At 31.4% G+C, this 1,112,374-nt stretch overlaps 62 protein-coding genes, 6 long non-coding RNA genes and 3 other non-coding genes across 99 annotated transcripts in view; 39 read left to right on the top strand and 32 right to left on the bottom strand.

The window, feature by feature from the left end:
• The window catches only part of LOC109597601 (multiple C2 and transmembrane domain-containing protein-like), a 62,279-nt gene extending 41,944 nt beyond the window's left edge, over positions 1 to 20,335 (top strand). For 3 of the 8 annotated variants that reach the window (XM_049962232.1, XM_020013341.2, XM_049962234.1), the window contains 10 exons: positions 2,487 to 2,656; positions 2,716 to 2,880; positions 12,336 to 12,487; positions 12,773 to 12,928; positions 13,503 to 13,689; positions 14,386 to 14,942; positions 15,031 to 15,250; positions 15,310 to 15,416; positions 15,469 to 15,676; positions 18,182 to 20,335. In XM_049962232.1, coding sequence (XP_049818189.1) covers positions 2,487 to 2,656; positions 2,716 to 2,880; positions 12,336 to 12,487; positions 12,773 to 12,928; positions 13,503 to 13,689; positions 14,386 to 14,942; positions 15,031 to 15,250; positions 15,310 to 15,416; positions 15,469 to 15,676; positions 18,182 to 18,346 — 2,087 coding nt within the window. In that variant the 3' untranslated portion in view covers positions 18,347 to 20,335. Of the gene's footprint in view, positions 1 to 2,486; positions 2,657 to 2,715; positions 2,881 to 5,275; positions 5,341 to 6,592; positions 6,730 to 8,465; positions 8,738 to 11,008; positions 11,181 to 12,335; positions 12,488 to 12,772; positions 12,929 to 13,502; positions 13,690 to 14,385; positions 14,943 to 15,030; positions 15,251 to 15,309; positions 15,417 to 15,468; positions 15,677 to 17,892; positions 18,122 to 18,181 lie in introns of those variants that run through there. The other 5 variants (XR_007547118.1, XR_007547119.1, XM_049962236.1 and 2 more) reach the window with 5 other exon arrangements.
• A 15,076-nt stretch (positions 20,336 to 35,411) lies between these two features.
• On the top strand, positions 35,412 to 46,879 carry LOC126264297 (uncharacterized). Its single transcript, XM_049961568.1, has 2 exons — positions 35,412 to 35,464; positions 41,238 to 46,879. Exons 1-2 carry the CDS (start codon positions 35,462 to 35,464, stop codon positions 46,593 to 46,595), a joined length of 5,361 nt encoding a protein of 1,786 aa, XP_049817525.1. The 5' UTR covers positions 35,412 to 35,461; the 3' UTR covers positions 46,596 to 46,879.
• Positions 46,880 to 47,300: 421 nt separating this feature from the next.
• LOC109597600 (general odorant-binding protein 83a-like) lies at positions 47,301 to 48,330 on the top strand. Its single transcript, XM_020013340.2, has 7 exons — positions 47,301 to 47,394; positions 47,610 to 47,685; positions 47,767 to 47,819; positions 47,875 to 47,910; positions 47,981 to 48,086; positions 48,150 to 48,205; positions 48,258 to 48,330. Exons 1-7 carry the CDS (start codon positions 47,329 to 47,331, stop codon positions 48,273 to 48,275), a joined length of 411 nt encoding a protein of 136 aa, XP_019868899.1. The 5' UTR covers positions 47,301 to 47,328; the 3' UTR covers positions 48,276 to 48,330.
• Positions 48,331 to 48,655: 325 nt separating this feature from the next.
• LOC109597594 (general odorant-binding protein 83a-like) lies at positions 48,656 to 49,622 on the top strand. The gene is made up of 7 exons (XM_020013333.2): positions 48,656 to 48,789; positions 48,910 to 48,985; positions 49,042 to 49,094; positions 49,155 to 49,190; positions 49,240 to 49,348; positions 49,405 to 49,469; positions 49,528 to 49,622. The coding sequence occupies exons 1-7, from the start codon at positions 48,718 to 48,720 to the stop codon at positions 49,543 to 49,545; spliced, it is 429 nt and encodes a 142-aa protein (XP_019868892.1). The 5' UTR covers positions 48,656 to 48,717; the 3' UTR covers positions 49,546 to 49,622.
• A 62-nt stretch (positions 49,623 to 49,684) lies between these two features.
• LOC109597585 (carbonyl reductase [NADPH] 1) lies at positions 49,685 to 51,007 on the top strand. The gene is made up of 4 exons (XM_049961471.1): positions 49,685 to 49,970; positions 50,043 to 50,303; positions 50,355 to 50,593; positions 50,643 to 51,007. Exons 1-4 carry the CDS (start codon positions 49,944 to 49,946, stop codon positions 50,962 to 50,964), a joined length of 849 nt encoding a protein of 282 aa, XP_049817428.1. The 5' UTR covers positions 49,685 to 49,943; the 3' UTR covers positions 50,965 to 51,007.
• A 248-nt stretch (positions 51,008 to 51,255) lies between these two features.
• LOC109597605 (calcium and integrin-binding protein 1) lies at positions 51,256 to 52,422 on the top strand. Its single transcript, XM_020013351.2, has 5 exons — positions 51,256 to 51,391; positions 51,467 to 51,560; positions 51,617 to 51,761; positions 51,892 to 52,019; positions 52,210 to 52,422. Exons 1-5 carry the CDS (start codon positions 51,306 to 51,308, stop codon positions 52,318 to 52,320), a joined length of 564 nt encoding a protein of 187 aa, XP_019868910.1. The 5' UTR covers positions 51,256 to 51,305; the 3' UTR covers positions 52,321 to 52,422.
• LOC109597606 (uncharacterized) lies at positions 52,409 to 54,112 on the bottom strand. 2 transcript variants are annotated; one of them, XM_020013352.2, is made up of 4 exons: positions 53,975 to 54,112; positions 52,866 to 53,012; positions 52,681 to 52,790; positions 52,409 to 52,624 (listed from the first exon to the last, which is right to left on the bottom strand). In XM_020013352.2, the coding sequence occupies exons 2-4, from the start codon at positions 52,989 to 52,991 to the stop codon at positions 52,471 to 52,473; spliced, it is 390 nt and encodes a 129-aa protein (XP_019868911.2). In that variant the 5' UTR covers positions 52,992 to 53,012; positions 53,975 to 54,112; the 3' UTR covers positions 52,409 to 52,470. The 2 variants fall into 2 exon arrangements, with proteins under 2 accessions (XP_019868911.2, XP_049826561.1); XM_049970604.1 differs by lacking the exon at positions 53,975 to 54,112 and adding an exon at positions 53,249 to 53,479.
• Positions 54,113 to 54,115: 3 nt separating this feature from the next.
• LOC109597604 (protein tamozhennic) lies at positions 54,116 to 57,594 on the top strand. The gene is made up of 7 exons (XM_020013349.2): positions 54,116 to 54,254; positions 54,422 to 54,594; positions 54,647 to 54,846; positions 54,901 to 55,080; positions 55,247 to 55,668; positions 55,724 to 56,043; positions 56,108 to 57,594. Exons 2-7 carry the CDS (start codon positions 54,471 to 54,473, stop codon positions 56,779 to 56,781), a joined length of 1,920 nt encoding a protein of 639 aa, XP_019868908.2. The 5' UTR covers positions 54,116 to 54,254; positions 54,422 to 54,470; the 3' UTR covers positions 56,782 to 57,594.
• Positions 57,595 to 58,477: 883 nt separating this feature from the next.
• Positions 58,478 to 60,677, top strand: LOC126265978 (ionotropic receptor 93a-like). Its single transcript, XM_049969097.1, has 2 exons — positions 58,478 to 59,595; positions 59,686 to 60,677. The coding sequence occupies exons 1-2, from the start codon at positions 59,358 to 59,360 to the stop codon at positions 60,675 to 60,677; spliced, it is 1,230 nt and encodes a 409-aa protein (XP_049825054.1). The 5' UTR covers positions 58,478 to 59,357.
• Positions 60,678 to 60,808: 131 nt separating this feature from the next.
• Positions 60,809 to 66,835, bottom strand: LOC109597584 (uncharacterized). Its single transcript, XM_020013321.2, has 5 exons — positions 65,367 to 66,835; positions 62,464 to 62,745; positions 62,128 to 62,381; positions 61,741 to 62,066; positions 60,809 to 61,660 (listed from the first exon to the last, which is right to left on the bottom strand). The coding sequence occupies exons 1-5, from the start codon at positions 66,689 to 66,691 to the stop codon at positions 61,172 to 61,174; spliced, it is 2,676 nt and encodes an 891-aa protein (XP_019868880.2). The 5' UTR covers positions 66,692 to 66,835; the 3' UTR covers positions 60,809 to 61,171.
• Positions 66,836 to 69,352: 2,517 nt separating this feature from the next.
• LOC109597602 (NF-kappa-B essential modulator) lies at positions 69,353 to 75,624 on the bottom strand. 4 transcript variants are annotated; one of them, XM_020013343.2, is made up of 9 exons: positions 75,538 to 75,624; positions 72,683 to 72,931; positions 72,517 to 72,616; positions 72,329 to 72,459; positions 72,200 to 72,274; positions 72,049 to 72,147; positions 71,716 to 71,997; positions 71,023 to 71,454; positions 69,353 to 70,106 (listed from the first exon to the last, which is right to left on the bottom strand). In XM_020013343.2, exons 2-9 carry the CDS (start codon positions 72,929 to 72,931, stop codon positions 69,945 to 69,947), a joined length of 1,530 nt encoding a protein of 509 aa, XP_019868902.2. In that variant the 5' UTR covers positions 75,538 to 75,624; the 3' UTR covers positions 69,353 to 69,944. The 4 variants fall into 4 exon arrangements, with proteins under 4 accessions (XP_019868902.2, XP_019868901.2, XP_019868903.2 ...); XM_020013342.2 differs by lacking the exon at positions 75,538 to 75,624 and adding an exon at positions 74,465 to 74,600; XM_020013344.2 differs by lacking the exon at positions 75,538 to 75,624 and adding an exon at positions 73,947 to 74,092.
• LOC109597603 (uncharacterized) lies at positions 74,171 to 75,580 on the top strand. Its single transcript, XM_020013348.2, has 3 exons — positions 74,171 to 74,322; positions 74,377 to 74,541; positions 74,790 to 75,580. Exons 1-3 carry the CDS (start codon positions 74,171 to 74,173, stop codon positions 75,502 to 75,504), a joined length of 1,032 nt encoding a protein of 343 aa, XP_019868907.2. The 3' UTR covers positions 75,505 to 75,580.
• A 183-nt stretch (positions 75,625 to 75,807) lies between the features above and the next one.
• LOC109597591 (DET1- and DDB1-associated protein 1) lies at positions 75,808 to 76,821 on the top strand. The gene is made up of 4 exons (XM_020013328.2): positions 75,808 to 75,948; positions 76,001 to 76,139; positions 76,192 to 76,259; positions 76,480 to 76,821. The coding sequence occupies exons 1-4, from the start codon at positions 75,946 to 75,948 to the stop codon at positions 76,561 to 76,563; spliced, it is 294 nt and encodes a 97-aa protein (XP_019868887.1). The 5' UTR covers positions 75,808 to 75,945; the 3' UTR covers positions 76,564 to 76,821.
• Positions 76,812 to 78,838, bottom strand: LOC109597590 (DNA methyltransferase 1-associated protein 1). The gene is made up of 8 exons (XM_020013326.2): positions 78,407 to 78,838; positions 78,185 to 78,348; positions 77,913 to 78,131; positions 77,760 to 77,855; positions 77,510 to 77,707; positions 77,245 to 77,398; positions 77,032 to 77,186; positions 76,812 to 76,978 (listed from the first exon to the last, which is right to left on the bottom strand). The coding sequence occupies exons 1-8, from the start codon at positions 78,612 to 78,614 to the stop codon at positions 76,865 to 76,867; spliced, it is 1,308 nt and encodes a 435-aa protein (XP_019868885.1). The 5' UTR covers positions 78,615 to 78,838; the 3' UTR covers positions 76,812 to 76,864.
• Positions 78,839 to 81,408: 2,570 nt separating this feature from the next.
• On the top strand, positions 81,409 to 102,905 carry LOC109597588 (hillarin). Its single transcript, XM_020013324.2, has 12 exons — positions 81,409 to 81,644; positions 87,141 to 87,573; positions 88,368 to 88,606; positions 95,067 to 95,183; positions 99,611 to 99,804; positions 100,746 to 101,069; positions 101,176 to 101,319; positions 101,388 to 101,606; positions 101,658 to 101,866; positions 101,924 to 102,054; positions 102,106 to 102,363; positions 102,423 to 102,905. Exons 2-12 carry the CDS (start codon positions 87,204 to 87,206, stop codon positions 102,717 to 102,719), a joined length of 2,502 nt encoding a protein of 833 aa, XP_019868883.2. The 5' UTR covers positions 81,409 to 81,644; positions 87,141 to 87,203; the 3' UTR covers positions 102,720 to 102,905.
• Positions 102,906 to 103,397: 492 nt separating this feature from the next.
• On the bottom strand, positions 103,398 to 107,027 carry LOC109597593 (utrophin). 3 transcript variants are annotated; one of them, XM_049966440.1, is made up of 12 exons: positions 106,912 to 107,027; positions 106,511 to 106,861; positions 106,319 to 106,455; positions 106,057 to 106,264; positions 105,755 to 105,998; positions 105,594 to 105,705; positions 105,374 to 105,540; positions 105,191 to 105,309; positions 105,018 to 105,137; positions 104,848 to 104,962; positions 104,519 to 104,783; positions 103,398 to 104,466 (listed from the first exon to the last, which is right to left on the bottom strand). In XM_049966440.1, exons 2-12 carry the CDS (start codon positions 106,558 to 106,560, stop codon positions 104,174 to 104,176), a joined length of 1,830 nt encoding a protein of 609 aa, XP_049822397.1. In that variant the 5' UTR covers positions 106,561 to 106,861; positions 106,912 to 107,027; the 3' UTR covers positions 103,398 to 104,173. The 3 variants fall into 3 exon arrangements, with proteins under 3 accessions (XP_049822397.1, XP_019868891.1, XP_049822396.1); XM_020013332.2 differs by having other exon boundaries at positions 106,511 to 106,617; positions 106,680 to 106,942; XM_049966439.1 differs by having other exon boundaries at positions 106,511 to 106,942.
• Positions 107,028 to 107,303: 276 nt separating this feature from the next.
• LOC126266584 (uncharacterized) lies at positions 107,304 to 107,610 on the bottom strand. Its single transcript, XR_007548896.1, has 2 exons — positions 107,485 to 107,610; positions 107,304 to 107,427 (listed from the first exon to the last, which is right to left on the bottom strand). It is a non-coding gene; the product is annotated as an uncharacterized LOC126266584 (long non-coding RNA).
• Positions 107,611 to 111,946: 4,336 nt separating this feature from the next.
• LOC109597596 (uncharacterized) lies at positions 111,947 to 113,202 on the bottom strand. Its single transcript, XM_020013335.2, has 3 exons — positions 113,121 to 113,202; positions 112,905 to 113,071; positions 111,947 to 112,843 (listed from the first exon to the last, which is right to left on the bottom strand). The coding sequence occupies exons 2-3, from the start codon at positions 113,059 to 113,061 to the stop codon at positions 111,990 to 111,992; spliced, it is 1,011 nt and encodes a 336-aa protein (XP_019868894.1). The 5' UTR covers positions 113,062 to 113,071; positions 113,121 to 113,202; the 3' UTR covers positions 111,947 to 111,989.
• A 207-nt stretch (positions 113,203 to 113,409) lies between these two features.
• Positions 113,410 to 116,544, bottom strand: LOC109597598 (uncharacterized). 2 transcript variants are annotated; one of them, XM_020013336.2, is made up of 5 exons: positions 116,425 to 116,544; positions 114,946 to 116,089; positions 114,682 to 114,825; positions 114,391 to 114,578; positions 113,410 to 114,336 (listed from the first exon to the last, which is right to left on the bottom strand). In XM_020013336.2, exons 3-5 carry the CDS (start codon positions 114,771 to 114,773, stop codon positions 113,504 to 113,506), a joined length of 1,113 nt encoding a protein of 370 aa, XP_019868895.1. In that variant the 5' UTR covers positions 114,774 to 114,825; positions 114,946 to 116,089; positions 116,425 to 116,544; the 3' UTR covers positions 113,410 to 113,503. The 2 variants fall into 2 exon arrangements, with proteins under 2 accessions (XP_019868895.1, XP_019868896.1); XM_020013337.2 differs by lacking the exon at positions 114,682 to 114,825 and having other exon boundaries at positions 116,425 to 116,542.
• A 70,600-nt stretch (positions 116,545 to 187,144) lies between these two features.
• On the top strand, positions 187,145 to 190,468 carry LOC109597592 (probable replication factor C subunit 1). 4 transcript variants are annotated; one of them, XM_020013331.2, is made up of 8 exons: positions 187,146 to 187,318; positions 187,369 to 188,747; positions 188,886 to 189,203; positions 189,264 to 189,371; positions 189,443 to 189,673; positions 189,796 to 189,852; positions 189,908 to 190,090; positions 190,241 to 190,468. In XM_020013331.2, the coding sequence occupies exons 2-8, from the start codon at positions 187,374 to 187,376 to the stop codon at positions 190,349 to 190,351; spliced, it is 2,382 nt and encodes a 793-aa protein (XP_019868890.2). In that variant the 5' UTR covers positions 187,146 to 187,318; positions 187,369 to 187,373; the 3' UTR covers positions 190,352 to 190,468. The 4 variants fall into 4 exon arrangements, with proteins under 4 accessions (XP_049817446.1, XP_019868888.2, XP_019868889.2 ...); XM_049961489.1 differs by having other exon boundaries at positions 187,145 to 187,322; positions 189,908 to 190,468; XM_020013329.2 differs by having other exon boundaries at positions 187,145 to 187,318; positions 189,908 to 190,468.
• A 2,066-nt stretch (positions 190,469 to 192,534) lies between these two features.
• Positions 192,535 to 193,326, bottom strand: LOC109597595 (transcription elongation factor 1 homolog). The gene is made up of 2 exons (XM_020013334.2): positions 193,029 to 193,326; positions 192,535 to 192,747 (listed from the first exon to the last, which is right to left on the bottom strand). The coding sequence occupies exons 1-2, from the start codon at positions 193,142 to 193,144 to the stop codon at positions 192,615 to 192,617; spliced, it is 249 nt and encodes an 82-aa protein (XP_019868893.1). The 5' UTR covers positions 193,145 to 193,326; the 3' UTR covers positions 192,535 to 192,614.
• Positions 193,327 to 228,376: 35,050 nt separating this feature from the next.
• Positions 228,377 to 447,521, top strand: LOC109597583 (titin). Of its 2 annotated transcripts, XM_049965919.1 has the most exons (15): positions 228,377 to 228,672; positions 344,394 to 344,535; positions 349,725 to 349,933; positions 353,426 to 353,539; positions 358,629 to 358,832; positions 411,210 to 411,361; positions 432,712 to 432,856; positions 436,454 to 436,584; positions 436,703 to 436,862; positions 439,330 to 439,623; positions 441,549 to 441,845; positions 443,323 to 443,634; positions 443,798 to 444,216; positions 444,939 to 445,241; positions 445,756 to 447,521. In XM_049965919.1, exons 1-15 carry the CDS (start codon positions 228,546 to 228,548, stop codon positions 445,837 to 445,839), a joined length of 3,093 nt encoding a protein of 1,030 aa, XP_049821876.1. In that variant the 5' UTR covers positions 228,377 to 228,545; the 3' UTR covers positions 445,840 to 447,521. The 2 variants fall into 2 exon arrangements, with proteins under 2 accessions (XP_049821876.1, XP_049821879.1); XM_049965922.1 differs by lacking the exon at positions 443,323 to 443,634.
• On the top strand, positions 303,051 to 304,738 carry LOC126265253 (gamma-tubulin complex component 3-like). The gene is made up of 2 exons (XM_049965932.1): positions 303,051 to 304,302; positions 304,363 to 304,738. The coding sequence occupies exons 1-2, from the start codon at positions 303,087 to 303,089 to the stop codon at positions 304,671 to 304,673; spliced, it is 1,527 nt and encodes a 508-aa protein (XP_049821889.1). The 5' UTR covers positions 303,051 to 303,086; the 3' UTR covers positions 304,674 to 304,738.
• On the bottom strand, positions 317,686 to 356,991 carry LOC109597589 (uncharacterized). Its single transcript, XM_020013325.2, has 4 exons — positions 356,913 to 356,991; positions 318,157 to 318,352; positions 317,944 to 318,099; positions 317,686 to 317,881 (listed from the first exon to the last, which is right to left on the bottom strand). The coding sequence occupies exons 2-4, from the start codon at positions 318,269 to 318,271 to the stop codon at positions 317,766 to 317,768; spliced, it is 387 nt and encodes a 128-aa protein (XP_019868884.1). The 5' UTR covers positions 318,272 to 318,352; positions 356,913 to 356,991; the 3' UTR covers positions 317,686 to 317,765.
• Positions 335,828 to 336,860, bottom strand: LOC126265254 (uncharacterized). Its single transcript, XM_049965944.1, has 5 exons — positions 336,630 to 336,860; positions 336,422 to 336,577; positions 336,251 to 336,370; positions 336,118 to 336,200; positions 335,828 to 336,059 (listed from the first exon to the last, which is right to left on the bottom strand). The coding sequence occupies exons 1-5, from the start codon at positions 336,652 to 336,654 to the stop codon at positions 335,889 to 335,891; spliced, it is 555 nt and encodes a 184-aa protein (XP_049821901.1). The 5' UTR covers positions 336,655 to 336,860; the 3' UTR covers positions 335,828 to 335,888.
• LOC109597599 (radial spoke head protein 9 homolog) lies at positions 372,441 to 373,369 on the top strand. The gene has a single exon (XM_020013338.2). The coding sequence runs from the start codon at positions 372,452 to 372,454 to the stop codon at positions 373,292 to 373,294; it is 843 nt and encodes a 280-aa protein (XP_019868897.1). The 5' UTR covers positions 372,441 to 372,451; the 3' UTR covers positions 373,295 to 373,369.
• Positions 447,522 to 449,772: 2,251 nt separating the features above from the next.
• LOC109595712 (tyrosine-protein kinase receptor torso) lies at positions 449,773 to 455,254 on the top strand. Its single transcript, XM_020011128.2, has 11 exons — positions 449,773 to 449,996; positions 450,995 to 451,037; positions 451,093 to 451,247; positions 451,302 to 451,776; positions 451,831 to 452,012; positions 452,072 to 452,353; positions 452,420 to 452,609; positions 453,267 to 453,468; positions 453,522 to 453,669; positions 454,475 to 454,830; positions 454,890 to 455,254. The coding sequence occupies exons 1-11, from the start codon at positions 449,895 to 449,897 to the stop codon at positions 455,011 to 455,013; spliced, it is 2,259 nt and encodes a 752-aa protein (XP_019866687.2). The 5' UTR covers positions 449,773 to 449,894; the 3' UTR covers positions 455,014 to 455,254.
• On the bottom strand, positions 453,673 to 454,444 carry LOC109595713 (acylphosphatase-1). The gene is made up of 4 exons (XM_020011130.2): positions 454,230 to 454,444; positions 454,158 to 454,174; positions 453,993 to 454,102; positions 453,673 to 453,893 (listed from the first exon to the last, which is right to left on the bottom strand). Exons 1-4 carry the CDS (start codon positions 454,360 to 454,362, stop codon positions 453,776 to 453,778), a joined length of 378 nt encoding a protein of 125 aa, XP_019866689.2. The 5' UTR covers positions 454,363 to 454,444; the 3' UTR covers positions 453,673 to 453,775.
• Positions 455,255 to 459,037: 3,783 nt separating the features above from the next.
• On the bottom strand, positions 459,038 to 462,450 carry LOC109595694 (myosin-J heavy chain-like). Its single transcript, XM_049967480.1, has 4 exons — positions 462,173 to 462,450; positions 460,191 to 460,753; positions 459,868 to 460,141; positions 459,038 to 459,812 (listed from the first exon to the last, which is right to left on the bottom strand). The coding sequence occupies exons 1-4, from the start codon at positions 462,278 to 462,280 to the stop codon at positions 459,288 to 459,290; spliced, it is 1,470 nt and encodes a 489-aa protein (XP_049823437.1). The 5' UTR covers positions 462,281 to 462,450; the 3' UTR covers positions 459,038 to 459,287.
• An 825-nt stretch (positions 462,451 to 463,275) lies between these two features.
• LOC109595711 (dnaJ homolog subfamily C member 13) lies at positions 463,276 to 472,971 on the bottom strand. Its single transcript, XM_020011127.2, has 27 exons — positions 472,698 to 472,971; positions 472,379 to 472,643; positions 472,159 to 472,321; positions 471,924 to 472,104; positions 471,554 to 471,808; positions 471,090 to 471,339; positions 470,862 to 471,034; positions 470,600 to 470,807; positions 470,393 to 470,548; positions 469,562 to 470,194; positions 469,293 to 469,504; positions 469,070 to 469,229; positions 468,667 to 468,933; positions 468,125 to 468,613; positions 467,716 to 468,072; positions 467,472 to 467,660; positions 467,281 to 467,416; positions 467,032 to 467,216; positions 466,784 to 466,975; positions 466,385 to 466,732; positions 466,108 to 466,329; positions 465,585 to 465,932; positions 465,130 to 465,491; positions 464,862 to 465,078; positions 464,613 to 464,798; positions 464,172 to 464,550; positions 463,276 to 463,697 (listed from the first exon to the last, which is right to left on the bottom strand). Exons 1-27 carry the CDS (start codon positions 472,763 to 472,765, stop codon positions 463,585 to 463,587), a joined length of 6,714 nt encoding a protein of 2,237 aa, XP_019866686.2. The 5' UTR covers positions 472,766 to 472,971; the 3' UTR covers positions 463,276 to 463,584.
• Positions 472,972 to 474,049: 1,078 nt separating this feature from the next.
• LOC109595704 (zwei Ig domain protein zig-8) lies at positions 474,050 to 744,706 on the bottom strand. Of its 3 annotated transcripts, none has more exons than XM_020011124.2 (6): positions 744,554 to 744,706; positions 527,769 to 527,920; positions 486,451 to 486,661; positions 477,415 to 477,602; positions 475,881 to 476,007; positions 474,050 to 474,488 (listed from the first exon to the last, which is right to left on the bottom strand). In XM_020011124.2, exons 2-6 carry the CDS (start codon positions 527,889 to 527,891, stop codon positions 474,376 to 474,378), a joined length of 762 nt encoding a protein of 253 aa, XP_019866683.1. In that variant the 5' UTR covers positions 527,892 to 527,920; positions 744,554 to 744,706; the 3' UTR covers positions 474,050 to 474,375. The 3 variants fall into 3 exon arrangements, with proteins under 3 accessions (XP_019866683.1, XP_019866682.1, XP_019866681.1); XM_020011123.2 differs by lacking the exon at positions 744,554 to 744,706 and adding an exon at positions 688,069 to 688,530 and having other exon boundaries at positions 477,415 to 477,599; XM_020011122.2 differs by lacking the exon at positions 744,554 to 744,706 and adding an exon at positions 688,069 to 688,530.
• On the bottom strand, positions 497,952 to 498,728 carry LOC126266426 (E3 ubiquitin-protein ligase MARCHF3-like). The gene has a single exon (XM_049970324.1). The coding sequence runs from the start codon at positions 498,681 to 498,683 to the stop codon at positions 498,015 to 498,017; it is 669 nt and encodes a 222-aa protein (XP_049826281.1). The 5' UTR covers positions 498,684 to 498,728; the 3' UTR covers positions 497,952 to 498,014.
• Positions 707,199 to 709,641, top strand: LOC109595692 (rhamnose-binding lectin). The gene is made up of 12 exons (XM_020011109.2): positions 707,199 to 707,257; positions 707,323 to 707,346; positions 707,788 to 707,962; positions 708,021 to 708,130; positions 708,186 to 708,239; positions 708,298 to 708,469; positions 708,524 to 708,633; positions 708,689 to 708,872; positions 708,937 to 709,058; positions 709,114 to 709,315; positions 709,372 to 709,475; positions 709,537 to 709,641. Exons 1-12 carry the CDS (start codon positions 707,218 to 707,220, stop codon positions 709,560 to 709,562), a joined length of 1,323 nt encoding a protein of 440 aa, XP_019866668.1. The 5' UTR covers positions 707,199 to 707,217; the 3' UTR covers positions 709,563 to 709,641.
• LOC109595705 (mucin-5AC) lies at positions 711,212 to 722,088 on the top strand. Its single transcript, XM_020011125.2, has 18 exons — positions 711,212 to 711,254; positions 711,332 to 711,358; positions 713,467 to 713,661; positions 716,508 to 716,760; positions 716,816 to 716,919; positions 717,622 to 718,054; positions 718,757 to 718,860; positions 718,915 to 719,347; positions 719,933 to 720,036; positions 720,097 to 720,415; positions 720,471 to 720,574; positions 720,638 to 720,727; positions 720,785 to 720,883; positions 720,939 to 721,116; positions 721,167 to 721,273; positions 721,328 to 721,534; positions 721,590 to 721,776; positions 721,835 to 722,088. The coding sequence occupies exons 1-18, from the start codon at positions 711,212 to 711,214 to the stop codon at positions 721,974 to 721,976; spliced, it is 3,129 nt and encodes a 1,042-aa protein (XP_019866684.2). The 3' UTR covers positions 721,977 to 722,088.
• On the top strand, positions 713,831 to 714,302 carry LOC126266428 (uncharacterized). The gene is made up of 4 exons (XR_007548804.1): positions 713,831 to 713,918; positions 713,971 to 714,077; positions 714,136 to 714,192; positions 714,248 to 714,302. It is a non-coding gene; the product is annotated as an uncharacterized LOC126266428 (long non-coding RNA).
• Positions 724,683 to 728,709, top strand: LOC109595703 (uncharacterized). Its single transcript, XM_020011121.2, has 19 exons — positions 724,683 to 724,767; positions 724,848 to 724,951; positions 725,006 to 725,137; positions 725,195 to 725,369; positions 725,431 to 725,534; positions 725,590 to 725,706; positions 725,759 to 725,927; positions 725,980 to 726,083; positions 726,140 to 726,496; positions 726,560 to 726,868; positions 726,924 to 726,977; positions 727,129 to 727,297; positions 727,355 to 727,458; positions 727,637 to 727,678; positions 727,733 to 727,889; positions 727,981 to 728,084; positions 728,147 to 728,399; positions 728,459 to 728,571; positions 728,629 to 728,709. Coding segments are annotated over exons 4-19 (2,211 nt in total). The 5' UTR covers positions 724,683 to 724,767; positions 724,848 to 724,951; positions 725,006 to 725,137; positions 725,195 to 725,316; the 3' UTR covers positions 728,631 to 728,709.
• LOC109595689 (L-rhamnose-binding lectin CSL3) lies at positions 730,764 to 731,978 on the top strand. The gene is made up of 8 exons (XM_020011107.2): positions 730,764 to 730,806; positions 730,858 to 730,884; positions 730,987 to 731,004; positions 731,067 to 731,220; positions 731,270 to 731,376; positions 731,451 to 731,495; positions 731,548 to 731,740; positions 731,797 to 731,978. The coding sequence occupies exons 1-8, from the start codon at positions 730,764 to 730,766 to the stop codon at positions 731,900 to 731,902; spliced, it is 693 nt and encodes a 230-aa protein (XP_019866666.2). The 3' UTR covers positions 731,903 to 731,978.
• LOC109595706 (L-rhamnose-binding lectin CSL3-like) lies at positions 733,553 to 734,716 on the top strand. Its single transcript, XM_020011126.2, has 7 exons — positions 733,553 to 733,592; positions 733,655 to 733,684; positions 733,738 to 733,897; positions 733,972 to 734,078; positions 734,150 to 734,263; positions 734,320 to 734,503; positions 734,559 to 734,716. The coding sequence occupies exons 1-7, from the start codon at positions 733,556 to 733,558 to the stop codon at positions 734,668 to 734,670; spliced, it is 744 nt and encodes a 247-aa protein (XP_019866685.2). The 5' UTR covers positions 733,553 to 733,555; the 3' UTR covers positions 734,671 to 734,716.
• On the top strand, positions 737,559 to 738,611 carry LOC109595688 (rhamnose-binding lectin). Its single transcript, XM_020011106.2, has 7 exons — positions 737,559 to 737,592; positions 737,652 to 737,678; positions 737,737 to 737,893; positions 737,948 to 738,054; positions 738,106 to 738,204; positions 738,260 to 738,443; positions 738,500 to 738,611. The coding sequence occupies exons 1-7, from the start codon at positions 737,559 to 737,561 to the stop codon at positions 738,609 to 738,611; spliced, it is 720 nt and encodes a 239-aa protein (XP_019866665.2).
• Positions 739,193 to 739,415, top strand: LOC109595707 (uncharacterized). The gene is made up of 3 exons (XR_002191324.2): positions 739,193 to 739,229; positions 739,290 to 739,316; positions 739,373 to 739,415. It is a non-coding gene; the product is annotated as an uncharacterized LOC109595707 (long non-coding RNA).
• LOC126266427 (L-rhamnose-binding lectin CSL1-like) lies at positions 739,762 to 740,261 on the top strand. The gene is made up of 3 exons (XM_049970325.1): positions 739,762 to 739,829; positions 739,882 to 740,065; positions 740,129 to 740,261. Exons 1-3 carry the CDS (start codon positions 739,766 to 739,768, stop codon positions 740,238 to 740,240), a joined length of 360 nt encoding a protein of 119 aa, XP_049826282.1. The 5' UTR covers positions 739,762 to 739,765; the 3' UTR covers positions 740,241 to 740,261.
• Positions 744,707 to 747,102: 2,396 nt separating the features above from the next.
• LOC109595696 (L-rhamnose-binding lectin CSL2) lies at positions 747,103 to 748,599 on the top strand. Its single transcript, XM_020011113.2, has 8 exons — positions 747,103 to 747,229; positions 747,287 to 747,316; positions 747,378 to 747,546; positions 747,606 to 747,709; positions 747,770 to 747,799; positions 747,863 to 748,031; positions 748,086 to 748,189; positions 748,250 to 748,599. Exons 1-8 carry the CDS (start codon positions 747,187 to 747,189, stop codon positions 748,507 to 748,509), a joined length of 909 nt encoding a protein of 302 aa, XP_019866672.2. The 5' UTR covers positions 747,103 to 747,186; the 3' UTR covers positions 748,510 to 748,599.
• A 367-nt stretch (positions 748,600 to 748,966) lies between these two features.
• On the top strand, positions 748,967 to 750,504 carry LOC109595687 (L-rhamnose-binding lectin ELEL-1-like). The gene is made up of 5 exons (XM_049970814.1): positions 748,967 to 749,048; positions 749,100 to 749,123; positions 749,915 to 750,080; positions 750,133 to 750,236; positions 750,311 to 750,504. Exons 1-5 carry the CDS (start codon positions 749,006 to 749,008, stop codon positions 750,391 to 750,393), a joined length of 420 nt encoding a protein of 139 aa, XP_049826771.1. The 5' UTR covers positions 748,967 to 749,005; the 3' UTR covers positions 750,394 to 750,504.
• An 8,497-nt stretch (positions 750,505 to 759,001) lies between these two features.
• On the top strand, positions 759,002 to 787,008 carry LOC109595686 (glucose dehydrogenase [FAD, quinone]-like). Its single transcript, XM_049970463.1, has 5 exons — positions 759,002 to 759,197; positions 782,340 to 782,676; positions 784,876 to 785,122; positions 785,272 to 785,835; positions 785,889 to 787,008. The coding sequence occupies exons 2-5, from the start codon at positions 782,353 to 782,355 to the stop codon at positions 786,812 to 786,814; spliced, it is 2,061 nt and encodes a 686-aa protein (XP_049826420.1). The 5' UTR covers positions 759,002 to 759,197; positions 782,340 to 782,352; the 3' UTR covers positions 786,815 to 787,008.
• Positions 770,725 to 771,433, bottom strand: LOC126266139 (uncharacterized). Its single transcript, XM_049969330.1, has 2 exons — positions 771,026 to 771,433; positions 770,725 to 770,978 (listed from the first exon to the last, which is right to left on the bottom strand). The coding sequence occupies exons 1-2, from the start codon at positions 771,431 to 771,433 to the stop codon at positions 770,796 to 770,798; spliced, it is 591 nt and encodes a 196-aa protein (XP_049825287.1). The 3' UTR covers positions 770,725 to 770,795.
• A 1,724-nt stretch (positions 787,009 to 788,732) lies between the features above and the next one.
• Positions 788,733 to 798,204, bottom strand: LOC109595695 (glucose dehydrogenase [FAD, quinone]-like). The gene is made up of 2 exons (XM_020011112.2): positions 797,686 to 798,204; positions 788,733 to 790,695 (listed from the first exon to the last, which is right to left on the bottom strand). The coding sequence occupies exons 1-2, from the start codon at positions 797,998 to 798,000 to the stop codon at positions 789,052 to 789,054; spliced, it is 1,959 nt and encodes a 652-aa protein (XP_019866671.2). The 5' UTR covers positions 798,001 to 798,204; the 3' UTR covers positions 788,733 to 789,051.
• Positions 798,205 to 808,886: 10,682 nt separating this feature from the next.
• Trnar-ccu (transfer RNA arginine (anticodon CCU)) lies at positions 808,887 to 808,959 on the bottom strand. The gene has a single exon. It is a non-coding gene; the product is annotated as a tRNA-Arg (tRNA).
• A 4,349-nt stretch (positions 808,960 to 813,308) lies between these two features.
• On the bottom strand, positions 813,309 to 840,221 carry LOC109595701 (homeobox protein orthopedia-like). Of its 3 annotated transcripts, none has more exons than XM_049962209.1 (5): positions 840,179 to 840,221; positions 838,189 to 838,481; positions 820,087 to 820,273; positions 819,864 to 820,019; positions 813,309 to 815,291 (listed from the first exon to the last, which is right to left on the bottom strand). In XM_049962209.1, exons 1-5 carry the CDS (start codon positions 840,201 to 840,203, stop codon positions 814,990 to 814,992), a joined length of 963 nt encoding a protein of 320 aa, XP_049818166.1. In that variant the 5' UTR covers positions 840,204 to 840,221; the 3' UTR covers positions 813,309 to 814,989. The 3 variants fall into 3 exon arrangements, with proteins under 3 accessions (XP_049818166.1, XP_019866679.1, XP_049818167.1); XM_020011120.2 differs by lacking the exon at positions 840,179 to 840,221 and adding an exon at positions 839,708 to 839,929 and having other exon boundaries at positions 838,189 to 838,473; XM_049962210.1 differs by lacking the exon at positions 840,179 to 840,221 and adding an exon at positions 839,708 to 839,929.
• Positions 821,275 to 896,619, top strand: LOC126264398 (uncharacterized). The gene is made up of 3 exons (XR_007547117.1): positions 821,275 to 821,370; positions 851,538 to 851,693; positions 896,033 to 896,619. It is a non-coding gene; the product is annotated as an uncharacterized LOC126264398 (long non-coding RNA).
• Positions 862,281 to 863,577, bottom strand: LOC126264397 (uncharacterized). Its single transcript, XM_049962208.1, has one exon. The coding sequence runs from the start codon at positions 863,518 to 863,520 to the stop codon at positions 862,519 to 862,521; it is 1,002 nt and encodes a 333-aa protein (XP_049818165.1). The 5' UTR covers positions 863,521 to 863,577; the 3' UTR covers positions 862,281 to 862,518.
• Trnak-cuu (transfer RNA lysine (anticodon CUU)) lies at positions 866,343 to 866,415 on the bottom strand. Its single transcript has one exon. It is a non-coding gene; the product is annotated as a tRNA-Lys (tRNA).
• Positions 867,814 to 870,361, bottom strand: LOC109595699 (kynurenine/alpha-aminoadipate aminotransferase, mitochondrial). The gene is made up of 4 exons (XM_020011117.2): positions 870,184 to 870,361; positions 869,435 to 869,793; positions 868,921 to 869,376; positions 867,814 to 868,484 (listed from the first exon to the last, which is right to left on the bottom strand). The coding sequence occupies exons 1-4, from the start codon at positions 870,269 to 870,271 to the stop codon at positions 868,074 to 868,076; spliced, it is 1,314 nt and encodes a 437-aa protein (XP_019866676.1). The 5' UTR covers positions 870,272 to 870,361; the 3' UTR covers positions 867,814 to 868,073.
• LOC109595700 (cyclin-dependent kinase-like 1) lies at positions 875,006 to 878,843 on the bottom strand. Of its 2 annotated transcripts, none has more exons than XM_020011118.2 (7): positions 878,738 to 878,843; positions 877,116 to 877,305; positions 875,937 to 876,222; positions 875,776 to 875,883; positions 875,491 to 875,720; positions 875,306 to 875,440; positions 875,006 to 875,251 (listed from the first exon to the last, which is right to left on the bottom strand). In XM_020011118.2, the coding sequence occupies exons 1-7, from the start codon at positions 878,803 to 878,805 to the stop codon at positions 875,120 to 875,122; spliced, it is 1,149 nt and encodes a 382-aa protein (XP_019866677.1). In that variant the 5' UTR covers positions 878,806 to 878,843; the 3' UTR covers positions 875,006 to 875,119. The 2 variants fall into 2 exon arrangements, with proteins under 2 accessions (XP_019866677.1, XP_019866678.1); XM_020011119.2 differs by lacking the exon at positions 878,738 to 878,843 and adding an exon at positions 877,369 to 877,832.
• LOC109595685 (ankyrin repeat domain-containing protein 12) lies at positions 879,501 to 892,234 on the bottom strand. Of its 2 annotated transcripts, none has more exons than XM_049962206.1 (9): positions 892,117 to 892,234; positions 890,912 to 891,179; positions 887,607 to 887,719; positions 884,660 to 884,978; positions 884,499 to 884,597; positions 884,200 to 884,420; positions 880,496 to 883,026; positions 880,098 to 880,438; positions 879,501 to 879,861 (listed from the first exon to the last, which is right to left on the bottom strand). In XM_049962206.1, exons 1-9 carry the CDS (start codon positions 892,171 to 892,173, stop codon positions 879,593 to 879,595), a joined length of 4,218 nt encoding a protein of 1,405 aa, XP_049818163.1. In that variant the 5' UTR covers positions 892,174 to 892,234; the 3' UTR covers positions 879,501 to 879,592. The 2 variants fall into 2 exon arrangements, 1 of the variants encoding a protein (XP_049818163.1); XR_007547114.1 differs by having other exon boundaries at positions 879,740 to 879,861; positions 879,992 to 880,438.
• Positions 895,686 to 895,767, top strand: Trnas-gcu (transfer RNA serine (anticodon GCU)). The gene has a single exon. It is a non-coding gene; the product is annotated as a tRNA-Ser (tRNA).
• Positions 896,620 to 896,763: 144 nt separating the features above from the next.
• On the top strand, positions 896,764 to 899,740 carry LOC109595698 (serine/threonine-protein kinase TBK1). Its single transcript, XM_020011115.2, has 2 exons — positions 896,764 to 897,575; positions 897,903 to 899,740. Exons 1-2 carry the CDS (start codon positions 897,149 to 897,151, stop codon positions 899,651 to 899,653), a joined length of 2,178 nt encoding a protein of 725 aa, XP_019866674.1. The 5' UTR covers positions 896,764 to 897,148; the 3' UTR covers positions 899,654 to 899,740.
• A 1,773-nt stretch (positions 899,741 to 901,513) lies between these two features.
• On the top strand, positions 901,514 to 903,184 carry LOC126266164 (serine/threonine-protein kinase TBK1-like). Its single transcript, XM_049969392.1, has one exon. It carries the CDS (start codon positions 901,514 to 901,516, stop codon positions 903,182 to 903,184), a length of 1,671 nt encoding a protein of 556 aa, XP_049825349.1.
• A 984-nt stretch (positions 903,185 to 904,168) lies between these two features.
• LOC109595697 (growth arrest and DNA damage-inducible protein GADD45 alpha) lies at positions 904,169 to 905,920 on the bottom strand. The gene is made up of 3 exons (XM_020011114.2): positions 905,719 to 905,920; positions 905,119 to 905,338; positions 904,169 to 904,809 (listed from the first exon to the last, which is right to left on the bottom strand). The coding sequence occupies exons 1-3, from the start codon at positions 905,763 to 905,765 to the stop codon at positions 904,594 to 904,596; spliced, it is 483 nt and encodes a 160-aa protein (XP_019866673.1). The 5' UTR covers positions 905,766 to 905,920; the 3' UTR covers positions 904,169 to 904,593.
• A 20,058-nt stretch (positions 905,921 to 925,978) lies between these two features.
• Positions 925,979 to 927,630, top strand: LOC109595683 (uncharacterized). The gene is made up of 3 exons (XM_020011100.2): positions 925,979 to 927,018; positions 927,068 to 927,246; positions 927,296 to 927,630. The coding sequence occupies exons 1-3, from the start codon at positions 925,994 to 925,996 to the stop codon at positions 927,529 to 927,531; spliced, it is 1,440 nt and encodes a 479-aa protein (XP_019866659.1). The 5' UTR covers positions 925,979 to 925,993; the 3' UTR covers positions 927,532 to 927,630.
• On the bottom strand, positions 927,541 to 929,932 carry LOC109596548 (uncharacterized). Of its 2 annotated transcripts, XM_049962207.1 has the most exons (3): positions 929,884 to 929,915; positions 929,506 to 929,546; positions 927,541 to 929,455 (listed from the first exon to the last, which is right to left on the bottom strand). In XM_049962207.1, exon 3 carries the CDS (start codon positions 929,448 to 929,450, stop codon positions 927,960 to 927,962), a length of 1,491 nt encoding a protein of 496 aa, XP_049818164.1. In that variant the 5' UTR covers positions 929,451 to 929,455; positions 929,506 to 929,546; positions 929,884 to 929,915; the 3' UTR covers positions 927,541 to 927,959. The 2 variants fall into 2 exon arrangements, with proteins under 2 accessions (XP_049818164.1, XP_019867674.2); XM_020012115.2 differs by lacking the exon at positions 929,506 to 929,546 and having other exon boundaries at positions 929,884 to 929,932.
• A 4,714-nt stretch (positions 929,933 to 934,646) lies between these two features.
• On the bottom strand, positions 934,647 to 935,858 carry LOC109596557 (uncharacterized). The gene is made up of 4 exons (XR_007547116.1): positions 935,772 to 935,858; positions 935,414 to 935,666; positions 935,091 to 935,188; positions 934,647 to 934,984 (listed from the first exon to the last, which is right to left on the bottom strand). It is a non-coding gene; the product is annotated as an uncharacterized LOC109596557 (long non-coding RNA).
• Positions 935,859 to 952,582: 16,724 nt separating this feature from the next.
• Positions 952,583 to 985,651, top strand: LOC109596549 (uncharacterized). 2 transcript variants are annotated; one of them, XR_007547115.1, is made up of 17 exons: positions 952,583 to 952,945; positions 978,348 to 978,418; positions 978,524 to 978,621; positions 978,677 to 978,810; positions 978,865 to 979,086; positions 979,154 to 979,523; positions 979,579 to 979,781; positions 979,846 to 979,869; positions 980,061 to 980,510; positions 980,959 to 981,390; positions 981,461 to 981,687; positions 981,740 to 982,076; positions 982,131 to 982,341; positions 982,398 to 982,591; positions 982,650 to 982,822; positions 983,732 to 983,901; positions 984,259 to 984,396. XR_007547115.1 is itself a non-coding variant. In XM_020012116.2 (16 exons), the coding sequence occupies exons 1-16, from the start codon at positions 952,792 to 952,794 to the stop codon at positions 984,664 to 984,666; spliced, it is 3,708 nt and encodes a 1,235-aa protein (XP_019867675.2). In that variant the 5' UTR covers positions 952,583 to 952,791; the 3' UTR covers positions 984,667 to 985,651. The 2 variants fall into 2 exon arrangements, 1 of the variants encoding a protein (XP_019867675.2); XM_020012116.2 differs by lacking the exon at positions 983,732 to 983,901 and having other exon boundaries at positions 984,259 to 985,651.
• On the bottom strand, positions 973,260 to 989,774 carry LOC109596553 (store-operated calcium entry regulator STIMATE). Of its 2 annotated transcripts, XM_049962211.1 has the most exons (6): positions 989,519 to 989,774; positions 989,324 to 989,468; positions 989,129 to 989,250; positions 988,872 to 989,068; positions 987,933 to 988,155; positions 973,260 to 973,468 (listed from the first exon to the last, which is right to left on the bottom strand). In XM_049962211.1, the coding sequence occupies exons 1-5, from the start codon at positions 989,655 to 989,657 to the stop codon at positions 987,934 to 987,936; spliced, it is 825 nt and encodes a 274-aa protein (XP_049818168.1). In that variant the 5' UTR covers positions 989,658 to 989,774; the 3' UTR covers positions 973,260 to 973,468; position 987,933. The 2 variants fall into 2 exon arrangements, with proteins under 2 accessions (XP_049818168.1, XP_019867678.2); XM_020012119.2 differs by lacking the exon at positions 973,260 to 973,468 and having other exon boundaries at positions 985,864 to 988,155.
• A 427-nt stretch (positions 989,775 to 990,201) lies between these two features.
• LOC109596554 (60S ribosomal protein L12) lies at positions 990,202 to 992,751 on the top strand. Its single transcript, XM_020012120.2, has 4 exons — positions 990,202 to 990,361; positions 990,447 to 990,520; positions 990,637 to 990,817; positions 992,519 to 992,751. Exons 1-4 carry the CDS (start codon positions 990,325 to 990,327, stop codon positions 992,722 to 992,724), a joined length of 498 nt encoding a protein of 165 aa, XP_019867679.1. The 5' UTR covers positions 990,202 to 990,324; the 3' UTR covers positions 992,725 to 992,751.
• LOC109596555 (nucleoredoxin-like protein 2) lies at positions 992,749 to 993,377 on the bottom strand. 2 transcript variants are annotated; one of them, XM_049962213.1, is made up of 3 exons: positions 993,158 to 993,377; positions 993,002 to 993,105; positions 992,749 to 992,921 (listed from the first exon to the last, which is right to left on the bottom strand). In XM_049962213.1, exons 1-3 carry the CDS (start codon positions 993,317 to 993,319, stop codon positions 992,783 to 992,785), a joined length of 405 nt encoding a protein of 134 aa, XP_049818170.1. In that variant the 5' UTR covers positions 993,320 to 993,377; the 3' UTR covers positions 992,749 to 992,782. The 2 variants fall into 2 exon arrangements, with proteins under 2 accessions (XP_049818170.1, XP_019867680.1); XM_020012121.2 differs by having other exon boundaries at positions 992,969 to 993,105.
• A 238-nt stretch (positions 993,378 to 993,615) lies between these two features.
• LOC109596556 (DNA-directed RNA polymerases I, II, and III subunit RPABC1) lies at positions 993,616 to 995,946 on the top strand. The gene is made up of 5 exons (XM_020012123.2): positions 993,616 to 993,761; positions 993,825 to 993,913; positions 993,966 to 994,307; positions 995,046 to 995,124; positions 995,800 to 995,946. The coding sequence occupies exons 1-5, from the start codon at positions 993,705 to 993,707 to the stop codon at positions 995,863 to 995,865; spliced, it is 633 nt and encodes a 210-aa protein (XP_019867682.1). The 5' UTR covers positions 993,616 to 993,704; the 3' UTR covers positions 995,866 to 995,946.
• Positions 995,947 to 1,006,226: 10,280 nt separating this feature from the next.
• Positions 1,006,227 to 1,094,039, top strand: LOC109596550 (zinc finger SWIM domain-containing protein 5). Its single transcript, XM_049969430.1, has 14 exons — positions 1,006,227 to 1,006,247; positions 1,007,051 to 1,007,705; positions 1,084,885 to 1,084,999; positions 1,085,632 to 1,085,759; positions 1,087,915 to 1,088,207; positions 1,088,267 to 1,088,572; positions 1,088,635 to 1,088,915; positions 1,088,977 to 1,089,113; positions 1,089,167 to 1,089,589; positions 1,089,655 to 1,089,821; positions 1,089,882 to 1,090,284; positions 1,090,344 to 1,090,774; positions 1,090,840 to 1,091,058; positions 1,091,140 to 1,094,039. The coding sequence occupies exons 1-14, from the start codon at positions 1,006,227 to 1,006,229 to the stop codon at positions 1,091,659 to 1,091,661; spliced, it is 4,101 nt and encodes a 1,366-aa protein (XP_049825387.1). The 3' UTR covers positions 1,091,662 to 1,094,039.
• LOC109596560 (uncharacterized) lies at positions 1,080,220 to 1,081,581 on the bottom strand. The gene is made up of 2 exons (XM_020012125.2): positions 1,081,097 to 1,081,581; positions 1,080,220 to 1,081,039 (listed from the first exon to the last, which is right to left on the bottom strand). The coding sequence occupies exon 2, from the start codon at positions 1,080,877 to 1,080,879 to the stop codon at positions 1,080,382 to 1,080,384; it is 498 nt and encodes a 165-aa protein (XP_019867684.1). The 5' UTR covers positions 1,080,880 to 1,081,039; positions 1,081,097 to 1,081,581; the 3' UTR covers positions 1,080,220 to 1,080,381.
• Positions 1,094,040 to 1,094,320: 281 nt separating the features above from the next.
• Positions 1,094,321 to 1,097,311, bottom strand: LOC109596562 (glutamine synthetase 2 cytoplasmic). Its single transcript, XM_020012128.2, has 7 exons — positions 1,097,172 to 1,097,311; positions 1,095,958 to 1,096,143; positions 1,095,647 to 1,095,808; positions 1,095,319 to 1,095,593; positions 1,095,063 to 1,095,262; positions 1,094,685 to 1,094,824; positions 1,094,321 to 1,094,620 (listed from the first exon to the last, which is right to left on the bottom strand). The coding sequence occupies exons 2-7, from the start codon at positions 1,096,139 to 1,096,141 to the stop codon at positions 1,094,475 to 1,094,477; spliced, it is 1,107 nt and encodes a 368-aa protein (XP_019867687.1). The 5' UTR covers positions 1,096,142 to 1,096,143; positions 1,097,172 to 1,097,311; the 3' UTR covers positions 1,094,321 to 1,094,474.
• Positions 1,097,312 to 1,098,756: 1,445 nt separating this feature from the next.
• Positions 1,098,757 to 1,102,604, top strand: LOC109596561 (Bloom syndrome protein homolog). The gene is made up of 2 exons (XM_020012127.2): positions 1,098,757 to 1,099,316; positions 1,099,381 to 1,102,604. The coding sequence occupies exons 1-2, from the start codon at positions 1,098,879 to 1,098,881 to the stop codon at positions 1,102,549 to 1,102,551; spliced, it is 3,609 nt and encodes a 1,202-aa protein (XP_019867686.1). The 5' UTR covers positions 1,098,757 to 1,098,878; the 3' UTR covers positions 1,102,552 to 1,102,604.
• A 719-nt stretch (positions 1,102,605 to 1,103,323) lies between these two features.
• LOC109596558 (uncharacterized) lies at positions 1,103,324 to 1,104,994 on the top strand. The gene is made up of 5 exons (XR_002191375.2): positions 1,103,324 to 1,103,409; positions 1,103,462 to 1,103,623; positions 1,103,904 to 1,104,039; positions 1,104,391 to 1,104,529; positions 1,104,682 to 1,104,994. It is a non-coding gene; the product is annotated as an uncharacterized LOC109596558 (long non-coding RNA).
• The last annotated feature ends 7,380 nt before the right edge of the window (positions 1,104,995 to 1,112,374 follow it).

The following is a 1,112,374-nucleotide window of genomic DNA, read 5'->3' on the forward strand; positions in this document are numbered from 1 at the left end:
TTCTATCAAATAATTAGATTATTTGTAATGTTTTGTGGTAACTTACCTTCCTCAATAAGCTTATCTGTTAGGTAACCTTCTATTCCCTGAAATAGATTTTAATAGACAAAATTACCATAAACATTTAAAAGTTAAATTAAATAAATCTAGATAGTAATTCATTCAATTTTTATTGTTGATATTATCATCTTAAATATAGTTTAAATAACATTTATGAAAAGTTCTCCAATATTAAAATCATAACAAAACATTATTAGCATTATTACATATACAACTATTTGTAAACAATAAGCACAAACATATATAAACTACTTCTTGTAGTTAATATTTCATCAAGATATTGTTTAATATTTATTTTTTTATGATTCAATAAACAATAGACTATAGTATACAATATGTATACTAAAAGTTACGAACATCGCCCTAACAATCCATCTAATATACGTTCTACTTAAATAAAATACATAAGTTAATACAGCTAATTAATCGTATAATTAGTGTTTACTTGCTTTGTACATTCTTCTCAAGTATTTATGGAAAAACTTTATATACGTTTTTATTAAAAAACTTTTAGCCGTGCACTTTTCTCTGTACTCCACATCGTATTTATAAATCAATTTTTCCCTGTGGTTTTCATTAATAAGATGCCTTATATGTTCTTCCATTTCACTTATGAACATCAAATAATCTATCTTCTCCAACGTGAACACGTGTTTAGTAATTTTCTTCAAAAAGTGTTGCACCTCTTCCAACACGTCTCTGCGATTTTTTCGAAACTTCATAATTCGCTTAAGGTTCTTTCTGACAACTTGATTAAGAACCAATGAATCGTTTAGAAGTTTAATTATGGGATGCATTTATAATATTTCTTGTACAGTTGCGACTTGCTGACAATACTGCGTATGTAAATTGTCATCGGAGGTTAAAACTTGCGTGAATTAAAAAACATATCACAGACGTGCATTTTTGAAGGGTATTTATATATCATTTATTACTGATATAAATAATAGTGAGTTTATTTAATTACTGTGCACACAAAGATTTTTTAGTGATACGTGAAGATAAATATGCAAGATTAACTTTCAGTGGCAGACTGCAAATAATCGATGGATGCCTTTCGCCGCCTCTGACTCCTAAATTCGCTTAAATCTTCAAAACCCCGCTCTGTACATGTATACAGACAGTTTTCTAAACACTGACATCATTAACAAAATTATTTAGATATAAAACTCTTCAGTAATATAATTAAATTAATAATCGTTATGTTAGGATTTGGACAAGTGGTGCTGCACCACCACCAACATCCCGTAATCTGTTAACCTGGAAACGCAACCATTAGAAATTTCACGAACGACGATTATTACGTTAGTTTTATGGTTGATCGACAACAGGTAAGACGATTGTGGCTTTTATAAACGGTCGATCTTCCAAAAATCGTCGCATTGCCATTTTAAAATGGGAATAGTCGATTATTATCTCGATCACATAACCGTCTTGGAAGTGCACATCCAGTATAAGACCGTGAGACGTTACGAATATGACATAAACCAAGAATACATATATGATTTGTTGAGGGACTACATAAATAAGTTTCACAACTACTTAAGAATAAGTCAGGAATTGGACGAGTCGGACATTTGTTTTATAATCAGACGCGACATGTATACTTATATAAACAATTTAATTCGCGAACAGTTTCGCGAAAAAATCAAAGCCAAGTTCGACGATTTCAGCAGTGACGTTGCCAGATTCAAAAGAAGTATATAGTGGACCTGATTAACATCTTCGAAAGATCACCGTTTGTTGATGGCGGTGAAGAGGAACTTTCAGAGGAACGAAGGCAGATTATCTTTTCTAAATTGTTGCCTCTGATGGCTTGATGTTTTTGAATATTTTTTATTATATTTTATCTTTGTCTAGATTGTAGGTGATAATTTTATAAAATTATCGTTCTCATGATGATTGATGTTTTTGTCTATTTTTTATATTATATTTTAACTTTGTCTAGGTCATAGGTGATAATTTTATAAAATTATCGTTCTCTTCATTTTTTAATATATTATAATCCCTCTATTGTAATGTATGTTTTTATTATTACATTTTAACTTTGCCTGATGATAGGTGATTGATGTTTTTTTATTATTTTTTATATTATCTCCTACTTTTATTATATTTTATTTGAACTTTGCCGAGGTCATAGGTGATAATTTCACAAAATTATCATTCTTTTCATTTTTTTATATATATATATATTATCATACCTGTAATGTAATGCATGTATTTGACATTACTTAATAAATATTACAAAAAATATATATATTTTTATTTATATCGCCTACTTTTGCACTGCATATTTTACATAACGTTAAGACAAACGATGAAGATGAAGATGTTTAAATGTGGTACTTGTCTAAATATATAACTTAGTTCTTCAACCCAAATCCACCGTTTGTTGTCCCGCATTATCAATTATTCAATTGTTCCAGGATTAAGCGATCCTTACGTGAAATTTAAATGTGGCGGCCGCTTGGTGTATAAATCTAGGACTGTCTACAGAGACCTGAATCCGTTATGGGATGAGAGCTTTACCGTGCCTATAGAAGATCCGTTTCTTCCAATATCCATTAAGGTCTTCGATTACGACTGGGGACTACAGGTAATTGGAGCCGCTTAATAACTGAACGGTGTTGTTTTCATGTTAATGACGTTCGACAGGATGATTTTATGGGTTCAGCCACATTAGATCTTACAACTCTCGACTTATTGCGCACAACGGACATTAACCTGCCCCTTCAAGATCCGGCACGGCCCGAAACGGCCTTAGGCGAGATTCTGCTAACCGTTACTTTGCATCCCAAAAGTCAGGAAGAGAAGGAACAGGTGAGTTTTTTATGTTGTCAAAATTATGTTGGGCTGAAGACGTTTGACGTTGCTCTAAGAAACACGAAGCTAGAAAATCTTTTGGTAATTGAATTATTGACAATTTTTTTTTTTCAAAATATTATACTCTTCGGTGCACTAAAGAGTATGTTTTGATCGAGTAAAAAAAATAATATTAGAGAAAAAGTAATTTTAAATTTGAAAAAATGCCGATTGTTCCTTGAAATTTTTGTGAAATATTTTTTTTATACTATTTGCCTATTTTTTTTTCAAAAAGTTCATCAAAAACACCATATTTTCAATATTATCGATAACGTATTTTTTAATTTTTTTATGAATTTTTTAATATTTAACAATTTTCATTGAAATAAGGTTTCACGTTTTATATCATAAAAAATGAAAAGATCAATATTTTATTTAAAAACAAATATGTTCTATTTTTAGGCGTGATGAAGAACTTATCTTGGCCCAAAATCAAAATTTCTTAGAGAAAAATTAATTTCAAATTTGAACAATACTGATTTTTGACGTTTTCAAATTTTTATGAAACATTTTTTTATACTGCATACTTATTTTTTTCAGAAAGCTCATCAAAAATAGAATATTTAAAAAAATATAATAATAATAAATAAATAGAAATCTAACCTAACGTTTTTGACATTTTTTTTTAATATTCTATTTTTGATGAGCTTTCTGAAAAAATGGGTTAGGTTAGGTTGGGTTAAATTAGGTTAGGTTAGGTTCCTATTTCTTGTTTTTTTTTTTGAAAATATGCTATTTTTAATAAACTTTTTGAAAAAAATATGCGTATAGTATTAAAAAAATTGTTTCATAAAAATAGTAATAAAAGAAAAAACCGCAAAAATCAGCATTTTTTCAAATTTAATATTAATTTTTCCTTGAGAGACCTTAATTTTTTTTACTCGATCAAAATATATTCTTAATGCACCGAAGAGTATAAATATTTTGGATAAAAACAATGAAAAAAATGTCGTTTTTTATAGACAAAAGTAGGTGGAGCCGCGATTCTAAACAATTACCAATCTTTCTTTGCAATATATCACTAAGAAATATCTCACTAGCAAAAATGCCATGTGCAAACTGTTAGTTTATACACACAAAGATTGTTGAAATTCTCCTTCTACATCAAAATAAACACCACATTGTTTATGTGACATCAAAACCTAGGAAGCATCTGCACATGATACATTTCATATTGTTGCTATAAACAGTTGATACTAAGCTAACAGTGTCTCTAATAATTGTTGTAAGTAAAAAATAGAACAACTATTGTTTTATGAGGAACTAAATAAATACAAATTGTAATTAAACAATTACACTCATACTTTCGAATATATTTAAGTTTTTCAATTAATTAAAATAAAACTTGCACAATTTACTTTGTACGTTAATCGACTTATTAACATTTACGGTAATTACCGATAACTAAGGAAATGGCGTTAAATTACTCAGAGACTTTATTTACTTTTATACCTACATTTGTATTTCTAAATAATTTTAGTTGATGTGTTATCGATGGTAATATATATTCGGATTTTTAACTCGGATTAGTATCAAAATGCAAGGTTATATGAATATGAATGCCATCAAAACAAATCAATAATGGATGTGGCGGATTCTTGTCTATCAGAGATAACTTATCTTAGGTTAAACATTGTAAATTCGTAGTATATTTGTATAAAGTTGTTCTTTTACCTACGAAACTAGTTTGTACGATTCTTCTTTCACGACTGAGCTTGAATGTTTTCCAGTGAAAGAGGGCATGAATAAGCATATGACTGTCAGTTTTTACAGATTAAGATTCTTGATTAGATCATCAGCGAAATTGGTTAACACTATGTTCTATTAGTGTTAATTAGTTAATGAAAAGTCAATTATTTTAAAACAACAAAAATATCATAAATGTTACCATCAGATATACATAACAGAATTAGTTCTTAATTGCCTTAATGTTATTGGAAATGAGCGCTTCCGTAATTTAACAACATATTTCGGTATATATGCATGAATTTCTTGCCAATTTTAATACTAAATTAAAATGGCCACGTGTTGCTCTTCATGTGACATATTCAATTATAGATTGTTTTGCAGTACCTCAAACCGACACGTAACACATGTTTTAGTGATGTTTTAAAACGAAACATAACTTTCAGACGTTGCACGTGTTTGGAAAAAAATTGACAATATCAATTGCGACATCGAATTTAAAAACCTCGTATGGGTCAAGTGCATACATAGAAATAACATATTGTTGATAATGTTATGAGTCACTCATATTAGTTTGTTTAGGGCTCGACAAAATTGTTTGTTTTGCGTAATGATGTGTATAGTGTGTAATCAGTTATGGTTTGTGCAAGTTGACTTACCTGGGCGTGTGAACGACTTGATCGCGATTTTTAAAAGGAAACGCGAGTAACTATTGCAATTTGACGGAAACAGGTAATTAATAAACTAATATCTGTGCTGGAGTTATTTGGTTTATTCTGCAATAGTGGGTCGCATTTTTTAATTTCAATTAATCCATTTGTATCTGATGGTTCAATCTCAATCGTTTTTTGAGAAAACTTTAGTTGAAATTGTATTAATTAATTTAATAATAATATTAATCTATCCTGATATAAAATTAACTTAAATCATTGAACAGTTGAGTAAATTGTCAAAGTGATTTTCTTGAGGGTTTCCGGAAAAGTAATAAACTGAAATTGCGTTCATAATTTGTACAGACATGTAAGTACCAAATTGTGGGAATTACATTGTGAGAAATTTAGTTTTACAACGTAATCATGTGGAATTATCAGTGGTTATTTAGTCACAATTTATGATATTTTTGACTGTTATTGTCCATTTAAACTTTAAAAATTTAGTACTATCGTTGTTAAAGGTAATACGAGAAATAAATTGGGTAGTAAAAATAGCCACATACTTTGACAAGCAACAAAAAATTAATTAATTCCGTAATTAGTTAAATGCATTTTCTACAATTGTTTTTTAATTAATTTCAACTGCATTTTAATAAAGTTTAAAATATATTACTTTGCAAAAAGTTCCATCGAAAGTTACAAAATTAATATTTGTTTACAAAATACACATAAAGACAATAGAAATAAGAGACGTGTACATAAAACAGTCAATAATTTTTATAAATCAGAAATAAATTTTTGATTTACTACTCTTTTTCTATCCAATATAAAGCTGCACAAGACTGATATTTCAAACAATAATATAAATTTATAGACCTGCAATTTCCTTCCACACTGTCAATGTTTACATTAAAAATATTTCTAGATGTATTGCTTCACTTCAATACCGCTAAAAATAAAATGTTTTAGAATGTCAATTTAATAAAAAAATATGGTCACCTCTACCACGGCTGCAATCCAACAATAATTCTTTTATTGCACTTGCAAAAACTTCGACTGCGAGTCGTTTGCGTGTTCGTAACCGTTGTTAAAAATTCAATGACCCGATTACATTTTTATGAAAATGAAAACAAACTTCACCTATTATGTGACGCGTATCAACAGGGAGATTTCTGTGTGTTGCCAATAAGCGGGGCCGGTTCCTTTTCGGCAAATTGGCCTCGCGACGAATGTGACGTGTGCTACACTTGAAAAATAAAGAATAGAGCTTACTTGCATATATATGAATGGTGCTTTACGCGTTCATTTCGACGTCGTCGTGCGATAAGCGGCTTGTTTCTAAAATGATTTCGCTCTCCGCTGGCCAACTCACACGGTTCAGTTGCTGAATTCATCGGTTCGAGTGATAGTTTCGATTGATATTGGTTGTATTGATATGAGTGATTCGATTTTTTTGGATTAAACCTTTGTAAGTGATTCACATTCATTCATTCCTGATTAAGAACTGTGTTGGAGCTATCGGTTTAAGTTAATTAAAAAATCTCTACATTGGGAAATTGGGACATTAAATCATTTTTTTTTAAATTAATACTAGAAAATTATTATATTTTTTAATGATCGACGTCTTTAAGTATTTACAGCTTATCACAACTGTGATAAGGAAACCTGAAGAATAAATATGCAACGAAAAATTGTATAATTAAATTAGTTTAAATAAAATTATCATTTTTAATAACTTTACGTATGGTTTTTTATTTAACTGCATATTTTCGTTTCTTATTCATTATTCAACAGGTACCAAAAAGTACATTACTAACTTTAAACTATAAATACTATTAAAAATTCATCTGAACACGGTAAAAGAATTAATATAGTAAAATGTTACGTCTAATTTAATATCTTAAAAAATTTAATTAAGTTCACATTTATATATAAAAATTTATATTAGTATAAATAGTGATGCACTTTTACAGTTTGTTATTAGTAAAACATATAATCCTGATATTATATATGATTAATCGTATAATTAAAACAGAAATAAAAATGTCGAAATAAGTAATAATTTATTTCAATATACACATAAATTAATTTCACTATATTTACAGAAAAATTTACTATCCTAAATTCCATATTTTATGAAATAATTGCTAATATAACATTATAGTTTTATTAGATTACCTCTATTATACAATAATATTTGAAGGTAAAAGATAAGTTATCTCAGTAATTTTGAATTTTGTTAGAAATACTCTTATTAATGAATAATCGAATTTACTTTTTCAAAAAAGGATAATGTAGAATATTAACAGAGCTTCAAATTAAGCTTTTGTTCTCTAAATAACTTAATGAGTGGTACGTGCATATAAGTTCTCACAGATAATAATTTATAGATGTGACGCACCACAACGATTTGATAAATATATAATAATTGCATAACCAATTAAACAACCATTATATCATATTTTATTTGTATTAAAATTTTACTATAATTAATGATGTCTTCCAATAATTGTATCACTTTGGAATGAAACATACCCAATTACTTTTTTATAACTTACCAGTAAGGAAATCTTAATTAATTACATACGTCTGAATTTATAGCTTTTTCTTATAAATCTCTATTAATATATACTCTTTTAAATTTTATAAACTAATTGTGTCAACCTATTATTGGGTTGGGTAATATGCAATATTCATTTAATTGGGTCAAATCACCAAAATATTTTTATTGTTTTTTAATTAGAATTATAGAAGAGTGCATATATTTCCTATTTATTTTATAAATAATTACCCTTGGACATATTTGTAAATATACCCAAGGGTAACTTTTCGTAATGGTTTTTACATGCACACGAATTTTAGTCTTGGCCTAGTTCAAGTTTACCAAATAAAATAATAGTTACTGATACAACGAAAGCTCATACAACAAGGAAACGGCCACGACCATTTTTTATTGTCAATATTACTCATCCACAATTACGATAATTGACTTGATCACTTATTCGCATCGTTTTGGTTCAAGATTAATTATTTCGCTTTTATAGTAATAAATAGATATGTTATTAATTGTTCATGACTACGTCAAAGATTAACAATTAATAGCCGACAATTAGCCCCACTCTATTTTGAATCAACTTCACCGTAACTTTAGCACAGTTCAAAAAATTTAACCGACAAATAAACATGTGGACACGCGATTTTCAGTGGAACATGGATGCGTGAATAAATAAACAGTGATCCGATATGTATACGTACACGTCAACTAGCCGGATTCGTCGTAAAATCAAGACGAAACTGGGCGAGTTTAAGACACGAATACAGGAGGACTTGTGCGAATCTCTTCATCAAATATCCACCGTTGACAATAAGAGACTGAATTCTCATTTGAGAAAATTAAGACTTAAGGGTGGATCGAATACCAGTTTAGATAGTTGTGGTGAATCTGACAATATTAGTTTTACAAGCACAGATACCAGGTGAGTGTCCTTTGAGGGGGATCCTTGGTTGTTTCCGTCAACTTTCAAAATCAAAACACAATAATATTGTATAATTTTAGTGTGGAATTTAACGAAAATCCGTATTATTGTGTAATTAATGAATTATTTGATGGTTGACGAACATTTCATCAAAAACATTGTCGAGAGCCAATTTTGAGTCACGAATGTGGAACAAATAAACGTTTAAAATGTGAAACATTATCTTAGTTTATGAAAATAACAAAGGAAATTTTCTTTGTCTTATTTATTAGTTCTCCAATGATTTATAGTGTATACATTTTAGAAATTATACATAAAACAATGTTATAGCAATCATTTCCAATAACACTTTTATTTAAATAAATTCAAAACATTTCTTGTAAAGTTAAATTTGTGTGTGCAGAAATAAATTTATTACATCATATATTTTATTATTAAATTTATTATTGCACATATAAGCAAATTTACATGAAACAGTATAAACTTTATTATTATTAAAATTTTGTTGTAAATATATAAAAGATCTACGGTAATATAGTTTTGAGTGGTAATTTGTTGATACAATTTTGTGATACAAAGAAGTTATCAATTTAAAATTTAAATTACTTGTAAACATTCATTTTTTAAATTATCATAAAGAATATTAAATTGCCTAGAGCATGAAACACTCAAGCATGCAATCTATTAATCAATACAGAATTACCATTCTTCATGCAACGTGTGAATGAATTAAAATTTTAAAGGTGTTATTTAATGCTGAAGGAATTGAGGTAGTACTATCATGTGGCACACTCAATTAATTAACTAAATCTAAATCTATAAATATTAATGTGTTCAATCAAGTGACTTAGGCTTAACACCTTAAGTAACGAACCCTTCAAGATTCAGTAAAAGGGTGCTTACGTCTAATTTAACATCTACTTGTGCATATTATTTCTATACAAGGCTCATCCATTTGAGAAACGCCATTAATGTCAAAGCGTCTATAAATATTTACGTGTATTCATAAATCAATATTTAGATATTTTAAAACGAACATACCCTTGAAAAAAATTATTTAATGTTAGGTTATTGTATGTAAATATTTTCGAAAATCTTCCACAGTTATAATTTTCGAACAAAATAATAATTAATCCAGTTGGCTTCCTTTTGGCTAATTAATTAGGTTAATTCATGAAATTATCATCGTTTTATTGATAATTGCGAAACCTTAAATTAATAATTAATGATTTAGTACGAATTTTATTTCGTGATTCACAACAATGGAATACATTTTTCTATGCGACGTACTTCTTTTTGGCTAATTCATTAAATTATCAACGATTTATTGATAACTCCGAAACCTTAAATTGATAATGACTTAGTACGAATTTTGTTTCGTGATTCACAACAATGGCGTACATTTTTTTATGCGACGTTTTTATGAATAATTAATTTGAAAAAATGTTAAAGTTCAATGTTAGAATGCCTAATTAAATATCCAATAAAATTATTATAACGAGGTACCATAGTCACTGACAATTTTTTACGTCAATGTGTACTTTTCCCTAGACATACAATTTAAATTACTTTACCCAATGGGGGAAAATGAATTGAAAAATTTATCAAAATTATTATTAATGTTTTAAAAATCCAGACGGTAATTTATCTTGTTCTAAATGAAATCCATTACGAAACAAATCCATAGTTATCTGAATAAAAGACTCTTTTATTATGCCAGAAAGGTGAGTTTAAACTAAAACTATTTCCAAATTTAACTGAATGATCAGGTGAATTCTTTTAATACCACTTTTTGTTTTTGTTATTCTCAGTAATTAGTGCGAGTTCCGTTGGTTTAATTTGTTTAATGCTTTTTAATTGGTTTTAAATAGATATAATTCGAACATTGTTTAGTAAATCTGTAGAATTGATTGGTTTAATGAACTCATTTATCGGCTTATTAATTTATTTCCAATTATCCGCTATTTTTGAACTTCTGTGTAATCAAATTATTGTTTTAATTGTTCGTAATTTAATAACGTTGAAGTGAAAAATTTTAATGCCGTTTCGAAATATCTGTCGCATTTAATTTTGAACGATTTACATATAATTGTATTTTGAAATGCGCAAATATTTTCAGCGGATTTTAATAACACATGTGCACAAATTTACATCAACCATTACTCATCGAATTTATATTTTAAGTGCTCTCGATATGTATTTGGTGGAAAAAAATGTATTTATCAGTTAATGTACCAGCGAAATTCTAACGAAAATCTATCCCGTATTCAGAGGCAGTAGTAGCTCGACATCAAGGACGAGAGATATCGCATCATCCTGCGACAGTCTCCTTGACGTGTTCGACGAAACGCCATATTGCAGCAATGTTTGCTTGGAGGAAGATCAGAGCGTATTAGAGAAATTTGGTCAGAAAATCGTAAATAAAGGCCAAAGACTGCATAGGGTAATTCAAATTTAAGTTTTTAATGAACTGTCCGACAAATTTAAAACTTTTTTGAACAAATTAAGTAAGGATTAACAAGGTAGATGGCTCGTACATTATCTGTTTTAGAAATGTTTCTCGATAATGACGATGTTAAACCTTCCTCTGTGTTTGCAGGGTGCTCTTAATCTTATTTATTTATTCACGTAAATATCGATTGGCTTGCTGTGAATTTGACAACTTACTTGTCGAAAATGGATAAATGTATTGGGACCGCGAGGGAAATTGAAAACGAATATCACTTTACAGTGTCTGTCACATTAATGAACATGATTTAATTTCGTGAGTTCTGCAGTTGAAACGTCGGAGACGTGATTTTACTGCTTAATTGCTTTTTAACCATAAACCGATGTTATAATGTGTCTCGAGATGCTCAATCGGTTACAAACTGCGAAATGTAATAATATTATTTAAATGTGCCGGAATTATAAATGACTTCGTGCATTATTGTCAAGTCCCCCATCAATAAATGTTTGTTTCGGTGTTTAAAATTTAATTGTCAGTCGTTATTATTTTTAATCCATATGGCTGGCAATTTCGCTTAACTAAAATGAACTCGAGTCGTGTCGCTGGAACTTTAATAACTAGCAATTTATGACTTCAAAACTAATATTAACCTAATTTGAATCGTAGTTGCAGTTAAATAATTTGTATTCCCCGGCGTAATTTCCAACTGGAACCATTTATGTGTCCATCCATACCAATCTATTTATAAACACATATTAATAAACGAGTGCGTCTTTAATGGGATAAATGTCTACCAATATATTGAGAAAACAAATTAAAAAGCAATTTCTAAGCAGTATTTTGATTCAAATGCCAATTATTATGTATGTTTTTTTATTTAAATAAATGATCTTATTTTTATGTCAAAGGTTCCAATTAATAATGTACGTATTAATTAATAATGACGGCACTATTTAAATCATAAACAATTTACCATTATGTTTTATTAATTTATGTTTAAACAAACATCATGGATGTACGTTCAGAAATATAAAATATTATAGTAATTTACTTGCTCAAACGTCTTTCATGCCCAAAATTCACAAGTTATATTACGACTAAAATGTTTGTTTTGCATATGTACGTGTTTAACTTTAATTGTTGTTTCAGTACTTCCAAAGAAATAGTCGAGTACAAGATGTAAATAAACGACTGAAGTCTCAAATTTGGAGTTCCGTAGTAACAATAGTTTTAGTTGAAGGAAAGAACCTTTTAGCCTGTGATCCTGAAAGTGGAACTTCCGACCCTTATGTTAAGTTCAGGTAAGTGTTAAATTTAGTAATAATAAATTAATGATTAATTTAATTAAATATTTGTAAAAGTAAAATTTCTCTTATTTAACCATAAAACATAGAATTGAAGTTAGAAATTTGGGGTATTGAGTAATATTACAGATTAAATCTTGTCCGAAAATTAACTTTAATATTTATTCATCACGGTATCTAGTTTCATAATTGGTACGTGTTTATTATAGTCCATTTTCCATTCCTATAAATATTATTCGGGACGCATACGTGTTATCTAAATAAATCATTCCCTTGTTTCAGATTAGGCAACGAAAAGTACAAAAGTAGAATAATCTGGAGATCATTGAATCCTAGATGGTTGGAGCAATTGGACCTTCATCTCTACGACGACGGTGACCAACAATTGGAAATTACTGTTTGGGACAAGGATCGTTCAAGGGATGATTTCATAGGAAGGTTAGTCCTTTAATATTATGTTGTTGACGTAAATTATATAATTTGCTGAGCTGAGAACTAACTCTAGTTTCGCCCACAATGTCGTTTGTGATAACCATTTATTAAAAGTAATTAATACCCAGTTAAACAATTATATAAACTCTATTATTTACTGAAAACATAACTAATGGAAGTCGCGTATATTTCTAAGAAATTAACGTAAAGGTGTTGTTGTTCAAGGAAGTAATTGCTTGAATTGACATCGTGATTAATTTTTATACAGTCAAATTATAGGTATATATAACTTTGCAAAAAACTATTGAAGTTTCCCTTTCGTTTAAATTTAGCTTTAACGAAAATGAATTTGAAAGCAGTGAGATAACAAATAACAACAAATGCATGTAGGTCAAAATAATTAAAAATTTATAGATTCAAGATAAAAATTCGAAAGTTTTGTTTATCTATTGTAATTTTAATAGAGAAAATGTTTACATAAATCTATTTCGTTTATACTGTTGTCAAATACATACTTATTTTTATTTAAAAAACGGTAAAGGTAATACCTTTAACTTATACTACCTTGTTATTGTTTCAGATGTGTGATAAATTTAGCAACCTTAGACAGAGAAAGAACGCACAGTTTATGGAAAGAATTGGAAGATGGAGCAGGCTCTCTTCACTTGTTACTCACCATCAGTGGTACCACAGCATCGGAAACAATTTCGGATCTTACTACGTATGAGGAAAATCCGAGAGAAAGAGAACTACTTGAAAACCGATATGTACGTATCAAATATTACACTTATGTCACTTACACGATTAATCTGAAATTACATCCGTTATAAAACTAATTAATTCGTGTACGATCATTCGATTAAGGCAATATATTTTTATACGAAAAGTTATTACCAATTAAAATCTAGATATGCCAATAAAAATCCACATGATATATTATTATATTATGACCTTAACTCTTATTACTTTCAACGCCACATTTGACCTCAATATACCATATTTTTAATTAAATACAAGTAGAAGAAGTGCCTTTTACCCTCCTTTTATTTGTCATTATGCGGAAATTTCGTGTAAATAATTATTCATCATATTCATATGCATGAATATATGTATGGTTTTCACCACTACACTTCTGGCAATAAATTAATTGTACGACTTTCAGTAATAACTTATGGAAGGAAGGGCTAAGAAACAAAAGAAATCGATAGGAAACTGTTTAGAAATGCAAGACAGTATGTGGCCAAAAGTATTGATTTATTTGGTCCTATTTTTATAAATTAAATTCTTTTTATTATCGTATTATATAAACCAGCACTTCTTAGGTTGGGCTCGCGTAATTTCAAGCTAATTTTGGGTAAAATTACAATATTCGCAATTCGGTTTTACTTAATCCACCTTCTTAATTAACAAACCCGAATCCCCGTTCTTGCGTTACACCGCACTGATTAATCCTGTTTATGTAGATCTGGCATAGAACATTCCACAACCTGAAGGACGTAGGCCACTTAACCGTGAAAGTTTTCAAAGCAACCGGCTTAGCGGCGGCCGATCTGGGCGGCAAGAGCGATCCCTTCGTTGTTCTGGAGTTGGGGAATGCCCGTTTGCAGACGCAAACCGAATACAAGACTTTATCGCCGCAATGGAACAAAATATTCACGTTCAACGTCAAAGATATTAACAACGTGCTCGAAGTTACCGTATTCGACGAAGACAGAGATCACAAAGTCGAATTTCTTGGGAAAGTTGCCATTCCTCTGTTGAGAATTAGGAACGGCGAGAAAAGATGGTACGCGTTGAAGGACAAGAAGTTGAGGAGCAGGGCGAAAGGAAACTGTCCGCAGATCTTGTTGGAGATGAATATCGTGTGGAATCCCATCAGGGCGTGCATTAGGACGCTCAATCCGAAGGAGGAGAAGTACATGCAGACTGAGGTGAAATTCAAGAGGCAGGTCTTCGTGAAAAACGTGCTCCGGATGAAGGTGTTCGTCTTGTACTTCTATGAAGTGGGAAAAGTCTTTCAGTATGTATCATTTTTTAATAAATACCATCATAAAAATTGTAAAAATGGCGAATGCGCAAGTAATTCATTGGATAATGTTGTTTTACAGAAATTGTTTCGAATGGGAGTCGAAAATTCAAAGCTTTGCTGCTCTAGTCATTTGGTTAATTTTGTGTTACTACTTCGAACCTTGGATGATCCCCATCGGTGGATTGTTACTGTTCCTCAAACAGTACATAGTTAGAAGCTTGGCTGGACCAAGCGCTGTGCCATGGGATGAAGTAGCCGATTCAGATTTAGATGATGAAGACGACGAGGATAAGGAGAAGGTAATTTCACTACTTAGGTTTTGTATATTTAAATAATTGAATTTTCATTCGATCTACAGGAGGAAAAGAAGAGCCTGAAAGAAAGATTGCAGGCTATACAAGAGGTAACACAGGGGGTTCAGAACGCAATTGGAAGGATCGCTTCTCTCCTGGAGGGTGTCAAAAAGTAAGCATTTAATGTTAATTAATTATTAATTAATAACTTTTAATTATTTCAGCACATTCAACTTTACGGTGCCATATTTATCCTGGATAGCAATAACACTCCTGGTGATAGCAACAGTCGTCCTGTATCTAATTCCTATTCGTTATCTCCTGATGCTTTGGGGAGCCAACAAATTTCTGCGCAGAATCCTGCGACCGCATGCCGTACCTAATAACGAGCTCCTGGACCTCCTCTCCAGAATACCCGACGACGAGATGCTGGTAAGTCTCCGACCGCTTCGGACATATAATGAGAAATTTGCCTCTATGACGGACGAGCATTCTTAAACAGTTAATTATTAGATAGTTATGTGTTGTTTTATTTTTTTTTTCTGTTTCTGTTTAATAAATGAACTACATGAAATTGTGGTATTATTTAATGTGGTACAAGTATACCGAAGCAGTGTTGAGGACATTAAAATCACATACATGATCCACAAATTTACTCCTTTTATTTATTTGAGAAACTAATGATTAGTCACCATAACTTTAAGGAAACTTATAATATATCCAGTCTCATTTTATCAGCATGTAAAACTAATGAAACTAATGTTTTTGATGCATCCATCATACTTTGTACAATTGTAATTAACCTGTTGAATCTTAACATTTGAATGAAAAAATCAGCAATTATTTTGTAGATTCCAAGTGAGTATTTGCACAATTTTTTATCACAATATCACATTTTGCCTAAATCGCCACTGCTCCGGTATGCACGTACCTCAAACCCTTTTTGTTTTGAATTGGTATTGTAGAAAATACGTTTAAAATTATTATTTTTATTAATTACTAATAAAATGCTTGTGTTTGTGTTGCTCAAATGTGATTAACATGCTGTTTAACACAATACACACTATAACTTTTCTACAATACTTGCTTGCTGTCATAGTTCCAAGTTTATTCACAATCTAACACAATAGGATAACGAACAACCCACCTAAAGTGTCTCTCACAATTATTTTAATAAATATTTGCAAATTGCTTTAATTGTTTTAACTTTGGGTGAGTGGTTCAATATGTTATGTGGTGTAACACAGCGACTGTCCTACTAATTTAATACATCTGGTGTCATCAGTAGTGGTGTTAACATTGTAGAAAAAAGGTTAAAGGTAAAAACATTAACAGCATGACAAGGTTTCGGTTCATTTCATTATCACATCTTAAACAATTACATTTGATATAAATTTAAAGTAACGTTATAGCAACTGTATTTATATGTTTTACAGTTATCCGATAATTATTATACAATACATAACCAATGGCGATAATAAAAAACAATTACAATTCACGAGATTTCAACGTTTCATTAGTCACATGTTTCTTTATTGAACCAACCTACCTTGTTCAAATGTGTGCATAATGTATGTAACTACGTGGCAAATTAATATTGTATATATTACAGTCTAATGTAATTATTTATGTAACAATACAACTGTAATTGAAATTATAAACGAAATGGTAATTTCTGATATTAAGTAAACATTGGACTGGAGCTGATTAGTAATTACCAAATGAATATTCCCATGGTAAAAGCATTTTAATTCGTGAATGGTGCCTTTAAAAATCAAATTAGTTACTTAAAATTTACGTTCCATTTTTCGAACAGTGCCTAATTATACTTTCATTTCGGAATATTAAATGACGCTTATTTTGCGTTGTTTTTCATATAATCAAATTAAGCTGGAAGTTTTAACTCAATTAAAATCAGTTGGCACATAATTGGCCAATCCAATTGTTTGTTTGATAAAATTTACTTATTCCAGTGGGTGTTGCTAATTGCGAATGAAAATAACAAGCCGCGATAGAAATAAATTAATTAAACCTGGGATATCTGCAACGAAATCAAAAATTGCTACACTGCAATTTGATTTTGTAACTGAATGAATGGTTTAATTGCCTGGTGCAGGCATAACAACAGAATCAATAAAAATATTTGTTTATCAAGGTAATTTTGTCTTGCATTTTGTGGAATGATTAAGTCTTGATAATTTTATAACATTAAAATAATTATTTAAATTATTAATCAAGCGTGACTCACAAATGCACTTTAAGTAACCGGATATTTATAGTAAATTTGACTGTATTTGAATGAAAATAAATTAATAATGGAAAAAATAACATAACAACAAAAATAATTAATTGTTTGTACGAAGTTTTTAAAAGACTAATAGGCTGCCACGCGTACGAAACTAAACAAACTATTATTTGTTCAGTTGCTGTAATTTAAATAAATTATCTTATTATATTTATCTCTTCAGTAACGCAAAAAAATACACAAATTTAATTTTTAAAATTTAAATGTGCTTCCTGTTTGTCCGACTGTTCAAACCTGTTATACTTTTTTTATTTTACTTAAGGACATAAATAATGCATAAAATCAAATTTACATTGAATTAGATAGTGTAATTATGTGAATAACTTGATACATTATATTACAGCCAAAATTGTATGGAACATTTGACACAAACAGTTCATCCAAAAAGTTATTTAGCTATACTTGTTCATAACTTGCATTCTTAATAACATATACACATACACTGGAAGTATACATTTGGATATTGGTTTTTCATCAAGCTGTAGAAATAGTTTCAACACTAGCATCACAATGGTAATCATCATGTGTCTGTATCTGACAAAAAACATGGTAGTCGAATCACCGAGGTAAAGGTAACATCGTACAGCCGGTTTTATCTACAATGTTAACCTATATATCTATGACATCAACAGATGTATATTAAATTACTGGCCGTCAGCTTGTCCACCCATATTGGGAGGATGTCAGTCATACGCTGGTACTTGCAGCTGGATTATAAGGACCTCAAAATCCTAATGAACATGATGGAGACCGATGGAAGGAAGCGGGAACCTAAGAAGAAGCACAAAACCTCCTAGTGGACCTCCAAGATAGCGCCGGCCAAATGGCGGGTGCGACTGGAAAAAATCAAAGAAAAGTCTGACTAACTAATTTTTACTTCTTACATCTAAATGTTGTTCAAATTATAAATTTACGTATTTAGAAGAAGCAATCTTTTTAGGTGATAGTCACAAGGACATTCGAATAATATATAATAATCATAGATTTAAAATTGTATTCTCAATCAGAGTTTCATCATAATTATTGTCATTCGATGTAATACACTACAAGTTTCACATTATTGTATTCACTACTATACTAACAATAAGATCGATCGCCGTTCTAGCATTAACTGTAACTTAATATAAATGTATAGAGTTAAATCGTAATCTGAACTGAAATTAAATATTTAAATTAAGCAAACCTTCATTCTAAATAATTTAATGATATATTAATTCAAGTGACTATTGCCAACCAAATTTATTTAAAAAAGAAATATAGTTATAAGTCCAGATAGTGAGATATTACGTACTTAAAATTGGTGTGCTTCAAGTTTGTCAATAAAATTTAGGGATTTTCGGACTAGATTATTAGATAAACATTATATAAATCATGACTATGAACATTGTTAAGACAACAAGTTCAACGTTAAATGTTTACACACATGTTCAGAGGAGCGAGAAGAATTGCTCAAATTTCAGTTACTTCGTGTAAACGTTTATAGTTCGACTTGTTGTGCGAATATTTCAATTATAAAATTAATATTTAGAAACAAGATTAGCTGAGTTAGTGACACGTATCCACGTCGTTTTTATTTCCTCAAAAATATAACGAAATTATTATTGTTTCTTTTTTGAACAAATCATTTAAAATCTCACTTATGTCATTAATGAACATTATCAGATTTTATATTTTTCTACCCGTTGTTAAATGTATTAATTAGTTAGAAAATAATAGATTAGAGAATATGCGGTTTACACTTTAATTTTTTGCATTCAACATACAACTGATACGAGTTGTTGCTTCTTGTTCCAGTTAAAACAATATAAGTTTCACACAGTGTTACGATATTTATGAACCTAACTAAAAAAAGTAAAAGTTACATTTAGTAAAAGTCCTGTTGTTAAACAAAGACATTTTTTCGCAACAAGACGACAATCAACAAATAGAGGTTAGTTTACGTCACATTTAACTAACTATTCCTAAATTATGTTCAAATTAGTTTGTCAATTAATATAGTTTTGTCGAAAAATTAATGTGTACAACCGTGTATGTAACACCAATTTTATAAGGCCAGTTGATTCTTCCAAATTTTACAATTTAGATAATTTATTACAATTCTAGAATATTTAAAATTGTTAATAAATTAAAATTGCACAATATCATCCCATATCACAGTTCAGTTGTATTTAGTGTTTTTACTATACGATATTGAATGTGATATAGATTGGTATTTTCCAAATGTTGTTTAGGTTTAAACATGACAAGGTGGTTTTTAGATTATTAATTTCACCCTTACATTTTAAGGCCTAGGCATTTTCTTTGAATATTTCTTTATTATTTTTACAATCAGTTATGGTGATTATGGTGCTTTTTACTCGCAAGGGGTACTTAGTTTTAACATGTTATTTAGTTTTAAAAAGGAAATGGTTACGGAGTTCTTTTATTTTAAAATTAAATGTAAGAGGGGACGTCTTAACTCATACCTGACTCATGCCAGTAAAAGGAGAGAAAAAGCAGAAATAATAACATGCAAACGATCAAATTATATATTATAACTATTCATTGTTGTATTATTATTATTATTATTGAACGAAAATGATAAATTTTATATATAATGCTTAAATTTATTACTTATTAAGAACATATTGTGATTTTTAATTCCAATTTACTGTAAAAGTGTGAGCACTTTTTATACTTTATCGCACAGTGATATTCAATTATAATTTGCCAATTATGAAAAAGTGATATGGATGTAGTTTTCATATTTATTGTTTTTAATAAAATATAAGAATTGGTTGAACTAAGAGCTTAAATTATTATTTTATTGTCGCATTTTCTTATAGAACTGACATTAAATACGGTAAGTACGTAAGATTTTCTTTAATGTTTAGTCCATTTGATGTCGCATTAATTGAAAACTGACATATGTATATTGAGGGAAAAGTTAAGAGATTGCTTCCTTAATTAAGATGTACAGAAAACATCGGTACCAATGGGATCGCAACTTTCACATATAAATTTACGGTATTCGAGATTGATGTACGTTAACAATTATCAGCGATTTTATCTAAAACACGCATAATTTTCGAGCATTTCTTCATGATACGTTTAAAATTAGTTTCTACCTTTAATTTTAGATTTATATGTGATTGTATCTCAAATCTATTACTCTAACTGAAGTTGTTTGAGGATAAAGCTATTTAAAATGAAATGAACGCTTCATCTAACACCAACGTTAACTAATAACTAATAAGTTAACATCAATAATTATGAATTATTATCGAGCACATGTGAAATTTACTCTTGAGTCTTCATTACTTTCAAAAACGATTAATTGGAAACAACAAATTGATCAGACCAATTATCACATAACATCCGAGATAAATACACTAAGGTAAAGCAAGATTTGACGAACTTTTTAAACCTAAGGCATAATTTCTGATCATTTTTTCACGATAAGTTTAAAAATCGTTCCGGCCTTTACTTCTGAACGACATATTTAAATATGATCGTACCTCGAAGTTATTGCTCTAACTGAAGTTGTTTGAGAATAAAACTAAATGAAATGAAATAGTCGCTTCATCTATCACCAACGTTAACTAATAACTAATAATTTAACATCGATAATTAAGAATTATTATCGAGCACATGTGAAATTTACTCCTGAGTCTTTATTACTTTCAAAAAAGATTAATTAGAAACAACAAATTGATCAAATCAATTATCACATAACATCCGAAACAGATAAACGAAAGTAAAGATTGGATGGACTTTTTACACCAAAACAGTCGTGTGCGGAAACGCAGACACGGGAAAGCAATATTCGAATGGAACAAGTTCATGGCCCTTGGCTGTAGGTAACCTTGCAGGCAACATTGAACTTCGACGGTGAAATTTCTTCGAACACACTTCTTCACTACAGATAAACACATTTGATTATGTACCGACAATGATACTGCATTATATGAAACCACTATTTAATGTTATGTAAACCGTAATGACCGTCTATAAAATTTGATTGATCAATGAGGAATTCGTAAAGTGGCACATCCGTGAGGCTTCCATTTGATAGATGCAATCAGTCTGTGTAAATTGTAAGGGTAAAGGTTAACAGTCTTTGTTCACCGTCTGAAGACTCTCTTCTACATTGTGGAGAAGCCAACGCACTGTTACTGTCTGGTTGCCGATTAAAATTAATGGAAAAATTATTTAAGTTGTCTCATTAATTATTTATTATTGATGTTCAACATTTTTTATTTGTTATACATATTCTCGTTTGCGGATCTCGTATAAATTACATTTTACTTTCGTAAAAGTATGTGCTAACTCTCAATCATGCTTTTCTTTTGCCTACGTTATTGATTAAACTTTAAAATATTCTTTAATAATTATCATTGGCTTTCCTGAGTCATATTATCCGTGAAGAACTGAAGAAAGTTGATGCATAATTAATTATTGAAGACAATTTTACTTGTTGCTCTAATTGTCAGATAAAATGTAGTATCTGAGATCTTCATATGCTCTGTTAATCATCTAATTTATTTTTAGACAAACCTCAGCATGTTTTAATCACGATTGCTTTAAACAGCACGTGAATTTAGACGTTTACGTGTTTATAATTTTTATGTACTTGTTTCTAGATTTTAAAAATGTTGTCATAACACATCCTGTTTCGATTTGAACGACAGATTAATATTTTAAATTGTGCGGTGGCACGAAGAAGAAAATAGTCATAATGAGACATTAAATCGACTAAATGTAACATAATCGGTGATTAAACGATTTTACGAAACAGGTAGCAACGAAAGAAAACCTGGACAGGTGCGAAAAAGAATAATTTCACCACAACAAGACTGATATTTAAGAATCCAAGAGCTTAGATAAAGGTTTGTAAGTAGTACTTAACTGCAGCTACAGTTTTCATTGACTTATACTGTAAGAATAAGCCAAAACACCATAAGGAGAAGACTAAAGGATGACAATATAATTCCGTACCGTATTGTAACAGGTCCATTACTAACTGCAACACATCGTAGATATCGATTGCATTTCGCTCCAGATTATATTCATTGGGGCGAAACTGAGAGGTTTCCTTTAAATAGCGTCGAAGAAGAGTTTATAGACGACCAGGAGAACGTTACTCTCAATGAAATTCTTACTTTTGGTGGAGGATAATGGTTTGGGGAGGCATTAGTTTGCAGACTTATACGGAACTGGTTGTCAATGCTGAAGGAAGTTTAACGGCTGATAAGTATATAAGGGAAATCTTAGAATCTCATATTGTACCCTTTGTTCCATTTATTAGTGAAGCTTTATGCGTGACAATGCTCCATCTCAGACTGCGAGAATTGTCTGAGATCAGCTTGACGATGTAAATATTCCGCTAACGAACTGGCCAGCTAGAAGTCCAGATTTAAATCCGGTAGAACATCTATGGGACCACATGGAAAGACAAATAAAAGCACTTGAACCATCGCCAAACACTTTAAACCTTTAAACTAAAGGAAAAGATCATAGAAATTTATAAGGGCATTGATCAGGATTTCATAAGAACATTAAATTTGAATGAGGCGATGTTGTCAAAACGCACTTGGTGGGGAAACTCTTTATTAGTGTAAATAAACTTAACTTGAAAAATGGTTGTTATTTCTGTATTTTTTTATACTTATTTCATTTTTATCAAGTTTTAAAAATATTCCATAATTTGGTGCAGTGTATTTAATGTGTTTGGCTAAACTATAAAACATATTTTTATTCACACCATGCAAATTTTATGGTTGATGAAGTTCCCAATCTTTGCACCACAGAAACACATTACTGTGAAAGCGGGTACGTTGACACTCAAATATAATAATCCATTTTTAATGTAAATACCATACATCAGTCATGACTGAATGACTGGTTTGATCGATATTACGGTTAAAAAGTGAAAACTGATATGCGATTAAAGTGGCGGAAATCGTTTTTTATTTATTGTAATCGCATCGTGTATTTTTTTTCTTGAAAAGTACAAGAAAGTAAGCGTTTTTAACCTGACGGAAGAGATCCGTCAGATTTCTACGATTTATATTGAACAGTTGGATTCATATTCAGCATCAGCATTTGTTCATTTATGTACGTTAAACAAGCTTGTGTCAAAAAATTAAGTTCATAGCCAATAACTAAATGAACTTTACGTCTTTGTGCACTTTCCAAGAAATCGGCACAGCCACCATTAACGAACTCACTTCGCGCTTTGGAATCGAAAACTATAAATATGTCTAGCTTGCATTTATTGCGTCGTGTAATTGTCTAACGTTAATATACCAAGAATGAAACAATGCAATATCACGCCCAGACCTGATTCGGCATTTCTCTCTAATTATCTCAATTATCATTTAAAACGTTTACCGAACAATAGAAGTAATTTAAGCTAGAAGACGCCGTTTCACAACACCATCAACGGGCTCTCGTCGATCTAGACGGTTCCGACCTTCACCTTATCAGGTGGATCTTTCGATATTATTAAAAAATGAAATGAAACATCGGCCGCGGGCAACAGGAACTGTGTCACGGTTCAGTAAACTTTCCCTGCTGCTTAAGTTCGGAGTCGCTGAAAACGAAAAAAAAAAAAAAAAATCACGAGAAGAATTTTCGGCCGCGCCCATTATTTTTAAGATGCCGCAGATCACTGACACGGCCGACCGCACGTTTCGCAAGTGTTTTTTCCTTTAATCCGCGGTGCGTTGACCGACAACACTAATATGATGTAGAATGGAGGAATTGAGCAACGCGTGTTTTGAGGGGGGAAGCAAATTGCACGCTCTCGTTCTGACGTGAATCGATCGTTCGCAATTTTGAGATTGTTCGTAAAAATTGTCGGTGACGAAAACCGAACGTTGTGCCACGTTTTTGTCTTACACACTTTCGAAGCACTAGAATGCCTTTCCGATAATGCGGGTTATTCGAATTGAACAATGTTTGTTCAAAAGTAACAGATGCTGGCAAGTGTTCACTTGTTGTTAACGGCGTGATTATTTAATCCAGATAAAAAGTGATCGACATGAATTAAATTAATAACTTTACGGTTGGATATTTTAACAATCGAGATCAACGGATAACCATAATCAAGGAAGTATTTAATAATTCTACTTTCTTTAAAATTCCTTAAGCAACGAGGAAGAATTCCCCGTTGAACTGATAGTAACTGCAAACATAGGCATTGGTCACAGTCGAGTAAAAAAATAACAAAGTATATGGTCTACTTTAATTGACTTTTTTTCTACGAGATTTAATTGTGTAATGGCAATTCGGACATATAAGATACTTGGAAATTCTGTGTTAAAACGGAATAAACTGCCGGAATTAAATTCCATGCCTTATGTGTCACCGTCACTAATAAATAAACTTTAACAATCACTTACTGTACATAATATAAATTAAATCTAATTAAATTAGTTACTTAAAGAGATTGTGTGCAATTGTATACAATTAAATTTTCCGTAAATTTAAATCAATATTTTTGTTACAAATTCATTAAAATTTACATATTGCTTCACCAACCCGATCAATTATTAAGACGCCGGTGTAAAATTTAATACCTTATCTACTATCTTCACTAATAGATAATCTATAACAATTACTTACTGTAAATAATACAAACTAGGTTTTTTATATTTAGTTAATTAATTAGTCAATATGAAAATATACTGGACTTTAATAATTAAATTTTCTATAAATTTACGTCAATATTTTACTTATAATTTTATTAAATTAATTCATTATTTCTTTAAATATAATTAAATTAGTTAAGCAAACATATTATATACGTTTTTTTAAGTTTAGTTAAATTAATTTGCCAAGGAGCTTGTATTCAATTTAAAAATATTCTGAATTTAATTTTCTATAAATCCACATCAATATTTTAGTTATAAATTCATTAAATTTTCATTTCATTTCATTTTCATTAATGTGGTTTGCAGAGTACCATTACTAATAAATAAACTATTTTAATAATATTAATTATGCCTCTTTAAATATAATTAAATCTACAGAAGATAATAATTATTAAATTTTGTATAAATCTACATCAATATTTTATTTATAAATTCATTAAAATTTTGTTTTTAAATGATCTATTTAAACAGATATTCTTTAATTAATTATTTAATAAGAACTAAACTGCAGAGATAAAATTTTATACCTTCATTAATATATACTTTATAAGTACTTAATATAAACTATGCTTCTTTAAATGTAATTAGGTTACTTAGTTAAAAATACTAGAGTATAAAATTTGAAGATATGCAGAAATTTTTAATAATTAAATTTTCTATAATTTCACATAAATATTTTTGTTAAATTCATTAAATTTATTTCAAAAAATCATGGAATGAATTTCCGGAATAAAATTCTGTAGTTCATAGGGTTCCCTCATTAATAAACAATAATATTAATTCTTTAAAAATAATTAAATTAGGTAGTCAAAGATAACAATTGTATACAACTTCAAGATCTACAACTGATAATAATAATTAAATTTTCTGTAAATCCTGCTTTATTATAAATTCATTAAAATTTTGTGAGATTTTAAATTACCTACAATAACTAATATTGCTTCAATAACCCAGTCAATAATTTAACAAAGACTAAATTGCAGGAAAATAAATTATACCTTCAATAATAAATGAACTTTACAATTTACTTACTGTAAATAATATAAATTATGTTTCTTTATATAAAATTAGATTAGTTACTTAAAAAGACGGTGCAAATTGAAGATGTGCAGAAATTTTTAATAATTAAATTTTCTGCAAATCCCACTAAATATTTTAGTCATAAATTCATTAAAATTTTGTAAGATTTTAAGTGATCTATAAAAACGAACGTTGCTTCACCATCCTACTCAATTAAGATATCCTTTCAACAAGGGGACAACAACCGTTGAAGGTCCAGCTAATTATCAGTTTTTGCTAATTATTTCCATCATGTAACTTTTACACAACGCCCAATCTATGGAGATTTTGTTCCTCTACACGTTAAACAAGAATGAGTGTATGTGTGTGTTTTTTTCCCTTAATTGAGTATATGAACGGGTCTGTTCTTTTGTGTTTCACTACTAAGGCATACTAGGCGACCTTCAAAGATATAACGCCTACTAGCCGGTAACTATGTAAAGCAGTGAAAGTATAACAGTTTCACTTGCACTTCTAGATTGAACCTAAAATATGTTTATTATATTTAATGGAACGTTGTGTTTTGTTAATGTGCACTTTGGTTGGGAACGTTGCTTTTGGTTTCATCGCATTACGAAATTTTGTGTTTCGGGCCAATGCTCCCACTACGTTTTTACTTTTTATTTAATTAATGTTTTAGAAATACTAAAGTGACACTAAATTATTAGACGTGTTCAACAATATTAATGCTAATGGAATTTATTTGTCCGACAAGGCATTAAAGATTCAAGCTCTTTTTAATATCTCCAATCTTTCCATCATCACACACACAATGTGCACATTTAGTGTGGGAAAGCCCCCGTAACTTTTTTGTTTATAAATCTAGTCTAATAATAATTAGACAATTTCAAATTTAATAGAAAATGTTTTATTTGATTTTAAAAAATATATCTCTGGGTATCATCAAAATCAATCAAAAAACATATTCTTCGCATATAATGTTATAATAATTAGAATTTAATTGTTAAGGTATACAGTTTCAAAGAGCAAAGATATTAAATCCAGTACTACCCGTCAATAAACCGCTTCCTGTAAAATAAAATGTTGTCTGCTCCGATTTCATAAGTCTCTGTACACTTAAAATATTATTAAAAGTAGATATCCTTGGTTAGCTAACAAACATTGCGTAACAAACCTCATAGCAGATCACCGTATTGTTCAATGGCTTGAAAATTTTAAATTGCAAGCGTTTCCTGGCTCTATTAAATTACTCTATTTTTAAATATACCAATTATTAAATGCATAAATAATGAAGATGCATGTTTATTTTCAATGGAAAATCAATAGGAAACATAAATTGATTATTAAATGATAGTTTAGCATAAATAAACAACCATGGGAGTTTAAGATAAAATCAGTGAGTCACAAATAAAATATTCTGTCGTTACTATTTTCCAAATTTTATATTCTCAGTATCCTAAGTCTGAAATCAAATGGAATGTTGATTTGATCCTTTCAATTTGTTGAAGAATGCACAAAAGTATTTTGAAAAGAGATGCATTATTTCTGTCAATTGTAACATATATACCAAGGCTGTTTCAGATCAGGCAGTAATTTAGCCACAAAGTCTTGTGTAATGACGTTAAGATTTAGAATGGACATACAATTTTCACAAAAGCCTTTTCGTAATTTTTAAATGACTCATTAAACATGCGATACGTTATTTACATATTACCAATGAAGTCACCACTGACATACCACAATGGCATGCAACTTTAATGCAATATCCTAGAAATTATATTGAAGAAAAAACTTTGTCTCATAACCAAACGTCGTTTGGCACAACGAACATTCAAAAAATGTAGAAAAACAAATAATGTACGTGTACATTTTCTCTTAGAAATGCGTCGATTTGATCTGGATTTAAGGATTTTTTTGATCTCATTGTCTTCGACTCGTTTAATTTGCGTGCAATCGTTTCGCTCGTTGTGGCCGCATATTTAAATTAGTTTTGTGGTAATATTAATGTCCATTGATAAAAATAATGATGGTGAAAGTCTTTACGCAATTTTATCTAACTCAAATGGCTCGATCAATTGTAACTATCCTTTGTGTGAACGGTATTTATTATATCATCTTCACCAACGAATAAATTAGTCCAATTTACAATCCAATCATGCGCGTAATTTTAGTTAAACGCACTCAACTAAAACAATCTTTGTTATTTGTACCGCTATTCAAATAAAAAAAGGAATTACAAAGTTAAAATTTGTGTTCTATTGTTGGTGTGTTTGCTTTGCGCTTTTCACTTTTAGGTTTACTGAAGCCGCCGTCGTAAAATTTTGAAGGGAAACACGTAGTTAACATGTTGACACAAATCACTTTAAGACTCGATTGTATTGTTCACATATCTGAATGATTTATTCTCCGTGGACAATAAACTGGTGTATGTGCCGGAAGCATAAGTTAAGCTCTAGATACCAATCAACAGCCTTTCTCTGAAGCCAATGTTCTAGCGTTGCTTCTGATAATTCCTACTGAAATGCTATACTGAAGAAATTCGACTACATTCTCATCAGTGGCGTGACAAATGGTTATTTTAAAAGTGAAAATTGTAGCCATGATACTGATACCAATCGAGAACAGGTCGGACATTTTAAGTATCTTTGGAATAACACCAATTTGGAAAGTTGAAATTGATGATGATGATGATGAATTTTTATTATATTAATACTTGAAAAGTTACAACATATAAAAGAGAAGAATTAGGTCCTGTAGGATAAACAACCTACCTATTTGCCAACAATAATTATTTATGGTTCTGTTGTTGGGATAAATTATAAATTTTAAACACTATTGCGATAATGCCCAAACACTGGAGAATTGTGTATAGTACAAAATTGTAAATTCTGGCACCAAACGGCAAATATGTGAAAGGTTTTGAAAAGTATGGACGCCCCTGTTTCGCCCAGCTCCGGTTTCGATCACTTGAAAAGGTGTACCGAAGAAATTGAATTTCTGCTACATTCACATGCCTTTATTCTTGTGAATATCACTTTCATTTTTGTTTTAATTGCTAGAGGCCAATTACTCCGATACGCTTTATTACTCCTCTGCTATTTGAATATGTAAATAAAATCAGGACTAGAGGCCGCATTTTCATTTTTACTTTTTGGGATGGGTCTCATTTAAATTTTTTTTCATTGCACAGTTTTCAGTTTCTAATTTCTTCTTGGTAACACACTATTCATTTAACTACAAAGTAACTGGATTATTTAATGGCGGATACAATTTAATTATGATTTATGTAAGACCTGATGAAAAACAACTAGATTTTAAATCAGGTTTAATATAAAAATATAGAAAAACGGTGTGTACAAAAAATGTGTACTGTTATTATATTATTACGTGATATCGTAATCAATATAGTTCATTCAATCATTCATAAACATAATAAATAAATTACGTACAGTGTGATAACATTTCTCATGAAGATTTTTATGGTCTCTGTAGCCAGCTAGTTCGTTAAAAAACACATTTTACGGCGTGTTGGCAATTTTCATGTACAATAAACCTGTGACGACACCACGACATCTTCACAAATTATTTAAGATTTAAAAGTGATCGATTACAAAAGCAGCAAGGACGAAAAATTGGTTGACAATCATCAAACGTTTGATGGTTGTTATTGCCTCGCCCCACAATACCACAAAAGAAATCTTTTGATAATGTGTCGAAACACATTAGTCATGCATCCATCATCGATCTACATAATCTATATATAAAATTGAACATAATAATTTTTTTCGGTACAACCTTGGACAGTTAAATTTGTTCTTCGTCTTGCTGATCACATCTTATGTGGTTCGTGACATTGAATTTTCTCAACTTCCGGCAATAAACTTTTGTTATATAATGCGAACCAGATGGTATCTATTAAATGGTTATGTACTTATTATGCTTACTTCTATGTAAGTGTATTTACAGTGATGAATATTTGAACATCATTATGGTACAGGTGCTATTGTTGTCTATTTTTTTATTGTTATTATTAGAGAGAGGTTAATTTAAATTAATACCAATAAACTAGTTATTATTGGTCTAGTAATATTTGTTAGTTTATCACTATAAATTAATTGTACACTTAGACTAATTATATGGTTGTTCAATGCAGTCTACAAGTGAAGGGAAACTTAAGGATATCTGTACCGAGATATACTAGTGCCATTTCTCAACAACTACTTTTAATTCGTCGAGAATAGTGCACGTTGCAGAAAATTGAAACAATAATATTAAGCATTTTTATTTAATTATTTGTTTAAACACGTGTCATCTATTGTAATTATGACATTAAAACTTTAGATTTAATACCATAATATAATTAACGTCTGTTTTTTATCGGGTATACTATGTAATTAATGATAAAGTAATTTATGTTGTTAGTGTTAAAATTGCAACTAATCTATTCTTTACATGATAGAAGATTCCTAGCAGTCGTTGCAAGCTTTGGAAATATAAAAAACTCTGTCTATAATAAATGATATATTTCTTATAAGATGTAATATATTCTGTTATTAACATTTAATAACAAACGGTATTTTTTAATGTTACATCATTACCGCATTATAAAACTGGTCGATTTAAATAACAAAATAACAGCAGATTCATTCTTAAGTAACTGTACAATATAATAAATAAGATAAAACCTATATTTTTTTACAAAATATACAGTAGTCGTTATTATTATAGCAACTTTTTGAAATGTTAAATATTTTAGTCAAAACTCTTTAATTTAATGTGAACTATTTAAATAATATTAGTTTATTATTGTAATTTTATACAGTATTATAAAAACAACTATATTCTTATTCTATAAAATGTTATATATATTATTCTGAGTTCAGCTGGACATAAATATAGCAATTAAATTTGAAAAAGATTTTTAATCATCAAATCTTTGTTATTTAATTTAACATTAACACTTTGTATAATATCCTTTTTGGCCTATCTCCGTGCTATAGATTCGACTATTTTCCGAATAATTGACAAGTCCATAGTCCTTCAAACTTCTTGAATTTCTGTGACGAATTCATTTAAATTTGTAAAATTTTTATGTCGAATTTGGTTATAAACGTGATTCCCCATGTTTTTTATAGGATTGATGTCTGAAGATTAGGACGAGCAAGGCAAAACTTTCTTTAGTCTTTTAACCAATCTGTCGCATTTTTGGAATTGTGTTGGGAATGTTTTTATGTCGAAACAAATTTATTAAGAGCATCATTTCTTCAATATATGGAAACAGATTGTTAGTTATTTAATATATCTTTGTACGTTAGAGTGGTCCTTAGCAGGGGAGTGTCAAATTTATTTGCTCCTATTTCCTGAAAATTTGAGCTCTTAATATTGACTGCAAGATAGTCCGCATTCCAACCCAAGTTTCTTATGAAAATAACATTGGAAAAATTCTGTCGTTCTTTAAAATTTATTTAGTGACACTTTTTCATCAAAGGACGTTGCAGTTTTTGTGTTTAAATACCACAAGCACATACAAAATTTATTTTATAGTTTCTTTATAAACAATAAATCATTGTTTTGAGATTTATATGCTAGAAGACAAGTAAACCATGCTTCAGTATACACTGTAATAATAAAAATATATATTAGAATTCTTCCAGAGTTGCAGCAATCAATATCGAAGAAAGAAAGTAAAAAATAATTTAAACGCATAGTAGATACAATAATAACGGACAAAACAAGAAACATTATAGATGGCATCTAATTTAACATAAGTGGTTCAGCTCATATTTTTAATATACAATATTTTAATAAATTGTTATAATTATGACCATTACCGTATGTAAGGTGACACATATTTATATTTGGGTTAAAATAATTACTTATTAATTACCATTTTAGATCATTAAAGCATAGGCAAATTTCAAGGTTTTATGTTGCAATTAAACACTTTATGCAATGCAAAAGGAAGTTACAGATTATATACAAAATTCCACCTGAGAGAACCAGATACCTCATTAATTTTTAATACAACTAAAATTACGATCGGAAGTAACAGTTTTAGAAATAAATAATGTGGCATTTAAATCTTCAAATACGAAGAACGAAAACGATTCTCAAGGTACTTGATAGTTTTAATTTGAAATTAAATTTATAAAAATTCCTAAACGTATTTAACCTAAAATACCTAATTTAACTAAACATTATTCAAATGATGCCTAATTACATAAATAATTCATTACTATTCAAAGAGGTAAATAACTATTACTTAAATGTTGTGATAGCATCGTATAAACTTGATACATAAGATACGCATAGTTGGATCATCATTACCGTTGACAGAATTTTAATGAGCGAATGAAAACAACGATCAAATGCAAATCGACTAGATTAAACTACCTGTTTATTTGTTTCTATTAACCTTAAATAATTTGCACCAATTCGACCCATTTTAACAATCAATTTCGAATCGTGGATTACGATAGACGTCTCATAATTGATAGGTCAAATTATTGGATACGCGGATAATCACAATGACGTGTGTTCAGCCACAATTTTCACTTCACACATCCTCGTGGGTTGGATTGTGGGCTAAATATTTGTGTATGATGAAAGTAAAAATTTGTTTATATAAACTATAAGCTTGTTAAACACACTTTCCTTAACAATAAACGCTACTTAACGTACTTCTTTAAATCAACAAACGAGCCCAATTCCTTTAAGTCGTGTACATACGATTATGAAGTATTCAAAAGAAAGCAACAGGAAGAGTTAAAAGTACAAAAGTATTATTGCGATTATGTTTTACGAGAAAAATCCTTTTCAGTATCCTTTTCATAAAACAAATTAAACAGTGCTTGCTAAGTTACGTAACAAAAGCAATTCACCAGATGTTACATCACGTCGGAGCAAGAAGTAATTAACAATAAGAACATTAGAGCATACATAATTGTCAATAATTAGTTGATAAATGTTTTTCAGTTTACTATTGAAACAGTTAGTTATATGGATCAATTAACAATGAAGCACTTTGCATAATGTACCACAGAAACTGCTAAACTATTATAAAATAATTGAGTTCATTCAGTTAATGAACAGTATGTGCACGATTCTGTGTCACATCAATTATGTACAGTAAATCACGTTTTAATAGTTTTTGGCGAAATTTGGAGATCCTCAGCATTTTATTCATGCCATTCATATTATTGGCATATCATTTCCATGAAATATTAAACTAATAATATGACTGAAAAGATTTAAATAATAATTTACTAAAATATTCTTAATAAACTAAAATTATTTAAAAGAAGATAAAGAATTATATTACACAGCCAAGTGTGTTTTACAATTATTATGATTAGAGATGTGAAATTAAGACAACTGATCAACAAAAGTTGAATTCTACTTTCACACACACAAAGCGTTCAACCGACCATTAACTCGTACCAATGATTTAATTTCACATCTTGCACTGTGCTCAAGTTAACCAGAAAAAAAAAACAAATTTTCATTAATAAATCATTTTTGCAATAATTTTCATGAATATTAAATCAGCAACAATCTTTGTGAAAGGATCAAAATACTTCATTTCCAGGAAAATTATAATTATTAAACCAAAAATTAGATAACACGTAACATAAATTAATTTTTATCATTGCTAGCTTCGTATGTTAAGTGATTTTGTTCGATAAATATGAAAGCATTACGTTAAATAACAGTACAAATTTAATTGTTACAGTGCTTCCAGCCATTTTCATTTCTGATGTGGATTAAACCGAATTAACTACTTCCTTATAAATAAATTACGAAACAAGAATACATACACTTTAAACCATAAATAACTTGTTTCGTAAAATTAAATTAAACTCCATTATTGTCAATTTTAAAATGATACTTTTAATTTACTATTTTGCAGGAAATAGTGATTATTCAAATGAGATTATTGTAACATTATTGTTGCGAATATTTTTATGTTGTAAAAGAAAGTACTCATTAAAAAAAATACCAAATACAATTTGCATTTCTGCATGTTTATTAATTCAATAAGGAAAATATTTTTAAAAATTTAAACTGTCCATAATAAACTATCAATTTACACACATATGTCTCATGCATATGAATCATAAAACACTTTCTTTATTCTTTATTATGATGATTCTCTAATGCCACCATAAATTTATTTAAATGTAAACTTGACCTTTGCATATTGTTCCGGGCATTTCTTTCTATTTAATTCATAAAAATTTAAATAAAACCGCAGTGAAAACGCCGTAGACATTTAATAAGTACAATTTTGTTTAAAAAATTCCATATCGTATTTCATCACCAACTGAAAAAGCTTTAAATCTGACGTTCTCTTTTTTTAGTACTTAAATAAAAACAATTTAGTTGGTAATTAGATGATAATTTAGTTAGAAATCATAAAATTAAGGCAAAAATTACACCAATTATTAATTCACAAACAAATACAAATGTATGATTTCAATAAATACTCTTCTTTAATTCATAAAAAAATTTAAATAGCTGCGTGGAGAAAATTTTAAGAATATTAATGAGTCACGATGCGTTGCAAAGTGTAATGTAATAATTTTGAATCTAAATTATGAGGTTAATACAATTTAGAAAATACTTGTTTACATTTTTGTTTCTCAATGTTGAAATTCATGATCACGTTTAAATAGAAAATACATAAATAATACTGAAGTCAAAGTTCACATAAAATCAATAGTTAAAATAGAATTTAATGCTTGTTAAATAGGTTCAAAGGTAATTTTTTTTTTTTTTTGGTAACATTTTATTATGAAATTTTATAACGTTAAAACAATATATTTATATTTAATTTTTTTATATATTTAAATGAAGTATTTTATTTTTATATTTAGGTCACATTCAAAAGAAATCGCTGCTTTTAATTAATCAAATCTCCATTAATACAATAAATGCAGTGTAAATTTACTACAAAAAATGTACAAACAATTGTATTGATTTCATAATTGTCAGTCATAATATACCCTACAATTACATAAATTTCCAATGGGAATGGGGTAAAATCCCGGCGTTCCCCACTAAAATCTTCGAGTAGCACGACTGGGTGTGCCCATATAAGAACTACTCACCTCCACATCTCAAGACTTTCTTCAGCGGTTGCAGACAAGTGCAGACTGTGTCAGTGAGTTTACAGGCTACATAGTGATGTGGTAGTGATAATATACTTTCTTCGATGATCTCGTGTTGAACAATTATTTTGGATTATAGTTTACGATGGTAAGTCCTGTCGCAGTTAACAATAGCACAAAATCGAGTCGAGAGAGTTTATCTTCTAATTAATGTGAATGGTTATTAATTATGGAGTATTGTCAGAATTTGTTGGTTTTGTATACGGTGTATTGTTGGGATATTTTTTTTGGGTTAATTCTTATTGTATACAGAGAAATTCAAGCTTTTTGTGTAAATATTATTAAGGCTATATATTAAATACACATTTATTAATATGACAAGTTAACACTAGCTATAATTTATTTAAATGACAAATTAAAATTTAATAGTAAGAAATTTTAAATTTATGATCAGTTTTTAATTATAATAGTTATTTTAATATCCATATTAATTAATTTTAAATTTTTAAATATATATATATTAGAAAAATAATATTTGTGTGACATTAATTTGTAAAAAAATCATTTAGCAAATAACATAATTTTTGAGTACATTCAAATTAAAATAATTAAAAATTATTTCGGTACAATCTCTGAATTACATAAAAATTACTTAAAAAAGCTTAAACTGTAACATAAAAATTAACGCAAATTGTACAGTGGCAAATAATTATTTTATCATTAAATTCACAAGTCTGTGGATTAAAATCGTCAAAATATATTTCGTTGATATAATTTTCAAGAAATTATTTGGCAATTACTGGATTGTCATGTTTAATTATATAAAAATATTAAAGTACATGTAGACCTTATTGTACTTATGAAATTAAGCATAATTATTCACTTTCTTTTAGTATAAAAGTTGCTTTACCGGTTAAAAGAACACAATTACATTTAATATCAGGATATCCGGAGTTGGACAAATGTCACTCAAAAAGATATTGTAAAAGTGAAATTAAAACTAAAACAGTATATATTTAATATGATTAAATCTGTTACATCAAAATTAACTTTCTAAAAATTTCTTCTTTCCTATATTGAGGAAATTACCCTATTCCTTCCTTTTGATAATTTTAAGCCGTTAGTGTGTCAAAATTGAATCACAATTTGGACACTATTGGAATTATCAACCAATAAGCTTTTTCTTCCCCTCCTTCGTACAATCTTTCTCTTTAATTGATAGTTAGATCCGCCTAAACGCAAACAAACCACGCTTAATTAACGGCCAAGTAAAACTGGTACACTTTACTTTTATTTCATAAATAGGATAAATGAATAATTTAATAAATCCATAAAATAATGAAGTGTTTGCCTTGCATTAGTTTCAAGTACGCTAATAACAACGAGCCGAGTTCCTTTCAGAGAACAAACATCAAACGAACCAGTTGACCGTTTCTTTTCTAAACATTTTCTCTCGGTTTTCTGTTACTTTCCATGCTCTGTTTTGTACAATTTTAGAAAACCGTGTGTTTATTTGTCGCATTAGCGGTGAGATTACTTAATTGAAAAACCAGTCGACTTAGCACATTGATCCTCGAATATGGACGATTTTCACATTGTACAAAATGATTGTTACATTACCAATGGGGAAATCATACTAATGGGTACGTATCCGTGTACGACAATCAAGATATGGGTGATATCAATGTCGATATAATTTAATTCGTCTGAATACAGGCACGTCTAAAAGGAATTGTGCTACAACCAAATTTTAAATGGGAACTCAAAATAATTTTCCGCATGTGTTCCAAACATAGATTGATCTATAAACAATGACTGAAATTTTGTAACAGTGAATAATACATTTGAAATAAGTAATGCGTAAACAATGCCTGAGCTAATAGTGTGATATTAAAGTTTCATACGCTATTAACAATGAACGATTTGAACTTTACAATAGTTGCACATTCAGTAATATTTATTATATCGCAACGCTGGCGGATTATGCTAATTGGTAATGAATAATTTGACCTTTAGTTCTTAGTATCCTGAAACACTGATCTACATTCTCTAATTTGTAGCCTTGATACAAAAATTAATCAAAAAATCATGACTAATAATTAATTAGATGAATTATTAGTTTGTTTCTTCCTGTAAATCAAGTAAATGTTAACAACCTGTATGTCTGTAAATTAATTGGGCTAATTTTTCAAGAAACACTAATAATAAGTTTTAATTTAACATTTAATTTAATTCACCATCACCTTCTACTATTTGTAACTAAAATTTATTAAATAAAGGTAAAGCCATTTCAACTTTTGTGCGATTTTCATAGTAGTAACAAATAATGTGCACTATGTGACGCACATAATTTTTATTCAATTGAAATGTTTAATTTATTAAATGTCTACTTGTGGTAAGTATAAAATTAAATCCTAAAACCAGAGAACCTTTTAATGTTAACTCCTTTTTAGTAAAAGTTTATATTACACACCTCAATTTTACATTTTTTATAAGTATTAATTATTAAAAAAATTCAGAACTAATGTTCCTTTAATTACTCTCTTAGTTTCCCTGTTAACTTTTGCAATAATGCTAATATTGGAATTTTAATTTAGCATTTCTTACAACATGCATCGATGCACTTCTTTCATCCCACTAAACCATTTCGCAATAATTTTAAAACTTCAGTGGGCTTAATATGCATTTATAAAACTAGATGTTTATTACATAACAGTACCAAGTGCAACAATCTCTTGAGAAGAATTAATAAAACAGTTGTAAAAGTTAAAAGAACAATAATAAGAGATTAATTTTGTGAGGAAGTTAGATAATAGAGAAATATGACATCCAACCCAGGGAATATTTAATTGCATAACACAAACAATAGGCCATATGCTCAAAGGTGAATGTTAATCTAATTAATTTGTATAACTGTGGAGGATGAAAGTGAAGAAAAGTGTGCTGTCAAAGGCGGTTAAACTCTCAAGTGTTTGGTTAAGGTGTTCTTGTGTTTAGACGGATAATAAAGTTTACTGTTCGTAAATAATAGATTCACATTATTCTTAATATCTAAGACTAGAAAGTCTTCACAAATTGAACATAAACAATGCAACCGTATATCAGATATTTATATATATTTTATAACAAATAAATGTGTGAATTTCTAATAGATTATTAAGCACGTTAATGAACTAAAATGTTTAAATTAAATAAATGCACAATAAAGATAAAATTAATAGATATAAATCGTACACAATAAAGATAAATATATATTATTAATGATAACTTACACTTGGAAATGAATAAATTTAGTAGACTGTGTGCGTTTTTTATCAAATAAAAAAATACATCATCTACATATTGTTCTAAATAAAGTACTTGAACCCTGCACCAATATACAGAGACAAATGTGGTTGCAAGAACGTCAGGCCGAGATCGGCACGAGCGGTTTTCCCTTTTTTAAAAAGGAAGCAAGGTAGTTCCGCCACGGAAAGAAAAAAACAAGTCCGCTTATTAAGTAAAATAGACAAACGAATGATGGCAATGAAAATCCGGGTAGAGATGAAAGTCACTTGCCTGTCAGCAATTTACTCGTCATCGTAATAGGCCACTGTGTCACACGCTCCAAAGACTTCGCACTTTGCGGATATTTTTTTTTTGCACATTTGTTTAATCAATTTATCATCATTTTTCCAATTTGCATGTCAAATAATTGCAAATTTATGCAAAATTTCAATACACGTGCATGTGACCGTTGCACCAATTTATAAATTATTATATCGATGTTTTTTTCCTTGACCGTTGTTTTGACTGTGATGCCCTAATTAATAATGAAATGATAATAATTTTATTTAATTTCCTGTTTTTTCACTTGGTCATTTTGTTTAAAATGTCGTTTTAAAATGTGTATATAGATTGCTTTATTCTATAAATAAACCACGTATCTTGTTTTGTTACAAAATATCCTTGTTATCTTTTATTGTTATAGCTATGAATTATTTTATTAAAAAATGATTTAACGTCAAGTAAGATCAAATATGAGTTAACAAATATTGCGCACACCTATACGTATGAGCATAACCCCATTAAATTATATATTTAGTTAACACATGCACAATACAAAGGTGAATTTAAAAAATGAAACTGAATGGAATAAATTTACTTCACACATTTTTTCAGTATAATTTACCACTAGAAACTCACTTCGTTGTAGTTAAGAAAATAGATCAAATGCATTAAAAAATACTTCATTAATTTATTAATAAACAATGACATATTCTATAAGCTGTCCACTGAAGTGAAAGTGCTACTAAAGAATATTATCGACATCTGTAACATCGATTAATATAATTAACATATTGTCCTAAAAGTAAAATAAGGTGTATTTATTTCCAAGCTTTCAATTTCACTTCTCTAACAGTCATTTGAACCCGTCGTTTATATTTATTATGTTAACACACATATATGTTCAGTTTTACGACTGTTCATTTACATAAACATTCAAAATGAACAGGAATACAACCTTAAACGACTGATGAGAAAGTAAATGTATTTAATGGAGATAAAAAATGGACCATTTTTTACATTCAAATATGAAATTTCCCAAAAAAAAAGTGCGTAAAATCTATGTAAGTCATTCTTTCCTTTGCGTCTGAATATTCTTAATTTAATTAATCTGAAAGTTTAGATTTCCATATATTAGAGTTTTTTTTTTAATTAACAATGTCAATAAGGAGAAATCCACCGTAACTTGACCAAGTTTTGAAATTAATGGTTTGCGAATGTGTTTAATTATAATTATTATTATTATTGAGCTTCAAGACTGTATAATAAATCAAGGAATGAATTTTAAGTAGTTATTAGTTCATAATAAAAAACTTACGTACGTTATAAATAAATTGAGTTGTACCACAGTAAAATTTGGATTGGCTGCGGAAAATATGTAACTGAAATCATTTGTCAAAAAATAAAAAATCCTTTCTGACATGAACTTGCTTTGGCTGGAGTTTTCATATTAGACAATTCATACATGATTCGTACATAGTTGGATAAGTATCTTTGTTCTGTGGTATATATCCTTTGTTTTTAAATTAATAATAAAAACACATGCATGAATATGATTCATTGATATGCAATTAGGAATTGCAACTCTAAAGATAAATCGCTTTCAAAGACATTAAAGCTTTTTTAACGGTTTCAAAGAGAAAGTTGTTCGTTCATACTATCAATGTGCCCCAGATTATAAAATATTTATGGCTAAATGTGGCAATTTATGGAAAATGCAATGATAATTAAAATTCTCGATATGGAATTTAACTAGTGATTGAAATTGTTTAATTTAATTGCTAAAAATTATGATTGTTAATATTAATTAAAATGTAATTTAAAAAACGCTAGAAGACATAGTAATTACTAATGGAAAAATAAAAAATATTAATCGAAATTGTAAATGACACGGTATTTACTACATATCACTGTCGACTTAATCACAATATTCATGGAGTATCCCACATATTTCATCGACAGCATGCAACATAAAAGTTAGCTCATTACTGCGGTCAAGGTAAGGATAATACATAGTTTTAACGTAGAAGAAAGTGTTTTTTACATTTTAAATTGTCAATAAATTACGCGATGGTTCTCATAGTTTGTTTATAGTCTACACTTGATCTTGCATCTGGTATTAACAATGTGTTATGTAAGGAAAACTCGTTAAGCGCCTTATTATGTTTAAAACATAATCATTGTACATTGATGAATACGCAACAATCAAATAATTTTTTATAATTTTTTAAACGCGTTATAAAATTTAATCATTAAAGTTGAACAAAAGTTGTGGTATACTTTGTTAATAAAAATGAGCTTGCAACTATAAATCGAGAGAAAAGTTGACACCTTGTAAATTAGAAGATGTAATTATTATCATTAATTTGTTGCAGATTCTACGAAACTTTTTATGGCTAGTGGCGGCACAAGTAGGATGTTTCCTACTGGTAATTGACGCCCAAAATGCAAGATCATACGACACCAACGACTGGATACCAATTACACCTTCATCAAATGAAAAATCGGTGCTGGCAGAGCAGAAAAAAGCAACTGGCAGAGTCCTCAACCTAGATGCTCCTCCACAGCAAAAATTTTTCCCCGACGAAGATTACAGAAAAAATCGCCAACCTGTTGAACAATTTCTTAGAGAAACCTCTCACTTCCCGAAACACAGGTTGAGCAACAGACACAAACCAAGATACGAAAGACCTTATAAGTTCGAGTCCAACTACCAGCCAAAGCCACAACCTCAAGCTCCACTTCAATATTTCACAAATCAAGAAGTTAAGCCAGCAACTGTGGAACAACCACCGCCGTTAGGTCAACCTCAATTTATTCAGCAACCCCCTCCTTACCAAGCACCCCAATTTATATATCAGCCACAACCACAACCACAGATTAGCAACCTTCCCCAACTGCCTCAACAGCAACAGTTTGCTCAAGCGTTTCCACAAGCTCTTCCCGTAGATCAAAATTACCAGCAGTACGTTGTTCCCATAAATAACACTCTTTACCACACCATAAATCCCAGTTCAATTAATCAAGAATTACTTGGCGCAATTCAAAACACTAAAACCATAGAACCAGTTCCAAAAGTAGAACCAACTACGAAACCCACCGTTGGTGAGGTCGAGAAAGAGACCGTCCAACTTTTGTACGTACCCTTGGAAAATCTCAAAGCCAACCAACCTATTTCGCAAGATTCTCAAAACATATATAGCACCGCCGAAGTTCCCAGACACGAAAAGCAAATTGCAAGTTTCACTACTTATAATCCGTCTCAAAGATTGGCAGCTATAGAAAAAGATTTCATTCAACAAGCCCTCGAAGCCCAAAAATTGCAGGAAGAAATACGCACTGGAAGACCGTATCTCTATCAAACTACTACTACTAAGCCCAAAAAGAGGAAACCTCACCAACCTCCTTTAGCTGTGTACATGAATGGACAACATGAAGCTGAAGTGTCAGAAGTTTTGGACATACTTAAAGATGCTAAGTCAATAGCTGTGCAAGATAACTTTAGACCAGATTCTCCTAAAGTATTTATTGGCCCATCTTCTCTAAATCCTCCAGATGGTTATAGCAAGTTTCCCTTGCCCTATCTGAATAACATTGAAGGTAACAGAATTGAAAGAAAAATAGAACAACTCCCATTCTTCGTAGCACCTTTAAGCTACAAAACTCCAGATGGATATTCTAAGATTCCTTTACCCTCGCCTCACGTTGGGTCTGTAGTAGTTTCTACAAAAGATGATCCTCATGATAAACACCCACCTAACTACCAACAAACATACGGTAACATTAATCAGCTACAAAATATAGAAAAAACGAAAACTGGTCAATTCTTGACCCAGAATGCAAATGTTCAAGATTATAATTTCCAAGCACTAGCTCAGAGACAACCACTAACTAGGCCCAATGAAAATATTCAGTTTATAAATCCAACTACTCCAGAAGAAGTAAAACAAAATTATCAAATACCTGCAAGACCTGACTTACCGAAACTTCCTCCTACTCTGCAAGAACCTGTAAGACAGCTAAAACCTTTAGCTCAGGAGATTGTTAAAGACCAAGTCATCGTACAGCCAAATTCGGGACAAACTATTTACAGGGATCAAAATATTAATTTGGGACCAAACACTCCAACACCACAATATGATGCCCCAGTAAGACCAACAACTCCCCAAATTGCCATTGACGAGTATGGTCAATACCATATTAAGAGTACACTAGCGCCAGAAAGCCTTGATACTAAATATACAATTCCAACAAGAGATCCATTCATTCAAGTAGTTAAAAGTACCACTCCATTACCACTACAGTCGTTCAATTTAAGCGATAAAATCAAATCATCTATTGAAATCACACCATCGGTAGAAATTACACCAAAATCTGTCACGCAAGGAAGTTTAAGAGATCAATTAAACAAAGAGGCCGTTCCCAGTTATGAAGCTTTATCAAATCGACCACCACCAAGTCAAAGTTATAATATAAATCCCTTAGAACTCGCAATTAATCAATATGAACTACAACAAATTAATAGTCAACTACTTGATAAGAATCCTAAGGTTGAACAACCTAGTCAACAAACATCATTGTACTATGATGACTCAGTTTCAGGAAAAACTAGATTTGTGTCTAGCACTCCCAGATATGAGGAAAATTATCAGATAGTAACCACACCACGTACAGAGAAACCTAAAAGAAGGGGCAAGCCCACACACACAAGACAACCACTTAGAACTACTCCAACTTATGACAACACCAAGTTTACTGTTCAAGAAGACTATAACATTAGGCAAAGATCCACTACACCTAAAACAGTAGATATTGACATAACCCCAGAAACGATCTACAAGGAGAGGCAAACCACAACTGAGGCAACTGAAATAGAAAACATTCCGTCTAAAGTGTACAAGCTCAACCCTCAGGTTCAACCTGTGTATACCGAAAATAGGCCACCTATTAACCAACATATTCTAAATCGCGAAGTTCTTGACCAGCATGTGTTAAAATCATATCTATCTTCAGAAGCGAAACCGAAATCTGAGCCAGTAACGGTAAAATACCAAGAAATTGCTACTGAAGTCCCGAGTGTGGAACCTTTAAACGTTCAACAAAACAAAAATGAACCACATAGTCAAATTTTGTCAGGATATATTTCTAATCTTCAAGACCAGTCAGTAAGAGCATTATTAGTGCCAAATTTATTGGTACCAACAACAGAACAACAAAAAGATTTAACATCAACTTTAAAATATGAACTGCCCTCTAGTACAACAACAGAAAGGGAGATAGAATATACTAGTAAAACAACAGAAGACCCACATATAGAAACAACAACTCCATTTAGAAGAACTAGAGGACGTGTTAGAGCAAACACATCTGGAAGGTACACAACATCAGCACCTCCAAGACGAACCGTGAATAGAAGAAGGCCAACTTACTCCAGAACAACTACGGAAAGAACGTCAACAACAACAAGCGAATATAGTACTAGGAGATCCGTTGGTACCAATAAATCTAGATTCCGTACAAGAGGCAGACCTTCTCAAAACTCCCTTTCAGACAGAGCATATTCTTCAACTACAGAAAACGAAATTAAGGCATTTAAGCAACCTGAACTTCAAAGCGGATTCCAGGCTTCCCCATTACAAGGAGAACCTCAATCATATATGCAATTCGAGCATACTATCGATGAACAAAAAATAATAACAGTCAAACCAGATGATGTTAGTGAAGAGACTCCAAGCGCGATAAAAGAGTATCATCAAGTTTATAAACTTCCATCCTCCGCTGAAAATTCACAAAAACCTGTGGTAGATATTAAAATTACACATCCGTTAGACACTAAGGAGTCAGATATAATTATAACACCAAATAAGAATGACGAATATGTTCATTTTACAAGCAATGTTCAATCAGGTGAGACTGGCAACAGGCATCGTTATTCTGAGGAAGTAACCACGCAACGTAGCAATATAAGAGTCAGAGGTAGAACTAGAGCCAAATCTAGATTCCCTTCGACTACTGCAAGGACAACATCTACCACTACAACTCAAAAATCGGAGGAACCTCAAGAGTTTTATGGTTTTTTCAGAGCTCCAGACTTTAGTAAACCGAAATTGCCAGAACAAGAAGTAATTCAGACTACTGAAGTACCTGTTCAATATTATTCTTCCTCGTATGTAAGTTCACCTAAGCCCAAAATTGTTTACAATGAACCAAAAATAACTTATGAAGAGCAAACAGGATTATATAATCAGCCCAAAACAGTTTATAATGAGGAATTTGTAGCTAATGGTTACTCAACAGAAAGAAGCGAACTATCAAGTCCTTCCGTTCATTTTATTGGTGAGATTAGACCAAAATACTACTCCACCGCTCAATACGAAGAAAGTAAGATTTCGATTGCAACAGCGGAACAAGATCCGACAACTACAGAAACTCAAACATCAACGAAGCGTGTCCTAACTACCGGTTCTGAAGAAAATTTGAATAGATACAATGAGGTAAACCATAGAAATGATCAAACTACAAGAAGAACTAGAATTAGGAGCAGAGGTAAAGTGCATTATCGAGCTCCTGAAAAGTTAAAACCTACTACCGACGAAGCTGACGTAGAAGGTGGAAACTACCCAGCATCATTCTTTAGAAATAAAGAAACATCAACTGCACCCAGTTTTCAAATCACTGTAGATCCCTTACAAGAAGAAGAGACTGAAGACGATCAATCACCACATTCGTCAATTTATAGTCCCAAGTTTGTGCCTAAACCATCCGAGGAATGGGTAGAAGCATCAGCCGTTCCTTTCTACAACGAATTGCCCAGCAATGATAAACCTGAACCCGTTTCAGAAAATACAGAAGCACCATTTGCCTTGCCAATAGTTGCAAGTACAGAAGCCGCCACTGATGAACCAATTACAAATGTATTCAATGAAACAACTAAAGAAATGTCGGATATTTTAACGCAAATTAACGATATGGTAAAAACAGAAGAGGAGCCAACAACCACTCAAGGGCCAACAGAAGTTAAACCGACAAAGAAAAAAGGTCGTAGGCGTGGAGTTTGGAAATTAGTTAGACATCGTCCGGTAGATCAATTTGAAATAGCCGAATCCCAAAATTACGAGTCTGTATTGAACAATTTTGATGTTATCAAAAAAGTTAACTACAGAAATCAGTACTATGAGCCTGAAACTAGACAAGTGTTTACTAAAGCAACTGAAGAGCCTGTAGATATTGTACCTACAACTGATACTCCACCTGAAAATGAAGTAGAAGAAGAAATTACTACTTTTGCACCACCAACCACTACATCTGAAAACAGCATTTTTGACACCTTATATGATATGTTTGGTATGCAAACTGGAGAAGAGGAAACTACGACAACAACAACAACTACAACCACTGAAACGCCTACTGAGCCTGCAGAAATTATAACAACACCTACCACCATATCACCAACCTTTCCCCAAGAAATTACAGAGGAAACTTTTACAACTACAACAGAAAAATATAATTCCACCAGTGAAATAGATAAAGACATTCCTAATACAACTTCATTACCTGATTATGAGGAACCGGCTGAAACTACAAGACCCGAAGTAACAAAGAATCCATATGAAGTTGAACCATGGGAAATGAAGCAAGTTAAAACTTCCACCTCCACTGAGGTGTCGCATGAGACAGAAATTTGCTACAAAGGTAGATGTGTCAAATCACTAGATAGAAAAACGAGATCATGAACGTGATTAACGTAAAAAAAATAATGTTAGTGTAAATAATGGATATGAAATGAACTATTATGTGATGAGTGAATGTACAATTATTTTGATTGAATGTATGAATATAAAAGAATAATTATTTTAAATTAGTATATTTATGTTCTGTTGTTAAGTAATATTTATTATTTTTTGTAACGTACTCTAAATTAAAATAAAAATGTATATATTTATCTGTGTTTTTTTATTTTACATTTTTAACAGTAAATCCTTGGTAAATAATGGTCATAATTAGACCGATCAGTGTGTCTGATCTAGATAAGAGCTAATTACTATGTGATTCAGTTAAAATTAAGATAAGATAAGGAAAATAACAATCTGAAATTATATATGCAATGAATTCCAATAGCATTGTGATGCAAAATATGACTCTCGAGACGATTGTTTTGAATAGAAAACAAAGACAATTTCAAAAATAAAAAATAATGAATAATTAATTTATAGGGAACTGAATAATTAATTTTTAAAGAATCTTAAACTCCACACGTGCATTAGTGATTTGTATGTTCAAAGTAAAATTAAAAATTCAACATAATTTAGTTCATAATTCATGTTTGATAAATTTGAATTGGATTTTACATGCAACGAAAACAATAAATTTCCTATTGCATAGAATGCATTTAAATTGAGCAAATTAGGTATTATTAAAAAGGGCTATATAAACTATAACGTAGTGATTAAATGTGTAGTTTTCAAAATGTACGCGAAATCTGTTATAATATTGCTATTCATAAGTGTTATTTATGCCAAATTAGAATTAGAGGTAAATTGTGATAAAATTCTTTTATTAATTGAAATGAAAATGTCTACAAATTATGTTATTGTTTTGCAATAAACATTTTTTGATATTTCTTTATTTATTAACACACAATTAAATAAACGTTTAATATTAAATACTTATTTTTTAAAAATAATTAATATTTTTATTAAACGTATACGTAGATGCGTATTTCTCTTAATTAATTAGTATAATTTTAGTCCCTTCCGGATAAAACTAAAGATTATATTGTTAATCTACGTGATACATGCACTGATGAATCTGGAGTTGAATCTGGTATGTATATTTATTTATTAATTTAAAAAAAATTTAATATATTAAACTATGTTGAGGAATTTAATTCAATTATTATTCTAGCACTAATAGATGCAGCCAAACAGGGTCAAATCAGTGATGACGAAAATTTGAAGGTAATTTTTTTAATAACTAAAAAAAAAACAAAAACAAAACCGTGTTTACTTTTAGTGTTATGCTAAATGTGTTTTGACCGAAAGTTCCCTTGTAAGTAATATACTAGTTATTTAAAATAAACGCTCAATGGTATTAAATGAAGAATTCTTAATATATACAGATGGATGATAAGGGACAAATAAATACAACAGTTTTGGACGACCTTCTTCCGGAAGATGTGAGAATGAATGTAAAAGCAACTTTAGAATCATGTGGATTATTGGCAGGTACATAGAATAAAAAATTGTATGTATTTAATGACATATTACTTAAATATATATTTTTTATAGATCAAGATGATTTATGTGAAAGAGCTCACAATATATCTAAATGTTCCTTTAGAGAGGTAATAAATTTAACTTATTTTTATCAATAAAATGTTTATTTCTATTTTTCAGCAACTTGTATACATTTAAAACGATAATCCACATTATCATAATTAGTATATTAAAGTAGTGATGCATTAAACAATAGTATTTATTTTTTAACCATTCGCCTTCAATTAATAAATTTGGTACTGTCATCATAAATTAGTTAAAATTTTCTAACCTTGTAACGTTCAAAATTAACCGTAAAAATGTGAGAAAATAATCACGACAGTGGTTATCCAGCTAATGAAATATATCTCATTACATCCAATTTGTGGGTATAAGGATAATTGTTTTACAATTGCTGGAAGCCATATAACAAACAAACGAACACACAATCCGTGAAGATAATTTGCAGAAGTTTAATAACGATTTTAATTCACAAATAATTACACCGGTTAATAGGAATAATTGCATAACGAACTACATAAATATAAAAGTAAAGTGTTGCACAGTATCATTTGTGTGAAGTGATCATCAGAATTCAAAAATGACCATGTTCAACAAATTTTATTTCTTGTGCGTTTGTGTTATTGGTGCGTTAGCCAAAATAGATTATAAGGTAAGTACTTCAATTCGGTTTATAAAGTAATATAAATTTGAATAAACATTTGGTTAGCATACAATACAATTTTTTGAAATGCAATATTTGTGGCAAATTAATATTGTTGTAATATTTTAGACATTTCCTGAAAGTACTCAGGATTTGATGAAAACCCTACATGACACTTGTTTAAAAGAGGTTGGAGTTAGTGAAGGTAAATTACTTGTTCTATTCCCAGGATCATTATTAGTAACACATTTATTTTTACAGAACTTATTGCTAAAGCCATCGATGGTGATTTAGTCGAGGATGACAAACTAAAAGTATGCATACATATTTTACATTCTTTAAAAAATATATAACTGAAATTTGTTACATTTCAGTGCTATTCCAAATGTCTAATGGTTGAAGCGGGTGTGGTAAGTTGTTTTAATTTTATTGGAATAAAATTTATTATATTATATTTAGATGGATGAGAAAACAGGAGATATCAGTGTTGCTATTATTGAAGAAATACTTCCGGAAAACTTAAGGGAATCATATAAAGAAAATTTACAAAGATGTGCAGAAAAATCTGGTAAATTGATATTGATACTCTTTTAAGCAGTTTCCAAAAAAATTTATCAATTTCAGATAATGATGATCTGTGCGAGAAAGCCTTCGACATGTTTAAATGTAACCACGATTTGAATCCAGAGGTAAAGTATATTTTAGGCTGCTGGAGTACTCACAATTAATGATTTTTCTATTTTTCAGAATTTTATTTTTATGTGAGGAACTAACATACTTATTAATCACCTAATGTCCAAATGTTGTTATTGTTATTTTAATTAATAAATGTGCATTATTTATTTATGCGTATTTTTTGCAAATCATATTATTTTTATTAATAAACAGAGCTGACACTATTTGAAATTATTAATACTTTTTGTGAACCATAGGTGTTGTAATTATGTATACTATATACACAATAAGATTTTCATTTATTTCAAACGATTACGAATTACCATTTCATGAATTTTGTTTTCACTTTAATGTTATCGTTAGATAGAAAATGGAAAATAAATAACTAATGATTACAAATAATAACAGGAAATAAAAGATATCTGTATAATATAAATATGTGTTTTGAATATAGTACAATACAAATTTGAGTTTACTCCAAAATAAGGATGTCAGAAAGTCAAAAAGTAGCCGTGGTAAGTTTACTGATTATATTATTTGAAGTGACACTGTTTTGAATAAATTTATTTCATGTTGTATTCTGTAAGGTCACTGGTGCCAATAAAGGAATAGGCTATGAAATTGTAAAAGGCCTATGCAAAAAGTTTAATGGAGTGGTATATTTAACGGCGAGAAATGCAGCTAAAGGGGAATCAGCAGTCCAACAATTAAAACTAGAGGGACTAAATCCAAAATTTCATCAACTGGACATAACAAGTCAGGATAGTGTGGACACTTTTAAAGAATACATAAAAACAACATACGGAGGTCTAGATCTTCTAGTAAACAATGCTGCAATATGTTATTTGGTATAAATATTATTCAAATAAAGTATGAAATTCTAAAATATAGTTTTTCAGAAAACTGCCACTGAACCTTTTGGAGAACAAGCTGAAAATACTTTCGCAGTAAATTACTTCGGAACGTTGAGATTGTGCGATGCTTTATTCCCACTGCTTAGAAACAACGCCAAGGTTGTGAATGTGTCTAGTTCAGCTGGTCATTTAACAAGGATTCCTTCCGACAGAAGAAAAGCTGATTTAGGAGACCCAACGCTTACAGTGGAAAAATTAAATGCCTTAGTCAAACAATTTCTGAAGTAAGTAAAATGATCTAAAAGAAATGATGAATCAATTAATAAAATTTAGGGATGCCAAAAATGGTAAGAATGTAGAAGAAGGATGGGGCAACAATTCCTACGCTGTATCCAAAGTTTCCTTGACGGCTTTAACCTTTATCCAACAACGTAGTTTCAACAGTGAGGTTCCCAACCGTAACATATCTGTAAATGCAGTTCATCCAGGATATATTAACACCGATATAAATGGTCATCACGGTCCTCATTCGGCAAGCAAGGGAGCTGAAGCTCCGCTTTTCGTGGCTCTTGAGGCAGATTTTAAGGGAAAATATGTGTGGTCCGATTCCAAAGTTTTGGACTGGTACTCCAAAACTGCCCCAAGAAATGTTTAAAATTATAAAATGAAATGAATGTTATTAATAAAGTTTTAATCTATTTAAATTGGAGTATTATTAACATCAAATACATTCAGACGGCTTGTTAGGAGTTATCAAAACGTTTGCTTAATTCAGATTATGTCAGTTTATCAAGCTTCAGAATGTTTATGTCCTAGAAGTTTTGAGGAATAAGAATCAGCATATAAATACATATGTATTAACTAACAATGGTATTTATGCCTTATCTTATGTCCTATTAAGATAAGTTTGTTATCAGGCATATGATAACATCGGCTTTTTGTTTTTATCTCTAATAAATTTGCTGTGTAGTTGATCTAATTGAAGTGTTAGTAGAGATGGGCACTAGCAGCAGTGTCTTGGATAAGTCTCTCCTTGATGAGTATAGTGCTCTTACATATTTAACGAAATCTGAAATTATTCGGTAAATATAAGCACATTATTAATATTTCATATCAGTAAGTTAATCGTACCCCAATAAAATGAGCACATTTTTTAGTCTGTATAAATTCGTTTGTAAAGGAAATAACAGTAATGTAAATGATATATGTCTTACTAAAGAAGATGTTGATAAAATTTTTCCCCAATTAAAGGTACACATTTGCCATATAAATTCATTATGTATCTTAACTACATACATATATTTTAGGTGAATCCCTTCAGAGATCGAATATTTAAAGTTTTTGCAGACAATGAAAATAGCATGTCATTTGAGAATATTTTGGACCTTTGCTCTGTGATGTCTGAGAACTGTCCAGAAAAAGTCAAAGCTGCATGGGGTTTTAAAATATTTGGTAAGAATTAAGTTTGAATAATAATTTAGATAAGATTAAAATTGTTGGTAAAAAATAATTGACTCTGAGTACCCTAAATATTATTCCCTCTCTTCATAATATTATTTACTTTAATTTCCATAAATAACAGATTTTGATGAGGATAATGAAATTGGTAAAGATGATCTGAAGAACATAATACATTTATTAACAACTCAGACCAATTCCAGTGGTCATCAGGGTTTATCTGATAGCGAAATGGAAAGAATTATAAAAACTGTAAGTATTCGTATTCATTAATTTGAAAAAACATTTCGTTCTTATTACAAATTTTCACTATTTCTAAGTTCAAATTAAAAAAAGATATCAACGACTTCCGTCAGTAAAACAATTACTATTAATTTTAATAAGATTGTTATTTAGATTATGTTGCAATAATTATAAACTATAACCTTATTATTTGTTTCAGTTGATTGAAGGTATGGATTTGGAAGAGAACGATTACATTGGACAAATTGAATTTACTCACGCACTGGGAAAATTAACTGATTTTGCTAGTTCTTTTACATTTAGATTTTAACTTTCTTATGTTATATTTAAGATATTCCTAAATATAGTTTCACGTACAGATAAAATTTTCATACGAATTTATTATGTTTTCAATAAAATTTGTATAATTTTAGACTTTTATTTTTATTTTAAAGGGTTGAAAATTACTAAATTTAACATTTTATTTCTTATGGCTAATGTCACTCTCAGGGTTGAAAATTCCTGTAAGAGCTTTCTCTGGATATAAAGGACTTCTGCGAGTTCTACCTAAGGTAAGTGGTAGCACTGTTGGTTTCTTGTATTCAACATACATTGTAGGATATTTCAAGTAAGTGCTAAAATATTGTAATATTCAGATAATGAATGTAAGGAGCATAAATTCCTAAATTACCTAGACAGATCCTGAGGACATTGGTATTTGTAGACTGGAGGTTTGAAGAAGTCCATCGGTTTAAGTATTTTCGAGTGATCCATGTATGTATCTCTGTGCATTTGAGAAGCCTAAACGAAGTATGTATATTTGGTGTAATAAACTCTAGAAAGAAGGTATTGAAATCATCATAAAACAATCTTTACCATGAAGAAATTATCCACTTCCATTTGTCTTCCTTTATCTAACATACTAAATTGTGGCATTGGCAGTTTTAGGAACTCGGGATTTCTTGTACGCCTAGGAGGTGGTGTATATTCTGTATCTACCATACCCCATTCATAACGAGGTGTCTAAATAGATAAAACATAATAAAATAATTTATTATTCACTAAACTTTATATCTATTTTTAAACTAGGTTTAAATTCTGATCGACTCAACTGAAACCGAAGTATGCGGAGCCGGAATTTGAACCTAGAAGTTTAAACCGCGATTCAAAAACCAGTCCTATGTTTATTATTTTTTATTCAATGCCATTTATATATGATAAAATAACATAATTGTATAATTAACACGATAGAATCTTACCATTATTTTAGAATAATTTTCATTTCTATATGTTTGGAAATATTCACTCCTTGATGTTATCTTTGAAAATTCATATGGTGGTGCACTCATATATTCTGGCGCCTGTGTTCGACAGAACGTTGTTATTCCTGATCCCGCAACCATATTTGTAAATGTTAAAGAACTTGAATTTAAAATTGAAACTGAAATATTAATTGATTATATTACTAAAAATTTTATGCCAGATGCCAAAATATATGTCACTTAATCATTGTTATTTTATGTGTTCCATATTAAACTGTAACAATCAATTTTTAAATTTTAAAATTTTATTAACAATTTTTTATTTAAAGAAGGAAATTATTAATATTAACTGGAAACTCAGAAAATAATGATAATAATAATATTATGATAACGTTGATGATATTTATTTCGATAAGACTGATTCATAAGATCTGTCTGTTTTATTAAGCATAATATTAATAAAAAACAAAATGTTCTAGATTTAAAATAAGTTAAAGACAAAGAAAAGCATATGTTTTTAATTAATAGTAATAATTATTGATTTTCTAGGATAAATCAAAAGGAATCTACAGTGTTCTATAATTTATTTGGTTAATATTTTTAATTAATGTCTCACTTAAGAAAAATAAGTCATTATTTTAAACCAACACTAAATTATTCTACAATTATAAATTGAAATATTAATACGTAAAATTGTATATAGCCTATTTTATGTACACCTACTTATTTAAATTTCCCGCTTATTGCATGTTGTTATCATGACGTTTACGCAAAGTTATTTTAGGAATTTCGTGCTATTTGTGAGAACTGGAAGTAAATAAGTGTTTGAATTCTATAGGTTACAACTTTAACTAAAAATGCACAGTATCTGTGACGTTCCTACAACTAATTGCACGTCCTATACACAATATACATTTCGGAGTGTAATAAGTGACCATTGAAATTAGGTTACTTATCTGTCAAACTAGTTTTACAAATGCAGCTATTATATATATAAAGCCTGGTAATAATTTAATTTGCCAAACTCTAAAAATAGATATCAACTACATAGTTTTATTGCTGAATTAGTTTTAGAGGTTATATTAAATTATTGTATTGCTAAGCGATACTGTTGTCATTTTTGAATTACATTATCATTCATCATTCAATGATAATGTATCCTTGTTTTAGCAATTATATTCTTGATTCCTACAATACGTATTTACCACACCAAAGTAATATGGTCATTATGGAGAATTCTTATTTATTACAAGAAATGTGGGAGAAGATAAACAAATATCATCTAAGTTATTTGGAAATGGAGGAGAGTTCAGAGAAGATTAATCAACGTCTTAAGCTTGAAGGTATAAGGGCTAATTGCTTATTGTATTGTATCTAAATGTTGACTTGTTCCAGATGTTATCAAAGACTTCCTGTGTATGGCAAGTCACAATCAGAAGTTCGTTTCTGAAGTTACTGCTGATGTGCTGGAAATGTCAGCAAATAAAAAAAAGGATTTTAGTGCCTACAAAGCTGCAAATGGTTGGAATACTATACAAATATATGCAGGCAACCTCCTGTCACAACCATGGAGAAAAGAATATCGACAAATTAAGGTAGACATTTGTGTTGTAACCAAACTTAAAATCAACTTCATTTTTATATTCAAGACATATTCTGGAGTGTATAAACATCAAATTCAGGCAAATTTAGAGGGAGCAGATCTGATATTCGAAACAATGGGTTACAAACATGATGGAAATGGTGTTTTAATTCTGGAGGGACCTATTTGTCCAGATACAGTTACCAATGTTTCCAGAGACTGCTTAGTTGCCTATGTGGAATGTCAGGTATTGTGTTAATTTTGTATTTAAATTGAATATTTGACTTAATTTTTTTTTTCACTGGAACAGAAAACAATTTTAGCTTTCATATCTTATTAATGAATTAGTATTAATATTTTTGTATAAAATACCCTCCTAATAACCCTCCTAATGACTAGCCCTTTTTAACCAGATACTAAAAAAGATATGGGAAGGCGTGACCGCGACCGGTTTGAAGACTTCCTGGCAAGATGTATTAAACGTTCGTAAAAGTCACTTATGCAGCCCTGAAGAATGCATCAGAAGCCTCAGTCACCGACTCCAAGCAAGCCATTATAACCAGGATCATCAGAGGAGCTACTCCCAGGGATCTGGTCAGGACTATTTGGCTGCGGCTGCAATGCCTCAACGTGAACTCTTTGTTTCCACAACACCAATGCAACATCCTATGAATCAGTCATTTCCGCCCTTAAGCAATCATCAAACAATGCACCATCACCCAATGCCACCTCCCTTAATGTCCACTCAACCGTCTTATGGATACGGATGTTATCCCTCTCCCGGTTATACCACTTACGGTACGCCGCATGTAATGGTTCCCCCTACGCAATATGGGTAAGCCCTTCAATCAATTAACTCACATATTAAGCTGAAAAATATTAATTTACAGCTACACAATGCCAAATATGAACCCAATGTATATGAATGGCAGTTATGCAACTATCCCCAATGGTTACCCTATTCCCAACTATTTTCAAGTGCCAACAGGTCAATTGATTGATGTGGATAATCAGAACGGTGGCGGTTACGATGTGGTGGACAAACCGACACATTCAAAATACAGACACACAATTATCCAAGAAACTCCAATAGAGATGCCTAAAAATAAACCACGAGAAGAAATAAAACCCTCGAATAATAGAGACTCAGACAAGGACGACTCCCAATTCGAAAATTGGGATTACGTGTATAGAAATTTAGAAAGTAAAGGTAAAAATCGATTTTTAATTTACCAAAACTCGCCTTTGTCATAAGTGAGTTATTTTTGTTTTAGGATATTCGAAAGATGTGGGTGAACGAGGCGACTTGTTAAGTCCAAACAATGACAAGAGAATACCGAGTAGAGACTACAAAAAAGTGAAAACTTCTAATTTGGATGAGTTACTTAATAACGTTACGTTAAATGATCGGCAGGACAGACCGCTTAACGTAACGGAACCAATAGACAAATACGACAGAGAACGAAAACTTCAAGCGACTTTAGACGTAAAACAAGAAAGACGAAGTTCACAGGGTAGTTCCTACGAGAACGTCACTTATGAACCTGCCAAGAAGGCATCTCAAATGAAACCTACATCTAACGTTGTGTCCAAGACCAAAACGTTACCAAAGGAGAAGAACATAACTAAAGAATTACTTCCAAACAAGACTTTCCCAAGTAAGACCCTTGACTTGAAGAAGATCAAAGAGGACAAGAAGAACAAAGAAAAAGAAGCGCAACCGCTGGGCGGCGACAAGAAGTGGCAATGCAGGGCGTGCACTTTCCTCAACGAAAACTGCAAAGATATTTGTGAGATGTGCAGCAAAACCCGAAAGAATTCTGAATCGGAACCGACGATGGAGATTGGCGGTTCTGAATGCGAGAAGTGCACGCTTGTAAACAAAAAGGATGTCAAAATTTGCGTGGCTTGTGGTGCAAGTCTTAAGGACTCTGCAACTTACATTTAAACATGCAATGACAACACTGACAATTGCACAATTAAATCGATTAGTGGACAGTGAGATTACATTTTACTAACGATTACGAGTGATATGTAAAAAAATTACAGTAATTATACCATATTAATTTTAATTTTATTTAGATGTACATACAGACATTTAAACTTGTATTATACACCAGATATACTAATTTATTTAAAAATTTTTAGAAAACAATATTGATTTTAAATATTTTTATTAGGAATTTTAAAAAAGTATTTATGCATACTTAACCTGAACTCTCTTAATATATTACTCCCGGATCAAATTTGTTCCTCTTTTTATTTACAATCTGTGATTAGTTTTTTACATGTGAAAGTCTTGCCATTCTAAGTAGTGGAGATGGAAACAAAAGTCTTTTTACAGTTATATTAAGAGAGGTTTTCGTATGTAAACTACGCTTATTTTATTAAATCATTTTTATAATAGTGCTGATAATAAATACAAATATGTAATTTTATTTGAAGAACAATTAAACCATATTTTTGTAAATGTGTTTGTCCTTTTTATTTTAAACTATAATATATTATATAAAAGCGAATGTATTTACCATGTCTACTTTTGTTGTCTGTTTCCGAAAAAATTACGATAATCTGGTTTAGATGTTCTTTATTATAACATCAGGGTATTGAAAAAATTACTCTATGATTATTTGAGCACAAAATATATGTATAATAATATCTTGTTTTTTAGTCAAATTATTAAAATTTGTCATGGCTAATTCTAATGTAAATAAATTATTTAAATATTGAAAAAGTTTATAATACAATGTTATTTACTTCAGAGAGCATTTTTATTTAACGTATGGTGACACTGCATAACAAAAATAAAATTTAAGATAATTTAATTATACATCATCTAAAATATATTTCATATTTTGAAAATTTAGTATCTATAACTTTATCTTTGGACAACTATAAAAAAAACTAAACTGAAATTGCAATTTACAAATATTAATTAAAATTGTGTAATGTACAATTTGTACAGTTAGACTTTATGGCATGTCTTTTGGTATATAAATATTGGACCTAAATAAAAATTATATTAATAACCAAAAATTCATAACTGCGCCTATGAGAAGAACAAGCATGCAAATTTATCAAATATAGAACGACAACAGTTATTAATAATATTTCAAAATACAAACACTGCTTTTCTATCATGTCTCATTGATACAGTAAAGGTTATTTATAGTTGCTGTACATACACTATGAAAATTAATAAATAAAACAAGATTTATAAATTTATTTCTATATACACAGGAAATAATAGTATATTTATTATGCTACCCAATTTCAACTTATTATCCACACGTCAAATGGTTGATTAATTTTTCTATTCAACATGGGATCAATAATGACTTTTGTACTAAGCATAGCCCATTTTTCTATTTCACTTCACTTTTTTTATAATTTTTAAAATTATTTTATTATATCTTCTAAAGATCATATACTTAATTAATTTATTTCAATTAATAAATACATTTTTAAAAAAATTAGGCACATAATTTTAAATAACTTAATACTGCGGAGTAAATTATCGCCTTAGGTTGTGTTTATAATATTATAAATATAATGATTTTTTTTTAAATCTACGCCAGTGGAAAAGAAAAGCACTTTAGAGTCAGTAACAATAAATATGCATAATTATTACATGTCAGTCAAAATCAATTACCTTCGTATAAATAAAACATCCGGTTTCCCGTGGTCAGCACGCTTGTTTTTCCTGTAATTTTATTAAAATGAAGGGAAGCGATTTGACCCAGAGTGTGCTTTTGTTTTTCTCACTAATATCTAATGAATGTCACGCGTTCTTTGACGAAAAAGATGGAAACTCGTGCAATATATTTTTGCAAGACTTCACTACTGTATATAATAAATATTTCGAACTTGTAAACTCACTTACCGTTACGATGCTTCTGGTTCAACAACATTTTTATATCACCAAAGATATCACCAATGATATATTAAAACATATAACTACAAATATAAATACTACGATTCGATTGAGGGAGAAGTTTTTATTGAGTTATCCTACGTCCAGAAAATTAAAAGAGGTTCCTCCAGAGTCCAGACAACCGTTTGAGAAAAATCTCAAACACCCGTACAATTTAAACAGAGCCAGAAGAATTACATCAGAACCATCTGAAGGGCATATGATTCTGGCATGGGATATAGATACCTTGGACACCTTTCTGCAATCGGATAAAGATCAGGTAATATTAAATCCGCGTGCAACGCACGCTATATTTTTTCTTTATAATGTCCCCGTGTGTTTCGATTGGAGGGATGAATTAGAAGAACTCTTGGGGAGACTGTGGAAGAATTACAAAGTTTTTCAGGTAAGTATCTGAATGCGTGACACAGACGTCCTGAACAATTTTCTTTTAGGTTGTTGCGCAAATACCATGCTCTTGCAATCCAAACAAAGTTTTTATTTACAATCCGTTTCATGTATTTGAAAATAGAACTTGGGGTTCTGTATATGATTATTCCCTTTCTGAAATCAGAAATGACCTGTTTCTCATTGTGAACTCATTTTATAATATGAATAGGTACCCAATGAGAGTATCCATGTTTCCAAGAAAAGGTTCTGCAGTAACAATTATACCAAAAATATTAAGGGCAGACCCAATCTATTCAAATTTAAGCATGTCAAAAGGATACGGTGGAATCGATGGTTGTCTATTGGCTTCTTTATCCCAGCATCTCAATTTTGAAACCATTATCTATCCACCTAAATATGATAACTTTGGTACGGTACTAAATAATGGAACAATAACAGGTCAGTTAAATAATCATTTTATTTTAATTACAGCTCTTTTGTAAAAATTAAAAAAGTGTTATTATGTTGGTTTTTATTTTTCATGTTAAGGAAGCTTAAAAGATGTTGCAACCGGAACAGTGGATTTCTCTGCCAACGGTAGATTTATAGTCGATTATGGAACTCCAGATATTGAATTCACTAATACAGTAATGGGCGACTCTATATGCGTCGTAGTACCGAAATCTCAACAAATACCCCAATGGATGGTGATTCTAAAATGTTTCACTTTAGAAGTATGGCTATTTATCTTGGGAGTGTACATTGTTGTTGTCATGATATACTACGCCTCTAGACCTACGGAACTAAAATTACTAAATTTATCCACAGCCTATTTTGAAATTTTCGGCATTTATATTCATCAGTCCAGAAACTTAAAAAGAGTGAGAGGACAATATTTGTTAATCGGCTCCTTAATTATATTCAGTGTCATTGTCTGGGGCATCTTTCAAGGATCTTTGACAGAAGAATTTGGCACAATTTCTTTTTATCCAGATATTAATTCATTAGAAGATTTGGAAAAATCCACATTAACAATCAAAACTTCTCTGACTGTTTTAGATCACGATCAGACTGAACTTATGAAGAAATTAAGTCATAGAAAAATTTATTCCCCTGAAAATGCCTTAGCTGCTGTAGCTTACGGCCGGGATTGTGCCACCTTAGAGAGAAAAATTGATGCTAAATTGTACATAAATATATACTATATGAAAGACGACGTACCATTGGTGCATGTTATGGATGAATGTATTATCACTTTCTTTGTCGCATATATTGTACCTAGAGGTTCACCGTACTTACCAATACTTAATCATTTTATCGAGATATTTTTTGAAAGTGGTCTGACTAAAAAATGGCACAAAGACATTATAGATGGAATGATAATGGAGAAAGTACTTTCAATTACTAAACATACAGAAATTCAAAATGCTTTCAGTTTGTATGATGTTCAAACATGCTTTTTCATTTGGTGTTTGGGCATATTGTTAGCTACCGTAGTCTTTATTTGTGAAGTACTGTACTTCAAAATAATAAAATCATAATGTTCTTATTATATTCTTTCTTTTACGATTATTATAGAAAACCAGAGGTACTTTCCCGTTGTGGACAAATATCGTCCTCACTTCACAGCTGAAATATGTCTGAATCACTATGTGGATATTAAAAAACAATATACAATAACACAATTTAATTTTTAGGAAAATTACAAATGTATATATACAAGCAGTCTTTACAAGCACAATAAATAAAAGAAACGACATAATCTCTAAATTAGGTTATACGTAAACAAGTGCATTCATTTTTATTGCACTTAGAACCTAAGTTGTAAACTGATTTGCAATTTAATATTTAAGTAACACAAATATTTCTACTTGTTTTGTAATTTCGTAAATTAGTGTTCATAATGTCTTTCCAATAAATTGGAGACTAGAAGCTGTAACTTATCAATCAGAAACAGAAAACAACTTTAGTTGAGAAAATTGTTAGCTGCCATCCTTTAAACTTTGTTCACAATGTACAAAAGAAATAAAATGAATTATTTCTTGTCTTTCCATCTGACATCGTCATCTCCAAAATTAATAACTTTCCGAATTCTTTCTACTCTATTGTCGCCCAAAGGTTTCATTTTTTCCGTCTGTTCCCACTTCTTTTTCTCTACGCTTGAATCTGTCTTTAATCGTTCTAGTATAACATTTTCTTTATTAATCATAGTAGTGAGATTCTGTTGTAGGCGATTGAATTCTTCAATGCCCACATAACCTTGGGGTTTATGTAATTTTGATCGATTTTTTAAATATTCACTAATAATTTCGTCGACTGACTTCCCTTTTATAACGGCATAGACGTGATGACGCGCTATCCTGAGCATTCGTTCACTAGTGCTCCCTTCCGATCTGCCTGCATTACCGGACGAGAAAAATCTTCTAGTTACCCGTGCCAAGATGGACGCAAATATTTTAAATTGAGCGTGGGTTGGGGTGATATTCTGGGAACGAAGTGCTTCGTACACCGCCCATTGCAATTTCTGAAAAGAACAGTTTGTGTTACAGTTTGAACTAAGCCATCAGACTTTGAAAAACAAAAATTAAATGGAAATTTAGCTACCTTTTTATGTATTTCACTGAGCTCTGCCTGTGGCCCTTTCATGACATTCATCTCAGATTTGGACCTGCTGATCAAAGTCTTGCACATCTCAGATTCCGAAGGTTTCATGTCCATGGACAAGCTACGCGGCAACTTCGAAACGTTACCCTCCCCAGAATCCATGCGCTTTCGTTTCTTATCCAGTGCCAGTTTCGATGGAGAGTTCTTGAAAGGTGAATTCTTGAGAGGCGACCTTTTTCGAGGTGAAATTTTACTGGGTGATGCGAACAACGCACGCTTTGGTGGTCCCTTTTTGATGTCGTTTTGGAACGATATTCCGGAGGTACCTGGAATGGAACAATTAATTTAAAACATTGCCGGGTTGTTTTTTTGCGAAAGGCTACTTACTTGGCAAGAACATATTCTTTCCGCTTTTAGTTGGACTTTGGAACAGGGCTCTTTTTGAGTTAACAACCAAGTTTTCGGACGACGTGCTCGGCAGATTATTTTCAAATTCACCGCTGAGTATGCGGAAGCGCATGGCCAATTTCTTTTTCGCAGAACTGCTTGGTGTTCGTGACTTAATCCGGGGACTTTTACTTGGCGTTTTCTTCGGCGTCTTTCGCGGGCTTTTTGCGGGACTGCTCCTTTTGTTTTGTTTTCTGAAATTATTTAAACGGTTAGGATATTTATTAAAGGATGAACGATATTAAAAAAATCTCATTTGTCCTTCGTGTTACTTACTTAGCGTCAACCATGATCTGCCTGGCTCTCATGCCCGCCATGGATGGTCCTCCAACGTGCAGGCTGGCGCTGGAGAAGGTGATGCGTCGCCTCGCAAGGTGGCTAAGTCTGCGTCCCGGTGATTTGGCTGACCACCGGTTCTTCTGCGTCTTTCTCTTACTCGGACTGGGATGCAGGCACTCGAACACAGTGCACGACGACTGCGTTTCGGAGCCGACACATCGCTGACCGTACTTGTCGCAAAGCAGTTCGATTTCTTCGGAAATTTTACTGCGGTTGAAACTGAAAAAAGTAAAAATTACAATTAGTATTAACGTTTCAATATTTTAATAGCTATGTCTTAGGAATATATACTCAAGGATAAATTTATTTTTATCAAAAAACAATCAATCGATTTAACATATGTTTAATCATATTTTTTTACACATACATCTTTGAATCACTCACGTTTGTAATTATAATATTATGTAACGTATATCTGGTTCAAGAGATATAATATGTACAGACCAACGTTTAAGTAATAAATTAGATAAGCAGTACAAATGATGCACTCTTTTTGACCTTTTAACAACTAAGCAAAAATATATCTTAACGAAAATATAAACTATTTTAAATCACCTTGGCATAATTAATATTTTATAATAGCGGTTATATTATTGTAACTTTGCAACACGTCAAAATAAAGTTTATGTATGCATATTTGCATAAAAAATAAAAATCTGTAGAAAAACGTACATATATACTACGAAAACTGAATTGAATTATTAACATTGTTTCGTCATATATTATGTATGTAATGCAACACATAATCAAAATAATTCAATTTTGAGATCAGTGTTTTCAAAACACTGTTTTGGAACCATGTCAAATACGATAAATAAAATCTGTTATTAAATTTTATTCTTTATGGGAAAATATATGAAACGATTTCAATCAATTAAAAATATATTACTCCTAAAATATGAAAGTTTTAATTGTTATTTTTTTACTGGTCATTTTTCTAATAAATTTTTATTATATATTATACTTATTAAATTTAACAAATATACACTTGAATATTTTTGTCAGCATTATACGCAACATTTATACGAAAAAAGAATAATATAATGGCAAAATATGATCATTCATTATATTTAATGTTTGTGTCCACTGAAAAACCCATAAGATTTTTTTATAATAAAGCATACTTCTCAAGAATATAAATGTATATCTTTATTTTTTTATGGGAAAATATATGGAACAATTTCACTCAATGAAAAATATGTTATTATCCACAAATTATGATACGTTTTAATTTTTAATTGTTTAAGTTTTCCTAATATATTTTTTTTATAAATATTCATTACAAAAAATTTTATATTTATTATACTCATTAATTTAAACAAATATATTTGTACATGTAAGTAGCATTTATTCAAGGCAGAATATAATTATCCATTATATTTATAGATAATGCCCACAGAAAAACCTTAAAAGATTTTTTTAAAAATAAAGTATACTTCCCAGGAATATAAATGTAAATATTTAAGCAAATGATGCGTACTCACAACGTGCTACATTTTTATTAAGTTCAAACATGTGATATGTGACAACGCTGACCAAGAAATAACAGTACAATCGTCGACTGACTGAAATGTAATAACCCAATACGTGGTTTCCCACGTACAATTTTTTGCAACAGTATAAGATGTTATCACCTGTTGGTGCTAGTATGTGTATTCAAATAATATTTATCAGTTGTTTACATTATAAACGGTATTGATAATAAGTCAGTTGGAATTACAACAAAATATAAAATAACTACAATAAACTTAATATAATTATTCTTTCGTAACAAAGCCGGAGCTAGATAATTTGTAAAAGAAGATCGCATTATCTCGCTTCGGCTGCAACTGGAACGTAAAAAAGGAAGGTTAACGACCCCCACATTTTCTACCGGTACTAGTTTTAAATTTGAAAGGCAGGTAATATTATTCGGGTAGACAAAAATTCATCGGTCCGTTTCTTTCATCTGTATATTATTTTTTATTGAACCAAATGCATATTATGATGGGATTTTATATTTATTTTGACCCCAACAATTTTTGCTTTCAGTACATTGAAAGAAAAGAAGATATTTGGCAATTGAATTGCAGTACATTTACACGTGTGGTGTTAATTCAATTAAATTAATAAAATGACTATATTTATTTACTTGCTAATTATTTTCACAAATATGTGATGTAATTATCTTGTTTGCCTGTATAAGATAGCAATCCCGCCAAAAATTTCCTTTCCTTTTTATGGGTAGTTGGTCACAAAATCGCATATAATTCTATGACCTGAATAAAAGTACACGTTTTTATTGTGAATTGGATAGTTTTCACATAAAAATGAAATCCCCCATTCTTGCATTATGTGTTAACGTATGCGGAGCGGGAAAAGTGACGTCACATGACATCCATGTGTGGCAATTCACCCTCGTCTGCAGCCAGGTACTTTGAGGGTTGCATGACAAAAACATCCCAAAATGTCCTCACTAATGTATTGCAGTTATATAATGGTGTTTTTTCAAATCAAAATTATATAACAACGGTTACAAAAACTGAACTTAAATAGGACATAATTATGCTAAAATAACGATTATCTATTCAAAAACTTGTTTTGTTAGTTCACGAATCGCAAAATGCACCTAAAAATTGTATGTTCAGACTGTAGACTGTAAACTTGTTAATGAACCATTATTTATTTACATTAAAATATACTGAGAGTTTATCATATCATTAAGAAAAGGTTTGCCAAATAATTAGTAAGTAATGATCTAAATACTGAAAGTTTGTCTAGACTAAATGACATAATTAGAAACATTTCATACCCCCTTATTTGATTTTAAAACCAAAACATAAAATTAATAAAACACTTACTGAAAACCATGATATCTCTCTTCCATTATATGTGGCCATTCTTTGCAATTTTCTTCTGTATGAGACTCAACAGTAACTAACAAAGATTTAGAGTTTCCACAATCGCCCTCATCACTTGTGTTATGTTTAGATTTAATATCACTAGGATTGTTTGTCCAAAAGTACTCTTTGTTTTCCTCCAGTTTATTTAGTATATCATCAACAGTTAAATTTAATGTGGTCACACTTGGAGGAGGTAGTACACCACTAAGACCAGTTTGAATTCGCTTTAGCAACCTGCAATCCTTTTTAATGATGAATTTTTCTTCAGCAATAAAATCAGATGGTATTGGCTCTTCTTTTACTGGTGCTGGCAATAGAATTGGCTCTTCGTCAAACAAATCTGGACTATATGAAGGATCAACCTTATTTTGAAATATTTTAACTGGTGTTTTTGATAGTACTGTACTTGAACTTGTACAATCCATTGATTCAACACTTACTTCCTGAGTATTGAAATTTGATTCTAGAGTAGTAATAGTAGTTTCATCATTTGACAAACTGACAAAAACATTTTGAGATTTAGAATTGTCTTGAGAATATGAAACATTGCAAGATGAATCATAGGTGTTTTCATAATAAGATTCAACAACTGGATTGTGTTCAATGTCTTGTGTGTGTTCATTTTCTGCCACATTTATTACCTGATTACATTGATCTGTATCTTCAATTGGATTTACACAACAATTATCAGATGCATCAGTGATTTGCTTACTTTCAAAAATTTCTATTGGGTCCGCTACTGGGATCTCAACAGACACCACTTCCTTTGACTCATTGCTAAATCCACTGAAGTCTGTCCTCACACTTGGCACAGATGGGTTAATAATGTCCTCATCAATGGACAAGTTAAACAATCTATGTGTTTCTTCGAAGTCCTCCTTTTCAATTTCAGCACTGATATCAAAATTCTTAATATTGATGTCGGGTCTTTCTAGTAGGGCATCTTCACACAAATAAATAGGTTTTGTAAAAAAATTTACTTCATTGCCAACACATAAACTATCCTGTGACGAATCCGAATTAGATTCTTGATTATGAGAGATATAGCCACTATCGTAATCCATAATGTGAAGATTCGGTTCCGTTTTCATTGCTACCTCACATAATTTGGTAAAAGACATTTCCATGCCAGACTGGTGTCGTTTTCCTTTAGGGGTGCTGCTGAACGCCTTCAATTGCGCCTCCGCATTAAAAATTACGGCGGACAACACAGTGTTTATATGGGCACTTTTTTTGGCGGTTGTTTTCTCAAAACCGCAAAACTCTTCTTCTTGCGTATACATAATAACAACAACGAGACCACTTCATTATCAGTTCTTACACGACGACCGCGAACGATTTACTTGCATTTATCACGAATATATTTTCATTTGAAAAAACTGGTTTTGTGACACGCCAACAAGCGGACCCCAACCAACGACTTTTGAACTTCCCAAGCGACCAACTGCGATACGAACAGCTGTCAGTTGTGTGTTAGGGATATTGATGTCGTACGAAGGCGCCACGTTTGAATTCGTTATGAAGCGCTCGCCGATCAGTTTGTTAATCATTTAATTATGCTTTCTCTGTGTAAAAATTAATATCAAATAATGTTTTTAATTTATTTACTCATTCTTTCAGACTTCCATAGTTATTTATATTATTTGTACTTAGCAATTTTTCAGAAGTTTTTGATAAACCATTCAATAGATTAATATGTTTAAATAAACTTCGCTCTTTTAGTTTTTGTCTACAATTTCTTGGATAAGGCGCCACGCAAATAATTTTTCTTAAAATTCTCTATTTCTATTGCCTTTTTATGTTTAAATTAATATAATATTAGGTACCGAACTTAAATAACATTTGTATATGGTGACTGACGAAGAAGTTCCTATTATGATATGTGAGAGAACCAGAACGGCTTTTTATACTAATTAAAGAAGCTCGTTTTTGAGTACATTTTTCATGACTTAGGTCAAATTGCGCATTGTCACATTTATCGTCTGGCCTTTTTACAGGTAGCCAATATGTACTATTCCACGTCTTGCATAAGATCAGTCAACAAAATGGCTTTTAGATAAAGACATTTTTTTGTTCCACTAAGTTTACTAGCTTTCAACCGTGTTCAGATTGGCAAGAATTGTAGAAATCATACCATTTTTTGTTATAACAATACGATCAATAAAAAGTCCAACTTTACATACAACTTTATGATGATATACTTCTACTTCCAAACATGTTGCTCGAAGATTTTAAAAGATATTGTTTAGTTTACTACAGGTGTCATTTTCCATCATCAAAATGGTTCTAACGACCAGAGGGGGGTTAAAGGAAGAAAATGGTGGTCCAAATGTTTTTGCATATGCTTGCTGCTTTAGTGCTGATGTCATTTTTTCCTTTATTTCCATTTATTAATCAGCTGTACCTGAAGTTGATGTTATGGTCTAAAATTCAATAATTAGTCTATTATTCAAGGGTAGTAAGGGTTCCTCCCATGCTTATTTGGGGCGATGTCAGCTTGATCTTGTGTTTGAGATTTGTTGATCTCCATCAACACTTCTCTGTTTCATCTACCAATGCCTGGAGGTCCTTTGTGGTCTCTCGTAAGACTTGGGTGTGAGCAAGTCAGTATTGTTGGTGAATTGTTTTATTAGCATCATTTATTCTTACACTTCATATTTTTTATCTTAAACATTTGATTTAGTCATACCATTTAAGTCGTCTTTGAAATGTGTGTATTAAAAGACAAATTTTTATCAATTATTTATAAAAATTGTTATGATTATATAAAAGAAAATATTGTAAATAATAATAATAGACTGATAGAGTAAGTGTAGGAATCGTACTAAAGAAAGTAAGTTTCATAATGCTTCACAAAACACCTTAACATTTTTAATTAAGAAAGAATGTAACCACCCATTCCAATAGTTACTCCAGTAAATGCAATATAAATTAATAAACAACGGATAACTCGATCCAACTTATTACAACCATTGCTCGTCATGGCGATGACAATTTTTAAATTGTTTAAAAAACAAAAAATTAAATGTTGCGTTGTCGCCAAATTTTAGTATCAGTTTGTGTATGAACCGTTATTAACACAGCGATGGAGAACGGGAAAATTCTGAACAAGATTGCGGCAAAAATAAGCGCACTTAAAGAGTTATGGGCACAGGCAAAGAAGTCCATGACAAAAGAAGAATTAGATGAAGTGGCGAAGGAATATGCAGCAATAAACAAAAGTTATAACTTGCCGGAGATAACTTTGGATAACGAATGTGGCATATTACTGGAAAATTTAGAAAACTCAGAATTTTCTCGCTTAGACCATTTGCAACTTCAGACATACTTGTCCCTGATTGAAGAATTATCGGCAAATCTTTCGAAGTGGTTTCTGCGTACGCAAATTTCTGAACAAATGGCGGATGGATGCGCAATGGTTGAAGAAAAAATGTGTTTGGACTGCAACGAAAATGTGGAAAACGATAGATTTTTCGGCATGACAAACTTGAACTCTCCAAACCATCAACTTGATATACCAAATTTGGTTCCGTTTGAACTCGAGTTGGAAACGGATACCGAAGATGAAGAGGAAGAAAGTTAATTTAATGTTTGTTAATAGATAAAAATAGATTTTCTGTTAGATATTTTGATAATATGTAAATGATTAGTTAGTGTATTTTCAATATTTTTAAATACTCCTAATAAAAGACATTTTGTCAAATTGCGAGTTTATTTTGAAATTTTAGTATGTTTGAAATATGAGTTTACGCCAGGAAGTATTCAAAATCAATGTAAAATCGATGGAGGTATTTATATTAGGTTAAGAAATATGACCTATGAAATTGATGGTCACTCTAGTGACTACGTTCGAGTAAGTCAGTTACTCCCAACGCTTAATAAAATTTAATTAAAAGTAACAGGTCATAAGGAAGATAAATATGTAAATAAAACATTATGTTAAATACATTGTACATTATTAATTTATTAACATTACATTTCCTAGGTGCTAAAATCCTATAAATCTAAGTTAATATTCAGAAATATATAATTAAAAGCTCTTACTCAAACATCACAGATTCCACATAGTCAAGGAAGACAAAAATATGGTTATTTTTAGTAATGGACGATGAGATGTTGACACAATGGAATGAATCGCAAACAATCCAAATCAACAATAGAGCTAATCATCGACTGGTAACCCGACTGAACAATCAAGATGTTTTCAGATTATTTCGCGATCAATGCATCGTCTAAAAGATTTTGGCGGATTGTAACGATAGTCGATTAAAACCTGTCGTACTTGTATGGCGTCTCGTTATTCCAAACTGCCAAAATATGATGCATCATACCAATGCGATGGTTTAGAAGAATCGAGTCGACTCAACTCACTCGACCACTGGACTTGATTGCGAGACAAACCATCAAGTAAAACATGCCGGACTCGTCCATCACTAGTTATTTTTGAACAAATGACTCCAGATAATAGTTTCTATCTCCTAAATCACTTCAATCAAATTATTCCTGTACACTATAGACTCAATTTTAAATAAAAATTTATTTTAAAGAATGCCAGAAAACTATTGCCACAATGACAATAATTATAACATGGACTATTCCGTTCAGTATTACAAAATGTAGTAAATTTCCAAAATACGTTGTGATATTTTGAACATTCAGAGATTTGAGTCCATTGATAATAATATTTAACAACCAAATCTGAAAATAACATATAATAATTGAAACAAACATTTACTTGTGTTTTATGAGAGATGAAGAGTTAATAATGGTTTTAGAAAATAATGACTTTCAATTGCAAACATATCTGAAAGTATTGCATCTAAACACCATCACATCTCATAATCTCCCAACAATTAAATCTATTTGTTGTTTAACAAAAATAGATATAAACCAAAAACATATGTAATATTAAACCACATAGATTAGCACTAAACATATAAAAATAACTAAATTCTAGTTTGCAAACTAAATATTTAAACAGTCAACTCCCTACATACATCTATTAAACGATAATAGAATATGTAAGATTTTTAAAATCTAAAATCCATTTATGGTGACAGATTGGGACAGTGATCAATGTGCTCTTCTACCATTCTTGCAGAACGGAATTTCTTATTACACAAGGGACAAGCGAATGTATGCGTCTGAGTCTAAAAAAATACGTAAAATTTTAGAAACGCAAATAAAATTACTGTTTTAAAGCATAACATTCAACAGTGAAAAGGCTGTGTGAATTTAGGATGTCAAGGATTATATTAGCCCCACCCACCAACAATATTATATTATTTGAAATATTATAGGAAGTGTTAGAAAAAATTTTGACAAGTTTACCATCACCTTAAATACAAAAATTTTATTTAAATCCAAAATATCCTAAACATATCCGTCAGAAGAAACTCCGCGTGCAATTTTATACGTTCTGCCTATTATTTAATCACTGCTAATCGATGTGCTTTAGAACAGTACTTCAATTACGAATAAGTGTTATATAATTAAGTCTTAAATTTTGACAAAACAATTTCAGTAATATTACTGGAAATATATTAAAGAACGAATCAATAACACTTATTTAAAATGTCAATAATATTTTCAATTAAAAATGAAAGCTACTTACCTCGTAAGTCGCACTTGGTGCTGGAGAAGCTCTCGAGTTGCCCGGGGGAACAACCCAATCTGTATTTTTCCTAACAAGTTCAATTTCTTCTAACAGTTGTTGATTTCTTCTGTGTACGTTCTGCAAATCCTCGTTGAGTTGTTCTCTTTCTTGAACCAACACTTCGCGGGCAGATCTCTCCGCTTCGAAATCGGCTTTGTAAACATCCATTTGCATTTGAAAGACGGCATTTTTATCTTCAGCGATCTTTTGCTTATTTTGTAATTCTTCCACAAACGCCTCCTTGACACTCAGTTGTTCTTTCATTTCCTGCATTTTTTTGTTGAGATTGTTAAGTGTCACGTTGGTGGCCATTAGTTCTTCCTGAACGTTAACGAGCTGCTCGTTGACTGAAGAATTTATTTCTTGCAAATGACCATTTTCAATTTTTAACTGAAAGAAAAAATTGGTTAAATACGTTATGTTTCCATTGGACGTAAACATACTATCGGATGCATAAGTGGTCTGCGACTTTCCTGACGTCAGGCCGTATACGGTCACATTCTGTCTGTATTACCATCATTGACAACACATTTGGGAATCGCAACTTACGATGTGTTGGGGAGTCGGCAGTGCACGGTAATACAGACAGAATGTGACCGTATACGGCCTGACGTCAGGAAAGTGGCAGACCACTTGTGCATCCAATAGTACCTGTTCAATATATTTTGTGCTGGAGTCTAATTGTCCTTTAAGTTTGGTAATTTCTTCTTGAAGTGATCCTAGATTACTTATTTCCTGGGGAGCTTGTAACTTTTTCTTTAGGATTTCCATTTCCATCGAAAGCATATTGTTTGAGGCGACTTTGTCGTTTATTTCTTTTTGAAATTTGTTAACTTGGTTTGCTAATTCACGTTCTAATTCCTGACACTTATTCATTTGAGATTCCTTCAGTTTATTTAATTCATCTTGGAATTGTGCTTTCTCATCCATTTCCTAAAATATTTAAATTAATACTAATTATTATATTCTATGTGTACAGCTTACTTTTTTAAGTTGAATTTGTAAACGTTTCACCTCAGCCTGTACGTCCAATAATTGTTGCTCATTTTTCGAAAGAGATAGTTCAGCGCACTGATTGGTTAACTGAAATAAAGGTTATAGTAATTAAAAAATTTTATGTTAGTTTATAACTTACTGTAGACACCTGTTTCGTTTTTTCGCCAGAAGTTACCATCTGTTGTTGCATCAGCTTTGCTATTTCCTTTTTTTGCTAAAAGAATTTCAATTATTTTCTGTCATTCATAAATAAAATAATAAAGCTTACACTTTCAATTATTTCTTTTGCCTCCTTAAACTGTTGCTTATTGGCGGCAAAAACGTTTTTCACTTCTTCCTGCCATACAAGAATCCTATCTTTTTGAGATTTCATGCTATTATTATTTTCCATGATGGTATCTATAAGTTTATAACAAATAAGTGTTACTATGTACTACTTTTGTATTGATTATTTACTTTTGAGTTTATTGTTTTCTTCAATAAGTTCACTGATCTTCGCTTGTATATCGCCTGGAAGGGATTCGTTCGATAAATTTGATATATTATCCACGTTCTCCTAAAATGCAATTGAAAAAATATAATAATAGCAGACCACCACACTCATCAGTATCAAAAGACTCACCTTATCAACATCAAAACCCTGCACAGGCATAGGAGGTAAATTACTGGAGGTCGTCATCTCATTTTGAATAAAATCGTTGACAATCTGTTTGCCCAAATTAATCGATTTCATTTCGTCGTCTTGCTCAAATGACATACTTTCGAAATTTGGATCAATCGATTTACTCAAAATAACAAACGATTCCTCTTCGGTATCGTCGGAGAGAAGAGAAGTGGTAGGTTTTAATGGAGATTCAATCGCACTCGCCATCTGGAATATTTTCTATTATTAAAAACGTGTAACATTTGCAAGATCACAGTCCAACTAACATTTCAAAATGGACCTAAATCACCCAAGCTCTATTTAATAGCAACGTATCTGACTAGTAAACGAACTAATACTGCCAAATATTGCAGATTTCAACAGACTTGCTCTTTCCTAATACTACTTTCATATAAAGGAGAATTACCCAGTGTCATTAATCTCAACTATTGTATACAAAGTAATCTTATTATACCTTATCTTATTATTAAAAACCTATAGACGATTAAATTTAGGGAGTTATTATAAATGTAAAAATAAATCCTTATTTAACAATACGAATTGGTGTCAATTATCATTTATAAAATTTATTCAAATGTTTTTAAAGTGTTCTATACAATGACACCATAAACAACAATTTCAATTTTTGCAGATATTAATTTGACGGTGTTATCACATGGATAAGTGTTGCCTTTCCACTCGATGTGCTCTATCAGGGAACGATTCAGAGAAGAAAATATATCTTGAAACAAATAATAAGAGAAATTTATATTTTTCTAATAATTTCAAGTATCAATTGAAGCAAAAGAGACAAGACATTTACGAAGTAATTAAATTTTTTTCAAACTTTGACCTTGAATGTCTACTCGTGAACACATGATGATACGAGAGTTTCGATGCAACTTATAAAATGTCAAACGTAAAATCATATAGCTATTCACTTCATTCCGAGGTTTACCCTTTCCTCCACCTTATACGAGTGTACTAAAGAAATATGATGAGTGATAATTGACGATTTATTAGTGGAAGTTGTAAAAATTAAATGAAATAGCAATTGAAAAATAATATATTAGGTATTTATATCTATGCAGTTTCTCATCTACTTTGTTACTATTATAGTACAAGATAAAATGTTTTGATGAAATAAGTGAAAAAAGTTATATTTATTATTTGATATCACTTGGACGCCACTGTATCTTAAAAAATATTTTTATGATAATTACTCTATTTAAACATGACTCACCTAATCAACAAGGTTTATTTTTGTGTACCAAACACGTAATATTGATACTAGTACTAACTTATAATTTTTGCAATGTCAATTTTAGTTCTATAACCAATAAATTGTAAACACAGCAAGGATGCACACTTGAAGCAGTCGCCGGTGACTAATTTCGTACAAAACTGCCGTTCACCAGCGCGTTACGCTATCAACTTCGGTAATTCGGGGAAGTACCGGTTCACAACATGAAAACAGTGGCTGCCTTTGGCAACCCCCTCTTGGACACTATCGCTAACATACCAGATTTTAATCTACTACACAAATATAACCTAGAAAAGGATGGACAAAAGGAGGTCGACCAGAAAACTATGCAATCATTGTCCAAAGACATCGAAGTGTAAGTGACGAAATGGCCTCTGACACTCTCGATTTTTGTTTATTTACGTTATAGGTACGAAAAATCAATATCGGCGGGAGGTTGTAGCCAAAATACGCTAAGAGTATTGCAGTGGTTGTCGAGTAAACGTTTGAAAACTTACATTTACGGTTCCGTTGGAGATGACACAGATGCAATCACACTCAAGCAACTACTAGAAAACGATGAAGTTTACACAAGGTAACGACCTAACCTCAAATTTAGGATTAAACAAACGTCATATCATGTATGAATCATACATATTTTTTACACGGAATCGCGTAATTAATATATGCGCGCAATTTTATTTTAAATACACCAACGTTAGTCATTGATTGTAGTAAATATAAACACAACTCAAATTCCAATTGGACTTGTGTCTCAGAAATAATACAAATTCCAATTGAACCAATTCCTTTGGTATATATCAAATAAAATTATTTTTACAGGTATTCAGTTCAGAGGAACCTTTCTACTGGTACTTCCATTAGTTTAGTTACACAATCAAACCGATCTCTTGTTGCAAATGTAGAGGCAGCTGAAAATTATTCACTAAATGATCTGCTTGCATCTGACTATGAGGAAGTTATTTTGAGATGCAGCTATGTTTACATCGAAGGATTTTTCTTGACTAAAAGGAAAGATGTCGTGAAACATGTTGTAAATTATTGCAACAAAAATCGCAAGCTTCTTATATTCAACTTATCTGGACAATATTTGGTGGAACAAGAAACAGAATTGGTCACTTTCTGTATTGAGAGAGCTGATGTTATATTTGGAAACAAAAGGGAATATGTGGCATATTGTAAATTGCACAATTTACCAGACATAAAGAGTTTGGCTCACCATCTGATCAAACATACTGAGTACAAACATGGCGCAAATAAAATTGTAATAGTAACAAATGGTGCAGAAGACGTGTATTGTTACGACAACTCGGACATCGAATATAAATTTATAGTGCCTCCAGTTCACGAGTCCGAAATCGTTGATACAACTGGGGCCGGCGACGCATTTGTGGCAGGATTTATAGCTGGTTTGCTGGCAGGAAAAACACTAAATCAATGTTCAGAAATTGGATGTTATGCAGCTCACAATATTATTAAATTACCTGGTTGCACTCTGCCTGATTTTAAACCTAATTTAGGTGTCCTCTTGGAATGAATTACGAAAAGTGTAGTTAAAATATAAACTTACCTTTGTATTATTTTCACGATAAATAAAATTTATTCACGCACAATTTGTTTACTTTTGGCACAACAACATATGGGTAATAAAAATAAGATGAAGTTTGTGAATCAGCTCAGTCTTGTCAACTGAAGAAATTAAAAATATTTCAAGTATTCCAATTCGCTATTAATAAAATGTTAATTTTTTATATATATTTATTTTTGTACGCATATAATAAATGTATTAATGTGCACCTATTATTGTATAATTTTGGAAGTTTTAATTACAATTATAAAAATTTTATTGTTCTGTGTGTATAACTTCAAATTCAAGTGCAGCCAACACCAGATAAATTGCTTTTTATTGATGTTTTTTTGACATACGGATCGTTGCAAATATATTTTACGAATTTATTCAAATTACAGCTAAATTATAATGGTAAGAGGAATACTACACTAATAATATAATTGTTATTAATTTATTGTTGTAGTCCGTTGCAGAATTCCTTGAAGGTTTGCCTTCATACAATGAGAGTAATTTTTCCAAGTTTCACGTGGATAGCAACAGTAGATCATCTCTTAAAAGGCCATCAGTATATGTACCGACTAGAGACTTACCTTCGGGACAAAGTATGTATATCCATATTTTCAATAATTTATTTGATACACCTTTGTATTTTAGTTATCGTCACTGAGAAAACTAGCATATTATTGAAGTATATGCAACAACATTGGGATAAAAAAGTAAATGTAAGTTCCATACATGTCATCTATACACAATCAAGGATTAATTTTCAATTAATAATCTTAAAAATATTAAAATATAAAATGGGATTTTTGTTGCGAGTATAATATTCATGTACAGTTGATTCTCATTTCATCTACATATATTTTTAAAATGTACTTCTGTAGATTATGCTCCATATTATCATTTTGTTTATTGTTTTTAATAGTTTTTATCTTATTGCAGACTTCCTTAAAAAAGAGGGATTTAACCTCTGAAGATGAGCCTTCCAGGAAGAGATCAAGAACTGAGTACCACCAAAATACATAAGTTTATTTTGATTCCAAATAATGTTTATATTGTATATGCACAAATTGACTGTTTTAATTTTAAGGGTCTGTTAATAAGTGAACGTTTTTCAGATTGTTTATTGTAACAATAATTTATTGTAGATTTCTTTTCTAAGTTTGAAATTCGTAATTTTTTGTATTTCTTTACACAGGAAATATGTAAGCAATAGATTTTAATAAAGATTACAAGTATACTGAGAACGAATAAATATTTAAATAAAAAACAAATAAGATTAAAGTTTTTTATTAATAGTAATATAATAAAAAGTAAAATATACAAATTAGGTATTCAAGGGTGTACCTGGAGAACCAACAACGTCAATAATTTCCGTCGAAACTTTTCCAGTTTCATTTTCTGGAGTAGTTGACAAAAGTTGTGGTGGGATAGGTAATGTCTAAAAACAAACAACATTAAAGGATCTTAATTTGAATTTTAACTTCATATTACCTTTCCAGGACTCAGAGCTTCATACTGATGTCTAAGACTTTGCAATTCATACTCGCATGTACCTAAGGCGGATTTTAATTCCATTAGAAGAACCATGTCACTTCTTAGTTCATTGAAATGTTGACATATCTCTTCCGTAGGGGTTGGATTTAATTCTAAAATTAAAATAATTAGGATTAACATGGTATACAAATATAATGTTCTGTAGCTTACCTAGTCCCATTTCTTGCAACATTTGTTCAATACCTTTGGATTTTTTCTGTCCCACATTAGCTGGTAACTTCATTCTTTGAGATCTTAGAGAAACGCCACTATTTTTATAATCAGGAAACTTAATGCCAGCAGTTTCAACAGCCTGTAAAATTTGCTGTTAACATAACACAAACAAATTAATAAAAAATGCCCCATAATCTAATAAAAACTAATTGAAAATAAAAATTGATGTAAAATAATAACTAATATGGCTCAATAATCTTACATTAGTGTCTATTCTTGAAGGCCTAGATGGATTTGTCACTTTCTTTTTGGGCAACTTTTTGTCTGTTTTCCTAGGTGTTTCATTTTGACTATCAGCTTGACTAATAAGTTTTTGAAGATCCTGCGTTTTTCTTTCACGTTCTTTTTTCCTTGCTTCAATCTTCTTAAGTTCGGCTAATAAAGTTTGTTCTTCATCAATCTGTAAAAGGTCTATGTAAGTTTTACACTTAATGTAATGGTATGTTTTATACTTGTTCAGTTGTACGTTCGTATAATCTTTTAAGCTGTTCCTTCCGCCTTCTTTCATGATCTGCATCATACATGTAATTCTTCTTCTCGCCGTGAATCTAAAATTTACGTATAAAATTATGCTGTTGTAAATAAAAGTATCTAATTAAAATTACCTTGTTGAGGATTCCACATAATTTGTAATATCTGTCCTTTATATCCTCCACTGACCTTTTTTGAAACTTTTCTGAGTCATATCTGTCTGCCATTACAATGAACCTTAGATCAAATCTGTGAGCTAAATCCATTAAATGATCTGTCTCTTCCTTTGTCCAACCATCACATTTTAAATATTTATTGAACTCTAGGTCTGTGTATGATGGAATGTCTACTTTCTAGAATAAATTCATTAGATTTGAATTTCAAATAGTTTAGATAATATCAATACCTTGTTAAACTTGGCAAAAGGATAATCTTTTGGGTCATCTGAGGGCCTCCTCCAGTGATAAAACGTTGCATTATCTGTTCTAGCAGGATTAACAAAAGGCATCCACTTCCATTTTCTGGGTTTTCTCATACCGAGTTTTATCTTCACCTGTTTATACCCATTACCTAACGAATAAAATTATAATTATCAATATCACAAATATTGATGTATAGTTATATTTACTTGTATCAGATGGGAAAAGAGGTGGTGCATCTTTATTGTCATTATACAGTAGGGCGTACACTTCTCTGTGCATACCCTCTGGTCTTCTCATCACTCGTGCACCAGTACTTGTTCGTTTTCTGTTCTTACTATCACCAATAATAGATTCTTTTGTAACCTCCGGGGTGGGTGGACGGTCAAGTTCCATAATATCTCGTACGTCCGCCATTGTTTAATATTATTTTAACTTTTATTAATTTTTAACTGGGGTTATGTTTACACCACCGTTGTAAGATGGGGTTATGTTTACCGTACCTTTAAAAATTTTACTCGTTACTACTGACTAATACGAATTATATAACGGTTAAAGTATTTCTAACGGCAGAAAAATAACGAATCTGCAGTAAATAATAAATATGCAATTTTATATGTTTATTTTTATAAAGCCATAAACTTGTACTGAAATGTCATTTCTGTTTCCAAAAGCATCCGCCAGGTGGCCTTCTACAGACGAACTGAAATTCAAACTATATTTGAATGTACCATTTAGGTATAACCCATCAGATTAAATAAAGTATTTATTAAAAAAAATTGTTTTATGTGTGTTTGCACTGCACACAATAAGCAAAGTTTAAGCTTTATATTATAATATAATAATAAATAAAATAAATATTATCAATAGTGTACTTAAATTCGTCTTAATATTTTAATAATTTAAAAATATATATTTAAAGACACTTTATTTTGTGACAGTGTAAAAAAAATTAACATTACTGTCTAATCTTTTTAAACTTTGAAATTGGTTAATAAAATATCGGTTTCAATTGTATGTTATATATAATGTCATTCACAAAAATCCCTAAATTATTCAATTCAATCTTTTGATATGAAATAAAAATAGTTTTGTAAATTTGAAAAATTTATTTTTTAGAAGGAGAGTTATCTGTGACAAATTAATTAGTGTATTACACAGGATATTTTGAGAAATAGATTTAATAAAGAAACATCTTATCTAAGACGTCTTCTGAGTGTCTGTCGTCTACGTCTGGCGGCAGTGCGTCTTTTTTGGATTTCTCGCCTCAATTTACTGAAAAAGAAAACGTTGATTTACACACATAAGTACAATTTTGATTAAAACATACATTCTGTCTTTTAGGCGACGTCCAAGAATACGAGCCATATTTCGAACCCCTATGTAAAAGCATATCGAGGCGCTTAGTGTTCCTATGAGTAAAACTCCAGGAACATGAACCATGTGACCTGACCTCCTCAAACCATGTCTCTATATCGGGAAACAAAAATTGTGCCTATTTTCAGAAATAATATTAAGCTTACTTACATGTCTGGCCATTAGAATTCTTCTAGCGTATACAGAACTTAGTACCAGCGCACCGCCAACAGCTCCCCACATATTTGATTTGAGAAAAAATTTTCAAAAAAAATTTGGGGAAAACGACGATCCGTCCGTCTCAGCAAATGCCATAAAAATGACAAAATTTCATTACGGTAATGAGAAGGTAAATGTTTATTGTCAATAGCAACGAACAATTGAGGACGCTAATGGGTCGCTTGATTTAAAAGTGTCCTTTATACAAGTGTGTCTCTAATATTGTGAAAAATGTATATAGTAATTTCATGATAAAAAATTAAAAGACTTCCAAAAACTTTAGACTTAAACTTAATAAAAATTTAATAGATTTTTACACAGATACATTTCCTGACAACAATCAATGACAAGTTGTCATATTTTTCTTAATGACTTAATTGCTTATTGACAACTTGTCACTGATTGTTATTCTTCACAGATACGTTTTAGTAGAAGAATGTATGTATGATTTATTTGGATAATATTCAAATGTTTAATGCTCATACTTATGAAACCAACAAAGTAATTAAAAATTTTACTCATTATAATCATTGAAATACCGCACACCAATTATCTCTACGTACATAAGGAATAATGTAACAAATATCCAAAAATGGTATCGTATGGCTATCATTGAAATTTCCGTTCACTCATATCGAATGTTGTCGATTACACTCGAAGAAATCGTATCCTCTCTAGTCGAATGGATCGTCACCGAGCCTTCGTAATGTCCGCAGTAGCCCACATACGACCATCATTGAGATACGTTGGAGATTACATTGCCTCGGCAACCTTGCCCGCCTTGCTATACATCAGTTCTTTACCCACCTGTTACCGCTTGCGAAAATTTGTTTTGTCCAATTAGCATTGTTAATAAATTTTCATTCATGGGAGCGCTTATGCCTAATGGGAATTGGGCTATTGTATTATACAAAATATGATCATTATTACTTGCTTGTATTTCTATTTTGTGATATGTAGCACATTTTGTATGTATGTAAAGGGTTATACCATAATGTTTCCTACTGTTAAATTTTCTTTCAATATTAGAAACAAAAATATATAATATATAAAACATAACTCGTCCATTTTTTACTTTCAGAAGAATCACCAAAAGTATGTGGAAGAAAAGTTATGTAAAACATAATATTTAACTAAACTGATTTACTATTTTTGTAAACGGAGACACCAATAGCGGGTTAAGCGATGAACCCGATTATTGATTGATAATGACCAATTTTTGTCAGCCATAATAAAGTCACGTAAGTATTTGATTAATGTTAAATACTGTTTTTTCATTGCTCATTTGGACAGTTTCTTCTTAATTAGACAAAATTCGGAGATGCCATACATTCCAATTGGATGTTGTCGTTGAGAGTAGTATTTTATATGTAAGTAGTACACCAATTAAATGCAATAAAATCTAACAAAAACTTAACTTTGATGATAGAAGATGTCAATATTTAATTTGCTCACTGTCTTAGGTCAATTTGATACGTTGGTCAAGTGGAATTGGTGCACAAGAAGATCATTGATGGCAGCTGTCTTGATCGGCCGAACAAAAACGGCGAAGCGGTCGTATCTTGGCATGGTCCGGTGAACAGGTGAACGGGTGTACGGGGGGGTACCATCGTCGTACCGCGGGAGAGAGAACCACAACGTACCAAAGCGCACACCGCCCGAAACCGCTGCAGTGTTGTCGACAAACATGGCCAACTTAGCACGTCAATGAGAGAGGAGATATTCATGTGGCGAAAATCAGCGAGACAAAAACATCGAGGTACTACTGGTTTGCCGAACGATATAGTCGCGTGTTGATCGGACAGATTTTGTGAAAAGTGCTTGTGGAAATCGACTGGGGTACTCAGTGAGAATTTGCGCTATTTAGTACATGTAAGTGGAGGTGTCTTTAGACCGAAGTCAAGGTTGACCGATTTGATTTTTGTTCATATGGTTCTTGTTTTCGGAATTTCCTGTGAAAACTTACGCCGCCAAACTATGCATGTTTCGTATTGGCGTAGAAATTCCTATTAAATTTAACATAATTCGTCTTTTATTTACTAATGTGATGATTTATCATCATAAGTCTGATCGAATATCTTATTACAATAGATTATCTTCATGAAATAATCCACTTCAACACGCTGCAAATTATAATATACAATTTTATACACGGAAATCTCAATGTTTAATTGTAATATATATACTTAGGTATTCACTTTGCGTTTATTTCATTCATTCACTCGTTCTTATTGCAGGCGTTCGTTCTAAACGAGAAAATTTCTACTCATTTATTAATTGATTGATGATATTTATCAAATAAATACTACAAATGTATTTTAACTTTCGTGATTATACAGGATGTGTTCTAATTTTATATGAATTGCCACTGTCAAAGTGTTTAGACTAAGAAGGCATACCTTGTTTATAATATTCCTTAAGGTCAACTTTATCGCGTTTAAATTAAAACGTCAATTATTTTATGTTCACGTATCTAGCCACAGCTTAGTTTAAAATTAGGTCTGTATATTACTATTGACGTTGTGGTGGTGTAATTTCTTCATTTAAATATTTCAAAGGCCTCAAACTGTGAGTAATTGAATCTTACTTCATTTTTACAGAAATGTAATTGTTAATTTGCTTTAAAATTATGATATGGAAAACACATAATATATATACGCACAATTTATTTTAAAAATGAGCGTTTTTAATGCATAATTTGTTTATTATGGTGCCATTTATATGCAATTTATAGTTTTAATAAACACAAATTATTGTTGCAGAAGAATTTATGATCAATTATATAAATTAACAATGAAAATTTATAATTGTACATAATAAAACTTAGACACGATTATTATTTTTATACGAAAATAAATATTACGCAACAACATATTAAATAATTCTTGTTTTTAATTTATTACTTTGACATAAACCATATTTGGAAACTAAAAAATACCAATTAATATTTATTTTTAATAATTTCAAAGGAAGAGTTTCTTATTCAATAGTTTAATTAACATAAAATGGACAAACAAAATGATCAGCTATTTAATTTATTTGAATTATTTTTGATGTATTTGTGACATTTCAGTTGGTTTATTACTTTTTCAAATTTCACTAAAATTAAATTAATAAATTCTTTTCCTGTACAGCAGTAATAATAAACATGAGGTTCAAACACATGTTATATGATAATTTAACTAAATTAAGTAATTTAAATAAGAGACACAGAATCGTAATTATTATAGACTACAAAACGGTATTAAAAATAACATTTTTTAGCGAATCATTTTAAGAAGCATCATCGTCATAAGTTCTGATTATTTAACACTGCAACTATTATTTTTCAAAAAAGCTTGGGTATGTGATTATAAAAAAGTCTAAATTAGTGAAAGCACTCTTATGATAGCCAGCTTCCACCAGGCTTACACTGGTGTGGGTATTAATTATCTTCGAGCCATTCTAACGAGTAGGATGTTGCAAACCAATAACTGCTAAACTCTATAATAAAATATTAAGTAATATGCGAACACATCCACCAACCAAAAAGGAAAATCTTCTGTGAATATAATTTGAAAAGCAAATAACATTTTAAATCGTTTATTACTGCATGGCGATATTTTTAGTCTGTCAATAATAATTTGCATTCTTAATGTGAAATTATCACAGAGGAAGTGACAAATCACTAAATTCAATTAATAACTAATAAAGATAACAGACATGTAGTTCTGGATATATTAACGTTGTTAGGCCAGACTCATGTACGATATATTCGTCTAAAATATTGTTCATGCAATAAAAATTCGGAAAAGAATACTTCTTGCAAAATTTACAACAATGTGTATACGCCGCGGAATTATAATCCCACACCGTGAACCAAGCACATTTCCCACAGATGTTTTGTAATCCACTGACCATTACGATTTCTTTATCGGCAAAGCAATAGAAACAAACGTGCTGGCATTCAAATTTTGCCGGCCACTCGTCGCCATCGGATCTTTAGGTTTACTCAACATCCATATGGTTCGGTCATGTGGAAGTGAACAAGTTCTTCTGGCTGATTTGGCTTGTGTGTTTGATTTAGTCGTACACTTAACAAACCTTTTGTTCATTGAAAATGGCCGGCAATAAGTGCATACCGGTTGTGAAAGTGTTAATTAATTAATAAATCTGATACTGATTGACTCATCAAATATTGGAAATTTTTAATATGAAACTTCAGTTTTTTTCTGAATGCATCTTTAATGAAATATCACTTTTACAATAGTTTCTTGAAAAGACAATTTTGATAATTATATTTCCATTAAATAAAATCGTTGTCCCATTATGCTTAGGATAAGTTTAAAACACGGTTGCGGAGAAGTTTCCACTCCCAGTGAAGCGAAGCATTTATGCTGTCAGTAACTGAATATAATTTTTTATCACTCTTAAATTGTAAACACTTTATAAATAAACGTGAAATAATGCACGAAGTTCTATTCGAGTTAGAATTCAATGTCTTGCGGCGGCATTTCAACAATTACATCAATTAGTACTACCTTAACCTTAGTCTAAATTCCAAGGAGTGTTTTTTATCTTTATTATATAATATACTTTCTTATCTATTCTCATATTTGAGCACTTTCACCGTATGCTTTGAAAGTTCCATGTCAATCCCAGATTTGCATTAGATTATAGATACGTTCATGCGACCAGATAATTATTTTTACTTATTTTATACCTTTATATGTTTAGGTCTTTTTGCATACATATTTTACCTTATGCAGTTGCTTTGGAAAAGTGAACTGTGTTTGAATTAATTGGCCGATAGATGGAATTTAAAAGACAAATGGACACGTGGAAGTAACTAAATCGATTTGCAATACTTCTTTACAATGTATGATGCGTACATACAGAATCATCCTTTATTTAAAACAACTTGTTTACTATTCAAGTCTTGCAATTATTTTTCTCGATTGATCAATCAATGAATCAATTGCGCTTCGAGTCATTGTCGGAGAACATTACAGTTTATTCTTAGTGTGGCGTTTTATTAATAATCTCCGAATTTGCAAAACCAAAAAGTTTGAATCAATTATTAGGGATTATGGGAACGTAGATGAAATGTCTGTTATGCAGACGCGAACCTGTATAATTATTGCCAAGAGGCAACACTGCTACACATTCAAGTTATGGGCAATTCATGCAGAACCCAGTACAACTATGTTAGTTGGTGTGTTGTTCGTAAATTCCTTACATATTACTACAGGTACTGTATCTCTCCGAGAGTTTTTAATAAAATAAGTACAAGGTTGATCGTGCAAGACGAAATGCACTGCAAACGTGTAATTTATGAAGGACGATAAAATATGCGCCCTCCACTTTGCTATTATTAATAATTACATTGTGGTAATTATTTCTATAAGGATTTATCTATAATTGATCAATTATTTAAACATAATTGAATAACAGAAGAAATTATTGCGGCGGATATTTCAGTTAGTGAAAATCTTGGCTTGTTTAATGCGTTCAGATATTAAATGAAACTAGTTAATTAAATTTAATAATATTTAAATAAATGGAGGACTTAAATTACACGTATAAACAATAAATCGATGAATGGATAACAGTAAAAATTACTACACGTACTGGTATACAAAGGTTTGTTGATATTGAACAAAAGAACTTGAATGAATTATAAGTTATAATCTGTATAAAATGCAAAATAAAAACGACCTATTGAAATTGAATGGCACTAATAAAAACTACTGATACCATAACTGTTTATTGACCTGATATCTTTGATGTTTATTTTTGATATGTTCAGATTATATGACAAAATTTTGCATTGAAGACATTTCTGAGAAAGATATTTTAGTGGTGGCCATAATTATTAATTTCCCAGTATCTATAATGTTTATTATTCTTCTGTTATTGTTGTGTCTACCATGCATCTGGTCAGTCTAATTTTACTCTTCAAAAAATTGGGTACTTTTTTATTTGTCAGCCTTTTACTTTATGGTGTTTAATTGCTCTCTGAGAATTTAAATTGATTATTTATTAGCGATCTTTTGCTTATTATAATTATTTAATCAACTGTAACTGTCAAATTATAATTCAGTATTACCAAGACCGATGTAACAATAAAAGATGACCATGAGTTTACGACTGTCAGAGTTTGAAAAACTAATGGTTCTGTTAAACATTTTACTGGGAGAAAACCACACAAAAAGTTTGCAATGCTTACTAGGGTAGGCCGAAATAATCGACTGAAAAATTGGTTCTTAAATACCTTTAAAAAGTGCTCTTCAAAGATGAGCCCTTAATTTTAATAGGAAGGTCCTCCTCATCTCAGTTTTACATTTTTCCTTCAGTCCCATATGACAAAGTCCATATATTGTCATTACTTGATCGTACAGAAAATTTTTATTTACATTTTTTGTAGGGAAATTGAACACTCTACAAAAAAGGTATTTTACAATTTTTTCATAACACTTACCGTTTGGAATATATCGGATGTCAAAGTTGAAGAATTGAACAAAAATTTATTTTTTATTTCTAAATTTTATATTTTGTGGATAAATAAATATTATAAAATGCGCATATATCTTTGCATTAAAGTAAACAAACGCTCTCAAGTCAAATTTTTATGAATATTTTCAAAATTCATGACTTAAATGGATGAATTTAAAATATTTATTAAAAAATTATTAAAATCAGTACTTCTTTTGTATAGCGTTTCATTTTAGAAATTCGAATTTTATAATATTTAGAAGTAAAAAATAAATTTTTGTCAAATTCTCCAAAATTTGGTCTCCGATATCTTCTAAACAGTAAGAGTTATGCAAAAATTGTAAGATACGTTTTTTATAGAGCGTTCAATTTCCTACAAAAAAACGTCAATAGAAATTTTCTGTAGGATCAAGTAATGGCGAAATATGTATTTCACCATACGGAACTGAAGAAAAAAATAAAAAAACTGAGATGAGGAGGACCTTCTTAGTAAAATTAAGAGCTCATCTTTGCGTAGGAACGAATTTTTTAGTGTCGGAAGTTAAAAAAAATAATCAATTTTTTTGGCCCACCCTAATACCCATAGTGAAACATGGCGGTGGTTTAATAATGCTATGGGGATGCTTGAATTCTTCCAGGGAAGGCCCCAATAGCCAATTTAGAAAAATATATATAACATTTTAGAATATAGAATAAGACTATAGTAGTTTTTATAATTCTGTATAAAACAACAACAGTAAATTAATTTTATTTTAAAGGTTCCCATTAAATAAAAGAGTTATATTTAAAATATTTAACATTCCAAAAAATTAGCTATAATAATGATGCCACTGATATATTGAAAATTGAAGTGATTTTTAAACATTTTTAACATTATCTCATCTTTTGTTACAGAATCCTCCATTGCACACGAACAGGTGTCAGTGTCAGTCTAACGGGTAACAAGAAAAAATCAAAATGATCCAGAATTCGTACAAAGCAATGTACAGGCCGAACTTCTACGAGAGCACGTGCCTGAGGTGCAACGAAACCGTTTACCAGGTGGACAGGGTCGGGCCCCTGAAGGACTTTACGTTTTTTCACAGTGGGTGTTTCAAGTGCGCGATATGTGGTACCAAGTTAACGCTCAAGACGTACTACAACAACCAGCATCGGCAGGAGGACAAAGAGGTCTACTGCAACAGTCACGTTCCAAAAATCGGACCCGGTCAAATTGACGGTTCGTCGGTCGGCATCAGGTCCGCGTTGAACGTTCCGAAAAGTTCCAATTTCGTGAACGAACAGATCCGCGGACCCGGAAGGGGCGGCAGCTTCGACGCCGGCGAAGGTAACGATTATGTTTTTTTTTCCGCGAAAATCGTTTTGTCATTCCGTTTTGGCGTGGTACGTTAAACACGTTGGGTGGGCTCGGATTAAAAATAGACCTTTATAAACGCGTGTACTGTTTTTAATGGAAAACAAAATCAGAGATTCAAGGCTTAAGGAGAAAAATAGTTAAAACTAGAAATGGGCCGTGTTTTTGTAACAAGACGAATACGTAGGATATTCATAGAAAACATTTCTAAGAAAGATACATCACATAAAAATAAAATTGACAAACAACTGTGAGACGACAATAACAATTTTATAACATGAATGTTTCCCTTTTTATTTCTTCTTTTTCCTTCAGACTTCCAAATGATAAGATTCAGAATAACATTTTTAAAATAAACATATATAACGAACTATTTTGGAAGTTAATCTTACACGTTAAATGGATCACTCATAACTCTATAGTTACTCATCCGATTTAAGCCAAGAAAATAGTACTGAATAGAGCATTAAAATGCCCTTCCAACGAAGTCACTGGACAAAATTTATTTATATTGACAACATTTTACGTGATACTCAAGGTCAATATCTTGTTTCATTCAAATGTTATCAACGGAGGGGACGTTTTAAAATCTCACTGTATAAAGTACAAATAATAATCAACCACGTTTTTATCTCGTTAGCCACAAAATATGTATTCTAAAACAATAATTCTGACAGTAATGAAGATATTTAAGACAACATAACTCGAGAGAAAATTCAAAATATTTTAAGATTTGTCCATTGGTCATTGAATATTGTACATTTCAGGTTTACACATACGAACGCACATGAATGGAACATCACATTCTCCCCATTCTCCAGGCTTCGGTGCTCCACATTACAGTCCGAATTCATATCAGAACAACCACAACCATAACGATCCAGGATCAGGATACCAATATGGTCGTTTCGATGCCAGTGCTCTTCATATAGCACACGCACTGAAACAAACGGAACTCCAAAAAGCCTATAAAATGAATAGGGAGAAACCTATAGATTGCTACTTGGTAAGTGGTACATTAAAAAATTTCTGCTTAAAAACTGATACGTTTAATGCGTTTGCATCATAGCAAAATATAATTATTAGTCATGATAAAATAATAACCGTACACACATTAGCAAAATTTCTCACCAAGACTTACTTTTACTTCCATAACTGTAAAAATCTTAGGTAATCCACTCACGGCAAGAGTAAAAAAGGGATTATTTGGCTTTCATTGAAGCAAAACAAGCATGACTAACGGCAAAAATTGCTGGCATATTCTTTTTAGAGCGCTTGTGAAACAAATACAACCAGCCCGTCAATTTTCTCCGATATGTTCCCATAAATAGAAACATGTTTCTGCAACAGAATCAGCTACGTATATAATACTTTCTAGTCTTTTCTCAAAACAGCTGATGATATTTTAAAACAAAATCATGCGGTGTCTTAAAATCAATTTAATTATAGTTCTAAAATGCGTAGTGAATAATGAGCGGCAACAAATTTAGCCGGAGAGTTTCATTATAATTATAAGGTGGTACTTTTAATGACAGACAGGCTTAATTATTCAAATTTTAGCGTGTGTATTGTGAGTAGGTTGATTAAATAATTGTGGGATGACATGTAAATAAAATACACACTATTAAAACGCTATTACTAAGGACGCGCTGTATGTCAAATAAACACGTTCCCCCATTTTCCACCGTTCTCAAAATTAACAGTAATACTGACGACCCAACTAATTCCCATAAGATAACCATAACCATGAAACTAACTAGGATAACTATGTGAACTCCTATTATACTTATGTATTACACACTAATTACAAATAAATTTATTTGCTTTGTATAGGTAACCTAATTGATGTTAAATTTATGCATTGTAAGTGCCGTTATTGTAAGTCTAATTAATTACATTTGGACAATACAATAGAGCTGCCTGATTTGGGTGCAAAACAATTTGTCCTTGGAAATTGCCTTAATTGGCCATGATACGGCAAGAAAATTGTACAATTATCTATTAACGCTTTCTGGTTATCCGATTTGAACTTGCGTTGCACCTATTGAATCTGGTTTCGAAACATTTCAACCAAAATTCAATTTTAACAGTCAATAAAACCGACGAACGTTTAATAGATGGCGGCAAATATAATTTTTGCTCAGTACACAGTTGGTTAACATTTATGCTCAATAGATCAAATCTCATTTTGTCGCCTACATAAACATATTTAACGGTTTGAAATTTACACAAATATATTTAATAAACCAATTTGGTGGGCGATTCAATATCCTGTTCCAAGTTCAATTAGCACATGTTTACGTTTTCATCCATATATTAATTTTGATTATAACAATTTTAGTGCAGTTAGGCGTATTGAAAGAATTTGTTTTTGCATAATAGAAAAAAAAATATTTTAAAAAATTTAACCTTTATTATAATGCAACTTTATGCAATTCTTTCAAAATAATTTCTAGTTTAAATAAAAATTATAATATATTAAATGTTAACCGGTCGACTACTTTTTTACGTTATATAACCAAACCAATGTTTATTATAAAATTTAGACACTTAAAAAAGTCAAATGGTACATTAATTATGCTTGCTTTTATGTTGTTCCACATTTCAAATTCAATAAATAATCATTAAAGAATGACGAGTTAAAATTAAAAACAATATTTCCAAATTGGGATGTAGCTTTGCATAATTTAAACTTGAATTTGCACAATTGCTAAAATACTTTTAATTTTAATGTAATACACTTACATACATTAAAACGTGTTTGTCGTTTCTCTTTGTTGTGCGGACAACAATAAAACGGTCCGACTTTGTTTCTGTTCAATTTAAAATCCCCCACATGCACAAAATGTTGATCACAATGTATGGCAAATTTACATAATACGTACTGCATATCCGGAATGGTTATGGCGGCGTGACATATTTTGTGGCGATGTTAACTGTTTTACTTGAGTTTGATAATCTGTGATTTAATTTACAAAGAACAAGTCGTTCATCACCAGTCAATCATAAATTCACATTAAAACACCTGGAAATACCCAGTTATGCTCAGGTTGTTTCATTTCTGTTTTGTCTAGTTGAAGGTAGGACTTGCAAAAATAAACTGTGTTAAATAAACCATAAAACGAACGAACCACTTGAAGTAGTCAACAGATAAATTCTGTAGAAAGTCGCATCTTTTCAATACATATACTATCCATGTAAATGAGCACATAAAAATGTACGGAAAGCAGGTTTTTGTTAAATAAATTATTAACGAATACCGGAGTTGACATGTAGGTAGTCTTGTATGTTTAATGAGAAGAAATTAAACGAGATGACAATCTACGGATCTTAGAAAATGAGAATGACTTTAGAAGGCAATAAATATTAGTTAATAGAAGTTGTACGGCATAAATCCACTTGGCTGCAAACTTACATTCGCTTATAAATGTATACTTGTTTAAGTATGATTATTTGTATGTTAATGTGAAAAATACACTTATTTGAAACTTTAATCCCCACCTGTACGGAGTGTACTTAATAATATACCATACACCATTTCCGTTTCTTAATAATGGAAGCATTATATGAAAAAATCTCACGGTGTTTTATTTCTCATGACACATCCACATTATTAACCTACTTTCCGTGCTAAAATAATATTATGGATTTTAAATATTTCATTCTGTAATTTTGTAACTAGTTTATTGAAGCACTTTTATGGGCATTGCAGTAATAACTTCATCTTGAACGTGAGAAAAAACGAATATGCTTTTACTAACTGCTACTGGATTCTTAGCAAACAAACCAGTAGTGCGATATAAAATATCCTCTCGTTTCGTTGATTTGATATGCCGACCTTTTAAATCAATAATTTCCATTGGTAATAATTAACTTACAAGTATTACATTGTATTTTTGGACTGCCGCTCACTATTAATGTAATTGTGTTTTAACACCTGTTAAAAACTGAATGGAAAGTTATACAATGCATGGTTATTAACTATGTATTACGAATATCTTTTACGCTTCCAGAATTTAGATGGTGTAATGTTCTAGAGGAATCGGGATGATTACAAAATCATCCGACACCGTGCACGTATAAATATCATTTGTGAAAAATCCTTGATTCACGCCACTGCCCCATAATCCATGAACTTCTGCACGACGCAGACCGACCTCTAAAACTACCAACACGGTCTTATGCAAAACACCTACGGTGTGATGGCGACCTACGACGATTTTCATCAATGTGTCGCACACTGTCAACAAATGTTAAGGACATTTTTTCGTTCGTCATAAATGTCGTACAAGTGAAATCTTCATTTTCATTTGTTTTCACAATGCAATAATGTATTAATTCATCGATTTTCTTTTATATTCTATAAGTTTACAATCGTTATAAAAAAATTATAAATTAGTAATTTTTTGTTCAACATAATTGTTAATAAAGAATAACATAATGCCATGAAGAAAGACAAGAATGCATAAAAATTTATAAAAATATATAAATTCTTGTGCAAAATGTTATGAAAAAAGACAAATAAATATTTCTTTGTTTAACTCAACTTCTAAACTCATACATGACTATTTATAGAACAGAAGAGAAGAACAAAATATTTCTTTAAGGGTATGAATTAAGTAAAAAAATATATAAAAATCTAATAATAACGTTCCTTCTTTTTATTGTCATGAAAAAAGAGAATAATGTAAACAAAAAGATATATTCCTTGATCAACTTAATCTAAAAACTCAATCGTTAATAATTTTTGGAAGAGAATAACGTAATGTATTTTAAAAAATTTTAAAAATGGTAATTGCTGATCCAACAGCTTATAAACTCCATACATTACAGTTTATAGAAGAGAATAACATAATGTTTCATCAAGCTTACGAACCAAGAAAAGAAGAAAAAAGTCATAAAAATAGGAAACTGAATCTATAATTTCTTGATGTGAATAACGTTATTTCTTCTTATTGTCAAGTAGAAAAAGAAGAATGAAAAGAAAAAACATACATTTCTTGTCCAACTTAATCTAATGACTCGATCGTTAATAATTTTTGGAGGAAAATAACGTAATGTTTTTTCAAAGTCATTAGGAAAGACAATAATGCATAAAAATTCTTAAAAATAGGTAATTATTTGTCCAACTCTGTTTATAAAGTCAAGATATCATAATTTATAGAAGGTTGTGAACCAAGATCAAAATGTAAAAAAAATCATAAAAATAGGTAACTGAAGCTATAATTTCTGAAAGTGAATAATGTTATTTCTTCTTATTGTCCTGAAGAAAAATAAGAATGAAAAGAAAAACATATATTTCTTGTCCAACTTAATCTAAAGATTCAATTATTAATAATTTTTGGACGAGAATAACGTAATGTTTTTTCAAAGGTTATGAACCAAGATCAGAATGTGAATAATTATAAAAATAGGTAACTGAATCTATAATTTCTGGAGATGAATCACATTATTTATTCTTGTCATATCAAGAAAGAAACTAAAAAAAAGAAAAATACACATTTCTTGTTCAATGTAAAGATTTAATGATAATAATTTTTGAAAGAAAATAATTTAATGTTTTTTGTCAGGAGGAGGAAGACAATAATGCATAAAAATTCTTAAAAATAGGTAATTACTGTTGTCAAACTCAACCTATAAACACAAGACATATGTATCAACGTAATGTTTTTTATGAACAAGAATGTGAAAGTGATCAAATAGATAACTCAGTATACAATCTTAATTTAAAATTTCCGGGGGACAATAACGCTGTTTCCCCTTATAGTCATGAATGACAAAAATGAAAAGAAGAATATAAATTCCTTCTCTAAGAGAAGAGAATGACTTATGTAATGTTTCACAAAATCACGAAGAAAGACGAGAATCCATAAAAACATATAAAATTGTGTTCTTGACCAAAGCGAGGCAAGAATATAAAAAAAATCATAAAGATCTTTAATCTCAATCTTTCCGGAAATGAATAGTGTCTTCTTATAGTCGCGAACAAAGAAAGGAATGTAATGAAAAACATAAATTCCTCGTCCGCCTCAACCCACAAACTCGATCTTCCACGACCTCCGAAAAAAGAGTAACATAGTTGGCAATCGAAAATATCGTAAAGTGTCACCGCATCTTAAAAGATGCGAAGAAACCATCGACGGTTGGATGTCACGAAACAGGAAACAGTTTAGACAGTGTGCGACACATTCGGTCGGCGTGTGTTTGGAAGGATGGAGACTGCGACATGGCCCGGAATGGAAGCACCGCTATCGTGACGTCACGTCACTCCATCCGTCACGCATTACGTCAGGTCGCCGTCGAGGCACCGCGCTTAAACGGGCAAAAATCGGATTGTGCTGACGGGGATCCGGCGATTCCGCGAACAGTTTCACCGCGTGCGTGATTAACACGGCAAATATTTGAAAATAATTTTCGAATCTGCGAATCTTGTTGCATGGCCCACATTTTCTTTAATTTGCATGAGTTATTCTCGTATCTGTTCCATTCCGTCCGTCCAATATTAATTTCATATAAGATAAGTCGAGTTGCGAAGTCATCCCACTTGATTAGTTGATTTTGGTATGTGACTTCAACGCCGAACTAAACGACGAACCCTAATTTAGGCTTCGGTTCCTATTTAAGTTCGATGCGATACATTATTGTTTATCGCATCGGGTATATTGTAATATATCAACACAACGTCTGGTGGGTGCTTAATTTCGAATTCAGCCTTTCTGCCCACATTTACGCATTCATAAATAGGTCATCTCATAAAACCAATGGCGCACCAATTTTTCGTAAATTTAACTTAAACGGATATGAGTAATGTACTGTTTTTCTTTTAATATTTGTAATGTTTAACAGAAAACATATTTACATGTGCAAAATGTTGTCATGCCAATTTGTAGGTGAAGGATCAGTATCAATAAGTAGTACAAAGTTTACAACTCATTGCTGTTGAAGTTACGTCCATTAAGTATATTAATTACAAATTAAATTGTCATTTCTGTTTTTTAAAAGACGTCGTAGACATTTCCAACAATTTATTGTTATTTACCTTTGAAATATTGGGTTATCGTTTATATTTTTTACTTTCTAAACTAGCGGTCAATATTAGTCATATCTATCTTGAATTAACAACAATATTTACTTTCTTTCACGCCTAATAAAGCATGATGTAAGTTCATTAACCGGTAATTTCTAATGAAATATAAGAAATCTTTTGATTGACAATGCGTGGATTCGACGTTATTTGCTTTAATTTCTTATTTAAATTTTTAATAGGGTACTTAACACCAATCTCACTAAAAATCTTCCAGTGTCAATTAAAATGCTCCCCCAATAACAGCAACAAAATATTTTTAGACGTACTCAGATTAAATTATAATTGTATTTTTGTTAATTTACTAGAACCATAAAAATCTGTTCTATTTGGATTAACATGAGGTCCAACGTTCTAATCATCACTATTCTCTTATTTACAGGATAGAGATGAACAAAAACGCTTAGAAATGAAACACAGGAAAGAAGAGGACGACTTGTACAGGAAGTTCGCGAGACAACGCGAGGAGGAAGAACGACGAATAAGGGAGGAAATAAGAGTGAGTATTAATAACAATAATTAAAACCAACACGCTTTGATGAACGCCGAGATTGCAAACACAGCACCTGCCTCCAATATATGACTGAACAATTTCAGAAAAAGAGAATATGGTTTATTTTGTACGACTTCCTATTTGAAATTACAGTAATTTCCAGCGTGTGTGAAGTTTTTTTATTTTAATCTGCCATAACTGTTTTATTAAGAAGTAACAAAGGTTAATTGTTACACATAAATAATAAATATTTGTCATGTAGTATAATAAATTAAGACTAACATTTTTTATGATCTGTTTTCAATATTAACAAAATGTAAACTCCCAAAGTGATTAGCATCAGATTTTTTTTTGTTTGAACTATGTCGTTTAATTAAACATAAAGGTCAAGGTGTAGTGATAAATTAATAAAAATGTAAATTCGTCCTCATAAAATAATATCTTCTATCTTCTTCCAAAATCTTCATCCTATTAAAACGAATATTCTTTGATAACTCATTGTTAATGTGGCACACAAATAATGAAGTATATTTAAAGATGTTTTTAAAGGTATTTATCTAAGTAACATTAACATAATTGAAAGGTAGAAATCGCGCTTGCATTTTTAATATTCTAACCACAAATATCTAAACTAGTATTTACGTGTCATTTACACGTTAGCGCACAATACAAGCATTTAATGAGAGATATCGTCTAGAGAGAATAAAATCCGGTTACACGAATTTGATTTACTCTAATAGGATATCTAGAAATATTACTAGAAAGGGGTCCATGATTGTATGATACGTTTATAATTTTTATCACATACAGTAATGGTTATTATTATAGCAACTTTTCAATATTTTAACCATAACTCTTTTATTATTTATTCTTCTTATTCTATAAAATGTTACATATAATTGAGTTGAATTCTACATAAATATAGCAACTACAATTTTGAAAGGAATTTTTAGTTATTAAATCTGTTATTTAATTTATCATTAACACTTTGTATAATATTCTTTTTGGCCCTTCTGTATCTTTATATTCTTTCAAGCATCTTGAATTGTTATGATGAGTTTATTTAATTTTGATGCCAAATTTAAGTGATCACTAGGGTGAACCAAAAAAATCGATTATTTTTTTTAATTTCCGACTTTAATAGGAAAGTCCTCCTTATTTCCATTTTTTCATCAGTTCATATGGCAAAATCCATATCTCGCCACTACTTAATCATACAGAAAATTTCTATTTACCTTTTTTAGTATAAAATTGAACGTTCAACAAAAAAGGTATCTTACAATATTTTCATAACTCTTACCGTTTAGAGGATATCGGAGGTCAAAGATTAGAAGAAAAGAAAAATTTAAGAAAAATTTCATTCCACTTCTAAATTTAGCTCGTAAATAAGTAAATATTATAAAATGTCCAATATATATTTTTGTAGTAAAATAGACTCTCTATAAAAAAGGTCTTTCTATTTTAAATTTATCCATTTAAGTCATGAATTTTGGAAATATTCATAAAAATTTATTAAATAAAATTTATTTTATTAGAATAACAGTTTCTAAATTGTGTCTTATCTTTTATATTCGGAATATACTTCTTCCTAATCAATTTTTTAATAATATTTTCTTTTAATAATTTTGCTCTTGTCACAAATTAGTATCGTGATTTAATATTTTTCAATGGGTTTATTTAAAATGTAACTCAATTTTTTTTTCACAAAATTAATAATTGAATATTTTTCGTCTGGGGAATTTGAGAATTTAGTTTTAAATATTGATAGTTCTGTTGTTCATAACTTATATTATTAAAATATTATATAAATTAAACATAATATTTATTAAAAAACTATTAAAATCAGTACGCAATGAGATTCGAATGCGAATATCTTCTAAATGGTTACAGTAATCAAAAGACACCTTTTCTGAGATATATGCGCATTTTATAATATTTATTTATCTACGAGTTATAAAATTTAGAATTAAACAAGAAATTTTTGTTAAATTCTTCAAACTTTGACCTCCGATATCTTCTAAACGGTAAGAGTTATGAAAAAATTGTAAGATATCTTTTTTATAGAGCGTTTAATTTTTTACAAGAAATGTACATAGAAATTTTTTGTACCATCAAGTAATGAAGAGATATGGATTTTGCCATATGAGAGGAGGACCTTCCTAATAAAATTAAGATCTCACCTTTTAATAGCTTTTTTTAAAGGTATCGGTTAAAGTTAAAAAATATAGTCGAATTCTTTCACTCACCCTAGTGATCACCCATTTTTTCTTTCCGGTTGATGTCTGGAGATTGGGATAGGTTAGACTTTTAACCAAACTGTCACAGTTTTGAATTTATATTTGGGACCGTTTTCATGTTGAAACACTATTAAGGGCATAATTTCTTCAATATATGGAAGTAAATTATTGTTAAATAAATTCCTGTACATAAGTTAGTCTAAGGGGACCTACACCAGAAGAAATTAAGCATCCTCTTTGAATAATCGGACCACTACTATGTTTCACTGTAGGTATAACAAACTTTTTGTGTAAATTTCTCCCTCTGATACTCAAAATTGGACTCATATTTTAGTAGAAACTAATGTTTTTCTTATAGGTCTGGGGTCAAACGAACTTTTATCCTCTAATCATCTACTCACAGTCCTTATATTTATTTCAGCAAGTCTCATTTCCTTCAGGTTGGCTAAAATTTTTAGATGGCAATAAGATTGTATTGCTTTTTGATATTCGAATTATCCACTTATCGATTTTTCGTGGCTATCATTTGGCCGATTTCTCTAAATTTGTTAATAAAACAGGAAATGATTGATTTATTCAGCCGTAAACCTTTAGCCATCTCTTCTTGTTTCTCTTGGTCTTGTTAACGTTGAATTATAATTTTTCTTCACTTCGATCAGTGATTTAAATTTGCAAAGAGCAATGAAAGACCATAAAGAATAAGTTGCTATGGTTTTGTCCATAATTTTAATATATTTTCATAATAATAATAATTATATGTACTATGTATATATAAATACTTTATTGCCAAACTTATTTACCTAGGAATGCAAATATTGGTAGAGAGTTGTTAATCGCTTGTTTTGTCCGAAAACAACAAACTCGACGTTGTGTCAACGATTCAAGTCGTATATTTAATTGAACATTTCATACCACAACAGTCAATTAACGTTTAAGAGTTTTCCTTTTTTTTCTCCTAATATTATTTCTTTCCATTGTTAACTAAAACATAGTGTTTTGTCGGTTGCACTTTTGAAAACCGTTCCTGTTAATTGCAATTGCAAACGGTAACGGTTAGTGGATGCACACACATCTACACGGCCGGCGGAGAAAATATTTATAATTTCCTTACGGTTGTAACTAGTCTCGGGATACGGCGCGACTTTCTAAATCTATGCCGCTATTGTTATTCAAATAACATTCGAAACGCTTTTCTAAACGAAAATCGTGTTATGGTCTATAAACCATTGCTAATAAGTTCAAGGACATCGATAATTGCTTATGTAAACGGTGTTTATCAATCCGGCGACTTATTTCAAATATGTGACATTGTAGGATGTGGATATGATAATTTGTTATTCGTGCCATTGTTCAATTTGAAACATATAAATACATATGTTACATTCACATTCATAAACGTTTTCTAATGAGCTGAAAACATCATTAATCCTATATTAACCCATGTTTTACTGCATTAGCAATAAGGACTTCCTTTGCAACTAATTATTCGTTACGTAAATTGATTATAAACTACATTGTTTCGTTAATTTTAAGTTATGTTTTCCATTGTTGTTTGCATTGTTGTTACTTGTTTTATTGAGAACTTGATATAGTTGATATCAGAATAGTTATATGATCAAATTTCAACATAACAAATATTTATATTTTTATTTCTTAACAATTCCACGTAATTTAAAACTTGCATAATAGAATGAATTAAGGAGATAAAATTTAAATTAACGTTGATGTTCTTGTTGATGACCAAACAGACATTAACATCGTTGCTTTATGTACGTATGATGTAGTAACTGTGTAAAATTGTGAGCTCGTCCAAAAAAAGGTCTCATCATTTGTTTATGTGCCGTGAACGAATCTAGTAATTTAAAATTCTTAATTAAACTAATTAATCTTAATATTACCACTCACCGGCTATTTCAGTGGTTAATTTACAATAAACTAATCATTTTCTCTCTTTAGCATTGTGTTGAGTGAAAAAATGTAGAAAAATAATTTTACGTGCGGTTAAAACGGTGAAAGAAATTTAGTTTTTTATTGTTGAAGTAAAATTGAACATTAATATAATTAACGGAGTTAACAACTCTTGAAATGTAGAGCAGCCGAGACACGAAACAATGCAAAATTTACTGAAATGTTTCTTGTGATACGCCAATCGATAAAAGAATTTTTTTTTAATACAATTTCTTTGCTTTGTTTCAGGATGAATGGGAGAAGGAACTGGAAAGGCTAACGAATAGATTCGAAAGAGAAATGCAGATGAAGCGGAAACGAGACGACCAAAGCGTTTTGACCCTTAGACACCAACAGGAAAAAGAAGACTTAGAGAAAAACATGACCTTGCGAAGGGACAAGAAAAAGGAATCGCTAACCAGGAAAATGTTGGAACACGAAAGGTAAAGAAATAAACAGGTTAAAGTAATTGCACATACAGCATACAAACTCAATAGACCATTTAGATTATATTCTATTATAATGCTTAGAATTAAGAGATCATAATGTTACAATAGATATTCAACACTTCATTTTGTCAATTTGAAGATGATAAATACCAGCTGTTGTTATAGTAACAGATGTATAGATCAAACTTTTTCAAATAGATAGTGAAAACGGTGTATCAGATTTTGTGATTCGTTTTGACCCACATCTAAATGTCTTAAATGTAGGTAAACATATTTTCGATGTAACAGATGAATGTTTAATTATTGTAATGGATAAATTTAATCTGCAACTCACTTTTATTATTTAATAAAGCTCGTTTTAAGTTTAATTACATAGAAACATTGGAAAATAATAGGATTAACAACAAATAATAAAATTGAAATAGGATGTAAAGCTTTCTTAGATTGAATATAATTAAATAATTGAACTAACAAGTTTTGTAATAATTATTCTTTGCGGCGACGGTGATTACGATTTAGTTTCATCAGTTTTTATGCCGGATGAAAGTGTTAATGATTTTATTTACTTCCTTTTCATTATTTTGACTTTCGCTGGTAAACGAAAACACATTCATTGTAATAATTTGGTTTGTGAAAGGCTTAGCCTCAAGCAAAATTCCTAAAGTGTATCACTGATTTTTACTTTTTATTGATTTATATTTATAGTTATTGAGAAATTTTATTGTCACTTAAGTAAAATAATTAAGAGTTTCTACTTTAAAACTTACATTAACCTCAAATTTTATGAAGAAGGCTGCAAAACGTATTTTTAAAAGCTAATTAACTCACACTCATGATATTTATTAATACAAATTGAATGTTTTATATAATTTATAATAAAATATTGTGGTTGTTAGTATTAAAACTATATTTAACATATTTACATTATTTTTTAGGGCGGCGACTGCAGCTTTGGTTGAGAAACAGAGTCATGAAATGTTGGAGTTGATAAACGAGAAACGTAGCGAGTATATGCAAGCAGAATCGCTTTATTTGGACGCCCACGATGGAGGCCACTTCGAAGAAGTCCAACCGTATCCGAGTATAGCACCGGCGCCAGCTCCACCAGCTCTCAGCAAATTTCAAGTGTATAACGACCCTGTTGAGTTCTTTAATGTCGATCAAATCGCTATTTCCGTTGCTCAAGAGGATCAGAAAACGTTTACCGATTTGGTTAGGCAGTTAGTTGGAAGGTGCGGATCGGATATTGAGAAAGCCAGGTATGATACAATTCCTTTTTGCTAAGATTGTATACAATTTATCATGGCGCTTGGTATTTTAACCAACACATATCTTGCTTTGTAAAAGATGATTGACAATTTTTAGAACCATTTTCCGATGGATAACAGTTAAAAACCTCAATACAATGTCCTTCGACGATAACCTCAGAGGTGACACACCAATGGGTCTTCTGCGAGGTATCAAGAACGGTACTGAAAGTTACCATGTGTTATTCAAAAGATTGTGCAGGTAATCGTTGTGCAGAATTTTGTGACTTAAGTATATATAACTAAAAATGTTATATTTATATATTTTAGTTATGCTGGCCTTCATTGTGTGGTAATAAAAGGATATTCGAAATCAGCAGGTTACCAACCCGGTGTTAGATTCGAAGATAACAGGTTTAGAAATTCGTGGAACGCTGTATATGTGGCTGGAGCATGGAGATTTGTCCAGTGTAATTGGGGAGCTAGACATTTGGTGAACGCCAAAGAAGCACCCAAAGCTGGAAACAAAACAAAATCGGATAGTTTGAGGTGAGACTCTTTTACCATGTTGAGAAACCACTTAAGCATAATCACATTTAGGTACGAATACGATGACCACTACTTCCTGACGGATCCAAAAGAGTTCATTTACGAATTTTTCCCGCTACAATCAGAATGGCAACTCCTTAAGAATCCTATCACTTTGCAAGAGTTTGAAGAACTTCCTTTTGTCAGATCGTTATTCTTTAGATATGGTTTGTACTTCTCGGATCCCAATACAAAAGCGGTCATGTACACCGACTCTACAGGTAACAAAACAAACAAAAACATCTTTTAAACATTGTTGAACCTCTAATTGTCTTTAGGTGCTGCTACCGTGCGCATAGCAATGCCGGCTCACATGCAGGGTAGTCTTATATTCCACTACAACCTTAAATTCTATGACAGTGATGGTGATAATTTCGAAGGTGTCTCATTGAAACGATTTGTTATGCAGGTATGTAATAAAAATAAACAAATTGACTATTTTGTGATAAAAATGTTTTAGTCTGTTGTTGGTAATATGGTGGCCTTCAGAGTACACGCTCCTTGCAGTGGTGCTTTCCTTCTGGATATTTTTGCAAATGCTGTAACACCTAAGGAATATTTGACCGGAGAACCGATGAAGTTCAAGAGTGTTTGTAAGTTTAAGATTTGCTGTGAGGATCTGCAAACAGTGATGGTACCCCTTCCCGACTGCGCGAGTGGCGAATGGGGTCCAACCAAAGCAACAAGACTGTTTGGTTTAGTACCAATTACACATCAGGTACGTATATGCACGATTTAATGAGGAATCTGTTAAAATATTTTTCTTATCTGTTGCAGGATGCGTTAGTATTCGCTGGTAGAGAACTGGAGCTTCAATTTAGAATGTCTCGCCAATTAACGGATTTTATGGCTACTCTTCACAAAAACGGAGTTGAAGAGAAACGACTTTCTAAATTTGTCTCTCATAACGTCATGGACGATATAGTGACGTTCAACATTAGTTTCCCAGAAGAAGGACAATATGGATTGGACATATATACGAGGGAAATGGCATCTGCGTTGGATGCACCTGGTGAGAAGCACCTTCTGACTCATTGCTGCAAATACTTAATTAATTCATCTAAGAGAAACTAAATTGGAATACACTGAATGAGAACAATCATCGTACAAATAAAACCAGAAGAGAAGAGGTTTTTACTAACCAAAAAGTAAAATAATAGAAAGTACTAGTCTATGATGTATCAAAATTTTGACAGTGAAAATCATGTTTCATCTCTCAAGATTGAAAATAATTGAATAAAATAACTTATTTAACTTCGACCCATAACTAGAAAAACGAATACTGACTTTCTAAAGCATTCTTAAACGCAAATATTTGGTGCTTGCTTAAAATATTTCGTCCTTTTATACAATCTAATTCATATATTCGTCGTATAGAAGGGCCAAGTGAAGAAATTTATTGTGTAATATATTTATTGATTATATTTACTTGAGAACTAATTAGTCACACAAATAGCCTGTTATCACTTGCCACAAACATGAAAATTTGACCAACGATTTACTTTTTAAAAGTGCAATAAAATATTTTGAATCTATTTTTATACCAGTCTAATATTTTACTACAAAAAAATTTACCAATAGCTTATATATTTTGATAATAGTTATAAATGTTGAATTATATTATATTTGTTAATAATTAATATATTAAAAAGCTTAAAGTTAATGATCACTTTAAGATGGCTTTATTGTTTATAAAATTTATTATATGTACTTACTATAGTATTAAATAAAATATATTTATTTACAACTATGTTTTTATTACCTATGTTACATTGGTAAATTATCAGGTATTTTTTATTTATATTTTGTGATGTTTAAGTTATACCACATTATTTCCCCATTGTCTCTCAAAAAGTGTAATTTTTGAATTCACATTCATAAATTGTATAATTATTTGTTATAGGTTTATACAAACATGCAAAAGATACAAATTATAATTCTTCAGTCGTTTTAATCATTATATAAAAATATGTAATAAAGACAAATATATACATATAAATTTGTTACATTCTATTTGGTAAATATTGCATCATGATTTATTTATGACACACTAAAATGTATGTAATAACCAAAATTAAAACAAAATATAAACTGTTTAAGTTCCATAAACAGATAATTGTTTAATTTTTTTTAAATATTTAATTGAGATGTATGAAAACTTCACTAAGCTATAATATGAAAATATATTAATTGTAATTTATCACTGGAATAAAGTCATTATTTTGCACTTATTATACAGCGTGTTAACGTTAAATACTGAATCATTCTATTCTAAGATGTATGTAGGTGTGAATGACATAATTTCCTTTACACATTTATCAAATTCAAATGATGCACTCTGATTGTTCGGATAAAGAATCACGGTTATTTTGGAGAATTTTGAAAAGTGTTAAAGGAAAATGTATTTCAGAATACTCCCATCTTCAGTATTTAAAGTGGAAATTTGAATGTACAACTTATGTAGCAAAACTATCTTTGGAAATATGTGAATATTATCATAACTGAAAATTATATAAAGCCTTTCGTAATTAATCTGGAAGGGAATTATCATTCTCGAATTTTAAACAATATGGTTGCATTTTAGTGTCTGGTCTGCTGATTTCAACATTATCTATAATTGATGACAGAGCTCCCTCCACTTCTATTACTGCATGTTGCAGATTTGTATTGTCAATGGTACCCAGGGATTCATCTAGTGACAAATTATTGGCCAAAATTTGTTGTAATTTGGCCAACGCATCATCTAAATCATTGTGGAATTGTCCAGGTCTTCCCCCAGTTGGGACTTTGGACGGTTCTATGATTGTTGAAGTTTGGCGACCTGAAATTTCGTATTTAATAAATTTAATTATTTAGGACAAATGAAAACATACCTCCAATCCAAGTACTTATATCATCCATTGTATAAGGTACTGTTGAATTGTTTGAATTCTGAAGTTTCATACAGACACCATTAGAAATAACTCTTGTGGTATCAGGTTTAGGATTAGCAAACTCTGTAGTCTGTATGATGGGACTATATACATCAAGCTCAGTACTTCTTACTCTTGGCCTGCAATTATCCACCATCGGTGTAGATTCTATTGCTCTCCTATCTTCAGTAATTTGAACTGGCTCTCTGGCTGAATTTAAATAATCCTTAAAAAATATGCATATTCAATTTTTTTGATGATCAGCATACAAGTGGTAATTAATTATGTACCTTTAAAATTTTTAATTTCTGTATTTGTAAAGATACATGATTTCTGTGCTCATCCAAATACTGGCGAATATCTTTTTCTGAATGATTACCTAATATTAACAATTGTTGAAGCTCCCTAAATCAAAAAGTGTTATTATATGAAAAATCACTTAAATTCTTATTGTTTTTACCGATTTTGAAGTTCCAGTTGTCGTATAATAACCTGTAATTGAACCTGAGGTGATGATAATGGTTCTATGTCACAAAGAGCATCAGTCGATTGTGCTTTAGAGAAGAAATCCTTTTCCGCACTAAAAAATTGGTAAGATAAATATTAGAAAACTTGAAATACAATTCCACTTACCACAGGGATTTAGTTTCTATAATAGAAACGTTATTATTTCTGTTATCATGTTTGGGGGCACATGGAAACATACCACATAATGTTTTAATTATTGCTTGGCCTAATTCAGTTGAGTTACTCTAAAATCACATAATAATGTAATTATCAAACTTATAAATTAAAATTGTTTAAAAGTTTTATTACCTGGCTACAGTATTCTCTCATAGGATGTGACAGCTTATGTGAATATTTAATTCGACCTGAGAAAAAACACCTTTGGCATTGAATGAATCTGGGACATTTAACACACCTATATTTTAAACCAACCAAGGGGCTCACTTTGCAGGTTTTACATTTTCCTGTGTGTACAACTGAAATAAAGCATCTTTAATTGTTTAGGTGTGTTTCATAGAGTTCTGCTTACCTGTTTCTGATATTTTTATTCTATGTAGCAGTGGGAGCCAGGAAATTATTTTAGGGCTTTTTTCTAACCAAGCAATAAACATGCTGTCATGCACACCGACAAGTCCTGGTGACTAAAATTTCCATCATATAAAATAATTTCATGAATATTATGTAACTTACTTTCAAGAAACAGTCATCAATTGAAGTATTTATAAGATGTTGTCCAAAACTAACATCTTCATGTAAGAAGCTAGTTATTTTTACAAGTTTGGACAACACACTCTGTAATCTAAGTCTAGTAACACAATTATTGTGGTCTGCACATAACACAAATATAAAACTGTATAAATCATTAACAGTACAATTGCTTAATAGGGCTAAAATTAATTTAGTCGAAGATACTTGTATTTTTCCCACTCTGTCACTAAAATATTAAATGTTATTTGTAGTTTAGCCAAAATTATTTCAATTAAATTACTTACTTATCATAAATATTATATAGAAAATTTAACATAAGCTCAGTTGCATGATCAACATCATTATTAGTGTGTTTTTTTTTGTTTGCTGCAAAATATATATCTGATAAAACAGCTTCTAAATCACAACTTTCTAGACACAAGGAACTTTCATTTACGCCAAGTCTATGCCTCTCAAATACCCCTGCAATTATTGATAAAGGCACTTCGTCCACTAAAAAACAATAATTTATTTCACATTCATATAAAGGAAAATTGTATAACATACTATAGAGAGCTTGTTGTAAAATTCGAAACTTCATAGCAACTCTGTAAATTGAGTATTTTATATAGTTGCATTCATCTAGTCTTTGTCGAATTTCAGAAAACTTTGGATGATCCCAGTGCTTCTCATTTGTTTCTTCACTGGAAATTAACACACAGTGGCATTATTTTTATATTTTTATTTCTCATAACTTACTTTAGGTAATAGGGAAACCCATTTTCATTCTCAATTTTTCTCCAGCTCATTTTGATCTTTTCTTTTTTTTTCTTCAACAGGTGCTTTAACAGTACAGGTGAATTAACCTAGTAAACCATTTAAAATACATTCCTCCTGCACTAATTTATCACAAATTAACAACACGCACATTTTAGGACGCACTTTAATTTATAAAATGATATTTAACCAACTTTAGAACTGAATTTGGCGAAATTCAAACCACAGATAAGACAAACGGTTTTTCATTTTTGTTTATATTTGCTTTCTCTCTTTGATTTAGTGTCGTCTAAACTGGCATCCTTGTTTAGCAGGTACCTGTGTCGTTGACGCCTACAAATCAAAATGTGTGTAAACCGGGTTGCATATATTCCACACTCTACATTTCAAATATTGTGGAGCACAATTCCATGTTTGTTTTGTATTTAAAATAAATTGAACAATACGATAATGATTCTAAAAAATAAAAATATTAATTAAATATATAGTAAAACATCTCCGAGTATTTTAGAAATAGGAAGTTTAAAAATTGTTATAATTAATTATTTCAACCAGTTATAATATTTTTTATTTAGACATGTCTCGATAATATGTGTGACATGTAATATAACATGCTTAAACAGTACTGATTGAGTATTTTTTATATGCTGCATGTACTCAATATAAATTTATATTCTTGAAGAAATTTTTTATTTAATATTTTATGTGTTAAAATAATTAACAAATATTTTTTTAAAAACCATCACTTTTGTTAGTAAATTTAAATCACAAGCAATAGGAAAAAGAATATTTATTAAAATTCAGGATTTATCAAAATTTCAACATATTTTTCGATATAGAATATAACATCAGGCATCTAGTAGATCTAGTAGAACAACTTAATTTTCATGAGGATTTGGCTGAAAGAAAAAGGCACAATATAAAAACAATCTTAATTACAATATTAAAAAACTTACAATAGAAACACAGACTCCACGCTGCTCATGTTGCCCAGGTGGACACCAGGGACAAGAAAGAACAGAATAGAAACTTGCAATCAGCAATACTGCTGCGAATAAAATTGTTGTGAACTGCATATTGACAATGATACAATGCATTAATCTACACTTAGTATTTATATTCTCATGTGTTACGTGTTACTCTTTTTTTACTCAAGTAAAATGATAAAATATTGAAAATATGTAATTAAGTTTGGTCAGTGGCGGTTCCAGGACTTTGTTACAGTTAATTTGTCGTGAAGGGGAGAGGCAAAGTCTTTTAGAAAAATTAAACAATATTAGATTTGGTGGGTGAAAAACAAATCAAAATTATCATGACTTTTACGTAAATATTCCTTTATCTAAAAAATCAAAAGTAGGTCTTTACACTGAGAGAAAGCAGTTTTAATTCAATTTGTCATTAAACAATCTATCATAAAATTTACACAAAAGCTTTTCTAAAATAGGAATAGATATAGTGCATTACATTGAGCAATGTAAAATTACCTACCCAGAAACAAAATCATTTTTTGGACACACCCTCTGTAGAGTAGCATAGCATTTCCATCAGTTGGGACTGTCCCTGATCAATTTTAGTTAATTTCTAAGACGCAGTATATAAGTTGTGTAATACTAATAAAGGTCATTGATATATTTGTAGCAGTTCTAAACAATATATAAATTTTATTTTTATTTCAAAATTCAGTACGATTATGTATCAGGTTATGATAAATGTTATACTTTTTGAAGTATGTTAATTCATAAATGTTTCTATGTTAATACCAAATTAAATGCACAATTATTTTTTACTTGTAACGTTTTTTTGGACCACATTTTACTTTGGAAATATGTCGGAAAGCGAATGGTCTGTTAGTTTTTGTTTTGAAAAGAATAAGTAAAATTTCCAATCTCAGCTTGTTTTGTCATTTGAGACATTCCTTAATATATTGAATCAATTTTTGTTTACTTGCTAGCAAATATATATAACTAGTTACATATTCAAAATATATAGAATAAACAAACATAAATAAAAATAATATTACAGTAAAATAAATCTGATTAATTTTTAGTACCGAATCCGGATCCCCAAAATAAACACATTTGTTTAATATAAAATATATATTAATAGAGTGTCATTATTATAAATATAATTATAATAATTATCAAAAATTTGTCAATGTATAAAATAGTAAATTAGTTTTTGTTGTCCCAGTCAGGTTCGATAATGTAATCCTTCGGCTTTGGTGGCGCAATGAATACACGCAATGGCTTTACGTACCTCCACGGAGGTTGATCCAGGGGTACTGCACTGCCACTCGGCCACAAGTTAGTATTGTAAAGCCAAAATAAAATATGCGCCATATACCACCAAAATGTTGTCAGCTGCTGGACTCGTCGGTAATTTTTTCCTGTGGTCCAGACAATCACATGGACCCCGGTCGGTTTATATTCGCATGTCAATTTCGGCACAGTGACCTTGTCGTAAGCACGTTGATGTTTAACATCTATCGGGTATAGTGCTGTACGTGAAATCTCTCTCACTGTTTTAAGATATGTGCATAGACTTCTGTACCGATGGTCTATGCTAGTGATGGTGTCCATGACCATCCAGAAGACATCATGTTTAGTCCACAGCCGCATCTTGAAAATCGTCGTTTACTGGCAAAAAACGTGTAAAAAATTGTATATTAGCAGTTATGTCATTTTGACAAAAATTTTGTGATGATTCTACACGGATGTTTCCATGGATACGCTTGAAAATTGTCGAACTGCAGGTTAATTGATTATTAAACTGCTGTATAGTTTGCAGACCCATTTTGTCAATAATTCAATGAAATTTTTGACAACGTACGGAAAAACTATTAAACAAAACGCCGGCCAAGTAATATTGTTAAATTAAATCAGTTTTCGCTTGTACTAAACACATCCTACACAATAATATCCGTCATGTATTGAGTGCAGTTGACATGTACACTACATCAGCTATCAAAATCAATATTTAACTATATCATATCGTAAATAGACATCCATCCAACTTGGTGATCGATGTTACGTTCCTGATTTATCTGAAAAGTTTACATAATACAATTACCACTTTGAATTTAATACTCCGGTGCCGTATTTAATTTAAAACACACTGCCAGTTTCAACATGTTCCTTTGTGCAGAAATCTCCGCAATTGGCAAGAAATATTTAAATGAAACGAAATTCACGTCGACCCTCTTTGGGGAAGGTAATTGAAGACCCTTCCCAAACGCAATTATAGGACTTACTTTCTGTTAAATAATAAATCCAATTTACAGCCACCCTTTAATACACACATGTGGATGAATAGATAAAGATTGAAATTTTAATTAACATGTATTAACCAATTTTAATAAAAAAAAAAAACAAGAAGTGTGATTTTAATTTCGTATTCCAAAATTTATGTGGAGCCGAATCTACCAATGCAAATTTGTGAAGTAGCCCGGTGATTACCTGGATCACATGTATTTTGTACATTTAAATTAAATTAAACGCCAAATAACATAAATTAAACTATCCGTCAATACATCTGTATATTATCAAATGAGGAACTGAAACCGAAATAATTTATTAAACACACTTTAATGATGTTCACGGTCCACGGGCAATTGTGTGCTTATTTTCCGCTGCGCATATGTGCGTAAAATTGCTCGTTCCCCTGTAAATTTCGCTACATCTGTTGCCGTTGCAGTTTTAAACTCGGAATCTGGGTTACTATGCGATTGGGTGTACGTTGTGTCGCGACGCTCCAATTAAGCACTGGATTTTAGTGCATGTTTTAAATGCACCCACTCCGATTATTAATTTGTATGCCTGATGATGCAGAATTTGATGCTTATAGGTGTTTAGCAAAATCAAGAATAACTATTAGTTAGGTACGAGCTCTTCCCAATATTTAGTTATAATTAGCATGAACGTGTTTGTGGAGGTGATTATTTACACTAACTCCACACGGATTTAAGGACATATACATAATTTTTGGGTAAACGAAACGAAATGTGGAAATTTGATAAAATCAATAGCACGACCAACAGATTATGGTGGAACGTTTTTGGCGTTATATCAGAGCCAAAATGAATATTCAATAAACACACGAGAGCAAAGAATACATTATCAATTAAAGAAGTAAAAGCAATTTAGATATATTCGGAAGATTTCTCCCTGAGGCATTGTTTTGGACTGGAGCCAACGCTCCCGTAGACTTCTAGAGTTATTACACTATACAGAGGTCGAGTCAAAGACAAAAACGAACTTTTAATTAAGAGCATCCCAGAATCTATGTTCAGTTTCTCATTTTCGGCGTCCTCTAAGTTCCATTAACTTTTAGTTATGCGAAAATACCTCTGTCTTTGAAGCATTTCAATAACACAAAATTCTTTTAATCGTCATTGTTGGCGAAAAGTTTCTCTATACTTGACTGAGTAAAATATAAATTAGTATATAATTAAAATGTCACTCTTGCTGTGAGGCACACAGCTTGTAATAAAATTTTTGTCATGCTGTTTGTTCGAAGGCAGACAATTTGGCAATGAAGAATTGCTAATTTATTTATGTTAATATGTCATTTGTTGTATAACAGCAACTCAAATTTTTCAATGAGAATTCAATTTTTTCTGTTATTCTATTATTAACTTATATTTAGTTATGTATATCTTCCACATTTCTTAAGTTCATCTTTGGTTACACATCAACACAACTTAAGCAGAGTTGCACTGTTTAGAAACTGTTTATTTCCTAGCACTTAAAGCGCCAGATCTATTGAAAATTACCATAAATCATGTCGCAAATTCTGGTCTAAATGTGCACTAAACCTGAAATTCTAGCACATCTATTAGGGGAATTTGTGTGTATATAAGTATGCCAGGCGCTTATGGAGTATTAGGGGGTATCCTCGTAGGCATAAGGTGAGGCAGGCCGTTCAGGGTGTTCATGTATCAGCGCCGAAGCCGGTAGAGGAAAGGAGGATCCGAAGTGGGTCTTATGTGATTTACTGTGGCCGTGTATCATCGACGTGACATTCCAGAAATATGTGTCCGACTCTGTGTACACCTATAATGTACGTCATACGGATTCTTATCGAAACCGTTCCAACTATTGATTTAGGACCAGAAATCATGCCGATTTTATACAATTATACCTCGAACTCAATTATTTTAATGCATTTTTCCTAAACTTCTTGTTGGATATACATTTTGTTTTATATATTTATTTATATATCATCCGGATATAACGATTTGTATTAATTTTTGTAAAAATAAAAATTTTAAACTCATGTAGTATAATTGCTATGTATTTATTTTTTCCATATTAGGTGATAAAACATTAACGATGACCTTGAATCAGTTTATTAGTACTAACAAAGACTCAGGTTAAAAGGTTATATCCGCAAAAGAAAAGATGAATATATTTAAACAACTTATCAGTCAATAAAAATGTATTAAATAACAACACTCATAAAATTAGTCTCTGATTAAATCTACATATTGTTTTAACATCTCCGGTATTTCCAATTTTGCAATTCCATGAGGTACCATACCATGTTCGATCATACTTTTTCTAACTGCACAACGTGCCAGATGTTTCAACTGCGGTGGGTTAATTCCAATCCTGTTCGCCGGCAAGATTCCTCTTTCCATTAATTTCAGGCAACTTTCTTTTGCGTTTTCATCGATTTTGTAAATGTTTTCCATTTTTAAAGATACAACCGCTCTTAATAAGTATCGCAGACAACGAAGAGTTCGTAGCAAATAGTTTCCACCGCGAGATTGTTGTATTATTAATTTTCTAACAATCCTTTCTGCGGCATCCTCTTTATCATATCCATTATAAACCGTTCCCCCATACCTAAGAATAATGAGTAACTGATGAGGTTGGTTGAGTTGCGCCGCAAGTTTAAGTGGAGAGCAAGAAAAACATTTTAGTGGTACGTCCATGAAGTTGCGCTGATGTGGGTCTGAACCAAATTTTAATCCGCACTTATTAGCCCTTAAACTAAAATACATCAAGGCCTGATAGTTTTCGAATTGTGAGTCCCAATCGGTGTGCCAGAAAAACGGTGCAGTGTCGCGGAAAAATATTCCCATGTACAATCCTTCAAACGTATTCTGACACTGGTACATGCTTAAAAGAAGTTTAGCAAACGTTTCATTGTCGGCCAGTTTCAATTTGAACGCGACTTTCATGGCTACACATAGATGATGATGCTTATATGCATTCATACATTTTCCACCATCGCAACATTTTGTTTCGTCGTGGTACGTCAGTAAATAAGACACTGCCTTATTTAGATAAGGTTGAACGCAACATTGTCTATCTAAAATGACTTAGTTGTTATTAGAAGCAGTCATAAAATGACATGTTAAAATTTTACAAACCTTTCGCTTCATTTAATAATGCTTTTGTAATATAATCAGTCATCAGTTTTTTTCGTCTTTCAATCACAAATGAAGATTTTGGAAGACTTTTGAATATTGACAAATATTCTTCCATAAATTGCTCCATATTGTCCAACAAGTCAAATATTGAGGTCATTTTGTATTATCTAAGAAAACGGGCTAATAATTCAAGATTAACGTATTTTCGGTACTTACTTAATACTTCTTATAAATTGGCATTCATCTTCAGATTGCTGTACACAAAAACTTTTGAAAGGATCTACTGCGAGTCCTTCATAATTTAGACGTAGTAATAAATGTTCATAACCATGGAAATGTCATTTAGTTGACACATATTGTTTCTAATGGAATCTAGATACGAATAATCTTTTGTTTTTTTACTTTTCAGTGATGTCTTTAACAATATGTCTTGGCTATTAAAACTTTGTGCCAAAATAGTGCACATTTTGGTATTAATCTATTATTAATTTAATCAAAGATAAAATATTTATAAACAATTTATTAAATACCAGAAAGAATACATATTCAACCAACACAGTATTAAAAAAGTGTGGGAACGAGAACAATATAATACAAAATTAGTCTTTGTATAGATTTATATATGACTTCAAATCATCTGGTATATTTAACTTCTTAATTCCTTTAGGTATCGTACCACTTTGGATCATACACTTCCTAACTGCACATCGCGCGAGATGCTCCAGTGGAGGAGGGGTGATTCCAACTCTGTTGGCTGGCAAGATTCCATCATCGACTAATTTACGTGAATTTACTTTATCATTCTTGTAAAGATCATTCAATTTTAGCGAGGGAATGGCTCGTAATAAATACCGTAGACAGTTAAGAAGGTTAGTATAATGATATCCGCTGCGAATTTGTTGTTTGGACACTTTTTTCACAAGGTATTTTGCAACATTTTCTATATCAGCATTATTATAAACAGATCCGCCATATCTAAGAATAAAGAGTATGTGTTGAGGCTGGTTGAGACGTGCTGCAAGTTTTAGGGGACTGCAAGAATAGCATGTTATTGGAACGTCCATGAACCGATAATTGTCAAATTTCAATCCACATTGATTGGCTTTTACACAAAAGTATTTTAAAGCAACTAGGTTTTCAAAATTAGAGCTCCAGTCGGAACGCCACTCACAAAAAGTAGTTTCCATGCGAAACACTCCCAAAAACAATCCTTGAAAGGTCTTTTGACACTGGTACATGGTCAAGAGGAGCTTTATAAATGTTGATTTATTTTTCAATTTAAATTTGTACGATAGTGTCATAGCGACACCTAGGTGATGGTGGGTAATTACATTTACACAGTTCCGTCCAGAACAACATTGTGACTCCTCATGGTGCTTTAGTAAGTGCAACACCACCTGATTCAGATAAGGTTGCACAGAGCATTTTTTTTCTAAAACAATTCGTAAAATTGGTGAAACATATTTAATGTTTAAAGCCTACGTACCTGTAGCCTCTATCATTAATGCCGTACAAATATGATAAACCATATGTTTTCTTCTATTGTCTACTACAATTGAAGTTTGGTTATAGCGACCTAATATTTCCGCATATTTATCCATAAATCGAACCTTATTTTGCAATAAGTCGAACATGGACGTGAATCCAACAATCTCTGTATTCATTTTGTGACACCTGTAAAGGATAGTTAATTAAATTTCTAAGGAAAAATTAAGACCATTGTGATAAGAAGAATGGTAAGAAAAAAATAATTCAAATTTGCTATAAATGAACGTACTGGTTACTGCGCAGAAGAATTACTGACTCTACAACACAGCAAAACTTTTGAAGAGGTTCACCGAAGTAAAAACCACTTACAAGCTCTAACATACAATTGTGTTAATAACAAAAGGAATTTGGATTCTTATTGCCGATAAGGAGTCTGAAAGAAATTACCTGGTGTGTTAAACTATCATATTATAGATAGACTATAGAAAATTTTGAGGTTAGAATCCTCAATCGAGAAATTTTGAAAATTATAACGTTATTTTGTGGTACTTACTTGTTTACAAATTCAGAAGTATCAAAAATCTTACTCAGAGTTTATCGCTTTCGCAGTTTTCGCAAAACTTTTGAAAAAAATCAGGCAAGGGATTTCTATAACTTGAACACCACAACATTATGCAATCACAACCATGGTAACAACCGAAGGCAACTAGATTTTACAGTTGTGTAGGTTTTCATAGGTATATTGACCTAAGAACGATTATTAATTTCACCTTTTATAATCATTAATAATTATTTAATTAACAAATATTATTAACTGCTTGGTAACTGATAGGAATTTTAATCTTCGCAAATGTTCAAATACGGTTTCAATGTTCTTGGAATATCTAAATGTTGAATTCCAAAAGGAAGCTTACAATTTTCTGCCATTCTCTTTCTGACTGCACAACGTGCAAGGTGTTTCAATTGTGGCGGATCAATTCCGCATCTGTTGCGTGGCAAAACACCATCTTTTACCAACGTCAAGAATCTACCACGGTCCTGCTGTTTGTTTTTGGTGAACTTGTGAATCTGTATTGAAGGTATGGTTCTTAAAACCCAACGAAGACAAATAATAAGCGACGCGGAGTATGTTCCTCTGTCATGTCTGAGTCTCAGTATTCTTCTAATAAGATATTCAGCTGTATTTTCCTCATCATAATCATTGATAACCGAAGCGCCATGCTTAAGGAGCATTTGCACCTTGTCGATTTGACCGAAGTGTGAAGTGAGCTTTAGAAGAGACGAAGTGTAAAATTTGATCGGCACATCCAAAAAACAACGCGGGTTGGGAGTACCGAATTTCAAGCTAAACTGATTGGCTCTGTTGAGAAAATAAAAAACGGCTTTTGCATTTTCGTGCTGACAGGTCCAATCAGTTTTCCAGTCAGCGTACAATTGGGGCACTCTCTCGCCCACAACTGCACCAATGAACAATTTTTCAAACGTATTCTTGCAACGATACATATTTAAAAGAAGTTTTGTGATGGTTGCCTTATCCTCCAATTGTGTAACATAGGCCAATTTCATGGCCACGTAAAGGTAATGATGGGTACATCCGTTTAAACACGATTCTCCACAACAAAAATTGTTATTTTCGTGGTGGCTTACTAAAGAATACACCATCATGACCGCAAGAGTTTCGATATCAAGTCCGCTTCCTAGAATGGCAAATATTTTAGTATAATGGTAGATCCCCCCATCTTTTTGCCTTGAATAAATCAATTATCTGGTAAATAGTGTTTTTTTGCTATTTTTTATAAATTTTCAAGTGTAAATTTATGTCTTAAAATAAAACACGCCGCATTTCACTATTATGTTGTCTTCCGATTTTGGTTTTAGAAACAATTATTGGCTAAATACTAAAGAGATAGTTATTGAAAATATGCTATTTTTCAATTATTGCTTCTCAGGTTACATCTGGTGTGGCTAAATTCTGATTTCATATTAAGTAGACACAAAAAGCCCGTCAAAGTGACATTGAATACATACGTACTTTTGGAATGTTGTGATATGGTCCTATTAAGAAGAGCGACCATATATTTTTTCCTGGTGTCTCTGGGGTACGGCGGTGATTGCAGCGTGCCGTAGATGTGATCATAGCATTGAATAAATGTCGACATACTGCCCCAATACAAAGAGGTGAATAATCCTAATTTGGCAAACTCCATATTTAAAAGTGACTATTTCGTTGCGTAGTGATAATCATCAAAAATTGACAACTATTCAATAACAACAACAACAACAACAACAACAACAACAAAATTTAAAAATATGAGGGAAAATTATTAAAATCTAACGAACCGTATAATTATAAATTTAGGGACTTGCATCGAATAGACATTATGTTTATCAATAAAACTGCATATCTGCTGTTATTTTAAAACATTAATAATGCTGTTTCCTCTGTAATTTTTAGCAATAATATAGGTGATAAAAAAATGCTATTTTATATTAATAATACATATAGTAGTAACGCATCTCTCAGATAAATTTAAATAAGCTTATATCATTCACTATATTTTCCTAGTAACTTAAAAGTTTAATTCAATTTTAAATGAAAGACGCCACATTGAATGAAGCAAAACTAGAAGTAACAAATGAGATTTAAAAACAGTTCAAGATATTCACGGTTCATTCTTATTAAAATATTCTGCCATATTGCCGTATTTTTTATCAGGGAATTTTAAGAAGCCCATCACAAAGACGAAACCTTTATTCTGCATAGAACATTGAAATGAGCGTTATTTTTGCAAGTGAAATAAAGGAATGGGATGGTCTTTCAGTGTTATCTGTAAAAAGCACATTTTCCCTACTTATTTGTCAGAACTGAAATAAGGAAATGACATACGCTTTAATAAGAGACCAATCTATATAAAAGTTTTAGGTCTTAACTCAATTTGGCTGGCTCCTTTTATTGCGTAAACTGATTTCAAACATTATTTTAATCCCTCCTTTAAAGACAGAGAAAACAATCACTTCGGTTTCTACATCACAATGGGCGAATTTCATCATATTTTTTTCTTATTAAATTGACTTATCCAAAGATAAGGTAGATGGAACGAGGAAATTCAATTATAGTTCTCGGACCAATAAACTCAGAGGTCTCTTCATATTTCCATTAGACTAGTAGGGACTTATATAATAATATATGCATTTCTTCTGATGAATTGTCGTTTCTATTGAAATTTAAAACACAAACAAACAAAAAGGTTTATTATTAGAAATACGGCGCTTTTTTTTTAAATACACTTTAAGTCTTGTAAAAAACTAAATATGTTTAATAACATTTTCAATATTTTTATTTTGACCAGTATATTATTTGAATATTTGACGGTCAGTTTTTTAAATTTATTTTATTTTTTATATATTTACATACAAATAAAGACCATTGAATTTCTAGTCCCTTCAAAGACAAATTTCCACTAGAAACTCAACATTTAGAGGATCTTACTAATGTTCTTAAAGAAGAATGACGAGCTATAGATCAATAATTTATTCATTTACTAAGAGTAAGGTTAACGATTTGTTGATATTAGTTTTGTTATTGGTTTTGTTGTTGATACAATTTTGTTTATTTTATGAGGACATTATAATGTTTATCAAAACCTAATTAATCATTTTATTTAAATATAAACTTATAATCACTATTACTTGGAAGTATATTGTGTTTGTAATAAAGTAAAAAAATGTTATTTTAATTTGTTCACGTTATTATTATAAATAGTTTATAATAATATATAGTTTTATGTAGAATGTGTATTTTCTGAGTCAAAAAATAAAATGTATTATATAAACGGCATAAGGGTATTGTGATCTATGTCGCCATTAGCGAAATAATAGGACGAATAATATATTATACGATCTCCTGGAATGGTCTTCATTATATTTTTTTGCTTTCTATCGGCAGAGTCTCAAAGATTTACACTAATGAGACTCCTTATGAATCTCTGTAACTATATTTGGACATTTTTTGATAAATATAAAGATATAATACTGACTAATTAGACTTTCACTCCACTTACTGGGAATTGGATGTCAAACTTATATCTTCCTTATTTTAACAAACAAATACAGTATCGGACAAAATTAAAGCCACTTTCTTTTTATTTATATACTAAACAATACAAACGAAAATAATTTTTGTTTTACTAAATAATAAAACTCACATATATAAATTATGTTATTTATTGACGAAACATGACACACGACACGTTAATGATGAATTTTTATCGCGACAAAATTAGATCGACTCTCCATAAAAATTAAAAATTCGTCCAGTATCCCTTATTGGCTATAACGTCCTCATATCTTTTTGGCATAGGCGAGTTTAATGAAAATTATTTCCGCGTCTATATTGTTCCAAACATTTTTGATTTGTTCAAACAAAATTGCTTTATTTGTGATGCAATTTGCTCTTATGCTTCTTATGCAAAATATCCCACAAGTTTTCTATTGGATTAAAGTCGGGAGATTGAGCTGGCCACTTTAAAATATTGATTTTTTGTTGAACAAACCATACTTTAACAAGCTTGGCAGTGTGTTTGGGGTTATTGTCATGCTAAAATATAAATTTTAACAGTATTTCCCATTCACAATAGGGTAGCATGACATATTATATTATGTTACAATAGACAAAACGATCCATTTTGCTTTCTATTTTGTGAATTGGACACAAACCATCCCAAACCATATCACTGTAACCTTCATGTTTAATAGTTGTTGTAACATATTTTGGACTAAGTCTTCTGTTTTTAGGGCGACGAACAAACTGTCCACCACCTCTTTTCTCCAATCTCTGTCTGCCCAGTTTCGATGCCTATGAGAGAAAAGAAGTCTTGCTTTTCGATTCATTTTTGAAAGACACTATTTTTTTGCTAGACGTTTTCCTGGCACCCCTGCCACCACTAATCGACGCCGAATTGTCCTCTAACTAATTGATTTGTCTCTTAAAATCTCTTAAAAATTGAGTTGCGGACATTGAATTATTTATAATAATCATTTTTATGCGACGATCTAATGCTCTGGAGGTTTTTCTGTTTCGCCTACCTCGTTTTCGATTCTCCATACTTCCATGAATTCAAAACATTTTAATTGTTTCTGATACCACTTGTCTTCGATACAAGAAACTGTTTAGTTATCATTTCTGCGATCTTCCTGAATTATAGGCCACAAATATTAACCATATAAATATGACTGAAAAATACTCAAATCGCTTTAATTTTGCCGCGTACAGTTTTTTTGTTTTCTCTCTCCTACTGAACGTGAAAAATGTGTGGGATATGATAAAATAAATTAATGTTTTAATATTTAGTCTTTAAGCATTTTATTCAAGATTTAAAATCACTTAATTTCGACCGATACTGTATGTTTGTAAGTTTAAGATATAAATATGAAATACAATATTAATTGTTAATTAAAATTTTTATTTAATCAAATTTAATATTAATCACACAAATAATAAAAAACTCTCATAATCAGCTTAGGTTAAACGGGGAGTGATCTAATTTTGTTCGTAATGAAATTACTTACATATCGTGCAACCAAAAAACTGATAATTACGTGATATTTCTCAATTATAGAACGCTAATTCTGAAATGAATTACAGTCCGTGGTAAAGGTTAAACGCCAAGTGCGTATATCAAAAAGTTAATCATGCCGGACTCTTAATTGGCATTTCACAAACACCAATCATTTTTAATAAACTAGAAGGTTTATCTGCCGTGTCCGAGGCGCCCACACAAAGGAATAATGAAATTTAAAATAGTACTTTTTTTCCGAGGACGACTGTTACCGATTCAACCACTCCACCCGGGCGTACTAATCGTCGAATTCCCAATTTCCAGTCGCACAACAGTAATCAGCTCTATCATGGTTTAAAATTTAATTAAAAACCCTTCAGGACTAATCCACTTTTACGTAAGTTGCTCCTGAATACTATTCATGGACCCAGTATTTATTGGGCTTTGCAGATCCGAGCCAATTCTAATTTTGCGCTATTTTTTTTTGTTTGTGTGCCTTCGTATTTATGAAACAAATTTAAACGGATCGAGGATGCTAGACACATGCCATGTTTGCTTGGTTCAACTTTATTATGGGCGCACGTCATAAATCGCATTGGTTTGTTTGTTAATACGGACAAGCAAAAATTCTAATTGGTATTTGGAAAGAAAAAAAAATCAGAAAAATACCGTAAGTTGAAACCCATAAACTGGTAAAGTTAAGTTTAATCATTAGAGTGCTCCAATTTGACCAAAAATTGTTCAGAAAATATTTTCCTGTCCGCAATACTACAGTGGATCGGAAATCGTAAGAAGCGAACCGGATATAATTAATGGCGGCAAAACGTCGTAATCTAAAGAACTAGGGAGACAAACTAAGTTTATTTTATAAGCTTTTAGTGTTACTTTTGCCCAGCATATCCATTCGTTACACACTAATAAATTATGAACAGCGGGTTATTTCGTATACATTACATTAAAGACTGCCACTAATCCACGATACAGAACCACAAAAGGAACAAATGACATTTAATGTTCGTTTTAATTTCGGTTTTATTTTTTCGTGGGTTGTTTACTTATTTTCAACGTGTCAGAGATTTATTATTGTGTGTCTCTTTAAGGGAACAATAAGAACAAAAGTATCTATATGTTTGTTACGGAGTAATTGCATCTTGGATACAAGGAAATATTATATATCAAGAAATGCGTGTAAGTTAATATGATTAAGTATGATAACTGGTCGAAATTATGTCCCTTAATGTCGTTTCCTTTTAAATATGCTCAGTATTAGAGAAAATACAACACATAGAATCAGTGGTCAGATTTTATTGATTTTTGCTCAATGATAATAATTAATAATAAGTTGGAATTCTACTATAATCCAGACATTTATTGTCGTGCCATCGTATTGATCTAACGAGGTGATCAATTTCATCCTGATGTTCCTCATAAAATAAGATCTCTTTTTGATTATGAAGTTCTGGCAAAATCTGTGATAGAGGGTTGAATTTAGAAGTCTTCTGTCTAAGATGCCTCACACGGGTTCAATCAATGATAAGTCCAGATATTCTGCTTGTCATAACAATAATTTATACAGAAATGTTCATTCCGAAGTAATTCTCGCAATTTTGGACAACAGAATTTTGGTAAGGCTCTGAATGGGGTTTTTCAATTTTCTTGACACTGGAGGTCAAATTATCTCTACCGAAAACAGCAACAAGCTTTTGATGCTTCAACATCTTTCCACAAAAAATTGTTATCCACGGTGCCTTCCGATAAGTACCTGACCATCATGCATGATCCAAATAAAACCACGACTCATTTTATTCCATATTCTTAAGTTATGGTTCTCTACACTGGCATGCCCTTGTATTGATCTAATAAGGTGATCAATATCCTGTAGGTATATCTCATGAGATGCCATCTCTTTTCGATGATTTAGTTCTGGCAAAGTCCGTGGATAAAGGGTTCAGAGATCCCGCCAAATTTATGTTGGAAGCACTCCAAAGTAATCCTCGGAATCTTGGAAAGCACTAAATGGGATTTTTCAATTTCCAAGAATAAACTTTTGATGATTCCACATCTTCTCACAAAAACTTGTGGATTTAGTCTTTGTCCATTCGATACGATCATGCATGGTGAAACAAAAACAGGATTCTATTTTATATTCCAAAGCTATGGTTCTCTACATTGACATGCCCTCGCATTGGTCTAATGAGGTGATCAATTTTGTTCATGCCATCTCTTTTTGATGATTGAGTTCTGGCAAAATCTGTGGATAGAGGGCTGAATATAGTCTTCTGTCTAAGATGTCTCACATGTGTTCTATCGATGATGAAGTCCAGAGATCCTGCTAGTCATGGTAATAAATTTTTATAGGAGTGTTGGAAGCATTTAAGGCACTAAATGGGAGTTTTCATTTTCTTGTGTGTATCACTGGGCAGCCAAATTGTCTTTAATGAAAACAGCAACAAGCTTTTAATGCTTCCACATATTTCTATAAAAAATTGTGGATTTAGCTTTCTGATACGTACCTGCATATTATATGGACTTTTCTATTCATTCTATTTCACATTCCAAAGCTATACTTCTCTACCTTGACGCGGATATTGAAATATAAGAAAAAATATACACTAGAACAGTAAGGAAAAAAAGCCAACAGACCAGAGTCTAATAGATACACACATCGCATGGTAAGAAGCCTTCCTTCTTCTGTAAATCACTGGCTGGCAATTACAAAAAGCGATCTCGTAGATCTTAAATTATAAGGCGGCGATCTTGATGTTCGTGTGTCGCTTGAGGTTTTCCTGAATCTCTCGCACGTCGTTCACGACCTTCTTCAGATAAGGCTCTCCAACAATTCTAGACAGGGCTTCGATTTCGATTCATTCAATTGGCAATTTCCATAGACAAAAGTCTCTTATAAGTCGATAATTCACCCTCATACAAACTGACTTAGATGACTAAAATTTGCACGTTTTGGCTGTAACAGCATTTACAATGAATGAAAGGATCTTTTACACGCGGTAAAAGTGAAATTGATACTGAATACACAACCTTGAACTTCTAATTATTTGTTGCCTCAAATGGATATATCACTGCGTTTATTAAACATCATGAATAAACAAACAACACCTGCCATAATATAAAGTTGCAAGAACAAACACAGTAATAAAAACTAGGAAACAAAAGACGCCGGAAGTGTTAATTTGTGAAGTTTTTATATTACTTTAATTAAGTCCCTCAACATATGCAGGATAAGATTTGCTCTTAGTTTTAATTAATGTAGAAAAGCTTTCTTGTTAATTCGTGAAAGTTTTGTCGAATAACGTATATGCTATATTAAGTTTATGAAATAAAGTGCTATTGTAGAGTTGAGTGATACATCTTCTGTTAGTGAATGTCACTTTTAATTGTCTTTAATAAATTTCAGCCGCACGAGCATGTTAGTACTTCCCATTTGTAAGTTTAATGAATTTAAGCACGTTGCACCACCATCCAATGTGCCATATCCATTTGTGTTTTGAGTAATAAGTATATATTTTTAAATTATGGCTTAATGGCTACATGAAACATATTCTAACCCAAATTTATAAAGGTAGTTTAAAATTTTATATTTTTTTATAAGACAACTCCCCCTCCAGTATGTTTTAATTTTGTGATTTACGTATAAACTTTTACGCCCACCCTATACGAAATAAACGTGAAATATCTGTAGGCATATAAGTGACATTTTCCGTGTTATTAAGAACTTTCTGCGTAATATACGAAATATTTCGAATTCATGCCGGCGAGTCTTGTCATTGAAATACACTTTTTTTATAACTCTCTCTCTCTCTCTCTCTCGAATATTTTTATATATACTACTGGATGTTTTTCGTTTATCTAAATTGTCTTAAAATTATTCACATTTCTTGTGTAACTCAACAGACAGTTTTATTTTGCATTTCTTGTACGTCGTGTGCGTCAAATTTTACAAATTTGAGTTGGTGCAAATCCAACATTTGACTGATGATACAATCGTTGGTGTGAGTATGGCATACAAACTGTACCTAATTAGTGTACGAACTAACCTAGATTTATAAGGGTAGTAGAAAATTTTATACTTTTATTACCCAACTTTCCCCCTTGTATGTTTTAGTTTCGTGATTTACGTTTTAACTTTAACGCACTCAACGTTTTACAATAGAATAGGCATAAAATATATAACTAGAATTTTTCTTTCTATTTTTGACTTTAAACTATGGCATAAAGAAAGTCAAGGTCTGTTAATTTTTTATTTTTTCCGTGATTTTATTGGTTCATTTATGTAATTTAAAATATTGGAATACTTTTTACAAGTTTGAAATACATATTTAAATATTATTTTGTTATTTTTCAGCAGATAAATAAAATAATATTTGATTGCTCGTTTTAATTAAAAATTTTATACTTTGAATATTTATTTTAAGGTAATAAAGTCAATAAAGTAATTAATTAAATGTTGTATTAAACTTACCAAAGTTAGATGTAGTAAACTCCTCCTTTTAATTATTTAAAAAGGAATATTTTATTTATTATAAAAATGTCCTTGTAAATAATAATAAATGGACAATTGATTAATTGGTTAATGTTCTATCAATTTACGTTTGACCAACAGTCAGTTAATTTAAAAAATTGAAACTAGATCGACGAGACTAATAAACAAACGTTAATTAAAATACAAATCAAGATTGTGAATTTTCTATTTTGTGTACTGTGTGATAAATCATTTGGTGCAATTTCAAATATAGTTTTTGCCTTGCATAAAATTTTCTAAATTCATAAATAAATCAGGACCAAATCTAAGTAATTCGAGTATATTTTTTAAATAATTTAGCTGTATCTAACCGGCAAAATTCTTTGCAAATACTATAGGAAACTGTTCTTTACCGAGCGCAGATTGTGTTTGCATTTGAGTAATGCTGTAATGTTGGTAGCGGGGCAAACATAATATGAAAATGCATTAGAGGAGCCAGTTCTTAACTAAAACAAACAAATCTGCCACGGTTTTTAGAGTGATTCCTTTGCCGAGTAAATTTTCCCGTTTCGCAGCGATTGTTTTAAACATCGCGCCCGCCATCTTTATACGTCTGTCTAAGTGGCCATCCCCGGCATGAGACTAATGTAATCAACTTTATGGAAGAGATATCTATCTACCTTCTAGCCTGGGCTACGGAATACGAAATTGCCGATTTTAGGATAATCGCCGGCATTTTGCATGCGATACTCAACTGTCTCACTGTAGATTTGTATCTTATAGGCTTATCCACTCCGCGTTTTAAGAGCTTTATTGCCTTTAAATTATCTAAATTTAAAACTTCGCCTATTTTCGAAACATTTAGATATAATTAAATTTAACGTAATTATTTTTTTACGATATTTATCTTGCCTGTGACACAGGAGAATGCCCATTCTTCTTACGTCATTCTTTCTTTCGGTCTTCCTTTTAAGTAAATGTTCTCTATGTTAAATGTTAACTGTCCTTTTAAATCTCATTATTCATAAACATAATACGACAGTAATAAAAATTTTGTTTTGTGGTTGTTTTAAACACCAATTTATTGTTCAATTTATTAGCTGCAATTCGTGTCTTTGATCAATTTTTTTCCAGTGCCAGTTATTTTTAGGTTAAGTTGTGTAACTTGTATATATTTGTGACCAAATTTTGGTAGTATTGGATAAAATAATAATTAAAAGGAAGAATTAAAAGATGTTCTGACTTTTTGCAATTTATTGACCATTACATATAGTAATAAATAGTCTTAAAATTGGACACATAGGGGAATCCCCGAATTACAATTTATAAAACTAGCCTTGCCTCTCTAAATAAAACAATTTGGTAAATGTGTCATATAATATATAATGAAATACTTAATAAAATAACCAGAGATTTCATGTTCGACGTAGAATTATCTTCAACTGTTTAAAAAAAAGTCGGTTTTAGTCAATATTTTGAATGGGAGCAAGAACAAAAAAAAAAAAAAAACATTCCAGACATACAATTTTTAACAGAGTTTGAAGCTCCAAATATACCTTATTTGATGTTTTTAATCTCAGAATTTCAGGCGAAGAATTTGTCAAATTCTGCAGATATGATTCCGAATCTGTCTTTCAGTAATTTATTGGCCATTACATATGGTAATAAATTGAAGATCTTAAAATTGGACATATAGGGAAATCCCCAAATTACAATTTATGAAATTTTCCTAAATATAACCATTTGGTTAATGTGACATATAATATAAAATGTGAAATGCCATTACCGTCGTAGAATTTTGAAAAATCTTTGAACAGACTTAATAAAATAACCAGAGATTTCACGCTCGACTTCAGAAGTTTGAAGATATTTCTGAAGTCGGTTTTTGTCAATACTTTGAATGGAAGCAAAAGGAATAAACTCCTTTGAATTTGATAAGTGAATGTTTGTGGGAGAAAATTGAAAACATAAGTTTTGGAGTTTGAAACTCCCAAAAATATACTTTACTTGATTTTTTTAATTAGCTGGTTGATGATACTGCTGTTTCGATGAAGAACCTGTCGAATTCTGCAGATGTGATTCTGAATTTGCATAATTAACAATATTGATGACATCCACAGAGAAATGATGGAGGATAATTGGTTTCAAAGTCACTAAATGTTTTGAATTCCCCTTTAATCCACTTACTTGCTCTTGAAATTGTATTTTTGTATCATGTATAATATTCAATTTAAAGAATGTACATTCATAGTTATTTTTATTAAAATATTGATAAGGGTTTTTTCGAGACAAGTCATGGTTCAAATAATTGATTGCATATTTAATTATATATATTCCTAAATTACACCGATAACAAATTCGTAAAAAATAGTCTTTTGTCCCTACTCTTTTTATTGGAAAAATATTTTATATCATAAACATCATAAATTGACTATTAATTATTGCTTTGAAAAGAATGAATGAAACTGAAGTATTCAAGACTCTAGATTAGATAGATAGTGAATGATCTAGTTTCCACATCATAATTTTATAAATTTGTTATCTAGTACTCATGATCATCATTGGACCAACTTCAATGGATAAGAATTACTTATTACTAGTCACTATCTTAATTTATATTAATGATAACTTACTTAAACTGTGATTTTATTAGATCTTACCAAAATTAAAAAAAATTAACCCAAATCACAAGTTCTAGAAAATAAAATACATTTGAAGTTCAATTTACAAAAAATGTTTCTTGGAAACAGAACTAATTTAAAATATGTTATTCTCGAAAAGTATAATATGTATTTAATTATAGTAACATCAAACAATGTCATTCATCATTTATTTTCTCGTTTTCAAATATGTTGACAAATTCATAAAATTAAGATATAGAAAAAGATTATGATAAAAAAATAAAATGTATACTCTGTACAATTTATTGCGATTAGGAATATACCTTTATAATATATAATTTATTGAATTTCATTTGAGGAATCAATCTAATAGTAATATAGTAAATCGTTTACTATTAATAACATTGTATTAAAAAACTAATATTTAGATTAAAGCGTATAAACATTCAGTCAAAATATAAATATCATGAAATTATATTACGCAGTGCATTCGCCATTTTTTAAAACGATTTACTATCTGTAGATTAAAATATAAAATTAATTTACATTTACATATTAATGTATTTACAATTAATAAAATATTTTATAATTCGGACGTTTTGAAATCATGATAATTCAAAAACCAATTATGCATTTCAATTGAATCACAACATTACAGGGTACAAAAACATTTGTTGTCATTATTAAAAAAAAACAATTCCGGTGTATTCATTAAATTTAGATTAATCTCCGTTCAATTCTAATTCTAATTAAGGTGCCCCATCATAAATAGAGCTATTGAAAGACGCGACCCTCGAGATACAAAATTTACTTTACAATTATTACTCCTTAACTAATTCAAGCACCTATCCTTTCACTTCGGCAAGATTCAAGCAACTCCGTCTAATTCGCCAAAAGTGTCTGCTCGTTCGCTTTATTTAATTAGTAACTGAGTGACCGAGGTTTTCACTTGACAGCTAACTTAATTTTGTGCTTGCACTTAGGTGCGACCCCAAAACTGTATTTATCAAGACAAATAAGAACTTGCTCTCGGAAACGGTCCGTCTCCGTCTTGTTTGTTCATAGGAAGGAATTGTTTCTTAAAACAGTTTCGTTTAAAACGTCACTTGTTTTATCTTCCAGTCAGCTTATATTATTTTACGGTACGCGACAAATGCATTTCTTATGCCCGTTGTGTTATATCGCAATTTATTACAAGATGTGGGTTCCTTTTTTTTTACGTTCGGTCGTAGGTTTTGCTCATTTCTCCCCGAAGGCAAGAAACATGCCTTCTAGTTCGCAATTCGGAATCATTATTACCCGCCTGATTATGTTGGCAAATCCCGCCGAATAATTGCTAGGAGAAAACACAAATACGACCAACCGGGGTGTTTTCCCGCTTTAAACCGAGAGTATCTTTACGACAGGTGTAACGGGTATGCGGAATGACTTGTGCAACCCAAGTTGGTATTGGCAGCAGACAATAAACATAAAGCCTTGATTAGCATAGGGCCCTGTTTGTTTAATTACTTACTGCCTACAAGAAAGCCGGGGCCAAATTAACAAGATACACCTCAGAGTCCGGTTAATTTCAGCCAATCAGGGGATTATGTAAAAGAGAGGGCGAACACTCCCGGTCGTGTATTTGCATTCCGAATTATTAGGCAAAAAACACCTGAAATAAACTTTTTTACAATACCTGCCCAACAGAACAAAGATGCGAATACATTTGTTTTAGCAAACTAAGTAGAAAAATTACAATTTATATTCATTACTGTACATACTTTTATTTAATATGAACTAAAAAATAATTTAACTTATAATTATATAAGATTTTTTTTAACTACTTATCGTATTTCTGGAACTTGTTAAACGGTGCAATTTGGTATATCTTGTGTTATTGACTCAATATTCATCAAATTTTTATCTAGGTGATAAACAAAATTTAAGAGCATTTGGGATGATAGAGGGTGGATCATCACAACGTGAAGTGGCTCGTCAAATGGACACATCTGTGAGTGTTATAAGCAGATTGTGGAGACGTCACAATGAGTATATTGACGTAAAAAAAGAGATCTAGGTCGCAGTAGGATAACTATCACGGTACAAGATCGCTTTTTGTCTTTGAAAGCTTGGAGAAACCCGGAAATAACAGCTCCCGAGCTAAGACAAGAGCGTCTTAGGGCCCACGATGTGATTGTGTTAGCTCAAACCGTAAGAAACAGTGTCCGAGAGTAAGGTCTATTTCAGAGACGACCTTTAAGGGTACCCCGATTGCTCCTGGAAATCATGAAATTCATTTAGGATGGGCATAAGAACCCATTCTATTTTCAAGATTTTGCTCCCATCCAGATGTAGGAAGGATACGTATCTAGAGAGAACCTGGGAGCAAAGCACGGCTACAATGTGCTCGTGAGGTCGTGAATTTTAGAGGAAGTTTATTGATGTTTTAGGAATTATTATTGGCAGAAGAACTGAGCTCTTTTTAATGGAACCCACCAGCAGGATAACGCTAGGCCACATACTACGAGGATCGTTTGAACAGTATTCGAAGAGAATAACACATCGCTTTACCTTGGCCATCAAACTCCTCAGATTTTAATCCAATAAAAAAATATGGGATGCTATGAAAAGAAGACTTTTGAATCGCCAAAACCATTATAGAGACCACCACCAGCTAATTTTGGCGGTACAGGAGGTCTGGATCAAAACCTACACGATAGACAAACCACCAAATTTTTAAGTGGTGTGTAGTAGCAGCTTATTTTTGTAATAATTGAATAGAAAATGAAAAGATATACCACAACAACTACTTCCCTTTTAAAAATTTGGCTGTTCTTTATTTTATGTTAATTATCAGTAACATTTGATAAAGTCTAATTAATTATAATTAATTAAGACTTTTTTAAAAATTAGACAAACCAATTTATATGAGATACCACTTAAAAGTTTTTACGTTTATTAATTCCATTCGAATCCAATTTAATAATTATAAGTTTTTAGGAAGATTTCCAATTCTTAAATCCAAACTTTTTACAATTAATAATAGTTGCCTTCCGGCCCATTGATCATGGTAATCATGTATAAAAAGTGCATAAAGAGAGGTTCGAATATACCAACACATGTAAATTTAATTTAAATATTATGTACGTGTCCATATTCTCCAGGACAATGACGGTAATTGCCGGCAAGCGATGTAATTATATATTATAGTTTCCACTAAAGTGCGGCAGTATATTAAAACATATTTATTATAATAGGCAGCAGAATCCCCCCGGGGGCAAAACATTTCAAATTTAAACAGGAAGGGCCGCACCACAAAAGCCACATATTGGTGTGTAAGTGTCCACACGGGCCTTTCTAAAACTATGAAGCCCGACCGGTTATTCAGAATTTCTATTTTACTTGGAAACTCGTGTTTACTCCAAGGATCGTTGCTAACGTTTAAGATGCGGTAAATTAAATTGGCGACGTCATTATTAAAACTAGATGTTTAATTACTTTATTTAATTATCGTGCTAAAAAATGTTTAATAACGGACCAAATAAAATTTAAAATAATTAGGTTAGTTCAGTTAATATCAAAATTAATAATTCGATATGTTTATTATACAATCTAATATAAATATTAATTTTGGTGTATACAAATTTTTACAAAAATACACTAGTGGACAGAATTAGAGCAACTATCTTAAATATGTTGTATGTGTATAAAATTTTTAAAAACTAAATTATAAAACATTTATTTTTGCTCGCTACTTTAATTCTCTTAGTTAATTTATGTCCCACACATGTTTCAGGTTCAATAGAAGAGAAACTGTTTTTTATTTAATTATTTCTAAAAACCAAAAAAATGTATGCGACAAATTTAAAGCGTATTTATATCTTTCATATATGAATATTGTGTTTACATTAAGAACAATGCGTCGCGGTCAAAAAATATAATTATTATGATTTATAATTCAGGAAGATCGCAAAAAGTTATAAGTGAACAGTATCAAAACAAGTGGTATCAAAAACAATTAAAAGATTTCGAGTTCATGGAAGTGTAGAGAATCGAAAACGAGATGGGCGAAACAGAAAAACCGCCAGAGTATTAGGCCATAAAAACATAAGCATAAAAATGCTTATTAGAAATAATCTAAGGAAGTTTGCAACTCAAATTTTAAGAGATTTAGGAAATAAATCAGTTAGTTCGGGAACAATGATGGTGGACAGTTTGTTCATCCCTAAAAACAGTAAACTTCGTCTAAAATATGTTACAACAATTATTAAACATGTTATGGGGTTATTTTTCCGTTTACGGTATGGACCTGATTCACAAAATAGAAGGCAAAATGGATCATTTTGTATATCGTAACATATTAGAAGACATCATGCTACCCTATTGGGAATGGAAAATGCAGTTAAAATTTATATTTCAGCATGACAATGACTCCAAACCTACTGCCTAACTTGCTAAAGAATGGTTTGTTGAACAAAAAATCAGGGTCTTAAAGTGGTCAGCTCAATCTCTTGATCTTAATCCAATAGAAAACTTGTAGGAGATTGTGGACGAGAAGATTAGAGCAAATTGCATCATAAATAAAGAAAATTTGTTCAAAAATGTTAGAAACAATATAAACGAGGAAATAAGTCGCTCTAATTTTGTCCGATACTATATTTAATTTATCAAAATTGAGATTATAAATACAGTATTTATTGCTTGTACTATATATTTTTAAAATACGTTTGCAAAGCCATCTCACTGACATAGCCAAATAAAAACGAATAATACAGGTTTATATATTGATTTCCTGCCAATCTTCTGTTTAAATTTGATTTTTTGCGATTTGCAAAAAGCAGAGTAATATTTTTTTTTTAATTTCTACTACTTTTGATAGCTCACAAATGTCAAAACAGTACAATATCAGTGCAAATTTGTAAGTGAAGTGACACATACATTGAGTAATGGCCCAAATGTTCAACTGAGGTCATGAGTGGGATGATTAAATTAAAACTAATTGTGCACGGGATAGTTACAGATAAACATTTTTACTGTCGTGACAAGTTAACGCAAAAATTTTCCAATAATTTATACTAATTTATGTTTTTAATTTAAGGTAACAATAAGCGCAGGAAAATATTGTTCATAAATGTCCTACATATGTTAAACTACATTTCCCGTCATTAAATTAACAACGCGTTCAATCGATTCGCCATAATTTCAAAATAAAATAGTAGACTACACGTAACACCGACACTAAAAACAACGAAAACTAAATAAAAAATGATTCATTAACGTTTCGAGTTTCAACTCCAGGTAATATAATCTACGGTATCTGTGTTAACTAGGAAATCATATTTGCATGTATCAGATTTTACTGTTTAAATTACTATTGTACACACGTACGCCCGCACAAGAATATCCACCTCGGCAGTTATAAATTTGGAGATGCAGCATAATTAAATATTAAACAATTTTATGCTACACACGAGAAAACCGGATTAAAATTTACTTCGAATACGGTAAAGCCAATATGTGTGGAAACTGTTTGTTACTTCAACAAATATACTTATATTTAGACAAGCCGAATGGACTATATATATTCTTCTGGTGCATACGTGCCCTGATATCTAAATCCGCCGTTGATTTATTATGAATATTGATGCAAGGTTTGAATAAATATTTGCCTTTGTTTTCCAATAAGATATATTTTACCTAATAAACAAACAACAGTGCCACATTAACATAGTTCTTTTATTTGTTGTTCTTTATGGCGAGCTTCGCATATGATCGGCTCCTCAATGAAAATTTTATTTATGTTAATGTTTATTTTTTATTGTTATTTTATAATATGGCGTATAAAAATGTTTTTTCGCATAAAAACTTTTAGTGTGTTTTAGCGTTAAAGTCTGAATTGGCTCAGTTTTATATGTAAGTCGTTGAAAACAGGTGTTCAACTCAACAATTGCACCAACAAGAGAAAAGTTTAAGTTTATGTCGAGTGTAAACTAGACTCTTATGGAAACTTATTACTTTAAATAGGTGCTATCTTTTATATAGTGGAATTTGCATATATTTAATTTAGAATAATGCAATGAAGACAATGGGGGTGCAGATGCAGTGTGTACATTTGAAACAATTGAATATTTTTCCCTCCTTTGCATTTGCATATTTAAATTTTGACGTAGCAACTAACTCAAAAATAATAATTACGATATCGAACTTGTTCCTGTACCTACTACAGAATGTATTAAAGGAGTCTTTGAATATTCCTTGCGTCTCCAGCAAAATCAATTATCCTGTTCAGAAAGTCAGAAATCCCGATGTACAAAAGAGAATGACGGAATACATCGTTCGAATCAACTGATGTGTTTTGCGAAGCAAAAAGATGCACACAAATTATCTGTTCGGCTTTTGTATTTATGACAGAGAACTGACTTAAATACAGATTGTGCTTTTGGTTACGTGCCAAGACGTGCATTTATTATTTATCCACCTTATTATGATCTGTTTAGTGTTTCAGAATCTTAAGAGCCGAATGTCCCGAAATATATTAATGGATAATGCGATGTATTAGTTACAGGCAAAATGCAACCGTATTAATTTGACATAAATTTGGTGCCGTTGAAATTTATATTATCACCGAAAGAAAACGTTTGTTATTCTGCGCAAATGTTATGAAAACAAAATCCCCGGTTGGTCCTTTTGGAAGTTTGTGTTAGTTAATAGGCGGCAATTAATTTCCTTAGCTTGAATGTGTCTTAGGAGCGATACGTCGAAAGAAGACAAATTGTAAGAATTAAACTTTTCCATTTCCAGTTTCTCTAATGCACTTTATTTAACCTCATTGACCACGTAACCGTTATTGTGTAGTGGAAACTTGGGAAATTTATAGCGGTGTTCAATATAGCTAATGAAGCTCAGGATACATAAATCCCAAAGAGAAAACCTAAGCCAGGACCAAAATACATAAGTCAACTGTAAATATATAACAAAACAAGGAGGATTTTAGATCCTATATATCATAAAACGACTTTGCATAATGCTGAAGATTATATGCTATATAAAAAAATTCAGAAAAACAAGCTATCGCATAACTGCCTCAAGTTTAGTTAGTTTATTGGTCCCGAGTTTCCACAGCGATTGTGAAACAGTGAATACTTTTCATTTTTCATTGTATTTTTATTATTCACTTGCCCTTTCTTGCCTCTTCCTTAAAGGATATGATCGCATCTCTTCTGTAGTTAGTTTTTATATTACTATCGAATCAAATGTATAATTTAACTTCTCCGATTGTTCACTGTTGCCTACTGGGGGGAGATATAAAAGGGAAAAATGTTTGTCCTATAACACTTTGTTGAAGTGTTCCTTCCATTGTATTCCTGACATTCTCTAAAGGCCACAGTTTATTTTATGCAAATAACAAGCTTGAGTATTCTGTTTTCCGAACGAACCAATATATTGTTTTTTCTTTTTTATAAAAATAAACACAGGGATATCAAATTATGTCAAAATATAATTTTCACTGACGACATACCTAGTTTGTCTTTGTTTGGTTCAGAAATTTTTGTAGCAAAAGGCTATGGCAAGAGCTTGATTCAATATTTTTTTATTAATCATTTAACAAACGATCATTGTAAAAATGTAAAAAATGTGTGCACCTATTTGTTGCAAATAATAAAGTTGAAATTGAAGCTTGCAGCTAAGCGCAATTTTAAATGAAGTTTAAAAGGCAATCTAAAGACGGAAGCAATATAAATAAACTGTTATTCACGTAACCTTTTTCTATGGGGAAAATGCCTCCTTATTTTATTTATGTGACGAAGACTTTTAATGATAAAATTGTCTGTGAAAGTGACGTTATTTAAATGCAGCATCTTTTAAGGATTCATTTTTAATGTGCATGACATGTTCGAGCAAACGTTAATTAAATGTGATTGTAACTTTTTTAAGTTTAAGTACCCTTTTGCCCGTTACAAATTATTATATATGTAAAATGCACCAGAAGTGCCTTTGATGTGTCCGGAAAGCGCAAAAAGCCTGTGTATGTGATTACGTAAGTATGTCTGTGAAAATTTCTTTCTATTTTATTACTATTTTGTGTAACATATTTTATAAATACCTACAAATAAATTCCCATTTTATTGCACCGCACACTACAGCGGAATAAAATTGAATATATACAGCGTGCTGTAAAACGCAAGCCTATTTAATTTATTAACACTTTCGAAGTTTTTATTGCCCGCAAGCAGTAAATATACAATTACCTAAACCAAAAATTAGCCCTACCTACTGTTCCACTGGGATTTAAAGACAGTTCCATAATTTGTTGGTAATTAAAGCTTAATTAGGTGCTACATGCCGCTAAGCGTTTTATTGCTTGCCTTAATTATTGCGCTTTTTTCAAGGACCGTTAATTAAAGCTTACGGTATCAATCTCGCGTACCATCCTTGGCAAATGAGAGTCAGATTTATAAGATTCGATAAATTATCAATAAAGATTTTTATCGCCACTTTTTATTAGGTGTCCCTCGGAAAATATAAAACCTGACGTCGATAAAACGAACTATAAAATACTAGAATGTATAAGATAACCTTTACAAACCTGTCCGTATGTCACAGGAAACATGTGTCTTATATCTACAATTATATTTATAATTTTCAAGTGCAGTCGGACTGTTAAAAAACTGCTGTGAGCAATTAAAAAAAGGACTCCTTATGTGTCGGCATTTAAATTCGCATTACGTGACACGTTTTGTTTTGCAAAATTAAAAAAAAAAAAAACGCCAAAAAGGCGAGATGTTGATGGTCTGTTAGGTGCAATAATAAGGGGTCCTCGCCGTCCCCGCCTACAGATACAAAATACCTGTATAATTACAAGCTTTCGTCGGACACTGTAACAATAAAGTAGTTAAGGACTCTCCGTTTTAGGGTTTGTAACCCCCGGGCGGTTTTATACTCACACACACACAAAAATAACAGCCTTATTACAATTAACTCCTCAGACCGCCAGTCTCAAAGCAAATATACTTGGAAAGGAAATAAATTATATGCTTACCACCAGCTGTTAAATAAGAATTAATCTTGACGTGGGGCTGAAAAATTGGTTTCATCTTGATGAACGACTATTATCCCCCAATTTTCATATGGTACGAATAAAAAAAGCAGATGCTTTGAGCAATTTAAAGTAACAATTTATGTCTGTTTAGATAAAATCATATTGAATACTTTTCAACAGAAATGAATCTGAGGATGCCGAGTTTCATTCACCGCCACGGAAGGCCGCCACAAAAAATATCGGACAAATAAATAATTAAAATGAATCCGCATTTAATGATAATAATATGCATATTTTAATACTTCTGCATTTTAATTTTTTTTCATAGCTGGCTTTAATGTAAAATGCTTAACGTAAAATTTTAATTAAATTTTAAATTTACTTTCATTGTGACTGGAAAATAAGCGATTTCTTGATAATATCTAAACCCTGATTAAAGTGTGCTACTTAAAATTTAGTTCCTGCTTTATTTGTAAAATTTAATTATAAAATATAATATCATTTTTTGAATTTTGCATTAATTATTATTTTACATTTTTAGCATATTAATGTCGGTCTAGAAAACAAATAAGTTGCGCATAATTTATGTAGTTAATGCAAAAATAAATCATATTTAATATACTGTAGTGACCATAATTATAGCAACTTTTTTAATATACAATATTTTAAAAATATGAGCTGTACTGCTTGAATTACCAGTACATACAATGTTTATTCTGTTTTTGTTGTGTCTACTAATATAACAACACAAGAATATAATTATTCTTTAAAAAATTGAGTACTATCTTATTTTTTAATGAACAAAATGATAGTAACTATTTATTTTATGGTCGTTCATTGCTCTATGGATTAAAATCGATTATTTACTAGTGATCTTTTGCTTATTATAATTATTCAATCATTGGTCGAAGTCAAACTCGAAAAAATTATAATTCAGCATTATCAAAACCGAGAGAAATAAGAAGAGATGAGTAAGAATTTACGGTTAAATAAGTCAATAATTACCAGTATTATTAAAAAAATTAGAGAAACTGACCAAATGGTAGTCACGAAAAAATTTCAAAATCGATAATTGGATAATTCGAATGTCAATTAACAATTCAATCTTATCGGCAACAGAAATTAAAACGAACCTGAAGGAAATGGGTCTAACTGAATTTAATTCAAGTACTGTACGAAGATGGTTAGTGGATGTCGTTTGACCCCATACCTACAAGGAAAACCCTGGCTTCTACTAATGTAAATGTTCAATTTTGACTTACCTGAGACACATTCTTCATCTATAATTTTTCCTTAAAATATAATTTAAAATTAATAAAAATTTATTTACAGAGAAACTTACATTTCTGTTGTTTGCTCTAAATAAAATTTGTTTTAATGATTTTGTCTATGGTTTTGTAGTAAAATTGGTTTGGATACACAGTTTTTTATTTTTTAAAAATACTTTTTTTTCCCAATGTAGCACTGTTTGGTTTTGTGTGACGATATATTAAACAACAATTTGCTTCCAGAATTGATACTCTTAATAAATACGTTTCAATTCAAAATTGTGATGAATTGGTTAAAAAACCAAAGCATAGATTTTCTGTCTTATTCGTCCCAATCTCGAGACATCAACACTATAGAAAATATGGAGGATTACGTTTATAACCAAATTCGACAATATTTTACAAATTTAAATGAACTCATCAAAGCAATTCAAAAAGCTTGAAGGAATGTATCGTAGACAACGAAAAAGTTGCTATAATAATGATTACTACTGTATATATTTAATAACCGAAGATAAACTGAAATCTCATTCTCGCAAAAAATCCACCAACTTAATTAAGTCAATACGGCGATAAATGGCTATTGATAGCTGTAAATATGTTTAAAAACCTCACACCACGATCTAACTTTTTTAATTGGTTAAATTAAGTAATCCCTTTTGAATTTAAAATCTTGATCCATTACCTTTTTTTTCTTTTAGTGCAAATTTAATATGTCATTCATTAAAGCAGCTATATTCCATTTTACATTAAATATATGACTCTTATTTGACTCTCAAAGGTGCATCCAAGTTCACTGGAGGAGAAACTGTAAATGAGACTTTCCTCCTGTGTGACAATTTTATGTTTCATTTTTATTTGAAATGGAATATAGTTAAGCTACGATAGGAGCTAATTCCGTATAAATTGTCCTTTTTCTTCCATTCACGCTTGTCATATCAGCATCGCTTCCTTTCTATATCATCAGTTTATCATCAGTAATTCTTATTCAATCTTTCGAGTTAAACCGACCATTAAAGCGGAATCCAACAACTTAAAAGTTTTAAATCTCGTTACGGTCGGTATTTAACAAAAACGTTGGCTCGATATGATGCCCAACAATAAATTTAACGATCTGCTACGAACATATCTTCTAAATAACCACACGCAGTAGTTTAATTAATGAAAACAATCAAGTCAGTTTACGTCTTTTCGGGCGACGTATTAAGTCCTTCAATTCGCTGTTGTCATGTCTGTATCAGTTTCTACACCACCAGTTTAGTCCACAGTAATTCTTATTCAATCTTATCAGACTAACCGACCGTTAAAACGAAATTTAACGACCTAACAGTTTCATAAGCTTGTTATGCTTTATATTTTCACGCTGTGTCGCGACCAAAAAATTGTCCTCCCTATTATTTCCCGGGGAATAAAAATTGTAGATTATGGTAGCGTTACATTCCATAACGCCAGCTGATGCCAGGTCTTCATTATTATTATGCGTCGGATATGCTAATGTCGCCTGATTCGTTAACCAGATAAATTACACACATCTTGATTACTATCTTTATGCAGGGCCGTAACAGTTAACTAACTGAACTCTATCGCGATAAAACGTCTAAGCGTCTGCGTAATCTAATAAGAGACTTTCATTTTGCCGAATGAGCGACAGGCTAGGGGCAATCAGGATCAAATGTGGAAGGACGTATATTTTGCTGAGGACGGTTTATTTTCAGAATTTTGACGTTAAATGTAATTGCCGGTTAAATGGTAAAAAATTAATGGACCCTACTTCTGTCTAATACGTTTTCCAATGTTTAAATGGTACTCACCAAATAAATTAGTTTATTGATAGAAGTGAACTTAGGAAGAAAATGTATATTACCTAAAGCCTAATATAAATAAACGACAAGAAGTAAATATTATTTTTAGCAAAGCATAAACAAACATCACAAAACTAAGATAAAAAACAATTTAACCAGGAAGTATCGAAAATACATTGTACAAAAAAACATGAAAAGAATGCAGAGATAAAAGCAACTATCCCGTAAAAGAGTGAAAATAGGAAAGGGCAAATATATTAAAGATTAAATAAACAACAACGACAACAAGGCAAACAAACATACAAGAGGAACAGGAGAAGCAGATAATGAAAAAAGATAAACCAACACACACAAATGAAAAAATAATCATTTTAATATGACTTACAATGAAATGGAAAAGTTAATAGTGATCTTGACCATATAATTTACAAATAACAATTAAATATAATTTCGAGTTGTTCATTTAATAGAGACATCAAATTTTGTATCCTCCGTTTCAGGTTGATAAAATGTCGATATTACGTCCCTGGTCCGCCATGAGATCGTATCAACCGAAAATAATAATTTGATTACGGCTATTGAAACGAAACGTGTATTTATCTTATTGTCGAATTGATTTACGGCGACCTGGGCTCCAAGTGAAATAATGGACACCCGGTTATTATACGGAGTGCGTCGGGGCCGTATTTACTTTGGGGAGATTTGCATATTTTCATAAATATGTGTCCGTAAAGTGTTTGCATATAAATGTGACCGGTAATTTACGCTTTATAATTAAAGGTGACCGCCCGATATCATTTTTGATGGGCCCTGAAATTACAGGGGATTCCAGTTCATGAATAACTTCTTGTTAACAGTATCGTCGACGTATTCTGTTATTGTGTTCATAATGTTATGTTATTATGTGTAAATATTTTTATTTTTTATTTCAGAGAATTCAATACGATGAAAAAGATTGATAAAATAATTTTAAATAGTATATCTTCTATATCGATAGTTCGGACACTCCAGTAATTCAAATACCCTTGTTATTCCGGTATTTTGAGAATTTTTCCTCTGTAATTAGGGCATGCAAGTAATACAAACTAAACACAGCATAAACAAGAATTTTGAATTTTGTATAAACAAATAAACATTATTTTAATGTTTTGCTTAGAACCATTACATTCAATAGGCTTAAAAACATATTAGAATAGTTGGACATAGTCGCCTGAAGTCATGAAACCAGTAGGATCAAATGATGAAGGTGTTCCACTCTCAAAGCAACCCGCCGATATCATTTTTGATGGGCCCTGAAATTATAGGATTCCACTTCATTAATAATATCTTGTTAATAGTTTTGTCGACATATTCGGTTATTGTATTCATATATTATGTTTTAACATTTATAAATATATTTATTTTTATTTCAGAAAATTGAGTACAGTGAAAAAGGTTAATAAAACACGAATTACGAGTTTTAAATAACTTCGAAGGTTTGGACACTCCAGTAATCCGGAAGCTCTTGTTATTCGGGCATTTTGAGGATTTTTTTCTCTGTAATTGGGGTGTGAAAATAATACATATGAAAAACAGGATAAACAAGAATTTCTCTGTTTGACCAAACGAATATTACATACTCATTTTAACGTTCTTTTTTACTTATAACCATTAAGTTGGAAATTATTGTGACCTGAAATCATGAAACCAGAATATATATTTGTTTGTTTCAGAAGAAGGTTGATGCAACATGAATTGCTATTCTTAAATAAAGTAATAGTAATCTAGAGAGTCTTGTTTTTCGGACATTTTGCTCAGTAATTCGGGTGTGAAAATAATACATATTAAAAACAGGATAAATAAGAATTTCACTGTTAATGTAACATGAATTGCAAATAAATAGTATCCCGGGTCCAATATTCTGGATACTGCAGTAATCCGGAGACCGTTGTTATTCCGGCATTTTGAGGAATTTTCATCTAAAATTAGAGTATAAAATAAAACGTACAAAATAAATAAATAAATACGATTTTTTTCTCTGAACAAACAAATATTACATACTCACTTTTTCTTGGAACCATTACATTCGACATCCTTAAAAAATATTAAAAAATGTTGGACAATTTTGTGGCTTGAACTGAAAAATGTAGAAGAAGGATTGGAGTTAGAGTATAATGAAAACATAGTGGAGGTCAAAAATACAGACGCTGTTAATCTGTTCTCATTGACACTGGGCTAAAGAGAATAATTTCCTCAAGACGTATTACTTCTGAGAAGATATATAAAAAGTAATTTATTCGAAATAAATTAGATATAGACATATATTTTAATAAAAAGTAGAATTTATGTCGTTCTTATTTTACATATCATACATAGTTTATTTTATGAAAATTCTTATTCATTTTGATTAGTGTTGATTTAGTTTATAATAAATAATAATGTTGACAAAATATAGTTTTTTTTTTTAATAATAAGAAAAATCGATTAATTTAACATAGGAACCATCGAAGTAATACTGTTTTATCATCAATTCTGATTTTATAAAATTAAAACCTCTTTCTTCTTTCAAATGTATTTATTGTCTATAAGTAAACTAAATCCCTGAGTTTGTTTCGAAATTCAAGTGCGATATGTGCGTCCGAGTGGCTTATGCAAATTCAAATCCATTTCCAGTAGGCATAAACAGTAGGAAAAAAAGCAATTCGAAAACTAATCCGATACGGGACGTATTTAAACACCGATAGCAATTAACGTGGCAGCCGTGGAGTGAGCGGAGTCCCTTATCTGTAAAAATCGATCTTAAGCATCCAAATCCTTTTAGTGGGAAAAGGGGTGGCGCCCAGTGTTGTGTGTGGCCCCGCGTGATTAATTATTTATTAACATAGGTGAGGTTCACGACGATCGACGATTGTCTACATTTCGAGTACCGCTGCGAACTTGATGAATTGTTTCCTTATCTTTTGTTTTTTGGTCGCGTCCGTGAGCCGGTAGTCCATATTAGAAATTTATGGTCTCACATTTTCACGTTGTGTTTTGTTTTGGTGGATGAGGCGGAATAATTAATAGGCGCGGACTCGACGAGGGAAGGTGAAATAAAGAATAAAAACCATGCCGGGATGTATTTAAATTAAGAGAGTGGCTAGTGAAACTAAAAACGGGGAAAAGTTACACCCAGTTTCTGAACCTTGATTACGGTTAGTTTTAAACTATTTTTGTCGGTTTACACAATTTACCTTTTGACATTTTTATGTTGTTCAATTTTTTCTTCACCAAAACAACTTTGCATTTTTATTAAGGACTCGATTTATTATTTATACCAACGGATCGTTTAAATTTCCTTGTTTAACGTTTTTAAATAATGGTATCTCACAAAGTAGACACAACGTAAAGCAGTTAACAGGTCGGAACTACGAATAGACCTTTCCTAAGTGGTTTATGATTGTAAAAAGTTTGTTCTATACTAATAATGACTTTTTGTTTGTTTTGTTGGAATTGCTTGAGTTTTGTCTCTACGGTCAAACTTTATACTCAAATATGTAATAAAATGTTCTAATAGTTTTAGAGACATAATTTTACGGAGTTATATATATTTTAATGTATAATTCCTAAGCGAATAAACTCACTTTGATAAAATTAATATTTAAACGAATTTTTATAAAATTAAAACAGAATTCGACGGTGTTTGGTATGAGGACAAACATGTTGTATTGCGGATTTTGCTGGGGAAGGTTTACCCATAATATATAATTTTACGTCTTATAATTTTACGGTTTCTTTTTAATAAAACTTTATTGTGGAATAATATGCATTAGTCCTTTTACGACAAAAGTTTTGCTAGACTGTATATTAAATTATGTTGATCCAGAAAACAGATAAAACCCAATTGCATAAAATTTCACATGATACATTTACATTTATCAAAACATCCTTGAATTATTTTTGGATAAATTTTACCAATTTTTCTGGCGTTGTATTTGTTCATCAATTTAATGAAAATAAAATCAAAATTTTATAGCTAAATAAGAATAATAAAGCAGTCTGAGAGACATTTACGAACCCCCATTTTTTGTTTGTTTTCGAGTTTATTCGTGTCTCTCCCTAATTAAATTAATCGATCACTCCGAATACTGTGAAAAAAGTTGAGACTGTATGTAAAAATATTCATTCCAGCTTAAGCAGCAGCTATAAAAATGGGTGTAAACAAATTATAAAATTAATTTAATAGTTAATTGATTAATCACACACATTAATCGAGTCTCAAGAAGATCCCGATCGTTTATTAAAATTTATGCGGCTCATAGTTTTCAAAATATTTCATTTTAAACGCGAAATTTGCTTAAATATTTAAAGTAGAGTTGTCGGATGAATTATTTTGCCTTACACTGTTTTTCTTTTAACTTAAACTTTAACTTCGAAGGATAATATTAATCAGATCTTGTTCGGAAGTTTTGTAGGGCCCTTGCGCCTGAATTTGCTATACGTTGAGGCGAAGACTACTTAACTTTTCTTGTACAGGGAAATTCTAAGTCCCACGATTATAACAACGCGGTTTAATAAAAAATACCCTTGTAAACTATGCTTTTACGGTAAAATAAAGAGAAGAGCCTGCACTTATATAGAATCGGAAGTGAATGAATTTTAAAAGGCGGCCTCTCGTAAAAAGTAAAAAAAAAAATAGTTGCAAGTACCATTTAAAAATGAAAAAAGATTTCTACCCAGATGTGCAAGTGAAATTAAACGGACAACAATTCGGAATCAATGGAACAACCGCCCGAGGGACGCGGAAACCAAAAGAATATAATAATAAGTGAAATACTTTCGTATACAAATTTAAATTTAAAGGGCCGTTACATGAGGTTAACTCTACAAGCGGGCTAATTTCTCTGGGGAGCGGCGCGCCGCGGCGTCCCTGTTTCATTTGTAGTCCCCCGGAATCGGATAGGTCCGTCGATTCCTTTCTCCTTTTGAGGCCGGAGATCCCGCTAGTCCTGTAATTGCCCCCGCTTGCATCCTATCACTCGAATTTTAATTACGGACCGCTGCTGCATCCAATATGCATTGATTCACTTTTATTTCGGGGCGTCGCGACGCGTCGCATTCCACAACCAGACCATTTCATATGTACCGCCCTTTGTGTCCGTGGGATTTCTCTCACCTATTTCCGGCCGTTAATTCAACGCGGAAAACCCGTTATCCACTCGGTTTAAACTATTCGATATTTGCTGTTTGTTAATTTTAAGTGGTTTCTATTTTGACGAAGCAATTTGTCGGTTTTATTAATAAATATAAAGATAAAAATGCTTTGTACCAACACATTTAGTTATTTAAATATATATGCACATGTATAAAGTGTAGGGCGTCTCAAATTAGTTGCTTAAGGGTCCTTAGTTCGTTCTTTTTTATTAAGTTGATTATTATAAACCATAACTTCAAAAAAATCTAATTATACTTACCTCAAAAAATATAATTAATTAATGTTTTTTTATTTTAAATGTATATAATAAAATGTTCGAAAAAAGTCAAGGTTTTCAAAAATATATAATATATTAATTTTCAAAAATAAATAAACAAATAAATAAAAAAGTTGATTTTTTTATATTTTAAAGGCAATTTTAATTATAATTTCTATTTTATATAGAAATTTTAAGGAGATATAATTTTTTTGAAAAAATTATGAACAAAGGTACACATAAACTTTTACCATTTGTCAGAACTAAATAATTAAATAAAAAAGTTTTTTTTTTCAAAATTCTATTCAATTATTTTTGTAAATAGAGTTATTCATTTTATATCGAAATTTTAAAATGATATATTTTTTGAGATAAACATTTTATAATACGTAAACAAGAACACGGAGAAAGTTTTAACAATTTGTCAAAAAAAAAAATAGATAAATAAATAAAGTTGTTTTTAATTTTAAACGCAATTTCAATTAAAAATATATTTGTAAAAAAAGTTACTCACACTGTGTTGAAATTTTAAGATGATATTTTTTTGAGATTAATATTTTATATTAAAAAGTGTTTTATCATTTGTGAAAAATAAATAAATAAATAAAAAAGTTGATTTTTTTCGATATTTTTAAGGGAATTTAAATTATAATTTCCATTTGTAAAAAAAGTTATTCACATTATGTCGAAATATTAAGGGGACCTAAAAAAGTGTGAAGGGGAAAGTTTTTTCAATATTTTAAAGGCAGTTTCAATAAGTTCTAATTCTAAAATTTTTACATTTAAATTTTTGAGATATATTACATAAAAAAGTATACGTAGAAAATTTTTATAATTTGACAAAAGTAAATAAATAAATAAATAAGTTTTTTTCGGAATTTTAAAGGCAAAAATCCATTTGTAAAAGAAGTTACTCATACTATGTTCAAATGTTAAGGCGATATATTTTTATTTAGATAAATATTTTATGTTAAAAAGTGTTACTAAAAAGTGTTTACCATTTGTCAAAACTAAATAAATAAAAAAGTTTTTTTTCGATATTTTAAAGAACAGTTGTATCATAGTTTTAATAGTTTAATATGTGTCAAAGTAAATAAGTAAATAGACAAAAAAATTCAATATTTTAAAGGCAATTTCAATTATAATTTCTATTTTTCAAAAAAAGTTACTCTCTTTATATATGTCCTATATTTATCAAAAATAAATAATTAAATAAAGTTCAATTTTTCCGCAGTTGTAAATATTATATTCTGTAAAAAAATTTTTAAAATGTGTCAAATAAATAAATAAATAAACATATAATAAACCTAAATTTTGTTAAAAAAATTCCAATTTTCTGTATTTTTTAACAAATAATTTTTTTTAAAATTATAGCAATGCATCCATATATTAGCTATTTGTGTCACTCACCTTTTGTGTATAACTCCCTCGAATAAAACAAATTGACCGTTTCAAGCTCAATAGAGTCCGTGAATCGTACAACTATTAAGACCGAATAAAAAATGGAATACGATTTTGATCAGCCTAATGCGCAACGCTTAAGTCCAGCCTATTAAACTTCGATAAACCCCTTGTCCATCCGAGCTGGGCAAATTATTTTAAATCCGAACCATCGCCGATTAATTTTATATGTTTGTGTGGATTTCATTACAATGCTATTTCGCAAATTGCATCGTTGTGTACATGCGATAAACGTAACAATTACAGTGTTTGCTGCGAGACCTGATCCTGATAGACCATGCATATGTTTGCGAACTGATGGCAAACCCTGAAGGTAAACTTGGCAATAGGGAAAGGGTAGTCTGTGTGTATCGCTGTGTGTACCATTCATAATATAAGGTATATTAGATAATTAGTTAACGTCATGTGTTTATTAAGGTAAATAGAGCAGACAATGTGAGGTTTTACAACGAGACGTAAGACATGTGTGAACTCCTACCAGTTAATGGTGTCTTTAATGTCTTCTAGTCAAGAAACATGTTTTACAATTAGTTTCAGATTTTCATATGAGTTTTCTGCATAATTAATATTCGATTGTGTTCTTCAGAATTTGTTTATAATTTAAAATTGGGAGGAGACCATTCAATATAATTTAATTACGCTTAAGTACTCTCTTTCAAAAAAAGCAACGGATATTGTTTTTAATAACCCGAGGCCATTAAAGATAGATTTTGCTTGTCTCAAAATTGAAGACGAACGCGTTTAGACATTCCGCTTGTTCTTTTCAAAATTATGTAAGGATACTTTTACGTAAGGAAATTTAAGGAAAAATAATCAGATAAATATATGTAAATAAGGAAGGATATTTTTCAGGGCATTCCTATGTTGACTGCATAAAGAGATGTGCTATGCTTTTAGTCCGTAGCAGAATTTGAATATTTTCACTAAATTTAGCCGCTCCTTAAGATTTGTAGTATGCATACAAAGAGAATTGAATTGAATGACATTTATCAAATACACTTTGTTCGGGTAAACCTACAAATATGTTCGTACGTTCAACCCGCCGATTGAGTGAATGAAAGTGAAATAGATAAATTTCAGGTGAATTAATTTTTAAAGAAGCATCGCACAACTTCGAATTAGTTTTTAATTAACTTATAAAGGTATTGAGTCTGAAAACTTTGTCTAACTTACTGATACATTAATATTCCAGGCTGATGAGTTATTTCGGTTCCAGTAGACGTATAGAGAACTATATGGTGATGAAAAGCGTCAAAAAAACTTCTGGGATTGTTGGGGCCGTGTTTGAATAATCAGTTTTTGCACGAATTTGTTTTCTGTAATTGCAAGTATTTTTGTTTCGTAGCTTTCAATCTTAATAAGACAAATATTTTCAGTAAAAACAACTGGTGTTGTTCCGTCGTCCATGAATAATGAATTAGAAAATAAAGCTGGAAAAAGTGTGTCGACCCCTTTCACCGGCAAAGTAAATTAGCAAGGCGTCGGGAATTGTTAATTGCGATTGCAACAAAAACGGACGAATTCGGAGAAAAATGTTTTATAATCTGTCCTTAGTGGAAGGATATTATGAAAGGAACGAGGAAGTTAAAGGATGCGACAAAAAATCCGCCACTTCGGAGATGTCAGCACTTGCGTCGACGAAGAATTATGGCGCAGCTTGGCTGGCAAATAACATGTACACCAAGGCCGTAAGTCACTCCTTTAATCCTTACATTTATAATATTTGGACAGACACTGTGCCATGAATACCGAAGTTCTTTATAATGTGCCCGTGCACGCATGTTCTATCCTGATAAATTGTTATGAGACACTTATACACTCTCTTATAACTATGTTAATTAAGGCCATAAAATATATGAAAAATTGGGCAAATTTTAACTTAAAATTATATATTGCTATCTTTATTAACTTCGCCGTTGCCGGCGCCGAACTTTCCAGGTAGTTAATATGTAACCGCATCAGGAGCGCATCCCTAGATTAGACTAAATGGAATCCCAGCAGGATTGTTAGGTTTCATTAATTTTTAAATAGTTTAAATAACACTACCAATATGAGGCAGTAATCACGTCTTATATTTAATAATATTCTCAACTTTTCTATTAAGATTAAGCTAAAAACAAATTGAAAACTAAAATTAACATACAGCTAACTAACCATCTTATTGCTCTAATGGACTTGGAAAGCACTCCACGGTTGGCCAATATTTCGAAGACTTTTATTATTTTTTATTAGTTTTTCTAAAGAGACAACAATGTAAAATTAATGTGTAATTTGATTATATCATGTTTGCATTATACTGTTTTTATTACGCCGTCATAAAGCATCTACTTTAGAAATATTGTAAATTACTTTACTCATTTTCATAAAGCCCATTTAGTACAACATTATGTCACTAATGAATATATAATACAAAGGAAAGTACAACATTCGCCAACAGCGGAGATGTGTGTTAAATGGGATTATAAATAGGTACCTCAAACAACTCTTTGCCTGTTTCTAACTTTCCTTGTGATACATGTGCACGGTAAATCGTGTTTTCGCATAACATATGTAATTAATTTGGGATTAACTAGATCAGTGTTGTTTGCTTTGACTTTTATGTTACGGACATGTTTTGTTCCAGCAAAATCAAAGAATATTATTATAACTTTCGTCTAGGAAAATACGTTTTTCAAGAAAAAATCATCGTTTAACTTAATTGAAGCTGTATACTGTTAAAAGTTTTATTTTGTCAGTTTCTACCACATATAATGGTGGCCATAATTATAGGAACTTATTAAAGTATATTGAAACTATGAGGCATTGTTTTGTCTACTATGCAACTGGTCAAATCTAATTTTATTCTTTATTTCAGTAATATTAATATTAATTAGTAATATTTTAGTAATATTAAGAAAAATTATAATTCAGCGTTACTAATACCGAGAGAATCAAAAAGAGATGGATAAGAGTTTACAGCTAAATAACTCAATCATTTCCTTTATTATTAAAAAAATTAGACAAACTGATCAAGTTGTAGTCAAAAAATTTGAGAGAAAGAAAAACAATGCAATTTCATTGTCAACTGAAATTAAAGCAACCTGGAGGAAATGGGACTTGCTGAAATTAGTTCAAGGGCTGTGAGAAGATGGTTAGTGGGTGAGGGTTCGTTTAACCCCAGACATACAGTAAAATTTCGGGTTTCTACTAAAATGTGAAAGTCCAATTTTGACTTCCTTAGGATCACATTCACTGGACCACAGAACAGTGGGGCAAGTCGTTGTTTTTAGTGACGACTCTAAATTTAATTTATAAAAAAATGATGGTTCTGCTCATCTTACAGGGACAAACTACAAAAAAAAGTTTGTTATACCTGCAGTGAAACATGTAGGCGGTTCAAATATGATATGGGGGTGCTTCAATTCTTCTGGCGTAAACCCTCTTAAACTGATTTATTTACGGGAATACATTAAACAACAATTTACTTCCATATTTTGAAGAAATTATACTCTCAATAAATGTTTCAATATGAAAACGATTCTAAAGACAAATCCAAAATTGTGACAGATTGGTTAAAAGATCAAAGACATCAACCCTATAGAACATGTGAGGGATACGTTTATAACCAATTCTATATAAAAATTTTATAAATTTAAATGAACTTAGCACAGAAATTCAAGGAGCTTGAAGGAATATAGACTTATAATATAGTCGGAAAATGATCGAATCTATACCTCGGAGATGGTTTAAAACTATGAAATAAAAGGGTTATTATACAAAGTGTCAATGTTAAATTAATAACACAGATCATTAAAAATCCCTTTCAAAATTGAAGTTGTTACCTTTAAGTCCAGCTCAATTCCGAAAAATATATGTAACATTGTATACATTGCGCCGCAAAATTATGGAATACTTTTAAAAATGAACAAAAATGAAATAATTATGTTACTTTTTTATATTATTTTAATGAATAAAGTAAGGATGCGGTTTTAAGGAAAATCTATGAATATTTATTGAACAAGAAAAAAATATAAGACTATTAGAGAAATAATTAAATATTAAACATTTTTCAAATTAAGTTTATTTACAATAATATGGAGTATTGCCACCACGTGCCTTAATGGCCATTTGACAACGTCGTCTCATAGTTAAAATTAATGTTCTTATAGAATCCTGATCAGTACCCTCCCATATTTCTATGACCTTTTCCTTTAATTATTTTAAAATTACAAGAAATGTAAATGTTATTTTTTTTTCTTTTTAGCGGACAAAAGCAAATATTTTGGCAATACTGTAAGACTAAAGTGTCAAAGCTAATAATTTAATATACAGGTCGTTTAATACTTTATGTTAAAAAAAGATATTCAAACTTTAGTAAACACGCCATAATTTTGCGGCGCAGTTAATAAGAATAGAGTAGTTTTTACAATACTGTATAAAACAACAATATTATTTTAACATAAAATAGAATTAAATAAAAGAGTTATCTCTAAAATATTTCGCATTTTAAGTTATTTGCCACCAGTACATATTTTCATTGGCATTCTAACTTTAATAACTGGGGAAGAGTTCTTACAACCGCTGAGAGCACCGTCACGATTCAGACATAGATAAATCGTTGGTACGTTTTAAACAATCTTGAAAGGTTGTAATTTGATGCAAATTATTTTAATCGGGTTGCAATTAACGGTACAGAAACCGTCAACGGCTCCAACAAAAGAGCGTATCCAAATATTAGCTTATGGTAATAAGTGAGTGTATATGGGGGAATTCAATTGAAGTAGTTAATATTTATCGCGGACGAAGCATTCCCGGAGGAACAAGTTTCGGGAGATATATCACGGGAGGAACCGTTCGCGCACAGGACATAAAAAGCAATATGCGACATGACAATCTTCGTAAAATCTGCAGAAACTTTTCTCTTATTTGTAAGTATAAGTGAACGAATGCCCTCATAATACTGTATGACGTATGGTACAAACGTGATGCTATTTTACGAGACAAAGATAAATGAGCGCGGATATTTTAACTTTTTCATGTAAAAGATTTTGTTCATTGTTCGTTCGTCTAAATGTTCAAACAGAAATTTTATGTCCTTTCGAAAACTTTCCGAATATTTCTCAATTTTATCGACTCGGTGTCAAACAACATATTCAAGTCAAAAATTATCTAAAAGTAGTGGCGATCACTTATGCCGCACACGTTCCTGCGGAGCATGGAACACAATTTTAATAAATGTACCGGAACTAATTCGGATTCCATGCGGCGATTCCAAAAGGCAATATTAAAAACAGCAAAAATAAAAATTCCTCCACTTTTACCGAAATGTGTTATCAAGTACGACCATAAATATTATTTCTAATTTGCATACGCTCCTGAAAACGCAACACTAAATTTCACACCTGTTATGTCGTTCCACTGTGCCGTCGAACATATAAAAAGGCCGCGTAAAAACGCTCGACATCCTTTTTAATAATCCTCACTTTTTTCCAACTGCAATGGTAAACCAAGTTACACGGAGTTAAAAAGGCGCCCATAAAAGTCGACCACTAATTAAATGCCAGTAAAAATAAACAAAGTTACGCCTGTATCCAGACTTGAGACCGCAACTATTTGGAAAGCTTAAAGTCGACTATGAACTTTAAACCAAGAGTTACGACACCACAAGTAGAGCAGCACAACTATTTAATCGTTTTTAGTAATAAAATTTTTATTTTCCACCCCGCCGAAGGGTGTTACGACGGACGGAACGTTAAGTGTGTGAACCTGATTTTTGCAAGTTACGCCCTTGATAAATAAGAACGTAAAATTAATATGTATGTCCTCGCTCATTGTTCATCGACTACCGCAAAAACGTTTAATTTAACCGCAATCAAACTGTCACTTTTGTCCGTGCAGTAACGAAAAAAACGACGTCCGCAGCATAAATAAATAAACATGAGTGTGAGGGCCGACGCGGAATTTTTCCCACCTCGACACTTGTGCAAATGAGCGCGGATCCATCGAGTGACGGACCGGGAAGTGGCCGGGAGACCATCGGGTCGGTTAGCGAAGAGGGCCCCCGAGTTCGGGGCCATAAACAACTCCAGACCAACTGAACGGGACTCGCGGGACACATGGCACATCTTAAACAACTCCGGGACTAATGCGAACGTTCGGTCCTTAAAACCGGACCGGTCCACGTCAAAACTACACGCGTCATAATGAATATGGAATGGACGGCAAGTAGATTGGTCACCAGTTAATGGGGTGGGCGAAATCATGCACAACTCCATTTGTATAATTGAAGACGCAAAAAAAAACGGGTCAAGGTATTTTCTTATTAGCGGAAAGCGAAAACTTTTTGGGGCGTCGTGAAAGCACCAGGAAACAAATGGACTAAAACATTTAAAGAGTCTAATATTAAATAAATGAAGGAGAATTTTAATTAATCCGAGAAATTTTAATTTCCCTTATAGAGTCGGAAAAAATGTTGTCCTTAAATTATGGAGGACTCCCACTTGATATATAGAAGCAGTAAATAAAGAACCCAACAATACAGAATAGAAATCCAGTAATCCTTGAGTTTTGCATTGTTCTCGTTTATTTAAAATACACAATACAAAGACAGTTCCATCGATAAAGTTCCTTTGTGGCCTTTATTAATCCATTAATTTGTAACCAATTGACAATCTTACGGTGACACAAAGAACGGGGAGAGTTTCATTATGTGGCTTTGGTCCTGTAAAATTGGCTGCTTAAAAACGAGTTATTGTGCTGTCGTTTTGCGGTCCCGATTTTCGCGACCGGCTCGCCAGTTTCGACGTAAACGACGTGAATTCAGGTAGGTAATGTGCCTCAATGCGAGACGGGACCTGCACCTGTGCTTTTTTCGAACGGATGCCTAATTACAATATTTATGACGTCAACATTCCATTCGGCAGTGATGGAATGAGAAGGGTTACAGTTCTCCTATTAGCGTCAGTTAAAAAATATATATACGATTTATCTGGTTTGACGTTAACAAAACTCGATAATTTATGTCCGCAATATATAACGAAAATATTGATTCGTTAACGTGAATGTGAACTAGCGGCACCGACAAACTCAAAAGACAAATAAACACTGACTCACTGATTTTTTTCCTCTTGCTCTCGCAACATCTAGCCTGATTGACCTCGGTTTTCAGTAAATTGGGTAAAATTAAAAGGTAGTCAAATAATTGCCTTTGAGTATTTGAGCGAAACTTTTCCGTCGTAATTAAGGAAAAGTTTTCTTATTTTCCAGCATCTAATTTCGAATTATAAAATTCCATATTCCACCTTAATGTGTTTACGTATATTATCTCTCGGCTTTTGACAAATATTCGTCCTTTCATCTTTTTATTTTCCCGCGGAGATCAAAGAAAATAAAACGGGAAGAGACCCGTCTGCAGGTTTTCGTTAATTGAGTTCTAAATTCTCGCAGCCGAGAAGAGATTGTATAACAAGAAGGTAATTTAAGGAGTGCCGAGTTTATTATGAGATTGGCCTACGCCAGATAAAATTCACTTATGTTGACTGATCACGTTTTCCGCATGAAACCGATTCGCCAAGTGCTGAGGGCAAGCCTTGTTGACAAATAAGATAAACTGGCACTCTTCTTTCCGGTAAGGAACGTGCCCTGACCGGATCTCTCCGTACTTACGAATTTCTATTCATTTCTCTCACATCTGCAACGTAATCTGCCACATCGCCACGGCCTAAAGTTGAAATCTTATGACGACATGATTTTATATATTCGCACGGTTGCGACTTAGATCAAAATAATGCGAGTATTGATCTTGTGCTGTCGGGGGAAAAACAAACAATCTTTATGTATGTAATGTAAATAGACGAGTATTTACATATTTATTTTCGGATAGAATAATAGCTATATTATGGCCGAAACCGTCCCTTTAATACACTTGAAAAATCCCAGTTACAAATACACGAAATATACTAACTCTAAAAAACGCAACACCCAGAACGTAACCTATTGAAATAAGAAATGATTAAAATTTAAAGTCGTCGTGTCGGTTTTTTGTTTTTATTACTCGTATCTTTAAGGTATCTCAAACAAGCATGTACTTAGTTTTTGTCACAATTTGTTTTATTCAGTAATTTACTAAACATTTAATAAGCCTAGAGCATGAAGAAAAAATAATTTTAGTCAATTAGGCAAGTTTGATAGAGGTAGAATAGTGGGCCTGCATGAAGTAGGAATTTCGTATTGAGAAATATCGTGTCGTTTGAACATAAATGTGAGTATTGTAATACGATATTGGCAGTCATGAAATGAAGAGGGGTAAGAGGTTCCTGAAGACCCAGAGCTACCACAGAGCCACTAGACAGTTGAGTTCAACGAGGGTGATTGCTAATGAATTTTGTGCCTATGAAGGTAAGCCAATTGGTATTCGATCTTTTTACCTCCGTATAAGGTCTTTTGGCCTACGGAATTATCGCCCTTTTTTGGACATCTCTAACATCAAACCATAGGCGCCAACGTAGTGACTGGTCAACAATGAGATGAAGAATGGAATCACATTGTGTTTGGTGATGAATCAATCAGTAAAATGGCGACGTGGAGAAAGACGTGATTCTCGCTTTGCTGTAGCAGGTCACCTTCAGTATTTATTAGTGGCAATATGACGTCCCAGCATTATGTGGATGACGTTTTGGAGCCTTATTTTTTCTTACATAAGAAGTGATGTCGGACTAACTTTTCAGCAAAATAATGCCCGTCCACATATTATCAGGAATACATTAAATTTCCAAGAATGTGAATTTCCCATGTGAATTTACTGCCTTGGCCACCCAGATCTTTAGACCTTTCCCCAATTGAACATGTGTGGGATATGATGGAGCGACGCTTAACAAATTTACAGCTTCCTTCACGGACTCTTAATGAACTAAGACATCAGATTCGGGAAGAGATACAACAAGAAAATGTCGATAATCTCATTAGATCGATGCCACGACGCATCAATGAGTGTCTTAATCAAAGAGGGGATCCGACACATTATTAGCCTTAAGTATTTTGTTTAATTTTTTAATAAATTATTATTTTGTAATAGGCTAATATTTTTCTAAAAATAAAAAAAATGGAATAAATCTATGTGTTGCACGCAGTATACAATTTCAAAACAACACAAAATTTGTTGGGTCCCACAATCAATTATAGTTAGTTATTGTAGTTTGACAAAGGCGTTAAATTTTGTATAAAATTCTTTATGTTCATCCGTAAATCCTGTTTTATATTCTTAACACTACGATATATAAAAAAGTGAATAGAGCCATGGTCATTTAATACAATATGAGGAGAACTCCGACCATGAAAATTAGAATAGAAAACGTGATAACAGAGTAACGACGTAAAAAAAAAGAAACTTTACTTTTTAACAAGGCGTATCTATTAACGACGTTGTAGTCATTTATGCGACAATAAGAACCAGAATTGATGGGAATTTAAACGGTCCAAGTTGAATGCGGCAGTTTGCGGTGTTACATGAACGGCGATAATTAAAATAAATGAAATTAGAATTTGAACCTTCAAGAGCCGTTTAAAATGGCTATTCAGAACGTAAATTAAGTTGGTTGTATAAGAACTAGTCCTTCTCGGTTTTTCGACGGCGAAATGTTTCTTTGAAATGTAGATAGTAGTTCGGGTGTATCCAACAGACCATAGAGCGTAAGGTTAATTACGTTTGAAACTTCGGAGAGTTTAGCAACACATGTTACATCCACTTTTAAATTAATTTATATCTTAAACTGCATTGCGCCTTGTAAACTGATATAAATAGACGGCAGTTTGCAAGTTTTGCGGCTTTCTAACTAATCGTTTGGTTTTGAAATCATTTAACGTTATTTCATTTCCAAATCCCCTCTCTGTTGCCGGATACAATCCACCAGAGACTAATTCACATTTTCGATGCTTTATTTCAACGAATTCATTCCACTTTTATTAATTTCGAATGTATGATATTACTTCATTATTCTCGCCAGCCGCACCATTTGTTTTCCTTGATTTTTAACGGTTTATTTGCATTTTGAAAGAAACGTGTCAAGACACGATTTATGCCATTATTAATCTTGTTCTTTATTACATGTTCTTAATAACGTATTCCCCCGCTTTGTGGGAAACGTACACTCTAACTTATGGTATCATATGTTTGGAAAATGTGAAGGAAAAATTAACATATTCCTAATAAACTACACACCATATGCGAGTATTGCGTTATTCCCAGTAAAATCGGATTAAACAAGGTCATAATATGCGATGAAAAATTATAATCATAATTATAATTTTTATGTGCTCCGTACAATTTTCTAATAATAATCAGCGGGGACGTATAAATGAGAGCGCTGAAAGTTAAAATAAAATGACCGGTTAATTAAATTAAAAAGTGTATCGTTGCTTTGAAAGTTCAATTAGTTAAAATGAAGGTGCCTAGTTATATTAAATAGAACTTATGAACGAACACGGGGGCGGTTCCCGGCGAAACTAACGTAACAGAAGCGTTCTTTATATTCTTTTTTTTTTCGTTCTAAAAGATAATTTACAATTTAGCGAGCACACGCTCGGGCCATTCCGGCTATCGTCCCAATAAATAAGTCGCCCCGGTCCATATAAGGTGTTGATGTCGGTTCTAATTTTCAATTAGACTTGATTTCAGTTACACCTGCACCGGCTCAGCCGGCACGGCCTCCCGTATCTGATGAAAAAGCCGAGCAAATCGCACTTAACTGCGAGGCGTGAGTCAGTACAAAAACACTATAAATTCCCTAAGAACCCATAAATATGTCCAATTTCAACCGCTCCTAAAAAGCCCGCCGTAAAAAATTCAAACCACTACTAGTGTTATCCTGTCCACGGGTCCAATCCTGATTTGCTGATAAACTTTAAATGTGGAACGTTCGAAACCGACTGATTTACACCCTCAGGAAGCGAAAAAAGAAGCGAGAATTTCCAATCCGGCAAACATTACAATTTTATCGATTCGCGTGTTTTCCGTGTCCGGCTTTCGGTGCCCCTTCCAATCGGACGGCTTTTAAATACTTTCCGTTCAGCGTGATCTCCACAATGGGACCACGCTCCTTATCAAATTTGAAATGTGTGCATTTTAAAATGCCACATGCTTTCAATTAATAATTAGCTTTTATTGAGTACCTAGAGAATCACAATTTGGTTGATTATGAATAAGAAAAATTTCAATAACATAGCTTATTAAAAAAAGATACCTAAATCTAAAAATTATATAAAAGACTGTGTGATATATGTCCATATCACCTTGAAGGGGAAATTTCTGATGTAATTAGAAGAGTTAGAGTCCCTTAATGTCAAGAACTAGTATGAGTCTGGACACCTCCACATTATGTATAGGAAGTTCACGCATACCAAGGTTGGCTCATAATGGTTTGAGGTAGATATTTTTCTAGTTGTCCTCAACCACTTAGAAAAGGCCCAAATTGACCAGCTTTGTCGCCTGATCTGAATTGTATAGAACATGCCTGGGATATACTTGGAAGATCATTAATTGCACACCAGCTCCGTACTCATACTGTCAGACAATTAAGACTACTTGTTCCAGAATTAGGGGACGTTTTGGATCAAAATCATCTGGATGACTTGAAGAAATATGCCGTACGTAGGGTACAAGCTGTAATAGGAATCAGAAGCAGCATTACTCGATACAAAAAAAAAAAAATAAATTTTAAGTTGCTTTTGGTTTAATTACTTTTATTACAATTCTACTATTACAATTTCAATTTTTCATAAATAAATCGTGTAGTTCTTAAAGAAGGCTTAACATTTTTGAGTCACTTTACTCCAAAATTTTACTTTATAGTTTTTATAGACCTTTTTTAATTTAAATCGATTATTTACTAACAGCCTTTTGCTTAATATAATTATTTACTTATTAGTCGATGTGGAAGTATAAGAAAAATTATAATTCAGCTTTATCAAGACTGAGAGAAACAAGAAGAGTTCCCTGAGAGTTTAAGGCTAAATAAGTCAATACTTTCTACAAAAAATGTCTGAGTTCAAAAAACTTATACCCATAGTGAACATGGTGGCGGTACAATTATGGGGTTGCTTCAGTTCTTCTAGAGTAGACAGTTATACTGATTTATGTACAGGGATATATCAAACAACAATTTGCTTCCATATATTGAAATTATGCTCATAATAAATGTGCTTCAACATGAAAACGATCAATGTTTTGTCTTGCCCGTCCCAATCTCCAGATAGAAAATATAGGAGATCACGTTTATAACCAAACTCAACATAAAAAATTATAAATTTAAATGAACTCATCACAGAAATTCAAGAAGCTTGAAAAAACATAGACTTGTCATATATTCGGAAAATGGCCGAGTCTATGCCATAGAGGTGATATAAAACAAAGGATATTATACAAAGTGTTAATATTAAATTAAATAACACATATTTAATCATTAAAAATCTCTTCCAAAAATAAAGTTGCTACATTTATGTCCAGTTCAATACAGAAAAAAATATGTAATATGTAGAATAAGTATATAATAGTTTTTAGAATAAAGAAGAATAGTAAAATAGTAAATAGTATTATTTTAACGGCTCACATTAAATAAATGAATATTTAACACTTTAAAAAGTTACTATAATGATGACCAACACTGTATATATATTAAATTTGCTCCTACAAAAAAAATATTTTTTATTTTTATTATTTGCTACAACGTTTTCGATACTTATAACTAAAGCTGATTTCTTTGCATTAATTAATTGGTCGGTATACTTTTACCAAGGGAAAATAATTAAAAATTCCAAAAGGGAATGATAAATATGGGCAAACAAAACGTCTTCAACTCGCTGCTTTTAAATAGAAACGAAATAAAGGCAGCCCACACACTGAAATAAGAAAGATAGGTAAGTCATTATTTTTGTTTTCAATTAAAATCGTATGAAAAAATGAAGAAGAAGTGACCTAGTTGTGACAGATTGTGCGAGTTCATAAAGCAGTTTTCCTTAATATTGTGAAAATTTCAGTTAATTATTCATTTAATAAGTTTGGCCATTACGCTAAAGGATTATTAAACTTGGAGCTCAATTATGTATGCAAAATTATTCCGAACCACTGATGGCGATGTGCACTGGGAAGATTCCGTATTGTTTACTTCATAGAAGAAAACACGCTGCTGCAGTTTCCACTTAGTTTCGTTTATTTGACTTTTCAATTTCCGTACTGAACGTAGAACGGGGGAATTATTAAAGTAATGAAAATTGGAAAGATAAACTAGATTAAGTACGATATATTGGTACAGTGTTATAGGGTGAATGTTTCCCAGATAAATATGATAGGTACATACTGCATTCATTAACAATCATTCTTAAAACAAAAATAAATGTATTTGTGATAAAGAAAGGAAAGATTCAGTTTATTTCCTTCGAAAATATTTCACGTTACATTTCAAATACCTCGTACATATGTTGATATATTCCCCGTTAGTTCGAGTGTAGCTATTGACATCCGTATGAATATAGATAGCGGGGCCAGAAACACAATTTTAGATACATTAAGATGGACGGTTCGCATTAGCTCCTCTTACATATTTCACGCCCCCGGACAGCGTCTCGGGGGCGCCGAAAACGTCATCCCTTTTTATTCTCGAATTACGTCTATCATCTTACGAAACGTTTAGCAAAGTCTTAAAACGATTTTTAGTGTAGATATTCCGAGTGCATACTCTTTCAAATATGTTAATTGAATTGAATCATTGAGATGTAAAGCGAATACGTACGACATAAGATTGAAGAAGGTCCAAGTAAATAAAGTATGTAACTCATAGAGCCCCCATCGATGTGACTGGAAGTCGAAAAGGGGCCACGTGAGTTATTGTGCAAGCATTGTCTCTTCGTCAGGATAATGATGGCTCAGTACTTGGTGTAATGGAGCTACGTGTGCCGAGAACTAATATATGACAACCGATTTTGCCGCGCCACGGGTAAGTCTCTTAGCAGTGGTGGATCTCGAACCATCATTATGTTAAATTTCGGGTTACTCCGTCATTGATATGCTTCTCTGCTGAAATCCAATTTTGCATAATGGCATTTTATACTCTGAGCAACAGTCGATATATTAAATTGAATTTATAACTAGATGTGTAAGATGAAGGTGATTTATAATTAGGGCAAATGCCTCATTTTCGGTTTGAAGTCAAATGCTATTTAAATATATTGTATCCACCGTATACGTCGCATCTATTAATTAATTTATACCTATATTTAATCAATCTGCATAATGCCGTAAAATTTAATTAGTTATACATATTTATTAAGAAGCCACTATTAATTATAATGTGTATGTAGAATCTTAATGTGTTGTTAATTTATTGAAATCTATCTTTATTTAATGTTAACTAATTAATTACCTGTACAAATAAAAAATAAAAAAGAGAAATTATTTCCTGTTTTTTTTTGGTACTTATTTACAGTATTCAATGTTTTATTTACAAATATTTGTCAATATTTATATACACAGACATGGAACATCATTAAAATCTTAAAGAAGTGATGAAATGACGTAACTTGATTAATTGTTTTTCATGGAAAATCATTTTTGTTAATAAAAATTGTACTTATTTTGAATTGTTCTTTGTATAATATATTATATAGTGGAAAAATAAATTACAATTAACTTTAAGATAACATAAAATCAAAATATTGTAACTTTTAAATATCAAATTAGTTATTATTGTAATCAATAATTTTTCTCAACGTTGTATAAGCAAATTCATGTCACGAGAATAAATTAAGGGTTCTTGGGACTGATGGCAAGATCAATTACCTTTTTAAAATTAAACCATTCATTACATAAAAAACTGAACAAAACAAAAATAAGTACTACTCACATGAAGAAATATTTAGACCAAGAGTTAGATGAGGTAGAACTCATTTAACATTTTGAAGCTTTCTGTGAGTCTCTAATAGGACATGTGGTTCTTATGACTAAATTTTTCATGAACTTTTGAGAGCAGTAACTGTTACATTGACTGTTTAGCTTCTTAGTATGTGCACCATGTAGTCATCAAATTTTTTATTGGTTTAAGATTTTTTTCACGGTTTTCCAACTTCAACTCATTATCCAGTTGGATGAGAATCAATAAATTTTTCATCGCATATAACAATAAGATTAATAAAGGACACATTTGCGTTGCGTGAAAGAAATTATTTGGCAATTGTCAATATTTTGATGAGCTCTAATTCTTCTTATACGTTATTTAGGTGCTCAATAGGATTAAGATCCAGCGAACAAGAAGTTTATTCTAAATCGGTCACACTTTCCACATCCGTACAATTTTTTGTAACTCTGCTGGTATGTGAAGGAAGAATGCCCGAAATCACCTCTCCAGAGGCTTACCACAGGTTGTAGCACGAAATCCACATACTTTTGGCCGGTTAGTAATGGGAACAAAGGAATCTTTTCACCAAAATATTGTACTTCCTCCTTTATATTTGGGGACACATAAGACATTTTAAATAAATTTTGTGAAAATGAGTAAGTTGACTTAACTACTATTATTCATGGCGACAGTGAAATTGACCTGCAGTAACAAATCTTACAACGCAATTACATTTTTTTTACAAACATTCGCTTTTTATTTGCGACTAATTTTTTTCATGAAAAACAATTCTTTATTGTAAATACCTATAAATTTGGTTGTATGACTTAATTTCTCCTTTAGTGCAACTAGAATTCTGCTGCTTGATCATTTACTGCATTTACTCCATTGCGAATGAGAAATATTCCTTCTGTTGCTTTAAGCTGATTTTTTAAGTAAATTTGCACGAATTAACACTTGAATACACATTTTCAACACAAAATATAGAAAAAAAGTAAATAAACATAGTTCGAAAGAGGATAAAAAGCTTTCAAGTAATATATGCAATGTTAAAATAAAATATAAAAAATTATTCAATAAATCATAAACCAAAAATGTAAATTATTTTGTCCGATACATAATATTAAGTTAAAAGAGTTTATTAATTAAATACATTTGCCTAATACTCATTTAAAATAGTAACTTTTATAGTACTATATTAACCATATAACAAATTTAATTTTACTATCATAATAAACTACTCGTGGTTGAATATTATCTAAAATCGCTTAAATAGTTTATGGAAGCTATGATATAGATTATTGAATTTATAGGTTTAGATTATACTAATAAATGTCGATTGTTCTTAAATGATGTCAAACACTTGATTATTTACGATATTATATTTTGTTCTGTAAATTACGTTCTTAATTAAGTTATAATAACATTTTTAAAAAAAAGCCAAGAAAACTCAAATTATACAAAGTTAGGAAAATGATTCTATTTGCTTGATATGTAACACAGTTGGTTACAGTTTACCCAAAACTCTACATTAAAATTAAATAACTTCTTGAAGTAGATTCAGCTATATGAATAAATGCGTTTCCCGACTTTATCGCGTAATATAAATCATAGTTACTTATAGCCGTTTTTCGTTGCGGAAGTGTTCTATGTATGTGACTAAGGATACTTGTAAGGAGAACAAGGAGTAGTGCAGAGGCAATGTCCACTGCAGGACTTCCGTTGCAGTTTTTGTGCAAAGTGTTATCCTGCCAGGATCATCCATTATCGGACTGCTCCTGCACAAATCTCCACTTATAGCGGAAAGTCGCTGGATATTTTCCGAGTTATAAAAATTTAAACAAGCACCCATAAAAACGCTGTTCTTTTATGAAGGTTACGAGTCACAGATCCTTGATTATAAGAGATAGTTTTACTCGAGGGCTTTGCCGCAAAAGTTTTGATTAATTTCGAAAATATTTCATTGCTACTTTGTAATAACTTGAAAGTTTATTTTTTTACTGCCACGTTCACAAAATTATGTGATTTTTTTATTGGGCGTTCGCCTTCTGAATAAGAATGTGACGATGCTTTAATTGCGTAGGATTCGTTGGCTAAAAATACTATTCATTAATGACCCATCAAGATCAATAATTCAATTACAAATTATCCACCGATAAAAGTCGAGTTAAAGGCAATTTAAATCAATAAAATTTACATTACGACTGTTAATTTTATTCGAGACATTTCAAGATAAAATGTAAATTGCTAATTTAATAAAATCCCGTGTAGCTTCATTAAAAGGAACGGCCATGAGGAGAGATGATTGATTGAAAAATTAAGATGCTCCCCGCCCGCTTGAATATTACTCTTTCCGAATTTAAATATTTAAATAACCGGTACGTATTGGAAAGTTTAAATAAATCTTTATCATTTTCGAGTCAATTCGACCGTATGTGGAAACTGAGGGGTATATTTCTGAAAAGCGTTATCTCCATATATATCTCCCATGCTTGCAATTTATTTCTATTCTTTGACCTCCCACGGGACAGACGTGGATTTAAAAGATTCCTTGACGCATTTCACGCATATTACAGTGGCGTTTCAGCCCGCCTTAAACACGTGTACCTTAAAGCTGAGACAAGGACCATTTTCGGGAAGTTTCAATAAGTTTACCGAATAAAAAATCTTATGACGAGACCTCCGCTTATTTGTTTAACATACCCGCTTGATGTAAACCTTTTTTAAAAAGAAACTTCCTGAATTTCGTACAAAAAATATGTTTATGATTATTTGAATAATAATTAATGTTGCATATTTTCTTTCAATAAATCAGTGACGTTGACTCGATTGATATTTGATTGGGAATTTCTAGTATGTTACATGCAAAATTAATAATCACTTGAAATTCCTAGTAGCAACCTACGTTTAGTAAGATGTCCGGGACAACCCCAACCGTGTGTGGAATGTATGTATGTACTACAAAATATTAAACCTCCATCATAATTTCGACTCAATTATTTTACGTGACCAAAAATTGATCCATATTTCTAGTCGGTCTCGTTCAGTTTTCTCTTTAACGAACATTCATTGCCCATATTCTTCACGAAGACGGGACGTTATATTTCATCGACCAGTAATTTTCTTGCAATATACGATTATTACATTCTTATATTGCCTCGTAAAAGATTTCGTCTAGTAGTTTTACCATAAGGTGAAACGGGTGCCCATGTATCCCTGCGTTCTCTTTAATTATGTTCAAACAAAGCGTTTAATTTCATTAATGAGAAAGGTTAATTTTTATTAATTCAAAGTTGCACAGAAAATCATACGACTTTATTCGTTTAATAACCATTACACATACGGTTTTACTCGATTGCATTAAACAGCACTGCCGGAATGACAATTACACGGCTCATGTGCTGTAAATAATCCGTACGATTGGAAGTTTAAATGCGATTTTAATTCACATAATCTATCCGTGCAGTTTCTCGCAACATTTAGGTACTTAAGACCGTATCACGAAGAGCTTTGTATGTGAAACATTGCGTTTTTACCGTAAGATACATAACACCAGGAATACTGATGCAGTTACACACTAAAACCAGTTAACGCAGCCGATATATTTCGTCTAACGGTGGTTTTGCCAATGTTGGCGATAAAGACCTTCATGTCGGCGAAATTAAGGCTTAATTAAGCAAAGCTGCTAATTTTACTTAGTTGGTGGAAATATTTAAATATGCATCACTTTAGTTTTACACGTACGAGATACGTACGAGATAAATGGAATCACATATGTTGTTTCAAAACTCAAATACATAAATTTACTTCTGTGTCTTAATTAACGTGTAATAAAATTAAATAATTAATTAAGAGAATGTTTTTCCACAACGAGAAGCAATATTTTAATATTATTGAGTTGTAAATACTGAAAGACATGTTTCTTAAATTTGATTTGTTCTTCATCTTCTCCTCTTAATTAGTTTGGTGTAGATGCATATTTGGTGTAATTAATTAGATTTTAATGCCTTCATTCGTAACCTATTTAACTTGGTTATGCTGGATGGTATAAAACATCCCATTTCACATTTTGAAGGTTCTTTTGAATCTTTAATGTGACAAGTGGTCTTGCGATATTAGGAAGAAACAAAAAGCTCATCTTCGCATAATTTTTTCACAAATTTACACAATTTTTGAGTAGTAGCTCATTTGGCCTCTTGGTAGGTAGTTAATTTGTAAAATCCCACGCGGAGTCCACCATGCAGTCATCAAAATATTTCTAGGTTTTCTTCAAGTACTGTTTACTTGCTTCTGCATGTTAATTAACGAGTAATAAAATTACATAATTAATTAAGAGAATGTTTTTTCCACAATGAGAAGCAATATTTTAATATTATTGAGTTGTAAATATGGAGAAACATGTTTCTTAAATTTGGCTTCTTCAACTTCTTTCTCTTAATTGGTTTGGTGTCGGCGCATATTTCGTGTAATTAATTAAAGATTTTAATGTCTTCTTTACTAACTTATTTTATGGTAATATATCTGTTACTCATTCTGTTCCTGCATTACATCAATATAATAAACATTCTTAGTACTACCATAATTTCAGAATTTAATATCACTTGTAACACCGTTAATAACACCATATATGGGTAATCTGGAAGTCAGCACGGCAATTTGAATGTAAAAAGAAAATCACCAACGTTATAAACAGTCAGTTATCGAATAAACAATGTTATTAAGATTTCTTCTTAGATCTTAAAAGTAGTAGATAATGTTAAAGGCGGCGCACCCTTATCAGATTAATTATCTGGAATGGAACCAATTAGAAAATATTTAAATTGGGATGCTATCTATTCTTGTCATCGGATGTTTTTAACGAGTTCGACGTCTCATCTGTGTGCACGGTGATGACACAATACTTTGTCTTTGCTGCTTCACCATGCACAAATTTATCGGGAGCTGGCGGGGGGGTGAGCGAAGGAAGCGGGAATTACAGAATGAAAAATCGGTCGAAAACAACCCTTTCAATATTCATAGTTATTTCCTAGCACTCGAGAAAGACTGTTCATTTCAGAAACGGCCATTTATCGGGGACAACTATAAAAAGATTGCCGAAAGCGTTGTCGGATGGGCCCTCGAAATGGAGAGGAGAGTCACATATACGTTACAAATTGATTTTGCAGGTCAAAAGCGCCGGTGTCCACGAATGCTGACGCCAGTTTTGACAGCTGCCATCTCTCAGTCCGCTGTGTCATCAGTCCAGCATTTTTTTGTCGGTAAACATGTCTCTGTCTATTCAACTAAATCAACTTTATGATCATGAAGTTTGTCAATCGGTTCCCGATTCCGTAGCTCGGAGTCCGTGAATAAGTCAATATAAAGGGAAGGAAATGTAAATTTACTTTCGGATATGTACAGGCTTCTGGAGAATATTCGATAAAATGTTACATAAAAATATGAAAGGGATATCGTCGTTTTTATATCACATAATGGCTTTTTAATAAAAAAAGAAGAATTAAACCTAAATCTACACCGTATCACACAATAACAGTTTGCCCTTTATCCTTTCGCCATATAACGCGATTGAGAACACACATTGAGAACATTTTATGCAGACACTCACAGTTCCTGTTCTTATTAAATATTTGATTCACAAAAGGAAATATTGAAACTAAAATCATGTCCACATGGACCTAAAGGATTGAAGGACTTGATGACTATTAACCAACAGATATTTTAAAAAATTGTGTTCCATCTGAAGAGCACAATTTCAACTGCGGCACCACGCTGCAGCAAACCACGTTTTTATATTTAACGACCATTTCATGCACGTTTGTTAACGTCGATTGAAACTGAACTCACGAAGTTAATTCATTAAAAAAGTTGGTTGAGGTGTTTATGGAATCAAAGTGACATCAAATATAAACCGGCGGCCAAAATTAAAAAATATTACTGGGATCCGTTAATGAAAAAAAAAAGACTTGGAAGATTCATTAATTTAAAAATGTAAATGCATATGTATGTATGTTAAAGTATTGACGGGTTAAACTCTCACACAAATCAAATCAGTTCAGTTCTTATGTTGTTTAAGGCTGTAACACTCCAAAGTTGGAGCATTAAAAATTGATGGAATTGCATTAAAACCGTTTCCATTCTTTGATATATCTATTAAAACAGCAGGCATTAAATTCTTTCTACTGTAAAATTACGAAAATGTCGAGTATTGAAACTTTTATTTAGTACATAGTAAACAGTACATTAAATTAAAGGGGAAACTTGTTGTGATGCTGACTGAACTGTGCTTTTTGCCGTCAGTGCGAAATTCCGCCGTTTATTCAATTTGCATTTAAATTCCATAAAATATTTAAAATAATTTCATTCCCCGAAGTTGTATTTTTCATGTTCAACTTACACAAATTCATTTCACAAGTTGAACATATTCATAAAATAAACTGCGGCGAACATAAAACAGTGGGTAATAAATACCGTTCCATAAATTCAAAGCTATGATACATGTGATATTAACAAAGGTGGTTCATTAATTACAGGCCCTTACAGTTTCCGACGACAAACAAAAGCAAAACTATTTCCATTCGTTGCCTGTATGTCAAAACTGAATCGCGTGAAATTTCCACAGTATTGCTCTCCTTGGCACAAAGTTAATTGAGTGTGAGCGACTGCCAGTTTTTTAGGCTTGAATTAGTGTGTATTAGTAAATTTCCTCGGGTGTGTTCACGCTGTCTCGTCCCAGTTTCTATTGCACACTGCAGTGTGGAGTGATTAAGTTGGTAACTACAATCGTATCTAAACAGAAATACTACCAACTACGTTTACCTCATTCAAAGTGGATAACTTTCCTAGTTTATTAATTACTTTTCCCTAAATCTAAAGCTTTTGTAAACAGCTTCAAAAGCAACCTAAAATTAAAATATCCACCATACAAGGAAATACCATAATAAAAAGAATTACCGGTGGGTGAAAAAATGAAAGTAAATTGCTTTCATTATTATTCGAGGATGCAGCAAACAGTCAATTTTAGTTACAAGATATTTCCTTTAAGTAAAATAAAATTTTTGTAAATTTTTTAATTATCTATTTTAAATTACCATAAAAACTAATAATCATCGCGACTTAGTCAATCATTTTTGATTACATAGTATTTTCTTCAAGTAAAATAAAGCTTTTGTTGAGTTCATTTTTTATCACCGTCTTTGAAAAAGGATAAACGTCGTAAGTAATGTTTTGATTTGTAAAGGGAGAGAAAAGTTTCAGCTATCACTATTTTTCAATAAAACGAATCAGCAATCATTTGTGATCGTACAGTAAATAAAACCAATTTTTTGTTTATTTTTAATTATATGTCTCTGAAACATCTTAAAAAATGATACACCATAACTGCTGTATTCAATGTTCAAATAAAAAAAATAAGCTGCTACTAGTGTCTTCAGTAAAACAATTAAGGCAATCAATTTTGATTACACTTTTTTTTCAATTAATGCAAAGGAAGAGTGAAATCTTAAATGTCACTATTTTTAAATAAAACTTTAGTCAATCCTCTTCGATTGCATAGTATTAACTTTAAATAAATCTAATTTTTTGTTTATTTTTTAATTAAAAAATTATTTTTTAATTAAAAATGAGACGCCATAACATCAATAAAACAATTAAGTCCTCGAGTAACACAAATTTTTCATTGATGTTTTTTTTATCATTTGTTTTTGAAAAATTTAAAAAAATCATAAATGTTCATAATTGATCTATTCATTTTTAAAGGAAGAGAAGAATATTAAAAGTCGCTATTTTTAAATGAAACTCTTTAGCCAAATTTCTTCGATCACACAGTAATTATGTCTTAATTAATATTCTTTTTTATCTGTTTTTCAAAAATCTTCATAACTGATCAATTATAAAGGAAGAGAAAAATTTCTGTTGTCACTATTTTTTAATTAAATAAAAAATCAAATCAATCTGTCCATCTCGATTAAGTCAATCATTTTAGATCATACAATATTTTCTCCAATTTAAACAAAATTTTTGTTGATCTTATTTTTTATCTTCTCTTTCAAATATCGTAAACATTATAAAACTTCATAAAAATCACACTGTATTTTCTTCAAACAAAACCATTTTTTTTGAATTTTTACCTGTTCAGTTTTTTTTTTAAGTTTTCTGTAGTTAAAGACACCACAAATTGTTGTTAACTTCGAATTTTTCATGTACAATTTAGCCATTAAAATTATTGGAATACGCTCATTAATTAGGAGGAAGTTTAATGTGAATAGTATGTTAATTAAGCAATGCAGCACTAAACTAGGCGCAGCAGCTCATAAAATGTGCGAAGACGAGATCACCGTGACGATTCCAATTATTTCGAAGCAGTTGAAGTGAATTTGCAAGCCGGATCATGTTTACCATAAATCCGATACTTAACATAATTGTTATTTTAACGACTTATTTCTAAGTTCGCAGCCGCATGCTAAAACTGCTTGATACATTTGCGGAAACATGGGTCGACGCGATGAATATGTCACACAGCCCCTTGGTTTCACACCTCCCCATTTCAAAATATTATCCTCATATTTCATTCGTGTCACATTAAATTTGTCGCATTCGTCGATCCGCTCCGAAGCGATTACATTATAAATGTATTCCGAAGGAGTTGTATCCATTAATATTTTAAGAAATTCGCGTGTAGAGGAGAACAGCGACAACATGTAATAGGATTCTGATTTGGAGGTGCTTATAAGATCGTTTGAACCAACATGGAAATGCAATCTCGTCTGCTGCTTACGGCTTTTGAAACGTTATATCTAAAACACACAAAAATACCTTTACATGTTATTATCTGGTATATCTACTCGATTTTCATGTTCTGAATAAACTTTTGTGCCGAGTCTTGTGTCGCGAGACGTTGGACCGCCTACTTTTTGCCACAGATCGCTGTACGGTAAACCACACAATGTAGTCTTTATGATCATTCAACACCCACCCTTTGTCGTGCAATCACAAATAAATTTCCGTTTAAGCGAGTGTCGTATCTCTCCTTACTCACAAACAAGCTTTGCATATAAGTAATGAATACTGTTACTTTTCATTTCAATCCGCATGCATGGATATGTTAATACAATATAATTTGCATTGTATAAATATTAAAATTTTCGTCACGTACGATTTCCGATACAGGTGATATTGTTTAAAAGGACTATCTGGGCGCAAAAATCTATTAAATGGTAATGGTCTGTTGGCGAGTATAGATTGTTGTGTCTGTAAGCTGGTACGTACCCGGAGTCCTGAATTTCACGAGATAACTTCCATTTATCTGTCTGTGGAGGATGTGCCCTTCGACAGGGAATAATTGACGGGATCGCAGTATAAAGTGAATTCTTAACATGAATGATTCGCCATGATGCTATCTAAAATCTTACTACAGTCAGACTGTTCTTTAACCGTTCCCAATAATCGAGTTGCCTGCACAGATAGAGTGTCAAGATAACATACAGCCATTCACATAAATCTGCAATTGGTATTATTTGGAGTTTCGATTTGTTTCGCGACTTCCCCACGGGAATAATATGAATAAATTAAAATTGTCTTTCAATTAAAATCCTTAACCGACGTCCACTCATTGTGCATCTATTTTTAGCCAAACATTTTTTCATTTTCATTTAACGGTTCTTCGACTAAACAAAATTACATTAGAATTGTTAACATTTCGTCCCAGCTGGGAAAACACCAAATTATCTTTGTCAGTAGTTCATATAATTGGATACTGGGTTTCCGTCACAGAGAACGTAAAACTTAAAAACACCAACTAAAGGTTGTCGTCGAAAAGAAAAAAAAGGAACTATCAATATATTAGAACGGTAATGCTAAAGAATCAATAAATTATTAATAATCACGCACAAAAACGTTTACTGTGATATATAGGGATAATCTCATTAATAATTTCGCTGCGGTCGGATCGATTGGCGTTTGTAAAATATCTAGTGCAGATAAAGTAAAAAGCTACTGATTTATATAATTTATATAGGATATCCAATGTATCTCTATGATAAATGTGACTCCTTAAGAGAAGTTGTGTGGTAAAAACAAAGTAGGTTATTTGTTGCAGCCAATTTGCCCGTTGGAGTCGATACAGGCCAAGTAAACAAACCGCGGTCCTCCCGACAAAAATGTTTTCACGTTTCATAAATCACTGCGCGACGATAATTGCCTGTATTTGTCATTATAACACTCACAAAGCCCATTTTATTTACTTAATGTATATACAGGAGAATGTCGCATAAAAAAATTATCGGGACTAGTCGTAAAATCTGGACGCATTCATTGGCCCAGATATCATTTTTTATTACAGGCATAATAATTATTAATGAGTTTCGTTAGGCCATTAATTCTTTTAACGGATAAATTTTGATAGCTACCTATTATATAATATTAGGGGCAAAAAAACAATTATATGACTATAATTTATTATCATTTGAATTTTTAAATATGACGTTATTGAAATTGAAACATTTAATTTACATAGATTTTTCAAAAACCCAAATGACAACTCACTATTTCTCTCATATTTGTTTCCATTCTTCAATAATTCTTGGTCTATAACTTAAGTTTTTAAATCGTAGAGTTTGGACAATTTAATGTATATTCTGAGCAACACTGTATATTTTTAATATTTCTTCATTATTTTTTGAAAATATTTGTAACCTTTGTTTTCTCTTGATTTTGCATTTCAAAACTTTCACATCTTTATATAATATTTATTAACAACTTCTATTCATCAGGAGCAAAGAATAATATTATTTTACAATAATTTATTATCATTTGAATTTTTTAAACATGACATTATTGAAATTGAAGTATTTCATAGTATTACTAAGAAAATTTTTCAAATACCACTAAACCCAATGTCTGTTGCTAATTTACTATTTCTCTCATACTAGTACATCTATTTGCTTCCATTCTTGAAGACTTCAATAATTGTATATGTATCTTCATAATTCTTGGTTTATAATCTAGTTTTTAAGTCGTTGTGTTTGGACAATTTAATATATATTCTGGACAACACTGCGTATTTTTAATATTTGTTTTGAAATGATTTATAAGCCTTGTTTTCTCTTAATCTTGCCCTTTAAAACTTCTATATTTCCATATAATAATTATTACCAACTTCTATGCATTTATGATTTTTAACTGTTCATTATTTATGTTAATATTTATTCTTGCTCAGTCTGATGCTTTACCCTAGATAGTTGTTCCAAGGAAACATAAATATTTTTTAGTACTCGTGGTACCAGACTCCTAAAATAGAACACTCAAAAGAATAATAAAATGAAGGAAGGTAATAATGGTTAAAAAAGAACAAACATATTTTTTCCCTTTCAATTATATGTAGTGCTTTACGCATTCGCCCAAATTTAAAAGTTCATCATAAAAAAGTCCACAACTCATAAATTTCCAGTGATGAATTTATTTTATACCATTTACATGTTTTTTCTTTATTTAAATTCAGAAGTATATCAGATAGTTTTCCCTTTCTTAGATTATTTGAAACCGCATGGGTGATTTATGCTGACAAGACGCGCCATAAATTTTTTACCGTGTTCAACACAATTTATTAAGATAAACAAAAAAGTATCTTATAACCTAATCTCGTTTTCCTATGCCATAAATAATAAAAAAGTTTATATGTCTGATGTTTCGTATCATTGCCGGCATTTTTCCGGTAGGGAAACCTTTTCTCTTTTAATTTAGCAGCAACACTCGAAATAAACTTGACGAACGGTCGACAAATATTGATTTTTTTTACAAAACTAAATTTTAACGCTTAAATTCTCCCTTTTATCGATACAAATTGATGGAAATAACATTAAAAAAAATTAAATTTAATTTTCCATTCCGTTTGGTCCCTTTCTTTGATAAACAATTCATGGAACTATGAATTAAATTAAAGGCTAAATATCACCCTCCACCTAATGTCCACGTCACACTGAGTATCGAGCCCAAGAACTCGTCCGGGACGAATTTAATAAACAAAAAATGTGACAGTACGTTGTTTTTTTGAATTTATTTCATCCCCACGTGAAAAAAACACTTCGAGATAGGTAGCACCGTATTAAGTTAACCTATAATTTTGTATCCCATTCACATTTATCTTGAAATTAACTCTACCTTCACGCACCGCGACTCGACGGGGGTCGTTAAAATTATTTATGTGTCGATTAATTGAATTATTTATGACACTGCATTTGGATCTACAATTTTATAATTAAACGGTCTGAAATATTCTTTATTTAGTTTTTAATCGGTAAGACATAAACTGTTTTATAAACATGGTTTCCCACTGGTTGTTTCGTACGATGTAACAAATGTACATAATATGGTAATGCATTTTTTGTCTATACCGTGTTAACTGGTAATAAATATTAAATTCTGGTTTATGCCCAATGGCGGTTGTGTTCATCCCAAATAAAATAAATTGTTTACAATTTATCAAGCGCCTATTTGTGTTATAAGCAATTAGTATGCATATTCAGGATGCAAATTTTGATTAGCTTTTTGTATACTTTGTTTTTTTTTTGGTAGGTATAGATTGAAGAACAATCATCAATTTACGTCGGCGACTGAGAAATTATATAAAAACTACACACCAAATAATTATTTTTTAACCAATTGTTTGCTTGTTGTATTTACTAACCTAATTATTATATGTTGTCGTATGTGGACATATGGACTTCATTAATGCTATGTACATATTTATTTAAATAGGTTCCTGTACGATAGCATCAGTGTAATTACCTTGTGTGCATGTCCTGGACATGATAATAGACGTCCCGGATAGTGGGTCACTCATAACAATGCAGTAATTACATATTAATTCAGGAATCTGGAAGTAATATTTTGTGCACGATAAGGCAATGTTTTATCAACAGTTTTAATGGGTCCATAATCTATTAATGTTTTAATACGATGTGGATTTTCCTCATATTTATAGTGATCCCGACGTGCTCACAACGAGTAAAACTTTATAAATCACCCACAACAATACGAACATAATGCCGTATCAAATTTAAAATTTTTTCGTCGGCCACTTTAGAACGGTAGTAGCAGTGCTTTAGTTTGATTAATTCAGATAGATCCTTTGACAAATGAAGGTAATCAAGCCAAATCTGCAAACATCATTTGGCAATTTAAATGATGCCCATTTTGTAGTGCATTCTGCATTTTATTGCCCGTATTTAATTTATTTCGCCCATAAGCCAGCACTAAAACTTTTAAACAAACAGAGACGTATCGAACCTACGGAAATCGCTAAATTTCCAACTGGTGAAAAATCCAACTTGTTTTATTATTTTCCTCTATTTTTTTCTGTTTCGCCCCGCTCCAATTACGTGGGTTCCTAACATGACTATAAATCCGCAGTCGCAGACTTATATTTCACTCTCATTAATAATTTTATCAGCACAGACCACAAACACATTTAAAAATTGCATCCATATTCGATGGAGTAATAAATCCGAAATTCCATCGGATTGAGTGTAATAATTCTAAATAAATATGCCAACCGAATTTTATGTTTCGTGCATTACCAAAGATCAATCTTTATGTCCTAAGTTGTAAAATTCCTTGAAAACAAATTTAGCGTCGCCGAAACTATCAAAGTTGCACGAACAGTCCTCATAAATATTTCGTATCATTGCAACAGAGCCAGTCGGACATGTCGATATGTCGCTGGGAATTTAATATGCATGCTGAATTTTCTATCTGCCATTCTTCATGTACGTTGAATTTAAATTTTTCTATTGCTATATTTTATGTAATAAAGTTTTCGGCACAATTATCTCAACGTGTTTAGTGCATATTTTGACAGAAGGGTTGTTATTCATGTGTATCTGGCTCTATTCTATGATATTATGTGGGTAAGATTGACGAATGACCATTCTTCTGATAATTTACATCAACTGAGAAACACATTGTGCATTGAAAGAAAAAATGTGGAGTCTAATGTCGATATTCCATTCTATTGGCATTTCAATTTTTTTCAAATGAAGCTGGTGGATAAAATTCCATTGATTTATATAAGTAAAACAAATTATTTAACGAAACAACAATGTTTCTAATCAGTTTGATAATGATGATATTACTATATCAGAATATTCTACAGAACGAAGATACTATTAAACACTACAGATCTGACTCTGTATCCGTTAATAATATTGATGACACCGACATTACAATAACCTTCCAAGAAATTGGTTATATTTTCATTAAATATTAACAGTAAAATTTAAATAAAGTTTGATCATTTAATGCTTTTAATGAGCCATATTATGATTATATTGCAACTTTCTTATTTTCTTATAGTATTTTCTTCAGACCAAAGTATAGTCGAACTGTGCATATCTAATTCCAAACCTATTAACAATATTGATGACATTCAAACAATGTTAATCAAAATTAAGCAATTATTGAAAATAAAATAAAAATATATGTTTACATAATGTATAATGGTTATATTAAATTTCAGTTTAATGGTTTTAATGTACTACCTATGAATTTCAAATCATTATTCAAATAGTATTACCACTGCCATATTAAAATAAATAAAAGTGAAACAATGAGCATTTTTATGTTTATCCAAGAGTACATTTCCCTAGTTTTGCAGGCAAATTTTCACCAAATTAACCTAATAAACTTGTACTTTATTCTAATTGATTGTAAAATGGAACAAAGAAATACTAAATTGTCTACTTATAACCCAAAACCCAATTCCTAGAGACAATTACGTGCAAAATTCAATTTTCAGGGCACATCGAACAATGACAATTTCAGCTTTTAAACACTTCACCACGGAAATAGAAAATACGTTGTTTTTTTTTTATATAAAACCGAATTATCCGCGTTGTCTAACGACGAAATAACCTACAATATGTATATCGATGGGGCAAGGAACATTAAGCGAAACAGGATTAATTCGAGATAAAAGCTTTTATTGGCTATTGCAGAATGAAAAAGTAAACAAGCGCAGCTTTGTCTGTGAGTTTTATTCTCCAACATGTGAATAATTTAAAGCACACAATCTTTATTTCCCTTTGGAGCGGGCTTTTGTTAAATAAAGCGTCTTAGAACCAAAAACGTTTTAATTCGCCACCTTTTTGAAGAATTAATTAAAAGAGACGTTTAAAGGAAAATCTGTTCAATTGAAATACGCCATAAAAAAATTAATTAAATTGAAGTTAAAACAAGAAATTTGAAGAAGGTAAATATTTTATTAATCTGAACAGCTATTACGGCTAAAATTAAAGTCCCCAGCGCTCTTGCAAGTAATCACGGTATTAGCGGAGAATATTTTAAATGCAGTTATCAGCATTGTTGAAATTAAATATTCTAGGTCGTTTTATGTTGCGGAATTTATATCCCGCTAATAAACAAATTTCAATTTTGCCCGGGGGAATTTATGGCATAGACGCGTCAGCGAAAAATCTTACCTTGACTATAACAATAATAGTTTAGGGGTGTATATTTAAAATGTTAAATTGAATGTTAAGCGTTAAGAAGGAAATAAAATGGAATGGTGCGATCATGTTAAGAAATTTTATCTGTCTTTAATGGAAATTGGAATTGTGCTTGGGCTCAATGGATGAATATCAATCGGTCGGGGTAACAGAATTTGCGGCAAAAATAAATCAGTGGCATTTAATCAGAGTTCCCAGTATAAACTGGAACAAATGCGGTGTAATTATTTTACCAGGAGTGGGTGCAAAATGGGCAGATAAGAGTGTTCCCAAAGTTAGAAAATAGCAACTACTAGATTGCACTTAAGTACGTTATCGGTCACTGTCACACTATGAGTCGAAAGTATTTACAGAAACTAAGGGACTCTTCAGTTGTGTGTGTGATTGAGATTGATATTGTGACTATGAAAAACAAGTTTAAATTTTATATTACTGATGCCAGTCAACGTTTCCCTATCTGGGATTTTCGAAAGTTTGTTGCTAGTTTTTTGTTATTAAATATTGATTGATTATCGCAGATAACACGGCGAATGTATGTATTTGTAACCTTTTCGGCGCAAATGTATTAAGCAAATCCGAATTTAATTTGCAAGCGTATACAAATATGGGATGATTTATGATATGTATATTTGATGCGTTCTGAGTTTGGGGTGCTTCAAATAAATTATTACAATTTTATTGGTCGTTTTAATATTAATTATTGTAATTGTATCTACATATTTTTATAAGCATAAAGTGCATAAGCATATTAAATAAAATACCTAAATAAAATTTACAAACAAATTTAAATAAAAATTCATACATACTTTTAACCTGTAACTATTATTTTATATTTCATTCATTTTGATTGAAATTACTGTAATAAAATATTAATAAAATCAATGTGAAAATTTAATATTTATATAAAATTCAGTGTCAATTTTAGTAAGCCATTATCATTAGATAAAAAGTTGTTGTATGTTGTGCACTAACAAGATTGATTAACAAAAACCCGTCCAAGTAATTGGATTAATGATCTCTTTGTTTACATTACTTCTTAATGTAGCTTATTTTTGTTTTCGTAGCACTTAAAGTTCTATGTTCTTGATAGGATGCTCCACTAATTGGAGGAGGAGCAACCAATAATTTCAGAAAATGTATCGAAATGTTCATGAAAAAACTTCAACAACTTTCTAATAATGTAAAAAACTAAGTTCAACAGTATAGTTACGAAACATTCATACAAGAAAATAAAAAATGTGAGATTAAAAAAAATATTCTGATGTTATATAATCTCGATTGATTGATTGATTGTTTTTACTTTTTCACGTAATACAGTGAATTGAAGTGGATAATTTGAATTATTTCTAAATTTCGAATACCAATTGAAACAAATGTATTATCAGAATAAGTTTTGATAAATATTGTAACCACCTCCATAAATTAAATGAGCAACAAAATTTTTGAACCAGGAAAAAACTAATCTCTCAAAATTACTTGAGAAATTAATAAGACAAAATTGAATAAAAACATAATTTTAACTGCTCTAACTTTAACTTCTAACTAACTTTTCAATCAGTACTTGATTGGTTCCTCGTTGATCTACGAACAATTTTTTTGATGGTTCTAATGTAAATTTATCTTTGATGACGACCCCATACGTTTTCAATTGGATTGAAGTCTGGTGAATGCGGGGAAAATAAAAATTTAAAATAATATAAATATTCCACTGTAAGTATTCAAATAATTCTATATTACTAGTAAAAGTAAAATAAATAATAAATTATTGCAATAAAATAAAAAACTAATGTGAAAATATAATGAATTAATAAAAAAATGTTATTTACTAATTAAATGAAAAATATATTGTAAAATAACGTTACAACCCCTTAACAAATTAAAATAATAACACCCACCAAATTTCCAAATATTTATTATTATGTTATTATGTGGTGTACATAATGGCTTTGGCTATTCAAAAGTATTCTTTTCATAGCACCCCATACTTTTTCTATTAGATTAAGGTCTGGGGAGTTTACTGGCCAAGGTGTTGGTTAAATACGGTAACACAATGAGTAAAACTTATGTTGTCGCGATATCGACAATCAAGTTTCTATTAAAAAGAGTCTTCCACCCGTATTAATTCCTTTCCAAAAGATCAATGAACCCCCTCCAAAATTTTCCACCTCACAAGCATGTTCTAACCGCGTTTCCAGATTATCTCCAGATACGTATCCTTCCAGAATCTGGGGGGTAACAAAATGTCGAGTCACCAGAAAAGAGAATATAGCTCCAATCATCAAGACACAATTAAGTTGTGCTTGTGCCCAATTGCTCTTAATTTTTGATTGTCACATAGGTGATGCCTTTCCATAATAATAAAAGTATTTTTATAAATTTTTATTGAATATTGGGTAAATCGCACCGTTTAACGGGTATCCAAAATTAGGATAAATATTAAAAATATATTTTTTGCATTAAAAAATGTTTTATACACTGTGTTCTTTTATATTTAGTTATATTATTTTATAATCCATATGTTAAATTGTTCCCTAGACACTTTGACTGTGGATGTATTGAAAATATTTTTAAATCTATTTAATTCAGAAAATTGAATATATCTTCTTAAAAAGAAGCACAGTGCAATTGAAATTAATCTTATTATTTATTTTTGTCAGGAAAATTTAACAAACAATAATTACTATGTAAGAGAAAATAATAAATACTTATTCATTATTAACAACATAATTTGCTAGGGTACATATTGTTTAATTACCTGTTGATTTTACGAGGTCACATTCGGTGGTCGTAAGGCATTTATGCTTAAATACAATACACTTTCAGACAATAAACAAAGGCTCTTTCAAATTAAATCTTAGCGGCCGTAAAAAGGCTGGTGAACACCTTTCAAACAACAAGCATCTACTTTGTTTTATACAGTCAAATGCGCTGTAACACGAAGAATTGTGAGTAAGTGTTGTTCCCATGAGGTATTTTATAAAAAAAGAGTAATGCAATTGGAGTACTTGAGCTTCTACCCTTGGTTGAGTGGATGGGTCCACCAGGGCCCTGCTGTGTAACGACTCTATTACGTCACGCTCTGTGGTTTATAGCTGCCATCTTGCCGGGGGCGTCCCGTTTCCGAGATACTCGCCAATGTTAACAGTGTCCTGGACATCTGTATTTTTTCTTTTTTTTTCATAAAACAGACATTACAAAATCTTGTGTAGCGTTAAAGAATTTTTTTTTAATTTGAAATCGTAGGTTAATTATTGCTGTGGTGAATGGAATTTTAATGTTACGCCAAGAAAAAAAAAGCATGGCACACCATGAAACTTTCAGTGGTGATTTCGTTATTTATAAAGATGTATTTTATGCGGCATAAAGATAAGATCTTCTATTATGGCCGCATTTTGACTTATGAAGGTACACACATTTCGTATCATTTTATTATATTATTCATTCGTCTTACATTTTACGATTTACACGCGCTTATATCAAATCCACATAAAAACATTTCGGGCCCGGGATCATGGCTGTTTCCTTTATGTTACGAGTGTCTGTGTGTCGCATGAAATGAGACGACATTAAATTTTACGCATTTTTTATTTGCAAATGTTGTTCCTTAAATCGCGGCCTCTAACGACCGGAGCCGTCAAATAGACACATACAACGATGTGCGCGGAATACTGATACTTTTCAATAAATATTCGAAGGAAAAGCGCATAAAAATCATTCTTAATATATTCATGGAAAATAAAAAGTAAATAGTAAAGAAAAACGGGGCCCCCGCGCTCTCGCATTTTTGAGAAGTTTCGCTGTCACGTCCACAACTCCAATCCGAGATTTTCCGCAGTATGACATTTTAATAAATAATTTAAATCTCGATGTACGACTGTGCTGCTACTCAGATTGGATTTACAAATATATACAGCATTTATTCTCTCAGCTTATTATTATTTCATAAGGACGATTTTAATAAAATAAGGAACTTAAAAAGCGATAATATTTTCTGCACGACGTCGGAATGTGAATTCGTGATGCAGGTTACTTACCCTAATGCACAAATTGACAATCCACTTTGACTTAAAAATTTGGAGGGCCACGTCGTGGATGAAAATGTCAACATAAATGTTTTCAATTTCGTGATCTATGTGTGAGTTAAATGGAACGTTCCGAAACGCTTCATTTTTTTCGTTCGCAAATCAAATCCACGTTCTCCGTAACCTTTTGGGCCAATTCTCGGGCCTCGCTCTCACATGCCCGCATTGTAATTACTTGCACTTAAAATAAACAGTACTAGAGCAATATGATTTCAACCTACTTGAAAACAAATTACATTTTCATTATTAATAAATGTAATTCCTGGGAGGGCACTCATCGTTAAATTGTTGAAACGTTAAAATTTATTGTTTGAAATACCTACTTAATTATCTTTGATGTTCTGTTGCACTCGCAACGTAACTATAAATTAAAGTCGGTTAATATGAACGTAAAGAGTTTATTCAAACAACTGAAATACTCTAATCGGACCACTTAAAGTGCCCGTCATAACAAAGGGGAAATAATTGTATAAAAACTGCTTTTAACTTTTGCCATACCTGCAAATTTCCCAAGAGTAATGTACGCAACTGAACCGTTCAACTGTTTAAATAATCTTATGCCACCTACTTTATGTAAACTCAATTGGTCAGCTAAAGTTGTTCCCCTATATTACAAGTTTACGGAATATCGGCCCTTTGGGCTACTAAATTACCGGACATAACATGATAAAGTATTTCCGAAATTAACTTCGATAGTTGTACCTACTCGCGTATCTTCCAATATTCCAAGTAAGTGGAGAGTCCGTAGTTCAAACATGATTTTTATCGGATGTAGGCAATGAAAAGTTTACCTCAAACCTTAGTGGAACTGAAAATAAGTAAATGATTTTTATTCGTATAACCGATTACTGGATTTAAAAAAAAACACATCCATTAATTTCCACAAAACTTTCCATACCATAGTTTGTTTATAATCCACCTAAATAATGGATTCCAGGCAAAATATGTATTAGAATTGATTTCAGGATTGCCCGAGGTTCTCACATAACTTTCGAAGAAGTAGAAGTCATGACAATAACAAAAAAATGTAAAACAGGAAAACGAAACCAAAACAAAACCAAGACAATTTAAAAAGTTTAAGAGAAGTGTATATATATGAGCATCACTTCTTTACTTCCGGCTATTATTTACTTTATTATGGGCTATTTATTATTTTCTTGACTTGTTTATTAACGCTTTTGTCCTATTTATTTTAGCCTTTTTGCAATCGTTTTGCGAATTGAGGTTCATACTAATCTCAATAAATTTCACTGGGTTGTTGTGGAAAGTTATGCTATATTAGCAATCGCCCATAAAATAGGCGAGAACATGTTATAAGTGCGCAGCAATTAACGGTTATGGTGCCATCAGGAAATAAAAGTATTTTTTATTAAAGGTAATTTTAATTTTGAAATGCATCAATAAATGTTGTGTTATTTAGTTAAATAATTCGTCGTTAATTATATGATTGTGATGAATTAGTTACGGGAAGCCGAAGATATAAATTAAATTAGTTTCAATTAGTAGGCCACAATTAAGTTTAATGAAAAGAGTTGTAAAGCAATCAGTTGGGCCGGTTGAGACAAGAAATCGAAATATAAATGGCATCTCGTTTATCAATGGGCGTTAACACTCCCGAAGTTCGTTTCATTTAATATGTTGCCCTTACGTACAGTAAACAACTGATCCCCAGTCACCTCTAAATCCATTTTAGCCAGGAGCAACAAGAGAAGGCTGAGTTATTAAAAGAGTAACTTACTAAACACCAGGCGTCCTCCTGCAAAAATAGGGTGGATTTTATTTTTATAGACCTGTTTGTTCTCAACTTTCTTCAAGGCACATATTACAGGATTGGAAATAAAGTGTTTGTCAAATATAAGGTTACGGTGCTAAATCGTTTTGCGTTTTCGTTTTGATATATTACTTCAAAGGCAGTTCCCGCGCTACTGTAAATCACTGAATAAATTTGACAAAATGTTTTAAATTACAGCTCAAAAACCGTGGTGAATTTTGTAACTGGTTATGGTAAATTTGGCTAAATTAATAAAAAACAAATTGGAAAATATTAAAAATATATTTAAATAAAACCAGATAAATCGGGAATTAAATTCGTGCGCTGCAATAAAAATAAAATATTAATTTTCCATGAAATTGTAAGGCAATAAAATAGTGTTGCTGTGATATTTCTGCATTTGATGAACTGGAGTCATCAATTATATATTTACATGTAACACATATTTCATTTTAAAAATGTTTATTTACGAAATGCACAGCAGACTGGGATATTTTATACCTTATTGATTTATGAAATGGATAGACTGGATATAAATTATTTAATATAGATTATAGAAGTATGTATCATTTATCATTTAGTTAAATTTTACCTGTTTGCAAGGACTACATAAACACGATAAGCAACTAATTTTAAAATTATTTAATAATAAATTTTTATTTATATTTATTCCAATCATAAATTGAGGTTTTTGTGCTATTTATAAACATATTTATTCTCACCAAAAAACATTGCAAAATTCCAACAGAGGTAAAAACAAATTAAACCTGAATTTTAACAGTTTTTAAAATTACAAAATTATGTAAAAAATAAACTGCCATTTAATTATTTTATTACATCCCCAATCAGTGATAATGGCCGGTTTATAAATTTTGTGTGGTCCATAACTAATTAATAAGGTCCGAACCGCGATAAGTTTTTATTAGTACCGACGCGCATTTTGAATTAAATTGATTACACACATTATTTTAAGTCATGTAACAAAAAGTTAATTCTAACTATTATTAATTAGTACACGATCAAATTGGTACAAACCGTCGCTTTCAACAAATCGCCTATTTTGTATGAATTAAATCTTCTCGCCGATTAAGTTCGAATAAATGAATCGCAACATTTATCTGCACTTTAATCGAAAAACATTATTTCAAATAGTTTACGATTTTCATTAAACAGATTATGTTTATTATGAATTCGCTTCACATTAATTTTATTTAAACTAAAAATATACGAATATACGTTTTTTAATTGCTACATCTCACCGCATCCATTAATTTCCTTTGTACTTTCATTGACCATGTAAAGAAATTTAGCCAATTAAGGCCACACCCACATACGAGAAAAATGTCCAACGAACGATATCTATTAAATGTAGAATTGAAGAATCACGCACAGGACAATGCGGCTAAATAATAATAAAAAAATATATATATTGTTGTCCATTTCTGAAAATCACCTACAGTAAAACGTATTGTTTATTTATTTAAATAAACGGTCGTCAAATTAGTAACAGTCCGTGGGGTAGTCTTTGAGCCGGGCCGACTGAATGATGACGCTGAAAATTTTTATAGTCCATAAGGAGTCACGTCAAGGTCTTGTCAAAAACTGTTGAACTGGTGCCGCGAATGTGCAGACAAGACCGTGAAAAGGCTTTGTGTTTCGATGACGGTTTTATTGATATCAGGAACAGAACGCGCCAGAGAGAATTTTATGAATTTTAAAAAATTACTTTATGTATGTTATAAAACCGTCAATCTTTGAATTTATTTTGTTTTATTTATTACTGTTATTAGTATGTATCTATATTTACAACATATTCTTTACATAAATGTTTTATAATAATATTAATTTAACTAATACTTATTTTGATCACAAATATTTGAGTATTTGTAACGGTAGACGGTCAGTGCCATATTTTAAATTTATTTTACTTTTTTTATATTTAATAAACAAAAATACAAAATATTACACTTCTTCTTTTTATTTAGAATAAACGTATATTAGTCGGTTCATTCTTAACTTGTTTGTTGATTAGTACAGCAAAATGCCTCCTGAAGATTTTGCTACAGTAATTGGAATCTGAGCTCTTAATTTTAATAGGTCCTCCTCAACTCAGTTTTCTAGTTTTTCTTCAGTCCTATATGGTAAAATCTATATCTCGTCATTACTTGATCGTACAGAAAATTTCTGTTTACATTTCTTGTAGACAAATGAAGGCTCTAAAAAAAGTTATAGTACAATTTTTTCATAACGCTTACTGTTTAGAAAGTATCGGAGGTCAAAGTTTGGTCTCCAGTGGTTAATGGATTACCCTAACCATTTGGAAGATATTCGCATTCGAATTCCAATGTACCCTTATTTTATTAGTTTTTTAATAAATATTGTAAATTTATCAATTTAAGTAATAAATTTTGAAATAATTCATAAAATAATTTATATAACAAATAACACAGAAGTATAAAAATATATATTCTTTTAACTTTATTTATAAAAATTTTGCTCGAAAAAAAAGCAGATGACGCTAGTATCACAAGTTATGAACAACAGAACTACCAACATTTGAAACTAAATTCTCAAATTTTCCAGACAAAAAAATATTCAATTACAAATTTTGTGGAAAAAATTATAATTGAGTTATATTTTAAATAAACCCGTTGAAAAATATTAAATCATGATATTGAAGTGTGATGAGAGCAAAATTATGAAAAGAAAATATTGTTAAAAAATTGACTAGAAAGAAATATAGTCCGAAATAAAAGATAAGACATGGATAAATTGGAACATTTATTAAAAAAATTTAAAATCAGGTCGCATTGGGATTCGAATGCGAATATATCCTAATTGGTTAGAGTAATCGAGTAACTACAGGGGACTTTTTTTGTTGCGTGTTTAATTTCTTACAAAAATGTATATTGGACATTTTATAATATTTATGAGGTATCGGTAAACTTAGAAGTGAAAAAGAAATTCTTGTTAAATTCTTCAAATTTGACCTCCGATATTTCTTAAACAGTAAGAGTTATGAAAAAATTGTAAGATACCTTTTTTGTAGAGAGTTCTATTTGCTTGGTAAATAGAAATTTTCTGTACGATCAAATAATGGCGAGATATAGACTTTGCCATATGGGTCTGAAGCAAATGTGAAAAGCTGAGATATGGAGGACCTTCCTATTAAAATTAAGAGCTCATCTTTGGAGAGTATTTTTTAAAGGGGTCTAGGAACCAATTTTTTAGTTGTTGATTTTTTTGGCCCGCCTTAAGGTACACATTATATCATAGTTTACCTATTTCGAATGTGCCAATGAGTGTGGAAGCTATTTGTAGACCAAGACCGACCCAGTACTGATTGGAAAAATGTAGTGGTTAATATTTTGTTTTTTTTTTATAATAATTAATTTTGTCTTATTAATTTCTCAAGAAATTTGGTGATATGTATTAGTTTTATCACTGACCTAAAGGTTGTATGTTGATCCAATTTTTTTAATATATGCACAAGATTAGACTGTTTATTAAAAATTATTTTGATAATATATTTGTTAAAAATGCCGTTGTATATTTATTTATCTCTAAAATTTATTCAATATACTATATTTATTCAGGTTAACTAGATATTCAATAACCGTCCCTATGTCGAATATTATCATATTATATAAATGATATAATGTAATGTAATATAATTTGTAAAACAGTGTTAATAATTAAACTAATATTTTTATTGTGGGTAGTTTCAATGCGGCAATTTATCTGCCACCGTATGAAAGATGCTTCACCTGAGGGTTTTATCACGGGGTCCCAGGAATTTCTGAATTAAATATAAACAATTTATCAATATACTCCGACGATATATAAAAGAAATATTGTCGAAGGTTCGAAACAGTTAATAATAGGTGGAATACTAATGGCTATATTTCTACCCTGCAGAGGGTCAGGTGTGTTTTATATCTTTATTGTTATCGACGCAAGATATACTACTACTAGTAACGATGATATATGACATTGTTAAAAGAGAACCTTTATAATGTTGAATCCTTTAAAAAACGCTTGATGTTTTGATACAACTGTGTGGACGCACATGTATAAATAAGTGTCAATTCGAACGGATCCTCTTTTTAAGTTTCTTTTGTTTGACAACACCGTACCGGTGTTATTCCCAAAACGTTTCGGGAAATTAAACGTGTTTTCCCGTGTCGTTTGTCAAATTTCAGAATTGACCAGTGTAAGGGATTGGACATTCCGCTAAACCATTTCACAACATTACCTAACTTGATACGTTTACGACAACTAGGTAATACGAATTACTTTACATGTGCTTGTCAGAAAAGACGCACTATACATTGAATTTAGTTATTTGTTCTCAACAATCTGAATAATAATTTTATGACTTCTTTAAATTTTATTTTAATAAAACTTTTCCACCGCAAGTGGAGTGACTTTTTGATTAGCATTTTCGTACCGCCAATCATGTAATGTGTCACGTTCCGTTCCGTGTTGGCTTGGAATAAAATATTTAAGGACAATCTTGTGTGCATCTTTTATAAAGTCACCATTAGGGGTGTGTCTACAGACCATAGAGGTGTAAATAATACATTGTTACATATATAATATTTGCTGGACAAGGTAAATAAAAAGTGCCGGGAAATTTAAATTTGTTTAGAACTACTACGCATGCGTACATACAAACATTGTTAATCTTAATTGCATTCCAATATTAGATGAGGATGCACATCTTACTAAGCGACAGAAGCACACCACATTTTGTAATAAAAACCTCTGTACAAGCAAACAACATGATCACATTTATTATATACTAATATGATCCCACTGTATATATAACCTGTATATTATATTTATGTTGAGACAATATACTTGATGAAAAGTATTATAATATTTTTTAAATGTAAACACGTGTGTAAACATTCGATGACCAAGTAATCACTATTACCTTAAACAAATCTGCTAACCAATGTTAATCACAACCAACCAGAAAAAACAAACATTAATAATGTGAAATAAATTTAGAATTAAAGAATTTGTTTAGAAATAATAATATACGATATTAATTTTACAACATCATCATTAGGTAGGTAGGTTCATTCCTTTTATTGCTGGTTATAATTCAAATTTATTTAGTTAAAATGAACGACTCAGATGATCTGTCGTGCATATCGCAGTGGTTTGAATGTGCGTCCAACACTGCTACGGACACTTGGCAGGCCGTGAATTTTTGTTCAATATTAGACAAAGACAAGCTGCACAACATCCAAACAAACTTTCGTTACTTGGAAACGAACGTCAAGTTACAGATTCTAGTGAGCTTCTTTTATTTAGAGCCAATTGAAGTTGACGTTTTGAAATGCCACTTGAACAAAGTCGTCGACGTAGCTGTTGATGATATAGAAGGTTGGGTGTCCTCACTTGGTAAGTTGGTGGGGTTGTTTTTAGCCACCGGAAGTCTGAGTTTCGAAAACTTAGATTACTATCCACCGGCAGTAGTTGAATTGGTTAATGAATTAAGACCGTTGTTGAACAATCATGTCGAAACTTATCCGTCTATTGATATGTTCTATATGAACCAAAGTAGCATGAGCACGACAAAGATGAATTCGAAACGGGCGCAAACTCATTTCCAAATAAAAAAGAAGACCAAGGCCCAAATTTTGAAAGAGAGATTGGCCGAACATAGCTTGCAACCCACAAGGCCAAGTTCAATGATTGACAGGAGAACTGACAGGTTGTCAAATTCCAATAGCAAGATTAATAAGCATAACGAGGCTATTAAACAGTCGGTTAGATCAGATAATATGCGGAAGAATTCCACCTCAAAGTCGAACGAAAAGAAATCTGATCCTGATAGACCACCTTTGCCAAAGTTGTCGATTGGAGAACTTATGAGACAAAAAGGTGTTACTTGCTCAGATTTATTTAAGGAAAAGGACAAAAATGGAATTCCACATTCCTGCAAAAGCAATACGTCAAAGACTTCGTCTCCTCCGGATAAAATTACAAGTGTACGTGATACCATGTCACTTCCAAGTAATCTTAAGGGATCATCAGTTGCATATTCACCCGATAGTGATGTAACCGTTGAGAAGAAATCCCAATATTTTTTGCCGAAGAAGACACCGAAGAGACCAAAAGTTACACCACTAGGTAGATTAAGAAAGAGATTCGGTTACGTTGCAGAAATAAATAGAAGCATGCGCCTGCGTGATGCAGAATGGAAATCTCCACCAGCAGCTAGCTTACCCACTCCCCCCTTAACTGAAGCTATGCATGTCGAAGAGGTATCACAACCGTTATCTTTATCTAATATACTGGAAGAAGATTTAGAGCTATCTTCAAGTAGTAATGATGACAGTTTCCAAGAATCAACAGAGCCACATAGTGCTAATAAATCAAGTTCAGCAGTGCCCCAAAGATCAATTCTTGAAGATGATCTGTTTATCTCCGATGACGAAGAAGACACACCAGTGAATTCTAAACAGCTTCACAAATCTCCTTCTCCTCAGGTAAGTTATTTCAAAAAATTTCGTTTAACAAGAATTTGGTTATTCAAACTTGTCAACAAGAGTCTAGCATTATCTTTTCTTTGGTCGTCTATATTTCAATAAAAATTAATTGTATTAATTAGTATTTACTTCTTTCAGAAAAAGAAAACAGTACATGGCTCCAATTCAAAATCCAATAAAAGTCCAACAAAACTAACGAAGAAGCAAGATTCCAAATGTAACGACTATCCAAAATTTTTGTCAATGCCCCAATTATTCGAAAATGACGACGTACCTATTGAAAACAGTGTAACAACTTCAGCGATGCCCCAAAGATCAATTCTCGAGGAAGACTTGTATATTTCTGACGAGGATGAAGACACAACTAATGACTCTACGGATTCCGTTGCAAAAATAAACGGTGTGACTAAAACACCAAGCAAATCAGTTACACCTGTGAAATCCCCGGCTGATAAAGTAAGTTATTTTTTACTTTGGATTTCTCTTACTAGCTGGTGTTTTTCGTCGTTTTTCTAGAGTAAGAAAAATGAGCGAACTAATGCTCCCTACGATGTTAAGACAAAAATAAACGATGTGAGCAAGTCAAAAATCACTGATACACATGCGAGATCCCCGGCTGATAAAGTAAGTTATCTTTTACTTTGGATTTTAAGTAAGTTTTTCTTACTAGCTGGTGTTTTTCGTCGTTTTTTTAGAGTAAGAAAATAGAGAATGCTTCCTGCGACGTTAAGACTGGAGTTAAAAGAAAATTGGATCAACAAAAACATGATATTTTGATGGACAGAAGAAGAAAAGTAGCTAAAGTTAAGATGTTAGCTGCAGAATTAAGAAGACTCACAAGTCTTGCTGAAAGTTTTAAGAAAAATGATTTGGCTTTATCAGGTACTGGTGACGAATCTAATAAACAAACAGGAGGCGTTAATATGGTAAGTATCACCATATTGAAATTGTAATTTTGTATGTTTGTGATTTTTATATTTATATATATGTATATTAACGAAAAAATATTTCGATCGTCTTTATATATGATCGTTACTGTGTCTTTTAGGAATCCCCTGTAAAAAATTTGATGTCATCTTCAAAAGTAGAAAATTCTGTAGTCAAGGTATGTACAAAGAGATCATTGCCAATAATCACTACTATAATTATTTATTATGTAGGGAGAAAATATGGAATGTTCTTCTGGCAAACCTTCCAATGATAAAGAAAATTCACCTATGCCGCCGTCAAAGAAGAAAGCAATAATATTGCAAAATATTGTGATTAAGCCTAAAAGAGTATCAGACGGGCGTGTACTAAGAGAATTTAATGTCGCAGGTGGTCTGACCCAGGAGAAACGTAAGGTAGCCCAAGAGATATTTGAAGTACAAGACAATTTAACACTAGCCGACAAAGTTTTAATAATTAATTTTTTGTCTGGCTCCACCACACATCCAAGTCCACACTTAGGTGCCAACATTTCCTTAAAATTATCTGACCGAAATTTATTTCAGTCAGACGCTAATCGCAGTGAAATTCACTTAAACATGTATCCCGATTCTGGACGATGGGCAATAACAGACACGACAGTGGCTCAGAAACCAGCTGAGAAATCGTCAAAATAGATTTATTTGCGGTCATTATATCCATTCTTGTAACTCGTACTATGTCCCGTGATATTTAGATTAGTTGTAGTTTTAATTTATGCTATGATGTGTTTTGTATAAAGGTCGTTGTTATTATTTTAGTTGTTTTATTTCATCCTAGACCGAGAAAAAAAGAAAATCTATCTTAGTATGAATGGAATATTGAATATAATATAAAAAATAACACAATTATGAAAAATAAGGACACTAAAGTAAAGTTCAACGTTTTGTAAAAATCAATGTGCTTTGATTATTTATTTTGGCTTTCAGATATTTTTTTAGATTAATTATTTATCAAAGATCAGATATAGAATTTTTCATTATGTTCTGTCTATTTTCTCTAGCATACATTTTCCAACCTTCTAGTTAAATGAAAATAATTCAATTACAGAAAAATCATATCACATTTTAAACAAAGAAACAAAATAAATTGAATAGGGGTGTTTACAGGGTGTTTCATAAATTATCCGAAATTTTGTACTTTTTATGCATTGTTTACTTCTTAATATTTTCAATTATTATAACCCAAACAATTTTTATTTAGTTTTTTATCGAAAAGGTATTATAAAAGACTTAAAACCGGGCACCGATCCCGAAGATCATAGCCAAAAGACGGACGTATATCCAAGGCATATACGGATGTGATGAACCAGAAGACGTAAGGTTGGTGAGACGCCAGCCCCCTGTCAACTAAGTTCGAAAGAGCAAGACCAATCTGAAGAAGATACAAGATCTTCCTGGGGATGTATTGGACTTGTTGGGTTGGATCCGTTAGCTTCCCACTGCCACTGGTTTGTGGAGCGGTACTGGGCCCCAGGACCACGGCAAGGTGGACCCATCCCGGGGATTTAGTTTTTTGTTGTTTCAACCGAAGTATACCGTACGGAAGTACAAAATATCGGTGAATTTCGTGAACGAATCACACCGCCTGCCTATAATTTGCACCTCCGGAAACAGCAGCAAGGAGGTGCGATGAAATTGGATAAGACGGGCTGGGTCCAAGTTTGCTTACTGGTCAATGGAGAAAACTTTGAGCAGCTTTTGTAGACTAAGGTTTGTTACAAACTGTAACATTTTTTATCTCGTTATCTGTAAACATTTTTTTAAGAAATGACTTATTTAAAGATCTGGTTAAAAAAATTCGAATAAGTTATATACAGAAGAATAAAATATGCTTGGAACAACATTTTGACCTCGAATCTTCTAAAATGTGTTCAATCTAGTTTAATTTTATTATTAACTTGATGTGATCCAAATTGGAAAAGATCACCCTTCAGTCATTTGATTATTTATTTCATTTAGGCTTTCAGATAATTCTATTTTATTTATCAGACTTTAGAGAATTTTTTATTATGTTCTACTTTCTTTTTCTGGCATAAATTTTTCAACCTTCCAGCTAAATAATAGCAGTGAGAGAAATTCAATTACAGACAAATTATGTTAGATGTTAAATAAAGGAACAGGAATTTAATAGTACAGTATAATATACAAAAGAAAAAAACAACAAAGCTGTTGATTGTAACATTTTGCCCTATAATAAAATATGGTCAACTTAACTTAATTTTGTTATTAAATAGATGTATTACAAATTGGAAAAAGTGATTTTTTGATTTTATGTTTTCAGATATTTCTATTTTATTTTATCAGAGATCACATTCAGAATTTTTATTACCATTACTAAACATCAGTGAATCAATTATAGAAAAATTATATTACATTTTAAACAAAGGAATATATATATATATATATATATAATAGTATAGTATAGTAGAAAAAACAACTGTTGATTGGAACAACATTTTACCTTCTTAAATATGGTCAACCTAACTTAATTTTTTTATTAACTTAATGTGGCCCAAATTGGAAAATATTTTATCCTTCATTGATTGTTATGTTGTGTGGCTAAAAACGGGTGAGTAGTTACATTAATTCAATGTAAAAAACATTATTATTCATACAAACATGGTTGATATTTATAACAGAAGACAGGGTTAACTAGTTAGACAGTTTGCTTCTGTCGGGAAGAGGATTATAGAGGCACCTTTTACAACCTCACTATATCATAAATATATTATAATTGTAAATGTTAATATTAGTGTTGGTTATCCCATTTGTTATTCTGGGATAGGAACTTAAATTCAAGAAAATAATACATAAAAGCGTTCATTAAAATATAATTTATTTAATTTTGTCATTAAAAAATAAAAGCATAAATTTGACACTCACTAATTACAAAAATAACTCAGTTAGCACTTTCACAAGCGTCGATCCAATCATTATAAACATCCAGGGGTTCCGATAACATATTGATCGTTGTTTGAAAATCTTCCAAACAGACTCTACACGAGATCCGAGCCGTGTTTCGGCCTTTATCCCTGAAAACAAGTAAATATTTAATTAAATAACAAGCATGCACTTTTTTTAGTTTGTCTCTGAACCTCATAGGATTAATTCGGTCGGATAAATCAGGGGATGTGAATTTTAAGATCAATTGCAACGATTTTACGTGTTATAAAAGTACACCTAAAATGTTACGTTCGGTGTCGTAAAGCGTGTGGCTACATAAAACATTAAAAATTACACCACCGTAAACGTCTTGTTTACTTTATGCGCGCCATCCGCCAACATAACCCCTCAAAACTAAGCGTACACTTACATTTGAACTTCGCACGATTTGTCGTGATTGCAGAAGGGGCAGTTGAATAGTATGTCCAGCGGTTCGATGTTTTTCCTACGTGGCGGCGGTTTACGGTTCGATTTCCTTCTGCCCATATTTACTGTGAGTGAACGGACCGGCTACGTATCTAAAATCGCAGATGCACAACTGACGAAAAACTGTGTACGTCCGGTGGTTAAATGTCGCCTTGAACTCGCCTCCCCTTCGAAAACTACCTGGCGTGTAGGCAAAGAGGGAGTTTTATCCTGGTTATACGAGGGTTATTCTGTATTAAGCTTTGTTGTATTAATAGGTAGTATATTATTGAATATTAATTTTATTTTACCAGGAACATGGAACCTGTCTCAAAAATTACACAGACAAACAAATGGAACAATAATAAATATATAAGTGCACTTTACTGATTAATGTCACTTATAAGTGAATTATTTATTATTTGTTGCAATCTCAATTGAAGTGATAGGTAGAATGCAATAAACGTAAAGATTAATTTTTATCTAATATCCAGGATTTATCTATAACAATGGTTTGCAAATTTGTCAGAAATTGTGTTACATTAGTTCCTACTAAACTAAAATATATAATTTTTAAGAACAAATAAAATTTGTTCTAAATGACATACTATATGTAGATAAACGAATTTATAAAATAATTAAGTACTTAATTAGAGTAAATCATTTACGGTGTATTTATTTATAGCTTTTTGTGTATAGATCTTACGAAAACAAAAATTGTATATACAGTGGTGGTCATTAGTAAAGCAACTTAATGTTTAAAATATTTTAGTCATAACTCTTTTATTTAATGTGAACTGTTAAAATAATACTAATTTACTATTGTATTTATACAGTATTTACAGTAGTACACCAACTTTAATTATGGAAGGGTTTTTTAATGAATAAATCTGTGTTATTTAATATAACATTAACACATTATATAATATTTTTTTGTTTATATACATAGAAGCAGATTGTTGTTTAAGACATCCCTGTGCTTAAATGATTCTAAGGGGGTCTACGTCACAAAAATTGAATTTTTCTTTATGTTTGGATCGAATTTCCTTACTCATCTTGTCCCAGAGGTTCTCAATAGGCTTAAAATTCGGACTCCACTTCAAAATGAACCTTATTGTCCTGGAACCATTGTTTTACTATTTTTTCCGTATGCTTTGGATCATTGTCATATTGAATAATTGGCATGTTTTCCTCCGTATACAGTAACATAGTATTGGTGAGCACCATGTTAAATTGTACCGACCGTGTAGAATCTTTTGTTGCTTGGACACCTCACCTATCAGATACCATCTGAATTATGCAAGTTAAACTTGCTTGCATCATAAAGTAGTACTGTATTCCACTTGGTAGTCCAGTTTAGAAGCTCATGGGCGAACGCTAGGCGGGCCTTTCCGTTTTTCTTCGAAATGAACGGTTTTTTTCGTAGGATTTTGAGCATAGTTGTTCTCCCTTAAACGACGACAAACCGTATGTACAGAAATGTCCACATCATCTAGTTCGTGTTTAATTTCGACTGCACTACGGAAATGGGTCCACCACGCTAACTTGGGATCTTTGCAGAAAATATTTAATTTTTTGGAAGTAACTGATTAATTTATTTCGATATTATCAAATGCTTTAGTTGTACGCTTAATTGAATACCACAGGGCATTTTTGAAATTGATAGTTGATAGAAGTTGTTTCTATAATTATGGCCACTGTTGTATGTATATCATAAATTTAACAATTTTCAATTTTATTTATGTCACAATTTATTTCTTTGCAATATTTTAATAGGTTCCTCTTTAAACAATGTTACTGGAAGAGGGAAAACATCCTTGCTTTCCCTCGATCTTAAATGAAATTTTTACCTTTTTGCAAATACTGTTGTTCAGTATTGACAAATCCACGTATTTCGTTTTTTTTTTTCTCCTTCGCATTAATAAGAATATAATTGTATGTGCATGAACTTCAAAAGAACTGATAAATCCCGGTGAGTTCCTAAATAAAATCCGAATTTTTTCCAACCCTGTCATTTCGTTTTTTAAATAGATTTTCCGACAACAAATAATACGAATATCCGATGTCCCACGTTTTTAATCGATAGTGTATTCAATTACAAACATTTCAAGCCCCAACAAAGATCGAATAAATAGAAATGACAGAAATTTTCTGCATTTTCGACGTAAATTTACGTTACTTTTTTAAATTTAAAACTGCACAAGTAAAATAGCAATAAAATATTAACGAGTTATCTATTGATGAGGCATTAAAACCAGTCGATCATGATTGTTTTCAATTAATCTCTCTTCTAAATTTAAATAAATTCACCGTAACCACCGCGGTAATTTATCGCGTGCGATTCAGTTTAAAATTAAATAGAGGCTATTTTGGCCTGGAGCGCGAAATTTAATTTAAAACTCCGACAAAAAGACCAATTATGTATTCAAGGTGCAAACAGTTGAAGACTTTCTTGGAGATAACCACTAATTGCTATTATTACTGCATTTGTTATGTTTCTGGCGCGGTAACGACTTCAGTTTTGAATTCTTTATAAATCGTAGAAGATCAGTTGACTTTGTTAGCTCTTAATTAATTTCAAGCTTTTAGAGCACTTTGTTAGCGTCACACGATACTGGAAAAATAATATTATGATTACTGATTATTAATTTTCCATTAATATAGTGACTTTGTTCTGTCCAATAGTGTTTTAACATTTTTAAAATGTATGATATTCGATAATGATGAACATTTGTATCGAAGCCATTTGACCTATATGTATTAATTAAACATAAACACATTTGTTTATCTAGTAATTATATATTTATATAAATTTGATATTAAATGCATAATTATACATTTTTAATTATTCAACATTATAATATATCAGCCTGAATTATGCTAGTATTTTTGTATTATTCACAGATTAAAATAAATCGTACTAAATGAGTCATAATAAAATATCGTTCTAAAGTATTAATATATAATAATAAAATGTGTGAATAATTTGTTGATGATATAAATAAATCATATTTTATTACAGTTTTATAATCTGAAAATTTAAAATATATTAAAGCTACAATAAATATAAATTGTTAGATTCCCTGGATAAACCGGATGGATTTCCGTGCCTTAAACGAATCAATTCTGTTTAACTTCAACCCGAGATAAATTTCTCTAGACGCGTCAATCGTACTCCAAGAAATTTAACTTTAGTTTCAGGAAAAGCTAATTAATTATTTGGTTAGGAACTTTTGTATTTGTTAATGCATTATCATTTCAAGATAATGCAATTAGACTTATTTCTTATTAAAAGTAAAGTATAATTGTTAATTTAGATTATCTAAAATCTTATTACTATTATTAAAATTATGTTATCTTTTTATCTGAACTGAAATATTTTTAATTGAATAAACTGTCGATTAAAATTGTTTGTCAGCGGATATTCGGATTATTTGTTGTCGGAAACAACTATTTAAAGTACAAAGTAAACATGAGTGGGAACGAATCCGGGTTTTATTAAAAAAATACAACCCAGCGGGTCGTTCGTCTGCTATTATATTCCTATTAGGATAATTTTTTCAATATGGATTAATTGTACTAAACTTTTCAATAGATTAAGAGTAAATAAACCTATAAACACATCTAAGGTGATAATTATTCTACATTTTTCCTTCTTTTAATATATCTTATACGTTATTTACAATTAGTTTATTTATTTGACTCAAATCTGGTCGAGAACCGAGTGCTAATTTTAACTTTAAATTAACTCCAATAAAAAAAAACATTTTTATTGCATAAGTTTAGACAAACTCCAAATTTAATTTCTACCCACTCAGTTTATTACATTCAAGTTATTGATCGGTTTTCCCTAATTTGCCATCACTAAACTCATTCCACGAGGCATTTAAAGCCATCAGTCCTAATCTTAAGTATCGATGGTTGTGTCTTTCACTCAGCCTCATATCGAAATCAGCGGGGCGCCTCGCCAAGCACCAAGGGCGAACATCCCTTAATGTGACGTCGTCGCGAGATAGATGACAAAGTCAAAAGATCCTATTGTGGCATTAAGTGATGTAATCATAAAATATGCAATGTCTCCTGTATGAAATGCCGGAAGAATGTAAAAATCATCGCCTTTGTTGCTTTAAGTGCCAGATGAATATTTCAGGTCTTTCGTGTTTTATTATTTATCCGATTTAATTAAAGTTTATGTCAAGAAAATTAAATTTGCACTGGGTAATGGTGTTTTTTTGTCGGCAGTTAAACTTTACCCGTGCAAATTATTGGTCCCCGGTGTGTAAACTAATAATAAAGGGATTATTTTTTATATAAAACTAGGAATTTATAACAAAATCATTCTAAATTAACTAAGTTTATACAACATATCCAAATAAATATAATAAACCTAAAAATAAAAGTAAAAAATATATAATTTAAAACAATTATTGATAATCATCATTTTCTTTATAATTGTTTAATAATAACAAATAGATTTTAATAATCAGTTTAATAGTTCCAAAATTTAAGCTGTAGTTTTTTACCTGCAAGATAAACCTACTTTTAAAACACAAAAAACAGGATAATTGGATATGATGTTAGTTGTTGAAAAAGAACCTAATCGACCATTTGCAAACCGACTTTGAAGCAAGTTATGAGTCGTGAACATAAGTGGGTTACCTACCTTATTCGACAGCAAATGGTTGTCATTGAGTAAAGCTATAACTGCCTAAATGGTGGGCACACGAGTCTTAATGAACAGCAAAGACATGCTAAAGTTTTGAGGGAATTGGAAGGGAAGGGCCAAACACTTAATATTTATTTATATATAGCTCAACTGTTTGAAAAATGTTATTGGCCAGGAAGTGAGTTGTTTTTCACCATGATAATTTTACACTTGAAAATCCGTCAAATGCTCCGAGAACTTAGTTGGAATGTCTTAAAGCATCCACCTTACAGTCCTGAGACATCAGACTATCATAAATTCCTGTAACAACACTTTGGGTTATGTTAAATTCACTATAAGAGAAGATAATGAAAACCATCCTAATTTTTTTAAAACAGTGTCAAGAGATTGGAATAAAGATATTGCCCTCGAAAAGTAATTGGACAACTTAACACTTAATTGGAACGCATTATAAAGAAACCTGAGCAATCAGCCACTTTTCTTAATGTATTTTACAGTCGAATCCATTTATTCTGTACTCTGATCTACAGTCTTGTCTTCTCACTTAGGTTTCAGATTAAGCGGACATTTTTACATGAGGAATACTATAAACTAATATTTTTAAGGAAATATTTAATTTTTTAGCCATAAAATTATTAATTATTTCATGTTCCCAACGTATTAAGGGACAAAAACAAGAATAATGCATTCTCAAAAATAAGAAAACTGGGAACTTAAGACGGGACATCCTTTGAAAGATTGATATAGAGCAACCCTCCACGACAAAAACCGACATGAATAAAATTCTCACAGTCGATTTAACTTATGCATTAAACACATGAACACAATATATATTCAAATGCCGTAGGAGGTCCGGAGAAGCATCGCGGATTAATTTATCAGAGGGACTTCTGTAAGTGACTAAAGTGACACATGACAATTCCCTTCGGTGACATCATCGTTCTGTATATTTGCGAAGGCCTTCAATCACGCACGGCCAAAACGTGACAAGTGCCTGGATACTCGATGCAACCGAACTGCGGACCGTACCGACCACAGGCTCCACATTTATTATCTGTATCAGTCAAAACGTTAACAACTCCGGATTAAGTCAGTAATCATGAACTCATGGAGATGAGGGTACGTGTCCGCAGGATTCGGATAATATATGTTGTTCCGGAGATAGAATTCTGTTCAGTCGGATGAAAGGCTGTCCCCAGTAACTTTACAGTCGCATGCGAGTTTATTGTCGACGTTTATCTAACGTTTGCGATTCAAAACAAATTACGTTTGTAATTGAGAGTATCCCATTCAGTCAAACCATGCCCACATTGAAATTGAAGTGAAAAAAATTAAATTGAAAACGACCACCTGCTTAAAAAATCAGCTTAAAGTCTAATATATTAACTTTTTTTTTCATAAAACTCCTACTGATTCAGTTAAATTACAAGTATTACACACGCTATTCAAAACTTCTCAAATAAGTTCTTTAAATTTCTTGGTTTTAATTATAAACCTTACATTAGTTGAAATTTGTGTGTATTCCTTTCGATTTATTTCTTATAATATCTACCATAGTGTAATTTTTAATAGCTAAAATATTTAGCCAAATTATTTAATGTGAACTGTTAAAATTATATTAATTTGTTGTTGTTTTATATTGTATTATAAAAACTACTGAATTATTATTCTATAAAATATTACTTTATAATTAATAGAAACTTTAATTTTTAAAGGGATTTTAGAGTAATCTATTAATAGGTCTTTCTTGTAAAGCGTTTAATTTCCTGTTGACCCGTTTATAATATTTATTTATCCACGAGCTATAAGATTCAGAACTAAAAAAGAATTTTTTTAAATGGAAAATTGAGATGAGAAAGACCTTCCTATTAAAATTGAGAACTCATTTTGAGAGCATTTTTTAAAGATGTTAAGGAACAAATTTTTCAATCTTCGGGAGTTAAAAAAAAATAGTTGATTTTTTTGACCCACTCTTGCAATCCTCCATGTTTTCTAGATTTTCTAGAGTTGATGGCTGAGACGGGCAAAGCACCATTGATATTTTGGTCTTTTTACCAATCCAACAATTTTGAATTTGTGTTTGGTATCGTTTTCATGTTGAAGCACATTTATTCATATATGGATCTAGGTTACGCTAGAAGAATTGGAGCATCCTTATAGCATAATTAAACCTCCACCATGTTTCCCTGTGTACTTTTTATGTAGTTTTGTCTCTGTAGGATATTTAACATAAGCAGAACTATCATTTTTTTCATTATTCTGTGGTCCAGTAAATGTGGATCCTACTTAATTTAAAATTGAACTTTCACATTTGTAGCAGAAATCAGGATTTTTCTTGTAGATCTGTAGGTCCTGTTTTCTCCAGAATAATTTTAATTTCAGTTCACGATAAGATTAAATTGTTTTTTGACATTCGCATTTTCCAGTTTTTGATCTCTGAATTTTTTCATAGTTATCACTTGGCCTGATTCTAAATTTTTTAAAAATAATAGTAAAAAAACCGCCAATAAATAATCGATTTAAAATTACAGAGGGCAATACGAGACTACGAAGTAAAAGTTGCTATAATTTCGTCCATTGAAAAATAAAAATGTATACAATTTTATCAAGAATAAAATTAGACAGACCAATTGCATAGTAGAGACAACATTAACAGAAAAAGCAATAGAAGTAGTACAGCTCATATATTTAATATATTTTAGGAAATTGTTAAAATTATGACTACTACTGTATATTTTAGAAAGATTTTGATATCATTTTTGAAAGATGAATGGACTGCTCTATCGCGTCATTTAAATTTAACTACAACAGTTAACAAACCATGCTAACCAAATAGTCACTGTTAAGGAAGCGCCATAAATTAACGAATGGTATTCATAGTTTTATCTCCTGCAATAAATTAAAAACTACCCCATATATAAACGATGTGGATCTAGAATTAGTTATTATGACACTATCCTTAACAAAAGGGAAATATTAGACTCACACTAAATTATATAGTACTTTTTTTGTTCGCGGTATCATAAAATCTTTTCGAATTAGTCTCATTCATAAATCATGCGCTTGTCATATTGAAATGTAGATACTTTTAAAATTGTAATGGCATTGTTAGAAACGTCACTTATTCAGTTTTATGGCTACATTCAAGGGTTGTCGGACATGTTTTAATATCTGATTAAATATTCAAGTGTGTGCCTTTGGAAAATTAAACACTAAGTCCGGCCCTGAAAATAATAATTGTTTTCATGCCCGCCCATTGTTTTTGATCATTCTGTTGACTTGATAGTTTTCTTTGAACGGAACGTGAAAACAAATAGCTCGTCGGAATTGTAACGCACCTGTTTCTTTTTTCCTTTGAGCATTTAATTTGACAGGTACATATGTAAGCCTTTATTGAATCATCGTAATTTGTATAATAATTTAATTAAAAATCATGTGGGAATGAAGAAGTGATTTTTCATTTGTAATTAGATTTGTGTGCGTAATTTATCTTTTTCATCTGACTAGATGATACGGTGGGTATGATAATTGAAAATTTTAATAGAAATCTGGTAGGAGATAAGTAACATCTTGATTAATTACAGTTAATTTGTTTGCTATTCGTATAACTTAAACCGTCTTTACTCCCGCAGTATTAATTATAAAGTTTATGTTAATTTAGTTAATCTCATTGAAATAACACAACGCTGAAGATAACTAACTTCTCTTTATATCTCGGAATAATAAAAAGAAACAAAAGAGCCAATACATTGCTACTAAACTAATCGACATCTAGTTAAATATTCCAGACCCTCATTACCAATTTTATCTTAATTTAATTAATTACATCGATCTAATTAAAACCTGAAGCACAGTAGTTCGGCGTTTCCTTGTCAAATATTATACATTCATCGAACAAGACAAGCAGACCTTGTTAATCGGCGGGCAAGTTTTTAATTGGCTTTTGCATCGGGATTATTATAATATAGCGAGAAACTTTCCAGTATCGGTTTCCAAGAGTGTGCTCCAACACTTTAATTAAATTGTGGCCACAACAGAGCAATTTTAATTTATAGCTCACCTTTTTCTGCACTAGGTTTTTCCACGTGAAACCGCCGATTTATTTGAAATATCTTTTTGCTCGTATTTTTTCGCTGTCGCGGCCATTTAAGCGGAACTGTATATGAAAACGAATTGATTCCCGGAATGAGCTTAGGATGAATTTCGTTTTGCTCGCAAACATCAAATTATTTGCGCACATGACTTTTTAATTGTTTTCGTTTCGAACAATTGTTGAAATTTTCACTTTTAAATACAATTAAAAAGTAATATGGCAAATAACTGAATGTTAAAACGGAATTTAATGGAAGCTCCCACGAAGGAGTTGTTCCCTTAAATGGGATAAAAACTTTTAAAATAATCCAAACTTTAATGGGGGGCCAGTGTATATCCTAAATTTATTTCCGCCATTACTTTTTATTAACTAATTAGTGATTAAATTATTTTAATGTATGCTGGTATGTGTACAACTTACTTTGGATTATCCGGCAAATAAATTACCCTGTTACTTCCACTATGTTTGATATACGAGTGCCGTTTCTCATTTGATTACTTGACAACTAATTAGCAAACTTAAGTAACATTTAAATTAACTACCCACGTACATTTTGTTTATATTGTAAACTGAAACAAAAACGTCTTACTGATTTATTTAGCTACATTTCATAACACGCCTTTTGTAAGTGTGCACTTGATGTTAAACCGAAATGATTTACCTGGTAGCTAAGTTTTAAAACAAATTATTAATTTAAAACACGAAAGATCTAAAGTTGATATGTTACGTTTATTTTAAATTCCAGAATGCATTTATCGAGGCACTAGGTCTTAATGCTTTACAGATGTAAAGCAAGTTGAAGAAGATTTTATCAGTTTTATGGCTTTTAAAATGGCTTTCTCATATAAATAAAGGTTCTTGCTTACAATTAACTGGCAACTTAATATTTACGATTATATAAAACTTTTGCAAATTCAGCTCAATTAAGAAGATCTTCCGTTCGGAATTAATTCGATTTTTATTTAAAATAATTCAGTTGAACGTTCCAAAGTAAAGAAAAACAACTAAATAGTTTTAAGAGATCGTTGAACGTTAATAAAATAAATAAATTTGTCTAGCAATAAGGGCTATTATTTTTAGGTGTTGTATTTCTAGACAAAGGAAATGTTATCAGAAAGACATATTTTACAAAACGACGGACTATACGTAACAGGGGTAGATAGAGTTAAGTCTTCTTTAGTTTTGTGATGAATGGCTGGTACAATATGCCTGATAAGAGGAATTTGTTGTGGCTACTTTCCGCTTTAAGCCTCTTATCTACATTTTAAAATAATTAATATAAGTCTTTGTAAAGTTAATTTTTCTTGTCCTTTTGTAATTTCATTTTGTTATTGAATAGAAAATAAATACATAAAAAAATTAAAATTTTAATCAATTTTTTGAAACATTGACAAGAATATTCAGAAAAGCAGGAAGTTAATTGTCATAAATAAAGCCAATAATATATTATTAGCATTATACAGACTAATTAACAGGAAGATGTTGTAAATAATGGTCGGTGGAGTCGCAGTGCAGCAAAAGAGGTTAATAGTAATAGAGACATAAATCGGAGAGCCACTAGCAGAGAGTCATCACCGAAATAAGCGCTCAGCGCTTTAATGAGACGATATAGTAAAGGATTTATCGGTTTATTAGAACAATTCGACTGTGTAAGTGGCAATTGCCGTGGCGATCTTGAAGGTAAGTTACCGCTGTAGTTGAATTAATGAATAGACCGTATCTGCCTCGATCGACCGTTCGGATGCATAATGCAACGATAACTAGGCGGCGGAATGCGGGGCCCTGTACAGGGCCGTAAATGCCGGCGGGTGATGCGAGATGCCCCGTCAACTTTTTACTCCAGATGGACCATTAGACGGTTCTTTTTGGGATCGTTACTAACTGACTTTTCACTCTCTATTCCACAGATCAGCGATCACTTTATAATCTTATTTCTATCGCTCGATTTAATTTAATCATTTTAGATATTGTACATTTATATGGGACAGGTTTAATCTGAAATTTTTGGAATAGATTTTATAATGCACAGGATATTTCCGAACTATTATTCCAGATAAAAAAAGTTTGAAATTGTTCAAATGTCAGTGTGGCTTAAGGCATAATCTGATTAATAAATTTTTGGTGGTAATTGACGATTATATAGATTATAGAGATACTTTTATTTAACTTTTGGATTATTAAATTTTTCAGAACTATCGTTATATTTTATATAAAACTATTTTATTTTATCACAAATTATTTGTATTTTAGAAACTTGATTTTTCCTAATAATTTAAAAGCAAATTCAACTACTCTACACACACCGTTAAAACTCTTGGACCGCCTAATATTTTTGGGAATAAAAGAGAATAATATGTTATAATTAATTGTACATAATTTGTTGCTTTGTTACAAAAGTTTTTAGGATATTTGTTAATTTACTTTGGTTTAACATTGGTAAAAAGAAAAATAATAAAAAAACTAGAACAAAGAATACTCTATGTGTCTTCCTCTGTTCTGAAGCAGTGAATTAAGAATTAATCTGTCGTGGCATTGAAAGAATTAAATTATTGATGTTTTCTTAGAAAATGTTGGCCCATTCGTCATGAATTGTTACAATTAGCAGCTGAGGAATTGTGGACGGATTTAGTCTCCTTAAAATTACTTGACCTAGCATATCCCACACGTGCTCGATCGGATTCATATCTGGCGAGTTCGCTGGCCAATTCAGTCTTTGCACATTTGCTTCTTCTAACGCATTTTGTGCGGTGGAGCCGAACATTATCTTTCCATAAAAATTAAATTTTGTCCTGGTTCTTGCCTTATGAGTTGAATAATTGGTCTGATAACATTTTGGAGGTAGATATTCCCCGTTAATGTATGTGCTACATGAATTAATACCACCCCAAAACATTTCAGTTCCTCCCAGTAGCATCACGACTACTTTAAGAAAAACTGGTCATGAGGCACGTCCTGGTTCCCTCCAAACCTTCAGACGCCGGCTGTCATTCGTCAAACCAAACCTAACCTCGTCTGAAAAAAGGACTGTACTACGCTAAAAACCAATTTATGTGCTCTTGAGCCCATTCTGGACGGGTGGTTATACATTGCCTAGTAAGTCTAAGCACTTTTAATAGTCGTCAGGATCTTAAATTATAATCAGCAAGTTGTCGTCAGATTGTAGGTGTAGAAATCAATTTATCTTTTGTTAAAAATAAATAAATAAAAATGAATTGGTTAATTTCGACTATTTCAAACCATTTAGGGGAAGATTGAATTAAGGGCACAAAGTGAAATTTTTCTAAAAGTATTTACTAAGGAAAAGGGTGCGTAGAAAGTTTTTACTCCCGGTACAAAAAAAGAAATAAACAAATAAAAAGTTTAATGGCAGTTTTCCCTTATATATTACCGTTGAGTATTTCCAAGGCAGATAAAAAAATACCCAAACCACTTAAAATAGGTCACTATTAATTATAAATATCTTAAATTCATTTACATATCATTCTAAAAGTCTAATATAATATCTTGTGTCAAAGTTTAAAGTAAAGAAATAAACACATTTTATGATTTAAAACTCATACATATTGAATTCCTCTGTCAATAACTGAATTACATAAATATTTGTTTTCAATTTGAATCACGAACTGTAATAAGCCTTTATTAATGATACAATCAAGACTAGTATTAATTACAAAATAAATCTTTCTTGTCATGGCACAGCGTTGTTTGAACTACTTGAGATCAAAGAGCGGTTTGTCGAATTAAAATCTGGTTCAGTTCAAAATCCACTTGCTGTGAAAATATAACTCATGATACATACCAAATACGTATTACGTTTATTAATAACACAATTAAAACGCCAGACAGACACAAACACACTAACGTGCAATGAAAAGACAAAACGAACTAAAGGAAAATAAATGGAACAGCATCTTTTTAATAATGAGTGACAAAAACTAAAAAGAACTAGTCCCTAAACTCCCTGGTCATGCAGCGAAATATTTAATTTGAACATGTTTTATTAACTTAGAAAACTCCTGGAACGATGCCAGTGGAGTACACTTCGGCCCTGCGAATTTCAACTTCACTTTTGCAAAAACTTTATCGGGTTAGCCATGAATTAAAGTTGGCGAGAACGTAGTTCATATGTTCTACACTTGTCGTTGACTCGTTAACTTTCCTGATGCTACTTCACAATTTAACTTCCGCCCCCCAACTTACTCGACTTATTAATTGATACGGTGGATCGCAATTACCGGCCATATATTCCGCACAATGTGTGTTAGTGCAAACAATGGTCCTTTTGTTGTTGCAAATTGTATGCCATCAAAATATGTACAGCGTTGAGTTAAACGTTAGAACATCCCATACAGTTATGGAACCAAACAAAATATGTCCTTTGTTTTGATTTCAAAAATAGTAATTCGTTTTTATTTTACTTTTCGTTTTGTTATTTCTAACTGGTTTAATTCGGACTACTGGTGATTGATTTGATTTAAACGATTAATTGTAATCGTCGATTATTGAACACGATTTAGTTTACTATTTCACGATAGCTGCGGTTTTCTAACTTGCTCGTATTTCTAAATGCTGTTTGATGCTATGCAATTGTGTAAACATAACTAACAATATTGTATACAAGCAATTTTCAGTTTATATCAACCCATTTCGTAATTTTTTTCACGGATTGTTAATTTACTAATTGATGGAGCATTACTAGTTGGTCGTTAATTGGTGCCTGATGGTCAGTTGCTGGTTAATGCTATTGACTCTAAAAATGTGTTTGTATTGAATTGTTCAGCAATTTATCAGTTATCCATCTGATACTGTTAGATTTTCATTAAAATGTCTTAAAATTATTGATGTAGTGTTAATGTGTATAACGTATACACTGAAATACAAATTATAATTCTGTGGCTACATGCAGAAAGGTCATAAATGAGTTTACGAGTGGCTTAATACTACCAACAACATCCAACAAGAACTGGAGTTATATAAAATCCTATCCTCAAACTTAAACCACTACTCAGATATATATTTAAGCACCGGAATGACAATTCAACATTTTCAAGAATTAAAAGACTATCTCTGAAATGTCTATCCTGCAAGCCATGTAAATTCAGAAAGATTATTTTCTATAGCAGGTCCAATTCAGACTTTAAGAAAGACAGAAAGAAATTTTACAAACTAAATATAAACATATCCTTCTCCAATTTTTGCCTTTACTTAATTTAATATCTTGTTAAATAATGTTTTAATGATTTTTATCCATATTTATATGTTTATTATTATTAATAATAATCTGTCCATCACTACTTTCGAAGCAGTTTAAAAAATCATATTATATTTACAGAAACTTTTAACACCGTGTCCACTTTCGTCAACTTAGTAGTTAAGCAAAATATAAATTAGTAGAGTTAGTATCAGTGAGTTAGTTCAGTAGAAAATAAACAGTAAAGTACCTTTTTACTTAATTAAACAAAGCCTGTGCAAACATCGAAGGGACAGTAGGATTCCATTTACAATTATTTATTTTCCTCCAACGAAATATTCCGATCTCTGTCCATTAACCCCCTACTTCATCACGATTCGACGCTTAACTACATTTAATAATTATAATTCCAATTGAATGTATTAAATATAATAACAATGCCCTTGTCGCGTTTGTTAATGAAAAAGAATAAGAAAATAATTAATTGGAAGAATATCTCAAAGCGGAGTTGACAATAACGGTGTCATACTCAATTAGAGAGAGGAAACTTTTCAAGTATCTGACTAATTAGGCAGAACGAATTTATCGTTTATTAAGGGTCATTAAATTATATAAGAAAATGTTTCCATCTTCAACTGGCAAATTAATTGATTCTGCCAGCTATTTCGCATCCCGATCACGTTACCGTATTTCTTATTAATTGCACGTTGTTTGAATAATTAACCAATCAAACGTCGGGGCAAATCGGTGGATCCGGATGCGTGCAATTATATGATTCACACCTAGATTCCCTGCAATCTAATTCACTCAGTCAGCGGGCAACAATCGGCAATAGCCATCGCCGTAGTTGATTCCAGACTGAAAACAACACACATCAGGCCCGTATTAGTCCGATGCCGAAGGAGAAACAATCGAACACCGAAGTGAATGGTAATGGTTGATAGAAGTGGATGGGTACATCCCCGGGAGTGGAGGTTGCAGCACTAAAATCGCACGAGAGGAATACCGATGAGTCCGTCGGATTAAGCAAACACGAGTGTCGGGACTGGAGTGCGAACGGTTTTCATTCCTTCAGGTCCTCGATTATCCTTGGGCCCGAGTATCCGCTGCAGCCGATACACACACACACACAGGCACACATAACACACAGACACACACGACCACTTACGCGGGTCACTTTTGTTCCTGCAACAGCTGCGGTCAGCGAATTCTATTGTCCGGTCTCGGCGCACTGAATAAACGGGTTCCGGGTTAACGGCGACTTTCAAATTCAGCACGTTTTGATGTGTTATCCGCAAAAGGTTCGTGTTGGAATATTGTTGTGAAGGGCGGACGAACATATTTTGACGTGTTTCAAAATTCATTTCTCACTTTTACATACACAAGACACCCTATTGGAATCAAGCAAATTTAAGACGCTTGTAATGACCACTTTAATGTTGCAACGTAAAAATGAATTGCAAAAGACCCCGTTTACGCGAGTAATATGCCTTAAACACGCACATTGGTATAACTTGTTTGTACGTGCGTCAAAACGCCCATATAACCAGATTTCGTTGCTAATTAAGAGTACGAGGTAATACTTCGAGAGTCGTCGTGGGTTTCCCACATTTTGGCGGTTATGATGAAACGAACAAAGGCATATCACCAAAGCTACCGCCGGGCCTCTCATTCTGCCTGATTTATGGTTTATGTATGCCCGAATGCGGGCTCCACACAACACCATTACCGCCAGCCCTACGGGAACTTTTACCGTAGACATTTAATTTGTTTGTAATTCAATAAGAACCAAACGCATCCCGAACAAAAAAATACCTGTTTTTTTATTTCACCTTTGATTCGATAACGATGCCAGGGTTCAGGCTTGGATTGTGGTTGATTATCTTCAATGGGCGATAATGGTCACAATTTAGTCGATAAATTAAAACATTTAAACGGGTTAGTTTTAAGTTCCGCCGATCAAAACTGAACGGGAAATTGTTCGAGACCTATTAAAAAGAACGGAGCTTCTTAAAATTAAAATTAATTTCAACATTGATGTCCCTCAACCAAGATGAAGTTTTATAAAATACTTGGAATAGATTTATTATAGTACATTTTTTATCTTAATATTTGGAAGACGAGTTCTTAAAAATATAATGTTTAAAATCGCCAAGAACTGAAAAAATCGATATTTTTTCCAAAATTTTACTGTTCGGCTCATTAAAGAATATGTTTTATTAAGTAACAATAATAGATTTATTAGAGAAAAAATTTTAAATTCTAAAAAATGTTTTTTTTTGTCGTTTTTGCTTAAAATTTTTATGTAAAAAATTATATGACCATTTTTTTCAAAAAGTTCATCAAAAATAGCGCATTTTCAAAAAAAAAGTAAATAAATTGTTGATAATGTAATTTTTAAAATTTTTAATGAAATCATAAAAAATCAAAAAATTAAATTTTTTCATAAATTTTTTTAAGTGTTCTATTTTTAGGCATGATAAAGAACTTGTCTTGGTCAATTGAAACACATTTATTAACTCAAACTTTTTGTTTTTTTCCTAAATTTTAACAATAATAAAATTTTCAAATATTTATATAATAACAAAAATGTAACAATTTTTTTTAAATAAACAAGATCATAAAATTCCAAAAATATATAATATAAATAGAAACAACAATTAGCACAACAGAAATCTCGTAAACATAAATAAATTCAGTCTATAATAAGTACAACTTTAATTGTTGATGATAAAATAGAAATTGTTTAAAACGAAATATTAAAAATGTGATTTTTTTTTTCAATCAAAATCTTTCGTAAATTATTGAAAATTAATAAATAGGATAATAGAGTATTTAAAAAAAAACATGAAAAAATTATAAATATTTTTTTAATAAATATAATAAAAATTACAAAATTGAAAAATTACGTTATTCACAATTCTTTTTTTTTATAATCTATTTTTGATGATTTTTAGAAAAAAAAATTTCTTCATAAAAAATTTCAAGGAAAAGCTTCAAAAATCAGTATTGTTCAAATTTAAAATTAATTTTTCTCTAAGAAATTTTAATTTTTTTCAAGGCAAGTTCTCGACTAAAAAAAAAATAAAAGAATAGAAAAAATATATGAAAATATATTGATTTTTTGATTTTTTATGATGTAAAACATGAAACCTCAATTTAATAAAAATTGTTAAATTTTCATAAATTCATTGCACTATTTTTGATAAAATTTTTGAATAAAAATAGACATATAGTACAAAAAAAAATGTTTCATAAAAATTTCAAACAAAAACCACAAAAATGGGCATTTTTTCAAATTTAAAATAAATTTAATTTTTTTTCTCGTTCAAAACGTACTCTTTGACGCGCCGAGAGTAGAAAATTGGAGCATTTGGCCTTTACCTCCTCATTTGATATCACTTTATCATATAGTAATATCTATAAAAAATTGTCGATCAGCATAATTTTATGAAGTGCAACTTAATAAATGAACTTGACCATCTTGTTACGTAAATAAAAACTCTATTAAACTAAAAAGCCACTGGTAATAAATAAGGCTTAATCTGATCGTAAACAGCCTTTGGTTATTCCAAGACGACATTTACAAATATGAGCCGTTAAACAGCAATTGTTGAACCTTCTGGCGTTCGTGTGAAATTATGTTTATTGATCATAATGGTTAGTTTGACACGAGCTTGAATTGCCCAATGTTTTGGAAGGGAAAGAATTGTAATAAAAGAACTGTTTTGTTCAGTCGAACGGGTCTTTCCCAAACCGAGCTATTACGAGGGAAATACAGAATAGATTTATATTTCCACGATCGATAGCTTGGAAAAAAAAGAAACTATGATGCTGATGTGAAACTACACCCGTTCCCGTATAATGTCGCCAAACAAAAATAAATGAAACAAGGTATTAAAATAGAGCACCAATGATTTACTGGAATTCGGGATCACGAAAAAAAAAATGTTGACATATCCCGTTAACAAAGGCCCTTTGACCGCAACCTATAAAACACTAAAACGCGCAACAAGACGTCACGAATGGACCCGAAATATTTAATATTTCATGATATCCCCGACAGTCTTAACGAACCCAACTCCGTATACATCAAAAGTAATTTACAACGACATAAACGGACACCATATTTACATATTTCTATGTATATTGTCTTCCCGCACGGATTAAATTATAAAAGTCAAATTGGAGTGCTATAAAGTTGCTCCGTGAGTGACAGTGCTAGTTCTTGAACGACCACCTGTGAACGTTTCGAATGTTAATAGTGTATCTTAATATATTCCCTTGAATTACTCCGAAGGTAATAATGGCATTAGACACGACCGGTTTCGGAGTTCATATTTCAATTGAGTGGAGCGCTGAATGGTATTCAGACTCGCGAAGAGATATTGTATGTGAATTATATCTTTGAAAACGGCATTCGGTCTGCTTTTATTAACTTCCCCAATTGTTTGATTATTTTTCCATGTTCTACTAGTTTTCGTAAAATACATTACTCGAAGACGGCTCTGAAATATGACCCACTTGAAATGGGAAATTGGTGCGGATAAATAATCTCCAAGCTTTTCCAAATGAATTAATAACTTGATATTTCAATTTCCTTTTTTTAGGCGACTTGTATTAAATGTGTGGAACCTTGGTGCTTAATTTACATTGAATTACGCCACGAATTAATCTATTTTAGCGTCTGATACATTAAATATCAAATAAAAACTCCATTGTTTTCAAACGATTTAATATCGATAGCTGCCATTAACAAAACACCGTTCCTCCTATCAAACAGGTAAATCTATTTTATTCAAATCAGTAGAAAAAACGTGGAGGGATTGACTTTAAGTAATACCTGCTCCGGGCTGACAAAATAACTAAACAAAGGCATTGTGATATTTTATTGATCGAATCAATAGATTTAAAGGCAGACCCTTCGACGATTTGACGATTTCGGTCACAAAGGCATTCTTTCAAATTACAGGATGACTGGTAGAATACCTGGACAATGGAAACCAGCGCGTATATTTAATAAACACGTTCCTGAAATCGTTGAAATGTTGACACAGTAATGTGCACGAATCAAATGTTACATAAAAAACCACTTTGAAAATGCCGATGTAACAAATTAAATTGATTAAATGGTTACGTAAAAATTTTGCTAGCTGCTGATCAGGAGGAATTAGGTTTGAGCCAAAATTATTAGTTTATATAATAGTTGTTTGTTTTTCGACCTATCTCAAATACAAAATTTTTATGGAATGTCTTTTGAAATGGATACCGTGAATTTTCTAGATTAAACAGATTTAGAAGTATTTTAAATTTATTTTATTTTGACCAGTAATATGATTTTAATATTTGCCGTTCTAGACCGTAAGTATTTTATTTTTTTGTATTTTTTATATATTTAGTAGACATAAAAATAAACGACATTGCATTTCTTTTGTGAATTTCCTCAATCAATGATATTACTCGGATGCAGAGACCTCCAGGTTGACCATATTGCAATCCAATTGAACATGTTTGGACCGTTTTCAATAACAAATTTACATTCGAAATTACCAGCTTCAAAATTTGGAGATCTTGCTAATAGTCTTAGAATGGCGAACCATAGATCAAGAATTTATTCGTTCATTAATTTTGAATGTCAAGGAAGCGAGTACTGTTCTTTTTTGATTTTAATTAATTTTATTTTATTGATTTCCGAAGGAATTTGGTGATTAATTTTATTACAAGTTTAAAAGTCCTGTTGTTGATTTAATGTTGTCTAATTTATACAGGAGATTACGTTGTTTATAAAAACTTATTTTGATAATATATTTGATACAATATAAGGATAATAATAATAATTCGAATTATCCTCTTCAAAAGACGCACAGTGTAGGAAAAATATAGACCAGATCAGATTATCTGATCTCTATAGGATTTGACGACATTACGAAGTTGTATTACATCTGCAGCATATTTAGGGCTGAAAAAATTTTGTTTATATTAAATTTTAAGGATTTAGTAGTTTTTTTATTAAAATCTCTCCCGGTTTGGAAGATGCGCCGTAAAAACTTACATCTCTTGTGGGTCAAAAGAGGAGGGAAATTAAAAGTCCGACAAAAAATATGTACAATACGCTTTTTTTATATTCACCATAGGTAATCCTCAAAGCTTACGTTTTAAGAAAATATGTACATATTGATCTTTGTGCGGTAAGAAAAGCATCTACAAATTGCTACATTCGCTTTCGATTACAGGATAATACGGAATTTATCGTGCTTTTGACCGCGTAGTAAAATTTCTGAACACCGGGGATTAGTTCTGTTCACATTGGGTTTATCCCCCTATGCACTAAACAACTCGAATCTGAACATATTTCAACCGATTAACATTCATACAATCTTCTCGTGTTCGGTGGTAGATTCCCGGAGATGATTTGAGTGGTAAATTTCGACACGATAATATCTAAATTTACTCCAAAAGTAGCTAGTTCTTGATTAGATTAAGATAAGGACGAACTTTACGTGTTTAGAATGACAGGATATATTACAGGTTTTACGGTTGTGTTCCACCGCGGAACAACTAAGAAACTCAACTTAAAAGTTAGACTGGGGATTTATCAATGGGATGCCACTGATGTTTATTTTATGTTATTGGAGAAGTAGTTCGGCTTAGTTGCCTAATTTATAGGTTTCCTTTGATTTAGTCTTCGCTTGGTGGGAACACTAAATTTTTTAGGGCTCACTCACTCTGATAAAATCAATCGGGAATTTGTATGCATAAAAAAATAATTATCACTCTTTCTAAATCAGGTTTCCGTGTAAAAATGAGGATGGCACTGCTAAAGATTCACTTAGAGGTCGTGGCGATAAATTGCAGATAATATCCTTGTGGAATCAGCAGAATGTAAAACACGTGTGACAATTTTCTTGAATATATTTTTATGGTGCTCGGCGTGTTTTAATTGAAATGCACGTGCGAGATTACTTAAACGAATTGTGATAATAAAACTGTTATTATGCCGTTGGAGCTTGCGTGATTAAATTCGTAATTGTAACACTTACCTTAGATAAAGGCATTTCCTTTTTTCGGTTCATTAGGGGGAAGTCGAAATTACATTTCACCCAATTATACAAGGCAAATAGAGCAAATATTTTATTGGATTTTATATTCACCTCCACCTAGATTAAACGTGAAATTTTTGAATTAACATTTCCTTTCTTTCAGTTTTATGATTTTACGACCGCAAACGGGATGTTATTTAATTTGAAGACGGTACATTTATTCTGATAGTTCTTAATTCAATTATCTTCACTAATTATTATCGACGGTCTTATCTACTCAACGTTGCCTAATTATCGAATCAAACCAGTGTAAACGTATCCAAAACAAGCCACATAAATTTGTGGCTGTCTTAATAAATCGTTGTTGCGTCCAATATTCAACAATAAAATCGTAAAATTCCTTTCGGAGCCGATACGCAACTCCGTAATCTTATTTATATCATTTAATTAGAATTTATTTCCAATGAAGAATACGCTCCTCTTATCTACTCCGTCTGTCACGGTATTAATCGATGTTACTTCTAACAAGTCAGTGACTTTGGAATTGTGACAACAATATTGGGAAAATAATTAATGAAGGATTATTGTTGCCTTCCTTAATGAACACCATGTTCCATTTCAATCGATCGTGTTCATGAATACAGGTAGGTATGTATATGAAATATTGATGCAAATTATATGGCAAGTTTAATTCTGCCATCATACAAGATTTAATAAACGTGTTTCTAGAATTACATATTACGTTACTATTGTTTAAAGATTATCTGTATTTTCTTCGTAGAATTGCAAATAAAACATTTTATTCGGGTTTTATGCCTTCAGAAGAATAAAATAAAAAAAAAAAATGCGGTTATATAAAGAGAACGTATACAGTTGTAATAATTTCTGGTGCACTGTATAAATTATGATTTTTTAACGAGGAAAGTAACTATTAAAATGCTATATAAAACTGGTTTATTATTGGCTCTAGTAGCCAGACACTTGTCGTTCCATTATTAATAAGAACAGGAATATGGGCCTTAATTGAGAAGTTTTACTGTCAACGTTTGTAAAGGAATTTCATAAAAGAAATTGTCACATATATACAGCTAATATATAACTAAATAATGATCACAGTAAGGAAATAATAATTTGAAAAAATTATAGAGGAACGAACACATTTTATCACGTGACAATATAATTTACGACTTATAGTAAATTATATTTTTATAAATTTTATAGTGGCGACATAATACAAAAGTCTCAATAGTTATTTATTTCCTAAAGCAAATTTTTGGGGTTGATTTCCATTGGCTTCAATTTCGTCTTGAACCATGGTATCAGTCAAAAGTAAAGCAACAAATATATTTTTAATAAAAACATATGTAAATAGAATGTTATTAAAGAACCATATTTTTTCAGATAGTGTACCTCATATCACACTTGAATTTAAATATAATCCGTTTTTATAGGGTTGATTTTTCTATTTACTGAACAATCAAGTAAAGCTACACAGTTATAAATTATTTAATTTTAGTTTGTTTTTAGTAGCTTATTCATAAGAGGTTTAGTTAATACTAAGTAAAGTTAGATAAGATATAGATCGAGGTAATGTGCCAAGAGCAATTCGAACTTCTAATACCAGAGGAACTGTAGCACCACTTTTTAAACCTGGAGGACCGAAAAAAACCAACAATACTGACGATCGGATGATTGTGAGAGCACCCAAAAGTGAGCCGAATAAAACTGCCGAAGATCTTAAGTTTAAATATTGGGGGCGTCTGTCAGCACTACAAGATGAAGACTAAGACAAAATAATTTACATGGAAAAAGACCCTTCATTACAACTTGCACGAGAGCACTTAGACTGGTCTGAAAAAAAATGGAAAACCGTATTGTTTTCTAATAAAAGTAAATTTAATTTATTTTCATCAGATGGGATTCGATGGATTACACGTCCAGTCAACAAAATGTTTAATCATAAATACACCAAGGAAAGAATTAAAGACTGGGGTAGAGGAATAATGGTGTGGGACTCATTTTCTGGGTTTGGAATGGAATAATGGATAGGTTTCAATATTTACACATCCATACCAATTGTATGCTGCCGTAAGCTGAGGAAAATATGCCTTTTTCGTATATTTTCCAACCCGATAATGATCCGAAACAGCAAGTTATAAAATACTTTCCAATAATGTAAATCTTATGAAGTGGGCAATCCATAGTCCCAATCTAAACCCCATAGAAAACTTATGGGACATGATAAATCTTAAAATGAGGAAAGGTCACTCAGAGAAAATCCTAAACTCAGATAAATTGTTTGAAGCTATTAATATTATTTGGAACTCTGTTTAACAAGAAGCAAGGTATTGATAACATTGTTTCTTTCATGAAAAGAAGATGTCAAGAGGTGATAAAAAATAGCAGATACACTATTAAATACTAATAAAAATATTAAAAACCTTTTTTTTATTTTATTGTTTTACTTGTGACTGGTACTATATATAAATAAAATAACTTTGTGGATATTTCCTCTAAAAATAACCCATAAAAATAAAATGAACAAACTTGATTTATTTTAAAAAATAATTAAATTTAATTTAATAGCTATTATTAAAATTTAATAACTTTTCTATTCGTTTGTAAATAATGGAACAGGAAGGATTCGTGGAATTTTTTATTATTATTTCTATTAATATTATATTATAACATATTTAACATTGAATTATTACTAAGAAATAATAATGGTTAATTTTAAACAATTCGAAACTGGCTGGAAATAAGACAAATAAGAATCGTAATATCGGCTTACATTTTCATCTTAGCAACAGTGCAGTTTCTCATAGGGATAATGAGCTCTTCTTGTGTCTGACCTCAAAAAGAGCACGGTTTCATAAAACCGTTATAAAATTTTAGGACAGTGTTCCTGAAAACTTCATATGCCGCGGAGTGAATGCGGTTAAAGTTAATGCGGACTTTATCCGCGAGCTTAGGGCTTTTTTATTGCGAGGCATTTTGTGCGATGCGACACTACAAGGAGCACACAGGTATATGCATCTTGCAACTATTCGAACTCGTCTTGCTTGTGAGCTATGCGAGCTATGGAGCAGGAACTTACGGGCCTTTATAGTTTACCTGGAAAACAATTCTCATTAATTATAAGTAATACTAAATAGAAACCGGGTTTTAGGTAATAGGGGATAAAGGCCTTTCAGGGTTGCACAGCCAGTGTTCAGCTATGCAAATTAATAACATTTCTGAATTATTTATTTGCAACTCGGTAATGGTGTTATTAAATACAACTAACTGAATTTTTGGAATCCCGTTTCACAGAAAATAATCAAAGTAATGTCATTATTATCAATATACACATTCCAATTTATTTCATATAGCTGGCATATCAAAACAGGTTTATTATACACTTTGGTAACACGATACATATCATTTCATTACTAATAAGAATTGGAAATAAGAGCCTTGCTGTAGATGAGAATTGATCCAGTGAGTCTGATATCAAATTAAGTCATCACAGGTAATTTACTAAGGCGACTCGAAAGAGTCGCATTTATTATTGTAAAACAAATCGAGAACAAGTTATAAATGTTAAACCATTTAGTTGATAATTACTTGTTAATAGATAAAAGTCTATTTACTTCCTGATGGAGTTTTTTAATCAAACAATAATTAACTTCTTTTATTATTTTTAATATTTTATCGGTTGAACATGACTGATGGTAAACATTATCGACATGTGTTTAAAATTATTACTAAGTGTTTGTGTATCAGTTTTTAGAAAACAACATAGTACACAAAGCACAATTAACAATTTCTAGGATATAAATTTGATGAGAAATCATAAAACGGATCCTTCCACTTTTTCGTAGCTTGCAGGTATATCTGATTGGTTAAAATCAATTAAACTTTTAATTGCTTTCATCTATACGAGTGATTTTGTTAAACATCGAGTCCTTAATTAAGCTGCGATATTTAATTCTCAGTGTTTCAATAAAACGGTTGTTTGTTAATAAATGGTGTCTGTATTGAATTATTTCGTATTCTAAATGCAAATTATGTTAGTTATATTAATTGAATTTTACATTTATGTAGAACGGTAAAAGCCTAAAACTAATCCATCATAAACCTGTCGAAATCTGTATTTAACACAAATTATTAAGCCAGATTATTATATATTATAATTTAACGTAAATATTCGAAATTAAATAAACAGTAGAAATTGAAATATTATTTCATTTATTGAATATTTGTTGGTGTGCTTTAAATAGAAATATACAGGTTGCTTTCTTTATAATGGGACGTACGTCATGGCTTCAAAATATTACTTTACATAAATTTATGTCAAGACAGACTTGTGCCGATGTAAGGACTTATCTAAAAGAGATTTTCAAATACTACCATAAGAAAACTTCAAAATCAAAACATCTGTTGACTTTTAAATGGATTTATTTACTTTTTGAGTAAGTCAACATATTATTTTAATATTGTTATTTCCTTATTAATATTATGAATAAATTAATCAAAATGTTTTTGTATGAAGTATTATGTAAATGTGGTTAAAATATGACTTTTTTAAAAATAATAAACTCTTTATTCACTTAATAACTATCTTGTATACAAATTATGAATTAATCAAATTAATTACATTTTACAAATTTTCAAATACTACCATATGAATATTTCAAAATCAAAATATTAACATTCTCAAGGATTATTTTTTGTGCATTTTGACAATTATTTTAAAATTTTCATTAAATGTGCTCTTTTTTTACCAGAAATCATCTGTTTGTTCAAAGTATAGTAAGACTCTGTATATAAATTTTTAATTAATCAAATTTACTACGTATAAATTTTATACCACAACACTACCATAAGAAAATTTCAAAATCATTCTATCAAGGTTTAAAAAGATTATTTTTATTTTAAAACTTTTAGTGCATTTTGAAAAGATAATTTATAGAAATATTACGAATAAATTAATGTAATTGTATTGTAATGTTAATGTATATGTGGTTAAAATATAACTTTTTTACCAGTAATAATCTAATATAATTAAATGAAATATAACGTAAACATGATTAAAATATACATATACATATAAATTTAACTTTTAGCAGTAATAACCTCTTGGTTGAAGTATAATAACGCCCCTATATAGAAACTATTAATTAATCATGTTAACTACACCGTACTTATATTTTTTCAGGCGTAATACTGAAATTTGCATCTTTGTTGCAGCCAATCATCGTCCAATAAATATTCAAGTGAGATTTAATGGTTTAACAAGTGTGAAATTTTAATAAGAGATAATCTCATAATCCGACAGCATCTTGAAAAAGTGCTTTAATTTTAGAAGACAAGTTAATAGTTATTTATTAATATCAAGTAAAATCTCTGATGGATTTAATTGATTTACGAACACGTATTAATTATAAGTCAGGAAGTGGTAACCAATACTATTTGTCAACTGAATGTTTTAAAGTAATTTAATACTCTAGTTCGGAGTCAATTAAAATATATTCAGAAATTTCCAATTATTATTTGTAAACACAATATATATATTGAACACTTGACAATGGAATAATACCCAGACATTACCCTGAAATAGGATTCGCTTCCTGAATTTTGTACGATTTCGTATTTGCGGTCACGTCTAAACCTCCGACATTTTTATTTGAAAGTCAGACTAGCAAATTGTCGATGTCATTTCAGTAATTGGAATTGAGTGAGCGTGCCACGTAAACAAACTTAAATATATGCGGAACACAATAAACTTAATTCAGCGGCGGTTCAGGAAATTTATTGTTCATTTATAATGTCATACGTGCATTCCTACGGTACTTGTCTCTTTAAAATATTGAACAAGTATTTAAATAGGTTTCTATTTACATGTTGCACATTTCGACGTATTCACAGTGTCAACAAATTTATACGATGTGCTTGTTATTCATCATTTTCAAGTTGTTTTCCATTGTCGTTGTCCAAATAGTTGTTTGAATTCAGTTCGACGTATTGTCAGGATAATTCTACAATTTTTTCCCTAACAATATTGTTAGCTGTTTATCGATTGGTTCACGTTATTTTTATCTGTACACACGGATTTTTAATTATTTCGACGGACATTAATTATCCGTGTGCCGTAAATCAATTTTAAAAATATGAACTTTAACGATTTGGGTCAGGGTTGTAAAAAGGCATGCAAATAGCGAGCATTAAAACTACACAAGAAATTTTCTTGGCAAATATTTCGAATGCCACAACGTTTAGCCTTTTTCCATGTTTGCTTTTATGTACAACACATTCACCATGGCAATTTCCTAAACGTTTTACCACCGATTAATACCCCAGATATTGCTTCCTTTTAGTGCCGCTTTCTGTTGTACATTAACATATGAATGGAAATAATTAATTTTGTGACGTTTTTGCATCCAGCCAGACGTAGGAAATATCGTGTTATGACCAAACAGTGGCCAGGCAACACGCTTTTAGATCAATTAAAAGGATCCTTTTGCAGCGAGTGACAACAAGCGAATTCGCAAACCGCGAGTAACAGTAACGGTAGTCGACGTTTTACTGCATATTCCAGTACTCGACACAACACTTAAACGGGGGAAAAAGTTAATGGATTTTCAATGAGGGGCGAAAATCCGTGGAACTGATAACCGTAATTACCGAAAACAAACACGGTGTTAAAAAATTAAAACCCGACCCCCAGTTGTTTTCGATATAATTACTGTTATTCACTAGCGGCACGAACACTATTCTAAATATATATTTTCGTTAACTGGTTTATGCGCCGGTGAAATGGGGCGGATGTTTAGAATTTCTATTTGAATTGTGGTGTTTTGGGTGCCCGAGACGGAATCTTAAAATATTTCTCGGCAGTTTGCATGATATTTACTATCAACAACAAACGATTTTATTTGTGATAGTTATTTTAGGTGAGCACGTGAAAAACTGTTAACGACCTCAAACAAAATTTCTAATAAAATTAAGCCCCCCACCCCACCTGTAATAGGTAAGGTCAAAACGGGAACAAACCAATTAAACAGATGAAACGGCAATTTCACGTGATGTGCAGTGGAAATTTAAAAGCAAGATATTTCGCACCATATTTCCCAATGCCCCGGATCTAAACCCGAAGCAAACGTAATTACCTACGAACTGATTTGTTCGGGGTAATTTCCAAATACAATCGATTTAACAAGTGCACATTATTGGGAAAATTTTCACTCGCCGAGATAAATTGCATTACAAAATCGCACCAAATGATCCAAACACGATATAAATATTCATTAGGCCGGGAGTATAGCAGTAGATTTGTTGAGGCATGGTTATGTTTGCTCTGTTCTATCAGCCAGGCAATTAGCCAAGCATAGTGTTTTGTGTGTTTTAATTTATGTAGGGACAAGGTTTTATAATTAAAAATAAATTTAATAAAGACGCAATGAACGTACGTTACACGGACGGGACTAAATTATCGCCTTGCGTAGGGCCCAATGTTTGTTCAACCTTCGCAGTTTCACTTATCTACACGCACAAAATTATTATTATTACTTTTTACTCTTTCACGCGCCTACCATAAAACAAACTCAATTTGTCTTTTGTCAAATGTGAAGGAAATTATTTAATTATCATCGTTTTACGCTTGTATTTTTCATCATTTAACACCAGTTTTCTGAAAATTAAAAATTGCATATTTGATGATTTTCCAAAATTTGAGATTTCCTCTAAATTGATGAATAACTTAATAATGAATATACTACTAATTTACTCTTTTTCAAAAAATTGAACTTAAATTTATCATGAATTATTGCCGAAAAGAGTTTTCCCTTTTATCTCACATTTTGGGATTATTCCCTTTTTATTTTTACATGAACGTTAGTAATGGTATGTATATCTAAGGCACTTCTTATAGTTTCATTTTAAAACTTTTCATGTATCAACTTAGGCCATCATCTACAATAATATATGTAGGTATTTTTGTTTTAATCTTGATTTTTCTTATAAATTAATAAAATGTGTAGCAGTTATATCTACATATGAAGTAAAAAAATATTTTTCTACTTTTATATATACACACAAACAAGCATGAAAATTGAATAAAATGTGTGATTTTCGGATGAGAACAGAATTGGCCTACAATTAGACTGTCGGCGATCCCCAAATATAAAAGAGGGAGAGTTATGTTTTGGGATGGCATTATGATTGGTGAAAAGACTCGTTTGATTCCCATTAGACAATCACTAACATATCAATGTCAATGTGGATTTAGTGCTACATCCTGTAATAAGCCTCTGGATAGTTGTTTTCGGGGATTCTTTCCTATTTATTCAGAATAATGCTCTTCCACATACCAGCAGAGTTGCCAAAAATTGTTTGGAAATGGAAGGTGTGACCGAATTAGAGTGACCGGACAGTTAATCCAATTGGGCACTTACGGGATAACGTTAGAAGAACAATTAGAGCTCGTCAAAATATCTCTCGCAACACAGAATAACTTATACCCGCAGCTTTAGAAGAATGGGGAAATGTTCTCCAAGAAGACATTAATAATTTAATAGAACATCGAATTCGTACTTGAATTGTTTCTAGGTGTGGCAACACTGATTATTAGATTAGCAAACAATTTTTATTTTTTTTTTTTACTGTAAAATATATTTTTAGAGAAATTGTTGTTTGTTATTTGCTCCATATAAAATCTATAGAATGATTTTTTCTATAGTTTTGTAGTAAAATTAGTTTGGGTAAATTGGGTCCCCACTGTTTGTGGTGCAGTATATGTAATCCCAATTAAATCAAAATAGGACTTTCATAATTTTAGAAGAAATCAAGGTTTTTCTTATAGTTATAGTATAGTATAGGGGTCGAACGAAAATCTATGCACTAACCATCTTCAAATATTTCTTTAAGTAATCAAAGCTATCAAAGACGTAAAAAGTTGCTATAATTTTGTTAATTAAAAAATAAAAATGTACGCAATTTTTTAAATAACACCAGCAATAAACATAAGTACTGGTAAAAGTAGGCATTGTTTTCAAATATTTTTGGGGCGAATAACTGTTATATTGTTAGAACTTGCACTTGTATTGATAAATTAGAGAGAAACCTTAAGATGAATTAAATATCAGTGATTCGTTGAGAGTTCACCTAAAAAAATGACACTTGGCCTGTATCTCTTCTGATATTGAAGTTTTTCTTTTAACATTATGTATTTACTTTTACTGGACCAAATGAATATTTTATTGAAATTTTTTTATATTGTAACCAATTTTTTTAATAAAAACAATAATTTTACTTTTATAATATTGACATTATAAAAGTAATTGATTTAATTTAATCATTAAACATTTTATCAGGTAGGTGAATTTGAAATGTGCACTTGCACAGACTTGTTGAATCAGCATTTAGTTCAGTGGATAATCAGGGAAATCAAACCACAATTACCAATTAAATTAAAAATGTAAAAAAGTGAATTTCCCTCACACAAAATCATATGAAGTGAATTCGTGCAAATCAGTTAAAAAACTGTAAATAATAATTTAATTGCAAGCTGAAATTATTCAAATTTAAGGAACTTGGAAATTGATAACGGGATGCCTAAGTTGCAGGTTCCTGCAAAAGCACTCCCGTCATTTTTTTTTATTATTATTTCCTTAAACTCAGTTATTTAAATATACATACATTTCCATGTTTTATTGCAACATTTTCCATTGAGAATGCGAACGTAACGGATGAAATAAACTGTTTGTATGTTTGTTCTTCGCCCCGTGAAAGTCAGTTTTCCCAATAAAACAGTTATTTCTTGGAACACGGTGTTAGTGGCTGCATTCTATAGACTTTATCGAAGCGCGGGATTTAATATTCCCGGTTGTGAGTCGCTGCGAAACAATCTTTTGCATATTAAACATCACATACATTTCTGACCTCGGTCGTTTTTCAAAGTTTGCCTCTCTTATCTGAACGGAATTTCTATTCCTTTGACTGCCGGTGACACTCTAATTCAAGTTTAACATTTCCAGTTTTATTGTGCCAACTTTTTATATTCAGTCCCGTATCATTGGAACTTTTTCACGTCGCACTGCTATTTTTAGTGGCACAAAGCCGCAAATGAAGTGCAAAGCTTTTAATGGGTTGTTGCATGTCTTATTTATTATAAGAGGCGCATCCTGTTTACCCTTTTCCTGTTTTTATTTTGTTGGCCTGTTTTATAAAATCATTTTTTTGTCATCAATTTGTTTTAATCCATTTACGTTCGATATATTATGGTCACACGATTAAGTTGTGTGTAATTTTGTTATTCCAAATCAAAAATGTCTGTAATTTATAGTCAGCGCCGTGTAATTATTAAAAATGCAAAAGCATTTAGCGATTAAAACGTCAGATTAAAATACCAACGATTCCATGCAGCATAATTAATATCCGCGATCTTGAAGTACGCGTGAAACAGTTACGCATTTGCAGTAATTTAAATCCGCACCTCCGGTACGTAACAGTGGCATGTCTCGAGAGTCTTGAACGTGGCATATTTATTTGAAGCCGCATGCAACCGTTAATTTTTTAGGCGAAATGCCTCAACTCTGCGACTTCATTTATGCCGGTATCAGGTTTACATGGATGAGTTGGTTCTGATTAAACCCATATATATTTTACGGCGCGGTTAATAAAATTTTACTTGAGTTCCACGGAGGAGAAAAAAAAACTTATACTTTTCTAATACATTCCATAATTTGAAACTATAAATGTAAGTTACGAGCGAGGAAACTTCCGAAATTGTTATTCTTATCGCAACACTTTTTATTATTTATGAAGTTATTTGAAACAAACAATTCAATAAAAAGTCCTTTCATTTTTATCTGGGAAATACGAGGACCCATAACCATAAATGAAAGACTGATCATTTATCTCACTTCTGTTCTGCTGCATAAAATAAATCATTGTTAATAAGACAGTGTCATCACATTAATGTCCGCACTGTCTTACTTCTAACGTCTCACTTCTATATACGTAAATACATAAATAACTATTGTCATTTATTACGCATCAAAACATTTTTATGGAGATTGTTGTGCGTTTATGTGTGATTTTTATTGGTACTGGGACACGTTGAATGGAACAAGTTAATTCGTTATGACGACGGAGGTCGCGGTGTGTTCTTTTACATTTAATTTTTCTTATCGTCTAATTAAATCCGATAAATAAATCAGAAACTAAATGAATTAAACTAATGATCCTAGCAGGGAATGCATCCGGAATATTAAACACACTTTCTAGCGCCATTAATTTAGCAGATGACTATGGAGGATTTTTACGGAGATTTTAATCAGTGCGGAGAACTTTCTACGACAAATCACGGCATTAAGGTTCAAATGACGTCGGGAGATCCACAGATAAGGAATAAGGGTGGCGACTTTTTGATATTTAGAGTTATGTGTTTGTCTGGGCCGAGGGTGCGAAACGGAATATATGAGATACGCACTCGAATTTATTGTCGACAAAATATTCAACAATAAGGGAAAGGCATCAAAAGGAACACGAAAACAAAATGAACAACAACTTAGCTACGAGAAGCGACGAGAATCATTGGCTCTTTAAACAAATATATCTTAAGTGTTTTTCTTCTTATTTTCAACGCTGTTTGCACCCTTCATTTGCCATTGGGAAATACATTTAAAAAAAACGCACACACATTCATAAACCAGTCTCGCGAATGTCGACATCTTTAAATGCAAATTTTAAAGGAGGAGCTTGTAATGCTGAAGCCAAGGCGTGAACAATATCAGTGCTGACCGCTTTCACACGATTATGTGACCATTAACGAATTACCAGTTTGGACGGATTTCAACGAGACGTAAAAAAAATGTAAATGAGAGCATAATAAGGACATATTATGTTTGAAAAATTAATAAAACGTGGCTTTCCCACATTCACCGTAAAATACACTTTTGATACAGTTTTCTGTAATGTAACTGAGTTATAAATGCCGAACGGCTAAAAAAATAACACAAAATAAATAAAACTGTAATATTGTCCGTAAAATACAATTCGCTTGCGATTCCAAGAAAAACAAATATTTGTATTTTCGTAAATTATAGTATCCAAATTTTTAACTACAAATATTAATACTGCCACTATTAAAAAAAAAATCCATCAACTTTTTTGCAGTTTAATTATTTTTATTTTTCAATTTAATAAACCATAATTTTTATTTAAAATTTAAAAAGCATGTATATTTTATTAGTTCATAATTCTAACACGTTAAAAATGAAATAAATTGTTTAACAAATTTAATTAACGTAAAAAAAAATGAATAATTTAAAATATTTTTTAAATATTATATATCTCCAATATTTTAATATTCCTATATAGCTTAGCTTTCCTTTACAAAAAATATCAGCAAATCAAATTATTTGACCAATTTTATGAAGATTTTAAAATATATTAATTTTAGTATGTCTAGAATAGTATTTTTCTCATTGGAACAGTTATAAAATAAATAATTAATTTATTAAATCAATAATAAATATCGACGACAATTCCATTATAGGTTACAATAAGAAACAAATAAGCAAATTAATTTTATATTATATATTTAGTTATTATTAACAATTAATATTATTAATATCTAATATATTTATAATATTTAGTTTTTCAGCTTCTTTTTAAATCTATTTGTGATAAATGTCATTTTAAATAAAAATATTTTTAGAAATTTTAGAGATAGAATTAAATTTCCAACAAAAATTTTTAATATAGAAAAATTAATAAATTAATAATAATAATAATAATAATAATAATATCTGTATATATAGAAATAAAAATAATTAAAATTTTATTTTTAATTATATTTTTATGAAGTGTTTATATGAAATAAAATATTCAAGGAATTATTAATATAGACAATTAAATTAATCTGTGTGGAAGTGAAATAAAATATATTTAAAAATAAAATTAATTAAAAACATTTTTATAAATAATAAAATTAAAAGATAAAAAACATTTTTTATATATATATTTTTTTTATTCTTAAAGTATAAAATATTTGATCTGTTCCATTAAGATATTTAAAAATGTTGTTTTTATTAAAACACATGTATTAATGTCAATATGTTAAAAGTTTATTTTTTTATGTTCATTAAAACAGTATGTACACATATTTTTATTAGTCATTGTCATCATCTGTATTTGCTTATAAAATAAGTATTTTTTAAAAACCATATTGAAATATTTATAATAAATTTAGAATATGAAGAAGTAATAATAACATAAAATGCAAAAAAAAATATTTTATTATTTTCCTAATTCTAAATTAATAATAATAATAATTTTTAGAAATTTTTATGAAATAAAATATTTAATGGATGTTAATAATGTAATTTGAGTTATAATTAAACTAAAATATATTTTTAATTATTACTGTAATTTTTTTTGGACAATATTATTTTTAAAATATCGACAATATAATATATTTAATCATTTAATCAAATATATACATAATTTTATTTAATGTTTAATTTCGAAATCCACATTTAAAAAAAAAAAATAAAATATGATTTGTATAAAAATAAATAAATACGTTCGAATCAAACGTTAAAATAGTTTGCTTTTTATACTGAAAAATAAACATGAAGCTATTATTAAATTACAAAAAAAGTAATTTTTAAAATGGTCCGTGATATATTTTAACAAAATATTGGACGAATTTCATTAAAGATTTAAAATATTTGTTAGCCTTTTGTTTAAATTGGAAATTTCGATTTGACGAAAAACTAAAATAAACAAATGTAATAAAATCCGTTTTGAGAAGATTAAATCAGTTAGCGATGTAATAATTTCGAAAGCGAAAGTCCAAAATTAGGCTGAATTTAATCGTTCATCATCGAGTATCGGTAAGAGCACCTACTAACACGTCGAATGCAGCTGAGAACGTTGTAAATTCCCGAGTGCCGCATAAAATCCCGCCGAAAAGCCCCGGCTAATCGTCAGACATTGACGGATGCCGAAGACGGCGAAACAATTAAAACGAATCAACACCTCGTCGTCCTCGTGTGCACGGGTGGTACCGTGCGTCCGCGGATCGCCGGTCAAAGGTGACGGTGCAAAAGGTCCGCGTACTGGACGGATCCCGATCGTGACGGTTGTTTATTCCTTCAGCAGTTTTCAGTCGGTCTTAAACAAAAACATCTGAAAATTCGTAGGCGTTCGGAGTGTGTCGGGCTCGCAGCTATTGGCCGGGCGCACGCTTAGATGTAAGCGCCGGCAGTGGCGATACGTCCGTTGGATCGTAAGTGCGTCTGAAAGCTCCATCCGTGTAAGTTACGCACTCGTTGCGGCGTTTCAGGTCTCGCGTTTCCCGACGATTTCCACGTTAACACCGTCCACGTTTTTCCGCTGTGGTCCACTGGTCGGCGGGCATGCCGCTTGTGGCCTGAGTGTCTCTGTCTCTCCGTACACCCGATTTGCCGTTTTGCCCGAATCGTCAAATCGTACCAGGGAAAATGGCACAAGTGTCCACATTAAACTTTGTCGGCGGCAATAAAAACAATGTGTCGCGACTGTTTCTAGTGCTTTGTTTTTGTGCTTTTTTATGTCCCGGAGATTGTGCTAAAGTTGAGGACGAAGCTGGTAAGAGTTCCGTCCCCTAATTACTTTTATTTACAGTTGAAAAAAAAAAAAAATTGTCGGTTCACACAAGTCGCATTAGCACCTAACAATCTGGCGGCGATTGTTGTGTTAATTCGAATTGTCACGTTGCTGAAAGCAATTTTCTACGGACGCGTCCGGACGCGCAATTTCGAATTCCTCGACACATTGCTCCCCGGCTTGGAACACTTTTGCACAACTTACCGATGCACGGATCGGATTTAAAGAGTTCGATCAAATATGATTTGGGACTTCGTCCCGCAAAATTACTTTCGGTAAAAACAGTTTTGGGACATTGAAAATTTAATACAGAATTTTCCGGTCACGGCGACGATGTTATTTTTGTGGCTGATAGCGCGAAAATTCTTTCGGATAGATGACGAAGTTGGAAAATTTATCTGGAACGCTCGCGTGTAAATAAGTTTCGGATCGAAATGAAAACGCCGAATTTCGATTCATACATTGTTAATTATTCACTAAAATTTTTTTAATAAATTTTAATAATCAAAAATATGATTTTGTAAACAAACACAATTTTTACTCTACAGTAAATAATGTTTTTTTGTGGCATGCGAATGTATAGAAACATTCATATTTCATTTTATTATTACTCGTTTGTTTCCAAATTTTGTTCAAAGTTTGTTATTGTCTTTATTTTTAATTTACGTTATGTTGTTGCACATTTTGAAATCTATTATGACCGGGATAAACAATATTACATACAATTTGCCCACACAATTGTTTAAAATCAACATTTTGTATTGTTTTTTAATAAATCAGTAAAATTCACACTCGTTTTTATTAAACACATTTGCGACGGTTTTAATTAAATCTGGTTAACTGTAATATATTTTCTTTCTATTTATGAGCGTTTTTGTATTTAAATGTTTAAATTATAGTGTTTAAATTTTGTTGATAAAACACCGAAGTATAGTAGACATAAATTTTAGTACTATACTCATTCAAAAAAAATTATGCTGATTTTTCTGCATGAGAAACAGTAAGTTTAAACAAAGGCTTAAATACTTTTTCAAATTAAAGAAATTAATTGACGGTAAACTCCAGTCAAACTTCAAAAATCCTTCTGGGAACCGTTTATGAGACATCTAAGATACAAGTTTTTGCATAAATTTCCTTCGTTTGTTTGAAAGTCAAATTCTGTCGAATTTTATTGTTATGAATCTATGATTATTATTTTATGACTCTATGATTTTTTGCGTCAAAATTCAAATGAATTAATTTAGATCCAGTTTAATAATAAAATTTAACTTGTTTTCGGAGAACTCGGTTCAAACAAATAAACGTGTTTCCCTTTCAAAATTTCATTCATCGAATGTTCGAAACTTTACGTGCATCACTTACATTAATATTTAAAATAATTTGGAGTATGAAAAAGCAATTATTTTATATATCTTTGAATAATAAAAAAAATAATTATTTTATTATATTAATAATATAATATATTTTTTAATATTATCACTGTGATAATTAATAAAGAAAATATTTAATATTTTTTCTAGTCTTTATTATTTTTAAAAATATTGACATTTAAATAAATATATTTATTCAAATAAATGAATATTATATATTATATTTTTTTATTGTTTAATTTTGAAATACATATTAAAAAAATAATATATGGTAATATCAGTCCTATCTTCTTTTATGACTATGATTCATACGAATAAACGTGTTTCCTTTTCAATATTTCATTCATCAAATGTTATAAACTTTATGTGCATTATTTACATTAATATTTAAAGTAATTTGGAGTTTGAAAAAGCAATTAATTTATATACCTTGAGTAATAAAAAAAAATAGATATTTTATTATTTTTCTAGTTCTAATTATAATTCTATTCTTTAGAAATGTCCATGAAATAAAATATTTAAGTGATATTATTAATATAATTTGAGTTAAAAGTAAAGCTATAATATATTTTTAATATTATATTTTTTATATATTTGAAAATATCGACATAACATTTAACTTGTTTCCCAAGAACTCCGTTCAGACAAATAAACGTGTTTCAAAATTTCATTCATCAAATGTTTAAAACATTACGTGCATTACTTGCATTAATATTTAAAATAATTTTGAGCAATTATTGTATATATCTTTGAATAATAAAAAATAATTACTTTATTACGTTTCTATTTCCAATTACAATCCTACTTTTTAGAAATGTCCCTAAAATAAAATATTTAATAAATATTATTATGTAATTTGAAATAAAAGTAAGCTAAAATATATTTTTTAATATTATCACTGTGATAATAAAGAAAATATTAATATATTTTTTAGCCTTTATTATTATTAAAAATATCGACAATTTAATATATTTAACTAAATAAAAGAATATTATTTAATATTTAATTTTGAAATATACATTAAAAAATATTTATCACTATGATTTTTTACTTTAAAATTCAAATTAATTAATTTAGATCCGGTTTAATAATAAAACTTAACTTGTTTCCAGAGAACTCCGTTCAGACAAATAAACGTGTTTCCCTTTCAAAATTTCATTCATCGAACGTTCAAAACTTTACGTGCATTACAACAGCTTTTGTTGTTGTCAATCACGACCGTCGGTATTCCGGTTTTAAATCGCAATAATAAATTTGTGGAATTGAATAATAAAAATTCGAACGTAAGGAATGTTGCCGTTTTAATCTAATTTTCATTTATTACGTATATTGAGAATAATAAATTGATATTACCCCGTCGATTCTGTCCAGTGCGAGTGAGGTATTATCATCCACTTAACTGTAAACGTTTCCGATCATATTTTTTTCAACCCTCTCACATCCAACAGCACACATAATTTCGATCCATAAATAATGCCGTGATATAAGGCTCCCTTCCACATTATTCGTTAAAAGTTCGTATTTGATTATTCTTTTGACCTTTTAAGTCTTATTTACATTGTAGTATTTCCGTGTTTAAACAGAGTGTTCCGTAAATAGGAACAAGCTTTTTAACATTTTGTTAAATATATTTGTCCATTTGTTTTCTATTTAAGCACACAAACAGTGTGCCAAACAACACCCTCTTCATTTTAAGTCAATATCGTTACGGCGTTGACAGACAATTAGTAAATATATTGTAACTAGCTTTTTGTTACATTATTCATAATAATTATCATGCTTAGTTGGATCTAGAATAGTAAATTAATTAATAAAGACACATAGTAGATATAGCATTGTATAAATTAAAAGCTGTGGTTTTATTACTTTTGTGATAAGTGGGATTTGATAAAACGCACATTTAACACATTGATCTGACTTAAGAGGGTTTTTAAACTGCCATAAAACATATTTAACGTCACTTTCGGAGATAATATTTGTAAATAGAATTATGCATTTAACCGGCTTTTTTATCACGTTATTAAGATTTTAAGCCGGACCGACTGCCTATTTGTTACTACTTATCGTTTCTATTCGATATTCTTGGACATACCATTTTTCTGTGCGTCCCGAATGAAATAAACACGTTCCAAATGAGCCGAAGCGTCGTTTTAAAATTGAATAATACGGGCCGGGCAAATTAAATTAATCAACCCCTATGTAATTATTTAATTGAGGACATTATTACGTCATAATGAGTAATTGTTACGCGTTTCCAAGATTAAGGGGATTAGTTGTCCCCTCAGCGAGTCTGCACCCGGGGATGCATCGTTAATTCGAAAAAGTCCGTAAAAACAACTAGTGGTGGTAATAATTAACCAATTATAGTGCTACCATGGTTAATAATTACACGATCTTTTTTCACTGGCCGTGGCTAATCTACATTTTACCTCTAGCAAATCTTCATGCGCGTTTTAATTGCAGCCACTGAATTATCGCCAGAACGATCTTTCATATGATCTCGCGATTTATAAACCTTAAATGGTCGCAGTTAATGAAAGAGGCATTTGCTGAATTCTTTATCGGGATAAAATATCTTGTTGGCAGTGAATTTCTCAATGAATACCTGACACACCTGGCATCAACAAGTTTTTGACCTGCAGGTAACAAAAATTATGATTCTTAAAGGCGCCCCGATGTAATTCGGTAGAACCGCAATCCGTAATTCGGGCCATTAAAATTTTTGTTGTTTTTCACACAATTCACCGCGATCAGGGGGGATTTTTGTTGATGTACCTCTCGACCACATAAATTCCGATAAGCACGGATATGCACAAGAGTCAACAGCTTATATCTGAAAAGCAAACTCACTAAAATCAAACCTCAGATAACAATTGGTTTGTACAAGGGATTTTATCGCGTATTATGAAAAACGACAGATATTCAACCCTCTCGTAAAGCCGGCATTAAAAGTGATTTGTTGGTTGCAATGATATTGAAAATCTCTTACGATTCTTTATCGCGGACAATCAGGAATTCTCATAAGGGGTCCGTTCGTCATGTCACATGTATTTTTTATGACTTTGTTAAAAAAACAATAAAGCTGTAGTTTTACAAAATTCTTTCGATATATAAATAACATTAATTGGCCATTTGATGAATACTAATTGCGCATTATTCTGTTTAATGCCTGTTGTCGTTCTTGTTTTCAGAATAATTAATAACTATTGTATAATAAATAACAAATAGTTAGCAATATTTCAGTTTATTTTTCCGACGTGATTTTATAAAGTCTCACGGACCGGAGCCTGCACCTGTCCTTTAGTAATTGGTATTCAAGGTATACCGCATACCAGTTTACCAGAGATAAACTAAAGTAAATAAGCGTTTTAAATTAATTTATTATTTAAAACTTAACTAATTCTAACGTAAATCTTGTAATTAATTACACGAAGCCATTGAACTATTTATTGCACATGTTCTCAATTTCTCCAATGTAACAAGTATCGTATTCATGTATTCTCCTAACTTCTAACTATGAATTAGTTAGTGTTTTTGATTAATGGCTGCCGTGTAATATTACAAGCTGCATTAATTGCGATGGCTTTTGCAAGTTTTTAGAAAATAATCGGGCGCATCAAAGCATTGTAGGAAATATTTAATGGTTCTATTCTCCTATGACGGTGCAAGATATCGCAGTGATTGAAATTCGCTACTTAAAAAGTGATTGTTACATAAAAAGGCCTTGTGCACAACATATTTCCTGACAGATTTGTTTTCCGATTGTCAGGTTTCATATAATTCACGTTCGAAACTGTTGGAATACACGGTTTTTCATACGATGCGTGCGAAATAAGTCTGTCATGTGTGCGGTACACTTTCGTCCACTGTTTTCCATAAATATCGAATTTTAATTAAATTCAACTGGGAAAAATCTGGCGTTGTAAAATACTGTTCAATTTTATAGTGGAACGTGGCGCAGAAATGGTGAGGGATGTAAAATTATTTTAATTTGTGTTAATTGAATTTGTTATGATGAACATTATACATTTTGTTCATCAAGTTGACTATTAAATTAAGTGTGACATAAAAGTTCTACACTAAAAGAAGCTTTAAGGGAGTATATTAAATTTATAACGATTTGAAAACTAATTTATATTACGATTTTGACAAATTGATTAAGTGTTCTGTGCAGGTGTGTCGCAAACATACAATTTTATTAGCACTTTCAAAAATAATATAATTAACTTAATCGATTTTAAATCCTTTACTGTTTTACTGATACACAATAACAGTTTTTAAATTAAATTAAAGCAACACATTACGTGTGTGCACAATTAATTTAGATTGATTGACAATTAAAAATATTGAAACCTAATAAACAGGAATGGGTAAAAATAAATGGGGATCTTTATTAATTCAGTTATTTCGAGTCTCCGCAAACATCACAAAGGGAGACAAATAATCCCGACCGAAGCTGCTTAATTAATCGTTAAAAAAAAAGTTTAAACAGGTAGCATAAAATAACATAAACGCGGCTAGCTTTAACTCGGAACAGAAATAGTTGGCTATATAATTTAGATAAAGGGAACCCCCGGGTTGTTTGTTTTTTTTACAAATGAATTAATTAGTTTGTCATTAACTGGGAACACAACCAAACCTTCTTAAGGACTTTAATGTCTTCGTTGTGTTTTATAATATCGTAAAAGTTATGAGCCGGATAATAATTAAATGAACATGCTCCAAGACAATGCAGGAGATTAACAATTTTCATTAACTTTGTTCTACTGACAACTTGCAAGTTGGCTAATCAACGAAATATTCATTTTATATGTTTATTATTACGCCATAAATATTTTAGGATGATAATTTTACCATTTTTTTTCCAAGACAATGCAGGAGGTCAACAATTTTTATTAACTTTATTTTACTAACAACTTGCAAATTTATTAATTAACAGAATATTAATTTTGTGTGTTTATAATTATCTTTGACTATTTTTTTCCAAGACAAAGCAGGAGGTTAATAATTTTCACTAGCTTTGTTCTACTGACAATTTGTTATTTAATGAAATATTCATTTTATATTATTTGTTATTATCTTATACCACCAATATTTTTTTATCAAACAATGCAGGAGGTTAACAATTTTCATTAACTTTATTCTTCAAACAAGTTATAAATTTGTTAATTAACTAGACATTCATATTATATGTTTATTATTATTTAATAAATATTTCAGAATGATAAATTTACTATTTTTTCCATGACAATGCAGGAAGTTAACAATTTTCATAAATTTTGTTCTACTGACAAGTTGCAAATTTATTAGTTAACGAAATATTCATTTTATATCCTTTTTCTTATACCACAAATATAATTTTCATTAACTTTATTCTTGTAACAAGTCTAAATTTGTCAATTAACGAAAAATTTATTTTATATGTTAATTAGTATCTTAAAATATTTCCGGATAACAATTTTACCATTTTTTTCCAAGAAGAGGTTAATAATTTTCATAAACTTTGTTCTATTAACAAGTAGAAAATTTGCTAATTAACGAAATATTCATTTTTTATGTTTATTATTATCTTACAAATGTTTCGAGTAGATAATTTTACCATTTTCTACCAAAACAGAATTACAGGCAGTGTCTAATCTTTGAAATATTAATTCTATGTATTATTTATTATCTCATAAATATTTCAGTAGTAGTATTTTTTACTATTACTAGTCAATTATTATTAAATATAATGTAATGATGAACAATATATGTAAAATATTCTTGAAAAACGCACAAACATGATATTTTGCGACGAGACATCATTATGACATTTTCAATTCCCATATTGCACAAAACGGTTGCACAATAAGTTTTAATTAACGCCTTTGATCACAGATTACACGCATCTAGTTACAAGGAGAAAACAATCAAATCAGTCGATCGTCATATTAAGCAATCTTTCGGTGGATTTTTGAAGTATACAGTCGATTCATAAATACGTTCGGACTTAAGTCATAAGCGTCCATTAAATATTTCAAAGTAAGTTTAACAAATGATTGACGTAATTAAGAAAATAATATTTAGTTTAGGCTCATCATCACTTGTATTTTCACAATTAGCCGGCCGATTTTTCTGTTTATCTCCGAGACGATTATAAATATGCCTTCACTCAAACAAGAGCAGAGGATGTGTCGTGTATAATAAATATTATTTACGAAATCTAATTTCTTTGTGCTAAATATAATTAAGCCGACAGCGATATGCTCAAGGGGACAAAAATCGCAAGATTTAATTCAATTTTATGGAACATAATACTAGTTCTTACAGTAGAAGCTTAATGAGAAGGAGGCAGGCAGCGCAAACAAGAAATATGATACAAAATGGAAAACAAAACTTCTTGGTTTGGGAACCTATATATTTCGCAACGTCAATCACGGGTCGGAAAGGAGGAGGAGAAAAAAAAACTGATCTCGAAAATATAAATCGAGATTCGGAATTGATATACGATTCAACTTCTGGATTGTATATTTATGTAGCTGTAAATGCGATTAACATCGAAAATAATCAGATTTCAATTATAATGTTCTTATATGGCATTTTTTCGGGGGGCAGGTTTATGTTTGCATTTTCGGAATGTGTTCGACGATCTTATCGTCCACCTTGTTGTGTTTAAATATTTTGAATGTGGTTTACAACCAGTTTGTATTGGTATTTTGGTAATTAATTTATGGTGCCGCACTCGATACACTGGAAGAACCTGACGATTTATTTTTTTTCTATGTTAATAATCAATTGGTACAAATTAGGGTAATTTTTAAAATCAAAGAGACGCTGTCGGTTTTGTGCATTAGAACTTAACATGCGTTATGCAGCGTTGGAAATAAGTTACCATAACTTTATACAATCCGGGCTATCAAATTATGTGAATTTCTCAATAGCATGCGGTTGTAAAATAAAACCTTACCATTCTTGACCTTTATACTTGAATCAATAGATATTTCCCGGTGGATTTTAGTAAAAAAGGCCATAAGCAATTTATTGCAAATTTTATGAGACGTTTTATCCCTCGCCATATGTGTCATATCAGCAGATATCAAGTGTTTGACAGAAGCCACTTTCTGTTATAACACAACTTGTATGTAATATATTCAGAACGGCACTTTTAATACAGACTGACTGCTACACAAATCCGCTTATTTTTTATGTTTATAGCTTATTTTTTTGGTGGGACTTAGAAAAACACAAATTACTACATTATTATATTGATACATTCGGTTAAAGAAGTATTTTAATTGACAGTTGAAACCAATACTTACATATGCAGATTATGTTATTAATAGCCTTTCAGATTTATTCGGTTTTTTTGTATTGTTTGTTAAGAACTTTATTTCAATTTCCGCTGTAAACTGGTCGGTGTGGTTTCAGCTCTCGCCTTTAGGTCTCCTGGCTATAAACTGGCACATTAATAATTAAGTACCATTCAACGAAAAACCCAAACCAATAAATCTCTACCATATTGTATTTTTCACGTCTCAATGCCACCGGAGAAAATCGAGATCGTCTTGAATGATAAAATTATTCGCTGTGTTACTGCGACAGATGAGATTAAATCTAAATATTTTTTTTTATTAAGAAACAGAAGCAAATTTACGTCGGGTTTCGAGGTTGACTGAATTGATGGCTGATAAATTCGCATAACGATTGTAGTGACAGCTTGTTTTAGTGATTCTTGTGAACGTTCAAAATGGTTAAATCATATTGAAATAAACATTATCAGTATTTAACATATATTGTAGAACTGCAATCGGTTGTGGGTAGGGATGATGTCAGCACTACTGGTGATCAAGTAAAACAATGTCTATTCACCAGACTGAATAGCCTTTTGACCTAAAACCCCGAAAATTAATTATCCCATGTAAAATTTACTGTATGAATTATAAATTAATCTCAAATAATGGTGAATATGCCCCGGTACACAGGCAAACGTTGCGTATGTTGGGCAAAACACTACAATCTTGTCATGTTGTTTGCAAGAAAGAATTATTTGTTGTTGGGCTAAATTTAAATTAATCTGTCACGTACACTGTACATCCCTTCAGTTACAGCAGAAGATTGTTATCATAAACCATTGATTTTGTTTGAGTTTTTATTAGAATGTTGTTACAAAATACATCGTACAATCCAGTCAATGTTTTGTGTCAAGTGACTGGCAAGGTAAGACATTTCTTAGGCGCAATAAATTATCGGCTCGTTACAATAAACGTGTTTAAATTATAATAATTAGCGCGAATAAAAATGCAAAATGATAGTTAATCGCTGTCGCAGATTGGCGCCGGTCCGCGTCTCCTTACAATTATTTTAATTAACTCGACCGCAGAAGAATATCGAACGATGATTTGTATGCGGGGACTTTTTCGCGTATTAATTACGCCTTGATTAAGTATTTCAGTGTGGCCAAGGCTGACATTACAACGAATATGAAGCGTATAAATATAGTTCTAAACATAACAAACTTTCAGCGGCTTTATAAAATGTATCCAGTGCGGGTTTGCGGAGCCCAGCTCTTATCGAATTCGTACTAAAATTAAATTAAAGCGGGGCAGCAGAACGGGTTTCCCATTACAGAATTCCTTGACTACTTAAAACGTTTTCGGTTTTTCTGACATAAATCGAATATCTGTCTATAAATCATGTTACATGATACACATTAACGATGCCACCATGAAGCCTTCTGCCTTCTCTATCGGCACAATAAATAAAACTTTTGTCGGCGCGTTTTGACGGCTTTTTACTACTTTTATTATTTATGTTTTGCAATGATGATATTATGTCGGTTCCGTTCGTTGGAATTTAATAGAATAAACTTGACGGAACAAAATTAACAAACGTGGAGTCGGAGCCATTGTAATCCGATGATTTAATTAAATGTAAATCCGATTCACATGGAAATCAGACAGGAATTTAAGGTACTTATGAGTCGTAAGGGAGTAAGTATTTTGACTATTTTCAAGATTATGTTTATGTTTGCCAGTTTTAATGAGTTCCTTGCGGCTAGACCTCATTTGGAAAACATTTATTTGCATTGTTTTAGTGAAGTTAAATGCATATTTATTATTATCAAGAAACGTAAGATGGGACTCATTACGTCCTCGTACAATTCTGGGACGAACGGAAAAGACCTTGCATAAGTCCGATCTTCAGACCACCTTCTCCATGTTCTCATAAATATCGATGTGTTAAACTCCAGACGTCTCGAAATGTCACGAAAACTCATTTCAGCTTCTTTCATACCAATCACTTGACCCTTTTCAAATTCTGATAATTATCTAAAACGGAGTGGTTCGGGGACTCGTGGCACATCAAAACTAAATAGTACACGATAAATATCTCATAGGTCGATTTACCTTACGGTTTTTAAATCCATCTTTCCAGAACGAATAAAAAACAAATATACATAGAGATAAATAACCGAAAGAATAAACAGTTTTGTATCGAATTTAAATGATACAACGAACAAATTTGACGAACATATACAGGGTGTTTCCATTTTTTTCTTTTAGTACAAACGTATTAAATTTAAATTAATTTGCGTTTTACCTAACCTGTATTGACCTTATTATTCGCAAAAGAACAACTTTGTGGAATTTGCCTTTTAAAAGTTTCCTCTCTAAATTTAAGGGATTTAATTAATACAAGAAAACCATTAAGTTGTTGGCATATAATTTAATGGGTTAATTCCCAATTTCACAAATGATAAAATGAATAAACAGGCTACGAAATGAGATACTCGGTAGTAATTTAGATAAAATGAAGGTTCATTATTCAAAAAAGGGATATTTGGCGATAATCTAGTAAATTTATTATATAATTATAAACGCTCCAGATATTAGATGTCGTTATGTGAAAGATGTTCCTTTATAACTTTTTAATTTCACTCGGAATTGTCTACAATGAGTGGTAATGAAAAAAGATGAGATTACCTCAACTGATCTCGGCTTATAATCTTCTATATTACTGCTACCCATGGCCACAAAATATGGTGTACACTTATGTGGGAAATTAAGACTAACACTCCATTATCTTCATTATGGTTATATAGAATTTGTAACGTGCTAATCCAGCCACTCATTGGTATGATTAAGATATTCAGATTCGGTATTTTCACTGAATCGATTGTGCAAAGATGTGTGGTGGTGCTACCTTATCCGTAAGGGTAATAAGTAAATTCAAGTGGGTGGGATTTTTGCGAAAGGAAGTTAGTTATTATTAATTATAGAATTATAGTTGCTTAACCTTATAAAATGATGGTCATTATCTTGTGAAAATGTACTAAAGTAAATTCCTTAAAACGAATATAGGATACCATTATTTCCTAGAATAAGTACCTGCCCTATTGAATAATAAATTATTCTAAATTACTATAATGTGAACACTTCCATTGGCCATGAATTGAATTCAGTGAGGAAAGTGTTTTATACTTTGTCCACACTTTTGTAAACAGTCACCTATGAAGACGAATTTTTGACAGAGTAATGGCTTTAATTAAATGTGTACTAATTAGTTTTGAGCAGTTTTGAAATTCTAGTGCTGTTAATCAAACAGACGCGCTGGTGACAATTATTTCAGTTTTATTGCGACACCGAGACATAATTGGACGACGATAAATAAGGAGGATGTACGCAGAGAGGAGTTAACTTGGCCGTTAAATGAAACCTTCGAATTACGATATTTTGAAGTCGGACCGTCGGCAATTTCCATAAATTAAACGGATGGATGTTTTTCCACTTTAGTGTAGTCGCATTAGAATGGACGTCTTTTTTTCAATTGTCCTTTGGCGAGGGATAATAATTCAGCCGGTCAGTGAGTCGTTGCCATTTCAGGGCTAGAAGGTAATAGAAGAGGGCCATTCTTTAGCAGGCCGCACTGCGCCAGTGCTACCACAACACATTAAGCCTTTATGACTGCGCCATGTCTCCGGTCTTATCCCGGGCCGATTGCTGCTCTCAAGTGTTTTAATTCCTTCTCCCGGAGTGCACTGGAAGCTGCTTAACTAAACGTTACCGCACAGAATTACAACCAACTCTATTACAACTTCCAAACGCTCGCGATGCAGATTATATAATTCGATCAAAATGGTGTCGACGAATTATTATGCACTTTCTAAAACTTTTACAATATATTTCTAAATAGCCTTAAGAAACAATACCATTCTATTAATTTTTACAAAGTTTAAAAAAAATTTATATCTATCATTTTTTCTAGATAAAAAATATCAATTTTAACAGTAGAAAATGTAAAATCTCACAAATTAAATTAAATACAAATGATCTATTACTTCCAGTTCATATTGTATAAATAAATGTGTAAAATATGAAATACATGTTTGCACAGAAACTCATTTAATGCACTAATTGCTTTTCCATATGCAAAAGTAATTTTTAAATATTAAATTTTAATAAATTATAAAACAAATTTAACATTAATAAAATATGAATAACTAAATATTTTTAGGTACATATAAACAAACATTAATTATGTAAAATTGCTCATTATTAATTACTGAAAATGAATTTTCAGTGAAACACATTGCTAAAAATAATGCTGATCAACTGTACGTAAACTAACCAATATCCTTAATGGATTTTTCAACGACATTATAACAATGAGAAATAAACAACTTCGGGCGCAACCACTAATCACAAAATTCCCGATTCTTTTATTATTTTACTATTTATCATCTTCCGAATGAAACTTTTAAGTTCAAAAGAAAGCTACAATATAACTTTTAAAACAGAGATCCATTTTTAATTAACTTTTAAAGGTTCTTCCGATAGAAATTACTCTTATTAAAATTGTCACTTATTATTTTTCATTTTCAACAACTCATCAGTTTTCAGTTTATTCTTTTATATCCGACCAACTTCAGTGGTTCTAAATCATTGTAATTTTTTATTTACATGTCAATTAATAACAAATTTATAAATAATAAATGAATATTTTTGTTAATGTTATCAATTTATCTATTGAATGAATGAAATTGAAATTATAAAAGAAGGAAATTGTATTTGGTCTTTTCGGGACTGTATGTCGTTAAACATTTAATTTTCAAACAAATTTGAAGAGATAAACTGGAGAATTTAAAGAGCTAATAAATAAACGATGTTAAAACAAATATACGATATAAAAATAATTTTAAATCTGAAGCTACATAAAACAACACTGGTTTAATATTGATACGTAAATTGTTTTGTTAAATCAATATGGTATAATATAAGTCAATACACATAAATATTATGTAAATAAATAAATGGAATGAAATACAAATTCAATATAAAAAAAATGAAACAAGAAAGTTACCAATAAAATTTTATTTATATAATATTTAAAGAAATAAAATTTTGCAAAAAATAATAAATTAATAAAATAAATTGTTACTAAATAACTAATTAAATAGACGTAGGTAATAAGCATGTACTTCTGTTTAAACATTCCATATTTCTCCTTCCTTTTTGAGATGCAACAACTAAATTGTCACATGCAATCACCCTTGCAACGGAGCTTGAATGCGTCACTGTTACAACGTTGGAAAACGAGTACGATTTTGTCGAATACGGAATATATTTCTTCCAATTATATTCTCTAACATGAAAGTTGAGATGCTGTGCGGATAGACGGTGTTAAAATCTTATTCTATGACATATGATAATTATGTTTCAGTAATGGCAAAAACCACTTAATTAATTTCCTAGTTAACTTGCCGCATTAATTTGTTCGTAAAGTTCACTTAAAGGCTAATTGTATATAAACACAAAACGCCGTCACAAAATTAAATTCGAAGTGGACGGTCATTTTATAAAACTGAACAGTCCCAGACAAGGTAGAATTTTAATAAACTAAGCCACTAGTAAACCAACACCCCCGACGACACCGCATCGCACAAAAACTTAATTCCGAAGTGCTCGATTTCATTTGTGCAGCTTCGCATGTTCAATTAAAAGTTAGACGCAAAAATAGTCACTCAGATGTCTTGGGTAAATGATACCTCTGAAACTGAAACTTAAATATTGAATTTAACAGGCAAAATAAATTCAATTTTAACTTTTACAAGTACGTACCTTTGAAAGGAAACCCTCAGAGCTATCCCGTTTCACGGCCTATGCGTCACCAAACCCTAGAATATCTTTCAAATTAAAATCCAGTCACATGGATCCCAACAACGATGTTCGAACGTTGATGTGGGAGGGCTGAATTCGCAACCGGCGGTGCTCTATGTATTCATATAAAAATGGTTTCGACGACAAAGTGTCGGGTCAGGGCAAAGACTTTGTGTGTATTATATGAGACGATAAATTTTAGGGAGCCATTGTGCGGGACACGTTCGTCCACGGACATAATCATTAAGATGACGTCCGTGAAATGTACAAGCCTCAGATTTGTCCAATTCCGATGCGACGGACCCAAACAAATTACGGAAAGAAAAAAAAAAAACTAAAACACGCACCACCCTTTTAAATCGAGGTGGATCCGAGTGTGTTCGGTCATTGATAGGATTCGCATTTCGTCACGTTCCCAACGAATGACCGTCGCGGACCAAATTGCAAAAACGGACGGGACAATTGATAGTACGGGGAAGGTAAATGAAATAGACTTCGAATCTGAGGTAGCACGGCTAAGGACAACATTTATTCAACCCGGCCTAATTCCTGAAGACGTTCCTGGATCGGTTTGGGCAATCTAATTTTCGTGACCATTTCCGTGCCCGTATTAAATTTATTCTAAATAATACAATTTTCACTATACGTTTTGTTTTAAATGTGCCACTTGAATTTTAATTAAAATTTAAAAACACACTCGTGTAAATTTTGGAAAGTTACATTCATTTAATTTTAATTATCGCCACAGCCACAAGCGGTATGAGTAAAAAAAACGTTGTGTCGCCGTTTCGATATTTGAATTATTGTTGCTAGCTATTTGCCTGTTTATAAGCCAACCTTACAATTTTGTGTATTTTTTTTTTTTGTTTCAGGTAAGACTTTGATTGAACGCGACTTTAGTTCATAATTCAGTAAGTCGTTTTTTATGCAAAAAAGCGCCAGTTTATTTAGGGAAACCAAATTTATGCGAAAGTATGGATGAGAGAATGGCCCGATTCGAAGACTCACAAATAAAATTCTTATCATAAGCGTTTCATTTCCTTCGAGCAGATGAAAACACGACACCCTAAAAAGTATGCATGAAAGCCAATCAGTTTGTGCTTTGATTCTCCAGAGCTTGCGTTAGTCTAAATTATTCTACCGTACAATTTGTACATGACGTGCAGATAATAAGGGTGGAGATGTTGAATTTTTTTCCTATGGTTTGGCAACGTTCTTGTCTGTCCCTTGTGTGGAACGGAATAAAACATAAAAGGTGTCCCTGCGTCGTGCACTCTCCACTGACCGCCATTCAATTGAAAATTTATACGGGATTCAACGAATCATTTATTTTCATTTTGAGAGATTTGAAGATAACGTCCACTTAAAGGGACCATCAACTTAATTTTATCGTGGAAATTCAATTGTTGCATTTCGTGCGCTGAAATTTTGTAGCGGAGAGATAAGGCTGCACATGATTGATGTTTTAAAGCTGTTGCACAGAAAAATTGAACAAGATAACTTGTAATTATCTTATTAAAATTTAAATTATTATTAATTTAAAATAGTTGAATAATATTAATAAATTACTGGTGTGATAAGAATTCAATTATCATCACGTGTAATTGTAGATCTTAATTGTGGCGGTAGAAACTTCCTTTGGCTGCAGTTAACCTTTATTAAAATTGTATTTCTATTAGGCACTAATTAACTTGAGACAATTTCGGAGCCGCAATATTTGAAACAGGAATAACTTTATTTGAATAAATAAGCAAGTGAACAATAAATCCAAAATTGAATTACCGCAAGATAATCTATTACAAAACTCTGCATTGTACATTATAATTTCAGATTGAATGGGTATAAAACTTTGCCGCAAACTTTTGCCGAACTTTATCCCAAACAATTATAGCCAATAAAGTTATAGAGGAATACCCCGAAACTTCCCAATTTACACTGACATTTTGATGATAAACGAAAATATAAAGCAATTACTATTATAATTGTTTGATTGTCGTTTTAGCACTATGCACTTGAATACGGTGATAATAAATTTTGTGACTGCTTTACGTTTTATGATTAACGGTCATACTATTCTATGGGGATGTAAAATTACAATAAGCCTTGTGGTCTATAAATATTCAGTTATATGTTACTCGATTATAAATGTACCAGGCTTATTAGCCATATACGTGTAAAATTCAATAATTACTATCTTATGCGGTACAAAAGATCAAACCTTGAAATAAACTTTATCTGTTATAATATCTGCTTTATAACCTCGAATAATGATGTCATGATGTTGCATATGTATAAATTTAATTTCATTTACACCAAAACGATTTTAGCATCGCAAGAATTTAAATAAACAATACATAAACCGTGTAGATTTAAACGGGAACATAAGAAGTAAATACTTTAAAAGCCGTAATGTTCAGAGTTAAATTGTCCTTACCTAAAGGATTCCTAATGCTCTGCATTAAGCAAGGATAATTTACCAATTATATCCCTATACAACATTGAAATCAACTGCATAGAATGCATTACGTGTATAGCTAGGGCACATCCAACTAGGTTAGCTATCTAACGATACAAATTAAGGATTACGTTGAATTTGTAGAAATGCTACGACTCTATTACATTATATTTTACGTACTGGCTTTTGCAGTTCTCTCGTTGATATAATTTCTCTTCTCCGTGTCCATTTGTTAGGAAAAATTCCGGCTTATTGTGCCGCAGTAATCGAAAATCTGGTCGATTCTTTACACAATTTATATCGTCCCATTCAAGGGTAAGAGTATCCATCACATTCGGGACACACATACGTATGCACAGATCTTATCTTTTCATGCCCTTTTTTGTGTAAACACATAAAGACGTTGTGCGTCATATAAATACTTCGCCCCCCGTTTTTCTTTTTGATTAAGTAGTGAAAGATGAGACAGGCGTCAATTGTACCGGTGACGTTCCAGATTATGACAAAAGAAACCGGTGAATTTCCCTCAACTTATTACGTGGAGATCAAGGGCTGAATTGATGAGGGGTAACGGAGGACATGAGTGGCACAGTGTTGTGTCGTCCTCCCGCATTGGATTATCTTTCAAAAGGTCGTCGTGCATATATATCTTATTCCGAAAGGAGGCGTTTTATAAAAATTCCCCGAAATGTGGGATTAGGAGGGAAATAAATTGCCATATCATTGCCGGTAGTCGGAGAAGATTTCTGAGGTGGATACACTCTCTGTGTATTTTCTGTTCGAGACAATCATAATTTTTATGTATTTAACAAGCTCAACGTTATAATCGTTTAGGCAAGTAGCCACGCTAAATTAATGTGCATTTGACTGATGGAATAATGAATCTATGATCAGCAGTAACAACGGTTGGTTTAAATCCGCGCATTCATTAGGATATACATTTATTTACCACTACCAAGATTGCTGTTTGTTTCAATTGTAATTTGTAATAATTTGCTCTCGTCGACACTCATAGCTGAATAATTTCTTGCCAATTAAGCACGTAATTTATGTTCTCACTAACTAGGACCGACAGAGTTGGTTTCAGCCCATCAATGGTTTGTCTATTTCGGTGCATCAATCTATTTCTGGACATTTATGCGTATGAATACCGTATTTTGAACGCATAACATTATATTTTATTTATAAGGTTAGGGACTGGCAATATTTTTCTTCTGGTAGTCTGGCCTCTGATTTTTTAAATGATTCAAAAATAATAAAAATTAAGTATCACACGGTTTACCTACAAATATCAGGTTTATGGTTATTATTTTATTTTAATTAAAAGTGTACGTTGTAGATGAAAAGTTTTTTTAAAACATACCAGCTTTAAAAAACTTCAGCAACGAAAAAATTTATAATTTTTAAGATATACGTCCAATTTTTTGTGATTCTATCGTAAAAAAATAATATTTTCAAATACTAAATATTTTATATATTTTTTCAACAATTTTTTATTTTTCCTTGATTACACATTGACTGGTTAAATTATGTGTAGCCATATAAGAGGTAAATACTGAAATATTAATTACATTTAGACAGATACATTTTGATTATGTGGATGCGATGCAAGCCCAATCCTGTAACATAGGCAGTTTGCAAGATTCATAACTAGCATTTAATTTAATTAGCAAGAGGCAAACCTATGCTAATCAAGACATTATAATTGTTAGTTGCATATTCATACGAACATAAAATTATTACTGTATTAATTTACCTTATTCTTATCAATTAACAATAATTAAGTCAAAAAGATACGTTTAAAAGGCCATAAACACAGTCGATAAAGTATCGCTGACACTTTAAATTAAAATTTAAACAAAACTGTTTCGTGTACTTTTTATGTCGAATTTAATGTGTCGTATGGTTAAAGATTCATAAATTTGATAAAACAACTTTCTCATCGGTACAACTTCATTAAACATGTGCAATAAATAAAAAGCAGGTACTTAAGCGTTGTCACATAAAAGAGATGATAACACTTATATCGCCATTAAGCGCGTTAAACACGGTATTCTTCACTTACTTAATTAGGAAAAAAGCCTTTTGTATAATTTAATTTGATAATGGATATTAAATGTTCAAGTGGTTAGAAGTAAAGTAGTCATTAAAGATGTCTAGACGTCGTTTGGGTGAGATATTTTTCGGCATGTCTTACATCCACTTTGCCATGTGATACTCTTTCTAACGATAATCTTTTATATGTGTGGAGGTAGATGCTCGTTAAAACGTGACTCTGTAATCTGCGTGAAATTGTCTTTTCGTTGTCCTCTAATAAATTGTGCGCAATAAACTGGTGTGATACATGGGATGCCCACAAAAAACGACACAACCATAATTGGACGAACTCTAATACTGATGAATACCAACTGTCCCGCTCATAACCCGAGATGATTTACTTTCTAATTACCATTTCTACGAATCGTAATTGGTCATTTCGTAAAGGTCACATTTCCAACTTTTTTTGTTCCCTTTAAGAAATTCGTATAAATCTAATTTAAATCATTGAATTTAAATTAATATTTCGATACAGTTCAATTTGCATTTGTTGTCGCTGTTCGGCGTCTCAGAATTTATATTCCCTGGAAACGTATGGTCCATAAAATCTTTTTGATGAGTCGTTCAATAAATTGAAAATGTTTACTTGTACCAACTTTCCCGATATAAGATAATTGCGTTACAGTTTGTTAAAGAAAAGATAAATATGACCATAAATTTAAATAGAAAGCTATTCTATCCTGGAGAAAATATATAAAATCATGTACTTTCCGTTGACTTAAAAGTCCTGAGATACGGATATCAAACAGTATTGGAGAAAACTATAACGATAAAAATAATGTATTACTTCAAGTGACGGGACTTTTGGGAATATAAAGTATCGAGCTCAGTGCAATGAAAATGAAATGAAACCGTGATTTTACGGAGTGCAGGCTCTTTAATTCAGAATAATTTAACGTCGTGAATTCTCATTGCGCACGATGTTACTAAACAATTTATACCAAGCGTATAAAGCACAAGTTTTTACCCTTAACATGTTCGCCCAGTTTGAAACGGCGGTTTTGGGTGTATTGAAAGCGTGCGGCGCGATTAAAAATACGGGAACGATCGTACCGGAATAATTTAGGGACCGTTATCTTGGCGCATAATTTAGTCCATCCGTCTTTAGTGCCGGACAATCAATATTCCAGCTCGCACAAGCATGTAATATGTCCAAATTAACACAAAACGGGAAATGATTAAATCAGGCTGTAAACACATAGATAGCGGGAAGATAGAACACGTACCCTTTAAGTGACAAACATTTCGCTATTTGTGCACCGAATGTGTTTGATATGGACAATTAGAGGGTCCGATTGCGCGGCCATCCGTAAAAGGACATCGCATATTAGCCAGTGATCAATGCACAAATTCCCGGATATCTATAAAACGGGGGGTGGGCTTCAGGATGCCGCAAGGTGGAGCCAATTATAATTCAATACGCTCCAGGAAGCTTCAATCAATCGTAGTTCATAAAAGGGAGTTTACAATCCGATTGTCCTTGGGTCCACAAATATAATCATTTTAGGAGAGACAATGGGGTTACTGAAAAGCAAAAATGCGAATCGGAAATGATCCGTTGAAATGACCGACAAATCGATATTAAATAAATAGAGTTCTTTACGGTCTTCCCGAATGAAATAGTGAACCGTAAACGGGAAATATATCGAAACAGAAACAAACACATTTATCGATCGCAATGTGATTGTTCTCTATTAATCAGGTAGGGTGTACAAAGCAAAACTTCGAATATTCTTTATTGTTAGCCCGGCTTCGTGCGCCAATAAAGTCGGCAAATGATCTACGATCAATTTGCATGCACTTGTAAACAAAGCCACAATTACGAAAATTAATTACTCTTAATGCAGTTTTAGATAAGCATCTTTGAATTTCTGACTACATTATTTTCCATAAATTGCAAATTGCATATCTCGACATCGAGTTACCAATAATTATTCCCGAGTGGAGCCAGCTACTCGTATTTGGCTAAACTAGTTCAATCTACGTATACAACAACAAAGAGATCAATTAGTCCTAGTTTTTGGACGATGGCGTTTTAAAAGTCCGTAAATTTCTTCTAGATATTATGCAAATTTTGTAAATAAAATAATAAATAACTGGCAATGTTAATTACCTGCATTTCTTTAATCACGTAGTTACAAAGATCCATTATAGAAACTAAATATTAGTGAAATTGATGGTAATTAGTATAAAATGCAATATATCAAAGAAAAATTAAGTAAGAAATTATTCAGGTTTTATTTTTTCTCCTATTACTTAAATGGACTGCAGTTAATCGTTAACCTTATCATAAATTAGTCCATTGTTTTTAATAAATACTATTTAAAGTAGAACTTAATTATGTGAAATATCGATTATTTAACGTAGTTAATGGATGTACTATTATAGATGAAATGTTTACAGAAAATTTACTTAAAAATTTATGATTTTATTCTATGGTTGTATAAACAAAGAATAACGGATAAATGTTTTATGAATTCCACATTTTTCAAACGTTCGTGGAATCAATAAAAATAATCAAATCGACTAAATGGAATTTAAAGTACGACAATTCAATTTACTTAATAAAATCACATATTCGTATTTACCAATTTTTGTCAGTTGTTTTACCGTTTATAAAATTGTTGACGGACTTTACTGTTACAATGGTTGGGGAGTACAAGCGGCCTTTAAAATTTCACATGTGACGTATTACTTAAATTCAGTTCCTAAAGGACCAGTTGAGAAACATACGACTTTTGAAAGTACGTCGACCGTAAAGAATTAAAATGACTTTTGCAAACAGAACTTCTAATAAACTCCACCAAGAACAACTTTTCTTGCCTTTATATCGCCCTGAGACGCATAAAAAGGCAAAAATTTCGTTTTAATAATTCGTGTTACAACCTAAAAATTATATTCGAAACTTCCGCAAAACGAGCAGAAAAAGTTGACAAACCCAATTTACAAGATCTTTTTATTTTTGAGTTTTGATAGAAGTAGCGTCAACGGGGCCGTAGTCCCCGTTTTATGTGCCGCCATTAAAAGGGCAATAACGCGCCCAAGGGTTACTTTGATGAACTGTGTATCCTCGTGCAGACATCCACTGCCATAAGAGAGATGCGACACGTTTGATCTCGAGACGGAGACTCGCTAAGGCCACAACAACTCCCAAACTACTTTGAGAAGTTTACTGTTCATTTCCTGGAACATATTGTCATTTATGTACTGCCAACTTCGCATGTACTATTCAAAATTATGATTAATAAACTTTGTTCGTGTTATTATTCTCGTGGAAAAATGTTCCGGCGAATTATTGTCTACCAGTCCGTTTGTAATTAATTGTTTAATATCGAGCAATAACCATATTTGACGGTATAATTTTATTAGTGAGGCGAATAATTTCCTATAGAATATTCAATACCAATTTCAATATCTTTAGCATATGAATATTAACAAGTTGCTTCCTCAAGCTAGACACGCTGTATAAATCACAATACATTTAAGCTCTTAATTCTCCATCGGTAATATCTTATCATATCATATTTTACAACTAATAGTGATGCTTCAAATAGAAAATATAATAAATCCTTGTCTTTTGAACTTTAATGAAAACACTTTGTTACTATTTGTTACCCTTCCCACAAACCAAACTTAGACACGTTTGAACTCAAGAATTGCGATACTTCCTCAAATAGTTTAAGAACTTTACGGTCTAGTAAAGTTATTGTAAGAGCCCTAATTATAATCTTAACATTTCAGTAACAAAAGTAGAAGTGTAATTTACAGATTGATTTTCAATGGTTCACTGTAAATTCGATAGTTTTAATACGGAACGGAATGTGTTAAATTGATAAAAAATAAACTTTATATTATCACAGACAGTTTAATAAACGATGTGGAATTTTTAATATCCAATAGTCCGGTATATAAAACACACAAGTACAATTTTAAAATTTACATGTATGTACTGGAACTGTAATAACATCAAAATGTAATGATGTAGCTATATTATGAAATTCCCTCGATATTTCTCGGAACTTATACATTTGATGTGGGGATACCATTAGTAATATATCGTCTTACATTAACGACATAATTTTTATAGCGGAGCAAGTTTACTCAACATACTCTAAAACGTTAATAAAGAAAATGAGATTCTACCACCATGCGATTAAAAATGATTGACCATGTTACGTCCTTGCAAAATGATGGTAGTAAAAAACTCTTTAAATATTGGTCTATGAAATTAATTTGAGTCGTAATTTAAGCTTTATAGCTGTGTTTCAGTATTTTAAACGATGACAGAAAATGTAACGTGGCACAGAGATCAGGGGTCGATAATACTGCACATCAAACGAAGTGAGTTTCACACAGAGTCGATTGAAACCTTCAAAATTACAATAGTTGCATGACCGTATCGCCATCCCTTTTATGAAAAGGTCAAGAACTCGGCAACGTTTGTAAAGTAGCCCGGGCGACAAGATAAAGTTTTCGAGTGACACATGACGAGAGCTTTCGCTCCATCATTTTAATTCGGCCTATTACTTTTCTAAACAAGTTGGCGGCTTTTTCGAGTAATATGGAGTAACGGGGTGCTGTCATCGCTATACTTTAAGTCGCATTCTTCTTCCTCCCGTTTCGCTTTTAAGATAATACGCCGGCTCTTAGCTGGTCGTATCAATCATCCCATCCGCGACGCGGAAATAGTGACTTAAAAAAATTGAAGATTTAAAGTGTGCCAGCCATTAAATTAAGACAATACGTATATTTGATTCGCCCGGAGATTCCTTTAGGTGTGCAATTTCTTACGTTGTCCGCATTGTCTTGTTAAACTAATTACTTTCTAGAATAATAGGCGAATTCCCGGGATTGGGAATACGTAACGAAGGAGAGCACTAAAACAGTACGTTGCAATTTCGGAACAACTCATGAATACAGGTTCGGGATTATGAGATACTTCATTGGATGGGCCTGTTTACACAAGTCTATAATGGAAAGTCAACTTATAATAAAGTTAACTCTGGGCATTTATTAGCAGAATTTGTTTTTTTATATAAAGTTTTTTAAGTGGATATTTGCATCAGCTTAAAACGTTATCAAGATTTTCTAAGTAGTTTAAGTTGTTAATCGGCGATTGTGCAGCTCCACTGTTTATAAATAAACTCGAGGCAAAAACTAAAGGATATTTAAAATTTTTATTTAAATTACAAGTTCGTTTTAGTATGCTGTTAAAATTTATTATATTGACGAATTCAAATTGTTAGGTTTTAAGTTGTTTTAAATATTTTAAGATAAAAACATGTTAGGTTAGGGTAGGTTAAATCAACTTAAGTTAGGTTAGGTCAGGTTAAGTCAAGTTAGGTCAGGTTAGGTGAGGCTAGATATAACAAGTTTCTGTGAAAAGTATTCATGTTTAATATTACTCTATTGTTTTGATACAGGAAACTGTTTGCTTATAACATTTTGCGATCTTCCTGAATTATACACCACAATAATTTTATTTTTTAAATTCAAATGTTGACCATGGGATTGTTCTTAATGTTTTATAATTTAGTTTTTAAACATTTTATTTAATATTTAAGATAGTCGCTCTAATTTTGTCCGATACTTTGTTTGGTAAAATATATGTAAATTTATAATTTATAGTTTTTTTTTTTGTTTATTTGGACTCTGGCAAATTTGAATCTAACTTTACTAGTCATGAATGTTTATAGTTATTTTATATTGTAGAATTGCAGCCCATACGTCCTTACATAAATCATAAATTTGATTCAATTTAAACCTATAAAAGTATCATAAAGTAGCAAATAAAATGGGCGTTATATAAAAAACGGTGGGCTGTTCGGGACATTAAACCGCAAATTCGACAATGCCAAATCTGCCGACCCTGTATTGTGTTTATTTTTATTCGTATGTTACAGACTATAAAAACTTCATAAAGTCATTAGGACGCAGTATAAAAATCTGAAGTAATTTATTTGGACGAAACGAATGGGGCAGAAAAGAAAGTAAAAGAAATCAAATTACAGGTATCCGTTTTAGGACAAACTTGAAAACAATTTTAAGAAGGAGAAGGAATTCTTTTATGCCCTTTTTTGGGTTTTCTGTTGTCTTTGCGGAAAACAAACGCAATCAGGAACTCGGTCCAGCGCAAAACTTTTAACTCTTTTCGTTGTTTTAACGTGCAAGAAGCGCCTGCACGGGGCATTTCACTACTATATTGCCAACTTTTCACGAAAAAACGCTGGAACTAAATTTAACTTACATTCATTTATTTCTTATTAAAGGAGGAAACATTTTGGCTTCACGGACTACAAGGATAGTGGGATAAGACCCATCGCCAACACAATGACGTCCACTGCATGTTCGCACCGAAAATTTACTTAAACTTATTCGGAACGATTCCCTTTACGAATTTATATTTAATCACAGTTTTTGTTCGGAACTTGTTTTTAAATTCAATCCACTGGGGGACTCGTAACTCTTTAATGCATTCGACATGGCGAAAAGTTAATGAAAATTTAATAATAAGTTTGTTGGTGGAAACCCATGAAGAATTTAATTTATGTTTACTCCTTATCTGGTGTGGAGCATTTGCAAGAGGATTCGCCGTTCAATGAACAACATTGCAGACATTTTCCGATATCTGCGTTTCGAACGAAAATGCAATAACTAGAGGTAAAACAACTGACCACAACAATTCGAACACTGGAATATATGCGGGAAAACACATAGTAGGTACTATCCGACGGAGAGTTTAAAATTGTCGAATCAGTAAGTTTGTGTGTGGCCGGCCAACAGTTCGATTCGTACAAACTGCTAAAAGAGTATCACTGAAATAAATAAAATAAACGGAAAGTATTCGTGCTTGTCTATTTAGTAATTAATGAAGAATTGATATTTTTCGTTTAGCCGCACATAAATTTCAGCGGTGCAAAATTTATTATGTAAATGCGTTCATAAATTTAAACGAATGCGACAAATAAATAAATTTATGCAAACTAAAAACTGCGAATCCGACGCTTTGTTGATTTTATGTACAGGTAACATGCGACATGACTTGATCAAAAAAGTTTTCCGGACTGAAATAAAGTTCCAGAACTACGATAAATTTCCTGACTGATATGTTAGTTCTTCACCACGCGACGCTAACTTGACATGTTTGAATACAAATATTGTTATTTACGTTGATAAGAAATATTGTTTGGATTGTGCTCGATATTACGGTAATAAAATATTGATGAATAAGGCAAACCAAGTCGACTTCAATTCGAAAGTTACACACACCACTATATTTTGAAACGGATATGGAAATGAAGTGGGAAAACTTTTACGGAATATCCACGTACCTATACAATTATTTGCTCGCTGGCGTTTTATACCAATATTGCTTTCAAATCTAACATGTCGCTTATCAATTGGTCTCAATGCAGGACGCGATTATTGTTCTCACGTACAAATGCTAGGCAGTATCTGCAAGCTTGTACATGCAAATGTGTAAAACCTGCGACATTATTGTGTCTTTCTCATTTTGCAATTTAAACAGTGCATTTTGATTTTTCATTTTACTCCATTATGCATGTCACTTCATCAATGTGCTTTGTTTTGTGCAGTTTATCTGACTTTTTGTTCGGGGTAAATTTGCATTACAATAAAAATTATACATAAACATTTTTTTCTTTTGATTATTGATGGACTAAATGTATGTTTTGGAACAAAATTATTAATTTTTAATAATAGAGCATAAAGCAAACAATGGTCTTTATTTAATCAAGGCCATTTGTCATTTTTTCTGTCCTGGATAGACCTCTCTAATACTGTATTGTACATAATATACTCAATATGTAATTGAATGTACAAAATGAAATAATTTTTTATATATTTTATTGACAAAGTAATAAAGTAAACTGGAGATGTTACTATCCTAGTAATTTATTTAATAATTAATATATATTAAAAATTTGAGCTATACTATTTGAATTGGTCTATTCTGCAACTCGTCGGTCTAATTTTATTCCTCAAAAAATTGTGAAAAAAAATTCAAAACAAAAAATTAAGAACAGATATACTTTTTACTTTATGGTTTGTGAATTTAAGGGACGCAAGAAGAGATGGCTAAGAATTCACGACTATACAAGTCAATCGTTTCCCGTAAAAAATTTGTCCGAGTTCGAAAAACTTGAAAGAAAATTGGTAACTGAATAATTTGAATGTTAAAAAACAAACCAATCTTAGCGTCAACTGAAATTAAACTCAATCTGAAGGAAATTGGGTTTGCTGAAATTAGACTGTGAGAAGGAGGTTAGTGGATGGGGGTTTGTTTGACCTCAGAATTACAAGAAAAACCCTAACTTTTAGTAAAAATGTGAAAGTCTAATTTTGTCTTGATTAGGATCACATTCACTGGACCACAGAACAGTGGAAAGTAGTTTTAAGTGATTAGTCCAAATTTATTAAAAAAATTATGATTCTGCTTATGATAACTTACATAGACAAAACTACACAAAAAGTTTGTTATACACACAGTTAAACATGGTGGCGGTTCAATTATACTATGGGAATGATTCAACTCATTTAGTAAAATTTTGACGGATTAGTATCAAAGTATTGATGTTTTGTCTTTCCCTTCCCAACTTCCAGACATATAGAAAAAATGGTCGACTATGTGCCACAAAGATGTTGAACCTAGGATATTTTATTATCACTTTAAAAATTTAATTTTGCATCAAAGATGTGGTTCTCCACCCTATAGAAAATTGGTTCCTCCACACTTTTAAGAAATGCTCTACAAAGAGGAGCTTTTAATATCAATAGAAGGTCCTCCTCATCTCAATTCTACAATTTTTCTTCAGTCTCATATGGCAAAATTCATATCTTGCCATTACTTGATCGTATATTTTTTATAGTAAATTGAATGATCTACAAAAAGGATATCATACAATTTCCTAGATAAGTAAATATTATAAAATGCCATAAATGGGTAAATTTAAAATACTTATTAAAAAATTGTCAGTACGCATTGGGATTCGAAAGCGATCTTCTAAATGACTAGAGTAATCGATCACAGGAGACCTTTTTAGTAGAGCGTTTAATTTCCTACAAGGATATATTGCGCATTTTATAATGTTTATATACCCATGAGTATTTTGTATAAAGTATATCTTGAAATAAAAAAGTCATTTTTGATAAATTCTTCAACCTTTGGTTTGGTCCTAAACCTTTGGTTCTAAACGGTAAATAAATAAATACAATTCTATTAATTAATTTTGTGCATTTAAAAACTCATAAAATTTTTCTAGACATTTTTTCCACATAAAATGCAACATTTTCGCTCCAAATTCGGTTAATTTAGTGATAAACTTATTGTATTTAAAAACGTGCTAATGTAAGTGACAAAATGGGCGACCATTATTCCCCTAGCCTCCTTTATGGCTTCATTAATTTTGTTTTTACAAAAATAACTGGTTGTTATTGTTTTGCTTCCGCCGGCATCATTAACAAATTTCATCCACGCAGTTTGCAGTTCGTATATGTGTGTGTGTCATTTTTCACATTTTTTACACAGCTAGAAACAGTCCGCGACTATATTTCAGAGTAAATTTAGCTGAAAGTATAATTGCATTTTAGTAACCTATTTTTTATTTGTAATTGAATTTATAGCTCCGAATGAACATGGTATTGTACAATGTTTAGTTAAGACAATAGATAACGATTATTTGTATATTTTCAACTGTTTATTGACATTATGATAATGTATTGTGCTTTAAATCCCTTGTCGACATTTGTCGAACCAAACTCTCAATCACTCCCTGCTAATTATATTTTTTAGGCCGTAAAATCGAATCTAAACAAAACGATGCTCATACTGTGTAAAATGAATTGGTTTATTGAATTATCATTAATCGGTATAATAAACAACATTATGATCAATAAACACACTGACGGTGGAATTGAAAACAATGAACAATTATCAAATACAACACACCGCCAATTAATTGACCTTTTTAGCTTTATAAATTAATTGTGGACGCGATTTATAAAATATTTAATAAATGCATTATATGATATAAAAATTGGCTGTTTATTGTATACTTCGCAGTTAATATAATCAAAATAATAATAATTTATTTAACATCTATTAAACATACATTTGCTCCAACAATATTTACTTTATAACGTACAAACAGCAAATATTTTTTTAATTTATAGGCGCACTAACATAATTTTTATAAATTATTTATAAAACAATATTTAATTTAAATATGTATATCGCATAATTTCACATAAATAGAAATTATCCATCCTTTTTTAACAATAGAAAGTTGTTCAATAATGAAGAGGCTCTCTTCAGTCACTCAAACTCTAAGAGAGATCCCCTCTAACGCCTCTTTGACATTGACGATAACAGGCACTTTGGAATCAAGTTAAATTTGAACAGATCAAAGATACTTCTATTAACTTGGGTTTTACTGCGTTTTAAATTGTCAAGTGCACTTGCATGCGACGACTAGTTTAAATTGAAATTTTTGTGTAATTAAATTATATAAAATTGTGCAAAGCTTAGGTTATTAGATATTATCATAGTGTTACAACTAAAATATTGCTACAAAGTTAGTGAATCCTTAAAGAAACGTCCGACCAGATCCTCGTAAAACACAATGAATTCAGAACTCATCCATATAATATAACACACATATAATAAAATAAAAATGAAGTAGAAAATGTTCAGATTTGGTCTAACAAAGTACCGATGGGATTAAATCGATTTTTAACATTGTCCGCATTCAAAACGTCTTGCGTATCTGCCGTTAATTATAAAAATGCGGCCTCAATTAATTATATATCTGCGTCGTTTAATAATGGAAAGGGGAAATTAATAAAACTTTAGGTATGCATTGTGCAGTATTAAAAAGCTTTGATGGAGCAAAACCGACGCGATCGATTGCGAAAATTAAATTAGATTTGCTTTGTCTCGGGTCCAAATTGAAATAAACAAATTTAATAAGTCGAGTGTGCAAGAAACCCGACAGGAAAGGAAATTCGTGTGCATTTCTTGTTATACCCCGGACCCTTAACTTTAGGTGGAATTGATGATCTTTGTATTTACTGACGAGCTGCCCTCAGCTTCAGTCCGCTGCCGACTTTGAACGAATCTTGGTTTAGAAATGGCCCCATAACTTCTCTAACCAATTTTCGGTTTCCCAATCATTTGCACTTCCTTTATATATACGCAAGCTTAACGCTGCCTCACCAAACTTTCTTAATATGTTGAATAGGGCTCGTGAATTACTTCTCGCCGGATCTATAGTTTCATCAGCAGTATTTTGCGGATAACTCGGCCCATATCTATAATGATACCTCAATGTACCGTTTGCGTACATAAATTTTAGAGTCACTTTTTTCCTGTAGCGCTTTCCTTTTTATTACATTCTAACGGCTTTTTTTATTTAAGTCCTTTTACATATCGCCATTAATTTTTTGTTGTATATTTCTACTTTGATCCTTTTAATTATGAAATGTGGCGCTATTCAAACTAAAAAAGATTTTTTTGAGCATGTTGAGTACTTATGCTATATAAACACAATATTTCATGTTTTTGTTAGTAATTTAGTGTATTAATTTTGATGAAAAAAGTCCTGTTCATGTTATATAATTAATTAGCTTTCAAGATAATTTACTAAAAATTAATGAAATGTGTTTACATACCTGAATAAACGTTTAATTCGTGTATGTTTCAAAGATTTAATAAGTACTCTAATTAAAACCTTTCGAACTAAAAAAAATACACTTTTAATACGAAAATTTTTACACATATATTTTCATTTGAATATTTAAAAACGACTTAACTGAATAATTAATTAGTGATATTTAAAAAGTTTATACTTCGATAACTAAGATTTATTTAACTGCCACTTGATCTAAAATAAAAATGTTTATTTAGTGTACATTTTAGTATAATAAATATATTAATTAAGACATTTTAAACTAAAAAATACCAAATACATTAATACTAAAATTTATATACATATAAGTATATTTTCATTTTTAATAATTAAAGAGAATTTATTGAATATATACCTCGATAACTGATATTTATTTAAATGTACATTTTAGGGAGTTAATAAATACACTAATTCTAATACTAAAATTTTTACATTTACAAGTATATTTTCATTCTGAATATTTCTTGAGAATTTAATGAATAATTACAAGTGATATTTAAAAATTTTATACCTCGTTAACTAATATTTATTTAATTGCTACTTGATTTAAGAATATAAAATAAAAATGTTTAATTTCTGTATGTTTTAGAGACGTAATTGTACACTAATTAAGACCTTTCAGACTAAAAAAAATTTCTATTTTAATTCTAATTTTTTTACATATATAAGAATATATTATTCATTTTGAATATTTAAAGAGGACTTACGATATAATCTATTTTAAAAATTTTATACTCTGATAACTAATATTTATTTAATAGTCATTTGACCAAAAAATTCAAAATAGAAATGTTTAATTCGTGTATGTTTTAGAGACAATTAATGACAATTAATTTATAAATGGAACACTGGAGTATATTTACAGGAAATTAGAAGTACGTCGGTATTTAATGACTGCTGTTAAACATGTTTTTTCCCTTGTCGTTACATATCTAATGGCGCATAACTTATGTGACCGCATGTCGTTATTAACTACGCTGTTTAAAAACTGGGAGTGCTTAAGGGAACATCCCTGGTAGATGGCACAAATAAAAACTGGCATTGCATGAGCTAACGCTGCTTTTTCAACGAATTCTTGTATACATAAGAAATTATGTATATCTGAGTGAAGCTAAATTGTTTTGTTTCTGTTTCAGGTATGTAACCACATTGAAATTTTAACCGGTTCAGTAAGTAAACTCGTATAGCTGGCATTAAAGCGTAATCGAAGTTTCTAATGGAACTCCGTCGATCTTAATTTGGGAGTTTGCACTTTCACTTGGGACATTAATTCGAATTGGTGCATTTTAATTTATCCCCTTCGGATAAAACGCCACCGTTGTTTATTATCTGTTTTTCCGCAGTTCCATTTATGGGGCCGTTATTCGAAAATGGCTATGAAAAACGCCATATACTTCGTTATTACTGTTCACCGATAAAGCTGTCCGTTTTGAAGGGCGTTTTTGTTCTGGTGTCGGTGTTTTTTTTTTGGGATTCACGAATCTGTTTTTGGTTTCGTAACTTTAATTTGAATTTAAAATATTTCTGAAAATCAACATAGCTGAAATTAATAATCTTCCCTTCTGTGTATTATGGTCGCATTATATGGCAATTGGTGCAAGCTGCAGGTCTCCACTAAGCGGTAAAATTAATGTTTAATAAATAGTGCAATCTCTAACGGTACATTCACAATATATTTGTTATGTTTATATTAAATATTCGATGCGTGACCAACAGTATCGTGCGGCGTTAATAAATTAGCAGATAAATGGGCGAAATTCGCAACTTTCAGAAAATATAAATAGATGGAAGGCGTTGCGATTCACCATGATGAAATTCATTGACAAAACTTTCCGGAACACCAAAATGAAAAATAGGTTCGCGTGCTGGGTGCTGGTCTTAAGGTGAAAATAATAATCCTAATCTGGCGATATTTAAACGCGAGACAGTGCCGTGATAAATACTAAAAATATACCGGTCCGGTACACGTGTAAAGAGCATAAAGAATAACTCTGGAAAAGCCTTATCAGCCTTCTATATCGTGGGGCCGTCATGTTATGTGTTTTTATTCGCCATATTTTTATTTTATGGGTATAGGTTCAAATAGGGCACTTCCCGTCGATGTCTCGCGGGGATTCCCGGGCCACTTCCTTAACGGTCCTTTTTCTGTCATCTCTGCTGGATATGGTCTCAAGGCGGCTTTGAGCCAGACTGCATTAATGCGAATTTTTGGATATGTCGCGAGATTTTGTCTGTCTCGACTTAACATATGTAAGGCACACGGTAAATTGGTAAAGAGGGAACATTTACGAACAAAAACAGATTTTAAAAACCCCCTACATGGGAATTACATAAATATTTAACACACTGTAAACTAAACCGTTTCCATATTTTTCTTTTGGATTTTCCTAGTCTCGAAATTTATTCAGTTTATAAGACATTAAGGGATTATAATGTTAAATAAATGTTTGTTCAGTAAAATGTCTATTTAAAATTTAAAAGATTAAATAAATATTTTGACGAAGGTTAAGGATAAAACATTTAACATCAAATAGATTTTACATACCTTTTCTAATCCCCAAGTTACCAATTAATTAAATATTCATGATTAAAATGTTGCAAGGGGTAAAAATATTCAACCTAATATATACGATATTATTAATATATGTCTAATAATTACAAAAATTATTCTGTTATAAGATTACGGAATTTATAGAATGTAAAACAGAATAATAATTTAAAAAGATGAACATTATCATAATGTATGTAATAAATATTTTTTCATAAAATAATGCGAAATAATTAAGATGCAATTTGACATAAATTTAATTCTAATAAAAAAAAATTAGGTTATATACAAAATAAGTAAAATATTTGTAAGAAATATGATAATTTTAAAATGAAAAAAATTATAAATTAAAAATTTTATTTATTTATTTTTTAATTTAACTGTCTCTAATCTTATTAGCTTAATATTTAAAAATTTTAAGGTTTTAAATTTTATAAATATAAAATAATTTAAATTTTAGTTGTTAAGTTGTTAAGGTTAATTTTTTAATTTTTATAAATACAAAATACTAATTTTAATTTTTTTTAGTTTAAGTGGTTATTTTTTTAAATTTTATTAATTATTTTTTTAAAATGTAATTGTTTATTTTTTATGTATAATAAATTAATTATTCATTTTTTAACTTTTCAAATTTAAAACATTATAAATATAAAATAATAATTTAATTTTTTTTAAGTTCAAATGCAATTTATTTTTATAACAATATTATAAAAATTATAAATTTAAAATAATTTTTTTTCAATTATTTTTTTATAATTTTTCAAACTCATATAAATTTTATAAATATAAAGTAGCTATTTTAATTTTTTTAATTGTAAATAGTTATTTATTTAATGTAATTGTTTGTTTTCAAAGGTTAATATTTTAAATTTTATAAGTTTAAAATAACTTTTTTAAAATTTAAATGATTATAAATGTTGTTAAATATAATTTTTTTTAAATTAAAAAGTAGTTCTTAATTATTTTAAAATAATTAAAAATACAAAATATTTTTATGGTAATTATTTATCGTAAATCATAAATGAAAGATGGGCAATTTTATATTCAAATTAGAAAAAAAAACATTAAAACATTCCCTTTAATTGTTAATGTATGTAATTAACAAATTGTGTATTTTACATAGCTTTCATGTAATTTAAATATTATAGCTAGAATTATGTAAATGAGTAAATAATGACATTCCTAGTTTTTAGCATCATCTTATACTACATCCAATTAAAAATATTAACCTTGAAGACTAGCACAGGATGCGGATAATCGCGTGACGGCCGGAAAAAGCGCAAGATTAAAATTGAAAGCACAACAGAAAATATGAGATTTAATATTAAGGTGGAAAATATAAATTTAGTGCAATCGGACGTGAAGCCAGGGGTAGATTGTGCAGGAAACAGCCGTTCAAGTATTTCGGAACAAGTTATGTTTGTGCCGGTGCCGCTCCGACTCGGACAAAACATAAACTTAAATCAAACTACGATCTGGGCCAAATGAACCAGAAACATCGTAAAATACGCTACTACTTACAAACGCGGCCATACTTAATTAACCATTTTTATGTTTGGAAACCAAGAACGCCCTCATAATAATTTTTATACCAGAGCAGGATGTTTCAACCGGGAATCTGGTTATTGCCACATTCGCCAGGTATAAGTCTATTTTCAAATCAAAGCTAGACCCACGAAGTGAAAAATTAAATGCAAATAAACTTTATTAGGTCGTAAAGTTTTCAAGAGCCAATAAATATCAACCAAACATTAAACGGTTATTAGCATAATTGAGGAATGCCTCGTTTTTACGTCTTAATATATTCATATTTTTCTGTCCATTATAATTATTTTCCTTTTATGAATTACAATTTAAATTATCCTAAGTGTATATTTAAATGCCAATTTCATCCAATGTCCTTTTACTTTGCTGACACAGCCAAGCAATATATTATTCAGTTAAATAAATGTCCTCAATTGTACTAATATCAATAAATACTAGTAATTCCAATGTTTCCATAAATAATTCGATGTCTTGTTAAGGCTGTGTTAATAAGCCGTACAACGGGACAACATTAATTACGCCGCAAGGATAATTTCCTTCCTTGGAAACCGTATTGCAGAACTCGGTGGTAAAAAAAACAAACGACACAAGTCGAAAAAATGTAGCGACCCGAAGAAACACCAGAAAGTGTCTCGAAGCTAATATATAACACGTGTTCCCTTTGTTTTGCGTGAAAACTATCCGAGAAACTTGGAATGAAGTCGACTGGGAAAGAGTTAGGGTCGCCCATAAATACATCAAATATGGTGAAGTGAAGTACGTCCCCATTCTTGTGGTTGGTTGCAGATTAGTTACCTTATCCGGGCGCGAAATTATATACGCGAGAAATTAGAAAAATATTGCGAACGCTACTTTATATTATATGTAAGGGGTTCTGATATAATTCGCAGATTGTATCTCAACACGCCTCATATACACTTGATGGATCGTTAAATTGCATTCATTGTTTAACGGTCTCAAAACGGAGCCGTGGTTCATTCTTAATGGATTTTCTTTTTTTAGTCGCTTTCATTCATATTAACAAGCGGTAATAATTTCGCGTTTTATTAATAACTTAAATTGGCGTCAAAACGACTTGTTAATTTAACGGAATTAATTTGTGTGCGTTCCGTAATTAAATAAAAAAATATTTAATAATTCCATTGCGAATTCCCCGGCCATAATTTAAATCTGATAATTGAATTTTACAACGGAGTGCAGCGGCGTTGATTTCGCTGCAGCCGGCAAAAATCGAAGGGAAGCCGTCCCGATTGCGGAACGTAAATTAGATTATGTCAACGATGATACAAGAGATTACTCAGTCGGTGACAGGATGACTGTCCCTTTAACAAACGAGACCTCCACAACATAAAATAAAATGATGTGCCATTAATCAACGCACTATTACTTGTATCAGGCGTCCGTAATGGAATTTTAGCAAAAATTACCGTCGCCAGACCGCTTGATGGATTGGATGTTGCTAAGTGCTCACTGTTCTAAGGAATAACGGGACCTTTTGCTTTATATAAATTAAATTCGTATTGGAAGTGTCCAAATATTACTAGTGTAAGTTTTCCTGCGATCAATCATCAGTTTCTGATGTTGGCCTTCCGTATACATTATCGTTCCGTACATTGATACATGCATTATTCCGAAGGTACACTTCTGCCAGGATTATTGCAGTTTAATATCGAAGAGACACGTGTTTCTGTCGTTCGGCATCGCATTGTCGGCGATATCAAGAATATCAACGCGAAGGTTAAAAAGCCCACATTTTAATATAAAACCGCCTGATAGATTTTCCGTGAAAAATTTTTTTTTAGAACAGATGTTACGCACAGGCACACGAATAATAATTTTCGAAATGAAAATTCGAATTTGCCAATGCGGTCATGTTATATTGCGTTTAAATTGACTGATGGGGCTATCCACTTATCCGACCGTCAAATAGTGAGAGGAGACGGGATACAGGTGTCAATTCTATTTTTACGCGTTGGCTGGCGAACGTGTTGGGGGAAACTTTTCGTGGGATTTTTGCATAGAGCCACTACTGGAATTTCTTCCCCTTCGGGGAGTTCGTCCTGTCAAAGGATTAGAGTAATTGACATTTAAACTTTACGGCGCCGCCTCGGATTAAACATTGAAGGGTGGTGGGTGTCCGTCTGAAATCGAATTTTATTTTTCTGATGCGCCACCGTAATTAGCGCGAATTGGCTTACGGATGGTATTTTTGTGTAATTAAACGAATTGTAGTTTTCCAATTAAGAGTTAACAAACAATTCAAAAAGCAATCAATTAGTAATATGCTGCGCCGATTTTGGATGGTGGTGGCGATTCGCGAACGAATTCACCCATCCATAATAAAAACAAATATTAAATTATAAAATTAAAATTAGTAGCATTGTCCTCTTTAATAAACCCCAATTGAATGCAGTAATTCGGGACGTATGGTTAAATTTATTTCATATATTCACTTGCAAATTTGTTAATATTTGGTTACAAATAGTACGGAATTGTGTGCAACGTACTTTTTATTAATTTAATACATAATTTTAATTGGCAAATATGAGCTAAAAATGATATATGTAAATTTATATCCGATGAGTTACATCATTTTGATTTATTTATATTTAATGGAATATTGCAATCACATCATAAAAATATTATTACGTATTTGTGGAAAATCGAACTGGGACCGATCTATGCAAATTATGTTTGTGGAGTTTTGGATATTTATTAAAAGACAACACGTCCATCCTTATTTATTTATTGAACGCCTTTTAAATTATGTCGTCTATTTATGACTGACATTATTTCCACTTTAATAAATTTTTGGATCCGTTTGGAGGCGAATAATTTATTCGAAAACAAAAAAAAGCTTCCATAAGAGTTAATAGCTCGCGTCGCTATTTTACGAGTGATTTTTTTGGTATCGTTATTTTATTTCACTCTTTTCGGCGGATGTAAAGTATTTAGTGGATCAAAAACTATAATTTACACACTATTTAACATTTTGCATAATACTGGTTTTTAGGGTGGCGGCCGTAAAATTTATAGTCCTGTCCAACTCCGGCGAAGTATTCTCTTATATTCGAGGAATTGTTGAACCGTGCGGATGTCTAAATGTGAATGCAAAATAAATTCGAAATTGCAAAAAAAAAGTTATAAACCCAAAATCCAGAATAAACAGGAGGACTTAAAAGATTTAAATGTTTAATTCAATGTAGCGCATATAGAAGACCAGTAATTTCTTTACGAATGTATATTTATTTTTTTACGACAACGGATTTGGGGAAAATCAGAATATGTATGTATGTAAATGTTTGTTTTTAAATTTCTTTCATATTTCTTCATCCTTTTGAATACTAATGCCTTCGTACTTCAGACGTATTTGATTACGTCTGTTGAGACATTCCGGTTAATTAAGCGGTTAAATTAATTTCTGTTTGATAAATATTAAAATTGTAAATTATTTATGATACCTTAATGAATTATTATGTCTCATTAGGCGTTTAATAGCATGCGAGCGGTTATGAGTTGGATGTGTTTATTAAATACATATCACATCTTTATTAAAAGGAATTTTTAATAACCGCAAAATTTGAATACATTAAATTGGAAATGACCAAAAAGCTAGCATAAATTATGTCCACATTATGACAAAATTAAATAAACTACATTCGAAATAATCTAATACTATGCCATACTGATCATTAGCAGTACCAAAATTTATGACCGCAACCGCAAACGATAAATATGTTTTCTGCGACCAAATTATAGTTGCGGTATTTGATTTCATAAACTATAATATTCCTAAATAAACGGCCATTACTTTTCTCGGTGACATATTAATTTACAAATGTAATCAATATTGTTTATGGAGAAAATGCTACTCATAAACTCCAATGCGTATAGATTGCTGAAAATGTAGTCTTTTGGGAATAACAACGTGTAAATTTATCTAGTCCGATTGTAAATACTAATTGTGTTTTGAAATCGAATTATTCAATCACCTTTTTATTCGTTGTTTCAATAAACGTTTGTTACGCCATTTATTAATCGAAAATAAAACGCCATTGACTTGAGTTAACTCTTAATTTGCGGTTCAATAAAATAAATACTTTACGCGACTCGATCCATAAAAATACTCCAATCCAAGACAAATTGTCCATGTTCGATGTTTTAAGTCCACCATAAAGCGTACTTCGCCGAATGAACTATTCGAACATAAAATTGGGAGTGAATATTTTTCCGGCTTATGAGTTTAAACGTGGCACGTTTTAGTGTTTCCCATAACTTGCAGTACGAATCTTATGCAAATTTTCGGCGGCTTTTGTTAATAAAGTCCATTCCCGACATTTCGGGTTAAAATAGTAAAATCAACGTTCGACGTTCGCGGTCTAAAATAAATATTAACCAGATAATAGAACATCATCATACATGGCGTTAATGGAAACTGCACTTCTTGGTTGAACTCGAGATTATCCTCGGAAACATTCCTCTCATCGCTAATTTTCGTTTATGTGAGCCCGCCCGTCTTAGAATGGATTAATGCGTGAACCCAACAGCCAAAGGAGAATCGAATTTTGCTACAAGAGAGATACGCTAAACATTTGTAATTTCCTACAAGTTTCCAGTCGTAATTATGTAAAGTATACTTCAATCTCTCCACGGTTATTCCCCGTGTTTGATTGCTTATCTTAAACGCGAATACTCCGCTTTACAACAGTTTTCCTCCCGAATCGTACATGCTTACGATTATTACGGAATTCTTGATGAAGATTGGTTATTCCATTAAGTCGCTCACCCTGATTTCGGGGTATTTTTGGAACGCCACCCGCGACACGTTCGCCGATAAATAAGGCAATAAATTCGCGAAGCGGAATAAACGAAACCGAAACCGATAATATGCGTGCGCGAACGATGCACCGACACACATTTATATTACGGTCGGATCTGGGTATTTTTAAGGATTTCCCCGATACTTTCTACGTTGCAATCGGACTGGAAAACAGATTACATCTTCAAAGACATATTCGGGCCTCGCCGCACAAAAGAGATTATTTCGAGCAGAACCACTAAAAATTTAATATTTGCCTCTTTTTCGGCTCTTTTAGTTTTTCTAGTTCAGATGCTTGTTGTTCTTTATGGTCTGACCGACGAAAGGTGTTGCTTTAATAAGATTTATGTTCGGGAAAAAATGCAATTCCGTCCCGAAACACGTCGCGACGAATTTCAATACATCGCACATGGCATTCTTCGGGGCACGTAGTGGGCACCTCATTGTCGGACAAAAAACGGAATTTGTAATCTTGGCATTGGTTAAATACCTTCAATCTAACGCAACGTGGTTCATCACAATTGCTCTGAATCATGGCAACCCTTAGAGTTGGTTTTATTATTTACAAATCAACAACAGTAACATCACATACAAGTTTAGTAAAAGAGAAAAATATATATTTTTTAACTATTTCAATATCGTCATAAATTTTAGAAATTTAAATAGAGTTTAGATGGTTATGACGGTAAACTTTTTAATTACATTTCCCAATATTTTGGATATTGATATGAGACCTTCAAGATAAATAGTGCCACTAAATTCTTTACCATATAGATGCTCCAAGTTTTTTTTCTTTTTAACCGTTTTCCAGTTATTATCTAAATGTTTATTAATTACTAGAATAGGTTAATTGTAATTATAGTTCCCAATATTTTAGATATTTTAAATAACAACTTCCAGTAAAAATGGTACCATTGAATTATTCATAACATAAGTAGCCCAAATTTTATTTTCATTCTACTAACAGTTTTCCAGATATTATCTAGATGTTTATCAATTGCTAGAATAGGTTAATTGTAATTATAGTTCCCAATATTTTAGATATTTTAAATAAGAACTTCCAATAAAAATGGTACCATTGAATTATTCATAACATAAGTCGCCCAAATTTCATTCTCATACTACTAAAAATTTTTCAGATATTATCTAGATGTTTATCTGTTGCTGTGGAAAGTTATTTATAATTACACTTCCCAATATTTTGTATATTTTACAGGAAACCCCCAATGAAAATGGGTGTCACTGAATTGTTTACCATACAATTTCTTCATTTTTTTTTCATTTCTCTAGCCGGATTTCAGATATTATCTAGATGTTTATTTGTTGATATAATTGTAATTAAAGTTCCCAATATTTTAGATATATTAAAGAAAAACTTCCTATAAAAATGGTACCACTCTTCATAATATAAGTCGTCTAAATTTCTTTTTCATTCCACTAACAGTTATTCAGATATTATCTAGACGTTTATCAGTTGCTTGAATAAGTTTTCACGAAAACTTTCAAGAAATATGGTGCCACTGAATTCCTCTAATTTTTTTCATTCTGCTAATTGTTTTCCAGATATTATTATCTAGATGTTTATCTGTTGCTGTTTTCCAGACATTATCTAGACGATAATCTTTTTCTGGTATAAGTTATTTTTTATTACACTTCCCAATGCTTTAGATATTTTACAAGAAAACCCAATAAAAATAGGTACCCACATAATTCTTTATCAATTCTCCAATTTTCATTTTTATCCAACTAACAGATTTTCACATATTACCAGACGTTTATCTGTTGCTGAGATAAGTTATTTATACTTGCATTTTCCAATATTTTGAATATTTTAAAGGAAAATCCCTAATAAAAATAATTCTACTGAATTCACTACCACATAAGCCCTTCAAATTTCATTTTCATTCTACTAACCGTTTTCCAGATATTACCTAGATATTTATCTGTTGCTAGGATAGGTTATTTATAGCTACACTTCCTAATATTTTGAATATTTCACAGATATTGCACAGGAAAGGACGAAATGGGCCATCCTGTGTGTTAATAATATACATATAATTTAAAAAATAAATTTATTTAAATTCATAATATATTTCGAGGATAATCTGAATATATTTATTTCCATATAAATAACAGCTTATCACCCTCCACTAGTGCTAGAAATCCCGTCATCAATCCCATTGACATTGACATAATTACGTCGCCCCACGGAAAATAAACATATCACCACACACGCAGTCACCTCCCATATAAATCCCCGGATCCAGCGCCTAATCTTACTTTTTGGACGGATGCTGGTCTCGGGTGGCGCCCCCACTGACAAATCCATTTATTTATCGGAATCAATTCCGGTCGGTGCGGATTCAAATAAATGCGCACACTATTCCGACAGACATGACCTCTTTTAATCCGGGGTAGGTGCGTGTGGTGGGCAGGTGGGAGCGGGGCCGCGGCAAGTCGCGACGACATCTCCCTCAGGAAATTGTCGGGGAGTCGGTCGCGCTCCCGGGGACCGCAATGGTTAGACTTGTTTCGAACGTAGCGGGGGGACGCCGGATCTCCCCAGAATTCGATCAGTGCCGCTGTATGCATCGGAAACGTCTCAGGTGTAAAATCTCTTTTTTATTACCGAGTTTCTCTTCCTTCCAGCTTATAATAGAATGATATCAGGATTTATTGTGGCCTCCTTTTTCCGATTTGCAGCTACGCGGGTGCCGTGGAGTGTTTACGCTTTTTGTTATTTGAATTATTAATTTATTGCGTTTCTTTTGGGCGGCGTTGGTGTTGCCATTGTTTCGGTTGGCATAGCAATTTTATATGTCAAATATTGTCAGTCGCCAAAATTGTCGTTCCGTAAAAAATTAATCGTATCTACCGAATAATGGGCCCTACTAGAGACAAGACTTGGCAAGACAAGTACAAGACGCCTAAGCAAGATGGCAACCGCACTTTCAATACCTACATAGACTTCCTGCGTGACCTACGCAGGAGGAACAAAACGATGGATATTATTACCCTGACGAGAAGGGGAGCGAGGGTTTGGAAGAAGATGGTAAGAACGACTGATACCCATAAATCACTTGGGGCAGTCAAAAAACTCAAGCAGAAGTCGCAGAAAAAGAAGAATCCGTCGAAGAAGGTCAAGAATGTGGCGAGGAGGCCTTTCTTCAAGCCCGGTAGAGTCCGGATCAACTGCTGTTCCCTGCTGGGTAAGAGTAATTTGTCCAAGGCGGAGAGGCAGCTGAAGTATCGATGGTTGTAACTTCATTTTGATGTGGGAATATTTTTTGCAGATGGAATAGGTTAAAGTAACATTGGGGCTGAAAGGAATATGTATTTTGTAAATGAATGTAATAAAATTTGTCAAATGTGCAACCATTTAAAAAAATTAAATAATGTATAATCTGCATAATTTGTTTTTCATTTCATTAAAATATATTTAAATAAGAAAATGGTCACGGATGTAAGTATGGATTTCACCTATATGAAATAAATTTACAAAAAATTTATTTAATATTTGGTAGCATAACCATTTTGTTTAATAACCATTATTTGGAATGTTTGCCCATTCTTCTTGAATAATGTTTTTGTGTCGGATTTTTAAATCCAGATGCTGAAATAGATGTTCAGTTGGATTTAAAGTCTGACACTGTGAGGGCCATGAAGGAGCACTCACCATTTGGTCCAGAAACTAATTTTTTGCCATCCTGAATATGTTTTGGACCGTTACCTTGTTGAAATTTCTAAACTGCGGACAATTTATTTTTCTGCAAAGGGCATCGTATGATTTGGAAAGATATTTTTATCTGAACTGAATTTCTTGTAAACTTATAAAGTATTCCATTTGTTTAACGTCAAAAATGTAAATTCAAATAATATACTAGAAAGAAACACCACGAGATTAACAAAAATAATCAATTTCTTAAAATTATTTCATACGTTTAACCACCACTCTTATATGATGACAAAAATTGTGGACACTAGTAGTTAAAAAATGCTCTTATCAAAAATGTTATGTCAAATATATATTTTTCTCTGTAAGTGTCCACAAAACTCTCCCTAAATAATTCCGTAAAAAGTCAAATTGGCATTTGTCTCAATTACGCTCGTATTCAAGGCACGGATAGGAAACTCTTAAATAAGGAATTGAGTAATTTGCTACAAAGAGAAACCTTTCCGCTAAGAAAAGGTCGGGTTTTTGTTTCGACGAAATCACATTATTCCGAAATTACTCAGGCTTTTATGTTTTTAGGACGGGCCCGCCGTTGCACACATGGAGTGTTTTCCGGAATAGACGTGGCATGTCACTCTGCCAATAAACGAAATTAAAAATTAAAAAGTCATACCCCGCCCGAAATAGATCGATGGGTTATATGCAAATTAAACGGAATAAATTAATAAAACTAACAATTTACAAATAATTATAATAATCCCGGTTCTTGAAGTTTACGACAAGTGCCACGTAGCATTAGAGGCGGCGTAGGCAGGAATACTTTATTAAAATAGTTATAGTTGTGAAACAGCGGGCTCCCAGGCCGCCCCTGGGATCAATGTGCGGGATGTAGATATCTGCAGCCGAGTACCCTTGATCTCAGAAGGGAAGCATTCTTAAGCCACCTGATTTGCATTGTTATTAACTACCATACTGATTTACGTCCCTATTTACTTTACATCCCAACACTGTTACCGCTTTATTGGTTTTCTTCCCGCCTTTCCGGCAAAAATTAATCGAATGTCCGCATCTCGTGGTTCATTTGTCCTTAATTTTATTATCTATGATTCATGTTCGGTGCTGGCAAATTTGATTGGGCGTGGAGAACTTCTTGGGGCTTGCCGAATTCGTTTAATTATTAGTATTTAGTTGTGAAATTTATGTGGAGAAAGGGACAACTTCATTGAATATTAAACTCTCGTTCAAATCAAAAACCAGGCACGAATTTATTTTATAAATGGGAAAAAAGAAAATATTTCTGCAAAATATATAACTTTTACTGTTTTTTAAGCACCCGATTTTGTGTGATATTTTGTTTAAATTTATATTGATACCAATTATTATTATCCTTCTGTTTACCAATATCATAAAACAACGTAAATGTTTTGATAACCGATATAAAAATAAAATGTCATAACAATGGAAAAATCGTGTTGATGATTATTAAAGGATTGGCCACCGACACGTTTCACATCAAAAATGCATGAATCACAGTGCACGAAAAAACATTGCGGGCAATAAATTGCCTAAAATTATTTGTACACCTACGCAAATTTATTTGAATTTATAAAATTTATAGCAGAACATATTTATTTTCGTATTATATAAATAAATCACCGTGCGCCCGAACTGCAAACTCGCTGACCATTTATCAAACATGCCGATTCAGATATAATTTTTTTTCTGCATATACGGAAACGTAAAAATTTTGTGTTCCGGTAAATTACCGGCCCGTATGTTTTGTTCGAAGACTTATTTACAGTCGCAAAATAGTGCAACAACAAATCACTGGGCCAAAGCAGCCCGAATCCATCGAATAAATTTTGCTTTCGTGGTCCGTCGTGGTTTATGAAATAGAGGAAACGGACACATATTGTATCTAAGTTTATTTTTCGCATTCCTATCAGCGCAACTACCCCCCATAAAACCGATACAGTTTAAATTACGGTTATAATGTCGTTAAATCATTTTAAACGGGATAATGTTCTCTCATGATGATAAAAGTTATATTTATAACTATTAGAGGAAAAGTTTTCAACATAATATATTTTGCTCTCCAACATCTCATTGTGGTAAATATAACATAATATTTATAATCCTTGGAATAATTGCGGCAGCGTATTACAGAGATATAATTGCTCTCGTTAATTAAATTGTGAAACAACGTAAAAATCTTTTAATAACTACAATGTGGCAAATAAATTCCATGTAAAATCGTGTCTCTACTAAAGGTTAAATGGGGTTTGTGGTGTTTATTTATCAGTCAATATTAACAACAATATTAATTTTGAATATGCAAATTAGCATTAGTATCAAAATAGTTGATTAAATATCTTTGTCACGTATTAGGGAAAAAATTAAATGGAAATTAGTTTACGCTGGCAAACCAAATTGTGTTCATATCAAAGTAGAGTCTCCATGACAAGGTTAGCATTAATAATAAAACGGTAAACGAAATATTCGGGTTGGATTAATAATTTCAATTAATGATTATTTGCTCCGTCAAAGTTTAGCCACAGCACTGAAAATAAATCAATAAAAAAGCCACATTAAAAATTTACAGTCGACTACTTAATATCAGTTTGTTAATTTTATGCTTTGTGTCAGTGTGACCGTCAGGAAATATTTTCTAGTTTAATAATTCACCGGATACATCACTCAGTTAAATTAAAAAATATAGCACAAAGTTTATGGGTGTGCGAAATGTAATTTTTTTTTGCTCTCGTACTGGTTTATTTTTCGTATGACGTAATGTTTCCACGACACTATTTCCACGTTTTAAACAAATAAACTCGGTGTGACTAATTAAATTTTTATTAAGTAAATTATGGAGCCGAATATGTCGGTTTTTAGTTGGTATTTATCTCCCTCATCCAACTATTTTGACATTATATTGGAAAATGTTTGATAGTCAGTTTGGCGTCTGCTTCATTACCCCGGGACACGTTGCAATGATGACTTCTGCTAAACTAAGTTTCCCCCTAACGAAATTTTTTTTTTTGCCATACGCGCCTGGGTAATTTTCATACCAGTTTTGCGACACGTAGACGGCACACACGTCAGTATGTTTACGTTATTTACTTAGGGTAAACTAATTAGGTGTCGAGTCTGCCTATCTGAAGACATAAATCTGAATACCCGTCTTTATAGGACCTTCTCGTACCTTGGGAGGTATTTCGCATGACTTCGGTTCGACCGCGATTAAGCTAAATTGGATTAACTTTATATCAGAACCCAACATATATATACCTAAAACTCTAATGGCCATACTTTATTGTGGCCAATGTAAGGCGGTTACTATCAACTATGCACCAGATGCGGCTCAAAATATTCGGGTAAATCCATTAAGGTGAACAAAGAAATTCCTTAGGTTGGTAGGGAATTGTAAATACTGATTAGTAACACCCTGTATAATTTGATTTGTGACAACGTAAATGTAATTTAAAAGAAAGTGGATAATCACAAAATCAATATTATCCCCGTTAAGTAAAATTAAAATTTTAAACCAAGAGCAACCGCATTTTGGCACAAACCAGTATGTTAGACTATGGTTTTAGGCAACTCTAATCTTGTGTGCTCGTGGTTGCCTATTTAAATATTTGAACATAGAAATTCTGTGGATTAATGGAAATTTGAGGAATAAACAAACATTTCCCTAAGTTACCGTATTTTACAATTAAGAACTATCGACTTCTTTTTCTCATTTATTCATAAATTACTAAAGCAGTAATTACTTGAAATTTTAAATACAAAAAGGTATGAAAAAGGTATAGTGATGGTCATTATTATAGGGACTTTCTAAAATGTTAAATATTTCACCCTTACCTTTTATTTAATGTGAAAAAAAATTATAATAAACAAACTGTCCACATTTACTTCCGAAAATATTACGAACTTATAGTAGTTTTTCCAATCACTTGCTATCCAATTTCGATGTAAATTAACGAAAAGAAGTTTTGGTTCTCTATTCTTTTTTTAAAGACAGTTTTTTTATGGTGGATGACTTCCTGGCAGTCCTGCCTCTACTAACTGACGCTAAATTTTCCTCGAACAAATTGATTTATCTCCTAAATCGTCCAAAACTTGAGTTGCAGACATATTTGGATTATTTCTAGTAAGGATTTTTATGTAACAATCTAATGCTTTTGAGGTTTTTCACTTCCATGAACTCGAAACCTTTTAACTGTTTTTGATACCATTTGTTTTGATACAAGGAACTGTTCGCTTACAACTTTTTAGGATCTTCCTGAATTATAGACCATAATAATTTTATTTTTTAAATCCATCAACAAATATTGAGCACGGGGCATTGTTGTTAACGATATTCACGTATGAAATATATAAATACAACTGAAAAATACTCAAGTCTCTTTAATTTTGTCGCCTACATTTTATTGGTTTATAGAAATAATTGAATTTTTCTCCTACTGAACGTGAAAAATATTTGGAACATAAATTAACTAAGAAAAATAAAGTAGCAGGCATAAATAAATGTTTTATAATTTAGTTTTAGATTTTATTTAATATTTAATATAGTCGCTCTAATTTTGTCCGATACTGAAAATATAGCAACTTTATTTTTGAAAGGGTCTTTTAATAATTAAATCTGTGTAATAAATTTTAACATTAACATTTTTTATATCCTTTTTATTTTATAATCTTGCCCCATCTGCATGGCAATTTTGTAAACTGAAATGTAAAAAAGTACACAATATTTCAAAATATTTTATATATACAAATTTTAATAAATTATGGCCACCACTGTGTATCCATTGCATGCATTTTTCAATTCAAAATGAATTTTTTAATGTGGTTTTATATTTACGAGATGATAAAATCTTAGTGCAAACATTTCGCAAATAAATTCAGAATTACTTCCACATCTTATATTCCCATATGTATTATTATTAAATGCGACTGTAACAGTAGTTATAAGCACAGATCCATAACGCCGCCCCAGTAAGCGTAAACTCGTTTTCTGGAGGTACCCCGAAAGAACATCTCACCGGAATATTGTAGCTCACTTCGCAATACCGTATACCAGGAGACCCGGAGCCCAGATTTTAGACTTTCGACTCTCCGGAGGATTGTCTGTTAAACATTATGTACCACTCACACCTGACCCAAACCTTTCCGTATTTCATTTGTCTTGTTGACTCCGTCCCGGGAAAGTTATATTACTCGAGACGGAGGGAGCAGAGATTTGTTTAATAATTCTTATTGTTCAGTCCTGATTAAACTAATGGATGCCGGCTGCAAACATTTCACTATTGTTTACCCCCCAACAAACAAACTAGTCGACGCTCGACTATTATTTGAAAAATAATTTCGAAGTTGGCGATGATCAATTCTGCCAATTAAAGTTAAGGATCATAAAGCGTGTCAATTTTAAGTGGTACTTAGTCCCGAGACGTAATCTGATGAAACTACTAAACAAAATTTATATTCAAATAAACCTAAAGTTTTAGTACAAGTTACTTTAATGTTTATTTAATAAAGGCTTTTGACATCGTTAATTTTGACCTAGAATTGAGAGAGCTCGTCAAATTATGGCTGGGTACATCCAAATATATAAAGGGCAGGTTGCTTAGTGGCAAGATAGAATGTACCACTTAGTTAGAACATAAGAAGTAAAATGATAATAAAGCTTCCCATTAAGTTTCATTATTGGAAAATAAGATTCTAAAGAATTTTCACTATTAATTAATGCAAATTCAGATAGATGAATGTGATGTGTACATTTACCCTTTACGTGCGTTTATATTCGAATGGAATCATATTCAGTTTTTGCACAAATTATATTATTAACGCCAATTAGGCAGTTTTAATTATACTCAAATGTAGCTGCTTTTTTACAACATCAGAGTAGCGGTTATTACAGGATTGAATTACTGTTGAACTATATGTTTTAGACAATAAAAATTTGATAATGTATGCGTAAATGTAAACAAATATGCTACTGTAACATCAAATGCACGTTTCGAAAATAAACAAATTAATTAATATTTCTCCAACCAAAGAGGTAAAATATTTATATTTTAACTGCGTTTGAATATGTAATTAGTTTTAATGCTTTTAAAAAACTTTAAAACAACAGCATTTATTCGTCATTAAATTACATTTACATATATACGAACTGCACTAAACTAAAATTACACCGTAAATTTTATGCTTATATTTAATGTTAGTTTAAGTGAAAAAGCTTTAGCTTCATTAAAGACAGTTATTATTATTTTAGTGTGGAATTAATGCGTTACTAATTTTGTAACATCACTAAACAATGCATGAAATTATTATTTTTTTCACGAAAATAGTTACTAGTTGTACTTAATATTGACTAATGTTGGCTGGTAATAAAAACTAATTTAGCAAATGTGCTTTGACGTAATGTAAGTCAAAGTAAGTAAAGAAAATAATAAATATTCGATAAATTTTATGCGGCTATAAAATGTGCAAATATTACGTTACTAAAATTTTTAGTTATAAACATTTTAATTTATTTTCATAAATTTACTCATGAAATTCTGTCCAATACGACTCACACATGCCGAATTTTGTTTATAACATCACGTCAACTCATTTTCAACTAAAATCGATGCGAATTTTTTTAAATTTGCGGACTAAAAATATGAAATTTTAACATCTAATACAGTTTTGCGACCGATTGGTTCCTTCAGCAATCCCGATCAAAGAGACAATAACTGTTATTCTCGTTTATTGCTTCGCATGCAAATAGGGGCTTATGAATGTTGCACTAAAACAATCAGTTGGATGAGAAAATAAGCTTTGAAATAAAATATCATGCATCTGTCCGGTCATCGATTTTATTTAATTTCACAATTTGAGTAATCCAGGTCAGTGACGTTGGTTCGTGGTAGTTGAGTTCAGGCAATTTTGTAGCATATTCTAGGTACTGTGTTATCTTATGCTGATGCATGTGGTTCAATCAATAAAATTATTTGTTCTGCATGTTACACAATTTTTTGTTGAATAGTAGGTATTGTTTATTTTTGATTAAAATTCGCCAGTTTGATTAAAAATTGACGCGTAATTGATTATTTGCGGTGCGAATTTACTGAAACGTTGTTTATTAACTCCGGAGTTATCTGAACGAGACACCTTGACTGCTGACTGCCAAATTCGCCGAGATATTCGGTGCGTTGAGGTGAAGTGAAAGTAAAGAAATAAACGTCAGTCTCGAACCTTTTTGACACCTAATTACCGAGACGCTATGTAAATCCGGGACGTATATGCGCCCGGAAATCTATACCGTGCGTCGTTCAATGGGATTTCGGTGGGGTTAACGCAGGAGGCTTTCGCTGAAAAATATGTCCTACTTCGGGATATCAAGATCCCAACTTTGCGTTTTTACAAACTTCGAAAACCATGAAAACTTACTGGTGTCTTAGGATTGAGGATTTCGATTGCCTTTGGTGATTTTATCGGGAATTATTTCCGGCCCTGGCATGTGGTATAACCATAATTTACCCAGTTATTTTATTTAAAACTATTGCAATTTTCTATCAGATCTCCGGGAATGGGGCGGAATAACTCGACTACGGTCACTAGTTTGATTTCCATTGTTTGATGGGAAGGACACGAAAAATCTCGTGACAACTTTTTTTAGTGTCTCGCGTTACTTCGGGGCATTATGCCTATTGTGAACGGTTGTGTGCTGAATCGCTAGGGTAAATAATAAGGCTCTTCAGCTATACTACAAGTCCATCAGATTCCAATTAGGGCACCTCCTCCAATTAAGTTATATCATTAACCCGCCGAATGTAAATACAAATCAATTAGTTCGCTGGAGGTCTTTCATCAACCCCATCATTTGTAAATTGTTGATTTTTTATTAAGCCACAAAATTCAATAAACCTATATATGTAGTATACATTATCGAAGCTTTGATGTAATGTTAATTAAATAAAACATGCAGTTTGCCATGTTTACCGCCCGTGTTAAACGGTTAACCACACCAAGAGAATTGTTGACTGAAGCACTCCTGCTAAAGTTGAAGTATGCATCAGTGTGTACTAGGACAAAGCATTTCCATTTACAGCCCACCATGTATATCACTACTTACGGTTTAATCATGTTCTCGTAACAGACTACAACAAATAATCAAGATCTATATTTAATGCTGTCGGATGCCTGCGATACCAATGAACCGTCGTTTTGTGCGATTATTCTAAACTCGCGGTAAGCTGTGAATTTATACATATAGGTATATATTGCCGTGCAAAATCACCGATTTATTTTATTCCAATGCAGCGCTTATAAAATTATCCTTTACAGCCGTAATTTAATAATAATTAAAGACTCTGAAGAGCGTGTTCTCCAATTTCCGGATATATTTCGTGTGCAAACAACTGCAATTAGATATTAATTGAATGATTCGGTTATTAATCGAATCCTTTTACCAAAAATCCTGTTGCCGCGTGACGGCCTTAATGGAAACTCTCAATGGACCAGTCGAGTAGTACAAGGGTCCCGGTTAATTTGAATTGTATTTACATTCAGCGAAGCCATAGAAATGGATACATCGAAATATACTCGAGTTTAACATGATATAGCTTGGTGTTCGAATCTGACGGTGGATTAATTTGTCAAGATAAGCCCCGTCGAGTGATAAAATTTAACTCGTTGCGGAATTTCAGGTTTTTAAACAATTTTTTTAAACACCGTCCACGATCACGCATTGAAGTTTCGGCTCCCCGTAATTACACTGTCACCCGAGAGAAAAATTCGTGCCACATAGTTTTACTTTGCCTTAAATAATATGGGTGGCGTAAAGAACGCAACAATGTATGAACCTCGAATTCCCTTCCCGAAATTCTGTCACCCCCAAAGTAATTAATGTTTATTTTATTTTATTTTAGTCGTTGGTGTACGTGTTGGAAATGCTTTATACAGTCGTAAAGTACACACAGCCAGTAACTACCCAAAATAAACTAATGTGGATTAACGAGGATAAGGGGGGGAAAATCGCTGAACCGGCATGATTATAACCCAAAATATTACTTAGATGCGTGTTGTTTGATTGATTTTAGCTAGCGGAATTGTGCCAGTCGACATGGTTTATTGTAACTTTTGTGAGACCGTTCATCAATCTAAATCAAAATTATGCCAGTCTATTGGTAATAGTCGTGGGAGTTTGCAGTATCTATTAATTTTATTTTATTAATTTTTACACATCGATTACTTTTGTCTGTATTTTTTGCAGTTCATACGCACAAAAACACATTAAAAAAATCGGAAAATTTACGCTTATTAACAAAAACAGTGAAGGTCTGGTATGGAAACAAAAGTTCCACGGTCATGAAAAATTTTCGTTTGATTGAATTGCAATTTTTATTCAAATTAGCAGGTTTTGTACATAATGGAATTTTTGTAAAAATGTATACCCGTTCCGAGTATATTTAACCGTGATTAACAAAAATAGACATGGTTTAGAACGGAAGCAAAAAATCATGAACAATTTTCGTTTAATTTAGTCAAACATTTCACTGGAATTAACATGCTTTTTAAATAATGGTATTTTTGTAGAAATATACTAGTCGGGTTTCCGGTATGTTTAACAGTGATCTGAAAGTGGAGAAATCTAGGGATCGTCCGATATATTGGCATCGGCGCCGATTGTCCAAAAATTCCACCATCGGCATCGCCGCCTTGATATCGACCAAATTTACGCTGATCAGCAAAGTTTTTTATAGATTATTCACTTATTAAGTTTTTTAGTTATATTACACATGTCTTAAATTTCTTTTTCTCTGAACTGAAATACCAATTTAGAGGTTTAATTGATTCTAAAATTCAATTATGGACTTTTAAATTATTTTTACAATACCACATTTTATTTAAAACTAATGTGTTCCAATCCACATACAATATATTGAAGAAATAATACTCTCAATAAATAAGTTTCAACACAAACATAAATCCAAATTTGTGACATTATTTTGTTACCGAATTTGACATAAATATTTTACAAATTTAAATGAACTCAGCATCACAGCAGTTCAAGAAGCTTGAAGGAATTAGGCTTGTCATATAATCTGAAAATTGTCGAGCCTATGGGGGCCCAAATTATAAAACAAAAAGATATGATACAACGTGTTGATGTTAAATTAAATAACACAGCTTTAATCATTTAAAATTTAATTATTTTTTTCCATGCACCTTGGCTGTGCCACTCTATATAGACCATAAAATATTCAAACAACGACAATATACAAAAGTTGCTTAGTGCTGTTTATTATGCTTTACATCAACTCGTTTATTCATAAATTCAATAAAATATAAATTCAGAAAGCGAACGCTCAGATTAAAAACGAAGCAAAAATAATTTGGCAAAAGGTTTTTTTTGAAACAAAGCAGGTTTTAAATATAAATTAAATACTTTTTCATTCACATGAGTTGAGAATTCTGTTAAACCTCAAGATTAAAGAATTTGACATGGCACACTAGGACGGATGCCTGAGAGCGTAACACTGTCACCCTAAAAACTAATTAACGTTTGTTCTGCGGCAACTCGACAACAAACCACATCAAACGGAGAATTTACTTTGAATAAAAACTCATTTTTTTTTTTTGGCACGAACAGTTTCGGACAGCGGACGCAGTAATAGACAGTGGCCACTGGAGAATATGTACAAAAAGGTAGCCGAATTAACATATAAATTGCATGTAATACACCGACGATCAAAATACGAAAAATCCAAGTTTAACGGGAAACGAAGTCAAAATATTGATTTATCTTTTAAATGATTTATTTTTGCTCGGGCAAGGTTAATGGAAAATCTTATCAGAATTTAGGATTTGTGCAGTTTGATTAGTGGAGTCAACACAAACATAAAGTAAAGAAGAAAAATAGTTAATTTAATTAGTGCGCTCTTTCCGTCCTGCCCAATCAATTATTATGTATTTCATTGTAGGTTAATATGGATTGAGGTTAAGCTTTAGCGAGCATCAATCTGGCTTCGTAAAAACTTTTGAATCTCGCTTATGGGAGCCGAGAAAAGTAATTTTCGTAAAAGGTTCGTACTAGCGCGTCTCCGGCGTTAGTTATTGGGAGACGGGCTGTCAGTTGGATTTTTGCCTGTCACTAGTGGAATGTCGATAAAGTATAAACCTAGAGAACAGCATTATCTGTTTTCTGCAAAGTGAACACTAAGTGACGACCATTCTCTGTCGACGCACCATCTATACTTTTTGTTTTGCACTCATTTCAGTTCGTTAGCTTTCCATTGTAACCTCCAGTAGTTGATCCTTAATTGGTTTATTTTGTATTTTGTTTTGCCTCTTCATTTCTATTCTTTCACTGACGGCTCTCCATTCACTATCTTAAGAAGCTCCTGTCCGGCTGAGTGAAATAATATTGACAGTTATATTATATGAATTTAATCGATTCCATTTCAGATAATCATTCCATTCAATTTAACTGGACAAACAATTATTTGTGTTTACTCACAACCAACCATTAAGAATTCAATCACTTTATCTGATTAATGTAAATTAATGGTAAACCTATTCATCTCAATTTTCGAATAATCCGACATTTCGCATTTTGAATATAATATTATATTATCCATCATGGCTTCATTTAAAATACTCGATTTATAAAACATTGCATCAGGCAATACATTTGTGGGCATTTGGATAATGATCACGTACCACCAGGCCTGAATTTAGCAGATAAACCCGGAAGCTTGTCATAGCCAGAATTAAAACTTTGTCCCGGATTTTTTGCCCTCATTTTTATATAATATGTTTTATCGGAAACGCCTTAGGATACGAACGTGAAATTACAATACGTTGCAAAAAGTCCTCCCATTTCAAACATTGTTTGTAAATGCATGTGCATCATGAATTTCAAACGGCACAACCTTCTCTAATGTATGTATTTTCTTAAAATCATAAACAACGTATTTACTGCCTTTGATTAATTATTATACCTCAATAAATAACGGCTCGCAAAATTTTTGAAATAAATGAATACGTGTAATTTTGTCTAGCAGTGTATTTACTAGCTATTAAAGCAGGTTATTACATTTTGACATGACAGGATAATTAACTGTACCATTTTAGTTTTCTTAGAATATTCATGCTCCAAATGATACTGAATTGTTTCCCTTAACTTATTACTACTTACCTCCTGCTTGTGTCATTCAAGTATAACAATTAACAATTTCCTTTGATATCAAAGGAGAAGAAATAGTTTATTTTTAATTATAGGTCCATTTTCCTCCTTTGCCTCAATTTTTCCTTTCTTTTATGGTTTTTGTATTATAATATTCAATTTTACTTTGTACAACTTTTAATTAATATTCCACCCTAGATTGTTTATCTTGATATATTATTGTTTATGTCCTGATACAATTGTTTATGTCAAATTATAATTTTCTTTAATATCAAAGGACTGGATTTTAATTTTGTTTCTTTGCTTTCACGTTTTCCTCAATTTATCAAGTTATATTTTTCTTGTGATTGCCATTTGTTGAATTTCTCGTTTTATTGTATTATTCTAAACTTTTATTATTATTGACATACATTCCTCTTTTTATGTCATTGCGTTTAAAAAAATTAAAAGTTTTTAAGTAAATAAAAATTATCATAGATCTATTTTGGAACATATATATTTTAACCAATCTTATATTAAAATCTTGGTTGCGTTTTGACATGACAAATTAATTGTTTATTGAAACATAAATTATGATGTACATCTATTAATAACGAGTTGCATGATCCGATGACATAAAATTTAACGGCAAATGTTTCATGGCAAGTCAATATTTCCCATTTTCGTGATTAGCACTGTTTAATGACGGGGCAAACCGTGAAAGCGAACAAACCAGCTTATTGAAACTTTATAAACAAATAAATGGATTAGATAATTATGAATGTTGTATCTAAAATTTGCATGTAGAATTTCGGTTTCCTGGCGTATGTGTTTTGCAATTATCATACGGTAACTGGATTACCGTTGTGCAACGTATAGCACGTCTAACAATAAAGAGAGGCGTAGCAGTAACGCCAAACGGCGTGAAATGGAATTTCAGTGGATGTAATTGAAGCCCTGCATGACATGTGCCTCTCGCCGATTAGCCCCACAAACCCCTGGACGGACATTCGCTGGAAATTTGTGTGCATTTGAGTAATTGTGCCGCAGTATGTAACGTGGACGTCCGCAATTTAAAAGATAACCGGCGCGAATCTCCTGCAAATTCACAGCTAACGCCGCACCAGAAATTGTCTTTTTTATTACGTAGATCGAATTAAAACATGCTGTTGCGACTCCGCCACGGGTACAACTTCTTTAGTGTTCATTGCTTAAGGTGATGGTCTCTAGATAACGGGCTAACTGTTTACTGATTCTTAGTTCTAAAATTGTAGAAACTGGAAGAAGTTATTTACATTTTTGGTTCATGATTTATTTGAATAAAGTTTTATATTATAAATTATATGTTATACAAGGCGTTAAAATTTTGGAGCAACTAGAACACGTTTAATAATGAAGAAAATCTAAATAAAATTTTTCTTGAAGAAAATATAATCCCTCACTTTTCAAAAATTTTTTCTTTCTCATATTTCTGTTACCTTTGATCCAATCGTCTCTAAATTTGGTATATATTATTGTAAATTAATAGCTACAATTCAGTGTAATTAAATTTTTCCTTAATGAGACAGCACCGAAGAATCAGGACTATTATTCTCTTTTCTCGTCCTATTTTCTACGCCACTGAATTTTTTTTTCAAACTACCACTCTTTCTTATTCTTTGTATAATTTGAAAAAAAGATATTTTTGATTATTACAGCCGTTTTAGAGATATTTCATATTTAATATTCCCTTTAATTTTCTTCAAACATTAAATCTGAAATACTGGAATGACTGTGACAATTAATATTAATCTTTTTCCTTCTAAATTGTGCAAAGAATATGAAAAGCTTAGTAGTTTTAAAAAATTTTCACTGGCAATAAAAATAGGGCGAGAAGAAGAACACCTCCTAGAATCTGTGCTACTGTGTCATTATGGAAAAAAATATTACAATGCATTGTAGGTAGATATTTTATGATAATATGTACCAAACAAAATATTAAAATTTTCTTCATTTAAACGGTTCTCATACAATTGTTTATATTGTTCAATTTTTTACTTAATAACAATTTAATTCTGAAAATGTCAAATCTTTTCTCACTTTTAAGAAGGAGCATTAACTTGGTTGAATGTTTACAAAAAATTGTAATGGTGATTGTTGGATAAAAGATATGCTTAATTATTTGTTAAAATTTCATTTAATTATTTTTTCTGGTCCTTGCAAATAAAATTCTAAAAAATCATAATGTAGAAGAATAAAAAATTATAGTAAATCATATTTTGTACGCTCTGAATTTTATTTCCTAATGTATTTCGTTAAAATAACAATTTTCAACAGCAAAAATCTCTCCATAAATAATTAGTAAAAAATTGATTAAAAATATTTGTGTGTATAAAAGTTTAATAATTAATATTATTATATTATAACCCACACGAATTTACCATATTTGTGTTTTGCAATTTATTTTGTCCAATAGCAATCAATACCAATGAATTAATCAAAATTCTATTCAGTTATAGATTTATAAAAAAATCTGTATGTTTTTTTTTTAAATATCCGTAATTATTTTTTAACTGAACACATGGCACACATTCGATAAATAAAATGTATTGGATATGCGTTTGTGTGTCGAGAAGAAAAAAGCCATCATAAAATTTATGTGAAGTGGTGGTTGTGTGATGCAAAGTTCGCGGCTGCGAAAATAATCAGAAGTTCATCAACATCAACCCCGTCTCGCCTTGTCTGCTCAGCTTTTTATTCTCATGAAATATTTATGATGATTTTCCTCGAAAGCAAACCATGTTCACACCGTGCTTTTGCAATATGAATAATAGAAACGAAAAATATAAATGACTTAAAACTACATGCATCTCTATTTTCTCACTGTTACGAAAAAAATGTAGTGGCCACTTATTACGGTTTTTTAAATAGCGTTATCGTAAATATGTTTGAATACTTATTTGTGTCTACTTCGGTGCAAAAAAATAAACTGAGTAAAAGGGAAACGTTACTGGGCGGAAAATATGCCTAGTTCGGGAATTTATGTAGTGTAAAAACGAATATAACTTATAAATGTGAACGATTGTGTAAATTTCGGGATATACTGCCTGCAAAATGTTGCAATTTTGCATATTCTGAACACGACTCGAAACAGGAAATGTGCAGAATAGAATGAGTTATATGCGCTCTGTTTGTTTTCCATACATTGTCCTCTGAGCAAAACGGTGGTAATGTCCAAGACACTGTCTTGTTAATAAATATTTCAGCTCATTTCCTGCCACTGTTGCAATTTACACAATTAATTTCTGCGCACTTATGCTAAACTGAATCTCCCCCCAGATACGTGCCGGCGTCATCGGCATTAAAGCCGAATTATCGGGGGATAAAATTAAAATTATTCTAACGGCACCCACATAATACCCCATAGAAAGAATTGAGCCAATAAAGTACATGTATAATGGTGTGGAAATCACATGAAGTTACATTCGGGACGGCTACAAAAAAGTTCATCCCACTTGTCCCTTCCGTTCCGGGAGTTTTACCAATGATCTCGGCAGAGACCGCGGCAACTGTCCCTTTAAATTCCCCTCGGTTCCTCTCTAAAGCGTCCTCAAAATTTTCACCGATAAATGTTAGGCAGACCGTGAAGAAAAGTTGAGCTATGGCTCTGTGTCCGTCTTTGATTAAATCGTTTCGTTCCCAGACGCCGACGAGAAATGTCTTACGATGCTTAATAGCTTTATTACGTGTTCAAATTAGTAATTATTATTGTTTTTTGTCAAAAGAGCTTTGCTGAAAAGCGTATTTGTTTTGAACTAAATTTATCAAATACGTTTCATGGTACAGTATATGAATTTGATATTGAATCTTCGTACGTTTATTGCGTTTTACGCGTATTTTATTTAAATCCCATATTTACTCTTGCCGGCAAACAGATAATAAAATTGCTTAATGAAAATAAACAAGTTTGGAACGGTTCTATAAAATCTGCATATAAAACTGCAGTTCAAAATACATAATATTAGATAAAATTATGATATATTTCGTACAATAAAATCGGGGAATAGACTGCTATAAGCTATATTTTCAAATTTCCTTTTTAAATGCACATAAACTAAACCAAATAAAACTGGACAGAGATATATTTTACATTGCGAATCCTTTTAGTAAAATAACTATTCGTCGGGAGCTAATTCTTTTTCATTAAAAACAGGAAATACAACAATTCTAATCTCAGTTTAAATTGGTACATTTATTTTTGTTGTGGTTTAAAAGATAGATCGCAAAATAAATTTCCGAATTACCCAAGCATGGCCAAATAATTGAAGCTAATTCCGCTGAAACGGTAAAAGTAACAAAAAGACGAACTAGTTCTATTCAAAAAGTGCTTTGTTGTTAAATCGTGTTCCTATGAAACAACAAAAGTAGGTGTTTGCCCGTGTATTTGTAGATATTTCCGTCGTGAACACAATGTATTTTTAGTCTCATATTATCACTGTGTGAATGATTACGGGAATAAATTTCGACCTATACAAACACAAGTTGGTTCGATACATCAACCTCCGGTGGATTGTTTCATGTTTTATAACCGTCAATTTGTTATTTTTACCTTATGGTGTGGCTTTGGTTGCGCAAACATTGACACAGTATTATTACTTATTATTTTTGTGCCACAATTAACAATTAACCACGAGTGATTAAGACATAAATTAGATTTGTGGTGAAACAATAACCAGAGGCGGATTCGCATCCATTCAGACATCGAACGGAGAATATTCCGTTTGGGGCCTTTGTGCATCGACCGCCGCAAAATATTTAATCACTTCCACCATTCGCAATTTAATTAAGATGCGTTATTTATATGAGAGTAATGCACATTTAATGCCGAACAAAACTCAATTAAAAACAATTTCACGCTGTTGTATCCATACGGCGTTAAATTGTCGGTCGTTCCCTCCGGTTTGATGAATTTTTCACATGTGTTAAATGAGGCCTGAATAAATAAAATCATCCCCTTTGTCAAGTTGAATTGGCGCAATTGCAGATGCCGTCGAGGTAAAATGCGAGGTGCCCTAGCGGAATAATTCAACTGCAAGCCGCACAGACCGAATGACAGCGACAAATAGAAGGCGGTTTGATAAGACAGGCGATGCATGTTTGCCACTGCTAAACAAATTTTGACTTGTCACGGAAGTGTTCAACAGTTCACAAATAACGCGTGTTCACGATGGATAACTCTATTGGGTTTTTGATGCGGATGAGAGCTACGCAATACATCCCAACTCCGGCACAAGGTGCTGCTCCCGAATACGTCATCTTTCGACGCCAATTGGATAAATTGATTCATGGGCGAAAGTTTTTAAATTATTCTAATCCATCTCACCGATGGGATTGATCGCACTTTTTTCACCCTTCCGAATGCGTGACACCGAAATAAATAATCGGAAGTAGATTGTAGTTTTTCAGATAATTTATAAAACCGCATTAAAATTCAACGTGGCCATGTTTGTTGAAAGTTGCAAGGGAATTGAACGAACTGCTGCACTTGAACGCCGCGTTCGGACGTTCAATTTTCTATCATAGGAAGCCAAACGAAGAAAAAAAAAACTGCTTACAAAGAAAATTACGGACAATTACGCGGCGGATAGGCCCGGGGGCGTCGGCACCGCACACCACGGAATTTAAAATGTTTAATAAAGTTGAAATAACGACATCTGTGGGAATTAACCGCACAATAACGAAGGAGTTTAATGTCCGGATATCTGGATTTAAGTGGAAATTAGCCGGAGTGGCACGTATAAAAAAGAGCAAGGAGGGCATCTCAAATTTAAAATACTAGATGTAATTCCCGGCTTTATGGGGTGGCATCGTCTCGGTCCCGCCGCTCCCTCGGGCTCCATTCATCGGGATCGCTGAAGTGCCACTTCTTCGTTCGTTTCGTACACAGGCCACGTCCATGGGAATCCTCGGACCTGTACACGCACTCGGACGTGGTCACGCCGATTCGATTGATTCTTTGCAATAATAGCCTACCGGGGACGATTACCAAATATCCAATTTATATTTGTCACCCTGGAACTCTTTATATGCATGGTGATACAGCACGCCGATCGACGCACCCCCTAAGCTTTCTAGACGGCAACATAAATTATAAATTGACAGTCTGTTGCTTAGAATTAACAACGGTCAAAGAAAAAACACCATGTTAACAATTGTTTTTGAAAAAGTAATTACGTTATATATCCTTTGATATGAGTAACAAAGTCAGTTATATTCTTTATGCAAATGGATAAGGGATGTATGAATAATAAAGTTTAGGGTTCCGGGATTCGTTGCTGAAAAATTTTCACAAATTGTTGTATACTGCGTGCAAAATAAATACAACACCCAGATGTAATTGGTTTATTCCAATTGTTTTTTTAGAAAAATATTAGCCTATTACAAAATAATAATTGAACCCCTCTTTGATTAAGACACTCATTGACACGTTATGACATCGATCGAATGACACATTTTCTTGTAGTCTATCATACCAGGGGAACTGAATCTGACGTCTTAGTTAATTAAATGTTCGTGGAGGGCCCTGTAAATTCGTTAAGCGTTACCTTATCATATCCCACACATGTTCGATTGGGGAAAGGTCTGGAGATCTGGGTGGCTAAGGCAGTAAATTCATATGAGAGGTTTGTAAGAAGTTTAATGTATTCGTGGCAATATGTGGACAGGCAGTATCTTGCTGAAAAGTTAGTATCTCTTCTTATGTAGGTTAGAACACTCCAAAACGTCAGCTACATATTGCCTCTAATAAAAACTCAAAGTGACCTGGTACTATAAGTAATAGCAGCTCAATATTACTATATTTTTTAAATGTTCCAAAGGAGGCCAATCTAATTTATCATTAAAGATCAAATTTTATTATTTTTTTTCTCGTTTCTTTTATCTTGAACTTGTATGCAATAGTGAATATGTGATTAAAATTTGTCGGATAAGTTGTGAAACACCCTGTGTAATAACTATAAATTATAAGTATAATAAACTAAATATTATCATTCCTTCTGATTCCTAGAGTAATAAAAATAATCGAACATAAATAAATTATAAAACAATTTATAAAAATTTCAGCTTCAAAAAATGTTTGTATGTGTATGCCTAGAAATAATAATCTATAATGCATTATATAATCAGCTGAATAAATATTTATGTAACGCAAGGTAAAATAAATGGAACAAAATTAACAATTTTCCATATTAAAATAATTCAAATTGTTATAAATTGTCACAATAGTCGGTTTTTTCAATAAACTGATTTAACAATTGATACATATTGACACATCCTCCAATTATTTGTCCACATAATACAAGTGATTGTTGTCAAAAACAATAAAAAAGTATCTCTCATCTTAATTATCAAAAAAGATACAAAACATAGAAGTCAACTATATTCTTTCCTTTCACTCAAGGATTATTGCTCATCCTTAATGATTTATATCCTTTAACGGCGTCCTTAATTGTTTAAGCCAGCCGTTTAAGTAAACGCGTTGCTCGGATTTTGGTTAATAACTTTCTGATGATAAATTTAGTTCACATTGTTTTTAATTAAGACTAGGTGCTGGGGTCGCTATTTTATTGGCTTTTCATATCTGTGGAATTGTGTTAGAAACAAGGAAACTTGATTGTTTCGGTTGTATTTGTACGAGTTTCTATGGAGTATATTGCCAAAGTTTTGGTCCTGAGTTAGTTTAAATTAAAAGGAGAAGACGCTTTAAAGTGATAAAGACTGTACATCAATGAACCAGAATTGAAATACTTGGTCTCAACTATGCTATAACCTATTCAATTTTATCTTCTTCTCAACTGTTTTTTTGTTTTCAATTGAAGTGTGCCTTCGCAATGGAAATACGCACGACGTTGTGCTACAATGTGGAGCTAAAATAGTAGCAATTAACTTGGTAAATTATTTTGTAATTAACTCGCTATGTTTCGGTGTGAAAGGATAAAATTAGGTAGCGTCAGACAAGAAATTGTTATTTTACCACAACACATTCATAATTAACGTATAATCAATTTTCTGAGGATTTGTTTTAGACTTTATTAATTACGTTCCTTTGGAACGTAAACGTCTGCTTTCAATGTGGCTTTTCTCCTTAATAAGTAATGTTTCGTTAATCTGACAAGCAATTTTTCAAATTGTGTCTCTATTACAAAATTCGGAATTTGTATGTTGAGAACATTCACCGCTACCCCTCTTTATTAAGTATAAAGGGGATACTTTCAATATGTACAAAGAAAATACAAGGGGTTCAAACCCAAATAAATACCTTTAATGTGTTTTCACTGATATCAAATTTTTTCTATACCCTTAATATTTCTGTAAACAAAATATTATTTTGTTTTTCCATTAGTTTACGTTGTGGTGGTTTGAGTCTTGATTACAACAATTCAACTCGACCATTATCCGATTTGTTTTCTCACGTCAATCAAACGGGGTGCTCCGAGACGATCCGCACGTTCCCACCTGTTTTTTGCCTAATCGAAAAATTCGACAACTTCCGAATTCTATTGCGCGGTGATAATTATTTTTGTACAGTTATCTGAAAAGCCTCTCAAGTTTTCCTGCAATCGCACGATTACGAAAAAAATGCCATTCGAATTTTAACGACGCACTTCAATATAATGAACTGTCCGTCAATCTAATGCTACGAAACACGCGAACACAAAGCGTAACGCAAAAATGATTTTTTTGCAGAAATATCAAATTATTCATAATCCAATTTTAATTTTAAAGTAAAAATCAATTTACTTTTGTAACGTGCTTAAACCAATGCATTTTGCATCGAAAATGGGATTTTCTGTTTTATTCTAACGCTAATTGATGATTTTTGTTTCACGGGAAATATAAAATGATTTTGTTGCACGGTGCTGCCTGAAATTTTTAAATTCTTCCCTATCCAATTTCAGTTTCAGTTCTGTAATTAATGCCCGTTCGCGGAGAGCAGTGCATTAATTTTTATAGTTATTGGCTTACGCAGTATTTATGCAATTTAACTTTTTCAACCAAAAAAAATTAAAAAACTTTCCACAAAGTAATCCGCCTTTTTAAAAAAACCGAATCCCTCGTTCGTGGCATTTAAATATAATTTAATTTGGTTATTTCATATTAAGGGAGCCGAAATTGTTGTTCGTAAATGTAAAATCTACGGCCAATGAAAGGGACGCGATTAATTAGTGGCACTTATAAAGAAAGCGCGGAACTCTAAATCAGCAACTGAATTTAAAAACGGGTAAATTAAATAAATACGTAAAAGTAGTTTGCAACTTTCTCGATTCCACTTTTTTCCTTTTTTTTTAATCATCATTAAAAGACGGGGTTCAGTATGGGAATCTAACGCCGTTTTATTTTTATTCTCAACACCGGAACGCAATTTTAACCAGAACTTGTTTAATTAGGTTAGTCGCTTTGCTATAAACTTATAAAATCGAGGTGGACTTATTTAAAGTTTTTTTTTTTTGTCAATTTTCAATTTATGAACACCCCGACATCATTTACCTTTTAATAAGTTGCTTTTAAATCGTTATTAATTTATGATTTTTTGATGTAATTATTTTATAGCTTTAAAGATAATAATAAATAATAAAAGGATAATAAGCATTATAAAATAATTATTTAAAATTATTTTGACGACCTAACATATTTAACTTTCATAATATATTTTTAATGGAGTAAGGTTGTGGACCAAAATTAATATATTTATATTGCATAGATTTATCAACTTCAAATATAAGCTGTACATTTTGAAATAATTATTGTCACTTTGCTACGAAATTAAAAAGTTTCATGCTGACAACTCCTTTGAGTGTTTTTGTTTTCAAATTTATTTGATTAACATTGAAAATAAAATAACATCATAATGAAACCATTCAGTACAATGCACTTATTAGTAAACGTTTAATTCTTGTTTATGTAAATAACAAAATATGAAATAAATCTTAGTGTAAAAGATTAAATAAAAACTATATTAAAATGCATATTTTTGTAAATGATGTTAATTATAATATTCATGTTGATTTTATAATAAATTTGGAATCAGTTAATTTTATTTAATTTTTTTATTCATTTTTACATGTTTTTATTTTATTTTTTATTTATAATTATAAAATTTGAAATTAACACTTTTTCAATAAAAAAGGAAGAGGTTTCTTAATCATTTACTTTGTATTTAAATATTTAGGAATTATTATTCTTAGAAAGGAGTTCAATGTAGTGATGAAATTTTTTCGTTGGAGGAAGTCATTTTATAATCAAAAATTTATGTGCTTCAGATTTTTTTGTACATTCTCAAAAATGAAAATAATGAATTTATTCCATTTGACTGTTCTAAGTGAACTTAACGTTAAATTGTAAAAGATGGAAGTAAATTGGTAACAATCTCTATAAAATATTCAAATATTCATATCAAATACGAATCTTAATATATTACTATTAAATAAAAAATATATTAAAGCGTAACTTTGTGCGTTATTGTGAATGATTATAATTCAGAAAAATTATAAATGAACTAACTATACGTAAATTTGTGTAAAACTGAAGTAAATTAATAACAACAGTGTTTATTACTAAAAAAATCGACATTATTCTAAGTGGTGGATTGTGTCTATAAGTATTTGACGATCTCACTGTGTATATAAGAAACTAAAAATTTTTAAGCAAACAGCTCATTAAAATATGTTTATTATTTATTAATTGTTAACCGTAAAAATATCCGTTTAAATTAATATATTTGTATGTTATAAATTTGATCACATATTTGAATTAATTCAAACCAGTTAACCAGTTTTAAAATATTAGATCAAAAACACAAGAAGTTTTAGTTCGAATCGGTTAAACATGTTTGAAATTTGTAACGTCCGTCGGTTAAAATGACATCCGAACCACTGACTCGTGAAAACGGGGAAGAGATGCAGGTCCGGAACAATATTGGAAACAATACGGATTACTTCTTATTGGTTTGCATCGGGCAATTATTGAATTATGCAAGGTATTATGGGTAAGCTTGTCAGCGGCGAGAATGCTCAGAGACCTTCAATTTACTTTCTTGATCTGATTTGCGTCAACGAACAGGTCTTCAGTAAACTTCAAAGCCGGCAATTACAGCGTCGCCTGGAACGTAGCTGAAGTGTAAAATACAACGGATGAGGACAAAGCAACCTGAATTACAACTGTTTAATAACATTCCAGCGACGTACAACTTTATTACCAATTTACTCGGCGCACTTTTAACTATTTCCTAATTTAATTCGGACTACGTGTGACAGATTTTAAATACATTCTCAACAAGTATTGTAAATAACTTAATTCTGCTGCTGATCCTTTATTATGGGATGCTTATTAAACTTGTTGTCGCCGGTCGTTTTAAATTATGAAATGCCAAATTCCGACGGAATATTAATATTAATGTCTGTTGTTTCATCTCTCACTGAGCCACTCGAACTGAATATTTTATTTTTCTTCTGCTTTGTCGTTATCTCATCGAGATTAATAAAGTTACTCAATCGATAACTGTAAATATTAATATTGAATTTGCCAAAAACAATGACATTATTCTGTCTGTTCTTTTTAGTACATATTATGAATTTTGTAAAACGACGTTTGCCAGGAACGTCTGTTGATTTCAATGCTGCGGGTTGTCATGTTTGCATTTGGTAGTGGAGTGTATAAAGGGGAATTTCAATATGCAGTCCTTTGTTAAAACAAAATAAAATAACAGATTGCTGAATGGGTAGACTATTAAAAAGAAAACATGAAGTGGAGATAAAGGTAAAATAAAGGATAAAACACTAAAACTTAAACTGTACACGAAAAGACCTCTGACAGGGTTGTCATTGAACAATAATACAAAAGAAGCTTTGTAGTGTTAAACGTTTCTGCTATACGAGAACCTATTGAATTTCACTCTGCAATCATTTTATTTCCAGCTAAGGTGTTTTCTTTGTAAGTACATCACTCTTTTATTTCACATTCATAGGGGCGAGTTGGACACTTCTAAATTAATTCCACGACATACGATAGTTCCCTTTGTTTTCCTTCACGTATATTATTATTTACCTTTTTTTTTTCTCGTAGAACAATTGGGATTTATACCGTTAATATGGCTCATAATTGGGAGCCGGAATTCTTTTCTATGACCACTACAATGGAAAAATATTTATAGCGTACGGCGTACGCAGTAGGAGTAAACCGAGAAGGGCAAGTTGACAGGCCGGAGCGTGTGTGTACCGTCATTACAGATTGCTCTTTGAATCTAACAGTTGTATTAGGCTAAAAGAAAAAAAAATGGATCTGTACGAAATGAACTCACGTCAACAATAACGGCCAAGTGAATGGGTCAGAATATAACTTTAAATGTTTTATATGTGTGTTTATTGTTGCGAGGGAAGTGGTAATATCTGTTATCAGTAGCCATTTTGTCAAGTTGCTTTTGTAAAGTTGGGTCTACCGGGACACAAAAGAGGATAATAGAAGTTTCCTAAAAGTAGATTGGTCTCTACGAAAGGACTCACTCCGGTAAAATATTCCATCAGAATTTAGCCGGGATATAACAAATAATTTAGATACACAGATAATCGCAGATTAAATTGTATTTACCACTCTCCCCCAGAGATATAAATTAAACATAAACGGATTACCATACCCACTATTTTGTAATTTAAAACGGATATATGCACCGAAATTTCATTGTTACGCGTCTTTTGTTTCAGGTACGTACCTTGTTTGAGATAATCTAATCTTGTGATGGTTATGTAAGTATGTATGCCTCTTCCACGATATCTTGTACGGGACATGTATTCACCCCGACAATAATTATTGCTAACATGTGTGTAACGGAGATTTTAATCTGCATGCGAAATAGATTTACCAGTAATTAAAAACAACGTCAATAGCTAAATCTGAATGTAGTTTAGAAACACGTACAGATACGCGTACAAAAGGAAAACTATATTTTGGGCTTTCGTGTCTGAAACCTGAAAGCTATAAATTATTTTTGACTGCGTATTATCTCGTTTTTTTTTTCACAAACTATTATTTTTCACCAGTCACGCCAACCTAATTTAATTAGCCCGTTTCAACGTGAAAATAGGAAAGCCATAATTGCAGTAATTATAAATCCAATCCGGCTTATTTTGCGAGCTTATTTGTTACGTTGCGGCTGAAAGTAAATCGATAAGTTTGGTTTTGGTTTTCTCTTATAAATTAAGGGTTGTAAGTTAATATGAAGACTGTGTTCTTTGAATCCCATAACCCTTTTAAAGTGAGGCATTAAAACGTGTGGTGGGAGCGGATAATTCCACAAAAGATAATTTAACATGCCACGAATCTTTAATATCGAGGAGCCCGTTAGATAATTGTGGCGTAAGGAGATGTTCAATTTGCCTCGTATGAAAATTAATTCGCTATATAAAGCCTCCGGGGCTCGAATTTTACGCATGAATTTTTTAATATTTCACTTGTGTTTGCTTTAGACCGTTGATGTTGCAATATTATATAAATTTCGTGCCAATGTAAAAGTGCATTTTTAAATTTAACACCGGGTCTTGGGAGTCCACGTACTCCAGATTTACATTCAAAAATATATGTAAAGTACAATTCAAATTGCCATTCGAAACGTCTGACGATGCAATCTTTTTGAATGGAACTATATAGCATTTTTCGTATTTTACAATCTGTGAAGAGTCAACGCGTAGATTGTATTATACAAATATTTCTCATTCCTATAAAGGTTGCGTTAATATTTCCATATATCACTTTAATTTGATTTTGAAATAAGTTTGCGTTCCTACGGGATTTGCACGCTGAATAAAACGCTTCAGCGTTGACGATTCTGTTTATTATATTTATAAATCTGGAAACAGTCAACAATTAAATTTAATTGACGAAGTAACGTTTGTTTATTTCCTCATTTAGCAATAAACTGTACGACGTACGTTTATACTTTTCCAACTGGATTTTCCCCGAAGTGATCTAAAAAATAAATTAAACTTTTTATGTCCCTTTCGAAATAAAAATATTCAAATTGGTCTGACGACATAATATTTCTAACGTGATGATGTTTAACAGTGCATCAACAGACAGAAATTAATGTCTCATCAAGGAGTGGAAAATGACATTCGCCGAGACACACTTTGACCCAGTTGTAATGTTAGTTATAAATTTTAATCTAGCATCATTATTAAGTTGCATCCTCATTACAACCACCATGCATGCCAATTGTTTGCCGGGTTTGTTGGATATAATTATGTAAAGAGAACATGAAAATGCAGTAAACATATTTTTGATTGTTTCCTCTTAAATTCTCTAATCTACTTATTTCTTTGTACCGAGTGGCCGCATAATGGTAATAAAAATAAGTCAACAATATGCAACTCCCAACAACTTCTTTAGTTTTATATATATATATATATATACACATAAAAATATTAGTTTAAATTTTTAGAAAATGTATCATTTTTGTGCAGTAGTAAAATTAGTGTTTAAGAGTAGATGTAAAGCCAAATTTATCGACTTACTTTGAGCCAAAGTGGAGACATCGGCTTTAGTTTCTTCAATGTTTAACGCGCTTATTTTTGGAGATATAATAAAAAGATTTTAATAAAATATATGGCGAATATCCTGAAGATGATAATCCAATATGCTAAATATATATTTAATTGGTAAATTAAAGCGAAAAATTGATTTTCAGTGGTGTCAGGCCCTCTATTTTAGAAACATTAGTAGCAAAGGTGGAGTGCAATTAAAATTTTTTTCTACATTGTCTTATATTATACAGGGCCTCCGTAAATGGTCTTTGTTCGTCCCGAAAATTATCAAAATTCTCAATATTTTATGAGAACTAAAAAATTTTGATATTTTTTTAATAAATATATTAAATTTAAGAAAAGAAATGGATAATTTTTCATATTTATCTTTTGCGTTAAATTTATAAATTTTCAAAAAAATTAACAATTTATTCAATCTACATTAAATGGGTTAAATATATGGGATTTTTCAAATTTTAGTAAAATAGTGTAAGTCTTAAATCGATCTTTTTATTAAAAGAAAAGTAATTTTAAAGTTACAATAACTACCTATGTCTACCTATTTTGAGTAGTCTTTTATGTGACGACGCTGTCTAAAAATGTTTAGGGACACCCCGTATATAGTTGCACATCCATCCACTTTGAGGTCGATGTAACGATGCGGTCGAGTAATGTCCGAGTGTCTCGGATGTAAGTACCGCCGGCGGTTTCGCATCCATTCTTTTCCGTGAAATTAACGCAGTACGACAAGTTCACAAACCAATTTCTGGAGAATTGTGCGTAAAACTAGTTTACACATGGCGTGTTTAACCGATATTCCGGGCATGCGGGGCCCGTGTGTTACCGGGAGATACGCCTACTTAAAATGCCCGTTTCCTTCGCTTTCTCTTCCCGAAATCATAATGCCTTGCTGCGGGATCATTACTTTAGATCTTGGTTTTATTAGGAAAATCCCGGAATAAGCCGCTCAATATGTGGCGATGTTATGGCAGCGGTTCCCGCGTATGATTTAAAATTTCTGATACGTCTTTATGGATTTTATGTTCTATGTACACAATCTTAAATTAAATCTTTCTATGGATTAACTTTAACTTAGCTCGCGAGTTCTTTTCCCGCCGCTGCCAGAACCAATTACCGCTTATCATTCTGATTTTCTTTGAAATTATGCTATTGGATACTTGTTTGGCTGGAAAAAATGTGTATTATATATTAAAATTTTGCCCCGCACTAATTAAATTATAGTAATAAAAAGTTTTGTCGGATAATAATCTGTAATACCTATTTAATAGAGACTGGCAGATTTATGTAGGTCTGGTGTATGCATGCAACGAATGCAAGGAAACACGCAAATCGCATAGAAATATGCCTAATTAATTATGCTCAATCAACTAATGCCGTTCGTAGGTATATCTGAAGCTTTCATTCACTTTACTTTATTTTATTGGTGCAAACATATTTTTTTTATGTCTCCACCATTTCATATTTATTAGTAGATAGCTGGTTTAGTTTTTAAATTATTAGCATTTGATGGAATTTTTTTCCGCAAGATTTATGGGGCTCGTATACCCGGTGCATATGGGATCTAGCAAAGTGCGAAAGTAAAGGCGCCGATATATTATTTATTCAGTGGATCTTATTCGAAAATTTTATTTTCCTATTCTGGCGTTATGTAGAACAAATTACTGTCATATTGTTCATCTTAAAGAATGGTCCCTTAAAATTTAAAATATGCCCCACAATAAAATTACGAAAAGTGTGTAGCGTACGCATATTCGCCCCTTTTCCGCGGCATATTTCATATGTTGAGACTCCCGAGTGTTAAATAATGCAGTGACTGCTTAGCGGTTTTCATACCCAATAAGCATACGTTGAGGTGAGCCGCTCTCCCCTGGGGGATGATCCTATTTTAAATATGTCGACAATTTTCGCCATATTATGGCTCCGGAGTGATGCATATTTTATCAAATACCATGTTTTTTTAAAATCACAATCACGAACTTTTAATACTACTATTTATGACGCAATAAATTACAACGTAAAAAATCCTATAAATATTACGAGTTATTTTTATTTATTGATGTTTGTGATGATTACAACCAAATGAATTTTAAAATGACCAAAAAATGTAGCTTATTGTATAAAAAAATGTCGTAAGTGACTGGTAGGATCTCATTAAGTGCCTATCATTCAAGTTTTAATTTAGACGGGCAAATTGTACGCTGCCGAGCTGTATTGTTTTCTGTTGCTGCTCCAGCAATCGTCCCCAGAGTAAATATATTAAAGGCACGTTTTTATTACATTTATTGATTAACTTGAAGATCCTTGTAAAATGGATCAGCAGAAATATTTTTTTATTTGTTATAAAATATTAACTTCCCGTTCAATTAAATACGAGCAGAAAAATGTACAATATCAAGAAATTAATTTCATATCTGCAACAAAAGCCTCCTTAAATCGATTTAAGGTCTCTAAAATCAGAATAAATTCGTATTAGTTTGTGCTTAAAGCACCGACTGACATTGGATTCCCCCATTAAATCTATACCGTTTCAATAAAATTGTTGTCACCTTGTTATCTGCCAACAAATTAAAACATAATAAAGGACACCATTTAGTTTCCATGCTAAAGTAGACCAATATCATTATGGAAATCGAAGTTAATAATGTCTGATTAAAAATTTCCTCGATCACGGCATCACATCGAATTTTCCATTAATCTTTATTAACCCCGGACAGTGTCAATAATAGTAATTAACGTGCCGCAATTATTTCCAATAACACTGTGCCACATATGTAACTGGTCACTTGGTTGTAATATTGTCCAGGCTTCGAATAAAAACTTTAGGTTGACGTTAACGAGCACTGGCCCATTGTACGCAGAGATGTGTCGTTAAAAGTTATCGATAAATTTATGGAGTCATCGTAGGAAACGGCTTTCATACAGCTCGATAATTAGAAGGTTTATATTTTCTCTTACGCTTTTTACGGTCTTCACGAAACTTTCATTGCCCAATTTCATGAACGCGCCAAGTCTTTATAGAAAGTCTCCGATGATGTCTTAATTGAATGTCAATGTATAGGTGTTAGCAAAGGTTGTACAAGCGACGAAAGTAATTTAGTTTAAATGTGTTTTTATGAAGACGAGAAAGATTTTCTTATTGAGTTTTTTTAGGGTTTCCGGAAATTTTGCCGGAACCAATTCATAATATCTATGGATTTTTCGGAAATTCTTTATGACCTAAATTGGTTTTTATTAATTGACTATTTTTTTGGGTCAATGGAAATCGAAAGAAACAAATTATATGTAAGTATAATAAGAAATTGATTAACTACGGATAACATTACGTTAATTAACTCAGACAAATGTTTGTAGTTAAAAATAAATTTACTTATCCTGTCACCACCCAAGGAAAAAACAGTTCGGATTGTCTTTGGGTGTATGTACTCATTTTATTATTATTAAATCTTAATTCTGATTACTGTTAAATGCTCACATTTCTAAGAAACTTCACACATTAAATCACAAACGTCATAATTCAATTGACAAAATGAGAAGATAAAAATCCTTTTGATATATTTTTGGTCTAGTAAATTCCAAGATGAATACAACCAACGGTCCTTATGCAACTGAGGTGCCCGATTTGATATTATCTCTTTGCGAAAGTCTGGCACGTGGTGATAAAGTTTTAGTGCTTAAGTTATACAAATTTGCATATCACCTTTTGTTAACAAAATCTTATCCACCTCTGGTCCCTCTTGATGAATGGATCGTGACTATAAAATTGAGAGAGATTATAACCTGTGATAAAGTGAATCGATTTGATTTAATTGTTACCAAAATTCGTGAAAAATCCGTTTTACAACAAAAAGCAAGTGTATTTCGTTTTCTCTGGGACATGGCACAGGTGTCACCTAAACGTAAATTAACTTATGTGGATAGTTTATGTGATCAACCTCGGCTCTCTAAAGATATTAAAACATTACTGGTCTGTGCAATTTTTACTGAAAATGAATCCATCACCAAAGTCTACGAATCTAATCTAAATCAAGCCATATATATAGAGCCTCTTAAAGAGTTTGAGCTCTTAGAAGATATTTTTAATGCTCTTCTAGGAATCGAAGGCAAATACATTAAAAAGAGATCTTGTGGCTTGAACTTTGTTTCGGACAGGATATTGCTCCCTGTACACAAGGGCTTGGTTGAGAATTTGATGCAAACATGTTATTTACAAGCCACATTGAGGCAGCACTCTAAAAATCTAATGACACAGCATGGAATAATATGTCAAACTTTAGGATGCGTTTTACGAAAAAAACTTTTAACTTTTTACGCAAATGTGGTGATGCTACAACCTAAAATCAGCGAATTAACATTGCGAAAGTTAATTTATCTATTACATGATCACAATGACATGTTAACGTGGATTCAAAATATATGCGAACATTGTACTGGTAAAAAAGGTGGTATACTCATTTCTGCCATTCACGCTTACACTTTGCATGGTTCGCCTTTTGTTAAAGAACTCTCGAAGAATATATTAACTGAAGTATGCAAACCGTGGTACAGCACGTTGAAAATGTGGCTTCTAGAGGGTAAAATTACCGATCCTTACAACGAATTTTTTATTAAAATGAAAACATTAAATTACAACTTATGGAACAATAAATACCTGTTAAGGAAAAAAATGTTGCCATCGTTTATGAATCCATATTTAACTAAAATTATATTGTCATTTGGTAAAACAATGTATTTTTTAAAACACGTATGCAAAGATAAAGGCCAAGTTTCACAAAACGAATCTTTAGAAAATTTATTGACAACCACCTCAGTTGACGCTCTGTTTGACGCAGAAAAAAATATGAAATTTGAAGAATCGTTAGAAAATATATATCGAAAAATTTCCCTTTACATTTTAAATCTTCTCAGGAACAAATTCAGGTTATACGATCACCTAGAATTATTCAGAAAATATTTGTTGTTGGCTCAAGGTGATTTTATCAGTCATTTGTTGGAACTATTGATGCCGGAACTGAACAAGGACGCAATTGATGTTCATTTTCACAGGCTTAACTCCCTATTCGAACTGGCAGTTCATTCGTCGAACGCAAAGTTCGAAGACAAAGAAATTATGGACAAGCTCACCATACAGATCGAAGGGAGGTGCACTGGAAAAAAAGGCTGGGAAGTCTTCAGTTTGGGTTTCAAAATCGACGATGGGCCTATCGGAACCATATTTAAGGAAACCATACCCGTATACCGTGTGATTTTTAACGTTCTGTGGCAGACCAAACGTATGGAGTTTGTGTTAACCAACATGCGTCGAAAACAAATACTGATAATGAGGCTATTTAAGAGCCTGACATATTTAAAATTTATCACACCCAATATTACTATATTGACAGGTGAAATGATTCATTTCTTCAATCAGCTACAATATTATTTTATGTTTGAAATATTGGAGTGCTCTTGGGTGCAACTGATGGACAAGCTGCATAAAGCTAAGAGTTTAGACGACAGTGTAATCGCTCATAATTTCTTCTTGAAATCTCTCAAAAAGGGTATTTTGTCCGAAACAAAGGGTTGTGTGGAAATTAATAATATTTACGTAATAATTTTAGAATTTGACGCTTTACAGTCAGAGCTCTACAGGGCTTCACACGAAGAGAACTTGGCTTTTAAAGCCTTCCTTAAGACGAATAACTATGCTGAAGATGTAAGCTTATCCGAAGAGGAAGATAAAGAAGAAATTGCTAGAAGGGCAAACTATACACTGAACTTGTTAACCATAAAATCCCAAATGAGCACACTTTCACAAAGATATCAAAGCAATTTGGAGAAATATTTAAAAATACTTTCGTCAAGTGCCAACATCAGTTTGCAATTATTGAGCACCAGGATAAATTTTAATAATTATTACAATATTGAATAGTAAATGTGATTCAATTGTGTTTTGTGCACAATTTTATCCAAATACAAATCATTAATTAACTGTAACATTTGGTTTTTCTTCACATTTTACCCTCTCTAAACGGCGATTTATTCATGCGTTGTAGCCATTGAAATAATTCTTTAAAGGCGATATTACAATTAAGATAAAATATCGTAAAATTAATTGCAATTATTCACATGGGGTGGTTTTCTGAAAGGCCGCGTTGCGGCTTGCATGACAGACTAGGCTTTTTGCCGACTCAAACGCCGAAAACTAAAGTAATAAACCGCCGGTTTGGCGAAATGACTTTGGCAAAGAACAGTGCAGCTGAACCGAAAGCACTATTTTGCGGAGCCCCGATTGAACGATCTCTAACAACGGCGGGCTTAACAAAAACCATTTACGGCTAACCGTATCATATGGCACACATTGTTTAATATAAATGTTAATTAAACACGGTCCACTTATCTTAATCAATTATGAGTTTATTATTGAAACAAAACATTTTAGCGTGAAATTTCTGCAGACTTGCAATTCAACACAAAGCATTTTGTTCAATCTGTATCGTCAATTGAATTAGTATTTGTCGAAGACTTGCTACATTTATTGTTGTTACTTAGTTTGTATACAATTAAATTACTTAATTGTGTTTGGACGTTTCAGGTGTGTGCATTTACGTTGCATTAGTTGAACGAAGCATCACACAAGATGCACAGCAAAACTTCAAAGTAAACTTGTCAGTAACATGAGACTTCATCAATACGGAAATTAAATTCTTAATTATTGCGATACGGCACATATAGTGCTCAACCCTTCGTCGAAATTAAATTACTTGCAACCCCTGGTAAGGACTTAATGAGCCATGTGAAGTTATTGACAATAAGGAAGTGACTCACACATAGCGGAAATGATCAGCGGTTAGATCACGTTCAATACCGGTTACTGAAATATTACTGATATTCCTAAATTAACTCCTACGAAATACCTACAAGTAATCGTTTAATTTAAAGCTATTTTAATATGCAATATAATTATCACGTGGTATTTAAATCGCAAATTCTTTTCAAATGTTTTCAGAAAATCTTGGCTTCAGAAATACCACAATATACAGCATATTGGTAGTCAATTTCTGACTTTTAAATTGAAATATAAAAAAGTTAATTGTTAATGTCAATACTGTTGCAATAAAAAATAGGGTTTCGCTTTAAACGTGAGGTTTTAGATCAGATTGTGCATTTTGGTAGCATCTTTTAAGCCCAGTCACACAGAGCTAATGATGCCGAAATCTGATTAGAATAAGTCTAATCTCCTTACATATCGGGTTGCGCTTCGGCGCAAAGGAATTATCTGCAGAAAATTACCGTACATGTGATGATTCCCTTTACAGAACACGTCCTATTTTAATCCATTCCCCGCAAATTAAAGCAATCATGTCGGCACACGTTTACGTCGTGTTACCCCGACGCTTAAAATTGCTCATAGTTTGGATTGGACCGGGGCGCTGTGTTTTAACGGTTATCGTCGCTAACTTGAAAGCAATGTTTTTATTGCGGCGTCCAAATGCGAATTGGAAAAGCACACAAACTGCAATTAAAAGGTGGAACTGCACAAGAGACGTTTTACCGTGCATACGATAATAACGTGATATTTTACATTTTTAAAAGGCATTTATCCACTGAATAAACAGTGGATCGACCGTAAATTCTAATATGGCATTCCAATATTAATTTCAAAGTCCGTTTACAATTCTGATGCAAAGATGAGATCGAATTTCGGGATAAGTTGGCAAATATATCTCGCAATATTCAAACATTCGCCAAAGCCAAATTGAATTGGCGCTTAAACATCTCCCAGAAATGGAGGTCTTTCTTTATGGAATATAACAATTAACTGGGGACTTCGTTCGTTACAAAAGTGCCTGGCTGCATTGTTGGAAGTGAGGTTTAGCAAATTACCGAACGCAAAAATTCTGCTTTGTTGCTGATTAATATCGGTTAACCTAATGGTGGGTATTAGAAATGTTTTGTTTATGCGACAAAAATTGTGATGTGGAGCTTCGCCTCGCCACATTTTTATGTAAGTCTCCGATACATAAATATTGGAATTTTCTAATATTTGTCCGGGTTGCATTTTACGGGATTAACTTAATCCTCTCGTGAGTAATTCTCTAAACTTAAGACGTTTTTCCAAACTTCGCCAATCGAATAACCAACTAGTGTTTATGGCATTATATTAATGACCAACTTTCGTGTCGCTTATCGGATTGAAGTGGAAGCGGGAAATTTTGTAAATGTATTTAGGTGCATACTCCTGCATAAATCATCTTCAGAGTTTACAGAAGTTTTCCCCAAGTTAAAAAGTGAAACTTTCCGACGTAAACCCTCAATATAGAAAATTTGGTCAAGGGTATTTACGATCGGGAACTTCCACAATGTAATCTTCGCCATTAGGCTGCTTAAACCTGTACATTTTATAAACCGATTAGGTCATATCAACAATATCCGTTTACTTCATTAACATGTTTCTACTATTAGATACGCGATGTGCAAGTTTAATATTATGCGATGCGAGTTGCATTGTAAATAACTAGTTTTATGTTTTGCTATATCATTATTAGAAACTATATAGGTAGTTGTATCCGTAGCGGAAATAAGGGGTGAGTGTTATTGGCCTTAGACGTGTTATAACAAAGGCACGTTCTAGTGCTAACGAGGCCTCATTAGATCTATATATTTTGTACCAGTGTACTGCAGTGATGTGCGAAAATCTTAATTAAAACCTCCTGGTTTCACCAATTAACATTGACAATTTTTATTCACAACATATGACAGTCATTCATGTCCAAGGTGCATTGAACATTCTCCAAGAATCAGATAATAAACACTGTAAGAACTTTTAATGACTGATTCATTTTTATTGTTGTCTATTCATAAAGTAGTAGAGCAATTTTATTCATTTTACATAAAGCATAAATATACAGACACTAACTTTTAACGTATAGTGGCCATAATTATAGCAATATACAGACAGTATCACATAGAACTAGAGGGACTATCTTAAATGTTAAATAAAATGGTTAAAAACTAAATTTACTTCTTTTTTTTTAATGTTTATGAAGAGTCGCTCTAATGTAAGCTTTAAAACTTCTTAAAAAGTTGCTATAATAATGACCACTACTAAATGTTAGAACACTAATTCTAGTCTTTTATCTTGAATAAAAAAATAAAAATTAAATGTCTCATTTTGTATAATAAAAAGAAAAATAAATTTATATAAAAATGCCAACGTTAACGTTCACTAATTCCTATATTTTAACCCGAAAATGTTTGGGTGTATCCAGGAACTTGGCCCATTTCAAATTAAGTAAGGGCAAAAAAAATAAAAGAAGTCATACAAAAAAGTTTTAATAATAAAAATCCTCTTAGAGCCAAAGGTTTTTTTTAATTTTGTTAATTAAAATATTTACTGGGGTGTATGCATTACAAAGAGCGGTCGCTCGTAATCTTAAGTCATTTCGTTATAGAGCGAACCTCCTCATGTATCTGCGATGAAATTTAATTATGACAATGAGCATCCAGAACGAGTTTTTTCTTTTTCGCGTGCTTTAATTGCCACCGTTAGTCTTGACTAACTGGGTGTGTCATACGCTTGATTAAAATTTCTTGAGGAAATTCACCTCTACAGGAAAAAAAACCCGGTGCGATAAACCAAATAATCTGCACCCCAAAACTAAAATTCCAATTATTGCTACGCGATGCGTGATTCCATTAAAGAGATTGTCATTGAAATGCATTTTTGATAAAGCACAATGCCGATATTGTTCAGGTTGTGCTGACGCAAACCGGCAAAATAATTCATCACGGGTCCGGTGATACACAAAACAGGGTGGGTGGTCGATTTTAGTTTTGGCGGCGCAGAAATGCCCATAATACGGGAAAGGGCCCATAACGCAAACACGCCCGCGGAATAATAAATGTCTTGATGACGAACCAGGCAATTAAACTCTCGATACAAGTTATAAACCGCCCCTTAAATAAATGTTGCTCCAATTACCCCCTTTTAAAACTTTATTAAAGCGAATAATTTCGACTGGCTTAGCCGAATAGGTTTTTATTTGCCCACCGTTTTATTATCATAGCTTTTAGCCACAAATTTACGAATTTTGTAGTTTGTACTGTTTGTCAAATTTGTGCGATATTAATATAATCATAAAATAAGATAATTTATGGAAAAAAATAATTCAATTGCAGCAGATTTTAATATAAGGAATCAGGAATTTCCTGTGCTTCCTTAAATTAAATCGTATTACGTTTAAACATGCTTCATAAAGAAAATTGAAATAATAATCTACCTAGCCCTGTTATAAATGTAAATATCGTATGTTAAACGATGATCACACAGACTCTCCACCAACAATAGTGTTATTACCTTCAACATTTCCCAGCAAATTGTTGTTTAGGAATCGTTGCCGCTGTCGAATGTATTCACCAACGTAAATAACTCAATTTTTCCACGGACTAGAAGGTTATGAAGCGTTTCCGGCGCGCCTGAAAGAAATAGGAAATAAATAGGAGCAAACTTCCCAACAAAAAAAAATTATGCGGAGGAAGATATTTTCGTGGCGTTTCGGGTCGGCAAAGGTTCTGGCAACTCCGGTTGCTGAAGCGGTTGATATGAATATTTAACTGGGCACTTAATTATTCAACTTACTCTCACCAGATTTCCTGAGTTGTGCACTTTTTATGTCTATTCAATACTTTTTTTTCCTTTCGGAGGCTCTGTTCATATCCATGATGTGCGGATAAAGTGCCTTTGTTATGAGTTCTTGTAATGCCACCCCAATGCTAATTTAGTCCTGAATATTTATGGTGGTGGTGTGGAAGTAGATGCTGGATTGAGGAACTGCAAGTTGCAATCGAAACAGTGAAACTTCATTTTTGAATAAATCAGAACTGTAATTGAATATTGTGCACATTTATTTTATACAAACATATAATTTTAATCACAAATTAGTGTTATTGTAGTCACATTTATATTAAACGTTGTAATGTTTTACGTTATTTTAATACGTGTAAATAATTGAATGCTGTCAAAATATTTAGTGTATATTTGCGAATGCCTAAATCAATTTTACAATATATTCGTGTATGTGTTTAATGATTTGACCGGTATTTGCAACATGATGTATAATTCTATGCAGTTGCAAATCAGCAAATTTACGCTCATATTTAAAATATTTCTCTGCCATTATAAATTTCCAATTTCGATCGAACAATATCATATTGTTCTGTATCGTTATTTAGTTTACGAAGAGATCTATATCATTTCATGCAATAAATTATGTACGGCACAAATCTTGTGACTGGTAAAGGGACGGCGTTACACCAAGACGTCTCGCTGAGTAGAAAAAAAGAAGTAAATCAGATTTACGAGAAACTCCGGCTAAACAATTGGCGAGGGAATTGTGAAAATATCGGAAGTCATCAAGAGGCCATAATCAATTGCAATTAAACAAGTTGGAAGAAGCCGTGTTTGGTCCTCTCTCTCCCTTCGCTGGTTTTTAACTCGACCAGATAATTAAGTTGATGTCAGCTCAATGAGATTCGTTCAATATCTGCTGGGATATCAAGAAGTTAGTCCGAAATCAATCCCTGTATCGTGATCGGGATCGGGGTCCAGTGTTTGGCTTACCGCTTCGCCCATGCCGTTTTCCCCTTTTCAAGCTGGAGGTCTGACCGATACCGAATAATATGGTTTGTGTCGTGGGACCCACGCGTTTTGCGGTGACAACGACTGCACTACATTACTGTTCTCTGAGTCCTGATGCATTCATTAATCTCGGTATTGGATGTTGGAATTGTTGGGCCGCACTTCCCATAATAATGCATCATTGCATCGTTATTTAATGAGGTGCTCCAGGGCGCACTTGATCCGTGTCTGTTTTATTTTTTCATTTTTTTTTTTTACATTGCGCTCAGCTTTACAAAATAATTATGACTGCGTGTTAGAATTATTTTTATCGGGAATCACACACAGTACGTATATTGATTTATTTTTAATTGAAAACACGCATCCAAAAGATTGTCCTGGGTTGTTTTTATTTATTCACAGAAATATGAAAATATTTTTTTAATATTTTAATAATTTATGTAGAACATGAGAAACTGATAAGTAAGTACACGTGAATAAATATTTTCCATTGTATGATGAACATTTAGTTTAACATTGGGATACCTTCGCATATACAGGGTGATTTACATAACTGATTCATTAGAAGTTTATAAAAGACCATCTGAAATTTTGATTGGAGCCATAACTTGTTGTTATCTCAGTTTCTAAATTATTTTCTCTGCCAATTTCAGTTCAATCGAAACTTTATTTTTCAAATGGAACTCTATGAATGAATTATGTATAAAATTCTAAACCTATTTTCATTATTTTCCTATATTCATTTGTTTTTGAGATATATTAATTGTATTCAAAAATTGTTCACACATGTAGTGTACAGCTAACTACTAATAATTATAATGTTAATAAATCTATTATTAGTATGCAAAAAACGACTATTTTTTTTAACTTCCAACACTGAAAAATTAGTTCCTAGGTTAAAAAATTCTTTCCAAACATGAACTCTTAATTTTAATACAAAGGTCCTTCTCATCTCAGTTTTCTATTTCTTCTTGTTCCATATGGCAAAATCCATATCTCGTCATTACTTGATCGTAATAGAGGGTTTAATTTCCTACAAAAATATATGTTGGGCATTTTATAATATTTATTTATTTACGAGTTGCATAATTTAGAAGTAAAAAAGAAATTTTTATTAAATTGATCTCCGATATTTGTTGTTTAATATTTGATATTTCCATTGTATTTTTCTCATTTTAAATGAATGAAATGAATTAGTCAGGTGAATTACACTGTTCCCAAAAAATAAAAAATCTTAATCAAAATATATTTATTTTAATATAAATATCCTTGGCAATATTTTCTATTATTGTATTTGTATATTAGCTTCACATATATATTTATTTATTCAACAATATTTAAAATAAAAAAATGGTATATATTTAATTTAAATGAACAAAGTAATATCAATTTCAAATACATGCAATTTTAAATGTATAAAATATCAATCAAAAGCATTGTAAAAATGTAATTGTATACGGAAATAAGCAATATTGTTGTAATCGAATTTTTTATTGAAACAGCCAAATATTTGATATTCTATTATTCACAAACAAAGGTCAGGTGCCCATATTTTGTCAAAAAATCTTGAGTTGATTTCGCGTATTTTCCAACAGCTATAATTACACAACACAGATTATTGGCACAATGTTTCGGCGTTTTTATATTCCGTCGTTTTTGTAGGAAGTCATTTATTATTTATATATGAAAGCCATTATCTTTGTTCTTTTGTATGTATTTCTTTCGTATTCATCGAAAAAGATGACCCATAGAGATATTCCAGGCTCGTATATTCAGCCGCCACCATGTTTTCACCCGTTTCTTGTTTGAACTCAACGCAAAGACTCGTTTACATTAAATTTCCAGCACAGAAATGAAAATTTTAATAATGTTCGTTAAAATGACAAATTATTTTTAATTGTCTCACATAAATGTGTGAGTTTCAGTAAGCCAAGAAGTCTAATTGCATTAAAGTGTTCCACTACAATAATCACAATTAAGTAAATATGTTTTAGATACGTTCAAGCGTCAAATTTTGTTCATAATTAAATTACATCGTTATACACACAGCGTTAATAAACATATTGGTTAAATTAATACAAGTTAGATCGACGGAAAAACATCCTTTATTTAGTTTGTTCATTTGTCAACGTCCAGGAGTTAATTCTTTTATTTCACCTTTTCCTTGTCAGATCTCTCTGTGTTCGCAAATCAAATAAGACCTTTTTTTTGAAACAATTAGAACCGTACATTTTTTGCAATGACAAATTAAATGAATCCAGGAAGTTGACCAGGAAAAAACATGTCTTTGTCGAAGCTTTAAAACATTAATTTCATGGAACCACTAATTTATTTTGAAGTTGCGAGTAATTACCGGAACGAAAGTTCATAGGCTAAATCAAAATCAATCAAAAGTGTAATTGAAGTAAACACAAAAAGAGCCTGTATTGATGGCTTTCAATTAAGCCCTTTGTTTATTCGGTTGAAGTTTAAAACAAATATACTAGGGATTGCTCTGTTTACGTTTATAGACTAAAATTAACTTTGCCAAACAGAGTCGAGTAATTTATTATGTAATATTGTGTAACTTCAACTGAAAGTTATTTTATTACCGGTAAGTTTTCAGCAACCAAGAAGCTACATATGCACGGCAACGGCAAACTCATACGACACGATTTATTTGCAAATTAATAAAGTATCCATGTTGGTGGCTCCTTTGTTTATGTTAAATAATAACATTCCGCACAAGTGCCATTTGGGGACATTTCCAATTTAGATTTAGAGTTTAATTCCGATTAAACTCTTCTTCCCCAATTGGGCATACCATTTTGAATGTAAACTTCCATCGATTTTGCACAGTTCTAAACAACGAATTGCACGAACAAATTTAAAATTTCCAACAAAAGCGCTAGTGTTTTTTTTTCAGATTTTACACAAAATAAAGTTTGCGTTTTGTTTGCGTCCGACACTTCAGTTATCGCCGAAATGATATATGTTCTTTGACGTTTAAAGCCGATAAAACTTTTATGGATTTTTCCCTTATATCAGGCCAGCACTAAAATTTTCCCGTTAATTAAATAGCAGGTGCGTCAGCGCGTTTCCCGACAAGATTCTACAATAGTTACAACGTACGGATCGAGCAAGTTTCCTCGGAGTTCTGATAATATTTCGAAGTCGAATGTATATTTGAATAAAATTTATTAAACTGAATTTATGAAAGGCAGTCGATTGTTGAAGCTCTACCTCTTAGACGTTCGCATTTTATTGCACTCACATATTAAAGAGCTTCGTGATATATATGTATATTTTCCCTCTTTCTTGAACTGCGAACTTTTTTGCAACTTTTTCTTCACCTTTAAAGTCAAATTAAATAACCGCGAACTAGGTCTGGTTGGATATCATGAACACATGTTCAGTAGAAGTAATTGTTTTTTCTTCGCCATTTTATCATAAGACGAAAATACTTTTTATATTTTGCCCATTTAATTTTACTGCAGCCCAATAAACGTGCATGATTAAGATTGACAGTTTCTTAACTCATTTTTATTGCAAAGTAAAATAATCTTATGAACAGCTTAATTAGTTTCAATCTCCATTTCGTGGAATTAAGCGGAGTCATTTTATTTTCACAACAGGCAGACAAGTTTTCAAAGAGACTAGGCTTAATTAAATGTGAAAACAAACAAATGGTAACTGACATCTTTGATAAAAAAATCCAGACAATGGTTAATTATATGTAATTTGGCGGATGATTTTCGAAATAAAGAGCAAATGCAGACACAAACAATTTCTTATAATAAATCTAGTCCTTTAATAAGTAAAATTCATGATTCATCACGCTTCAACCACGCTTCACTACGTCTGTATAATGCATTCAGGATTCTGTAAGATTAATGGCTAAAGATTATTGATGATTCATTAATTTGAGATGTTTTGTATCAAATACAAATGTACAGGATGTTCCAGTCTCATCCATTTACCACCCAAAAAAACAGCAACTTCATCAGCGATACGACCATATAAATAATAAAAAAATTAGCATACAATACAAATTTGAGAAGTTTCCGGAATTCTCACATGTCCACACGATTATTTCGCTATTCGGATAGATTTCACGGACACGCTGATCGAGCTTTTTGAATAATTTAATGCAGAGCCGAGGGTTTAGTTGGTTAACGTACAACATGAATTGTTAATTTTCCAGTGTTCTAAACGCCGATTATTTACTATTTCACTGTGAGATTTAAATATCAGTTTCGCCACATAGGTACTTCCATTTGGTCAAATTTCAAAAACGTAATTAAACTGGGAAATTGATAGCTAATTAAAAGTATCCTTTTAAGCCTGCCCTCGGGGACGGAGCTCATTAACAATGCGAATTTTAAATTAATTTGTTTAAAATAATATTTTTTTTTTTTGCTGAAAAATGTTCATTTTTAATTAGGATGTTGTATCGATTTTGGTTAATGATCGTTTTTCTGCGTTGTGTTCCCTAATTTTCTTTGGTAAACAAGTTCCCCAAGAAACTTTCTTTTGTATCGCCAGGAAGTGCTATATAATTGATTTATCCATTTACCAATTAAAATGGGATCTCATTGTTTTCAAAATTAGCTCCAAATCTCGGCAACAAGAGGTCCTCAAATTATATTTCTCAAATACAGTGTGATTAACGCTATAATACCTTTAAACAATGGGCACGGAATTAAATTGTCTCCTGTCTTCTTGACGACTTTCTTTGAGTTATGATTTACCACCTCATTCGGCTTAATCCATTTACCATGGCAACGCGTTTATTAATTACATATAGGTGTGAGCATCATAATAAGCCTTCCATTCAATTTTTTTGAACATTAAATTAGTATAATAAATTGTGATTTATGTTCATTGACTCAGTTTGTAACCTAAATAGAGTGCACTAAATTATAATAAATTTATGCATAATGTTTAGTTTCGGATTTCGTGAGGTAGCTTGAAATATCTTCAATATAGATCAGTAACACTGGTAAATTTGTGTTTGGGATACAGTCTTACCAGTGCAATTCATCGTACTTCCCCATTCTCAAGTTTAATTTCTTGGGTTACGATTTAGTGAATAATTGTACCCAAACAAATTAATCTCGATTAGTTCATTTAGGAAAATCATCAACCTGTTTAAGTCCACTAGACAAATCAAATTGGAATTTAGTTTCCGCCCGAATAATTTCTACTTGTGTGCAAATATCGATTCGGAGAACCAATTTCTGTGCATAATATTCACACCATTATGTATATATTTTCGCCGTCATAACTCAAAGGGACGTCTAACACTTGGGTCTGGGATTAGCGACGCATAAATTACGTTTGTATGGAAAAATAAAAAATATATTAGCAGCTTGTAAGATAGGAATACACACGAAACAGCCATTTCTAATTCGTATTTGTGAGAGTACAACAATTTTACATAATTAAAGCATTGCTGGTACGTTGTCTAATAACAGTGTGCATTAAACGATCACGTCATTAAAGTGGAAATAAATACATGTTAACCACCCTTATTAGACAAATACAACATGTCAGAACGTCAACTTATACATATAAAAATTGGAACATGGGTAAAAAGCCACGATTATCGGATGATAAATCTGGACGTTCAACTCACAGATAAATACTACACTAATGCAATAAAAGTACATATGTAAATGAGTAAGATAAAAGTGCGGTTTATTGTTATTGCGGCACTACGTTTATTTTAATGAAAGCCATTTAGAGTAAGTGTGGTCTTTTGTAAAGATATATAAAGCATTTGCATCATCCAATAGGGCGTAGAAACGATCAATTCAACCAGAACCACTTTTAACAATAGAATCGCGGAATGTGCCTGTTTCATTCTTTTTATTTTATTGCATTATTATGTACGTATTTTTATTAACGCCAATTTTTCCACTTATTTTGTTTCTTTGTATTTGGGTGGATTTGCGGGAGGCCCTTTACGATCTTCCTACGTCTTAAGTAATATCTAAATGTTTGTATTTTTTCGTCCCTTAATAAAAGAATCTTGAATCCGTTTCCGATTAGTCGGAGAATTTTTATAACTGGCTTCAATAAACATTTTATTAATTTTCGAAACGGTTGCGGTTAATTTTATTGAAATTTTCTGATGGCCCTCCAGATCCCAATTTAATAAACATTTCCCGAAAATTATTCGTTATTCACCGTAATCCGCACGTGCATTTATTATTAATAACACAACTGGTAATAAAACTGGGACAACGTCTGTGATTTTATGACTGTGCGGGGAGGACTGGATTTCGGCAACTTGTTAAGTACCCAAAAGTGCGAGGGAGAAGAACCTATTACTCATATTTTGCATAAAAACCGTTCAGACACAACATATGAGGGCTGGAAAATCTCTTGGGAAATGTTATTGGAATGATCTTCGAGCCAAACCTTATACACTCACTGTATATGTATAGTGGAAACCCAATGCGATCATCTCGAGCATCGCGATATCAATTTCATCCTTAAACATATCCCTTTTACGAGGGGATTAAATATATATATATATTTTTGGAGCTACAGATTTTTCTAAACATCTCTATTTTTTCCTCGGTTGTTGCAGTTTGAAAATTACCTTACATCGACTGGATGTCAAATGGCAAAATCATTTAGCTGAAAACAGGCCGAAGCTCGCAAAATTGTTACAATTAAAGTGGGGAAAATCTTGATAAGAAGAGGCTTCTTAGTTTGTTAAGCTTGGAAAATCTGTCTCTTTAATTCCGTGTTTAATTCACAGACAAAATAGAGCACATTAACGGTCTGTAGCCCATTTATAAACTTTGTGAGAACAAACGCCTTGTATGTTAATTTCGGCGGCTTAAAACTGCTAAATTTTCTGTCGACGCGTTGCAACGTTTCACAAAATACACAAACGCACAATAATTTTAAAGGAAATGCATTTAATTACAATTTAATGAATTTGTTCAATTTATATGTATAATCCATAATAAATAATATTATGCATTAATAATATTGTTTGTAAAATAAACGAACATTATATTACATTGTGGAGCTTGAGGACATGTGTTACGTGCACTACATAAATATTTAATTTTATTTTATACAGTACATTTTGCGGTTGTTATAATTAGCAATTTTTATTGCAATTTTTGTAACCTTTAATAACGATTCCTTAAAACTATTTAAACTAACAGAAAAATAATCATCCGACATATTTGTTTATTCAAAAGTTGGATTATACAACAAATTCGAGGTATTTATACAGTTGAACACAATTCCAATATTACAATATTCGTAAAATTATAATTGTATTCATATTACAATAATATTCATATTAGATAATCCATGTTAAAATATGTCGAAACTTTTTTCATACGGAAATGTATAATATATATAATACAATATTCATCAAAATTTATAGAAAAGCTGCTCCGAGTTTTTGAAACATGCAGAAATGTCAACTAATTCGTCAGATGACGGAGTGTCTTCTTGATCCATTTGGTCCTCATTGAAAATGAGGACATCTAGTAAGAATTAAAGGACAACGTTAATTATGGATTAATCATATTCAATAGAATTTACTTACAAGTTCCTGGGTCAGTCTGATCCCAAGATTCATCTTCATCAATCACATAATTCATGAACTCGGATGAATTTAGGAACGAAGCTGTGTTGCTTATGCAGATAGTGTGATCCTCATTGCTCGTATAACCTAATTGCTCATTAAGGCAGTATTTTTCTTCTAAATTTGTAAAAAGTAACAATTAAATTATGAATGATGTTTTGAAGTAAAACTTACCAGCGGTGACTGAACACTCTTCGCAACATGTAGCTACCCATAAATTGTATAATAAACCAGCACACATGAATAGTATAGTTATAATCTGGGTCTTTCTGCGACTAACCCCGTCCATTTTTAAGTGTGACTTTGCTGTTTGCTGTCAATAATAATTAATTTCGATGTGCATACAAAAACCATGGAGATGATGTTTAGCCTAAAAATAAAAATTGAATCAGTTTAATAGCTTTATTAACTTATCTCACATAGAGTCAAGTAACTGAAAAATTCAAATTTTCACATGTGCATGTAATGTACTTATTTGTTTAAATTGAATAAACATCTTATAAAATTTGAGTTCACTTTAAAAATTTATACGATCCGACGATACGGAATGTAAGTAATATACGCAGAAGGTTTGGATTTATCCTTCCAAAATGAGCTTCTTAACATCCAGACAATATTTTTTAAAACAATGTAAAATATTCAGCAGCATGCCAAGGCTATTACAGGTAGCAGGTTATTAGATTTCGCTCGGAAACAGGAAGTACGCACGGAAGTGGATACACACAATATGCAAAGAAAGCACAGTGATCAAATCAAGTTCTCTGGTTTCCTTTAGTCGGCTACACAAGTCAGTAAATTCCCGAAATAGGGAGATGAAAGCCTCGCCAAATTCATTTAAACTCAAGTCTAACATCGTATTATTGAAATTTTAACTTATTGAGCGTGTCGTAAAAAATCAAGGGACCAATTTGTCGAGCATCGGTAACGCTGCATGCGAATTTCATATGAGCAAAAGGAAAACACAAATTTCACGTCCTCCTTTGTCATATTTGTGACTCCGATTCTTTTCATAACGTGTTCATTTCATCGATATTAGAAACTTGAATTGCACAATTCAATTACTACAAAAGTCAATTAGGAATTATAATTACACCGTCCGTTCAGAATTTCATTCACACTGACAGCAAGATATAATTAAAAACGAATCCGATGAACTGTAGGCGATTGACAACTTTTTAATTAATAGGTTTTCCTCATTAAATCCGGAGCACATGAGGTTAGTTAATTTGAGATCTGCTAGTCGATAAAGAATCCGAACGTAATTATTACGTTGATTAAATTTTAATGTCTGTGCAATTTGATTGGCTATTTGTATTGGTTTTATTTGGGAGTCACATAATGGAGATAATCCAATTTAAATCATTCAACTGCAAATATTATTTTCCGTTAAATACACACTATATTGCACTAGCCTGGCACTATTTCGAAAATTTTGTTATGCAGTCAACAGGAATTCGGATCGTGTCGCGTTTTTTCCCAAAATCGAAAATTAATATTCCAATTGATTTTAATGATGATTGGGTCGTGCAATTATGATGAGATATATTCCACAGGTAATATAATACATACATGGATGGCGATTTAACCGCAAAATTATTGATGGTGATTAATTTAGTTTAATTATTAATTTTGGTGTTGCTTTAATAATTTAAAAAAACAAAACAAATCTGAATTTTAGATTTGGTTAAGTACTTTTTAACTCAGCAACACTCCGGAACAAAAGAATCAAGTGAAGGCGTACTAAGTAATTAGAAAGTCGGGAGTTCCAATAATAAAGTGTAACGTCTTGCCAATATTAACCCCAGGAGATAAACATTTTGCTAATAACAAAAGGGACCGACTTGTTTTTATCCCCCAGATATAACACTCACTCTTGGAGATTGCTTTTGTGCGGAATCGAATAAGGAGAATCTGTGAATTAAGGGAGGAGAATATGCTGAAATACATGTTCCAAAGTTATTGGTTGTCGGAATTATTAATGTTTAGTAATACAGATTGAAAATAGACTTTTAAATTTATTCGTCTGTTCCGATTGAGTCTCTCTGATTTACATTCAAAGTGAGCCTCGAGACAAATGGATTGCTCCCCTTTCGCCCACAGCGTCCTACTTCACTGACTCCTCGAGCCATATTTTCAATAGCTTGCCCGGAAAAATATCTAACTGAAGTGTAATATACGGCGCGAAATGTCAAATTTCCTTGCATACAATCTCGCGGAATTTGCAATTATTTTTTGGTCCCCAATCTACAGTTTCTCGTTCGGCACAAGATTAAATTAGTTTTATCATTAAACCGTCACCGGCGCATCACTTGTTTCATTTAAATTATAAAATATAAAATGCACCGAATGCTGATTTACTATTTCGATAACAAAAAGGTGAGGAAATCCTCCTGAAATTTATATTCAAAAGGATAGGAAGCCACAAAACAGGATCCAGAGATAACGGTCGCCAGTATTAATATTACATCGAGAAATGTTCGTCTTAGATTTCGGAAGCTGCATTAAATCTTAAATCAATGTTAAATATTTCCCTAAGCTATCCGAATAGTCCATCTGACGGTTGTTCAAATAATTAAAAACGAAGTCAGTCATCTGTGAGTGATCAATTTTGATTGGGTATATGAGCTTTGTTAATCATGTCCGCTGATAAAGCCCAAGTTTAATTTAAAACCGGATAGCTTTTCTGTGTAAGATCCATTTGTTGGGCTCCGGGATTTGAATTAAATTTTTAATTTAATTTATTGCCGCGTCGTATTGAATTTTGATTTTTCCCAATCAAAATGTTTATTTGATGGGATCGGACGAATAAAATGGTGTTTTGGCTTTTGATACACTGTCGCATTTAAAAATCGGATTGTCGCCCTGACGTAACGCATAAGCGGACATTTTTTTCTGTTTTCAAACGGCTGGTTTGTGCTGCAATTACCGAATATAAAACATATGTAGGCAGGGATAATAGGTCATTTCCCAATTTATCAAACGTCCTAAATACAACTTAAGCTCGTTTTAATTAAGACAAAGTGGAACCATTAATTCCCTAATTTATTTTTAAACTTTTGACAGGAAGCCGGCCAGTCGTATTTATCATTGTAAAACAGAAATGGTAGCGTTTTAGACTCATATTTTTAAATTTGAAAAAGTTACATCGGCACACTCGCTAAGGAATATGGATGACATTAATGCCGATAATTGTCGTTGTTTCCTGTTTGGAAATCAAGTTAATACCGGAATATGTTGAGCGTTTCGATGTTTCAGCATTAGTGCATAAAACTAGGAATGTAAAAAAAAAAATTTGATCAGCGCCAAACAAAGCCGAAGCAACGAATTAGAAATTGTTTAGAGCGGTTATCAATCACTCGAAACGGTTATAGAAGGGCGTTCTGTCGGAAAAGCGATAATAAACGGCGCAAAACTGTGCCGCACTCTAAAAATTGAAAGATCCTATTTTAAAAATTTGCACCGGGAACAGTGCACGGATGCGACAAAAAAGCCCGAGTGGAAATATGGTATATTTGAAATTTATTTACGTGTCGCCTTATATCCTCGTCACGCGAAAAGTAAGTTTCGAGCCAGAAAGGGTCAGGAGAGCGGGTGAAGTGACTTCTCCATGGTTGAATAACATCTCAGGAAGACGGATGACGTAAAATGTAAGCGTTTCGGCGTCGCTGTTAATGCTCTCATGTCATCGCGGCCTCCATTTGTATACACAGCACGCCATTCCTTTAAGCAAATACCAATATAGCCCTGTTTCGCTTTATTTTATTTTCGCAGCTTGATCATGAGTTCGCGCTGTTTTTCGAGCTGACAGCCAATGTGCGACGATAACATTAATGCAACTCAAATGCGTCCTCCTCAGCTGAATAATAGATATCAATTTGTGTTCAATAGTTCAACACCGTCACATCCGACATTGAAGGAACTTTGTGAATTTTTGTAATTAGTATAAACTTATTGTCAACTGGATCACTGGTGTAATTTCTAATATTTCTACTTTCATTAAAATTTACATGAGGAATTTCAACAATTATAAAATAAGCTTTATTATTTATTTTTAACATTTTATACACTTTTTTTGTCTAATGTTTTGCCATTTTACCATTTTTCTGTAGTTTAAATAAGGCAATTCGTTTTAAACTTTTTGTAAGGCACTGTTTATGGAAACCGATGTAAAAAAAATTAAGCTTGCTTACCATTTTCCGGTGTATGTGTATATACATACGTATTAACCCTCAGTCCTTTCAACAAAATTGAATTTCTAAATTGTATCCTAATTATTTGGAGACTAACGTCAGAATTGAAAAAAATATCTAATATTCAAAATATTATTAAGATATCCTTCTATAAATAATATTAGAGAAAGAGGAATTCTATATTATTTTCTTTATATACTTTTATGCATGTTTAAAAATTATTTTTACATCAGATTTTTATATTTATATCACTTTTGCAGCAGATTGCGAATTGATTATTTTTAAGCCATTTTATAATTGCAATGTAAACAAGATAAACCATCCTAAACTTTGGGGTTTTTCATTTTTACAAGAAACTGTGGAAGCGCTTAAAAAAATCAGAAGTTTGCTCATCATTTTCCGGCCTAATCCCAATTTATATCCACGTATTAATTTAACTTTTCGCGGTGATACTGCATCATTTTAATCAACAGCGTAGTGTGTCGACTACAACTAAATCATATTTCTCCTCTTCCTCTTTGAAATAGTTTTTCCATTTCAATAAACAATAAAGAAACTTATTACTAAATTTTACTGTAATTACTATACATTTTTGTGAACAAATATTAGTAATAATTAATATTAGAAAACGATAAATTTCAATGATTATACAATAACCGTTTTATTTTCTTTTTAAACTTTTATATACTTTTTAAAATTGAGAATCTTTAAGCCAGTTCATAATTGTATTATAAACGAGAATCATTCCAAACTTTAGAGTTTTTTCTTTATATAAGAAAAGTGGAAGTGATTAAAAAAATCAGGTTTTTTCTTTTCTTACATATTAACTTATTATTGCATATTATTTTAATTAAAACACAAATACGTTGTCTTCTAAATACCAATTATTCATCTTTCTCTTTGGACTAGTTATTCTATTACATACGACAGTGAAGAAACTAATTTCTAAATTTTACACCAGTTACTACAGATTTGTTGTGAACTAATAGGTCTGTAGACAATTTTTATATATAATATCCGTGAGACTTTTTTCAATAAATGATATCCAAAAACGAGGAACTCCAATGATTATAAAATAATATATTATATTATTTTCTTTTTAAACGTTTTGAAATTATCTTTTCTCCAATGTGTTAACAACAGATTGCGAGTCAGTTTGAATTTTTTATTTTCACAAGAAACTGTGGAAGTGGTTATAAAATCAGAAGCTTGCTCATGATTTTCCGGCTTAATGCGAATTTACTCCAACATATTAATTCTACTTTTCACTGCGATATATACGGCATTATTATAATCAAGAGCTAGATGCGTCCTGTACAGCTAAATCTTCAGAATAAATTATTCTTGTTTCTCTTTGAAATAGTTCTTTCATTACGTTCAACACTGGACAAACTAATTTCTAATTTTTTTCTAATATCCGTAATTTTATTAATTCAATTTCTCTGATTATTAAATAAACTTTTTATTCGTTCCTTAAACTTTTATTCACTTCGTAAATTTATTTGTTCTCCTATGTTTCAGAAACAGATTGTGAATTGATTATTTCAGCCAATTCGCAGTTGTAAACAAGACAAAACCATTCTAAACTTTAGGGTTTTCTTTTTTTTTTTTTTGCTAGTTACTTTTTGTGGAAGAGGCACGAACACAAAAAAAAATTGAAAGTTTGCTCATCATTTTCCGGCGTAATGCGAATTTATATGTATTAATTTAACTTTTCGCGGCGATATTTACGGCGTCATTTTAATCAAGAGCCGTGCCTTTTATGATCTATCGTCCTTCCTCGGCAGCGCAATTGTTTTCATTTACATCTTTGTTCCACTCTCTATATTGCAGCAGTAAAGATGGAGGATTCATCCGACGGATAAACAAAATTATTATTTGGCACTACAGTTTTCCTTGAATTTCTCATTTATCTCGAGACTTTTATCAATTCGTTTTATTTTCCCGCTCCTTTATTTTGATGTGCGAGGCCATATGGATTCGCAACGTAGTCCGGATAGTGCGGAATTTTAATATAAATTTCCTTAAATTGTTCCCGGTTTCTTCTTGGGATAACAACGAGTATACTGTAATTAGTTAATATATGTATGCACCTATGATGCTATTTCAAGCGTGTGATTAATTAATAGATACCGCTAATTATACGGCCATGTGAATAAAATTAATAATCATAACTGAATGACTCCCTACGTGCAAAATTTACAGCCTTATGTGGTATTACATTACAAATTCTAATAAACATGCAAATAAGGAATAATTATTGCCGTTTTAGTGATTTATAGTGAATCAATTGAAATTAGTTCCTGAATAGCTTGAGAAAAGCAGGTTTTCTCCTACATTTCTTCAGTTTAATATCGTAAAAAGCATTTCTACACCTGATTTAATTTAGCCGATTATCAACTCCTTTTTATATTTAGTACAAGAAACTGTTGACAAACCTGTATCGACGTAGCATCTCAAATAACTGTCTCATGATTTAAGTGTCATACTTCTGCACTTTAATTAAAATCCTTGATGCATATCATCGCAATAATTTTGTTCTACTTTTTATTGGTCCGGCTATTTATAACGTCAGGAAATTCAAACACGTATTTTTATAATTAGGTTTATAAACGTCAAGCGTCGCCTGTATCCCTGAAACCGATTGCGTTATGCGTAAAAGGGTTTCTTTTTGTTCATGCGATAGGTATAAATGAATGTAAACTTGGAAAATGCGGAATTTCAATTAGTTAATTGTTGATACGACCACAATGTATCTGCTATATTGCAGAAACCACAGAGCTTGTAATTTCCGTTTACGGTTCGATTCAGTAAACTAATCACGTGACATTGCCAATAATAATTAATCATATCTACTAGTAGTCACTAATTAATCTCCACTTTGCGTTACAAATTTGAAGGATGATATCGGCTGTTGTGATCTGAACATTCCGCATTACGCGTCGCCCTTATATTATTAAACTTCTTGAAATAATAGAAAACGATGCATTTCGGGCGATGCATATTATTCACCCGGTATTTTATGATACACGTTAATTTGTGCCATTTATTTTGCACTACAGCTTTCCTGAAATAATAAAACCCGACGGAATTAAATATTATTTTTCATATATTGTGCACAGTCACCGCTGTTAAGTTTTCAGGATCGTGCGGTTTTCATGAAAATTAATAACTTTCCCGCGGCATTAATCAACTTTAAATCCTAAACCGTAAAAACACCTTGAAAAATATTTTATTGTTGTTTCTTTGTGAAATAAAATAGCACGTTACTTCGTTGCAGTATCAGGTATTTATATAAAATGATTAATGAATCAGATTTACTTTGCCACTCAGAGGAGCATTTACACAAATTGGGTAATGTGCTTAGCTGTGCTAAATAGATAATTAATGACAGAGTAGAGACACGTATTGAATTCTAATGGGCTTTGAATTGATAGAAATGTCAAGCATATGGATTCCTTTATGATGGGTAATCTTAACGCAGACTTTTGTGATGTATGAGCATTGAAATCTAATTACACCTTTAAATTGATTATCGAATATGTTTGCAAATCATTGCGTGTGGTAGATAAACTTTATGTGCGTGCAGAATTGTGAACAATAGAAACTTAAAATTTACTCAATATTCAATATCGAAGTCAGTCGAGGTGGTTTGATGTATATGTTAGCGGGCACATCAAACAAACCTTTGACGAAGGGTAGACACTTCCGTTACAAAATTCAAACATAACTTTCTTCCCGTGTCATCTTGTACAATTAAATAAGTTAATTTATGCATTTGTGTGATGAAATTTCACACAGTGTGATTACTCCAATGTCAATTCAACATGATTGAGTTATGTGATTGGTAATAGACATAATGGTTCAATCTGTTGAATTGACCGACTGCCGGAGTCTATAAAATTTGAGTCCACATTACGTCCACCATCTTGCCCTAATTACGGAACTATGCAAAAACCTGATAATAACGGCCCTCCATAACGCCAATCCGAATCATCCCCTGCGTTTTATGACGACGTGCATGTCATATAAGGACTTAGGTAACACGTTTCATTAGCCATCAAAAGTAACTAGGCCGTGAAATAGACCCACATGATTGCCTTTGTTTTGGTTTTATGTTGTTTTTATACGACTTCCAGCGGGTTGCGAGTTAATTATTCAATTAGGATTAGGATTAGTCGCGATTGTTCTGTCCCGCTATTTTTTTGCCCATACTTTTAATTCGCCTATAATCTGTTTAATGCGTAATTAAAGGGGGATCGGTTTTTATTGCCTTTTACTGTCCGTGCGGACCGATTGAATATTAAGTGCTGTTTTTCTGTTTCAGGTACGTATCTAATCGTCATCTTAAATGGAAATCATTTTTATGGCGGGGTTCAGTGAAAAAGTGTGTCTAATACTCCAATAAATATAATATATTCACTACATAAATATTTAGATCACACGAATAATTATGTAAGTATTAGACGTATTTGAATGTTTCAGCATTTATTATTAATTCGCAATAGTCCATAATTTACCACAAGTAACTATTACGTGTGTTATAAGTACTATAAGTATTCATTAATTGCATAATAAATTGAAATTGATCGTCATAAATAACATACACATACTGTTTCCCAAAAGGCATAATTCCAAAATGTTCAATATTTCCAAAATTAAATTTTTAAATTGAATTAGAAATCCATATGTTTGGCAACAACTTATTAGATTTATTACAAAATTTAAGAAGTGTTTGCAAAAAATGACTTCTAATTTAACTACTTAATCTATTTAAACCAGATGTTAAAAACTTCTATTCTAATTTTCTACTTAATTTTAAGTTATTATTCTCACCGACTAGAGAAATTATTAAAATTTTAAACAACGTAATTTCACCTACAAACTCTTAAAAATTTATATAATTAATAATTAAACTATGTTTACTAATTCTGACGTTAATACTGCTTTTAAATAATTTTCCATATTCATTCATTTAGATATTAAACTTATTAACTGTTTTAAATGACATTGTAACATTACAAAAATAAATATAAAACATTAGTAAGAAATCTTCAAGCAATATGACTAGAAAGTAGTTAATATTTAATTAAAAATTGGCATAGTGGTTATAAAAAATAAAACGACGGAAATGTTTTTTTAAACACGCATAATAGTCTGATTAGCAAAAGAAATAACACATTCAAATTTATTTACATTTTGTGTTTAACAGCACCTTATTTTTAGTATGATATATAACATTTTATTGAATAAAATTCACTTTTAGTGGAAAGAAGGAAGCTCTTCACTCCAGAGAAAAAGAAAATAACGTGAACAATTAAATTCTAAATATTAGGAGGTTTCTAAAAGCTTAAAATGCTCCCGAAAATGATTTATAATGTTATTAATAAACATTATTAATAATTGAAAATACAATAAGAACATGTCCTAACAAAAAATAACTGTTTTTATTCTTTTTTTGTTTTCTATGGAAATTAAAAATTAATTTATCGACTCATACAATATCATGAATTAAATAAATAAACTTGTAAGGATGTATTTCAGTAAAGAAACCATTGGTATCAAAGAAGAATATTCGGATTAAAGTTTGCAAAAAATATTAATTATTCACCAGAATTTTGCAGAAAAGTACTTTGGAGTATTGACAGTATAGGATCAGATGGTAAATAATATGTTCGTCGTTCTCCACATATAAGTTTGGACTCTAGATACACCAGAAAAACACAGTGAAGGAAACGTTATGTCCTTCTTTTTGGACAGTCTTGATTAAAGCACTAAAAACCATAAAATTTAGATGAATTGTGGTTATTAATTCGTGGCAAACAAAATATTAGCAATTTTAACATGTTATGTACAAATTAAATAAATAGTAGTGTGTGATATTTCTTTGGACACCTCAGTTTTCAAATCTAAACATCACATATTAAAATAATTTATATCATATATCAACAATGTTACCACATTGATTTTTGTCCACTTCTCGTAAAACATAAAACATCCACATTATTTCCGGATTAATTACCATAAAATTTCAAATAGATGTTTGAATCTATGAATATTAACAAATAAAATTTTTAGCTACTTATTTCTTTAACCTAACATTTGATTTAATTAAATTTTTTGGTGGTTTAAGAAATGTATCATCATCATTGTATAATCATCGGTAAATATATAAATTTTATATAGAAGTACAAAACAATACCATATTTAATTTACAAACCTATTATTTTATGCAAACATAGTAGAATGTTAGTTTGGCGGCGAAAACTCATCAAAGTATTCAGTTGCGGCTCATGTATGTACGTATATTGTTTAAACACAACAAATTGTAGCTGTTCCAAAAACGATAACTCCGCCTCGCATAAAGACAAACACGAAGATATTCGCCCAGCTTTGATCCGGCTAAAGCCCGATAAAATTAAGTGAGATAAGTGAATTGAGTGCTTGACTAATAAGACAATAGTTTCTTTGAAGGGTGCATGCTCTGGCATACATTACTCGACTTGATATCCATTAGTTCGCCACTTGGCATCGGTCCTCTCTGTTCAAAGCGGCAACATGAAAAGTTCGGTCGATTCTCCGAATACCTCTTAACTCTTTTTCAGTGCGTTACTTCTTCGGACCGTAACTGAAACGCCGAAGTGATGTGTTCAACATTTTAATACAAAAGTCACGGGATCTGCGCTCTGAATTCTAAAATAATTCCTCCCAGGCCCTTCGAACATTGTTGTGTCTAAATCATTGTTGCCTTCAGTTAGATAAAAGTATTTCAGATATATATACGTGGGCGTGTTTACGCTGAATTCTAATTAAAACTTATTTACTAAAATTCTCTGTTTGTCAATTTATTTTCCACTGCGTTGGCTTGAGAATTCTTCTTTTTCTAGAAATAAACCGAAGCGGCGCATAGCAACTGAATATTCATTAAAACAAATACTAAAAAAAAGTATAATTGTTTCACTTAATAAGAAGAAATTAAATTTAAATTATACAAGGAACAAAATATTCATTCGCTGTTAACTTGAACGTGCAAAAATGTTTCTTGCTCAATCCTCTTGTGTCCGCATAATTCTAAAGCCATAAATAAAAGTCCCTCCATAATTAACTTCAACAGAGCAAAATATACCTAACAAAGTAGGAAGCTGAAGGATTAAAACTTTTCGGGTAACGTAAAATGTTTTGTTTTATAAATACATACTTAGTATTACTGGCTCTTTTCATGTTTTTAGGCAAGTTTTCCCCTAAACGGGGGAATTATTAATATTACCAAGATAAAGATAACTGATTCAAAAATGAATATTAAAACATTTTGGCAAATATTACATGGAAGTATCCGAAATATTTTGGTGACATTTTATGGCGGTTAAACTGTACCAGCATTCACAGAAACATCTCATACCGAATGTCGGGAAGCATCCTTGGTATGTGTCCCTGATGAATCTTGAAATCGATTAAACGTCATCGATAGAGGACCGAGACGGGGATGAGTGTCACGCGGGAATGTTTGCGTTAAAATTAGACGCGGTGCAACTACACACGGTCGGGGTGTAGCTGTGATATGCTACATGGTTTCCACCTGTTATAAAGTTATTTAATGGCTGCTCACTAATTAAAACCTCCGCATTGTGCCTCGGGCCCCGTAAGAGCTTACAAGTTGACCGATGACAAGGGTCTAGGCGAGAAAACACTCCATTCTACTTACAAGCACGCTGACAAATATCTACCGAGGGTTCCGAGTGTTGATAGTAAACAGCGCTTGCATTATATTTCATTCGCGATAATGGGGAACACTCTCCGCCAGTCCGCCACCGTGTTTACTTAGTTTTATTAAAAACGAATTTCTCGGCGAGTTGTACGCGAGAAATATCTGCATGAATGAATTATAAAATGGATGTACTAGGAGATATGATGAAGTACTCTTCACGTCGGCAAGGAAAGCAGTTAGGTAAGCTTTGTGAGTCTTAAGTCGCGCTTTACAACTAGGATTAATCTTTTGCAGCGCACTATTTTAATCCCTGCTACACTAGAGAAGTTCACATTTAAGTAACTTCGGATATTTTTAATAAAATCATCGCAAATCACGTTGCATCGTTATTTTTATATTACACACGGTCGTCTGTTTCCATTACACAGCCACCGGATAAATTAAACATGCAAAAGGAGGTAGAAATAAAATATTGTGAGTTGGTGCGCTTTAATCTAGAATGAATAGAAAACATCAACGATGGATGCAATATATCTGGTATCTGGAGTAAATAAAACCTTTTTTAAAGCCAATATAGGAGAAATATTTCCTTGACATTCTTGCAGTTCCTCTGCACTGCATGATGTGTACAAAACAGTGTTTGACAAAAGTTGAAATTAATTAAAAGTTTACGGGACTTTATTTTTACGAAATAAGCATCAAAAACAAAACTTTAACACAATGTGGAATATAAATTCGATGAACCACAGCTCCATACAAATTATCGGATAACAAGTTACATTTGTACGTGTTTAAATCCAAGTCAACTCTCGATGTCTGCTGAAATTATTCAGAATTGGCGTCTCGCCGCAGCCCGCCAGCACAAATCATTAACCAGTTTCTGGACATGGCTGCGAGCGGTCACAATTAAATCCATATCGAGTGTACGGCGCGGAAATCTGATTAAAATGTACTGGTATCTTATCTGCAGTATAAATTACCGAGCTCCGGAGCCGTAGAATGGCGGCGGTGGCGAAGAAAGTTGGTGTACAAAACACGTGACCGGGAAACTTACAGTCCAGGTCAACGGGGTTAAGTCCATATTACAGTTTTGGATCGCTGGTGGCGGAAGCACGTGTGCCAAAACACTGCACTCGGAACAACGGTTCGAATCACTCGTAAACTTGCTCTAAGTACTGGAATAAATTACACAACGATTCCAAAGGATTCGCAACATGTATCCGTTTCACACCCGGATTATCGATACGTCGGCATCGCTTCAAGATTGGTTACACTATAATGTTTTCATTTTAAACCCTCTAAATGTAAACATGCCACACACACCACCGACCAATCTCATTCCCTACATCCTTTCGGTTTTTTTTTTTTTTGGTTTCAATTCACTTTGCGGTTTGTTAAGATGCGGATAACAATTTAAGGAACTGCACTTTATACCATACGTTGTTAGGAAACAGATCAATAATAACTTATTTATGTGTATCATTTATCTTCGAAACTGCAACAAACAATCGGGAGTATGTTCTATCTTTGACTTCGTTTTTGCACGGTTAGGTGAGAGAACCATGTACTTAGGATTGGTATTGCTGAGGCTTGCAAGTTTCGAACGCTGCAAGATTTAGTTGGCCGCGGTCCAGGACCGGGGGCGTAAATCAACCCGTATTTCTCCCGTTTGCTTTATACCTAAATTACTACAGAGGTACCGCGGATTCCATTGAATTATGATTCCGGTCGTCTAATTAAAATAAAAGAAATATCGCCAAGAAAAAGTGTTTCAATCACGGCTTCCAACTAATATTTCAACTAATCCGACAGCTTTCTTTATCATCCTGAAAATTACTGTTTTTATTTCACATTAATATTTCACAATTATAATTTTCATTTGTTTAAATCCTTATGCATATTATTTAAATAAAATTTACAGTACACATACATTAAGATGGTCACAAAATATTCAAACATCTTTGTATATTTATGAACGTAACGTAACGTAACGTAACGCATATTTTAACATTTTAAAAAGATTTATAAATTTATTACTATTATTATTGAAAATATTAATAACATTTTATTAACTTAACAATGAATGTTAGAATCTAAGACAACGTCGAAATATTGATCATTTTTGTACGACTGGGAATGTTAAAAATAGTTAGTTTCTTTGAAACACTTTGAGCATCCACGTTTCATGTTCATTTTCATATATTTTAGTTAAAAAAATTTTATTTTTAGTACACTAAAAATGTCTAATTATTTGATAATATTTATTCTATGTTAAACTTTTTCAACGTTCAGTCCAACTAAATTCTGTGGTATGTCGTCAACCGGGAATGATCCTTAGGTGTTTTTTTTAAGAGATCTCTTAAATTGTGTCTCTCTTTTTGAAATTGAATTTTTTCTTAAATTACATTCCCTTAAATAACAAATTTGTGACAGTTAACATTGTAACAATAAACAATATATTACTTGCCTTTTGAAGAGTATTGAAATAATAGATATAATCATATTATACTACACCATATCCGACCTTCGGAAATTTCTTAAATTTTATATTGTAGACAGTTTTAAATATGATAGTTATACACATCTAAAAAGTATGTTTCTTCAGGAACCAATGTTTTTGATCCATGAGTATTTTGGACATATCTATTTACATTCAAATGTTTGGCCTGATACTAGATCAATATTACCTGAAAAGTTAAAGTATAATATATATTCATTAAAAAATATTATATTATACTATTTCTTCCAAAATATTCTATTCCATTGCACATTTTATCTAAAATTAGATAGACTGAGCAAAAGATAAGTACAAGCAAAATATAACTTGAGATAAACTTTATTTATTGCACATTTTTATTATCTACTCATATAATATATGAGATTACTCATATTTGAAACATATTTTCATTTCTAAAACTTAGTTTTTATCTCTTTCAATCTTTTTATATCGGTTATCAAATTTAATATATTATAAGTTTCTTGGAATTTTGCCAGTGTTTGGCTTTAAAAAAGTTATTAAGTATAGTTAATCATTTTAAATGATTTGATATAAAATTTATTCATTTTTATATGTCCGAATTTTCGTAGCTTTGTTTTCTAATGTATCACACAATGTACATATGTAATTGTATTATAATATAAATGTGAAATTGTGCGACCTGGCAATAATTAAAACTTCGTGAATAATCCATTTAATCATATAATTTCCCATAACACAGACCATTAATTTGAAATAAACTTGATAATAATAACAAACGGTGATGTTTATTATTTAAACTGCAGTCCATTTTACAGACAAATGTGATGACGGACGAAAGTAAATTTGTATCATAATTCGTAAGACAAATACACATTGATATTGCAAAACAAGTATTTTATATGCACTTCATTAACTTGTGCCATGATTTTTCGTTAATTTAACGAAACAAAAGGTTATCAACGAAAGACTTTTTTGCTTCGTACACGTTTATTTACAAACCCTTGGCAGGCCATGTAGTTTCAATTGTCTTTAGGAGTCCCGCGAGAGCAGTTAGGAAGTTCCTGAAGATTTTAGACTCGACCACAGGCTAAATCTAGTATGTAATATGAAAGAGTTATTCACATGCAGCAGTTTCCTGAACACGTAAAAAGCGTTAAATTTATGATTAAAACGTGCACATGCGAGGCATATCTGAATTTTCCGGATAACGAGTTTCATTTTAAATTTTATGAATGCTGCAATTTAATGAAATAGAAATGAAGTGTTTGGCGTTACTCTACAGATGCACGGTGATTTTTTCGCCGGATGGAGTTGTCTTTGTCGAAGGGAAAGTGAAGGGGGCGGCCCCAAAAAGCAATTTTGTGCAACCGTACCTGAAATTACACATAATGATGTCCGCTTTAAGGAAAGCGTTTGGTACAAGTACAAAAGGACTGCACGAAAATTCTTAGCAGCTTCCTGCTCGTTAACTTCTTATCTATTCGCAATGTCTTTTGCACATTTGCCAATCCTAGCGAGAAGAATAACAATAAGAGGCAGGATAGATGCATGGACCGTTTTAATATGCATGTCAAGCGCTAGACGCGCGGCGAATCCTAAGAGACCCCGTAAATGGGCTAACACAACTGTTCAGACTTGTTCACCGGTCTAAATATTATAAACATTTCGATGCTTCTGTTCGAATTTTAAAGTGCCACCAGAATTTATTACCATAAATATTGGAAATATTATTAACATTTTTTTTAAACTTATAAAATGTGAGATTGTAATTAACGTGTGTTACAATGTATCAGTCATCATCACATCATCTAAATATTACTAAATATTTTTTTATTCTACTGAGAAAACTCCTTTTTTTTGATCCATTAAAAATTATGTTCGAGCAAAGTGATACCGTTTATTCTACGTTAATTTGACTTTCCTAAATGATGACTCGTTGGATCTGTAGTCCTGTTTATTTGTATTAGATCTCGTTACCTTTTTTCCTATTTTTGTTAAACAGTTAACATTAAATGTGATGGTCAAACTTGTGGCAAAAACTGCAAAGTATGCTTGCAGCAATCAATATTTTTGATCCATGAGTGGTTTAGACATGTCTCTTTATATGTACACGTCTGGTGATACTTGAGTCTAGTTGTTGATCTCAGGTTCTTCCTTAATTTCCATTTTCCTAAAAAATATATAATGATAGTTAACAATGCAAAACAATATATAATTTACCATTTGAGGTGATTCGGAATAGTATCTTATCAAACGTGGATATATAAACATTTCCTTCAAAGATTTCTAAAATTATTTTAGTTAAACATTTAACATTAAATATTACAGTAATACTAGTAACAAGAACTACGAACCCTGTTTCCTCAGCAACTAATATTTTTGGTCCATGAATGTTTTGGACATGTTTGTTTACATGTACACGTTTGCCCTTTGATGATGCTAAATCAATATTACCTGAAATGTTGAAGTTTATAAAATATATTAATTAGAACACATTAAGCATATAGGACTTATAAAATGTGAAATTGTACATAATGTATTCAGTCATTTGTATATCACAACGTAGAAATAATACTGTAAAATAATTTTTATTTGACCGGAAAAATTTTGTTTCTAAAAGTTAGGTTAGGTAATACATTTGGTTCTTTGTAACAGTTTGGGTCTCAAAATTTTATGACTATATTTAAAAGTTTATTGTACAAAATTAAAACTAGAAAGTATGCTAATTTTTATAAATAATAAATCTAAAATTGATAACGATTATTCTACGTTATTTTGACTTTCTTCAACGTTGGGACGTTGGATCTGCAGACCAACAGAATTCGGTGGTATGTCGTCAACCGGTTCATATTTCGGATGTTTTTCATTTGTATGGGATCTCTTAATTTGTGTCTTGTTTTTAGTGTCGGACTCTTCCTTAATTTCCATTTCCTTAAAAATAAAATAATTAACAATGTTAACTAATATAATATTTACCATTTAAGGATGATCGCAATAATAAATATAGTCCATTGCCATATCCAAGATGGGTATATAAATTTCTGAAATTATATTTTAGTTAAAAAGTTAACATTAAATAGTCATACTAGTAACAAGAACTACAAAGTACATTTCTTCATTAACCAATATTTTTGATCCATGAGTGTTCTGGACATGGCTGTTTGCCATGTGTACACGTTTGCCCTTTGATGACACTGAATCAATATTATCTGGAATGTTGAAGTGTATACAATATATTAATTAGAACACATTGACTATAGTTTTTTATCTCATAAATTGTACATAATATATTCAGTTATTTGTATATCACAACATGGAAATACTGTTAAATATTTTATATTTGACTGAGAAACTTTTATTTTTAATATATTTCGTTCCTTGCAACATATCGGGCATGAGAACTTGATGATTTTTAAAGTTTATTGTATAAATATATCTAGTGTCAGTACTCTAAAAATTGAAACTAGAAAGTATGTCTAAATAGTATATTGTGCTAACATTTTGTAAATAATGAATCTAAAATTGATAATGATTATTCTGCGTTAATTTGACTTTCTTCAACGTTGGGACGTTGGATCTGCAATCCAACAGAATTCGGTGGTATGTCGTCAACTGGTTCATGTCTTGGATGTTTTTTATTTGTATGGGATCTCTTAACTTGTGTCTTGTTTTTGGTGTCGGGCTCTTCCTTAATTTCCATTTTCTTAAAAAAGTATGATAATAATTAACATTAATGTGAAACTATAAGATATAATGAATACCTTTTGAGGAGGATCGAAATAATAAATATAGTCCTCTGATGCCATATCCAATATTGGTATATAAACTTTTCCTTCAGGGGTTTCTGAAATTATATTTTAGTTAAAAAGTTAACATTAAATGTGACAGTCATACTAGTAGCAAGAACTACAAAGTACGTTTCTTCAGCAACCAATATTTTCGATCCATGAGTGTTCTGGACATGCCTGTTTACATGTACACGCTTGCCTTTTGGGGATACTAGATCTATGTTACCTGAAATAATGGGATGTATGAATTATATTCGTTGGAACGCGTCATACTAACTATTTCCTCCGAAGTATCCTATTTCATTGCAAATATAATCCAAAATTAACTGGATTGGGCAAAATATATGTACAAGCAAAATTTTATTGACAGCTTTTGGGTCTGGCACAGTGTATTTCACATTGCTTGCCTGCTGTTTCGAAAATATGGAGTAATCTGGAATCAATTTTAAAGATTATGACTAATAATAACAAATTTAGTAACTTACCAATGTACTTAATGTAACAAAGCATTTATGGCAGGTGAAACAGGACGCTTACTTCTCGTAGATTATTACAGTGTAAAATCGGACAATAAAAATATAATTGTGTGAAGGGTAATTGATGAAATTATAAATACTGCCGCACAGTATCGAGAATTTAAATATGCCGGAATCAGAAAGATGGAGTGACAAATGATCAATGAAATTTTGAACGAGGACGTTGTCATTTAGATCACGTTATTTATTGTTGACGCATAGCTACTAATCCATGGTGACGCGTTTCAACTTTTCGTATTTGTTAGAACCTCATGAATTTATCCTTTAGTCAATGTTCTCATGCAGAGTAACAGGAAAATATTTGCTCATCGATCCTTTTAAAAAGTCCTAGGCAAACACTCTTCCAGTAAACTTTGACGTTTCCTGCAACTTGTGCATGGCAGTAACAATTCTAGAACTTCATAGTACTTGATACAAGTCAAAAGTTTTAACTTTGTAACTTCTCTGTTACCCTGAGCAAGTACTTGCTACTTATTAAGTGAAACAAGGGAAACGCTAAATTTGTGCTGAATATGTCATAATTCTAGTGACTCGTAAACTAATAGCAGTCATTAAGCGGAAAGTTTAACGCAGTAATGGTAATCGATTACAAATAGGTCGTGTATTATCTTGATCTTCAGACTCCGGGATATTGATGTGTATTTGAGTATCTACTAAACGCCTATGCAGACCCCGGGATTAAACGCAACTGCTCCGAATATTATCCACGGAAGCTAAGCCCAATTCATAACAAACAGAATTCATTACGCGGTGCATCCGTAAATGAGGCATTACCGGCAAAATAATAATTCGAATTTAATTTCTTGCACTGTTTGGGGATAAATAACAGCAGGTGATCTCAATTAAGCGGGGGCGTGTATTTGTCGTGCTTATTGAACTTAAGGCACTTATGCGATTACGAAATAATCAATTTGTTGTGCTGTGCAAACAATCTCTTAGTACACAAATATTCATCAATATTGAATGTTCACAATTGTAACAGGCAAGATCATTATCTCACGAACACCTATTACTCCGTTCCACATGCAATATTATGATTTAACATAAAGTTTGTTCTGTTAATTATCGTAGTTTTGCAATGCTATGTATACGATTCGAAACTCTGATATTAAAACAATGGAACTTAAGTCATTAGGCGAGACGGTTTTCACCGCGATTTTTTTTCCACTCTTTAACTTAATCAACTCCGGTCGAATCAGCAAGTTTGTTCCATCCCTTTTAAAACCGTTTTAACAAATTCTTTTTTTATTTTTTTTTTTACGGAAGTTTTTGTACCGGCCTTTTTTTAAAGCTAACTAAATTGAAATTAGCGGTTTGTTACAATTCTAACAATATGCTTGAGCTCACACCCGCGAGAACGAACAAATGGATGTCTGCTGCAACTTTGAAATCTACGTAACTGAACACGTATATTTTTATTCAAAAACTTTGGCATTATGTCAGTTTTATTACAGTTTTAATAGAATCAAAATTAACAGTAACTCACAATGTAAATCGACGACGGTACATTCGGAATTCCTGCATAAAAAGCTTTTAATAAACAATATTTGTTATTCTTTCATTTTTTCATTGCACCATTTTATATCACATACATATTTAGAAGCACTACATTTCATTTCAGTAATTACTTGTTAAAGCAACTCGAAAGAAAAGATTCGCCACCCTTTCAACATGAAATGCAAATTAACCGAAAAGCCTGCAAAAAATGATTAATCTGTACGACAGTTTTAGAATCCTGCAGTGTCACTCTATTATTGCCGCGAAAAAGTCCATTGATCACGATTTTAGAGAGTAATTTAGGGGTGGATATTGAAAGAAATTGAAACTGTTTTTGCCGTATTAGACGTTTTCAATTCTAACCAGAATGTGGATGCTTATTTTAACTTTGTAATTGTTAATATACAAAATCATCAATCAAAAAAAGAAGTGTAGTGTACAAAAAACAGTTATGAAAAAGGTCCATCCATTGTTAGCAGTAAAATATGCGGAAAGCCAAAGATGCAGCAAGTGCAGTTAATTATTCAATTCGTAAAATCAATGTTTATGTTTATATTGCAAAATAAGGGAGGCAGAAATCAAGGTAAATAATAGCCTTAGAATTACCCAAGGAACATTTCGCCAACGAATCGCCAACAGTAAATCAATTTCTTTTGATGAAAATTTTGTTGATGTCTGTCAGCTTTCCAATATATGGAGGACTTATGATATATTGTCTATTCCTTTTACCGGCTAGAAAACTGCACAAAATAGAGCAACACGGATTGACGGGAATTTATCAGTTCCTCAATTTACTCCGTCCAGACATTTTAAAAATGAGTAATGTCCTTTTATAATTCTCATTATGCTGAGGCGCTGTCCGTTCAACGCGATTTAAATCCATTCAATTAAATGTTTTTAAATTTTGGCAACAAAGTGCAGAGTACAATCACTTATTGCATGTACCAGAAATGTCTGAAACTTTCCCAAATCAAATATTTTCTTTTAAATTCATTAGCCTGCAATAAAATGCAGTGTTTGTCTTGTCTGAGTAACGTTCGGATCTGGAAAGTTCTTCGCCTGACTTGCCTGACATAATCATCAAAAGTATTCGGGCTGTTCCGATTTCTCGTTAATATTCATACCCGGACGTGCCTGACTTTAAATTTTAAACAGAATAATGCCTAAACCAATTTCATTATTATGTGGCACAAAGTCAAACACAGCAGTTTGAAATAAACTTATTTGCTGAATCCGGCGGAAAGAATCCGATAATGTACCAGTGATTATGATTATAACTAATGGTTTATTCTCCCGCTGCAGATTTTAATTATCGTGATTTGAGTGTTTTTTTCTTATTATGTCTGAAACTGTATTGAACGGAAGATATTTACCAACTATCCGTGTGCGGCAAATTTTCGTCTTGGTAAATAACACAAATTAGCATACGAAATCTCGTATTCGGAAAATAAGATTATATAAAAGTCAATTTATCATTCTCGGTAATCCAAAGAATAAAAGCACTTACGAAAATAAGCAATAAAGTATAGTAACATTTCTATTACCAAACTCATATGTATATTTTATGTTTCTATGTTTTAACGTCCTATTTTAATGTTTTCAGAGGCTGCAAATAACGCAGCTATAAATTACACAAGCATTTACTACTTTTATTCCAGACCATCTCGAAGGTATAAGTTATATTTCTAAAGTTTTTACTGTGAGGATTAAAGAGGTATTTTGCTACTAAGGAAATACATATAATTTCTTAACACTGTCGCATTAACCAGCAAAAAAATTAAAAGAGTTTATCCCGAAGTTCGGTTTTTTCTCAAGTGTTGAACTTCCTTGTCTCTATCCTTTAATTGCCTTTTAGAACTTTCAGGATATAGACGACGTAATATTAACCTGTTTCCGAAGTTTTAAGAACTTCTTTAATAAAACGGCACCAACCAAAAAAAACTGGTACCGACTAGCCTTCATATACCAAATTAAATTCTAGTGAACATTCCGATTTTATTTAATATAATAAAACAAAAGACTCCTTCCTTCTTATTTCTTTCATAACATTAATTATTTTGAAGTATATTAGCAATAAAATTGTAAACGTAATAAAGTTTTGGGATGTGAAATTATATCATTTTTCACGCAACAATGTTATAGCAAATTATTAAAATGCAGTTTCTCTTTGAGAATTTTTCATTAAATTTTGACATCCTAGAATATCTGGCTGTCCGCAGGAAAATATTTACCAAAGTAGGGAATAATTCTAAAATTTATGTACCTCTGTATATTTTCATGAAAAGAATTTTAAATGTAAATTTAAAAATGAATTTACCTAATCGATTGTTAGGAAAATTAAGAAAAATATGTGAGTTATTTATTCTGTTTTTCATGTAATACAATTAAATAGTTAAAACGAGAGGATTTAAAATTTCAGGGAAACAAGCTTAAGAAAAGTTATAATGAACATCTTAATATAAAACTTATTACTTACTAAAATGTCTGGAACAAAATAACATGTTTTTGACTTTTTGTTACACATTTTATTATTATTTGTTTTCATATTAGCGTCTCATTTGCTTATCCTTCCGGAAATAATTCTGGGTAGGTGTGCCAGATAATCAGAAAAACGGCCGCACTAAACTGTGAATTTAATTCACTTTTATTGCGAACGGAACATCGTATATATCAGTGGAAATATCAATTAAGGGGTTTCTTTCTTTCGATGCGCTCCCCGTGGTGAGTTAATGAGCCGCTAAAACAGCAGAAAACCCGGGCTGTCTGAGAGAGTGACCCGAAAATGCGAAATGCATCGTTTGACCTCCGCGAAGATCATAAATTGGAAAAGGTCGTAAGCGGGACCACTCCAGAAGCTGTCTAGGCAACGTGCCAACAAGGAGGAAGCTATGCCAGAAATGTACGACTATTTCGATTTCGAAATTAGGAGAATCTATTGTAAGTAGTACAACTACAAATGTGTAAGTTTAACAGACGTTGAAACTTCGACGGTATTATCTACCAGAACTGGAAAAGCGACCATTGTCAGCGTCGGAACGCTGCAATTTATTGCGGGGGTGATGTCTATCTTATAATTTTATAGTAAATCGATTGAATCGGGACTCAGCCCCGTTCATATCCCTGAATATAAATGCCAGAAAATACACAATTATGAACCGCTTTTACTGCCGGACTTATTTGTATTGGGGATACAATTCTAACCTGTTCTTTTTTTTTGTTTTTGATGGCAGTATTGTTTTCCCGGAGCATAAAATAAAGGACGACCGGTTCCGGAATGATCCGGTTAAGTTATTCCTAATTTAATAACTATCCGAATTTAAATAAAAGAATAAATTACGCGGAAGCACTGACAAGAGAAAGAAATTAATTACTTTTGTCTGTTAAATTTATTTTATGGCAGAATTCCACGAAGTAAATTTGAACTATTCAACTAAGAGTTGGAAACAGCGGACGGGTCAAAACAATACATGCAAATTCAGGCGAATAAAACGAGCATGACCACGGGCATATTAATAAAAAACAAACACAAAGGGAACGGCGGTGGTAGTGTTCTGATGCCGTCATTGTCAAAGTATTCCATTTTGTGTAAAAATGCACGCCAATTAAATTTACCGCCTAGATTGTCCATTCAAGTGTCAAAGCCGATCATATATGTAATATATTAGAATTTCCACGCAAACAAATCATCGAGATAAAAACGGGAAAACTTAATTGCGTTCTGCCGATGACTTAATTTCCAAATTGAAGGGTCCTATTTTTGCGGCATCGCTCAAATCGCGAAGGATTAATTTTTCATTCTTTATGAATATTTATCGTGATGTCCGGTTTTATTCAAATTTACGTTTTTAGTTTTTTTCTTTTTAATTTCACTACTACTTGCATGACCATTTAAATTTAAAACACTGCAAACGTCATGCTTGTATATTTTTATCTACTTACATTAACATTCATCATCACTATCATCTCTTCTTCATCATCATAATCATAATCATCATCATCTTAAATATTAAATAAAATATTTAAAAAGTAAATTATAAAACATTTATTTATCGCGATAAAAAATTTATATATGTATAATTAATGGAGCAAAAATCAGTCTCGTAAATATATATATATATATATATATATATATATATATATATATATATATATATAGTGTAGTAGTTAAACAAAAAAGAAATTTGGATATAAATTGGATCCCTCATATTTTCTATAGAGTTAATATCTGGAGATTTGCTCATGGAAGACGAAACATTCGATGCTTTCGTCTCTTGACCAAACCGTCACAATTTTGGATTTGCGTTTGGGATCGTTTATATGTTGATCATTTTCATATGATTTCATATTCAATTCATCAGTTTATCTAAATTTTATGTTGCTATTATTTAATGCGGTACAAAGTACATATATTATTAAGTTTTTATCAGTATGCATTAAACTCTTCACCATCATCTTAACCATCACCAGCATCAACCACTTCATCATAAACATTTCAACATAAATGCAATATTGTTTAAAACTTGACTTGTCGGATTACATATGCGTAGATAGATAGGTACACACATACCTACACCTTTTTCACTGTAAAATTACGATTTTTTTTTTGTTTTATTCGGTATGTCTGACAAATTAAACTGGAATATGTATATTATAAAAACGTTGTATTTGCGAACGTAAAAAAAGGCGAGTTCGATACAATTGGCAGCATTTCTGTTTTATGGCACGTATTTACAAAGAGTCTACGCGTAAATGTGAATTATATCAACCGAAAAAATTACAGTGTCCCAATAAATTTAAAATATGACAACGTAGTCGCGCAATAACAACAACAGTTTGCATATGGAATGACTTTTTCAATGTCAAAAACTGTACCAGCTATTCACAATTAATACTTTGCTAATATATTCGGTGTTTTCCATTTTCATATGGAAACGCGGACGCATTTTAATATAAATGGATGTTTCGGTTATGTGGGTTATTTGAAAAGTTGCAGCCATAAAATTCGAAAACCGAACTGTACCGCCACGTTCGCGATGTTCCATTGTATTCAAACAGCTTTATCCTTCGAGACATTTTATACACATCAGTGGGGTGACTATTTTTATTGTTCATAAGGGCGTGTCCCCGACGAGTACAATTTTTGTGTCTCTCTAATCAAACTCTCTTCACGGACACATACTTTGCATTTTATGGATTACTATTTCAAAAATGTCTCGGTTTTTTTGCTTGGTTTTGTTCTTTTTTTTTATCTTTTTTATTAAAACCTACTCAGACAAATTTTTAAAGCATAAAAATAATAAAAGAATTGAACGTAATACATATGAAGTTACTATTTTTTTCTTATTTCAAATTGGTATCTCGGTGGTGGTGTACGAAATGACCTCCTCTGTTGTTACATTTTTTTTATATGGATGTAATATAAAATAATATTAAGCAATTTAATAGTAGGAATTGGGTCATTTGTAACGTAAAATTTAGTACAAATTTATAATTTAATGACTAATGAACTGTTTCAACGTACTGGCGCATCCACCATTTTCAAAAATATATTTTTAAAATAATTTTGAAGTTTAATTTTTTATATTTCATTGATGTTAAAAAAACATTTCAGATAAAATTTGTGATTTATTTAAACGGATGGTTTCATCACCATAAAAAAAATCTGTTATAAAATGTGGAAATATTTTCGAATTTATACAAAAACTATACAGTTGGTGGAATTGTTAAACAACATAAACCAGGAGAGCTCGTTTTGGAAACAAAATGTTATTATGATACAAAACTAATCTACATTTTGTCATTTTATACAATGTTTAAATTTTATGACCATGATGTATCTGAATAGACACTGAATCGATAGAAACCAAATTGTTTTGAATTTTGTTATAAATTTTTGATAATAAAATGGCGAAATGAATAAAAAATAAACTCAGTTGTTTTTACAAATAAATATTAAATTATATGTATGTAATTACAAAAACAATTTACAATGAAAAATTTATAAAAATGACTGATGTATATGCTTGTGTTATTTTGTAACTTGAGCAAAATTTGACGATTGCAATGTTGGCAGTAAACCTTTGTCGTGTAACATAGAACTAATCGTACATAAGGTTTATTTGCGAAGACCTTTTCATCTGGCCACCCCCATTTGTCCCAACGACTCAATGAAAACGAGGTAAAAATCTGGTAATAAAATTTCGTCCTTTGTTTCAGTCACTTCGGAGCATTACGTGGAAGCCGTGCAAGGCGGAGTGGCGAAGCTACCCTGCGACATAGAACCGTCAGTTCTCGGCGACAAAATGTACATTGTCATCTGGTACAAGGAAGGGGATAACCGTAAACCCCCCATATACTCGTAAGTAATTACCAGGCATGCTTCAAATGACCGACTTCATTTAAAACAGCGCTCAGACGCTCATATCTAAAATAAGTCCTTCATTTAACCATAGCGAAACGCTTTTGAACCGACAACAAAGGAATGCTGAATGACATGCCAACAATAGATTTCTTACTTAACTAATCATTTAACTGTTTGTACGGTTTGTGTAAACTTAACGTGATTGAAATTATATTTTACCTTTTTACAACATCACCGTTGTACAATGGTACATCCGTCATATGGTCAACGCAACAACAACAACAACAAATTTATTTACTATTAGACGTTAGTCCAATTTACGAAATTGATTTTCTCTTCCGTTCAATTTGGTCGAGTTAAATGTTAACGGAATACCGCAAAAATCATTTAACAGTGTGTAACATGTAAAATGAAAAGTGGTTACACATTATTTATTAAACTCCAAAGAGCAAATTGATTCATTGACGTGAAACGGGGCAAATCATGAGAAAAACAAGACAGAAATATAAAGTTCAGTGGTTCGGAATAATATAATTTAGTTTGTGTGCACAGGTAGCTTAGAACAAGTTGATTTAACAAATAGCCCACACAATAGTCCTCCAAATTTCGAGAGATTATTTAATCAGACCTAGATCATTAGGTATTTATCGGACGAAATTAAATTTGACATATTTAGTTGACAAAAGTACAATTTCCGTTTCGATCTCCGCAAATAAATAAGGTGAATTTATCGACACGATTTGACTTAATATTTGTCGACTTGCTGGAACAAAAGACTATTAAAAATATTTAGATTTTATTTCATTTGCATTCGAAATACCGACTGTAAAACTGCAGCATTTCCATGTCGCGACATGTAATTTTCATAGCATGGAAATTACGTTTATTACATCTGGAAGTCATTTAAATATTTATTCGTTTTTGTCGGCAATTTATGCGTCTCTTAAAATTGCAGTGGTCATAATTGAGAATGAGTCGTAATGAAAATAATCATCAAGCAGTTCTAAATTCTGTAATTTTAATTAATATCATGATTAACATTGACGGGGTCGTGTTTCAATTTTAAATGGGGGGAATATTTAAATTAAACTTACATGAATAAATAAAATCCTTTTAGTCTGTTCTAAAACGTATTGTTAGGGTGTGTTGAATTAATTATTTTGTTACGGTTAATTAGACGGAAGACATATTTTAAAATATTCCAACTTTCCGCAAATATACAAGGTGTACAATTTTGCACCTCAAATAAAAATAAGTTAAACTAATAGTCATATTTTAGTTTAAAAAATGAAAATGTGTTTGCAGTATTTCAAAATAATAGATAGTTTTAAATATAATTTATATACTTTTTACTTGTTTCAAAATTTTTCACATTCTGTGTAAGTTTAATAAAAATTCACTTTTTAATAGTCGACAAGTTTCAAATGTTATTTACTGAGTCTATTATTTACTAAAAAGTCGCATTTAATTGCAGAGGGGAACGTTACAAAAGCTTTTTGTTGTTTTTGTTTAATTATTACGATACAACACTGCAAAACAAACATAAATTAATGAGTTGTAAATAAACTTTGTATACTTATTGTCATTGTTAATTTTTTTGAATAACACTTCACTTTCCATTTAGAAAGTGAAAGTTAATATTTTAGCTACATCTTTGTTTAAAATAACGTTTTGCGAAGTTTTCTTATTTATAAAGAAAATGTTGTAAATGTACATTCACTTTAAAGCTTCTGTATAAATTTGTAAATTTGAAATTGCGTGTAATCTTTATTGGCCCTTAAAAATATATTGGCAATAAAATTTTTATTTTATATAAAACTTTTTGCAATAATAATGGTATATGAGGAAATTGACTTTTCCGATTTGAATTGTTAATGTAATAATTAGGTGAAACGGGAGCACTTCGCTGTCGAAAATTAATTGATTTACCACGCATCAAAATTCGCTCAAGTCTAGGCAATGACCCATATAACATGTTCGGAAGTTATCACGTTACTAAAAGCTCAGGCGGCGAATTAAAAGCCCTTTCTACATACGGTGGACTTAATTATATATGTAAAATACCTCTTCGAACGCCCACGTCAATACGTGTGTGTACCTTAGGTGGCATCAAAGTAGGCAGATTTGACCATGCCCGCGACAAAGGACATCTAATTAAAGTGTCAGCTTAATAATAATGATAATGTCGTGTCGAAATCCAGAGCGCCCGTTTATTACAGTGTGTATCGTTTGTGGGAATCGTTAAATTAATCGTCTATAACGTTCAAGGTTTCCGCCGAAATTAATGAATGCTGTGAATTTAGCGGTATAATAAACTAGAGTAATTGAATTATAAAATGGGCCATATGCCGCATTAAGGTTCATCAGTTTCATCAGCCCGGGCCGTTCATGTGTTCTGACCAAAATTACAAAGTCATTCAAACAAATGCAACTGTCTATTTGGTTGACTTTAAATTTTAATTTCGCATTATGCCGACAATCTGCTGTGACAAGCGGGTTTACATCCTGGCCATTAGAAATTTTTGTTGTTGTCCGCGGTTTGCATTTATCAATTATCGGCTTGATTGTTATTTTAATTATATGCTTAACATTTATTTGTTTGTTGACGTATTTGAAAATCATATATGTATTTTGGTTTTGACATGTAATGACTGTCAAAGTGAATAACGTAACAATTAAATTTCTAAATTCGTATAGTAAATAACAACAATGTTTTCATTTGTATCAGTTGCAGTGATTGAAACGAAAACATGCGTAAACGTTAACATAACAATTATGTATTTACCAACTGCTATATGTGATAATTAATAGTTTTCTTTTCCTATTTTGTTTTATTTCAAAAATTTTCTTTTTTAATTTTTTTTTATTGTAGTTATATTTTGGTTTTCGATATCTTTGATATCAAAATATAATTTCATATTGAATTTTTATAATCACAATTGAAGTAATTTTCATAAAATATTATAAAATATTTTCTTTTTTTTTTTAATTTCAGTTGATGGTGACGAATAATTAATATTAAAATATGCTTCAGCATTTGCATTTGAGTATAAAAAATCAATTTTTTATCTTAATCACCCACATACATGGGTGTATGTTGTTGAATCAAAATATTTATTTTAAAATCTAGTAGGAAATTTTTTTTTTTTTGTAATTATTATAATATTTTATTTAATATTTATCAACCCTTTATATTTTAATAAAAAATACCTTATCACTTTAATCAGTTATTTAGTTTTGTTTTAAAAGATTCTTTCAATTTTGCAAGAAATAATATAAAAATGTGCATCTTTTTAACATGAAGTAAAGTATTTTCAAATTTTAGTTTCTTTAGTATCAAAATATATATTATATTATTTATATATTATTATCTAGATTAAAGTAATATTATTTTCATACAACATCTTATATAATATATTTTTATAATATTAAATTTTAATTGATGGGGGGAAGAATTAATATGTAATATCAATAAACATAATGAATATTAATATATTAAAAATTAAAAATAAAAAAAATCATTTGTTTCACTTTTATCACTACATATACATATCATGTCTGTGGTATAATCAAATATTTGTCTAATATTTTAATATGAAAGTATCACATTTTTCTTGAAGTAATTTAGAAATACCCCATCTTATTTTATCCTTCTTATTTTAATAAAAAATATCTTATTTGGTCAGATTTCTTTGCCAATTCAGTTTTTTTATATATTATTTATTATTTGCATTATTTGTATGTGCTTTACCGGATTTTTTTATTAGGAGCATTTGTGAAATACCAGAAAAATAATTGATATAAAATTATACATATTATTGAAAATTGATTTCTATATATACATTCAGTTTTTAATTTTTCATATTAATTCAATGTGTCAAATTCATGTAAACGAAACTACTGATGTGAAATTGCTATTTTATAAAATGATATTTTTAAAATACTCAATTTTTTTTAAACAAATATTATTTTCAGTTTTCAATCTCTCTGGTATCAAAATATAATTTCATATTGAAATTTTATTGTGAAGATTAAAGTAATAACTGTCACAAAATATTATAAAATATTTTTTTTAATTCTATGAGATTTTGGTCATACATACATAAGTGTATATAGTACAATCAAAATATTTGTTTAATATTTCAATATGAACCTGTCACATTTTTGTTGTAGTATTTTAAAAATATCTCATATTATTTAACTCTTCATATTTTAACAAAAAATTCCTTATCACACCGGTCAGTTTTCATTACCAATTTAATTTTTTTATATTATTTGTTGTGGCTTGAGGATCATTGAAAAAAGTGTCACAAAGAATTGATTTGAAAATGTTCAATTTATTAAAAATTATTGGAAGCAATTCCAACACACCTTTTAAAATTTTTATATATTAATTTAGTGGTGAAATTCATTTAAACGAAACTACTGATGTGAAATTTCTATTTTACAAAATATTTTTAGAATGCTCAATTTTTAAAGGAAATATTATATAATTATTAATTTTAAATCTGGTATCAAAATATAAGTGTATGTTGAAATTTTATTATTAAAATTTTAATTATTTTCATAAATTATATTTGAATTTAATAAAAAAATAAATAAATAAATTTATATTCTATAAAAATAAAATAAAAAGTATATTCTATATACCATATTATCATAAAATATTTTTAAATATTATACAAATGGGATATGGGATAAATATATATTCTATGGGAAGGAATAATTATATACCAACTAACAGCGGCAGATTTTTTGTATTTTGTTATAATTAATTTGGCTAGTTAGCAATTTGTTTAATGAAAACATATTTTTTCAAGTTGATCACTACATACATATGTACATGTACATGAGTGCACCATAGTACTACGTACAACTAATATATTTGTTGATCATTTTAAAGCTACCTGTGGCAACCCCTCAATATTTTAATAAAAAAAATACCTAATCAGTCTGATTTCTAATCAGTCAAACCAGAGCAATCGAAAAATATTTGCCGCCCATCGTCGAGATTGCAGCAATTTCAGCGGTAACAGAATACCAAATCAGCTTCCATCACAAAAATGCATTCCTCAATTCGAATCATGTCGGCGCTGACGCCATCGGGCGCGATAACCATCATAATCGCGACGATCACACCTTATCGCCGAAGCGCCAATTTCAGGATTCCGTTCCGTCCGTTTCAGGTTCGATTCACGCGAGAGGACCTTGGGCGACGGCAAGCACTGGGCGGACGAGAGCATATTGGGCGGACGCGCCCACTTCCGCTACCAGGACTCGCCGGCCAAACTGACGCTGGACAACGTCAAGGAGAGCGACGCGGGCGTCTACTACTGTCGCGTCGACTTCAAGCAGACCCCGACGAGGAACATCAAGGTCAACTTGACAATCATTAGTGAGTATATTGGTTTAATAGTACACACACTCGGGGCCTGTTTCATGTTGTTTGCAGTCCAGTATCAATTTCGCTGCGGCTAATCAGTTTAAACTGTCCCTTGTATCGCCACAAACATCTTAAAACAAATTCAATATTCTCAACAGTTATTGAGTTTAGATGTCTTCAAGTTTAAATCTATTACTGACTTAAACTAATTTGTTATACTTGATTGAAGTAACTCTTGGCCAACATCCCCAGCATATAAATTATTGATTTAAACCGACAAAAACAATTTCAAAAACTTTTTTATGTGTTACTGCATTAAATTCCAAATCCATGGTCGTGACAGTAAATTATTCGCAAACAAGTGAAATGTCCGCATTCCCTCTATCAACTAAAACAAACTGAAAAATGAATCTTGAAAGAAATAAAGCGAGCAAAACTTACAGATGCATCAGAGATGCTCGTTGTTTTTTTTTTTCGACGCCTTCTGTTACAATTATTCCAAGGTTGCGTCGGATGCGACAAATAGATGGATTGAAATGAGAAATGGGTCGGAAGCTAAGCGAGTGCCAGCGATTCCCGTAAATCAGAATTAATGCCAAGATAAATTTCGGGCGGCACTTTGAATCATTTACGTAGCCAATTTCGCACAATGAAATAACGTCAAGTTTAAGAGCTTCTATGAAGACAGGAATTATCAAATGAGATAATTTATTGCTTAAACGCTTAAATTTCCACCAGTTTACTTGCATTGTAAAAAACACATGTTGATAGTCATTTGTCTTGGAGACTGTTGTAAGACGTTTGATCGTAAAAGTTAAATGTCGTTCTAGATTTCCCGTCCAACAAGTCTATTTGCTTTAACTAATTCATATTACTTCAACTATTCCCAAACTCGATGAACGTCAATATTGTCTTCGCAGTTTAATATATTACGCTCATAATTGGATGAAATAATTGGATTTTTTGTCAAAATTGTTCCAGTTTTTTATACTTTTTGATTAATATAAACATTATTTAAGCAACTCTTTAAAACTACTGTTCTTTTATTCCATAAAATGTTTATATTTTTCTGAATTTTGAAAGGGATTTTTAATGATTAAATCTGTGTTACTTAATTTAACATTAACACTTTGTATAATATCCTTTTCGACGAGTCTATATTAGTTCAAGGTTCTTGAAGGAATATAGGGTAATGTTGACATAAAAAATTAATGTTAATGCAGACATAAAAAATCAAAAAATTGAACTTTCGACAATTTTTTTTCGGCGGATTAAAGAGTATGTTTTAATCGAGTAGAAAATGAATATTTCATAGGAAAAAATAATTTTAAATTTGAAAAAATGTCGATCTTTATGGTTTTTGCTTGAAATGTTTATGAAAAAATTTTTTTATATAATATTTTTCAAAAAGTTCATCAAAAATAGCATGTTTTCAAAAAAAGAAAAATATTGTTGATAACGTAATTTTTCAATTTTTTATGAATTTTTGAAACGTTTTACATAATTAAATATCAATATTAAAATAATTAAAAAATCAATATTTTTTTCATATTTTTAAATGTTCTATTTTTAGAGGTGATGAAGAACTTGCCTTGTTCAATTGAAAAAATCAAAATTTCTTAGAGAAAAGTCGATCAGTAAAATTATTTTTGAGAAAAAAATATGAAAAAAAGTTGAGTTTTTATAGTCAAAAATGATGGTACCGCGATTCTAAACAATTAGCGAATATAGGATGAGTTTACTCCATATTGGGATGGGCAATATAAAATATCAATATTATAGGTACTGGCATCCAATTCGGATAAGAGTAGATTAATTAATAATAATAATTAATTAATATTTAATTTTAATGAGTTGCTATAACATAATTATGGTCCACTATTGTGTATTTAAAGAAATTTTTAATTAACAGATAAATCAACAATTTAGTCACGAAATTTATTTTTTTTTATCACAGACCTAGAATTTCAATTGTTATAATTATTCAAAAGTTTAATTAATAAAATAAAAATATTTTTTTAATATTAAAATATATACAACTACACACACATATATTATGTAAAAGTTAATGTCATTCTTTGCTAGAAAATCGAGTACAAAATTAAAAAATTTCAAGAATTGTTTCATATGTGTTTCCTACACTATTATTATTATTATTGTGCCTTTGTTAAACATAATGTGTAAAATAATAGATCACATGCAATGTACAATTAGTGTTGCTCAAATGAGATACAATCTACGAGTAAGTATAACGTTTGTGTGAACTAAAATATTTTGCGAAACGTAAAATTAATTACAACACGAACAAAATTTAAGATACGGGTATTTAGTATATTTAATTACTGCATAAATAATATTCTTTGTAGTTTTAAAAGAAAATTATATTTTAATTGAGACCGCCTTTTCTGTCGTTCTAAAATATTAAAATGAGGTAAATTTAATTTAAATGCAATTAAAATGCCATGTGATGAAAGTAGTACCGTAATCTAAGACTAGTTGTTTGATTTTAAGGTCATTAAATTTTTAAACGTGCAAAGATTTTTAACGATCCGTTCAATGTTAACATTTATTTTGATAAAAATATACTTAGAACATATTAAATTCGGATCCTTAAGCATAACTAAAAACGTCTAATGTTAGTGTTCCAGTTGGCAGCTTAGTCCAAAGCTCAAGGATATATATCACCGCATTTTAATAACTTTCACTTGGTCGCTATCATGGCGGCCGAATGCGGGCCAGTTTCAATAATTTATAAAACGTCATAAGATAACCATTTCCCGAGATTAACTACCAGGTCAGAAACAGATGTAATCTCTACCGGAACCCCGAATTTACCGACCGAAATTAGTTAGTTAACGAGCGGACAAAGCGAATTCTCACTTCTTGCATCTATGAAAATGGCGGTCTTGAATTTGACCGTATATTCGCACTAGGTTTAATTGTCACCCGTAAATTTAGTGGAATGCGAAGGAATGCAAACCGGGCCAAATGAGATATATGAAGGCGCACTGCACTGATGTGTGGGACTGCAATAATTTTCTGTCACAGTTCGACCGTCCGACCTAAAAGAGTAATTTACAATTGCATTGTTACTACTACATAACACACTGACGCTTGTAAAACTTAAATAAATGGATGTGTAATTAATGATCTTTTAAGAAGCAAGGAATCATTATTTCTCTGCAAAATCCTAAATAATTTAATATTGAATATATATGATAAACATTACCATATATTGAGATTAGTTTTTGTCCAAGTGTTTTGACGTTGTGTGTACTAATGTAATGTAATTCTAGTGTATCAAAACAATATTTCCCGTTTCCAGGTTGTATCCAAATAATAAATTGTAAATATAATATAATATATACCTTTGTTAATTAAATTAAAGGATTCCAAACAATAAATACAATACGTTGGCAATGCGGTATGCTGCGACTTTGTACAAAACTGTAAAATCCAGAGCTTGACCTCGGTACGTTTAATTTGAAATTCTTTTTGTTCCAGTTCCTCCTGAAAAACTGAGCGTTCTGGACGAGAACGGAGTCCATATACCAGACTACATACTGGGCCCGTATAACGAGGGGACTGCAATCAATATAACATGTGTTGCCACCGGAGGTAAGATAATAACCCTCTTTCAGTTTCCTCTTAAATAGGTCTTTTCTATATATTAATTTCCCATTTCCCGTGTGTTTTCCTTTGATGTATACTGTACGTCCTCCATGGGATTATAAATGTCTGCCCGAAGATTATTTTCGGTGTAGTTGTAATGGGGAATATTGGGACTGCTTTATTAAATCTCGGATATATTTGCTCAGGGATACGGATATCCCATCTGTGTGTGTATGTTTTGTTAGGTGTGCCTCGCTTTAAAATAATTACATTCCATGCACATTCACTCTTTGATCTGTCCACACAAATTAATTAACTTAATACTTTTCCTTTATTCTAAACGAACGAATTCAGACAACATCGGATTCACAATCCAACTAAAACCTAAACACAACGTTACAATTGCCTTAATAAATTGGCGGTAAAACAGTCGCAACAACAGTTATAAAAGCGAGACACTTCTAATTTACCTAGTGATGAACAAGTTTAACCTCGGGCAAGAAACTCCACTATATATCAAGCGGGAATGCAAGAAAGGAAATGAGAAATGCTGTCAGTATCGTTGTTATCGCATAACTTTATTTGCATACTTCATCCTCGAGCTCAATTACAAACGTTATTGTAATACGATCGCCCTACACAGGTTTTATGTAATATTTGTGCTCAATAATCTGATGCGAATTATGCCAGATTTATCTTGCACTAACAGCTTATTGCGCTTCATATTTGTATTTAAGGTCTGTTTGTTTTGATAAAGGATAGCTGGCACTGAATATGCAATTAATTGATAAGGCGTGCATTATTTATACCTTTCGTTGAATTTACGATGCAACCCAGCTGACACGTACACAGTTTGTCTTATGTAAATAAGAATATGTTAAAAATACGATGAATTATTAGTTTGAAAATGTAATAGAACGTTTTATTTTGGACAAAAATTAATTAAACATTACAAAGTTCTTTAATACTCCAACAATTATTTTCCTCATTAGGTGTATTGCCAGTGGCTTAACTAGCTCAATGTGGACATATCTAAATTTCCTTTCTTGAATTACAAATGAAAATATAAACAAAACACGTTATAACAATATTAAAAATAGTAAAAGTATGACAAAAACAAATCAATGTTAAAATATATAGATTAAAATATGTAAAATAAAACAAATCATAGGAAATATGCTGAGCGTGGTTTCAAATGGATAATTCGAATTTCCTAGAGTAAATGGATTTAAAAATATTTTCAATACGTTATATTTTGACCAGCAATATTATTCGAATATTTTTAGTTAGTATTTTAAATTTATTTTACTTTTTATATATTTTATATATTTTATATATATATATATATATATATATATATACAGGGTGCACTCCTAAATAATAATTCGATTTCTTAAAAAAATTCTAATAGTTCATCAGAAAACGAGATAAAAAATGTTAAAGTTTGTAACAAACTTTACTCTACAAAAGCTGTTCAAAGTTTTCTCCATTGACCTGCAAGCAAACTTAGGTCCGTCTTATCCAATTTCGTCGCACTAGTTCCAACGTTTCTCCTTGCTGCTGTTCCCGGAGACGCAAATTATAGGTAGGCGTTGTTATCGCAATTCACCGATACTCCACGCAATTCCGTACGGTATACTTCGGTTGCAACAACAAAAAACCAAATAAAAATTGTTTGGGTTACAATAATTGAAAATATTAAGAAGTAAACACTACATAAAAAGGTACAAAAACAAGGTTTGTTACAAACTGACATTTTTTATCTCGTTTTCTGTTGAACATTTATTATTTAGAAGTGCATCTCTGGTTAAAAAAATTCGTATATAAGTTATGAAACACCCTGTATATATATATATATATATATATATATATATATATATATATGTATATGTATATATATAATGTAAAAAAATACTAACCCTCTAGTGTAATTTTTATTAAAAAACTCAAACAAACATTTTATTCGGTTCATTTTTAATTTATCTGTTGCTGGCACCGTAAAATGTCTCAAAGAAGACTTTGTACAGACGTTGGGATCTGTATACCATCAGAAGAAGGTTGTCTGAAGCTGGCCTTAGAGCTAGAAGACGTTTGCGAAAACCTCTGTTAAACAAGGAGTATCGGGTTGCCCACAGAGCATTGGCCAACCATCACCGATCGATGGACTGAATCCGAATAGCGTAATTGTTTGTTCACTGATGAGTCTAGGTACGCATTATATCACTCGGATAGCCCTATTTAGACATGGTGTGAACGTGGTGTGAGATATCATGAACAAAACATGGCTCCAACTGTTGCTTTTGGAGGTTATATTCAATTTGTTTGTTAACGTCAATATTTAACCATTACTTTGATGCAGTAGCCGCCGCATTCACCACACTGCAGTCCAATTGAGCACACATGGGACCGTCTTCAAAAACAAATTTTCACTCGAAATGACCACCCTCAAAAATTGGAGGAGCTTGTTAATGCTCTTAGAAAAGAACGATGAGCTATGAATTAAGAATTTACTCGTTCACTAATTTGAGTATACCAAGGACAGTGAAAGCTGTTTGGACCGACAAGTATTGGTGGACAGAATATAGCGATTTTTTTTTTAATCAAATTTTTTATTAATTTTCCAAAGAACTTAGAGATATTAGTTTTAAATCTAATTTACATTCTTTATTAAAGTTATTTTATAAATATATATTTTGTAATATAATGTTTTTGGGATTTTGATTTTTGAATTCAAATTATCCACTTCAACACTCACACAGTATAGTAAGGAGTTGTTATATATGAGAAACTGGAAACAATCAATTAATAATAATTCTGAAAGTTTCTCAATAGTAAAAATTTTTCCAATTTGTGATCCCAAACAGCTCCCCAATGTAATTAGTTTCTCATATATATCAACTGTGAAATTATTAGAACATTTATTGGTCAATTATGTTATTTTATTTTATTTAGCTTTAATAAATAAATCTATTAATGGCCATTAATGTATTATCATCACCTTATCGTTTTAATGTCAGGTGAGGTAAAAAACAGGGTGGCCCTATATTATTTCTATAACTTCTTTATAAATTGCTTTCATGGTTTTAAAACAAATAAGAAAGTATTTTATTAAATTTACTTCTAAGAACGCCACTGACTGAGCTGCGCAATCGTTCAAGAAAAATGCTTGAGAAAAGCTTAAACCACCTCCGGTACTTGGAAGTGTACTACAAATTGCTTTGCAAAATTGTGATTTACATACAAAGCCTTTTACAATTTTGCTGGATGCTTTTCGTGAAAAAAACGTTTAAAATTGTTTCAAGCAATTCTCATAGACTGGAGGAACCTTTGAAAGTGCTTAAACCAAATTAATCTACAATTTTACTTAGGTAGTACTCACCAACAAGGTAAAAGTCTTGCGTGTTTGCAATAACTGTATCCTCGCATGGGTGTTCACAATTTTATACTACATTCAGTGCAACGCATTTTACCACATAGCTTATAATATAACATATAATATTGGTTATAGTTTAATATTAAAGTGGGAGTGAATTCAGAGCTGGCACCTGTTCCAATGTAAACGATTTGATTATGCAAAATAATAAATTAATATACTTTTAAATTTTAATTCTGCACTGTTAGTAGTTGTTTAAATCATTTTGTTTTCGTTTATAATTTTAAATTGCCAACAGTTAATTAAAATTTATGAAAAATTTCCATTAATTAATTAATTAAAATTTTTAAAATATCACGATCTGAATTGATTTATGGAAATATGATACTAAAAAGTCTGATTGAAAATTTCCACTCCGAATCGTTGGGACTTTTTAATACTGATTTAAAAGGGTTGATTATTCGGTACTTTTATTTTAATGTGCTTCCCTTTTGTTGAGTACTTGATAAATCAATTTAATAATATATAACAATAATAATAATAATGTTTAACAGTGTCAATACAATACAAATTTCTTACAACGTTAGAAATACAGCACAAATACAGATTATAAAATAATAAAAGTGTTTATAATACACATTATCTTAAAAGTTATACTAAATAACATTGTTATCAGTTAACAATTCATTGATATCATGATAATCTTTGATGAATAAAAGTTTTAAAAAAATTGACCTACAGCTAGTACTTGATAACCCTCTTGTTTGGATAGTAAGGTTTTTAGAAAATCAGCGAAATTGTAGTTTAATGAGCAATATTCCACAGTGATATCATGACGATGATAGAACCGTTGAAAGATTATGTATCTTAAATTGGGTTTTAATATTTTCAATGTATTTCAAATTGAAAATGTATCTAAGTACTCAACTCAGAATGGAGAACACCCTCTAGAAATGACAAGAGTGTTCCCAACTCAGCAACGAATAATTAATAACTAATACAAACAATGATTGAAGTACTTGTTCTAATGTAAATACTTACGTTTTCAAGGTTTCTGACCTACGGGTATTGTGGTTACCATGTGATTCAAACATTGCAAAAGCGGTTGCACTATATTTTTTACGAAAAAATTATCACGGATATTTTTTATGTAAAAACAAAATAAAAATAGTATATTTACCAATTCCAATTCAACTACATATTTCCATATAAATTATATTTTAAGTGAAACACTATTCGTTTTTTAACCGTGTATACATATTAATATGCTTTTCGAATTGCTCTAATTTAGATGTAAATTTTCACGCTGTTTAAACTTATTTGCGACATTCAGTATCAGACGAACTGAATTGGAAATGTTCCGTTGCAGCAAAACAGTTTTCCAATTCCAAAGTAGCATTCATTTGACAAAAAGTACGCGGAGTTCTTAAAGCAAACGCCAGAATAACCGAAATTAATTTTCATCTTCGTCGAAACAAATGCGCCCGAATATTACCTATGACACTGGCAGCGTCGCAATCGTAATGAAAGTACATGGTCTGACGTATTTTTCACGTGCCGCGAAACAATTACAAAGGCGAGACATTTGCAATTTCGCAGGACGAGGAACAAGTGTAGCCAGCGGCCGAGCTAGACGTGCTGGAAGGGTGGCAGGGTAGGGGGGCAGAGGCACGCCGACAGTCTCAATGGCATCGTAACGTAAATGTTTTATTCTTATTGCAGGCCGTCCTCCGCCTAAGGTGACGTGGTGGCAAGAAAACGCTCTCCTGGATGACTCTTATGAGTACTTGTCGGAGCGCCGGGTCCGGAACATTTTGCACCTGGAAAAACTCGAAAGGAAGCATCTTCACACCGTATTTACCTGCCAAGCGTACAACAACAATCAAATGGCCCCGATTTCCAGCTCCGTTACCCTCGACATTAACCGTGAGTAATCTCATGATTTATGTCCTCAGCATTTTTATTTGTTATTTCGTCCACAGCGTGGTGAAACGAAGTTGTAAAATATCATTAAGAGGAGAACGTTTAGATAATTCTATTGATTTAGCGGTTCGCACAACGCGGAACTAAACAAAACATATAACAAACACACACGAAATAAATTAACGTGAACTTATACACAAGAAGCTTTACAAATAATCCCGTACGGAAACTAAATGAGAAATTACATTTTATGCCGCCTTAAAGATCCGAAACAACAAAGTTTCTTCCTAACAAAACGCCATGATGTATACTAATACGCTTACGTACACAGTAACAAGACCCGGGAGAATGCTAAGCGAGAAACTAGTGCAATTACACAATGACATGTATATTGAGCAGGCCAGAACCTCTTTGTATATCTTGTATATCGTATCTCCGAAAGGAATTGTTTATGACCGTGTCTCATTGTTGCGTCCCAATTCGATTTGTAGCCAGGCAATATCTTTATGGTCGCATAAATAACCAAAGGAAATTGGTTATGTGCGAGTAACGAAGTAAAGCTGTGCGGATTTTCGCGATTTCACCGCGTACTCGGTTTTTCAACGGTAAAATTTCGTCCCGGCCAGCCCGAAATTACCTTGTCAATGCCTAATTGTTTTAAGGCGGTACGCTTTTTCAAAGCATCAGCTTTTTTTGCCCTCGAATATTAAGCACGTGCGTTTTATGTTCGTGAATCTTTTTCGAGGTTCGAATTCTGAATCTGAAAACTCAATTTTGGTAGATTTTTTAATTGATAACTTCTTTTTCATTTTATTATTATTATTATTATTTTGACATGTGGTAAACTATTTCTCTCAGTACATATCTAACAAAAGGTTTTCTAAAATTTATTTCAAAAATGTAAAATTTATTTATTATTTTAATTAATATTAAATATTTCAAATAAAAAAGAAAATATAGATTTGTCTCCAGACCTACAAGAAAAAATATTGGTTCTACTAAAAATATATATTGGATACAAAACAATGTGCACTAGTAGTTTTTAGTTATGAGTCCAAATTTAATTTATAAAAAATATTGGTTCATTCAAACGTCACTTTTTATAAATATTTCAGAAATGTTAAGAGACATCAAAATGTTTTCGTTGGATCAGTTGTTTTCTCTCTATGTGGCTTGTAAACACTCATAACAGTCAATTGGTACACCCTTTACATGTCTTTGGCATTTCTTAGGATAAACATTACTGCGCTTTGTCATAATCCAACTTGAAAAACAAATTTTAATCTAATGCGAACGCAACTACTGTGTTTCTAAGAGAAATATACTTCAAAAGAGATTTCCGCTAAAAGGCAAAGGATAGATTTTTTTTGCGTTAGTTAGGTTTTTCGGTTTCATGCGAAGTAGGGAACAAAGAATATTCCTTACTTCACTTTGCCATTAGGAAGTTGATTGGATTAGTATTGGGTTATTCTAAAAGAAAACTCCGTCATACCTAGTGATGACAGGCTTTTTTGTGGCATAAAAAATGTACTGTTTGTTTATTTTCCATCTAGACTTTTTTGTTTATAAAAGATACATGAATGGAAAATGAAATCTGTTTTATTACACAAAGAGTATGGTAAAATTAAATTTCAATTTAAGCGGCATTTTGTAGAGGAATTAGAAAGATTTAGCAGTTATTTACTTGTTTGATGTTTGTTAAATAAATCACGGTTCGGTAATACTTCAATAAAAGATTAATTTAGTTATGAATTGTCAAATCAAATTCCCATTTGTAAGCTTAGTTCATGGCTAGTATGACAGTTTTAACTACATTTAAAACTCAAAGTATACGCAGGCAACTTTTTATGCGTTGTTACAATATTAGAGACTCAAAACTTTTGACAAAATATACACATATTAAGTTTAAAAGTACTGTAACTTTTCCGTTCCTTTTTTCTCTTGGAAATGCACTTTGAATTACCGTTTTCTATCTGTTTTACATAATCAAAGTAATATATTATGCCGTTTTTCAATTGAGTGTCAGATATAAAACTGTATTCACAATTATCATCATAAAATCAGCGTTTAGTAGCTTATTGCATGGCCAGTTTTATGCTGATTATTATCATAAGCGTCGTCCATAACTAAACGCCGGCCAATATGCAACGGATCATTTTGATCGCAAAACACTGCAATCAAGTACTAATTGCCACGATTATTAGGCATTAATTCTTTATATGTATTCGTGCGTTCAACGTACTGATTGGCCTTTCGAACGCTGGCTCATTCGATTGTTTGATTTGTGTTAATGAGTTTTAAAAATATTTATTGTCATATCTTGCTGCAGCAATAAATCGTCGAATGAGTTCACATAAGAAGTTTAAAAATAAACAGAAGCTTTTCACCATGAAAACAAATAACTTTTGATGCAAGATTTATTATGGCAATGCTTGGGTTATATGCTGAAATCATTATTATTCTCTGTGTTTTATTAGTTCAAGTTAAACCATTTCAAACATAAATTGTCACATTCTCACAAACGTAAGTCTGGGCATTTACGATTTTATCGAACGACCTTAGTATCGAAAGCAGCAGTTCTTTATGGCAGCCAACCCTAGTTCAAACTTTTATAAAATTAACGCCAACATAAAATATAATTTTAAAAATGTCTTTAGTGTGTAATAAAGAAGTTAAAATTATTGAACCATAAAAATTTTATTGAATGCCGATCAAGAAAATCTGCAGTTAATACAACACAACAGCCCCGACGCTTTTGTAGATAAAACATATAAAAATACGACTCCATAAGCAAGCAACGTTAAAAACTCGAACAAAGATAACACGACCATAAACTTTATTTTGATGTATAAAGTCATAACATCAACTTGTGCAGTTATTAAAAGTTTAAATGAGACCAAATTAAATACGGTAACATTCTTGTTAGAAGTTTGGCCATTTTCGAAGCTGAAAGAAAGGCGCAAGTTAATATCCAAGCGCCATTCACGTTTTCAATCACTTTCTGACCTATTATTCGACCTCAGTCGAAAATATTAAGCACACAGTTTCACGCTAAATTGGCCGCACTTAAAATTTGATATCGCGCCCTTATTTTACGACTTCTGTTTACACAAAGTGGCGGGATAAACCTTTTCAAGTTTCGGTCGCTTTTAAACTGCAATGCTTTCGCCGCATTCGTTTTTTGCATAATTCTGTTATTTTTCATTCGTGTTTAATAATAAAATTAAACATTGGACAATGTTTCAATTATGCTAACCAAATAAGTTTTAATCAAAATAATCAGATTTGTTGTTATAGTTTTAATTGGCTACTGTTTCTAGGAGGTTACTGTTATTTTTTGATTGTTTATTTTTGCAACACTACATGGGATTTGTTTTTGAAATCTGCCAATAAAAATAAGGGCAATGTATTGTGCAAAACTTCAAACTCAGGCGACGATGTTTAAAAGTAGTATAGTAAATGCCTTAATTTTCATTGATATTAGGAATATGGCCAATGAAAAATAATAAATACTTAATAGACATTCAAATTCCACATTAGTGATTGACAAATTTGCAACATATATCATATTGCAAACAAGTATGTGCAGTTCTGGCATAGCTGATTAAGAAAGTTAACTGTCTGATAAGTTACAAAGTTCCATTCAATGAAAGTTTAAAAGTACTGTTGAATTTTACGAAACGTATTATTATGCAATAAAAATGTGTGCGAAAATGGCTGTGGAATTCTTGAGCGTTGAAATTACAATGAACAACCGGCAATTCACGTTTGAAATAATGCCACTAGTGCTCAATAAGTGGCTTATGAATTAAGGCGGAAAAGTTAACTAGTTATTTTGCGCCCGCGAACCTTCATAAACAAAGGATTTATGGAGTTCCTTATACAAAGAAGGTGTTTGGGCTGAAGACGACCCCTTTTGTAATCAAAAGACAATGTCTTTGTAACCGCCATACTTGTGCATCGACGATAGCAAAATAGTAAATGTCGCTTGCCGGCTTTGTCGTCCCAGAACTTGCCGCCGCAGCCTTTCATTAATTCCGCCACGGAAATGTTCCAGATCCAATGAAATTATTTCGATAAAAGTTTAAACAGCATCGCATTAATAATAAAAAAAAATGTGTTGACCGCAGAAACGGTCGGGTCAGTTTATTGCGCGACGGCGTTTTGTTAACAGGCGAATATTTGTGTAAAGGCTTTAAGTTAGTCCACATAAATCTTCCTAACAAAAGGACTGTGTGCAATCCGCTGATATAGTCAAGCCCAAAAAAAAAAAAACGAACTGGCGAAATCGTGCCAACTAGAAAACATTTTTTTTAATGTCCTAAGCTACGAATATTCAGCCATATTTCATTAATTTTTCGTCCCCATTTTCGAAACTCGTTTATTATGTGGTTTGTGCTTATTTTAAATTTTGACGATAAACGAACTGAACGGAATTTATGTTTTTAAATAAGATTAAAAGCAAATACAGGTAATCGATAAAATGCAATTTAAAAGTATTTGATTAAACCTGATTCTACATAGATTGTGCGTTAATCAAAAATCATCATTTTATAATCAAAAGTTTCGCAGTTTTATAAAATCAAATGAAACTTATTTTATACAACATACTCGGAAGGCCAATGCATAAATTATATAAAATTGCAAATTCATTTTCCTTTTGAATCGACAAATTAACGTGGCGCAGCTCCATATTCGGGCATCAATACAAATCGATTCCGACGAACGTAAAAAAATCGCCGTAAGAACGAGAGTGAGAAGAGCTATGTCCCATTCATACGTCAATCAATTTTAATTAAGTCGCTGATAGTTTTTCAAGTCGGCACATAAAAGAGACATAAATATTGGACGGAAGTATTCCGTGAAAGTAATTAAGGACTGCAGTTAACTAGTTTTAAATTTAAATGCGATTTTAGGATCTGCTCGCATTTTTAACCCAATTTGAAATTTACATAATTGCGCGTGTTTTATTCATTAATTTCAATTAAAAGTGTATTTTATTAAAATGTCCTTTGCGTTCGTAATATTGTAATCTTTCGACCTGGATCGTACCCATAAATAAATAATTCACCAGTACCTAAGCAAAGTAAGTTATTTCAAGCAGTAAATAATGCAACTTTATTTTAATGAACAATAAAATTTATAGTCTAGTAAAGTCGATTTTACCTTCGCTTTAAACATACATCTGTAAATTTAGTAGTGTGCTTTTTAAATTTTATATAGCGCTTTAACACCCTATAAATTATTTTAATTGCAGTAAAGTATTAATCAAAACGCCTCGCAAAACCACTGTAACCAAAAGCTAATTTTAATAAAACTAGATTTATTTCAATCACGATTAGCGTCCGGCCGATTTAATTTACAACGTACGATTTCGGCGAAATCGAAACGATAATTAAAAAGCGTCGGTGCGTTCAATAACTGGCCGCCAAAAAATCACATCACTTCCAATTGTGTTCATCATTATTGTTATGTATTAAATAATAGCGAGGAATTAATTTCGGTCCACGATTTAGTGAAAAGGATGTACAACGATTTCGAATTCTATTTTCGATGCCGGAGTGGGATATTCGGCAAGATATATTGCCCCGAAATCCCGACAATGTCGCAGTTTCGATATTCAAGAATAATATAAATCAGGTACTTTGTATACCAGTGGAGAATGTTTTCTAAAACGTGAAAAATACTCGGTTATTGTGTCAGCATTTTTTACTTTGATTGATGCCATTCGGAACACATGTTCGACGGTTCCCAACCCCCCCGACGAACGTTGACAAAGCCGAAATGTGTTAATATCCTTGTCTGACGCAGTTTATTCGATTCATGACTGTATTTTATTGAATGTGCGCACCTAATTAAACGAAAATATGTATTTGGGGGGGAATTTTATTGTTCACAAACAAAAATACAACTGGAAGATTTTCGTAAAAACCTGCAGCATGGGGGGGACTGGCAAAAGAATTTTTCGAGTTTGGGCAATTAATTGAAAAAACATTTCAGCTTATGGGTGGACTAATTCCTACAGTTTTTTTATCCGATTTTTAATGAAGTTTCGTTTTGGGGATTTTCGTGTACGAGAAATTCAGTTTTGTTGATATATTGTATGAGTTAAAATTTACTTTCGAGTTTTTTTTAATGAAATTCAGTTTTCATCAACATTTTCGGGGTTCACTGCTTTGTCGAGATGTCAGGTTTTATTTATTTATTTATTAAAAAAACTCATCATCACTTTATTAATTTAATTTTCAATTTGTAATGGGGGTGGTGTGTATGTGCCAAAAATTAAAATTTTATTTTTACCAATTTAGAAAATTAAGGAATGCTCATAAATGAACTAAATTTTAAAATTTCATTTAATTTAAAACACTAGTCGAAAGGAAGGAAAATTAATTAATTACTAAAATCAGACGACGATAAACATGTTTGTCAAATATATTTCTCATTAAAACGTTAACAACAACAAAAATAATTTTTTATGTAGGAAAATCCTTAGAATGAATGTTAAATCAAAAAAATGTAATAGAAACTGTGGAGTTTTCTTTGACAAACACGCAACTAAAACATACCTCCAGAAAGTTGAAAGTATTTATTTAAATCATTGTTTTAAAGTTTTGTTGAATTAAACCGGTCAGTTTTATAGATTTTATAATGGCGTTATAAGCCTGATAAATACTGTTTCCTGTGCATAGTGAAATAGTTATAAAGGCACTCTACACTCTACACGGGTTATGTGATGCGATGTTCGATAATCTTCAGCTGTGCATTTCCGCTGCTTTTTACCGCTATTATTAGCACGTGATGCAAACAATAAAATTCCATATTATCTCTGAATTGTCCAAAAATAGAAACAACAACCCACATTTTATATTTTCCATTGTGCCCGAATTTATCAGTCAATTATATGCGGAGCTTTGTGTAGAAGATTTATGTGGACTAGGTTAAAGCCTTTACACAAATATGCGCTGTTAACGAACGCTGATGGATAATAAACTCTACGGTCATCATCGGGGTCGGCTTTGGTGTTTAAAGTTGAAATTGCCATATTAAATATATCACTTTTGTCCATTTTAGTTAAAATTAAAGGAAAGTTGGAAACATTTTTGATTGATGGTTGTACCAGTGTTTAGAGTTTAGGGTCACGTTACGGATTAAGCATCAACAATAATCATTTTTCACATATTATAGTATCGGACAAAATTATAGCGACTTTCTTTTTATTTAAATATAAAATAATAAAACACACATATATAAATTGTTATTTATTCACGAAAAATGTCACGTTTTGCCCAGTTCAATTCAAAAAATATATATAACATTTTATAAAATCAGAATCAGATAATTAATTTTTATAATAATGTGTAAAAGAATATTATTAATTATTATTATTATTATTAATATTATTCACATTAAATTTAATTAATTTACATTTTAAAAAGTTGCTATTATAATTACCACTACTGTATATATAACTTAAATGACTTTTTACTTCTTCTAATACTCTTATACTTTCTAATTTAAACGTATTTTTTATAATTAATAATTTCAGTTAAATTGAACATACAATCCCTGTAGTCTCGTTTGAAAATGAGGAATTCTATAAAATGTATATTAAAATGTTTTAAACAATTTTAAGTAGACGGCACTAAAATGTATGATGAATATTTTATAAGGAATGTACGAAACTTTTGCCCAACAAACGACAAATAAATAATGCTTGCAGAAGCCATTATCATATAAACATCCAAATTAATAAATGCTTCTGCATTTGCTATTTATAATTCTTGACTCATAAATCCTTTTAGTCGTGCCCTTGATGGTCGATTGGCAACAACGAATGAAACATCATTACTTTTTACGTTGGAGTAACAATAACGAAATCCAATTAAAGAAGAGACAACGTCTGATTCACTTGGAAAACTGAAAAAAAAAACATGATATGTTTGATTTAATTTAGAACCTATTCTGAGAATAACACATTTATATATAAAAAAAAACTAATAAAGCTTATTTTATTGATGATCCCTCGCAACAGAGGCGATATACAAATAAATGACCGCTGCATCGGTAAATTGAGTCGTCCATTATGCACTTAACAAACAGACCCGGGTGTCAAGACTCGGGGCTCGAAAACATCGTAGAGCAACGTCGAAAACAAGACGAGAGGCGAAAAAAAAAACGTAGTCCTGTCCAAGTTCACGCAGACGAGAGACAGACTTTAATCATGTTTACATCATTATAAATCCGTTGGCGTAACCAAGCACTAATTGGGGTTTATTGCTTTATGTTTTCGAGCCAGCGCTACAAAACTGTCATTGCGACTTTATTTATCGCAACCATCCGAAATCGGTTTTGCTCACACAAAACTCTATTTGTATATGAATTATCCTGTTCCGAAATTATATGTCTTTGTCCAGGAAGCCGGCTTATATTATGTGCTGTTTGGTCCCCCTTTTAAAGCTGCACCATAAATCTTTATTTTAGGTGATTTAGAAAATTACGAACGGAATAAAAAGTTGGAGAGCAAATAATATTTCCGACTCGTCAAAACAAAAAGAAAATAAAACAATTGCATACTGTTGCCGATGGTATTTAATTAATGTTGACAATGAGTTCGTCGATGGTGTGCGCATCAAAAATTTGTTCCAATTCACCTTGGAGGATTATTCGGAGTTGATGGCATCTGTCGAGATTTCCCAAGGCATTATATATCGTAAACTAATAGAAACAAAATCAGCCGTAACTATTTTGTAGACTGTAATCACCGTTTTCTCTGATGAGACACAAGCTTCAAAGAGTCTTTTGTTCTCCAACATCGACGTTCTCGGATTATTCTAAATTACATTCCTTGCACCGGCAGATTGTAATGTTTGGTTAAGAAAACTTATTAGAATTCCATTAAACTTTAAAATGCTCCACAGTTAATTACGGTGTTTTGAAAACGTTAATGCTAAAGCAAAACCGCTTTATTAATATGTTGACATTCAATCCCTTGCAGACACTTTGGAAAGCACTAGTTTCCTTTGGATTTTGCTTCAATAATGTGTCAATTTCGTATTATCCAGGCTGGACAATTGATTTGATTGTGAGCTAAAAGGAAATGTGAAAATTCTATGTGATTTAGATTATTAGTTTTACGTTGTTTTAGTTCCATTAGACCATGTAACCTATTGATAGAATTAATTCGAATTTTGAGAGTACAAAAAATGGATAAAAATTTCATTTATTACGCATATTAGCCGGAAATTAATCGAATAAACCACTTGTACTGGGAATTCCACAAAAAAAAAATATTTAGTAAAGTGATATAGAGATTGGGTATTTGCAAATGATATGAAACGCCGTTGTTGGGAGTCTACTTCAGTTCACGGCCAAACTAATAAATCACGTGAAAACTGGATGCTTGAAAAGTTAATCTGGATCAGTCAAAACGTGAAAAAGTATTAATACCGTCACTAAATCCTTTATGGGTCAGGTTATGCGAATAAAACCCTGGAACTACCGTATGACCGATTCAAAATATCTCTCCGCATTAATCCCGTAAAATTCTGGAACAATGAATTTTATTTGCGCTTTGTCCTGCACACAGGCTCGGAATTGGAATGGGTTATTATCGTTTAAAACCAGCTCGGGACGAGAGTGTAATTATTTAGCTTTATAATCTGCTTAAAAAAGAAATAGATAATTTGAAACCAAACGCATTTCGACTTGTCATTAGTAATTTAAATCATTTCTTTTTAGTCGAAATTAAAACAACCAGAACGATATATTGTATACCCTTTTAATTTTTCGCTGATCACTGCATAAATTAAGTTCCTGAGTCCGAAAATTGCGACTCGTACGTGCAGTCCTTTTGCGTCGGCTAAAAATAACTCTCCGGCAAAAAAGTTCATTGAAATAACGCGGCGTGATAATATTATTCGGGCTGGTACTTCTTAAAAATCTGCAAATTCGCCGTCTTAATCCTTTTCTAAATGTGACAGACTGGATCTGGGCACGCTCTCCGACTAACTTTAGCTTACACAAGAATGCACTTATTCCGCTAACTTCTTTAATTAACTTGCTTTTGACACATAAATGGAAATTACAGTTTACTCGAAAATAATAGTGACTCTTATCTCTGAACTTTATCTATAAAGAGCTTCTAAACTTTAATACATGCTTATGACAACTTTGATTACTTTTGCAAGGAACTTTACACTTTCAGCGTCCATAGTTTTTTTTTTCCAGTCTGTGGTGTACATATTACATACCTAATTTATTGCACAACAGATTAGTAAAGTTTATATGAGAAAAATTTCAAAGACAGTGAAGTTTATATTACCACACGTTCCCGATTTTCCCAATTTTAATATTTACACTAGTTATAACGAATAAGGAAATGGTTTTTCACCAATATGCATAACTTAAAGATCAATACTGAATTGCTGATTTTAACTTACGCCTGGCTAATACTCTTGTGGTGGAAAATATGGAATATTTTAAATAAATTTAAATAAATCATAGTTCAGAGTGGAAGGTGCGGAAAGAGGATTAAAAAGGACCGTTGTTAGTTAAGATAAAATCGCGCAACAAAAAGTTTAATTTATTCGGGTTGTATATTGTCCTTACTCTCTTTTGTAAGGATTAAGCTGCTTAAGGGGGAGGTTTAACTGGACTGTTTATCTATAGGTTTACAATAGGGATTAACAAAATTAGCTTTACTGCAAGGGCAGTGTTTTATTTGAAATCGTAATACCAAAACGTAAATTTTTCACTCCATTTAATGTGTCAATTGAAAATTTACGAAATTGTCTTCCGGGCTTGAATGTTTTAACGGGCCAATTTTTTTAATATACTTAGATGGCGTATTGGTTTTGTAACGATATAATCACTATTACTTTGAGTCAAATACCAAAATAATATGAAAAAATGGTTTAAATATCTATCTGATGTTTTGTTGTAATTAGTTATAAAATATTGAAGACATTTGATCTGTTAGAAAATATTTTAAAAGAATATATATATATATATATATATATATATATATATATATATATATAAATAATAAATTTATTTAAAAAATAGCAAAAGAAAAGAAAATCTTAAACAATATTAGGAACAAATTAAAAAATATCCTCAATTTAAGAAACATCATGTAATATGCTGTAATATCTCACTAACAATTTGTGAGATCAAAAAAAGTTAAATTTAGATGTAAAATTAAGCGAGGGACTATTTTTTTATCTGTAATTATGACTTATTTGGTTAATATTTTATTTGCAAATAAGTATTTAGTCCAACACAGAGATCAATATTTTCTTTTAAAATGTAATTTGTATTAAAATAGAGTCTTATTTTTTAGTTTAAATAATTTATACTTCGATTACCTCGGTTAATGTGGTTGCGGTGCATTGAAATGACAAACAGCATTTGTTCGATTAATTAGTTATTCATTTTAAATTGCCAAATTTAGCCTGTAATTTGCGTTTTTTTGAATCATTTTGATTGAAATTTAGTTACATTTTTTTATATGCTGTTCCATCGAGCCAAAAATTTGGAGCTCATTAAATAGGCTTGTAAATAACAGGGGAGACTCTTTGCATATATTCAATACGGCCGTACACTTTTGAAGATTTATGGTCGGCCGACACCTTAATTGAAATGAAATTTTAACGCAAATCCCCGAATAGACAGGAAACAATAATTCAGGACACTCCCGCTGCTGATCTAAAGTGTGTAAATTGCCGACACATTGAGGCGTAGGGAATAAGTTTTGGGGGCAATAAAAAAGACTTCATCGTTACAAGGCAAAGTCGACAATCCCCGCGAGCGTCGTAAAGCAGCAAGGCCTCTCTCTTAATGTTTTCGGATATTCATGTACAGCCTGAAATAACTATATACGTCAACTGGCATAATAAAAACTTATAAACTACGTTTATTCCAACTATTTAACTACGTCCTTCATAAAAATTTTAGTGTATCAACTGCGAAGCGTTCTTAATGTGACTCTTTTCGTTAGTCCTGACCATAAAACTGTTCATTTTTATAGTTCCGTTCAGGACCTCGTTAGTTCACAACAAATATCGTAAATATGTTTAAAGTATTCACAATTTGTGCTTAACTGTTATTTAATAACTAGGTCTAATTAACAATTGATTAACTATCGTTGATTTTTTTAAACTGTTCCCCACAAAAATTGCGCAAATTAATCAATTTATACAAACGAAAAAGGGCTTTCGTTAATGAAACCAATTACGTGATTTATTTAAATTTGAGGCAAGAACTTTTCTAAAAACCTACAGTTGTATTTAAATGTTTTATTTGTCAGTTTAATTATTCCGATTCGTCCGTTGCATTTGAAATAAAGCTCAACCAAATTTAAAATAACGATACCTAAATAGTGGTGATAAATTGAATTTTGTACAAATACGTCAAATGAATCGATTGATTTATTTTGTTACATTGGAAGTGCACAGAATTTTTGCCGTACACGAAGTTTTTGAACCATCATCATATTAATTGTGTTCTAATTTGCTAAAGAGTCATCATCGGAGGGGCGGACAAGTCTAATAAATATAAGTTTCCTGATAGATTTTCCACATTAAATTTATCCATCTACATGTAAATATTTTATATTCTGTCGGAACTTTAATAATATTTGCAATCTGTATTTTTAATTAATATTACATTTATAAATGTAATTATATAAAATGTCTCTAAATAGTTATTTTCAAATAACATAGTAAATTTTCATGATTTATTATTATTAATTGCAATTTTTAACTTTTACAAATTTTAATTTACATCACATTTTAATAAAAAAGCTTCAAATATTAAATACCCATCAAATATAAGTTAAATACAATTATAAAAGTTCAAAACTGTGTATTTCTTGAACTCGCTTAATCATAATTTAGAATTTGTTTGATGAAAACGATATTTGAAAGTTCAAAATTGGAAATAAGGACTTTCCTTAATTAAATATCTCCTAGTGCTCTTCTTCAATCTGGAAAAATATGAATAAAATACAAATTTGATATACTAATTTGTGGACATTAATTAACTTTTTATGCTTAATTAAAATGATTTTAAAAGTGTCTGCCGAAATTAATCGTAAAAGTTTGTAAAGCAAATATTTTAGTTGTAAGAAAATTACCTTTACTTTGATGTGAAATACGCTAAAACAATCTGATATTAGTAGTAACATTTTATTTATTTGTTAATTTAATTTATATTATTGTATAAGCTGTAGAATTGGATAATTGTTCATTATGTGTAGGTAGTTAATAAAGCCTTATTATAGTAGTTTGATGTTTGGTTGTATAAGTTAATCCCAAAACAATGGTGTCACAGCAATCAAAATTGTGTACCTCATGTAATAACTGCATAAAGTGAATTGCGTTCATAGTTAATATAATAAATAAATAATTAAACGTCGAAGAGATTAGTGTTTCACTAAAGCGAGTCTGTTACAGTATTGCTTTATCTTTTGTGCTTTGTTTCATAAGCCTTAAAACCATCTTATTTAATATTTTGTTTAAACAATTACTACAAAGTTATAAATGTCAAATACAAACAAAAGTAATTTGTCATATTAATATCAAATACACGTCAACTAGAGCTGTCGATTGATCACATCCAAAATGAATTTGGACATGGTTCTAAATACCTTGGACATAACTGGTCAAGCTGGGAGAACTCTCACCACCGAAGAAAGCATAGTATTGTATAATTCCCTGTTGATACTACAAAACGAGAATCATTTTACCAAGGTCTACTTCTGGGGTAAAATATTTGGAACTGTCAAGGATTATTACATAGCATATGGGTACGTTAAGGATGCGTTGTCTGATAGATCATTTTATTATAGCCGAGACTGCACAAACTGGGGTCTTATGCCTTTACCCACCGAAGAAGGCAAACTTCTGACCCCGTTGTGCACGACCATGTTTGAAGGTGATCCGGCGCTTATAGTTGACATTCGCATTGAAGAAGGTGAAGAACTTTCTGGTACCGTGATCACGAAGCCGCAAGTAAGGAAGCTGAAGGAAGAAAACCGTCTGGCGGCAACGGTTCACTTCTTAAACCACGAGGCTGTGGTCATTCCACGAGGAGCCCTGTTCAAAAGACCGGACGGGGTTGTTGTCGAAAACAGAACATTTGAAGGACTTTCGGAATTGGAATCGAGAGAGATTAAAGCATTTTTACATTACAGATTGCCAACTCAGAAATGGAACACTAATTTGTTGACCAGAGATGACTATAATTTTGCTATTGATTTTATGGATCCGTGTGACATTGACATTCCAGAAGGATGTTTTATTCATCATTTGGTGGCCGGCGACATTCTAGTTATGATTAAGCCAATGTATTGGCCTGGAATGATCAATTTTCATTATTTGCAGTCACCTAAGTACGGATTTGTTTACTTTGGCAACGGCAAGAGATGCATTGATGTGCCATTTCTATTATTACCTAACCTTTAATTTTTACAATTTTTTTATAACTCTCATTTTTTTATCTGCAATGATTCTTGATATTATAAAATATATCGCTGTTTAACTGAATTTGTCTTTGATTTAACGAAATATCGTGAAGATCTATACAGACAGAGATACTTTTATATTTTGTGCCAAATTTTTTTATAATATGATTTAATCACAATTAAAAGTCTGTCTTGTGGAAACTTTATTTAAAAAATGGAACCAACAAAGACTTTTGTTAATTAATTATTTCCCAGAGCAATGCGTCAAGGTGGAATAATAAGAATAAAATATAAATTAGTCATGAATATTTTCAGGTGTTATCAGTAACATTTAATTAAATTTTTATACTAAATTACAGTTGATTAAAATTCACAAATCCAAAACAAAAAATCACAAAGGATTGGAATTCAAAAATGTAATTGTAGTAAAATTATGTTTAATCAAATATTAAAACTGAGTGACTGTAAAAGCTTAATATTTAAGGAATTCAATTTAGCTGTCTGGAACTAGATTAAAAAATGCTGTTGCTAAATTAAATTGTTTTTTTTTTTGGTAAACGAGGGTTAAAACATCGTAATTCCTAAGAGATAATCCCGTTCATTTCATATTTGTTTAGTGTTCACATTTTACACACCGATTAATTGTAATGACGAGTATTTTTAAAATTACTGAAGTGTTTTATCTGGACGCAGAAAAAAATTAATTCGTATAAAATTATATTTTACTGCTAAAATTGTCTGATTTGTAGTAATATTGTAAATATTAATGTTTAATACACTGGAGTGACTTCCGCTAAATTAATAAAGGTAATTATGGTAATTAATTTACTCTATGTGTGTGTGGTACTGATGTTTGCCTTTCATCTAATGGTCCACATGAGCCGTGGTATTTTTAAGTTCTCCTAATAAATTTACATTGACTGCCTTTATTATTAGTGGAATAAATGAGTACTGTTTCTTTTTTTAAAGGAAGTCAATTTATAGACCAAAATTCTGAATTAAATTCGAACAATCTGGAGAAAATTTCCCGATCGGAATTTAAATGTGCCGCATAATTGTTTTAATTAAGCACATTTGACGGGATTGTCCTACTCGTGAACTTTTGACACAATCGATCTGGCGGTTTGACTTTTGCACTGCACACTAATTTCCAGCCACAAGACTGACGTAATTCACCTTCCCCCTGTTTCATTTGTCTTTTCTTTTTGTCTTTCTTTCGCGATTTCGGACGTTCCGTCCCGGCCAGAAATCAACCGCGCCGACATTAATATTAAACCGCCAAATTAATTTTCTGAGTCGACACCATGTTTTTCATGTGTCTGAGAACTTAACCAAAAAGAAAATCATAATTCAGACGTACAATTCATATGTCTGGGACGTTTTGTTGTTTTTTGTTTATCGATAAGCGAAATTGCGACGAATAAAATACTCAGTTGGATTAAGAGACTAATAAGCACAAAAGAGTAACATTATTGAGCAAATAAATCACATCGAATACGTACGGAATTAATTAGCCCCCGGAGAAACAATTTATACAGTACAATTCCTAAATAAATTACGGTCCGCCACTGCAAAAATCTTGTATTTACCGCCATGACGTGACTTCAATGAATTAAGTCAACTGTGGCGCCGATTAAAGCTGTTCCATTGAAAATTGTTGTTCAGAAGTGGTCCTTTCTGAATTACTAGGTAGCAGCCTTTCTTTTTTCTCTATTTTCCACAATTTCTGGCTTAATTCGTGTTTCTTATCTTCCGGATTTCGGACTTTATTTATTAATAGGACCACTGGACAGGATTTGGTTTATTGGTTTGTAATTTCAATTATCGGTCTGTCGAGACTTTTTGTTTTAAGTTAATTAATCATTGTGCGGAAGTCCGCCGATGACAAACTTTGTATTTAATTACGTAAATGGGCGACCTCACTTGATAAGGGCATGCAGACTTATGTAAACAGTTATTAAATTTAATGAAGTTTCTTCACCCTCATATTGTATCCTTCCTTCCACATTACACTCCTTTCATTCCAATATGTTACGCAAACAAATTCACTGAAAGCCGATTTATTTTCGGATTATTGTCCATTGACTTTGCTTTTACATTCGTGACTGTATATCAAATTATTACTGTATTCATTTCTTTCGAGAATTACAAGCAAATATCCAGAAAATTACTTTTGTTTGTTAATAAATCATGTCCCGAAACAATTAAGAATACGTTGTAAAATTTAAGCTTACGGAAATATCATTGTTTGAGGTCCAATTATTGAGACTTGTTACACTTCTTTAACAAATGTGTTGTTAAACAAGTTTAGTGGCGTCCAATTAAATTTTATTGATTAACAAAATTAATCACTTAATTCATGGCAGTTTTCATTATTTCCTAATTTTTAATGATTCCTGTAAAGTTGTTACCCAGCCTGTTTTACAACGGAATGGGAATGAGCTTCCTTCAGATCTACTTTAACTACTCAATTAACATTTTATGATTAATCCTGCTGCATTCCGGTTTTAAATTTTAAACGCCATAGATGGTTTGTTTCTGTGTGCTCCAGTTAAATTTCAAAGTTCTTTGTTTCATTTTATCGCTGCGCTCCTTCGGTTAAACTTATTTTAAATCATTTCCAATGTACTGCAAAAAATAAAACGATATATATTCGTGGGGAAATGATAAAAATCTTGAGGAGCAGAAATGATAATCTGGATTTTATTCGATGGAATTGCTACTAAAAGGTGTTCGTTTAAAGGCCCCTTCTCCCTTGACACAATGGAATCATGTAAGACGTTTTTGTATGTATTGCGAACATTTTATACAAACCCACACATTGGAAGATCTGAAGAGCATTGTGAAATGATTTGCTTTTTCATAATAAATTAAATATTTACATTGGCCATTTTAAATTCGCACACACGAATTACGTACACACTTATTTGAAAATATTAAAGCCTTGTTGAAAAACTTAACCTTCACTCGCTCAATTAATATTCCTTTAAAAAAGAATCAACTAACGAACGTGTATCCAATTGATTTGATTGAATTAAAAATAATTCCGGGTGCCGAATACCCACAAAAACGACTGAACGTCGTTATCATTACATAAGTAAAAAAGTTTTCCCCACATTTTCTTATTACGTGTTATTTTACTGTAATACATCTTTAGAGTTTTTGCCTTATTTTCGTCTGGGTTTGACGAATTCTTGAATAGGGTGCGTCTAATTTAGGACCATTATTCATCTTAATCATGTACTTCTCATACAATGAAAGAAAAATGGGTGCTAATAAAGGAAGTATTTGCTTAAGGATCGAGGCCATACGGAAACAACTTGAAAAATGCGTACTATTATTTCGACAGTCTTCGATTTTTCATTTACCCTTTCCTAATTTTCAAACGGGGCGTTGGTCCATATGTCTCCTTGTCACATACGAACTTATTTAAAATTTATCTTGCCACTAAAAATAATGTTTATTTTAGCAAAATGAGTTATACATTTAGATAACGCATATGTGACGGCGTGGCTTTAATATTGCAGTAGTTATAACACTTCAATTTGCACTCCTACATTTTTAATTTCAATGCTGTGATGTAAATGTTTTTTATTATTTTTCTGAAAATTCTTATTTTTGTTGCAGGTAAGTCGATTTTCTGTTTGTATGTGAGTAAGGCCCCTATTAAGACCAAAATTAAAACAAGATGGAAAGACCCAACCCATAAATTATCACTATCGTTTACTCGGTTGCACCCGAAACTGTTAACAGGACCGTGTCTAATCTATTTTTGGGTAATGAAGATCGCAGATATCTATCAGTAGGTAATTATCTAAAGGGCCTATAACGCCCATATGGGATCTGTAACTGATGCATGGGACACGGGGATATATTTATGTGCCATTGACTCGAAAATTGCTAATTAAATGCCATTAAAAGTAATATACACGTGTTTAAAGAGTTTTAGATAAGGAAATTTTCTTGCAACAATATTCAAATTGCTTTTTATGACGAATTGCAGTGTTAAGTTTGTGGTAAATCAATCGTGATAATGCATGCAAAGCTGCAATTTAATCGTAGTGTGCGAATTCAGAACAATGCACCGTTTCTATACGTAAAGTATAAAGTTTGTGTTGTGTATATACATAAACTATAGTTTGCTCTATAAACTTTGGAGGGAATTTATTAAATGCTACTTCCTTATTGCATATTACTCACAATGCAAATATTTTAAAGAGTTTACTAAAACAAATAAACACGAAGAGAAGTTTCAAAAATGTGGTTTATTTTAAAAAGCTGTACAAAAGGTACCCTAAAATAATAATTTTGTAATTTTTCTTGTATGACTGCCTTAAATTTATTAATTTTGGGTGTTTGGGTGCATTTTTATATCTATAATCATTTTAAAACCAACATATGTACGAAAACTGACATATTTTAGATTTTTTATTTATTTATTCATTTTGAAAAATGGAAAAATGATGAGAAAAGCTTTCTATAAATACAGTTTGTGATATAATATAATGTCTTCAGCTAAAATATGATATTATTTCCAAATTACTATTTTTCATGATTCGTTTCATGTTAAGCTACTAAATATGACATTTGACCAAAGTATTATTACCATATCTTAACCACTGATAAAAATTATTAATTATTGTATAAGTATTGGATTTTTAAACATAAAAAAATTAAATATTCGTTCTTTGTTCCATAGATATATCAGTTATATAGAAATTTATCAGAAATATGTTAATTTGGTCCAATCAATGTAACCCTAAGCAAACCAAAGTTGGAAATTCACGTTTTTAGTAAAAACCAACATTTTTCTTGTATATCTGGGGTCAAACGACCCTCGATCCACTAACCATTTTCTCACAGTCCTTGATGAACTAATTTCTGCAAGTCCCATTTCCTCTGGGTTGGTTTTAATTTCAGTTAACAATAAGATTGGATTGTTTTTTGACATTCGTATTATCCAGTTATCGATTTTCTTTCAAGTTTTTTGAACCCAGACAATTTTTTTCGTAGTCACCACTGAGTCAGTTTCTCTAAATTCTTTAACGGGAAACGATTGACTTATTTAGCTGTAAACTCTTAGCCATCTCTTCTTGTTTATCTCGGTCATGGTACAGTTTCGATCACTAATTAAATAATTAATAAAAGCAAAAAAAAACACTAGTAAATAATCGAATTAAATTTTAGAGAAAGCATTTACCATAAAGTAAAAAGTTAATCCTAATTTTTGAGCTGCACCAAATTTTATTAAAAAAAAAAAAAAAATACAGTTTTTAGCCCATAAGTTAAATAAATTCTCTCATTTAAAGTTCCGAATATAAAACGAATTACATGAGTTTTACACGTATAATAAACATGTCTAATAAAACTTGGGAGACATAAAATAAAAATTGTTAATATGAAGCACATCCTTGATAAAAATTTACTCATTTCATGACTAAAAGTAAAATGTTAAATATCAATTTATTTCGAGGGCAGATGTCGCTGCTAGGCAATTTCATAGAAACACACGGAAACGAGCTCTTTACAGCACACGATAAAAATATGTTTACTCGTATAGCAGAAAAATTTAATTCAGCTCATCACATGGGGTTTAATAAAAGTACGAGGTCGGGATAGATCTTATCTAAAAATAGGGAACATAATTGAAAAACTGAGCAGGTGGATGAAACGACACCATTAAAATATAAAATACAGAATGTAAAATGTCGCCGGGAGCACAAATCCACTGCAGTAAGTTGCAGATACGTAAGTTGGTGACTGTTTAAACTGGGTGTGGAGTTTAAATCTCGCACTTGCTATTCAGCTCGTATACACAGTTACCTGTTTGAAACACGTCCAAGAAGTTCAATCGAAATAGGGCTACATTTGCTATTTACATTTTTATTACGAGAAGAAAATTCGCCGGCTGTAAATTAAAGTGCAGCTTCGTCATTTCGTGTAGACGCCGGACAGTTGAAATGTGCGGGTTTAATTGCCACGCGTAACGAGCCAAGTTCACAACATATCTGAAATTCGGACATATTTATTTACCAGATCAGTTCGGTGTTTGCGTTACAAATTATGCTGAATTTACACTCTCCGAACAAATTACGGCATGTTTTCAACCCCTCAAAATTGTTTATTTTTATCACTGGCGTATAATTTCCACATTCATGATTAGGATCAGATTTAGTGGAATTAAGTTTTTAAGTAACCAACCGGAATAGCGAAATTGGCACGCAACCCGCAAAAATGAAATTAATTCAACGTCTGGAACTAGACAAATTCTATTGTTCTTCGTATGTAAAACGAAGGTACGAAAAAAAAAAAAAAAACATGAATATAAACATTCAGGGTGTAAAATTAATTACCAGTTCGCGCCATTTAAAATGTCGAGCCTATTAAATTTTGTGTAGCCTATTACTTTTTGGGCGATACAAACGCGCGATTAAATTTATCTCGCCATCTACATTTACCTTGTTGACCAAAGTATTCAAAAAATGGACAGCTCTAAAAACGGTTTACGTGAACGTTATAATAAATCACATCCCTTGTTACGTCCAGTCATTAATTTTTTAGTTGCACGCACACATATAAATCATTTATGGCGACATCGCGCAACAACTTCAATTTTTCGTACATTGTGCATCGGAACCATCAATAAAAAGGTGTGTCGAACCTGTTAATGAGTGCGGTCGTCGTCATTGAAATACGGTACACGACACTAATACATGCTAAATACAATATCTGCAAGTCGAGTGGTTTCTGTAATTGGCCTGCGAATACACCCTGTCACACTAGAAGAATTTATCGGTCTACTTAACTATTTGCAGCTTATTACAATTTAAATTAGTTAAAGCCTGATTAGAGCCCGGTTATGTCGATTATAAAATACGTGTTCATCAACGATAAGTCTTATCAAATAAATCATTGATCTAAATTAATGTCGTCCGTAATTCGCTCTTTTTTAAAACAGAATCTATGCCGTAAATACGATTAAATCAAACGGAAGAGATAGGGCAATTTATAACTGAAATTGTGGTAATTTTTCGTTGCAAAGCTTGATGTCGACGTGTATGCGCTAAGCCAACCTTCATGAAATAATAGAAATTGAAACTGGCCCGACGTTTCCGTTTCCTTTTCGCTTATTTCTAAAGATTTGTTTCATTCCGCGTAGTCGCAAAACAAAAATGGATATGCGCTCTCTATTTGTAATTTAAATTTATAATAATCCTCTCTGGAAGCGGATTTGGCGGAAAATCGACCCCGTGTTTTGTACAATAATTTACATTTATTGTTGTGTTTTACATCATTTGCAAAGTTATGTTTTATTAAACATCCCAGGAAATGCCATGGTTTTATTGCACTGGAATCAATAGTTGGCAAAAAGTTTTATGTAAGTAATATATGTAGAGAATGTGGTCTACCAACATTCCTAGACATGAAGGGTGTCCCCACTAAGACGCAATGTTTATTGAAAAATTCATATGGTTTTATTGTAATGATTAGGTTATGTATGGAATCTCGTGACTGATAGTACCAATCTCGTGTTTCAGTTTACGAATTGTTCCTTCGAAAAACCTTAAATTCTTCTACAACAGCTCACTTAAATTTTGACAAACAAATGGAATAATAATTAGTTGAATAACCATATCTTCATATCGATTCAATGTGAGTAACTCCTCACTTGTCTCACCTCACACTGTTACAAAATGATTTCCAAAAGTAAAGTTGGAATCATATTTTGTTCATGATACCTCTTACCATGTTTACACCATATCCAAATACGTCCAATTGATGTAATTTGTACCTAGACTTATCTATGAACAAGCAATTACATCATTTGGCAGTCCATTGGCGATGATAGTTGTCCCATGCACTGCAGGCATGGCCGATTTTTCCTGTTTAACTGAGGGTGTCAAAAATGTCTTCTGTATCTAAAAGCAGCTTCATGCTGCCTTCTACTGATTTACAGTGGTTCCAACATTTGCACGAAGCCTAGATATGAGGATATGAGATTTCATCTAGCAGAATATCCTGAAAATGGTCTTATCTTCTGGACGTTGCTCATTATCGTATAGTGGCACTATCATTTTGTCGATAGTAATTCTAAATGCGACTTGGCGTTGACTTATATTGATATGTTCCAAAATTGGAATTATAGCAGCAAAATCTTCAGAAGAAAGTCTTCTTTGAGGCATTTAAGGTACTAAACAACAGAAAAATTAAGAATGAACCGAATAAAATATTCAAATCCACAAAATGAGTCTTTTGGAAGCAAAAATTATACAAGCAATGTGTTGTTTATTTTTATGTCTATTTAAATATATAAAAAATAAAATAAATTTAATATACTGATCGTTTAAATGTACAATTAATATTACTGGTCAAAATATCTAGGAAATTCAAATTGCCCACTTCAAAAGACGCAGTGTTAATAAAGAATATAATTTTTATTAATTATATTTTCGTTGTCACTTAATTAAAACAGGCACAAAGTAACAATAAACTCATATTAACCAGTAACTATTTGTACATCAAACAAAACTCTTAATTTAACTAATGTGTTAGTAAAAAGCAAATTAAACACTATTGTAAATTAAATTTCCACTGATTAATTAAATTTCAACAATTGCAAAGTGAGTATTGTAGATTACTTGAATATAAATATGTAAATATAAAAATAAAAGCAAAAACATTCAATTAAAATAGCTTTCCCATTTAATTTACAATATCTCCAATATATTTTTTATCACAAAGGTTTTATTAATTAGTCCGCTTAATGATTAAAAAGATCAGTTTAAAACTAAACGTATTTTAAATAACTGTGTATTTAGTAAATTAAATTTTTCACCTCTCGGGGGGAATTGTTGTGTAAAAAGGACGAATATGTATGTGTACATTATTTGCTGTTGAATTGGAATTGTAAATAAATAAAAGAAGACAAAAACTAAAATGATTATTGCAGTTTAACTGCATTACCACGTTCGTACAACCATTCCAACTGAATTAAAAACAAGTCCGATATAAAAAGTTAATACCGTACAGCTGGAACAAAGTGGACACTGTTAGACGAAACTAATGTTGTGAGAATAAATAAAGTTCTAACAGAGTTTTTGTTCGGCATATTCAGGATCTTTAGCACTTGGCAGGGAATACCAACGAAAAAACGAGCAAAAATTTATAAAATTTCATACAGCCAAACAGACGCTATTAAGCAAAGAGTGGGAAACGTATCGAAGTGGCCTTTTGCGGGAACCATTGAGACATACACGAAACGCATAGATTAGATTTTCGTCGAATTTTAAGCGCTAAATATCTCATCTCTGGGGGATCCCGGCCATTGTTACAAATCCCTTCAGTCTTGTTCCGGTGTTCGGCACCGCTTATTTTAAACAACAAAACCTCTTATTTACGTTTCTTCTTTTCGCACTCGTACCGTTCCCTTTTCAACTTTTGACATGTGCCACGGACTTGACAAAGTCTGTTTATTTAATCAACTTGCTTCATTCCCATTTTTCACCTATCCGCGTCGACACGGGAATTCGAAACTCGTTTTATTGCGTCGTATCTTACTTTTAGTAAAGTGTGCACTTTGAACGACGATGTGTTTCCAATATTCGGCAAGTGGCTTATTATGGATAAAGAAATATACTGGTTTAAATAATCGACAATTAATTTTTAATTAATATTGTAAAAAAGCAATTTATACATACAATTGAACTTCAGATAACTTAACAACCATGATTTATTGACATTATTTACCAAATAGGTATAGAAAAAATATATTACTAATAAAAGTGATCCTGAAAAAAGTGGAACATATTTTTAAGTTCCTGAGTGTAAGTAATCTAGCACCATCGATTTTTCCGAAAAAAACAATGTTCCTTTTTAATTTACTAATTAAAAATTAACTAAAACGTCTCATTATTTATGCAGGGAACATTTCAAATATCTATTATTAGAATCTTCTTAATATACAAGTGGTACAACAACAGCAACGTCAAGTGGTGGCTAGAGAAATATCACAAAATTTAAAACACATTTTGTAAGATATTTCATAAAAGGATTTAATTTAAATTTTGACTAGTCAGCATAAAAAATATATTTCAATATTCTACGTTTCTATGTTTTCTATCTTTTTTGTCATACATCTTAAAAACGACGGAGATATTGGTTTGATTTGGTTGATGGTTCTATTTGACAATATTCTTAATAATAGTCGCGAAATTATGGAATACTTTTAAAAATTAACAAAAATGAAATAAGTATGTAATTTTTTTATATTATTTTTATAATTATTTTATTATTATTATTTCAAAATAAATTAAGGTTACAGTTTTAAGGAAAATCTATGAATATTTATTGAAAAATTATTATAACAAAATTTTGACGTAACGTTCTCCTGGTCATCTATATACACTTCTACGACGATCATCGCTGTTTAAAGAAAACCTGGACTCATCACTAAACAATACATGATTTCAACCAACTTTTCCTCAATGAAGATACTCTCGAGCGAAATTCAGTCTATCACTACGATGTGTTACAGTCAATAAGGGACCTGTTACAGTACGGTACGAGGTTATATTTTATTCCTTTAGTCTTTTCCTTATGGCTTTTTCGCCCCTGTCCAAGTCTTTCATTGGTACGTATTTGCGATTATTTGCTCCGTTGTTCATTTTATCTAAAAAAACTTTAGTAAATAATCCATAACTTTGTTGTGCAGTTTATTTAATAAATATTTATTTTCAAATATGTGCCAAGTTATCAAATTTCTAGTAATTGAAGTTTTACTTATCAAATTATAAAAAAAACCTATTTTTTTAATCTTATAAAATACGTGGAATGATAATAATTTTGGTATTTCAATTCATTTCAGGATAAAAAATTTAAAGTCTATTTATAACGTTCAGATTAATTTTATGAACACTGAAAAAACGAAATGTTTAGCCCCGAACGGTTTAAAAATTTACAAAACATCCTGATATTTTTTTAGCATTAAACGTTCGATAAATGTTTCATGTTCCATTTTTTCATAATTATTTTGTGCCAGTTAAATCCCAAATGTCGGGATCTAAAGCCTATCGGTCTGCAACACTGGATTAAGCCAACCTCATTATGTCAATTGCAAATATTTGTTCGAAATTAAAAAAAATGGACTGTATACATCGCAAAAATAATTGGGCGTCGCGAAAAGTCGCGAGAGATGTGCGCCAGCCACCTCAGCAGCAAAACGCGTCCGCATATGCCGACAAAAAGTTAAACGTTCCCCATCGGTGGCAACTGAAACCCGGAATTTGTTTCGGTCGTCACGAAGCGCGGCTATGAAATATCGTCGCAGCGACGGTTCACTCGCAAACTCAATACGGACTGGAACGGGCACACTAGGCTGGAACACACGCATCCAGAATATATTACCGTCGGCCCCGCCTGGACTTGTAAATACCGGAAAACTGAAAAACCTACACAACTCATCTACTCCATACCCTCGGCGACCGCCGTGACAGACGTTTGAGCTTATTTACGGCTAACCACTTCGCGAACTGAATATTCCGACGAAAAATGCCGCACTGCCCGCCCGCCGAATCTATATTCAGAGATGCGAAAGCGCATATTGAATAAGTGGCCGAAAAAAGTAAGAAATCATTCGTATTAATGCGGGGTCTGATGCTTTTGTTGCCGCTTGACAATGAACTTACTAAACCAGCATATCGGGAAATATGTATGTAAATAACTGCTGACACTTTAATATTCCCTAACTTCAAATGTTATTAACTAGTTTCCTTTTTATTGTGAATGGAACTGTCGAATGAAAACTATCGAATTATTCGATGGATAATAACTATTAGAATTAGTAACTACATTTTTATTACTACTTCGTCGAAGAAATGTGAAATTAATAAACTATTTACCTTATTCGACAAATGAACACAATTCAAAATAAACTATTTTTTTAACTTCTGAGAATGAAAAAATGGTCCCTAGATATCTTTAAAAAACATTCTCCAAAGGTGAGCTCTTAATTTTAATAGCAGGGTCCTCATCTCAGTTTTCTTCAGTCCCATATGGCAAAATCCATATCCCACCATTACTTGATACAGAAAATTTCTATTTACATTTTTTGTAGGAAATTGAAGGCTCTACAATAAAGGTATCTTATAATTTTTTAACTCTTTTAACTCTTATTGTTTAGAAGACATCGGAATTCAAAGTTTGAAGAATTTAACAAAAAATTCTTTTTTACTTCTACTTTTAAAACTAAAATTAAATATTATAAAATGCCCAATATATATATTAGTAGAAAATTAAACTCTCTACGATATTCAAATTCGAATCCCAGTGCTAATTTTAGTAGATTTTTAAAAAATATTGGTAATAACTTCAACCTCAAATATCTAAACGGTAAGAGTCATTAAAAAATTGTAAGATACTTTTTTTGTAGAGCGTTCAATTTCCTACAAAAAAATGTATATAGAAAATTTCTATACGATCAAATAATGGCAAGATATGAATTTTGCCATATGGAAGTAAAGTGAAAATGGAAAACTGAGATGAGAAGGAGAAGCTCATCTTTGGTGAACATTTTTTAAAGATATCTAGGAACCAATTTTTCAGTAGTGGAAGTTAAAAAGAATAATTGATTTTTGGTCCACCCTATGGAGCACCTCCCATTTTTTATCGCAGATCGAATCGAATTTTGCTGCTAAAAATATGTGGGTGTAACAAGTTAAGTGTAATCATTTACGTACTAATAATTCGATAATTATCATTATTCCATAATTCCAGTCACTGATTTTTGAACATTCCCTGCATCTGTTCCCTGGCCTTTTATATTACATCTTAAAATCCAACGAAATGATTTTTTCTATGTTGCATTATATATAAACGTGCATCATAAATATCGGATATCCATAAACAGCAGTTTAATAGTCACATATTACTTTCGCTTTATCTCCAAGAATCAAATACCGAGCACAAAAATCTTGTATTCCATAAATGTATTATCTGAGAATTTAGTATCCTCTTTTATACGATGGTTTTATAACGATTCAATCTTGCGTTTTTATTAGTGCACATGTGTCCCGACACTACAAGCAATACGTTTCCTCAGAGATTTTAATAATTCAGATTTTCCAGATTATCATAGCCGTTATAATGCATTCATAAATTTTCCGGCTTAAAAATGCACACGGTGCGTTAGAATAATCAATAATTTATAGCAAAACACGGATTTTGGAATTATCTGTGGTTAATTTATCAAGATGAAATTTTTACTTAAGCAAGTGACTTGTTTACTTAGCCCAGTGATACATTTATTACAGAAACTATATTTTTTATTGCCATAAACTGGCAAATATTTGAGATACAGAATCTACAAATCTCGGAGTACCTCGTCTCTTTCCCAAAAAATATTCGATCGTTTCAGAGACACCCCGTACTTCAATGGAATTTTTCACATTTGTTTACTAAATCAATGCGGCAATATACAAATCTCGAACTTTTTATCCAAACTATTTGATTATAAACGCTTTCTGAATAATTTATGAGGGTGCAACTTGGTTATCCACATCGATATTTCCTCGAATGATATTGTTATTGAATCACGTATCAAGTACTTTGAATATTGTTTTGTTGTGGTGGTGTATTTGTAGATAACAGCAACACGTTTTTACCTAGAGAAACTTTTCGGTCAGGATTATGCTTACAATATCATGTTATGAATATTCAAAAGCACTCATACATGTTGGCGAACAGTAGACCAGATTGTATTATCCATTACTATAACATATTGCTCCAACAAAGTGTACGGGTTCAACCGAGAAAAGTTAATTTCTTTACCCCGGAACAAAGTGTTACGGAAACAATTGCATTCATAATGGAGCCATGCGAACTTTGCTTTGCATCAAAAGCTGTAATTATACAAATAACCAAAGCTTGATAGTTTTGTCTTGTTTTGTGCAGTGACATGTTTCCACTATTCCACTATTTACAATCTGATCTGATTATTAACATTTCCACATCAATGAACAAAACGTATGTACGATTGTAGTTTTAAACAACAGCAACGTTGAATACAATTTGAAATTTCAGCACACGAAGGGAGGCATGAATATAATTGATTTAAAATGACCTGAATTTGCATGTCGCTCTAATGTAATGTATACTTTTTTATGTGTTATTAATTAAATCTTAATGCAAGTGGCAAGGGGTTTTTTAATTTGGCCAAAGTATTATTGAAACGCAAAATTGCAATACAATTTGGTTCATCTACCTTTTGTGTTTGATTATGGTCGACGGAATTAGCATTTTTGAATTAAAAACACAAGAAAACCTCAAGCAAATACGAAAATCTTATCATCCTTTTTTCTGTTGAAAGAACTTTTAACTTTATCCTGCATACATTAAGCCGAAATGAAAGAATAAATGGGTCGCTTTTCATTACTCTGTTTTTTAACTTTATTTCATATTAAATGGAAATGAACGTAATTATAATCGTCTACTTCTTGTCATCTTTCTCTTTTAAATTAATAAGTATTCATCAGCGTTCCACAAAATTTTTAATGTGAACATTATCCCTATTACCAATGAAATTTGCTGCGAAACCTTTAATTTCTTAAATGTGTTTAAACTTTGCGTATGCAAATTTTACTGTTTCAGCGATGAGGATTTTGTACCGATCTTGGGAACATTAAACGTGTTTTCGCCTTAAACCTTTAAACACAACAGAGGATAAATCATTTTTGGTTGCAGCTAAGGGGAATTAATCAGTTCGTAATCCTCGTTATTGAACTGTTTCCGGAAACTATCTATCGGTTGAATCAAGTGCGAAAATTAGCGAAGAGCATTCTGAATGTATGAACACAGACAAATGCTGTCGTATTTGAGATGGTAAATCCGCTTTGCAGCCATTCGTAAAACTCCAATTTAAAATGTAAACAAGGTGCTTTGTACTAGTTTATTATCTATACTTATGCAAATTGTGTGTAGAGCATCAAAAACATAATCGGGAGTGTAATTGTATGTTATTTTAGATGCACAGTTGCCTTACTTATCGCAATCGTAATCTAGAGAATGGGCGGATTGCCTAATAACTACCTGCAGCACAAAACCGCATGATTTTGGACGATGTTTTGGACGTGATTTCACAGCAAACGATTTTTTTTTTGGATTTTTAATTAGCGGTTTAGCTTAGATGTGTCCTTGGAAGCATTCAATTCGACGGAGTTGGTTGAATATAAATTTAGTTTGCGCACATTGTCAAAAGCATTGCTGAAAAAGCAGAAATAAATAAAATGCACGTTTTAATGTATAAGTTAATAAACAACTGTTTTACCGAGATTTAACTTTTCCACATAAAGTTACTAATTGCGATGCATATCTCAGTCATTTTAAAAACTGCAGTTGCATGTCAGCGAATAGTTTTAAGGACTACAATTCCGAATAACATTAACTAAGCTCGAAATAAAAATGTGTATCAATTTAGATAAAACAAAAAAAAGAAGAAAAAATAGTAAATTGAATAACAGTCTGAAGTGGAACTTAATTATTTATTCTTTTATAAAAGTGTACTGGTCTCCAGTAACTAAATTTTGTCGACGTAAAAGGAGGTTGTGCTTTGTCTGGTTGTACTATTGCAAATATTAAAGGCAAGAGAAAATGTAAAATCTGAAGGTGGCATTTATTTAATTAATCTATGCTTTATAATTCATTAAATCATCAAAAGTAGGAAATGTGGCCAAATATAGGCAATTTCTAACGAAACCCACCAAATGTTTTAAGCGTTTAAACTAACCAGATTGCTGTGTAAATTTTGTTATTTTGTTAGGAGATAATAAAAAGGACACTTTTCTTTATGCAGTAATACAATTTCTGGAAAATTAAATGAGTCTTCTTCTTTGAATTAAAACCGTGTGTTCTTCTAAGAATGGTACAATACTAAAAAACAGCGTACTTAAATATTATCTTATCTTTTAAGTAATATTTGATTGACATTTTTACAAACATACAATCTTTATATAACATATTTCCCAGTAACCCCCAATTCATGTGTTTCATCATTTTCTGATAACTGCCGAGGTATTGAATTTTAAAATAATCAGTTTCGTTAAACGAATAAAAATATTGGTATAATTAATGTCGAATATTTTGCTTACATTATTTATTTGAAACCCTTGTTAAAATGACATTTTGAAAACAATAACTTAATTTAAATTTCTTCTGAAACAGACTTGTTGATTTTTGATTAAGCCGAACTCAATTAGTGTGTTGTTTTATATTAAATTGGATTTTAATTCCTCGTGTTAATTATAATGAAATACGAACAATGGTACGTAACTACATAATTTCCATTGATAGAACAACAATAAATACACTGAATGAAATTCGAATATGTCTTTAAAACTATAACAATAATTACAATTTCATACAAATATTCAGTTAATAGTACCTTATTTTGGTTTTATTGGACCGATTATAGTAACAAAATTGCTCTATGAATAAAGGAAATTGCGATCCGTTGAATTATGCAATTGCAATTAATACAGATTGTATGGGATACAAGTACAAACGTTGCTTTTCATTTAGCTGACTTTAAGGTCCGCATTAAAGCAACTGCAGTGTAATAGACAAAGTAGTGTCAAACTTTGTTAAATATTTCACGAACGAGCAACGTTTATTTATTTTATTTATGTGCGACCATTATCATAAAGGGGATTTCACTGTAATACATGCAAACCTCATATAAAATTAATTTTGTGTGATAATAAACCCGCACCGTTAATAATACATTTTAAAATTAGCCGATATAAATCCACGATAAGAATATGAATATGTAATCGAGCCGTGTAACCTAATTTCGAATGCTAATATTGATTCTGCGGATTTTTAAGTAATTAATTAAGTTGTTGCATACATTTCAGGAGAACAGAAATGTGTATAATTGCAACAAATCATTGCGAATTATGCAAATTTACGAAATTATTATTGATGATGAGGCTTATCGTGTATTCGGCTTACATTTTGGCGTGGCGTGTAGAAGGCCAAAAGTAAATATGCAAATGTTTTAGAATTTAAATAGACCAAATTAAAATTAATTATGAAGACAATGCAGATAGCCGCAGCTAATGGCCTCATAACTTATTTGCTTGGCCAGTGTCATTAAAATTGGGTGTGCCATGGAACACTCATTATTTAAATCAAATTGAGCATTGTCACCAGTGATCGTATCCTGATAAACCGGGACTTCATGAAATTAAATAATAAAAAGATCGTTTCGCCGTTTGTGAAACGTGTTCGTCACCGTAATAACTTGCGTATTTCGAACATTTTTACAAGGAAACAGGCAATTACCTCCAAAGAGATAAACATTTCGTCGCGTTACTAAAGATATACATAGGTTTAGCCTTAACGGCATTCACACCGAGCCACCACTAAACCAGTTATCTTAAGTAAAGAATATTTTTTATTAGGTTATAAAAGTTAAGAACGTACCTTTGCGCGTTGTATGTGAAAATTACAAGTGGGATGATATAAGGGCGCAATATTTCCTCTAACTTTGCATATTCCGGAGTTTGCGATTTTAGTTGTAAACTCACAATTAGTTAGAGGAAGTAATGCCGTGTCGTAACTCGCTTGGGAAATCTTAGGTTCTACAACCAGATTTACAAGCCTATTGCCACAACACAATTTTGACACAGGACACTTCCCGTCATTTGTTTATTAATTTATGCAAGAAATTTACCTAAATATATTTACCGAATCCATCACGACTATCTTGTTTTATAATGGATTCCATATTAGGATTCTAATTTAATAAAGACCGTTACTACGTGGGTCCCGGCCGTGCTTCAGTTTGCATAGCTAATACATATCTCCAAGAAAAATCTTTTCTATTATTTTTTATTACTAAAACTTACTTACTACAGAATTGTATGTCAATTCGAAAAATCTATCTTTCTAATCTGTAGACTCTTCCACTTCCATTAAATCCACAAAAAATAAATTTTCTAAGGCGACAATTTAGGAATTATTAGACCACCTAAATAAGATGATGAAAATTGTAACTTTGATGTGAACCCCTGCTCATGTGGGAATTGAGAGTAATGAAAGGGCCGACGCCGTCTGCGAAGATGATTGGAAGCAAAATTCATGAGGAATGGCAACACTACTCGCAACAGAATGAATCGAAGCTATCGGGGCTCAAAATGTCAATTAATAAATGGAGTTTGGCCATGCATTTAAACAGAAGGGAAAATGTCATAATAATAAGACTAAGAGTGGACCTTACTGCTTCTAGGTAAGATGCATCCAGTTTGCAACACAAAGGAAAACTTCTTAATCACATACTTGAACGCGGGATTTCCCCAACAATATAAGTGAAATAATATAACACGAAATTGTTTGTGTCAAAAATTCTTCAAGCTGTTTTACCAAATTTGAAGAGGACAATACAATAACCAGAGTAATAATTAAAAAGTTATTCCCATAGTTTGTGTTTAGAGCAAACATATTTTTCAGTAATAGTTTGCTTGTCAAAAATATTAACAATAGCAATTAGGTATGGTCATAACTGTTAACAAACAAAGTTTGTCAGTTTGTCCATTCAATTAAAACGTAACTAAAATAACGCACTAGCAATTCTGGTACTTTTTGTGTCAGTGAATAAAGCCAGGCTTTGTAATTTTAGAACTGAGTTTCGATAACGTACGGAATTTCTAAAGTGGTATTTTTGTAGTTACGGTATATTTGATTCGTATGCTGGTTCGATGAATCTGTACAATTCATTCTTATAATCAACATGTATTCACCATCACTTATTATTTCTTCTTATTATTTCGGTTTAATATACTTTGTGTTATTTAACAATCCTAATGCAGCAATAATATTTTTATTTTGAAACTGTTTTAGTCCTTAGAAATCCAAATAATAATAAGTGCAGTCGGAGTGATTTATAATATCCCTTAAATATATTTCTGCTACTTTTATCGTTTTACGAAAACAAAACAGAATTCTAGTTTATCTTTCAATATTGACTTTGTTCTGGCATTGCAGAACATAATTTGGTTGCTTTTATCTCTTCAGTAGAGACTTGTACACTGAATACATGGAATTTAATTTCACAAGAATTTTCTTAAAGAAAACTTCTTTCCCAATAGAGAGTTTATTTGAAATCAACTGTCAGATTCAATGAAACTGCAGCATCGGGTAGAAACAATAGGCTTTATTGGAAGCTAGATTTAAGTAAATTTTGACTTTGACAATGAGTTAAATTGTGAATCTTAAGCAGAGTTTTCATTCTCCTTTTATCGTTCATTACACTTGAAATTAGTTTTATGAGAAACAATTATTGACACAAGAACAATTACATTCATTGATCTGTTAATTGAATCAGTGCGGCACTATTTATTTACACGTTAAAGGAATTTTTACTGATAAATTAAGATTACAGTAGGTTGCGGTAATCCTCTAACCGCAAACTGCACTGCACGTCCTGTCCAAGATACATTCACATGCATAGTTGTATAATTTAGAACATGGGTGCACAACCTAATTGAATTTGTGTGCTAAATGTAATCAATTCACTTTCCGGAAAGTTACTTCTGCCGTAAAATATTCTATTTTAGTGGCTTTTATTTTCAACTTGCTGTAGTCACGAGTTAAAATTCAACAGTTCCTGTCCACTATTAAATTTTGGATTAATTGTATTATACTGATTTGTGTGGTTGTGTAAGAATAATAAATACGAGGGCTGAGTAATAAGTAACCTGTCCTTGGCATTATTAAAAATGTGAATTAATAGCTCAAGCAGCATCAATATAGTCAATCGTCAGTATGGTGTACATAGCTTTTTTGATGAAGACGTCATCCGAGTTGAGGAGAGTAAAAGTGCGTGAACACTTTTGAATAATAAAAAACTTTTGTACAAAAAAGGCTTACAATTGACAATAATCACGCACGTATGTTTACTTCAAAAAATTGCGCCGCATACACCATATTTCCTATTCAATAGCTATTATTTCTTATTTTCCAATATGAATTTAATGAGGTCAGTTATAAAGCGAATGCTTATTTTGAAGAATTGGAGCAATCATATTTTTAAAAGAAATATAAAAGAGTGACGTTGGCGTATCAAAGTGAAGTTATGTTGAAGATTATAATACTTATTATATTTTTTAGTACACGGAAATACAATGTTTAATATTATTTTTTGTATGTTAACTTTCCAATTAATTTTTGAAAGTTTATGATGGTGTAAACATAAACAAGAAAGATGCTATCTGACGGATCCGGATTATTTACTTTTTGTGATTCAGCATTTCAGTATCATGTTTCGACTCTAATTATAATAATTCTTGTATATTTTCAATAAAAATAAACAAACGACCTATAATAAACCGATAATTTAGAGTCTGGATTTGAATTTTTATTAAATGAATGATAAGTGTGAATGTAAGAGGCCATAAAACGAACCAGAAGCGAAATATTTGCCAACAGATCAGATAAAACAAATCAGACTGGCGGATTTTACGATTCGAGCAAACTATTGCAATAAATCGGTTCTTTGGAAGGGTTGGAATTTGTAATAACCCATAGAATAAGCAATAAGAGGGAAAGATTGAAGCGTAGGGCCGTCCCGATATTCGCGCAGCTTCAGATGAACTACCCTCTGCTATCAAATGAACTAAAAAACTCTGATGCGGATCACACAAAGAAAAAAAAAACCTGATAATACTTATTCGATGTGTCCTTGTTGTTACATGTTTGATAGGTTAACTTTATTATTTAATGTTTATAACGGGTCAACTTTACAAGTTACTTTTAATGCCAGTTAATGCGGTCTGAATAATAAAATTCCGGACCAGATTAAACTTAGTTTATTCTGTGTAATCTTCATTGAATAAATTAAACGCCATGAAGTTTTTACTACCTTTTAAATTAATTTGAACAAAGGAATTAACACAATATCAACTTATTTAACAGTATGTTCCAATATTTACAATTTTAATTTACTGCATTTTGGTGTTAATGCGTCAACTTTTGTGTTTATTAATTTTTAAAATTATTAAATCATGCAATATTTTGCATCAATGGATAAATGTTGTTTGGGGTGTTAAAAACTCTTTCAAATACGATTTAATTATTGTTAATATTAAAAACACAACATTATAATATTGTGTGACTTCTATCGCATGTTTCGAACGGAAAATAAACTATCGAACGCCAGGAATCTATTCATAGTGCGGTTTCTTTGTGCTTTGCGAATGAATTCAACCTGTCTAATTGTATTTTCCGAACAATTTCCAGCAGACGCACTTTAATATACATTTGCGTGTAAAGATTCTGTGCAGTGCATATTTGATGTCTGAATCAAACTTTGAATTTGTATTTGTTTTGTTCTATCGCATACAATGAACCGTAATATTTATTAAACTGGTTCGATAATATACATATGAATTATTTACGCCTTCAGTTCGACATCCGCACAACATTCAATATTGTTTATAGAATGGTAATTGGCGCAAATGGAGGTTAATTATCATATTTAAACAAATAATAGTAAAATCTGCAACTGCAACAATAATGATGTTGATGAAATAAGTTTATGGATTACTAATTAACGTTAATTACGGTTTGTCTTTCAGTTAGGAAATTCTGGCGATACACTGATTCGATTTTAATGGCAAAATTACAGTACATTTTATTAGCAATAATCATTATTATATTCTTTATATATTGGTTTACTGTTAATTAAATAAAGTAAATACATTTATATTTTGTTATTAGGTTAAACGATTTTTTCATTGGAACGTGATTAATGAGTGTTTACAAAGCTTGTGTGAAATATATCCCAATTTGTTGATCACTGACGAGTATTTCCAGACCAGATAGAGGAAAACTCATTAAGTGTACCGAGCTCATTTTTTTAACACGTTGATTGCTACAAATAACATTTTGATATTTCCGGCGATTCCTGAAATATAAACTTTTTATGTAATATATTTACTATAAAAAATCTTTTTAAAATTACGAGATATGTGTATTTCGCCTTTAAAATTGTAATTGCCTTTAAAACGTTGGTAAATCAAGCTTTCCATAAACATATAACTCGTAATGTATGGTTAGATATAAAACGATACTTCTAGTAAATTTAGAAATATTTAATATTGAAGAACATGGAAGAACATGAGTAATCAAGGAAGATACAATACTTCTTTGGAAAGATTGGAATTGTGGTAGGATCCGTTAGCTTCCCACTACGACTATTGTGGAGTGGTACTGAGCCCCAGGACCACGACAAGGTGGATCCACCCTGGGGTACCAAATATGATATTTATAATAAAGTCATTTTTTATTTTTTGATTTAACCTGACATGGAGATCTTTAAATTATACTCCAATTTAAACAATTATTATCCAACCAAAATTATGGGTGGGAACAAGTGACCATTTTTTATATTTGTTGTTTAAAAAATTAAGTTTAATAATATTTTGTAAGCAAATGGGTCTCAATATTTAAAAGTAATGAATATTATTGATTTATCTATTTCTTCATTTAATTTTACTAGTTTACAATAAGTTTCTAAATATATCTAAAAATTAAATTAATGAAAATGATCTTAGCCCAGAACACCCACCTCATCACCATGAATTTTCTTATTTTTGTTAAATATAATTAAAATATTTATAAAATATCTAAATTTGCTTTTTAAATAAATTAATTGTCTCCTAGTAAGACTATTATTTAAAACATTCTGCTTTAATAAATTTAAAAACTGTTTAAGATTTGGCAAGTTTCTGTGTAAAGTAAAATAGAATAAAACAAAATTGAAAAAGGTGTGCTTTTCCTTAAAATTTTTAGTGTAAAATAAGAACAATGTAAACATCATAAAACATTTTAAATTCAAATGGATATTTCCAGAAGAAAATGCAAACTAGTTTGTTAATAATCCAAGAGTCCATAAATAATCCTGTCGAAATATCGTCCATGAAATATGCTTTCGAGTTTTTCGAGATCCGTCCAACAAATATTCTTAATAGATTTTTTCGTACATACCATTAACTTCCGAGCATAAAGCGTGTTTTTGTTTAATTCATATCAAACAGAACGGACACGCGGTCCTTTTTTCGTCGACAGATACACGGCCAGATAAAGTCGAGAAATATGAGTAGCCGTGACCGTTTCGGCTGCAAAAAAGCCCCGTTCCGTATCAAAGTGAACGATCCACAATATGTCAAAGTGTCAGTGAGGCATCATTAATTGTGCGAAGCAGCTTCCATCCAAGGCTCGTAGCTGCGACTTGTGAACATTTTGTTTTAGAGGCCGGATCATTGACTCCTTACATTTATATCCCGCAACCCTTATAAGCACCATCCTCAGGTCGGTCGATCCAACGGAAAGAAAAAACTTTATTTAATGGTCAATTTGAGGAAGGTATTGCCCCTGGATGTGGCCTCGTACAACGAAATCTGGTTCACGTCGATACAAATAAACGAAACTGTACAAGCACGGAATAAAATTTAATATAACGAGCGTTCGAATTTTGCATCGATTTCGGCGTACGATGAATTTCCATGAAAAAAAAGAACACGTTTATTTTATCTCTGAGCTCATATTATGTCCTGAAATTTGTGTGAGTTATTGCATAATCAGGTAAAGTAAGATTGTTTGAATAAGCAATCATATTTGAATATGTATAACGATTAGCAATCAATTTCATCGTTATAAAATAATATTTATTACATCATCAGGCACAATTTGCTTTTTCTTGATTCTAAATAACTACAGACTAGTATATGTTAGTTAAGGAAAATTTCCATCTCGCGTCTCCGGATTTACAAATTCACAATATCCAGTGCGGGAATGGAATATTTTATTGCGGCTGATATAATTTTCTGGATGTTGAACTGATTAAATTAACCGAGCAAATTTCAATTAAATTATGTATTCATGTTCCAAATTATACCAACTATATGAATGCATAAATTCGCTTGGTCCTTGCCCACAGTGGAAGTTGCGCCCCGGGGAATTATTTCACTTGACTCGTTCGTCTTACGAACTGTTAACCACAATGTATCAGAAACATAGGATCAGTTATCATGAGATAAACCGTTTCATTCTGATTCTGATTTTACATACAAACGTTGTTAACGAAAACTTTTAGCAAAACCATAAAATTAATTACGGTTTCGTATTAAATGTTTGTTGTCAGCAAAAACTATCTAATACTTAATGAAATTCCGTTACAATATCTATTTGCATCATAATAATTTAAATCTAATGGCATAATAAACTTTATTTTGTCACCAAAGAAATAAATTATTTGATAAAGTATTTTTATTCCTTCATCAAAGCTTTGTTTGGTAACAGACATTATCTGCAAAAGTTATTTTTTCAATAAATAAAATATACATTAATGCCATAAGTTTGTTAACCAGTCATTGTTCGATGTTTTAGTGTCTTGTGTCGCAATATTTCATTACATCTTCCTCACCTGGTAACGTTGTATAAATAATTATCTAATTTATTTCATTCAAAATGTAACGATTATAAAAAAAAATTATAACCACTGGTTATATATATTATAAAAAGTTCCGCCTTTTTTGCCTTTTACAAAAATTTTGGCTAAACTCAACAAATTTGGGGAACCAAGTATCAAGTAAAACTTGAAGACTCATTGTGGAAACACTTATTGCCCAATTACTAAAGATGAAAAAACTATATTGGACATACGAAACCACATTAACTGGACATGAAACAGTGAAATCAAGTAATGCTTCTGTTATTATTCTAGATTCAGAATTTAATTTAGTCAGGGATATCCTACTATGAAACATAGTGACAAATCGGTTATGGTGACTGCTTGTCATCGTTTGATCATATTAGAAGCTAGTGACATTTATTTTCCAATGTCATAGTGACTAGAAACCTTGTTCAAAATTACTACAAAACGGCTAATTTTTGGCTTGCACAAATTCCTGATTTAAACCCAACAGAGAATCTTTGGTAAATTTTGAATTAAAAAATTTCCAACAGAAATCTGAAAACTATTGAAAGTAATGTTTTTTTTTTCTTGATATACCATATATACTTATAATAAAATTACAATAGCTTTGTCCATTCAAATAAAAAATAACAACATAAAATATGTTTTATTTTAATAATTTATTCATTCGTCATATGTATGTATGTAGGAGTGAACTTTTAATTTTTAATATTTGTTATATATTTTCTTTAGTATTCAAGCATAAGTTATTGTATTCCTTATGCACGCAGTTTTTTTATATAATGACATATTTTCTTGTAAATTAATTGTAACAATAAAACAGTTTACACGGGGACACAAAACCAGTGCGATCTCCTTCGTTTCTGTTTTCTGGTTTACAGTTTATTCCGGAGAAAATTCAATAAAATAGAAATTTCCTTCTTCTAAGAAATTTGATGAATACACATCTGCTCTAAAGAGCTGTTTTAATGTGCACTAAAAGCATTTCTAAATATGGTCTTAATAAAGGAAAATGACAAAAGAAATTTACGCGGGCGTTTTTGTTCGTCCTTTTGTCTGAAATAAATAGAGGAAGTCGTTTGGGCGTTATACTTGCAATTTAAATTTTCATTTATCCCAAATATATGAGAATATATTAGGCTTAAGGGTTCAGTTTATGAATACGTTGCAGCGGGTGATAATAACTTATACCTTAAAATTAGTTCTTATCTATTTTGATTTATTTTTACTAAGATTAAATTTCTAATTAAGATATGGCCGAGATGGTGGAACACATTTCACATCCAAATAAAATTTCAATACAATAAAAATACATAGGATTGTACCACATAGGGATGACACTTTATCGGACACGAATATTTTCCGACATTGTGCTCGCTGTGATGCACGTTTAATCTACTTTCGCATTGTCTGCAAACGATTGTCGGGAATTACAGATAGTTGCATAAAATTTGGGAGTGCAATATTTTCCGGCAAATGCAATATAGGTATGCATCCCCTCAGAATGGGATTTTACTCAGTGCAAGCCTGTAAAACTTATGGATTTTCCTTGATCTCACCAAGAATTCAAATATCTAAAATCAGATTTTGCAGTTTTGCCAGGCTTTGATAAAAATTCGCGCTTCCCATGAATCACACGTCTTACGTTGTATAATGCATTTTAGGTCCGCCCGATATTGCACGTTTTAATCCAGCACTTTATTTAGATAAATTAGTTTCCATTAAGTTTTCATTTAAATTATAATTATTTAGTAAAGTTGCGAAACTTGGTTGGCTAGTGGTTGGTCTGAGCTCCTTGTTCTTACCATAATATTATTTACTTTCCTACTTGTGAAGTTCATTTTACGTATTTTTACTGAAATTAAAATTTATATAACACTGAGGAAGTTTGTTCTTCCAAAAATAATTAAGATAATAAAAAAGATCGGAATATGGTTCTTTAATTTTAAAAGTTAAGCAGTAGGCAAAATAGTTTCCAGGAAAAGACTTTATACTTATTATATTTGATGAAACTAGAAGACACTTTTGTTTTACAATAAAATTCCTTTGTTCAGGATGCAAGAAAAAGTTTGCCCCAGTAAAATTGTATAATTCTTTTGTAACAAAGTTTTACTAAGATAATGGAAACTTTGGAACTTATTAATAGTAACACCAGTGAAATAATTAATTCATAAATACAACAAAAATAAAAGGGCTGCACATAAATTGAATGAATTACCCTTAATGTAATAAACTATTTATAGTTTAAGTCGATTCATTCCACTACATCATCATCAAGTACAAAATAAGGCAACTGACTGACAAAACAACTATGCAATTATTCAATTATGAAAATCTTTCTCGGCATCGTGAAAATTAGTTTTAGATGGACTTGGAGCCCCAACCATAGACTTATCACATTAAAATTCCACTTCTAATTAAAGTACGCATAAACAGAGAAATTTATAAGTACCAACTAATAGGATTACAACGACTTAAAACGTTTCAAAATGTACAAAATTGATAGGATTAGAAAAAGGGGACACTTTCCTAACTGAAATCAAATTTTACCAGAATTTCCGCATAAAACAGAGAAGAATTTTAGGGGATAAATTGATTTTAATAAAAAAAAAATGAAAGCCATGACTTTATAATGCAGCTTTAGTTTCATATATAATGTTATTTGTGATTATTTTCGAGAAATCATATATAAATTGTTTTTCTAATGCATTTATAATTATATTGTACCAACATATGTGATTAATTTGTACCATTCACATGTCCTAATGTATGAAAATTATATTAGTATCTTACATTTATATCCAATTAAATTGTCATTATGGTCACAACCACCGGGTAAATCGATTCGTTACTATTTATTTACTCTAATAATATGTACATCCATACATCCATTAGCCGTGATCCTTGAATTAACCAGGGGATTATCGAGCTGTTAATTATGAAATCATTTTGCAACGTTAATTGTGATTTTAGCCGTGGAAGTGGTAGGCAACTGGCGGTTTCGCTAGGATTCGAAAGCCATACCGCTAGAAATAGCTCACGAGGAACACCAAAACCGCACGGCTCCCCCGAGATGAGCCTGATAAGGATATCGCGGTCAATCCTACTTATTTAGTGTAACTTCTCTTTTATCCTGATATATTACAGGTTGGAGACACCGTGACACCGTGCATTTGGCCCCGAGATCGTTTTACCCCATAGCCTTCGGTGCCATTAAGCCCAACCCCCCGAAGGTCGCATTTGTACTAAATGAATCGAAATCTTTGTTGTAAGGAAAACAAAGAGATGTACGTGGAAATTAACGCGTCTCGGGCAGTACAATAAAACAAGAGGAGAAAAGACGCTCAATAAACCCATTAAGTTTGATTCGGCTAATAAATTATTTGAAACGCAAATCGATTATTTCAGCAACCTGAAAAGAAATGTAAAACGAATAAATGGAATTAAATTAGCAGATTATTTGAAGTTTTTTAGTTTTGTATGGGTTTATTTTAATATAACTATATTATATGCTCAAATGGCTTAACAATGTAATATGGAATCCGATGGTAATTGTTTAATGTTAAACATCTTCTGGCTCTATGACCAGCTTCATGCAACCTTCTTCTGATGGTAGATAGATTTACTGTCTGCATGAAGAATGTGATTTCGTATACCAGAAAATTCTTTCTTCTGGTCGTAGCACATTGTCGACCATTACCATGTTATATATTGTCATTACCAATTTTCCAAGAACGATTCCAAGAGTGACTTTCTAAACTTTGATTGAGATTATACATTTGGAGTGTTTATTGATTACCATATTCCAAAATTGCAATTATAGCAACTAAACATTCAGAATAAAGTATCCTTTGAGGCATTTTACGGTGCTAAACAACAGATAAATAAAGAATGAACCGAATAAAATGTGTTCAAATCTACAAAATGCGTTTTTTGGAAATAAAAATTTTACAAAATATGATGTGTTGTTTATTTTTTATGTTGTTGTAACATTTAGGATGAAGCCTACTGTTGTTAGGCCGCACATTTTTTCACAGATTCACTTCTACTAAACGTGAAAAAATGTGGGACATAAATGAACTAAGAGAAATAAAGAAATAAATGTTTTATAATTTAGTTTTTAAACATTTTATTTAATATTTAATATAGTCGCTCTAATTTTGTCCGATACTCTCACTTCAAAAGACGCGTAGTGTATTACTGAAAATTTTTAAGAGAGGCAGGAGATAAGAACGGATAAGTGAAGATTATTAATTTGGAGCAAAAAATCCTTATTGTGTAGTAAGTAAATAACAAATACTTGTATGGTTGTTTCTGTCCTCTCAATATTATCTTAAAGAGCATTATAAAATTATATATTTCTTAAGTATCGGAATAAATTAGCCTAATATTCGAGAAGATCAAAAGAAAAAAATTAATTCCGTCGAGTAGAATGAATGCCGCCCTCGGCACGACTTATCCCGGATTGTCACTTTTTTCGATAATTATGCTCTAATATAATTCGATGTAATGTCATTCCCGTCCATGCCCTTAAAGGGAAATAAAATCCAATTATCATATAAATTTCGGGGCAAGTGTAAATGAAGTTCTCCCCTGCTAACTTTCTGACATGTTAAATTAATTTTTTTTTATAGAGACATTCCGGAAGTTTTTGGCGAGATGAAGGTTAATGCTGCTCTCAGCCGATAACGAGCACTGCCCAGAACATTTACTGTCTAATGACTTAAATTACCCTGGCTTTTTGCCACTTTCGCCATGTATATGTCGACAGTCGCCGTTCTCCCTTACTTATATGGCCATATTATTTAAATCTCGAGAGACCGAAATTAACAAACGTCCACATTACGCCGTTGCATGTCCCCCATAAATAAATAAATAAAGTGTGTTAATTTGTGATTAAATGCCGATGCCGAAAACTACCACGCCGATTGTTTGCATTGTACATCGACCATTCAAAGTTTTGTTTGCAATTACACTAAATTGAACCTGTTGAATATGCCCATTTTTTACCTTTAACCCACAATTAGTGACACGAATAGTTTTTAAAAATTGGCAGGTATTAGAGGTTGGTGAATTGAATTATTTTTTACTTTATTACCCAAATCATATCTTATAATGCAACAATAAATTTATGCTGTGAACAATTTTTTATATGGTAACAAATGTAATTAATTATTTTCAATTTAGTCCTCAACCGGCAATTTCTCACCATTCATTAGAAAAGTTTCCAAATTGGCAATTATTGATGTCATTCTAATAAATTTATATTGGAAACGATAATTTTGTTTGTAGCATTTAGGGTAATAATTTATATTATTGTTTATATTTACCGTGTACATTAATCTATAAATCACTATAAGCTGCTTAAAAATGTGAATATCAAATAAAACATATTTGCATTAATTATTTAATAATAAAATTAAAACAGTTTGTATACTAACGTTGCATATAATTAATAAATTAATATTAATCGAATATATTTTCATTTATTGTTACTATTTTATTTAATATAACGCCAGTTGTTCATATTGATTCAACTACTAGCATAATAATAACCTGAAATTTAATCGTTCATGTTTTAGAAATATTTAATGCCTTATAATTAGTCTAATTATCACACTAATGAGATTAATGATGTTTTGTATAATGTATATGTATAACCTATAAATTAGCAACAAGAGACTAATTATGTTGTAAAATAAATTAGGAAAATCACGATGCAAATTTAAACAAGACTTTAAGTTAAGTTATATTATTTTGTATTATGTACGTACTTCTTTTTTACACGTATATAATTTTTCGTCTATAGGTGGTATATTACATTTTATATATGTACTTTACCAGGATAAAATTGATTGTGCCCTGGATTATAAACAAACAAGATCTAGGACGTGTACATTTTAGTAAGGTGAAAAGTAAAATACACATTTTTTCGAGAAACTATTTATTATACACTATTCATTATCATAAAAATTATTCACTTACATGATCATAATTAAAGCAAAAATAATAAAAAAAAAATATGAGCTGTACTACTTGAACTGAAAAGAATTATAGTTCTGGTTATATTAAACATCCTACAGGGACAAAACTACATAAACTACCCACAGTGCTGCAAACATTCTGGCAATTCAACTGTGCTATGGAGTATCCCCATTCAATTATTCCAGTGTAGACCTACGTACAGGGATATATTAAATAACAATTTACTTATAGAAGTAATATATATATAGATAGTGAAGAAATGATGATCTTAATAAATGTGTCCAAAGTAAAATCTAAAATTGTGACGGATTGGTTAAAAGACGAAATTATCGATATTTTTTCTAGACCGCTCCATCTCCAGACATCAAGCCTATAAAAAAATGGGGGAACTCATTTATAACCAAATTCGACATAAGAATTTGACAAATTTAAATTAACTCATCACAGCAATTCAAGAAGCTTGAAGAAATACAGATGGGCCAAAATTATAAAACAAAGTGTTAATTTTAAAATAAATAACACATATGTACTTAGTAAAATTTCCTTTCAAAATTAAAGTGGTATTTATGTCCAACTCAGTTAAGAAAAATATATGTGACATTTTATAGAATAAGAATAAAGAACTGTATAAAACATATAAAGAGTAAATCAATATTATTTTAATGATTCACATTAAATAAAAGAGTAACGGCTAAAATATTTAATATTTTAAAAGATTTCTGTAAAAATGACCACTACTGTATATTAGATTCTGGCATAAGCTCGGTACTAAATAAACAACAACAAGGAAAATATGCCGAGTGCTACTTAAAAAGTTATTTATTTATCTACTTCTCGTAATAACGACAAAAACTGCACGTACGGTCGCGAAAATTCCTAACTTGAAACAATTTCGAATCGTGAAGGGCACACTCGAGGAATGGAATTTCATAATTGTTAAGCATCTCACATGTTCTGTCGTCTATTTTTATTTGCCGGCCCGTGATATATTGAATTCCTCCGGGATCGACTTTGGCTCTTACAGTTTTCTTGGTGCAGATGCCCACTGGCACTGGGGGACCTATTTCATTGACCTATTCCGGATTTGTGACTAGTTATCTAATCGCGTCTTTGTCTCCATTTTATATACGTAGCGAACTGGTGAGGTCTTAATGAGCGCATGTGGCAGGAACGTATCTGCAACGCAGCGTATAAAGTTTTAATAAGCCTTGTTGTTTTAATGTATTCCAAAAAGTTGCCGGTGCTTCGCACCTGACTAAACAAATGTTAGAGACATACTTTCCGGGGCAGTAAATAACTCCGGAGAAACGTTGAAGAATAACTTGATTCTTTCGCCACTGAATTAAATTATATGGCCAGTTTATTACACATTTTTGGCGGAACTATGCGGAAGTGTACTTTTGAACTTGTCGGAAGGACTATTAAATTTGCCGTGTTTGTACGTACGTTCGTTTATCTCGTTTACTTATTTGTGAGGCTTGCCGTATTAAATTCATTAAATTTACCACCACATATTTCCCGCTTATTAAATTTTAACCAAGGATAAGGACACGTATGACTAAGCTTTTTACCGCGTTACTAAAAACAACCTTTTCTGTCCGCCTCATACAATAAAGCAAGAATTTACATGAAAATTGAATCAAAAACCAGGTTCACAGTTTTAAGCCCTAACGAAGGCGTTCAGCTTCTTTTTTTTAATTTAGTCACTAATTTAGTTTCCGGGTTGCTCTACCTGAATGTTTTGGCGTGACGCAAATATAAAACGGCCCGAGTAAGACCTTTCTAATTTAGATTTTACAAAATAATTTTAAATTTATTTATCGTGGGAAAACTTGTATCAATATTTACATAACAACATCAATTATAACGCATGTAATGTTTGCTTGACGGTAACTGTACTTTTCGCCGTTAAACAATCCAAAACATACCCGTCTGTACTCTTCACTGCTAAACAATCCAAAACATACCACCGTATTCGGCTACAATGTAACTTAATTTTACTACTGTGTAATTCGTGAGAGAACAGATTGCCGTATTGCCTGTAAAATAAATTATACACTAATACGATATAATCACGCCAACAACGACAATTTATTTAAATAGAGAATCTAATTACGGTTTGACGTTAAGTCTTAAATAGTGTGTAAGTAAGCTGAATTAGATACCTTACCAGTGTTCATTAAATGCTTCGACTTCTACAAGCATACACGCCAACTTTAAACGCAATTATAAATTAAGCAACAGCCAATAAGTCGCATTTATTTTGACACCGTTATCTACACAACTATTCAACATGCACACACACACACCCATGTATACACGCAACGGAGATGTGTATGTGTACATTGGACCAAGTTAGATCAGTTTATTGCCGGGAAAGTTGTATCGAAGTTTGGCAATATAGTAAGATTCCTTTATTATTGCTTTGGGGTTAAATCCCGATTCCAAATACACGGTAAACTCCGTTAGCCGAAGTTGCGAGTAATTAAACTGGTCACGCAAAATACACGCAACAAGTCCTTGTTATCATCCAGGCTCCTCGGAATTTGTAGACGTTATCTAAACCGTAAATCGCCCTCCTTGTCATATTCTCTCAAACAATTTGCCTGTTATCCAGTTAAATAGCCAAATTAGAGCATCGGACTTAATCGCGTTTAATCAGCGCCGTCTTATCTGGTGCATAACTTGCTAAATACAGTTCCGTTCTCGTTCCCGGATTAATACTAATGTGCGTTTTAGTTTTACATAACGGTCATTGTTTTAGACTGCAAAAATGTAGAGTAGTTTCAAAATTTAGTTACAGAATACTCAGTAAAATTTAAATATTACTATGTAGTAAGAAATATATTGAATCTTGTAATTTTCGATGAAACAGCATTTTGAAATATTTTAATGTAATTTTTTCGTACGTCATAAGATGGTCACAGAAAGTAGCGAACAAAATAGACTTTAGGATGTTAGGAATTCACTTACCAACCCTTAGTTTTTAAAGTTTTAATAACAAAATAATATTTTGATATAACTAAATGCAATTTATAAATAAATGAATAAGTATGATAACATCTTCCAATGAGCACACACGGTTTGAGACAGTTATTGGTAAAATACTCTAAAATTTCTTACTCTTTTTCGACGTGTTATATCAATATCTATATTATCCACTACATTTACTGACAATCATTGATTATAATTGAAACAGAAAACTGAAGGTTTATTCAATTTATATTTCTAGCCTGAATTGTTTCTAACAATTAATGTCTGTTCACATGTGAAGTAAACCAACAAAAATTAAAACATTTCATAAATAACAAATATAGTTTAAATCAAATTTAAATCAAACTGAATACACAATTTACAAAAGATCTAATTAAATTTAAATACGTTAAAGTACAAAAGCTAAAAATCTATCCATTTTCTGATGTTTTAAGTTCTATTTAAAATTAATAATTAAATCAAAATCCTATTTAGACATCAAGGACTGTAAGAAGATGGTTAGTGGCTGGGGATTCGTTTGAACCCAGACCTACAAGTAAAACCCTGGTTTCCGCCAAAAATGTGAAAGTCTATTGACTTGCTTAGGATCACATTCATTGAACCACAGAACAGTGGGGACGAAAAAATGACGGTTCTGCTTATATTAAACATCCTACAGGGATAAAACTACACAAAAATTGGGTATACCCACAGTGTAACATGGTGGCAATTCCATTATACTATGGGAATGCTTAGTACAAGGATGTATTAAACAACAGTTTGCTTCCATATATTGGATAAAGGATGTTCTTAATAAATGTCAACACGAAAACAATGACTGGTTAAAATATTCTAATTTCCAAATATCAACCCTATAAAAAACGTGATTCAATGTTTATAACCAAATTTGACAGAAAAATTTAACAAATTTAATCTCATTACAGTAATTCAAAAGCTTGAATATACGGATAGAGTTTACACATATTTATTTATACATTAAAAATACCTTTCAAAATTAAAATTGTTATGTTTATATCCAGCTCAATTCAGGAAAATACATGTAACATTTTATAGAATAAAAATACAGTAGTTTTAATAATCAATACATATAAATAAAATTGGACTGTCTGTTTGTAATATTGAAATAACCGTTTTTTACTACATGCATATGAATATAAATACGGTACATACACCAAAATAACATTTTTTACAATTTTTGTCTCTCTATCTGTTTGTTCCGGCTAATCTCTGAAATGGCTGGACCGATTTTGACAGGACTTTAACTGGCAGGTAGCTGATGTAATAAGGAGTAACTTAGGTTACTTTTATTTTAGAAAAATTCTTTTATTTTAGAAAAATAAAGTAATATTGCAATGTCCAAGTACTGTTCAGTACCACTCGCAGCTCACGCGCAACTCACGCGCTTGCCATCACTGGGCCGTCATGTCGGGCGCCTCCCAACACTTCTCCCACAAACGATTGATTTATAGTTTGATTTGATTGATAGGTGTCTTTTATAATTCCGCCGATCTATTTTTCTTATCTTATCTTATCTTAATTCAAAATATTTTGTTACATTTTTACTGCTTTCCTTTTTTACTTTTAAGTAATTATAAATAATTATAAATTAAGTACATTTGTGTTCAATATTCAGATTTACATTGAAATAAAATAGTTACGATTAAAATATTCAATATTTTAAAAAGTTGATATAATAATGACCACTACTATGTATATTTCCCTTGAATATGGCGGCATACAGTGGGAATTAACCTTTTGATTATGTTCTGTGGTTTAGTCAACAGATATAAATTTACCTAAATAGACATTGATTTGTAATAACAATTCGGTTGTTTTTACTTTATTTCTGGAATAAGAAACATTCATTAAAATAAAACAACATTGTTTTGGCTACTATGAAAAAAGTCGTTCCAAGTTTGTTTTATATTTGAAAGAAAAACACTAAAAACCTGGTCGGTCAAAGTGGTCTGTCCCCCGAATGTATGTATGCATGGGATTTTATGTTGAAGAAACTTTTCAACAATGACGTTTCACTATAAATAAAATAATTCGGGAAAGGGTACAGTCCATTTGTACTCGTCATAAACATTTAGTTTATGTAAACTTTATGGCAAATAACGTTACAAATCGGTGTAGAAACTAGAAAACTTTTCGACTTGTATAAATGTTACGGTCAGTTCCTAAACTAACATTGTCGAGAAAAAGCGGGGAGTGTGTTTTATGACATTGTAGGCAGCCAAGTTTAGAAGTTTTCATATTTTCCCGTAAAAAATATCTATTGGTTATGATTTGTGTGGCACGAAATAACGGGGACGCACAGGCAAATGTCCGATAAACATTCGACGAATGTTTTATCAACTTAAAATAAAAAACGTGCATTGAATCTGAGAGGTTTTTTATTTATTGTGGACCCCGTTTGTCCCACCACTTTATGTTTTTTACTGGTCCCGCAGTCGCCGAAAAAAAATTCACTTCGTCCACGATAAATAGACAAAGACGTTCTGCGGCGAAATCGCCGATGGATTTAATGACACCTTTATTTCGTTTTAACTCAAAACTTTCGACATCATTCGCTTGATTGTAAATTCAGTAAAGCGTGCATATTTTACGTACCTAGTACATTCCGTGGGACTGGAAAAACGCTAATATGATATATCTGCATACGCCGTCTGCACAGTCAACATAGGAAATTTAAACATGTTTAGTACGCGAGGAGAATTATCCCGTAGTTTTGTGTATCCGTTAACTAGATTTACCCTTGTCGAGTTGACGGGAAAATCCCGCTTAAAAGTTTACCAAGTTTTATTTGTACCATTTATCCTAAACTATTAACGCAAATTATACAATTTGCATGTTATAAAATCTGTGTGTGTCTTAAACTTTCTGATTCAATTTCCACATTTTATAAGAACAGGTTGATAGCGGAAACTTGAACAGTTTACGCAACAACAAGAACGTCGGAAATTTTAATGAAACGTTTCGACTTGAGATTCGCTAATTTTATACATTGTTTGACTTTAAATTGCGACCTGCGCGATCCGTTTTCTTGTCATCGACGATGATTTATCATTACGTGGCCGATGCACTATTTTGTATGGCCAGAAAATAAACGAACGAACCGAATTGTATAGATGAAAAATGTAATTTTATAATAAGCAACAACTCGTCAATCATCCCTTTTATCTTTCGAGTCAAAATTGATGTGAAACACAACGCGCCTGTCGAACTAAATTCTATAGAACAGCTTATTAAAATCCAATCTATAACATCAAATAAAAAACAGGTGAAATTCATCAATACGAGCATTATTTTTACTTATTACCCTCTAATAATTGTAATTTTGTAGCAGGCACCCGATTTATTTCTTGCGCAAACTGCTTTTTTACAGTGATTGAGTAAACTGAATTCGTTATTATTTTCTAGGTTCAAATTCACGGTTGAAAATACACTTTTCAAATGGTAATTTGTATGAAATCACCTTCTGCTGTTATTATTTTGCTGCATCAATATCGTCGAGCCGCTGTACTGTGTCGCCGTTTTTGAACGCCATCGAAACAATACTGTACCGTAAATTCGTGGAGAATTGTTTTGTCATCGAGTTAAAAATGAAACATTAGTAACGTGTAACTTTCGACGTGAAATATCCAGATTGAATGTATGGAACCAGTGAGGCGCTATGGAACCATTTTTACGCTGTACTAAACTTAAACAATTTGCACGGAGAACAAAATATTTTCTGTTCGAAAATTTTAATATAACTGACGTGTTCAATTACCAATTGAGATTCAGTCTTTTCGATTTTGATCCCATTGTTCTTTGCCAATCTGTAAATTGCATTCAAATGTCAATTTGGCGATAATTGGAAAATTGAGAATTATCCGTGAAATACTTCTTGTCATTATTTACGCCCTACTAGACGTGTATTATTGAATAATAGCCTTCAATCATTAGGACCACATCCAATACTGTTATAATTACTGAGGCTAATTATGTACCTACATATTGACAGCTCGTGCTTTTCATTGGATCCATTACATTAAGTATTTACATCCAACTAAATGCATTGATGCTATGCAAATTAGGTAACATTAAGTCAATCTCCCAAATATTAACTATTAGTTTAATTCAATATTATTGTAGTAATTACCGTGCCAAATCTGAAACTTAAACACATCTTCGTCAAAAATTCATATTAATTTGCACCCTACCTATTTATTTCATTTATACCCTTAAATAAAAGAACCGACCAAACTCGAATGACAAAAATAAGAAATCGGTTATTTATAAATACAAAAGGTCGGCAAAGTGTAATCCATTACTCGGGAAAATATCAATCAAAAAGTTTGAAAAGATCAATTAACCTGGAGTGCATGTGAGAATTGTTACAGTTTGTGTTATTATATTCGAATGTTTGTTGTAGACATCTTTGTAATTAATGTTCTTGTTCCAGTTCGACCGCTATGGGTTAAGTTGGTTGGTGAAAATAAGCCATTATCCGCTGATAACACTTACGAACTTAGTTGTGAAGTTGTGGGATCACGCCCAGAGCCTACGATCACGTGGTGGAAGGGCAGCACACAAATGAAAAATACGAGAGAGACGGTAAGTCATTTAACTTTCGTAATTACATACTGTCAATTTTCTACAAAGGATTTTATTTACCATTACGAGGAACAGACGACACGATTTCAGCGGCAAAATTACAGTCGGCCCTATTGCGATCCGGATTTTTTCACCCTTCTGGACTCTGCGTTTATTGAAACCGTAACTACAAAAACTAGACCGACATTAATTCGTTGTGTTTGAGTACGATAATCCCCCACACACATTATTGATTAATAAATTATATGATTCGAAAGATTCGTATTTGTCTAACTTCGATTTGTGGCTTTTACACTGAAATATTGTGTGTTTATATTTATCTGGATCAAATATATCATGTTATGTATATCGTTTGTCAGCCGAATTTCAACTTGACACAGCAGAGTCGTGGTGTTGGAAAATATCATATGTGTATACGTTTCATTATGGTACATCGGTTAGTTCGAAACCTTATTATAAAATATTCTTCAAAATTAATTTCAGCATGTGCGATGGTTTTTATCATAAGGGAAAATAAAACCAAATATTTTAAATCAAAATTTATTTAACATCTTAAGCAACATAAAGAACAAGTTGTTAAGGATTGTTTTGGGGGTGTGTTTTAATCAAATAACAAAACCCAACTTTATCGCAGTGTTATTTACAATTAAACGACCCCTCAAGTTTATTATTCATATTTCAGGCAGTTCGATGTATTAAATGGACGTATAACGCCTTCCCAAACAGAAACTGAAATATTTTCCTTTCTTGATCAGCACCTCAGAGAAATGGTTATGAATTTTACATGACCGAATAAATTAGTAAATAAATGGGTAATGATTAAAGTTCCTCATTATGCGCGTATGAACAATGTACATTTTAAATGACTTAGCATTGTTCCCTTAGCCGGACTCTGATTAAACGACCGAAGTTGTCGTGAATTATATCCTTAATCTAGATTTGCCCACTTAGATTAAATAATTTATTGTGGGTCACTGTGCGGCACAATCATAGGAAACATTATCAACATACCATATTTCAGAAAAGAGAACAAAAACCTATTTAATTTACTTATTGTATCTTTCACGATATTTAATTTAACATTTAAATAAAAAAATGGTCATGGATATAAGTATGGACCATTTTATTTAATAACTTCTCGACATCGTATGATCCAAAAATCAATTTTTTACAAGTCTGGATGTGTGTTTTGTTATCTTGTTGAATAATTATCTTCTATTCGTACTTTCAAACCAGTACCTATGCCAGAAAACATCATCATACCATGATGTTTCCTCCACCGTCTTTAATTATGAGTTTTTGGTACATAAAATTGTGTCAAACATATATATTTGGTTTCATCGCTTCTTAGTACTAAACTCCACATGCGTGGGATCTAATCCATATGATTTGTGGCCAACTCCGTTCGGATTTTATGATTTCGTTTGGATATATTAGGTTTTTCATGACTGTGCGCCCAATGCTTCACATATCTGACGTCTCACAATTCATAACATCTTGGAAGCTTGATGATTTTCTTAGATTACTTACCTATATTGGTCTTACACATTTAACAAAATTTGGATTTGTTTTTCAAGGACGCCACATTTTTATACGTATTTTCACTCTGTCCTGAATACGAAATGTCCTCAAAATTTTTGAAACAGTACCTTGACTAATTCTTAAGTTTCACGATATCTGGGGTTGATGCACTCCATGATAATGATAATCTACGATTTATTTCTATCCATCTTTATACATTGAGGACTTCGATGTTCATCTAAAACTGAATACTGAATTTATTGTAAATTTAGTATTCTATTTTTTTGTCCAGTGTTGAAGACAAACAATATTGAAATACATTAAACTTTACTTCTATTGCGATATCTTAAAGTGGCATAACGAATTAACAAAAATAACTATTTTTCTTAAATAATTAAATATTTTTAACCGCCACTGTATGTTTTAAATTCTGAATCTTTTTAAAACCAATCTTTTGAAATAGATATAATATTTCGATACAAAACAAAAGGTGTTTCTAACGATTGTTAATTTTATGATAAAAGTGGTATTTGATTCCACTCCCACATTTTTGTTCTTCTTCAATTCATATGATTTTTTATTGTTAAAGATACATATTATTAAATAGTAACTTTATTTGGTTAACAATAAAATTAAAACTCTTTGATATTAAATAAAATAGTATGTATAACATTAACATTAATTATATTTTGCTGATTATCAGTTACCAATGTTACCTAAAGTTGACTTTAATATTTACCGGAAAAATATTAGTACACATATAATTTATTAATAATTTAAACAATTTTCTCGAAACTTTATGAGCACTTACATTGTTTTCAATGAACCCTCTTAATTTGAGGATATTGATGGGGAATATTAATAGTTTACAGGCAATTATCGATTCTGAAAATATATCTTATTTATTTTATCATGCTAAATTATATAAACAAAGTCCACATGCGTATTATTTCATAAAAATTGTGGTGGATCTATACACTTCGAATTATTTTTTCCTCGCCACCATTCGTCAATATTCTCGTAACTTTTTGACGTAATCGGATCATTTAACTTTTTACATATGTCACACAATGCTCGGTCGTGTTTCGTTATCGAATATTCCGTTTTCCATTCGAAATATTTTAAGTATTCGGTCACGTTTGCATCTAATTGTTTAATATAATTCGCCAACTCTAATACGCTTTTGAAGTCCATAACGTTGATGACGGAATGTGGTGGTGCAACTTTCGAGTAGTTCGTACCACCATAAACAATAGGCACTACGTTAACTCTTAAAGCGTGGTACAATTTTTCAGTTACGTATTCATCACACAATGAATTTTCCCAAGACAAGTAAAATTTATAGTTGCTCTCTACTAATTTAAAACATGAAATATCATTTTTCCTGCAGGATAATTTGCCACACTTGCCAAAAATGTCGATATCTATGTGTTTACGTAACTCGTCATACAGTTCTTCTCTGCGACTGGGAGTTTTACAATTCGAGACGAACCAAGCAATTTTTCTTGTACGTTTTTGGATTTCTTCAACAGTTGGTGATCGGTATTTGTTGGGTTTCTTTTCTATTTGAATGTAGGTCCTAATCACGTCTGATTTTAATCTAAACAATGTGTAATTAGTTAATATTATTATACCTTTTATTGTAGATATGGCATACCTATAAGTCATCGTCCAGTTATAGAAATTTGAAGTATTCATAAAGTATTTTGTTCTTATGGGTGATTCTTGGTTAGAGTATATATAGACCTGATGTGAGGATCTTTTTTCAGGTACACCCCATTTGGTAACATTGTAATGAAATCCTGAAAACACTATAGCGTCGAACTTTTCCACCGGTATTAAAGATCTGTCACTAGTGGCAAAACAGTTTTTCACTTCACATTTTTTTAACACAGCTTCTTTTGTGCCAAATATGTCATCTGTCCAATAAAGTATGAATTTTACACTGTTTTCACGTTTTAATATTTTTTTATAATTCAATGTATACACATTACAGAGCAACAAATAGATCAGTGAAACGCACATAACTAGTACAATGCTTACTTTATAAGTTGTACGCATTGTAAATCTGAATTTCTTAACATTTGTAAATATTAAATGTAATTATTAGTATCTAATCTAAACAAACAAAATTTTTTATCAATAACTGATAAATTCACGAGTTCGTATCCTAGAATTTATATATTAAAAAAATTGAATCAATATTACCTACCACAGTAAGTAATGGTTTTTTAACTTTCTGGTCTCAAAACGAGTTTACTTTGAAACTAACACGTGCGTCGGATATTATCTAAAACTTTCCACCGAAGAAAAAATATAAATCAAACGTGTCAATGTAGTCATTTTCGTGATATATTTCTTCGAATTTTCCACGGTCAACAAAACTATAAATTTTATTGGTATAAAACACGATTTACTTACATCATAGAAATGTCAATCACTAAGTGCATGTAACTATAGTTATTTTAGTACCTTTCGAGCTCAAAAGTTTTTTTAGAATAATTTAAAATTGTCCCTTCTCGTTTGTTATAAAGCATTCCTTCAGGTCCATGAACAATCATGATATCAATGAATAAAGAGTTAAAGCTGCAATTATAAACACTTAATCTTAATGTAAAACTATAAAGTTCAGATAAATTCGATGGAGAACTTCATTTATAACGTCGTTAAACTCGGATGGACTTTTGTTATGCAGAATATCCAGAGATGATTTTCTTCTGAAAGTCAATTAAATAACTGCGACACAAATTGATAATTACAAAGTTACTTTAATAGCTTTATTGTAGTCTAAATTGAATTAAAATTGTGAATGGGTCAAGATAGAACTTTTGCCGCTCTTTGTGGCTAAAATAGAATATTAAATATATTCAATTTCGAAAAACGAAATAGAAAAGCAACTTATATTTAATTCGGATCATATTTCATCGAATTAAAGTACGTCGGATTATAAAACGTAACACCGTATTGCGGCATGTTCCATTGCCCACCATAAAAACATACTTTGTTGTAATCACAAATTAACATATCCGGGTTTAAATTATACATATTTTGCCAAACTTGTGTCTCCATAAAACATCAGCTTAATGGCAAGTTCATAAAATAAATAAACCGAGCCTCCGTGCTGAAACAGATTATAATTATGCAGGAAAAAACGACAAATTTTCGACGGGATAATTTAAAAACTTTTAACAACACACATGGGCGCAAAGCTTGTTAAAAATGCAAAAATAGGTGTCAGGTCTTGTAAAAATTACACGCCCAGTCTAACTTTAAAACAGTTTGTCGACGCCTATTCTATACAATTGTTTCTTATTCTAATTATTTTCTTATACACCTCCAAAGTATTAAAACTTAACAATGTCATGATTATTGCATCAAAACTGTAGTTTGTGTGTTTAAACAACAGTAGTTAGTTATATAAGTAGTAAAGTAAAATACTAAGAATGTGGCGTACCTTTTTGAAATAAATATTGAGGTGGACGAAGACTCGAGTATTGGAAAGCAATTTAAAATCTTCTATATGTATTTAAAGTATGTGCGAAAACGTGGTTGTTGAAAAAGTGGCCGGGAGTTGATGAAAGTCAGATATAAAAAGCGCAAGAGGCTGATAAATGGCATTGATGGCCTACAGAGGAAATAAAAACCATGCTTTAATGTTCGTTCATATATTACGTTCCTGAAAATTTTATGATCGCAATAAATAGTAATAGCTCAGACTATTACAACACAACGATCCAACAAATGTTTCCCGACATAATATTTTATTAAATAACTTGCATACGAGAACGCCAGAAATTTATTTAATACCAAATAAAGTATTTCACAGTTTTGAATATTGGAAATACGAATTGAGGTTAATTAAATAGGAAAATGAAGGGTGTACCGTCGAATGAATTCGATTCCTTTTACCTGAACGGTCGGCAATTATATTTGCATACAACAATTCCAAAATGTATATATATATATATATATATATATATATATGTAATATTCCGAATCAATTTATATGCGCCACAGTGAAGGAACCATAAAATGGCAGCATTCAAGGAAACAATTTTGGGCTAGTTAAATATAAATGCAGCATGTGCCCTATTTCTAATTTAATAATTTCACATTACAATGGTTTTATACAATCCCAGGACCGGTGGAAAATGTTGCATAGCTCCTTTTACGTGCATACCTCATAAAAATATATTTTATGGTAACCGTGGAATTTATATTGCGAAACGGGCTACCTGAGTAAACCACTTTTCTTACGAATGGTTAGATATTGTGTTTAACCGAAATCATTTTACAACTTATGCGGATAGACGATTTTGCAAATTCATTGGCTCAATAAAGAAGTCTCATTTTCGCACACTGTAACAATAATATACATATTGTACACACACACATTGTATAATAAAAATAATCTTGATTATTCTTTACACACAACAGCAATTATTACATACAGTTGCACAGTTGATTTACGTGTTGGATTTTGTTTCGTGTACAATTTACAGCATAATAGTTGTTAAATAATCAGATGGAGGAATGTCGAATCGAACTTTAAATTACTTGACTCCATATAATGAAACTAAATTAATCATATATAACTTTGTCCAATTGAATATTTCTCGTGATATATGAACTTTACAAAATCACGAATGCACATTCGCACTCGTGCAATCAATAACTTGAACGTGTCGAAAATACAAATGCCCTTCGAATGTAACAAACATTAATTGAGTCGGCCGTAAACAAGTAATAATCTATGACCGAAATCTAAGCACTCGGTAGACCTCTTATTTTTTCTTATACCCGTTCATGCTACGTACATTTTGATGAAAAATGCTGCTTAATGCACCTACGCACCTTTAATGGTAGTTTTACTGATTAATCTGATTTATAAATAAGGCAGATTTATTACATTGAATACTAGAGCTATGGAGTCTGTATCACTGATACTAATATACAAATGTATGCCATTTATAAAATAAGCATTGAACTAGTCATGTGCTTTTCACTGATTTAATTGTTGTTGTTTAATGTGTATACTGATCGGAAAACGTATAATCCTACTGAATTTTTAGAGAGACATCATACATGACAGAGACAGTAAAGGACTCCCACTATGGAGCAAATTTGCAGGCTTTCACTGTCTCTGATGTACATGAGGTCTCCCACAAAATTCGGTCGCATTAAACAAAAAAATAATTAGACATGAAAATAGTGTAAAATTCATTCAAGTTATTGTAAAGACAACATCTTTGATAGAAAAGGAGTTGTGTTAAAAGGATGTGAAGTGAAAAACTGTTTTGCTACCAGCATTTAATTCCGGTGGAAAAGTTCGACGCTATAGTGTTTTCAGGATTCATTACAACATTACCAAATGGTGTATGCCTGAAAAAAGATCCTCACATCAGTTCTATATATACTCTAACAAAGAATCACCCACAAGAACAAATTACTTCAAGAATACTTCAAATTTCTATAACTGGACGATGTCTTATAAGTATACCATATCTACAATAAAAGCTATAATAATATTGACTAATTACATATGGTTTAGATTAGAATCAGACGTGGTTAGGCCCTACATTCAAACGGAAAAAATAACCCAACAAATACCGATCACCAACTTTTGAAGAAATCCAAACACGTACAAGAAAAATTGCTTGGTTCGTCTCGAATTGTAAAACTCCCAGTCGCAGAGAAAAACTGTATGACGAGTTAAGTAAACACATAGATATCGACATATTTGGCAAGTGTGGCAAATTATCCTGCAGAAAAAATGATATTTCATGTTTTAAATTAGTAGAGAGCAACTATAAATTTTACTTGTCTTGGGAAAATCAGTTGTGTGATAAATACGTAACTGAAAAATTGTACCACGCTTTAAGAGTTAACGTAGTGCCTATTGTTTATGATGGTACGAATTACTCGAAAGTTGCACCACCACATTCCGTCATAAATGTTATGGACTTTAAAAGCGTATTAGACTTGGCGAATTATATTAAACAATTAGGTGCAAACGTGACCGAATACTTAAAATATTTCGAATGGAAAACGGAATATTCGATAACGAAACACGACCGAGCATGGTGTGACATATGTAAAAAGTTAAATGATCCGATTACAGCAAAAAGTTACGAGAATATTGACGAATGGTGGCGAGGAAAAAATAATTCGAAATGTATAGATCCACCACAATATTTATGAAATGATACGTTGATAGTCTTTGTTTATATAATTTAGCATGAAAAAATAAGTAAGATATATTTTCAGAATCGATAATTGCCTGTAAACTATTGATGTTCCCCATCAATATCCTCAAATTAAGAGGGTTCATTGAAAACGATGTAAGTCCTCATAAAGTTGGACTTCAAAAGCGTATTAGATTTGGCGAATTATATTAAACAATTAGAAACAAACGTAGCAGAATACTTAAAATATTTGAATATTTGAAAATCATACAAGTGATCATAAAGTTTCAAGAAAACTTTTTACACTTAAAAATTCAAAGAGCAGACCCCTCACAATATTTATGAAATATTACTTACTACTTAATACACATACCCACCTTTAATGAAGTACTACTATATTTTAAATGTGGGAAAATCACATTACCTAAATTTAATACCAACTTCTTATAAAATTTTGCAATTAAAACGCTCTTGACGATGCAGTTCACTTAGACCTAATTTATATGTTATTTGCAGAAGTAACTTTATTGAAATTTACACAGTAATTTTTTAATTTAAGTCTGTTATTAAATTTCTAAATATTAAATTCCAATGAGGGAAGGGATCTGCAGCTTTTAAAATTCTGTCCAGAAATTAATTCGTTTGGAATATTACTGCTTGAATAAAAAAAAAGCGAAACAAAATTGAAATATGCTACAACAAGATTCGTATCAGGTTCAATATCAACAAGACTGTTTTGTGCCGCATATGTATTTTTCTGATGCAGTTCTGGAAGATCAATTCGTTTAAATGCATGACAGATCGAATGCACTGCGTCTGATTTTACTATTTTATATGTTATAGCAGACGCTTATGTTGATTGATTTCGAAGCAAAAAAAATACTAACAGAGAAGCATTCAATAAAATCAATCTGGAACGTTTCGACAGTTTGCTTTTATTGTTAGTCGAATTTCGGTTGTAAGGGATTGTATATTGAACAACGGAACCACTATAAAAGAACGTGTGTTTTAGAAATAATATGCTTTTCATTGTGTTTCAATCCGTTGTTTAAGAGCATACTGTTCACAACAAGTCACGTATTTACAGAGATCATTTGTGACCATTTCTTTTTTGGGGAACGGTTCCTAATTATAATCGATTATCGTCTACGATTTTATTTAATTACATCTCATATTTTAGTAGTGTCAATCCTTATATAATCAATAATGCAGAGCTAGAATAAATAATTCCTGGAGATAAAGTCGAAACGTTTTCGACCGACACACTTTCCCATTTCTTTTGATAAAACACATCCGCAAGTTTCCCCCCGATATGATTGAATCGTATTATACGGTCTTTGAAACAGGAATCTGCTAAGCTTGCAACGCCAGTACAATATTGGATACTACAAATATTTGCTGAAGAAACATAATTTACAATGTCTTTACTGGCCAGAACTCTTACCGAACGTCAGGATGCTCACATGAAATTTATAACGTTTGATCCCGAACACAGTCATGAATTCTATCGTCCGCTCTTCTTCTGTCGTGTGTTATTTTTCAAAATAGTGTATTAAATTTGAAAAGCATATTATGTATTTTATCGGTTCCAGTCTCGACTCTAAAGCAGTCCCTCGCCTCTCTGCGGGATTTGGAATTACATGAATTTATATTTTGTGTTTTGCCCTTTGAAACGGTTTTTACAAATGCATTAGGGATCCGTCCAATGCATAATTTCAATCCGACCACCTAAACCTTCTACAATTTATTATTTTATAACACGTGCCCGTCACATATTACTTTCCTGATGGTTCGTTGCATGAATGAAAAACTGATTTTACTTAAAAAACATTTCTGAAAACAAGCAAGTGAAATCTACTAGCATAATGATAAATTGCATAGCGATGCAGTGAATTCACGTTACGATAGATATGGCTGGATTATAATGTCTCTATTACGTCGAATGGAAGCTTTCTAATGTGAAGCACTGTGAATATCTCTAATTAGTTTAATTGTAATCGTATTACTGAGCCGAATACGTGAAACACAGTAGGTTAATTTAGGTATACTTCACAGTGATTTTGTTTGCAAATGATACCTTTGCGTTTATGACGTACGCAAATTATTGTTTAATACGTTATACTGTACTGATTTTCAAATAAAGCCATAATATTATACCAAGAATCGAATATGAACTGAATTGTAAGGCTTTTACTGTGATTGAATTTTTATATTAACGTATAAGCTTATCTATTATACTGTAGTTACATGTATAATCCAATAAACCACTTCGTGTTCGATGTTTTGTTTTAGATTATTCACCTGTATCGTACGTTATTTACACTCCAACAGTAATAAAACTAATATCGTCAAATTCCTTGGGAAATTTATAAAACAAAATTAATACAAATTCCACCCTCCTTGGCATGCATACCTTGGCCTTTCTTCTCCACGAGCTTTAGCAAACACTCCCAAATTTTTGAGACTGATGATTTCGTGTGTAATGTCATGATTATACAATATTTAAATTTGTAAAATTTTTATGTCGTATTTGGTGTTAAACGTGATACCTCATGATTTCAATAAGGTTGATGTCTCGATATTGAGACGGGTAAGACAAAACATAGATACCTTGTTTATTTAACCAATCCGTTACAATTTTGGATTTGTTTCTGGTGCCATTTTAATGTTAAAATACATTTATTAAGAGGATCAGTTCTTCAATATATGGAAACAAATTGTATACATAAATTAGTCCATGGGAGCCTACGTCAGAAGAATTGAAGCATCCCTATAGAATAATTGAACTGCTACCATGTTTCATTGAGTGTATACAAATATTTTTGTGAAGCTTTTTCCCTGTAGAATGTTTAACATAAGCAGAACAATCATTTTTTATAAATTAAATTTAGACTCCTCACTAAAAAATACCATTTCTTATCACGGTTCGGTGGTCCAGTGAATGTGAGCAAATCAGAATTGTACTTCCACATTTAGTAATAAAAACCCGAATTTCCCGAAAGTCTTGGATCATACGAAACCTTATTCATTAACTATCCTCTCACAATTCTTGAACAAAATTCAGCATTTTAGGTTAGTTTTAATTTCAGTTGACAAAAAACAAATTTAATAATACAGAAAACGACTCATTTAGCCATCCCTTCTTGTTTCTCTCGGTCTTGGCAACGCTGAATTATTATTTTCCTTACAGTTTCAATTCGTCCAATGTTTAAATAATTATAATTAGCGAAAGACCAGTAGTAAATAATCTATTTAAATGCAGCAATGAGAGTCGATAAAGTAAAAAGTTTGTATAATTTTGTCCATTGAAAAATAAAAAAGTAGGTAATTTTTTTAAGAATAAAATTGCATTGACCAGTTGCATTGTAGATACAACAATAACATATTTTTAACATATGTTAATAAGTTGCTATAATAATGGTATTATGCATAGTTTTGCCAATTATTCGAATAAAAATCAGACAACAAGAAATAGAGAAATAATCGTTATTCGATGAAAAAGCGTATAAGTCATATTGATATAAAATAAATGAATGGATCCCCTTTAGATCAGCTATCATTAAATATCTGGAAAATCCATCTGAGAAAGGACTGTGCAATTTAATTCGCGACTAATAGAAAAGTGCAGATTCGCATTTGGACTTGGCACTCGTTCAACGGGCAGATAAAAGGCAATAAATATCGAAATATTAATTGGTAAAATTAGAAGGAAATCACGACCCGGAATCCGGGGTGTGGAGACAATTGGTGCGCTCTGGCCAGCGTCTCGTGTACAACCGGAACATCAAACCGGGAGCCCATAAATCATGTCGCCGTCGGTACCTACGTAATAAATGTCTGGCAACGACCTCCCTTCTTATTACGGACGCGGCTGCTTATCACCTTATAACGCTCCTGGGCAATTGTGTCACTGGCATTTGCCGATACTTTCCTACTTCGGTGACGCTGTCGCCGATTTATTGCACATCCAAGCACCATCCACTGAAAAATAATAGATCACGCCGCCGGAGACGTTGTCCTTTTAATTTGTAGGTCACTACGATTTTACCGCACCGAGTACCCAATATATTGTTAACGGCGAAATCCATAAATTTTTATATTATAACAAGCATTTAGCTTTTAAAATTGAATCCCACATGTTCCGAGCTGAAGCTGTTCATTTCTCTAATTTTTCGAAAGAATAATTAGATCACTCATTCTTTTATATTCGGCGTTCTCCACTCGGGTTTTCTATTATCTAATATTATGTAAAAAATACACATCGAGCTCTACTTTAAAACAATTTTGCGAGGCAATTGTACTTTTTACTCCGCAGAATTCACCACTTAATCCGGTTATCGATACGCGGTCCTAGAAAAAAGGTTTTTAAAACTGGTGATTGTTTTTTCGCGTTAACCGTACAGTTAGATTTCCATTCGCATCACAAAACTGTTGTAAACACCGGCAAATAAAAACGTTGTTGGCGTTTATAGGCAGGACACATAAGCATCGTCCGGCTGGCACAAATATACGCAAAATGACCGCAGCGATAAATCTAAAACTCGATACTGGCCTCAATGCAATCGACATTGTTCGTAAAGCATTCTTATCAATACGACCTAATAGTATCATATAAAGTTTGTCACGGTGTCCATTTTTAAAAATTCCGACGCTGTAAAACATGTTTATTGGGCTATTTATTTTATAATGATACGTAGGTTGCAGCTGTGAGCTTCAAAACATCACAAGAAACAACAATATACGACTTCGCCAGTTCTCGGTTTCGCTTTACTCCTTTGAAGATTATTTAATTTCAAAGCTCCTTTTGTTCATAACCGCTAAATCTCTCACGAAATTACTGTATACGTTTACAGTCGTTTTCTGAGTTTACTATTTTTTACGTACTTTTTACGTATTTCATGATTTTTTATAGATAGAAGTCTATTAAGCTTTTTTTACTATGTTTTTGCTACACATTTTAACGAATATCCCAATAGACGAATAAATATTCCAATATTTAAATTAGACAGTAATAATAAATAGGAGTTAGCAGTTAAATCGTTACAGAATTAAAGTGTATCAAATATTCTAATTTTGAATATTCAAATATTCGAATAACTCGAACTGAATTGCGAGCCCTAATCCTTGCACTTCTGTTTATACTTACAATTAAACAAACGTGGATGCACATGTGCACGGCGTGCACATCCAAATTAATTATTTAGCAAATGTTTGTTTGATCTGGTGATTTTTCTGCTCAATAAACAGTCCTTTGTGCTAGGAGTTCGACTCGCAATTGACTAGCGGTTTTGATTGATTTCATTTAACGGGGCTAAATGTCCCCTTTCAAATGTTGAATAATGTTGTAACATGTTTATTTAAGCCGTTACGTACGTTGGATGAAATGTTAATAAAAAATATTTTTGTAACCGGACCAAAATTGTCCCGTGTTAAATTAATTGTGCCAAAAAAGGTAATACAATTATTACTGAAATTCAAAGTGCGAATTCCGGAGCAACTAATTTGATGTTTATTACGTATGTTGTTTCATGAGATAAGTAGTATACTTAACCCGTGAAATTCCGAACAATTTACATAAATGAGTTCCATACCTTCCCCGGTACTCGCCCGTTAAACAGCTATTCAACTTGCGACCAAAACAGACCAAATATTTGAATAATGTAGATTTAAACGCCTCATCCGTATTATCCTAACACAAAATCGCAATATCAAATTATTTCCTAAACGTTTGCAGTCGTTTTATTAGGTTTCTCACTTAGGAGGACACAATCAATTTGTATGAAGTGTTCAATAAAAAATTTAAGTCTGGAAAATATTCTAAAATATTGATATATTCAGCAAATATTTTTTTTAATTTACCGGGTGGCCAGATAGGAGAGTCCTCCGCCATATCTCTGAAACTACTAATCAAATAAGTATGGAAAAAAATACTTAAGTATGACTAAAAAAAAAACGTGGAAAACAGATTTAAGTTCCCAAAATGGCTGCAGAGGACTTAGCCCCACAGACATCAGAACAATTAAATTTTCCTGTTAATTTGTGGATTTAAAATAATTAACTATTAATCTTATTATTCGCCTTAATTTTCTTTTTACTATATCTCTAAAAATAAAGTGATGATAAGACGCTAAACATTGAAAAAGGTAAAAGACATTTGGCTTAATGAAAGTCGATAATTTTAGTACCAAAGAAAGGAGTTCTCATTGTTCTATCTTCCATATTTTGTAGATATTTTATAGCTTTTTTATATTAGCTGCACAAATATTAATAGCCATCCTATAAAATGCACAAATTTTTTCCAAAATTTCAAATTGTCTTGGCATACATTTTTATACTGGTAAATAAAGTATAAAAAACTAAATAATTTGGTGACAACCACTTTTTATCGTGTTTTATTAGTATTATTATTATTATAAAAGGTGTAATTACCTAATCTGACTGCGCCAGATTTTCTTTGAGGATTTTCTCCAACAACTATAGAAGTAATATGACCTTACTTCTATTGAAATAATAATTATTAAAGAATACCTTAATTAATATGTAGATAAATAATTATTTTAACAAGGTAATAATTTAAAATAATATAGTTATTAAGTATAGTTAATTTTGACATATCTTATATATCCAGATTTTTTTAATTAATGCAAAATATTCTGAAGACTAAGAATAAAAATGTTAAATGCCCATTTAGTTGATAAATTACAAAGACATATTTATTTTTCTGACGATTCAGTGGTGTTAAACCTCTAGAGATCATTTTAGAAATTTATAGAACATATTTTCCACGTGTTTTTCAGAGCCATTTTAATTTTTTTGTTTCTGTCTATACAAACTCCACCATTTGGCCACCCGATAGAAATATATTTATAATTACTGGAGAGAGAACAATATGAAATAAAATTAAATGGTAAAATTGGTAGAACAGTATATTAATTGATTTTATGTGAAGAAGAATTAAATTTATAAAATATTAAATATCCTACCATTTCCTTTTAGTTTTTTTCTCTTTAAAAACAAAGTACAGTTTGTAACATACGCGGAATATTGATTTGAAATCATTCCTCAGTAACCTCGTTAAAATAATAAAAGCGCAATTGTACACTTTTATGAAACCATAGTGGTAATAAACAGTTCAATTATTAGCCCTCATCAAATCTAAAGGCAAGGATCTTTATTAACTTTGACTCATAGTGTTCCGCCCATGGAGAGAAGTGAACGATTCGACTAGAGGAAACCCTTATTTCTGCTGATATAACTGATACTATTACTCGGGGACATGAAACGAGTCCAATCAAATTATCCCACTCCATTCCGTAACATTTTTCGTCGTATCAAACCCGTTATGACAAGTTATGAGCCAAGTTTTATATGTACGACAAATTTTCGGTTCGGTCTGGCAATTATAACCGAAATTAAATGCGAAAGCCGCGGCGGTTCCATTCTATTGATTAAAAACTGCAATTTATTTTCCTTTCATGCATTTAAAAGATCTTGAAATGGGTTATCCGATTTTACTATTAATAAAGGGGTCATTTTTTTTGTTTAAATGTGTGTTAATTCAATTATTCAATCATTTCTAGTTTTTTTGTTTTTACAAACGAGTAAATTTGTTAAATGAGTTCATAATTTTAAATTAAATGACATCGGTGAATTTTGTGTATGTGTAGCGAGACGCGAAAAAAAGTTGTTCACTACAATTTTACACGGCTAATAAAAATAACGTGCAGCTTTATTGTTGAGATAATTGCATTGACCCTTTTGAAACATCAACAGGCTTTTCATTATTCATTTTCTTTTTATTAAACGGCGTACTAAAAAGAATATTTATGTTATATATATTTTTAATTAATCCGCTCCGTGTTTTTCAACCTTTATATATTTTTATATCACTTTGGCGAATTTTTAATTCCATAACATATTCCACAAATTTAATAATCGTAAATTAAATATTGTCACGTTTGCACAAGCTGCTCATAATATCCCTCCGCACTAAATAATTAGTTAATTAATTTAAATTTAATAAAATACTTAAATAAAATTGTAAGCCCGGCCGACGATGTTATATGTTGTATCAAAATAAAATTCCGGAAAAAATTTTTAAATCACGAATGTTACAAATTTGCGAATAATTGTCCCCTTTACACTGAAAATTAACTTCAACCCTTTACATAAAAAATATAATTACCCGACACGGCAAGGCAAACGAGAGTCGCCCGGCATAGCGAACAATAGGACTTACCAGACATCAAGAATATTAAACCGTTTAAACCCAATTACCCTAAAACAGTCGCGATTTAAAAAAAAACCCGGCGTCGCAATAGTTCACATCAAAAATGCGAGTCTCCATGTTTACGCATTTGAAACGAAGACCATTATTACGCGGTGTTTTTATTGGGGTCCGTTAATTAAGTAATTAGGAGGGGAACATGTTTGAATTGCATTATTAATTCACGGGGTGCCACCAAGGCCGTTGATTCGTATCCAACGGACCCTTCAGACACGTTCTTCATATTCCATTCCACTTTTACTTGTTCCACTTGTCATTTGTTGAAGCATTTCCACAGCCACTAGACCCATTTTACTCCCTATACCCTTGATAATACAATGGCATCTGAGCTCTTTACTTTTTATTCATCAAAGGGGTGGGTTTTCAAGTTAAAAAAAAATTGCGTGTGGCTGCTACATGTAGCGTGCGTTTTACGGCAATGCAAAATTAACCGTTGTTTAATTTGCTTTGCGTGAATTTGCAACCCTCAGATCCGTCATCTTATTCGGTTAAGTGGTGTTGGTAATAAATACTTATTATTTTTTAAGGAACTAATCAAACCCGATTGGAAGCACAGATTTTATTAAAATATACCTTCGGTCAGATCGATGTGATTTTGCACAGTCGAGTCGATTTTCAATAAAAACTAGCCCTGAAACCATTCTTTCAAAAAAAGATGTTGTGTATATTTACAAAAACATCAATTTGTTTTTCTAGCATATAAATTATGCGATTTACAATTAGTGTCTGTTATTTATAAAAGTATTTCATTAAATACACAATATATTTTCAGTATCGGTATCAGTAATCAATATGTAATTAATACTAATCAATGTGCAATTAATACTAATTATTCATAATATGTTATTAAAGTTAATTATTAAATTGTTGTTTAAATCTGAATAATTCAAATTGACTAAAATTTTATAAATATGTTTTACAAATATGTTTAATTATAATAATACGGGTATGTAGCAATAATAAAGTATTATTAATTACTTCCATTCGGGCGACTAAAATGTACAGTATTGTGCCAAAAAATTGTTCCTCCATTGTTATTCTCCATCCGAAACAGATTCCAATTACGTCAATCCATAACAACTTGTGTTAAGTGTTCATTGAATACGGTAACCATCGGTGTAAACCATCGAAACAATGATAAATCCCGTCGATTATATTTTTTCCCATTGATTCCGTTCAATGGATACATCTTTTATTATGTCATTTGATATTCCCGACATGTATAGATATGAATAGTTGGGTATCGTCTTCTTTTGTGCGAACTGCGACGTCCCCGTCCTCGACGCTCTCCGCCGTGAAATCCAAAGTGCCGTGGCACGTATCCCGGGCAAAATGCGATCCAAAACTCGGTCTCTAAACCGATATTATTGCGGAATGAGAAAGAGAGATGTTTGTATTTTTGGACCGGCATTTTTCACTGTGTACGATAATTTAATAAAAACGTTCTTGCCAGTTTTATTTATTGTGTTCCCTCTTGCTCGTTTTCTGCGTTTTATGTGTGTTACGGGCGAACGGAACGGCTTCAGTTCATTCAAACGTTTTAATCTAGGAGAGACCTGAATAAAACTATATTTATATTAAAAAAAACTGTTTATTTTAGTTAGGTTACGTGATACTAAAGCAAACACATCTATTTATTTAGAAGCATTTTCATTCATTGATATTACTTGGCAAACTTAAAAATTAATAAAAAATTTAAGTGTATTGTTGGTAACTGTCAGTATTTTTACAAAATCAAATATTTAACGAATAAAACACATTTTATTTTCTTTGTTTTGTACTCGTATGTCTGAAAACCAAACAATCGTAACCATGTACACGTTGTAACAGTTTTATACCAGAATAGAAACATTGTTCGTCGTTCATTGTCATTGTAAAAGTATAATTGTATTTTTATGCCACTTTTATTATTTGCATTTGTGCCTCGAGTTCGACTAAAAATCGATATTATTAATTTAAGCATTTTAGTCAGCTACTATAAAAATTAAAAAAAAATAATTACGCCAAAACTGGAACTAAAATTTCATGTTGATGTTCTCTACGTTACGTATATTTTTCTAAATTGAACTGGACACAAATACTACAATTTTAATTTTGAAAGGGTTGATGTCAGGAGATTAGGACGGGCAAGACAAAACATCGATTCTTTTAACCAAATTAATCAATTAATTAATTTTTGATTGTATAAGGCGTCGCTTTCATGTTGAAATTGATTCAATAAGAGCATCAATTCTTCAATATATAGAACCAAATTGTTGTTTAATATATCCCTATACATAGATTAGTCCACAGTAGAAAAATTAAAGCATCCCGATAGCATAATTGAACGGTCAGCATGTTCCACTGTGGTTATAACAAACTTTTTGTGTAGTTTTGTCCCTGGGGCATGTTGTAACATAAACAAAACCATCATTTTTTTTTATAAATTAAATTTAGACTCGTCACTAAAAACTACTCGTCCCCACTGTTCTGTGATCTAGTGAATGTGGTCCTAAGCAAATTTAAATTGGACATTTTTAGTACAAACCAGGGTTTTTCTTGTAGGTCTGGGATCAAACGAACCACCATCCACTAACCATTTTGTCACAGTCCTTGAACTAATTTCAACATGTCCCAATTCCTCTAGGGTGGTGCTTTAAATTGTGAGATTTTTTGCTGTGGAATGTATAACTGTACATAATATCATAATATATAAATAATATAACTATTAAACAGTTATCAATAATCGCAGGTATGTTAAAAGTCATTCATTTGAAAGTAGAGCCTACTTGACCATTATCCATTGAACATTGGCATTTTTATTGTACAGTTTTAACAGCTTCTAAGCCTTGTGCCCCTTCAAGGTGATACTCCTATTTCTGAACGTCCTGTATTTACGAAAAATTTGTCAAAAAAGAAGAAAGGGAAGGGACTGCTTTATCCCACATTAAGTAATTCCAGTGATCGTTTAATATTCTTGTAATACCCATTTCAGATAAATTATTAATCGACTAATCAATTCAAGTTCAATTAATGATTCCATGCATACGTCTAAAACACAACGGCGTACTCGTATAGAGTGTTATTATGTCTACCATTAATCTTATAATTAAAAGTCGCGTAATAAAACTAATATATATGAACTACATTACCCAGAACTTATTTATTAGCCATAGAAAACATACCTACATAATAAATTCACGATGTTTTAATGATCCATTTTACAAAGAATAAATGTTGCAAGGAAAAAAAGTAGCTGTCGGTCGTAAAATTCTATGTTGCAACAAGAAATGGCTTGGATCTATTAAAATTTTACATGGCACAGTTTAAGTACATTTATCCTTTTATGCATAACTGCCGCCGTAAATTACGGTTACGCAACGTTGAAATAAAACACGGGGGTAAGATACACCTATAAATAACCAGACAAATATGTACGAGTACAAGGATTGAGATTCCGCAATTGAATCTTGCGGTATTGCAAGCGGTATAAACTTGTTTTAAACATAAATTTATCCCCGATATAAAACTTCGTGCAGCGATTCGCATCAATTTGCGTGAGGGATATTCCGAATTAAGTTAATCGACGCAGTTACTCTTAAAAATAAGAAAAGTTTGATTATTTAATTTGCGAGTTCCTTTCCGCGAGTGGAGCGCCGGAGCCCAACAAAAGTCGTAATATTAAAATTTTCATCAACTCAGGATAAAGATATAACAAAATAAGAACAATGTCAGAAAAACATAATGCGATGTGCAGAAAAAAGAATGCCTGCGGTGGAAGAAGTTTAACTACATCACGTCTACGTAGTATATATTCATATTTTCACATTTTTGCATTTTCGCGGAATAACATTCTTATTATATTATAATGTGAGGCAAATTTTTCTTCACCGCTATATTTCATTTCAACGTCAAAATGTTCATTTTTTACGGTAACGATTACATGCACACTGCAAAAAGGGCGACACTCATTTCCGAAATAACGTCCTCTTTATTCGCGCGGAAATTTAATTTTCCTGATTAGAATTTTAAATAGGTTTTATTACACTCGTCTGGCACTCCTCGATCATTAGGTTAAGCCATCTTTCAAACATCTCTATTTTCGAAATCACTGCATAAACGGATTCTAATATTTAATTTAATTCCATACCTGTAGTTTTTAATTAAATCGTTTATTATCGCCACGCAAATAGTCTAGTCAATTTTAATTAATATGTAGATTTTTTTATATTTTTATATGAAGTTCAGTTCAGAAAAATGAATAAAATTTATATTTATTAAGTTAATAAGAACATTATTTATGTGTTCCTTATTCTTTAATTATCATTGATTGATGATTTTGTATTGTATGAAAATCTCTTTCTTCAAACTTTAAAACTGAAATATGTGTCAAACAAAATTAATCAATAATTGTGTAAGGAATATGCAATAATTAATAGTTTTAAAAATATTCAGTGGCATAGAAAACAGAGCGAAGAAAATGGGAACTCCCACAATCTGCGCTACTGTATAATTATGGAAAAAGTTTATTACCTTTAATTGTAGTGCATTTTAGGATAATACACAATTGGAGCAGAGGTCACGGAAATATAAGAAAAAACGATTCTTTAAACTTGAGGGCCATATTTTCTTCCTGAGAAAATTTGGAAATAAGTGTTATTTTGAACCTTCCAAACTTTGACTATCTATTTTAAATACACGTTGTATTAAATATTAATAAAAAATTCCAGCTTTAATAGAGCTAGAAGCTATATTTTGACCCCCCAGAAAATAAGGCTAAGACGCTTTTAAAGTTGACAAAAAAGAACTTATTTGGGATGATGTTCATTGGGTAATGATAAAGTAGGCTCTGTTTTCAAATGTGACATTTTTCAAGGTTAATGTACAATGTCAACGTATTTGTCACCAGAAAATTAAAATAAAAAGTTATTACGCACTTTTGTTAAATAGTTCCAATTTAATAATTTCTGTTATGATCTCTAAAACAGTCAAACACACAACAAAAGGCAGTTTTTGACAATTGATGTTTTAGAAAAAATAAACTCCAGACACTTCGGTGAGTTTATATTGTCTGGAAATACCCAAAACAGTCAAATTCGGTCAATCACGATATTAGGAAAACCTAATATCCCGTTAGGAATTTATTTATTTATTTAAAAACGTATAAAAATAATAATAGTATGTACAATTGTAAGTCGTGCATTTACTGCGTTAAAATTGAAAATTTATCATAAAGCTGCAGCCGTTTACTTTTTAATAAAACATTAAATGCGGGTTTTTATTCAGCTGTCGTGGAAAACAAGTTCCTTTATGGCATTTGTTAGTTTCATCTCGGCGAAAATTAAAAAAGAACTAAAAAGAGTGCATTTTCATTTCAGACCAGTCCCGATCGTAACACCACCACTAGTGTGCTTACGTTCGTTCCCACAGTGGAAGACGGCGGTAAATACCTTTCATGTCGGGGACAGCAACAGCAAATTCCTGATAGTGGTATCGAGGACGGATGGAAACTTGATATATACCGTAAGTATTTCACTCAAAATATCCATCCCGTACTATGCAAGGATTTATCAGAGATTATTTCTTCTGTTCACAATAAGCGCATGACGGTGTATTTTGTTCAGTGCTTTCGAAGTCCCTTTCCTGCCAACCTGTTCGTTGCTTAGCTCAATAAGGTACCTGCTGGTGTTAAGGTTTAAACACAAATATGTTCCTACCCGTTTGTGGACGTGCAATATTGATCTATTTGTCTTCCTGTATTACGTGTGGTAATTCACAGTTTGTGTTCATTAATGGACACCTACATCTCAAGTCAAATTTTGTCTGTTTTATATTTTACAACATTAGATAAAGTAATCTGGACAGGAAACTTTTATAATGGTTCCAGCTCAAAAAATCTTGTTCAGCTAAAAAAACTGCACTTCATCATCTTATACGTCATCTCGGTTAAAACAGAAAAAATATTAACGATTAGAAGAAACAATTAATTACAGAGAAACGAAGTCATATGGAAAAATTCATATATGGGAAGAAAAGGCTAGAAGAAAGACAGTATCGGACAAAATTAGAGCGACTTTCTTTTTGCTTTATTTATGATGCAATTTCCTCTAATCTTCTTATTCACAATCTTCAACAAGTTCCCTATTAGATTAAGATCAGGAGATTGAGCTGGCTTCTTTAAGACATTTTTGAATAATTGAATTTCCCTCCTACTGAACGTAAAAAATGTGTCAGACATAAATGATACTAAGTGATATAAAGTAGCAGGCAGAAATAAATGTTTTATAATTTACTTTTCAAATATTTTATTTAATATTTAAGATAGTCGCTCTAATTTTGTTCAGTACTCTATATGCAGGGCATATTTGGGAAAGCTGAACTCAGAAGACAAAAGGCAGGCAAAGGTACTAAACGTCCTGTCGACTGAGTTGGGGAGAACTAAACCAATCAGGAAGGTTCGGAGTTCCTAGGGAGGGATTGTGGTTGGATCCGTTAACTTCCCACCGCCACTAGCTTGTGAAATGGTACTCAGGAGTCCCAGGACCACGACAAAGTGGATCCATCCTGAGAAATGTCTGTTTTACAAAAAAAAAAAAAGATATACGATTCAGCTCCATAAACAACAGGTCAAAGGAAGATCCTAATGATCTAATTCATAATATCTTAAAAAATTTTAAATTAATTTGCAACATTTGTATGATTCTTGATCTCAAGTACTAAATGGTCAACTAAACTAACCTACTGGCACGGTTTTTAAAAATTTTTACTTGAGCTGTGATTGATTACTATTAAAACTGATTAATTGAACGACGAGGAATGTGTGTCGGTGCAACGTTCCTCAAAACTATTCATAACCTATTGTGCGTTTAGCCGTTTCGAATATGGACGACATGCTCACGCCATTTACTCACTTAAACACCCGGAATAAAATCGAGTTTTTACGGCGAAAGGACCGCCATCCGCGCAAATTCCGATGGCGGTCCCAAATTCGGCATTTGAAAGCGGGCGTCCCGTTTACACTTGTTCTATTTTGTTTATGCAAATTTAATGCCGCCGAAGTGCGGCGCGTCGAGCTCACACGCCACAATAAAAGAGCATTTCGACAGTGTTTTTCATATACTAACAATTTATCGGTGAACACACACATAATAATACGTCCGTCCAGTTGACGTTTTTCGGCGGCTTACACTTCTTTAATTAAAAAATTCATTCCGGTTGTTTTAATATTCCGAACGTAAATTCTGCTTATCGCTGAAAAATATAATATGCATTCTCGTGCATGCAGTTTTTTAATCAGTACATGTAACAACGAAAATTTTGCGTCATTTTATATTAACTTTATTTATGGTGGTGCGCTTGTGTGGATATGGTTTAATCAGCTGCCAAATTAGATTTTCACATTTTTTTGTAAACAGAATTTATATCTAAATGGCGCAGGGTAACATTAACGTTCGATGTTTAAAATTATACAAAAGAAAAAAAGGGCATTCACGTCTAAATGTTCGACAAATTTATTCCATATCATCGATTAAAACATAACAGAAAAAAAATGTTTCTATAAAACACACATTCCGCTACCCATTATTATATTAGTGTTTGTATATCATTTATGATATCATATGGTATGAACAAAATACATAAAGGCGCCAACGCTATTTTATTAAAGTTATAAAATACACAACAAAAGGTAATAAATTTGTAGTGAGTGATCCGAGTTTTAAGTGGAATTACTGTTTATTTTAGAATCCAATGGAAATATTCTATTTAATTAAATTTTCAATATTAATATCCGTTTCATGCAATAATGTCAAACAAAATAAACCCACCTAAATTAAAATCACTTTATTTCACACGTTATTGTAACGGTAATTCCAAGATAATTTTTAAAGCCTACGTTTTGTGGTGTATTTATAAGCATTTTACTATATAAAAAAATTAACAAAACCCGGAACGTTACCTCTGGATATTTACATACGCGCAGCTTCATATGCGGTTAAATTAATTACAAATAAGAGTTTAAATCGTTTCCGCTTGGAGCTATTTTCGTATCATATTATAATTTTATCCATCCATTAATAGATAAAGATAATACGAGATAATGAGATTCCTGATTATGACTTTTTTATTATAGGTCGGTTAATATTCTGAACATTTTGTTCTGCTGTGTTAACTTAAAACGTAACAAAAAGGAGATTTTTTTACCGAACGACTTTTGTGCACGTAAAGTTTTAATTAAATTATAATGTTACATGAATTCGCTGAAAGAGGTGAAATTGCCTTCCTAATGGATGTATCCCCAAGTGTAATAAGTTGCACTTTCAGAACGTACAGAGAAATGGTAATTGTAAAAGGAATCTCTAATAGGGCGTAATACCAACTATCCATACACCGGATTGTGTGACCGCATAGTTGTTAAAACACAACGCGAATTTGTTTCAGCTCAGAATTATGCACCAAGTTTTATCGATACGTGCAACCCGGAGTCTGATTTCGTTCAAGAAGACTGGGATGGTAAATTCATTTAAATCAATATCAAACGCGCAGGCTGCGTTGTGTTAATTATTAAACAGTGTTTAGGTGAACCATGGGGTTGACATTAATCCTCACCAACCCATAGAGACACATATTTTCGCGTTGTCTAAATTACCTGTGATTTTGTTACACCTACTTGCCGTCGTTTGCACTGAAAAGCTTCACAAACAGATCAAGTGGTCAGTTTGTGGTGATAATGTGGAATCCATTATGCGAAAACCATTTAGTTATATCACTTACCCAACTTATCCGTTTCGCCAATTGCAATTACACCCGCTTCCTGTCTCGTCTCTGGCCTAGATTCGCCATTTAAATTATCTCCTAGTTGAATATTTATCAGATATGATAGTTGATTGTTGAGGAATGTTACGCAGCAACCACGTAAATTTGAATGGGGCGAAAATGTCTTTCGATAGACTGTTCGGTGTGAACTTCCACATTTATCGAATGAAGTTCTCGAATACAGTAATTAAATCTTGACTTTGTTAATTAAAATATTGTTTTGTATTTGCAAAATGTTGCATAGTTTCATAGAGTTCGTCCGAAATGCACAGAATCCGGACTATTAATATTCCGTCTCTTTTACAGATGTCCCACTTGTTAATTTGGAACTCGGAAGTACTCTAAATGGAAGCACCATTAAGGAAGGAGTCGACGTATATTTTGAATGCAACATCAAATCGAATCCGTGGGTCTATAAAGTTAGTTGGAGGCATAATGTGAGTATTCATTCAATTATCGACATAATTAACAGAAAATTTTAATCATCATCGGATCAGAAGTTTCGCGTGTTTATGTGTGGAGAATGGTGTTCGAACTGTGGTTTCGTTGTTACAGGGAAAACAGCTTTACAACAACGCCCAGACGAATACGATCGTGAGCAACCAAAGTTTGGTTTTGCAGTCCATTACGAGGGCACGATCAGGACACTACACATGTGTCGGACACAATCAGGAGGGCGATGGCGAAAGTAATCCTGTTCAGCTAGACGTCAAATGTAAGTAGTCAGCCGGCTTACAATCAATATGTCACGGCGGATCTGCCCTAACGAACCGCCCGCCCCGTAATTAGTTGGGGGACTTGTTAAAAGGCCCTTTTCATCTTAATAATTCGATTCGAAGGACATTTAAACTTTACTTTTACGGTTACTGATATTATCCTTGTTCTTGAATCAGTACCTACTATTTCTATTTAGTTTTTAGTTAGAATTTGGAAAATAATATACACTAATACTTTTAAAAAATAACAAAAATGAAATAAGTATGTTACTTTTCTTATATTATTATTATATATTAATAATATTACAGTTTTAAGGAAATACACACCACTATTATTTAATATGGTATTACTTATAATGTTATTATTTTATATACACTGTGAAAATTTTAATTTTCTGGATTGAATAGATTTAAAAGTATTTTCAATATGTTTTATTTTACTCAGTAATATTATTTGAATATTTGTATCTCCACTGTCAGTATATTAATTTTATTTCACAATTAACAGAGAATTTATTTTATTAATTTCCGAAGGAATTGATGATGTGATATTAGTTTTATTAATGGTTTAAAATTGGTTGATGCCGATTACATTGCTTATTAAAACTTTTAATTTTAATAACATATTTGTTGCAATATGCCATTGATGAAGTATTTTGAAATAATTCAAATTATCCACAATAATATGTATTAATAAATTTTAATAAAGTAATTCTATTTCCTTGTGTTCAGGGTTTAACGACATTTAAACTTCTACAGTTGTATTTATCCGTATTCTTGAATCAATATCTGAATTTGGTTTTTACTGTAATTTAAACTCCTTCAGGTTTAAAATATAAATAAAAGATATGCTGCATTTATCATTTAGTATTATTGATATTAAACTAAATATTATTCATCCTTAGTGTTTGCTATTTTTATTTTATAATTAGTTCTATTAAATTATAAATAAAGTCTAACATTAATAAGTTTCCCTTGTGTGGGTTTTTAGGGTTGCTTGATCGATTTAATGCCTTCAAAATGTTTTTTTTTTTTTTCATTCCTAATAAATAATGTGCATTTAATAGACGTGTATTTTTCTTAGCGCCAAGGAAACAACATCAGACGTCCCCTCTTTCTAAAATACATTCCACTATGAAACGTTCCAAATATGTAATATATCTTGATAACATGAAGGATCTAGTTTTTTAAAATCATTTACGGATGGTATCGAATATGAATATAAATATCATCTATTAGTTGTGCCCTAGTGAATACCGTATATTTCTTATACAAGTATAATGTGTGAGCACTATTAATCTTTTCTGTTGTGCATGCAAACGATTTTTCATGTCGTCCCCACAATAAAAAGTGTGAATGAACTAAAAATACTTATCGGTTAATTCAGATATATCTTATCCAAATGCGTTTATAATGATATTCAAATTATGTAGTAAGTAAGTAAATAATTTATTTCATCAATTTAGTTTCGTATGTGAACCAATGAAATTGGGACGAATACCATACATATAAGATACATATATTTGAAATTTTGGTGGATGCATTGAACAAAATTATTCCACGACTACCCTATAAAATGGTCCGTTTAATGTTTGTCAGTAGGATTTGGGAGTTGCAGGGTGACTATTTGAAATGGGGTAAGCCCTCGGTGGTTGCATGTGGAACTACCAGTTTCCGCAACAATTCCATACGCAAGACACACCACAAACTTCTATTTTATTTGTTGATTTATGCCCCAACTTTCGACTCGTTTCCCTTAGAACACACACACACACACTCAAAACGAACTTTGAGATGTGTCAATTATTTTCTTGTCTACACACGACAATAAAACCATGATTGTGTGTAAAGTTTCCTAATCGTTTTATTGATATTATGTTATATTTATGTTGTTTGCAGAAATTAATTTTTATTTCGTACTATTGCTGTTGCAAAGTTTTTTTTTTTCAGAGTCATAAACATGTTTAATTTTTATCACATCCTGGAGGTTTATTAAAAGCCTGAAACTAAATGATCTTGGAAAGTTGGAGTTAAATCAACATTAAAAATATACTTAATTAATGTAAAACGTCGAATGCAATAAATCAATAAAAAATATTAAATTTTATTAAATCATTAAAACGAGTAAAGCTACGATATTCAATATTGTTCCATAACTACCCAATTGATTTTGATTAAAAATTATTGAGATAACATTTACAAAAAGCACATTCGCTTTTATTAAAATTGGAAACAAATAATTATATCAACGGGACACGCAACTCGTTGTATAATAGATTAACATATGAACAAGTCACGTAAATATTTTATTTATTGTCGTGATAAAATTTGTTAACAAAGTTCTCAATAACACCAACAATAAGCCATTCATTCGTCGAAATCGAACCTAACAATTTTGTTTCCATTGACCGAATATTTAATCGGACACAGTTTTACTCGATCAACTAAGTCCATTTCCATTTCTAGTTACCCCAGTATGTAGACCGGGACAGCCGAAGGTGTTCGGCGTGGCCAGACAGGAAACGGCACGCATCCTCTGCGAACTGGAGGCCAACCCGACCGACGTCCAGTTCATCTGGAAATTCAACAATTCCGCGGGCACGCTGGACATTCCCCAGAGCCAGATCTTCACCGAGAAGGCACGCAGCACCGTCTCGTACAAACCGATGACCGAATACGATTACGGAACGCTGCTCTGCTGGGGCAAGAACGAAATCGGCATGCAAAGGGAGCCGTGTGTGTTCTACATCAATCCCGCAGGTACGTCACAAATTTAATTTAAAAAGTCTTATCCATTTTGTTTTGTTGGACATGCGAGGTATTAAAATTGTGACAGTTGTGTAAATCTCATTTTTGATTGGCACTGCAAGAGTCAAAAATAAATGGGAACAACCAAAACCCCCATAAATCGTCACGTTAGCATTAGTCTGAGATCATATCTGCTTTGATCCGCCAATCGAACCGTTTCGGGGGGGGCGACTGTTTCCATTTAATTTGTTTTTTATTCCGTCCGACAAAACGAAATAATCGACGGAAATGAACCGTCAGTAATGAGGGTAAATCACATAATTTCCTTTTGTACATCTCTGGGCGAAATGTACGGGCCCCGGTGAAAATGCACAATTGGCCAAACAGGTCTCGGTTCGTGGAATGCATGGAAACCGTCACTTTAACGACAAAAGTCGATACACTTTAATGGCCGGCCTTATATTTTATTAACGTCTTGTTTATCTTTTTAAAGGACTTGAAAGGGACATGTGTTTTTCTAATGGCGCACTATTACGTGGGTGCACGAACATTCATGCGTCGGGAAACGAATCAATAGGGAGGATTATATCGTAAAATATGAATGCATTTCATTCTTTTACTCTCATTAAAAGTTCAATTAATTAACTTGTAGATGACATGTCTATCTAGTTGTCGGGTCAAAATTTATTCGTAAGAACAATGCACGAAAATAATCAATAGGTTTTATGCATCCAGCATTTTGTCTACCTGCTATAATAAAATGTTTGTTCAAAGTTGATTAATATGCAGTTTTATTTTGTTACATTTATCAAACAAAACAATATAAATTTATATACCATAAAATACTGTAAACATTAATTAATTATAATTATAGATTAGGTCAACATTTCCAATACATTTTATTTAAAAAGAGTTTTTAATGCTGCAACGTACATAAATGCATTATATTTTGTGAAAATCTGCAAATATAACAATTTATGTGGATAATAAACATTTCGTGTCAATGAGAGAAAAAATAATATACTAAAATACAAATAAATAGTAAATCATTTTATGTTTATTATGTACTAAGTAGTAGCCTCACTTAATTGAAACGTTAGGAGTTGGATTGGTTAGTTTCAAGAGGGCTATTAAGTTTATTTAGTTTAATCACTAACCATTTGACGCAAGTTTAAATGTGTAAACTTTATCATTTGATGTTTTGTTTATTACATTACTATAGTGTCTGCTGACATGTTTATTAGATAATCCACAATTAACTATTTAGTCAATATGCCATTTCAATTCTAGCCTTCAGCCATAATAAATTTAAATTTATTAATCAACAACTCTTTTCATTCTATATGTAAATATCCGAAAAATATGAAAACAAAAGAAAATAAACCATTTCTTTTTTATTATTGTGGAAATTTATAGCACTGTCAGATAAGGACAATTAATCAGGGCTTGTCAATGTGATATGGACTCAAATAATTACATTATAAATTAATTACTTCATTTAATACTAATATTTTAATTTTAATTCAAATAATGCATTGTTATATTTTATATAATTGTAAAAAATTTGTATTATTATAAAAATGTTAATTAATAGAATTATTTTAAATTTCAAAGGATTTAATAATGGTTATTATGTAGGTTTTAATTCAATAATACAAAAACAGAAAAAATAAAATGTGACGATTGTCGATAGGACATGTAAAATGTAAAATTTCGTCCACATTTAAATTGTCATATTGTTTTTATATAAAAAACTTGATTTTCCGTCCGAGTTGATTGTTCAATTTGTATTCTAATTTTTAACGAATCGCCCGCCGACTTTGCGGAACAGCAGAAAACGTCAATAAACGAAAACAAACGAATATTAAACCGCCGATAACACAGGCAATTTGATGACGAGGGTGTAAAAAAAAAGATATAAAATAATTGTGTTCCAGGGAAACCGGACCCGCTCACAAATTGCACGATTGTAAATCAGACGGCGGAATCGTTGCACGTGGAATGCATGGAGGGCTTTGACGGCGGTCTCCAGCAAGAATTCATTATGGAAGTGTACGATTCGCAGACACGTAAATTGGTGAGCAACGTCACGTCTAGAAATCCCATTTTCACCGTTGGAGGCCTGGAATCCGGATTGGGTTTCGATGTGGGCCTCTACGCCGCTAACAAGAAGGGCAGGAGCGGCGTCTCCCACCTGAGCGCCTTCACTCTAAAATCCGCCGAAAAACACACAGGTAGGCAAACACGGCGTCTGTTTGATAGTAATTTCTTGTCGTGCCGTTCGACTTTATTGTGCGGCTGACGCCGATTGGGAGTCGCAACGGGGCTTGACTGTATTTAGACATGTTTAAGCAAAATAGGCTGTGCAGATGGAATATCTTCACCCCGACAATTTATCATGCTGTTGGTTGGCGTTTGCCCATTACTTTATTTATATGATGTTTCTGAATTTTAAGCTTCTTATTATAACTTTCGGAACGTAATCTTCTGCTCCGTACAATGGTATAATTTATCAATACTGGTATTTGAAATTTTGTTGATGTTCATTATAAATGCAGGGGTACAAAGCAGTTACTCAAAATGTTTGACTTCAATTGATTTAATCCTGCAAGGTTTCGCATTTCCTTTAAATTCAATAGAGGTATTCTGAAGCAGGACTAATATTTTTTCGTCTTTGTAGAGCTAGAAAAATTTATAAATTGTCAATACTGTTTAAAATTCATAATAAACGGAGAGAAAACCAACAGATCTCAACCAAAGTCACGTTCAACTCCATTCTATTAAACAAATCAAACATAAAATATATAAAACACGACTCGACGCATTTTACCCCATAATAAGAAGTAAACGAATCATGTCTTCAATTCTTTAAAACTGGATTAGACAGTGAGAAAAAAAAGTATGCCGTTTGACCAATAGAACTAAAACATTGGTATTAAAAATGTTTTTTGCTAATTTATATACAGATTTGCCTAATTTTTTTGCACTCACTTTATTTATTTATTTAGTATTTTTTAAAATAGAATTTTGATTCTGTTTCGGGTGGTTTTTTTCCATTTATTGTTATTTTTTATGGGACTGGGATGTTTTAAAATATCCATCCGTTTTAGTGCTTTTAAATATCAATCAGTAATAAAAAATGTTCATAGTTTGCAAACATGTTTGCATTGTGACAAAAAATATTCGCCGGAAAGTTTACACACAAATAAACGTTTAACTTTTAAATGTTCATGTCCAATGAAAATAGAATCCAAAATAACGATCAATAGTGTTTAATGAAGTCCTAAAACGGCGTACTTTTGTTTATTCATATCAGATTAAACACGCCTTAAACATATGATAGATCCGTGATTTACTATGCAATGCAAATGACAGCCATTCAGTAGTTATTTATTAGTCAAATATTTAATCGAAACCGTTTATTATACACGAGAGTAATATATTTGGTTTTGGGTAATTTTAACATTTTCATATAACTGTCACAGGCTGCCGTTAAACATTATTTTTTATTGACTTTATTTTTCATCATATTTTAGATTGCGTATTATTGATTCGAATGTGTATTAATTGGCGGCATACAATAATATTTTTGAGTAGAAAATGATGAGTCCTGACATTTAAGCTGCACACTTTCAAACTGCTGTACCAAAAAAAATCAACATTACACATACAATTTTGATTGTATTTTAATGCTGTTGTGTTTTTAATTAGTGAGGAGACCAAATAAGCCGTCTCCCCCCGAAAATTGCACAATAACTCACCAGACCCGGTACTTTATTAAAGTGTACTGCAAAGTGGCCCCGAATAAACGGGACGCATCCGCCACTTTCTTGCTGCAAGTATACGAGGCAAATACCAGAGTGCTACTTGGCACCGCGACCTCCCAAAGTCCGGAGGACATTACCATTGGGAATTTGCCCAACGGCTACGGGGATCTGTTGTTGTTTATTCGAACTATGGATTCCAAGTCCATGACCAGCGATGCAAATATTATTTACGCACCGGCCGTTCATTTCAAAACTGGTAAGACGCAAAACTCACCGGGTTTTGGGAGTTGTGACTAACGTTGGTGTTGGTGAACTAAAATAGATCTATGAAATTATTCATACCTTATTAAAACTTTGCCAGCCCTTTGACAGTAACTGACCGTTAACAAAATGAATTTTACCCTTTGAATAATTTACAGCTTCGACTCCTGTCCTTCTGCAAATAACACCCCTGTTGGGCGCACTAATAGGCGTGGTGGCGGCCCTCATCCTAGTTGCGATCATCATCGTGGCGGTGATCCGTTTGAGGGGCGGCGGTGACCGCGACGACAAGGACTACGACGATGGCGGTCTTTCGTCCGCCGGAAGACGCTGCGTGGCAGGAAACAGCGACAAAGCTAGCACCGAACCATTAAACAAGGATCTCAACGACAGTGTGGACAGTCTAGAAGAGAAAAATCCCGATATCATACCGCAGAACAATGCGGACGACGAGTACCAGGACGAAGAAAGGGCTTTCGACAGGCTGAACAACGCACCGCTTCGAGTTTACAGTAGGATGCAAAGTCCGAGTAGTCAGCCTAAGAACGGAGCATATGATGGATATGGCGCGAAAACGGTAAATCTAGTTTAGCTTCCTTTAATTTGCTTTTATTGTCAGGATTGTCGCGTGTTACGTAGATAGATTGCTTTTAGTTTGTGGCTTTAACTTTGACTTTAAATAAGAAGTATTACAGTATATGAATAGTTTAGTGGGTGCATCGATAAAGCAGTTTGCAGCATATTAAATCACTAGAATCAATATTCAATAACATTAATATGAATGTTTCTGTATAATATTTATTTCACATTCTTGCATTTCTGCTATTTCCACTATAAATTGAAATACAAACCTTACAAAAGGGAAGAAAATAAAGAATTAATAGCATGTATTCTGAAATCCACATCTCGGATTCGCATATAAACATTATATGGTTATGGCAGTCAATATTTTACTAACAAGGGAAACATTTGCCGAATTATTCAAAACCTCGAAGGTGGTTATATAACGTCCAATAAATATTTTATTTCAGAAATATAGTTATTTTATTTTTAAATAATTTATCTGCAGCATTGAGCAATACCATATTTTACAAAATTGTTTGTAGAATTTTTTAAGACGATCAATACATGTCATATCAACTTCTTAAAATATTTTAGTAGAGTCAATGTTAAAAAAATCGTTGTTGCTTCTCTAATTAACTATGATTTATTTAGCATGCGCTTCCCGCCTTCGTTTATTAACAATCTGGATGTAGTTCAGCTTCTAACAGGTCACGGTAGCGAAACTGTTCTTTACAGAGCGATGAAATAACATACGCTGAATTAACTATCGCAAATCAACAGATGCCGCACGTCATCTACAATCAGCAATCGATTCCAATGACGCTTATCAGACGCCAGGAACCCACCGTTTATGCTCAGCTAGACATGAAGAGAATGAACCCGTGCCTCCAACCTTTATCACCACCCCATCCCTCCTCATTTCAGACACTTCATCATCCACATTTACCCTCGTATATGCCCAGGCCCATTCGAGAGGAGCCTCTCCAACACGACAGTATCAGTGCTGAGACACCGCTCATCACACCCCGGGATCCCAGTGTAAGTAAAAGCTTTTGGTTATTTAGTTTCGGTAGATGTAATGCTGGTTGATGCCAGGTTTAAGTATGCGCTTCGGTAACTTTAAGCCAAATATAAAATACAGGATTTTATTACCGGTCAAGAACTGTACTTATTTGTTCTATAGTTATTTTTATTGAAAATTGAAGAGGAAACCTTACTGGCCTTTTTTACTTTAATAAATAAAAGAAATGTGACATCTGAAAGTCACTTTATTGAAATACTTATTAAATTGTAAAATATAAGTTGTACGTTTTCCATTCATCATTGTAATAATCAGCTTTTGCTGATGCGAGGAGAATATTGCCTTCTACCTAATACACAATTATTAACAAGGATTTGAAATTAATAAAATATGGGTACTGAGTGGTGTATTTAAAAGTAGGTAGAAACTGATCAAATTATGCAGTAAATAACATGTATGTAATAATCTAGATAAACAATGCAAGTAATTTATTGACTCCCAAAGTACTAAACTTTCAATTTCTTATTTCAGAACATTCAAAGTTTGATCGAGGACAGGAGAACCCCATCTATGACTTCAACCCTCCCGAAAACGCTTTCGGCAACTAGGTTTTGACCTAGTTAAATACGGTACTGAAGAACTGGTATATTTATAGAGGAAATACTTAATGGGTACTAGATATGTTGTTGACTTATAAACTTAAATGTGCGTGTTACCAACACCGTGAATGTTTAACATTAAGTTTTTAGAAAAATGTATGTATGTGTTCAACCATTTTATATTTTATTATGATAGTTATATTTTGAAAAACTAAATTACGATCTTATATTTATTATGATATTGTGCGTGAGGTGAACTACAAAACTATAATGAAAAATTGTGGAACATCCGCGCGGTACTTACAATTAGATAAAACGCAAGTTTATTTTAATGGATTATAAGTGTGAAGCACGTTTGTTTTTTATAAGAACATTTATTTTTCGTTGTGTATTTTACATTAAAATGTTAATTATGTCACCCTTTTAAGACTCTATTTATTGGAAAATTCACAAAAAAAAGCATGCAAAAAGGGTGACATAGTAGACTACATATATTGTATAGTTGAAGATGTTATTTTTATCGAAGCTGAGGACAATTGAGATGATTGCGATATAGTCCAATCCGAATTTTATATACATTTGCCTGTACATAAACAAACTTTTATAGCTGTGAATGGAAATCAATTATGAAATTGTAAATTATAAATATTTTTCTTAGAGAAGTAACAGTTAATCAAGAATTATACGAATATACTTTTAAAATATCGAGTTGTTGACAAAAAAAAATATTTGGTGTTTACCACATCTTATCTATTATAATTATGTGTATGTATTAAAGTAATGTCATTAATTAAAATTAATTTTTTGTGATAAAATAGAAATTGTTTTTAAATAAAGTATATTAAGTGTGTAAATATATTGTATCTACTGCCATATTAAATGGGTCAATAAGAATATGTTTAATTACTGTTACTGTTGTAGACTAAAAACTAATCACTTCATCTAAAGTTTTAAAAACCCCTTTAAATGTTTCATCTTCATTATTAAATGTTTTGAAGGACAATCTAAATTTACTATTTGTACACAGTAAAGTAATTAAATTATGTTGGCCATATTATAAATAAATTCAATTCTTATGAATCAGATATTTATGTAGACTTTCTTATTCCCTTAAAGTTATTACCTGATTATTGGATTGCCGTCCAATCGATCAAAATTAAATATGTAATAGAATTTTATACGATTTATATATATGTACATTAATTTAAAATTTTGTTGTGCAGTGATTCTTATTTATCTGAATTATGGATCTACTAGCACACATTGAAAGTTCTAATATTTAAAAATATTAGTACTCTTGTTCGAATTTCCGTCAAACCACTAAACGATCTACTTTAAGTTCTTCTTAACTGTATATATGTAAATAGATTGCTCAAAATGTCATTAATGTAACAATTGGTTTTTGATTAACTTTTATAGTTTGGCCAAAAATATATTATTTAACAAATTCTTCTTAGTACTGATCATGTATCTATTAATTAATGACAATAACATTGAGTAACGACAGTTCACTGAGTTTCCTTCACGATTTTATTTGTTTAAAAAGTATATTGTAAAAATTTTGACGTGGCCTTGTCTAACTTAAGTATATTTATTTCGAATGTTGATAGTCTTAGTAGATAGATTTTTTAATGTACATATTATGTGTTATATCATGTATGTAATTACATTGTCAAAAATAAAATAACATACTCATTATTTTGTATACTTTCAATCCTACCTTTCTACATCACATTTTAACATAAACCTGAATGAAACTAATATCAAATTCTGATCTTTGGTGCAATTTGACCTGTATACTATTTACTGCAAAAGGCTTTATCATTAAAATATTATTCATTTCCTTTCTAGATTAAATCTACACTTATTTACCATAGTAACATAACACATTATGTTCCAAAAATCTTGATAATAGAAAGCCATTAAACACGGTAAAACTTGTATAATTTCCCTTGGATACTATTACTTCCTATTGCTAAGGTATATATTGACTGACGACAGAAGTAATCTACTCGTTCTACTCCAAAATGAATGTAATAGTTAATAAATAGAAAGCTTTTATAATAATCAAGTCCATATTCAATCCATGTTCAATTAAATTAGTAAAAATGTCTATTGAGTCTCACAAATACTACAAATATCCAGTTTTAAAATACTCATTCCATAAAAAGACATTGCGTATGCGCAGAGCAGGAAAGACTTAAAATTAGCAGGTCTTGAGAGGTTGAAAAAAAAAAGATTTGGAAACAGTTCAAAAGTGCTTCACAGTGCCCTTAAACTACACAATTGTGTACTGAACTATTCTTTTGGAACAAAAAAAACATCTACTGAAAAACTGAATATGGCTAAAACAGACGTTCTGTTTTATCGATATTCAGGAAGGTCACGTTGAAACCTTTCAAAATAATTAAAATTTATATAAGGAAGATGTTTTTAAAAGAATAAATACAATAAATGTTAAAATCGAGACAGATGTAGGTATCGGATATACATCATTACCATATTTCCACCACAAAATGTCTAGTCCTAGCCAGGTACTACTGGCGTCGAGTTTTACTAACAGGGCTAAAAGAGTTTTTGTTAGTTTATAACATATAATTTTTATTCTAAATATTTCATTATATAAGGAAATTTTTAATTATCTAAATCCAACCGAATATGAGTATTATATTTACTGTATATTAGCTTTTAAATTTTAATATATGTTTGATAATACTAAATGGTTAATAATTTATTTTCGCCCTTGTTTTGAAAATAGAGTAATTATTACTTCCAATTAGGGCAACAATAGTTTCTACGATAATTATACCATTAACACAAATAATAGTGTTTATAAATCTACAAAACATTTTACTTTTAATTACAAAATATTTATTTTACCAATTCATGCACATTTTTAATATATAACAGCCTTAATTATGGATGATAATATTAATATCATTTAGTTATAAACTACACTAAGCAAAAATAAATTACCCTGATACCCTTATCCAAATTTCTGCTCTAATTATTATTTAGCATTTACCAACTTATAGGTATAATAGTAATTAATCTGATATTAACACTGAATTTAAAATTGCATAGGATTCACACAGTGGTATTAAATTCTTAAATCGTAATAAAATTAACATCTTGGACAATGATAGTAGGCAAAAAATATAGTTATTTTTTATATTTGTTTGTAATCATTTTTCAGTTACGGAGAAACGAACTAATGTCATGGTCAAATTAAGTTTTGATTTAATATATCGTGTCGGTTTATGATGGAACAGGAAAACATTAAGAATATGCAAAACCATCAGAAATAAACCTATTTGGTTTAGATTTATTTACATAATACAAAAATTATAATGTATTATAAAATAACAATTATTGAACTTCCGGTCTCTTCCAATGTATTAATTATAACGTTAATTTTACCACTGTTAATAAAAATAATTCCAAATTTCTTGGGGTGCGATATTCCTACATATCGTTACCTGAATTGAAATACGAATTATTGCCATAAATATGACAAAATTATAATTTAAAATTTTCAGGTAATCATGAAAGATGTTTATAATGTTGAAGAATGCCCCGAGATCATTTATAACAAATGTGTTCCCTGTTCAGTGTACATTTAAAATTTGTGAATCATTTCGAAAATGTTGTTGTATTTAGTTATACTAACTAGTGTTCTAGGACAGTTGAGAGCCAGTGCGTCATGTGAGACTTGCAAAAATGTAAGTATTATTAATATGATGAATAATAACCAACATTTGAAGTATGTTGGATATAGTATAAATAAAGCAACAGAAATTTAAAAAATGTGTTATTCCATCAGATAAATTTATTATTGAAACATTAAGAAAACCATGACTCATTAACAGGTAATTCATAAATTGAATGCATTATTATGTCGTTCCCCATACAAACCGACATCCAGAGACAATTCGTTCTGTGCAAAGACAACAGTGCGGCAGTGATTAGAAAATATTTCACAGTCGTTCGTGGTTCTCTCTTGGGTTCATTTGTAGTTGGTGTGAATGGTGTGCCGCACAATAATAATCAATTTATTTTTTCGATTTCGAAATGATTATTATTCGAAAGAACTTGTTTAATATTGTTTTTGTACTAAGTGTTGCTTTTGATGTAATTTTTTGTGGTGCCGATGAATGTACATTTTGCAAAATTGTAAGTAGTGTTTGTGTACAGCAGTAAAGTGATTTTATATACATTCATTATATACAGTATATCACAGGAATAAATATTTTATTATTAAAGTTCTTTAATATTACGGCCTTGTTGTGCTGAAAATATAAAAAGATTGATTAACAATAAATAAACAATAATACGCAACTACGCATTATTGATAATTAACATTCCGTAATACATCTTAATGACCAATTACAATTTCGAATGAAGTAATTAGAAAAAGATATTTAAATTTGGAAACCGATTTATAACCTTGAGTTTCACTGAAAATGTCAATAATTGGCTAATTTTTTTATCCGATATAACGTATGTATCGTATGCTGAAGTCTTGTAATTACAAAATATAACAAAAAATTACATTGGCTGTATGAGGTATTTTATATAAATTGTTTGAAAATATCCTATAAGAAGTGTGCTAATAATTTTTCACATTGCCCTTGTATGCAAATATTTTGATAATAATAATTATGGTTAAAATAAACAAGACTATAACATTAATTAAATAAATACATATAATTTACATATAAAAAATTCATTATACGACATAAAAATACTTATTTTTATTTTGTATTTTGCAAGTGTGATTGCGAAATTTCTACACTGGATAAATAAATATTTTTAAATTTAAACACGTTAAGCTACAACGTATTGTATAATTTATAATGCAAAAAATTTAATATTAAATATTGCTGGCCCCGTTTCTTTTTCCACCTAAAAATTATAATTATTCGATGAATGTTGGAATTTCTAATCTTTAAGTACATACAACAACGTCATTGAATTATAAACAGTTCCATTAATATGTATTGATATTAAAATCGGATTTGCGTCTAGTTTTAATGTAGGTACATTTTTAAATAAATCAGAATAATTTAATTATTAATTTTTATTCATTAGAGGCGTCAACAACCTTTCAATGTTAGGCGCTAGAATTGCGTCTATAATTTTATTTAATTAAAATATTTTTAAATTTTTAGTACACGAATGCCGACTGTAAAACTCCTCAACATTATGTAAAAGGTAATAAAGTATAAATTGTACCAAATACATTTTTAATACTGTTTTTATGTTCTAGATTTTCATGGACAAATCTTACAATATATTGACCCACCGTTCCTCCACTGTGTGGAACATGATTTACTCCATTTAAATTGGAAGGCGGAAGGAGGAAACGCATATTTTTTGGAAATTTTTGATACTAAACAAAATGATACCAAATATTCACCATTGGTAAGTTGCTCTCGCTTATCTAATATTCAAAATTATTAACTATGCTTTGTTTAGATCGCTTGTTCATATTACACAGTAAAAGGACTGTCCCAAGACACCCACTATAAGATTAAATTATGGAGCGTATCAATAGAAAATGGATCAATCATTTCTTTTAGTAAAAATCTTTATGTTAAAACACCAATTATGAATGCCCCCCGAAAACCTGTGAAGAACTTTGGACTTAAGCATTTTACGTTAGTTGGCAACGCTTATGATGCTTTGATTCAATGGACTACTTCAGAGGACAGAAATTGCTACTTCGACATTGTATGGTTTGGGGATGAGGATTTATCTGGTTTTAGACAGATTCAATTCACCGATCCCGCTCATAGGCATGAAATACTTCTAAAAAATTTAACATTAGGTAGCAATAACTCAGTTGCTATTATGGCTATATCAGAAGAGAATCGTATGGAAAGCAACAAAACTTGGCTGCATTTTTCTGTGCCCACATGTTTAGAAAGTTTTAAGAGTTTGGACATTTGTGGTAAGTATATAATATTGCCTATTTTTCACATATAATCTTGTTCCGTTGTTACAGCTCCAGCTACTCCCGAAAATTTTACAGTTCAAGAGACTTTAGTAGATTTCGTAGACGATAAAGCGATTTATGACATAAGCGTCAAATGGGAGCAACCGAATTATACACCAGATTTGTACATCCTTCATTTAGTTTCCATCAGGGACAACAAGGCCTCATCAAGTTATTTTAATATATCGGGTGTAAGTTACATATCACACCCATTGTGCCCAATAAGTAATTTTTCTTTTTAATACTGCAGGAAGCCACTGAAACCATTTTGAGAAGCGTCGAGATAGGTTCCAGTTACCAAGTATCTTTAAAAGCCAGATCTAAAGCTGGTTTTAGCTTATCAGCTTATAAATTCAAAATGTTAAATGGTCATGCAGGACTTAAACCAAAGAGTTCGTGGACAAAATTGAAGATTACACTGGCCATTGTGTGTCCAATAATTGCTATAATGGTTGGTTTGCTGTTGGTTATTGTTTTCAATCACTACTTTGTCAAAAGAATTAAACCGGAACCCACATGCCAGTATTTCAAGGTACGCTGATATCTTCTTTACTCTAAATTAATCTTATTTTCTAAAATGTATATATTGTTTATCTAGGAATTAGAGGGTACTGTGGGCGTTCCCGCCGAAGAATATGTGTTACAAGTGACGGACGAGTGGGAGCTAAATCCGGAAAAGCTAACTTTCCAAGCAGTTCTGGGGGAAGGCGCTTTTGGAATTGTCCGTAGAGCATGCTTAGAAACCGATGAAACGAACAAAGTAGAGGTAGCCATCAAAATGCTTAAAGGTAAAGTTATATGCACTTACAAAGAATATCCAATGCAAAAACCACACATCAATGTTTAACACGTTGACTGCCATAACAAACTTGAAAATCAATCACAAATACAAATTTGTGACTGGAATTCTAAAACGCCTAGCTACATAGCTGTTGAATGACCTATTTTATCTCGAACGAGGGAGATTTCCTGACTTATGACCCACAAGAAAAAAATAACAGGTGTACGTGTTTTTTCTTGCAAAAATGACTCATTTTTGTCGAAAGGAAGTAGAACAGTCTGTCTCTAAGACTTTCTGGGTGTGAATTGTATGTAAAGTAATCTGTATCAATAAACATTTTGATCACTCAAATGACGTTTTATTACATCGACTGTTCCAGAACTTTAAAAGGCCTTGCGGAATATTGTTGGTGATGAGACAGTCAACGTGTTAAAATTGCTTTGTTGTTTTTAGATGGATAATATTAATATTGGAACCAATCATTTATGCAGTTTGTCCAGTTAATTATTGTAAAGATTAACACGTTGTAAATCTCAATCATAATCATAATCCGTTAAGGCATTTATTATTACCATTCAAGTAAGTATATATATTATACATAATATTTAACAAGACAAACTGTAGTGATGAGTATGTAGAATTATAACATATGGATACTGTTTAGATTCCCCATCACCTGAAGACTTAAAAGAATTTCATCGTGAAATTGAAATAATGAAGATGGTGGGAACACATCCACATCTGGTTTCCATGATTGGATGTATTACAACAAATTCTCATTTACCGCCACTTTTAATCGTTGAGTACTGTGCAAAAGGCGACTTACAATCTTTTTTGAGAAACATTTGGGAAAAAATTACAAACCAGTAAGTGTTAAACTTCCCCTGTTTATAATATAAATAAATTATTAAAATTTCAGAGCTGGTGAAAATGAAGTTAGGTATGTAAATCAACAAGGCATGCATTTTGATAATAAATTGTACGACATTGATAAAGTATTTGGAGACGAGTTCAATATTAAACCTATTGATTTGATGTCCTTTGCTAGACAAGTATCAATGGGAATGGTAAGTAATAAATTGATATTTTATTATAATATAATTTTAATTTAAATTAATTTAAAATAAATTAATTGATGACACTTCATCATATGTAATTACCTAATTGGGCTAACTAGGATCTCTTAATAGAAAAGTCTTGAAAAGTATATTCACTTATTGCTTCCTCATTTTTGAAAATGGCTCTGTCAATTCTACTTTGTGGACTACCCTTAGTTTCTAACCAATTTTTCCTGTAACAAACAAGCAGAATTAACCATTCAAATTCACAATTTTGTATATCACATCAAAAGTAACAGATCTCAATTAAATAATTATATTTAACAACATACATTTCCTGGACTGCATTTGTTGGGCCCTCAAGGACACCTTCAACAGTCCCCGCAGCTGTATTCCTAACCCATCCTCGTAACTGCAGTTGCTTTGCTTGGCTTTCGGTATACTACAAAATAGTAATTCTAAGTTGAATATCTATTAGGGAGGTAAATTTAAGTCACCTTTCGGAAAAATACACCTACAATGAAAATAAGTTTTTGTATGCCCGAATTTAAAATATTAGATTTCCTTACCTTGCACTAGTCCGAACACCTCATATTCAACCCTAGTTAAAGCCATATTATCAGCAGGTATTATATACAAAAATAAAATCAGCACTGGAAATAGAAATTTCAAGTATTTTGAAAAATTGCCGAAGACTGACATTTAAGTAGTTGTCTGTTACACCAACTGCTTTTAGTTCAAATGACTCACAGGCGGACTTTGATGCATTCGAATTTTAAGACGGAACGATATGTGTTAAAAATTGTTTTTTTAGGAATACCTTTCAAGTTTGAGAGTGCTTCATAGAGACTTAGCGGCAAGAAACATTTTAGTTTGCGAAGACTGCAGAACAATAAAAATTTCCGATTTTGGTTTGAGCCGGGACGTTTACCAAAACAGTGTTTATTGCAAAAGTGGTGCTGGAAAATTACCATTAAGATGGATGGCACTAGAAAGCATGACCCATCAGAAATATACAACGTTCAGTGATGTATGGTCCTTTGGAATTTTATTGTGGGAAATTGTTACATTGGGAGGCAACCCTTATCCTGGAGTGAACACTCACGATCTTTTACCTTTGCTTAAACAGGGTTACCGGATGGAACGGCCAGTGAATTGCAGTCAAGAATTGTATGTTTAAAACAATGTTTTATAAATATCTAAATAATAGTAACACTCATTCTTTACAGATATGCAATAATGATTAACTGCTGGCAGGAACACCCCAAGGATAGACCAACCTTTGCCGAATTGGTTAGAACGTTAGAAAGCCTTTTGGAAAAGGATGCCCACTACATCAATATGGAATTATAAACTTCTATATTGTTTGGAACATTTTATGCAATTATGACTCACAGTATTAATTTGTTGATAGACAAAGTAACATGAATGTAGATATTTTAAAACAAGACTGATTTTTATATTTTGCGTTGTCCACTGTTAAAAATTGAAATTATCAAATTATGTATACGTAAATAAATACCAAAAATTAAATATTTACATTATATATAGGTATATAAATATATATTTAATATTACAGTATTTGCTAAATTAGGTTTAAATAAATGTTTAATATAACAACTGTCTTTTTAAAAGAATGAAATTGTAGACAATTCCCAATCTTCGTATTCAACTCTAATAGAAACAAAAAAACATACACAATTTTCAAAAAAACACTTTTGTAGGAACGACTTAACCAATGGTTCACAGATAAATTAAAAGGTGTAAATTATAAATCTAGATTTATTGTATCAGTTGGCTATTAAAAAAATTAGTATCAAAAATAGCTAAACTTTGATCACACATGAGAACGAAGTTCTACTTGTTTATAGAAACGAAAAACAATTTTTTAATTACAATTTACAAAATTTAATTTTATATTTACTCAGACTCAATGACTTCCAGCAATTGTAGTCACCTTATAGATTCTCTAGTTCTAAGTTCCCAAACTTCACTATTATATTGTAAAGTTGATTCACGAAATATTTCAACACCTTATACTCCTTTAACTAATCATCACATTCTGATTCGTTGAATTCTGCTTCTTATAATACCACTTTCTTTTCAGTTTCTTTTATTTATTGTTCAATTAAAAGTAAATTTACTTGTAAAATTTTCTAAATTTATCAATTTCCATCTGGAGTCGAGACACAAGTTTTCTTTTATCCTCTAAATCTCTTAAACCTATATTGTACAAAGAATTGTAGATGTTTTTTCAAGCTGGAGTGAACACGTTACTGAAAAAATTATTGCAGACCACAAGTAGATTGTTGTACTTTTGTTGAAACAACTCTTCAGAATATTATAGTATATTTCTAAGATATTAGACACTTGATTTAAACTGGACTGGTCTATTTCCTGCACTATATCTGTTTAAATAGTTCAGTTTTCCTTTTGAGGCATCCGTTTTGTGGAACAAGCAACCTGCAATATACTAATTTAGATTCAAGTTATGAGTGTGTTATGAGGACTTAAGACTTGTGTATCCAAAATGTAATCAAATATTTGTGCAAACTTAAGGTTAATTGTTATAATTCAATCTCTAAAGCTTAATTTTTTTTCTGATAATGACTTTGGTAGTGCAATCCATATTATATTACAATAAGTTTTTATATCTATTAGTAAATTTAAAATTAGATTAATTTATAATTATTCCACATAACTAAATAGTTTGAATTGTTTTAATAATAAAATCTTTTAACTTACCAGTGATTCTACAACATTTTTTATTGGATGAATGAATGCTGCACAATAAAAAACTATTTTTTATCTCCAATTATCATAAAACAGAACCTGTTAATATAAATATAATATTCATTTATTATGTTAGTAAATAATTTTATTTAAAATGTTTTATATGAAGTTCCACAAACTATTTTGCGTGCGCATTAAAGTTAACAAATATTGGTGGAAATTTTATATTTATTATGGTTGACAAGAACAACAAAATTAATGTAGATACATACCAGCGAACTTGTTACAACATAAAACACTACGTCTTATTTCTTAACTTCATCTGCGTTAACAGTTGTGAAAACGCAATACACCTAACCTAACCTGTACATACTATTTTTGTGGGCGTTGGAAAAGAGATGGAATTATAAGAATGTGAGTCGACTGTCATGCATCTCTCTTGATCCTACTTAGTCTTATCAGTCTCTCTCTTTTTCTAATATATCTAGTAAAACTATAACAGTCTATAGTACATCACATAATATTGATAGATGATACGTGAAGAATACATGCTTAAAATAGAAAATGTTCTATACATATATATAAAATTTTCTGGTTTGGAGTTTAAATTATACTCATAAGGTTAACGTAAACAATTTATTTAAACAAACATTTAATACAAATCTGCAGAAATCATAAAAATTATTACACTAAATTATGTCTACGTTGAATTGAACACAATAAGAGAACAGCGAGAAAATATAAATGTGTGCACCTCTTCAAAGAAAAAACTAAATAATATATGTGGATATATCATATGCTATCTTCACGAATTTGTAATTTGTATAGACTTTTTAGAGATAAATTTAATTAAATAAAATTAAATAAAACGTTACCAAGTGAAGGCAACAAAACGGTATCTCTAAGGTCTTTACATAACGAGATCTCAAATTCTTGAGAGAAAATATAATATGTAACTTCACCTCCTCAAAGTTAATACCGCGACAATTGCGTCTCAGAAACTATCAACCTGTGGATTAATGTAAGTAAAACAAAACGAGTGAATACAAAATACGATGTCTTTAAAATGTTTACATATTTTTGAGGCACCAAAAGTTAATACCGCGACAAGTGTGTCTCAGAAACTATCAACTTTTGATTTTCTGGAAGCAAAACAAAACGTTATTAAGTGAAAACAAAATCCGGTGTCTTTAAAGTGTCTACATATTTTTGAGGTAAAATTATAATATATAGCTCGGCGACCTCCAAAAGTCAATACCGCGACAACTGTGTCTCAGAAACAATCTACTTTTGATTTACAGGAAGCAAAACAAAACGTTATTAACTGAAAACAAAATCGGGTGTCTTTAAAGTGTTTACATATTTTTGAGGTAAATTATAGTATATAGCTCCGCGACTTCCAAAAATCAATACCGCGACAATTGTGTCTCAGAAACTACCAACTTTTGATATACTAGAAGCAAAGCAAAACGTTATTAAGTGAATACAAAATCCGGTGTCTTTAAAGTGTTTACACATTTTTGGGGCACCAAAAGTTAATACAGCGACAACTGTGTCTCAAAAACTATCAACTTTTGATTTACTGGAAGCAAAACAAAACGTTATTAAGTGAAAACAAAATCCGGTGTCTTTAAAGTGTTTACATATTTTTGAGGTAAATTATAATATATAGCTCCGCGACCTCCAAAAGTCAATACCGCGACAACTGTGTCTCAGAAACTATCAACTGTTGATTTACAGGAAGCAAAGCAAAACGTTATTAAGTGAATACAAAATCCGGTGTCTTTAAAGTGTTTACATATTTTTGAGGTAAATTATAGTATATAGCTCCGCGACATCCAAAAGTTAATGCCGCTACAATTGTGTCTCAGAAACTATCAACTTTTGATTTACAGGAAGCAAAGCAAAACGTTATTAAGTGAAAACAAAATCCGGTGTCTTTAAAGTGTTTACATATTTTTTATGTAAATTATAATATATAGCTCCGCGACATCCAAAAGTTAATACCGCGACAATTGTGTCTCAGAAACTATCAACTTTTGATTTACAGGAAGCAAAGCAAAACGTTATTAAGTGAATACAAAATCCGGTGTCTTTAAAGTGTTTACATATTTTTGAGGCACCAAAAGTTAATACCGCGACAACTGTGTCTCAGAAACTATCAACTTTTGATTTTCTGGAAGCAAAACAAATCGTTATTAAGTGAAAACAAAATCCGGTGTCTTTAAAGTGTTTACATATTTTTTATGTAAATTATAATATATAGCTCCGCGACATCCAAAAGTTAATACCGCGACAATTGTGTCTCAGAAACTAACAACTTTTGATTTACAGGAAGCAAAGCAAAACGTTATTAAGTGAATACAAAATCCGGTGTCTTTAAAGTGTTTACATATTTTTGAGGCACCAAAAGTTAATACCGCGACAACTGTGTCTCAGAAACTATCAACTTTTGATTTTCTGGAAGCAAAACAAATCGTTATTAAGTGAAAACAAAATCCGGTGTCTTTAAAGTGTTTACATATTTTTTATGTAAATTATAATATATAGCTCCGCGACATCCAAAAGTTAATACCGCGACAATTGTGTCTCAAAATCTATCAACTTTTAATTTACTGGAAGCAAAACAAAACGTTAAGTGAAAACAAAATCCGGTATCTTTAAAGGGTTTACATATTTTTGAGGCACCAAAAGTTAATACCGCGACAACTGTGTCTCAGAAACTATCAACTTTTGATTTACTGGAAGCAAAATAAAATGTTATTAAGAGAAAACAAAATAAGGTGTCTTTAAGGTCTTTACATCATGTTATACGTTATATTTTATGCAAATCCTTTAAAAACAGAGGTGCAACCATTTAAAAACTAATAATCGCCATTCATTTTCAATTAGTATTAAATGCCTTTATCTATATTTTTCTCCTGAACATACATCTTCTCAAGTCTTTTAATTTCCTTCTTTATCTTCTTCTCATTCTTTTCGGTTTTAGCATTAAACTTGTTTAACTCCTCCAATTCAAGGGAAAATTTTAACATTTCTTCTTCCTTTTTAGTCAATTCCTCTTGAATTTTTTTATTACGTGCTTCAATTGCTTCATATTCTTTAAGCTTTAACTGGTACATATCGTTATACTTTTTTGTTGCGACTCGCAATTCGGCCTGTAGTTTATTTTTAATTTTTTGTTTTGCTGTATTACTATCTGTAAGTGTGATTTTCAATTCATTTAATTTAGCCTGTTGATCAGAAATAGTCTTCTTTTGTTTCATAATTTTAGAGAATACTTTAATATTTTCTTCTTTGGAAGTCCCAATATTTTCTTTCTCTGCGGCGAACATCTGAGAAACTTTACTCATTTCCAATTTACTCTGCCTAATCTCTTCTTTAGCTTTTTCGACTTTTGCTACCAATGAATCATGTTGCTAAAAAGTAATGCGTTACATTTTTAGTAAATAAACAGTTTCTTTATAAACTCACCTTTTGTAGTTCGGTCAGATCCGGATTCGATAAACAGTCATCCATATGGGATATAGGCTTGGCCTTTACATGGTATGGTACTTTCAATTTCTTTTGCGTGTTCAAATATTTATCTAATTTATTCATTTCGTTCTTTACCTCTACAATTTCTTGACCCATTTTAATATTCTTCTGTTTAGTTTCATTTAGTTCTTTTCTAGTTTCGATCGCTTCGGCTCTTACTTTAGCTACAGTGCGTATAAGTTCCGAGGCTCGCTCTTGTTCTAGAGCAATCCTAAAAAATATTTTATTTGTATTTTGTTACGAACTAATTTTGTTCTTACTCTTTTCTAAAATTCTTTATTTCACTGATATTTTTATATATAGAAATTTTTTTTGCAAGTTCTTTAACTTTAGTTGTATATTCCGCGTTCGTCTGTCGGAGTTTCTCATTGACTTCCTCAATTGTCGTAGTTGCTCTTGTTACACGATCACATTCGTTGTACACAGTTATATTCTCTTCAGATATCTTTATCTCCTCATTTATTTTAAGTAATTTTAAGTCGCAATTATTTCGAGTTTCATTAATATCTGCTTGAATTTCAGCCGCTTGTTTATTCTTAACTTCCAATGCGGTGTTGTACAAACCTTCCAGTTCACATCTTAGATCTTTATAGGTCCTTAGAGCAGTAACATTTTCGTGAGCCACATCATAAACCTTTCTGATATCGTCCCATACTTCTCTGACACCTCTTCCAACCATGTTAGAAATCACCTTCTTGAAATCTAAAGAGGAGTTCTTGTAAACAGTGGTCAATTTATTGATAAGCAACTCGTTTTCTTTTTCGAGTGCTTCAACCGTTAATTTCTTTAATCTTTCTTTGGAATCATCTTTGGAGGAACAAGCCTGCAATAAAATTAGATTAAGTTTTTATTAGAATTAATTAATTCTACTATAAGCCCTATTGATAGTCACGAAAGTGATAAAAAAATTATTTTGACATTCATTTACTGAATCTACAAACAAACAACCTTCTTTATATGATACTATTTTTTAAAGTTTAAGAGTAAAACTAGCCGTACTCGCGACTTCGTCCGATAGCATGTTGAATACGATCGTTTTCTAGACGGTGATCTCGAGATTCCAAAGATTCTTGAGCCCTTAACAATGAATGACGCGTTCTATCTAATTGTAATCGTTCATTCGTCTCAGAACTACTCTCATTCCACCTAGACATGGACATCCGTAATCTACAACTTGTAAAACGTTTTTCCCTATCTTGTTCAGATTCATTATCACGTCGCAATCTTTGGCTTTTGGCCTTTCTCATGTTTTTAGAGAGATTTGACTTTATTTTAGGCATAACTAAACATTAGAAAAAAACAACTATCTACGTTACTAACTAAATAAAATAACTTAAATAATTTATCAATTTCAATGTAAATCTGAATATTGAACACAAATGTACTTAATTTATAATTATTTATAATTATTACTTAAAGGTAAAAAAGAAAAGCAATAAAAATGTAACAAAATATTTTTAATTAAGATAAGAACAACGGATCGGTGGAATTATAAAAGATATCTATCAATCAATCGTTGGTGGGAGAAGTGGTGGGAGGCGCCCGAAGTGACGGCCCAGTGGTGGCATGCGCGTGAGCTGCGCGTTGTACTGGACAGTACTTGGACATTGCAACATTACTTTATTTTTCTAAAAAAAAATTTTCTAAAATTAAAGTAGCCTAATCTACTCCTTATTGCATCAGCTACCTGCCAATAAAAGTCCCATCAAAATCGGTCCAACCATTTCAGAGATTAGCCGGAACAAACAGACAGACAGACAGAGAGATAAAAATTGTAAAAAAATGTTATTTTGGTGTATGTACCCTATTTATATTCATATGCATGTAGTAAAACACGGTTATTTCAATATTACAAACAGACACTCCAATTTTATTTATACGTATAGATGTAAAGTAAAGAAAAAAATAATTATTATATATTTAGATAATACAAAACTATATTAACCATATACAGTACGAAAAGTGTTTGATCCATCTGAATCTTGAAAGAGACATCATGTGCCACAGAGACAGTAAGTCTTCCACTATGGGGCAGACTCCTAGTACCTCTGTCATGAATGATGCCTCTCACTAAATTCAGACGGGGCAAACGCTTTTCCTACTGTATGTGTGTTGTTGATTATACCTAAAAGGGGGAAAACATTTTTTATTCCAGAACATTCATAGCGGCCATTTTGCATTACCCCAAACTCCGTATACCCAACGGCATGAATAATAATACAATATTGATAAATTAACTTACCACCGACTCTAGTACTGGAGCAACTTGCTTAATTTCTTCCTTTTTCTTATTATTTTGCTTTCGTTTTTCATTACGCTTTCGTTTAGCATGACGCTTTTGCTTATTCATTTTTACAACCGCACAAGTTGAAAAGGAATGGCCAAATGATCTGATTGATTGCGACGCAATTTTACCCCGATCTTCAATTGTTTAAAACATAGTTACCACTGCTAGTGTTTAAGGCTCCGACATATTAATGAATTTCATTTTTTAATTCATGTTCTGAAACGGAACTTGTTAATATCAAATTATTAAATATTTAATTTATGTTTATGTAGAGGGGTTTATTATTATTAATAATTATTTTAAAAAAATAATTTTGGAAGCCAAAGAAAATTATCTAGGTAGCTGAGGATCCATGTTTGAAACTGCATAGCAACAAGCAATTTGTCATATTTTTTAAAGTATATCCAACGACATGAATAATAATAAAATATTGACTTACCACTGAGTCTACTAATGAAGTAACAATGAAGTTCTTGCAGTTCATCATTACGCTCTCGTTTAGTATCAGGCTCTTGATTATCAGCCATGATTGTTATAACCGTACGAATTGAAACAAACTTAAGAGGAAAATTTTACAGGAATCTACATTTTTTAAAATCACAGTCACCATTGCGAGTGACTAAGGCTCCGACATATTATTTAATTTCATTTTATGAAAAGAAAATTGTTAATATCAAGTAATATATTATTAAATATTTAATTTATTATATGTTTGGTGGTTTGTTAAAAATAAAAAAAATAATTTTATAAATATGCCTAGTAAAATAATCTAGGTATCTGGGGACTCAAGGTTAAAACTTCATAGCAACAAGTAAGGTAAAACAATATTTAATTATTCAAAATTAAAAAAATATATATTAATTTTTCAATTTATTTTATGAAACGAAACATATTAATATCAAATCATATATTTATTATTTAAAAACAAGTCTAAATGATATGGGGTACAATGGGTACAAACCTATTAGTAGTTCTGAATAAGTCGTTCATTTTTCCTTTGCTAATAATGTTTTATAATTCACAAGTGCCTAAAATTAAGAATAAACATAAAAATCGCATTAAAATTTAAAAACCATTTTATTAGATATAAATGAATTTAGTAACTAACACATAGGACATGTAACTATAATAGAAAAAATATATATTTTTGGATAAAGCATAAATAATCTTATTAAAGCATACAAATTACTTTATACTTAAAGTAACATTTACTTTTTACACATCTGTTAATTGTATTATTTGTAACACTGTAAGTCAAGTCTATTGCTTTTTTCTTAATAAGGGAATGTTTCCAATACTTAACTCGCGCATAATCACATGCTAGTTATTTATCACACTGTAGTTCAACCAATAATTCGATTGGCAAATCAAATTACGTTGTGTCTAAGCGTTGGATCTTCTTTCTCGACCGGTGGTGGGGCCACTGATACTTTCGCACTTGGTCCCTGGGTCAAATATCCTGCACTTGTTGGTGTACCCGCTAAAAACGCAATTTATATATATATATTTTTCTGAATTGGGCTGGAAATAAATATAGCAACTTCAATTTTGAAAATAATTAGATCACAATCTTGCATTCGTATTGGGGATCGTATTCATGTTGAAACGTATTTATTAAGAGCATACATCCCTGCATATAAAATGGTCTAAGGGGACCTACACCTGAAGAATTGAACTGCCACCACGTTTCACCGTCGGTATAACAAACTTTTTAGTTAGTTTAGTTTGCTCTTGTTGAATGTTTAAAATAAGCAGAACCATTACTATTACTAAGTCCCATTTCCAACAACGGGAGAAAAAACAATAAACATTATATGTACTATCATCCAATTCAAGTAGTACAGCTCATATTTTTAATATATATATATATATATATATATATATATATATATATATATATATATATAAGTTGCTATAATTATGACCACTACCGCATATCTAATGAGCATATTACCTGTTAAATACCCGGCAATTGGTGTATTCGAAATAAAGAGATCGTGCTTCTGATCTTTGTACTCGGCCCAAATCGTGCTCTTTTCCAAAATACTGTTTACCCTGTCGCCGTAAAGGAGGCTTCTACCCATTGATTTTAGTGCTTTTACTATTTGCGCCTTGGTCATAGCCGGATTGTCGATTTCAAGTCGCCCCTCCAATAAGTTCAAAAGGAACGGTACAAAATCTACGTCCAGTGCTTGTTTAACAAGTTGATCCTGGTTGTTCGAGAAGAGACGGTGTAGGGCCTCGCACGCTACCGAAACCATGTCCTTTCGCACCTGCATTGCTTGTTTTAACGGGTGCATACAGTCCGTTTGTGCGATTGCGTTCACGCATATCTAAAACATTCAAATTTTTAAACAATTGTATAATATAATATTTAAATTAGTGTGATACTTACACTACTAAGGGAAAGTGCATGTAGTATACAAATAGCAGATTTAGGTATTGCTATTTGCCTAATATTTGATCCCATTTGTCTGCAGAGTCTTGGTATGTGACCCATAGATGGTACAAGGTCTAATAAAGCCGGCTGTACTTGCAACAAGGAACAGAGGGCTTGAGTACATACATCCAACTGATCAACCTGAAAAATAAACGTGATAAACTTCTAGCTTTCCCTAAAATTCTTAACAACAGACACACTTACATTAGTTTTGTCTTTCGACATTAAATTAAGACATGTTTCCATCAGTTCTGACAGGAATTCCTTTGGTTTCCTCAAAGTCCAAGCTGGGTTGGCAATAAAGATCCTTAAGTAGACTCCGCCGACCATGAATTCGTTAGGTTGGGACAAATTGGATAGTCCATTTGTATCTGGCACCTTCCAAACTGCTGATGGATTTTGGCCTTGGGCAGCTTGGTGTCTAAAAATATACATGTTTGTATGTTAGAGAAAATGAAACTATAAAACTTACTCTCTTCGAAGTCTGGCGACCGTGGCGCAAACTCGATCTTTAGCATCCTGATCCCAGATGAGTTCAGGATGTTCGTGGCTCGACTCAAACATATTGACCGCAGTTTCGGGACTTTCGCGCATCGCGTCAGCGAAAATAGGGGGTAGAAAGGCTCCCAGAGCCAATCTAACTTTAGGTCCGACTAATTTATCCAGGCTCATGCGTGCCAAAAGTTCTGCACAAGTCTGACGCACTGACGGGTTGGTGGAGTTGCAAAACAAGTCAAGTAGGTAAATAACCGCACCTTTGTTCAGAGCTTCTTTGACAATTTTTGTAGTTGTGGTTAGTTGGTATAAGGTGTCCAAAATTTGGGGCTGCGAATCCTGTATCATTCGGAAAAATATTAAATGTTATATTACTGCTTATTGTTATGTTCTAACTGAGTGTATATTATGTTGAAACCGATTGTATCTCACCTGGATGGTATATAAAATGTGAAGCAAATAACCCAGAACTTCACTTGAAGCGATATCGTTGATACAGTCGTTATTTCTCGTCACGACTGAAACAACATTTAGGGCTCCTTTCTGAATAGGACTGTGCGTAACATTCAGAAGACTAAAAAGCATTGGAAAATATCCTTTGCATTCCAATTCCACCCCCGTGTTGTTTCGAATCACGTTGCAGAGAGCATCTAAGGCCATTTCGGAATGTTTCAGTCTATCTTCCTTGGTCACTGAATAAGCAACATTGACCAAGTTTAACAGGAATTCTGATTGGCCTTTGAGGAAATTAAGGAGGTCCTTTGTAAAAGCTTTTGGATTCTACAACAAAATATTAATACACATATAGGGATGTCTGAAAAGACAGATGTGGAACATATGAACCATAAGTTTCTTTTCAGACAGTCATTGTGAAACTGTTTGAATTAGTATACAAAGCAAGTTATTCTTAAGGAGAAATTTAACTTAACATTGACGAAAAAAAGGTTTGACGTACGTGTATTTGGTATGTAGGTTGTTCATTGTAAATTCGTATGAATATTTGTCCGATCCTAAGTTCGCCCTTATGTGCGGAGTAAGCAAAATCGTTGCCAATGGCTAAATCAATTTGTTCTCTTCCGCTGCGCTGTGTTTCGAGGAAGTCCATCAGTTCCGCCCGTGTTCCGTTGTCCCACACCAAATAAGGCGTTTCACTATTGCTGTTCAAAGTTTTAAGAATCTGTGAAGAAAATATTCACATTAATAATATAATACATGTACAGTTAACTACTAACATTTTCCGGCTTTTCATTGCCCAGTTGGTTAGCCAGGTATGGGGTCAACAAACTATCTAGAATTGACCTGGTGAGATCGTTACGTGGTGGCTTGTCTGGTCCAGCTATATAACCGCCAAGTGAAGCGCAGGCTTTAACAGCCTCCTTGGCCAGGCGGTTACTGATTTCCTGCTGATTAGCATCCTCGGTTCGCTCGACACCGCCTTCATCTAATGTGAAATCGTAGTTGAACATAAAAAGTAGTAGATGCCATAAGGCGCCAGCCTTCAATAGTTCAACCTGCAGGATGCCGTCTACTGCGAAGGCGCTTATGCATTCGGTGGCGATAGAGCACAGTTTTGTAAGGTGCTGAAAAATACAATTAAAAATTAAATTGACACCATGTATATGTATATGTACCTTAAAGTATAATATCCTGCATAGATCCTTTATAAGTTGTTTCAAATCTAACATACGTTCACGACAACCAGGAAACTGGGCGGCTACACCGAAACACCTAGTGATGTGCATGCTGACTTGTACACAAGTTTCATTAGGTTTTGATGAGTTGTTCAATACGTTTACACATCTTGTGTAAGCTTCCAGTAAAACCTACAAATTAATAAAATGTATTGTGTGACTTAATAATTAATTAGTTTATATATTACCTCTAATCCATTTTCCCTCCTTAGTTCTTCTGCATTCAAAGCTGAACAGTGAACAGTGTGATAAGCAAGCTCACTGGCAGCTGTTAGCAATGGAGCGCTCTTAGAAAACAATTGTTCATCAGCAGTTTCTATTTTGATTGTCTTTATTAGTTGTGGGTAGCCGGCGTATTTGTACGGTTGTAATACTAAAAAGTTTTGATATAATTAAATCTGATTCTAACTGGACAATATTAATAAACTAAAACTTACCCTCAGAGTATCTATGGAACAAAATACTTTGGGTTTGAAGAACTAAAACAATGTTGTGTGGATTTGGACCGTCTGTTGTCCAACTGCTCCTACTGCACAAAAATTCGTATGCTTGATTCACTAATTCGAAACGATCCTAAAATACAATAAAAATTCAATTCAATGAATTCATTGTTAGGAGTGTTGTTTACCCGTCCATCAGGATTTTTATCAGGGTGGTACATCTGAGCTAGTTTGTAGTAAGCCTTTCTAATTGTTGATTCCTCATGGTGAGATCCTGTAAGGCCTAAATTTTTATATGCCTCTTCTACTGTCATCAATGGAGGTTTCTTTTCAACTTCCGACTTCCAGGCTTCTAAAACATCCTTCAATAATTTGATCTGCAAAAAATAATGTTAATTCATGTTATGAATGTTTTAATACAATTTGTCATACTGGATCTGGAATAGGCCAATTTGGAAACTTGTTGGTATCACATAAATGCCGAAGATAAAATATATTGCAAAATAGTTCCCTTTCCAACTGAGGATACCGTATAACAGGTATTGGTATGTATAGATATCGTGCCATGGTGTGGCTCCTGAGTCGTGGCGTGAAATCCGCGATGTGTGCGGCTATTTTCTCGATCAACATCCTTCTCATCTCAGCATTCCAAATCGCTTCTGGTGTATCAAATTCACCCAAAAAGATCTGAGCGAATTTCTCTGCTCCGTGATTCTCCAAATAGTTCACCATTGCTTCAGGTAACAGTCTACCCAGAATACTCTTTTGCATTATATCGGAAGTTATGGTCTAAAATTTATAATTCAGATTAAGTGAAATAACTTGATTATTAACGTCCTACCTCATCGGATTTTACGGCTTGTTTCATGTGGGTAAGTTGCAAGAACCTGGCTATTGGAAGAACATTACTGCCAGTGTACATTAGAATAAAGTAAAATACCCCAGTCAAGTAGAGCTTGGACATTTCTGGATTATCTTTCATGACCTCGCACAGTAGTGTCGCCACTTTTTCGACCAAAATAGGATCAAACGTTAATAACAACTGTACAATGTGCGAAAGGGTGACCGGATCGCTCAGTAAACTCTTGACTTTAGGTAGGGGACGTATGATAGCGTCGTCAGAGTCTCTGCTAGGGTAGTACTCACACATTCTGATTAGAATGTTTAGTATGTGCGTTGCCAGTTCGCTTTCATTTAAAACGGGTGTACCTCGAGACAGTAAACACCACTTCAATTGGGGCAACATGTTTAATGGCCTCCAACCATCCAGAGCCATGGCCCAACAACGTGTTTTGTGATTTATCACGTTCTTTTGAAACAATTCTTTCAACTAAAACGAATAAACTTACAAAATGAAATAAAATAAAGATAAAAGGTACATACTTGCTCAAAACTGACTGGTCCTTGTCTACCTTCTTCTGTATTGTAGTACCATTCCTTTTGTTGTATGGCCTTCATACCAGGACCTGCTTCTATGACATTAGTTTGAGTCGGAATAACAGCACGGGAGGTGTGCAAATGAGCCAAAGTCATCATGTCAACCATGATTCTCACTCCCCCCACATCGATTATCTCCCGAACATTGCGATGATGCAAAATGAGTTTGTGTATGAACATCACCAATCTGTCACGTTCTGTTTTATCCAAACACTAAAACAATATTTCTTATTCCTTAGATTTACATTACAACAATGCTTATAAAATAATATATGCACGATAAATTAATTATTATTAAAACTTATTGTAATGATTAAAAGGTATAAATACTATAACTATAAATGTTTACCCTTTCCAACATTCCTATTATATATTTTGTGTCACCAAACGGTCCAATATCCTCGTAGTATCTTCCATAAACTATAGCCATTGCTTGAAGACACATGCATTTCATTTCTACTTTTGGGTTTAGTAAAAATCTATGATATAAGTCGTTAAAAAATTCATATCTGTAAAAATATATATCGAAATTTAACATTTTAACGAGTCAGTTTGAATTTATTTCATCTTACGTTTTACGAATAGGAGAGTCGTCATTGGTAGCGTCCATCTCCAAAAGCAGTCTTAAGTAGTAATCACCAATTTTCACTTCGTCAGCCAGACATTGATAGTTTACCTCAAACTCTTGATGATTCCAGGCCACCAAAGCCGATCCGGCTAATTCTCTGTCGGATGCGAAGTTTCTCACTTCATTATCTAAGGCACTGCGTAACTCCTCTCTAGTCTATAAATGGAAACAATAGTTTTTAAAATAAACAATACAAGACACTGCATATTTAACCTTGTGGTTCCAAATTAAATTGGGAAGTGCGTGATCTTGGTTGAACTGAAAATAAAAGAGTGGCCAATTGGCCTCAGCTTTTATCCTTTCCCTGCGTCTCCTTAAAACAATCGGTCTTTCTTTGTTGTTCTCCTGCCTGGGTAGGCTTATTCCCACTCTTGAACCCCAGTGCTGAAGTGCCAGGTTGGTGTAGTGTTCCATCTTTTTCTCGACTATCTTGAGTTGTCGCTCTACTGCCGCCCAGTTGGGATTCTTCCTGGACTTGCTGGCGTGATCCTGGGCCATCTTTAAGTTATCTCTATAGTTCAACAGCTCCTGTTCTTTGGCCGACTCCGGGATCTCTTCTTTCGAGTCGAGGAAGTTGGTTAGACCCGTGGGCATAATTCTTTTGAGCAGCCCCATTGCCGTAGGATTGCCGGTGATCCACAGACCGATAAGGTGACGCGATAGTTGACGGTGTGTGAGCAAACGACCGTCCAGACCGGAGGTGTAGAGCGCCGCCATCAAGTGACGGGGCAATGCACCCTCGGCTAGGGCCAAATTTTGCATTTTTGCTGCCACTTCTGCCTCACCCTCTTCAATTAGGGCGCGCATTACCAAACCGGCCCCTTTAATTATTGCCATTGATGGATGCTGTAACGAATAGTAAACATATTCAGCAATGAAACTTTATGTATGTTTTCCAGCAATATATGTTACATATATCAGTTTAAGTAATTGTTTCATTGTGAATAGCCAATAAAATAAACGAAGAAATGTTTATTTTCTGTTTATGTTTCTATTTTACAGATTAATAACGAATAAACTTCGTAGATAAAATCCAAATCATACCTGGAATAATCTAAACAGCATTCGACCTCTTTCCGAAACCATTTCTAAAAGCGAGTCGAAATGTTTCCCATCCGTAGTCTCGCTGTAGGGTACACACAGTGCAAAAGTAAGAAAATCCAGCATCGCCGACACTACTAGAGCACCTGTACTTTGTGCCTAAAATTTCAATACAAATTGATGTTATCATAAAAATTTAACTGTTCTTACAATATGTGTTGTCCACATGTTTAGTAAATGATCCAGGAATGATTTAGTCTGCAGCAACGATGATTTGTTCAATTGCTCCTGCCTTAGGTCATAGTCGTCATGCATGGGATGCATCAGGGCGCATATCATGTCTATTGCTGCATGGGTTACTCCATAATCATTCCTTTTTAAAGCTGTTACAACCTTCATGCCTATTGCTTCTCGAAAACTAAATAAAATACAAATTAAACAGTAGTAATGACAAAAAATTAAATAGTAATACCCTGGTAATTTGATAAATGCGGCATAACCAACTTTACTGGCCACCAATCGCCTAAGTGCGTGAAACTGCGCTTCCAGATTTACCGATGCTATGGTTTTTTGATCACCTTCCTTTTGCACGAGCGACTGAAGGGCAGCCACTATCAATTTCTCCTTATTTTCCGAGAATAATTTCTAAAACGAATTGAAACTGAAGTAATTATTCGTTAAGAAATCAAATTGCACTTACGTCTTGATTGACACTGTACAAGAGACCACTATATGGAACGTTGGCATTAAATCTGCGGACACATTCGGCAAATGACTTGTTTGGCGGGGGATTTTGGAGGAATTTAACGTGTAAGGTTTCCGCTTCTTCCTCAACCGGTAAATGCAATGGCCCCAATCTGAGGCCTCTTTCTCTAGGAACCATAGTGACGTGCACATCTTTGTTACCTGAGGCTCTTACACCATCTAATAGGGATGCCAATAATGAATCCCTATAAAATTGTTAATAGAGTTAATTAGACAATTATAATATGGGGAAAACTGTCAAGTGTTATATATAGGATATATAAATACACAATGTTAATAAAATAATCAATAAAACACTTAAAACAATAATTTTTCAAGTTCAATTTCATAATTTATGAATGAAACACATCACTTAGTAAATTACTTGATTCTGTATTGTACATAAAAATTTTCTCTCACCTATCAGTTGTGGTGTATGTTCTAATTTGTCCATTTATGTATTCAATGCTAAATAATTGCGGGTTATCATTGTCTCGAACTAATAGGAATATATTACTTAGTGGTTGCAATGTACACACACTATATGTCTGAGGATCTCTTTCCAGCAAACATGCTTCAGACAAACACAATGTTCTTCTCACAGGCTCAGGATGTCTAGCTTTGTGTATTTTGTATACAGAAAACTCAGAAACGGAAGTTTGGAATTCATCGTCACTAAAATATTAGAATTTATCAACAATTGAAGCAATTAAATTACAAATGCTATTATAAATGGATTAGATATTTCATGAATCATTGACTTAATGATTCATTTTATATGACTACTAACCTGAATTTTCCAAATCTTTGGCTTTGAAAATCTTCTAAAGTAATTGGAGTGCTTAATACTTTAATGTTAATTCCTAAATTTGTAACAGCATTTTCTAGAATTTTTCCTTTTATTTGTTCAAAATCAACTGCTTGGAAAAGGTGTAACCTTCCAAATCCACCACATACTATCACAAAACCTCCTACAAAATAAATATGTAAATAATCATATAAGAATCAAACAGGTGAATGTATACCTGGGTAATCAGATACAGTGCATATACCCTCAAAATCCTTAAAATTGTAACTGGCAAGAACTAAATTTGTGGCAGGATCTAGCTGATCAAGTGAATAAGGTGTTATTTCAAGTATAATGGGTAATCTAACATCAGACCAGTGATGTTTGTAGGCATGATATTTCTGAAAGATCATATTACATAAATAAAACTATTAAAATACATATGCATGCATACATACCAAAATTTCCTTGGGCTTTTCTAAAAAACTGTGCCTGAATTTTAATGCCTCAGTCATTAATTGTGTTCGATGGTCTGTGGAAAATGTCATCTTATCAATTTTCCTATCTTTTTTCATGGTGATTTGAAATTCATTGGGGGCATTGCCTGTTCTAATTGGACTGACTGATATTACATCATTGTAAGCCCATCTATTTGTAACTTCCAAGTTGGATGGGTTATAAGTTGTTATCCCCATGGTTCCAATGGAAAATATTCTATTGTACCTGTAATTGTATAAATGTAACCACCAGATCTTATTTATTATTTATCGAACTCACCTTCCTTTCCAGGAATGTTTGGTAACAAAGAAACAAGCCACATCTTGATTATCTTTAATTGGCATCATTTTATTAACTCATTTCACAATATAAACAAATCCAAAAAACTAACACTGACACTGTGCAAAAATGTAACAACCAATAACTGGCGGGAGTGGAAATTATCGGTAAATGGGATATCTAAAGTTACCGGACGTGGTTTTAGGTTCGATGAATTTCATCTATTCCTCCTATAATTTTCCATTTTTGGAGAACATTTTTGGGGGTGTCAGCTGTTATACTGTAAATGTCAAAAACGATTCGTTGACATTTTTGTTCCATAGATTAAAAAAATTGAATTGTGGACAACTCATTCTCAATATTATCAATTAACTTTAAACTGTAGTGCAAACTGGAACGATAAGAACAATATAAATTAAATAATTTATGTGAAAAAATTAAAATATGATTAAATATTATGTTTTAGATTTCTTTATAACTTTAGTTTCACAGTGGCTCCGCGAGATGGCGCGGAAGTTACTTAATTGGTCAAAAGATGGCGGCAGCTATTTTAAATTTTCAAATATTCCTCTATAAAATAAAATAAGTCAGTTCATTAAATATTTTAAAAATAAATGATATAATTATTTAATTAAAAATGTTTAACGTCTACAATTCTTGATTATTGATATTATCGATATTCAAATACATACATACACTGTTGTTATGAAATTTGATATTCCCAAGGGTAAAATTGAAATATGCTTTGATAAAAATAATAAAAAAAAAAAATTAAAATCATGGTACCTATCCTTTTTTAAAGTCAATTTAATACATTCTTTCGGAGAAAGATATAAAAACTCCAATATAGTAGGTGTAAAAGTAATTTGGGAAAAACCCGACCCGCTCCAATATAGCGTAAATGAGCACCGTCCCTAGATTTTTACGAAAGTATCCAATAATCAGAAAGATTGGGATGAATAAGCAAACACATACAACCCGATGCATACTAATTACATTTACAGAGAAAATATTAAAAATTAATATTTTGTGAACACATTTAGAACAGAAATGTTTGAAGGATATTGATATAATTTAATAATCTTAGCATACTATATACTAATTATTAGTTTAAAATAAATGTACCAATCAATTTGTTTCTTGTCACAACAATAATCAGAGACACTATGTAAGTTTATTTATATGAGCGTCAAAGTATTTAGGTGTGTAAAATATTATTCACAATTTAAAAAACTTTTAATTAAGTTACAAAAATGAAATTTTTGAAACCTGCTTCACATATTAAATTAGAATTTTAAGGGTTTTGGGGATAAATAAAAAACTATGAGTTAAACATTTAATATTTTATTTATACAAAAAGTCGAGTTACTATAAATAATATCTACAATGAATTATTAACAAAATTAAGATAGTCATAGTAATAGTGTTGATGAAGTCCAGACAGGGTCGCGGTGAATTAAATGTTAGAGGTGATCCATATTCCATTTTATAATATACAACGTAAAGATATGTTTTTATACACAGTTAAGGGGGGTAGGAAGAGTCAAAACATGAGAAATGACAAATTTGGAAACTGTAACATTGTGACGACGGTTTTGTAACGGGTAGTTCACGGTATTTTCTTTGCTGGGACCTGGTGATAAATGATTTTTTTTGCCTTTATTTACAGTGGGATTTTTCATCTGATGTGTTTCACAATGATGACGAAGATGCTATATACAAGGGTGCAGTGGAGTGAGAGAAGTGGCGCCGTGTTCTTGTTGCCGTGTTGCATCGCCGCTGGGTGTTCTCCTAAAAAAATAAATAGTTAATCTTCATGAAGAAGTTCGCTTCTCAACCAGATTATAATTTTTGCAACGCACAGGAAAATAATTTTAAAGTGATATTTGTCTTAAACTGTTTAAGGAAGATAACCTACGTGCAAATATATCTTAAATATGCATAACTTAACAAAGCATAATGTATTGTAGCCAGAGAAGCATTAAGCTAGTCAATAATTAATTGAGTGATTAAGTAAACCGACTCAAATCCTGTTTAATAACGTTTGTCTACATGCTGTTTGCATATATTGGTTTACCTATAAGTATGTATCTGCTAATAACGATAGTTTAACATAAACCAGACTGAGTGAACAAATTTACATGCATAATGATCAATTATCAAGTTTGGTCTGTTCAATAAAAACTATCGATAATAAATAAATATTGCTGATTATATGTTACGTTCCTGGAAGTGACGAGTTTATTGTTTTTTATTTTAATTTCAGAAACACATGGAAACTCTCAGAATGTTATCAGCGACGATCGAGATAGAGATAATTGACATAATTAAAAATCCACACATATTAGTATTTATGCCAATTATAAATTTGAAAAAGTTCTTTATCGCCACGATACGTGTCGCTTTGCAATTACAAACTTTGTAAAATTACCGGCGTTCTTGATAACTTAATATACAGGTAGGTGAGGTGCATTAAGTGCGCTTTAGTCACGCCAGTTCAAAACTGGTGCGCGTTATAAATACGTGCAGCATATTGTGCACTCCTAATCATGTGCTTTAATTATTTAAAGTGGAACAGACATCTGTTGTGCAATTCCGGGCGTTAATTCCACGAAATATCTAATTATCAAAGTAACCTGCGAATAATGGCGATTATGATATTAGACATGTAAAAAGCTCGCCCTGCAGAATGCCACCGGGACTTTTTGCATTAAATAATCTCACTGGATGCAAATAGAAACATTCCCACTCGTACAATGTACAATTTACTTCTTTGACGAAGTTCAGAGTGGGTCGACCTCATTTTTTACGTCACTGAGTGCACGACAAGAAAAATTGAATTATACGAACGCATGTGGGGTTTAATATATTGTACTGTTCTGTCCCCTTCACTCGGAGAAAAAGGGAAAATTGATTTTTTATTTTGATATGCTGTGCCAGTTTTTTAAGGGGTGTTTTTAGTAAACTGTCAATCCCAAATTAAAATATTATTATGACTGTAGTTTTACGTAATCTATCTTCTGTCAGTCAAAACAGATTAGATCACTTCAGAGATAGTTTAAAATTAGACTCTTTTTATGTGGATATTTGGTTGTATTATTGAAGACAGTTCGATCATTATTGGATGGGATTGTGGCGTTGCGGCAAACTTTTCAATTACTGAAAACTGAGGAGACTGCTTACCATTAATAACGTGCACATTGACGCTGGCGGTGGCCGCTATTGTTGGGACGCAGGAGTAGTTCCCCGAATCGGATAGATGGACACTAGAGATGTGCAGTCTGGATGTGAGGCCGTCGGTCCATTGGTTCTGTAACATATGAGGATCGGTCTTAAAGATGGCCGGTTTCGAGGCGGACGTGACTGGAATAACATCTAGCGGATTAGCCGTGTTTGGTCGCGACACACGCTTCGATTATCTACTTAGTCCCTTTAATTTCAGAGTACCATTTGGTAAATTAGGGGGGAATCAATTTTGGCTTGATTGACGCCTGTTTATAACACGTCATTATTCCAAAAACACAACACAAAGGGAGAATATTTTCAAAACCATTGATAATGCTGTTTTAATATTCCCTACTCACTTGATGAAAATTATATTTATTCTGGAAATGTTGATTTATGGTTTTAGAATTATTACCGTAAATTCCATGTTAATGTAAAATTTATGACCTATTACAATTAATTTCAATAGAAATAATATGCAGCAAATATGAAATTTATCAAACTACATACATACTAAAATAAATTAAATTAATTCAACTTGTTACTTATAGTTATATGACAGGTTATTATTAGCAAGTCACGAAAGCTATTAATATTTTTAATTTTAATTTTAGTAAACAATTGAATCTATTCTGTATACCTTAAATATATGTAAGTACAAAATGTTTTATTAAAACGAATTAATAAAAAATTAAATAATTCTACCACTGTAACTCTAGAGAACATCAATATTTTGATTGATATCAAAGTAGGAGCAGCAGAAAATTTATGTACCTCCTTTGCACATTAAAATGGGAGTATCCCAAAATTTTGAAGATAAACTTTCGTGGAAAGGAAATATGACGTTGAGTGTCTTTAAAAATGTAGTAATTTCTAAGATTCTAAGTAATCGGAAACGGAGAACTACAGAGATCTAGATGAGTTCCTTCAATCTTATAAAACGTTAGATTAAAAGATCATTTAAGCTACATTTTCTTCATTACCATTTGGTTCAGTTTTTGATGAATAAAGCTAAAGATTTCACCAGATTGCTCAGATGGAGGAGGTGGAAGTGGGCCTCAAATATGTTAACTGATTATTGTCAAGAATTTGATTGTAATGTAATGTAAAAATAATTCTTTTTTTTTTTAATCGTTGACTGCTTATGGTTTAGGTTACTTAAATTTTATATTCTTCCAATCTTCTCTAAAATTTATGAGTCATAGGTCAAAACTGAGTTCATACTTGAATTCAAAATATTACAGTGGATACAAAAAATACAGCACATCAAAATACAGAAAAGTTTAATCAAAAATATACAAATAAATTTAAAAGGGTAGAGGTCTTTCGAACTCCCTACTGTAAAGCAGACAAATTGGGGATCTGAACCGCCGTCGCGGTCTTTCCGATTTAAATCCAGATTAAGTATTAATTTATTAGAGTCACAGTGATAATTTATCAAACGCCCAACAGTTGGGCCATTAATCGGCGGGGACAGTGTGATTGACAGTACCTGTATGGTGAGGAGCGAGGTATCGGCATTATTTATATGTGGTAGAGTTGGCTGCAACATATCGTCACCTTTGTACCAAAACACGGTCCCCAGATCGTGCGGTCCTTGATTGATGACGCAAGTCAGCGACACCGAGCTGCCGGCCTTCACGTGAAGATCGCTGGGACCGAGGATGCGGGCTTTTGCTTCTGAAAACAAACGGGAGACCTTACTTAAGTGCAAATTTGATTGATTGGTTGTCCAATCAATTATGCCAGTCCAGACGGTAAGTGGTATTTCAACATGATCACATATGCCACAGTCAATTACTTTCTATTGTTGGAATTGTCGAAACCGCGAATCCACCATTTTTTTAAAAAGTACTTAATGTGAATTCGATCTTCGACAATTTTTCTAGGAATGTAGATACGTAATGAAGAAATTCTAATAATGGACATGGTGAAAATAACAAATTTTATGACCTACTAAACAATTATGAAGTTGTATTGGAGTCATAAAATACATTTCAGTGAGCTGGTGATTTGTAATTGTTTTCATATGAATGTAAATTTGTCTGTAGTTCAGGTAATGCTTACAATTTGTATATTAGCATATGTTCCTTGAAGCTTAGCTGTACTAATCTCATGATTAGTGAACTTGAATTTATAAACCATTTAACAGTAGAATAATACCTAACAAAAGCAGACAAATTTAAATTTACATGTTTAAAGCATCGACAAACAAAAAAATTGTTCTAATAAAATTCAAATAAATAATTATTTTATATAGTTCTGTTTAAAATTAATATATTATTAATGTGATTCTATGGTTTTATGTAGCTGTTACCGTAAATTCTACATTTGCAGAGAATTTATGACCCATTTACCATTAATTCTAACATAAATAATTTTCAGCCTGTTTGTGACAAATTTATCAAACAGTTTAACAATTAATTCATTACGTATTACATTTTATTTAGTCATTTTACTAATGCGTTAATTTAATAAACATAGTTTTGTATCGCATTATAAATTGCGAATTATATAAAATGAAATAGGTGGTATCAAATATTTATATTTGATAAAAAACGATATATCCAGATATAAATAACCACGACTAGCTTTCAATATTTATTCGATAAATCAACTTTATTATTTCAATAAAACAAACTTTCATTAAATATAAAAAATAAAAAAATATATAAAAAATATTTAAATACAGCTTATAATTGAGAATCATAACCAGAATGAATAAATTAAGGAAAGTCAATTTATTAATATTTAATAGTGTTACGTGATTATATCGGACTATTCAGCTATGAAATTTACAGATAATAAATTTTTGAATAATTCGAATTTTTGAATATTTTTCGAATCCATTCGTGTCATATTTATCACGCCATTAAACAATTATGAAATATTACATTATTATATTACATTTTAATTTGGGCGTTTTATTACTGCGTTAATTTGAGATAAATTTTGGGCAACACGGTTAAAATTATTAAAACTGATGATTAATATGTTAAATTAATATATTAATTATGCAACGAATATGATGAAATAATAAATTATTAAATTTTATTAAGGATTAAAAGGGTAATTATAATATATTTTGTTAACAATGCTGTTACAAAAAGCACCACCTTCATGATGTTCCCATAGATCATTTTCTCATATAATTTATAATCTAATATGTATAAGCTATAAAATGAAGCTTGCAATTTCGTTCACCTTTTGCATGTCCTTAAGGATAATAATTCTGAATATAATAAAACGTGAGACGGCTGGATCTAATATTGTTTGTAAAAAGTAGTGTAGTTACATATAAGCAACTTTTGAACGTATATAAATAAACAGAAACGATTAATTAGATCCTTTATGTTGTAGGGAAACATCTGTCAGCCAAGAGCTAAGCGGTGCTAATCCTTGATGTGATTTGCTTAGTGAGTCGATATCAAGTCCCTGCGTCTAATGTCTGTGAAAGGATTTGCGATGCGTTATCAGGAGACCAAACCCAGGGTCCAAACGGAAGATTGAAACCGGCCATGTTTTGGCTGAAGAGGATCAAGGATAAATCTAAGGTGGGAAATATCATGTGCGGATTTGTTCAAAATCCACATTCAGGACATTTCTCATTCTGTACCGATAGCCGTAATTTACAACCGAACTGGTCAGCCCCCAGAGAGTAGAGTTTACTCGGGAAAGACTCTCATCCTTCGGTTCCCGGCCAATTTCACACTGTACGAGGGATTATTCTCAGGCGCAGGGCATTTATTTTTCAGATATTGTGTTCTAGAGAAAGACGCTGTTTATTTCGACAATTACGTTTTTCTGCGGGATTTAAACTAATATCAACGAAATAACCCTGTCAGCGTCTCGGATTTTTTCACGCCTCTCAGACACTTACTTCTACAACTAAAATGCGTGTAATAAAATGTGTCAACGCAACTTTTTCAATATAAAAAAACACTGTGTTGTTTAACACTCAAATAAGCTTTCGATCAAGTTGTGGTTTTACTGTTTTTGATAAACTTTATGACAGACTAAGCTTGAAATGAAACAGGCGCTAGTGGAAAGTTTAATCGAGTCGATTTAAATAAAAATTATAAGGTAATGAAGGTTTGCTCAGTATTCAGTTTTAAAAGCTTATTTTACTTTAGAATAATGTTTTTAATAAAACTTTAATTATTTTGTTGTTTTTTATTTTACAAGATATTAGTTTTTTATTACTTTTAGCAATTTGTATCATTTGTATAAAATAAATTTGAAAATAGTTTATTTATTTAATATTTGTTAGCATAACTATTTTGTTTCTCGACATCGCCTGTTCATTGAATGGTACCACAGATGTTCAACTGAATTTAAACCTAAACTCTGTGAGGGCCACAGGAGAACTTTCACCAAAACTTATCCAAAAATCAACTCAATCAACTGGGGTCCAGTCCATACGATTTCTGACGAACTCCATCTGGATTTTATGGTTTCGTTTGGATATATAAGGCTCTTTCACGGCTGTGCGCTCAAAGAGTCCCGCTTCATATAACCGACGTCTCACAATTCGATTAAAAACATCTGTACCTAAACCTTGGGACATTTCCTGGTTAATTATGATGATTTTGTTGGATTATTTATCGATATGTCTGATGCACTTATTCATATTTGGATTTGTTTATCGAGGATCTTTATACGTGTTTTCATATTCAATATTTGACGAAAAGTGAATTTATTTCTTGTAAATTTAAAGTCTTTCATTTCTTTGTTCAACGTTCAACAAAATATAAACAAAAAAAATATTGAAATTCACTTCCTGACAAAAATATTAACGAAACATCGGTTCTATTAAAATATCTTGAAGCGGTATAAGAGGTTCTCATAAATTGAGATTAATAAAAATAATCAGTTTCTTTCATAATTTAGACCAGTATATTGTTGCAAATTTAAAAGAGTAATTCAAACTCTTCAGACTAGATAAATTGTTTTAACCAGAAATATTCGACTTTAATGACATCATTAAATTAAAAGGCGAGTTAAAAAAATCTATATCACATAATCCAGTCGTAACACTTGAATAAAAATTCATGCGAAGTATTAACCCAAATACATCAAGACAGTTCCCAAGTCCGACAAACAGAAGTCTATCCGAACACACCGCAATATTTATCCCGGGATTACATAAATGTATTCCAGGCAAAAGAAAAACAAATTATGTAAAGTACAAAAAACATTCATCTCTCTTTCTTAAAATAATAAAAAGATAATATTCAATCTCTAAGCAGTCGCTCGGACGGGGAAACGCACAAAATGTTGGCCGTTCAAGTTGGCAACCCGTCTGGAGCACTGTTATAGATTAAGATATTAAAGCTGAGGAATATGGATCGGCCGAACTGGTTTCTATAATAGCTTGGAAGACTTAGAGCAAGGACGACGAATAGGTTTACAGGGGCGGATTAAGTTTGCGCCAGTTAAAAAATATTCCATCCGACTAAGTCGATATCTTTAGGTAAATAAGTCGGAAACGGATCCCCCTGCTCCTTATACAATCTTGTTCTTTGCGTTGCAGATACCCTAAAAGGAGTACATTTCGCTGATTACTTATAGATGATGCAACCTTTTTGCCGACAATATTTTATTAACTAAGTGCAATTTAAAAGCTTCGGGTATTGATTCACAATCAATGTGACTGCAATATCATAAAGCTGTTTTGAATAATTTAAAAGAAAAATAAAACGGACGCGTTGTGTCTTTTCGATTGTTTATTTTTGTTTGCATTTTAAACACAAAATTATACGTATGATATTTTTAGACATTGCCAGGTTTTAAAGTGCGATTTAATCTATACAAAGAAAATGTATTCATAAATATTTCATGGATTTAAATTAATATGTAATTTATAAAACATGACTGGAGTATGGCAAACAAAAGCCGTATATGGTTCTAATTTTAAATCCGTTTCATGGTATGAGGTGATTAATTATTCAAATATATAAGTAAATACATATATGTGTTTTAAATTTAGAAATGAAATTAAAATTATACATATTTATGATCGTCAAGTTTCACATGATGTGACATAATTATTTAAAAATATAGAAAATTGCCCGACACAAAAACGAATGTTAAACAGGTAAATATAAAATGAGAAAATAATTAAGATCAGTAAAAATTGCACAGTAAAATGTAATCAGTGAGGTAAAGTTGGTCCCTTGAAATTTACAGAGTTGAAGTGGAAATTAATTTGGTGGAAAGGTGATTGTTCGTGTTTTACTGTACCGCCGGTATGTATGTATATTTAAGAACCTTCGTGGAGTTTTACGTATGGAAATTGAAGTGCAATTCTTTCTTGCTCTTTGCGCCCTGTTTAACTTAAAAGTGAGTTACAACATTCAGCGGTTACGTGTTGTACATGAAGTAAGACTTTCGTGCACGTGACTTTATCAAGGCGGGCTATGATGTCTACGACATCATAATCATAGTAATATAATTTGACGTGATTCGGTAATACAAATGTTAACAGCTTAATAAGATATCATGTTTTCCGTGCGAGTAGTGAAATATGCTTTCAAGGGCCACGTTCTGGTTCATAATCAGAATCATGTTGGGCCGGTCCCATTGCTTTTACGACATTTACTTGACACGTAAATACACCAGATATCGGACATATCGATCTTTCCATTTTGTAATACTTTACAGTTTTCGCATACACCAATCCAGACGTAGTGCTAGTATTAACGCGGACCAAATTTGTATCGAAACTTGCAGATTATCCTTTGTAATCCAGTTTATCTCAACGTAAGTGTCAAAACTAATTTCCATGAAGATTAATTGGGTGACAAGTTGTGGAAGGTCTGCAAGATTACGAATAATATTGGGTCTGGGTGAATACGAAGTTTCTAATGATTATTACAGTGTTGTCCCTCTTTGGTTTTTAACCTTTAATTAACTGCCTGCCCCATTGATCAGCGTTAAAGTATATGTGTTTAAAGTTTTCTACATATTTCGTATTAGGTTCATTGTGAACACACGGTTAATGACTGTTGCCCGCGACAATTGTTCTGGTCGCAGAAATAAAAAATAAACAAAAAGGTGATTTCTATTTTGTTGTAGCTGTGAATTTATAATTTCGCTGGGCCTGAGCTTGTTATATTAAAACACACAATTCAAATCTTTGTATGTCCGAAAGCACTTGAAAAGAATCCCGCCTATTTCCAAAAGAAAAACCAACAAAAACCCCACTTTGAAAAGATCGTTCCTTTACAATTAACGGACACGAAAGTCGGAGGTAGTAAAATTTGCCTGGGTTGTATTTCGTGTTTTTGCATTTTTTTATTGCGGTCACGCCGAAATACTAAAAATTTTAATTAAACCTTAGTTTCGGGTTTATTATACATAACTCTTTCTGCATGTGGCTATTTTGCATTTCGAATAGAATCTGGTTTTCATTAGAAGGAATTTTATTGCAGATTTTATACGGGCAATTTCTTTTCATTTCGGATGCGCATTATCCGCTTATATAGTTATATAAAAAAAAACAGGACTGAAAATTCCATTCCGTTAAAATGCACACGGAACATTTTATGCATTTTTCTGGTTTCCACGAGGTCTTACACCCGTGAAATTGTTGTTAAAGAGAGCATAAAAAAATTGATGTCAAACAGACAAAACACAATTTTACGTGACTCAAGTGTATCAATAACAATAATGCATTAACAAAAAAAAAGCCAAAACGACGGATGACATATTTTGTGCCGCTACACAATTTAATGGAATAATTAAGCTGATCCCGTATAGAAAGTGATAACCGAAAAATGCAATACACAAAAGGGTCATAAATAATTTTTCATTAAAATTTCAATTTAAATAACGTCACGAGACATACCGGCGCTGTCAGTCTGTTTTGGTTTTAATATCATTTGCAGAGGAAGTGATTTATGAATGCCATCGCACTGGAACACTTATTAAAGCTCAAGAATCATGGGGTTAAACAATCTTTCTTAATTTTCTCTATTACAGATTTTTGGTGTTTAGAAAATTGAGTTAAGAAAAATTGGAACACTCCATATTAAATTTTATGTATTTTAGTTATTTGTAAAGAGTGAAAATAATACTCGATAGAAATTTTCTAATAAATAGTTTAATAAATAGTAGACCTGTGGATTTAGTTGAAATATTTATGTGTTATAGCATTCTTCTGAATATGTCTATATGTATTTTTTTCTAATTTTTTTAGTCAACTGCAAAAAAAAATGGATTTTTTCGTTTATTTTTTCATATACTGCACGTGAATTGGATGCCAATGCCTATAATGTTTATTGTTTTTTCTGTTATTGTAGTGTCTATTATGCAACTTGCCAATTTAATTTTATTTTTTTTTTAAATTGCGTACTTTTTATTTTTCAATTTACAAAATTCTGGCAATATTTTACTTTATGATCTTTCATTGTGCTCTTGAAATTAAATCGATAATTTACCATCGGTTTTTTATTATTATAATTATTTAATCATAATATACTGACAGTGAGAGAAATAAGAAGAGAATAGAAAATTCAAAATTCAATTCCAACTTCATCAACTGATATTAATGGCAACCTGATAGAAATGGGACTGAAATTGATTCAAGGACTGTGAGAAGATGGTTATAGGATGGGAGTTCGTTTGACCCCAGACCTACAAGAAAAGCTATGGTCCAGTTTGGATGAGTAGTTTTTAGTTTCGTCTAAATTTAATTTATAAAAAAGATGATTAAGCTTATGCTAAACATCCCATGCTAGGAAGACAGCAGCAAATCCTTTCAAAAAAGGATCGAGAAACAATTCTTCTTTTCGCTCATAGGCATCGGAACTAGGCAGTAAGAGATAGGAAAAAAGTACTATTTTTATACGGACCAAATATGCTCGGTGATGGGGATAGTTACAACAACTATTAAACATGGAGGTGATATTGTTATGGTTTGGGGTTGTTTTCCGCTTACAGTAGCCCGATTCAGAAAATAGGAGACAAAATGAATCGTTTTATGTATCGTAACATAGGGGAACATATTTCAACTTGACAATGACCATAAACACACTACTAAGCTTGTTAAAGAATGGTTTGTTCAACAAAAAATCAATGTCAAAGTGGCCAGCTTAATTTCCTAATTTTATGTTAATCTAATAGAATTCTTGTGGGTGATTGTGGATAAGAATATTATAGCATCACAAATAAAGCAAATTTGTTTGAACAAATCAAAAATATTTAGAACAATATAGACGAGGAAATAACTTCCAATCTAAACTCGTCTATGTCAAAAAGATGGTATAGATTAATTTTTGTAAAGTCGCTCTAATTTTGTCGCAACAATTGTTAATTTTCTGGTTTTGTTTTTTTATGTCATCGTTAACGTATTATTTAATGGAACAAAAATCAGTCTCGTAAATATATATTGTTTATTATTTAAACCAAAAGAATGTCGTTTTAATTTTGTCCAATACTGTATATATATTTTTTAAAATTCATTTAGAAATAAACAACTAGAAAAAAGTTATATAATCAATTAATTTTATCAGAAATTTAGGAAAAAATGTGAAAAATATCACAGAGACTCATTAAAATATTCAGCAAAATTCAAAAGGATTGACTTACAATGTGGTCGATGGAATGCCCCATATGTACGTATACAATAAATTTGAATACGGATATATTTATAACAAAATGAAATATATTTTTATTAAAATAGGGAATACATGGCCATAAAATAATACAACATTTAAAATTCCATTTCAATACTATTTGAAAATGTTTATATAAATTTGAATATATGGTGGTATAAATAGGAAATGTGAAAATTTAAACAGATAATATTTTTTACACCCAATTAAGTTAACCAATATAAAAAGGAATGTGCATAAATGTCATAGAATTAACGAAAATAATTTAATAATATAAAATATTTTGCAGTGAAATATATATGTTGTTGACAACAAAGCACTTAAAAACCTGCCTATCTTCGCCAAGTACCAATAAAATATTTGATGTAATCCCATGAAAGCGCTAATATTAAAATTATAAAGCCAATATCATAAAATCTATTATTACGATCTCGTTTTATTGGTATAATGCATTTTTACTTTCTTGATTAAATGCGGGTTTTTAATAAATGTTTAAAACCTAACGACTTTGGAAGCAAACACGGCAGCATAATCTTAAAAAATATATATGGAATACCTAATCATAATCTTCAATTTAACTTTTAGCGGTATTTCGAGACTAAAGATTTTAGGCAATGAGTATATAATGATACTTTTACTGAAGTTTGATTAAAATTTTAAAATAAACCAATAGCCGAAGTTAGAAGCGGCTTTTCTTATCACAACAGAACTTAATAAATCCAATGTTTGCTTAATCTAAAATTAAAATTTTTCCAATCCAAAATTTTAATGTACCCTGTTATTGAATATACTTTACTTTACGAATATTTTAATATATGAACAACAGAACGGTCCGTGAATTCTAAAACTTACGGGCACAAGAAACGTGCTTTTGTTCGTATCGTGTAAATTAAAAATAAATGATGACTTACCGATAACATTCAATCTAAATGGAAGCGACATCTTCGGTTCAGTGTTAACCTGGCACTCGTAGACACCGGAGTCGCGTAGCTGCGGAAATTTGATTTGCAATGTCCAGTTGTCCGACTTGTCCGGTCGGATCACCTGGAACCGCTGATCGGACGTGTACGTCAGGATACCAGCCGTCAGGATGTGCAGATCCCTTTTACGGATCCATGAAACCTGCAAGACACAATGACATTTACTTAAAAATAATCCGCACTCTTTTTTATAAAATATTATATGTAGAAAATTATCAAACGTGTTATAAAAATGAATTTAAACATATTAATAATTTATTAATTTAAGTATTACATGTATTAATAAGAAAAGTTTATTTTGTATACAAAGTTTCTATAAAATCTGGTGCAAATCCGATATAGGGAAGCAAAAGCCACTGAAACATTTTACTAAGTTACCAAGAAACACTCGCACACATTAAAATAAGTAATGAGGATTGTGAAATTATAGATGCACTTTCAAACTTTGCCATTAAAACCCCGGTGAGGCCAATTATTTTGCGGATAATGATTGTAATGATTTAATCTTCCTAATTAAAAATAATTAAAATAAGCTATATATGTTGCACGAAGTTTTGAAACAATCCTATATTGCATCATTTAAGTAATTACCATTTTAAATACAAAGAGGTTAGGTAAATTGAAAATTAAACTACCTTTTAAAACCCTCTTTAATAATCACTTCCTTACACGTATCCAGAGAATGGTCATAAAATTTACGAGCACCTAGTCCATAAACTCGCAACGGTATATTCACTTAAGATTATTTTTCGCCAAAGTTGAAACTAATACGGTGAAGTAAAAAGTTTCGGCCGAACTTTTGATGGCACAACATATGGCTGAGAGATTGTTACCGGGCCGTCAAAAGTTTCGAATTACATGGATGAAATGTAGATCTTCGTTGGTGAGGATTCGACCGAGGATTTCCCATGTTGCGAATAAAATGAAATATATTTTTTGTTGTGACAAAATAATTAATAAATTATATTACGAAACTTTGATTGTGTGGTATTTAAAAACGTATAAACCAACTGTTAATTGACAAATAACTGCCATTGAATTTTCACCGTTATAAAATGAATTGTATTAAAAATTTATTAACAACAATATTTCAAAGCGCATAATTTAATTAACAAAATAAACGTTCGCTTCATACTGGAAATAAATTGATAAGCGCCCCTATTTGGGTGCATATTAAATATTATTGTCATAAAAGTATTGTGACATCTGATATATGATATTAATGAATTTAAAAGTGTACCCTATTACAATAGTCAAGTATAGAAGTCCAGATAAAAACATTTTTTTAAAAATTTTGTTATAACATTATTATTATACTATAATAGACAGTAGCAAATAAAATCAAATTTTAAAATGTTTTTTAGCTGGGTATGTGAAGTACAATATGTTAAAATGTGACGTAGAAATACAAAGCAGTAAAAACGAAATAAAACCTTCATATTAGTTACTTTTTGTAACATTTACATAATTTTGAAAAAACAATATTGCTTTTATATTAGATTTATTACAATAAATTGGGTTTGAAGGCAGCACACGTACAGTAAATTTTGATAAAATAAAGTATCAAAGCACAGCAACCACAATAAAAGTTTGTCGTCATTTATATTTAAAGTGCACAGTAAAATAAACGAGTAAAAAAGCGACAACATTCGAATGTTGAACAGGCCAAGATTTTTATTTTTCTTTTTTATGGTGTTTAGGAAAAACTTTTATCGTGGGAAATAAAAATAAGATATGTTTTTCCATTCTACTCGATTTCATACCTGCGTATTAAAAAAAACTAATCGATGAGAAAACAAGAAAAACTGTTTCACATTCTTATCCGAAATGAGATTCGACTTTTTATTTTATGTCCGTTTTATTGGACCTTGACAAAATGAAAATATACATTTTATTGCTTCGTATGGTTATTTAAGGCTAGTTTCGGATAGTCTGTGAAACCTTTTTCCCAAGCCTCAATTATCTTGTAAATTATGAGAGCGAACAATTGCCTTGGTAACTATAGGTAATAATTAAATACTTTATTATTCACATAAACCTAGGGATGTTAACCCGTCATTACTTATGCCCGAAAACTCTGCAAGTAAAATTTTAATGAGGGTCACTGCTACAGTTAATGAAATACTTCCTGTCTTTAGAGGACGCTGCAGTCTTAGGGTTTATGGGTCTAATAAGCTAACTTTGGTCCCACAGTCCCAAAATTTCGTTAAATTCATTTATGAACAAAATAAATTTAATTTAAACTGATTATAAAGAGTTGACTTATGATCTAATCTGAATAATTGTGTTTAAAAAGTTAGCTAAACTGGTAACATTAACTAAGTCACTCCTACAATACCTATCATGTTACAAATAAAACAAGTTATAGCAGATACGGGGACATTGTAATAATTTTGATTTAATACGTTGCAAGAATTAATTAATTAATTCCAGTATGAATAGTCTCCATATTTATTTACCGTTTTAATGAAATTACCAGATGATGCTATTAATTCGCAAATCCCGAATTAGAGGCCCAGAAACGGACTCGACGAGCGAACGGCCAAGAACCAAGCCCAGTCGAGCTATATATTTGCGAGAACAATAGATGAAACATTATTAAAGCTGGTTACGTCATTGTCAACTTGCAAAATAGAGACGGGAGAGGTACATTACTGGCGTTACAGAGCCTGAGCCCTACGAGACTTGGAACTAATTGAGGAAACATCGTTTACAACCCTTGTCCTTTCTGTGAACGCTCTTGCTCCAGATCGCTTTGGTTTTTTTTTTCATTAGAGAGCAGTAAATGCGTCGGACATGATGTTCTAGGCCTTTTGTGCAACTGAAAATGCACATCGGATGATAAGTTTTGGATTATGCCGCTCGAGTATCCACGAAGGCCAAGCCACAAAGGAGTCTTGGGCTAACAGTCTGAAAACTCAATATACTGTGTAAACTATACTTGCACCTCCTGCATTTTATATGGCATTATTTAAATATCAAAAACACTGGCACACACAATTTATAATATGCTATGCACGTATTAAAATTATTAATCATCATTTTGTTTTGAATATTTTATTATTTATAAAATAGAGACTATTTTGTTACTGGCATAAAAGCCGGCTTCATTCAATTTATATAAAAGTCGATTGTGCCACAGTTAAAACAAATTTAGTTGGAATTGTTTACATAATAGATTAAATTCATAATTTGGTTATTATAAAAAGTATTATTCAAATGCAAATGAAATTTTACATAGTACATAATATAAATATTGTAAATATCAATTGGAAAATAAATGTGTGTAAACGTTTGTTAAATTGGACAACACAGTAATTTGGGTATATAAAATGAACAAAAATTAATTAATTTCAAAATGAGATTCGCCATTTTATTGCATGTAGCTCATTATAATAACATTACATCAGATTAATTATTCGCTGCATCGAAAACAGTTTTAATGAAATAACACGATCCGATATTGCTTGAATCGTGTAGAACTGCTATAGTACGTATTGGTCTGTTGCTGGTGCAACATTAATGAATCTATCCGAAATTTAACAGATGGTATTGAACGAAATATCTACATACATATAAAAAGACTATTTTACATTCTTTGTTGCATTAATTTATTACGATAATTAATTAAATTATTAGGTACAGGAAGAACTAATTAATGGTTTTGGTTAATGATTTATTTGAATAACTTTTTATATTACTCTGAGCGAATTTTGAAGTGGATAAATTAAATTTACTAGATTATATACAGTATCGGACAAACTTAGAGCGACTTTCTTTGTTTAAATAATAAACAATATATACTTTCAAGACTGATTTTTGTCACATTAAATAATAAAACACATATATAAAAATTTTGTTATTCATTTGCGAAACATGTCACGTTAATGATGACAAAAAAAAATAAATCAGGAAAATAACAATTTTTATCATGACAAAATTAGAGCGACACTCCATAAAAATTAAAAAAAGTAAATCCAACGTAAATGGCTTAATATTTAATATTTCGTCCAGTACTCTTATTAGTTATAACATCATCGCATCTTTTTGGCATAAACGAGATTAGATTGAAAATTATTTCTTCGTGAATATTGTTTCAAATATTTTTGATTTGTTCAAACAAATTTGTTTTATTTGTGATGAAATTTGCTCTAATTTTCATGTCTACAATCTGCCATAAGTTTTCTATAGAACTGAGATAGGGAGATCGAGATGCCCACTTTAGGACATTGATTTTTTGTTGAACAAATCATTCTTTAACAAGCTTGGCAGTATGGTCATTGTTATGCTGTAATATAAATTTTTATGACATTTCCATTGATTTTCGATCTACAATTTGGAGTAGTAAATGATTAAAAATTTAGACAAAATATTGAATATTTTGGTCTTCCATAATAATTTCGTCCTGAGATCCCAAATTTTCTTAAAATTGGGCCACTGGATATTACTGACTACATTTAACATTTTTGTATTGAACTTATTGTATTATTTGAGAACTTTTTAAGTTGTTCTCAACTATACTTTTCATTTTTTTTCTTCAATATATTTATAAATGAGTTAAAAAGGGTATGAAAATAGGCCTAAAATTATAATGAATCAACTATTAGAAAGAGGCTTCATACTACGATTTTCATAAAATAATTCAAAAAACAGATTCCAGTTCAGATATTTCGTTGATATTTGATTGTTGATTATATTATTGATTATTGTGGTGTCTATTTCATTGAATATAAGTAATTCTAAAGAAAGTTAAACGTTAACAACGTAAATCACTTTTTCCGACAGCTAATACATACTATTAAATAAATAGAAAAAAAGTATACCATTATCGGGTAACATGCAAATAATGTATTGACAGCTCCGGAAAATCAATCTTCGTTATTAAAATTTTAATCAACAGGCGCGATAAATTCGTTCTGCTTGTCCATAAAATGGAATTCAATGTAAGGCAGAGAAATTATCGTACCATGATCTCATTCGTCATTTTTCCTGCATACATTTCCCAGCTGAATTTCACCCAGCATTCTACGGACGTTTGCATACGTTCCGCACTTAAATATTTAACGATTCGCGCGACGCACCTCGCCGGGGAATATTTAAACGGCATTTCATTAACGGCTCCGCCTAAATCAACCGCAATCCTCTGTAGGTGGATCAGCGAATCTGAACAGCCGAAGGTGGGAGAAATCCCATCGAAGTCGGGGGCACAATCTTGATGCGATAATCACTCCCAGGAGCAAAGATTCCCCGATACCGTTGAGATCGGCTGTAAAGTCGGACGGCGGGCTCTTATTCCTGGGGAAACTGGAATTCTCCTGGCTGCAGGTCCTTACGGAGTATGCCGGGTGCACTTTTCAAGCGCAGCACGAGGAAATAACTAGCTGCTGAATACAGGATGTGCTATTTATAGTAACTTACAGCCAATTCGATTCATATAAAATGCGGATGAATGTGAGCAAAATGCAAGAAACATAAGCACCGACACTCATGTAAAGTCGCTTTTACTGATTAACCTTTCATTATTTATGATTTTGACTCAGTGGTTCTCGACTAAATTATAGTTATTGTGAGTTTGGTACTTTTAAGGGATGTTATAAAAAATCCATAAACCTAAAACGACGATACTTCAACGTATTAAACGTAATTGCTGACAATGGTTTTAAGTTCTTTCAAACGAAAGGACATGTATAAATGTAACGTCATTAAGAAAACAATGAAGGAGAGGTGGGTAAGTAATACCTTTCATTAAATTCCCGGGGCAGTGCTTGTACTAAATGTTGAAATATCACGTTTTGATGGTTCATCGAATAATAAATTAAATTTTTAGTTTGAGTCTGCGTCAACGCTGTAAGGGAACAATTTGTTCTTCCCGGTTCGTGCATGTAGCGAGCGGGCGTCGCGGACGCTTTTATCTCGTTTAAGTATTCAGTCGGCGAAAAATGTCGCCGTATCCAAAACAGATCTTGAATATGTTAATGTGCCAAGTAACGGTGTAACGATTCACTAGCTCATAATCTCGCAGAACACATTTAACTGATTTATAAGGTTAAAGTTGAAACGTAACTTTGTTTTAATCGTCACTACGCGACTACCGCTCGTGACAAATGCTCCTGTTCTTCTTGCCTTGGAACCACTGCACGCACGAGTAAACATGATTCAATTAAAAGCTGCCGAAAGCTCGCAAGTTCACCGCCGAAGCCATCAAATAGGGTCTGCGGTCCCTTCAGCCTGATACTTCGACAATACAGATTTGTCTGATACATTCGATATAAAATATTGAATTACACCAAACAATTATAATTATTATCAAGTTCGCCAACATAGTTGAATTCAGCAGTGTGTGCAAGTTTGATATCTCTTGAAATTTAGTAACTAACAGCAAGTTTCTTCATTATCTTAATGAAGAAACTTAACACTGCAACCGTACGTAGAAGCAAAATAATTATTTCTATTATTAGAAAATATTTGTCAGGCTTGGAGACAATCATTAATTCACGAGATCAATTGACCACGTTCCGATATATGAAACAGTCGAATGCCCGAAAATCAGTTAACCCCGTAACGACAGCCGTCAGTAAATAATTATCAGATTTCCACTGAGTAACAAGTCGAAGGGTCCTCGAATTAAATAGATTAAGATCGGACGAATGTCACAAATCTAGGCGAAGCAATCGCTTCCGAGATTAAATCCTGAACAAAATAGCAACAAGTGCCCTAAAACAATTTTGTTATTGAACTTTTCGAGGGGGTACGTGTACCTTATCAATCGCCAATGTAATTTGGCCCATGGCTAGGAAATCTCCTGAATTGCGACGAAGCCAACTCCAAATCGGAAGTGATTAGATTTTCGACAGGATCCGTATTCAAATTTAATTCGAAACGTTGGTAGACAAAGGCGATTTTACAGGTGCTGTTAATTGTCGAAGTGTAGATTAACAAAGCGGTGCTTTCATTCCTCTTTTATTCATACAAATTAATTTTGTTTCTTTAGTTTAATCTGTCCACCGAAACCTGATTCATTAAATTCCGTTTGAGTTTTACGTCGGCGTAATAAAAGCTCAGTAAAAATTATTCACCCAGTAGGTATCCTCATAAGCAATTAGTGTTCCTTTTCTCTGGCCATAAATGGTTTAAATGATAACATAACCGTAAAAATAACGATATTAGAACAACACACACACGAAACAAACAGCCTTATTTGTACGCACATCCACGTTTTTGAAAGTTTGCGTTATTTAACCGGCGAATGCCCTCTTTAAAATGTAAATGTTATCGTACTTTAAATGTTCTCATTTTGGCTTCTCATATAGTGTATTGCCCACTAAATATCTAGTTGCAAGACTGAAGGATAATCAGATCTAAGAACGGCGTTTTAGTTTTGTTTGCTAAAAACAACAATTAATATGTATTAGGGGAGTTAATAAAAACTCATAATGTAGCCAAATATGGTGAATTACCCCTGCGTTTTACCAGGAGAGAATACTCACCACCATGACCATCTGCGTCTTTTAAATAGTAATCCTCGGTTAGGACCGCTCCATAAAACCACTAATTCCCGCCGTTGGTGTTAATAACGTCGTGTAATACTTAAAAAGTATTAAATGTGTTGCTGGATAATTTATAAGCAATCCGTAGTGGAGACAAAGCGACATTATGCCTAAATAAAGCCAAGTTAAAACTAATGGCGGGATAAACAATGGCATACGTAATAATCGCTGTCCATGTATTATAAATGAGTGGAGAAAGTTTAGCCACACGCGTCGGAAAATAAATTGACCCATAAATAGTAAAATGCAATTAAAGAGCCCTTCATCTTTAGTGCGGGTGGAGGGTTAAAATATGGCATGTTTGACGGGAGATCCTGTACAATTTCCCTTCAAATTATCCCACATTCTTAAGTTACGATACATCACAACACGGGGAGGGAATCAACCTTCTTTCAGGAACCATTGTGGGGAGCAGAATGTCTTGTCGTTATGAATTTTCATGATTTCGTCCTGCCCAAAATTTCGAGATATTTCTCATTACTCCAACAACCTTTCATAATCAAGCATATTTCTTTTCATTCATATGATAATGATGATTTACTAGAGAATATGTAATTTGTTATTACATACGGAATTAATTTTTGATGGGTGTATGAAGAACTTAAGTAAATGACAGCTTTGAACTCATTGTTAAATAAACCTAATTCGACCATTAAGTTTTTAAAAAATTCCTTCGTGTTATTGACAGCTTTAATTCGTTTTAAAATTGGCATCACTTTCACATGGGGAATTATAAAATGTTCCATAAATTGGTTAATGCGCGTTAAATTTCAGGCTCTCCTTCCAAACATCTCGGGTATTTGACTTTGTACCTTTCGCTGTCGAATTAACGACTTCAAAAACATTACAGTTGTTTTCATACGTATAATATCAAATATCAATATTAATTTACTCCCTGCTGTGCCCCATTTCGCACATATTCTCTCCCTCATAGTCGGCTAAAATAATCTTGACTTTATCGATTTCGATTACAAGAGACGACGACTAATGCAATATGTTCATAATATAATTGAACCTTCATCGAGGGCAAAAAGCATTTTGAATCAGTGCTAGGAAAGTTGAATGCAAAATCTATTAATTGTAAGATGGGTAGGAATGAGGAACTCTAATGTGCATTAAAAAGTTAAAAGCAGGTTTATGGTTAAAACCGCGTATGCATTGGGAATTGAAAACAAAAAAAACATTACAAACTCATCACAAAAGTAAAGTTGGTTGAACACATGGGATCTGTAATCTACCTATTGTAAATTTCATGACTGGGTCATGATGTTGAATGCAAATTACGAGAAATTATTCAGTCGAGATATAATTATTGGAAAATTTGTTATTTACGTATAATATAAAATTCAAAATTTTGTTTTTAAATGTCGAACTTCTTGTGGATTTCTAACGATACGTTGGATTATTTGCATATTAAAGTTAGAGGAAAAATAAAAATTTACATAATGGAGATTATGTTGGACTTATCCACGCTAATTTGTGTTGCTTATATTGCATTTCATATTGGAATTTTGCAAATTGCGTTTTAGCAAAAATTTTATGAATTTTACTAATATTCAGAAAAACACAATAAAAGAAAGAGGCCAAATTCAGTTTAAATTACGATAAAACCCAACTGGATAATTTATTACATTTTATATTTGTATGTAAATAATTGGTCTGAATGAAATGAAAGATGTATTTTACATTAGGAATAAAATTGCTCGGTGGGTCCTAAAGTTTTACAACGGAACCTGTAAAGCGTCGACAAGTTTGTTATATTATTTTTATTTAGTTCTCCAATTGTATCTCCGAGAGTTTCAAATGACTGCTTATCGCCAACGCCATAAATATCCTTAATGCTCCACAAACACCGTAACTGTTTGCTATTTATTGTAAGTAATGTGACTGATGCGCAAAGCATTTTACTATCTTGTTCATCCGTCGTCGTTTGTACTACAATTGAATATACAAAGGCCCTATAATTCGAGTCATCCTCGAGAAAATTTTGCTCCCGCCGATCTCCATGTTCCTCGTCTATTATAAACTTGGCCGTATCGGACTGCGAATGACGCACGATTTTAAATGTTATCTTCTGTTGGTTTAATCTTGAACAATTATGATTTGAAGAGCTTAGCATAAATGATAATCCCGCCGAACCCTCGGATCGATAAAACGCGGAAAATTGATGGATCAAGTTTAGAGTGAGACGTAAAAAACCAAGATTGATCGATAAAATATTATGTATGGTTTATTGAAAGATTTATCAAAGGAATAATGTCGCTGAAGTGTACTTGACAAAAACAAAGTGCTGCAAAAAGATAAAAGTGTTAACAATATTATTAGATTTAAGAGAAATGCGTTTAGTCTTCTGCATGTAACACCGAAAAAGCATCTATCTTCTATAAATATCCGAAAACTCACTAGCCGGGGTATAAAAGTGACAAATTGAATAAAAATCGGTTCGTTAGAGTGTGTTTATGGAACAATTACATTATCTTTCATGTCGTACGTCAAATAACCCATAAAACCGTGAGACAAACTACAAATAATCACACTTACTTAGCAGACACTGGAGTGATATATTTGACATAGAATTCTTATTACGGTCGTAAATTACATTTTGAATCCGGCGCAATATATTTTTATAGGTCGGATAAGGCCGATTCTAATTCGTGAGTTGTGTGTCACGTTTTCAAATCGCATCAGAAACTTGCTGGGGTTTATTGATTTCGAGGCGAAGGTGTCTTGTAAAATGTCTTATGAAAGTTTCATTCGGTGAATGCATCATTCGCAGACGGTTCTCGAATGCAGAACCATTAAAAACCATCCTTTTAATTTAATTGAACGCCTCTGCTCGTACAAAAATGCTGCAATTACGGGGATAATTGTAAATGGATTAAATTCTCATTGATCTGATCGGGAGATTAGAAAAAGTCGTTGAGGTAGTGGAGTTCCTTTGTAAGAACTTTTTATACACAAGTTCGGCTGCTACCGTGACCGGTCAGAACTGGATTAAGGATTAATTGAAACTTGACATAAATAAATACTGCTCTGTTCACTCCACTGTGTTCCATTTGAACATCAACCTAATGCTTGAATCTCTCAAGACTACAACAAAGCATTACTGCACTTCTAAAGTCTTTGTCTAATAGTTGACATTAACAAAAACAATTCAGAAAATTTAAAACCTGTGTAATATATAATGTAACCTCAATAATAATCAAATTATAAATTTAAGTATATCTACATATTGGTAACATATTTACCCTTAAAAATGAACTATAATTTGTAGACTGATTGTAAGGAAAATTACATTAAACACGAATAAGCTTATATTTTTGATTACGGTTCTGGAGTGGCAGAAAAAACGATATCCTCTTTGAAATGCCGCCAGTGCAATCAGCTGCCTTCGTTGGTCCGGAACTGGCGTTTTGTTCGTCAATTTCCTCCTTCCAGCTGCATAATGATGTACGTTTTTCGGAGAAGATGACTCCGTCGCTGACGGGTCTAGTCACCCCCTTCCGATATAAAGAGATGTTTAAACTGGTGCCTATATTGCTTTTTGATGCGGAGCCGCCAAACGTTCTGCACGATATTGTCTGTCGTTTTGGGTCTAACGTCCCCGAAATTTGCCATATTGCCTTTTACGTACAGCACCCGCCAATAACCGCAAGGACATTATCTTACATTGCACATTAAGATGCCTCTTTATGCTAAATTTATGTTGGTTATTATCGCATTTGTCTCGTCCAATTCGGGCACACGATTCTGAGCAATAAGCCTTTGAACGCGTTTCAATTCACTCAAATTGTCTACATACTCTAACTTAACCCATTATAAATTGAATATTTAAATAAAAGACTAGAAAGACAAAGTGATTTTCAATCACTCAATAAAAACTCGATAAATAGGTGACAGTGTTTTATTCAAAATTCATAAATGGCATGGTACAATGTGGTGTGACAATTACATATGATGTGAAGTATGGGGCATTTGTTTAGAAGGGTGGCGTGTGGTAGTTTTTGGAGTCAATAACAATTTCACGTTAACAGTGTTCTTCCACCAATTGTACCATGGTAACACTTGATCTTTCACCAGCAGATAAATGGTGGTGAAGTATCCCAATATAACAATAGCTAGGAAGAGACAAATGGTGTTTCTTGTCCAGTTTCTGTGAATACCAAACCTGTTACTTTCGGTAACGAAATATTCCATGCCCATCAGACAAACGCCAACCAGTCCGAATGTGACCAAAGTTAAAAGTGCTGCTATAGCCACATCGGAACGTACGTGGGCTCTGTTTCTGGGATGTCTAATCCATAAAATCAATCCTTCCCATAATCTGTAGCGTTTTGTTTCGATCGCATTGTACTGGAACATGCATAACTCGCAATAACTTCTGCTGGACTGATTTAACCAGCGCTCTAAACAGGATAAATGGACGAACGCTAATGATCCTTTACAGTTGCACGGAGATATAAGGTTTTCAAGCTCGGAACTCGTGTGGCAGATGCGACAAACGGCGGCTGATACCAAAGCCATGTGTGCACTTGCCGATATTTCCAGGATGGGGCGCTGCGGCGGCACATCGTGGCTCCTTGAGTCTAAGCTGTTATCACTCGAAAATTCGGACATTGGAGTTAAAGTGCACTGCTAATCATTTTGATATTGGCAATTTAATTTGACAATAGTGCCATGTCAATGTAAATTAACTATTAATTGTTTTTGTTTATTTTCAATTGTTGGTTGCAATTCAATTTAATTTACATTTTAAACATGACTCGGGCGAGTATGTTATTGGCTATAACGAACTGATTTTAAATTCAAAATATACACCGTTAGATAATTTTGCACTACTCCTCTCGAATTAACATTTCGGTGGTAATTGACATGTATATTAAATGTGATGTGTGTAATTGAAATTTAGCTGCAATTATTTTTACAAACAAACTACTAACTATCCCTCTGCATATACTTTTTCTATAACCAAGAACATTTTATAAAAAGAAAAGAAAATACACTGCGTCGCAAAATTGTATTCCATAATTTTGTGACAAAAATGAAATAAGAATGTTAGTTTCTTATATTATTTTTTAAAAATAAATTAAGGATACAATTTTAAGGAAAATATAGAAAAAAATATATATAACAAAATTTTATCATGTTTCAAGTTAAGTTTATTTATACTAGTATGAAGTTTGTCCACCACGTGCATTCATGACCTTTTGACAACGTCTCCACATACTTAAAATTTATGTTCTTATTACATCCTGATCAATGTCCTCCCAAATTTCTATGATCTTTTCCTTTAGTTGATTTTTGGTGGCGGTTGCAGTACTCTTATTTGTCTTCCCGTATGGTCCCACAGATGTCCCACAATCGGATTTATGTCCGGACTCCTAGCTGGCCAGTTCATCAGCGTCAAGTTGCATAAAAAACACTAAATGGAGCAAAATATACAACATGAGGTTCTAGGATTTCCCCTATGCGCCTGCCTCTGACAAATCATTACCGATTCTCCACCAAAAAAAGTAAGAGTTTCAGTTATATTATATTGAGCGTAACGTTCTCCTTCTCCTGGTCGTCTATATTTTCTATGACGATCATCGTTATTTAAAGAAAACCTAGACTCATCACTAAACAATTCATGACTCCAATCAGTTTCTCCCCAATGAAGATAACCTCGAGCGGAGTTCAGACGATCCACACGATGTGTTCTCCTTATTGCGTCCTGTCTTATTCTTACATTATAAGTCGTCAATGAAAACTGTTGCTGCAGTTTACAAACTTTTGTCTATGGGCTTGTATTCTCAAATATGGGTCTTGATGTGGTAAAGATTTTCGCCCCTGTCCAGGTCTTCTTTCATTGGTACACGTTTCGTAAAATCGCTTAATCACTTTTGAAATCGCAGATTGTGTCACATTTAGTCAATTTTATATCTCATTTTGACTTTTTTCTTACTTGTAAAGAGTAAAGGTTAACGCACAATTTTCTTTTGAAATACTGCTATTATTTGCTCTCTTGTTCATTTTAAAGGTTTTTAAACGTAATCGAAAACTGTAAAATATTGTTACAGTGCAAAACTAATTGTTTTAAAATTATGTCGATGTTTAATTTTTTTCTGTTTAACGGACAAAAACAAATATTTTGGTGAAAAATTCCATAATTTTGCGGCGGAGTTTATTTTCAACAATATTTCTAAATTCTAAATGTTTCTACTATATTATTTAATTTTTTTTTTTTTTATATTTTCAATGTTCTACCACTTCGGACAAATATTCATTTTAGATATAGGATATGCCACAACAAAAAATAAAATTCGAATGGTATCATTTCCATTTGAAATATGAAATTGTTATCGATATTTAAAATGAGTAAAAAATAAATAAATAAACGAAAATATCAAACACCAGTGTTAGTATTTTGAAACCATAGTAATAGTAAAATATTTTTGTTAAATAGTTTTTAACATTGCAATTGTTGAAAGTAAAAAATTAAATATCTGAACAATAAATCAAGATAGGAAAACGGTTCAAAAAGCTCCGAATTGTATGTATAATCAAAAATTCAACATATTCATGGAGTTACATTTGAAAAAATAAAATTCACCCGTATATTAAAAATATTAAAAATAAATATATTAAATAAATAAATTTGAGTAGATAATTCTCATTACATAATACGTTTTTTTGAAACCATGTATACTACTTTATTTCAAACCAAAGCATTTAAAGCAATATAATGAAAATAAAATTATGTATTTTTTAAAATATTTTTGGTTTCTTTTGAAAAAATGTTAAATTAGAAATGTCTGTTTAAATGAAATATAAATATATGTTATATTAACGGGCAATATGCGAAAGCCGTATAATTCTCCTGTTAATTACGTACAACATATTTAACACAACTTAAAAGCAAGCGGCGCCTTAAGCCGAACGGTAATTAATAAAACACTCTATGTGTCAGCATTAACATATAAATTTCAATTTAATATACATAAATAACATAAACGAAGTATTATTCTCCATTCACACAAGATAGACGTAATTAAGCGCAGTATTAAATAAATATACTTAATACAGGTTACATCCCAACCAATTCGCAGTAGTATAATATGATTTATCAAATGGGAAATGTTTCAAATGTTTTTATTAAATCACGTTATAATTGCGAATCGTAATTTACTTGGTAGAGAGTTAACAAATTGTAAAAGCGAACGTTTTACCCCATGTTGCGCATCAATGCAAAATAATAACCTCCGACATTAATAAAAAGACCGAAATAAATTAATTATGTTACGGGTGCCGTACTCAGCGGGTATATGTATAATAGCTTTAATTTAGGTAAGTCGTATTTACTTTTCGTTGAATAATGGCGGACCCGTTCGTCAGGTGTTCCGGATGTGTTTTGTCATAAATAATTGAACGTCGCCAGGACATAATTTAGAAACGTGCCTTCTTCGATTCACCTGTTTAATTTCTGTTACTTTTCGAATGGAATAAATTCGCAAAACTTGAAAATGAACATACCCTCACCCTGTTCGGGGCGCTCCTTTGTATTTAATTAATCTCGGCCGACAATGGACACCTCTGCATTTTATTGTAAAACGAGGATGATATAATATAATTTATTTTGTTGTCAGCGTAAGCCCGCCCATGGATGCAGAGAAAAGATAACTGTAGCTTTTGTCAGTTATAAAATAGTTAAATAAGTTTTCATTTATTTTGCATAATACTTTAAGTTCTGTGTGCTGTGTTCTCACATTTATTACAGTCTTTATTTTTATACATACTGAATTACTGAAAACAATTAAATTACGTACGAATTTTAAGTAGGAACGTTGCGGGTAGCCAGCACTACCCAGCATCCGGACTATTCGCCCAATTAATCTAAATACACGGTTACTCCGGAGAATATTTATTTGAAGAAAATGTAAGTTGAATATTTTTATATTCAAAAACTTTTGGTACAATAAACGAAGTAAATGACTAAAAAATAAAAACAATATTTAAATAATAATACTTCTAAAATATAACAATTTTAAATTTATGACGAAGAAAATTAAGTGTTTTTTTCAGTTTGTAAAATACTGAGGCTCAGTACCACTGCACAAGCCAATGGCGGTGGGAAGCTAACGGATCCAACCACAATCCCTCCCTAGAAAGTTTCTCCGAATCTTTCTGATTCGTTTTGTTCTCCCGAATTTAGTCGACAGAAGGTTTGGCACCTTTGCCTGCCTTTCGTCCTCTGAGTTCAGCTCACCCAAATATGCTCCACATATACAGTATCAGACAAAATTAGAGTGACTATGTTAAATATTAAATAAAATATTTAAAAGCTAAATTATAAAACATTCACTTGTGCCCGTTACTTTATTTTTAATTATATTTCAGCATGACAATGACTCCAAACACATCGTCAAGCTTGTTAAAGAAATGGTTTAGTGGTTTGTTTGAACAAATCAAAAATGTTTGGATCAATACAGATGAGGAAATAATTTCCAATCTAGTCTCGTCTATGCCAAAAAAATATGCCATTTACGTTGGATTTACTTCTCTTTTTTAATTGTTATGAGGAGTCGCTCGATTTTCTCGCGATAAAAATTATTAATTTTCTGGTTTACTCTATAGAGGTTCGTGTAACTCCCAGTCAAGTCTAAATTAAATATTTAATTTAATATAAAAAGTATTACTCATGTTAAATAGTCTACAGGAATAAAGCTACACAAAAAGTTTGTTATACACTCAGTGAAAGATGGTGGCGATTCAATTGTTTCAATTCTTATGGTGTACGCCCCCTTAGACTGATCTATGTTTTGTCTTGCCCATCTCAATCTCAAAATTTTTTGCAAAAAATGAATTCACCACAGCAATTCAATAAGTTTGAAGGGATATAGACTATACATAATTTTATTTTTACACGATACATACATTCCCAAAAAATTCGTTTATACAATTTTAAAAAATTCTTGTTAAAGTTCACTTAAGAATTTTTTTCATACTTCATACAAATTTTAATTCGGTAAATATATTATAAAATAAATAATGTAAAATAAATTATAATTATTCGTGTAAAAAGAGAATTGGGTGTAGTTGTATATTCGAAAAATAATTGAGTATGTGCTGAGATGGACCTTGTTAAATTAAATAACAAATTAAATTATTTACTCAATATATTAGTATTTACTTATACATATTAAGATCTAATTTTTTATCAAATATTCTCTAATTTTAAGTATTGTAGATGTTTAATAAAGTTCTCTTGCAAATGTAATTAGTTGTGTAGCAATTATCTAAAAAATATTTAGAATATTCAAATTCAGATCAGGTATTAAAGATATTTGTAAATAGAATTTTTGATAATTAAATTCAATATTTGACAATTTATGAAACTAAATATTTGCATCTTTAAATTAGGAAGAAGGATTTTGTTTTAACGCAAAGAAAATTTAATTTTCAATTAGCACTGTCTCATCTACCTAAAATAAATTTGGACAGGTACGAGGTTTCTTATACTGTTCAACAATTTGAAATACTCCTTCAGATGTAGGGATTACCAAGGCATTAAAATTAATTAATTAAATTATGTTGTACATTTTACAATACAGTGATTTATAACCGAGAATTAAAACTTCTACTGCACACTTTCCGGATTGTGAGTTGTATTATAATAATTATGCAATTATGATAACGGAAACTGTTCGCAACAGGCCCAGGTGTTCCTTCAAAGGTATTATTGAAATTCCTTTGCATTCAAAGTAACGTAATTATTAATATTTTAAAATTAAATCTACTTTAATTAGCTTACATGAAAACATCTGCTGAAATTTCCAGTCTCTGAACGAATCCGTAATGAAACAATGTCAAGAAATTTGATATCCAGTGGAAAATAATTGCCTTTGTTATTGCCGTAATTACTTAAACCCAAAACTACAAAACCAAAGCGCAGGAGGACGAATTTGATACTTTGTTTTGCTTTATCTGCCATGTAAATTGCAGTTATCAAGATGATAAGCGAAATTTTCTCTCTAATTAACAATATAAATTTTATAATTGTTATACGTTCTATGTTACATCTGTTCGTACGTCTAATGCTTTCGTTTTATGTTTTTAATTAAGGTTTATGTGTAAATCGTATATGGTCGTTTTAAATCTCTTTTGTGACTCTACGGTTCCGCGTAGGTTATGACTCCATTAGAAATAATTTATGACCGGACACACTATTTACATTGCGCTTTATGTTTTAGAAAATCGCACTTTAACGACCCGCATTCGTTTTTAATTAACATGTCATCGGCATTCATTAATGAAATGTACACGCATACAATCAATGACTTATTATTGCTCTCTAAAATATTATAATGCACATTCATATTATTATATCAATTCGAATTCTTGATCCAGCACGTAGAGGAATTAACTATTTTATAGTCATATGGTGTATAACGAGGAGCAATGCAGTCAATAGTCATCGCATAACTAAACTGATAAAAACAAATCTTTTGATTATATATTGTACATGGAACAAATATCTTGTTTGTAGGTCAATAATAATAATAATAATTCTGCGGCCATTTCATTAGGAATTATTTACGAGTGAACATGCTATTTACATCGGGGCTTTGTGTTTTAGAAAATCGTATTTAATTTAACGACCGGCCCTCAATCGTTTTTAATGAGTATGTCATCGGCATTTATTAATAGCATATATAACCAATATATTGCCGTTACCAGTCCAAAACTGAATCTCGGAGTTTAATTTATCTTTGATTACCGATGCGCATAATTTTCATATTGTACAAATTGTTACTTTGTTAGTCTGTTTTCCATAAAATTATACTAATTCCCACAGAATTTACAACAACAAATGTATCCTACTAATTGAAAATCGGAACACTACATAAACAGCTTTTAACATTAATGAATAAGCCCTAATGATATTTTATACAGATCTATACTAATTAAGGAAAATATGCTCATTTAATTGCTCACGCAATTAATCATGATCAAATAGAAATAATAAATTTATAAAATGTTCAACATTACCTGAATTTAATTTGTTCATCGCGATAGGACTATCCACTTTTAGCACCAGCAATAAAATCATAAACCGGAAGGAACAAGCGAACGTTTGTCAGCGTCGTTTTTGCAATTAAGCGCTCACAAATAAAGCTAATTACTTAAGAGATTTAAAACATTTGCACAACTGAAGTAGTATTTTGTTTGATTTACCACTTGTTGTGTATTCGAAACGAAACCTTTGAAGATGTTCAACGCCCCCATTTAGCGTAACGGGTAGAGAGTAATCTTGCGAAACTTTCGGCTCTCCACCTGACTTTGCGTGCTCAAAGAGTTTGACTAGAAAAAGTTCTGCACTTCAGGACCTAACGAGAAGTCTATTTATTTTAATTTTTTTCAGTTTTGTATTTTAATAATACACACTATGGCTTGAAGTATGCCTGTTATTAAAAAGGCTCGTACGTAAAAACTTTGGGGCGAGACATTTTTAAGCACTCTTTAAGACGGTTCGAGAAGATAGACATAATACAGGAGGACTGAAATACGGTTGGAAGCGAGAAACTGGTCATTTTCGCCATTCAATAATCCATTTTAATAGAACAGATTCCTTTAAAAAAGAAAAAGTAGCGGGAAGCTTTTGAAGTTGTTAAAAAACTAATCTCGGAAACTTCTGACCACTGCAGGTGATTAGATCTGCTCCAACTTTACTTTGCACTTTAAGCTCGAAGGTATTTAGATTATGAATAAACTGTTTGAAGAACCGAAATTGATAATAAATATTAGCGGAAACGTGCGTCACGGAATTTTAACAACAAATCATAAACCGGAAAAAGCGAGCGCTGACGCGGTTTTTGCAATTAAGTCTGTACAAATAGAGCTAATTGCTTAAAAGATTTAAAACCTTTGCGCGGAGCGAAAGAGTAGCCTGTTTGATTTACCACTCGCTGTATACTCGACACGGAGCCTTTGAAGATGTTTGGCGAGTAATCTTACAAACTTTCGGTTACTCCACCTGATTTTTGCCGCTCAAACAGTTTGATAACAAGAAAAACTTTCGTCTGCACTTTAAGATCTGACAAGTACTTAAATTAAAGTTGCGCGACGTCGCCGGATTTATTGTGTTTCAATACAAACTTGCCAAGATAAAATGAAAATTTGCCACACTGCGTTTGTTCTAGTGGCTCTTGGAACTTTTCGACGATGCAAACGTGGGGGTGGATTCTCCGACTATTTTTAGGGGATTTGGGACAGCCAATTAATTAACGTGACTGGATTTCCGCCTACGCTGTTCCTAGTCTCGAGATATTTATCATAATATTAAGTTTTAGGTTTTAGTTTTGCCGTAGAAAATTATTCAAACTGAAAAATGATTCAATATTTCAAATTTTTAAATTTTAAAGCTCAAAATTTAATAAAATATACACAAAATTGAAAATATTTATTCGCCATCAATTTGTAATGCAAAATACTGCATAAATAAACTTGATCATTATTGAATTAAGGTCAAAATATATTTTCTTGTTTATCTGAATTTTACTATTTGATTGAACACGAGTGTTAATATTGAATATTTCGAAAAATCACTGTTGTTGAAAATTATTATTTTATTTTATATTACGTTTTTATTCTATATTAATTAAAAAATGTAAAACGTGTAAACATAATGAAATTTATATTTTTATTACAGTTTATTGTGTAAATAAAATATTTAGGAGTTGTATATAATACGTATTTTACGTATTAATAAAAGCTTAATAATAAAACTTTATATTAGTTTTTACAATTATGAAACTTTCATTAATTTTTATTATAGTTGGTGTACTTGATATTTTAATTAACTTTACATTAAAATCGTTATCATGTTTTAATTAAACGCCAAATTTAACGACGAAATTATAAAACGAGACATTGATTAATAGTAAATTTGGTCTGAGATTACTTGAGCTTGTTTGAGTGAAAGTCTTAAAGTACAAAAACCTTGAAGAATTGGCGGTGCATTGCAAGTAAATTTATTTTCGAACAATGGCAACATATTTCAGGAAATTAGTCAGCGGTGCAACGTACCTTTAAACTTTGGCACTTTCTTTGGTATGTAACCAATGCCATTAGGGGAGAACTAAATTACAATCAGCCGCAAGGGGACATTGGGGTCTCGCACTTTTTGCCCCGCAACTCCCTAATTCTCTTTTTCTTAATTGGCAGTAAATGATTTTTTGCGAGGCTAAATTTATTTCCTGAACGAATTCGACAAAGTAAATGAATAGAACAATTAAAACGGTGGTATATTTCGGCCTAACATTTTGTAAACAACGACATGATCATATTCAATGGGAATTTCTTATACGCGATCTCAATAAAAAATTACTTTACAAAAATGGCGTAAGCAGATTTGTACACAAAGACTTATTGTGGAAGGAGATCGATGTAAAACGTTTCAAACGGAATACGTGAAATATTTAAACGGATAGAAATTGCAAACATAATATCGACAATGGGGTGGTATATTAACCCGAAATTGCGAAATGTGTAATTTTTTATTCATGAACTGGAATGTGGTTACGAATGAAACTTTTTATTTAGCCCGCAAGTGCTTTGTAGCTTTTGCCTAACCAGGCGGGAAGGCGAAACACAAAGGTCGAGGAAAAATTATACTTTATGATATGTTAACTTCGTGTTTATTATTGGATCAAATATTCCACCGTGATATTTTAAAATAAACCGCGGGTGGTATTTACAATTTACATTTATTTTTCCACATTGGATTATTGAAATGTTATCTTTAATTATGCCACGCAAAGGATTATTTTGAGTTAATTTTTGGTTTTGAATTTTTAAAATAAACATCAATCTTACGTTACATCTGATTTAATAAAACCTTTTTTGACGCTGGGTTTGATTAATTGTGGAACAAAAGAGAACCTCCAATTCGTTATTATCGATAGGGATTTCTAAATTTGTGGCATTAAAAGGCAATCCAGAAGCTTTTGTCCTACTTTGTCTTGTACCTACTCAATGTATTATCATTTGTGGTTTTCGTAATTAAATTGGTAAATCCCTTAAGAACATTGCGTGGGTTTTGATTGATCTCACTGATTATTTATGTAATAAGTAACGGATCAAAATTAGCTATCGACTCGATATCGGAATATGCCAGAGTAATTATTATTCAGACTGTGCTCTGTCAACGTCAAGGTGACGCTTTAATGAAATGCCATAAAATGACTTGCAAACTTCTTTTATTATCCCTCTTATTACTTTATCCCGGTGGCAGGTACAGTACCAAATTATTCCCGACACTTTAATAAAGTTCAGACACTCGCCGAGAGAGAAGGAGAGAGCACAGTGGTCCAAAATTTATTTGATGGACAAAAAATCGCCACTGGAAGAATTTCTTGGAGTTAAAACAGACGTAACAGTAAATTAAATGGGGCACATCCCCGCCATATAACGTTTATGTAAAGTGTTTGACTTACTTTTCAGGTTTTTTGTAGCCTTACTTTTCTAAAGTGAATTCGGTTAAACTCTCCGGTTCACTGTCTGAGAAGAAAGCGTCAAAAATATTTTCGTTAAACTGTTTTATTATATAAAAGCTTCATGGTTTTATTTTATTCCGTGATTATATGGGGGCAATAAATTTATAATAATTATAAATTTCATAACTAGTTTTTACACATAACAAATAGACAAAGATATGCGGTGCAATTTATAATCCTAATTTCAGTGTTGTAAACATAAATGCAGTTCTAACCGAGAAATTATAGCTTTCGAAGTATAAATTTCAACCGAGAAGGTTTAAATGGAAACACTTCAGGAGCTCCGGTTTCGTGACGCAACTTTCGTGTGCACTAATTACTTGTACTGTTATCAAATTCTTCCACTCTAAGAAATGAACACACAAATGCACTCTATATCCGGAACTTGGGGGGAGACGATTAATTAAAAATATGACCAATCTATTTATTATTGTGATATACAGAGTTACTGCAAGATAAAACATTCTTTTGAGTGTTACTAAGAAAGTTTAAATCGTTAAATTTCAAAAGATACTAAACGGGGAAGTTCTCTTTATCATTTACCAGAGATGAAAGTGTATTTTCATTTGGACGAAATTAGTTTAACAAAATTAGCATTTTAAAGAACGGCTACAATATTGCATTCGTTAGATAAATATTCATAGTTCATTTACTATATTAAATTAAATAAGGCTACTAATTAAATATTGATTGAAATATCTTTTGTATAAAAATCATAGCGTGAATGTGGATATTAATAAAAAGTATATAATAAGGGGTATCATTGGAATATTCGTCATAAATTGTTAAATTAATTCCGCATTCAAATATAAATTTAATCAAAATATACTGTAGATGACCCGACCTCGATATCTGGGCTTTAGATATTCCGACCTGTATTCTATTAATTCAATTAAATTTCAAACGTGTAAATGACATAAAATAATTAAATGCAAAAACATCGTCGACTGTGTGAAAATAACGGAAATATCAAATCATCAATTTGGACGAAAATGTAAATGAAAATGAAAAATGCGAGGACTACAATTAAGCTTAATTGGAAGTCACCGGAATAAAGGAACTTAATGAAAAAGCCAGGAAATTATACTCCGACCAAGAAATTATGATTCTCGATTTTTTTTTATATAAGCGAGTCAGGTATTAAAAATTTTAAATATTTTCACAACGCGAATCGCATAATCTATTTTCGGGTGATGACAAAAACGTTAAACAACAGTCGATACAAACATTTGAATGAACTGAAGCAACCGTACTAGAAAAGTAATTATTGTTCGGTTTGAACAATTCCGTTCCCAGTTTTTGGAAACATCGAGATCTGTAATTATTACCCGTTTGAAGTTAGAAAGCGATGTCCTCAACCGTTCAATCAAGAATATTACATAAAGGCTCATAAATTCGTGCGCTAAAAGTTTGTTGATGGAAATCGCTCCCAAATGTTTTGAACAATTTAGTTAATGACATAATTGAATTATATACTATATTGCAATATATCATTTTAGCATGTCAAACATGTTATCAATATATCTAATATAGTAATCGGTTAATAATAGGCCGTACATCAAATTAATGTATGTGCATCAAATGCACGGGATGCATTTCAAATTGGATTAACTCTAGGCTGTGTATTCGAATCTCAAAGGATTTCGAGGATTTGAATTTAGAATGCCAATGCGACCGGGGAAATGCGGAAGGAAAATAACCGTGAAATATTGCGGTAATGTTTCGGATATGATGCGTTTATTTCAAACATAAATAATAATAATACCTCAAGATCCATTTCGACCGACACCTTTCCTACACCGAGTCACCGTGCATTCCTCTGGGTTCTATTCAAGAACTGTGGTTGGAAACATTTACGGATATTCCATAAAAGAAAATCATCGATTTTACCATTTCGCACCAAAAAAATATAGAAAAACATTATTGAATCAATTAACTTTAAATATATTTGATAAGAGTCAAAAAATTTTATAGTAAATAGACTATTTCCAAATATGTAAATCCAATTTTTATAATGTCTATTTACATAAAAGACCCATTAACATATTATCATTGAGACCCTACTAATTAAGAAAGGCTAACGGAATTAGTCACGAAGTAAAAAATCCTTTATCCAGTAAAATTATTTATCCGAACGGATATTACAGCCATGCAAATTAATTCTGTACCGCGTTTCAAGACAGACCATAAAAGGTTTAAGAACTTAGTTTCGAAAAGGTCGCATAAAAGCGATTCCCTGGCAAAACTGAATCGGATTATGTTTCAAGTGAGGTGTGAATAATCATTTAATTTCTTTCTGAGACAATTACGAGTAGTAAAAAAGTGATAAAACGCCATTCGCGATTTTCCTGCTCCGCAACCGAGCGTTCTCCAAACTGGCTATTAATGCTTATGTGCTTTAAAAGTCCTTCACATAACCGTTTCGACTTTTCAGTTTAGTGCAGCTTGTTAGAAACTATACCTGTTGGAAGTTGAACCTTTTGATTATTGAAGCAGGGGCAATTATTAAAATTTGTCGGTAAAAATGTGCGCACCATGTCGCGACGTGTTATGTAAATTTTATGTGCGGCGTATGTATTTATTGCTGTACATCACAGGGACATCAACGCCGTAATACAAATTTAATAATTCCCGTTTTATCGATTCAGTCCAGTGATTAATTTACATTGTGATCTTGTTACAAAATGACCTATGCTAATAGTGTACATTACGCTTTATCAAATTCATGAATAAACAATTTCGTCACTCTATCTAATGGCGGTAGATGTCGCCCGGGCGGGATTATGTTGCAATGGAGGGTCTAGTTCGACAATTAATTGCATTATTCCATTATAATTTAATGCTAAGTGAATTAGTTCTTGTAAAGTATATGCAAGGCGACTTGTTCCTCTGCGTTAATACAGGGATAAGTTTTGGTCGCTTACTTGGGCCGACGAGTTGCTTTAGCGCCGTCGCTGACAACGCTGATTTTGGAACGCTTTCAGCTTTTACAATTAGTCGACGATTACAGATAACCCAAATATATTAAAATTTCAAATACTACCATTTTTTAAACTTTTTAAAATGTTAAATATTTTAACTATAACTCTTTTATTTAACGTAACATGTTATACAGTATTATGAAAATTACTATATTCGACACTTCGACCAATGATTTTTATAATTATTATTATAAAATTGAATATAATAAGTGAAAGACCGCTAGTAAATAAATCCACCATTTTTACAACTGTTGGTAAAAATTGTAAAAATCAATCCAATAATTAGTTACTATTAAACAAATTCTAAGGATAAGTTGATTATACTAAAAGTAAGTTATTTTATCCATTGTTAGATCCATTTTTGACAGGTACTATTTAAAGTTTTTTAATTAATCAGTAAAGCAACCTCTAAAATATGGTAAAAAATATGATAGGCAATTTATTTTATGTTTTCAAGTATCTTATCCTAATTCATTTGAATGTTTTAATTAAGTTTTCTGTTTCGCATCCACCACTTTTACAACAAATATCTTATCCTAATTCATTTGAATATTTTAATTAAGTTTTTTGTTACGCATCCACCATTTTTACAACTGTTCTTAAAAATGGCGAATGCGCAACAAATCCAATAATTAATTACTATTAAAAAATTCTAAGAATAAGTTGATTATATTAAAAGTAATTTATTATATTCGCTGTTAGATCCATTTTTAACAGGTACTATTTAATTTTTTTTAATTAATCAGTAAAGTAACATTTAAAATACTATAAAAAATATGATTTTGATGTTTAATAAATGTTTAAATATCGTGAATGCGCAAATAAATTATATAATTACAATTACTTCCAAAAGGCAATTTATTTTATGTTTTCAAATATCTTATCCTAATTCATTTGAATGATTTAATTAAGTTTTTTGTTTCGCATCCACCATTTTTACAACTGTTGTTAAAAATGGCGAATGCGCCACCAATCCAATAATTAGTTACTATTAAACAAATTTGAAGAATAAGTTGATTATATTAAAAGTAATTTATTATATTCGCTGTTAGATCCATTTTTAACAGGTACTATTTAATTTTTTTTAATTAATCAGTAAAGTAACATTTAAAATACTATAAAAAATATGATTTTGATGTTTAATAAATGTTTAAATATCGTGAATGCGCAAATAAATTATATAATTACAATTACTTCCAAAAGGCAATTTATTTTATGTTTTCAAATATCTTATCCTAATTCATTTGAATGATTTAATTAAGTTTTTTGTTTCGCATCCACCATTTTCACAACTGTTGTTAAAAATGGCGAATGCGCCACCAATCCAATAATTAGTTACTATTAAACAAATTTGAAGAATAAGTTGATTATATTAAAAGTAATTTATTTTATCCACTATTAGATCCATTTTTAACAGGTACTATTTAATTTTTTTAAATTAATCAGTAAAGTAACTTTTCAAAATACTATAAAAAATATGATTTTGATGTTTAATAAATGTTTAAATATCGTGAATGCGCAAATAAATTATATAACTACAACTACATCCAAAAGGCAATTTATTTTATGTTTTCAAATATTTTATCCTAATTCATTTGAATGATTTAATTAAGTTTTTTGTTTCGCATCCACCATTTTTACAACTGTTGTTAAAAATGGCGAATGCGCTACTAATCCAATAATTAGTTACTATTAAACAAATTTTAAGAATAAGTTGATTATATTAAAAGTAATTTATTTTATCCACTATTACATCCATTTTTAACAGGAACTATTTAAATTTTTTAAATTAATCAGTAAAGTAACTTTTCAAAATGCTATAAAAAATATGATTTTGATGTTTAATAAATGTTTAAATATCGTGAATGTGCAAATAAATTGTATAATTACAACTACATCCAAAAAGCAATTAATTTTATTTGTTTTGTTGCTTTGTTGTTCATAATCCAGCAATAGAAAAAATGGAAGTAGCGTTATCCTTATGGATCGAAATGAAAATTGATCCGTGTATAAAGTCTTATTTTTAAGAGGTAAATTGCTAATGCTTCTGCTGAATATTAGTCTGAATTGAAAAAGTTTCTAAAAAATGCCAAGCAAGAAAAAATTACAAAATTCTTTAAGCCATTGCCTAAGCCTGAAGATAATAATTAATCAATATGGTTAAAAACCTCAATTAAAATGATTTTTTTTATATATTTGTTCTTTATTTTGTCATCTAGGAACGTATCCCCTATAATCCCATATAAATTACCATTCCATTATTCACAGTTTGTGTATTCGCGGCATATTTACGGAACATATACCCCGCAAATAAAGAGGTTTTACTGTGTATATTAGGGATCTTTAAATATAAAAATGGTGAATGCGCGACTATTAAGAATGTTAAAAATGGTGAATGTGTTTATTAAAAATTTTTGAAAATTTTTAAATTATTATTATTAATTATTAATTAATTAACCAATTTGTTATATAATTATTATTAATAATTATTTTTAGCATTACAATTTAAGAAATATATTATGTTTACTAAGAACAAATTAATACTCATACATCACCATTACTTTTAAGATATTTATATCTTCTTTATATCTATTTAAGATATTTATATCATTCACCATTTATTAGGGTAAAGGTTCTTTCACAATTATTAATTTTTATATAACTGACTTTGAAATTGTTCATATAAAACTTAATATGGTGAACACATGAACACATACAACATACAACATGTAAATATCAGATAATTATTAAAAATTTAAATTATTAATTATTAACATTTCTCCATTAAATTGTTATTAACAACAATTATTAATTTTAATAATTTAAAAAGGAACAGATTATTTATATCACTCGGCATCTGCACCAGTTATTAAACTAACCATTGAGCTCGTACCATGTGCGAAAAATGATGGATGCGAACATGTGGTAAATAACAAAATTGGTAATTGCGAATATTTTATCTTTTCTTTTCTTATATACTTTTAAATTTCATATTATTAATTATTAATAACAATTATTCTCTAAAAAGTTTTAACAATAAATTTTAGTATTAACAATTTATTGGTGTTTCATATACCCACTGAATATTTATGATGTATCGACTATTTTTTATTAAAGCAAAGATTGTTATATAATTAATAATTTTTATTTAATAAACATACCTTGAAAATTGCCACATGAACATGCACCTGAAACTTACCATTCACCTCGTGCATTACAAAAAAGACCATTTGTTATTCGCGTGTATAGTGAAGCTTCCGAACAGTTTTAACTTAGACAATAAATCAATTAAAAAACTATAAAACGTCAAAGAAGTTTACATCATGAATGTTTTATCAATGCTGCCCGAATGAATTCAAACTTTCTTCCGTAGTTTCGAAAAGCTTGTTTGAGTTTATCCCATGTATTTGAACAGTTTATTAGTTTTATTATGGAAAAAGTTTTTATAAAAAAATTATATGAATTTCGTAAGCTAATGTTGAACACAACTATGTTAAACTAGTTTTGATATAAACTTTTAACTGCACTTATTACATCTTAATATTCAAATTATTTTTCCCATTTTATATTTATGAATAAAAAAAATCTTTTTATTCAATTTAAGATAATAAAAAAAACAATAAAATCAAAATAAAATCATGCCATAAATAATTGTATTAAACTAGTAAAATACGAGGTGTATAATTAGTTTTAATGAAACCTCATTTCCTTTATTGAACAATATTAATTACAGTTTTCACCGGCCATCTGCTTTGTTCATTATTTATAGTTTAATTATCGTTGACATTTTTCTAATAAATTTCTATCGATTAGCTATAACTGTACCTGGAAATAGGTCGTAAATATTTTAACTCCGTGACATGCATACAAAGAATAATTCGTCCTACCAAGCAACTGAGGGATAAAGCCTCTGTATCGTTTTATTAAATAAAATAAATATTAGACAATAAGTATATGCTTTGAACTTTTAGTCAAACACGTTAGGTGTGTTTAAGCAATTCTTTGTTGGGGTTGCTTAAAACTCAGCGGTAATCCATAAATCATTATTAATTAATTATAGAAATGTGGAAACGATTTTGATAATAAATTTGTTCTATATCGGAGAAACGGAGAAGAGAGAAACTTGAGCGTTTGCACCTTTAATAATAATGAAGTATGAAGTTTAGCAAACTTTGTTGGTTATTAGGAAAGTCAGAAACTCGTTTGTGAATTTGGTTTGCTGTTGATTAAGTTAGAGAACGTACAAAATCTTCGTAACTAATTAATAGTTTTTTTTATTAATTTTCATCACAATGATGTCCCAATTATTGCAAATTATTTTCTCATTGATTTTGGGTTCTGCACTTTAATTAGATTTAATAGAAGTTTAATGCATTAAATTAGTAGTTTTAATTAATTGCAAATGTAGTCTGTTCTGTTTTAATTAGCCAATTATTAAAAGGTAGCGAACAATTTTTTATTAATTATTGAACGAAGTCAATTTACTGTTTGTCATTCTTATGTAACCACATGGTTTTAATTAATTTTAATGAAGGTAAAATTTTAAATCAGCGTGTAAAATTTTAAAGTTAGGATAGGATTCTTTTTTTCTTCATACATTTTATTCAGTAAAACATTGTAGAAATTTACATATATATTTATATACCAAGTTTAATTAACCATCAGTAACTTTTGTACTTAAAGGCAATTAATGTAAATTTATAGTATTTCTATGAAATAAAATAAGAAACACAAGCTTTAGTGGTGCATAATGTTGGTGTTATTACCGCGGCATTTCATATAGAGAAGCAGTTTTAACCAGCAGGAAATTCCCCAGATATCTAATGTCATCTGCAAACCATTCTACATATTCCATAATTGCATATAGCTATGCGGATATAGTTTTGGGGTAGCAGTAGTTTCACTATAAACCACTTGGTCCGTATATCATTTCGCACTAGATTTAATTTTGTCCCGGTTTTATTTAAGTTCTCATTATTACGAAGTCATAGCGCATTTTGTTTAACTGTTCTTGTTTAAGATATAAAGTTGCTATACGGTGCACGACTTTTAGTGCATGATTGTCTTAATGAAAATATACAATCATTTAGAGTTTTTGAATATATAAATTCGATCGAGGGTATAAGAAGCTGTCGTTTTGTTCTATTTACTGCACAATTAGCCGAGGAAAACTTTCGAGCTAGTGAAGGCTCTCTCACGGGTGATCTCTTAAGCTTGAAGCATTTACCTTTTAAGCTTTGTTCACTGCATTATCCAGTCTAGTCGGGAAAGTTTTACAGGATATTTCAAGTAACTCTCTTTATATTGAATAATCTGCTTTATGTCAGGCCATTATATTTTATTAGAGTGTAGTTCGTAAAAGAAATTGTTAGTGTATCCTCCCTCCTTCAAAGATGCACTTTTCGTCATTACTGTTAACAGACTCTCCATGTTTTCCTATCACGGCAAAATGCTGAAAAGGTATTAAGCTTCATGTTTTTTTCTTGATTGTTTCTCACGAAATAAACGACACGAAATTTCTTTAAATCTGTTTGTTTCGAACGAAACTAGGCAGATAAATTTTAGAACTTTTTTGTTTTGACATATTTTCTCTACATATTTCTGTCTAAATACGAATTTCGTGATGTCAGATTAGTTTAATGACCCGTCTCTTAAGTCTGTCTATATTTTATTCTGACATTTATATATTTAATAAAAACAATAATTTAGTACATCGTACAATTTTTTGTATACTTTTTTTAGTATAAAGAAGCCAAGTCGTGTACAAGGACGAGAAATTTGTTCTTAAGCCTGTATCTATATTATGATTATCAAAATAAAGTACACAAAACTTCTAATTAAAACTTGTGACAATGTTTACCTATTGTATAATCTTTAGACTAAATATTGTCAAGGCATGTAAAACTCAATTTATTACAATGTCAACAAGCCAACAAGCTTTAATTAAAACAAATTTAAAAGTGTTTAAGTGCATATTGTAATGGTATATAAAACTTAATGACAATAAAATCGTATATTAACGGTTAAATCCGTTAACACCATACAATATATCTCCCTACTGAATTGTTAACTATACATATGGGACATTAATAGACAGCTTTTAATGATGCACAGAAATTTACAGCCCGTTTAATTAAAACCTAGGCCTTTCAAATAATATCATGGCATATTATTTACTTTATTATCTCGTTAATATCTATGTTTTTATTTTCATAATTACCATAACGATTATATACAATTTTCGTACATTAATGAATACTGGAACGTTTTCATACACAATTTTTATTATCGTAACAATCATATGTTATCTACGTAATTATCTGGGTCTCTATTTTGTTATCGATACTTATTTTATATTTACTGTACATTTCAGAAACAATATTCGTTCTGCATAACTATATGCATATAATGAAGGTTATTTTATAAAAGTATTCATATTTCAATTGTACATAAATTTGAAACTAAACATAAATTTAAAATTAATAAATATTTCACTTTGTTATTTGTAAAACATTAAATTACCTTTGTCTGTTTGTTTGCTATAAAACAATATAATTAACTTTGTAATTACGACAATAAATTAAAAATAATTAGCAAATTATAATTATATTATTGGTGGTCAATAATGTAGTAAATAATTAATATTAATTGTTGGTTAAATAAGCTAGTAAATAATTTTTAAATGTCGGTTGCAATTATATCAATATAAACATGACTTGATGAATGTAAGCTAAAACTTCATAACAGAATAATAATTTGTAGAAATAAAAAGTGAAATAGTCAAATTATTGAACTCGGATATGATATTGTTGCAACAACGAGGCGGGGAATCCCATAGTAAAACTATAATGAAAAAATCCCAAGCGAAATCCCATTTGGAGTTGATCAATTGCCGGTATTTAAATTCCATGGGGTAAGTGGATGTAAGATGCGGGAGGCTAATGTCAAAGACAGAAGGCTTTTTGAGCCTGACAACTTAAAAGCGAGCTACACGAAGCCAATTTCTCAGGACCGGATCGCTAACCGAGTAAACACTTTAAGATCCAATAAAAAGCAACAATTCACGAAAAAGAAAGTCCGCCGGCGACGGCAAAGAAATCAATCTGGGCCCCCGTGAAATCGCAAATCGGATCAGCTAAATTACATAAGCTGTTTTTGTTTCGGTTTTCAGCAATTTCGGTTTGGGTGCATCCAATAAATTTAAAAAAGTACGAAACGAATCAATTATAAAATACAATTATTTGACGGCCGTCCTTATTGATTTTTGTCGATGATGAATCGAATAACTTTCAAAAGTGCTTGACACAATAACGTATAATTATATAAATTGATTTCGCAAACAGCGATGGAGAGAAGTCAGTCAATCGAAAAAGCATATGGTTTTAATGGAGTTTCATTCTGCGATATATAACTGTAGTTTCAGAATTTCAACAGTTTTAGTATTTAATTTAAAGTTTCCTAGCAAATATAAACAACAGTCATTATAAGTACTGCACCGCACAATACACTTTTGTTAGTTATAGATTTTATTTTTTATGCAAGCAATGAAGATTAGGCGACTTGCCAACTTCCAATGTAATTAAGTCATCTAGTTTGAAAGTTGACCATGCGAGAGACTGACTACTAAAAGTTCAAAACATTGAATTAAAATCTTAAATCCCAATTCGAATAAATTAAAAAATTTAATTAAGAAATCAGGTCAAGTACAATTTTCCTTCAAGTCTGACAATTAGATTGAAGATCGACATGGTTTACACATAAAATACAACATTGATTTCTTTAAATTTAGATTTTCTGGTAAATATGCTAACTAAGCAGATTTTACATAATCGTGATAAGTTGATTAAAGCAGTTTTTGACGTTGGCAAATTCCCCTGAAAGGCAATAAATAACGCGAAACATGAATATTTTAAAGCGAAACCCATGATGGAAGTGAATTGCCTTTAGTATTGACATAAATTCATCTTCCTCCTTAATGTATGCAGCACATGTACTAAAATACCTTAATTTGCCTAAAGTATTTACTTATCTTATCTTATAATTAGATTTCGGATAAGCTGAAGAAATGCTATGGGTGAAATATAATTTCCATTCTTACTAGAACCCCAATAAATAATCAATTGGCGCGTTTTTAAGACGGCAAAGGGGTTTTTCAGTCATTTAGGGGGACTTTTAATTACACACATTTTGCTCCCCGGAAACAATAACGCTGAGCCCTGCGTCCTTTTGCATCCTAAACTAGCGAATTTAAACTTCGATTAGTGACGCAATTTATTAAAGGGAATTACGAGCGAAACACCACCAACTTTCATTTACCAATTTGCAAAATCTTATTTCACAAATGGCACAGCTTTCTACCTCAAACGTCTCATGAATATGCATCGACCTGGCTAATCTGTATCTTTTCAAAATGTACACAAATTAGAAGTTTTAATTTTATTTTCATTATTTCAATTAAATTTCAAGGTGCGAGGGATTAGCCAAAAGAAATTATATAAAAATTAAATTTAGCGACCGCCGAAAGGAAATTGTATTTTTTTTCTCATCGCATTATTCCGTACCCCTTTTTTGTTTATTCGGATGGCTTTAATAAATTCTATTATACTGAAATTAAGTCTTAAAGCTTTGTTGGTGGGGTTTAAACTTGAAACTTGGATTTTCTCTTTCGTAAATTACCAGAAATATAAACATAAAGTGACAAGTGTTAATTTGGTAATAATAAATTGATTAACGACTACTAAATTTCATAGCAAACCATTTCCACAATTACTACACAAGTTTGTTTATAACCCTAAAAATGTCACCCGAGTCGTTTCGTATTGCATTCTATAAATAAAACACGTTTTCTTTTAAAATATTGTTTTAAATTCCAAACCATTAGTTACCGTTCCATTGTAGCCCCAGTAACTGATAGTTTATTACCGGACATACAAGAATGCAACACAAACATTCGATTCTTTTCCGCATGTTTATTGTTATATGCAGGCGGAACTTGCGAAACAGATGCGAAATCCGATTGAGCCGAGGACAGGTACTGGCTGAAATTTTACGATCAGAAAGTGTGGCAGGCCTGGAGGCACTAAAACCCAATGCTAAAGGCTTCATCCAATTTGTGTTTTTACGGCTTAAACCAACCGTCATGCATAGTATTATGTTTTACGAGTTCTTTAATTTTACACGAGCCCTGCCACCGTACTTTTCTCGCAATTTTGTCTATTATCCGCTGCGTGTTATTGATTTCGTGCAAGGATTTTTTCGTCATCCTGCTTCAATGGATACTTGTTAATTCGATGCGGGATGAAAATTGCCATTGAACACTCTGTTGCTTTATCGTGTGCATGAAGTTTGTGCACGTTTATGCACATCCCACTTTGAAATGTGCTGATTGGAATTGCGCGCATTTAAATGCATATATGTTTGTTTTAATCACGGTTAAGTTTCTCTTGTCAATCGCACGGATACATCATTGGACTTTGAGTGTAACTATGTTAATAGGTATTTAACCTAACACTTATTGGATCTCAACTAATCACTCGTTCAATGAAATAAGCTTAAATACATTAAGCATTTATATCCATCAAATGCAGACGGCCTCCTGAAATTACCAGTTTATACTACTCCACAATAATATTACAGATACCTATGACCAATAAAGGACGTACTAGAGTGTAACACTAATTCCAAATGGTCTTAAAATACTCCACTTTAATTGAAATTGTAAATATTTTTGCATGTTTGTGTTCAATGCTTAGAAGAAATGAATCAGCATCACCAAGTGCTTCTATAAAAGTAATTGTACATGGCAACCGATAAATTTTCCAGATATAAAGAATTAAGATTAACGAAACTGCTTTTAAGACAGAATAGAAAAAAGGAACAACGCTGAAAACCTTGCTTTTATTAACAGAGCACTTTGTCAATGTCGTAGGGCAATTGCTTTGATTTAATATTTTTAAAATATATTCCTCACAACGAATAATAAAACACACTCCAGTTGATTTAGACGGTTTCGGTTTTGCTTTAGCTTTTGATTGATAATTGTATGGAAACGGGTCCGCAAAGAAGTCGGACATTTAAAATGATTTATTCAGTGTTATCAGGTTATGCATTATTCATTCCATTTTGCAAAATTAATAAATCTTCATTAGACCATTTAGCTTTATGTTATCTCTGTGACATACAATGCATATAACACGAAATCGCCAATATTATCCTTTTATTTTGTAATAAATTAGTTCATATACATAGTTTAATATCTTTATTAAAATATCATATAAATTAATGCAGGTTGTGTATTAAAAAATTATTATTCATGCCTTGAGAGATTAAATTAAAATGTAAAAAATACAATTTCTCCTTTTAATATTTTTATTGAATTCTGATTACACGCTCTGTAAAATTAGATTTTAAATACTTCCTTACAGAATTCATATTAAAATCCGTATAAAGGAGACAATCTACCTGTATAAAAAAATTGAATGTAAGCAGCTGCTAGGCTGCCTAATTTTAAATTTTGAATGGCGCACACCAAAAATTTAAGTCGCATTTAAATATGTATAACTCGTAACAAGATTACCGAAATAAAAATAATGAGGCCTTTATTAGATTGCCTCTTTTTTTCCTCTAATTCTGAAAGTTGGCAAAGTCATTAAGATTTCCAGTCCTGGTGTTTTGTTTATCTTCGCAGTGACGAGTGATCCAACATTGCCCTCAAAAGGAATATTAAAAAAATCCGTGACGTTTTAATAATAACTTGTCAACTTTATGTTTTTATTTGAATAGGTCAAAACGTTCTGAATTTGAATTGGTGAATGAATAATAATTTTCGTTGTGAATCTACCCAATTACCACTTAAAAAATATATTTAAAAATAAACGTCCTTTTACACACGCTTTTGATGGTTTTATGTTCAAAATAATATTATAGAACGTGACGCTTTCACGTTGAATTAGAATTTCCTCTAATACCTAACGCAAAGCGTATGATACACAATTTCATTACTCGAAACGAGAAGTTCGAACGAGGTGCAAAATCAATTTGATGGGGTGGCGATCCGAGCAACTTTGTTCTTTTTATTAAATAAACACCATATTTTAAAAGAAATGGTCCTGACACTCTCATTCGTAGTGCCGGAGATTTCGAACGAGTGAAAAAAGGCTGAAATTGGTTGCTAAAGTTCAAACAGGAAAATATAAAATAATGTAGATTTAAGCAAGTCAACTGGAACGCTTCGGCGTCTGTCTATTTTCAAAGCAATTTCCACAACAAAAACATAAAATAAATATGCTCACTGCGCCATGAACAAAAATTTAAATTACGTGTTGAGTAAATATTAACCTAATCTGTATTTTTATTCCTTTAAATACATATTTTAATATTTTAATTTAAATTTTAATGCGACTGGTAGTATTCTCAAAGAGTACATCAACTTTATTTTATAAATTACCATTTAAATAGTTGAAATGAAATGAAGTAGTGAAGTGTTTAATTCCATCTTACATTTCCTTGAGTTGTACACGACTTTATATATGGAACAATTCGCAAATATATAGAAGAGCTTTTATCTTTATTCTCACACAATATGTCGCCTACCTATTTTACGGTTAATATTACCTTAGTATTCCAAAAGCCCCCCTCTTATTTACTGATTTTATATTCAGATAGTATATAACATTGGGATTAGTTTCGGTCTAAATTTAACATCCTCGACGCTTCGAAGTTTAGATAACAAATAGAATAACAACACTGTAGTCGCAAATTATTCTCTAGTTATATTACAGCTTTCGCAATTTAAAATATATGTTAAAACCAATGTTCATATTTGATAAAACTTAATGATATATCGTCCCCAGTTTCTTGGTAACAAATAATTTATATCTATTTTAGTTTAAAATCGTAAAAATTTGAAGACTATACTTTATTAAAATAAATTTATTAGATTGGTTTTTAAACTAGAAATTTCGTATTCTAAATGTTGAATAATTCACATAAAATATGTTTTCAATCATGTGTCACAGTGTTTACAGTTCTGATTAAAAATAAAATTGGTTACATACAAAGTTAAAACGTATAAAAACGTAATCAATACAAAAATGATACGAAATTAGATATCAAAACGAAATTAAAACAGAATTGTGCTTGGATTTTTACAGACATCTAATTGGTTATTACAGCAGTTAATTAAACCGTCCTGTCAATGTCTACTCATTATCGGAAAATCGTTATTTATATTTATACGTGAGTGATTCATTAACATTTTAAATTGTAAATGAAAAATTTGCGCATATAACAAAGTCATTTTAGTTGATAATTGCTCTTCATTAAGCCGAAACATCACTCATACAAACACACATTTAACTTAGTGTACGTATGCAGAGAATTCACGTGGAAAAAAATCTAGCGCACGATTTTTGCAACATAAAGTCAGGAACTATAACAAACAAACAGACAATCACGGCGAAGACCTGACACTGACAAATTATCAAGCGTTACTAGTGAATATACAAGTTCAACTATAATTCATTTAAACCAATTAATTCTGGCCATTTTTCTCATTAATAATTCCACTGCACACATTTCCCGTAATAATTTAAAGTGTCAACGTTTTGTACCAATTACTCTTATTCATTTTTGATGTTTCTCTATTTGAACGGTTTTTCTGTTCATGAAATCCACATAATAGACTGGTAACGAGGTAAATAAATCAATTTTATTAATCATTTCAACGTAGACCGGCATTATTAATATACATGTACGCCTTTATTCATTTGTACCACTTTAACAGTCGGCGTATTTCTGCGGAATTCGCGCTTACAGTTTTTGTCATCGGTTTTGCAGAATGTTATGGCTGAACTATTGCTTCGTTGAGTTGCCTTACATTTCAGAACAGCCATTAATTTCGTCGTCAGTTGATAATAAGCTACAAGAAATAAAGGTGCCTTTGATTAATATATAACAAGTGGAAACTTAAACACTGACGTCTCTTGGAAGCGGTTCTTAATTAGTAGTTCGCAGATTTTCTTAGAAATTACGCGACAGAAGTATCTTTTCGCCGTTCACACTCGAACGTGCCGAACCAAAATGAATGGAAATGTATGTGCAAATTCAACGGTTTTTCAAAAGCGTGACAACATTCGACACAATTTAATTAAAATATATATTTTGTGTTCGTGTTTAGGTCTTTCACTGCGGAATTGAAATGGATTTCAAAGAATCGCATCGAAACGCGTTCAATGAGTAAATTCGATTCAGATTAGAAACATTTATAAAATGAATAAAACGATTTTTATTTATTTTTTGTATATGTACATGGTGTCTCAAACTGATTGATTTTGACTGTGACATAAGTGGCCAAAGCTCATCTTTTACAAAAATGTATTGCACCAAAGCGTATTTTGCTATATAACGATTACTTCTCATAAGTTTAGAGACATTTAATATTGTTATTTAAGAATTATAGAGGGAGCTCAACTGAATGTATTTTTATTCTTAAAAACTAAAATTTTATAATCATTAAACTGAAAAAAAACTGTGACATAATTATTGATTTTCAAACAAATTATCAATAATTAAGACAAATTAATAATTTAATTCTTATGAAACACTATACAAGTTTTAAATAGTCACCTATGAAAAATACTATCTTCCATATGTTTCATAGACGACAATATTAAATATCTCTAAATTTACCAGAAACATCATTATCTATTACCTAGAGATAAAAAAACATGTAATAAATTATATATTTTTGGAAAGTTTATTTTTTATTGGTAAATTTAATTGTGGTTTTCATTTGAAATAAAAATGTTGGACATATTATCTCAGAATATTAAGAAGGTACATTTTTATGTTTCTTGTACTACATAAAAAATACATAAAACGTTATTATATATTTTCGAAATATGTCAAAATGTGAGTTTTTCCATATTCGATCTGGAATACAATTAGAGCCGAAATCAACCAATTTGTCCTTTTTCTCAACTCTCATTTATATCAAAATAAATATCACATTATGTGATATATGTCAAGTTATCAACTTTACTGAATTTTCGATAATTTTAATAGTTGTATTGTAAATTGTTTCAGAAAAATCTGAAATTTAAATTTTGTTTCGGAAATTAACAAACTACAGTAAAGTATATAGAAAGACACAACGATAGAATGTACATATGGAAAACAGTAAGAATAAAACTGGTATTAGAAGTTTTATTAGCGTTATTTTACTAGTAATTATTTATTTGAAAAACAATTTTGTGTGAATATAAATTTGATTTTTTAAACTAGATATATTAAATTATAAACTACACCGATTTTATTTTATAGACAATATTAGGAAATTTAGAAAAAATATAAATATACAATAACGGACTTTTTTTGTTTAAAAAATAAACAAAATATACTTACAACACTAATTTTGTTTTTTTAAATAATAAAACTCACATATATAAATTATGTTATTTATTGACGAAACATGTCACGTTAACGATACCATAAAAAAAAATAAAACCAGAAAATTAACAATTTTTATCGTAACAAAATTAGAGCGACTCTTCATAAATATTAAAAAAGAGAAGTGAATCAAACGTAAATGGACTAATATTTAATATTTCTCGTCTATATTCTTACAAACATTTTTGATTTGTTTATACAAATTTGCCTTATTTGTGAAACAATTTGCTCTAATCTTCACATCCACAATCTCCCATCAGTTTTCTACTGGATTAAGATGGGAAGATTGAGCTGGCCACTTTAAGACATTGATTTTTTGTTGAACAAACCATTTTTTTACAAGCTTTGCAGTGTGTTTGGAGTCATTGTCATGCTGAAATATAAATTTTAACCAATCATATTTTGTAAATATGCCACCTCCAAGTTTAATAGTTTGTGTAACATATTTTGAATGAAGTCTACTGGGCGATGAATAATTATCCGAAAATTTATTCCTTCGAAAATATTAGTTTCCAATTTCTTGCTGTCAAGTTCCAATGCCTATGAGCTAAAAGAAGTCTTGCTTATCGATTCTTTTTTGAAAGATCGGTTTTTTTTTGCTGAACGTCTGACACTAAATTGTCCTCGAACTGATTGATTTATTCTATTTATTCCTAATAAGCATTTTTATCCGACGATCTAATGCTCTAGAGGTTTTTCTGTTTCGCTCACCTCGTTTTCGTTTCTCCGCACTTGAACTCGACACCTTTTAATTGTTTTTGATACCACTTGTTTTGATACAAGAAACTGTTTGCATATAACCTTTTCCGATATTCCTGAATTATTGGCCACAATAATTTTTCTTTTTAAATCCTGAATAAAAGCAGTTTTTCTCATATTGAATACGAAATATGTGTAGGACATAAATGAACTAAGAGAAATTAATTAGTGAATATAAATAAATGTTTTATAATTTAGTTTATAAACATTTTATTTAATATTTATGGAAGTCGTTCTAATTTTGTCTGATACTGTACCTTAACTAAAGGTAATATATTATATTATATCACACATTTTATTATTTTAACGACATTTTAAAGATTAATTCAACATTTGACATCTTATCTTTAGCATTTTAAGTAACTTAAAAAATGGCTGTAAAAAGTTTTTACGTTTCTTCAAATATTAATAATAATAAGAAGAAATAATAATATATTTTTTTTATTAGATATGGTAGGTATTTCAGTCAGTGGTATCATAATATACGACAATTAACGATTTAAAACAGGCTCTGAACACTTATTGGTAACAGTGAAAATCAATAGAATTGGGACACCCCGTACATATGTATGTAATATTGTTTTATTGTGATAAAGGTAAATACGTGATGTTATAAAAGTTGATAACAGAACCATGTATGTGAGCATGAAAAGCCTGTAAGACACTCCTGATACATTGAATAGTAGTAATACACTGAGTATTTTCAAAGCTTATTTGTACACAACTCGAAGTAAACAGCAGTAATACACACCGTATTCAAAGTAGAGCAAAGATCGAATACGTGAACTGGAAATACATTTACAACAAAACAAAACTTTCTGGAAACAGGAAAACGGCGAATGTAGACAAACAGGGGATGGGAAAAGTGGAAAACTCGCGAACAGCGTGTACATTCCGGCCGGCAGTCGGTAAAGTACGTCTTATTTATTAGGGCGGGCGGGACGGCGCGGGTTATGTAGGCATAAAGAAGTGAAACTTACCGCTTTGTCTCCCAACTGTTCCACCCTGCAGTGTAAAAAGGCCGTTTGGCCTACGGCTGTGGTGACATTTCGTGGTACATTGAATTCGAAGTAGGGGTAACTGCCGATGCTGTTGTTGAACATGCCCTCGTCCAGATACGACTGCACCGCACCTGCAAAAACACACACCGGATTAAATCCGACGATATAAGAGTAAATGTTATTGTAGGGATTTTATTGCACGGGACGTTTTTGGGCGCGATCCTCCCTCCGGGACTTTTATGCCGCTGTTGACACTGCAAATTCGTTCCCCTTTATGACGACCTTAAAATCTGCATTGATTTGCCACATAAATCTTGCGGATAAAATTTACTTACTCAACCCGGAACCGGATTCGCCGTGACTCGTGACAGCTTGATGTCGAGCCAGATTAATTAAAATAATAGGATGAAACCCCACATAGTAGGAGTCACCCATTTTATCAGAAATAACTAAATGATATATTAATTGTTTTAGACAAATTTATTTATGCAAACGTACATCTTTTAACACGCTTCATTAAGTTTATTAATCTTAAAGTAATGTTGATTGTACGCGTGCTCTCAAGAGGAAATAAAGAAAACACTGCAGCGACGATAATTTTCTAGACGATTTGAATGAACAATGGAGGCAAAGAGCATCTCAGATGTGTCTCACGCATACCACTATACGTATGTTATTATCTGAGGCAATTAAAGTGATTTGTGGCCCAAGCGGCCAGGTGCAATTGTCCTGCGACAGGATAACGGCGAAATATAGTGGGGAACTTAACACTTAATATAGTTGGCCCCTTATACATTGTTCGAGGACTTAAGGGCGTCTTAGAGCCGACCCATCGTCAGGCTATTTGGTTTATTGTTGTTTCCTTTCCTTCTAACTGAATATCTGCAAAGTTTGCTGATCAGATCCCGCTAAAAGCAGATATTCAAAACTGATAAATTATTAAATCCACTCGAGCTGTGGCGATTGTTTACACTGCCAGGAGATAAGTTTCAGGTAGATTCATTAAGGGGGTCCTTTCCCATAAAATATTACCCATCTGACAATATGGGACGGAATCGATGCTTTAAGGATAACACAGTCAAATTAATTACTTAAATGGATATCCTTAATAAAGGGGAAATGTTTGAGTAACAAACAAGAAGCAAATTATATACACATGGAGAGACACTTTTTTAGGCATATTAGCTGTGATAAAAAATAATGAAGAAACACTGGAAACTTTGAAAAAAGCAATAAAAAGATCGAAAGTAAGCTTTACGAAACATATCTCACAATCAGTTCATCTATGTGAAACATTATCCTTTGCCGTACGTTATAATAAAGGTAGAAGTATTCAGAGATATTCTTTTTTGTATGAGATCCGTTTTCGGTTTAATATCAGTTCACACACGAATTTCCTCTAATTTCCATCAGGCAAGCTCAAATATTGAAACAGACCAGAGGCTCGTACGAAACAATTTGGCGCTTTTTGTCGCCAAGGTTGGCCTTATTGATTTAGTATTTCACAGGAATTGCGGCTGAGGAAAAGAGAGGGAGATTTTAATAATGAGAAAGAAGGAAATATTGCAAAATGAACGGCAGATACTCTTGGTTATTTTATCCGACTGACTTTTACGATACAGTTTCCGCCTACTCGAACAGAGATACAGGATCGTATTATTCGAGAATTATGTTTGTTTCTTTTTTGCGGTATTTTATTGAGACGACGGTCATAAAATGTTAAAATACGCGAGCAAAAGGGTCGGCCCGAAGGAAACGGGGATTCCTTTAAATTGAACACCGAACCGTATTAAAAATAAATCTGTGTATTGTATACATGCCTGATCAATGCCATCAAACCCACTGTTTTATAATAAAAAAGACGCGATATAAAAATACGATAAATCTAAATTGCCAAAAACCCCAACGACATGCTCGTGAATCAAATCGTTATTTTCCACTTCCACACTAAATAACGTTGTCGTTAAAATCTGTCGCTAATAAGAAGGTAAGAAACAAACTAGTAAAAGTTGGAGCGCAATCAAAAAATGCGAGTCTGGTTAAATTAGGCCGAAGCGAAATTTATGTGTCCGAAGTTTGGGACGAACTTTATTCGGTTTTCTTTGTTTCTCCATTTCAAACTTTAACTAGCCACTTCGAATTGGTGCAAACTAAGTACGAAATAAAACTATTCCTCAAAGCGCAAACTATCTCGCAAGACTCTACTCGTACAATGCAAACTTTGAATTATAAATTAACAGTGTTTGATATGTAAATTGCGTTGATGTACATATTTGTGCATAATTTAGAAGTTGCTAATACTATAATCATGAATGTTTCATCGGGTTTTGATTTTCGTTAATGTTTATGCATCCACTCACTTCTCCATTGGTGTAAATTAATATAAATTTATGAATTTACACATTAAGGTAAATTTAGTTTTCATTACATTTTGTTTAATATCTACATTTTCTCGTTGGGACAGTCAAACAACGTCAGCAGTGTTTACATTTTCCTTACAATTTAACAACTGTTTTACGCCTCTATTTCCGACTAATTGAAAATGTTCATTAAATTTCTGTTAGTTTTTAATTATGGTTTTATACGGTTCCAATATTTTCAACTTTATTTAGTTTATGTCAGCATCCAAAATTAAATTTTTATTTAGCCCGAGGCAATAAAATTATTTAAATTATTTAAATTATATTATTTTTTCATTTTCCGGTATAAGATACAATAAAATCCTCCGTAATGTGGCGTCAAGGTGTTGTGTTCATAATCCCTCGAAGTTTGTCCATGTGATTTCGTAGCGTAGATTTTTATATTAACACCGACAACCAGTTAATTCATCGCATGTATTAGGCATCCATTTTCATAATTCCGCGAAAATATCGGATCACGCATCGGCGCATTAAGCAGGCTTATTCGCTTCATTGGAATACATTTTGAATGCAACCGACTAATCCGGCATCGTTGTGCAAGTAATTAGTTAAAGTGGCCAGATTTACTGAACTTCCGAATTAAACGCGTGTTGCATTCGGTGGCCGTTAAAGCGTCGCAAAGCGCCGACGATGGTGTCGTTGCAAACTTGTAGGGGCTTTAAAAAGTGCACGACGATTACCGTTTCAAGATTAAGTGAAATTCATTCGGTAATTGCATCAACTAATTAAATTCCCCCCGGTTCAAAGTGTCTGCGACATGTTTTCATACGATGAAAGCTTTCCCGGTTTATTAATCAATAAAAGTAACTCTACTCTTAAAATCATTAATTAAGAAAATATTGGTTTTGCTTAATTACACCCAGAGACGTAAAAACTGTTTATTTAATATATGCTTCAGTGTTGAAGTCTTGATTATATCGTTGGCAATTTAAATAATTTTAAGGTTAATTAAACTTGAAGTTATTTTCCACATTAATATGGCAAAATTATTGTTTATTTAATTATCAAATTTTCTATAAATATAACTAAAATTACATAATTAAGTGGACTAGTTTATTTTCAACTTTAATTAATGATAAAGGTAATTTTAGTTGGGCTGAATGAATAAATTTCGACTAAAATAACTCAAAATTAATTTTAATTACTGTTAGAAATTTTGCAAACAAAGTTGTAAATTTGACTGAAACATAATGTTGATCTAATAATTTGGGAAGTTCATAAATTGAAAATTAATTTCAATTTTATTCTCACAAATTTGATTCGACTTCACCCTAATAACTAAAATAATAGCTTTTAAGTTTTTCGTGGGATTATTGTTGTCGATTTTGATTTATTCATCTTTGAAACTCGCATCGAACCGGGAAGCAAAATTGAAATCTGTTTGTTTTCGAAATGTGGAATAATTCTATGATAGAGAACGACGTTGAACTAGTCAACTTTTATAAAGTGGTTGGTTCACTTACTGGAATCAACATTGATGTAGTCCTTTTCAAATTAGAAAATATTTCAACATAAAACCTAATCATGGTCTCAGTTTAATAAAAATATTTGTTCAGCTAAGTGGAATTTCATAAGAGAAAAACTCATTTTAATAGTTTATTGTACTCTCCTTTATTGACGCGTTTGTGACGATAAATCAATCCAATCACTAATAATATTGTTTCCGGTTCTCCTTTCAATTTATATCATCGTTTACGATTTGTTCTCGTTTAAAACTCGGTATATTGGAGATAGAAGTAAAATTGAAACCTGTGTTTGAAATGTTGCAATCTTTCGGAATAAAGCTAGAATTGATAGAACAATTTTAAAAAAAGGTTTACATTTATTAAAAGACTCGGTCTCTGTGAAGGAATAAAATCATTTTATTTGTAAAGTAATAATTTCGGACAAATTAAATGTAATATTTCAATAATCCAGAAGTTTAAACTTAGTTTTATAGTACAGGAAAGTTTTATGTATTGCAATAAATTTCACAATATTTCTAATAATGACAAAATTTTATTAGGCTGTTTGTGGCTCTTCGGTTCGTAACAAATCCAGGTACAATGAAGTTTGTGGTAAATATTATTATTAACCGTGTGTTAAATTACTGACGGAATTTTCAGCTTATCAATGTAATATCATTTGGCTGTGAAATGTTCAAAATAACCCATTGTTAATTTAAATTGAACTGACAGGCACCCTTTGATCTCATCCTAATTATCTTTGTTATATTAACTAACAATGCGAAATTAAACAATAATAAATTAATAGTTATAGTAGTTGAACGGTGATCAAAACGTGATCGTCAAGTGCCTCGCTAGTGGAGAAAAGGGACGCCCATGGTCATGTTTGAACAAGTGGAAATAAGTGTGGGTGACCCCTTGCGCGTCTTCCCGTACCAGTTAAGTCAATATTTGTTAGACAGAATCTGTTATGAATATTAGAGGCCTTTAGGGTGAATATGCCAGGCCTACTGGCCTTCGCATTAAAATTTTCACTTCTCAAATTTCGCACAACTGAGACGGACAGGTCGTTGCGATTGATGATGTTTGTTGTGGATGTCGGAGCTATCAGAGAGAACAGGAGAATTTGCTGTATGTGGCCCGTAAATCTTTGTTTGAGGTACTTTTATTGTTACTACAACGGCATTAAAGTAACTGTGTGACGTAATTACTTAACTCTGATGTATTACATAAGGTTAAATCCTTCAAGTCTCCAACACAAAATTTCTAGAGATTTTTTACAATGTAAACAGAAAAATGACAGTCGTATGTTATATTTTATCACAGCAATTTGTTTAAGTGGTAGAGCAGTTCGAAGTAAAGTAGCTAAAATTAATTTAAATTTAACGATAAAAATAAAAAGGTTAGTTTAAAACCATTCTTCATTTCTTTCTGATTGTGACATAACTATTATTCATAGAATTTCACTGGAATCGTAACATGTAATATCTTAACCATAACATAGCTGAAATAAACTTCCCCTAAATTTTATTTGAGACTGGATTATGAACGCTTTTATTCTGTTAATTTAAATTGCAGTTTGTAAAATGTTTATAGTCTTGCTCTTTCATCCTGCATATAAAACAATTACATGGGATCAAACCGAATATAAGATGGTCTCATTCAGGTTTGGTACGATCTTGGCGCCAATTTTCGAGAATTACATTTATAATCGTAACTATCTACGCAATTACCAGGGATTTATTATTGCCAAATATCTTTTCTTATTAAAAGAGAACGGCTTCCGTTCTATTTTCATTAACGCCTCTTGTAATTCTGCTGTCTTTTAATCACGACGAAATTGCTTTGATTTTTTTCGTGTCCCTTTTAGCCTCTTTTTACATCGACTGTAATGGAAATTTTAATAAAAAGAAGTTGTTTCTCTTAAATGCGAGTGTAATAGCCTTTGTCAGCGGTGTTCTTTTATGTACTTAAAGACAATTTTTTCACAAATACCACAGATTTCGAATGTAAATAGGAAAGGAACGCAGTCACGTCGTCGATGTTGTTCTGAATTATTTTTTTTCATTGGAAATGGGAAAATTTTAATTAAATTTCCGATTAAATTTAATTATTTTGCTTTAATTAAGTTTGTTTATCTATTAACATTGCAGTCAGTGGCCACTAAGGGAGTCGATGGGGTTTTATTCACTTGCCTTGTTAAGTAGTCCATTATAAAAACATTTAGATGCATTTTATTTTCCATTTTTATAATGAGGTTTTGTTGTTTTCATAGTTTTTATTGATTCGGTGTGTGGCTATATTGATAATTTGTTAGTGAGGTTGAAATAACCTTTTAATTCCGTATAGAAAAAGAAACAGAGAAACTATTATAGTTGTTGAAAGTGGTTCAATTTAGAGGCGACAGCAACCTAATATCCTAAATCTTGAGCGTCTTATTCGTAAAAATATGGTAAAGCCCCCTGAGGTAGGTCAGGTTAGTGGTGCGAGTACATGGTTTTATAAAATATGTGTGTCATATTCATGTTCTGCACAAAGACGCAAATTGCATTGTTAACGCCAGTCCAGGTGAAATATCGCATTAAGTTTATAAGGATCGTAAAGTTGCCGGGAGCATTTTTTAAGAGCTCAATTATTGTTGGAGCGCACAAAGGACAGGACTAATGAGGGCGGCACTGCCCCGGGGAAAATAAACTTTGTAATGTCGCTGCGTGTTAATTTATCAAATTTATTGAAAATAACGATGTCACTAAAGTGTCTCAATCGCCACCGCTGACTTGGAAGAGCACTTACAAACTCATCATCCGGGCCTAAGGAAAGCGTTAATACATGCCGCAGGGGATATTAGGCCCTATGCATGGCACAGTTTAGGGTTGCCGCAGGGCACATTTACTTTCCCTCTCTCGCATTCTCTCTCAGTCTGTACATCCTAGGAGCCCTTTTCTATGGTGTAACAGCTCAGCAAACACTTCTTGTTTTGTGTGCTTGTTATTACATGCAACTTTGAGTGCTGTAGCGGTATGTTTTCAACCAGTCTAGCTTACAATGAGGTCTTGTTAGGATTAATAGTTATTGTATTTACGTTTAATCTCATTGGCAGCGCCAGATTGCATCCCGAATCCTAATTATTTACTAAGCCACCCCGAAACTCTTTAATTAAATGTAAAGTTTTGCTTGAATTCATATTAAAACATTCCTGTAGGTAATACTTTTACTCAATGCACGTATTAGCCCTCATAAATTTGTATGTATTGTTTTGTGCAAAATTTCCTGTTATACAAACATACATACAATGATTAAATATGTTTAAACCACATAATAATAGTGGATAAAAATACATATATGTAATAATGCGGTCTTTACGACGATAAAGATAAAAAATACTAATTAAACATAAAGCAGTGGTAACACTGGTCCTAATAATAATAATCCCATTTTGAAGATTAACGGCAATGTTCGTAATGGGGCCCCGGATATTAATAACATCTTATTCCGTAATACCACTTGGAGGAATTGCGGATATTATTGAACCACTTAGGATGCATTGTTTCTCGAATCAGGGACTAATTGTTAGGTACACAGTGCGTTATACACCCCCATTAGATAATGCCCTCCAATCTCCCCATTGTTTCTTACGAAGTTCAGGGGAGCAGCAGCCGATTTCAACCCCAAGATACTCAAATACTGTGTAACTGTTGTGTTTGCCTTCTCGTCACTTTTTGACGTTTATAAGTAGGTTGCAATTTGATGTTTCAAAAGGACATCGATCTCGCCTTCCCCCATTATCATTAACGTCTAAGTTTTAATCGTTTTACAGTTGGAGTCTCCTAATAGATCCTATTCATCAGCCGCTTCGTTCTTTAGACAGGAATCAACAAATTATATATTATGTGTACATGATTTATTGCGTGTATGTAATTATGTGTGCATAATTTTATATTCTAATCCGTGACACACAATTTGAATTCTGTATCATTCAATATCCATAAAACAAATTCGACAATTTCCTATAAAATTACGCAAAACCCAAATTATTCGAAACCATCACACGTAATCCCGAATATGCCATAAACAGGAATAATAAACATTCATAATTTATTTTTAGTGTCATTAATTTCAAAATTACTTGTTATATTTGATTTATAATTAATATTGGCCGTAATGTGGTTTTTGGATTATTTAAAATTATGTAAATTCAAATTTAATTTAAAGGGTTGATAATTTATTTTGATAACCCGAATATTGGATTCGAATAGATATTCTATGTACTACAACAAACCATTTACTCGAACTACATATATTTAAATTTTGAATTAAATACACTCTTCAAAATAGACCGCACCGAATGTATTTTTGTTTAATTAAAATTTACACATTTGCATTTTATTTATACCTCAAAAATCCGTATTCAAATTTGTTTCCGCGAAATAATGTTTGTTGAGAATTAAAATTTAATAATGCATTTTACACACAGGAACATTGAATTATATTTGTTGGGAGAGGCTCTTATCCACATGCGCATGAATATTTATCAATTATTATGTTCCAAACCAATCGCATCAGTCTATATCTATGGTAGCAATTCGGTTTTCCGGAGTCTGGTCAGACATGTATTTGTTGATAAATATTTGTCACAGTGTGAAATAGCGACAATATGCCCGATTCACATTTGCATTAGAATATATCCAGATTGCAAACTTCGATAAATCTACCAGAAACACGCATGTATATTGAATACGACAAGTGTAAATAAACGTTTGTAATTGATTATTGGAGATTATTTATGTTAATTTTTTAATATGCATTTTCCAAATATACGGTATCGGACTAAATTAGAGCGACTAACTTAAATATTAAATAAACTGTTTAAAAACTAAATTATAAAACATTTATTTATACCCGCTACTTTATTTCTTTTTCACGTTCGATAAGAGAGAAACTGTTTTTATTCAATTACTTCTAAAAACCAGAAAAATGTACTCGAATATTTTTCAATCGTATTTCTATCTTTCATACGTACATAGCATGTTTACATAAAGAAAAATGGGCCGTCATCAACATTTGTCGGTGGATTTAAAAAATAAAATTATGGCTGTCTATAATTCAGGAAGATCGCAAAAAGTTATAAGGGAACAGTTTCTTATATTAAAACAAGTGGTATTAAATATAATTGAAAGGTTTCGAGTTCATGGAAGTGTGAAGATTCGAAAACGAGGTGGATAAAACAGAAAAACCTCCAGAGAACCCTCGTCGGTTAGTGGAAACAGGGTTGCCAAGAAGACGTCCAGCAAAGAAACCCTGTCTTTCAAAAAAGAATCGAGAAGTAGAACCTTTACCTCATAGACATCGGAACTGGATAGCAAGAGAGTGGAAAACGTGATGGTGGACAGTTTGTTCATCGCACTAAAGACAGTAGACTTCACCTAAAATATGTTACAACAACTATTGATCATGATGGCAGTGTTAAGGTTTTGCCAATAAAAAAAATTGTTAATTTTCTGGGTTTTTTCATCGTTAACGTAACATGTTTCATCAATAAATAACATAATTTATTACGTTTATTATTATTATTATTATTATAACATATGTGTTTTATTATTTAATGGAACAAAAATCAGTCAACGTCAGTATATATTGTTTAGTATTTAAACAAAAAGAAAGTCGCTATAATTTTGTTCGATACTGTAATTAGAAGCTACAGCAACATGTTATGTGAGCTAAAAATACGTTTTAACAACATTATAATGAAATAATTTAAATTATTTTTGGAATATTAACCAATTAAACTCTATAAATAAACAAAAATGTTAATTAAAAGTTTAATTAATAAATTCAACAAAATGAAACCGCCATACATTTTAATCAAATAATAAATAAAACCAATCAAATTAAAAAAAAAAATGATAAAAAACCCCGAAATAAAACCCCTTAAACACAGCAATAAAAGACGGTTCCGATCTGAGCGGGCGAAGGAGATTTATGAAAAGGGAAGTTGCGAAACATCTAGGACAAATAAATTATAGAATGCAGGAGCGTGAAACCAGATTTGCAACTGAAAACGTCCCACTTTGTGATTAAATTAAGTTTATGGAATTGTGGATTCTACGGCGCAAAATGCAAAACAATAAATACGAAGGTAGGTCACACATAAACAGGAATTTTAATTTGCGAACTTAATTTATGCATTCACGATTAGTCTGGCGAGTTTATTGTGCCATTAAACTGTTGTTTTAGACGTGCGGTCAGATGCGGTTGATTTTTTCGTTAATCAGTTCACTGTTTACGGAGTACATCGGTTTATGATTTACCGTACAGCAATAATTAATTCGATAGGCTCATCAGGACGGTTCAATTTATTCCACTCAAATATTGGATAACTAATCTGATATGTTAATTTTATGTATTACCGACACTTAGTTATTCATAATTTTGACGCATGTAATCAAATAATAAATGGTTTTTGTTCTGATTTTTTATGTGGGGAATACTTTGCTACATAAATCATGTACTTCTTCAGGAATATTAGGGGTTAAAATACTACAGAGGATAATTTGTATTTCATATTTCATCGTATAACGGAGTTTAATATATTTCAAGTAAGATTCATAAATCATATTTTTGTATAAACTTTATGTCTTAAGGAATAACCTCAATTTTTTTATTGGTATTAGAAGTGTTTGTCAATAAACAAAGAGTGGCAAAACAAAATGGGAATATGAAAACATAAAATAATGAACTTGATTACAAGAAAATAATAATTCATTTATACGGATTAAATTATGACGTGTTATTAAGCTACGTAGAAATAATTGAATAAATTTTACTTCGACATTATTGTCGTGCTCAGTGACCCAATAAACCATCCGGATTAAAAAAGCATTGAATTTTACAGGATAATGGTATATATTCGAAATATCGAAATATTCCCTGATTCAGTTTACAATATTCAAGTGCTTTATGCATCGGATGGCGTTTATTCTGAAAATTATAACCCTTAAGCCTTTTATGCTGCAAATAAATTTTCAGTAATTAAAGTGTGTATAATGAATTACACGGCTGCACAAAAACGCAGCAACGTTGCAATAATTCACCGTCATGCATAATAATGCAGAACAGTACGAACGTTATTATCTGCAGTTTATTGCCGATTTTTTTATTTCTTGTATATCCTGTCCCGGGATTTATGGCACTTTTCTCTTGTTTATTGTAATGACAACTAAGGCCATAAACGGGTTACACACGATGCATTAGATTATTCTACGGCGCCGTTGTCTTAGTTTAAATTCAACAAAGAACTGCAACAATAACATTTACGGTTCCGAATATTCTGTTTATTGCCTCTCACTCAGTTGGCGTGTGTGAATAACAAAATTTATACAAAATTTCAATCTCAAATGATAGAAGTCCATACAAACTAAGTGAAGACTATTACGTTGAAGTATATCGGATATAAATTTGCAGCTTTTAGCACGTATAACGGCCATTATCGCTTGTACTGAAGTTGCTTCTGTCTAGACTAGAAAAAGCAACACTTCAACTGAAATTAAGCCATCCTCATTCATAAACTTCCCGAACAAATACACGTGTTTATCGTTGTAACTTTCAATTCACGAGTTTCCGTGCCATTGTCGAATTGCACACAACACAAAAAGTGTAATTGTTGCAGAGTTGCTATAATTGCTTTGTAGCTTTAATAATTTTGTACGGTTTCCAGATATATAAATTCGAATCCGTTAAAATAACATTACTGTAAAATTCTTTTGTAAATATTTGAAGTGCGACGAAAAACGCTTGTCTTTATTTAAAAGGCATAAGTTACGACGTACCCTTGACTAACGTTTATAGTGGCGACGATTTACAAAGATCGTAAACGGAACAGGACACGAAGTATTCCGCGAGACTGTAAATTTTCATATTAAGATATGAGCCGTGGAATTTGTTACTTGAATTTCGTCGTTTCCTCGGACGTATATTATGTATATTCGTTCGCGCGACATTTATGCCCGAAATAAATTAAAGTTGCCGAGTTCGTCTGAAAATTTGTTTAAATGTCGTTTAAATAAATGTTATACAAAATAATATGCGACACGACGTGAATACAAAATGGGAACAATGGACGCGTGAAATAATCATTTCAACGGAGCATATCAGATATAAATTTCAAGCTTTCGTCACGTTTGCCGGATATTATCGGTTGTAGCAAAGTTTGTTCTGTCTAGACTAGAAAAAGCAATGCATCAACTGGAATTAAGTCCGTCTCGTTCAACAAACGGACCGAGCAAATTAATGCATTTAAAGTTGAAAATTACAGCTCACAACTATTTCGTAGGCAACTGTTGTCGAAATGCACACACAGAGAGGAAAAAAAAAAGAACGGTTCATGCGGTTGCGGTATTCATGCGTTTAAAATAATGATTTTCTGAATAAGTTGCTCTGTTTTTCACAAAGTAATGAACTTCCTGTACGTGCGCTTCTTTCCACATATTAATCTTCTGCTTACGCTGTGCTTCACAAGCCGTGTAAAAATTTTATTACGAACTGCCCATTTAGTAAAAAAAAATACCGGTTACTAAGCCTGTTATTAAATATATTTTTACTCGCCACAAATTTTAAATAATTTTTATTAAAATATGTAAAGGTATACAGTAGTGGCCATAATTATAGCTTCTTAAAATGTGAGCTTTACTATTTGATCTGGACGCCAGTACTAATAATGTTTATTGTGTTTCTGTTAGCAAGGCTGTTAAGGGCGGACGCTCAATTTGGGCATTTTCTAGGTGGTTGATGACAACCGTAGCTCTGTGCAGTCTAGCGTTGTTGTCTAATAATCGAAAATTTGGTGCTAAATTCCATCTATAATGTTCAACAATGTTATCGATAACATCTACTAAATAATCCAGATCTGCTTTCATCTGTAAACATCACAGTATTCTACTCTTCATGCCACAATTCTCTTTCCTGACACCAAGTTAATTTTGCTGCACAATGGACAGATAGGTCGCCTTATGGGTCTCCTACAAGGAAGTCCTGCATCATTTAACAGATTTGAAACTATTCTTGAGATTATATGAAGTCCAGTAGCCACAATAAGGTCAAGAGATGTGTGCAGTCTCTTATTGGATACACTCGTGCTTCTCTGATTAATAATCTGTCTTCCCGATTAGATGTACCTCTTGGTCGATATTCTTTAGGGGGCTCTCGTACATGTTCAATCTCTAGAAACCGTTGATAGAATCTGTGAACTATGGATTAGGTAACATTAAATGCAGCGGCCACACACAACTTATATAGAGTATCAGTTTATATGTAATATTTTATACAATAAGAATATACAATATACAAATTTTATACAATAAGAATATATATAAGAGTATTAACAGTAATAAATTAATATTATTTTAACAGTCCACATTGAATAAAAGAGTTATTTTGAAATTAAAGTATTTAACATTTAAAAAAAAGCTATATTCATGACCACTACTGTATATACTAAAAATAGAACAAGTAAATAATATTTAGTAATATTTTTATTATACTTTATTAAAGTAAAGCAAAATTTATATATAGTAACGTTTTTCTACATCACATATCACCGAATGGTCCAACTTTGGTTGAAACATGGTTCATCCCAAATTCTCAGAACTATTTTTTATACATGGCGACTATTGCAATTTATTCATTTAATGTTGGGCCATGCCAACTGTCTAATTTATGTGATAATTATCTGTAGCAGTGTCTTTCTCCCCTGGTTCGCTGTTCCACGGCATTTTCTTTAGTCGTGAAATAAATCATCCCTATTTTTTATCGGGACACAGGCGTATTGGATGTATTATCCTTTCCCCACACACAATAAACTAGCCCAGCAGGATTTAATCGCGGCTCTAAATGCTCCTGCGAGCACGGCCCTCTCGTATATTATTATTATCTCCGAAATCACGAAATCAATTTGCGGAAGATTACAACTTATTTATACTGAACGCCCAGACTTAATCCCCAAAGGATTCCCATATGTGCATATAAAAATGATTTTTTCGCAAATTTAATTGCTTTTCGGTGTATTTCTCATTTTAATTTGTCGGGCGTAATCTTACATAATCACAAATTTATCTGTAATACAACTGTTATTAAAATTAAATTTTTTACGCGATGGAAACCACAAAGTCACAGCGATTTATTATTAAATCGTGTATTGTTGTAAAAACTTTAGGAAACTATTTAAGTCGATCACGATTATAGAATCAAAATTCGAATGGAGTCAGTGGGAGACATGTAAATATGTTTGGGGAAAAACTGAACTAATGCAATTTCCGCCAATAAAAGAAACCACATCCATAAATCATAATGGCTCCGACTTAATCCCGTTGTTATTGAGAAATTTCAAACCGTGCCGTGTTCCTCCCGAGTATCATTCGGGTTGTATTGTGTGAAAGATTGCCTTTGGAACGATATTTTATCTAAATTGTCAGAGAAAAACTTCTGCGCCCGAATAATTTCATAAACTTTGGCGCCCATATAATATATTACTGGTATTATAAAAGTATAGAGTTAACAGCGGCCGAAGAAATAAATTTTTCTAATAGAAGTAGGTTAATCAACAAAAAAAAAAACGTGGATAATGGCTTTGCATCAAATTGAGTGGTGGTTACCGTATAAATTTCGGTTTGTTTGTAATTTATACCGTGGATCTATTACCAAATGCATTTTCTCTGTTAGAAATTCTGTAGATATTGACGCATGTTTTAAACAGTTAGTTATTTATGTGATAAAAATGATAATAATAAAGACAAATTTTAAATACTGTATTTATGTATGAGTTCCTTCCATGGTTGGGTGTATTAAATTGTGTGGCGGTGTAATTTTTCAGGCCATTTTAAAAATCAGTTGATACCGCCGGCAATAAACCGTAAAAACAAATAAAGCTGTCCTCAATGTCTCAGTCCGGAATGTCCAAATGCCGCAGCCAGATTTTATTCAAATGTATTCCCATAAAACAAACAGTAAGGGAGAGTCCCGTAAACGTGTCCATCCCAAGGGAACACTGCTGAATGTCCAGTTGTAAATGTTAACGAAAATTTTAACCTTTTATAAAGTTCATTCCGCACTTTGGAATTATCTATTTCGAAAACAATCCTATGAAATCTACCCCTCGAGACGACCATTAGGCCTAAACTTTTATAAAATAATTCGGACTACGTAAGGGAGGAAGTTTCGTAACAATCCACCCAGGTAATGTGTACTTTTTCTTCTTGGTTTTTCCTGTTATCCCAATGCAGGTTATTATAAGTTTCCTTCCATATATAGTTTTTTGTAGAACATTATGTATTTATATAAGTTCGACTTGGAATTTCAAGTGGATTCCACCTTTTCCATGTTCTTTGGGAGGCCAAAATTATCATTTATTTACCCATAGTAATTTATCTTTTCCTTATAATAATAATTATAATATTACAAAATTAAAACATGTTTAAATAGAGTGCTTTTACTAATATAAAATACAGTTGTAACAATTTATATATGTAGCGTAAACTAGGTCCAGTGGGTTTTACAAAATTAAATTACCTTATTCAATTTAATAGAAATCAAAACTACCAAAGCGTATTTATTCATCAGTGATCGTGATATAGAAAATTTGCCCAAAAGCCATAAATAAATTTGTTTAATTTAGCTAGTATGTTTAATAGATTATTTTTCCGCAACACATTATAAAAGTGGTTGCTAATAAAATATCCACGTACTGCATACATATGCACACATACACTTTTTAAACACAGATGGACAATACTAAAATTAACATGAAAATTCATAGAAGCTTAATTGAAATTTCATTTGGGAAATTGTGGTTTAAATTAAAATACAATTATATTTTAAATTGTTTCAAAAATTTATAGTTTAATTTTGCGCATTATCTGATGCATAACAGCATTTCATAGATTTATTATTGCCCTGGAAGATATTAAAAACTGTTTTTGCAACCGTGATCACTAAATTTTCATTATTGTGCTAGACAACATATTGTTTTTAGTGCAGAGATAAAATAATTAAATTTGTTCGCCATGTGAAAACGAATAAAACGTTTTCACGGTTGTTAGCGGTGTTGTGCATCATGAATAAATTTAGGTTTTTAAAAATTGCACACTTTAAAAAACTTTATCATCATATAAAATTGAAATTTGTTTTAGAAACTAAAACAGAATAATGGCTAACAACATGAAATTGAAATCAATATTTCGACATCGCATTTTTGTGAGCTTTAAATTTAAAATTTTGAACCGAAACTTGTAACAATATAACTGAAAATGAAAAATTGATATTTACCACTAAACCACTAAAACCTACATTGACATAAAACAGTTTTATCATGTGTGGTCATAAAAAGTTAATCAACGATAAATTGGGATTTCCAATGAGACCTTAACTCTGATGTGAAAAGTGTAGTGTTAATTTTGGGCAAAAAATTTAAATATATTATATGGGAAGTATAAGTAATGTTATTAAATTTTTAAATTTATCTTTTTTTTTCATATGATATAGACCATTATATCTTATTGTCTGTTATAAAAATTATCAGTTACATCATGAATGGTTGTGATAAAAAAATTAGAAATTCCATTTGGCCAAAAAATTCTTAATTATCTAAACGTTTCGGTTGTGATTGATTTTAAAACGGAACGCAGATTTGGCTAGATCTTTAGAAAATTCCTGGTGAGCTTGATAAAATCTTGATAAGACTAGACGAGACACCGCGTAATAAAGTTCGTCGGCCAAATAGCATTTAAAGGGAACTAGCATAGATCGAAAAACTGTAAAGGCAATAAATAAAACGGAATATGTCCGAGATTTATTGGCTTATCCAAATCGAGTTTCGTTGAATTCCCTCGGACGTATCAGTAAACATGCATGTCGGCTTGCATGGCATACATTACATTAGATAAAGTGAATGAGAGGAAGAGAAGAAAAGAAAAGGAGCGGGGCCATAACCGATCGTCTCCGGTCCTGTGACCTACTTGTAGCGTGTCCCAGTGCTTAGCGATGTTGTTGACTTCGGAACGGAGGAAAGATATGGCCCGAGGAGCAGGATCCTGTTCCTGTTTTTAGACTACGTGACGCCACATACCTCCGACTTCGGACGTCTCCCCGTTCTACCCTAGTTACTTGATAAGGTTTAGATTATGCCGCCCGGATAAATTAACTACCAAATACGTATTACCCACTGCAAAGGCGCCAAAACGAACTTCGAATTTCGTCGCTTTATAATTAAGTGCGCCCGTAAATAAGTTCGTTGTACGTGGAAATCTTGGTCCGAAAAGTCGATTCCGTTTGAGAGCACTTCCAATTTAATTGTTAACAAGTTCAGGTGGCGGATTGCCCGAAAAAATACGTCCACCTCCAGGCCAACGTTAATTGCTTTTTACACGACATTTAATGGAAAAAGTCACGAATTTGTCTCTAGGTGTTACAAAATTTTGATTGTACAGTTGTATAACAATTTTTCCTTGTACTTCTTTTGAATTTGTATAATAATAAACTTTCTATACAAATGATAATAATTTATATATAATAATAAATGAACAGAATATGTAAAAATGAAATATGAGTGCTTAAAAGATGTATTTTTACTATGATTAACTATTAGCTGTTTTTGTATACTCTGTCACATTTAATTAATTAAAAAATATTTTATATTAAAACATATAAATCCTCTTCACTTCCGGAAGACTGTGCATTTTGCACTTTATTACTGTATGCGAAATCCCCGGAGTTGTAGTATAGGTATCTATATTACAATATGACTCCGACAAGACACGTTCAAACTGAATTTACGATATTATTTGATCAATTTCACCTCGAGAGGTATGGAACAGTAATAATACAATTTATGAGTAAATGTACGAGACAGAATATTTCACTTTATATTTTTGACACATATCCGTAGTTTATGTCCATGTAAATCTTGAAGAATGGATCCTGCGATATCCCTCATAAAATTTTTATGTTGTACAATTGCAACCTCAACCAACAATTTCAATATAATTGCGTGTGTTAACAGGAATTCGGCGTTATGTCTTTTGTCATGATTTGTAGGCCTATACATTTTAATCCCCCTTCTCATAGTAATAATAGCCTATATAAACCGTATATCTACGGCACTTAGTTTCCCCGTAGATTTCGGTTTATTGGACCGATATATTTTAAAAGGCGTATCAATAAAGAAAACAATATTAGAAAAATGACATTTTAAGAGCTCGAGTGGGTCCAAAAAACACATTTCCCAAGCCACTGGAATAATAACGCTTTTGAAGCGATATTTTTCATGAATCCGGGGATTACACGGTTTTTGCATGTCTCAACGTATTTAAATGGAATCCTCTAAAGCATTTCTGTTTCCACGTTAAATATCTGGCATTACATTGACTAAAGTTATTGCGACGATTGGGTTAATGACATTGTGCATGTTTGCTGGATGTATATTTAAAGGAACCTGAAGTCGTTTAAGTAAATTCATAACACTGATCCAATAATCCTAGAATATTGTTTGCATTATCTTTTGCGAGGCGTAAAAGGCAAATAAGGCATGCTCTGAGGATTATCCTTAAGGTAGCACTATATTTCATAAGTTACCTTGTTTCGGAGTAAACTTGGACTTGCAACATAATGGTTTGTGTTTACATTAAGCGGGATCTTGCGGAAAGCGATAGTTTAAAGTGTGAAGTTGTTAGGGAAGTAATGTTTAAGCTATCAGTGAAATAACAGTCATTGAGTTACGTCATGTCAAAGGATTTCGCCAGAATATAGTTTGAAAGTTTATATACTTAACATCATTTATTCAAAAACAATATTTACTAGTTAATCCCGCTCCTCACTCACGGACTAAACATTTCCATTCAATTTTAGATAACTTAAGAGAAGTTTGTAGTCTTAAATTTCGTCGAGACAAAATGTATTGGAAATGAAATATACCTCCAGCGGGTCCTTGGAAATGGCATCACAAAACAAACCGATAAATAGAAGAATGTATTATCCTTACTTAACATGAAAACCTGATTCGTATTCACGAATGAAGACTCTAAATTTGACTTCCTTCGGAATATTCCAAATAAACATGAGCGAATGCGGTAGAAATCGGATAAGAATATGGCATTGGCCGATGGCTTGGCCTGCGACTCCAGACCGTCGAGACCGTGTTCCCCGTTTTCGTCGGGACTTTCAATGAATAATGTATGGTCGATTCTGTATGTCCGTTCATCGATCACCGGCCAATTCTTTTATCGGCTGAAAAACGTAGTTTACATGTTATAAATATTAGATGTTATATTTTCCCACCTTTTATATGTATGTGAGTGTTCTCAATTGCAAATTATAGTTTTTTGGGGCCCACATTATTCAGTAGAAGTTATTTTGTTTAAGTCCCGGAAGTGCCTATCCACAATTCTACCTGCCCGCTTCTCCATATTCATCATTGATCATAATATGGAGGATGTTTCTTGAATAATGCCTTAACAAACGGAATATATATTTTTCTTGATAACCTTTTTCAGTACATACACTAATGATTTATTTAAAACTCAAGATTGAATCCGATGGTTAATTGACCCAAATCGTTTCAATCAGTTTTATCTCATTTAAATCAAATCAAAGCACATTGGGGTGTGATGTATCTATGGTCAGTTGAAAGACTTTTGAAAATCGACGACATTTGAAAAGCAATACCGGAATAAGATACCATCAATACATTCTCTCGGATTTATTCATTCATTATGTTTTCCATTCACTGCGGAAATTGTCAATGTGCATAGAGATTGTATTTGTAGATGTCACATGTTATGTTATCGTAGCGCTGTAGCTTATTTAATCATTTTTGTATGAAATTTCAATATAGTAGTGTCACAAAAACAACAATTCACCTTCAATAATGGTATAAAAGGAATGAGTTATTGGGAACATTAAATAAATGTATCACATACAAGAAAAAATATTTCATCGTCATAGCGAAACATTAAATGAAATATGAATTGTTTTGTAAGCATATTACATATTTGACTGTTGATATACTGGAGTAAATTGAATATAGTCCGATATCATAACATACATGTTTCACATATGAAATGTGACTTTATATATTATGCATCTGATTCACAGTTACCTTTCGCAAAATTATTTAGATATGAAATATGTCTATGCACGACAAAAATTATTCACTGTTAAACTGAACATGACAAGAAGATAACGGTTTAGCTTAGATAATTTATACTTTAATGCATTGTATCTTTTTTGTTGCCTGTTACTTGAAAATCCATTATAATTAAATGAATAGTTTGTTATGACCTGGTATAATTAAATAAATTAAACACGGTTTTTAATTTAATTAAGCTTAGTTTATATGCAGACAGGACTGTGTGATGTGTATGTGGAGAATTAGTTGCGGCGTTGTATGATTTATTTAATGAGATAATAGAAAAATAAAAGAAAATGTTCCACATAGGATGATTTTAATTATGTTTTATTCCTGGTGAGTATTACACGACGCCTATTTTGTTGCGCTTTTTAATGGTAAACTGGGTCAGAATGGAAACAGTATTTAGATGAAATACAATAAGATATTTTAATTAATATTCGTTGAAAACTTCTTTACCTCAGAACGTTAATATTGTGACTGGGCTTGATTTTATTAACGCATTCACCAAATTTATAATTCTTTATTAAAATTTAAAAACAAAATATTTTGCTCAGATTTCTTAGAAAACATCTTTCGAAAAATTTATTACCACATCAACGATTTCAAATTTCAATTTAATTTTTGTTTGTAAAAAGAAATAATCCCTTTTGGGATTAATTATTTAATTGAAGAAAATATTACAGCAAATTTCAAGTAAAACCATTAATTATATTATAAAAATTATAAATTAAAACGTAATTTTCTTTAATTGTTTCTTCTTTATTCTAATTAATTTTGATTTTACCTTGTTTTCCGCTTTCCTTGTAATTAATCACTTCCTAATCGTCACTTGACTGGAATTGAATTATTTTATACAACAATCTTTACCCCATTTGATTTTTATCTTTTCTCTTTGTTAAGTTGGAGTAAACAACGGAGGTTAGAATATTTTCTCGACGAATTAATTGTAAATATGGTAATTAATTAACCATTGTGTCATTAAAATAAAATACTTTTTATACTGACCTGAATATTGAATTTCAATATTAAATGTGCGAGCTTTAATGGATAATTAAAAAAAAAACATTCGACCTGTTTGGTTTAAATATTCAGGGGAGCTGTAACTAAAATACACGTTCCAAATGTGTACGGAGATCGTGCAAAGAGAGAAAGACATATTTAACTGGCATCATTTAGATACAACTGTAATCTAAAACCCATATATGTAATTTGGAAATGTTTGCTTCGTCGATACTATAGAGTACAAGATTTATAATGTGGATTGTAGTACATGGAATTGGACGTTTGCCTGTGTTGCCAAAGGCAGTGTATTCGAATCCCAGACATTCGAATTTAATTGAACTTCTATAGAGTTGATAAACAAATATCAGTCAGATTCATTACTCGGTCAATGGTTGTCGTAACAGCCATATAAAATGCAGCCATTAAACCGAACATATTCCGCACCTTACACCCCATTAAATGGAAGCACCCGGTGCGCCGTAATGGTTACACCGTCCAAAATAAAAACCATGCAGAATCCCAGAAATGGATTCGTTTAAACGGCGAACCAAATCGCTTTAGAGCAAAGCCAACATCCGAGGTTTCGGGGCCGTGAGCTTAATAGTCGCGCGTTACAGGTGCGGCGGGCCCAAACGGCTCCGGCTCGCATCTGATTCTGATTTATGCAGCTTACAAAGTAGCAATTATGTCCCGGCCACAACACATTCCCGTCAGCTCGAGGCAGCCGGGCCACGGACACACACGCGGATTATCCCGCCTGTCGAGGCCCTCGACGGCATCGCAGCTACTTGAACCGCACTCCATGTCCCTATGTGCCACCGCGGCCTGTCCGACATGCGACATGCACTGTCGACAAGACATTCAGACACCCATAATATGATGCGCCGGTAATTATAATTGCCTCCGAATTGATTACGTGTCATCTATTAAGTCATTGAATACGCAACGGGTTGTCGGGTTATTGAGCCTGCCATTTTGGCCATAGGTATAGTTGCAATTGCACCAAATTCCTCGATTACTGACTGCATTATTCATTATATTCAAAACTAAAGTACTATAATTAAATCCATTTATGAAACAAATTTACTAAATAATATGTCTCTTAACTAACATAGTTAGTAATTAAAAAATCTGACATATTGAAGTAAGTTGTACCTCAAAATTGTTGAATGACAGACATATATTTTTCAATAAATGAATTTTACCAGTTGGGACGCAGTTGATAGTATCATTAAGATTATTTTTTTCCTTATGTACCCTACACGGAATTAAAGATAAAGAGAAACCTACACAGCAATGGGAATACAGTTCTTAAGAAACAGAAACAATATTCAATTTTGTTTAAATATTGATTTACATTTTAATTCACAAAATATGTAATTTGGGAAAATAATTTTATTTATAAAGGATTTTTAAGGATTTTTTCTTTGGAATATATACAGAAACCTTTCAAGTTTTTATAAAATATTAACGTTGAGTTTATAAAAACATTTCTTCCGAGATGCCTCGAGGTATTCATTATTCCCTTTAAGAGAGAGAGAGAGAGAAAAAAATAAATTAAAAAAAAAATCTATTAACAAATTAATTTTTTTCAAGATTTTTTCTGTTTTTGATGTTATTGATATAAAGAAAAACAATCAACCCTAAAAAAACGTGAATTACAAGACAAATATATCATCTCTAAGCCAATAAATATATTTATCTATTCAACCTGAATAGAAATAATGAACAATTTATACCCTATTAATTATATTATAATTATATTATAGGGATGGTTCCTATACATTGAAGGGATTCAATATCTATTGTCTATTCGTTAAAAATGATAATGATCATGAAATTATATACTGTAAAAATATCATTATAAGTATATATTAATAAAATGACATACAGTAGTGATCATTATTCATCTTTTTAAAATGTTCAATATTTTAGCAAAAATTCGTTTATTTAATGTGAATTGTTAATATAATATTAATTTATTCTTTTATACAGTATAAAAACTACTGTATTATGATTCTATAAAATGTCACATATATTTTTCTGAATTGGGATGGACACAAATACAGTAACTTTAATTTTGAATAGGATTTCAAATATATATTATTTGATATACCATCAACACATGGTATAGCATTCTTTTTGTTTTATAATGTATGATTTAGTGAACACACCAAAATGTACTAATCTGATCCAGTGTATGTCATCCTGTTAAAAATTATTTAAAAAAAAATATGTTGTAGTCAATACTCAAAATAATTATTGAACATAGTTTATAAAATATTATTCTGTTATTATTTTTTATTATTTATAAACAAACAAACGTTAATATGTAGTGTCTCTGTTTATTTACAATAAATTTTTTGTTTAATTTAAAAAAAACCTAAAAATTATTCACAACACAACACAACACAAATTGTAAATAAATCTACTTCGTTTTATTAAAAATAAATGAATAAATGCAATTTTTTAATTAATTTAGTTTTTAGCCCACTACTGCAAATTGGATTAAAACATCATAAATTCATAATAAGACGGAAACACAATTATGAAATTTTTCCTCAAAATAATGGGCCATTTAATGAATAACTCGTTTGAAACTCTCCCCAAGGAATAATGTCATAAATATGAATTTATATTTTCTAATAACGTTACTGGCTAAAGCACGGTGACTTCTGTCGATTTTCCTGTTTTGAACAACTTCTTTAACCAAATTAAACGACGGAAACGTCCCAATTACACAAAGCACTTACTTTCGCTTATTTTTTTAGTTTTTAATTAAGTACATCAAACGGTTTCATTTATTCAGCTCACCCATTCTGTCCACCAATCGTCAATACGACTGGCAATGGGCTAAATTGTAACGGACAACTTTATAGCACTTAAACGCTCGAAACTTGGGTGGTATGTTAACTCTATTTTAGAGTAATTAATTAAAGAACATCTATGTAAATTTACACACGGGAAGTAATTACACACACCGTGCTGAATTGAAAAATACACGCTTTTTATGAGTGAACAAATTTAGTCACCCGGTAATTTTTAATTTGTAACGGTATGCGTTAAATTGCGTTTTTTCCATAAAAAGTCAATTAATTACTTCTACAGTAATTCATCAATCAGAGATGTATTTATAAAAATCACTGTCATTGTAATTCGATTTGGACGGACATAAATATTTCCGTTGAGATGCCATAAAATTTCGAGATTAAATTAACATTTGCTCCTGCTGCATAAATGTCAAGTGGAAGGAAGGCAGTTGGAACGAATAAATTTTCGTCGGGAGTGTGGAATACTTCCAAAAACGGTTTGCAAGACTTTCATAGTTCAAATAAGCATGAGCGAGTTATGCCAACAGTCGACCAAGAATTTCCCCGTTCTGCTGTACCGGAGCATAAATTGTGAATTATTCTTTTATTAAAGCTGTAAATAACTTAGGTCCTTTGCATAGACTAAGGATCAAGTATCCTAAATAGGATAACTATATGTCTAAGGTAAACCTCTTTCACGTTGCTTAAGAAATTTCACGTGTAGTTTATTGTCAACTAATTTTTGCAAAATATTTTATATAAAATATGACTATATATAGTTAAAATGATTACAGCAAAAGCTCTATATTCGCGAATACAGAAACCGTGAACATGGAATGGTAATTTATATGGGATTATAAGGGAGACGTTCCTAGGTGACAAAAGAAAGACCAAATAGTGAAAACGCGAGTGTAGGGAGCTTTTACTGTATTCGACTGGTTGCGCATCCGCTATTTTTAACAATTGTGTAAAATGGTGGGTGGATGCGAAACAAAAAACTTAATTAAAATATTCAAATGAATTAGGATAAGATATTTGAAAACATAACATTAATTCCCTTTTGGATGTAGTTAAAATTATATAATTTGTTTGCGCATTCACGATATTTAAACATTTATTAAACAACAAAATCATATTTTTTATAGTATCTTAAAGGTTACTTTACTGATTAATTAAAAAAAATAAACAGAACCTGTTAAAAATGGATCTAACAGTGGATAAAATAAATTATTTTATTATTGGATTGGTAGCCCATTCGTCATTTTTAACAACAGTTGTAAAAATGGTGGATGCGAAACAAAAAACTGAATTAAAACATTCATATGAATTAGGATAAGATATTTGAAAACATAAAATAAATTGCCTTTTGGATGTAGTTGTAATTATACAATTTGTTTGCGCATTCACGATATTTAAACATTTATTAAACACCAAAATCATATTTTTTATAATATTTTAAAGGTTATTTTATTAATTAATTAAAAAAAATTAAATAGTACTTGTTAAAAATGGATCCAACAATGGAGGAAATAAATTACTTTTAATATAATCAACTTATTCTTAGAATTTGTTTATTAGTAACAAATTATTGGAATTGTACGCATTCGCCATTTTTAGCAACAGTTGTAAAAATGGTGGATGCGAAACAAAAAACTTAATTAAAATATTCAAATGAAAACATAAAATAAAGTGCCTTTTGGTTGTAGTTGTAATTATACAATTTGTTTGCGCATTCACGATATTTAAACATTTATTAAACATCAAAATCATATTTTTTATAACATTTTATTGAGGTTATTTTATTGATTAATTAAAAAAATTTAAATAGTACCTGTTAAAAATGGATCTAACAGTGGATAAAATAAATTACTTTTAATATTAGTCCATTTGACGGCGCGTTTACAAAGGATATTGTACCGACGTTCAGATTTAGATCCGCCAATAATGCAATCTTTAGTCGTGAATACAGAAATTGGGTCGCATTTTTTTAATCTGCGAATAGTGGAAACGCAAGTGTGGGAAATGCAAATAAGGGGCTTTTACTGTATTTTATTAGTAACTAAGTATATAACATTGAACACAATTTTATTGATGTTGCACTTTCATAAATATATAATGAAACAATTTTAATCTAAAATATTTTTTATACATATTATCATACAGAATAGTATAAATGTTCATAAGAGACAAACTACATGAAATAGAAATATAAAATTGTAGGGAATATGTTTGAACTGGAACATGTGTTGTACAGGTGTTACAAATGGAAGATGGGGGAGGGTCGAGACTCCGCTAATCTGTGTTTTCCGAAATGTTTCAACCGCCTTAATTGCATTTATCGGGCAGTTCCAATAACACAATCACTGGAAATCTGGGGAAATAGAACGACGATTCAAATCCATGTCCGCCTCATAGAACAGAAATCCTTTTGTCTAATCCAGTTAGACAAATCAGCTAGAGCCTTATTACGGAACAAAAAGGCATTGTTACATTATCGAGGGCCAGGTCCAAAATAGAGGAACGAGACCGAACCCCGGCACTAATTTGTGTTTTTCGAAAGCTTTCAGCCCGCGTAATTACGTTTAGAAGCTAGTTCCCGTTACATAACGACGTAAAATCCCAGGGACCGGACAACAATTCAAAACGATGTGTTTTTAAAAAAGGCGGCGTTGCCGGCGCGTACGCCTATATTTTAACGACGTTAACAAGCAAAGCGGGGCCCGAAACAGCCCTTCCATTATGCCGGGGCGAAATCAAATTAGAATGTCGAGAGATGTAACGCCATCCCCCACGTTTTAACACGCGTGCAGGTGAAATGTACGGCCAACCTTTATGCCTTTTAATTACTATTTCGCACTTGTTTATACTTGGCCCTCTGAGCTCCGCCGCTGCCGGGTAGTATTTTAAAGTGAAACTGCGATTTAAATCCACGCAAATGGCATCGCCTGCGAGAATAATTGCTTCGTTACAGATAATTGTTATTAAGGGGGCGATGCAAGTTAACGCAAATTTAATTCAGGTGGTGATGTAGTACTTTATAGAGTACTAGACATTTCATTATGTGAACCAAAAGTTAAAGGAAGTGCGAGAAAAAGAGACGAAATATTTCAATGACTGTTGGGAATTCCCGCTTACAAATCTAAAAATTATTCCTGTTAAATTAGACTAAATATTCCATATGTTAATTTTCGTTTATTGTCGGGCAGGTATTGCAATATGTAATAAACATTTTCACGATCGGTGTTTGGACCTCACAAAAGTCGTCGTCACATTCGCGTATTTGTTATTCATATGGCGACGCACACTATGATGAATGTGGTCCTTTACAAGCCATAACTGGAAAGCATAAAGAATGTAAGAGAGTGTGCAGGGAAACTTTATATATATATGGGTCAAACCGTATTGCACCATAGAGTTTTTATAACCCTTTTAGGTGCCTCATAAATGTGGATTAGGGCATTAACTTATTTACAATAAATTTTGGAATGTACGTAGAACTTCACAATCAAAAGTTTCCAGCGTTACTAAATCCCTGATTCAATGTCTTGTCATTTTCTTAGTATTTATAATAAGTCCACAGTGATTTATATTATATTTGTATGTATTTTTGATCAAATGCATAATTCTTTTTCACTCTTTTTCACGTGATAAGTTATCATGTGAATATATAGCTGTGGTCATTATTGTGCCAACTTTTTATAATGTTAAATATTTTAGCTATAACTTTTATTTAATGTGAACAAAATCGCATCATTTCTTCAATATATAGAAGCAAATTATTGTTTAATATATCCCCATACAAATCAAACTAAGGGAACCTATATCAGAATTGAAATATCTCCGTAACATAATTCAACTACCATCATTGTGGGTATAACAAATTTTGCCATTGTAAGATATTTAACATAAGCAGAACCACCATTTTTTATAAATTTAGACTTGGCAGTAAAAACGTCTCTATTGTTCTTTAGTCCAATGAATCTTAAAGCAGTCAAAATTGGACCTCCACATTTTTAGTAGAAACCAGGTTTTTTCTTATAACTCTGAGGTCAAACGAACCCTCATCTACTAACCATTTTCTCACAGCCCTTGAACTAATTTCAGCAAGTCTTATTTCTTGCAGGTCGGCTTTAATTTCAGTTGACATCAGTTGGATTGTTTTTGACATTATAATTATCCCGTTATCGATTTTCTTTCCATTTTTTGAACTCAAAATTGACAAATGTTTTTCGTCCTTACCAATTGGCCAATTTCTCTATTTTTTTTAAATAATACGGTTCAATTGTTTACCCATCTCCTCTTGTTTCTCTTGGTCTTGGTAAGCCTGAATTATAATTTTTCTGACAGTTTCATTTCAGCATGATTAAATAAGTATAAAAATAAGTAAAGGGCCGCTTGTAAATAATTGATTCAAATTTACAGAGAGCAGTGAAAGACAAAAAAGTAAAAAGTTCATGGAATTTTGTCCATTGAAGACTAAAAAAATACATAATTAAAAATAAATAAATAAATAAAATTGGATTGACCAATTCTATAGTAGATACAATAATAAAATTATAGGTAGTAGTAGAATAGATCATATTTTTAATATATTTTAGTATAATTATGGCCACTACTGTAATTCTTATTGGTCTTTATACGAAGAAAAGTATAAGAAAGTATTAGTAACAATTGTAACCAGTTACGATTGAAATTCAAGAAATGATATTTTTGCTATTAAAGTAATTTTGTTCTCATTTACTTTTTTGCAACAACTACAATTGTTTCACTTTAATTAACCTGTTTACAGGAATAATTGCCGGGAACATTAAAACGTGTTACGGAAATTAAAGTATCAAATGCACCGAAAATGATGCCGTTTAAAAGCCAAAATTCGACATTTATTTTAGTGAATGCACTTTATTGCAGCTCAAACTGCACACGGATTATCTTTCTAAGTACGATGCAGTATAAACCAAGATATAAACTTTCGGTATCATAAACCATGGTAAAAGTTTTTGTTGACTTGTCTTTATTATAAGGAATCTTGAGTTTCAACTTCGAGCTTAAACTCAGTCGGAATGAGATACAAAATACTTTTTATGTTCCTTTTTATGACTGACATTTAAAAATATAAATAATGAAGCCGAGCGAGGCTTTAAAAGTGAAGGAAGTTTCTGCCAGACTTATACTTTTAATTAATGTTTGCGTTACAATTATACATTTCTAAGAATTTATTTAATATTAAGGTTGTTTTAATGTACAATATTTAATTGGCTCGCTTTAGTTACCTACGGTATTTTATAAATTTCAGCCAAATTAACTAAAACTCAAATGCAACTTATATTACTTACATTTATGTTAATAGCGGAATATCCTGTTTATCTATTCGAAACGAGAGCTTCCTTAACGAGTGTGCTTGTGAATCATTAATGTTAAATGAATTAAGTGCTCTAAAAATGAAGGGGTGGAATAAATATTATATTTTGTTACTATAAAACTGGAATTTACGTTTTTAGTAATATATTTTTGACCTAGATTTACTTGTAATGAAATTTTACAATTTTAAATATGCAAACATATTGCATATAGGACATACATATATATGTATATGTGTCCTGTGTTTTATTATTTATTATATTTATATATGGTGAGTTTTCCAGCGTGAAATAATTTTTATTTTTGCTCGTAAAATTGAATATACTATTAAGAGCATAAATTCGCAAAAAAAATACATTCTTTATTAAAGCATTATTGTGTTCCTATGTCAATAAATTCCTATTTATGTTCCATTTTATGAAGGCAATATACCTACAGCATTATTTTCTGTGACATCACCAACAAAGCGAGAAACACATTATTACAAATGGAAAAGACTCTTTCAAAAACACATTATGATGCATGGCTTGTTCCACATGCAGTGACACGCTTTATTTCAAAATTCACTTAGTTGCGGAGTAAAATTTAACCGTCCGACAAAAATAACAATCGTATTTTGTGCAGCATGAATGACTTATGCCCGTAAAAAAATGTATAATTTCTGTCGAGTTTTTCGTATTTCCAATCGAATATGAGATTTTCCTGGTTTACGAATGTGCCGCCAACTTAATTTCCGGTCCAGCTAGCGCCGCAACCGATAAGCGATCATCCCGTTTTTTGTTGAGTTCCAGTGTCGAATCAGCAAAACTAATATTGAAATAAGTTCGAACATTATGGCGTTAACGGAGCAAGTAGAAAAAGATTGGCTCATTTCGTACAAAGCAAACAATAGTTTGCATAATTTCAATACGAGTTTCGTGAGCCAATTGTATTTTTCTTTTAATACGAGTTCCGTATTCGATGAACGAATATACGGAAACATTTAGTTGGAATGATTAAACACATTTACAATTTAATTTATTGCTATATTGTAATACAAATTACTTATTAGCAGTTAATTATACGACCTGCACAAAACAAAAGCGATGAAAACATTGAGCCATTTGCATTTCAATAAAGAACATTTTTAACAAAAGTTTTCGTTCAATACAAACTATACTTTGTCACAATATATTTTCCAGGGTCAATAAACCTTGAAATAGAAATAAATTTACTTCTCGGCACATCTGAAATCCAGGTGGATGTATTTATATTAAGTTCAGGTCTGCTTTTAATGATGGAAAATGGCAGAGACGACAATTTATATATAGGGGTTCGCTAAAACGAAATGTTTAATTAAAACGTTTTTAAAAGGATTCCTGCCATCGTTAAGGAAGAGCTTCGCTGTAATTTTTTCGGCCAGATATTTTATGTTCGTTCGGGGGCTAAGTAAAATTAATTGTGTATTTACCCAGTTAATCTTGTATAATTGCAATAATTCGAAAATTGGAAGGAATTCAAATAACACGACGGACATTTCAAAAATAAATGATCGTATATCTGACAAAGTTGATGTGACGATTCCATTTATATTTTTTTTATAGAACCAGGTGTCGAAAAACACGCATTTTATCAGTTCAAACGGCGTTACATAAAAGCATTTTAAAAAAGGCCACTGTCCGACCCTTTCAACATCAAACGTAATGATAAAAGCAAACAGATGAGAGATGGGCAATTACCTTTGCCCGTTCGGAGATTATTTGGTATTTTACAATAATTAAAAGATTCAAAGCGGTTTCTTCGCATACATATTTTTTACTATAAAACATACAATTAAATAAAAATATTAAAATAATTCATTAACTTTATTGGTCATTATTTTAAAAACAAACTAAAAATTGTAATTTTGAAATGTATATAAAATAAAATTGCGTTTGTTTTAAAACAAAAAAATTGTAAAAGAATAAATCACCAATATTTTGAATATAAAAGATTTATTTACAAAAACAATATTTGTAACCTATTTTGAATTTTAAAATGAAATTTAACGCATAATGTAAACAAATAAACCAATCTAAAAATAAACATATGAGCAACATTTAATTTGAAAATTTATTAAATACGTAACTACACGAAAGTTAAATTTTTATTAAACTTGACGTAAAATAGGGGCCATAATTATAGCAACTTATTAAAATATATTAAAAATATGAACTGTACTAGTTGACCTGGATGTCAGTATCTATGATGTTTATTGTTTTATCTGTTATTGTTGTGGCTATTAAGCAACTGCTCAACTTAATTCAACTAGGAGGAAATGTGACTTGTTGAAATTATTTTAAGAAATGGGCTAAAATTGTAAAACAAAAATGGTATTAGACAGATAACTCAGATTTAATCATTAAAAATCCATTTCAAAATTAAAGTTTCTATAGTTATATACAGTTTAATTCAGAAAAATTTCATAATCATACCATTATATGTTTGTTGTTAATAAATAACATTGCCAGTATCAGCAAAATTTAATGATTGATGGTAATCGAAATTTTTCGAAATATTTAGTATATCTGTAGCACTATAAATTAATATATAAAAGGTAAACAGTATATTTCGTGTTTTCCAAGGCAATAATTTTGAGTTAACTGCATCATACTTCAATAACTGGCCACTAATTCGTATACGAAGCGCGCGGGTATTTTACGTCTGCGGTGCAATGCATCTTCCTAAAAATTGGTTTTTTATGCAAAGATTTCCATTTCGTGTTGGTTGGGCAAATGCCCGGTAACCCAGTTTCGGCATGATGTAGTGTAGCAGTTAAGTCTAGATGTATGGATATATGAAATACCGACGGCCATACTTCACATATCGACCTGTCAAAAACTTTATCCCGTACTTTCAAATTGATATATCCGAATTTCCGTTTCTAACATAAGTCATGCAATGCCGTGTCCAATAATTTTTTTTTTCGGGGGATCGCCGCTAACTAGAAATGATACATCATTTCGGCGAATGCCTGTCACCGGGAAAGAATGGAGACCACGGTGATGAATTTATTTTTTGGAAACGTATCTTTTTATTAAGCCCTGACCTACAATTTTATCGGCTAATTGAAAATGGTAATTTCATACATCGCATTTCATTCTAATCCCTATTCATATATTCAGAATGACTCAAGAAATTCGCAGTCCTTAATTATCCATTTTGTTAGACTTAGTCTAAATGAACTTGGTCACGTACAATATTACAAATAATCAAATAAACAAAAAAAATATAAAAGGACGTCACATATATCTGAATAAAACCGTACATTTTGTACGTCGTTTCGACTGACCATGGGTAGAAGCAGCTGATTTCACATGTTTACCTGGAACAAAAATAAACTGTATTAGTAAATATTGAAGTGTATCATTACATATAAAAACTTTTATTAACATAAATAGCTGTGAATATGTATTCATAGGATAAACCTGTCTAATGTATGATATTGACATATGCATGTATGTATCCTTTGTTATTTGCATTTATGTAAATCATCCGCACAATTTGTCACAGATAGGATGGATTAACAATGCATATACAAGAGACTCAATATTGCAATGTAACTCAAAATCATTGTACACGTGATCACTCTCATCTAAAAATTGCAACATGCTAAATTATCAAACGGCATGTTTAATGGGATCGTCTTCCCACGGTTTATGGTGGACATGCCACCCGTATATTTCCCCCGATACGAAAAAACCACAGACTTAGTGTAGTGTTTTAAATAATGATAAAAAGCAACTAGCCACGGTATTTCCCGGCAAATGTCCGTTATTTACGACGGGAAAGGGGCGGCATAAACGCGCATCCCAGAGTTGTCATAAATCGGGCAGTGTAGGACCGGACAGAGGCCCTCGGACCAGACCGCACTAATCCACGGGGCCTACACGCTCCTAATCCGAGACGAATTTGCTTTTGCCGCGTTACATATTTGCATCTCTATAATTAATTACGGGGACGGCTTGCGAGATTATGTTCTACATAACACTGTATGAAATTGACATCTGTGCAGACCGACATCGCGCCACACAAAGTATAATGCTCCGTCACTTGCCCATCTACATAACTTTGATTAATTATGATGACGTTTTTAAAATTTATTGAGTTTTATTTAATGTTTTGGAATTCCGCATTGCTTATTGGATTTTAATTATTTGGTTCACCCAATCAAGTAAACAAGCAGTTATGCATGAAACGATTAAATTAAAGACAAGTGCTAATTGAAGCTTCGGTTATACTTGACTAATGAGATAAAAGCATGCATCAGAAAATAGGCGATTGTGTCGTGAATTCAGGAAACTAGGCTCAAGTAGATTTGTCAAATATAATAAAGCAATTCCGTTAAATTACTATAAATATCAGATATTTTGTATAATTATGACGTAATCGATTCCTTGTTCTCGCATAATAATAGGTAGAGGCATAATAAACCACAAACACGAGAGCTGATTTTGCTATTTTAATAAATCACATAAAACACGTAATCTCATTTTCAGCTTGGTGCAGTTTTCATTACTAAGCACTTTAGTCAGGCCCAATAGTTTTGGAGTGTGTTAAATGTTAACAGTGATTAATTTTAATGGTCTTTGACCGAATATTCGAAACTATTTCCCAATTGCACTTAAACGGAATTAACAGGTTTAGATGTAAATCGAAAAATTAGAGTAATTATGTCATCATTAAAAAATGCTATTCAACTGTTTCAAGAGTTCGCTGTAATAAACCACAAGCCCTAAAGAAAACTTGATATTTTTTGTTGGAAGAATAATAGATACATTCTGTATTAAAAGGTAAAAGGAGAACTTTAAAAAAGGATCAACTTGCGTAAACTGAATCCACTCATCACAATGGAAAAGGTTTAAGTGGGAAAAAAAAGTCCCGGATTAAAATTACTTTACAATAGCATAAAAATCATACAATTCATCATTTAATCTAAAAGTTAGCGTGGAAAAGAAGAAACAATTACGCGTTTTATTTTTAATTTTTACCAATTACTAAATGAAATTATTTAATTATTTTGTATAAATTGTTTTGAATTAAAATAATCAGACATAAACGAGATGTTACAATAATCATATTACATTACAGACAATTTTTTAAATTATACATGGTGTTTTTTCAGTCTATAAAAAACAAATATTTTGGAGGCCAATTTGAGAAGTGCACGTTTGGCTAAATTTTATTCGATTAGGTAGAAAATTCACCTACTTGCACAAAAATTAATTTAAATAATTTAAAGAAATGTAAAAACCAAGTCCTGGGGATTATATCAATTTTTTTTGTCACATTGCTGTCATCGGCTTCTAAATTGATTATTTTAAAAAACATGATTTCAATTAATTTTGGCATACAACAAACCAAACTGTGGGATAAAAAGCACGTAGAAACATTTGCAAAATTATTTAATTATTCATTAAATTATGTGCTTAATTTTGATATTAATGTTGAAACCTTTTTAATAAAATTCCCTATATAGAGTTTATTAAATTTATTAACCTTTTTATATAGCATAATTGTATCATTGCAAATGTAATAAAGAATCCTTGGAAAAATATAATTCTTCTATTTTTATTGCTATTATATTATTATATTATATTTAAATAAAATTAATGTTAAGTACGGGTGCAAGTCAGACTTAGGAACACATCTATAGTATGTACCCACTGTTAAATCAAAAAATATTTAAATATTTAGCATAACATATCAACCATACTGCCACATTAATTTTTAGCTACTTCTTGTAAAATGTTTTAACAGTTCAGTATTTCTGAACTTCAATTTTATGTTTAATTCCATGAATATATATTACCTTATAAAAAGTTTGATTTTTTGACTATATTTTTTCAAACTATATTAACATATTTTTCCAGGATCAAAATGTTTTTTCATCGCATATTGTACTGGTTTCGAAGAACTTAACTGCTATTTAAGGAACACCCAGTATATATTTATTAATTTGTTCTCATTTCCAAACTTCGATGTTGATCAACGTCAACTAATTTTTAGAATTTACTGTGGCACATATAAATAACGTTAGGATACATAGCTCAAAGAAAGTTCAAATGGCCCGAAAATGTTGGCGTTTACGATAAAATAATCCAGCGGAAAGTTGGGTGAAGTTTCGTTCTGGCGCATCGAGCACTATCAAAATTCATTTCGGCCACGTCTCGGCCAGAAGAATGCCGTGGCGCCTTCGACTGTTGTCGATTGAGATTAATCGTCGGCCATGTTTTAACGTCCACTCGGAGATGAAAACTCCAAGTTGTCCCATTATTGCTACAACTTTGTAAATTTATCAACCCGGTTCCCCCAATAAGGGTAACCATCTACAGAACGGGGATTGATCATCAACGAAACCGTTCAGGTTATTGCTATACTTTTGGGGTTTAGTTTGTCTTCAATCCGTGGCAGATCTATTGTTAAAGGCGACGGATCTAAAATTGGCCCCGTAAGTCATCCCCCCAAAAAAAAACATATCTGCTGGAAGTCACACAAAATAATAATTAAAAGGGGAAGGACGATTCGTGTTGATGTCCGGATATCCGTCCAATCAGGGCCAACAAATTTAAGTGAATTTTTATCATCCGCGGAAACAAACAAGAGGAGATCAACAGGGGATGCGGAACAAAATTTATAAAACAAGTCACGTCTTAACGACTCGTTTACGTGCCCGCAACATCTGTTGTTACAATTACACTGTAATAACAGTACAACAAAGACATTTCCTCGTCCGATTCATTCGGCGACGGTCCACAATTCACCGACTCGCAACTATTTAGATTAGCTACCGCGCCCCAGTTTTGCTTGGTGAAATGTAACAAAAGTGTCGTGTGGCGAGCAAAATTCAATCTGTCCAGCCTTTGTCTTCGTATTATTTTATTCATAATTGAAATGATTATTTACAAACCGACGAACAATGCGGAGAGGTCGGATGGCGCTTCCGTTTTTATTGGCGGAGCCCTTCGTTGACGTCTTTTTGTATATTTGACGTCGTAAATATCTAGCGATACCACAAATTGGCTAAAACAAATTCATGTTATTAATGGTTGCAATTATTTCTCTTCTTCTTTTACTGCAACACATTTTTTTTTGTAGTTTTTTGCACTGGTAAAATGGGTTAAAACAAATTGAAAATTTATCTCGCCATATTCAATTCCATTAAATATCCGATTTATCAACCATTACTGAGCAAAAATAAAATAGATATTTGTATATTCAAAATTCACATTTTAAAACAAACATGGAAACCATTTTATCAATGACAATTTGTACATAGCGTATAAAAATAGAAAATTTTATTAAATGTTAGAAAGAACATCTCGTTTAAATAAATGTGCGTTATATAAAAACTTGTATGAAAATTCAAAACTCTATTATGTTTAACAATGAAACCACATATTAAGTTGTATATATTTTTATAAACATGAACACATGATTTAATTGGATAAACGTGTTGTAAATTTTACAAAATGTTTATTAAAATAGCTTTGTCAGCAACACAGACACACACATGAAAATGCACAAATCTGAAAAACATTTAAAAGGAGATAAATTAGCTGCAACAAAAAGCTGGATATGATTTGAATTAAATGTATGTAAATAGGGAATTATTTCGAAGTGCTTATGTAAATTTCAACCACGCATCATGTTTTCCATTTTTTTTACTGAAAGCTTTTTTGCAAAGTAATATCTCGCACACAACGATCGAAGGACGAGTGATACTTTTTATAATTTCACATCAGCGAATTAATTTTCATTCTACAAGTATTAATGCTTAAGTGTGTTTCTTTGATTAATTTAGCAAACATTGTCACTTAAAACTGCCCAACAATAAACAAATTACAATAATATATGCATGTATATATTATAAACTGACACATACAGTTGTGGTCATTGTTATAGGAACTTTTTAAAATGTTAAATATTTTTACCACAACTCTATTATCTAATGTTAAACTGTTAAAATAAAACTAATTTACTATTGTTTATAGTGTTGGTGTCTACAGGTTGGGTTGTGCAAAACAGATATTAATGCTTTGGTCATTTAAGCAATCTGTCACAATTTTGTGACACCATTTCTTCAATGTATGGAAACAATTTAATATATCCATTTACATAAATCAGTCTAAGGGGGCTGTACCAGAAGAATTGAAGCATATCCACAGCATAATTGAATAGCCACCATGTCTCACTGTGGGTACAACCGCCACTAACTTTCTTCAGTCTTTGAACTAAATTCAGCAAGCCCTATTTTTCTTCAGGTTGCTTTAATTTCTGTTTACGATAAATTGAAATAAAAGCTAGTTTACGTAAACTTTTAGCCACCTCATCTTGTTTTTCATGGTCTTGGTTAAGTTGAATTATTATTATTCTAACAGTTGCACTTTGACCAATGATTAAATAATTATAATAAGCTAAGACCGAAAATAAATAATTTATTTAAATTGACTGAGAGAAGTGAAAAAATATAAAGTAAAAAATTCTTATAATATTGTTCATTGAAAAATAAAAAAGTGAACAATTTAAAAATAAAATTAGATTGACCAGTAGCATAGTAGACACAACATTAACAAAAAAAAAAGACAATAAACGTTATAGGTACTGGTAACTAATTCAAGTAGTACAGTTCATATTTTAATAAGTGACTATAATTATGACCAGTATGTATTTTCGGACCATTATTATTATTTCCATTAACGAGGGATACATATTGAAATTTCACTCCAGGCCAGTAATTTTCGTAAACTAAATATTAATTTTCATTTGTTTAGTTGTGAAACATATTAATATTTCTTTGGTTAAATTGACGAAAAAATGTTTCAAAATGAGTTCATATTAAATAATGTTCCTTTAGTTCTAACTGAAACAGTCTAACAACAAGCAAATTACAATCACACGCATAAAGCAGAGATACTCCATTCACTGACACATATTTTCGGTCCATTATTCAAATATTATCTCCGTTATATTTGTAAAGAGGTAATAATGTTCGGTTTCCATGCTATTCAAGTCCAAAAAAACCCTTTGTTACTTCATTTATTCTTATACTGGGTTGGTATCAATTGTAATAACACAAAGGATCGCGATTCGTTGCAAAAAGAGCTGTCTCTGAGTTTCATTTTTCATACACCTGATGTATGTTCATTTCACAGGATGAAAAGTGTACAGTCGAGGAAATGTTTTTCTATCTTTTTATGATTTCGATAATTTTATTTGAGCACCATTTGGATAATATATTATTTATTAAAAAATTATCCATGATGTATGATTATGCCTTATGGGTAAGGATCCACGTATCGTTTATTTCCCCCTTTTCTGAAATATCTTTCATTTCCCAATGATGTCGGGACATTTGAGATAGCAGCAACCGAGCTATTATTTATTTAGTAGTAGTATTCCGGCTTTGTTATATACAAACGGTTTTTAGGAATATCACATTTCTTTTTCTGTGTCATTTTCTGAACAGTAATTCTCTATTTTGCTTCTCCTTGATCAGTCGTATTTTCTACCCCTCTTAATGTTCGGGTTTAATAAACCGCAACGCACAGCTCTATTTTATTTCGTTTTTAGCGAGACATTTCAAGACCACAAATGATTTCTCTCCAAACATTCTCATAAACCATCAAATTTTTCAGAACCGGCCCGATTTATTTAATGCAATATGCTGATTTTACTCGGAACGCAAAATAAAAAAGATTGAGAGTGGCCTCGGGACACTCGTGTGCTTAAAGAAAGCCGCTTACAATGCAACAATTTCCTTATTTGAATTTAATACAACAAAGGATCCAAATTAGATTTTCTATCGAGCTCGTTCAACATTTCCGTATTACAATCGGAAATTGGTTATAACATGGTAATATATATGTGTAACATGAAAAGAGCCGCAGATTGTAAAAAATAAAAAAAAGATTCTGGAAAAAGTTAATTTGATCCTGTGCCTCTATACAGTGTGATCAAATATGCGTGACCGTACCACTCCTTTGAAAGATATTCCATTCACATCTTAAACTTTATTATTTCTAAATTCACACTTTTATGTGAATTGGCATTATTCTAAAAAATAATTTATTTAACTATTGGCAGCTCATCCTCAAGTGTTGTTAAAGCAAACAAGCGTTTAAATAGGAAAAAGGTTCGGAAGCATCAATAAAAGATCACTATCAATTTATGTGATGGTGTAGTATTTTAATTCCATTAAAGAGTACTTACAGAACGTCAAATTAAAGTAAAATATTTAATTAAAAATTTTCGTTAACTGTCAAGACAATACTTTTTAATTTGAATGGCTCAACTTTTAATTGTTCATTGCAGAAAGCCCTTTCGGCTACACTAACGTTTTTACACAATATCCGATCATTCAGAGAAACTTGTAATTAGAGTCGAGACAGAAGACTATTTACAAGTCGTTTAATATTTTTTTTTTGTCTGTCTGCCTTAATTGAAACTTGGGATTCAATGTCAGCAACAAAACTCACCGACATGTAAAATCAGATATTGACAACAATTTCATGACTGACATGACACAGTTTATTGCCTTTTGCAAAATCATTCAGAAAATTTATTGCTACACGACAGCTGCATCGCAGTTCAACATTATTTGCAGTACATTTATTTTATAGCAAAAATTTAATTGGTTTGATGACAATTTTGATTTGGTCAACATAAAATACAAAAAAATGGTGTTTATGACCGGCAAAAGTTTAATTTATAGGTTTAATAGAAAACAAAATTTTGTTGTTCAAGTTGTTAATTCAGCTGTTAAGATTAAAGTAATATTCAAGGACCATTTCAATATATTTAATAAATTTCTTATATTTATGGTTCTAGGAAGAGAATTTTGGATGTAATCATCTGGAAAAATGCGGGTTGATCCTTCAATCAAACCAATTTTACGGATTGGATAATGGCGCATTATGCATATTGCGTACAATTCAATGGTCATAGAGAATTGTACGGGTATTAATTATAATCAGATTAAATAGAAAATAGGAATGGAAACATAATTAATACAATTTAATATTGAAAAGGAATTATTGATTTAACGCGGGCGCCGTTGTTAGAAATTTATGACCGAATTAATTTTCATGTAATGAAACCCGAAATCGAGGGATACATTTTAATGACGGAGGGGGGCGGTGGTTTTCTGAAAATACCCATTTTGGTAAGCTTTCGTCTCATTTGGGCCTAGGATGAGTGTAAACGGTGACAATAATAAATCATAAATGCAAAATAATACAAGGTTTAACATCAATTTCGTTACGTGAAAATTACCCCTCCGCCTTTATATACTTATCCGTTGTAAATCCATTCATACCCCGCTTGTTATGTTTCGGATGAGAATTTAAAAGATAAAGTCGCCGTATTCAGAGCATGCAGCAACAAAATGATAAGCGTAGAAGTGTTTTTTTTTTTTTTTAAAGGAAGGTCGCACACATTTTAAAGTGTGAATTATTAAAAGTCCCATAAACAGTCATTACGATTCGTTTGAAGATATTCCGTGTTGTTTCGATCGATATTCATATGGAAATGTGTTTTACCATTGAAATATCGATACGGTATTGGCGAATGTCCAAGCATTGTATGTTTTACTTTATCTACGGTTTATGCAACGATGTGCTAACGGTTTAAGCCTTTTTATCTTTTAAAGGGTTTAAATTGAATATGCTGTGCTACCACATTGGATCTGTTTAATGTAAGGCTTTTATTTCAGAAAGCGGATATACCCACTTAACCCTTCTTTTTAAACGTTCACGTATTAAAACTGAAGTTGTGGATTACTGGTATTTTTCTCAGTTTATTACCTTTTTTAATAGGTTTGTTTGATCAAAATGAAAATTTAATTAACATGATTTTTATATTTATATTAATATTTTCAGAATAAAAGTTATAACTAATTACTAAGCCACATAAAAAATTAATTAATGTTCTAGATTCAGTGCAGTGTACGTTGATTTAAATTTTTTACATATGTATAATTTATTGTATTTTTACGTTGATTTCAGATTCAGTACAGTGTAAGGTTTTAATTTCATAAATGCATATATTTTAATTCAGGGTTGATAAACCATAATTAATATGCAAAAATATAAAAAATATTAAACACGTTTTTATTTAATTTACTAACTTAATTAATGCCTTGATATAATATAAAATACATTTTACATTAGTTAAACTCAAAATTAATAAAAAAAATAAAATTGGCAGTTATAGAGACTTCCGATATAAGTAAAAACTTTCATAATGTCATGACAAAATATAAATACAATTCAATTGAAATTACAATTAATATACAATCATATTATTTATGGATAGTCTTTGTATTTACTTAATTTTCAATGTACTTAATTTTTAACATTATTTTAATTGTTTGCATCATTGTCATCATTAATTTCAACAATACTTAGACTTTTTGTACTTTCAATTATTTCATTTTCTTCTAAAAAAGGTATAATAGGCTTATGGTAACTAAAGTAAGACGGCATCGATTGTCGTTTTATATTTTATAGTACTGAGTTTTTAATGGACATGGCCATTCAAATAATAATCAAACAAAAACACATTTCAACAATGTACAGTATATACACGTTAAACTTTTCACTAAATCCATTCAATTTCACTTATAAGATACATACAGCACTATTCGTTAACTGTATAGATACAGATATACTGGTACAAGCATGTCGGTGACGCGAACGCACGAGATTTCACCCATCCAAAAAGTGTTTAAGGCGCACAACACACTGCGCGTGCGCCTGTCATGAGCATGTCGGTGACGCGAACCCATAAGATTTTCCTCTACTAAAAAGTGCCCAACGCGGCAAAGAAGTTTTCACTTCAAATATTTAAAGATTCCAAAATAAAACATAACAAAATCATTAAACATTTTATTAGCTGCGCAAACTAACAAGTTGTACCGACCAATGCCCATTGCTTTTAATAAAGTCAGTTTAAAATCAACACTAAAAACACACATATACAAATCACTGCAACCCTGACAAATAATTAATTGCAAATCAAAGCGAGTGTGAAATTAAATGTACATTGCCAGGCTTGGAGTGATCCTTAATCTAATTCTGAAAGAAATATATGGCTGCATTGATTTACGCTTTATCAGATGGTCCAGCGGTATAATCGAGTTTCTAAATAAATGAACCTTTCATTTGTAACAGTTAGTAGTTTAAGTGTTTATTAACGTCTCATACCGACTAAGATTAATTATTAGACGTGAAACCCTTGGTTTGCAGCTGTAAAATCAGACGTTTAAACCAGGTAAGGTTTTATGGTACGTAAAACCGACCAACTTTCGATTAATTCGAGCAATTAAAGCGATTCAAAACTTAATAATATTTTCAACAATTATTATTCAATTAGCTGTTAAAGCAGTATTTTAATGAGGTAAGCCGTGAATTAAAAAAGAGTTTAGGGATTATCGCTTCGACTTGAGGAAAATAGGTTTCGGAACGATTAATGGGGTGTCGATAAATTTTAGGACTTCGGGGAAAACAAAGAAACTAAATGGAATCTTAGTGTGTTAATTCAAATTTATCTTGGACGAGGGTGGAATTGAATTCGCCATTGACATTTAGCTGCGTAACGTAACATACGTAAAAAAACAACCGTATTATCATGTTTGTGGTCACGAATTCTCGGTAATTCTCGAATACACACATATTGAACAAAATATTTTTGATAAATGTCGAGCACACTCGACAGAAACATAAAACCGATGTATTCGAACTGTTGGTTCTCTTCTCATGTGTTTCCACCGGAATTAATATCGATTTAAAACGACTGTAATGCCTTTTCGTCGGAGATACTGTATTTTTAAAAGTACACGGAACGACTTGAAGGCGCAGTGCAAAGAGCTTTAACGTTAATTTAATAGTTTAACTATTTAACTGCGGTTACGTCATTAGAATAATAACACTCTATTTAATAGTTGTCTATCGATTCAGCTGAAATTAAAAGAAGTAATACTGCGGTTAAAAGAATAATCGCTGTGAGTAATTTAAATATGTGAAACTTTGTAAGAGCATTTAGAGCCACATACAAGTATAAATGCATAATGCAATTTTCCGTGGAAACCACTTTTAAACACATACTTTAATACTGACCTATTTTAAGTACAAAGCTACATTTACTTGTTATTAGTTTTTTTTTGTTAGTTGGGCTGTCTAGAGTGATGAATCTCAAGAGCCGGCATCAATAACAGCAAACAAAACAAAAATCGACAGATTTTATTTACCGCACAAATGAATTTAAAGCGATATTTCTCGAGAAATTTGAAGGTAGCTGCGGCCCGTCGATATCTTGATGGATGACTTACAGTCAAGAACGATTTAAAATTGAATGCTTATTTTCCTTCAACAAAAGGTATTTTCGGATGTTGTATGAAATATAGAGTAACATTTCAGACATACTGAGAGAAAACTGTTTCCAGGGACGGAAAATTGAAATATGACGCGAGCATTATGCTTGATACTTATTCGTCTTTCGGAATACGAGTTTTTTTATGGTGCTTTCGGCCAAGAAATTATTTTTTACCCTCATTTTGGTTTACCATATCATTTCGCATCTGGCCATAAATGAAAAAAGGTCTTGATTTAGTAAACAAATAGTCGAGTTGTCAAGTATACAAAGATAATCATCGAGTACTTCAGTCATATTGGACAATATAACTTTCATTAAAGTGCAAACAAAATATGTTAATCGAAGTATATAAAATCAAACTTATCTGGTTTATCCAAATGTAACATACACGAAAATTTCGATGACAACTGGCTTTTGAATTTTATAATGTTAGCTTGGCACACATAGAAATCATTTCGCTGAAAATTTGAAAATAATTTGATTTCGCTTAGTGTAGTTTTCCATAGAATTAAATTGTCTGAATTCTGCTTTAATTTAATGCTTTAAGCACAGTTATGTACGGTTTTCAGGAACTGCACGGGTTTTGTTATTTTAAATATTTGCATTACATTTGCTGTATAAACGTTAACATAATAAAAATTCCGACTAGAGCCATTTAGAAGTAAAATTTAAAACTAAGTTTTATTGCTCCAGAAAGGTTTAATGAAACGTTTTATAGATTTTAGTTTTCATGCATGCATAATTCGACTGTAATTTATTTACGAAAGAGTTTCCGAATTAATTTCACTTGTTACGTTTTTATTTTCTTTTTCTGCATAAATAAAATAAATTATTTATCACTGTACTTTTTAAATGCACGCCACCTGAATAAAATTGTTTTATTTCAGTTCATTATCGAATTATAAATTAATATTTGTATCAAAATTTATGTAGGCAAGTTATTGTTTATTATTTGATTGCATTAATAATGGGTTTACATTTAAGATACTTGTTTCAATGGTTTGAGTATATTTGCCCCAATTTTTATTAAAATCATTTTACTGTATCAGTAAAGTAGTAACATGATAAAAATGCGAAAACACGAGTTTGACTTAATGGAAGTCGATAAATTTAGTATCATTATTATGACCACTCTACAAAATCACATTTTTAAAAAATATCAAAACTATTGGCATATATTTTTATATAACTCTAAATTAAATATAAAAAACCAAAGAAGAAGGGTCAAAGTCGCATCATAATATATTTTGCCTTATGGAAAATATATACAACAAATTAAAAATTAAATTAAATTAAAAAAACAGGATGTGTATATATTTTCAGAAATGATTTATTAATCTTAAAGAAATGTTTAGTTTTAACTTATAATATTCTTTAATTAATATAGTTTTTAATAATAAGTATTTTATATGAGGAATACGAATTCTCTCTATTTAGTCCATTATTATTATTTTAATTAGTTTTTTATTTATATTCTTTATATTTTGGTAATAAAGAAGGGATCAAGATGCAACTTTCAGTTTTTCACAATTTTGTCTCTTCACTGATATTCTGAAAGTTGAAATTTGAGCATTTGGGTCATTTTTATAATAATGAAACATATTGTCACTTCTAATAAAAAAACTTCGTTTTTAGTCCACTAAATATCATGAAATTTTGATTAGAAATTGGTAAAGGATTTACTATTTCAAAGCAATATTCACATGTGGGGGGCACCATCAGAAACTGACCTCTTGTGAAAGTTCTATTTAATTTGGTATGAACCTTGAATATATACGAATTCGTAATAATAAAACTGTTTAATTAGGTTTCAATAAAATAATTTGTATACGAGTAATAAAACTAAATAGAAGGAAAATGTTTGTGTAGCAATAAATAATATAATAATAATTTCAGTAGAACAATTTTAAGTGAAAGTATTCCAGTAAATATACAGGTAAATTGAAGCGATACAAATAGACATGGAGCAGTCTAAATTCATCACAAATTTTTGAAAAATGGATTCAGATTTGTCTCTAAGATTCCAAAGAGTTAGTATCGGTTCAAACACAAACTGCATTTCTTATTTTCTACTAGTAGTGGAAGAGGGACATAAACCAGGAACCGTAATAAAAATTGGAGACGAGCAGCTTAGGAGGGACCTACAAGTATCGTCCAATATGTATATAGATCACGTACAATACATGATAATTTCAATTCAGAATGAGGTATTTAAAAGTTACTTATGTAAATGCAAACTGTGCAAAAAAAATGATGTAGTATTTGATATGCCAATGGCAAAAAGGAAATTTTTCAAATTTATCCTTTATCGTGGAAACTATAGGGAACGCATTGAACGTTTAAAGGAAATGTTAGATGATTGTGATAAATATTTCTCAGAATTTGGAAGCAACAAGATTTTAACATTTATGCCATGGGTCGAGGGAAAAAGTGATATTTAAAACGAATTTATACGCCATATCTAGATACTGTACTTCCTCACTGTACTACTAAAATAAGTTTGTTTTTAGAATAGAATTAGTATAAGATAATTAATAAATACTATTTTAACATTTTAATATGTTCTTGATTTACTCGTACCCTACACACAGTACCCCACATGAAAAATCTGTGATATATGACTAGAATTATTTTTTATTTTTATTTTGGAAAATTAAAATGGCCTGTCTGCATTTATTTATTTCTGATAAAAATTATGTTGGTATTTTTAGTAATTTTTGCTTACACATTCTAGTCAAGGCAGTAATATAAATTATTACACCTAGAATTTATATTTAAAATTTTTAATATTGAAATTCTACTTACACAATAAGGTTACAACACTGAGAGTTTTTGAGTATTTACTTGTATTATTTTATAAAACTGAAATGATTTAATTTAAGTTTTAATATTTTATTTTGAAATATTGGAATTTTTACCAATATGTTCAATGGAATAAATTCTATGGTAAAACTGAAATTTTTTTGGCCCATATTAATGTTATTTTTTGTTATGTCAATGAAGAAAATTTCGAAATATTAATTACTTTTTGGAAGATCAAATATGGATTATATTAATTTAATCTTAGATCATCATATAATAAATATTGCACCTGTATATTTAGGTGTAAAATTTTAGTTTAATATAAAATAGTTGATTGGTTTTATATTACCTGTGTGTTTGTATATTAATGAAGTGCTGAACCCATTTTCGATACAAAATTAAAGATGAACACAAGGCTTGCTTATAAATGGGTGTTAACATTTTTGCAGCAAAGATTCTTTTTAAACTTTATCGATGCTAGTACGACTTTAAGTCCAGTAATCATTTTCAAACTTACCATTGAGTTCAATGGTTACTTGAAAAAAAGTATTCTTGAATTGGCAAAAATTCAGCAGACCTATCCAATATTTCAGCCTGTCATCAGAAATATATCAATGATAATTATTGATGAAGAACCCTTCACAAATTTCTTCTTATCAAATTCAATATGTGATTGTAACTATTGTAATAAAAAATGCTGTTTAGTAGAAGTACCATGTAGGCAACAGTACAGCTTCCAGATAAAGATATACACTGGGACAATGGATGAAATATTTCGTGTTATGTACGAAATGGTTTCTGAAGTGGGCGACTTATTGAAGAATTCAATTCCACCGGATTGTTACAGGGTATATATCAGAAGATGGGATGCCAATGAAAAAAAATATATTCCGGTTATGGTAAAAATGTAAACATGTATAAGTGGATGGCTTTTTTATTTATAATATTTATATTAATGTATTGTAATATGTAAAATTGAAATAATAATAATAAAAATGAACTTTTGATAAATATGTTATGTTATTAATTTTCAAATATTGCAATTACCCCCACGTATTACCCTAAGTATTTTCCTAAAATACAAAAAAAGTAACATATAGCTTATAACAGTAAATATTGAAAGAAAACAGTAAACGTAAATAAAATGATTGTGTTTAATCTGAAAATCACATTCCAGAATAAATGCCTCCGATACAATACAATAGTACACTTTATCGTGTACAAAAGATAAAAAGCATAACTGCCACATTTTCATAAAACTCAGTTAACATTTAAAAGCCTCTGATGAAATATGAACACACGTTTCATTAAAATCGACTAGAACAACAACAAAGGGGTCCAATGGCCGCAGAACGCCCGTCCGTGTATTTCCCTGCATTTTACGTATTTTCATTCGACTTGATACCGAAAGAAAAACGCTTTCCTTTTAATAATATTTCCTTTACTTTTTCCGCGTTGCATAGCGCCCGTGTAATCTTGCGTGAATTTATAACTGACCGTAAACCCCGATATTAAAAACGTCTACATCTCGCTTCGGTTTGTCTAAAGAATTGGAAAAAGAATCGGTATAAATCCCGCCCGGGAAACCACAAAATGTAGGTCATTAATTTAATACGAACAGCAGAATAAAACTGTGTGCACGGCCGTTTTTCAGGTGAGTAATCATATGCGTTTATTTTTTTAAATTAACGTAAATAATTGCAGCGATCATTAATATAAATATAGACTTTTTAATTAAATGTAAACTATTGAGGTCATACTTTATTTAAATGAGTGACCGTAAACCATGTGCATCATATTAATTTAAACATTAGATATCTACTGATCAAAGGAAATTTTTACATTAAGCATAACGATCGTTTCGAGTTCATTATTCTGGAAAAATATTTTTAAAAAGCATTCGTATATATTTTTCTTATGCAAGTTAAAGAGTGACGAATTAATTTTGCAGACTCGTTGCGAATGAATTCTAATTAATTCAGCTTATCAGTTATAACATGCTAATGTTTAATCTGATAAATATTTATTAGAATACCAGACGACGAAGTACGGATAATGGCATTTGAAATACTTTGGCAAAAACTTTAACGGGCCACATCATTGTTCTAACCGCATTCAAACATTTACTGAATTTCGAATCATCTCGATTTAACTCTTTTGTATTCATTAAAGATTTCTGGTCCTTAAGACGAGACTGTTAAATTAAATTCAAACAATGTCAACACCAGCAAAGTTTATTTTGTATAATAAAAAAATAATTGTGCCACCTTAATCACAGTACTGCTTAAAATTATAATTAATTTTATAAGAAAAATATAGCTGGGTCTAATTCAATAGATGAGTAAATAAAGTAGTCATACATTCATATAAACCAATATTTAAAATGAAATTGTGACATAATTTACATAATATTTTTCTTGCAAATGATGCTCGAATTTAAATATATTTTTTATGCGGTGTTTGAAAGTCGGCCCCAGTTGGCAATTAGTCATTAAAAGTGCGATTTTCCCCTTCTCGAAACGCTGCTGCATTTAATTGCCGCTCAAATTATTAATACCTTTTGTATCTTATCATTGAATAAGAGCTTACATTAGGCTTTAATTTCTTGAGATTTCATTTGGCTGGGCTGTTCGTAGCCGCCAGGGAAATTTTATACATCATAGAAAGAAATTGTAGAGAATTTTTTATCTTAAATTATATTTTCCTCTGGTTTCTGCACAACGGTATAATTCAATGACATAAAATTCAGCCTCATTTCAAAAAGAGACTTTCCCCAATTACTTTTGAGTAAAAACAATGTCTGTAGTAAACAATAAAACAAAAAACATGTAATTGAAGTGATCATGTTACAACGTAACTTCGTCAGTTTTTTTTTCAGGATAAATAAATATATTTAATGAAGGTGTAAAAAATGTAAGCATCAATTCATTTTATTTTGTAAACGCCAAAGGCTAAAAACAATATTTTGCTTTGAAGGAAAATTGGAAACGTTTATTCATCTAAGAAACGGCATCGAAAAAAAGGAAACTTTCTTACAAATGATGTTTACCTGAATAATTAAATACAAATAAATTGCAGGTGGATAGATTTCAAGATTAAATTAAATTTTGTGAAAAACAGATAAAAGCATTAAAACGAAAATTGGCTTCCTCTGATATATTTTTTCGATTGAATGATTTCCAATTTGGCGTATATTGTACGTTGAAGATTTTCATCTCCCCGAGAAAGGTATGATAATTTGCAATGTTTGCGTTTTGTGGCCGGGGCCCAAAACCAATCTAGATTTGAATATTTGCAGGAGGCAAATTGAACCGAATTTTAAAATTAAACGGATTCGTCAGCATCGCACTGTCTCACTTAAAACTTTTAATTTCTGAAAAATAAGAGGCGAGGAAAAAAGCCCGACGACAAAATTAGGACGGCCATTTGTTATTCCGTGCGGAAACTTGACACTGTCTGATTGAAAACTAATTTTATTCTAACATAATATTCGTCGTGAGAGTTTTTTAATACTCGTCGCACTTCTACAATTTTAAGTTGGTTTGCATTTTTAAAATGCAATTATTTACCCTAGAAATAAGATTATGCAGATTACAAAAAGCAAATTAAATCAATAATATTTTTCATTTTTGACATGTTTAAAATGATATTTTAAAATTAAAAATTAAATATAGTAATGACAAAATTAAATTATTAATTTAGACTGAACAATAATTCTCTTTTAAGTATCATTTAATTTTATTGAACTTATATGGAAGATAAATATTCAAATCTACAGTTTCTTAATATTCAATAAACTTTAAGTTCCCATCCATTTTTAAAGTGGAACTATGTATGCTTGCAATAAAATTATCCAGACTAGTGATTTAAAAAGAATTTAGATCAATACACTGAGCTTCTAACAAAATAAATATCTTCAAAGATTATAGGAAATGTTTTTATTACATTACATAAATATTATTTTCATGTTGTTTTATATGCATTTTTCATAATGTCTTTATTTGATATTTTTATGTAATACATTTTAATTCAGAAAAATTAAATATTTCTCGTTAATTATGAATTTACAATTTAAGTATAGAACTAAATATTTTAAAATAAGAGACTTTAAGTAAGCAACTCGAACGTATTAAAATAAAATGAGGGTAATAATTATAACAGTTGGTATAATTGTGATTAGATATTTTGTATCTATAAAATGAACAATCACATCCATTCGATTAAATATAGAAAAAAAACCGTATTAGTAAATCGTTTCGGTGTAACGGCCGGACTTTCCGAGTAAATACATAAATAATCCGAAAGTTTCGATATTAAACAATCTACATGGTGACGAAATGGGTTTATTCGACCAACGGCGGCAATCGGTTTGTCTAAGGAATTGGAAAATATTGATATAAAACCTTCGGCGCCGAACACAGAAGAAAAATAAACGAACGGAAGCATTTTCCAGAGAACGACGTACTTCCATCCAATCGATTATATTATTATAAGAAAGTCTTGTTGACTGTTTTTTTTTTTTGTTTCTGTTCTTAAAGCTCGCTTTTTCTGATTCGGCGGTTCCGTTCAAACTCCATAATACCGGATTTTGCATAATTTCTAACAATTTCTATTCAGTATAAGATTACAGCTTAATAACTAAATTTAAAGCACGGCAATCTGACCCCAATTTAAGTCCAGGTTTCACAGCAACTTTATCGGTTCACCAAAATATCTGGCGAGCAGCAATTCCTCAATCACCTTCATTATGAAACTATTAAATTTCCTAAACAATCTGATTTGGTTTCCGCCCCCCATCTGGCTACTTTAATAACGCAAATATTAAGGGATAATTCGGGTCGGCCTGAATTTATAAACAATACGATTGCGTCTCACGCGATACAGAAACGTGACAATTTCAAATAACACGCCCATCGAAATCAGGAACGCCAAACGACATAATTTACTGAGAAAAAAATTTATGGCTCAATCCGCCCCGTGGGGATATTAATGGACCAATTAGCGGCGAATTTGTATATTCTTATCATTCGACAACGACTGCCAAACCCGAAATTTCGACAGATTTTTAAAGCCGTTCGATTTCGTACTATTATTAGTACGGACATTTATTGTATTCATAAAATATAGGATCCTTAAATTATACCTACAATACCAAACGGTAGACTGCGACCAGAAAATTGGGACGAATCAGTTCCAAAAAATGTTTTACTTTATGTACTTTTCAAAAATTTGATACACTGTATGGAGTATTTATACAATAAATGTATTCTTGTTTGATATCTATAAAATACAATATAAACTGTAGTACTTGAATTGGATTCAAGAAATTTTATTCTCTAAAAAATTGCATATATTTTATTATACAAAATTATAGCAACTTTTTACTTCATATTTTTTCATTGCTCTCTGTGAATTTTAATCGATTATTTATTAATAGCCTTTTGATTAATATAATTATTTACTCATTGGTAGAAGTGAAACTAATAAAAATTCACCGTTACCAAGATTAAGAAAAACAAGAAGAGATGGCAAAAAGTTTATAGTTAAACTTGAAAGAAAATTAATAACTGGGTAATCTATATGTCAAAAAATTATAATAAAGCTAAATTTAAAATAAGCAACACCGTTATAAATCATTTAATTTTACTTTTTTTAAATAGTTTATGCCTGATTAGTTAGCACTAAGTTAGATATAAATGCTTGAACGACAAGCTTTGTTAAATGATCTTAAAAATCTTATTGTTTCCAAGTACAGATCAGGGCTTAAATAAATTTTAGTTGCGTCGAAATTAAAGTTAAATTGAAGTATTGTGTCAAGAACAATTCGAGTTTTTCACACCAGAGGAACTGTATCAGCACCTTCTAACCCTGGACGGCCGAAAAAAACCAACAGTAGTGACGATCGGAAGATTGTAAGAGCATCCAAAAGTGATTCGAATAAAACTGCCGAAAGACGTAGGCTAAGGCAAAATAATTTACAGAAGAAGTCCCTCATGGGAGTACTTAGACTGGTCTAAAAACAAAAATGGAAAACCGTATTGTTTTATGATGAAAGCAAATTTAATTTATTTTCATTAGATATTAATTTAACAGTTTGATATGCATAAGTACAATAAAATTTCCATGTTTATTGTGATGTTTAAAAAACATTGCAAAACGTACACTGTGTACAATATTTAAGAAGATAATATAAACTCTACACTTGGAAATATTTCAATAATCAACAAACTTGTCTTTGATCAATCGTCCTTATTCGTTGACCCGCATCTTCAGTTAAGCGTTGTCGTTGTAATTTAAGTACACGCTACGTATAGATGCAAAAATATTTTTTAACACAAATGCAGATCTAGTTTGTAGCTGAATGTAATGTGTCTCGTTTCATTATAGTTGGTAATCAATTTGAAACGTTAAGCGTTTTCAGTTAATCGGGTTAAAGTAGCGCATTGAATATTCGCAATCATATTATGTTAAATACCCATTAATTTATTTGCTATTTGATTATTAGTGCCCTTGTGTGTGTTTCATGCATGCAAAATGAATTGTGGTTTGTCTTATTTTCTGATAAAATGAATTATTAAAACTTGCAGATAAATCAAATTGTATTGTTCGTCGGAAATTAAAAATTATAATCAAAAACTCGGTTGTGACTCGTCAAACGTGAATTCATTTCATCGACAATAAATTCCCAAACAACATCGGCGTATGTATTAATTTATGTCGAAACAATGGTGAGGTGTAACGGGAATTGCATATTCCAAATTGTTTAATAGAAACCTATAAAAGCGAATGAATATTCAATTAAGGTCATAAAAATGTATTGTTGGGTAACGTTTCAACTATCTAACAAACAAATAGCTTAAATAACGATTACATTTTTAGAGTTATCGCTTTTTACACTTTCGTTGATTTCTGATTTGTTGCCACCGATATTTGGAGAATAAAATTCATTTTTTATACAGAGGCAGGTTTGTCAAAATAAAATATTTTTATAACGCAAATTAAAGTTATTGTCAGGTGAAATCAAACTTCTATATTTGCTCTTTAATTTACCCAACTACTTGATAGTCCTGAATGGAATTTTTCAAAGCTCCAACGAAACACAGCAATTAATTATAATTAAATTAACTTTTAATTCGAATAAGAAAGATGAGAAGCATTAATGCGTGTAATTTTTAACGTGTTGCATTTCTTCGCTCTGGGAAATAAAATACAAATTTACTTACCTAACTAGAAATTAATTAATGCTGCAATTCTCCGTACACATCTGTTAGGAAATATGCAAATTTCTAAAGCTTATAGAAAATTTAAGCAATTTACATTCTTCGTTGATTGATGTTTTATAAAAATAAATTAATATGTTGGTTACTTAAACAGTTCATAAGCATAGCAACAGATGATCAAGATCTATCATTTTCTCTCATTGTGACGTGCAAATATATTTTTCTACATCACAGTGTTCGCCATATTTTTCATTTTCCATTTGCAATAAACAAATATGACGCACAGTTTTGCATAAATTGCGTTCAGTCTGGCGTATTAATATTATTTAATTTGAAACGTTTATTTAAAAAGTTTGCAAATGAAACGAAATTGCCAATCAAAATTATATACCGACCGGCAATAATAATTAAAACCAGCTTTTAAAAGGCATTTGAAATTGAAATATTTGATAAAAAAGGACAGGAAAACAAAATTAATCAGATATTTTGATTTCAAGATGAGCCGTAAACAGAAAGAGCGGTCGCAATCACTCTAAAACACTAAAGCCGCTAATGTTATTAATTGAACCGGAAGCTGGCTGGACGCGAATCGATAACGGCGGAACACTGGATTCGGTTCGGTTAAGAGAAAACAGTGAAATCTACTTGGCAGCGATTGTGTAACCGGTTTCACTATTTAATTTTCCCGGTTGCATGTTGCACCTGTTCAATTTTCACGTAGACGCCGTCCAATCGAAATGGATCCTCCTAACAGTTCGACGTAAATCACCGAGGAATGGCGTCGCATTACACCCGTTGCATATATCCGAATGCGTTAATCCGCAGTTAACAACGTTGGTTGGTAAATAAATGCCCTCACCCCCCGATGGATCACTTGACTGATGTATCGCAGTTCTACGTGTGATCCGCGTGACGTGTGCTTAAGCCTTAACGCCCACTTAGCGTTTAATTGAATTATTCGTGTTATCAGTTTGTCGCCGGGCCGGGGTTTTTTTTTTCTCCGATGGAGCGCTTCTCGGTATTTGAATTTCATTAGTGCTTCGTTGCGGAATGGAAACGATATCAAAGGACATAATTCCAATATGTGGGGACATTGTTAATATCGTATTAGTGGTGGTGTTGGTCTCGACAGTTTTCAAATTTACCTGTTTAACAAAGACCTAATTTCTCTAAGTGTATTAATGTTTCTGTTTCTGTTTATTGACAGTATAATTAAATACACCTGTACACATTGTGATCAAAATTGGTGGACAAAACTACTTTCTGATATTATCAATAAACCACATTTGACGTATCAATTTCAAATCATTTGTACGATATCCTAAACTTGATATCGATACAGTTATGTACAACACTGTTGTGAAACTCTTATTAACGTGTTCTTAGAAAGGTGAGAATAGATACAATTTTTAAAATAAAATATAATTACATCTTGAAAATGTGAAAATAAAATAACCATACCCAAAAGTTGAAGTCATCATGATTAACAATTGATGACAGACACGCATCAGTTGAAATAAAATATTAAATAAATAAGACGAATTGTATGTAGATAATAAATAACAGAGTAAAATTTGAAAAAATGTCAGTGATTAAAATAAAATCTGACTGGAATCAATTAAACACATCCCTGTGAATCCTTATGTTAGTGATGTGTTTCTGTCGTATTTTTAATTTCAGATGCTGCCAGTCATAAATGCTCAATTGGATTTAAATGTGGATTCTGCGAAGGTCATGGGAGAACATTTACCTTTAGATCCAAAAACTAATTGAACAGTTTCGATGTGTATTTTGGATCATTATCTTGTTGAAAATTCCAAACTATAACAAAAACTGAATTAATTTGTTGTGAATATAAAAAATATCCCATTTTTTAACGTCAAAAATGTATGGCAAATAATATTGGAATGACAAAAATATTGACCACCTTTTAAACAATAGTTCAATAATAATCAATTTCACTAAATTATTCCATACTTTTGTCCACCACTTTATATCATTTTGAAAATAACAATAAAATATAAAATTTATATATTTATATAAATGAAAAAATGGTGAATGCAATTTAAAGTTGATGTGTAGTCAATACATCTATTTCTGATTATTAATTAATAAAGTTGCATTATAGATATAAATTAAAAATCAAATATCGTTATAAGAGAGTAAAACATATATGTTGTTAAAATAAAATAAGAAAATTTATAACAAAATATTGTTTATCATGTAAGATTATTTGGTAAAAAATGGTCGATGCGCAATTAAAATTTCAAGTTGATATTTTGTCTATACACCAATTTAATTAATAAAATAATTAATTAATAAAGTTGGATTACAGATAAAAAATAGAAAGCAAATAAGAGAGTAAAGTCTAAAAAATATATGTTAAAATAAACTAACAATAATCAAAATTTATAACAATATATTATCACTTTTTGGGATATTTTCTTAAAAGTGGTGGATGCGCCTTGGATGTACCAAAAAAAAACGACTATTTGTTTTTAACTTCCGACACTGAAAAATTGGTTCCTCATCTTTTCCATATGACAAAAATTATGTCTCGTCATTACTGAATCGTACAATTCTATTTACATTTCTTGTAGAAAATTGAACGCTCTGCAAAACAAATGTCCTACAATTTTTTCATAACTCATACCGTTTAGAAGATATCGAAGGTCAAAGAAAAATATAACAAAAATTTCTTTTATACTTCTCAATTTTATAACTCGTAGATAAGTAAATATTCTATACCCAAAACATATTTTTGTAAGAAACTAAACTAAAGTTCTTCTGTGGTTAATGGATTACACTAACTTCAATATCAAAATTTATTATATTGTTACAAGAATATTTGAGTAAAAGTAGTAGTTGCAAGAATAATAATAGAAAAATAAAACGTCTTTATAAGACGGTAGACTTCAAACAGTCTTTCACCTTTAAGCTAACATTACGTAATAAAAATGAATTACCTACATTTTATTGAGAATGCCGGATGTGTTTTAATTGAAATGAAGAGTTGATGTGTTTAGCCAATACGTCAGCTTGTGCTAATTAAAAAAGACGGATTATGGGCAAAAGGAAAAAATCAAAGGTCTTTATAAGAGAGGGCAAGTTGTGCGTTAATAAAATGCGATCTGGGTCGTAGAAGGTGCCGGAGGCCCTGGCGAGTAATTAAGGCCAAAAAGTGTAAATAAATGAACGTAATCCCGTCGCCGACACCATACCAAAACATTGAAGCCAGCGCAAACATTATAAACATCTGGCTTATCAGCAAGTACAACTGATAGGTTCATTTATTACCCCCGGAGATTATCTTGTTTGTCAGCGAAAGGTGGGATGGAAGGAGCCGAGGGGGCGATGCCGGGACCTCGTAGCGGCTTAATGTAAGTCAGCACGATTTTCGAGTCACGTGACTTCGCGGTCCGTGTCGCCTAATTGACGCTATTCAGTGACGAGTTGCGATTAAGTTAATTGGATTGCACACAAAGAGCAACGAGCCACCGATTGCCAATAACGGACCGATGCGTGCAACCGATGTAACTTTGCGAATTTAGCCCACTCCACGAGCCCAGAAACTACCCACCTGCTTCGGCGGTTTGCTGCACTACATTGCCACATCGGGGCCTCCACCCCATTGCCCCCCACAGCCATCCCAAAACTCGCGCCTTGCCTTCTAATTACAGCCAGTTTTCATAGCCCCGCGTTTTCTAACCGTCTAACCGACACATTTACTTAATTACCGAATTTAACGTTGTGTAATCCGCAATTGTGCCTGCCAACTTTGTGAAAATAACGGAAAAAGTCGTTGCATCACTTTGTTCGACGAACACCGATATTATTTAAAAATAATCCTTAGCACCAAACAGCCAAACTAAATGTATTTTATATAATTAAACATTATTTGCCATAAGATTTTATCGTTTATCAGTTACATAAAAGGAATTTGGTGCAAGATTTAAATTAACATCAACACAACTAGATAAATATTTTAATTGCTTGAATAAATACCAGCAAATTAGTTTAAAACAGTGGAATAAAACTGTAGAAATACTATCTTTGAAGCTAGATGGACTGAATGACTACTGCCACAGAATTGTACTATTTAATCGGCCTGTAAACTTCAGCAAAGGGCTCGGAAAATAAATTAAACGTTTTTGCGGCCCAGTCGGTTTTATTAGATAACCTTAGACGATATATTCGGAGTTCCACCGGTTTTACATTAATCAAGAACGGCCGGGGGCAACAATTGATCTCGCAGAAGATGTATTGTAAATAAACTTTGCCGCAAGTCGATTCGTTAGAGGCAATATTGTAAATTGAAGTGGCTTGAATGGATATCCTATCAGGTTTAATTATTGCTCTGTCGCATTCTGTGTGCAGCGCAAGTTATTGGAGGAAACCTTTCATTTAAACGTCAATCATAATTGTTATTGCAGTGCGGAGCTACAAAGACAGGGATGAAGTTATCTGTTGGTTGATATTGCCGGCTTTGAGTTTCACAAAGGACGCGATCAAGATTATTAAATGCCACTGATATTAGTTACAAACGGACCAAATTCAAAGTGTTGCGGACAATGTGTAATTAAATTTGTAACACTTTCCTAAACAATCTTTTTCGATACGTTAAGCTATTCCATTACAACATTTCGGTGTTCAAGAAAATTAATTTTATTTAAGAATACACTTACCTAAAAAGGTTAAATTGTTAACACACAAAAAATAAATTACACTTTACGTTTTATATTAGCATTTTAACGATTGGTTAAAAAAATAAATCATCTTTTTTCTATAAGCCTCCTATTTCTAATTATGTCGAACGAGATTACGGAGATTACTTTTCAGCAATTCGATGATAATTCAGGGGAATTCGATTCAATCCCGATTTGTTCGGAGTAAATTCTTTAATTCCACTGTAAGGTAAGTTTGTAGCAATTTTGGTTTATCGCTTCACATTCGTTTTACTGGAAGATTGAACGATATTGCCTCGCGCCTTTACAATAAAATAATATGGCCCCGTTTCAATTCTACAAAACAAAACAAAAAAAAAAAATAAATAATCAAAAATACTGCGCAATAGAAAGTCAATTAGCGATTGAAAGGTTTTATTTTTCACATTTATTTTATAAAGTTTCGTTTTGCATGAGTTAAAATTAATAGACTGTAAATTTTAAATGATTATGCGTTTAAAGATTTTCATCATATCTGGTCGTAAGTAATTTCACTCGTGCACCATAAATTCAAGTGGCGAAATTTACGCGCCTTTATTTTCGGATTAGGGGTGAAAAATGCGCAAGATAGTATCATTTTCGTGTCCATTATGTATTTATCTTTACCGAGGAGCTGCTTTTGCACCTTTAATATTTCCGCTTCTGCTTTCGAAAACTTAACAATGACCTTAAATTAAAATTCCCGGAAAACAAAATGACGTTCATTGTTCGTTAACATTGGATGAATGGGCTTATTCATGAATTAGATTAGGTCCTGACATGGAAATATTTTATAATATTTAATCAATTTTCAGGTTGAATATAAATATAAAAAATATTAAATATTCAGCTTTTATGCATACGTATATAAAAACTTTTATTAAAAACTTGTAATATAAAAAATTAAAAAAAAAATATATATTTATTTATAGAAAAAATTATTCTATATAAACTTATCGAAAAAAGTTATAAAACCTTAGGCAAAAGAACAACGACGTCGAAAAAATGTTATAGGCTTCAGTGGATATTTAAATAATGAGTTTAATTTTAACTATATTCAAGAATTACCAACTAATTTACTACTGCCTTTTCTTAAAATCATGCAGAGATGCATTTAATGTTGATCAATCCATATACAGAATGTATCAACGCTTTCTAGAGACTGGACATCTGAGAGATCAGCTTAGACAAGTTGCTTTTGGTTTAATTTTTTATTAATATTTATTTCTTTTATTACAATAATACTATTACAATTTTAATTTTTAATAAATCATGTAGTTCTAAAATAAGGCAATATGCTTAACTTTAATCGATCAGTTTATATTTAGTAACTTAGTTTTATATTTTTAAAATATTTTACCACAAATAATAAAAGGTAGTCCACAAAAATCATATTTTGATTATATCAATAAATCTCTGTGTCGGGTTAAATTAAATTTATAAAAAGACCATAGAAAAACTATTTGATTGTAACGAAATACAATCTCCGAGAAATAAAACAGTTTAACTGAAAAAGGGAATTAATTAAATAGAAACCACAAAACTAAAGTTATCATCTCGGGGAATTAAATTTTAATGAAAATGTATAAGGCGATAGCCAACTTAAAACTTATTTTTTATTATTTTGTATCGTCTTAATTTTTTACTGCCAATATCGTATTTCCTTTGTTTTAGGAGTCCGAAAAGGATATAAAAATTCAGTTATGAAATGCTTGTCTATTTTTACAAGCACATAAAGTTCAGAATATTATGAAAAGTCATATAACTAAAAGTGAGCGCTTTATAGACGAGATGAAATATATAAAAATCTTAAAGTAAAATGATAAACTTTAATGTACTTACTTATATTTATTATTATTATTATTAAAACATTTTCTTAATGATCTACAAAAAAATCCTATCATTAGAGTGGTAATTCAATAATACAAAAAAAGTCATAGAAAAAATTATCACAGTTATATTTAGAGCAACCTTGATATCGATACAAAAATATATCGATTCAATTACACCGAACGACTTCCGGTTTATACAAACACATCGGGGCGAAGCAATCAGGTGAAAATCACACTAACTCAGATATGGGAAAAATCACGACGATTTCGTATTAAATCGGTATTTCGACGCGAAATCGATCGACTCAATTCAATTTCACTATGAACTTAGACGCAATCTCCGGAAAACAGAAGCTTTTATTTTGCCGCGTTATGTTTTAAAGGATCGATTTTTGGTTTGAGATCCTGTCGAGAGAAATCCGAGCTGTGTACAAATTGTTCTATATACACTGTGGGGCTTAAAATTATGAAATGTGCGAGAATATTATTTTTAGATAATTATACAACTCGAATATCTTGCCCTTTTCCAAAGACGATATATTTTTAGCAAGCATATATTTAAATATACTGGAGTTCTTAAGTGAATACAAATCTTTTGTCTTGTCAATTTTTGGGGATTTAATATTTATAACATGCTGTTCACCAGTTGTTGCTAGGGCCAACTAATGCCATTCGTATCTTTCCTTTTAGTCCATCCGGAAACATACACAGTATTATACAACAGCAAATACATAAGAGAAAATGATATTTGACATCATCTTTGATACGATAATCGAATTTTAACTTCAATAAACGTTTGAACGTAAATATTAGACCACCAAACAAAAACAACAAATTAGGAAGTTTTATGAAAGGAGTTTGACAAACAAAGCTCTTTGCGACTGTTTATTGTGAGAATATATACAAGCCTCGGGGGCAACTATTGTTAGTTTACTTTGAGTCCCAAATTTTAAGAGGGACTGGATCCCGACTTATTTTTCCGCAGTCAGACACAAAGAAATTCGTTCAGCACAAAAATAGGATTAGGTCTGCACGTATTGACACCTGTAATGGTAAATACGGTTACTTGGCCTTTCTTGTGCGGCTATTCCGTAAAATGAAACTGTGAATCTTAAATGTCTTATTTTGATAAACTTACCAGTCCGATATGTTTTGATGGTTCTTACCTAAAAATTAATATGACATCATTAAAATATGAATTTTCATGTTCGGAAAATAATCAGCCTGCGTGTATAATTAAAAACTCGTAAACAAATAATATAAATATTACGTGAATTTCAAATGATGTTATAATGAGGAAAAAAATGCTGTGATAATTGTGACATGTCATAATGGCATGCAATAAAATTGTAAAATCGCTTTGCGTGTAACTTAGTTGTGTGCATTTCAAAATGCTATATTGACAATTTCAAATTATAATAGAATAAGATATTTTTTATCAAAATACATACATTTTTAATATGGAAATGTAGTTTTGATTGTATATCCTATAGTTTTATCCAAAAAGTTAACGACTACAAATGTTATTTCACGTAGCCTTCGTTTGTACATGAAATACATTAATATAAAACCACAAATCTCATAATAAAACAAATGTAAAAGTTTTTTATTTTGTTCACATTTCCTGAAACTGTTTTGCGTGTTTGTAACAATCGCAGTTTTTACTAAAACCAATTCGACTATCAAATAAAATGTCCTCCAAATTGAAACGAATTTAGTCCAAACCGAGAATCTATTAGATTTAAGTGATAAATGAGCCCCGAATTTTAGCAAAATAGCTCTTCCGTCCTAATGCATATATTAGACAGTTAAAATGGTTTAATGGAGTTTAATGGCCCGAAATAATTCGTTTAAGCTCTATGATCCATCAATTTTGTGTACCAAAAATTCGCGCAATAGTTTTAAAACCGATAAGCAATAATAATCTTCGAAATTAGCGAGTCGTAAAATCTAGAGGTCGTGTGAAAAAAATAAATCAACAAGAAACTTCAGCCAAACAATTCTTTCAAATATTTAACAAGGTATTTTTTCAATATACCGAAATTGAACCGTGGAAACACTTTGATATAACCCGCAGTTCGGTTTCGGTTAAATTTCCATCTACATTGTAAAAACGGTCACGTTATCAGGTCCTGCAGGAATCCAAAGCAAGTGTGAATTGAGATATTTATAGGTTATACCAGATATAACATCTACAAACTATACAGTACCAACAACCATAAAATTCAGTTTAGGGAAGGACGGAAATATTAAAAGGATAAATAAATGCCGGGCGCGGCCTAAAATGCGGAAGTGATCGCCGTAAATTTACCAAAACACACAGTTTGATCTATTATATTTTACCATATGAATGGAGGGTCAATATTTGAGATTTATACTGTTAGTCGATTGACTCCGTGATCCAGAAATGTGGAGGCGAACATATTGTGATGATGCATTATTATAAAAACAGAGCCGACTATAGAAATATAGGGATTTTTAAAAGCCGATAATATTATACTTAAAGTCAACAAAGAAACACATTAATATTTATGACGCGTCACGGAGCATTTGTTGAGCATGGACATGAAACCCACGATTTTTCATGAATATTACAAAAATGCTTTCGCTGAAAAAGGCTTATTCAAATGTGCGCCAGCTTTTTTCGAGTGTGTTTGTACCTCCGGGAGATACAAACAAAACATCGTCAGTATGTATAATATTTAGGATCCTGGCCCTAACGAGATTTTAATTGTGTCATATAAGTTATTTTTGAAGCGTTTTTAAAAGCTCCCGCGAACCTCGGGCCGCATTTAACATTACACCACCGAATAAAATACGGTTAGGTTCCAGATTAAAAATTCACAGTTACATGCATTTAGATTCTTTGAACGTTGTTGCCCACTGCGAGAGATTTTAATTTTATGCATGTTGGAAATTGTAATTGAATCAAGAGTACCAAATGTTACGGGTTTTTGTTGCCTTCACTCGAAATAGTGGCGGCGCTTAATGTGTGGGAAATTCACAATGTTCTTAATGTTGTGTAATTGTATTTTTTTTTTTTAATGTAATTAATTTTTTTTGCATTAATTTCAAATGTTAATGGGAACACATTTTTTAGTTTATTTGGAAATTATACAATAAATTCATAAATATTAAATGTTACATATTTTATAGTGAAAACATATTTTAAATCAATTTTTTATGTTGCAAATGTGTGTATAAAATTTTATTTGTTGTACGTATGTTCAATTTATATATACGTATGTAAATATGTACAAAATTGAGTTATTACTATTTTATTACAAATATAATGTATTTTAATAAATTTGTTTGTTCGTTATATTGATCCCGATAAAAAATAAAACAATATTTGTATTTACACAATATTAGTACAAATTAGTGCTTAGCTAAATATTTAAATTGCTTCTTAGAATACAATCAACAGTTCAAAACTTCGTATTATTTCGATTTACCACAATTCATTATAATTATTGAAAGAAAAAGGAAAAGTATATTTTTAAGTTGTAACTGTTTAATTGTACAATTTCCATTCTTAATTCATATATTTTGAAGAATGACAATTTGTAAAATTTTTAGTAACTACATGTACATAAATACAAATTAATAAACGAAGTTGCTGTCTGTATTGGTTGTAGAGAATTTATTAATTTATTCGTATGATATACATGATTTGATTTTTGCCACACTCTCCAATTGTTATCCGAAAAGTGTTAAATTTTCAATTTATCACATTTATATTTAAAATTATATAAATTTATTGAAGCACCATTAATGAAACAATTTTAAATTAAATGATATATATTTATATATTACCAGTCAATAGTAGCAGTAAATTATCTCAATATGCTTACCTGCATATAAGTAATTCGGTTATATAGTAAATGCCAGGGGCGAGGCTTTGATAGTCAATGCTTAGAGATCCTTCAATAATGTGCATAAACAAACATAATATCAATTCAAACAGGGTACTCTAAGTAAATGTAACTTTTTCTTAACTTAATTAGCATATAGCTGTCTGTACAACACAGTTTATTCTGCAAATAAACAAATAGAAAGTTCATACAACACTGATATGTTATTATAGTAAAAGTTCTGTGGGGGAAACTATCGAGCAAAAACAATTTCTGTTATTGTAACAAATTTAAATTAAGTTTTCATATTTTAAATCTCAACAATCAAGTTACCATTTGCAATGTTATTATTAGTATTCATATTGTTAGGTTAATATTATACATGCTAATTTGCAACTAATTACCACGTCTGCTTAGTTGCATCGACGATACTAACGGACTATGATCTTGGTAAATGTATACACTAATTTAAATATATTGTAAAGTCATTACACCATTGTTACGCCCAGAATTGTTCCTAAGTAGAGTTTAATGAAATACATATTAGCCGTCGAACACCTTTGTTAAAGTTAAGGTACTGAATAATAATTCCTGCAGTTACCAGAGTACGCCAGTATTGATAATGAAGTAGCCGAATTTGCTGCATAGTTTCCTCATCCGCACACATAATTGCACCATTTACAAACCAATTAGTTGAAAACGGTTTATAAAAATTTACAAATTTGTATTTTGTTGGATAAAGTAATAATATTCTGTTTTATTTTATTAAACCCTCGACGAAGTAACTCGCATAAATTATAGAACCAAGGAACAGGGCGCAAAAATTAAGTGACCTCACACACAGTGATGAACAATAGCCTTTAAAATGTAAATGGCGGTTTCCGCTTGATAAATAACCCCGCGGCGTAGGTACATAGTTGTACAACGACCTGAAACCTAATTATCCATTGCAGTGTGAATATCGACTGAATAAATTGAGACTCTTCTCTATGCCACCATAAAATATGAACGAAAAAGTTTATCGCTTTAGGTGGAAGATACTTTTATGGACTGGCGTTATTTTTATGGACGATGAAAGTATAAGGAAAATTGAATTTTTGAAACTAAGCTTCCGCATTAGAAATTATGTAATTGAAATCGTTAGGAATACAGTTTACGACGCCTCCGTAATATTTGGTAGATGATAACGTAAGTTAATTATTTTTTTTACCGAATGCCAGCAACACATGAATGATTATTTTTATATTAAGGTCGCGTGTATCGGAAGAAATATTACCGCTGCGATATTTTGCAGTGTGTTGTACAATATTTTTCGTGCATCTGGGAAAACTGTATTGTTTTAGGAAATATTGTGCTGTGAAATGAACGTACAGAATAATGGGTTGGAACTTTTGAGAACATTTTTAGTCCCTGTACTAAAACGTATTTTTATATAGTAATATTGATCCATACAATGGTTTTATCGAATAAGCGTTATATTTTTTTAAATAGAAGTTTAGAGCTACGTAAATACACAACCAAAAAATTGAACAAACACCTAAATCTACAAACAGCGCATATGTCGAATACGGGGAAATATATGTACCAAATCTTGGAGTTGGCGTTGTAGCTATCTCGTTTCAAACTGACAAATATAAACAGTTGTGACTAGTCGAGGGTTATTATATTACTGGTAACAGGAAGCTAACTTCAAATAATACGTCGTGTTTGAAGCCGGACTGAGGAAGTTGCAGTTGTAGCGTAATGGATTGAAATTGTATTTCATCTGTTTGTGACATAAAGAGTTGCTACTCCACCTGAAAACTTTCACGGTGCCAGTTAACGTCAAGAAAGTTAAGTCGAGGATGTTGGAGAATTTTAACTTTTTAATTGTTGACGTTGTCCCTATGGTAATATGATACCCCCAATCCATTTATAATTTTGGCTGGGGGTTTCAACAACAAAATATTCTTTGTGGATGTTAAATCATAATTACAAATACTGTACAAACACACACGTCAATCAGCATTTATTTATAAACATTGACAGTGCATTATACAATTTATTTAAATACGTAATCAATCTGAATAAAAAACATTGAAATATCGAGTAAATTACAAACAAAATTATTTAGTCGTCAGCAATGCCAATAAATCCAGGATTATGTTTAAATGCACACGTTTAAAAACATTTGCGTTTATAGTTCAAAAATTTTTAGTTCATTAACTAATTTATTATTTATTTTGGTAGTAAATTTGTTGCTTACATTATTAGTGTTATTTATAAAAAAATCGTGCTAAAATCTAAATTTAAAAACGTTTTTATTTACAGTTGGTTTATAACTCGAATTGACCCAGTTCTTTCTTTGTCAGTTCTTAGATTTAAGACAGCTGGCGGAGTCATAATCATAACTCAAGTATAACCCAAATATCTGAAATTAATTCATGTTAAAATCGAACAGTCTTCGATTACGGGGAAGATTATCATAGTAATTATTGTTCTCATAAAACTATGATATCGATTACGGCACACAGAGCGGATAATTATTTCCATCCAATCGGTGGTTTCGGAGTAATCAATCAGGAGGGGATTTCTAGAGCGATATCCTTAATTAATCGTAGAAATTAATGTGCGAAATTACACGGTAATTAGATCTCAAAGTATTACAAATCTTATTTGAATATTCTTATTGATTCAATTAAGACTTAGTATTGCTGACCACAAGAACAATAATATAATTTAATTATAGTGGAGATCAAAAATACACAATAGAAGTCACATATCAAAACAAACTCCAACTTCAGATAATGGCGTACGCATCTAAATGTACAATGGGGAAGGGCCTATGTGTAAGGACATCAAAGAAAATCGTATCCTTTACGCGATTCAGGATATCGACCCATTTTGCACAGATATCAAAACAACGTATCACATATTAGACTGTCGCTATTATGAAAACCATTACCAATTTATTAGTGAATCAAAAAAATGTGGAAACTCCAAATTTAGTTAACGATAAGGTTCAGTTTTTTCCAATCTCATTCCTAATGTATTTTTATCCGGCGGGTCATTTTCCGGGAACGAATGATTGATTATACACTAGTTTTACTTAATTGCCAACACGGATCTGCTGCCTAAACTTCTAAACATGAACTTAACTAATGGACTCAACATCACGCGATCTCCACCGCTTCGGGCCCAAAACGGTCCGGCCTAATCATCTCGTTCTCTCGGACATTATTTCAGAAATATTATCCATCAGATACATCGTTTTGATAAATGAACGTATCCGGGGATCTAGCCCAACTATTATACTCCGGATTCAGAAATCGTTGACAATTAGAAAAACAACCAACATCAAATACCATTCTATTTTAGGTACCTGACATATATTAATTAAATGTCGTAGGTTACACCCAACTGAATGAATGGAAATTAATTAAGAACTTTCTGAGTTGAACATCGGTGACTGGGTTCTTCACAGAACGATCTGTTTTATGTTTGTGGAACACATAATATCATCGTTGTGTACGCCCGCCCGCTACAGAATGATTCGATGTAACCAAACAAAGCGCCCGGTTTTTGGGGGGCGGATTCCGTTTAATTGGAGGAGAAGCTGACAGGTTTCGGTCTGGAGGATATCGTTCGTTTTTCGGTTTCGACTCGTCCGGCAATTAGTTTCGTTTACATAGTTTCTGGGAACGCTTCTTCTCTCCCCCATAACAAAATCGAACCGGGACCGATCGACGCTGAATATGTTTGCCCACCACTCAGCCTAGTGTAAATAATTCGGGACCGGCTGTTCTGAATACCGTCTACTTGTTACTTAAACCGTGTAATTGAACACTTTATCGCCAATGCCGCTGCACAAACATCGCCTAAATCCGGGACATTTTCTATTATACCATAAAATCATTTGGTTTCAGCTAGCTACATCTCTACCATTGTTTTGTATTTTAGTCAAATTTAAATATTATAGCTAGAAGCTGAAATTTAAAAAACTTAACCCACCTAATTTTTTAAAGCTATTTTTAATATTGCATCTAGGTGGCAGTGATCGAACACAAACTAATCAAAGACATCAGGTGATGTTAGAAAATTACAGTGGCAAAGATTCAGTGATTAGTGTGACAGATAGGAATAATTTAAGTTGTGAAAATTACATTTTCAAGTCAATTTTTTTTAAATGACAAACCTTCTTTGACAGACACTTTTCAACATTTTGATGAATCTAACAATACCATTTTCTTCAGGCTGCATTAAAAATAACCTCATAAATTAAATACTAAGCGAAATACTGGATAATAAATGGCTCTGAAAAAATCAAATAGGTGTAATATTTTTTTATTGTCACCGCCTGAGTGAGATTTGTCTCAGGCGCCCAAAAATGTAAAAATATACAGTATACTCTATATAAAAATTAGGAAACTCAACTATTTCCAGTGTAACCGGATGTGAACGAAAAAAGAAAAATATGCGAAAACTCTCCGTAGCATTTATCCATATCAAATCTTATTATGATATACCGAGTGCCCCACAAGTTATGCCTTGTCGAATAAATTTATTGCCACCCGGTATATACTTCTATTACAAAACACATTTTTATAGTTAAAATATTTAGGGTTGTTGGTGTAAAATAAAGTATACACTGGAATCGATAATCAGAGTTCATATATATTATAGGTTCAATTACACAAATAAATTTTTTATACATAAACAAATAAAAAATACATATTAAATGTGGTATACGAACTTTCAATATACCTCAATTTTTCGAAATATTTATATATAATATCATAATTGATGTAATTGATTGTAAACAACAGCATAGTTCTCGCAATTATGTATTTGGTTAAATATCTACTGTAAATTATTGTGTCTTTGTTTAAACACACAACAAAGCTAAATGTTTCGATACACTTGGTAATTGTATCATGGACACGTGCGGGTTTTACTAATCGAGCAAGTTCAGCAGCTCCATCCATTACTGTTGATTACTAACACAGTAATGTAAATAAGCCAATTTGTGTTGATAAACTTCATATTTGACAAAGAAGAAAATCCACGTTTTCACTTATAGTGAAGCTAATTAACTACAAATTATTTTTTATGTTAGTACAATCATGAACATTAATTTTTTTGGTGACAGAGACAACAATGCCAAAGTTGTTGAAAAGCAATAACGTACATTAAAAGCAAATGTACCAATTTAGGAAATGACTTTCCTTTGTCTAAACCAAATATTCCCCACAAAACTAAACTTTCAATACATTTACACGTTCGTACATACATACAGTACAATAATTATGTCATGGACACATGCGTGGCTTACTAATCATGAAGTTTTAACAGTTCAATTCATTATAGCTGATTATGAACACTGTAATACAAATAGCCGTTTCGATTGTTTTCACTTTTGACTCTGATTACAAGAGCTGTCCCCAAAATAAACGTTACAGCGCGAATATAATTCCTTAAAACGCACCTTTGTAGGTCTGAAACTGAGTGGGATCCACTAAATCCGCAAACCGTAAACATAAACCGCCCTCCTTTATCTGGTGTGTCTCTTTTATCTTTTTTCTTCTATCTTTGCTTAGCATTACTGACCAATCTGGACCCCTTGTTACTATTTTAACCCCAATTTTCATTCGGCTTTATCTGTTTTCCTTTACTCTATTGCGTCTACTTGATTTTCTAAAGATTCAATTCCCTGCCCTTGATTAAAAATACACGAGTCAGCCCGAAGCACGTAAAGCCATTTTCACTAATTTTAACTTAAACATAACGATTTATTTCATTGCAGCTCTTTAAATGACGTTCAGTGGTTTTATGGAAGATTATGGATTTTATGATTATTGAAAAATTTCATAACGTGTCTATTTTAACACATAATTTGTATTGCGTTATTAAAATAATATATTTATTTTGAAGAGAAATCAATGTAATTTCATCAAACATAATAATTTGAATCGACAAGGCGCCAAAACTCAAATTAGAAATGGCTCTTTATTAAATTCTCACAGTTCATAATATGATTAAATCCTACTTCATCGATCGATGTATGACTAAAATACAAATACCTAAGTTGGAAATCATTAGTAGTGGCTTAAGGGTATTGGGGAGGGTGGCAATATTTAAGGGCTCGTCCCAAATAAGCGCGCAAATAGACTTTTAAGCTTGATCGATATGCGATTACGGCTTTGTTCTTGGATAAAATTCAATCACGTTCTAATTAGAGATGAGGAAAAAAGTTGTCTGTCCCGTCTCGACTGGTGCCCAACAAAAAAGATTCAGATAATCAAATGATATTGTATAAAAAAGAAGACCCTAATTAACCAAAATAAAAAAATGTATACACCGAAAGTAAACCGCCCCCATTCAGTGCCGGAAATAATAAACTCCATTCAGACATTTTTATTATTTTTTTTGATGGAGTGCAAAGGATACGAATCTCTTGCACATTTCAATCAGAACCGACAATGAGCGATTTCAACTGCGTCCGAATCTAGATGCGAAGTGGCGATAAGACGACAGTTTCCACGACTTCCTTGTTTATTAAGAGGGCTTTCAGTATAATTGATGTTCAACTAACCCACTTCAGTTTTCATATTCCGCTTTGAGCGCGTTTCACGCTGCACTTTTTATTTATTTATATAGACGTCTTCCAAAAATATGGCGCTCCATGCCGCGGATTCAATTTGTTTTGTAGTAGTCTTTCCGCATGAAATATGCATATGCAAAGGAGGAACGTGTGATACATGTCGCCGTTACATCCACCGACTAACGTCGGCTGCAAGGTGGAATTTAGCGCATTGCATTCTCTCACTTTTCGCCGCGTTACGTTTGCAGGAATACTGCTCAACTATTTCGCAGTAATGTTAATCCTGTGCCACACAAAAATGGAACATTGTGGCCGTGTAATTGCCACACCAGATTACGTAGATTTCATTCATAACAAATTATTTCCATTAATTATTAATTATATTTCAATATTTACGTTGTGATCATAATTTTCATTTGTGTTTTAATTAAATATTTATTTAAATTTATATTGGATAAATTAAAGAAAATTTAAATAAAATTTGTTACCGGAAAAAGCAATTTAAGTTTTTCTACATTGAATTAAGAAGAAATTAAGCCATATCTCATACAAAATAGACCAGTCATTAAACTGTTATTAAATTATTCATGAAATATAAAAAATGGACATTTTCATTTGAAATTAAGTGAGAAAAATTGGGCACATCAACAAATTATCAGTTCTCTACTTTTATTGATTGATGATTTTGTTGCCGAGTTTATGAAATATTTGTTCAAACATGACCTTTAGTCGATAGAAAAGACGTATGTACGTTTTTTATGACAACATGTCGTATTGGAGACTCGAAGGAACATTCAATATGTTAAACTGTTCTGCTCGTTCTATCAAGATCTTTTTCCTTGTGACTATTATTTATTTTTATTATTGTCTATTTTTTACGTAATAGACAATGCGATTCTGAGCAGAGGATCCTGAATTTGCTTGTAAAAATTTTTGATTATAATGGTGATCATTTTGAGAAATAAATGTAATTTTAAAGAAAGTTATATTACTTTAAATTAAAACGTTAAAATCGTAAATTACTTTTTCCAGTACCAGTAAATATTGTACATTTCTTTTACAATACTTAATTAATGTAATATTAAATTATTGTAACATTTTAATTAAAAATAATTGAATGAAACTGAAGTGTAATGAAAATACCTATTTAAATGAAACGAACGCTTTAATTTTAATAAATTAATATCGCACTATACAGGATCATTTCAATTTTAATTTAAATAAGCCCTTTACAGATCCTAAATGAAAAATAACACTACCGTCACACTGCGGGCAATTTTCATTATGTCGAAACAGTCTAAAGTTGCGGTTGCAAAGACTACCTGTTAATAACATAGTTGTGGATACACAATACGTAATCGTTTACAATGAAATTAATTAAATCTATAAAATTTTATTTCGACATAAATATCCGACTGTAAAAATTCCTCAACCCAAACTTCGCAGTTCGCAATGTGCAATTTGGCTTTTATGACCCAAAATAAATCCACAGTTGTAGATATACGGTTTATGATCTAAATTTAATTGCGTCTTTAATTCAGGAAACTAATACTCTCTAAGTAACGAACTTATGTTTATGGACAAATAAAAAACCTTATGTTGTTACTTACTGTTACAATAACCCTCATTGTCGTTTTAGAGGCTCTTAAGGCCACAAACAGGTTTTGGTTTACCAGTGGTGGTAATAAACTTAAGTCTGGTTTGAAGCATTCAATAAATCAAATTAATTGCGGGGTGAATAATAAAATCGGGATAGGATACTTTTATGGTTTTGTAATATTAGTTATTTCGTATTAGATCGTAAAAATATTAATCTCAAAACAATATAATTTAACTAATATTATAAAAATTAAATAAAATAAAATTAAACGTGGTGGCTTGTGGATTTTATAGAACAAAAGCTTGATTCTCTAAACGAGATAAGATAATGGTTTTTGCTACTTGTGCCATTGTTGGCATTGCAGCAAAATCGTGCTGACTGGTTATTAATTTTGTGGTTGATCGTTTTAATACTTTCATTCGTAAAATGAAAAATCTAGTTCGTGGCATTGCTTCTCGAAGAGAGAAAAAAAAATCCACACTCCATGCAGCGAAAATAATAAAACGTAGAAGAATACGGGGGTTTAATGGACGCCAGTAATCACGCTAAAAACACGAACTAATAATTTAGCTCGGTAGTTTCAGTCACGGATCTATAAATTACAAAACATTAAACTTTTCGTAAACTGTCCAAGAAATAATTGCGACTGTAGGCGTGTAATTGGAATCGGAACTTTTCACGTATAGGAAGGATATAGTATTTCAGGAGGGTCCTGGAGGAATTTCGGGCCCAATTTTCGGTGTGCCACAGACACAGTCACACACACACACAAACGCATCGCGGAGTTACCGCATTAATTTTAAGCAGTCACAGTTTAGTGCGTAAGAATCACGTCTTCGGGCGGTTAATTAGCCGGTATTTATGGTAGTTTTCCACTTTTAATGCCGCCACGGATCGAACTGTTTTCCCCACTAATCCCGATCGCAATTTAAATTTTCCACCCCTTGTTGTTTTTTCAGATTTAAGCATTATACTTCCAATTGCTGAAATAGCATTAAAATCAATTCGCTTCGCAATGCAAATAGAGGGATATAAAGATTTTTTTGCTACAAATATTTTTTGGAAACAAACAAAAATTGTTTTTGAACAGGTAATGTTTAGCGTGGCGGCAACAATACTGGTTCAAAACACAATGAAGGCCGATGAATTGTGCGCCCTTAGACAAAACAGGCCGTTTCCAGTATTTCCAGTTGTTTACTTCTACAAGTCGCAATTAATTTGGCTGTTTCCGAGATGACTTCATTTTCCTGAAATTCTAATAGGATTTTGTTCAATGATGTTTTCCCCGTTTGCAGTTCATGCCGATTTTGTTCGTTTGTTATTTATATTGGTTTTATTTACCCTCATTAGTTCCGCTTGATTATTAGAAGGGTATTAGAAACGTCAATGGCTTTTGGGCTCTTTGTTCGCTGCTAATTAAGAAGATAATGATGAATCTAAATACACTGATCAGCCTTTATTGTATATTTTTAATTAAAACATTCATTACTTAATTTGGTTTACTTCGGTGTTCGAAGAAACTTCAATTATAACTGATCAAGAATATAATAATGTACGTAAAACCGTAATTCTGTTGTATAGAATAATAGAATTACAGATAGCTTAGCTTTGTTTTCGAATAGGGGGCTGGTTAAACTGTATAAGCAGCTAAAAGTCATAAAAAGCATGTCGAAGAGGATACAATAATTGACTGAAAAAATTGGCTCTCCCCTACGCTACTACTTTTTTAAAAGTACATCCAAAAACTTTTAGTATCGTCTCAGTTTCATGTATTTTGTATTTTTCCAGGCTAATACTAAATATAAAATTTATGTTGAACAGTAAATTAAATTTACATTATGAACAGCTGACGTAAATTGACACTAGATGCGTGAGTTCACTGTTAAATTGCGTCTTCAGTGGGGAAGATTTATTTTGTAGTTCCTCAACTATTTACATAATTCTATCAATTCCCCATAACTTCACAATCTCTCTGGGGTACGTTCCTTTTCTGTTGTGAACACGGCAAGAGCAAATCTCATTGATTATTTTGCCGACGCTTTTTTAGTTACCTTATTTTCCATCGAGGAAGTGAAACGTCGAAGAAGAAAAAAATGTTTAGTATTAGTATCGTAACATGTTTTAAATTCCTTAATTTGCGAATCTGTAAAGGCGAAAATTTCGCAACACTTTAAAATATGACTTTTCTAATTTGCGCCCGTAAAAAGATGAAAAATTTCCAATTACTTATTTACGGCGTTGTTAAGCAGGCCCAAATTCGAAACAGCTGCCGGAATGAAATAGAAAATGTTAAATTAAAAGGCGTCTGTTCGGCTGACGAATACATTCATAACGGAGAGGTTTCTTATTAAAATGAATTGCCGCTGACTGTGCCGGCGAAAATCCGATCCGGAAAGTTATTACGTCAAATTACGCTCAATTGAAATTGTGCGTGTGTAAATAAAAACAACATTAATCTTTAATTTTCCTTTATAGGTACGTGTTTATTTCCAAAGTAGGGACGTGGATCGCGTTATGCAAAAAAACCTGTTCCTATCGTGATAAAATCATTACATCTGTTTTCCATCTATAGCTATACATATAATTAATGACCCATTCATAAAAAATACAGTTTTATATAAAAGTAGGGGTTTAAAAATCATACAGAATATATAAAATTTATTTATTGATAATGAAAATTTTTATAGAATAAATTTCTAAAAATAGTTTGGTTTTAAACTAAACGAATTAAAATGAGAATCTGTAATGAAATCCCGATGAAACAAGTCGATGAAATTCTACAACAATTTGTCAAATATGACAACCACTTGAAACAAAACTAGTTGAACTCGTAGATATTTTCTATTAGAGTTGACATCAATCATTGCGCAGCTATCGAGTAATTTGTAAGTTGGTAATACCTATTATAATACAGACACGTGTACGCATTGCATTGTCATTATTAATGACACTTTAATAGTGAGAAATAATCCATTAATAATGCAAATAATATACCCCGTAATTATCACCTCACTAATACAATTCCCCATTTAATCTCATGATAATAAAAAACATAAACAATAAAAACAACAAACAATCGATTAGAAATCGTAAACAATACAAATAATAAATAGAACTGTATTGTTGGAGAACACAGTCTGTCGATAATATTCCAGGGAAAGGAGCGGAGTCCTTCGACGTAAACCGGAAGTTTCGTGAACCAACGCATCAAATTGTTGCGTTGTTTGAATAAGCCCGACCACATAATTTGCCAGGGAATGTATTTCATATTTGATTTATGCCGATATGTATCTATGTCAAAATTGATTTTGCAACAAATAGACGTCTACATTTAAACAAATATTAAGTTAATAGATAACAGTGTAATCCAGTTTCATAGAGTTCGTACCTTTTTTGTTTCTGATGGACGAACTGAATATATATGATAGTTTTACTAAATTATTTAATAATACGGGAAAAGATATATTATTAAATTATTTAATATTACGTAGCTGTAAACTCTTGACCATCTCTTCTTGTTCCTCTTCGTCTTTGTTACGGTGAATTATAATTTTTCTTACAGTTTCACTTCGAACAATGATTAAATAATTATAATAAGCAAATGACCGCTAGTAAAATATTTTTTTTTGTTTAAATATTATACAATATATATTTACGAGACTGACTTTTGTTTCAATAAATAATAAATTATGTTATTTATTGACGAAACATGTCACGTTAACTGACATAAAAAAATAAGTCTAGAAAATTATCTATTTTTATTGAGACAGGATAATATTTAATTTTTCGTTCAGTATCCCTTATTGGCTATAAAATCTTTTGGCATAGACGAGATCTTCTAAAATGTTACGATACACAAAACGATCCATTTTGTCTTCTTTTTTTGTAAATCGTGCCATACATTAAGCGGAAAAGCAACCCCACACCATAACACTGCCACCTCCATGTTTATATGGATTTTGGATAACAAACTGTGCTCTATCACTTGATTTTTAAAAATAATTGAATAAAAGCAGTTTATCTTCTAGCGAACGTGAACATAGAAATATATATATATATATATATATATATATATATATATATATATATATATATATATATCTTAGAAATATATAATAATTGTTTTTATTTTTATTGAGCAGTTACAGTTGATACAGAAACATAATAAAGATAATTTTATTTCACCAAGAAAATTCGGGAGTCTTACCATATCAAAGGGAATGCAAATTATTAAAATCAGACTACTTTATTTTCAATTAGAATACTACGACCCTAGTCACTTCAGCTTAAAGGATCACTGTTATTAAACGTCTCCCCACATAAAATCCCAATCTTTGGAATATGTATGTATTCTTGTCAAGCTTAAGACATTTACATTTACTTGTGCAGGTCCGTTTAATAAGAAAAGAGCTAATAATGCATATGCTAATGCAGAAAACCTTTAGTGTCTTATTCAGAAACGTCGTTTTCTTAGTAAAATCCTGTCTAGGTAAACGAAACCTTAATTAAAACTTTATTTCCATCCATTACTTCTGCGCTGAAAATATATTTGCAATTTTTAGCGAGATTAAAACATAAAAAGAACAACCGGAAAAAAAAGAGCGGACAACCCCGCCAGGATGTTGTTTAAACAAGAGCCAACATAAATTCCCTAATAAAAAAGAGTAATCGAAATTGGTTTATGTTTGGCTAACGAATGAGAATCTCTGGAGTGCGCACTTAAGCTTAAACTATTTAAGACGAGTTTCTTTAATTCATGTAAACAGATGTGAGATTGGGATCTATTCGTGTTATCTGCGTTTAGGTCCTGGAACGCCGTAAATAAATTATAGCGCCGGCACAGAAAACGTGAAGTGGTCCTTAAACTGCTTGATGTAAATCTTTAAAGTATTGGCAGAGCGGAGAGACAAATTCAAAGGGAATGCGGTTTGGAACAATGCGGGCCTAAGTAGAAATGACGACAAATAAATTTCTAACCAGATCCCTCCATCAAACAATTAATGTTAAATAAGGAAATTTTAACCAGTATTTTAAAGTATTAACGCCGTACCGACGTCGGACGTCTTGCAGTCATTTCGGGTTCAACACTATCTGAGCATAATGTATAATTAAAGATAATTAAATAAAGAGGAAGTGTTGTAGAATATTCATATTATACACCGTTACGTCACCATGTTATGATTTTAATGCATAGTAATTTAACAACGTTTTTTGGCATATATTTTTGTTATAAAATTAATTAATAAATTTGTGCAGCACTCCGTTGAAACTTTAATGAGACACATCGTTATTTTAAAATAATGTCATAAATAATTTAATAGTAATAATAACTTATTAAAGTATTTTGTTTCAAAAAATCATTATCATTAAATGTGTGCTTTTATTTAATTCAAACGTAGCATTTTATGTGTTCATAGTTTTAATTCGATTTTGTTGAAAATTGTAACTGATATTTATTTTTAACGACAGTAAATTATTTGCCGGAAAAGTGGTATATTCCCAATGTTTTCACTGATTTGAAATACTTTCCAGCATTATTGAATTGCGGATATTCAATGTTATAAAACCCAATTTATTGCTAACATGTTTGTTTAGTTTTAATTCACTTGTAATTCAATACATGACTGCATACTCTAATTTTCATACATGTAGGTAATAATGTAAACTTGCTGATTGCACGATTGTAGTTTTCCTAATAGCCTGAACTAAACACGAATAATCCAATTCCGACACGAGCTGCGGAAATAATGTAATATCTCCTCCGCAAAATATGTACGCTCATTAGACGTATTGTATGTAACGTAAACGCAGAATCTTTTGTGCATTTTGCAACTTTACGATAACAATTTGCATAGAATTGTCAAGCGAACAATTTTACTAATTATGCGGACATAACACACATCATTACTATTGTGGCCACGCTAACAAGGCAAACAACGGTCGGACCTTCCGGTGCTCCGCTATCTCCATAACGTAGGATTTGCTCGATGTCAGTAAGGAAAGGAGAATATACTAATTAAACATCACATTCAGTGAGGAGTTATGGCTATCTTTATTATGTTGTCTGAGTCCTGTCGTAGATGCTCCGCAATAAGTGTACGGCAGTTTTTGCACGTCGAAGAAGAACCTGTTAATTGTGCGGCAGGGATGTACGGTGAGGTTGTAATTTATCAATGTAAAATTTGGTTGATTCGTTGAATTAATTTATTTCGTGTAATATAACAATATTATTTCCGTAATGTTCTGGAAGTAATGGTGTTCGGCCCACATTTGCATATTAAAGGACGTAAATATTAACCCCCACATTAATTCGAAAGGAAGTCCCTCTGGATTTATCTGCCTGTAAATAACTTCAAAATTAAATTAATAAATAACAATAATGGGCCGTTTTACCAGTGCTAATATGAAACTGTCCCGATAGTATTTCGCACTTCATTACTTTTCCCGAAAACGCGGAGCGACGCGTCATTAGCGTCGCGACGTCACATCCGCAATCAACAATGCGCGCAAACTCTGGTCAGCTACTTCCGTTTTAAAGGCGTTTGTCACCGGCGAATCTGACAGGCCGGGCACTCGTTTCATGGATACCGAATTAATTTATCGGTTATAATCCGAACTGGCCGGGCGACCACGTCTCTTGGCCGTGATATATGACGAAAAGGTCTACATACTAAACGGAATTAGATCCGAATCGATTCATATATATTTCGGGGGGCCGAATCCGGGCCAATAAGACCATCAGAAACGCACGGCTGTATCTTGAACCGAATCGATGGAATTCCAATTAATCAAGATATCGGGCCACGACCCCGACGAAACTTCGTTTTATATTCACACGTCAATTTTTTTCGTCATAATCGGAATAATAGCATCCTCTATCTTCGCTGTTACATACAACGGATCTGTTCATGTTTTTTGTTACACCTACAGCAGTGGTCATTACTATGGCAATTTTTTAATTGTTAACCATTTTAACCTTAACTTTTATTAATGTAAATTGTGAAAATAATATTAATTTACTAGTATGACTATACTCCTTCTACTACTATTACTATATTCCTTCAGCTTCTTAAATTGCTATACACTCATTTAAATTTGCAAAATTTTTATGTTGAATTTGGTTGGATTTGGATCCCCATGTTTTTTGTGGGGTTAGTGTTTGGAGATTGGGATGGACAAGACAAAACATCGATGCTTTGGTGTTTCAACCAATCCGTCACAATTTTAGATTTGTGTTTGGGATCGTACATCCTTGTACATAAATCAGTCTAAGGGGCCAAAAGAATTCAAGCATCCCCATAGCATAATTGAACTGCCACCATGTTGCACATAAGCATCATTTATATATAAATTAAATTTAGAATTAAAAACATTATTACTTCAGGTATTCAATTCAAGAATTATTTTAATATTTAACTAATTTTCGTAAGTTACTTTATTTCGATTATCATCAACAAAATCATAATAAGTTCTATATATTGACCTCACTAGTGAAACTTGTTGAGATTGAAAATATATTGTCTTAAGGTGCTTCAAAGTATTCCTTTGTATGTCCACCTCGAAGAAGTTTGAAATACGCCACATTCCATCCTATAGAACAAACATTTATCAAAAGCATCAATAAGACATATGTCGCGTTGAAATCAATAAATCCTCAGGTTATGATTATGTATAACCAATAATTCAATATCAGTTATGAATGTAATATAATAATATACAATTATAAGTAAATTTCGTCGAATCTACAGGTATTATTCATTAGTGTGTCATGTAAATGTTTATTAACTACTGAGCAAAATTATTATTTATCATCATTGTCATTATTATTATTATTATTATTATTATTATTATTATTATTATTAATCATTGTATAATGTTCTTTTCTTTTTTAAAATATAGAGCAAGAATAGTAAGTAGTATTTAATTAGTGATATTGAATTGTGAAGAAAATATGTAATATCTGACCTTTTGGTAAGGGTATTTTGGGACTGTTAAAGGTTAAAGGAATTTAATTAATAATCATTTCATTTCATGTATTCCATTATTATTTCTTCCTAATCTCCTCAAACTGTCTTAATTCCACCCACTATTTGAATTTGAAAACAATAAACAATGTATCTGTAGCAATGTTTAACGTTTTACTTACAATTATTTGTATAGCTAAAGTTTAATATAAATAAACAAACCATTAATGTACATTTTTAATTAAATAATTATAATACATTTTATAAAAATGAAATATGTTCATTATCAACCTTTATTATCAAATCTGTAGCGAAAATGTATCACAACAGTATTTGGAACCTGGAAAATGGAGAACAAATTTTCTTGTTCAAATATTTGGTTAATAATTTCCTAACGGTTTAGGAAAAGTTGATATGGCTTGGGTTTAGCCCGATTTAACTTTAACTAAAACACATAAAATACCTCGAAGTTTAATTATATAACAAAAAGGAAACATTTTCTTAAAAAAACACAGCTGCAATTACGATGGATAATAATTGTCTGAACAGATAGAATATTTCAAATTAAATTTTTATTGAGAAATGTATTAATATAACATAAATTTAAAGTGTAATGTGTCAATAATGATTTAGTATGATTAAACTACTAGTGTGTCATTGATTTAATTATTTACTCAGTTAATTTCGTCTTCATTTATTCCCATTTATTTCCCCGATAAATTAAATATACATTAACACACTAAGTGCCAACAGGTATTTCTGTATATTTTCACATTTTCCCTTCGCCCCACATTAAATAAAACAGTAGTGGGATCTGAAGGCAAATACTCGTAATAAATCATTGAAAATTGCCGCCCCAAGCAAAAAATTTGCCGCTGTGGTTATAAATCAAAATTAAGAAATATCCCCGGGAAGTGAAACTGACTGTAAAATAGACTTTTTCAGCCGGGAGACAAATATACTTTACAAAATCTTTAAGAAAGTGACCAAATACGTCTATCCAGGTCTCGGGGGTGTCTATGATTCATTGTCCTGTCTGTTAGCCATTATATTTTTATCTGGTCTCTGCCTCTTCCTTTGTTTCGGTGTTAATCCGAACGTAATGACGATGTCTTACACCTATTTATTTTTGGAACGGAACGCAAAGGGGGAATTAAGTAAATGATGGTCATGTATAATATTCCAACCTAAAACACCCATACCCTTGTTAATTGTACAATACAAACTCAAATCTAACCCAATAAGATTTCCAATCGAAATAAAAAGTGTGAATCTTCTAAAATACATGCATAAACAAATAAAAAAAGTGGCAGAATCTATCTATTGAAAATTAAATTCGGGAATTGATAAAATTTAAATATAAAATAGATTTTTCCCGACATTCATGTCAGATATTAAATCACGTAAACTCCAAATGAAGTCGGATTCGCAATTCAAAAGGTAACATACTTCGACCGCGCTGCGATTTTTATGCGATTTCCACAAGTCAAAAACCGTCTGATTTATCTATTTGTTTGTGAAATTCAATTTTCCCCGCTGCATCAAATTTATATTATCATTTTATACATACATGTTTACCTAACTTCCTTATCGGTCTCTTCTATTCTGAATAGAATATCAAAGTGAGAGGAGGGACTTTCCTCTCAGGAAACTTATTATGAAATGTTTTTGTTTACGGCTTATGTGCCCAATAATTTTATATGGTTTCTCGTGTACGGCATTAATTTAAATGCGGCATACAGACGTGTGGGTAATTTTGTATTTAATAAAAATCGAAATTAAATGTGTATGTATGTAAAAATCCGTACAATGCTGTAATTACAATTTTATGTGTTATGTATGATTAAACCATTAAATTGCAAGCTATGAATTAAAGTTGGAAGTTAATATTATATCAGAATGCATAAATAATTTTAAATTTAATAAAAATGGTGTTATTAAATATGCAAAAAATTACATATTTCATAAATAAAAACTTCAACTTCACACGACCTAAATTTTACATTTTAAACTTTAAAATTTATTTTATTTTAAAATATTTCAGATATTTCAGTTGCTCCGGAATTTTACAAATAGACGATGAAAACTTTTGATTTATTCGGCTTATTAACATTAAATTGTGTATTACAGTATAGGAAATACAAGATTTATAAACTTGGCGAAGGAAGCAACACGAAACAATAAATTACTAGATTTTTTTGGTTTAATTCAATAACACCACTTCGGACTAGATTTACGATCTCAGATAATCTGAAATTCTAATTAATGAGAATTCCGTTTTAAGTCGTAATAGATTTTAATGCGGATAGTGTTCAAAATGATAGATCCGTTTCCCATTATATTAACCCCAATATTTCTCCCCGTTTTGTTCATTGCCGCGATGTACGTAATTTATGAAAATCTAAACATAGTTTCTCGACACTCTGCAGGTTTTCCTTATCATAAACCGGAAAGAAATTATGATATAATTGGTTAAAAATACTATATTACTTATATATTATAATATTTTTGAATAAAAGAAAATAATTTTACATCAGAAATAGAATATTTAAAGAGAGTTTATTTGTAAATTCGACTTTAAATCTTACCTATCAGTATATTGTAGTAAATTTAAAAAAAAATATACATATTCAAATAACAAACAGATGTGTAGAACTACATATACATAAATCGTAAACTTCAAACACTTTTAACATACTTAGGAATATAAAAAATAATTATTTATTGTATCTGAAACACGTTTATCTAATTGAAACATTTTATTGTTTCTATGTAGTGTTTAACACTTTATGTGTCATGTCGTAGTAAAAAATTTCACTTATTAACCGCCATATACATTTTCAACATACAAAATGAACACAAACGAAGTTTTAGAGCGTAGCGAGAACACGGTAAAAGTATTTGAAAGCTTATCAGCAATCTAATCGCCTCCATATATCTACATTTCCTTTTCACGGCACTGTATTAAGTGAACGCACAAACACCGTGAGAGCTTTAAAATTATTTTAAATACGAGAGTTTACATTTTATGAAAGAGAATTGAGTTAGGTGCAACTTTATTGCTAAAATTGAAACGTGTCCTATAATAATTTAAATAGCAAACACGAAGTTATGAATAAAATCAATAAAGTTCTTTCTTAATATGTACAAAACAGACAAGTATACAAAACTAATTGTTTAATATTTAATTAACTAAGTAGTGCTTGTAGTAGCTTTTAAATAAATTATTTAATACTAATAGTGGTGTTAGAAGTTTGGATCAGTTTGTTTTTCCCTAACAATAAATTTAGCAGGAGAAACAGAACGATAGAACGATAGAAAGGAGATACCCACCTCTCTCATAGTCACTGTATTTCTCAGTTACAATGTTGTTATTTATTACAACTTGGAACCTCCCATCATACTGGATCTATGTAGTGCTAAATGGCGAAGTAAGGGGCTGAAAATTACAGTGTTTGTGAAGGCAATTATGGAAATTATGCGAAGTTATCACACAATCGGATGCCGGTGTAATATCCAAGTGGCAGAGAGTTATTGCCACTAACCGCTAGTTTCAGGTGTCAACTGATAACTCTCGACTGCCTTTAACCGAAGACAGCTATATATTTCATCCTATCTCAATGTGCGTTTTTACGAACTAAACCACAAGTTTTGGGGAAACTTTTATAAAAATATTATGAACAAAATACAGTTAGTATCTACTAGATAATTATAATAGAGTAAGTAAAAACTGTAACCTTAATTAATTTTTTTTAATAAACTATCTTTCATAAACTAATTAAGTAAATAATTTTAATAATATCATTATTCAGTTCCACTCACTTACGTATAGGACGAGATATAAATTGATCAGTGTGTAATTATAGTTTTGGAACAGCGAACTTTCAAACTAATAATCCACATCGAATGCGAGGTAAATGTGGCTTTTGTTAGTTGAAGTGCCGTGGCACCTCCGTAATGTGAAAGTTCCTTAAACTACAAAATATTAACGGCGTAATGATCATTTGCCGCAATGATTTAAGCAGATGTGAGGCTTCAAAGATAAATCCATTTAAGGCGAAAGTTGGTAGAAAATAATGAGATAATTCAATACTTACAAAGGCATGATAGTGGTGTTAAATTTACGTACCTAAACATTAAAGTTATATTAGTTTCAATAATGGGAAAATAAAATTGTTGAATAGCATCAATAACGGTTCGTGTGATATTCGTTGGTTAAATCAAATTTAAAATTCTTCTCATCAGCTAAATTATTCAAAGAAATCGAAAACAATTTGAAAATATAAAATTATTCGACTTTCATGACAAAATTCATCAATTTCATCCATTGTGAACTGATCACTGCTCGCAATAAATTTGAAATGGCCTGTTTTATTTTTATGGATATCACTGGACTGATATTAAACGAATCCAGCTAAAATATTGAAGTTCAACAAACTTGATTTCACACAATCTAAAAATATTTTCTGATTTTACTTGATTTCATAATATTTTAGATAAACATTTTAGATATCTTTGATTTATTATTATATATCAGATTTTCCGCCCAAAATGTTCGACGAAAATGTAAGAAAGGAAATGGTAAAATACCCAACTAGGTTATATAATATCGTTTGGCGAAAGGTATTTTAGGCTAAATAATTTTATACCTATTTTACTTATAACTAAATTTCCTTGTTATTTTTCTCAAAGCTATTATTTTGCATATTTTCCTAATAACAATGCGTAAGAAAAATTTTGAAACCATGGTGTGTCGTTGAACTCAGAAATAAATAGGTTAGAGCAACCGGAGGAAACAGATTACTATTACAAAAAAATATATGCTGTTGTTGTTTAATATATGTTTATCTGTTTTAACAATAACAATTTAAATAAAAAAATAATTCCAGTTTTATAAATGTATATCATAAACATAAAAATATAATATAAACTATTAAATTTTTTAAATGGTTCAGTAAATTTAAATGTATTTGCACGATAAATAATATTTTGCATAAATTGTCACGTCTATTGTTAAAATATAAATTAGAATTTATTGAACTCCGAAAATTCCAAATTTTAATTGTAATTTGATGCTAACTTTTTAACGAGTTGTTTTGTTTAAATTTGGATCATAACTAGTTTGGAACTGGCAATTCCTATTTGACCCTTCCAACCATTTGACCTATATAACAATAAATGGCTACAGGTGTGACCATATGGGGTCGACTAAAAGTTGGAATAACTTAATATACTGCAGCCCTGCGCTCATAACTTGCACATATTTCAGCCGGGTGCAATACAGACGCCAGTAAAAGCTTAAAATACTTAATAAAACAACGGCAGTTTTCTCCAAACAAAACTTGAAACAGCAGTTGAGCTTTATCTGCGTTATCGTAACCGCAATTTGTTCCGTTACCGAGAACAGCTGGTCCAACGTAAATTATATCGTGAAATAGTGCATATACACAATCAGGGGGTTAAAAGGGGTCTAATTAGCATCCCACTTGTTCACCTGCAGCTACATCTTAATGCTGAATAATCCGAAAACTTTCCTGACTCGAGGATGCAGCCGAATTCCTCGGTTTCGGTGCAAACTTTACTGTCTTTTGCCTCGTAAAACCGAAACATCGATTTTTCGTGTTTGGTATTGTTATTAAGGATACAGGTGCAACTCACGTAAAATTAATGTTATGCTTACATTAAGAAAATTGAACTGGATAGAGAACTGCAAATCGATATTCGTGCGGGGGAGCGATTTCAATGTTTAGTTTTATCGGAAAAGTTAACATTATGATTAAAAACGCCACAGTAAAAAGTTTTATTTTAGTTTGCTTGCAACCATATCTAAGTTTTGTGTAAAGAACCACGGAAACTCGCAGGATTATGTTGAATTGGTTTTTATTATTAGCCTGGTTTCTGCATCAAAACTTTTTCGAAGTTAACTTATTTCATACCATTATGTTAACAATGAAAATCGGCGTTATATCAGAAATTTTACTATTTATATTTTTAAAAAAGTTACCATTTTTTAGCTAACATTTTTATATATATTTATATTATAAAATCATTTCCACTTTTATAAATCGCTACTTGTCATAGAATTTTATAGAAATATTTTTTCAATTTAAGTGACTTCTATTTACGAAATTAAATATTAGACTGGTGAATGTTGGGTTATGAAATAAAAACACGATATGGCAGTTATCATTATACCTACCTTTTCAAAATTCATTTGCCTTTTTTATCTAATTCCTGCAATCAAAGTAATAATTTGATGTAGCCTGAATCGCGTTATAATTCCTCGAAAATTCCGGCAATTTGCATAATTTCCTTTAGAAACACTACAATTTTCGGGCTCTTATTTTATCATTTAACACTACATAGATTCAGGAAGCGGGGCTGGCGCAAAATAAAATTTGAATAAGTATGAGACGTTATTAAGAATAACAATGGCCAAGGACGCAGACGTACATATTTTTATTGTTTGGATAGACGCCAAATATGTTTTTCTTTCGAAGGAGGACCGATATTCATAAGATAATTCCGAAGAATTATAACCGGCATAAATAAGGATTCCGGTTCTTGAATTACACAATTTTCACCAGAAATTGGCAAATTACTGAGGAAAAACAAATTAGAAAATAGATATTGCACGGATTTTCCAGTTCCAAAACTTTACCAGTGTAAAATATATTTCTAATAATTTTTGAAAATAGAACGAGTAATGGTTTAATCCTCTATAACTATAAATTGTAATAAAAAGAACTGAAAGAGTAAATTATCAAATATTAACTAGTCACTTAATCAACAACATTTATAATTATTATTATGCGGCCAATGTCATGTTTAATTTGTTTGATCTTATTCATGGAGTAATATTTCAAACGAGTTCTATTGATAAAGCCAGGTTTGTTCCGTCATAAAAGAACACCTACAAAAGAGTAATTGTTCTGTGATTGATTAAATAGGAATGTAGCGTTTGTAACATCTGATCAAATTACGAGAAATAAAAATTCCAGATAAGCAAACAAAACTGGCAGCAGTCGAAACACAATAATAAACAATAAGCAAAAAAGAGAATATCCCATTTAATTTTCCGGAAAGGAAATTCGTAGGTACACTGGAACATATAACAAAAGGGAATATAAAAGTACAACATAACTTTTATATCTTTTGATATATTTTAAACATTATTCTGGATAAAAGTGGAGTTTTGAACGGATGAAAGTGTATGAGGCACGCCAGGCACAACTAAGCACATGGACCTTTCACAAAAACATTTCATTTTCTATCTTCGGTCCTCCGCTATCGAATTTTATTCACAAGTGTAACTGGCATACCCTGAGGCTCACAATATCCTTTCACTGGTCCCCATATATTCACCCGCGTTATCGAATATTGGTCATAGGTCTCCAAATGTGTAATACATTCTCCCCGGCATGAATAAATTCCTTAAGAAAACTACAGATTTATATGCATTCCGTTCTTTTGTATATATCATGCAACATTTTTATTATCGTGTCATCTTCGGCTTTATTGCGTCATTTGTAGAGCACTCACTTCTCTGTAGACTCTGTGTTTTTTATACGAGTATAAAACTCGCACTTTTAACGGAAATGGGTTTCACACATAGCCGACATTTATATATTTTTTAGGACTCCCCAGGAGTATTGAATCACTAACCAAATTTTGTTCGTGGTTTGACTTTATATTTCTTCATCATACTTTTCATTAATTTACTTTTCTATATTAATTATATTATATAATATGTTATATTTTATATTAATTAAACACACGAATGACTTGTTTATTTTAGTTCTAAATCTACACGTATTGTTATGTTTGTTAAATTGCTCAATTGTGTTTTTAGTTAAAATAAACATGTTTGCTTTAGTTAAAATGTAGATTTATGTGTCTCATGCATCATAAAACATAAACTTTTCAATAAAAACTTTTCATATTATACTAGAAAATAAAACAACAAATTTCAATTTCCTTTTCGTAACATTGATTGACCTGTTACCATATTTTATATTTCAATATATGATTTCTATCGAATTTACAAATACAATAGAGAAAAAAAATTGTCGAAACACTATTGATAAAATTAAAAACCTACAATGGTAAATTAACGTAATTTCCATAATACGTAATATACGAAAATGAATTACATATTTGTGGATGTTCTACTTTCATATAAATTATTCAACACTTTTATTACCTTCTCTGTTTGTGTCTGTTGCGTTGTGGCGGCTCGACACGTCGTTTGTCATCAATTCAATTTTATGCGACAGTTTTTTCCGTAAAAAAATTATTAGTATATAGTATATATTTAATATTATTTGTATATCTTGAAAAAATTGTTTATCAGACACTAACAAAAATGAATGAACGTTAAAAAATTCATATTATGGTTCTTTAGTAATTTGTTTGGGTAATTTAAAAATTAAATACGGATGTCAATTTATTTTAATTTCGTGTGATTTTCGTAACAAAATCGATAAGAAGGCGAAGGATATGGACAAACAACAAATAATACTTCTTACTTTTGTAATAAGCTAAAAAATGAAATATCGTAGCAGTATATCACAGAAAAAGAAATCACAATTTCCCGTTGTCGTTATAAAAAACTCAAACTATGATCGTTAACCAGGAACGAAATGTATTATCTCCTTCATGCGTTTGAAACTGACAAATTATTCGGTTTATTCAACAAAAGAAAAACAAATGAACACCTAAGTAAAATGAATTACCAGTGTAAGGGAATACAAACAAAAATCTCATGTGTTTTATTTCTTACATCACTCATTGTCAGTTAAATACTTCTTGGATGCTTAGCTTCGAGACTCGTTGAGGACGCGATTATATAACAAAATGACCTGATATTTTCTACAACTAATTGTTTATATGTGCAATCAATGAAACTAACTAAGCCTTTCTTCATTTCGTTATTTTATGTAATTCGTTCGTGTTTCCAATAATATCTTTAGCATTGTAAATTGTCTGACTTCTGATTTAATTACACCGCAACCTTATTTAATGCATCATTACGCAAAAATACAAAACCTAATGCTCTCGAATTTAATTAATTACTTGTAACATCTTGGGTTGATGGCAGCAGTTCGCGTAATGTCAGGTAATGATTTCCCCGTTATAAGTTAATTTGTAATATAGAAATGTAATTAAACAATTTCAATATGGCGCAGAGTGAATCCTAATTAAATTTCGCAGAGGAAACCTGTCGTGTCTTAAAGTCTGTGCAGGTATGTCACAGTTAGTTAATCATTTCCGCGTCATAGGGACGATTAATCCCCTCTTAATTATCCAACTTTTAACCGTGAGGTGAAGGTATCGCACCACTCGTACCTCCTTAGGAACACAATAGTGTTTAGAACAGTCTTATTAACACCTAATAGATAGTTTAACTCGTGTGGAAGTCGATAAATTCACTGAATCGAACCAGAAACTAATGAAACACAATACATAACAACAAGAATATGCGTCCCGACAGTATCATTTCAACGAAAACATTTATCCTTGCAGTTTGCAAGACAACCATCAAAAATATGAAAACCATATAAAAAACGCGTACAAGAGAAACAATTTCGCATCGTCGATAAAACTTTCCGTTTTCGTTTTATTTTACGATCAGTCGAGGTGCAGTTTGTAGTGCATTTCTCCGGCTGTTTTGAATATCTTGCACAGAACGCATAACAATAACAATATTTGAAACCCCAGTGGACAGAGCGAATTTATGGTAATGGACCAGTGGTATCCGCGCCGTGTTACACTCTCTCTCCATTTATTGCGTCCAATTTTTACGCCGACATTTAATGTCCGTTGAAGGCGGTGTTCTATCTCATAACTTTTTAACAGCCCGACACAAATCTTATCTGGTGGGCAGATACGACAAATCAAAGTGTGCGTATTTATGGTTGTTTTGTGTAGTTCGGTGAAATCAGCAAGATTAAATCCCTGATTTAGTCCTTGCATCGTAAAAACAATGCTATCCGGAAGGGGCGGCTTTTAATTTCGTATTTTTATGTTTTGCTGCAGTTTTATTTTACGGTTGTTACGCCGCGGTTGATAAAAATTGCCAATTCGAAGGTAACAAAAAAGGGAATAAGGTGAAATTTATCTTTGGCACATTGATATCAATGAATTTTCAACATTTACAACCAGTCCTAGATACTATTTTGCTAACAACAACAGAAAGCTTCAATTTATCCCTGTGAATTAATATATAAACATTTATTTAGGTGAGTGGTCCCATTCGTGTTTATTCCACTCGTTTCTCTTTTGAAGTAACTGAACGTATAACAAGGACAATAGCAAAAGTGTTTCTAGATTGTCGCCGTATTTTTTGTTATCTTATTATCTAGACGCACAAAACCACATACATATTTTAATTATAGCACTTAACGAACATGTGTTTACCCTTCTTTCCATAAATCCGACTACTCAAAGTCGCTGCTGCCACATAAAACAAACTCTTTAGTATCCTTTTGAAAGTTCCAGAGCATATGAGGGCAGATTAAGTAAAGGGTAGGGTCGAAACGGTCGACAGTGATGCAAGAAATGGCTAAATTAATTAAGATTTGGATCAGTTAATTTATGTTAAAAAAAATGTGATACACATTCATACGGTTTGTCAAACATTTCACAAAGAAAAATTCAGTTTTACACTGTAGTATAGAATTAATATGTTGGTATACAAAGTACACAATGTATAAACGCTAGGATTATAAAATGTATAACCTGAAAAGCACATAAACCATTGTGTTTTAAAAGTTGTTCAAGAAAGTATAAGTATAAATATTTAAATAAATTTAATGATTTTTTAAGATAATTAGAAAATCATTATATAAATAAAAACTATATGTAATTGAAAACAATACTTCTTTGTACAATATTATTATATTAATCTTAATGCAACAAACATTAATTAATATTAAGCACATTTCAACACATATTATTAATTCTGATCATGGGCATCATATGTACACATAAATAATTTATGACCTCGGGAGTGGTGTGATCTAAGACACTTGTTTACTGATTCATCCCATCAATATTGACATTTATATATGTATTATTAAAGTCAGCTTATATTAAATTGCCTATGTAAATGTAAAACTTAACTAATAATTAAATATATATACGATTGGTGCAAGCAATACCTCGGAAACGGTTAGTGTACTGAAAATGAAATGATGTATCTGAAAATGAGACAAATAATATCATTACTTTTAAATGGTATACCTGAAATGAACTTGAACAGTTTGAATAAGTGAAATCTAAAGAAGTTTAAAAATATTTAAATAAAAAAGACATGTGTGATACGAAAAATTTAAAAGCATAATTAATAATAATTAGTTTTCATATAATATGTTATTTACTGTTGTTGAAAAAGACATGTTTGAAATGAGAACTTTAAAAGCATAATTAATAATAATAACATTTGACATCAAAAGTTATTTATCTGTGTATAGATATTTCCATGGTATCACTGAATTTCTTATAGTGTAAACCATTAAAAAATGTATTAATATTAAATTTAAAAAATGTCTGACAGGAAAATGCGTCGTTTTCAGATGTATAAGTTTCACAAATTTCATCTTCATTTCAGTAACCGTTTCCGAATTAATACCTGGGCTACCCCGTACTTACATTAGGAAATAAAATATAAAATTTTACAGAAAACCTTAATAATTTCACATGAAATGTAACATTTATGGTGGGTAATTAAACATTGATATTCAAATGTGTAGGAAAGACCATTATGACTTGTCTGAGGCCGAGATTCAATGAGCACGCGGCATTTCTTTCTGACGGAAGTGGCTAGGTATTTTATGGGACTCTTCGTTATCTTTCTGGCAGTGGTTAGCAAGTGCACGGGAGAGTTAAGCCGAGGCCCCGCCGGTTAGAACCAGTGTCCGCCGGTAAAGAAGCCAGGATATACGAGCGCTGGGACCGGAAATTACTAGGTCCTGGAGCTAGGCAGATAAGTGCAGATGAGTAGCAAACATTCTTGCCAAACGTCCAGGACGATACACTGGCGCACACACAACACCGCCGACCGGTAATCGACTGCTCACTGAAAACACCTATTTTTATTTTGTGAAATTTTAGTTAATTCGCACGTTTTGTTCTCAAGTTTTAATTAAAATTTTTGATATTTTTTCTATGCGGAAATATGTATCAATTTCAATATTTCGGGGGAGAAAATCGTCTAAAGTTTCCTTACGCGGATAGTTCGGCAACATGTTAAGTATTAGCGTTTTCCAGGCAATTACAGAATCAGATCGGGATAACACTCTATATCCGAAATCTGTAATTATATTCCGAAAGTTTTGCCAAAGTTCCGAACTTTCTTAAACCTTGGAACATGCAAAATGCCTATCTGGATCCGCCAATTCGGAAACTTTTATATTTTAGCAAAGTGGCACCAAAGTAGAATATTGTACAGGAGACGAACACTTAACTTGAAATTCAGAAGACACCTTCTAGAGTGTAGTATCGAATACTTGAGATAAACATTTCGAGTAATTTACTGGGAGAACAAAAAGTTTTGTGTCAATTCTTCAATTCTATACGCTTTTTATAAATGATTGAAATGTTAATTTTTAAATTTTGTTACACTAACGCAAATCGAGCGTAAACTTAACTGTTTTAATCAGTATAAATTTTGTAATTAGAACGGAATAAAAGAACATTTTATTTTCATTTTGTAGATCTATGTTGATAAAATCGCATGATATTTGGAATATAATGAAAATATTAATCAATTTAGGGCTTTTCATTCATTTTACTGCCCCTTTGGTAATAATACTATTTTATCCAAACGTGTATAAATTACAAATTCAAAAATGCCGTTATAAAATTAAAGAATCTATTGAAATTAAAATTTATGTTTAAATTGCATTTTGCTGATATTTAATTTCGTAAATAGTGTAAAAGATAAATTTTATAAATGATGGATGTTTTATTAAAAATATATAAAATTGTATTCCAGATTTGCATAAAATTTTCGATTATTACATATTCTTTTCTCTTCAATTTCATTTTTGGCGAATGCGCAATAAATATACATTTAAGGATATGTTAATTATAATTATATTATTTTATAATTTTATTATTTAATTTCGTAAATAGTGTAAAAGATAAATTTATAAATGAAGATGTTTTATTAAAAATATATAAAATTGTATTCCAGATTATATTACATAATCTTTCTCTTCTATTTCATTTTTGGCGAATGCGCAATAAATATACATTTAAGGATATGTTAATTATAATCATATTATTTTATAATTTTATTGTTTGATTTCGTAAATAGTGTAAAAGATAAATTTTATAAATAATAGATGTTTTAATAAAAATATATAAAATTGTGTTCCAGATTTGCATAAAATTTTCGATTATTACATATTCTTTTCTCATCAATTTCATTTTTGGCGAATGCGCAATAAATATACATTTAAGGATATGTTAATTATAATTATATTATTTTATAATTTTATTATTTAATTTCGTAAATAGTGTAAAAGATAAATTTTATAAATGAAGATGTTTTATTAAAAATATATAAAATTGTATTCCAGATTATATTACATAATCTCTCTTCGATTTCATTTTTGGCGAATGCGCAATAAATATACATTTAAAGATATGTTAATTATAATTATGCACATTTTTGTACTTCTTGTACAACATTTTATAGCAACAATGTTTCAGTTTAGGTGATCTGACAAATTACTGAGATCGAACTGAAGTTTTCTAGAAATTAAACGTTTTTAAATAAATACATTTTCTCGTAGCCTGATATAAAATAATATGAATCGTTATAATGTAACAAAATTAGTAAGGTTGAATTGAAAATTAATTAAACGGTTTTAGATAGACGTTTTTTTCTCGTAGCCTCATACAAAATACCAGAATAACAATAAAATTATCTTTTCATATTTTATTTCTATATTGTTTCATTTTGAGCATATGCGTGAATCAATTATATCAATAAATAACTATAATTATGTGTACTTTTGTACATTTTAAAAATTTTATCGTCCTAATGTTCCAATTTAAATAATGCCACAAAATTAGAGAGGTTGAATAGAAGTTCCATAAAAATTAAACAGTTTTAATAGACACATTTTCTCGTAGTCTTATACAAAATAATATGAAATTAATAATAAAATTTTCTTCTCATATGTTAAACAATTTTATAAAAATAAAATAAATTTTACATATCACATTTAATAAACAACCAATAGTTATTTCGAAATTGGACTATTAACGAAAATTGCACGTATTATATTTATGACAATTATTAATAATATTAAATGAATAATTTAGTCAATTTTTAATATGTCATAATCAATGCATATTTTATAAATTTAAAACTGTCAATAATGTATGTGTACATTATTGAATCCATAACACTAATTCATTTATTGTGCGATTTAAAATAATGAAATTCATATATTGCTTTATAAATATATTTATGAATAATTTATATTCAAATAGATCAATATTTTCAAATACCTAATTTAATTTCTGGTTTCAAAATACATAAATTTTCAGAAATATGTTATTTTCAACCGAATATTTGTGGCTTGTGTAATAATATCCGTCATTAATATATTTTATATACAATATTAATCAAATTCTTTCAAAAAAATTCAGAACTCTTTCTTATTATTTAGCCGTTAATTTAATGAATACTTCCTCGCACCTCGAAGAGCGTCCTCTTATCAAATGTATTATCTGTGAAGCTTCCAGCATTTGCATAAATACCAAGCGGAGTGTAAAAATATTTGAATATTTTATTGCTGAATTTATGAGTTTCCTTTATTTGCGAGATAAAGCTTCCCCGGTTGTTGAATTTTTATTATTCGGTACACCTTAGGAATTTATTGCCATATATTCCGTTTCCGTTTAGCTTTATTTAACATTTATTTACCAAAAGCAACATAGAGTCCCACGAACAGGCAGCAATTGTTCGCCCACGTACTTAAGAAAATGTGTAAAAATTCGATACACAAGACGCACGTGATCTAAAATTTTATCCGCAGTATAAATTTAGATTTTTCTAGTCCTATATTTAAATTACTAATATGCATACGTCGACTTAATGAAATATGCATTACGCCACTATAAATAGCCTCTTGTAAAGCACATTTTTTACGTTAGTTTTTGCATGGAAACCCTAAACTATATGCGGTGTAGGCAGTTGACACGCTCGAATTTACATAAATTCATGTACCTATTTAGTTTTTTTTATTAAGATTTATTCCTCTTGTTAATGATGTTTACTTTTTGGATTGTCAGCAATGTGTTGTGACCGTCACAGCGACCAAGTTATTATTGACGTCGCAACTAATAATAAGCTGTGCATTTATGCATACATTTTATTGTCATTTATAAAAACTGTGTTAGTTCTGCAGATGTCAGCACTTCAGAGCGTTCAATTATATTTTAATTATACCATTTTAATTATATTTTGAAAGGAATCCAGTCAAAACAACAGAAATAATTGAATGATAAAAAGCGAACACAATGGAACAGTTAATTACGCAATTAACATCAATGAAAATTGCTACCATTATAAACAAGAATATCATGATAAGTCAAATTATTGTCATTATCGTTATGCGAAAACATTTAAACTAATTTACTGTTTACATACTTCTTATATTCATCTACAAGTAGGTATTCAGATAAAAAAAAAATATTGATTGTACTTTGTTAAATGAGACCTGCACAAAAAATATAATGTAGTCATAACACTTAATTCTTTTTTGTACTAAAGTATTCTAAATGATGGTTGTTTATAAAGGAATTTTTTAGAAAATTACTAAAAGTAAAAATGTTTTTGGCTATTAGAGATATAAGAGTTTAAACTGACATAATTTATTTTGGGCTGGGAAAAAGGAAAAAGTGAATAACTTGTGCAAATTTATTAAAAGTTGTTTTACCTTTCAATAACGAATCAATAACAAATATTTAAGAAACGCCATCAACATTTTTACTGGTTAGGTAATAACAATACACATTTTATACTTTAGTAGTAATATACAATTTTTAATATTTCGTATCCAGGGTAATATTATAATATTGAGAAAAGTATGAGGCAACAACAGAAAACGTTACCCGATTCATCGTTTATTAAAATAGCTGTAACTAGATCAATAAGTAAGTCATTCTTGGTTTAAACACCTACCTTCATTTGTTTCTGCCATTCGTGGATCACTTTGTATTTGAATTTAATATTTGGCCAAACATTAAAATGAAACACGTTTCAATCAACAGTTTTAATTAAATAACTAATAAATAATTGAATTATTCAAAGTAAAAATTACTGAAAACCATCAACTGTGTTTGAACAATAAAATTGATTAATTAATACAATAACAACATTTTTCTTTTATAATTACTAGTATAAAATGTCGAAACATCGAAATTTTCATAAATCAATTCACTTCCGCTGACAGCGATTAAGGAATGTCTTTAACACAGAAATTGAGAACACATTTAGACAATTCAATATAAATATATAATGGAAGTTCGACAATGCGCGCAGAGTGTTTCTGTATCCTCTCTTCACAATGGCCAATTTGTATTCAGAAAAGGAATACACCCCCAGTCTGAGAAAATATTGACTATATATGCCTTGATAAAGCACTTCATCTTCCACTTCCGGTGTTTGGGAAACGGCACAAATTTGTCCCCTCTTGAGCACTCTTCAGACGGATCGACTATTAAAGCGGGCAACGCAACTAATAAAATTTTTTAATTATAATCCGATAGCGACTCTGGTACCGCATTAATTCGATGTGAATTTATGACTCGGCATGTATTTACAATCGTTAGTGTTTTTTTTGTTTGGCCACTAGTGATTTTTAATTAAGCACATTCTAGAGGCTTTTTGCCGGCACCGAACGATGAAATATGTTTGGGGAATTTTCATGAAACTTCCATAAAATTTTTATTAAAATGTCATTGTAGATCAAACATACCGCGTTGCGTTTAACTACTTAATTTTATCTGTTTTTGCTTTGTTTCTCGGGCTACAGTACTTCAATATTTACACAGTCGCGAGGAAAAATTTAATTTTAAGCGTTAATTTATTTAATTAAACCAAGACTCTGTTTAGACAATTTTGCGTTCGTTTTTGCTTTTCTTTTGTTTTTAATAAATCTCAAATATGTATTTTAGACAAAATCCCTAAAATAAAATTCGCACGAAAACGTGGGCAAATGTTTCATTTTTAATGAATTAAAATTTGGGTAATATATATAGAAATTATTAAATTATAAAATCACTAGTCATCAATAACAGATTCGGAGAGGATTACATTTGCTAGTGTTTTACAATTTACCTGGTTGAACGAATGAACAAATAATTAGCATCAGTTTCCTCCCATTTTAAATAGAGATCTACACATTATGCAAACGTTCGTCGCCAGACAAGTACCGAAAATCCTATTAATCTGTAGAACCATTAAAAGTTTCCACCCTGTACAAAGTTAACTTCAATTTTAGACTATTTAAATTAGGGACCACGGTCACGGAGTCCAATTAACGGGAATAGTGTCCCGCAGTCTATTGCTCTTATTCGACTATTAAGGCGGCACACACCTAGACCAGGAAATTAATTAACGCACAAAAATAAATTAAGGCAATAAAATACGCGGCCGATTTGCATAAAACACCGACGACCGTAAAAGTGTAAAATAAATAACGACGGGTTTTTACATTCTCGAAGGGTGTTGCGCTAATTATGGACTTAATATCGATGGCGGCGATGAACGCTTCCTTAACTGGTTACGGCACGCAAAACATTACAGACCTTAACCCGTTGCCGTAAGTTATTTTGTGCTTTATCGCCCCGCTCGATAATTTACCTGTTCAATTTAATTAAGGCACTCATAATGCCTCTTCCTGCTGAAAACTATTTACTATAGGCTTTCGGGTCTTTCATAGCTCATGGGGCTACGTCTGAGATTTATACCTAATTTAATAAAGATCTTTTATGGCGCTTGAAATTGTTCCTACGAACATATTGCGCAACGACATGAACTTAAAATCAATTCATTACGATTTACCGCAAAGAAAATAAGACAAAAAATACGTAAAGCTCTTATCAAAACCATAAACTTAATTAAAATTATTAAAGTAAAGTCAATATGGATTAAGATTTGTACTTACTTTGCTATAAAATAATGCATAAATAAATTACAAAGGGAACGAGCCTTTTTATTATCCATGTTATTAAAAAAGTTATACTTTATGAAAAATATGCTTATTAAAATAATGGATTTTCTATAAAAAATGCGCAGGGTTTGCACAAATAAATCAAGAAAATGAAAAATGCAAATAAATTAGAATAATAACACAATAAATATATGTGAAAATTAATTAAATATTCACTTTTTTAAAACGTTTAAAATTTTGATATCACTAACCGTTTTTAAAAGGTCTATCAAATTTTGGAAATTCCGAAAACTTTTATTTATAGTTTTTTTAATAAATTGTAAAAAAATTTTACAGGTAGTTTTTACATAGTTTCAACAATGTATTAATAACATATTTTAACAAATAATTTGTTTGAAAAACAGTAGTTTTGTTACTTTAGTATATATAAAATTTGGTTTTGAAAATAAAAGAAATTAAATTATTTATTTCCTCTCGAAATTTATAAAAAATAAGAGTTATATCTTAACTTAAGATAATTTAATTAATTAATTATAAATTAATATATGTTAATAAATATTCCATATTTAGTAAAAAGTGCATATTGAAGCCTTTCATCGTTAAAATAAAAATATTATTAGATAAATGTCAATTTTCATAGACATACACAGGCAATAACAATATAATTGGTTAACTTTACCAATAAGTTAATTTATTGCAGAAAATGTTCGGAAAACGTGAAACTAATATTTGAATAGATGTTTAAATTTTATAGACATTAATTAATACACACACACTCACACGCACATACAATGAAAATTCCCGAATTTATTAACAACAGTTTTAGTCAACCGTTTATAAAAATTCGGATTTATTTTTAGCAAGCCACTCAAATTGTAAATATAAAAAAATAATATATTATTTGGAGTTGCTACGACTCTCACGAATATGGATTTATGCGTCTGAGCTTTCAGGCCTCCGAGAAAAAAAATACATTCCCATGCAGCGGCACTAAAAGCAAAAGTAAAGAAAGAATAAATTCATATATTTCTATTATAAGTCAAGAAATCCCAATTTCAGGGGGCATAATACCCGTTGCCTTGGGCGCAACATAAGGACCTCTGGGCCCGGAGCATTGTTGACACAATCGGGCCGCCAAAGAATAACAAAAACAACTTAAATCGTGTTTTCGGGCACGACAGCTTAGAACTCCGGTTTAATAGCATACCTAATAGATAAAGACAAAAGTTCAGCATTCTGCCCCGCAGCCTCACACAAGAATTTCATTGTTCGGATTAGACCGAGATTTGTACGGTAATAATTAACTTTCCTGTCCACCGTTCCTGGGCTAACCTCGTTCTTCTGGTCGGGGGTTAATTCTGTTTATAAAAAATAATTTAGACACCTTCGGCCAACTTTGAGTAGATTCCTACAACTCGAAAAGTTTACATATTGTCTTCGTTTAATAAGTAAAATAGAAACGAATAAATAAGTTTAATAAAAAATCGCAACACAAAAGTATTTCACGGCACTTTTGAAATTCCCAGTTAATCTACTTTATATAACATTTTACTGTCCATCCTAAGACCCACCTTTTACTATAAAGTTAAAGCCGCATGAAATATTAAAAATATTCCACCGTCTAAAAGTTTACGAGCTCGCATTTTGATTTGAAGTTTTGATGTGTGCCTGACCTGTCTTAATATCCCAGGCGCTGCAACTCAGCATGTTTTATTTGATGTACATCTGGTACAAACTGTCTCACTGCGTTATTCTGTTCGCTCTATGCTGTTTGTATTGTGCGGCACAATGAATTGAAACATTAAATCCATGTTAGTGGATTTGTGTAGTTGTCCCGTATCGCTCTCATTGTGAACGGACCATCAAAAGCGGAAGATATTGTCGTATTAGGTTAACTTTGTGAAATAGCGGTGATTTCTGATCGCCGTTATCTCAATGGTCCGGTTAACTGCATGTGTGCTGTTATTTCGCAAAATTTTATACCTCCTGTAATTTTATTGCGAAAATTTTATTCCTCCGCTGGAGCACTGTATAAATAAAAAGAGTAACAATGTATGATATGAGGTCCATTTTATTTCATGTTACGAAAATTACATGTAAACATAAAATACGTTTCAGTTGATTGCTTATAAATATTAAAATTTTGTAGTTTCTATACATAATTTGTTTTACGTAATAATAAAATTATATATGTATAGTAGGAACAATTCATATTAAAATGACGAGATTATTTTACATTTAATTTATTCTAACCGCATTATACATGCACTTAATATTCTACTTAAAGAGTTTTTGGATATCCCGCACCATTTTGAAATGACACATTTTGGTGCAAAAGTAGATATAGAAATAAAAGGCTTCTTTGTTGATTTCTACCACAGAGTCTAGTGTCTTTTAGTCTTCGTTTTATGGTACTCACCGACACACTAACTTCGTTTATTTCTTGATTTAAGCGGGATGCGCTGATAAAAGGATCGTGAACAGCAAACATTTTTATTTTCCTGTCCACAGTTTTGTTAGTCTTACATTTTCTACCACTTTTCGGAACTACTTCCAGTGTATTCCTTCTGTTAAAATTGGAAATCGTCCTCGAAATGATCGATTTGCTTAAATTTAAATCGACTGCAATTTTACTCTGTTTTTCACCATTCCGAAACCTTTCTACAATTTGTTGTTTAATTTATATTGCATTTTTAGTTTTAAGGAACTATGTCGAACACACAAATAAATTATAAAATCAACTGTAGTGAATATACGTTTTGGTTGCTTTATTTATGAACCCTGTCCGAAATAAAAATTATATAAAAACTATGTAAATAAAGATAACCATACATATAGACTGGTATGAAAAGTTTAGATTTTTAATAATTGTAAAATTAAATTAACAAGAATCGTTTTTTAATAAAACGATTATGTTTTTGAATTTGCTCTATATTTGAGTAATAGTGTATATGAGTTAATGAAAATATTTTAACAAAAGAGATAGATGCTGTTAAAACTAACCAACAGGAATTCATCTTTGGACAATATTCAGTAAATGGTAAAGAAGGCTCAATTTACAAAGGTGAGAATTTTTGAGTTGAAAGTCAGTTAAATTCATTTAAAGATTACATTATTATTTTTTTAGTACACAGCTTATCAAAATAATAAATAACTGGCAATAATAATATATATAATCAAAACATAGCGACGTCCATCTTATTTGTACTACATGTATTTATTATGAACTCAATTTTTATAACTTAATAATGAATGAATATTGATTTAAAATAAATACAAATAAAACAATTGGACAACGAAAGTTAAACATTTGAAATTTTATATTATAAAGTTTATATTTATTTAATAATTCTAATAAGCCAGTTTGCAGTAATTCAATAATTATTATATTTTATTGTAAATAATAAAAAATAAGCATTCATTGCGAAATGAATAAAATTAATAATACAAATAACAAATAAAATGTACATGTTGAAAACATTTTATAATTTAAATATCTCCATATTTTCCGGAATTTACTTAATATTAATTTAATATAAAATTATATCATTTTACGTCCTTAATAATCATCATTATGATAACGCATTTCTCCACTCGAAGATAATTTTTGTTAATTTTCATTTATGGTAATTACGATCTGACAGGTGCTTCATACATGCACAAATAATCGGATGTATGAATGTGGTTCCCGTTCCCGATGCTCCGGATTTACGAAATTTCTTTTTGATGCGAATTTGCATCACTTGATTAGTTTTTCGTTGAAGCATGAATTTACTTTTCGAATAACCGAGCATGGATTGTTGGCGAGTTAAATTAGAATGAAAATGCTGCAGCCAATTATTGGAAATATGAAATTCTTTAATGTTCCCCAAATTAAATCATGTAAATTGATTTGTAAACAAGAAAAAACTTATGCAATTTTATAAGAATTACTTATTTAATTTATGTATTTCGTTTTTGAATGAAAAAATATTTAAATTGGGTACGGATTAGCTAAGAATGTTGATATAAAAAAGTAATTAAAGTTATTTGACCTACTTCTTGATGACAATTTGACGTGGTAAATATGAATATTTTATAGGCCCGCAGAACGCGGATGGAAACGAAATGTCGCTGATGAATTTTTAATTTACGTAATCGCATCGAATATTGATTTCGTTTTGTGGTGAAGATCCAGCTTTGAATGTTTTTCATTTCGAAACCATCAAAATATCAAATTAAACTTTTGATATTCAAACAACGTATCCGCTATTCCAGAGTGAAATATTGTTTGCAAATGACGTGACTTCGAATTATATTTGATTTTTAGGAAATCTAGTTTAAATGAAATTGGACTAATTGAAAATGCTGTTTATTTAAAAACAAACTTAAATTATACAATTCCGAATCGAATAAATATGAATTTAACAAGCAAGTCAATTATCATTTCAGCTCATGTATGCCTTATTGAACAAGTATCTTTTTAATAATCGTGCAAAATAACTGGGAAAATCTATTTGTAAATCCAACATGAACTGGTAATGAATATGAATTAATTATAGTTTCTGAGAAACTCTGAAAACAATCTGTGTCTCAAACACTGAAGTTAATAATACAATTATTACTCGACTGCTACATTTCTGCATACCAATTTCATGTTAAATTTCCTCGCCTGTGCCTATAAGACATTTCTGAACTTTGTTTTTCATATCGATAAATAATTTTGTGTGAATAGAAAACTCTTTAAATTATTTATAGTAAGTGACGTAACAACAAGACATCTATTGATTTTACATATTCAGTATATGAATTAAATTCACACGGAAGACAAGCAAAAGGAATTTTATAAAAGTCCATAAACATCATGTTCTCTAAATACATAAATGTGTCATGTAAAATGCATATAAGCTTCGCGTATATTCTTTGCGAGGAAAATTTACTCAACGTATACTGAATATACATTTGAATAAAACAATATTAAACATAACAAGTGTGGTATAATTTTTTAATTATTAGTAACACAAATTAAAACACTTTTTGTCACATTCATTTCACATGCAATGATTAACAAAGTAAACTCCATCATTGTTGCGTATATTTCTATCTCTTATTCCGAAGCAAATCATTCGAAATAAACTTTTTAAATATTTATGGGATGTAGAGGATCATAAAGAGCGCGTTAAACTTTGTCGAATATATGATAAGACATCCTATCTCGAGTGTGTTTGGAAACATCGGATGAAAGCTTTTTCAGGAATATCACGATGAAATGTTTAATGGAATGGTTCAGTTCATTTTCCGGCGAACACTATCGATAATTATTTACATAAATATTTACCTTCGAAATGAATTTCCATCGAATCAATGCCATGAGGACTTACATGAAAAACGGTTTATCAATTCGAAAAAAAAAAAGTAATATTTTGTTTTAATCCGTGGGAAATCAGAACCCGTAATGGATGAGGGTGTTTACAAATTCTGTAAAATATTTTTTTTTATTTTGTATGCGAATATCTTTGTTTTCTTTCCACGAGTTTTGTAAATGATCAATATGGCTCCGATATTGCGGTTACAGAATATATATATATATATATATATATATATATATATATATATACATTTACTACTGGTAACGAGTCTAAATTTAATTTATAAAAAATGATGATTCTGTTTATGTTAAACATTCTGCAGAAACAAAACAAAAAGTTTGTTATACCCAGACTGAAACATGGTGGCGATTTAATTATGCCAGACTGTTTTATGTACAGAGATATATTAAACAATAATTTAATTCCATATATTGAAGAAATGATCGTCTTAATAAGTATGTTTTAAAACTATCCCAAACAAAACTCAAGTTTATAACCAAATTCCACATTTTTCAAATTTAGATAAACTCATCAGTAATTTATAAATTATAAAACAATAAGGATAGTGTACAGAGGATTAGCGTTAAATTAAGTAACACTGATTTAATCAGAAAAATTATGTAACGTTTCATACAATAAGAATATAATACTTTCATTATCATACCGTTTAAAATAATATTATTTTAGCAGAAATACGAACAAAAATGGAAAAATAGGAAATTATAATTGATTGTTTTAGTATCATATTTTATGGCTAAAGGAGTTGATAATTTAGTGTTTGATAATACTGATCAAATCTTTTGTCAAATATAGTAGGTGATAAAACAAACAGAGAATTGATTTCACTAAGTAATTGTCTAATAGACGTAAGTAAACATTATCACATTCCAGACCACCGCAATAATGCTGTTGAGGTCGGGAAAGTACAAAGTCCACTGGCATGTACCTAAGTTTTCACGCAAAAGCCGGATTGGCTCTTGGTGTTCGCTCCCCGATTTCAAACTACCGTCCGTATAAAATTAGTTCATCAACGATGCCGACATGTGCAATCGATTTTACCAATCAATTTCAACAATTTCATTGCGGTCTCCTGCGGTTTTCGGCCCGACTCATTAGTTCCAACTGCCGTATGTCATAATCTTTAAATGCGTTCGATCCGCAATAATTCAATGTCCGATTTGTCACTGACCTGATTTACGCTTTATAGCATAAATTGTGTTTCATTTTCTTTAATTTGCATTTTTGTTTGTTAATTTGTTAGGTTGGTGTTCATCTTCACGGTATTAAGGCCAATACATATTTGTATAGAGTATAACATGTGGATACTGTAGGTGGTTAATTTAAATCCTGTTGCATGTTACGACTTATCTCGACCACCTTGGAACGGAAAATTACATGAATGCGTCGATATCTGCCTACCATAAACCATGTAGGATGCATCGCGATACAGAGATAATACCCTGGGAACTGCGTATGCAGCTTTATCCCAGCTGGACACGGAATCATACACTTTCATATATGTATGTACGTATTGTGGCCTCAAATCAAAAGCCACGAGATAAGCATATGATGACGTAGTAATTCCTATACGGTCCTGCGGTTCCTATTAATAATCTATTATCGTCCGGTAGCATCTTTGTAAGTGGGACAATATATTGTCCTGGGACAAAGTTAATCGCCACCAGCTAGCCACTATTAATTGTGCTGACCGTATTTACTCTTTTTCTGTTTGACACCATAAATTTCATAAAGACTGTAAAAATACGTAACTCACATGCTAACTTAAAAACCATTTCTTGATTTTTTATGTTTCAAAAAATACATAAATCTAAACGCAAAAAAAGGAATAGTAAACAATAAAAGTAACTAAACTATTAATACATATTACGGTGACAAATGCTCTGCTTAAAGTTACACGCCATTTTCTTATTGGGATTTAAATAAATGGCTCTATCTAAAATAAATCAAAAGCCCTAATTTTATTCAGTATACCCAAAATGTATATTGTCTGCATACATACATGCACAAACAGAATGACGTGCCAATTTAAAGCAAAATAATACAGCAGAAAGGAATACAACCTGCACCTTGGAAAGCCGAATAGATTTATAGAACACAAAGAACGACATAATTAGATGGGTTGTAATGTTCCTTCGCGAAAATAAATATATACATAAACGTGTTTTTATCGCAGCTAACGATACATGAACTTTAGATTTATTAAAATATTGTTAAATTACGACTCTCGTTATTTCTCGAATATGTTTCTGTGTATTTCAAAGTAATTGGAATAGTAATTTAAATTTTATTCGTTTGCTTGGATTTATGCTCAAGGAAATGTATCTATTTGATTTCTAATTTATAAAACAATTTTGAAAATCTCTTCCTAACAACGTTTTCAATTAAGGACAACTGTTGTGAATTTACTTTTACTACATACCTGATATTAGCTGTATGTTATTATTAGAAATGACAATCTCTTAGTGACGTACAATCAAAGTGTTTACGGCAAATCCACTGGATCCAGACAAAGTAAATTGTTTCAGCGCAGCAAAGTGCAGTTTCAGACATTCCGTAATTTAAAAATGATTTATCTCTATTGTTGTAAACTTACCGTCTCGAAAGAATATTATCATTCCGAACAGTAGATGAATAAAGTTTTGATTTGTTTATAATGGGCAAAGTTAATTTTACAAGTTCTGTTTGCACGCAGCAAAGCAATATTATTTCTAGTCGGAGAAATTGAAATCGTCTAGGAATTTAAGGATGAAATAGTTAGGTCACAGAGGATTGTTTAAAATTACATAAATATCATTAAAATAGTTAAAACTTTATGATTTGAAAACTTGAAGCTGCATAAATTTGCATGTCACCAATTTATTTATTATGAGTTGCTATTTAATAGTCATAATTTAAGCGAATCCTTGGTCATTATTACGGTGCTTAATTTAATGACTTAATATTTGAGTGGGCCTTAATTTGTTTACCATTTCAAAGGATTCCCATGGCGAAAGAAAGCATTTAAATTATCTAAATACATATACCGGAGACGCAAGAACAAACAAATGTGTGAGATTAGTTTAATTTTCTTGTCTTCTTCGGACAATTAGCAGAATGACGCGCTATTTACATAAACTCGAATATCTTAGTAGGGCATTTATAATTCATTGTTCCCTGTTGGCTCTTTTTCTGTTTACACAAACCCTCCTGAAGTTTCTTTCATGCAGTGGAGGAACGACGCGCATTAACTGAAATTTAAATATTTTCCTCCGCATCAACAAAAGAAAAGGGTTGTAGGGTTTTCCCTGTAGTTTTTTTTTCCTATTTACCTTGGATGTGGAGTTTTCAGCAGTGGATAGAAAAAGGAAGGCTGTTAATCTTATAACAAATTAAAGGAAACAAAGAAATTTCATTGTACAGCAGTTCATTCAATTTATATCCAACATAACATTGATCATAATAAACATATTTTTCAGTATTTATTGTTTATTTATTAAATAATTTTTAATTTTAATAAACTGAAATTTATTTATATTATATTTTTGTCTATTTTGTCATTAGTTAGCCTTAGAGTACTTCTCTCAGTTAAAAGATAATTTAATCACGTTAAATTTACGTTAATACACATACAGGGCTGGCCATTATACCAATTTATAAAAATATATTAAAAATATAAGATTTACTTTTTGAATTTCTAGTCAAAATTACGATCATTTTCACAAAACTGCGTATTTGTTTTAGTTAATGATGGACAAAATTATAGGAATAGGAATATTTTACTTAATGTATAATATTTCATTGGTCTGTGGGAATTTCAAGTTATTATAATTATTTAAAAATGGGTTTTAATGAAGCTTATACGCTGTAAGAAAAATCATAATTTACCCTTATCAAGACTCAAGAAACTTAACAACCTGATAAAAAAATTGGGCGAGTTCAAAGAACATCAAAGAAAATCAATAACTGTATAATTCAAATGTCAAAAAACAATCCATTCTTATCCTCATTTCAAATTAAAGTGGACCTGGAAATGGGGCTTGCTGAAATTAGTCGAAGGATTGTAAGAAGGTCAGTGAATGGGGATTTGTTTGGTAACAGATTTGCAAAAAAACTCTCTTCTACTAAGAATGTGAAAGCCCGAATTCGATTTGCTCAGGATCACATTCACTGGACAACAGAAGAGTAAGAACGGGTAGTTTTTAATGATGAGTCTAAATTTAATTTATTTAAAAATTACGGTTCTGTTTTTGTTAGACTGTGGAAAACGATGATGCTTCAGTAATATTATGGGGATGTTTCTCTGATTCTTGCGGAGACCACACCTCGACAAATTCGACAAAAATTATACACATTTAAATGAATTTCTTACAACTCATAAAGCTCAGAGGAATATTGATATGTTGTAATTTCGGAAATGCGCCGAAATTATTAAATAAAGAGGATATTCTAAAAAATATTAAATTAAATTAAAATATTATATTATATATTACTCATTTGAAGATGTATAAAAATATACTGATACTAAAAATATCATTTTAATAAAATTAAACAAAATTCTTTTAATTGTGATAAATAAAAAATCAAAAATCTATATCTCAAATAAACTTATTAGAATAATCTATTTTCGATTAATAAAACTTAAAGAATATATGGAAGAAGTTACACAGACTTATAAATATACAAAAACAAACAATATATAAAATTGAACATGTTGTATTACATGTATTTCAAGTTAAATATTATATTTGCTTAGAAATATAAAGAATATAATTTTTAAAATTCATGGAGGTTAACTTTAGTCAAGTTTATTGGACATGAAAGAAAAGCTGGTCTTTTATTTAGTTATCCTAACGTAGAAAATATGAACTCTTACTGGCTAACAAAGGTAAATAAATAAATTATTCTGTGTGTTTGCTGCAAATTGTATATTGTCTTTGTCAGAAATATTCATTCAAAGTAGTCTTAAACGTCGAGTATCTTTATAATTATACATACAGAAATAGAATTTTTGTGGTAGCATTGTATGCATAGAACATACAACTAATTTATTTTGAGAAAACTTGAAATGAAATAATATAAAATGTATCTTCTTTACTGACGAAAATTCCCCATGGATATTCATTTCAGAAGCAATATAAAACTATTTGTGTTCGAGGAAAATAAATATAAGTTACACAAAGAATGGAAATTAGATGGCGACAATCGGCTCGTAATCCTGAATGGCTGGCGGCTCCTCTCGAGATGAGTTTTTCTTTTTTCTATCCTAAATTAGAGAGTTGTCCCACATTTCAAGAAGTTCCAACCAAGTATTGTACAATTCAGGTTCTTCTCAACTTCTGCGGTTTCCTTCGGGTTTATAAAAATTTTCAATGGGGTCCTGTACACCTTGGAAAAGTGTTCTATTTCTGGTTCGGTTTGTCATATGAGTAAAATTAGATCACTGAATTTATTGTCGTGCGAACATTAAATTTATCTATGCATACAAACTGATTCCTTTGTGATAATGTTGAACACAATCGAGACCGTATTTTTTATATGGCAGACAAGTTTAGCTATAAAACACTCCTTGAACGAAAATAATTTGCGACGACAATTTCCTTTAAAAGTTAGTACGAAAGTTAAACCACAGAGAAGCATGTAATTTTATTTAAAGTTTGTAAAAGTTAAAAATTCTACAGAACAATTTTTGCCTCGAAACTACTCACGGCCAGTGACATGTGGAAAATAAAGAAACCATAAGTTAAAAGTAGTTAAATAAGTACGGCATTCAGGCGAGATTAATATTCCGTTCCAAGAAACAAATACACTGCTGGACAAAATTAAATGGTATTCAGATAGAGTTTCTACAATGAAGAAGTTATATCCAGTAGTCCGTAAATTCAGTACCGTATAATGATTAACACTTACCAAACTAACAAATGGAATCAATTGTCTTACCTGAAACAATCATTACTATTAACGAACTTGTTGTGAGCATCGTAAACTAGAATGCACAATGATATTGACAATTTAAAGAATATTTTCTTAATAAAAGCACCAACGAGTCAAGTCATATTGTTGCTGGATTAATTGTTGTCCATTAAGTCAAAGTAAAATAGTTAATTAATAATATAACGGAAAGTTCAAGGATGCCGCTCTTTGTTCTTAAAAGTTTCTGACAGCCAGTCGGCCGTATTCTCAATCAGACAGTTATTTAGTATTCCCAGTGGGGCTTAGGTGAACATGTTATAAAGGATGTTAAATTTATGGTTGAGAAATTCCTTTCAGGTAAATTTCAACGCTCATATTTGAAGTGTTGGTTACAGCATTCCTTTTGCGAAATTGTAATTTTTCTTTGTGTCATTTTTGTGAAGATCGTAATAGTTATTCTTTAATGCATGCATCGCCATCGTATATCGTATGTAAAAGCCGGAAAAAAATTAAAATGATTTTCCGTTAGTCTACTCTAAAAAACTGGGATAACTGCAATATGAAAATAAAAATGAGAACCATTGTTCCGGAAAATCGTACCGAAATCCATCAACAAGCGCATCAACGTTATGAGAAAAGTTTAAATACGAGAAAGTAAATGAATTTCATTTATGTAATAATTCTAAACTTTTATATTGCAGTCTTAAAGACTTTATGTCAGCTTTATAGAATTTTGCCGACAATAACTACTGCAGTTTTGGACAACAATTGATTTTTATGATTATCATTTTCTTAGTGATTTGTAGGCTTTTAGACTACTAAAGTGTATTAAATTCATGGAATACAGTTTTTAATTAGTTTTATATAAATTTGTTGTACGTCAAGTTAAATTAATAAAATTGAATATTGTTCGTGATACGGATCTAAATAAAAAATATTTACCTGACTGAAATACCAATTTGATTATTAAATTTATTTAATTTTCATGTATTGATAAACTCATCTCAGTATTCTGTTATGGATTATATTAAAGTATATAATCATAAAATGCAATAAACAAGCATTTATTGATGAGTTGTTATATTGTGAAATATAAATTTATTTTTAAATAAAAATGTCCTACTAAAATTCACAATTTATTAAAAAAAACAAACATACACATTACAACAGCTTTACATTTCAATAAAGAAAGTTTCTGAGGACTTCTAGGGATAAATATCTAGATCCTACGTATGTATATTTTATTCACAAAAATGTTAACATAAAGTTATGCCCCTGTTTTCTTTTCACAAAAATATATACACATTCCAATTTCGGTTGATCGATCGGCAAAGTTTTCTGTCGCGCATTTATTTATATCCCGAATGGAAAGAGAGATAAATGCATTCGCATAAATAATCATTAATCTTGATATCTGCCGATGTGTTTCTTTACAATTTGCAATGTACACCGTCCTCACGAGGAGTACCTAATGGAATTGAAGTGCTACTGTAAAACACGTAAACAATATTTCATGTTACGGACGCATCCTGCTACATATGCATTTCAATTTAGATAATACAGTATCGGGGAATTCTATCAGATACGCTTGCATTATATTTAGTGTTTTGAGAGTGGAAAAACCAAACATTTGTTTAGAATGTTGATATATTTAGACCTTATTTATTCAGAATGTTGCAGAAATATATCGAATAAACTTCGCCAGATAGATATAGTGATTGCTTTAAAATATGCATCGTTTTATTTATAAGCTTCGTTATTATAAAATCGGTTTATTTTAGAAACTATGTTGCTCGTAATGCAGCGAAAGGTAATCATATATATTTTATCACATAACATAAATATTAAATGAATTAATTTCCTTGAATTTAATAAGTTAATAGTTTTCCAGATATCCGTTTGATCATATCGCTCCATAATTTCACAATTTAGAGACTCATAATGGTTGATTAATTTTCCTTTTAGATAAAGAAGTTTAAATATATCATGCCAAATATGATTTAAAGAATGTTTAGGTAATGGGTGCTTTACGTGTCTGCGGCGAATATTTAGGAAATCTGGATAATTTCTCTCCAATTGATGATGATTATCATTACATAAAATTATGTTAAAATGTCCACTTATCAAGTTCATCCATTACCAAGACGATTTGTTATAAAAGGGATTACGTTAATGTTAAACGCTGATAGGGTACAATTTCTAGCTAGAGGACATAAATACTATTGAACGTTTCTAATTACTAATTTGTTTGTTGTTTTGTTGGATAATTAAAATTGATTAACACTTTAACAAACGAGTCAAAGTGAACCGCGATTGTAAATGTGGAAAAATCCGTCAATTAAAACTACTTTAAACAAATTTCAAAGCTGAAAGCTGATCTTAATTGGAGATTTTTATTTAATATTTAATCCTGAATTCGTTTTTAATGATTGATTCCTTCTTTTTTTTTTTTGTAAAACTTGGTTACGAGAGTGCTTTTATACGAGCTTTTACCAATAGTAAATAAAATGAATTTAATCGTAATCGTAAATACAATTGTAAGTAAACGTTTAATGGTATAAAATTAAATAGTTTGTTGGCGGAACAGTAAAAAATATTCACAGTGTATTTTCTATACAGTGGTCTAGACAAATAGAGCAATTTTTCATTTGGATGATTCCTAGAGGTGGGACAAGGACACAGCAGATTTATGAAGCAAAAAGTAAATAAATTTTACTTTGTTTTCTCCACGATGGTATCATTACGTATGAAAATGCAGCGAAACACCGGGTTTAATTTTCCAAAGAACATTAATTTACTGGGCGAAAACAAATCTTTACACATAAATCAGATAAATAATTTCGCGTCCATGGTGCAATGCAACTGGGACGATAAATTTAAATTTATTAAAAATGTCATAACATGTAGACAGTGCTGGCACGGGTATGGAATTTTATTTAGTTTTACATAGCTTTAAACTTGTATGATAATCATAAATCATTTTTCTAATAGTGCCCGGCACGTTGTTCTATTGCACGATGTATTGGAAGTACGTGACCAATTTATCAATGAAAAAATATGTCCTTGCAATTGATGCTTGTGTAAACATTGACTGCTATTATTTTTTTTATATATTTGATTTATGTGGTGCTTTTAAAATTACGTGGTGTGAAAGTCGGTTTTCAACAACTTTAACTGATGATCAATGTTCTGCATCAGCCGACAATGAAAATAATACAATGTGGTGTGGTTATAAAATGGAAATAAATTAATGTAAATGTAAAACTTTATATCGTTTATCATATTTCATTTTTATTGTGTGCGAAATTGGTTATATTTCCTATATACAAATACATACTTTCGATTTGATTAAATCTTGGGCATTTCCTTCCGCGAAATTGACTTCAATATTAAGTAGGAACGAATTTGTGGAATTTCAGATATCTTTTTCTGGCATACCACTTCGAATATTATAAAGTTCTTCAACAAGACTCTGTTTACTAACTTCTACAATCAACATTCCCATATGCATTATTAAACCTGATCGAGTTCTAGAGACGTTTAGCGCATTGATCCAAAATCCCCGTTATTCTAATTATTACGATTCATCGTGATGTGTGAGGTGACAACAATTAAAAATATGTTAAGGAAATTATCTTTTGAAATTCTCCTACAGTAGCTTATGAAAAACTATTACTGCTTTATAATATTACAACAATTTCTTACCTTTTTTACGAAAAAGTCTCCTTGTCACGATTTAATTGGAATGGAAACATAATACAAAAACTGCACTAACAAATTTCCCTCATTAAATTAAAAAATGCGGACCGAGGTGTTTGGGTCAAATCCGGCCAGCAATAATTATACAGAAAAATGGAAGAAGAACAGAAGTAAAAATAACAAAAGTACCGTGCAATATTACTTAAGGGAGTTGTGTCACTTTATCATAGGATGTAGTTCTGAGTCAAAATCATTAGTTATATTTCAGACAATCAATTTGGGGCGTCTCGTACACGTTCTATTGTTGTACACGATGTCAATTTGTCATGTTCCCGCGAATCGTGACTGTTCAAAATGGATAAATATAGAGTTTCCCTATATGGGGTTATCCATTAAATCTTATACGTTGTCCACCAATATGTGATAAAAAGGGGAACTACGTTTTTACTACATTTTATGAAAAACTGATCCACTTGATAAACACTAACCTTTTCAATGGGATGTAAAATGGTTTTACAGAAGATTTAAGCTTCAAATCACTTTTTGAATCTTGAAGCACAAACATAATAATGTCCAGTAAATGTCATTAATATGTAAAGCAAATACAAAAAATCTACTTCCTAGTTTAAGGATAATGTGACCTAATAATAAACTTTGAAGTTCTCTAATTAACTTATTAGTTTCTCCCACACACTAAACTTACTTTCGTTACTTTATATAAAAATAGATAAAAAACTTTCTATTGTGGTTGAAGGTATGTATCATATAAAATTTACTTGTGATGTAATTTCAATTAGCCTACAATGCTCAATATATATATTTTCTCAGCCGTAAAAACAAAATTCAATTTCAATATATATTTTAGTAATTAAAAAATAAATCGATATAAATAATTGGAAGTTCAACAGTTCCATTGATAGTGTTAATTGAATATTGAATTTATACCACATTTCCGATGAACACATATTGACTTTTTTATCAGATTTATATGCTATAATTTTTATTCAGCTACAAATTTACATATTTAATTTCATCAAATTTAAATAAACATCATGTGAAATAATTAAATAATTCCTTAAAATTTTAAAGAGCATATAGATATTTAATATTGAGAGTATCTTTGAGAAACCAGGTCACAGCGCGAACAAGATTTATGTTGGAAACTATGCTAATAACTTACCATAGACTTTCAATAATATTTTAGAGATTTCAGGAAACGAAAATTTATTTTCAAGTATTTGAATAACGAAGCTGGAGATGCATTATTTTATTATAATTACAATTTTCCCCATATTTATTCAAAGTATGTATCAAATTTCGCAATTAAAATTGTGTCAACCAACGATTACTTTTCCTTAAACTGCTTAAATTTCCGGAAACCGATTAAATGTCTGGTTATCCATTCATTAACATGGATCGATATAAATCTTGTACATGCGAAAATCCGACGTAATTTCTTTCTATATCAAAGAAATCCTCCTCAAACTAAGATAACAAATGTAATTGAAATGGACTGGACCTCATACATGGAAATGGATTTACAAAGGATAGAAATAACCGTGGTATCCAGACAAAGATTCAAACATAAACTCAGGCCGAAGCGAATATTTTCCGTTCCGCTTTTTCCGTCCCGAGCATTGGATTGATGATGTGGGAGATAATTGCGGTCACTAATGAAAATTTATTACGAGCAGATTCAAAATAATATGTTGATATAACCGAGCACACAGAGTGCCTGTATTTTTATAAAGAATCACGGCGGAGACCATTTAAAAGTTTTTTTTTTTTGCTCAATTTTTTGACGTTTATGAAGATGGAAAGTTGCTGAAGATACTTAAATATTTTGCTATGGGAGTTAGTAGTTTGTCACATAATTTATGGAGATAATAGATTCTTTCGTGGAAAATTGTCGAAGTTTGCCACGAACATTTATAAACTTCGCCATTTTAGTCTTTATTGTTTTATACACACAAATTAAAATTTAATGTGCAAAGATTATTAATATATTAACTACAATAAATAATAAAAATGATGCAGCCTTATATTAATATTATTTGTAAAGAGAGAGAAATACTGTTTGTCCATAGTAATATATTGTGACGTACCTTTCTGGAAAAACTAAAGAAACTAAAACTAAGAATAAGGATTGAAAACAAAACCATTAATTTGAATATCGAGCCGGCAACTTATAGAATAGAACTCTTTTAATTCCATGGAAGTATCTTCGTACAAGTAAACTTTATCTCACGTCAACACTAAGACTGCGTCTATAAATAGACGTTCCTTTAAAATAGCACACATCCTTCCTTATTCAAAGATTCAGCCTTTAACAATCTATTCAAAAGTTATTATTTCGATGTAGCCATTCAATCAGAAATTTATATGTTGCTCTATATCCTTGGGCGTCTGAAACAAATGTGAATCATGTTTTGCTTTATAAAGCGTTTCATTTTCAGGAAAACAGACAAAGAATCGGCGTTATCAAAGCTTTGTGCATGTCTATTATATAAAAATAATATACGTATATTATAAGACTGTAGCTTTAAATTAAATTTAAATTTTTATGGACTGGATGTAAAAATGGCAACCATTAATCATAGATCGGATGGTAAACGTCGCGACATCTGTAAGATTAATTAAATTGTAAACTAAAATCGATATATCATCATACTTTGGTTCTCCATTTAGTTTTTCCGGTTTAGCAAAATCCTATTCCCATTAGTTGAGTTGGCTGTAGGAAAAATCTCATTATTCTAAAACACAGATAAATATTTTAATAAAAATACAAAAGGTTCTTTATTTAAAACAAAGGGAAGCTTTAATTGGTTTTAAAAAGTAGTTTTAGAAATTGGAAATCAATGCCATTGTAAATATCCGTAAAACCTTATTCAAAGTTCTGTCTTTTATTGACAATTAACAAAAACACTTTAAATTGTATTCTAATGGGATTTGCTGCAAGAGACTGATTTGTCGATCTTCAGAATTAAATTTAATTTTAATTGGCATTTATCCATTTCTCATTTGGTACTAAGATATTTTGATCCGTAAGACTATTCATTATTCAATAGTAATTCTTCAAGTTACTCTTGTTCCAAGCTGACTATTTCAGACAAATAATTTGAAATATAACTAATAATAAGAGATATTTAATTATTAATTAATTTATAAGCACGTTTATTGAAATATAAAATGAACGCTTCTGCAGTGTTAAATTATTAATTAATTTTTTATATTTCCATTTAATTACTTCGCTTCCAAGCAAAATAAATTGGGTCATAATATGAATGAAACCGAATACTGTATAACCAAGGTCGATTTAACTTTTTTTCACATTACTTTTAAAAAAATTCCACCAATTATGATTGATGAAAGCTATTATTTCAGTATAGACGATCAATTTTCGATTACAATTTGGGTAACTTGAGAATGAATGATAAATGGGGGATTTATAAATTACGAGGTCGGAATGATAATAATGTTTTTTTAATTAGACGTATGTTTTCCGCGTTAAATTAAATTACTGGAAAAAGTCGACGATTTATTGACTTTTTTATTGGCGGCCACATCTAAATGGACAAGTGAAATTTGATAAAAATTAAAATATTTGAATAAAGATTTAGTTATTTTAGATGCGCACATACATTTATATATTTGAATTAACAAATAAAATGTGGAAAATGTATGGTATGTCAATAATAATTAAATTAATGTATTAAAACATGAGTAGTTTAAATTGTACCATAATTGTTAAAATCCTCTATAATTTGTGATTTGGTTGATTGTTAAAAGTTATATTAACATGTTTATCGACAAGTTAATTATACGGGTTTTCGAAATAGGAAAGAGCTTAATTGAAAATTTGTAATATTGATGAAAATTCATTGAACCGTAACAAGAATTCCATGCATAGAATGAAATCAACATTTCTTTTATTTCAAAACAATACATCCCTTTATGCAAAATTTATTTTTAATACTAAAAGATTAATGATAAACAACGCGAAATGTATTACGAGGAAAAAAAGAGATATAAAAGCCATATTTCAAGGGAACACTGAAACCACAAACTGTATTAAAAAAGGCACAGAACGGACTGGACTTTTTTATTTGGAAATTACGAGTGACTGCACATGGACAGAACTATTTAAAAATCAATTAATAACGATACAAATGGGTTTTCCCGACAGTTTGTTTCCTATTCAGTTAACTTACATGACACAGGCTGAAAGAAATCAGGCCGCTGATCGAATTCCATTCGATAAATTGATTTCGATTTACATTTTAATTTAATCATTGTACAATATAAAGTTCAATTTTTCTGTTACAAAGATCGCTTTTGTATTAGAAGTTATACAATTTTCCTGTATGAAAAATGTCACTGAAAAATGTTTATTTAGTGGAGCCCAATAAATCTTAATACTTTGTCAGTTTAAACGTGGAAGCGGAGCAAATTAAAATGGAAGTAAATGAAAGATTACTTTCGTAATGAGTTTTGCCACAAACAAGTTGTAATACATGATTTGGAACTCAATTTATCTCAATACACACTCCATTTTCGTCGTTTCATCGTTCTGATTTTGTTACTAGCGGTGGATTAAAGCATAAAATAAGAAAACTTTACCATTGAATATATTGGATGAGATGGCAACTTCTGGCAAATAACTGACATTTCCGAAATCATCTCAGGGCCCACGCAGCTGATCAATATCTATCGAAATGTCCTTCGCCACGAGAAAAAATTGTTTTTTCGAAGACAGAGTGCGCAATAACGCCATAATAAATGTGTAATTTTAAGTGCGTAAGTAAAGGTAATTCATTCGGATGTCAGTCGGTAAGCCCGCATCATCATTCTACATTGAGAGCGGTCCTATAATACCTTTTTAGATCCGGTACGGTCGATGGATCCGCGCGTAGGACCTGTAGAACCAACAAAATGAGATATGGGAGTGCGTTGCACTTTCTCCCGTTTTATCCCGTATCACACTGGATTATCTGCGATTATCTGCGTAATCTCTTGCGTCATCAAATTTGAATTGATGGAGAGGAGGACGGTCAATTAGTCCGGTGCACATCCGAAAAAGAATAATAGATGATCAGCTGAATATTCATCAGCGTTACGAGCCATTTAATTATAAGCAGGGCGCATAAATTATTATACTCGCAATAATTTATCATGTTTTCAAACCGTTTAAACTGATGCATTTCTATTTGGTTTTATACGAGTCTAACCCGTATCTAGTTTGGAAATTGCGCACATGAAATTTTACGGTTGAAACAGAAAAAAAACTCGTCTACCTCAAAATAATCGGATATCAGTGTTCCTTGGTGAAAACGAGGCGAAAACTTTTTGCCGCTGTTGCAATAAATACATCACTTTGCCGCGTATCTCTTCGAAAATTGACACATTGTACATTTGAAAGCATAACTCTGTTTACCAGTTTCGTATGCATGCGTTGCCTTCCACATCGAAACGTACAATACGTGCAATGCGGCTATATTGGAAAAATACTGATATTTTACGTCAAATCAACAGCATCGCACAGTAAGTGTATCATTTTACAAATTTATTTGCAACGTGTAAACAAAATGCACTGTTTGTTTTTGTTTCTACTTTACTGCGGTATGAATACGAATTTTTGAGCACTTTATTTATGTATAACATAAGTATGAAAATATCTCGTCACATTTCGAAATCGTATATTATTTAAAATTTTGAGATTATTTTTATAATATTAGTTGTACTACTAAGTTTTACTAATGAAAAATAACTGCGTTATAAAAGGTTTAAAATTAATCTATAAAATAATAAAAATTATATCCACTAACTCGTACGACGATCAACAGATAAGAAATTATCTGTTTCTAAAAGTATTTTATATAAATTATCTGCACTTTTATTCTTTAAAGCAAGTGCATTAAAAGTTTGATATATACCGGGAAAAATAACAGTAATCAAGTTTAGACCAATAATCTATCTCAGGACTTCGTTGAAGTAGGTTTATTTAAGGCCAGTAATAAAAAGTCTCAAAATAAAGTTATAAAATTTATTGTCTTCTCATTTGAATTTTAGTAACATTTTTCTCTTTTTATAGACTGAAGAAAAAAATTATCCGGGGAATAATGTCCTATAAATTCCTCCTAAACTTGGCTTTTTGCTGTTGGAACTGTTGTGTTGATATTGCGCGGGGCCTAAGTATCAGCTAAAATAATTCTAATGGACCTCGCGTTTGCTTTCAAGACAAATGATGTTTATCTTAACGACATAAATTGGGGTTGGTTAAGATAAAATAAATATTTATGTTCCTATTTTATGAATATAATATAGTTGAACTTGGGAAGGAGTTTATATATTTAAATCACTAGTGCTGTTGATTTTCATGTAACGTGAGCTTGTGTAAATAATCGCACACACTCATTACATCAATACGGAATTTTCGAATAGGAACTAGAACTTTAATGAGGCCATAATTAGTAAGTAAATAATTTTAATGGGCCTAGTATTACAGTATGAAATTTATAATTTTTATTTTCTTATAAATAATTAATATTATTTTTTTTTATTTAATTTATGTTTAATTTATTAGGAAAGTCTTAATTAAAATAAATTTCTTAGAAGACACGTGCCCTGATAAGATAATGCAAACAATTTTCTCGAAAATTATCTCCGAATTCATGATCTGACCTCGTAGAGTAATAACAAAGGACGATCCCCGTAGAAACAGTCCCGGTAAGTGAATTGTTTTCGAGGGAGCACGCTGCCGTTGATTGTATTTGTAATTGTAATTTTGTTTGAGAACAGTCGACTGTTAGCCGAGTCAACTGTTCGTAGACACAAATTCAGCAATAAAATTACGACCCGCTGAACTGTTTACGCTATTCATAAATTACCGACTTAACTGTTACCTTGCATTATTACATCAATCCCAAGACTGCACACATGCCTTATATTGGGAGGCGCACTTTACTTTTAATTTAATTAAATATTTTCAGCGGGATACTCGCATACCTGCTAAAAACGATCCAGCTACGTAATTTCCAAACATTCCAAGCTAATTATTACAGCAGGATATTATGTGGCTTTCATAAATATTTCCCCTAGTTCCTTATTAACTGTGCATAAGAATTTAAAAAGTTTATTACATCGCTACTGCGTTACTCTTGTTCATTAAATAAGTATGTATAAAAAATAATTATAATTTAAAATGTGATAAAAACCGGAAAGTGACCATTAAAGAAGTAATTTATAATCTTGGTTCATGATTTAATTTCAACATGCTTTTATTAAATAATATATAATATTTGAAAGCTTTTTTTGGTATTTATAATTATGCTATTTATTTTTTTCTTACCTTATATTTAAAATATTAATAATCGTCCTGACCAGTACCAAAGAGAAAATCAAACAATTTCTTAAACTGCAATAAATCAACCATTAGAAAAAGGTTTCATGCAATGAATTTCAATAAAAAGGTAGACAAATGGATTCTACATAAATTAAGTGAAGGTAACAAAATTAGGCATTTGACAATTGCCAATTCTCTCTCCTTTCAGGCAACGCAAAAGAGCCTTTTATTGATCGTATTGTTCAATGCAACGAGAATTAAGTTGATTACGATAATTCCCACCCTTCTGAAAAATGGGTGGAAACTGGTAAACCTGATAAACATAAAAGTTAAAAAGATTTTGATGACTATCTAATAGTCGTAAACTGAGTAAGGTTAAGAAAACCTTATTTAAAGCTTCATTATTCAATACAAAAGCGTTCAGCTTCTTCATAACAATGCAAGGCCACATGTCCGATCAGATTCGAAGACATCTTTACGTTAAACGTTAAATGGGTTTTATCTCATCCACCATGTAGTCCAGATATTTCGCCATGTGACTATTATTTATTTTTTTGATTATTGTTTAATTTTAAAAGGGTGGTCAATCTGAGGTTGACCTTGAGTCCAGTTCCAAGGAACCAGAATTCTTTTCTCGACTCAAGAATTCGCTTCTAGAACGTTGGCAAAAAATTGTTGATAATATTGGTAATAAATGCTACATTATTTTAAAGTTAAACATTAAGAACGTAAACTTTTCCGGTACATAATATCACCCAGGTTAAAATCCAGTAAGGTTGAAATGAGCAATTTATCCAACTGACCATAATCAGAACTAAACGAATAAATTCTGTCATTACATCTAATTTGTTTTATTAAGGGCACTTAACAGAAACAGTAATAGACTTTTGTTTACTGCACTTAAGCTCCAAGATCCTATACAATGTAATAAAGATTCTTTTGAGGTGCACTACATTAAGCCTCCGCCTCTCGTTCTAACTGCAAGATAATAAAGCAAACGACACAAATATCGACCAGTCGTGTAGTTTAGCCAGCAAGGAAGATCGCAAAGAGTAATCCTAGGTCATTCATTTCTATTCCACGAACGTTCTACTTATTGGCACCGGCCCCGACCACTCCAGTTTGAAACACTTTGTTAAAGGGTTAGCTATTACAAAGCAATGAGAATTTATAAAGAGTAAATGGGTTTTAACATCTCTATTTTATAGCGGCACACATATGCCCTGGCAGTGTTTTAGTGCCCGGGTCGTGAATAATAGACGGGGAACCGGTACTTTCTTTGTACTACACCTACCTTATTCCTATTTATTTAGGGCTTGATTTTACCGTTGTCGAGAGCAGTAAAATTGCAAATTACCATGTTTATTATTGCGTTTTACCAATAAAGGATCGACGCGTTACTTGCTCAATGACCGTCTGTGTAACCACATATGAACATTATTTCACGTAACATAAATTACAAAAGTGTTATGGGATCTTTTACTCTATTTAATATGTTGAAAGAATTGATATTAAAAGTTTTTCTAAAATACTTTTTTTGTAGATTTTTGAAAAATTAAAAAGAATTTTTATTATTTAAATGAATAAAATTAAAAAAACACGATTGATAAATTAGAAAAAATCTCTTTCACAAAATTTCGAATACGAATATCTTTTAAATGGTTAAAATAATCGATTAGCCTTAAGTGACCTTTTTTGTAGAGCGTTTAACTTCCTACAAAGATATATGTATCATATTTTATAATATATATTTACATACGAGTTATAAAATTTAGAAGTAAAAAAGAAAATTTAATTAAATTCTTCTAATTTTGACCTCCTATATCTAATTCGGTAAGAGTTATGAAAAAATTGTAAGATACCTTTTTTGTAGAGCATTCAATTTCCTAAAAGAAATGTTAATAGAAATTTTCTGTACCATCAAGTAATGGTGTCTAGGAACCAATTTTTCAGTGTTGGAAGTTCAATCAATTTTTTGGTCCACCGTAATGTATACATGTAACATATGTAATATAAACCTAAACAAACCAAAACATTAAAATATTCGTTTTGTCAATAAGAACTTTCACGAATTTCCTCCATTTGATCAACATTAATGGAATGCTAATATATTAGCCAAACAAACGAGATTGATATCCATTAAATTTAATTTACAAAAACATTCGATATTCAGAACCAATTAATGTTTTGCGGATAGCCATCCTAAAACGTGTTTGATCATATTACTTCAGTAGGAATATATGAAATTGAAACACACACACACACAAATTTAAACTAAAATGAATTAAATAAATGAAGACCAAACTCCCACAACGATTTATAAAATATGCTTGAGCCTGATTAATAAATTAATGACAATTTGTTTCCATATATTATGTGACACAAATTCAATATCCCCGGTAATACATTGAAAGAAAGAGGCTGTGGCAAACGTAAATGACATTGCATACTGAACAGTGTTAAAGTATAGATGTCAATTTTGTCCGAATAATTGTGTTTCAAAGTCTCATTATACAAATGCGTTTAGGTATGCGCAGATAAATGTAACACACATACACACACACATACAGTATTTACTGCAGCAGCGAATCAAGAATCGAAATGAAACAGCAGTGTTGGGAGATTAAATCCATAATGGAATGATTTAGCGCACAATCAAGGTAAACGGGCGATTGTTGGCCCGATGAAAACGAATCTCGAAAAGTAGACGCTGAATCAATGGCTGGCAATTCCTGTTAGCGACAAATTATTTGTATAATGGAGAATGCGGATGTATCAGTGGCAAATGCCTGGACAATATCAATATCAATAGGTGTCATAAATATCGTCGCACCACGATGGCCGAGCTTGGAATCCCGACAATGCAATATGAAACTGAAATTCAGAGATATCCGGTCCCGCACAAATGACAATATTGGCATAGTTTTGAGAAGGCCGGGGCACAAATCAAGAATACAATGCCCACATGTGCACGGCCCGTGTATACACTGGCGCAATTCGATTATATACTGCCGGTATTATTTTTCAATAAACCCAGTAATTGCTATGCCACAAAACCGAATTGTTAACATTGCGGTTGTTACTTTCAAATGGATCTGGAGAATGACTTGTTCATAATTTCATTTATATAACGCTACTACTACAACTTTACTGTTTTGTTGTCCGTAATTTATATACAATTTTTATTTATTTAAGCAAATATTTTTGCTAGTTCGATTTATATAGTTAAACAAACTGGCATAGAATAAAAACAATTATTTTACCAGTAGCGACGCTTAAATTTTCAGTTTATCAACTTTGCATTCATTCATTGTTAAATGTCACAACATGAAAACTTTTTATCTCATACTAATTGGGTACAGAATACATTTTTATAATAATGTTTTAAAAATGGTATATTAATTATTGTTACGTTTCGACGTTACACAATATTTTGTTGTGTAATAAAACTTCGAACGTGGCTTTGTGAATACTCTTAAAAGTAAAGAATGACACTGTAATTAGGTTTAAACTACAATTTAATTTGAAATATTCATCATTAAAAGTTTTGATATTACGAATTACTAAGAGACACACAGTCATAGAGATTCAGTCAGGTGGATCTCACAGTAAATAAATTGTAACCAATTACCGCTACGTATCCAATTTAGATTGTTAATGAAACTTCTCTTTATGTCGCATAATTACATTTATTGAAGAGTTTTTAACGGGTTAAAAATTTTATTCCAGATGAGGATTCTTGTTATTTCGAATTGACTACGAGAGTTATTCACTGTTGAACTTTTTTCCATGTAAATTTCCAACATAAATTCAGTAAATTAACTCTATGGTACTTTAGTCATTTTCTGTTTACTGTCGTGTGTATAAGTGGAAGACATTGAAAACATCTTATTATATTTATTTATAACTCCAGAGTACTGAATTTAACACTAACACATTAGATACCGTTTAAATTATATGTCTACTATTACTCGTGTATTAAATAGCATACCATAAGCATTGCTTGTTCTATCGAGTATACTAAAGTGGAAATTATCGTGTCCGAACATAAATTTCATGAAAAATATAATTTAACACGGCAAATAACTGCGGCAAATTTTACTTTGTCGCCTGGAATTAAGGCGACCGGATCTGATCTAGGGATAAATTAGAATTCCGGCCACGACGCGAAAGGAAGGTACGAAGAATAAAATCAATAGTTCTAATTCTCCCAAAGATATTAAGGGCACTATATCGTATAAATTTTGATTGAGTTTTGCAGTTGCGGACAGTTCGGCAACTCGTTAAGTATTAGTCGTACTAATTGTTTTATTGGCGCGAATTTTCGTCGAAAACGTTTATTTCGGAATGATGCAACAGCCTTACCGCTTTATGGTTGCAGGGATCATAAAATTATAAATTTAAATTACTGAGAGCATGAAAACACTCGGTTATGACTAGAGTTATGACCGTAACTGAAGTAAGTAAATATTTTTGTTACTATAATATCTGGCCGTCGCGGCGGCCGTTTTGATAAAAGGGCTGTTAATCTCACAAACACAGCTACCATTAAATCAACATTAGGATAAACTTTAAAAAATTCAAGTTTACATTTAACATATTTATTATAAAGCGTGGACGTCTACGCAATTCATGAGAGGCTCGAATCTAATGTAATCTTTCTGTAATGTACGTCGAGATACAATGTTTTTCAGCTGAAATACAAAACAGTTTAAATGGTTCGCAAAAATGTATCTATTTATGCTTGTCTAGACAAAGCCATTTCATATTATGGGTTTGCTGTAGGTAATCCCCAAGCTTTCTAATGTTTAATGTAATATTTCAACGAACATCAAAAGAATTAAAAAAGCACGAAGACAAATTATTTCAATAGTGTAATTCATATTTTTTAAAGAATGATGTTACGTTTATTTTTTGGCTTTGGCCTATTTCTTAGACGATAAAATATAAATCGACTCAGTGGAGAAGATGAAAGTGTTGAAATTCTGGCTGTGGTCGGTTTTTATTTTTCCTGTTCGCTATTTTGAATTTTTTATCATTAGGAACAGATAGAAGCGCCTTAACATAAATCTCGGCACCGATAGCAGGAAGTTCGTTGCGTGGTCCGGCTTAAAACTTTGATAAATTCGTCTCAGATACAAAAGTTTTAATATCGCATCAGAATCCGTTAATAACTGGTAATAAATGAAGTGGTGAATATCCATTATTCTACGAAAATAAATATGTTTTCATTGCGTTGAAGAATTAGATTTAATGAATGCTGCAAAGTTTGTCTGCCTTGTAATGTGTCGTCAACAGATGTCAGAAATATCTACTTATTAAGCAAGAACATGAGTTGCATGACTTTTGTAGGTCAGACCAATTAATCTTGTAAAACATAAATTGTTTTAGGAGTTGATTACTTCTTGAAGTTACGTGGTATCTAACACATTTTGTATGACACTATCAAAAATTTCAATAAATTTATACTAATACACCCCACTATAGTTCATTCTCGCTCATTGCTTATTAGAGTAGTTCTGTGATTCCCCTGGAGATATAGAACCGGGAAATTAAACAAAAAAATGCTAATGGAAATGACTGAAAATGAAGCTTTTCCACTAACATTTTCAATGTGAATTCTAGTAAAATAACTGATAGATGGTGCTCTTTAATCATGGTTTTCATGTAAAAAGTAACCTAAGATTCCTTTGGGTTCTATACACAATCGACAAACTAAAAAAAGTCCGTTAATTCGGAACGTTACATAAAAGGATTCGACGTGTGCCCATTATGTTTCCTAGAAGGTATTTAACGGACTGGCAGCAATAATCCCCCGTACAAAGCACGAAAAAAGTTCTGTCGTCACAATGATTGGCCGTGTAGTTATTCGAACCTGAGTAACTGGAAAATGGGTTATTAGTTGTCCATGTCAGGCCTGGCCTCAACTCCACTGTCATCGATCTCACGCCGACTGCACATCCCGTCGTTCTCGCAATTCGCTCGTTGACGAGCTGCATCTACGATCCTGCGGGATCCTGTCGCAGTTTCCCCCCAATGGAGGCTCTCTACACTATTATGCAACTCCCTAACAACTTCCTCGAGGGTGCGCGACCTGTAAACCACCCCTTATGAGCCAACTTTTTAATCCTCCTTTTTGCCATCGAAATTTTAATGCCGCCTCAATGGACATGAAAAATCCTCCAACGGTTAGTATTATTATCTGGCTTATCTGGCCCTATGTACCACATCAAAGTTAAACGAAAATCCTACCTAAGTTTTCTTGTATTTTTTTAAAAATAATTGATGTCCTGAATTATTACATTGTGGAGGAAAATTCCAGACGCATTTTTCAATTTGTTACATGCTGTTACAAATATATATATATACATATATACTGCTCCAAGAATTTAACAAACCACATATAATTTCCGGAATAAAATAGGTTGTGATGCTATATAGAAAAATATCTTATACATATACAAAAATATATCTCTCAAATAAAATTGACACACACAGGTTGTTTAAATAAGAAAACAATTATTAATTTCTAAAAAAGAACTTACTTAGTTTATCTTTTTCATTTGTGCATTATTTTTAATAAAGAATCCAACTTATGAGTGAGTTCTCTTGGCGGTCGTGAATTACGCCCAGTATAAACTGATAAGTTGTGTAATGCTTCCTTAGAAAATGTCCAATCTGAGGGTATTAGGGGATTTTCGTTCCGAGGCTCGTATATCATACAATAAGGTATAACGTCGGAGGATGTTTTCTCGGCGAACCATTGTCCGATTAAGCTGTCAAAAATTGTATCGCAATCTGCGAAGAATCAAAATCTTTGCTTTACGTCAATTCGCAACCCACAAAGTTGGAAACCGCATTACAATGCTTAAGAACAATTTACCAAAATGTAATTTAAATATTAAACGATTTTACCTTAGTCGATCTGCAACAACATACCTGAAAATAAAAGATTTTTATTTAGTGGAGTTAATACGAAATTCATATTGTCATGCTCACAACAGATAAAACAAAAATGTCAGTCTAATAACCTTATAGGAAATATTGCGTGTGTGGTTAAAATAAAACATGGTCTCGTTAAATTTATAACCTGAAAGGACAGAAGTAAATAATAAAAGAAAGGAAAAGTTCAAGGTTATTCATTTACAAAATGTAACTCATCCATAAATTTTAATTTTAAATATCTCTTCCGCACACTAAACCTCTTATATTAAATTCTGGGTAAACATACGTAGAATGAAAGTATTTATTTGCGCCGCTGTCTTCTGCCTAACATGAAGAGGATCCCCGGAATACTTACCTACATCAAGTACGGAGGCAATACTATTTATTAAATAGAGAAGATTGTTACGTTATAATTTACGTCGAAATACAAAACGTATTATCATCAGAATAATAGAGGCAGAAGGCGGGAAGTGGAGCAGCTAAGAGGATTTAACAACGCCATAAAGTTATTAGGAGTCTTGAGAATTTCTATATGCGCCATTATTAGGCATTCCTTTAGAAATACTAAACAGTTATGTGTCTATTTGTCCGGTAATATCCACTATAAGTTGTTTTAGTTTACTTTAAGCTTGTATAAACACGACCCGAGATAACTTCACTGGCCTCGTACAACTTGAAAATTGTTTATGCACTATACATAGCTTAAAAAAAGAAAACGAGCTTTTGCAGACGTTTTCTCTTGTATGTTTCGTGCATTGAAAACTTCTGTGCAACAATGAGTTATATGATGTAGTCCTTTTCACGTTCTCTAGCGTCGTATAATACATAGTTTTCAATAACAAAACACCGCCATATTTGGGTTAAACTGCACTCATAGGAATTTTTTATGTTTTCATTATAAAATCAGAAATAGAAAGGCTCTATTGTTGCCTTCCTATTGCCAATTTAAATGTGTAAGTGCTTTTTGCTATCAAAACTGCTTATGCATAATAAAATACGAGCGTGAAATAATTCTACATTTATGTAGTTGAACGGATGATTGGTATAATAACGAGCTAACATATCCATCCATCAATTTATAATATCAAAATATTTATAAAACACAACTCAGGTACTTTTATGTTAGTAATTGCACAAATTTATACCATATGTAACGCAAACACGCCGACACTAATGCAAATATGTTTACCACAACCACTGCAGACAGTGAATAAATTTTTCCTCGCTCCATATCAACCAGCTTCACAGATAAAAAATTCAATTCAACGCCAATTTAATTCAGTTGAAAAACACAAGGTAAAGGAGGCAAAAAAAAAGATACCGGTGATGTAAATTTTCACAATTTAATAAAGTACGAGCCTAATTGTTCCTCGAATAACATTTCATGGAATTCCGCCTTCCAAATGAAGCAGTTTTGCTCCATTGGCGCCTCTTAAAGATTAATTTGGCCAGATGAATACTGCGTAAATTCAATCTACAATAATTTTTCTTGATGAATGTTTTAGAATTAGATTTGAATATCATGCTATGTTATTATTTTAAAATATTTCATTGCTCGCCTATCAAATGTAATAAAAATATCTCGAGTATATTAAGCAGATAACAATGCGCATCATTCATTGTGATGCAAACAAATGATACACGTCTCATTTGTTCAGTTCCTCACTCAATCTGAAAGAATAACGAAAATTCTCCTGACGCAGCAGCAGGTCTGTCGAGAGTGGGAGTATTCAATCTTCATATATGTGTAAATAAGCTCTTTTTTTTTAAATTTAACTTTAAGTTAAGTCCATATCGAGGTCGAAGAGTTATGAACGCGAAAAAATGTTTATTTCTATTCAAGTCTGTGCCCGGTAAATTTAAATAAAATGTAGGCAAACTAAAAGTTTCATTAAAAATTTCAAAGTCGTTTTTAAATAATTAGTGTAGTCTGATTTTATCCGTTGAAGTTATAAAAGTTGTATTAAGAAATTACAGCACCCTATAAAGTGCGTCGGCGGTCATATATTTCTGGGTTATATAGAACTTCGTAAAGAATATCATGAAAATCTTAGTAGTTGCAGTTTCTGGGCTTCGGACGAGTCAACAACGACATAAATCATTTCACTCACTAGCTGTTATCTCTCGCTCTTCCTGTATCTTCATTTTATCGAGGTTTCCCTTCCAGTTCATTCGCCAACTTTACAAAACTTCTAGTATAAAATATTGCACGCCATAAAAACCATACGAGTAACGTTATGTTACATAAATAGGCCACTAAAGCCGTATTCTGAAGTTTTGAGCGACGCAAATACGCGATATTAGGAACAAACTGCAACAAAACGTTTTAAATGCATCCCACGCTTTTACGTTGAAGCAATATGCTTGATTTTAACGGAAATTTATATTATTAGCATGAAAAGACGTGGAATTATGATGCCGATGCGGAGTTTCATACAATCTCAAAGACTATTTTCTCTACTTTAGGCATTTTGTGCAAGCGACACAAAATCACTTTTGTAAACTACATTAAGATGCCTTAATAAATTAATTTTATCACTGCAATTTATACTATTTTAACTACCAATAGTTAAAAACTTTGCTCACCAACTAACGATAGGTAACCATACGATTACCAACAAAATAGTCTTTAGTGCCCATTACAATAGTATTTATTTAATCGCCATTGGTTTGTGACTGTAATTAAACGGTTTCTATATATATATATATATATATATATATATATATATATATATATATATATATATATATATATATATATATATATATATATATATCTTTTGATATAATTTGTTTGGAGACTGAGAATTTTTATTGTATTAATTCAATAATTAGTAGTGATGAGTAGTTTCTTTTAAAAATATTAATAATTTACACTGACCTAGTTTTAATTAGTGTCTGTTCTTGCATATTAATTTGCAAAGCTGTTTCCTTAATGAGAAAGACAATATATAAATTTCATTATGCTGGAGCGCCGTATTTTTCAGGCCGACGTTCGCTGCAATTAATAACTATTATGAGAAACAGCTACTTATCTCAACATTTTAATTATATTTAAACTATAATTTGTTTTTCTTAAATGTTGCGAACAGCTAACGATTAAAAAGTAGGAAAATGAATGTTCAACTCGACGGCTTCTGGGTTAATAATTTAATAACAATAATGTGTAAAATATTAAATTAATGAAAGCAGACGCTGATTCGAAAATAAAATAAACTGAATTTGATATCAATTAAAAGTTCGGCGATTGTAAGGGAACACAGCGTGTAGGTGGAAGATGAATAGACTTCGCAAATAATGTTATCAAAACATGCGACACAAGAAACACATGATGTACTCTTTAACTTAAAATTCAGCGGCATAACGCTGTTCTCTATTCCCTTTGTTCCCAACTGCTTCTGACACATATATAGCGACGCAACAAAAATTGTTTACGTGAATATCGTACTAAAGTGATTCAAAATTAAATTAAAAAGATGCTGTACTTATGTTTTTCTGATTCGTACCCAAAGAGCAGCAATGTTTGTGTTTAAATGAAATTATTTAAAGGTAAATTTCTGGGGAGCAGTGGGAAATGTAAATTGGACACACAGGTGCACTAAAGAATGGGCAACGAAAAGATCACTTCAGTGTGTTTGTAATTGTCGTCCGTTTTATTAAAATTTCAATATATTAGGGTAGGCCAAAAAATAGACTTTTTTATTATTTCCTGCACTGAAAAATTGATACCTAGACACCTTTATAAAATGTTCTCCAAAATGAGCGCTTAATTTTAATAAGAAGGTTCTCATCTCAATTTTCCATTTATTCTTCGGTTCCATGTGGCGAAATACATATTACTTGATCATATAAATTTCTATTTACATTGTTTGTAGAAAATTGAACGCTCTACAAAAAAGATATTTTACAATTTTTTCATAACTTTAACTGTTTATAAGATATCGGAGATCAAAGTTTGAAGAACTTAACAAAAATTTCTCTTTTACTTCAAAATATTCTAATTGTAATAAAAGTCAATTTTTATAACCAAAACTAAAAAAATAATATCTTTTAATGTAATATTTTCGTATTAATACTGTATCAAAATATAAAATTTCGTATAGTGAAATGGAACTTTTTTTGTTTTCTATTGACATATTTAATGATATTTCTTAAATAAAAATACTTTATTTTTTCTGAAATAGAAAAAAGTCATGGCTTAAATGGATAGAGTAATTTATTTACCACAGAAGACCTTTTTGTAGAGCAATTTTCTACATATATATTGAGCATTTTATAATATTTGTAAAAAAGTAAAAAAGAAATTATTAATTAATTATTAAATTCTTTAAACTTTGATCTTCTAAAATATAAGAGTTATGAAAAAATTTTAGATACCTTTTTTGTAGAGCGTTCAATTTTCTACAAAAAAGTTACATAAAAATATTCTGTGCCATCAAGTAATGGCGAGATATAGATTTATTTAAAAAAAAAAAATGGAAAACTGAGATGAGAAATTCCTTCCTATTAAGTTAAGAACTCTTCTTTGGAGAGCATTTTTAAAGGTATCTAGGAAATTTTTCAGTGTCAGAAGTTAAAAAAAATAGTCGATTTTTTTGGCCCATAGCAACTTTTTAAAACGTTAAATATTTTTTCCTTTTGTATTTAATGTGAACTGTAAAAATGATATTAATTTACTTCAGATTGGCTTTAATATTAATTGAGATTGATTTTTTTTTTTTTCGTAGGTATCACTTGACGAGTTTCTCTAAATTATTTAGTAATATACGAAATTATTGACATATTTAACCGTAAACTCTTAACCAATTCTTCTTGTTTCTCTCTGTGACTTCATCCAATGATTAAATAATTATAATAAGCAAAACATCGCAAGTAAATAATCTATTTAAATTCACAGAGAGCAACGAAAAACAATAAAGTAAGTAGTCGTTACAATTTTATCTAATAAAAAATAAAAAATTTTCTAGGTATTGGTATCCAATTAATATTTTTATTATATTTTAATAAGTTGCAATAATTATGGCCTCTACTATACTTAGTAGTCGCATGCATTTTTAATAATTTTTTTAAGCACTATTCTAATTAAGCATAAAACTCACCAGTTGTTGTGGACGTGCGTGTCAAAAGGAAATTTCAAATTGATTTCTTCCGGTTTTAAAAGATGCTTTTTGGTTTAGTTGCAAAGCGAGATCTACCCGGACGGGACTCCATGGATTAGAACTGAACACATGTTAAACACAGTAAAGAGTGATTGAATGTTGCGCGATAAATTCCGAGGAGTTCTCTATTTGGTCGGGGAAGGTTTGCCGGCGTAAATTGCTCCAATCAGTCTTTGGACAATTTCAATCCATTTACGGGAAAGTAACGAACGTTCACTGACTCGCAAAAATGCTGAGTGGTTCATGTTGATGATAAGTATTGGGAAAACGTTCCGCGGAAAATTTCCAGTTACTAGGGAGTATTCCGGCCATACGTCGAGACAATGTGTCCCCATAAAATTTTACCTTTCCGCGACAATCACTGTTTTATTGTTTATTGTCTATTCGGATCGGTGCTCTACTTTCGAATGCATTTCGCAATCGCTCAGTTTTATTGGACCTAAAGCACGGTTTAGTTGTGCTTCCATTACTGACAATCTGAAATCTAATAGGCAATATCGAATATATCTCGACGCAAGTGATTGTAAGTGTCAATAATAAAGCGGAGTGGAAAATAATGGTACAAAAACAATTATTGTTTTACGGTGTTTACCTACGCTTACAAGCAACAAGTGGAACGAATGTTAAATGGTATAACCAAAAAATAACAAAATTCTATTTGCCTCAAGTGAATAAATGACTTCACCCAAGGAAAGTTTCTTGGATAGTTATCCAGACACAAATTATATTCAATTTATCCAGACTATTCTCTTTGCTTTCTAGAGCATACACACGAAATTTAATAAAAACTTGGCTTTATATTTGGTTTACATGATTAAATGAAATTTCATTTTATGTTGTCGTTAAACGTATATTGAAGAAAGATTATGTAGGCACGCCTAAGAAGTTTTTTCCAGATATTACGCTTCAAATTTTCATGTAGAAAATTGTTTTCCTATTTTAGTGTTTATATTTTCGAAGAATATGCCTTACGTGAATATCACATTTTATTCAATTCTTTCATGGATCGTATCATGTAAACGATTTTTGTTTTGACACGAGATCGACCAAACGTAATTTTATAAATATATATTGTAAATATTTTCGTGTAAATTGCTTGTTTTGATGTGTTCGTTTCCACTATGATTAATGATTTGATTTTATCAACTAAAGTTATTTTTGAACAGGGCGTCCCATGTCATTAAGTCAACTGCATGAAATATATTGGGTTGGCAAGTAAGTCATTGCGGATTTCACTCATTGATGGCTTCAGTTGAATTTTTAGGTTTGCTGGCGTAGTCCAAATGTAAAACACATTTTGTTATTTGATAGTTGGAAATTCAGCTATCAATCAGTAAAAAAAGTTTTTTGATCGGTTGCGTAGTTTTCGTTTGGCGTTAGTTGAAAAATGGAAGATCAAAAGGAACATTTTCGTCATATTTTGCTTTTTTATTTCCACAAAGGGAAAAACGTATCGCAAGCTCACAAAAAGTTATGTGCTGTTTATGTCGTGGAAGCCTTAAAAGAACGGCAGTTTCAAAATTGGTTTGCCAAATTTCGTTCTGGTGATTTTTCACTCAAAGATGAAAAATGCTCTGGTCGTCCAGTTGAAGTTGATGACGACCTAATCAAAGCAATAATCGATTCAGATCGTCACAGTACAACACGTGAGATTGCAGAGAAGCTTCAGGTATCACATACATGCATTGAAACTCACTTAAAACAACTTGGCTTGTTCAAAACCTCGATACATGAGTTCTTCACGAACTGAAGGAAACGCATTTAACGCAACGCATTAACCGCCGCGATTTGCTTAATAAACGTAATGAAAATGATCCATTTTTAAAACAACTGATAACTGGCGATGAAAAATGGGTTGTTTACAACAATATCAAGCGGAAAAGACCGTGGAGCAGGCCATGTGAGCCAGCTCGTCAGGTATTCATCAAAAGAAGATTTTGTTATCAGTTTAGTGGGATTATAAAGGAATTGTCTACTTTGAACTCTTACCACCCAACCGAACGATCAATTCGGTTGTCTACATTGAACAACTAATGAAATTAAACAATGCAGTTGAAAAAAAGCGGCCCGAATTGACAAATCGAAAAGGTGTTTGTGTATTCCATCATGACAATGCAAGGCCACACACATCTTTGGTCACTCGGCAAAAATTATTGGAGCTTGGTAGGGATGTTTTGCCACATCCACCATATAGTCCTGACCTTGCATCATCTGATTACTTTTTATTTCGATCTTTACAAAACTCCTTGAATGATAAAAATTTCAATAATGATGATGATGTCAAATCGTACCTGATTCAGTTTTTTGCTAATAAAAACCAGAAGTTTTATGAACTTGGGATTATGATGCTGCCTGAAAGATGGCAAAAGGTCATTTATCAAAATGGGCAATACATTACAGAGTAAAGTTATTTAGTTCTTTGAAAAAATTGTCTTTGATTTTCTAAAAAAAATCCGCAATTACTCAGTTGCCAACCCAATAGTAATTCTAAATTTATAAAAATCACTGCTAACCTAATTTTGTTTATTCCCATATTACAGACCATTAAAACTAGAACACAGAAAATACACTTTAAACGATTTTATTGGATGAGTTTGAAATTTATCATACAAAGAATTCGTAATTTATCGTCGAAACAGTGACATCCCGAGCAACCCAATATTTGTCTACGAAATTTAAGCAGAGACACCAACAAAAAACGTACATGTAAACAGATTAACATTGAGCGTGAAAGGACCCTGGCATAAATCTAATTGAAATTACTTTTTTCCAACCCCGGCGTAAACACGGGTCGGGTACAAGACCGACCGCGGACCCAAGTTCTGTTATGCGCGACGTCATAAGTTGGACAAGAAACAGACATAATATGGGTGGTTGGGGAGGAAGGCGTCCCGTCCCGCACAACTTGCGAAGGTTCGGGATAAGCAGCGCAAACTTATTCTAACTCCCTGCAGCTATGATTGTAATTGGATTTGAAGATAATGAACCACTGACATGACTGTTATCGTCATTTTCTAGGTTGCGGTTAGTTCTCAGCTTCAACTTGTAACACACTTACCACGGATCCGACGTTATTTATATTGTATCTGTTGTGGTGCAGCTTCGGTGGGCTTATGTTTTCATAAAGTCAAATATTAGGAATGGGGAAGTTGGAAATGTGGATGGATAATTTGCGATACCGAACTCTGCTCCACATCCGCTGTTTATTATGATTAATGTTTATTTCAATAGGGAGACGTTGCTTTACGTACGTGGATGTAAATTAAAAATAATCGCTACGTCAAAATGTAACTTAAAAATGTAATTTGAATGTCAGATTCTCGTTTTGTAATTTGCATAGACCATCGACTCGAATTATTGTGGAGGAATACAACTCCTACACACATTAAAGTTATAGCCCGAGTACATCCGAGATGCAGACGATGCATATTAAATTACCGGCCACTTTCGCCGGTAATTTATATAATTACCCGTCAAGTTGTTTTATCCTGGAGCAAGTGTAGTTGCGGAGTTATGTCGACGTACGGAAGTATCCCCTAACATGTTTACAAGCAATTATAATGGATGCAATGCAAACAGAAGCCAAGTCTTCGGGAAGATGTATAAATACAATTTTCGGCAAGTTCGCGATACGTGGCTGTTTGATTAAACTATCGATCGGCAACGTCACTTTTGGAAAGTGTATTTTACTTACTACTGAAATTATTTTTTTTTACATACATTGCTGTTACAATATTTAAATGTTCCAAAATGTTTGTTAAACCTCGAGTTGTTTAACTAAGTTCTATGTACATAATTATACATGACTGATTTCCGCAATTTCATGTGAGTGAAACCCTAAAGGGTTTTAAGCGTTTACTATTTAAGGAAGTTGTCTGAACTACAATTATTGGGACAAACAACATGTTACTGTTAATTTCTTTTCCTTTAATCCCGAGTCCAAGGTCGCGAAAAATTGAGATTTCATAGGCGTAGCACCGAAATACATTAGGGAGAGTAGTTTTTTATGAAATAATTACCATTCACCAAGTCCGTGCGAAAATGTAAAAAAAGGAAGGGAAGCGTGAAGCACTTTGATTAGAGACCGCAATTCCCGGGATCGATTCAATTATGTGCTTCGAATTTCGCCGACCGAATGCGAAACTTTGTAAAACGGAAAAATTGTCCTGTCGCTTTTTTTTTCGATGCGGATTTTTTTTCGTGCGGACACTTTCTTCGGGTCCCGTTCGCTAATCTAACTTGTTAAGCCCATGGATTTGCCATTCAACTTGAAATAATGATCTGGCGGTTTATATCGCGCAAAGTTTTTCGTACGCCTGTTAAATTTATTTAAAGTTAATTACGACTTTATCTGAACCGGCTTCGTGTTATCTTGCAGTGCTATTGTTTCATTCACAAAGGAGCTAGGCTCTGATTTCAGAGTGTACTTTCATTGGGGGCAAACATTTTACTTGCATTAAATCGCCGCAGGCACCTTCATTTGAAGTTAATGTGGAATTAAGGGAAGTCAGGTGTTTTATTATGATGTTCTCAATATTACAACACCAACTAGTTTAATTTACAATCGGAGAAATGTCTACATCAACATAATTATAGCGTCCTTCTAATTATCTGTTTTACTTTGATCGTTTATGTGTCTTAAATCACGGTATATATTTAATAATTAATTATATAAGCAAATAGAAATAATCTAATGCAGCGCGAGTAAAATATTGGCGCATCCACCAAAAGTCAAATTGACGTTCTAACTTTTCCATTTTTATTCGATTTTAATAAGTAATAACTCAAAACAGACACAACAAATAAAAATGAGAGAATGAAAGACAAAATATAACCAAATTATTTAAGGAAATATTACAATAAATCTGTGACCGAATTATTATTTCCATTTAAAAATTTAGATTATTATAAAGCATAATAATTAATCTTTGTTTAGTATTTTATTATTATAAAAATCAATCACAAATAAAAACAACACTCATGTAAGAAAATATTATTTTTACGATAATGATATTAATCTTATTTCTTAGTGTTCTTTTATAAATAGAAAAAGGAACGTAAGATAGAGCTATTAATTACCTACCCTAAATACAAAAACATTGTGCTTCAGTGAAAATCATACGAAAACAACATAAAGTCGTAAATAACAATATTTTATTGCCATCTATAAAAAAGCACTTTGCCGTTTATTGTTCTAATATAATTTGGCCATTAGTCAATTTGGACGAAAAAAATTGTTAATTGCTTAAAACTCTTAAACTAGATATAAATTGGTTTCATGTGCAAAAAGCAGACGGCGCATAAAAACAAAGGTTGTACCACTTTGCTCTCAGATCGTTTTCAAACATTTAATTAATTAATGTACTGTTATAAATACGTTGTTCTAAATATAAGTTAATCTTCATTAAATTTCTTGTGTTTGAATCAAGTGTTAACTGTAATTATCTTTTTTGTACCGCGTCAAAATGTCAACAACTTTTTGCTGACAACCGATATGAATAATTGTAGAAAACGGTTAATTCCAACATTCTGAGCACATCTGCAAATCCTGGTGCGAGTTTTTGGACAGATTACTTGAGAAAACAAAATATTTATTATAAAACTTATACACCCACGTTTTGATTTGTGAAATAACCTCATTGAGTAAATCAGCAGCCACTTATCAAGTTAAATTATCCAAAGGACTATCTTCATACAACACAAATAAAACTAAAGAAATTACCATCATTTCCTACGCAAACTGTAACACGATGTGATGGTTGATAATTGAAAAATTAACATAGGTCAAAAAGTAATCGTGGCCCTCCACCAGTCACGCACATCTATCTTATCTAACTGACCATTTAACTTTTCATTCTCGCCGTGAAAAATATCCCATTCGCATGTCGCGCACACTTTTTAATGGCAAAATCATGTGACGCGTTCTTTAATTTCTAAATATATCGCACAAACGTAAATCCTATTTATTACTAAATATATTATTAAAACAAATACATATATAAGTTTTTTCGAAATTATTTACTATAAGATTTACGAAAATTTATTAATAATTTAAATTTCATTTTCATTTTTCTTTTTTGATTTGTTAATTAGAAGAAGTTTTTTTGTCCATATTTTGTCTAACTCACTTTCGTTTTTAGTAATAACATTTTGAAGGGAAATTATATAACGTTCATTTCCACGTTTAGGGTAATTTAGGTGTGCAGAATATTATTTTTTTCTCTCTTTTGTGTCATTTAAATTACGATTGTGCTGTATTAAGGTATTTGGTAGGGGAGCAATGACACAAAAATGTTGAACTAAATCCAAAGGGGTCAGGTTTTAATGTATTTAATTGTATTTACATATATATTGCCATATGGTAACTCTAATATATTCGTGAGAGCTTAAACTGAATGAAACCAGCAATAATTTTAGAAAGGTAGCTTTAATATTGCCGAATATAAACCATTTAAATAGTAAGGTGGGTTCATATTTTGTGAAACATCTCGTGTTTTTATCCAAGCAATTTAGAATTGAAATGGCATGCGGCATTGTTGTAAAACGAAAAGCTTGTAATTGAAAAAGACCTTCCTTGCATAATTTTATGTCCTCGATTATAGAGTGGGGTTTTTATGCCATGCTTTGGCGTGTGATTTTTTACTTTTTTTCCATTCTCCAGGAACAGAGAGATAAAATCAATAAAACAAATGACCAACTGGTGGGTAGAGAGGGTCTCGGGCGAACGTTTCTTACCATCAGCGATGGCTTCTGCTGAATATTAAGCGGGTTAGGGAAGTATGCTCCCCATTACTTTTTCTATTGCTATAAAATTTGCAAATAGTCCATATAATACAGACGTGATCTCAACTACCGTATTTCCTAATAGGCTTTTTTCGAGTGCCAACAATATATGGTATAGATTAGGTAGTTAAAAATATGGTTGCATACAAATTACTTAAAATGGACTCGACCCAAATTAACTGTTCGGCAATAAATTACTCGGTTATGCTTTTTGAATATATTAATTTGGCGAGGCTCTCAATACTGTCCTGAATGTTTATTGTAATTTGGAAATTTACGTACCCCATTATTATTCCATGGACGAAAAGTTCGCCAACGAACAAGGTTTATTTAATGTTAGGAGCATTATCAGTCTAGAATATTTCAAGTGGTCCTCTACAAATATTTGTTTGATATTTATTTAATAATGTGTTTGTTCATTTAATCATGTTTTGATTATAACTTTACATTTGTGATAATCAAAAATAAATATTCGTACAGATATTATCATTTATATTAAATATTTTTATTCTTTATAGTAACCTCTGACTTATAATAAATAAAGGTATTTTACTAAAATATAAAATAAACATTGTTTCATTGCACTGAATTATGTGTGAAGTGATTTTATGGTAGGAAGAAATTGGATTTCTACAATTGCTTCTGCAGAAGGGATTAAAGCAACGCCTTAATTAAAGTATCAATTGTGTAAAACGATAAATAAAATGTAATCGCCCATAATAATGTAAATAATAATGCCAAATTGTTCAGGCATTGAACAATATTGTCTGTTTCCAAATGGGGAGAAGGACTAATATTGCTTCCAATAACTCCTTCAGGTTTAATTATTATTACAAGCTTATCACTACCTGTAACGCTAACTAGAAACGGTATCGAATACTGAGGGAGGAAAACTAATTTCGAATGCCTTTGCTAAGGAACTGTTATTTCCCTAAGGAGGACGAATCACAAAACGAGAACTCTACAGTCCTCACTTTCTCAGTTTAAATTATACGCCATCTGGAAACGTTTGTTATTTTATCGCAGCTTTTTCACAATTTGAAATATTAATATTTGTATTGAAGTGACAGAAAAAATATATGGTACAAGTCTCAGCAATTTCACTCGAATACATAAGCGGCGCACGAACGCGTTATTAATTAATAAAAAATTAATGCCGAAAATCTGCAATACATGAACTAAAATGAAAGCAAAGCTGAATAAGTTCCATAATATATTAAGGTAACTGCTCACAGTTTACAATACGTTTGTGTATAACAGGTTTATAATTAATTTAAGTTTCTAACAACCGTAAAGTAGTTTGTTACCGTGATTTAATGTTTTAACGTTTACAACAAAAGTTTGAACCTTTAGTTAAGCTTCACGATTTAGATTTCGGGCCAATGTAAATAATTGTAAGATCTCAATTCGGAAACCCGACAAATTAAAAAAGTTGATTTAGCCTTCCGCATGTTACTTACACCTTTCGTGATCCACTTACCTGAAACAACAGAAATAAATTTGTATTAATCAATTGATGTAATTTTATTATTACGTTAAAATGAGAAAATATTTGAGGTGACGTAAAAAATTAAATATGTAAAAAATACTATTATCAACATTCTACCATTAAGGTAAATGTATTATTTGACATTTTCAGAGTGTTCTGTTTGCTATAAAAAATGAATTAAGAGTAATAAATATTTTTTGTGTAATAAATATTCATAGAATCCAATTTAGACCAAGTAAGGTCAGCAACTTAATCCAACAACCACAATTTAGGAGAGAAGCAAAGTTCCGTAAATGTTACTGTGAAAAACTGATACTATTAATTCAGGTAAAACTCGGTACATATAATAAAATTATGGAAACGAATGCAAACAAACTATACATGCCTGATCATTAGTAGATTTGCATGTACACTTGTAACTTTACAATTTATTGGGGCATTGTTAAATATTGTTAAGTTTCCGAGTGTATTCAATGTAATGAGTCATTATAGATGACTCTCAAACTGAAATTGCGTTGTACCCCATTTTAGTTTTAATTAACCGACTATGTTTACATTCTATAATTCATTAGTTAAACGCACTAATATTCCAATAATTTATTTATGTTAATGTAAATACATTACATAATTGGGTTAAATATATTTTAGTGACAGCCAGTGTTCCATGCTCCATATCCGTATTGCCTAAATAAGGGGAAGATGTAACTGTCAGGTATTCCTAGAATGCTGAACATATTGAGATTGTTAATTAATCGATTATAGCCTGATTGGCAATGTACTAATAGGATTTTCGTAACCTATTTAACTGATAGTCAATTTACTTAGAGGACTATATCAGCGAAAATTAATACTTAAGAGCATCATATTAAATATGCATGGAAATGTGTTAATATAGGACTACTTTGTTGGTAATGCACTAAAGTGCAACAGGTGTGCATTTTGTTAGCGTATTTTTTGTGCGAGCTTCAATAATGGTCTTTGAAATATCACTCATCTCACAATCTCACGGAACAACAATTCGTTTTAATATGCCAGTTTCTATGTTATGATTGATCAAACAACTAAGTCACTTAGTCACATAATTCATCACGTCGGGGAGTTTTTACCTAAAATGTTTTTCCATCGATGAAACTCCCACACAATCAGTGAAAAATTAAATATAAAACCTACAAAACGTTCCATCAATAGAATTGTGAATTATTTCACGTTTTTCCTTAAAGCAAACAGCATATTTCCACTATTTTGGGGATAAAAATAAATCTTTTCGACAATGTGAAAAGCCGCTACGTGTAAAGTCAAAATAACCATAAATATTCCCGTGTTAACAAAAATTCGAAAAGAACGCAACAGCATATAATTTACCGCGACTGTCGAAGAGTTTATTTAAGGGCTGTTTTCGGTATTCTTCGGATTTGGTGGAAAATATTCATAGAAGAACGTAAATGTCAAATACGCATTTTTATAGCGTTTACGCAGTTTCCTGTCGCCCTATTTTCCACTTTTTTTATAACGGAAAACACGACATAAATTCGTGTTTATGTATAGTATTACGTCATCTTATGCGTGGATATAAAATATGGACTATTCGGAACAGTTTTTATAAAATAATTATAAATAATTATGTGATATTTCTTTACTTTGACGTTTGCCTTGTTGAACACGCGTATAGTTCAGTGCGTCGGAAAAATGACGCCCACGTAGTATTTGTCATTGTCTTTTTCTGCGACGAAAAATTCCATGAGAAATTTATGATTCAAACGAAATAAGAAATGAGTAAGTGATATTAAATCTTGTCCTTGTACTTTAAATTGGAATGCATAAGAAATGTGTATCCGTAGCAAATATTACAATCATTGCTTACGTGACAAATCCTCAGTGGCGAAATGTTTTTCTGCGCTACTTGGCGTGATTTATTCTTGTTTGATGTCTTCTAAAAGCTGGAAACGAAAGAGAATAATCTCTTCGGTGGTGTTACGAATGGAATGAAATTAAATTTCGTATACAGAAAATGTACATTTAACATTTTTAATATAGAATGATTTTAATTTAATCAATTTTTAATAATACTTTTGTAAACATATTTAACTCAGGAACGTGATTTTCTAATTACTGAAATTAAACTGAAAATATTCTGCATAAAATATTCTTTAGTAAAAAATCAATCTAGTCTAATTAAAATGTATAAAATATTTAATAACATCTAAATTTACAATTTATTTCACCACTACATCAACACTTGAAAATTTTGCAACGATGCCAAGCCCTGGTGAGTAGAGGACGAGTACATCCATTGATACTCTGGTACATCTGATACTCGTCCCAGTCCTGGTCCTCTGTAATGATCTCATCCTCAAAGCCATCGTCAATTCCGCAATAAGACCCCGGCCTGAATACAAACTGTTTAAAAAAGCGTTGCGTTTTAATTGAAACGTAGACGTGCCCCTTTCTGCAAGTGCTGGCAAATTTTTTCAGTTTCTGAATTGTCTTTTCCATATTTTTATTAAGAAGAAGGAAAGTTCGTAGCGAATAAAAATGCACGTCAAACTGACTGATTGACGTTTAAAAAACACAAGACACAGGCAAATTCGGAAATGCCTGAAACAAACAACGACTCAAAGGAAAATATCACGCCAGCAAAGTCTAAATTGCGTTAGCCCCGTTCCCCCTTTTAAATAATGATCTTTTTTATATTTTCGCTTCCTAATTCAATTTCCGTTTTAGTTGAAGAAGTGAAGTTGTAAAACGCTAAATAAAGCCTCGCCATGTTATTATCTACATGAAAAGAGTGAAACTGAACCTATTTAGAAAATGGGGTATAAGAGATTGCTCTAACATGCACCAAAAGTGCGCTTTGGGACCGCAACTTTCCTAAAACAATTTGTTGTAACTTAAATTGGTTAATTTACCTAAATTACAACATACGAAACTTTAAATTGGGTTTGCGCTTGTTGTTTATATGTTTTAATTTCTGATATTGCTTAATGATAATAATACCAACACTGTAACTTTTCGATAAAATTCCCTACATGGAGGATATTTATGTCTGGACCATTTTGTCCCTTTTTGCATAAATATATTTAGTCGGTGTGGGGATTTTATAATGTTTTAATCAATTCATGTTAGGTTTAGATATCTAAATAAAACTTTTGAAATTCATAAGGTGTTAATGTCGAGACTCTTACGACAATGGCCATTAAGATGAAAAATGACGATTTGCATCTTACAGTATAATACTAAAACGTTCAGTGGAGGTATCGATTTTATTCGCTATAAATGTTTTATTGGTTCCGGCAAGTAGTATTAAACTCCATTTTCATATTCGATGAGCCGTTTTCGACGTATGCATTATAGCAGCTGTAAATTATTTCCGAGTGTGATTCCGTGTTTGCAGTTAATGAATGGGTCAAGAAAACATGTATTTGCACAATACGTGTGCATTTTTCATTAGACATAAAAATATATCGAGAAGAAAGTAAAACATTTATAACCACTGAGGATTATTCTTTTTTTTTTTTGAGTAGCATAGGGACAGTCTTACAAAAGGACGGTCCAGCCAAAGAGATGGGAGTTGTGCGGCATTACATATTTGCCGCCTGAAGGTTTTCATGCCTCAGAATCTGGGTCATAAATTACGAGCAACTTCCACACTCTCACAATAAGAACAAAGAACATAAATTTCAACAGTTTTTCGCTCCCTTTTCTTATCTATTTTTTAATTTCGGCTCGAAAAACTTTACAAATTAAAATTTACGGCTGATTGATGACTCGGCTAAGTGCATTCACAACAAGTTCTTGAAAACTTTTCGACAGTCGAACTATTACTGTCACAACTGAGGATGGAGGTATTTAATTCTGATTGCTACGATTATTAAGTCGCAAAACTACGACTGAATATTTACAAATTCGAAACAACCTTTGTTAAATATTTTGTCAATTATAATAGGCAAAATTGACAAGCTGATGCTGAATCCTATATATCTTTTTGTAAAAAATCCTAGTTTTAATTTGAAATATTGAAACTGTAGTAGATTAACCAAAACAGACATAATAATGTGCGGTATAAATTAATCAACCGCTTTTGCATAAATCCCAGTATTCGCACACACTTTGGTTCGTGAAAAACCGATATCACACGGACAGCAGACGGTATGTTTAACAATTCATATATTTCGCTATAGTTTATTGCGGGATGTCACTGTTGATTTTGAGTGGCATATTTATGCGACAAGCTATATAATATGTAGTGAATTTGGCAATTAATTCCGGCATACAGAGGGTATTGAAAGGATTTGAATGTGATTGACATCATGCGGTTCCATTTCATCACTTCCGATATAATGAAGGCAAAAGCCTTGCGGATAAGTCCCATTAATAGTACAACGAGGCATTAGGGAGGCAGGGGACCTTTCAAGGAGATTTTATTCATGCCATTGGATGTGTTATCGACATTTTCGTCGATATATTTTCGCGTGGTCACCGCCGTTTTCTTAAATTTTACTTACACCTTTTTTTTGGTAACATAAAATTTACTTTTACAAACCATTTCACAATCTTCCAGCCCTTTTATTATCTCGTCCTTTTATTTTCAGATATAACTTTAATATGTAGATATTAACATAATTATTTTATATGCGATAAATCTTTTATTGTCCTCGTAAGCTGCTCTAGTCGCGTGTAGTACGAAATTTATGGCACACATTGCTAGTTATAATTATTATCAATGCATATGTTGGAGGTTAATGCTCTTAAAGAGAACAATAAAATATTTATTGCGAATAAAATCAATATTGCTAACGAGTGTGGTAGCATTTTCAGAATACGATTCCCCACGGAAAACAATTTTAATGGCAGAATGCAGTTTAAGCAATTTTACTAAACTTCCTAAACAAATATAATTTTACATACCATACTTTTTATTTTACATATACATGCTCTTACATTAAGCGAATTATAGTTATTCAATAAAAATAAAATAAATAAAGAGTGAAAGTAAAACTGATCGATGGTTGATTAAAGATCAATTTTACTTATTCTTTTGTATAAAAATACATATCATTATTTAACAAGGGTGCTTAATCAATTGCAAATAGTAGTTTCGAATAGTTTCACGAACAGTGAAAAAAAAAGTAAAACTGGAAAAAAGAACAGGCTAAATTAAGACGCTGCAAAGATCTTCCTGTACTAATTAGCATACTCTTTACCCTCCAATTCATATAATTAGGGAGGCCGCGTAATCAAGCCCATTCATAATCAGCGTAACGTTGAAATTCCTATATTACACCGTCTGCATTTTAAAATTTCCTCCAGATAAAACTAACATCATAAAGTGTGTCCAAATTGCCCGCATAATCTGAACTTATGTCGGCTGCTCTTTCTGATGCTGCAGTAACGAGCAACGGGGCTCCAATAATACAAAGCAGGACGTTTTGTGACTTTCACAGTAATTTCAAGGAAAACTAGGGGATTGAATCTGGGTCGGCGCATGATTGTCAAATAAAAATAATCAATGGACACAACGGTCTTATGGAAAATGAATTCCGGACGTAACTGACCAAATATTATGTCCGTTTGCTGGATCTTACGGATTTTAAGGGGTATTTTAATAAAAAATTTTGCAATCTAATTGAATATCCCAAATGTAAAGTAAAATAGAGACAAGGACAGAATATCTATTTATTTCATTATTCATGTATTAGATGCATTTGTAAAAATTTTATAAATATATTGGCTTAATTTTAAATGGTCCCCACTATTAATTTATTTTATGTATACACACACATAAAGTCAATAAATAGTTATTTATTTTTAAAATAAAATTGGGTTTAATTATGGCAAAATAGGTTCAAATTTATTAAAACACCATTAGTGTGACACGTCGTTGTTAAGATCGATTTACGTCCTCTATACTCGTTAATTGAAAATCCGTAGACATTAAACGCAAACTTCTTTGTATTCGACATTGGGGATTTATCAAGTTTCTAATCAATGATTATTGAGTGAAACGAGAACTGTGGCAGAGCTGCCAACTGAACTAGTTGTAAAAATTCCTCCGTAACCATTAGACCTCCAACCACTCTCTAATATTCTACAATATGATGCCTAATGGAAGGTCCATTAGATGTTGAGACTGTTCCATTCCATTATTTGACTAGTTAAATTTTCACATAAACAACTTCGATTGTCATCATTTTTAGATGGTAAATTTTAAAAATTTATGTTGCTTTGGACATTGTTGCATGTTACATACAATGTGTTTATTTGTAACATTGTACCAACCATCTAATAATTTTTTTTTTTTTTTAATTAAACTTAACACACCGTAATTTTTGTTATGTCCTTTGTACAATTTTGCAGTGGGGTTTATGTCGATTGAATTTTTCATTATACAATAGTAGCTACAAATGATGCTATTCATAAACCACCACAACAGTAATTTAAGGGTCAATTTTCTTTGGTAGCGATCACGACATTGTCCCCTAATGACAGCGAATGTAAGAAAACTGTCTTATTTTAGGACTGAAATCAAATGATTGAAATAAACGTACAAACATATTTCACCCTTTCATAAAAGGCCTCAGTTTCCACCGTAATGATCTTTCGCCGTCATTTTGGCGGTGTCGTGTATCACTCAGTCAGCGGGAATAATCAAAAGGTCATTTGGCAAATGCGAATGTATCGTTTCGAAGTTTATTTTGTCGTGGCGGGCCGTGTAATTTGACTTAATGTCCGCCACGTCATCAGAAAAGTTGGAAAAATCTAGAATGCATTAGACGCATTATGTTTTTGTTTTCTGCTCTAACCGCATTTGATTGTCGTTCGGAATGCTCTCTTGAGTTCCACCGAGGAAATTGCACGGTTTATGTGTTTTGCCGACTGTAATGTGATTTTTGAAAGGAATCCTTTGACAGGATATAACCATTTGTTCTCGTTATTGTTCAGTTTCCATATTTTAGGAAATGAATGGCTCCTAATTAGTTGAAAACGCTGCGCATTTGCAAACTTGTAATATGTACATAAAGACTGAAAAAAAAATAATACAATAAAATGCAAGGTGAAAGGAACAGGCCCAATACAACCCTGTATATTATTACAGTTCATAGAACTACATTTTTTTTTAATTCATAATCATTTTATTAAAACATTTTTTCTCACATCTTATGAATTACAAATGCTTTTTCTTAGTTCCAAGTAAAAAATTCACTGTCGGATAAAAAACCGTCGTAGTTTATAAATAATGCAGGTCTCTGATTCAATCGTTTACCTCCGACACAAATTCGAACTGACCCATCAGCGTTTTATGTATTATTCCGAACAACGTCAAATTTTACAATATGACACACAATTTACATCAATACGATAAATTCTAATCAAGTTTGAAATTAGATCAAATTTCATGATCGTGGTATTCAATTCCTATTCAAATTTGGTTGTAACGAACATATGTGACATATTTCTGTACGCATCTATCTAGCATAGTTTAATTATATTTATGTTCTAATTAAGTTTACTCATCTATTTCACAATTATTGGTATTGCTGTATAATGTATAAACCATTATTAAATAGCAATATAATTATTTATTTCCGTAACTTATAGAATACATACCGACCTACATGTGTGGTATAATAATATACGATTTAGTTGGAGCCTACTATCGACTACATAATTGACAATGCAATGACCTAATTAGGTAATTAGTTGGATCATCCACAAATCAATAAGACAAGATAATTTAATGATATTAAAATATCAGACAGTTTCCAACTAGAAAACAACTCGAACCCATGTTTTGTTTGACTTTCAGCAGGAATCCGGAGGCAAACAACATCACGGTTACATGAATTCCCGAATCTCCCGACAAAGTGAACACACAGACAAACAATAAACATGTATACTTTATCTATTTTCTGTTTTCCAATCGAGTTGATGTGAAATAGGTCCCGAACTTTTCCATGTAATAGTCGGTTTTTGACAATATCGCTGTCTATTTTTCATTGGAATCAGCTCAAATGTCAGACAGCTTCACGTCCTCTACATTTTACATTCGGTCATTTTATATGATAAATGACCGCGATCAACGCCACGTTACGTTTCAAAACTCAGTCTGAATATCAATCCTGTTCGGAATTTAATTTCTACGTTCGAGTTTTTAGATTTATAGCTACATCCGCGGCGCGTATATGTGATAAAAGGAATGTTCGTATGAGCTCGGCCTTCCACTAAAGAACTTTATAATTTATACTCGTTTACGTCATAAAAATATTAAAATAATAAACGCCATGGCAAACAACAACGTCTAAACTAATAAAAATAATATCATGCAGCAAAATATTAAATAAATATTTAAAGGGTCCCCAACAGCAAAAGCAAGAAGTTATTAATTAATGTGCGTGGTACAATAAACCCGAATAAAATAATTTATTGGTGTAAATGCAACAATTACAACCGTTGAAATTTCACTAAATAAAATTCTATTTGCAGATATCATTGTGTATTTTATCAGTTCATAAGTAATTTAAACAACAAATCATGATTTAATTAAATTTATTGTTCGTGACATTATCGAATTTCCACCATTAAAATCAAATCGAAAAGTTCTATTGAAAAGTATCGCTTCCTAACAAATGTCGCCAAATTAAAATCATAAAGCTCCGATATAAGTTTTCAGCGGAAACTTGTCTCATTCAATTCCATTTTATATTTTCACGCCCCCAATATATACCATTTTATAATTCAATTATCCCACAGTTTTCCCATTTGATTTGCATCTGTGTTACTTTCGAGAGTCATTCAGACGCTGCACTCAAGTTTTCCCTCCACTTGACGGGAAAATCTTTCAAAATGTATTTCGCGACGACGTCCTATAGTATATTTGATCTGTGCTGATTTACTGTAAAATGCGAACAAGAAATATGGAGGACTGGGGCCTGAATTTCCCTTTGAAGTTCTTCTCCTGGAGAAATTGCTGTTTTTATATGGGATGATGTTTTTATTATATGGAGTTATGCTTTTCAAGAAATACAAGTATGGATGAAAGGAAATAACACGTTTTATTCTAAAGAAGCGCAAACCTAATATGATATTAATTAAACGTCGGCTTCCCTTTTATTCACTTTAAGTAATTTTCTAATTAAAAGAATTTTTTTCGATAATACCCAACGTACTTAAAACAAGTGTTTCCTCGCCAATGGAAACGAAAACGAACGTTTTTCCGCCCTGAAAACACGGTGGTTTACACAATACCACAAAAAGTATACGGCAAGTATGAATTTAGAAAAAGTTTACGGCAAAAAACTGGCACGTTAAAAAGGCAAAGCCAAATGAAAACGTTCATTTTGACACCTGTACGACCTGAAAGGTTCGAATCGTTGGCGGAGCTTGCGGTGGCCTTTCACGATGCATGGATATGGCGGCGTGCGGGTTCCTCGAATACGGATATGTGGCACGTGTCGCTTGAGGTAGACGGATTGACTGGCAGCAAACGTCACTTGCATGAGGCACAGTCATAACGATGTGTGTGCATGCATCGTCGGAACGGCGTACCTCGAATCTGGCGCAAAAGCGGAACGCTGATATTCACTCTCGGAGAACTAAATTAGTTCTTGCAGTTTTAACGCTTCATTTATTATTTATACTACGTGTTTAACAAAAGTTGAAAGGTTCGTTCAGCCGAAAGCCACATTACGATTTGCATTTAATAATAATAACTAATTGACTGTAATAAATGGCATGTAAATTTAATAAAATATTAACGTTGGAACTTTTTTATCACTATTAATACTTTTGTTTATCAGTTATGTAAAAACGTCCATATAAATAAGGGTGCGAATAATCTATGCTAATGAGCCAGGTTACGCGTTAGACGTGGAAAAAGGACTGTATCTAAATCGTAATCAAGCCATTTCTACATATGTAATTTTTTTCACGCTGTGCTCAATTAAGCGATAATGTCACCTGTCACATTTTATTCAGGCGCAACGAAACGGTTTCCGACGATGGAGATATGAAAAAATCTCATTATGTTCCCTAGAACCGATGCGAAAATGATTCTTCATTAGTGAATTTCTCAGAGGGAAATTCATTATAATACATGTAAGCGGACGTCACCGTCAATATGGAAGAGATGAAAAATGGAGCGCGCATTATGACAACAACAAAACATACGTTTCTAAAGAATAAAATATCAACGTTAAACGTTGGATTCGGCCGTAAATTCAATACGTACGAGCCCATTAATAATGAAAAATAAAAAAGTAAAAATAATAACCGAACCACAAACAAATCATTCGGATTTTTAAATTTCTGCTAAATGAAAATGTACAGCTTTTTTGGTGGATTAACTGTTTTGTTTAATGAAATTTAATATTTTTTCATGCAAGTTTATTATTGGAATGTTTGTGTACAAAATATATGTGTAGTACAAACGAAAACCAGTTATTGTAAAAATATTGTACACAATTTTACTGTTCTTTATTAGTTTCAAACATATTTATCAGACAGTTTATTTATACAATTTGTATTAAAAGTAAATATTCGAAAACATTTTTTAAATTGGAAATCTCTATTGTTTACACAATTCATTGTATGTTATGGATATCGGTAAAAATACAAGCCAAAAAAGTTTTAATAATCAATTTGGAACATGACGACAACAAGTACTAAACTAAAAATGTTAAAAGGCCTGAACAGGAAGCTCTAAGGAGGATTGTGTGGGACAGAATTAGTGTCAGAACTGCATATTGCAGGCTTCAATCAATCACTCGAATAAAGCGTCTTAAACGACGTCATTCAAAAATTATAATACATCAAAACCGAAGTCTATTTTTGTCGTAGACCAAGCTTCTTATTTCTTGATCGTCTTGGTGGCTCAGTTCGTAACAGCGGCGTCATCGACTGTGCAATAAAGACCGCTTATTATAATATAAAACAGATTTTTTGTGTGTGATTGATGTTAGAATGTAGGCACGAAACAGTGGAACTAATGACACATACACGACACAATATGTCCGCACTCGGTGACATCACCACTTGGTACACCCCCGAAATTTCGAGAGGGCGTTAGCTGCCTAATGGATTGTGCATTATTGTTTAATTGCTACAATAGGAGGGTTAATTTTACCCAATACGGAGGATTTCTTCGCTAATCGTAAGAACTTAATAGCTTGTAAATTGGTTCGGGGAAAATTATGATTGTAGTAGTTATTACAGTGGGATCTGCTCTTGGCTTGTTACTGTGATTCGGAAAAATTGCTCATTAATAATAAGTGATTTATTTTGGATCATTGACTTTATTGCCCCATAACAGTAAATTTGTTGCCTATTAAATGTTAATATTTTGTATTTATTTTTGTACATTATACCTCACAATGTAAAAGTTATTGAGTTTAAAATAAAAAATTGAATTTAATTTAACTGATTAATAACAAAAATTCACAAAAATGGCACAGCTAAAAACCAAACCTTTGATATCACCTGGTTTTTATAAATCGGCATCTATTAATCACTGCATATTTATTAAAACAATCAATTTCTGCCGTGATCGGGGAGGGTTATAAAATATAATACAGCCCGGGGGTGAATATATTTGGATAAAACAGCCATAAATTTAAATATATAACAAAAACCGATGTAATGCTAAAGAAATATATTAAATTTTATTGTTTTTGATATTTGTGAAAATATAAGTTTCGGGTCTACCTTTTCTTTTTTCGCATATCCCGACTATCAATATCCATCAAACATTTACGTTTTACGAAAGGGAGAAATTTTACGACGAGAACATACCCTTTGGCTGATTCACGTAATCCAGAAGCAATCAGCCACGAATGGAGTGTATAAACGTTACTTTCACGTTCAATTTTAGAACGAAAATAAAAGTGAAATTAAATTTATGCCCAAATATTTATTCAACTCTGAACACGTAAACAGCCGAATTTTTAGCCTAATTGATACGGCAAATGTGTGTTTTATTAAAATCGAGAGGAGCGCATAAAAAAAAAATCGTAACCAAATTTATTTAATTCGTTTCACACGATTTCGTCCGATAGTATGTTTAATGGAACAAAATTAATTGTGTATTGGCAAAATTCTATTAAATATACATAATTTAATTTTTATTAAATAAACATCATTTAAATATATTCAAATGCATTTTTAATATACGTTAATTAATTCATATAATTGTTATAATTACATTCAGTTATTTACAATGTAAATCCGATTCGGGTTTAATCTAAATACTCGTTTTTCGTAACCTCGCTTCATCCCTATATTTACTACACCCGCATTAATGTGATATAATTCGCGAAGTTTTCTGGGATCTCGCCCGATACTTTTATTATCTTTGTTATTTATTATCTTGTTAGTAAAAAATTCAGGATTTCAAACTTTATCTCCTCAAAGTTTATCACAGTTTAGAACACCCCATTATTCGCAATCAGCATCGTTCCTCCGGGTACAATAAGGAATTAAGTGTAAAAGAGAAAATTAAATTACAGTTTTTTCACTCGGTTTTATTACAAGGTCTGGGAGGAAATTAACCCTATTTTATATATTTCTTTTTCATAGAACACCATAAATAGAACATGTTAAGAAATGTACAGTATCGGACAAAATTAGAGAGGCTTTCTTTATCTTTAAGTACTAAACAGTATATACTTACGAGGCTGACTTTTATTCCATTAAATAATAAAATAAAAAAATAAAATTAAATAATAAAATACACATACACATAAATTATGTTGTTTTTTGACGAAACATTTCACGTTAACGATGACATCAAAAAATAAAATCACAAAATTAGAACGACTCTTTATACACATTTAAAAAATTATAAGTAAATCCAACACAAATTGCCGAATATTTAATATTTAGTCCAGTATCCCTTATTGGCTATAATGTCCTCACATCTTTTTGGTATAGATGAGATTAGACTGGAAATTATTTCCTCGTCTATGTTGTTTCAAACATTTTTGATTCGTTCAAACAAATTTGTTTTATTTGTGATGCAATTTGCTCTAATTTTCTTATCCATAATCTCCCACAAGTTTTCGACTGGATTAAGAACGGGAGATTAAGCTGGCCACTTTATGACATTGATTTTTTGTTGAACAAATCATTTTTTAACAAGCTTGACAGTGTTTGGGGTCACTGTCATACTGAAATCATTCATGCCTTCTATTTTATGAAGAGGAAAAACAACCCCAAACCATAACACCACCTTCATGTTTAATAGCTGTTGTAACATATTTTGAAAGAAGTCTACTGTTTTTAGGACGACGAACCATTCTTCCGAAAATATTATACTTGGATTCGTCCAAAAATAATACTTTTTCCAATCTCTTGCCGTTCAGTTCCGATGCCCATGAGCGAAAAGAAGTTTTGCCTGTCGATTCTTTTTTGAAAGAATTTTTTTTTGCTGGACGTCCTGGCACCTATAAACGACTCTGAATTATCCTGGCACTAATTGATTTATCTCCTAAATCTCTTAAAATTTGAGTTGAGGATTCCTTGGATTAATTCTAATAAATATTGTTGTTGGATGTTTTTCTGTTTCCTATACTCCGTTTTCGATTCTCCGCACTTTCATGAACTCGATATTTTAATTGTTTTTGATACCACTTGTTTTGATACAAGAAACTGTAGGCTTATGTATGAAATATATAAATACGACTGAAAAAGACTCGAATTAAAGCAAAATTTTGTCACATACTTTTTTTTGATTTTTGGAAGTAATTAAATAAAACTGTTTCTCTCCTACTAACCATGAAAAATGTGTGGAACATAAATGAAATAAGAGAACGTTTTGAAACAATTTATTTAATATTTAAGATAGTCGTTCTATTTTTGTCCGATACTGTATATAATTTAGAGTTACTTATTTGGACAACGCTTTAGTTTTTAATTACATTTTATATTAACATTGTGGGATTGTGGGATATCGGTTATACCACAAATATTTTTAACGTGTGGCGATTATTAATTATGAAAATTTTAAACTTTAATATTTATGAAATTCATAAAAGCCGCAACTGCGTGAATTTTATATCGTTAAGTTAAGTTGGAAAGCAAAGTTTACTGATTCCATATACATGTTAAATATTTAATATTTTAAAAGGTACGTTTTTCTCGAGCCTTCGTTCCCTCCGATGTTATATAAAATCGTTTTATTATACAAATATACCTCTAATTAATATTTAATGAATCATACTTAATTGGGTATAATAAAAACTTCCTTGTTTATTTGTGGGGAGTCGAACTATCGAATAAAATCTCCCCGTTCCGAATATAATATGGCAGGTATCCATCATTTGACTGAAATCCACGCAGTAGAATGCCATCTTATCACGCCACCGCACAATTCCGTGAATTATTTAACAACCTTCATTGAGGGGATGAATATTTGTTTGGCAACGTTTCCATTCGTAATAGGGATGACGGCCATTGTGTAAATAATTAATGTGGCAGTGGTCTACATATTTTGCATACGAATGGATTTCCTTCCCGAAAATTTCCAGTTGCACCGCACAAGTGTTCTTAATAAACTTGCCGCGCTAATTTCAATACCGTCTGATGGCTTTTAAATGCGGTCTTGGAGTGACATTGACTGATGGCGGGCGGCTCAGATTTGCATTTTGTTGCGAATAATATTTGGCGGTGTCGAGGGGAAATGTATAATGTTCGGCTGCACATTTCCACCCACTGACATGGTTTGGCGGACCTGGAGCTGTGGATGTGCCATTAAATTACTAATACATCCATTCAGGTCCAGCAACAACTATTGTGTTAGCGCGAAACCAAAAACAATACAGATCTGCGTTAATTAATACATGCTGTACGCGTGTGCCCTACAAGAATTTTATTTTATGTTACCGATTTTACTTCGACTGTGAATAAACGAAAAACGCCAACTTTCCACTGTGTTAAATAAACGCAAACAGCAACAACAATTTAATTATACATGTTAATGCCAACCATCAACAACAATTAAAGTAATTTTTATGCCAAACTAGACATGTAAGGTTGTTGGACAAGAAGCGCCTAATTTTCTACTACAAAGTTTTAGAGACTCCCTCAGGAATAAAATTTCCTACAATAACAACAGTTAAACTAAACTAACAATTCCAGTTTATTGCTGTTTAAATTTTTATTTTCTTACTAGTGGTAATAAATCTCCATTATACAATTATAATTTTAAACAGGTACGAGGGCAAAAGTTAAATACAATTTTATTTGTCGCAATAATACACTTATGACGTTGATCAATTTTGAAGCAATAAAAATGTTAATTTTATGCTAATAAAACGGGCATATCTGATCAACACGATTAGTTTGTTTGGTTTGAACGTGTAAAATGATCAATGAAATTGCAATAAAACAGTTTTTCCTCGCGCCAATTAATCTCGTTGTTCGGAGCACCTTATTAAACATCCCGGTGGCATTGTATTTTTGCAGTTAACGGCGCGCTTAATTTATTTTCTGAATGACGGGGTCATTACGTTTAAATAGCGCAGTAAGACTATATTTCAAAAACGAATTGCCAACGGTGGAAAGCCCGTATCAGCTGATATGCATGTTAATGAAGCCATTAGAACAAAAATTGTTTCACCAGAGGATACAATTTTATTTACAAAATGAGCACCCGGATTTACATAAATGAGAAATTAATTTCGGCGTGGACGGAATTTGAATTTCATTGCGCACTTTATTGGTCACTTGAAATTTTCGGGTGGAAAAAAAAAAAAACGCGGTTACGATAAATTATGTAATGATACGAAATTATGGTGTAGTCGATGGTGCACGTACGGCCGTGACAATTTCGGCTTAACATGACAAACCGTTTAATTTGTATTACAAAATGTTTTTTTTACTAAAGTCACGTTTCAAACTGCACCATTCGGTTTTGCAACTTTTCAATGTAGCTATGCATTTGTGCTAAATCACATTTAAATAGGAAATTATTTTACATTTGTTTCAAAACTTCCCCATCAATTACTCACCCAGTTTTGATGATAAAGTTAATGAAACCATATTATTACAACCGCCCTTGTCTGAACAGATATTTTCTGTCAAATTATTAATCCAAGAAGGAAGCACGGATAAAATTAATTAACATGAACTTTCCCAAAAGTAATAAAACTCAAGGTTTTATAAAAGAAGTAACTTTTAAATTCTTTCAAAAATTTTCTCCGATAATTCATTGATCAGGAACATCATTTCCCTTTTTATTTATTTGTTTAACTTTAATTACTTTTGTAAGTCCATTATTAAGTAAAATAATAAACGCTTAATAACTGTAAAATTAATTTGTCTTACGACGCTTAGAGGTATGTTTGCACGTGAACAATAAGACACTCGGTGTATGGTTCTAATAACGTTTATTGCGGTGGAACGGGATGCTCGGAGCCAAGACCCGAGGCAAGGTTGCAACTCTGTATGTATAATCTGAGAACTACTGAGCGAGAGTGAGGGTGAGAACGGGAATAATTCCGGCACAGGTTACCAACAACTCTAAGACGGTTAAATATCGGTGATTTAGTGCAAATTTGGCTTAAAACACTGAATAGAAAACGAAATTTGCAATATACAACAAAAACATCGAATGTGTAACGATGGTCGGCATAGTTTCATTAATTAATAAATATTCACCGCATAAATTCTATTTCATGTCATTTTCAGTGGTCCTACAAACATGTCATACAAATAAATATCATATATTTCAACTTAAATAAACATTTTGCTTTGATGTTGGGGCTTTTATATAAATATCGACTGTTTGAAATACTATGATCATTCGCCGGTACTTGTCAAATATGGAAATTAATTATTTTGGATGCACGATTAAAATCGCCTTTATAAACTCGACGCATCCTGATGCATTAAGTTAATAGGATTAGTGAATAATATATTTAAAACAATATAACATTTTTCCACGACTAAAGATTTGTTGTCGCGTAAATTGATATTTTAAGTAAACTTGCGACCATTATCGGCCACATTTTTATAAGCTTAAAAGGTCAATCCTGATAATCTCACAATCCTGGATTAAATCGATTTTCGATTATTCTAAAGGTATCAGTTTAACCTACGATTTACACGGCCAGAAGCCTTAAAACTTGCACATATTGTGTATAACTAAAAGTTATTAACAGTTACAAAACTCCAACAATATTTTACGTAAAAATTGAAATAAAAATTATTGGTAAAATTTTATTATGTCCATAATACACTATTTTTATTTGGCTAACAATATAATTACTAAAACTGTTTGTACATTCGCATGTATACGCAGAATATTTTTATTACCATAGAATGAAAACTAACATTTATAAACGGCAACAATATTTGAAAATTATTCCTAAAATGAACACAGAATATATTGATTTTTATTCGAGTGCATTACAAATCATAATTTTAATTGTCAATATTCCACTGTTCCAATTTCATGCTGTTTTCGAAATAGATAAACAGAAATTTATTTACTCACTTAATTTTTAATGCCATGGCTCGCAATTTCGCGGTACCATTTATAAAAATGTCGCATGTGAGCTTAAATGGTTTTACTGAAAAAAGTTGCATATGTTTCACAAAGCTTTTATTATCTATTTTTACGAACGAAAAGTAAAATATACTGAGAAAACCTACATAATAAAATATAAAATATTTTGATAAATATTTACACTGTTTTTATTTGCCTTTTCCGGGTTAACTTTCGACTTTTTATGTGACAAACTATCCGGAGTCCGTAATAGAGTACAATCACAACAGAACAATATAAAATACAAAGAAGATGCAAATGGATGTGTAAATTTACACAATTTATAGATAAATATAGAGCAACGTAGCAGCATTAGCTTCCCTTACCAAGCAAATAATCTGCAGTTGACCCTTGTTTGTGTATAAAGTGTTACGTTACAATCTGAAGGGATTACTTAAAACTAGGGGATAAAATTCTGTAATATGAAGTCACTGCGTGTAATTCTAGATGTGGTCCAGATTTAAAATTAATCCGGGATTCATTGATTCAAGTTCATTATTATGTTTGGTATTTTCAAAGGGTGTGACATGTTTGATATATTAATCATTAATTATCTCCGAATCCGGGTTTAAATCCATTTGAAATTATTTATGCGAAAATAAAAAATATTCCGCCGTGTCATTTTTAAATTAATTACAATTCGATCAAAACAGATGCCTTTAAATGAAAATGAATAATCTCATATTTATAATTAATATTCTAGATCTAGGTCTCTTTTCATATTATTATTTTTATATTTTTCATATTAAATTAAATTTTTAAATATTAATAAAGATATTAATTATTAAAAGTCATTTTTTTAAAATATATAAGATATTTTATAAGTCACTAATTTGCCAGTCTAATCTACTGTAAGAAGAGATTAGGGTTCTTAGGTCTTAATGTAATCACGGATACTAATCACTAAGCTTGTTAAATTAAAATCCTTTCATTGAATACTTCTACAATTGTCATCGATATTTGAGATCCACAATGTCTTCATTTTCAAATAAGATTTTTTACATTTATTCACGTTTTGGAAATTAGATTTTGGAGAAATTTTGAGTAAAATCATTACAGTATAGTACAAAACATTTGTATAATTATATTGCCTAATAATGGTGTTTAAAAAAATATTTAAATTTTATTTATATGCAAAACGTGTATATTATAATCTCGTTTGATACCTTCGTACACTTAAGATGGTGCACCAACACAGACAACTCCGATGCAAATTCTGAATGACTTTCGCCAGTACAAATTTCACCGTTTTACTGACTATTGTCGCATAATTTATTTTTGTTTATTTCAGTTGACATTGAATCCAATGATCTCACAAAAATGACTATAAATATTATCAAAAGAAATTTAAATATTTCCATGTAAATGTCCTAAAAGCTTTTATTATTCAGTAAGAAAACCCAGCGCAAAGATACTTGTAAAATTAGTTGCTTGTCATTATTTCCTCCAACGGGTTGTAAATATTTGTGAAAGAAAAATGTTTTACGCACTGTTAAATACTTTACATTTAATGTCCCCGCATTTCAGTACAATTGTAAGTTTTATTTTTTCTTTGAAAAGTATCCTGAAAAATTATTTTTTCATGCACCAAAAGATTAAAAAAAAATTGTATTAACATAATTCTTTACAACATAAAATGTTTAAAATGAAAAATTAACAAATAAACTTTGTAGCGCTATTTATAAAAACGTGTCACGTTTCTTGAAAAAAACATACCTATTGAAAGAATGAAGAAAAGAACGGCTAAGCGTATATTCTCCATAATGCCTGATGAGGTTTTCAGATAAAGCATTCACTGGCACAATCTTCTTTTATCATATCCATGAAGTTCTCCTACAGTAAACTATGCACTTCTAACACTATAAAACTCCAATTAACTATATAACTTGATTAAATCTCCTCAACTACCATAGCTCAGCTGTCTTCAGTTGTCTTCAATAATAATTACACTAACAGATCTTGATCACAGAGAAGATGAAGAATGTCACTAACAACACTGAAAAAATCCCCGACTTTCAACTATTTAAACAATGTTTTATTATCCTATTGACAACTAATTTTATATATTAAATATTAAGCAATAAATATATTATACAGTTGTGTGAGTGCAAATTCAAAAATTGTATTTCACGCGCTTATCAGGTGGCGCTCTATTTCGCGTGTCTTTCAGGAAAATCATTCCCCTTGTTACCGACACTGCCTGAACGACGAACGGACGCAGATTGGCGTCTGGACGCCTGGAGAGGCCGTAATATTTTGGCGCCTGCGTCCGCCGTTCTAATTCTATTATGATTATAGTCGCCCGTTGATAACGCTGATTTTATATTGATAGAGGACACAATCCTTCGTTAGGGTGTCGCGGATTTTAATGGTTCTATTACACAAGTTTGTGCCGGATATGTTGTGTTACACTAATTAGATTTGACGTCCTGATTATCGGCTCTGTTACGTTACAAAGAAATTATTATGATGTAGCTGGCCCTTTTTTTATGTAGCTTTCTTTGGAGCAAATTTATGAGGAAATTACTTGTTAGCATGAAAAAAACGTATTGTTACCAACACCACACATAAATTTAATTGTGACGAAAGGGAAATTGCTACAAATATTTTATCATGTGATAATACGTATTTACCTTTTCGAATAATTTTATGTGCCTTCAGTGACTAAAAGTGAAACATTTCAACTCGAAATGCAACGCAAAACGTTCCATTCAAGTATGTACAATTAATCTGCATTTTAAATTTTTAAATTGGAAAATGTTTTATTTCGGCCAACTCGTTTTAAAAATATCAATATTGTACACGAGCAACTGTCTATTAAATTTTGAATCATTCGTAAAAATTATTGTAAAGTTTCTCGTTGAATGTATCCGACAAAACAAATATTAAAAAATATAAAAAAGTCCTTCGATAAAAAACCCTTAGAGCGTGAATAAAAAACCAAAAACTAAAATAAACATGAATGTTTGTCATAAACACTTTAATTTCGTCACACGATACAAACTAATTGCGGGCGTAAACAAAACGAAACAACAGAGGCCGCAAAACAGTCCGCAATTTCTCTGTCGCCGTGTAACATTGGAGAACCATTTGTTGGAATTCACAGCCGCCACATTTCTACTAAAATTGACCTGTTATATTATTCTAAACAATATCAATAACATAATTATCTGATTAAACAATAAATTTGCAATAAATATTAATTTCATCGACTTTTGGATTAATAAAATCCATCTCTTCTTTTTCATTGTATTTTTGTTTTCGGTGACTTTTAAATTTAAAAATGTAAATTTAATTATCAGTAATCAACTCAATATCAGAATTTTTAACATTTTAATTATTCATTTTTATACACATGCAAACTATTTTGAATAATTATTTAAATTTCTGTGTATCAAAAGAGATTTTTTGTATACACTCAGTGTAGAAGGGTTTTTGTGCTACACTTTTTTCTTGTACAATTTTTGTACGTGTTAAATCCGTATAATACAGACACGGTTTTTCATTTCACCTGTTGTGTTTAAAAAGATTCTTTCATACGATTCGAATGCCGTCAGTACGAAGGCATGCAATTTTTAGTCATCCAAGTGACTTTGACAGGGAGTGAATTATTGGTTTAAAAGAGGCAGTAGTTTCGTTTGTGGAAATTGTCAATCGGATGAACAGGAGTCAAAGCAGTGTCTGGAATTGTTGGAGAGCGTGGTCATGAACGACGTGCGACAGGTTCAGTCAGGAAGACGTCGAGTGACAAACGAACGTCAAGTCCGCCGCCTTAGAACTTTGACACAATGAGATTGCTTTTAGCCAATTGTGGAATTGCCAACCACTGGTTTAAAGAAGGAGGAAGGTTTCTTCCAATGCAAACTGTTTGCCGCAGAATTTGATCTTTTGTTTTTTTCTTAACCTCTTCTCACATTGCAATATCATCGTCAAAGATTATAGTGGTGAAGAGCGCGACAGCTTTGGAAGGGAATGAAATCGTGATGAGTCTCGATTTTATTTAGCCATGCTTGAACGGATATGTGTAAGAAGGCACCGCGGAAAAAGTCGAAATCCTCAATTTTTTGTTGAGAAGACAGTATGTCGAACAGTTTTTATTGGAGACAATTTGACTGCCAGCGATACATCTAAGAAATTTGATTTGTTTCCGATGTTTAATTTATTACCATGATCTCCAGACATCACTTCCGAATTCAACCCACTCTCTTCAGTGACATTCAAAGGTGGCATGAAAAAGACGATATTGACCACCTCATTATATCAATACCAAGACGAGGCAATGAGTATCTTGATCATCATGGATGCAGTTGAAGACCAACTCATTAGTTTAAAAAAGAGATGATGATTATATTCGATATTTTTTTAATCATCACTCTCGATTACCCCAAACTCTACATCTAAAATAAATGAAATCTGGCCACTGGATCTATGTTGTTCTATTTTCTATCCCTGAGTATAATTTCGTGTGAAGCAATTTTTTTAACATCTAAAGAAGTAAATTACCTCTATTATTTCAATTTTCTATCACGCATTTCCTCTGAGCTAAAAATTATTTGTAATGTTTATTTTTGTAACCGTAACCAAATGGCACTTATGTTACTTAATTTTCAATTAGCAAACTTTGTGGAAATGCTTTTATTGTTGTCCCACTTGCTTCTTTGTGATAAAAAAGATATTTCTGAAATGGTTTTTTATCCTAAATATAAGAAATAACATCCCTCCGTTTACTTTCACACAAAGGCGAGCTCCTTCGATGACTTCTTTAAACACGCAACGTGACTCCATCTATCATTTAATTTTTCGCTGAATATTGTGCTGAGTCTGAAGCTTAGGTCACGATGAGTTTGAGTTTATTAGACAGTCGGACCCGATAGAAACCACTCTGGAGCCGTTGGATATATAAAATTGAAATCTCAAATGCAGAAGAGAATAGTGAGAAATAGCCAAAAGGAATATTATTTATTTAAATTTTAAATAGTATTTTAGCCAGGAATATTTGTGTATTATTAACAATATTTACCCAATTAATAACTGGAATAACTTGTTGAATTATACTCGTTATATTATAAATATGTATAAATAACACTGTTTTATTATCCCTCAAGTACTTCAATTCATTCAGAAATTCATCCCCCTATATTTCTACTTTAATACAGCGACACTTTAGTAAGATTTGACGTCAATTTATATAATTTGTAAACTTTAAATTGAAAACGTCAAGTTTGAAATAAATTATGCTGACAGCACTACTCTTTGTAACTTCACACATTCCTCTTCCAGGTGTTCGGGAATAAATTAGAACCAAGAAATGTGAACGAATAAAACACAAGAGGACGATGTTATATAATTTATATACCGAAAAGAATTGCTGGCATATTTTAAATTAATATTAAAAAGAATAACATTTCATTTATTTACTATATTTAACATGCATATTAAAGTTTCAAAATAAAAATCATATAAATAAATCGCAAAATTTAATGTTCATACTAACTAATAATGAATATTTCATTGGTTGAAAACCTCAAAGATTATGACAGAATCAATCAGCGACAAAATTCAAAGATCTTTGTCCGTGAAATGATCTCTGTGGTTCAAGCCTCATGATTTTTCATCAGTATAATAATGATTATTAACAGAATTATTTTATTATTAACAGTTAGAGAAATTAAGTGCTGTAGATTCGTTCCACATTGTGTGTAATCCTTTCATCAATTAAGCATTTCCCAATATTAAATATAAATGTTTTTATTCGAATTTACCTTACACATATGTATATATATATTCGTCCAGATTATTATCCAGACACACTCCAGCATTCACAATTTGAATTATGAAATAACATAGTGGATTCCCGTTTTAACACACAATTCATACACTTGTCCCTAAATATGCATAGCTTAGACAGAGGGACACCCTTGAGACGCAATTTATGTAGATTGAGTGCTTAAATTTGTACTGAAAATTAATAACCGCTGCAAAATTTTCGTCCTAGACCCAAATAATGGCAGGTGGTTTGGGCATTGCTAAGTGAGGTGCTACGTCTGAATTTTTAATTGCGTTTCAGTGTTTTCGTGTTGCTGCAGGAAATCATAAATTTGGCAAAATTGAAACAAGACTGAATACACAAAATTGAATTCTCTATTTGTTCGCAAAATTAGGATTAATGTAGGTAGACATTGAAACCCGGTCTACTGTTTCTATAATCAATACGAAACTTACTGAAAATAGTTAGAACTTTCACAAAATTTAATATAAATATGTACATATTTTGTCAATTAAAATAATTAATAGGTTCTCATGAAAACATAATAACTTTCGTATAAATCTAAGGTTTTAAATAGAAACTTTATAGAAACTTTTAATAAGAAAATCAATAATTCATTTAATCTCACCTAAACTTTAAATTGGTTATTATAATGTTAATATTTTAGGAAAATATTTAGCTTTCAAGTAAGGCAATCATAAAGATGGTTTTAATTATATTACTTATGATCTGGAATACACCTCTCGTGAAACTGTTTACATTTCTCTTCCCAATTCTTAAAAAATTCAACACAAAGTAATTAAAGTGCAAAACGAATCGAAATTGTTTCTATCCTATGTCCTTAAGGCTAAAATGTTATATAAAATATATTAAAATATTCTCTCAGACATTTGAAATGTTTTGTTGGATTTTAACGAATCAACGAAACTTATAACAAAACAGTCTGATGGAGTTCAAAATTCCCTCTTCCACTTTATTTTAAAACTAAAACAAATTAATTTATTAAATAAAAATAATTGTAAATATTTAATTAAAAGAAAAAAATGAAATGAAAAAACTACCTCTGAATATTGCTTGAATTTATTGTTAATAATAAAACCTTTTCCGTGCAGTTAAATCAGTATTTGAAGTATTTTATTGCTTGTATTTTAAACCTGATAAGGCAATTAAAGAAGGTAGCAAGGCAAAACAATTGCCACGACAAAAAACACAATTTATTACCTGTGTTGGTTCCAAAGTGCATCAGCTGACCTTTAAGTAAATTAAAATGTGCAGAATGAGTGGGAAATTTTCGAGCGGAAAATGTTTTAATCTTGAACAGGATGAGCGTTCGGATAGTTTTTTAGCAACATAACAGAACTGGGCGAAGATAATACAGCAATAAATTATGGTCGCGGTTCGTGACAAACACACGAGTCCGACTTAATTACAAGTTATGACTAATTACGACCGACGAAAAAACCGGAAAGCTCTCTTTTAAATTTTCGCTGATTATGTTTAGGCACGGAGGATTTTCACCACACAGATATCACTGTCAAGAGGTGTGATAAACTAATTAAGCACCTCGTTGCTGGGATACCAGTTTGACTGCTTCTGATATATCGAACATTATTAGCATTCCAAAACACAAATAAACGGTTTGAATTAAGGGAACCACTTTGTCTTCATCTAGTGTTCCTTGATAATTCTCCATATTCCTGTTAACTATGAATTCAATATATTCATTCAGTCTTTAACCAAGTAATCTTAGAAAAGCCATGCGAAATTCTAAATAAAACTGGCAACTGAGATTATTAAAATTATATATTAAGAATGTCATTTTGATAAATAAAATTTTCATTTAATCAATTCACTCTTGATGAAATCGCAATGTAAAGGGGAACAATATAGTGAGAGCACGTATTTATGAATGAAATTAGTGAGCCAGATTCCGAATCCTTGAAATCAATATCAAAGTTATCTTCACACCAGAAATCAAACCAGTTCATGCCGGTATGCATTTCAAATGATTTTAGAGCTAAAACATATTACGCCATAAATTCACTGTGAATGTTTCGAATATTAAATGAACCTGTAAATTAAAGGAAGCCCAATATTTCTGTCTGGTTTTATATAATTAATTACGTATAATATGTGGAGAATTAATTGTACTTCATGAGATACTTATTAGCAGAGATATTCCTTAATAAAAAGTAAAAATTTATCGATGACTCTCGTATTCATTAATATGTCGTAACTCGTTAATCAAACCACATAAAAGTTACCACAAATAATTGTGTACATGCCCAATTAGATTTGATATCGTTTTACTTATTTTCAGCGGGTTGTACCCTAAACTAAAACTAACATAATAAAATATAAATTTAACAAAACTTATAATCCACTCAGCAATCACAAATTTGTGCAAAATGGACAATTCTTCGGCAGCAGTCAATTTAATTTGGCTGCGTCAAGTTGTTCTTTTTGAGCAAAACGACCGGGCCCGCAATCGGATTTAATTATTTGTTCATGTCTTTATCATGTTAAAACGTCAAACGTGAGTGGACTATGGTTGTCGAGATAATTACATTTAAAGTGAGAGACAGGAGGGATCTTAACAGACGGTCTATTGCCTTATGATTTTCTGCGAACTTGAAAAGAGGGTCTGGACGTCTCGACGATTCGATCTTGTTTAAAACAAAGACGAAAATCGTGTCGGAAGTGTGCTCCGTTTAATCTCACACACACACTTCGCAAATTCTGCGAGCATGCCGAAAACAAAAATAAATCCGAGAGGATAATCCTATTAGTAGGAACAAAATCTAAATTACAAAACGGAGAAAAACTGTGAGACATATAAAGAGCAACCGAAACCACTGTAAAACTAATAAAGGCAACGAAAAAGGAACAGAAAAACACCAAAGAAAGCCATTATTTTTCCTCCATTAGAAAAGCATAGGTAATATAACAACACAAAAATAATTATAAAAAGACTTAATTAATTTCGAATATCTATTAAATGTTAATTCATTTTATTTTTTTTTTTTTTTTTTCATATAAAAAGCAATCGCATCTAGAGAAATGTGCATTGTCAGCAGTACACGAAAAAATTCAACGAAAAAGTTGAAAATAAATCATGTGTTATTGTATTTATAAATAAAAGAAAACTGGGTAATAAATTTATAAGCGTGCGGGGAAATTTTTGTTACACTGGGACAGTAAGTCGAGGTGGTACATTAATTTAAATTTTGCCCTCGGCTGTGTAATCATTGCCACGAAACCCGACCACATTTTTTCCCTAATTTAATTTTATATGGTTGAAAATATTAACTTGTTTTGCAGTATCTTTCCGCAACAACTACATTGTTTCCCAATGTAATCAAACAAATTAATATTTAAAATACATCATTTTTGTCCTGTGCCTAATTTAAATAATTAGTGAATATATAAATAAATATATTAGTATCGATTTGACTAATTTCGAGTGAACATACTTTATTATTAGGAATTGATATCATTAAATTTAGTATTTCGTATATCTTATGTGTAATCATTTAACTACAATGGGCTTAAATACGGCCTTTAACTTTAAACACCAATTAATTAGAATCCATTATGTGGTCGATTTGTTAACTGAAGTGTAAAATTTTTAAAGCTGTGAAAACTATGTAGGAAAGCATTAACAAAGTTACATGAAACGGTATAATTTTGCATTCAGCGGTTTTGTACAGAAATTTCACGTCTAACTACATTTAGCAACGCTTGTTGCCTAAAATGATTAAGCTTATAGCACGAAACACGAGGCTAATGACTTTTGATTATGATTTAGGATTTTGCTGAAAGATAATCAGTTTACTTTCACTATGGGAGATTAAAATGTTGTTTTGGCAACTAAAAACTCAAAACATTATGTAGCCTGTAAAAGGGAAATGAGAATTAATTAATTCACACTCAAATAATTGTTTGTAAAGGTAAAATATCACCTTTGAAATTATATATATATTTACAGTGACACTCGCATTTTTGAACTAATTCATTATTTGATTTGTTAAAATTAAATAAATTAATTATGATTTAAAATTAATTAATATCATGTGTTTTAATTTTAAAATGTTAAAAAGTATGAATAAATTTGATATTCTTTTAAAATAAATGCAAAAAGTTCTTGCTAGAATGTACACCACCGATTAGGTTAAGAAATCGAATTTTCACATTAAAATCTGCCAACTACAAGAACGTGAGGTGAAGTGTAAATTTCGTGGTCGTAATTTATTTCTAATAGAAATTAATTACATTTCAAAACTACTTTACATGCCAAACTATTAATATCTCTTGACACACACTTCGACGTTCACACTTTGAATATGATTAATGATTGAGTACCTCCGTCCTTTGTGGTTGGATAACTTGATATTTGCTTTGAGGAAAAATTATATTCGTTATATTAATGCACAATGGGAACTTTCAAATAGTATTTTTGTAAAGATTCTATTATGGCATCACAGTTATTATGTTATAAGTGTGTTAATTGGATTTGTTTTTGTTGAATGATGATAAATCGAATTTACTTTTCCTGAAAGCAAGAATAAATATTTATTGTTTCAGATTATACTGTACTGCAGCAATATTCTGTAGTATAAATTTGCATAAAATTATTTTAGGGTGATCTCTTGAGGGTTTCACTGAGATTATCATAAATTACTTCTTATTGTTGACAAACATGTTTATTTTATGTCTCTCAATGACTAAAAAGTGATCAAAAGAAGCAGAACCTCGAAACTTCCCTCAATCAATGTAAATGTAAATGTAAATGTTAACTTGTGTAAAATTAAACTATTAAATATGGATAAATTGCAAATTAAGATATTATACGCTTAGACAATGGAGAATGACGTCAAAAAAGTGAAAATTTCAAAGTTAAGAAGTATAGAAAACTTATATTGTACTTACAAATTTATTTAAAAAGTTACTTTCAACACCGTTTTTATAATTTTGTAATACCACATTTTTACATCATCAAATAAGCTTGAATTTGTACCTCAATAAGGTGCATACGTGAGATTAAGATTCTTTTCATATCTACATATTTTATGATACGCCAACTGGTAAAGAAAAACAAACAAAAACAAAAATTTTCATATTCTATTTATATTTTCGCATAACTTATATCTAACTGAATTATTGATACTATTAATTGTAGATTAAACTTCCTGTAGAACAAAGTTCAAAGACTTTCAAAAAAGTTTAACTATTTTACATATAATAAGAACATGTTTAAATTTGAGGATAGCAACTTTCTTATTTCAAATGGCTTCTATATTTAAATACGTCTTTAAAAATTAGGCTTATAGTATATTAGAAGAAATACAGAGTGTTAAAAAAGTGCCTTAAGGTCTTAAAGAACTTGAGTCCAGAAATAAACTATTTAATAACATCGTTGATAAAAGATTTTTGAATATGCATACATAAATAGTTATACCGCTTAGCAGAATTTAATTTATGTGGTAACTGGCCAATCAACCAGCCTTTTGTACCCGAACTTATTGGATGTAGTGTAAAGAAATTGCGGCCACATTAACTGGGACCTCCAAATAACATGTCAAGACTTTTTATAAGTCCGGACTATTTCTTGGCGACCGAAGCCCCGCAAATTTGCCGAAGTTTTAAATCAATACGGGAGCTCCGGCAGTTTCGGTGTTCAGTTTACATGCCATAAAAGCGGTCCTTCTACGCCTTCGGATTTTATAAACAGTCGGCTTGGTCCTATGAATTTTAATTATAACACATTGCCGCCATGGTCGTTAGCGTCTACAACGCTCTGTACTAAATCATTCCTGGTGCGCGTAACAAGCGTTCTGGATGTAGTTCGCGAAATTCTCGGCAACACCCTTTATTCGCGACTTTCGAATTTACAGCCGGCAAACGTGGAACCGGCCCGATCCAGCCGCCAACGAACTATCTAATGCACCGTAAAACTGAATGGACGAAATCCAATTTTTCATCCCGGCCCAGACTATCGTAAAGTTTTTATGCAGTCTAATTATCAAGTCTTATGGCCATGTAAAGTTTTTAAAATGTCTGTGGGTACATTAAATCAATTTTTAGAGCACGCATTGTGGAGCCAACTTTTGTCAACTAAATTACAAATGTATGTATATCAAGCAAACGAATTATTTCATATTTAAGGGGTAGTTCATTACACATTTTGTAAGTCACCCAGAAGTTCCATACGAAATATATAGGGTGTCCGCATATTGGCGCACCACCTTAAAGGGACATATTCCTGATGCATAAATAAGTATTTAAAGTTTTAGTGAAAAAAATGAATTGAAAAATTGAATGACAAGTCTTTTGATAACTCTCTTGGCATTATCCAAAGATGTATCACTATTGGTCTACTTTTGCATCATGTCTCTCTTCAAGGTGCTACTCATACATCCAAAACCCTATTCTTTAAATTATTTCTTATTTAAAATACATACACAACCCCGAAAAATTATGGAATACTTTAAAAAATTAACAAAAATGAAATGTTTCTTTTCTTTTATATATATATATATATTTTTTTTTTCAATAAATTAAGGATACAATTTTAAGAAAAATCTATCAATATTTATTGAAAAAGAAAAAAATAAAATGTGATAGGAGAAATAATTAAATATGACAAAATTTTAACATTTTTCAAGTTAAGTTTATATTCACTAATATAGAGTATTTCCATCACTTGCATTAATGACCTTTTGACAACGTCGCCTCATACTTAAAATTAATGTTCTTGTGACATCCTGTATAATGCCCTCCCAAATTTCTATGATCTTTTCCTCTAGTTGGCTTAAAGTGGTTACTGGTGGTTGAAGTGTTCTTATTTGTCTTCCCATATGGTCCCACAAATGTTCAATACGATTTAAGTCCAGACTTCTAGCTCCTTACCATTAAATGCAACATGCATGCAAAGGGTGCAACATGAGATTTTAGGATTTCGCTTGTATAAAGAAAACCTAGACTCAATGAAGATACTCTCGAGCAAAATTCAGTCCATCCCTATGATGTGTTGCAGTCAATAAGGGACTTATTGGAGCACGGTATGGAGTTATATTGTCTTCCTTTAGTCTTCTCCTTATAGTGTCCTGACTTATTCTTACATTATAAGTCAATGAAAATTGTTGTTGCAGTAAAGTGCTGGTTACTTACTTCTACTTACTTAATTATAGGTCTTGTTGTGGTGAATTTATTCTTTTTCGTCCATGTCCAGCTTTTCTTTCATTAGTAACCGTTTCGTAAAATCGTTTAATCACCGATTGTGTCACATTTGGTCGATTTGATATCTCATTTTGACTTTTTTCTTCTTCGTAAAGAGCATCGGCCACCGCACAATTTTCTTTTGAAATGTTACGATTATTTGCACCGTTTTAGTATATTAATATTTAGAAAGTAATTGTAAACCGTAAATACATACAAGTGCAAAACAGTTTATATTAAAATATATAAATCGTAGCTTCATCAGCGGAGAGCTGTAAAGTGAATAATGGTAAAGCAAACTTTGTTTTCCAAGAATGAGATTTCTTGAGAAGTACTCACAGGTACCTTTTTAGTTGGTAAGCTACAATCCAACACCCCGTAATAAATTACGTGAAATAATGATTTTCTTAATAATACACTGTACTCGAACGTGGTGTAAATGATCTAAGTTTTATAGTTTCTTAATCTTGATAGTAACCCCCAAAGTTTGTAAACATACTTAATTTTTCTACTCATATCAACGGACGATCTAATTCCATGCGTGGGGTCAAAAATTAATATTACACAGGGACTACAAAACGCACATAACACCAAATATTTCCAAATTAATTTAATGCATTTATAAGTATCAGAGTGTGGATATGAATTTTGGACACACATCATATACCCATTAAACAACCAGCTTGGTGCTTCGCGACTTTGTCAAATTGGATTGTAGAATCACGCAAAATGGCAATAAAAAATTCCCAATAAACTGATTATCCTCGAATCCTGACCCTTGCGGTGTTCCAATACATTAAACGCGACCGTATAAAACCATCAGGTAGGCGAGCAATTTGCACACAAAACAAATGACTACTGACATTACACATTAGTCCCGCCCCCCACGGCAGCATTTCAAGCATGGAACCATGTAACACGTCATTACTGGAGTTTTAAAGGCAATCACATCAGACCGCACTTATTATTTTTCCGGATCATAAAGTACGCCGACACACAAATCATAATTTTTCCGCGCGCGACCCCCGTACTACGTGGGGGACCAGTGCCGTATCCGATGCCTTTATTAAATGCGTTGTGCTGTGCCATATTATATTATGTGCTTGCAATCGGATCAGTTCATACGTGAGATAAAGACCCTTTTATGGATTGGCGTCAAGTTTTGGGCAATTTAAATAAACCCACTAAATTTGATGTACACATACGAAATTTAGTTAAATTTTTTCATGAATATTTACTAACTAGACCAACAGATCATTAGGCAGCAAAAGTAAAATACTATGCGTTCAATATTAACATAATATAAACATAATTATAAAATTAATGGAGTTTCAAAATACGTTATACATTTCTGTGTTTGATTTTAAAATCTTAACTTGTTTCGAATGCTGAGATATTAGGTCTGAGGCTGATGTAATAGGAAACCCAGCTACCCCAACTTGGCAAACTTGCTTATGTATAAATTAATTAGTAATAGGATAACCGTACTTTCTGTTTAGCTTGTGATAAAGTAAGTATATAAAGGGTTTCCAAATAAATTTGATATCTAACAAAAATAAATACATTAACGGTCTTAGTCTATAACGAATATTAATTATATTTAGGCAAAGAGATACAGTAATATAAAAGTTATATTAATATACCTTCGATATAATACTGACTTACTGTTAAAGTAAAATCATTAAATATACATTATTTTTTATTTGTACGGAGATTAACTTCAGTTGCATCGAACGTGGCGAGTCGGGTCAAGAAAGCCATAAACATAGAAATCACAAAATATGTTCTCCTGTTCCTTTATTATTGGAAAGCTCACCACCGTACCCAATAGTGTCCATTATTTTTGCTGTTATACTAATCAATAAAATGAAAAGGTTATATATAATAAATACAATAAATATAACTAAAAATAAGAAAAGTTACAACTTTGTAACAATTTAAATTTTAATTAAGACTAGTTGCTTGTAGTCGCTTCTTTTTTAAAATTCAGGTGAAATGAGGTACATATTGTGCAGTAAACTTCCAGTATACCATAAATATATCAAATATCTCGACTTTAAAGTGTGTTATACGCCACTGAAACGCCGTGAAAAAAGTTAACGTTCCCAATAACGGATTAGATAAGAGCCAATAAAAATGATTATGAGGGTGTTCCACACTGCATTGTATATTGCAAAATAAATGTTTGGCTTTTTACGACGGCCATCAAAAATAGTTCCCGGTATTGCAGCCGAGGGATAAAATGTTCCATCTTTCCCTTTACGTTCGTTAAACAGTCCTTTGAAGAACGTGATAAAAATGGACATTCAACGAATGGAAACAAATAAATAATTTCAAATAACTACTTTGTTAAAGTACTGGTTCAAAAAAGCTATTACATTAAGAAAACGTATTAGCATTAAAGTTACATACGTTACAATATCCTCACATTGAATTATTAATAAAAATAATAATGATAAAATGTTTAGTGTTATTTTTTTATTGACACATTCATTTATATCTGCTGCGGAATGAGTTAAATGTTTTATCAGTGACAATGAATGCACTCATTACCAAACGTCATAACGTTCGAATTTCGATTTTATAAATTGCGTTTACTCTTTTGACACTTTCAACAGCGGTTTTCATTCATTTTTATTGACGTTCAGCACAATTTGAAGGAAAATTGACACAATGATTATCTCCGTCATTTAATAACTTCTCATGAGAGAATAGCATTTGTGTCGAAGTTGAATATCATAAATTGCTAAAGCACGAAGAAAAATTTATGTGTAAAAACATTTTCGATTGCATCAATTAACTTAAAAACAGAGCGCTTCCGAAGGTTATATTTTTATAAAACACATCTCGTTTGTGTTCTCATAAATAATGGCCCTATTTATTTTTAAAAGCAAAAATCTAATAACGAGTAAAAGTAATGACGCAAATTACACAGCAGACCACCCTATTCATTTCGCCGTGTGCATCCCCTAAATTTATGGATAAAAGATAAATGACCGAGGAAGTTCGGAAAAAGGTAACATGTACGAGGCTCGGGCTTCTGTAAGTTAATGGTTCAAAATGCGTACAGGGGTCCATTTTTCCCAAAAACATTGAGGGAGACTTGGCTTTTAATTAGGGTTCCCTTGTCACTAAACCAGATGATAAATAGTGTACGAAAACTCATAATAATATCGTCAAGTATACACCTTGGGAATAGCAGAAATTTAAAAAAGTTGTTAAGTAAATTATATAATATAATCAATTACGCTTTTGTATATTTCAAAATGTGTTTGGGATTCTAACGACTAAGTACTTATTTTCGTCTAGATTTTTTTACGCATTTAATAATATTGCCCACATTATTCCTCTTACCTTCCCATTTCAAAGCTTAATTTAACGTAACAAAACAACAAAACGTCAATAGAAATTAAAGTACGCGATTCAACAGCTAACACACAAACAAATAAAAATGTGGTGGTGCACGAGAGTATTCCACGGAAGCATCGAATCAACCAGCCTTGGTTATTCAACGGGAAAAATAGACAGAATTACCATTGACCACAAAAGCACCGAGAGTACGTTGTACAAATAAATGTCGGCGTATAGAATATCAAGGAACCCGGCTTTTCGAACAAATCAGATTTTCCGCACCAGTTTTTAAAAAAACCGTTAATTCATTTCCGAACGTGTTTTTTATTGCGGAACTTTTTTTTGTGAGATAGTGCATTAAAGTTCGGGAGTAATATTGAACTAGGTTTGGGATCTGCATAATGTTACCGGGGCTGTCGTGCAATTTCGTTTAGTCCAAAGGAAATGTTCGTTTAATTGATCGATAGTGATTGATAATGTACGTTGTATCCTTCTTATAAACTCAAACTAGCTAAAGTGAGTAAGTGGAGCACCAAATTAATAGGACGATATCGTAATCTAAAATCCTCCAAACGCCTTAATTTAATAATGCCTCGGTCAAGTCAAGCGAGTGAAAATGCTGGCTTCCTCACTGATTTAATTATCTGTTTAGAATTTTAAAAAGCAAGTACAACACAACCAAATCGTTCTTTTAAATTTACCTACTTACACATTTAAAAGCATCATTAAAATAACGAAATTAATGTGTGCAATTCTTAACTTTGGCAAACATGCTATTGTGCATAATAATTATTTTAACATTTGAGGGATTATTCCTAGACGGATCAATTCATTGGAGAGAAATTTTATATTGTCGCAATAGATCCGTGATACTGAAGATACTGCACAGGATCCATTAGAGTAGATAAAATATGATAGGTATAGAGGTTGTTTTGCAAGTATAATGCCCTGGTAAGTTTCACGAGAGGCCCCGGAGTGAAATCGAGGTAAACAGATAATGCTTGTCCCCGGCGACAAAATAGGGAAAACTATAGTTTTCTAGGAATATATTTTCTTTGATATAACGCGAGAAAGCTACTCAAATAACTTGCGTCTTTTTTTACTTTGCATAAAACCTATGTCAATGTTTGGACGCTTTCAGAGTTCTATATAATCTCAACAACTTTATCATTGAAAATGCTTCAATTTGCTCTCCAAAAACCTGCGATGACAAATCCTCACATATTAAGGCATTTCGGCACCGCAGATCTGAACTAAACATGCGTGTGTCAATGTCTCATTTACTTAAGAGGAGGGTAGAAAGTTTTGCAGATTTTTATTGGGTACATGTAAAAAATCGGATGAGAATTTAGCCTTGAAAACTTTCTGAGGGACAATAAAAAAACAGATAAAGAGAAACATTTAGCTACCGCGCGATAAAAAATTCTGATGTATTGGTAGACGGAATAAAGAGTCTCCAATACTTAATATTTATTGCTTTCGACGCATACTGATGTCAATCAATGTTCCGCTCAAATTTATCGGGCGCGCCATGTCCGGATTATTATGGCGGGATAGTTTTATCGCTATCCCAATATAGACCACCCCCATTTTATGTCGTACGTACGTACGTACATCCTTCGATATTTCCATTACAAATGTCGATGCCTATCAAAATGGGGTTGTTTCGTTTGACTAAATCCATCTCGAAATATTGTTTCTACATATTGAACATAATTCATTTTTTTATTAGAAATGAAAGACATACTGTGTTGTTTAATTATTATTTTAACCGCTATTTTAAATAATATTCTAAAACGTATTGTCTTATTTAATATTAATATATTAATTAAAACTGAACAGATAAAGGCGAGTATTTTACAAAATATAATCATATTTAAATACAAAGATAAGTGTTAAAATTTAGAATATATCAATATTTATTAATTGAAAAAAAAATAGTAATACAACTTTAAGAATTTGTGATTTATCAAAAACTGTATTAATCAAATTTATATATAGTACATTGGACCAAATTTCATATTATAACAGGAATTTAAATAAATAATTTTATTACATTAGTAGTTTTTACTTAAAAAATTACTTTCCAAAGATGTTTTATCATAGCACTTCAGATATATTAATTACTGTACCATTGCAATTATTATATATTAAATTTCGGAGTAATGTACATGGAATTTCCGAACTTTTACTGAATATTACAGTATATAGGATTATCTTTAATTATCTATGTCAATTTGCCGAAGGCTGGCATCATTTAAATATTCATAAACCATATTTTATCACTAACGAACCTACTTATTTGTTTTTACTCTTTTTAAATTATTCTATTTAAATTATGTTGATGAAATTTTACTAATTATTTTTTTAAATAATTCATTTACTTTAAATTAAAATTATTTGAAATTGGTATAAAACTATGCTCTGAAGGTAAAATTAAATTTTTTAAATAAATGATATTCCTTTAATTCTATTTATTAGCTATAAAAATTTAAATTATTAAAATTATAAAAGTACTTTAATTTGTTTAGCTTCAATTTGAATGCATTACCTTTGCAATTATCAATTTAAATAGATAAATAAAATGAGAATATGGTTGTCATTTTCAAATATTTTAGCGTTAATTCTTTTATTTAATGTGAAGTGTTAAAATAATATTAATTTACTACATTATTTATATACAACTACTGCAACTACAAACTACTATATTTACAATATATATTATTGTATACAAGATATCAACGAATCCATTAGACAAGGACACTCGGTATATCAAAATGAGATCTGGTATAGGTAAATGGTAAGGAGAGAGGAGTTTTCGCCGGAAATGATTCTGTTATCGAATTTTTAAATGGAATACTCTGTATATTTTTACACATCAAATTGCAACCCTTTTTTGAGAGACACTTTAAGAAAAGAGGACTTTTTGGTGAATCTAACAATGCCAAGAATTGCCTATTTAAAAATTCGAAAACGGGACCATTTCCGGCGAAACCAGAAGTGATCGAAAAGTGAAAAATATTCGAAAAGTCTGCTCTCCCCATACCATTTACCTATACGAGATAGCATTTTGATATACCGAGTGTCCTAGATGTTATGTATTGCCTAATGGTATATATTTATAATAAAAAATGTTTTAATAATACGGAAAGCTATTGTCCTATTTAACTGTAAACTCTTGGATAGCTCTTCTTGTTTCTCTCGGTCTTGGTAACGGTGTATTATATTTTTAATTAATTTCAAAGCAAGTTTCAAGCAAAAATCGCTAGAAAAAAATCGATTTAAATTCACAGAGAGAAATGAAAAATTATAAAGTAAAAAATTTGCACATTTTGTAAATTGTAAATAAAAAAGTACACGATTTTTTAAAGAATAAAATTGGATTGACCAGTTGCAAAGCAGACAACAATAACAGAAAAAACAGTAAGTATTGATATCCAATTCAATAAATATAGCTCATATTTAATATATTTTAATAACTTACTGTAGTTATAGCCAGTACTGTATATTATTTGAGTTTTTGCCTTATTCGATCATCTCGTTAACGAGATAGATTCCATGTTATATTCAATATTGGTTTGGGTATAAACTAAACAGGTTTAGAGGAACCAATTTCGCGAATATCACAGGAATTATTGTATTTGTGGAGCTACTAATGCTTAGGGCCAGAACAAGAACAAATGTATGACATTCTATGAGAACAAGTCAGTATTACATGTTCAAATTCTCACTGTTTACCACAATAGGAAAAGTCCTAATAGTTGTTCATCATTTTTAACTGTTAAAATTGCATTTTAATTAGCTTTCTGTTCACCATTCTTTATTGTCACGCTCGGTATCCTCACAAAACCCAAAAAATATTTGTGTCATATATTTTATTTGTCAATTCTACCCGTATAACTGAATTCCGACAATAACACACCACAATTTTCCGGTGACCGAGTGAATTTTTGATGAAAACCCGTCCCGGATAAAAGACGTCGAAGGAACAAAGCTGACAATGTGGATACAAGGTATCACAGTGACAAGTTTTAGATGTCCTTCAATACGTCTATAATAAACGTAATAAATCATCCGGGCAATATTACTTTCTCCCGATATACAGGTGGATCGGTTGGGATGGATCTAGAAAATTTATCAACAAATCTTTTTATATTGAATATGTTCAATTCAAATAACAGTTCTAAAGTTTTATTAACAACATTAATAACTGAATGATAATTTACAAAAATAGTATGTTAATTGTGAAGAAATAAAGAATTTAATATACGTAAACACGTCAGAATATTTTCGTGAAATTAAAGCATGTTTCTTGGTAATATATTAGTATGTATGTACTTCTTTAATTAGTTAAAAAAGCCGTAAAATTAACATAATATAAAAAAATAAATTCATTAAATTTCTCATTATAACATATTTGTTTAGTCCAATTATCATAATAAATTATTCGACACCCCGGATAATCAGTCGAATATATAGTTAAAAACGCGTTTGTTATCTGTGATTTTCAGGTTTAGTTCCACAACATAATGAGGTCCATCATCGCCATATACTTATTATCAGTTCTCGGTACGTCATAAAACTAAATTTTATTATTAAAATTGCAATTCTAATTTTATAATTTCGTATTTTAGTTCAACAGTTTGACGGAATTTATGGTAAGTAATTAATAATGTTTGTACGAATATAAATTGCTGGCCCAAATTACAGCCGGAAATCAAGTTCTTTTATTAAAAGTTCAATATGAACTTTCAATTACGTTTGGCAAATAAACTGTGGTTTTAAAATTGATCTATTAAAAATTGAGTTTAAATAGGTCCCGTGTAAAGACACACAAATCAAATTATATTTCACTGTTTAAACATAACTTTTCTTATATCTAAAAGTTTTAGAAAGTTGAAATAAAGTTTTACCATATTAAACGCAATAATTTCTTTTAATATATTAATTTTGTTTTTTGATCCCTAAAATGAGTTTTCACAATTTCTAAACTTGAGACCCCAATAGAATAAAAATTTGTAGCTCAGAATAAGAATACAAATAGTGCTCTGGCTATATGACTATTTTTTAAATGTTCCATTTAATTTTTCGATTTCTAGGTTTGGAAACTATTACTGTATGTGAAAACAATGCCTTGAGTTTGGCTTGCCCAGCTGGAACTCTAATAAAGGTTGTATCTACATTATATGGTAGAACTGATAGCACCACATGTCCTGGACCAATACAAACAACTAGTTGTCAGTTATCTTCTTCTTTATCAACAATTCAAACAAAGTAAGTGCAGATTTTTTTTTAAATTATTAAACCATAATACTCTATTATATTATTATAGATGTAACAATAATACAGAATGCTTCTTTGCTGTTGGAGCATCAGTTTTTGGCAAACAAGACCCATGCCCAGGTACCAGGAAATATTTAACTCTCAAATATGACTGCATAAGTAAGCATATTTTTAAAAATGTTCAAACATAGTTTTTAATTTTCTTCCATTGCAGATCCTACTATTCCTACAACTGAAGCACCAGTAACTTCTTCAACATCAAATCCCAGTAAGTACTTAAATAAGACAAATTTTTATCAATGAATAAACAAACAATAAATTCACAGATGCTGAACAAATTGCTTGTGAGAACACCAATTTAGCAATAACCTGCCCATCTGGTACAGTTATTAAAATAAATGACGCTGTGTTCGGCAGATCTGATGCAACCACGTGCGGAGGACCCGCTCAAGACACCAACTGTAACTCTATTAATTCTCTGTCTGTTGTAGTTACAAAGTAATATTATCTTATGTATAATAAAACTAGTTTCTAAATATTATTGTTTGACAGATGCGAAGGACTAGAAAATTGCACTGTACCAGCAGACTCAAACGTTTTCGGTGGCGACCCTTGTAGAGGTACTAAAAAATACCTGTCTGTTAAACATAGTTGCGTACCAGGTAATAGCAAAAGTTTCTATTTTTACTTTACTCTTAATTAACTATTATCTTTTAGCAACAAACACAAGAACTGCCATTGGTTGTGAAGGTACCACTGTTGATATAACGTGTCCATCTGATACTACCATTAACATTAAAAGTGCAAAATACGGCAGAAGTGATGCTGCCATATGTCCAAAAAAATCTACCGCTAATACAAATTGTGTTTCCGAAAATTCGTCGTCCGTTGTCCAAACTAAGTAAGTAACAACTTAACTGAAAGAATTCTTATTTTCTTAACTGCTTTCAATATTATTTTTTCAGGTGTCAAGGGAAAGTTAGTTGTTCTATAAATGTAAACAACGCTGCATTTGGTGGAGATCCTTGTGAATCAATTTCTAAATATCTTACTATTGATTATCAGTGCAAGAGCAATCAACCAATTGGTAATTGAAATTTAATATAAAAAAATACATAAAATAAATATTTTTTAAATTTTAGTCGTGAAATCTAAAACAGCATGTCATGGACAATCTTTGAAATTAGAATGCCCAAGTAATCAGGAATTAGTAATCGTCGAATCTTTTTATGGACGAGGTGGAAAGGACTCTGAAGAATGTCCATTAAAGAATGTTCCTACTAATGATGAAGAATGTGAAGAGGAATGTTCTGCTGACGACGCAATTCAACTGGTTAGAAACAGGTATGCATATCTTTATTATTTTATGTAAATCAATATTTTTCATACCGAGTTTTCAGGTGTGCCCATCTTCCTTCCTGCGAGATTCAAGTACAAAGCTTATTCTTTGGTAAACCTTGTCCTGGAGGTCAAGAATATTTGTCTGTTGATTATTACTGCACTGGTAATTTTTAATATAAATCTATCTTTATTGATAATATAAATATACATATTTTCTTTTTCAGAGGACAATGACATGTGCGATGACTAATGATGTACAAAGACAATTTATATTTATATTAAATATTGAAGTTGGGTGTTATAATCGGAATAAACTATCGAATAAATAATCATGTGTTTTATTTTTATAATTTTTATATAGAAAATTTAAGAAATATAAAAAAGTGTAAGCATAATGTTTAGAAAAGAATATTATGAATTAAAGTAATTGCTATCAATAATTGTTTAATTGAATTCGATTTACTTATTGAAAATACTAAAGAATTTTATAATTAAAAGCTCTTAAACTGATTTTAATATGAATTAACTAAAAATAAAAAGGATACATAAATAAATTTTATAGAAAAAACCTTTGTAAAATAATGATGGGAATGCTCTGATGTGAATTGAAATATATTTCGGCACAATTATGCAATTGTGCAGTTAAATAATATTAAATAACAATTATAGTTAATTACTAATATTTTTAAAACAAAAATACTTAAATGTTAATATTAAAGCAAAATTAGTTTTTTAATAAAAATTAATTAATTTATATGTATGTATTATTTTTCAAAGAGTTCTTCATATTGCAATTCATAATTAATATTAATAAAATGAAATAAATTAAAAGCTTAATATTAAATTGAAATTAAGTTAAACAATATATGAATTTTAATAAAGAATGGAATAATTAGATTCAATGAACAAGTCGACTTACATGTTCAAAATTGTTGAACTTGTTTTACTTTTATTCAAATAATTGCTATTTCAATAACGGAGTCATTGATATATGTATAGAAAATATGAAAAACATTGCTGCAATTTTGTAGTAATATCAATAAGCTATGTGCTGAACAGCAATAGACATTTTTTAATAATAATGAATGTAATGGATATAATACATATAACATATTGTTACAGATAAAAATAAATTTTTGTACTTAACTGTTTAGTAGATTTAATGAGATCAGTCATTATCTGATATTTATCCATTTTTCAGGTTAAAAGAAATAAGTTCGTAAGAAGAATTTAAAAATATGCACTACTTTTTTGAAATTAAATTATTAAATTCAGTGATGGACTGTTTAATTCAGAAGTACTTACAATAGTGGCAAATTAAAATTTCCTAACTATCCAATATTTTAGTGAGACTACCCTAATAATTAATATGCCTCAAATTATAGTCAATAGCGTTTGTTTCTTATTAAACTGACTTTTTATCATTTATTAGTTGTCAAATTTATATATAACTAAGTTAAGATATAGATATTAGAACAATTCAACACTTAATAATGCAATTCGCATTGCAAAAATATTATTAGTAGTTAAATTCAGCCTAAATTATGAAGATACTTTATAGATACTACCAATTGCATGGTGGTATCTAAAAGTATAATGTGAATTATTGCGTTTAAATGATGCAAATCCTGACCGTTATGAATAAACTGAATACAAATGAAGATTTTGTGCCTTTTATTGCCAGATAAGCACATAATTTATCATACGAATAGACTTGGATTACAATATATTTTTTAAAAAAGTTTTCGACGTCATTTAATTAGGTTGTTAAAAGATGAAAATATATTAGAAATTTTACATATTCAAATTATCAGATAAAAGAAGTATATAAGCCTAAAAATATTAATGGCTTAACACTTTCTTAATTGGAGTTTTAGTGACACTTTAACCGGCATAAAGATGATAAAGTCTTGCCTTATGTGGGTAGCTTTATCTTGTTATGGTAAGATATCACATGACATAGTCAAGTGATACAATTATGATTATTTACGATAACATTTAATTGAATATATTTTTCAGCCCTAAGTATTACCAAGGCCCAATCAGGTAAGGACTAAAACTAAAAATATCCGAATTTGCAAAATAATAACTGGCCACGGTTTTTTGTAAAAATCATTTCTGGTACAATAACTTCGGCACTTATCACCTCTCAATAAATTATAAAGATTATATACATTTAACACAGTAGATGTCATTTATTGATTATTCTAATTAAAGAATAATTAAAAGCTATTATATTACTTTTACATACTCATCGAGACCAATATTAACGTTTTTACAGATTCTTCAGAATGCAGTCCAACAATTACCAGCAGTAAGTAACAATATACAAATATATATCCATTTAAATAAATCAATTATTGTATACGACAAACATATTAGAAAACTTGAATGAACTTTTTATATTCACAACCGCCAGACCTTGAATTATTTTGATAAAAGCCATTAACATATCGATTGCATATGTATGAGCAATAGATTAATAAATAAATAAATAAAGAATTTACTTTAAATTAATTTATTAACACTAAATTTTATAATTAATTATGTTTAATTTCACTTACAGTAATTAAGTGTTTTATTATCGAACAATAATTTTTAGGTACAAATATAGTAGTTTGTGAAAATGATGAATTAAATATCAACTGCGATTCAGGCACTATAATTTTGCAATCAGCTAACTATGGAAGAACGGATAATGTACAATGTCCTGTTGGAAATACAAACATTGATACTTGTTATAGTATTAGATCGAATAGAATCGTTTTAAGAGCGTAAGTGATTATTAAAAATTTTCACTATTAATTTAAAAACAACCAATAGTTTTAAAAAACAAATATATTTATCTAATTTAGGTGCAATGGTAAACAATCTTGTTCCCTCAATGCGACTGACACAACTTTCGGTGGAGATCCGTGTGCTGGCTATTCAAAATACCTTTCTGTGGTTTATGCTTGTCTAAGTGTGTATATTTCTTAAGAAGATTTATATATTATTATTGATAATTTCTGTCTATTCTTTCCAGTTCCATGTGCGACAACAACAACTGAAGCAATTACAACAACCGAATCGACTACATCAATATTATCTACAACCGCATCACCCACCACACATGCAGTTACTACAACTGTGACGGATTGTCCTCCAATAATTCCGGCTGTTGGATCTGGTTGGAAAATAATAGTTAAAAAAAATGTGTTTAACTAATAATATTTTTCAGATAAGTCTATTGTTGTTTGTGAAGGCGATACCTTAAATTTAAATTGTGGCGGAGGCACTATCCTTTTAAGATCTGCGAATTATGGAAGAACAGATAATGTACAATGTGCCGTAGGAAATACGGGTATAGACTCTTGTTACAGCCCTGGTTCAAATCGGAGAGTCCTTATTGCGTAAGTATAATAAACTAATCTTTTCTACAATCGGTCACGACAGTTTGTTAACAGTGAATCAAACAGATAGATAATTACCATATTTTACTTAATTATAAAGCAAACCATACAGTGTCATCTAGTAGCAACCGGTAGTTATTTATTTTTTCATGTGGCGCCACCTAGTTGTTCGTGATATATACTATTACGTTGAATCATAGAAAAGACAGGTAAATTTTCTTAAATCGTCTGGTGTGTGTAATTTGAGTTATTCTCTAATACATATAAGTATTTAGAGGTAACTAATGTGCAGATACTACCATTTGGGTGTCACCAGGTGGTGGATTATTTATTAGTGGATAAATGTGTGTATGTATTTGAGAAACCACTTGGCCAGAAGGATTATTTGCTTAATAGACTGGTAAATATAAAGATTGATAAATAAATATGTCTCAAGAATTCAGGATTTCAATATTTAACAGAGATTCAAGGACATCATACATTTATATTATTATTATTATTATTTTTCAGATGCAATGGCAAAAAGTCTTGCAGTTTGGTTGCTAATGATACAACTTTTGGTGGTGATCCGTGTGAGGGCTATTCAAAATTCCTTTCTGTGGTGTACGCATGTCAAGGTATATATATCACCAATTCTTTACATGTATAAGTTCTATAACATAAATATCGTTCAATGAAGTAGTAATATTCCTTGTGAGTCTAGCATATCAAAGTAATACCCAGTTTTATAACATGATTCTAATATTTTATGTACACATCTAGATCCACCAATTCCTTGTACAACTACAACCGAAAATGACCAGACAACTAGTCCTTCTCGTTCATCAACAACCACTCAGTCAACATCATCAACTTCAACAAAGATAACTACAACAACAAATAAGCAAACAACTACAACCTCGCCGGCAACAAGTTCGTCTATTGTTACTACAACTACTACTACTACTACTACTACAGGTGCTTGTGATACAACTATAAATCCAGATCTTGGTAAGGACACATACACAAACTTAAACTAAATGTTCATTACTACTTTTCTTAGCTCAAGAACACATTACGTGCGAGAATGATATCATGTCAATAGAATGTGTTGGTGGTTCAATAATAATATTGGGTGCCAATTTTGGTAGAACTACAAATGAGTATTGTACAGTTGGAGAAATTTACAATACTAACTGTACTACCCTAGCATCCACTACAGTCGTATCTGGATTGTACGTTGTTAATCAACTGCATGTTAAAAATCTCTAAGCATTCTGATTTCAGGTGTGACACCAAAGAACATTGTAATATTCCTGTTAATACACAAACTTTTGGAAGTGATTCTTGTCCTGGAATATTCAAGTATTTGCAGGTCGAATATATTTGCAAATGTAATTAATGATAAATTTTCACATATCCATTATAAACACTAATTTTTTGTTTCTTCAGATAACAATGACTGCAACACATTCACAACAGTTACACCATTACCAGGACCCTCCTGTAGTAAGTTAAAAATTTAAATAATTTAACTTTTTAAAACAAAACGATTAATTTTCAGCTTCTAAAAAAATTTCCTGTGAAGGAGGTAGTACAGATATATCCTGTCCTAATGGAGAAATTGTAATTCTGGATGCTAATTACGGTCGTACTTCGACGGAAGTTTGTTCTTCACCTTCTTTCAAATCTGAGACATGCATTTCACCGATTTCCGAGAAAATAACAAAATTATTGTAAGTCATTTAACTTAAATGCGTAATGCTTAAATAAACTTTTTATTTTTAAGGTGTAATGGTAAAGAATCCTGTTCACTACAAGCCACAGACAACTTTTATTCAAATTCTTGCTCTGGAATATCTAAATATTTGGAAGTGGACTATTACTGCAAAAGTACGTTTATACTATATACCTAAAAGTTAATATAGTAATAATTTATTTCGTAGCTAATACGGAAATCGAATCAAAAATCGTATGTGAAAATGATATTATGAATTTACAATGTGCAAGTGGAACTATTAAAATATTAGATGCACATTATGGTAGATCTTGTTCAGATATTTGCCCTCAAAATAGTGCATCTAACGCAACGTGCTACAATCCATCTTCCAAAAAATATGCATCATACAGGTAAACTAATCTAATAACAGGACTCCTAAACTAAATGTGATTTCATCTTGAGATTCGTTTACGATTTTCTTATTTCACAAAATTTTAAAGGTTATTTTACTTTAATAGTAATAATTTTCAGATGTGATGGAAGAGAAAGTTGTTCTTTGATTGCCAATAGTACAGATTTCTCAGATAGTTGCTCCCTCGTTTCTAAATATTTAGAAGTATACTATACATGTCAAGGTACTATCCATAATTAAATTCTAAATTTGATTTAAGTAATTTAATTTTCAGTTACAAATTGTCCTATCACCACAACTACGCCCCCCATTAGTAGTACTACAACTATTTCAACTACAACATCAGAACCGTCAACGAATGTGTGTAAAACAAAGAACGATTATGCTTGTGAAGGAGATAAATTGAATTTATCCTGTAATGAAGGCAAAATTGTTATTCAAGGAGCCAATTATGGTCGAACTAGCTCAAGCATATGCAGTTCTGGACCAATTAAAACAAATTCATGCTACTTTGATGCTACTACTATAATCGAAAATTTGTAATTTGACAAATCCTGTATGTGACTAATTAGAATAAAAAAACTGTGTCCGTTTTAGATGCAATGGTTTAGAGAACTGTCTTGTTAATTCGACCAACCGTAATTTCTATGATAATTGTGAGGGAACATTGAAATATATAGAAGTTGATTACTATTGTGAAGGTAAATGACAAATTAAGATTAACAAAATATTATCATTTCAAATAACCCCCTCTAATTTGCTTAAAACGAAATTATTATAGTTGATGATTGTACACAACCCATAACATGGACAACGAACACACAAACCACTAGTTCATGGACTCCAGGATCTTCAAGTACAACATACCCAACCATCTCTACATCATCAACATCTTCCTCTTCAAATTCAAAATCTACAACCGCGACAACGAATACACAAACCACTAATTCTAGTGTTACAGAATCATCAACTACAAAGCGTACAATTTCCACAACAAACACGCAAATCACTAGTTCAGAGGCACCTGGGTCTTCAACTTCAAACCCTTCTACATCGACAACAAACACAGAAATCACTAGCTCTGTGTCTCCAGGATCTTTCACTACGGCTCCAGGAGATGCCTGTACCTCTAAGAATAATTATGCATGTGAAAAAGAACAACTTTATTTAAGTTGTGCCCAAGGCAAAATTGTGATTGAAAACGCAAACTACGGTAGAACCAGCTCTGAAGTATGTACAAACGGACCAATTAAAAGTACTTCATGTTATTTTGATGCCACAATTACATTAGAGAGCAAGTAAATAAATGTCATATTTAAACTATTTATTGAATACTAATAACATACATTTTAGGTGTAATGGTTTGTCACATTGTTCTATGAACACAACGAACAATAATTTCCGCGATAATTGTGAAGGAACACTAAAATATTTGGATGTTAATTACTATTGTGAAGGTAAATCTAATTAAACAAATTAGTAATCCATATATATTAAAATGTGTAATTACAGTGGATGGTTGTACAAAACCTACAACTCCGACCACGAACACACAAACCACCACTTCTGGTGCACCAGGTTCTACCAGCTCTTCATCCCCAGTGACCTCCACATCATCAAGACCCCCTTCTTCAACTTCAAACCCTTCTCCATCGACAACAAACACAGAAACCACTAGCTCTGGGTCTCCAGGATCTTCAACTACCTTATCACCAGCTACTTCTACATCAAACACAACCTCCTCTACTACTACGACTCCAGGAAATACCTGTACCTCTAAGAATAATTATGCATGTGAAAAAGAACAACTTTATTTAAGTTGTGCCCAAGGCAAAATTGTGATTGAAAACGCAAACTACGGTAGAACCAGCTCTGAAGTATGTACAAACGGGCCAATTAAAAGTACTTCATGCTATTTTGATGCCACAATTACATTAGAGAACAAGTAAATAAATGTCATATTCAAACTATTTATTGAATACTAATAACATACATTTTAGGTGCAATGGTTTGTCACATTGTTCTGTGAACACAACGAACAATAATTTCCGCGATAATTGTGAAGGAACACTAAAATATTTGGATGTTAATTACTATTGTGAAGGTAAATCTAATTAAACAAATTAGTAATTCATATATATTAAAATGTGTAATTACAGTGGATGGTTGTACAAAACCTACAACTCCGACCACGAACACACAAACCACCACTTCTGGTGCACCAGGTTCTACCAGCTCTTCATCCCCAGTGACCTCCACATCATCAAGACCCCCTTCTTCAACTTCAAACCCTTCTAAATCGACAACAAACACAGAAACCACTAGTTCTGGGTCTCCAGGATCTTCAACTACATTATCACCAGCTACTTCTACATCAAACACAGCCTCCTCTACTACTACAACTCCAGGAAATGCCTGTACCTCTAAAAATAATTATGCATGTGAAAAAGAACAACTTTATTTAAGTTGTGCCGAAGGCAAAATTGTGATTGAAAACGCAAACTACGGTAGAACCAGCTCTGAAGTATGTACAAACGGACCAATTAAGAGTACTTCATGTTATTTTGATGCCACAATTACATTAGAGAACAAGTAAATAAATGTCTCATTTAAACTATTTATTGAATACTAATAACATACATTTTAGGTGTAATGGTTTGTCACATTGTTTTGTGAACACAACGAATAATAATTTCCGCGATAATTGCGAAGGAACACTAAAATATTTGGATGTTAATTACTATTGTGAAGGTAAATCTAATTAAATAAATTAGTAATCCGTATATATTAAAATGTGTAATTACAGTGGATGGTTGTACAAGACCCACAACTCCGACCACGAACACACAAACCACCGCTTCTGGTGCACCAGGTTCTTCCAGCTCTTCATCCCCAGTGACCTCCACATCATCAGGATCCCCTTCTTCAACTTCAAACCCTTCTACATCGACAACAAACACAGAAACCACTAGCTCTGGGTCTCCAGGATCTTCAACTACATTATCACCACCTACTTCTATATCAGCAACAGCCTCCTCTTCAACTACGACTCCAGGAAATGTCTGTACCTCTAAGAATAATTATGCATGTGAAAAAGATCAACTTTATTTGAGTTGTGCTGAAGGCAAAATTGTGATTGAAAACGCAAACTACGGTAGAACCAACTCTGAAGTATGTACAAACGGACCAATTAAAAGTACTTCATGTTATTTTGATGCCACAATTACATTAGAGAACAAGTAAATAAATGTCTCATTTAAACTATTTATTGAATACTAATAACATACATTTTAGGTGTAATGGTTTGTCATATTGTTTTGTGAACACAACAAATAATAATTTCCGCGATAATTGTGAAGGAACACTAAAATATTTGGATGTTAATTACTATTGTGAAGGTAAATCTAATTAAATAAATTAGTAATCCGTATATATTAAAATGTGTAATTACAGTGGATGGTTGTACAAGACCCACAACTCCGACCACGAACACACAAACCACCGCTTCTGGTGCACCAGGTTCTACCAGCTCTTCATCCCCAGTGACCTCCACATCATCAAGACCCCCTTCTTCAACTTCAAACCCTTCTACATCGACAACAAACACAGAAACCACTAGCTCTGGGTCTCCAGGATATTCAACTACATTATCACCACCTACTTCTACATCAGCAACAGCCTCCTCTTCAACTACGACTCCAGGAAATGTCTGTACCTCTAAGAATAATTATGCATGTGAAAAAGATCAACTTTATTTGAGTTGTGCTGAAGGCAAAATTGTGATTGAAAACGCAAACTACGGTAGAACCAGTTCTGAAGTATGTACAAACGGACCAATTAAAAGTACTTCATGTTATTTTGATGCCACAATTACATTAGAGAACAAGTAAATAAATGTCATATTTAAACTATTTATTGAATACTAATAACATACATTTTAGGTGTAATGGTTTGTCACATTGTTCTGTGAACACAACGAACAATAATTTCCGCGATAATTGTAAAGGAACACTAAAATATTTGGATGTTAATTACTATTGTGAAGGTAAATCTAATTAAATAAATAGTAATCCGTATATATTAAAATGTGTAATTACAGTGGATGGTTGTACAAGACCTACAACTCTGACCACGAACACACAAACCACCGCTTCTGGTGCACCAGGTTCTTCCAGCTCTTCATCCCCAGTGATCTCCACATCATCAGAATCCCCTTCTTCAACTTCAAACCCTTCTACATCGACAACAAACACAGAAACCACTAGCTCTGGGTCTCCAGGATCTTCAACTACATTATCGCCACCTACTTCTACACCAGCAACAGCCTCCTCTTCAACTACGACTCCAAGAAATGCCTGTACCTCTAAAAATAATTATGCGTGTGAAAAAGATAAACTCTATTTAAGTTGTGATGAAGGCAAAATTGTTATTGAAAACGCAAATTATGGTAGAACCAGCTCCAAAGTATGTACAAACGGTCCAATTAAAAGTACCTCATGCTATTTTGATGCCACTGCTACATTAGTGAACAAGTATATAAATGTGGCATTCAAACAATTTAACGATGACTAACGATACAAATTTTAGGTGTAATGGATTTTCAAACTGTTTTATAAACACAACGAACAATAACTTCCGCGATAGTTGTGAAGGAACTTTAAAATATTTGGATGTTAATTACTATTGTGAAGGTAAATGTATTTAACTACGGTGTTAAAAGGAATATCATTAAACCTGTCATTATAGTTGATGATTGTACAAAACCTACAACACCGACAACGAACACACAAACTACTAATTCAGGAACACCTGGGTCTTCGAGTACAGCAGTCCCAACAAACTCTCCATCAACATCCTCCTCTTCCACCACAACTTCAGGAAATGACTGTGCATCTAAAAATAATTATGCGTGTGAAAAAGATAAACTCTATTTAAGTTGTGATGAAGGCAAAATTGTTATTGAAAACGCAAATTATGGTAGAACCAGCTCCAAAATATGTACAAACGGACCAATTAAAAGTACCTCATGTTACTTTGATGCCACTGCTACATTAGTGAACAAGTATATAATTGTGGCCTTTAAACAATTTACTGATGACTAACGACACAAATTTTAGGTGTAATGGATTTTCAAACTGTTTTATCAACACAACCAACAGTAACTTCCGCGATAATTGTGAAGGGACACTAAAATATTTAGATGTTAATTACTATTGTGAAGGTAAATTTATTTAATTTAATCATATAACTAAAATGAATGTAATTAAACTCGCTATTACAGTGGATGACTGTACGAAACTTACAACACCGACAACGAACACGCAAACTACTAATTCTGGAGCACCAGGATCTTCAAGTACTTCATTCCCAGTCACCTCTACATCATCAAAAACGTCCATTTCGACTACGCCTTCAGCAAATATCTGCGCATCTAAGAATAATTATGCATGTGAGAAAGATCAAGTGTATTTAAGTTGTGATGCAGGTGAAATTGTTATTCAAAACGCAAACTATGGTAGAACCAGCCCTGATGTATGCACTAACGGACCTATTAAAAATACCTCATGCTATTTCGATGCGACTGCTACATTAGTAAACAAGTATATAAATTTAATGTTTAAACTGTTTAATAAAAATTAATCACACACATTTTAGGTGCAATGGTTTGACGAACTGTTTTGTTAACACAACTAACAGTAACTTCCGTGATAATTGTGAGGGAACGCTAAAATATTTAGATGTAAATTACTATTGTAAAGGTAAGTGATTGTAACTTTTACGAAAACGTATCTAATCATCAATATTAATAATATCAATAATAGATGAAATATGTATTACCACGTCATCAACGTCATCCCTATCAACGGACAATGGTCCCTGGACTGGTCCAACTCGATCTACCACATCTACAAGTAAGACCATTTCTAAACCTTCAACAACTACATCTAACGAAGCAATTTCTTCTGTAGGTCCAGTTACGACTACTTTCGAACCTTCAGTAACAACTGAAAGAGTGACGACCGGCATAATATCAACAAGCACCACTACTAATGGACCAGGATCTTGTGGTAATTATTAAATAAAATTAAATAGAATAAAATTAAATTTCTATTAATATTTTAGGTTATAAAAATACTTTAGTAGCCTGTGAGAATACGAAGCTCACTATTCAGTGTGATGTCGGAATCATTAATATTATTAGTGCTAATTTTGGAAGAACGAGTTCAAATTTGTGTCCGAATACAGCTATACATAACACGAGTTGTATTTTACCCTCATCTCAGAACTTAGTGGAGAAAAAGTAATACAACAGCAAAGAAATTTTCTAAGGTTAATAATTTTTTGTTTTAGTTGCAATGGAAAATCATTATGTAATATTTCGGCATCTACTTCGTATTTTCTAGAAGATCCGTGCAGGGGAACATTTAAGTATGTAGAAGTTACATATGAATGTAGAGGTACAGTACGATTTAAAGAGTTTAGATAGTTCAATTGATTGATTAATCATACAGATCCTATGTGCACTTCGACTACCGAAGCTGGAACTACAACTACAGGGGCAGTGACAACAGGATCCAGTAGTACGGTGAATGTAACTCAAACATCTGTTACAAGTACAATAACGGGAGCTCCAATCATAACAAGTACCACATTCTCATCTACTTCAACGTCAGAAATAACAACTACTAAACCTTCTACAACAACAATTAAAAATCTAGGTAAGTATTACATATTGAAAATGTCAAATTAATATTAATGTGAATTTGAATTTAGGTATTATGATTACTATATCATGTTATCTAGCCAATGTACATATTGGATGTCCTAATAGTCACACATTAACAATTGTACAGGCATCTTATGGAAGAAATAGTGATCAATTTTGTCCTGGAGTGTGGAACAATACTATTAACGCAGGAACTTGTGAGAGTCCCAGTGCTTTGGAAGTTGTCAGAAATACGTAAGTTTTCTTTATGCATAAGTACCAATAAACTCATTGATATTACAATATTTTACAGGTGCTCTGGGAAAACTGATTGTACTATTGCGGCAAACGACAATACATTTGGCTCATCTTGTAGAGCCAGTCAACCTTATTTGATGGTTACTTATTATTGCGATGGGGAGCAAGACTATTGTCAATATTATGGTTTCTGTTAGCCTTGAAAATTAATGTGTATACTATATATATTATAAATAATAAGTTTGTTAAGTATACTGATTTTGTAAATTAGATGTAAAATAAATTTAATATATCTTGCAATTTAGTGAATTCATACTTTTATTTAATTCTTTTCACAAAATATTAATTAATTAGTCCAAAATACGCCGAAGAATATCAATATTCATCAATCAAGAATATCGAAATTCACCATGCATTTATGGTGTTGAAAATTATATAAACTCTATAGGTTATACTTATTTCTTAGAACACGAGAAAGGTTTTCCAATAGACAAAGCAAAATTACAACTAAAATAATATCAATAAGAACAAATGAACTTTAAACTTACAAGAGTCTTCGAATTAGAAGAGGCTGCTTCACTTAGCGACATTTCTTGAACTGAGATTTGTGGAAATTTTTTCTTAAAAATTATAAAATGATTAGCAGTGAAAAGCTGCTTCATTAAGATACTATTTTTTTGCACTAATTTATAAAAGTCTGAAAACTCTACGATAGACATCATCACCAATTTAGTGCGAGGAAATATTTTTTAGTGGTTTCCGACATTCATTGTAATAAAATTAAAGAATGTTCGGGCATTCACCAAGGCATTTGATTGATTTCGAAGTTAATTTATAGTAACAATTTTAATATACATAATATAATAGTATATTAGTAAAATAGTTATGAATATTGAACTTTTGTCATGTGTTCGCTCCTGTAAAAACTTATTTTTTTTTACAAATTTTCACGTAACTTTTCAAACATCAAATTTTTACTTTAAATGTAAAAGTATTCAATCTTATTAAATTAATTAAAACAAGACTGACTGACGTCAGTATAAATTTCTGATTTCTGAACCCCCAAAAACAAAAAAATGCTTTATAGTGCGAAAATGTTAAAAATGAGCATTTCATGTATAGAAATATATTGTATTATATATATTATAAAATGGAGACATAATTGAAAATTGAGTACAATAAAATGTGAATTGAGTCCTTAAAAAATTGACAAATATATTATCAATTTATTGATTACTGAACTAGTCGAATCATAAAAAATTAAAATAACTATAGCTCATTTATAATGCCTTAAATCTTAAATTTTCTTTGGAAGATATTCTTATAATTTAGAACAATTTTCGTTAAGGTCCTTTTAAATCTTTTTCTATGTATGTATGTATTAAATTTTTTTTTATTATTTATGGCACTATTTTTCAAATCCTAATAAAGAAATAATTTGTTCACAATTGACAAAAATATGGTTCAAAAATGATATTAAATTATAATTTAATTCTTCTTAACTTAATTAATAAATTTATAACATTTTAAAAATTTATGTTAAGAAATAATTTTATATTAATACAATGTTAATTTTAATTTATAATTCTCAAGGCTAGTTAAAATTTGCAATTTCTTAACAATAATAAGTCTTATATGATAAATATATAGGTGTAAGTTAGATATAATACTAATAATACTTTTAAATTCATAATTCTAATAATTATTTACAATAAATCTAAAGAAAAAATAGAAAAAATTTAATCATGCATTTATATATTTAAATAGGGCGATAAACAGACACTATATAAGTTTAAATGGGTTAACCGACTAAATAATTTGTTGAGTGAACTTTAGATGTTTCTGTGGAAATATAATGAAGTTCATTGCACATATAATACCATGTCTCACGTTGGGTAAATATAAAAAATTGTTTTATACTACATACTTTATATGTATATCTCTTTTAGCTGTTATAACGTATGCAGCTTGTCCGTTGAGTACGATTTATATTTGTGAAAATAATACCACTACGTTGTTTTGTAATGAAGGATCATTCCTGAAAATTGACTCTGCATATTTTGGAAGGATAGATACTATAACATGTAGAAATCCACAATATGGTTCTTCATCAAACATCGAGTGTTACGGTAACGACAATGATTTGATATACGTTGTGACAAAGTAAGTATCACAAAATTATGCTATCACGTAGCAGTAATAATAAATCTTAATTGTAGATGTAACAATCAACTTAGTTGTGAACTTTATGCTAGCGACACAATTTTCAAAGACGATTGTCCGAATACATCACAGTACCTGACTGTTTCATACTACTGCCAGAGTAATTGTGTTTTACAAAATTTTGTTACCAAAATATTTTACTGTGCTTCCTTCTAGATTACACTACAAATGGTTGCCTGTTTCCTCCACCTACTACCACTACTAGTACTACTAAGTCAACGACAACAAGTGTGTCCACAACCACTACCATTAAATCCACATCTAGGACTACGCCAATAACGACTAGTACATCTACCAGTTCTACGACTACATCTACCACCACACCAACCAGTACTACTGAAACCACAACTATTTCAACAACTACACCGACAACGACAAGTACAAGAACCACTACTAGTAAACCTACAATTACTCCAACAACTAGTACATCCACAACAACTACTCAATCTACTACTTCATCTGAGCGAACAACGACAAGTGCAACAACTATTACTAAACCTACAACCACAACGGTTGAACCCACTTGTAATGGTAAGTAAGATGTGTAATAAAATTGCTTAAAAATACTAATCATGTATTTTCAGTATTGCGAGCAAGAGCCTGTCAGAATTCTGATTTACAAATTAAATGTAATAGTAGAAAGACGATTGAAATTATCAGTGCCAATTATGGTAGAACAAATAAATTAATTTGTGCTCCACATGGTGAATCTATAAATACAACGTCTTGCGTGTTTATCGGAACAACTGAGATTTTAGCAAATGTGTAAGTATTTAAACAAATCTGTGATTATCATGTTTTAAAGTATATCAGCAAATAATCGTTTTAACTTTTGTTAATTTTAGTTGCAATGACAAACAAATTTGTGCGATCACGGCCAGTAATACGGTATTTAATAACGAATGTCCAGATGTTTATAAATATTTAGATGTTGAATATGTTTGTAAAGGTAAACCAGTATATTATGTGTTTTATTTTTATATTAATAGCTTATTTTTTTAAGATGAATACTGCACTGCTCCAATAACTACTCCCATTCCTCAAACATCAACGGCTACGACAGACAGTAGTGCATCTACAACTGTTGGAACTACTACAGTTTCTACTACACCATCAAGTGGTAATGTTTGTCAAGGTAAAACATGTTTAAAATATATATTATATTAAAACCTCATATTATAATATGTTTCAGTTTTCACTCAACAGGCCTGTGAACACGAAAGTTTAAAGATTGCTTGCAATTCAGGAACAATTCGGATTCTAAATGCTAATTATGGTAGAAATAGTTTAGATCAATGCGCTACACCTGGAAAAATGTCTAATACGTCTTGTTTTAATCCTCTAAGTACTAAAATTGTACAACAAAGGTATTTTTCATATAAATTAATAGTAGTTTTAATTTATATTAACGAATTTTATTATTGACAGTTGTGATGGTACAGAATCCTGCAGTATAAACGCTGAAAATGTAATATTTTCAGACCCTTGTAGAAATACTTTTAAATATCTAGTTGTTAATTATATTTGTGTTGGTAAGTTAACCTTATTAATTTAAATAAAGAAAAATATTTATTTTTTATTATATAGATGACTGCATATACCCAGGATCAGATACATCTACTACAGAGTCTTCAATTTCATCAACAACTACAGCAAAATCAACCCCAATCATTACCACAGTTACCCCTACAGAATATTGTTCCGGTAAAATTAACCAAACATTTACAATTTAAGTCATATTAACCAAGCATTTTAGTTTCTTCTCAGCTCACATGTGAGAATACCAATCTAAAACTAAAGTGTGACGTTGGAGTTATTGAAATTGTTGGAGCAAATTATGGTAGAACAAACAGTACTACATGCCCTGGACAAATACTCACCACGTCTTGCTACGACAAGAATTCTTACACAATTGTTTCACAAACGTAAGACGATTTATTTATTTTTTATTTTATTTTAATTAGTTTTTTTATATAGTTGTAATGGAGCTCAAGTATGTTATTTACCAGCATCAAATGAGAAGTTCACAGATCCATGTGTAAATACGTATAAATATTTAGAAGTAGAATACGTTTGTAAAGGTAAGTCAATCAGTTCAATGAACATAATATATCCAAATTATCTACATATTTTATAGTTGATACATGTGCCGTAACACCACTTCCTACCAGTGCAATTAGTACTACTACAACAGCCATAACAACAATCACCCCCACTGCTGGGGATAAAGTCATCGTTTGTGAGCAACATGAACTTGTTTTACAATGTCCGTATGGCACTATAAAAATAACAGAAGCAAACTATGGAAGAACAAATGCACAGGATTGTCCAGGCAGTCAGACCTCCAATATTAACTGTATAAATACTGGCACTAAAGCAGTAATAGTTGATAGATGTGATGGATTAACTAGCTGCAGTATTTATGCCAACAACTCCTACTTTACAGACGAGTGTCAAGGAACTAGTAAATATTTAGAAGTCGATTACACTTGCCGTAAGTTTTGGTGTTAACTAAAAATATAAAATTCAACATTGATAAATTTCCCTTGTTTGATAGAACCAGCAACTACAACACCAAGTTCCAACGATGGTGGCACATACACAGCATGTCAAGACGATGAACTTGTTTTAAAATGTGCTTATGGAACCATTAGCGTTGAATCAGCTAACTATGGAAGAGAAAGTTCCACTACATGCCCTGGAGGCAATGTTACCAATACCAATTGCATTAACACTGCTACAACAACATTAATGAAATTGCGCTGCAATAATAAAACTGAATGTTCAGTATATGCCAACGACAATTATTTCCAGGATGTGTGTCCTGGCATAAGTAAATATTTGCAAGTTACATATAGTTGTACAGGTAATTTTTAAGATTTTATTGTTTGCCAAACATTGTCGTTATCATCCGTTTACAGGTGGAGCTGGTACCACTTCGATTTCGACCACAACTCCATCATCATCAGCTGCAAGTAAGTTTCTTTTACTTAAAGCAAATTTGACTTGACTGCCTTGTTTGTTTAAATTCATCGAAAAGTTATTTTTACTTTAACCTATAATTTATCCAATAAAATGTGAAATATAAATAGTAATTGTTTTGTTTAATATTGAGTTAATTTTCAGCACAAGCGACAATATGTCCAAATAGTTTGCTTGCAATGAAATGTCCAACTGGTACTATTCAAATAATTTACGCAAATTACGGACGTGCAAGCTCAACGATTTGTCAAACAGGAAACTACCAAAACACAAATTGTATTTTGGACAATAGCACCAGCATTGTGGCATCTGTGTAAGTTTAATTAGCTGGATAAATTGCTATATATTAAAACTGATTGTCGTATTATAGATGCGATGGAAAAACTTTTTGCGATATCAGTGCTAGTGAATCCAATTTCCCAGATATATGTCCTGGTACCAGCAAGTATTTAGAAGTCGAATATACATGTGAAGGTAAAATTACTAATTGTAATAGTATTATGTATCAGATTTGCACTGAATAGCTGCCGTAATAGTGTAATCATTACTCTCTTTGAACACGTTTCGGTAGATTAAGATTATTACGTAGTATATGCTGTTTATTGTATTATTGATTTTGTTTATATTTTTCATTATGTACATTTTTTATTAGAACCTGTCACGACAGTTGCACCATCCACCTCAGTTATAACACGTAAGAAAAAAATATACATTTACTTTTGAAATATTTCATAAACTTCTTCTGCAGCGTGCGAAAATAGTGTTGTCGCATTGAATTGTCCTTACGGTACTATCCAAATTTCAAATGCCAATTATGGACGATTAAGTACATCGATTTGCCAGAAAGGAAACTACCAAAGCACAAATTGTATTTTACCAAATACTACAAGTATCGTGAGCTCACTGTAAGTTTAACTAATCCACAAAGCAATGGTGAAATTTAATTTTAAAATCCGCCAAACTTGTTGCCGACATTTAACAAAAATATTTTTACAGTTGCAATGGGCAAATTACATGCATACTTGATGTTACTGATTCAACATTTGCAGACGTGTGTCCGACCGTCAGTAAATATCTAGAAGTTGAATACGTATGTACAGGTAATCAATCAGTGATTGTTATAATGAAAATGTACTTTTAATTTTATTTCTGTTTTTCTTAGAAAATTCTAGTCAAACAGATAGTTCAGTTTCAACGACTACTGTTAAAGCTGTTACACCCAATCCCACTTTAGGCAATAGTACCACATGTTACCTTGAAAAACAATATTTGAGCTGCCCATTAGGGAAAACTATCAAAATACTTAATGTTTTCTATGGAAGAGCTTCACAAAATATTTGTTACGATATATTAGACAACCATAATGGAGTAACTTGTGACGGCTCCTCTACCGCGTTAAATATTATTGAAAATTTGTAAGTATTCGGTCAATAAAAACATATATGAAATAAAAAATTTGGAAACTTAATTTTAGGTGTACTGGAAACCAATATTGCAAAATTCCAGTACTTCAGTCAATACTGGGTAAACCATGTGGATTATTGGAAGCTATTCATCCGTACCTCTCTTTAGAATATGAATGCGTTTGTATGTAGATTTATCATATTTCTCTTTGTATTTATTATTAGTGTTTATTATTTTCAGAAAACTGCCAGGGATTTAAACTTAATATGTAATGTGAACATATTTAGAAGAGTCGTTTTAAAATAAAATTATAATAATCAAGCACAGTTGTTTTATTTGTACTATATTATTCTAAAAATTTAAAAAAAATGGCTTTTATTGGTATATTTTATGCCTATAAATATTACTGATAGTAATAAGTAAATCTATATTATACAAATATATAAAATAAATTATTATTAAAAATTATATTGAATTCACAGTCAGTAAAAAAAATTAAAATTGTTGTAGAGACTGCCGATAGAAATGAAAACTTCAAACATAATGTTTGAATTAAATATATCAACATCAATCTGGTTTTCACATCTATTGACACTTCTAGCAACAATTATATGCATATTTATACGGTTTTTTATTATTCAAATATATTAAGGGCTGTACAAAATCATGACAAAATATAAATACAATTCAATTGAAAAAAAAATTAATATACAATCATATTATTTATGGATAGTATTTGTATTTACTTAAATTTTAATGTACCTGATATTTAATGTTATTTTACATATTTGTATCATTGTCAACATTAATTTCAACAATACTTAGACTTTTTGTACTTTCAATTATTTCATTTTCTTCTAAAAATATACAATAGGTTTATGGTAACTATAGTTAGAAATGTTTGATTCAAATTTATCTAAGTATCGCGTAAAAACGGCATCGATTGTCGTTTTACATTTTGTAGTACTGAGTTTTTGATAACTGGACATGGCCATTCAAATAATAATCAAAAAAACACTATTTCAACAATGCACAGTATATACACATTGAACTTTTCACTAAATCCATTCAATTTCACTTATAAGATATACACAGCACCATACGGTGACGCAAACCCATAAAATTTTCTGCTACCAAAAAGTGCTCAACGCGGCTAAAGAAGTTTTCACTTCAAAAATATTATAATGTTAATTTGAGAATATTGATCAAAATGTGAGTTAAGGTTATTACCATTATTATGTAATGTTAAAGTGTGTTATATAATTATTGATATAAATAAATCACAGAACACCATATATAAATAAATAATAATGTACAATATACAACACATATTAAGAAATATACATTTATAAAACATACATAATTTAGAACTTACAGATTGTAAATAATTCAGAAAAAAATATTAAAAATGTATGTGTGCAAATGGTGCACGTTAATAGTTATAAGAATGTACACTTGAGAGAGATTTCATATAAATAGAATGAGTGAAACTTACTGAAAATCACATATTCAAATACAGAAGTCAACTACTTGTCACTCAAAAATTCTACTCAATGTACCTTTAATGCAAAAATTTTAATCGACAAGAAAGTAATAAAATATATGTTTGTAGAAAATTTTAATCTTAAAATGTGACAAAAATTCAAAATTAAAAATTACAAAATTTTTCTGTACATGTCTTTAAATTCAACGACTTCGTTATTAAATTCTTAGTTAGATCCTATTGAAGGTTATCCAGTTAATTGATGTAGGCTTGGAATTTCGTCCGGCAAAAAATAATCATTTATTAAATACTTAATTCAATCAATTCATAATAATTTTGTCATTAGTTATAAATTTTGTCATCTCAGACAATTTATTCGTTTACATACTAAGATTTTTCTAAATATATAATCTATTTATAATATGTTAATTCAAGCAGTTACGTAAAATTTGTATTACATTAAACCTAATACAAATGCTGTTATATCGGTCCCAATTAATGTTTTGATAAATTTTGCATTTACTAATATGGTAATTACCGTTATATTGATGAAGTTCTATATAGGTCAACACTTGAATTCATGTTTTGTAATTTGCTTAAAAGAACATTAATTATTGATGTTCATAATAATGATAAACTATTGATAAAATGAAAATACATATTGTATGCACGTAACGAGAGAAATAAAATTATTGATATAATACTATAATAATATATTGTTGTTTCATTTTAAAATATAGGCCGTTTTTAATAATTTCGTGTGAACTAGATTACTCTTGATAACCAGTATATTATAATTGGTCCTATTTAGATACGTGTATTTACAATTAGTTTTTTTGTGGTATAAATAGTGATACAAATTTTAGTTTAACAAGATTTTCAAGACGTAACCATGGGAATTACTTCTACTTTTTATATTGCAACTTTATATTTAAGTAAGGTTCAAAGTATCATAATTAAACCATATTAACTCTAAAGATTTTCAGGTTGTATCGTATTAATTGTTAAATCTGGTAAGTTTTATTAATTTATATGACCCTATAATAAAAATCATTTTGACTACAATTATACAATAATTTATTTATTATTTTAATAATATTTGTTTCCTGTTTAAGATCCGGTGACGTTACAAGGTAATTTTTATTAATAACAAGTTTTTTATTTTAATAAAATTAATTTATTTGTAAAAATTCAGCATGTGAAGGACAAGATCTAACGTTAACATGTGGTCGTGGAGTAATAATAATAACTTCCGCAAATTATGGCAGAACATCCCCTAACGGTGTTTGTGGTTTCGGATTAAATTCTAATTGTACATTACCTTCCTCAACAAAAACAGCACAACAACTGTAAGTCCACTTTGATTTTTAAAATTATTATTAATATGATTAATTATAGATGTAATGGCGAAAAACAATGCACAATAGATGTTACAAGTGCAGAATTCGGAATAGATCCGTGTCCGGGTACTGCTAAATACTTGGAAGTAACATACAAGTGTGAATGTGAGTAAATATTTATTTTACTTACTTACTTTTATTATTTTTGTAACACTACTAATTAATAAATTGAATTTAAGATCCAGAAGACCTACCACCAATAATTCCAGGACTTTATCCCAATGGTAAATAAATTTTGTTACCAAATGAATTGAATGAATAATTTAATATTTTTAGGAACTGTGATAAATTATATTTGCCCTTATGAAATGTTCACTTTAAGTTGTGTTTCCGGAAAAGAAATAGATATTTTAGATGTATTCTTTGGACGAAAAATTGATTCTAGAATTTGTCAAGGCCCTTTTAACTTGTGGAATAACAATCCCAGTTGTGATGAATCCCCTTTTGCTACAAAATTGGTTAAGAACTCGTATGTATTTTGTACTTAGCAATGATTAAAGTAATAATATTTGTTCTGATTGGCAGGTGTCAAGGAAAACCATTTTGCATACTTAGAAATACTAAGCTGGTTTTTTATGAAAAGTGTCTATTTTCTAGGGGGTACTTACAAATAGCGTACAACTGTATTTAAGTCACTTCTTAACAACATATTTTATAAATATGGTTTATATTCATAATAAATAAAGATGTACACAATTGTGAATTAGGAGAAATTTGTATTTTTCTTTCAATATTCCCTAAACTTAAATTTATTTTAGAATTTTAATTATAATATAATGTAAACACAATATTTATTCACATCTTTTATTAAATATTTCCAATATTTACGTTAACAAATTTATAGAAGTGTTCTAAAATAATTTGTCAAACATACAGACAAAATTTTAAATACTCTAACATATTTTCCAAAAAGTAGATTCTAAATTTATTGAATTGTACCACTAAAAATTTTGCGCAGTCTGTGCAAATTCTATTCTTCGAAAACCTCCTCAAATTGAGCCCTTGACTGTTATTCCCATTGATATTTGATACAAATTTATTGTATCTCTTGTAATCTTTTTGAGTATTCAATATCCCTGAATAATTGCGTTACATTCCACAATGTGAAAATTCTTATGATGACTCCAATAAATCTCAATGAAAGACATATGCAGGGAAGCAAGTAGACACCGTTCAAATTCCACATGGCCAGAATTATTCTTGCGAAGCTCTTACAATCAATGAAATACAGATTGAAGCTGTTCACAGTCATCCAGGGGACCGAGAGCTTCCAGTTTCCCTTAATAATGGCGCGATGCAGGCACCAACAAAACACTCCCATCAATATAAGTTCTGGTATTTTCAGGGATAAGGTGGCACCACTTAAACTTGGCTTGTATTTCAAAATGGTCACATCGAAAACAATGGACATGGCACACAAACTGATCATAAGGAGGATGGGAGTTTGTTTTTCCATGCGTCTAGCCAACATTGAACATTGTCGAATCAAGTAATTACTAATATTTCGCGATAACGAGCCCATTTTTGAGGAATTTCCGAGAACAGAATTTTTTATGACAGAGAATTTGATTTGATTGAACTGATATAATAAATGTTTTCAATTATTTGTGACCTGCGTTTCTATGGTATCCCAATAATAATATTAATATTTATAATAATAATATTTTCCCTTAATTTTCTACACGCATAAATATTCCTAATAAAATATTTTTTATGAGCTCAGTTTGTTTATCGTTCATTTGTAAAAGGACTGAATAATTTACTAAACGTCTAAACAAATAATTTGGGTAATTATTTAATAGTTAGTAATTTACCGTCATATATTAAATGTTTCATTACTATTAAATGATTTCATCAAATATTATGTATCTACGTCTGTATTTGTACATTAAAATGATATTTTATTTAACAACACGCATAGTTATCCTTAAACAAAATTATTCAATAAGATGTACATACTAACCATCTCATTGAGTAACTTTTGGATGGCCCTATCATTAATTAGACACACTAAGACTAATTATATTGCAAAGTCAGATCCTCAACATTGAAAATTGCACGTGTAGACGTTATCGTTCACCTTATAAGCATGTGTTAGCAAGCCTAACATATCATTAAATATATTAATAATAAATTACTTCAGGTTAAGGATAAAGATGCAAATAAAGTAGTTAGTTTAGAATTTAGCTATTAAATATTTAACGTATAGATAAATATAGAGTATAAATTTGTAAAAAAATTAAAATTGGGCATCAGTTCTCTTTAGAAGCTGCAGAAAGACAAAATGCGAACCTTAATTTTGCTTGTGTCTTTAATTGCGAGTAAGTTATAATTCAATATTTTCGAGAACTAATTTTTTTAATAATTATTTATATATTTTTAGCCTTCCATGGAGGTTATTCTCAGGAATACGGTAAGATTTAATTAATTTAATACCGGATTATATACTAAGGAATTAAATTTTAGTATGCGAAAATGAACAACTAACATTAACCTGTGGCGGTGGTGGAGTTATATCCATTGAAAGTGCAGTCTTTGGACGACTCAGCAGTACAATTTGTGCTGACAAAAATATGAACGATCAGAACTGTCAGTCAGCAAGCTCCACCGATATCGTAACTAATATGTAAGACTCTAATTATTTGGTTATACAAATACTATTTTATCCACAGATTATATTTATATGAATTATTATTTCAGTTGCAACGGACGTACGGATTGTACCATCAATGCTACCAGCAGTCAGTTTGGAGGTGATCCATGCAGGGGAACTTCAAAATATTTGCAAACTACATACAACTGTGTCCGTAAGTACAACCACATCATCATTTAATAAATTCCAAAGAATTTCTCAAGTAAATATTGTTATGGTTAATAGTTCCTGGTCAGTTGACTTCAAGCACCAGTCAACCCACTACTACCACTACTACCAGTACCGCAGCTCCAACTACCACTACAACTACTAGTGCACCCACCACAAAATATCCTCCAAGTAAGTATTTTCGTTTCGTTCTTGATAACAATGCAAAAATGAAATAAATATTTTAGATGCTGTTACTACAACTACATGCCATGCCAAAATTTTGAACATCAAGTGTTCTTTGAAACAAAGGATTCAAATTTTGGACGTGTATTATGGTAGGAACTCTGCTATTTGCCCAGCTCCTCTCAGCAATCAAGGAACAGAGTATTGTGATGGTTCATCTACAGCTTTAAAGAAAGTAAACCTATTGTAAGTACTTAAATCACACATGATATGACCTTAATAACACTCGATAAACTTTCAGGTGTCAGAATCACCATTTATGTGCAGTGGTTGTTAATGATGGAATCTTAGGAAATGACTGTGATGAACTTGATGTTTGGGGTTACCTCACTGTGACATATGTATGTCAATAAAGAATATATGTAATATGTTCTTAATTAATAAATATTAGTAAAATTAATTATGATATTTAATTAATGTATAGGATAGTTAACATTTATTAAAACTATAGTTAAATCGCAAGTTGCAAATGAGTTTAAAAGACCATATGCTAAGGTTGGGCAACTTATGTGTCAACCGGAAATTGCGTTGCAGAACTTGTGTATAATCTCAGCATAACTAATATTTACTAATTAAAGTGAATTTTATCATAAACGAACGAAGTTTTTTTACTGCCGTTATCGCAACTAAATTTATCACAAATAATCTAGAAAAGAACTCAAAATGTGACAACATCTCTACATTTTTATAGTTTATGCATAAATTTAAATATAATACATAGTTTTATTTATACTTTTGTCTTTGTACAGGATGATTCGATAAAAAATAAACATACCGAAAACCTGTGACTTAAAATTTAACTGTAGATTTATTAGTATGTATTTTTGAACTTATTTTTTAAAAAATAGTATGGTAAACATAGGTCGTAGAGCACATAATAGTTTGTTAGACGCACTGAGTATTTTCAGTTATGAACAAACGTTCGTGTTCCATTTTTGATAGGCAAAACTATATAAAGAATTACAAGTATATAGTTTCTTATAAATAATAAATTTAGAAGCAGGAGCAAATAATAATATAATTAAATTTTATTCAATTACATTTAATATCGATAACAAATATAATGAACAAATAATTTAAGTCAAATTATCGTATAATTTCATGAACGCAACTAACAATAAGAACAATTATTGTAATTTGTATGAATTATACAACAAAACTCATTAAAACTAACACACCGATTATATTTATTTGACGGAATATTGAAAATTAAATGTAAATTAACCAGTCAATGAATTTTAGAATATTTATTCTTCTATTTTTTTTCAAATATTTAATTATGTATTTACAGTTTGTAAACCACAAATAACACTTGTTATGACATTAGGATATAACAAGAGTTATTTGTATAATATATGTAGGATTAGGATGTAAATTAGCCAATCAACGATTTTTCGAATATTTACTTACATACACTTTATAATTATATATTTAAATATACATATATATATTTTTCAAAGTTATTCATACAGTCTTGTAGGCCACAAATAATATTATATATAATTAAAATATAAATTTTCATACGTAAAGTACAGTACTGGTCAAAAGTAAAACAACAAACATATTATTAATAAAAAATAATATGCAAAAAGGATGTTATCAAGGAACCATATTTTTGTCAAACATATATAATTTATATCACACTTGAATTTAAGTACAATCCGTTTTTATAAAGTTCTTATAATTTATTTGCTGACTAATCAAAAGTAATGCAACACCGTTATAAATCATTTAATTTTAGTTTGTATTTAGTAGTGTACATACGGTGGTTATTTAATACTAATTAAAGTTAGATAAAAATAACTGCAGAACGAACTTTATCGAAAAAATCTTATTGTTTCCAAGTACAAATCAGGAATTTATATCAAAATATTGTGTCAATAACAATTCGAGCTTCTAACACCAGAAGAACTGTAACAGCACTTCCTAAACCTGAATGACCGAGAATAACCAACAATACTGACCATCTGAGGATTGTAATAGCATCCAAAAGTGACCCGAATACCAAAAATCTTAAGACTAAATATTCACATTTGGAGATGTCCCAGTATCATAAGCGTAGTCTAAGGCAAAATAGTTTACATGGAAGAAGGCCCGCCAAAAACCCTTCGTTTATAGAAAAGATAGAGCAGCCAAACTCCAGTTTGCACAGGAGTACGTAGACTGGTCTGAAAATAAATGGAAAACCGTATTGTTTTTTGATGAAAGTAAATTTAATTTATTTTCTTCGGATGAAACGTCCAGTGAATAAAATGTTTTACCCTAAGTACACCAAGGGAACAATTAAGCAAGGGGTGGAGGAATAATGGTGTGGGGCACATTCTCTGGGTTTTGAATGGAACTATTAGTAAAAATAAATGGAATAATGGATAGGTTTCAATATTCACACATCCGTACTAATTGTATGTTGTCGAAAGCTGAGGAAATTGTCGTGGATTTTCGAACACGATAACGATGATGAGACTTTTTTACTTCCAATAATGTAAATGTTATGAAGAAAATCTATGGGACATGAATAAATCCTGAGCAAAGCTCACCCAGGCAAATTTCAAAACTGTGATGAATTGTTTGAAGTAATTAATTTTATTTTGTATTACGTTTATAAGAAAGATATTGATAACCTTGTTTCTTCCATGGAAAGAAGATGTCAAGCTTTTTATTTAATTATATATAGCTGATAAAACGTAAGTAGAAATATTGTATTTAATTTAACGTACTAATTTAAATATACAAATGTATTTAGAATTTTCTTCTTAAAAATAAATTTGTTTTGGTACTGTATATGAATACAATGAAGTAGTTAATGTACAAAATATACATGCTTTTCTAACTAAATAATGGTTTGATAGTTACGCTGACTTTATAAATTTATTAAATTTTTAAAATTAACATTTTCGTTACGAAGTAATTAAAATCAAAAAAATATACATACAGAAAATACCAGAAGCACACCAATATTTAATTTTATTAAGTGCTTTTATTGTGTACTATTTTACAACTTATTTATTATGTTTGTACCACCAAACGTGTACAGCTATATTAACAAACTCTATTCAGAAATCGAAACTGTTTAAAGTTATTATTGTAATTAGAAAAGATAAAATGTAAATATTACCTATGTTTATCCAACAAATGCTCTTTGAATTGTTAATTTCTTAAAAAATAATTTGCGACATCGACATATAAATACGAGCGACTCTTCAATTCAATAATTCTTACTTTAGTTTTCATCTAGTGTAAAATGGTCGTGTTCTTAGTTTTCTCTCTATTTTCAGGTATATCCATTTCCATATTTTGCTATACTAGGAAAATTAAAAAAATTGTTTTGTTACAGTTTTTCTGAACGCTGAAGCTCATATTGGTAAATAGACTGCATTTAAATAGTTATAAGCATATAGTATATATATTTTTTTCTTCAGTGTGCGAAAATACCGATATTTTACTCTATTGTAATGGTGGTAGTATTATAATTACAAATGCTACATATGGCAGACTTAATGCAGAAACTTGTCCAGGATCCAGTGTGAGCAACACCAGTTGCGTAGCAACTAATTCACTTAGTATTGTTGAGAATGTGTAAGTTATAAAAAATTGTATATTTATCAAAAAATTAAAAATTTTAATCGTTAGTTGCAATGATCGTCATTCTTGTACGGTGTCCGCGACAAATGCCCAGTTTAATGGAGACCCATGCCAAGGCACGTCAAAATATTTGTCGATTGAGTGGATTTGTACTGGTGAGTTATACAAATAAAAAGTCAAATCAAATTTAATTTTTAAATCTTAAGCTTCAACGAGTTCCGGTGTTTCCACTGAAACAACCGCTCGTCCAGTAACTTCACAATCATCATCCACTACTCAAGCTGCCACCACCAATTATCCATCAGGTATATTAATTTATTTAAAATAACACTTGAAATAATTTTACTATTTTTATTAAAGGTGCCATCAGCACACGAACGTGTCACGGTGATAAATTAAAAATAAAATGCGGTTCTAAAAATATCCATGTCTTGGATGTGTTCTATGGAAGACAAGATTTAGAAACGTGTCCCCACAAAAAGTCAAGCAAAGGGTTCGAATTATGTGACGGATCTGCAGAAGCACGGAATAGGGTGCTCAAAAAGTATGTATATTGTAAGGCAGGGAATTGTTTATCCACTAATTGGTTTTGAATTGCAGATGTGAAGGAGATGACCACTGTATTTTATTTGCTAATAACTTAGATTTGGGAAAAAAATGTGACCATGATGATGTATATGGGTATCTTAATCTTGTTTACATTTGTGTGTAATATTTAAGATAAAATGTATTTTTTTATAAATTTTTTTATTCGAAACAAAATAATAAATCATTTATGAAAGCAAATATGAAGTGTTTTAAAATAGAAGTCAGAGAAGGCCATAGGAAAAAAATTATAGGAACTTGTCCTATTATTTTTATTCTGCTCTTTCTGAATCCGGGAGATTGCCCACATACTTTGGGACAACCAATATGTTTCTACAATACATATAAATATAACAGCTTCCTTAGCATACATTTTTTAGTAGATACTATAACTGACTAATTACTTCATTTATGATTTTTTTTTAAATATGTACAGGTTCTATCTTTGACAATAATTTTAAAAATATGTGTACGACTGTTTAACTAATGTAAATATGTTCTAATACACAAACTTCTAGATGTATTATCATAATATTTTTTCACACTTATTGCAAAAAGTAAAGATAAAAAATGTAAATTTTTTGCTACTCAACTATATCTGGTATCTAATAAGGTAACTTGTTAATATCTGTAATAATATAATTTGACACACATGCATATAAATAGGACCCCAATGTAAATTCTAAAATATCCGCCATCATTCAAAGAAAAATGTTGCTTCTTTTTATGTTGTGTTTGTTTTCAGGTAAGGCTCTTTACTATTTTTCTCCAAAATGAAATAAATAATTTTTTTAAATCGTTTCAGTTTTTCTAAACACCCTAGCGAATGTTGGTAAATATATTACTTGACTTATCCGGACTATTAGCCTAAAGTGGGTTTTGTTTCAGCATGTGAAAATTCCAATTTAGAATTAAACTGTGACGATGGGACGATTGAAGTAACCAACGCCGAATATGGTAGACTTAATGCAGAGACTTGTTCCTCCGCAAACATGGGCAACCTGTTCTGTTTATCACCATATTCGTTGAGCGTCGTTGAAGGAGCGTAAGTAAAATCTAATTGTGGTAAATGTCCAAAGATTATTCCGGCTTAACTTCTAGTTGTAACGGACTTACTTCATGTAATGTGCCTGCTACTAACGCACAGTTTAATGGGGATCCGTGCAGAAACACATCTAAATATTTGCTAGTGGAATTTCGTTGCATCGGTAAGATTATGCCATATTTAAGTAAATGAAACTTATTAAAATTACATTTCAAGGTAAAAGTACAGCTGTACCTATGACAATCAAAACTACCCCTCAAACAACAATCACTCAAGCTACTACCAGTAAATTTCCTCCAGGTAATATAAATACATGTTTTCTAATATTGTTTATAAAAAAATAACATTTAAGACGCCATCAGTACACAAACCTGCCACGGTGATAAATTAAAAATTGATTGCGGGCCTAAGGATATCCGCGTCTTGGATGTTTTTTATGGAAGACAAGATTCGGTAACTTGTCCCCACAAAAAATCAAGCAAAGGATTTGAATTGTGCGACGGATCGATGCAAGCTTGGGAGAGAGTACTTAAAAAGTAAGTCGCGACAAAAAGTTATTTGTTATAACACGTTTAATCTGATTGTGAGTTCCCTTTTAGGTGTGAAGGCGATGAGGATTGCACTCTATTTGCCAACAATTTGTACATGGGGAATAAATGTGATCACGATGATGTGTACGGATATCTCAATCTTGTTTATGTCTGTGTTTAAGTTTTTTTTTTTCTCGCTTGTATTCAGGTAGTTTTTGTTCTAAACTATATTTAGATATTTTTCATATTTTATTGCATTAATTAGTTAAATTTTGTTGATTAGAATAGTTGATAATAATCTTATAAATGTACATACATTTTGAAGGAATCTAAATTTAACTATCTTTCATATAAGATGTCCTAATCAATTTTTCTCATTTTTGATTATAAGAAATGATTCACTGATCTTCCGTTGGGCGACACAGAAAACTATTTTTAATTATCTACCTCTTGAAATATTATTCATTGAAATAGAATAATAAATAAAATAGTTACAGACTGTTTGTATCTAATGGTGCCACATTGAATAAATAATACAAATTATTTTATTATAATAATTTCTTTAAAGTAAAAAACGAGACATACTTTTAACTATATCTTATATAAGTCTTCTTCAATATTCTGCAATTGTAGTGAGCTAAAATTTGCATTGACATTAAATATGTAATCAGGGCTGCATAAGTAAAGTAATCAATACGTAAGTCAATTTTCCTATATTATTTATCGAAGATACACTAATAAGTTGAAACAATTTTTTAAATATATAAATTTTAATCTCATTACATACATTGATTTGTATAATTTTAAAAGATCACATTTGATGTTACCTCAGTATTTCTATTATTTGATTAAAAATAAATATTTTGTTGCTCAAAATATATCATGGATATTCGTATTTTTACACTTATATTATCTAATTATTACATAAACTTATTTATGCGCATAATACATAATACATAAATAGTTAGGGAATACCCTCTGTAATTTTATGATTGTTGCTAGTTTGCTGCAAAAATACAACGTAAAACCAATGGAATTTATACTTATCATATATGTAAAATTAAAATTATTTATACTTGAACAAGAATTTATGGACTTTCAAATAAAAATTAATTATCGTCATTTTATCGTTATGTTAATATTGTATAATAAGTGTCCTATCATCATTTATGAAATACTCATTGTGTTTGTGTATATTCTGCTTTTAAAATAATTTTATGTAAATACAACGTTGAACTTCAGTTTTCATAATAACATTTATTTACTAATTAGTTCAAATTTATTTAAAGTTCCAGGTCAATATTTAATAAATTAATTATTAAATTAAACTGAAATTTTGTGTCTTAATTAAATTGTTTCATAATATATATTGATATATTAAATCAGTGTAATTAAATAGAGATTTAATATATCAAGTTTCTTTATTTTTTTTAAACTTAATTTGTAATTTTCTCTTGGAATATTGATTTCTAGCATTATAATCATTAACAATATCAATAATTAATTTGTATTATCAATATCCTTTATTTTAACTTAACTTTAATGTAATTTTCTCTTCTGTTGAACGTATTTCTAGAAATCTGTAGTTACTAATTTTCATTTTATTTATTATTTAATTTAAAGGACTTAAAATTACTATTCGTTAGTAGTTAGTACACTGATAATAATACTGCTTTCTTTCAAAATGGAATTCGTATCCTACAGTTCTCCATTAAAATCATTCTAATCATTCCGAAAGAATGTAGAGCACAAAATACATTTCTACAACAGAAAAATTATAGAAAACTGTCTAAAAATTGAGAAAAAACCTTGAGTGCGTCTTGTTTTCTCCAAAACTCACAGAGAGTGCATTTGGTCAACGTAGACAAATGGAAAAACAGAATGTGGGATGTGATTCCTGGAAACAATACCAGTCAGTATATAATATATTACTCTTTATTTTTTAAGTATTCTTGTAAAAATTACATTTAGAAATAAAAATTATCATTTAATTAATTAGTTCAAATTAATTTAGAGATTCTGATTATTGTTAAATTAAATATAAATTTTAGTTTTAATCAAATTACCATATCGGCCATTACAAGTTCATAGTACATATTCAAAAAATAAGTTCAAAGGACAATAATTCTGTGGTTATTGTGAAACAATAAAGAAAATATTATTTCATCTCAAAATAAACTTCTTATTTTTATAAATATTTCCAACGATATATACTCGCAGTTTCTTCTAATTTTCATAAAGTCAAACAAATTTCGAACAAATCAGTCATATTTACATAAAAAGATGAAATAGAAGAATCCATGAAAACCAGCGAGAAATAGTGGACGTGACTTATTTTTATGGACAACCGTTAAAACTGCATTTAACCACTGCTTACTAATAAAAAAGGAGTATGAAAATTATAATTCCTGGAAACAATACACATCTAATATATTTTAATAAAAAAATACGCCTAGTTTAGAATTGGTTTATTAAGTTTATGTTATTTTTTTTATTATTAAAGATATGTTAATTTTAGTTAAATCTAAAGTTGGTATTAACCAACTTAAAAAATACGTTGTATAATATTTGCGATTTTTATTTTATTAACTGAAATCTTGAATGCTGATATTCAGATAGTGATCTCAATGTTGTTATGAAACTGGAAAACTGTTGTTACATCTTAAAATGAAATTCTTACCTTCTTCACATATTGATACAAACCGGAGAAAAATCACGGAAGCCTCTTCTTCGTATCAAAATACCCTAAAACTGCATTCTAACAGTCGATCAGAATACAGGATACTAAATGTTGCTTTTACTGGAAACTTGATAAATTCAATTTATTTGTTTTCATTTTTGAGCATCCTAATAAAAACTATAATTCTAGATATAAAAGACCAACTAAACATATTAATGAGTAAAAATTAATTTAATGTTTCTGTTTAAATATTCCATTGTTAAATTAAATATAAATTTTAATTTTAATTACATTATGATATCCGCCATTACAAATTCATAGTCAACATTAAATCAACATGTTGTTTATTTTACTTATTAGTATTAGTAACATTCAACAGAAATAAATTAAATATTAATTAGTTCAAATTAATTGAATTTTTTTTTTTTTTTTCGTAACATGGTTGCCTCTTAAAATAAAACGTTCACCACACCACACTACACAATAGTAATAAATACATTAGTGAAAAATAGCCAAAGCATCTTATTCTAATCAAAAACCGTTGAAACTGCAGTTGGACACCGTCTACCAACAAAAAAAAAAAACAGAAAGCAAATAGTACTAAATTTCGGCAGAGGTTTATTGACTTTTATATGATTTTTAAGTATACTAATAAAAACTACATTGCAAAATATAAAATAACATTTAAGTTAATTAATTTGTTAAACTTGTGTAAAAATATTTTATTTTTATAGAAATTATTAACTGGTGTTTTAAATCAAAGGTTGGTATCCTGCCATTACTAAATTCATTCACAGCGAACATCAGCGAGAAATGGCCGAAGCGTCTCACACTAATCAAAAACCGTCAAAACTGCAGTTGGCCACTGTCTAGTAACAAAAAAGCAGCATGCGAGTTGTGATTTCCTGGAGACGACGATTTTTATATATTTTTAAATATTCTAATAGAAACTATATCACCAAATATAAAATAATATTTAAGTACATTCAATTTTATTGTTAATTTTTACTGTATCTGCCATTACTAAATCATAGCCAACTTTGATAGTATACCAAACTGTAATTCTAACCACAGAACATCAAAGCGCATTAATAAGGTAAAATTTATTTTATTTATTTATTTGTTTATTTATTATTTATTTTTATTATTATATTGTTTAATTACATATAAATTTTAATTTTAATCATTATAAATTCATAGCCAACTTTAAAAATATGTTGCTTCAAATTTACAATAGTTGTTTTAGATGTTAGAATTAATTAACATTCTTATCTTAATAAACTATCCCAAAAAAATAGACTTGAATTTTTTATTATTTTCACAAAATTTAAGTTAAAATCAAACTGCCAGAGTCAAACATCGAACACCACACGACACATTTACTTAATAAATATGACAGACTAATCTGTGAAAACCGGTGAAAAATGGCGGCCGCATCTTATTCTAATCAAAACTTGTTAAAACTGCAGTGGGCCACTGCCTAGTAATAAAAAGCAGCATGCGGGTTATAGTGATTCCTGGAAACGGCACACGTCCGACTTATTTTATTGATTTTTACATATTTTTAAATTCTTTAATAGAAACTACGTTACCAAATATAAAATAATATTTACGTATGTACATTCAGTTTTATTTTTAATCTAAACTTAGTAACCGCCATTACTAATTCACAGCCAACTTTAAAAGTACATTGTTTAAAATTTACAATTTTTATTTTATTTACTAGAAGTTGAATATTGATATTCATTATTCAAAAACAGTACAGTATTATGATACAATTGAAAAACTACTGTGACTCAAAAGGAAATTCTTACCTTAATAAACATTGCCGGTGAAATATATTCAAAATTTCTTCACATTTTCATAAAATTCTGCTTTAAATCACACAAATCAGTCATAGACAAACATAAAACACCGCACGACGTATTTCCATAACAAATACAAGAGAAAAATCCGTGAAAGCCGACGAAAAATCGCGGACGCGTCTTCTTCGCATCAAAATTCTTTAAAACTGCGGTCACTAGGCTAACGGTTGACCAATCAGAATGCAGGATATTGAATGTTGTGATTCCTGGAATCGGTACAGTGCTCTGACAAATTTAATTTCTTTCTGTTTGTTTTAAGTACACTAATAAAAATTATGTTTCGGGTTATAAAAGAAAATTTAAGCATATTAATAAACTAAAATTAATTTAAATTATCTGTTTGAATATTCTGTTGTTGAATTACAACACAACAAATTTAATTTTAATCAAATTGCGGTATCCACCATTATAAATTCGTAGCCAACATTAAAAATTGGTTGTTTCAAATTTGCTATACTCATTTTACATATTAGAATTAATAACATTAATATTCAATATAAAATGACGTGAAATGAAAAGCTATTATTGTTGTTGTATATGAATAATTTTTTTACCATAATTAAAGTGTTAAAATCAAACAATTCAGTCAAAGTCTAATATAAAACACAATACGACACATTTATTTAATAAATACAACAGAAAAATCTGTGAAACCGATGAAAAATGACGGAATTCTTATAAAAGTATTAAAAAGTGAAATACGTTTTATGATGATTCCTGCAATCCGCACACCACACAAATATTTTATTGATTTTTACATATTTTTAAGTACACTAGTAAAAACTGTATTTCCAAATATAAATTTAAGTGCATTAATTAATTCGTATTAATTTAAATTTTCCCTTTAAATATTTTATTATTAAATTAAATACTAAATTTGATTTTAAATAAAAATTCTGTATCGACCATTAATAATTTAACTGTAAAATTGTATTGTCCCAAATTTGGAATTTTTGTTTAATTTGTTAGAATTTTGAGTATTGATTCACACTTATGACTTTATTGGGAGTTGGGGGTAACTGAGATAAACACAAATTCCAATAATGTATTTAAAATATTTTATTAATAAATAGTTACAAACAGGAAATAAACTATAGTAATACTTATTCTGATATGTGCTAAAGACCATCTTTAAGGATGGGGATGACACTATCTCTTCTGTCTTCACCATCTTCTCTATCCAACTAGTCACCTTTCACATCTTTATATTTTATTTATTTAAACGATCCACGATTGACAGAAACTGGACTCAGTGTTGTGATTTAATGGGAAAACTACCGCTGCATCTTAAAAGGAAACGGTTACCTTAATGAACATTGCCAATAAAATACAGTGGTGGCCATAATTATAGCAACTTATTAAGATATATTCAAAATATGGCTGTACTACTTAAATTAGACACAAGTATTGGTAATGTTTACTGTTTTTTGTTATTGTTGTGTCTACTATGCAATTGATCAATCTAATTTTATTCTTGACCTTTTACTTTATGGTCTTTCATTGTTTTAAATCGATTATTTACGGTTTTTTGTTTCTTATAATTATTTATTCATTGGTCTGAGTTTGAAAGAAAATCGATAACTGGATAATTCGAATGTTAAAAAACAATTTAATCTTTAATCAACTGAAACATAGAAGAAATGGGACTTACTGAAATTAGTTCAAGGACTGTGAGAAGATGGTTAGTGGATGGGAGACCGACCTGCAAGAAAAAATACGTCCAATTTTAACTCACATGCACTAGTCCACAGTGGGGACGAATGGCTTATGGTAACGAATTTAAATTTTATTGATAAAAAATGATGAAACGACACAGAAAGTTTGTTACACACTTAAATAGTAAATAATGGTGGCGGTTCAATTATACTATGGGGTGCTTCAATTCTTTTGGCGTAGATCCCAGACACGTAGACTCATTGTGTTTCACGATCCCAAACACAAATCCAAAATTATGACGAATTGGTTAAAAGACTAAAACATCGATGTTTTGTCTTGCCAGTCCCAATTTTACAAATTTAAATTAACTCATTGCAACAATTCTTGAAGGAATCTAGGCTTGTTGTACATTCAGAAAATGGTCGAATATATGCCACGGATGGGTCAAAATTGTAAAACAAATAGGTGTATAGGAAACTATACACGTACTAATTTGTTTTTATTTATGTATTCAAACTGCTTTGTACTGTTAAAATTAATTTAATCAAGGTTTATTATAATTAAAATTACCAATGTATCTCTGTTTATCAAAATAACAACAAATCCATTCTGTTTCTCTTTAATTTTCATAAAAACATAATTTCAAACTGGTCCGCTAGCTAATTTTATGTATATTGATTATTTGTAAAACAAGCATTTACATTTTCCAAGAAAAATACTTAATTTTTCCATATTTCAACTAGAATATTCATTTATACGTGAACCAATGCAATTCATTCATGCACAGTTTTGAGGTTTTTTTTTTGGAAAATATTAACAATAACACCCGTCTAAACATTCGTCAGTAATGAAAATGTGCATGTGTTAGTGATAAAAATCAGTATAAAAATAAATGTCACTGTAGCAATTTATTAGGAACTTCTGCAATGCGGTCAAACATTTTACACTCGTTCCTTGTCGTCATACATGGTAATTATTTGTGTTTGTTTATCCAATTAAATAATTAAAATCTTTGAATATTTCCAGTGGCTTTTGCAGCCTCGCAATCATTGGAAGGTAAATATGAAAAATGAAACTTAATAGTTGTTTTACGCGTAATTCAAAATATTTTATTTAGCCTGTGAAGGTGAAGACCTTACGGTACAATGCAACTCCGGGATTATTAATATTCTTGGTGCCAACTTCGGGCGTACTAATTCTCAAACATGTTCCTCAGACAAACCCAGCAACCAAATAACTAACATAACTTGTCTCGCAACAGGCTCACTAAGCATTGTTCAAAAGCAGTAAGTGATGTTAATTTGATTTATAAATATCCAGCTTAAAACTTATTGTATTTCCGTAGGTGTAATGGAGTAAGTAGTTGCAGAATTCCTGCATCCACTAGTCAATTCGGAGATCCGTGTCCTGGAACTTTTAAATATTTAGAAGTTGATTATAATTGTATAAGTAAGTTAATTTATATTTCTTAATAAGTTGTCTTTATATAATAATAATATAATATTTTAGCTGATGATGAACCACCAAATACAGCTACTGGTATTATTATAAATTACGATGTTTATTATTTTATTATTACTAACTTGGTAAAATAAATTTCAGCTTGTGAAGCTCAGACAGCTTCTCTGTCTTGTAGTGTTGGACTTATTAACATTTTGAGTGCCAATTATGGTCGTACGAATAATATAACGTGTGCAGATGGGAAAGCAACTAATCAAATTACAAATACAAATTGTATATCTACTAATTCATTGGCAACGGTTAAATCCTTGTGAGTGCAGATATTTTATCAAGGAGGAAATGTTTTTCTAAAATATTTTATTAGGTGTGACTTAAAAACATCATGTAGCGTTACCGCCAGTAACACCGTCTTTACTGATCCGTGTATTGGGACAGCAAAGTTTCTGGTGATTTCTTATGAGTGTCAAGGTAAATACTATTGTCTATTTATTTACTTTATGAAAATTTTGTTTTTTTCTTATATTATAGATATAACTACAAAGCCTACAACAATAACTGGCGCCCAAAGTCCTAGTACTACAACATGCACACCCCCAAGACTGACACCACTCCAAGAGTACTTGCTGATGATGAAACGTTTCTTTCAACAATTTAGACCCTATCCTCAACCAGAACCTCAACGTCCTCCAGGTTTTTTACAAGTGCCCCAAATTCCATTGGAACAGCGTTTTGGTCTATCCCCACCACAAATACAACCCCACAGACCAATAAACAATCTAATCGGGTGAATAGAGGGATATATTATATTACGTTTAATTTGCATTATTGAAGTTTTAATTGATTTTAAAACTAAAATAAATAAATAAAACTAATGAAAATTGAATTAAATTATTTACCACTTTCCATAACAATTCAATGATCTTCGCATTTAACTGATTAAATTGCATTTATTTAACGGGAATGGTATTTTTGAGCTAATAAATTGCATAAATTTCGCACACACATATTCACAAACATATAAACCAAATAATTGCAGTTCGTGACATATGGATAATACCTTCCTTCATTTGAAGCATCCGAAAAATTTTAAACCCCGGATTAAATATTCGTTTTCACAACAATTTAAAAAGTCCAGTCGTTGACACAAATCTCTTTGTACTGTAAACAATTTATATATCGAAAGCAGATATAACAAACAATGTGCATTATTATTCAGAGATAATGCACCTGTATACATATAAAATGCAACACCGTCGATATCAACCCTGTTTTAATATAATAATCATGCATTTCGTTGTGTATTGTTTATGGCTTTTATTTTGGGGTGGTAAGACATGATAAACAAAGGATAATTCAATTGGTTAATTGTGTTAATCAGTTTCAGGTGAACCCACCAAAATTGGTATGTAACTTTTTATATTTATTTATATCAGTGTATAGGAAATTTTAATGTCTCGTGTGAAATTAAATATAATAGCACTTATTCCAGTATTCTTATTATAATTTATTTAGTTTTATTAAAGTATAGGTGGGAGATTTAAGGAACCTGGTCCCACAATAAGAATATCTTGTAAACTCTTCTCAGTAAATTTTTTCTTTAGATTCAAGACATTTTTATAAAAAAAGTTTATTCCGGTACGTAAAATGTGTTTTAGTATGCTTGATGAATACTGGAAGTTTAGATTGTGACGATAAAGTTATCAACGTTCTATGTGCTAATTAAGACCGCTTAGACAAATCAATTTGTCTCAGCAAACCCTCAGATCTTAATTGTAGATTGGCGAATGCAGTTTCTGATGTTAACACGGTAAGTATTGTGATTCAAATAATATAAAATATCCTATCTATTTCTATTTATTACTATTTTTGGTGACCCTCAAATAAATATTTAGAAATGGGTTATGAATATATAAGTAAATTTCTGGTAGTGTTTAATTTTGTGTCATAAAAAATATTTAAAATTTTTGTATCATTGTTTTTCAGATCCTGATGGTCAATGTGTAGAAATATTGTGTGATGGTGATGTTCGAAATATACGAATATATTGTGTGAATAGACTATAAAATATATTTTATATTACTGAAATTCTTAAATTATTAAACATTGAACATTAAAAGAAGTTTCTTTTCTAGTTGTTTATAAAAAATATACATCAAATTAACATTATAAAATAGAATTTATTACTATTTTTAGTATGCGAGGGAGGCACCGGAGTTTTGGACTGTGGTACCAGAGTTATCGAAATATTGTGCGCCAATTATGGACGTTTGGACCTTGAAACTTGTAAAAGAACGGACACCAGTGTGCAGAACAGTGTTAATTGTCGAGCACCTAATTCATTGTCAATTGTTAAACAACAGTGAGTTTATATCTTACAATAACATTAATATTTATGTGAAAAATATTTATAGGTGTAACGACAAACATACATGTACCCTCAATGCGTCGAACTCTGTCTTCGGTGATCCCTGTGCCAACACTACTAAATACTTGGAAGTCGAATACGAGTGTATTGGTAAGTGGGTAAACATTTCACTTACATAATTAATCAAAATTCTTGAGCTTTTAATACGAATTTTTTATTTGTAGATTCTTCAAAAACTTGTGGCACTGGCGGTGAGGGTAACTGTCCGGGGTGTATCACGACAAAATGTAAAATAGAATGTGACTGAAATTCCTAAAAAACATGGCAACATGAAAATTAATGTTTATCGTATAAATATTGTTTTTTGAGCACAACATTAATAAACTTAACCAGTATGTTTTTACTACATTATTTATAACATATGGAGTATTAATGAACTTTTGAATTAATATTCCAACCATGATTACTCACAATTGTAATCAAATTTGAGGGATTTGCTGGTCTCTAAAATATAGTCATACCGCATTAATGTCAAATGTACCCCGTACATTGTTAACAGGTTGTAATCATCAATTAATTAACTCAACAAATATTGCTGGCGGATTAAACACTGTTTACGTTTACGAGGTCAAGGTAAATTTTGTTCAAGCTTGATGAACGGCTTGTTGGTAGGAAGCATCAAATGATGTTACCACAATTTATTAATAATGGGAGCTAAAAATGTTGCAGTAGTTTAGAACTGGGGATTCCGGCACTTAATATTCCATTCATTAGGGTATGTAAACACTACGCCTTCAGTCCTTGTTTAGGTGTAATATATGCGCTTTATCCTTGCGGCATAAAAATAAAAATTTTAAAAGTACCTTGAAACAATAAACTAGAGTCATAAACATAATTTTCTTAGTTCAGTTTGAATCTGATAATATATCGAATATTGGCGCTGGTGTAATCATAAATTCTCCGGTTTTACAATTCGAGATTAGAGAAAAATAAATAAAAGGGCGCTAGATAAATCTTTGAGAATTTATTTATTTGAGTTGATTTGTGAGGCCATCGAGCTAATAGATTAAACACAAGTTGCGTACTGGGAATCGGCAAAGCGGTAATAATCTAGTTTTATGGTCCGCTATCAGTGGTAAACAAACTGTACATAAAGATTTTGATTATTTAAAGGTATTATCGACGGCTATTACGAAAGAACATTACCATTGATTTTAACACCCTATAGTTTTACATTGAAAGCTTAAAACACTCATATATCCCTGGATCTACATCCCTCTATACCAACGGATTAAGTGATTACATCTATTTACATCCTAGTGTGTCATTATGGGCTAAAGAAAAGTTGCATATTTCGGTACAGTTTAAAAATCTGTAGCCAATCCTTTATATTCCTGCCAACTTACCTCGCACAATTCCAACTTTTTTGTTTGGTGTGTGCAAAGATCTTTTTTAACAGTTATATCTAATCTCGAAGTTTATATAATACCACATTAAACTCGAATCATTGCCTTTATAAAGATATTCGGTAAATCTGCAACCCCAATTTTTTATTCACAACGTCTCACCCTACTCAACTGGATATTATCCTTATCTTAAGTCGTCTTTAAACCACAACACCCCCAACTGATTTTACAAATATACATCGAAATAAATGATATCGTTAGGTAAATGTTTCGCGCTGAATCTAATTAACGGCCTTTACAATTGCACTTGCTTTATCGTCTTGTTCCTTCCACGTAGCGCGAATATTCCTTAGAAACTTACATTGTCTATGATGCAAACACCACTTAAAACAAACGTGGCTTTAAAGAATTAGCCGGCGCTGAATGTTTGTTAACAAAAAGCTAATAGTGCAACAGTCCCGTTAAAGAGTTATTACACGTTTGTTGTAAAATTTACGCCTCCCTCGCAATTAATAGAATGCGAATTGCCATTTAAAAAGCCACCCTTAAATTTTTACACAATTTTTTCAAAATTTGATTAGTTCTTTATTAAAAATGGCATTTTTAAAATGTAACAGAATGCACACAACCATTCATTACTGGTTTTGCATAATAAAATCTAAATTTAGTCAAAGTGGTATAATATAATTTTCATGTTTTAAAATAATAATAGCTCCGTTAAATTACAAAAACAATTTACATCCATGCAGTTAATAAAACATTGTTGAAATAATATACGATTAGGTAATTAAATTCGGTGCAATATACACCGTTTTATACGGTACAGTACTAAGATTGAGCTCTAACTTTTAATCTAACTTGATTTACATTTTAGCTACTTATTAGCAGGAATTTCTTTGGAGCTATTATGCGCAATTCAACCTTTATGGCCACATTAAGATAATTGCTCGGTTCTTAATCTTATGAATTTAAGTGTTTCGGTTGATGACTTTCTGGTTATATGGCCACACCTTTTTGATTTAGTAACATAGTGTAGGATTTCGATTAACGTTTAAAAATGAAAATTTATAAAAATGGTTTAAAACTGTGTGCATGTGCTGAGCTTCCAGTCTTTTCAATTCTAAATATCTTGCGAAATCTTTTATAAAGGATGCGGCAGTCGGTTTCCAAATGGAAATGGAAATTCGACATTTATTTTTGTATTGAAATGTGGAGGCGTATATATTCTATTCGATACATCTCAATTTGCACCAACTTTCGACAAGCCACATTATGTTTTTGCAATTTTTTCTATCGCAAATACGAAGGCATTCAATTGAAATTACAGCTGTTACTTCTCAACAACGCATTCATGTCTTATATTGTTCAAACAGTCTGTTTAATAACGTTGAACTTAAAACATACAGTACCGGTCATTATTGTAGCAACTTTTTAAATTGTTAATAATTTCGGTATATATTTTTTATTTATTGTCAATAGTTAAAATAATATTACTATTGTTGTTTTATATATTATTATAAAAACTACTATATTCATATTCTATAAAATGTTACACAAACTGACGAAAATAAAAAAATTTATTTTGACCTGTAAATTTTTTGTCATCAATTATAATAAATATATATTTTAAAACAAAATACTTAAAATTACTTACCTGTATAGTTTAGAATCACGGTTCCACTTATTTTCCGCCATAAAAAATAGGAAAATTGAATTTTCATCGATGAAAAAAAAATGATTATTTCTTAGAGAAAAATTAATTGTAAATTTGAAAAAATGCTGATCTTTGCGGTTTTTGCTTGAAATTTTCATGAAAAAAATTTTTATCTATATCCCTTTTTTTAATAAAAAAAGTTCATCAAAAATAGCAAATTTAAAAAAAAAATTGTCAGTAACATAATTTTTCCATTTTTTAAGAATTTTTGAAAATTTAACATTTTTATTAAATTGAAATTTTAAGTTTTATACCATAAAAAATCAATAAATCAATAATTTTTCAAATATATTTTTAAATGTTCTATTTTTAGACGTGATGAAGAACTTGTCTTGGTCAATAGAAAAAAATCAAAATTTCCTAAAGAAAAATTAATTTTAAGTTCATCAAAAATAGAATAATTAAAAAAAAATTGTTAATAACGTAATTTTTCAATTTTTCATCGAAATTTCAAGGAAAAGATTCAAAAATATTTTTCAAATTTAAAATTACGATATTGACATTTTTTTTTTTTTGATGAATTTTTGCATTTTTATAAATTTAAAATTAACTTATCTCTAAGAAATCTTATTTTTTACTGGTTCAAAACATATTCTTTAATGCACGGAAAAATAGAATATTTTGAAAAAATATAAAATAAATGTTGGAGTCACGAACAATTACCAAAAATGTTTATTTATATTTTACTAAATTATTTATTTTAAAATTTTGTTAGATATCCTAGAAAAATTACAACCGCTTTGCAACAGGCGGGTATAGAATTCACTAACTTAGCACAATAATTCACAGTAATGTTGGCCCACTCCTTCTGAACAAGTTCCGATAATTGTTGCCTATTGCTTATGTTATGCTTTCTGACTTTTTTATCCAAGTGATGCCAAAGGTTTTTTATTGGATTTAAATCCACTATCTGTGATGGCCATTTCATTAAATGATATTATTATCCTTAAACAATTGACCATGCAACAATGGCAATATCTTCAAATGGCACGAGATGATTAGTTAGAATATTAATTTACATTTTGCCCTCGGTTAAGGCTATGGGGCCACTACCAGACTATCGAAAACAATAGCATAATTGAACCACCACCATATTCCACTGTAGGTATAACAGTTTTTTTTATGTAGTTTTATCTCTGTAGAATGTAGAACAGAAGCAAAAACGTCATTATTTTTTTAAATTAAATTTAGACTCGTCACTACAAACTATTCCTCACTGTTCTGTAATCCAATGATTGTGATCCTAAGGAAGTCAAAATTTATCACATCTAGTAGAAACTACTAAGCATCTACTCACAGTCCATGAACTAATTTCAACATGTCATCCAAGTTGACTTTAATTTCACTTGACGGTAATATTGGATTCTCTTCTGACGTTCGAATTATCCAGTTATCGATTTTCTTTCAATTTTTGCGAACTCACTCAAATTTGTTTTGTAGCTACCACTTGGCCAGTTCAGTTATTTTTTTGATAAGACGGAAATAGACTAAATCTTATTTAGACGTAAACTATTAGCCATTTGTTCTTGTTTCTTTGGGTCTTAGTAACGCTGAATTATAATTTTTCTTTACGACTAATGATTATACTAAACGAAAGACCACTAGATAATAATCGATTTAAATTCTCACAGAGAGCAGTCGAATACCATAAAGTAAAAAGTAGTTATATTAATGTTATTTTGAAAAATATTTATGACCAATACTGAATATCCTGTTGGACTTAAAGAAACGTTAGCATATCTGGGTCAAAAGAACATCACCAAAAAAAAAACGAAAACATTTTATTTACCAACAAAACAGCCTTGGCCACGGTAAAAAGTGTAAACATTCTCGCATAAAAAAAAATATTGTCCCACAGATTATGTAAAAACTTTCGTGTTTCTATTTTAGGATGTGCGGTTCTCGTCACGAAAACTTAAAAAATACCGCTCAAACAATCCAATTCCGATTCGCCTGACATTTGGCCATAACAATATGCATCGACGTCCTGGCCGTTCGACCCTCATTTTATCTTATTTCCTGAATCCGTCGGGCTAATCCTGCAGGAGTTCCAGTTCTATCTCACTCCGAGTGCGCAGGAAATGCCAGGAGAGGCCTCATCAGTCACAGTCACAAGCAAATTATGGTGGCGGGTTTTCTTTCTCGAGTTTAGAAAAACAAGATTTACACGTCTGACCTAAGAAATTCCTTGCGACTTTAGATTTAAATTGTAAATTTTTCATGAATAAATTTCGTGTGTTCGGGTTAATTAGTGTCGTTTTGATCATGGTCGGATCGAGTCGTGATTCAGCAGCAAAGAACTTGTTATTATACATTTAAAATTGGCGAAGAAAATTGCATAGAAGATCTGCTTAATTTAATATCCATGGCGGCATGAAATTTTAATACACGTATATATCCCTTCTATTATTTTTAGGCAATTTTTGTATTTTCCTGCTACCAAGTCATTTATTACATGTTTTTTTTTAATTTTAAATGTATTTTGTAGGAATTTGTCTAACGTAAAATTCCAAATTCCAAAACAGATTTTTGAAATACAACGTATATATACAGCATATCTTTTGAAGTAGATAACTTGAATTTTGTAGATATAAATATGTTTTATTTTGATCAGTAATATATTTATACATTTTAAATTAATTCTATTTTTAATTAATTATATTTAATAGACATAAAAATAAATGACATTCTTTAATATTCTGTTTTTTTTTTTATTTTAATTTCATTTAACTTAGTTTTGTTCCCAAAGAGTTTTTTTATAAGTTTTATTACTGGTTTAAAAATTCTATTGTTGATGCGGTTTTATTTAACTTGAGATTGTGTATAAACTTATTTTGACAACATATACTAACTGTAAAAAAAACACCCAAGACGTATATATTTCTACCAAATTTGGTATCAGAACAGATACCTATTTAAATAAGAAATGATTTGATTTGAAGTCAATCGGAAAACGTATTGTCGGTTGGCAGTCATGAAGTAAAGGGGGCGGAAGAGGTAGAGCAAGAGGTTCCAGAAGACCCACAGCTACCACAAAACCACAAGACCGTCGTCTTAGATTATTGGTCCAGACGGGATGAGATCATCGCGGGTAATTGCTAATAAATTTTTTGCCTATGAAGGTAAAGCAATTGGTATTCGATATGTTTATCTTCGCAAAAAAGTCTTTTGATCTACGGAATTTTCGCCCTTTTTTGGTCTTAACTCTAACAGCAAACCATAGGCGCCAACGTAATGACTGGTGTATGGAACGTCAATATTAGAATGAGGAATGAAACCATATTGTGTTTAGTTATGAATCACGCTTTTGTTTGAGCATGCACGATGGTTATGCGCTAGTATGACGGCGACATGGAGAAAGACGTGATCCTCGCTTTGCTGTGGAGAGTCATGTTCACAACTCCACAGGTTTAATGATTTGAGGACTATTGCTTGTAGTAGTTTTCATTAGAGGCAATATGACGTCCCAGCGATAGGTGGATGACGTTTTGGAGCTTTATCTTCTTCCCTATATAAGAAGAGATCTCGGCCTAATTTTTCAGCCCGTCCACATATTGGCAGGAATACATTAAACTTTCTAGAAACTTTCCATGTGAATTTACTGCCTTGGCCATCAAGATCTCCAGTCTTTTCCCCAATCGAATATGTGTGGGATATGATGGGGCGACGTATAACGAATTTACAGCGGCCTTCACGGACTCTTAAAAAACTAAAACGTCAGATTCAGTTCGTGTGGGATGAGATACTACAAGAAAATGTCGATAATCTCATTAGATCGATGCCACGATGCGTCAAGGTCCAACCCATTATTAGCTTCTGACAATTTATATTTTAAGATTTTTGTTTAATTTTTTAACCAATTATTATTTTGTAATAGGTTAATATTTTTCTAACAAAAATTTGAATAAATCAATTATATCTAGGTGTTTTTTTTTTTTTGCACGTATATTTTACATTTTAATAAGTTTCTATGATTATGGCCTCTACTATGCATGTTGCAATATAATGTCACTAGTATTCTAATTTTTGGAATAATTCAAATTATCCACTTCAAAAGACGCGCAGTGTAGTTGAAATTTTCTTGTATATCAAATAAATTAATTTTGCGATGGGAGATAAAACCACTGCAATGACGAAGGAGAAACTTGAAAATTTTATCACATGTAATAAAGTTGGGGAGTAGTGGCACATAATTTCCGGGGGACACAAATAATTTCGGTTCCGTTGTGACCTTAGTTCTAATTAAGTGTTCACTAACAACCAAAAAACCGTTAGAACGTCTTTAATTAAACCATAAATCTGGGCCGCGACCAACGAAATAGTTTTGCGCAAAAGTTCGTATAGAAATTGGAAAATCAATTACAGGTTAAAATTAACAAAGGACCCGCTTATTATAATGAAAAATATAAATTATGTTATTGACCTAAAATAAATTAAAATGCTCATAAATCACCGAACTCTGTATATGAAGTGTAAGTAAGTACGCAAGTCGGTTCCTGGACAGGCAATGTATCAAGTAAAAGAGCTAATTATTAAAAGTTTCCTCCAACCGATATCATGCCATTATTAAACTGCAATTCTTTACCTAACAACAGCCCGTGGTACTTTATAAATCCGTTATTTATGGCCCCCACACCCTCAATTTTGCGTTATAGGACTTTTTGCGGCCACTAGGACAAATATTAATCCCTATTTACACTGTCTTTTATTAAAAGGATGAGGTTAGTTTTTCGATTTTTGATTTATGGTTACTTTAAATCTTATTACCATTAAATTAACTACCGATAGTTCATCATGAATGCCACAATTCCCTGCATAGCGTAGACTAACGAAAACGATTAAAGAAAATAAACTTTCCCTACATCTTTATACTATACTATTCATACATCCATAATTTAATAAGTGATTTAACATTTGAAACTTGGTAATTGTGTTTGTTTTAAACAACGTACAATTAATTACGGAACATAAGGAACTTGAATAAGTGGAGTGTATGGAAAGTTACAATTTAGAAACTGTTCCAAACTAAATGTGATACATATTATATTTGTAACCTAGTTCTAAGTGCATCTGATGTGAATTTCCCGACAGTTATACAATACATATAAATAAATATTAAACACAATAAGTTCCCGAAGATTGAAGCGTGTTTGGTAATTTAAACCAAAACTGCAAGCTAAAGTTAGAATCTCTTGAAAACTAGTTTTATGACATTTAGATAAGTAGATATACATAAATCACTCAAAGCTTTCTAAAAGTTTTTGGGGGAAGTAAAACTTTAGCTTTAGAGTCAAAGTCATTCGTTGAATGAAATAGTATCCATACGATATAATATTGAGACTTTAAATGCTTGACTTTTATTGAAAGGACAAAAATTGGTTGAACAGTCACTTTTATAGGAACTTTTAAGGACTCCAGTATATGAAAATCGTGTACCTTTATGACAACAATTAAAACGTGACTAGGGTAAGAATATAAATGAGATATCCACTATGCAAAATAGCTGAGCAATTAAAATGAAATTGGGATTCATAGTGTTCTTATTAAGACAGTATCCATTTTCGCTATGATAATAAATTCGGATTAGTCGTTTGTATGTCGCAATCAATACCATAATACATTCAAAACCTATATTCAGTAATAGTGGCTTGGCATCAGGAATCCATGTAAATTAATGACCTTCGGACGTGTTAGGCTTTGAAGCAGAGGCAAATCTATATTTCATTGGGTTTGTCCGCTCAGTCAAAGACCACCTAATGCAAGAGGAGCAAGACCAAAGAGCCGGGACCTCGGTTCGCAGCTAACAAGTTCGAGAAGTTGGCGCCTCATAAACCAAAGTTATACGCGCCGACTGCCAGGTACGTGATTATATTGACCGAAGTGGCTGGCTTCTGGTTGCATACTCACCCATCTTGCAAGGCGATGTCGCACCATTATCCCTTTCCCGGATATCCGACAACTGTATTGAATCTACATCAGCCAAAGGAACAAGTAGGGGGAGAATATGTAATGTTTTAGATCCCTCTTTCATATATATTTTTTTTCATTTTAATATTATTACAAAAAGCAATTTTTGTACACAGACTTTTACAATGGGACATGAAGACAATAACAAAATTAAATTTACAAAAGAAATTCCAATTTGAAAGTTGAGCTTGTATTGTCAAAATGAAACCGTACCTTCAGATTCGTTGCAGGACTTCGAAATTGTTGATCATTTTGAATGAACACAATTTTATAACTCCCGGCTAATTCGTAAAGGCGCATAACGACGCAAGTTCGGTTCGGAACCGGCGAATATACGCGGCCGGGCCTACGAACCGAAATAAATCGTCTACGCAGCGTCACCTAAATGAAATTTTCGCCGCCAAACAAAACAAATTACATCAAACAAAGCATTTACATTTGCAGTTTCTTTCTACGAAGGTCGCGACATGGGAGGGCCCCTTTTATTTGATCGGGGGGGTTCCTTTAAAGACAAATATGTTAGCTATCGGAACGATGCGAACGGGACCTAACGCAGTAATGGATGCAAAAGGATGAGAGACACGCATTGAAAGACATGAGCTCCGAATTCGCTGGGGAACACGGTGATAGATTGCTCTGAGCGTACACTAGACGCGCTTCAAACTCTCGATAAAATATCAATGCGGTGTTTGTTCCTCTGATATGCCGCCACTGTTCGGCTGATGTGCTGTAAATTTTGGCGCCCTTTCGGTTCCTATCGCCGGACAATCTAGCGACGTTTTCATTCCGTACACACAAACTGGTTAACCTGAAAACCCTCCGGGAGATCGATAAGATAAACATGCTACTCTTCGATGTACTACCAGGATTGATGGCTTTCTATTTAATTTTTTATTTTTTTTATGCCGAATATATTGAGAATACCTATAATTGCATTAAAAATAGGAGAGTACAGAAAAAGACACATATTTCTACAACGTTACTTGTTGATAATATGTTGAAAAGGGTTATCAGAATGAGAACGGAATATTTAATTACATTTCTTTTCGTTTTCCGTCTTCGGCATTGTGACATCAACTTTAGAACTTTAAATGGAATACTCTAAATATTAATGCTACTTTAGAAGGCTTATGCTGTAAGAAATTCAGCAGTATCATTTTTATATGAGGTTTTTCTGGAAAGTATCTGAGGTATTAAATAGTGCAATTACGAAGACTGAGTGATAAATACTTAGCCTGGACCAGATATGGTGCTTAAAAAGTAACAGATTTCGTAAATATAAACTTTCTTAATAATTTTGTAAAACAATCATGTTTGCCAGCCATTTTAAATGAAAGAACTTTTATAATTTTGCAGTGATATATTTGAAAATCAGATTAAAACAGACGAAATTTATGAAGATCCTGCATTGTCCTTATTAATTATTGAACAGATGAATTTTAAATAGACCGTGCAAGCATTTTTTCTTCCAGATCATCCAATTGACGAAATCACCAATTATTGAAAAAACCACATGAAACTGATAAGACTCTAGGTACCTGATTTAGCACTTAGCAATTATTTCCTATTTCCAAATATGAAAAAAAAAAGGTTGTCAGCTATTTCACCAAGAAATGAACAACAATAACATGCTATGACAAAAATAATTATTATTAATTATGTATTTATTTAATTCTCTTTTTTCTCGAATTTGTTAATTTGTTTCTACGTAAATTGTCATAAAAATTGTTTTTTTTTTTTTGAGAAATATTTAAATTGAAGTTGGATAGAATATATTAACAATTCAAGAATGATCGCCGTGATGATCATATTCACCTGATTTTCCTATTTCCAAAATGAAAAAAATATGTCTCGACAAAAAGTATGTAGTTCTTTTGAATGGTATTTTTGAACGGAATACGAAAAAAAACTTTTGGATTAGGTGTATCGAAATGAAAGGTGATTATAGTGAAAAATAATAAACTTTATTTTACATATTTTATTCTTAACAAATCTTGGTACTTATTATACAGCTCTCGTATTAGTTGAAAAGTGTCTAGTTGCCTTAAATATTAGTTATGTATTTATTTACTTCTTCTTTTCTTGTCCATCTAGGTAGAATGCCACAAAAATATATATTTTTGGGTAATATTTATATCCTATAAATCTATAAAATTTACAGGATAAATAATAATTGAAACATACGAAAAAAAAATTAAGGGGAAAGAAAATTAATAATAATTTTTGGTACAAGTGGCAGCCTATTTAGGGTTTTTCGGGTAACTATATTTTTTCATTTAATATTTTTTATTCCAAATGTGACGAAGAAAATGTCTAATTAGATACACAGGAAATTGAATCATTTTCCATAAAATTAATTTGGCAATCTACTAACCGCTTCATTAGTGCTTATGACACCTATACACTTGTGTAGTGTTTTATTATTACGTCAGTTTTTTCATATGTGAAGATTTTTAAATATTTATTTTAAATATTCAAAACAATTGCAAAAGAGACACTATAAATAAAATGTTATAATAAAATGTCCATTTACATATCCCTGTAGTACACAACAGTAATGTTTTTGACAAGTCAATAACATTATTTTTGTATACCACACAACAGAATAATCATATTTAAAAATATCAGAGCACAGAATTTCATTAAAAACGATTTACAGTAATATAATCCTGCGGCGTATTCGTAGCATATTGAAATATATGTTTTAGCTCATTTACATGCAATTTACTTTAAAATATATGTTTCGCAATAACAAACGAGACTGAATATTCTATAATCATTGATAAAACTTGGCGCATACATGTACCGGCGAAATTCGAATTATGCAGCTTTTGTATGAACCAATGCATAGAATTAAATCAACCGGTATTCATCTAACACCGGTATAACATATCGTTACAGTCTTATGAAGTTATTTATTTGGCGTGCCACCGACGAATTTAGTTCACATATCAAATTTATAATCTACAAAAAGCAATTACCGAGTTTTGATAAGTTCTTCGCGGAAACACGCAACCTCGACCAATACATGATTCGCCTTTTGTCTCGTTTAAATATTCTGATTATATGCGATTCTGTATGTAAAACTAAATTTTTAATGACGTTACCGGCGCGGATGTTGAAAATAATCAACAACATGCGAACAAGTCATTTCAAAATTAACCGCGCGCAGTTATGGGATTATAAAGATGTTAATTAATTAATGTGTCGGTACTGACTGCTTGCCGGTTATTAAGCTAATGAGCCACAATTGTTATTTGTTGGGAAGTTAAGTTTAATTAGAGATTTAGATTGCTAACTTCACTAAACTAGCAAATCTGTACGAGCACGACAATATTTATTTACTCGTGGGTTTACAAATTCCTCTGCATTTGTCAATGTTTTTGTACCAAACATTTAATATTAGCCGCTACATTTTTAATTGAGCAATTATCAAATTGGAATGTGAGCCATCATTTACATGCTCTAATAATACTGGAATTTTAGGTCATGGTATAGATTTTGTACCGTAGCTGCAAAAACAACGGCCATTTTGTGGTGATAATAATTGGTTGTGGTTAAACCATGAGGAAAAAATTTAATAAATATCCCGCGTCTAGACGAGTCCTTCGATCCCCAATAATTGGCGGATTCCTCCGTTCCCCGTAATTCTAAATATCCCGTGTGGGTCATAATAAATGAAAGGTAGTGTCTTAAGTAACGAAGTTTGACTTATACGATCGCTGATATTTTATTCAGAGCGAATTTCCTGAAATAACGTAATTCGATTCTTATGGATTGAAACCCGGGTTACATTTCAGGGAACTTCTTTCCAGTCATTCGATTATAATATACGGTGAAGCGCTTTAGGTTCAGAATAAAATGGTCAATCTGCGTGTTTTTTACTTTTCATGGAGCTGCACTTCTCGACGAATTCGTTTTAAGGTTTTCAGTTTCAAGGAGGCCAAGTTGAAAAAAGAAATGTGAAGTGTTACCATTGTTTTTTAAATAATTATGTTTTTTAATTTCACAGTTACTCGAAGCTGAATTAATTACTTAAATTTATTAATTTGTCGAAAACAAATTGTTGTGCAAAGATGTCAAATTTTCTACTTGTTTGAGTAGAAGCGCGGTTTCTTTTGATCTCTAAAGCATGCGTTGCCTGAAGGAATTAACTCGAAACCAGGTAACATTAATTAGCCCCCTCATTTCCCCGATTTAACAACAACAGATTATTTTCTTTTGTCTGTTTGCAGTGTGGGACGCCTAATTTACCCTTCGCTTGTCAATGAAGTGAACAATACGCTGTCTGAATGTGATGAATATGTAGCAACTAGACAAAATTAAGTGTATAGAATTTCATAACTATCATGACGTACACATGTACGATCACGTACCTAATTAATAATACAATAATATACATGTAAATTTAAGGTTAACGTTGACCGTGGTACACACACGGTTTGAATGTGAGCAAAATCCACGTCCATTTATCTAAAACAGACACAATGCACTCACACACGCTACGAATAATACTTAGTAATGATGTTGTAGTGCGACACCCTAATGTCTCCGTGCATCGAAGCGAAAGCAAGGGAAACTGGAACCGCATGACCTTTGCGTCCTTCTGATTGAATCTCGACTCCACATACTGCACGCCACCCTCCTTACACCCGTTCCCCCAGGAGTTACGGTTAGCCACTGATGATTTCGTGGCATATGACACATGCGATTATCCATTTATTTCGCCGAAGAGACATATATCTTAAGGGTCGGCTTTTTGGATTTAGATTTTCATAAAAAATAATATGAAACTGGAACGTTTACATTTTCATTTTTTATAGGAATATTATAATGTAATAATTTATGAGGACGAAGTAATGTTTTGAAGTTGAGATTTTACAACAGAACAAATTTGGAGACACAAATACAAAATATTTAAAATATTATCTCCCTTACAATTTTTAACTTCTTAGAAATTGTATTATTTTTATACATCACACGAAAGTCTAATGAAAATAATACGTATTTAAAAAAAAAAACGTAGTTTTTAATTCATCGAGCAAAAATGTGCACTATATTCGTAATTATCTGGCTATACATTGTTTTAACAATGACATTTCTAAGCTATTGGAGTGAGGATCTGTGGTTCCTCTAGAGGAGAACTAGAAAATCAATAAAGAATTAAACTAAAAATTTGTACAAATCTTTGTGCAGAACCCCTTTAGAAAAGCAGTTGAAATTAAAAAGGAACCAGGGACACAACTATGCTTGAAAACCTCTAGGAGACCATGAGCAAGTAAACTGGACCATTACCAAGTCAAATAGAGTGCTGGTTTCTCATGAAAGCGTGTTTTACTTAAAAGACAATAAAGTGTCAGTTTTGAAATGACCAACGCAAAGTACAGATTAAGGAAATTAAGGAAATTCGATCAACTCATAATCAAATTCTGAAGAATTGTAGGAATATGTAAGTTAATTCTTGAATAACATATCCATAACCTCATTGGCACTTGAGAACTAGATGCTCAAAAATTAATTTAATTAAATACAATATATAAAAATGAATTTGTTCCTTTAATTTTGGTCGCTCTTTATATATAATTTCTTGATGATAAATGAAATTAATAACATGTATTTAAAAGTTTATGCATTGTGTGTTTTATTATTGACATAAAAAGAAGGTTATTTAATTTATTATTGTCATAAAATATAAATTAAAAATCTTGTCTAATTTTTCAATTCTGGATAATAGTTTGGAAACCCTGGGATATAATTGTTTAAAATAGCAAATAAATATAATTATGGTTTGGAAACCACTTATATTTCGTTTATATCTACCACTATTGTTTAGCTTCTCGTTGTAACGTGAGAATTAAAAATATTAGTTTTAATCACGTCAAAGCGAAAACAAATCCCAATGGCCTTACTAAAACAAATTGTAAATTTTACAAATGAGGGTATGTCGTACAATCCAATTCTGCACATCAATAAAGGGACCATATCCAAAATTGTGAATAAATTTGACACTTGTGGATCATTTGCGGATCGTCCCAGAGTAGGCAAACCTAGCAGTACGTATTCAATAGGCGCATAAAGCGTATATCCTAGAAAAATCCCATCATATTCACATTCATCAAGAATTACTGCAGGGTAATGTATAAAACTTATCCGCCTAAACTGCTGGAAATGAAACTGTTTGGAAGAAAACCCACAAAGAAAAATAGAAAGAACAGGCTCAGTTTTCATGGTCTAACAAAAAATTGGTGTTATTTAGCGACGAACGAAGTCTAATTTACTTGGAAATGATGGTAAGGAGTTTGTAAGGCGACTGTAGCAAACGGTTTCATACAAAATGTCATTTATCGATAGATAAACACGGAGAGAGCAATGTTATTGATGGGGCTGCTTCAGTCGATGGCGTTGGCACGTTGGTTCATTTTATCAAAAAAATGGATCGATTTGTTTATGGAAACATATTAAAGGATCACATACCTTTCACGGAGGATAATTTGTCACTAAGATGGTTGTTTCAAGAGGACAACAATCCCAAGCATGCTTCCAATCACATAAAAGACTGATTCAAACAAGAAAAAGTACAAGTTTGACCATGGTCTTCACAATCACCGGATCTAAACCCTATAGAACGTCTTTGAAATTATTTAGTAAGGAATATACGGCAGCATACAATAAAATAAGACAGTGTTACTGAAAAGACTTCAAATAAAATGGCAGAACTTACCAGAATATTGGAAAATTCTATGAACAAAAGGTGTGCAGCATTCATATAACCTGATAGTTGTGCAACGAAATATTAATGCTTCTATTTGTTTATGGTTTATTATTCGAAAACTAAATTATTTAGTAAGGTTACCAAACTTATATCCAAATAAAAAAGTTTAATTATGTATAAATTTTATTTTATAATATCTTAATAAAAGAAAATATAATTTCTAAAAGTTTTTTTATTAATCGCTTATTAGTAGACAGTAATTTTACTTAAATCATTATTTATTATTGTTTATTAACTAATAAATAATTCAATTTTAGTGTTCCTGAAATTTTGTCCAGTTACTTAACACCTTTACCCAGTAGGATCGTCAATTGTATTTATCATCTTTAAAATACGTACCAGTATCACCACATGAACATATTTCGTACAGATGTAGCTACCAACGTAATGGTGGTGTTCGTAATGTAGGTTAATTTTCCAATTAGTTCGAGAACATTCTGTCTAAAACTGTCGGAATTTCACGAAACAAATGCTAGAAACCCAGGACGAATTAAATTGAACCAAGAAAACATGTAATGTGCAGTGACACCCTGGAAATTTTCATTTCCCCAGTATTAAAATATATGAATGAAAAACTACGGTAGTCAATCGGGAACTACCGCCGAATCCAATATGTGGAAAATGTCGCGTAAAATTTGGAAAAGATTTAAAAATCACATCAACACTTAGACGGGCACCTCGGCATATCGGATACGCCGTCTGGTTCCAGATGAGTGTGGAATCTACTTCTCCGATATAAGCAAGGTCGAATCCGGAGAATGTTTTTATCATAGTGCGAAGCCGCGACGACAGCGGGAAAATATACAGCCAGTCGTCACGAACATCACAGTCGAGATTTCCTAATAATTGCACTTCGCGTTCTTGTTCCGGTGCAAAGTGATGACAAGTCCTCGTTTCCGACTCACTCTTTCCCTTCGAGCGACGCGTCTGACTCCCTTCGCGCCGTTGCCGCACCGCGGCTGAAATGTCGCACACCCCATCCCCCTTAATCTTGAACAGTGTCAGTTAAAACTTCAACGCCCGCACCTTTATATTCGTAAAACTGCGGAAAAATTTAGGAAGCTTGATAATCTTAAAAGTAACTCCACACTTATTGTTGATAACAATTAGGGGATTTAATGTTATAGGGGTTCTAGAAGCGGTTTCATAAAAACCAAATTAATAAATAACTTATTAATGGCAGACTACACAACAAGGTTCCTAAATACAGACATATGGGGTATTCAAATATACGTGCATCGCCTTGAAGAACATTCTTGATGTAGCACAGGTTATATAAAATATTATGTCAAAAATAGTAGCTTTAATAGCTCAAGAGCTAGTTGACCAGATATTTATCTTTGGACTCCATTCTGTGGGCAATTGTGACATTTTCTGAGATGAATGTACAACTATAAACGTTCTTACCAGTTCTATTACCAATTTAAAAACTACTTTTACATTATGAATGTATCCTTCAAGGTGGTGCAAATAACCGAACATCCTGTATGTAAACAGTGTGAATATATTCATATATTAATTAGAGGAAACATCTTGATAAATTAATCAATTTCTACGTGATGTGAAGTGACAAATTAGTATTTTTTTAGGTACATATATACGAGGAAATTAATTACTTTTTATAAAAAATTACATACTTATAATACAGTGTTCATTTGATGAGGTTTGGCAACATTCCTGTGTAGCAGTTGACTTCATACCCCACAGCCTCTTAACCGCAGTTGCTTTTTATTTCCTATCTTCGTAGTCTGTCAGACAGGACTGGCATATATCAAAGCATATTTTTCCTACTCCAGTCCAGAATTAAGGGAAAAACGGACCTTTTAATAGCCCTAACAAATAGTTGCGTGCAAAATGCTTATCCCCATCACTGACGCGAGTAAAACGTAAACGATCTTCAAGGGCCTGCTAATATGTGCCATTAAAATCTCCGTTGTACAATAAATATTAAATTGTAATAGGCTCTACAAAATTATTTCCTGTTTAGTTAATACGGATAAGTGAAGCTTATAAAATTAGAGATATTATTAACCTGCGGATGGCAAAAAGACCAAATATTAACTGTTTTTAATTACTCATCTATTAAGGTAATAAAAAAAATTTAACGTCTTTGCTGGACACGCTTTCCACCGCCGGAATTTCCCAGCTGAAGCTTTATGGAGACATTATTATTAAAATTTGATAAATTGATATTGCCGTTAACATTTTTTATCGCATCAGCGTTCGGAAACTCATAAAAAATTAAATGTCCCACACGAAACATTGATGATTTATGCGGAATAGCGAAAACCATAATGCTAAACGCAGATAAAAAATAATAAACCGTCCCCCTACGTGTTTTGTTTCTGTACTGAAGCGGCTAAAAGCCGTAGAAAGTCAGCAGGGGTTTGTAGGGAAAAAATGTTATTTACTTGGGGGTAACTACTTAATGTTTTAGGGTGTCATGTCACTCGTCTATCAAAGATTTAAATAAAATAAATTTAATCAAATAACATTTTTATTTAAATATTATTGATACTTTATGTTTTTATTATCTATTAGTGGTAATAAAAAAATTTATTATTAATAAATTAAGTTAATTCAACTTTACCAAGTCCATTGTAACAGGTTTGTTCGGCTTGAATAATAAATTATTAAATTGCGTTTTGTTCCCTTTATTATTTTCCTTACATAATTAAAAAACTGACGATCATTTATTTTAAAATACTGAACGAAATAACTAATATGCAAACAACCTTAAAGCTGAAAGATAACTTTAAAGTACGTAATATTAACATCATTTTGAAAAAAAGTTCTTTTGTTTTAATTATTCCTGTTTTTTTTTAATTGTACTCGTTGATTATTGCTATTTCTATGTTGTTAAATTAAGGTTCTTTATTTATAAAGAAAATAAACGTACAATGGTGGTCAAAAGTAGGGATTTTTTGTTAATCTCGGCTTCATTATACAGTTTTAAGGTACTGTAATAGAAAAGATTTTTAGAAGGTGAAGGGGTTATGTGAAGCGTGAAAGTTTGAGCGTATAACTGTTAAAAAAAACCTTATTATACCAAGTGTCAATGAATCCATTAGACAAGGCATAACTTTTACGACACTCGGTATAACAAAATGAGATCTGGTATAGGTAAATAGTATGGAGAGAAGACAGTTTTCGCATATATATTACTTTTCGGTCATCAAGTAAGAGTAAATTTAAATGTGTGATCGAGAATTGTCTGAAAAATCCAAAAATGTAAAAATATACAGGGTATTCCATTTAAAAATTTGAAAACAAAATTTTCCAGATTTCATTTTGATATAACGAGTGTCCTAGAAGTTATGCTTTGACACCTAATGTTTTTATACGAAACGGTATAATCCAAATTGAGAAATTATATGGACTGAACCTCACGCATGTGAAATTTACTCTGGATTAATGATACCAAATATAATCATATGGTAGGCAATATGTAAGAAAGTCAGTTGAGTACCACCCATGGCTCACAGAGTGAACATCTATGGCAGCATCTGAAATTAAAAACAAAACATAACCAAGAAAGTATTTGTGGTAAGTTATACAAAAAGAATGAGAAACCACCAAATATTGAATAAATGATTTTATTCTATAATTATATTCATGACCATTTTTTGCAATCTATTATTCACATTATATGATCCTATTCAATATAAAAAAATATACAAATAATTCAATAAAATTAGAAATATTTTTGTATTGTATATGTACTTTTATTGAATACTTCGACATCAAGAACATCCTCCTAGAAAATTCAGTAGAACAGCAACAATTTTACTTACTGGATATGTTAAAGCTAAGCGAACAACATACAATTCCATCATCTTACGAGAGGTAGACCACAAATGGTATCGAACTATGCCTGAGTAAAATATATCCACAACTATCTATCCACCTGTTTTGATCCATAAACGATGAGATCATCGCGTATCACGATTAAACCCCAACCCCCGAAAATTAGGGTGCGGGCATGACGTGATTTTGGGGTCCGAGACACAAGACCATTGCAAATCTGAACCCCCGCGACGACGGATTTATTACGTTTCCTTTAATAAAAATGTTCGATTTTGCCGCAAATACCACGGGTATTTGGACATGATGTATTGTGTTGTAATTGATTATCGGCCATATCATATTTTTGAGATATTAAAAGATCCGACTATAAATATTGCATATTTGTTGAATGTTGTAAAACGAAACGCATTTCATAGGTACCATCATTTAAACGAAATCATTCCTGTCAACAAAACAAGGATATGCTGAATAAATATTTATTTAATGCAGTAGCAGGTAGATGGGTAAACATTAAACAGCGTTTCAATTTAATAACATTTATTATTAGCTTCAATTTTGTAATAATGGAGTTAGGTTTATTTAAACATATGTATATTATATGCATTACATACATATATTACGTAGAACGTAGTAACTGTAAACGTGGTTGCCAAACTTTAAAAACGGCATTTATAAGCGCCTTTTAATGAATACAAATCGTTACTGTAACGTGACTTTTGATTTACTTTTTATAGTTATGGAACTATTACTCAAATTATTAAATAAACATAGTTAAACTTCACACATTTTTTTCCATTCATTTAAATTATTAATTAATCAAAATATTAATAACAATCAATAACCAAATCAATTAGGAATAATTGAAATAGTCAACATTCATAGTAAATCCCGTTCATGCAAATATCTGACCACACACAGCATTCTATCGTCCACTTCCACATGTCCGTCATTAACATCAAATACATCATTAAATTCTCTGTTATTTGGATCCTTATTCGATTCAGATTTTTCCACAGATTTACTGAATATATATGGCAACGAAATTAAACCATATTTAATGTCAAAGATGTAGAAAATTGATAGTAGTAAAATTCCAGGAGTGTGTCGACCTCGTTTATCTCATTTGAGGATATGCAAGATAAGATGCAGCAAGATAAATCGTTCTGAATGTATCCTAAACTTGATAATTGCCAGTCGACTACCGCAACATCGTTAACGTTCCCGTCCTGTAAAAATATGGTAAGTAAATTGTCATCTGAATAAAATTCAGTACCTTATATTTGAATAAATAATTGTTGTTCCAACAATCTGCGTGTACCACGACTGTTAACTCATTGTCTTCTTGTATCGACTCTCTTGCGATCTGGACAAAATCTAACATTTCAATTTTTTTCAGCATTTCATGCTCATTTCTTGATTTCAACATTCTGCACATGCATTTGTGAAACTTACTAAATATCTGCATTGCTGGCGCCTCAACTATAAATGATTTCCAGTAATTTAAATTATAAATTGTGTTTTTCCAAATCTGCGGCTCCAATGTTTTCATGGCAATAGAAATGCTGTGCCACTTTGCATAAAATTCCATCAGAATTTTTAGTTCATCTAAACTTAAAGGCTTTGATATGTGATTCAGTTCGTAACCTTTAACGCAAACTATAATCTCTCGATCGTCTAACATTAGTTGATTGTAGAATTTTGAAAAAGTGAGTTGTAGGTCTACATGTCTTCTGATCAAAAATCTTCGAAATGCTGGTAAAACCCTCGAGTACAATTGAATTTCTCCCTTATAAAAACTATCAAGAAACCATGACTTTCGATAGCTTGGATTGACTGACGAATGTTTAATAACAAAGTGATATTCCACATCTTGATCGTCCTTAAGTCCAACAGTTTGCACAAAAATAACCATTCCAGTACAGCCATCATCAACAGAAGAATGACCTAAAATGATTAATGTTACTTAAGATGATTTTATGAAATGCATTTTCGACGACTTTTATTATTCATACACCGTCAAAATTCTTGGATCCCTTAAGATAATTAATTGTACATAATGTGTTACTTTATTACAAAATTACAAAAGTTTTTAGTATATTTATTTATTTAGTTTTGTATAACATTGGTAGAAAGAAAAATAAAAAGAAACTAGTATCAAATATTATTGAAATTTGTAAATTTGCAAAATATTGTACTTTAAAGAAACACATAGATACTCTAATACTCTGTATGCCTTCCTCTGTTTCGAAGCAGTGAATTAATCCGCTGTGGCATTGAAAGAATTAAATCATTGATATCTTCTTGCGAAATGTTGGCCCATTCGTCTTGAATTGTTACAAATAGCTCCTGAGGATTTGTGGATGGATTTAGTATCCTTGAAATTGCTTGACCTAACATATACCACACGTGCTCGATCGGATTCATATCTGGCGAGTTCGCTGGCCATTTCAAACACATTTATTTCTTCTAACGCATTTTGAACATTTCTTGAGCATTATCGCAAAATTTTCTCCCAATTCTTGTCTCATTGGCTGAATAATTGGCCTGATAATATTTTGAAGATAGATATTAGTGGAGCCCGTCAACTATGCATAATACCACCCCAAAACATTTCAGTTTCTCACTTCTCTGGGAAAAGTCAGTCGGTACGTCCAAACCAAACCTGGACTCCTGTGAAACAAGGACGTTTCTCCACAACGGTGAAAGCCAATTTATGTACTCTTGAGCCCATTCTAGACGGGTGGCAATATGTTGCCTAGTAAGTCTAGGCGCTCATCTGGATCTTAAATTAGTATTAGCGTCGTCGTCGGGTTGTAACGTTACAGTTACGTCGTAAAAAAATTGGCTATGAAACGATTTCCTTTTAATTTTTTACTCTTGGACATCCATCAGGTCTTCTAGGCACATTTCCACCTTATTAATAATCACACTATTCTAATCAAAGATGATCAAAATATGACAAGTGTCGCTGAAATTCAGTGAGTTGACCAACCCTGTTGATGTGAGAGGATTATCCTTGCTCTATCAAAATCCATTTCCATAAGAACTTTGTATTGATATCAGTTTTTGTTTCTTACGAGGCGGTCCATGAGTTTCGATTTTGAGAATACTTGATTATTAATATTTTTGTGCACTTATTTCATGCTATTCAAAGAAATTATCAGTACAAACTAAATTAACATAGTGCCACGGTATATTTGTGTCTTACTTATCTAAAAAGTTCACTTTTTCTTTTACAGCATTATCATTGATTATAATACTGTCAATTAAATAGTTTAGGTCACTTGATCTAATACCAAACCTCTCAAATATTTCCATACTTACACATAAAACCAAGGTACTTGTTACTTAAAGTGCATATAAAAATTTCCATACTGATATGTTCCAGCTATTTTTAGTACCGTACTGTATTACAATTCACTGAATATTGATGAATGCTAATTATGTCCTATAACATATTTCTGATAAACACCTTACTTTCGATTTTTTTATTTCATTAACAATTTGTTATGTAAGTAATAATTTTTTTACCAATTCATTGACGTATATTAATTTGAAACCGAAGCAGAAATATGCACGGGATCGCAGATGAAGTCCAAGTCTCAATTATAGTTGGCAAGTCTGGCAAATTGGTCCTAAATTGGTTGTTTCGAGAATGTTAGGCTTCACACAACATTTAACACATTGATTTCGATTGTTAAGTTATACGTTGGCGGGCAATCGTCCGTGCATCGTTTTAGTAATGGGTCTAACGGCCAGTAAAAAAACAATCCCGGTGCGCGGCTTCAAAAGTGAAACCTGCAGCTTTTGATTTTGTTCCGGAAGCGCCCGAGGCACTTGTCCGACAAATTCAAGATGGTTTTTCCATTTCGTACGTCGCGACGACACTTTGACTCGTGTGCACGGACGGTATGTACACAAAGTTAAAGAAAATTACATAGAAAAATTCTCTCGACGTTTATTTTATCGTTAACACCTTCGTTACACCGTCACATTAAACTGATTGTGAAACTATTTTATACGTACCGAATATACGAAGAAACATTCAAAAGCGTTTTCCAGTCGTTCGTATTTTCCGAGTGGAAAACTTTAACCACTAATATTAAAAACACATTACGTGTTCCTTTTACAAAAAGCGCAACGCCAGAACGCACGCAACCAAAATCTATTTACATTTTTTTCCGTGGAAAAGGGGAAAACAATAAACCCTCCGTCCCATAAAGTGTATAATAGAATACAAAGAAGAGCAGGTCCAGTTTAACCCGATTTCGTGGATGTTTGCGTGCATAGGTAAGCCAGGATTTTAAAGGCAGCCGGCAACGTAGTCAGCTTTAATTTTAATGCCACGTTCGGGGAATACACGGCTCTAAAGGGATATCCTGGACTTGGTGTGTTACACACCTGCTCCTTGACACATTTCCACGACGGATGTCTGGAAACTGGTGTGTGGCTTTACCATGTCATGTTTCTCTCTGCACTAGTTTTTTTTTATTATGCACTTATAGTACATACCGACGCGTGTACGTCCATTAGGATTTAATTTTATTAATGGACGACTAAATTATTCATAAGCATCAATATAAATTTTAGATGAAATGTGCAATATTCAATACAGTCACCGCCGCACAAATAAGATTATAAACCCGATTCGGCGAAGAGATTTTATAAAATTTTGTTGACACTTTTTGTTCGGATACAGTGCCTCAAAAAAGCAATAAATTCAGTGTAAAAGGGATATATCTGTTGAGTTATAGTTGTTTTTAATAAGAAAGCGCGGCATTTCAGGCAAATGGTATTGTGGAATAATCGTAAAAGCCTCCGCAAAACCCCGTATTTGACGCCGTTCCTGCAAAAGACGACAGATGTGTCGTAGCCTCTTATTACACCGAGGACATTGTTTAAGTTGGTCCAGGGAGAATTTTGTTAGTGGGCCCGTTTCTTGGGGTAAATGATTTATAAGGACATCTAAACTTCGGGCCCCCTGAATGGATATAATACGTTTCTTGTTGAAAGTTTTTAAGTGAAAATAATAAAAACAACACATACCTACACGGATTGTGAATAATATTAAAATGTCCGAGACGGAAAATGAATTTATGCACACCTTGTGGCTGGAAGAAGGCCGCGTTGCCGGATTGAGGCTTCGTTGTTTTTGGGGGAAATTTCAGAAACTGGGGATATTTAAAATCATTCCTTAAGAGAATTTGCGGCGAATGTAAAACTCCGCGAGAGACCAAAACACATTTCTTGCCTGAAACTTTTTAAAATAAAATCATAAAAAAAACATACATAGACCACAAATAGTGCGAAATGAGATTTCGTTTTATCTGTAACCCAATTTACTTTCGAGTTCCACGGAGACGCCGGAACAAGTTTCCTCAATAAATCTAATATGCATATAAGGTATATTTTAAATTGTGGTGTGTGAATATCGGAATTGATTTAAAGCATTTTTATTATGGCGAGAACCTTACACAGTCTCACACGATGAGATCTTTATATATCTCGTAAAATACGGCGTCTATTGAGGATTATGTCATGCATGTTAAACGGCTCGGTGCAAATTTGTATGCTGCCTCGATTCTATAATGAATAATATGCAAATAATTTGTATTTTGTAACATTACTGATAAACATAAATTGGATTTTAACATAAGCGTTTATTTATAAAATTACCCGTAAGACAAATAATAATAGTTTCCTAAAAATTTTATAACCTGTCTTTATTTTCTTGTAAAAATCTATAGTTTTTACGTAACACAAGATACTCACCTCAACAATATATGACATAATTATAGCAACTTTTAATGTTATTCTTATTCTATAAAATGTTCATTTATATTTTTTAGTATTTAGTTGAACATAAATATAGCAACAAGGAATTTTTAATAATTAAATGTGGGTTATTTAATTTAACACTTTCGTATATGCCACTTGACCACTTTCTCTGAATTCTTAATATTAAGAGAAACGATTGATTGATTTAGGCATCTCTTTTTTCGATCTAAAAAATTCCTAAAGAAAAATCAATTTTAAATTTGAAAAACTGCTAATTTTTGCGGTTTTTGCTTGAAATTTTTATGAAATTTTTTTCGAAAAAATTGTTGAAAATGTAATTTTTAATTTTTTTATGAATGGTTTTTGAGGTTTTCCCTTGAAATTTTTATGAAAAAAATTTTTTATACTGTGTATTTATTTATATTTTCATCAAAAATATAATATTTAAAAAAAAGAAATAAATATGTTATTTCAAAATCAGAATAAAAATTATAATGCAGCAATTATAATATCAATAATAAACAATGTAATATCCTTCATACATAATTAAAAAGGTTATACTATTTGGGTTTTGCCCAAATTTTATTTTTTTTTTTTTACTTTTTTTATTTTTTTACGTATCCTTGTTCTAGAAATATCCGTAACAGCTAAAATCGACCAATTTAGGACACCCTGTGTCTAACATTTCTTTAAAACAATCGATATATAGTGCATTTTTTAATTGCAATTATCTCGTGTTGCTGATTTGTTGTTACAAATTGTCAATCAGTCTAATACTCACAAATATGCAAAAATTTCGATTGATTATACAATCTATCATTGCGAGTCATGTCCATATTGAATTGAATATGACATATATGTATATTTTTTATCTGCGTTTAAATCTTTGAACATGTTCAAACTGACAATTGAAATTATTCACGGAGCACTCAAAGAGGTTTAAAAATCAATGGTTAATTGATAAATTGCAGACGAATAAATATTTATTGAATTATGTTTCTCTTAGGCAATATTTCAAAAACAATTAAACCGAAAATGAAATTTGAACGACCTATATACCTGGGAAATGGCGCATTTCCGTATAATTCAATTTTTTCCCATCGTGACATGATCTTTAGAATTTAAAATGGAACTCTTTAAGAGTTGCATTTTTAGATGGAATTCAACGGTAACACTTTTATAGGAGATTTTGCTGTAAAATTACTAAATATTGGGAACGGAAAATATTAAATGAAACAATCTAGTCATCTTAAAAACGTTGACCGGAGTGTTGTAGCAAAAAATAACAATGATATGTTATGTCAAGACTAATAATTACTAATTAAACCTTTAAGGTTTTCGTACGACGAATATGTTAATGTTGCTTGTTCTAGAAATATCCGTAACAGCCAATGTCGGCCAATTTGGGACACCCTTTGTCTAACATTTCAACAATCGATATAAAAAAATTCATTGTTTTATCGGCTCTTATAACTCAATTAGGAAATTTTTTCTCCGTAAGCTGCGGTAAATGAACATATTTTCCACACTTTAAAACGAGGGAATCATGGAAGCTAATGAATAATAAATTTCCGTGCTGATAAAATAAATCCATAGCTGTAATTAAAGCCGGCGTTTTTTTCTGAAAAGATAAGGCTTATTAAAAAGTTCACTTGCAATGGCTGATTACTCATTAGTCTAATTAGACTGGCAATTAAATTATATCTTAAAGGCATTAAACTACATTAATTCGCATACGTTCCCGCAATTCGCTGCAGATACTCAGGTGAACTGCACCAATTCCGATTATCTCTGTTGTAATTAAAAATTATTCACTTTTATTAGTACATTATCATCCTAATATTCTAGTAGTTAAGTCAACTAACTAAATATTCGTTTCTAATGTATGAATTGCATATTTCACAATAACGGGGAAAATAAAGTAAATATCAGCTGTGGGTTTATAGTAATTTTTATCATTTTATTCGTTAATTCCTTTTACTATTTATTTGTAAAAGTAAATATCTATATTTCATTAATTAAAGCTCACAAATTTATTAAATTCGCAACATTCACCGCAACATATTTATATTACAACCTAGATAATAAATTGTTTTTTTAGAAAGCAACAATTTTTCAGTCGTAAATTATACTGCACACTGTATGTTATATGGAATCTTAAAAAATAATTTAATATAACAAAACCATGTAAGTGGGTGAATAAATTTTAATAAACTCTTTCAAACTTTTGTTTACGTACGACGACAACAAAATCAAGCGCTGACTGGCTAAATGAAAATTAAAATCCTGAAACAACAATGTTGTTTGTGGTAATTAAAGTTGGCTGAAGTGGACCAGAAGATGTATTTCGCCCCCATAAAAGAACAGGTGTTGCTAAACACTCGCCCGTCATAGTTTACATAATTACAAAACTTTTTTAATTTGACATTTTTACTTAATGAAATTGTTTTCATAAAAATTGTATATATTAGTGCCGTCCTTTTCGTAACTCGAATTTATATTAAAACACGGCAACTTTGTAACGTGAATTTAATATTTGTCTTATTCAACATGGAAATGCGAACGTGGAGGATCATAGGAAGTAAATTTATGCTTGATAAGAAGAGCTGTAGTTCATGCTGAACAATGAACAAATGACATTGGAAGTTATTGTGTGTTGTCAGGTATTCTTAATAAATTATTGCGGACCGTGGAAACTACGAAAATTAAACAAAATAACTGGTATCAATGACACGAATAATTTGCCGGTTTCCAAATTTATAGATTACACGCTAATACCCACTAAATCATGGTCCCAAAGATGAATCCCAACATCGTATAAATTTGATATTTATCCCGAACTATATCCTAATTAGCTTCGTTATATACATCCCGCTAAAGTAATACAGAATGGACAGGGAAGAGGCAGAAACAAGAAATAAACAATAATTGCAGACATAAATTGATCAATAACCGATGTCGGTGTGCAGGAAACACCACCGCTGCATTGTGGCTAAACAGGATTGTGGCCAGGCTTGCGGCTTTACAGATTCTCAATTGCAGGAAACGTGACGCTACTTCCGAACTCGAATTATGACGAAGAATAGACAAAAGGTTGTGTAAGATTTGTACACAATTGTTTCTTTAACAAACTTATACTTTTTGTTACAAAGCTTCAAGTAAAAAAAAATCAATTGACGATTCCTTTAAGTGGTCTTATATTCCACAATACCTAATCCTTCAGCTTATTTTTGAAACTGCAATTATTTGTATTTGTGTGGAAGGTAATGTCTAGTGTTTAAAGTTCAAGTGTGTAAAAATGTTCAAAATTAAAAATGTGGACTTACATTTATTCTTAATGAAACGACATAAGTTGTTGACCAACCTGTATATCAAATGTAATTTAAACCCAGTCTTAGTTATTACTTATTGCTTTATTTAGTTCCGTTTAAACGTATTATTATTATTTTTTAATACATGCTTAATGTTACACCGAATTATTTCTTGTCATAACACTTTTCATTGCATTATAAATTAACATAATTTATCAGTTTCCGGAATACAGGAAATGGCAACAATAATTTCATTAATGATTATTAATATGTAAATGCTGATACTTAATAATAATAATAGAAATTATTTTGAATATATTAGATTAATTAATTAATCAGTTAATAACGTATGTTCTAAAATATACATCGAAATTGTATTATAATTTACAAAATTAATTCAATAAATACACTTAAAATATTTCCTGAATCAAATGCGTAGTAAAAATTATTGTATTAATTCAAAACGTAAGTGGATTTAATAATTAAAAAGATTAAAAAAGTAGCTTAATTGCCGTTAATAAAGGGTATTATTACTAATTAAAATTAAACGTTAAATGTTACTGTTAATTACCAAATGATAAAATACATTTAACTGAACTGATCACCTTTTTATTTTTTAAGGGCGAAATCAATTATCATGTTTTTGTGTCACAAAAAGGCCACGCTAATATCCATAAAATGTCACATTATCGAATGGGGTTCAAACAAATAAAAACCTTTAATATAAATCATACACAGAACGTGTTAGCGAATCAATTGGAAATTGCATTGAAACAAGCGATTGTAAAATTACAGATGTGACCCTTTTACTAGCATAGCAGCTTTATGTTCGAAGCAATTTAAAATGCAATAGTCTCTTTGGCTCAACTGTATTTACTGTTTTTTCACAGTACATTCGGGCTGCCAGATAATAATTAACGAATGTATAAAGAGCATTAATAAATTTGAAATTGACAGAAAGTCACATATCAATGACTGTAGTCCATTTTGTAATTGCAATTATCTCGTGTTGCTGATTTTATTTGTTGTTACAAATTGCCAATCAGTCTAATACTCACAAATATGCAAAAATTTCGATTGATTATACAATTTATCATTGTGAGCCGTGTCCACATTAAATTGAATATGATATCTATTGTTTTTATCTGCGTTTAAACCTTTGAACATGTTCGAATTGGCAATCGGAATTATTCACTGAGCACTCAAAGAGGTTTAAAAATCAATGGTTAATTGATAAATTGTAGACGAATAAATATTTATTGAATTATTTTACAGGATCCACTATGTTTCGCTTGGGCAATATTTCGAAAACAATTAGACTGAAAATGAAATTTGAAGGACCTATATACCTGCAAAATGACGCTTTTTCCAATATAATTAAATTTTTTTTCCATCCTGGCATGATCTTTAGAATTTAAAATGGAACTCTTTGTGTATTTTTAGATGGAATTCAACGGTAACACTTTTATAAGGGATTTTGCTGTAAAATATACTAAATATTGGGAACCGAAATTATTAAATGAAATAATCTAGTCATCTAAAAAACGTGGACTGGAGTGTCACCTATCCTAGCAACAGATAACAATGATATGTTATGTTAAGAGTTACTAATTAAACCTTTAAGTTTTTTGTACGACGAAAATGTCGATGGTTGGTGGTTCTTGTCAGAAAAAATTGTAATATGTGAAAGACATTGTGTATATGTCACAATCTAGAAATCCGCAAGATAAATCTGGAGGATAAAAGAGTAGGTAAAATAGTCGACAACCTAATTATAGTTTAAATTGACTAGATTCTTTAACAATTTAACAATTTCAGTTCCCAATATCTCGGATATTCTACAGAAATCCTACAAAAATGTTACCGTTGAATATGCATTACTATTTGAGGATTACCATTCAATATTCTAAGGATGATGCCACGACATAGAAAACCGGTAAAAAATCAAATTATTTATTAAATATTCGTATATCATTTTCTTTCTAGTAATATTGTGAAACACACTGTATATTAATATATTACAATAAAAAAGAATTCTTAAACATATATGAACGTCATACAATACCTTAATAAAGACAAATTAATAAAACAGAACAACTAATAACCTAGTTGGTAAGATAGATAACAACCTAGACAACACCTTGAAATAGTACCGTTGAAATCCATCTAATAATTCATTGACATTTCAGAAGTTCCATTTAAATTTCTGAATTTGATGTCACGACGTCGAAAACAGGTCACAAGAAAATAAATAAATTATTTATTTTCAAATATCCATATTCCATTTTCATTCTTCTAACCGTTTTCGATATATCGCCAGAGACAATGTAGTGGGTCTTCTGATCGGTACAAAAATTGTCAAAATTCAATATTCAATAATTTTAAAATTGTGTATCTATATTTGTTAAAATTACCATCATATAAATTCTACCAAAATTCATTTGAATCTATTTTACAAACGTAATTTAAAAATTCAAAACATTTTGTTCACTTGATTCCAGTAAGATTAAGTAATTGTATAAAGAGACAATCCTCATATACAAATTTTAAAACTCTGAGGAATATTCCTAAAAAGTTATGTTATATTAAATATGTTATGTTAAATACAACTTCTTTTCAGTAGCAGTCTAGCAAGAGAATCTATAAGAGTATAAGTAGTAACTACCTCTCTACAGAGAGTCATACAAATATACTTTTTTCTTCTTCTAGAACTATTTGAGAAACCTTGTGTATTGCCCCTAAATCTACAAAATAGAATATATAAAAGTTACATATGCAGGATAGGATAGTCAGCATATATCCATACTTTATCTGCTTTCTCTTCACCGTTTTCAGTATACTGCCAGAGAGAACATGCTAGGTCATCTTATCCAGATTTAAAAAAGGAACATCCAACTTCTTGTTTATTCGATTCTAATAAGGCTGAGTTAACAGTAGAAAACTTCTGCGGAATGTTTCTTAAAAATTAGCTTGCAAGTGAAAGATCTATTTTCAAGACTACTTCCTGACAGTAGTAATCCGTCAAAACAAAATTTTCCATGTAGTTATAGGTAGTACTTAGTGAAATTAATAAGATATAATTGTAAGTATATTACCTGCTTTTATGCACTAGTAGTTATTTACTTTCTTCGGTGGCCTAGCATACGGGTACATATTTCTAATGTCCTTGCAGTGCCTAATTATCACCCTGTAATTCTAAGCTATTAAAGTGAAATGTTATATAACACCAATACAAATTAATTAAATCACTATTCGCACCATTATATGAATATGCACACAATCAAATATCGCATATTGTCCCAGTTGTGTTTTCTCATAAGCGCGCCTTTACGATCCGTGCGTACATACCTCTCTCCACATTCACCTGTGTTGCTTTATTTTCAGCAATTTCTCTTGATTTATTTTTAATTGGAAAAATTCATTATATAACGTTTTATTAATATTGATATGACGGTAATTCGAGGCGTGCAGTGCTCAGTGACTTTATTCTTCGGGCAGGCGCGACGCGAACATGTCATCGTGGCAACCCCAAAATTTGGCACAGACTTGTGCCAACTCGAATGGACTCTTCCCCAGCATCTCGACGTGTCAATCGTCGACGTTTATGTTTCTTCAGATGATCACGACGATGTTCGGCAGACCGTCCAGCAGATATTTGGAACCGTTTAGTGAGCAGACTTACGGAGGAGGGTACCAAAGTGTTTTCAAGGAGCTTGACAACCTCAAAAGGACCAACGGAAAAGGACGAACGGATCAATTCGATTTTATTATCGTTGGTGCCGGTTCTGCGGGGTGTTTATTGGCTAATCGTTTATCTGAAATACCCCACTGGAATGTGAGTATAGTTGATTCTTTATTGTTTTATTTGTCGTTTATAGACTATATTATTAAATTTAAAGATACATATTTATATATTTTTTTATTTATAAAACAATAACAAACTTCGTAAATATTATTTTATTAATAAATAGAAAATTTACATAACTTTGTTTTGTACTAAAATATAATTAACGTGCATAAATATTATTAATTTTCAAATATTAAATCCCTTGATAAAATTTTAAATGAATAAAATAAATTATATTTATAAAACAATTGTAAATAATAAATTTATTTTTTAACTAACAATTGTAGAGTTGGAAGAAGTAGGTTCACATCCATTTACTGCAAAATAGAGAAATATTTGTTGAAACTCTATTAATCATAAACTTAAATTTTATTTTTTTTAATCAAATTTCCAACTTGTCTTGAATTAATAACAGTACTGAATGTAATATTTTAACTACATTGAAGCTGTCAATGATTTATAAATTTTAAATTGATTTAAATTAAAAAAAGTATATAAATTGATAATGAAAAATTCCATAAATTTACTTTTAAGGACCACTAATGAAATATGTACGTAATTTATTGTAAAAATCTACTAACCTACTAATATTTTCCACAGATTCGAATTTTTATAAAACACATAGACCTTGCAAATGATAGAGAATAAAAATATTTTTATTTTTATTTTAATTCTAGTTTATATTAAAAATATTCTCTAAAATAAAAATCTTTGTATGTAATTGAACGATTCATGATTGAATTGACTACACAGATACACAGATAAAATAAATTGATAAATAAAAATTTATTATTGGATTTTTTAAATATTTTCATTATTAACTTGTGCATATTATGAAATAGATTGTGTTATTTTTTATATATAATACTTGCATCACAAAATAATAATTGAGATCGAAAAGATTTCCCTTCATAATCCTCATCACTGTATATAAATTTTAAATGTACTATCCTGAGACTCACTGTATATTACTTATTACACAAAAAAGATTTAATTCAAAATGTTTGGCTTATAATTTATACATAATAATAATGTGTAATTATTAATAGTGATAATGAACTTCCTATTGGTTAATATGTTTTGAATAAATTTGCAAACATAATTGAAAACAAATTCTACTTCCGTTCAACTGTTTTTTGTTTCAATAGGAAGTGTTTTCCTTTATATTATTCATGTAAATGGCGGCAAAATTATGGGATATTTGTTTTACTCACTTTTTGGAGAATTTTTAAATTTTTACCTTTTAATAACAATATATCATTAATGAAGCATAAATTAATTAATTTTATATAGACTTTTCGTAACAAGAACAACAATAATCTCCTACAATTTTTGCCGTCATTTTAATTATAATTGATGCCTATATTTACTTCGCCAGGTGTACGTACGTTTAATGAATGCATAAAATAACATAGCTGTTTTAACAGTTCATTAACAATAATAGTTTCCACAGATATTTAAATATGAGATTAGTCAATAATATCCTTTATTTTTCATGTAATTAGAAACTATGAGAATGCTGTATTTCTCTTGTATTGTTTATATAATCGTTTTAAGTATTAATTATTATTGATTGTTCAAGCAGGCCTGTTACATCAAAACGTCATTTTTAAGTAAAAATGATGTTTTATGTGTATTCACTTATATAAAAAGTAATTGGCAATATAAAATAATATTGATAAAGAATACAAAAAAGTAAAGTCAATGTAAAAGAAGTAAATTTGTACTTTAACCGAATTCCCAACGTCTATTTAAGTTCACATATCAAATGAGTGAAAAACAGATTTCACAATCGTTGCAAATTATAATAATTACTTTACTTTCAGGTTATAAACAGCCATTCTTTAAACAAAAAGACAAGTTTTATAGACATTAGAAAGGGCATTGATAAAAGTTGTTCCAAAACGAAAGTAATTTTGCAATAGGTGTAAGAGTAATTTAATGACAATTTCGCAAGTCATAGTCTAGACATATTAGTGCTATGCACATATGAAACTAATTTGCATTAACTAATATAACAACCAGAGTGATAGTGCATTAATATTCACATTTATTAATACAGAGATTATCGCAAATTATGACATACTTTTATGAAAATTTTTTAAACTGTTCGGTAAAATGATTTAATGACTCATTATGTAGTTCTGTTGAGACTTTCTATATGTAAAATAAACAAACAATTTTAAGGTTCTGCTATTGGAAGCCGGTATGGAAGAGCCAGAAGTGGCGGATGTTCCAGCATTTGCACCCATGGTCCGGAGATCCTCGATCGATTGGGAATTTCGAACTCAACCTCAAAAAACAAATTGTAGAGCTAGAAGAGGTGGTCAGTGCATTTGGCCTAGGGGAAAAGTTATGGGAGGGACTTCCACCATCAACTACATGATTTACTTACGAGGAGGACCCCAGGACTACGATGATTGGGCCAATCTAGGTATGAAGACAAACGAGTTTCTCCACTTTAACAAATATATGTACCGCTTGAAGAATATAAATATAAAAAAACTTGCATATTCTTCTCAACTTTTCCCTAATATTAATATCTCTCTCATTTGAATGTTAATACGAAATGTTTTGTTTAAGGCAATCCCGGTTGGTCATACCAAGATGTATTCCCTTACTTTTTGAGAATTGAAGATAATAGAAATGTCGATCATGTATTAAAAGAACATCATGAAAAAGTAAGTCCCGAATACCATGGCACCAAAGGGGAATGGACTGTAGAATATTTTCCGTACCAAGACCAGAACACCTTTTATGCCTTGGACGCTTTTCGAGAAATAGGTCTGGACATTTTCGACCAAAACATGGAAAGACAAATAGGGGCGAGTCTTCTTCAACATTCCAATAGGCAAGGCGTAAGGCTAAGTAGCAATATGGCTTTCGTAGAGCCAATTAGAAGGAGGAGAAAAAATTTAAGTGTAATTAGCAATGCTTATGTTACGAGAGTTTTGGTTAATCCCTTGACAAAAACTGCTTATGGAGTGGAATACGTTCGCAATGGAAGACTTATACAGTCTTTAGCTAGAAAAGAAGTTATAGTATCGGGGGGAAGTATAATGTCTCCGAAAATATTGATGTTGAGTGGTATTGGTCCAGCACAACAGTTAAAGAAATTTAACATCCCTGTCATAAAGAATATTCCTGGTACTTCTAATTTCTATAATATAATTTTAGACATTAATCACAAATATTTTTAGGTGTAGGGAGAAATCTGCATGATCACACAACAATCGATGGAATAGTGTTGGCTTTGTCCAATTTGACAGCAACCACAGCAAGTGGACAAGAAGAAATGCAACAGGATATTGCGAAGTATGTTGAAACCAACATGGGTCCAATGTCCTCTACTGGTCCACTACAAGCTAATGCCTTTGTTCAAACTTCATATGAAGCAGACCCGAACCGACCGGATATCCAATATTCTTTGGACTCTACTGACGTCTCCAACTACTACTCCGATCCTATTTTAACCGATGAAGCCAACGTTTTACCTCTTGCATACTACAACGGTCTTACAATAAGACCTGTACTGTTAGTACCCAAAAGCAGAGGTTTCATATTATTAAATAACACGAACCCGGTGTTCGGTCCTCCTTTAATATTCCCAAATACATTCGTAGAAAACGAGGATGTTTTAAGACTGTTAGAAGGTATAAGAATCGCTTTACAATTCGGCACCACGAAAGTGATGCAGGAAATCGGCGCACAAATTGTAGCGAACGAACTTCCGGCTTGCAATCAATTTAAATTTGGCACCGATCAGTATTTTATTTGTATTATGCAGGCTTACACAACAACTCTGTATCATCCTGTGGGAACGTGCAAAATGAGTCCCACGTCTGATCCAGATGCGGTGGTCAGCCACGAATTGAAAGTCCACGGAGTTAACAATTTACGTGTCATTGATTCTTCTATAATGCCCATAACTCCACGGGCAAACACCAATACTGGTACGTTGATGATTGCCGAAAAAGGATCAGACATGATCAAAGCTGACTGGCTTTATGGAAATGCTGCAATGAAAGAAACCGAATGGGCATACGACCCAAAAGTAGTTAAGGATTTACCAAAACCACAAAGCAAAGGAATTCTACAAACAATCATTGAAGCATTTCTTCTTTAAAACCTAAGAGTAATTTTAGAAAATTAGTCATATTTATAGGTAATATGGGTGCATGGAAAATGTACTAAATTGTTTTAACATTACTTGGTGATTAGGTAAATATTCAAAAATTATTTATTACATTCTTTTCAATAAATTTAAATTTGAAAATTAAATAGGACTAAGAACTACTAATATTATTATAATGTTTCCATCTATCGACTGTTATTGTTACATGTCTTTCTCTAATGCAAAATTATTAGGACAAATTTTAGTTTAAGTTGTTGTCTTTTGATTTGTTATCTCTTGTTGTTTAAATTTTTAATAAATACTTTTTTATGTTAAATGCCTAAATATTTATTCACGTAAATAAATTTAATATAATATATAACAATGTACGAGTATATTCAATTGCAAAAGATAATTTTAAATTGAAAAGCTTCTCTGCCATTCGGAGTTACTGAACTAATATTTTTTCCTTTTTGAAGATATAATTATGGTTTAATCTAAAGTTAAATTGATATGTCATATCATTTTAAAGATCACTTAAGAAAAACATTTTCACATTTCCCATATTACATAACATAAATCGAAATGACAATAGTCAAGCACCGTGATGTGAAATTAGATGCGATAAACATATATTGGATTTGAGTTAATTTAAAAAAATTAAGCACTTTACTTTATTGTGTACACAATCAAAAACCAACATAATCGTCAATCGTAATATTGACTAATACAAGTTATAATAATTTATTAGGCTTAGGTTAAATAAAGCTAATTTGTGATGCATTTGTTCCAAACTAATTAATTATGTTAATTACAAGTGCCATTTGATTCAAATCATCGTTAGAATTATCATTGTAATTTATTTTAATTCTGTGGGTTTGGTACAATTCTATTTTATAGTTATACGTATTATTTCGTAAATGAAATGTTTTGTTACATTAAATAAATTTTCGTTTGTTAACAGTTAAAGGGCAATTAAGGTACGTACAAAAAATATAATTATCCTCTACCTCCGTCGAATTTCAAAACATATTGCGTATGAAAATATTGTGCATCACGTTTTATCTGATACCCAAACATTTTCGTAACACACACTAAATGAAATTTACTAGACACATGATGAATGAATCAGAAATGGTGGGAACGTTAAATCATTTCTGGACTAAAATTGGTTTCCAATTTACAACCAAGTTACCACTTAATAATAAATAATTCGTCGAAGTTCGAATGTGGCTGACCCAGTTAGTTGGAACGTTTCTGAAAAGGACATCATGACGAAATTAGAATTCATGTTCCCGACTCATTGTTAAAAGTTTTAATCATGACGAAAACTCGGCGACTAATTATTGTTTGCAGTTTCCAGCTGTAAACAAGTTATGTGCGGGAGATTATTTGGGAAAGTGTACAAACTATCAGTCGAATCTGGCCCGTTCACCAAAATTACGCGTGGTGAATTTGAACTTAACTTTTCATTGGCGACATTGGTTTGGGGATTTTAATCAGTACATGCCCGAAAAAAGGAATATGTTCAATATTGAACCAGTATGTAAATAAAGCCATGTCTAACAATTATAATTAATACTTATTTTTTACTAATAGTAACAAATGTAAAGAAATCAGGAAAACTAAGCGTTAAACACTATTAATGCAAGAGCATCCGGTGAAAAACAAAAGAATACTAATTATATCGTTCTCACGCATCAATCTCAATTATGATAATTGACTTGCACAATAATTAGATCACAATAATAAAGGTGTGAAAAAACAGAATAAACGCACATTTTAATTAAAAAAAAAATAAATTGACTCATATTAATTCTGAAAAATGGTTAAACTGAAGAATCATAAACATAGTAAGGATGTTGTACATAAGTATATATATTTTATGATGTGTCTGAAGTAGTTACTTAAGAAAATAATAACAACAATGTAAAATTCATAATTTATTGTTACATTATGACTTGAGGTAATAAAATTGTTATCTTACACTACATAAATATATTACAATAGTTACAGTTTTACATCTATCAAATTGACACAATGTATCATACCCTACTTATTTAGTACTATTAATATATACCAGGAGAGAATTAAAAAATGAACAATTTAAAGAGTAATTTTAAACGTATGGTATATATTAATAATTGTAATACGAGCAAATATGTAAACCTAAAACTTATACAATTGAGATGAATGGAATACTCTGAATGAAACAGACTATGAATGCATTAAAAGCGTAGGCACGTAAGCTAGAAGTCAAATTTAAAGTCATCTCCATCGAAATCGGTGGAGAAACCAATTTTTCCTAGCCACTTTTCCTTTATCATGTCGGAACCTTTCTCCGCAATCATAATTGTAGGAGCGTTGGTATTTCCTCTGATTATTTTAGGCATAATCGAAGCATCGATGACTCTTAAACCGTTAATTCCGTACACTTTAAGACGAGGATCTACAACAGCAGTGGGATCACTTTTCGGTCCCATTTTACAAGTACCAACTGGATGGAAAATCGTGGTGGTATACGACTGTGCCACGCAGGCCCAGTACTCATCACTACCAAACGGAATGTACTGACAGGCTGGCAACGGAGTTGTTGCTAATGAGGCCCCAATTTTTTGCATGGAATGAGTACCCAACAAATTTAAAACTTGTTTAATGCCTTCGACCATTCTTAATAAATCGATTTCTTCGGTGAATGTATTCGGGTGAATCAGGGGCGCACCGTAAACTGGATCTGAGTCGTTTAATCTGACCACTCCTCTGCTCTTGGGGCTCAAAAGAATTGGTCTCACCATAAGGCCGTCGTAGTAAGCTAATGGTGTTACTGCAGTTTGAGCCGTGAGAATTGGGTCAGTTAAGAAGTTTTGCACGTTTACAGAGTCCATAGAGTACTGGATATCAGGGGCGTCGTGATATTGTTCGTATTTGGTTTGTACCATAGCGTTCGCTTGAAGTGCTCCTGTTGAAGCCAGAGGACCTCTGTGTGTTTCTCTGTAACTATAGATATCTTGGCGTTGTTGTTCATCGCTGGCTGTTGTTGCGGAGTGATTAGTTAAAGCAAAAATAACACCGTCAATTGTTGTGTGATCTTGCAAATTGAAACCGACTGCCAGATCCTTAATTGTTTGGATACCGTGACTTTGTAAGTGATCCCTAGGTCCCACTCCACTCAACATAAGGATTTTAGGGGAATTCAAAGATCCAGCTGACATTATTACTTCCTTCCTCGCTTTAGCTTGAATAACTCTGCCGTTTCTCATGTATTCGACGCCAAATGCTGTTTTGGAATTGGGGTCAATCAAAACTCTAGTAACTTCCGCCCTAGTTTGAACAACCAAATTCTTTCTCTTGTTTCTAATAGGTCTGATGAACGCGGCGTTAGTGCTGAATCTTTCCCCATCTCGGGTGGTGTGCTGCAACAAACTGGCACCAATAACGTCGTCAGAAGTCTGATCTACGATCGGCAATCCCAACTCGGAGTATCCTTTTAATACGCTGAGTGTTACGTGGTCCTGGTAGGGGAACACTTCAACACTTTGATATCCGTGCACTCCATGGAAGTGTGGATCGACCTTGTCGGGATTGCGGTTATCCTCGGACTTAATGAAGTACGGCAGCACTTCCTCAAAGGACCAACCCTTGTTGCCCATTTCGGCCCATTCGTTGTAGTCCCTCGGAATACCACGAATGTAGATCAAGTAGTTTATGGTGGATGATCCTCCCATGACTCGTCCCCTTGCCCAGCTGCATCGTCCATTTTGGCGGGCGAGGCATGCCTTGGGCTGCGGTTGAGTCTCGTATCCCCAGTCAATGCTGGACCTTTGAAGCACCGGGGCGAAAGCGGGGACCTCGGCGACTTCTGGTTCTTCATCTCCCGCTTCCAAAAGCAGTACCTACGAATCAAAGAAATTAATTAAAATTAAAAATTAATTATTCTGAACAACTTTAAAAATTATGATTTCCCACTAAAAATTGTTATTTATTACCACGATTTTTGAAAAATAATAATTGAAATGACATTTCCAACGACCTTTTCTCCATTTAAGATTAACATACTTATAATATAAATTTAATTTCATTTACCTCAACTATTAATTATTCATTTAACAAATATTTTTTGATAGAAAGATCAACTTTCAGTTCACCTTGCCACTTACGCAAACTCTATTTATTAATTCAATAACATGTTATGAAAAAAGAAAATGTAGTGTGCGTGCTGCAAATAATTAGAATATTATCTTAAATACACGTTAACAATACTTCATATTTAAATTAATAAAATGAGTGTGTGTGTGTGGGTTCCGTAGGCAACTTTTTGATGAAACACAATTCAATTACCTGATCATTCTCCAAACACAACAGTATTTAACAGCCCCTTAATTTTGTAAATATTAAATAACCTCATCCATTGCGATATATCAAATTCGTCCAATAACTGATATTGACAATATCATGAGTTATTTGAAATTATGATAAAACTCGATCAGAAATACATCCATATGTAGTTGTTTAATTAATGCCTCCGGTTAATTACTCAGTTGCAGTTTCAATTTTGGTTTGTCCGCATTATAATCTTGTTGTGATATAAAGAGAAAAGTGAATGGTATATGTATGTGACATTTCAAAGTTTAAATAAATATGATCATTGTTTTTATCCAGATTCGTTAAACAGTAAATCGCAATATAAAGGCATATTTTCCATTTGTTTTTGAAAAAACTGACATGGAAAGAAAAAATGCCAATATCTAAATTTAACATGGTATTTAGAATGTTTATAATTTTCGTAGTACAATTTTATATGAAATTATATTGTATATATTAACATTATAATGAAATATAATATTTTAATATCATACTGTTATGGATTGCATTTTATGAACCTTTAATTGTTAATTCAAATTTAAATATTAGTGTGTAACTATTATTGTGGACAATTTGGGGTTTATTTGGTCTAATTATTTTTACATTTGTTGTTTTAATTACACATGTAGGTGCATGTAGCGGTTTACCTTAACGATAAGAGTTTGTAACTTTAAAACGATGATGCAATAAAGTTGGAAACAAACTCACTAATGAATAAAGCCTTGTATTTTTATTGTACTTATAATTCGTGAGTTTCCATTTGAAAGTTTGCTAACAAAAACATCTTACGGGATTCGGGCGATGATATGCAGTGTTCATGAGCACGGTACTTTTTAAATAAATTCATTTCTAACGCACTATAAATTCGAAAAGTTAACATCGCACCATCGCCGCAACTTCCACAATCTTTATTATTGCACGCCGGGAACTCGGCAATTTCAACCCTTACGTGAAACATCGCTAAAATATATGCAACACTGAGTCCGAATCTAATTTGAATCTGATTATGATCAGGTGAGCATGCAAGAGCATGATATTGTGATTAATTTCACCACAGTCGGAATAGAAATGACTGTATTTGTATAAGGAAACTGGGAGACCCATGAGCGCAACAAAAAAACAAAAAATCAAGAGTGTATTGCGGTTTGCCGGTGCGAATTTTATGGAATTACCTTGAAACTGGTCGAATACTAAAAACGGCTAAATAAAATCGTGCAGTTTCCGCATTCAATAAGCTCGCTACAATGCTTTAGTTTCATTGGGCAATATCATTTGCTGTTTCCTCGGAAAAATTTACTCCACAATATGCAAATTCCGTTCCGTAAACGTGAGTGCAATCGAGATTTTTTTCCTGTGCATCACTGGCAGAAATGTCTGGATAAAAAATTTAATTAATATGCCATTAATATTTATAAATATTTTATTGATGAAAGAAAAAAAAATGATAATTGTTTATTTGTACTTTTTAAGTGTATTATTTCAATTATAATGAATTTAAATTAATAATTTTAATTTTTTAAAATTATTATTGTTATTATTAATTTAATTGGTAATTTTTTAAACACAATATTTTTTGCATTTAAAACAATATTTTAATTTTTTGAAATTCACATTTCTAATTTTATAAATTTATAATAACAGTTTTAGTTTTAATTAATTTTAATAGCTTTTTTAATTTGAATAAAATTTTTTAAATTTAAATTAAAGATTTGATTTTTTTGTTTAAATGATTATTTTAATTTTTTTTTTAAGCTGTTAGAATGTACTTAATAAATGTACATTTTTTAATTTAACTATTTTTTTTTAATTTTTTAAGCGTAATATTTCGTATATTATAAATTTAAAATAACAATTTTAAATTTGATGTATATGGTTAATTTTTAAATTTTATAAATTTAATAAAGTTTTCATTTTGTTTAAAAGTAATTGTCAATTTTTAATTTTTAAGCATATTTCAAATATTATAAATTTAAAATAATAATTTATTATCATATACGTATTAAATATTCTAAATTGTTTCATAAAACTTCTTGTTCATCAAAATAAAAACAAGAAATTTTAAAAAATTATAATTGTAATAAATTTAACTTCATCTAAAGCACGCCAGGAATAACATGAGTATTTCTCCACATTTTTTAAGATCTTACTAAATATTCATTTCAACTTTCTGGGTAGGATAGTCATTCCATTTGAAATAAGAAAGTTATTGGCATTTAAAAAAGGGAAAATAAACGGAAATGCGGAATACCGAGTATAATATTTTAGAATAATATTAATAGCATCTGAAGAATGAAGATTTTAACTTTACAATTAACATTTTAGTTGGGCAGGTAAATTGTTAGAAGAAATTCAATATCTCAAACACAGGTCAATGTTTGTAGAATTTCTTTTGAAATTACATTACATTACAACATTTAATATTAATATTAATATATATTAAAATATTTTAACAAGGAATAATAGACAATTATATACCTCTGTTTCATCACATTTTTAGAAAAAAAATGGAAATATTTAGTGGCTTTGTTCTCGTAATAAATACTAATTACATAAAAATAGTGGCGTTAAGCAACGTTTAATTTGATTCCTATGTTTTTTCATCAATTAGCCATTGATTAAATTTCACGTCTTTTTTCCGTTAATTCGATCCATATCGTGTTTTTAGGTATTCTCTAGTTATGCTTCAATTAATCAATAGGAACTAACCAATATTGTTATTTTTACTTTACACTTTCTACCGTGCAAAAAATATTTAACAAATTATAAAATTTCATTACAAAGAATTTTATGACATTTCTCCCATTTGATACGGAAATATTATTTAAATAAATTTATTGTATAACCATACGTAAAAAATATAAAATTATTCAACGTACACGTCAAAAAATACTGAACTTAATTAGTTTTATTTAAGCCTGAGCCTATTGTTAATTTATGTTGTTAATTTATGAAAACATATAAATTTAAATATTGGTTAGTTCACACAAATTGAGCTTAACCAAACGTGATAAACAATTAACAATATACGTATCTTTTATAAAACATATTGTATTAAATGTAGATATAAATACAGGTACTCATTAAGTATCAATGACTTTAAATTGTGAAAATAATTTTGTGCACCGGCTTCACAGTTTATCACATTATTTATTAAAAAGTTTCCAATCACAATTCGAAAAGCATTTCCATTAGTGACTTTTAATTTTTAATGCCCGCCCTATCTCATTAATTTTATTTGCGCCGCGTCAGTTGTATAATCCTTTGTTAATAGGCAAGACTATAAATATCTGTTAACATTTAATTTAAATAATTATAAATTTTTAAAATATTCCATTTTAGTTAATAGATAGAGGTGAATAAACGTTACACATCATTCTAGTACCAAAACGAACATTTATACTAAAATAATATGTCTTGTTAATTTTTCGTTCAGATTGCTTAGTTGTGTTTAGTTATATTTAATTAAATATTGGATATAATCCATTATCTGCCAAATAATAATAGATCCCAAGAGAGCAATCTTTCAGTGCCAATCTAGTTTGATTCTGTCTTTAGGGTAGTTCAATAATTCACTTTAGAGTCTAAGGGAAACGTGTTCGGGAAATAAGGCAGCTAATCGCCAGCTAATTATCCCGTGTCGAGAAGAAAACCTTCCAGCTAGTTCGCTATTAATTAATCGCGTTATTATAATAATCGGAGTGAAATGCAATGGCAGTCGTTGTCCGTCCGTTCAATCGGCGAACGAAAATTTAAACGAGCGGGAAGCCTGTAAATTGTCAACATTGACATTAGCTAATGTGAAAGTACGCCACGGGATGTAGGATAAAAAATGGCACAATTTGCGAATGTGTCCGTTTAAAGCAGTCACTCCGGCCAATTTCGATCTTGATTAGTAAATTTTACGATACCAGGAATGCGTTTCATGGAGGCGGACATTTACGGTTTACAAGAAAAATTCGACTGGAACAGGCCGATTGATTTATTGGCTGGCCGGGAGAACACGGCGCCGATTTTTATGAATGAATGACATATTCAATATTAATTGAATCCATTAGGCGGTGGTTTGGGGGGCTTAAAAGATTCAACCCCCGTTTTGTACGTTGCTGCAATTGTACATAGTGGTAATCAACAAATAACTGCGTAAATGTTAAACGTTATCAGGTTTTATAAACAAGGTTTGTTGCATATATATGTATTTCCGTTTTGTGGTAATTTATTACTAGTGTGACAGAAACAGAATGTTGCTAAATGTAGCATTTATCGCTTAATAAAAATGATAGTGGTTTTATCAATTTTACTTATCACAGTTTCTGTTCTCAGTTGACCAATTTACAACATGCGCCAAGGTGCCAATTATTAAGGTCGCATATGCATAAATTTACACAATAATTTAATTATTAATAGTAAAATAGTAAATTAACTTGTTTTGCATACATACTTAGCTTTCAGTTTCATTTAACTTCTCCGTCGGTTGCTTAAGTTTTAATGAGTTATTAAATATGTAGTCTGTCGCGTGACAGATTTTACTAACATGACATAATTTGTTCAGCTGTTGAGGAGGCTAATTGGAATGTACAGACGGTCTTATAGTTTCCTAGATCGCGTTAGTTGCCCATTATTTCTTATTCACTTTCAATTTCAAATGAATGCAATGAAGTGAACATGTGAACTGTTATTGTTCACTATCTAATTATGCGATTAATAATTAGAAAACCTTGCTTTGATGGATTTTACGATTAATTATTAAAAACTAGAGTATTTGGAATTTCTTCAGAGAAATTAACAATTAGTCAAATAATTATAAATAAGGCCATATATTTACGCAATAAATTGCACATGATTCATAACCATTATGACCACTAATTACTTCCAACATGTTTTAATACAAAGGCTAAACTAGTTTCTTTATAATTAATTAGTTTATTTATTTTAATATTTAAGCTAAATGTAGACACACTCATAGAAAAAAAATATTACATATATTTTTGTAAATCATTATTTTGGTAAATTTATTTTGAAATAATTATTTGATAATTATATTGTATATTAATTGATTTTATATTACTATAATTTCTGATCAATACTATATACATTTATATAATATAACTTTTAAGACATTTCAGTTTTAATGTTTATTTTAATTTTCTTCAAACATTAAAACTAGAATATCTCAAATACAGCTGTGTTAATCAAAATTAATTAAGAGCACCTTTTTTTAAATTGTATAAAGAAAATAAAAAGGCTAATAGTTTTAAAAAATATTAAGGCGCATAAAATATGACGAAAATAAGAGGAGAAACTCCCACAATATACGCCACTGTCTATGTTTATTACTTTGAATTGTGGATATGTATTTATATATATAGTTATAATAATATAAACCAAATTTAAACATGAATGGAACAAAGGTAATATGAGAAAAATCAATTTTTGAAATTTAAATTTGAGGGGCTGTATATTCTTCAGAAAAATCTTTAGATTTTCTTTATTATTGAACATGTTTTTACTGCCTATTTTAGAAACATTTTGTATATAGGATAGATATAACAAAAGGTGATTAACAACTTTTCGAATGTTGCTACGATCTTCGGGATCCCATCTAATAAAAATCTAATGTATAAAAAATTTATTATTATTATCTAAAACAACCTTTTATAAGTAATAATAACCAAAATAAAAAATATATATTTTTTGTACTTGTCTCTAATAGACTTTTGGTATCAAATTTGGAGATTATAATGTTTAATAATAATAATAATAATTAATAAATTAAAATTATTAATAATTTTAATAATTTTTGATCTAATTTTTTGATATTTTTCAAAATAGATAATTAAAAAAGTAGACCAATAAAATAAATATTCTATTCCTGAAATTCTGAAAACAAGTAAAAAATAAGAAATTGTTTTTTTCATACCTTGGTCAATGAATAAATTTTATTAGCATCAATTTTTATGTTCAATCAATTAATTTTCTAAATACGTTAATTTTTCATTAGGGATTTCATTCTCCGAAGAATAATCCAAAATTTGAAAATTCCATGCCCATTAATTCATTTCAAAATACATAAAATAATATTTATATTTACAAATAAAATTTTGAAAAAATCATTTTTAAACCTTTTTTATTAAAAAATATTTAAAAATAAAGATAAAAAATTATTGTAATTTAGAAATCAATAAACATACATTATTAACAAATAATGAATTTAAAATAATACTATAAAGATAATGGTTTACAAAAATATATGTAATATTTTTTCACAGTGTGTGATCAGATAAATGAATAAATTATAAATGCTTTGTTTTATCATAGCATTAAATTCTCTTTCATCGGATACGGTAATAATTTACCAATGAATTTATATAATTAAATTAAACATGTAATTTAAATTGTCTATTTAATTTTGTTTGTATTTTCATGATAAATTAAAAGTTAATTCAAATAAACTTTTTAAAGCTTACAAATTAAATTAAATTCGTGCTTTATAGTTTAAAACAACGTTAACTAAGGTAACTTACCCTCCATTTCTTCACTTCCGTCAACCGGTTGGCGACCACGCACCCCGCACTGCCCGCACCAACAACGATGAAGTCGTATTCGTTATCTTCAATTTCCCCGTGTTCCGTGTCAAAACTGTCGAAATTATTGTGGCTCAAAAACTGATTGAAATCATGATCGAACCCTGAGAAACCGCCGATCTGCCTCCGATTATCTCTCGACCATCCAAACAGCTCCGTCACCAGCTGAAGGAAGAGGAACGTCGATGGGCCGCAGTTCGTGATCGTCGTGTAGACTTGGCACGCTTCTGCTATGTTTGGCGGTATCCAAGACATGGTTCAAAAAAAAAAAAACAAAACAAATCAATCCACTTCGACCACCTTCCAAACGGGCCCACGACACAGAATCGTTTAACGGGAATTAAGATCAAATGTTTCAGCAGGACGTCAGCGTCCACCCTTCCACTGCGCCAGTTCTTTCGCGTCACCGGCTTACCACAACCACCGGACAATTTTGAGAAAGTTCAGGAAAATGCACCAGCTTATGCATATATATTAATTGCGTGTGCTGTCGGACAGGAAACCGACTAAAATAGTTTTGTAATTGATCTGGTTTCTTATTTTACCGTCCTCTTATTTATACGTTCGTTAGTGATACGTAAATCGGATGTTTTTCTAATGTTCCAGCAAAACGGGAATTTTGCAAATCAACTTAAGGTTAAACTTTTTGCGGTAAACTCTAGTCCAGATACGGTGCTGTAAAAAATATTAAATAACTGTCGGTTGTTTCATTTATAAATTAGTTTTTTATGCAAAACAATAAGCAGCACAATATTTAAAAATAATGAACGCGAAATTAAATACAAAGCAAACTAAAAATGAATAACAAAATTAAAAAAAAATCCGGAGAGAAATCCCATTATTAATTGGTGCGATTAATGTAAAAAGGTAAAAGGACAAAAACAAAGTTTTATTTAGTTTTATGTTCCGACAATTGTTTTTATTACTACTTGCAAAGTGTAAAGAAAACGATTTCGTAACCACAATTATCTCAATCGTGTATGAAAGGGACATTACTTAATTCTTGGATTAAATCTATTTTGTTAGAAATCGTGTAGGTAGTTTCAGCATTGATCTATGGCAGTTTCAAACATGAACCATAAACCTGCCTTTAAACCACTTTCAGCACGTGTGGTTCGGAAACGATTGTATTCCTACTGTAATAAAGTATTGCTAATAAACTGTTCGATTATGACTATTTATATTCATATCTCGACACAATAAATCAACAATTAGAGTTTTGTTTTATATAATAAGAATTGTTATAAAGTAAATTATGCTTGTTCGCAATTTATGTTAATTAATTATCCATATGATTTCAATGTGTTGCCGCTCAAGGCCGCAAGAAAGATCAATTGTGTCTGTATTATGTAAAAATTATGGAAAAAAACTTTAAAGGAATTTGGAAATCATGATTTTTTTAGAAAAGTAATCAACATTACACAAGTACTTTTTTAACTATTGAAATAATTTCCTGTTTTTACTTGGCTATTCAATGTCAATATATGTTTTTAATTTTCAGATATTGGGCACGGTCATGTTGAAAGAAATTCAGGTGTCTATCAAATAAGCGTAAAATTAAACGCATATATGAAAACATAAAAGTTATTTTCATATTGTTATTATAATTATTGTATGCTAATATGACCACTTAGCAGAAAAATTTTTCATATTTTTATTTTGGAATGGATAATTTACATAAAATAAAGATTTAGGGCACTGATACACACAATAAACTAAATATTACATACGACGTGAATATTTCAAATTTAGTTAGTTGTAAGTATCGATCACTCACAACACATACTGTGAAGTAAAGTGTAACTGTAATTACTCAGAATAAATTAAGACAATGAAAAGAAGTTTCTGCAATTATTTCTGCAATCGTCAAACAATTCCCATAACTGTAATAAGTTAATTGACGGCGAATAAATAAAATTAAGTTGCTAAATAAGAGCTTACAGTTTTTTTAACTTAATGTAAATTGTGTGTGGCAATAATCAAGGCTGCATATTTTAAGTACTGCAAATAAAGCGCGTAACACTGACAATAAAATCTGGTATTACGCGTAAATTAACAGTTACGCTTTCGAATGCATATTGATTTTTACTATATATATTTGTAGAAAGGACAAAAAATAATTATGTCATCTGTAAAAATCACGTTGCTTTTTGCGTGCCCAAATTATGAGTTTTGTAATTTATTGGGGAATGTAAATACTTTCGATTTTGTTAATTATGCAGTAGTTACAGTTGCATTGATCTGTATACAAGAGGGAGTGTACATTTTTTTTTTAAATTTTTTTAATGAAATTTAGGTAACACTCTTGATTGCTAACTATGAACATTATTAATTTGATTGCCCGTAAGTGTCATTTTTATTTGGTAACATATCATTTTAACATGCAACAGTCCTTGTTAACACATATAATTGAGGTCTTTTTATTTTAGTAACAACTGTTCTTAAAAAAAACTGCAATTCTCTGTTATAAATTAAATTAATATTTATGTAAAAGGAATAATTTAATTTTAATCATTTTTAGTTACCACATATTGCAATTAAGTTTTTTTTTGTATTTCAACATCAATAAATCTTAAAAAAATGTTTAATTCTAATTTAATTTTTTTAATGGGTTGACAAACGTTGGTAAATTTAAATTTTATTTAAAAAAGAAACTAGATTTTTTAAAAACCATATAAATGCAGTTAAAATTCATTCAACTTTTTAATGCAGATTATAATTAATCAATCAGCAATTTTTTATTTTTTAAATAACAGCGACTATTTTAAATATTAATTACAATATTTAGAAACTAAATTATAAAACATTTATTTTTGCCCGCTACTTTATTTTTCTTAGTAGGAGAGAAACTTATTCAATTATTTCTAAAAACAAACAAAAATGTACGCGATAAGATTAAAGCGACTCGAGTATTTTTCTGTTGTATTTATATATCTCATACCTGAATATTGTATTTACATTAAGAACAATGTCTCGTGATCAACATTTGTTGGTGGATTTAAAAATAATTATGGCATATAATTCAGATAGCAAAAAGTTACAAGCAAACAGTTTCTTGTATCAAAACAAATGGTATCAAAAACAATTAAAAGGTTTCGAGTTCATGGAAGTGTGGAGAATCGAAAACACAAAAACCTACAGAGCATTAGATCGTCGCATAAAAATGAAATTTATTAAAAATAATCCAATGATGACCGCAATTTAAATTTTAGGAGATTTAAATTAGTTCGAGGGCAATTTAGCGTCGGTAAGTGGAAGCCGGGCTGCCAGGAAGACGTCCAACAACAAAAGCTTGTCTTTCAAAAAAGAATCAAGAAGCAAGACTACTTTTCGCTCATAAACATCGGCACTGGACAGTAAGAAATTAGAAAAAAGTACTATTTTCGGACAAATCAAAGTATAATATTTTCGAAAGTGATGGTGGACAGTTTTTTCATTTACTTTTTTTTGTCGCGTTAAAAATTGTTTCTGGTTTTATTTTTTTTAATGTCCTCGTTAACGTGAAATATTTCGTGAATAAATAACATAACAATAACTCTTTTATCTAATGTAAAGACCATAAACTAATAAGTTGCTATGATTTTATCCATTAAAATGTACATAAATTTTTAAAGAACAAAATTAAATTGATCAGATGCGTAGTAGACACAATAATAACAGAAAAATAATAAACAATTATACCACAAACACAGACACTTTCATCCAAATCCTCATTATTTAATATATTTTAATAAGTTATTATATCTGCTAAAAAATATAATCATAGATTTATTGAGGACAAAGTTAAAATTCACCACGTCCAACTTCTTACTTACTAGGCAGTTCTCCTTACCACAAATTATAATCAAGGTCTTTGTGTATTTCAACAGCAATCATATTTAAAAAAATGTCTAATGCACTCATTTTTAAATATGTACATAAATGTTCTTAATAAATTTAAATTGAATTTTAAAAAATATATACATTACTCTATGTAGGACAAAGTTAAAATTTCTTCCCTTAAGTGACAACTACTATATATATATATATATATATATATATAGTAAATTGACCACTGAATTAATATCTTAGTTTTGTATTACATGTTTTTTAACATGATAAATTGGAGAAGTGAACTAGTTTTTGCACATATGCTAAGTTACAATAAGATTTATGGCAAGACTGATTGCACACTTAGATATGCTATACAGATTTCGTTCAATTCAAAGAGAAAGGATTTGTTACTAATTAAAATTAAGACCCCAATTTTCCCCAATCAATTATATAAAATAAAACATCATTTGTTTTACATAATTCATGTGAAATTATTTTACATAAAAGTGTTAATAACACATTAAATTAATTTAAAATTACTCATTAATATGCATGAACAGAAAATACATTGGATTTTTGCACAGCTGAAATTTGTAAAATTTTCCACCGAAACCATAAATAAAATCTACAATTTGTGGACTGAAAACTAAAATAAAAAAAAAAAACATTTATGAAACAATTCAAAAAATGACGCTCGTTAGTTCCATAAAAATAGGAGATTTAATTGATTTTCATAAAATTACCAGCTGGGAATGTTGCAGTTGACCACAACAAAAATCCAATAACAGTAATAGCGAGTAGTCATCAGAAAGTTGTTGTAAATGAAATCATTTAATCGCCAATGGCTGGGTTTTTCATGCAAAAAACTAGTCTTGCAAATCTCTCCATTTTATTCAGTGAAATAAAACCAATATTTGATGCATTAAATGACTTATGCAATGTTTACGGGAATTTAATAATTTCCTTTTAACCCGTTAACCGCGTGTTATAGTCCGTCAATTTATTTAAAAATCTGCGGTATGTCCCAAGAAAACTGTTTCATCAATTTTCCCAATGAATAATTCGTAACGGCTTCGATCGAAACGACAGTTTCCCCAACACGTATTTCATTTTCGTTCGTATTATCAATCGCTTAAAGATGATATTTTATGATCGATGCAGATTCGAAATAAAACTCGATATAGCCGAACTTCCGGATTAAAAACTTCGGCTGGTAACCCGGTTAAGGGGCTTTTCGTAAATCTTGAGTTTTTATCGGCCCAACAATTCCCATGGGTCAGATTTTTGTGGTACAGGAACCGTAGTTTTGTCTATAGGGATGTGCAATGAATTTACTTTATATTCCGATGCGGGCTTCGAACTTTCTCCACAAACCACCTGTCAAATTTATTTTAACTTTATAAAATATTATCGCAAATTCAACATGTCACTATGGGGGACTTTTAATGGAGAGTAAATCATTTTACGTTCCGATTTTGCCGATATATGACATGCAAAAGTTCCAACTTTTTCACTTTTTCTAACCAATTACCTACTGTGTAATATGGAATAATAATGAATTTAATATTGTGCATTAAAGGCCTTTCGCACCTTGTAATTAAAACTTTGTAAATGTTATAAAATTATGAAATATGCATTGTTTATCTAATAAATTGCTTAAAACCACATGATGTAATTCGTTTAGCCATTTTCATAAAACTGAAACTACATACCTACTACGTCAACAACTATTTTAAAAATGTTTAGAGGAAAGTTTTAATTATAAAGTTGTAAATAAATTTAGAGCACATTTAAAAAAAGGAGTTCACAGAATTACAATTATTTTATAAACGTTGTGCATTTTACCATACTAAATTCCGTGTTTATTTATATACATAACTGCGTTACGGTTTATTCAACAATTGTAGTAAAATTTTGTTTCTCGTTTATTCAATTAAAATGTATTTAGTTCATAGGCTGTTAGATATGCAATTATTTTCGTTTTATTCTAGAATTCATTGGAATTCAACTCATGACATTGTTAATGTATCCATGATATAAATATAGATTAATAAAATGTTTATTAATGTTGAAAATTAAATATTTTAATAATACATTGTTTAAATTTGCTGTAATTTATTTATAAATTACACAGGTCAGTTACAAAGAGTTGCTCCCTTTCCCCATTTCTTTATTAAAAACAACTCATCACTTTGAAATTAACAAACAAGAAACATTCGTAGATCAAAAACTGCGACATGAAGTTCAGAAGGAAAATCTTTGATTGTCCAATTGTCGTGAACGTGGATTCAGTAATTCGTAATGGCGTTTAAGTGCACTTGCCAGTCTTGCACGAACAGAGGCAGATTTTAAGGAAATATTTTCATTAGTGGCACATTGTATGCGTGATTAAACTTTCGCCTGGGTGCAATTGTACAATTACAATACGCCATTCGGCAATGCAAATAGATTTCGTCCTTGAATTATTCGGCGTCTCTCACCGTTCTTAAACACTCAACTTACAAAACATGATATAATGCTGAGCTGTGGGAGCAAATTGTTTCCAAGCGCAGGGCTGCAATTACGAAAATGGAATGTGATTATAGTCTCTACAATAGACAATACAGGACTAATCGTCTTAATAGAAGCGCCCCTACCTACCAACTGCGAACCAACTGCGAAGAGCTTATGTCTCAATCACTACGAGAAAACATTATTCTCTATGTAAGCGAAAAACCAATACGGCTTTAGAATTTGCCACGATTTATTTGAGTTAATGCGTTTATAACTTTAAGCGGGGGCACAAGAAGCAATTTTAAGTGGAAACTACCGATTCGTGTTTAATTGCCCTGGGAGAATACAACGGACAATGCCAATAATTAATTGTTGTCGTTTTATTATCGGCCTTCGTTTTCATTTTGCATAGCCAATCTGATCGTTCAGTTATTTGACGTTAGTAAATTTAATTACGTTTATGATAATATTGGAACTCCCAATAAATTAAACGTTGATCTTTTTTAATTTTGTGCCCGCATCATCCGTTCCTTTTAGTTAATATCGAAGAACTGACATTAATTCTTTGTATTTCCGACTAGACGGATCCGATCCGATTGATGGCCATAACGAAATAAACGGGGATAAAGAATGTCTGGATTAAAGGAAAAGTTGGTTGAACAAATAAGATGACGGGTCTGGTAGATTTCCGGGCGTAAAGTAAACAATGTTATTATTGTGTGTTTGCATTAGTCGGGCGCCGGTCAGGTGTAATGAGCTGTTCAATGCCAAATTGGCAAAAAAATACACTTGAAAAGTAGCAGAAAGTCCACTTAACGAGTTCCAGTTTGGCGCAACTTTCAACGGAGATTATAATGAGAATGGGGGTGGTTTAATTGTGTTTGTTTCATAACTCACTTTTAATATTCCCCGTGCAGATTAAAATTTATTTTCGACGGTGTGGCATTACAAAATATGGGATTTTGTTTTACGGCGTTGTTTGTGATTTTTCGGGAGAATGCGGAAGGACTAAGTTAATAAAGCTAGATGTTATAAACTTAACTTTCTATTGTGTTATAAATTGCACAAATAAGACGGAATGATATTTTGTAGACAGTGTAAGTACAGAACATCAGATTATAATATTGTTAAATAATTTATTTGGTTATTAGCGGTATAATAATTTGTAGAATATGCTTTAAAACATGACATGTACATTGGGATGGGCCAAAAAAATCCACTCTGGAAAATTGATTTCTAGACACCTTTAAGAAATGCTCTCCCGAGATGAGCTTTTAATTTTAATAGGAAGGTCCTCCTCATCTCAGTTTTCCATTTTTTCTTCAGTGCCATATCTCGCCATTACTTTATCGTTCAGAAATTTTCTATTTACATTTTTTGTAGGAAATTGAACGCTCTACAAAACAGATATGTTACATTTTTTATAATTCTTACCCTTTACAAGATATCGGAGGTCACTTCTAAATTTTATAACTCGTGGATAAGTAAATATTATAAAATGCCCAACATATATCATTGTAGGAAATTAAACAGTCTCCTGTGGTTAATCAATTACTGTAACCATTTAGAAGATTAATAATTAATTTTATTATTTTTTTAATATTTTAAATTTGTCCGATATCTTATATTATGAGTTTTGAAAAAATTGTAAAATACCTTTTTATAGAGCGTTCAATTTCCTACAAAAAATGTTTTTAAATGATTTATTTTACTTACGGAGGTATTCATACAGTAGAGGCCATAATCATAGTAAATTATTGAGTTGAACTACCTTAATTAGATGTTGGTACCTATAATGTTATTGCTGTATCTACTAAGATGAATCTAATATTCTTCTTTAAAAAATTAATTTTTCATTGGACAAAGTTAAATTTAAATTGATTATTTTCTAGCGGTTTTTTATTTATTATAAATGTTTAATCATTGATCGAAGTAAACCTGTAAGAAAAATTATAATTTTGTGTTACCAAGACTGAAAGGAACTACGAGGAATGTCTAAGAATTTTCAGCTAAATAAGTCGATTATTATTATTAAAAAATTTAAAGAAACTGAGCAAGTGATAATAATTTGTCGTTTAAGTACGAAAAACTATAGTATAGACCTTCTTGATCATCGAACAAGATGAATAGTTTTTTGTGACGAGTGTAAATTTAATTTATAAAAAAATTATTATTCTGCTTATATTAAACATTCTATAGAGACAAAACTACACAAAAAATTTGTTATACCTACAGTGAAAACGAGGTGACAGTTCAATTATGCTAATCACAATTTGCTTTCATGTATTGAAGAAATGATGCTCTTAATAAATATATTTCAATATAAAAACGATCCTAAACACAAATCCCAAATTATGACGGATTGATAAACAGACCAAATCATCGATGTTTTATTTTACCATTCCCAATCTCCAGACATCAACCCCATAGAAAACATGGGACATCACGTTTATATCAAAATTCTGTAATTTACAAATTTAAACTCATCACAGCAATTAAAGAAGCTTGAAGGTATATAGCCTTGTCGTATATTAGGAAAATTGTGTGAGAATAGGATATTATTCTGAGTGTTAATAATGACCATTACTGTATATTTTTTAACACACATTTTATTAAAATTATTTTTGGTCGAAAATAGTTTTTTTTATTATTTATTAAGAACTTTTGTTCATATGTATCACACACCTCGTGTTTTTACAGAATTAGGCATTTACATTTCCATAAATTTCTGATCGATTCTAAATGACTCGTATATTAGAGAAGAAAACCGAATTTACAATGTTTTTTTCTTTGCCAGAGACACTTCTGTGTTGAATAGTGTAGCCAATTAAAAATATGGAAATCGATATCCATAAATTATCTGGAAAAGTGTCAGGAAAACGGTCATAAAGAGCATCGTTTGGACAGTAGAAGTAAAAACGTGGACTGGGACCCAGTTGGTTTGGACGTTCCCGTAACGGGCATCACGATAAAACGCCCATAAATGCAATTTCGACAAAGTCAATCGCTAACTCTGGTGATTTAAGTTGGCCGGACTGCGTGACTGTTGTACTAACGAAGAGGCATCCCGACTTGTCATCCCGCTATTCCTGGAAGACGTTCTGCCCTTTCCCCCTCGGCTTCGCTCAAGATATTCTGTTTAGGACAACAAACCTATTTCAAGGGAAATCAAAACAATCTTAAATCCAAGTCGGACATTGCTTGTACTTCAATCAACGATGTTGCTTCCCTTGTATTAACGTAAACTGAATTTAAATTTTATATTTTCTGGCTTGATATTCTGGCCCGCTTTCCTATTACTTTGCGGGATTTCCCCTGAAAAATGCACAATCGTTTTACATTCGGGTCCGGTGATACTAATAGTCCAGAGGGACGTGGGTCTATTGCAGCTGATAATGAAACCGTTATTTGCAATAAGGAAAACAATTACATCTACGTTAGGCAACTTCATTTTTATTTGTTTAGAGTTATGTGCCAAACCTGTGTTTCGTGTATGGTGCCAGTAAAGTATGTCAGTGCATTACTTTTCCTATCTTGTAGTTTATTGGTATTTAAAGTTTGTTACTGTAGTAAATAAAAGTCAATGTAGCATAATATTTGGTTCAAGACGAAGTACTACAACTTCCTATAAAGACCTGTTAATTTAGTTTCCACACATGTACGACCTTAACGACAGGAGTGTCCTTAAAATAGAACGGTTATCTAGTAACGACATATCTAATTGAATTTGACACAGCACAGCAGTGAACTGAAACACGCCTTAAATTGTTAAGACAAATAGCATACTGCCCTTCATAAACCACGTACTTTTTCCCTCCAAGTAAACGAGAACTCGTTCTCTCAGTACCGTAGAAAGTAATTTACGAGTGTACGGTTCAATTAATCAGAGTATGCAAAGAGTGAAAAGTAGAAAAAAACGTCGAAATCCAAGTCAGGCCAGAGAGTTAAACACGACGAACTTTATGAATGTTTTACTGCAAGTGGTTGGCCAGTTCATGGCCCACTGCCAATGTTAAACTAAAAGTCGAGCACGGCTTGTTCAAGTATGCAGTTTCAAAGCAAGTCAGGCCATTCTGTCGCACCAATGCCCAATAGACTAGAAAAATACGCCTCCAGGTTCCCGTTTGCGGCCGCTCCAGGACAGGACTGGTGCGCAATATTTATGCTGGATGATGTTCTTCGGAGGTTCATCGTTCTTGGTTCAATGCATGTCGCAAACATGAAAATATGTGTGAATAAACAAAATGTGTTTTGCTTGAATTATATGAGTGTCATGATGTCGTAGTGGCCCGACTATCTGCCACTACGATCAGATGATCTACGGTTATTTTCACGTTATAGTGAAATGTATATCGGCGAAAATAATTACGTGTCGATAACTTCCTGCAAATTCACGCTACGTTTGTTTTTATTTAAAATGCAGGAGTAATATATGTAAATTAAACTATCATAAAGCACCGGTATAAAATTGCTGCTGGAATTATTTTATACATATTTTGAATTTACGTGTAAATTATTATTTTATAATGGATAATTTTATATTACAATTCTGCAGCGTGGTATGCGTTTTTTACGAACTTTCAATTTTCAACCTTTCACAAGACATCATGAGATATAAACAACAAAGCACAATATATATTTATGCATTTGCCACAATGCAATTATTATAATATTTCTGCCTTATAATCTGTGTTATTTTCCGTAAGAATAAAACAAGCAATTTATTTGCGACAGAAAGTACTGTTGTGCACCAGTAACATTAATAAAGTTAAAAACGTGCTAAAGTCCAACGCGTATTTCATAAACAATGTCAAATTTTAAGAAAAAAAGTTATGTACCCCAGATGGGACTCGAACCCACAATCCCCGGCTTAGGAGGCCGATGCCTTATCCATTAGGCCACTGGGGCTTCTGATTAATTAGATATAATACTGTGTTAAAAACCATTACATAAGATATAATGAATAAAATTATTGGAAACTTTTAAAAAGTTGACATATTAACATTAAACCACATATTAACTGAACACAAGTTAAAATTAAACTAAAGTTTTCACAATTATAGATATACACGTGTATCAGTGATTATATTACTGTAACAACTGTTATTTATTTTGCTCACAATCCTTTTGTTTAATGTGCATTAGTCAGGTAATATTAACTTCCTATTGTTGTTTTATATAGTGTAATAAAAACTACTAAACTGATCGAAAAAAGTTAAACATATTAACATATTTCGTCCAAAATATAAATTTAACCATACATTTTTATATGGTGATTATTTGTGAATAAAAACGTAAAAATGAAAACAATAAAACATTTAAATATTTAATTTCATTTTAACTGTGTTCAAGAATTAACGACCAATTTCTACTGCTTTTTTTTATTTATGGAGATACACCATTTATCAGAAGCTGACCGACATCGTGCTGTGCGAATGCTTCAGGTTGTCTCAAGACAAGTTGAGACTGGACATGTGCGTGATCGGCCTAGAGAAGGTCAACCAAAAGTTACATCTGTCCGGGAAGGCAGATTATTAATCAGGAGACCACAAGCGGACCCAACAAGTCCTGATTTTAGCTACTGGATGTCATATAAGCCCAAGGACACATTTAAATGAGGCAGGAGACCCATAATAAAAACAGGTTCATAATGATATTTGGCATCCAATTCAAGTGGTACAGCTCATATATTTTGTATATTTTAATAAGTTGTTGTAATTATGGCCACACTGTTTGTTTAATACCAAATAATAATAAATGAATTAACATGAACATTTAATTAAAAAATTGACTAAACAAACGATACAATTGCAGTTGTAAAACATAATATAAACAAGACAATATAAATTTAAAATAAATTTAAACGCAACATTTTTTAATTAAAAAGTTAAGGGAGTTGTTGGTTTATAAATGGCGTAATAAAGTTCGAATTAATTCTTTAGTCGTTGTAAAAATATATCTATTTAAACTGAAACGAATCTCAATTTTATCTGATGTAACTTTTAAGTCAATAACAGTTAAAAATCAATTCAAAACAATTTAACTCAGTTGCAATATTTTTAAGGTTAATATAAAAAATGTAATTTTCTTATAAAATAAAAAGGGTCCGAGAATTTTGATGTTCGGCTTCTTTAGGAAAAGTAATTAAAAGTTAGAATTAAAAAGCTTCGGTTTATACTTCACCCTTGTTTTTAAAAGGCACGTAATAAAATTTCAAAATTAAATCCTGTGCTATAAGAATTAATTAATTTGGTTTTATAGTTACCGCATTTGTGTTTAAAACTGTAAAATGATCGAAATAAAATTGTTTTCCGATTTTTTCGTCTCGTTTTTAACGACGCAAAAAAAATATTGGATCCAAATCACTTTTTTATTGATAATTGCTGACGGGCACGTTTAAAAATTGGTTTTGCCTTTGCAAACTTAAAATAATGACAAAAAATATAAACGCATAAAGTTAAGAAACTTTGAGGAAATTTATCGCTCTAATCGATGTAAAGCGTATCGTAAATCTCCGTCGATGTGATAAACCTCGATAAAATATATGTAGATTGATTCGTATAAATTTCAAAGAATATTCCGAAAACAATTTTAATGTCTTAATAAAAACGGGTAAAACGGAATCTCTCTTAAAGTTCTCCAAATGGAATAAGCGTAAATAATCAAATGGATTCTCGTAAAGAATTTATTCTGGCTTAGATCCAACAACAAATTCGTTTTACGTGAGCTGTGTCAAAATATACGTATATATGACGTCGAGACTTTACCAAATTACCGAGTTTTGTCAATAACATTATAATAATTGAATAATTATTTTGTTTTCAATGCTCGAAGATTTCGATAAACATTTCTCCCAATTTTTACACACTGTTAGGTTTAATTTAAAAGCTCACTAACAGTAATTACAATTAAATTAATAATTGAAATTTTATATAAAAATTAGCAGTTCTATGTTGCTTTTCACTTCATGACATTTGCCTATTGATCAGATAAAGTAATCAGACCAAATCAAAACGAAACAAACGTGATTGTGGTCGATTAATCTTGATTGTGATTCAGTTTCGCCGAATATACATTACACAGAATAAAACCTTTATTCAGCAACTAATTGCCTAAAATTTACCACCCTGGCAAAAGAAAATTATTACAAAACAGAACTCGTATAAACCAGCAGCTTTATTACGATTTTTTTGCAGAGGACATTTATGCATTTTTGTTTTATACAGCAGTCGATAAAACATTGTTACGAAAATAGGTTTCGGTCCAATTTTGTGATATTTCCCATAAAAATTCCGTGGTCCGGCCATTTCGGAATGGGAAATAAATTTTTTTTCTGATGATGACTACAAATCAACCGCAATGGCGGTATTAAATACACATGTTTTCGTTACTCGACCCTAACCCGGATTAAATCGCTATATATTTTTTACGTAATTGTAAAATTACTCTTGTAGGAGGTTAATTGATAAATGTTTATATCTACTCATAAAGGTGTATATGTTACCCATATCACGGCAGGTGGAACTGAAAATATCACACATGAATATACTCTTTTAAATTTGTAACAAATTAATTCTCAAAATAAGTTTAGTAAACTGCATATAATAGCAACATTATTAATATATTCAAATTTCTTAAATTTAATAAAACAAAATTAATTAAATTAAAAACAAATATTAATCATTACAATTTAGCAATCATTAGTTGGGCTATCACCTTTACTCTATGAACACCTTCCACCCTCCTTGACACACATATAAAATTACATACATATTTCTCTAAGAGAATGAGCAAACTTCTCTAAATTTTGAGGATGGTGATTTCTTATACAAATTTATCTTTGAAAACTGTCCCATACGTGTTCAATTGTATTGCAATCTGGCGAACCACTGCATCACACGATTAACGAAATGTGATCCAGATTCTCGAACAAACGGAATAATAATTGGTTGAATAATTGTCAAGGAATCATTGTTTCTCTGTTCGATAATTGCTATTATAGCAACAAAATCTACAAAAGGACGTAATGAATTTTTTGGAATTTTACAAGAAATGCAATGTTATTTATTTTTATGTCTAATTAATATATAAAAAGTAAAATAAATTCAACCTAGAACCTAGAAAGATTTAAATAATATTACTGTTCAAAATAAAAAATTACATACTATTTAACCCAGGAAATTCAAATTATCCTCTTCAAAAGACGCACAGTGTTTTTATGTATGTTAATTAAAAGTTTTAATTTGAAAACTAATTCTAATTATCACAAACAAATTTAAAAAACTTAATATTAAATATTATATTTTAATGAAGTAAACTATCAGAGTTATCTACCGGTCAACACATTAAGTGGTAACTCACTGCCCACTCGTGACATCTATCTGACAATTGTATAAGCTGTAAGAGGCAAACGGGACTTCACCTGACGAGAATATAATGTTCTTTTTTCAAGAACACAGATCTCTTTTTTATATATTTTATATGCACATTCTTTTTGTTGTTACTAGAAACAAGCCAAAGACAAAGTAAATTGCCAAATATTTATCTTTTAAAAACATTTAAGTGACTGTTAGTATAAAAGGATAGTAACCAATACTTCAAAAAGTTCTTTGGAAAAATAAATATTTTTTGTGGTCCAATGTATAATGTTTAGTTATTCATAAACAGTTTTACAAATTTTAACCAGTGACCAACAGAGGGCGCTCATAGTCATTTTGCCAAACACTAATTACATTTTAGGAACCTTTTAAGGGTTTCTCATAGATGGCTCCTCAATACAGAATTATTCCTTACATTAAATGCGCACGCTTTTATTGCCTAAGGGTCTCGTAAATATTTCCACAGATGTATTTGGGATTTCTCTTAATATTTTGTTCTCTTGCCATCTAGAAACTGGTGAAATCTACAAATTTTCTCCCCACTAAATATTTTTCATTTTTTTAAAAACGTATTAAAATATTTTATTTGTATGTAAATACTAAAAAAGATATTCTCCTATATAATGTTATTATATTTTTAAATATATCTATATATTTGTTATCTAAATATTCAATTATTACTTCTACGGGACCTGTTTTATATTTCTTATGTATTATGTGTATTAATTAATTATTTATATATTATTTTGTAATCAGAGAAATTACCTTTCTTGGTGAAGAAATTTTTAATTAAATTTAACTTACCTATGTAACATATTCAGCATTATTACTTGACCAAATAAAACAAGTTTTACATTTATATAACATTGTTTAATTTTACACATAATCAATACATAATTTTACAATAAAACTAAAATTTTAGATATAGTACATTCAATATTCTCATTAAAAATACATTTAAAAATATATCTACTAAATATATAGAAAAGAAAATTACAAATCGTACACTTCTATCACTGATTCAATGAGATAATATATCTCTAATAAATAAAATTAGTACAACTAATGTTGAAACAAAATCATTTTATAATGACGTATACTGCTGTTACTTTGTATACTGTGAGAAATTGGGAGCTTCCTCGTTTCCTTATCTACTCTAAAATTGTGTCAGAACATGGGAATGCGTACGAATACAAGTACTGATTTATTTACTAAAAAATATAAAGCTGTAAGAATAAAAACGAACAAAAAAAATGAATTAATTACCATATTCTGACCCCGACAAAAATTTAAACACGTCACACTATTTTACCATATAACCATGTAATATGCCATTCAACATACAAGTTATTTATTTCTTTGTACAATTATTATTTTACATCGTATACATAGACGCCACACTATTTGTAGTCCGTAAAACCGCTTCGCATTCAAATATTGCACATATATTATTCATAAATGCAAAATGATTTTACTTGGAAGTATAATACAGGTGTAATTTCTAATTATAAAAATTTTAAATGTTTGTATTTCCACGCGTGTAAATGATGCACTTTTTTTAATAGAGAAAATTGTACCTATTTCTTTCAGCGTTTGAACAGGAATTAACAGGAATGTTATTGCAATATTAAGAATGTGACATTTTTACATCAGAATTTACATTTGTACATACAGTAAGTATACGTGTTTGGATTAGATTTTGGTATACATATTTACCGTGTTCATATACTGTGTGTTACGGTTCTAATGTAAAAACACCAGGTCCAGTCCGTATACTGTGAAACAGGTAATAGTTAAATTTTATTGTTTCTTATCTAAGAAAGTAAATGAAAACATACATGAAGACTACTTTTTTTACAATCAGATTTGATAATATATTGGTATGATGGGTTTATAAATATTTTACAAAATAAACTAAATAAACTTTGGGAATCGATAATAAAATAAATAATGCATCAGTCCCAGTTCATCCATATTTTATTAAGCAAAGAGGTTTTTAAAGCTTTAAAATGATTCCAATGTATTACCAAATTAACAACAGTAGAAAACAAATATAATTAGTACGTTCACATGGCAGTGCCCAAATGTGTATTATTTATTAAGGATTTTCTTTTTTTCTGTTTTAAAAACAAATACGATTTAAAGTATTGATTTTAGTACGGACATGATTCAATTAAGGCTGAAAAATTGAAATTCTTTTTTTGTATTGTCAAAATAATTAAATTATCGAGCGACGAACGTTTATAACATGGTTTTATACTCTATTTTAAAAACATATATTATTCAATGTTGCATTAAATTGCATTTTTAATATTTCTTCTTAATTAGCACAAATAGCACTGAATAAAACCAATGGAATTAAAAAGAAATATCAGACGACTTCGATTAGACAGACATATTTTGATGGAACGATTTGATACCTTATGTTACTACGAATTAAATCGAAGAAATCTTGAGAAATCCCCACGTTAAATAAGACACACCGCACCGTCTTCATTGATAAAAACATAAACAGCCGGGGACGAACCCATGACCAAGAATGGGGTCGCGACGCTCCTGTCTAATAAACGGAAGCGTTGCTGTGCGTGTCGTAGTTGATTTGCAGATACGACGGTATGGCGGCGCTTATCTCGGAAGCGCGCCGCCGCAGGGCAGCGATGCTGTGTCCACGCCACACGTCGTCGTCGTCGCCGCCAGCGGCGCCGGGGGAGGCGCCCGCCGCCGCCACTGGCGGAGTGGCGGCCGCCGCCCCCGAACACGGAATTTGGGGTGGCGGTGAAGCGCCGTTGCCGGCGCCGCCCGGTGTACCGCCGCCCGCGCCACCTCCGCCGCCGCTCTGGCAGTACGTCATCATGCTGTCACCTGGAACAAAAAAATGGGAAACGGGACCCGGTCTTAATAAATCACGTCGCAGCGTGGACGCACAACGGCGAAACTACGTCCTGACGGAGCGTTCAGGACGGACAAATATGTTTTTACGTGTGTGTGATAAAAAGAGGGACACTAAAAAATTACTGATTGGCAAGGAAATTGAAAGAGTTTGCGTTGCGGTTTACAGCTTTCAGTTATGTATCAATTATTTATTAATAAATTTCATTACTACTGTTATTTTATGCTACCATAATCCTATAAGACATTGATTGATTAAAAGTGAGCATCACAAAAGATTTAGACAAAAAAATATATAGAAAAGCATATACATTGAACGCATTTTTCTTTCTAATTACTCCACCGTGCGATATAAAAATTCATGGCCGTCGGTTGGGATTAAATTTTAAATAAAATAATTCATTTTAATTTTTCTATGAAGGCTCACTATTAAATTAATAATGAGCTGAAATGATTACATAGGGAATCAGATACTAAAATCAACTGAGAATCCCTATAATTTATGATTTGCCTTCCATTTTATTTATATTTTTAAAAGTGTTATTAGATGACAATATTTATTGTCCAGAAAAATGATTTATTTGAATAATTTTTTTGTAAACTATATACATTATTTGAAAGTTTTTTATACTCTTTTTATACTCTTTCCTATGTTACATTTAAAACAATTTTATGGGATTTCGTCGGTTTAGTGACAATGTATTAAAGATGCTTCAGTTCGAAGAATAATTTTTTTTCTGATGAATTTCCTTGTATAATTTAGGCAAAATATTGTTAATTATAATAGTGATATATTATAGAGAAAAATATATTTTTAACAAAGTTATGTTATTTAAGTGTTATTTATTTATTATTTTTAGTATCTAATTTCTAACGATGATGAATTTGTTTTTACATTATAATTATAATAACAATACAAAATTGCTTTAATTATTAATAATACTTGCAAATATTGAATTTTAATTAATTTTACTTTATTTGTAAGCTCTTAATTTTACTTTTACTGGTATAAATGTTATTTGTTAATTACAATAGCCGCATTATATACATAGTTCTATTGGTTATGTCACATCAACAATAAATACAAATAATTTTAGTGATTAAAATTTAATTATGTGGGCATCTCTTTGTATTTGTGTGTGTTAATTGTAGATAAAAATGTACTTGAAAACTATGTATCATGACAAAATTAACAAAATTTATTGGATTTGTACAATTAATAATTAATTATAATAAACCTTAAATTAGAGAACAATTCATTTGAACGTGTTAAAAAATGTAAATATATTTTTTTGTGTAATTTTTAATGTTTCATTAATAGGTATACTCACTTTATATAAATATATGTTATGTTTACGGAATAATAATCATAATATATTTTAATAACCTTCCTAATGAAACGTTTATAACTTGTTAACAACAGATATAAATTTATATACATGTTAGAAGAGATTTAATTATCGGAGATAGTAAAAGTTTCACGACTAATTAACAAGGAGACTACTGGCTTATTAGCAAATATTAGCACCTAAAAATTATAATCTTGTCATTTTATGCAATCAAATAATACAGTACAAATATGTTCACTACTCGGGAAAAAATTGTACCAACAATTAAAAAATACAGTACACATAATGATTATGTTGACATCAGCAATTCTTGTTGGTAGCCGAATTTGGCAAGGAATTTATGTAAGCTGCCGTAATTATCAGACGTAACACATTTATCCTCCATAAATGCATTATAAATCAAGATGGATATACTCAATTAGGTGTGTTATTAAGGTATAATTCACGTAATACAGGTGTTAATTGAGCTAAATCTGAACTATTAAGCGGATGTGCATACCACGTTTACTTTGCCATATTGAGAGATTAAACGAAAATTGTCAGATTTAAATACCACATCGATTTCGAAATTCAATTTAAAAGGACAAAAGAATACGTCGGGACAATAAGAAAACCACTATTTATAGTGACTTACTGAATAACAAATTACCACGCTGTTATCTAATGAATATTCATAGACCAAATCTAAAAAAATTGAGGAAAACTCCTTTGGTAAGTACGTAAATAAATTAATAATGTTTTTTTATGGTTGAAACGGTGTGAAATAAGTGTTGGCACATTCCCGCGGTTAATCGTTCCACGATTCCACGTAACCGTGGACAGAACGAAGTCGATCCCGATCAAACAAAGTTAAATATTCAGAGCACCCTTCGGACGGTCGTAAAAACTGCCGATGGTGTTTTTTTCGTCTCGTAAAATCCAACCTTAAACAAAACGCTGACCGGTCGCGCAAGCCAAGTCAAACAAACCCACGGCATTTACTTTTGACACCTTCGACTCGAAAGTAACAGTATAGTGTGGCATTCCTCGCGGACCCATCTCCAAAAGGTAGGGAGATGCGGGGGGGACGTAGGAGGCACGAAGACATACAATTAGCAGTGATTAGAAACAGCCTCGTTACTCGCTACCGAAATACGCGTCAAATATTCTAATTACTTCTGCCAACACGTTTTAACGGCCGTTTGTTTGCGATGATTTTCCATATCGGCTACTAGATTGGACGGATTTTCTGTACGGCTCACCGTCAATTAGTGGTTTAGTCATGAAATTTTTCCTACTATTGTGGCACTTTCAAAGGACCAATGTGAATTATTACGTCACCCCAACAACAGGTGACTGATCGCGTTACGTACGTTGATCAAACATTGTGCAAAAAAATAATAAAGAACGATTCCACAAACTATGCAATGATTTATTTAAATTGTGAGCTCAGGTCTATCCAACGTCCAGTAATTTCCAATTGACGCAATCGGTTTTAAAAAGTATTTAAATCTTTTTCCAAGTTTCCAATCGTTGTAAACGGTGTGTGGAATTATTTAAGTGACTTAAATTGGTATGTTAAGTAATTAAATAAATAATTAATGATTTCAAATCGAATATAATAAGTTGAAAGGCATGATATCCTATTAAACAGTGCAAAGTAATTTTACATTATCAATTAATTCAATATATGTATACAGGGGTGTCCTAAATAAAATATATATTTCTGATAAATTTCGAGATATTGCCATCTATGAAACATGAAAAATAGTATTTTTCGTAAATGACTATGAAATATTTGACAAATTTATTATTTTAATCATTGATAATATTTCTTCAAAAAAATCCATACATCTTCGTAAAATTTTGAGATATGTACTTTCTTATTCAAAATGGAAACAATAATTTTTAAGAATGTATCACAAAAAAAAATAAATTTTCTAAAAATAGATATATAATTTGTGATATATTATTATCTTTAGCTAAGATCTAACATATATCTGATAAATTTATAGATATTTAATATTGCCATCTATGAAACATGGAAAATAGTATTTTTCATAAATGACTACGAAATATTTGACGAATTTATTATTTTAACAATTGATAATCTTTCCTCACAAAACTACATCTAAATAGACACATAATTCTGATAAATTTCAAAATATGTTATACTGCCATCTATGAAACATGGAAAATAGTATTTTTCATAGATGAATATTTAACAAATTTATTGTTTTAACCATTGATAATTTGTTTCAAAATTAGTAATTATTATTTATATAATAATAATACTGTATAATAATTTATAATTGTGAGTAGAAAATTTCATAAATAGAATAAATTTCAGTCATATTCTCTTTCTTTCATAAACAACAATATTAAATGTTTCGCAATTTACCTGAAATATCTATATGTTAGTTAGACATGTCACGAAATATACATTTCTGGGTGATTCTATTTTTTCTGATATTTTTAAAGAAAATTCAAGTTTGATTTTCATTGGGACTAACTTTCTTTATCTAAAAAGTGACTGTAACAAGTTTCTAGTGTTTAAAAAAATAATAGAAGAGTTATTTCAATTTGCTAAAAGTTAATTTTAGTAGATATTTCAAAAACCAAGAAAATATGAGCTGTGGCAGCTAAAGTCAGTCTAAAAATAGTATTAATATTCAATGAAAATAATTTTGGGACACCCTGTATATTATTGCCTTTTTTAAATTTGGAAATTGACCATTTGAAATCTCTCAATTTCCCTGAATATTTATTATAGGTAGTATAGTCTATTAGAAGAAATTAGGGTAACAACTTATAATTACATTCATCTAATATTTTTTCCTCATTTTAATATGTCATAGATACACACTAATATTGTGGAGGAATAAACTCAACTTAAATTTTGACATGTTTTAAAGTTTTTTATAAGCAAAAATAATAAAAAGTCACACAATTTCTTTATTATTAACTTTGCGAAACCTTGAAATTGACCCATTGAAATCTTTCAATTTCACATAGAAAATAAAAATAAAAAAAAAAAAAAACAATTCTAATTCGATTGCAATTTTATTCGAACAACAATTAGTAAACCAGTAATTTCTAGTTTAATAATTTAGAGATAGTGTAGTTTAGTGTCCCAGTAGTCATTTATTTATGGTATTGACATAGATTCCTTGTCCGTTAATTATTCAAGACTGAATAAACTATTCTTTATACTTACCAAGGGAATTTAAGCCGTAATGAGCTTGATACACCGTGCTGGCTGCAGCCGTACTAATGGGCAGGGCTGGACTGAGGCCAGAGCTTTGGTTCAGCTGTCCCAGTGATTGACCGAACCCGCTCATGGACACCGATCCTTGTCCCAATTGTCCCAACCCTACACAATTAAGATGAAAATTTGGTTTTTATGTCGACAACTTTTTAAAAAGTTCAGCGTTCATTACCTGTTGCCATTCCTGCGACGCCCCAACGTGATTCGGAGGTACTGAACATGCTGGAACCGCAAATGCCATCGCCCATAGCACCAAACGGAGGAAGACCGTGTGACGGCAAAAGAGCTCCCGGCGTACGGAACACGTTGGTGGTCTTCTTCCTCTTCTTCCACTTCGCCCTGCGGTTCTGGAACCAAACCTGCAAAACGGAAATATTGCTCCATGTAATTTTTGCCGAACTGTTTAATATAATTTAATGTTTAAGTTAATCATCATGTTTTTTTTCTAAAACGCGCACATTCCGGTAAAAGCGATCACCTGCATTTTGTACGTTTTGTCGTCTACCTGCTTTCGTTGTGCCGTTTCAATAAAATTTCACATATGTCCGTTAAATATCACACTTGGTTTTTTTTAACCCCTTTGGCTTGCGTTTAAAATGCACCCCTGCAAGATTAAACAACGCTAGTCGGAATTTTATGGTGTGTAAACAAATAAAGGTGCATGTATTTGAAAAAAATTAAATCACAATTCAATATTTAAGTGGTCTTTATTTACAAAAACATAAAATTGCATTAGGTTTTAACTGTGAGTCAGCGGGGCTCGTTGTGTGTTCGTGTTGTTTTTGTCTTATTTTTGTGAAATCTGTGACCATTAATAGCTAGATGTTTACGAGTTTTCAAAATAAATTCATTCATATTCATTATCTGCCATATTTCGACGTGTAACAATACAGGGTGGGCACTGGCTTAGATAAAAGTTGTTTAAAATTATAAAATAAAATTTTCACTTCAAAAAAACAAATAAAACGTGAGAAACCTGTATAAATTGATATATTTCAATAAATTATTAGTTACTTTCTTATTAACACCTAATAATATTTTGAATTTTTCAAACAAAAATGTTACAAAACATAAAATAAATATATTTTGATTTCTAGTTTCACTAGTCTATTCAATTCGAATGTTTGAATATATCAATACATATTTCAACATATGCTAAATATTCGAAATGTTATTTTGTCTTTTTGTTGAATATGAGACCATTAATAGCAGTTGTCGGGTTGTTAATCTTTGTCTACCCAGTTCACATTCATTCCTCTTTATTTTGGTCATGGCAATGCATTTGAAGGTAGATAAAAACTACTAAATTCATTCAGTGTTAATCGTTCGTACTTGCAAATCGTTTAGATTGTTATTTACATCATTTTTCGCCATCAGTCGCGAGTTAACTATTAACTGTGTTGTCCTACGTCATCTTTACCTTTGCAACCAAGATCGACACACCACCAAGTTATCGGTAAGAGCAGATGTGTTAAAAATTGGTTAAAACGAGTGTTGACAACGAATTTATTCATATTAATTAAGTATTATTGAAATTATTTCAACCTGTCGTAAAACTGTCTGAACACATACTAAAAATTCGAATTGTTCTGTACTAAAAATCCGTCGTGTGTTTGTGTTGTCAACTTACAACAATAATGACTGGGTTCTGAATTACGTAAAACTTTGTCAATTATTTAGAATTACAAAATCAAATTCTAAAATATGGGAAATCTGAGGAAGTTAATTAGGCTGATAATTTTCAATAAATTCCGATTGTTTGTGGTTAATTAATATTTTATTTGTAATATTAATAGATTTTTTTTGAAATTTAGTATAAATAATAATATTGACACCTAGTAATAATATAGTAATTTAGAATTTTTTAAACAAGTACAAAAATGTTACAAATGCCATTTGATGTTATCAAGCTTGTAACATCTAAGAAACTGATTTCATTGATTGAGTTTTGCAATTTAATTCGTACATTTGAATATGTCAATATTCATATATTAACACATACTAAAAAATTCGACTAATTCTGTACCAAATATGCGTTGTGTATTCGTATTCTTTTGTCTTATTTTTGTGGAATTTGTGACCATTAGTGGCTGTTTACAGGTGCGGAAAACGAATTCATTCATATTCATTAAATGCTACTGAAAATATTTCAACATGTAACAATACAATTTGAGTACTGAATTATATAAAGCCTTGTCAACTCTGTCAATTGCTTAGAATTATAAAATCAAATCCTCACTTCATGAAACCAATTGAATTAAGTGAGGCTGTAAAATCTGAGAAATTTATTAGATTGATTTTCAATAAATTGAATGACTATGTTGTTAATTAATATTAATTATACTACGATTTTATATTAAAATATGCTAGTCATAATATATAGTAATATTTTGAATTTTTTAAACAATACAAAAATGTTACAAGAGATAAAATAAATAAATTTTTGATCTCTAGTTTTGCAATTCAATTCGAATATTTGAATATGTCAATACATATTTTAACACATACTAAAAATTCGAATAGTTCTGCACTAAAAATCGTTTTTGTTTTGTCTTACTTTTATGGAGTTTATTACCATTTATAGCTGTTTTTGGATGTTAAAAACGAATCTCTTCATATTAATTAAGTGCTATTGGCAATATTATATAAAACTTTGTCAACTCCATCAATTGCTTAGAATTACAAAATCAAATTCTCGTTTGATATCATTTGAGAAATTCATATAAACTGATAATTATCAGTAAATAGAATTAATTAGGTGATTAAACACTTTGTCACTAATATTACTAGTATTTTTTATTAAAATTTGTTTTTAATAATGACGTTAACACTTAATAATATTTTGAATATTTCAAACACATACAAAAATATTACAAGGCATAAAATAAATAAATTTTTGATTTCTAGTTTTGAATTCAATTCGAATACTTATAAACATTAATACATTTTAACATAACATAATAAAAAATTCGAATATTTCTTATATTTATGGCCATTAATAGCTTTTCAGGGATGTTGAAAATGAATTCATTCATATTCATTAAATACTACTGAAAAGCCATTGAATTATATAAAATCTTTTTAATTCTGTCAATGGCTTAGAATTATAAAATTAAATTCTCAGTCCATGAAAGTGAGATAGTAAAATCTGAGAAATCTGTATAAATTGTTTTTATTGATAATTTTCAATAAATTGGATTGATAATGTGGCTATTAATATTTTATTATTAACATCATTAATGAAGTTTTTTAATTAATATTTGCTATTCATAATAATATTAACACCAAATAATATTTGTAATTTTCTAAACAAATAAATAATAAACAATACTAGTGTTAAATAAATAAATTTTTGATTTTTAGTTGTTAACATATACTAAAAAAATCGACTAGTTCTGCACTAAAATCCTTTGTGTGTGTTTACGTGTGTAAACGAATTCATTCATATTCATTATGTACAGTTGTAAATATTTTAATCTATAACAATTCTGGTTAAGTACTGAATTATGTAAAGCCTTGTCAACTCTGTCAATTCCTCAGAATCATAAAATCAAAATCCCTCTCCATGAAACCATTTGATTATATTAGCTTGTAAAATCTGAGAAATGCTTATAAACTGATTTCATTTTCAATAAATTGTATCGACTATATTGTTAATTAATATTAGTGGGTTTTTTTATTGAAATTTACCACTAATAATATTTTGTATTTTTCAAACAAATAAAAGAACATAAAAACATAAATAAATTTTTGATTTGTAGTTTTGCAAATCATTTCCAATATTTCAATATGTCAATACATAGTTTAACGTATACTAAAAAATTCGAATAGTTACTAAAAACATTTTCATTTCCGTAACATTTAAAAAAAATTTAACAAAGTAATAAATTAAATCCTCTAGTCACTGTCTAGATTGTAGATTTTAAACAAACTATAAATGGCATTGCTATATTATGAATGTGAATATTTGAATAGTTAAATATTTAATTAGATGAACGTTTTAATATTCAAATATTCACTTGTAATATAAAATGAATATTCGAATGCTTTCATCTTATAAATTCTGAGTTCTATTAAATAATTTATACCAGTGTAAATATAATATTAATAATTAAAAGTTAAATAAAAATTCTCTTATAAATTGTTAAATAATTATACATCTTAAACAAATATTTTTTAAATAAAATTATCAATAGAAGAAACGTTAAAGTCTTTTTTTATTAAAATGTATTTTTTACAGATTTAGTGACTCGAAATCAAAATTTATAATTACGTGTGAATAGCATAATTAAATTTCATATTAACGTAATTAACGTAATTACAACGCCCAAATGAATATCGTAATTAAGCGAATATTACGGGATATTAAAAACCGAAACGTGCATCTTAACGTTCGCAGGACAATCGAGCGATTAAGGCACCGATAGCCGCGTGGCGTGGCTGCCTTTTATTTGCAATTCAGGCCGCGTTAAATAATTTTTAATGCCCGAACCTTGATCGCATTTATCGAGCGGCCTCGCCCCTGCTGTTCCGCTCCTGCTGTTCCTGTCTGGCTGTTCGTTCATCCTGACATTTGCGCTTCCACCGCTCGTTTTCGCCCCTCCTCCGCCGTCATGGCATCACGTCCTCCTCCACCTCCGCCGACCCCACGCCAAATCCCCCCGGTGGATCCCCCATGACCACGAAACTTTCTCCATCCCCATCCTGCCAAGTTCAAGACAGTTGACTGGATTCACTTTATGGCGACGCAATTGATTTGACGATTCCACGTTTTGCGTTTGATGCCCCAGGAATCGTTCCTGCATTAAGTTCGCGTTCGAACGTGTGCCACGGATGAACTTTTCTAACAATTGATTTTTCCCTTTGTCTCATTGTTTTTGTTGAATTTGTTAACAACTTTTAACATTGTTTAAATAAAACAAATGATATTTTGACATCATCATTGAATCATCGGATGATATCAAACAGAAGAATGGTTTCAATGAACTCATCACATTTAAATTGTTAAATGTGTAACTGATCTTATTGACTTAACATTATAAGTTTGTAAAATTGCAGCAACGTTAATTGTGTGATAATAACCAATCTATTATATTAGAATCAAACGGAGGCACAGTCATAAATGTCGTGTGGTGTATAAACAATACAGCAGGCACAATAATGACACATTATGAAGATAGATACAGGTCCGGGCGCACACTTTACACAACGTACACCGGGGAGAAGGTGTCAGTATTCCCATGTGTCACATGACAGTGGTTATCCATTGCCGGGAGATGTATGGGAGTTAAATAATCCAACACCATTAGTGGCCCTTTTTGTTGGCCCCGGCATCTGCTGCAGATACCACCATCCACTGTCCACAGAGATTTATTTACCCCACTTATTTGTTCTCGAAATGATGATGGTGTGTCACTCAATACTTCCTCGATTTCACTTGTCGCTTTGGGTCTATTACCCAAGATGTTTCGGGAATATCAATCGATACGGTGGATCCGGATGGCTTTTTGATAGTTTCCGAAGCGGTTCGCTCCTAAGCATTTCAAAATTATTTTCACGCGTATTAAATAAACACACTTTTGTTTTCATAAATGGAGTGATTTACTGGCAAATCCCAGTCCTAAAATTTTTTACCAATAACCATCACCGGACAGGCCAATTTTCCGCAAAAATCAATAAGTTCGCTTATGTGCCCGTAATTGGTAAGTGGCTTATAAATTTCGGAGGTAAATTGGATTTTTTTGAATTGTAGTAATTGAAGTGGATTTGAATTTATTTCGGCCGTATATTTGTTCATGTAGTAATTTCATTCATATTTTTCTATTAATTTAGTCTAAAGTGACACCTACATTATGCACAAAACATAAATAGTATGACTCAAATTTATCTATTACCTATGAAAAGAGAAATTAATATTCAAATTAATGTCTTTTTTTGTATATTATTTAAATTTCAATGGGTTTTGTAATGTTTTTTAACAAAAATTCACGTGTAAAACATATTAAATTCTTGATTGAAACTGTTTTTATTTGAGATTAGTTTCTACCTTAGACCATCATCACTAAAAAATATCAAAATGTTGTTCAAGTTCTTGTTGATTGTTTATTTATTTTATTGATTGCGAGACGGCTGTGGATGTCAGAATATCCTCCTTTCCATTTAATTAATTAAGTTAAGTGGCTTATAAATTTGGGAACTAAATTGGACTTTTTTAATTGTAGTAATTGTCTTCTATCTGAGTTTATTTCAGTCATATATTTCCCATGCAGGAACTTTATTTATATTTGTCTATTACTTGTTTGATTTTATTAATCATTTACTTCTAAAATCACACCTACATTAAGTGCAGAACATAGATAGTAGGACTGAAATTTATCTACCATATTACCAATGAAATGAGCAATTAATATTCACATTAATGTCTTTTTTCTATATTATTTATATTTCAATCGGTTTTAATAATGCATTTTTAACAAAAATTCACGTGTAAAACATTAAATTTCAAAACTATTCCTTGATTTTAAAATGTTTTTATTTGAAGCTTGTTTTGATTTGAATTTTGATCAGGAAAAATATCAAAATGTTGTTCAAGATCTTGTTTAAAAAGCATATAATTTAATTTATTTTATTGATTGTGAGACGAAAACAAAGAATATTATCAGGATGTTAGGACATCTTCCGTATTAATTAATTAATTAATAGATAAGTGGCTTATAAATTTGAGAGCTAAATTGAACTTTCTATAATTGTAATAATTGACGAATATCTAAAATTATTTCAGTCATATATTTTTCCATATAGGTATTTTATTCATATCTATTACTTATTTCATTTTATAAATAATTTACTTCTAGTCACGACTACATTATGCGTAGAACATAAATAGTACGACTCAAATTTATATATTACCAATGAAACAAGCAATTAATATTCACATTAGCCTTTTTTCTATATTATTTATATTTCAATCGGTTTTGGTAATCCATTTTTAATAAAAATTCACACATTAAGTTTCAAAAATCTTCCTTGATTTAAAATTGTTTTCATTTTAAGCTAGTTTCGATTTTAGACCACCTCAGGAAAAATATCAAAATGTTCTTCAAGTCCTTGTTTAAAAAGCATATAATTTAATTTATTTTATTGATTGTGAGGCGAAAACAAAGAATATTATCAGGATGTCAGGACATCTTCCTTAGTAATTAATTAATTAATAGGTAAGTGGTTTATAAATTTGAGAGCTAAATTGAACTTTTTTAATTGTAGTAATTTATATTTATGAACTTGCAATTAATATTCAAATTATCTTTTTTCTATATTATTTATATTTCAATAAGTTTTGGTAATTGGTTACTTGTAAAATATGTTTTAGGAAAACAAACAATATTATATATAATAAGGCCATTTTCCCTTATAATTAATTAATAGAAAAATTGGATCTTTTTTTAATTGAAATAATTGAATTATATATAAAAATAAAATCACATCTTCATTGTTTATAGATGTATTTGTTCACAAAACATAAATCCTAAGATTTACGTTATTTAAGTATTGTCTTTTTCTCTATATTAATAATATTTCAATAGTATTTTATAGTCCAAAAATATTAAAATGTTCAAGTTCTTGTTTACAAAGTATATGCTTTAATTTACTTTTATAGATTGTGAATATTATATGTCAAGATACGCTCCTTATATGTTGAACATTTTGTTCTATTTGACGAAAATTAATAATTGCTAACACTAATAACAAACAATAATTGAAATTTGGACCATAAATAGTTCTCCAACTTTCATGAAAAAAAAACAACATAAAAGTGTTTTTAAAAATTCAATTTCAGTTTTTATTTTCATCAATCATCAATCATTTTATTGCACCCAATTTGATGTATTCCTCAACAACTACAAATTACACCAAACAACTGTAAAAATCCCAATATTTAACTAACAGGAAAAAAAAAACCGTTCCCCACTGCCCTATTCGAATTTTCATAAATTAAATGACGAATTGCAAATCAGCATCAATAATAAATGCGGAAACTTGCGAAGAGCTACAAGAATATCGCATTTATGGAGCAAGCCATACCAGCGCTAAAATACATTCGCTGTTATTACGCCATTTTTCATTAGCGTTCGACTTGTCATTTTTGATAACACACAGTCAGTCTGATGCATTTTTGTTGCAAACGCGACGATATTTAGAATTTCAGGTGTCAAATATTTAATTTATCCGAACTGGCGCCGGATAATAAAATGGTATAAAATCAATTTCGGTTTAATTTGTTTTTTTTTATTATTAAATTTGACAATGAATTGGCATTTCCTAGCCGGGCATTTCTGACTGGTGCTTATGAAATATAAAAATTTGCAATGAAAACATTAATAGAAGAGATGTTCAGTTTGAAGTCCGGTCGTTATTTTATTTCAGCAGAAATATGGCAATAGAATATTTCATATTTCCACTTATCTGATTATTTTATGTACTATCTCTAAACCTGTTGAAAAGCAATTTCATTTATTAAAACCGAACGTAAGCGATTGCGTTTAAATATTTGATACGTAACAATTATGCGGTCAATGTAACCGGCAAAAAACGTGTCCACGTCGAAACAGCTTAAATTTCGATTAGCAAACGAAAGCGTCGTCGTATTAGTCGTCTTAGTTTATTTCCGCAGGTAATGAAAAACCGATTGTACACACGGGTAACCGTTGGTAAATCCAGTTTATCATGCAAGTAATAAAGAGAATCCCCAGCGTACCGGAGAGACCTTCCGCCGTCGGAGTCGGCCGGGCAAGCCCGGACTATATTGCCATCCTAACAAATGGTTAATATGTTAACGGTATTGCAGTGGTAAGCCTGCAGGAAGTTAATTTCGGCGGTGTTGGCATCATTAATCCCTAATGGGGCGCGGTTGATGTACGATCTGAGTAGGCCCTCCCGCACCACGCTGCGAGCAAGCAGTGTTTTGTTTTGTGCGGAGGCTCTCCCTCCACCCCTTAAATCCTACTTTATTGGCCCGCTGCAAAATCAAAGGTCATAACTTTCTGTAACGCACCCGAAAAAAGATACAAATTAACTTTATGGCGCCACGTGACGCGGCCGGTTTATGTGTATATTAAATTTTACGGATGAATGTTAAACAATTTCGGCTTTTCATCGGGCTGAAATGCTGAACTATTTTATAGTGTTTGCAACATTGAATATTAAGTATTTTAATGCACGTTTTAAAGCACCTTAAACATTGATATCGACACTAAAAGATGACACAAATTATCTTTTGTCATTTCAATAAAACATAGCAAATGATAACATTTTCCCATTTTATCTTTTATTTAACTGACTATCAGGATTTTGTAAAATTTGCATAATGTTATACTAATATGCACCCACAACTTTGAAGAAGCATATAGTTGATGAAAAATTAGATACATAAATTATTAATAAAAAATTAGCTTCAATAGTTGAAGACTGCACCTCTGGACAATATATAATAAACAATGGTAAAGTAGGCTTTGAATTGAAGTAAGAGATTTTTTGACAGTTGAATTTATAAATGTCAATGTACTGGTTATCATTGACAAGTAAATCAATGTGAGGTTATTCTCTATTATCAGTATAAACTAGTACCATATACCTTAGATAATTTCCAGTGATTACATTTATGTTGGTGGTTGTATATTCACCACCAAAAAATCTCACATTGGAAATAAAATCTACTTTGTCATTGTCCACTCAACATTGGATTGCATTCCTATCAACTTTGAGGGCCTTTGGTCCTTCTGCTATTCAAACTGCAATTTTCTCTGTATACAGGATGATACACCTAAATAATTCATTAGAACTTTATAGACAACTAACAAAAACATTTATCACTGGCGTTGTCCAAAGACACGCTCCTTCTGATCAACTTCAGTGGCATCTAGTTCTTCTGTTTCTAAAGCTACCTTTTTTATAGATACAACTAATGAGCCCCTTAAAAGTAGTGCCTTCTCTGTATACAGAGTGATTAAACTAACTGATTCATTAGAGATATAAAAAGAACTACAAAACCTACTTTACCGATGCTCACTGGCCTTAAATGTAGTAGTATAGTATACCCCTTGTATATTTCCCTTCTTAATTTGTTAAAAAAATATTAGATGTGTAGATATTGTCCATAAAAAAAAATATAATTTTCCCACGTATAATAAGTACGAAAGCCAAATAATTTTGAAAAAATTTTAATAACATTTACCAAAATACATTTACAAACATTACAATTGATTTTTCATCCAATTTACTTCCTCCAACTCCATTACGTGACATTATTCCAAAAAATCATCATCAAAAGAAAGAACTGCCAGCGCCACCTTTTTTATGAGCAAAATTTTTTTGACTGTCCTGTTTCTTCTGGGCGCCTTCTTTAGACTTGCTTCTCTCGGTCCCCTCCCTCGGGTGGTCGGCGGCGACGCTTTGCCAAAGCTGCGTCGCGTGCTTCGTCAATTCGACGACGTCCAGTTGCTCGTTGCATTTCCTCAAATATTTCAGGAGATCCACGTACGTTTTGAATATGGTGAGGTCCAAATTTTCGGCCTCCTCTTTAACCTCGAGGACGTTGTTGTTTGCGCCGGCCATCGTTTCAGAGCACTGAAGAGAATTTTGACTGGGACGATTTTGATTGCGGCGACGTGTAAAACGTCAAATAATTTGTCAAAACGCAATTGTCTGTTTTCGTTTGTTAAATTGGTATTGTTTTAAAAATTATTTACTCTGGGATTTTTTTTTATTTTTATGTTTTTGATAAATGAATAAACAGGATAATAAAACGGTTGTGTTAGTTAGTCTCTTTGTAATAAAATAGCTGTTCATAAACTGATAATCGACTTTACACGGAGCGTTGTCTATTGAAATAATTTTTTAAAATTCCATTAATTTTGAATATCTCCATATCATGTCGGTTAATAAATTGTTAATGCATTGAAAAAGTCATATATCACTGTTTAATTGAATTGTGTTAGTGGTGAAACTAGATAAATAAACAATTGGCACTCCCCACTGACTTTCATATTACGAATTTTATTATTCATAGATTTAAACTGAATTCTGGCAAATCAACTTTTTTTTTAACTAATTTATAGGATTGAGCTAATGAATTACATTGTGATTAGGTTTGATAAATAAGTAAACCTCATACACAACTGAACCAAATCCTTACTTATTTAACGTTTTTTGTTTTAAATATGATTAAATTGAAATCGTAAACAAGATTCATATAAAACATTTTTAATACATTGTTTTAGCATGGTTTTCTAATTAATTATACACAGATACAAAAACTTCTGATGCGTCAGAATCTTGAGAGAGACTTCATGTACAACAGAGACAATGAAAGTTTCCCACTACGAGGGAAACTTGCAGACTTTTACTGTCTCTGTCGTGCATAATGTCTCTCTCGAAATTCAAACAGACCAAGAGCTTTTCGACCTGTACATTATTTAAAATATGAAGCCGAAGAAAAAGAAAAAATACTGATTTATCATCTTGTTTTAATTGTAGTGTTGGAGGAACGTCAAGTATACTTCTGATAAATAATTCAATTATATTTCAATAATTCTGTATTCTACGCAGATAATATCCTTTTACCTATTTTTCATAAATTAGAGGAACACAATAAATTAATTTTGTCTACATTTAAAATAATGAGTAGATAAATAAATTTTATTTTATTATTTTTCATTATTTTCTAAACTTATTATTATATTTTTTTACTAATTTAATGAAGAAGTCTAAATCTTAAATCTCATTTTTTAATATTTTCATAAAAAATTAACGGTTTTATTGAAATTTCTCATTTTTAAAAACCTTTTTGAGACGTAAATAATAAGAAATATGATTTGTTAATTTATATTTTTTATATTGTACTGTGTAATTTATGTATATTCCTTATGTATAATTTATGTTTATTTTATTACATATATATTTTATGCTTGTGTACCAATTAATATCATTTGTAATATGAACAGAAAATATTTTTTTTATTTTATTATATATTTTGATACTTTCAATTGGTAACTTAACTATAATATACCTAATTTATATATAAACTAAACTGTGTTTGAGTTTTTTAACCAATTGCCGATGGATAATTGAAAACATCGACCCTATTTTTTATATAATAATTATGTGTTATGAAATTGACCTTTGACTGAAAAATTGATGCCCACCAAATGCCCCGAATCAAAAACAACTCCAGGTGAAACTTTCATCTGCCGTTGTCGAAGGGTGATTCATGCATAATCTTACTAACCCCTTGTAGACTCATGACTACGGCCAATTACTATGTGGGGTGCCAGACGATCTGTTAAATCGCTAATAAAACCATGATATATTGACTTTTATTAGAACTTTTATGCGATGCAAAGGGAGCCGTTAACTCGAAATTAATGCCCACCGATCGGTTTACATGCTTGTTGGACAAACTCAAATAAACATAAAAGGCCAATCGCAATTATTGTTCCACCGTTTTCTTCGACTCTCCACCCCGTAGTCGGTTTCGTAACATCACCGCAAAACGTTTTACATAATAAAAATGTGTTTTTGTTTAACACCGGCCCAACGCAAAATGGATTGAAACCTGATGTGCCCGATTGGTATTCATTAAGGTAGATCAAACGCTGGTGGTTGTTGGTTGTTTTTTTTTACCGGAATTAAATCTATTTATCTGAATTAGTGTGGTCGCGGTGGATTGGGACGCCCGCTGGGTCGGACGGTCGATTTGCGGACAATGTAAATCCATTCTGGTCATCGTACGCAGGGCCGGACCTACTACGTTAATTAAGCAGATGGATTTGGCCACCAAATCACCTGGTCCGCAACCGAAATTCATCTGCCTCACGGCCTTCCCTCTAAATTAGTTGGCTAGTCACTTTGGCACCGTGTTTTATTTATGAAATATGATGTTAAACACTGCTTAACCGGTGGGGGTGTGAACACCAATGTTCGGTACAAATTATGTTTATAATACAATATAAATAATTGGTTAAATAAATAAAAACATTCAACAAAGAGAATAATTCAGGAATGTATATAATAACTACTGAAAAACAAATGGATATAAAATATTATCATGCACAGCTTTAAGAATAATGTGAATTAATCCATGTAAAAAAGATAAATTATAAAATGAAAAAAGAAACTGGTACAGATTATATCAGAAAAGTAAAAAATTATTAAAAATATATTCTGTTATAAAAAAATAAATAAATAGATTATAATTGTGTTATTAATTTTGATATGAAAATACCAAATAATTTAATAGAATTATGATGAAACACTATAATTCGAATTTTCTTTAAACGTCCACAAAATTATGCAAATATGAATACGAGCGAACGATCGTAATTATTGATAATGTGTACGAGTATCGTTTTATAGCAAATCCTGCAAATTGCAAATGTAGATTTACAAGCCTCCATAAATAATTAATATTACAATGACAATAAATATTATAAGCATTTATATTATTAAACAGATCTATTTGTAATTAATTTAATAATTGTTTCGTGTGTATTATTATATTTGAATTGTGAAATAATTTGCAATGAATCATTTTAATTGTTTTCGAATTAATACTTTAAAATATGGCCACTAACAAAACTGTTGTAATAATTGTTACCACTAGTACACCGATCGCAAAAAGAAAAATAGAAACAAACAGATATTATGTTGCTGCTCATTTTTTTTTTCCTTGTTTATGTATTATTTAACGTTTATGTATCGATTTCGTGGGGTGTCCCACAAAAGTCACAGTAAGTGGTTGAAATCAAATCATCATTCTTCATTAAACATTTACACAGGCATTTGACTATATAATGAAGCGTGCTTTTTGTGTAGGGGCGGAGGGTGTGTTTTGTCGCCTTGACTGCCGCATTAACCCCTCGGGGAGTGCTGAAAGCCACCCTGAGATATAAATCACTTTCGGTATAAATACAAAGCAAGGATCTACTTTCTACCAGCTACTCCCACACATTGGATGTCTTGGAAAAATCATCCGAGAACCCAACCTATGAATTTGATATTTATTTTATTATTTTTATTATTATACAGGGTGTCGCAAATTTTACCTGTGAAAAGGTGAATTAAGTGTTCAGAACTTAATTTGTTTGGAGAAAACCTCATTTTAATATTTTTGACTGTTTCTAACATTAGATTTCAAAAAAATGTACTTACTTCTATATTTATTCATTTGACAAGCAGTAAAACTTTCTACAAGTACTCTTTTTTCTATTATAACATACTTATCTCAAAAAATATAACTTTCGACATATTATGTCCAACTTGAATTTTCCTTTAAAAAGCTTTCGAAAAATATCAGTTAAATCCAATAATATTAGGCAATAATAGTAATTATCTCAAAATTTATCATAAATATCTAAGCTAAAGATAATTTATTATTTAATAAATTCTCTATTATTGAAAAGGATATTTTAAATGGTTTCCATTTGAAATAAAAAAGCTCATTGTCTCGAAATTTGATAAAGATATTTTTTGAAGTACATTTCTTAAGTTACACATTTTTGAAATCTGCCAAATGAATGTTTGTGTAGATATTTCAGAAACAAACCAAACTGATCAGCAATCAACGTTTAGAAAAAATTAGACTCTCTGGACATTCAAGTCGAAAATACCAGTAGCAGCCAAAATCACCCAATACAATAATAAACTTTCACATTTTATTCTTCTTCATAAGCCACAAATTAAGTTCCACACTTTTTCTTAATTAACCCAAATAAATATCACACAACAGTAATTGAGTAGCACTGCAGTTTGAAGTAAATAATTCGGGTTACGTCTGTTAATTGTTTAAGTTTTATTAATTAACCGGGCGAGTTGAGAATCCGGTGGTATTTCAGGATTACGGTAAGGGTTAGGCGACGGAGGACTAAAGCTTAGAAAGCTTTAACCCCTCACACAAAACTTCCTAGACGGCTAATTTTGCCTTGTGTTTGGGCAATGTCGTGTCAGAACAAACTTTAGACTGAATTATTAACATAACTGGTTCGAGAAAGACGTGACTTGTCATTAGGAACAAATATACGTATTGTTCCGTTGGACAAAAACACATTTGTTGCTTTCCGAACTGGATACCTTCGCAATATTATTTAACTTGAAAATGCTAAAAACGATTCTTATTTTGTTTTGTGCATTGTTGTACGTGATGTGTTACTAAATTATCGGTTTAGTAATGAACTAAATAAATAAACACGCGTTAAATTAAAGTTGAACGTGTTTATTAATTTTATTATTGGTCAGTTAAATGTTGCCACATGATCTCACCGCTGATTAATTGAAGTGGCCAATTTTGTTGGGGCACCCACTACAGTATTTCTTATTTTATCCGGCGAATGGCGAACGATGTGAAAAATTCAGTTTTACAGCCGGCACAAAACAGAAACTGCTACCACACAGGTTGTATTAATTTATACGCAGGTAAACTGTTTATTGACATTATTTACGCAACCCTTCCGGTTTTATTTGCTTTGGTGAATGCCGACAGCGGGGGTACACATAAAAAATGCAGCGGGTTGCAACGTCCAAATGGATGTTGTAAAGTCGGACATGATTTTTCACACACAAAAAAACGGTGTTGTAAAACAGAGAAGTGAATGGAAAATTTACGTTTTAGATTATGTCAATAATATCGAAGACTGTGTTTAGGATTTATTTCGGACTAAATGTAACTTTGATACATATTAATTTTAAAGTAATGTAACAATTAATTATATTAATTATATTAAATATTTTGTGTATTTGAATATTAATTCAAAATAGTTTAATAAGTTGTAATAGATCTAAACAATCTAAAATAAGTAGTTTTTTATAATAATTAATAGATTCAAATTTAATTATATTTAAGACCAAAATTATTAAGATAATGAAAGTTTTTTGAATTGTATATTATAGAAAAAATATTAAAAATAAAATAATCATTTTGGTCATTTTAATTTTAATCATATTTTTAATAATATTTAAATTTATCCTATGTGATAGTACTACTTCTTTTTTTATTGTACACTTACATTGTGAAATTTCCACATTCCAAAATTGACCAATAATTTTATATGAATTTATTATACAAAAATTGTTTTGTTAATAATAATTAATTATTAATGATTAGTATTGTAAATTTTGCTACTAGCAATTTTGTAATTCAAAAATGGTTTCAAATAAGAAGATTGTGGTAAAAATGTTGTTCCAAAATTTCCAAAGAGACAAAGTTTATCATCCGTTTGAGATGATATTAAATTCTTAATTTTTTATTAATTTTATGGTTAATCAGTTGAGTCTTTGAGATTTCAGATCTAAGAATAGAATAGTTCTTGGATTTTAGTTTGAAGTCTATTCAAGTAACAATATATTCTTCTTTAAGTCACAGATTTATAGATTTTAGTAAAATCTTCCTAATTATGTTCTAAAATTGCTCTTTGGATTTTAGAAATTTCTAGTCAGTTTTATCAAACTTAGAGAAGCTGTATCTTAATAGTATAGTTTTCACATACTTATTTTGGCAAATTACTAATTAATATTATAGATTTTAACTGCCATTGGCAATTTCATAATTCAAAAATGGGTTTCAAATAAGACAACTGTGCTAAAACTTTTGTTCCACCATTTGTTAATTTTATGATGAATCATTACTGTCAGTCTTTGAAATATTCAAATCAAAAAATACGGTGGTCCTTGGATCTTAATTTGAAGTCTTTTGGTTTAAGTAACAACAACATATTCTTTTTTTACTTTTTTTTCCAAATTAGGTAGTACAGTTACTTTTTGGATTTTAGAATTTCATAGCCATTTTTTTCAAACGTAGAGTTAGTTGTTTCTTAACGATTTTGCATCCAATCGGCCTATCCACAGTAGAATAGAAACTATTAGTTTTTACATATTTGCACTGGCAAATTACTACAGAACTCAAAAATGGGTTTCAAATAAGACAACTGTGATAAAACTTATGGTCCAGCATTTTCAAAGAAAAGAAGCTTATCATTTACTTGAATTGGTTTTAAATTCTTAAGTATTTGTTAATTTTATTTTTAATCACTACAGATAGTCTTTGAAATTTTCAAATCAAAAAGTAAAGTAGTTCTTGGATTTTAGTTTGAAGTCTTTGGGTTTAAATAACAACATTAAGTGATTCCATAATCATACAGATTTTAGAAAAATCTATTTTTTGTATTTACTGCCTTTTTTCCAATTAGATTTTAGAATTTTTATGCCATTTTTTTCAAATTTATCCATAATAAAATGGAAATAAATAATTTTCACATATTTATTTTGTCAAATTACTAATTAATATTACAAATTATAATTCCCATCGGCAATTACGCAACTCAAAAATGAGTTTCAAATAAAAAAATTGCAGTAAAACTTCTGTTCCAGCATTTCCAAAGAGAGGAAGTTTATCACGTACTTGAAGTAGTTTTAAAGTCTTAAGAATTTATTAATTTTATAATTAATCAATATACTTAGACTTTGAAATTTTCAGACCTAAAAATAGAGTAAGAAGTTCTTGTATCTTAGTTTGAAGTCTTGCGATTCCATAATCATAGAGATTTACCATTATACCTAGCCATTTTTTCAAAATTTGAAGAAGCTGTCAATTCGGTTTATCCATAGTAAAATGGAAATTAATAGTTTTCATATATTTATTTTGGAAAATTGCTAATTAATACTACAGATTTTAATTGCTATTGGAAAATTCATAATTTAAAAATGGGTTTCTAATAAGAAAATTGTTGTTCCAGCATTTCCAAAGAAAAGTTTATCATTTACTTGAACTTATTTTAAATTCTTAAGTATCTATTAATTTTATAATTAATCAGTACAGTTAGTTTTTGAAATTTTCAGACCTAAAAATAGAGCAGTTCTTGGATTTTAATTTGAAGTCTTTCATTTTGGGTATCAACAACATATTCTTCTTTAAGTTTAATTTCTTCCATAAAGATACAGAATTGATTGAAAAATTGATTCTTGATTTTCTGTTTCTTCTTTTTCCTAATTAGGAACTCTTTATATTTTAGAATTTTCAAAGTTCAAACTGTTTGTAAACATCTAATCGGTCTCCTTAAAGTAAATTCGAAAGCAACATTTTTAACACACTTATCGAGTTGAATATTCTGACCGATGACCACAGTTTCGTGATTCCCGGTGACTTCGGCACCAAACAAAAAGCGACATGCCAAACATTCCGTGCGAATTCATAGCGACGAGCGAGAAAAAGAACAAGCCGGCCACTTACTTGAACCCTAGACTCGGTCAGTCCGATCCTCATGGCGATCTCCTCTCGCATGAAGATGTCCGGATAGTGGGTCTTGCTGAAGCACCGTTCCAACTCGTTGAGCTGGGCGGGCGTGAATCTGGTCCGGTGCCGTTTCTGTTTCGTCGGCTTGTCCCCGTCGTTCGAGCTGCTGCTCAACGAGCCGCCCAAATTCGACAGACTGCCGTCGCACAGGCCGCTCAATCGCGGCTGTTCCAGCACCTTCAGCTCGCCATGGTGCCGCTTTATGTCCTCCCCGCACATGTCCTTTATCCCTGAAATACCACATTGTTTAATTTAATACATATTGTGTTTGGCACCAAAAATTAAACAAGTAAAAATTACAAAATATTATATGGTGCCATAAAAATAAAATTTAAATGGCTTGACTAGATTTTTTTTTAATTAATTACTTCTGTATGAATTTTATTTACTCTTTCAATTGAAATAAATTTATTTTATATCTGTACCAGAATCGTACAAGCAAAAATACTACAATTTTATACTTTTCTACTAATTAAGAGGCTAAATTGTTTGTTAATTTTCTGTGTAATTAAACGATAATCATGACAATAATTTATTATAATGTTATAATAATAAAGATTAGATACCAAAAAGTAATTTGCAAAGTTACTTTACTTGTAGTTATAAAATTATTTTAATACACAACTAAATTCACTGGAAAAATTAATCAAAGAAAAATAATTTGTTTTTATATTTTAGTGGTTTAAATATGACTTGATTATTTGAGATAATTCTGAATGATTTTTATGTTTGAAAACATATTTTTAAAATTAAAAATACAGTTGCTTTCGTGAGATATTTAATTTAAACTTATTAGAATAATAACTAAAGTGAAAATAAAACCTGTATTTTTTCGTAGTACTAAAAAATGAAGGAATTAAGAGACGTATAGAATTTTAAAAAGAACTTTGTCTTGTTTTAATTACATATTTTTATAAAAATGTTTAGAATTTTCACATTTAAGTCATACTCAAAGTTTTTTTTATAAAGAACGTTGATGCTCAATTACACAAAACACCGATTTTTTGCCAAAACGGATAAAGATAAATGATGCTTCATATAAAAATTTTGAGATTAACTTAATTATAATATTGCCAAAACGGAGGATAAGGAAGAATCTTTAGAACTGAATTAAGTGCTGAGGAAGAATTTTTATGAAGTAAATTTGATGTTACTTAATTTCTTGACAAGCAAATGTGATGAAACAAAATTTTTGACCAAAACGGTGGAGGATGAAGATTATAGAAAATTGAATATAATACTAGAGAATGTTTTACATATATATTTACCAAACATAAAGATGAATGTGTCGTCTTCACTTATATTTAGGTATTACCTAAACGAAATTCCAGTATGTAGCAATTTTAAAGAAGATCGGTAAAACGCGTCGGATACACAATAGTTTGGGTAACGCAAATGTTTGATGTAGAAGATATTTACATGGTTCTCGTTGGATGAATGGCAAAATGCTACCTACCGACCATCATTGTAAATATACACACAACACTTGCATCAATCCCTTCATCACTACACTATATTCTCTTCATATCAATGAACAAGAACCAACGGGCAACACATCACAAACAACGCAACGCATAATCACCAAATCAAACACTCCTTTACGTGTGACCACAGGAGAAATACGGAATTAGATCGCGGTACCAACCAAAAGTATTAGTCGTGACCATTCAATCGGAACTTTGAGGTGAAATTTGAGAAAAGTGTTAGCGGGATGTGGCGGGTTGCGAATGCGGACCGCCAAGTCGGTACTAAAAGTGGAAAAGAGTGTGTGACGGTGTCGGTGCGTGTTTCCTAATTAGATGGCCTACCGGAGCGGCCCAGCAATATTGGCCTAATGAGGGCGAGGCTGTTTCAATTTAGCCCATTTAGTTAGCCTATCGTTGAATCACTAAAGACTTTAGCGTCAATTAAGCCCCCACTAACTTACCAACTGGGCCCAGATTATTGAGCATGGTAGACGTCTTCACCAAATTTCCACTGACGCACTGCACTGTTTATTTAATGAGTACTGATTTGATACTGAATTGTGAATATCTTGTTCATACCGTGAACCGTCGCTAGTGGGAGGTGGACCAATGGGGCCCGAACCCCCGGATGGGCGGGGCGACCGTTGCGGGGGAGGAGTCCCAGCTTCCATTACTACGCTCAGTGGGTGTAGTGGATCCGTGGATCTGAAGAATCCCGCGTCCCGACCCCTACTTTTCAGGAAACTCACGCAGACACACCGAACAAATTCGCTCCCGGCTACTCACTCACGCTTCTTTTGTTCCTTTGTATCTGTTTTTTTATTAAAAAAAAAAAATACGTAATTAAACTTTCCGTAATATTGCGTTTTCATGATGTCGTTGTTTTGTTCCCTTCTGGCGGAACACGGCGCTTCGGTTTCGTCGGCGCCCTCCGGTCCCGGCATTGGCTTCATTCGAAGTCGTCCCTGTTTTATTGTTTGTTCGGCAGCGAAAATAGTTCGGGTTGCATTTTTTTTTTTGCCGTCATAAAATTCGTTCCGGCTGAAATTTTTAAAATACCGAAAAGGAACGGTGATAAGTGCGCATTTGTCGTCTTACGTCCACTCGCAGATCGTCTTTGTTGTCGTATCAATCGTGTTAAACGACCCGATGGATACGCCGTAGTTAATAAAAGCTTTCCATTTACCTCCAAGCCAAGATGAACCTGATCAATATCTTCACGAAGTGGATGCATTCCTTGCATAACGCTGAACTTAATAAAAAGTCTTCTGCATCTTCTGTCAAAGACTAATTTAATCAATATCCTTACGAGTCGGTGAAGTTCGGGAAGGTCTAATTAAGCTCACAATTTTGATTGTTCCACTTTTGAATGCTCATTGCAATATTGAAAGTCACCTTAGTTTTAATATTGGATACCATAGAGAGAAAAGTCATTTTCGTTTCCTGTTCTACAATGTATTTCTTGATTTAAAAATGGTACTATAAGTCGTGTAAGTTCATTGTAAGGAATCAATGAGGCTTCAAGCAATAATTTTTGTAAAAAAGTTGGACAAATGAACATAATTTAAGTGAAAATAAGAAAATTAAGCGTTTGTCCGTTGTCAATTTTCTACTTGCACGCAATGCAAGTGAGCCTTTTATTGATCGCACTGTTTCCTATTACAAAAATTAGTTAATTACGACAATTTTCACTGGTCTGGACAATGGGTTGGGGTTGGTAAACCTGATGGAGCAATATATAAAAATATCTTAATCCAAAAAAGTCTTTAATGACAATAGGAAATTTTACATATTAACCTATCAGTCGGCGAGATGATCAATGCTACAGTCTACTTTTCATAAATTGACCAAGTTCACGAAAGCTGAATAACGTGCTATTCTGTTTCTCCATCACAAGTTCAGCACGAAGAATACATCACCTATAATATAGTAAACAACTTTCCGAAAGGAAGGTCAAAATTGAGGTTGGCCTCAGAACATCAAGACATGAATTTGCATGAGGAACGTTGAAAAAAAATTTTCTATTTTAAAAATAAACAAAACTATTATACTAGTTTAAATCTAGTGATGATGATGACTATCGACATTTCTATAAAAATTTACTAAAAGCTGTTAAAGACTATAAATAGAAAAAACAGTTATTTTATCACCCTTTCAATGGATAATAATGACTGTTACAAAAAGAATACAAAAAAATAATAATAAAATGTCTAAATTATTGCAGTGAAAAAATGGTAAAAAATAACTTTAATCCTTTAAAAAAAAGTATTTACCTTGATCCCTATTGTGTTTAGAACAGTAACAAGAACACATACTTTGACTTAAATAATGGAAGCAGGATTTATGTGACATATGGCTTATATATTATATTGGAGGTTAAGTTATAATGATTATACAGAGTGATTTCTTTTTAATGAGTCGTTCAAATATTTTTATTATTAAATATAAAATATTACGTATAATTCCATTTACTATAAAATGATGTCGATTTTGATTTAAACATACATAAACATACCAATTTTAATTTCTAAAATATTGTAAAAAACCAAAAAACTGCTCTAAAATATCCTTGATCTCCTATTTGAAAATTTGTAATACACCACCATATAAAAAAACAAATGTTACAACCCAAAAATAAAAATTTTGGAATTTTGCACTTCTTGATATTAACTTTTGGAAGAAAATAAATTTAGTTTAATCCTCTGAACCTTAAAAAAGTAAATATAAATAACTTTTTAAAATCCAGAATCTAAATAACTGCCATAAATCAACTAAATGAGATTAAAACCTATTATTTTTTCAAGTGAGTATATATTTTGGTAACATTATTTTCCACATATATTAGAAGAATCCTTTCTTTCGAATTTTAAAATTTTACTGCTTTTTTATGGTATTTTAAAGATTGAATACATATGATTGATTATTTCCATATAATTATACATAATTAAAAGGAAATATATGTAATTAACAATTTTAAAATTATTGAATTTACTGGTAATTTTAAATATTCGGCTTACTCAGACAAAGTAAGGGAGATGAAAAACAAATGTAACTTTAAATTACACTTCGTTACAATTCCTGAAGAGAATTATTTCATAAACCATAAAGTAAATTTCTAAAGAGCAAACTTTTCCGATCACTATACTTGTTGGATTAATTTTAATTGTTATAATTAAAATAAAATTTTAGTGTCTATAATTTTAAGGCCTGTTAACAACAACAATAATTGTTGTTTCAGCTTTATTCAGTTTAAAACAGATAATTTTAAAACAATATATTTGTAACCTGATTTTATACCGGGTGTCAACGAATCCAATAGACTTGTCTTGACATAACTTCTATCACACTCGGTACATCAAAATAGTATCTGGCAGAGGTAAATGTTATGAAGAGAGGAGAGTTTTCGCGTATTTTTCACTTTTCGATCACTTCCGGTTTCGCTGGAAATTGTTCCGTTTTTCGACTTTTAAATGGAATACCCTTTATATTTTTACATTTTTGGATTTCTGAGACAATTCTCGATCAGACTGTTACATTTAACCATGTTTAATAAGATAAGTTGTCAAAATCAGATTTTCAAGTCTAACTTTTCAGGCACTTTCCGAAGAAAGGTCTTTTTGGTGAATGGATAATAAATGGCTCTAAAAGAATTAAGTAGGCTTAAATCTTTTTTTAAATGTCACAGTCTGATCGAGAATTGTCTGAGAAAATCAAAAATGTAAAATTATTATGGGTATTCTATTTAAAAATTCAAAAACAGAACCATTTCAGGTGAAACCAAAAGTGACCTAAAAGTGTAAAATTTGCAAAAACTCTTCTCAGTCCATATCATTTATCTATACCAGATCTTATTTTGAAGTTCCAAGTGTACATTTCCAATAATTCTGGAGAAAACTATACAATTTGGTGGTCATGTTGTACAGACCCTTGAATAAATTATTTACTTATTAACTGTTTTATATCATATATTTGTAAGAAAAGAAAATAAATAAACAACTATTACAAAGAAATCATTGAGACATATTACTAGAAAGATATATACGTTGATGAAAACAATAAGCTTTTTTTAAAAAAAAATCGTTTAGAAAAAATAACCTGTGTTAGACAAGTTGAACTTATGAGCAAGTCTGTGAGTCAGTTCTCGATTCTAAAATTCATGTATGTAAATAATTCTGTCACATATCAACGATGTTGCCATATTGACTTTTTGTAAAAAGTTTTATAATTCAAATATCTGTATTATTTCCAATTACAATAAAACTTCAAAAAATAATAGTATTAAAGTTTTGTTATCTGTATATTGTGTCAAACTCTTATTTTTATGTCTTGTGAGGATCAAAGTTTTTTCAACTTATTTTGATTCAGGATTGATAATAAAGCTGGCTTTATCATTAGGGAGAGCTTATCCGCCATTTAACAAACATCTTGTACAATATTTAAAAAGCCATATTACAATTATGTGACATAAAAGATTTGATGCGCATAATAAACAATTTATATAGGATTTAATTAAAAAAGTATAGTTTTTCGGAATTAATGCCAAAATTAGTAGGCATAGTTTAATTACTACTAAAATATTTTTTCAAGGATATGTACGTGATATTTGTCTCACCATTATCGTTTTTTATATACCGGGTGTGAAAGAATCCATTAGAAAAGGCATAACTTCTGGGACACTGGGTATATCAAAATCAGATCTGCTCTATATATATTATATTCAATTTTCAATCACACATTTTTTGATTTCTTAGATAATTATCGATCGATCTGTGGCATTTAAAATAAAATTTTTCACCTACTTGATATTTTAGAGCATTTTTTAATATTACATCTGGGTGGAGAGATCGGACGCAGACAAATCTAAGGACGTCAGGTGATGTCAGAAAATTACAAAAGCAAAGAATCAGTGATTAGTTTGAGAGATAAGAGTAAGATAAGTTGACGAAATTACATTTTAAAGTCTATCTATTTTTGTCTTTTTCAAATGGTATCCCTTTTTCGACAGATACTTTTCGAAAAAAGGACTTTTTGGTGAATCTAACAATAGCAATTTGTTTGCGATTGGATTAAAAATAACCTCCTAAAATTTAATTATTACTAAGCAAAATACTGGATAATAAATGTCTCTAAAAAAATAAAGTAGACATGAAATATGTCCCCAAATGTAAAAATTTAAAAAGTATTTCTTTTAAAAATTCGAAAACGTAACCATTTCTGGTGAAACCGGAGATGATCGAAAAGTGGAAAATATGTGAAAACTCTCCTCCCTCCATACCATTTACCTTTACTAGATCATGCCTTGTGGTTGACACCCAGTACATCAGAATTATTTGAAATTATGTTTCTTAAAAGTTTGATTTATTTAGTAATCAATAACACTAATATGGCTTCAAAAATAAATTTAAAAAGATAGACACATACATTTATTTTATATAGGTTAAGTAATAATCATTATGACTTTATCATTTTTTCGAATTCATTTTTTTTGAACATTTTGAATAAAATGTTGCAATTTAGCCTCGGAAATGTTTTTTCTGTTGGACATCTTGCTATTAACTCAAAACTCAATTCAAAATATTGTAGGCTAGCTTATTTAAAACACCCTGTAGGTAAAAATTTCTATTCTTACCAAACTAATTTTCACCTTCTACGAAAAAATATAAAAACCGTACCTCACGAGAAAACGTCAAGCGAAGAATTACAATCGCATAAAATAAGTAGCAGGCAGTCTTTTCATTCTTTATTCGCAAAAAAAAATCGACATAAATGTGTAGCAGCACGAAATAAATCCGCGCAGATCAGAAACTGGGAATAGGTCAATAATGAAGTGACTCGCGGGAGTGATTGGCGCGATCGGGCACTATTACAGCCAGTATTCCGGACCGTATTCGTCCTCCGCGCTTCCGTCAGATAGAAGCCGGCTCGCTCCTAAACGTTATCGCCCATATTACTCTTCTCCCGTGGCCCGATGGCCAGGATATTGCCGATCACGATCGTGATTTCCACCAGCTGATTCGGTTTCGCCGCCGCTCAAATTGAATTTCTGTCACATTTTCCCCGCTGCCACGATTTTAGCGATGAATAATCAATTTACGAATTCCATTTGATTGCGGCATGACTCTACTTGCCGGGTTTAAAGCTGACCTAATTGAATCGCAATTTACGGAAACGCTTTGCGGGGTTACCGAAAGAAAAACACGGTTCACATTCATTCAAATTCCACGAGCAATTCAGCTTGTAAAACAAATAACTCATTGGGCTGATGAAGCGTTGGAAAATTAAAAACGTACCTAATTGGATCTAAAATTATACTGCTCCAGCCACAACAACCATTTCAAGAACGTTTAATATTAAAGGTTCTAGCGGGAATCGTATTTTTAAATGACACTAAAAGTAAAGGAGGTAAAACGATACGACTGCAAATTAAACTCGAGTGAAATTATGAAGACAACAAAAGAAATATTATTTTGAAGTTTTCTCAATAATTGAAAGCTTTAAACCGTAGCGACAATATACAATATTTAATAAAGCCGTTTGATGAAAACGATATCCGTTGGAGTGGTTCCGTTGGAGCATCGAGTCAGATGCCGGATCGAATAGAATTCAAATCAAAGGGAAATGATTTTCCACTCAGTCCCGTTCCTGGAATGCGACTAATATGTAACGGAGCAGGTACGCATACCTCCCGCTACATTCACCGCTCCACTCCAAACATTAATGGGGAAATATTTTACCGGCTTATTGCCTCTCTGTTCCGCCACTCTGGCTTCTGGCTCCTCACTCCAATCCGTGCCCATGCCGTGTTCTCCGCTCTCTGGATATTCACTCTGTTGTGTTTTTGTTTCTTTTTCGCCGGTCGAGTCCTCCATGCTCTACGCTTCACGTTCCACGCTCCGCTTTTTTCTCCCCTTTCTTCTTTAAAATCGATAATTGTTTATTTGGAGTTTCGCTTTGTCTTATTCTTAAACGCGGTCAAAGCCATCTTAATGTGAGTAATTAAAATTGTATGTATTATTGTCTAATTAAAAAAGTGTTTTCAATATATAAAAAACTCTGCTTTTGCATATTTACACCCAGATAATAATGAAATATGAGTTGTTGACATTTGGGTTGATTGTTACCCTTATTCATAAAAATTTGATAAATAACGTGTTATAAAATAATTATAAAAAAGTATTTCTATTAAAGTGCAATTGAATGTTATTATTTTCATGTTTAATCAATATATTTCTCTCTGATTAAAATGTGCATATATACATACAAAATACCTCTTTCTTATTAATTATGTGCTTTATCAATTTTAAGTGAAAAATACCTTATTTATACTGGCACATTGTTTAAATTAATATTCTAAAACTATGAAACAAAATATCTCTAACTAAATCATAATTATAATTAAACCGAGTTCAGCTTTAAACTTATATTATTATTGTACATTTAAAAATTCATAGTTTGTAATAAATATTTTCAATCCATAGTTAACCTTATATTATTCTGAGAAAATATTTAATATTTATAGGATGAAATATTAGTAAACAATTTTGATACAAAATATCTATCAACATTGTTTACTGCATTAAATGTAAACGAAGTATTAATTTAAATTTATAATAATTCTCATTTAAAAATTCATTTTTTTTGTAAATTAAGTATTATTAAAATCGTTCTCAACACCAATAAAATACCAAAATTATTTTGACAGAAGATTTAAATTAGGGGATTATTTTAATACCGCTTTGTATGAAATATCTAGTTCATTAAAAAACAAAATTCATTAATTACACTAAACATGAATGAAGTATTAACATATCATTTTTTTTCCAAATTACTGAAAAAATATTTTATATTGCAACATCAATAAAAATCAATATTATATTCTGAAAGAATATTTAAGTTAAGGAAAACAATATACTAAAACTATTTTGAGTCAAAATATCTAAATCACAAAATTAATTAATTAAACTAAACATAAACAAAGTAATACTTTAATATTTATAATTATTGCTTATTATTATAAATATTCATATATTTTATTCTATAAATAATATTTTCCATTACACTGTGAATATTGTTTAAAAAATTCTATGACTATTTTGGATCAAAACGTCTAAATAACAAAATTAGTTACTTACATTAAACATAAACAAACATATGTAAATTACTATAAAAAATATTTTCCATTGCAGAGTAAATACCAATAGAATCCCAAAATTCTGATTATATATTCAAGATAAGAAATACATTATTCTAAAACTATTTTATAACCAAATATTTATATCACTAAGCAACAAAATTCTTTAATTCCATTAGGCATAAAAGAAGTATACCTTAAATTCTTTAATCATTCTTCATATAAAAAAATAAAATTACTGTAAAATTTTTTCCATTGCACATTCTACATCAAAAAAACACTAAAATTATTCTGACGGAATATTTAAGTTAAGGGAGACAACATACTAAAACAATTTTGGACTAATTGTCACCTCCAATAAAATATCAAAATTATTTTGACAGAGAGATTTTCAAATTATACTAACATAAAGAAGTATTAATTAATTTAAAATTTATCATCATTATTCATTTAAAAATTTAATTAAATTAAGTATTCAAGTTATTATTTTTCTAAAACTATTTTCAAACTAAATATTTACATCAGTAAGTAAAAAAATTATTTAATTCCTTTAAGCATAAAAAAGTATAAATTTTAATTTTTTTTTAAATTACTGTAATTTTTTTCCCATTGCACAGTCCACACAAAAAAAGACTATAACTATTCTGATTAATTCTTTAATCCTATAAAAGAATTTTGAACTTTAAAGTTTTTAATCACTGTTCATATAAAAATTCATATTTTTTTTTTTAAATTACTGTATCTATTTGGACAGTTTACACCAAAAAGCATTAAAATTATTCCGAAAGAATATTTAAGGGATACAACATTCTAAAACAATTTTAAGTTAAAATATCTAAATAAAAAAATTATTTAATTATACTAAACATAAACAAAGTATTAATTAATTTAAAATTTATAATTATTGTTCATTTAAAAATTCATATTTTCTGTGTAAATTACTATAAAAACTATTTTACATTGTACAGTAAATTCAAATAGAATCCTAAAATTATTTTGATTAAATATTCAACTTAAAAAATACGTTATTCTAAAATTATTTCGAAACTAAATATTTATATCATTAAGCAACATTAAGCATAAAAGTAGTAGAAACTTTAAATTTTATAATCATTGTTCATTTAAGAAAAACATATTTTTAAAATTACTGTAAAATTTTTCCTATTGAACATAAAACATAAACAAAGTACTAAACAATTTAAAATTTATAATTATTGCTCATTTAAAATTTATTTTCTTTATAAATTACTATAAAAAATATTTTCTATTGCACGAATGAGATACCAGTCTTATTTTGGCAGAATATTTAAGTTAACAGATACAAAATTCTAAAACTATCACTACCAATAAAATCCCAAAATTGTTCTGATTAATTATTCATGTTAAGAAATACATTGTTCTAAAGCTATTTTGACACCAAATATGTAAGGAACTAAGGAACAAACTTCTTTAATCCCATTAAGCATAAAAGAAATTTTTATAATCGTTGTTCATTTAAAAATTCGTACGGCACCCATTTGGATAGACGCCAAAATACAATAAAATTATTCTGAAAGAATATTTAAATTAACGGACAAAAAATTAAAACAATTTTAGATAAAAACATCTAAATCATAAAATTAGTTAGTTACAGGGTAAGGAATACATTATTCTAAAACTACTTTTAAATAAAATATCTATATTACTACGCAAAAAAATATTTTATCACACTAAACAAGGGTGAAATTTATAATTATTTATTGTTCACTTAAAAATTCATATTTTTTTATAAATTATCCTAAAAAATATTTTCCATTATATAGTATAATCTAAAATAAAAAATTAATAATAATAAAAATATCTATATTACTAAGCTACAAAGTTCGTTTAACACCCTAAGTATAGATAAAGTATTTATTAACTTATTATATATATTTTTTAATTATATTTTCTTCATAAATTTCTTTAAAATTTATTTTCCATTTCGTATATGGATTTTATATTTATTTTGAAATAAATAAAATAATCATTAAACAACAAAAAATGTTTTGTCACACAATATGTAATAATCATTCTAAAATAATTTTGAAATAAAATGTCTATATTACTAAGCAACAAAATTCAACATAATAATTTTTCATTTAATAATCCATATTTTCTTTCTAAATTACTTTAAAAATTTTTTAAATTACATAACGAACCCTAAAAAAATATCAAAATCATTTCAAAACTATTTCGGAAAAAATCTAAAACTTATGATTAATAGTTGTAGTTAATTTAACAATTCATGTTTTCATTGTTGCTATGAAAAATATTTTACCTTGCATGGTAAACACGAAAAAATATAATAGTTAAATGACGTGACGTGACGGTCACGTGTCGATGTCATCGCCGCTCTTGATAAATTTATTAAAATGCATCGGGGAGCTTTATTTACGGGTTACCTGCTGGTCATTTAGGCACAAAGGAGCTGTAAATGCAAGTAAGGATTTGTTAGGGGAGGATGTTATATCATAGCAAACAATAATTTTATATAAAATAGTGAACACATTGAATTAAAAATTTTTATGTTTTAATTCTATTTAACATGTCCTGAGAAAATGTCAAAAAATGCTCTTAACTAAGCAAAAAAAAACACAATTGCCATAGAGCAGTGACTAAGGGTGTCAAAAGGCTAGACAAGTTTTAGAAACAAGATTCTAATTAGCAGTCCAAAGTATTCGGCTACAACAGTGTCCTTCAATCTTAAGTAGATTTCGTTTAACACATATTAACACCACCATATTAATTAATAGGTTATATAATTATTTAACGTGATCCATATTTTGTTTGTAATGTTATATTATGCAAAATGTTTTTTTTTAGTTGACCACCATGATCACACAATAATCTAATAAAAAGAAAACAATTGCATAAAAATCAGCTTTGAAGTAAATTAAATTGGGCAATAGAAATTGGCGAATTATGTGTCCCCAGATGAAAGCAAGAATTCATTATAATTTTAATTAACTATCTAGCAGATAACTAAATGGTGGAACATATCATTTCAATATTCAATACATTGCACACCAGTTCGGGATCATATATCATTCTATATGACTTAATTACGGGGATATGTCTTTGTCAAGTGTACGCTACATTTTGCAACAAGATAATTAAATTTCTGTGTATAAATTTCAATAAACTAAATAATATCCTACGCACAGCATTTTTGACATGTCTGCCTCTATTAGCATCGTCGAATCTGATATTATGCGAATACCTATGCATTCGTGCCTCGAAATCACTAAATGAATATAGTTTTCGTGTTTAAATTGAAAAATGCATTTCCTCGGTGATACACCATATTCACGAAACTAATTTCGTCCCGTGTAACTAATAAAAAAAAAACAGGCAAGCGCATAATGGGTAGGTAGGCAAAATTACATATGTATTACATGAATTTTTAACATAACACGGTGACATTGTTCGTTCGCTGCCATCGCAGACATTTTAAATAATATTTCAAAATAAGAAATCAAAACCGTTACGCCGACAATAAGTTGATACTTCAGCGAAACGAGTCGCCATTTCAGGTCGACTGCATCCGTCCCGGTCACGGTGATATTAACTTTTACCTGTCGCGTTTCGTTTGCGTTAATCCAAACATAAAGCGGCTTTTGCCTTTATGCCATCGTTCAATGTATTCAATAAACTTTGTCGAATTGCAGGGGCGACAGCGTGCGATCTAGGAGGCGCCGCCGTGCCACGTGACGGTCACGTGTCGATGTCATCGCCGCACTTGATAAATTTATTAAAATGCATCGGGGAGCTTTATTTACGGGTTACCTGCTGGTCATTTAGGCACAAAGGAGCTGTAAATGCAAGTAAGGATTTGTTAGGGGAGGATGTTATATCATAGCAAACAATAATTTTATATAAAATAGTGAACACATTGAATTAAAAATTTTTATGTTTTAATTCTATTTAACATGTCCTGAGAAAATGTCAAAAAATGGGAAATTTTATAGAACGAAACAAATAGTGAACGTTTCTGAGTGATAGGTACTTTTAATTTCGGCTCGATGACTTTACAATACAGACAATAAGTACACTGATCAATCAATCCACTCTCTGGCTTTATTACACAGCTATTTTTAATGTTTATTGTAACATTATATTTGGGTGTACGGCGTGGTGAATGTTGGAATAAATTTATATTATTTAAAATGTGTTTTTACATTTTACATACAACATTCACCAAGCCGTACACCCAAAAATACGCTTGTATTGTGTAATTAATTCATAAAATGCACAAATAAGGAATTAATAAAATTCTCAATTATTTACATTAATTTAATTATATTTAAAAAATCTTCATCTACGAGAAAAATATTTAATTAATTAAATATATAAAATGATAATTTTATTAGTCCAATTAGATATTTTATTTAATCAATAAAAATATTTGAATTTTCTATTAAAAAAATTAAAATAATTTTCATCCCACTATGATTGTCTTCACTAAGTAATAAAATATGATGATGAATATATCAATTATTTAAAATATGTTAAAAATATGAGCAATATGTTATATACTGCTTGAATTGAGTGTCAGTACTTAAAATTTTGATTGTTTTTTTCGGTTATTGTTGTGCAAATCATACAACTGGTCAATCTAATTTTATTTTTTAAAAAATTACGTACTTTTTTATTTTTCAATGGACAAATATTTTAGTAGATCATCTTCCATTGTCTGTAAATTTAAATCGATTATTTACTAACAGTCTTTTGCTTATTATAATAATTTAATCATTGGTCTAAGTGAAACCGTAAGAAAAATTATATAAAACTGAGCTTTACCAGAAAAAAATAAGAAGATACAGCTAAATAAGTCAATCGTTTCCCGTATTATTATAAAATTTAGAGGAAGTGGTTCCAAAAAAATTGTCATCTAAAATTAGCCAACCTGGAGGAAATGAAACTTGCTAAAATTAATTTAAGGTCTGGGCCTCCTTAGACTGATTTATGTACTGCGATACATCAAACAACAATTTCCTTCCATATAATGAAGCAATGATGTCCTTAATAAATTCGTTTCAACATGAAAATGATCCCAAACACAAATACAAAATTGTAACGAAGTGGTTAAAAGACCAAAGCATCGATGTATTGTCTTGTCCGTAATAATTTCAAAACATCAATCCTAAAAAAAACATGAGGGATCACGTTGATAACCAAATTCGACATATAAATTTTACATTTTTACAAGAAGGATAATAGTCGAGTCTATGCCTCAAAGATAGACCAAACAAAATAAATATTATACAAAGTGTTAATGTTAATTAAACATGAAAGCAGCAGTTTTTTTATTTATTCAATAAAAATATTTGATCTTGGTATAAAATATAATGTAATATACTGTGCTCATTTTGTTTGCTTCAATGAATTGTTAAATTGTCAATCATTTTTTCAAAAACTGTATTAGTGTTATAAACAAATAAGGCTTTTAGGAATTTTATAAAAAAGCATTGATAAAAAATAAAGAATTGGGTAGAATTTGATTTATTTAAATATTTTTTTTTTAATTTTATTTGGGTATTAATTATTATTTTTTTTTAATTAATAAACTATATTAGAATCGATATAACATTTGATTAACTGTGCTCACTATATTTATTTGCTTTATTCACTAAATAAATTTTCACTTAACTAATTGTAAAAATGTCAATTATTTTTCTAAAAACTGTTTAACTAAATATTGACTATATAAAATGATAATAAAAGATTATTAGGTTTAATTTTGTATTTAAACATACATATTTTTCTAATTTCTTATGTGTATTATATTATTATAGCAAATTATATATGTGTTATTTTATTTAATCATTAAAAATATTTGTCCTCTTAATGGTATTTCTCCATTTATGTATAAACAAAACGTTGTTATTTATATTTAGGGTGTCTCGAAATTGAGTACACAAAAATTAACCACATATTCTTGATCCAATTCGCCCCAATTTAATTATTTACCAATGTGTTTCCTAAAAAAGATACAGGTAGGCCTTCAAAGTTATTGAAGTTCATTTTTAGGCAAAATTTTTTAAAATTTCATATTATGATATCAAAGTTAAAAAAAACTTACATACAAAGGAATTTTAAGCTCCTCCTCACTCCTCTAACACGCCTGCAGTAAAGTTTTTAAATCATTTCAAACCTATTTTGTTAGACTTAAAAAGTTATGTAACTATACAAAATTTCGTTATTCTATCTTTGTTAGTTATCGAGATATATCATGATAACTAATACATTTAGTAACCAACATTTAAAAGCGTGTGTGTCTCTTAGGATGCACATCGGTATATAGGTAAATTGGGTCGAATCGACCTAGTTTGAGGACAAAAATATGTGATTAACTTTTGTGCTGTCAATTTAAGGACACCCTGTATGAAAATCTTTTACTTATATATAAAGAATTTTAAAGAAATTTTCCAAATTCATTCAAAATAGTCAATAATGACAAAAATAAATTTAAACCAGTTTCACTGGTGGCAAGAATTACTATATATAAGAGTTTTTTTTAACATTTTATCAATAAAGTTTATATAACAGTAAATATAACATCTCAAGTGGTTCAAGAATTATGATCAGTTGCAGTGTGTTCGTCAGCTTAAGAAAACTCTAAGAATTTTTTCTTTTTCCTTGCGCCGTAATCGGAGTTTCTTTTTTTTTTTTTGCTGCACCAGTCCAATTACAAAGATAACGGGAAACGCTTAAAACAGAACCTTCTAGCGGCGAACGCACAGTATTAAATTGGAAACGAGCAAATAGATCTGTCGAGTGCACACCGACACCGCACCACACCCACTCGGAAAATTAAATTACAAAAGTGTGCGAATGTCTGTCAAATGAATGGATTTTAACTCGACTGTGCCTGGGCTGTAGGCGCGACGAGTGAGCGAAACGCAGTATGTGGAAACGTGGTCCTTCTATCTGTTTGGGGCGGAGATGGAAGAACACACACACATACACACACACATCTTTGTATAAATGGAAATTTCTCGGTGTGTACGTGGGACATCAATTTAGTTTACATGCAAGTGTCTCAGGTTTGAGAAATGAAATTGGAATTGTGCTGTTGAGGTATAATGTGGTGGTTTTGAGAGCAAAATCATTTTATATTGTTCGCAACGTTGCTGTATGTTGTCGAGTTTATATAGAAATAGTTTTGGTACAGTTTTATTTAAAATTAATTTCTGACAATAGTTACGAAGTACAGAAGTCCGATTATGAGAAAATTGGCTGTGGATTCTAAATGGCAAAAGCTATTACTTTGAATTCTTTTGTTACAGTACTTAAGATTAAGAAAAGAGTCCAATAGTTCTGAGACTGGAGACAGATGCAGTAGTGACTGGACCAGATTTAGCTCTGACTAAAGATGTCAGAGATAAAGTTTCAAACTCAAAAATTTCGAAAACGGCAAAGCCTTGTATAGGGTCCCCCGTGGGTCGTGATAAAGACGCACGCCTCCACCAACATATATCTTTGTCATTGAAATCCGTGACTCCCAAAGTTTGATAGCCCCCCTGTGAGCCTCGTTTCTAGTTCGGACGTTAGGCTTGGACCGACCATCATCCCCGTTTCATTTCGAACCAGTCCGTCCGGTCCAACGCAAGGACCAGCTCTTTTCCGTGGTCAAATACGCACATCCTCTAGCTATATCTGGTTGGCATAGCGTCAAAGTTCACGTATCAGACGTCGAGCAACGTCGAAGAAACTGCTTAATAATAAAGCGGTAAACAACTTAACGTTCCCATAGTATCCGGGGATGTCAGGGCGAGCGCGTAAATAAAAAAAAAAGAAACTCGGGAACGGAGAGATAGAGCGGCGAGGCACAGGATATCGGTTATACCCGCGCCATTTTGCGTCCCGTGGGAGGCAGACGCGAGTGCACTTTCGTGTCCGCATTATTCTTGATTTCCTGCCGTGACGGCTCCGATTCCTGACGCCGCCGTTGCTGCGCCTCCCGTTCCTATTCTCCTGGTTCGCACGGTGTCGTCGGGTCGTGTACGATCGGCCTGGCTCACTTCGTCCGGCTTCTCTCACCTCCCTCCGGCCCAGCTTTGCGTTGCCACCGGGAACTTTTCTTTTTTCATTGAAAATTACACTCGTCCGATACTCGTGGAAATTGGAAATCGATTGGTGAATACTTTTCGCACATTATATGTACTTTGTAGAATGATCACTTTTCAATTTTTATATTGCTTTTCCAGATACTAGACCTAAATTTCTTGGGATCCTAGTGGCGGATTTGGAAATTAAAATTAATTTAGGCTTAAGAAAGAACAAATGTTTATCTTACAAGTTTTTAAGTACAGACTTAGTAATTGAATAATACTGGGTAATTGGTTCTAAAAATAATAGTATCTCCTCCGTTAATCGTCATAAAATATTAAAAATTAGCAATTTATACACTTACCTCCATAGTAACTTAAGAAACTTAATAATGGATTTAGATGGAAAACTGCTAATTCCCATGTAAACACGTAATGATCTAATCATTTAAACAAATAATATTTAACTTTGTTTAATACAAGGATTGTTTTAAAAAAAATGCACTGATGTACTAGAAACGTTAAATACACAGACATGTTTGTACAAACTAGGTGCCTCTTAGCCTATTAGAAGAAGATTCTAAACCTGCTCTAATTAACAAATATGTGCCATAAAAGTGTCGAGCGTTCTCCACTCGTAGTTTCTCGTTCGTATGAAATAAATATAAGTTTTTATCGTGTTAACCTGTTCTGAAGCTTAAAGGCTAAAGGATAAAGCATTTTTTTATGTATTACTGTTACCAAGGGTGAGATACTTTAGCAACGTTTGACTGTTAAGAAACGCTAATGGATTTCTGACATTTGCCAATCATTTCCTTCCTATTCTCCACATCATTCGGGAAAATGAAAATAATGGGGCGGTTAAATGTGGCCACGGTTTTCTGTTGTCAGACGGTCGTCAACAAATATTGATATATGACGTCAATATTAATCACTATTTGTTTTTTTGATGGCATGAATGGCGAAGTGATAAGGTTTTAATATTTTTAGGCGCTTTTTTCTGATCCCAAAACGCGATATGGGATTTAAATCTATGATCTTAGGTTTTTATGTTCGTGTGAAAAAAATTAATGGTGCAAATATGACAAAATCTTACGTCTCTAAAATAATACCTAAACAATTTGAATTGTGATTAAATTAATTAAGAAACGTTAAATAAAATCAAATATATGCGATCACTCTTCGGAAGACAGTGTACCAAAAAGAATCATTTTTTAATCCGGCCGTCATAATGAATACCCATCAGGATGCAAAAACAAACTGACATTTATTATCCGGGCGTCTATAATGAAAAGGCGTGACGTAATAAAAAGGGAAGCAGTGTTTTTCAATGCGGCGTTATGCCGTCGGTCCATTATCTTTTAACACATTAGCCGTCGCCCCCGTGAAATATGTACAATAACACTATGCATAATACAGTATCCCGACCCCCGGGGATTTTCTTTTGCTCGTGCCCGCCACTCCGTCTGCTCCGGTGCATATGTGCTGAAATTAGCTCGTTAATATTTGATAGAAACAATTAATTTCTTACCTAACGGGGATCGTAAAATAAATTTTATTAGACTTTCACCTTAATATTATCCTGTATTATGCACGGTTTGTTTTGGATGCAAGTTCCTGCCAACCAAATTAATTATGATCTAGCCGAACCGTCTTATAAACCGTTGTTAAGGGTGTTTCCAAAAAAAGTAAATAATATTTTTTGTAAACTCAATATATTCGTATATACAGGGTGTTTATTAAATAGCTTTCCGTTGGCCCATTGTCTAAAATGTCTAATTTATACAAGAATAAACATTTTAAAGGCCAATTTATGAAGTGTGTATTTGGCAACATCTTATTCAATTTGTTACAACATTTTAACACCTGTTTGTAAAACAATGAATTCAAAATTTAAGTAACAATAATTATTGCTTAACCTGTTTAAAAGAAATGTCAAAATCGTAGGAGTAGGATATTATATTTTTCTATTTTTTCTGCAATTTTTGAATTTGAAAGTTTTATAGAAAACGTTTTTAATAGATTTTTATATAAATTGTTAAATGTTAAATTGTTTAACATTAAAATTTTTAACTAATATACAATTATGATATTGCAAAAGTAAATAACCAATATTAAAAAAGTAACCATCAATCAATTATATTAAATTAATGAAATTTTAAAATAAATTATTTTCTTGTTCTAAAATTAAATTAAATAATTATTTATTCTTTCCAATATCGTTTAAGTTCCCGTTTTCCATTGCTTTTATATTTTTTAAATTTATTTTTTTATTTATAGTAATGTAGCCAATTCCAATTTATGAACATCTCAATGAGTCAAATGTAGCAATTTAAATCTGGCTACGTCTGTACGAAGAGCAGCTTAAATATTTTCATTCTTTCTGAACTAATTACAGTAAAACTCCTGATAGATGTTTAAATCTATGAAAATTGTCAAACATTGATATCAAAAATTTGACTTTTTTACTGTATATTTTTTTTGAATTATCAATTTAGTAGCTTTTTTAATTACCAAAAAAATGTTAACCACATTCTGAGAATTTTTTACTCAAATTACCACTGGTTACATTTCTACAAAGAGCGGCTCAAATATTTTCATTATTTCTGAAATAATTACAGTAAATCTTCTGATAGATATTTAAATATATATATAAAACATTGTTATCAAAAGTTTGATTTTTTACTGAACATTTTCTTAAATTATCATTTTAGTAGCTTTTTTAATGGTCAAAAAATGTTAACCACATTTTGGTATTAGAATTTTCGACTCAAATTAACACTGGCTAAATCTCTACGAAGAGCCGTTCAAATATTTTCATTATTACAGAATTAGTAACAGTAAAACGTCTGATAGATGTTGAATGAATTATTATGTGATAAATATTAACAAACATCGTTATCAAAATTTTGATTTTTTTACTATATATTTTTTAAACTATCATTTTAGTAGCTTTTTTAATGGTTAAAAAATGTTAACTACACTTCGGCATAAGAATTTTCTACACAAATTCACACTGGGTACATCTCTACGAAGAGCAGTTCAAATAGCTTCATTATTTCTAAACTAATTACAGTAAATCTCCTGATAGATGTTAACAATCTATGATTATTATCAGACATTGCTATCAAAAATTTGATTTTTTACTGTATATTTTTTTACTGTATCTACTGTTTTTTTAAACTATTAAAAAAATTCGATGACATTCCGTTATTAATTTTTACGATCCAAAATGACATCACATTCTCACTGTTACATTAGAAATTCATTTAAAGAAATTGTAATAGGGCAACAGAAAAGAAGACAAAAAATACTTCAATACATCTATAAAAACTGTTCTAAATTGTTCCCATTGATTTCAATGCAAACTTTGACCCGCCGAACCCAATTTTAGCACACCGTTCATTTTAACCCTCTATACAAAGTGTTTCGGAACTTATCCGACAAATTTTAACCGCATATTCACTGTTTCTTAAGTAGATTTATCATATTTCTTTTTAATGTGGACTTCTTATGTAACAGTGAGTATGTGTTTAACTTTCCAATAACTCAAATAACTCCAGCACGCACTAATTAGCTAATATTATGTGATTACTTAAAACTTAGACAAAATTAAAGTTCATATTGTAAGCGATAACATTACGGAAACAAATATCAAACGGGGAATAATTTAATTAATGGCTATAACAACCCGCAACCAATAAATACAACAGAGATTATCTCAAAACACAATAAGATACCGATCTTGTAGGGTTTTTGATTAGTTTTGGCTGATCAGATTATGCACCCCTCAGACATAAAGCAGCATCTGCTTCGCTTTATACGACAAATTTAACACTGTTTAATCGTATAGCGGGGTGTATTTAAATTTGATGTGAGGTGTTTATTTAAATTTTTGTTGTTCGATTAATTTACACAAGTTTTAATGAAAATTCACACGTATATAATATATTCATGGGCGTTTCTTTATATGCATGGAAAGTTAAAGATGCATTGAAATTAACAGAAAAAAAACATTATTTTACATTTTTGTCTGGGATATTATTTTTCACACAACTATTAATATATTGTCAAAAATATCATCACCATAATTCGTTCATTTAACATTTAAATCTAAAAAACTTTACTTTAAACACAATTGCGAATTATTTATGATTCTTGCAATATTTGCAAGAAAATCGTTAATACGTCTCGTGTTTTAAACGATTCATATCATAAAAATAAATAACAATAATATTTACTTCTAGTATATAAGAAAACCGGACCCTCCGCAACCTTAATATTATCATTCCGATTATTTATTGTCCTACATGTCTCACCATAACATCCCCGACAATACTTACATCAGTCCTACTTCCACCGCTAAACTAATAACAGTATTAAAACTGGATTATCTGGAGCCAAGGGGAAACCCGACTATTGGCAGCAATGGTAATGCGAGACACGTGACCAAGGATTACTTGATCCGCAATATGTTGAAGTTGTGATTTATTGATAGCGACATGAACACTCAATTAAACAGAATATATTACTTCGTGTGTATTTACGTCCGGTGGATCCACGACGTTGTTGCTATATTAAAAATTCCTTGCATTGTGAACTTAATTACGTCTGGTTTTAATATAAAGGTACGAATGAATTTTAATACAATGGAACCGCAGTTTATTTACGTGAAATACTTTATGTTTGCACCAAGCTAAATTGGCATTTCTAAACAAAAACAAACGTTTCGTTTAAAGGAAGAAGCATAAAATTAAAGGCGGTAAAACGAATGAAAGAGTGAAAAATGCCGGTACAAAATTAAGAATGATTACCACAAATCAAGGGTCGCTACAAATGAAAACTTCAATTTTCCAAATTAATTTCAATTCGTCAACAATTTCGTAAACAAACTGATTAAGAAATAATCATCTTTCTAGCAACAACAAAAAAACCGGAACCCGTTCAAAGTTATATCAGACGAGAAACTCCGTTATTTAATTTGTAATATTCCTTCCTTTAATATATTTTGAAGCGGAAGTAGTAAGTTGTTATCTCCCGCTACAAGCAGGTCGATCCTTTGATCCCGGGTTCCCCCTGCAAGGAATAAAATAAAACATTTCGGGATAACGGGGGCGCAACGAGCATAAAAATTGCCCTTTTTTCTCAACACACAATCAAACTTGATCTCGAATATGACCCTTTCTAATCTTAATATTTCATATTTTTATCCACAACCTTTCAGCCGTTTTGTTACGCCACGAAATTCCGCTTGAATATTTTAATATGGAAACTCGTTCGAGGCGTTAACACGAACCTTGATATAATATGGACTGAATATAAGATAATCTTTAACCTTTCGGCGTAAATTTAACGGTTTTATTTTATGCCAGGTGATTTAAAAAATTTTTTTTTTTTTTCGTAAATTTTTTGAAGTATTTCCCGTGTAACAAGTTTACTGGGTGATGAGACTGTCGTCATGAACCAATATATCAATGGACTTTGAAAGAGTTTTATAAAGAAACCGAGAGAATTTAATATTATCTCGTCATACACGGCGGGCGAAAGATTTATGCAGGGAATAATTTAAAAGTTTATTCGAGGGTGGAAATCCATTAGATAGGTGACGTGAAAAGCAAGGCGTAGCGCTTCTATATTAATTAAGGGCTACCTGTCACTAACCGGCCTGGTCTGGTGATGGATGGGAATCATGGGCGGAACAGAACATACTCTTAGCAAATATTCTCTGCCTTTTATCTTATTTATGCCTGGACACGTTTTAAATTGTCCCTTTGTTGTCATATGTAAGTACCCAGAAAGTACCATGCATAATAAAATATTTAATATTAATGTATTTTTTCAGTAAAGGCTCATATGTATTATATTATTAGGACCTTTTTGTTGCCTTGTAAACAAAACAAAAACAATAAATCTAATTTAAAGTACACAGGTCAGAATTGCTGCATATTGTTAAGTAGACCAGCAAATATTGACGATGAACGTTTTCCACGCTAAGCGATAATTATTGATGAATATAAAACGAACGTCCATCCATATTCTAAATACATTCATTTTCACACCTAAATGTTTTGTTTACAAATACACAGAATAAATAATATTTGAAATTAAAATATGGATGTTTGATAACTTTTTCATTTCTGTTTGGACAATCAATACAAATTGCGTTTTTAAACACACATTTGAATTTGCCACTTACAAAAATTTGTGGCTTGATGTCTCCACAATAATTCCAATTTAGACATATTTGGATGATTTATTATTTAGTTATATCCATGTAATGTTTGAAAGTCAGATACTTACACAAATATCCAATTGGAGACATAATCTAAGTTAAAAGTTTTTAAATAAAAATCAGGTTACTTCTTCTGTCAATTTTATTGATATTGTTATATAATTTGTACAGGTAAAATTTAATATATTATTAAATTAGAAAGAGCTTTGCGACCTTCATATTTTACAACGTTTCAAAAAATTAGACATTTATCTCTCCAAGACTAGAATATAGTACTTCCCACCCAGTTAAACACACATTTCTCTGCCCTGACCCATCCCTTTTCTACATATACAAGTTACCCATTTTTCCATGACTGACAATCACTTAGAATAGTTGGTAAGAGGAAATTTGTATGTCAACGTACGGTTTTCCTATTCTTCTTCCGTATCCTTCCATTTTGTGCAAAATTTCTAATCCTTTCACCACCTTGGCAAAAGGAATGGAGTACCTATTTTGTAATTCATCACTTTTAAAACTAATTCTGAACCTACAGTCTTCCTTTCTTCCAAACGTCAGGGAGAGAACACCTGCTCTTAAGTTACTGAGCACGTTCCTGTCCTGGACAAATAAATGTCTTATGGAAACGTTCTTTTTCACCACCATTGAGTCTTTTATCTCTAAATATTTACCAATTTTGATAGCGTTGACGATATGTCGGTCATAACAGTAGTTCATGATAAAAATAAACGTTTTGACCGTATTGGGCACTGCCCCACTGTACAGTTCGAAATATATTGTGCCAATCACTCTCCCGCTTACTTCCCGAAATTGCAATCTGCACATTTGACGTTCCGTACCAGCAATACATCTATCAAGAGTTAAAGAGGGCAAACTCTCAACATACTTAATTTCTTCCTTCAATACCCAAGGGTAAATTGCCATATCGTTCATGACCTTAAATTGCCTGTCGTACTCTTCGAAAAATCTTTTCTTTTCGTACCCAGATCTCACAGCTTTTATTTTTTCGTACAGTTTTATATTGTCATGTCTCAGTTTGTCCCATTTTTTACGGTCTTCCCTTAATTTAGACTCGTTTTCCGGGAACATGTATCGATTCGGACGTTTCCAAATGCAATCCAGTTTCCTCAGCAGGATTTGATTTTCCCTCATGTTGGCTTGGCACAATTTATAATCTTTCATTGCCGAAGATCTCGGAAAACAGCAATCGAATTTTGGTGGTTTCGAATCCACACGTGATTTTGCGTAGAACAATCTTCTCAGATAGTCATTGTACTGTTTTAGGTCATGGTATGCAGTTAGAATATTTTTCTTCGTTAGAGGACATCGCGGATATTTAAGTGGTTTGAATTCTTTTCTTCCGTTCATATCGGAGTTTAATTTTGAAACTACAACAAAAATTATATCGCGATAAACAAAAAGTGATTCAACTATGCTATCATCGAACAAAAATGACAATACAAAAATAAACGTCAATCATTATTTCTCTTTGGTAACATTATATATAATATAATATTAATATACATAATTTTCTATATGTTGTGCGTACAATATTCGGCATAATTATAGTAAATTAATAAAATATATTAAAAATTAAAGAGCTGGACTGAATGTTTAACGTTGTTTCTGTTATTATTGTGCATACTAACTGATCGATCTAATTTTATTCTTTTTCATTTCACAATTGACAAAATTATAGCAACTTTTTAATTTATGGTCTTTCATTGCTCTTTGTAAATTTAAATCGATTATTTACTAGCGGTCTTTTTCTCATTATAAATATTAATCATTGGTCGAAGTAAAACTGTAATAAAAATTATAATTCAGTGTTACCAAGACTGGAAGGACCAAGAATTAGAAAAACTAAAATCGAACTAAATAATTCGAATGTCAAAAAAATTTCTAATCTTATCGTCAACTGAAAATAAAGCCAACCTGGAGGAAATTAAACTTGCTGAAATTAATTTAAGGACTGTGAGAAGATAGGGATAGTGGTTTGTTTGCCAAATCTACAAGAAAAAATATTTTTCTACTAAAAATGTTCTCTTGTTTAGAATCACATTCTTTAGACCACATAACAATGAGGAAGGGCGATGAGTCTAAATTTAATTTAAAAAATATGTTGATTCTGTTTATGTTAAACATTCTATAGTGACTAAACTACACCAAAAGATTGGAGTTGCTTCAATTTTTCTGGCGTATGTTCCAGTCCCCAGTAGATTAATTTATGAACAGGGATATATTAAAACAACAATTTGCTTCTATATGTTGGAGAAATGATGCTCTTAATAAATGTGTTTCAACATGAAAACAATCCCAAACACATATCCAAAATTGTGATGGATCGGATAACACACTAAATGTTAATGTTAAACTAAATAACACAGATTTAATCATTAAAAATCCCTTTCAACATTAAAGTTGCTACATTTACGTCCAACTCAATTCAAGAATATAGTAATTTTAATAATACTGTATAAAACAATAATAGTAAATTATTATACCAAAAACATTTAATATTTTTAAAAGTTGTTATAATAATGATCACTAGTGTAGGTATGAGTGTAAGTAAAGTATAGTCTAGCGAATAATATTTTTATAAACAATTATAGTAAATGGAGAATATTCGTAGATATAAAAGCCAATGCGGTGCGGGGTAGTTATAGGGTGGTGAGGGTAAGACACATAACTCAACCCAAATAACGGTAGGAGGCGATATGGTTCCCCATTACACGGCCTATATGGCAAAGGTTTTACGTTTTATATCTCTTTTATTTCCTCTTTTATTTTATGATTATACCGTGATTTTGCCAAGTCATAATAATAAAAAATATTATATTACCCATGAAATTTAATTTTTACGGGCAAACTTAACATATTAAGCAAGAGTGAATGTGCATTAAATGGGTATTCCGCACGTTGTAAAATAATAATTTTATTAAAATTTAAAATAGATAAAAACATTTTTACATGCTGTACATAAATTCATGACGGATTTATTTGTATTTTTATAAATAATAAATCTTTTATACACTGTTTTATGGCCTCGTACGAAAATTTGACAGTGATTATTTCAGACTCAATATTAATTATTTATTGATGTACTGGTTATAAATTATTTATTGAGACATTATATTATAAATTTTTTATGCGAAATGCATTTGGCTATGTTGGTACAAAATGAATTAGTTATGTGTGAATAAGAAATGGATAAGATACGAGTTTGTATCGTTATTTATTAACGTAAAATTCAATTCGGGACCGCATCAAATCTAATTATGTTTGAAAAAAAGCAACATTCGGGGCAATGATTGAACACGTTCGGTTATGCTGAAAAGAAATCCGCATCGATGATCCGCCATAAAACGGCAGTTAAAATTCCGTTTGTGTTGCCAACGTATTGGATGGCTTGCGGTGTGTCGACGGAGGCCAGCATATTTATCCTGGAAACAAAAGCACGGCAGCGACCGGCCAACTGGATGCAGCATCGGGCTGATCCCGGCGGAGAGTTATGTATCTTGTAGATTTATGTATAAAGTGTAATGCCGGCAAATCCGGAAAACGCTAAGCCCGAATGGTGAGGCACGATCCGAACGTGCGCTCTTCCACGTTGTATATTGCCTTTGAATATTGTCTTCGGGGCTCCCTTCCGCCTTCGCCCAAAGCTGCACTTGATAATAATTAGGTGTGTCATTGAATAATTTTATCCGCATTTTTATTTCTATCCAGGTATATTTATCGTAATAATTTCCGGTGTTAAATTAATTGGGGAACGTGCCCGTCTATTGGAATGATTAAAAAATTGAACGTGGAATGTAAAACAATGAAAATAAATAAACAAAATGGTATGTTAAGTATCTAATTATAGCGTTATTGTAACGAAATATGTGTGTTAAATGAAACTAATTGTGAATTAAATTATCGACAAGCAAATTTATACTTATTACTTTCTAATTATGGTTATATTTTTTAATTTATTTGATAAATAAGTACATATATTGTTAAATATAACTTGGTATTTAACATTATATCATTTAACATTAATCAAGTTTATTACTTGCTAAATTTATTAATTGTAACTTCAATATTTATAAATATCTAGTTTTAATTAAGAATTTATGTTATGGTCTTACAGATAAGTAAAAGGTTATAAATAATTGTGTACGAATAAAAATAAGAGAAAAAGTTTGCGCCCAACGTGGGGCTCGAACCCACGACCCTGAGATTAAGAGTCTCATGCTCTACCGACTGAGCTAGCCGGGCTAATACGTATCTTTCCTTTAACTTTTGTGATGAACACGTATTGTTCTAAAATTAAATTTGTCTTTTTATTGAAAATGAAATATAACTATTTTAATAAATTATTTAAAACATTGAACATTAAGTTTATTATTTAATTACATGTTTAACATAATTAGTTTAAAAAATATTATAAATTCTATTAAAATGTATGGAACATCGTTGCTCCCTCTATTATTAGTATTCTTAATTAAGTAAGTTAATAAACAGTAAAGTATAAGCGTGTCAAACGCTTCTAGTAGTGACGTTTAACACTAATGCTGTTTTTATGTAGATGTCTTCTCAATTCGTATTTTTAGTTCAGATAGAATTTTCTAGATGTCGCTTTAGTAACAGATAATTTTTAGTTCTCTTTAATGATGTTCAAAAATATTTATTACGTTCTAATTCTTAAGTTAAGTTAAAAAACCTCCAAAAGACAAATTTTTAGATTTATTTTGTAACTATTGTGTACATCCTGAACATGTTATGTAGTGACAAAAATTTGATGATTTTATTTGTACATTGAATTTAATTTAAAATAAATAATAATAATGTTTGTTGTTCCACGAACTGTATGGAATAAACTCTTATTCAAAAATTGAGGCTATTAAATGTTTATGTATTAAAATGTTTTATTAGTTAATTGTAGTTGATTGTATACATAGAAAGTGATTATTTTATTAATTTGCATGAAATTCGACGAATATGAATGGGATATGCTAGAACGGCAGCTGCTCAATTTCAAGCTATAAATTCGCAGACAACGGTCAAGGTACACCAAGAAGAATTAAATAAGCTCATAGAAAGCATGCAAAGAAAGTGTCAAACAGTCATCGATGCTCATACAATGTATGTACTAATTTGATTAAATATAAAAATTGTTGGTTTATGTTAAATTTATTGTGTCGTGTTTATTTGTACTAAATAAATTTTATTGTTTTGTTTTTTTCACGAGAACTAAAAGATAACAAAAAATAATTAAAAGTCAATGACAACGAGACTCATATATTTTTTTCAATATAACTTTTCATTAATAATTTGGTTTATTTTATTGTGACAAAATGTTTCAGACATGGAAACAGTTCTAGCTCGTCTGTTGATGGAAATTGTTGAAGTTACATCTATCAGTTTCTCTGTTTAAACTAAACTATACACCCTATATACAAATGTGGACGAACGTTTGTATTTCAATTTCAGATCAACTTTGGTTTATGTACAATTTTATCAAATGAAAATTCAGTTTATGTATTTCTTTGATCAAACAATAACATAAATAATTAAAGTGAAGTATAAATATTTATTAATAAATTTATTTTCCAATTGGTAGGAATTGAATAGTTTTGGTATTGTTCATTAAGGGATTAAAATAAAATAATTAAGTGGATATACAATTTTTATTATTATCAACATTTCTTATTTCATATTTATTTACCTAATTGTAATAATAAAACCATAAAATAATATTAGTATTTTGTCGTTGTAAAAACTAATTTTAATTCCATTTTATAACATTAGTGCTCCTCTGCAAACGGGAGAACCAGTGTCATCAACATGGTAGAGAGCTAAAACTCTAGACCTAACATGCAATGATTAGCCTTTTCGTGGCATATATACACATATTTAGCTCATAGAAGTGCCTTTTAAGTACAATTTTCTAGCTTCCTACGCAACAAAAGCTGCTCCTCCCTTATCAATTCGGCCAGCAACCTCATGGCCTTGTCGATTTGCTTGGGGCTCGATTTGCTGAAGGAAGCTCGAATGTAATTGCAGGCTTCAGTCGGGTCTGCCATGAACGCATGGCCAGGTACAAATGTAATATTCTTTTTCAGTCCTCTGGTCATCAGCATTTCGTAGACGTCGGACACTCCGCGCACTTTGATCCACACGAACATGCCTCCAGTCGGTATGGTCCAATCTGCCAAACCTTTGAGGTGTCTTTCCATCGAGCTCAAAGTGCAATCGCGACGAGCTTTGTAATATGATCTGACGTAATCGAAGTGCTGGAAGAGCTTTTCGAAGCCCCAATTCTTAAGCAAATTATCAATTAATACCTGTAACAATAAACATATTTGTATTATAATTCGAATTTATTTATGCACAATTATCGCACAGCAATGCCGACCATTTAATCAACAAGTCCGTTACTTTATTACGAAATGTTAACATCAATTTAATATTATCAAATTGTCTAAAAACTTGCCCAATTAACAACATACAGTGCGGTTAAGATAATATGGCTAATAGGTCACTATCGAAACTGGTTTAAGTCAGAAAATAAATATTCCAAGAAGAGTCTGTTAGTATCCGGTTGATTTAAAACCATTAACGTCATTAGTAAACTGATTTTAATTTTTTATTAACAGGCACGTGACAGATAAGATGAAACGAAAGGTCGATATTTATGGATCTATAATTTTGGCAATAATAAGAGAATATTTTTGAATATAAGTATGAGAGGAATAATTTTCTAAAATGTAATTGTCTTACCTGAGATAAGGAACTTGAGTGTAAATAGGAACTTTGGATATGAAGCTCAATAGTTTGTACTAGTTGCTTTGGTCCGGTAAGCCATCCCACACGTAATCCTGATGTAATCACTTTGGAGAAGGAGTCGAATCTGATTACTCTGCCTTCGGTGTCCAAAGAGAGGAATGAAACGGGCTGTTCATCGAGGAAATGCAGAAAATAGTAGGCATCATCTTCCAGAATGATCAAATTGTATTTGCAGCAGATTTGGTATATTTCTTTTCTACGTTCCAGTGGCATAGTGACGCCGGTTGGATTCGATGCCGTCGGATTGATATATATGCATTTTGGCATTTTCCCTCCACCTTCTTCCGTGTAGTTGGCTTTGCAGTTTTCTAAGATGTCCACAAGTTTTTGTGGGATGATTCCGTGGTGGTCTTGTGGCACACCAAGAACGTTAACTTTGAACGGTTTTAGCTGAAAATAAAACGTGCAATCAATATTTTGCTGATGAATAATGATTTCAGAGACTTACAATAATTTCAGTTCCAGTGTACAGAGGGTTTTGAACCAGGACACTGTCACCCTCCTCGATTATCATTTCCAAAGATTTGCTTAATCCATCCTGTGATCCGTTAGTAATAATAATGTCGGTGGTTTCCCATCTTGGAGGTTGGTGAATTTGTTGGGTGAATGTTTTCAGCGTTTGGATTAGTGGAGGGTAACCTTGGCTAGGGATGTACTGAAGACCGGCATTCAAGGTGGGTCCTTGAAGGTTAAATGAGGTTCCATCCTTGAGTACAACGTTGAGTCCAGCAATTGGGAATGTCAGTTCGTTAGGCATTCCTTCAGCAAGAGATATGGATTCTTTGGGGGCATTGTATTGACGTTTAGCTGAAAAAATTAAAAGGTCTTATCAGTCATAGTTTGTCTTCGACGATATTATTGGAGGCAAATAATCATATTTTTAAATGGCAAATAAAATGATGAGGCAATTTTGTTGTTGCAAAATTGAATTCACTGTATCTAAGAAAGATAGTCATTGAAAAATATTAACTTTCTGTTTTCTCTTGGTAACAGTATTTTAAACTATAATATTCTTCACCTGTACACATTGATATATTTTAATAAATATTTTAACGTTTATGCAGACCTGGATAATTAAAATTATGTGCATATTTTATTTAAATCATTAAAAAATTACTCGAATAAAGACGACCTCAGTATAATAAAATGCAAATTTTTGACAATTGATTGTAAATAAAAATTTTAAAAATTACTTACTCAACTCTCTGGTTAGTGCAGGTCTACGTCTTGAGGCATGGGTGTTGATAAAATAAGAATAGTCGATAACGTTTTCGATTTTTTCCATTTTGGCAAAATTTGGCAAACTGGCGGCACAACGAAACACGAAGTGGTGAGCTTTGTAGTGACAAGTGAACGCTTTAGAAGACTGCGTCGGAATAAAAACAAGAAAGGCGTCCCCGACATTTATAGTGATACCCGTAGCGGGCCGGAGAAGATGATGTAACACACGCGGTAAAAACACTCACGCCGTTGATAAGCTGATGAAACCGCATACAATCGAAAAATCATCCGAATTATATTTGGGGGTTTTGTTATTGTTTTAGTACGGTTTATGTTATGAAATTGGAAATTATAATTGCCTTTATCGCTTTTGATTAATTAATCGTAAGGAAATACCCATTTTTCATAGTGGGTGGTAATTTTATTTACTTTTACTAGCTGTACATTATATTTAACAAATTTATTTTTTGTAATAATTATTTATTATTCACAAAGACTTACGCTTACGTACGTAAAAAATACAAAGACAGACATTAAATTCAAACAAAAACAAATTAACATTTCAGTTTTTGAAATTTATTTTTTTAAAAAATTATATTTATCTGATTTATTGCTGTAAACATTAATTGTTAAAATTCAGCAAATAGGTATTTATTTTGGGTATTCTCTAAAATAAATGTTCACCCCCTCACACTCAATTTATAATTGAGAAATACATAAATAATTAATTTATTATTGAAAAATTAATTTTAACAAAATTAGACATAGAAACTTGTTTACCATACAAATTTGTTTACAAGTTTCCATTACCGGTACAGTACACTGTATTATTATTATTTTTTTATAAATATTCATCCAAACGAGGCGCGACTTTGAACATAAATATAACCTAAATTAACATTATTATCTCAAACGTAACTGTTTAACAAATAGTTTTTTATTATAATATCTATTTTAATAAACAGTTTATTTAAAATAAACAATAATATATTGGAATTTGATGGTTAATCACTAAAATCTAATTTTGGTATAATACCAGTTTCGTCAAGTTTTTATAATTATCGGACTATATAATTAAGTGCAATTTTGTTATGAAACATTTAAAAAATAAAAACATTTCATCACTTTTGTCATAACAACGATGATCAATAAAAATGTAAATTTGATAGGAGTTTTAAAGAATTTTTTGGGAAAGATCTCGTATCTCTATAATAATACAATTTTATTATTTAAGTAGGCTTTTGAATGGTCGTATATTATTAGAAAAAATAGTTAAATGCAGACGCATACAATTTCTTTATTTTCTAGATCATCTGACCTTGGAGTCAACTCGTGGTATAATATTTAAAAGAATTAATATAAAGAATGCAAACGTTATCAAAAGATAATTAATAATCTTTTGAAATATTCTAATTTGTTTGATTCATTTTTTATAATTAGACTACGTGCTATGTAACGTTTTCTTAATGTCCTAAAAATAACATGGTACAGAGTATGTATTTAGCTTTGCTGATAATTGTATCTAATTGACAATCAAACAAACAAATCGTCAATAAATTTATATTATTTATTGCAAATTTAATTATACATACAACGAAATTTTGAAGTGACCCGCCAAATTAGTCAAATAGGTGATAATTTAAAATATATATATCGATATCTCGATGCTCATTTCTTTTACTCATCTGATCTATCTATATTTTTTTATTGCTTTTTAAACTCTTACCAATTATTTCTTTTTGGTTTTATTGTTCCTGTTTATAATCAAATGTTTATGTGCGTATACATCAGTCCTTGCTTTAGTAGTAAATCATTCATTAATCTTAAGTTTGACGTAAACATGTGTACTACAAATTTACAAATATTAATGTAATTTACTTTTACTTTGAAAACATGCATCACCAAATCCAAGAATTCAAAATTCTTGCAAAATATGAGAAAATTTACGTTATTTTTGTGTTGTTTCCTCCTAATATCTCAATTTTTTTCGCTTTTAATTTGAACTATGTTGTCATAACGTGTTCTTATCAAAGTTTGTCAAACAGTGTTCTTACATATATACTAAAAAAACTGTATATCACATTATTACTGAATGGTTTTGTAAAAATTTTGAATTTTTCTATTTTATGTGAAATGATGCACATACACATGTGTTAAATATGCTAAATTTTTCCGTTGTTATTTAAGAAATATTAATTAATTATTGTTTTACGCACAAAGTTATAAATAATGTTAAAGGAAGATTTTACGAATTATTTTTCGTCAATAAGCGGAGAACTAAACTTTAAAAACATTTCTTATTGCATCAGACATTTCAATGGTAACATCGGCTTTCATTGAAACTAAGGAATTTCGGGAATTAGGACCGCAACCCTATGCAGGTATATTCTGACCTCCCTTCTTTAACTATTGCATCATTCAACTGCAAGGATGCACATTTATGTAAATAATATACAAAAATATAAAATAAATTGTAAGATATTTAATATAACGAATATAAACATTTTCTTTAATACGTTTTTATAAAATAAAAATGACATTATTGCAAAAAATATAATTTATCCTATTTAATTATGTCACAAAATGTGACCTTTGCTATGTCGATATATTTACGGAATACAATTTGTTTATTGATAAAAAATTAAATGATTAAAATGGTCATAAAAATTAATATATTTACACAAAATGATCCAAATTATTTTAAAAATAGCCCAACAATGTAAATTATATTTAATAAACAATAATATTTAAGAAATTCATATACTGATTTAATAACCAGAATATTAAAATAAATTATGTAAGTCCATACTACATTTTTATTTTTCAAAAATCTTAAAATGGCTAAAATTAAATAATGTAAACCAGTTTATATGATAAATTGATACTGCTGATATTTCTCTGATATTGTTTCCATTTATATTATTTTTGGCATTACGCAGTAGATAATATTATTAGTCTCTATATCGGTTGTACGCATTTTAATTATGAATGACTGGGAACGCATTCCACTACAGACCCCACTGGGCTGGCATCAGTCAACCGTTTAAAAACTTTCTTATCATTTCTTTTGGAATCACACAGGAGTATCATACTGTGTCTGACCTATATTTAGATATTAGAGGTTTTATCGCAAATATTAATTAATATTCTTGCTAATATGATATTACAGCCTAATTATATTCGAATACTGTGAAGTGGTGATCGTAGTAACTATGAATATAAAGAAACCAATTAAGGATAAAATGATATAAGATTTTGGCAACTCACAGTTGACACATTGTTTATTATTTTTGCTAGACTAAATAATAAAAATATACTTGTTTGTAAGAATTTGAAAATACACGTGTTACATTTTTAAATTTTTACAATAGACATGATTAAAATTGGCAAAACGATAATCTATTTAACACTATTAAATAGGACAAAAACATCTCAACAAACAAACATTACGCAGATACATATTTATTAAAATCAATATTTACTGAATTCAAATAGAAAACGTTAGAATAAATAGAAAAATAATAATGCAAATGTAATTTTAAATTTATAATTATTTACTAATTATAGCACTGGCAAATATTTTGGAGGCCTAGATCAAGGGGCTACTAGAATCAGGGGTCAAACATAAATCAAATTTATGTAACACCGACATCAACTAAATTATTAGGTTTATGAAACATGAATTATCTATTAAATGAACTAAAGCTGATAATTTTATTATCTACCTAATTTAAGTGACATACAAAATTGTTATGTATTGGGATTAAATTTATCGTTCACACTTAAAAATTTTTAAATTTAAAGTAGGATAAAATTGGAACAATTTGTATAAAAATTTTAAGGATAAAAATGTTTATAACACCACAAATATTGAAATAATAATTTATTATTTATTAATATTAAAATTTTAAAAATGACTTACACAATTTGGGGGCTATCAATTTTATGCAATAGACACTAATAACTATAAAATTCTTTAATGCAAATTATAAATTTCGTAAGGCTTATATCTCTCAGATAACTATTATCTCTAACAAATGATTGTCTATAAAAAACTTTAATCGAACTGAATAATTTGTTTGTTCATTGTGTATCTTGATTTTTCCAAATTCTTCGATAATGTCATTTCGTAATGCAGATCGAAAATAATACTCGAAAACAATAACAGAATTATCGTGTGTTAAATGCCTTGGAACAATATATATTGTGAAATTAAGAGATAGTTGACGTAGGTCTTTAAGTAAGAATCTTGACGTCAAGAGTATCATCTCGTTCTAAAACAAAAGTATAAAAACAAGCAACCTACAATTTTAATATTTTTTGATTGGTATTAAATAAAAATATACATGAGTGAGGCTATTTTAAAATCGAAAATGACAAGAGTAAACATGTTTTGCAAAATTTAATAACCGCTAATTAATGTGAGAAATTTGAGTTATAGTGCCTGGTACCATTTCGTCAAATCCTCTTCCGATTCTTACTGTAAATATGACGAAAATGGGGAAATAGATTCAGTGTTAATTGGTGGTGTAAAGAAAGCTTTATTTTTGTCACACTTTTTAGATAACTGAATATTTACTTTTTTCATTAATAAATCAATTAATGCAATTATTTATGGGAAACACAATGTGACGTTTTCACAATGTTTATTTATTCGGTAGCAATTTATTTAAATAAAAGAAAAACGATTGTTTCCTTTCAGTGCTTTATAAACTCGTTTTCCTATATTTGTCTAAATTTACATTTCGTTTATATACACATTCTAAAACCACATATCACATCAAAATTAAACATAAAAATAATTATCCTATTTTATTAAACATAACATTTTAAAAATAAAACAAGATTTATTACAAAAATATTGTATATACATTTAGCTGAGAATTAATCATTTAAATAAGGAGAATTTTTGTCATATAGTAGGCAAATGGTCTACGGTGGAACGCGGCTGCGAATTAGTATTTGAGTTATTTGATTTATATGGACTTTGGTTTTTAATCGACGCAGTCAATAAAAATGGCAACGACATACCATTAGATGAATTCTGAAAATAAACAGCTGTCATACTATTGCTTTGTATTGAAATAATATCACTTACTCTAGATCTATCTCTTGACAGTTTTTCAGGTGAAATTTCACTTTCGTCAACTTTAAACTTAAAGTTTTGAAAATAGGGATGCATAATTAGCTCTTCGCAACTCCACCTGCTGGACGGATTCTTATCCAAGCATTTCTGAAACCGCATAAATAATCTTTTAAAATATTAAACAATATGATAGTCACCTCTAAAAAATCTATAGTAGTACTACTGCACATAGGTAATTTGGCTTGCAAAGGGATTATTTGCATAGGAACTGGGAGAATAATTCCCTTGAAAAATTCATTTTTCTTATAAAACTGCATGTGTCTGGGTAAAAGGTCTCCTATGGTACTTCTGATTAAATATAATTGGTCCACATCAGATTTCCCAGGCCATAAGGCTTCACCCTTCACCAGCTCAGCAAGAACACAACCTTAAAATCATTATTAATAACAATACATACATAAATTGAAACATTATTTGTTTACCTATAGCCCATATATCCACTGGTGGCCCGTACTGATTGTCACCCACTAAAAGCTCCGGTGCCCTGTACCATCTAGTTGCCACGTAATCCGTATAGTTTTCGCCGGGATCTGTAAATTATCGTTTCGTAATGGCAAAAACGACCTATAACACAACAACATACTCATCATCCGAGCGAAACCAAAATCGCAAAGCTTCACAACTCCATTCGATGTGAGCAAAATATTCTCCGGCTTAATATCACGATGGATACAGCCGTGCTTATGACAATAGGCGACCGCCTGCAAGGTCTGCCAGATAATCTGCTGGGTGAGGATTTCCGGACAGCCACGTGGATAACGTTCCAATTCGTTTAATACTGTTTTTTCACAGAATTCGAACACCAAATGAAGGCGCCTCTTTCGTCGAAACACCTCGATCAAATTCACCAGGTTTGGGTGTTTCAAATTCTGGAATATTATATCAAAATAATCAGTTGTTAACTAAATACAGATACAGACTAAAAAATGTAAGCACATATTTAACTTGATCTGAATTATGGTGAATGCGCTGTTGTTTGGTTCCTTATGGAGTTTGAAACTGTTAAAACAATATTATTCAAACACTTGAATAATCAATCAATATTATAAGTGAATATTTGAATAATTTGATAATTTAAGTATATAAATATTCATGCACTATGGAAATGTAAATATTCAAGTATTCGAATATTCACATTTAGGATGGAGAAAATTGTAAGGATTAAATTTGTCATTTTCCTTAAAATTGTACTATAATATTTCAAAAGACAATTATTCATTTAACACATTTAAATATTTGAACCTTTTATATAAAATTTTATTCTAAAATATTCAAATATTATCATAGAAACTCGAATGCCACCTTTTTAAACTAATTGCATTAAATAATAATGAATATCCAGTAAAAAAACGTACATCGGTCATTAAAAATAGATTACTGATCAATCAATGATTTAAGATACAGATTTGTTCATTACCGGTTCTAAAAATAATTGTTTAATATCAATATTAGTCCATGACCTTACGTTTATTTACCTAAACTACAAGAAGCCCGTTGTTAAGTTCCAAATTTACTAACAAATAGTGTAGCTTTATCGATTGGTCAGCCAAATTGAATGTCCAAAATTGAAGGTTAAAAACACATTAGTATCGACAATACTCTAAAATCAATTTTCGAAAGTTGAAATATTATTGTGCTCGACACAATATCAATAACTTAAATAAATAATTCATGGTTCAAGTTTAATTGTTTCTTTCGGTTTGTATCGACACATTTTAAATCAATGCGTCGGACTGTGAAAAAAATCGTTTATGGCTTATACCTTTAAAAGTCTTATTTCTCGAAGTGCTATTTTTCTAATGAGAGGATCGTCCTCGCCCTCTGAAAACTTCTTAATTGCGACAACTTCCCCGGTGTCTCTGTTCTTGCACTTGTAAACGACGCCGTAGCTGCCCTCACCCATTTTGGTGATTTTCTCGTAGCGCTCCATTACCTTGGACGGGGTCCTCGACCTGAAATTGAACAATTGTCAGAGTTTGTCATATCGTGAAAATTTCTTAGGGAAAAAATCTTACCATATTTCGGTGCCTGAATTTTTCTGGAGTTTCATATTGAATATACTTATTGTTGGAAACATTTTTACGGAAATTTAGCCACTTTAAAATCAGATCCAATTTAACATAATAACTATCACTATGACATATTTCATAATAAAAAAACGTTCTGATCAAACTTTACAGAAATCTACTAGTAAATATTAAAAAAAAAAGAATGGAGACATACAGAATATAAAAAAATATATATTAACAAAAAATTAATATTATTTATTAAATAGGATCTATTTAGTTCGCCATCAATAATGAGCAACGGAAATGCTCCAAATTTTGATAAAATATCTACTTAATGTTTTTTGACAATTATGTCAATGATAAATTATACTTAATGACAGTTAAACAGTTTTATAATAATGGCAAAATCTGATACAAATACAAAATTTAAATAAACACTATATTTTCTACCAATTATATTTGTATAATTATTATACTGATATTCAATAATCAAACCCATCAAATCATTATCCCTCACATTACTACAAACAAGCAAGGAGCAGTTGTTGACCGTACATTAAATTATTGATTTTTCATGAATATTACATATTATGATGTTATCTTACCAAGTTCATGAATACATTACTGTTCTTGACATTTTTGTTCTATAGGGTGATTAATTTACCTTCCTTTTCCTTGTAAAAAAGACACTTTTTTATAGAAAGATATATAAATAACGCTCAATATTTCATTTATATTTTCTAATTTTTTATTATTTTCATAAAAATCTAATATTTTGTGTTGGAATTTTCGGAAATTTTAGGTTATTATTTTTTCTTTAAAAAAGTGATAATATTTATTTTAATAAAATAACAAGTAACAATAATAAAACTATAATATATTTATATATATATATATATATATATATATATATATATATATATATATATATATATATATATATATATATATTATTAAATAAAAAAATATACTGTAACTTATTTTTGTGTTAAAAAATACACTTTAAAACTTCTAAAACCTAAAAGTACTTAGTAAGAAATTTTAAATTAAAAATTTATTAGACACATAAGATTTGAAAATAAACTTAACCTTTACAATAAATTTAAGTATTAATATTCTACAATAGACTAATTAAATCTATAGTAATAAAGATAATAATTTTTATAGTATGTTATGAATATGCAACTCATTTCTTACCTTACCGCATTTAAACTAGAAAAAAAACTAAATCTATATTTAATCTAACTAACCCTGTGCACAACTATTGCATGTCACCGAAAGATAAAAATCTTCAAATATAGGCCACAATAAATTTGGCAAATCTTGCGGCTTACCTTTCAAATTGTATCCTCTGTTTCAATAGAGAAAAAATTACCTTTTTGGAAGTAACTGCAGTTGGTTTCCCAGTAACCACAATTTACTTCCGTTAAACCATTTCTCCATGCGTCGCTTTCGTCCACAATGGGGCACTACTGACGAACTGAAACCGCTGTTTACAACTAGTTGTTATGGCAATGTGAGCAGTTTATTGACGGTGTTTCGTGTAGCGAAAGCTCGGGTTGCTACTTCAAAGGTGAGAGTGTACACTGCCCAACAATAGTTTCCAAAAATTTGTACTAATTGTCTAATTTTCAAATTATTCGAATAAAAAAAACACTGTACCAAACCTAATGGACTAGATGTTTAATGTAATAATTAATAAAGCATTGAAATGATAATTTATTTTTTTTTTTTTGATGAGTAAATAAGGCATATATTTATGACTAGTAGTATATGTGTCACAGATAATAACTTCAGCATTGATACTGACATTGAAAGTGAGCTTAGTGACACTTTTTACATGAACTTTACCGTTAATGACCAACGGTATTTTATCGAATTTGTCGATTAATGCAAACAGATAATTAAGCAAATTACTTTGTTCAGGAAACATTTTACATGTATTGTGGAACAAAGTAAACAAAAACCTCAATAAATTTTCTTATTTATAGTTATATATATTATTGTATGCAGCAAAAAGGTTCTTAAAAAAAAATGAAAAGTTGTTTGTAGATAACACAGACAAAGTATACTTACATATCCATGCAAAATTAATGCAAACAGATATAATTTTTTTAATTTTAAATAATAAAACTAACTCATTAGAAACATATTGTTTATTAAACTTTGTACTGTACACAAACACGATAAAATTGCATCCAATAACAAATTGAGAGAAAGAAAATGGATATTAATCGCTCTTAGAATGTGTGTGCAAATTGGTGGGGTTTTCATCCGGCGATGATGAGTTGCCATTTCCCTTGACGGTGAATGTAACGTAGTACCGTTTGTTTTGATCCAAACGATCCGTTGGCAGTGATATGATTTGTTTGTCCGGTCCATGTGTCAGTTCCAATGTAACAGCTTTTTTCGGATTGATCGTCGGCAGGAATCCGGTGCCAGGCTTGCACGAATCCTCGAATCCTATTTTCGGGATAGAATGGTGATCCATTTTAGGCACTGAAATTGCCAAATTATGGACATTAACTAAATGTGTGTTTACATATGAGAATATATAATGTAAATCTAATAATTAAAAAATTATACACTGCTTAGGGTAATTTAAAAAAATATGAACAAAATAGCATACCATTTGTTGCATAACATGTTAATAATAACGCAAACAGAACATAACCAAGGGAATTCCAACAGAAGAAAATCTCAAAATTAACATTAATCTACAGCCAACCACATACAATATGCAGCGCAAGGCACTCCGGTATAAGCGTGGGTGGTATGAAGACACCGGTTTGTAGTCTTTGTGCAGTGAAGGGGATTCGGCGTTTCCGGCAGTCCCTTCATATATTCTGCACCGTTCTTCTGCAGCTTGCGTAACGATTCGTACAAAAACTTCTCAAAGCTCTTGAACGTATAGTCATCAGCCACATAGCGACCAGCACCTACAGTAGCTGCGCAACTCTGATGGTATGCGTCAATTGCACGTTTGACGAGCATTGCTTCGTTGTGCTGATTGGAACGGATCTGGTAACGTTTCAATTCCAGCAGATGCTGGAAGATTTTACGTTCCAAGTGGTATCTACAAAATGAAGAACTTTATATATAATCTGTATCTATTTAAATGAGGTAACTTTACCTTCTGATATTCGACTGAATGGTCTGGGTAACCGTTTTCATGTTAACTCCTCTGTCCGTCATATTCTTCCATCTATGTACTCTGGTGCTCCTTGGACTGGGTTCAAATCCCGAATCTATCAAGTTGCTGCTCTCGTAATCACTGCCTGCGCTACGTGATTCTCTTGTCTTAGGCCGTCTCTTTGTTCTGCGCCTTCGTAACGAACTGCTTCGACGCTCCTCTTCAAAATCCGAGGCGCTACCACGTTCGTTATCGCTGTATAGCGATGTAAGAAGTGGAGCTGACAGATTCGAGTCCGACCTCGGAATCACACGCAATTGAGCTTTGTCATCGATGTTAGGCAACGAAGGCACCCGAGTTTCCATACTGGATTTTGTTTTTCTTTCGTATTTTTCCAGGCGATCTATCGTTTTGTCACTTTTCGACAGATCTTTACTGCTTACAAGAGTCGGAATTTTGCTTTTCTTCAATTTTCGTTCTTGGACACCAGGTTCTTGTACTTTAGATTCTTCAGATTTTGGTCTGTGTTCTTTGTCTTTACCAGTTTTTGATTTCCGACTTTTTACGACAGTCCTTTTGTCTTCTGTAATTGCCCCGTTATCTAAAATTTGAAAGCTTTTGTGTGATTTGTGAGCCGAGGAACTTGATTCACTAGAAATACTTGTGAGATCTTCGTCCGGAATATCTTCACTTCGCTTTGTTTTGACCAATTTACCTCTCTTCACAGATTTTTCTTTAGATGATTTAATTTTTACTTCTTTCTGACCTGTTTTTTCTGAGACTTCCTCATCGGACTTGATAATTTTTAGTATCGCACCTGTTTTTAAATCACCCACTTTCGTACTGTCCGATATTTCGTCTTCGGAACGGATTATTTGGAGTATAGCCTTGTCCTCAGTCTTATCCAATTCATCTTTACCACTTATCTGATCAACAGATGGAGACTCGGACTGTACTTTAACAAGATCTGCTTTCTCTGCGTTTGTTTTCTCATCATCACCTTTTTCCGTTTCTATAACTGGATCAGGTATGGTGACTGGTTCTGTGGGCAATTCTTCTGGTTTTATCTCTTCTGATTTTTCCCTCAATGATTCTTCAATTTGTTCTTTTTCCTTTAAGAGTTGTTCCTTTTCTTTTACGAGTAGCTCCTTTTCTTTTTCTAGTTGTTCTTTTTCTTTTTCGAGTTGTTCTTTTTCTGTTTCATCTTTTTTCTCAGATATTGTTATAGATTCAATTGCAACCTCTGGGTCTTTTACATCTGCCTCTTCTGTTTCTACAACAGACTTTGCTTCTGGAGAAACGACTTTAGGAGATGCAACTTTTTCAATTTTATCATCTATAACTGGCTTGTCTTTCTCTGTGGAAGTCTGTTCTGTCATCTCCTCTGACACGGGTTGAGCTTTTTCTTGCTGGGTTTCTTTTCTTTCAATTTCCTCTGTAACCAGTTCCCCTAATATTTTAGATTCTATATCACTAACATCCTTTTTGGACTTCTCATTTTCATCAGTTCTAGTTTCCTGTTCAATCGCCTCTTTATTAATATCAATTTCTGTTTTTATCTCTAATTCGTGTTCTTTTGGAGGAGCATGAACTGACGCTTCCACAACGATGTCACGAGGTTCCTCAACATCTTCACTTGTATTGGAAATCATAGACTGTTGATCATGAAAATCAGTAAGTGTTTTGCCATTTAATTTGATCGTGCTTTCGACATTGATCTTATTTTTAAAATTATCAATAACAGTTTCAGTTGTTTCATCCGACGTATTTGTGCTCTGATCCTTTAAAATACCAACTAATTTCTTTCCACTTTTATCTTTAGAACTAGCTTCCCTACTTGAACTACTTTTAATTTTACTAAATTTTGCGCTTTTCGGTCTCTTATCTTTCTCAATTTGAGGAGATTCACTGGGAAGATAAACGTCAGTTTGTGTTGTATCTCGTATCTCACTGCCCGGCTCTATAATAATTTCTTTAGTTTGGTGAATGTTTATCTCCGTTGTGCCATTTATCACAATTTCGTTAGTATAATCCAACTGACTTTTGGAAGAGAGTCGACTACTGCTTTTTCTGGAATCAATTGCAGATGTGTTCGTTCGACTTGTTGACTTGCTACTTCTTCCCTTATCTTTCATTTTGCGTGCTTCTAATTTTTTGGACTTCATTTTTTCCATCTCAATATCGCTTCCTGATATAGACGGTTTCTTTCTGTCATACTTGTAGGCTAACTTCTTGCGAAATGTCTTTCTTCCACTCTTGTCTGTGTCGAGACCATTTTCTCTTTCACTATCCGAGCTAGTATCACCCCAAAAAGTAACGTCATCCCGAATCTGCAGACTCATCGCACTGTTGCCTCCAGCTTGTTGAAATCGTCCGTCTCCCAATCGACTGGCTGGAACTCCACCGTGAACTTGGAGGTACTTAGCGGTGGAACGGAAGCCTCGTTGGAGAGCGCAATCCAACGGAGTCATGAACACATTCTTGGAGGTCCGTAAAATTGGATTTATTTGAGCTCCGGCATCCAACAGAATCTAAAATGAATTAATAATGTTATTAATGAGTAACTTTGAAAAGTTTCGTTATTTAGAGAAGTATAATTAGAACAAAGAACTACTCATACTTTGATTTCAATTTAACGACCTATCAAAGTAGCAGTGGTCAATTTCAAGCTCACACTGACCTTTTCTTTATTACTCATGATTATAAATAGTCTTTTTTCTGAGCAATCAGTCACATGCCCGGAATGTCAAGGCCAAGAAAAACACAAACTCTTGACCTTTGATTTACATTCTATTTATTTCCCATAAAAAAGTGGTCGGCTAATCTAAAAGGGATGCTTATCGCGAAAGGACTTCATAAATTTGCCTTGCCTCAAGGCCAACACTTTCGTGTACGTGGAATAACACTCATACAAAATGCCCTTTCTGGCATGCGAGGTTATCGATTCGGGAATTGCAGATTGCTCGGATTTTTCATTGTCCATTTAATTAAAAATTCATATCCATCCCCTATATGTCACAATGTATTATTCATCGTGTAATTGCATAATGCATATGATGTTTGATATAAGTTTTAATATTGAGGGTGAAGGACATAAAATGTGGACAATCACTGATAAGCACACAGAAAAACGACACTGAATAAATTTAGACTATTACATGATTGTACCTAATTTTATTGGAGACTTATAGTCCATTTTTTTTTATTTTTATATTTATTTTTTTCATTTCAATTAAGGTTTGTCTGATAACACACGCTATGTGAAAGTGATTAAACTGGCGCATTCGCCATTGTTTAACAAACTATTTTCATTTTCATTGTTAAATTTAACTACATATCAATTTACTATTGATGCTACAGTTAGTTAAATGGCGTTAAATTGCGTGACTTTATAGAAGTTTTCCATTATGCTTATTCGTTTCCATTGAGAAAGGTAATTCAGTTTTACTTTACATGCTTTTATCAGCATTAAGTACACAATTATAGTGTCATGGTCTTGACATTGGACGGAGTGAACTTAAGCGACATTGACAAATACTTGGTATGATTGATTAATAGTTCTAACTATTTTAGGGTACTTTTAGACATGAAATTAAATCTGTCTCGTTTATTCCAATACTACTTCAAAATTTAGTAAATCAAAGCATAGTGACAATTTAGTAATTAATCAAATAAATGTTTGACTAATATCAAAAGTTATTTACCTTACACATGTCGGAATTGTCGTGTAGTGCAGCCATATGAAGAGGACACCGTCCATCATTATTGCGAGAATTTACTTGGCTTGGTCTCATCTCCAGCAGCCATTTGACGAGCTCACGCCTCCCTGATGCGGCTGCGTCGTGCAAAGGCAAGTCACCTCTTGCGTTCCTCAACCACAAGTTTGCACCATGCGCTCCAATTAGTTTTACTGTTTCGAATTGTCCTTTAAGAAAACATTAACAAACAAAATTTAAAAAAGAGCTCTTCGATTAAACATGAAAATTTAGTACGTGTAGTTTACCTTTGGCACAACCACAATGGGCTGGACTTCGTCCTTTCCTATCTTGGCGGTTAGGATCTGCACCATGTGCTAGGAGAAGAGCAGTCGCGTCGGCATGTCCTAATAATGAGACGTTATTTCCTATTCTCTAACCAAAATTTATCACCTACTACTATACTAACCAAGGGTGACAGCATAATGAAGCGCAGTACATCCATTAGTGTCAATGACATCGGGAGAGGCACCGCAGAGAGTGAGCAATGTATCTATGGTATCCGTGTGACCGCGGGAGGCGGCACAGTGAAGAGCAGTCAAGCCATCCTTGTCGCAGGCCTCCACATCCGCCCCAGCTCTGATCAGTGCCAGCACCGCTTTCGCGGAACCGGCGCTTGCCGCCCACAACAACGGTTGACGCTTGTCGCCGTCCATCACTTTCACCGAGACGTCGCCGTGGGCCAGAAGCGTCTGCAGTACCTGCATACCCAAGGATGAGTCCTTGTCCTGGGAAAAAGTTTATTAATTGAATTAGTTAAAGAGCTGTTTGTTCACATTGACTCATGATATACAAAAAAGTATACTCACATTTTCAAACTCGAAAAGTAATATTTAAATTTTCTAGCTGTAGCCAGCAGACGTTTACATAAAGTAACAAAACAATATGAGGTCTAGTTCTCGATCTGTCAGAAAATGAACTGTATGGCCTCACAGGCAGCTGGACATTGGCCAATTTGCATGGCAAAAGGTCCCAAAGTCGTTAATTTCGTTTAATCAGAAATCGTAGGCGATCGGTCTACTTTACTCTAACATTTGACCCACTTCGAGCACGTGCCCCTTTTTCGAATTAAAATCAAAACAATTTACGTGGTTCCGATAACGACGCCCAGATTAAATCTGCATCGTAAAAAACGATTTTAATCCAAGGATCGGTGTCACGTTTGGATTTAGACATGATTTAATGACACAGTTAAATATAATCGGTAAATCATTTAAAATTATTTCAAAATAAATTTTGTATATATTATTGACATTTTTCAAATTTGTTATGCTCATGATTTACAGATGTAATTAATGTAATCTGGACTATAAAAAGTTTAATTAGTAATAACAATTTTTCAACATAATATGGTCATTAATGTATAATTAACGTAGTATTTCTGCCCCATGTATAAATTAAATAAAAATATTTAAGATAGCTAATGACTGTTTGTCGTTTGTACAATTTGATTAGTTAATTATTAATTAAGTTTCACTTTCAACTCAAACAAGAATAATAATTATTGATTAGTTTGGGTTATTATGATTGTTCGTTGTTTGTCGGGTGAGAATACATTCACCCTAAAAGTAATAATAGATTGTATTCTATAAAACTATCGTTAAAATAGAGTTATTTTCCAACACGTATATTATTGTAGCATATGAAGTATTTCCTGAATGTTAGTTATTTTATACTTATTTATTAAATTGATCTATTAAATATACATTATTATTTATTTATTATTTATTATGCACGTCGTTGTGTGTTTACTGTATAAACAGAATTAAATAAAATATTACCACAACTCCAATACTGTATTATTATTATTGAGTTATCCATTGTAAAATACATACAACCAAACACTTATATGGAATCACTCAGTATTTACAATAAAGAATTGTTTTTTATGAAAAAAAAATTAGTCGTAAATAAAAAGTGTTTTTTAGATAAAAAAAATGTAAATTCGTGGTAAGATTCCTGCAGTGTCAATTTCACTGCTCCCATGTAGTATTGAAGTGAACTTACTTATTTTCGAAAATTTTATATAAAATGCCTGTTAATGGGGTTACCAGAAGCTTAGAGGGGAAGGAAGGAGTTGGGAACCCTAAATAATAGACCCAGGAGAAGTCTTGGAAGAATCACTACAAAAGTCCAGAACCGTTTTTTACCTCAAATAGCAAAAAGAAATCCCACAACATCCCATCCCGAATTTCAAAGACAACTTTTGAAAACTATAGAGTTAGTGTTTGTTAGGAAAGGATTTCGCGCTCGAGAATTATTTAGCAGAAGACAGTTGAGGATTTCACAACTACCAACCCAAATAGAGTTGGCAGCTTAAGTTGGTGTTTGGAGCATGAAAACTGGATAATTGAAGATTAGCGAAATGTATTATTTTTGGATGAGACCACAATTGGCCTACAATCAGACGATCGGCGGATCCGTGTTTTAAGTGCTACAATCTGTAGTAAACCTCTGGGGAGGTGTTTTCAGCAGAGTTGCCAAAAATTGTTTGGAAATTGAAGGTGTGGCCTTCATGTTTGACGGATCTTAATCCCAGCACTTATGGGATAACGTTAAAAGAAGAATTATAGGTCGCAAAATATACCTGGTAACACTGACAGCTTTAGAAGTATTGGAGACAAAAAGACAATTTAATAATAATTTAAAAGGAAGCATTTCCCGTCGAATTCGTGCTTGCATTGCTGCTAGGGGAAGAAATTCACATTTTTGGTATTTTGTCTATATAAAATGTGTTTTAATGATTTTGTTCATAGTTTTGTGGTAAAATTGGTTTGAATAAACACCTTTTTATTCTAAAAATACGCCGTTTTTCGTAACTACTACGTGATTCCACATAAGTTTGATTGTGTATTCTTAATAATTCTTAAATTACAAAATAATTGTAAGCGAGGTGGTGGTCAAAAAATGGACATCATGGGCCATATCTTAAACTACTAATCTAAGAAAAAATGTCTAACTAATAAAAGTGATCCTGAAGGAAACCCTTAATATACTTAATATTTTAGAAAGATTTGGCCCTTTTTTGATAATAAATTTCTTATTACCATAACTTCAATTTGGTTGACCTCAAGTTGATAAACTCGGTATCAAAAAAATGAGTTTTTTCAACCATATTTAATATTCTTTACATACATTAGAGGTACTAACAGCACTATAAAATGTTCTTTTTTAAAAAAATTATTAGCTTATTATCACTAGCCTGATGCCAGATAGTCACCAAAATGATTTTGAATAATTACCAATGGAATTAGGGATTCCCTCAAAATATTCACTATTGCCAACCTATTAATATTCTTTAATTAACATTAATTTTCTAAATAAAAACTGTCATGAAACATGGAAAATATACTTACTCCTCCGCACATTTGGGCGGCATAATGTAGGGGATAACCACCGTGGACGTCGGGAGTGGAGACGGGCGCCCCTGCCGCCAGAACAGCGCGCAGTGCCGCCGTTTCACCACAAACTGCAACAATAACAATCAAAACTGGGTTAGAGCCGACGTGTTGGTTTTTCCGCGGAATCGAAAGTGTGCGTGACCAAAGCCCCCGACACTTCTCTAATTGCCGTGTTACCCCCCTATGTTACAATGTTTGGCTACGGCGGGAAATGCACTGCCCTACTTATAAATTTTTTCGATTTCAATGGACGTCCGCTTTAATTGGTTTTCATGATGAAACGGAAACTTGTTTCTATGACGAAAGTTTCGTACTGTGACTTGAAACAAATTAACTGAAGCACACTTTCGAACTTCGTTCATTTGAAAAAGTTTTTTTTGTTTGTTCCAAGGAATAAAACCACCTTTATTTTTAAATATATATAGGTCAGCTAGGTTTGGTGTTATTGCAGACAATAAACTTAATTAATACTCTTGTGTCAAAAAAGAGGGTAATAATATTTTGATAAGAGACCCACCAGCCACTTTTCAACAATACATTTTATTATTTTACACCTTTTTATTTTAGTACTATGAATTTTAGGGCTCTTATCAGGAATATCGAAACAATTTATTTATAATTTGTGTTGCGTGATTTGTAATAATAAAAATGTAAATGTCACGAGTATGTGCCTAACTAAACTGCATAAAACTTAAGATATAAAAATGTTTTAACAAAATATTAAACAACGTTCACCATGTCTGCATTTTACTTTTTGTAGAACACACAATATTTTCCTTAACTTTTCTTATGAACCCCGACCTATATTAACCCAAATCACGGCCCACTAATTTATAGGTCCGAAATTATTTCCGGAAGTGATTTTGTGTATCCCGTCCAAACATTTAAACGCCAAACACAGGAAAGAGAACACAAACTCGAGAGTCACGTATGAAAATTTCCCCTGACCTTAACCCAATCTTCCGGACGGTAAATTACCCTCCTGTGTGCGCTGAAGACGGCAGACACGCATAAAATCGCGATACACACTGGCCCTTATCGAAATAGGTGACCCAGATGGGGTGGTCATGATTGCCGTTTAATCGCACTAAGGAACATAAATAACGAGCCGTTTCTTGAGTGTTTTCATTTGTATTGCTTTTTTTTTGAAACGGGGTCGTATTTTTGTTTAGCACCATTGAACCACTTTCGATGTGTGCAATTCGTGTTAAGTGTCGCGGCCTGGTTTTGTTATGGTGGTCAAGAATTGAGACCCAGAAAAATTCTATCACAATTCTGAATGCTAATAAAATGGTCATATTTATAGAAATTATTGAATATTAAAAAGTGGGATGTACTGCTTAAACTGGATGTCAATACCTTATGTCTAGTATGCAACTGGTCAATCTTATTTTATTCTTTTAATAATTACATACTTTTCTAGTTGCTGCGTATTCTTCTTCTTTCTTGCCAAGATCGAGACAGACAAGAAGAGATGGCTAATAGCTTATGGCTAAATAAGCCAATCGTTTCCTGTATTATAAAAAAATTGCTAAGTGATGTGAAAAAATTCAAAAAATTTAAAAAAAAACGATAACTGGATAATTCGAATCGTTCTTATCGTCAACTGAAATTAAAGTCCAGAAAGAATTGAAACTTAGTGGAATTAGTTCAAAGACTGAGATGATAATTAGTGGATTTTACTAAATATGTAACAGATCAATTTTTACTTGCTTGGAATCATATTTACTGGACCACAGAATATTAGGGACGAGTAGTTTTAAATTTAATTTATAAAAAAGGATGGTTCTGCTTATGTTAAACACTCTACAGGAAAAAAACTGCAATAGAAGTTTGTAGATTGCCACAGTGAAACATGGTGGCAGCTGAATTATACTACTAGATACTTCAATTATTAGACTAATTTATAGACAGATATATAATATATTAAACAACAATTTATTTGTATATATTGAATAAATGTTTCAATATGAAAACGATCCCAAACACAAATTCAAAATCAAAAAGGATATTATACAATATTAACGATAAATTAAATAATACAGATTAAATCTATAAAAACCTCTTTCAAAATTAAAGTTGCTATATTTATGACCACCTGAATTCAGAAAAAAATATGTAACATTTTATATAATAAAAATATACCAGGTTTTATAATACTGTACAAAACAACAATAGTATATTAATATTATTTCAACTATTTACATTAAATAAAAGAGTTATAGCTAAAATATTTAATATTTTAACAAGTTCCTATGTTTTTTGCTGCAGTCAAAGTAATCATTGATTAATTTTGAAAGACTAAAGCTTTGAATGAAAGTTCAGTCCTGGACTAAAATAGAGATTTATTTTTAATGAACTTGAAAGAAGTTGAAAGGTTTAATTTATTTTTATTTCTATGAACATGCAACCATAAGTAATGTTATTATATTTTTAAACACATTATTTTATATGAATATTATGGAATTAGTCAGCTATAAATATTATAGTTATATATAAATTATATAAGTATATAATAAATCAAATTTTGTGCATATTGGTAAGAGTTTAACCAGCCACAAGTGGCGCAATAAATAATTGTGCAATTATGTTCAGATAAGATTTGTACATTAAATCTTCAATATTATTTTTAAAGATACATAATTTAACAATATGTTTAAGACTTGTTGTTGAGAAATGTCAGACTTCATATATTTAAGCTTCAATTTAAAAATGAAAAACCTAATTAATTAAAACTAATTGGAAACATTCTTTTAGTTAACATAATGATAAAACTAGTTTTTTAACATCTCCTTACGTTAATTCATGAAAACCTCACTTCTAAATTAGACATTTAAATAAAAAACGTGCATTTAAACTTTTAATTAATGTACTACCTTACTTACTTATTTTTTATGTTAACACACACTGATTGTCGATGACTTTAAATAGAAGCTGATGTGAAACAACACTGGAAGGTGCGCAAGCGTTTAAGGGTGGTTGGTTAATATAATAGATCTTATCGTCCAATGTTCAAGGGAAATCTCATTGATTTTGTGATTGATCATTATCTTGCCATTTTCACACGCTTTTCTTAGACAAGTAAATTATATGGTAAGCAAAGAACGGCACACAATAAAATGAAAGTAAACATTTTTTCAATGGGTGTTAAAAATAGAAGGATAATCATCATACTTTGATTCGCACATTTTTTTATGCTTGAACAGAAAGAATTTAGAGGCAACTTTTACAGAAATTTTATGTGTGTAATGAAGACTTACCGGTTGCCCAGTGTACCACGGTGTGTTTCTCATTGTCCAAAGCGTTGACATCTGCATTATTAGCCAACAGAAATGTGACTAACTGCATGTTACCGGCAATAACTGCAAGATGTAGCGGTGTAAAACCATCCTCGTCGTGTGTTTCAATCAGATCTGGCGCCGCCATCACCAGAAGATCGGCAGCCTGTGCAGCCCTTATGTTATCGCTGGTACTGGAATAGTGCAACGCCGATTTGCCACTTCGATCCCTCTCGAACAAATTAGTTGACTGAAAACATCGTTTCCTTATCACATATCTTTGTTAATTTGAAATCCTTTCAAAGCCCCATTTTGTTTAACTTGTCGAATTAGTAATAGAAACTTTTCGTTAATATTGTTTACTATTTTGTAACATATCAGTGAACATTATTGTTTTTTTTAGAGAACAAATGATTAATATTAATATTTAACACATAAACATAAAAATACTATTAAGTAATCACAATAATTTATTGATGAGATTAAGTCATATAAAAGTTAATTAAGGTTAAATATTAATAAAACCATAGACGATCACAAACTCAATAGTTAAATAGTGGAAACGCAAACAAACTATTTGGGAGGGTAAGTTGCTATGACAATGACAAATAATGGGTGCATTCAACTTGTTGTCTCGTCGTTCTATCCCCAAAAAAACATTAGTTCATGTTATGTCGAAGAATCAGGAAACATTTTACTCAGGTTAGATTCATTGTTAATTTATTTTGTAAAAATAATATGTATGGATTTTTTACTATTTATTTTTTTATAATATAAATAATATATTTTATTATTGTTTGTTTGCTTATAATTTTTATAAATTAATTATTAAACGAAGCATGATGAATAGTTTTAATTTTATTTTTTATATAAATATTAGAAATTTAATTGCTATGATTTATATTAATATGTAAAATTTTATATACGCTTAATGCTGTAAAATATTTTCCCTCTTTAACAACACAGCTCCGGAATTCATGCGTAACGTGAGTGTACATTTAAAATAAAAAAATGACTATATTTTTTAATTATTGTAAAAATGAAAATCAATCACTTCGTGTTATGCAAAGAACAAGTAGCTACCGCAACCGCAAAACCCACCACTCCAATCGGCAATGGTGCAGACCGTAAAGCACAAAAACAAACGTCGAATTGACGTGCACGACAACTTGTGGGTAGGTACTGACCTGGGCGCGGAGTATACGGCGTACGCGTTCGACGTCGCCCTGCTGTGCGGCGTACATCAGCGTGGAGACGCCGCCGCCGTGGCCGTCGCGTCGTCTCTTCTTCGACGTCGAGCCGCTGCCGTCGGGACGCCGGTGCCGAGCGTTTCGTGCCCCCGTCGCGACTGCCAGAGCGCCGTTCATCACCAAGCAAAGCGTCGCCCCATCCTCACCCCGGGGGTCACGTGGCGTTCGTGCGCCGCCTCGACGGACCTCGCATCGCGACCCGCACTCTGGAAATTAATCGGGTGATTAAACAGAAAAAACAAATACATATAAATAGCCATTTGTCACCATGACCAAGTATTAGAAATGATTTACTGGTTTGGCAATCCGGTGAGTGCAGTGGTTTGTAAGAGAAGAGAAACTGTAAGTATTCTGCCAGTTTACACAAGGTGCCTTCAACTTCAACAAATGCATGTCGATTTACCTTAACTTACCTTAAATTATTGAACCGTTTGTACACTGTTCAAAACTTATAAATTAAACAGATTTTAAAATAAATATGGTTTCAATAAATATGCATAAATTAAAATATTTTTAAAATTATTTACTATTGACCAGATATTCTTTATTAATTATATCTGCCTAAAATATATATAAACTTCAATAGACAAGCTTATTTCCTCACCATTTGGAATTATCTTTTGAAAAATTTAATAATTTTGTCTTTTAATCAATAAAATTAACAATGTTTTAAGGGCTGCATCAATAGAGAATCCCAATGCAATTTTTTACTCTATATATAATAGATAGAAATCCTATTAGGTATACAATAAAATTAACCAACTTCCAACAAAACTGAAACGTGCGATATGAAACAGTTACTGTATGTGGCACATATCGACTTAATTAATAGCAATGAAATTATCCAGATATTCTTTATTAATTATATTAAAGTATCTATCTAAAACATATTTAATAAATATAAATAAGACTTCAATAGAAAAGCTTGTTTCCTCTCCATTTGGATTTAGCTTCTGTAAAATTTAAAAATTTTGTCTTTTAATCAATAAAATTAACAATGTTTTAAGGGCACTATTAATAGAGGATCAAAAATTATTTACTCTACATATAGTACATAGAAATCCTATTAAAAATACAATAATATTAACAAACTTCCAATAAAACTGGGACGTGTAGTAACTGTAAGTAGCATATTGACTTAATTAATAGCAATAAAATTCGGAAGAATATTGACTTAATTAATAGCAATAAAATTCAAAAGAGTTATTTACTATTATACAGGTATTCTCCAACTGAAATTGGCTTCTGTAAAGTTTAAAAATTTTGCCTTCTAATCAATAAAATCAACAATGTTTTAAGGGCACTATCAATAGAGGATCCCAATGCAATTTTTAATTAAGAAAAAAATTGTTCACCCCACATACAGTATAAAGAAATCCTATTAGATATACAATAAAATTAACCAACTTTCAACAAAACTGGGACGTGTGATGTGAAACAGTTTACTGTAAGTGGCGTATATAAACTTAATTAATAGCAATAAAGGAAGAATTATTTAATACTGTCCAGATATTCTTTAATAATTATATCAAAGTTATTATCTAAAACATCTTTAAATATAAATAAAACTTCAACAGACAAATTTATTTCATCTCTAACTGGAATTGTCTTGAAAAATTTTATCTACTATTCAATAAAATCAACAATGTTTTAAGGGCACTATCAACAGACGATCGTAATGCAATTTTTAATCAAGAAAAAAATCATTTACTTCACTTACAGTACACAGAAATCTTATTAGATATATAATAAAATGAACCAACTTCCAACAAAACTGAGACGTGTGATATGAAACAGTTACTGTAAGTGGCACATATCGACTTAACAAATAGCAATGAAATTCGGAAAAACTATTTAAAATTATCCAGATATTCTTTCTTAATTATAACAAAGTTTACATTTAAAACATATTTAAATATAAATAAGACTTCAATAGAAAAGCTTATGTCCTTCTAATCAATAAAATCAACAAAGTTTTAAGAGCACTATCAATAAAGAATTCCAATGTCATTTTTAATCAAGAAAAAAATTATTCACTCCCACACACAATAGATAGAATTCTAAAATTAACCAACTTCCAACTAACTGTAAATGTCTTTTGTATAGTTTAAAAATGTTGCCTTTTGAACATAAAAATAAATAAAATTTGAAGAACTCTGTCAATAGTGGGGACCAATGTGTTTTTTAATTTAGAAAAAAATTATTCACTCCACATGCAATACATAAAAGTTTTATTAGATATACAATAAAACCAAACAATTTCCAACAAAACTGGGACGTATGATATAAAACAGTTACTGTGAGTGGCACGTATCGACTTAATTAACAGCATTACTTCGACCCATTAACAGATAAACATTATTGCATGTTAGCCGAAGAAAATGGAAAAGCGAAGTTTCAGTGCTTGGGACTATTTGAACGAGCAGTTTTCACGTTGCACAATGGGAAGTTCGTGGAAGGGGACGTGGGAACGATCGTGCACTTTAGCCGTCGCATAAACCAAAAAGTGCCACGTGCGAAAGTGAGTTGAAGTTACACGCGAACTGAAACGTGTTTTCCATTTGCCAACTAAACATTCTTACACCAAATTACGATCTCTCGAAATTTCATACTTGTGTATACAAACAATGGTATGTTGTTCTGTATTTTTAATTTCCATTATCAAATTTAATATTTTGAAGTTGGTGAATTTTAGATACAATACAATATTGTGCTACAATTGTACTAAATACAATAATTGTATTGTAGTTCTTCCTATAGTAATAATAATATAATAATAGTTAAACTGTAATATATATTGACGTTAATTTTGTAATTGTTCGTTTCCTATAAATAATTTAAATTTAAATGATAATGTAGATATTATTACAATTATTTATAAAAACACAAGTGCCTAATATAATATTTAACGCTCTACTACATTTTGTATTTTATTACATATTTTCATTCACAGATAACAATTAATATGATTAAACAAACATTAATAATAATAGTTATTTATCCAAATTACTCACCAGCAAAGATTAAATGTATTGGTAAATGGTGACATTTCAAATAACACTTTCACTAGCCATTAATAAACGAATTAGTGAATCTCTTTTCAAATTAAGAAATCGTTTATTGATCAACTAGTAATAAATTTTAATTTTCGCATGATGCATGCCATTAACACACTTTTAATAAACGATTGACAATTTCGTGTCCATTTAAAAAAGCTTCCATACAGCATAGGTAGGTACAATTCCCCCAAATAAACGTCATACACGCGCACCACAAAAAATAATAGGAACTGACAGACGCTAGAAAACATGACTGTATTCACCAGCCAAGTGTTGTTATAGCAACGGCCGTTGCGTTCCTTTACATTCGGTGAATCGAAATTAACCAATCATTTCGGTTATCGAGGAAATATCAATGATTAATTCGGTATCGCGTATTATACGGTTTTTATGATTTTTATTTCGATATATCCTATGTTATTGAGTAATACGTATTACTTATACATAGACGAGGTGGCCGAGTGGTTAAGGCGTTGGACTGCTAATCCAATGGGCTCTGCCCGCGTGGGTTCGAATCCCATCCTCGTCGGATGCTTTTTACCACGTTTTATTTTAATCTTGCATATAATTTTTGTATTTTTTAAATATTCATTATTGTTATCCCAAAAAATAAGCACAATAATAATAATAATAATTTTTTTATAATTTGATTCAAAATTTGTCCATTAAGTAATTAATATTCTGTACGTTTTGTTCACACATCTTAAAAGAGACGGAAATATTACTTTAAATGCACATAGTAGTCTAATATGGTTGACCAAATAGGACTTAAATTATTTATTTATTATTTTCAGTGAGAAGAAAGAAACATTGCTAAAGGACTAAATATTGCTATTGTCTCAAAAAGCTTAAGATGCCGTTGAAGCAAACGTTGATTGAATGAACACAACCAGCAAGGATGTATTTCAGTAAAGAATCCATTGACGTCAAAAAAGAATATTGGAACAAGACTGAATATTGCACAAAAGTATGTTAATTATTCTTTAGAATTTTAGCGAAGAGTCCTTTGAAGTGATAAATCCAAGTTCAACAGAATAGGATCAAATGGTAAACATTATGGCTTGAGGTAACTTTTCTTGATAGGGTATAAGGCCTTGATTGTTGAGTTCTCGATTGGCCAAGTCCGGATCTAAATCCAACTGAAAACTTATAACGATATGAAATCTCGATTAAAACACCAAAAACCATCAAATGATTTGTGGTTATTAATTGAAGAGCAGGTAAATTTTATTTCAAATGGTTGTTGCTGATATCTCGTTTCGCTCTTTATAACGAACAAAAGGGACCCAACAAAATAATAAAATGTATAAATTATTTAATAAATATATAGTTTTTAAATGAGAGCTAAATCTGTGAGCATTTTATTTTATTTAAGTATAAATTTTTTAGCTACAAGATAAATAATTGTAGAAAAAATATAGTGTAATTATTTTAAATAAAATACAAAATATTATCATTAATTAAGGTGTGCATTTCCTACTTAACATCAGTGCTATTTCTCTGGCCACCACTGTATATACAATAAAGCTGTTCTGTTCTAGACAGTGTTGCCAAACCTATTATTTTCCCGTATGTGGTACATTTATCTTACTATAATTTAATCTAAATACTTTAGATATATTATCACCAAATATTCATATCTAATTATTTAATTTATTTACACCAGTAAAAATACAACAAACCGATGAAAAAAGATTGAGGTTACTGTATGTGATTTAATTATCAGGAGGTTGGCTCGAATGCGTCATCACTATTATTCTGTCAAAATTGTGTGTTGTGGACGACAATCATATGAGCATTTTCTTTGTGTACTACAAACTACATAACAACTATGTAACCAAGAATGTAACAGTCAGCAACAATCAAATCGTAACTACGTAAAGACGAGTCGCACCCCCACAATTCTAACAATGTCGTCATATTTACGTGGTTCCCCGAATTATGTCTGGTCAACCACCAGCATTTTGGGTAAGGGTGCCACGGCCACGGTCCATCAGGGTGTTAATAAGGTCAACGGTGAACCGGTGGCCGTAAAAACGTTCAACCACATCAGCACACTTCGACCCATGGACGTTCAGATACGTGAATTCGATGTGTTAAGAAAGGTGAAACATGAGAATATTGTTAAACTCTTGGCCATCGAAGAAGAACAGGAGAACAAGGGGAAAGTCATTGTTATGGAACTGTGTACTGGTGGCAGTCTGTTTAATATTCTGGAAGACCCAGAAAATACATACGGACTGGAGGAAAAGGAGTTTTTACTTGTGTTAAGACATCTGTATGCTGGCATGAAGCATCTGAGAGATAACAATTTGGTTCACAGAGATTTAAAGCCGGGTATGTATGAGATTGCTTACTTAAAATCCTTTTCATGTGTTTACACAAATTTTTTACCATTATATTCTTAATATAGTTCTTAAACATATGTGTGTTCCTATTATGTACATACAAATTAATGCAATATATTTTTAAAAATTATAATTTTACCTTAATAACTTATGGACAAATATCACAATTTTGATTTATTTATCAAAGCCAACAAGAACATTTTTTTACCAGTTGGTAAACATCTTAAGCAAAATATGAAATATTTTTTAAAATAAACTATAAGATATAACACAATAATAAACTTTCCAGCAACATTAATATTTAATTTTATTTTAGGAAATATCATGAAATTCATTAAAGACGATGGAACAACCGTTTACAAGCTGACCGACTTCGGTGCCGCTCGAGAACTACAGGACGGTCAATATTTTCAATCACTATATGGCACAGAGGAGTACTTACATCCAGACATGTACGAACGGGCGGTCCTGCGGAAGCACGTCAATAAAACTTTTGGTGCCACCATAGATCTATGGTCCATTGGTGTTACTCTATATCATGTAGCCACCGGCAGTCTACCGTTTAAACCGTATGGCGGACGGAAGAACAAGGAGACAATGTACCACATCACAACAAAGAAGGAGAGTGGAGTAATATCAGGGATTCAAACAAAAGAGAATGGCCCAATCGAATGGCGTCGGGAGTTGCCAAAGTCCTGTCAGCTGAGTGTGGGACTGAAAAAGATCATCACACCTTTACTAGCTGGATTACTGGAGGCAGATGCAAAAAGAATCTGGTCGTTCGACAGGTTCTTTAGCGAAGTGAGTGCAGTACTTTTAAGAGAACCAGTTAATATTTTCCATGTGAACAAAGCCCAACTGATAAAGGTCTATATTCATCCAGATGAAACTTACTTAAATCTACAGGAATATATCACCGAACAGACTCAAATGGACATGGAGAGTCAGATAATACTGTATCAATCAACACTGTTAAATGAACTGGTGAAAGAAAATACAAGAGCTTGCGGTTATCCTAAAACTACCGAGGAGGAACCAATGTTCTTGTTTAATAAAGAAAATAACAATATTATTATCGAATCGGAAATTGATGTGCCCAAATTTAATGACTTCCAAGTGGTGGTGGCTGTTGAAAGCGACGCCTCTCAAGCTAAAGTTGCCTGCAGTATTGGTCATATATGTAAAAAACTAGTAGAGCGATTTTCTCTAGCCTGTAAATTAATTTGGGACACCATAGATAACTTTACAAAATATATATATGAGGAACTAAAACAATTAAACACAGAAACGGTTCATTTAAAAGAAAAATATACTTTGATTAGGAAATATGCTGAAATTGTTGAATTCTCTCAAAAACTAACAAAATATAAATCCGGCAATTATTTAAATAACCTGGAGGATCTTAGTAAGGAATTTTTGCAAAACACTGCTGTCGGTGTAACGACATTGTATAAAAAACATTGTGTGGAAAATAACTTGAAATTGCAGTGGGAAAGTTCAAGTAGAGAATTAAAATGCCCTTATAAAACTAGAGCGCCAGCCAGAGCGCGGACGTTTGTGGAAAATTTGAGGGACTCGTGGCAAAACCTTGTTAGAGACAGGGCAACCAGAACGCTGTCATACAATGATGAACAGTTTCATATATTGGAAAGGATTAAAATCACTCAAACTATTAAGCGTATGATGGAATTGCTGGAGAAGGAGGTTAAGCCATTATATGAGCAACTGGCAGAAAATTTTGGCGACTGGTATAAAATGGCTCAAAATATCCAACTTAAGGCGGGTATTTTAATAGCTGACGTTGCTAAATATGATGAAAGACTGAAGGATTTCAGTGACGATCTTTCTATAAATAATAGTGATTTTATGGACCAGATTAAGAGTAACACACATTCTAAAAATCCGGTGACAAAAGAAAATAAATCTAATCAGAAGGAGAAAATTAAAAGTATTTTTGCAGAATATAAAAAAACAACCAAAGATATAAAAAATCTTCTAAATGAAAATCGAGAGTTAGCTGGCGAATTGCAAGCTATGAGCATCTTCTACGACGTGCCGAAGTTGTAAATATTTTTGTATTTTACATTATGTGATACTTATTTTTTATTTTATTTCTTATATATGTACGATATACATGATTATTTAATTTTTAAACTTGTTTTATTGACACATTGTCCGAATTTTTGAATCACCTGATTAAATTGAAAGAAATTGTATATCATATCATCAAAAATATATCATTCTTCCAAAGAACTTGCTCTAAGAACAACTCTCACCCTCCTTGGCGTACTCAAAATTAATCAACGAATAAATTCTTGATCCATAGTTTTTCATTCTTCTCAAAGAACATAGTAAGGTGCAAATTTATCTTTGAAGATGTTCTCATATATGTTCAATTATATTGAAATCTATTGATCTATTGAATGAAGTTTGTAAGTCTAGCACAGTTAGATCGGGCATTGTTGTCTACGAAAACGAAACCTTATCTAAATTCATAGTTTCTTGGTTTAATACGAGTAATTCTATGTCTCTAAAGAAATTCCATGTAACTTTGTTACAGAACCACCTACAAAAGCAACAATTGTATTCATCTTTTCCTCATGATATCTCTCACCACATTCAAATATGTACGACTATCCAAGTGATGTAATGTGTACCGAGACGTATCTGTAAACAAACAATTACGCCATTCGGCTGCAGTCTATAAGCGGTGATCGTGTTCTTATGACAACCCGAAACTCCCTGTTGAGGGTGTAAAACCGTCGTCTGGCTCTAAGATCACCTTCATCCAACGTTCTTTAGATGATAAACAGACTTATAGTGATTCCAACGTTTGCACGAAGCCTAAATGTAGAGAACGTGTGATTTCTTCTAGCTGAAATAATTAAGAAACTGACCAGTCTTCTAGTCGCAGTTCGTTGTGGTTATTTTTATGTTTATTCTATATATAAAACGTAAAATAGATTTTAAATACTGACCGTCTAGATCTGCAAATATTTGGATAATATTACTGGTGAACATAATCCATATTAAAAATATTTTTACATCAATTAAATTTAGAAAATTCTAATTATCCACATCCAAAGACACAGTATGGTTGTAGCCTACAATATACTTTTAATTTTCGACGAATTATTAAGATAATTTTATTGACAGCTATCAATGTTCAGATAATTTAGATAAAGCAGATTAAAGAAATAATCTTTAATTTTATAAATAAGACAATTTAAATTATACATATCAGTAGATTAATTTAACAATGTGGTGAGTGTATTAAAAATTTTTGTGTATAATAATGTGAAACCATGACAATATTTCATACCAAAAACTACTTGTGGTCCAACAATGACATCGTTGGAGCAGGGGCAACATCAAAGGTCTATAAAGGATTTTGTAAGAAAACTGGTGATTTTGTTGCTGTAAAATACTACCTCCAAAATAAGTTCAACAAACAACCTTATTTACGCGAGTTCGATATCATGAGAAAGTTAAAACATGAAAACATTATCAAGTTATTGGCGATCGAAGATATAACACAAAAGTCTAAGAAAGTTTTAATTATGGAATTCTGTAGCGGTGGTAGTTTGTATGAGGTATTAAACGAACCTAGAAATAGAAATGGTTTGGAAGAGGAGGAATTTTTACAGTTACTGAAAGATTTGTATCAAGCATTGAAATATTTGAGAGATAATAAAGTCGCTCATCGGGACATTAAACCAGGTAAACTAGCTGTAATCGCAAAGCTACGAAATGTATTAGAACTTACAAAACCAAATATTTTTAATTATATAAATATCAAAACAATTGAAATAATATAAATAATATTATCAAATAAATGTACCAGTGTTAGGTGGGTTGCCTACCTTCAAATATTTAAATTCAGATTTATATTTTATTTTAATAAATTCATAAATTTTAGCCAATATAATGAAAGTCATAAAGGAGGACGGAAGTTCAATATATAAACTCACCGATTTTGGAGCGTCACGAGTCTTGGAGGAAAACGAACAATTTATGTCCTTGTGTGGCACGGAGGAATATCTGCACCCTAACGTGTTCGAAAGGGCGATCCTTCGCAAAAATCAAAATCAAAGTTTCCAATCCACCATTGACCTTTGGTCGCTTGGGGTCACGTTGTACCATGCGGCAACGGGGGCTCTTCCCTTTCAACCTTACGGAGGGTTGAGAAACAACAAAAGGATTATGTATGAGATGATCAGTAAGAAAGAATTTGGCCACATATCCGGGGCGCAGACCTCCCCGAATGGTCCCATTCAGTGGAGCAACAAACTACCGGACTCTTGCCGATTGAGTGCCGGTTTGAAACGCATAATCACCCCGATGTTAGCCAATTTAATGCACGTTGATTCAAAACGATCCTTTGATCGATTTTTCACAGAAGTAGACAAATTACTTTCCAGAAAATGCATACATGTGTTTAATGTTAGTGGAGCTGAATTAATTAGAGTATACCTTTCCAAACAGGAAGAGTATGCTGTTTTTGAGGAGAATATTAGAGAGCAAACGAATATAACAACAGAAAATCAACTAATTCTTTATGACATGAATGCTATATACGGAGAAATTCAATTTGAAACGTCAGAAAATAAACCGTTATACTTATTTAATAAAGACAAAACCAGAGAAATAAGTATTCAAAATATCGAATTACCTTCATTGGAAAGTTTTCCTGAGGTTTTAGATCTTGAAAAGGACGCATATTTAGCACAAATTGCTTACACAACATCTTGTAAATGCAAGCAGTACATTGCAAAAATATCACTAGTTTGTAAATTATTGTGTGACTCTGTCAAGACCTTCTCAAAGTTTCTTTGTAAAAATCTAAAAAAACTGTACAACACAAGCACACATTTATCAGCCAAGTACACTTTAATTGTGAATAAAGCCGATTCCATTTGGTTTACGAAAAAGCTGATTAAATACTTATCAAAAAATTGCGAAATGTCGGAGGACATCAGTAAAGAACATCTTAAGAATTTGCGCACTAAGATTGAACATTTGCATGAAACGGAATGCGAATATAACCATTTATTTTTAAAATGGGAAGCCATTGTTTGCTGTCTGAAATGCCCCCAAAAAACGTTAGCAACGGCAAAGGCGGAGACTTTCGAAAATATTTTATTCGAATCGTGGATGAAATTTGAAAGAGATCGTGACACCGGCAAATTAACCGGAGGCGACGAAGAGTGTCATTTATTTGAAAGGAACAGGATATCTGATGTATTTTATCGGATGCTGCATCTACTCGAGACGGAAGTGCAGTCGCAATATGTTCAGTTCGTTCGTGGATTTGATGAATGGTTCGAGGCCGCTTTGCAGATTTATGAAGAAGTGGTGAGGTTGGAGAAAAGTTTGGTAGAGTTCGAAGAAATTTTGGACGAGTTCGACATGAAACTTTGCGTCAGCCGATGCGGTCTTGTCGATTACGTTAAAAGTATTAATCGAAAACAGACATTTTCTGAAACTCATAAAAATGACAACTCGACGAAAGATGTGCTTCAAAAAGTTAAGATGGATATTCATAATTTATTGAACAATAGTAGGGACATTAGAACGCAATTATTGGAATATTGTTAATGAGTACAATTTTTAAAATGATGTGAAATGAAACAATTGCTACAATATAATGAAAATCTTTGTTTAAGTTTAAGTTTTGATGTACTTCGTTTTACCATAAAATAAAATAAATATAATTTATATACTTTATATATTGAGTTTTGATATTGAAATTTAAGTTCCAAAATGTTTTACCCAACCATATGGTTATAACTTAATCTTCTAAATAAATGTTTTTATGTAAACTAACTGTTCATAAATAATTTCTTATAAAAGAAATAAATTGTGAAAAAGTTAAAAAATATATTTTGTTTTCATTCCCGTTAAAAAAATATAAAAACACATTTCACCATATTACTTTAAATGAAATATCTGTCGATTATAATGCATTGTGCAATAATAATTTAATTTTAATTTTAAACAAAATTACCTACATTTTGACATGGGTACAAGTATACACCTGTTAAATCAATACTTAATGCACAATTTTATTATTATTGTTTTAAATATTTGTAAAAATATCCTCCTATAAAGAATTTAAAAGAAAAGAGAAATTACAGAATATTATATCTTAATTTCTCTTAAAAAAATAATAAGTAAGGCTCAAAAATGTCAATATTATATTTTTATTAATAAAATAATCGTAAATTCTCTATTTATCACATTTACACATTCATCAAGTACATATTTGTAATAAAGGGATACATATGAATTCAACAAGTGTGTAAAAAACGTTACACATAAGACAATCAATAATTTTCATAAAATATAAATTCTTATCAAATCTTATCATCCTGATACTCTAAATTCTGGAAGCTGTTCAAATAATCCAATTATTTTTAATATAAAATGTCCATTACAAAGTTATTATGTAATATACCTTTATGCTAATTTTTATTAGTATAATAAACTAATCATTGTTCTGATCAGATTATTTTTTTTTCTATTTTAAATTCAGATATCGAGGTGATTGTAATCAAGAAAAATAAATAAAACTCAAAAAGCTCAATAGAACATTTTTATTAACAAAATCGTTATAAATTCACTAATCATCACTTATTCACAAATTCATCAATAAATACATATTCGTAATAAAGCATATTAAACGGATGCATACAAATTAACAACAAGTGTGTAAAAAAACGTTACACATAAGACAATCAATAAATCTTCATAATATATAAAATGTAAATTCTTATCAAACTGTATCATTCTGATACTCAACAATGTGCCTTTTCAAGGCAGTCCCACAATCATCATATATCACATAATTCTAATCCGAATTCCATTCGGGAAAACTTGGGTCACTCGCTGACATTTGCACAATCTCTCACGGAAACCATTGTTCCATCATGTCACTGTTTTAACTTAAACCAGATTTCAATTTTCACATTTTTCATCAATTTTCTTCACTAGTTCGTGTGGGCAATTCATATGGGCAATTCGATGACTGGACGTGGGAACTCCTCCAAGGTACATTCATAAAAGTCGGCCAAGATTTGTTCGCTGGGCGACATGGGGATCTCATCGGGGGTGATGGGAACGTTCATATCTTTGATTATTATGGCACAGTTGCAGCCTTTGCTCCTTTTATTGTTGTAGTTCGAGTCGCTGCAGTACTCTCCTAGTTTTTCGCTACTGTTTACCTGTAAATAACAAACGTTTATTAGTCAACTTGTTTCGTTTTTTTGACGAAGAGACGTGTACAATGGATTTAAGTAAATTACGCTGTTCAGTGATTATCAGCTGTCGGATAAATGCGTGCATATGTTTCGACTACAAGATAAATCGTACCAATTTATTACGCAATATCTCGACTATTAACGTAGGAAAATCCGTTTTTAATGAAGTGCATGCGACTTTCACCGGACTAAAAGACGTCAGCGCATAACTGGGTCGTCGCACAGAACAGCGGCGTTTACGTCCTTAAGAAAAACCTGAAAGTTGCAACCTACCTGTATGACAGGAATGTAGTTTTCGTAGCAGAAGGCCTGTAGCAACACCGTCTGCATGTGAGTGGCGGCGTCGCCGGGCCTCGTCTCCGGGATAACGCATATGAGGACGTCATCCGGATTCTTCTCCAGATAGGAGATGGCGGGCAGGAGACCGCAGATCAGCCGACGTTCGACCTTAGCCCTGGTCAGGACGCCACGGACTGCTCGGCCCATGTTATTTCTGAAATTGCAACAACACACGTCAGTAAATCTGTCCGTTTTGAGGTCGTCGAAAGCGCTATGTTTCATGGACAATGTCAACATCGGTGTGCAAATGTGGCCCTGCGTGCTTTTCCTTCGCGGTTTAATTGATTTAAATTCGTTTTGTGTTTGCATTTTGACTTTGAAATCGAATTGATGTGTCAACAATTAAAATTTATAAGTCCTACTGGACCAACTTCCGACTCTAATGAGAGGAATGTTGGAAATAAAACGAAGTCCTTTTATTTAGAAACGGAGGTAAGCACGTTGGAGCCCAATCAGAAGGACCGGCATGAACCAGCACAATACCGACAATGACACGATGTTAACAAGTCACAACAACCAAAACTCCGTTAGTACCTGTTGATTTGTTTGCACTTGCTGTTTTCAAACTTTGATATGCACATGTTTTTTGTAGAGTTTAATCCGTTTGGCACTTGCACTGATGTATCCACTTTTTCACTTATGTTATCCACAATTGTGTAATCCAATGTAACTGTGTTGCAACCGATTCTCGTCTCACCCGCACACGGTGCTCGTTCGGATGCTTGCTTGAGTATGACGTTGGTATGGCAGCAGAACGGTTTTATAAGTCGGACGGAGGTTGCGCATTGGGGACGACCGACTATCAGATTCGAGGAAAGCCCGGGACAGGAATCGACCTGTCGAGTATTCCCCGTCGCCGGTAGTTACTCATTCTAAAAACTGCTGATAGCGAGAACCGCTCCGGCTTTTTGGAATCACGTGCGGGCTTCGAAAGGCGATCGCGCGTTTTATCGTGGCCACGCGTTTTTGTTTTTTTTTTTTTTTTAATTTTCTGTTCTCTTTTTCATTTTTTTGTTTATTTTAAAATTTCGTCGCGTGCATTCGACGACGCAATACTTGCCAGCCGAACGCAATGTTGCAGGACAGAGTGTGTCTAATGACGCAGGAATGAATTAAACTCCAATAAAATTTATTTATTTGTTTTAAATAAGTTTATTTTAGTGAAAATAAACAAAAACTAATATTTGTCGTTTGCTTTCAACGCCTGCAACCATTATTAGAGAAAAAGTTAAGCTGTAAAAAATTGGTTGTATTCACAATGTTATAAACAAATTAACAATATTTTTATAATAATAATAATTTTCAGGTTTTGTTTAAACATTACAAATTTTATTTGCATCAAATTAATCTTTATTTTTTCATTTGGGGTTAAGCTTTAAACCTTAATTAAATATAAATTTATCTCCTTGTTTAAACATTACATATGTTATTTAAATGTAATTAATTATAATTTTCTAATCTGAAAATTTTTGAAGCTATTTTGATAAAATTTAAAAATTATTATAAAAATGTCTTAGAATATATACATATTTTTATTAAATTTAATTCTCATTACATATTTTTTTCAATTCAACATTTTTCGAATTTTACTGAATAAATTTTAAATAAAAACAAAATATACATACTTATTTTTTTTATAAAATATTGCACATTTTGTTTGAATTAAGTTAACAGTAATTTGAACATTTTTGTAAACTTTTTAACACAATTTAAGAATAACTGTATTTTATTAAAATTAATTGCATCTCTTTGTTTAAACATTACATATTTTATTGGATTTTCTCATCTAAAAAATTTTAGAATTTTGTTGAACAAATTTCAAAAAATTAATGAAAACAAGTTATACGTAACTTTTTCAAATAAAATTCAATTTTACCCATACATTGAGTACCAAACAACTCCTTTACATACTTTTTTTTTATTAATTTATTAGTAATATCTCATTTGAAAATTGTTGGAGTATTTTTGACATAATTTGTGTATTAAGCTTTACATATTTTTTATTAAATTAATTTGAGCATTTTTGAAGTCTTTTTGATACAAATAATTATAAAAATAAGCGCTACGCATTTAAAAAATATATTTAATTTTATATCCTCATTTAAACATATCCCCCACATTAAATATTACATAAATTATGTAAAATAAATTAATAATAATTTTTTCATTGAGTATTTTTGGACTCTTTTAAGTAAACTCAACACTAAAAATGTTTTTAGATAAAATTTTGTTGGATAAAATTAAAAAAAAAATAAGTTATGTGTATTTTTTTACTTAAATCTTACATCAATCTTACATATTTTGTTTGAATTATATTAATAGTAATTTTCTTATATAAACATTTTAACACATTTTAAAAATAACTATTTTTTATTAAATTTAAGTTTATCCCTTTGTTTAAACATTACAAATTTTATTGGTATTAAATTTCAAAAAACGAATATGATAGTTATATGTATTTTTTTCAATTAAATTTAATTTTATCTACACTATATACCAAACAACTCTTTGTTTAAACTTTACATATTTTTTTATTAAATTAATTTGACCATTTTTGGAGCCTTTTTGATACAAATAATTAATAAAAATAATTATAAAAATAAACTATGCATTAAAAGTATATATTTTTTATTGAATTTAATTTCATATCCTTGTTTAAACATTACATATTTTAGAGTAATTAAATTAATAGTACTTTTTCAATTAAATTGAATTTTATCCATACATTATCTACACCCACACCGCTGAATAAATAATAAATAAACATAATTAAATGAATATCACATGTAATAGTATTATTCTCAAATTGGAAACTTGTTTGTCATCGATTACAGAGCGTTTAAAATTTCCCATATCAGATAAATTTCATATTGTAATAAATAATTAGAAACACCATATAAGGCTATCAAATAAGCGATATTTATTTTTCAGTTCGCCAAATTGTTTTGTATTGTTCATTACTGATAAATTATTGATGGTCTATTAGGCCTGGGAATTCTGAATCCTAGCATGATTTAAAATGAATTTGATAACTGACACAACAACAAACTATGGTACAAATACAAATACGATAAGTTCAAACCCGTGGAATCTGTAATCGAAAACCATTATTGTTTCGTCCTTCTCGACGTTGTTTACCAATGCATCAATAATTGAAATTATTTATGTAGGTATTTTCCTCAGTTTAAAACAATGAATATTGTTTAAAAAAACAATTGCGACCAAATTAAAACATTTACACAGACAGATGAAAAGTATTGACCGTTGTATTTTATGACTGGGGTCAAAAATCCAGAACGTAAATATGATCACAGGTAATTCTGTACATATGTAATGACGGGAATTCAGAATAGGTGAGCCTTGACCGTCGTACAGCTGTTAAATCTGGAAAAACTAATTTCTACGTCAATAAAATAGACACAAGTTGTCGGCGCACGATGATTTGTCAATATTGTCTGTGTTTACTTGCAAGATAATTCGCAAAGTAAAACGCGTCAATTGAAATCAACAAATATCGGGGAAAAATAGAAAATATTTATTTGGTCCGTCTGTAATTGCGTTTATTAAAAATGTTGTTATTTGTAAATAACGTACTAAATGTTATTTGTAACTAAACTGTTTGCGAATCGATTCTGTTATCTGACAGGATTTACGTAGAATGTCAAACGCCTTTGTCTTTGCGGGTAAATATGCACAATGTGTTTGTTAACTTTGTTTTGAAGATTGCAGATTTCTGATTCACTGGTATTGTTTAAATTTAAAACAATAACGTGACAAACGAATTTGACAATGGTTAAAAAAAATTTATTGTGCGGCATAACATTCTACCTGAATTGTTGCGCTTATCTTCGTGTAAACTAATTTTCTATTAAGCGTGCAGCTTCCAGATACATTGTTTATCTGATTATTTTATTAGGACTGGTATTTACTGGCTTAGATCGTTTTATGTGAACCAGTAACTGAGGGAACTTTTCTGTTTCGATGTGAAATTTGCCGGTGATAAGGAATCGTGGAGACCACAGACAAAAATTTGAAAAATTATAAAGCACTGCTTGCAATAAAATGTTCTTGACCTTTCTAAGTGGTTTTCGATTCACCATAAATTTTACCCACACGTTTGACCCCGGTTATCTAATATTAACTTCGCGTTTTCCTATCATTTTTTAATTGGTAAGATTTCGTTGATGATACGACAGGAAATTATACAGCTAATTGATATGCATGTTGATAGGTTATTACTTGAATTGGAACATTACAGTATCATGCGGTTTCCCAGTATGGAAAATGTACACTACCATTAAAAGAAAACATCCAAAGTAACGATATAGTTACATAAACAGGGGAAGTTTTACTTTATGAATACAGTACAAAACAAATATTTGTTATTCACTTTTGAAAGTTTTTGTGTTTTGCTCGGGGAATTTACGGCGAACAATCTAACGTAGTTAATAAACAAACAGTTCCCGTAACACTCGAACAATTTAGATAAAGATACCGCTGAAAGTTTAAACAAATACGAATGCGATACAATGAAATGTATCTTATCGGCACCATATAAGGCCATATAATGCCGAAAAATTTATTTTCGGTTTGACATAGGAAAATCCACCTTTGCATAATTCCAGACAACACATTCCCTTTTCAAAATTAACATATCTAGAGATACATATTTCAATATTTATGGACAAACAAAAATAAAAGTAATAACATTGACTTATGAAGTCTACTTTAGGTAGGTAGCAGTGTGGAAATACCCACATTGAAAATGTTTTTTCCGACTGTAATGAAGATAAAGTTTATGTTTTTCAATGTTATTTCCATAATTCCACAACAAGTGGAAATTTGAAGTGGCAGGTTAGAATTTGGTAAATTTCAAAATTTCCCACAATATTTCAGCAACGACGCCATATTTATCGTTGGCATTTTAACAGTACCTTTAAACAATCGCATTGTTGGAAAGGGAAACCTCAGATTAATGAATTATTTATATACTGATAAATTAGACAAACATTAATTAAATCCTCCTATTTTTTGGCGTTCCTATTGTTTTTATATTTGCTTTAAAGTGAGTTGCATGATATTATGAATATAATTTAAATATCAACGACCTTCACAATCGCCAAATACTACTTGGCCGACTAAACAAAACGTTATCAGTCAATGATAAGGATTTGAGAACAAAAATCTGTCGCGAAAAGCCGTCCGCGTGTGCTCGTTAAGGAGTACAATGATTTTTGAACGCACATTACACGATCGCATCATTTGCTTTCCTAAATTGTTCACGTTTATCTATAGATAAATCCGTTTGGAATAGTAACATGTGTTAATCAATCGGCTAATTTCTGACCGTACTATGTACGCAGTTACTGTTGCCGTGTACAATTTTGTTTGTTTTAATTGAAGTTTTTTTCTACATGCGTACGATTTTTAGATAAACATTGTCTTTATCAAGGTTACCGTAGGCTAAAATCTAATGTTAGTCCAATTTCAGGTTACCAAAGGTTTTGAGTGTACTTGAAAAGCGATTATTTTTCGAAATGTGATGAAAAACGTTAATTTCTTGACTTAAAAATCACTTTTAGTAAACTAAAAAATTGTTATTTCATTTAAGCTTTTGATTATTTAATTTAAAAATTAACAAAAATTAATTTCTTGATTATAAACTCTTCTATTGAAATTTAAACTAATGAATTGGCATGTTATTTAAGTTTTTGACAATTTGATTGTTGTTTGTCATTTCATTTACGTTTTGATTTGATTTAAGAATGTTTAATTTATTAATTAGATATTCTTTTATTAAAATTTAAACTAATAAAGCTCATTTAAATTTGACAAATTTGATTTAAAATATAGCGAAAAACGTTTAATTTCTTATTAAATTCTTCACTAAAATTTAAACTTATAAATTGGTATTTTATTTAAATTTTTTATAATTTAATTTCAAATTTGCTGAAAAACGTTTAATTTTTTATCTTAAAAATCACTTTTACTAAATTTGCAACTAATAAATTGTCATTTCATTTACGTTTTACAAAATTTTACAATTTGCTGAAAAAGTTTAATTTCATGTCTTAAAAATAACTTTTACTAAAATTTGAACTAATAAATTAGCAAAAAAAAACGCTTAATATTAAAATAAAAATTGGCATCTTATTTAAGTAATTGTCAATTTGATTTTCAATTTAGTGAAAAGCATTTAATTTATTCACTAAAAGTTACTTTCACTAAATTTTAAGCTAAATTGTCATTTTATTAAATTTTTTGAGTATTTAATTGAAAATTTGGCGAAAAACGATTAATTTCTTGACTTAAAAAGCCACTTTGACCGAATATTAAAGTAAAATTAGTATTTTATTAACAATTTGATATTATATTTACATACGCGCAATTAATTATACGAAGTATGACAAGGACCTTATGCGCATCAGAAATTTTGTAGTTCGCAATTTTATAAGTGAATCACGTTTGTATATAGGTTAAATACAACATCAATTAAAACCTAATGACATATACAATATTCGTTAATTTCCTCGAATCAAATTTGAAACAATAGCACACCTAATTTCAAATGATAAACATGTTTACACACATCGATTGAACGTCATTCAAATTTCGTGTTTAATTAGTCAGTTCGTACTGGAAGGTAAAATAATGCTTCTATCAAAGTTTACAAAAAAGCTTTCTCCAGTGTTCCACTGGCAAAATAATTTTCAGACGACAAAGAATTCATTTAAAAATTAATTATTCGGCTTTATCAGACGTCATTGTGCCTAACACCATTCATACTAATTGCATTAAAGTGATGTTTCCATTCAGACAGTCTCCTAATTGTTTTTTAAATTGATTTGAAAACTACACATTTTCCGTACGCATAATGCAATTCGAATTGCGTCGTCTGAGGTTATTAACATCCATTTCGATTTTTACCTGAATTCCATTTACGATGAAGCAAAATTAAAAATATATACCATACTTGATAAAATATTGATTTTGGTTAATAATATGTAAAGCATATGTATATGGACACGTAATATTAAACGAATTATTTCACGCTAATAAATAGATAAATAATATTATACAATAAAACTAATTGTGCGAGATTAATCAAAGCGCAATCACATGTAATGAATAGTAATACGTATTAAATAAATATTAGCAATGTCGCTGCAAATTTGTGCAATATGGAGTAGTTAAATATTTAGGATTGCAGTTGACATAACAATCCTAATCTTTCTTTATACTATAGATCGATGGTAAGGTCTGGTATAAAAATATTATTATTGAATATTGCACAATAATTTTAATTTAATAAACATGGACGTTTCCACATAGGAGTCGATCAAATAAACATCGCTCGATAGAATACAGACACTAAAACGTATGCGTCAAAGAATTGTTTAACTCTGTAACAAAAATATATATTTTAAATCATCGGTGTTACTATTTTAGATTAAATTATTTTTCGGTGAATTTTATGTTTTATACATGTTTTACAAATTAGTAATTTGTACATAATAATTATAATATAATAATAATGAGATAAAATTCATAAGTTATAATTCATAATATCAAGATAATAATAAATGAAGGTGTTAAAAAAAGGTACAGTCTTATAATAACAGTTCATCTAAAATTCAAATAATCATTATTTACTTTTTAATAATAGTTCTATCAGTAGTTTTGAAGAAAAATATACATTTCATTTATAGTGGCAATAAATAATTGGAACCATAAAATAATTATTTACTACTAAAGAGTTTATGTTTCTAGGTTCATAAATTTATTGCTTTTTTGGTGCCTAAACAAATATTGATAAAAAATGTTCAATTTTTTTTTATTTAAAAGTCCCTTTAATAAAAGTTTAAATTAACAATTTTTTTTAATTAAGTTTTTTACAATATTTAAAATACTTAATTTTAATGTTTTGACGTCTTACCAAATTCTAGTTCAATAAATTAACATTATATATAAGATTCTGACAATTTCATTTAAAATTAGACAAAAAAAGTTTATTTCTTTGATTTTAAAACCTGTTTTATTTGATATTTAGTGAAAAACTTTTAATTTCTTGACATATAAATCCTATTTCAGTATTTTATGATTTGATTTGTAGAGGCCATAAAGAATTGGAACCATAAAATAATTATTTACTATTAAAATGTTTGTGTTTCTAAGTTCATAAATGTATTGCTATTGTTGGTGACTAAACAAATATTGGCAAAAAAAATTCAATTTTAAATTAATAATAATTTTACTTAAATTATTTTGTAGCTTGATTTAAAATTTAGTTTAATTTTAATTTTAATTTTTTGATCTCTTTTACAAAACGTTATTTCAATAAATTAACATTTTATACAATATTTTGACAATTTCATTTAAAATTTGACAAAAAACGGTTAATTCCTTGCCTTTAAAACTTGTTTTATTTGATATTTAGTGAAAAACTTTTAATTTGATAACCTAAATACTACTTACTAAATTATAAACTAATAAATTATAAATAATCCTTTTTTAGTATTTGATAATTTGATTTGTAGTGACAATAAAGAGTTGGAACCATAAAATAATTATTTAGTACTAAAATGTTTATGTTTCTAAGTTTATAAATATATTGCTCTTTTTGGTGACAAATATTGGCAAATAAAAATTTATTTTTTTTATTTAAAACCTATTTTACTAAAATTTAAAACAATAAATAATATTATTTAAGTTTATTTTTTGTAATTTGATTTGAAATTTAGTGTTTTATTTTTTTTTTAATTTTTTCCCTTCTTTTACCAGATTTTGACAATTTCATTTAAAATTTAATCAATTCCATGATTTTAAAACCAGTTTTATTTGACATTTAGTAAAAAGTTTTAATTTGTTAACATGAGAGACGCTTACTAAATTTTAAACTAATAATTTATAATTAATCCTATTTAAGAAAAATACACATTCCCTATTTTATCATTTTCCATTCCTTTCATTTATAACGGCACTAAATTATTATTTTCTTTAAATATGTATATTACGTATAAATTAGTATTAAGTACTACTAAAATGTTCCTTAAGTTTATAAATTTATTGTTGTTGATTACTAAGTAAATATTAATGAAAAGTGATAAATCTTAAATTATCTTTTTACTGGTGACTCCCATATAATAGTAAGAATATTACTTTCTTAAAGACTTTATTATTTTGTCATTCTGTGTGCAACAAAATCTTGTAACGTCCTAACTTCCTAATGTCACTTTAATGTGCCTAATGACCACCAATATATTTTTAATTTACCGAACTCTATAATGTTATTTGTGAAAACAATAAACAATAAAATTTTAGAAGTGTACAGTTAAACCAAACACTCTTTATAACAATAAAGTAAATAACAATGGGTATTGTCCAATTACCTATCTTACAGCGTTTATAGACGAAAAACCACGGAGGAATACAAAATATTGATAATTGGTTGTCGCAGTCGAACAACAGAGGTTGAATTGATAATTGATCCGGTTATCTACGGGGAGATTGATGGAAACGTGATTTACCACGGTACTCGATCGAGTAGGGCACGATATTGTGGGTCACTGGAATATTTATTCCGTTTGTTTTGAAGTCTTATCAACGTTTGAAACCTTGGAATGTTTCGTACCAATGCTGTGCCATTTACCCATAAACAGGATTCTAACTCATGTCATAACTTTGCATTTTTTTATACGTATATTATAAGGGCAATTGCAATAATTAACAGTGATTTAGATTATGTTATTAATATTTCCTTGTTACGATATCAGAATGGTTTTTAGTTTTTAAATAATTGATTGTATTATTTCACAATCAGATTAAAGGCTCATTAGGTTGTCTGATAACATTTAACGGACAACCTGTTTAGTATGCATAACTTACGATATAACTGGGTTCTTCCAACTATAAACCGAAACATTCTGAAATAGTTAGCACGTATATTATTAAAAAATGAAATTCGCAAGTCACTCTGCCAATGTTACAAAGTCCTTTTAAACAATTTCTAAGCGAAATATGTTTATTAAAACAACAAAATTTAACAATAATACAAACAATATTTCAACTTAATGATACATATTTAATACACATGTGGAGTACAACCACAAGCTTGTCGTGGCTCCGAAAACGTTGACCTTCGTTGAAATTGCACAACCTTGAGTGATTTTGCACCGAGTATCAAAAGTTAATTATCAGAAACATCTTCCATGCACAGAGAATCATATTAATCTGGAAAAAACATTTGTTTATCATTCAGTTTAATAACACCAGAGTGTAACAGTCTGTTGCACTTGTAGCTAGGAATTAAAATGCAAATATCTGATTACTTTTCAGATTCTCCATATAAAATTACATAATATTCTCAAGCACATTTCCTAACGTGTTCACAATGTTTCCGTTTCTACACAGTTTCACAGGTGCTAAGCACATTTCAAAGAATATAATTAATAAAATTCCGTTTAATATTTCGTCTCTAAAATTGATCTCGTTCAAAGAAACGACTTGGCAAGCACCATTTTCAACAAGTCACGAAAATATAAAATTCATCGCAAAGTGGTCGGTCCAAGAAGCCCACGGTGATGAATGCGGTGGATCATTGCTGAATTAAATAAGTTAAATTTAACGGTGGTAATCTCATCCCGACAGTTAAGATAACATGTGATTCATTCATACGTTAAATAGTTTTCGGTTTCCTTTTCTCTCGCCTTACTCATCTGTTTGCCTATATTGTTTGTAACGTAAAATTATTGTCAAGTCAAACAAACTATTTGCCGATTCACTTTGTCTAATGAAAACGAAAAACTTACGGCAATGCAGTCCCCGTTTTTTGTGTTACATGCCAATCAGTCTAACCAATATCTTTTAATTAGTAGTTAATTGCTGATATGAATGTGTCTAATTGGGAATTAATACTGATGGCATTTTTTCAGTTCAAAGTCCTTTCTCTCCTACGAATACGGTCTTTATTGGGTCTTGTTTAAGGAAATTATATATCAGTATATAGATTTTCAGTAAAATAAGATGAGACCAGAGATTTTCATTCAAACTTTTAGTCACAGTCACTTCCAAATAATCAACTGGTGTGTGCTCTTGGCATAGAGTACATTGACTCATTTGACTTGGAGCCAATAAATTCTTAGAGGTGCATATTCACACTTAGCAGAACGACTATTTGAGAGAGAAGTTTTATTTTAGGATTACTTAGTATTACATATCTGACATTGCAAGAATCGAGCAGTTTAACAATAAAATCTGTCAGTGTTTGCAACAGTTCCTCATTTCAGTTTTTGATGTACATTTGAAATATCATGTATCACACACATACACAATATGGGTACGTTTGAAATATCATGTACCACGGTATAGAATAATTCCTTGAAGGAAATAGGAGTGGTAGAGTTTGGGGGATTTATGCTCCCAGCGTATTAAAAATGCAGCTTACGTAAAAATCCATTGCTAATTGTGCTTTATTGTTTAAAATCCCCTATTGCAACACAGCACGGGGATTTCTCGACCTTGCAACAAATGCGGCTTTGAGGATGTCCGTTAAAACAATCGAACGCTATTTTTAACGAGTTTAAATATCGTATATTTAGAAACATGAAGTTATAAATAATTTGTCATTGACCTTGCATAATTGTTTATGCTACTGCGAACTCAGGTTTTTTGTCACAACACAGAATAGTAAGTAGTGTTTTTCACAAATTATCGGTACATTTATATCGTCCAGGATTTTCCTCAACTTTTACACCTGAGACGCATTACCAATGATTGCGAAATACGCAATTGCAGATGCCCAATTAACTGAACGAACTGTAAAAACCCTTTTTTTATCTGATTGTTTCGAATGTATGTCAAATGTACAACCGCAAGTGAACATTAAATTTGGGTATTATCCGTAATAAAATTTTCCAGTCGTTAAAAAATGTCCCATTTTAAAACGAGGATGGTCAGGCTACATTCTAATTAAACATTGCAAAATTGTTAGCAAACTTTGCCTATTTAAAATGTATTCTGTACAGTGTGCTGAGTCACCATAACTTGTAACATTAGCAAAACCAACATCACAGTAGAGATAATTGCATGTAATAATTAATAATTCCACATAATGCAACATTTCATAACGCTGAATTAAACGTGCTGAATTGGTAAAATCCAATTTGCAGGATTTCCTTGATTGCTAACGGCACAATTGGAAGAAAGCTTTATGTCATTGCAAAATTCTCAGAAGTAGAAATCCACTAGACGTCAACCTCCAAAGTCGATTATGAATTGTTTAGCGGTCCCACCGGCTTCATGGTCAACTTATAAATTTATAGCTAACGGACTAAATTTTCATTGACTTCTTCCAATCGACGCGTACGTGAGAATTCCGACGTATCTTTTCGATGCTGTCCGAAGAAAGTGGCCCGTTTTTAACTCGTCGAGGAATGCCACACACACACAATGTAATTGTCAATTCTGATTAATTAACGCTCGTAGAGAGATAATGTAGGTGCACGTATTATTTCGGTGTTTTTCTCTTGTTAGGACGTCGAACGGGCGGCAATTGCAATTAACTGTTACAATTAAGTCTAGGAAAAACAAGTTAGGACTAATCTGTACCACACGTTCCGGTGATCACTGACAACGCAACAAATCGCCTACCTATCTTGCCAGCATGTCGACACAGGCCAGACTTAACGTATTTTCACAAACCGGATTCGACAAGTTTGGAGTTCGATCTCTACAGATAATTCAATAGGAATTTCTTTGACATATAATTAATAAATTTTCTTAAAAAGCTTTAATAATAAGTTTTTTTAATAGTTTAATTACAACAATACATCAAATATATAAAAACATATAAAATAAAAGTCTGTCAAGAACACAACATGATTGCCTACAAATTAATTATTGTTAATTTATCTATTTTTATAGACATTTTAAAAAGAATATTATTACTGGTGAAATTGCATTTTAATATTTATTATAATAACATTCAATCTCTCTGCTCATCGACAGCATCTCAGAAATACTTGTTTTTTTTATGAAACAGTGAAATAAAATAATTTTAAGATTCCTGTGTAAAGTTAACGGTTGCTTTTAGGTACTGCAATAAATATTTCAGCTTTTTTAATATTAAATAATAAAATATTAAGTATTTCAAAGAAAAAAGATTTTTAATTCCATTGGATAGGATCTATAGGATGTGTCTGTGCGACCAAAGTCCGTTAGTCCAAAGTAACATAATAATTTACGGTATAAAATACTTAATATACAATATGCGAATTAAATGTGGTCTTCGATAAGTTTAAAAATCTTTTTGAAAACCTTATTAAGGCCTAAAACCTGAGGATATAACTCTTCAATATAATTCAATAATATATCCAATTGAATAATCTACTTAATATTTATGCTTTTCAATAGATTTCTTTTGCAGGCCATAAATACATTGAAATAAATATTAAGATCACTTAAAGTTATAAGGGGTAATCCATTTATTTTTATAAATATTTTAAACAAAAATTTATTACTACATATGATATGAATAACTTTACAGAATTTATTGTCATTTTAATCACTGATATTTTTTATGAAACAATGAAATAGAAAATAAAATAACTTGAAGATATTTTTTAATATCAGTTTTTTTAATTAGTTAAATATTGAGCGTTCCAAAATAGAAATATTTTTAATGGCTTAGAACGTTTAATCCAAAACAACATATAATTTATGATACAAAATATTCGAATTAAAACTGATCTGTATCAGTCAAAATGTATTTTTGAAAATGTTTTGAAAACTTTATTAAGACCTGAAGCTTGAGTAACACTATATAACTGTCCAAAGGACTACTTTTGTAGGCCGTAAATATCCTGAAATAAATATTAAGTTAATATAAAGTTGCAAGGATTAATTCATTAATTTATACAGATATTACAGAATGGAAGAAATGGAAAGATTTACTGTCTCAGAAATATTATTTTTTATAAAACAATGAAATTGAAAATAAAATAATTTTAAAGTTCCCCCATAAAGTTACCAATTGCTTTCAAGTATTACAATAAATAATTCAGTTTTTTTAAAATATTAATTGACAAAATATTAAGTATTCTAAAGTAAAAACATTTTTTAATCACAGAGTGGTCTGTGCCATCAAAAATAAAAGAAACATTCAAAGTGTAAAATACTTAATATATAATACTCAAATTAAATCTGATCTTCGATCACTATGGGACCCTATGTATTTCTGACAATGTTACAAATCTCCTTGAAAACCTTATTAAGTCTGTATAGCTTTAGATAACTAACTTTGTACAATGTATCCAATTGAAGAATCTGTCTAATATTTGTATTTTTCAATGGACTTCCTTTATAGGTCGTAAATGCCCTGAAATAAATATTAAGATCACTTAAACTTGCAAGGGTCAGGTAAACAAATTATAATTTAAAAAGAAAGACAAATTATGAATAGTATATTATTTTAATTTTAAAGTACCTGACAAAGCCTACAAAAGTGTAAATGCCAACACTTCTTAAATAAGTCAAAAACAAGTCGAGACATTTTATTGGCTATAATGGGATAAGGGAACCGCATTTGAGTTTTATGGTCTGTTGCTTAATCCGAAGTAGATTGGTCCAGGTCAAAGTCTTTTGCAAACTAACAACCTTAGTAATAATAATCACTTGAGACACTTCTCCTTAATTACCAATACATGTGTAGATTATCTATATCCAATTTAAAAGTCAATCATCAGCATAGAATTGAAAAGTCAAACTACCTACCATTAGTAATATATTATAAATACTGTACAGAATTTCTTACTTATTTGTGATCAATCCACAGTCTGGAACACTCAAATTATACTTACATCAATTGAGATTTTTATCTATCATCCACTTGACTAATTTATTTTGTATAAATATGTATTTCGGTTTCTAATTGTTGCATGGATCTATCGTGTCGCCACAAGTTTTAACTAAAGTAAACAACTTAATAATATTTATTAAAAAATTAACTGATTTTAGGATCAAACGAAACATACTTGTATGTTTAAAATCTATAAAAAAATTCTACTAAGAATATTCTATTTTTACTACTGATAATAAGATCTATAAATTCCTAGTATTTTATTTTTACAACAAGTACCTACTGCTTATTTAAAGTACATGAATAATATCAGTGATGAATGTACCATACTCTTCAAAAATATTACTTTGACCACTGACGGTATAATCTACATAGTTTATAGTAGTAGTAGTAGTAGTAGTATAGTTTACGGTTTGGCCTGATCGCACAATGGCAAAAGATCTAAAACTACATGTAATAGATGTGGGTGATCATACGTGCCAGTGTCGGATAAATTTAGAATTTCTGTCCGGTTCCGACTGGTGTTTCGCCAGTGGCGCGAATACTTGACCCCGAAACGCCACTTTCAATTTCGATTGACTCCTCCATTCATAGCGAGGGATTTACCAGTCGCAGCAGGCCAGCCTTCTTCATTCAAGTCTCGTGCACATTTCGTTTTCCGAGAAACGGCATTGACGCCATTTGAAATTCACACTGTGCAATTGCCTTACGACGACAGCGGCGGTACCAACCGGTACTCGGAAATTGTGTCGGTGTGTACGATGGAAATCAGTTTTTCCCTGATGTAGTACAAGGAAATATATTTTAATGTCACGGACTGTTGTTTAATGTCCTTTGTCTTAACGACGCACGCTGTTTATATGGTTTGATAATTGAGATGTAATAAACTTGAAGCATGGTAAAGTGTGATGTTTTACTGTGTGAATTTCGAGATGTGTGTTTTACAAACAAATAAACGATAACACAACAACAATCGAAAGTCGATATGAATAAACAACTCGCAGATTAATCGGTGGAAAACATGCACATTTTACCAACATCAAAACAAATTGCATTGTTATGTGAATCACGAAACAATAATGTAATTTTCACAGGACATAATCTGTATCTTAGCATCCGCTTTTTGCACATACTAGAGGTCAATACATCGGGGATTCTGATGATTCATTAGTTGTTTGTTGTGTATATTACCATAATATCTGAACTATGCCAGCTATTTAATTTTGTATGAGTAATGGCATTATTTTATGTGATAATGATAGTTATCTTTTCACACTAAATTGCAATCACGATGTTAAATAATTAAGATGATAAGAGATGATGAATATATGTGGCAGGAATTTTAAGTATTTTTACAGCAGTTTATTTTTAGAATGCATCTTCCTTTGTGTGAGTGGATTTATATTATATTAAGGAAATTTATCAAAATTGAAAACATTGACATTATATCTGCAACAGTAATTAAGGAACTTTAATTAAAAATATTTTTAATATGGCTCACTTACATTTATTTACAATAATTATTTACAGTCACACTTAATTTGAATTTAAATAGGTTTATGAACTACCTAACAGTAAATAAACGATTATTTATTAATTATACCAATGATCAATTCCAGGAAGCCTTAAAATGTGCATATCAATTATCTTTGCTATTATTTAACTATCAGATAACAAAATGACACGAAAAATTGTAGCGGATTTTTATAATAAATCATAATGATGATTAACAATAGTAAATAAAGGATTAAAAATAAAAGTAATCTATTACACGAAATGCATCATTTTATGATGTACCTTCAATAAATTTATATGGCACAGAGAGAAGATTTTGAAACCATCTGCGCCTTTAACTCATTAACCAATGCGCTTTCCTTCACTGACCAGCCTTAAAAAATGTCATGTGACCGATGTGCATGTGATCACGTACCTTTAGGTATGTTTTAGTATGTGCTCTTCGTCACATAACATTCCCTGTCTAAGCACTATTTCGCGAGCCGTATGCTTATTGTTGGTGAAGCAGTTTTTAATATAATTTCTGCGTACAATATTCGAATTCGAAAACAATAACAGGTCATTTTCGTAAGGCAATCAATAAATTGCTGCACAATTAACTGCCCTGGAAGATTCTAAAATTGTCATAATTAATTAGGCTATAATAACTAATGGATGTGGTCGTTTAACGATATTGGTTGGACGTTGTAATTCCCAGTTTACTTTATCTGATCTTTTATTTGCATTATAATTAGAATATTGGAAAAAACTGTTATATTCCGTTAACGTTGTCTGGCAAATTCACTTTTTTCATTAGCATTGTTGCCAATTAACAAATTGCTCAAATACTAAGACATTAACCATACAACTCAAATGTACAAGAATAAGCGATAACAAAATCTCATCTTATTTTAATTCACATTGGAATTTTAAATATTTCAGTTCCTAAAACAAAAGCCCACTTAGAATCTATATCGCCTCACTTTTATCTCGTTTGGAATGCATTATAGTTATTCCGGAAGTTGTCGCCAATGGATGTATATTACTGTTTTATGAAACCTTTATGGCTTCTTTCTAATGGGTTTAGATAAATAAGTCCCTGTACGTTTGTGACAAATTAGATTTAAAAGGAAAATACATAATAAAGACAGGATTATGTTCTTTTGTGACAAAATTGCTCAATATTTGATATATATTTGTTTTCTGTGTTTTGTGTTTTCCCGATGATCAATGAAAAATTTTGGCGAATGTTTATTTTTTGGCAGATAACGATATTATACAATCTGATTCATGTTTTTTCCTTGTGAATGGACATTTTAAAAATGATTTGGCATATAACCAATAACCAGAATTTTGTGAATATAGTTTCGTGAAACAGTGTGACATATTTATTTTGGTGGTATTCTGAATTATGATCAAAATTCGATATATTACATTGTCTAAGAATTTAATATTAAGTAAGAATAGTTTTTCCTGTGGTTTAATATGAAACTAAGTATGTTGTTTAGAAATTACATTACGAGTTTCTCTTTCATGTGTGGGTACAAAACAAAAATTAGTGTTACAATTTTATGATGTACAAGAATTAAATGAAGCGATGTTGTAGTATTATTATTATTTTTAAAACGCCCTTTTTGTTCTGCGTGTTAAATTTTAAAATTTCAGTGGAAACAGTCGAATTTCGTTAAACCTAAATTGCACATTAAACGTTCATTTGAAGTTAACCGAAGTCGAATTGGGTCAGTGTGCTCGAAACGTGATTCCTAAAATTTGCCGAGAAACCGAGAATACAAAGCACCGACTCTCATTTGATGCTCCGAGAAACCAGCCTCGGATATCGATCCCGTCTCCGGGAATTCCAATTTCTCGATAAATTTTATTTTATTTATCTGAACTGTGTTTTACATAAATCTGTCTTTATGCTCGGAACCCTCATTTTCTAACTGAATATTGTATGACACGTTTCAGTAACGTCTAGTTCTAATCAATAACACAATTCCGCAATACAAAACAACCGTGAATGAGATTAGTTGGAGTGAGTAAGCATAATTGGCTAAATATTTAGAAATCGATTCAATGATTGAAACAACAAAAACTATGGGAATCCCGCCGTAAATGCGGACAGCTAAAATTATGCAAGACTGCACTCGAAAGAATCTTGGGAAGACCCGCTTCCATTAACTGCAAACAACAACCCACCCGTGTTGTTAAGGATATCCTTTACGACTGGTTCAATTTTTTGGACTTATGTAAACTTGTTATTAAATTACATGTTGTTTGGAATTCCACAGTAAAATTTGTACTTTCATTTAATGTGTATATAATGTATATTTTATACTTGTGTTGTTATCTTTTATGTAATCGTACAATATTTGTACCCATTTTTCATATTTAAAAACATTAATTTGTTGTCCTCATCAATGGTTTATCTATAAGGTTTGTAACAATAAATCTAATACTCTAAAATATGAGAATTCCTAAAAAAATATTTAAAAATCTTTCTTTGTTAAATGCAACGACTCAAGTGCATTCGATCTTTACAACCTTATTCCACTTTTCAGAACGTTTGACCTACATTAATTACTGTGCAATATTACCTAACAGTCACATGGAATTTCAACGAAATCGAATCCGTTACGTCGCGACATAACGCGAGTTTTACTTTCTAACGGCTATCCTAAATCCTAATAACACAAAAAAATTAAGTAATTTGATTAAACACCGTATGTTATTGTCAATATCAAGTCGTACGAAACGGTTAACTGTATAATTCGATGTTGGACACTAATTGGGTTCTAGAAGATTTTATTTAGTACCAGATGGAAAATATTTAGGTCAACTACCATGGATCTCCATAATTATCACTTTTTTTACAATATGCGAATTATGAACAAAATTAGTACCAATGTTAAATATAATCGTAAGTGTTAAATTGTGAACATAAAAATAAAATTATCCTTTAAAGCACAAAAAAAGCTGTAGAATTCCCCCATTGGAAACAAAACATAATTTAGTCTAACCAATTCCATTCCTTATTATGTAAAATTAGATAATAATAATGAGGTTTTAATTGCCGGGAATCCAACCGGAGCACAAACAACACTGACCTGTGAAATAATTGGGCATTTTCCATGGGAGTACTTTGTTTTCATTATCGGTTTGGATGAGGATTAATTACAAACAAGCCTTGAAATCAATTGTAACGATAAATTGAATGAAATAATTTATTTTATAATTTATTAATCTGATAATTTAAATAAACAGCAATAAATGGTGAACAATGCACCTTCCTCATAACACAAAAACTGATCCAATATTTCCTTCCTGACATGGAATAGAAAATTTAACAAAACGACTGATTAATATAAAATATGGAATGTTGAATGAAGTAATTATTTAATTAGGCGATGGGCAAAATTTATAACAGAATTTAATTCATCAAACAAAAATATCTTATAGTAGTGTTGTTATGATATATTACAAAAGTGTAACTAAAAAGTACTTCGATTTGGTGCAAGACAGCATATGATAATAAGAAAGTAAACAAAATAGAAGAAATTAAAAACAATCATACATTAATCTAGGTAAAGGAAAATTCTCAATCTACAAATTACTGTTCTCAACGGATAATTTTCTAATTAAGAAAAGATGTAATCGATTTATTGCAGAGTTGTAGAATATAATTAACCGTTATTTAATTGTATTTCTTATGGTTGTAACGTTTCCGTTCATTAAACGGTCGTTAAACAATAACACTAGTGCATGTAATCGATCTTATTAATTTTCCCAAAATGGAATTTTTTTAACTGCGATTTTAAAAGATCGATCAGCAATAAAAATTCCATTCCCATTGTCTCTTGCATTACAGTTAATTGCTTATATTTTAATTTACTAATTTTTATGGGAGGTCTAAGAGTTTCACGTGACATCAGGTTGCTTAACTCAATTTATGTCAAATTTTAATACGGAAATTTTTTTAGAAATTAAATTAGTAGAAATTTTATGAAAGTATATAGGTATATATAAAAAATAATCAAACATAAACTCGCCATTTACATTTAAAATTGAATAGTATGTATTATTGTCTATCATTTGACATATTATTCGTTATAATTATATTTAAAAATATATAAATATAATTTAAAATATTTTCTTCTTAAATGGGCTCCTTGTACTCAAAAATTATTTAATATAATACATAGTAGGAACACAATATTAATATTGCCACTTTGAATAGGCAACTAAAATAACATTAAAAGTATTTTACATACTTATAGTGACATCTGCTGGACAGTGGCGTAATCAAGTGTTTCTCAAACTAAAATTCTATATCTATAACACAATATTTTATTTGTGTTTCCCCAGAAAAGGTTGAAGCATATAATCGCAATGTATAAACATTTTCAGTCAGTGATTCACAGTGTGGTTGCATCAATATATGTAAATGGTGAAAAATTAAATATGTGGCCTTCCAAAACTCCTCTCTGGACAACCGACGAATTAAAACTACTTGCGACTTCATCTTTAGCTCCAGTGGAATATATTTCGTTGAATAATCTAATAGAGAGGTCTGAAAATTTTAATCAAATTATAAATTTTCCTATTTCTACAATTAAATGTGAAGAACTTCGCCAAAAAGTGCCAGAAGAAATTTTGCAAAGGAACATCGACTCCGTCTATCCAGTACTGCACGAATATTCCTTGCTCTTGTACGCAAGATTTTTATTATTCAAACGCAAATATGGAAGTAATAAAGAAAAGGAATTGTACAAAAATATGACAATGGAACAATTCGTCGACAGACTGTTAAAATGCAGAGCAGTAATTTTCGTTGGTATTTTTGATGCTTATAAGCTCGCAGATGGAAGTTCTTCTATGTTAAGTGACTGGAGCACAGTTGGAACAGACAAAGAGCATGATTTATCCATACTAAAGTGCCTTAGCTATGACGAAATAAAAATGTCGGCTTTATTATCAGTGTCTTCATATACACATTTTATTAATGACGGCAATCGTTCGAATAGGGGGATATATGAAACGGATAGAAGTAAAATAGAAGAAGAAGGGATAATAATGGGAGTGATTGGACCGCGATGCCCGAAACAAGGAGTCATGGAACAACAAGAAATTATAGTAGCTAAAGAACAAAATACTAAAGAAAACGGTTATTCATCTTCAAAGCACTCTATGCCAAATTTGATGCTCTCTTTCTATGAGGAACCTTGTTCAGCTTATAAGAAATTGAAAAAAGAATTTTCTAATGAGCAGAAATATGTAAAACTACCAAATAACTGGTATTTTAATAATGATGCTTATGCCAAAAGATTGGCACTGTCCATTGATACAATTTTAATTGAAGCTAATGATAGAGCAAAATTAAAAAACACTTTTGCTTACGTCCATGTAGTCGGTATAGGATTAGGAGTTTGGAAAATATCTCCACATCAAGATGAATACTTTATGAAAGTTTTTGGCGATAGACTGAGGTAATAATATTGTACGATTCGCAAACTAAGATTTTATAATTTTTTGTAGATGTCTTGGAAAACAGTTACATAACATCAGTGATACATGCTTCGCCTATATCAAAAGTTCTAAATTAGGGGAATATGAGAACGGCGATTTGTTACCAATCGAGGACCATCCGTTGCACGGCATAAAAATCCATATTGAAAACAGGGAACCACATAAAAAACTTAGTGGGGAGTCGAAGGGTAATTCTTGTTTATTCTGCACAATTTATTTTAATTGTTATTATTTCAGAAAAATTGTTGGTGGTGACATTTGCATGGGATGGTAATTCTTTGCCTGGCAACGAGTTTTGGTGGGGTCAGTTAACCTCAAGCAGCGATCCTGCTGCAGCTTGTTCCACCCAAGTTGCTGAATTACATAACGCACATATTAACCCTGGTCTTTGTGCCTGCAATTTGCGAATTGCCACTTTAGACAAAGGACTGGTTAAATTTAACGATTATCAGAAACAAATAAAAATGAAATAAAATATAATTATCAACGCATGAATATATATTTTGTATGTATGTTAAATATAAAAAGATACATTATTTACAATAAAAATATTATTTGGTACAACTACCATATGGAAATGTTTTAGTCTACCCACATTTTATGTAAACGACCCATTTACTACCTGGGAAAAGATATTCCTATGAATCAGGTGTCAAGGACATATATTGTTTACATATATACAAATCAATACTTCTAAAATTGAAAATATGAACTGGAAAATCCAAATTATAGTTATGACATGGTTGAGAAATACTTATAAATAATATTTGTTGTACTATATATAATAATTTATTAATTTTTTCAATTTTTATATTTTATTTATATATCTATTTTTTATATTTTATTTATATAAATCCAAATAACATACTCAAAATACATACAAAGTTCACGTATCACTAAATTAATCATTTCCTAGATAGACACTTTTTTTTCGTTTCATCTCCTGGATCCTTTTGAGCTCCTGATATTCCTCAAAGCTGACAACACCTGTTCTGGTGGCCACGCGTAAATTATCAGCATTTACCTTCGGATTGATGTGAGCATTATGAAGTTCGGTAATTTGTGTCGAAGATGCAGCTGCAGAATCACCACTCGAACCCAATTTTCCGTCCCAATATTCGTTACCAGGCAATGCGTTTCCATCCCATGCATAAGAAATCACCAGCAATTTACCTTCGTCTTGGCCTTTGAGTTTTTCATGGGGATTTCGTTTGTTGATGTGTATTTTTATACCAGGATGGTCTTTTATCTTGAAAGTTTGGCCATGTTTATATCCTCCACAGTCGGGTTGTGAAATGTACGAAAATACTATGTCGCTTATGGATGTTAAATGTCTGCCAATTTGTTTTAATCTCTCTGCGAAAATGTCCATGTAGACTTTGTCTTGGTGTGAGGAAATTCTCCATACACCCAATCCGAGTCCAACAACGTGAATGAAGGCAGTGGTTTTAGCTTCATGCGCTCTATGGTTAGCTTCTATTAATAATGTGTCCACTGTCAGCGACATTCTTTTGTAGTAAATATAATTATCAAATATTTTATCAGTTTTCTTGTCAATTACGACGTATCTGTTGTTATCTTTGGGTAAGCTCTTCAACTCCTGCACAGCCTCTTCGTAATCCATACATTTTTCTTCATAAAATTCTGCAAATAGATTGTGTATGTTAGGCTCGGAAACACCGTAACCATTTTCTTTTGTGTTTTGATTCTTGTCAATGACCATTTCTTGATATTCCATGACATTCTCTTTTTTCAGTCGAGTTCCGATTAAACCAACTATAACGCCTGTGTCAGCAATGTTATTCCTGTCGGTTGCATATTTTGCCATGTTTTTTCTGTCACCAACATTGACAAAGTAAGTGTAAGAGCTGACAGAAAGGAACACGGATAATTTAATTTCCTCGTAACTGATATAATCTTCAAGAAGTAACGGCTTTTTTTGTTGGGCTGTTCCTATGGTTTCCCATCTTCTAGTGCCTTTCGCACCATTTAATAATTTAAAAGAATCGAATCGTCCCATGAATTTAACAGCTCGTTTTTGTAGCAGTCGGTTTATGAATTCTTTCAGGGTCATGTTAGCGAAAACGGCTTTTTCTATATCGTTACCTTCATATTTCTTGTATAAAATGTACTTCGCGTATAAATATAAGGCATTTTCGTGAATGATTGGATACGCTGAGTTAATGTTGGTTTCTAAAACATCGTCTTGGACGTACTGTTTTAATGTTTTACATCGACCAGTTTGTACGGGAAAGTCCAAAGGGAAATCATCGCTTTTTTCGATGAAATCAGTTAATTTTGTATCGGGAATTTTGTTGACATCATCGGAAACTAATAAAGCATAGGTGTTTCCGGTCCAAATGGGTGGCTTAAATGACCAATTGGGTACCATGTTGTCTAAAAATGATACTTATTATTATTTAATAATTACTTTATTATAAAATTACATTTTGTTGCGCAATAATTTTTATTTAATATTTTGAGAGCTCTAAAATATGAAAATGAAAGTATTAAAATTACAATTAAAAACTATTTCTGCTGTTACTTAAAAATTAAATTTTAATTTATTGTGCAATAATTATTTAATTAATTTAAAAGGTTTAAAAACCAAATAATTAAAATTTAATAATTTGGCAGTTTTAAAATATGAAATTGAAATAAATTAAATTTCAATTAAAAACTATTTCTTCGGCATTATACTATAATTAAATTTCAATCTGTTGTGCAATAATTATTTGATTATTTTGAAAGACCTAAAAACCAAAAAATTAAATGTTCAAAATATTAATTAATAATTTATTATAAAAACATTTTTATATATTTACCAATTAAATAATATAACGAATGACACTCGAACGAACTTGTTTACTGCAACAATTGAGCTTGCTTTCTGTTGCTTTGATTTGGAACACAGAGTACCAATGGGAATCTCCAAACTTATTGCCAAATGCTATTTATTAAAATGTGAATATATATTTAAGACACAAAAGATGTTACTTAATAATAGCTTAATTAAAGAACAATTCAATATTATCTTTACAAGCATATACTACAAATCGATAACATAAACGGGATTACAAGATAAAAATATTTATTTAATTGTCAGTCAAAACATGTTTGATAGTTTATATAAACTTGGCATCAGAGCATTTGTAAAATGTTTTCTATATTTGCTACTCATATTGAATCTGGCTATCGACTGATAGATGGCGACAATCACCTGGCTAAGCAAGTAGTGTTTAGGGTTTTTCTATTGATTAATTATTTCTAATTATAATGATATTAATTTATTTTAAGAAAAACACTAGCAATTTAACTTTGTTTAATTTTTAATATTAATATACATACATAATATGTCACCATGAATGCAAAGTATTGTTTCTTTCAAAAAAAAAAAAAAAAAAATCATTAAATTTAATTTATGAACTCGAGAATTTTCAAATAATAGCACACTTATATCATTAAAAAAATATTTTTTATCTTAATCATTATAATAAATGAAATGGAATTCATTTAATTGGCAAAAAAGCAAAGAGACGATTTTCTCAGAAAGCGCGAGATTGCGTGCCACCATTGCTCAATTACTGTTGCTTTTGTTCTTCGGACTTCGGCGATTATTCATGTGAAAATGGTATAAACAATTCGCAACTGCTTAGCCGTATTATTTTCAACGAATGCATTGTGTTGCGACAGTGTGAGAAAATCACTGCATCATCGGGAGCAAAGTTGCATTTAAATTTTTGCAATACAAAAAAAGAGTAATTTGAAAAAGGATTGAAAATAAGCAAGCATTGGTAAATGATGAATTACAACTTGCAAGGAATGTATTGTATATTATCAAACATATTCGGAAATCGTTGCGAGGCTTATTAATCCTTGCAACTTATTTATCCAACCGTCGAGAAATTCGTACGTTGTTATTTCAACGTTGCAGCGGAATTGCGATTTTTGTAAGTCGACTCATTAAAGGAATGCAACGAGAGAATGGAATTTTCATGAATGAAAACACCTGTTTAATAGTAAGTAGAAAAATGAAATCGCAGGAATTTAATGGGCGGGTACAGCGAAACATTGTCCATTGCAGATGCCAGCAGCACTTTTTTTTTGGTGCATTATACATTTTAAATGTTTATTCAACGGCCTCAATTTATGCGAACGTATCTCGGTGGTGTTATGTTAGGTGTGTCCGAAACTGTTGAAAGCTCTCTTCAACAACAAAACCAATCTAAATTAATGAGAACAGAATTTAAACGGGATGTAAATGCATTAACAACTTTTTTTTATAATTTCACTATTAAAAACGTTAAGTGTAATCTAGATCTTTTTATAAAAGTTTACTCATCTTCTATTTATAATATATAAAAAAACTCTAAACACAATAAACCCCGTGGCTTATCTCCGGGCATAAATCTGCCAACGGGAACTGGTTATTTTGCATTCCTCGCATAATCCTCCAGGTAAATAAACAATGAACAGCCAACAAACAAATATGAATATGTGAATTTTATTATGGCGCTTTTAATTACGCAACCACGTTTAATGAATACGTATTGGGTTTTATCAGCGGCGCACAAATGAACCAATTGTATTGTAATTGCGTAAACTACAGGTGTCATGACCGGAATGCGTTCTCGCGCGTAATGTTTCAGGTGTGATACACTTGTTTATTACTACTTGTAATCATGAAAAAACATATCATTGAATTTACTCCACATTTATTAGGACACATATTGTCAAAGTGTTTAGGAAACACCTAGAAAAATCGAATTAAATTAAATTAAAAAATAAATTATAAAACAACATTACTAAATATTAAAAAACACACTGTAGATCACATTTTTTAATGCAAATAATAATGTTTTTTTATTATTTATCGTATTTTTGGGTACCCGTTAAACGATGTAATTTAGGACATCTTGTGTTATTGACCTAATATTCTTCAAATTTTTATAAAAATGCTTTTCTTGTTATGGAAAGGCATTATCTAAGTGATAAAAATTAAGAGCAATTGGGATGATAGAGGGTGGATCATCACAACGTGTGAGTGACTGGTCAAATAGACACATCTGTGAGTGTTATAAGCAGATTGTGGAGACTTTACAATGAGTATAATGACGTAAAAGAAAGACATCCACGATGCAGTAGCATAATTACCACGGTACTAGACCACTTTTTCTTTTTGCAGACATCCGTAACAGCTCCCGAGCTAAAAAAAGAACTTCATAGGACCCACAATGTGATTGTGTCAGCTAAAACCGTCAGAAACCATGTCCGAGAGCAAGATCTATTTCAGAGACGACCTTTAAGGGTACCCCGATTTTCCCTGGAAATCACATTAATCACACATAATTGGGGTCCTGATGATTAGAGCCGTATTCTCTTTTCTGGTGAGTCAAGATTTCGACACCACCCAGATTCTGGAAGCATACGTACGTACGTGGAAGAGGTTCATTGATGCTTTGGGGAGGAATTGATATTGGCAGAAGAACCGAGTTCTTTTTAATGGGAACCACTTTGAATGCGACAACATAGTTTTACCCATTGTGTTACCCTATTTAACCAATATGAGCCCAAATTCCAGAATAGGCCACATACTGCGAGAATCGTTCAAATAGCATTCGAAGAGAGTAACACGAGCGTTTTACCTTGGCTAGCAAATTCCCCATACTTTAATCCAATTGAAAAAGTATGGGATGTTATGAAAAGAAGACTTTTGAATTGCCAAAACCATTATGTAGACCAGCATCAGCTAATTTTGGCGGTACAGAAGGAAATATGGACCAAAACCTCGATAGGCTGATATTGATTACGCCAAATCGATGTAGGGAGGTCGTAGACAATTGTTCGGACATACTTTTTAATAAAAAATAAATAAATATGGCATAATTATTATAAATAACATAATAATTAATATTTGGATATTTGATGGATGTTATTATTTTAATTTTTGAAGGGGTTGTAACATCTTTTTGGAACATATTTTTTATTTAGTTAGTAAAAAACACTTCAAAATATTTAGGTGTTCCCTAGACACTTGACAGTGTTTATTTTAATTAATTACTTGAAGAAAGGATTTTTATTATTTATGTTTTACAGTTTAGTAGTAAATTATTTCTCGTAGTTTCATCGTTGTTGAAAGGAAAATGTTAATGAAAACAACAATTAGAATAAAATGTTTATTAAATCTAAACAAGATTTGTAGTTACGAAACTGAATTTTAACCATGATGTGGATGTCCCCCATAATTGTGTGGTTGTCCGTAGTGTGGATGAGGATTTCCATAGTTATGTGGATTGTGTGGATGAGGATGCGATTGATAACCTCCAGATTGCGGTTTCGAATAATGGCGTGGATCAGGAGTGGACATGCACATTGTCACCATCGAAACGACGAACAGAAGAGCCTAGAAATATAATAACGTAGAATTTGAGAAAGTTAACAATACAGGAAAAGATTACAATTAATTACGTATTTATAAGCTGAAATTACATACAGTAACGTTGTTAATACAGGAGAGTGGTGCCATTTCCGACCCACTTACTAATAGCAGAGAATATAATAGTTATTTATTCTGTGCTAATAGCAACTCTAATCGGATTAAAATAAAAAAAGCTGATAAACTTACGTAAAAAAATTTCATCGCGAATGGAACACTTGGTTACAATCGGCTGAAAATCGGTTGTAAACTGAAGTCTGCGAACGGTGGTTGTTATATTTATAGTGGACATTGTGTTGTGGGGCTTAGAACTGGATTGTGGGGTTTTTCAGACTGGCCAAATGAAAAAAAAAGTAACGTTAATGAGTATCCGCTGAAATCACAGATACGCAACGAACCACTACTCGCTTTTATTTACTGAAATTCCCCAGAGCTGGATCTGCAGGACCGTCCCAAGAAACGGATGGCACTAAATAATATTTTATTGTAATTGTTACGATGGTTGTTTCTCTTCTGTAACTGTAAAACGATATTCACAGAAACTGTGTTCTTGTGTTTAAACGACGAAATTAAAGTCGATGAACGAATTTGTAGTTGTTGTGCTCCATCCCGTCCCGTTATATTTTATGTGCAATTATTGATTTCGCAAGAGTAAAATTCTGTTTCTGAATATTCGCATAATAATGTTCAGTTTGTTTACGTGCAATTCTCGCTTTAGTACCGACCTGCGGCACTATATAAAATCGTTCCGGTTTTGCGAAAAAACTACCTCACGTCACTAATGCCTAAGATTACATTAGAAATGTAAGACTCGCTCATTAGTTCTCGGAATAACTGAGTCGGTTTGGTGAAAATAAAGAAAATAGCACCATTTGCGGCCGTCCTCTTTGAATGCGTTAAGAGTGTCGACATAGCCCGTTCCTAATAAAAATCAGCCATAAGATTTAATTGATTGAAGCCTTCAAAGCTTCAAAGACCTGATAGCATACAGATTATCTGAATGCTTTGACTTTAAAAGTACATAAAGGCAAATGCAACCAGTTTTTATCTGATAAATGCAAATTATATTATTACCAGGAACATAAAACGTTCTTCAATTATTGTGATTGCTGAGCCACCAGTTTCAAATAATGATTTTATTAAATAAAATACTTTTAACTTTAACCCAGTTTAATTAACTATCATACGTATATGTATTTTGATTATAATCATAATACTTTATTTAAGCCATATATAAAATTTGTAATAAGTAAATTGTGTATGTGTAGCATAATGGAAAATTATCCATAATGATGACCACGGCGATGCCAGTGTCCATGACCATGGCCATGCCAATGACCATGACCATGACCGTGCCAATGTCCATGATGACCATGGCCATGCCAGTGTCCACGTCTGCCATAGTAGCCAGCAAGAGCTCCCGGAATGGCCTCTGGAAGAGCCTCAGGAAGCGCCATTATTGTAGCAATAAGTGAAAAGATTACAAAAATCTAGAATTTAAAAATGATGAATTTAGTATCATAGAGATTAAACTGATTTTTTTAAATAAATCATTTAATCACCACCACCATTTATAAATAAATTAAATCAACTTACAAGTAATTTAATCATGCTGAAGTGGAAGCTGCTAATCAACTATTATAGAAACACATGATGAATCGGTTGGGAACTATTGATATTTATACTAAAATTTCCTCCCAGAAAAATAATTGGATTTTCAATCTAACCGGTTGTCATAAACAATAAATACTCTTTTAAATTAATTAAATCAATTACTTAAAAACATTATAATTGCCCGTTTGCACGACGCCATAATTAGAATTGTTAAATATTTTATTTTTACTACAAAAATGCAAAATATGTATATAATTGCACATAAATTGCATGATAAAAAAATATAAAAAACGTCATAAAATTACTTGATTAATGTCCTCCGTGATGGTGGGGCAGATATTGTCCGTTGTGGTTGAAGTGTGTATTGAAATGGCCGTGCTGTTTCTGTTGTTTATGGTTGAGATGTCTTTGCTGGTGCAAAATTTCGCGTTCGTAATGGCCGATGTCCCTGTTCAAATGGGGGTCGTAGTGTTCGTCCGTGTGTTCGTGGGAGTGAGGTTCATCGGACTGTGGCCTGGCCATGATGGCAATCACCAGGAAGAATAAAAAGATCAATACCTTAAAAAGAAAATGTATGAAAATATTGATTATCGATTATAAATTAAAAAATTAACTCTAAAATTTGAGCAACACATAACCAAAATCGAAATTGGGATCGCTTACTTTTTTTACGTTGCACATTTTAACGAAACAATATCTTAAATGGACAAATTCAAATGGGAAGTAACTCTAAACTGACTTAACTTGAACGTCGTAAGGTCCGCTAAATTAAATAAGTGGCAGTATAAAGCGGATAGAATTATAATATATTCGTTACGTGACAATAAAATCTTCGGACCCCTAATATATTAATAAAACTGCAATAAATTTCCATTCGGTTGTTCGAAATATTTTGTGTAATTAAAAGTAATTTTTTTATTAGTTATTTTAATATAAATTAAAACTGAAATTATTATTTTCAATAAACATACACATCGAAAACGAAAACGCTTTTCGAGCCGTATATGTAGTCTGTAGATTGGGTTGCCTATGAATTGCTTAATAAAGGTGCTGCCATCTATCCATGAGACACTACTTCTCTATGTATCTATGTTATAATAATTAATAATAATCATTATATTTCTTTAGTAGAAACCCGTTTTTATTACACAACTCATAATGATTTAATAAAGTTCAAATAAATGGTTTCACTAAAACTAAACCTGTTGAAATATAAGTGTTACAGTGTTATAAAGCAGAACTTGTAAATTTATGCAAGACAATACTGAAGACGAAGGTTCATTTACTAGTACATTTTCTTTATGTGCAGTCTTGATCCACATTACTTCACGGTGTCGACGTTTAGCGTTTCATTATTCGCATTCACCTGCTTTGCCCGATCTTATTATGTTCGCTACGTACGCACACTCAATCTTTTGAATGTAATTGACCCAGAAGCACTGTTTTGCTTTATCCATCGTAAGCGTATGAAATCGTGCAAACACGACCTTGTGTAACATATTTTGGGGGTTAACCGATACCAGTTTGTCCTCAGATCTAGGTCTTCTCTTTTAAGGTTCGGTTTCCCACAACATTTCAACAAATAAGCGAACCATTTCAGCTTGGCTGAGAACTGTGAATGAGTGAAAGTAAAATAAAAAAAAAGTTCTTGGCTATGAGGCACGCGGAAATAAATTCTTACGCGATCATATCGAAGATGCTCCTTTGACTCGTAATGCGATGCGAAGATTACCTAAGAATTTACGCGTTGACCATAACAAATTCACGATTCGATCATTGAAAATTTGCTGGCTAATACGTAGTCTGGCATACAATTTTAAATGAAACGTGTACTGTTGCTTGCTTGGTTATTTTTATATTCAACTTCTGAATTTTACATGCACATAATTAATTTAATATAAAACAAGTTCTTGTCGGATCATTTAATTGAAATTGTGTATAATTATTATTGATGTAGAAAAACATTGAAATAAAATATTTGTATGCTCTTTTTTTCAAATATATAGTAGTGGCCGTAATTATAGCAACTTATTAAAATAAACACAAGGTGTCTAGAATATTTTGAAATTATTGAAATAAAACCAATAATGTGAATATATAATGAATTAATAAAAACAAGTGTTTTTTGCTAATTAAATAAAAAATATATTGCAAAATGATGTTATAACCTCTTCAAAAATTAAAATAATAATACCAAATCCAAATTTATTATTATGTTATTTATAATAATTATAGCATATTTATTTTTTTTATTAAAAGCTAATATCCGGCCGGAGTTCCTCCTGCTACTGGTCATAATGGTTTTGGTAATTCTTTTCAAAGCATCTCATACTTTTTCTATTGGATTAAAGTCTGGGGAGTTTGATGGTCAACGTAAAACGCTTTTGTTATTCTCTTTGAATGCTATTCGAACAATCCTCGTAGTATGTGGCCTAGCGTTATCCTCCTGGTTAAATAGGGTAACACAATGATAATCCACCCTCTATTCCAATTGCTCTTAATTTTTGTTTGTTATGGTGCCTTTCCATAATAATAAAAATATTATTATAAAATTTTGATAATTTTTGCATTAAAAATTTATTATACAGTGTGTTCTTTTATATTTAGTTATGTAGTTTTATAATTTATAAGCTGAATTATTTTTTAATTTAAGTTAATTCGATTTTTCTGGGTGTTCCATAGACACTTTAACTGTATATAACGTTTATTGTTTTTTCTGTTAATTTTGTGTCTATTATGAAAGCAATCAGTCTAATTTTATTCCTTAAAAAATTACATATTTTTTTTATTTCTCAATGGACAAAATTATAGTAACTATATACAATAATTATTTAATCAATCAGTTAATTGAAATTAAAGCCAACCTGGTGGAAATGGGACTTGTTGAAATAGATTTAAGAACTTTGAGAACATGGAGGTTCGTTTGTTTATGGCATAGGTCTTGTCCCCCATTTCCAGATGTCAATCCTATAAAAAACATGGGGGATCAGTATTAAAACCAAATTCGGTATAAAAATTTAACAAATTTAAATGAACTCGTCACAACAATTCAAGAAACTTGAAGCACTATAGTCTTGTCGTATATTTGGCAAATGGTCAAATTTGTGCTACAGAGATGAGCAAAAGTTATAAAATAAAAAGGATATTATACACAGTGTTAAAATTAAATTAAATAACATAGATTTAATCATTAAAAATCCCTTTCTAAATTAAAGTTTCTATATTTATATCTTAGATGTACAGTATTCTTTATAATACTGTGTAAAGCAACAATAGTAAATTAATATTATGAATACGTTCTTTATACGTTATAAATACTTGTTAAATAGAAAACCAATATAAACAATATCAATAAATTTCTTTGTTGTTACTTTAATTATTTCCAAGAGCTGGGCACTCTTAATGTTTCCATGTTGTGGTGTTTTTTTTAACCGCAACCACAAAACGAGAGTCATCTGAAATAATTCAGTTCAATAAATATAAATAAACAATAACAACAATAACAAAAATTGCCACGCGAAATTTTCCCGTATCTGGTTTGGCAGCAAAACAAGATCAGATTTTATTATAATTCGAATGCATCCAGTGACGCAAAAGTCGTACTACGTGGAACTGCATTTTTGTCGTTATCGGACAACATTCAGAATTATTAACTGGAAAGTCCGGCGTCTCTCTAATGGGGTGAGAATTGCATACCTATATATACTCCAAAACGGGTCCGATGAGGCATCAGTTCATCGTTGTCCTCCGTTAAGCAAACGCAGCTCCAGAACCAAAATGAAATTTGCGTTGGTAAGTACTCATACATTTTGAATAAATTTGTAGCTAATTTTTCCCGATTTAGGTGTTCGTAATGATCGTTTCTCTGATTGCCACAATCATGGCCCTTCCTGAACCTCAGCCAGACCGTCACGGGGGAAGTCACTACAATCACGGACACAATAACCACGGACACAACAACAACCACCACGGCTACAATCACGGCCACAACAACAACAACCACCATGGCTACAATCACGGTCACAACAACCATCATCATCACTAGTTTTTAGTTTTGATTACGTGTAAATCTTTAATTTAAGCGTTTTGTTTATGTTTAATAAAAATAGTTACTAAATTTTGAACTTTTATTACTTTTACATGTATTTTGGTGATTTGGAACGATATAATATAATAAATATTATATTAATTTTAAGTTAACAGAAATTAAACCACTTAATTAATAATTTTTAATAATAAAAGTCACTCATAACAATCGATTTAGTTATAATTCTTTATATTTATTATTTAAATATTAAAATATTTGTGGATAGGTTATTAACAATGTTATAACTATATTATTATCTTTTAATAATAAATGTATTGTTTAAATAAATAAATATATTCTGATATAAAAAAATAAAAATCATGATAATTCTAAATTGAACAGAGATAAATATTTGTTATATATCTGCACTACTATAAAAAACTGATTATTTTATACTCATCATAAATAAACTATAAAATTAGTTTGGACACTAACAGGGAAAAGTTTTATTTTTAAGAAAAAAATTCTAAATACATTTGTATATTTAAATTAGTACATTAAATTAAAAACAATATCGATACTTACCTTTTATCAGCTATATATAATTGATTTAAAATAAAAAAAAATAATGTAATATTATAAAATAAAACAAGGAGTCAAAAGTAAATCAACAAAATAAAGTTTTTAATATTTTTATTAGTATTTAATAGTATATAAATTATTTGTTCTTTCTTGACATCTTCTTTTCATGGAAGAAAAAAGGTTGTCAATCATTGCTTTGAAACAGGATTCCAAATAAGCTTTGTTCATTTTAAAATTTATCATGTCCCATAGATTTTCTATGGGGTTTAGATCGGCATTTTGGACTTAACTTACATAAAACTTACATTATTGGAAGTTGGATGTTTCGAATCATTAACGTGCTGGAAAATCCACGACAGAAGAGTATTTTCCTCAACTTACGGTAGCATACATCATCAATTATACCATTTATTTTTACTAACAGTACAATTTTACACAAAATGGGCACCTCATCATTATTCCTTCACACCCAACTGTTGGTTGAGTTTCATAAAAATTATTTTATCTTAGTCTACGTTTTATGGCACTGACAGACACCCCCAAATGTAAATATAATATCTTAAGAGCTTTTTACGGCACTTTTATTTGGGTCACTTTTGGATGCTCTTAAAATCCTCCGATTGTTATTATTAACTAACCACAGTATGCATAAACTACTAAAGACAAACTTAAATTAAATGATTTATAACGGTTTTGCTTTACTTTTCACTGTTCAATAAAGAAAGAAAATCATAAAAACCTTATAAAAACATTTTATATTTAATTTCAATTGTTAGTCAAGTTATAAGGTACATTATCTGACAAACAAATGGTTTCTTATAACCATCCTATTTGCATATGTTTTTATTAAAAATATGTTTGTTGCTTTACTTTTGACTTACACTGAATATGTTTTATAAAATCTTTAAAAAGCCAGCCAGCTTTAATAAACCTTGGATGTTTAATTATATTAACCGTAAATTTGAAATCATCATTAAAATAATACAAATAATCACAATTACTATAAGATTTACTGCGATTCAATAATAATATTTGTATTTATATAAATTAACCTTAAAAACAAATTATAGTTTTTAATTTAAATAAATTTTAAATTATAAGAAATATAATAAACTCTGTGCACTCAATACATTGACAACATTAAAATTCATGCGAGCCCATTTCGGGAAGGTGAAATCAACTTGATTTAACGACATCCATATTGCATAGACTCCTTCCGGCGTTTCAGCGTTTCAGTTTCCTCGACCATACTGAACCGAACTACCGGTGCACTGCGGTCAGAATGGATCAAATCATCATTAATATGCATTGCTCATCCATTCTTATACATCCGCCATCCACATTCGATTCTATGCCACGCACATTCTTATTATTTCTCACAAACATTTCCACAAATATTTTTTTTTTACACGATACGGACAGTAATTTTATATCGATTAATATTATGTATTTAAATACGCGTTTAGCATACGCTTAAGCGGGCGGTGTTAATTAATGTTTAATTAACGAAAGTGCAGCCACCTCCATTAGTAAACCTCTGTTATACGTCAACAGGGTTTTTATATTTTTGTTGGTAAACAGTCTGAATTACTGGAAAGCCCAGGTATTTTCTCTCTTGGTTGACAATTCTGTATAAATACATCAAAACGGCACACGTTCAGCATCAGTCAGTTGCCTGCTCAAACCAACAACAGCTAAAATGAAGTACACTTTGGTAAGTTCTAAAATGTTTTATGAAATAATAATGAATATTAAAATTGAAAGTAGAATTGTATGTGTTCTTGGAAGTTGATATTTAATATTGACAAACAATTTGTTACATGAATTATTTTCTTCCAGGTATTCGTATTGGTAGTTTCAATGATTGCCGCAATCATGGCCTATCCAGAACCTCAACATCATGGAGGCGGTCATAATGGATACAATCACGGACATAACAATTATAACCACGGTCACAATAATCATGGTCACAACAACCACAACAACCATGGGTACCACAACCATTATCCATCCCACGGATATCATCACGGTTAAATATTATAGTTTTTATTATAAATTTTAATATACATGATGTTTTCTCGGCCATTTAGGTGTAATAAAATACTTTAGTAAAGAAATGCTTCTCACTGAATTGTTATGATGGGGTCATTGAGATTTTGAATCACTTAATATCGCTTCGTATCATTTCTTTTTCGCTCGGCACGTCCTAAATACCGCAGTCGATGAAAATACACGTACGTGCATCGAATCTGGTTACGTCGAATCGACTCGTTTTCAGGTCCCAACATCTAGGACAATCAGTGGCACAGCCACGAAAATCTACGTTCTTCTCGCCCCAAATATCAAAAAATCGACCAAACCTTTTAAATGGGGACAAACGAAAGGTATTTTGTTAGCAAATCTTGAAGGGTTATGACTGGGGACAGCCCAAAAAATTGTGGCTGGCATCTCACGGACACAATTTCGTTTGGCTCAGTCGGCGGTACAAAACATGCAATCGTTATACGAACTCGGATCGTAAAACATGCAAAGGTGTGTGTATTCACTACACCACTGGCAATCAGTTCTTGTCTAGGTTCGAGGATGAGGCGTTACTTAGCGAAAGTTTTTCGTTTCGTAATATTGGCAACGGATAGAGATGCCGTTCGCCTCCCGAGATGCGTGAGACGTTTCGTCACTGGTGTTTTTTTTTTCTAATCGTTTTCGAGTGTCGCCTTGTTACGATTCCGTTCAAATCTCTTGTGAAAACTTTAATCGTCCGTACGGTTGACAGTGAAGAAACGCATTGTTCATCCCGAATGAGAGAATTAAGACATAATGAGCGGCCTTCGCGGATTGATTGCATCTCTTTTTTGTTTTGTTTATTAATGACAACTACTTTCTAATGTATTGTTTGTTCAATTCTAGAGAAGAGGTGTTGGCAATGTGTCGATATTGTAATTTTTTACATCTTTGAGTTACGCATTCTCCTTGATGTGCCAACAATTAATTAATGTTATTATTAGTAGGGTGTTTGAATATGGGAGCACCACCTTGTAGGGACACATTCTTGATGCTGATGTACAGATAAACAAATTGTAGCTTCAATGCCAAAAGTTAGAGACTAGAGGAATGTAAGATTTGATTGATTTATCATAATATACAGTTCATAAATAAAGCAACAAATTTATTTTTAAGAAAAAAATTCTAAATACATTTGTATATTTAAATTAGTACATAAAATTAAAAACAATATTTATACTTACTTTTTATCAGCTATATATAATTGATTTAAAATAAAAAGGATGAGAACTGTAGTATTATAAAATAAAACAAAGAATAAAAAGTGGAGCAACACAATTAAATACCTAGGTTTTTAATATTTTTTATTAGCAGCATATTCATTATTTTTTATTGCCTCTGGACATCTTCTTTTCATGGACTAAACAAGATTATCAATCTCTTGCTTTGAAACAGAATTCCAAATAATATTAATAGCTTCACACAATTTATCTGAGTTTTAAAATTCGCCTGAGTAACTTTTCCTGAATTTAAGATTTATTTAAGATCGGGATTATGGGGTGGCCACTTTATAAGCTTTACAATATTGGAAGAAAAAATTTTTTTACAATATTGCTATACTTCGGATCATTATCGTGTTGGAAAATCCTCAGCTTACGGCAGCATACAATATGTAAATATTGAAACCTATCCATTATTCCATTTATTTTTACTAATGGTCCCATTCCAAACACACTAAACGGGCCCCACTCCATTATTCCTCCACTTCCTTGCTTAATTGTTCCCTTGGTGTACTTAGGGTCAAATATTTCGTTGACTGGACGTCTAATCCATCGAATTTCATTTGATAAAAATAAATTAAATTTACTTTCATCAGAAAACAATATGATTTTCCATTATTTTTTCACACTAGTCTAAGTGCTCCCGTGCGAACTGGAGTTTGGCAGCTCTATTTTTTCTTGAAGGGTTTTTTGGCGGGTCTTCTTACATGTAAATTATTTTGCCTTAGCCTTATGTGAATATTTAATCTTAAGATCTCCGATCGTTAGTATTGTTGGTTTTTCTCAGTCGTCGAGGTTTAGGAAGTGTTGCTACAGTTCCTCTTCGATTCCTACTTAGATTTTAATTTAAGTGCGACATAATTAAAATTTGTTTAAGCCCTGAGTTATACTTGGAAACAATAAGATTTTTAAAATCACTCAAAGCTCATCCTACAGATATTTTTATCTAAATTTACTTAGTATTAACTAAACGTATGTATAAACTAGTAAAGACAAATTAAAATTAAATAATTTATAACAGTGTTAATTTTACTTTTGACTGTTCATTAAACAAAAACATTCATAAAAATTTATAAACGGATTATATTTAAATTCAAGTGTGATGTCAAACAGGTTCTAAGATACATTATGTGACAAAAATATGGTTCTTTGATAATATTTATTAGAAATATATTCGTTGCTTGTTTTACTTTTGCCTGGTACTGTATCTTGAAAACTAACAAAGTATAACAAAATGTGTTTGAATTTTCACTCCATAAATTCTAAGAGATCGAATATTTTAATATATGTAATAATAAATATGTTTATTTCAAACATCCTGTATATAAATATTAAAAAATCAAAATTTAGATTCACAATTTTGTGAGATCAGTTATTAAGAGCATTACAGCTCTTATTTTTAATATATTTTGTTATAATTATTGTTATTACTGTATATTGATTGTTGTACATTCATCTCAAAAACTCATATTTGAAAACGAAACGTACTTGATTGATACTGTCCAAAGATTGTCCTATTGGTCAATTTTAACTGCTTGTTTCTTTACTGCTATTCATACAACAATTTTGCATCAGGAATGTGGTGCATATATTTTTAAAATCATTTTATAACTGCATGTGAAATACATACATATACTTATAAATTTATAACCACATTAATTGTACAGTTATAGTTAAGCTAATTAATGATTTTGCGCTTCTGGTCAAGTTAGACAAAATGGGTTGCCATCACTGTATAATTTTATTAGTGTAATTTTATAAATTACAACTGGAAAAAAGAGACTAATTTTGATGCGGGATTGCGTTTCATTTTCCTCTAGAATAATTATTACACGGCGCAGAAGACCGCTCAAATAATCTATTACTGTAAACTAATTGGATGTTATTAAACTAACACTACATTTCTAATTGCGCTGGCCAAAAACTGAAGAAACAACATTGCAAACAAGTTAATTATTTTAAGACACGCCAACTGTGTATTATACGAAATTTTGGAGTCAATTAGCCAAAATATTTACGGATAAACCAAAAACGATTTCGCCTTATCGTAGAAATTAATCATGTAAAATTAAAAAGCCATTTTAGGCTAATTAAGTTTGCAGGGAAATGCAACCAGTTACTAAATTCCAATTTAAAATTTTAATTAACGTATCTGGAGCGTGAAATATTAAAGCCATTTTACTACTGTATCATCAGTTTTAACAATTTGTCCAATTAAACGTTTACAAAACCGAATTGATCCATTCCATTCGCCTAACGATAATTATTAGTTGAGCAGCATATCACACATTCTCATCTTTGTGTGCGATTAGTTTTGCTTTCTCTCCTGTTGTATTGTTTGCAACATTGGGAAATTTTATTGTTTTATGGTGCTTTTAGCAGATAAGACTGTTTTTGCCTTTTGAGTGCATTAATCGGCTAAGTGATCTTTAATAAACGAAAAACTGGGCTGACTTACGCCCACTACTACACCGGAATCGTACACACCTTAATAAAGCACACGAAATGCGAGGTGTATAAATTGTAAAAAAAATAATAATAACAATAAAGTAATATTGTGACAGAGAATGAAATTTTTTGACCTGGCAAAGCATTAAAAATAAATTGCCTTTCGATAATACAAAATCGTAATTACTTTTTCACTATCTTCCACTAAAATGCATTAACTAAAGGCATCGTAAAAAATTAATAGTTTATTCATCACACATACTCACACTCCACTGCGAAACTATTATTGTGCTCTTTTTTCGTCGCCGTACGTGTGTTGTGTTTAACGGACAAAACGAGAACGAAAACCGAACGATAAGTCATTTATGTTGTCGATAATCAATTCGTGATGCCTAATTCCACGGCCCGAAATTAATTATTATTCGTGGACGTTAAGCAGGAACCGTTCGTAGTTTCTGCTTCGGCGGTTCGGAAATCTGCCCCGAGTATTCGATACATTGATGCAAGAAAATTGCCCAATCGGACACGTTGATTCGTTGTTAATTAATTGTTAATACATAAATATTTCTGAACTGATTTATTATCTGACGAAAGTTGAGATGCCGACTAAGAAATTGTTCTCGATTGGAATCTACAGGTGTTGCCTCAACGATTTTGAAAGTGCACGCGTCACTGTTCGCTCAAATCTTAAGCGAATTATTTATTGTGAATTATTTCTCGGACGTAAAATATTTTTGATACGTGTCGATCCATTTACGAAAGCCCAGTTACGAAACCGATCGTACAGATCAATGCAAACAATTTAAAACTGGATCTGGAGAACCTAATCAGTTTGTGTTAATTACAGTCCGTACAAAAATATAAACAAGTGAGTCAGAGGACGACGCGAGTGCGGCGATGCCGTGACTCAAGACCCGCGAGAGTTTCTATTATTCGAAATTAAAACGTAATCGTAATTATTACGGCCATTAATGCAAAATAGTGTGTGTTACGAAAGCGTCCTGAAAAGGCAAAGAACCAGTCTTCACCGCCGCTAATTACATAAGAATTGTTGAATTCCTCGCATTTTATTTGTCTAGGTACAACACACGTGTGTATTTGGCATTCGGATTGGGCATTTTAAAATCGGCGATTGATTGGTTTTGTTGGGACAGTCCGAGTCGTGGTTTAAATTGTTAATGGGCAATTAAAAAATTATTTTATTAAAAGGTTTTTTTTATTAAACCTGTATGTGCAAAAAATAATAGATGCAATTTAAACATTTTTACTTTACAATATTTTTATAAAAAGTTTTAATCATAAAACTAGTGTCTATAAAAAAATTGTTTTATTAAGTTAGTTAAAATTTTATCTTCTAATTTTCTAAAATTTGTATAAAAAATTAATAAAATTTAGACATAAAACTAGACCCTATAATAATATTTTTTAATTATCATTTCTAATTAATGAAATTAATTCTGTTTGATTTTTATGCTTCTCTAAAATTGGTTGCCTCGTTATAAATTAATCATTGGACAAACATTTTAATGACCTATTATTAAACATATATCATTAACAATTTTAGTGGTAAATTAAAAATTATAATATCATATTATAATTTTATTATAGAAATCAGATTTAGAATTATTTATTTGTAATTATTTTACATATACATATGTACATTACGATAAAAAAAATCGACTATTTTTTTATAAATTGAATAAATTCTGTATTATATCTGAGTATTTCTTTGCTGAACTAAATTTATATAAAATAAACATTATTGTAAAAAATATGTAATTATAAAAATTTTAAATTGCTCCTTTAATCTTCTAATATTTTTATTAAAAAATAATACATTTTAGACATAAAACTTCATCTACTTTTTATTTAATTGTCAGTTCTAATTACAAAACAAACGAATCTTATATTTTAGAATTTTTGCTACTAAATTTGGTTGCCTTAGTATAAATTAATCATTGGGCGAACACTAAAAAAATTGAGAACTTGCTTCTAATCAATTAGGGCCTCTATATCTTAAAATGTTTTTAAAACCATACCACTACATACTACATACTTGCAAAAAAATAATAGATAGACTATTTTAAAAACTTTAACGTTATATTTATCCTTTAATTTTCTAATATTTTTATTAAAAATTAATAAATTTTAAATATAAAAATTGATCATATACTTATATTTAATTATCTCTTCTAATTACAAATAAAATGAATACTGCTGAGTATTTTTTTCTGCACTAAATTTAATAGCCTCAGTAAAAATTAATAATTGTACAAACATTTTAACGACATGTAATTAAACACATACATCATTAACATTTTTAATACTCAATTGTAAACGCAATTATCTTATTAGTACCTGCATTTCCTAAAATATTTTTAAAACCAACATATGCAAAAAAAATAATAATAATAGATACAGACCATTTTAAGGATTTTAACTTGTTACATACACTTTTTAATTTTCTAATATTTTTAATAAAGTTTAGACATAAATCTTCAACCTATATTTTATTTAATTTTTCTAATTACAAATCTAACGAATCTTGTTGAGTATTTTTACTGTACTAAATTTAGTTGACATGATAAAAATTAATCATCACATTTTAACGACTTTTAAACATAAAAATTATTAACATTTTTTGTGTTAAAAATAAAAATTATAATACATTTTTATTAAAGTAATTTAATAAAGTAAAATAATTATCCCTATTATCCCCTTTTTAAAATATTTTTAAAACTAGTATTATTAAAAAAAGAAAAAGAATAATAAATAAAGATTAAAATTTTTTTCTTATTCCATTTATCCTCCAAAAAATTAATAAACCTTAAAAATAAAAGTAGAACCCATAATAAAGCTACTTAATAATCAAGTCTAATAACAAATCAAATGAATTATGTTGAATTTTTTGCGTCACTAAATTAGATTGCCTCACTAAATTAATCATTTGAAAAACATTTGATCAACATGTAATTAAACATATATATCATTAACATTTTTAGCAAATTAACATCAAATTCTAATTATTTATTGTAATTACATTTACATATACTAATAAGACATCAGTTTAAAGCATATATGTAGTAGAAATTGTAGAAAACAATACTAGAACATTTCTAAACTTTGATGGCTTGGAATTCTATTCTATTTATATTTTAGACAAACAATAAAACCTTAATAATGAAACTAAAACTCCTTATAAATTGTTAATTATCGCATAACCGTATTTGCAAAATCTAATTGCATGCTATTAATTTGTTATAATTAGCTTTTAACAAGGTAGCATAACATTGTAGCAGCAAATATTTGTATATCGTTACTGAAAAGTCATTTTCTATGGTAATAACACTTTCACTTTTACCATTATGTATAGTAAAAAATGTAGTTTTCTTCAGAATCTTATTAGCGAAAAAAAAGTGTTCAGCCATGATTTTGAATAAAAATAATTAAAAAATACACACGTATGCATTGTTAAAAAAAACTGACACAACAAAATGAACGAGTCGGAATGAAATTACGTTTAACTTTCCTCTGTTAATTCATTATCTGATAAAACCTGTTAATTGCTAATCAATTTACAATTTATAAAACACAATAACAACGGCATTACAAATAAACAGCCGACATAATAAAAAGCAAATTATGCCATTAACGCACATAACCGTAACGTTTCATTTTTTTTTTCTTTCATTAAATTGCATCTATAAAGGCAAGAAACAAATATGTACGGGTTGGCAATGTTAAAAACACAAACAAACACAAATTCCTGGCCGGTGAATGTTTTGCTTTGCAACAATGCGGTGCGCACACCTTGAATAAATTTAGAATCGAATACCGATAAACGTTCACCGTATCGACAGTAACGTGAAAGAAAAAAATTAAATAAACGGCGTGAAACTGCCAATTAGGCTTCATCGGCGCGTACCTCCAAAGCTCGGTACGGGAGTCGGTGCCGATTCGAATATTTCTATAAACAGGTGTCCCGATTAAAAAAAATTACGATTCGGAATTTTCGTTTTCTTTGCTGGGTAATTGTATTGAGTTGTTGCGGCTCGATTAAAAAGGTCACGTTCACACTACATAGAAAAATTGATTTGATTATGGGCGGCCGGTTTTTCGTACAAGGTGATCGAAAGTACGCGCCGGAGACTTCGACGGTCGGTCGAGAATGAAACTCGGGTTTCGATTAATGTCTATGCTCGCACTCAATTATTTTCTTATTTATTGTTTACTAATTAATAAATCAGATTTTCCTTCGGTTTCAATATTTATGTGGCTTATGAATAAATTAAACGTGGACGCATTCGGTATGTCATAAGGTATTTTAAATTTGTGATCCTTATTTGTAGAAAGTGGTAGACGCTAAAAGAAAGTACGCAAGCGGCATATTTAATAATGTGGTTCATGCTTACGATAAACTTATCATTTACACATTATATTAACACACCTATGTGTATAATTTTGTCTTAAGTGTTTCTTATTAGAATTTTCGTAATGTGTTTGAGGCTATTTTTTATTGGAACTGATCGTAACCTCTTTTATTAAAATTAAAATTATAAATATTATTTTATTGAATAAATAATTTCTTTGATTTCTTGTGGGATTTAAAAGTTTTCAATTCTTCATCAATATTTCTAACACAACGTTGAATAGAATGTGGAATTTCATACATATTTATTATTAAAAATTAATGGGTTTTAAAATACTCCAGATGCTTTTTGAATTATAAAATTTAGGCAAATATTTACAGATATAAAAGACACATATATGATAAAAATAAAATATATTAATGTTTAGATTTAAATTAACATATTTTGATAAACTTAACTGATTTTAACTGAAATAAGTTGTTATTTTTAATTCTTACCCATTTATATAAAGAAAATAATTTCTTATTGATTTGGAATTCAAAAATTTTAGCATAAAATAATATTTTTAATATAAAGTTCTGTAGATTGTAGATTCAAATGCTTTTTGAATTTAGGCCAATATTTACGGAGATAAAAAGTCACAATTACATATATAATAAAAAAATATATAGTTTTAACTGAAATAAATTGTTATTTTTATTTCTTATTCATTTATATAAAAGAAATGACGTCTTATTGAGTTGAGAATAAAAAATTTTAATACAAAATAAAATTTTTAATTGAAAATTCTTTAGATTGTAAAATTTTATACAATCTATTTTAATATTTGACTTTTAATGGAAACATATTTTTATTTTTATTTCTTACCCATATATAAATAAAGAAAATTATTTTTTATTGTAGTGATATTAAAAAAAATCTATTCAAAATTGATTTGAATGTAAAATTTTATACTTACTTATAATTTAGAATTAATAGAATTTAAATTGATCTAAATCTTTTTAGATTCATAAAATTTAGGGAAATATTGAAAGGCAATAATCTTTGGTAGATATAATAAAAAATAAAATATATTATAATGTTTACAACATAATTTAATAAATACTATGAGTTTTAACTGATATAAATTATTATTTTTATTTCTTATTCATTTGTATAAAGAAAATAATTGGGTTTTGAATTGCTCTGGATCTGTTTATATTCATAAAATAAATATAGTCAATATTTAAAGGAAAAAATAGGCAATAGTTAATTAATATTTGTTAAATATATTTAAAAATATAAAAAGTTTCAATATCCACAACATTTATATTTTTACATACATATTTATAATTTCGAATTAATAGAATTTAAATTGATCTAGATCTTTTTAGATTCATAAAATTTAGGTAAATATTTAAAGGAAAAAAATAATTTAAGAATCTCTGCTAAATATGTTAAAAAATATAAAATATTCCAATGTCTACAACCTATTTACCATATCAACTATATTTTAATAAAAAAAAGTGACTTTCAGAGAAACAAATAGTCCTTTTTATTTTTTACCTATATATATAAAAATTTCTTATTGAGATAAAAAAATTTCAATTCAAAATTAATTTTTTTTAATCAAATTTTACTAGAATGAAAAATTTTATACATATTTATAATTTCGTGTTAATAAATTTTATATTCCAGATCCAGAGCATCCTTTTAGATTCATGAAATTTAGGCAAATATTCAAAGGAAAAAAGGAAATTATTAATTAATCTATGTTAAATATATTTAAAAATATAAAAAATTCCAATATTTATGACATATTTTGATAAATGTAGTAAGTTTTGACTGAAACAAATGATTATTTTACCCATTCTTACCCATTTATATAAAGAAAATGATGTCATATTGAGATGAGATTAATTAAATTTTAATACAAATTTCATTAGAATATAAAATTTTATACATACTTATAATTTTGAATTAATAGATTTTAAATGATGTTTTTACATTAATAAAATTTAGGTAAATATTTAAAAGGAAAAAAATGCAATGATTTATTAATCTTAATTATATGTATTAAAAAATATGAGATATTTCAATCTTTATAACATATCTTGATAAATTATATCCTGTTGAGATGAAATTAAAAAAATTCAAAATCAAAATTTTTAAGACAAGGTTAAATGAAATGTGAAATTTTATACTCATTTATCATTTCTAATTAAAGGATTATCTTGGCTAAATATATTTAAAAATGTATAAATAGTAAAATTAACATATTTTGATAATTAGTTACATAGACTTTCAACTATAATTTTTGTTCTGTTACTCATTTATGTTATCTTCTTGTGATGAAATTAAAAATTCATTTTGTAATCAAAATTTGGTTGAATTTTGAAATTAACGGGTGTTAAAATATCGGCGAAATTTTAGAAACGTCAAATTTAGATAAATATTTCAAGGAATAATTGATTAATAAAAATGTCACTTATTCTTTTCCCCCACAAAGAAAATGAGTCATACGAAAATATGACCACACAAACAAACGTGCCACTGCGTATTTGTGCATAACATTAACGAAAAGCGTGAAAATTGTAAAAATGCAAGTTGCAGTTCCGTGCACCTGTAGATTTGATTCGCGGGTTCCCCGCGCACAATACACACTCACACACACTCGTGCGAGTAGAAAGTCTTGAAAAATCGGCAGGCGCGTACTTGGACCGACAGCTCGGCAGGAGCGGCAGCAGAGCAGCACCACCAGTACCCGCGTAGTACGTCGTCGTCGTCGGTGCCGCGGCCACCTTGAGAGAACCACCTGAGTCGAGTCGAGGACAACAGCGAACCACCAGTCAGTGCTCGTACCGATCGTAACCATGCACCACGGGTGCTAGTGTACACACATACATACGATTCGATTTCGACTGCATTATTTATTTATTTCTAATTTTTTTTATTAATTTGTGAGGATTTGTGCGAGTGGTTATTTAGTGAGTGTTATGGCAGTGGTGAGGGTGGCCGCTTGTCTCGCGGCTCTGTCCCTCTGGACGACCACGGACGCCCATGTGGCCCTTACGTTCCCGCCGGCCAGGAAGTACGACCTGGACTTTTTGGACAACTCGAGGACTAAAGCTCCTTGCGGAATGCCCAAAGGTAAATTCAACCTGACGTCTTATATAATTTTCTGCGCCTTTCGCTACACCGCATAGTTTCATAATGCAATTTGTTCTGTTGAGTTCGTGCGTTATTATTTTTTTGCGTGTGTACAGGATATCTGATGGATGGATGTTTATTTTGTTGAGACGTGTCGATAAGAATGTCAAGATACAAAATTCCAAAGGCATGACGTCGTTTTTTTTTGCTTATTATATTTATTTATTTAATTTTGTTAGCATTTTTTATATCAATTCTAAATGGCAACGTCAAATTCTTTATTTAATTCCATTAAAATGTTTAAAATTCGTAGCCATGAAAAATGTTAAAGAAGTATAAAATTTATAGAAGGGTATTCTTTTATTTTTCATGGTATCCTTTACATTTTTATATCTTAAAATTGGAGTAGTAGTAGCAGTAGTACAGAAAATTTTGTTAATATTATAATTATTTAATTTAAATGTTTAAATAATCGGAATAATTACAATGATAAATAATATTTTTAAAAATTGTTTTAGAAAATTCAGAAAAAAAGTACAATAGTACTCTTCTATTTTTGTATACCTTTGAAGGGAATCAAATAAGATAGAATAGTATTGATTTCGAAATGAAGAAGTACTATATCTAATTTGCAAGAACTAAAGTGTTGAACTATTAATTTTGATTAAATACACTCGAGACCCAATGTATTTTAAAATCTATTAATTGTAAATAACAGTCTTTTAGTTTAGTTTAGTTTTAATAATAATACAATATTGTTTCTCATATAATCTAAAAGGGAATTTAAGACAACTTCTAAAAATAATAAGTATTTTAACAACATTACGAATAACTTTCTCCAAATTCTTGTAACCAAGTTTATCCAGTAAAAATGTAAATAAACTTTATTGTCGGTTAATTCATAAACAACGTTTAATTAAACTTTCTCCAAAATTGTCCAACAGGTGAGTCAATGATGAAAATGACTCTTCCTACTATTTATTATTCCTGGTACATTAAACGAGGCATCTAGTGGAGCTCCTTGAGTTGAAGATCATCTCATACTTATAAATTACCAGGCATTTAAACAACCTCTTACTTGCCTCGAAGGAATGCATATTATGTAACACAAACTACGTATCTATCTGACTGCATTATTTATAATCATAATTACCAACACACAGAACAAAAATCCTCAAACACCGTTAACTAAACGTTCAATATAAAATTAATGTACGAAAGAAACCTGTGGTTTCGAGGTACGACAGAGTTTTGGCTTGTTAGACGGCTCGATCACAATCAGAATTGTAATATTTATAAATAAATAATCGGAAAATTTACGTGTTCAAGGTCTCGGTCAAAAAATCACCCATTCAAATTGGTTTCTCGGCAAATCACCTTGCGACGATCAAAGAACCGCTCGCCATTCTGTGCCCGTCATCGAGACTTCTTGTAATTTCATCAGGAAATCCTCAGACCTGTCCATGACCAAACTGGACATGACAAAGCACTCCCGAAACATATTTATGCGTGTCTCTAAATTAAGATGTTTCGTTAATGATTGTACGTAAGTGCCGCGTCAATCGCTCACTGATTTACTGCGAAGCCAACAACAAAAGCAGAGGCACACCACACAATTCTTGAACTTAAATCGTCGGTCAATTTTGTACGACGAGGCATTCATCCTGCGGACACACGAAACGTGGTAGAAATCGTAATTGGTTTTTGCGGTCGTTATGCAACAACGTCTTGCCGCAAGATTTCTTCGTTATCGGAAGCGTTTCCGTGCCATAAAAGCCCCGACGTCTGGGATAAGGCTCGAGGAATCTGCCTCGCGCCGAAAGTTCACGGCACGACGTAAAAAGAGAAATCTCCGTTTGAATTGCTAATTAAAATTAACATAATAATTAACGAATGTTTTATGTTCGGACATAATGCGATGTGTTCCTTTAAAATCGACACTTTTACAACGTCATTAAAGCCGATTTCCGTTCGGGGTTTTCTGATAAATGTGAGTGCAATAAAAATTAGCGCGACATATTGAATTATAAATGCAACCAGCCTTGTGTTTATCACGAATTTCGCATGGTTTCGTATCGTTTCGAGATAAACAACGGTTACGTGGAAACGCTTAATTGTTTGTAACTGTATGCGGTAATGCAAAATTGGAAACGTCCAATCAATCAAAACTACACACAAGACCTGCACATGACGGAAAAATAAATAACAGTTCAGTGGCTGATATGTTGTGTCCGCATAATTTTTATTCAACAGCTATGGCCCAAATAACAGTTTATTATTGAATTGTACGAATGTGCGATGGAATAGCAACATTTGGTGGATATTCCCGATAAAATAGGTGTTCGATGATATTAACAGTAATAAATAGCAGTAATCTGTCGATGGTACTGGAATTAGTTTTTGCAACGTTACACCTTGAATTGCTGGAGTTTAATACAAAATTTTTACCAATTTGTAGATGCACGTATATGGAATATGTGTGGCAACACAAATACAATAATATCTGTAATACGTCCGGTCAATTAAATCATAGACGGAGACATAATACCTATTAAAGTAATGGCCATAATTTGTCCGCTTTCCTTCCTAATGACATTTAGATCACCTAGAAAAAGTCTGAACTCGCGGGAATTCTGCCGATATTCAATTAGCCTGAAACGTAGCGATAACACAAGAAATAATCCTTTGACTTTCTACTTTTGTGCTACGTTGGTGCCTGTATAATTAGCACAATGCTGGTATAATTTTATATATCGAATCATATTGGTAACACTATCACAACCAAACCGTTCTGAATACTGAAATAATATTGATTTTTTCCTTTTGAATAAATCAAATAAATATAATACTTATTAAATCCATACATAATGTAGCTCATTAAATTATAATAAAAGTTTTCATTAAAATATATTTAAATAAAAAAATGGTCATGGAGATATGTGTGGAATAATATACGTCTGGAAATTTTTTATCGGATTTTTAATTCCAGATTCTTTCAGAGATATTCAATTGATTTAAGTCCGGGAAGCTTTGGCAGAACATTCACCATCTGATCCAAAAACCAATTTTGCAAGTCTGGAGTTTTTCAAACTACATGAAAATTATTTTCTGTAAAGGGCAGCATGTGATTTGCCATTGCATCTTTATAAACAAAACGACCCAATTTGTCTCCAATTTGTTTTATGGGACTAGTATTTGACTTCTCCATACCATGATGTTTCCAGTATCGTGTTTAACTGTTGGTTTTTGATGATTAAAATTGTGTCCTGTTCCAACTAGTCTTCTTAGGAATAAACTGCGATTTGCGAAGTCTGGTGTTGATTCAGTCCCTCACTATGGAAATCTACGATTCGTTTTTTCAAGTCTTCTTATAAATATTTGTTTTTTTTTCCATCATTGAAAGCTTCGTATTCCATTTTTTTGACCAAGGTCAAAAATGTAAACAAAAACAATATTGAAATATATTTCCTAACGAAAGTAATCAATTTTTTCAAATTATTCCATCGACAACTACTGCATTTCAAAATTAGCAGGCAAAACCGTTAATGTGTTCGTCGTAGATACAAAAAAATTAAAATATCAGTATCAGTCATAAGTAAAGCGAACAAATTTATGTTTAAGAAAAAAATTCTAAATACCTTTTATATTTAAATTAGTACATGAAATTAATAACAATATTTATACTTTAACAAATATATATATATATATATATATATATATATATATATATATATATATATATATATAATTGATTTAAAATAAAAAGGATAAGAACTGTAGTATTATAAAGTAAAACAAGGTGTCAAAAATAAAGTTACTAAATAAAATACCTAGTTTTTAATATTTCTTATTAGAATTTAGTAGCCTACACATTATTTCTTATTACCTCTCGACATCTTTTATTCATGGAAGAAACAAGGTTGTTAATCTCTTGTTCAGACACATAATTATAAATAATATAATAACTTCAAACAATTCATCTGAGTTATGGAATTTGCCTGAGTGGGCTATACTGTTTCCCTTAGTTTTTCTATGGGATTTATATCGGATCTTTGGGCTGACCGTGCAGTGCTGGAAAATCCTCGACAAAGGCATATTTTCTTCAGCATACGGCAGCGTACAGTTGGTAAGGATGTGTAAATATTGAAATCTATCCATTATTCGATTTATTTTTACTAATGGTCTCCTTTCAAACCAAGAAAATGTGCGTCATACCAATGTTCCTCCACCCCCATGGTTAATTGTTTCTTTGGTCTACTTAGGGTTAAACATTTTGTTGACTGGATCCATCGAATTGATGAAAATAAATTAAATGTGTGCAAACTGGAGTTTGGCAGTTCAATTTTTTCTTGAAATGAAGGGTTTTTTGGCGTGAGAATATTTAATCTTAAGATCTTCAACAGTTTTTATTCGGGTCACTTTTCAACGCCTTTACAATCCGATCTTCAGTATTGTTGATTTTTCTCGGTCGTTGAGGTTTAGGAAATGTTGCTACAGTTTCTCTGGTGTTCGAATTGTTCTTGACACTATATTGCGATTTAAATTTAATTGCGATGGATTTGAAATTTGTTTAAGTCCTTATCTGTACTCGGACACAATAAGATTTTTAAGATCATTCGACAAAGCTCGTCCTGCAGGCATTTTTATCTAACTTTACTTGGAATTAACTAACCACTACTAAGGATAAACTAAAATTAACTTTTGACTGTTCAATAAACAAAATTATTCATAAAAACTTTATGAAAATGGATTATATTTAAATTTATATGTGATATCAATAAGTTATAAAGTGGACTGACAAAAATATGGTTCCTTGATAACATCCTATTTGCATATGTTTTTGTTAAAAATATATTTGTTGCTTTACATTTGACTGGTACTGTACGTATTTTCTCTAAAATATTTTATCAAATTAAATGTTTCTCAAGTATGTTCTATTGATATAATCAGGAATAACTCATAATAGATAAAATATAATGCACTGATTTAGAGACACTTTGTATATAATTCATTGTCGACGTTCGAAGCCTGGGATTTTTTCTTCAGTGAAAAATAAGCCATTTACAACAAATTGAATTACACGAACATTATAATACAACATTCAACTTCACGTTGCATGGTGCAAAATGATATACTGAACATGTTATGCCTGCCGTAATGCATTATAAATTGTTATGTTATTATTTATCCAACAATAGTGAAAATTTCTCTTTATTTATAACGTTTACGGTGAGTTACACAATTTACTTTTTGTGTGAATGATAAATTCCACATCCATCAATCAATCAGCCTTTGCGAACTGTGAATTACGAGTGAGTAGAAAGTCAGTCGTGTATCGATGCAATTCGCCAAATAACTTAAAAGAACTTAAGATTCACATGACACTGTTCGTCAATGGCTGTGCCACAGTTTCGAAAACTGCGTTACCTCCACGTACCACGTGCCCGATGTAACCTGGTTAAGTGTTTACACATTATTTACCAATTATACGATGATAATTGACAAATAGAAACTAAAGGTTATTAATGCACGTAATTTACATCGTTTACGCGTCGGAATGGGAGTACGTTACAGTTCGATTGTCCACACAGTTTAAAATAAAAAAAAAAAACGGGCATGAAATAAAAATAAATGACACTTCCGGTCGCCTTTGATTATGTTTATAATTTAATGTTGGTTGTAAATCTTCTTCAACAGACATCGATGCACAGTAATGTCGAAAACAAAATTGATCAAAGACCACAACGACCGATAATTTCTCCCATTAAACCAGGAATATCCGCGTGTTCGGTGAAAGCCGCGAAAAAATCGCCTAGAAAATTAATACGACCGTTTATTACTCATAGGTATGCGCGAATAAAGGCGGGGCGATCGCTTGGCTAACACACATGATTTCTCTATGTTCGATTGTAAAAAAGTTGCACATTAATGTCTACGGCTTTAATCATTGTTCGCGAACAATCGAGGAAGCACTTATGCCGGTACGGCAATTCGACACTTTTTTTCTCCTTTATTTTGCTTTTGTAAAACATATTTCGATGTCGATTATGTTATCATTCGATTCGTAAAAACGTCGACGACTTCCCATAAAGTTCGAAGAGCGTTTTGTGTGAAGCACACGGTGGACGTTGAAGATAAGTGGCCGGACCTTGCTTGGCTTGGAAGTAATTCTCGAATCGTGAAAGTTTAATCTCGACATTTTGCAACGGCCGGCAAAATCATGATTTGCTTAATAAACAGAATTGTCACTTAATATATTTCGAATGCGTACCCGCAAGAGACGCGTATTGCGAAACACATTTGGGGACAATTGTCTCTCGACAATGAACTCGTGATCGAACGCCGTTTCTGTGGTGTGGCCGTCGGTCCTCGGGGGGAGATGATTGTGCAATTTATTTCGGTTACGACAATGACGGCCGGACCGACGAAAAAACTGGGTGCTTCGTGCCAATAGCTCGCGTATTCGCCAAAATTTTAATTAACCAACATTCCTTCGAGAAGCTGATTATTTTTTGTGCGAATTGTTCCTGGAATCACACGGATTTTAGTAAATTGAAGAGTTTATTTCGACTCTGTAAGAAAACACTGAAAAAATTTATTTAATAAGTTTTAAGAAATTTAATACGGTTTTGGACCATTGTTTTTTTATTTCGTTGTCATTTGTTTCTTGTGCATATTGTCAGAGCAAATCGCATTTTGGTATGTCTCAAAATAATTGAAATAAATTTGGTAGATTACGAAAAAGTGTAATAATTTTTTTATTAATTTTCTACAGGCATTTTTCAACGAAATATATTAAAAAATACTCACCTCAAATAAGCTTTTCAGAAATATATACCATTTTGACATATAATAAAATATCTTTAGCTAAGATATAGCGATATTTCTGATAAATTTCGATATAAAAAATATTGTCGTCTATGATACAAATGGAAAATAGTATATTTCATAGGGATTAAAGCTGCCATCATCGATAATTTATTCTAAAATGGACATAATTATGTCACTAGTTTAGTTCTATACTCCATTCAAACTAGGTAAGGAGTAATATAAACAAATTTAGTTGCGTGTTAATCACGTGATCCCATGAAATTGCTGGATAACATGTGTCTTATTGGTCAGGGTAGCATTCAGTATCATGGCACTCCAGCTACACATAATACGACCAATTCTGATATTCACTTTTATGCTAAATTATTGAGTCAAAAAGAATATTTTTTCTATATTTCTCTAAATATATATATGTCGCAGCGCGGTCAGGATTATCGGCCATTTCGAATATTAAATAACACGCAAATAGTCCTTACAATGTAATTGAACTAACAGGCACAGGATTACAACTAATAGTCAAACAATTAGGTAGGAGTCGTATGAAACGCGGTGATCCCGACAGTTATGCCAAGCCAAGACTTCTACGCAGCTTCCCTGACGGAGCTTAACTGTCCGCCCTCGCAGGTCTCCTCTACCGTCACCCTCGGTTCGAGTACCATCCCCTGCTTAGCACTTCCGCTGATTCCACCCAAGTACTATAAGTATGCAACCCATAGTACTACTTGCGTTTCACATGAACCCTCCGACATATATATATATTTTTAATAGGGCCTCGACGATAATTACGTGTGTGTGAATAGCGCATTGCTATTGTTTACTTCACTGTGAGAACACACTATAGTTACTTTTTGCATTTTAATTGCAAGCTCAACGGTGGTTTCCATTTAAAATACAATACACATAATATCTTGAAAGTTTAGGTATTTTTCTTAAGTCTTATAATACGTAAAAAAGTGGCTGATGAAAGTTTTTACAAATTACCGATTAATAAATTAGTAAAAAATTTCATTTTTTCTGCCAAATATCAGTTTTCTTCCTATATTATAAAGTATTCACCTCAAAACAGTATGTTTATTCAAAATTTCGACTTGTTGAATTTGCCTTTAAGATGACGGAAAAAATAAACTTTTCAAAAATTGGTATATACAACTTTGACATACATATACTAAAATATCCTTAGCTAAAATATAAAGATATTTCTGATAAATTTCAAGATAAATAATATTGTCTTCTATGAAACAAATAGAAAATAGTATTTTTCATAAGTATTAAAGCTGCCACAATTGATAATTTGTTATAAAATAGACAATTATGTCACTAGTTTGTCACTATACTCCATTCAAACTAGGTAAAAGGGTAACATAAACAAATGTATTGTCGTGATAAGCACGTGATCTCAGTTAACTGGTGGATAACATGTTTCTTATGGTCAGGGTAAATTTTTTCAGGGTAGTAATCAGGCTTAAGAGTATTGTGACATTTCGGATAAATATTTATATAATTTATTATTATCATTTATTAAAAATTACAGAAAATAGTACCAATTCTGATGTTGATTTTTATGTTAAATTATTGAGTCCAAAAGAATTTATAATATATGTATATAACTATTGTTTACTTCACTCTGTATGTATAACAAATTATATATTTTTGGATTTTTGACATTTTAATGGCAAGCTTAATAGTTATTTTAATTTTAAATACATAATATCTCGAAATTTTAGGTATTTTTTGTTAGGTTTTTATGTTTAATACGTAAAAATGTGAGTTATGAGAGTTTTTATAAAATATCGTTAGTAAAGAAGTAATAAGATAACTACATTTTTCTGCGACATGTCTTCTTAGATATTTCAGAAGTAGTCATGAATATCAATGGGGACAATCAATGTATTAAAAAAAAAGTGCTTTGAACACTTAAAACGGTTTTTCTTTATCTGATTTACAAATATTCATTAATTTGACACACCCTGTACATTCATTATTTTTATATATTTCAAAACAGTTTTGTATGCAATTTTTTATTAAAAAACTAGGATTAATTAATAATAACGATAAAAACGTGTTTCAGTAGTTTCTAGTGAGTCAAATTGTGAATAATTATCAAATATTGACTAATTATCAAATTTGTTTGTGAAGGATTGAACGGTTAAATATTTTTACATCAATTAAAATTTGGGCCGAGCGTTTTTGCGTGCATAATTTAAAGAATCCCCCAGTTTCTAACTATTAAGGTTAACAATTCACTCTTTAACCATTCAGAAGTAATTTAAGTCAAAGCAATTATCTAGAGTAATTTATTTTTTTGTACTAGTTAAAATCGCCGTAACCCTGAAAGTGAGCAATTGTGTGTTGCAATTAAAATTGCAAAAATACAAACGGATCCTTGAAACCAGTAGTCGGTCTTGTGCGACTCCGGATAATCGTTTTATAATGCGCATCTCTGCGTCCCGAGATTGCTAAAATTGGCGGATGCATCAATCACTTTTTCACCGTTCCGTTTATCTATTCGTTGTTGTTGCACAACAGGTAAAATTATTCGAAATTAAATTGAAAAAAAAAAAACAACCCGGAGGCCGTCGATCGCAGCTATCTACGTACACGTAGCCGTCGTTTGAGAGTGCGGAGAAATTTTTTTAACTGAAACGAAATTGTAACGCAACGGCCGGCGGCGTGTTTTCTTAACAGGCGGACACGTTTAATGGCGGCGGTGAATATCGGCCGTGTTACGTAATTCGCGAGATTGGAATTTGGTCAACACCTGTCCACGTGAACCAGATACGTGTATCAGTATCGGATGGTCGTCTTCGGCACAATGCGAAACGAAAGTGCCGCGTTCGATTCGTATTGTGCGCTCGGCGGTATTATTATTGATTAGTGACGTTGTTAGCTTCCTCCTTGATTTTTATGCTGTTATGTGCCAGATGAGAGTTTCTTTTTTTCTGTTTCCTTATAAATTTTATTTAGAGAATTAGGAATACTTTTTAATATTTTTTAAATACTTTCGAACATTGTATTTAAAATTGGAAAACTAGTACAGAATCACACTTACAAATGTTATTTTAGGATATACATTATTTTTCTCCGTCCTGCTAATATTGTTGCAAACTTGGTGAGAGGCAATAGCTTGACACAAATAATAAATATCTGCAGTCTATTTATACATTAACGAACACTTTTATAGTCTACAATATTTAAAAAAACATATGGTGTTACAAAAATGTATTAATTTATGATTTCCCTTTGCAAGATGATGGCAGTTATTGGCTTACCAATGTTAACTATAAACCTTATTACCTTATTATGTATTAATAACATTAATTAAAGAAATTGTACAAACTCCAATAAGGAATTTTAGAAATTTTTACATACATCTCCATTAGATATACCTTGGACAATCTAGCTCAGCTAAAAATCTGGAAAACATAACAAAAAAGAAGAAGAAGAAACGTAATTTATTCTAAAGAGATGAAAGATCTGCTTGTAAAAAATAATAATGAAATGGAAACATCAACTAAAAATAAAAGAGATCAAGTTCATCTACATAAAAACGGTGGTACTACATTTGTATAATTTTTTATCTCATGTTATAAATATTTGTATTTTATTATTTAATTATGTTAAAACCATACCGTATTTTGTGAGTGTCTTTTGTTTATGGTACAACCTATCAATTTCTGTCCAAATTTTATACTAATTTAATTTTAAGATTGATTGTCATTAAAATTAATTTAGTATATTGGATATTTTTAATTTCATTTCAAATCTTAATTAGTTTTAATAATTGATATTAATCCATTAATACAATTTCATTTTCATTCATATATTTTTTAATAACACGTCTTCTATTTTTAGAAATAAAAAAATTTATTCGTGTTTTATTAACTACATTAAATTAAAATCAAAGTTTGTTATCTTGTTGTAGGTTTTGTGTAGTTCTTAAAAATATTGAATAAATTGTGTTTTTTGGCAAAAATACAGAAATTGGGCTTTGCCTGAAACACATTTATAATATAAAATAAAATAAAATAAATAAGTTTTAATTTATTATTTCACTAAAATTATTTGTTATTTTTTCTTACTGAATAGAGACAATTCCAATACTTGGAAATAGTTTATTTATTTATTTAATATTTAGTAGTATAACAATTTTGTTTAATAACGTCTTTACATCGCCTGTTCATCGAGTCGACAAGATTGCAACATACATGTTTGCCCATTCTTCTTGTATAACTTGCCACAAATCTTCTTCGTTGGTGATGTTTCCTTGCAACTTTTTAATTCCAGATGTTGCCATAGATGTTTAATTGGATTATAGTCCGGACTCTGTGATGACCATGAGAGAATATAAACTATCTGATCCAATTTTTTACAAGTCTGGATATGTGTTTTGAATGGTTATTTGTTGCAACTAGCAAACCAGAGGCAAATTCTTTTCCGCACAGGACAGTATATGATTTGCCAAGATTTCTTTATAGATAAAACGGTCCCTTTTGTCATCAGATGACGATGTTTTCACCACCATCTTTAACTGTTCGTTTTTCATACTCAATATCGTTTCTTCTTCCTTATGTATTGCCTATCAACTGATCCAAACAAGTTATATTTGATTTCATCGTTCTATAGTACTAAAATCCACATGTGTGAGGTCCAGTTTATATGATTTCTGGCAAACCATTTGGATTTTACGATTTCGTTAGAATATATAAAGTTTTTTTTGTCTCCAGCTATGCACCCAAATAGCCTCGCTTCACATAAGCGACGTCTCATAATTCGATTAGAAACATCTGCACCGAAATCTTTGAATATTTTCTGGTTAATTTGCCTTGAGGATTTTGTTGGAATGTTTACTGACATCAGTCTGATGCGTCTGATTTATTTTTCGAGGACCCCTCATCTTTACACAAGTTTTCACGTTGAAATATTTAGAAATTGGGCTTTAAAGTTTTTAAAAAATCTATAAAAGAGTAATTAAAAAAATTACTGCACAATTTTATTTAGTACTTTCTTCTAAAGTCACAAGTATAAAAATCAAATAAAACCTTAAAAAATAATAAAAAAAATGTGACCACCACTCTACGTAATAAAAAACAGTTAATGGTCTGTTTCGATAATTATGTAATTATTTTGTTAATGATCCATTGTAAAATAATCAAAGCGATTTAAATAACAAGACAATACTGTTGCAATTCGGTAACATTTAAATGATACCTGAATCATAACCATTATAGTATAAAACAGTACACGAAACATAAGTGGGCTTTTGTGATTAATGTAATCGTGGCCCACTACAAAAACATAGAATTCGTATGACTCAAGGATAAACGATAAAAACATAATTGAAAGCCTTTGAAACCTTGACGATCAAGTTGATGCTACTTCCTCGTAATAATCTTAAACATTTTATTATTGATCTCAACTATGACTAACAATGACATAAATCACCAGCAACTGAACGATAATCTTACAATGTGACGATCGTAGAAAGTAGATGGATATCAGTTTATGGGGGTTGAGCAAAATAAAACGTCTGTGTGCACTCTAAAGGCTTAATTGCACATTGTGAACCGAACTTCCCACGATTTTACTGAAAACTAATGTAAACAAGACTGTCCGCGGTCGCTCGTATTTTATTTCGACCTTACTTTCCATTTATTTGAAATATTTATTGTCAGACTCCGCTCTTATTTACATATTGAGGAAATTACAGTTTCTTAATATGGGCATACTAATCAAAACGATAAAAAATTCACGACTTATTTATCACAAATTCACATTTTATCTCCGAAAGAGACGAGTCATCGAAAACAATTATTTAATAACTCATGGTGTTCAAAATTTGTTTGTCTAACGTCAACACCAACCTCTCCTCTTCCGTTATCTTGAGGTACCGATTAGCAGCTGTTCTTAATCGAATATCATTGTAAGTTTGTGTGTTTTTTTTTTCTTTAAATTTTCTATTCATCATTTAGCAAAAAAGCGCGTTTCATCATTGGCATTCCGAAACGAGTGTGTAATTTGTATCCTCCTTGTCCTACCTTGAATCGAATGAATTTGTTATTCATACCGACTGATGTTGTCATTGACCATTTATGCCAAGAATGGAGATGCACGAGAGAGAAAAAAATCTCGTGGAAATAGAAAATCTGCCTCACGACTTAACCTTCATGGGTACAACAGATGGTTTATTAATTATTAATTGTATAAAATAACAATAAATGTTGGACGTTAAAGATTTTATACAAACAATAAGTAATTAATTGTTGATAATGAACAAGAAAAAACAATAAAATAATTGTTGCCATTATTGACTTTTTTCTTTTCATTAAGTTGTTTACATCTGCTATCGGAGATTCCCGTACAATTTGTAAGAGGATTTGCAACCGAAGTTGTTTTAAAAATTAAATACCTGGAAATATTATCTCGTTACTGCTTCTAATCTTTGGCATGTACAAATATAATTTCAGTTTCCACATTTTGAACAAAATAGCCATCGACTACCGTTATTATTTTGACATGGTTGGCCTTAAGCAAACGAAACTGGGAACACCACAAACAACGAGTGCAGCCTTACGTTTACCATTCTTGATGACATGATACCAGGTTTAAGAACTTCGCTAGACCAATTACAAAAATTATTGAATGATATACCGCTCGTTATTACAGGACAGTAATTTATCCCCAAAGCTGTTCATCTATCCAGTTATTAGCAACGCTAATTCAACATATCAGGAAGTGAGGATCCGTGATTGCAGTCGGTCTTATTACTTCTAATTCACTTTGGGCCAAATAATAATTACCGTTCTCGGGTCCGCCAATTAAAAAAAATAAATAAATATAATAATGGTATCCATGTCGGTCCTCAATTATCCAAATCACTGACATGTTTTGTAAACAAATGACACGCATTTTTAACGCGACGTAATCAAATTTATTGGAGCGTGGAATATCTGATCTTTTTTTTTTTGTAAATGCAATTAAGATCGAGAGAAACGACACTTCCTTGCTAAAACCATTCACCAGGCTTGAAGGTGACATGTTTAATTTTCGTACTGTACTGCTTACCGTTAACATAATATAATATGACAAGTACGTAGGTACTTATAATTAAAAATTACGTAATGCTAGTTTGAAGTTAAATACCACTATAAACAACCGAATAAAAATGTTTATCGAATGTTTACTTGCGTGCACAATTTCTTGCGTTCAACAACAGTCTGAATTCAAACAAAGTGGATATCAATGTTGTAATAATTGAGTAACTCCATTATATTCAATGATTAATGTACGGATTGTCTTCGAACGTTTTTGCGTATCTTGTGCCCACGATGGCGCTATGTTGTAACCAACGAGTTCCATGTGGCGTGGATTGATTGAGCGGCGTGCATACGTAATACCTGTATAAAAAGTTGATTTTTCCAATTTTGTTTGTGTTGTTTGAAGGGTCACATTCCTGACGCAAATGTAAAAAAATTGTAGGTCCGTTAGCAAAGGAGCTAGAGGCTAGAATTATCTCTTTGGACAATGTCCAGTGGTTAAAGGTAAACTAGGCTTAGTTTTCATATGTGACATTTTTTTTGAGATAAATATCAGTCAACGCACTTTCATGATTGACAAAAAATTACTATTAAATAATTATTAATAACATGCTTCTTTACGTTTGCTCACTGGACTGGTAATCCCATTGCCCAAATATTATACCTCTTCTGTTAAAATATAACCCTTTAAATTATTTCTTTGGGGTTATTTAAAAAGATGTATGTAGCATCGAAGAGTGGCAGATATGAATTAATCAAAAATCGTTCGCACAAAGTTTTTGTGTCTGCATAAGGTCTGTTTTAATGTCTTTTGTAAATTTGTTTTTTGTTTCTGCGTAATAAATACTTGTAAAACAATATTGTGCTGGCACATGTTCATTAAGACTTCTCTGATTATTTTGGTCCCTTTAATTACCAGCTGTTAAACAATTTACATTTATTACAAGCCTAAAATAGACGACACAAACCTAACCGAAACATACCTCGACAACCTCCACAAACCTTACCTTGAATCGCGATCTTCGCACCGACACAATTCGGCTCTTTAAACCAACGGTTAATTGCTGATTTTCAACCAGTTCCGGATCAAAACGGAACCCAATTAAAGTTGTAACGGAACGCGAAATTGTACGAAACGTAATTGCTTCATTTTATTTTTATTTTGCGGCCGCATAATTTTTGCGCAAGAGACGGATAATGAGATGAGGAGTGTAGGGGCAGGATCGAGTGTCGACCGAGAGTGTGGGTATCTCGTTCCCGCTGATATTGTAATGATTCACTAGGAATTCAAGGCCGGTTGGTGCATAGCTCGGGGTCCGGCATACCAAGCCGGCAAAAGTGGGCGGATAGTTCGACTCAAAAGCCGGATTCAAGCCCACCGATCTAACGCAATCACCGCCGAGTTGTGTGTATGTTATTGCTCCCATGTAGATTTTCTGGCGATTTCTTTTTTTCACTTTCAATCGATTTTCTATGACGGATGACGTTCTTCGGATTTTTCGTGTCAGTCAGTGGCGACTGTTCTTGGAATTCGAAAGGGAGATACATTAGTCACAGCCAGCAATTTGGATAGATCATTAATTTTTGCTGTTTAATAATATACTTTTTATAGTTGCACTGTAATACCACGTTTTCGATTATCTTATAGAAAAAAGATGACGTGTAAACCTTGAAGAGCAAATATGCCAGTTCCTTGGGTTTGATGTCGAAAAATGTTCTTCGATGAATAACCACAAACTTTTTAAACTTACAGGTATCTCAGGGCTGAGTAAATATGTACATACATAATTTCACACGTTGACAAAATTCAAATATTTGACAGACGCTTTTCTTTTTAAGGAATGTTGACGAATCGACTTTTGATGTGACCTTGTTAATAATTTACTACAATGAAATCAATTTGCATTCTTGCATAAAACTTGTTGACAATTCAAATTAGGATAATCATCTGGAAATGCGAGTCATAAGTACTTAATTAACAGTACATTAAATCAATGTTAAACATTATTGCACAAAAAAAAACAAATTATTCGAACCTGACCTTGTTGTTTTAGTTCAAATTTATAATATTCTGTCGTAGAAAGCTGACTATTACAACAGATTATAATCTTAATCAGATAATTAATTCGTAAAACTCGAGAAACACTTACTTACAGGAACCTAATGGTCGGCAGATTATATAGAGCGTGGTGAAAAAAGCACCTTTATTATTATAATAACCGCTTATAACGAGCTTGAAACTGATAATATTAAAATTACTGAAAGTAAAAAAACCATAATAACAGCTTGTGTACTAGAAGCAGATTACCAGTGAAGAGAATCCGATACGTTCAAAATAAAAGCTCTTCGACTGCTTAAAACGCTCTGGTAACCTTTGGCAGGCAGTGAAAGTGAAAAAAACTGAATCGCAAACGGTCCCGTGTTACTGAAAAAAAAACACAACAAAACGTCATGAACATAACTTTATAAAATGTTACAAATCCTAGTTTAAAACGACGCAACACCTTAGTACAGAAAATTCGTGTACCTGCGTCACGTGTTCTGTGTATTTTTTAAATTTGACAAACTGACCCGGATTACAGCGTTACATAATTTGAACTGGATTTAAAAGTCAGTGTCACTGATACTAATCAATAAATACCAGAATAATTTTGTTGGCGCAGAAACGTTTTAAAATGCAACCGCCGTATTAATTAAAAAGAATATTTTAATATCAAACGAGGAACGTTTAATCTTCTCTTTTGTCCTCAATACCTGTCCACCTGTCTAACACACAGACAATAACTAAATACTCACGTGTCAACACCCGACATTCATGATACCAAAATGAAATAAAAAAAAATGGCTTTCGATACCGTTCGTGATATCTTAATAAATTTGTCACACTTTCATTGTACATTAACATATCCTATTGTTCAATGCGCTATTGAAATGTTGAAGTGCCCACGTCTAATATTTAACGCCCTAGAAACTAAACAGATCTTTATAATATGTTCCATATCTATATTATTAACAAGTCATTCTCTATTTTAAAAGTGTAATTAGTGGCGTATAATTAGTCGTTAGTGGACGGCCGTTATTAATTTGTACGGCCCAGAAAAGGGATGACCACATAATTTCGTGTCCGCATATGGAAATAGTTCCAACTGTATATCCACGAGGCGATCCATAAACAGATACAGGATTTATTGTCGGTATATCGCGAGCATTAATAATTATGACCAATGATATCAGAGCCGCTCCATCGTAAAGTGGCATAAGGCAAATTTTTTTCCTTTATTTATACGGAATTCCTGAGCGATGAACTAACCTCTTAGATAATTGTCTTGATCACCGCCGAGTTGTTAATGCAAGAATCTCGCCGTAATATTACTTAAATGACGCAAATTCGCTTAAGCGAAATAGTCTTCGATTTTATGCGGTCGGATGAAATGAATTTATTTCGTTTGTTTTAGCTTTTTTATAGGATTATTAAAGCGAAAATTAAAACTGGACGTTTAAGTTTTTTGTTAAATGTTGTGTCTAGAGCCATTTTCAAGGTTGATTTGATTGAACATGACTGAAGATACGATACACTTCGAAACGTTGCAAATTAAAACGTTTACAACAGGGGAAGTCCATAACTAACTCTCAGTTACTTCATCTAAAAAATTCAAACGAACGAGAAATATAAAGGTTTACAATTTTATTTAAATTTAATTTTAAAACTATATACACGGTGATTTATTAGAAAACTAAAAGATACGTCAATATGAGTTTATTTAATATTTTAGTCTGACCTAATTTATTTTTCAAAAATATTTTTTGTATGGGTAATTATAAAGATCTTTACATTTTTAAATTCTACGTAAAATTTTCTATCTTTATTTGTTTTTGAGATATTTAATTTTTTCAAAAAGTTTTCATACATGAATTGGCAAATTAAGAGATCTAAATTATTAACGTTTAAATGTTGAAAAGTTAGTTCTTGGTATATACGTTAACAAAATTAAATCCTAACAGGAGCTATTAATAGTATATCAAAATATTAAACAGGGTGTTCCATGTTTCCGCTTACTTTTTTCCTACTTTAAGTGCTAAGAACTTTCTTATTTTAAATGAAATCATCATAAAATTTAACACACCATTCAACTTAAAATTTTATTGTCTATTGATACATCTAATATATCCTATTTCTAAAATGCATATACATAGATATTCATTAATATCTGACAAATAATATAAACGTGTATAAATGTATCTTTCTGAATATTTTTACACAAAACAACAACAATATTACAAAAATTAACAAAAATAAATTATATTTAAGTATAGCAAATATTCATTTTAGAACGATCTAAAATGGGGAAAAGAATAAACCAATATATCAAACATCCTGTTTAATTATGATAATATTTTGGAAGATCATTAGTTGTTCACAGTATTCTTCTGATACACTGTGATCCATTTGCAAATTTGTATTTATTAACTGATTTTTTAATTGTTTGATTTATAATGTTCAGAAAATATGTAAAATATATCACGTTTTTGACCCAAAAACCCAAATTTTTGAGCATGAAAATTAATGAAATCATACTAGCAATTTCTTTATCCCATTTTTTAGCAATCAACGCCCACTAAAATAGATATATACCAATTGTCATAAAAAAATTGTGTATACTTATAATTCTGTTGAAAATTAAAAATCAAATAATACTTGAATTTGATGAATTTAATTTTTAATTAAGTAATCTATGAACCTGTTAAAAAGAGCACAAATTATATATTTTTTTCAGCAATATTTGAATAATATACTAATTATACTATATTTATACTAATTCTTGAAAAATAAGTTAATCTGTGCTATTTTTGACAGTGTATTCTATAGATTACTTGATTAAAAAATAAATCCATAAAAATAATATTATTTTTAATTTGTCCACAGAATTATGAATTTGCATAATTATTTCATGAATTTTGCTATACATCCTTTTCAGGGGAATGCTTAATCCAGTGAAGTAGTAAAATTTGCTTTCATAATTTCAAATTTCATGCTTAAAAATTACTTTACAGGTTTTGAAACTTGAAAAAGACGTGACATTTTCCGGCTTTACAATTGGAAAAATAAATAAATAAATAAAAATTGTACAAAAATTCAAATTTTATGGAGGTGTCCAGTTTTCAAATGAGCCACATTTACAAGAAAATTTAGAAGTTGTTGCTAATACAAATATTTTACTTAGTTACTCCATGTTTTTTGAAAAAATTAAATATCTCGAAAACAAATGGAGATAGAAAAACAATTCAGTAGGTCCAGAATTTCACATCATAAAATAAATTATAATTAAATAAAAATGCACTAATATTTATATGGTTCCATTTGAAAAATCATCGTTAATATTAAGAAGATAGATAACATTAAGTTATAGCTGAAATTAAAATTTCAGATTTATGTTCCTTTTACTTCTCCACAAATTTGTCAGGTGGGTCAATCACTCTGTATACATAAAATAAAAGCCACTTTTAGCATGTTAAAATTGATACTTTTTATTACATTTATATTACCCTATATAAACATTATAATAAAAAAAAATAAATTACAATAATAATTATTATTGTTTACTTTAGAAATTTATAATTATATTTTTAAAGAAGTAACTATTTAGTTTTTTTATACAGTCGAACTTTATTATAAAAATACCTACTCTTCTTTTACATATTAAAATAGTAATTTACTCGCGTGGGAATAATTTTAAATTAACATTTGCCATAACTTTAAATATCAAATATGCAAATGATTTTTTATCCGTAAGTGTCGTATTTTTCCTTATTAATCCAAACAAATCTGCCCATAAATTTTATTCACGCACGTCGTTTCGTAACGTCAAAATCTCTCTCAAGCACACACACACTCACAACTAATTATGATGGTTATTCAAATGAATTCCCCGATTATATAACACGAAATTCTTTTGTAACTCAAACCGAACCGTGTCTAATGCCCCGAAACGAGTTCCAAGTCGATTTCCCGTGCCACAACGGTCTCCGCATTCGATTCGTTCGTAACCGAATTTGGGAAAGTAATCGAATTTTCGGGGTCGACAATTAGAACGGTTACGAACTGTCGCTCGGACGATGGCACGCCATTACGCGAACCAATTCACACCGTTGCCGTTGATAATGCTCATTTTTATGTTACGATTCGATGTAGTTAAAACCGAAAATAACAATTATGTCACAATGGATTGTTTTTCAGTTCGGAATCGTTCCGGGGAACGTTCACTTTGAACCGCGTTCTCCGTTACAACACTAATTGTAAGAATGCATCGTTAACTGGTTCAGGTGATTGTTTCGCTTAACCGCAGGATGTGTGCAAACGTGCTAAAAATTACTTTCCAAATATCCATCGAACGAATTAATAATTCATAAAAACAAACGGGTTATTTAATTGTTAACAAAAACGTGCACTAAAGGTGTCGCAAAGCATCAGTCAATGGTCACCGTTTAAACAATAAGTAAGATATTGTATTTGGGCAACCCGAAGAATAGTTTATGCATGACATGCGACGATATCAATGGCCGATGAGCCAACGAACCTTCCGCATCGTTTCTAGACGGTGGGTGTACTTGCATCAGTTCTATTATTCAAATATTTTCCATATTGATGTCGCTTCTTCACCTACAACATATGGGGTACAATGAAATGTGGAACACACAAATTAAGTATCAATTTGCCTGCTACAATGAAACATCTCAATAAAACTCATCGCATTATACTGTCATCGCGTTATAATCGAACAAAAGTGGCAATTAAAATAAAAAAAACTTTCAATTTCACTCTTAAAAAAAAAAATAAAAGCATTGTTTAGGTGCCACAATGTCTATTAATGCCTACATCAAATTCAGAAACAATAACACAAGTAGAAAGCCGCATCCTACAGCGACAAGTAATTTACTATTATGTGTTTGTTTATTGTTTTAGACTAAATTGCATTAATTACGCCCGGTTTCACCTTGAAAAACACTCGACATGTTACGGCAGCGTGTAATTTTTGATCGGGATTTAAAGTAAGGTATCTTGGTAGTTGCAATAAACTAATTAAGATCGTATACGTTTGGCGCAACACTTTTTTATGTAGAGTAAATCCTTGATACACTTCCTATTAATTACTAAATGTTTTAAAAACTTACACAACGCGCGAACAGCAAGGGATAATGAGATATGTTGCGAAATTCGTTCGTATGCGGAGGAATTACTAATTGCTGTAATTTTATTCAGTGGATTTTATAGGTTGTGAATTATGAAAAGAATTATTGTACGTACGTATGAATATGGACAATAAATCATGTAATTTGAGAAATTTATTGGCAATCTATGTATTATTTTCGTAATGTTATTATTACAAGAATAAAACTTGTTGGTTTATTGGTCATAATATTTATTGTGCAAAATACATTTATTTATTAAAATTGTGAGTGAATATGTTAAATATATATTTTCCTATTCTAAAACTTAATGCATTGTGAATTATCGAGAAATTATTACCACATTTGTTTAATAAATATGCAGTGATGGCCAGAGAAACAACACATATTTTACAATTAAACATTTTGTAAGATATTTCATAAAAGGATTTAATTTAAATTTTGTCTAGTCATTATAAAAATATATTACAACATTCTGTACGATTTTTTTGCTTTTTTGGCATTATTAATAGCTAATAATGATAATTACTTACTTTCAGTTAGGGAAACACTGCACTCCACAAAAAAGGGAAATAATAATTAACATGAAAAATCAGTCCAAATATTGCTCACGCTAATAAAAGCTTCACTTGAAAAATTATTTTCTTGTCTTCTAGGCAAATAAAAAATGATTTAATTAAGTCATATAATATCAATGTGCCTAGAAGAACAGACGACAGAATAACAAAATAGATAAGGCTGTAATTCAGGAAAGAAATCATTGGTATCAAAAAAGAATATTTTCACAAAAATATATTAAATATCATCCAGAATTTTGGCGAAGGATACTTTAGAGTGATGAATTCAATAGAATAACATCAGATGGTAAAAAATACTTTCATCATCCTCCTAACAAAAGTTTGGACCCAAGACACTACAAAAACATTGAAACACTGTGGAGGAAACCTTATGGTTTTCTTGACATTGTATGGTGCCATTACAGAAGATTATTGGTAAAATAGACCGTTTCATGTATAGAGACATTGTGAGAAATGTAGTGGAACCATTTGCCATAGATAATTTAGCATCTACATGGATTTTTATTTATGATAATGATCCGAAACCTATGTCCAAAGTTGTTCAAAATTATTTAAAAGATGATCATGTTGAAGTTCACGATTGACTAGGGCAAATCCAATTGATAAGAAGGTTCTCCTTACCTCAGTTTTCCATTTTTTCTTTAGTTCCATATGGCATAATCGTCATTACTTTATCGAACAGAAAATTTCTATTTATATTTCTTGTAGAAAATTGAACGCTCTACAAAAAAGATATCATACAATTATTTCATAACTCTTACCGTTTATAAGATATCACGATAGATGACGAATTTAACAAAAATTTATGGTTTACTTCTAAACTCATATATAAGTAAATATTATAAAATGTTTAACATATATTTTTGTAGGAAATGAAACGCTCTACAAAAAAGATCTGCAGTGGATCATCGATGACTCTAACCATTTAGAAGATATTCGCATTCAAATCCCAATGTATACTGATTTTAATAGTTTTTTAGTAAATATGTTTTAATGTTTTTTTCTTTTCAGAATTTTACTCTTATTGCAATTTAGTATAGTGATTTAATATTTTCAACGGGTTTATTTAAAAATAAAAAGCTTTATTTTTTATGAAATAGACAATAGATTTTTCAAACTTTGACATCCAACGGTAAGAGTTATGAAAAAATTGTAAGATACCTTTTCTGTAGAGCGTTCAATTTTCTACAAGAAATGTAAATAGACATTTTCTGTAGGATTAAGTAATGATGAGATATGGATTTTACATGGAACTGAAGAAAAAATGGAAAACTGTAATGAGGAGAGAATTAAGAGCTCATCTTTGGCGAGAATTTTTCAAAGCTGTCTAAGAACCAATCTTTCAGTGTGGAAATTAAAAAAAAAATAGTCGATTTTTTTGACTCACCCACATCTGTACATGTTACATTAAAATGAAATAAAATTGTTTAATAAAACACCAGCGTAAACAGTTGTTAAGCAATTATGAGTGGTCCTAGAATAAAGTTCTTCGATTTTGGTCATTAATATTTAAATGTTGACCTACTGTTTACATTCTGTTGTAACTTCTCGGCTGAGTTATTGCTGCTTTATGCTAATGCCGGTACTTAAACAAGACCGGATAAATATTTTAATTAATCAATTGTAAATTGATTGGAAAATTTTGTTTATCTCAAACAACCGGGACGATCGAACGTACCAACTGACGTGAGGAATTCGATAGAAAAAAAAACGTCGATTAAAATTCCAATGTGACTAATTAAAAAATCGTCGAAATCTATTACGAAAATCTCTCCCTCGCAACAAAGCACCGGCGGATTTATCGCAACATTTAAATATAGATTAATCCAGCATTACTGCCCGACTGATAAAAATATTTCTCACATTACGTACCTTACTACGTTCAACCATAGAAATTAAAGTCGACATAATTGAGCAGACTGGAGGCGAAAAATCTCGCCAAAGGTCGCGCACACATTCTTGCACCGCATTTAATCAGATTATATCACGAATTACGAGTTATTATTTAATAATAACTGATTGGCATGCAAAACAATAATAAATAAACCGGCCCGGGAGAAACCGTTATCGTTGCATTTGCGTGCCGTTGGCGTTTTTTATCGACTCGATTGGTTTATTATCGATGTTTTGATAGCGAAAATCAATTTTTCCCGATTAACGAGACGTGCAGATGTCAACGTTTACATGTACCGACCAAATGGAGGTTTATGTAATTGGCACACAGGCAGATAAAGTATCGTTCCTTGCAAAACTCCAGAAGGCTGTGGCAGATCAGGGAAGTAATTGTGAAGATTTTAATTGCGATCGCAATGGTTCTCCGGTCTGATTACACGCATATTCAATTAGTGAAAATTTAATTCCCCCTAATTATTTTTTATCCCATTTATTTTAGCAGCTGACGGAGCGATTAGATGCGTTAGGAGGTCGATTAAAAATTCATAACTGCACCGCGAACAAACGGTAACACAATAAAGACGCTGATGGATAATAATTGTTCATAATCATACGAAACTAAGATGTACAGTTAAAATAATTACACATTATTATTTACAACCTCATGGAGATGTTTAGATAGGAGTTAATCCACTGCGAAATTAGCATAACGTACTTTTCTACCAGTCGCATTTCATTTGCATTTCGCCTAAAGATAAAACTAATGCGTACAGTTATTTTATGTTTTCGTTGTAAAACGCATTCGATAATCTATTTGTTGGTGTTCCAGGGCTAGAATTTAATCCTGAATATCAACAGCTTATGAAATGTTATAACATTTCATTATCCAGAAGACACGACATGATAATTACCTAACGTAATTGAGCAACATTCCATTAAAAAGTAAACACTAGTAATTAAAAGTTAATTAATAATGATAACTTTCATTAAAACCGACTGCTTGGGAATATTTTCACTTGAAGGCATTGTGTTCGTAATTGATGGAGAAAATTAATTCAATTTGAAACGTGATGCCACCTAAATGATGAGCACGTGATGGATTCCCTAAAATAGTTAGTTCTGGCGTAAAAGAAAATATTAAATGAAAGTTTTATTATAATCCCCTTTTACCAAATCCATAATTCATAATGTAAGTAAACACATCGACACGTTCCCACGTTAATGAACGTGCATAATTACTAGATTGTTGACAATTTTATAAACATTTAAATGCGATTACGTATTCCTTGAATAATAGTCCATTAGAATATGGTTAACATTTTACTTATTGAGAGCAACAACATAAATGGTATTATCGATCATAACCAAAATTGGCATGTGGTTTTCACTTTTAGGGAATTATGACCAATTACTTTTGAACGATGAGCTCATCGAAATGTCAACCACCATTTACTTTGTGAATAATCCTGCCATTTCCTATCATTATGAATTTCCAAGAATATTGAACATATTGAAATAATGAAAGGATCTGCCGACTTAATCTGATAAATATTTAGTAGTTTTCATAGCATCACATACATAAAGTAATCGTGATGCAAAGACGTTAAAACGGAAATTAGCAAAGAAACTTATTAGTATGAATTAACTATGGTTGGTTGATACTGACAACATACATACAAACAATTCAACATATGTCACATGTAAAAATGTGATCTGGTAATCACTATATCCATTATATTCCTTTATTGCATTTATGGTAAACTTTCTAACTGATATTATTACTAAATCTTACATGTGTTTCTCTAAAGATCTTTACATATATCACCTTTCTATTGATGTAACTTTGCAATATATTAACGTTAATTAATATTTTTTTTGCAGGAAATATCAAAACTTCTTTATTAATGGGCAGCAAATTCAACGTCTCATGGCATTTAGGATATCCACACAGAGTAAGTTAAACTTTTGTCAATTGACATATCCAATAAACCAACAGAAACAATTTGAATTTAGTTGTACCCCATAATCTTAACTCATGTAAAAATGTACTCGTTTAGGGTGGATTTAAAATCCAAGTGTTGGATGAACTAGAACGACCCGTACTCGATTTGACCCCAAGGATACAAGGATCTGAATTCATTTCAAATGATGCCACGTAAGTAAAAGTAAACTTGGTAAAAAAGTGGATGGTACCAGTTTGTTATTTGTAGTGCACAATCGTATCAAGTGCAATTACCGACTGACTTCACTTGCACAAACTGCACCTTGAGGCTCATCAGACAGGCTCTCGAATGGAGTGGAAACTACAACTTCTGGTCTTGCGCCGATATAGATATCAAAGCCAGTATGTACAAGTTTCAACGTTAAAATAATAAAAATAATTAATTGTTTAATGCAGGGAAGGAATTTCGTGAAACGTGCAGCGGACATGGTAGATATCTTGTAGGAAAATGTAAATGTGACAGACTTTACTACGGCAACCATTGCCAGTATAGAGACGAGTGTTTCGAGGATACCGACTGCGGTGATCACGGAAAATGTATCGATGTTGGAGCCACAACCGCCCCCAGACAACAATGTTACTGTCAGTTGGGCTGGTTCGGACCAGGTTGCATCAAACGTAAGAAAATACTTGTTGGATAAGTTAGTTTCATGATGAAAACGAGTGATTTTAATTTTTTAATCAGGATCACCTGTAAAAACCACAGAAATTGATTTTGCTTTATACACTGAGAAGAAGTTGAGCAACACCTTCCGTCTGTATTGGCGTATTCTCAAAGAGCACAAGGAACTGGAAGCTGTGATGGTCGTAAACGGTACGAGCTACGCGGCTTTAGGATGGAGACCTAGGTCTTTGACAAAGACTTGTAAAAATTTCCCTCTCATTGGACCGTCTGCGTCAATTTCTTCGCCTGATGGCAAAGCTGAACCTGAACCGAAAAGCGAACCCAAAAGCGAACCCGAACCAGACTCTGAACCTGAACCGAGCACAGAGCCCGAACCCAGTTCGGAACCAGAACCTAAATCTGAGCCAGAACCAACTTCAGAACCAAAAAGGTGACACTGAGTATTGTGTGGAGCCTTTTTTATAACTAATAAGGAATGTTTTTAGTGAACCTGAACCTAGTTCTGAACCTGAACCCCAAACGGAGCCAGAACCATCAACTCCAGAACCAACAACTACGCCCAAAAATAAAAAATCTCTGTATGCGAGAAGATCAGCTGCGCCAGCGCCAGCACCAGTGGTTCACACTGGACATTTGAACGCTGACATTGTAGAAACGAGTGTTTCATCATCAGTTAGTACCAGCAAAGGTAAGCAGCTAAAATAAAATATATAGGAGTTGTGAATTAATAATTTTGTGTGTTGTATTTATAGGAAGAAAGAAGAGAGAATCTGGAGGTGAGTTACCATAGTTAAACTTTCTGCGTAGCATTGCACTACTAAATAATTCTCTGTACATTATCCGATTCGTACACTAGTTGCTTTCTGTAAAGATACAGTTTGGTAACACAAGTAACTATTTGAATTACTTATAGTAAATTTTCACTAGCGGCTGAATAATGGTGGTTGGTCTGTTAATTTTCTTGTAGAACCCGTAGCGGAACCCACCTCCGAACCAGAACCAAATCAAGACAGTAGCGAAGCGAAGCCCGAACCGACTGCTGAACCTACCTCAGAACCTGAACCCTCTTCCGTCCCTGAACCCGAACCGAAATCTGAACCTGAACCCGAACCGAAATCTGAACCTGAACCCGAACCGAAATCTGAGCCTGAACCCTCTTCCGAACCGGAACCGAAGTCAGAACCTGAACCTACCACCGAACCGGAACCACAGACAGAACCGGAACCGACGTCAGAACCTACAACTGTACCTGAACCCACATCAGAACCCAAATCTGAACCTGAACCAACGTCCGAACCTAAATCCGAACCCGAACCCAAATCTGAACCTAAATCCGAACCGGAACCGGCTGCGGAACCCACAGCGGCACCCGCAAAATCCCATTCCAAGCTTGAGGTTGCACCCGGCAACGAAAAAGGTACAGTAAGCACGTCCAATGGTGCACTCTGGACAGAGAAACTGTTAATATACCTTCAAAAGTATCAGTTCTTTTGGCCATATAAAATACTCTAACGACTATTAGACTAAATTAAATTAATGATTAACATAAGTAACAATTTTTAAAATATCTTTAAAGTTACACTTAATGAACAAAATAACATAACTAATCAAAGATAAACTAAAATTTAGGTCTCTTAACATTGGCATGATTACAAATATTAAATTATAAATACCATTTAACCAAAATATTTCTAGTAATTTTTAAACATTTATACAAGAATATATATTAATTACTTTTCCTTAATAATTATTTTATTAAATTATTTATTAGTTCTTCCCATAAATTATAATTGCTAGGTATATATATATACTTTTCTATGTTGAAATAAAAATTAGAATATCAAACTAATAATTACACATTATAGAATATTTAAATCCGTACACTCCCCGCTATGATTTCAACCCCATGGACTGCACCGACATCGTTATTGGATCCGCTAGAGGTACAGCCAGTCGCATTGCTGATTATTACACTCGTGATCGTTCCACCCCACGTATGGACAACTTCTGGGGAGGAAAGAATGATATTACCGCCGCGATGGGCTTCGAAAAGGACGGTGTCACTACCATCTTGTTTAGGAAAAAGCTTCACGCCAATGAACCGTCCGATCACAGTATCGAAGAAGATTTGATGCATGTGATATTCGCTCAGGGTCAAGAACAGGGTAAATATGTTCACGTACCCAAGTCAGGTGTTGAGACCGCACAGGCATCAGTAAAAGATTTTTATAAGCCTGATGAGTTAAAGTATCATGGACACGGAGCCCAACGTGGCGTCACCACTTTGAATTTCTTCGGTAAGAAACTTTCAATAGGAAACTGGTAAAGATCACTAATTAATGGAATTTGGTTTTTTGAAATATTTAGAAGAGAAAAAAATGGTGGTACCTGTTGGAGCTGTAGCTACTACAACTGAAAACACTGAATGTGGAGGAGAATGGAAAGTACCTAGAGATTGTAACGCTGAAAACAACACTTGCGAATATTCCGCCAAATGGGAACTGATCCCCAGGAAGGACGAAATCCGATTCACCATTACCACCAGCAATATTGATACTTGGACCGGCATTGCATTCTCTGATGACGAAAAAATGGTACTAGCATTATTTGTTTATAATTTATTAGCTTAACATACATTTTTTCTAGTCTCAAACGGACGCTATTCTTGGATGGGTTGACAAAACAGGACGTCCGTTCCTCATGGATACGTGGATTAGTGGATACACTCAACCTTTGTTGGATTCATCGCAGAACATTTTCAACATGTCAGGAAAAGTTGTGAACGGAGTTACAACTCTTTCATTTGTCAGAAAACGTATATCGTCTGATCCAAAAGACTTGTCTTTCACCAACGACAAATGCTTGTTTATGATGTTCCCAGTTAAAGGCGGAGCTTTTAACAGCGTTAACAAGAAGATCAGAAAACACGAAATCACACCTACTCTGTCTACTGAAAGAATATGCATCAGATCCTGTGGAAATGGTACAAAAACTGATGATTTTTGAAAAATTTGTATGTTAACATATTTTATTACAGAAGATGAATTGGAATATATGACAACAACTGAATCCCCAGCTCTGGGTTACAACGTAGAAGTGAAACTCATCGACTTGGGAGAAAACTTTGTGGTACCACAGCAAGGCTCAGCTCAATATGACGACCTGAGCAATCAAATTCAAGACAATTTCAAACCTGTATTTAATAAATTACCAGGTTACAGGAGACTAACTGTCGAAGAATTAAGAGAGTGAGTAATTTAAAATACAAAAATACAAATTTCTAAACAGAAATATGCATTTTTAGAGTGGACAATAACATCGTGGCAGTCATGAATCTGCAGCTGGACAAAGCAATGGCCGAAAAGGGCAGATCTTTGTCTGATGACACAGATTCAAACGACGAGCAAGTCCACAAACTGTTACAGGAAAGTGTCGGCTCTGGAAGAGTTGGAAATTTAAAAGTTGATCCCCAATACTTGGTCTTCGAACCTCAAAGTTGTAAGTAATAGAACAGTTACAGTTAGAATGTATGCCAATTTTGCATTTCTTCCTGCAGTGACATCAAACATTATATCGGACGCATCCGAGGAGCAGAACAGCTTCTTCAATCTAAGTGAGGCGAAGCTGTACATTGTACTAGGTTGCATAGCTGCGCTGGTGCTAGTCGCGATCGTCCAAGCTAGTTGCACTATCTACAAGGCCGCAAGCAGCAAATCCTCTAATCACAAGGTAACATCACTGTGATCGTGCTGCCCCCTGTCCCCGCACGAGGAGGGCAAGTAGGTTCATAACCTTGTTTTTGATGCCATTTCCCTGCCCGCAGAGTACACCCACTAAATAATATACCTATCACAACCATGGTGAACGTATTCTGGGAAAGATAACCATAAAGATTAGTTAATGTTATCTTTGCCGGTTCACGAAGTTTTGGTCCATTCCGCTTATCAGCTTTGCAAAGACATAGATTAGAAAGACAATTTAGATCTAGCATAAGCTCTATTTGTACATGTGAACAATGTTAATTTGTATTACATGTCATTAACATTGTTATTAATTATGAAAAGAATACATGCTTTTTCTTATTTAATTAGATGATATTGATAGATAGTCGTGGGCAGTGTTTTAGAAATATTATTTTTAAATCAAGATAGGACCTAAACAGCAACAAATTTAAGTGCAAATTGAGTAAATTAATGGTTTTATTATTATTGTGCCTGAACCATGAAATCATGTTGGGTTATTTTTAGAATAATCGGGGTCTTAACTTTCTTAAAATTGAAGTGATCGCTCAGGAGATGAATATTTATAAATTTTCAAATATCAAACATAAAGCATTAATTATAATTATGTCCCATTTTTACGTTTTAATATTTCGAACAGAGAAAACTAAATACGTTATAGACCGTAACAGAGCAGCATAATTTACCTATAAAAAATTCGTTCAAATTTGTTTTAATATAGAATGAAAAAGTTTAGACACTGATCTGGAAGGATTAGAGAAACTAAAATTCACATATTTAATTCTTAATTCGAATTTTAACGAATTTGAAAATACTATGGGTAAATTTAAAAAGAACAACACATTTTATAATAAAAGCTTCATTGTGCTTTGATATGTAATGCATTGCTTTTCGGTAGAGGGTATACAGTGTGCAGCTAGATCAAATGTATTACCAGAGCTCGTACCACGGCCGGGAAACACTGCCCCACTGGGCTCTGGCCACCATGGAGCGAAACAGACATAGACATTGGTAAAACCGCTTCTGGCTCTGGCGCATTCGCAACGCGCGTGGTCAGAGCACCGTGGGGTGAGTCCATACAACCCTAAAATCCCTTGCAACCACTTTATCGCATGATTTTTCCAATTTTTAGTTCCATTTTCGATACATTTCTCATTCATGTTACCGTCGTCACACATCTTAATGCTAGAAATTGGAAAAATTTATCAGTAATAAAACACTTCTATCACTAAATTTAACGCTAGATCTGAATGTTTTATACGTTTCCTGTAACTTCACCCATATGCACGAAAACCCTAATATCTACCCGTATGTTGAATGATTAGTTGCTAAAGGTATGTATATAACAGTTCTATAGCATAATCGGAACTAGATGTATGTTCTTTCTTAATCCTTAGAATATGGGCTAAAATGTATTGGTTACAGGACCACCTGATACCGAACTCAGCATGGAAAGACTACTCAGCGAACACGAACTACGCCTTCGATGCCTTCGAGGCTGAAGAAAAGAAGCAGATGAACGGCAAGAACCGTAGTGAAACGTTGCCCAGCAAAAACCATCACGGCAGACCACAGAGACCTCAAGGGCGGCCTCCCAGCGTGCCAAATCAGGCACCAGGCTACATGGGCGACACGAGATCATTGCAAAGACCCAGAGGAGCGTACCCGCCCGGCAATCTGGAAAGGAGCACCTTCTCCCTGCCTAGGACAGCCTACGACAGGAGCAGGCCCAACCAAGACATGCAACCGGATTTCTATTTCATGCCGTCGCAGAGAAAATATTCCGGGGAGGTCGTGAGGGTGTATGTTGACTATAACAATCAACCCAAGTGATGTAATGGCAGTTTCGCGGCACGTGTTATACAATCTGTACCTTTTTTGTAGATAAATCCGTGTAACTGTGTGGCAACGAAAAATAATCATTTGTAGAGACTCCAATCACAATACAGTTAGTACCTAGAATATCTGGCTGAAAGTGTATGATTGATTTTTTTTTTTTTGAATTGTACACTTTCAACGTATTTTTCCCTTAAGACTGAATCAAAGGTCAGAAAATATTAATATAGCGTTTTAATCGATACTAATTTTCTACGTGTGATTATTTTTTATTATTTGTAAACAACGACGTGTATACGTAACAAGATAATAAATTAGACATCTATTGAAATCTACGCTATTATTTATTTCTGTATATATGGCTTCTCTTGCTATTAATAAAAAGAACAACCTAGGAGCTATATGTATAAAATAATTTAAAAAAATATTAACATAGTTGTAATGTTTCTGATTATCTTTCACATGCAAAACTTGGTGGTGTGTCCAACGTGCAATTTATAGAGGTACAAAATATTTCATATTGGATGAACAATTTCATATTGGAACAAGTGGGCGCAACATTTAAAATGAAATTTTTCGAACCTTTATGTGTACTATCAACCAAAGTTGTTACTAAAAATGAAATATCTAAAAATATATGTTTCAATTGTATGTAACGAATTTCAAATATTTTCTGTTAATTTTAGATATTTCCTTTATTGTAACTTTATATACTAAGTCAGAAATTAACATATAAAGTAAGTAGTTTTTTTGTAATTAACGACGGACGCACTAGATTACTTGAAAATAAATAGGTATATGTATTTGTAAAAAAGTAAAATATCAAATGTGTTTATGTATATAGTTCAAAATTTTATTTATAACAATATGTTTATGAATTGTAAATGAACAAATAGGGTAGAGTTTTTGATGATTAATATTATATATTGTTTTCTGTAAAACTGTTATTATATTATAATTGAAATAAAAGTACTAAATTTTATCACTTTATTGCCTTAAACAACATCCTATGTTCAAATGTCATATATAATACTAGCTTTAAACGCATCCTCAAAGAAAATTATAACCTTTTTGATAAAATAACTATTCATGTTTGTGACGAACAAAAATATTAGGCATATATATTTACAATCAAGCAATATATCACATAAATATTCCTGAAAATAAAGGGGACAAGGTCAATAATACAAGAAATATATAAAATGATATTTAATAAAATATATATCTCTGAGCTTAACGAATACATGAAATTTTAGTACTTATAATATAAGGTTTTGGTTAATTTACAATAAATATTTATACAATTAGATTATATACGTATATAGCAAAATTTATCACATACAATCATTTCATGTGTCAGTAGAGGAACCGAGCTTATTCAATATATGGTGGTTTGCCATTATCAATATACCTCCTTTACTGTATTTCGTTGTTCTACGATGCTGTATGCAACAATTTTACAGCAAAATAATAATATAAGGAATGATATCAAATGCCAACATGAAACAGAAAATTACAATATTTTACAGTAATGAACAAAAGTTGTTTCTCTACAACTTGTACAATTTTTGGACGCACAGATTTAATGATATGACTTTAAACAATTACAGCAGATATTTCATTATTTATTATCCTATAATGTTCTATCAATATACAAATGGGTATACATGTACAATGTCTTTCATAAGACTTCGACAAAGATTAGTGACACGCATAAAAATTTGGAATAAATTACACATAATACTCTTAGCTGAATTTCCTGAGTAAGTACTATGGTATTTGTGTAGATCATACAGACCAAGAAACAAATTTCAATTTGTAATGTTCACTTTAGTGTGGAAAATCTTTGAATTTTGAGTCACCAAAAGCCAGCTTTCGGGTTCCCGCTTGACATTAATATTCTTATACAAAACTCATATAACCTTTGTCAAAATCATACAGCCTGATAATAATTACAAAAACAAAGAGCACCTAGTAGATAAAAGCATGTACAACTGGACTAATTCGTTCATTTGGTAACAAGTAATCACAAAAGTTATTGAATTAAAAAAATATAAGTACTAAAACAAAGTTTAAACTTAAGAAACAATTTAACCAATATCAAAAATAGAACAATTAACTCGTTTCTCACAAATTAAGAATTGTATCACAATATTCAAATTTTTAAGTCCATCAATAAAAATCGATATTAATTAAATTAAACGGGACACATTTTTATACACATGTCCTATTGTTTCTGCAAAAATAAAACCCGTATAATTAATTTTACCTGTGCAGAATATAAAACAAGGAAAACGTGTTGGAAAATTAATTAAACACTTTTATAATTTAATGCAAATAATGTAAATAATAAGTAACTATGTGATAAGAATTATGTTGTAGTATGACACAATTTTTACTTTAAATATAAAAATAAGGAAATTAGTCTAATTTTGTTCTTTTTAGTTTATGTGTTTACTATATTAAGTTCTAGAAAGAACAAATTCTATTTAATGTCTATTGCTAAAAAGTATTGTATTATCGCAAAGTTATTTCTTTTTTCTTTACTTTATTCCCGTTTTAACAATGTTTTATTATACACAAATTAATCCATACTGAAAATAAAAGAAACTTTAAATTTATCACTTCAAAAGTTCCTTAAATTTACGTCATACGTTTCATTTTATGTTAAATCGTCAGTTAGGTATGAGACAGACATGAAATTTTTTTTGTATGTACAGATATGTTTAAAAATATATTAATTTCAGAGAGATTTTATATTGACTAGCTGAGTATTAGGTGGTCAGTAAAATCTTAGAAGTAGGAATTTAAACATTGCTTCTAAAATTTTAATTAATCTAACATAGAATATCATTTGCATCCTGAGCAATTGAATATAAAAAAATGTATATTTTTCTACGATTGATAATGTTTAGCTGCTATGATTGTAAACAATGTTGTCACACATATGCGTCAAATTGTTTTTGGGACGGTAAAATAGTATATAGAAAATTAAGTGATCGAAATTGGCACTAAACTGGACAGTGACGTATTTATTTTAAATTATTGTACATTCTTTTGGTAAATCAAAATGACTATATTCATATCACAACTACTTTAAACTCAAAATACTGAAAGCCATGGATCTAAGAACATAACTCTGAGTATTTTGAGAAAAGTATTAATAAATAACTGAATTAATTTTAAATAACATAACACTACTAAGATTTTATCTTAAAAAGAGAGTTCTTACACAACAATTTATTTGTAGATTCCAGATCTACCTTAAATTACTAGAGGCCTGTTTATAGGTACAGACTCTGAATCCAAGAGTTCATCGTCAGCCGACAGCAAAATATCACTCTCGGAGTCCCGTTTTTTTCTAAACGCTCTGTATTTGACTTTTGCCTTCTGCAATAGACTGTCCTCAGATCCGCTGCTATTCCTTCGTCTTTTAGTGGGGTCTTTGTACATCAAAAAGTTGTCAGTAACCCAAAACATTAGCATCTAAAATGTAACATAAAATTAAAATTTGAAAGTAAATTCTGCTAGTACTAAATAGTAGTGCATATTATTGCAGGGGACATACTCTCGCCGCAAATTATATCTAGACTATAATTATTTTGTGAAAATATTTGAAAAATGTCTATTAAATCTAATAACCAGCTACAGTTGAAAAAAATAAACATTGCATTGTTAATAACTTAGTTTATTAGAAAAGTTCATATTTAAATAATGAACTAATAATTGAATATAAATATAAATTGTTATAAAGTTATAACAATAACCATTTATATATTTTCCACATTAAATAATATCTAAATGCTTTTCAGTCATATAGAAACAATTAGTCTATTAAAATTATCAACAGATATGAAAAATACGTAAATTTTTATTTAATCTATGAATTCAATTAATTGTATAACTATTTTACATGCCTCACTAATAAAATATGCAAAAGAATATATCTATCAATAAAATAATAGCACAATTATCCCACGATAAGATAATAGAAATATACTTTGAATCAAATCAAAATATTCTAATTTAAATTAAGTTCAATAATTCATGTAAAAAATCACCAAAGGGTCAAAATGTTAAATAATCAACTTGTTTACTACCATAATGTAGTATATACATATATAAAGTCAAATAAACCATCTTATCAATGTTTTCAGCAGTCAAGAAATTATAATTAAAATAGATTACTAATTTGTACTTACATTTACAAAAAATGGTATAATGAGCATGACAAATGCTAATTCCACCTTGGGATTATTAATAGGCGACAATATAAAATTCTTCACACCTTCCCAGAAATCCAATTGCATGAATAGAGTAATTGAGACCTTTACAATTACCATCAAGCCTACATATAAGCAACACTGTGCCATCCAAGCATTAGCCGAAGGTGGTTTACCTATAATAATAAATGGATGATTAATAGCAATATTGACTTATACTTTCATTATTAATTTACCATATTCGCCAAAATTTATTGCTTCCCAACCTTTGGTACGAGCCAGATACTGACATATTCTTATTCCTACAAAAATAATTAAAAGACCCAATGAGGAATCCAGTAGGAAGTTTATTAAATACCTAGAAAATAACATAAATTATATAATTATGTAATTGTAGTTAACACTAATTGGATTATTATTATAAAACTCACCAAGTACATGGATCTCCAGTGTATTGTCCAGCTAGCCACACATTAGCCAAATGTATTGCCATGGCCCCCATTCCTTGTTTGGATGTATCATAAAACCATATCAGCCAAGACCTTCTCTCCTTTCGAGGTTCACAAAAACGTTTAGCTAAAACCGCACACTGTCATAAAGTAACAATACACGTTTGAATTTCTTACCAACTAAACAGGTAAACGCCAAAGAAGCAAGTAGTACTTGCAGGAACCATCCAAACATGTCAGTCAGGGCATCTTTGCTGCAGTGCAGGCCAGTTTTCATTTTCTGGCCTTGCAGAAACGCGTTCGCCGACGAGTTCATTATGTGTAAATCAAACAAAGAAACTAAACTATTCACATCATTATTTACAAATTTCTGTTATTTAACACATACTAAAATTTTGAACTGCCATCCACTAACGTGAATGGGTTTTCGTCTGTCAAGTGGACGTCAGTAATGTGTGAATCATTGACAAGATTCCTGTAAATATGTAAAAATGTTTTTGTTTGTCAGCAGGGAGCGCTTTGTAAATAATAAAATTGATTTTAATAAAAAATTTTATGTGCTTTTGGAAGTATTTGAATTTTAAAAACCTCAATAAATTGATAGGAATAATTTCATTGATCTTTATGTTAGTATAATTATACAATTTTTACTTTTCCAAAATCAAAATAAAATAAATAATTCATATTTTAAAACAAACGTGTTATTAACTTGTAATATAAAAACATTCAAAACTTATTTTGAAGAGATAATAAACCATTCGATTTAAAATATTATTTGTAAATTGTAAGTGTGAATGTAGGTGCGCTTTTCAAATATGGCGCACAAAAAGCTTAAAACCTGTGGCGCCGCCATGCACAACTTCTTTTTGACAACGTCCTCCGTCGTGCTCGATACGGACGACGCGAAACAATTTCGGTAATCTACAAACATCGGCGTAGATTAACACGTTTTGTGATTAATATAGCAACCAAACTACTGCAACATGCCACCAAAGTTCGACCCTAACGAAGTAAAATACGGTATGTAATGGATAAGCTGAGAAACAACTTTGTTTTGTGTGACGGTATAAGTGTACCAATGTTGATGGTGTTTTTGTTGTTCCAGTTTACTTGAGATGTGTCGGAGGTGAAGTAGGAGCTACCTCATCCCTGGCTCCCAAAATTGGTCCTCTGGGTTTGGTGAGTATCAATAATTCCATCGATTTCTGCAATGTTATTGTGTCGCATAGGTTAAGTTTTCATAACCTACAACAAGTTAAACGTGTGGTTCATAATTGGTTTTATTTCGATTACAGTCCCCAAAGAAAGTGGGAGACGATATCGCCAAAGGAACTGCCGATTGGAAAGGTCTTAAAATCACCGTCCAATTGAAAATCCAAAATCGTCAGGCCACAATTTCAGTTGTTCCGTCTGCCGCCTCCCTCATCATTAAGGCTCTGAAAGAACCTCCACGTGATAGGAAGAAGCAAAAGAACAGTGAGTACACTTCTCTAGTTGCGTTTTGCACTTGGTTGAGGACACTTGCAGTCCAATTTGCATGTGTCCAATACATCATAGTGCTATATTAAATTATCCCTTATTTGCAACCCACATTTACGAAATACTAAGTGTGTTACTAAATGGGAAAGACACTCATTCATATTGAACTTTGCTGTATAATCTAGAACAGTTATAAGTTGCACAGCAAAATGTTCAGCCTCTAACAAATGATTCATATGTATCAGTTTCTCAATGTATCAATAAAATTTTGTATTTGAGTTTGTAGATTGAATTTCTACAATCATGACATGTTTATGTTTACCTTTTTTTATTGAATATTATATTTTTACCATTTTAAATGCACTATTACATGGCAATAGAAATATGTAGAGAAATATTTTATAAAACGCACATTTTGTTTAAAACATTAAGGTGGTTAATGATCTGTAATTTTAAATACTATATACTCTGAATGTCTTAGTTATTTAAAATGATATTAAGTCTATTTATATTACTCCCCTTTTCATTGGCAATATATTGAGAAATGTTTAATAATTTTGTTATTTCAAAGAAATTTCGTTAATTTGTAGAAAACTTTTCCTATCAGTTTTTGTAAAGTTTAAACATTTATAAAAACTTCTCACAATATATTTTTTTCTTAGGTAAAGCGAATTTTTATATAATAGTCTTATATAAGTTGTAGAGCCTGCCAGGTTAAGAAAACCTAGCGTATTCCCGTCAGATAATAACACTAATTTACTCAAGTTTTATTATTGAAATGGAAAATTAATGATTATTTTTTTAGAGTAATAAGAAAAATATATATTAAAAAAATTATAAATATTTTAACACATTCAATATCTGTATCTCATGCTATTGAAATTAATATTAGACATTGATTCCAATAATCTTTCTTATCTTTCAAATTCCATATTGTGCTATTCCAACTTCTATTCTCTCTTGCAGGCCAGGAGATTACATTTTACATTAAATCAAAAAACACTTAAAGAATTTGCTTTTTATTATCATATGAAAAGTCAACAATTATTTATTAGGGTAATAAGAAAAGTATTGTAGAAGTAGAAGTAAAATAAGTTTTGCATTTTGCTTACATTTAATATTTGTCTCTTTTAATTAATCAATAGTAGACATCTAACATTGAACCTAGTAATCCTCATAATTTTTTATAATTTCATTTTGGGTTCCCAGAACATTATTACAGTAAAATTCAAACATATTTGCTTGCTTGCTGCAGCCCAGGAGAATAAATTTTATAATATTAGGTCATAAAATAATGAGGAATTTAATTTATCAGTTATTTTCTAGTGTAACAAGAAAAATATGTAGAAGTATAAACAATTTTAGTATTTTACTTACAACATTGAATATCTGTATCATTAATCAACAGTGATACCAGTGATTCTTATATATTTTTTTAAATTACTGCTAAGTTTTCTTGTAACCCAGGAGATTAAATTTTAAAATATTAAATCATAAAATAAGTAAGACATTTTTAATCATCAAAGAAAGATTAAAATTATTTTTCATTAAATATTAAAATGTACTAAAATTGGCGAATGGATTTAAATCTAACAGCACAACCTTCAACAAAATTTGAAACTATGAATCATATGTAGTCGGTTATTAATTAAATCATTCTGTAACAATTAAATAATGTACATCAATCTTCTTTTTCAGTCAAACACAGTGGTAACATCAGCTTCGACGATATCCTGGCTATCGCTAAACAAATGAGGCCACGCTCCATGGCTAAGAACCTGGCTGGTACAGTGAAAGAAGTTCTTGGTACCGCTCAATCTGTGGGATGCACCATTGACGGCAAAGCCCCACACGATGTTATAGATGAAGTCAATGATGGTTCAATTGAAGTATCAGACGAATAAATGTAAAATAAAAGTTTTTTAATGTAATCTTAGTTATTTTATTTATTATAGAAGCAATTCAAATATCCCATGTCACTAATACATTCATGCCAATAGCTTCTAATTCCACTCTTCCGTTAGTGGTGACAATATCTCCGTTGAGTCTGACGACGACGATGTTTGGAAGGTTTGTGATATTATACTTGTATCTCAGTTCGCTAAAATTCGCTAAATGTACTACGTGTTTTATTGTGGTAATACTTACTAGGCTGTAGGGTCTTTCATTGGTAACGCGTACCAATTTCCATGCGTTTCTGATTGAAAATCTTTCATGAATTCTGTTTCTTTTGTGTCGGACGTAACGTAAATCACCTCCCAGCCGATATTACGAAGTTTGGACTCCTGAAAAACGCCACTATTAAAATGCACTTTGAGCTATAAGATTCACGGGTACGTTGTAAACATTTTGTAAGGCATACGCTATGTGTTTTTGCTCGTGCACATAACTGGCAGTGAAATAGTATAATATTGTTTTGACTTTTTTATCGAAAGCATCATCCACCGATTTTAAGGTTCCATCTTTCCCTAATAACGTTCGACCGACAAGAGAATCCATCTTCAAAACATAAATGGTTCACTTGCCATTCAATATGCGAATTACACAAAAACTTCAATAATTCGTGCCGCCAACATTAAAATTTGAATTATATTAACCAATCAAAACAAATCAAATTTTAATTATGACAGTAGTTCAAATGTTTTGTATACCAAAGCTGTATATGAAGTATTATTATTACATAATAACATTTTAAAACAACCTATTGTTTATTCAGTAATTGATTTAAATGAATGTTTTAATATTTATTTCATATTAAGAAATAGTTCAAATGTACCAAACAATTTTACCTACCGCGAATCAAACAAACATAACCTCGAATGCTGTGAGTGGTGGCCTTTGTTTTGAAAACATTGTCTACTTAGTAAATTGAAAGTATTCAGTAATGGATGACGAAGCGGAAACTTATAAACTATGGAGGATTCGAAAAACTGTTATGCAGGTAAGTAGTTTATCAACAACGTCCTGAATCACCCGAAAAACTAATATATTTTGTTCTCCCCAGCTCTGTCACGACAGAGGTTACTTAGTAACCCAAGACGAATTGGATCAAACTTTGGACCAGTTCAAGAACCAATTTGGTGACAAACCCAGGTACTTTTCTCTACACACAGCGTCCAAACCATCTAAATCTCGATTTTTATAGCGAAAAGCGTCCGTCAAGATCAGATTTGATCGTACTTGTCGCCCACAATGATGATCCGACCGACCAGATGTTCGTGTTTTTCCCTGACGAACCGAAAATTGGCATTAAGACAATTAAAACGTATTGTCAGCGTATGCAGGATGAAAACATTCACCGGGCCATCATTGTGGTACAAGCGGGTATGACGCCATCGGCCAAACAGTCTCTGGTGGACATGGCGCCCAAATATATTCTAGAACAGTTTCTGGAATCTGAGTTGCTGATCAATATTACTGAACACGAGTTGGTTCCTGAGCATGTGGTTATGACACCGGAGGAAAAAGCAGAACTTTTGGCCAGATAGTATCCTTTTCATATTAAGAACTTGCACATTGTTGGTATTTAAAACAATTTTATTCAATTTAAATAACTATTCATATACACTTCAACAAATATTTTATCCCTTAGATGTGGTAACTTTTAAGTCACATTTAACTTGCTGAAATTATTTAAAGAATGATAAAATTTATCCATTTCCAGAATTGATTTTTTAATATCTTAAAAACATCTTGTTATATAATTTTCTTAATGCAACAGGAAATTTGAGACTATGAAAAATCTACTCTAAGAATAATAAGAGAAAAATTTACATTTTTTTATTTTTACTTATTTTATTTAATTGCTTATTAAATTGGAAAATAATATGCAATAGATTTGCTCAACATGGTATTTTTTATCATATTTTTATAGGGTCTTTTTGAAAGAACATAGCAATAATTATAACATTTATTTAATTACTGTTTCATTTAATTATATAAATTAAATTAGACGTTTAAAATTTATTTACTTAAAAACATGTGTTATTTTTATAAATAGTTACTTGTATTTGATTTAAAAGTTACCTCAAACCAAGGTTGTATAAACGATCTTTACCGTGTCTCTAGCATTTAATTAAAAAGTGATGTAGCAAATATTTTCAACGCGGAGTTATGTGATTGTTTCTGGAAAGGGTCCGTGTTTTTTTGTGCCGCCTCTCGCAATACTCGAAGTGTTAGCGGTCATTCCGTTTAAAATTTAATTAAATTCCTTAAATAAATGCAGCAAATTGAAGGAAAATATGTTAATGAGAATTCAAGCCGGTGATCCCGTTGCCAGGTATTTTGGATTAAAAAGAGGACAAGTAAGTATTAGCATTTTTCCGTCGTACCCATTTTTCGACTAGTTTTACTTAATGTGGAAATGTTTTAAAAATTAATCTTGTTCATTGTTAGTTTTGTTGTTGTTTATGTTGTTGGTATGTGTTGAATTTTCCCGATGCAATTACCTGAAACGCGCTTCATAACCGAACGGATGGGTTATTACTAGAAATGTGCTTTAAAATTTATGCCTTGTAAATTTTTATAAGTGGCGCGGTTGTAAGTTGTGTCGAGGTAAATAATTTATATCAAATAAAGAACGTGTTCATGTATACACCCTCTCGCATTATGAAAATTAAACTTCCTTCTTTTACGCGAATGCAATTTCGAAAAACCGCTAAATATTCTACAGGGAAAATTGGAATATGATTATTTAAAACACCGTTCGCCCCTTTCGGCGTTCCACTATGTTATGTCCAAAAATTTGTGCATTCACCATTCGTTAACAACAGTTAATGGTTTGTCACATGGAAATGAGACGGTAAGTTTCAATTATTTCCCTTATTTACTCGTACATATTTCCATTTAATGGCGGTTTTTTACTTTAATGTTCGGCAGAAATTAACAGTCGGGGGCTTCGTAATAATTGTTTATGAAGCGGATGCGGGTCGAGAGTCGGTTAGAAATGCGTGTAAATGTCCTCTACTTCCTTGTTGCAGGTGGTGAAAATTATCCGACCGTCAGAAACTGCAGGACGTTACATTTCTTACAGGCTGGTATGCTAGAAGCACCTGTGTTGTTGCTTATGATATAAATTACATAATTAGATTTTTTTTTATTTTTTTTTAATAAAATTATTTGTCAAAGCATTGTGTACTTCATTTTATTTAAGCCTCCTTAAATTATTAACAGTTTAATTAAAAGTGATAAAATGTATTTTATTGTTCCTTACAACATACAAGTCCTGAAATAATAAAGTGTGGCAAGTGAATATGGCGAAATTCAAAAGGATACAGACAAAAAACAATAACATCCCTTCTATTTTCTTTCAAACAATGATTGCGAATTGTGTCGAAGGAGGGGGATGGATGGTAATAAAATGTGTTTCGGGTCATAATACCGGTTTATAGGCTACAGGGGTGGATTTCGTTTTAGGGTTTAGGGGGAGAGTACAACTGTGACACCACCACGAGTTCGGTCACTGACCTGCCATATCAAAATTATGATCTGTGCAACGCTCAATTTCTCAGCCGAGCGCGGACCAAGGAGATGGTCCCGGTTATGGGGTGCCGTCCCTATCGATTTTCACTCAAATATGTTCGCTTTTAAACTAGCTCAAACGTCCCTGATATCGCCAACAAGTTTTAAATGATTATTAATTTGTTACTATCGATTATTATTATCACTATCACCTGTAATTAATTAAAGGGGTAGGTAAAAACGATGAATTTGTTTCAATTTAAGGGAGATCAAGCAATATTAAATACATTGTCTTGGCATTTGAGAATCATTAGTCGGCCTTACCCTCAAACATCTCAGAAGCTATCAAAGTTAATGACGTCCAATGAACATCTGAAAGACAGGGGTATTAAAACAATTTAACTCGCCCCTGGTATCCGCCAAACCGTTTTATTAAACATTGCATTGTTCATTTCTCGAATAACCTCCCGCATAGTTTACAATTTTCGAGGAGAGAAATAATGGATTTTTGTAAGAATGTCGGGAATTTAATTCGTTTCTTTTCTATAAAGTTTTTCTGTTGCAATGACTGTCAAATTTATATGACCATTCGGCAACGTTGCCGTAAAATTTTCGGTTTAAAATGCAATGCAATACTACTATGAAATAAAATTTTACACGACGCATTAAAATATGTATTTTATTTTCTAATGTCTAAGGTTTGCTGTGTTGTAATGAGTTTCCAATTTCGCAATAAAATGTAGTATATTGATGCGTAAAAAGTTTTAGTGCTATGTCAATGTATTTTATTATCAATTTCTTGAAAAATTTTACACACTTCTCTTATGGCAGCAGCCGTAAAAATTTTACGATATCAGAACGTAAGTCCCGGACTCGCGGCTCTGAAATATGCTGCTCACTATTTAAGATCAATAACTACCACAACGCTCATTACAACATAAAAGTGTTATTTGAAAATATAAATGAAGAATTTTAATACTGGTATTAATACTTGGTAACTACTAAATATGTGTACATTATATTTTATGTCCCTAATTGAAAAATCAATGCCTTTAAATATCTGCGTAAAAGGGAACATGTCGCATGTTTGATATCTTGTAACTTAAATATGTATGTAAACTAATATTAAGTTTTATAGTTAAATTAGTTACAAACTGAATAGATGAAATAGCATTTTGTAATCGTTAAAATATTTCTCACTTTATTTGAAATTTCGTCAGACCATAAATAATGTTTGACTTTTGATACAGAGTGACCCACAAAGTTTTATATATCAATATCTCAAAAATGATTAGTACAAATATAATAAAATTTGGAAGACTTATATATCTTTTCCTTGTATAATTAGTTTCTTTTCTCGCTATCCGTTTACGACGGCATGAAGTCAGCTTAAGAATTATAAATGGAACACTCTAAATATTAACGGCTTTTTAGATGGCTTATGCTATAATGAATTCAGCGGTACCATTTTTATAGGGTGTTTTTTTTGTAAAGCATCCGAGATACTGGGAACTGAAATTATTAAAAAATATAGTCGACTTAAAAATCTTAACAAGGTTGTCAGCTATTCTTGAAACAGCTAAACAACAGTGACATGTTATGTCAAATTATAATTGTACCCTATGTCTAAGAATATGCCAACTAGATTGTTAGCTTTTCTAATTTAATTTTTTCTTCCCAAGAAAAGGAAAATATTTTTGGCACTCTCCGTAGATTTCAACATATTCGTCTCAATTCTAACAGCATTATAAATGTTTGATTCATCTAAAATTGTTAACTTGACATCACGATATCAAAAATAGTTAATATATAAAAATATAATTATACAGGGAAATGTCTCCTATTTAGTTATTATCTTCAAGTTACATTTTTATTCATTTGGTTGTTGTAGAGATGTAGTCACAAGTTTGAGGTTACCCGTAAAAGTATTCAAATATCATTTATGATTTCAATAGTATAAAATACTATTTCATCTATTTAGATTATAATTAAATTTAACTTTAAAACTTAAGTACATGTTACAAAATATCACCAAACATGGAACTTTTACTTATATGTTACAAAACGTTCGTGGACCACCCTGTGCAAAGAAAAAATAAAAACAAAAATTAACTTCTAATTAAAAATAACTCAGCCTCACATGTAATATTACATCACAACAATTAGATGCGTGAATTATTTAAACTCGGGAAAACTGTGGAAATAGTAGAATTGACGTTTATAAAGTTAGTTGAAGTGACTATTTATGTAAAATTCGGATGGCGGTGTTTGGAGTGAACGCCAACAAAATCCGCGTAATTTAATTATACTTTTATAATGGTGTTTGGGGGTTGCGTGGCCCCGCGCTACTAATTAATTTATCCTTAGACGTTCCGACACAGAAACGCTCTTTGTCCGCCAACGAATATGTAATTAAATATTTCGACTTTATTATTTTTTTACGAATGCAAAACTTTCGTCATAATTTAATTTATAATTGGTGCCTTTAATGATTTCTTATGTTGATTGTAACGAAATTACCGGGACCCAAAAATTAAATAGCGTGTATCCTGTGGTGGCTCCTTCCTTTCCTGATGTTTATTAACCTGATTTGTATCCTGTGTTTTACTTATTTTTTAGCGCGGTATATTCATATCCTGTGTAGGTCGCGTTTACTGTTACATTTCGTTCATTTTTTTTTCAGTTTTACGGCAGAATATTAGAATATATATATATATATATATATATATATATATATATATATATAATTACTCGGTGTAAGTTACACTGAATATTCCTTATTTTAACCATAAATTTGTATATTCGAAATTACTGTTTGTTCAGTTACTTATTCAACTTTCGGCTATCAGAGTTCTCTTTTACTATACTACACTTATCTACAGTAATTATTAAATATTAATCAATCTAATTAATAATTATAAAATATACAAGGTCACAATAATCTGTATAAATATGCAGTATCGAACAAAATTAGACCGACTATCTTAAATATTAAATAAAATCTTTAATGTTAAATTATAAAATATTTATTTATTCCCGCAACTTTATTTCTCTTAGTTCATTTATGTCCCACACATTTTTCAAGTTCAGTAGGAGAGAAACAGTTATTCAGTTATTTTTAAAAAACAAAAAATAAAATTAAAGCGACTCGATCATTTTTCATTTATATCTTTCATACATAAATATTGTGTTTACATTAAGAACATTTCTCGTTGAATATAAAAAATAAAATTATTGTGGCCTGTAATTCAGGAAAAAGTTATAATTTCTAATCTAATCTCGTCTATGTCAAAAAGATGTGAGCATGTTCTAGCCAATAAGAGATACTGGAGGAAATAATTTGGCACATATATATATATATATATACATATATATATATATATATATATATATATATATATATATATATATATATATATATATATATATATATATATATAATTTTATAAATAAAAGTGGGTACCTTTTATTCAAAAGTTATCAGTTATGACTTTATATCATACACTATACGGTAGTTACTATAGCAACTTTTTAAAATGTTAAATTTTTTAGCCATAATTCTTTTATTTAATGTGAACTGTTAAAATGATATTATTATTGTTGTTTTATACAGTATCACAAAAAATACTATATCCTTATTCTTTAAACTGTTACATATATTTTGAGAGGGATTTTTAAAGATTAAATCTGTTATTTAATTTATCATTAACACTTTGTATTATCCTTTTTATTTTATATTTTGGTACATTTCCGTGGCATACACGACAAGTCTATATTCTTTCAAGTTTCTTCAATTGCTGGGATGTACTATTTTAATTTACTTTTGTCGAATTTGATTATAAACATGATGCTCTGTGTTTTCTATAGGGTTAATTTCTCGATATTGGAACGGTCTTTTAACCAATCCGTCACAATCTTGGATTTGTGTTTGGGATGATTTTCATATTGAAACACATTTATTAAGAGCATCATTTCTTTAATATATGGAAGTATATTGTTGTTTAACAAATCTTTATACATAAATCTGTCTAAGGGGTCCTACGCCAGAAGAATTGAACACCCCCCCAGTATAATTGAACGGCCATCATGTTTTATTGTGGGTGAAACAAACTTTTTGTATAGTTTTGTCACTGTAGGATGTTTAACATAAGCAGACCTATAATATTTTATAAATTAAATTTAGACTCATCATAAAAATCGAATCGAATTTGAGCAAGTACCATTTCCTCCAGTTGACGATAAGAGTTCTATATCTACATCTAGTTATCGATTTTATTTCAAGTTTCTTGAACTCTTGAAGTTTTTCATTTCATTTCAAAAGACCGCTAGAAAATAATAATTTTATATTCACAGAGTGCAACGAAAGATCATAAATTAAAAATAGGTTTTATTTTTGTCAATTGAAAAATAGTACACAATTTTTTAAAAAATAAAATTAGATTGACAAGTTGCATAGAGACATAACAATAAAATAAAAAGTAATTTACGTTATAGTTATTGGCTTCCAATTTAAGTAAAGAATTGTAATTCCTTCAAATATCACTTTGATTCAACTTACTGTCTTCGACATACTGCTGAGAGAAAACCCAGTGTGGTACCCTGTATATATCATAAAATACTTAAATATAAATAATTTTATTAATTATGACATTGAATTAAAAACAAAATAAATCAAAATTTAACGTTTAGTCGAAGAATTTTATTTAGGGTCCATCTCCGTGGTGGCATTTCCATGGAGCGGCGCATGGTTCGGCGATAGCGTCGCGACGACGGTGGACGCGAGAACGACGAGAGAGGCGCGCTTCAGAGGCCGCGGCGCGATTGTGTTCATTGATTAACTATTAACAGGGGGGTTTGCATAATTTGGCACGGGGACGGGCCCACGACAGGATCTTGCCACAGATTATTGATCTTGGCGGTGCGGACGGACGGACGCACCAGCCCTGAACCGGACCACATTCGTACACAATTCTAATATGAAAAAATCTTATCTCTGTTTAGAAATTGTCACAGTTATTATAATTATTCGAACTTGACTATTTGAATTCTGAATTGTATTGTTGGTTGTTGTATATTGGGTTGAAATATTCGTGTAATGTTTTTATCTTTTTAATTTTAAATATTTAAAAGCTTGGAATGTTCCAATATAGAAAGAATTTTCTTCTAAATTTCGCTTTTCAATTCGTCGGCATACTTTTGAAGATACCTTTAAAATTTAATATTAATAAGGTGAATAAAAATTATTAAGTTAACGCCGAAATATTTTTAAAAATATCTGCATAATTGAAATACATAAATACATAAATGTAATAAATTAAAATATATATAAAACCATTCTAAATTTTAAAAGTATTTTTAATTACTTTAAAATTGTTTACATATTTCTAACAATTTGGTTGTTATATTGAATTGTTTAAAATTAATTGTATGCTTATTATATTATTATATGTCATTCAAATATTTTACTTATTGGGACCACTTTGGCAATAAAAAATAAATTCAATTTAAAATCTTTGGATAAATTAATTAAATGGGAAATATTCAAAATATATTTTTCTACAATAATTGTCTTTTAAAATAAAAAAGGTTTAATGACAATGATTAAAATTTTACGTTTAGAAAGATATTTTTTCAATTTGTTTCTATCTAGGTGACCTTGTGTCTGAATATTTATGAGTTATTTATTATTAAATGTTGAAGTTTATAGTCCGAAGTAATTTCAGCTGTGAAATCGCATTTTGTTTGTTCAACTGTTGTGCTTGGGGTAAGTTCGTCGACAACGTTGCAGATGCGCGTCTGGCAAAAAGTCTCGCGAGTACCGTATTTATCGGACAGGTATGATCGAGCGTATCGGACGAGGTGGGAAAAAAAGAACTCGGCCAGGAAGTAGACTGCAACACTCGCCAACGGTCGTGGCAGCTTTTGGAGTCAGGCTCAATTAAAATAGACGAGAAAAATGCGAAGCCGCCGCCGCCGCTTATTACTACTGCTCCACATTCGCGGTGTTTTACGACTGCAAAAACTGGATTCTTAATTATGGATAAATCTTGGCTTCCGTAGGTGTTACCGTTTCAATCGCGGCGTGCCACCGCTAATTCGATTCCATCTTCATATATGAAAGTTAAAAAAATAATGTCACTAACTTATTGAAACGACTCCACGCAGACGTACCGGTTCGACATAAATTATTTAACTTGTGTAATCGTTTATTTTAACTATTAACGAGGTCGGCATGTATGGCAGTAATGGGGAAAATTATGGATTTTCACATTTTCCTGCTTAATCATTCTTATTACCTATTAATGCGCCCATAAAAGCGATATGTACATAATTTTGTAATAACGAAATACACCATATCGTCATATTTTTGATAAATTTGCTACCATATCTTTTATAAAAATAGCAATGAGTACACATGTATATGTATATTAACACACTATAAGCGGGTCGGGTAAAAATACCCGTCCCGAGAACTGTTGATTGTTAGCAGGCCGGGTAATTTTTACCTTTTTGAATGTACTTACTTTAAAAGCGGGGTGAAATAATTTTACTCTATTGGTTTACATAGGGAACTGAAAGAATTATCTCTTATTTTTTGTTCATCATTCAACAACTTAGTTTGGACTACTTTGTTACCCGCCTATAGTGTGTTAACAGAAATGTTTTTATACAATTCACAAGATTTTTTGAAAATGCCCGTGTTCAACAATTGGCTATTGTTTATTATGCGTGACGTATTTTATCAAAAATGTTGTCTAATTGACTCATGAACTCAAACCAATAAAGATTTTTCAGATATCCAATTTTCAATACACATTTATTTTATGCAACAGAAAATTCTCACGAAAACTAAAAATTTTCTCACAGAACTGTGGTTGTATACAATATTTTTAATGGTTTTACTACACATATTCCTTTGTTTTCTAACTTAAAATATTTCTTGACATCCTGAACTAGTATACAGGGTGTTTCGCAATTTATCGGACAAATTTTATTTTATACTCACTGTTACATAAGAAGTAAAAAATATAAAAAAATATGATAAATCGACTACTTATGCAACGGGATAAGTTGAGAAACACCCTGTATAAAAGGTTAAAAAGCTTTTATAGATGGACTGAATTATTTTTTAACAATTTTTTTTTTTAAATGGGCTTCTTATGTAACAGTGAGTATGTGGTTAAAAGTTGTGAAACACCTTGTATACGATACTTATATAATATTTCATGAATGAACAAATTATTTATGTCTATAATTGCAATTTAATTTGCACCCAAATTGACGTAGATAAAATTTTCTATAGTTTTATAGATCTTTGTTAACTCTCAATCAGCAAGAAATCTTAATTTGTTAGTACGTTCTACCAAACAACTTACTCCAAATAGAATACGGTTAGTCAGTCAAAAATTAAATATCTGCCTCAGGACACAAATCAGAAACAATCAAATTATTATGTACTTACTTTTAGTTGCCGTTTGAGCCGTTTTTAAACGTTCAGAAGTATTTTTCACCGAAAAATACGCACATCAGTTTACGATCAAAACAAATATTGTAGTTAGATAATGCGCTCAGGATAAACTAAATAATTATTCAAACATGGGGTTGCCAACTGTTCTCTATTTAACTATCTTGGTTCAATATTTGTTTCGCGAACACTGTTATCATCTGAATAACCTAATAATTACACAGAGTTTTTCTTGGATCTCCTGTGAAATTACTTCTTGGACCATTCATTTTTTTCTACTTTTATTAGATAACCTACATAGTGCTTGCCTAAGATGTATTGTAAACATATTCAATGGTTTATTGTTATATTCTGTCATACGTAGTGTTCCAATTTTTTTAAAAAAGAACCACAAGCATGAATGTTTTAAATACAATCAATGCTTTAATTACGTTTTTCCTCAACCTCCTATTTATTTTGTATTAAATATTTGTTACATACAGTGTGGTATATTTTAGAGCGACGTTCAGCTTTATGTTAAACATTTTTAGGCAAAGAAAACTTTGATGAATGCAATGGTTTTTGGAATGTCATTGCCAATCTCTGTGTGTATCACGACGTTCTGGATAATGTTTATCTCCATCCGTTTCCAATGTTTCATTTCATTTCATTTGAAAACGGATGGACTAAACACTATTCGAAACGTTGATATACAGATTTATAATACATACAACTTACTGACAATCCAAGAATTATTACGATCATAAAAGTTCTATATTTTCTCATATTTATAATTGGTTTTTATCTAATGACACCACTGAATTAAAATTTTACCAAATTAGAAACTCACTTTTTAATAATTCTGGTTCAGAAATAAATTCAGAAGAAGAAAAGGATTTTTAACTTTACTCACAGAACCTCTTGATAGGCAATATTCTTTATAAGATTTCATATATACTTGGGTATTCCAGTGGCGCCCAACTTAGTGGATTTTATTTCGATTTATGGAATAAAATTTGCCATATAATAATTTTTACCGATGGTTTATAAATAATAATGATTTAATAAAATTTCCAGGATATCTATTTCAGTGGCGCCCAACATAATTGATTTTATTTCGACTGGTTACTTAAAATTTTCATAGTTAATATGATTTCGTCATGATTTAATTTAATATAATATTAAAAATATAATTTTAATGAAATTTCGTGGATATACGTATATTTCTTTTATATAAAATTTTCTATATAATATAATATGATTTTTTAATATAAGATTTAATTTTTACCCATTAAAATTAAAACGTTTTTTAAATAATAATAATAATAAATTTAAGGAAATTTTGAGGATATGTAAATATTTCAGTGGCGCCCATCACAGACGATTACATCCAGTGCAATTTTCTATATATTGTATACGATTTGTATATTTTTTAATATGACTTTAAAATTCATGGTTGATTAAAAAAAACAATAATTTTAATGAAATTTTGTGGATATGTAAATCCTTGGCGCCCAACTCAACTGATTTCATTCAAATTCGTTACATAAAATTTGTTATATAATATAACATCATTTCTTAGTTACGTCTCTAAAATTTTGTCGTTCGCTAAAAAAATGATTATAATTTTTAAGAAATTTCGTAAATTTATATATATTTCAATGGCGCCCAACTTAATGCATCCATTTAGATATTTTACGTAAAATTTGTTACATAATATAATTCATTTTTTTTTCTAATATTATTTATTTAATCAATTTTTATCCTAAAATCTAAAATAATAATATTAAATATACTTATTACATAAAATCTGCTATCTAATATAATTTAATTTCTTAGTTTCATCTCTATTTGTGGTTCTTTAAAAAAAAATAATTTTACGAAATTTCCTGAATTTAAGTGGCGCCCAACTCCATGGATTCTATTTAGACTTGTTACGTAAAATTTACTACATAATAACCATAATTCGATTTTTTTATTTTCTAATATTATTTATTTAATTTTTATCCTAAAATATTCGTCGTTGATTTAAAATATTAATAATAAATTTAATAAAATTTTATGGATACGAATTTCAGGCGACCATCAATCCATCAATACTTTTCAGATTTATTACATAAGATCCACTATATAATATAATATAATTTTTTAGTTCAATCTCTATTTGTAGTTCTATAAAAAAAATAATTTTGCTTAATTTTACGAGTTTAAAAGTATTTGAGTGGCGACCAACTCAGTGGATTCCATTTTACGTAAAATGTGTTAAACAATCTAATTCGATTTCATTTTTTTAATGATTTATTTAATTTTAACCCTTAAATATTTGTGACTTATTAAAAAAATATGAATATGTACAATAAATAGGCGCCCAACTTAATAAATGTTATTTAGATTTGTTATATAAAATTTACTATGTAGTATAATATGATTTCTTAAATTTTCATCTCTAAAAATTTGTTGTTCATTTTATAAAATGTATAAATTATACGAAATTTTATGAATATGTATTTCAGTGGCGCCCAAGTTAGTAGATTTTATTTAGATTTGTTACATAAAATTTGCTATAAAATATAATTTATAAATATTCACATATAAAAATTTGTTATTTATTTAAAAAAAATATATCTTTTATAAAATTTCATGGATATCTAAGTATCACAGTGTCATCCAATATAGCACCTTTAAATTTGTTACATCCAATTTGATACACGTGATGTTTTCTTTAATTTTGATGATCAAGTTAGTAGATTTTACGTAGACTTGTTACATAAAATTTACTAAAAAATTGAAAGTGATTCGTAATTTTTAACTTTTAGTTTTGTTATATAAAATTTGTATATACAAAATAATACGTTTTCTTGAATTTTCATCTGTTAAAATTATTAAAAAATCTTAGTGGATTTCGCACAGTTTTTTTACATAAAATTTGTTATATAAAATAATATGATTTATTAAATTTTCATCTGTTAAAATTTGTCGTCTACTTCAAGACATAATTTTTATGAAATTTCGTAGGTATCTAAATATTTCAGTGGCGCCTGATTTTGATTCTATTTAGTGGCGCCTAACTTGAATCAAAGTCAATTTGAAATAATTTGTTACATAAAATGTTTATTTTTGTTTATACTTAATTAATTCTTTAATTTTTGCCACTCTATTTTAGTGCAGTGAATATGTAAAAAATGTGAGTACAATTTTTTTCCTTAATTAAATTAATTGAGAAATACTAATATTAAAATTTATTTTGTTAGGTCTTCCAAGCCAATCAACTGATCAGTCCGTAAATAATTCACCGTATGGATTTTAATTAATTTTTTTAACGTAAGTTTTCGACGAACCGCAGCGAAAACATCGAAAATTCCCAGACGGCGGGAAGGCGACGTCGACTTGGCAAGCGCGTGGCGTCGGTCCATGTGCGGCTGGCGAGCACCCCGTCACCCCACCCCCCGGAGGATTCACGGCGACCCGTCCGACCGATCGGCGATCGGCCCTGCACCTTGCGCCATGTGGCGGACATAAACAAACGACATTACGCACGCGGGGGTCGGATCAGCTGTGCGCGTCCGATGGAGGGGCGACGCATGCGTCCGCCCAGCGTCCGACGGATGCCTGCCTCAGTCAGTGAGAGTGTCGCGTCGATGGCAGTTGCCAAGCGGTTGTGCTGCTCGGGGGCCGGCGGGGCCTCTCTGCTGAGGGCGCCGGGGCCGCGCAGCCCCGACACCCTGCTCGACGTCACCGCGAAAATTGTCGCCGAGAACATACCCTTCCAGAGGATCGAGGAGCGTTACGACCGCATCCCCGAACCGGTCCAGCGCAGGATCATCTACTGGTCCTTTCCGAGGAACGAGCGCGACATATGCATGTACTCGTCGTTGTCGCGTGTGCCCCCCGTCAACTCCGCGGGCGAGCCGCAGAACCTGTCCTTCTGCAAGGGATTAAAACTGCTCGAGACGGGATGCGTCGATTCCGTGCTGCAAGTCGGTAAGTCAACCCCTCGCCGCCACGGACACCGTCCAGATAGCCTTGGATCTCTACCTGTTTCCGATGCTGAAATCTTATTGCCGTCCCGGCCGCTATTATTTACTATTATTCATGTCGCATCGCCGGGGTCCCGTACCCCCTTTTTCTTTTCCACCCTCGCAACCATCTCGTTCTCTTAACTCGTATTTCATTTATTTTCACGTACCTCCGACCCGATTCTCTACCCCCGACACCGTAAACTGCATTCAATAAACCTTTTTATGTTGGAACAGGTAAAAATTAAACACAATTGGACCAATATCCAAGGCGAAATAATCAGCAATTAATTCACATCTCCGATTACAATGCCAATTGATTCTAAAGTAAACACAGCAATCTACAACAAAACCAAATTGTTTCAACAAACCTTATTGGTACAAGTAAACACAAATCAAATAGTACCGAGCTGAACAAATCTAAATCAGTAATCTCCGATTACTGGCCCAATTGTAAACAGAACAACGTTCGACAAAATCCAATTGCTTAAAAAATTTACGTACAAAATTTCCACGGCTCGAAAGCTGAAAATGATTAAAGAACATTTTGTCGAAATAATTCATAACTATTGGTGTCAAACGACTGACCTTAGCAATCAAAATTCAATTATTGTCAGTTACTAGAAATGGACCCAATCAATGTACTGCCACCAAAGTAAACAGTTCTACGTCTGTAATAACCCAACGATATCGAAATTAATCTTACGCAGTTGTTTTCGAAGTAATATCAAATAATTTAGTGTAAATAACGTTGAATTGTAATTTTGCAGTAAAAAATAATCAGCGACTGCCTTAGATATTCCAATTATAGGAATTAGATTACAATGGGAATATAGATACAAAGTAAATAATACAATAGAAAATATTTAGCAATCTCAAACAAAACTAGTCACGACCTTAAAATAATGGTGATATCATCCACCTAGCCCTACTGAATAACCGGGATTTTCTAATATGTGTCTTTAAATATTTAAGTGTGTACACGATAAAAATCAATGTTAAGCCCCGATGATTCAGCAAAGTTAATTTTCGAATATGGAGCGGACATTTTTGTAATGTAAAACTATTACAAAGAGGAAATTAACAACATGGAAATTTGATATAAAACACCAGAAACCCCAATCAATTAGTTAAATTTAAATTACTGTTAATAAATTTTAATAACGTTCACATTAAATATCCAAATGTTGGAATTTTAAAAGTGGTTTTATCCAGAAAATATAAATTAACTCTAAATAATTTAAACATATGAAAACGATACAAACAATAAATAATTAACAATGATTTGGTATATAAATACAATATAAAATTCATACAGCATATATTACTCTAAATTGTATATAAATAATAAATTTTATTAATATTAGTTTTCGCTGTATTTATGCGAGGTCAACAGTTAATAAACCCTTTTTGTGCATTAAAATGTTCCATTTGCTTTAATCAATACCGTTCTGATTTGTCCTTTATGAGCTGAAATTCAACCAACTTTCCAATTAAACAAGAACTTCTTTTAATAATTAACGTGTTCAAGTAAAAATGATTGAACAAGCAGAAAAGGAGCCACAAATTAGTTTCATTGGAGACATGAGGACTTTCTTAAAATTTACTAAACATGAAACAAGACAGGTCTTTATTTGTAAAGAAACGTTTGAGGACAATTATTTTCTTAAAAGCGATAAAAAGATAAAAAGAACCCAGACCGAGAGAGTTATCAACTGGTGGGACGGCTCGAGGATAGCCCCCCGAAGTATGCCAATTAATTTCCATATTATTTAAGAAAATAATATCCACAACGAAATTCCCGTGGCCGCTAACAAAGAAACGCGCCTCGGCCGGGACCTTCGGCGCTTCGGAATCTCAGGTAAGGTTAGTTTCGGCAGGTACAAAAATTGAACAATAAATTTCTGAACCAGTTCTCGAGACAAAAAGATTAATGCCTTTCGGGGTTGTCCACCTAAAATTGCATAGGCACAACTCTTATCTCTCGGATGATTTTTCTGAATATTGGCATTCGATTTTCACTTCATTGTGTTCTCGCAAGTGTCGTTTCTGTATGGTCCGTGTCATTTTTATGTGATTCGGGGCCTCATGTGGAGTTCACGCCGAATCTGGACCGTGCAAATAAAACGTGGAAAAAAAAAAAAATAAAATGTGTAAATTATTGAATGTCGTTTTTGTAATAACGCCGATATTGTTTTATGTTTTGAACATAAACAAACGCCGTACAAATAATAATTTTAGTACATACTGTTAAATCAATTATGGCAATTAGCTGTGTAACAATAACTGTTTCAGTTTCGACCATGTTTTAGCGTTTTAAAAAATTCATCCATTTTCCATCGCGGACCGTTGCTAATTTACACTGAAACATTCACTGTTTGTTCTGCCGCAACGATTGAGGACTAATCTACTTGAAATAAATTTTTCGGTTAATTTTTAAATTGACGATATTCGTCAAGATTTCGGCACATATTGTTTTTGGAATGTTTTATTTTACTTAGAAAAATTCAAAAAATTGCTTTATTTATGAAATTTTGAGAATTTTTCTCAAAATAAAGCATATTTAGTTTAAAAATTCGAACGAAAAATTATTATATTTTAAGAAATTTGAAAAATATTTTCTCTTCTATTTCTTTTACACTTGAAATAGATCTTTCAACAAATTATGAAAGAATATTCTCAGTATTTTCAGTATTTTATTTTGTAGATAAATCACACCATTAATTTTAAAATTTGTATGAAAAATAATTGTATTTAAGAAAATTGAAAAAATATTTTGTTTTTGTTTCATTAAAATTGTTTAGGTACACTTTCCTTTCAAATTATTGAATTTTCAATATTTTATTTTGTAGAAAAACCACAATAATTTCAAAATTCATTCATTTCTTTAAGAAAATATTTTCTCTAATGTTTCTACTTTTTCTACTAAAATTATTAAACCTCAGTAATTTAAAAATTCATGTAAGAATTATTCTTCAATTATGTTTCATTTGAATATAAAGAATGTGATTAATACACGAGCTTGAATAGAGCGTAAATTGATAATCGCATGATGTAATTATTTATTTATTGTTATTTAATATAATTTATAATCGAAACTATACGGGTGTAGTAATATCTAATCTTGATGTTGTTCAAGTGTTTCCATGAACGTGGAAAATAGTGTTTTATTGTTGAAATCGTGTTTTGACAGGTAAATTATTTGTTAAGGGCACTGTCGAAACGTTGACAATCATAGTAATTCAAAAGAAAAGTTGCCTCAATGGTATACATATGTAATATGTTAACTGTGAACAATTGGATAATATGTGATTTTAAACATAATAAACCTTACAAATACGCATATTAATTTATATGACCGTAGGAAATTGAATGTCTATGAACTGTTAGTTAAACCTTTTTAAAACCACTATAATTTACAAGCAAATGACTTGGTATATAATTTTATTGTTTCCAATTTGGTATTGTCAACATAAATAGTACCACAGGTATAGTAACTATGTGACGAAACTGTGCAACAAACCCCTAAAAAAGAACCCGAAGAACAACCGAAAACGTTAGAGGATAATTGAAGTAATTTATTTTGCCTGCAATTTTTAAATTTTATTTATAAATTATTTTTCGATGCGGACCGAAACGGACGGGCACAGCGTAACATCGCTCATATTAAATTACGCGTCACCGATATTTTATTTGGGAAAGTAATTTAATTTCGTGACGTTCCATTAATATTAAATAAACAGAAATGCGGCTTATGTCGGTTGATTTTCGATGCACACAACAACATTTGTATTTTCATTTAAAATGCAATTTTAACGCGAAATATGAAAACATTTTATTGGACCATGCGCAGGACACCGCTGCCCCCGCTGCCATGTGTCAACACGGCCTGTTAATCTGCGAGTGCGTCAATTACTCCACAATTATTATGTTTAAACTTTATCAAATATTTAGGAACGATAACTTGCATGTTACAAACGCAGTTTCATAATGAATTATTTGTTTTCGTGACGCCGTATCGAACAATTTGCTGTGTCAGATAAAATATTCAATTTTATTGCACCAGCGTGCATTAGTCAATAATTCATCGCTGCCGCACCGGCCCGGTTGCTACGGTCCTGGCCGCGAAGAACAACAACAACGGCGGCGACGGCGGCGGCATAGGCGAAAACTCTCCAAATCGAAGGAACGGGGCCTCGTCGACAACGTCCCGTGGACGTTGATAATAATAGTAAAGGTTTTTATGCCCGTCAATAAATTAATTTAGAACTGGTGGCGTTATTAAAGTAACTGGACTCTTTGGATTACACGAGTCGGAATGCACCGAGTCGAGTCTCGGCTCGAGGAGTGCCTATTAATTTTATACTCTTTGGTCATAAGTAACTAAAAAATATGTACACGCCTACACGGCCTTTTTTATTTCAACAGAGGTAATTAATTTATTGCTATTGGGAAACCTGGCCGATGGATGGTTTATGGTGGATCTAGCTGGCTGCCACTTCTGCGTCCAGGACCGAAATCGGATTTATGTTTCTGTTTGTGGTGTGCTGATGATTATAGTCGACGGAAAGAGCTGGCACAAACAATTTAATTAATGCATGCGTGCATGTTGAACCAAAACTCATAAAGGTTAAAGCTTTTAATAAATAAATATTGTCGTAATTGCAAAATAAAGCAATAAAAACTTTTCAAACACGATAATAAATATCTAATTATTCAAACACTTGCAATTTTCTACGTAAGTTAAGGTTTTGAACTGTCAGTTTTTTAATTTTCTTTGGGAACCACTCGATACGGGTCTGCTTCGACAGTAGTTAAGCAACACTGGCTACAGATAACACCTTAGAAAATAGTCTGGGCGAAATAAAAATATTTTATTGCCACACATAAAAAAATAATAACAATTTATTGTGAGACATTTTTATGTCCATTGTCTAATGTATTTTAAAGCTATAGATTAAATAAACGCGTGTGATAGCTGAACAGTTTGTTTATTTCGTTTCAGTTTTCTAGTAAATATTTTAAATGACTAACCTTATTACACTAATAATGTTATTGTTAATATTTATGTTTACGCAAACACGTGTGCACTAATATTTTTACTTTTAAGGTTGCGAAATTGCTCCAAGTGTAGATAATGTATTATTAACACACATTTGCACACATTCAATTAATTAATTTTTTTAAATGTAAATTCACGTTTTTTATTTTTACAGATATCACAAATCAAATTATTACTAAAACATATTTACCCTAATATGACTTTATCAACAGTTGTTTATTGAAGTAGTAGATTGCAGTAAATTCGTTGAATTTTAGAAAATTACATTAACAATCAAATATGTGTTTCATTCCATTTATATGTACATTAATCATCCTGTAATATAATAAATATTTTATGGTAAAACATTTACAAATTAATAAACATTTATATCGAACAAATTTTTAAACCACACATTACAATTCGTGGAACTTTGATGACATTCATGAAATCAATATTGACATGACTTGATTATCTTTGTTAGATTAAAGTAATATTGTTAATATATTCAAATCGATTAAATATAAGAATTAAATTGTTGTTATTAAAAAATTATATGTACTAAATAAGGATATATTAGTATAGACTTTTTTATTTTTGAAAAAAGAGTTTTTTTTAACAAGCTGAACTACAAATATACAATGTTTTTCACAACTTATCCGAAAAATTTTAACCACATACTCATTGTTACATAAGAAGTCCATTTAAAAAAAATTGTAATAGAGCAATAGGGAACGAGATAAAAAATAATTAAATCCATCTTTGAATGCTGTTCGAAATTGTTCCCATTGATTTGAATGCAAGCTTTGGCCCGCCAAATTCAATTTTAGCACACCGTTCTTTTTTTGACCTTCTATACAGAGTGTTTCGCAACTTATCCGACAAAATTTAACCCTATACTCACTGTTGCATAAGTAGTCGATTTATCATATTTTTTTTAATGAACTTCTTATGTAACAGTGAGTATGTGGTTAAAATTTTTCGGATAAGTTGTGAAACACACTGTATATAAAAAAAATTATTCATTGACCAAAATCATAATAAACATTGAGAATTAACTTGATATTTCTAAATAAAAATAACTTCCTGTAACAGAACCACAAATAATAAATAATCTTATCTTTCACTTTGTTTTTGTAATCCTTACTAATCATCTAACTGATTTGGAATATTACCGTTACTATTGTTTCTAAATTTTATCATTGGTATTCTCACGTAAATCTCATACTTATAAAATTTAAATTTAGGATGTAATGATACAATTTTGATCCACAATGTATTTTGTCTTGTAGCATATTATTTCTGTTATTAATTTAAGAATTAGTATTAAAATCTGGATAATCGTTTAAAATTCTATCGATATATATTGAATTTTGGTATTTATTTTGATATAAATGTCATGTACATAATATATGTAAAATCATATTAAGGGTGTTTCTTAAATGGCAGATAAACAGTGTTATTTTGAGTCACAATTCAATAAAATTCTGTGAAAACAATGCTTGATTCTCAAAAAAACTATTAAAAATAGTATTAGCCAAAATCCAGATGTAGATATTTGAACTGTTAAAGTAATTTTTCAAGAGGTGACTAGCTAGAAATCAATGTGGTAACATCGTGACAAGAATTATTCAGTTAGACAAATTTTTAAATTGACAACTGACTCATAGGTTTGTTCGTAAGTTAGACTTGTCACCTCCGACTCTAAATTAAAAAAATAATAAATTAGTATATTAAAAGTAACAGCAATAAACAACAGAAATTTAAACAATATTGAAAAAAATATTTATAGTCATTTTTCGGAAAAGAAAATATTTCTATTTAAGCTTATTGTTTTCATCAAGGTATATCTTTTTTAAGTCATATTGATTTCATTGTTAATATTGTTAAAAAATGTATGTGAAGTTTTAGTTTTTCCATGTTAATATAAAAATCAATAGACATATATTAACTTAATAAAATTTCGTGGGTCACGTGAAATTTAGGGAGTCAATGATTGATCAATTGATATGCAAATATAAAATAAAAAATTATAATCTCCAGCCCCTATGAAACCATAGGGGTAGGGGCAGGAGTCAAATCTAACAACTTAAATTTGAATTAGTATTTTTGCAAACAGTTTTAATATCACAATTAAATAGGTTGACTAACTTATATTTTACAGATTGTCCCTTAAAAGGTATATTTTTGTATACTGGACAATTTTGTATTAAGATATTCGACTCAAAAGTTGACTTTTTTTAAAACCAAATTTAGTATTAAACCAAATAAGACACGCATTTTACAAAAGGTTTATTTTTATATGTGGAGTTTTAAAAACACCCTGTATATCTGGGAACGTTGTTTAGTTAGGAATAAATTCATGAATAAACATCATTTCATTATAATAAGTAAAAAATTTAACTCTTGTATATTAATATTTTAATAAATAATATGTAGTGAATAATTATTTTAACTGATAGCGTACGTGGATAACTTTTAAATAACGTGTGAACCCGACGCATTAATTTTTAATAATCCACATGGAAATTGAAACGAGTTCTATAATTAAAATTATTGTATTTCAACCGCATTTCTCCGCAATCAATGAGCGGGCCGGGGCAGTTTAATTAAAATTAAGCACGCGTGTTGAAAAACACATTTTATATAAATCATAAATCCACATTAAATAACTGGTGAAATTGTGTTGTTGCAATAATCATTTTTCTCACTCCGTTAATGCTCAATAACGGTACACAGGTTTTCCGCAGTTAAAAAAAAAAGTTCGTTAAATAAACAAACGACGATCCTCGACCAAGTCAATTTCGAGTGCGGTGCAATTAGCGTGTGTGTAAACGCGTACGAGCCGGGTCGAAACCAGAAACAATGACAATTATACAATCAACAATTTACATAAGTATCGGCGAGCGGTTTGAGTGGAACAAAGGCGGTCGGTCAACACGTCAGCGCAGCCACACGTTCGTTCGGCGTTGCACACGAAATACGGTCGAGGAATCGCATCCTGGAGTTCCGTTCCCATGATGATGGGAGGTGAGTGCGTTAATCAGCTGTTCAAATTGACGTCACGGCCGGCCGTACGACACCGCAGCGATGTTGGCGAAGCCGAACCGCCGCCGACGCCGCCACCGCCGCCGCCAACCTTCCGTACGTACACACAAAAGAGGAACAACGGACGGGAAAACAAAACGTGGGGTCTGGTGCCCTCGCCGCCAGGCGATCGATCCGCGGGCCGGAGCGTGATTTTTCGGTTTTCGGGGGTCGCCCGAGATTATGTTAAACTGTCGGACGATTCGATTCGACGTGCGGCGGTAGGGGTGCGACCTAATAGAAAGCGAAAAAAAAAAAAAACAAAATCAGCTCGATTCATTTCCTCAACCAACACCTTGTAATCTGGATAACGAAAGTAATTACGGAACACTTAAATGGCAGTTGCGGCGATGGGTATTGGGGTATTATTAAGTAACGGCGGTTCACCCTCTTGCCCCCGTGTGTCCAGGACCGGCGGCAAACAATTACTGCGGCCGCACGTAAGAGAGTAAGTTCCCCGGTTCGGCCACAATGGGCCGCAAGAAACGAACAGATGCGTTCCGCGGCTCACAAAAGGGGCCTTTTTCCACATCGCGGGACAACTTAAAACTTACTTCTTCTCCACTGTAAATTTATCTTGATATTAGTTCAAATCGCTCCGTCTCCCTCCAATGCCTCGCCGGAGCATTGGACATTGCAAAAAGAAAAAAGTTCTTTTCATTTACGCTCCACAATAAAGGTTCATTTACTTTTTGAAAGATACTTTAATTGTTATTTAGCTTTTCTGAAAGAAATGTTTGATTAACTTTTCGAGAATTCTCAAAGGGAATTTTTATTTAATTTTGTAATGGCACTCCAATAGCACTAATTCAACCTATACAATCGGCCTTAATTAATTAGTGACATTCAGTTTTAGAAATATGAGACACTATTGACAAATTTTATATGTAATTAATTATATCTATGTATTTTCTTTTTATAACATTACTTAATTAATTTGCTAATTTTTCTACCACACAATTTCACTTTTGAAATTACTAATTCTTTAGAATACTGGTGTTTTTAAATTAAATTTTCTGTTTTGTCAATATTTTGTTAATTTATTCTTGGATTTTGGAGCATTTAAAACAACAAGCAATGTTGTAATCAATGTTAATAAATTCATAATTTTTCTAGAATTTTTTTGAAGAAATTATGATAAATTGAGGAAATATTGGGAAAAGAGAGATACCCAAAACAAAACCACTACCCCAAAAAATTAACAATTTTAAAGATTCTTTATAATAATGATGATTATTTGATTTATTCACATTTTCTCTTTACACATTTTAAATAAAATCATTATTATTATAAAGAATAATACTTTTCATCAGGAAACCAATTTTACTTATTTTTACCTTTTTTATTATTTTTTCAATTCAATTCACTTAAGTAGTAACACTCAATTTTATAAAAAATGAGACATGTTCAATAAATATAAATTCTTCATTTTTAATAGTATTTCTTTGTAATATTATTTTTTAATAAAAATTAATACGAACAACTGATTCCCTATTTCATTGAACCACTATAAATAACTACAAATTTTCAATCATTTTATATTATTATTTACATATTTTTTAATATTACCATTGAGAGTTTCAAATAAGGGAGGAGTAAATATTTTTTTCATTAAATTTTGGTATTATAAAACCAATTCACTTATTTATTTCTTACAATTTTTTGTTTTTCTGAGATGTTTTCTCATAATATTATTTTTAATAATATATTTTTTTAATATTATTGACATTTTTTCATTATTTTTCTGAAAAGCAATTTAACGTATTTTAACTATTTTATGTTATTGTTACAAATTGGATTGTTTTTGGGTTTCGAAGTAACAGAGGATCAGGTCCATTTACCCTAAACTTGAGACATGTTTGTAGAAAGTTCTGTTTTAACAATAAATATAAACTTTATTTATTTTAATTTTAATGGGTGAGAAACTGTTAATCTTGTCTTGGACTTAATTACAGTACTAAAAAGTATGTGACTGAAGTAATCTTAAGAAAACTCGAGATATATCACAAGACGATAATTTTTGTAAACTTCTGATTTGAAGCCTACAATTGTGGAATCTAAAACAAATTACATTCATTAAGTTTATTGGCCAAATCAACGTGAAATATTAATTTTATACCTGGGTTATTAATTATTTTTTTTATAGTCACATATAAAAGTTACCAGATTGACGTTTTTTTTAATAATCAAAATATCATTCATAATATAAATACGTGTTCTGGTAAATATTTATAGAACTCGTTTTCGGAGGCATCGGAGCCTTATAATTAAACGAATCGGAGCTAATCATAGCTGCACCGAAATAGTGAACTGTTTTTCTACCTGTGTTTTACACTCTTCATTAACGCCAAGACATAAAACGATTTATTTGCGGATTGTTTTACGGACGGGCGGCCGTAAAGTTAACAGAGAGAAGACCGGTGCAATTTTTTGGCTCCGCGGGGCCAATTTTCGGCCAGACGGCGGCCAGGAACCTATACTTAGTAGTTTACGGTAAGCCAAACGCAGAACCCGAAAGTTTTATGTTTATTTCGTATTAATACCATCGGCATCGGTGGTGCACGTATATGAAACGTATAAAAATAGTTCCCCGTTCCGGTGAACAAACTGCCCCGTAACTACAATTATTGTTCCACTGTGCCGATAAAAATGCAAAAGCGCATTTAATAAAATTTTAAAACTACGTACTTAGCAATAATAAGCAGTTTTAAATCCAGATCATGCTCATGTTTATGGCAGAAATAAAGCTGGACTGGTGGCAGTCGTAACAAAAACTTACATAAAAGTAAAATATTACTGCTGTAGTGTCCGGGAAACGTGACTTATGTCCGAGGCACAGACTTCTACATTTTCAATGTAACATGCTCACGAACAATGCGAGATATTTTTCAAAACTCACAATCTGATAAAGAAATAACTTCCCAGATACGTTCGGGCCGAGGCCCCGGCCGGTTTCGTTCTTTCGAAAACTTCCCAGAAACAATTACCCTGGAAATACAAGTGTATGCCGTTTTATCTTTTAGTCGGCCATTTCGTTTGTTTTTTTTTTTATTTTCTGCCCTCCCGTTTTACTTAGTAAATTTGATTTGTGCTGGACTTTTGAGGGAATTAAAAACTTAACGACCCAAGAGCATTTTTTTTTCATTTTATAAAACTGTTGTCGTACATTGTAAGTTTAAGTACTAAGTTGTAATTTTGAATAGGTTTCGCTGGTACTTTTTAACAATTTTATATATTTTATCAAGTTTAGGATACCTAATTGCTTTATTTATTATTGTTTTGATATGAAAGTATTCAAGTTCTCATTTAAAGTACATTATTTTTATTTAGATACTAAAAAAGTTTGAGCCTGATAATTCAATAATTTTTTCTATTATAATTTATTTAATTGATTTTGAAATGAAAACGAAGAATATTATTAAGATGTCAACTAAAAATATTCGAATATTTGTTGACATTCTAATAATTTTCTTCGATTTCCTCTCAATTCAGTTAAATAAATTTTTTGAGATACGTTACAACTGATAATCTAAATATTAATTAAAGAATTATTTATTTAAATACGAAAAGACACAGAACAAATGCATGTTTGGGCCTTAGAATTCAATCATTTTTTCTATTATAATTTATTTAATTGATTAGAGACAAAAACAAACATTATTAAGATGCCAACTAAGAATATTTGAATATTTGTTAATATTCGAATAATATTCTTCATTTTCATCTCAATCCAATTAAATATATTACAAAATAAAATATATAAAATATAACTGATGATCCAAATATTTAAAATAAAATTTTTATTTACATACCAAAAGGCTCAGAAAAATGCAAGTTTGAGCTTGATATTTCAATAATTTTTTCTATCATATTTAATTGATTTTGAGACAAAACGAAGAGTATTGTTAAGAGTCAACTAAGAATATTTGAATATTTGTTGATATTCTACTTTAAATTATATTTTTTAAACAAAACACTTTGCAATTTTTGCCTAACGATGAACCTATAATGTCCTAAAGTAGTTTCAAACAAAATTTCTTAAGCATGAGATAAATTAAGATGTAACTGGTGATCCAAAACCATAAAATGATTGGTTTAGCTTCGAAAAAGTTCAGAAAAAATGCGTGTCCGGGCACACGATTCGGTTGCAGCGATTTTATAAATTGTTCATCATATAAATAAACGGCGATCGAACATTTCTAATTGAGTGCCGTCCATAAATTAAAAATAAAACGCATCCACATATAAATCATGGACATGTGAACGTGGCCTATAATTCAGTAGCCAACCGAAATAGATTAGAAAAATTAAATTTTTGTTGTATTCAGCCGTAGGCAATGGATTTAATGTGGTTTTTTAACTCCGGTTTTCGTGATTGGTTTCGTTGAAAAACCTCCCGTAATTATGCGTGTTTATATTGTGGCTACTTGTCCGGGACGTTAACGATCAATTGCGTGAACGAAAACTATACACAGAAGCATCACCTTAGGTGATCTAACGGTCGCTTAGTGAGAGAGTAACAATAAAAAAAAAATTGTTTAAATTAAATATCATCAGCCGGAGACAGAAACGGACTGATGGTTTGCGCAACGATAAATCCGTGTCGAAAAAATAGTGCATTTAAAACGCAGACGATAAATCGAAATTAATTATAAGAGCGGAGGTCGAAACACACTTTTAGCACAGTGATTTGTTACGGCGTCAAGTATTGATAATGGCAACCCCTTCGATGAGTGATGTTGACGAATGCCCAACAATAATATCTCTCGTGTAGCCGCAGTAATTAAGGCATTTTTCATGACGGTTTTCGCCGTTAACGCCGGAGAAATGAAAAGTGGCAGTCATCTGCGAGCTTATAAAACGCAACAATGTAACCGTTTTCACAGCGAATGTGATTTATTCTTTTTTGCGGCGGTTTCTTAATTAAAAATGGGCGTCAAAGCCAAATGTTGCGCGCCTAGGCCACGGACCCGATGCCAATAAACGACCGATCGATTTCTGCACTATTTTTCGCCTCGGCCAGCGCCTAGATTATCGATAATCACGGATTACGTGCGCACTTATTAAAACATATAATTAATAAATCTGAAAAACTCAATAACTTCTTATCGACGATAGTCAAATAATAAGAATTAGATAATGTCTTTAAATCAACTCAATAATTTAAATAATGTGTTTTAATTTAAACAAAAACTTGAACATTGAAATTTTTACCTTATGAATAATAATAATAATAAATATAATTTTAAAGAAAAATAAGTTTTTAAATTTTTAAACCATTAATTTATATTTACAGAAATTAGATAATGTCTTGAAATCTACAAAATAAATTAAATTGTGTCTTTTATGTTAAACAAAAACTTGAACACTTTGACATTTTTACCATTTGACATTTTAGGATAGCCTATATAGGTCGAAACTATGTAAAAATTAGTTAATGCCTCAAAATCGACTAGATAAATTAAATTATATATTTTATTTTAAACAAAAACTTGGACACTTTGATGTTTTGGACTGATGGCTTAATTACCCCGTCACAAGTCACAAATGAATATAATTTTAAAGAAAAGTAAGTCCTTTAATCTCTTAAAACATTAAATTATATTTACTAAAATTAGATAAGGTCTCAAAAATAGCTAAATAAATTAAATTATATGTTTTAATTTAAACAAAAATTTGAACAGGAAAAGTTATTTAATAACTTATACAAGTTATTAAATAACTTTTACTATTAAGTTATATCTGACGATCTAAATATATACCATAAAACAATTTATTTAAATTTTAAAATGCCAAAAAAATTTAAGATTACCATCCATCTGTAATTATTTTATAAATTGTTTACTTACAAAATAAGTAATTAATCCATCTAAAAAATTCAATAACTTGTTATCGACGATAGCCAAATAAAAAATTAGATAATGTTACACTAAAAACTAAAAAAACAACAAAAAATAACGATTTCATTGTATTATTTTTATGAACGTTTATATTACACATGGCGATTGATAATTCTGAATTTGTATTGATTTGAACATGTGCATATTAATTTGTAAATTAAACTTTAATGTGGATGAAAAAAAAAATTAATTTTCAAATTCATCTGCTAATAATCGACTGTCATTGTCACTTGAACTAAATTTAATTAAAACGACAAATTAATTGAATTCGTAAAAACAATTTAACAACATGATCGCAATCACACATTTTTTAAAACCTATTTGTTCGTCCATTTCATTACATTGATTGATCATCAGCGTAGCAAAAAATCGAAATCAAAAAATCTAACCTAATGAAATAACCTCCATGTTTGATAAGATAATATCTGGTGAAATAATTGAAAAATAATGTTCAAATATCCTGACAAAAATTATTACTGTTATTTTAATTAATTTGCACGTTACATTAATAAAATGTTGGAATTTAATTATAGAAATACGCAGCAGTTTTTGTCGCCTGTTTAGTTAAAGGCTTAAAACAAACTACTGATAATTTCCAAATAACAAACTTTGGAACTAATTGCGAACTATGAAATTTTACAAATTGCTAAGTTAATTTAATCTGCAAATCTCAATATTGGTTTTAGTAAATGTTGACAATTACTGGTGAATGTTTACTGCTACTGATTTAGTTATTGTCAGTTGAAGTTGGATAATTATAATTTAAATGCAATTTAACTAGTCAAAGAAAGTATTCGTTGAATTTCAATAGTAAATTGGTGAAAAAACTAGTATGGTCTCATTTTGAGAAATGTTAGGAATTCATTGGTTAAAGGAACGAAACCATTACAATAGATTTGTTTGTAAACACTTTTAACATTCATCGGACTAGAACACCGAAGGCAGCAATTAGTGAAACGTGTTTTGCCCAAAAAAATTTTTGGGATAAACTTACGAGAGGTCATTAAATAATAAACTGAAGAGTTCCAAGACGGAAACAGCCTCCAATTCCGACCGCCATAAAACTCACGACCCGAAATCTTCCAGTAATTGTTTTTATTTATATTTGTTGCAGTTGTCCCAACAGAAAAAGGGCATATTTTATGAGTCAGTTTTTGTGCGGCGTGTGTACGCCCCTGATTCGACCACGGAATATGTTAAATCACAACGGGTCCAATTTATCTCATTTGGCCCGACCACCTTCCCATAAAATATGGCAGGGGCGTTCACAAAATCAACTATTTATTGCATTATTTTATACCTCCACGAATAGAACGCGTTATAAGTTTTCAATGGCTCAACGGCCGATATTAATTTTGATTGTTCCGTTTTTATTGTCGTATGAATATAAAGTTATAATTAAACCACACATGACCGGTTTGTTTTGTGGCAATTTACCTTGTAACGATACCAATTGTGAGTCGTAAAAAACCATTTAAAAATTGTTAATTGTCGGATGGTTTCGCGATAAAAACCGTCAATATCTTTTAAGGTTGAAAAGTTAAAAAGCCAGGTCGGGGAATTGTACAATTTGTAGCGTATCCGTTCTGACAGCGGGTACGTGTGGGCTTCGATATCATCTCGCACAATACATCACCCATGTTTAAATGACTTTTCTATTGTGCTCCCACGCATGTTGTTCCTCGCCAGGCAAATAATAAACCGCACACTTCAATTAACTAATAACGCATTGCATTTTATTCGTGTTGCACAAGTGCCTTCGTCGTCCTCAAGGTCCGCGGCCGGCCGACTCAGCGTCCAGGCATCTTCCATCCCATCTTCGCATTAAACCTCCTCCACCACCACCGCCGCTGCTGCTGCGACATTCCCATTTTTTGCACAAACGTCAACGAAATCCAAATAAAAAAAAACACAAAAATTGAATTTATCCCGATACATAATAGGATTTTTGAGTGGTCTGGTCATGATTCGATAGTGTGGGAGCGTTTTTTTTTTAAAGCGTCCAAATTCCACCGACGAAAATTACAACGCATTTACAACGGGACGCAAAATTTAATTTCGGTGTTTTGTAATATCAATTTTCGCGTTTAATCCGCTGGAAAAGCAAAACATATATTTCCCTTTAAATTATTAATCGTTTGATTTTTCGATCATCCATCCGGCGCCGTGTTTTTTAATACCTATCCGCCAATTAGTTATGTGCATTGCCACTTTGTCAGGTTTTCCGCTGTTGAATTTGTGTTTATTTGGATAAGCCACTTGAAAATTTACTCCCAACTGTTACTTTTCATGTGGGAAAACAAAAAAATTAATGTTATTCACGTAACTCGCAAGCACATTATTATTAAATATTAATCGAAGCACAACATTCCGATAATTCGTTTTTTTTTTAAATAATTTTCGACCCGAAGTTAAAAGTTAAGTTTACAAAAGTGGGCACGAATTAGATTAGTTGTAATTCGTGATAGACACGCACACCTTTGTTGAACTAAAAAAGGGATAAGTTTCGAATTGTGTATTTAAGCAAATGGAAAAGTTATTTTCGGAAAATCCATACTGTAATTTAACCGAAAGGAATTATTGGATGGAAGGAAATAAATAATCAAAATATTTAATTCAGCAATGCTTTGAATATGTGATTAATCTTGTATGAATATGTGTTCCGATAAAATCGGATGAATGTAACGCGACCGACAAATATTGGCTCAAACAATACGCTTTAATAAATAAAAATAATTATATTTCATAATTATAAAGGGAATAATGTAAATATAAAATAATGTTATGACAAAATTTAATATATTTTCATTAATGTCGGACGATATTCGTGTGCTACATACAAACACTGTATATTTTAGTTTATTGCTGTTTATATGTATATATAAATTACCATAATGTTCAAAGTGGCTCTAATTTGTTTATTTTATATGTGTTAATTCGATTTTTTACACTAGAGCTAATTATGACCGATGTTAATATTTTATCATTTTATATGGAATGCATCGACTGCTAATTTCATTAGCAAAGGCGGTTCCGTCCAAACAGTAACGACCACACTTTACACAGGCTCAACAAACGAGTACCACCATCGATTGTACCACCGCCTTTTTCTAAAGTCAACCTTCAGCCCGTAAGTGTCGGTAACTACCCCGGTCGCCGAAGGGTTTCAATGTAATTGAAAAACTGAAACCGAAGTCAAAGAAATAATAACGGCACACAATGTAAAGTTAATTTACTTGCACGGTTTCGTGAGAGGCCCGAATGCATTGTAAATTATTTCGAGCGGAGCACACACACATAGAATCTCTCTTGTGCAACGCCACCCCATTTTATTGACGTCGCCCTTATTATTACTTTGGCACAGACGGAAGAAAAGAAATGAAATTTCCCATGCGCGAGTTTTCTGAAGTGGTGTCCCGTAGCGCGGAGGCTGCGATATCTTCCACGAGACGCCGTATCGGTGCGGAATTCGACCAGGAGAACCAGACTGCCGACAAAGTATCACCGCGGGACACCTACGATTTTTATAATTGCGCATAATGATTGTTCGATCCCTTTTACGAATTCCCTATTAAAATACACGTGAAGTCCGATCGGCTAATGGATAATTTACGGCATTTTTTTGACGAATTTTTGAGTGACGTAAATGAGCCTTACCTGAGTACAGTGGCTCCCAAATTGGCCGATTTTGGTTGCTGCAAACTGTACAGTGATTTCTCTGAACGTTTCTCAAACATTTACGAAAACTGAAGTTTAGTTTATATCGAAAAAGTCTAAATAATATGATGTCTTTTATTTTAAATGAAGACGAATTGTAATTTAGAAGAGTAAAAACCAAAATTTCGTGTTTAATAAATCTCAAAAACAAATAAAATTACTGATTTTCAAACAAATTATCAATGGTTAAAAGATGATATTTTTGTGAAATACAACACTTATTTGTTTTAACAATACCATTTTCCATATGCCATAATCGACAATGAAATATATCGAAATTTACCAAAATTGTCTTAGTTAGAGGTAATTAGAAATATCATAAATTATATATTAAGTGAGAGAGTTGTTATAAATTAACAATAGAAGTAAAAAAACTGACTTTGATGAGAATTGTTTCAGTAGAAACTTAAATTTAAAGTTTGTTTGGGAATCACGTGAGGAGTACAGTGTTAAACTCAACAAATTTACAAACTATAGCAACGGAAATGGTTCTACCAGATAAGTCCGATGATGAGTTAGTTGCCTCTGACTTGGATTATAAAAACAAAGTAAAAAGATAAGAATAATTATTATTTGTGCTTGTGTTTCATGAAGTTATTTCTGTTAAATTTATAGACACGAATTTTATTTCCATTGTTTCTGTTGATATTTGTAAATAAATGAAGAATTTTGAAAGAATTTTACTTGTCTGTAGACGAGTTTAGACAAAACATCGCCACTTAGATAAAAAGACATATTTTACAAAATCTATTCCAAATTCAAAAAATACCTCAAAACAACACTTTAATTCAGCTACAGCTCTTCAGATACATTGCTGGATTGTAATTATGGTGGTACCACAGTTCTTACACTGGTATTATTAATCAAACTTCGATAACTTGAATTTTTCTTAACTTGGTTTATTCCGGGATGAAAATTATGTGTAATTTTTACTCGATAATTCGATTTTTATCTGGGAAATCGTGGTTCGAGTTATGAAGTTCGACTGTATTAATGATATTTACGAGAATTGTAATTAAAATGTGCAAATGAAATCAATATTTACTTTGAATTTTCCCTTCCAATGGAACAGGAAAACTTCAGTTGTCTCCGCGAGTATAAAATTCGAAGCAATATTTTTTTTAACTTTGCAGAAATGTTTGCACTGCTACGTTTTCCTCAGAAAAAAAATATGTCCCGGCAATGTAACAGTTCTCGTATTCTATCGCGAAATGAATTTCAATTAAAAGCCACTCAATTAAATTGAGTTTTTCCCGTGGTTTGATGGTCCCGAGATTAAAACAAAATACAAGTCGGTCGGGCTCTTTGAGTGGCGCAAAGGAGCAGAAAAGAAAAACTTGTCCATTAAAAGTTGGAGCATAAATAATTTACAAAAAATTGTATAATCGATGAAAAGAATAAACTTTTTAAAAAACGACCCCGGTTCTTTTTTTTTGTGCCGTGCGGCCATTACAACAAATTGCAGTCACGATTTTCGCCGCGGTACTTTATGGAATTTATATTTCAGCGAGTTTCGTTAACTCGGTTACTTTAATTTATTTTGCCCGTTTCTTTGATGTATTTTAAATGAACGACGGTAAACAGGGATTTACTTTTTTTCTAATTTAAAGACAATCAATAAAATTAATTGCCTTAATTTATGCGTACACTATGTTAACCATTTTGCCGATTTATTAATTGAATGGCGCAAATGAAATTTGGGGATCAAAAGTATCTATGTGTAAGCTGTTTTTTGTGTATTGTGTGCGGATAAATGAAAACAAACATTTGTTTTGAATTCAGTGGTTATTTTTGCAAACATATCTAAATAAACAATTGGTCAGTATTAACTACAAGCTATTAAATGAGTCAATAAAGCGAAATGATTCGAATTTTATGCTGTCAAGCTTTTGTGTTTTATCGTTTCATATATATATTCTAAAAATTAAATTGTTTTTATTTATTTACCATATAATATAAGCTAAGTGTTATTGGCCAACACTGAATATTATTTATGATTTACTGAACTTGATTTTTAAGATGAATATTGCAAGGAGGATTAAATTCTTGAAATAATCTCGGTTTAACTTGTTGAAAATAGTTGCTGCCTACGAATTTTAATACTAAATCTTAACACCTTAGATAAGACGAACTGCACCTTGGGATATTCCCAATTTAACTCCGTTAGCTGCTGAATTTTCTTCGTTAATCAAACGAGAATTCCCATTAACGCCTGCGTCGATGTATGCTAATCCCACGAAGGGGGAAACTATTGTACAAATACAGTATCAATTTCAACCCCTGCGGACGTTACGCACCGCGCTTTGTCAACGCTCAGGAACACCCCGAACACACGTCGATTGTCCCGGAGGATTGATTGATCCCAGTAACTTAAGCCTATGAAAACAGCGGCGTTTGGAAGTTGGAAGCAAAAACTCGTCCTTATCATACGCGGTACAGCCCCGCAAGCCGAAGCGGATTGAATATGTATGAGTGTCGATTGATTAGAGTTCGCCTCGGAGTCCTTTCAACTTTCACCTGCGTGCATAATTGGTCAAGGGGGCGAACGGCGGCGGCGGCGTCGAGGTGAAAAAACCATAAAAGCCGGCCGTGTTTACGCGGAGCAATGTTTTTCTGGGTCATCGGTTCGGTTGCGGTCCGCGGAGGAGCGGGCGACGAAGGCGACAAATCATCCCCCCGGTGCCGGAGGCCGCGACCTTTGTCCAACATAAAAAGTGGCACGTCGTGGGGGCGCGCACACGTAAAATGCACATAAACTCCCCGAGAGCCGATTGTTTCGGGGATGCCGTGTTTGTTGACGTGGCGGGTCCGGGTATGAGTCACGGGGCGGCGTTCTGGGGTGCGTCCCCGACGCCGGATTACGCACTCAACCCCGGCAATAAAGCCGGTAGCGGGCTGCAGAGAGCAGCGCTCGTTTTGCATCCCCTGTGTCCTCTCACGGCCGCCTCCTACATCGGGATTTGCACTAAATCCATCGCATGTCGCTCCCGGTTTGTTCTCTCGGCGAGGTTGCCCTCCCGCGCTCCGCCTCGCAACCATCCTTCGTCGATGTCGGCGATTCAATTTCTCTAATCTTTCGGAGCGGTCGTCGGGCTTCGCTTCTTGCCGGGGGTGCATTTTAAATGTGTGCGCAGTTATTAATTAGACGTATCGCATTTCGTTTGACACATGCTGGATTAACTTTGGACACTGAGAGGTCGTTTTTTTTCTGCTGTCGTCCGATGGGATCCATATTTCATAACGGTTTACGGGCTCGCTCTCGCTTGCATTTTCTGAGCCTCAATCAACATAACTGATGCCCGCTTAAGATAAAAATATGATAAACATTTACACAACCCTAAAGCTACTTCATCTTAAAAATTTCTTCCACCATCGTGCTTCAAAATGTTGATTTAATAAAATTGCTTTTTTCAAATAAGTTTCAAGTAAAACATTATTTTAATTTCTATAATAAAACTTTTTTTATTTCATTTACTACATTTTGAGAAAGAAGAAATAAGTGTTACTTCAAGGTATTGGTTTAATAAAATTGTGTATAGTAAATTCTAGTTGAATTTTTAGTAGTAATTAAACGTGTGTCAAGTAAAGCTTTATAAACGTGTATATTTCTATAAGAAAAACAGTTTGAGCTTTAAGTAAAGCTTATTAAAGTTGCAAATTTTTATAATAAGGCAGTTTTTTATTTCGCATTTAAAATTGTTACTTACGTGACAGTTAAATGTTTTATAGTAACTAAATTTAGGGAAGAAGAAATAAGTATTACTTCAAAACGTTCAGCTTTATAAAGTTGTAAATTTGTATAATATTTTCATTTCATATTTAAAATTGTGACTTACGGAGTAGTTCAATTTTAATAGTAACTAAATTTAAGAAAGAAGAAATAAGTGTTACTTCAAAATATTTATTTAATAAAATTCTTTTGTAATGAGTTTCAAGGAAAACATATTAAAGCTGTAAATTTTTATTATAAGACAGTTTTTTAATTCACATTTAAAATTGTTACTTACAATGCAGTAAAATGTTTAATAGTAACTAAATTTATGAAAGAAGAAATAAGTGTTACTTCAAAATATTTATTTAATAAATTTCATTTCTAACGAGTTTCAAGTAAAATTTATTAAAGCTGTAAATTTCTATAATACGACAGTTTTTTAATTCACATTTAAAATTGTTATTTACTTGCTGTTAAATGTTTAATAGTAACTAAATTTAAGGAAGAAGAAATAAGTGTTACTTCACAATATTGATTTAATAAAAGTACTCTTTTCAAATGAGCTTCAAGTATAGTTTTATAAAGTTGTAAATAATTAAACATTTTTTCATTTCACCTTCAAAATTATTACTTACGAGGTAGTTAAATGTTTAATAGTAATTAAGTTTAAGAAAGGAGAAATAAGTGTTACTTCAAAATATTGTTTTAATAAAATTACTTTTTGTATAATAAAATATTTTTTCATTTCGTTTTAAAAATTTTTACTCACGGGACAGTTCAATATTTAATAGTAACTAAATTTAATAAAGAAGTATGTGTTACTTCATAATTTTGACTTAATAAAATGTCAGTGAATATTAAGAATTTTTTATTCATGTAATAAAGTAAAGCGATTTCATTAAATCAACATTTTGAACATCCTCTATTGAAATGAACTGCATTGTTATTCAGTTTTTAATAAAAGTGATTCACATTAGAGTATGTGCCAGTCAGACTATTAATTTCGAAGTACGTTGTCACAACAAGATATTGATCGTTTCAAAAATATATTTGTATAGATATTGAATCGTCGAAACAAAAAAGCGCGAATTCCATGTCTCGAAAGAATGCAGTTAGTTATCCGTTGATTGTGGAAGCACAATAAACTGTCATTTTCATATATCGCACTCTCGGTGCGGTGACGAACGGACGTTTTCTGTTAGACACTGAAAAAAATTTAATGATTCACAGTCACGCGTGTTCTCGTTGTTCTTCAAAAATAATAATAATAAAAAAAAGAAATCCGAATTGAGACCGTTTCAAAGCCGCGCGTCCGGAAACAATTACGACCCGAAATGGAATTTACATCTGTACCGGAGCGATTTTTCGACGGAGCTGCTGAAACAATGCTTCGTTATTCCGACATTGTTCGGTCCGCAATTACACAATTCCACGTCGTATGAAAAACTTGACTTGCAAATTGTACATGTTGAGGCGCTCAAAACCGAGTTAAGGTCGAGAAACCGATTTCGAGCGAGACTGGTTGGAAGGTCGAGCAATTTTTAATTGTTCAGATAAAAAATAAATTAATTTTGATTACCCACACTGAGTTCAGTATGGTACGAGGACAGTGGATTGTTCATTCTATGTTTTAAGATCAAAAAGGAACAATTTTTTTATGGTACTCTCTGAAGTAAACAGGATTTTCCTGGAGATTTAGTTGGTACAAAAATGACCATAGATATTTCAGAACTCATCATTCGAAGAATATCATTAAGGGCAGAAAACTTCTCTTCTAAATGTCATTCTTGTTTCATCATTGTCGGTTGTTCTCTGGAGTTTCTTCGAATGTTAAATTATGATACAAACATGCTAATACTTCATATGAAAAGCTCCTCCCCTTCCAGTGGGCCAAATGTTATGAAATTTTGGCTAGAAATAGATTAAGAATGTAGCCAACTAAATCCAAGAAGAGGCACCACCAGACAATGCTCCAAATTCATGGGAATTTTTGAGTTTTCACTCATCTGGTTCCACCTTTCTCTATTGGTCTCTGGAGTTTTACTCATCGAATGTTTAATTATGAAACAAGCACGCTGACACGTCACATGAAAATACTCCCCTTTCAGTGAACCAAATATTATGAAATTCTGGCTGAAATTCGATTAAACTAAAGGTGGATTCACCAGAAATAGCCCCATTCCAAAAGTTTTGTAGTTCCAAAGTAACACCCCTTATAATCAAGATAATAAACATTTCTTACTTATAGCGACAATACTTTTCATTCTGATTTATAAATTGCCGGTCTGCAAAGCTTTGTGGATTTCCTCAGAAAGCTCGACAACCTGTGACAATTCTAATTACGACAGACACACCGTGTTAATATGGTTCACCGGAAGTTGTGACCGACGTTCCTATTACAAACACTTAAATGGTTTTTTTTTTTTTGATGTTTTGAGGTCCGCTCGTGGCACGAGAGGGCGCTGGAGCGTAAGCAATTACAGTAATAATGTGTATCCGGCGATCTCCAAGATACATGTCGAGAGAGATAGAGATAGACCCATTAGATAATTTACCTTAATTATCCGCCATTGGATTATTATACTCGTAAACATCGAAAAACAAACAAGCCAATGTTAACTGTGAAAGCAGTTCCACTGCGATTTACATATAAAAAACGGCGCACTTGACTTTGCACATATTACGTATGTAACTGTGTTAATGAAGAATGATTCTGTATGTTCATTTGGAAACTTGCCCTTCTGATTTTCAATCAAGTTTAATGAGTTAATTGGCTTAAGAAGGAAATGGTCTTATATGGCGTTGATGTCGTAAACACATATGTATATTGTTAATTTCATTCATAATCTTGATTGGAAAACATTAAGGTGGGACTGGATTATTGCGGTAAATATTGAACATTTCCTTCGTGCATCAGTTCAGCAACATTGTTGTGTTTAAATATTGAAAATCAAGTTTGATAGAAATGTTGAGAAGTGTAACTCCTCCCCAAAAATGCTCCAAATATTAATTGTAAATTTTAAATTAGAAGATTTAATGATTTACACCGAAGATCTTCAAGTTCTAGAAGAAGTTTTGAAATATAAATCCACAAAAAACTCATGTGTTGAAGCCTATAGCTCAAAAAATTGAAAGTTTAGAAGACAGAAGATGTAAACATTCAGAAGGAAGTTGTGAAGAGCGTTATAGTTCAAGTCACTCGGTGATTAAAACGGTGACAAATAATATTGTCGGCATTCCAGCTGTTTGAAGAACGCACCGTAAAACCCCTAATCGCATTGTTTATGCTCTGCCAACATTGCGGCAATTTTTTTCCACGATAATTCCGCGCGTGATTCAGCCGGCTGTCACGAGCACGATCGCGAAGAATCGGACGACAGTTTCGCGATGAATGGAAGCACACAGAGAGCGGAATTAAACTAATTGTAATTACGGAACAAAACAATGGACATATGAAAGATAAGGTCGCGCTATTGTGGTGAGAGAGTTACTCACCGCGCCTGTGATGCTCCCATTCGTCGCATCAGTATGTTGGAATTTCGATGTTTTGTGCAGTCCGTGTGTTTGAATGTGGCCCAAAGAAAAGCTCAGCTTGAGCTCACCTTTAGTCGCCTTTAGACGAATGTCGTCGTATATTGCATCGCGTTTCTTGTTAATATTGTGATTAATTGATAAGATACGAGATTGAGAGAATGGCGATGATGGCCTCAGAATGCAAACATCAATGTCAAACAATACTAATAAGTTTATTTTCTGTTTCAGGTATGTAAACCTTTGATCTGTGTGTAAGTAACTCATATAACAGCGTCATCCACCCGACTCCAAATTAAATTCCTCAACTTGTAAACCTCCGGATTCGGTTAAAAAATACCTTTACAAAGCCAAAGCAAGCACAATAAAGTCACCCAAAGCATAATTTCTGAACACATTATGTTTCCTCAATGTCTCATACCAACTCCATTAGCATGATTCGATTTTTATTAAGACAGATCGGCAACATCATTGCATCCCAACAGACGCACACATATTGTACGGGACTCGGGCCACGGAGAGAAAGTGGCGATGGAACGTGGGAGGCAATAAGTCGAGACGTCGAGCAGGTAGCCCCAGAACTGTGGGGCGTGCGGGACGGCGGGGTGAATCTTTCTCGATTGTGGCGTCGAAGAAGAGCAGGCGAGAGGGACCCCCGACCCTTTTATTGTCGGCTGTCCCACTTGTGGATTCCCCCCCTGGTCCGTCGGCAGCCTCAACCCCGTGCATCTGCACCGCTTATCTATATATACTGGATAAATAACACAACGATGAGGATATATTTGACGCTGGGATTTATTTATTTCTATCTTGATTGTTTCTGCCAGGAGTTGATCTATATTTGTTCTTCCGGGAAGGCGTGTAACACGATAATTAATAATGCTTTTTGGATCACTAAATCCAGTATTGGGGCGTTATGATGCCTCGAAATTTGATACCTGTCACAAAAACCAAATTGTCTCACCAGCACTGTAGACATGAATGGATGTTTCTGTATAGTACGGCTACTATAGCATTGTGGGTGACCGGAAGAAGGAAAAAAGCACGCGATCCGTAAAGGTAAACATAGACCACGCAGGCATTGTTCTAAAGTCTGACCTTGAGGCGAGAATACCAACAACAAAGGAGGCACAGTCAGCTTTTAACAAAGTGTCCAGACGGAGCTCTTCACTTTTTGAAGCCTTGTCCTCACATCGAAGAGCAGTTCCAACTTCCAAGGAAGAGACCAAACACATTTATTTTAGATAATCGGTTTAATACGTGACATTTCGTGCGACTGTATTTGTAGTCGGAGGCGCAGAACACATTCATCCCACTTGCTACGTTTCGAACATCCAAAGACACATTTATTCCGTTATTTATAAGTCCGAGTGTCTGTTTTTGACGTCCAGAAAACCCAACCGGAACAGTTCGGGCGACCCTCCTAAAAATACATGATCGGAATGTGGTGTCAAATCTGGCCGCGTAAAAATACCGTCTCCTCCGGCTCCCGTGCGTGCCGTGCCGTCCATCGATGTAGTCGAGTGGCCGGTGCGAGTTCGCCGTGGCCGAACGCACGGAGAGAACGGCCGAAAGGAATAAGGAAGGAAACGGTGGAACAACGGACGAGAGTGAGCGCGGCACGTCGCGGCGGCTCACGCTCCAAGTCTCGGACGGCCCAGGAGACACGTGCCGTGCGGGGGACACCCGAACGATGGGGCACGACGGATTGCCGTGGAGAAGTGGCGGAATTGAAATCGACTAGGTGTTGACACTCGGCTGCGGTCTCCGTACACGACCGGCTCTTTTGCCGTTCCGATTTTGGTCCGTTTTGCTTCTTCCTAAATTGGCGCACGTCGTCCGTCTAATTAAGTCACTGCCGTTTCCGAATCGGTAATGCTAAGCACTGCGTTCGGCGAGGGGAAGGGCTTTTTAATTGTGGGGTGGAGGTTTGTTCCTTAAAATTGTTTTTAAAGATAAACACTCGTTTACTTTGTCTACATCAATTTGGTGCCTTTATTTTTTTATCTTGAGGTCATCGATAGAAATGGAAAACATTCCGAATGCTGTGCTAATGGAAAAAAAGTCCCATGAAAGACGTATGTGGCCATAAAACCACATACGCTGAGTCAAAGTGCCGACAGTCTTAACGTTATTTGAGAGCAAATATTTATTTCAAGTAAGACAAGTATGCACAGTTTGTCCGTCCGATTTCAAAATATTTTTCCTGGTATTTGTGGGTCTGAGATTACTCATTTAAGGTTTTAACTTACAGTTTTATACAAACACCATAATCCTATGATTTTATTTTAATAAGATTATACGTCTAAAACATAGATAAGACGATATTTTATTAAACAAAGCTTCGGTCTTTTTTATGCATAAGGAAACCCCCAAAAATGTTTCAAAATGTAAAATAAAATTGGTACGAATAATTGTAAATTTGATTTGTTTGTAAATTCAATAAGTAAAAGAGGCTCCATATCTTCTTTCATAATTCTATTAAAGTGTGCTTCCTAAATAAATTAATATTTTGATAAAAGATAATGAAGATTTTCTCGAAAATTGTTGAGATATGCCAAATACGTTCATTAATGTCGAAAATTAAATATAAATTAAAATTGTTATTTATTTGCCTTACTCATTTAACCACAAGCAAAACTCACCGATTACAGTTATTGTTAATTTTAATCTTTTGACCGACGTTGTGAGATGTACTCATACCCTGATAACGTCAATGTATCTCGGTTTTGTGAACAAAGGAAATTATAATCCAGTTACTAAAAACGGATCTGCTGTTGTCGAAGCGCACAACAATCTTTACTTCGAGGAATTTAAACGATACAAAGGAGACTGAGCAATGCTAAATTGTGTCCTTGAACGCTGGAACACATACATAGAAAACTATGCCAGCAGCACATCCAGTCTGCAAGTCAGTATGAGTCTTTGTCGTCTACAATACCGATAAATAACAACCATATTGCTTAATGCTATTGCTTTTTCCAATTGTTACTATTCATCATACACAACATGTTGTAATAACATTCCTTGCAGCGTTACATGCAATGGCTGGCTCATCGGAAAAAATTAAATAATACGCTTACGATTATTGGACGGGTTGATAACATTTTAAACTGTGCCCATATTCCATGGTAAAATAAATATATTATCTGATCGTAATGCATGCGAGTAGTCATTCAATTTTAGTTCAACTAGCAAATTGCGCCGGTTCATAACTTTGTTAAATAGTGCCTCTACATTGTGGAATTAGCAAAGGCCCCATTTCAAACTGTAATTCCATCTTCTGGTACGTCGTTAGCTGAAACAATCGATCGAATATCAGCAATGCTTTGCTGGGGAAACTGGTCGTTTGATTGTAATTTCCATAAATTTCGACATAAACGTGCGGCCGCCCATCTATTTTAGAAGAGCGGACGCTCCTTAAATGGAAAATGAGCTTCTTACATGTTAACATGCAGTTTCGGTGCGGAGTGACCTCCTCCTGCTCCTCTCTACGTTCTCTCGTCCTGCCAGAAGTTTGAAAGTTCGGCCCACGTATCGATCTGATGGGAACGTGTGTGTATGTGTATGTATCAAAACAGTTTAGTTTTCGAGTGGGTACAATACATGCATCCCGTGGCTATTATGCCCCGATGTTTCGGATCAAAATAGAACAATATCAAACGAAAACAATAGGAACGGTCCATTATGTATGATGGAAAATGCAAAATTTAATTAGGTTTTTTTACGTGCTGCCAACTATTTTAATTACTCATTATGTGCGGTAATTAAGTATACAGTGATTAATGGGATAAGATCGGCGTTGTTTCGGTACGAGGAGGCATTTTTATGGGATGTGGCGATGGGCGTATTAAGAGTCCAATCTGATACCGTTCCAAATCCTAATTTGACTAATGATTCTTCTCCAACGTGATATATTATAATAATATTCTCCGTCAAATCATATTTTACTAAGTGCAAATCGGAGTACCAATAGAGGGCGGCGCAGTACGCCGCCAAACCTAGGCAACCCTTTAAACACTTCTTATCACAGTCGGCTATTGCTCCAGAGATGTCTCTGTTAATTTTCATTAAATGATAATGTGTGTGGTCAGTAAACAATAATGAGCATGGTTCGTTGAATCGATTGTGGTTTTCGAGTGTCGAATCGTTCATTTGACCGGCCTCCAAATCTCGCGTTACTGCCCTTTATAAAATATAAATTTATGACATTGAATTTATTAAAATACTTCGCAGCAGGCCCGTTGTTTAAATGGATCGATCGCTTTTATAGTGCTGCGAGTTGCTAAACAAAAACACGTGTTACTATGTATACTATGTGGGTCAGCGTACGATTTTACTTTCATTGCTTTTTTCGGTACATTTATTTATTATTAATTCCCACATTTGAAGCGGCGATAATGAAAGTTTCCATTAAATGCATTTCCGCGTGCACATGCACGTCCGGAATTTTTTCATCGTGCATTTCGTTTATCTCCATTGAATCATATATTGTACAATTTATTTTCTGGTTTATTCACTCATAAAATGTTTTATTTACGTTGTTATGATGCTTGGCACAAATTAAACGGGGAAAGGAATGAATGAAATAAAAGCCGATGAAAACGCGATGAATTTGTTGTTCCTTAAGAGAGTATTTCGATATTTTTTATGTCTTTACGACAGGAGCTTTCGGACGAAGTCTTCGTGAATGTTGTAATATAGCAAGACAATAAATAAGTCCCTGCTTTGATCTCGGGGATTTTTGTTGATAAAATAACAATGAGAAATGACGAGATGAAAAATTCCGATAGAGGCAGCTGGCCAATGCGAGGAATTTAAATACTAAAACACGAAATTCTTTATAAACAATACCCGGAGAGAGTTCTTAAGTTTCCCGAACTGGCAAATTAAATTCCAAATATCTCTAATTAAATCGGCTCCGAAAGGGACAGGACAATGGGCGAGATATTTATGCCGGGGCCTGAATGTGACAATCTATTGTACACACACCCTTTGAAATCTTCGAACCAAAACTACTAAATTATGAGTACACACGATCCTGGTCGATCCCCGCGCACAAGAACCGAGGGCACACTCATAATTTATTCGTATAATGCCGGCTGCCGGCTCTATTCCTCTCTCCTCCATTAACTAGCGAATAAGCTCCAACTAAAATTTTACTCACCTCACTGGATAGTTGGCCAAGGGGTGGCGAAATTAGTAAACAAGACTCAAATCTCATGAACGTTTGTAGATTAACCCGATTATCTGGCCAACAGTTGTAATTATGTTTAGTTGTGTTTTAAGGCTCGTCCGCAACAGTAGGCCAGGAAATAACGGCAATAAATATAGAGGGTTTATTTGTTCCGTCTGGAAAGTCCACAGCCATAGCATGAATTTAGTATACCCGTTTGTCCAATCGTCTTATGCGAATCGCGCCCATCCAGAGAACGGGAATGGGAACGGGGAAATTTTTTCCTTGACATTAATCACCGCAGGAAACAACAATTAACCGACGCATTACGCACTTGAACTTCTGAATTGAGCTGGAGCTTGTCGGAAAGTTAACAAACGACGAATCTGTCGAGAACGTAGTGCAGAGAGGAAGATAATAAGTGAGCGACATGGTAAAAAGGGCTCCCCCTATACGGGGAGGTCAACGCACTGATAATTCCATTCTATCATTTGTACGCGGGATGTGAACAACGCACGCACACACACACACATTGGGAACCCGAAATGCAAGTGCAGCGGGCCCGGTGCAAAGATCCGAGCCCCCCACATTAAAATCTTTACGGGCTTTTTGGCGTTTTCACAGAACATATGCGCTCGCTCGTAAATTATCGCGACGAATTAGCCGACTTGGTGGGTTGGTGCCATTGTACACGTTCGGTCAACACTTTTCAGGCCTTTGTACGACTGTGTTTTGGGCCATTTAACTTTATCGGAATTGTCAGCAGGAGTCAACGGACTTTTGGATGATTGTTCCAGTTTTCTGGACGAGGCCAATAAAACAAAGCTGAAATCATAGGATGTCACATTGTATATAATAAGCAGACACTTGAAAACATGGTGCACATGTCGAATAAAATGTTTATTGTCTCAATTAAGTCTTTCAGGGTTAGCTGATAATTTTTGTGTATAATTTTGCCAAAATTAAAATTAAATAAAAACCATTTCACAGTATAAATTAGTACAAATTATAAATTTGTAATAATAGTTTTCATAAATAATCTTATATATTCTTCAACCATACAAGAAAAAAGCAGGATTATAGTAAAAAGTTTATTATATATTTTTTTTATAATCCTGTCACTTTTGATAAGAAAAATGTGAGGGATAGTGTACATTGCTGGAACTATTTTTAATTCAAATTAGTTTAAAACAATTCAGTTCAAAGCCAAGAAACTTTTGTTTAATGATTTTCCAACATTGGTATGTTTAATAAATCTTATTCCTTTATTATTAATACACCAATATGATTTTGCGAATATATTGAATAAAATAGATCCGGTTTTTCAAGTGTTCGATCTACTGGCAGTGGAAGCTCAAGGGCCCCACATCGTGCATAAACAAGGGGCTTTAAAATTGAAATTTAAATCGATATGGTGCACATGTGGCTCAAAAACATACGACCTCCTATTCATATGGAAATTGGAAACTGGGCAGGCTAAAAGAAAAATTAAATTTAATTGATCATTAAGCTTTTCACTTGAATTACTTGGGTACAGTGCATTCAAAATGTGATCTCATACGTACACAAGGTTTTGGTGATTGTTTTTGTTATAATTAAATGTTGCTTGTAATTCTCGGGAGTCGACACGTAGAACGTCCATAAAATTACACACGCTTCAATCAAAAAAGCAAAAAACAAAAAGAACCCATGGCCACGTATAATTTTCTTCAATCTAGCCTAATTGTATATTTTAGGTGAATGGTACTAATTTTGAAAATAATCACGAGGTCCAGCGGAGCGAAATGCCGCAGCACAGAAAGAACAAAGCACCCGGCAACGATACCATCTTTGGCATAAATATGCCCAAAATATTCCATTGTTATTGACAAATTGTTCTCGCAATGTAAATGTATAATTATGACAATTGACGGCCCAATGCCGTACGTAAACACAAAAGATCCGGCAACGAACGAGGACCGTTTCGCTTCTTGCGAAGCGGCGCACAGACTAAAAATTATTAAATTTATTTTATGTCGCACCATAACCCCCGTGCCTGCCATACGTATAACCCGATACGAAGTCAGTCAAACACACTGAACACGCTGCTGTCACTCTTGAGTCGTAACTTTTACAATCCTTTCCGTTTTCATTTTAGACTTGGAGAGAAAAACACAGGTGCGGCATGCACGGCCAACGGAACCGATTTCAAGCATCGCTGAAAATATCGTGTTGCTCATATGCGATCCAAAACAAAGCACAAAGGTGATTTTATTGCTCCGTTGTTTCAGCATTACGCACCACATAATTGATTTTGAGTTGTCGAGAATGTAGCAACAATTATCACTCCGTTATGTTGTCTGCGAGGCTCGTTTGTCGTTTGCTTAGGAACGTTTTGGTAGAAAATAGCAAGTAGAAGACTGACTAACGAATTTTTTCAATCTTGAGCGAGTTTTTCTTGCTCCGGCACCAAGTCTCACTTGTTTATGTTCCCTTTCGAAGGTTTTACTAGAAATGTTTAGGTGGAATAGATATTACTCTATTTTTTCTTAAATTAATATATCATTCATCGATTATTTCCTATGTTCATCCTTCGTAACCATGATGGATGCGAGAATGAAAAGAAATGATTGAAAACTCCCCAACCTTTAGCGAGGATAAAACTTTTCCATTTCCCATGTATTGACACTAAAGCAAATCCGTTCCTTACGAAGGTTTTGAAAGAAAAGCTGAATTAGAAGAGGGATTAAATTATTTTTTTATAAATTAATATATAATTTGTCGATTATTTCTAGTCCTCATCCTCCTCAACCATAATGAATGATCATAAATCATTGGAGATCTCTTAATCTTTAGCAAGTATAAATCTTTTTTATTTTTCACATTTTGACGACTGTTTATGTCGTTTCCTTACGAGGGTTTTATTAGAAAAGCTTAAATAGAAAAAGGATTACTATATTTTTTTCATAAGTACATCATTGGTCCATTATTTCCTATGTTCATCCTTCGCAACCATGATAGACGTGAGAATGAAAAGGAAAGAGACTCCCCAATCTCTAGCGAGGGTAAAACTTTTCCACTTGCCATGTACAGGCACCAAATGATGTCTGTTAATGTCTTTTCCTTATGAAGGTTTCAGGAGAATAGCTGAAATAGAAGAGAAATTGACTTATTTTTAAGAAAATAATATATCTTTGGTGGATTATTTCCTATATTCATGTTACGCAATCACAATAGATAAGAGTATGATGAAGACCGATTGGAGGTTTCCCATTCGTTAGTTAGTCAGAAGCTTCCATTTTACATATACTTACAACAAAGCACGTCTCTTTATGTCGTTTTCTTAAGAAGGTTTTGGGAGAAAAAATTAAGTAGAAGACGAACTAATGTATTTTATCATAAATTAATATAAGATTGCCCGAATATATGCCCTGTTCACCCTTTGTAACCAGAATGAAGGCAAAAATGAGGAGTAACAATTTGAGACTCCCCAGTCTTTAGCGAGTATAAAGCTTCCCCATTTTCCATGCTCTGGCATCAAAGTAGGTCTCTTTATGCTGTTTCTTTACTAAGGTTCTGTTAGAAAAAATCAAGTATGAGACGATCTAATATATTTTTTCATAAATTAATATGGCATTACTTGAATATTTGCAGCGTTCACCCTTCGCAACGAAAATGGATGCGGGAATGATGAGGAACGATTGGAGACTCCCCGATCTTTAGGGAGTATAAAGCTTTTCCATTTTCCCGATATCAGACACTAGTTGATCTGTGTCCCCCCGCTTTGCACAGTTTCCTCGGCGGTCGCCTCATTATTACCACCGACACACCACGTAGATAAATTAACCGTTAACTTTCATTCGCGTTAGTCAGAATGCAATATCAAACGTCGGATCCTCCTCCCCGCCGTGCCGGGGGCCGGTGTCGTCCTCCTCACTTTCCTAGATTTCCATCTAACGCGAAAATGAGAATCTCATTAGATTTGCCTTTGCCGATTGGAGGACGCCTGCGCGCGAAACGCTCTATCTCCGTGCGCTCCGTGCTCCGCTTAATGCTAATTCTTATGACGGCGTCCTGGTGAATAATATTAGCGGAGGGCCTGGGCCCTGGGCCGCCTCGAATTTAAATCAACTGTTTGTTCTCCGGAGCTATTGCACTTTGGACCGCGTTCGTTATGCAGCGGTGGCGGTGGACCTCCGCCCTTCCACAATCACGTCTCCACACTTAATATCCCCCATCAATTCGTCCAATCAATATCCCTGATACACGGGCAGCTCTATCAAACGCAAAATGACTTGCTAGTAAACTAACTTTTTTTGTAATATTATATTTACCAGCTTTTAATATGATGTCTCGAACGTTGAAGTTTCTCTGGATATTTTCTCTTTTTACTCCATCATATTTGCTTCCCATTATTTATATATACGTCGGTTTTTTAACCTTTCCAATTACTAAATTTTTGTATTTATTACATTATTTTATATTCTTTATGCAGATAAAGTATAGACTGATGTTGATGTTGATATTTTATACATTGATAATTATATATAATTTCTTCAATATTATATTTCTCTTTATACAGATAATTACGGACTGACTGTTTTAGAGACATATATGTTTTTGACAAAATTCAAGTTTGCTGATTGATATTTAAACCAGTATATAAAAATTCACTAAAAACATTTCTCCAAAATTCTTCAAAAAAACCTGTAGAAACAATAGTTTATTCAAAATATAGTTTAGTTTTCATATTTCATTAATTATTTTGTATTCTTCTCTATATGGATATATCGCAGACTGACTGTTTTTAAACGTCTATATGTTTTTGATAAAATTGAAGGTTTATCAATAATTGTTACTGATAATTATGATGATATTTATGCTGTGATAATTATTAATTCATAAGTATATCAAATCCATTAAGAACTCGTATATTTCTCCAAAAATTGGCTATTTTAAAAGTATGTTTCGTTGATAATTATGATAATACTTTATACAGCGATAATTATATCAACATTCATTAAAATTTTTCTTTCTTCAAAATTATATTACTCTATATGGAGATAATTACGGACTGACTGTTTTAGAGAGCTTATTTGTTTTTGATCAAATTCAAGTTTGTTGATAATTATCACTGATAATATAGTGATATTTGTGTCTTGATAATTATTAGTATATTAAAATTCATTAAGAACTTTCTTAAGAAATTTGTTCTAAATATACTTCTGATTATCAAAAATTGTTAATTATGTGAAAAATTATAATTATTGATAATTAATATAAATATATTTTTATATTAATTAATTATTTTATATACTCCTTTATCCAGTACTGACTGAATTTTTTGATAAAATTCAAGGTTTACTGTTAATTGTTACTGATAATTATGATGATGTTTATGCCTTGATAATCAACAATTGCTAAGTTTGTCAAGGTCCATTAAGAACTCGAGTATTTTTCCAAAATAGTTTGTCTAAAAAATAGTTCTAATAATCAAAAATTTTTAAATCTTTATTCGGTAATTATTATAAATGTCGGATTTCATATATAATACATTATTTTGTATTTTTTATTTAGGTGGAGTACTGATTGACCATTTTTAAGGGTCTATTTATTTGAGATAAAATTCAAGGTTTACTGATACTTGTTACTGATAATTATGATGATATTTATGCTTTGATAATAACCAGTTAATAAGTATGTCAAGTTCCAATTCCTCAAAAATGAGTCAAAAAACCTCCAAAAATAACAAGTTATCCAAAAAATAGTATTGTCAGTAAAAATAATTTAATTATTTGAAAAATTAATTTTAATAATTATTTAAATTTATTTGATTATTTTATATTCTTGTCCAAAAAATAGTTAAAAATCAATTTTTTTAATTATCTGAAAAATTATAATTATTAGATAATTATTTTAAATACAATATAAAATAGAATTTAAACAGTTTTCACATTGTATGTGTGTATGTATTGTATTGAGGTGAAACGGAATTACAACATAAAATCGACAATAAAATATGCATTTTTTCATTTTAAAAAGTAAATCAATTATTTTAAAATGTCTGTCTAACACAGTTGTTTCCTTTCGTTCACGATTTGATTGATTATTTTTCACATTTTATCTAGATGCACAATTTATGTTGTCGATATCGAAATAATATTTAACAGTTTTTAGACATGTTTAATAACAATTCTAAAATTAAAAATAGGTTTGTTTTAATTTATTTCATTCGTTTTAAAATGGTATATCTGCTCTTTAATACAATACGAAATTATAATATCTAGAAATTCAATAAAACAGGCTCCTTCCGACAGTAATTTCGCCTTGCCTGTTGTCTCCTTTAAGTTCTCCGTTCGTTTTGTTTATGAAAACCATTTTTAGAGTGGCCCACTTTACCATCTCTTAATTTAACTAGAGACATGTGTACATAATTAAATTTAGTGCCCACGTTTTTTTAACTCATATCTTCCGTGGCTTTCGACTTATTTTAGTCCGCGGGCTTTCTAACTTTTTTTTTTCTCTTCATATTATTATTATAAATTTAAGTTGTGGCGCATAATTTCTTTGCACACGCACGCACACGTGAACTTTTTACCGATCGGTTGCATCGGTCCGCGGCCGCAGAGATTGCCGCGCTTTACATTTAGATTAACGGAATAATTCACAATTTGCATGAAAATGCGAAATAATTTTTCAAATGAAATGATTTTTTGATTTTGCGGTCCCGTGCATCCGCACATACATCAAACGGGTCCGGAGGTGCGAACGAGCTTTAATAGACTCTTTATTTTGAATTCAAAAAGACTCTATGCATATAAAGTGTCTTTTGTTTTCGGTATTGATCACTTGTACAGAAGTGGAAGTGAATCGACGACCTCACCTTAGAATAACAATTCAAATTTTGTATTAAGCGACACTAAAGGGAATTGAGAGACTCACCGTGAATATTTTACTTTTGTGCTGCGCACGAATTTGTATAAAACGAATTTAATTTTTGTGTCTCTCACCCCCCCGGCCCCCGTCGTCCCGCAGGCAACAATTTATTCTGAATTAAGACGAAACTGCTCGTCGTAGTGACATATGAAATTCTTCAACGCAACACAAACGACAATCCGATATGAAATGACTCAGACGGAGTGGAATATTGCTTTGGAAGGAGTCTTTAATACAATCAGGACGTTGTCTTTTAGTTGGAAAACTTTCTTTGACGGAATTGCCTGCTACATCAAATACAGACTTTTCTAGACAATATACAACTGATGAACGTGAACATTTAGGAAAGTGAGTTAAAAAACTCTTTGATGCCTTTTCCGTAATGAGGACGAACAAGTTTTGTCGTCTCTAATAAACCGATAGATTCAGTGTCAAAAACTCGTGTTCGTTTTATTCCGGTCGATGTATGTGACAAACACTGCCTCGTTGCATTGCGCTCCTTAACTGGGAACTTTTATCGGGATAAATGAAACACAACACTCGCAGTCGATCTCTCACATCGTGGAATTAACTTTTTAAATTCCTTTTATTTTCGTCTGTCCGTAATTTAAATTCTTTTCGCCGAGCTCCCGCGACTTCGGACTTACCTGAATAATACGGCAAGAAAATATATTATAAAAAAAAAACACTTGGGATTATTCAAATGTATGTAATGACATGTAAATAAATACAAAGTACAAAGTTAAAAATATTTTCATAGCCATGCAAATTTTATAAAGAATTTACATTTGAGAGACTGAAATGTATTAGCAATGGAAAATTGTATGTTCTTTAATTAATATAATTAAAATTTCAGTCCGTGTAAAGAAGGTGAATTTTAAGAGCGGAATTAAAAAGATTTAATCAGCGGATTTCATATTTATGAGCATGTGCTGTTGGCTTGTGAACATCTACATAAATTCAGACCGATTAATTATACATTTCTTGAAAAATGTGAAGGTTTTGATCTGGGGATAAATAAATATAAATAAATTTGAGATGGGCCTGAATTTTTGATCACGTCCTCCTATTGTAGCATTTCCGTGTGCGTTAAGGAACTGTAATGTCCATTAAGTGTGTGCAAATGGCCCGGGATAATTAGGCTGAGTGTGGGGGGACGGTAATTTTTCGAAAATTTTGAGTCAACGGCAGGCCGGGGACGCCCATAACTGCATAAATATAAAATAACTGCATGAAATATAGTTGAGCGGATGTCCAGGGACTTCCCAGAAGAAGGGAGAGGGTCCATTTTGGGCAAAGTGAAAATGTTTTCCCCACGAGATGTAGGCTTCTAAATAACATGAAAATGAGATCTAATAATTTGAAACAGACACAAATTATATTCAACTGTTTGATATCAAATAACACATTTTCAACCCTACATACAAATATTTAAATTTCAGTTTTTCAAAATATATTTCTGAAAGTCAAATAGCAAATTATAATAAAATATAAATACAAATAGATATTTTAAATTATTCCAATAAAACCAAAAAGACTAATTTGAAAATATATTGAATTAATAAAAATCAGTGTTATTACTAATTAAATAAAAAATATATTGTAAAATGATGTTATAACCAAAAGTTAATATAAAAACACCCACCAAATATCCAAATATTTATTATGTTATTTACAATATAATAATTATGTCATATTTATTATTATTATTATTTTTTTTTTTTTTTCTCTTATTAAAAACTAATATCCAGACGAAGCTTCTCGGTATTGGTTCAGATTTTGCCACACCTTTTGTACAGCCAAAATTAGCTGCTGCTGGTCTCCCTAATGATTTTGGCGATTCAAAAGTCTTCTTTTCAAAGCATCCTATACTTTTTCTATTGGATTAAAGTCTGCCGAGTGCTGGCCAAGGTAAAACGCTTATGTTAATGTCTCCTCGAATGCTGTTCGAACGATCCTCGGAGTATATGTCCTAGCGTTATCCTGTTGGAAAATGGAATTTGACCTCATTGCTTAAATATGGTAAAACAATGGGTAAAACTATGTTGTCGCGATATTAAACTGCATTCAAAGTGGTTCCCATTAAAAACAACCCGGTTCTTCTGCCAATATCAATTCCTCCCCAAAGCATCAATGAACCTCTTCCACCTACGTATCCTTCCAGAATCTGGATGGTATCATAATCTCATCAGACCTTCATCTCGGACATGTTTCCGATGGTTTGACACAATCACATCGTGAATCCTAAGAAGCTCTTGTCTTAGCTCAGGAGTTCTTAATAATAATAATTGAGTCACTTCACGTTCTATTGGGATGACCCAATTGTTCTTAATTTTTCTTTATCACTTAGATGGTGTCATTCTATAATAATAAAAGTATTTTTATAAAAATTTGATGAATATTGCGTCAATAACACAATATGTACTGAATTGCACCGTTTAATGAGTACCCAGAAATACCATAAATAATAAAAAAAAACATTATCTTTTGCGTTAAAAAAAGTGTTATACAGTGCCTTCTTTTATATTTAGTTATGTAATATTGTAAGTTAAATTATTTTCTAATTTAATTCGGTTTTTCTGGGCGTTCCTTAGACATTTTTAACTGTGTATATTAATATGTAAATATATTTTAATATATTTTTTTTAATTTCTAGGTAAGTGGAAACTTTATTCAAAGTATTGGTATGTATGAGTGTTAAATAGTGCCACCATATTCTTAATATCTAATTTATTTTAAGAGAAAACTTCTTGATTTTGATTCATTTTCAAAAACACATATGAAACTACAAAAGAAAAACGAGAACATACTTAACAATTATTTGTTGATCTCTTAGAAATAGTATATTAATGAATAAATTGATTTATGTTTAAGATGATGGTTTTGGTAATAGATTAATAATAATGGTAAATTTGTTGAGTAAACATTGTCTCAAATAAAATTTTGTCTGAAAGTTTCGTCCGTCGATTCCTTTCAAACGTACCTCGGAAGAAGAAACGTTCCGGCAAAGTTTCAACGCAGTGAACGCTTTGAAATTTTGGCGGCGGCGCCCGGAATAATCGGAACGGAGATCTCTTGATCCGGCAATGAAAATCTTCGGCGGCCGGAGGGGCAATCAGCGGCGGCGGCGGCGGAGGCAACGGCGGCAGCGGCAGCGTGAAAGGGGCACCCGGAGAGAAGAGACCGAACGCAGGGATCGATCGTGTCGGAACGCATATTCCGGTGCCGTACGTAAGCTGCCGGCAGCCAATAGCCGGCTCCGGCGGCCTATCCGCTAAATTACACAGTGCCTTTGCCTGCTTGTGCTCGCCCTGTCTCTCCGCCGCGGTCCACGACGCCTTGGGTCCGACCATATGCGGCGGTTCGGTGCACAAATAAGTTTCTTACACTCGGTGGATCGCTAACAAAGGGGGAGTGACTTGGCACGATTTTATGTGTCTTTGTATGTGCCCGTGTACTTGCGTTCGACGTGTTTACGAATTAAAATAGCCGTGCGACCGCTCCGGTTTCCTCGAGTAGATAATTTCATTAAAACATACATTTAATATGTAGGGGGTAGTAGGGAGGCCCGGCGTTGATGGCGCACCGATAAAATTACAATTTAAAACGTTGGAAGTCGTCGCATGTGTCGGGGTCAGGCGGGCCCAAGTGCGGGCTTATTTATGGGTCCCCACCGGCTCTCTTTGCAGATGTGAATACTAAATCAGAATTATCGGGACCCGCAACAATGACCCGATCCTTTTGTTATTATAAATTACAAAACATTTTTTTTTATTATTATTATTATTATTATTTCGACGGGGCGTTTGTTTACGTTTTCAGCGCCCGTCCAACTTTGATAATTTGATTTATGGACCGGGAGAGTGACTCACGGAGGCCCCTCCGTACGTATCGAATTATCGTCGGGCGTTCCGGCGACCGGTTCGTCGTAACGTCGTGTATTGTTGACGACCGCAAGATTAAAACTTAAACAGGATTATTCGGGTTTTACGTGCGCCCGTTGCCGCACTAATCGATTATTGATAAATAAGTTTTTTTTTTCGACGATTTATTGGTCGATTTCCATGCAACAATATTGTGGCGTAATGTTTAAACGATTACCATTTGCAACGCGCTAATCAATAACTGGATCAGCTCAATAGCCAGATTAAACCGAGCAATTATTTTAAATATGCATTATAATTGCAACGGTTCATGATTGATATCAATGGCAGTTTCCAGTTGTTAAGTGTCGGTTCGTTCCATTATATTGTCTTTTTTTTTTTTAATCTTCAAGCAAATCACGGTTCAATTTCATTTCGGTTTCTCCAAAGCACATTTTTTATGAAAATAAAAACACAATATTGCATTTATATAGGATTCGATTAAAGATTGCAAGTTGTTTGCCTTCCTCCGCTAAAATTGGCATCTGGCTCTATAAGATTCTGTTTTATAGCAATAAGCACGTTCTGCCAGTTTGGCTGGAATATAATTTGAATAAAAAAGTCCTACCAGCTACGGGTGATATTTGTGCACCGCTATTTTTATTTCGGGCCACAATAATAACGATAATATTCATTTCGTTTTTGAATAACAGCCGCATTTTTAACCGCAATTACTTAAATTCCGTTAAAATTCGATTTCGTCTTTTACGGACAGGAATAGACGGGAAGTGGATACTGCCACCGCTTTTCGATGTCAAATCCAGTTATAACTTAATCAGCCTTAATTAGCAATAACGCTGTATAGATTAATTGAGCCACTAATTAGATCACGTCACTTGCTAATTTTATTAAAATATTATTAATAATAATTCAACCTTACTGTATTTATACGCGGTTTATATTCATTACCTGACCTAATGGTCAATTATTTCATTAATTCCGTTAACGACCCAAACGAAAAATCGCTCTGGAAATCGTTAACCCCAAAATGGAAACTTTTTTCCTGAAACTGTGATTTTGTTAATGAGAGAAAATGCCTCTGTGTAACGAAACGAATGTTAATTGCTAAGGGAAGTAATTATTTATAATAATGTGGCAGTAATTATTTCAAATTACAAAAGAATTTTTGTGATTTTTTTTATTAAAATACACATTTTTTTTTAATCTCATTCGAAAGTCTCTGAATAAGTTATGTGAATGAAAAAATATATACGGGGTGACCGGATTGAGGTCATTAAAGAAATAATCTTTGGACAAAGTCCAGTGGGCAATGGTAAAGTAGATTTTGTTGTGAAAAGTGAGATTTTACTGTACTAGAGTAACCGAAAAAATCTCACATTTAAATATAAGGACTGCTTTACCATTGCTCATTAGCAACAGACCTTCTTCCTTCTTCATCAACATCATCATCATCAACATCTTCATCATCATTATCTTCATCAGTCATCTTTAATAGATTCTTGCCTTTAAATTGAAGACTTCAGTCCTTTTATTAACATTTTATATATGCACTTTTGCATCATAATTGTGTAAGAGAGTGTCCCAAAAAATCTTACATTTAGATATAGAGACGTCTTTACCACTGCTCATTGTCAAAAGACGTATTCTTTCATCATCAAGATCATCATCATCGTCAGTCATCTTTAATAGATTCTTGCCCTTCTTCTATTGAAAACTTTAGTTTTTTTATTAACTATTATATATATATATATATATATATATATATATATATATATATATATATATATATATATATATGTACTTTTGCATCAGAATAGTAGATTATATAAGAGAGTAACCCAAAAAAATCTCACATTTAAAGATAAACTGCTTTACCATTGCTCATTGTTAAAAGACATTCCTTCATCATCATCATCATCGTCAGTCATTTTTAATAGACCCTACTTTTGCAACAGAATTGTGCCCTTTTAAGATGATATAGCTATATACAAACTCTCCGTATATTACAGAATGCTTCAAATAATACGTAGAAGTGTTTGGGAACCAATTCAAAGGAACTTGAAAGGGCAACACTGTAACAAATTTAAAGACCTGCTGTCCAAACAGAAACGAAATGTACATGCATTATGTGAAGTTATTCTCAATACGCATCCTGTTCTCAACAACAAAAAGAAAAACTGTAATTTAAAAGTTGCAAAACGCTCCTTTGCACCCGTCCGATCCGAAACAATTTTCGAACGTGTTCTTTCTAGAGCAGAAAAGAAACTTAATACAACCCGGTGCAGACACACAAAAAGAATAGATTAAGATGGTTCAGCTGCACACATTATACATTTAGAGCGTCACACAGGTAGTGCCCGAACAAATTCAATATAAAATTCCTCGCCAAAAGTGGAAGGCAGGACCCTCCGTCCTAGTTGTTGCCAACATCGAATGGTTTATACATGGAAACCCGATACTTTTCGCCGGAAAAATAAAAACCGTCCTCTTAAAAGCCGGATGGATCCCGACACTCCACACGGACCGTTCGATTGCGTTTCGAGACGGAATAATAAAAAACTAACAATAAAAAAAATGATATACGCACCGCGAGAGAACTTTATGAAATCTGGCGCTGCCGATGTGAACGTTGAAGGAATGCAGTTACAGGAATAGAACCCGTCTAATTTGAGGGATCGTTATCGCCGTGGGCATCTGAACGCCGGGGACGTTACTTCCTAAAAAATTCGACCGGGCTCTAGTACGCAGTACGGCATATTTCCACTTGGTTATCTCCGTGATATATTTTAATTGTTTCACGCATAAATGTCAGGACGTACATGGAAATAAATGGCCGCTACCCCGGTCAAGTTACATTAAAAATATACCGTGGCCATTACGGCCGGTCCCACAGTCCCGCTGGATTTAATGCACACGAGAATTTTTTTTTTTATATACATTTTTTTGTTGTTTTAGTTTCAAAACTCGTTTCTGCGTTTTCCTCTGCTGATTATGTGTAATAATTATTAATGTCGTTCCGTGGTAATGCACTCTTGATTCGGTGGTCCCAATGTGTCTTCATTCGGCGTTCCTCCCCCTTAAGTGTCGCCGACAAGTTATGGATGGTCCGTATCGTTGGTAATTTTGCAATTAGTTTGAAAGTATAAAAGTTGTCGAGTCTTTTATCATCGTGGTGATGGTGTCTTGTAATTTACGATTTAATCAATCACTATTAACGAACGGACATGTTCACCATTCAATTTTAATTATGGATTCCATATACCTCGACATATCTGCATAAATTGAGCGGCGGCTCGGCTCTACCACTTTTCTTGCGGCCTCATACAAACTAACGGTTCGTCCAAAGTGGGTTATCATTTTATGGATAAGTACTAGTTTCCAGTAATATATTAAAACGTTCTCGTTTTTCTTTGCAGATTAATTAAGCAATCGCAATCCTACACACACACAAGCACACACGTGTTCGATGTGTTTTATTGTTTTGTTTGTACGTATTTATACATGTGCAAGTTTAGTTTAGAGAATGTTGTAAAAAATATTCTTAATCGTCCAATCATTAGTCCAAAAACAGGAATTTAAACATCCCATTTACATATTTTAGAAAGCTTTATATTTATTTCCTTTAACTTTCATATATGTTGAGATATTTTAATTTGGACGCATATATGGATGGACATGCTGGTTATCGTATTGTCTCTGTTCACTCATATTTTGAGAGTTGGTAACTCTAGTAGTTTCTGTAGGTCGTTTATTTTTAAAACCGGGATCGTAAACTGGTAGCAAACTGTTTCCTATTTCGCGAATTACCACAAATCAACGGGAAACGAAGAAGTAATTGTAAATTATGCATGTTTATCAAGTTCTAAATCAGTGGTCGGGATATTGATGGGAACAGTACACGAATTACTTATGAAAACATGTACGTTCAGTAATTATGCAAATGGCGAACAATTTCCAACCATCGAAACATATGATTATTTTATTATTTATTGCCACCTCGTTGTCTGTGCAAATTTTCCTCCGTACAGGCACGCCAATTTCATACTTCTGTTAAGTGATCGCCGTTCCACTGGCGGACGAACACAGTCGGGCGCCCATAATCGAATTTCTCAATAAAAGTTTTTTGACGAAAACGCACAGTTAAAAACTTGTGTTAATAATAGTCAAGCGGGTATATGGTAATTTTATACATCCGCTGGTATGAGATGGTCTTGTTCGATTACAAAATACCTTTACATATGCATCAAACCGCCGTTAAAATGCAAATGGAAACGAAAAAACCAGTACAAGCATCTTGTTTGTATTAAAAATGGGCCTCTATGCTATCGGCTTATTTACGAAATTGAATCCGAAACGGCGTGAAAAAACTGGAATTCCCCGTCACCGTGTAAAGTGGTTTGCGTGATGATTTATCATATCAATTGGTCCACAAGAACGGGTCCACACGGACCACGGCAGTTGCACACTACCTCTTAATTTGTTTGTGTTTAATAAGTCCCGTTTTGAATTATAAATTTTACAATGTTGACAGAGAATAAGAGAAGAGTTGCATATTCGGTGGGAAAGTTTCCGGCACGTGTTACCTTTAGTAAATTTTGTCATCAAGTGAATTTGTTTGGGAGGAGATGGTTATCAGGATACGTTGAGAATTACCATGTGATATTTATGCCTTAATTATTATCAACTGACAATAACAAGGGCAAGAATAATAAAAAATTTCTTTGTCTTATAGAGTGATACAAAAATTATTGACCAATTATCAAGGTACAAATCAAAATTCAAACAGTAACGGCAATTTGACTTAAAACTTAAAAAAAATTCAAATGAAATGTAATATAAAATTTGTTATAATAATAAATTAAAGATAAAAACATTTTTTTTTTCGAATGGAGCCAGTTGAAAAAACACAGTTTATTTGATATTAATTAATTTTGATATTATTTAATTTTTTTGATAATAATCGTGATATTAATTTTAAAATAACATCCAGCATTAGTAGTTTGAGCAAAATATCTTCGAATTTTTACACAAATTTTGCTGATAATATTTCCAAAAGTAACTACTATTGCTATATTTATTTAACAAATAAAAAATCTCTTATTATGGCTCCATACTTGATACTATTAATTTGTTGTACAAATATTGGTAAACATCTTATTTTTATAAGAAATATTCATTTTTTAAATAATAATGTTATATCCTCAATCATTGATAATTATTCGAGAATTCTTAAAAACACATAAAATTTTTTGATAATTATCACCACATGTCTTGATAATTAGCAAGTGTTAATTATATCAATATCAATAAAGAATTTATTATTACAATTATCAAGATAATCATTATATTTTTATATTTATTAAAAATTTTTTAAACCTAAATGATTATAAGGATCTATCAAATACCCGATAGACATTTCTTCAACCATTAGTAACTATCTGAGGATTCTCAAAACCACAATTTATTTGATAAATACTATTATTGAATAATTATCGGATATAATGTCTTTATAATTATATTAAGATTGATCAATAATTATGTATGTTGTTACGAGGATAATTATCACATTTTGGTAATCATCCTATATTTTATATTTATTATAGATTTCTACTATTTCAGAACCTTGATGACAATAAGGACACATTCTCATTCATTAGTAAATAGCTATCTGAGAATTCTTAAATTTATTATTATTTTTTGATAATTATCAGAATAAGCATCAATTTTTTATATTTATTGAAAATATCGGATTTTTTAGAATTTTGAAGATCATAAAGATTTATCAACGTTAATCATTAGTAATTATATGAGCATTCTCAAAACCACATCGATCATTATTATATTTTTGTTAATTATCAGATATTAATGTCTTGATAATTATATCAAAATTGATCAAGAATGTGTGTTAGATACTTTCAGGGATGATTATCAAATTTTAATATTGATTAAAGATATAGAATTCTTTTGAACTTATAATAATAATAAGGATTCATCAAACTTCCTGTACACATGTCCCCACCCGATCATCGTTAACCGACCGAGGTTTTTCAGATCAAAATTTATTTGTCCTCATGAATATATCCGATTTAAATCAATCAGCAAAACGATTTCACAGTGGCCTACGTAGTTGGTAGTTTTGAGGTGGCCCTCCTGTAAACGGTCCGGTAATTAATAGTGCGGTGCAGGTGTTGTGTGGGGACAGGTGCAAACGCTGCTCATCCAAACGTTTAACCGTCATCGGTCGCCTAGGAGGGAACGATCCACTAATTGCTCAATTTAAAACGGTCTATGAACATTTGCATACTTCCTGCAAGTCGTACCCGATCGATGAGTTGGTTAAAAAACCGCCTGCATACGAACAATTCCACTTTTTCGCGCTCAACTGCACTCCTAATGACGAAGGAATTAGTAAACGAACAAGTACGTACTCAAGGTACTAGTTTTTATTATGGGGCAGGTTGTGCCACGGCTGTTATTAAAATGAGCGTTCGCCTTTAAATGGAAACATCATTTGAAGAACGTAACTAATTAGTGAGCCGTTCTCGGAATCATCAGTCCACCATGCACGGGACGATCAATCATTGCCAAAAATTAAAATGCGTTTGGAGAAAGCAATACCACATTACCAAATAACGCCGTATCTAATCGTGGTATAATTAGCCGATCAACGTCTACGAAATTGATTATCTTATTTTATAAATTGTTCATTTGGTTTCGGTTAATTTTGAACACAAATTACGTTCAGGAATCGGTGAAGAAAATGATTAATGTCGTGTGAAAATCATCGGCGGCCAAACTTCCCCCGGGGTCCGCACAGGACACAGGAACGTTGTGCAATTTATATGTTTCGCCACTAACGAAATTGTGTTTGTTGTACGAAAGGCCGGCGGTTTTATTTGATACATTTAGCCCGCGTGTGTCTGCCGACTCTCTAAGCGGGTTCCACTTTTAAAATATCGAATTTCAAAGTAAAAGGTATTAGTAAATATGGATTTTGTAACTTGCCCGTAATGGAAAATCGGATATATGAGGTTCTTAGTTTACATACAAGTTTAACTTTGAACGGCGTTCGCCTTCGGTATTTGGGATATCTGCAACCATCGATTTCTCGGCAAATCTCCTGGGAAATTTACTAGTTTTATTCAGTAATGATGGTTATTAGTTATGTGTGTTTAACTGCGCCATTAACCGAAACCAACCGAGATGGCTTTTAGAAATTGAAAACCGATGATGTTTAAAATAAAACCTCTCTCATATCTTCCAACATCATGTTGCATTACCAGATACAGGCCCGTAGAAATGTCCCGGCTCGGTGAAGACCAAAGTAATAACGTCGAGAGGCGATGGACGTTCGGAAATTAATAGAAGGAATTTTATATTATAACCTTGGCCAATGTCTTTAACCGAAAGGCAACATCAAAGGGCGGACCGGCATCGCACAAGGAATCGGATAGCAGGAACGGATCGGGACAGGCGAAGGGGGCATAAATATATCCGCGTGTGTTCTGGTGTGGACGTCGCGATTCCTGCTCAACTGAGCCTCACCGTCTCAGTGTCGTGCGGACGGAAATTAATAGTTTCAAAAGGTTTTTTACTCCGTTGTTCTTTCGAGCCACCAATCCGATGGTGTTTCTCCGTTTGCCACGCTCATTGATTAAGACAAATCAGATCTGTAATTTATTAGGATCCGACATATTGATCGACGTGCATTCATCAGGTTGACACTGAATGTGCCTCATCAAGTGTGTGAACCGCGGGCCGACCAAGTCGCTGCTTTCACCAAATCAGATTTGTTTATAAACGTTAATTTACATTTGCCCAAATGATTTATTAACACAGATGAAATTCTGTTCGTCGACAACGGGAACGAGAAACTAAATGTGTCCCATCACGCGATCCAATGTTTCACATGTTAATGTGTTAGTGGTGTCCAGTAGTCCGACTTGAAGTGTACATAATTAACAATTATATATTTCCTGTGTGTATGTGTGTGTGTGCACTTTTTGTCAGAAAATAACGTATAAATTATAAAGTACAGTTAATGGCGTCCGTATCAGCTTGACGGGTTAAAAGATTCGTTGTGGTTAAAGTAAATTGTCGGATCATGATCGTCGTGTTTGGACCGGCAACGACAACATAAACTGCGTTTTCCAATCCGGATCCGGGGTCCCGCCGTTCCCCCCCGAATTTGCCACCTTAAAGCGGGTATCGCGAGCCCGGAACCGGGTCGCAATAAAGCGGATGGTCCCGTTCGCCAATCGGCGGACCCGTCCCTGGCCCTACTAAAGAGAATATGAAGGGAACGCCTGTAACCGATTAGAGCAGACAGAGTAGGGGTGGCTTAAAGGGGATGTGCCGACGCGACGGCCGGCGCCGGGTCGGCGTCGCTCACCTAACGACCCATCCCCTTTAAAGCTTACACTAATTATAAACCAGGGTGTTAATAGCAGGTCAATTCCTCCTTTATACCCCGCCGTTCGATTGTGTTACGCGGTGCGAAAATGTACGTGGCACGGGGGGGATGGGACAGGTCCGGTGGCCTGTGAAACGGACGACGGTGAAAGATGACCCGAAACCTGTGTTTACGCCGCTCTGCGTGAACGTTACCATCGGCACATCAATCTTCTTTAATCATACACATGTGTATTAGTATGGTTTCTTTTTATTCTAAATAAAATTTCTTTGCTATACTTTTTAATAAAATTTAATTACAAAATGTTTAATTTACGGATGTCTTTTTGTATATATGTTATTAACAGAGAGTTACTTAATTAAATTAATTTAATAGAAGATTTTAAAAAATCCCATATTTGAGTCATACATAATTAAATAAAAGTTATAATACTTTATTTTAGAAGAAGCTAGAAATAAATTAACGAACTATTAAAATAGACTGATACTTACAAACCACTATCCCAAAAAATAGATAGAAAATTTCAATATAATTTAAATAATTCTTAAATTTGATTTTTAATAAATTATAATCAGTCTTACTAATTAAAATTATTCTCAAAAATGAAGAAAAACATTAAATAATCTTTAAAAATTTAGACTATTTTTCAAATATTTCCCTTGGATAAAATTTGATGTATTTTTTTAACGAATAGCATAATAAGAACTACATTATATATTTTTGTTTTAATGTTAAATTTAAATATTTTTAATATCATTTATTTAATTTACCAATTTAATAATATATGTAATATAATCAATTGATAATTATCAAGGCATAAATATCAAGATACTTATTAAAATACAAATCATGTTCAATCTTGATATCAATTGAAGGTTTTTAAATGAATTTTTGAAGAATATGAGAATTCCTAATCAACCTTGATTAAATATCAATTTATAATTAACATTTGATATTAATAAAGCATAAATATCACGATAATTATCAGTGGAGGATTCTTAAACAAATTTTTGGAAAGATTCAAAAATTCAGTCATTCAGTTTTCATATAATTATTAAGTCAATCATGTCTAATTATATTAAAATAATTATCATAGGAGTATTTTTAAAAGAATTATGGGACAATTAAAAAATTATTGATCAATTTTATATTAATTATCAAGCGTAAATATCAAAATACTTATAACTGTAGGATTTTCAATCTCAAAAGAGAATAGACATATTCTTGATCAATCTGAATGTAATTATGAGAATTCCTGATCAATCTTGATATAAACATCGATTGATAATTTTTAAAAGAATATTTGGAAAAACATAACATTTTTTGCTGATTCTGACAAAATTTTCAGGTCAAAATATTATCGCTGAAAGATTTTCAGGCAAATATTGAGAGACTACAAAAATTTTTGAGTAACCTTGATATAATTATCAATTAACAATTTTTTTGGAAAATACTGAAATCAATGTAGGTATTCCTAATTGACAATGATCAAGGTGTAAATTATCAAGATAATTTATAGGCGTATCGTTGTTCAATACATAATTAAAAGTATATAAATGAAATTTTCACTGCCCCCAATAATAAATTAAGATAATTTAAAAAACCAGATATGGAAATGTCATGGAAAAATAGAACACAATAGGCTGCGCCCCCCACAACTCGAACGATACAAAACTAATTAAATGCGGCGCGGAAAAAACTACTAACAGACAGTTTTAAAATATTTAGCGCATGTATAAGTAATGTCCCCGTTTCTGCGCCGACCCTTGGGAGGGCAGCGACTCCGCGCCCATGAATTATACGCGAGCCACGGATGAGGTTCTTTATGCCATTTCTTATTATGTTTTTATAAATTTGTTAATTATTTAATCGACGTCGTCATGCAAAAGTAATGACAATCAATACTGCTGAAAGCTGCTCCAGAAAAGGAAACTCAATTATTCAAAATATTTCATTATTTACCAGACACCGTGGCTGAAGAGTCCACGAATTTTTTATAAACGGGCGGTTACGGGATCTTAAGTGCTGGCGGCGGACAGGAGACCGCATCCTGATCGAAATCTAATTTAAATGAAACTCCACCGAGTGGACGGATCATTGCACCCGTCAAAGTTGCGAAGTTCCGTGAGCGAAAAAAAAAAATAAAATAAAATAAAGAACGGCGAACCACTCCCCGTAACGAACAAATAAATATTAATGTTTACATGAAATTTACAAAAGCAACGAGGCACGAAAAAAAAAAAAACGAATATGTCACGCATACATTTAAAAGGGCGGTCCGGAAAGTTTGAAGGAAAACGTGTTAATATGTATTAGCCGTGGGTATACTTCGGCGTGGCAACTTTGGAGAGTTTTGGAATTGAAATCAAAAATTTAAAAAGCTTTTTTCCTTGCTGTGGCTGAAGGTTCGTCGGTTGGTGCTTTCCGTTTTTTCGCTTGTCGCTTCAAAGAAACGGACGAATTGTTATAATTGGGACGGCGCACGTATTTTCCAATCCGATATAATAAACGCTGGAATTACGAAAAAAAAAAAAACGTAAATTGCGCATGAAAATTGCTTTTGTATTATGTATCTGATCGATTGGCATTATCTTGTTTTCCATACGTTTCCACATTAAATTACACATGAATAATGCAAAGGTAAAAAGGTAATTTCTAAAGCTGCTTTATAATTTAACTTTTTATTTAAAAATTTACGCGCTTCAGTCGATATGTTTGAAGGTAGGCAGTTTAATTTAAAATCATTGAAACATTTATTGAGTTTGTTCATAAATAGCGGATCCCATAAATTTATAAATACACAATTTAAAATATTATCGGCCGTGGGCTTCAATAATGTAAAGCCTAGTTAGATTTTAATCAATTCTATAACATGGACTCTCATTAAATATACCATATAAAACAATTAACCGATGAATTATTAATTACCTGAGAGCCAATCAATTTTGCCTCAAAGTTAATGCCCTGCGCTTAACTGGATTAAAATATTACTACAATACAGATAACCCACACCCCGAGACGATAAATAACATAGAACGGATTCTATGTGGAACGTTTCCATTAAGAAAGTTGCAGATTAGCATCGCAAAGTGCATTAATTCTGAGAAAGGTGTAACTTAACGTTGCTAATTAATAATTGCCAATAATTCGTCTCCACCAATTCCACATTCCTGCCGTTTTCCCTCGGGCAGCACACCGAAATTTTCCTTTCGATCGTCCACGATTAATTCCAGTCTTCCGTCTCGTCGAGAACGCCTGCGAAGACATCGTATACGGTCCGGAACCACGTTCCGGAGCCGTTTCCGCGTCGACCTGCTGAAATATTCAGCCGCGACGGTCCAATTATATTATGTTCAGGTGTTGTTTCCGCCTTAAAACGCCTACATTATTGCAATAATCCCCGTTTATTTGGATTCGTTGCGGGCGTTCATAAAAAATTCAGTCAACAACCCAATTACGCCCCGGTTTTATATCGGTTTTACTTCTGTTTCTTACTCGACAGGAAAACTTCATCAAAAATTCAGGAGGGTGGGAGAGGCAGCATCTGTATTATCACCTCTAAATCAAATCGAATCAGCGTCGTATAATTTTCCGGGGGGGATTTTTACTCGGTAACACTCTCCCCGCACACAAGCACACACTCACAGACGGACACACAAATGAGTTTCGTAATTTCGCTACGCATCATCCTTTTAACATCTTCATCGATCGGTTCCGGAGGCCGGCCTTTTAAGATTTTAATTGCCGCGACGGCGTGATTTCTTCAATTATGACAGCCATCTATCCGCAACCGTGCCATTAAGTCGGACACGGGCGATCCGCTGGCGCTGCTTTGTGTGCGACTCTCGGACGTGTTATCATGAAATTACGATGATTACACACACACAAGTCAATCGTGAGAAGTCGTTGGGTGTGCGGAAAATCCGTTTATGGCTTTAGCGACGGTTTCTCACGACTTTTATGTAATCCGAGTTGGCAACGTGGCCCCGCGGCACTGAAATGAAAAGTATTATTGGGGCCCAGTCACGGTGGTTGATGGTATGCATCCGAACCCGAGTAGTACCGGCGCGGTTTCTGCTCGTATTATTTTACTCTCACAGGAACGATTCGGCTTTCAGTTCTACACGTTCATGGTGGTTAAACTTTCGATTGTTTCAGTTACTTGTTAAGTTTGAAATATTTACTCTTATAGTTTATTGTTACCCCCAGCATTTGCTTGACCAGAAAGGTTTACGCGTCATTTGAACTCCGACGAAGCGAAGAACGGAAAAGAGGAATTGCCATATCAGTTAGTATATAAATAAAATAAATCGTGTGATATTTTAAAGTTAAAATCGGACGTGCGTAAATCAATACTAATAACCGACATTACTCATAAGCCTACACGATGCATCTATCCTCCTTTGCTTTGCTAAAACGCTCTGTTGGTGACAGATTCGCTTCTTGGCACGTCTTCATTTTCCACGGTCTTGACGAAACATATTTAATCATTATTCTAATCACGTTGATGAGGCACATTCCTGGAGCAAATGTAGATATATGAAGTAATTAAAAAAGGTAAAAGCTATTAAAGTTGCCCAATGGGAAAAGTAGGCCTTGTTTTTAAGTAATCTCAAAATGAATCAGCTTTCAATAATTCAATTATACATGCCTTAAAAATGTCACATTTGCAATCAAAGGCTACTTTACCACTGGACATTGTCTAAAGACAATTCCATTCCTATGGGCAAGGGCTTCTCTCTCTTCTATTACTTAAGTTACAAAAGAGGATGTATAAAATAATTAAAAAATTTTAGCTGTAGTAGCAGAAGTGTTAAATTTGCCTAATGGGTAAAGTAGGTCTCGTTTTCAAATAATATTAAAATGAATCAGCTGTCAATATTGTACATTTACCTCGAAAATTTCACATTTAAAATGAAAGACTTTCCGGACATTGCTCAAAAACTCTTTCCTATGAGCAACTTTAATGGCTTCTGTCGTCTTTGTTACTGAAGTCATAATTTTTTATTCCCACTTTGTGGTGGTGTGCGCATATGTGAACACCCCGTATTGTTTAATTTATACCTTTGTTTTCATTTGTTGATTTTACACAATGTCCAATAATAAACAGTATTTGCTGATAAATATATAAAGTCATTTTGGTAAATAATTATTATTCATTCACTTTAAGTGTGGCATGTTTTGAACGATTACGTTGATGAAAATTATAACCCAACCGCTTTCCCCACAGCTTAAATTATTCATCGCTTAAACAAAGTACAATATGCTTCTTTTAATCAGAAATCGACTGTATCGTTTTAACATTAATACAAGCATTTGTTTTAATGCTACACATACAAACATACGCAGTAAGCAAACCAGTGTACATACATATTACATTACCATTATGTTTTCTATAAAAGGGTCAGAATTAACCCTAAAGCTGCTCTTTATTTAACAATATTCCTCCATTGAATTCGGGCCACAATTGAAAATTATTTATTTATAAGTAAATACATTTCCGACCTGGAGCAATTGAAAGAAAGGTTTCGAAATTGCGCTTAATGTTGTTTAAATATTTCAGAAAATCTACGTTTTGTGTTAGTTAATAATGAACAGTGCACTGAAGTAGGTCACAACACGTGCAATTCCAACACAAGTCAATAGAAATTTTGCCTTTGACATTAGGGTAGGTTTATCGTCACAAGGAAAAAACCATTGTGTTTTTATTTATTTTTGCAGACAGTTTGTTCCTATGATTTTACAAAGTTTATGTAATATATTTATTAGCTTTGCTTTCACTAAGTTTAGAAAATAATGAAAAAAAAAGTTTAAAATTACTTTTACCCTTTATGTTTATGAGTAGCTACTTTTTCTTATTTATCCTTAAAATCATATTTCCAACCTATTGATTTTAGAAACCTCCATAAAGCCTTAATAAAAATGTTCACCGTGTTCTGAATACTCCCTCTTGTTGGTCTTACATTTTTCTAATTAAATTGTGGTATTGAATGCACTTTCTGAAGCATCATGCAACCTATGACATGATATTCAATTTATTCTTAATAATCTTCGAGAATTCTAAAAATGTAGATAGAGGTACTCTCGGTGTTTGAAACCATACAATTTATTTGAGGGTTGGTAATGTACTAATAATCCTATTTTCTTCTCTTAAATTTGTAGACCAACATTTAGTGCTTCTGATAAACTGATTACGAAGTGTTGAAATACACAAAAATAATTTCTATGAGACATCTGTAATTTGTGAAATAACACGACAAAAGTAAACTTTATCACAGATCGCGAATATTTTATCTATATTTCAGTGATTGATGAATAGAAAAATCATACAATACAACGTAACTCATTATTTACCGTCAGTTGTCCAAGGTTTTGTCCTCAAATATCGATCCTTTGACATCATAATATATCTGTATCTATATCTGTGATTGTTTGCTTGGACCGTCTACAAATCATTTATTGTTAGTTGTCACCACAATGACATTCAAAATCTGCGGTTAGCGAGCTGTTCCACTACTTTGCATTGATGCAACATCGCGGAATTAATCAAATTTAGGCTGGCCGACTCGTAAGGCATTGTCTGGCTGGCTTACTCATCTCAGGACCAGATCAACTGACAGACTTCCTTTTCAACGGAGAAGTTATAGTAATGCGCGATCACTGCACGTATTATTTTCTAACCGACTTTACGAACTATACACAATTCAAAAGCACAGTTTCCGTCTGGCAATGAGTATTAATGTGTACGAAGTCATCATCAAAATGTTCACCAGAAAGTTGCACACGGATTTTCTGATTCATTATGTCTAAAGGAAAATTCAGCTAAATAAACTGCCAGTGGAATTATCTGCATTCATTTGAAGACCCGAAGTTGAAAGGTTTGTTAGCTTCTTCAAAGGCTGCATTTATTCAAAGCGGGATGTTCAATAATGGCATATATATTTTGGGTACTGGCTTCGTTCATTCGAGTCATTTTAAATTTTGTGTTGCAAGGAAAAACCGAAGAACAGTATGAAAGAAATTATTCTTATATTTAAATCAAACATTCAATTGTAATAAGTTGAATATGACATTGAATAATGGAAATAATTTAAATGAGAAGAACAGTACGTCTATGGTTTTGGTACTGTGCTACTCACATCTAGCACTAACAAATGAATCATCGCTTATTGTTCTTTTCATATTGGTATATCTTTAATCAAATTGATCAGAATACCTGAAGGAAAATTCAGCCAAATATACCACATATATTCATTCATTGGAAGACCTAGAGTTGAGAGGTTTGTTAGCTTTTTCAAAAACTACATTTATTTAGAGTGAGAGATCTACAAGTGCTAATATGGTATCTTGGAAGAAAATTCCATTCATTTGAAGACCAGAACGAAGACTCATTTCCTACATTTAAATCAAGCATGGACTTGTGAAAAGCCGAATGCGACGTTACAAGGCGAAAAGAAATACTATAAAATAGATGAAAAATAATCTAAGATAATTTAAGAGAAGTAATGTTCGTGTATGGTTTTGTAACTGTGCTATTCACATATAGGATTATTGAAGCACTGAACCATCGCTCATTGGTCTTTTCATATTGGTATATCTTTAATCAAATTGATCAGAATACCTGAAGGAAAAATCAGCCAAATACACCACATGTATTCATTCATTGGAAGACTTAGAGTTGAGAGGTTTGTTAGCTTCTTCAAAAACTACATTTATTCAGAGTGAGAGATCTACAAGTGATAATATGGTATCTGGGAAGAAAATTCCATTCATTTGAAGACCAGAACGAAGACACATTTCTTACATTTAAATCAAGCATGGACTTGTGGAAAGCCGAATGTGACATTACAAAGCGAAAAGAAATACAATAAAACAGATGAAAAATAATCTAAGTTAATTTAAGAGACGTAATAATGTTCGTCTATGGTTTTGTAACTGTGCTATTCACATACAGCAGTAATGAACCACTGAATCATCGCTCATTGGTCTTTTCATATTGGTTTATCTTTAATCAAATTGATCAGAATATCTGAAGAAAATTTCAGCCAAATACGCCACATGTATTCATTCATTGGAAGACCTAGAGTTGAGAGGTTTGTTAGCTTCTTCAAAAACTACATTTATTCAGAGTGAGAGACCTACAAGTGATAATATGGTATCTGGGAAGAAAATTCCATTCATTTGAAGACCAGAACGAAGACACATTTCCTACATTTAAATCAAGCATGAACTTGTGGAAAGCCGAATGTGACATTACAAAGCGAAAAGAAATACAATAAAACAGATGAAAAATAATCGCTCATTGGTCTTTTCATATTGGTATATCTTTAATCAAATTGATCAGAATACCTGAAGGAAAATTCAGCCAAATACACCACATGTATTCATTCATTGGAAGATCTAGAGTTGAGAGGTTTGTTAGCTTCTTCAAAAACTACATTTATTCAAAGTGAGAGATCTACAAGTGATAATATGGTATCTGGGAAGAAAATTCCATTCATTTGAAGACCAGAACGAAGACACATTTCTTACATTTAAATCAATCATGGACTTGTGGAAAGCCGAATGTGACATTACAAGGCGAAAAGAAGTACAATAAAATATATGAAAAATAATCTAAGATAATTTAAGAGACGTAATGTTCGTCTATGGTTTTGTAACTGTGCTGTTCACATACAGCAGTAATGAACCACTGAATCATCGCTCACTGGTCTTTTCATATTGGTATATCTTTAATCAAATTGATCAGAACACCTGAAGGAAAAATCAGACAAATACACCACATGTATTCATTCATTGGAAGACTTACAGTTGAGAGGTTTGTTAGCTTCTTCAAAAACTACATTTATTTAGAGTGAGAGATCTACAAGTGCTAATATGGTATCTTGGAAGAAAATTCCATTCATTTGAAGACCAGAACGAAGACACATTTCCTACATTTAAATCAAGCATGAACTTGTGGAAAGTCGAATGTGACATTACAAAGCGAAAAGAAATACAATAAAACAGATGAAAAATAATCGCTCATTGGTCTTTTCATATTGGTATATCTTTAATCAAATTGATCAGAATACCTGAAGGAAAATTCAGCCAAATACACCACATGTATTCATTCATTGGAAGACCTAAAATTGAGAGGTTTGTTAGCTTCTTCAAAAACTACATTTATTCAGAGTGAGAGATCTACAAGTGCTAATATGGTATCTTGGAAGAAAATTCCATTCATTTGAAGACCAGAACGAAGACACATTTCTTACATTTAAATCAAGCATGGACTTGTGGAAAGCCGAATGTGACATTACAAGGCGAAAAGAAGTACAATAAAATATATGAAAAATAATCTAAGATAATTTAAGAGACGTAATGTTCGTCTATGGTTTTGTAACTGTGCTGTTCACATACAGCAGTAATGAACCACTGAATCATCGCTCATTGGTCTTTTCATATTGGTATATCTTTAATCAAATTGATCAGAACACCTGAAGGAAAAATTAGACAAATACACCACATGTATTCATTCATTGGAAGACTTACAGTTGAGAGGTTTGTTAGCTTCTTCAAAAACTACATTTATTTAGAGTGAGAGATCTACAAGTGCTAATATGGTATCTTGGAAGAAAATTCCATTCATTTGAAGACCAGAACGAAGACACATTTCCTACATTTAAATCAAGCATGAACTTGTGGAAAGTCGAATGTGACATTACAAAGCGAAAAGAAATACAATAAAACAGATGAAAAATAATCGCTCATTGGTCTTTTCATATTGGTATATCTTTAATCAAATTGATCAGAATACCTGAAGGAAAATTCAGCCAAATACACCACATGTATTCATTCATTGGAAGACCTAAAATTGAGAGGTTTGTTAGCTTCTTCAAAAACTACATTTATTCAGAGTGAGAGATCTACAAGTGCTAATATGGTATCTTGGAAGAAAATTCCATTCATTTGAAGACCAGAACGAAGACACATTTCTTACATTTAAATCAAGCATGGACTTGTGGAAAGCCGAATGTGACATTACAAGGCGAAAAGAAGTACAATAAAATATATGAAAAATAATCTAAGATAATTTAAGAGACGTAATGTTCGTCTATGGTTTTGTAACTGTGCTGTTCACATACAGCAGTAATGAACCACTGAATCATCGCTCATTGGTCTTTTCATATTGGTATATCTTTAATCAAATTGATCAGAATACCTGAAGGAAAATTCAGCCAAATACACCACATGTATTCATTCATTGGAAGACCTAAAGTTGAGAGGTTTGTTAGCTTCTTCAAAAACTACATTTATTCAGAGTGAGAGATCTACAAGTGCTAATATGGTATCTTGGAAGAAAATTCCATTCATTTGAAGACCAGAACGAAGACACATTTCCTACAAGCATGGACTTGTGGATAACTGAATGTGAAAATTACAAAACAAGGAGGAAAACGATTAAACACATAACAGACAATCTAAAACAATTTAAAAAAGAAGAACATTACGTCTATGATTCTGGAAGTGTGCTGCTCACGTGTAGCAATCAACGCAGAACCATCGAAGTATCACCAATTGATCATATAAATTTGACGAATCGTCAAACACATTAATCAGATTAATTTTTTGCCACCGTCAAAGCTTTAATCGCTCAGTGCCAAGAAAATTAAAATCGCGCACGCACTTTCCAGTCGGAGCGCGAGATTTAATTCGGTTTCGGATAAATCAGTCGCGGTGAGCGTAGAGTATGTAAACAAACGCCTACTTTGATCCGTCACATAATTCGTAGCGAAGGTAAATCGAACGTGAACCAAAATTTGATCGTGGGAATTGCGGGACGGCCGTAACGCGTCGCGTCGTAAGGGCGCGAGTCGCCGGCGACCAACATATTTATAGGAATTAGTTACAATTTGTATAGTGGATCATTCAATTCACAAGTAGGTGTGACGTCACGGGGGCCCGATCAATACGAAACGAGACGACCTCGTAGCGGAGCAGTGCGCGTGCGCAAATCATTTAAATTATCACATGTGGAATGCAAAGGCGGTATACGGGCCCCATATTCATGATTCATGGACGTTTTCAATGAGCAGAAGCGTTATTTCCATGTTTTTTTTTCTCACCAGAGCCCCGGCCCCGACGCCGCATGAAATATGAATTTTATAAATTACTTATGGAAATGGCGTGCTTAAAAATTCTTTATGTTAAAAGTGCCCTCTACAATATCATCTCCCGTTCGTCCTTAAAATATTTATTAGGAAAACTTATTATCACCACGGCAACGCAACTCGAAAGTTTCCAAATTAAAAATCTCTCTCTAATTGCGTAGCATTGAGCCTTTCTTTTTAATTTCATTCTGTTTGTCGTCTTGTTCATTCAAATTGAAATAGTTTTCCGAATGTCGCGTTTTCCACCTGACGAAATTGAGCCTTTCATTTTGCCATCGTCATACACTCTGTGTCTTCAAAGAGAATATTACAATTTGTTGTTGTACGATATTAAAATTACTGTTTAAAACTTCTTGTGTAATTCCATTGTGCATGTCTAATTACAAAGTGAAATTTAATATTTTAAGAGAATTTGCAAAATTATTTAACCGGAGTCAGGGGGAAAACAAAGTTTAGTGTGTCACACGGATCCATTCCGGGTCCATGGCCCTTTATACTTGTCATCAACGATTTGTCCCACACAAGGCGGAGAATGTTATTATTTTCTATACCAGTGTCATAGGGGCACACAGTTATAAGTAATAAGCTAAGTAAAATGGAAAGAAAGAATAAGTACCAATTTTTAACACTAAATGAGAAAATAATGCCAGAAAATAAAACTTGATGGTTAAATTAGAAAATAAAATTTGGAGTGTTTCAAGGATCCATTTTGGGCCCACATCTCTTCATAATTTATGTAAACTATTTTTTACAAGCCAGATAGGAAATTTTATTTTTTATGAAAATGAAAGTTTCATGACTCACAATTACAAAAAATAAGCTTGGTAAAAAATAGAAAATTGAGTAGTACAAATTTTTAAGACTAAATGAAAAAATAATGCCAAAAACTAAAACTTAATGAAGGGAACATTAAATCAAAAAACAAAATTTGGAGTATCTCAAGGATCCATTTTGGGTCCATATTTCTTTCTTGATAATTTATATCTACTATTTTTTACCCAAATGTTAGAAAATGTTGCTATTTTGTATAGAAATGAAAGTCATGAAGACAGTACAAATTTTTTACACTAAATGAAAAAATCATACCAAAAACTAAAACTGAATAGAAGGACATTAAATCAGAAAACAAAATTTGGAGTGTCTCAAAGATTCATTTTGAGCCCATATCTCTTCATAATTTATAACGCACAAGCAACCTTGCTATTATCTAGGGAAGTTAAACAGAATTATAAATAATAAATAAGTACTTATTTTAACACTAAATGAAAAATAATGTCATTAGGAGAAACATTAAAACTGAAAACATTTTTTGGAGTTACTCAAAGAGCTATTTTGATATTTTCTACGAAAATTAAAACACAACTAAAAATATCAAGCTATGTAAAATATTTGTAAGATGTTAGAACACATTTTTTTATTTACTAAATCAAAAATAAAATACTGCACATCGACAAACATAGACTGTGGTCTCATCTTACACAGACTTTGTCCTCAGAATCAAAGACATCCTAAAAACACAAACACATGGTCTACAACTCATACATACAAAGTAAACTTTCGTACATGAGTACGTTCTATGTCGTAGGAAATAAAACAGACATCAGTTCACTACAAAGATCACAAAACAAACTCGTGTCATTGTACAATTGAAAACAGACAGCGACCACTATAACCAATAACTAAACATCTAATTATTGATGAACCAAGTCAACTCGAATCGTTAACATCTTACGTAACCCAATCGATAACCACCATTTAGTTAGTTTTCACCATCGGAAGTTGCATTAATGTTGCTACACGAAACCATAATGGGACAGAACAGGTTGAACTAAAGAAAAATTCAAATGAGACGGCAACAAAGAGTAGTGGAAGAAAATATTGAAACACTTGTCAACATGACTTTATCGCAGTAAATATCTTGAAACAGCTACTTAGACCATTTTGCGTCTTACTTTGTTTACCTCTTCATATGTCAAAAGCATTTATTTTCCAATGCAACTAACAATAAGCAATTCTTGCATTATTGACATTCAAGGAATAAATCAAGTTCAATTTTCTTTAACAATACTCTTGTGTCGCGAAATGTTAGTGCGTTCTTATTCCTGCGCAAAACAAACAATGTAAATGCAGTCGTCGAGTAAGCAATTTCCGAAATTGAATTATACAGAACAGTCGCGGCACGGCACTGGTTTCGCAAGAGGATGAGGATGAGATTGAGAATTCAGCGTCAAAATATTTTCGCCAGAATGAATGAGTGGTAATTGGTTGTTAAGTAATTAAGAACGAATGGTCCTCCGAGGAGCGACTACACAGAGTCAGTAACACTAAGTTTGCATCTCGAGCTAATTTACTTCACGAGAATTTGTTCGTAGCGCCGGGACGAAGGCACAGGCGAACTTACTAAAATATTTAAGGCGTAATAGTCGAATGGTAGTTCTTGTTTCTTTAGCGCCACTCTCTAACTGTAATAATCGCAACTTACTTTACCTCCGCTCGTGAAATATTCACGAGATGGCCCAATTATATCGCATTTACCGGCGTTTCTCACCTAAAAACCCCGCCGCCAATAACCGCAAAACTGGAAATTGATGTAATAAAATCCGGCGTTTAAGTACTGTTCCGGATACTCTTTTTCAGGCAAAGGTTTACCGCCCCAGTCGTAAACTAACACCCTTATGATATCACGTACTGCGGACTTTTTTTATCCTCACCAAGGATTATGAGCTTCTTCCACTACCACCAACGTCGCCATCTTGGAATCAATATGGCACAGCATTAAATTCCAATCGTGATGTTTGCTCCCTAGTCTAATTACACAAATACAAACAATGCATCGGACACACTTCGTTGCAGCGTCGCATATTGATGGATTTTCAAAAAAATTTCCTACAAATACCAGTTTATGGGATCGCCCCGAACAATTGCAGGAACTCCAATTTGAAATTTCCATTAACTTTGCCAGCACTTAGTCAAACAAAGAGCCGGGGTTCTTTTGGAAATAAATTCGGTTAAATGTTGGCAACCGGGGCAACATTATAATTTTAATTTAATGCCCTTGGAGAGTTGGCCTACGGCGACGGCAGTCTAAAACTAAAAGCAATTGCAGTTTCCGCGACACTCAAAATGAAATATAAACACGACTGTTTCCTGAGTGCGTACCATAATTATTCTTGCCGTTGTCAGGTTCGTCAGCAGGAATATCGTACTGCTGTACATTTATTATGAGTTTTTAATGCTGAAATAGTTTCGCAAATTTATTTGAACTTACGTTCAACTGAAGGAATTGATTTGGAGTTAGAAAAATGATTTCCCTGTCATTGTTTTTCAAACACTACATGTTCCAATCGTATGTCATCATCAGGAGCTGCGTCAAAGTTTAAGAAAAGGAGAAGATGAGTCTTTGACTTAACCCTTGATATCAATTCATCAAATCACAAAATCATGATGACCGTATCTTCAAGACCTTATACCATTATCAGAGGCACCATAAACTTTGATGATATGAACTAAAGTTTAAAAAGAACAAGATGAATTTTTGAAGAAGCCCCTGGTGGTGACCCAAGGTCGAAACAAGTAGGGATTTAAAATAGAATGAAAACAATAGTGAGAACTCCAAATATAGATAATATATTATTGCTGATATGGATGATAAGATTCAAAATACAAAAGAAATTGATTGATGTCTTTAAATTACAACAATACTGAATCTATAACTCCAAGACATGGATAAGTAGTAACCATTCCAGACCGACTGGTATTATTCTATCATATAGAAGAATACTATGCGGAGCTGGATCGTGTTTATACATTTCAAAATGCAATAAATAACTGAGTCTACAAGATAAACGTTTTCGTCACGGAATTAAAAGAATTGATTTGAAGTTAAACAAGACTTCACCTGTCATTGTTTTATTTTATTTTCAAACTCTACATGTTTCGATCGTTTGCCGTAATCAGAAGCTACGTAAAACTTTGAGAAAAGAACAAGATTAATTTTTAACATAGCCCCTGATGATGCTTAGACCTTTTGCCATTAGCAGGAGCTCCTAATATGGATATTATTGCTGATATGAATGATAAAAATACAAAAGAATTTAATTTTCCTTATACCACAACAATGGTGAATCCATAAGTAGAAGATGTGGGCAGGTAGAACATATATTGGAGTGACTGAAATTTTTCTTCAATATAGGACTAGGAGGAGCTACAGGGTTATGTCTTATCAGGACCAAGTCACAGATTAAGAAAAGAAGACGATTCACCTTTGTCGTAGCATCTGATGATAAACTAAAGTCACCCTACAGTTACAGACCTTTTGTCGTCATCAAGGGCTACGTAAATGTTTAAAAAAGAACAAGATTAACCTTTGTTGTAGCCTTTATTGATGACCCAAAGTCGACACAGGTAGGAATTAAAAGAAACCGTAGTAGAGATCTCCGAACACGATTATCATAAGGATGATAATGGTCCGGATGATAAAATCCACAATTTAAAAGAACCAATTGAAACGATGTATTCCTTCGAGTCACAACAACAATGAATCAGTACCTCCAAGACGTCGACAGGAGGTAACCCATTCCGGATTGACTGGGATTTTTCTCCAATACTGTAGAATACTACGGGGAGCCGGGATCGTGTTTGTACGTCCGCAATAAATAAATAAGTCCGATGGAAGAGCGGAGGCACGGAGGAAAGGGCACCGACTGGAGACTGTGAAGGAAAACGACGGTGAATTGTATGATGACTGAAAACACTTGAATGAAAGCGACCGGGCAGCTGTGATAATACGTCAGGTCATCAGGTGGGTTGAGGGGATCTAGACGGCTTATAGTGGACAGGTCCGTAGCCAGGACAATTTCGTTAACCGTGCATTACGATGATGTGTGTACACACGAGTACGGTAAAATTCATTGTGTTGAGTAAACAATAATTAATAACGTTAATTGTTGGTCTCCAATCTTGCTAATTGCTGAGAATTAAAAATATCAATAATTACCTTGCACTAACTCGCCATACGACAATTACGTTTATGAATATTTAATTAGTTTTGAATTAGTTAATTGTACATTTCTGTAATGGAAGTCCTTCGACGGTCCACCGTAACTATACGTTGCCTTTGTCTTATATAATTGAATTCACACGTGTATTTGTTATTTTGTATAGCAGTCGAGGAAACACACCCACCTTAAGCTCGTACAAAGTCAGGGTTGGCAAAGAAATGACCACTTTTACTTTCTATTTCCTCACAATTTAATAACTATAAACCGGGAGCTTTTAATTAAATTATTTTGTAACCCATAAGCACCCGGAATTGATTGACACTGTGACGTAATCCGGCAAAAAGAAAACGCAAACAAGGGAAAAAACCGGAAAAACGGTCGGAACCCGTTCGACGCGAGCGCGCCGGTAAAGGACGTCGAATTCGGGTGGTAAATGTTTAATTCGCAGCGTTAATTCGACGGAGGGCGAATCGCCGCCGCGGCCCCCGCCGCCCCCCATCTCCGTCGCCGTCGTGTCACTTATTCAGGGCGACAAACCAAGCGCGGTTAATTGAATATTTAAAAGCGTCCCGAGTGCGGTCCTGTGCGGAGGGCGTGTGGCCCGCTCGACGCGCTCGGCTTAAAGCCGAACTGCCGTTCGCCGCAGACGGATCGCGTGCTCGCAGAGTTATCATCGTTTAATTACGCCGCATCCGCTTTAATCTCTTAATAGCCCGTGTGGTTTTTGTCACTTTGTAGCATTTAGTGTTTGCTCGCGTTTCGAATGTCGCGCCGAGGCGCTGGCACGGACCCCTCCTCCCGCCGTCCCTCGCCACCCTCGTCGCCGGGGCGCCACACAGGAACTGCCCTTTTTCCTTCCCGGCAGTGATTCCCCGCCGATGTTACCATCAATGGGATGTATTGTCCCGTTTCCTTCTGTCGACACCGTATCTCCACACAATGGTGTCTGTGATTTTTGGCTTAAACCATCCGGCTAATTAGTTGATTATTGTACCTGACTGTTCAGTCTAAAGTATTGAACACCTTTTTATTTTTGGTTATTGAACATCTGTACCTTCACTGGAAAAATTTCGTACTTTGGTCCATAAACTTCTATTAACTGTCAGATGTTATTTTTAGTTGTTACACATATTTCCAATTTGCCAGTTACGATTTGAAGTCAGTTTTTATATATTTGTTGAAGGAAATTAATCGCTGGATAAATTTAACTCTCAAAACTTTTAATAGTCTGAAGTGAAGTCATTACCTCGAATTTATCAGTACCAGAAAATGTGTAATGTTCCATTTCATTCATAAAATTCGTTGTATTGAAACTAATACCTTCAATTCTTTAAAACTTTTAATAACTATAGAGTAGCTTCTACTAGAAAATCATTTCCAATCAATTTACATTGAACTAGAAAAAAATTTTAATTTCTTTGAAAATGGACCATTTAATTCTTCAGAAATATAATAAATCTTTGTGACATAATGGAAGATTTCTTTTGGAAATCACTGCTAGAAATCCACCCTTTAAATAATTTGTTGTATCAAAGAAAGCTAATCTCTAGATGAATTCAATTCTCCAAACACTATTTTTTCTCTATAACTTTTAATATCTTTAAGGTGACTTCTACTTGGGAATCATTTCCATTCAATTCACATTGGACTAGAACATAATTTTTTGTGATTAAAAATAAGTAATTCATTGCCTTTTAATTCTTCAGAAATAGAATAAACCTTTGTGACATGAAGAAGAAATGTTGGACCAAAGAAAGCTAATCTGTAGATGAATTCAAGTCTAAAAACACTATTTTTTCTTTATAACTTTTAAAATCTATAGGGTGGCTTCTACTTGGGAATCATTTCCATTCAATTCACATTAGAGGATTTTTTGGTGATAAAAAATAGGTAATCTCACTAAAAATTGATCTTTTAATTCTTCAGAAATAAAATAAATTATAAAGAAAGATTTCTTTTAGACATAAATGCTAGAGGTCCAGCCTTCAAATAATTTGTTGCATCAAAGAATGTTAATATTTAGAAGAAATCAATTCTCAAAACCTAGTACTTGAATATTTGAAGAATGCGTTCTCTATTTGTCTTCAGGAAGTGGAACAGGCTTTTTTGATACAAAAAATGTGTAATTTCACTGCAAATTCTTCATCTTCAAATTCATAAAAATCTACTAAATTTTATTATTTATTATTTTTGTTTGATCCACATCTTTCAAGTTTTCATTTTGAAACTATAAATACATTAAGAGTAAGAAGGAATTCAAGCATTTACAAATAAACATTATAAATATGTAAACCTTTGTGATATAATGGAAGATTTCCTTGTAAATCAATTCTAAAGATCCACCCACTCCTAAGTACGTTTTATTATTTGTATCATCGAAAATTCTTCACATCTTAATCAATAAACACTAACCTACCTACAATCTTTTAAATATTGTTTTTCTTTGGGCACATTTTCCATTTGCTATTAATTAATATGACATGAATTTTTCTAATGCAATATTTTCAATAATGTATTTGTATGAGGGAAGATTTTTTGTCAACCAACATCAAACTATTCATTCATGTTTAAAATTGATCACATTGAGGAAATGTAGTGTCCGAACAACTTAACTTTCAAAGTGTTAATTTTGTTTTGAACGCCATTTTTCAATATTTAAACCACAGCTTCTGCAGTGCAATGATTACCGTTTAATTTGTCTTGGACCGGGACGGGAACAGACGGGAACGTGTTACTTATGTTGTTTGCCAGAATCGATATTTATGAAGCTGCAGCGAGTAACGCCGTGGCGCCTCGACGTGCACACAATTTAACCCCCCCGAAACAACTTTTCAGCCGGTGCCGGGCATAAATCAAACGTGCGCCTTTATTTTCGGGAGCACCACACTCAACCTAACACTGGCATCTACATATGCCCGATACACAAAAGGAGCCATCCAGGAATTTGCCGCAACAAATCGACCTTAAATCGCTACCAAGTGATTTATTGCCCGGAATATGCACAGCCTCTTTCATCGCGAGATTAAATTGGTAACATTATTTTCGCCGTTTTCACGGCGAACCTTGTGTGCCGGATTAAAAGTGCTTACGACAACGCCGTGATTAGGTTTTTTTGAAAATGATCCAAAACACTTGTGCGACCTCCAATCGGAGCTTCTGGAAATTTTTACCCATTTGTTTATGTTGGCTCCAAGTCTGACAATCTTGCTTAACTACTTTTCAACAACTTACGCCCACTCCAGTTAAAGTAGCAGAAAAAACAATAATAATTACAGATGAACACATCACTCCATTTGACGAAAATGATAATGAAGGAAAAATAATACGTGAAAACATCAACTACAAAAGAAAAAGATAGAGTAAGCCCCATAAGCTCCATAAGTAACAGTGGTAACTTACTTCAAAAGTCCTGATGTTTTTTAGACGACAAAATTCATTCTTTAATCCGTACCACTATAGTAGAGCAATAAGGTACTGCCAAAGTTTTTAAAGATGTTTAATTTCGTTTTTATTTATGGTAGTAAAACCTGCCATTTTTCATTCATATTTTATAATAATAGAACCTTTCGTTTCGAATTTTCCATCGTTAGACCTTATTACCCAACGGCACCATATTCGCAGCATAAATTAACAACCCTTTGAAAGTGGCCCGTCAAATTTTAAATAATGAAAACGTCAGGATCGCATGCAAAGTAAAAAGCATGAGTTGGCTTTGTGAAAAGTGCGGCTGTGTATGCATTTCATATCGACAAAGGGGCGTATTTTTAATTTTCGCACATCATCATCCGAGACGAGGATCAGTAATTTCCTTTTAGGAAGTCAATTCAATTACAATTACGTCAGCGCAGCAATTTTCCAACGGAATCCGGTTAAAAACGTACCATCACGAACACGTAGGGGCTTTAAAAATAGAAAAAAGTTCATTCGTATCGCGATCATAAAGGCAAGTGTGCGGCATGAAATTAATTGAAAAAGGAGTCCGTGCAAAATCTAATTGTTCTTTAAAATCCACTTACTGTGCCGCGATTTCAGGAATTTAATCTTGTTAAGCCTCCGTACTTTGCGCGGCGCAACTCGACGCAACGCAACGAAAATACATTATTTGTCTTGTGTTCCAAAAACACTCGTACTTTATTTATCGCCCCCCACCTGGGCGCACCACAGTGCAATGCCACGTTAAACGATTCGTAAAAATGATTGACGAAACAATGATCGTGGAGCTCTGTAAAATTGCGTATTATCATTCTTTATTCGTTCGAACTCCTGGCAGGATAAAGTTGGTGGAGCCGTAATTCGTGTCGGGGAGATACCTTTTGGGGGCATCCATTATTCAGTGCCAGTGTATTACCGCTCGGAGGAGCATCGAATATCAGTTTGCGGCCCTTGAGATTATGCATCGGGGCTCTGCCCTATTTGGCATAAAAGTTTGAGCAGACGTTATGAGATTAGTATGTATCATGTTCAATATTTAATATGACCGTCCGGCTCCGCCGTCGGAACACGTCGCAATCGATTTCAATTTCGGTAAATGTACTCGGGGCAAGGTCCAATTTTACATTTTCCATTACCCGTATTGGTTCGCGGTTTCGGCCCCCAATAAAACGGCGTGCACACGTAGGTGGCTCCCGCGGGTTTTAAATTAATTGACGCGCTCTGATCCCGGTGTCGACGACGACGAAAAAATTCCGAATGTGCCACACACGAATGCCGAACGACCGTCGTCGAAATCGTGAATCACCGCGTGAATCGGTGACTCCGGTAACGGGGCAAAACGGCGTTGGATCCCGCCGCTACGACGAGCGGAGGAGCCGGAGAGCGGAATGAAATGCCGTCTTGGCCGGCCGTCGTCGTCGTGGAAGCGGATTGCGGAGTGTCGTGGCCGGAGGTATAAACAAATTTAACCTTGAGATTCCGTGTCGGTGGGCCGCGTTGGGATGGAAGTGGGGGCTGGGGTGACCTAGACCCAGACAGCGGGCCCGCCCGCCCGGCCGAGTGAGGTCGCCACACTCGCACACTCGCGAATTAAAGGGGAAATGTCTCTGCCGTCGCCGCCGCTCTCGCTCCCCCTCTCGCTCACTCTCTCACGCACGCTTGCCTCTCTGTTATTCCCCGATTCTCTCCACATCTGATTCTACACCTATACCTGAGATTTAATCGGTTTTTACACGGGGTATATTTGTTTGCTTACCGAAAATGTTGACGCTCTCGCTAGTAGAAAAATACACTTCGGATTTCACATACAATTTATTAGAATCTCTTATATTTACATGATTTTTATTATTAATACCATGTGAACTACCATTTTGTTAACGTATGTTTAACCAGAAAAGCACGCTTCTCCTGACATTGCCATGCTTGACATCGTCTTCTAATACACATTCTGCTGCAGTCGTTCATTTCCTGTACTTCATTAAAGAGTTTGACCACACATCTTACCATAAAAATTTTGGTAATTCAATCGTGTTTAATATAAGCACCATCCATCATATTTTAATAAATTAAATTTAGACTCGTCACTAAAAACTACTCGTCCCGACTGTTCTGTGGTCAAAATTTAGCACCACTCTCAACCTAACACTGGCATCTACATATGCCCGATACACAAAAGGAGTCATCCAGGAATTTGCCGCAACAAATCGACTTTAAATCGCTACCAAGTGATTTATTGCCCGGAATATGCACAGGCTCTTTCATCGCGAGATTAAATTGGTAACATTATTTTCGCCGTTTTCACGCGAACTCTGTGCCGTATTAAAAGTGCTTACGACAACACCGTGATTAGGTTTTTTTGAAAATAATCCAAAATACTTGTGCAACCTTCAATCGAAGCTTCTGGAAATTTTTACCCATTTGTTTATGTTGGCTCTAAGTCTGGCAATCTTGCTTAACTACTTTTCATCAACTTACCCCCACTCCAGTTAAAGTAGCAGAAAAAACAATAATAATTACATATGAACACAACACTCTATTGAACAAAAATGATAATGAAGAAAAAATAATACGTGAAAACATCAACCACAAAGGAAAAAGATAGAGTAAGCTCCATAAGTAACAGTGGTAACATACTTCAAAAGTCCATGTTTATTAGACGACAAAATTCATTCTTTAATCCGTACTACCATAGTAGGGCAATAAGGTACTGCCAAAGTTTTTAAAAATGTTTAATTTCGTTTTTATTTATGGTAGTAAACCCTGCCATATTTCATTCATATTTTATAATAATAGAACCTTTCGTTTCGAATTGTCCACCGTTAGACTTTATTACCCAACGGCACCATATTCGCAGCATAAATTAACAACCCTTTAAAAGTGGCCAGTCACTAAAAACTACTCGTCCCGACTGTTCTGTGGTCAAAATTTAGCTTTCATGTTTTCTTCTAAGTCTGTGGTTGAACGGACCCCTATCTACTAAGAACCATCTTCTCAAAGTTCTTGAACTAATTTCAGCAAGTTCCATTTACTGCAGGGCTTTAAGTAAAAAGTTGCCATAATTTTGTCCATTGAAAAATAAAAAATACGCAAATTTTTAAAGAAAATATTAAATTAACCTTTTGCATGTAGATACAATAATAACAGAAAAAACAATAAACATTATAGGTACTGGCATCCAATTCAAGTAGTACTGCTCATATTTTTTATATATTTTAATAAGTTGCTATAATTATGGCCACTACTGTATATGTAATGTATTTAAATATGTTATACCGTACTACTATAGTAGGATAATAAGGTCTACTAGAAAGGATTTAAAGACGTAAATTTGTTTTTATTTATGGTCTTTTACAATAATTATACTTTACTTGAATACTTACCTCTCTCTTATTCCCCGATTCTCCACATCTGATTCTACAACTTTACCTTAAATTTAATCGGTTTTTACTCGAGTATGTTTGTTAGCTTAATGAAACTGAACTGAACGTAAACACTCACACACAATTACAAAACTACAGTTAAAGTTTCACGTACAATTTATTAAAATTTCAAATGTTTAAATTCTGATTATTGACAAACTACAATTTTGATAATGTATATACGGCCGGAAAATACCCCTCTCAAATGAGCACGCGTCTTCTGAAACTTCCATGTTTGACATTCTTTGCTGATAAACGATTCTACTGTAGTTGTTCTTCTAATTTGTTCATTTCCTGTATTTCAATAAATAGTTCCACCACACATGCGACCATAAAAATTCTGGTAATGCAACCGACGGTTCTTAAAATCAGGCATATCCAGGGAAATATGTTGAATCCTTCAATGTCCTGGATGGCCATACCGATCTTTACTAAGTAATCATAGTCGATGTAGTATAAGTTATATACCATGAAAGCCAACCATGGTAGTGCCATCAGTCGAGTTTTTCTGATGATGGCACGAATCAGGCACAAACAACACACCAACATCACAATCAAATCGACAAATTTGAGTGTCACAGTTACTTTACCAGGATTTTGGGCGTAATCGGTCTGGGTGACGTCAAACAGAGTGCCTATGGTCCACAAGAACACCATGTGCAATATCGATGTGCGATTCTCCACGAATCCGTAGAAGCTGGTGCATTTTTTGACCAGGAAGTCACTCAATTGGGCAGTTACTGCTGTTAGGGTGCCCATTTTCGGGAGTATTTTAACCGGGAAAAATTTTACTTCGTTCGCATTTAATACATTTACATATTTGTGACGGTCACTATGGTAATATTGAAGTATAAAAAAACAAAATAATTTTAACGTAGATCAAATTTCATGGCACACTAACGCTGCGTAATTAGATTGCCTGAAAAAAGGACTGTTAGTAACGAAAAGCGCAGTGATATTTCCAGCAAATACGTACGTTTTTAGAAGGATATTCAAAATAAACGTACATTATCACTGGTGTTGCATACTTCCCCGAGTATCTGCAGCATATACCATATCATAAAAACACCTGTGGCACAGCTAATGATTCTCACCATCAGACACACGAACGCTAAAATATTTAATCCGTGTATTGCTTTCGCCAGTCTTATCACATAAATGAAATTCTTCAAATGCATATATATCCCGATACACGACAGTCCCAGTAAGATCATTGTGTCGTCATTCCTGAGCTTGGACAGGTACATGAGTATGCAAATACATGTCAGGACTGACACATCCGAAATGTTCAGCGACAGCGTTATCTGGGTGTTGGAGATGAACTCGTCGAAGATTGTGGCCAAGAAACTGATCCCGAGGATGATGGAGGGAGCTCTTAAAAATCTTAATGCTGCCCAACATCCTTTTCTCAAATAATTCGTGGGCTGTGCTATGGAGAACATTTTTAGGGCTACGGGAATTTATATGTCAAAGATTATTGGTAAGACAGTTGTGACAGTGTGCCAGATAGTACTTTGGACATGTTTATACAGGGTGTAAATAAAAACTTTAAGGTGATGGTTAGATAGAGGATTAAGAAGAGAACAAACAGAGTTGAAGTTTCTGATACATTTATTCTGATTCGGATGCTGTAAATTACTAAATTACTTTATTAATATAGAAAAGAATTGATAAAATATCGACAATATTGGAAGAATCAAGCTGATGCTGGGCTAATAGAATGGGACATAAGATTGGAATGCCGTTTAGGAGAAGGGTAACCGGTACATGTCAAGACTGCATTCTCATTGTTGAAAACATTTGTATGCAGATTTCAGGATAAAGAATTCAATTCATGAATGATTAAAAAAAATACTGAACCGATCCCATTGAAAGAACCACAATGGCTGGTGATTCAAAGAGAAAAAAACCGGAGTTAACACCGCAAAAAAGCCATCTCATATATGTGTGATTTTGTTTGTCAGCAAAACAAGTACGTTCCGTGTTCTGGTGCTTGTTTCGCCGTCAATCAATAAATGGTGTAAATCCACCAGAATGATTGGGAAAAGAATCCGGTAATAAGCGGCAACAAACACCTTCGGGGCGACAGTCGAAGAGTGATGGGGCGAACGTGCACATAACGGACGTGAGAAAAACGGAACGTCGAAGTCGCCGGATTGTGTAAACGGCTCCTTTCGTTTTCGTCGTTTCGTACCAGCCCAAAACAACTTCCTGTTACCCCACACTTTGAACTGACCTAACAGACCAAAGACCAAAGAAAAAACACTAGTTGAGCTGCAATTAATTTGATGCTTTTATGGTTGGTGTTCTTTTAATTAATTACGTTTCGTCGAATCGTCCGCTTTCGTGGACGTCGAGCATAAATTAGCGTGTACGACAAGAAAACGTGGAGATAGACATCGGCGTGTCCAGAGTTTTTACTTAAAAAAAACGAATAGAAACCAGAAACGCGACGGACGTGTTTCGGCGGACCGAACACGGGCAATTTGTGCGTTAAAAATGTCGAAATTGTTGGAAACGGACGGCCTATAACGGAGCCATGCTTATCCGGGGTCAATGTGTCATGAGAAAATACAGAAGACCGACGGACCAGTTGAGGGTTGTTATCCGCGTTTCGCCTGAGAACTGACAAAATTACTCTTACCTATGTAATTAACTTGTTTAATGAATGCCGGACAATATTTCTAAAAATAACTTTCTGGAACTAGACTGGATTAGAATTTTAATTGATTTATTATTCTTAATAGTACCGTAAAAGATAATTTACGTTTTTGGTTCATGATTTATTTGAATGTATTACTAAAATTCGTACACATTTGGTTACTTAGTCGTTGAGACAACGAATGCATTGAAGATGAACATCGTCAAGGTCATGAAGCCTGTACATATGAAGAAATTAAGTAATCTTAGTGTACATGTCCGGAAATAAGTCAATAATTAAACTTCAATGAATCAGTCAATATAAAGAGGCTTCAAGCAATGAACTTCATCAAAAAGTTTGAAAAATTGGTTTCACATAAATTAACTGAAGTAGAAGAACATCATGAAGGACGTCCTGAAGCCAGTAACTATGAAAAAATTAATGGTGAAGCATGTCTGAAAATAAGCCAGTCGTTAAACTCACATGAATCAATCGTTAGAATGTGGCCTTCATCAACAACAAAAAGCTGGAAAAATTGATTTCACAAAATTAGGTGTTTAACAATTGCCAATTCTCTCTTTGCATGCAACACAAATTAGCTTTTTTTGACCATGCAACGCAAACTGGGTTGATTACGACAATTCTCGCCAGTCTGGACAGTGGGTTGAAACTGGTAAACCTCGTGCAAGTACCAAGGAAGACTTTCCAACTCTATACCACCAAGAAGCAAAACAATCAGTACAACTATTTCCTTCATGTAAATTGAATAAGTTCATGAGAACTCAAATGATTTTCCGCTACATCCATCCAGCTCATATATACAAGGGTTATTAGTTATTTTTGTCATTGTCCATTTTTTACATAAGAAACTATTTTATCCTAAAGAGGAGGTCAAAACAGAGGTTAATACTTTACAAGAACCCAGAATGTTTTTCTCTCAACATTAATGTAGTTGTAGAACGTTTGGCAAAAAATATTGATTCTAATTGTGATTAATTTGTTGAATAAAAGTTATATTGAAGGAAATTATGTTTTTTAAAGGTAAACGATAAAAACCCCAATTACCTTTTCCGGTACTTAATATGTGTTTACTCAATATTTAAAGAAAATTAATATCGTCACGTTATAAATAATTATTAGCATAAAAAAATATATGAACGGGTTCAGAGTTGTTGGTGGTAGGCCATTAATTTAAATCCGTGACGGAGGGGTAGATTTTTACGCGTGAAAACAGGAAATTAATGTAAAAACTTGTGCACGTTGCGCAGAAAGCTTTAATTATTAATTTGCACGAAATGTACCAAGTTGGCATACATTCCACTTACAATTTCCGTGTCAGACACAAATCACGTTGTGATTAGTCAGTTTTATATTTTCGAGACAGAATGATTATTAGTTTACCGTGAATCATGGCAATATTAAAAATTACCATAACCATTATTTATGGCGCGGGCGAAACGCCGCCATTTGTACCTGCTATGCACACATAATTCATTTTGCAAGTTGCGTGGCGGTTTTATATCAACGAAGAATAATAGATGTTTCGACTATTTATCTATTAATGTCCGCTATTAATTTTCCTATTAATTACACTTTTATTTAGATTAAAACGGTATCACGTAATTTATACAGACTTGCAATAACGGATGTGCAAATATATTTCACTTTAGAGTGCAATTTGCATTGTGCTAAGTCGTTTCATATATCAACTTTAAATATTACCACTTATAATAGTTGCACTAAAGTTCTTGCCAACCATTGTTGGTTTTAAATTTTAATTTTAATTATATTTCATCTAAAAATTTGAAATTTATACAGTTTTAAAGTAATAATACGCAATAAATACAAAAATTAAGTTTGCTGCACTATGTAGTAATTAATGTGTTACTCCAGGGCTATCAAATATTCTTCATAAGTAACATTGATCATATGATTTGCCAGATAATAAATAAATTAAAAAGTAATGTTTTTATTTTATAATGTTCTTTTATTGTTGGAGGTGAAGTTATTAAAACATTTGTATAAATAATGGCAATGTGTGTACTAAAAATAATATTTAAATGTGTTTATGTTGTAAGTGTATTTAAAATTCCTAGTTTACTTATTACATTATATTTTTACAGGTTTCCATCTGAGCGGAATTGTCACTGCTCCTCGGTCCTCATCACCCTCGACATTACCCTGCGGTGCCCCGCCTGAACCTCCTCAAAAATTCAAAGTGTCAGTGAGCTTTGATAGGTGCGTATACTCAGGTGTACAATTTTTGTTTGTGTGTGACACAAGATAGGTCGGTAATCTTACCGATTATTTACAATTTGCCATTAAGGTTTGCCGTGGCAGAATTCTATTTGTAAAGTCCCGGGAAGTCATAAATTTCCGGTAAAATCTCGCCCCGATCCCATCTCACAGATAAAAGTTAAATTGTATATTGTGAGAGGACTTTGCTTTATGGGCCCCTAAATTTTTAAGAAATCCACAATATCGCCGTGATGACCGGAACACTTTTCCGGACGTATTTTCTATTAATATTTTTCACGAAGAACTCTCCTTCGGTTACATTTTAATAAGTCAGTGCCCCTTTTCAGACTTCAAATTTATTTAAATATCATGCTAAGCTGTTTCACACTTTTCAATCACGTCGGGGATTAAAGATTTACTTCGGAATATGTTTACACACCGAACATACATATTTAAACGGTGTGCCGTTTGAAATTGTCGGCCGTCCTAAGTAAATACCGACTGCATGTAAATGTCAAAGCCAGAATATCCGTATGCCATTGGATAAACTTTTATTAAAACGACAGAAATGCTCTCCGCGATGGGGAAAAAGTTTCGCATTAAAAACTAACGTTATCTTTTTCTTATTCTAGGTGTAAAATTACGTCTGTGACGTGCAGTTGTGACGCGAAAGACATTTTTTGGTGTCAACATGTGGTGGCCCTTTCCCTTTATCGAATTAGGAACGCAGAAAGTGTTCGATTACGGGTTCCTATATCCGGTGAGTATATGTGTAATATTGTTTACGTCATTTAACTCGCTCAATTTGTTAATGTGCGCATTTTTATAAGGTTGCGGTGCAACGTGCAACATCAATAAACCTTAAACGAAGGTGAAAGTTCGAAATAAAACAATGTCTCGAACGGCGTCACCTCCGAAAAAACGTCCCCGAGAACAATTTTTCAACAATCACACCTTTCCGCGGTTGAACCGGAGCCAAGTCGCCGCCCTGCCGATTTAACGATTTCGTATAACCAGCACTTTTTTCAAACGGCCTAACTACAAACCCGATTCGCCCAAAAAAAAACTATAAACTCCGTCGTAAAATGAAATTATACTGCCGACAAGGCGGATACCCCAACTTTTCCTATCGATCCCTTCCCAATAATTTAATCTTGCGGACGGCGCTTGGCATCTCTTACGGTACATCCGCTTTAAAGCGAATTAAAGTCGCCCGATTTCGTTTTCGTTTGGTCCCCGGTTGTCATGTTTTTAACACACGGATTCTCAAATATTTATAAAATACACACACGCGTTTAACATTTGTAAATCAATTTTCATTAATTTTTTTTTCTTTCTTAATTTCACCGTTTAAAATTTCTAATTAGAAACGAAATGGGTATTTATAAATTCAATGTTTTCCCATCGTAATTTATTTTTGCTGTCACGCGGTGACCTGATTTAAAAGTCAAATTAATAATAATCTGTAAATTAAAACAAGAAGTCGCGTAACAATATATTCCGTTATCGATTAGAGATGGCGCTGTCGTCTCTAAAATAAGCGTGGTAGTTCGTTTGTATAAGTTTGTAGTTCGTTTGTATAGATTTTTAAAACTGAACATTAAAGAGTAAAATTCAGTTTTATAATAATTATGACTTAATTTTTTTTTGGATCTTTTTATAACATTGGTAAAATCTTTCATTTATTTTTTTAAAAAGTGACTAATTTTTCGATTTTTTGTACTTATATGTATGTATACGAAACTAAATGAGAAACAATTTTTTATATGTTTGTATTTATTATCAAAAAACTCCTCTGAATCCTTATAAATTGTGTAAGTTTCAAAATTTTCAGAAATGTCCATAAAAAATCTAGTTTTTCAAAAAATATCCAATTTTACCTTTTGGAATTTAAACTAAAAGTCTACATAGAAGATTATTCCTTTTTAAACCATCTTATTTAATTTGCAAAATGCGTATTTTTTATCCCAATTTACTTTTTTGTGAAAAAGGTAGTCACCAATTTCATTCACATAATCTTTTGAAGAATTCACCAAACAACTAATTATTTGGAAGACCAAGTTTCATATCTTTTCTAGGTTAGAAGCAGAAGAATAAATCTGGCTCAAGTACAGCATAATCTGAATACGAATGTACAGAAAGTTGAAGCAGAAATTAATGTTCTTTTTTGGATAATCCACCTCGAGCAACTGCTTTAACTGTATCATTCAGTTCATCATCAAATACAATTAGTTTCTTACGCATGGTCTCTTCCCATGCTAAAGACACTCCTTTTCGTTCAAAATATCTTTTTATGGATAAGGTTGGGTTGACACGAAATTGAGTTTTCACAATAGTCATTTTTGGGCCAATGAAATCTCAATGATTTATTGTAATATGTATATTAGAATAGTTTTTCATAAAATCTTTGGATGTGTATTCTAAATGTTTCCTGTTGTAACTAATCAAATTAACCAATACTGCCTTCTTAAGCTTCCTGCAAAACACAATGGGTGAACTTTTAGATTTCTGTTAAAGAGCATATAAATGAAACACTTCCATATAGAGGAATACGTCTTATTTATACCCTTGGTTTTTATATTTAAGCAACATTAGTCCATGGGATTCCTGTAAATAGTCTCGAGAAGCTGCCGCTATAAATTAATCAAAAATACCAAGAAATCCCAGCGCATATGAGAATTCGAAAATCCTTTGTACTAAGATATTTAATAAACTAAATATTAAATTCCTAAATATTTTACACTCCATAAAATCTTACTTAAACTTCTTAAAATCTATTGCTCCTTTGAATTTTGTATGGACTGTAAAAAATTTCATTACTACATCGATCTATTATCAAAATACAAGCAAGTTTCCTTGCTACATAACCACGGCAATTGTCGATATTGGCGAACCTAACAAACGTACACTTTCAGAAACACTGTTGCAAATGGACCGACAACAGTTGCAGAAGTTCGTCCAGTACCTGATCTCCGAGCACCACACCGAGGTGCTGCCAACTGCCCAAAAGCTGGCGGACGAAATTTTGCAGCAGCGCTCGGAAATTAACCAGATACCGGGGGCGCCGGATCCCACGGCCGGCGCCTCTGCAGACGACGAACACACGTGGCACTTAGACGAAGAGCAGGTCTGCGAACAGGTTAAATACTACCTGTCGCAGGGCGCCTACTACAACGCCAACAAACAGCTCAACTCCCTGTTTTCAAAAGTACGTGCACAACTTGATCGTAGCAAACAATATTATTACAATCACGTTCGTTTTTTTAGGTAAGGGAAATGCTCCGGGCGCAGGACTCCAACGGTGCACGCATCCTCACTTTGATCACGGAACAGTTCCTGTCCGATCCCAGGCTGCAGATGTGGCGCAATCAAGGCACACCGATGACCGATAAGTGCAGGCAGTTGTGGGATCAATTGGGATCGTTGTGGGTGTGCATCGTCCTCAACCCGAACTGCACACAGCACGAGAAGCAGCAGTGGAAAGTGTTGTTGGAGAAGTGGGCCGTCATTGACGTTTGCCCACCGGAGGATCCCGACTACAGGCTACAGCAGGCTGGTTCCCAAAGAGATTCGGTAAGATGTGATTTATACCATAGTAGGTGATACTCAAAATTGACGGTTTGCTTTGTTTTTAGTACTCCAATAGAGATAGGGATAGGGATAGGCACTATCATGATCGAGACAGAGGAGACAGATATGCGGACAGGGAAAGGGACAGACGGGATCGACGAGATCGCGACAGAGAGAGAGAAAGAGACAGAAATCGAGCAGTATATGACACCTCAGACAGTTCGGAAGATGATGATGATGACAACGATTCGAGTTCGTATAGCCCGAGAAGTAGTAAAAGATTAAGATTATCAGGGAGTAGTTCTAAGTCAAGCACACCTGCGTTACCACGATCTATATTTCATAGGTAAGTTGAAAATATTAACAAATATAATGGGCTTATGCTAATAATTTTTTTGCAATTCAAGGGCATTGGATGCAGTTGGTATGTCATGGGACAATATGCATCTAAAGAATATTTTATCCAGCGACACGTATTGCTCCCATGTACCCGACACTTCCAGTTCTGGTAGCTTTAATCCTCAAGGACAGCCCCTTTGGCATGGTAAGAGCATCCCTCATTCGTTGAATATGTGAGACTTAACTTCAACTTTACAGAACCGATACCCTTGTGCGCGGCACGAGTGGATTCACTTCGCTCGCACGGTCATATGGAGGCTGCGCTGCGGCTCGCCGTGTCCGTAGTGCGCACCATGAAGCAACAGCAGCTGGTTGCGCAGCGGAAGTGGCACGAGAGCCAGCAGCAACAGAACGCCGCCGCTAGTACGAGTGGTAGTAAACCAGGCGCGTCGTCGCAGGCTTCGTGCAAAGTGACTGCTTGCACATCCCGCTGTAACGGCCAATGCAACGCCAGCAGTGGCTCCGGTTCGTCGTCGTCCTCATCGTCATCGGTGAATGCACCCGTTAACTATGACGGGTGGGTGGGGCATCCGCTCGATCCTGTGGGATGCCTGTTTGATACATTGGCAGACGCTTCAGTTGTCCCTGATGATCAGCGGCCTCGAACACCCAGTTATTTAGGTAATATTCAATAATAATGAATTTTAAAAATGAAGTCTTAATAAATTTGGCCTCTTCTTTCACAGATATTGTGGGCATGGAAGATCAGCATAGCAATATCAGACCTCGTTATCAACATGTACCCGTTGTAGGCTCTAGGGATAGGTCGGAAACATATCTTACGCTAGCGTTCGAAGTAGCACTCATAGGTTTAGGACAACAAAGAATAATGCCAGTTGGACTGTACGCCCAGGTAATTCATTATTATTTATTTATTTTCATATTTCTTACTAATACATTTGTATTTCACCAGGAAAAAGCTTGTAAACAGGAAGACCGTCTGATCTCCAAACTGCAGGACATCGAGTTGGACAACAGCCTGGTCGCTGTGTTACGAAGACAATCTATTATCCTGCTCGAGGGAGGCCCGACTAGCGGGTTCGGCATCGGCATCCATCCCGAGAGCATACCAATGCACACATTCGCCCGGTTTCTGTTCCTTTCGCTTCTGAATTACTACCCGGACTTGGCTTACGAGGTGGGACTGCGCGCAATGAGGCTGCCATTGTTGGAAGAGCACGAGGATTCAGACGATCCTCTGGGCGGTAATGCCAGTAGCTCGCTGATGATGGGCCGTAATCCGCGCTGGTTCACGCTCGGACACATCGAGACGCAGCAGTGTGCGCTCAGTTCGACGATGTTAAGCGCCGCCAAAGGTTGGTATTCGAAATACCTGATTACTTGATAAGATTTTGACAATGTCTTTTGATTACAGGTGAGGTAATGAGGCTGCGTACCGTGTTGGAATCATCACAGAGGCATATCCATAGTTCTTCCCATTTATTTAAACTCGCTCAAGACGCGTTTCGATTCGCCACTCCCGAAACCGGTCCGCGGCATCCGACACTACTCAGTGTAGCATTCGAATTAGGTCTTCAGGTAATGCGGATGACGTTGTCTTCGTTGAATTGGCGGAGGCGAGAAATGGTCCGGTGGTTAGTGACGTGTGCCACTGAAGTGGGCGTTGACGCTTTGATGTCGATCATGCAAAACTGGTATCAGTTTTTCACGGCGACAGAAGCTACCGGTCCCGTGGCAACCACCATCATGTCGCACAGCACTATCATGCGTCTTAATCTGAGCTTCACGCAGCAAGAGGAGTTATCGAGCTGCGCGAGAACTCTAGCTTTACAATGTGCCACTAAGGTACGTATAAAATTAATCATAATTTTCTAAAATAGTAACTAACTCATTGTGCTTATACTTACCAGGACCCTCCAAATTGTGCCTTGAATGCCCTGACGCTCTGTGAAAACGAGGCGTTAGCCTTCGAAACGGCTTATCAAATAGTCGTTGATGCTGCCTCCCATATTATGACATCGTCACAACTCTTTACCATTGCCCGATACATGGAGCACCGCGGTTACCCCACAAGGGCTTACAAACTGGCCATGTTGGCCATGAAAAATGTCCATTTAGCCTACAATCAGGTTGGTATCCAATTAGCAATACCGCAAGTCGACAAATGCGACACACAACGGACTATCTAACAATGATAATTGTATTTTCAGGACACGCACCCTGCGATAAACGATATCCACTGGGCTTGCGCACTAAGCCACTCGTTAGGAAAAACGGAACTCTCGAACATGATCCCGCTGCTAGTGAAGAATGTACAGTGCGCCACCGTGCTCTCAGACATCCTCCGACGGTGCAGTATGACTGCACCAGGAATATCGTGTCCGCATCCGGCGCCCTTGGACGGCGCTAAGCACCAGACACCCCACCCTCACGGCGGACGTAGCAGAGGCTGTGCCCCTGGAGCGATCAAACCGCTCTCGTATGACCGGCCACCGCTCAGACAGCTGCTGGAGGCGGCTGTGGCGGCTTACATAAACACCACACACTCCCGACTGACGCACATCTCGCCCCGCCACTACGGCGACTTCATCGACTTCCTGACCAAAGCCAGGGATACGTTTATCTTGGCTCACGACGGTCACGCCCAGTTCACGCAGCTCATCGAGAACATGAAGGTAGCTTATAAAGGCAAAAAGAAGTTGATGTTTCTGGTGAAAGAGCGGTTTGGCTGATGTCGCGTCCACGGCCCTGCACAGTGACCCGGGTGTAGGTTTCCTTGACCGGTGACATTGCACGTGGCTATTGTTTGTGTAGTTTCGTTCCGGACATTTATTCGTGGCCTGTAATTGTAATTAATTGATTTAGAACAAAATTGATTTACAAAGATAGCAATATATCACATATTCAAGTGACGTTTGTTCATGATGATTACAGTACTCGCACGAAACTTCTATTAGAGAACTACGCAAACGTTCAAGACTAATTTGTACATTTCTAGTATAACCTTAGGTATTTATTTTTTGGTTAATTTGGATTGACTTTGTGATAATATCTGCTCTGGGACATGGGTCAGAGCTGTATGTGCGAGATTTACCTGTGCGGAAAGATGACGTGTTTATTTAAAAAAGTAACATATAATAAATTGCGATTCCAAGGCAAAATTAGATAAAAGGCTCCCAATTTGAACCACACAAATTTGTTAATGATAGGTCAGTTATAATGCGTTTAACCGGCTAATTCAAGTGATTGAACAAACTTTTATTTTGTTAATGGGAAAATGACAATAATAGTATAGTGAGCATTACTAGAATCCTGTTGCAAATGTACAGTTCCTGTCCACTAACAAATTTCAACGGTTAAATTAAAGGGGCTGAAATGAAAATAGTTCGACAATGAAACTGCTTCGTTGGTTAGCAAATACTGGACAATATCATTATGAGATTTAAAGTACTATTTATTAAAATTCAATGATTTTAATTAACAGACTGATTTTAAGTTTGCACATTTGGGAGATCAATCTGACGCAGCGTCACAGATATGTAAATTTTTGTATATTCTGTACTGCAGGTGGCTTGCCAGTTTGAATTGTTGAATGTGCTCGATCTCAATGCCGTGTTTGGCATTATTTATTTAGTATTACTTTGTTTTTAGTTAGGTACAACTTAGTTCAATATTTTAGTCACTGTAAGAACTATTTTAGGAAATTCGCATTTATATTTCATTCCGTTCTTGCTTTGATTGCTTTTAATTTATTTGGCATCCATTCTTACTTGGCAGAAGGAATTTTTACAAATACGTACTATTTCGTAAGATTCATTGTTGATTTGCATTCTTTTCAAGTAACAAAAATATTTATATTACATATGCATACCTATAACTAACAATTGTTAAAGTTTCTTTTGTTGTTCATGTTTTTGTTGCTAAAGGATTTCAATAAAAATATGTTTTTATTATTTCTTCATGTTACTCCCTTTAAATTCTTTCTGCTGGATTGAAATCTGTATACATTATTTATTGATTTTCTTTTTTTGCGTTATGTTTTGAATTAGTTACACGCCATAATACTTCGTTTAAATTGTATGTTTGTTTTACCAAAGAATTGTTATTTGTATAGTATTTATGTATATATTATATGCCCTAAGAGATATGGTGTCTCATAATATGTCAGGAAGGTGTTATACAGTCTGAGTTTGAAACACATGATGTGTAATGCTTTCCAAATATACTTCAAGGTAAATGCTTCCTGTTATTTAAATACAGTATATCAATAAGTACAAAATAATTATAATAATAAAGAAGTAAACAGTCGACCAAGCTGTTGTAGCAATTTGTCAGCTGTCATTCCATAAGCTACCTCTTTGAGCTATCATGCGATCATTTACCATAGTTGTTGCTGTTTAATCAACAAAACTTCTATAAAAATCACACCAAATTAAATTATGAATAACTATTTTGATCAAAAATAAATTGTGTCTTGCATCAGTTATGGTAAATTTTTCACATTTTGACTGTTCTAATATTCAACCAAACACTTTGAAAGTTTCAAATATAAAATATCGATTAGAATTACTGGTTGAATATTAAAAACTGACTGATTAACGCTAAAAACCACAAATACAACAAAATCAAATATGCATTTGTATTATGCAATATTATATTATAGCTAACACCGTAATCAAAAAAAAAAATTGTATGTTTAAATTAAGTATTTTATAATTAAAATTTGCAATACTTGTATAAAGTTTGAACTGCCCATGCCAGTAAATTTAATTTGAATTGAGTTATATGTATCTGTGATTAATAATTTTATTTTTTTGTCCAGTGCCACATTTTTATTATTATTAGTTCATTTTAAGAAAACCATGTAACTTAAGGATACTGTAAATAAAGAAACTTGGCCAAATTTGGTACACGTTCATTCCAATGAGATAATTTTATATTTGTTGTTGTATTGTGTTTAGTGTATTATATACTTAGGAAAAAGTTGTAAATATTGCCAAAAAATAACTTAGTTCATTATTTGTTAAAATAAAGCAAATTTGCTTTCAATATGTCTGTGTATTACTAATTTATGATTATTTTTATGATAAATACAAATATTTGTAATTCATTGGTCTTTTAATTCACCATAATTATAAAAATATGAAAGGAATTTCCTCTAATATAACACAACTTATGAGGTAAGTCGTATAAATATAAAAAGAACGAGAGTGAGAGTATAAAAAACTTAGTCCAACCTTTGACTTAGACAACATTATTGTAATATCTATAACCCAAATTAAACCTAGCTGCCATGCAGAACACACAGGCTAAAATTTTACAAAGAATTAAATGTGTATGAGAATTAACACGTGTATGTTAAATACATTATTTACATCAAAAAAGCTAAAATAGATTTGAGAATTACATTTATTTAGTTAAATGTTCACATTCATTATATCCAAGTTTCAATTTAATCAATACTACACATAAGTATATATTCACAAACGACACATTTATAATTTAATCGACACGATAAATTAATAAAGCTGACATAATTTTTTGATTATTCCAGAACGCAAGTTCTGACGATAACTTCAGTAACAGCATAGGGATCACAATTAGAAGATGGCCTTCTATCCTCCAGATATCCCTTTTTATCCTCCGCACAAGCTCTGGGAATTCTTATGCTTGCCTTACGATTTGCGACACCTACAACGAACAGACCACCAAAAATGTCAGTTACATAATTAGTAGTAAAATATTTAGCACTTACCAGCACTGAAATCATGGATTGAAGAAGTTTCATGTTTTCCGGTCAACCTCCTTTCATTGTCCTTTCCTCCCTTTGGATCGTAAGCCTGGATGTGCCTCAAGTGGTTTCTAGATAGTTTGTCAATGGCCTTTTCGATTTCGCTAATAAAATTTTATTGTTAACTTCATTTGAAAAGTATGTTATATAGCCAATAATATTTCTGTATCAATGAGTGATACAATATTTAAAGAAATATCAACAGTAGTATTAAATTACAATTTTGCTAACTATACAATAGATTATTGTCTTTTCTATAATTCAAATATTTTTCGGTAATTAAATACTATCATTAATATTGGGTACGTAATATCCTATATTAAATGCAAGAAAAAGACATACATGATGCCTCCCTCTTCTCTCATAGCTTTTGTAGAGAAGTTCGTATGGGCACCCGATCCACTCCAATCTCCTTCCATTGGTTTAGGGTCAAAACTGACTATAACTCCAAAATCTTCGGCGACTCTATGTAAAATGTATCTTGCCATCCATAACTCGTCCGCCGCTGAAATACCCTCGCACGGACCAACTTGGAACTCCCACTGAAACAACATTTTCGTTATTTTTAAACAACACCATAGCGAAATCGAATTCTTACTCCAGATGGAAGAGCTTCCGCATTGGTACCAGATATAGTGATGCCAGCATACAAACAAGCTCTGTAATGGGCTTCAACGATATCACGTGCATAGACCTTGTTGGCTCCAACGCCACAATAATAAGGGCCTTGAGGTCCAGGAAAACCATTTTTGGGCCATCCCAGCGGTCTCAAATCCATGTCCAGAAGCGTGTATTCTTGTTCAATTCCAAACCACGGTTCGGATTCTTTAGCAGCAATCATTGCTTCAAGGCATTTCACCCTTTTGTTACAATCTAAAACAATAAATAAATGTACTTGGTGGTTCCGATTTGATTGAAAAATGAACCTGTTGGTTTCTTGTTGTATCTGAACGTGTTGCAAAGGACCAATTTATTATTGCCTCTCGTAAAAGGATCCTTGTAAAGGGCGACAGGATACAAATAAGTGTCAGTATTTGATACATCGGCTTGATAACACGAACTTCCATCGTAATTCCATATCGGAAGATCTGAAAATAAACATTTGATTAATGGGATGGATGATTTGACAATTGAATTAGTTCAATAAGAAAAACAATTCTATTTAAAGAACATCAGGGGTTTCAGTTCGTATGATTGATTATTGTTTACACATTGGGCGAAAAGGGAATTTTACTACCTTCCGGTTTTTCTGGGACGAAATTCAAGGTCCTAGTTTTGCCTCTTAGGTTTTCGCCGGTTCCATCAATCCATACGTATGTAGCTTGGCATATTCCATCTGGAATTGGTAGGCTCATGTAGTTATACAATACTGACTTGTTCAGTATTGCATTTGGTGAATGCTCTAATGTATAATTAGGCATCTCTGCAAACAATTTTTTATAAAAAATTTGTTTTCGGTTTTTTTCTGATTAATATATTATTTATAAAAGAGGTCGAAGACTTTTATAAATAAAACCTCGAACATCTATATACAATTAACTATATTCAAACTGGGTTTCAGATGCATTTTTAATTTTAGATCGATATGAACCTATTATTTATTGAACGGTCAACCTATTTATTTATCTACAACAGAAATTGAAATAGATTCACGAAACATATTTAATTATGAAATTGAACTGTTGCAACAATAGGAAATTTACTAGGATCTTTTATTATTAGATCCATCGATTTGCTAAATGGTTTATCATCCACTAAGTAATTTTCGATCTTATCGAAAAAGGATCATTATCCAGGATTAAATTGAATGATACAATTTGTGTAATTGGATGCTTAGAGATCAATCAATATTTTAATCAACATGTTTCAACACAATATATTACACACACTTATAATAAGACATTCAATTATGTTCATATTTTCGCCTAACTGAAATTACATATTTTCAGTTTTATAATAAAATAGACAAGGTCCATAAACAGATAAATTTACTAGCAAAATAAAAACAAGCAAAGTCCAATGCGATCTAAATTTTCTGTTGTTCTCAATGTGCCAACAATTTTTTCACATTAATTTAAAACATTTGTAAGACACAGTGTCTATTTTCATTTTAAAACTATTCACGCAATGTGTTATTTTTTTAAAACTATGTAAATATCCAAGATGTTTTGATGTTTATTTGTATGTTTATAATTTTAGTTCGTGTACTATTTATATATTTAATATAAATATAATATAATCTGAATTCAGTTTTTAAATGTTTAGAGGTTTTTCTTATAAACCATCTTAGTAAATGTAGAATATTGTTAATAACATAAAAGAAATAATTATTAAAGGTTTAACCAAAGAGAAAAAATATGTAAAAAAACTAAATTTACAAAACTATGAAATGAGTACATTTTCACGCTGTACATTTAGTTATGTTTGTTATAGTTAATAATTAATTCTTACCTTTAAGTAATTAGATAATGGTTGAAGATAGTTTTGAAAGCAGAACAACTAGTTGGGTCGTGTTTCAGCAATAACAAAATCTCCCAAACTGAAAATTCTGTGGCAGAATAGTTTGGTTTTATGCATTTGTAGAGTTTGTGAGGAACGCTTGCGCATACGAAATCCACCACCCGAGCTGAAACCGACAATTTATCGCATTTTCACGCGGGTTTATTAATAAATTACGCCGCTCAATTTCAGTGTTCGTTTCCATATGTTTATTTTTCAAATATTTAAAGATGCGCTTACTCGAATTAACGGCAAACCCGATTGAGATAAATATCAGTAATTCGTTAGAAAGGTAAGAACGTTTGATGGGTAATTAATTAAAATTATATCTGCTTTTTTAAACAGATATTATCAAAAACTTTAATTGAAGATGTTTCCAAATGGTTCTCAAATCTTCAATTTCAATTAGCAATTTAGGGTGATGTTTACAACATTTTGGGGTTCAAATAAGACATTAAAATTTATTTTGGCATTGTATCGCTGATATCTTACACGATAGAAAAATAAAAGTCGATGTCAAAATATTTATTTAATTTTGATTTCCAGGTTCAAAGAAGACAATTGAAATTAATTTTTTCTTCAATACATTGTTTTTTTTTCCTAGAAAATTTAGATGATCAAAGCGATGATTAAAGTGTAAGGTTTCATCCATACATTACTAAAATAGAAACAAGGTATAAAATCATCAGGGACAAGCAGATGTTTCCAGGATCAAAAAAGACAATTGAAATTCATTTGTTCTTCAGCCTATTGATTTTCTTTCTAAAAAATCTAGATGATCAAAACGATGATTAAAATGTAAGGTTTCATCAAGAACAAGATATCAAAGCATCAGGCACGAACAAATGTTGGCTAAGTATCTTACACGAGAAGATCCAATCGATAGAAACATAAACATCTAGATAACTCAAATGGATAAAGCATAAAAAAATATAGAAGTAAACTAAATATTTGTTTACTTTTCTTTGTATCAAAACTATTTCTTTTTTTAATGGATCTTGACCTACTACATTTTGAAATGCTTGTAACAACGGTTAACAATGTAAAACTTGGAATTATTTAAATGGCCATTAAATTTATTAATTAAAGTGACTGAAAAAGGAAAAAAGTTGCTGAAAATTTGAACTTGAGCATTAGTCTACCGCGAAATGCTGAGGCCATCTAGAGCAAACGTGTTGAACTATTAAACATATTTTGTTCATGTAATTTGTGTTGTGTGTTCACAGGGGTAATATATTTTTCTATTTTATTATTAATTAAACAAAATTTTTCTATATATATATATACAATATTTACTGAATTCGTACAATCACTTCATTTAAAAATCATGAAAAGAACTTCAATTTAACAATTTGTTCTTTATTATAATGTTATTCATCTTTAACGACATATAATATTAGTTTATATAATAACATCAGGTTCAGATATTCTTTAGTTATTAAAAAGTAAAAAAAATTAAATAAACATGGCTTGGGGATTTCACATTATGAACATTAATCACTCTACAATTTCACAACTGGCGCTAATGTCGAATGTCATTCAGTTTGTTTTATTTATAACTGGTAGTTATATGTGTTTGATTTCTAGTTCCAGTACATGTTGCTTTACGTATTAAGTTTAATTTAAGATGTAATCAAATGAAGTTGTTATTTTTGAATTATGGGAGACACATTTGATGATTTTTTGGAAGAATTCAAAAATGCAACTGTTAATACCAGTAAAACTTTTAAGTTTAAAAAAGTGGAATCTTTTAGTGGAAGTACCAGTCCATTACACAAAAAGGAAACATTGTCCAATCAACAACAAAGTGCCAATGGTAAATCAAACCATATTCAAGTGACTTCAAATAAGGACAAAGTGATATGTAGAACAACCAGTGAATCAAGTGTTAAAGAAAATGTACAATCTAACAATAAATTTAAATTTAAACCCAAAGAATCATCACACGTCATTAATAACAGTAAAGAAGAATCTAAAAGAGACAATGGAAAAGTATCTGAAGACAAAACTGTTCGCGATATTAGTGATACAAAAATAAACAATAGTTCAAATTTTAAATACAGATCATCTCTTTCATGTAAATCAGAGTCCCAAATAGTAAGTAGAAAAGACTAGGTTAGAAATAATATAAGTAGTAATATAAACAACAAACTGTTTTCAGGTTAAACCCGAATTATCCAACAAAACAAATCATCAAAATGGGCCAGTGAGTGCCAAGAATGTAATCACACCTAAAGAAAGTTATGTGAAGAACAATTTTAAGAAAACCCTCAGCCTATCTGATGAAAAGAAGTCTAAGAGTAGCATACCAGAGAGAAACAATGGAATACGAATATCTGAGAGTAAAAACAAAACACCTGAGAAAAGGGACCAAACACCAAGCAAGAAAAAGTTAAGTAGATCTTCAGAGAAAAAGACTAGTAGTCAAATAATTAGTCCACATAAATCAGCTGATAAAGAAAAAGTTAACATTAATTTAATAAAGAAGTTTTGTGACGAAGATGATCTTACCAGTTCATCAATTGTTCAGCCAAAAAGATTTAAATTAAAAAAGTTGTCTACTTCATCTCAGTCATCATTGTCGCCATCAGGAAGCCAATCAATTGGAGAATCTCTCAAAAAAGTGGTCATACCTCAGTTATCATGTAAATCAGGCCTCACAGAAAAGTCTTCAAATGTTAGTTCACAAAAGACAGACAACACTCATGAGAAAGTTAATTTTCATCTTGATGATAAGGTTTCAAAAATTGACAATTCTTTATTACCATCAAATGATGACTACATGGATGATGCTGAATTCGAGAGGTTGTTTGGTAATACTACTGAAAATTTAGATAACTCATACGATTCGGATATTTTGGCGTCCCAGGAAAATTATATGGACGATGATGAGTTCGAAAAACGATTTGGAGGTGACGGCAACAATACCAAAACTGAGACTACGAATCCTGTGGATGATTTTGATTATACATCGGTAAATTGGGATGAGAAATTTGATACGGAGCCCGACACATGTGACATACCTGACGTTTCAGATATAGATTGGTCAAATGATGTATTACAAGAACCTCCTTTAAATCAGTTCAATAATAGAAAAGACAATTCAGACGAATTTAAGAAAACCTATCCACATTCTGAAGTGATGGTGGAAGTCTTGCATGAAAAATTTGGTTTGAGGGAGTTCAGACCTCATCAAAGAGAAATCATCAATGCCAGTTTATTAGGACATGATGTATTTGTTCTCATGCCTACTGGAGGAGGAAAGAGCTTGTGCTATCAACTACCAGCCATTTTATCACCAGGTGTAACAGTTGTTATTTCACCTTTAAGAGCACTGATCAGTGATCAAGTGGACAAACTCAACGCTCTGGATATACCTTCAGCACATTTATGCTCAGATGTAGCAAAGAGTGAAGTTGATATTATTTATGGCAAATTAAGTACAAGGGAACCAATTCTTAAACTGCTATATTTGACGCCTGAAAAAATAGGGGCATCAGGGAAGATGATTGATATGTTGACTAACTTGTATGCAAGGGATAAATTAGCAAGAGTCGTAATCGACGAAGCTCATTGTCTTTCACAGTGGGGTCACGACTTTAGACCAGATTACAAACAACTGTCTTTTATAAGACGACAATTTCCAAAAGTTCCCATTATTTGCTTAACTGCCACAGCCACTAAACAGGTTCAAGGAGATGTAATTACTATACTGAATTTAAAAAACGTTAAAACGTTTATTAGAAGTTTTAATCGACCCAACATCAAATACCAAGTGCTTCCGAAAACCACTAAGACCTTAGCGGGTGAAATTGCGGGTCTTATTAAATCTAAATTTTTTAGACAATCTGGCATCATATATTGTCTTTGTCGAAAGGACTGTGAACGTCTTGCTGAAGATCTATGCAAAATGGGCGTAAAAGCTAGAGCATATCATGCTGGTATGTCTGACAAAGTGCGTGAAAAGCACCAACGTGATTGGATGCAAGACCAGTTTCACGTTATCGTGGCTACAATAGCCTTTGGAATGGGCATTGACAAACCAGATGTGAGATTTGTCATACACGGCTCATTGCCAAAATCGGTGGAGGGATTTTACCAGGAATCTGGCAGAGCCGGACGAGATGGAAAAACATCTTACTCGTATTTGTTTTATTCGTACCAAGATGTAGCACGAATTCAGAAAATCATTGCGCTGGACAAGAAGAGTACTATAGATGGTCATTTTGAAAACTTAAATCAGATGGTTTCCTATGCTGAAAATACTGTGGACTGCCGTAGATATCTTCAACTACTTCATTTAGGTGAAAATTTTGATAGGAAAATATGTATAGCCAACAAAGAAACTACCTGTGATAATTGTTTAAATATTAACAAATATAAAAACCGGGACGTTACGAAAGAAGCAAAGGAATTGGCAGTTTTAGTGCAAGACATTGCTAGAAGAGAAAATGTGACTTTGCTCCATATAGCTGAAGTTTACAAGGGTTCTAAAAATACTAAAGTAATGAGCAGAGGCCACGACAGACATAAATATTATGCTGCCGGCAGTAATATGGATAGAAATGATATACAACGAATTTTAAAAGTCCTGTTGTTAAAAAATGTGCTTGTTAACTTTTGTTCATGTGTTGGAGGTTATCCTGTTGTTTATCTTAAGCCGGGCCCCAAAATAGAAATGATGAATAGAAATATAACAATAAATATTACTGTAAACACCGCCAGCAAAGTCACATCTGGCAGTGATTTTCCTGAAATTTCAGTCAGTAAATCAGGGAAATCGGCAGCATCGATATCGACTGCTGGAAGCAGGACTCCTTCCCAATTTGAAATTAATAACATCACAATGAAATGTCATGAGGAGCTTTTGGCGGAAATTAATCGTTTGGCCGTTGAAAAGAATGTCACCATGACTTCCATAATGAACCTGTCTGCTGTAAAAAGTATGGCAGACTATTTGCCCACAACTGAGGAGGAATTCTTAAAAATTCAATACGTTACGAAGGCAAATTACGCTAAATGTGGAGAGTTCCTTTTGCCGATTATTAAGAAATACCGCGCAGAGATGGACAAACTGAAGGAGAAGCAGGTAGTACCGCAGTTTAACTCGTACGAAAGCGATTGGGGCGAATCCAGTTCTTACTCGCCATCTAGTAGAAGGGGAATTAAAAGGAAGTCTACTAACGGATATAAACGAGGAGGTTTTAAGAATCGCAAAAGGAGGAGAAAGTCTGGCTCACCGAAAAAAAGTCGGGGAGCTGCCACTAAGAAAAAAGTATCATCATCAAGTAAAAAAGGACTAGGCATGATGCCAGTGATGCATTTCAAATAAGACATTATTTATAATAGTTATTTGATTTTTGCAATAAATTTTTATATTAAATATATATTTTTATTCCTTATTACATTCTTATTCCAAGTTGAAAAGAAGTTTTGCAAGCTAAAAACATGTCCACGATATTGTTATAAATAATAATAATGTGATTATTTGGTTTATACATTCAAAACAAAATTATTGTATTTACAGGCTAAATAATTAAGAAATGTTGCAACAAAAAAAAACATCAATTATATTATCCATCCCGTTTGCTTTTTGATTTGAATGTTCATAACTGATCAAATTTTAAGTTACATCCATTCTTATTAGAAGTATTTGTTAGTTTCTGAATGACTAACTTCTTGTTCTATTAATTTCTAATTTATTAATTATTGTGAGAATGGCGTTAAATTAGGGATAGACCTGACCATTAAATGGACTTTCTATTTATATTTAAACTTATTTCACTTGAGTTCAACATTCCCAGTAGAATATAGAAATCCATTGACAGATATGGCAGAGAAGTTTAGTTTAATTCGTTTTTATTCTATTGACTCATTCCCAGAATATCCTGCAAATCAACAGTGCCTTTTTAAGATGTTAAGCTATCCTTGTCTGACACTGTTTGTTTATCCTATTTTCAATTAACATTCAATTATCTAGTGTGTTTGTTTATCTCCATGGTGAAACAATTGATATATATTCGGGAGAGTTGTTTATACCGATGTTACCTTATAAAGAAATACATACACAATTTTAGTTTGCCTCTTCGCCCAGAACGGGCAACATCTCTTCGGATTACTTCGATATAGATGTTTCAAGTTCAGACTAAAGTTTAATTAACAAGTCAAGAATAAACTAAGGCACTTATAGGTGAGAATATTTCCATAATAATAATGAGTTTTATCAGTTTTCTTTTTAATAGGATAATATGGCCAAATAATTTAATCGTACATTTTTATTCCAAATTCATAATTCAAATCAACCAACCGACCAACGTTCCAAGAGATAAATTTAATTATGTATAAATGAAACGAAATTTATTTACATCGTTTAAAATACTACAAAGGATCCAAGGCACCTTAAGGTAAGAATAATTCCATATTAATTATAATCTTATTTAATTTCATTATGTATTTCATCAGTAATAATTTTTAACTTTCCCCTTGTTAAAAAAATACTACGGTAATTCTTTAAATTTTGAGCCATCCTTCTCCGACTGTGTTGTGTCACCATGGTAACTAACAAATAAGTACCGTTATTTTTCTAATTATCAAATGTGCTGGTCTTTGTTTTGTAACCATGGTGATAAACAACAGATGTTTGTTTGTTGGTTTCATTGTAAATTATCACTAGAAACATTTCAGTCTGAAGCTTGGTACACGACGAAGAACATATCTGAAACACTTCAACAAAGTAATTATTTCAAGTTCAGATTCAAAATTAATTGATAAGTCTGTTGAAAGCGTTGAACATATTCAAAAGGACTCGAGGCACTATAAGGTAAGAATACATTCATACTAATTTTTGATTTAGTTTAATTTCATTATGTATTTTTATCAGTAATAGATTTCAAACCAAATATAATAAATTTTTATTTTGGTTTATAATTCAAATGTTAATGAATCTCAATGTACAGAGAGATATTTTCGACTTGTTAAAAAAGTACTACAGTGATCCTTTAAATTTTAAGCACCTTGTCCGATTGTTTGTTGTGTCTCCATGGTACTAACAAATAAGTACAGTTATTTTTCAAATTATCAAATGTGCTGGTCTTTGTTTTGTAACCATGGTGATAAACAGCAGATGTTTGTTTGTTGGTTTCATTGTAAATTATCACTAGAAACATTTCAGTCTGCAGCTTGGTACACGACGAAGAACATATCTGAAACACTTCAACAAAGTAATTATTTCAAGTTCAGATTCAAAATTAATTGATAAGTCTGTTGTAACCGTTGAATAGATTCCAAAGGATGACTCAAGGCACTATAAGGTAAGAACACATCCATATTAATTTTGATTTCGTTTAATTTCATTATGTATTTCGTCAGTTATATTTTAACATAATCACAAATCAGTGTAAATTTTAAATTAATCATTGTTAATTTTGATTTCACATTAAATATTTTTCTCTTTCTATTTTAGTTCAGCTATATAAACTAGGAGTGAAAGGTAGCAATGTTTTGAAACTTCGAAAGTCCATCGAACAGCTTTGTACCACCACTGCAATAAAAAGAAAAATCAATTGGGACTCAAGTAGAACAGAATATTTTTGGAAGAATCCTGAATTTAAATCCTGAAACCAATTCTCAGGTAAAATTATTCTTACTCTTTTTGAAACGTTGTTTTCGGAGTCACCTCCAGTCTCATATCAATAAAACTTTGTCATACTTTAGAAAAATATGCTATTAAGATAACTACAAGTCCTGTATTGGACCTCAATGTAGAATAATCTTTACATAATTTACACCAAAGTTATTAAATTATTCTAGTGATTATTCAAAGGGAACTTTTGATTTATTTATCCCAGAATCAATAAATCACCATTCATGTAACAATAACTGGTTTAAAGATTACGAAGAGTTTTGAGCAGACTCGTTTATTGACGTTGAGGTTTAGGATCTTCTAGAACACTATCATTATGAAGAAACAAATTTCGAAATTTAAAAAGTTCAGAGAGTTTAAATTTTATGTGATAAAGTGAAAACATTGAGAAAAAGTACAAACAAGACTTCAACAAATTTCTGCGAAGTACTACTCTGGTTGATTTTGAAATGTCCTGGACCGCTTCATCAATAAATGCGGATGCATGAGGCAGCGACTGGAATAAATAGTAAATGCTGTTTTGAGCATGCACATTAATTGATGTAGAGGTCTAGGCTTTTCTGAGTTCGGTCACAATAAAATCAAATACTTTGAATGGGAACAATTCGAAAATTATTTATGTCGGTAGTTCATTGGAATATCTAATTTGAATACTAAGTACAGTTTTGAGCAAATTCGTTTATTGGCGTTAAAATCTACGATTCCCTCAAGTGTCTTATCACCATGAAGTCCATATAGTTTTGAGTGGCACAAATTGAAACATAAAGAATTGACATTGAACTTAAATCGAAAAAAATAACGTGGTTTTGTTTGTTCATAGAGTTGCTGATATCATCTCAAAATTTTTGCATAATATTGTGGCTGTTCTGACAAGTGTCTGGGACTGCGTGTCGATAAATAAACATGCATGAGACTTCAATTAACAAGTAATCGAAGTTTTGGGCATGTCCATTTGTTGACTCACAGTTCCAGGCTCTTGAAAGAACAGTTCATAATAAATTTATTTATTCCAAAACACAGTATCTAATTTAAATACTAAATACAGTTTTGAGCAAACTCTATAGTTGCTGATAAAATCTCAGGAGATTTTCCTTAAATTCAGATTTTCTTTATATTTAGGTTTCCTTATATATTCAGATTTTAATATAATTATTAGAAAGAGTAAAATTTTTGCATAATATTGTGGCTGTTCTGACAAGTGTCTGGGACTGCGAGTCGATAGATGAACATGCATGAGACTACAATTAACAAGTAATCGAAGTTTTGGGCATGCTCTTTTGTTGACTCACAATTCCAGGCTCTTTAAAGAACAGTTCATAATAAATTTATTTATTCCAAAACACAGTATCTAATTTAAATACTAAATACAGTTTTGAGCAAACTCTATAGTTGCTGATAAAATCTCAGGAGATTTTCCTTAAATTCAGATTTTCTTTATATTTAGGTTTCCTTATATATTCAGATTTTAATATAATTATTAGAAAGAGTAAAATTTTTGCATAATATTGTGGCTGTTCTGACAAGTGTCTAGGACTGCGAGTCGATAGATGAACATGCATGAGACTACAATTAACAAGTAATCGAAGTTTTGGGCATGCTCTTTTGTTGACTCACAATTCCAGGCTCTTTAAAGAACAGTTCATAATAAATTTATTTATTCCAAAACACAGTATCTAATTTAAATACTAAATACAGTTTTGAGCAAACTCCATAGTTGCTGATAAAATCTCAGGAGATTTTCCTTAAATTCAGATTTTCTTTATATTTAGGTTTCCTTATATATTCAGATTTTCATATAATTATTAGAAAGAGTAAAATTTTTGCATAATATTGTGGCTGTTCTGACAAGTGTCTGGGACTGCGAGTCGATAGATGAACATGCATGAGAGTACAATTAACAAGTAATCGAAGTTTTGGGCATGCTCTTTTGTTGACTCACAATTCCAGGCTCTTTAAAGAACAGTTCATAATAAATTTATTTATTCCAAAACACAGTATCTAATTTAAATACTAAATACAGTTTTGAGCAAACTCTATAGTTGCTGATAAAATCTCAAGAGATTTTCCTTAAATTCAGATTTTCTTTATATTTAGGTTTCCTTATATATTCAGATTTTAATATAATTATTAGAAAGAGTAAAATTTTTGCATAATATTGTGGCTGTTCTGACAAGTGTCTGGGACTGCGAGTCGATAGATGAACATGCATGAGACTACAATTAACAAGTAATCGATGTTTTGGGCATGCTCTTTTGTTGACTCACAATTCCAGGCTCTTTAAAGAACAGTTCATAATAAATTTATTTATTCCAAAACACAGTATCTAATTTAAATACTAAATACAGTTTTGAGCAAACTCCATAGTTGCTGATAAAATCTCAGGAGATTTTCCTTAAATTCAGATTTTCTTTATATTTAGGTTTCCTTATATATTCAGATTTTCATATAATTATTAGAAAGAGTAAAATTTTTGCATAATATTGTGGCTGTTCTGACAAGTGTCTGGGACTGCGAGTCGATAGATGAACATGCATGAGAATACAATTAACAAGTAATCGAAGTTTTGGGCATGCTCTTTTGTTGACTCACAATTCCAGGCTCTTTAAAGAACAGTTCATAATAAATTTATTTATTCCAAAACACAGTATCTAATTTAAATACTAAATACAGTTTTGAGCAAACTCCATAGTTGCTGATAAAATCTCAGGAGATTTTCCTTAAATTCAGATTTTCTTTATATTTAGGTTTCCTTATATATTCAGATTTTCATATAATTATTAGAAAGAGTAAAATTTTTGCATAATATTGTGGCTGTTCTGACAAGTGTCTGGGACTGCGAGTCGATAGATGAACATGCATGAGAGTACAATTAACAAGTAATCGAAGTTTTGGGCATGCTCTTTTGTTGACTCACAATTCCAGGCTCTTTAAAGAACAGTTCATAATAAATTTATTTATTCCAAAACACAGTATCTAATTTAAATACTAAATACAGTTTTGAGCAAACTCTATAGTTGCTGATAAAATCTCAAGAGATTTTCCTTAAATTCAGATTTTCTTTATATTTAGGTTTCCTTATATATTCAGATTTTAATATAATTATTAGAAAGAGTAAAATTTTTGCATAATATTGTGGCTGTTCTGACAAGTGTCTGGGACTGCGAGTCGATAGATGAACATGCATGAGACTACAATTAACAAGTAATCGAAGTTTTGGGCATGCTCTTTTGTTGACTCACAATTCCAGGCTCTTTAAAGAACAGTTCATAATAAATTTATTTATTCCAAAACACAGTATCTAATTTAAATACTAAATACAGTTTTGAGCAAACTCCATAGTTGCTGATAAAATCTCAGGAGATTTTCCTTAAATTCAGATTTTCTTTATATTTAGGTTTCCTTATATATTCAGATTTTAATATAATTATTAGAAAGAGTAAAATTTTTGCATAATATTGTGGCTGTTCTGACAAGTGTCTGGGACTGCGAGTCGATAGATGAACATGCATGAGACTACAATTAACAAGTAATCGAAGTTTTGGGCATGCTCTTTTGTTGACTCACAATTCCAGGCTCTTTAAAGAACAGTTCATAATAAATTTATTTATTCCAAAACATAGTATCTAATTTAAATACTAAGTACACTTTTGAGCAAACTCTATGGTTGCTGATAAAATCTCAGGAGATTTTCCTTATATTCAGATTTTCTTTATATTTAGGTTTCCTTATATATTCAGATTTTAATATAATTATTAGAAAGAGTAAAATTTTTGCATAATATTGTGGCTGTTCTGCCAAGTGTCTGGAACTGTGAATCGATAGATGAACATGCATGAGACTACAATTAACAAGTAATCGAAGTTTTGGGCATGCTCTTTTGTTGATTCACATTTCCAGGCTCTTTAAAGAACAGTTCATAATAAATTTATTTATTCCAAAAAACAGTATCTAATTTAAATTCTAAGAATAGTTTTGAGCAAACTCGTTTATTGGCGTTAAAATCTTCTAGAACTCGATCATTATGAAGAAACAAATTGCGAAATTTAAAAAGTTCAGAGATCAAACTAAATTTAAATTTTATGTAATAAAATGAAAACACTGAAAAAAAGTACAAACAAAACATCAACAAATTTCAGCAAACTACTACTCTGGTTGATCTTTGAAATGTCCTGGACCGCTTCATCAATAAATGCGGATGCATGAGACAGCAACTGGAATAAATAGTAAATGCTGTTTTGAGCATGCACATTAATTGATGTAGAGGTCTAGGCTTTTCTGAGTTCGGTCACAATAAAATCAAATACTTTGAATGGGAACAATTCGAAAATTATTTCTGTCGGTAGTTAATTGGAGTATCTAATTTGAATACTAAGTACAGTTTTGAGCAAATTCGTTTATTGGCGTTAAAATCTACGACTCCCTCAAGTGTCTTATCACCATGAAGTCCGTATAGTTTTGAATTGAACAAATTGAAACATAAAGAATTGACATTGAACTTAAATCGAAAAAATAACGTGGTTTTGTTTGTTCATAGAGTTGCTGATATCATCTCAAGAGATTTTCCTTATATTCAGATTTTCTTATGTTCAGATTTTAATATAATTATTAGAAAGAGTAAAATTTTTGCATAATATTGTGGCTGTTCTGACAAGTGTCTGGGACTGCGAGTCGATAAATAAACATGCATGAGACTTCAATTAACAAGTAATCGAAGTTTTGGGCATGTCCATTTGTTGACTCACAGTTCCAGGCTCTTTAAAAAACAGTTCATAATAAATTTATTTATTCCAAAAACCAGTATCTAATTTAAATACTAAGTACAGTTTTGAGCAAACTCGTTTATTAGCGTTAAAATGTATGACTCCCTCAAGTGTCTTATCACCATGAAGTCCATATAGTTTTGAGTGGAACAAATTGAAATTTAAAGAATTGACATTGAACTTAAATTAAATCGAAAAAAATAACGAGACTTTGTTTGTTCATAGAGTTGCTGATAAAATCTCAGGAGATTTTCCTTATATTCAGATTTTCTTTATATTCATGTTTCCTTATATTCAGATTTTAATATAATTATTAGAAAGAGTAAAATTTTTGCATAATATTGTGGCTGTTCTGCCAAGTGTCTGGGACTGCGAGTCGATAAATAAACATGCATGAGACTTCAATTAACAAATAATCGAAGTTTTGGGCATGCCCATTTGTTGACTCACAGTTCCAGGCTCTTTAAAGAACAGTTCATAATAAATTTATTTATTCCAAAAAACAGTATCTAATTTAAATACTAAGTACAGTTATGAGCAAACTCGTTTATTGCCGTTAAAATCTTCTAGAACTCTATCATTATGAAGAAACAAATTTCGAAATTTAAAAAGTTCAGAGATCAAACTAAATTTAAATTTTATGTAATAAAATGAAAACACTGAGAAAAAGTACAACCAAGACTTCAACAAATTTCAGCAAACTACTACTCTGGTTGATCTTTGAAATGTCCTGGACCGCTCCATCAATAAATGCGGATGCATGAGACAGCAACTGGAATAAATAGTAAATGCTGTTTTGAGCATGCACATTAATTGATGTAGAGGTCTAGGCTTTTCTGAGTTCGGTCACAATAAAATCAAATACTTTGAATGGGAACAATTCGAAAATTATTTCTGTCGGTGGTTAATTGGAGTATCTAATTTGAATACTAAGTACAGTTTTGAGCAAATTCGTTTATTGACGTTAAAATCTACGACTCTACGACGGAACAAATTGAAATTTAAAGAATTGACATTGAACTTAAATCGAAAAAAATAACGAGGTTTTGTTTGTTAATAGAGTTGCTGATATCATCTCAGGAGATTTTCCTTATATTCAGATTTTTTTACATTCAGATTTTTTTACATTCAGATTTTAATATAATTATTAGAAAGAGTAAAATTTTTGCATAATATTGTGGCTTTTCTGCTAAGTGTCTGGGACTGCGAGTCGATAGATGAACATGCATGAGACTACAATTATCAAGTAATCGAAGTTTTGGGCATGCTCTTTTGTTGACTCACAGTTCCAGGCTCTTTAAAGAACAACTTATAATAAATTACTTGTGAGAAACTGCTTCTAAATTGCATGTAAATTGGTTTTAAGACGCTAAATAACTAACTTCATCTAAATTTCCGCACATTGAGTTCGCTGGATTCACTGGAGTATCTTGAACTACGTCAATAAATAGGTATGCGTAAGGGTATAAAAATTTATTTATTTCATAAAAAGTATTGTCTTCTGCAGATGACTATTTGAAGAGTTCTGGATCGCATCACCAATAAATCAGCGTGCATGAAACAGTAGCTGGTTTGAATACCAAGTACAGTTTTGAGCAGGCTCATTTATTGGCGTTGAAATCTAGACTCTTCCGATAGTCGGTCACCATAAAGTTTTCTAGTTTTGAGTAAGAGAAATCTAAATTTATGGAATTCACATTGAACATAAAATAAATCGAAAAAGACTAACGAGGTTTGTTCAAACAGTTGCTAATAACATTTTTTGAGTATTATATTGAAAATTGTAATCTCACGCAGTTATTTCAAGTTTTAAGTGACTAAAATTTCTTCACAATATTGTGGCTGTTCTGCTAAGTGTCTCGGACTACGAGTCGCTAAATGAACATGCATGAGACTCCAATTAACAAGAAATTGAAGTTTTGGGCATGCCCATTTGTTGACTCACAGTTCCAGGCTGTTTAGAGAACAGCTCATAATAAATTTCTTGAGAGAATTATTCTAAATTGTAATTTACTCAACGTCTTTATACGTCTTGTTTAAACAAATTCAACATCCTTGAATATTCCATCAGAGAATCATTTATAAAGCAGTAACTAGATTATGAAGTGATTTTTGATATTTTTAATTTACTGAAGTACATATCTAGTCTATAGCTCACATCATTCATTTTTATATTTTAAAATATATGTATTAATTTATTAGAAAATATAATTCTTCGAAAGGTACTGGAAGTGACAACAACGTTCTAAAAAGGGTTAAAATAATTGTATCTGTGAATTACGAAAATTTAGCAAAATTGTAGTAACATGATTTTTTGTTATTTGTCAAATTTGTTTGTCTATAGAATAAATTTATTAACATATGAAGTGTTTTTATGTATACGCTAAATAATTTTTAACTTCTGTAAAAGAGCATATTTACAACTGAATAAGGTAAGTAGAGTTGCACCTTAGTGTTTTTATTTTTTATGTGTGAAATGTACATTTCCTTAGATTACTAAATTATATTTATCTTTTAAAAGATTGAACTGGAACAATAACAATACTAGTTTACCTTGTTTTGTATTTGTGTCAAAATATATCAAAATACAATATTTTGTATATTTAAGTATTTGTTTACAATATTATCAATCGTAATGAGAATTGAATTATCAACAGACACATCCCGGACAAAACAAAAGGAACTACATAGACAAAGTAGTCTACGAGGATCTGATCCAAAACTTTCTTAAAGCAGGAATAAAACATTATTTT

Source organism: Aethina tumida, chromosome 1 (assembly GCF_024364675.1).
Source record: "Aethina tumida isolate Nest 87 chromosome 1, icAetTumi1.1, whole genome shotgun sequence".
In the NCBI taxonomy this organism is placed as follows: Eukaryota; Metazoa; Arthropoda; class Insecta; order Coleoptera; family Nitidulidae; genus Aethina; species Aethina tumida.

Coding starts and splice junctions, on each gene's coding strand:
- LOC109597600 (XM_020013340.2), top strand. CDS start 47,329: ATGTACGCGAAATCTGTTATAATATTGCTATTCATAAGTGTTATTTAT. Junction 47,911..47,980: donor TTTTGACCGAAAGTTCCCTT/GTAAGTAATATA, acceptor TAATATATACAG/ATGGATGATAAGGGACAAAT. Junction 48,087..48,149: donor ATCATGTGGATTATTGGCAG/GTACATAGAATA, acceptor TATTTTTTATAG/ATCAAGATGATTTATGTGAA.
- LOC109597594 (XM_020013333.2), top strand. CDS start 48,718: ATGACCATGTTCAACAAATTTTATTTCTTGTGCGTTTGTGTTATTGGT. Junction 49,095..49,154: donor TCGAGGATGACAAACTAAAA/GTATGCATACAT, acceptor GTTACATTTCAG/TGCTATTCCAAATGTCTAAT. Junction 49,349..49,404: donor AAGATGTGCAGAAAAATCTG/GTAAATTGATAT, acceptor TATCAATTTCAG/ATAATGATGATCTGTGCGAG.
- LOC109597585 (XM_049961471.1), top strand. CDS start 49,944: ATGTCAGAAAGTCAAAAAGTAGCCGTG. Junction 49,971..50,042: donor AAAGTCAAAAAGTAGCCGTG/GTAAGTTTACTG, acceptor GTATTCTGTAAG/GTCACTGGTGCCAATAAAGG. Junction 50,594..50,642: donor TTAGTCAAACAATTTCTGAA/GTAAGTAAAATG, acceptor AATAAAATTTAG/GGATGCCAAAAATGGTAAGA.
- LOC109597605 (XM_020013351.2), top strand. CDS start 51,306: ATGGGCACTAGCAGCAGTGTCTTGGATAAGTCTCTCCTTGATGAGTAT. Junction 51,762..51,891: donor ATGGGGTTTTAAAATATTTG/GTAAGAATTAAG, acceptor CATAAATAACAG/ATTTTGATGAGGATAATGAA. Junction 52,020..52,209: donor TGGAAAGAATTATAAAAACT/GTAAGTATTCGT, acceptor TATTTGTTTCAG/TTGATTGAAGGTATGGATTT.
- LOC109597606 (XM_049970604.1), bottom strand. CDS start 53,392: ATGGTTGCGGGATCAGGAATAACAACGTTCTGTCGAACACAGGCGCCA. Junction 53,013..53,248: donor AAAATTATTCTAAAATAATG/GTAAGATTCTAT, acceptor TTATCTATTTAG/ACACCTCGTTATGAATGGGG. Junction 52,625..52,680: donor TGTCCTCAGGATCTGTCTAG/GTAATTTAGGAA, acceptor ACAATATTTTAG/CACTTACTTGAAATATCCTA.
- LOC109597604 (XM_020013349.2), top strand. CDS start 54,471: ATGGTCATTATGGAGAATTCTTATTTATTACAAGAAATGTGGGAGAAG. Junction 54,847..54,900: donor AAGAATATCGACAAATTAAG/GTAGACATTTGT, acceptor TTTATATTCAAG/ACATATTCTGGAGTGTATAA. Junction 55,081..55,246: donor TTGCCTATGTGGAATGTCAG/GTATTGTGTTAA, acceptor CTTTTTAACCAG/ATACTAAAAAAGATATGGGA.
- LOC126265978 (XM_049969097.1), top strand. CDS start 59,358: ATGAATAGGTACCCAATGAGAGTATCCATGTTTCCAAGAAAAGGTTCT. Junction 59,596..59,685: donor AAATAATGGAACAATAACAG/GTCAGTTAAATA, acceptor TTTCATGTTAAG/GAAGCTTAAAAGATGTTGCA.
- LOC109597584 (XM_020013321.2), bottom strand. CDS start 66,691: ATGTATACGCAAGAAGAAGAGTTTTGCGGTTTTGAGAAAACAACCGCC. Junction 62,746..65,366: donor GAGAGATATCATGGTTTTCA/GTAAGTGTTTTA, acceptor TACTTTTTTCAG/TTTCAACCGCAGTAAAATTT. Junction 62,382..62,463: donor CAGATCATGGTTGACGCTAA/GTAAGTAACACG, acceptor AAATAATTTCAG/AAAACAAAACAAAAGGAGCA.
- LOC109597602 (XM_020013343.2), bottom strand. CDS start 72,931: ATGGCGAGTGCGATTGAATCTCCATTAAAACCTACCACTTCTCTTCTC. Junction 72,275..72,328: donor CAAAAGAAATAATTGAAAGT/GTAAGCTTTATT, acceptor AAATTCTTTTAG/CAAAAAAAGGAAATAGCAAA. Junction 71,998..72,048: donor TACAAATTCAACTTAAAAAA/GTAAGCTGTACA, acceptor TAAATATTTTAG/GAAATGGATGAGAAAGCACA.
- LOC109597603 (XM_020013348.2), top strand. CDS start 74,171: ATGAAAACAGTGGCTGCCTTTGGCAACCCCCTCTTGGACACTATCGCT. Junction 74,323..74,376: donor TTGTCCAAAGACATCGAAGT/GTAAGTGACGAA, acceptor TTTACGTTATAG/GTACGAAAAATCAATATCGG. Junction 74,542..74,789: donor AACGATGAAGTTTACACAAG/GTAACGACCTAA, acceptor TTATTTTTACAG/GTATTCAGTTCAGAGGAACC.
- LOC109597591 (XM_020013328.2), top strand. Junction 76,140..76,191: donor AGACTTACCTTCGGGACAAA/GTATGTATATCC, acceptor TTTGTATTTTAG/TTATCGTCACTGAGAAAACT. Junction 76,260..76,479: donor ATTGGGATAAAAAAGTAAAT/GTAAGTTCCATA, acceptor ATCTTATTGCAG/ACTTCCTTAAAAAAGAGGGA.
- LOC109597590 (XM_020013326.2), bottom strand. CDS start 78,614: ATGGCGGACGTACGAGATATTATGGAACTTGACCGTCCACCCACCCCG. Junction 78,132..78,184: donor CTTTTGCCAAGTTTAACAAG/GTATTGATATTA, acceptor AATTTATTCTAG/AAAGTAGACATTCCATCATA. Junction 77,708..77,759: donor ACGAACGTACAACTGAACAA/GTATAAAACATA, acceptor GACCTTTTACAG/ATTGATGAAGAACAAACTTT.
- LOC109597588 (XM_020013324.2), top strand. CDS start 87,204: ATGATCCAGAATTCGTACAAAGCAATGTACAGGCCGAACTTCTACGAG. Junction 101,867..101,923: donor CATGTACACCGACTCTACAG/GTAACAAAACAA, acceptor AATTGTCTTTAG/GTGCTGCTACCGTGCGCATA. Junction 102,055..102,105: donor TGAAACGATTTGTTATGCAG/GTATGTAATAAA, acceptor AAAATGTTTTAG/TCTGTTGTTGGTAATATGGT.
- LOC109597593 (XM_049966440.1), bottom strand. CDS start 106,560: ATGAGCTGGAGAAAAATTGAGAATGAAAATGGGTTTCCCTATTACCTA. Junction 105,138..105,190: donor ATAGAAACTAAATCCCTGTG/GTAAGTGGAATT, acceptor CCAATTTTTTAG/TGCGGAAAAGGATTTCTTCT. Junction 104,963..105,017: donor CAACTGGAACTTCAAAATCG/GTAAAAACAATA, acceptor TTTTTGATTTAG/GGAGCTTCAACAATTGTTAA.
- LOC109597596 (XM_020013335.2), bottom strand. CDS start 113,061: ATGACCTCAATATTTGACTTGTTGGACAATATGGAGCAATTTATGGAA. Junction 112,844..112,904: donor ATTATTAAATGAAGCGAAAG/GTTTGTAAAATT, acceptor AAGTCATTTTAG/ATAGACAATGTTGCGTTCAA.
- LOC109597598 (XM_020013336.2), bottom strand. CDS start 114,773: ATGTTAGAGCTTGTAAGTGGTTTTTACTTCGGTGAACCTCTTCAAAAG. Junction 114,579..114,681: donor ATTCTTCTGCGCAGTAACCA/GTACGTTCATTT, acceptor TATCCTTTACAG/GTGTCACAAAATGAATACAG. Junction 114,337..114,390: donor ATTAATGATAGAGGCTACAG/GTACGTAGGCTT, acceptor GAATTGTTTTAG/AAAAAAAATGCTCTGTGCAA.
- LOC109597592 (XM_049961489.1), top strand. CDS start 187,374: ATGAACGACTCAGATGATCTGTCGTGCATATCGCAGTGGTTTGAATGT. Junction 189,204..189,263: donor TGAAATCCCCGGCTGATAAA/GTAAGTTATTTT, acceptor TCGTTTTTCTAG/AGTAAGAAAAATGAGCGAAC. Junction 189,853..189,907: donor TAGAAAATTCTGTAGTCAAG/GTATGTACAAAG, acceptor TTTATTATGTAG/GGAGAAAATATGGAATGTTC.
- LOC109597595 (XM_020013334.2), bottom strand. CDS start 193,144: ATGGGCAGAAGGAAATCGAACCGTAAACCGCCGCCACGTAGGAAAAAC. Junction 192,748..193,028: donor AAATCGTGCGAAGTTCAAAT/GTAAGTGTACGC, acceptor ACTTGTTTTCAG/GGATAAAGGCCGAAACACGG.
- LOC109597583 (XM_049965919.1), top strand. CDS start 228,546: ATGGCACAAGTGTCCACATTAAACTTTGTCGGCGGCAATAAAAACAAT. Junction 228,673..344,393: donor TAAAGTTGAGGACGAAGCTG/GTAAGAGTTCCG, acceptor CCTTTGTTTCAG/TCACTTCGGAGCATTACGTG. Junction 353,540..358,628: donor AACATGTGTTGCCACCGGAG/GTAAGATAATAA, acceptor TTCTTATTGCAG/GCCGTCCTCCGCCTAAGGTG.
- LOC126265253 (XM_049965932.1), top strand. CDS start 303,087: ATGCTACAACCTAAAATCAGCGAATTAACATTGCGAAAGTTAATTTAT. Junction 304,303..304,362: donor CTTGAAATCTCTCAAAAAGG/GTATTTTGTCCG, acceptor TAATAATTTTAG/AATTTGACGCTTTACAGTCA.
- LOC109597589 (XM_020013325.2), bottom strand. CDS start 318,271: ATGGACGGGGTTAGTCGCAGAAAGACCCAGATTATAACTATACTATTC. Junction 318,100..318,156: donor AGAGTGTTCAGTCACCGCTG/GTAAGTTTTACT, acceptor TTACAAATTTAG/AAGAAAAATACTGCCTTAAT. Junction 317,882..317,943: donor TCAGACTGACCCAGGAACTT/GTAAGTAAATTC, acceptor AATTCTTACTAG/ATGTCCTCATTTTCAATGAG.
- LOC126265254 (XM_049965944.1), bottom strand. CDS start 336,654: ATGCTTTGTTACATTAAGTACATTG. Junction 336,371..336,421: donor AGGATACTTCGGAGGAAATA/GTTAGTATGACG, acceptor CCATTATTTCAG/GTAACATAGATCTAGTATCC. Junction 336,201..336,250: donor CTTTGTAGTTCTTGCTACTA/GTATGACTGTCA, acceptor ATATAATTTCAG/AAACCCCTGAAGGAAAAGTT.
- LOC109597599 (XM_020013338.2), top strand. CDS start 372,452: ATGAATTTGGACATGGTTCTAAATACCTTGGACATAACTGGTCAAGCT.
- LOC109595712 (XM_020011128.2), top strand. CDS start 449,895: ATGATTATTATTCGAAAGAACTTGTTTAATATTGTTTTTGTACTAAGT. Junction 451,248..451,301: donor ATACCAAATATTCACCATTG/GTAAGTTGCTCT, acceptor TGCTTTGTTTAG/ATCGCTTGTTCATATTACAC. Junction 451,777..451,830: donor TAAGAGTTTGGACATTTGTG/GTAAGTATATAA, acceptor CCGTTGTTACAG/CTCCAGCTACTCCCGAAAAT.
- LOC109595713 (XM_020011130.2), bottom strand. CDS start 454,362: ATGTCAGTCTTCGGCAATTTTTCAAAATACTTGAAATTTCTATTTCCA. Junction 453,894..453,992: donor ACAAATGCAGTCCAGGAAAT/GTATGTTGTTAA, acceptor TGTTTGTTACAG/GAAAAATTGGTTAGAAACTA.
- LOC109595694 (XM_049967480.1), bottom strand. CDS start 462,280: ATGAATAAGCAAAAGCGTCATGCTAAACGAAAGCGTAATGAAAAACGA. Junction 460,754..462,172: donor CTCCAGTACTAGAGTCGGTG/GTAAGTTAATTT, acceptor ATTTTATTGCAG/GCTTGTTCCTCCAAAGATGA. Junction 459,813..459,867: donor ATCTGACCGAACTACAAAAG/GTGAGTTTATAA, acceptor ATTACTTTTTAG/CAACATGATTCATTGGTAGC.
- LOC109595711 (XM_020011127.2), bottom strand. CDS start 472,765: ATGATGCCAATTAAAGATAATCAAGATGTGGCTTGTTTCTTTGTTACC. Junction 467,217..467,280: donor GTTCCATAGATACTCTGAGG/GTAAGTTTTAGT, acceptor AAAACTTTTTAG/TATTACAACCGTACAAATAC. Junction 465,492..465,584: donor ACATTTTATATACCATCCAG/GTGAGATACAAT, acceptor CGAATGATACAG/GATTCGCAGCCCCAAATTTT.
- LOC126266426 (XM_049970324.1), bottom strand. CDS start 498,683: ATGTCCGAATTTTCGAGTGATAACAGCTTAGACTCAAGGAGCCACGAT.
- LOC109595704 (XM_020011122.2), bottom strand. CDS start 688,144: ATGCTTTATCTGAAAACCTCATCAGGCATTATGGAGAATATACGCTTA. Junction 527,921..688,068: donor TTTCTTCATTCTTTCAATAG/GTATGTTTTTTT, acceptor GTGTTTTTGCAG/GTGCGGTGCAGTCGTATCTG. Junction 477,603..486,450: donor ATTTAGATTGAATGTTATCG/GTAAGTCATCAT, acceptor GTTTGTTTTCAG/AAGCAAAAGCCCGCATCCTC.
- LOC109595692 (XM_020011109.2), top strand. CDS start 707,218: ATGAGGTCCATCATCGCCATATACTTATTATCAGTTCTCG. Junction 707,347..707,787: donor ACAGTTTGACGGAATTTATG/GTAAGTAATTAA, acceptor TTCGATTTCTAG/GTTTGGAAACTATTACTGTA. Junction 708,873..708,936: donor TCGTCCGTTGTCCAAACTAA/GTAAGTAACAAC, acceptor TTATTTTTTCAG/GTGTCAAGGGAAAGTTAGTT.
- LOC109595705 (XM_020011125.2), top strand. CDS start 711,212: ATGATAAAGTCTTGCCTTATGTGGGTAGCTTTATCTTGTTATG. Junction 718,055..718,756: donor ACAATTACATTAGAGAACAA/GTAAATAAATGT, acceptor CATACATTTTAG/GTGTAATGGTTTGTCACATT. Junction 721,777..721,834: donor TTGGAAGTTGTCAGAAATAC/GTAAGTTTTCTT, acceptor AATATTTTACAG/GTGCTCTGGGAAAACTGATT.
- LOC109595703 (XM_020011121.2), top strand. CDS start 725,317: ATGTCTAATACGTCTTGTTTTAATCCTCTAAGTACTAAAATTGTACAA. Junction 726,497..726,559: donor AGAAGTCGATTACACTTGCC/GTAAGTTTTGGT, acceptor CTTGTTTGATAG/AACCAGCAACTACAACACCA. Junction 726,978..727,128: donor TCCATCATCATCAGCTGCAA/GTAAGTTTCTTT, acceptor GTTAATTTTCAG/CACAAGCGACAATATGTCCA.
- LOC109595689 (XM_020011107.2), top strand. CDS start 730,764: ATGGGAATTACTTCTACTTTTTATATTGCAACTTTATATTTAA. Junction 731,377..731,450: donor AGTAACATACAAGTGTGAAT/GTGAGTAAATAT, acceptor ATTGAATTTAAG/ATCCAGAAGACCTACCACCA. Junction 731,496..731,547: donor TCCAGGACTTTATCCCAATG/GTAAATAAATTT, acceptor TAATATTTTTAG/GAACTGTGATAAATTATATT.
- LOC109595706 (XM_020011126.2), top strand. CDS start 733,556: ATGCGAACCTTAATTTTGCTTGTGTCTTTAATTGCGA. Junction 733,685..733,737: donor AGGTTATTCTCAGGAATACG/GTAAGATTTAAT, acceptor ATTAAATTTTAG/TATGCGAAAATGAACAACTA. Junction 733,898..733,971: donor ACCGATATCGTAACTAATAT/GTAAGACTCTAA, acceptor TTATTATTTCAG/TTGCAACGGACGTACGGATT.
- LOC109595688 (XM_020011106.2), top strand. CDS start 737,559: ATGGTCGTGTTCTTAGTTTTCTCTCTATTTTCAG. Junction 737,894..737,947: donor CTTAGTATTGTTGAGAATGT/GTAAGTTATAAA, acceptor TTTAATCGTTAG/TTGCAATGATCGTCATTCTT. Junction 738,444..738,499: donor CGGAATAGGGTGCTCAAAAA/GTATGTATATTG, acceptor TTTGAATTGCAG/ATGTGAAGGAGATGACCACT.
- LOC126266427 (XM_049970325.1), top strand. CDS start 739,766: ATGACAATCAAAACTACCCCTCAAACAACAATCACTCAAGCTACTACC. Junction 739,830..739,881: donor TACCAGTAAATTTCCTCCAG/GTAATATAAATA, acceptor ATAACATTTAAG/ACGCCATCAGTACACAAACC. Junction 740,066..740,128: donor TGGGAGAGAGTACTTAAAAA/GTAAGTCGCGAC, acceptor GTTCCCTTTTAG/GTGTGAAGGCGATGAGGATT.
- LOC109595696 (XM_020011113.2), top strand. CDS start 747,187: ATGCGGTCAAACATTTTACACTCGTTCCTTGTCGTCATACATG. Junction 747,230..747,286: donor GTTCCTTGTCGTCATACATG/GTAATTATTTGT, acceptor GAATATTTCCAG/TGGCTTTTGCAGCCTCGCAA. Junction 748,190..748,249: donor GATTTCTTATGAGTGTCAAG/GTAAATACTATT, acceptor CTTATATTATAG/ATATAACTACAAAGCCTACA.
- LOC109595687 (XM_049970814.1), top strand. CDS start 749,006: ATGCATTTCGTTGTGTATTGTTTATGGCTTTTATTTTGGGGTG. Junction 749,049..749,099: donor ATGGCTTTTATTTTGGGGTG/GTAAGACATGAT, acceptor TGTGTTAATCAG/TTTCAGGTGAACCCACCAAA. Junction 750,237..750,310: donor AGTCGAATACGAGTGTATTG/GTAAGTGGGTAA, acceptor TTTTATTTGTAG/ATTCTTCAAAAACTTGTGGC.
- LOC126266139 (XM_049969330.1), bottom strand. CDS start 771,433: ATGTTAGACGATCGAGAGATTATAGTTTGCGTTAAAGGTTACGAACTG. Junction 770,979..771,025: donor ATTATTTATTCAAATATAAG/GTACTGAATTTT, acceptor ATATTTTTACAG/GACGGGAACGTTAACGATGT.
- LOC109595686 (XM_049970463.1), top strand. CDS start 782,353: ATGTCATCGTGGCAACCCCAAAATTTGGCACAGACTTGTGCCAACTCG. Junction 782,677..784,875: donor CTGAAATACCCCACTGGAAT/GTGAGTATAGTT, acceptor AACAATTTTAAG/GTTCTGCTATTGGAAGCCGG. Junction 785,123..785,271: donor CGATGATTGGGCCAATCTAG/GTATGAAGACAA, acceptor GTTTTGTTTAAG/GCAATCCCGGTTGGTCATAC.
- LOC109595695 (XM_020011112.2), bottom strand. CDS start 798,000: ATGTCTTGGATACCGCCAAACATAGCAGAAGCGTGCCAAGTCTACACG. Junction 790,696..797,685: donor CGGAAGTGAAGAAATGGAGG/GTAAGTTACCTT, acceptor TTTGATTCGTAG/GTACTGCTTTTGGAAGCGGG.
- LOC109595701 (XM_049962209.1), bottom strand. CDS start 840,203: ATGCTCAATAATCTGGGCCCAGTTG. Junction 838,482..840,178: donor CAATAATCTGGGCCCAGTTG/GTAAGTTAGTGG, acceptor GTGGTATTTCAG/GGATAAAGGACATGTGCGGG. Junction 820,274..838,188: donor TGACCGAGTCTAGGGTTCAA/GTAAGTGGCCGG, acceptor TCCGTTTTGCAG/GTTTGGTTCCAGAACCGCAG.
- LOC126264397 (XM_049962208.1), bottom strand. CDS start 863,520: ATGAACGGAAGAAAAGAATTCAAACCACTTAAATATCCGCGATGTCCT.
- LOC109595699 (XM_020011117.2), bottom strand. CDS start 870,271: ATGGAAAAAATCGAAAACGTTATCGACTATTCTTATTTTATCAACACC. Junction 869,794..870,183: donor TGCACTAACCAGAGAGTTGA/GTAAGTAATTTT, acceptor TAATTTTTTCAG/CTAAACGTCAATACAATGCC. Junction 869,377..869,434: donor ACACTGGAACTGAAATTATT/GTAAGTCTCTGA, acceptor TTTTATTTTCAG/CTAAAACCGTTCAAAGTTAA.
- LOC109595700 (XM_020011118.2), bottom strand. CDS start 878,805: ATGGAGAAATGGTTTAACGGAAGTAAATTGTGGTTACTGGGAAACCAA. Junction 875,721..875,775: donor AGTGGATATATGGGCTATAG/GTAAACAAATAA, acceptor AATGATTTTAAG/GTTGTGTTCTTGCTGAGCTG. Junction 875,441..875,490: donor CTACTATAGATTTTTTAGAG/GTGACTATCATA, acceptor ATGCGGTTTCAG/AAATGCTTGGATAAGAATCC.
- LOC109595685 (XM_049962206.1), bottom strand. CDS start 892,173: ATGTACGCCGCACAGCAGGGCGACGTCGAACGCGTACGCCGTATACTC. Junction 884,598..884,659: donor TCATTATGCTGTCACCCTTG/GTTAGTATAGTA, acceptor TCTCATTATTAG/GACATGCCGACGCGACTGCT. Junction 880,439..880,495: donor ATTCAGTCGAATATCAGAAG/GTAAAGTTACCT, acceptor TTCATTTTGTAG/ATACCACTTGGAACGTAAAA.
- LOC109595698 (XM_020011115.2), top strand. CDS start 897,149: ATGTCGTCATATTTACGTGGTTCCCCGAATTATGTCTGGTCAACCACC. Junction 897,576..897,902: donor TCACAGAGATTTAAAGCCGG/GTATGTATGAGA, acceptor ATTTTATTTTAG/GAAATATCATGAAATTCATT.
- LOC126266164 (XM_049969392.1), top strand. CDS start 901,514: ATGAAAGTCATAAAGGAGGACGGAAGTTCAATATATAAACTCACCGAT.
- LOC109595697 (XM_020011114.2), bottom strand. CDS start 905,765: ATGTGCATATCAAAGTTTGAAAACAGCAAGTGCAAACAAATCAACAG. Junction 905,339..905,718: donor AAGTGCAAACAAATCAACAG/GTACTAACGGAG, acceptor TTGCAATTTCAG/AAATAACATGGGCCGAGCAG. Junction 904,810..905,118: donor ACTACATTCCTGTCATACAG/GTAGGTTGCAAC, acceptor TGTTATTTACAG/GTAAACAGTAGCGAAAAACT.
- LOC109595683 (XM_020011100.2), top strand. CDS start 925,994: ATGTGGCCTTCCAAAACTCCTCTCTGGACAACCGACGAATTAAAACTA. Junction 927,019..927,067: donor GTTTTTGGCGATAGACTGAG/GTAATAATATTG, acceptor AATTTTTTGTAG/ATGTCTTGGAAAACAGTTAC. Junction 927,247..927,295: donor ACTTAGTGGGGAGTCGAAGG/GTAATTCTTGTT, acceptor TTATTATTTCAG/AAAAATTGTTGGTGGTGACA.
- LOC109596548 (XM_020012115.2), bottom strand. CDS start 929,450: ATGGTACCCAATTGGTCATTTAAGCCACCCATTTGGACCGGAAACACC.
- LOC109596549 (XM_020012116.2), top strand. CDS start 952,792: ATGGCAGTGGTGAGGGTGGCCGCTTGTCTCGCGGCTCTGTCCCTCTGG. Junction 978,811..978,864: donor CGATATAGATATCAAAGCCA/GTATGTACAAGT, acceptor TGTTTAATGCAG/GGAAGGAATTTCGTGAAACG. Junction 981,391..981,460: donor CACCACTTTGAATTTCTTCG/GTAAGAAACTTT, acceptor TGAAATATTTAG/AAGAGAAAAAAATGGTGGTA.
- LOC109596553 (XM_049962211.1), bottom strand. CDS start 989,657: ATGAACTCGTCGGCGAACGCGTTTCTGCAAGGCCAGAAAATGAAAACT. Junction 989,251..989,323: donor ACTGGAGATCCATGTACTTG/GTGAGTTTTATA, acceptor GTTATTTTCTAG/GTATTTAATAAACTTCCTAC. Junction 988,156..988,871: donor TTATACCATTTTTTGTAAAT/GTAAGTACAAAT, acceptor GTTACATTTTAG/ATGCTAATGTTTTGGGTTAC.
- LOC109596554 (XM_020012120.2), top strand. CDS start 990,325: ATGCCACCAAAGTTCGACCCTAACGAAGTAAAATACG. Junction 990,362..990,446: donor CCCTAACGAAGTAAAATACG/GTATGTAATGGA, acceptor TTGTTGTTCCAG/TTTACTTGAGATGTGTCGGA. Junction 990,818..992,518: donor TAGGAAGAAGCAAAAGAACA/GTGAGTACACTT, acceptor CTTCTTTTTCAG/TCAAACACAGTGGTAACATC.
- LOC109596555 (XM_020012121.2), bottom strand. CDS start 993,319: ATGGATTCTCTTGTCGGTCGAACGTTATTAGGGAAAGATGGAACCTTA. Junction 993,106..993,157: donor CCTTACAAAATGTTTACAAC/GTACCCGTGAAT, acceptor GGCGTTTTTCAG/GAGTCCAAACTTCGTAATAT. Junction 992,922..992,968: donor ATGAAAGACCCTACAGCCTA/GTAAGTATTACC, acceptor AGCGAATTTTAG/CGAACTGAGATACAAGTATA.
- LOC109596556 (XM_020012123.2), top strand. CDS start 993,705: ATGGATGACGAAGCGGAAACTTATAAACTATGGAGGATTCGAAAAACT. Junction 994,308..995,045: donor GCAGAACTTTTGGCCAGATA/GTATCCTTTTCA, acceptor AAATAAATGCAG/CAAATTGAAGGAAAATATGT. Junction 995,125..995,799: donor TTGGATTAAAAAGAGGACAA/GTAAGTATTAGC, acceptor TCCTTGTTGCAG/GTGGTGAAAATTATCCGACC.
- LOC109596550 (XM_049969430.1), top strand. CDS start 1,006,227: ATGTATTTCAGTGGCGCCCAA. Junction 1,089,590..1,089,654: donor TCGAACACCCAGTTATTTAG/GTAATATTCAAT, acceptor CTTCTTTCACAG/ATATTGTGGGCATGGAAGAT. Junction 1,089,822..1,089,881: donor CAGTTGGACTGTACGCCCAG/GTAATTCATTAT, acceptor GTATTTCACCAG/GAAAAAGCTTGTAAACAGGA.
- LOC109596560 (XM_020012125.2), bottom strand. CDS start 1,080,879: ATGGGCACCCTAACAGCAGTAACTGCCCAATTGAGTGACTTCCTGGTC.
- LOC109596562 (XM_020012128.2), bottom strand. CDS start 1,096,141: ATGCCTAATTATACATTAGAGCATTCACCAAATGCAATACTGAACAAG. Junction 1,095,809..1,095,957: donor CGTCCCAGAAAAACCGGAAG/GTAGTAAAATTC, acceptor GTTTATTTTCAG/ATCTTCCGATATGGAATTAC. Junction 1,094,825..1,095,062: donor AGAGAAGAGGGAGGCATCAT/GTATGTCTTTTT, acceptor AAATTTTATTAG/CGAAATCGAAAAGGCCATTG.
- LOC109596561 (XM_020012127.2), top strand. CDS start 1,098,879: ATGGGAGACACATTTGATGATTTTTTGGAAGAATTCAAAAATGCAACT. Junction 1,099,317..1,099,380: donor GTAAATCAGAGTCCCAAATA/GTAAGTAGAAAA, acceptor AACTGTTTTCAG/GTTAAACCCGAATTATCCAA.